Source organism: Hemitrygon akajei, chromosome 12, assembly GCF_048418815.1.
Source record: "Hemitrygon akajei chromosome 12, sHemAka1.3, whole genome shotgun sequence".
NCBI lineage: Eukaryota > Metazoa > Chordata > Chondrichthyes > Myliobatiformes > Dasyatidae > Hemitrygon > Hemitrygon akajei.
The window spans coordinates 75985521-77138953 of NC_133135.1; the positions used below are offsets into that span (position 1 = coordinate 75985521).

Sequence of the window (1153433 nt, forward strand, 5' to 3'; positions counted from 1 at the left end):
GGAGAGTGGTGGTAGAGGGGAATTGGTTAGGTCTGGAATCCAAAAAGAAGCGAAGAGCTTTGAGACCATCCGGGTGGGGGATGGAGGTATATAGGGACTGGATGTCCATGGTTAAAATAAGGCGATGAGGGCCAGGGAACTTAAAATCATTGAAAAAATTCAAAGCGTGAGAAGTGTCATGAACATAGGTGGGAAGAGATTGAACAAGGGGGGGATAAGACAGTGTCAAGGTATGCAGAAATGAGTTTGGTGGGGCAGGAGCAAGCTGAGACAATGGGTCTACCTGGACAGGCAGGTTTGTGGATCTTGGGTAGGAGGTAGAAACAGGAAGTGTGGGGTGTGGGAACTACGAGGTTGGTGGCAGTGGATGGGAGATCCCCAGAGTTGATAAAGTTGGTGATGGTATAGGAGACAATGGCCTGGTGCTCCTTAGTGGGGTCATGATCAAGGGGTAAATAAGAGGAGGTATCAGAGAGTTGTCGCTGTGCCTCGGCCAGGTAGAGGTCAGTACGCCAGACAACAACAGCTCCCCCTTTATCAGCAGGTTTTATAGTGAAGTTGGGATTGGTGAGGAGGGAGCGGAGAGCAGAGCGTTTGGAAGGAGTTAGGCTGGAATTGGAACAGGGTGTGGTGAAGCCGAGACGGTTGATGTCCCGTCGGCAATTAGCAATAAAGAGATCCAGAGCAGGCAGAAGAATTAGACTGGGGTGTCCATGAAGAGGAGGAGGGTTGAAGATGGGAGGAGGGGTCATCAGTGGGGGTAGGAGAGTCCTTGCCAAAGAAATAAGTTTGGAGACGGAGCCGGTCGAAGAAAAGTTCAGCATCATGGCGTACGTGGGACTCGCTGAGGTGTGGGCGAAGGGGGACAAAGCTGAAGCCCTTACTGAGGTCAGAGCGCTCTGCCTCAGAGAGCTGAAGGTTGGAGGGAATGGTAAAGACCCGGCACGGATGAGAGATGGGATCAGAGGGGGGAGGGAGGCTGGTAGTGTCGGTGGAGAGGGAAGGGTTGGGGTGAGAGGAAGATGGAGCCTCTGAGGGCCCAGGAGCTAACGATGGGATCTGAGGGAGAGGGGATGGCAGAGTGGTGTTCGGGGAAGGGGAGATGGGAGACACAATCGCAGCATGTGAAGACCCGTCCTGGAGTTCAAGGCTGGCGCAGCTGGGATAAGGTTTGTGTGGAGTGATTGGCAATGTCTTGGAGGACTGAGTGGCTTGTTCCTGCACTGTCTCTCTCTCTGCACAATTTTAATTACATAGCCACCAACCGTTGGGTAAAGAAAGCTGAGAGTGTACAGTAGGTCACAGATGAAGTAGCTCAGAGTTCTAGTTAGTTACAGCTTCAGCAACACTGTGTTTAAACGTGAAGTGCAGTGCTCCATTGGCTGTTTTAGCCTTGCCAATTTGGATAGACACTTATATACTGATTGGAAACACCACCTTCAATCTTTTCTCTATGAAGACCATTTGGCTCCTTTACTCTATGGTAGCTCACAGTTTAGTCTCAATCCCTCATTTACTTCCTGTTAACCTATTTTCACACTCACACATCAGTTCTGCTCAGCCACACACACTCTAATATTTTGCAATGACCAATCAAAATGCCTCTGGGATGTGGGAGGAAACAAGATTGGCAAGGAGGAATTAGAATCTTCACAGATAGCATAATTAACCACTGAGAACAATTATAATCTGTTTTCTGATTATTCAAGAGTCATACTGAAAATACTGCTTGACCTGACAGATTTACTGTAATTTTAACCTTTTAATGCACAATATTCTCATTGTCACTGAGTTTTATTGGCACTAGGTTACGTATTAATTCAAAGTAATTATTTTTGCACTAAACAACACGCTCAAAATTTGTTCTTATTATTAAAGCAAATACTTGGAAATAGTGGTAATTCTGGGGGTGAAAGAACCCGTGTGGTAAGAAATAAATTGAACAAAGTGGAAATGTTCAGTTCAACATGAATTGTACTGTCAGTGTATGATACTCAAACCTGGTTTAGTGTGCAGGACTGAAAACTCCAATCCCAGCATTGTTCTGCTTACCGAGTGCACCACAAATCCAAGACATTCCATAAACCTTGAATTATTCAACATCTACATAAGCTTTTTGATGTAGAATATTCGTGATGCTAGTTCAGTGCACAACAAGGTCTGATAAGAAATCAAAAAATAATTTCAGCACTACTAAATAGGTGATTAATATTGTTCAAGATATCAGGGATAACTCCTCTGTTCTTGTTATGGTACAAATCTGTAATATTCACCTACAGGGTTAGACTAAACGTAGACAGGAGTGCACTTCCACAGTACCATAGTTCTGGCCTAGATTTCACACACACGTCCACGCAGCATGACCTGAGCTCACAAGCTGCGGTTGGTGGTGGGGAAGCAAGAATGGTCTTAACGGAACCACAGTTATATTAGACACAAGGTTGGGCAACACCACTTTAGTGATCAACAGCTGAGCAACCCATTTATTGACATTATGCTCTTCCTTGCTTCTTTCTTCATAGTTAGTCACCAGTTTCTAGGCTCCTTATCCTCTCAATCACAAAAAAAAGCCCTTCCAAAACTCTGTGGCACCAACTTAAATCCCACCCACCTGGCTTTAAATTTCACTTACACACAATTGCCAATTCACTTCATATCACCATAAGAATCTGTGCATCTACTAATGAACCTGCTTGGCCATTCATCACAATCACGGCTCATCTTCCTCACCAGCACCATTTTCCTGCGCCATCGCCACTTCCCCTTGATTCATTTAGTCCTCAGGAACACATCAATCCCTTTACTGAATGAACACCTCTGGGGGTTACACAGCTATCCAGCAAAGAGAATGCCAAAGGTTCTCCAACCACTGAGAGAAGGAATTCCTCCCAGTCTTGGTCCTAAAATACCTACATCATCTGTGTGCCCTGACCATGTGCTTTTAGTATAATCAAAGCTTTGGGCCTCAACCAGCCTAGCAGGAAGTGCAGCTTGTACAACTGCATTTCTCATTTCCAGCCTGCTGGGCATCATCTGCATATCTGGCAGAATTGCTAGAAGTGGTTTTTTTTATTCCCCCCTCACCTTTTAAGCCAGTGGATTGACAATGAAATCCCCAGCACCTGTGAAACTTGGAAGCTGAAGTTTTGCCCTCTAATACCAATTCAACACATGACACATTGGAAAAGACTTGACGGGCTGAGTTATAGAGAGAGTTTGAACTGGCTAGGACTTGACTCAGTGTAGCATAAGAGGACAAGGGGTGATCTTATGGAGCTGTTTAAAATCATGAGGGGCATAGATAGTGGTGAATGTGCTCAGTTTTTCTCTCAGGTTTGGGAAATCAAGAACTAGAGGACAAGGGGGTGAAGTAGTTTGGTAGGAATGTGACTGGAAACTTATTCCACTCAAATGGTGATTAATATATGGAAGGTACTGCCAGAGGACGTGGTTGAAGTAGGTACAGTGTATATTTACCACATTTAAAAGGAAATTGGACATGTAAATGGAAAAGAAGGGTTTCATGGGATATGAACTAAAATCAGGTAAATGAGACAGGCTTAGAGGCACCTTGATCGACGGGAACCAGTTGGGCGATAGATCCTCTTACCTTGCGGCGTGACTGTAAGCTTTTAAACCATGAATTTTTGGGGCTTGAAGTCAGTTGTGTTCCCCCAGTTCCCATCCACCAGCTGTCTCATTTCTGTGCAAGTTTATGGCTCTTCAAGCTACTCTGTCCTTTATTTTCGGAGTGCCACTGTTGATGGGCAACTTCAGCAAGCTACACGATGCTAATACAAGAACAAAAGCTCCTTCTGTCACAGAACTATGAAGCATGGTAATACCACTGATGCCTTCTAGGGATTTTCCTTCACAAATCACTAATGCTTCATTTCACTGTTGGCCATTTGTACACAGTAGAACAAGACCCAGTGATCCATTCTGTTTTAAATGCTGTTGCCTTTAATCAATAGGCAGAGGCAATGAAGAGAAGGAACTGGTGAACAAAAGCCTGATTTACATTCTGCTCAAAAATTGCAGAAAATAATTGATCTTCTTGCTATAGTGTGCAGAAGCATAAATTAATAATTAAAACAGTAAATGTTTGCAATTATATCACATTATGTTATGTGCACTTGGCTCATTATTAAACACAGTAATGCTATCAACAGGATCTGGTGTGAGTAGAAGCAATTCATCTCCTAAGAGGCTCAATGTGAAAGGGAAAATGACCACTTTTGTTTGAGGAATTTAACTTGCTTCAAATTAATGACAATTTGGAAACTTCAAGATATAATTCCACAAAGCTGTGGTAGGTTGACATATTCAGACCAGAACAGAAAGGCCACTTATAAACCAGTGCCCATTTTTTCCTGTTAAGCACCTCCTGCTTCGACAATTCCATCACAATTTAGCAACTCCACACAAAGGCTCTTCTCTCTCAGTGCCAATTTCTGAATTTGATCCTTTTGTTTGTTATCTATATCAATGCTTTGTAAAGAACGTGCAGGGCATAATTAGTAAATTTACAGCTGACATAAAAATAGGTGGCATAATAGACAGTGAAGAAGGTTATCAAAAAATTCCAGGGGGTCATGATCAACTGAATGTGAGGAATGGAAAATGGAGTTTAATTCAGATAAGGGCAAGGTGCTGGATTTTGGAATGTGAAATCGAGGTAGGACTTACACAGTGAATGGTAGAGCTCTGGAGAATCTTGTAGAGCAGATGGGCCTTAGGATTCATATACCTAGTTCCATGAAATAGAAGCACAGTAGACAGAGTGGTGAAAAGGGTAGATCTTAGGATGATGGTGCCTAACGGTGACTCCTTTGCTTGCTTCTTGGGAAACAGCTCTATTTCTATCTTGAATATCTCTTTTTTCCCTTTTCAGGGTTCTTTTGAAGACCCTGACCTGGAATTACACACTGACTTCAGTTCTTTGCGGGAATGGGACCCGCTCTCAGGCCTCATGACCAGCAGTTTTTCGATATGCCAAGGCCGTGGCCTAGAAGACTAGCGTGCCTTCAGGGTGCTGGATTTTCATGGCTCTGGAGGCCGGTGGATTCAAGGTCAGTGCCACTACAGAAAACTGGTGTGTAGTGGAATATGGAAGATGGTAAGAGGCGAGCTGGCTGTTGGCTGTGTGCCCAGAGACCTGAGACCTTTGGGCACAGAGCTCGGGAAAAGCAACGCAACAGACTTTTAACACCATAAATCGGCGAGTTGTTTTGTTATAAATCCCCTCACACTGTGAAACAAGGACACCTCTTTTTCCCTTATTAGGGAGACAGAGAGAGCCTGTGGTATGTCAAACTACTGGGTGAACGAGTAGTCTTTGGGGCACTGCAAGTCTGTGTCTTTATTGAAGCTTTGCTGCACGCTTGAGTGCTCGGTGGGGGGTGCCGATGTTTACTTGCTGGTGGAGGAGGGGATGGTCGCTTTGCTGCTATTTATACATGGGAAGGGAACTGGTGGGGACTTTGGGGTTCTAACATTTAATTTTCATTCATTCTTTGGGGCACTTCTCTGTTTTTATGGATGTTTGAGAAGAAAAAGAAATTCAGGATGTATATTGTATACATTTCTCTGACATTGAATTGAGCCTATTAAAGGTGGCTTTTGACACGCTGGCCTTTATTGGCAGGGCACTGAGTGCAATAGTTGGGAGGTCTTGGTGAGATTGTACAGGACGCTGCTCAGTTTCGGTAGACCCACCATAGGAAAGATAAGCTGGAAAGCATGCAGAAAAGACTTACAAAGACTCGCCATGACTTGAGGGACTGCATTATAAGGAGAGGTTGGACAGACTAAAATTGCATTCCTTGGAGCCTAGGAGACCAAGAGGTGATCTTATAAAGATGCATAAAATCAGTAGGAGCATAATATGAATGCATTCAGTCTTTTTTAGCAGAGTTGAGAAATGAGGAATTAGAGTGTATACTGTTGGTGAGGGGAAGGGTTTAATAGGGAGATCAAGGGGTAACTTAATTTTTGCACAAAGCTGGCATGCATGTGGAATAAACTATCAGGGCAAGTGGTATAGGCAGATAGAATAACAACCTTTAAAAGAGAGTTGGACAAGTACGGATTGGAAAGGTTGAGAAGGTTATGGGCCAGAAGTTGGTACATGGGACCAGCTTGGTTGGGGGCATCTCGGTCAGCGTAGATCTATTGGACAAAAGGACCTGTTTCTGTACCGTATGACCGTATGGTGACCAAATTCACAAACATGTAATGTAATGGCACATTTTCTTATGACATAGAAGGTAGCCATTTTGTCTATTGAGCAATTCAACCAATCCCACTCCCCCTATAATTTTCCCTGTAGTATATTACCTCACATTAACAACCATATCTCTCTCTCAATTTTCTCACCAGCCAATTGCCCTTGGAATAATTTGCAGCAGCCATTTCACCTGCCAACCCATATTTTCTTCTCGGTGGGCAGCTGTCAGTGCAAGAGATGACTAGTTGGTGATGCAGCGTGAGATTTTAAAAGATGCAGCTTGGGTGCTTTTGGCTTTTTTCTCAACAGGTGGCAATCAGCATGGTGCCAATAAAAGGTAAAGTGTAGGTGGAGCAGCTATTCTTGGAATGGGCATTGTTAGAGTAGTCCAGCTTTGGCTCAACAGGCTAAGGCAAGAACAGGCTTGGCAGCAGGCACAGGAAGAGGTTCTAAGAAAGTAAGGAAGTTTCTAGTATGTTTTTTTTCTCTCTGTTAACACATAGCTAGTGCACAAAGAATGATTCCAGAGGTAGTGATATGTTCCTTGTGTGATATACGGGAAATATGGAAGATCTCCTGTCTCCCCGATAACTACTTCTGTACAAAGGGCATCAAGCTGCAGCTCCTTAGAGACCATGTTAAGGAACTGGAATGGCATTCAGCTCATAAACAAAATGAGGAGGTGATAGATAGAAGTTACAGGGAGGTAGTCACCCTAAGCTGCAAAAGGTAGGTACCTGGTTGACTGTCAAGAGAGGGAAAGGGGATAGGCAGCCTGTGTAGAGTACACTTGTGGTCATTCCCCTAAGTATATCACTTTGGATACTAGTGTAGGGGACAACCTAACAGCCACAGCAACCTAGTCTCTGGCTCTGTAGCTCAGAAGGGAAGAGGGGAGAGTAGGAGTGCAGTAGTGATAGGGGACTCCATCATTAGAGGAGCAGAAAGCAGATACTGTGGACATAAAAGAGATACCTGGATGATATTTTGCCTCCCAGGAACCATGGTCAGAAATGGCTTGGATCAGGTCCATGGCATTCTAAAGGGGAAGGGTGAACAGCAGAAGTCATGATACATATTAGGAGGTCCTTAAGAGAGAATATAGGGAGTTAGACAAAAACTGAAAATCAGGACCTCCAGGGTAGTAATCTCTGGATTGCTGCCTGTGCCATGTGCCAGTGAGGGTAAAAACAGAATGATTTGGCAGGTGAATGTGTGTCTGAAAAAAATTGGTGAAGGGGGCAGTGTTTCATATTTCTGGATTATTGGAACCTCTTCTGGAGAAGGAATGACAGGTACAAAAGGAATGGGTTACAAAGGGGACAAGTGTCCTTGCAGGAAAGAATGCTAGAGCTTTTGGGAATGGTTTAAGCTAATTCAGCAGGGAATGCAAACTGGGGTAATAGGGCCAAGGATGGGGCAGTCAGTAGACAAATAGATGCAGTGTGTAGTGTGACTGCGAGGAAAGACAGGCAGATGTTAGGGCAAAATTGTAGTCAGTGGGATGAGTTAGAGTGTAACGGGGCCAAAATCAAAAAGGGTGATGAATACAGGACTGAAGGCGTTATATTTGAATGCACACATAATACGAAATAAGGTAGATGATCTGGTAGCGCAGTTAGAGATTGGTTGGCATCATGTTGTGGGCATCTCTGACTCATCTCTGAAAGAAGATCATAGTTGGGAACTTAAGGATCTAAGGATACACATTGTATTGAAAGAACAGCAGGTAGGCAGAGGGAGTAGGATGGTTCTATTGGTAAAAAATGAAAGCCAATCCTTAGAAAGAGGATGTAAAAAATAAGATCATAAGATGTAGAATCCTTGTGGGTAGAGTTAAGAAATGGCAAGGGTAAAAAGACCCAGGTGGGAGTTATATACAAGCCTCCGAACAGTAGCCAGAATATGGGCTGCAAATTACAAATGGAGATATAAAAGGCATGTAAAAATGATAATGTTGTGATAATCATGGGGTATTTCAACACGCAGGTAGATTGGGAAAATCCAGTTGGTGCTGGTTCCTAAGACAGGGAATTTGAAGAATGCCTAAGAAATGGTTCTTTTAGAGCAGCTTGTGGTTGAGCCCCCTAGGAGAATGAGAATTCTGGATCGGTTGTTATTTAATGACCCAGATTTGATTAGGAAGCTTAAGGTAAAGAACCCTTGGGAGGTAGTGATCATGATATGATAGAGTTCACCCTAGAGTGTGAGAAGAAGCTAAAACTGGATGTATCACTATCACGGTGGAGTAAAGGGAATTACAGAGACATGAAAGAGGAGCTGGCCAAAGTTGATTGGAAGGGAACACTAGCAGGGATGATGGCAGAACGACAATGGCTGGTGTTCTTAGGGGACATTTGGAAGGCACAAGAAAGATATATGCAATAGATGAAGAAGTATCCTAGAGGGAGGATAAAGCAACCATTGCTGATAAGGGAAGTCAAAGACAGCATAAAAGCAAAATGATTAGTGGGGGCAATGGGAAGGCAGAGGATTAGGAAGTTTTTAAAAACCAACAGAAGGCAACTACAAAAGACATAAAGAGACAAGTCAAATATGACAGTAAGTTAGCCAATAATATAAAAAAGATACAATAAGTTTTTGTAAATGAGAGATGAGAGTGGATATCGGACTGCTGGAGAGGTAGTAATAGGGGACAAAGAAATGCTGGAGGAGCTTAATAAACATTTTGCATCAGTCTTCATTGAGAAAGGCATTAGCAGAATGCCAGAAATGCAAGAATGTCAGGGGGAAGAAGTGAGTGCAGTCGCTACTACTATGGAGACAGTGCTTGGGAAGCTGAAAAGTCATCTGGACCAGATGGACTACACCCCAGGGTTCTGGAAGAAGTGGCTGCAGATAGTGTAGAGGCATTAGTAATGATCTTTCAAGGATCACTAGATTCTGGAATGGTTCCTGAGGACTGGAAAATTGCAAATGTCACTCCACTCTTCAAGAAGGGAACGAGGCAGAAGAAAGGAAATTAGAGGCCAGTCTGTCTGACTTCGGTTGTTGGAAAGATGTTAGAATCTATTATTAAGGATGAGTTTTTGGCATATTTGGAGGCAAGTCAGCATGGTTTCCATGAGAGGAAAATCCTGCCTGACAAATCTGTTAGAAGTCTTTGAAGAAATAACAAGCAGGATGGACAAAGCAGAGTCAGTGGATGTTAGTTATTTGGATTTTTAGAAGGTTTTCGACAAGGTGCTGCACATGAGGCTGCTAAACAAGAGCCTATGGTATTACAGGAAAGTAACAAGCATGGATAGAGCACTGGGTGATTGGCAGGATGCAAAAATTGGGATTAAATGGAGCCTTTTCTGACTGGCTGCCGATGACTGGTGGTGTGCTGCAGGGGTAAGTGTTGGGACTGGTTCTTTTCTCATTGTATGTCAATGATGTGGATGAAGGATCATGAAGGATCATTGATGGCTTTGTGGCCAAGTTTGCGGACAACATGAAGATCAGTGGAAGGACAGGTTATGTTGAGGAAGCAGGGTGTCTGCAAAAGAATTTAGACAGATTGGGGGAATAGGCAAAGAATGCTTGAGGAAATACAATGTAGGGAAGTGTATGGTCATGCATTTTGGCAGAAGGAAAAAAGGTGTGCGCTATTTCGTAAATGGGGAGAAAATTCAAAAATCAGAGATGCAGAGGGACTTGGGGGCCCTCATGCAGGATTCCCTGAAGGTTAAATTTCAGGTTGAGTAGGTGGTGAGGAAGACAAATGCAATGTTATCATTCATTTTGAGAGGACTAGAATACAAAAGCAAGGAGTAATGCTGAGGCTTTATAAGGTATTGGTGAGGCCTCACTTGGAATACTATAAGCAGCTTTGGACCCTATACTTAAGAAAGGATGTAATGACATTGGAAAGAGTCCAGAGGAGTCCAGTGGAGATTCACGAGAATTATCCCAGGAATGAAAGGGTTAACATTTGAAAGACATTTGATGGCTCTAGACCTGTACTTGCTGCAGTTTAGAAGAATGAGGGTGGATCTCATCGAAATCTATCAGATATTCAAGGTTCTGAATAGTGTGGATGTGGCAAGGATGTTTCCTGTAGCAGAAGAGCCTGGGACCAAAGGCCACAGCCTCAGAATTACGGGATGTCCATTTAGAACAGAAATGTGGAAGCATTTCTTTAGCCAGGGGGTGGTGGATTTATGGATATATTTTGCCACAGACAGGTGTGCAGGCCAAGTCTTTGCACATACTTGATGTGGAGGTTGATAGGTTCTGGATTAACCAGGGCATCAAAGGTTACGGGGAGAAGGATAATAAATCAGCCATGATGGAATGCTGGATCAGACTCAATGGGCAGAATGGTCTAATTCTGCTCCTATGTCCTATATTCTTATGGTCTTTTTGACATACAGTATGGAACCGGGCCAGCCGGCCTAAATGACTATGTTGCCCAGTGAGCTAGTCCCATTTGCCCGCATTTGGCCCATAGACTTCTAAACGTCCCCTATCCATGTACTTATCTAGAAAGCTTTTGGACATTGCTAATGCTCCTGCTTCATTGACTATTTCTCAAAGTTCATTCCAAATACACACTGCCCTCTGCGTGAAGAATTTTTTCAGATATCCTTTTTAAATATCTCACCTCTGATCTCAAACCTACAGTATGCCTTCTTGTCTTTTGCTCCCCTCCCTGACAAGAATTCCACACAGAGGACATTGGAGGTCAAGACTGAATCCATGTCACAGGAGTTTTGTGGTATTTGAACTAGCAGAGGAAAGCCAGAGTTATGTTCTGCAACTTCAAAACATTAAACTACTTCAAAGGAAAACGTAGGATCCGAAACGCCGGACTAACATCCTGTTTACGTTAAGTGAGGTGCGCCCGTATCACAAGGTAGCGTGATGACATATGAAATTCACATGTTTATACACATAAGCTGTAATGGATTCATTAAATGAACAAGAATGTTAAATCAACCAATACATATATGCAACATTACCCAGATATTATTGAAATATTAAATACACAACATTCCTCCCTGCTTAGCCGTAAACTCCGACTCAACAGGGAGTGCGTCTCACCTAGTAGTAGTAGGCAGTCATCGATCACAGGGGGTCATGGGTTTGCACCTCTGGTGAACTGTGTCCTCTCCAGGGCGCAAGCCTGGGCGGGTGGATGTGAAGAACCGGCTGTTGCCCATGCAGCAGGTTCCCCCTCTCCATGTCACTGGTGTCGTCCAAGGAAAGGGCAAGTGCCGATACAGCTTGACACCAGTGTTGTCGCAGAGGTTGCCAGAGTGAAATTGTAAACAGCATCAAACTGCCTTAGGGACCCCGGCTCCGGATTTAGACAATAGACAATAGGTGCAGAAGTAGACCATTCGGCCCTTCGAGCCTGCACCACCGTTCTGAGATCATGGCTGATCATCTACTATCAATACCCAGTTCCTGCCTTGTCCCCATATCCCTTGATTCCCCTATCCATAAGATACCTATCTAGCTCCTTCTTGAAAGCATCCAGAGAATTGGCCTCCACTACCTTCTGAGGCAGTGCATTCCAGACCCCCACAACTCTCTGAGAGAAGAAGTTTTTCCTTAACTCTGTCCTAAATGACCTACCCCTTATTCTCAAACCATGCCCTCTGGTACTGGACTCTCCCAGCATCTGGAACATATTTCCTGCCTCTATCTTGTCCAATCCCTTAATAATCTTATATGTTTCAATCAGATCCCCTCTCAATCTCCTTAATTCCAGCGTGTACAAGCCCAGTCTCTCTAACCTCTCTGCGTAAGACAGTCCTGACATCCCAGGAATTAACCTTGTGAATCTATGCTGCACTTACTCTACAGCCAGGATGTCCTTCCTTAACCCTGGAGACCAAAACTGTACACAATGCTCCAGGTGTGGTCTCACCAGGGCCCTGTACAAATGCAAAAGAATTTCCTTGCTCTTGTACTCAATTCCCTTTGTAATAAAGGCCAACATTCCATTAGCCTTCTTCATTGCCTGCTGCACTTGTTCATTCACCTTCAGTGACTGATGAACAAGGACTCCTAGATCTCTTTGTATTTCTCCCTTACCTAATTCTACACCGTTCAGATAATAATCTGCCTTCTTGTTCTTACTCCCAAAGTGGATAACCTCACACATATTCACATTAAACGTCATCTGCCAAGTATCTGCCCACTCACTCAGCCTATCCAAGTCACCCTGAATTCTCCTAACATCCTCATCACATGTCACACTGCCACCCAGCTTAGTATCATCAGCAAACTTGCTGATGTTATTCTCAATGCCTTCATCTAAATCGTTTATGTAAATTGTAAACAGCTGTGGTCCCAATACCGAGCCCTGTGGCACCCCACTAGTCACCACCTGCCATTCCGAGAAACACCCATTTACCGTTACCCTTTGCTTTCTATCTGCCAGCCAGTTTTCTATCCATGTCAATATCTTCCCCCCAATGCCATGAGCTCTGATTTTACCCACCAATCTCCTATGTGGGACCTTATCAAATGCCTTCTGAAAATCAAGGTACACTACATCCACTGGATCTCCCTTGTCTAACTTCCTGGTTACATCCTCGAAAAACTCCAATAGATTAGTCAAGCATGATTTGCCCTTGGTAAATCCATGCTGGCTCGGCCCAATCTTATCACTGCTATCTAGTTATGCCACTATTTCATCTTTAATAATGGACTCTAGCATCTTCCCCACTAATGACGTTAGGCTGACAGGACGATAGTTCTCTGTTTTCTCCCTCCATCCTTTCGTAAAAAGTGGGATAATATTAGCCATTCTCCAATCCTCAGGAAGTGATCCTGAATCTAAGGAACATTGGAAAATGATTACCGATGCATCCGCAATTTCCAGGGCCACCTCCTTTAATACCCTAGGATACAGACCATCTGGACCTGGGGATTTGTCAGCCTTCAGTCCCATCAGTTTTCTCATCACCGTTTCCTTCCGAATGTCAATCTGTTTCATTTCCTCTGTTACTCTATGTCCTTGGCCCATCCATACATCTGGGAGATTGCTTGTGTCTTCCTTAGTGAAGACAGATTTAAAGTACTTATTAAATTCTTCTGCCATTTCTCTGTTTCCCATAACAATTTCACCCAATTCATTCTTCAAGGGCCCAACATTGTTCTTAACTATCTTCTTTCTCTTCACATACATAAAAAAGCTTTTGCTATCTTCCTTTATATTCCTGGCTGGCTTGCGTTCGTACCTCATTTTTTCTCCCCGTATTGCCTTTTTAGTTAAGTTCTGTTGTTCCTTAAAAATTTCCCAATCATCTGTCCTCCCACTCACCTTAGCTCTGTCATACTTCCTTTTTTTTAATGCTATGCAATCTCTGACTTCCTTTGTCAACCACTGTGGCCCCTTTCCCCCCTTTGAATCCTTCCTTCTCTGGGGGATGAACTGATTTTGCACCTTGTGCATTATTCCCAAGAATACCTGCCATTGCTGTTCCACCGTCTTTTCTGCTAGGCTATCCATCCAGTCAACTTTGGCCAGCTCCTCCCTCATGGCTCCATAGTTTCCCCTGTTCATCTGCAACACTGACACCTCCGAGCTGCCCTTATCCTTCTCAAATTGCAGATAAAAACATCATATTATGGTCACTACCTCCTAATGGCTCCTTTACTTCAAGATCGCTTATCAAATCCTGTTCATTACACAAGACTAAATCCAGAATAGCCTTGTCCTTGGTCAGCTCTCGTACAAGCTGTTCCAAGAATACATCCCGTAGGCACTCTACAAACTCCCTATCCTGGGGTCCAGCACCAACCTGATTCTCCCAATTCACCTGCATGTTGAAATTCCCCCATAACTACTGCGACATTACCTTTGCCACATGCCAATGTTAACTCCCTATTCAACTTGCACCCAATATCCATGGTACTGTTTGGGGGCCTGTAGACAACACCCATTAGGGTCTTTTTGCCCTTACTGTTCCTCAGTTCTATCCACACAGACTCTACTTCTCCTGATCCTATGTCCCCCCTTGCAAAGGACTGAATCTCATTCCTCACCAACAGGGCCACCCCACCCCCTCTGCCCACATTTCTGTCCCTACGATAGCACGTATACCATTGTACATTAATTTCCCAGGTCTGATCTCCCTGCAGCCATGTCTCCGTTATCCCAACAACATCATAGTTACCCATTCACACCTGAGCTTCAAGCTCATCCGCCTTATTTCTGACACTTCGTGCATTCAGATATAGAATTTTTAGCCCATTTCTCCTCTCTCTGATTTCTTCCTTGGGGTTTACTCCCGAAGCCTTTCCCATGGATGAGTATGGCCACACGGCAGCGGAGGTTTAAAATCAGAGTTTTCCTTCTCTTAGGTGACTGCCGTCCAAGCTGACGAGCCCCACCTGCCCAAAATCTATATACACAAATCTCAACTATATACTATAAAGTGCCACTGCTATATACACAGCATAGCAAATTTTAAATTGTCTCATTCGGGCCTAAGCTTTAGTCACTGTGGAGGATTTCTTACTCTTGTGGGATAATGTCTTTCCTGACAGGGGAGGTCACTCTGCTTGGTAGGCAAGATTTGTGCCTGTGAAACAATCTCAGGTTCTGCAGCCTCCTGGTGGTTGTAAGAGTTGACTCAAAGACCGCAGGAAGTGTTTCTGACAGCTCTGTAGACTTCTTTTCTCCTTCCCTTTTCTTCTTTTAGTTTGGGCATCTTGATCTTGGGAAGATACATTTAGTTCACTGGAGTTTCTCTTATTACTCCTTCTATTACTCTCTTTACGATCTGATTTCTCCTCTTGGTTTCCTCAACCTCTGTTTTTGTATCTCCATTGACTCCATTCTTTTTGGCCTGCCATTCATTCAGCCGGGCTTTGGTCTTTGCATTTGCTTTTACAAGTAGTTCATGCAGTAACCTTTAATACATGCAGAGTAGGCTCTGGTTCTTTACACTCAAAAAAGCCAAATACTTGCATCTTTCCTGAAGCTCTTTAAGCTCTCTCCCAGCTTAAAACCAGTCGCATTTCACAAGTAACTGCCTGATTAGCATATCAGAAGCTTTCTCAGATATGTTGCCACAAAAACTGTTGTAGTCAGACCGCTGCTTTCATCGCTTTCACAATTCCTCTGCGCAGCATGGTCCTTACTTCATCTAATATGCTTTTCAACCAGAAGCACAGAGGTTGGCACCAACACCTGTTTGTCCTCTGTTGGGTGAAGCTCTGCTGCCCCCGTGTCGCTGGATTTAACTTTTTAGATTATGTATTCAAAACCTGCCACAGCTATCCAGCATCCCTCAATGATTCCAGTCTAGCCCGGAATCTCCACCTCACCCGTGAGGTGGCTTTCTGGAGATCATACCTGCAACTCTTGTAGCATTCTTGATCTCCAGACTTGAATGCCTCTGATCTGGCCCTCATCAGATTCTGGATTTCATTGTTCATCCGGGTCTTCTGATTGGGGTAAACCCTAAACAATGGGGACACACTCATCTCCAGCTGTTTTAACAAGGTCTGTTACAGCCCTAGTGTAGTCATTCAGATCCTCAGAAGAGTGCTTGGCTGACTCAAGGCAATCCTGTAACCATTCTTCTGCCTCTCAGACCACCTCATAGTTTTCCTGGACACATCGTATAAATGCAATTGCAAAGCATGATAGCTCCTCTATATCGTTTGGAGTCCGCGGAGATTCAGTAAGTCATCAAAAATCTTGGCTAACTTCCATAGATGTGTAGTGGAAAGTGTATAGATAGGCTGCATTACAGCCTGGTATGGGAACACCAATATCGTTGAATGGAAAATCCTGCAGAAGTTAGTGGATTAATCGCAGTACATCATGGATAAAGTCCTCCCAACCATTGAGTACATCTACATGAAATGATAGAAAAGCAGCGTCCATCATCAAAGATCCTCACCACCCAGGCCATGCTCTTTTCTAGCTGCTGCCATCAGGTAGAAAGTACAAATGGCACTTGCATATCAGTTTAAAATCAGTTACTACCCCTCAACCATTAGGTTCTTGACAAAAGAGGATAACTCAACTCATTCTGTTTCTGGTGTTCCCACAGCCGATGCTCTCACTTTAAGGACTCTTTATCTTGTTATTTCAAGCACTTGTTATTTATTGCTATTTATCTATATTTGCATTTGTTGTTCATTGATCCTGTTCACAGTTACCATTCTCTAGATTTATTAAGTATGCCCACAGGAAAAAGAAGTTCAGAGTTGCATGTGGTGACATGTATGTACTCTTGATAATAAATCTTACTTTGAACTTGTAACTTGGAACAATTCGTGTGCTCAACATGCAGACAGTTTTGGCATCATCCAGTACCTTCCTTAATTCACTTTCAGTTGGCTTCATTGCAGGGAATGTGACGTGAAGGTGGTGGATGGATGTCTAATCAAGCTGTAGTTGGCTTGGCCACTGACGTTCTCATGATGCTGGTCTTCCTGATTTTACCACAAACAAGCTCGATGCAACTTGCTGGTTGTTGTATTTCACAGTTCCGAATGTTAATCCTACAGTAACATTTTGAGAGTATTGAGTTTGTATGTTCCTGTCAGAATAAAAGGCAGGAATGGCTGGCTTAGGAAACACTGATTTTCAAGAGATATTGAGGCCCTGGCTAAGAAAAATAAGGTGGTGCATAGCAAGTACAGGCAGAAAGAGCAAATGAAGTACTTGAGGAGTATAAGAGAAATCCGGAGGACCAAAAGAAGGCATGAGGTTGCTGCAGTAGACAAGGCGAAGGAGAATCCCAAGGACTTCTACAGACATATGAGGGGTGATTGATTGATAAGTCGTGGCCTAAGGTAGAAGGAGTCAATTCATTGTTCAGATTACCAGTGTCCACTATCAAATCAAGGAGCGCATTTCGGATTCCAATCACTCTTTGGGTTAAAAAAATCATCTCCAGTTTCCTCTCATCTTTACTCTGAACTTATTTCCTCCCATTTCTGATATTTCTGCTGTGTTGGAAGTTTCTTACTCATTTATTCCCTTCAATTTGGTATACCTCAGACAGGTTCTCCTTTGCCTTTCACCACTCTAAGGCAAAAAAACGCAGTCTCTGCTCTGAACCAAAATGCTCCATTCCAGGCAATGCCCTGGTGAATCACCTCTGCACCCTCTCCAGTTCCATCACATCATTCCTGTAATAAAGAGACCAGAACTATACATAGTACCCTAGCTGTAGCTTAGCCAATGTTTTATAAAATTGTACCATGACTTTCTTGCCCCTATATTCTATTCCCATTTGTCTTCCTAACACCACATCTACCTTCAGGGATCCTTGGGACTTATACACCAAACTCCCTCCATTCCTCAATAATCACCTTATTAGTTTTTTGACAGTGTATCATCTGACACTCATCAAGATTAAATTCCATCTGCTATTCTCTGCACATCTTATCAATTGAAAAAAAGATACTAAATTTAAGATCTCTGACATGAAACATTAACTGTGTCTTTGTCCGCAGATGCTGCCTGACCTGCTGAGTGTTTCCAGCATTTTGTTTTCATTTCCAATATCTTCTTTTACTAAGTCCCTCTTGTTGACTAATGCCATTCAATGAAAAAAATATTCCACCTTTAATCATCCTGGTTTTTATTTCAATCCAGATCCAGAACTATCAATGTCCTTGCTTGTGAGATCTTTAGCCAGACACATTGACTTTTGCTTCTTTCTCCACAGATGCTGCCCAACCTGCTGAATATTTGAAACATTTATGTTTTTTAAAACCAATGTGATTGGCTCTTAATCAGCATTGAAAATAACCCACCATGCCATTCAGTTCAAGGGGCAATGAGTGATAGTAAATAAACAACATGAACTGAATTATGTAGTACCCAACTATAGAGCAATTATTTCTCCAACATTTGCTCCCTTGTCAGTAGCCTCCTGTGACAACATCTTGCTAGCAGAGTAGCTGAGGGTTGTGGGTGAAGGACTGCATGTAAAACAACATGCTAATAACCTCTTCTACCCTGATGCAACAGACAAGATGTAAACTTTCACCCACTAGGCTCTGATCAGGATTGCCCACCTTAACACCATTGTGTATTAAGATGACTGGCTTGACTGATAAAGTGCAGCCAATTTTGCTTGGGCATCCATGACACCATTGCCCTTCTGCAAGTATTAATATATAAATAACAGGGACTGACTGAAGCTTCCAAACACTGGCAGTACAGTTTGCAAGCTTAAGTTTCAAATGCACCAGCCCTGCTAAGGAGGTACTGGCCTGCCACTATCCCTCTTGTCTGTTATTTCCACCCCAAAGACTCAATACTGGCACTCCCTCACACACCCATCTCCTCCATCGCAGTGTTTCATCACAGTTTTGCAGCAGCCAGCAATAATGAAGGATGTGCAAGAGGCTGAGATTTCCTTAAACTTAAACCTCACAAATGGAAGTGGAAAAGGAAAAGCAAGTTGTGCCTAAATTTGCCGAAAATAAGCCGCTGGAGGAACTCCGCAGGTCCGGCAGCATCTGTGGAGTAAAATGGACAGTTGATGTTGAGTTGAGAGCCCAGGTAAAGAGTTACAGTCCAAAACATCAACTGTCCATTTCTCTCCACAGATGCTACCTGACCTGTTCAGTTCCTCCAGCAATCTGAATTTTACTCCACTTACCAGCCCCTGCGGTCTCTAAATTTGTGTCTCTGACTTTGCTGACTATTTTTAAAAAGTAGTTGTCTTTTTATTGCTAAAGCAGATCAAAATCTGAATCAGATTTAATATCACTGGCATATGTCATGAAATTTGTCAGTATGTGGCAGCAGTACATTGCAATATATAACGTAATGCAAGATGAAATGCACGTTGCTAGCTATCCTGAGGGAATCATTATGTCGAATCATGTCTAAACGAAAATTGTTCAATGGTATTAACACAAAAGACAAATAAGCATAATGTTAAAAACTGGAATCAAAACTAAACATCCTGTTTGGTTCCAGTTTATCAGAATAAAGCTTTACATTTCTTGTTCTTTACAAAATCTACAGTAAGTGGAGAAGGACTAGTTTCAGTGTAACAGATCCGACAATATTCTCCGTATACAATACACAGTGCAGTCCTCCTCCTGTGTCTCATAGTTTGCAGTCAAGATCTTCCAATAGATACAGCAATATCAGAGCTTAGCACAACAAAGCAATTGCCACACTGTTAGATAACAGTAAATTGAGGACTGGTGACCATTTGAGTAGGTGGGCCCATACTTCTATACTCTGCAGAACCAGGGATAAAGCTCATAGAATATGGAACATAAGCACAGTACTGGCCCTTCAGCCCACGATGTTGTGCTGACCTTTTAACCTCCCCTAAGATCAATATAACCCTTCCCTCACCCATAGCCTCCATTTTGCTGTCTTCCATGTGCCTACCTACGAGCTACTGAGAGTTACATAAATGCCTCTAATGTATCTGCCATGCTTCAGTCAGATCTCCAGGGGTGCCAGAGTCCTCCAGGCTCCGACGATCCTCCTCCCTTGATTATTAGTTGATTATTATCGCCGGTGTTCTGTTTTAGCTATTAGTACACTTGTGCCTTGTTTTCTCTATTTAAGTTATCTCTGTTATGTTTGCCTTTGCTCAGTCTTAAGTTCACCTACCCTGTGTGTAATAATTCTCAAGTCCTAGCTTGTGTTCTCTACAAACCAATCTTCAAGTAAAGATTTTTTATCCAACTCCATCCTTATCTCTGGTCCAAGCCTCTTCTGGTAGTCCACTGGCTGAAGATACAGAACTTCATCATAACAACCCCAGATCAAACCCAGCCTGGCCAACAGCCCTATTACAGTCTCTGCCTCCACCACCATCTCTGATAGCACATTCCCCACACCTGTGTAAAAAAAATCCTACCTCTGGCATCCCCCTATACTTCCCTCTAATCAACTTAAAATTATGCTTTTGTAACTTGACAAAGCTTCCTACAACAAAAGAAACAGAAATCCCAGAGGTCTGATAGCAAGATAAGATTTTGGGTCAAAAATCCATTATCACGCTCATCATCATGATCATACTTCACTGCTTGACCTCATACTTATAATAAGCACTGTCACCTTTTCCTTTAATTACTTCCTCCAAAATCAAAAGTTATATCTGCAGAACTTGTGTAGTCTGAGCTACAATTACCTCAGTGTGGGATAGGTGCAACTGTCCTTGTTTCAGTCCTATTCAGGCCCTTCTCTCAACATTTTCTTGTGAATCAGAGACAGTGTCAGTGCTCTTGTACAGATCTTGAAAGCTTCCTCACCTTTGCTACCTATATCCACCCTACTCTCAATTCTACATGGTTAATCTCTGATTTTTCTCTTTCCTTTCTCAGCTTCCCTATATCCATTTCAGTGGATAGATTAGCAGAAATATCCATGATAATTCCACGGAATTCTGCAGCTACCGTGCCCACACTTTCTCCCACTCTGCATTCTGTTAGTCCTACATTCCCTGTTTTCATTCTCTGTCATTTCTGCACTCATCCCACCATCTTCTACAACAGTGCGGCCGAAAGGTCTTCCTTTGCACTTATCACATCTGTTCTGTTACCTGCCTCCATGGGTTAAGCACAGGAGACAAGTAGTCATAGTACTGAAAAATATGGAAAATCAGAACAAACCAGATAAGCAGGTGGAACTTCCTCTATTTAATAATCAAAGCTAAATATCTTTTTCTTTTATTTGAGTTCACGAGAATCAAGCCTTATATTGCCTATTCTTTACAAAATCTGCTGTAAATGGAGAAAGCCTCGTGTCAGTGTAACAAATCCAACAACCTGCTCTCACACTGATAAGGGATAGGGTTGTCCTTGCTCTCAACCTCCACTCCACCAGGCTTCACATTCAAACATCTCCCAGTGTGATGATGCATCACCATGCTATATACCATCTCTTCCATTTCACCAGGACCCACTGTCTTTCCTGCAGCACCTCCCCATGCAACACTCTTCCTTACGCACCGTCCTGAGACTCAAATACTTCTTCCAGGTAAAGAAGCAATAAAATTTCACCTTTAGTGTAATGCATTTGATGTGTATGATGTGGAGAAATTAAACCCAGAGTAGGTGAGTGCTTCAGTTATAAGGTTGATACCAAGCTTATTAAATCAGCTCTCCATTCCACTCAGACCTATCACTCTTTAACTTACTGCACAGTTCCAACAAAACCCAAGTTAGTTCAAGGAGATTACCTAATCTTCTGACGTGGTACATTACAGCCATCAAGTCTCAAATTTGAACTTAATTATTTCAGAAGTTCAGTAATTCCAAAATGTACATTCTACTTGCAGCAATATTTTCCTGCCCCTCATCTCTGTATCTTGGATTTCAGATATCTCTTTACCTCCTCTCAGTGGGCACTATTACCACTTCAGTCATTCAGCCCCTCCTGATCTCCAGCCAGTCACAGGCCATCCCTTTTGTTCTCTCTACAACTTAAAACTTGCTTTATTTCCAAACACTCAGCTCTGATACTGGGTCACCAACCCAAGACATCAACTCTGCTTCTGTTGCCCTCCCTCTCCACGGTACAGCTTCAACAACCCAGGTTTAATCCTGACCTGTAGGGCTATCTGTGTGGAGTTTTCACATCCTCCCTCTGGGCCTGGATGGGTTTCTACTGGCAGCTCTGATATCCATCCACGTGCCAAACTTGAGTTAATTGCCCACTGTAAATTTCTACCAGTGTGTAGGTGAGTGGTAGCTATCTGGGCAATCACAAAGGAAGCATGCCAGTAGCTCAGCTTTCTTATGAATGCAGGGAAGTTCAGTACATTACCAAATACTACAATAAACTTCTACAAATGCCCTGCTAATTGGTTGCACCATGGCCTGCCACAGCAATTCTAATGCACAGGATGCAAGAGGCTGTAGAGAGTTGTGCACTCCGCCTGAATCATCATAGGGACAGCAACCCCCACCCCAATCATTTTGAGCATCTACAGGAGGCATGGCCTCGAGAAGGTGGCATCAATAATCAAGGATACCCACCTTCCAGGACATGCCCTCTCCATTCTGCTACTGTCAGGCAGAAGTTTGAGAAGCTTGATGCCCCACACTACCAGCTTCAACAACAGCTATGTTCCTATAACCATCAGGTTCCTGAATCAATCTGCATAGCCCTAACCCAGCTTCCTCATTGGAACACCACGGACCAGCTCCTGGACTACCACAGACTTGTCTCTGACTGTGTGTTATTTCTTGCACTCAGGTCTTGTTTTGCACAATGCTTTTCTTCACAGTCTTGTACAATTTATGTATAATTATACTCTGTGCATAGTTGGAATTAATGTGCCTGCAATGCTTCTGCAAGCAATTTCTCATTGTACCCATAGCTCACTGTACTTTTCCATATGACGGTAAACTCAGCTTGACTCGAGTTGCCTCGAGTTGGGGAGAATAAAATCAGTCAGGTATGACTAGTGTAAAATAAGGGTGGTTAATGGTCCACATGAACTTGGTAGACCAAAGACCTGTTTCAACACTATATCTCTCTATGACTGACTATGACATGAATCTCCAGCTGCTGAGTATTACCTGTGTCCTCTTGTGGTTTAAGTTGACATTTCCAATGTTTGGAGGAATAGACCATAGCACAGCAGGAAACTAGTGCTGTGGATCAGCTGATTTCATTGAGTTAATTTTACAATGTTATGTAGAATCCTTGTTCGCTCATTATGTGTCATGCCGTATAATTCAGATTCAGATTCAGTTTATTGTCATTTAGAAACCTCAAATGCAATGCAGTTAAAAAATGAGACAACGTTCCTCCAGAATGATATCACAAAAGCATATGACAAAACAGACTACATCAGAAAATCCACATAACGTTTGGCAATCCCCAATCCAGAGTCCGGAGAGGCTGCTGCGTATTAATATCGCGCTACCACCTTAGCGCGTTCCCAGGAAAGGAGCTCCAAATCCACCAGACAAAACAAGACCAAAAACTAAAGCTACAAGACCTGCACAAAACCACATAGTTACAACATATAGTTACAACAGTGCAAACAATAGCATAATTGATAAAAAAAACAGACCATGGGCACAGTAAAAATAGTCCAAAGATGTTAAAAGACTATAAGTTCAAAAGAAACCACCATCTAGTTTCCACAAGTCCCCAGGGTCCCGACAGACTCGCCATCCCACGCCGGTGGCAGAAGGGAATACCCCCGCTATGGACTTCCACGGCGCTGCCCGACTCAGCCTTGCAGACACAGCACACATTGAAAGCGACCTGATCACAGCGGACTCCGAATCCATCAAACCTCCGAGTCTCCGACCATCCCCTCCGGCACAGCTTCTCCGAGCACCATCCTCTGCCGAGCGTATTAAGACGCCCCCACCAACGGCCATCGGCAACACAACCCCGAGGACTGGGGGCCTGTTCTTCCCAGCAGAGACCCGGACCTCACAGCAGCAGCAGCAGCAACAAAGAAGGTCTTCCTGGAGATTTCCAGATGTTTCTCCGTGCTCCCACGTCCGTTTTTCATCCGATTATGATTGCGCACGGCGCCCTGCTTCACAAATAATAGATAATCAGCTCCAGAGTGGTCGCTGCAAGCTGCGTCGCGCCGCCATCTTGGATATAGCTGTAGGCGATCATGGCTTTTCCATGACTGTGATTGTTCTTGGCAAATTTTTCTGCTGACGTGACTTGCCATTGTCTTCTTCTGGACAGTGTCTTTACAAGACGGGTGACCCCCATCCAGTGCCTGCCTGGTGTCAGTGGTCACATAACCAGGACTTGTGATATTCACCAGCTGCTCATCTGACCATCCACAACCTGCTTTCATGGCTTCATGTGACTCTGATCGCAGAGCTAAGCAGGTGCTACACCTTGCCAAGGGTAACCTGCAGGCTAGTGAAGGGAAAGAGCATCCTACACCTCCTTTGGTAGAGACATATTTGGCCACCCCACTGCCAAATACTAGCACATCAAATAGCAAAGGAATTGCTGTAGATTGGCTATGAATATTAAATAGGTAAAAGGTTCCAATCAGAATCAGAATATTAATTATCACTGATATATGTCATTAAATGTGTTGTTTTGCAGCAGCAGTACAGATCAAGATGTAGAAGTTACTACGGGTGATAAAATAAATAAATAGCGGGGGCACAGAAAGAATTAAATAAGCACTCTGCAGGCATGTCTCAGATCTGAGAAGCTGAAATGTGTTTCCAAATTAATTGGTTGCCTGCAAATATTGAGCTTGGCGGTGGGGCAAACTGAAATCACTGGAAAGGGAACTCCAATACTGAACATTTCCTGGAATTCTTCATTTCTGTTTACAAACAATAAAGTTTTGAAAAATATTCCCACGTTTGTCTATATAAAGAGAAAAAGTAAACCATTCATCTTCACTGTCATGTTGCATCCAGGGTCCCCATTCAATTGAACGGACCAGGCCAGACAAAACACCAGAAGATAAGCAATGTACAAAGGTGCTGGAGCAGCTCAGTGGGTCAGGCAACATCTGTGGAGGGAAATTTCCAGTCGACATTGCAGAGTGAGGTCCTTCCTGGAAAGAAAGAGGGGAGATAGCAAGTATAAAGCTAAGCACATGTGGGCCCTGTGAATCCCACTCCATTGCAATCTGTACCACCATGATTAATTGAGATTGCCTAGTCAGTACCATGTGGCTATGTGTGGCTGCTTCCCGCGTTTCTCTTGTTATGATTGTCTAATCATCTCTGCTCTATATTTCAGGTGCTCTTTCTGCCTCTGCCATCCTTGTGCCGTTGGCTTAGTCTAATCCTGAACATCTTTGGAAAATCTAAGCTTTAGTGGATGTGTTTTCTCAGTACAGAGAACAAATGCTGGGCTGAATATTTGACCAGCAGAGACTTTCAGGCACAAAGAATTGGTTTAGGTTCATATAGGCATGTTAGGTAAACAGTAACTTCTGTGTCATTGGGATGGGCAATTCTTCTCAAAGACATCGAATGACTGGATCTTTGTGGTGCAAATCCTCACCAAGAAATATTGTCTGCACCCCTGAATCCAATAATAAATCAATGCCCAGACTTATTACTGTTTAAGGTACTATTAATTTGCTTGGCCAACCACTCTTTGACTTTAATAAATATCCTTCTCTGGTTGAATCCTATCTGTTATTTCAAGGAAGTCATATTTTGGAGTTACAAAAAAAAACTTACACAAGTAGGTCAGAAAGAGAAGGACCTCAGGAAATTTTTTAAGAGTGATTTGAAGGACAAAGGAAATGATAGTATAACAGTTTGAATCTCACGTAATTCAGGTTTGGACATAAATTTTGAACTGTCGTCTCTGGTTGGTTGGTTTGGACAAAATGTCAACATTCTCTAAATTTCAAATCTCCTTCCAGCTTGCTTCCTTCTCAAGTTAAAGGCAAGAGAAAAGGTCAAGTAACCAACCCACACTCTGCAGGCAAATTGGCAATTCCACTACCATAAGACCATAAGTTATAGGAGGAGATTAGGCCATTTGGCCCATCGAGTCTTCACCAGCATTTCATTATGGCTGATCCACTTTTCCTCTTAGCCCCAGTCTCCTGTCTTCTCCCCGCATCCCTTCATGCCCTGACCAATCAAGAATCTATCAATCTCAGCCCTAAATATGCATAAAGCTTGGTCTCTACAGCTGTCTGTGACAATGAGTTCCACAGATTCACTGCTCTCTGGCTAAAGGAATTCCTCCTCATCTCCATTTTAAAAGGACACACCTCTATTCTGAGGCTGCATTCTCTGGTTTAGACTCTCCCATTATAGGAATCGTCCTGTCCATATCCACTCTATCAAGGCTTTCACCATTCAATAGATTTCAATTAGGTCAGGCCTCAGTCATCAGAATTCTAGTGAGTACAGGCCAAGAGCCATTAAATGCTCTTCATATGACAACCTTTCAATTCTGGAATCATTTTTGCAAACCTCTTTTCAAATCTCTCCAATGTTAGCACATCCTTTCTAAGATAAGGGGCTCAAGACTGCTCAGAGGCCTAAGCTAAGTGAGGCCTCACCAGTGCTCTATAAAGCCTCAACATTGCTGTTATATTGCTTTCCTCACCACAGACTCAACCTGAAAATGACCCTGCAGGGAATCCTGCACAAGGACTCCCAAGTTCCTTTGCACCACAGATTTTAGAATTTTCTCTCCATTTAGAAAATAGTCCGTTTTATTTCTTCCACCAAAATCCATGACCATATACTTCCCAATACTATATCCCATCTGCCATTTCTTTGGCCATTCCCTTAATCTATCTAAGTCCTTCTGTAGGCTCTCTACCTCCTTACTTCAGTAGACTCTCCACTACGTTAGCAATATTGGCAACCTGGGATTAAACTTTGCCAGGATGAGTTCTGTGGGATGAAGGGACACATAGACTAGTTTAGGGAGTGGGTGAGTACCTTTAGAACATAACTGTTATGTCTTGGGCCTCAAGCAAAAATGGAAACAAGGACAGGTTTAGGGTTAGGGGCTTTGGAGCTTTGCTTGTAAAAATGGTTCCATGCAATTTCACACTACTTCCACAAGAAATGGATTCCTCCATAGAAATTGTGTGGTTTCCAAGTACATAGCCTAACCAATTCAACCTCCACTGATTTTTTGTTTGGAGAACTCCAGAGAGTAAAGTTCATGTTTGTAACTCAGCTATCCGCTTCTCCTCTCCAATCCAGATCACTTAGAGTTTACTTCAGTTAAAATAATTGTTTTAATGTGCTTGCTCCATGTTTGCCTCTAATTCTGTGCTTAAAAGCAGAAATCAGAAATTCCTATAGAGGAAAATCATGAAACTGCTTGATTAAGGGCAAATGGTAATAGTATGCAGGTGGGATTAGAATATGTGACTAATGAGAGAATAAACAATTGAACACTTTGAGAGGCAAGTAACCTTCCCTGCACTGAAACATTCCATGATATCTTTGGCACATTTAGCAAATTTATCTGTGGTGGAACATTATTTAATCAAGGTTGAAATGCCACAAAAAATTTCTAATACCATATTTGGACAAAGAGCATGTGGATCTCTCTAAAAGGTCTAAACTCCCCTTTCTTAAGTTGGTTCTGTTTTCCAGTATTTGGTGACCATGTTATTGAGTTTGAACTGCTTTTGACCATAACTTGTAACCATCTTCCAAACCAAGTTTTCTTCAGCTTTGAAGATTTTATAGACCTCACGATGCAATCCCTCCATATTCAGAATCTTAGTACGCTGCGAAAGGTAAAAATCATTGCATTTCCTGTAGTTATTAATTAACATTTGATCATCTTGTTGTGGTTGAATAATTTAGTATCCAGATTAAATATTTTTGAGAGATCCTGCAGAATCAACCTATTTAAAAACAGTTATTAAGCATGAACAATTTATCTCCCATATATTCAGGACATAATTGCTCTTTCTACAGTTGTCGAGCTCTGAGCTGGAGAGTTTAATACCGATGAAGTCCATTTTCTTCCCTTTCCCATGCACTTTGTGGCAGCTATTGATGTGGGTGGAATTACTCTGCTGAACATTAACACAATTTCAAAAGTGCAAATGTAAAACTGCATACAAATACCATCTGGTATTGCCCTAAAAGTCATCAATGTAGGCCTCTGATCACAAAAATCCTTTGCTATGAACTGTTTTGGTGGACGTTTCATATAATGCCATACACACCAGGCTGCATTACAGAAAAACATCTATGGTACAGCTATCTCCACCCCACAAACTGCCAAATATTCTTGCAAAGAACAGAGCAGAGATTTTTCAGAGCCTAGACTGTGGGCTTCTATCGATACGTGCATAGCTCCTTCAGGAAGATGCCATCCACCTCTGGAGTTGATGGCGAGGTCTTCAGTTCAGTTTTCCCTAGTATCCAAGACATCTTCAAGGAGTGGTGCCTCAGAAAGGTGGTGTCCATTATTAAAAATCCCCATCACCCAGGACATACCATCTTCTCACTGCTACCATCGGGCAGGAGGTACAGAAGCCTAAAGGCACCGCTCAACGATTCAGGAACAGCTTCTTCCCCTCTGCCATCCCATTCCTAAATGGATCTTGAACCCACGAACTCCACTGCACTTTTATTATTTCTGATTTTGGACTATTTTTAATTTAGCTATTTAATATACATATACATATACTGTAATTGACTTATTTTTTTTCTATATTGTCATATATTGCATTGTACTGCTGCAGTAAGTTAACAAATTTCATGACATACGCCAGTGATATTAAGCCTGATTCTGAAAAGAAGTTTGGATAAACCCAGAGCCTAGGTAACCTTTGGAAATTATTGAGGACCTGGGGCAATACAGAGAATTTTCATATTCATAGCTCTAGGTATTGTATAAATGTAGACAGAGGACCCACTACAATTAGCACCAAAGCAGGTTTATGGCAGATGCAATCTCACTGACTCACCACTGCTTTGGAGCAGATGGTGTTGGACAGCTGCAAGATATACATCAGGTATATAAATCAGATATACATATCGATTACAGTTTGGTGTCATACACCATCCTTCCCTCAGTTCTAATAGCCAAGCTTCAAAACCTAGACATCTGTAACCTCACTTTGGAACTTGATTCTCAGCTTCTTTATTGAGAGCTCAGACTGTGTGCCTTGGTAATAACATTGACACCTCATTCACATGAACAACTCAAGGATACATGCTTAGCCCACTGCTCTACCCTCATGATCAAAAACACCATCACTGCTGGCAACACGTTTGATGGGAGAGTCTCAGGAAGTTCATAGAAGTGAGATAGACTGGCTGGTTAAGTGGTGTTACAACAACATTTCACTTGGTGTCAGCAAGATCTAGGAACTGATTGTGGACTTCAGGAAGGGGAAACCAGGAGAACACACAGCAGTCTTGTGAGAGATCAGTGGTGGAAAGGGTGAGCAGCTTCAAGTTCCTGGGCATAATAATCTCAAAGAATTTATCTCGGGCCCAGCACATTGATACAGACACGAAGTCAGCAAGCCAACAGCTCTACTTCATTTGGAAGTTGAGGACATTTGTTATACCACCAAAGACTCCTGCAGATTTCTATAGACGTACAGTGGAGAGAATTCTGACTGGTTGCATCACTGCCTGGTATGGAGCCTCCAAAACACCGAATCAGAAGAGGCTGCAGAGGTATATAGACTCAGCTTGTCTCATCATGGGTACAACCCTCACCACCATTGAGGGCATCTTCAGGACGTGGCATCTGAAGAACAGGGCATCCATCAGGAAGGACATTCACCATCTGGGATATGCCATCTTCTTGTTACTACCACCAGGGAACTGAAGAACTGAATGACTTAGGAAAGCTTCTTCCCCTCCGCCATTAGGTTTCAGATTGGTCTATTAATCCATGAACATTACCTTTTTTCTCTCACTATTTATTACTTTAGTAATTTATAGATTTTTATGTCTTTGCTGCTGCAAGACTACACATTCCTTGTCATATGATAACGTGATAATAAATCTGACTTTGCTTCAAGGGTACAGTTTGAAAATGGGGTTTGAAGTTGACCCCAGTCAAGTTTAATGACCAACCTGTTCCATTTTGTCACTGATGGCTGTGGACTGATAGATAGATAGATAGATACTTTATTCATCCCCATGGGGAAATTCAACTTTTTTTCCAATGTCCCATACACTTGTTGTAGCAAAACTAATTACATACAATACTTAACTCAGTAAAAAATATGATATGCATCTAAATCACTATCTCAAAAAGCATTAATAATAGCTTTTAAAAAGTTCTTAAGTCCTGGCGGTTGAATTGTAAAGCCTAATGGCATTGGGGAGTATTGACCTCTTCATCCTGTCTGAGGAGCATTGCATCGATAGAAACCTGTCGCTGAAACTGCTTCTCTGTCTCTGGATGGTGCTATGTAGAGGATGTTCAGAGTTTTCCATAATTGACCGTAGCCTACTCAGCGCCCTTCGCTCAGCTACCGATGTTAAACTCTCCAGTACTTTGCCCACGACAGAGCCCGCCTTCCTTACCAGCTTATTAAGACGTGAGGCGTCCCTCTCCTTAATGCTTCCTCCCCAACACGCCACCACAAAGAAGAGGGCGCTCTCCACAACTGACCTATAGAACATCTTCAGCATCTCACTACAGACATTGAATGACGCCAACCTTCTAAGGAAGTACAGTCGACTCTGTGCCTTCCTGCACAAGGCATCTGTGTTGGCAGTCCAGTCTAGCTTCTCGTCTAACTGTACTCCCAGATATTTGTAGGTCTTAACCTGCTCCACATTGCTTTGGCAATGAGCATACGACACGTTATAGTACAGGAACAAGCCCTTCAGCCTACAATGCTGTGCCAAACTAGGTCACCTCATTCTGCCTGCACATGGTCCATATGCCTCCACAGCAGGGGTTCCCAATCTTTTTTATGTCATGGACCAAAACCACTCCTCTACAGTCTTTCTATTCACTGTTACCTATTAAATATTTAGTATTGCCTCATGAAAGCCTCATTTGAGCTTGAAACACGTGCTTAGTTCAAACCTTCTGCTCCTTTGAGACCCTGCTTGGGACACATCAGGCGTATTCACTTTGAATGGCCTACTCCTATTCCCATTATGTTCCTAGTTATGTTTTCATCTCCCTGGCACCATGACAATGAGGTTTCAGTCTGACCTAATTGAGCTCCCTTCCAGTAGCTGGAATCTCCTAATTCAAGCCTTATCAGCTGATAGACATCAGCCTGGATCTCATAGGGCACCATAGTCAATTCCCCAGTGGGAGTAAGTCTGGGAGTGGACAAGAATTTGGCTGTTTAGGACTGTGGGAAAGAGGATTCCCTTTACACATACAGTTACAACTTCAGAATTCTCTTCCTTACTGGGCCATGTATGTGCCCTCATTTAGCCTCTCCACAATCCATAGATCTTTGGACCATCAGAAGAATAAGGGCCATGATTAATGTGAGCTTGGAGGTATAGTATTGACAAAGATCTTTCTGCATAGGTCAGATGGCTCATTGCTGCTTCTGCTTTTTATGTTCTTAATCAACTGGAGGGGTTGAAATGCTTACTCTTGTATCCACTACTCACTCAAAGGGTAGGCAAGGTGCAGATTTGGACCATAAGACATAGGAGCAGAATTAGCCCATCTGGCCCATCAAGTCTGCTCTGCTATTCAATCATGGCTGATCCTTTTTTTCCCCATTTCCCACCCTTCTCCTAGTAACCTTTGATGGCATGTCCAATCAAAAATCTATCAATCTCTGCCTTAAGTACACCCAATGACCTAGCCTCCACAGCTGCACGTGGCAACAAATACACCACCCTTCGGCTAAAGAAATTTCTCTGCATCTCTGTTTTGAAAGGGCACCCCTCTATCCTGAGGCTACGCCCTCTTGTCCTAGACTCTACCACCATGGGAAACATCCTTTCCACATCTACTCTGTCTAAGACTTTCAACATTCAAAAGGTTTCAATGAGATATCCCCTCAACCTTCTGAATTCCAGCGAGTACTGACCCAGAGCCATCAAACTTTTTTTGTACGATAGCCCTTTCATTCCTGGAATCATCTTTGTGAACCTCTTCTGGACTCTCTCCAATGCCAGCACATCTTTTCTAAGATGAGGGACCCAAAACTTTTCATAAACTCAAGGTGAGGCCTCACCAGCGCCTTAGAAAGCCTCAGCATCACATCCTTGCTCTTGTATTCTAGACCTCTTGAAATGAATGCTAACATGGCATTTGCCTTCCTCACCACCAACTCAACCTGCAAGTTAATCTTTAGGATGTTCTGCACAAGGGGTCCCAAGTCCCTCTGCATCTCAGATTTTTGGATTTTCTCCCCATTTAGAAAATAGTCTGCACATTTATTTCTGCTACCAAAGTGCATGACCATGCATTTTCCAACATTGTATTTCATTTGCCAACTTCTTGCCCATTCTCCTAATCTGTCTAAGTCCTTCTGCATCCTACCTGTTTCCTCAACTCCACCTGCCCCTCCGCCAATCTTTGTATCATCTGCAAACTTGGCAATAAAGCCACCTATTCCATCATCTAAGTCATTTATATACAGCATAAAAAGAAGTAGTTCCAACACTGACCCCTGTGGAATACCACTAGTCACTGGCAGCCAACCAGAAAAGGATCCTTTTATTCCCACTCACTGCCTCCTACCAATCAGCCAATGCTCTGACCATGTTAGTAACTTTCCTGTAATACCATGGGCTCTTAACTTGGTAAGCAGACTACGTGTGGCACCTTGTCAAAGGCCTTCTGAAAGTCCAAATATACAACATCCACTGCATCTCCTTTATCTATCCTACTTGTCATCTCCTCAAAGAATTCCAACAGGTTCGTCAGGCAGGATTTTTCCTGAAGGAAACCATGCTGACTTTGTACTATCTTGTCCTGTGTCACCAAGTACTCCATCTCCTTAACAATTGACTCTAACTTCTTCCCAATCACTGAGATCAGGCTAACTGGCCTATAATTTCCTTTCTGCTGCCTTCCTCCTTTCTTAAAGAGTGGAGTAACATTTGTAATTTTCCAGTTCTCTAGCACCATGCCAGAGTCCAATGATTTTTGAAAGAGCATTTCTAATGCCACCACAATTTCTAAGGCTACATCTTTCCGAACCCTAGGGTGCAGTTTATCTGATCCAAGTGACTTATGTACCTTTAGGTCTTTCAGCTTTTTGAGCACCTTCTGTCTTGTAACAATAACTGCCCCCACCTCTCTTCCCTCACACACCACAACATCAGGCATACTGTTAGTATCTTCTACAGTGAAGACTGATGCAAAATACTCTTTTAGTTCATCAGCCATATCTTTGTCCCCCGTTATTATTTCTCCTGCCTCATTTTCTTGCGGTCCTATATCCATTCTCATTTCTCTTTTATTTTTAACATACTTGAAAATTTTTTTACTATTCGCTTTGATATTATTTACTCGCTTGCTTTCATATTTCATCTTTTCCCTTCTAATGATGTTTTTAGTTGCTCTCTGCAGGTTTTCAAAAGCTTCCCAGTCCTCTATATTCCCACTAATTTTTGCTTTGTTGTATGCCCTTTCTTTTGCTTTTACAATAGCTTTGACTTCCCTTGTCAGCCACAGTTGTACTATTTTACCCTTTGAGTACTTCTTCATTTTTCTTCATTCATTCCTGCCTGTGGCCATCAAACTTTACAACTCCTCCCTTGGAGTGTCAGACACTCTGATCCAATAGGCTGGTCCTGGACTTATTTCCATTTGGCATAATTTACTTATTATCATTTAATTATTTTTGGTTTTATTTTGCTATATTTCTACTCTATTCTTGGTTGGTGCAACTGTAATGAAACCCAATTTCCCTCGGGATCAATAAAGTATGTCTGTCTGTCTATCTGTCTGTCTGTTTTGGAATACACATGTCCTGCACCTTCCTCATTTTTCCCAGAAACACATATCATTACTGTTCTGCTAACACACTATTACTGTTCTGCTAACATCCCTGTCAGTAGCTCCTTTCAATTTACATTGGCCAACTCCTCTCTCATACCACTGTAATTTCCCTTACTCCACTGAAATTCTGATACATCAAACATCACTTACTCCCTATCAAATTTCAAATTGAACATAATCATATAGTGATCACTGGTTCCTAAGGGTTCTTTTACCAAACTCCCTAATCACCTCTGGTTCATTCCATAATACCCAATGCAGTATAACTGATCCCCTAGTAGGCTCAATGACAAACTGCTCTAAAAAGCCATCTCTTAGGCATTCAGTAAACTCACTGTCCTGAGATCCATTACCAACTTGATTTTCCCAATCAACCTGTATGTTAAAATCTCCCATGACTACCATAACTTTGCCCTTTTGACTCGCCTTTTCTATTTCCTGCTGTAACCTGTGGTCCACCTCCCAGCCACTGTTGGGAGGCCTGTATATAACTGCCATCAACGTCCTTTTACCCTTGCAGTTTCTTAACTCAACCCACAAGGAATAAAACATCCTCCGAATCTATGTCACATCTTTCTACTGATCTGATGTCATTCTTTACCAGCAAAGCCACACCACACCCTCTGCCTACCTTCCTATCCCTTCAATGTAACGTGTAACCTTGGACATTCAGCTCCCAACTACAACCATCCTTCAGCCATGATTCAGAGATGGCCACAAAATCATACTTGGTAATCTGTAATATTGCAACAGGATCATCCACCTTATTTCTTATACTACGTGCTTTTAGATACGATACTTTGAGCACTGTATTTGCTATCCTTTCTGACTCTGCATCCCTAATGATTTGATACTCAGCCTGTTGTCTGCAACTAAGTCCCAAATTGCCTGCCCTTCCTGACAATCTGACTGCATGCTATCTGTACTTTTTTACCAACCATCCTGTCCTGAGTCCCTTCACTCTGGTTCCCACCCCTCTGCCAAGTTATTTTAAACCCTCCCCAACAACTCTAACAAACTTGCCTGTGAGAATATCAGCCCCCCTCGGGTTCAGGTTCAACCTGTCACTTTTGAACAGGTCATACCTCCCCCAGAAGAAATCCCAATCCCAATCCCCCTCCCTCTCCAAAATGTTGCAGACGCTATCTGAGACATCCCTGACCCTGGCACCTGGGAGACTACATACCATCCAGGTGTCCTGTTCAGGTCCACAGAATCTCCTGTCTGTTCCCCTCACTATCGAGTTGCCTATCACTTCCGCTCCCTTCTTCTCTCTCTTTCCCTTCTACACCAAGGACCCACACTCGGTGCCTATAACCCAGTCGCCATGGTATTCTCCCAGGAGATCATCCCCCACAAATTATCCAAAGTAGTATACTTATTTTTGAGGGGAATGGCCACAGCAGGCTCTGCACTCACTGCCTATTTCCATTTCTCTTGACGGTCACCCTATTACTCACCCCAAAGACAGAAGCACAGTGTGATTAAATGCTGGTTAATCTGTGAAAACCTAGAAATAAGGCTATTGCAAATTCTGTTGTAAAAATGTTCAGGGCTCGAGATTCATTGAGATACAGTGCGGAGTAGGCCCTTCTGGCTACACTGCCCAGTAACCCCAATTTAACCATAGCCTCATTACAATTGTACAATGTTATGTGTATGTTAATCAAAATGGTTTCTTTGTTCTGTTAAGAGTAGGAATGCTTCTTTGTATGATAAGTGCTTTCTCTCGCAGTTGTTTAGCTTTAGACTTGCTGATATTGGGATTGGATTCATTTGTTGACCAATGGGGAATGTTATTTTGTCTTGTGGGTCTGGGAGCTTGGGGGTTTTGGTGTTTTTTTCAGGGGAGTCGGGAAGGAGATGCCAAGGAAGGTGGACGTGCGCCGCACTGCTCGGTCGACCACCAGCGTGGTCCCAGGTGCGAGGACGTGGAGGTTGGAGGAAAGTGACGAGGGGTCGAATGGTTCGATGGTTGAGTTCCAACGATGTGCACTAAACTGACTGAACTTTGATAAGTTGGTGCCTTTTACCTTATTTTCTTTTCCTTCATATGTATTGTATTGCATAGTACTCTTTTAGTTTTAGTAAAATCTTTAAAGTGTATTCCATAACGGTATCTGGTGTGAGTTTGATATGGTGTGTGTGCGCGCGGCATAAACTTGATTCTCACAGCACCTGTGTGTACGGGAGGTGGGGTTGGTGAGTGGCTGGATCTCCTTTTCCCCTAGACATATACCAGCCTGTTGGGTAAGTGTTACACAATGATCAATTAACCTACCAACCAGTACACCTTTGAGCTGTGGAAGGAAATCAGAGCACCCAGAGGAAACCCACACAGTCACTTGGAGAACATACAAACTCCTTATATCTACGCAACAGCAAAAATCAGCAATGCACAAATTCACATTGAAAGTTCGTGCCTGACATTAATATCATATGGTCCATCTAATTTTTGTGAACCCATACAGTTCTTTTTTGCATCTGTTTTGTCCAAAGCTGATGAATATCCCTCAAAGTTTAACTTCAAGGGATCTTCAACAACCGGGCCAAATTGTTCACTGTTGAAACAGGCCAATATTACTAATGCTGGAAACTAACTGAATGGTATTTAAGCATTCAGGTGCATCTCTCAGGCAGTCATGGAGAAAGTGCTGCACAACCTTCTCATACAAACCTCAAGCAGACTGATCCAGACTAGGGTCATGGTCACCACAGCCCCAGTTGGTTTCAGCAGGCTTCTGCTCAACAGTGACAGACTAGGAAGCCCTTCCGATAAAGGAGAAATGGTTCCATGTTCATCAAATTAGAAACAAGAAAGAAAATACAGGCAAAAGACAAACAAAAGAACAAAATATGTAGGTAAAACAGTCAGCATTTCAGGCTGAGACTCAGTCCTGAAGAAGGGTCTTGGCCCGAAATGTTGATTGTTTATTCATTTCCATAGATGCTGCCTGGGAGTATTTTGTATGTGTTGCTCTGGATTTTCAGCATCTGTAAAATCTCTTGTGTTTACAGGTCATACAGGTCATTTTTGATTTGGGAAGCTGAGACTAGTGGGCAAAGCAGGATCCCAGCTGCTTACAAATTTATCAATGAGGGTACTAAGTATGATGTACATAAAGTTCCAAAGCTGGGCTGCAGGCTGGATTGTGGAGGGGCAGAGAAGCTTTAAGAAAATATAGACAGGCTAATTGAATGGATACAGAGATGGCTGATGGAATACAAGGTGAAACAAGGCAAGCTCGTCCATTTTGAAGGAAAGGGTGGTATCAGCAAATAGTGAGTGTTCACGCAAATCACTGAAATCTAACATGCAGCTTCAGTAAGTAATTAGAAATTTTGACTCGTTTCAATTCCCCATGGAACACAGGAGTGAATATCTCTGCCTGCAACTAACTAGAGCTTTGGCTGGATGATATTTGGATTATAATGTTCACAGCCTGGTCTCCCGCTGAGGGAGGATGCAATACAGACAGAGTAGTTTACAGTTGTAAGGAGATGGCAGAGTAACCAGTTCTGATGACTTCACACAAGAGGCAATCTCCCCCTGCTGAGAACCCATACCGCAGGAAAGCGTCTGCATGATTGCCTTCCGGTATGTACACAAATATCACTTTAGAAATATTTTTATTTTATCAAAAATTAAAAACTTTCCCCATGTGTCATCTGAAAGCTTTGTGATTCTACAGAGCAGCAATGATCAGCAAAGTGTTGCAGGTGGCTTACCTCAGCAGAGACATCTGCAGAGCACCGCAAACCAGAAGGGGAAACCCCCTGCATATTACTCAGTGGTAATATGCTCAGCATACGGGAGCAGGAAGAGGAAGGAAAGGAGGCAAACCGAATCGCTCCTTGTTGCCTAGGCAGTCCAAGAATTCTGCTAAGCATATTACCACTGAGTAATGCCAAATCCCCAGTCACCACAGTACTTCATATTACTTTCTCTGTCCACTTAACCACAGGAAAAGCCACCACCAATTGGTCAAAAGAGATTCATAATCAAAAATTTTAATTGTGCCCCACTGCATTCAAAATTCCTGTAACTACTCTTGCAAATTCAATATCCAAAGTCTTTCACTACCCCTGGCATCAACTGTTCTAATCCTCCTTCTCAATCCCACAATGACAAGTATGCCCTCAGACTCCTCCACTGCCAATTTGAGGCTGAACACAAATCGGAAGAGCAACACCTCATATTTCACCTGGGTAGTCTGCAACCTGTCAGCTTGAACATTGGATTCTCCAGCTTTCGGTTACTGCTCCCTTTCTGTCCCAACAACAGAAAGGGAGCTCCATTTCTGAGAAGCATTCAGTGCAGAGTTGCCCATCGCTCTCTGGAGGGTTCTCCTGTTGAACAGTGGGACGCATGTCAGCTTGGTAGTGGGTCCATTGCGGTTTAACAGCTGGGAGTATGAGCAGGGTGTGAAACGCGATCAAGTCTCGCAGCAGTGTCAAGTGTGGAATAACTGATGGATAACAGCTCAGGCTGGCGTTGACGGAGTTTGGGAAAGGGTAAATGATGTGTGTGCACTGGACTGAGCAGTGCTTGAAGGTGAATGGGTAGGTTAGTCCCTGGCCCTCACCATCTAGGACATGCCTCTTCTTGTTACTATCATTGGGGCAGAGGATCAGGAATATGAAAACACATATTCAACGATTCAGAAATGCTTTCTTCCCCTCGGCCACCAGATTTCTGAATGGTTCATGAACCATGAACAATGATCTTATATTTCCTTTTGTTTGCACTATTTATTTATTTTGTAATTTATAGCTTTTTATATATTTGCACCGTATTGCTGTCAGAAACAAAGATTCCATGTCATATCAGACAGGGATAATAAACCTGACTCTGATTATGATCACATGCACACTTTGCATCCAGCTCCATGGGGCTCAACTCTTGACACTGACTTCACGGATACTTCACCTAGAACCAATGTCTGGAGGACATCCCATACAGTAGAATTTCTCCTAAATTGCAACCTATTAGCAATCTAATGGCTTTGAGCCCATTCTTTCCCAGGATGTGTCTGTATCTCCCAGACCAGATACATTTGTGGAACATGGTGCCTGCAGCATTCAAAAGGCACCACTCCTTTAAGACGAGCAAGCTGGTTTTGGGTACTAATTTTATTGGCTAGACGCATCCTGGGAAGAGTTAATACTGACTGGATTTAGAAATCATCCAGCTGAGTCCACACCATGACGTTAATGAGCTGTCTACCCTGCAGTTACACATTTCAACCCCCACAGCAACTGCTCGAAGAAAATCCAGCCTCCACATTCTGCTAATAGTAGCAACTATGACAGAAACTGATCTCACAATCAGATATCCCCTCAAACCCAACAAGAGACTCTGCAGATTGTGCTTGCACATATGCTACACTAAAAATATAATAATTCAGGATTCAGAAGTGAACTTGACTAACCGATGGCACAATTCTACCCACTCTTCTTGATCTTTGACTACACTGCCACTTACTAATGAAAATTTATGGCACATTAATCTGATATCCACAAAGATGTTATGATAAAGATTATGGCATTTCCTGAAAATGCATTTAAAGCAGTTTTGAATGTTATTTTGTTCCTAAAAAAGGGATGCAAAAATTAATGCATACAAGTATACATTTATTCACTTCCTCTAAAAGTGATAGACGCCCAGTTCTCCAAATAAAAAGGTTTCTTCCCTCTTCTGGCCTGCAGGTGTAAGATGTAGCACCTGCTTAGCCCCCTGAACAAGGTCACATGAAGGCATGGGAGCAGGTGGTGGATGGTTGCATGAGCAGCCGGTGCATATCACTAGTCCTGGTTATGCGACCACTGACACAAGAGACAATCTCTGAAGAATATTGATAATGGCTGGGGTCACCCGTCTAGTAAAGACACTGCCCAGAAGAAGGTAATGGCAAACCACTTCTGTAGAAAAATTTGCCAAGAGCAATAATAGTCATGAGACCATAATTGCCTATGTCATATGACATGGCACATAATGATGATTTATTTTTACGGGTAGAGAGATCAAAAGGTGTTGTTCAGGGAGACCAGTTTTTATGCAGGTACTGAGTACAGTTAGTAAGACCAACAGTGCAATAGTCTTCAATGCAAGTGAGTTTGAGTACAAGAGCAGAGGGATGGCCTAATCCAATTACCTGGGCTTCCGGTTAGACAAGATTTGGAATTTTGTGTATAGGTCTGATCTCCCCACATAAAGAATGTTACATTTGAGGTAGAGGTAATGCAGCAAAGCTTCACGAGATTGGACAAATTAGGTCTGAGTCATCAGAAAAAGAAGCTGAACTCTTCGGGGCTTGGTCGAGACAGAATTAATATTTCCACTGTCTAGGCTGTCGTGAGCCAGATTCAGTCTCAAAATAAAGAGCTGGGCATTCATAAATCTCTTCACTCGGGAATTCTCCAAGGGAGCTGTGCAGCCTCCACACCGAGTCTACTTAAAAGGAGAGATCTACAGGATTGTTTTGAATATTAAGTGAATCAAGGGATATGTTTGTTTTGCAGGTAAGTGGTGGAGAGGTAAAGGACATCCATAACCATAATGAATGGTGGCTCAGACAAGATGGCCTACTGCTGTTTCTATTTCTGATGTTAGTATTGAATAATAAGTTGCATTTATACAAGCATCTTTAACGCCATGTATCCCAAGGTACTTCAGAGGAGCTTAAACAATTTTAATGATACTCCCACACAATCCGCTCATTTCCAATTTTCATAATTTTCAATTAGAAAATAATGGCCAGCAGTTGTAAACTTAGAGCCAAGGGGAATGGTTCTTTCTTGTTGACCATTCCCAAAACAGGTGCAACCCATGAAGTGCCCAAGAACCACCTGACATCCCAACTCCTGCAGCACGGGGTGCAGATGCTGTATCAGTATCATTCCTATTTCAAGCAGGTATGAATGATATCCCCATGCTGGCATACCACTGCATTATTGCATACATCACCCACAAAATCTGTAGGAAGTTGAGTGTACATCTGGCCTAATTTATATGGTGAAAGATGCTCAAAGTCAGTCAATCATAAAATTATTCCAGGAAGAATGGTGCCCATTTGGCCCATCAGGTCTCTGCTAGCTCTTTGTAGAGCAATGTCTTTCGTCTGGTTTTCTCCTGTTGATCTGAATTCTTTAAAAATCTTTGAATATATTTTATGTTTGTTTTGAAAGCCGCATTTGAATCTTCATCTAGCACACTTCAGGCAGTGCATTCTAGCCAGCCTGTTATGATGTGGGAAGAAACCACCAAGCCCTTGTGAGCTCCTGCAGAATGATTCTGGGAGTCCTATTCCCCTGCAGCACTTTCTGTCATAAGCCCATAAATCCCCCTTTAATCCTTTTGCCTCTTACCTACACTAAATGGGAGTTTTGCAGCAGCTAGTTAAGCCATGGGTAAATCTTTGGAAGGGAGAGAGAGCCAGAGCACACAGCAGAGATCGATAAGTTCACAGGGAGAAGATTGGGCAGCGGGTGGTGTAGCGGTATCCACACTGGATTTCAAGGCGAGTGGGCCCAGGATCGAATCCGTCCGGCTCCTTGCACGCTTACCATCGGTGCTGGGTTGAGCATCGAGCTAGCAACTCGGCCTGGTAAAAAACTGACATGTGCTGGAAGAAACGGCAAGGCTGCGGCCTAATGTGCCGCAAGGTGTGCAAACTCTGCACGGATAACACTGGAAGTCAGGATTGACTTCCCGTAGAGGGGCAGCGGCAGCATTCACTGCTGTGCCACTCCCTCTACTAACATTCACTTTATTCACCCAACTGACGTGCACCGGTTCTCTGCCACGATGTTTTTAGCACGGCAACCGGAATGTCAGAGAAATACACATGGCTCTTCCACTGCTTCTTAGGAAGCCTTCAGGGATAAAAGGATGGGATGCTTCCTTTCTGCTTGGAAAACACATCTCCCTTCCATGGACCCTGTCTATACTTCCCACTGCCTCAGCAAAGTAGCCAGCATAATATCCTTCTCTGGATAACCCCTCTTCTACCCCTCCTATTGGGCAGGGGATACAAAACCCTGAGGCTGAAGGACGGCTTCCAACCTGCTGTTAAAAGACTAATGAGCCGACCTGTTGTATGATTAATGTGAACTCTTGATCTTACAGCCTAACTTTCTGTATCACGGTCCTTGAAGCTTATTGCCTACCTGTACGGAACTTCCTTTGTAATTGTTGAACTACATCCCGCATTCAGTTACTGTTTTTCCCTTGTGCTACTTCAAAGAAATGGTCTGCATGGATGGCAACCAGAACCTAGCTTTTCACCATCTCAGCACATGTGACAATAATAAACAAATGCCAATACTTTGGATGCAAAGCGACAGACAAGAGCTACAGCCTCATGCACAGGTACTGGGCCAGAGACTGACAGGTAGATCGTTGGGGTGGTGCACCCCCACCACTATTTACTTGGGGTTGCATATGCATCTGGCACATGGGTTTGGCATCCTGATTGAACTGAAATCTTACATCCTTCACATACATGAGGAGTAAAAATCTTTACGCTACGCCTCCGTCTGAATACGCAACTGGAATTGTCATTGCAAATGCTCCTTCTCCTCTTTGAGTGGTCATCCAAGCTGCCATCGTGCATACATCACCCTCAAACGCTGTGGTAATGAGAGTAGGCATCTGTCCTGGCTTCCATAGTGAAAGATGCTTAAACTCATACAATCATCCATTACCAAGTCTATTGGAAGTCTATGATTGAATTCCCAAGGACAAATTTAGAACATCCATAATTTTCCCCTGCACTGCTTTTTTTAATAATCTCTTCCCATGACAGGGCTCAAAATAGAGCCTCTGCTTTTAAGAGTCCTGTATCTGTCGCATATAAAAAGCCATTCAAGTCCAGTTAAGGGCCCAGTGCTGGGATGTTGTTGTGAGAGAGGACACCAATACTTAAGAAAGAAATCAGGAGGGCTAAAAGAAAACATGTGGTTGCTTTGGCAGTCAGGGTGAAGGATAATCCTAAGAGCTTTGACAGGTATGCTAAGAGCAAAAGGATAGTATGGGATAAAATTGGTCCTCTTGAAGATCAGAGTGGTCGGCTATGTATGGAACCAAAAGAAATGGGAGAGATATTAAATGGGTTTTTTGCATCTGTATTTACTAAGGAAACTGGAATTGAGTCTATGGAAACAAGGCAAACAAGTAGGGAGGTCATGGAACTTATACAGATTAAAGAGGAGGAGGTACTTGCTGTCTTGAGGCAAATCAGAGTAGATAAATCCCCAGGACCTGACAGGGTATTCCCTCAGACCTTGAGGGAGACTAGTGTTGAAATTGCAGGGGCCCTGGCAGAAATATTTAAAATGTCGATATCCACGGAGGATTGGAGGATAGCTCATGTAGATCATATAGTTCCGTTGTTTAAAAAGGGCTCAAAAAGTAAGCCAGAAAATTATTGGGCCAGTAGGTTTGACATCGGTAGTAAGTAAATTATTGGAAGGAATACTAAGAGATAGGATCTACAAGTATTTGGATAGACAGGGACTTATTACAAACAGTCAGCATGGCTTTGTGTGTGGTAGGTCATGTTTAACCAATCTATTAGAGTTTTTCGAAGAAGTTACCAGGAAAGTGGATGAAGGGAAGGCAGTGGATGTTGTATACATGGACTTCAGTAAGGCCTTTGACAAGGTCCCGCATGGGAGGTTAGTTAGGAAGATTCAGTCACTAGGTATACATGGAGCGGTAATAAATTGGATTAGACATTGGCTCAATGGAAGAAGCCAGAGAGTGGTAGTGGAGGATTGCTACTCTGAGTGGAGGCCTGTGACTAGTGGTGTGCCACAGGGATCAGTGCTGGGTCTATTGTTATTTGTCATCTACATCAATGATCTGGATGATAATGTGGCAAATTGGATCAGCAAATTTGCTGATGATACAAAGATTGGAGGTGTAGTGGACAGTGAGGAAGGTTTTCAAAGCTTGCAGAGGGATTTGGACCAGTTGGAGGAATGGGCAGAAAAATGGCAGATGGAGATTAATGCAGACAACTGTGAGGTATTGCACTTTGGAAGGTCAAACCAAGGTAGAACATACAAGGTAAATGGTAGGACACTGAGGAGTGCAGTAGAACAGAGGGATCTGGGAATACAGATACAAAATTCCCTAAAAGTGGTGTCACAGGTAGATAGAGTAGTAAAGAGAGCTTTTGGTACATTGGCCTTTATAAATCAAAGTATTGAGTATAAGAGTTGGAATGTAATGGTGAGGTTGTATAAGACATTGGTGAGACCGAATTTGGAGTATTGTGTGCAGTTTTGGTCACCGAATTACAGGAAGGATATTAATAAGGTTGAAAGAGTGCAGAGAAGGTTTACGAGGATGTTGCCGGGACTTGAGAAACTGAGTTACAGAGAAAGGTTGAATAGATTAGGACTTTATTCCCTGGAGCGCAGGAGAATGAGGGGTGATTTGATAGAGGTATATAAAATTATGATGGGTATAGATAGAGTGAATGCAAGCAGGATTTTTCCACTGAGGCCAGGGGAGAAAAAAACCAGAGGACATGGGTTAAGGGTGAAGGGGAAAAAGTTTAAAGGGAACATTGGGGGGACTTCTTCACACAGAGAGTGGTGGGAGTGCGGGATGAGCTGCCAGATGAAGTGGTGAATGCGGGCTCACTTTTGACATTTAAGAAAAACTTGGACAGGTACATGGATGAGAGGTGTATGGAGGGATATGGTCCAGGTGCAGGTCAGTGGGACTAGGCAGAAAAATGGTTCAGCACAGCCAAGAAGGGCCAAAGGGCCTGTTTCTGCGCTGTAATGTTCTATGGTTTCAATGAGGTCTGTTTATTCTCCCAGTGAATGCGGGGGTTTGGAGATCCTCTCTCCGGAGTCTTGAGGTGCCTGCTGTAGGGTGCCCAAGCATCATGAGCATGTAAGAGGGCTGCTGAGTAGGATCTCTACAAACAGTTTCCATTTCGGCCTGAGACCCTTCATCAGACCCATAGATGCTGCTGAGTTCCTCTGGTATTTTGTATGTGTTGCTCAAAATTTCCAGCATCTGCAGAATCTCTTGTGTCGCCTAAACAGAGGCAAATTAATGGTTACATATTAACTAAAAGTACTATTTGCTGGTGGATACATTCATTAAAATGATGGTGCATGCAGCATTATTTGAGAACATAGTTTTGTGAAAATGGAAGTAATGGACAGCTGCAAATTAACATTCCTTTCCTTTCAAAGCGTGAAGTGTTTATCATTGTGTCAGGCTCTTCACAGAAAAGGCTTTAAATCAAAGAATACAGAGGATTAAGATGGGCTGCACTAAAAAACATCGAGATTCATACTATTCTGGAGTTTCTAGATTCTCCAGTCTTGGAAATTATTATCTCAACATCCACCCTATTACATGCTTTTGAATTTTACGTTTAATTAGATTCACTCCTCAAACTTCAGAGAACATCAGCCCAGTTTAGTTGCTCGCTCCTCATACAGTAAACAAGCTGATAAACCTTTTCTCCACCGTTTCCAAGGTGAGCCTAGCTGACCTTTCACCTCAGTGCCACTTCTCTGCATGATCCCTTTAAAGCCCAAAAGTTATCGATGTCTGCGCTGGGTACTGTCAGCAACTCCAGAGCCTTGAGTAGAGAATTACAAAACTTCACTACCCTCTGTGTGAATAAATTTCTTTGCACAGGTTAGAAGATCAAAACTATAAACAATATTCTAGGTGCATTCTCAGCCCAGGTTTTATCATGGCAGTAAGTCATCTTTATTGTACTGTGACCCTTTGGCAATAAAGGCTACTATTTCAGTTCGTTTCCTAAATATTTATGCCTGCATTTTAACTTTGCTCCTTATAAACACTAAAACACTCCACTTTTAACAATTACTCAGCTTCTTCAATTTTTCTTCTTAAAGTGGTGGCCTCACATACATTCTATGTGCCAAATTCTTCTCTACTTTTTCCATCTTCCTTAAAAATTGAGACTGAAGAAATAGCAGTAGGCCATTCAGCCCCTCATGCTCATTCTGCAATGCAAAAAAGTCAAGGATGATCTTTTATCTTGGTGTCACTCTCCTACTCTAGTCACCTATTCTTAATATCTAAAAGCTTATCCTACCCTGTGTTGAATATTCTCATCAACAAAACCTCCAGAGCCCTCTGGTTAGATCATTACCCTCTGGGTGAAGAAATTACTTCTCAACTCTGCCCTGAATTTTGATACTGTGACTCTTGATTCCACACCAAGTTACTAATCGAGAACCAACAAGACAAAATCTGCAGATGCTGGAAATCAAAGTAATACACACAAAATGCTGGCGGAACTCTGCAGGCCAGCATCATAGGACTTGGTACTGATCCTTTCAGAACTATCCTCTGAAAACTAATATTAAGCCTAAATTTACCAACTCATCAAGGATTGCATGTGACTTAATCTTAGGGATCACCCTGCCACAAGGAAGTGTGTCAAATGCCTTATTGAAGTCCATGTAAACAACATCTACTGCCCTACCCTCAGTCATCTTTGTCTCTTCATCAAAAACTCCACCAAATTTGTGAAATACGGCCATGCTGACTATTCCTAAAGATTAGTAAAGCCATGTTGACTATTCCTAAAATGCCAATCCTTTTCCAAATGCAAGTGGAATCATGTCCCTAAGAATGATCTTCAATTATTTCCCTTCGACTGGTACAAGGTTTGCCAAACTACATTTTTAATTTTTTTTCCCCTATTGATTTCTTAATGAAGGGAACAATATTCTCCAGTCATTGGCACCTTTCCCATGACTAAAGAGGATACAGGGTGTATGGAGAAAGGTTTACCGATTGGTGTGTCAGAAACAACCAAGTGATCACCAATACTTGGTATAAAAAACATCCACATAGATTGTATACTTGGATTAGTCCTGCAGATAGAACAAGGAATCAAATAGATTTCATTACCATCAATGAACGCTTTAGAAATAATATCACAAATTCTAAAGCCTACCCAGGAGCAGAATGTGGTTCAGCTCACCATCCAGTAATAGCTACCATTAAAACAAAATTAAAGACTCTGAAACGTGGAAAAAGGACAAAGAAGCATATGCTGGGAGAAATTAAAAATTATAGCATACTTAAGCAACAATTCAAAACAGCTGTAGAAAACTACCTCAACAAAAACAAAACAATGTCTATTTGGGACAGATTTAAATATGCTATACAGCAATCAGCAGAGGAGATAGTCCCAGTACAAGAAATCCAACACACCAACCAGGGGTGGATGACACAAGAAATTCGAGATCTGATGGAACAAAGAAGGTTAGTTTAGTGAAGAATAATGAAGTGCAATACAGAGAGCTAGACAGACAGACCAGACAATTGTGCAATATTGTAAAGGAAGAATGGCTGAATCAAAAATGCAATGAAGTAGAAGGCCACATTAACAACAGCAAAGAAATGCACAAGAAAATTAAGGGAATTACTGGAATTAGGAAAACCTCCTCTACAGGATGCATAAGATCAGCAGACGGATCCATGCTAACAGATCCAGGTAAAGTATGTGAGAGGGGGATTCAGTATATAGTGCAGCTTTTTGAAGATAATAGAGGGGAACCCTCAGATATTAAACACCCTAATTTTGGCCCATCTATTACCAAAGAAGAAATAACTAAAGCAATGAAAAACATGAAACATGGTAAAGCCACTGGAGCTGATGAAATTTCAGTGGAAATGATACAAGGCCTAGAAGATTTGGGCAAAGATATTCTTTTTGAACTGTTTAATGGCACATATGAGTCTGGTGTATTGCCCAACGAACTCTTGAAATCAGTATTCATAACTCTGCCAAATCCATTCCTGGAACTATTGACTGCAAAAGTTATAGAACAATCAGTTTTATGAGTTACATAATAAAGATTTTGTTGAGAATTGTTCTGAGTCGAATTAAAAACAAGTTAAGGCCAGAAACGTCTAAACTGCAATATCAGTTTATTGAGGATAAAGGAACTAGAAGTGCAATTTTCATACTACGAATGCTTTCAGAAAGGGCAATTGAATATCAAAATGATTTTTTTTATGTTTTATTGATTTCACTAAAGCATTCAACAAAGTGCAACATGAAAAATTATTTCTAATTCTCACTAAACATTGACAGAAGGGACCAACAACTGCTTCAAAATTTATATTGGAATCAAACGGCGTCGTTAAAAATTGATGATAATATAAGCAGTTGGACTAAAATTCAAAGAGGAGTTAGACAGGGATGCGTTGCCTCACCAGAATTATTTAATATCTATAGTGAAATGATTCTCAGAGAAATAGAAGACCTAGATGGGATAAAAATTGGAGGTGTTAACATCAACAATATAAGACATGCAGACGATACCACCCTGATAGCAAGTGCTGCAGAAGACCTACAAATCCTCCTAGACAAAGTAGTACAAACAAGTGCAGATTTTGGTATAACCATCAACTGTAAAAAAAGCAAATGTATGGTAACATCAAAACAACAGGATATTCCCAACTGCCAATTGTACATCAGTAACCAAGAGATTGAACGAAAGACCAGCTTTAATTACCTTAGTAGCTTTACATCACAAGATGCTAGAAGTAAAGTAGGAATAAAAAGAAGAATTGCCATTGCCAAAACCAACTTCCAAAAAATGAAACCCGTTTTTACCAATAGACACATTTCTATGACAACAAGGTTTAGGCTACTAAAATATTACGAGGGGTGATTGATAAGTTCATGGCCTAAGGTAGAAGGAGTCAGTTTTAGAAAACCTAGCACATTTATTTTTTAACATAGTCCTCTCCTACATGTACACACTTAGTCCAGCGGTCGTGGAGCATACGGATCCCTTCCTTGTAGAAGCGGTCCACACTAGGGGTGATTGATAAGTTCATGGCCTAAGGTAGAAAGAGATGAGTTATTAACTTCAAACCTTCTGTATTATCGCTCAAAGAGCTGATCTGCATGTGCATATGATGAGAGCATCTTTGACCTCCAGGTGGTCGACCGCAGGGGTGATTGATGTTCGTGGCCTAAGGTAGGAGATGAGTTATACAGCTCTCGTTCCATGCACCTTAGGCCACGAACTTATCAATCACCCCATGCTGTGGACCACTTCTGGAGGTCCAAGATGCGACTTCTACAAAGAAGGGATCCGTATGCTCCACGACTGCTGGACCAAGTGTGTAAATGTAGGAAAAATAAATGTGCTAGGTTTTCTAAAATTGACTCCTTCTACCTTAGGCCATGAACTTATCAATCACCCCTTGCACATCTTGTCGGTTTTGTTGTATGCTTCTGAAACATTGGCTATAACACCAGAACTCCAAAGAAACTTAAAGTAACATTATTGTGGTTTCTTAGAAGAATGCTGAAAATATCTTATAGAGATAGGGTAACTAATGAGACAGTTTCCTGGGCCATGTCATCAGAAAGGGAGAAATAGAATGTCTTACATTACAGGGCCGTATGCCTGGGAAACGTGGAAGAGGAAGGCAAAGAAGAAAATATATGGACACTGCGAAAGAACTAACAAATCTAAATGTGTGAGATATCATTGAGGCTGTGAGGGATCGTTCGATGTGGAGAGCCATGATCGCCCAAGTGTGTAACGCACAAGGCACATAAAGAAGAAGAAGAAAGAGGATACACAGTTCTCTGTTGAAATCCCAGCAATCTCTTCCTTTGATATTCTCGGTATCAGGATCTGAGGATTTACACATCTAAAGGATAATCCATACAACATATACTCCTCCATAATATCGGAATGTTTTAAAATATCACTATTCCCATCCCTAATCTCACCATCATCACATCCTCCTTGATTAATACTGATGCAAAGTACTTGTCAAGAATCTCACACACATCCTCTGGTTCTGAGCTTAAATTTCCACCTTTGTTCTGAAGTGAACCTGCCTTTTCCTTAGCTGCTGTTTTGCTCCAAATAAGATGCCTTGAGATTTTCCCAAATTCTACCTTCCAAGGATACATCATGGCTATTTTTCATTTGTTCATTATGTGCCATGTCGAATGACGTTGGCGATCATGGACTATCCATGACCATGATAGTCCTCGTCAAGTTTTTCTACAGAATTGGGTTGCCATTTCCTTCTTCTGGGCAGTGTCTTTACAAGATGGGTGACCCCAGCCATTATCAATACTCTTCAGAGATTGTCTGCCTGGTATCAGTGGTCGCATAACCAGGATCTGTGATATGCACCGACTGCTCATAGTGACTGTCCACCACCTGCTCCCATGGCTCCATGTGACTCTGATCAGGGGTCAGGGGTAAGCAGGTGCTACTCCTTGCCCAAGGGTGACCTACAGGCTAGCAGAGGGAAGGAGTGTCTTACACCTCCTTTGGTAGAGATGCTTTTCTGCCCCTCCACCACAAAGAAGGGCCCCACTTAGCCCTTATAATTCCTTTCTTTCCCTGTTTCCTTCCAGACTATAAAGATCCTCATCCTTTTCAGCTTCTTAAACTTTACATATGCCTCCTTTACTTTTTGACTATGTTTAAAATATCTCTTGTCATTCGAAGGTTCTCAACCTTTGCCATTCTCATCTTTCATTTTCTCTGATATGTGCTGATCCTGATCAACTAGCCTTACAAAAACTCCCACATGTCAGATGTGGATTTACTCTCAGATAGGCATCCCAAATCTACTTCACAAGTTTCTGCTTAATAATGTTGCAATTAATTGTCCACTAAGTTAGAATTTTCACCCAAGGCCCAAGCAATGATTGTCCCTGAATCCCACTCCCTAGTGTTAATTGGCTGTGATGTTCGCACTCTACCTTCAGCCTGTTCATCATTACATTTCCTCTGTTACAGGGATTTACTGGAATCTACTATTAAGGATGCAGCAAGAGCACTTACTGAAAACAAACATTATGATTGGGCAGAGTCAACATAAAGTTATGAAAGGGGGAATTTACCTTGATTGTAACTGCAGCCTTTTAACAGAAATGAGGTCAGACTGTAAGCATAAGGAAGTAGTGGTGGGGAAAGACCAGTGTGTCTTTGAAATAGGCAATGTAGAATATCAATAAGTATACTAATGAACAACTTTGTTCATCATGCTTTGTGATATAGGGCTCATACAGTTCTTTTTACTTATTTGATCATGGTTTGCTCTACATCTGGAAGGTTAGGATTTAAGTTTTTAATGAAGAGTGAAGCTCTGGTCAGCTGAGAAATAAAACCCATGGAGTGCTATACAATGCAGGGTATGTGTTTTAAAGTTCAAAGTAAATTTTGTTATCAAAGTACATATACCGTATGCACCATATACAACCCTGAGATTCATTTTCTTGTGGGCATACTCGACAAATCTATAGAATAGTAACTATAACAGAATCAATGAAACTAGGATGTTCAACCAGCGTACAGAAGACAACAAACTGTGCAAATGCAAATATAAATAAATAGCAATGAATATCAGGAACATAAGATGAAGAGTCCTTGAGAGTGAATCCATCGGTTGTGGGAATATTTCAGTGATCGGGGAAGTCATGTTGAGTGAAGTTATCCACTGCTGTTCAAGAGCCTAATGGCTGAGGGGTAGTAACTGTTCCTGAACCTGGTGGTGTGAGTCCTGAGGCTCTTGTACTTCCTTCCTGATGGCAGCAGCGAGAAGAGAGCATGTTCTTTTCTCACATACACAGTTAAAAAGTAACTCTATCCTTAATTCCACTCCAGGGTGAACACTAAGCTCATAAATGACACCACCCGGAGGATTAATGCATGCTTTCAATCTTTTTCTACCCCTTGGAATGCATGGATGATTGGGCAGTTTGAATTGTTTGTGCCCATTGATGTGGTAACTTTGATCTGAGCAAATAGTAAGAAAAACCCATTAATCTTTTTGTTACATTAGTAAGTAATTTGCTTAGCCATGTGCAACTCGGACATGGGCACAAACCCACCCAGTAATTTAGATAAACACCTGGACGAGAGCAAGTTCACCAAAATATTTCTGATCTAAAAGAAGTGAAGATGGAATGCAAGCAGTATCCTTGTGGGAAAAGAATAAAAGAGGGGACAGAGAAGAATTTGGATTTTCTACACATAGACTAGAGTTTCGACATTCCACTCCCCACTCGAAATCTCTGCAGCTGACCTTGCCAAATAATCGGACAAAACTCCATGATAATCTGTTGTCCGTCATTCAAGCCCAAATGTACTATTTTCCAAACGCTTGCTCCAGCTCTCAGGCTCAGAAGCATAGGAGAAATAAGGTGTGACGGATCGTCCAGCAATCAGATGCTATGCCTTGTTTGCCTCCCAATGGCAAACTGATCCAGCTACCTTTTAAATAGAGGAAGTTCGTTTTCTTAGCTTTGGCTCTCGGGCATTCTGTTCTTCCAGCTCTGGCCGCTCACTTAATTAACAGAAAAGTTTTTAACACCAGGATCAGTCAACAGGTTGACTGCTGTCCTCAATTATTATCACCTTTTTTGGCTCATTTGATCATTCCTCTGCTTGAATTCTCCACTCTAGTCCATATCTTCATTCTTTTCAGTTCCTAAGGTGAGCCATTCAGATGCATTGCTTGGGACACCTCAAACCAAATTTAGTCAAGAGTAGCCAACTCAAGTATTGGTGTGGGACTTATACAGAAGAACAGTAATGTAGATGGATGCCTGCCGATTTGATATTTTTAAAGTTATATTTCACGTAAAGTTGATAAACACTTGGTCTAGTGCACAGTTCCAGATGAAACTCAGTCTCTGAAATCATTTCTTCCAGGAATTAATTCACTTTTTGCGGTGGGTTAAGTATCACCATTTCCCACAGAGTGAGAATGTTTCACATCCTGTAGGACGTCTTTAACCTGTTGCAATGCTGTGATTCATCCCATTATGGTACAAGTCTAATGTCAGGCAAAGGCCAAGGACATTTTTGATAAGAAGGTATCTATATTGAATATTTTATTTAGAAGGGAAAAAAAATCAATTCCTGCTCTGGTACTGGTCAAACACAATGCGTTTTTTTGTGTTTGGGAAGCTATTTGACAGTTGCTAGGTAACAAGTGTCATGAAGCTAGAAACTACAAAGCAGACAATCCTCGAGAGATGTTGCTTAGGTTTTAAGGGAACATGTATTATTAAATTACACAAGGAAAGAAGCATTTAGAGTTTTTTTATTAGTTTATCAAAGCTACAAGGGACTTTTAATGCTATAATTTAGTCTTTTGTCTAATGTAAACTAAGCAGCCAAGTGGACAGTGTTAGAAATAGCATATCCTAGGCTTTATTACAGTCACCTTACCAGGAAGTTGAATGGTTAAGAGTTTGATATTTGAAACCACATCTTTCAAGCACCCCTGTTCGTTTAGACATTTTGACATTAACCAGCCGCAATCCCAAATAGGAGCAACTAAAACTGGCAGAGGTAATGCCTGCCTTTTCAACTGTTCTTAAGAACCAATTCCCTGCACCACCAGGGCACTAAATGGAATGAGTACCTACTGTACATTGTTCAGCCATGATCTGCCAGGGCTTCTTTTTCAGTATTTCACAAGCCTGTGACCTGTGCCGAACGAAAGGACAAGACCACCAGATGCGCAGGAATGCCCTCACCTTCTAGCTTCCTCCAAAGCATACATCATCCTGATCTGGGCATACAGTTATATCACAAAGCCTCCCAGCTACTAAGTTTGCAGATGGTACAAAGGCTGCTGGAGCTGTCGATAGTATAGAAGATAGTTGTAGCTTACAAAAGGGTACTGGCAAGATGCAGAGTTGGGCTGAGAAATGGTAGAAATGGAAGACATTGTTCAACCTAGAAAAGTGTGAAGTGATTCACCGTGGAAGGTCAAAATTAAAGGCAGGTTACAAGGTCAATGATAGGATTCTTAGCTGTGTGGAGGAACAGAGGGATATTAGGGAAAACTTTCATATATCCATTAAAGTTGCAATGGAAGTTGATGGGGTGGTTAAGAAAATGTACAGTGTTTTGCCCTTCATTAATTAGGAGCTTGAGTTCAAGAGCTGCAAGGTGATTTTGCAGCTTGATAAAACCCTGGTTAGACCACACTTGGAGTATTGTGTTCAGTTCTGGTCAACTCATTGTAGGAAGGATGTAGAAGCTTTAGAAAGGATGTAGAGAAGATTTACCAGGACGTCTTCTAGATTAGAGATCATGTCTTATGAGGATAGGTTGGGCAAGCTAGGGTTTTTGTCTCTGGAGCAAAGGAGGATGAGAGGTGATTTGACAGAAGTGTACAGGATGATGAGAGGCATAGAGGCATAGATACCCTGAGACTTTTTCCCAGGGCAAAAACAGCCATCACAAGGGGCATAATTTTAAGATAATTGGAGGAAAGAATAGGGGATATGTCAGAGATAAGCTGGGATTTTTTCACACAGAGAGTGGTGGGTGCATGAAGCACCCTGCCGGGGGTAGTGACAGGGACAGATACATCAGGGACATTTTAAAAACTCTTAGGTAGGCACAATGATGACAGAAAAATGGAGACCTATATAGACGGGAAGGGTTAGATTGATCTTAGAATAGGTTAAAAGATTGGCACAACATTGAAGGCCAAAGGACTTGTGCTGTGGTGTAGTGTTCAATGTTTTATTTTCTAACTCAACTTGAGCATGTGTATTAATACAAATTGTGCATGAAGGTGTATCATCAAAATCTTCTGGCCTATTGTACCCTTCTAATGGAGGAAGGTAAGTTATGGTTTACTAGCACCTTTACTTTCATAGGGGGTTAAGGAGTTTCAGTATGTCACTTAAGACTCTAAAACTAAAGAGTTGTTTGTTGATCACCAGGATCAAGAACAGTTACTTTCCTACACGCAAACAGCTCTTGAAACAACCTGCACAGCTGTAAACACTACCTCCGCATAGCAAATATGACCACTTTGCCTTAAAATAGACAGTATGTAGGTTTCAAAGGTACATTTGATGTCAGAGAAATGTATACAATATACATCTTGAAATTCTTTTTCTTCGCAACCGTCCACGAAAACAGAGGAGTGCACCAAAGGATGACAGTTAAAAGGTAGAACCCCAAAGACTTCCCCCTCGAGCTCCCCCCTCCCACACATAAACAGCAGCAAAGCAACAATCCCTCCTCCCCCACCGGCAAAAAAGCATCAGCACCCCTGGAGCACTCAAGCGTGCAGCAAAGCATCAGTAAAGGCACAGACTTGCAGTACCCCAAAGACTACTCGTTCACACGGTAATTCAACATACCACAGGCTCTCTCTCCCTAATAAGGGAAGAAGAAGTGTCCCCATTTCACAGCGAGAGGGGAGGCATAACAAACAAATTGCTGATTTATGATGTTGAAAGTCTGTTGCGTCACTTTTTCCAAGCTCCGTGCCCAAAGAACTTGGGTCTCTGGGCACACAGCCAGCAGCCGGCTCACTGCTTTCGATCTTCCGTCTCCCACGACACACCGGATCCCTGCGGAGGTACAGATCTCAGGTCCGCCTGTCCCCAGAGCCACAAGACCCCGCAACCCTGAAGGCAAGCTATTCTTCTAGGCCATGCCTTTGGTATACCAAATAGCAGACAGTTGTGAGAGTCATTTCCGCAAAGAACCAAAGTCAGCGTGTAACTCCAGGTCAGGGTTTCAAAAGAACTCTGAAAGGGGAAAAATAGAGGTATTAAAGATAGAAATAGAGCTGTTTCCGAAGATGCAAGCAAAGGAATCGAGGCTAGGTGCCATCGTCTCCTGAGCTCCACCCCCTTGTAAAATTATTGATAATTCATGTCTAGTTTATGTTTTCTTGTGAATGACACTTATCTGATGTTACATGCTTGTGATGTTGCTGTAAGTAAATTTTTATTACACCTGTGCAAACATGTATTCGTGCATATGACAATAACCTTGGCTTCAGTTTCAGAAATAGTGGTATACATGGAAAAGTTTTTTTTTAGAAACAGAGCTTAAAGATTTGAAAAAGGCATTTTAACAATTTACAAAGTTTCTTCAAACATTAGTTTCAAACTTTAAGTTCAGTTTCCCCTACTGGGTATACAGCAGTTTAATTACAATGAAGCAAGGTTTAAGACAGCACAACAAACCACCCAATGTTTTGTTTTCATTCCATCAGCTTCTTTGAACTAAAATTATATGTAGATCATCCCCCATTTTCTGGATGTTCACAGATTGGAAGTTGTACTTCAGCCTCTACTCACGTTCTTTTGTCGCATCAATGTAAGCAGATGCATCTCAAAGAACATTTATTTATTATCAAACAATATATAAATTATAAGATCATTTAAAATAATTTGTAAATAATGTTATTATTTAGTCTTTAGTGAATAAATAACATACATAAGAATATCAGAACATAAGAGATAGGAGCAGGAGTAGGCCAATCGGCCCCTCAAGCCTGCTCCGCCATTCAACAAGATCATGGCTGATCCAATCTTAACTCTAGTTTTCACCAAATCCCACAAGGCAACAGTGCCAACCAGCAGGGCACCATGCCGCCCATTTTATTTTATTATTCATCCTGCCCAAACCCATGTGATCACCTGGGGAAAAAAAACCGAGTTGCCAATTGAGGAGAAAAAATCTGGAAAATTCCTCTCCGACCCATCCAGGCTATCGAAAACTGGTCCAGGAGATCACATGGCTGATCTAAACCTAGCCTCATGTCCACTTACCTGCTCGGTCACCATATCCCCTAATGCCATTTTTATCCAGGAAAATGTCTATCTCCGTTTTGAATTTATTGAGTGTAGTAGCTTCCACAGCTCTCCAACATCTACTAATCCTAACTGCATGTCAATCAATAAAACTTGTAACATGTTATTTTAGAATTATGAGACCTCAGAAATGCAGCCCTCCAGAATGTAAGCACCGGATTGCATCATAACCATATATAGATTATCACATGGATTAATGGATTAACTGTTCGTGGATTAATGTTCAAAAGTTATCACTATTCCCTAGCAATTCAAGAAGCTCGTTTCCAAAAAACTAAGGAAAAAAGAAAATGGAATCTAAAGCTCATTCCAGTATTGAGATGAAAACAAAAAGAAAAGGGTCTGCGTCTAACTTCACTCTCATTATGAATCTGTATTTTCATCCCTGCACAGACTTAATGAATGATTCTGGAATTCTAATCATGGAATCACTCTTATTCTAATTATTAATTGAATAGCTTCCAAATTCATGAGACTTTTTGTATTTCATAACAGACCTTGTCAGATGTACCAAGTTTCAAAATCTCATACTTTTTTGACAGGAGAAATCCTTATTTTTTGAATACATAAGTGGACATGTGCCCAGTGAATGCCTATCCTGTAGTGAAGGCCTTTACAGAATGTACAGATGATGCACATGAGACGTGAGAGAATCAAAGGACGAGGTACGTACAGTTTATTCAAGGGCTCTTCACGGGCTGTGTCTGGAAGTTTTGATATATGCTGTATATTTGCAGGCTAGAGAACAACTAGTCACATAACATGACCTTAAAGTCAACAGCCTTGAAACAATAATATCATTCACAACCAACATATTTCAAATATTTAATATAAAAATTAAGTAATTAAAATTTAATTAGTAAGAATACAAACCACTTAAGAACCCTTATTGAAAATGAAATATAAAAACTAGTTTGTTAGTGTCCAGCAGCAGCATTTCATATTCTGTCTGGATAGCCTCCAATCTAATGGCATGAACATTGATTTCTCTAACTTCTGGTAATTATTCCCCCATTCTCTCTTTTTCCATTTCCCATCTGGTTACCCTCTCACTTTCTCTACTCCTCACCTGCCCATCATCTCCCTCTGATTCACTTTCTCCTACCCTTTTAGCCATGATCCACTGTCCTCTCCTATTAAATTCCTTCTTCTACAGCCCTTGACCTTTTCCCCTCATTACCTCCCAGCTTCTTACCTCATCCTTCCTCCACAACCTCCTCATTCTGGCTTCTGCAATCTTCCTTTCCAGTGATGATGAAGGAACTCAACCCAAAATGTCGACTGCTTATTCTCTTCCATAAATGCTGCCTGACTTGTTGAGTTCCTTTAGTATTTTGTCTGTATTCTTAAGATTTCCAGCATCTGCAGATTCTCCTGTGTTTGTGTCCCATTCTCTAGATTAACCATCTATGTCCCACTTTGTTACCACCCTCCTGACCTCAGCAACCCCTCTTCCTTTCCAGCCATTCCATAAAAAATATAAAATAACTTGATTTATGATACACAGTAGAAGAAAATAGGAACTATAAGTTTAAAGTAGTGACAAATAATTGCAAAAATTATTAAAATGTATTTAAAGCTGCAAATAAAATTATTTCTTTATTTAATAACAGTAAAAATTATTTTCATCAACAATTTTAGAGCATACGTTTGAGGTCCAACTATTCACTACTTCATTACTTTTTCTCCTTTCGGTGAGATGGATGGGCTTGGTGCGGTGATATCAGCTTCTCAACATCAGGCTGAATGTCACTCAGAACGAGTCTCACATCCCCACGTTCAGTAGTTTGCAACCTGTTTTGTTGCTTTGCAATAAGCTGGATGACTTCACTGAAACTGCACTCCAATAAGGCAATAAAGAACATCTTAAAATTTTTCCACAGTTCAGGATGGTGTTCAGAGATTTTTTCCTGCAACCAAATGTCTTGACATGATTTTTTGAACCTTGGCTTCAGCTCAAAGTCATTTTGTAGAAAAATCAGTTCTTCCTCCATCTTCCCTGTTAATTCCTCATGACAAGTGTTCAGGAATGGATTTATTACTCAATCTGGAATTTGGATCGAGAGAAGATCCTGAAATCTCTCTGACATGTCTTCATGCAGCTCGCCCAGTTGGCGCAGTATATGTGAAGATTATCTTCCTTTCTCTTCCAACTCAGAGAGGCTTGGAAATTGGAAAAGATTGTGACGGTCAATATTGCACTTAAACACGGTTAACTTGGACAAAAATGTGGAGATGGCTCATTTGATTCTGATAGGATTCACAACATTTCCTTGCAATTGAATACTGATTTCATCAAACTTTCCAATAATTCTGACAAATAAATGTCATGGCTAATATCATTGAGTGGATTACTGAACGAAGCATTCAAGTCTTCAAATAATTTTATCATAATTTCAAAAAGAACATAAAAGCATCTCAGGGAGTTTCCTCTTGAGAGCCATCTGACTTCTGTGTGCAACAGCAAGCGTTCAAACTGTTCACCATTCTCGATACAAAGCTCCCAAAATCGTGGAGAATTGAGAGCATGGGTTTTGATTTCATTTACTGTTATGATAACAGTACTTAATGATTTGTGCAGTCAAGCACTTGGGTTTTTTGTAACAAGCTGTTGTCCGTGAATTACCCAGTGAATAATAAATATGTTAGGCACAGCTTTATTTAACATGTAATAACCCAATGGTGGCATCCTGTCATTGATGGCATCCTATCTGTTGTACAAGCCAGAATGTTGGTGAGTGCATTGCCCTTCCCTTTGAAAAATTGCTCAACAACCCGAAAAATTGACTCCCCCTTCATATCCACTTCTTGTCCTCTTGCAAGTAACAACTCTGAAACCACGCGGTTACCTTTTATGAAGAGACCATAACCAAGAAGCAAAGATCCGTTGCCTGGGAAAGCTGGCTCATCGAACTGCAGAGCAAATTCCGATGTGCTAAGCATTTTACACAAAGTGTCTTCCACATTCTCAGACTTTTCACTTATTTGCCTTTGAACGGTGTTGTCGCTTTAATTACTTAGTCTGGTGAGTTATGCGAAACTGCACTCAGAATGTCCCTTATTGACGGCAGAGTCAGCTCTTCTCCAATTGTATTGGGCTTTCCAAGATTTAGCAACGAGCAATGAAGGGAAAAGTTATGGCCTCATAGCTCAGGCAAAATCTGACTCCCTACCTGAAGGTACATAGAGTGGGGCAGCAATATCTTGGTTGGGCCGTGGGCTAGCGAAATGCAGTCAAAAGTATTTGAAAGGGCCAATTTGGAACTTTACCCCAATGAAATCCATATGCTAATTCACAGGAATTACTTTACTGACGGATTAGAGTCTGGCATTCATACTAGCTAACACCATATTACAGTAGTGAATGGAGTAATGCCTGGAAATAGCATCATTTCTTCAGTCCATACTTTTCATGCTGTGCTGAATACCAAGTGTCACATTGCTAGAAGCACATTATGGTTGTTGAAAAGCAAAGTCTATGAGTACAATGGGTTTGCAAGAGACAAGATGATTATGCGATCAGTGGAATCAATTATGAGGCACTGAGGATCAAATGCTCATCACGTAATTCATTTCTTAAATCAAATCTATACTCCCTCAGCTGACCTCCCTCCTTGCTAGCAACACCCACCCCACAGCCTCTTATCTATATCGCCCCTTAAAAACTCCCACGGCCTGAAGAGAGTTTTTAAGAAGGGGGGAGAGTGATTCTGACCACTTTGGGAACTACTGCTCTACAATATTTTTACTACGTTGTGAACTCCATTTCAAGTCTGTCATCTGTCCTAAAGAAGCTGTCACGATAGATATCAAACCAGTGACATTACTGTTCTTTACAACACTCTAAAAGGACTGATAGTTATGGCATGGTTACCCTAGTAATTTACAATCCAACACTTGGTAATACATTTCTCAATATTATGCAATGGAGATTGTGTGGCATGTAGTAGTAACAAGCACAACTCATGGGTTTAGTATGCTGTCGGACAGATATCTTAATAAAATGGTAGCCAAAGTGTGTTCCTGCAGCTTTTCTCTGCATTCGTGAATTTCCTGCCATTGTCTAATTTAAGTCATTTAATTCCACAGCAGGAATTCTAATTAAATAATTTTCTAAAAACATGGGCAAAATGGCAAAATTACAGCACTACAAAACAAATCATTAAATTTTGCTTGTTGTTAAATTGTTGATAAGAACCCATGGAGAGTTTAAGAGCTTTTTGCAGAAAAATGCCTGCGAAATGGTTTCAGCAAAACCTCTCCACAAAAAATTAAGAACACTGATTCAGTAAGAACTGATGTCAACTGAATATTCCAATAATGATACTGTGGTGACTGTCTAAGTACAATCTTAAACAGGTCAGCACATCATTCTTCACATAATTTTGAAATGGATGATGACAATTAGAAAGTGGCTCTCTTTATTGTGACATTCACGTCCAATTCAAAATTTAAAAAACTTCGGATAGAAACTCTGCAGGACTGATTTGAAGGAGCATTGAATTATCAGAGATTTATGAAGGAGAGCTGGACAGGAAGATTCCCTTGTCCACACTGTAACTTATCAATAACGGATGTGTCCAGGCCAAGACGACATTAGCATTAGCTTTCTATCTTCAACATCTCCTGTCTAGCGGTCACTTCAAGAAATCAGACTAAATCCAATCAGTTTGTTCTCCTCCTCTTCCTGGGAGGTAACCTTCCCATAAAGCGCAGTCTCAACACTCAGATCTCTGTGGCTGAGGCTTCTACAGCATAAATCAGAATCCAGAATTTGCCTCTCTCTTGACTGAATATACTTTATCTTCACTGAATATTGTGAGGCAGTGATCACAGTTCAGAACTGAATGAATAATCAGTATAATTACACTCGCTTTGTGTGAGAGCTGGAATCTTGGGACACCCAAACCCTAATGGACATGGACTGAATTGGTGCTGAGTGGGAATTGGATATGGGATCATAGGCCTTATCATATCATATCATAGCAAGCCAATGACATGTCAAAAAGTCAGCTAACTCTTAGTTGAATGGTTTTATAAATTTTATTTCACCCCTTCATCATCCTCTCCCTCCACTCCAGCTGTATTGTTCCAGCTCCTTAGGTGGATGTATTGCTTCAATGTAGATCCATTTTCTGATAAAGCTTGATGGTTTTTTTTCTATGATAGGAATAAAACGCAACTTGTGTAATCTTGCTGCATATATTTACTTCAGGCAGATATACAGGCCTTTAACATCAGCGGGTGTGTGTGTGTGTGTGTGTGTGTGGAGAACAGCAGCCAGGAATACTGAGTGTCACGGGATCTCACAGCACGTGCCAGCAACTAGTGAGCAACTAATCACGCTAGAGAAAACTTGACTGGATAACTTCTTCAAAACATTGCTGGCAAAAGTGAAGTGAGAACACAGGTTTCATGCCAGTGCAGAGCCTCCCTCCTGTTATGTCAGCAGGTCAGGATCAGCAGCTGCTAGCAGTTCCCAGCTTCACACCCTGGCCTCTAACACTGCCTCTCCACAGCTCTGATGAATGCTGGTGAAAGTCGAGGTGTTGTGGCAGATTCAGGTTTGAATGGAGGCTAGCTGTCAATTAGTACCATGTTGTGCTGTGCAGGTGGGAAGTGGAGTCAGCATAGCCTCAATGGGCGAAGTGGCCTCCTTGTACTTTGAAAGAAAATATAGAAATACAGAGACATTTGACAGTCAAGAGTGGTACCAGTATGAAGACATTCCTGGCTGCTGTTCTAACTTCTTCCTTCCCATTAGCTGCTTTAGATGAACGACTTCCATCCCTGAATGTTCACAACCTGGCTTCCTGTCACCCACCGTCACCATTCTACCCAAAATGGGGCCTGTATGCTTCCTGCTCAAGTGATTGTGTTGCTCCCTGAAAATATTCATAGGACAGCTGTCACAATGCCTCCAATTTTCTTTTTATCAATCTTTTACACTTCTTTTCCCTTTTTGGCTCATACTGAACTGCAGTCCAGTCAGAGACGATGACTATAACCCAGCCAAAGAAGGTGAAGGTCATTAGTAGTTTCACAAGTAAAGAATTGTCCTTACTTGAATGGTTGAGAAGTTAATGTGTTCATTTTATGTAATTAGGAAAATATGCTGCAACAATTTTCTTTAACTACAGTAGTTCTCAATGCTTAAATCACATTAAAAATCAGTTAGTGGCTTAAACTAATACCTATAAATTAGTAAATTGGTTCATTATTGTAACATGTACCAAAATACAGTAAAAAACTTGTGTTGCATGCCGTCCATACAAAACACTTCATTTTAACGGTGCATTGAGTTTGTACTAGGTGAAAAATAATAACAGAATGAAGTGTTAGAGTGCTGGTGCAAGGCATGACCAGAGAGACTGTGAGGCCAATGGTGCATCCTATTGTATTTTGTTCTTAGGAACTCCTGACTGCTATCATTCCCTGAGTTTGGCTGTCCAACTTGTAAAGCATGTACTATGTACTGTACGTGAGAAGTTGTGGCCTCAGACAAGAGAACATCTGCAGATGCTGGAAACCCAAGCAAAACACACAAAATGCTGGAGAAACTCAGCAGGCCAGGCAGCATCTATGGAAAAGAGTAGACTCAATGTTTTGGAGCAAGACCCTTCTTCAGGACTGGGGAGAAAAAAAGATGAGATTCCTTGAGTCAATCCACCATTTAGTATTGGATTTGATATTGGTTTAGTGTGGTCACATGTATCAAAATACAGTGATGAGCTTGCCCTGCATACTGTTCATGCAGATCAAATAATGATTACCTAGTGCTTTGAGCGAGAATAAGTTAAAACAGTAACATTGCAGAATAAAGTGTAAAAGTGCAGTGCAGGTAAATGATAAAATGCAAAATCATAATGAAGTAGATTGTGAGGTCAAGAATCCATCTCATCATGCAGGTGGTCTGCTCAAAAGTCTGGCAACAGAATATAAATATTATATTGACTTTGTGAACAAAATTTTACTGTAGTTAAATTAATTTACTGAACTTTTTTTTCTCAGCACATAAAGGATTAGGTTGTTGGTTGCACTGATGAGAGTGCTGACTTCACAAGATAAAGCCTTTGTTCAAATCACTTAATCATTCCCAGACAGACATACTTTATTGATCCCAAGGGAAATTGGGTTTCATTACAGTTGCACCAACCAAGAATAGTGTAGAAATATAGCAATATAAACCCATAAATAATTAAATAATAATAAGTAAATAATGCCAAGTGGAAATTAGTCCAGGACCAGCCCATTGGCTCAGGGTGTCTGACACTCTGAGGGAGGAGTTGTAAAGTTTGATGGCCACAGGCAGGAATGACTTCCTATGACGCTCAGTGTTGCAACTCGGTGGAATGAGTCTCTGGCTGAATGTACTCCTGTGCCTAACCAGTACATTATGGAGTGGATGGGAGTCATTGTCCAAGATGGCATACAACTTGGACAGCATCCTCTTTTCAGACACCACTGTCAGAGAGTCCAGTTCCACCCCCACAACATCACTGGCCTTACGAATGAGTTTGTTGATTCTGTTGGTGTCTGCTACCCTCAGCCTGCTGCCCCAGCACACAACAGCAAGCATGATAGTACTGGCCACCACAGACTCATAGAACATCCTCAGCATCGTCCGGCAGATGTTAAAGGACCTCAGTCTCGTCAGGAAATAGAGACGGCTCTGACCCTTCTTGTAGACAGCCTCAGTGTTCTTTGACCAGTCCAGTTTATTGTCAATTCATATCCCCAGGTATTTGTAATCCTCCACCATGTCTACACTGACCCTTTGGATGGAAACAAAGGTCACCGATGCCTTAGCCCTCCTCAGGTCCACCACCAGCTCCTTAGTCTTTTTCACATTAAGCTGCAGATGATTCTGCTCACACCATGTGACAAAGTTTCCCACCGTGGCCCTGTACTCAGCCTCATCTCAGATGAGCACATTGTGTAGTTCTTTGCTAGGCTGCTGGACAGAATGATTCATAATTCTAGAATGCTTCATCTTAAGAGAGAGCTGTAATTCCCACTGCAACCCAGACCTGTGCAAAACTGTACAGAATTAATACTGTCCATGGGTAATTCTTATCTTCAGCTGGAGTACTAAGGAGATGAGATATGGGAGAATATAACAGGATTTGATGAGCTATTTGAAAGAGTACTTTGAATCCCTTTGCAATAGATATACCTGTTAATTTGATACTAGATCTTCTTTTTCATAATGTTGCAGCAGGCAGGCAGGAAGCGGTTTTCACATCTTGTGAGTCATTAATCCTAACTTTCATAAAGCAGTTGCTCTGTCTTTCTGGTAAGCTGGCATTCCATGTCGAGTTGTGCTGTGTAATGCGATTGTCAGAGCTGAGTACAAGCCTCCAAGATGTCCTTAAAGTCTCCATGTGGAAATCCCTGATCTACAACATCTCAGATTGGACATGCAGGATGGCACTGAGCCTTTTTGGGATGAGCGGAAGCTCAAGCAAGCACACTTTGTCACAAAACATACACTCTACCCCATCTGTGGCAGAGCCTATGGGTGCCACATTGGCATCAGCAGCCAGCTCACAAATCACAGAACCACACTACCTGTGATTCCAAGACAAGAACCTCTACTTCCACGTGAAGCCATTTATAATATATTTAATTTTGTCAGATATAGAACCTCTGCAGTGCTTCAATAAATGGGATTGGTGAATACATTATATCTTTGCAACACTGTTGTCATTGACAACCCTGACAACATCACAGAGGCTGTCCAGTTGGAGTTCCACAAACGTTGCTCTATCCATTCCTGCCTTGTCTACTGCTGAATTCCTAACAATGCTCTGCTCCCACTGGAATCCACTATTGCTAAGCACACACTCGGCCATTCTAAACTCTGTGACTTGTAGCCTCACCTGTGCCCAAACTGCACTAGCATACCTACATAGGTATCACCTCAGCTTTAAAATTCCCGTCTCTATTTCCAATCCCTTCAGTTGATCCACTTCTCCCTCTCTCTGTTATATCTTCCAAAAAAAACCCATTGTCTTCCATGATATCTGCAGTCCTCCAAATCTGGATGTCCTCAGTTCCAATTGACCCACCACTGAATGCTCTGGAATTTCTTCTTGGTCTAATTCTTTCACCCTTTCAGATACTCGATAAGCCTAGCTTTATGACCAAGTTTTGATCATCTACCTTGCAGGTGTTCCATGTCAGATCCTAGTTTCCTTGTGCTCCTGTGAGATACTTGTTACATGAAAGGAACTATATAAATATGCATGGGGTGTTCAGGGAAGGGCAGCACTTCTGGTGAATGGGTTTATCATGTCCATTCTGGGGTAGTTCACTCTCCTTTGGTCCCCACTGGACACACAGCTCTCACCCGTGGCTCCAAGTAGCTGTTTGCATGCAACAGCATCCACAGCCCCGTACACCTCTCCGACAGGCAGGCTAAACCAGGTGAGGGCAGCCAATGGCCTCATACCCCAGTGAGATAGGGATATACTTGTCCTAGCATGCAATGTCAGCTTCAGTAGATGATCTACAGTAAAATCCAAAGGCTGGGAAGGTGGTACTGTAGTGCTCCTTTGGGGGCAAAGGGCATTACAAGGCACAGAAGATGCCACTTCAACCAAGGAAGACCCCAATTTCTGACATCTGTTCGTAGCACTGAACCTGGACTTCCGCGGTCAGGACAGTGAAACTGCCTGTGCAGTGGCACTTCCACTTTAAAGACTCTCTCTCACAGGTTTCCTGTTATCAATAGATACAATGGACAACCATAAATGTGAGATATGTTTTTGGTTCATCAATAACAAACAGATTTAGGTGGAGAAGCAAAATGAATAATAATTGAAAACTGTTTCTGTAAAAGGTCAACTAAGCTGGTTACAATATCTTTGATTTTAATTTTGTTACACAAAGATACAGTTTATTTCATAAGGTGACTTAATGTCACTGTATGTACATACAATCAGTTTATATAAGCTGATCTTATGTATTTATATTTATGATGGTTTTACTGTGTTCTTGAAGTTTATTGTGTTTTTATGCTGCATCAGATCTGGAGTAACAAACATTTTGTTCTCCTTTACACTAGTATATCGACTAATGACAATAGACAATCTTGAATTATCTTCAATTTAACTGAATTTCTCTTTACTTCTCTAAAGGTCATCAGTAACTTGCTCTTCAGTAGCTGAGAAGGTGAGTGACAGACTTGCGCTCATAGTCTTCCTAATGGCATGTACGCAAAGATTCAACATTTCAGGAGCAAGACTACGGTCTTGGCTCCTTCTTGGTCCAACAAATGAAATGTCACTGTCTAGTATTCTGTTTATATTATCTTTATTCTATACCAAGTAAGGGAGCAGGTGAACTGTTCGACCATCTGGCCATTCAACCATCGAGTCTGCTCTGCCATTCCATCGTGGTTGATCTATTATCTCTGTCAACCCCATTCTCCTTCCTTCTCCTCATAGCCTTTGACACTCTTACTAATCACAAAGCTATCAACCTCCACTTTAAGTGTACTCTATGACTTAACCTCCACAGCTGTATGTGGCAATGAATTCCACAGATTCACCACCCTCTGGCTAAAGAAATTCCTCATCTCTGTTCTAAATGGGTGTCCCTCTATTCTGAGGTGGTGCCCTCTGGCCCTAGACTCCCCCACTACAAACATCCTCTACAAGTCCACACTATCTAGGCCACTCTAAGATTTTACAGCACACAATTCAAAAGATTCAAGATTTTTCCTTGAACGAGTTACTTTCATGACCCTCTGTTTCTTGAGGAAGACAAGTCTCAGGGTTGTGTACTGCATATATTCTTTGATAATAAATGTACTTTGAATCTTTAATTTTCAATAACGTGTATTTATAGGGCATCTGATCTCGCTGTGGGCTTTTGCCAGAGATATATTCTTGATTTTATATATCACTTTATTTAACAAAATATCTTCAGGATGTAAACTTCTTAAAGAGACTTATTGTATTGCAACATATTAAAGGGCAGAAGGAAGGAATAATAACATTATTTTCATATTAAAAAGTAAACTTGTACTTTGACTCTTACAATATTGTTACCTCCAATCTATCAGCTTTGATATACTGCATCGTCCTCGAAATGTAGACAGATACCACTTCAGGACAAAAACCAGTAATCATTTGTAATCCGGACCAGGTGTGATCTAATACAGTCTGAAAAATGTGAAATCCATTTAAAAGCAGCAACTTACAATATCAGGGCAATTAAGAAAAGAGGAATAATGCAAAGAAAAGAATTGGAGTGAAATAAAATAATGATGCAAAGCGGGCAGGTGAACCACACAGCAGGAAAAAGTTTGGAGTCACAAGAAAATCTTGTGCTTGAAGCTGGAGCAACAAACAATCGGCTGGAGGAACTTAGTGGGTCAAGCAGCATCTGTAGGAGTAAAGGAATTGTCGACGTTTCAGGTCAAAACCCTGTATTAGGGTAATGCTGAGAAGTGTTTATATTGTAGCAAAATAGCTAAATGCATTCCAAAGGGGTTCTGAGAGACAGCGGCAAGGGAGGTGGAAAGAAGAGGTATTATTAACAGTAAGAAAGACAGAAAAACAACTGTATGAATGAATCTGATTTGGAAAAGAGATCAGAAGTCGTTAGGATTATTTAGCCAGAAAGAAAGCTGCCTTTCAGAGGATCTGTGGATTTTAAATGCAAAAAAAAAATTAAAAACAAACTAATATTATTAACCAATAAAAACAATAAATGTTACCAAATGCCCTCAGCACTAGGAAATACATAAAATAAATTTAACCAATATAAAAACAATCTACTGTGCAATTGCCAGTCATGTTTCACTTATGACTGTTATTGTGATTGAACACTACAAGCCAAAGTAATTATATTTTAATTTTTATATGTTTAGAATATCACTATTTATATTTTTCTCAGATATAGAATTAGGTCATTGGGCCTAAGGTTACTGCCATTTCTCAAAGCAATCCCATCTGTCCTACTCCTTACTTATTTCCCTATAACTTTTACTCACTCACAAGACCATCAACTCACCTCTGGTTCTCCAGCCCACCAGTGATAATTCAAAGCAGCTAATTAGCATTCCAGCACTCCCTGGGATGCAAGAGGAAACTGGATCACCCAGAGGAAAGCTGCACAATGAAGGGGAGAATGGGCAAACATAACAGTCTGAAGTCAGAAGCCAACCTTGGTCTCTGAAAGTATCCTATACCTATAGGATCACTGTATTGCCCAAGTAAGACTGGAACCAGCAAGATTTAGATGTTTACATTAGATTGCAGTTAAATTACTGTTACCTGAATCAACAATATTTTATGCAATTTCTTAGTCACAGAGCAGAACTATTTTGCTGGGGTCTGCATTACCAGGCAGTAAGTGGTTTCGACATGATTCCAAATAGAATTTCGTGCTGGGCAGATGGTGCTCCACGTTGGCAGCAAATGACCATGCGTTTCTGCTTCCTCACAACATCGAAAAGATTGCATATAGAGGTTGTAAAACAACTAAGCAATCAATGGTATTTCTAAAACAAGCCCAAGCTGGGCATTTCCAATTAGTTGTGTAAGTACCTCTGGGCCAGGTTCTCCATGGCCTATTTACTGTTCCATGCTGGTGTACACCCACATCCCAAACACTTCTACATGCCACTACAAATGGGCAGTTTAACAGAAGCATAAACAAATTTCGGATCCTATAGAGCTTTTGCTTATGTTTATGTTATCCCATACGATCTATAGTATAATTGCGAGAAAACATGAACTGTTTCTCCTAGCCCTTCTCAGAGTTGACTAGAAGTTTAAGTATGGGAATACCGTTTTGTTTGGTTTTACATGCCAGTAAAGCTACTCACTGAAAGAAGCTTATTTCTTCCACCAGTTCTGTCCCAGGGCTCAGTTACACTCTACCTGATCTCAGGCACAGAAACCATCAGACGTTAGAACACTAGCAATACTGCTACAGCACTATCAAAGTGTGCATTGTTTGTAATTGTTCCAGATGGGCAAACTCATCCAGTTAACGCTGACATGCTCTTTGAATTGACTGTGCATGAACAGTATCAGGGCAGACAATGGACTACGTCATACTATGCATTCTACAACTGCATCTTCATCTCTCATTGTAAAATTCAGGATGATTGTTTATACCTTTAAAATTCTTCATAGCTTCTTGAAGTAGGGAAATTGCTTCATTCTCACTCCCAGCGTTTCTGGCAACTCCAAACCTGAATGCTTGAAACCGCAGTGAGCAAAACAGTTCTGAATTGTCTTACTGTTTATTTCTCACCAACTATCAGTGACAGAACTGCTTTTTGAAGACAAATACGTGCATCTGACACTATTTTAAAACTGTTCTCTCTCAGCACAGTGTAGTGTGTAATGGCCACGCAAGTGCATGTGACTGACGCTAGCTAGAAACTGTGGAACAGACCCCTGTCCTAATTAAGTGGCAAGGTGTGCCAAATAAACAAAGACAACCTGTCTATTAGCTTTCGTTCTCCCAAGTAAGCAGCTTCCCTGATTAACTAATAACCCACTTAAATGGAATTTAATGTGTGTATAATATATAAATGTACATACATGCACACGTGTCTGTATATATATTCTATATATTTAAAAATATTACATATTTCTTATTATAATGTATAATATATTTTATGTATTGCATCGCTCTGCTCTAAACAACAGATTTCACGACAGACGCCAGTGATAATAAACCTGATTCTGGTTCGGAAGTTGACATTTTTAATAAACAAAATAGTTTCCTTGAGATAGTTAATGTGAACATAATCCCATCTGTGAATGAAGAGGCCCTCACAAAAGGAGAGTCAAAGAGCTGAAAGGAGAGGATGTAGAGAGAGAGAGGAAGAGGTGGGCGAGCAGCAGGTGTGGGTGAGCATTGAGGTAGAAAAGGACAGAGGGACAAAAACAAACGGAAAAAGATTGAGAGAAGCCAGTCAGAACATAAAGCTGACAGGGTCTAAGAAAGGCACACAGGCTCAAAAAGAGCATTTCTTCAGGAGACTATTATCATTAAATGTGAGCCTGAAAAATATTGTCAATGTTACTGCAATGCCTTGAAAAATAAACAAATTGTCCCCTACTTAACTACTAAGTTATTAGTATAATATGCACATTAAATAACACTGAGGTACTCTTCCTCTGACTCAGTGTAATTAATTGTACCAAAGGTTGTTATTAAACTGTTTGATGTCGTTTTTCATCTGGCTACAGTGCAGACAATTGTCATCAGGAACACTGTGCTCTGCTGTAAATTTCTCAATTTGATGACTAAATAGATACTGTCAGATCCTATCAAACTAAATAACCTTCCTGTCATTTGTTAGCACTCAGTAATAGCAGATTTATGTAACTGAACTAAAGTATTTAGTCTTTAATAAAAATACAGAGTTGTCAAATTTTAATTTATGAAGTTGGAACAGGCACATGCAAATTTATTTGTCATTTGTAATAAATTTCAGAAATCAGGTTTATTATCACTGACATACGTTGTGGCTTTGTGCCAGTGGTATAGTGTAAGACATAAAATAATTACTATAAGTTACAAATAAATAAATAGTGCTAAAGCATAAGTGTGAGGTAGCATTCCTGGATTGATGTACCATTCAAAAATCTGAAGGTGGAGGAAAAGAAGCTGTGTTGAAAAGGTTGACTGTAGGTATTCAGGCTCCTGGCCCTCCTCCCCAATGGCAGTATTGAGAACAGGGCATTTCCTGGATGGCAAGGGTCTTAATGATAGATGCCAGCTTCTTGTGGCACTACTGTTTGAAGATGACCTTGATGGTTGTGCCCATGATGGAGGTGGTTGAGTCGACAACCCTCTGCACCATTTTGAACGCCACATATTGGAGCCTCCATTCAGTTGGTAACGCAACCAGTCAGAATGTTCTCCGTGGTATGCCTGTAGCAAGTTGCTAGAGTTTTTGGTGACATAAAAATCTCCTAAAATTCCTAATGATGCATAGCTGTTGGCATACCTTCTCAATGAGGTCTGGTGTGTGATCCCCTTACTCCCCCTTTGTAACGTCCACAATTAATTCTTTGGCCTTGCTTCAGATGAGTGTGTTTGTTGCTGTGACACCACTCAACTCTCTAATCAATCTTGCGTCTGAATGCCTCCTCATTGTGCATTCAGATTCCGCCAGCACAGAGGTATCAGCAAATTTATAGCTGGTGTTCGAGCTCTGCCTAGCCACACAGGCATCAGTGTAGAGAGAGTAGAGTACTGGGCTAGGCAGCATCCTTAAGATGCTGCTGTGTTGATCGTCGGAGAGGAGGAGATGACATTACTGATCAACACTGACTGTCACCCCGATTAGGAAGTTAAGGATCCAGTTGCAGAGGCCCAGGTTTTGTTACTTGTTGATTAGCTGGGAGATGATGTTGAATGCTGAGTTACAATCAATAAATTGATACGTTTTGTTGTTGTCCAGGTGGTCCAAAGCAGAATGAACAGCCAATGAGCTGGCATCAGCTGTAGACCTGTTATGGCAGTAGGCAAAATACAGCAGGTCCAGGTCTGTGCTCAGGCAAATCTGTACCAACCTCTCAAAGCATTCATCTCAGTAGATGAGCGAGCTACCAGATTATAGTTATTGAGGGAGATCACCCTGCTCTTCTTGATAGGACTGATGTCCTTTTGAAGCAGGTGGGAAACTCTGACTGCAAAGGTCATTGTTAAACACTCCAGCCAGTTGGTCAGCACAGATTTTTTGGTACACTGCCAAGTACAGCATCAGGGCCCAATGTCTTTTGAGCGTTCACCCTCATGAAGGACGTTCTGCCGTTGGCCTCAGAAACTGAGATCACAGGATCACCAGATGCTGTGGGGATTCACACAGATGCAGCTTTCTTCTCCCTTTCAAAGCTAACATAAAAGATGTTGAATACATCGGGGAGTGAGGCATCACTGCCATTTATAGGAAGTAAGGGCATATAAACTCTGCCACAGTTGTCATGCATCTGATTGTGTCTCTAACTATATGGAATTGCTTTTTTGCTCTTCCAATGAACTTTCATAAGTCATATCTGGACTTCTTGTTGGTTTCAGGATTGCCAGTTTCGAATGCCACAGATCCAGCCCTTAAAGACTGTGAATCTCCTGGTTCTTTCAGGGCTTCTGGTTTGGTTATGTTGGTATCTTCTTGAAGGCACAGACTACTCAAGCAAGTCTTGATGAAGTCGGTGACAACTGTGGCATATTAATTTCACTGAACATGGTCTGGCCCACCAATTCAATACAAACCTCCTCTTCCTCCCTTGATCATATCTTCACAGTCCTCACTGTTGTGGTCTTCAGTCTCTGTCTACTCTTCTTCCTTCAGTTGGTGTCCCACAGAAATTGGTTTCTAGATAGCATTCTCCAACAGCTGTTTGCCTGAATTCTGCCCTTCTTCTGGACCAAAAGGGTTCACATTAAAGGCAACTAATTGGCTTGATTTGTATCCCTGGGACAAAACATCTTAACTAGTGTCAGGCTTGTGAATTCACTGAGGCCCTCATTCAATATCAGTTGCAATTCTGTATCACCCCACCAGACAAATATTTGCAGGACAGTGGGAGAAGGGTTGATTAAAACATTGGCACACAATCACACACATTTTCTCAGTGAGGGGCAATCAATGTAAAAGATGAAGATCATAACTTCTTCCATTTCAACCTTAGCTGAAGAACCTCTTTAGTCAATGATTTGCGGTGCAAAGATTAAACAAAGTACAGGTCAGGTTCAAACCCAAGACCTTCCACAACAACACAAGGAAATAGGAGCAGGAGTAGGCCTCCAGGTCCCTCAAGCCTGTTCCACCACTCAATGTGATCCTGGACAATCTGACCTGGCCTCTACTGCTCTTCTGTGATGGTTCCCACAACACTCAATTCTTTGATCTTTCAGATATAAATCTATCTCTACCTGAAATATATCTAATGATCTGGTCTTCACCAGCCTCAAGGGAAGACAATTCCAGAGATTCACTGTACTCGCTTCTTTTGGGTTGAATTTATTTACTTAGAGGATATGAATGTTGCTGGGAAAGGCAGTAATTATTCCCCATTTTCAGTTGCCCCTGAACTGAGGAGGTGATTAAGAGCTACATGGTTAAGCAAGAATCATTTATAAACCAGATGGAACTAAAATGTCAGATTTCCTCTCCTGAAGGACATTAGTGAATCAGAGCACTTACAACAATTCAATGGTTACATGGTCAACATTACTGGCACTGGATATTTTTTTTTCAAATTCCATATTTATTTAAGTACTTATTTCTTTAGCTGCTTTTGTGGGGTTCAAATTCATATTCTGGATCAATGATTAAGACCTCTAGTTTTTAACGTAAGGAATAAGTTAACAAGGAATGACTTTATAGTGGTCTATAATTATGTAGAGCTGGACTTAATATTAAGGCATATAGCATAGAAGCAGATCCTCAAGCTTTTAACATTCAGAGATAACAGTTTTTATTTCATTTCTGCTACAAGGAGAGCCCGCTCGTCTTATCAAAGTGAAAGCAACCTAATAACCCTGACGGTAATCATTCACACTTCTGCGTAGCTCCAAGGAAACAATGCAATATGTCTTTTACCAGAAGCTGCAATACTGTTTACAGACTCATGATTTGCAAATTATGGCCCGTGACCCTGCAGAGAAAGATAAGACATGACAACCTGCAATCTGCTAATCACAGTGGAGTGTGTGGAGGTGGCAGTGATTACATTGAAATAGGTTGCAGACATTAAACGATTTAAGATGATAATAAATGTATAATCACCCAGTGTAGGCTGGAGTGCTGTCACAAAGCAGAAACGTATTTAGAAGTTGAGAGGGCTCCACAAACTGCTTAAGAAATGTAACCATTAGGTCTAAACCCCCAAAATGGTGGGGGTGGTGAGTAGCTTGAAACAAATCTGGTTGTGTGCCTTTAAATAATGTTGTGAAAAGTACTAACGCCTTTACAAAAATCAGTCAGCCAGCTCCCTGCATCCAACTTCCTCCCTTATACATCACTAACAGTGAGCAAGGTGCCACACCTACTGGCAATGCAGTCTTCACAGTCACTGACTGTTCCAGAGGTGGTGACATCTAATCACCAACATATCGAAGACCAGTGTTGCTTCCTTTACACAGTCCAGATTTTGTCAAAAGTGAATAGATTTTCTTAACAGTACAGCAGTGAAATAGGACATTCAGCCCAACTGTTCCATGTCGACATTTATGCACTATAAAGTTATCATCAAAGTACATATATGTCACCATATATAACCCTGAGAGTCGTTTTCTTCATATCTGAACTTTCTTCACTTTTTTTTCATCTTCAAACAATCAGGATCCTTGCGTATATAGATATATATGCACGAGGGGTGATTGATAAGTTTGTGGCTTAAGGTAGGAGTCAATTTTGGAAAACCAAGCACATTTATTTTTCCTACATTTACACACTTAGTCCAGCGGTCGTGGAGCATACGGATCCCTTCTTTGTAGAAGTCGGCGTCTTGGACCTCCAGAAGTGGTCCACAGCAGGGTTGATTGATAAGTTTGTGGCCTAAGGTAGAAGGAGATGAGTTATTAACTTCAAACTTTCTGCATGTCCTCTCAAAGAGTTGAACTGCACATGCATGTAACAAGAGCTGTACAACTCATCTCCTTCTAGCTTAGTGCATGAACTTATCAATCACCCCTGCTGTGGACCACCTGGAGGTCCAAGACGCTCTCATTATATACATGTGCAGTTCAACTCATTGAGTGATAATGCAGAAAGTTTGAATTTAATAACTCATCTCCTTCTACCTTAGGCCATGAACTTATCAATCACCTCGAGTGTGGTCCACTTCTACAAAAAAGGAATCCTCTGGACTAAGTGTGTAAATGTAGGAGGGGACTATGTTGAAAAATAAATTTGCTAGGTTTTCTAAAATTGACTCCTTCTACCTTAGGCCACGAACTTCTCAATCACCCCTTGTACATTTATATCTCTCATGAAATTATCACATTTCCATGTAATTGTATCTTTATTATTTGCCTTACTCACTCACTCCTTTGATAGTAATTGTTACATTCTAATCCCTCCCTGGATAAAGTTTTCCATTAGGATTTATTCTTTTGTATTAAGGCCTTTGGTTTTGTTGACCTCAGGAAGTGGAAGCGTTCAGGTGCTGGTAGTAGAACTGCTTCCTTACAGATCCAGCAACTTGGGTTCAAGTCTGACCACTAGTAAAGTGACATGGAGTTTGTACAGTCTCCCTGTGACTCCTTGCGTTTCCTTCAGGTGCCTTGGTTTCCTCCCACATCTCAGAGAGTTGGCCATGGTAAATTGTCCCTGGTGTGTAGGTAGAATCTGAAGACAGTTGATAGGATTGGGGGATTAGTAGGATTTCTGCAAATTGGTGCTTGATAGTTTATGTAGACAGTAGACTGAATGGCCTGTTTCTGTGATATATGTCTTTATGACTCTAACACTACACAATTTTAAACTACTAATAAATCATTCCTCAACATTAGCAGTTCTAGTGGGTGACAAACGTGCAATCTTTCGGGACAGTTATAGATAGATAGATACTTTATTCATCCCCATGGGGAAATTCAACTTTTTTTCCAATGTTACATCCTCTTAATCATCATTTCAGATTGTCATTTTAGTTTTTCCTTTTCCTCTATGAATTCAATTTTATCTTGAAACAAGAACAATGCACATTTCTCAGGGCATCCTAAGCGATGGCCATTTATAGTTCAAGCTAGCCTCTCTGGAAGCCTTTGTCGTTTTATTATGAGATTTTTCTCTGCCCGTAAAGTGTAATGCTGAGGTATTTACAGTTAGCAAACAGATAGCAAAAAAAAACATGCACTGGAAACCTGAACTAATATTTGAAAACACTGGAAATACTGAGCAAGTTACAGTATATTATGAGACCATGGTAACCTACTGCAAAACAATGTCACTTTATCATGATAAATGGTAGTTGATATAATGACTGATCACATTTCAGGTGAAGTATAGATCAAGTCCAACCAACAAGGACAAGTCAAATAAGTTATCCTGTCTCTCTCTCCCAAGTTCAGCAGTTATAACAGGAAAGAGATTTGACCCTAGAAATATTTATGTATTTATCTGGGTCCCATCTATTATTACAGTTATTCAAAAAATGTCACTGTTCATTATAAAATCACCACAGGAAACATTTTTAAAATCGAATGTTGAAAAAGATCAGGAAAAATATACAGCACTTCTTAAAACACAGCATAATTGAAATCAATATATTATCCCTGACAAACCCGAGACAAGATTTTTCAATCTCCAGAGAGATCATCTGTTGAGCCGGAAATTTTTTTATCCAGGTCAGATTTGTTTGATGTAGCTTGTCCTTTGGCATATTTTAAAACCTCATTTCCAGCAGAGGTAGCACCTCAGAAAGGGTCAGTAAGGTGAATGAACTTCTAATCAGGAACATACAAGTTGCTGTACAAAATGTCACTTTTCCAAAATAGCTTATAACCTTCCTTCATACTGCCACATAGAGATGAAATAGTGCTGTTCTTTCAGATCCCAATATTTCTGAACTGCTTCTGGTGGGAGATTAATCGATTTCATTACATCTCAATTATTATTCCATCACTTTTCATTAAATGGTTCTGCTTTCTGTTGCAAATAACATTTGTACTCATAAATGAAAGGTTAAAAAACTTCCTGCTCCAGTATTCATTTTCTTCTGTTAGAATAGAGATGTTTAGAACATCTTTCAGATTTAATTTTCTATACATATGAATTACAAATGATTTGATGTTTAATAGTGATAATATTATCAGTCTGGGAATTTCCACACACAGAAACGTCATCATCCAACCCTAAGCTGTTTGTAGTATAACCTTGTCAGCTTCCTGCAGCCCACTGATTGGTTAGACAACTGACTGAACTCCAACTAGTTTGTGTATGTAAGACAGCGAGTCCAGCTGGAACAGTCAGTCTGTGCATCGAAGAGTTTGAGGCCAGAAGAAAGTTTCTGAAGGAGACAGTAGCTCAAAGTAAATAAAAATGTGCCGAGGATTGTCATCACTATCAAGCTGCTGCTTAGAAAGGTATGGTACTTAATAATTTTCATTATAATGTGTATCTTTATATGAGGAAGACTGCTGTGGAAACTACGTGTTTTATCTTCAGAAAGAATATTGCATTTAGTAGCCAACTGGTGGATGAAAGTATTTCAGATTCTTATATTTTGCTACATTGCTTATTTGAGCAATACAAGGGATTTGAGCTTTTTTTCCCCACAAGCCTAAATCATAAGGTTTTGTAGTTGATCATAAAACCTATACGTTAAAACTAACTTCCACTCTGATGTCAAAATTCTGAATGAACAGTGTTTCGTGCATCATACTAATTCCAATATTAGAGCCTTGAAATTATTGAAATTTTAATTTGACTTTCATCAGTTGAATATTCAAAATCTATAAAATGTTGAAGGCTAGATCAACCAATTCTGTAGTGGGACACAAACCAATATCTGCGGTTCAGATTATATTTCCAGATTAGGATAGTTGAACCACTGAAAGAAGTCTCATCACAGAATAAACTCAACATTATCTGGGCAGGATCTTCACCTAAATTTTGCTTTACTCAGATTATCAAATGATATGTGCAAATGCTTGAAATCTGAAACAGAAAAAAATGTAAGTAGCCAAGAGATTTGTCATTGAATAAAAAGGTAGCATCAGATCCCAAAGCATCATCCTTGCTCTTATTTTAGCTATGAAGTTTTATGGCATCCGGCATCAGTTTCTAACTTGCATGTATTACCTAAATGACACAAATACCCCTATGATTTGAATTGGATTAGTTCTTCTTAAGTGCTAACAGGGCTTTTTCCATTGTAATCTGTTGCAGTTTTGTCTCAGACCTGGATTTGCTGCAGTTAATCTATAGACCAAGTCAGCTCTCAATTGTTTCGCGATATCAATGCACACAGAGCTACTGTACCTGATTAAACTCAGTTTAAATTAGTCACGATACAAAAGAAAGAAAAGCTAAAAAGACCAGCTAAAGGAGCATTAACAAATTCCAAAATAATCACTGGAAGAATTGATAACGATCAGAGTAGATCAAAAGTGGTTATTTTTCATGACTAAACTTGGTTTTTTTTTATTCCCAGGGCAAAAGGTATTAAGGCTCGGCTGGGTATCTTTTTACAGAAGTCAAAGAAACATCATGGCTCTGTGCAAGCCAGCAAGATAGAGAAAGTAAAATACAGGTACGTGTCGACCCCAGAGCAAAACAACTGACCTTCTAAAAAGCTTTTCCTCGTATTTCTTAAAATATACTAAGGAAAATTGTTGTCTTTTTCTCCTCCCCCCACAATCAGACCTTCCTCAGAGGAAGCAAAGAATTGGAGAGAATCTCTGGACAAGATGCTTTCTCATAAAAGTAAGTGGGCATCCTGCCATAATTAGAACTCAGTAATCTTGATTTTCATGAAGTCGTTGAGTTAATCAGATCCAGAAAGACTATCTGAACGGTTTATAATGGATTAATTAAGGTGTTAACTGTGATCAGAGAGGAATTCTGTAAGCTGAAATATATATGGGAATACATAACATGGTTCAGGGCAGAATGGTAGAATAGCGGTCAGCACAATGCTTTTCCACTACGACATGGGCTCAATTCCCACTGCTGCCTGTAAGGAGTTCCTATGTTCTCCTTGTGACCGCGTGGGTTTCCACTCAGCGCTCTGGTTTCCTCCCACAGTCCAAAAACATACCAGTTGGTCATAGTAAATTTTCCTGTGATCAGGCTGGGATTAAATCAGGGGAATGCTGGGCAGCGGGGCTCGAAGGGCCAAAAGGACCGATTCCACCGGGTAGCCCAATAAATAAATAAATAAAAGTCCCAGTTTTGTTCTTGCAATGATTGGCTCACTTAAAAATGATAGTTCAAACCATGGCAGATATCAGAAGCGTGTGTGTGTATATATGGTGGAGGAGGGAGGAGCTGCTAGTCGTATTCTTCCCTGAACCCAAAGGCAAGTTCCAGTGGAAGGAAATAATCACAAAATATTGTATCCAAAGCACTCGCACATACAGTACTCTAACACTCTGCCAGTGAGCCTATTCCACCCTTTGTTAGAAGCTGCTTTCATTGAATGGATTGGCATCCTGTTGCCTCCAGGAAAGGAAAAGCCTCCTGATAACTCCAAGGAGTGTGTTTTTTTTTGTCTTTCGGCCAGATGAAAATAATATGCTATAAAGATGGCTAAGAGACTGGGAAATGGTTAAGTTCAGTCAATATGAACCTAATAAATGGACTATAATGATACTATGGACAACTGCTTGCTTGGCTTTGGGCTTCCATTGATTGTGTGTCTTTGTCTTTTTTTGTAGTAAAGTCTTTTGCACAGTCCTACCCCACTGTACGATCTTATGTAAAAGTTATATTCTGTTTTTTCTCTATACGTGCCCGTGACACTGTTTTCAAGGAAGTTTTACAATATACTGTCACTCACTGCCTTGTGCACATGACAATAAACTCGACTTGACTACAGCTGTGACCAAACAGGAGCACAGGGGTTCAAATTCAGTTGGCATACCCAACCAAGGGATTATGTGAGAAGTTACCACCCAGGATCTAAGTAACTAGGAGGCAATCCTTTCCCATGTTGATCCATGGTCGAGCCAAGTCCAAAGGGAAATGCGAAGCATATGCTTCTCATTTCATGTTTCCTGGCAAATTGCCTGATGCAGTTTTGGGATCCTGAATTTCCCCAGCCAGAGAAGAACAATAAATGAAAGGGTGTATAGCAATAATAATTCACTTTTGTAAATTCTGCTGGCCATCAATCCATCCCCAGGAAGCCTTCTGCAGATCAGTATCGCACATTAAAAGATTTTTACTTATTTAAAAGAAAATCCTAATACATGATTTACCCTGAAATGTAAAAACAATTAATAAGACTGAAAATATGGAATGAATTGTTCCATCATTAAATTAAATCATTAGAGCTTTGCATCCATTGCAATTACATTTCTCCACTCTTCTTTTTGTAGATGGTTTGGCTATCTTCAGAGCTTTCCTTTGCTTAGAGTACAGTGAGGAGAACATTGAGTTCTGGCTGGCCTGCGAGGACTACAAGAAAATCAGGTCATCTGCAAAAAGGGCCTCCAGAGCAAAGAAAATTTATTTGGAATTCATAGAAACAGATGCCCCTAAAGAGGTGAGTCCTTGCATTTGCCATCACAAACAATATGTTGCGTATCATTTTAATACAGTGAGCAACCTTAAAATTAACAAAGAGCAATCATTGAACTTTTGTTTTCTTTTTCCCTACTGAACAGATTAATATTGATTATGAAACTAAAGACTTCACTAAGAATCACCTTCTGAAGCCCACTATTTCCAGCTTTGATGAGGCACAGAGTAAAATCTACAACTTGATGGAGAAGGATTCCTATCCCAGATTCCTGAGATCAGAAGTGTATTTAAACCTGATCAAACAAACTGAAAGAATGCCAAGTCATTCAGACTCCAACAAGCAGTCTGAGACATGAATCTTGAAGGAGAACCTTTTGGGGATATCTGTTGAGAGCAGCTAATGCAAGCTGAGCATACGAATGGAAAGCATAAATGGAAACATTGTTGGGAAAGGCTTATTAGTGAGCTATGAGTTTGCACGGTTTAGATAAAGAATGGGACACATATTGAAGAATGTGCTGAAGGCATTGAAGAAGTAGCATATACTGAAGTGGGACTGTTAAGACTTTTTACACAAATATTTTATTGCTATTGTATAAATTATTTATTGTATGTCTTTAAATTATTGTGTAATATTGGTTATACCACATAGGAAAAGGTTTGAGAAGTCTGCATGAGGACAAATTTAAGCTGACTTTTGTTAGGGAAGCAAGTGGTTAACTTCTACAAAAGTGTTTAAGGAGACCATCTGAGGTATTAGAGCAGTATCCTGCTGCTTTTGGGTTGTTAAATGCAATTAATCAACTACCTGTATGCCCACAAGTTTAATCTCCTTGAAAAGCTCCAAGGGAAATTAAACTTCTGCATGCATCAAATACTAAATGAACATTAAAGCTCTCACATTAAATCTTAGGCATACTAGTTGATATCCTGGGCTCGCAAAAGGATTAGCCAAATCTTCTGACGGTCTTTACGCTGTGAGAGAAGCCTTTATAGACCTATATTTAAATAATTCCTAATATTGAAACATGGTATCAGATGTTGAAAGTTTCCAGTGACACCTTGAAGCCTATTCAACGAGTTCTGTAGCAGCTCAAGTTCCACACCGAGCAGGACAAGCTACATGCATCATATTGAGCTGGAAAAGTTATCTTGCTGTCACATCATTATCTGTTGTTTTTTTTCCATTTACCTATTTATGTATGAATCTTGGATTTTCTCCAGGTGTAAATACTAAGAGAAAACAAAATAAAAAATATTATACAATAAAGCAATGTTGTATATTTTATGGTAGGCATAATGGAGGAAAGTAGTAACAGAGATGATACAAATGAAACATACACATACACAGTATTGAGTACTGGAAACAAAATGGTACTGCTTGGGGTATTTCTATCTAGTAGTCATACTCCTGTGAGGAAAAGACAGCATTCAAATTCTACTACAGGATTTTAGCCATGTAATCTGGACAGTGTTGCACTGTTAAAGATTTAATGTATATGTGTAGGTTTACCTTAAAGAAACAAGTAAACCACGTGGGATATGATGCACCAGCATTATATTAGCTGAGACTTGACAACTTATTTGAAGAGTAATGTCTAAGTGTCTTAAACCTTGCAATCTGGGCAACATCCTAGTGAACAACTTCTCCTCTCCAAAATATCTATGTTCTTCCTGTAATGCTGTCACCAGAACAAGATTTGAAATGTGGCCTAACCACAGCTTTGCACAGCATGATTTTCATACTCAATGTCTTTACTAAAACAAGTTTTCAACAAAAAACTCAAAATTAAATTTAAGATCAATTTATAACTATTGATCTACGTAGCCAAAAGTAACTACTGAAAAATTAGAAGGGGCCCTCCTGTGAAAAGACATCTTCAGTTTGGGCCTGCACAGAGCTTCAGCAACTGCCGTCTCACTCTTGTTTATTTGATCCAATCTATTTGCAAATCTGCTAGCTATGTCCTTCCTGACATCAGGCCTACTCACCCACATATATCCATTACCTGTATGCTAATTTGTATATCAATCCTGTCAATCTCATGGTGGTTCGGATGCCCAGACGATAATGAGGTAAAGTACTCCTTTCTTTCATTGCCTTCGAGTAGCATATCGGTCCCTCACTTTAGGAAAATATACTGCTTGATCCTGAATTTATATTATTGTTGGAGGTGCAGCAGTGGAAAGAAGGATAGATAGATAAGAGTAATAGCAGATTCTTGGGAAATGATTAATCATTTCCATTAGGTCTGACACGGTGGTCAGCAGCACAGGGGCACCGCAGGGAACCGTACTCTCTCCGGTCCTGTTCACCCTGTACACATCAGACTTCCAATATAACTCGGAGTCCTGCCATGTGCAGAAGTTCGCTGATGCCATAATGGGGTGTGTCAGGAATGGACAGGAGGAGGAGTATAGGAAACTGATACAGGACTTTGTGATATGGTGCAACTCAAACTACCTGCGTCTCAATATCACCAAGACCAAGGAGATGGTGGTGGACTTTAGGAGATCTAGGCCTCATATGGAGCCAGTGATCATTAATGGAGAATGTGTGGAGCAGGTTAAGACCTACAAGTATCTGGGAGTACAGTTAGACGAGAAGCTAGACTGGACTGCCAACACAGATGCCTTGTGCAGGAAGGCACAGAGTCGACTGTACTTCCTTAGAAGGTTGGCGTCATTCAATGTCTGTAGTGAGATGCTGAAGATGTTCTATAGGTCAGTTGTGGAGAGCGCCCTCTTCTTTGTGGTGGCGTGTTGGGGAGGAAGCATTAAGAAGAGGGACGCCTCACGTCTTAATAAGCTGGTAAGGAAGGCGGGCTCTGTCGTGGGCAAAGTACTGGAGAGTTTAACATCGGTAGCTGAGCGAAGGGCGCTGAGTAGGCTACGGTCAATTATGGATAACTCTGAACATCCTCTACATAGCACCATCCAGAGACAGAGAAGCAGTTTCAGCGACAGGTTACTATCGATGCAATGCTCCTCAGACAGGATGAAGAGGTCAATACTCCCCAATGCCGTTAGGCTTTACAATTCTACTGCCAGGACTTAAGAACTTTTTAAAGCTATTATTAATGCTTTTTGAGATAGTGATTTAGATGCATATCATATTTTTTACTGAGTTAAGTATTGTATGTAATTAGTTTTGCTACAACAAGTGTATGGGACATTGGAAAAAAAGTTGAATTTCCCCATGGGGATGAATAAAGTATCTATCTATCTATCTCTATCTATCTTTAAAGTCCAACCTATACAGAACAGGGTGTTTTTGTACACCCTTTCTTCCTCTCTCTGAAAAGTGCTGTTCTCTTCAATTCTTTCCCCTCCCTTAAATGAGTGGCAGACACAATGCCCCCCACCCCACGAATAACCCACTCCGACCAATAATTGGAATTTTCAACAGCTTCCCCACCTTCATACTGTACACTAGATAGTACCAGATAGCAGCAAATCTTCAGAATTCTTGAACGTTGGACAGTCACTGAGTAACCATCACAGCCAGAAACGCATCATTAGATCAGCAGAACCTACCAAATGGAAATTATTAATCAGAATCCAACATCGTCTTCTCCTGTTTTATTTCTCCCCACTTTTACATCCCAAGATTGCGAGGAGCTGTAGAGGGATACTTACTCAGCCAGTTTCATCACAGGCACAGCCCTCTTTCCACTGAGGCTGTGTTTCAGGAAGGCAACCTCTAAATACTCAGGACATGCCCCTCTTCTTGTTTCTACCATCAGGAAGGAGGAACAGGAGCCAGAAGATCCACATTCAATGATTCAGGACCAGCTCCTTAATCTCCACCATCAAGTTTATGAATGGTCTATGAACCTATGAACACTACCTCTTTATTCCCTTTGTATTGCACTGTTTATTTATTTTCTGTAATATAGTTTTACACTGCATTGCTATTGCAAAACAACAAATTTCACATCATTTAAGTCAGTGATAATAAACTTCAATGATACAACATCAGAAATTAGTGATAAATTTTGCAGCTATAAGAGCACATACCATTACCAGGCATAGCTTAGTCAAAGTTTGTGGATCTTAGCATGACTGTAGAGACCTTCACACATAATGCAGTCTGATGCTACAATTCAGTGCTGAGGAAGTGTTCCACTGTCAGAGATAAGACATAAATCTGCCCTGTTGGATGGACACAAAAGAAGTATTGACACTTCTGAGGAATAGGGGTATTCTGCCTTCTTCAGTTATTTCACTCTTAATTGACAGAACTGAAAACAGATGACTAGGCTGCATCATATGGCTGTTTGTGGGACTTGTTATACACAAATTAACTGTTACATTTCTTTCACTGGCAGCAAAGCATTTTCAGTAATTCTGTATTAAATACATGTATATTCAGCCATTGTCAAATGGTTGTTTTTGAAAAGCAGCAATCATTTTATAAATACAAATAGAAAGTTAAGTTTTGATTTTTGAGATGGCACTAACAGATGGCTCAATATTCCCTCTGAACTGTTCCAGACTGTCTGCACCCAGACCCTCTGGTGGGATAAAGCTATCAGTTCAGAGGAGAATCAAACCAAAAAACTCACAGGTTGAATAACTGTTTGAAGCTCTCAGCAGGGCACTTCAGTGCTATAGATAGCGTCTGAGAAAATAGAACACATCCATTGCTGGTTATCTACTGACCTCTGCTGGTAAGTGCATGCATAGCAGCGTGCCTCACAACAGTTTAATGCTTGGATGGAATGTGGCTCTGATGAAATAGTTTGCTGATACCCGCAGTTACAAATGATTCTACTTAGATTAAAGACAGGGGAATGGTAGGTTTTGGCAAGTTAGTGCAACTAAACTTAAATATGTGTCTCCTGAACTGGAGAGAAGTTGGGTTTACAGTAATAATCAAATTTATCTCCAGAGTTAAAAGGGAAAATTATAGAAATTACTGGATAATAAGTCCCTAAAGTACACAGGCAGAAAAATGAATGCAATAACTTCTAAGGAGAAAATGATTAACATTCCATCAATGTGGCACATACATAATCTTTGCAACAGTATTACCTGTGTAAAATAACACACCTTGTGAGAGAGTGAATTCTCTACAACCCCTGCCAAGAGAGATGGCGTGGTTACTTACAGCATTGATCCACACTTAGACCAATCATGCAGCATCACCTGAAGCAGGATGACAGGTGCAAGTACACATGTTCCAGTTAAAAGGTGTAAATTAAATCAATCCGATGTTTAAAAACCTCTTAATAGCAGTGCCTCTAAATCCTCCCAGATTGCTACACAAAGCAACTTGGTTCACCAGGCTGAAGCTCTGGCCTCATTGTAATCCCAGATGCCCAGAAATGTAACCAAAATTCTTAACTACTTGTGAAATAGCCTACACACATCAATCCGTATAAGGCTTAATTTGAAAGATGTCCACAGCCAAATGGCATATCCCAAGGTTAATTATTTAAAGATAATCATCACACTCTGCAACATGTATAATTTATCTGAACAGTAGAAAATTGTCAAGCTTACTTCACATTGTCACCTACTCATTAAGGTGGACAAGGGCAACGATGTTATCACCTTCAAGTTCCCAGCCATCCAAATTACACATCATTCTAACTTCATAATTTGCTTTCTTTCATCACTGCACGTCAAAATTCTGTAATATCGCCCCCCCCCCCCCAACACAGCTGCAAGAGTATTGTCAACACAACAAACAATGATTCATTCATGGCCAAACCCATCATCACCCTTCAGGGTAGTTGGCCATAGACAACAAATGCTTCCTTGCTAGTATCTTTACATCAGAGTAACAAACACTAAAACCCTAAACTAACTCTGGTGCCTTCTATATAGATTCTTGGCTTTTTTGTTTCAACTGTACCCATCACCCAGTCACATAAAGCATTGCATTTGATTGGTACAGCAGGCTTTTGGGGCTAAATGGCTCACTTTCCCTTATATTTCTCATTTTCTGATTTCTTAAGTGTTAATAAGATAATGAGAAGCACAGATAATGAGTGGACAACTGGTATCTTTTTCCAGTGGTCGAAGTGTCCATTACTAGAGGGCATGGATTAAGGCCATGTCCACATGCCAAAGCAACCTGTGTTGTTCGTCCAGTCTCCTCAAAACAGAAAATTAAACACAAAAAATTTGTGCCAAGGAATTGGATTTTATCTTTATTTGATAGAACAAAGTGCAGACCCACCCCCTCTAAGGTCCAATTGAAGCCCTTGCAAACAATTGTGAAATTGGGAAATCCACCTCTTATAAATCATCAGGGTAATTTGTACCCTGACTGCTGCAGTACAATGTGAGCATTGTTCCCTACCACAACAGCCTATAGAGGTTGCAACTAGTAACCTGATTATCTGGGCAAGTAGATCAAAAGCTTACGGTACTCTCTCAATGGATCTCTTGAAGGAAAGAGATGTTTAAATACACTCAATTGGCCATGATGGGCAGGCCACATGACTCTTGTGCCATACTGGTCACGTTCCTACAACAGGCTCTCCAGTTTGAGCTCCCTCAAGGTAAAAGCGGTTGGGGAGGCTGCATTTGGAATATTATGTTCAGTTTCGATCACCTTGCTATAGGCAAGAAGCCACTAAGCTGTAAAGAGTCCAACAGAGATTTACAAGGATGTTAATGAGACTCGAACGACTGAGTAATGGAGAGAGACTGAGCGGGTTAGGACTATTTTCATTTCATCATAGGAGAGTGAGTGGTGATCTTATAGAGGAGATGAAGATTTCAAGGGGCATAGACAGGGTGAATGCACACAGTAACATCTTAACGTTAGGGAATCCAGAACTAGAGTACATAGGTTTCAGGTGAGTGGGAAGAGATCTAATAGGAACCTAAGGGGCAACTTTTACACCCAGAGGGAGGTCAATGTATGGAATGAGTTGCCACAAGAAGAGGTTGAGGCAGATAGATTAACAGCATTTAAAAGCTGTTTGGACAGGCACATGAATAAGAAAGGTTTAAAGTGGGAGTTCTCAACCTTTTTTTTTACACCCATGAATCCCTACCATTAATCAAGGGGTCTGTGGATACCAGGTTGGGAACCCCTGTTTTAGAGGAAATGAGCCAAATGTGGGCAATTGGAATAGCTTAAATGGGAATCCTGGTTGGCATAGACCATTGGGCTGAAAGACCTGTTTCAGTGCTCTGTGTCTAAGAAATTAGCAGGGGAATTGCCAAAATGATTCAAAGACGTTCTCAAATCCTACTTGAAAACATATCACAACCTCACTGACTCTTGGAATGCCTAGTCCATCACTGGAGTAGTATTCAAAGTAGCACTGAGAACACCATAAAAAGCAGAAAGAGTAGTCTATCTCCTAATTATACTCTTAAACCATAAGACATAGGAGCAGAATCAGTCCATTCAGCCCATTGAATCTACCCCAGCCTTTCAGCATTACAAATTGATAACTTATTCAAATAACTTTAAATATATCCAATGGTCATTCCACAGATCTATCACGCTCTGGCTAAAGAAATTTTTGCTCATCTCTGTTCTAAAGGGCCATCCATATATTGAGGCTCTGCCTTCCAGTCCTGGACTCCCCCACTATAGGAAACATCCTCTCCATGTCCACTCTGTCTCGACCATTCAATATTCCACAAAGGCCAAGGAGGTGCCAGACATGTTTTCTTATAAATCAAGCTCTTCCTGTCCCACTTGAGACAGTGCTTGAGGATTACATATTGGCCTCATCATAAATCTCAGCCTTTGTGGATGCCTTCAATTCTGTGGCACCTCCTAGCGACAGTAACAAAAATGCACAGCATTCACTGCTCAGACAGGCAGGTTATAGATAGCAATATCTCAATGGAGCCTGCTAATTGACCAATATGCTGCTGAGTCCTGCCAATATGGAGGAATTTAAGGTGGAGGGTTATATGGGAAGCAGTGTTTAAGGGTCGGCGCAGTATTGTGGGCCGAAGGGCCTGTACTGTGTTGTATTGTTCTATGAGTCCTGCCACCTGCTTTACTGGGAGGTAAAGATGAAGTCTCCGCATTACATGTTACCAGCCCGCTTTCTCTGAGTGAGGCAAAGGGAATTGTCAGGCACGTGCTCACGTCGTGTACAAGACTCACCTGGTCCCTCAACACCAGCTCCATTGCAAAGAAAGCCCAGCAGTGTCTCTACTTTTTGCGAAGGCTGAGGAAAGTCCATCTCCCAACCCCCATCCTCATCACATTCTACAGGGGTTGTATTGAGAGCGTCCTGAGCAACTGCATCACTGCCTGGTTTGGAAATTGTACCATCTTGGATCGCAGGACCCTGCAGCGGATAGTGAAGTCAGCTGAGAAGATCATCAGGGTCTCTTTTCCCGCCATCACGGACATTTACACTACACGCTGCATCCGCAAAGGAAACAGCATTATGAAGGACCCCATGCACCCTTCATACAATCTCTTCTCCCTCCTGCTGTCTGGGAAAAGGCTCCGAAGCATTCGGGCTCTTACGACCAGACTATATAACAGTTTCTTCCCCCAAGCTATCAGACTCCTCAATACCCGAAGCATGGACTGACACCTTGCCCTACTGTCCTGTTTATTATTTATTATAATGCCGGTACTGCTTTTGTGCACTTTATGCAGTCCAGTGTAGGTCTGTAGTCTAGTATAGTTTTCTCTGTTTTTTTTTATTATGTAGTTCAGTCTAGTTTTTGTACTATGTCATGGTCCTGAAAAACGTTGTCTCATTTTTACTATGCACTGTACCAGCAGTTATGGTCGAAATGACAATAAAGGTTGACTTGACTTGAAGAATGACGCTGGAAAAGTTGTCATCTGTATCCAACTGAGTTACAATCAGAAGCACATGGTCCAATTCCCAAGGGGCTGCAATCCAATCCAAACCAGACTCCCTGTATTAAGGCTTACATACAATAGATTTTATGCATGCAGTAGTTCAATCCTAATAAATGAGGACAACAAACTCTACCTTCTAGACTAAATTTTCTTTGAGTATTTTTGGAGAGATAATGAAAAATAGACATTATTAAAACAGATGGAGATTACTTCTAAACAAAAAAAATAAACATCACTGTTACCCTATTGAGCTCACTATAGGAATATATTGCATAAAAACTGGAGCAGCACCTCTACTTCCATAGAAGTTTGTGAAGATTTGGCATGACATCTAAAATCCTGACAAGCTGGCTGCACCACAGCCTGGTATGCCCTTGAATGGAAAGTCCTACAAAAAGTAGTGGATACAGCCCTCCCCACCATCGAGCACCTCCGCACGAATCATCACAGGCTTGTAGGAACATTTCAATGATGGGGTAAGTGAAGTTATCCCCTTTGGTTCATGAGCCTGATGGCTGAGGAGTGACGACTGTTCCTGAAACTGGTGGTGTGAGTCCTGAGGCTCCTGTCTCTTCTTCCTGATGGCAGTAGTGAGAAGAGAGCACATTGTGGGTGGTGGGGATCCCTCGTGACAGATGCTGCTTTCATAGAAACATAGAAATCTACAGCACATTACAGGCCCTTCAGCCCACAATGTTGTGCCGACCACACAACCTACTGGAGAAACTGCTTAGAATTTCCCTACCTCACAGCTCTCTATATTTCTAAGCTCCATGTACTTATTGTATCTGCCTCTACCACCTTTGCCAGCAGTGCATTCCAAACGCCCACATTCTCTGTGAGAAAAACATACTTCAGACATCCCCCTTGTACCTTCTTCCAAGCACCTTAAAACTGTGCCCCCTCGTGTTAGCCATTTCAGCACTGGGAAAAAGCCTCTGGCTACCCACACGATCAATGCCTCTCATAATCTTATACACCTCTATTAAATCACCTCTCATCCTCTGTCACTCCAAGGAGAAAGACCAAGTTCATTCAACCTACCTTCAGACCTTTCAGTTTTCCAAGCACTTTCTCCCTAGTATTGATAGCTTCACTCACTTCTGCCCCAACACACTTTCACGGTGAAGACTGATGGAAAATACTTATTCTGTATATAATTCACAGTCTTTTTTACACTTGTAGTTCCTTAGTTCTACAAATGATTCTATACCTTCTGATCCTATGTCACCTCTTTCACTTTTTTTTTACCAACGGTGCCAGCCCATCCCCTCTATGCACTTGTCCTTTTGATATAATGTGTATCCTTGGATGTTAAGCTCCCAGCTATAATCTTTTAGGCATGATTCAGTGATGCCCAGAAAATTATACATACCAATCTGTAACTGTACTACAAGTTCATCTTATTCCGTGTACTGGATGCATTCAAATATAACACCTTCAGTCCTTTATTCATCACTCTTTTTGATTCTGTCCCTCAGAATTTCATGATTCTTGAAAGATCATTACTAATGTCTCCACAATCTCTTCAGCCACCTCTTTCTGAACCCCAAGATGTACACCATCTGGTCCAGGTGACTTATCTATCTTCAGACCTTTCAGTTTCCCCAAGAGCTTTCTCTCTAGTTATGGTAACTTCTCATACTTGATGACCCCTGACATAGGAACTTCCACTATACTGCTAGTGCCTTCAACAGTGAAGAGTGATGCAAAAAACTTAATTCAGCTCATCTGCCATTTCCTCGTCCTCCATTACCACTGCTCCAGTCTCATTTTCCAGTGGTCTAATATCTATTTTCACCTCTTTTACACTTTATGTATCTGAAGAAACTTTTTGTATTCTCTTTAATATTATTGGCTAGCTTACCTTCATATTCCATCTTTTCCTTCTTTTTGAGTTGCCTTCTGTTGGTTTTTAAAAGCTTCCCAGTCCTCTAACTTCCCACTAATTTTTGTTCTATTATATGGCCTCTCTTTGGCTTTCATGCTGAATTTGACTTCTCTTGGCAGCTGTGGTTGTGTCATCCTGCCTTTTGAATGCTGCTTCTTCCTTGCGATGCATCTATCCCATGCCTTCTGAATTGCTCTTGGAAACTCCAGCCATTGCTGCTCTGCAATCATTCTTGCTAGTGTTACCTTCCAATCAATTTTGGTCAGTTTCTCTCTCATGCCTGTGTAATTCCTTTTATTCCACTGTAATAGTGATAGATCTGACTTCAGATTGTCCTTCTTAATTTTCAGAGTGAATTCTATCATATGTTCACTGAACCCACAGGCTTCTGTTACCCAAGTTCTCTAACTAATTCCAGTTCATTGCACAACACCCAGTCCAGAATAGCTAATCTTCTTGTTGGCTCTACTATGAGCTGCTCTAGAAAGCCATCTCACAGGCACTCTACAAATTCCCCCTCTTGGGATCCAGCACCAACTTGATTTTCCCAATCTATCTGTATATTGAAATCCCGTGACTATCATGATTTGGCCCCTTTGACATGCATTTTCTATCACCCATTGTAATTTGTAGACCATATTATTGCTACTGTTCAGAGGTCTACATATAACTCACATCAGGGTCTTTTTACCCTTTCAGTTTCTTAGCTCTTTGCACAATTATATATCTTCTGATCCCATGTCACCTCTTTCTAATATGATTTCACTTTTTACCAGCAGTGCCACCCCAGCCTTGTCTGTCCTTTCGATACAATGTGTATCCTTGGATGTTAAGCTCCCAGCTATAATCTTTTAGCCACAGTTCAGTGATGCCCACATTATGCATGCCAATCTGTAACTATGCTACAACTATCAACTATCTTATTCCATATACTGTGTGCATTCAAATTTAACACCTTCAGTCTTGTATTCACACTTTTTGATTTTGTCCCCCTTTTACATTGCAGTTATCCCTTTGACTGCAATTATGACCTATCACCATCTTCTTCTTGCTAGCAGACTCACTACACAGTTTCTGTTTGTAAACCAACCACCCCATCCTTAGCACTATCACTCCACTTCTCACCCACCTGCCAAATTAGTTAAACCCCTCCCGCAAAGCTCTAACAAACCTGCCTGCAAGGATATTACAAGAAGCTAAAAAGGTTTAAAGTTACCTTTGCTACAATAAAAACTGGGATAGCAAAATGCAAAGCTAGCTGAAGATTTCTACTTTTGAACTTGTACAGATGTCTAAAATTCAGCTGTTTATGCCATGGGAAACATTGTCTGCAAAATCAAGGGAACTCCCAAAATGAATTTTGGTTCAGCTGATCTTGAGCCATTTTCTAGGAAGACTGTCTGGACTGATCACTGTTGTTAGGGCTAAACCAATGCCATTGCAGTTGACCAGTTTTCTACTAGAAGCAGGAAAGAAACAATAGGAGTGGCAGTGGGGATGAAATTATGGTGCGTTTTTACCATTATCTGGTAAGTTATTATGGAAGCACTTGTGCATAGGAATGGATCTAATGAACTAGAGTCAGGCTCAGTTAACATAGAAGAGCACAGTACAGGAAAAGGCCCTTTGGCCCATAATGTAGTGCCAAAATAATTAAATTAGTAATTAAATGCCTACTAAACTTGTCCCTTTTGCCTCTATTCTCTACACATTCACCTCTGCAACATCTCCACATTTTTGCCTCTACCACCAACCCTGGCAATGCTTTCCAGGCATCCACCACCCTGCAAGAAGCTTGTACCACACATCTCCTTTGAGTATTAGACATTTCAAACACTGAGAAAAATATATTGGTCACCCACTCTGTCTATGCCCCTCAATCTCAAACTACTATCAATTCTCCCCTTACCCTCTGCAACACCAAAGAAAACTATCCAAGTTTGTCTATCCAGACAGCACCCTCTAATGCTCCTATGATTGAGCAAAAATAATAATAATTAGAACATAGAACATTACAGCACAGTACAGGCTCTTTGGCCCATGATGTTGTGCCAAACTTTTAAATCAAGATCAATCTTCTTCATTAAGTTTCGAATTGATAAAAAAAACAATGATAATGATACAAAGAGATCAGGATTACATTAATAACGGTTAACATATACAGACACAAACTCCGAGTAACATATGTAATCTAAGCCTCCCAATCTCTTAATAACTGAACATGAAAATGATTCAAAAAAAATTTATACAGAAAAAAAGTCCCCCTAAACCAAAATAAAACAAAACAAAAGCTGGGCTGCCATGTTTCATCAGTTAAAATCATTATTTGTTATTAACTCTGCTCCTTTATACACAAACAAAAAGTTATTGAGAAGGATTCAGAAAAGGTCAGCTTACATCATATGAAAATGTTGAATAAATGGCCTCTGAGTTTCTTCAAATTTAACCAAAGGGTTGATAGTGCAACTCCTAATTTTTTCAAAGTTTAAACATGTCATAGTCTGGAAAAACCATTGAAGTGTAGTAGGGGGATTAGAATCTTTCCATTTAAATAAAATGCATCTTCTGGCTATTAATGTAAAAAATGCAATCAAACAGCAAGCTGAAGAGGATAAATGACTAGAGTCCATCACTGGTAATCCAAAAATTGCAGTAATAGGATGAGATTGTAAATCAATATGCAAAACTACTGAAATAATATCAAAAATGTCTTTCCAATATTTTTCCAAAAAGAGGGCAAGACCAGAAGATATGTGTCAAGGAAGCTATCTCAGAATTACATCTGTCACAGACAGGATTTATATGGCAATAAAAATGAGCTAACTTATCCTTAGACACATGGGCCCTATGAACCACCTTAAATTGTATCAAAGCGCGTCTAGCACAAATTGAAGAAGTGTTAACTAGATGGAGAATTTTCTCCCATTTCTCTATAGGTAAAGATGCCTGAAGTTCTCTTTCCCATTCATTCTTAATTTTATCAGATGTTCCTAGACGTACTTTCATAATCAGATCATAAATAATTGCTATTAAACTCTTCTGATGGGGTTTAAACCTAATTTTTTTTTCCTGTAATTTCAGTCTGATATGGTATCGGAAAAGTAGGTAAAATAACATTCAAAAAGTTTCTCATCTGTAAGTATCTGAAAAAATGTGAAGTAGGCAAATTATATTTTAAAGACAACTGTTCAAAAGACATGAGACAGTTATCCATGAATAAATCACGAAAACATGTTATTCCCTTCGTTTTCCATAAAAGAAAAGCTTGATCAGTTCCAGATGGTTGGAAGAAAAAAATAGATATAATAGGACTTGATAGGATAAATTTATTCAATCCAAAAAATTTACAAAATTGAAACCATATTCATATTGTATATTTAGTTATTGGATTAGTCATTTGTTTATTCAGTTTCATAAGTGCAAAAGGAAGAAAGGTCCCTAAAATAGAAGCCAATAAGAACCCCTGTACAGACTTGCACTCGAGGTTCACACATCGTGGACATTGAATTTCATCCAGACCTTTGTGCCCAGAACATTAAATATTGAATATTATTTGCCCAATATCATAATCTTAAGTTCAGCATTGCCAAACCACCATCCTTTTTTGATTTTGGTAAATATTTCTTACTAAACCTAGGATTTTTATTCTGCCATATATATGAAGTAATTTTTATAATCAATATCATCAAAAAAGGATTTAGAAATGAAGATTAGTACAGAAATTTAGGTAAAATAATCATCTTAATAGCATTAATTCTACCAATCAATGATAAGGACAATGGGGACCATTTAGTAAGCAGATGTTTAATATGATCAATTAAGGGTAAAAAGTTAACTTTAAATAGATCAGTATGCTTCTTAGTAATTTTAACACCTAAATAAGTAATCAGTAACCAGTCTAAATGGTGATTGCCTATAGATTGGAACTTGCATATTTAATGGCAAAGCTCACTGTTAAGATTCAATTTATAACCAGACAAATTACTAAACTGAGCAAGCAGTGATATTACTGCAGGGGTGGATTTCTCTGGGTTAGAGATATATAGTAACAGGTCATCTGCATATAGTGTTACCTTATGTGTCCCATTCCCACGAATAATACCAAATATATTGGGTGAATCATGAAGAGCGTTTGCCAAGGGCTCCAAGGCAATATCAAATGGTAATGGACTTAAAAGGACAGTCCTGTCTAGTACCTCGAAAAAGCCTGAAAAAGGGGGATCTCTGATTATTAGCAAGTATATAAGCCAAAGGTGTATGATATATCAATTTAATCCAAGATATGAATTTTGGGCTAAAATTAAATTTCTCAAGCATGTTAAATAAATATTCCCATTCAACTCTATCAAACGCCTTCTCAGCATCAAGTGAAGTAACACATTTTGAAGTTTTAGATTATATACAGTATTTATTAACCTCCTAACATTAAAATACGAATAACAATTTTTAATAAATCCTGTCTGGTCATCAGAGACAACTTGTGGCAATACATTTTCCAATCTAATTGCCAATATTTTGGAAAAGATTTTGGAGTCCACATTCAACAAGGATATAGGTCTATATGATGTACATTCAGTGGAGCCTTTATCTTTTTTTTAGGAATTAGAGAAATAGATGCTTCATAAAAGGATTGTGGTAACTTGCCTACAAATAAGGCATCCTTAAAGATCCTACATAACCAAGGAGAAAGTAGATTTGAAAAATATTTTTAAAATTCTTATGTATACCCATCCAAACCAGGTGCTTTACCAAATTAATCGAAGAAATTGCTTTCTTTATTTCTTCTTCCGTGATGGGTGCATCTAATGCTAAATGTTCATTAGGTGGTAATTTCAGAATATTCAATTTTCTTAAAAATTCATTCATTATGGTAGAATCGTCAGGAAATTCTGATTATACTGGTATAAAGAGGTATGGAATTCTTGAAAAGACTAATTTCATCATGGTCAACCTTCAAAATACCATCCCATTCAGGAACTTTAATAATCTAACATTTAGCCGAAGCAACTTTCAATTGGTTGGCCAGTAATTTACCGGATTTATCACTAATATATATAAAATTGACTCTTAGTTTTAAGTAATTGATTGTCAATCGGGGATGTTAATAACAAACTGTGTTGCATCTGAAGTTCAACTCTGTTTTTATAAAGCTTCAGATTAGGAGCAGCAGAATATTTTTTATCAATTTCTTTAATCTTATCAACCAATGTATTTCATTATTAATTTTTTTCAATCCAGCAGAATATGAAATAATTTGCCTACAGATATATACTTTAAAAGTATCCCATAATATCCCACTGGAAATTTCTTCCATAAAGTTAGTTGAAAAGAAAAAGGCAATCTGTTCTTTAATAAAGTTAAAGTTTAAGTCCCGAAGTAGAGTAGAATTGAACCACCATTGTCTGGCGCTAAAAGTTACATCAGTTAATTTGATTGATAGTTTCAAGGGTGCATGATCAGAAACAGCAATTGCATCGTACTCACAGGCAGTAACAGATGGAACTAATTGAGAACCGATAAAAAAGTAATCAATTCTAGAGTAATTATGATATACATGAGAAAAGAATGAGAACTCTTTATCAATAGGATGTAAAAATCTCCAAACCTATAAAATTCTGGAGTCAACTAAAAAGGAATTAATAAAAATACCGGATTTGTTTGGAGATACCTGATTGGACGCAGACCTGTCCATCGAGGGATTCAGGAAACAGTTAAAATCTCTGCCCATTATCAACGTATATTCATTTAAATTAGGAAAAGATGCACATAGATGTTTAAAGAATTCAGGATAGTCGGCATTTGGTGCATAGATATTAACCATAACAACATTTTGGTTATAAAGCAAACCAGTAATTAATAGAAATCTACCATTCGGGTCTGAGATTGTTTCATGGTGAACAAATGAAATCAAGGAGTCTATAAAAAATAGAGACTCCTTTCACCTTAGCCTGTGAGTTGGAGTGAAATTGTTAAAAAAAAATGCTGATTATCCTCGTTCCTCACATAAGTTTCCTGGGCAAAGATAATCTGAGCATTCAATCTATGAAAAACTTTAAAAATCTACTTCCATTTAATCAGATGATTCAAACCATTCGTATTCCATGAGACAAAGTTAATAATATTATCCATTTTATTTGAATAAACCATATGGTATGCAAAAGGGTTAACCTTACTGCATAGGAAACTCATGAATCAGGAAGAGGGAAAAAGGTTTAAAGGGGAACCCGAAGTTACAACAATTCAGACCTATCTGTAGTTTCAGATCTGCCCAGATGAAAAAAACTAAACTAAAAAGAGCCCCACCCCCCCCCCCACCCACTAAAGCCCAAAAACTGGCCAACAGACAGTTAGAAAGTGAACTAGAAATTCCCCTATCCCCACTCTCTTGAAGGCAAATCTCCAAAATTGAAAAGAATGCAAAATACCACCCATCGTCAAAACATTGAAAAAAGAATGCCATAAAAAACACCAAACAAATGTTTAAAAAAGTCAGCCATTTGCAAAACATTTTGAAAGGCGAGATCTTGAAAAGTGAAACAGAATACAATCTTATTAATATTTCAGGGGAAAAAACAATCACCAAATCAAATTCTTAATTATTTTCAAAAACAAACAATTGAAAATAATAAAATACTAAAGAAAAAAGTAACTTTAACATAGAAGCATGAGAAACATCCATACTCCAAAACAAAGTACGAGTGTTATCAAACCAAGGGCAAAAATCTTCAAACTTCAAAAGTCCAAATCTTGAACTGGTTATTAACTTATAAACCAAATTAATATAGACACGAAGAAACAGTAAATTTATTAGACAGCTGAGATCAAATGTTGATCCTCAAGGAATTGATGAGCTTCTTCCACAGATTTCAGATTCAGATTATTGTCATTTAGAAACCACAAATGCAATGCAGTTAAAAAAATGAGACAACGTTCCTCCAGAATGATATCACAAAAGCACATGACAAAACAGACTACACCAGAAAATCCACATAATGTTTCTCAATCCTCAAATCCAGAGTCCGGAGAGGCTGCTGCGTATTAATATCGCGCTACCATCTTAGCGTGTCCCCTGGAAAGGAGATCCAAAATCCACCAGACAAAACAAGAGCAATATCTAAAGCTACAAGACCTGCACAAAACCACATAGTTACAACAGTGCAAACAATAGCATAATTGATTTAAAAAAACAGACCATGGGCACAGTAAAAATAGTCCAAAGATGTTAAAGGACTATAAGTTCAAAAGAAATCACCACACAGTTTCCACAAGTCCCCAGGGTCCTGACAGACTCGCCATCCCACGCCTGTGGCAGAAGGGAATACTCCTGCTATGGACTTCCACTGTGCAGACTATGGACTCAGCCCCGCAGACGCAGCACACAATGAAAGCTCTGTCAAATCCAGCCTTGCAGACACAGCACACAGTGAAAGTGCCCTGACCACAGCAGACTCCGAGTCCATCGAACCTCCGAGCCTCCGACCATCCCCTCCGGCACAGCTTCTCCGAGCACCATCCTCTGCCGAGCGTATTAAGACACCTTTGCCACCGGCAACACAACACCGAGGACTGGGGGCCTGTTCTTCCCAGCAGAGACCTGGACCTCACAGCAGCAGCAGCAACAAAGAGGGCCTTCCTGGAGATTTCCAGATATTCCTCCATGCTCTCACATCTGTTTTTCATCAGAATAGGATTGCGCATGGCACCCCACTTAACAAATAACATATCAGCTCCGGAGTGGCCGCTGCAAGCTGCGTCTCGCTACCATCTTTATTTGTGATCTTTGATCATTTACATGATTTACCAGGCAGAACCCTTAAACAAACTAGAAATAGCAGAGCTGGTTGAAATTTTCTTTGATAAAGCTCGGACATCACTGGTTTAAAATGCAATCTTTCCTGCATTACCTCCAGACAGTAGTCTTCAACCAGACAAAACTTGAGGTCTCCATGTTCAAAAACCCCTTTCTGATGGGCAATTCGAATTAAATGCTCCTTGGTATGCACATAGTGGAATCAGAGAATAACAGGTCGAGGCTTCAACTCTTTAGGAGGCTTTGCTCTTAAAGCATGGTGGACACAATCAAGTATAGGGAGAGTAGAGCTTCAGAGCTAAACACATCCATTAAAAATTGAGAAAAGAATTTAGCAAGGTCACCACTCTCAACGTCTTCACAGAGTCCTATTATTCGCAGGTTCTGCCTACAATTGCGACTTTCCAGGTCAATAATCTTGAACTTATACTGTTCCAGTGTTTGAGTGGTCGAAGTTAATTTCTTTTCCAACTCATCCAATCTACGATCTCTCTGTCTTCCGGCTTCATTAAGTTCAGAAATTTGCTGCTGTTGTTTTTCACTCTCCCACTTAAGTGCTTCCAGTCTACTTTTGATCTCCTGAAACAATACTTCCAAAGAAGAATTTTTTTTTTTAAAATCTAATTTATCATCCAGGAGCTTCGACATAGACTAGTGAGTGGATACTGTTTAGAATCACCTTCTCTCCTTCCACTTCCATTACTGGCTTCCTTGCCTTCGGCTGCTGCCTTTTGCCCTCTGGTATTCATTTCCAGTGATTAAAAATCAAAGTTCAGGCATATAAAAGTGTTATAAACACTTTAATATAGATAGCGAAAGGGTGGTAAGAAAAATTGAAAAATGAACGGAGCAAAACCAAAATGCAACTTACTCCATCTAGTGCCCCAAGAGAATCCTCAAGATCAATCTAACCCTTGCCTCCCATGTAGCCCTCCATATTGCCTATTTAAAAGTTTCTTAAATGCCCTTAATTTATCTGTCCTCCAATTGTCTTAAAGGTATTCCCCTTTGTATTAGCCATTTCCACCCTAGAAAAAGTTTCTGGCTAGATACTTGATCTATGCCTCTTATCTTGCATACCTCTATCAAGTCATTACTAATCTTCTTCACTCCAGAAAGAAAACCCTAGCTTGCTCAACCTATTCACATGACATGGTCCCTGATTAGCTCAACAAATTGCATAGACTCTGGACATTCAGTCCTGACCTCCAGTGCATATTCTCCTTGTGATCACTTGGACTCCCTTTAGGCTCTCTCATTTTCTTCTATGACTCTTTGTACTGTTGATAGGTTAATTGGCCACTGTAAAATGGCCCTAGTGGGTAGAGAGTACATTGGCATGTTGAGATGGGGGTGAATTGTTGGCAATACAAGGAGAATAAAGAGTTGAGGTAGAATTAGTGTAAAAATGTATGCCTGCTGGCTAGCACAGACTTGGTCATAGAGAAATACAGCACAGAAACAGCCACATCCTTCCCACTATTTCTTCCACCACTTGCATGCAATGCTGGAGGGTGCCTGCAATCATGGTAAAAAATAGTTACACTGCATTAATCACTGTTTCTCATGATGTTATGAAAGAACATCTTTTGATGATACACCTTATCATAATTATCAACTACCTTCTCATTTCATTTGAGTAATATTCACCCAGAAGAATTCACCAAGTATTACGCAGCACAAGAAACTACAGGAATAAGTCATATCTATGGTCTGAAAAACTGTGCACTGATCTGTATTATTACCAAGAAAGTATTTTTTGACCTGGACCTTTAAATGGACAAGGAAGAATGGTAACCTGATACAGGTAGTCCCCGAGTTACGAACAACTCGTACTTACGAACCAAGGAAGGAGAACGCTGTCTGCCATTTTAAGTCGGATCACGATGCCGTCTGCCATTTTAAGTCATTGCCGTTGACACTGTGTTGAATGTTGAACTTTGTATTTGGCTTAAATTTTTCTTAGTAAGATTCACCCCGACCCCGCCCCCCCCCCCCCCGGTTCTGGTCGGCTGGTGGCGCAGTGAGATCAGCACCAGGCTGGAGAATGGAGGTTCCTGAGTTCGATCCAGTGATAGACCGTTCCCGTGCCGGGTTGATGTCGATCTAGTGACTCCATACCATCTGTGCTGGGTTGATGTCGAGCTTGCAACTCGACCTTGTTTAAAAAAACCACTGCCACGTCATTTAAATTCCCACGCAGAATATTGTGGATGATCAAATACCCAAACCCAGCACAGCCCCCACTTGTCCCATTTAGCCTGTCTCAATGTGGTGGTTCTTAGGACCCAGCGGACCTCGAGAGCCACCACCGGCAGTGTTTCTGTTCCATTGACGGGAAGCGATCGCGATTGAAAATAAAGTGGAAATAATTAAAGCGTTTGGAAAGAGGTGAAACACCATCGGTCATTGGAAAAGCGTTAGGCTACAGTCGGTCAATGATCAGAACAATTTTAAAGTATAACAGATAAAGTGAGAATAATGGAGCATGTGTAAGGCCCTGCCCTGATGAAAGCTACAATTATTACTAAGCAACGCAGTGGTTTAATTATTGGAATACATATGCCTCTTAAGTGTTTTATATGCATAGAAAGGTAAAATATATACTATATACTAAGACAAACGTTTGTCTAACTGACACTAAATAATACCAGATGTACATGTTCCAACTTCCGTACAAATCCGACTTAAAGATGGACTCAGGAACGGAACTCGTACGTAACCCGGGGACTGCCTGTATAACTAAATGCATCATTGCTGCCATCTTGCCCAGGATTTAAAAAGAACAAACGTTATCAGTCTTGGCTTTCAAATATGGTTCATGCAATGCAGTTTGAAGGAATTTCAAGGTTTCTAAAAAAATGAAAGAAAGCAGCTATTAAAATTAATAGCTTTAATTAATGCTGACCTATATTTTTGACATTCAAAACATTGCTCCATAGAACCAATTCCTAATAAAAATCTGGATCCAAAAATTCGGACTTAAAATGTAGGTTTTAATAAAATATACAGAAAGGGTAGAAAGGTCAGAAAGAATTCTGAACAAAAAGCTGAGTGATCAAACTTGGATGGCTTTAAAAAAAAAAGAAATAGAGATACTGCAGAGAACTGTAGGCCTGAACAAGATTACAGAGAGGGACAGGTGAGGACATGTCTCTAATAAATGTTAGATATGGTCTAAAAATATCATCCCACTTCCAAACTGATAATTGGAATAAAGTTAAACCTTCTCAATAGAAATCAGGTTGCCAGCAACCATCACTGGACAGTTCAAATTTTGGTTTCCTTTCTTACCCATCAGACTTCTGTCCCCACAGGGAATAATTAATTCAGTATTTTCCTCAGTGTATCACTGAAGTGTATACTGAAATGTATACAGTGTACACATTTTCAATACTCAGTTAAACTTCTAATCACATGTTAACAATTGCGCTTAAGTCAGCTAATTTGTAGATTAATCCCTGAATGTTTAAAAAATCTAAATGGAGCACCAGCATGTTAAAAGGGCAAATGATAAAACTGCCAAAATAACTGTACAGCAAGTCAACAATTTCCACAAAGGACAAGACCAGCATTAACTCATGGCTCTAGCTTTCAGATGGCTGTCAAAGGTCCCATGGAGCTATTTTAAGTAGCAAGAGATTTCCCCAGTGGTTTGGCAAGTAATTATCCTTCAATAATCATTGCTAAAACAGCATTGTCATTATTTCACTGTCTTTGAGAAGATGATTGCCCCATTCTCACATGACAAGAAATCCCTTCCTTGCCTCTTTGCTGGCCTCTAAGCTACAACCTCATTAAGTCCCTGTACTTGAATTCTGTTTAATACTGTGCTCCTGATTTTTAGGGCTCTACCATTACCAACTGCTATATTTTTGGAATTTTCAAAATATTTCAGCTGTAACCTACTCCAAGACTCTTCCAAAATAAAAGGTTTCACTAAACTTTCGGTCACCAGCAATTTTACATTAAAAGGCACATTATGCTTGTTGCAGCTCAACTATAGTCAGAAGGTCACTCAGAACAGACTATTCTGGATATCTACATGGCAACATAGAGGGACAAAGAACATTTTGGGAAGCTAAGCAAGAAATTTACTAGGGACTTGGCAAAGACATTTGCATCATATTTAGCCCCAGGTGAGGTACCAAAAGACTGGAAGGTGGCTATTATTCTGGATGTAAATGGCTTGGAGGGATATGGGCCAAATGCAGGCAAATGGTACTAGCTCAGACAGACATCTTGGTTGGCAAAGACAAGCTGGGCCAAAGAGCCTGTTATGTGCTATATGATTATGTATCTAAAGAGCAAAGAAGATATGTATAATCAGAACTGAGGGACTGTGAAGAGATCGATATGCAATTAACAAAAGAGGCATGAAAATCAGAGAGCAATAATAAAAAGAATTTTAGAGAATGTGCAACTCAGTACCACAAAGGATGATTGAAATGGCACACCTGATACACTCACAAAGAAGAAAGGATTAGAGGGACAATTATAGTGGGAGAAATTACACATCACTGGTGACTTGAGTTGAGTTGATGTGTGATAAAGGTAGCTTAAAGGCTCCACTTAGAGATTACATCAATGTGACACCACACCTCCCATTTTCCTGCAAATATTGTAATCTGTCATTGAACCAATTAAACCTGAAGTCAAAGTGCAACCTTCCCACCATTCAGCATTACTGTGGGAGTCTGAAAAGACCTCTGGCGGTTTAGGCAACAGGCAATCTCCCTCGACAATCCTTTAGCATTATTTCAATCGCAGTTAAACTATGAAACACATTCACATTTTACTTGTGTATTAACTGTAGCAATTCTCATTAATCTGCAGTTTATTTTTATATTTATTTCAAAACACATACCATAATATGTATAGACATTATACTGGCAGAGGCTCTCATTTATGATCATGTTATATACAAATTATGTCAAGCAGTGACAAATGTGCTAGCTTTGAAACATCTGATCAAGAATAATTTGTTGCTTGTTAAGAATAAGCAGTAGAGACAGATTTTTTTAAAAAAAAGTTAATAAAATATGTTGTACACAATTTTGAAGTGACTGTAAAAAGGATTTTAAATTCGTTCATTTATGGCCCTCTTCAGTTCTGTCATTTGCTCACGCCTCTCGTGTGTAGCCTTCTCTGTCACTGTGGCCAGATGTTCATGATATTGTTCCATATGAGTCAGCAATTTGGAAAGGAGATTCTGTTGATAGATAAATAACAGGACGGATCTCAGAACTTCAATCCAAAAATAGTGCATTATGTCCAACATTTCAAAAACAAATTCAGGGCATATCTCTCAAGTTATCGGTGCCACCAATTTCTTCTGGTTGGTGGGCCAGGGTAGTCAGTCTGCTGAAGCAATAATCTGCAATAATTGCACTCCCCTCTCTACATGAATAAGATGAAAATGGAGCCTCAAATGTAGAGATTTGTTTCCAAAATAAAATATTTTGCATCTTATCACCAATGTAGCGTTCAGTAGATTTGTAATTGGAAGCGTTTGCTAGAGATTAATTTAGCGTGTTGCTCTGAAACTCCCTAATCTAGGTCATGGTACGAGTAACAAGGATAGTAACTCAAATTAAATTATTTCTACATACCTTTGACAGCTTATCAAATACAAAACCTCCTAAAACTGCAGATAGTGATATAGTTAAAATAATGCTTCACTCCTGTTTACTATGACCAAATACAGTTTTAAGGTAGTTTAAACTGTTCAAATTCCTGTTGACGTTCACACAACTATACACACACACACACACAAAATAATACAAATCCAAAAGCACAATCTTATTAATATTAAAAACTATATTATAGAAAGGACTTTTCTTCAAATTGTTATTACATACCTTGTATTCAGACACCTCTTTCTCACAGTTCTCTTGCAGCAACTGAATTTTTGCCAAAATATGTTGACGCTCACTGTTTATTTGAGCAATCTGCTCAGATATTTCCTGGTTTCGAACCTTAAATTGATCACACTCACTTTTTTCGAGGAAGGAAAAAAAAGAAAAAGTTGTGATGCATTTTAAAATGAAAATATTGTTTTGCCTGGGTTATACCTCAATACGCCGGAGCTTAATTTGTAATAAAATGAGCAAACAGAAGTCAAGAACACATTTCTCCTCCATATTTAAATAAAATTCTAGACCATATATCACAATGCTTTAATATGCCAGATTATACTATCATACAGAAATAGGAGAATGACTATGGCAATCATTCTCTTATTCCCACTAGTTCCCTTTTATCTGCCTGGCAGTGCTTGATGAGGACTATGTATTGTTTACATTTCCATCCAACATTCCCAGAGCAGGTTTTACACTGGTTACTGAATAAAGTCTCTTCTGTGCTTTCCTTTCAAACATCATGTGAACAGGTACATCATGAATTTAATTTTATGTAAGACAGAGACAAGAGATATTAAGCAGGTCCTGAAATCTTGAGCAACATGCACAAAATGTTGGGCGAGGTCAGGTAGCATCTATGGAGGAATATGAACATTGACATTTTGGGCCAATAACCTTCATATGGACTGGAAAGGAAGAGGGCAGAAGTCAAAATAAATGTGAGGGGGGAGAGGCACAAGCTAGTGGATAGTAGGCAAGTCCAGTTGTGGGGGGGCAGAGGATGGTAGGTAAGTGGTGAAAGGGGGATGTGAGATGATAATGGGTAGAAGAGGCAAAGGGATGATAGAAGATAGTAGACTATTTAATGAAGGAAAGGACACAAGGAATGAAAGAGAAATGATGGACAGACCATGAGAGTAGGTGTGGGGGTCAAATGGAAGGGGTTGGGGGGGGGCTACAGGAAAGGGGAAATGAAAAAGGGAATGGTTAGCCTCTACATTGTCCCATCAAATCTGCCAAGCCAAGAACAGAGTTTCACAGTTAATTTGTTGGAATGAATTGTTTTTCCTCTCCCTCTGCTGAAATATGTTCAAGAGCAGACATTGAGCAATACATATCAAATGGCACTTTTATAAGTTGTTCCTGAACAGAAAGTGCAACTAAGTCACAATGCATCTCTTCACCACCATAGTGATTCTCCGTGAGACAGTCAAAAATATCAGGAAAGTTAGGGTGCCTTAAATTTCTCAGGAACAAACTAAACATTTGATGAGGTGGTAGGGAAGGTTGACAGAATGCTGTCACGTTGTCTATATAGGTTCTTAAGAAAGCATTTAATAAGCTACACAAAAAACTTGTTAGCAAAGTTGAGATCCCTGGAACTAGAGTCATTAGCAGTTCAGATAGTATACTGTGTGAAGTAAAGTAATAAACAGTGCAATATTTTCTTTTCTCTTGGCTGGAGGAAGCCACAAGTGTTCCCATTTGTAAGTACTGATTTTTTTTTTTAAATGGACATTGACGAGTTGTGGATAGAGTTTTTGAAATTTGCCACTGAGAAGAAGTTGGAAGTATGATAGATAGTAAGGAAGGTTGGAATAGGCTCCAAGGAAAGAAAGGGTGGTTGAATGGGTAGAAAAGTACCTGTCCTTATGGCTTATAATGAAAGGTAGCACCTGGCATTTCACCATTCTTTCTATTACTTTTCATCCTCTGCCCATCCGCACTATCAGGGCCTTTCACCATTCGATAGGTTTCACTGACATCACCCTTCATTATTATGAATTCTAGTGAATACAGGCCCAGAGCCATCACATGTGACAAGCCATTCAATCCTGGAATCAATTCGGTGAATCTCTGAACCCTCTCCAGTTTCAGCATATCCTTTCTAAGATAAGGGGCCCAAACTTGCTCACAATTCTCCATATGATGCCTCACCAGTGCTTTACAAGTGCTAGAATCTTTTCTGTAATACCATGGCTCATAGCTTGTTAAGCAGCCTCATGTGTGGCACCTTGTCAAATGCTTTCTGAAAATACACAACATTAAGCAATACTCCTTTGTCTATCCTGCTTGTTATTTCTTCAAAGAATTCCAACAGATTTGTCAGGCAATTAGATCTATTAATAATACATCACCCTAAACCATAGAGTACAAACCACAGCACAAGTAACTTTTATAGATACTAAAAAGCAGTTGACCAAAAAGAACTAATAGTCACAGGATCTAAAATAGGAATCAGTCATTTGAAACACAAGTGAAAAGAAGTTTCTACACTTGGCAAATGATAACTGTCAAGGAATATTAAAAACCAATTGAGTTTTTGAATGTGAAAGCATTTCAATGCACATGAAGATAAATGAGGGTGTTACAAAGTGCTGCTATGAATTTATGAATAGTAAAGCCAGCTTCAGGGACAGTATAACCAATATGCTTGTATTAAAAATACACCTATATCTGGAACCAATTACTTGTATGCCATACCTACAATAGAACATTATGCCCTGGTCAGAACAGACGGGGTTAAACCCAGCATACACTTATGGTTGCTGCCATTGCTAACCCGTTAACAAGCACAAATATGAATAAACTTTTATAACCATGTGGCTCCAAATGCAATGGCAGCTCTACCACCACATTCCTTTCACAAGGCACACCAAGGTACAGGCAGCAAGAATTACCATATGGATCACTCATGGCCTTCAGACTACAGTGCTTATAAAAAGTATTCATCCCCCTTGGAAGTTTTCATGTTTTACAACAATGAATCACAGTGGATTTAATTTGGCATTTTTTTTGACACTGATCAACACATAAAGACTCTTTCATGTCAAAGTGAAAACAGATCTCTACAAAGTGATCTGAATCAATTACAAATATAAAAACACAAAATTATTGATTGCACAAGTATTTACCTCCTTTAATATGACACCAAATAATCACTTGTGCAGCCAATTGGTTTCATAATTAGTTAAATGGAGATCTGTTTTTGGAGACCAGCACACGGTCAAGGTGTTTCAATTGATTGTAGTAAAAAAAAATACACCTGTATCTGGAAGGCCTAACTGCTGGTGAGTCAGTATCTGGCAAAAACTACACCATGAAGACAAAAGAATACTCCAAGCAACTCCACGAAAAGCATACTAAAAAGCACAAGTTAGACAAGTGCTAGAATCAACATGCTAACGTGAAGCATGTTGGTGGCTGCATCACTGTAGCAGGCCCTGGAAGGCTTGTGAAAGTAGAGGGTATAACGAATGTAGCAAAATACAGGGAAATCCTGGAGGAAAAACTGATACAGTCTGCAAGAGAACTGCAACTTGGAAGAAGATTTGTATTCCAGCAAGACAATGACCCCAAGCATAAAGACAAAGCTACACCAGAATGGCTAAGAAACAAAGGTAATGTCCTGGAGTGGCCAAGTCAGAGGCCAAACCTCAATCCAATTGAGAATTTGTGGCTGTACTTAAAAAGGGCTGTTCACTCACGATTCCCATGCAATATGCCAGAGCTTGAGCAGTTTTGTAAAGAAGAATGGGGAAAAATTGCAATGTCCAGGTGTACAAAGTTTATAGAGACCCATCCACACAGACTCAAGGCTATAACTGCTGCCAAAGGTGCATCTACTAAATACTGACTTGAAGGGAGTGAACACTTGTGCAACTATTTTGTATTTAATAATTGTAAAGAATTTAGACCAATTTGTAGAAATTTGTTGTCACTTTGACATTAAAGTCTTTTCTGTTGATCAGTGTCATAAAAGCCAAAATAACTCCACTGTGATTCAATGTCGTAAAACAATAAAACCTGAAAACTTCCAAGGGGATGAATACTTTTTAAATAGGCATACAGCTTGCTTTTATTATGTAGAAACATAGAAAATAGGTGCAGGAGTAGGCCATTCGGCCCTTCGAGCCTGCACCGCCATTCAGTATGATCATGGCTGATCATCCAACTCAGAACCATTTACCTGCTTTCTCTCCATACCCCCTGATCCCTTTAGCCACAAGGGCCATATCTAACTTCCTCTTAAATATAGCCAATGAACCGGCCTCAGCTGTTTCCTGCGGCAGAGAATTCCACAGATTCACCTCATCTCACTGAGTTTTTCCTCATCTCGGTCCTAAAAGGCTTCCCCTTTATCCTTAAACTGTGACCCCTTGTCCTGGATTTCCCCAACATCGGAAACAATCTTCCTGCATCTACCCTGTCCAATCCCTTTAGAATTTTATACGTTTCAATAAGATCCCCCCTCAATCTTCTAAATTCCAGTGAGTATAAGCCTAGTCGATCCAGTCTTTCTTCATATGAAAGTCCTGCCATCCCAGGAATCAATCTGGTGAACCTTCTTTGTACTCCCTTTGTGGAATTAAACTCCACTTCTTTGTGGAATTAAAAAGTTTAAAAACTGAGAAGTTGATTTAAACACGGTTGTAAATCAAAAATATAATTATTACTTTGAAATTAAAATAAATGAGAAATCATTTGGCTCTTGACACTGATCAACAGGAAAGACTTGTGTGTCAAAGTGGCAACAAATTTCTACAAACTAGTCTAAATTTATTACAATTATTAAATACAAAATGCATATCATTTAAATTAAAAGGTGATGAGTCTGAGAGAAATGTAACTGTTTTCTTTGTTCAGCAACTTACAAAATGCCCCTGGACTCAAATGGCAAGTCCAGAGGCAGAGCCTGAAGTCAGATGTACCAAGAAAATGCTCTCATTTATATTGTCACTCGTCAGCAATTTCCTGCAGATCATCTAAGAGTTTTATTCAGAAGATGTTCTTTGGTTAACGGTATGAATGCATACAGCCAACTCTTTTCTCCATATTAAGAAATAATTCAAAATAAATTGCTTTTGAAAAGCTAACAGTTTTATATTTCAGTCATCATAACTGCTGAAATTGAAGTAGTTTTAACACTGTTGCTTTATCTTCCAATATAACATGAATTCAGCAGCACACCAAGTTCCATATATTGAAAAAGCTCTAAATTTCATATCATCCGCACACCCAGGCCCAATAATTATTTCAATTTTATGCTGAATTATAAAATTATGCAGAATATTTGTATGAAATAGACAGGAGTGACATTTTTGATTAAAACTGATAGATTAAACCAAAAGCCTATAGCTATTCTCAGTTATGTACACTACTGTACAGATGAGCATGGTTATAAATTTGACTATTCTGCTCAAGCTTATTATACTAACCAATTATAAATGCTAAAGATTCAGCACAGTGCAGCAATTCAAAGAAAATACAAAAACAAGAGTTAAGTTTACATACATGGCTACTGAATCAAGATCATGATCCTTAGCTTCCTGTTTCTTAAGCATCTGCATCTTTAGCTTGTCTTGCTTTTCCAATTTTGAACAGAGAAGCCTTTTCAGTGGAGTCTCTTCTGTTTGCATGCTTTCAAGTTCCATCTTTTTTCTGTCAAGCTCATTTCCTTCATTCCAAATCTATGGAAGTCAAGAAAACAATATATTCTTGAATGTTTCAGAGAGTATAGCTTTTGACACATGAAATCTAACAGTTATTTGATTAAAAAGGGCAAGATAGTTCAAAAGTATGTTTTTAAAAAATCACATGCTTTCTATATGACTCAAGATCATGAATTAATCTTTCTTTTTAGTGGCAGGGAAATAAATAACAGGATGGCTCTGAAACTGTACATATGAATGCATTTTTCCTGCAAATTACAAGAGTGCCCTCACAAGGGTAGCTCCAGTTCAACTCAGCATTAATTTTATTTGCACAGTTTGCCTTCTTTTGCGCATTGGTTGTTTGTCAGTCTCTGTCTATGTATATTTTTAAAATAAAATTCCATTATGCTTCTTTTTTTTTTCTGTGGGCACCTGCAAAAAAAAAAACGGATCTCAAGGTAGAATATATTAACATGTTCTCCAATCTGGACAACACACCCATCAACCACCTGAGCTACACATCTTCCGAGTTATAATAACGTGTACCTACTTTGATAATAATTAGCTTTAACTTCGGGCAGAGGTTGTTGGAAAAGTTTGTGATAGTGCAGCAGGAATTGGCCTCTTACATTATATTGGATAAATATACAAAGAAAGCATTTCATGGAACAAAGATTTTACTATATCCTTTCGATGAAGAGTCAGTTGTTAGGTCCTTGCACATTAAAGTAGGGCTCAGAGAGCGGAAATCTGCTTGCAAAACAAAAAAAATAATAAACACTGAGTGGCCACTTTATTAGTTATCTCCTGTACCTAATAAAGTGGCCACAAAGTGTACATTCACAGTCTTCTACTGCTATAGCCCATCCACTTCAAGGTTCAATGTGTTCCGAGTTCAGAGATGCACTTCTGCACACCACTGTTGTAACGTGAGGTTATTTGAGTCACTGTCAACCTCTTGTCAATTTGAACCAGTCAGACCGTTCTCCGATCTCTCTCATTAACAAGGCATATTCACCTACAGAACTGCTGCTCACAGGATGAGTCCCCCCCCACTCCCTCGGACCATTCCCTGTAAACTTCAGACTTTTGTGCAATGAAAATCCCAGACTTAGTAAGTTTGCTGATGACACAAAGGTTGTAGGTGTTGTGGATAGTGTGGAGGGCTGTCAGAGATTACAGCAGGATAGTGATAGGATGCAAAATTGGGCTGAGAAGTGGCAGATGGAGCTCAAGCCCAGATAAGTGTGAAGTGGTTCATTTTGGTAGGTCAAGTATGATGGCAGAATATAGTATTAATGCTAAGACTCTTGGCAGTGTGGAGGATCAGAGGGATCTTGGGGTCAGAGTCCATAGGACATTCAAAGCTGCTATGCAGGTTGACCGTGGTTAAGAAAGCATACGGTGCATTGGCCTTCAATTCTGGGATTAAGTTTAAGATCCGAGCGGTAAGTTTGCAGCTATATAGGACCCTGGTCAGACCCCACTTGGAGTACTGTGCTCAGTTCAGGTCACCTCACTACAGGAAGGACATGGAAACCATTGAAAGGGTGCAGAGGAGACTTACAAGGATGTTGCCTGGATTGGGAAGCATGCCTTATGAGAATAGGTTGAGTGAACTCGGCCTTTTCTCCTTGGAGCGACGGAGAATGAGAGGTGACCTGATTGTGTATAAGATGAGAGGCATTGATTGTGTGGATAGTCAGAGGCTTTTTCCCCAGGGCTGAAATGATTGCCACAAGAGGACACAGGTTTAAGGTGCTGGGGAGTAGGCACAGAAGAGATGTCAGGGGTAAGTTTTTTTTTACTCAGGGAGTGATGAGTGTGTGGAATGAGCTGCCGGCAACAGTGGTGGAGGTGGATACAATAGGATCTTTTAAGAGACTTTTGGATAGGTACATGGAACTTAGAAAAATAGAGGGCTATAGGTAAGCCTAGTAATTTCTAAGGTAGGGACATGTTCAGCACAACTATGTGGGCCAAAGGGCCTGTATTGTGCTGTAGGTTTTCTATGTTTCTATCAGCAGCTTGAGGTACTCAAATCACCCCTCCTGGCACCAACAATCATTCCACAGCCAAAATCACTTAGGAGATTTCCTAGTGGTGGCTGATGGAGTAGCAGCAATCTCCCATTGCTCCAAATCTAATTATCTTTCTATTGCCAACCTGTCTTGAAACTTCCTTTTTAAATGTGGTATTTTTTCCATTATGGCTACATCAAGGGGTGGCAGAGGTACTAAAAAGGATGATCCCCCTGCCTCTTTGGATTCTATTACAGATTTGATGCAAAGTCATACACGAGAAGACTCTGAGAAGTTTCAAAATTCAGCTCTGAATTTAAACAAATAGATAGTAAATTGGATTCTATTCAGCAAACTCTTAATGAACACGATAAACAAAAAAAAACAATGAAGCAATGTTGTCGTCTCTGGAAACAGAAGTTGATGAACTGCAAAAGCTTTGCGAAAAGCGATCAAAGTTCATCTAAAAGTTAAGACAGAAGATTATCAACATAGAAAATAGAACTAGAAGGAACAACCTATGGGTTCTGAGTCTCGAAGAATTAATCAAAGGTAGTCATCCTATGGAATTCTTTACAAACTTTCTGCAAGAATCATTTCCAGAATTTTTGGCGTCTTTGCCTATGATTGATCGAGTTCACAGGTCCCTCGTGTTTAGACCTAACAGAGATAGACCAAGGTCGGTAATAATTTGTTTTCAAGGATTTAAAACAAAAGAATTGTTAATACGCGAATCTCGTCGAAGAGGCATGATTGATTATCGTGGTGGCAAGATTAGAATTGTTGAAGATTACTTGCCTGAGGTTATGCAGGAACGTGCTAAATTCAAAGAAGTCTGAGTTTTTTTAAACAAGGGTTTTAAACCCTCCCTTCGCTATCCAACTCGTCTCAGAATCACACTTAAAAATGGCTCTTTCAAATGGTTTCGTTCGACTGCTGAAGCACAAGGGTTTTTAAAATCCGAAGGCTAGCTGTTTAGATTGTCCTTACATGAAGACACAAGATTAAATGAGACACCTTTAATTTGCAAATCCCATTGAAGGGGCACGATTTTTTATATTAGATTCTCGAAGACTATTCGCTTGAGGTTATGCGGGAATGTGCTAAGTTTAAACAAGCTTTGTTGGAATTTTTTTAACAAGGGTTTTAACCCATCCCTTGGCTACCTAGGTTGACTGAGAATCTCATTAATGATGGACCTTTCGAATGGTTTCGTTTGAATGCTAAAGCATAAAGATTTTTTTAAATTTAAAAGCTAACTGCTTAGCCTGTTTTTTCATGAAGATATGATTAAATGTTTAATGTCTTTCTATACGAATAATGGTATCTTTTACCTTTGGTAAACCTTTGTAACTAATTTCCTTTTGTATTTTTTTTAAAATACTATATTTTTGATATACGAGAATTGAATTTCTTGTTTGGATATTGTTTAGTCTAGGTTGGAAGATGAACAACCTTGAAACTAATTGGAGTGATCACCAGGTTTTTTGGGGAGTTGTCTGTAGTTGTAGATGCCGGCTTTCTATTGGTCAGTTTTCCTTCTTTGGGAGGTGGGAGGTCAGAAGCTGTTTTCAAATTTTTTTTTAGCCAACGTGTTGCTAGGTTACCATTTCTCAAGATTTATGGATTGGTTTTAAATTACATTTTAACCCTTTCTTTAAATACTAAAAATGGACCAAACTATTAATTTACTCAGTTTTAATGTGAAAGGGTTAAATCACCCTGTCAAACGTAATAAGCTTTTTGCTTATATTAGGAAATTTAAGGTCCCTATTTTTTTTTTTTTTAAACAAGAAACTCACATATGCAAATGTGATAATCTATGTTTTTTAAGCCGTTGGAACGGACTTTGTTTTCATTCCTCTTTTCAGGCCAAATCTAGAGGAGTTTCAATTCTCATAGATAATACACTTTCCTTTGTCCAACATAAAGTAGTGTCTGATACTAATGGATGTTCTGTTATAGCTTCAAGAAAACTAGATAATAAATGAATGGTATTTGCCAATGTGTATGCCCGAAATGTAGATGATCCAGGACTCTGAGTGTTTCTTTTTTCGTTTTTACCAGATCTGAGTCTTTATTCTTTGGTAATGGGAGGAGATTTTAACTGCTGGCTAGACCCAATTTTAGACCAATCATCTTCTAAGCCCAATGTCTCTTAATAAATCGGCTTTGTTTATTCAATCTTTTTTATTGAAATGTGGTATTGTTGATATTTGGCGTTTCTTACATCCTTTAGATAGGGGGTACTTGTTTTTTATCCTCCATGTTCATCATACATATTCCAGGATTGATTATTTTTTTTATTGATAGTCAAATCATTTCATCAGTTTGTTCCTGTGAATATAAAGAGATTGCTGTTTCAGATCATGCTCCTGTATTTCTATCTTTAAATCGCCCTGATCTTCCTCAAAGAGAATTTGGCATTTTAATACAACTTTGTTGTCTGATAAGGAATTTGTAAAATTTCTAGACAGGTATATTATTTTGTTTTTGTAAAGAGAATAAAAAGGAAGAGACTTCTAATCTTATTGTATGGGATATTTTCAAGGCCTATATACGAGGACAAATTATTTCTTATACTGCGAGTATTAACAATAAAGCTAATAAAGAGAATTGAATTAGCCAATCAATTGAAACAATTAGATCAAAAATATGCTATAGGTCCAGATCCTGTTTTATATAAAAGACGTGTTGAAATTAAAACTAAATATGATCTTCTATTAACATATCCAATTGAAACTCAACTTCTTAAAGATAAAACTCTATTTTACATTCACGGAGATAAATTAGGCAAAGTATTGGCCAACCAATTAAAAACTTCTATAGTTAAACGACAAATTAAAGAAATTTGCAAAACTAATGGTGATAGGACAACTGATCACTCTGAAATAAATTATACCTTTTAGAATAGAATTCTCTAACTTTATAGTTCTGATTCTCCTAAAGATAATACTATAATGAATAATTTTCTAGATCAATTAACTATCCCTGCACTTTCTGCAGATAATTGTAAACAGATGAATCAACCCATTTCTTATGAGGAAATTGCCGAGGCTACACATTCATTACACTCGGGGAAGGCTCCGGGTCCAGATGGAATTTCTGGAGAATTTTATAAGGCTTTTTCTTCATTAATTATACCGCAGTTAAACTTAGTCTTTTTGGATTCTTTCAAATTGGGTAGCTTGCCTCAATCGTTCTATGAAGCCTCTATTTTGCTTATCCTAAAGAAGAACAAGGACCCAACTGAATGCTCCTCATACAGGCCAATTTCATTACTCAATGTTGATACTAAACCCATTCTAAAGGTCTGGCTTGCACGATTGAAAATATTCTACCTATTATTTCTGATGATCAGACTGGATTTATTAAAAACCGACATTCTTATTTTAATATGTGCCATGTATTAAATGTTATTTACTCTCCCTCCCAGGAGATATCTGAATGTGTGATATCCTTAGATGCTGAGAAGGTCTTTGATCGAGTTGAATGGAATTATTTATTTAAAACCTTAGAAAAAAATTAATTTTGGACCAGATTTTATTCAAGGGATTAAATTACTTTATCTATCTCCTTCTGCTCAGGTTGTTACTAATTTTCAAAATTCCAAACCATTTAAACTTCATTGTGGAACTAGACAAGGCTGTCCGTTGAGCCCTTAGCTCTTTGATCTGGCTTTAGAACCTCTTGCCATTGCTTTTCAAGAATCTAATGATATCTGTGGTATTTTAAGGAGAGGTATTACTCACAAAATTTCGCTTTACACTGATGATCTATTGCTGTTTATCTCTAATATTGAGACATTATCTTGTGTACTTTCTTTACTCTACCGTTTTAGCCAATTTTCAGGATATAAATTGAACCTTCGTAACAGTGAATTATTTCCTTTAAATAATTTGGTATCAATTAATACTAATCTCCCTTTTAAAGTTGTAAGGAATCAATTTATTTATTTGGGTGTAACAGTCACTAAGAATTACAAACACCTGTTTAAAGAAAACCTTCTTACTTTATTGAATCATGTAAAAAGGATATCATTAAATAAGTCACCTCTTTCAATATCGTTGATTGGACAAATCAATTCTATTAAAATGAATATTCTACCTTTATTTCTGTATCTTTTTCAGGCTTTACCTGTTTTTATTCCTAAATCCTATTTTGACTCTCTTGATTCTATTTGATCCTCTTATATATGGAAAAATAAACATATTTGTTTAAATAAAGTTCATCTTCAAAAATCTAAAGTCTGGAGGTTTAGCCTTACCTAATTTTAGGGTTTATTACTGTACAGTTAATATATGATATCTTACATTTTGGGTATATTATATTCTAACTCTGTCAATAAATTTTCTATTATTTCTCTTCTTGGATCCTCACTTCCTTTATCTGTAAGTAAACTAACTGATAATTTAATAGTTAAACATACTCTGAGGATCTAGATACAATTTAGAAAACACTTTGGTTTACTGAGATTTTCCCTTTCAAGTCCCATTTATTCTAATTTTTTTTAAAACCTTCCATGACTGATAGAGATTTTAAAGAATGGGACAGGTTGGGTATTAAATGTAGACATACAAACAAGCTGGATGAACTCAGCAGGTCAGGCAGCATCCATTGAAAGGCGCAGTCAACGTTTCGGGCCAAGACCCTTAAATGTTTTTGGGATCTGTTTGTTGGTGGAAACCTTTTTTCATTTGAGCAATTGTCAGCTAAATATAGCTTACCCAAAACTCTCTATTTTTTTTTTTATAAAAGATATTTACAAATCAGAGACTTAAGATCTCAATTATGCTCATTTCCTATAAGCTTAGGTAAGACTTACTAGATGTAATTTTTAGTTTGACACCCTTTCATAATGGTTCAATATCTAATATTTAAGATATATTACCAGAGACGAGGAATGTTCCTTTATACAAAATTAAGAATCTCTGGGAACAAGATTTACAACATCAATATCTGAAGAAACTTGTAATGAAAACTGGTTAATACTATGTACTCATCATTCCCTCATACAATTTAAGGTGGTACATAGAGCTCATATGACTAAAGATAAGCTATCTCATTTTTATTCGGATATATCTCCCTACTGTGACAGATGTAATAATAGAGAAGCTTCATTAATTCATATGTTTTGGACTTGTCGAAATCTTGAAAAATATTGGAAGGAAGTTTTTCAAACTTTTTCCTTACTTTTTAAAGTCAATTTTAAGCCTAACCCTCTGACGGCCCTATTCGGTATTGTTGTAGGACAAGATATTAAGCTGAAGACATCTGATTTATATATTTTGGCCTTTAGCTCTCTTACAGCTAGGAAGATGCTTGTGTTTAAATGGAAAAATGTTTTTTCTCCTACTCATGCTCAATGGTTATGTGACATTATGTCATATTTAGATTTAGAGAAGATACATTGTTCAATTTCTGAATCTTGTCAAGACTTTGAAACATTGTGGGGACCTTTTCTGAATTATTTTCAAAACATTCAATTTGTTGTTTAAACTCAGATGTTGGCTATTATTAATTTTTATTATATGAGAAGGTATTTTACCTTGTTTTCTCCTCAATGAACAGCTTCGGTCTTTGTAGGGATTAGATTCTGTTTCTTGTAATAAATTAGTATAGTTCAATATAACTATTAATTAACTTATATGAATACAGGGTAATGAGATTGTTATTATGAACAGATATAACGTAATTGGTAGTTTTTAAAAAAATCTTTTTTGACCTTTTATATACACTCTCTTGTACTCTGTATGCTTCTATGTAGAAACTAATAAAAATAATGGGAAAGAAAATCACTTAGATCACTTTTTTTCCCCATTCTGTTGTTTGGTCAAAACAACTAAACCTCTTGATCAAGTTTGTATGCTTTTATGTATTGAGTTGCAGTCACGATTAGCCGATTAGATATTTGCAGTAATAAATTGTACAGATGTACCTAATCAAGCGCTCACTGAGTGTATGTGAGCTTTGAAGGACTGTGACCTATCAAAATCTCAGTAAATATTTTAGCTATTTAAATCTTCTGAATTAATAATGGAAATCAGGAAGATATCAAGTGAATTAAGTGGGAAATTTGCATAATTCTCCATTACAGAGGATGCAAGTAACCAGGCTCTTGGAAAGAAAAGCAGGATTCAAGAAATTTATGATCACAAAGACAGTTGTACTTCGCAAGCTGTTGGAGCTATGGGCTGGCAATTCTCTGACCCCACAGATTTCATCTGAGGGTCTTGTTTTAAGTGGGTCATGAGAGAGTTGATAGTAATTTTCCAAAATTCCCTGCATTCAGGAAAGGTTCCTTTGGAATGGAAAACAGCAAATACCACCTCTTTTTTTCCCTGAAAGGGTGGCAGAAAGACAGGAAACTAATGACCAGTTAGAAACAATTGACCTAGAAAAATACAAACGTGTACTTGATGCAGTTATTTATAGCAGAGTGCTTTGAAAAGAAAAAAACATGATAATCAGGCCAAATTAATATGCTTTATGAAAAGGAATCATGTTTGACCATTTCAATCAGGGTTCTGTATGGGTAAGGTAGAAAGGAGTGTTATAAATGGATTTCCAGAAGATATCGGAGGCGAGGGGGTATGGACGGATATGATCCAGGTTGTGTTGATGGGATTAAGCAGTATAACAGTTTGGCGTGGAGTAGATGGGCTGAAGGACCTGATTCTGTACTGTAGTGCAGTACTCTATGATTTCAAAAGAATATGATTTACATCTCAGAAACTGTGGCCAAGATTGGGCTCATTGGGTAGGAGGAATCCTGAAGCTTCTGGGTGAATACAACAGAGGATTTACTTGAACCTCATTTGGCATTAGAAATCACAGATACAAAAGCAGACTTTTAAAACACAAGACATTTCCTTTAGAACAGTACAGATTATTATAGAATATAATAGTTACAGAACTAATTAAAATTTAACAAAGGATAGGGCAGGAAAGATTAAAAGGTATCGTTTCCAGTGGTGGATGACTTAAGAAGAAATTGCCATCAATGGAAGAATAAATAAAACAACTTTGAGAGATGTAAAATTCATTGCCAGAACAAAGGCAGAGAAATTCATCATTTGGTTTAGGCTGAAGATAAAAGGACTGATGAGTACAGGGTAGGTAAATATGATCAGAACTATTTGCTCAAGTGGAGAGTGAACAGAAAAATAGACCTATTGTGTGAAAAGACAATTTCCAAATCACCACTTCTAATCATTTCTATGCAATTAGAAAGGAAGTATTATATTTAAAGCACCCTGTAAAGGAGATGAACACCAACTAAGTTTACCTTAACACTAAGAACAGAATAATGAGGGCGCAGTACATTCTCTTTAAGGGGGAAGATATATCAAACAATTAATCTGATTTCCAAGCAAAGCATAAAGAATGTCAGCCTGCAATTACTGGGATAATATGTTTTTTAAATGTTACTGAAAAATTCTTATGTATAAACACATATGCTAAAGTAACAAAAATTAAATCTTTTTCTAATTAGCGCATTTTTCTATCAGATTCACCACGCTGGATTTGGTCAAATATCCTAAGGGTAGATAAAAGCAGCATTATACATTTCAATCAGTGGATGGGCTCCAAATCTACACTTCAGGCATGAGAACAATATTTTGAAATCTACCACATTATATACAAAAAATTAAATTTATAATGCTATGCAGTTATGTCACATTTATTTTGCAAACTATCCTTGACTATCAAGTAAATCAAGGTGCTCCATCTACTTTACCAAGAAAGAGAACACTGACTTAAAGGCTTATTGGCACTTCTCTAACACACACAGTAATGAAAACAATAATTTGGAAGCATTTTAAAAGGATTTGGCAACAGCTTAGCAAAAAGTAATACAGTCCATATACAAACGTAGTTTGTGAAATACAAGAATTTGCGTACCTCAGTGTTCTTACTGCTTAGTTGGTTACAACAAGTCTGGTTTTGTGCCAAGATACCCAAGTAAGATTCCAGTTCTTTCTTTTGGAAGTTGGTAAAATTTGCCGACTTGTCCTGAAGTTCTAATATCCGCTCATTTTTCTTTTGCTGTTAAATATACACAAAACTGAATTATTATGGAAATAACCTGTCAGCTACTTTTTTTTTTTGTTAAGCGCCAAGTTGGTACATTTACTGCACCAACTGGCACTGTCACAGCCTTAGATTAGCAGTCGTCAGCTCTGTTTAAGACCAAGGTCTGATGAGGCTAATCCAAACTACACTTTGCACATTAACAATCCAACCAGGATTTTAGGAAAAGGCAGGCAAAATTCAGAGCAGGGTCTACTCTATTTCAGTTTAGTAACACGGAATACGCTTTAATTGCAGATGCACCCAGGATATTGACAAGTCGAGCACCGTTCTGATCAAAATAAATGGTCGATGCAATACTGTTATAGTCTGGTGTCTCAGATTTCCTTTAAGTGGATGATCAAAAAAAATCTGGAAATTAAGAACAGTGACCATCTCAATTAGCTTAAATCAGCAGACAACCTATAGAGCAAGTAAACAACTTTTAATCCTGGAGGAACAAACAGGCAGCAATAGAGCAGATCTTACAAATTTTAAAGATATTGGTCATTGATAAAATATGGAATTGTTCAGTTGCACGATCACATTTCAATCATATCTTATGTAACCCAAATCTAATGTTCTCTTGCACATCCATGGAAAAAAGGCACGAGTTAAGATCAGAAAGCTAAAAATTGTCAGATGTCCTTAGAATCTGAAATAAGAAATAGAAAAGACAGGAAAATCTCATTCAAAAGGACAGGAAAAAAAAGAGTAGTTTTGTTTATGGATCTTGGAAAGAATGTAGAAATATGCTGTGCAGGGTTGGCGGTGATCTTGAAAAGGAGGTATTGATGGCTTAGAACAGTAGCTTAGTGCTTGATTGTCAGGTTGCAACACAGAAAAGTTATACTGTATTGTTTAGGAGCGATAACTTTCAAGTTTTGTCAAGTGATTTTCCTCAAACAGCACAAAATTGACAGCAAGAATAAAAAATCTATTGAGAATGGATCCTACAGCAGATTTAGAATGATCATAAGATGTTCAGAAATTTAGGCGATTGATAGCATGGGAGAAAAAGGGACCGGGATAGAAGAAACCCAATCAGAATAAAAATTCCAAAGCTGGTAGGAAAAGTCCATTAAGGTATGTTGTTTGGAGAATTCTTCTAACCAAAGATGTGGACGCAGAGTCAAAAAGCAATTCACAAAATGTTTAGACTAAAACAATGATAGTTTATGACTATTGCACAAAAGCTATTTGCATTTTAATACCTTTTTCCACTTAAAAATAAGAACAGGGAAAACACTGACAGTATCATGCAACACACAAAATGCTGGAAGAGCTCAGTAGATCAGGTGGCATTTTGTAGAAGAATAAGCAGTCAACGTTTTGGGCTGAGAAGTCAACTGTTCAATCTTTTCCATAGATGCTGCCTGACCTGCTGTGTTCCTCCAGCATTTTGAATGTGTTGTTTGGATTTCCAGGATCTGCAGATTTTCTCTGGTTTGAACAGTATCGTATGATCTGAAAAACAAGTGGAACCTTAAACAAATTAGCAAACAGCTGCCAGCAAAAGATGGCAGCGTATGATCTAAAGTTTTACAGGGACGTTCATACCAAGGCATCCTTTTTCTTCTCTACTGCCTCATTCATTGCTTGTATTTCACTCTTTTGTTGTTCTGGACATTCCACAATCATGGGTTTGAGCTTTGCTTGCATCTCCTTTTCATTAACCAAGTCCACTTTCAGCTGGCTCTACCAATAAAAAGACAACTTTATTATGGGAAAAAATCAGATTAATATTTTTAATTTTTCAGTCAACTGCTGTGATACAGTAGTAAAATGGTTATTTTACCATATTAAAGGCAGGATCACTAGCTGTGAAATGAAAATTCAAAACCTACAGGAGATTTTAATTCAGTTAACGAATTAAACCAGAAATAAAAATCTAATTTGATAACAGTAACCATGAAAACAATGGATGATAAAATGCACCACAGTTAACCATACAGTGCAGACATGACTACATACAACTATACCTTTAAATGATATAGCAATCCACAAAGTTGTATCAAACTGCCGCATGAAACTTAGAAAAACAGACGGTTTGTAACACCTGTGTAGCGCTTATCTTGTCTCCTGTCACCACACTCTTTATGAGAAAAGTTAAATGACATAGTACTACACTAGGTGCTAGAAGGCCATCAGAAGCTCTAGGTATTGGGAGACTTTATATCTCTATATAAAAAGGTATATAAAATATTTACATGAACAATTAAAATTCCAACATTCTGTTGAGGTTTCAAATCTCATATCAACAAAAACCAAATTTCTATTTAGTTAGAATCAGTGACATTCATTAGAATGTTTTGTTAATCTAATTGGTAAGAGAAATTGGAGTTAGTGTTATTCCCTGTTTAAAGGTTTACAAACTAACCTAGTTAGAAAACTAATTGAATTCCTATTCTTAAGGACTATATTATGGTGAACTTCAGGTTTCAGTTCAAGTCAGTATATCTACAAATTGAAATTGAAAATTTAGTTATCTATACAGCTCAACTCCTTTCACAATAATTCTCCAACATCACAACTTTTAAGCAAAGTAAATCTCGTGCAGTAACTTAAAGTCTTTGCAAAAATAATCAGTTATTGCAGAAAATCTAATTCAGATTCTTTGAATGAAAATAAACTTGTACATCCAATCGTATTAAATCCTCAATGTCATGAAACAATTCGTTCCTGCACTGGTTCTTCATCTTGGGTGGCTCACCATCTTGTTTCTTGTTTGGTTGGATGAAATAGTTGATCATCCATGGAAAATCGATTCCCAAACTTATACAAAAGAAACCTGACCAAATCCCTTGGTGTCATTTAACAGAACCAATTCCCAGTTACACGGTAGAGATCCTGTACTCTCATCTCTGCCAATGTTGTCTCATTTTAGGGCTGCTGCTCGTTATAGCTATAGTTTCAGTAGATATTTTATTGCTATCGTCTCTCCTGCAGGGGTTTCAAATAAGTAGGGTAGAGATACTCACTACTAATTAGACTTCAAACAGTTTATATCTTTAGTTTCTAATAGTTTGCTGCGTTTCTCTCGCTTTCCTGCACTGAGTCAGCCAAGCCTCGTTCTTCCATTCAAGTCTACTCAATAATACCTACTTTAAGGAACAAATTTAAAAAGAAATTAGTCTTTACTTAGAATTCAATGATAATGAAGAGGTTTCACCTCCCATTCTATGGGATACTGTGAAGGCTGTTTAAAGAGGGAAAATTATAGCAGTATCTTCATATAAGAAAAAAAAAGGAATAAAACATTAGAGGAATTACAAAATAAGCTGAAGGAACTAGAAAAAAACAATTTGAATTTGGCACAGGATACATTGCAGGAAATTTTAAAAATTAGGAATGAAATTAATAGTTTGGCTATGCAAGAAATCATGAAAAATTTAATGTTTCTGTGACAGAGACATTATCAAAGCGGATCTAAGTCTATGAAAATACTGGCTTGGAAACTGAAAAAAAATAGCAGAAAATACAATTAATAGAATTAGGGATCCAAGAACAAAAATGATAAAGAAAATAATCTAAGTGAAATTCAAGAAGCTTTTGAAGTGTTTTACAAAACTATATTCCAAAGTTCCAGGGGGAAGCATAACCCAAACTGACACCTTCCTGAATTCTCTAGAGTTACCCACTTTAAGCGAAGAACAAAATAGAACGATGACTGCTGACATAACTGAAGTTGAACCAAAAGCTGCAATTAGTAGGCTTAAATTAAGCAAGTCACCAGGCTCAGATGGGTATACCGCAGAGTGGTACAAAGAATTTAAAAATGAGTTAATTCCTGTCTTACTCCCCACACTGAACTGGGCTCTAAATAAAAGGGCACAAATGCCACCCAGCTGGAAGGAAGCAATAATCTTAGCTATACCGAAAGAAGGCAAGGATAAAATGGAATGTGGGTCATTTAGACCAATATCCGTTCTTAATGTAGATTATAGATTTATCTCCTCCATCATGGCCAAACGATTAAAAAGAGTTTCTACCCATACTGATACATAACGACCAGATAGGTTTTATACAACAACGCCAAACACAAGACAATATATGAAGGACACTTCACATTATGGATCATCTACAAAAAAATAAAATCCTCAAGTTCTTTTTTAAATTCTGTAAACCTCATTTTCATCCCTCCACAGGTGGAGCTTTCTAACATTACAGCATTGAGTTTAATTAATCTGGGTTACAGGCTCATTCAGCATCAATCTGGGCACAAAACACACATAAAAGGTATGCCCACAAACACCCTTCACTAAAATCTGGGAAATATCAAAGTTCAAATATTTAATTGGCATCTGTTAAAGCTGGAGCAAACTAGCTGGATAAACATTCTCTAGATCTCTTTATTATTCAGGAAACTTGAATACTTTGGCTTCAACACCCAAAGGATGACATTATCCAAACCTTAATATCAAATAATGTTTCAGCAAATATTCCTAATTCTTTCACCACCTTCAACAGGGTCTCAGAAGGTGACGTGATATGACGTAACGTGATGAATTTTAAAGTACAAGGTCAAACCGGAGTAAAGAAAGCTCCTGCAGATTACCACTCAGCGCTGATGCATCAGAAATCCATTACATAGAAGTGTTAAGATTTAAAGAGTACAAAGATGCACTCTGGGTGAATGTACCATTAATGATGTAGTGAAGAAATGCGAAACTGCACTTGGAGCTTGAAGTAGGCATTTTAACTGATGATGACAGTGTACGCCTGTGCTCTACATTGGGTAAAACCAGATAAAATTCACATTTGATAAGTGAAAAGTAACACTATGCCACAGAATGACCATCTGGACTTTTGACATCCAGCAAATTTCCCAGCCCCATCAACATCCTGGACAGAGAAGCCCCAACTGTATATTAGATGATGTTCTATGTTGAGATGGCACTCAGTACAAAAAAGCTACCAGCCTTAGTATTGGAAACAGATGCTGGGAACAAAGTTCTTTAGCTATTGTCTTTACGTACCTTTTGCCTGCTCCACACAGGGAACTACTTTGCTGTTGACGACATGTCATCTGCCAATTTGATCTACCTATGAGCCCGAGTAGATAATCAGCTTTAAGTCATCATGCAATAGTTATCCTTCAGACTTGCAATTTCTTGGCTGAACTATAGAGAATGCCTTGTTTTGAGGCATGGGGACAGCTTGCACATTAACAATCCAAACAGGACATTAGGGATAGGGAGGAAAAATTCAGAGCAGGTGTCTGTCTCTTGTACTTTATTTCAGTTTAGTAACATGGAATATGCTTTAATTCCAGATATTGGGGACAGAAATGTTCGAGACTTGACATACATTTAATTTGCATCTGTTAAAGCTGGAGCAAACTAACCAGATAAACATTCTCTAGATCTTATTATTTAGGGATCTTATTAACTTCAGCTTCAACACCCAAAAGAATGACATTATCCAAAATGATGCTGTTTACTCAATACTACAACACCATTCATCTATACTGTATACCCATTCCATTCACTGTGCACCTTGCTGCAAAGTGACACATCTAATACTGCCCTAAAAGAAACTTGCCATGGCTTTGTCAACAGCAGCTCCCAAATCTGGTCAGGCAGCATCTTTGGAAAGAAGTAAACAGTCAACATTTTGGGCCGAGACCCTTCACCAGGTGTTCCTTTGATGTTGCCTGACCTGCTGAGCTCCTTCAGCATTTTGTTTGCGTTGCTTGGACTTCCAACGTTTGCATTTTTTTTTGTGTTTAATCTCCCAAATCAGAATCAGGTTTATTATCACTGGCATGTGTCATGAAATTTGAAGGTTGTTGCTGCGACACCACTCCACTAGTTGGCATATCTCGCTCCTGTACACCCTCTCATCTCCATCTGAGATTCTACCAACAGTAGTTGTACCATCAGCAATTTACAGATTGTATTTGAGCTATGCGTAGCCACACAGTCATGGGTGTAGAGAGAGTAGAGCAGTGGGCTAAGCACACCACACCTGAGGTGCACCCGTGTTGATCATCAGCGAGGAGGATATGTTATCACCAATCCGCACAGACTGTGGTCTTCTGGTTAGGAAGTCGAGGATCCAATTGCAGAGGGAGGTACAGAGGTCCAGGTTCTGTAAATTTCTCAATCAGGATTGTGGGAATGATGGTATTAAATGCTGAGCTATAGTTGATGAACAGCATCCTGACATAGGTATTTGTATTGATAGGTGGTCTGAGGCCATGTGAAGAGCAATTGAGATTGCATCTATCATTGACATATTGTGTCAATAGGCAAACTGCAATGGGTCCAGATCCTTGCTGAGGCAGGAGTTCTGTCTAGTCAAGATTCAAATGTGCAATTTAATGTCAGAGAAATGTATACAATATACATCCTGAAATGCTTTTTCTTCACAACCATCCATTAAAACAGAGAAGTATGCCAAAGAATGAATGACAGTTAAATGTTAGAACCCCAAAGATCCCCCCCGTTCCCCCCTCCCACACATAAGCGGCAGTGAGCAACAAACCCTCCTCCCCCCACTGACAAAAAAAAGCATCGGTGCCACCACCAACCACTCAAGCGTGAGCAAAGCAACAGCAAAGAGACAGACTTGCAGTTACCCCAAAGACTTCACATTTCACCTGGTATTCAACATACCGCAGGTTCTCTCTCACTAATAAGCGAGAAAGAGGAGTCTCCATTTTCCCAGTGAGCAGGGAGACATAACAAATAACTCGCTGGTTTATGATGTTAAAAGTCCGTTACGTCGCTTTTTTCGAGCTCTGTGCCTGGAGATCGCAAAGATCCCAGGTCTCCAGGCATACAGCAGATATCCCAGCTCCCATGATGGCACACAGATCTCGTCATGACACCAACCCTGAATCCGCTCGTCTCCAGAGCCCTGAGATCCTAGGCTTCTGAATTTGAGCTGGACTCTTAGGCCAAGCCTTTGGCGTGCACAACGGCCAGCTATGGAACCCCAAGAGCAGGTCCCATTCCTGCAAAGAACCAACCACTCAAAGCATTTCAACACTGTAGATGTGAGTGCTACTGGGGGATAGTCATTAAGGCAGCTCACATTATTCTTCTTAGGCACTGGTATAATTGTTGTCTTTTTGAAGCAAGTGGGAACTTCCATCCATAGCAGTGAAATGTTGAAAAAGTGACTGAATACTCCCGCCAGTTGGTTGGCGCAGGCTTTCAGAGCCTTACCAGGTACTCCATCGGGCACTTCCGCCTTGCGAGGGTTCACCCTCTTTAAAGACAGCCAAACATCAGCCTCTGAGACAGAGATGACAGGGTCATCAGGTGCAGCAGGGAACTTCACAGATGTAGTAATATTCTCCCTTTCAAAGCAGGCATAGAAGGAGTTGGATCCATCTGGTAGTGAGGCTTTGCTGTCATTCATGCCATTGGGTTTTACTCTGTAGGAAGTAATGTCTTGCAAATTGGAGGTGGAGGATAAATGCGCGGCTGAGGGATTGGAGCAGAGGACAGGGATTCAGATTACTGGATCGTTGGGACCTCTTCTGGGACAGGTCTTACCTACACAAAAAGGACAGGTTGCACTTGAATCCAAGAAGGACCAATATCCTGGCGGGAAGGTTTGCCAAGGTTATTGGGGAGAGTTTAAACTAGAATTGCTGGGGAGTGGGAACCAAACTGAAGTGACAGAGGAAAGGGATGTTGGCTCACAAATAGAGAAAGTTTGGAGACAGTGCGATAGGGAGGATAGGCATGTGATAGGGAAGAGTATCATGAATAAAGCAGATGAGCTTAGAGCGTGGATCAGCACTTGGAGCTATGATGTTGTGGCCATTACAGAGACTTCGATGGTGCAGGGGCAGGAATGGTTACTTAGAGTGCCAGGCTTCAGATGTTTCAGAAAGGATAGGGAGGGAAGCAAAAGAGGTGGGGCATGGCACTGTTGATCAGAGATAGTGTCACGGCTGCAGAAAAGGAGGCATGGAGGGATTGTCTACAGAGTCTCTGTGGGTGGAAGTTAGGAATAGGAAGGGGTCAATAACTCTACTGGGTGTTTTTTTCAAATATATAGACCACCCAATAGTAACAGGGACATCGAGGAGCAGATAGGGAGACAGATTCTGGAAAGGAGTAATAATAACAGGGTTGTTATGGTGGGAGATTTTAATTTCTCAAATATTGATTGGCATTTCCCTAGAGTGAGGGGTTTAGATGGGGTGAACTTTGTTAGGTGCGTTCAGGAAGGTTTCTTAACACAATATATAGATAAGCCTACAAGAGGAGAGGCTGTACTTGATCTGGTATTGGGAAATTAACCTAGTCAGGTGTCAGGTCTCTCAGTAGGAGAGCATTTTGGAGATAGAGATCACCTTTACCATGGAGTAAGGAGAACTATGAGGCCATCAGGCAGGAACTTGGAAGCATGATTTGGAAACGTTCTCAGGGAAATGTATGGAAGAAATGTGACAAATGTTCAGGGGATACTTGCATGGGGTTCTGAGTAGGTACGTTCTAATGAGACATGGAAAGGATGGTAGGGTACAAGATCCATGGTGCACAAAGGCTGTTGTAAATCTAGTCAAGAAGAGCTTACGAAAGGTTCAGAAAACAAGGTAATGATATCAATCTAGAAGATTATACTGTAAGGCTAGCAGGAAGGAGCTTAAGAATGAAATTAGGAGAGCCAGAAGGGGCCAGGAGAAGGCTTTGGCGAACAGGATTAAGGAAAACCCCAAGGCATTCTACAAGTATGTGAAGAGCACGAGGATAAGACGTGAGAGAATAGGACCAATCAAGTGTGACAGCGGAAAAGTGTGTATGGAACCAGAGGAAATAGCGGAGGTACTTAATGAATACTTTGCTTCAGTATTCACAATGGAAAAGGATCTTGGCAATTGTAGGGATGACTTGCAGAGGACTGAAAAGCTTGAGAATGTAGATATTAAGAAAAAGGATGTACTGGAGCTTTTGCAAAGCATCAAGTTGGATAAGTCACGGGGACCGGACTCGGGCTGCTGTGGGAAGCGAGGGAGGAGATTGCTGAGCCTCTGACAATGATCTTTGCATCATCAATGAGGAGAGGTTCCAAAGGACTGGAGGGTTGCGGCTGTTGGTCCCTTATTCAAGGAGAGTAGGGATAGCCCAGGAAATAATAGGCTAGTGAGTCTTACTTCCGTGGTTGGTAAGTTGCTGGAGAAGATACTGAGAGGCATAATTTATGAACATTTGGAGAGGCATGATATGATTAGGAATAGTCAGCATGGCTTTGTCAAAGGCAGGTCGTGCCTTATGAGCCTGATTGGATTATTTGAGGATGTGACTAAGCACGTTGATGGATTTTAGCAAGGCATTTGATAAGGTACCACATGCAAGGCTTATTGAGAAAGTAGGAGGCATGGGATTCAAGGGAACATTGCTTTGTGGATCTAGAACTGGCTTGCCCACAGAAGGCAAAGTGTGGTTGTAGACGGGTCATATTCTGCATGGAGGCTGTTGACCCAATGGTGTGCCTCAGGGATCTGTTCTGGGACCACTACTCTTTGTGATGTTTATAAATGACCTGGATGAGGAAGTGGAGTGATGGGTTAGTAAATTTGCTGATGACACAAAGGTTGGAGGTGTTGTGGATAGTGTGAAGGGCTGTCAGAGGTTACAACAGGACATTGATAGGATGCAAAACTGGGCTGAGAAGTGGCAGATGGAGTTCAACCCAGATAAGTGTGAGGTGATTCATTTTGGTAGGTCAAGTATGATGGCAGAATATAGCATTAATGCTAAGACTCTTGGCAGTGTGGAGGATCAGAGGGATCTTGGAGTCAGAGTCCATAGCACATTCAAAGCTGCTATGCAGGTTGACCATGGTTAAGAAAGCATACGGTGCATTGCCTTCAATTCTGGGATTAAGTTTAAGATCCGAGCGGTAAGTTTGCAGACCCTGGTCTGACCCCACTTGGAGTACTGAGCTTAGTTCTGGTCACCTCAATACAGGAAGGACATGGAAACCATTGAAAGGGTGCAGAGGAGATCTACAAGCATGTTGCCTGGACTGGGGAGTGTGTCTTATGAGAATAGGTTAGTGAACTTGGCCTTTTCTCCTTGGAGTGACAGAGGATGAGAGGTGACTTGATAGAGGTGTACAAGATCATGAGAGGCATTGATCGTGTGGAGAGACAGAGGCTTTTCTCCAGGACTGAAATGGCTACACAAGGAGGCATAGTTTTAAGGTGCTTGGAAGCAGGTACAGAGAAGAAGTCAGGGCTAAGTTTTTTTTTAATATAAACGCAGAGAATGGTGAGTGCATGGAAAGGGCTACCGGCAGTGGTGGTAGAGGCAGAACCAATAGGGTCTTTTAAGAGACTCCTGGATGGCTACATGGAGCTTAGAAAAATAGAGGGCTATGGGTAACGCCGAGGTAGTTCTAAGGTAGGGACAAGTTTGGCACAGCTTTGTGGGCCGAAGGGCCTGTATTGTGCTGAATGTTTTCTATGTTTCTAAACTCTTCCAGAGTTGTCGTACATCCAATGTCACCTCCAACCTCATTTGAAATTGGCTCTTTGCTCTTGAAATAGCCCTCACAGCCTGATGGTCTCAGCCCAAAACATTGACTCTTTATTCCCGCCCATATACTGCCTGACCTGCTGAGCTCCTCCAGCACATTGTGTGTATTGCTCTAAATTTCCAGCATCTGCAGTACTCTTGTGTCTATGATTTATTGGTCCACTGCAAAGTTTCTTCAAGGTATGCATACACCTGAAGTTTAAATACTCTTCGAAAAGAATTCAGTGAGAGTCTCTCATTGCTCTAATTCTTCCACCATGTGCTCACCCAGACTTGCTATCACAGCCATGTATCCTTCCTGGGAACTTGTCTCCGCCACCACCTTGTACCACATATCTTCCAGCTCCATTTCCAGACCTCCCAGCTTGGATCCAGCAAGCGTTAAATTGACTTTCTCCCGCCACTGCTCCCTCTGATTTCTACGTGCCACTCTCACCGCTCCAAAAATCCACAGCTCCAACCAACAATTCTTCTCCTTCCTCACATCCACTAAGAATTGCAAGATCGAGCATCTCAAGATGCGGCAGCCTACAGTCCCTCCAACTCTGAACTCTGCCTCCTGCCACCTCTAGTTCAGGCTCAAACCTTGGGATCATCCACCTCCAAAACGCAGACACCACCGCCAACTCCAGTTCTGAACTTACCACTTCAAAACCACAGACCTTGCTGCCACCAGCTCTCTTGTCAACCTCTATGCCAGCTGATTTCAAACCACGGATCCTGCACTCTCCAGCTCAAACTTCAGCTGCCTACTCCCCCAGGCCAAGACCTTTCTTACTGCCGCTGGGTTCAGTGGTTCTTCTTTCCACCACTATTACTCCACACCAATCCCGGATCTCCTTAGCTCCTCTCCACCCCCTCCCCTGCAATCCTCTGAGCCTCCCTCTTCCTCCCACCCTATGTTCCCAGAACACCCCCACACCATCCACTCCTCTGACCTCTCCAATTCTCTTCCCACCCCTTATCCTAGCTCTAAATCCTGCCATGTTTTCACCATATTCTCCAATCTTCCCGTATCTGAGGTAGAATGTTCTGCTCTCAGTAAGGGTCTCACCTTTATCCCCCTGTGCCCGCACCTTAGTGAGCTCCCCACCCACCATGACACTGAGCTCTTCTTCCATTGCCTTTGTCTCCATGCCTACTTCTTTGGCAAGGATTCTCCGGCTTGCACTGATGACCTCTTTTTTCGTCTTCAACCCTCCTCCTCTTCTTGGATGTACCGCTCTGGTGTTCTGCCTGCTCTGGATCTTTTTAACTAACTGCCAATGAGACATCAACCGTTTCAACTTTAACACTCCTCCTTCCAATTCAAATCTTACTCCCTTTGAACGCACTGCTCACTACTCTCTCCACACTAATCTAGTCCTAATTAAGGGTTTCAGCCCAAAACGTCGACTGTTTATTCCCATTCATGGATACTGCCTGACCTGCTGAACTCCAGTATATTATGTATACTGCTCTAAATTTCCAGCATCTGCAGTACCTCTGGTGTCAAAGATTACTCCTTTATTTTGCTGTTGGAAGCATAATGGGAGAATGTTTTTGTTAATCTATTTATAAAACATAAATGTTGCTATGAAAGGTCAGACTTACTGCCAATTCTTAGAAACACTTGAGAAGGCATTGGCAAGCATCTTCTCAAACCTCAGCAATCTGTGTTATGATGGAATTATCACAATTCTGTAGGAAAATAGTGCCTTTTTTAAAAAAAAACAATAAAGAAGCAATGGTACAGTCAAATATATTATACACAAGTGCTTGAAATTCCCCTTGCATATAAAAAGCATCAGCTCAGCTCCATTGAATATTGCACTTCCACATGTCAAGATAAACTGACATATGACATGGGTGGTGATTGAGGCAGATACAGTAGAGAGATTTAAGGCACTCTTGGGCTCATGAATGACAGAAAGAGGGAGAGTTATATGAAAGGGACGGGTTAGATTGATTTTGCAGTACATTGTGTGCTATACTGTTCTATAATTCTGTGTTCTATTGTGATGCTCTTACCGAGATGGATGCTTGAGCTTTGTTTTGATATTCAAAGAAAAACTATTTTTCTTGAAAAACAAGCACACCACTACTTGGATCAGAAATTGAAAGGCAGAATGAATTTGCATGTGCAAAATCTTAACACAAATTTACATTTCAAAAAGTCAACTAAAAATATTGGTGTTCACCAAATCACTAAAATCTTCAAGTTTTTATTGTCCAAGCCCAAAGCTTGTTTGTCTTGCAGCACATGTTGACTTACAAAAGATCCTAACATATGTTAGGATATGTTTTTATCCTAACATATAAAACCTTAATCAAAATTAAAACTTGAAATATATCTACCAGCACTTTGTTTCTTTCAGCAATTTTTGCCTTCAGTTGTGTAGTTACATCTTGAACGGAACTCTGAAAAAATAAAATAAAATAAATCAGCACATTACAATGTCATCAACATAACATGAAGGAGGGCATTTCAAGATATTGCCTCTAGATTTACTGCCCACTGATGTAGCCAGATGTCTATGAAATTAGCAGCTTTTGAATTGACAGATCTTTTACAAGATTTCATAGGGCAGGTGGAAACAAGTTCCAAGAAATGGCCAGGAAAAAATTGGAGATTTTGTATTACCATCAGCCCTCCTTATCCACGGGTTCCGCATGCGCGGATTCAACCAACCGCGGAACGGGAAAACCCGGAAGTTCTCTCTTCAGCACTCGTTGTTTGAGCATGTACAGACTTTTTTTTCTTGTTATTATTCCCTAAACAATACAGTATAACAACTATTTACATAGCATTTACATTGTATAGGTACTATAAGTAATCTAGAGATAACTTAAAGTACAGGCAGTCTTTAAGTCGGATTTGTACATAAGTCAGAACAGGGTACATCCAGTATTTAGTGTCAGTCAAACATCTGTCTTAGTATATAGTATATATTTTACCTTTCTATGCATATAAAACACTTAAGAAACGTATGTATTTCAATAATTAAACTACGTTGCTGAGTAATAATTGTAGCTTTCATCGGGGCAGGGCCTTCCACATGCTCCATTATTCTCACTTTATCCTTTAAAATTGTTCCGATCATTGACCGACTGTAGCCTAACGTTTTTCCAATTACTGATGGCATTTCACCTCTTTCCGATCGCTTTATTATTTCCACTTTATTTTCCAATCGCGATTGTTTTCCGTCAACGGAACAGAAACACTGCGGATTTAGCAGTAGTCATGGGCAGCGGGTCTGAGCTCCCCTGGGTCCTAAAGTCCACCCACACTGAGACAGGTTAAATAAGGGACTTGACCATCCGTGTATTTTGGTATCCGCTGGGAGTTCCGGAACCAATCCCCTGCGGATAAGGAGGGCCGACTGTATTTTTCATTACTGAAGGTGAGGACAAATTATTAACTATGTCAAGTCCAAATGATCCTAACATGGTGACCTTGGCAATTAATTTCAAAGCGGCTGTTGATAAAGAGAAAATAAACCTTGCGGCCCAAGTTAATCAGCTTTCAAAGACAAACACCACAGAATACCAAACAAATGAGCAATATATGTTTTCATATTCTCCATTTTTCATCCAAAGACCACACAAAAAATAGTCACGTTAAAATTTTAAAACAGAACTAGATTAGATTTGGGCATATCCCTCATAGCCTTAAAATAGGAGACATTATCCAGTGATCTACTGTACTAACCCAACTCACAACCTGAAGATTCACAAATGCAGAATTTGGGCTTCCTCAGCCTGTAGCAGATCACACACTGACTGTGCTTCTCCATCTAACAGTAATTATATGCATAGATAAATGTAATGGTAAAGAACTTTGTAATATTCTGCTACATTAATTGAAGTTGCTAACAGAATGAAGAGAGCAGATGTAGAAAACATTTGCTGCCCAATTAATTTTTTTAAAAGAATGGACCATCAGGCATAGGTACAGAGTCAGGATATTTGATCCATCCAGTTTGCTCTATCATGGCTGATTTATTTATTTTCCCCTCTCAACCCCATTCTCCTGCTTTCTTCTTTGATCTACCTTTGATAGATACTTAAGTTAGTAAGGACATCAATCTCTGCTTTAAATACACCCAGTGACCTAGCCTCTACAGCTGACTGTGACAATGAATTAAACAAATTCAGCACCTCCTAGCTAAAGAAATTCCTCATAATCTCAGTTCTAAAGGGATCTATTTCGAGTCTGTGCCCTCAAGTCCTAAACACTTACACTCCTATGATTTGAAACATTCTCTGCATGTCCACTTTATCTAGGCCTTTCAATAATCAACAGGTTTTAATAAGATCTTTTTTTATTCTAAATTCTGGCAAGTACAGGCACAAAGCCATTAAACTCTCCTCGTATATTAACTCTTTCATACCATGTCCATTCTCCTAAACCTCCTCTGGACCTTTCCAATGCCAACACATGCTTTCTTAGATATGGGACACAAGAAGGTGGTAGGGAAGATCCTTAATGAATATTTTGCTTCAGTATTCACTAGTGACAGGTATGTTGACATTTGTGAGGGCAATTTAAAAAAGGCTAATATGCTATAACATGTTGCAGTTACAAAAGATGTGCTAGAATTTCTGAAATTTTTTTAGGATAGACAAGTTCCTGGGGCCGGATGAGATATACCCCAAAATACTATAGGAAAGAAGAGAAGAGAATGCTGCACCTTTGGCGATAATCTTTGTATCCTCACTAGTCAAAGGAGTAGTACCAGATGTTAAGGAAGGTGGCAAATATTATTCCTTTATTCAAGAAAGGGAGTAGGGATAACCCTAAGGATTGTAGATCAGCGAGTCTTACTTCAGTGATGAGCAAATGATTGAAGATTCTTAGATACAGGATTTACAAGCATTTGGAGAAATAGTCAATGAGTAGGGATAGTCAGTATGGCTTTGAGGGGCAGGTTATGCCTCACCATAAGAAATAGGATCAAAATAAGGCTATTTGGTCCATCAAGTCTGCTGCACCATTTCATCATGGCTGATCCAATTTTCCCCTTGGCCCCAAACTCCTACCTTCTCCCCATATCCCTTCACATCCTGACTAATCAAGAATCTATGAACCTTTGTCTTAAATATATGTAATGATTTGGCGCCCCCCCCCCCCCAGTTTCCTGTGGCAAAGAATTCCACAGATTCACCACTCACGAACCTGATTGAATTATTGGAGGATGTTACAAAGCACATTGATTGTGATGTATATTGATTTTGATAAGTTTCCCATGGTAAGGTGGTTCAGAATGTCAGTAAGCATGGGATCCAGGGAACCTTGCTGCGTGGATAAAAAACTGGTTTACCTTGCCCATAGAAGATAGAAAGTGGTTGTAGATGGAGCACATTCTGCCTGGAATTTGATGAACAATGGCATTCCACATGAACGTTCTAGGACCTCTGCTTTATTGTGAACTTTATAAATGATTTGGATGATGAAACGGAAAGGTTGGTTAGTAAGTTTGCAGCTGACACGAAGGTTGGTGGAGTTGTGAATATTAATTAAGATTGCTGCACATTGTGACAGTACATTGACAGGATGCAAAGATGGGCTAAAAAGTGTCAGATGGAGTTCAACCCAGAAAAATTTAAAAGGTTAAATTTGAAGGCAGTATACAGGGTTAATGTGTTGGCGCGTGGCCTAGTGGCCAAGGCATCAGACTAGTAATCTGAAGGTCACTGGTTCGAGCCTCAGCTGAGGCAGCGTGTTTGTGTCCTTGAGCAAGGCACTTAACAACACATTGCTCTGCGACGACACCGGTGCCAAGCTGCATGGGTCCTAGTGCCCTTCCCTTGGACAACATCGGTGGCGTGGAGAGGGGAAGGCCTGCAGCTTGGGCAACTGCCGGTCTCCCATACAATCCTGCCCAGGCCTGCGCCCTGGAAAAACCTTCCAAGGCGCAAATCCATGGTCTCATGAGACTGACGGATGCCTATAAATACAGGGTTAGCAGCAGGATCTTAACAGTGTGAAGGAACAGAGGGATCTTGGGGTTCACATCCTAAACATCTCAAAGTTGCAACACAGGTTGATAGGGTTAAGAAGGTGTCTGGTGTGTTGGCCTTCATTAGTCATGGGATTCAGTTCAAGAGGAAATGTTGCAGCTCTGTAAACCCTATTTAGACCACACTTGGAAAACTGTAGAGAGCTCTGGTGGGTGCATTATAGGGAGGATGTGCAAACTGTAGAGAGGGTGCAGAGGAGATTTACGAGGATTCTGCCTTGACTAAAGACCATGCCTTAAGAAGATACGTTGAGCAAGCTAGCGATTTTCTCTTTAGAGGGAAAACATAGATCAAGTGGATAGTCAGAGACTTTTTCCCAGGGTATAAATGGCTAATACTAGAGGACATAATTTTAAAGATGACTGGTGGAAAGTAAAGCAGGGGAATGTCAGAGGTAAGTTTTTCTTTATACAAAGACAGATGTCCAGCGGTAGTGGTAGATGCAGATACGTTAGGGGCAGTTAAGAAACTCTAGGATAGGAAAATGGATGATAGAAATTGGAGAGCTATGTAGGAGGGAAGGCTAGATTGATCATAGTGCATGATGTGCCAAACTTTTAACCTACTGTAAGGGCCTGTACTGAGCTGTAATGTTCTACATTCCACACATGTTCTAATCTGCTCGCAGTATTCCAAATGTGGTCTGATCAATACCTTTTAAAGCTTCAGCAATACATCCCTGCTTTTATGCGTTAGTCCTCTTGAAATGAATGTATGATAGGAATGCATTTGCCTTCCTTACTACTGACTCAACCTCCAAGTTGGCCTTAAGGGATTCCTGCATAAGGGCTCCCAACTCCCTTTGCACTTCTAATTTCTGAATTTTCTCCCCAATTAGAAAATACTCTATGACTTTATTTCTTCTACCAAAAGCGTGTGAGCATACACTTCCCTAGTGTATTCCATTTGCCACTTCTTTGCCCATTCTCAAAATCTGTTCAAGTCCTGCTACAAACTCCCCGTTTCCTTATTACCTGCCCCTCTGCATCTTTATATCATCCACAAACATCGAGACAAAGCCATCAGTTCATCATCCAGATCATTAACATATAATGCAAAAAGTAGCCAACTCAAAAGCAACCCCTGCAGAACACTACTAGTCACTGACAGCCAACCAGAAAAGGCCCTCCTTTATTCCCATTCTACGCCTTCTGCCAGAAACAACACAGTACGCTTACCTGTTTGTGACGATATTCCCCGTTTATCACTTGGTGTAATTCTGTAATGTCAGCTGAAAGTACGTCAATTTTTGCCTTTTGCTCAGGTGGTATTGTGCTGGTAAAAGAAATGTTTTCCAATTATATTGCTTTATATTACTTCATCCAACTTGCACATCTTTAAAATGTCATTGAAATCAGTCTCATAGAAATACATTTGAGCAGTACAATAGGATTCAATTAATTCACTTTCAGTTTGTGGTACCAGATGACTGAACTGGCATCTCTTCACCCTTCAACTGAGAACTTGTGTTAAAAGTGCATAGGGTTATATAAAAGTATTCCATTACAACTGTAATATCACAAAAAAAAACTAATCTGCGTTTTTGAAGAACTAATGATTAATGAAGCCATTATCCTGTGCAAATGATTATAGAATAGCATCGATGGTTTATTACAGAGCCACTAAATTTGCAAAATTATAATATTCACCCAAAAGAAAACTTAATTTTATCAAAATGGTACAGAATGTCTAACAATGGAGATTGAAGGAGAGTAATATATTTCAGGCTTCATTAACAATTACCTCCTATACCTAATAAAGTGGACATTCATGGTCTTCTGCTGCTGTTGTCCATCCACTTCAAGGTTGTGTGTTTTGCATTCAGAGATGCTTTTATGCATACCACCATTGAAACACATGGTCATTTGAGTTATTGTCACCTTCATGTCAACTTGAAGCCATCTGGCCATTCTCCTCTAACGTCTCTCATTAACAAAGCACTTCTGCCCACAGAACTGCAGTTCACACTATTCTCTATAAAAGTCTAGGGATTATTGTGCTTGAAAATCCCAGGAGATCAGTAGTTTGTGAGATACTCAAACCACCCATCTGGCACCATTTCAATCATTCCACAGTCAAAGTTATTGAGATCAAATTTCTTTCCCATGGTGATGTTTCATCTGAACAACTGAACCTCTTGATCATATCTGCATGCTTTTATGCACTGAGTTGCAGCCACATGATTGGCCAATTAGATATTTGCATTAATGAGCAAGTATACAGATGCACCTAATAAAGTGGCCACCAAGTGTACTACTGCATTTGAATTTTGTTCAAAATCTAGCATTTCTTTTCCAAATAGATATTTCGGAAACAACCATATTTCTTTCTACAACTGCATTCACTACATTTGTACTATTTGCAATTGCTTTGCTTACGTTACCCTAGTCTAAAAATCTTCCATCATTTTGATTTTTCGTACAGCTTTGTAGTGCACATAATGCAGGTCAACTCCCACTGGAGGTTAATAAAATAAGTACAGCAAATCTCATATTTTCTGTACATGAGGGATCTGTGATCTCGCAATATACCTAGCAAGTGATTAAACTTGATTATACTGGTATAATTGAAAAATAACTATTCCTTCATTAGGTTAAGCTGCATGAAGATCAACCTACTTTAAGCTTTGAATTTTGTACTTCATTTCTTCATTTGAAGAAAACATCTGCTGCATCATCTCCAAATTCATTTTCTGTGGGGAATAATTGAACGTGACACATTTTTGACAAACATTATACTTTCACAATGAAGAATACTTTGCCTAAAATACATTTTTCACTGTTTTATTGTCAGAGTAGTCATGTCTATAATATAACCAGATCAGCAGAGTCCATTTGCTTGCATTCAGATATATGTCAAAATGTATTTAAAATCAAATCAACAAACCCCTTTACTAAAGGAAGCTAGTCAGTGAATAGATCTTCATGACTTAAAAATGTAAATTGGTTAAATTTTCAGATAATACAAAACAGGGAAAGACAGAAATGCATACACCAAATAAGCAACTGCAATCATTTTGCAAAATAAATTCAGTGCTGTTCTGATAATGGCAATATACCACACATGGTGAAAATGCTGTAAGTATACAGATAGGTGATCAGAAATAACAAACATTGCAATCTCTTGCACTTTCAATATCTAAGCAATGGAGTAACACAATGAGAAACAATAGCAGAATCAAAGTATTTATAGCTAAAGAACTACCAATTTTTGATCTGATCATATGTGCATTGTGTTCAATTCTGGAATATCTTAGATAAAGATTGTTTTATTATTTCTGATGCATATACAATGCTGACAACTCTCCAGATTCACAAATAGATTTATGAAAGACTTACAACTTTAGAGTCCCAGAACACTACAGCACAGAATCAGATCTTTTAGCCCAGCTGGAGCATAACAAACAATTAATCTGGCTAGTGTTACGAATGTGCCACAACTCTGAGGGGCCGAAGGGTACAAAGTAGCTCCCTCCTTTGTGAGAATCGCAAGATCGCTATTAATTCGGGTCTGGGACCCAGGAAATGAGAGAGAGACGTCCAGAATACACAGGTTTGGAATGTGTCCTGGCCTCCGAAAGGCAGAACCATTGATAATGGCTATTGTCTCTTGGAGACGGAATTGTGTATTGAGTACTGTACTACTCATTGAAGCCCTCAGGGAATGACCAGAGTGGGCTGGTTGAGGGATTGCATTAACCCAACCTGATTGACATCTGAGACCCCGTGAGTAAGGATAAAAGAGGGTCTGGGGAACAAACCCTTCAGATGCACCAGGAGAAACGCTAGAAATCCTGTGACAGCGTTTAATAGCGACAGCCGGTGGGGGGCTCGCATGCGTCCTTTTCCTAGGAATTGGCGGGCTTACCACGGAAGAACGGCTTAGCTAAAGGACCGGCTACATCAATGGAACTCTCAAAGGATCGACATCATAAAAAGGAAAAGCTGGCAAGTTTCTAAAATCTCTCTCTCTCTCTCTCCAACAATTGAAAACCCAGCGTTCCCCAAAGGCTGAAGCCTGTATGAACTGAGTGACTTTTATATTTCCATCGGACAATACATTATCCCCTAGACAACGATAGAGCTTATTTCTTATTGATTATTATTATACCCGCACTTTTAGAGTTAGTATTGACAACGTATATTATCTGTATGTTTGCATTGATATTATTTTTGTGTATTTTTACCAATAAATACTGTTAAAAATAGTACCATCAGACTTCAACGGACCTCTCTATCTTTACTGGTAAGTGACCCAGTTACAGGGTTCGTAACACTAGTCCCATCAACTTGCAACTGAATCATAGCCCTCCATATCCCTCCCATCCATGTACCTATCCGAATTTCTCTTAAATGCTGAAATCGAATCAGCATCTACCACTTGCACTGGCAGCTCGTTCCACACTCTCACCACCCTGAGTGAAGTAGTTTGTCCTCACATTCCCCTTAAACATTTCACCTTTCATCCTTAAACCATGACTCCTAGTTGTCATCTCACCCAACTTGCTTGCATTTACTCTATCTATACCCCTCAATTTTGTATCCCTCTTCAAACTTCCTCTCAATCTTCTACGTTCTAGGGAATAAAGTCCTAACCTATTCAACCATTCCCTACAACTCAGGTCCTGAAGTTCCAGCAACATCTTTGTAAATTTTCTCTGCACTTTCAATCTTATTTACATCTTTCCTATAGGTAGGTGACCAAAATTGCTTACCATACTCTACATTAGGCCTCACCAATGTCTTGTACAATTTCATCATAATATCCCAACTCCTGTACTCATCGATTTATGAAGGCCAAAGTGCCAAAAGCTTTTTAAGATTGTGTAGAGTATTGTACTTTATCTTTTGACTTCATCTGTGATGCCACTTACAAAGAATTATAGACCTGCATCCCCACTTCCCTCTGATCTACCCACTCCTCAGTGTCCTAACACTCACTGTGTAAAACCTATCCAAGCTGGTCCTTCCAAAGTGCAACACCTCAGACTTGTCTGCATTAAATTCCATCTGCCATTTCTCAGCCCATTTTTTTCAGCTGGTCCAGATCTCGCTGCAAGCATCAATAGTCTTCCTCATTGTCAATTACATCCCCAATCTCTGCATCATGCACAAATTTGCTGATCCAGTTTACCATGTTATCATCCAGATTGCTGATATAGATGACAAACAATGGACCCAGCACCAATCCTTGCAGCACATCATTAGTCAGGGGCAACCATCTACTACAACTCACTGGCTTCTCCCTCAAAGCCAAAGTCAAATCCAATTTACTACCTCATTGTGAAAGCCAAACAACTGAGCCTTCTTGACCAACCTCCGAAAGGCCTTGCTGATGTCTATGTAGACAACGTCCACTGCCTCGCTTTCATCAACTTTCCTGGTGGACGATGACAACAACAACACAAGATTAGTTAGAGACAATCTACCATGCACAAAACCGTGTTGACTTTCCCTAATCAGTCAATATACAAATACTTGCATATCCGGTCCCTTAGAATACCTTCTAGTAACTTCCCACCACTGATGTCAGGCTCATTCCTGGTTTATGCTTAGAGCCTTTTTTAAATAAAAACATTAGCTATCCTCCAGCACCTCACTGGTGACTAAGGATGTTTTAAGTATCTCTGCTATTTCTGCACCAGCCTCCCACAGGGTCCAAGGGAACACCTTGTCAAGCCCTCAAGACAGCAAACACCTCCTCCTCCTTTGTAATATGTATGCAGTACATGACCCCACTTCTACAGAGTGTGTTTGTCTCCTGAGTAAATACAGATGCAAAAAAAAAAATAAATTTAAGATCTCCCCCATCTCTTTCAGCTCCACACACAGATTACCATTCTGATATTTCAGAGAACCAATTTTGTCCCTTGCTATCCTTTTGCTCTTAATGCAGTAATTTATAAAAAGCCCTTAGGATTTTCCTTCACCTTATCTGTTAACCTCACATCTTCTTTTAGCCCTCCTGACTTCTATCTTTAAATGTTCTCTTGCATTTCTTATACTCAAGTACTTCATTTGCTCCCATTTGCCATGCATTTCCTTCTGTCTTAACCAGGGCCTCAATATCTGTCGAAAACTAAGGTTCCCTAAACATGTTATCCTTGTCTTTTATTCTGACAGGAACATACAAACTCCGTACTCTCAAAATTTCATTTTCGAAGGCTTCTCACTTACCCAGTATACCTTTGCCAGAAAACAACTGGTCCCAAACCACACTTGTCAGATCCTTTCTGATAACATCATATTTGGCCATTATCCAATTTAGAAACTCAACCAGAGGACCAGACCTATCCTTTTCCATAATTACCTTTAACCTAACTCCCTGAACTCACTTTGCAGGACCTTGTCACCCATTCTACCCATGTCATTGGTACTGATGTAGACCACAATCTCTGGCTGCTCACCCTTCAACTTAATGCTGCAGACTCAGAGATGTTCCTAATCCTTGCACCCGGGAGGCAACATTCCATCCAGGAATCTCATTCTTGTATGGGTGGCCCTCGTTTTTCGAACGTTCGCTTTATGACAGCTTGCTGTTATGAAAGACCTACATTAGTACCTGTTTTCGCTAACCAGAGGATTTTCGCTTTTACGAAAAAAAAGATGCCCACTTTATATGTGTGTTTACCCCGAGAAAGACTACCATGATCGTGAAGCCTTGTGTGGGCAGTTGTGTGCGCATGCGTGTACGTGCCGATTTTTTTCCCTCCAAATCGATTTTAGCTCACTGTCTTCCCAATTTTGAAGAGTGAAACTACACCATACATGCAATATTTCTACTTTATATAGACTGTATATTTATCACATCATTCCTACTTTTACTGTATGTTAGTGTTTTTAAAGGTTTTCCGTGTTATTTGGTATGATTCGGTAGGTTTTTTTTTGGTTCTGGGAACGCTCAAAAATTTTCCAAATAAATTAATGGTAATTCCTTCTTCGCTTTACGACATTTTGGCTTACAGAATCTACTTTCTGTTCCCCTAACCAAAGTTTTATGCACATTCTCCCATAGGAAAAACAGTGCAAAGTTACTACTATGATAGAGAAATTTCATTAAAAATAATTCCATATCAACCCAGTTCCTTCCTATGACGATACAGCTGTGAACATTTTAATTGTTACAGGGATATTGGTATATATTCTTTGCTGGAACATATTATCCTATAATTTAAAAAAAAAATTAATACTTACAAAACTTTTTTGTTGGTTCAGATAGGTCTCCAGGGCACTCCTCCTTAATTGAAGGAAACTAATGATTCCACTCAGGATCATAATGGTACGCTTTTTTTCTTTGATATTGAAAATAGTGTAAACGATGAGCAATTAAGAAGCAGAAAGAAAATAAATGGTTATAACTTCGCACATTCCAAAATACCTTCAATATTATTCTTAAGTTTGATTATTAAAATTAAGTAATTCGGTCAAATATGTTGGACTATAATAGTAAAATCTATTCAACACTAGTGCTTCTGAAAAAAAATCTACAAACTTGTAATTTTCCTTACCATTTTTCCAAAGTGTAATGTACAATAATCTGGTTTCAGTTACACAATTGTAAAACCATTTTGTTTAATTCAAGTCAATTGTAATTATCAATAGGTTAATACCCCAAGATGTATAACAAAACTATGTTAAACTGGATGATTCTACTTTTCCTACATCGACGTACTGCATATGCAATAAAAAGTTTATAGATCAAAAGGAATCTACTAGCTTTCTGCTAGATGCAGTCCAAAATTTATTTTTATAGATAATTTAAAAATGTACTGGAACTATGCGAATAGATTGGAAAAAGTTTGCCCTAGTTCAGTTTTTTGTTTGCCTTCCATTATCCATCAGATCTGATTACCAAGGCAGTCCTATAGCACAAAATCTATAATTTGTAGGGCATGAAAAGATGTTTGAGTGAAACTGGTGTTCAGAGATAACTTATGTGAACATTAAAGTGTTCTCTTCACTTTACATGACCTATTACAAAAGAAAAGAAAATATACATAGATGAATTACAAGTGCTAAAAAAAATACACATGGAATATTCAAACCATACTGTAAATTCAGTTTGTTCTGTTGCCCAACTGCTGAATAGAATTTGATTTCCTAGAATACCTAAAAACATTACAGCAAACTGTAAGCCAGCTTTATGTATGGGGTGGAGAGAATGGGTAATATGTTAACATGGACTGAAAACTAGGCCCATGGATCTGTTGTTGACCCTCACTTATTTGCTAGTTATGTTAACGACTTAGAGGAGGAAGAGTGCAAGGCATTCAAGTTTACTGATGGCAATGGGAAAAATCATACTGCGATCCTCATTACAATCATTAGGGAGGAGGTACAGGAGACTGAAGACCCACACTCAATTTATGAACAACTTATTCTCCTCTGCCATCAGATTTCGGAACGATCTATAAACCAAAGAACAGTACCTTGTTATTCCTTTTTTGCCCTATCTATTGTAATTTTGTATGGCTTTTCAACATATTGCTGCTACAAAACAGATTTCCCATCATAAGTTAGTGATACTATTTGATTCTGTTGTCAAATTCTGGAGATAAAACTGGCTGCACGGATGGATAAATATTTGGCAAATGGAACTTGATATATGAAAATACAAGTCATGTGCTTTGACTAGTGGAATCAAAAGGCAGTCCATTATCTTAATGGAGAGAGATTGCAAATTAGTGGAATACAGAGGAATGTTAATATCCCAGCAAAAGTAAAGGATGTAGTGAATACAAGCAATTTAAAAGATAAGTGGCATATTGCTCAGGCTTTAAAAAAAATAGCGAAGCATTGTCAAAATTATACAGCATGTTATTGGAGCTGGAGCATTCAGTGTAACTTGGATTCCTTATTTAAGGATATACAAGCTTTAAAAGCTGCCCAGAAGGGATTCACTAAACTAATCCCTGGGATAAGTAGGCTACCCCATAGCAAACAGCTAATAAAGTTAAAATTGATTATTTGGAGTTTAAAAGAATAAAAGGATGATAGCAGAAGTAGTGAGACTGTGTACAGGTGTCCCCCATTTTTCAAACTTTTGCTTTACGACAACTCGCTGTTTTGCTAACCAAAGAGGATTTTCGCTTTTACAAAAAAAAAAAAGAAGCCCACTTTATACGTGTGCTTACCCCCAGAAAGACTATCATGATCGTGAAGCCTTGTGTGGGCAGTTGTATGCGCATGCGTGTACGTGCGTATGCATGTACATGCCAATTTTTTTCTCCAAATCGATTTTGGCTTGCTGTCTTCCTGATTTTGATAAGTGAAACTACACCGTACATACAATATTTCTATTTTATATAGGCTGTATATTCATCATATCATTCCTGCTTTTATTATATGTTAGTGTTATTTTAGGTTTTGTGTGTTATTTGGTTTGATTTGGTAGGTTATTTTTTTGGGTCTGGGAATGCTCAAAAATTTTTCCCATATAAATTAATGGTAATTACTTCTTCACTTTACGACATTTTTGTTTACAAACGGTTTCATAAGAACGCTCTACCTTCGGACAGTGGGGAAAACCTGTAATTCTCTATCCTAGAGGGTCGTAGAACCCAGATTATTGTAGTCTTTTTTTAAAAAAAAACCAACTAGATAAATTTTTGAAACGTCAGTTTTGAAACGGCAGCTTTGCTGAAATGGTACAGAAGAGTTGAGGCCTGGGGCATATCAGCCATGATCCAAATGAATGGCGGAGCAGTTTAAAAGGACTATATGACTTACTCCCAATCATATTTTCTCGCATTTCTGCACGGATGCCACAGCACCCTTTGGCTAGGAAAAATGCTCTGCTCCATGTAGCTTGTTGTTCAGTCAGGAACAGATTCCTCACGAGTCAAGATCACCAAAAATTTTAAGTGGTTAATAATATTGTTAAGGGCTGGTGCATTTTTGGTGATGCTTCTATAGGCTACAGTTAACAATTATTCAATGAGACCACCAGGAATGTGTATGAGATATCATAGTACTCTAGGGAATGCTGAAAATAAGTTATGAAGCAAAGGAACATCTTTATACCGTACACTTCTATGACAGGTTTAGCAAACACATTGAGTGTCAATCTTTCACACTGGGAAGGAAGGCCTGGGAGAATATAATGGGTAAATAAGTATAATCATTTCTTCTGGATAGAGGAATAAATATTTTGTTGCAATTTTAATTGCTTTTCTAAGGCAACACGAGTGAATCTGCAGATGCTGGAAATAAATAAAAACACAAAATGCTGGCAGAACTCAGCAAGCCAGACAGCATCTATGGGAGGAGATAGTGACGACGTTTCGGGCCAAAACCCTTCATCAGGAGTGAATGAAGGGGGGATAAGAAGTGGGGGGAGGGATAAAGTAGAGCTAGGAAGTGATAGGCTGGAGGGAAATGGGCTAGAGGGAAGGTGGAGAATTATGGGAAATAAAAGAGAAAGAAAGGTAGGGCTGGGGGGGGGGGGGGGTGGGGAGATTATAGTGGGGGGGGGGAGAGAAAGAGAACCAGACTAAAATAATAGATAGGGATGGGGGTAAGGGGGGGCAGGGGTATCAACGGAGGTCTATGAGTTGGATGTTCATGCCAGCAGGTAGGAGGCTACCTAGGCGGGAGATAAGGTATTGCTCCATCGACCTGCGTGTGGCCTCATCTTGACGGTAGAGGCAGCCATGGACAGACATGTCGGAGTGGGAGTGGTCTGTGGAATTGAAGTGTGTGGCCACAGGGAGATCCCGCCACTGCTGGAGAACTGAGCGCTGGTGTTCAGCGAAACGGTCTCCTAGTCTGCGGCGGGTCTCCCCAATGTATAAATGGCCACATCGGGAGCACCGGATACAGTATATCACCCCATTTGACTCGCAGGTGAAGTGGTGCCTCACCTGAAAGGACTGTCTGGGGCCTGGGATGGTGGTGAGGGAAGAAGTGTTGGGGCAGGTGTAGCACTTCTTCCGTTTGCAGGAATGAGTGCCCGGAGGGAGGTTGGTGGGGAGGGGTGGGGGGGATGAATGGACAAGGGAGTCGCGTAGGGAGCGATCCCTGCGGAAAGCCGAGAATGGGGGGGGGTGAAGGGAAGATGTGGCTGGTGGTGGGATCACGTAGGAGGTGGCGGAAGTTACGGAGGATTATATGTTGGATCTGTAGGCTGGTAGGGTGATAGGTGAGGACCAGGGGGACTCTATCTCTGGTGGGCTGGCAGGGGGATGGGGTGAGGGCAGAGGTGCGTGAAATACGGGAGACGCGATGGAGGGCAGAGTTGATAGTGGATGAAGGGAAGCCCCTTTCTTTTAAAAAAAAAGGAAGACATCTCCTTTGTCCTAGAATGAAAGGCCTCATCCTTTTTTTTTAAACTTTTTTTTTTATTGTTTTCAAATAGTTACAGAATAAATGTGTATGAGAAAAAAAAAGTGTCACCCAGCCCCCCTCCCCTTAACCCCTCCCCCCTAACATCCCTATTAGAAAGGCCTCATCCTGAGAGCAGATGCGGCGGAGGCAGAGGAATTGAGAGAAAGGATAGCATTTTTGCAGGAGACAGGGTGGGAGGAGGAATAGTCTAGGTAGCTGTGGGAGTTAGTAGGTTTGCAGTAGACGTCGGTGGATAGGCTGTCTCCGGAGATAGAAACAGAAAGATCTAGAAAGGGGAGGGAGGTGTCGGAAATAGACCAGGTGAATTTGAGGGCGGGGTGAAAGTTGGAGACGAAGTTAACGAAGTCAACGAGCTCAGCATGTGTGCAGGAAGCAGCGCCGATGCAGTCATCAATATAACGCTGGAAAAGAGGACGACAGATACCGGTGTAGGCTTGGAACATAGATTGCTCCACATGGCCGACAAAAAAGTAGGCATAGCTAGGACCCATGCGGGTGCCCATGGCTACACCCTTAGTTTGGAGGAAGTGGGAGGAGCCAAAGGAGAAATTGTTAAGGGTAAGGATTAATTTCGTGAGGCGGAGAAGAGTGGTGATAGAAGGTGACTGGCTGGGTCCGGAATCCAGGAAGAAACGGAGAGCTTGGAGACCTTCCTGGTGGGGGATAGAGGTATATAGGGACTGGACGTCCATGGTGAAAATGAGGCGGTGGGAGCCAGGGAACTTGAAATCTTTGAAGAGATGCAAAGCATGGGAAGTATCACGGACATAGGTGGGAAGGTATTGACCAAGGGGAGATAAAACAGAGTCGAGATAGCAGAAATGAGTTCAGTGGGGCAGGAGCAAGCAGAGACAATGGGTCTGCCTGGACAGGCAGGTTTCTGAATCTTAGGTAGAAGGTAGAAACCGGAAGTGCGGGGTGTGGGAACTATAAGTTTGGTGGCCGTGGATGGGAGATCTCCCGAGCTTCAATCTATGTTCCAAGCCTACACCGGTATCTGTCCTCCTCTTTTTAGTTATTATCATTATTATTATTTCTTATTATTTTAGTCTGGTTCTCTTTCTCTCTCTTTCCCCCCCCCCCCCACTATAATCTCCCCCCAGCCCTACCTTTCTTTCTCTTTTATTTCCCATAATTCTCCACCTTCCCCCAGCCCATTTCCCTCCCGCCTATCACTTCCTAGCTCTCTACTTTACCCCTCCCCCCACTTCTTATCCCCCCTTGACCATCCCATGTTACTTCACTCCTGATGAAGGGTTTCGGCCCGAAACGTCGTCACTACCTCCTCCCATAGATGCTGTCTGGCCTGCTGAGTTCTGCCAGCATTCTGTGTTTTTATTCATTGCTTTTCTCTTTGGTTAATTGTGGTTTACCACGTCAAATACTTAATTGAAATCTATGCACTATAGTCATGTTGTGGCGATTCATACTATCACATGGAAAAGAATCTGGATTTTATTGTATCAAATTTCAGTTGGCTCAGCAAATTATTGCCTCCAAAAATTTAAACAGCACCAGATATCAAAACATAACAAATTTCAAGAAAAATATAATTCAATTGAGTTTTTTTGCTAAACAGAAAAAAGTCCTTTGCAAAAGAAACAAATTTCATACATCTGGCTATTCACTTACAGTGGTAAGTCACAGTCAAATTAACTCCCTTGTTTTACTATTCGCTACACTACACACAAGAGGTTTGAAACTGAAAAAAAAACTCGTGGATGCAAAACAGTTTAGACCCAAGTACTGAGTACAGGAGTTGGGGATGTTGTGTTGAAGTCGTACAAGATGCTGCTGAGGCTTAATTTGTGTTTAGTTTTTGTCAGCTACCTGCAGGAAAAAAGTAAATAATATTTAAAGAATACACAGAAAACGTACAAGGATATTGCTAGGATAGGAGAACCTGCATTAAGGAAAGATCGAATAGAACTTTATTCTCCCGAAAATATAAGATTGAGGGGAGACTTTATAGAGATATTCAAAATTATGAGGGGTATAGATGTGTAAATTTAATAAGGCGTTTTCCACTGAGGTTGGATGAGACTACAACTAGAGGTCATGGGTTAAGTGTGAAAAGATGAAAATATTTAAGGGGAACACGAGGAGAAATTTCTTCACTCAAGAGCGGCGAGCTGCCAGCGCTAGTGATGGATGCAATTCAAATTTCAACATTTGAGAAAATTGGACAGGTACATGGAAGGGAGGGGCAAGGACGGCTGTGGTCCGTGTGGCAGATAAATAGGACTAGGCAGTTTAAATGGTTTGGCACTGACTAGATGGGCTAAAGGGTTTGTTTCTGTGCTGTAGTTTTCTATGACTCTTTACAAGTCTATAAATTACTACTTTGGGAAATTCCTTCATGCTTTTGAGTCTGTTGTAATTTCATTCCATTTAGTAAACTGAATAATATGATTTAAAACAGACTTTCAATCTAGATAATACCCTTAATTTTAAACACAAGTAGTGTGAATTTGAGTCATAAAACTATGAAATTAGCAAATTATAATTGGTTATAATCCTGAGCTGTATTATGAGAGATGAAATTGTCTAATCCCCGACTTACTTTTCCAACCACTGAAACTAAGCATACTTCAATATGGAATCTGTATTAATTTGGAAACTTACTCGGATTCCAGAAGTCATTCATCGTAAAATTTGGTATTGCGCATAGTGATATTAAGCTATGCCTGGAAGAGATATTAAAAACAAAGAGTATTATGGCTTCTTTTAAACAATACAGCAAACAAAAAAAATATCCTTTTTGTGTCAAATTCCATGTAAATACATAGCTCTAAAGTAATGTTAAATCCTGATATAGAACAGTACCGCAGAGGGGTCTTGTGCTGAACCAAAAAAAAAGCTCATGATAACTAAATGCTTCTGCCTCAAATACCTCTATCTTATATGCCTCCACCACACCTAACAGCACATTTCCAGGCACCTATGCTCAGAGAAAAAAACAACTTGCCCCACACACCTCCTTTGAACTTTACTGTCTCTATGCCAATGCCCTGAAGTATTAGACATTTTGATCATGGGACAAGATATAGTGGCTGTCTATATCTATGGTTCTCATTATTTTTATAAATTTCCATTAGGTCTCCCCTCTGCCACTCCACAGAAAACAACGATATTTTGTTCAATTTCATTTAATACAATGTCTTCCAATCCACAGCAACACAGAAAATGCTGCAGGAACTCAGCAGGACAGGCAGCAGCTATGGAGGGGAATAAACAGTTGATGCTTAGGGGCAAGACTGGAAAAAATGGTGAGGGGGAAGGAGTACAAACTGGCAGGTGAAGTCAGGGGAGGGGGAAGGTGGACGGATGGGGGAGATGGTGTGTAGTGAAAAAGCAGGGAGTTAATAGGTGAAAGAACTGAATGAAAAAATCTAACAGGAGAGGAGAGGGGAATGTGAAAGGAAAGAAGGGGCACCCAGAGAGGGGTGATGGCAGATGAGAAGGGGAATGGGAAAAGAGAAGGGGAAGGCAGAGAAATTACCAGACGTTAGAGAAATCGATGGTCGTGCCGTCAGACTGAAGGCTACCCAGATGGAATACGAGGTGTACCAGTCAACATCCTGGTAAACTTCTGAATCCTCTCAAAAGCTGCCATATACTTCTTATAACAGGGCAACTAGAAGTACATACAATGCTCCAGGTGCAGCCTAAACAGAATTTCCCAACTCTTGAAATCAATGCTAATAAAGGCAAACATACATATTCCTTTTTTTTAAAAAAAGGCTACCTTAACAACCGGTGTCAAAATGGTTGCTGTGACGTGTTTAGTGTGGTAGTGTAGTGGGTGGTACTCGTTAGTCACTTTCAGTTTCCAACGCTGGCTAGCAGTCTTGCGAAAAGGAGAGCTGAATATGCAAGTCTCTCCCTGCCAGTACATAGCCTCTCCAACAGCAAGTCTCATGTAGTGCCTCCTCGCTGGCAGCACAAGGAAACTGAACTCCTTTTGGACTCAGGCTGAACTATACAGGACAGGGAGGAGGTCTGGCCCCTGCACACATAGCACGCAGTCCCACCAGTGTTGGGTATGCTCGGTGCTCGTGAACCAGCTATGGTTCACGATAGCCCCAGCTATGGTTAAATAGCCCCACTGCCTTGTGGGCAGCCTCGGGAGAAGTGAAGGCTTCGGGAGTATGCCCAGACAGCAAATCCAGAGTGGAGCCCCTAAGGAGGTTGTACTTCATTGAACATTCTTCCGGCAGCTCCAGCATCCAAGCTGGTATCAAAAGTATTGCTTCATAAGCTTTCCTTTGGACTACACTGGCGATGCTGGTGGGGGGGGGGGGGGGGGGGGGGGATCTTGACGACTGGGTATCTCAGGATCTCTATACCTTCTGCCCAGACTTGCGACGATGATCATTATCACCTATTGTCCTTTGAAACAGGTGGATGCAAAACCATCAACTTGTGTGGCCATCTGCAGAGAAGGATCTACTGACGGGCCACAAGGTATCTATATATATATATATCAATACTGTTAAGAGTTCTGCCATTAACTGTGTACTTTCCCTTTACTCTCCTAAAGTGCAACATCTCCCACCTCCCCATATTAAACTTCATTTTCCATTTCTCTGTCTGTAAATACAACCAATTTGTATTGCACAGTATCTTTTGGCAACCTTCTACAATATACACAACATCACCATCCTTTGTGTAATCTGCAAACTTACTAAACTAATCATATGTTTCCACCCAAGTCATTACAAATACAGTGGATTCAGGTTAATTATGCCAATCAGTTAATTGGGACAGCTGCTTATTTGGAACAACTCAAAGAACAAAAACTAATCGAGAAAATAGCCATGATTCTCGATTTGGGACACTATGCAGTTTAATTGTGCCAGGAGACTGTTGTTGAACTGTTTCTATCTAGCATTAGACACTTGCACTTGTGTACTTTTTAGATACTGAAGCATGCTTAGAGCAAACAGTTTTTTTAAAAATAGCATTAGTTGCGTGCACTGGTGTTCAAAAAATCAATGATTTTTGTCATTGATAGTTGGTGAGAAAAAAGCAGCAAGACAATTCAGAACTGTTTTGAACTATGAAGGATTAAGGTGTTGACAATCACCTTGAATGTTACAATGAAAATGAAGACTCGGAGAATGCAATTATTGACAGCATACTATAAAGGCAGTCCATTATATGCACTAGATGTCTGTGCTGAATTTTTTCATTTACAATCAAAAGAACGTGGCATCTTCCGTCAATAACTGTTAAGAACTAATAGTTTTATAGCACTGTAATAGGATTGATAGTGTTTTGCATTTCCCGATATGTCCCTAATAACCAGAAACCATTGTATCACAAACATCATAGATCTCAGTACAGATTCCTGTTAAACACCACTAGTCATGGACTTCCAGCTAGAACAAGTCCTATCAACCACCATCCTGTCTTTTGTGGACAAGCAAATTCTGAATCCAAAGGGCCAAGTCACTGGGGATCCAATACATCGTAATCTTCTGAATGACCTTGTCATGACGGTCCTTGTCAAATGCCCTACTAAAATCCATCAACAGCCCTACCTTCATCAATCACATTTGGGCATCACAAAATGCCCAAGAATATAATCATGTTACACACTGATCTCACTGTCCACCATGTCCTTCAATCAAGTGGGTACAGTACTCATTTTGGACCTTGCCCACATTCTCTGCCTTCAAGCACATGAACACTCCTTTATTTTCGAGTGCTCCAACCCTCTCCTTAGGTATCCAACCTGATGTACATTTAGAATGCCTTGGGATTCTCTTTAATCCTACTTGCCAAGAACTTTGTAAGGATCCCAATTTCTTTCCCGAGTACTTTTCTGGATTCTTTATATTCTTCAAATTTGGCCTTTTAAAATGCAATTAGTTCAAGCTTACCAACAAATCATTGGATACACTAATTTTAAAAGGTAACTAGTTTTCAGAATAGATTGGTAGCATGGATTTGTGTGAATGTACTGTAGTAAGAAACTTTTTTATTCTGATGAACTACTGTTAGGATCCAAGAAATGAGAATTAAGACTAGTATGAAGTTAAAACTGAGCAAAGGTGTTATACACAATTTGATAATCAACAACTGTATGTGCCAGTTATTACTACAAAATAAGTTGATCAAAGAAAATTTTAATAGACACGTGCACTTGTGTACCTGTTAGATACTGAAGCAAGCTTAGAGCGAACAGTTCTAGAAAGTGATTCATGTTGTGATTTTGCATAACATAAAACTACATCTTCTACGCACGTGTCAAGAAGCGCAAGTTGAAAGAGAACGATAAACTTTTCTGTTTATTCATTTTACATTTTTCCACATGAATAAAATTCGGTCTCGCAGAATTTATACATCAAAGTTGTGGGCAGTGATTTGTGAATTTTGTAAGAGCAAATTTCTGTACCAAATGGCCGCAATGCAGTAACTATGCCTGTAACTTAAAGTATGCAATTTTAAAAGCATTTAGCACAAAACATTAAATAGTATAAAACTAAAGCCGATTAAAGAGAGATGATCAGAACACAAAAACAAACTGATAACAGTAAGTTTTAAATATATCAGAGGTCAGCACAAAAACAGTCCCTTCAGCTCAGCACAGGCATGCTGACCTTTCTTTCTCCCCATCTACACTAATCCATTGCCATACATTAGACCATATTCTTCTTTGAACTGTCTAAGTATTTGTCTAAATGCTTCTCAGATGTAGTAATTGTATTTGATTCCACCACCTACAGTACTTTAGTAGCAAGTCAGAGATATCAAACTTTGTCTGTGGGGGAAAAAAAAAGTTACGTCTCAGAAACTCTACAAAGCTCTTTCCTCTTACTTTAAACATTTGCCCTCTTGTTTTTGATACTCCAGACATGGGAAAGATATTTTACAATTTTTTTTTCCCCAATGAAATGTTAAAATAAAGTCCCATCTACTTTTTCAGGTAAATGTGAAGCAGAACTAATTCAAAGAAGAGCTGAGAAGTTACTGGGGGTCATAAGCAAGCTGTTTATTAAAGGCAGTAATTTGCGATCTGGGTTCACTGTAAAAGGTGGTCCAATTGAATTTATCAGCAACCCACAAAGGAAATGGATTCTTTCTTGAACAGACAAAATCAGTCTGGGTGAGGTGGACATGAGTTGGAGCTCTCCGTGAGCTGATGCTGGCTTTAGTTTGCCAAATGGATCCGCCTCTGTTCTCTGAACAAGGCTTAATAAAAAAAAAACTGTAAACTTAAAAATCAATCACAAAATTAGTTTGTCTTTGCTACAAGAGTGATTGTATCCAGCTTCAAAGAGCAGTTTGGCCCATGTCTCCTTGTACCAGTGAGATTTGTACTGAAAAGGTTATATGAAATGCTACTTGGCAAGATCCTTACATCACATGGAACTGAAACTCTTGCAGCATCCAATTAATTCGGTTCAAGTTGATCACTGTATCCCTCCGGTAATTCGCTTATTTAAATATTTTGCTGTGCAAGTTCCCTCACTATACGAGTGGAAATTCATTGTAAAATTCATTCCATTACACGAGATCTCAATGGAAGGATGGAAAATATTTCCATTAAATAAAAGAAAAACTGTCACTTCAGTTGGCTCCATTTTTTAAAGATCTGCAATTGCCAGGCATTGCCACCTAAAAGAACGGTTCTCAAAGTTAGCCTGAGAAGGGGCCTTGTTGGAGTAACTTCCCTCCATACACCTAGAAGGCCCTTGGGCCCACAAAGTTGTGCCGACCATGTAACCTATTCTAGGGACTGCCTAGAACTACCTTACTGCATAGCCCTCTATATTTCTAGGCTCCGTGTACCTATCCACGAGTCTCTTAAAAGACCCTATTGTATCTGCCTCCACCACTGTCACCAGCAGTGCATTCCAAGCACCCTCCACTCTTGTGAAAAACTTACCCCTGACATCCCCTCTGTACTACGTCCAAACACCTTAAAACTATGTCCCCTCATGATAGCCATTTCAGCCCCAGGAAACAGCCTCTGGCTATTCACACGATCAATGCCCCTCATCATCTTATACACCTCTACCAGGTTACCTCTCATCCTCCATCACTCCAAGGAGAAAAGGCCAAGTTCACTCAAACTATTCTCATAAGGCACACTCTCCAATCCAGGCAACATCCCTGTAAATCTGCTCTACACTCTTTCTATAGTATCCATAGCCTTCCTGAGGTGAGATGAACTCAGTACCCCAAGTGCGGTCTGACCAAGGTCTTGTATAGCTGTAACATTACCCCACAACTCTTGAACTCGATCCCACAGTTGATCAGTGCCAACACACCATATGCCTTCTTAACACTGTCAATCTGCACAGCAGCTTTGAGTGTACCATGGACACAGACCGCAAGACCTCTCAGATCCTCCACACTGCCAAGAGTCTTACCATTAATATTATATTCTGTCTTCAAATTTTACCTACCAAAATGAACCATTTCTTACTTATCTGGGTTGAAGTCCATCTGCCACTTCTCAGCCTAGTTCTGCATCCTATCAATATCCCACTGTAACCTCTGACAACCCTCCAGACTATCCACAACACCCCCAACCTTTGTGTCGTCAACAAAATTACAACCCACCCTTCTACTTCCTCATCCAGGTCATTTATAAAAATCACAAAGGTGGGGTCCCAGGACAGATCCCTGAGAAACATCACTAGTCACCAACCACCATGCAGAATACAAACCATCTATAATACCCTTTGCCGTCTGTGGGCAAGCCAATTCTGGATCTACAAAGCAAGGTCTCCTTGGCTCCCATGCCTCTTTACTTTCTGAAGGCGCCTTGCATGGGGAGCTTTATCAAGTGCCTTACTGAAATCCATATACAGTACATCCACTGCTCTACCCTCAATGTGTTTTGTTACAACCTCAAAGAAGTCAATGAGGCTCATAAGGCATGACCTCCACTTGACAAAGCCATGCTGACTATCCCTAATCAGATTATGTCTCTCCAACTGCTCATAAATCCTGCCTCTCAGAATCTTCTCCAACAACTTGCCCACTACTGAAGCAAGATTCACTGGTCTATAATTTCCTGGGTTATCTCCACTCCCTTTCTTGAACAAGGGAACAATATTTACAATCTTCCAGTCTTCCAGTATTTCTCCCATCCCTATTGATGAAGCAAAAATCATCGCCAGAGGCTCAGCAATCTCCTCCCTCGCTTCCCACAGTAGCCTGAGGTCTATCTTGTCCAGTCCCAGTGACTTAACTAACTTAATGCTTTTCAAAACCTCCTGCATATCCCTCTTTCTTAATGTCTATATGCTCAAACCTTTCACTCCACTCTAAGCCATCCCCACAATTGCCAAGGTCCTTTTCCCTGGTGAATTCAGAAGCAATTAGTATTAGGTTAGGATTAATCACCAGAGTTATAGAGCTATAGTCTAAAGGAATGGAATAAAATATTTCCCACTGAGTAAGGAATATTTTATTTAAGCATCTTATAAAAATTGGACACTAGCCTTAGTGGGGCAGGGCATGTCTTGATTGAGTTTTTTGTTTGAGGAGGTAACGAAAGTGGTTGAAGATAGAGCAGAGGACATTTAGAAGAACTTCAATATATGATTGCAACAAGCTGCTAATCAACATATTAGAGGCAAAAATATTATAGTGTGGCGACCCACTTCCCAGAACACTCGAACCGACTCACAAAGTGGCGCGTGCCGGCATTGAGGGCAGTCCCAAAAAGGGCGCCAGGCTTTCTTCACCAGCAAGGGGAAAAGCCCACGCGTGGGACGGGACTGTGAATATGTGCCCCCTACAGCATTCCCGCCCGGGGAGGGCGGGATCAGGAAGGCTTTAAAGCGAGGCCGCGAAGTTTGAATAAATCTCTTTTTTGCAACTGCAAACTTACCCAACTGCGTGTCATTGTTTCAGCGATGTGTGTAGCACACCGCTACAACTGGTGACCCTGACGGCCCAAACGATATTTGGACCGGAGATGAACGATGCCACATCTGTTCATGCAGTTTCATTAAAACTGCTAAGCTTCTGGACACTGCAACCTCAGCTATGGTTCCAGCAAGCAGAAGCTCAATTCCACATTCGGCAGATAACCTCGGGTGCCACATGTTACTACTACGTGGTGAGCACCCTCGACCAGGAGACAGCCGCCCAGGTTGAGGAGTACATACAGTTGCCCTCGGAGGACAGCAAATACACAGAATTCAAAGCCTTGCTCATACGGACTCTCACGGCACGAGCGAGCTGCCTGCTTACTGCACCTGGATGGTTTGGAAGACAGGCCGCCATCAGCGTTGATGAACGAGATGCTGGCCCTGGCTATCGGACACAAACCCTGCCTCATGTTTGAGCAGGCGTTCCTGGAGCAGCTGCCCGAGAACATACGCCTGCTGCTGTCCGACACGGATTTCAGCGACCCCCAGAAGGTGGCAACCCGGGCAGACGTGCTGTGGAAAGCCAGAAGGAGAGTGGGGCGTCCATCGCACAGATCACCAAGCCACGCTCCCAGCAGCAGACCAGACCAGGCCCAGCAGCAGAGCCCACTAACCCCAGAGGGAGGGGTGAGGAGACCAACGAACAATGGTGCTTCTACCACCAGCGGTGGGGCACAGAAGCCCGCCCTGCAAGTTCCCGGGAAACACCAGGGCCAGCCGCCGCTGATGGCTACGGCGGCTGGCCATCCGGATAGCCTCCTGTACGTCTGGGACAAGCAGTCAGGACGCTGCTTTTTGGTCGACACAGGAGCTGAGATCAGGGTCTTACCTCCGACAAGTATCGACACCCACAACAGAGCACCGGGTCCCACCCTGAGGGCCGCGAACGGCAGCACAGTAAGGACCTACAGCACTCGTACGGTGTGGCTACAGTTCGGCTCCAGTCGGTTCACATGGGACTTCACACTGGCCGCCGTAGCCCAACCGCTCCTGGGAGCGGATTTTTTGCGAGCTCACAGCCTACTGGTCAACCTGAAAGGGAGGAGACTGGTCCACGCCGAGACCTTTCAAACATTCTCCCTGGGTGAAGCCCAGTTGCCGGCCCCACACCTAGACTCCATCACGCTGTCCGACAATGACTACACCAGAGTCCTGGCGGATTTCCCATCGGTTCTGGCACCGCAGTTCACGGCAGCCATGCCCAGACACGGAGTACAGCACCACATCCCAACCCAGGGACATCCCCTCCGCGCCCGTGCTCGAAGGCTTCCCCCGGACAAGCTCCGACTGGCGAAGGAGGAGTTCAAGAGGATGGAGGAATTGGGGATCATACGCGGTCCGACAGCCCATGGGCCTCCCCCCTGCACATGGTACCCAAAGCAACAGGGGGCTGGAGACCATGCGGTGACTACCGCAGGCTGAATGAGGCTACAACACCGGACGGCTACCCTGTGCTGCACATTCAGGACTTTGCAGCAAACTTGCACGGCGCACGGATCTTCTCCAAGGCAGACCTCGTCCGGGGGATACCATTAAATCCGATGCATCTGGACGACGTCCCCAAAACTGCACTCATCACCCCGTTTGGCCTTTTCGAGTTCCTCCGCATACCGTTCGGCCTGAAGAATGCCGCACAGACGTTCCAGCGGTTAATGGACGCAGTGGGACGCGACCTGGACTTCACTTTCATCTATTTGGACGACATCCTTATAGCCAGCAGTAGTCGTCAGGAGCAACATTCCCACCTCCGTCAACTCTACACCCGACTGAGTGAATACGGCCCGACAATCAACCCGGACAAATGCCAGTTCGGGCTCGACACCATCTACTTCCTGGGCCACAGGATTACTAAAGACAGGGCAACCCCTCTGCCCGCCAAGGTAGACGCGGTCTGCCACTTCCCCCGACCCAACACAATCAAAGGCCTGCAGGAATTCATGGGTATGGTGAATTTCTACCACCGCTTTCTCCCCTCAGCAGCCCGAATCATGCGCCCCCTGTTCGCCCTGATGTCGGGTACGGGCAAGGACATTACCTGGGATGAGGAGTCCGCCGCCGCTTTCGTTTAAAACCAAAGAAGCCTTGGCAAACGCCACGATGTTAGTGCACCCCAGAACGGACGTCCCTACCGCCCTCACAGTGGATGCATCCAACACGGCAGTCGGTGGAGTGCTGGAACAGCTCATCGAGGGTCATTGCAACCCCTGGCGTTTTTCAGCAAACACCTATGACCACCCGACCTCAAATACAGCGCTTTCAACCGGGAACTGTTGGCGCTATACCTGGCAATCCGGCATTTTGGGTACTTCTTAGAAGGTAGGACCTTCACCGCGTTCACGGACCACAAACCGCTTACCTTTGCATTCACGAAAGCGTCTGACCCCTGGTCGTCCCACCAGCAGCGACATCTGTCCTACATCTCCGAATACACAACAGATGTCCGGCATGTCTCAGGAAAGGACGATGTTGTGGCGGACGCCCTCTCCCGCCCTAACATCCTAGACCTGTCCCAAGGGGTAGACTATGAAGCGCTGGTGGAGGTGCAGCAGGCAGACGAGGAGATCCCTAGTTACAGAACTGCAGTCTCTGGTTTGCAGCTCCAGGACCTCCCCGCAGGCCCAGGTGAGAGGACCCTACTCTGTGACGTAACCACTGGCCAACCCCGCCCCATTGTCCCAGCAGCACGTTTTCAACTCTATTCACAACTTAGCGCACCCCTCCATCAGGTCAACCGTCCGGATGGTAGCCAACAGGTTCGTTTGGCACGGACTCTGCAAGCAGGTTAGTGAATGGGCCAAAACGTGCATGCACTGCCAAACAGCCAAGGTGCAGCAGCACACCAAAGCCCTATCGCAGCTGTTCCACCCCACCCGCTGGTGTTTCAACCACATTCATGTGGATATCGTGGGCCCCCTGCCAGTGTCACGCGGCACCTCCTGACTATCGTAGACCGGTTCACAAGATGGCCAGAGGCAGTCCCGCTCACTGACACCACCTCCGAATCCTGCGCCCGAGCACTGATTGCAACCTGGGTATCTCGTTTTGGTGTACCGGCCCACATTACCTCCGACAGAGGCGCCCAGTTCACCTCCAACCTGTGGTCAGCTATGGTCAGCCTTTTGGGGACACAGCTGCACCACACAACTGCCTACCACCCACAGTCGAATGGACTAGTGGAGCATTTCCACCGTCACCTGAAGTCAGCTCTCATGGCCCGCCTCAAAGGGCCTAACTGGGTGGACAAGCTTCCCTGGGTCCTGCTCGGATCCGCACAGCGCCCAAAGAGGATCTGCACACCTCGTCGGCCAAGTTGGTGTACGGCACACCCCTGGTCGTCCAGGAGAGTTCATACCAGCCCCAAGGGGGCAAGAGGAAGAACCCGCAGCAGTCCTGGACAGACTATGTGAGAGGCTCGGTAACCTGGCCCCCATACCCACTTCACAGCATGGGCAGAACCCGACCTGCGTACCCAAGTTTGTTTTTGTATGACAGGGCGGACACCGCTACAATGGCCCTATGAGGGGCCGTTTAAGGTGATCAGAAACAACAGGTCCACATTCGTGCTGGACATTGGGGGAAAGAGGAGGCTTTCACAGTGGACCGACTCAAACCGGCCCACGTGGACTTGGCGCAGCCGGTCGAGATTCAGGCACCGCGGTGCAGAGGCTGACCTCCCAAACAGAGACCGACCCAGACTGAGGACATTGGGGGGGGGGGGGGGGGTTATGTGGCGACCCAATTCCCAGCACACTCGAACCAGCTCACAAAGTGGCTCGTGCCGGCATTGAGGGCAGTCCCAAAAAGGGCGCCAGGCTTTCTTCACCAGCAAGGGGAAAAGCCCACGCGTGGGACGAGACTGTGAATATGTGCCCCCTACAGCATTCCCGCCCGGGGAGGGCGGGAACAGGAAGGCTTTAAAGCGAGGCCGCGAAGTTTGAATAAATCTCTTTTTTGCAACTGCAACTCACTGACTGCGTGTCGTTATTTCAGCGCTGTGTGTAGCACACCGCTACAATAGGCTATTAAATCCACTAAATGTCCAAGAACAGAGATGGAATATCATGGAGCACAAATCATGGCATCTTAGCGGTTAACACACCACTATTACAGCTCAGGGTGTTTCAGAGTTCAAAGTTCAATACCAGTGCCATTCTGTAAGGAGTCTCTGTACGTTCTCCTCGTGAAATGCATGGATTTTAACCAGCTGCTTCAGTTTCCTCCCACAGTCCAAAGATGTACTAGGTAAGTTAATTGTCATCGTAAATTGTCCCATGATTAGGTTGGGGTTAATCAGGCATGGGGGAGGTTGCTGGAGTGGTGTAGCTTGAAGGGCCTACTCTACACTTCAATGGGCTAAATAAGTGTTTAAAATTCTGACATGATCATTGTTCTCATTGGAATGTTCTGATAAGATTTCCAGAATTAGACTATTAAAATAGGATCTAAAAAGTGACTTTGTGAAGTTAAAAGTCAGGGTTTAATTAAATATTGCATGTTCATTGTGCTTCTCAGATCACAGAGTCTCAAACCCAAGATCAGAAAGAAAACATGTTGCCAAACCAAAGATTTAAAAGAGACAATCTCAACAACTTAGATTCTCACACACCCAAGATATTTTATTCCGCTAGACCACTTTGATACTTACATGCAAATATACAGATTCAATATTGGGACACAATTTTCAAGAAGTTGGGGATACGGTATGTTTTCATCACAGTCATCTTGAGAAAAAAGCAAAATGATCAATTTACATTTCTTATATCCCATTTGAATAATACACTTGAGACGTTAGCTGGGAGAAGATTACATAGAACTAAAGTAGTTCAAATATTATAGTCAAAAAACACATTGTCCATTATCAAGAATTCACAAAATATCATACAGCAAAATAATATTTCTTAAAACTGTCTACATCACTCCACAAGACTCATTGTTACCTCTAAAATTTAAAATAGTCATGCTGCTGGAATAATAACAGAAGTTAACAGATGCAAGAAATTGGGAAAAATAATTTTCTGAATTAATATATTAGTCCATTAAATCCAATATAAAAATCAAGAGAATTAATAATACCAAACTATCTTTGGATAAAGAAATATAAATGTACATTTAAGTGGGAATTATATTTAATACATTGATTATAATATTTTTAATAATTGTATTGACATTCTAAACATGGGCCTATTTTTGTAGTTACCCCAAGACAAAGCAAGCCACCATAAATGGCCAATATATAGATAGGGTAAAGAATATAAAAAACACACTACATTCATTATTCTTTTCAAATTTTACTAACCATGCAGAAGCAGTCTGGTCTTGCATCAAAGATATACTGCAAGTTTCTCACATACAAGCGCTGCACAACTTCTGGCTATTGAAACATAAGAAAATGAAAGACCCATTCAAATTACATTGCATCCAAGTTTGAATATTGACAACTTCAAATAAGAATATTATTAGCTGACTCCCCTCCCCCCAAGTTTTGTAAATAAATACTCGAGACATATGTAAATGTAAATTATTAATCAATCTATGAAAGGTGGTTTTGCAGAATGCAGTCGAACTTTCAATTCCAAAATCTTAGTTCAATTAATACACCCAATTCATTTTTCGCAACCAAGGAACTCCCTTTGAAACAGCTAGATATCTAGCTTACTGAAAATAATAAATAAAACATTACAAGTATTATAAGGATGCACTTATGCCTTAAGAAACAAAGTACTTTCAAAAACAGACATTTATTCACAACCGTCAATGGTATAATATACTAAAAGTGACACAGAAAAGAATTAGTGTAGGCTTTGATTTTATGGACACGTACATTTACCTGGAAAGGATTAACTTAATTAAAACAACATACACACACATTCATTACATTGTTAATACTCTTATATATCCATGCATTCTTAGCTTTTGCAGACTTGAATGGTTTACAAAAATTGTCAACTGCTTACCTTTGTTATGTCAGCTTTTGTAAAGTTGTTAGCTTCTGATCCATTTAAAATTTGCTTGCGACAATAACTCACAATAAAATCCAATTTGTAAATAGGAAAAGGAACTCTGCTTTCCCCTTCCATTTGAGCTATGAAGGAAACAACTACATGTTAGAATTCAGGTTAACATTGTTTAATATTTCACCACTGGTAATGGCATTAGAAGAGGTCACCATTATTCATGGCAATAGTTGTCAATGTTTAAGACATACATTTAATATTGCATTTTTGTTTTTAAAAAGACATACAAATAAATTCAGAGACAAATTCATGAAACACTAAACACCGTTATCTTAGAGCAGAACATGAAGGGGGCTTACAAATTATATATTGCCTATTTGATAGAAACGTATGGGGCTTTTCATCATAAAATTTATAAAAGGTTCAAACATTTCAGAGGAGATGAAACCTTGTATACTGAGGATATATAGTGGATTTCAAATAATTAGGCATATGTTTATTTGGGACAACTCTTAAAAAAAATCAGTCAGGTTTATTATCACCGGCATGTGCCGTGAAATTTATTAACTTAGCAGCAGCAGTTCAGTGCAATACATAATCTAGCAGAGAAAAAATAATAAATAAAACATAATAAACAAGTAAATTACGTATATCGAATAGAATTTTTTTTTAAATGTGCAAAAACAGAAATACTGTATATTAAAAAAGTGAAGTCGTGTCCAAAGCTTCAAAGTCCATTTAGGAATTGGATGGCAGAGGGAAAGAACAAGAACACATTGAGACAATAGCCAGGATTCCCTTTATTTGGGACACTATGCCACTTAATTGGGACAGCAGACTGTGGCCAAACAGTTTCTAATCAGCATCAGTTGCATGCATGTCATGTGGCTGTTGGACAATACACCATGCTTAGTGTGAAGTTTTTAAAATAGCGTCACATCCGTGTGTTTGTGTTTAAAAAAAATAAGCAAGTGATTTTTGTCACTGATAGTTGGTGAGAAATAAGCAGCAAGACAATTCAGAACTGTTTTGCTCACTGCAGTTTCAAACATTCAGGCTTGGAGATGCCAGAATCAGCCAGGAGTGAAAATGAAACAATTTCACTATTTCAAAGAAACTATGAAAAATGTAAAAACATCAACAATCATCTTGAATGTTACAATGAAAATGAAGATTTGAAGGCAGTCCATTGTCTGCACCGGGTATCTGCAATGATTTTATTCATTTACAATCAAAAGAACATAACAGTGTAAATTGGATTAATTCCTCTATCAGGAACCCTGCAGTTTTATAGTGCTGTAGTAGTTTTGCTGGTGTCCTAATTTGTTCTGTATTTCACTTAAATACATAATTTGTTACTCAGTTAAACAATAGCTTGTCTTATTATACCTTTTTAACCATTTCCATGAAACTTTGCTAATGGGGCAGCCGCTTAATTGGGCCAAAATGTACTGAAACCGATGTGTAATTAGCCAGAATCCACTGTACTAATTTTTTTTCTTAAAAAGCAGCAAAATTGAGTGCTGATACCTGAGATATACAAAACATAAAGCAAACCCATAGTGAAAGCTAATTTATTTTGTTTATCCAATCATCATAGATTACAATCTTCTTTCTTTGTTCTTCTACCCTAATGGCACATTGGATCAAACAGTGCATTTCCTTCTGCACATCTTCTACAAGTGGGGTTCACTTTACAGGACTTGGGACTTAGAACGAGAGAAAAGGCGAGTCTCATGATTTGAGTTTCAATTCACATGTCACTAAGCTAATTGCAAGTTAATAAGTGATCTGATAATTAGCCACAGCCAATAAAGAGGTTGAAAGAAGTGGAATGACCACTGTGACAATGAGCTGAGTGGAGGTTCTTTGGTATGAGGAAATTGAGTAAGTGGGTCAAGTGCTGTAAGTCGGAGCTGGAACTTTAAAAGGGCAGAACTCATTGACTGGTGGGCCCTTTAACAAATAGAAGGCAAGGTTAAATGGAGTGGCCTTGTGGAGCAGAAATTATGAGATTGGGAGTTGAAGCCTTAGTGAAGGGGCACAATTAAGAATGAGTAAGGTTTTTATCTTTGCTGTTCATCCTTAGTATTTCATTCAATGTAGGCATCATCATCATCATGTGCCATGCTCTGCCAGAGCCTCGGTGACCAATTTCTTCCACTGCAATCTGTCAGCAGTCAAACTTCTTGCATCTCTGGTGGTGAAGCTGGTCCACTTCTTGATGTTGTCGATCCAGGTTGTCCTCTGTCTGCCTCGGGAATGGCTTCATTCTACTCTGCCTTCAAGCACAGTGTGTTCCAGTGTGTCATCAGTTCCTGAGATGTGTCCAAAATGGTGAAGTTTCCTTTGGATAATGGTTTCCAGAAGTATTGGTTTCATGCCAATCTTTCCTAGGATGAAATTGTTGGATCTCCTTTCAATGTCTGATACCCTGAGGATCCCTCTGTATGTCCACATCTCAAATGCTGTCAACTTCTTTTCATCAGCTGCTTTTGGGGCCACGTTTCATAGCCATATAGGGCTACTGGCCAGACGAGACTCCTGTAGGCAGGAAGGCAATTAAGATAGTGGAATGTTCCTCTTGCAAGATGATGAAAGTCAGGGAGCATCATTGTGTCCCGGATACTACAATTGTGGGAAGTGTACCAACTGCAACTCTGGACAGGCTGAGTCAAGGAACTGCAACTGGATTTGGATGTACTCAGGACCATCTTGGGAGAATATCATAGACAAGACTTTTACTGAGGTGTTCAGTCACACCCAATATTCAGACTTCAAATTGTGGCAAAAAGCAAGGGGAGTAGATAAGTGCACAGCCTTCTGACATCCATGGTACTGTTATAGGTTTACTATTGTCACATGTACTGAAATACATGCTTTCCAGACATCATTTAACAAAGCCCTAGATACCACTTTTTTTTTAACATCCCACCAAGTCTTTTTTGTTTTAAAAACTTGCAAAGCATCGATGCAGGTCTGAGATAACCCACTCCTCAGAAGAATAAATAGAGTAGCAGGAGTTAGAGGCAATAGTGGAGGGAAGGGCAGAGCAAGAAAGGTCACAGAAGGAACCAAGGAGATACTGATGAGATGGGAAAGTGAAAAAACTGAAGATTTACACATTGTATCATTATGCTGCATAGTCCATAGCATCAACTCAGAAAGGCACAATGAAAGATCAAAATGTTATCTTAGGACATTTGACTTTGGCAATTGGGAGAGTACTAGCAGGCAAAGGGAATCAAGTATGTGCTTCAGCCAAAGTGCTTACCTCGACAAGGCTAATGTAATTGCATTTGGAAATGATAAGTATGCTGTTGTAGCTACCTGATGTAATGTTGAGATGACAAGGACCATGGAGGAATCCATCTGCAGTCTCCTACAGCAGTTTGGCTGGAGCCAAGGTGCCATGAGCTACACTCTGGTGGCCATAAGGACAGCTTCGCATGGGCTTAGTATCAACACCTCACAACACTTATTGATGCAGGCATCAGTTGAGGTGGGAGCACAGACAGAAGCTACACAAAGTTCAAATTGATCTAGGCTTTTACATCCTGATATCTGCTAAATGAGTACAGCCTTGTGCTTTTAACATGCAGCCTAATAGCCCTGCACAGGAAGATGCAGATGGCACAATTTTCTGCTTTCAAGATGTAAAGATGCTATCCCGAAGCAGTTCATCTTCTAAGGACAGGGGGATGCTGCATGTGAGCAGCTTGTATGTTCTACGTGAATATAGAGGCAGCATGTCATCAGATTGTCACCTACACAAACAAAAAAAAAACCTTGTGTTAACTTCTCCTGACATCACTTGATGTCCTTTGGTGTGTGGGGTAGTCATATGACTAACCACCACCAGTTGCAATATATTACTTGCTTCCTTTCCACAGGCAATTCATAAGTGGCTCTGTTGCTGCTCTGACAGTAGTAAACAACAACTTTGGAGCTGTAGCAAAAGCTGCAGTGGCTACTTAGAATGATCCTGTGTCAAGGAAGTTAACAGTCAAAACAGCAGTCCTGGGCATGACAGAGTGGCACAATGACCTCATCATGATAACAGGCTCAGAATGTCAACGGTTAAAGACATTCAGAGTTCTGGATTGAAAACTGTTTCTGAACTTGCTAGGAACACTATCTTTGATTGATATATGCCCAATTCAAAGGTCAAGGCTACTAACCCAGTCCATATGGCCAATCACCACAATCACAATTATTCTGGTAACAGGTAACACCCATTAGTGCTACTATTGATGTCCCCAGTATGAGAATTTTAAGTATTAAATGCAATAAAATTCACAATTTGTCAATCAATGGGCTTTGGACAGTGCCTCAGGAGCCTAACCTGATTTGTGATGATAATTTATCATTCAAATATCTCATGAGTGAGACCCTCTTGGTCCTCGAGTTGGGGGACTCTGAGAAGCAATGCGGCAGATTGTAACAGCGAGATGCTGGTGTCCCACTCACATTGTCGGAGTGATCTCTCTCTCTCTCTAGTGAGAGCCTTTCTGAGATACTGATGGGTTAAGTACAGTAGTTTTGGATTTACTCTCAATTTGGTCTCTACGGGGGGGGGGGGCAGAGAGAGGCTTTGCTACTGCTTTCATGGTGGGGGAAGTTGGTCAACACTTTTGCTGGAGCAAGTGGGGGGGATGGTTGATGCTTTTCATGCTGCTTTGAGGTTCTGATATTTCTGTCATTCACTCTGGGATTTTTTTTTTTAAAAGAGTTAGCGTGAGAATTTCACAGGTTGCATGCTGTATACATTCTCTGATATTAAATTGAACTATTGAACCACAAACATTCAGGGTTGAAGTACAAATGAATTTTGAATGTAATAAGTTTTACCAAGACAGTGGAGTTTATAAAAATAGATCAGGAAAAGTGTTGTTATATTGTGGTCACAATTCTACCAAAAGGTTCTTTACTACTTGATTGACCTTTATCAATTACATAGGCCATTAGGTTACTGTCTGTTACGTTATTTGCATTCAAAGCATCAGTGAAGATCCTCCATCTCTGACTGTACAGAAGGATTCTTCATTGCTAGTTCTGTAACAAAATTTTGAGCAGTCAGGGTTGTTAGCCCCAAGATGAACTCCCAAACTTGGAGGTCCAGTGGACCACTTAGTCTGACCTCTACCCTTTGACCTGTTTGGCATGGATGACCCTACCAACAGCCAAGGCACAAGGCCCTGACTCCAGCCAACATAGATCTCCAGGTCACTGAGACCAGCAAGCCTCCAAAACCTATAACAAGTTTGTGGTATTCTTGGAAGGATCAATTACATAGTAAAATCATTCATCTGTTTCCTAGTTGGTTTCATAACAAGTTCTCCTGGGAATATAGCCTAAATGCACTCAGAATTAATCTGAACTAATCTTGTTAATCGATGTCCCCAGTGTACAAGATTAAAGTTATTTTGATTTTTGTGTTACCCTTCACACAATCCCTTACGTTTTCATTGAAGTTATTTTCAAACAATGTATGTGACCATAAGCTACATCACCGAAGCTTTTTGTCCTTTAGTGTTGTAAATGACAATGATTTATTTTCTATTTTATACTATTTTCCAAGCACCCTTAAGTAAATACAGTGGATTCTGATTAATTGAGACCCACTGGGACCTGTACATTTTGGCCCAATTAAGCAGCTCCCCCAATCAGCCAGTTTCATGGAAATAATAAGGTATAAAAAGACAAATACCATTTAACTGAGTAACAAACTATGCATTTAAATGAAATACAGAACAAGTTAGAATACTACTAATACAACTGGTGGTTGTCCTCAATATCTGATGATGACAAGAAATCTATAGGGAAAAGTTTTTAGAAGTGCAAAAGCCATTGCACTGGGGTATTTCTACTCTCTACTTCTGACATCCAGGTCTAGTGGGACAAGTAAAGGTCAAAACTTTGGTCTTTGCTGGTTGCAATGGATGACTATGACTGCTCTGTGCCTCATCATACGAGTTACTCTCCACACAGCATTCCTGGCCATTGGATCTCTCCTGTCCAGTTTGCCAAAGGCTAACTTTGCTTGCTAGGACAGACACGTCCCCATCTCACTGTGGTACGAGACCTGCCAGCTCCCCTTATATGGTTTAGCCCACCTGTCGAAGTGGTGTATCAAGGTGCTGCTGCTGTTGCAAGCAAACAGCTACTTGGAGCCGCAGATGAGAGCCAAGTGTCCAGTAGGGACCAAAAGTAACATGCAAGATTATGTTCAATGCCTTCAAATTCTATGTAGTTCAAGGACAAAGCCAGCAACACCACCCAGGCCATATGCTTTCTGTGGATTCACTCTCCAGATTGATCAGAAGGTGGTGGCTGTGTGCTTAAGTGCATGGAGACTGGCAGGGCAGCTGGGGAAAACGTGCACAGAAAGCATTAAGTTCATCTGGATGGAATACGCTATTGTTGTCTGCAATGCTCCCTGACCTCATATTGTAGACCTTTATAGCACATAAGCACCACTAGAGCTGATGGCTGGTCTGGGACTTGATTTCAGACATCTCTTGGCATTCCTAATGGCTTTACAGAGGTCATATTTTGATTCCTTCTAAAGATCTAAGTCACTTAATTAGAATGCTGCAGCTCTGAACTTCAGTAGGGAGGGAATCTCCTCATTCATCCATGATTTCTGGTTTGGGAACATCCGGGTTGCCCTCTTTGGTACACAGCCCTCAACACAATTTTGATAAAGTCTATGATGATGGTGACATACTTATCCAGGCTGACTGTTGAGTCTTTGATCATGGGCCAGTCTACAGACTCAAAGGAGTCACAAAGCTTACTTGTTTCCTCAGACCAGACTTGAAAACTTTCTGTACTGGATCCTCATGTTTCAGCTTCCGTCTTTATGCAGGACATAATAACAGGCATGGCCTTGTGGTATGCTTTGATAAAGTTCCAGTGATAGGCTGCTTTGAATGGTTAGAAGACATGGAATCCAAGGAGAGTTAACTAATTGGATACACAATTTGCTTAACAGCAGATAGTAGAAGGTGACAGTGAAAATTTGTTTCTCGGTCTGAAGGCCATTGATTCATGGTACATTTCAGGAGACACTGCTAGGACCATTGTTTGTCATGCATTTCAATGGTTTGAATAACAACGTGCAAGGCTTAGTTAGTAGGTTTGCAGAAGACAATAAAATGGGTAATATAGTGAACAATGAAGTAAGTTATCAATATTTCCAAGATGGTGGCACGACGCAGCTTGCAGCGGCCACTCCGGAGCTGATTATCTGTTATTTGTGAAGTGGGGTGCCGTGTGCAATCATAATCGATTGAAAACGGACGTGGGAGCACGGAGGAACATCTCCAGGAAGACCTTCTTCCTTGCTGCTGCTGCTGTGAGGTCCGGGACTCTGCTGGGAAGAACAGGCCCCCAGTCCTCGAGGTCGCGTTGCCGATGGCCGTTGGCGGGGCCATCTTAATACGCTCGGCAGAGGATGGTGCTTGGAGAAGCTGTGCCGGAGGGGATGGTCGTCGGCTCGGAGGTTCAATGGACTCGGAGTCCGCTGCGGTCAGGTGGCTTTCGGTGTGTGCTGCGTCTGCGAGGCTGAGTCGGGCGGCACCGTTGAAGTCCATAGCAGAGGTATTCCCTTCTGCCGCCGGCGTGGGATGGTGAGTCTGTCGAGACCCTGGGAACTTGTGGAAACTATGGTGATTTCTTTTGACTTATAGTCCTTTAACATCTTTGGACTATTTTTACTGTGCCCATGGTCTGTTTTTTTTTATCAATTATGCTATTGTTTGCACTGTTGTAACTATGTGGTTTTGTGCAGGTCTTGTAGCTTTAGTTCTTGGTGTTGTTTGTCTAGTGGATTTGGAGCTCCTTTCCGGGAAACGCGCTAAGACAGTAGCACGATATTAATACGCAGCAGCCTCTCCGGACTCTGGATTGGGGATTGCCAAACGTTATGTGGATTTTCTGGTGTAGTCTGTTTTGTCATATGCTTTTGTGATATCATCCTGGAGGAATGTTGTCTTTTCTTTTAAACTGCATTGCATTTGTGGTTTCTGAATGACAATAAACTGAATCTGAATATTTACAGAAACCTTACTCAACTGAGTATATGGACTGAGGGATAGAAAAAAAAGAGTTTACTTCAAAGTCCATAAAACAGAGGAGCAGGATTAGGCTATTCAGCCCATTGAGTCTGTTCCATCATTGCTGTGTTATTATCCCTCTCAATTCCATTCTGTCTTCTCCCTGTAACCTTTGATGCCCTGACTAATCAAGAACTCATCACCTCTGCTTTAAACATACCCAATGACTTGGTCTCTGCAACTGTCTGTGGCAAAGAATTCCATAGATTCATTTCTGGCTAAAGAAATTCCTCCTCATCTCTAAATGGATGTCACTCTATTCTGAGGCTATGCCCTCAGGTGCTACACTGTCACATAGGATATATCTTCTGCATGACAACTCTATCTAGACCTTTCAACGTTCAATAGATAAAGAAATTCCCCTCATTCTTCTGGACTCCAGTGAGTACAGGCCCAGAGCCATTAAATGCTCCTACATACATTAACCCTTTCATTTCCAAAAACATTTTCATGAACTTCCTCTGGACTCTCTCCAATGCCAGCACACCTTTTCTTGGATAAGGGGCCCAAAATAGCTCACAATACTCCAAATGCAATTCAACCAATGCTTTATAAAGCCTCACCATTACATCGTATTCTAGTCCTCTCAAAATGAATGGTAACATTGCACGTCTTCTTTACCATCAACTCAACCTACAAGTTAAGCAGTGGGGAATCCTGCATGAGGACTTCCAAAATCGCTTTGCATCTCTGAATTTTGAATTTCTCTCCTGTTTCAAAAACAATCTACACCTTTATTCCATTTATCACTTCTTTTCCCATTCTCTCAATCTGTCCAAGTCCTTCTGTAGACTACCTGCCCTTCCACCTATTTTGTATATCATCTGCAAACTTGTCCAAAAATCCATCAATTCTGTCATCCAAATCATCGACAAACATCATGAAAAGAAGTGGTCCCATCATCTACCCCTGTGGAATACTACTAGTCTCTGGCAGCCAACCAGAAAAGGCCCCCTCTTTGCCTCATGCCAGATAGCCAATCTTCAATGCTAGTATCTTTCATGTAATACCATGGGCTCTTCTCTTTTTAAGCAGCCTCATGTGTGGTATTTTGTCAAAAACCTTCTAAAAATCCAAGTTTACCACATCCACAAACTTTTCTTTGTCTACCCTGCTTGTTAGGATAGACTCAACTGCTTGTTCTTTGGGCTATGGGCAACCCTAGGTAATTTCTAAAGTAAGTACATGTTCGGCACAGTATTGTAGGCCAAAGGGTCTGTATTGTGCTGTAATTTTCTATGTTTCTATGTTATTTCCTCAAATAATTCCAACAATTTTGTTAGGCATCATTCGCCCTTAAGGGAACCATGCTGATTTCTGCATATTTTATCATGTGCATCCAAGTACCCTGAAACTTCATTCTTAATAATGGACTCCAAAATCTTCCCAACCACTAAAGTCAGGTTAACTGGTCTATAATTTCCTTCTTCTGCTTTCTTCCCTTCCTAAGGTAGAATTACATTTGCAGTTTTCCAGTCCTCCATAACCATTCCAAAATCCAGTGATTCTTGAAAGGTCTTGTGGCTATTACTGGCATCTTCCACAGTGAATACTGATGGAAAATGCTTAACATTCATCCACCAATTCTACCCCCCCCCCCCCCCCCCCCGTTACGTCTCCAGCATCATTTTCCAATGATCCGATGTCACTCTCACCTCACTTTTACTCTTTATACATTTGGAAAAAAAAACTTGGCATCCTGATTTATATTATTGGATAGCTTACGTTCACATTTTATCTTTTCTCTCCGATGGCTTTATTAGTTGCCTTCTGTTGATTTTAAAAGCTTCCCAATCCTTTAACTTCCCTATATTATATGCCCCACTCTTTTGAGTTTATGCTGTCTTTGACTTCCCTCATCAGCCACAGTTGTGTCATTCTCCCACTGAACCGTGCAATCTGCTCACAATGTTGTGCTGAACCAGCTAATAAGCAAATCAAAAACACCCAAACATTAATCTCTCCTACCTACACCAAGTCCATATCCCTCCATCACCTTTACATCAATGTACCTATGAAAACATCTTATAAAAGCCTCTACCACCATACCAGGCAGCACATTCCTGGCATCCACAAAAAAGTAAAAATCTTACCCCTCACATCCCTCTTCAACCTACTACCTCTCACCTTCAATGCATGCCCTCTGGTATTAGACATTTCAACCCTGGGGAACCAGATACTCTGTCCACTCTCTATGCTTCTCAATCTTGTAAACCTCTATCAGATCTCCCCTCAGCCTCTAGCGCTCCAGTGAAAACAACCAAATTATCCAGTCTTTCAACACAGCACGTCCTCTAAACCAGGCAGCATCCTGGTAAACTTCTCCTGCACCCTCTCCAAAGCCTCAACATCCTTCCTATAGCAGGGCAACCAAATATGTACACAATACTCCAGATGTGGCTTAACCAAAGATTTATAAGGTTTCAACATAACCTCCTGACTTTTGAAATCAACACCTTGACTAATAAAAGCAAGCATTCCATAAACCTTCTTGACCACTTTATCAACCCATGTAGCCACTTTTAAGGAGCTATGAATTTGGATCCCAAGATCTCTCTGCTTAGCAATAGTTAAGGACCTTGCCCTTAACAGTGTAATGTCTCCTTGCAGTTGACCTACTGAGGTGCAACACCTCATCTATCTGGATTAAACTCCATCTGGTATTTCTCTGCCCATGTCTGCAACTGATCTATATGGTGCTGTATTCTTTGCCAGTCTTCTACATTATCCACAACTTCATCAATCTTGGTATCATCTGCAAATTTAATAACCCACCCATTTACATTTTCACCCAGGTCATTTATATACATCACAAACAGCAGAGATCCCAGCACAGATCCCTGCAGACCGCCACTAATTGCAGACCTCTGGATTGAATAAGTCCCTGGAACCACTACTCTCTGTTTTCTATGCACAATCATGTTCTGAATCCAAATAGCCAATTCGCTGCAGACCCCATACATCTTAATCTTCTGGATTGGCCTCCTATGAGGGACTTTGTCAAACGCCTTACCAAAATCCATGTAAACAACATCCCTGCCCTATCCCCATCAATCTCTTTTGTCACCTTGTCAAAAAGAAAACTTAAATCAAGTTGGTAAGGCATAGCCTGCCATGCACAAAGTCATGCTGGCTCTCCATATGTTTCCAAATGTTCATATCCTGTCTCCAAGAATTTTATCCAGCAATTTCCCTACAACTGATGAGACTCACTCATCTGTAGTTCCCAGGATTTTCCCCTGTTCCCTTCTTAAATAGAGGTACAATATTAGTCACTCACCAGTCTTCCAGGATCTCAGCTGTAGCTAGAGAGGACAAGATATGGTCAAGGGCCCAGCAATCTCATCTTGCCTCCTTCAATAACCTGGGGTAAATCCCATCAGGTCCTGGGTACTTATCCACCTTAGTACTCATTAGGGAGCTGCAACACTTCCTCCTCTTTGAACTCTAAACACCCCAACATATTTATACACTTAGCACTTATCTCTTGGTCCTCCATATCCTTTTAAATGCTGAAAAGTATCTTTTTAAGTACTGAAGCCAAGTACTCATTAAGTACTTTACTCACATTCTCTGCATCCAATCTAATGATTCACCCCCCCTTCCTCGAGTTGTCCTACTCCTCTTTTACTCTCAATGTATGTACAGAATACCTGGGACTCACCTTAATCCTACTTGCCAAGAACTTTTCATGGCCTCTCCTGGCCCTCCCAATTCCTTATTTAAGTCTTTTCTATCTTTCTTATACTCATGTGTAACGTTTGATCCTAACTTCTGAAGCCTTTTCTTCTTGACCTCTCTCGACATCCTTTCCATATCCAGCCTTCCTTATAACAGGAACATATTTTTCCTGTATTTAGTGCTTGATCTTAAAACAACATCCATATATCTGATGTGGACTTTCCAGAGAGAAAATGATCCCAATTAATGCTTCTTTGTTCCTGCGTTATGCCCTTGTAATTTTCCCTACTCCAATTTAAAACTCTTCCATGAGAACCATACCTATCCTCATCTATAGATACCCTGAAAGTTAAGGAGTTGTGGTCACCATTCCCCAGCTTTTCATCCACTGGAAGGTCAGTCACCTGGCCAAATCCATTATCCAACATCAAGTCCAATACAGCCCCTGCTCTTGTTGCGCTGTGTACATATTGATTTAAGAAACCTTTCTGGATACACTTAAACTTTGCCCATCTAAACCCTTACACAAAAGTCCCAGTTTATATCAGGGGAAGATGAAATTCCTCATGACAACAGCCCTATTTAAAAAAAAAAGTTCCTTAATTGAATTACATATCTATCCCTTAATGTCCTGGAAGCTATAAGTGGGTCTGTAGTACAATTCCATCAGTGTGATTGCACCCTTGCTAATCCTGAGTTCCACCTAAATGAACTCGGTGTCTGACCCCTCCCAAGAGTAGCTGTGATATTGTCCCCAATTAGTAGTACAACTCTTCCCCTCCCCAGCCTCCTTCTCTCTTTTGTAAAACTTCGAAAACATGGCACATTAATCACAAATTTCTGCCTCTCTCTCAACCAAGTTTCAGTAATGGCTACAACATCATAGTTCCGTGTAATGATCTATGTGCCAAGTTCATTACCCTTACTTCTAATACTCATAGCATTAAAGTATATACTTCAAACTATCCAACCCATCATACCACTTCTGCCCTTCAGTACTTCCCCTGACAGCTACCTTTGGTCTAGTCCTTCCGTTACTGACCTGGGGCTTTGGTGCCTAGCCCCCTGCAAAACTAGCTTAACCTCTAATGGGTAGTATCAGCAAACTTTCCAGCCAGGAAATTAGTTCCCTTCCAATTCAGGTACAACCCACCCCTCTTATACTGGTCACCCCTTCCCTAGAAAAGGTTTCCCTTTAGAGTACTTCATCTTTAAGATGCATTTATCTTATGTCTTCCAAATTGCTCCCAGAAACTCCAGCCACTGCTGTTCTGCCACATCCCTGCTCATGTCTTCCTTCAATCAACTTTCAACTGTCATTGTGGTAATTTCTATTTTACAAAAAGACCACTTGACAACTTGATGGCCAAAAGAGCATCTTTATCTGGGACGGCAAATGATATTTACAATACAGAGGCTTCCAGGTACCTCGTGCGGCATGGGTGGTGGAAATATATGCAATGCATACTGGGAGTAAAAAGAGAGGAAGTAAAGACCCCGCCAACCCCGGATCCCGCCTCTTGCTACCAACAGCTCCCCGATTAGTATTAACTTACTTTTAATAATATTCATATTACAACAGTCATATTGATACATCTGACTTTAGCTTCACCTTCTCAAACTGCAGGGTGGACTCTTATCATATTATGGTCACAGTCTCCAAAGGGTCCCTAATCAAATATGGTTAATTACACAACTCTCAATCTAGAATTGCCTTTCCCCTAGTGGTTCCCACACAATGCTAAAAAAAAAAGTCATCTCATATGCATCCTTTGAATTCCCTGTCTTGGGATCCAGAACCAATCTGATTTCCCTAATTTGTCTACATATTTGAATTCCCCATGACCATCATAACATTGCTTTTTCTTTCAGCCTTCTTAATTTCTACCCCACATTCTGGTTCCTGTTCAGAGGCCTGTGTACAACTCCCATATCGGTCTTTTTACCCTTGCAGTTTCTTAACTTTACCCACAAGGATTCTATATCTTCCAATGGTAGATCACCTCTTTCTAGGAATTTGATTTCATTTTTCCCCTAACAGGGTCACCCCACCCCTCTGCCTACCCAGCTGTCCTTTCCATACAGTGTGTATCCTTGGATGTTGAGCTCCCAACTAGGATCTTCTTTCAGCCACGATTCAGTAATGCCCACAACATCATACCTGCCAATCTAACTCTGGTATAAAATTATCTACTAAATCATTAGAAAGAGGTGACTTAGAATCAGAAGATTTAGAATTGCTTCTGGATAGAGCTAAGGACCTGCAGGGGTGAAAAAAAAGGGATCCTGATGAGAATTATATCAGACCCCTAAACAGTAGTGAAGATGGGGTCTACATATTACAACAGGAGATAGAAAATGCATATCAAAAGAGCAATGTTATGATAGTCATGAGGGATTTCAATATGCTGGTTGGTTGGGAAGATCAGGTCGGTACAAGATCCCAATAGGGGAAATTTCTAGAATGCATCTGAGATAGCTTTTTAAGAGCAGCTCGTGGCTGAAGCCACTAGGGAAATCAGCTATTCTGATTGAATGCTGTACAATGAACCAGAATTGACTAGAGCTCAAGGTAAAGGAACACTTAGGGAACAAGTGAAGAGATCATAATATGATCAAATTCATCCTGCAATTTGAGAAGGGGAAGCTGAAGTCAGATGTGTCAGCATCACTGGAATAAAGGGAATTACAGAGGCACGAAAGAGGAGCTGGCCAAAATTAATTGGAAAGGAAGATAACATTTGGAAGGCCCAAGATATATACATCCCAAAGAAGCATTCTAAATGCAGGATGACATAACCATGGCTGACAAAGGAAGTCACAACCAACATTAAAGCCAAAGAGGGGGCTTATAACAGAACATATTGGTGGAAAGTTAGGGTTTGGGAAGCTTTTAAAAACCAACAGAAGGCAATTTAAAAAAGTCATAAGGAGGAAAAAGTAGAATACAAATGCAAGCTAGCCAATATTAAAGAGGATACCAAAAATTTCTTCAGATTCATAATGTGTAAAACAGAAGGAAAAATATCAGATCACTGTAAAATGATGCTGTTGAGGTAGTAATGGGGGTCAAAGAAACAAAAGATGAACTGAATCAGAATTTTGCATCAGTCTTCACTGTGGAAAACACTGGGAGTATGCCGGAAGTTCGAAAGTGTTAGGAGGTAGAAGTGTGTTAAGTTGCCATTACTAGGGAGAAGATATTGGGAATCTAAAACTACCATTGTTCCATTACTTTGGTCTTTTTAGGTAACATGTCTGAATGACTGGCATCCTGTCGCACTCACCTCAACAGTAAGCAAATGCTTTGAGAGGCTGGTCAAGGACTACATCTGCAGCTTGCTACCACCTACACCGGATCCCCGACAGTTTGCCTACTGACAACCAATCGACAGATGACACAATAGCCACTGCTCTACACACCGTCCTTACATATCTGGAGAGGAAGGATGCTTATGTGAGAATACTGTTCTTAGACTACAGTTCAGCATTCAACACCATAATTCCCTCCAGGCTCAACAAGAAGCTCAAACACCTCGGTCTTCACCCTGCCTTGTGTAGCTGGATCCTGAACTTCCTGTCTGACCGCTGGCAGGTGGTAAGAGTGGGCCCCCTCATCTCTGCCCCTCAGGGCGGTGTCCTATGCCCACTCCTCTACTCTCTGTATACTCATTTCTGTGTCACCACCCACAGCTCCAATCTGCTAATTAAATTTGCTGACAACACTACACTGATTGGCCTAATCTCAAATAATAATGAGGCAGCCTACAGAGAAGTCATCACCTTGACACAGTGGTGTCAAGAAAACAACCTCTCTCCCAATGTTGCAAAAACAAAGGAGCTGATTGTGGACTACAAGAGGAATGGAGACAGGCTAGCCCCTATTACCATCAATGGATCTGGGGCTGAGAGGGTGAATAGCGTTGAGTTCCTCAGCATAAACATCACCGAGAATCTCACATGATCTGTGCATACCAGCTGTGTGCTGAAAAAGGCACAACGGTTGAAGAAGTTTGGTGTGAGTCCCCAAATCCTAAGAACATTCTTTTGGGGCATAATTGAGAACATCCTGACTGGCTGCATCACTGCCTGGTAATGGAACTGTACCTCCCTCAATCACAGGACTCTGCAGAGAGTGGCACGGACAGCCCAGTGCATCAGTAGATGAGAACTTCCCACTATTCAGGATATTTACAAAGGCAGGTGTGTAAAAAGAGCCCAAAGGATTATTGGGGATCCGAGTCACCCCAACCACAAACTGTTCCAACTGCTACCATCTGGGAAAGAGTATCGCAGCATAAAAGCCAGGACCCACAGGCTCCGGGACAGCTTCTTCCACCAAGCCATCAGACTGCTTAACTCACACTGACACAACTGTATTTCTATGTTATACTGACTATCCTGCAAATTACTATAAATTGCACATTGCGCATTTAGACGTAATGCAAAGATTTTAACTCCTCATGTATACGAAGGATGCAAAGTAATAAAGTCAATTCAATTCAAAAGGTCTGAAAGTAGGTAGGTCACCTGGACCAGATGGCATAGATGCCAGGGTTCTGAAAGAGGTGGCTGAAGAAATTGCGGAGACATTAGTAATGATCTTCCAAGAATCAATTGATTGTAGCATGGTTCCGGAGGACTGGAAAATTGCAAATGTCACTCCACTCTTCAAGAAGGGAGAGAGGTAGAAGAAGACCAGTTCGTCTGATCTCAGTGGATGGGAAGAAATTGGAGTCTATTACAGATGTAGTTTCGAGGTACTTGAAGGCACTTGATAAAATAGGCTATAGTCAACATGGTTTCCTCAAGGGAATTCTTTGAAGAAATAACAAACAGGATGGACAAAGGAGAATCAGTGGATGTTGTGTTCTTGGATTTTCAGAAGGCCTTTGGACAAGGTGCCACAGGAGGCTGCCATGGTACGACAGGAAAGATAATAGCATTGTGAGATATTTGGCTGATTGGCAGCAGGCAGAGCGGAAATGAACTGAGCCTTTTCTGGTTGGCTGCCGGTTTCAAGTGGCATTCCACAGAGGCTGGAGTTGGGACTACTTGTTTTTGTTATTTGTCAATGATTTGGATGAAAGAGTTGGTGGCTTTGTGGCCAAGTTTGCAGACAGTATGAAGATAGGTGGTGGGGCAGATAGTTTTGAGGAAGCAGAGGCCACAGAGGACTTAGATTAGGAGAATGGACAATGAAGTGGCAGATAGAATAGTGTCGGAAAGTACGGTCATGCACTTTGGTAGAAGAAATAAAAGCATAGACTATTTTCTAAATGGTGAGAAAATTCAAAAATCTGAGTTGCAAAGGGACTTGGGAGTCCTTGTGCAGGATTCCCTAAAGGTTAATTTGCAGATCAAGTCAATGGTGAGGATCGCATTTCGAGAGTACTAAAATATAAAGGATGTAATGTTCAGACTTTATAAAGCTCTGGGGCCTCATTTCAAAAGGTTCAAATTTTCATTTATTATCAAAGCTTGTATCCATATAAAACTTAATGAAATCTGTATTTCTCCTGATAGCCACAAAACAAAGAAACAACATGAAGGGCATTCAGAGAGAAACATCAAATCCAACACCCCCTCACGACCCATTCAATAAAGAGCAGCATCCCCAATAATTGACCCACCCTCCCACCTAAACAGAACAGGAACATTGACCACCAAAAAACAACACCTCCACCACACAAAAACCTACTAGAATATCAAACCCCAAAGACCCCCCCCACAACAAAACAGAAAAGGAACAGGTGATGAAAAAAATAAAAACCATGTCTGAAAAATTCCACTGTCCATAAATGCAATAGTCTATTCCATTAGCACAGAATCATGATACCATCATATGATATCACCAAGATCCATGGAAAGAGAAGAACACCACACAAAGCAAAACGGCCTACTGGCTGCCACAGCAAGCCACACATCAATAGATCACTCAAACTCCTTCTCCAGCAGCGATCAAAGGCAGGCAGTTGACACTGAAACTTCTGCATTCGTCTCCATGTCTCAGTCTTCCTCGACACTTTAAACAGTGAAATTGAGTCAAACATCCACTCACACCCCATAAAGTTTCTTCATGTCAAGTACAGTATTATGAGCAGTTTTGGGCCAAGAAAGGATATGCTGCCATTGGAGAGGCTTCAAAGGAGGTTTACAAAAATGATTCTGGGATTGAAAGGCTTGTCACATAAGGAGCGTTTGATGGCTCTGGGTCTCTACTCACTGGAATTCAGAAGAATGAGGGGTGACCTAATTGAAACCAATCGAATGTTGAAAGGCCTTGATGTGGATCAAGGAATGTTCCACAGTGGATGTGGAAAGGATGTTTCCTTTGCTGGGAGAGTCCAAGACCAGAGGGTGCAACCTCAGAATACAGGGAGGAATTTTGAACAGAGATGAGGAGGAATTTATTTAGCCAGAAAATGGTGAATCTGTTGCCAGCCAGCTGTGGAGGCCAAGTCAGTGAGTAAGCCAAGTCAGCGGCTGATAAATTCTTGTATAGTCAGGACATAAGGGATATGGGGAGAAGACAGAAGTTTGGGGGGGGGGAAGCGATTAGCGATGATGAAATGGTGGAGTAGACTCAATGGGCCAAATGGCCTAATTCTGCTCCTAAATCTTATGGTCTTGACTATATATTGAGTGCATTCAAATATAACACCATTCAGATTAATGCCAGGTGAATAGTAGGACCCTGGGAAGTGTAAAGCTTGAGCTCAAATACATGATACCCTGAAATGAACCACAGGTAGAGAGAATAGTGAAGATTCTTTTGGCACACTGATCTTCATTGGTCAGGGCATTAAATATAAAAGTGGGAGGTCATGGTGCAGTTGTACAAGACACTAGCGCAGGCGCACATGGAATACTGAGTTCAGTTTTCCCCACTATAGGAAAGGGATTATTAAAATGGAAAGAGGACAGAACAGATTGGTAAGTATGTTGCAGGACTTGAGGGATCCAATTATAGGAGTTTGAAGAGGCTAGGATTTTATTGCTTGGATTTTAGTGCTTAAAGGTGATCTTGTAGAAGAGTATAAAACCATGAGCTGTACAGATATGGTGAAAGCACTCAGTCTTTTCCCTAGGGTTGGGGAAATCAAGCAGAATGCATTGGTTTAAGAAGAGAGGGAAATATTTACAAGGAACTTGAAGGACCAGATTTATATATATGTGGAATCTGCTGCCAGAGCGTTGAAAAATTACAACTAAAGAATAAATTTTCAGAACATTCATATGCATATTTAGGAGCCTCGGAAACGCCTCTATCGTATTCAGTTATGCACTTCGGGAAATTATTTTAGATATTAAATATATCGTTGCTTTCTTTATACATTGAACGTACATAATCAAATCTCAGCATCTTAGGAATCCATTGAAAATGTATACTCCAATAAAGCAGCTGAATTTCTCGCCAATCCTATTTAGAAAGGACCGAAGTTACGAAGCCGGCTCCTGACTAATTGAGCAAGCGCCAAACGGAAGCCGGCTCTACAAGCCGCATCACTCCGGCCGAGCATGCGCAAACATACCGGCGATGTCCTTCGGGCCGGTCGCTCGGCCAATAGAGCATGCGCGGACGGAAAACTGGTTGCCGACAACTTTCAGAAGTGCCGCCGAGTTCGACCGCTTTTCAGTTTATGTGTACAGAGCAATTTCTAACAAGCCGATTGAGGCGCAATTTTGACACCTCACTGTAATGTAGCGTTAAAAAATAATAAAACACCAGAGGAGAGAAACTATAACCAGCACGGCCCGAGCTGTCACATTCAATTGTCTGCACATTCCCTTAGACCAGAATAAAAGACGGTTAAAATGTTTCTGTGGAGGTAGGACAAAGACACCGACAGAAAAGAAAACACAAAGAAACAGTCCTACTCCAAACACAGCGACTGGCGCCGTACTCTTGACAACGACCATCGCAAACCTCCCGAACACAAGTTCCCGCTTACCTACTCTAACCGCCACGGCGTCTTCGAACATTGAAAGTTCGCGCGTTCGACGTCAACGGCCCAACGCGTGACCTCATCAGGCTCGTCACTCCCTACTGGGCTCAACACAACGGGTTAAATACCAATTGTCCGATCAAATACAGTAACGCAAGCTGGCAATAAGTTTTAATCGACGGAAATCTGAAATAATGCAACATGCCGGAAACATCCAGTTGCTGCACAATCCAAATTCTGAACGATACAGAAAGGACATCATATATTCCTACTCCGGAGGGACTGTGCAATGTTCTCTGTAAATATTTATTCATCTAACATTTTTTTAAAACGTATCAGTTTGTTCTTAATTTCATAATTGGTTAGAAAGTGTAGAAAGGTAGAGCCCTAAATGTCTAAAGGGTGTCTTTAGAGTTGGCAGCCTTACAAGATTGTTCCGGATTTGGAGAATAATCTGCTGAAGAACTGCTTTGAACAAGTTCGATAAAACTCTAAAGGGATCATTTTCAAATCTAATTTTCACTGAACTCTTACTGTTAACTGGTTCAAAGAGAATGGAAAAGAAGAGGAAAATACTGCAGTCATATCTGTCAATGTGATGCAATACAATTCAACTGTGCCTGTTAAATTTAAGACCATTTTATCAGATTTTGGCTCCACTACAAAATTATACTACACGGTACATAATGATGGTGATCGGAAGATGGCACTCAGATATAGAAGGATGCTTCATTGCTATTTCTGTAACAATTTTGTTTTACCAGTCAGGGTTGTTAGTTCTGAGCTGAACCCCCGAACCTGGTGGACCGGTGGGTCACTGTTCGCCTGGCTCTAACCTTTGACCTGTTTAGTATTGGTGACCCTACCAAGAGCCAAAACATAAAGCCCTGTCTCCAGTCAATATAGGTCTCCGGATCATTAAGGCACGCAATCTTCCAAACCACGACAGGCTTCTGGTGCTCTTGGAGGGCGGTTGGTATTATAATTGGGGGAAAAAGCAAAAGAAGATCGTTAATTGATGAGATCGTTGCAGAATGGCAGAAGAATGTTTTCGCCAAAAGTATGATGTTCATGTTTAATCCATATTTGAGAGTATGTCAAATTGAAATTAAATAATTTGAAAATTAATAATGAAAATCATTGGGCTGATGTCCTTATTAAAATAACATAAAGAGGAATATCAAAGTACTCGTGATTTATAGTCTATTTTGATCTTAGAAACTTAAAGAAAATATGGAAATAAAAACCCTAAGATATTAAAAACATTGAAATATCACAAAAATATATAGAAATGAATGCACACAACTATCATTGAGGATTATGGGCCCATTGTTCTTAAGTGTACACAACTCTTGGCTTCCTTTTGTAAGCATACAACTACCCGGTTATGGTTATAAATTATCTTTACTGTTGGAAGAAAGAGAAAAGGATGAGTAAGGTTGGTGATCTGACTTTAAACTAGATAGAGGAGAGTCAGGGGAGTAGCGAAATTAGCACCAAAATTGTCAGGCATGATTAAAAAGCATATCAAGTTAAGGTATAATGGTTATAAATACTCAATGAATAGAGATAATTAGTAAAAATAAAAGGTAAATTTAAAAGACTGTAATAAATTTACAGCGTGCAAACTAAAACCTGAAAAATATATTGGGAGATATATAGAGATAATTACTTAAGTTTCACAAGAAGATTAAGGGCATAATAAATGAAATTACCAAAATAATTTGAATATCAAAGTTAATTTTAAGGGAATAAAAATGGAACACCATCAAATAAATGGAAAACTTTACTGACAGATGTATATACCTGGTGGAAAATGTTAACCGTGCGGACCTGCTTCAAGGCAGAGTGACTTGGCTTAAGCAATTCCAGTAAAGTTATTGTTTTGTTTTGTGTGTGAGAGGTGCTACTGGCCACTGCGAAGTAACTTTCAGATGTTTTCTTCCACGGAGAATAAAAGTGCCGTGTGAAACATGAAAAAATAAACCTATTCATGAAAAAACGTGTGAAACATGAAAAAATAAACCTATTCATTGAGCGCGCGCGCACACACACGTATATGGGTGTTAAAACTCCCACTCATATGACCGCCTGGGACGAGACGCCCTTGCATTATTTGATCAGCTTTCATTTTCGTACATATAGGACCCTCCAGTGAACCTCACAACCTCAACACTCGCTCCGGCCAGTCTACATGAGACTTGGTTTTCCGGGCCTTGAATTAGCCAATCAGAGACCTGGGGCTAATTACGTCATGCGTTTGTTGGCGAGGCGCTGAGAAGGGGGCGTGGCGATGACGTGAGGCCGTGCAGGCCCGATCGATCGGACGGGTGGCGGTGGAGTCGGCCCGGGACTCACGGCCTTGTTTACAGTCAGGCTGTCGCACCGAGGCCGATCGCGAGTTCGTCCGAGCCGCCGCCACGTCATGGCGATGTATGGCGGGTCGAGGCCGAGACCCAGATACCGTGGTGGTTGTGGCGGTGGCGGAGCGGCGCGCGGTTGGTACTCCGAGCCAGAGCGGGGCTGCAATGTTCTGCCGCCATCGGGAGTCTTCCAGGCCAATGGGCGCCTGTGGCGGGCGCAGCGATGCCTCGGCAAAGGCTCCTCGGCTGCTGTCTATGGTGTGACGTCGGGGACGGCGCGGGCCGCCGTTAAACAATTCGTTCATGACACCAAGTCAGACTACGGCTTCCTGACGGAGAGCGGGGTCCTGGAGGACTTGCAGGGCCACAGGAACATCGGTAAATACCCGAGGGACTGGTGGGAGCGGAGCCCGGGCACCTGTGGGCAAGAACGTTCCCCGGTACACGCCGCCCTGTCCCTGCCACATTGGGGACACTCCCTCTCACACTCACACACACAGAGTATGTATTGCTCTCCCCACAACCCTGGGTACACGCTACCCCACCCGCGTTCACCCTTTTATACATTGCCCCCTGCCTATGCGTATTACCCCTAACCACTGATGCTCCATCCTCTGCATCCCCAGTTCCGCTCGCATTTCCCCGCCACTTGTCCCTGCAGCTTGCTTTGCTCCACGTACATTCTCAGCGACTGCATTTTGACACCAGCAAGTGTGGAATAATGCCCATCTTTTTGCGTGAACTTGATAGCAACCCACACACTACGTGCGAAAAGCCTACAGTGGATTGCTACCAAATTCACCACCCACCCTGCCAATCAGAACTAAAGTGTAGGTGTGAAGGACCTAATTCCCAAATCACTGTCCCGCATTGTTAATGTGTGTTTCTTTACAGATGCTGATTTGGTTCATTTCTGTCATTTCCCATTTACCATTGACACTTAGTAATGGATGATGGACCATTACATACCTTCGCCTCATATTTTATGATTAGATGTTTCTGTTTGGATCTATTTGCAGAATTGATAGAAAAAGGCATAAATGGAAAGAAATGATACTGCAACAATTCGATCAATGAATTTATGTAACACAATTAGCAAGTTTCAGCCTATCACAGATGCTGCTATACAAATAAATTTTATATCAGACCCCATCTGCTCCATTGGGTTAATACAAAATATGTTGTGGCACAATTTCAGGGAAATACTTCAGTATTTATGCCCAGTCAGTATCCAAAATAAGTTAATAATTGCCTGTTGTTTGCATATTCTTTTGCTATGTTGAAACATAGCTCCACTTTAGAAGTGCTTCAGTGGCTACCAAGTGTTTTACAATGATCTGAGTCTATACAAGAGACTGTAAGCATAATCTTGATGCACTGCATTATGCAATGCTACTAAAACTAAATGAGGTGGTAAATTAGAATTTGCATATCATGTGGACTGTAATCTAATTGCTCCTTGACTTTTTTTTTCAATCAGTGTCCATTTGAAGAAGGCAACTGTCCAGCTATTAGTATTACAGGTATTCAAATAGCTCAATGAGTACTATACATAAATTAACACTGTCAAGATATATTGTAGTTAACATTGAGCATATTCCGAACAGACATTAATAGATAAAACACATGTTCCTTGTTGTTTGGAATCATGAAAATGGAAGTGATGAGAAACTTTCTAGGATGAATTTACACCAGGAACCCAGTGCACATGTGAATATCCCTGGGGGAAGGCATACTTATTCAAAAAAAAATCTAAGTTTGTTGCCCTACCTTTTTGAAAGGCCTGTAGCCAATTTATTTTGAATGGGAAAAAATACTCAATTTCTTTTGCACCTTTACAGCTAACAATATCTCAAGTATAGGAACTATTGTAATGTAGAAAACTAGGAACCAGCTTAAATACAGAATATCAAAAGTAAAAGTTGAGTTCATAGTCATTTGCACAAGTACATGTATGCACAGGAGCAATGAAAAAATGTTACTTGCAGCAGCATCTTAGGCATATAGCATCAAAGACAGAAGGTTCGCAAGAAGAACTTAAACAAGTTTTACGAGAAAGAAAACGATTAGAATAAAAATAAGTCCATGTAATGCAAAATGATTGGAGTGCTGTACTGTTACTAAACTAGCCATTAGTTGTGCCTAATAATAATGCATTTTTAGACAGTTCAACAGAGTGAATTGCATTTCTGTTTGAATATTAAAATATCTTTTATATCAACCTGAAAACAAGTTCTTGTGAAAAAAGTTTTAATTTTCCAATCATTTGTGTTTCAGTGTATATAATTTCAATTAAAAATACATTGTGATCACTGCAGGTGTTGCAGGCTGCAGAGGATTGTATGAAAATAAATTGATTAACAAACAAATTGTGTGCTGATTAACACGCATCCCAGTCCATCACATCAAATATTTTGCACAATCACTATACTGGTTTCTCGTTTCTATTTCTATGCAATGAGTATTTTTTAGTACGCAATTTTTTTTCTTGGCCCTTGTTATCAATGCACTTGGAAGAATGCATGGAGGAGGGTAACATGTATTTACAATTGTATCAGATCTTTCACATAGCTTGTGACATTGCAGTGATATTATAATTAGAAGGTCAGATCAGGGAACACGCTGTCTTCTTGGTAAATATGAAAACAGCTAGAACAACATTTGAAGATTTTGTATCATACCCACACTTCTGATCAAAATGCTCCATCCAAAAGACCTGCTTCAGAGGAACTTATGATAGGGACTGAAGTAATGCAACTATTATTTTGATGTTTAGTTTTAAAAACTATGCTTCTGTAAGAACATTTTTCTCCATTGTTAATTTCCACATTGTTTACTCTCTTCTCCATTTTGGATTCTTTCTTTGTTGCTCACTATATTCATAAAATAAGTTTTTATTCAGCACATTTTCTCTCCTGTCCTCTTCAAATGTTTGAACTTAATTTGACTTTACCATTGTCACAGCTGACTTGAAAAGAGGTCCTTTCCCTCTATGGTTGAATCAAATGTCTCTGCCATTTGAACCATAGTAAGTGCAATCACAATTAGGAAGTAATTATTTTACAGTGACGTGATTGGGTAAACTGTATCTTTGACAATGACTAATTTAATGCTGTAGAAAAGGTACTTCATTATGTTTCCATGTGCCATTTCTCTTCCATTATAAAAATATTTGTCGCACAGATGGCAATATTTGTCCCACGCATAACTAGATAGAGCCTGAGAAGCTGTGCCATGCAGATTCAATAAACTGGTGGTAATGATTATGGTGCAGTAGCTCTTGCAATATCATAGTAAGCAGGCCGTACATAAACCACACAGTATAATGTGTTTATTGAGCTGAGTAATATTAAAGAAGATTATGCGAAAGTAATTTTGAAAGTATAAGTGGCTGCTTTTAAAATTAAAGGTTAAATATCCTGGGAAAGCAAAGGATCAAATGTAATAAGCACAAATTGGATCAATGAAAGTGAAATCAAAGAAAAGCAACTGTATTGAAACAAATGTAAAATTACAAAATAAAGTACAACAGAATACGAGAACAAGGACCAGAAATTCATTAAGTACAATATTTTTATTTTGCACTGTAAACTCATTTTGTCATTTATGCTCTCTTGTCTCATACCCTTGTACAGACATCCCCTTTTGTTTTTTCTTCCTGCATTTTAATGTATATTTCTCCTCAACTTTCACCAGTTCAGATATAAAAAATAATTGATCTGAAACATTAACTGCGTTGTTTCCTGACCTGCTGAATATTTCTAGCTTTGGGTTTTATTTATGATTTTTATTTTACTCTTGTGTTATACCAATTTGTTTCCTTAGTATTACTGTCATAGCATTGAGGAAGCTCAAAAGAGAATGATAGAAGATAAATGTATACAGCTATAATTTTTATTTCAGCAGGTGCATATGAAGCATATGATTTGTAACTTTTGGTGGTGTAGCAAAGGTTCCAGGAAATTTAACAACAGATAAGAGCAGAACATTCTAATGTCTTTTCAGATCAAGTTACCCAGACAATACATCACTGACTGGCAAGCCTTTTCCATTTGAAAAGGATGGATCAATTTATACCTGCAGCCTCACAGCTCTCAGATATCCAGAACTTTAAAATAAGTGCAAATGATCAAAAATGTAGACCCTCAGTATTGTATAAAATAAGCCCCAGTGAAATGCTTTAAAAGTAGAATTAAGAGTGAATTTGTTGTTGAAATGCAATGTTAAAATTAACTAGGTTTCCAAAAGTCCTTTAGTTGTTTAAACATAGAAACATAACTCATAATTAAACTCTGCATTTCTGAACAGGACAGTGAAGGTAGTGAATTTCATCACTAAATAATTTCATCAAATCAGTTATACTCAAATATTACAGAATTTACCACCAACATTTGAAATGCACTGGATCAGGATGATTCATAGAGCGTAGATCTAATACTGTGACTATGGCAGCTTTCTGCCACTTTTGGTGAAGGTGTGGCCTCTGTCAGTCATGGTCGACCATGGGTACTGCGCCTCTGTTAGTCACTGAGAGTGGTTTGTCCAGGGCAGAGTTGATATGGAGATCCGTCTGTTGCCCATGCAGTGGGACCCCCCTCTCCATGCTGATGACAGGTCTAAAGGAACGATGTAAGTCAATACAGTTTGGTGCCAGCAGCAACGCAGGAGTTGCTGTGCCAGTGCTGGGTACAGTCAGTCAGCTGCCTTCGGGACTCCGACTCCGGATTTTTCCTCAGGGTTTACTCCTAAAGCCTTTCCCGTAAGCAAGTATAGCCGCAAGGCAGCAGAGGTTTGAAATTGGAGTTTTCCCTCTCCTAGATGAGCTACCATCCATGGTTAACAAGCCCCATCTGCCCGGAGCCACTGATTTTAAGGCACCTTTGCCTCAATTCTTTTGATGAAGAATTGTGGAAGTATAGATTGTCAAAATACTGTTTAGTGTAGTGTAAAATGTTTATCTAGTTGCGCTTGCTATTAGTCCCATTAGCACTGATTATTTTATCTGAAAGGACATTTCTTTCTTAGAAATCTAAATCATTTGATTTATAGAGCATAGTTTGTTTGTTAAAATTAAAATAGGAAATAATTTAATAGGTCTTTATATATTGGATCTAATTTGGGGACAAGGTTAGGTTCCAGTAAAACAAAACAACATTTAAAGAACTTCATTTCAAGCAGAATGCCCCCAAAAGCTTTCATATCTAATATGGCTGGCAGTTTTCTTTTGCAGCTATATTCTATAAACAGCAAGAGAGACAAGTGACTGGTTAATAGAGTAATGAAGAAAGCTCACCAAATCTGTGCTGACCAGCAAGCACTAATTTTTTACACCAATTATATCCTAGCCTATTTTCCACATTCCTCTTTCTCTCCCCTCTGCCCATTATTCTACACTCATCTACACAATGGAGACAATTAACCCAGCAAACCATGGATTTTTTTTTTGAGGAAATTGGAGCATCACAGAGAGTGTGGAAACTCCACACATACAGCACTAGGGACCAGGATTGAACTCTTCATTGGAGCTGGGAAGCAGCATGTCTACAGCTGCACAAGTGTGTTGTCCCATTACAACTTAATGTGTTGGAAGGATGACTACAGATACAAGGAAGACAACAAACCTCTTGCTTGCCTTCAGATAATGTCTTAACATCTCTTATATCCATGTGACTAGGCTTCAGTTTAACATCATGGCCAGTGATACAATATTTTTTAGGTATTACAGAAACAAAAGATGCTTGATGCATGAATTAGTCAAAAATTTAAAATAGGTTTAAAAACGGGTAGACCCAGTAAATGGAGCTATCTCTGTTGATAAATAGCTCCTTAAACTTTAGTAATGACATTTAAACTTTTTATGGTATACATAAACTTTCCAAAAATAATTGAATTATAGCAAGGACATCTTGATTTACCAGCTCTTGAGCACAGCTTAGTACAAAGGCATACAAATGTTACTGTGTCATTTAGTACAATTGACCTGCACAATGTTTCCTTTCATTTCCCATGTGAGCTTCCACTCTAGTACATGCAGCCGTTTTCTCCCTGAAGCCAAGCTCTCTGGATAGAGGTTTATCCTGCAGTAAGTGATGGGCTTTACGTCCAGCAATGCTATGACAGTTATTTAAGCTAGCAAATCACTGAATACATGTATGAGCATAGATTTGTATAACACATCAACACTTTGGTCCACCACATCAATGCAAACTGTTTTGCTCATCTATGCTAATTTCCTTTCCCTGCAGGACTATATCCTCCTCTGCCTTGCCTATTTACATGTCTGTCTAAGTGCCTCATAAATGTTGCAAGTATGTCTGATTCCCTTGGTAAAAGCAGACCCCTTTAAAATTTCTGTCTCTTACTTCAGCTCTATGCCCTCTTGGTTTTAGTACCTCTAAATGAGAAAAATATTTTGATTATACCATCTCTGCCTCCCATATTCTTGCATACTTGCATCAAGTTGAAAATATTTGGGAATTTGTAGGAATGAATAATGATCAGAAAAAATCTTAAAGAATCATGCATGGTATTTCTAAAAGTTTTAAATATTTGAAAAAAAAGTATCTAAATTAGCTGAAACTGGATGTAAAACAAGTTCTGATAAAGGGTGTCAACTCAAAGCATTGGTTAGCCTTGTCTCCATCGGTGCAGTCTGACCTTCTGAGTTCCTCCAGCATTTTGTGTGTTTTCCTGAAACTTGCCTGCCTTGTCAAAACCATTTTCTCTCCATTGGAGTTAATGGTGTTGCAGTGGTCAAATATTTTTGTCAGATTGGACTGTAAATTTATGCACCACTGACTTAAAATACCAACAAGTTCCTATTTGTAAAAGAGGGGACTTCCTGTCCATTAACATTTTGAACTCTTAACATCTTGAACATTTTAACATTTTGAACTCTTGAACAGCTTTTGGAAACAGTTGTTTATTCATTTCATTCTGTGATGCAAAATGCTTGTAACATTTGATAACAAAGCTGTGAAGTGATTTTGGGCGCGTGAAAACTCATCAGATGGAAAAGAAGCTTCCTAATCCCCCTGAAGTAGAAAAGTGGTTTTGCAAATAAATTTAAAAAGAAACTGGAGTTAAAAAATAATCTATGTGTTTAAAGTAGTGGTTTGGCTATTCGCTGGTGGTGTATTGACTTTTTCAAAGGAGGTTGTTTATGCAGCCTTGGTAATGAGAACACAAAACAAGCTGACTTTCTCCATTGTTTGAATCACTTCAAGTGAGGTCAAAACTTTTGAGTGCAAATTTCAATAACTAAGATCAAGGTTTTGCAATTAATTTACCACCTATGCACAATGGTTTTCCTATATTTTCTCAGTCTGAGATCCATTGTAAATTTTCAAAATCTGGTACTTAGAACAGCAGTGCAAGGCAGAGAGAAATGCCAATTTTCATATCCATTTCTAAAAGTCCCAATACTGTATTTTGGAAGTTAACTCATAATGTAGACAACATCTGCCAGTCTGCACATAATGAGTGCCGACAATCAGCAGTATTATATTTTGATGATATTAAGAGCACTAAGGATATTGTTCCTGCTCTTCAAAATTGTGCCACAGGGTCTTTTAGGTTAATGCAGATGGTAGGTAATACTCTTTTTCATCAATAGCACTTGTTAAAACATTTGTATCATACATCTAATTATGTATTTTTAAACTGTGAGAACAGTGTGTGTTATTTGTACTTTGATATTGACCAAGATTCCAAAAAACACATTCATTAAAATGTTATTTCATGTGATAGTAAAACGAGCATTTGCAACTCAGAATTGGAAGCTTGGAACAAAGATAATGCAATAACAGAAAAAGCATATTCTATCATTTCATGTGGATTAATTCCATAATTTCTTCTTTATATTCCAGTAACTCTATATGGGAGATTTTCTAACTTATCCTACACAAACCAACGTTGCAACTGCATTTTGCTTGAACTGTTGGATGTCAGTGTCTCTGAGTTGCTGCTACACTCCATTAATCGAGGGCATTCAATGTGGATGATCCAGCATTGTGCACGGGATGTTCTGAATGCACTGGCTTTTATTCACCATGAGGGTTATGTGCATGCAGACCTCAAACCTTGTAACATCCTCTGGAGCGCAGAGGATGAATGTTTTAAACTCATAGACTTTGGGCTTAGTTTCCAGGAGGGAAATCAGGTAAATTAGATAGTTCATTAATGTAAAAGTATAGCAATAAATGTTCAAATATTTTTAAAAGCATGGTTTGTCAAACATTTGTGCACTGCTTAACAGCAAAAACTTGCAATGATATTAATACTTTAAAAGAATATTTTTGAAATAAATGCAATACTGCTCATTTCCATCTGGACCTTATTTGAAAGGGTTATCTGATCTGACATTTTGAAAGTAAGGGAGATGTGTCAACATTGAGAAAGACACGTCAAGTGTCTAGTTTGAAAGTGGTGGTGCCAGAATTGCGCTTAATATACAGCTTAAATTTTGAAGGATTCAACAATCACATTACAGTTTCAGTAAGTGGAAAACTATTACTCTGGCAGTTTTTGGTGAGGTAAATGACAAGTTAGAAAACTTGTTTAATCAGGAGGAGCGGGCATAAAATTTTGAAAAACTGGCTATTTTTATGGGAAGATTACTTATGTTAAATAAATTATGTCAATAAAATTCAAGATTCATTATATTTTTGCTGTATACTACGGTCATTACTTTCACAGAAGTCTGAATTTTAAACATAATCATTGGAAGTTGCCATAGATGAAATAATAAGTCTACTTGAGCTTATGTTAGCCAAATGTCTTAAGTAGTTACAAATGAACAATTGAGCAAAATAAGTTGAATTAATTTTTAAAATGTAGCCTTCTATCTTTAACTTTTATAGTTAATTTTGTCAAGAAGTTAGAAGTTGGACATTCATTGTGTAAGCAGTTTCTTTGGCATATGACAGTTGATTTCTTAAAGTAAATTAATCAATAAAACCTTCCAATAGCAAAATGCATTTTATTATCATACAATGTTCCTGAGGGCTTTACAGGACCTAAATTAAATACTGTAACTTGCTTGAAAGGATCTGGAAATCGCTTATTTGACCTACTTTAGGATATGGTAATCAAAGATTCAATCATAATATGTCTTTGTTTGCATATTCCATGCAGGATGTAAAATACATACAAACTGATGGTTACAGAGCTCCTGAAGCAGAGTTGCATAATATTCTGGCACAGATGGGATTGGAAAGTAATACAGAATGCACAACAGCAGTTGACATTTGGAGTCTGGGAGTAATTTTGCTGGAAATGTTCTCAGGAATTAAACTGAAAGAGACAATCAAATCTCTGCAATGGAAGGTAAGAACTGATATTTACTAGACCAAGGTATTTAAAATATATGTTGTAACTTTGATTTACAGGTCAACATCAACTGAAAATGGACATGTTTAACAGATATGAAGAGAGATTGCAGCTAGTTATAAGCATAATGGATAGGGAGATAAGGGTGACGATAGCATAGTGATTGGCACAGTTCTTTACAGCACCAGCAATCACTGATCAGAGTTTAATACCCACCACTGTCTGTGAGGAGTTTGTATGTTCTCCCTGTGATCGCATTGGTTTTCTCTAGGTGCTCTAGTTTCCTTCCACATTCCACATATGACAGATAAAGCTTATCTTTAAAATATTTCACCCTCACTGTTGTTGGCAGTATAAATAGTTTGGACAGAGTGGATTTTGTGAAATATGCCCAAGAAAGCTTTTTTATTGATATATTGATGGAACTACTAGGGTGGGTTTCAACACTAGGCCACCTCTTGGGAAGTTAGTTTAGTCGAGTTTATTGGGATGTGCAGAAGTAAAGTATGCACAAGAAAAGCAAGCAGTATTCACAATAAAAACAAATTAAATATAATTTAAGCAAAGTTTTTCCAAGAAAGAACACAACTAGAATGAAAAAAGCACAAAATCCATTTTAGTGTAGTGATCAAAGTTGTCCTAGTGTTATTAAACTGTAGTGATTAGAACCAAATGGTTGAAAGGAAATAGCTATTCTTGAAACTGGTGGTGTAAACTTCAAGCTTCTGTACCTCCTGCCCAGTGGTAGTTGCAAGATTGTATGGCCCGGATAGTATGGATCGTTGACAATAAATGTTGCCTTCTCCTTGTAGATAGTAATAAGGTAAGGCAAGTGTAGGAATTGTCTGTCAGCGAACATTTTAGATACAGTGACCGTAATTCTCTTAGATTTAAAATAGTTGTGGAGAAGGATACCGTGGTTTCCATTGCTGGGGATCCAGTAACTGGAGCTGAGCAAATTTTGGAGCCATTAGACAGGATCTTGCAGGGGTTGATTGGGTGAAATTGTTTGAAGTAAATTTATTACCAAAGTACATGTATATCACCATGAGAATATACATGTATATCACCATGTATATCACCATGAGAAGAATCTAGCAGATAAGGTGTGACCTAATCCAAAGAGATTCAGAAGGTATATCAGAAGGATAACCCGGGAGAAAGTAGATCCCTTTAACGGTCAGCAGCCCCTTTGTGGGACTAAAGGAAATGGGTGAGATTTTTAATGAATATTTATTTCTCCAGTTTTACAAGGAGCTAAACCAGTGGAAATGTCAGAAATGAGGAAAATAAGTGATGTTGTTTTAAACCTCATATGAATGAACAGGGTGGAACATTGGAGGCCTGAAGTGCATTCCTCTTCTCCTCCCCCTCCTTCCTCCTCTCTTTTCTTCTTTTTCTGCTTATTCTTCCCATCACTCTTACCAGGCATAGGCCAGTGACAGTAGCTTGCCCGAGTACTCTGTCCTTGGCCACTATCAAGTTGTCTCCAGGTGTAGCACAGCTTTAGAATTCTTCCTCTCCCAGGGACAAGGTTTTTGGAGCTTCTGTTGGCGTTTCTGTAGTTCTGGATTGTTACAGGATGGAGTTGCTAGCCCCATGATCAATCCTCCTCCTTTTGCAGCCTGGTTTGGGACCATCCATGGCAGAGTTTTGAAGTGCAATGAGGTGGATAAATCTCCAGTACCTGACCTGGTGCATTCTCGGACCTTGTAGGAATCTAGAGAAGAAATTGTGGAGGCCCTTATGGAGATTTCTTGCTCCATCTTTGGCCACAGCTGAAATTGCAATGGCTTGGAATGTTTTAAAAGGGTAGCAAAAACAAGACAGGAATCTATGGGCCAGTAAATCTGACATTAGTGGTGAGTAAATTGCTGGAGGAGATTCTGAAGGACAGGATCTGATTTGAGACAGTCAGCATGGCTTTGTGCATGGGAAATCATGCCTGACAAATCTCTTGGATTTTTTTGAGGAGATATCTTGAGGATAAACAAGAGTCGGTAGTAGATTTTGTCTGTATTAACTTTAACAAGGCCTTTGACAAGGTCCCACTTGGTGAGCTGATATAGCAGATGAGCTTGCATGGGGTTCAGGGGAGCTTGCAAGGAGTTGGCTCAATGATAGGGAGCTGAGAGTGATGCTTGAGGATTGTTTCTCAGACTGGAAGCTTGTGTCTAGGGGTGTGCCACAGAGGTCGATGCAGGGACCTTTGTTTGTAATTTATATAATTCCAAATGTGAATGCACAAAGCATGCTTAGAAAGTTTGCTGATGATACTGAAATAGGTTGTGTTGTAGATAATGTAGATGGTTATGAAAAAACACGGGGATTGATATTTTATATTGTAAATATAAATGCATTAATATACAATACACCCTAACTTCATTATATGCGGGGGTAAGTTCCTCACAGTCGATGCATAATGTGAATAATTATTTAAATGGAGAAAATAGGGATGCATTCTGGAGGGCTTCCTAAATATGTTTTATCTGTAATTTATTCACATTTTCATACCAATGCGACACAAAAGCAGTACCGCAAGGCAACATTCGTATTACATTTCATCAATTTAAGGTAATATTCAACATAATAAATCATAGAAAGTTAACATACTAGGGTGTACAGTGCTCACCAACAGTGGCAAGTGTGTAGGCTTCGGGAGATGAGTGGTTGTTGTGGTGTCGGGCAGCTTTACATGGATGAGGTGGATAGTTGTGGGTTGTCAGGATCATCAAGGACGGCAAAGGGTCAAGGAAGACTCACAGAACTCTCAGAACTGGCGGCAGCTGGAGATGACACCGGTTTGAAGGAAGTGGTGAGGGTTGTTTGCTTGGCAGCATTTTGTTTTTCAGCATAAATTTGCTTGTAGGGAAGAAGGCTTGACTGCAGGGAACGACTGAAATGCTGACTCCGTTCTAAATTTGGGTCCATATCCATTGCCATTTGTGCCAAGTGTTCCGCAGCCTTAAAAATTTCTGCCAGTTGCTTCTCAGCATTTTTCTTTATGTTTCTGATCATGGACTCACCCAGGACGAAGTAGCATCCCAGAGCTGTGTTACCTTCATCTGACGCCACCCTGTTTATAATTTCCAACTTTTTTCAAGTATTAAAGCAGTTCTCTGCCATTGGCTTTTGGCCCAGGACTTGACATCGGATGCTTAGGAGGCATAGTTAAATACTTCAAGCACAAAAATCACTGCACCGTAGGTAAAAACAACAAAAGTTTAAGAGTGCAAGATCACACATCCACACGTTGCCAAAACCAATGTGAGACTGGCGGGAGTGAGACTGCGAGGTGTGCGCACGTGACTTGTATTGGTGGGAAAGCAGTGCTCCTCACATAACTATGAGTTTTAGTCGCATATAAGGAGAAGTTGGTAAATATAGGTTCCTCACATAACTGAATCCATGTTGTCTGAAGACGCATATAACGAGGATAGGGTGTATAATTATATTGTAGATTGTAAATAATTTCCCCTATTTAGCATCTGCCAAAGTGTTTTTCATTTTCCCACAAACACATCTAATTTATAATTTTTATTTGGAAATAAACATGAGAGAGGCTCGCTCGTAAGTGGAATTGTGCACTCAAAATATGGGAAATAATAACATAGTAATTGTTCTGCAGTTTTTAAAAAAGATTGACTTATTTTTTATGATCACACTCAAAACTTCTGTTTTCTGATCTAATTATTTTTGTTTTGTTCTATCTAGGCCAACAGTTCTGCTATCATAGATTCCATTTTTGCAAGTAAAGATATGGTATATTCAGCTATCCCAGTTTATCACCTCAGAGATGTTATTAAAAGGTAAATTATCAACCTCTAATATTTACTAACTAAGATCTTTTTATTTAAATGGATGTTGCTATTCACTTAAATAAAATGTAAGTTAAACATGTGTATGCGCTAGTTAGGACAGGAAAAATATCTGTGCTATATCAAACTATGGAAACGTAATGAATAAGAGTGTTTTAAAGACAATGTTATAGCTAGTGGTGTTAATTCAGCCAATCTTAATGTTTATGTCGTCGCACGTGATGAAGACCATGGAGCGGCTGATAATACAGAATCTGAGGCCACAAACCAGGCACGCCCAGGATCCTCTTCAGTTTGCGTATAAGAAGAAGGTGGGAGTGGAGGATGCTATCACGTATTTGCTGCACAAATCACTCTCTCACCTAGATGGGGTCAGTTGTGCTGTGAGGATTACATTCCTTGACTTCTCTAGTGCCTTTAACACCATCCAGCCCAAGATCTTAAGGCACAAACTAACGGAGATGGGAGTAGACTCTCACATGGTGGATTGGATAGTGGACTACTTGACAGATAGACCTCAGTATGTGCGGTTGGGAGACTGTAGGTCTGACACGGTGGTCAGCAGCACAGGAGCGCCACAGGGAACCGTACTCTCTCCGGTCCTGTTCACCCTGTACACATCAGACTTCCAATATAACTCGGAGTCCTGCCATGTGCAGAAGTTCGCTGATGACACGGCCATAGTGGGGTGTGTCAGGAATGGACAGGAGGAGGAGTATAGGAAACTGATACAGGACTTTGTGATATGGTGCAACTCAAACTACCTGCGTCTCAATATCACCAAGACCAAGGAGATGGTGGTGGACTTTAGGAGATCTAGGCCTCATATGGAGCCAGTGATCATTAATGGAGAATGTGTGGAGCAGGTTAAGACCTACAAGTATCTGGGAGTACAGTTAGACGAGAAGCTAGACTGGACTGCCAACACAGATGCCTTGTGCAGGAAGGCACAGAGTCGACTGTACTTCCTTAGAAGGTTGGCGTCATTCAATGTCTGTAGTGAGATGCTGAAGATGTTCTATAGGTCAGTTGTGGAGAGCGCCCTCTTCTTTGTGGTGGCGTGTTGGGGAGGAAGCATTAAGAAGAGGGACGCCTCACGTCTTAATAAGCTGGTAAGGAAGGCGGGCTCTGTCGTGGGCAAAGGACTGGAGAGTTTAACATAGGTAGCTGAGCGAAGGGCGCTGAGTAGGCTACGGTCAATTATGGATAACTCTGAACATCCTCTACATAGCACCATCCAGAGACAGAGAAGCAGTTTCAGCGACAGGTTACTATCGATGCAATGCTCCTCAGACAGGATGAAGAGGTCAATACTCCCCAATGCCTTTAGGCTTTACAATTCTACCGCCAGGACTTAAGAACTTTTTAAAAGCTATTATTAATGCTTTTTGAGATAGTGATTTAGATGCATATCTTATTTTTTACTGAGTTAAGTATTGTATGTAATTAGTTTTGCTACAACAAGTGTATGGGACATTGGAAAAAAGTTGAATTTCCCCATGGGGATGAATAAAGTATCTATCTATCTATCTATCTGTCATGAGCATTTGCTGCAAGGGATAACAAGAACATAATATATAAAGGTTACTCTTTATTAAATATGTTAAACCAGATTATTTAAGTTACTGGAGTGGTTTAATTCTCAATCACTAACTCAGAGGTTAGTCTGCTGCCACTGATCCAAAACAAACAATTTTCTCTACTTTTTAAGTTATTTCAGTACAATGCAGATAACTTAATGTGAATTTTATTCTTTTTAAGTAGCTCCTCAGTCAAAAAATCACCAAAAACAAGGATATTTAGAAGTAATGCAAAGATTGTCTTTATTATGTAATATATTATTAAAAACTAAACTTGAATTCTTGTTAAGTAATACAGTAGACATTTTGTATATACTTACAGAAGATCATGAGTTCATCTAAGCCTACAATAAACTTTAAGTGTACTTTATAAATTTAGAGGCCTGATTCTAGCTTTCCTTTTCCAAGACTACTAGTCACTTCTGTAAGGGATGCAATTTATAATACACATTATCTGCAAAAGCCTTAGGCACCCTAGCTATATATATATGTGCCTAAGATTTTTGTACAGTACTGCAGATAGTGCAGTTGCATACCACTGGAGAACAAAAAAACGTTGTTGTTATCTGCTTTGGATATTTGTGATTCTCACATCACTTCTTCTGAAGCCCATTTGGGTTAGGTAGCAGAAGGAAAATATATGTGCTCAGCCAAGTCAAGTCCAATTAATCTCATTTATCTCAGTTAAAAAGTGGATACTGATGACCTCATCTATCTGGTCTTTTCTGTGAGGAGACTTTTCTTTCTAGACTATTAATTATAAAATGAGCACAAATTTCTATCTTCAGGCTTCTAGCATATAATTCACTGATTGGATTAGCAGGTAAATGTTACTTGTTAAATGTAAACTTGGGAATTAGAGAAGTGTCCTATAAAGAGATTGGTAAAGAATTTTAACTTGAAGCAAAGAAATTATCAAAAGTCCCCTTGTCATATAATATCTTTCTGATCATAAGCAACTGTTAGCTTCTTTAGATATTTGCATAGATATGGCAGAATTCACAAATCACTATCCAAAATTTTATTTAAAAATTTGCTATTGCAAGATTTATACGGAAAAAGTAAATAAATTCAATTTTCTAGATGCAAGCATGTGATATTTCATGTTACAGAAAATCATGATGTAAACCATTTTGTAGAACACAATCCCTTCCTCCCTGTAGCACAGAAGTCACCTGTAGTAGATTTCCAAACGTAACTGAGTGGCAAGTCTTTGCTAAGTGGATGGATATTCATACTATTAAAGCAGAAGTTTTGTAACATGACAGCATCCCTATATAATAATCATGCTTTATCATAGAAAGTAACTTAAATTTTTTTTTTAAATCAGTTCTGATATTGATTCAGAAAGCTCCCACAGCAGGATACTTGTTTATAAAAAAAAACATTTTTCGCCTTCTCTTATTTAAATTACAGTATGCTTCATGATGACCCAGCACAAAGAATAACAGCAGAAAGTGCTCTCTACAACCCATTCTTCAGTATTCCCTTTGGTAAGTTCAGTGTCCTTCATGAATTGTGTATTGGTAAGAATTCATAACCAATGCTATATACTTACATAAAACTATTGAATTTACATTTTAATACAACTGTATTATGAATTAGATTGCAACTGAAACTTTGATTTGAAAATCTTAAATTTTTGCGTTCCTTTCATTTGTACAGCTTAGCCTTCCATTCTTATTCTGATAAGAAAAATAAATGAAAGTCATAATTGAAATTACCATCAATTAAGAAGCAATTGAAAATGTGTCTCATGTTTGATCAGCACTGTTGTGTGCAAGTCCACATTAGCTTGCACTGCAAGGTTCAGTCATATTTCTGGGATAGATAGACATTTACTTCCATCCCTTTTTTGTGAAGAACCCTTGGAATGAGTTTAACAAAGCATCTTAGTCTTTCACTCCATTGCAATTCCTATATGTATCAGAAAAATGTAGCTGCTTACCCTAAACTGTGATAATATCTACAGTCAACATCTTTGTCATATTAATTTTCATTACTAGCCCCCCATATCGAAGATTTGGTTATGCTTCCAACCCCAGTGTTGAGACTGCTAAATGTTATTGATGACAACCACCTTCAAAGTGAAGAAGAATATGAAGGTTAGTTGGTGTTTTCTTTTTGATTTGTGGAAGTAGTTTCTAAATAATTCAATATTATTAGGAAGAAATGAAGGTTGAGTTGATAGGTTAAATATAGTATGATACACTCAGTAGGCACTTTTATTAGGTACCCCCTGTAACTAATAAAGTGCCTACTGAGTATGTGTTTGTTTGTCTTCTGCTGCTATAGCCATTCACTTCAAGGTTCAACATGTTGAATGTTCAGAGATGTTCTTCTATTCTCCACTGTTGTAGTGCATGGTTATTTGAGTTACGGTCACATTCCTGTCAGCTTGAACCAGTCTCTAAACTCTGGGGATTGTTGTGTGTGAAAATCCCAGGAGATCAGCAGTTTCTGAGACACTCAAACCATCCCATCTGGCGCTAACAATCATTGCACAGTCAAAGTCACTTAGATCACTTTTCTTCCCAATTCTGATACTTGGTCTGAACAATAACTGAACCTCTACACCTTGTCTGCATGCTTTGATGCAGTGAGTTGCACTACATGGTTGGCTGATTAGGTATTTACTTTAACAAGCAGAGGTACAAGTGTACCTAATAAAGTGGCCACTGAGTGTATTACTGCATTTGAATTCTGTTTAAAATCTGGTACTTCTTTTCCAAACAGATGTCGTAGAAGATGTGAGGGAAGAATGTCAGAAGTTTGGACCAGTTATGAGTCTGCTTGTCCCAAAAGAGAACCCTGGTAAAGGCCAGGTAAATAAACATTTACCTTAAAATGTTGCATATTTCTTCCATTTTTATAATAACAAATATAATATATTTCTGGGAGTAAAGGTGATCCCTTGAGTAAGGCAGCAGGGCAATTCAGAATATAAACTTAAATGAGCAATGTTATTTAGGCAATTTATTTGTAAAACCCCAAAAGGAACTTGCAATAATAGCCTTTGGGCTCCTATTTTTATTTGAAAATATACTTTATTTATAAAAAATAACAAAGATATTAATTGTAGAACATTTAAATCATGATATCATAGTAAATTACATTATTTCTATTAACAAACTTCTGAATTTCATTGGTTGTTTTTCACTCACTACCATAAGGCAAGTTGGTTGTGAGCTAATACAGATTTCAACTGTATCCAAAGGCATTGCAGTCCTGAATTTCTCCAAAGAACCATTTTGGTGTCTGGACCCAGTTTTAGCACATCTAACTTGTTAGAAATAAAGGAAGCAATGTGGAGCAGAGATGGAGGAGCCAACTCTTTCACCTGTGATTTAAGATTTCTATCTATTAAGTTTAAAAGTCCTTCACCTTTCATTCAGGTAGTTTATTAGAGGTCAATCCCACATGCACTAGAAAAATTATTTAAAGCAGTCAATTGTTTAAAATCTGTCCTTGGGTCACCCACCCTTTGGTCACTGGAAACATTTTCCTTTTCCTCAATCACAAAAATATTCTTGTAATTTTGAACATATCTAGCCTCCTTATCTCCAGGCAGAGAACAATTCTGCCTTTCTGTAAAACTGTTAACACTCCAATGATTTAAGTCCTATTCAGCACAAAGCAAAGGGGGTTGTAGTTGCTGGATGCCAGTCATTCAGTCTTGTACATGAGAACCCTTGGAGCAGTATACTAGGCAAAATCTTCAGCTGTTTCATTATCGCCATCCATTGTAAGGTCATCTGCAGTCTCTTGTGTCATAAGACTTGAGTGAATTCTTAGCAGGTGGAACTTTCTTCCAATTCTAGAATAAAGATCCAAACACACTTTGCATTCATCCCCACATTAAACATTTCCACTTGTAACTCTTATGGAAATGGAGCAGTTTATGAGTCTTGGCAGTAAAGACCATAGACACTGGGGCAGAATTAGGCTATTTGGTTTTCCGAGCCTGCTCTGCCATTCAATCGTGGCTCATCCTACCTCTGAGAATATTGGTTCCCCTTGGGTTCAGATGTAAACTGTCACTTTTGAATGGGCCATTCCTCCCCCAGAAGAGATCCCTATGATCCAAGAACCTGAAGCCCTGCCCCCTGCACCAGCTTCTTGGTTATGCATTAATTTAGCAAATTATCATGTTTCTACCCTCACTGGCACGTGACACAGGCAGAAATCCAGAAACTACCCAGCAGGTCCTTCTCCTCAGCTTTCCACCTAGCTCTCTCAATTCTCTTTTCAGGATCTCTTTGCTTTTTGTTCCTATGTCATCGGTACCAATTTGTGCCAAGACATCTGGTTGCTCTCTCTCCCTCTCTAAAAGGTTGTGCATGCAATCCTATAGCCTGTATAATATTCAGTGATGAGCTGAAAATTGGCAGATAACATTTGAGCGACCAGTAACTATCTCTAGTAAAAAAGATCAAACTACTTGGGATTGATATTCCATTGAATTGCCATCCCGGGTCATTACTAACACAATGTTAAAATTCAAATGAATCAGCCACATAAATACTACGATTACATGAGCAGGTCAAAAATACCCTAAACGTTCATTCCCTCTATGACCATTACACCAGGATTCTGGTATATGTCATCTTCAAAATCCATTGCTATTACTACCCCAAGTTACTCCAACAGCAATAATCAAACCCTATACCTCTTACTATCTAAGATAAGAATTGCAGGTGTTTGGGAACACTGCTTCCTACATGTTGTCCTACAAGTCCCACAGCAGTCTGATTTGGAACTAAATCTGCTTTCTTTCATTGGCTCTGATCTCCAGGTCTAATTTACTAATGTTTTCTCTAATATGCATCTATTAATTGGAGTAAGAGGAAATATGAGGCTATCAGGCAGGAACTTGGAAGCATAAATTGGGAACAGATGTTCTCAGGGAAATGTACGGAAGAAATGTGGCAAATGTTCAGGGGATATTTGCGTGGAGTCCTGCATAGGTATGTTCAAATGAGACATGGAAAGGATGGTAGGGTACAGGAACCCATGGTGTAAAGTACTGTCCACTGTAGCGAAAGTCTTACGCAAGTGATCTCTGCGGAAGCATTCGGCACAAGTGCACTCTGCAGCACTCTTAACAGAAGCACTCTACAGTAAACTTTAATCTATGAAGCTGCCAAATGAAACCAAATAAGAAATCATACCAAATAACACATAAAAATACAAAGTAGTAATAAGTGTAAATAAGTAGAAATAAGTGTAGTTTCACTTACTGGAATCGGGAAGACAGCGAGCACACTGATGGTGGTGCGTTAGGCTGAGTTGGCAGAGGTTGGGGTGGTGGGAGACTGGGGTGTCATCTCATCGTCGTCTGTTTCCATCAGGGCAGGCAGCTCACTTTCTTCTATGTCTGCCTGCCTCGATGTCGAAGGTCGAGTTTCGGCATCTGCTGTGGCTGATGTGGAAGGCTTGAAAAACGACAGTATGTTTGACTGCTTAGCCTCGCGCATTTTTCTATAATACAGTTCTTTGTAAGCACTCAAAACATCCTGCAAACTTGCCCTAAACCTACATACCCTTTCAAAATTAAAGTCATACTTTTCTGCAGTCATTGCGGCATTGTCAATCGCAGTGAAAATCTCACGCAGTTGCTTCACATTCAGTTCCTGGACGACTTCACTTCTGTGCTGTTCGCTACTGCGTTTGGTTTCGATTGTTATCTTTTCCTCTTCAATTGCATCAGCTCTTCATTTGTCAGTTCTTGGTCATGGGATGCCAAAACCTCTTTAACATCATCTTCGTCAACTTCCACAAACCCAGCCTCCTTAGCCAAACTCACTATTGCTGTATTTATTGTTGATGGTTTGAAGCCTTTAAAATCGTTCACTGCTTCAGGACATAGTTTCCTCCAAATGCCATTTCTCATCGAGACTGTTAGCCTTAACGAGAGCATCTCCAATGTTGGTGATTGCCAGTTTTATATTGTACTTTTTCCAGATCTCTCACAAAGCTGCTTCAGAGTTGCCCTCTCTGTCAATGGCACTTACTATAGAACGCATCACATTTTGCGTATAGAAAGCCTTAGTTGTGGCTATTAGGCCTTGGTCACACGGCTGCAGCAACGATGTTGTATTCGGTGGTAAGAATGCAACACGAATGTTACTGCCATACTCGGTAATGCCAGGTGGATGAGCAGCACAATTATCGACAATCACAAGACACGTATTATTGAGGTTATTTTCTCTACAGTATTTTTCAACGAAGGGACTAACGTATCCACTCATGTACTCAGAAAAAAGCACTTGGTTATTCCAACCACTTGGATGTGAACGGAACACAACAGGAAGTGTTTTCTTATTAACGCCTTTAAGTGCCCTTGGATTTTCTGAATGGTACACTAGTAGAGGCTTAAAGGACAGCATCACCAGTGGTGTTAATAATAGGCATTAGAGTAAACCTGTCCTTTGATGCCTTGTGTCCCTTAGCCTGCTTTTCTTCTACCGAAATAAATGTCTTGCTCGGCAATTTTTTCCAATAAATTGCAGTTTTGTCACAGTTAAACACTTGTTTATATGAATAACAACCTTCTGTAATTATTTCCTTCAGTTCTGCTGGGAACTTTTCGGCAGCTCCAGTATCAGCCAAAGCACACTCTCCAGTAAACTTTAAGCTATGAAGCTGCCCTCACCTCAGAAACCGATCAAACCATCCATGACTGCCTTTAAAGTCCACTTTCGCAACACTTTGATCACCATCGTCCGGTGCTTTCTGTTTCAGCTTATTAAAAAGACTGACTGATTTCTCCTTAAGATAACTTAACGGAACACCACACTTTGTACACCCATCATCAAGTAATAGACTTTCCATTTTATCTATTATTGGATGCCGACTAAGAGAGACCACTTTGCTACGAGCAGAACCAACAGTAACATCGGCAGCTTTCAAAATTCTTTCTCTCTGCGTATAAATAGAGCGAATGGTGGATGCAGGCAAATTCAACACGTGGACAATGTCCTTACTTCGTTCACCACGATCGAAACGCTTATTATGTCTAGTTTTACGTTAAGTGTAACACCCTTACAACAAGCTCTTTTAGGCTTTTCCAATACAGGTACCTTAGAACTCGTCTTGCTAAAGGATGCAAAATAAATCGACATACAGTAAAGCAGATGCTCACAGGCATGTGTTTAAGCAATGGCGGCTAAATGCGGTTCTGGGGGAGGAGCTTGGCTGCTTTTTTCTTGCACTGCCTTTCTTCGTAACAGTGAAAACACCTTCTGTTAGCAAAAACAGGTAACTAATGTAGGTCTTCCGTAACAGCGAGGTGTCGTTAAGCGAACGTTCGAAAAATGGGGGACACCTGTAATGATAGAGATCTAGAAAATTATAAGGCTAGCAGGAAGGAGTTTAAGAAAGAAATTAGGAGAGCCAGAAGGGGCCATGAGAAGGCCTTGGCAAACAGGATTAAGGAAAATCCCAAGGCATTCTACAAGCATGTGAAGAGCAAGAGGATAAGACGTGAGAGAATAGGACCAATTAAGTGTGACAGTGTTAAAGTGTGTATGGAACCGGAGGAGATAGCAGAGGTACTTAATGAGTACTTTGCTTCAGTATTCACTACAGAAAAGGACCTTGGCGATTGTAGGGATGACTTACAGCAGACTGAAAAGCTTGAGCATGTAGATATTAAGAAAGAGGATGTGCTGGAGCTTTTGGAAAGCATCAAATTGGATAAGTCACCGGAACTGGACGAAATATACCCCAGGCTACTGAGGGAGGAGATTGCTGAGCCTCTGGCGCTGATCTTTGCATCATCAATGGGGACGGGAGAGGTTCTGGAGGATTGGAGAGTCGCGGATGTTGTTCCATTATTCAAGAAAGGGAGTAGAGATAGCCCAGGAAATTATAGACCAGTGAGCCGTACTTCAGTGGTTGGGAAGTTGATGGAGATGATTCTGAGAGACAGGATTTATGAACATTTGGAGAGACATAATATGATTAGGAATAGTCAGCATGGCTTTGTGAAAGGCAGGTTGTGCCTTACGAGCCTGATTGAAATTTTTGAGGATTTGAGTAAACACATTGATGAAAGTAAGCAGTAGATGTAGTGTATATGGATTTCAGTAGGGCATTTGACAAGGTACCCCAGGCAAGTCTTATTGAGAACGTAAGGAGGCATGGGATCAAAGGAAACATTGCTTTGTGGATCCGGAACTGGCTTGCCCACAGAAGGCAAAGAGTGGTTGTAGACAGGTCATATTCTGCATGGAGGTTGGTCACCAGTGGAGAGCCTCAGAGATCTGTTCTGGGACCCCTACTCTTCGTGATTTTTATAAATGTTCTGGATGAGGAAGTGGAGGGATGGGTTAGTAAATTTTCTGATGCACAAAAGTTGGGTGTGTTGTGGATATTGTGGAGGGCTGTCAGAGGTTACAGCGGGACATTGATAGGATGCAAAACTGGGCTGAGAAGTGGTAGATGGAATTCAACCCAAGTAAGTGTGAGGTGGTTCATTTTGGTAGGTGAAATATGATGGCAGAATATAGTATTAATCGTAAGACTCTTGGCAGTGTGGAGGATCAGAGGGATCTTGGGGTCCGAGTCCATAGGACACTCAAAGCTGCTGCGCAGTTTGACTCTGGTTAAGAAAGTATACGATGCTTTGGCCTTCATCCAGTTTAGGAGCCGAGAGGTAATGTTGCAATTATATAGGACCCTGGTCAGGCCCCACTTGGAGTACTATACTCAGTTTTGGTCGCCTCACTACAGGAAGGATGTGGAAACCATAGAAAGGGTACAGAGGAAATTTACAAGGATGTTGCCTGGATTGGGGAGCATGCCTTATGAGAATAGGTTGAGTGAACTCGACTTTTTTTTCCTTGGAGCAACGGAGGATGAGCGGTGACCTGATAGAGGTGTATAGGATGATGAGAGGCATTGAACGTGTGGATAGTTAGAAGCTTTTTCCCAGGGCTGAAATGGCTAGCATGAGAGGGCACAGTTTAAGGTGCTTAGAAGTAGGTATAGAGGAGACGTCAGGGATAAGGTTTTTACTCAGAGTGGTGAGTGTATGGAATGGGTTGCTGGCGACGGTGGTAGAGGCGGATACGTTAGGGTCTTTGAAGAGCCTCCTGGACAGGTACATGGAGCTGAGAAAAATAGAGGGTAACCCTAGGTAATTTCCAAGGTAAGGACATGTTCAGCACAGCTTTGTGGGCCAAAGGGCCTGTATTGTGCTGTAGGTTTTCTATGTTTCTATTAATAAACTTTCGTGCTTCCTCAACAACCTTCCCAACTTGTTCTGCCACATTCAAATATCTATAATCCCATGTTTCACTTCCTGTATTTAGCTCTTTTTGAAAAAGCTGGTCACTAAATTTGTTTAGCTCCATTCTTGATGCAAGAAATTAAAGTAAAAAGCCAAAAGACTAAATCTTATGTACAGTTGCAAGAAAAAGTTTGTGAATCCTTTGCAACTACCTGGTTTTCTGGATTAATTAGTCATGAAATGTGGTCTGATCATCATTTAGGTCACCATATAGACAAACACAATCTGCCTAAACTATTAACACACAAACAGTTGTACTTTTCATGTCTGTATTGAACACATTTTTTAATCATTCACAGTCCAGGCTGGAATAAGTATGTGAACCCTTGTATTTAAAAACTGGTAGAACCTGCTCTAGCACTATTCCTCCATACAGAACTGTTTCAGTTCATCAATATTTCTGCGATACCTTGCATAAACAGCCCATTTCAGGTCATCAACAGCATCTCAATTGGGTTAAGGTCTGGACTCTGACTTGGCCATTCCATAACAGAAATTTTCTTTTTAAACCATTCAGTTGTCGACTTACTCTTGTGTTTCAGATCATTGTCTTGTTGTGTCATCCAAATTCTATTCTCAGGTGACGGACCGCTATCCTGACATTCTCCTGAATTCATTGTTCCCTTAACAATTGCAAGATGTCCAGGCCCTGAGCCAGCAAAGCAATCCCAAACCATGATACTCCTTCCACCATGCTTCACAGTTCTGTCAAGGTTTTATTGTTGGTGTGCAGTGCCTTATTTCCTCCAAACATAGCAGTGTGCAATTCTGCCACAAAGTTCAATTTTTGTTTCATCTGTCCATAGAACATTGTCCCATAAACTTTGTGGAACATCCAGTGATCTTTTGCTAACTTGAAGCGTGCAGCAATGTTTTTTTTGGAGAGCAGTGATTTTCTATGTGGCGTCTTTCCATGAACACTATTCTTGTTCAGTGTGTTTCTTACAGTGGACACATGAACAGGGACTTCAGCAAGTTCTAGAGATTTCTGCGGATCTTTTGCTGTTACCCTTGGTTTCTTTTTCACTTCCTTCAGCATTGTACGTTCTGCTCTTGGTGTGATCTTTGCAGGACACCCAATCTTAGGGACAGTAGCAACAGTACTAAATTTCCTCCATTTGTAGACAGTTTCTCTTATTGTGGACTGATAAGTACTTGGGTCTTTAGAGATGCTTTTGTACCCTTTTCCTGATTCATGCATCTCTACAATTCTCCTAAGGTCCTCTGGAAGCTGTTTTGATGAAGGCAGATTGCACATAAACAGATCTTTCTTGAGAAGAGGGGGCTTTGTGTGTCTTTTTTTATAGGGCTAGGCACCTCAACAAATCACACCTTCAATGTCGTCCAATGATTGGAACACCTGACTCCAACTAGCTTTTGTAGAAGGCATTACCCCAGAGATTCATATACTTCTTGGAACCTAGACTGTGATTGATTAATGATGTATTCAGTATTGATGAGAAGAAGTACAATTGTCCATGTGTTATTAGTTTAGGCAGATTGTACTTGTCATTTGTCGTGACTTGGATGAAGATCAGACCACATTTTATGAGTAGTGCAGAAAACCTGGTAATTGTAAAGAGTTCACAGACTTTTTCTTGCAACTGTATTTATAATGTAAGTGTCAATTATTTTGAGGACTTTGAAAGATAGAAAACTGTTCTTGTACTTTAGAGATTTATTAATGAGGTACTCCTGAAGGTCAGGTGTCAGCACATCTGAGTTCCCAGTGAGTGCAGCTCCAATGTCCTGTGTTGAGTGCCTGCATTGACAGAGTGTGCAATTGCTCAGCATTATTTCAACTGAATTTACGTACTGTATGTGACTCAGCTCCACTCAATGGCTCTCTAATCTCAGTGTGATAGCTTTTTTTATTTTGCATCATGTTTTATATTAATTATATCACTCAAATGTGTTTTGGACAGTTTTATTATTTAATAAATTTTACTTTAATTATTTTTGTCACTAGTTGTTTTTAAATACCTCAGCCATCTGACAAAAGGTCATCTGGGTGGTCTAGCTCCTTGAAGCTTAGACACTGCTTCATTACAGGGCAAATCCATGACAGTGAGACCTGGAGCTTGATATGACCCATGTAGCTATAAAAGATTATTGTATGGATGAATGCAAAGAGTGTTTGGACCTTTCCTCGGGAAATGGAAGAAATATCCACTTGCTGTGAACTTATCCAAGTCTAGCAGACTTAGAGGCACATGAGACTGCAGAATCTGGGACTTGGAGTGAAAAGCAAGCTGCTGGTCAGGCAGCATTTGTGGAGGCAAAGGGATAGTTGATGTTTTGGATCAAAACCATGCATCAGAACTGAGATTGTAAAGGGATATAGCCAGAAAGAAAGAGGTGAGGAGGAGAGTTGAGACAAGATGCCTTCACCTCTTTATGCTAGTTGTCTGTGCCAGCAGCTTGTAGTTCACTCTTGCAGCCTTATTTTGTCTTCCTGGTAATCAGAGGATAGAACATAAAGAACAATACAGCTCTGGAACTGGCCCCACCCACATCTAGTAATGTACCAAACTAAAATATAATCAAATGCCCAACTAAACTAATTCTTTCTGCCTACGCAGTAGCATACCCTTCCATTTTGTGCACATTCATGTACCTATCTAAGCGATTCTCGAACACCTTGATTGTTTTTGCCTCCACCACCGCTCCATGTAATGCATTCCAGACATCCATCACTCCCTAAAAACGGAGTCCTTCTCACCTTAAGTGCATGGATTTGATATAACTTCGGAATGAGGAAAAATCTTAGGACTTATTTCTTTTGCTGCCTCCGCTATCTAGCTATTTTGAGAAGTTTTGATTTGTTAGGTGTTTTGTCCAGTCTGCACCAAGTGGAGACAATTCATTCAACAGGAGGATATTCAGACTTCCACATCACTGGTCTGGATTGGACTCAGCCCAGAAAAGTACCACGTTTTATGATAGTTAAGGTATACTTTGGCTATCAACTCTGGCTAAATTGGAATGAGCTCACAAGACTCTGATTCAGAAAAGTGTCAAGCCCCTCTCGGGAGAATAGAGCCCAAGATTAAACCTCCGTGCAGAACAGAGTACAAGACTGCCCTTTTGATGAGGGTCCAATTCCGATGTAATTTCCTCAGCAACAATTGACAATGTAGCTGTTGCAAGATGACTAAATAGTTTACAGAAACAAAAGCTGTGAACACTAATTCTTCCTTTTTAAAACTAGGTTTTTGTTGAATTCAGAAGCGCTGGTGATTGCAAAGTGGCTCAACAGATGCTGACTGGAAGGATGTTCGATGGCAAGTTTGTTGTGGCTACGTTCTACCCTCTGTGTGCCTATAAGAGGGGATATCTGTATCATACAGTAGTTACTGATACCTAACTTTCAACTGGGCTTGCAACCTTTTATAATCACCCAGGTCCCTTTTGAAAAATTCCTCAGTACAACAGTATAAAGGTTAAATGTTTTGCTCTGATTCCTTTTGTGTGTAAGATAGCATTGATTTAAGCAGCTGGTTTAGAAAAACGTTTACAAACTTAGGTATTAATGCACTTAAAACTGCCAGCAAGTTATTAACAAAATCTATTTTATTACTAGAAATTATAGCCACTACATTTGGTTTATAAAATGCTAATTTAACAGTTTTGCTGGCAGAGGTAACGAATGCATTTGATAACGGGGAGCATGCTGATGAAGCCTATTATAGATTACTTTATCTTAATCTAAATAAATCAAAGAACAGTTTTTTGTAAATGCTGGAATAAAAAGTAAAATAGATTGAATCTATGTTAGTGATGTCATAAGGATCCTGTTGCAAGCATTTAACTATAGCTACTATGGGTACATCAGACAGAGAATATTTGTGATACCTTGAAGGATTTTAGTGAGTGCATTTACATAAATGCACATACATTGAACAATGGATTTTTATTGTGGGGCAAGTGGTACACATATTTGAGCACAACTCCTAGAATTCCTTAATAGTGCTTTTTTTGCCTTAGTATACAGCTGCTTGAATGGTGTGTATACATATGTGGTGTGTTGCAGATTTATTTATATTAGGGGAGAAACACAAGAACGCTCCATGTATCCTTTATCAGCTTTAGAGATTGCATTAAGGTTTTTTTAATATTATTTTCCTTGCATGGGGGTGGCTTGGCTATTGTGTAGCCTGGATTTGAACTTTTTGACCAGTGGCACACAAAGACATAATGAATGACAAGTGTTCTAATACGTGAGCAAATCTGATCAGAAATAATAAGCATGCAGATAATTAATTCCACATAATTTGGTATAAAGGCTGAGGAAAATATCAGACTGCTGGCTACACTTAGCTTTTCAGCAAATTGACAACCCACACAACAAAATAGTAATTCTAAAATAGTGAAACTGTGCAATCATTGTTAGACTAAATGACAAAATAGACTGGCAGTAATTGTTCAAATCACTTGGGGAGTCTAAACATTTAAAAAAGGTACTGCTAAAATTAATTGATTTTAATAAGTACTTTTAGATAAGTTTCGTAGCAGTGGTTCAAGTGAGTTTGCACATATGTTATAATCTGGTGAGTGCAATTTATATGTTGACTTTCCAGTAAAATTTAATATATACTCCAAACAAAAACCAAAAGTAATCATACCCTAACCAAAAGATTCAATTAATCTGGATTGCATCACTGTTGCCTAGTTTTCCGTGTATCTAGCATTTTACTGTGGCAATATTAAAAATACATATTTTAGGAAAAATATTCCCATGTAGTCTTTTACAGGGACTCCCATCTGTTGATTTGGAAAACAGCTCACCTAAATATAGATTACATTTGGAAATGACAGTATTCACAGCGCTAGTAGTATAAGGTCCTTAGCAGTTAAAATATTATTGTGGTTATGTGTTCTAGTTCATTGCACTTATTCCTACAATATTAGAATTACAAAGGTGCAGGATATTTCATAAAGTTGACAAATTCTAGCTAATAACCAAAGACAGCTTGCTGAAATGGAGAAAGTGCAGAACAAGAATATTGAACCAGTTTATGAAGACACATGAACTATTCAGTCTCAAAAAGAATTCTGTTGGATTGTTGCAGTATGGTTATGCACTGTTGAGATTGTTTCTTTCAGGCATTTGCTCAGGTGCATTTAAGGCTGAGGTTCCCAACCGTTTTTATGCCATGGATCAATCCATGGACCATGGATTGGGCACCAAGCAAGGGCTCCGTGGACCTCAGGTTGGGAACCCCTAATATAAGGCAATTATAAAAGTGTTTTAAAGATTGATATGTCTTTCTGTCACTTAGCTGTACTCTACAATCTTAAGCCATGAAACAAATGAACTCTAGTGATTTTTCTGTGGACTTAAACTCAAGAAATTTAGAAACAAAACAGTGAACTTAAATTTAGCAATTTGTGAAAAGGTATTTCTAACATTTAGTTCAGATGTTTTATAGCAAAGTAAACCATTTAAAAATGTTTACTTATCAAATCATACCAAAGTAAAAAAGACAACGCAAATACTCCCAACAATTAGGAATGCCTCATAATTGCATCCATCCGCTATCAGATTCACATGGGGCTGAAAATTCTGTTCCTTATCTATCACACTTACCCATAATTTTCTATATACACCAATACTCTAACCATTACTCAGCTCTTGTGTTTATTAACAAAAGTGAGCTTGTCTTCCAACTCATTTTAATTAAATAATGCACTTCAAGACTATTTCTTGCTTTACTGTTATTGATATTTATTTAAAACATTTATTACCTACTCAGAAACCAGCCATTGTTATATACAAAATGCATATCTCCTAAGATAGTGTTTTATTTGATTAGTATTAATAGATTTCTGATTTAAATATTCTATGATTATCAAAGTATTAAAATATTTGTAGGGAAATGAGAATTTATCTAGGGATATTTGTATCCTCATGGATTGCGTTATACAGTACATTTTGATCTTGTCATTTGCTTATGTTAATATTATATTACCAGTGGCTGTGACAGTTCCAATTTAAAACAAGTGAATCTGAATAATTCTATTGAACTAGAAATTAACATTCCAATTCAATTACGATGCAGTGCTGGTTCTTGGATTACATTTTTCTTAAGGTGGTTTCTTAAATTTTGGATGTATATTTTGCAGATTTGGTCAAGTAAATGCATAGGTGCTTGAAATCGGTTCCAAAACACAGATGGAGTAAAACAATTCGGCAGTTGAATATGAAATGTGCTTACCAGGTGCACACTTAAGTTGCCAGGGTATTGTTTTCAATGTACCTGGACTTTCCCTGGCTTATGACATTAGTTCATATACTCTGATTTGGTCATTTGTGCTAGTTCAAATCTTTATATGATTTCTGCCATAAGATTTTTTGAAGCCATTAAATCTAGCTACACATTGCCAAAAAAGAACAGATTTTCACTATGTTTGGAAACAATCAAATTAGTAAGTACTAATATTTAAACATGTAATTCTACAGTTCTCATTAGCACAGTGCTGAAGTTAGAAACAATGAAACTGCAATGGCATATTTCAATGTGCTCCAATCTATTCCAAACAATTGTAGAAAAAAAAAGTTTTAGACTATACATAGAAGATTTTTTCATGGAAAATCCAAGGGGTTATGAGATTTGAAAAACATACATCTTTGCAATGTGAAAAACTTGCTTTGAAATTTGGGGAAAAAAATCACAACTCCTTTTGAAGGGCCTTTCTTGTAATACCTGGAGTAACTTCTTCAGGACACAACCAAAAACAAGAACTTTAACAGAGTAGGTTTAATTTGTTGTTGAATAGGACTGAAAGAGCTGCAGTAGATATAATTAACTGGATTTAGCATTGCTCATTTTGGAGCTCTGGCTATATTGATTTGTCTTATAAATTTCTGTTCAGATGGAGCAAAATAATACATATTTTTAAATGACCATATATATTTTTTCAGTGTGTTTATGTAAACCTATGATGTTGATTCATGGGATTTAAATGATAACACAACAAACCTGCTGTTTTTTTTTCCACTACTGGATGCTTTAAGAGTTCAGTTAATTCAGGTTACATTCTTGGATCAGTCTTGAGTCATGTTTGCAAATTAAAAACCATACGTAATCATAGGCTTGAATGCAATGTGACTTACCATTTACTGAATTGTGAGTCAGGGTTCTTTATCTGGCAACTCACCCACAAGACAGTAAAATATTCCATTTAAGTATGCAACAATCCCAGTTACTTTTGCACCAAAACCTTAGGAGGTAAACATGGTGTACTCTGGATTCTGTTTTTAGGAACTGCAGCATCTAAGTGAGATTAAACGAGAGATAGAAAGGCAAAATCTTCTCATTATCGGCATACTAATGTTACATCACAATGTGTCTCACAAAAAAACCCAGCCAGATTTGTATAAGAAATTCTCATGTAAGGTAACTTGTTGAAAGTTAACATTGTTTGGATTAATTTTTAAGAATGCATGTCTTAGACCTGTATGATTTGTCTAGCAGCCAGTTTGTTTATTTACTGAAAGTAGTGAATAATCTGACACTGCACAGACCATACACACTTTTCCCATGATCTCTATATCTCCCATGCTAAAGATTAGAATCAAAAGAAATAAACATGCCACCTTATAGCAGTTGTTTGGGGTGGGTCGAATATTTGTGTTTCCCAGATGCCTTGTAGTAATGTATCCAGTTTTTTTTAACTGAAATACAAGAGAAAATGGGAAGGGAAGAGATGAAATTTTCCACTTTTGAACAGTGTGCATAGGGCCACTTCAAAAAGCATAAAACCTTTTTTTAAAGTTTTATATCCTTTTTACATACCTGAAGACTGATGTGATTCCCAGAACATTGTGCAGTTGATTTTGGATATGTTTTATCTCTTCTGAGTTTGTTGCCATCTTCAATAAATTTTGTGGTTTTGAGGATTAAACGTAGCCATGCATTGAGATTCTATAGTTGATAATTGCTCAACTGGAATGATTCCAGTAGTTATTTTTAAAATATATTACAGAATCATCCCCAAAGCATTTCTCAGGGTCAGTCATCTGCAACATATCCACTCCTAAGGAGTACAATCATGGACAAAAATCTTGTGATTAAATAAAGACTATTCCAAAAGAGTGCTTCAGATCATTCACCTCAATCTGACATGCTGTTCCTCCAGTTATAGATAACATTTTAATTTAGATTTTTAACAAAACTTATGAAGATACAATAGGTTTACAGTTTACATTTCAGATCACGATATTCAGAATGCAGTCTGAATGGCTTATGCAAGTTGTAACCTCTTGCATTTTTATTGCATTTTTTTGTGTGCCACTTCTAATTTTCCATGGGTTCTCCTTTGCATTTGTTTGATTCTTGCCATGACAAGGGTGATATAACAGTTTCATTTGTAAAACAGGAAAATTTGGATTTTTGCAAGGAATTATTCTATTACAATATTATAAAGTTTTATATACCGGTAAATGTTAATTCTGCGTGTAGCTACTTTTAACTGAGATTGTTTAGCATTTGAAATTTATTTCTGTAAAATTAATGTCCTGCCACAAAGAAATATAATATACAATGTTGTTATATTTCTGAATTATTGTTATCCTCTAAACCCCTAAAGATGTTAGTGAAAATTAACTGTCCTTAAAAGTTGTACAATCAATCTTAATTCCTTGGCAGTTTCTGTAGAAGCCACAACATTATATGAAGGCTGATTGCATCTCAGATTCCAGACAGTTTGTTGTTTGGATAACTCATTAGTCTTCAAAAACATAACACCCCAGGCAGTTTTAAGACATAATGTACCAGCCATAATGTGGCCCTGTGCTTTGGCATTTGGATGTCTTTCAATGCACTTCTGATTTGAGATCACTCCATCACCCATTATTTCTCTGCTGCTGTGCTAGGTTTTTAAAGATGAACAAAATTCTTAACTCATAGATAAGCCAGTTTTTTTCGGAAAACTTTTAAGGAGCAAATACTATAATTTTCCCTAATCCAGGTTGCTATATTGGATGTCTAATGTTAAACACTGAAACTTTATAAACACAAATGATTGAATACAGTGCTTTTAAAAAATGAGTCAGGTATCTATATTGCCTGTTTGTTTCTGTTGTGAAAAACACTGAAGCACTGTGTGTTCAACTGTAATTGAAAATCCCTTCATTACTGCTTAGATGTTCTAATATATCTTGGCTATGTAATATTACAAGAATTGTATGTGCTTTGTTTTTTTTAAAAAAGTGGGCCTATAAATGTAATTATGCACTGAAGCATCATCTGACTGAATTAATGTAAGTGGAGGTGCATTAGTTTGTTTTCATTATAAAATACTGCTGTTCGTGATACTTCTTTTGCTAATATATTGATATGCTACTGTGAACATGCATAAAATGCATAAATCAACTGTGTATGATAATATTGTGATTGAGCTACAGTTTGTATACATTAATTGCTGCAACATTGAAATGTATTTTTCAGCATTCATTTTATGCATTTCATAATGATTGATAATTAAAAATGTCTGCACTAAAATGCTAAGTACCATGTAGATGCCTATTTCTAACACTTGTGCCAAGCAATGAAACTGAAACCTGTTGCAGTTATTTCTTTGGAGAGAGAGAGAGGGGGGATTAAAGCCAACAGAGAGCAGAAAAACAAACTAGTAAATGAAGGAGTAATGTACAGGAATTGCAAATCAAAACAATTGGGAAGTTCAATTCCCCATACAGTTTGAATGAATGTTCATTGGGTGTGCTGGTTGTGCATGTTTATTCTGCAGATAATTGTCTTTCATGGACAACAGTTTTTAAAAGAAAATGTCAACTCTGTTTTAAGCTCATTTCTGCCTTAGCAAAAAGGCCAATGTTTGAGTTAATTCTGTGTTTCCAGGACTGAAGTCATTTGACACAAGTGGATCAGTGTTGATTTATCATTTTTCACATTTGGAGACAGTTTTTTATATACAGTATATTGCAATATTGGGATTGTTCTTCCACTTGCAAATTTTTGGCTTGTGTTGTATTTATGATTATACTTCAAATGTTATTCCACTTAATATTTTAAAACACTGAAACTGCACTTAATAGTACAAGAACTCTTTTGGAGCAGGCTAATAATCTGCGTGCAACTCCAATTTAGTATCAACTGAAGTTCATTAAGCAAAGGAGAATTCAGGCCATCCTGATAGATTAAGAGCTGTTGTATACTTACGTATATTTGCAGAGTACTGTTGGTCATGGGAAATATGAAATAATTGTTGATATTGTAGCTACAAAATTTTAGAAGATGGAAAAAATGTTATGAGTGATTATAATTCTGATTTATCTTCAGACCATTAATTCTAAACAATGGGTTGTTTCATGTCTGCATTACTTTAACAACGATTAATGTGAAATTACCGTATTGCAGAAAAAGAGGAAACAAAATTTATCACTGTATTTTCAGTACAGCTTTTATTGTATGATAAAAATGTTGAATTTTCCACCAAACATGTAGCATTACTAGATGGTTCCTGCATCCAAATATGCAATTAGTATATCAATTCCTATCCTCTTCCAGAAAAGCAGTTTTACAGTGCTGCATCCACGTACCTTATGCAAGGGTTTGGTTATGTACACTGTTGTTGTTACATTGATTATTCTGCTGCTTTGTGTACTTAACTATCTTAAAAGACATGCTACTATGTCTTGTAACATATATCTTTTGTTGGTGAAATAATGCCTTATGCTTTAGTCACAATAAAGAGCTACCTAAACAAAACTTTTCAGTCTTGTTATGGAAGTGAATTTACCATTGAAACATAATATGCTGAAACATTAGCCATGTTACATTGATGATTGGTATAACTTCTTGTCCTTAATCCCTCCACCTAAGTGCACAGCCTGACACTATCTTTTCTGTCCAGATCTTTTTTATCATTTTATATGCTCTTATAAAATCTATTAGTTTCTGCTTATTCTTGCACTATCTTCCCAAGCACCATTCTGGTAAAACTTTTCTGCACCATCTTTATAGCCTTCACATCCTTACAATAATATATTAAAAAGAACTGAATATTATACACCTTTCCTGAGGACAGGCAATTGTTTGAAAAGGAGAAACGTAATTGTCCTTTTTATAAAGTTTGATGAAGTTCAGAATTCTGCATCCTTTATTAGTGATTTGTGTACATACTGTCAGGTCCTGCCTTTTATGTTGCAACTCATTCTTCCAATTAAAATACATTGGTTCATTTCTGTGCATTAAACTTCATCTGCCATGCAACTGAAAATTCAACCAGAGTATTTCTATCCTACAGCATTCTATAACCTCTTTGCAGCTGGTAAACCAAATTATGGCTTGCACTTGATTAATATGTCAAGACAACAATGTCCCAAGTCCAACCCCTTAAGGAATATAACTGTTTACTTGCCTCCAGTTTGAAAAACAATCATTCACCATGCCCTACTGTTTCTGTTTCTTATCCAACTTTATTTTGAAGTTATTGATGTCTCTTTTACTAGTAGGCCTGTTTTGTGAAACTCTTATGAAAGGTTTTCTGGAAGACTATGCACACCACAAGGATTGCACTACCTCTGACAGCTTCCATCTGTTACCTCAACTGGGCAAAAAACTATCAAGTTTGTTAGGTTTAATTTTGCAATTGGCATTGGTTTATTATTGTCACATGCACCTAGATAGATTGAAAAGCTTGTCTTGCACACTTGATCAAATCATTACATAGTGCGTTGAGCTAGAATAAGGTAAAACAATAACAATGCAGAACATAGTGTAAAAAGTACCAAAAATGCAAGATTATAACAAGGTAAACTTGTGAGGCCAAGGGTCCATCTTAACATTCAAGTGGTCTATTCAGGAGTCTGATAACAGTGGGATAGAAGTTGTCCTTGAGCCTTGTGATACGTGCTTTGAGGCTTTTGTATCTTCTTCCCAATGTAAGAGTGATGAATAGAGAATATCTGGGGTGAGTAGGTAGGGTCTTTGATTACGCTGGCTGCTTCACTGAGGTAGCAAGAAGCATAGACGGAGTCCATTGAGGGGAAACTGGATCATGTGATGCGCTGAGTTGTGTCCACAGCTCTGCAGTTTCTTGTGGTCAAAGGCAGAGCAATTGCCATGCCAAGCTGATACTGATATGCATGCAGACAGAAATCTTACTATAATGCATCTAAAACGTTGATAAGAGTGGATGGGGATATGGCAGATTTTTTTAGTCTGCTGAGGAAGTAGACACGTTGGTGAGCTTTCTTGGCTGTGTCATCAATATGTTTGGACCAGGACAGACTATTGGTAATGTTCAGACCAAGGAGCTTGAAGCCCCCAACCTCAACACCATTACTGACGAACAACAGCAGCATATGCACCCCACACACACACACGCTTCATTGACCAATTCTTCTGTTGACATTGAGGGAAAGGTTGTTGTCATAACCCCCTGTCATTAAACACTCTATGTCCTTCCTGTACTTATATTCATTGACTGTTATTTGAGATGCAGCTTACTACAGAATTTATCCTCAAGCTGGAGTTAGAGCAGAATCTGGCCATGCAGTTTGAGTGTACAGGGAGTAGAGTAGGTGACAGAATGCAATTTTGTGAAGCACCAGGGTTTAGAATAATTATGGCCAAGTTTGTCCTTTAAGCCATGCTGCCTTAATCTGTCCTTCCCCTTATGATTATTGCTCTTGTACCAAATAAATATTTCAAAATGCTTTCACACCACCAAGGATAAAACTGACCTGTAGTTGTTGGGATTACCTTTATTCTCATTTTTGAACAAAGGAGTAACATATGTTGCTTTCCAATCCTAGAGCTCTGAACAATTATGATTGGTGACCTCATGATTTCCTCCAGTACTTTTCTCAATATCTCAAGCCAACATAACTTCTTTATTTACGTACACACAAAATTCTGCATTTTATGACACTCCTGCCAGTTTCAATGATGTGTGTACACATACTGCCAAATGGAGTAGCATGCGTCAAGGAAGGATTCCAGACACAGTATGTAGGCAGACATCCTATTATTAAGGATGACATTTTGGTGTACTTGGAGGCATTTGACAAAACAGGCCAAAATCAGCATGGTTTTCTTAAGGGGAAATCTTGCCTGACGAATCTGTTGGAATTCTTTGAGGAAATAATAGGTAGAATAGATAAAAAGGAGAGTTGGTGGATGCTGTTATCTGGATGTTAAGGCCTTTGACAAGGTGCCACCAATAAGACTGCTTAACAAGATGAGCTCATGGTATTGCAGGAAAGATACAAGCAGGGATAGAAGATTGGCTAGCTGGCAGGAGGCAAAGAGTTGGAATAAAGGGCACCTTTGCTGGTTGGCTGCCAGTGAGTCGTGGTGTGTTGCAGGTGTCAATGTTTTGACCGCTTCATTTCACATATGTCAATGATATGGATGAAGAAATTGATGGCTATGTGGCCAAGTTTGTGGATGATATGAAGGTAGGTGGAGGGGCAGGTAGTGTTAAGGAAGCAGGGTGTCTGCAGAAGGACTCAGACTCAGACTGGGTAAAGAAGTGGCAGATGAAATATCGTGTAGAGAAGTGCATGGTCATTGTACTGCCCTTGTTGAGGTGTTGTAATGTCAACTAGACAGCCAAACTTAATTCAAAAATGATGTAAGAGTCAGGATGTTGTATCCTTGCTCCTTGGGTTTATTACAGACTCAATATCATGCCAATAGGAAGGAAACTGAAAAATACCAAAATAGAGTACAATTACCACGTAGTCTATTTACATAAGTAAATATACAAAGGTAAGTGTCCTGCAGGTGAATATTTTAAGATTCCAAGAAGTAAATGCTACAAGTAAATAAGTGTAAAACGTTAGTGTCTAATAAACTCAATTATAACATTCTACTTTAGCAAAATCTTACTGATACCTTTAGATTAACTTCTAAGCAATGTAACATCAACTTACATGTAATACTTCTGCTGGGAAAACAACAGGATGGCTTTAGATAGAAATTTATTTTGCTTCTGACATAAGCCTCTGGGCTTCTGCTAGCCAATGTACTTTCTTACTATTTCCTGACTGCACAGGAAGTGACCTGATCTGAAACTGCGCATTTTAACATAAAAGCATAAGTCAATTGCCGAAAGGGCAGAACAGTCATGCACTTAGATAGAAGGAATAAAGGCCTGGACTCTTTTGTAATTGGGGGAAAAATTCAAAAATCAGAGACACAAAGGCAAATGCAATGTTAGCATTCATTTCAAGTGGACTGGAGGATGTAATGCTGCAGCTTTATAAGGTATTGGTCAGACTACATGTAGTACTGTGAGTAGCTCTGAGGCATTTATCTAAGGATAATGCCTTGGTTAAGATTTCTACTGCTATGCCATGGTGTGTTTCATTTAGTAACTTTCTGTGGAACTAGTGCTGGTGGAATGTTTTGGTTTCAGCTAAAGAGAATGGGTTATGATGTTCAACTTAGGAATTTTATGTCAGCCAATCAGATTGAAGGACTTGGGACAAGTTTTCTAGAGAGAGCTGGGCAGTCACTGGAGGAACTTGTGGTCTTTTGGTGGGAGATGCAGAGAAGAGAAGATCGGCAGAGATGGCAGGAAGATGCGACTACAAGGAATGCTTCGTGAAACGAAGATGAGAAGTTCTACTAGTGATTGTTGAATTCAGCACCGTGAGTAATGGTTATACCCAGCTTTTAGAAGATATGAGCTCCAATGGTCGTGTGCACATTTAGACTGGTCTAACTAATGGGCCCTTTAATTTTTTCCTTTCTCTTAATAACTGTTTGATAAAGCTGAAATTAGCAAATATACATTATAATTTTATGTGATGTATGATCTGTTACTTCTTGCTGACCAACAATTGTGTATGGGCATTATTTATATGGCATTCACTGAAATCAAGGTTCCTGTAATTGGAACATCATGACGTTCCTGTTTGATTGAATCCCAAGTCATACCTACCCTAGACATATTGTTTGTGAAAAGTGGTGTTCTCACCACTGATCATGCGGCTGTTAGCATAGCTGGCTAATGAGTCCAGTGTACATACAAGCCCGGTGAGGGATACACAAGAAAAGATGTGCGGACATTGGAGAGGGTCTAGAGGACGTTCATGAGAATGATTCTGGGAATGGGTTAACATATGAGGACTGTTGAAGGTTCTGGGCCTGTACTTCCTGGGTTTAGAAGAATGAAGGGGATTCTTTTTGAAACCTATTGGATATTGAAAGGCCTAGATAGACTGGATGTGGAGAGGCTGTTTCCTATAGTGGGGGAGTCCAGGACAGAGGACACAGTCTCAAAATAGAGAGACCTTCATTTGAACAGAGATGAGGAAAAATTGCTGTAGCCAGAGGGTGAAGAATCTGGAATTCATTGCCACAGACAGCTGTACAGGCCAAGTCATTGGGTATATTTAAGGTGGAGGATGATACATTCTTGATTAATGAGGGCATCAAAAATTACAGGGAGCAGACAGGAGAATGAGGCTGAGAGGGATAATAAATCAGCCATGATAGAATGGCAGAGCAAACTCAATGAGCCAAACGGCCTAAGTCTGCTCCTATGTCTTATGGATAATGAACCTGGTCAGCTGACAGACCTCTCAGTGGGTGAACATTTCAGAGACAGTGACTACATCACCCTAGCCTTTACCATAGCTTTGTACAGAGATAGGAGAAAACAGTACTCAACTGGAGGAGGGTGAATTATGATGCTATTTGGCAAGCAATAGAGAGTGTAAATTGGGAACGGATGTGCCCAAGAAAATGGAAATGTGGAAGTTGTTTTTTTGAGCCTGATGGTTGTAGAGTAATAACTGTTCCTGAATCTGGTGGTTTGTGATCTAACGCTCCTGATGGTAGAAGTGAGAAGAGACCATGGGCTGGAAGATGGGAGTCCTTGATGGGAGCTGCTTTCTTGTGGCAGGGCTCATTGTAGATACGCTCACTAATGGGGACAGTTGTACCTGTGATGGACTGGGCTCTGTCTACCACTTTCTGCAGACTTTTCCAATCCCAGGCATTGTTTGGAATGTATGAAAACACAATTTGCATATCTGGCCACATCACTTCAGGATGTATATATAAGTTCATAAAAAATCAAAGCAGGAGTGGCCTAACACGTTCTGCCTGCTCTGCCATTTAGTAAGGTTGTGCCTGACCATTCTAACACTAACTATATATCCCCTAACTCGCTCAGTTTTTAAAAAAAATCTCTCAATTTGAATATGCCCAATTGTTGATTCTCCACAGTCCTCGTGGGTAAAAAAATTATAAGTTTTCCATCGAGTTGTGACTGCAACTCCTGGTTCTAGAGACAGCTAAGAAAAACATCCTGTAATTCCTGTATTACACTGTCACGCCTCACCAGAATATTGTACACCTTACTGGGGTCACTTCTCATTCTTCTGGATGAGAGTCTACTCCCAGTCTGTTTGATCTGTCCTCATATGACAAAGCCACCAACCATGGAATCAATTTGGCTAATCATTGTACTATTCCCTCTATTGCAAGTTTATCTTTCCTTCATTTGGGAGAACAGATCTAAGCACAATATTCCAGATGTAGTCTTGTCAGGACCCTATGGAATTGGAATAGAAACATAGAAAACCTACAGCACAATACAGGCCCTTCGGCCCACAAAGTTGTGCCGAACACGTCCCTACCTTAGAAATTACTAGGCTTACCTATAGCTCTCTATTTTACTAAGCTCCATGTACCTATCTAACAGCCTCTAAGACCCTATCATATCCACCTCCACCACCGTTGCCAGCAGCCCATTCCACGCACTCACCACTCTGAGTAAAAAACTTACCCTGACATCTCCTCTATACCTACTCCCCAGCATCTTAAACCTGTGTCCTCTTGTGGCAACCATTTCAGCCCTGCGAAAAAGCCTCTAACTATCCACACGATCAATGCCTCTCATCATCTTGTACACCTCTATCGGGTCACCTCTCATCCTTCTTTGCTCCAAGGAGAAAAGGTCGAGTTCACTAAACCTATTCTCATAAGGCATGCTCCCCAATCCAGGCAACATCCTTGTAAATCTCCTCTGCACTTTTTCTATGGCTTCCACATCCTTCCTGTAGTGAGGCGACCACACCTGAGCACAGTACTCCAAGTGGGGTCTGACCAGGGTCCTATATAGCTGCAACATTACCTCTCGGCTCCTAAATTGAATTCCATGATTGATGTAGGCCAATACACCGTATGCCTTCTTAACCACAGAGTCAAGCTGCGCTGCTGCTTTAAGTGTCCTATGGACTCGGACCCCAAGATCCCTCTGATCCTCCACACTGCCAAGAGTCTTACCATTAATACTGTATGGTAATCTCTACTCTTGTACTCAAATTCTCTTGCAATAAAGGCCAGTGCATGAGTTGCTTTCCTAATTATTGGTTGTACCTGCATATTAACTTTGGGGATTCAAGTACAAGTACAACTGCATCCAGATTCCTCCTAGACATTAATGACTTTGATCTCTCAACATTTAAAAATTATTCTATTTTTCTATCGAAATGGACGATCTTTCATTTTCCACATTATATTCCATCCATCGTGTCCTTGCCTATTCTCTTATACTGTCTACTTTCTCAGATGACTTTCGGCACTTTCTTTACAGCTCTGACCCAGTCTCATATAAGGAGCCACCTCAGATATCATCCAGATTATTGACTGTGAGTAGCTGGACACCCGTCACCCTTGCAGTGGCCTACTGGTCATAGCCTCCCAACTATTCCCTTGTACTCTAACGTTTATGTAGAACAGCACAGTGCTGGAGCAGGCTCTTCGGCCTACAATGTCTGTGCCAGACATGATGCCAAATTAAAGAAAGTCTCTTTCCTCTATGCAATCCAAACCCCTCATTTCCCTGCTACATGTGGCCCTCTAACAACCAGATACTATTGTATCTGCTTCCACTGTTCCTGATGGTCCATTCCAGGCACCCACTATTCTCTGTGTGAAAGCATTCCATCTAGTATATGATATTTCTACAATGGGTAAGGTTTCTGACAATCTATTCTATGCCTTTTATAATGTTATAAACTTATATCAGGTATCCCCTCAGACTCCTATACTCCGGAGTAGGTAATACAAGTTTGTTTAGCCTCTCCTTGTAGCCCATACTCTCCAATCCTGGCAGCATCCTCTTCTGTACCCTTGCGAAGGCCTCCATATCTTTCCTGTAATGGTATGACTAGGACTGCACACAGTATTCTAAGTGCAACCTAACCAAAGTTGTATATAATTATATATAATTTTGTTTATTAATTACTTGCACGGCCCCCCCTCCAGATGACTTGCAGAAAATCAAAACCTCCTACCTCTATTCTGCCAATTACAAAGAAAATATTACCAAATCCGTCAAAAGTAATTTCCCCTTCTTTTATTTATTTAGCTGTGTAGGGCTTCCAGCCCTTCAAGTTATGCTGCCTCAGCAAGCCCCGACAAACCTGATTAACCCTTAACCTAGTCACGGGACAATTTACGATGACCAATTAACCAACCTGGTATGCATTTGGATTGTGGGAGGAAACTGGAACACCTGGAGAAACGCCACGCATTCCATGGCGAGGACGTACAGAGACTCCTTCCAGGACGGCACCAGAACTGAACTCCAGACTCCAGAATACCCCAATTTGTAATGGCATCACGCTGAATCCTTTTACTATTTTCCAAGCACCCTGCTTAATAACCAGATTCCAACAATTCCCCTACAATATGTGTCAGGTTAACAAATGCCTGTCTTAGATTTCCCTCCTTCCCAAAGCAAAGTTTTACCACTGTCCTTCATCAGCATTGGAAAGGAAGGGGAAAGAAGCCAGAATAAGAAGGTGGTAGGAGGGGAAGGGGTACAAGCTGGCAGGTGATAGGTGAGTGGGTAGGTGGGTGGGTGGCTGAGGGAGGGGGGATGAAATAAGAAGCTGAGAGATGATAGGTGGAAGAAGTAAAGTGCTGAAGAAATAGGAATCTACTAGGAGATGACAGTAGACTATAGAAGCTATGGAACGAGAGGGAGGTGATGGGCAGGTGAGGAGGAGACGGGGTGAGAGAGTAACCAGAATGGGGAATGGAAAAAGAAAGAAGCAGGGACTGGGGAATATTTACCAGAAGTTATTGATATCAGTATTTATGGTGTCGTGTTGGAGGCTGCCCAGGTGGCATAAGAGCGGCTGCTCCTCCAGCCCGAGTATGTCCTCTTCGTGGCAGTAGAGCAGGCTGTGGACAGGCATGTCAGAATGAGAATGGCAATATCAGCTCCATAGATACTCGCAGAATTGCTGAGCTTCTCCAGCATTTTGTGCATGTAGCTCAAGATTTCCAGCATCTGCAGAATCTTGTGTTTACGTTTTACCATTGCTATTTATTTTGATCTCTAAATCCATTCTAGCCATGCAGTTTCCTATGTTTCCAGATTTTCAGTGACTTCTTCTGTGAAAAAGATACAAAACATCTGTTTAATTTTAGCTGCTGTTCCCTTATATGGGATTTGCCAGATTGGAGTTTTAGTTTATTTTCAAAGGTTATAATCTAACTCAAGAGATTTGTTCTTGACCACAACTACCCGCTATTGGTACGGGTATACTTATTAAATTGAGTCAATGGGGAGAAGCAATACTTAACAATAATCATAGTCATAATCTGTTCCTTGAAACGGCCGAGGTTTGACCTCTGAGTGTCTCTTTTACTACAGCCTTGTCTTCTCTCTGACATCAATATTTTATCTGAATTTTCCCTTTGATTTTACATGATAACAAAGCAGCTTCTTTCTCAGCATTTCAACAATATTTTATGTCTCATTATCTTCTTTTACAGAGTTATTCAGCACAGACACAGGCCCTTCAGCCCATCGAGACTGCACTGACAAATAATTTACACTGCTTTCATTCTCCCCACACATACCCATCCCCTACCCCCCCCCCCCCCATGACTTAACTACATACTTGGGACAACTTGTTGTGACCAATACACCAACCCACATGTCCCTGGCATGCAGTAGGAAGTTACAGCTTCTAGAAAAATAAACTTCATGTCAAAAGGAGAACATGCAAACTTCACAGACAGCATGGAAGACTGATGCTGAAGCCTGGAGACTGAAGGCCCAGAGGCCAGTCCTGTTCTGGGGTTGGGGGGCTGTCCGTATGTGTAGGTGGGAGGGAGTGAGGTAAGGGGCTTGTTTAGCTGTTGTTGTTTTGTTGTGCTGAGTGTTGTTACTGAGCACTGTGGGCATGCTATGTTGGTGCTGGAATGCATGGTGACACTTTGGGCTGTCCAAAGCACATCGTTAGGTGGTTTGGTTGTTAATGCAAATACCACATTTCAATGTACGTTTCAATATACATGTGACAAATAAATGAATCTCAAAGGTCTGGAATGAATGAACCTGTGTCTCTGGAGCTGAGAAGGAGCAGCTCTAGCTGCTTCGCTGTGTCACCCCTATCACCCTTGTTTCTCTCTTATTATCACATTAATTACCTCACATTCTGTTACAGGTACAGTCCCCTTGCTCAGTGAAACACTCCTCTCGATATTACAACTCCTCCCTTTGCTGCTGAGGGCAGGCTACCAGGATGGCGAAGCACAATAACACTTAGCAGGGAGGTTCTACTGCAGTTGTACAAGGCCTTGGTGAGACCGCACCTAGAATATTGTGTGCAGTTTTGGTCCCCTAATCTGAGGAAAGACATTCTTGCCATAGAGGGAGTACAGAGAAGGTTCACCAGATTGGTTCCTGGGATGGCAGGACTTTCATATGAAGAAAGACTGGATCGACTAGGCTTATACTCACTGGAATTTAGAAGATTGAGGGGGGATCTTATTGAAACTTATAAAATTCTAAAGGGATTGGACAGGCTAGATGCAGGAAGATTGTTTCCGATGTTGGGGAAGTCCAGAACGAGGGGTCACAGTTTAAGGATAAAGGGGAAGCCTTTTAGGACCGAGATGAGGAAAAACTTCTTCACAGAGAGCGGTGAATCTGTGGAGTTCTCTGCCACAGGAAACAGTTGAGGCCGGTTCATTGGCTATATTTAAGAGGAAATTAGATATTGCCCTTGTGGCTAAAGGGATCAGGGGGTATGGAGAGAAAGCAGGTACAAGGTTCTGAGTTGGATGATCAGCCATGATCATACTGAATGGTGGTGCAGGCTCGAAGGGCCGAATGGCCTACTCCTGCACCTATTTTCTATGTTTCTATGTTTACAGGCTGGCCCAGCACGTCCTCATTCTGTGCTGGTCATTGACACAAATGATGCATTTCACTCTATGCTTTAATGTACGTATGACAAATACATCTTTTATCTTCTCTTTTAATCAATGCTCTTTGCCCTTAGTTTAATTGCTTGAAGTACCATTAGCACGTTATGACATATTCTCAATAGACTTTATTTGACTTATTTCATGGTCTTTCTGCTTCATTTTTTTTTCTATTATTATGTATTGCATTCTACTGCTGCCGCAAAGACAACACATTTCATGTCATGTGCCAGTGATATTAAACCTGCTTCTGATTCTGATCCGTGACACCACAGTCTAAGATATTGCTTTGACCTTCACAGTACACAAGACTCAAATACACTCAGACACCACTTCATTAGATACCTCCTGTTCCTATAAAGTGGCCTCTGGGAGTATGTTTTGTGGTCTTCCACTGAAGCCCATCCACTTCAAGTATTGATGTGTTGTGAGTTCCGAGTTGCCCTTCTGCACACCACTGTTGTAACGCATGATTACTTTAGTTACTATCGCTTTCCCATCAGTCTGAACCAGTCTGTCCTTTCTCCTCTGAGCTGTCTCATTAACAAGGTGTTTTCGCCCTCAGAATTGGATTTTTTATTCTATTTTTGCACTATTCTCTGTAAGTTATAGAGACTGTTGTGTATGAAAATCCCAGGAAATCACCAGTTTCTGAGATACTCAAACCACTCTGCCTGGCATCAACAATCAAAGTCACTTAGATTACTTTTCTTCCGCATTCTGATGTTTGACCTGAACAGCTAGTGAACCTCTTCACCATGTCTATGTGCTTACTACCACATGGCTGATTGGCTGATTAGATATTTGCATTAATGAGCAGGTGTACCGGTGTATCTAATAAAGTGGCCACTGAGTGTATAATCGGCCCATTTACACTGTTTGCATTTAGGGCCATTTTTGACAACTGACCAGAGTAGTGTGTTTCTCAACCTTACACCATAATAGTAGGTGGTGCATTTGCTTTCACAATTTTTGCACTGTTCCATTCCAGCCACAATACTAAAACAGTAGGACACATCACAAACATTTTTAAATACATTTATACAGTTCAAACTTTTTATAAATCGATTGAGCTTTCTCTTATGCACATTCCCATGCAGTTTCTTCTGTGTGTTTATAAGGCACTCCAGTTATCTTATCTACCTTTCTATATATTTATAGACACTTTTAAAGTTCTATGTTTCTAGCATAACCACTCTTGCAATTCACTTACTTTTTCCTTACCAATGCCTAGGACATCCTTTACTGCATTCTGTAAGGTTCCCAACTCTCAGACTTAATGTTTTGGCAACAAAATGTGGATCTAATACAATCTTTAACTTCTCTTGGTTGCCACAGATGAACTTTTAATCTTTGCACAATAGGGACATACAGTGTAGTATTTGTAAACTATGTATTCATTCCTTTAACAATTGCTTTTTTTATGTGATTTCTCAACTTATCAGAACCATCTCATACCTTATATCTTTGTAGTTAGCTTTGTTTAGGATTCTAAGCCCCAGTTGCAGACTATCTTCAATGTCCAAACTATCTTCAATCCTGATACAAAACTCTATCATATTATGTTCACCATTTCCTAGAATTCGCTTTTCCACGAAATCAACAATTAACCATTTTTAAATGTACAGTACTGGATATAGGATGGCACGTTCCTTAATATATTGATTTGGAAAAGACTCTCTTATACATTCCAGGAATTTTTCCTCCCCACTTTTATAGCTAAATTGCCTAGTCAATTTATAGATTAAAGCTGCATTGATTTATTTATTAGTCTTGTTACATGATTCTCTGATTTCCTGATTTGTACTTTGCCCTGCTTTAACACTGCCCTTTGGAGCCCTATGTACAACTCATACTGATGACCTCTACCCAATGTTGCTACCTTGGCTCTAGCCAAACTGTTTCAGCTTCTTAATTTTCTGAGCTTCTCTGCTGCCTTTATCTGATTCTTTAAATTCATACTTACCCCAACTCCTTTCCATTTGGCCTAGCACTTCAAAGATTTAAGCACAAAAGTTCAAGCTCCAAACTTTGTGTCCTGGAATATTTAATTTCCAACCATGTCACTGTCACAGTATAGGTTGAGTACCCCTTATCTGAAATGCTTAAGGGCCCGAAGTGTTTCTGATTTTGGAATAATAATGAGGTAGCTTGAGATTGTTGTCATTTCTGACTCTCAATTTGTGTGCTGCTGGTAAACAGTCTTTGTCTTACACATACGCAGTCTTTGTTCATCACACATATATGTACTGATGCAGCTGTTCAGCATGTTAGGTTTTCATCAGTGACTTTCTTGGCATACTCATCAATGAATGTTTCTGCTCCTTTGTGACCAGAAGACATTAACATCACACATCTTTAAAGATTTAATGCCATGACTTTTCTTAAATTTCTGTAACCAGCCTGCTGAATACTCTAACTACCTTCAATTTTCAATTTGTCGTGATGGATCTTTGTTTCACGATCAGCATACCGTTAAGCGATACATGTTCACTCAGACACTGATGAATCCACTCCTTCAATACATGACTGAGGTCTCAATTTTTCACTTTAGCCATTTTTTAAAATATTTGCATTAATTTCTTTTCATTCCATACAGTGTGTGGGGTCACTTCCCAAAACTGTCTGGTATGCAGAGACCTCAACATTTCCCGGGAACCTTCCCAGCAACTTGTGGAATTTTCCATTTATGATGTGAATAAAGGTATATGGAAACCATATAGCTGGGGTACAAGAGACAGCATTGTGTTGGACAACTCCATGACTATTTGTACCATTGGCTCACTGCCCTAAAACAACAGTTCGAGAGCCTTCTGTTTTGCTGTTTCTTCATATTTCCCTACTCTATTGATCGGAGGTATATGTTGCACATTCCTGCCAAACTGCATCATCTCCCATTTTGTAACACCGCACTTATCCTCCCATATTTCCTCACCAGAGCCAACTCAAACCCCCGCCCCCCATCAACTACTTAATTTGACGCTACAGTGATGTAGATTCATCCCTTGACTGAGTAAAGGGAAGCCTATGCCTATGGAACAATTCTATCCTTTCTCAGTATAGGTGCTAGAGCCCTGTAAACTTAAATCCATTTCTCCCCACACCATGGGGAAATCCTTTTCTGCATGGCAGATGGTGACCAGTGGTGTTCCGCAGGGATCTGTTCTGCGACCCCCTCCTCTTTGTGATTTTTTATAAACGACCTGGATGAAGAAGTAGAAGGGTGGGTTAGTAAGTATGCTGATGACACAAAGGTTGGGGGTGTTGTGGATAGTCCGGAGGGTTGTCAGAGATTACAGCAGGACATCGATAGGATGCAGAACTGGACTGAGAAGTGGCAGATGGACTTCAACCCAGGCAAGTGTGAAATGATTCATTTTGGCAGGATATTTGGTAGTGTGGAAGATCTGAGAGAACTTGGGGCCCATGTCCATAGGACACTCAAAGCTGCCGTGCAGGATGACAGTGTTGCTAAGAATACGTGTATGGTGTGTTGGCATTCAACAACCATGGGATGGAATTCAAGAGCCTTGAGGTAATGTTACAGCTGTATAAGACCTTGGTCAGATCCCACTTGCAGTACTGTGTTCAGTTCTGCTCACCTCACAATAGGAAGGATGTGGATACTATAGAGCTAGTGCAGAGAAGATTTACAAGGTTGTTGTGTAGATTGGAGGACCTTAAGAGAATACATTGAGTGATCTGGGCCTTTTCTCCTTGGAGTGGCACAGGATAAGAGGTGACCAGATGGAGGTGTGTAAGATGATGAGGGGCATTGATCATGTGGATAGCCAGAGACTTTTTCCCAAGGGAATGTCAGTGGTAAGATTTTTACAGAGAGTGGTGGGTGTGTGGAATGGGCTGCCAGTGGCAGTGGTGGAGGCGGATACGATAGGGTCTTTTAAGAGACTCCGGGATAGGTACATGGAGCTTAGAAAAATAGAGGGCTATGTGCTAGGGAAATTCTGGGCAGTTTCTTGAGTAGGATACATGGTCAGCACAACATTGTGGGACTAACGGCCTGTAACTACTGTAGATTTCTATGTTCAATCTTTTCACTAGGAGATGTCATTTACCTCAAAGCAACTTGAACATGACTCAGATAGTACTCAAGAACCTTTGTCATATCCACAGTGGTGCTACAAAGTTTGTGAACCCTGTAGAATTTTCTCTTTCTGCGTAAGTATGATCTAAAATGTGATCAGATCTTCACGTGAGTCCTAAAACTGGATAAAAAGATGCCAATAACACAAAAAGCATTATACTTTTTAGGGAAGAATGGACATGACACTGAGCTCCACAATGAGAGCAATCCCAGTGATAAGGATTCTCAGTCAGAATGTCAATTACCTCAGTGATGATGGCCTTGGAAAAGCTGAATCCAGGCATACGGATACTGTTCATGCGAGGGTTTGGTAGAATGTGGGAGCTTCAAAGATGCTGTGGGAATGGGTGCTTCTTTAGTGGGCATTTCATTGTCTCTTGCAGGACCCAACCTCTCCAAGAGCAGACTGTGCCAGTGCTGAGTTCATATCTCAGCTGGAGAAAACATAGGGTTACTTTTATTATACACTATGAACTTTGGTAAGTGTCTGACCAGCTTGCTGAGTGGGTCCAATGAGGTCTCCTGATGTCAGTAGAGTGTCTAATTAACAATAAAGACTAAAGGAGCAACAACAAGAGTGTGGCATGCTTGTATCTCTTTGTGATCACAATGTGGAGTGGTAAAATCCATTTAATAATAAGTATTATGTAAACAATGACATAATTTAGTGTATATTTGACACTGGAGAAAAGTCAGGTGTGTGGTTGGTACTATAAATTGTTTTCTGTTGAAAGAATTGAATAAATAAGTCAATTACTGACAATAAACTGACAGCTGCTTCACATTTCCACAGTAATCCTTCCCCTGTTCATTGCTCCAGGGTCCAATTTTGCCCCTGGCAAGTCTTCCCCCAAAAGTATGCTCCAGCATGATCTACACTAGTCAAAACGGACATGGGACGAGTACCAGGTGAAAAGGTGGGCCCTATCTATCCAACTAATCTAGGCCAAGCTATTTTGTTTCCTCCAGAGGAATCTAAGAATATGCAGCACAGTCTAAAAAACATTTGAAGCAACTTTCCACAGACAACAACTAGTGCTTGGATCAACACTGTTTTAAGTGTAAGTGTGATGGTCAAACATGTCAAGGAATGTGAGGAATTAGGCACAGTCAGTTTATCTATTACTAATGATCCCACTGAACAGGAACAAGGAGCTAAATGATCTCATTTTACAAAGCCCCAGAACCAACGGATTTTTAAGGTTTTCATGATATAAAGTACGAAAAGGGATATAGGACATGCATCTGTCTTTGCAAGGAACGTAGCGAGACGCATTGCAGTTTTATTAAATTTAAGAAAATGGATCAGAAAGGATACCTTAAAAATATATACTTGTGATCTGAACCTCTATCCAGTTATTTTCAGGTTCTATTGCCAACAGCACTTCTAATAAGTGTGCCTGAAAGTCCAAAAACTGGAGGCAATTTCTTAACAAAAAAAGAGGTTATGTTAAATTGTATTGGCAATAGATTTAATACATCAATCACAGGTTCAGAAATATCTTAGTGGAGAAGGAACATGAACATTAAAGATTAAACCTACCAGCCTTGGGTATATTAACATTTCTAAATCCCAGGGCATGAATGTTAATAATCTACTTCTTATTTTATGTGCAACAATTTATTTAATTTGAAATTGTAATATGGCATTTTCTATGTATTGTAAATCAATTAAAACTGACTTCAAGAAGAAGAAAATATCAGTCAGATTGGCAGTACATTTGAATGCAAGACATGTTTTACGTTTCCGACGCAGGAGATGGAGACGGTTTATACAAAATTTAGGTCTCATTTGCAATGTCTCAAGGTGATATTCAGAAACATTCACTATTAGATTGATGTAGAGTTGGTATCACACTGTTTTCTATTGAAGGATCGGAATAAATAAATCCATTAAGTGTACATCAATTATTATTTGTACAGCTATCATTATTTATTAATCCTGGTCTATTTGATGCAAAGGGAATAAAAATACAAATTAGAAGCAGCAATCTGTCAAGCCTGTCCTTTAATAAAATCATGTCTAACAGATGGTAATCCCAGTTCTGCATTACTGGACTAATTTTATGGCCTTTCACTCCCTTTCTTGTCAAGGACCTATCTACTTTTTCCTTAACATTATTAAAACTTTCTGTGACCACCAGCCTTTGAGGAAGAGCATTCCAAAGACACAATCCTCTGAGTGAAAGAATTTTGCCTCACCCCTTTCTTAAAGTACCCCCAACTCTAGCTTGTTCCACAAGATGCAAGCAGGGAAAATGTCATGTCTTAGAAATGTAGGAGAATAAAAGACAGAAGCTCAGTGAGCCAGAGAGCCAGGAACATGAGCAAAGATGTATTTTATTCACATAAGTCAATACACTTTCATCATGCACTTTTTTTGCTGATACTTTTGTTATCTGTAATGTAGTACTGTAGGATAAAGTCGATAAGAACCAAACAGATAAAACTCTCTGAACAGCAAATGCTGCGGAAATGAAATCTTCTGATCGTGTAATCAGTTTGGGCATGGCCCAGAAACAACATGGTTCTTTGAATGGAACACACCAATGCAACTGAGGTTCAGCAGCTGTAGAATAAATGTATTTTTAATCTTCAGGTTCTTATTTCATGCACTAATGGTTACTCAAGTATAGAGAGAGAATAAATACAATGAAAAGGATTGTGAACTGTGATTGTGAATTGTAGATAATAAAAAAGGATTTGCAATAACAGAAGGTACAAATAATATAGCTGTTTATTAACATTAGATGTTCACATTCCAAGCACCAGTACATCTATTCTACAGTGGTCAGTGATAAGACTAGGTGTGATGGATTCAGTGATCCCTGTCTGAGGTGCCACACTCTATTTATCCCAGGAAAACAATTCTTCTGGTCCACTTCGACCAAAGGAGTACAACACAGAAATAAGCCACTGAACCCCCGATGTCATTCCTTTATTCAAGGCTGAATGTTACTTTGGCACTTTTCCCTTTAATTCCCTTACTCACAATTTTTATTCAGCATGGTTTTGCAAATTTCAAGTGACCCTGCCTTTTGAGCAGGAAGTTTCACTTCTAGGAGCCCTGCATCTCATTTTAACCTCATAATCTTTTGCTCCAGTTCCCCCAGCAGATAAAATCGTTTCCTTCTGTCTTCTTTGTTGTATTCTTTATCATTAAAAAAAAAGCTTTAAATTACAATTGAACTGACAAAACTCAAAACATTACAGCCCAACTTTTTCAGTGTCTCATGATGTTACCTTTACCCTTTATATCATATAGAACATTCCCCAGTAAAATGGACAGGGGTTGCAATAGGTATCTCATTTCTTGACCAGACTGAAGGTGAGAGGTCGAGACCTTAAACATGGTAGATTCATCATTTTTGGCTAATTTTGGTTCCATTGCAATACTTGTATTTTGCCCATTCCCACCCCCTCTATTAGGCAGTTTCTGCCTCTAAAAGGCCACACTCCCTTCCATGACCATCAATTCCAATACAGTCTTGTTAGCTTTCCTACTTGATCGCAGGTTTCTGGCGCCTTTTCGGATTATTGGTTAACTCCTTCACACCCTTTTGCAGCTATCCCAACCTACTGGATTTTCACATGCATTTTTATTGGCATAAACCCAGATTTAAGCACAAGATATGTCATCCCTCTTATTGATCATGGAGACTACCAAAATGGCACTAATCAGCAAATGCAACACAGAATGAACATAAGGCAGAGTTCAGCGGTGTCTTATCGTGTGTTTTCTCTTTTCCACAGCCCTCCACCTGAAATATCAGTGCAGTTTCTCTCTGGAAAGTGAAGCTAAAAAGCTAGTAATGGGGGAACCTAGCAAGTATATTGTCTATATAAAAAAAGAGGAACTAAGTAAGTATATTGTGTCAGTCTTCACTGAGGAAGACACCAGCAGAATGTCAGAAATTACAGAGTGTCAGGGGGCAGAAGTGAGTGTCGTTGATTTTACTAAAGAGAAGGTGGTTGGGAACCTGAGAAGTCTGCAGCGGGTAAGCCACCTGGACCAGATGGATTACACCCCAGTGTTCTGAAAGAGGTCGCTGAAGCGATTGTGGAGGCATTCATCATGATCTTTCAAGAATCACTAGATTCTGGAATGGTTCCTGAAAACCGGAAAATTGCAAATGTCAGTCCACTCTTGAAGAAGGGAGGGAGGCAGAAGAAAGGAAATTATAGGCAAGTTAGCCTGACTTCAGTGATGGGAAAGATGTGGTTTTGGGGTATTTGGGGGCACATGATAGAATAGGCCCAAGTCAGCCTCAAGGGGAAATCTTGCCTGACAAGTCTGTTGGAACAAACACGAGGAAATCTGCAGATGCTGGAAATTCAAACAACAACACACACAAAATGCTGGTGGAACACAGCAGGCCAGGCAGCATCTATAAGGAGAAGCACTGTCGACGTTTCGGGCCGAGACCCTTCGTCAGGAGTCTGTTGGAATTCTTTTTGGAAGTACCAGGCAGGATAGACAAAGGAAAGTCAATGGATGTTGTTTATCTGGATTTTCAGGAGGCTTTTGTCAAGGTGCTGCGCATGAGGCTGCTTCATAACAGACTATGGTGTTACGGGAAAGTACTAGAATGGATAAGAGATTGGCTGACCAGCAGGAGGCAAAGAGTGGGAAAAAGGGGGCCTTTTCTGATTGGCTGCTGATTACTAATAATGTTCTGCAGGAGTTGGTGCTGGGACTGCTTCTTTTCATGTTGTACGCCAGTGATTTGGAGGAAGGAATTAATTACTTTGAGGTCAAGTTTGTGGACGATATGAAGATAGGTGGAATGGCAGGTAGTGTTGAGGAAGCAGGGTACCTACAGAAGGACTTAGACAGATTGGGGGAATGGGCAAAGAAGTGGCAGATGGAATATAATGTAGTGAAGTGCAATGTAATGCACATTGGCAGAAAGAATGAAGGCATGGAACATTTTGTAAATGGGGGAAAAAATTCAAAAAGCAGAGGTGCATAGGGACTTGTGAGTCCTCATGCAGGATTCTCTAAGAGTTAACTTGCAGATTGAATCGGTGGTGAGGAAGGCAAATGCAATGTTTGCATTCCTTTCGAGAGCACTAGAATACAAAAGCAAGGATGTAATGCTGAGGCCTTATAAGGCGTTGGTCAGAGTTGCACTTGGAGTATTGTGAACAGCTCTGGGCCTCTTATTTAAGAAAAGATGTGCTGTTGGAGAGTGCCCAGAGGAGATTCACAGGAATGATCCCAGGAATGAAAGGCTTCCCATATGAGGAGCATTTGATGGCTCTGGGTCTGTATTTGCAGCAGTTTAGATGAATGGGGGATCTCATTGAAACCTATCGAATATTGAAAGGTCTAGAGAGAGTGGAGTGGATGTTTCTTGCAGTGGAAAAGTCTCGGACCAGAGGACAGAGACTCAGAAATGAGGGAAATCCATTTTGAACAAAAATAAGGAAAAATTTCTTTAGCCAGAGGGTGGTGAATTTGTAGAATTCTTTGTCCCAGACAGCTGTGCGGGCCAAGTCAATGGGTATATTTAAAGCAGAAGTTCATAGGTCTTGATTAATCAGGGTATAAAAGGTTACAGGGAGAAGGCAAGAGAATAGGGTTGAGAGGGATAATAAATCAGCCAAGATGGAATGGTGGAGCAGACTTGATGGTGTGAATGACCTACTTCTATTCCTTAGTCCTATGGTTTGAATGCACACTGCCTGACCTCTTGAGTACCCCCATTATTTACCCTTTTTAAACTTCAATTAGGTTAACTGGGAAAACATGTTCCAATGAAGATGTATGGCAAAGATATGGTTCAGAATGCCAAGAATCACAGGTTATCACTCTCACATGTTTGGCTCTGTTTGTGCTTCCATTCAACAACAGAATTATTATGAGAAAATAAATCAAACAGTAATAGATTTGAGCCTCTCACTTTAGAGGAGTGAACTGTGAATGTGACAGCTCACAACATGTATGTAATAGGGTTGATGCAAAATAGTGATGAATACGCAGCAGGTTAGGCAGCGTCAATGCAGAGAGAAGCAACATTTATCAGTAGGATCTTTCTGGATTTCCAGGCTTATTACCTATCCACTTACTTGATCTGGATGCAGATGGCCAAACACACCCAAAAGGTGGACAGTGTGTTCTATGAATCACCAGGTCTGGAGCAGTGTAATCCAGACTTTCCCCTCAGATACCCTTGTCAGGCTTTGTCACAAGCCAAAGTTGCCTTCTGTCACCACTGTGAATCTTAGAGTACTATTCAGAAAATATTTTAAAAAGCATTAAAAATTCAAAAACTACTAAAACTGATGCTGATGATAAAATATTAACATATTCACAAATTTCATTAAAAGATAAATTAAAACCATGAAAGTAAACCATTTTTAAAAAAATCTTACCTTACTCATACCACAAGCCTCCTTCAAAAGAAAGGGAGAGGTAGAGGGAGAGTGAAGAAGGCTAATAGAATGTTGGCCTTTATTACAAAGGGAATTGAGTACAAGAGCAAGGAAATCCTCTTGCATTTGTACAGAGCCCTGGTGAGACCACACCTGGAGTATTGTGTACAGTTTTGGTCTCCAGGGTTAAGGAAGGACATCCTGGCTGTAGAGGAAGTGCAGCGTAGATTCACGAGGTTAATTCCTGGGATGTCTGGACTGTCTTACGCAGAGAGGTTAGAGAGACTGGGCTTGTACACGCTGGAATTAAGGAGATTGAGAGGGGATCTGATTGAAACATATAAGATTATTAAGGGATTGGACAAGATAGAGGCAGGAAATATGTTCCAGATGCTGGGAGAGTCCAGTACCAGAGGACATGGTTTGAGAATAAGGGGTAGGTCATTTAGGACAGAGTTAAGGAAAAACTTCTTCTCCCAGAGAGTTGTGGGGGTCTGGAATGCACTGCCTCGGAAGGTAGTGGAGGCCAATTCTCTGGATGCTTTCAAGAAGGAGCTAGATAGGTATCTTATGGATAGGGGAATCAAGGGATATGGGGACAAGGCAGGAATCGGGTATTGATAGTAATTGATCAGCCATGATCTCAAAATGGCGGTGCAGGCTCGAAGGGCCGAATGGTCTACTTCTGCACCTATTGTCTATTGAGAGGGAGAGGGGGAGGGAGAGGGAGAGAGAGAGGGGAGAGGGGGGAGAGAGAGGGGAGGGGGAGAGGGGGAGGGGGAGAGAGGGGGGAGAGAGAGGGGAGGGGGGAGAGAGAGAGGGGGAGAGAGAGAGGGGGAGAGAGAGAGGGTGAGAGAGGGAGGGAGGGAGGGAGAGAGAGAGAGAGAGAAAATAAGAGAGAGTGAGAGAAAATAAGAGAGAGTGAGAAACAGAGAGGGGCTATGGGGGGGGGAGCAACAGGGATAGGGGAGAGAGAAAGAAAGTCATTAGGAAGGAACAGGAGTAGCATCTGAGGTGTAGGTAAGGGGATTTTTGGAAAGGACCAGCAAACACTCGGGACCAGATACTTCAGCAGGCCAGAGACCAGTGGAGTGGAAAGGTAACGAGATACCTGCGAAACACGAGAAGTTCTGAAGGTCAGGGGTGAAACGGGACAGGAGAGACTGGGTGAAGTAAAGACCGTCAACTACTTGGAGGATTTGCCTTACTGGATTTAATGCTTTGGGCTTCTGCACTGTAGATCCCAGGCAAGCCTGGTTCCCTGACAGGGCAGCACATTCAGCTGTCCAGTTCAGGCCTGTTTTACTGTGAGCGGTCTGTGTCAGACAGCCTTGAACGTGTATAAGATTTTTGCACTAGTCAAGAGGAGTTTGAAGCTTATCCTTATAACCTGGCATTAATAGATATTTATCCTACTTTTTGTACATTGTTTGAACTGAAACCTGATATCATAATGACCTTCTGTGCCTTATATTAATGCCATTCAAGGTGAGAATATCCCTGCTTGCTGCGAAACTCACAACAATGTATCCCTCTAAGATACTTCATGTTAAATAAATCAAGCACATATATTTCCAGAGCAAGTATTGTCTACTCTACAGCACAAAGAATTAAGATCTCTGTGTATTTTCTGAGCAAGGAATTATAACTGAAGATATTCTTGCATTTAGATACTGAAATGTGTATCAGTGCCAAGGTGAGAAAGTGTTTCTTTTTCCGGCAGACTGCATCGATTTAGAACATCCACAAGGAGACAGAAGATTCACAATCCAGTATTTTGTGGGCAAAAAGGATTTGTTATCTGCAGAGAAATTAGATTTCTGGAAAGCTTCTACAACTAAAGCAGGAGTGACAAATCATTCAAAACAAGTCACAGGGTGATACAGCACAGAAATAGGCCCTTTGTCTCACCTGATCTATCTACCATTCATCTACGCTTATCTCCATCTTGTTACTAAATCCACTTGACTGACTCTCTCAAGACCACCTCAGAACTTATGGTGATCCTCTGCTTAGATTTAATGATGTCACAGTCCCACTGTACAAGTTGACATCTCTTCTTCTAGATGTGCAAAACACTCGAGGCAACTAACACTGGTAAGATTCCTTCAGCGTGCAAAGTTAGGGGTTAAATCCACTCAAAACTTAATTCTGATGTGACGCGCTTTTTCATAAACACAATAGACTGAACAGGCAGGCAAATGATTTTAAATCTTGAACTTATCGACCTTCGTATTATACCTTATATAAAATTCTCTTTGTGGAAAGGCACTGCACTGATGAGAAAGGCAGAGATGTACAGTTAAGCATCGGTCTCATTAAACTCATGCAATGGGAGAAGAATGAAGCTTGCAATAAATTTAACACAGATTAGCGTTTAGAGGGGATGACAAGATTGCACAGCTCTCAACATTGCTGAAGCAGATGAAGTTAGAAAGGTATCAGAATGAGGCTTATTATCACTGTCTTATTTGATGCAAAATGGGTTGTTCTGTGGCAGCTGTACAGTGCAAGTATATAAAATTACCATAAATTGCAAAGTAAGTAGAGTAAGGAAAAAGGAATAATGTAGTAGTGTTCATGAATTTGTGGAGAATTAGATAATGGAGGGGAAGAAGTTGTTCCTGAATCACTAAGTGTGGGACTTCAGATTCTTGCATTTTCTCCCTGACGACAGTGGTGAGAAGTCCTTAATGATGGAAGCTGCCTTCCTGAAGATACTCTCAGTGGTGAAGATGGTTGTGCCCAAGGTGGCGCTGGCTGAAACTACAATCCTTTGCAGCCTCGTGTAATTCTATGCATTGGAAGCTCCATACCAGTCAGATTGCTTTCCACTAAGAAATTGCACAAATTTTGTCATTTTGATCTGTGAAGTGTGAAGATATCCACATTGGAAGGTTGAATTTGAAGGCAGAATACAGGGTTAATGGCAGGATTCTAGACAGGGTAGAGGAACAGAGGGATCTTGCAGTTCACATCTATTACTGATTCCAGTAAGACCTGTGCGGTTGGGTGTGCGCCTTCAAAAACATACTGAATTTCCTGAATCGGAAGACCTAGGTGAACCAAGGGGTTCGCAGTCTGCTGAGGGCTAGATCTGTGCTGTTCAAGACTAGTTATTCAGAATCCGACAAGAAGTCCAGATGCAACCTATGGAAGGCTATTGTGAGAGCAAAAGGGCAATCCCGTGCAAAGTTATAGACGCAATTGGATCTCGACAGCTGCAGCAGTATTCACGCGCCATTACTTATTAATCAGAATCAGGTTTATTATCACCGGCATGTGACGAAACCTAACAGCGTAACTGCTAGGTGATGCCTCACTCCCTGATGAACTCAAAGCCTTTTATGCACACTTTGGTAGAGAATAACATGACACCTATGCAATTCTTCACAGCATCCGGCAACTTGTGATCTCTGTCTCAGGAGCCAATGTCAGAACATTCCTCGAGAGGGTGAAACCTTCAACAAGGCGCAGGCCCTTACAACGTACCTGTCCATTAAATAATTTCTGAATGGTGACCGCAGCCCTAGTGTAGGCCTGACAAGTATTTTATCATCTGTTTTTTCCCATAAAGAATAAGGTAGTTCCGTGAGAACCTTCCCATATCCCTACTATTCCTGCTTCTATCTTTACCAGTACTAATAGGAGATTATTGGTCACATTATACAGTCGGCCCTCCTTATCCACGGGTTCCACTTGTGCAGATTCAACCAACCGTGGATCGGGAAAGCCCAGAATTTCTCACTCCTGCACTTGTTGTTCGAGCATGTACAGACTTTTTTTTTCTTGTCATTATTCCCTAAACAATGCAGTATGACAACTATTTACATAGCATTTACATTGTATTAGGTATTATAAGTAATCTAGAGATGATTTAAAGTATACGGGAGGATGTGCGTGGGTTATTGTAGATCGGGATCGAAAAAAATCCGTAAGTTCTCTTACTAAGTAAGTCAGAACAGGTACATCCGGGATTATTTAGCATCAGTTAGTCAAATGTTTGTCTTAGTATATAGTATATATTTTACCTTTCTATGCATATAAAACACTTAAGAAACATACATATTTCAATAATTTAACCACTGCGTTACTGAGTGATAATTGTAGCTTTCATCTGGGCAGGGCCTTTCTCACTCTATCCTTTAAAATTGTTCCAATCGTTGACCGACTGTAGCCTAATGCTTTTCCAATGACCAATGGCATTTCACCTCTTTCCAATCGCTTTATCATTTCCACTTTATTTTCAATCGTGATCGTGATTATTTTCGTGAACAGAAACACTGCGGATTCAGAGCTCCGACGGTCCTAAAGTCCACTGCACTGAGACAGGTTAAATAAGGTCTGGGATTCCGCGGGGTCCTAATGCCCACTGTACTGAGAAGGGACTTGAGCATCCACGTTTTTTGGTATCTGCAGGGGAGGTGGGTGTCCTGGAACCAATCCCTCACGGATAAGAAGGGCCGACTGTAATGTACTGCAATAGTTAGTCTTTGCTTTAAGTCATGGATGAGAAACCAGGGAACAGGGATTGAGTGGCCAAATAAATTCTGTGAAATTTCTCCTTCCCACTAAATCTGCACCAATGTAACTTAGACTTGGTTCTCAACAATTCAATGGCCAAAATTGTGAAAAGAAACAGATGCATTTCAAAATTTTCATTTAACAAAACATCTGATGGGGGAAAAATCAACTTATTTTCCTTTGGTTAACTCAATTGGAAAGTCAGTTTGAACAAAATATAAAATTTTTAATGAACTTAAATTTTGTATTAAAAGATATGAAGTGGGATATCAATATAATGGACTCTCACAGCACAAATTGAGGCCACTTTTTTTTTGAAAGGCCTTAACTAATAGCTCTACACTTTTAGAGAAGCTTTGCAAACTTTACTTTTTCAAGTGTTAATCAAATTTCATTTTGTAATGGGCCAGTAACAATTCTGACATTTAAAGTCATCTTAAAATTGATGGCGACTCTCACTCCAGAACTAAAAACATGATGGACAAAAGGTTTAATGTTGTCTCTTCTGAACTCGTCAAAAATATGAGATAAATTGAACTGTTAATGTAATGTGCCTCATTACAACAACACATTTACTACGAAATTAAACAAAATTGCAGATGATTAATTTTCTAGTTCCCTCTTCCTCAGCTGTAGATTGCCTAATTATACAATATTACCACACGTGTGAGTGAATTATAAAGTAAGGGTGATACCTGAAACATTACAAATTACAATGGCAATCTAATTAAGCCTAGTACTAGTAAATCATTGAAAGCGATTCAGAGAGAGCGACTATGCCCACCACAATTAAAATCTCAAAGAAAACCGCAATTTTTTAAAAAGATTTCAATTTATAAAATAAAGCAAATAAACACTACAGGTTTTAAGTGTTAACATTTGTGTTTGAATGAAACCACTAAATTTGAAACACCAGTCATATTTTCAGATCCATTCTACAGAAATCAGTAGGTCACAGGTTTCCATAAGATTGACACTGATTGGGAAAACTTCCTCCCTAAGGCAATTCCCGACCCTCGCACCACCACTTTAATGAATGTAACTCACATTAAAACAAGACTGCCAGTGCAATACACCACACACTGTGTGTCTTAAGTTGAGAGTTTGGGCAGTGATATGCTGAAACCCATATTGAATACACACTTCCCTCTTCCAGATTTCCCAAAGCAAAAACTGTGAAGAGGGCCATGAGGTAGATGTGAGGATTGGGGTGAATGAGAGGATTTATTGTACTTTCACAAAACTAATCGAAATAATTAAAATTAGTAAACTAGTAAGTAAAAACAAAATTAAATAAAACTATTCACCAATATACCTTTGGAAATAGCTTCTGTCTAGACTGGAATTTTGGAGAGCAGCACAACATGAGTTAGTCTGAATGTGTGGATTCCATTAATACAGGAAGCAGCTAATTAATAGATGCTTAACTGGCATGTTAGCAAATTACGGCGCACTTAAATGATCCAGTTTTTGAAAGAGAGTAAAAGCTTTTTGAAATACATATGACTTCTGGACTTTTTTTTAATGATATGCTTTATAAAGTTTTGATTTCATAATCAATGTAATAATATTAACCTAAAATAAATTCTTATTTCCTAAAACAACAACTACGTTAAGTTTCGTTCACTTGCAGAGAGCTTCCCTTGTACTGTTCTTTTTAAGGTTTCAACTTTCTTTTCAAACACTCTGCCACATGTCCCATATTTCCTTCCCTTTTCTGAAGGCTTGCAGGAAGTAAATTGTAAGGAAAAATATTTAGTGAGGAGCTCACCGAGCCAAATTTACTGCGGCAAGGTTTCTGCACACAAGGCATAATTCAGGCACTTAGTGTTAGATTATTGCTTACAGGCTTTGCAAGTGGATAAAGGTTAATTAGTAACTTTGGTGAACAGTTGGAAGAGAGGCCAGATTTGTTGACTTTTCTAGCTTTACCTTTAGAATCGAGCCCACAATCTAACATTGCAGACTGGAAAGTCTGACAGATGGTGTGCTGATCTGAAATGAGAATCTCTGCCGCTTTACCAGAGGTGCTCTGTTGTTTAAAATAAATAGGCTAACTGTATTGTTAAAAAATAGGAGAGAGTTAGATCAATTGCCCAAGCAACTTGACCTCCAGTGTAATTTCAATGCCTCAATTCAAAAAAAAACATTGCATTCTCCATTAGTTTTCTATCATCTTCCAGGTGACCAGTGGGAAGGTGAATCCTTTTAGAGCAGCACCAGCGATTGTGATCTTTCAAATGGTGATACAACATCAAATCCCCACTGGGCTTAAAGGTCAGCTCGGAGCCAAACTACTGTCCTCAAAAAGAGGGCGGCACAGAATATTGTGCAACTAACCCTGTGTTTAAACCTTGACATGAATCTCCCCTGGATCTAAAATGTAACGGTTAGAATAATGGTCATGAAGTTTGGTGTGAAACTTTGCAAAGGATTAAAGCACATTGCAGAGAATTTGATATCATCCAACAAAAGTAAGATTTGACAGTCCCAGTGTTAACAAGTGAAAGTTCCCCACAAGAGCCTAGTCGAATGACAGCAAGTCTGGGTGGTGTTCCTCATTTTCAACACTTGAACATCTTTGTCTCAGCACTCCAGAGCTTTCACAGTCCTCCCCTAAAAGATCATCCTCACTAATGCTGATCCGCAAGCAAGCCTTATCGGGGCATGGGGAGGAGGCCATCCTTTTCTCTGGGCCAGATGGCTTGAGCTTGACATCTACAGGCTCTTTATTCAACAGATCAGGCACGGAAAGGGCAGCCTTGGCAAGGTCCTCGACACCCTCTGGCATGCCGCAGTGTTTGTTTTCTGATTTGGCTTCAGCGATGAGGTTAGGAGTCAGGTTCTCCGCAGTGCTGACGAGGGAGGAATCCCCATTGCCGGCCTTACTTTCCAGTGCTTGATTATTTTGCTGTGCCGCTACATCGGAGATGGAGTTGATGGATACGTCAGAGATGTCTCCACAATGAACCACTGGCACTGATGATATCATCATGTCCTGAGTGGTCTTCAGGGCCCTGGGAGTCCTCTTTTTGGCTGTCGGTGGAGGTGGCTCCAGCCGAGGGAATGACTCTGAGAGGCTCTGACTAGAAGTAAAGGAGGTACAGGTTAGCAAGGTTGGCAACTTTAATGTGAGTCAAAAGAAAACAAGATACATGGTAGCTGGAATACATCTCTCTCCATCCTATTTGTGTCTGATTTAAGAAACTTGACGCAATTTACAAGCAACAAGTTTCAGTTTTGGCTTTGATCCAGACATTGGGATTGACTCAGATTCATAAACGATCCTGACCACCTGCAGCTCCAGTGATGTTTCTTTACCACAGTTTGGGAGTCAATAGGCTGAAACCTTCCGCTGGAAGCAGGCTGCCCATTCACACTGTTACCTTCTGCAGATCTCCCGGTGAGAATATGCCAATGGACAATGCAATGGCAAAGAAAAGCCATGACACAGAACACCAGAAGAAAGATCTTTGATGACTGGCTAAGCTGCAGGTGAATCATAGATTTCAAATGTACTTTTAGTCATTTATTGTGAAACAATGTGGAATAGGCCCTTCTGGCTCTTTGAGCCATGTTGCTTAGCAACCTCTTGATTTAATCATAACCTGATCATGGGACAACTTACAATGTCCAATTAACCTTCCCACCAGTACATCGCGAACCGTGGGTGGAGACAGGAGCACCTAGAGGAAACCCACACAGTTACAGGGAGGATGTACAAATTCCTTACAGGCAGTGGTGGGAATTGAACCTGGGTCGCTGGTACTGTAAAGCGCCGTGCTAACCACTGTGCTACCATGCCACCCCATTTTGTTTCTCAACAGTCCTTCAGAAGTGCGAAAAAAAATTAACAATCAGTGATTCAAATACAGATTACAACTAAAAATATTGATAATAAAAATGCTTAGCACACTTAAAGACAATGAACTCAATTCAAAGTGTAAAATAAGATTAACTATCATTTCTTGATAGCAGGAGTTCCTCTCAACTGAGTCATAGAGTCATACAGTGACACAGCACAGAAGCAGGGCTTCTGGCCAATCACAGCCATGCTGACCCATCTACTTTAATCCCATTTACCAGCACCTGGCTTGCAGCCCTCCATCTTTCGGCAATTTAAGTGCTAGTTACGACACTTCTTAAATGCTGTCAGCAGCCCCTCTTTCAGGTAATACATCCAAGATCTTTACCACTCTCTGGGTGAAACAGGTCCCCTAAAAATCTCTTACCCTCTTCCCCTTTCCTTCAGCAGCAAGAAAAATCTGTTGCAGATTTATTTGGAGGGCAGATTTCCCAATGTACATCCTAAGAAGCTCACATTTGACACTAGATTTCTTGAGAGTGTTATCTTCAAGTGCAGATAGAAAAATAGTCAGTGAGTTGGGAGCCTCCAGAATTGCCCACCATATCCAGCCCATCTGAGATAAGACTAAGAATGGTTTTCTACTGAGGCGGCACAAAATGCTTTATTAACCAATGGTGCTCAGGTTGGCAGTGAATATTCAGTTCCATTTAAATTCCGTCAACATGAAAACCAATTGAAAAGATTGGACCACATAATGAATTCACAGGATACCCAGCACAAAAATTCATACTTCAGTATTGTTATAGCTAAAGCCAAATATTATGAGAAGCATCCCATGCAATCAGTGCTGTTAATCACGGAGAGATGAGGCAGAATATTTTCCAATAAAAGTGTTGTCATTTCCTGGGGTGTCTTTTGGATATATTTCATTACTTTTGAAGCAGTATCACTGTTATCCGGGCAAATATGCCAGTCAATGCAATATTAATAATCTTCACTTCTAATGAAATGTCCAGTGCTAAGAGGATGTTGCTGTTCATCTGTCACACTGTGACACTGGGCTATATGCTCAAAACACTGGTTGCTCTCTTGACTTCAGTTCGAAGATTTTAGGTTCAGGTGTCACTCAAGCACAAAATCTATACGGGACAGTAGGTGTGCTGTCTGTGTACTCCACCTTCCTTTTGTAGTTGATGTAAAAGATCCCAAGGCATTATTCTGAAATATACTGTTAGAATTCTTCCTAATGTTCTGGTCGATATTTATCACTCAACCAATGTCAACTAGAATGTCTGATCATTGCTTCATTCCATTATTATGCTGCTGACTAAAATTCAGAAGACTTAATTGCCTGTAAGGAATTTTGGACTGTCCTCAGGTGAACTTAATGGTTGACGTCTTCTTGTGCTTCCATGCTCCAACCACTGGGTGACACTGCTGAGCATTAGCCGCGCAGACTGAAGCTGAGTAATTAGACCCATCTTGTACACATTTTAAAATGGGTAAATAAATATATTTGCACATGTTTTAATGCCATTTCCTGTTCCCAGGACACGTGTGTAGAATACTTTTCCTTGTGATCACTTAGGACTCAGAAGGTCTTTTCTCTCTTACAGATGCTTTGTAATCTATAGAGCTCCATGCATACAGTCTCTCGGAACAGTTGCATCTTTAGGGGATTTCAAATATATTCCAATTTCAACCTGGCTGCTTAATATAGGATTATTTACAGCCAGGTTATAGTTGCAATACTTATCAAAGACAGTCTGTAAGTATGTTTAAGGGGAAGTTGCATAATTACATGCGGAAGAAAGGAAGAAAGGCTACTGATCAAGGGCTGGTAAATGGGATTAGTATTGATGGGTATTCATAGAAAAGGCTAGGATGAACTGTACAGTCTGTTTCTCAAGTATTTTACATTAATATGTCTGGGTGAAGCATAAACATTGTGATAAACCAGTTGGGTTAAATGACCTAATTCTGTACTATAAATTCTATGTAATTTACATGAGCAAGTATTTGCAAAAGCCAGCATATTCTATGAACACCCAGAACATCTGCCAAATGTCAGTTGCTAAAACAGATATTTTGCTCACATGGTTGGCTACTCACATCCCACTGTTGGCCACTGGCCCGTTCTCATCCTTTCCGGCCATTGAAAGGGCCCCCTCTGCATTCTTGTTGACCTCAGTCACACCGACATCTGTCACCGCGTTCTGCTCTTTTCTCCGAAGCAAGTCATTGACCTTTGCCCCCATGGCCTTCCCCAGGTTGATCGCACTCTTAAGGGGCTGGTGGTTGTTGCTGCTACTAGCCAATCTCCCTGTCGAATCAGCAGCGATGGCCATCGAGGACCCGGCCAGGGCACTTCTTGTGGAGGTGGAGATTTTCCCGTGGTGAAATTTTGGCATCGGTGTAGTATTGGAGTTCTCAAACATGCTTTGGTCAACTACCAAGGAAAAACAGATGGAAAGAATCCTAATTAGCTGGGATCTAAAAACCAGTTACATGACATAGATCATTACAACGAACAACAATGCAGTTATTACTTTATTGATGAAAACCAATTAAATTACATTGGCCTACAGCTTCCTCATTAGGCATGATCAGAGGTCACGAGGAAATTCACTCCAAAATCTCTCATAATCTCAGTTCAGAAAGTTTTTTTTTGTCCCGGATTCAAACCAAGCATTTTGTAAAAAAGATTTCCTCATGTCACTCTTAATTCTCTTCCCATTGTTTTATACTTGTGACCCCTGGCCCTCAATCACTCCACAAAAGGGTACATTATCTTAAGGTCCGTGATGTCCAAAGCCTTCATTATTTGATATACTGTACTTCTATCAAATCTTCACTCAGACTCTTCTCTGAAGAACGTAGTTTCATTTTCTCTGCTCCATTCTTGTACCTGTAGTCCCTCGTTCCTTAAGTCCTTCTGGCAAATCTCTAATGCCTTCAAATCCTTCCTATGATGTGGTGATCAATGAATATCATACTCCATTCAAGGATGGACTTAATTTACAGTTTACCATAACTTCCCTGGATTTAAACTACGTAGATCCATCTATAAAGCCCTGAATTATTTACGAATGCATTACCTTTCTCAACCTGTGCTGTCACTTTCAATAATCACATACCTCCATTCACTCTCCTCTGCACCTCTTTTAGAATAGTATACTTTATTCTACACAGCCTCTCTTCATTTTTCCTGCCAGAATGTTTCACCTCACATTTCTCCAAAATGAATTAATTCAACAGGGATCTGATCAAATTTGAGAGTTAGGCTGGTATCTGCAAAAATAATGCGGCAACTTTATTTTGACCCAAGCTTTTTGTATTGGTTTGGTCAGCTTGTGGTTATGAGCTAAAAGCAATGCAACCCAGCATTAGTTGTGAGCTAATATTTGGGAAGAGGGAAGTGGAAGGAACAAAAAGACTTTCTCCAACAATTTACTAGATATGATTATACAGCTGAAGGATCTTACCTTATGAAATAAGAGCTCAGACAGCATTAAAACAACAGGGAAAGTACAGTAAAATAAGATGTAGCAAGGAACAAGTGATTAATCAACAATCATCGATTCATACACACTCAGTAATAACAGTGGCTAAGATTACACAGATCCTATTCACTGACATCTCATTCAGCAGACTATGAAGAAAAGGACTGACATTTTAATCAAAAATGCCTATACTTAATCTGTTCATCAGCATCAAGAGATATTTTAATATTCACATTTTCAAGATATATCACCACATTCAAAATTTGCAAAAATATATGTATCAGAAATGGGATCAGAGTTACAAAATCAAAAATTTGTGCGGGCATGTTAAAAGAATGAAGTAAAAACAATTTGGAGAACTCTATCGTTAACAAGTAACTACCCCATTCTTTAAGTGTAAATTCAGAACTAGTTTAGTTATTTCTATTCCCCTTGTTACTCATCTTTAAAAAGCCTTCAGCCAGATCAAGTGTGCTGTAATCAGTTTAGAAGAAAAACGCTTTCGCTTAACTGCATTATATCTTCCAATAGTATAGAAAGGAGTCCGATGTGAGTCTATGCTGGGTAATATTACTCTCCCACCAACATCTTTGTAACCTATCCCTCCCAAATGCCCACCAATACAACCTTGATTCTCTTACCACTCAGATATAATGGGACTAATTTACAGTGGCTACATAACGAGCAATCAGCAAATCTTTGGGATGTGGAAGGAAATCAGAGCACCGTGAGTAAGCCCACATGGTCACACAGACAAGTTTCAAAGTCTACATAGTGAGCACTGGAGATCAGGGTTCAACCTGGGTCACCAGAATAACATGGCTTGCTATGCCATTTATTTAACAATATAACCAGACCATTGTTCTATTCCCTCTTGAGGTCGCAAGTCAGGTCAATGACTTTTCTGATATGAAACACCAACTTTGTTTCTCTCTCCGCAGATGCTGCCTGACCTGCTGAGTGTTTTTCTTTAACCCTCCATCCCCTCTGGAATGAGAGTGCCATGCTGAGGGCAGGCAACGATGATACTGAAGTCATTCAACCTGACACTGATGCAAAGCATTTCTGCTCCCAGAAACAATGGTGAGAAACCAATAAGGGTTTGCCCAACATTTTCAATTCTTTTGTGGGGAAATAATAAAATACTTCTCGAGGGGTGAGAGAGCTTCGTGACACAATGGATCATATCAAAATGCATCCAATATTCTCGGAACAACCATTCTTTATTTACAGCAACGATACTCTGAAGAATGAAATCACTTGTAATGTAGCTTTACATGAGTAAACCAGTTTATTTTCTTGGGAAGAGACTGGAATTCTATTGTTCAACTTTGTCTTTCAGTCCACACTGTTGTAGCCAGTTGTTTAAACCAATGGTAGGCATTTCACATCCAAATCCAATAAACACTGGCTGGAATACTAAAAATGACAATTTAATTAAACGGATCTGAGTTTGGAAATTGCTCTGGGATTATGGCTGCTTGGTCAAATTGAAATCAATATTGCCTCATATCATTTCCAGTATCACAGTCCCTGCAGGGGAAAATCCCAGCCTGCTCGTCTACAGAAGTATATTCTGCTTTCAAATAAGGAACATAATTCCTTCCTTTCCAGTGCTGAAGAAGAGTCTCGGCCTGAAACATCAACTGTTTAGATGCTGCCTGACCTGCTGAGTTCCTCCAGCACTTTGTATATGTCGCTTTGGACTTCCAGCATCTGCAGAATTTCTCATATTTAAATTACAGAGGCTTGCTTAAGCCTTTTCTTTGATTACCCTTTGTCAGCAGTTTGCAGATTCCTACTGCTGCTCTGTAATCTCAGTAAACTGCTTTCAGAAATAACCCCATTCATAAATAAGCCAGTTTAGCTTTGTTACGGGGGCTGCCTGGTTCACTGATAACATCTATCTGTTGGAATGGCTGGAGTGCTTCATTCTCTAGTAGCAAGCTTACAATAGTAGTAAGGGAAAGATCTGAGTGAGGAACTTGTTCCCCAGTTGCTACAAAACAGACAAGATTACATTTCAGATTTGTGAAGAGTGTATTCACGCATTAACAAATCATGGCCATCAATAGAAACCAGTCAACTTTCAAGCAAGTTTAATAAATTTCTCTGTCCATCTACGCTGGTGAATCCATCACTATCTCGATAACTAACTACAATTTGTAATATCATATTTACTGGTTTGTTACATTAAAGAAATGTTGCTGTCGACATTAATAGTCCAATCTTTCTTAAAATCAAAAACAGGAAACAGAAATGCTGGAAGAACTCAGCCAGTCATTGGCATCTATCCACAGATGTCAACCTTAGGGAACCTCACCATCTAGACATGCCTTCTTTTCATTACTACTTTCATAAGGAGATACAGGAGCCTAAAGACGCATACTCATCATTTTAGGAACATCGTCTTCCCTCCATCATCTGAACAGTCCAAGAATCTACAAGACGTACAAACAAGCTGGATGAACTCAGCAGGTTGGGCAGCATCCGTTGAAATGAGCAGTCAACGTTTTGGGCCGAGACCCTTCGTCAGGACTGAAGAAGGAGGGGGCAGGGGCCCTATAAGAAGGTGGGGGGAGGGTGGAAGGTGCCAGGTGAAAAACCAATCAGAGGAAAGATCAAGCGGTGGGGGATAGGCCAGAGAGGTGAAGAAGGAATGTAAGGGGAAAACACTGTGTAGTAGAAGAAGGCAGAATCATGAAAGAGGTGATAGGCAGCTAGAAGAGGAGGCAGAGTGAAAGTGGGATGGTGGAGGGGAGAGGGAGGGAATTACCAGAACGTTGACTGCTCATTTCAACGGATGCTGCCCGACCTGCTGAGTTCATCCAGCTTGTTTGTATGTCTTGATTTGACCACAGCATCTGCAGTGTACTTTGTGTTTGCAAGAATCTACAACACTCTTCCTTTTTTGTACTATTTACTTATTTTCTTTTAACTTATATTATTTTTTATGTATTGCATTGTTTTGTGGCAGCAAAACAACACATTTCGTGACATATACCACTGCTAATAATCCTGAGTCTAATTCTGGATTTACCTGTGAATATCTTATATTTGTGACTTACTGGCTTTGGACCCTTGTAGATTTCTTGGGGACTATCCTGTTCCTTTTACTTCTCCTAAGGTAGTGTAGGTACTACTACATCCTGTCTCTTTCCCACTCCTAATTTTTGGTGATTCATGACGCTAAGGTGACTTGTTGGGACACTCTGCTTCTCACGCTGGAGTGATGAGATTCCTCAATAGCATTAATCCCACCCATTCCCTATTCCTTCCACGATTCTGGTATCTTATTCCTGTAGAGTTCACCAATCAAAATCCTGGATAAAGAAGTATCTGTAATGATGCAAGTCTGGGAGAGCTGTCTGGGATTCCTACTGCTTGTGTTCTGGGATATTAAATGCCACTCTCCGTGGGGTTTTCTGCTGAGGAATAGGAATCACAGCCACGACATAGTCCTTGGGATGGGCTTCGGCTGCCAGTTATTTTGAATTCTCCAAGCAGTGACTGTGACTGACAAAAAAAGCTTGTTCAGGTATCTTCCATCCATTAGCCACCTACCCCGTATTATTTTGGCCACGTTGCTGAACATCTGCAAACATGCCCAGCTACGTTGCCTCAGTGTTATCTCCCCTATGCATTTAATGTTATCTCTTACCTGACTAACCTCCCTCGACCCTCCACTCCATGAGGATACCACTTTGTTCACAAATTCTCCATTCTGTAATTCCAGGCAGGAAGAAGACTATGCATGCCTTAAGCTGAATTCAAGCATGAAAACCGGCCCTTCATCCCAAGTGGTTCATTCCAATTAGGATGCCCCATCCAAGCTGCTCCCATTTGCCAGTGTGGTGTTTATAACCTGTGAAACATTTCCGGTAAATGTATCTGTCTAAAAACTTCTAAAACTTGTTAATGAAACTGCCTCAACTACCTTCTCTGGCAGCTCATTCTAACATACACACCACACTTTGTTAAAAGCCGCCTCTCAAGTTCGCACTTCATCTTTCCCCTCTCACCGTAAACCTATACCCTCTAGTTCTCAAGTCCCCGAACTCTGGGAACAAGACTGACCATGCCCCTCATGACCTTGGACACATCTAATAAAATCATCTCTCAGTCTCTTACATTCCAAGAAATAAAGTCCTACCCGATCTAACCTCTAACTATAACTTGAGTAGTTGTGTGCATACAGAGATTCTAAATGTTTCTGATTTTCTAAATTTATCATTCCAAAGCCTCTCTCACCAAATCCACCCGATAACAAGGGTCATCTCTGGAACTTTAAAAACAATACCAGTTAATTAATCTAACAAAACATTGCTCTCCTATCATTGGATAGGATGCAGCAACATACGAGACTCCTATCCTGTGTACGGCATTTCAGATCTTCCTATTTGCAGAGGCTTTCGAGAACAATTGCTCTCACACAGTCTCCCAACACCGCTAGTGACACAAACCCAGCACTTCCACTTCCGCAAAGCCAAAGGAGTCTGGCGAAAAGTTTGGGCAGATATTCTATGAATGTGGTTACAATGGAGACGATACATGGGAGATTTACCAGGGTGTTATGTAGGATGGAATGTTTTGCTTAAAAGAGGTTGGACAGACTGTGGGGTAGATGAGAGTGAGGGGCAATGTGATAGGGTAGATCATAGGATATCTTTTCGCAAAGCTGGGATATACATTTGGGGCAAAAGATAAAAATGTTAAGGGTAAGGTGTCGGAGGATTAGAAGAGATTGAAGAAGGAATGATTTTCACCCAGATGCTGAATGGAATCTGCAAGAGAACGCCTGACAGGTCGACAGAGGCAGAGACTCTCGCAATCTTTAAGAAATATCTCGATAAGGACTTCAATTGCCAAACGGCTCTGGAGTAGTTGTGACAAGTGGGATGAGTGTAGATGGCTTGGACATAGAACATGGAAATCTACAGCACACTACAGGCCCTTTGGCCCAGAATGTTGTACAGACCATGTAACCTACTCCAGAAACTGCCTAGAATTACCCCATTGCATAGCCCTCTATTTTTCTAAGCTCCATGTACTTGTCTAAGAGTCTCTCTAAATATCCTATTATATCTGCCTCCACCACCGTTGCCAGCAGTGCATTCTACCACTCTGTGTGGGAAAAACTTACCCCTGATATCGCCTCTGTACTTACTTCCAAGCACCTTAAAATTATGCCCCCTCAGACATAGTGGGCTTTAGTGTTTATTTCTGTGCTGTAAGATCCTGTCTCTCTGTAACCTTGACTAACATCTTGTAGTCAACCAAGCTACTTAGGTTTAAGCTGCCATGACAAACCCAGACTGGGTCAGGACTGTTCATGACTAAAATGGTCAAAGAGCTCTTTAAAACTTGCCAGACTGCCATCGTGCAAATCCTAAACAAGCGCATTATAACATCCAACCCTGATTCAAGTTTCAGAACAATATATAGGAATTATATTCACTTGGGGGTGGTGGGGGTGTTGGGTCTGATCGGGACTGGATTATGGGACTTGAAATTAAAATTGTACGGCAGGTTCTGCACTTTAGATTTATACAAAGCCAGACTGTCTCTCTCACTGAGCATTCACAACTGACAAAAACCTCCCTCATTCACCAGCTTCCTGGTTCACCCTTTCAAATCTCTCCTCGTTCCATTATCTGCATTATGAATGTGGCCATTCTTTGCACGTTGTCACTCTCCTTTGCACGTTGCACCACCACAATCCTGACGGAGTACTTCATCATGAAGTAAACATGATATTCTACAGTATGTCTAGAGGGAAGATTTTGATTGATAGTTCTGTTGTTAGCAAGCCATGAGGTTCTCTGTAGCTGCTGGAAAATTCCAGGTCAGCCATGATCTCAACCTGAATGAAGCACAGGTTCAATGGATTCGAAATGTTTGTCACTTCCTACATCTATACCTCCAAGGGCAGTTTGGTGCTGGGACTGAACGAGCAGATTGCTCTTTTGATGCCGTTCAATTCCACAGCAGTCAGCGCTGCACATTTTGACCCTTTTCTTTAAGTGTGGATTTAGCTACTATGTCGAGTACCGGTAGTCATGAATCTCCAGCTCCTGTAATTTTGACGTGGTTTTGAACTGAGGTTATTGCTTAATGCCTTTTCAACGAATGTGTTTCCAGGACATAAATGTTGCGCTTCTCATTTCATTCACATAAATTGAAGGTACTTTTATATTCAGTGATATTAGAATGGTAATGGTTGACTTGAATGCTTAAGAAAAACAGGAAAACAGTCTGTATAACAACTTAGAAATTCAATTGCACAGTTGTTTATTACAGCACTTTATGGTTGAAAAAATCTACAATGGGTAAACCTGTTCGGATGGTTTCACATATTTCTGGAAACTTAACAGCCACTTTCAACTTGAATTGTATTTGCATATCTGGTGTGATTACTGTGACAGGTGTGCATCAGCCTCCATTCTCAGACTCTCCTGAAACACCAGACAGCAAACCTCTGTGCTGAGGCCCCAGTGATTCCCACACTTATAATTCTCCTTCATCATGAACGATACTACACCTCAGCACCCCACCCCCACAGACACACACATACACACAAAGGAGCCACACTACATTCCCCCATACCTGTCCGGAATACTGTTCAAGACTTGAACCTGCAACATCATGACATACTACTGTGCTTTTTAATTTGAAGCTTGACATAGGCCACCGCTTTTTTTTCATTTAAAGAAAGAGTCAAGAATACAGAAAGAACTCTGATTACAAAAGGAGATTTATTAAGCAAAAAGCAGATTGGAGACAACAACAGAGTAAGTGCACTTACAAATACCAAGAGGACATTGTCAGAGGGAGCTGTGTGTACAGAGTCAGGGCTAGAGGACACCAATGTGGTTCTTACTGGGTTAGTAAGAAAGAGCCTAAAGCATGTATCACAGCGATAATTAGTGAAGGGCTTGATGTCACTCAATTCAGTGGAACCAGGCTTTCGCTCACCATAGATTTGCACCGATAGAGCACGCTCTCAATCCAAGGAACATAATCATCAGCATTCACAGGCACTTTCAGAAACAAAGGGACAGTACCAACTCAATGGGATTAACAGAATTGAAAGACAAAGGCTGGTGGGGTGACCGTGGTTTAGGATTTGAAGGTAGAAGATTGATTGTCATACAATGAACTCAACTTTACTGGAATATGATTCTCCGAATAAACAATTTTTTTTAAGTGGTGGAGTACTAATCATTGTCAACTTATAACTAACCTATTTGGGAGCCAAATAAGAAAACCCACAAAGAGGTGTTAGTTTAGAAACTGTTCTGTAAATTGTAGATGCAAAGTGAATTGACATTTTCAAGGGACAGGGTACTGTGCAAAAGTCTTAGGCACATATATATAGCTAGGCTGCCTAAGACTTTTGCACAGTACTGTATTTGTCAACATGGAGCAGAGAGTGAGTTTGTAAGTCTGGCGGGAGCAAAGGATATTGGGAATGGTGAGAGGGTGGAGTGCTACAGCAGGGGTGTGGGACAGGTGGCAGAGAAGGAGTGCTGGGGCAGAGGTTTGTGCAGGTACAGACACACCCAGCCCTGAGTCACCAGGCAAGGTCAATAGATTCCAAACAATTGGTTTATTGATCATTACAGAATATCTCTCTGGTGCTTCCCACTCTCTCCCCTCTCCCTTCCCCTTTTCCTTACCATGATTCCCCTCTCCCTGCCCCCTTCCCACTCTCAGTCCACAATAGAGACCCATATCATAATCCGGTTTATCGTCACTCACATATGTCATGAATTTTGGGGGTTTTTTGTGGCAGCAATACAATGCAATACATAAAATTACTGCAGTACTGTGCAAAAATCTTAGGCACCCTAACTATATATCTATGTGTTTAAGACTTTTGCACAGTGCTGTATGTTTTTGTTAGGTGGGAATACTAAGGGTAGTGGATCGCAGATTGAAGTCACAGTTCAACACGTTGACAGAGAACCTTGAGACATCATCATCAGGAAGCAAAGATGAGCAGGTGAGATCACCTTCAGAAACTGGGTTACATGCAGATCGTTGGGGGAGTTAAATGGTGAATAGACTGGGACAGCCTGAATCTAGCTCTCAACTCACTGATAGGCGAAAAGTTTGAAAGATAAAAATGATAATCAAGGGGTGGGATATTGCGTGCAGATTCAACTATGGCAGTAGGTTCAAGTGGCAGTGCTTAAACATGACAATATTGAGGAATAATTTTAGTTTAATAATTGAGTTAATACTTTGCAGAATTTTAATAATCACTATCGGAATATAATAACACAATGCTTTGTCTGGTTTGTCACATATTCATTGAACAAAATACAGTACTGTGCAGAAGTCTTAGACATGCTAGTTTTTTTTATATATGATTTCAGATGTCATGGCCTCTACAGAGCTCTGATTTCAAGATCACTGAGGCTGTCTGGGATGATCTGGACAGGCAAGCGAGACAGCCAAAGTCAGAAGAAGATCTGTGGCAAGTTCTCCAAGATGCTTAGAACAACCTACCAGCCGATCTTCTTAGAAAACTGCACAATAGTGTACCCAAGAGAACTGATGCAGTTTAAAAAGCAAAGGGTGGTCACACCAAATATTTATTTGATTTAGTTTATTACGGTTTACTGCTCTTTATAGTATTTTTTGATAATTAGAAACTTTTCATTTCATTATTTTTGAAAGCATCGCTTTACAGAACACGAGAAAATCTGCAGATGCTGGAAATATAAGCAACACACACAAAATGCTGGTGGGACACAGCAGGCCAGGCAGCATCTATAGGGAGAAGCACTGTCGACGTTTTGGGCCGAGACCCTTCGTCAGGACTAACTGCTTTTCACTTTACAGAACCTTTTTTTACATGTGCCTAAGACTTCTGCCTAGTGCTGTACACTTCTTCAAAAATCACTAAATTTATTTAATACAAAATAATATTCTTGTTCAAACACTTCCAGAACTTACTGTTACTCAGTCACTCACTCCCATTTCGAAGTTGTTTAAGTTTTCCCATCAGTAAGTTGGAACTTGAGACCCATAACGTAGAAGGCTGCATCACGTAACTGTTTGGAGTGGACATTTGGCAAAGAGAGTATTGTGGTTGCCTGGAAACTCAGGTCTGAATAATTTGCTAATACGCTGTACCTAGACTCCTACTGCGGGGCTATAACAACAAAAAATTAATTAAATGCAATTATGCATTGGAACTGTAACTAAGCTTCAGATACAGCCCAGGCTTTGATGATGAAGAGAATCCATATATTTCTTTCTGCTTCCTGGGCCACAGAATAGCCAACAGGCACAGCCTCATGGGATTCAGCAGGCCAAAAAAGGAAGGATTGTCACCCCTTGGCCCAGGATATATTCACATGACTGGGGATGTCTCTGGTGCTTTGTGACAGGTTTTGAAAAGACAGTAAAATAAAGGAATGATATCTGCCGTTGTAGACTTGGCAATAGGTATTGATGCTTTGTGGTAGCAGAAGGGCAGACTTCATGAAAACTTATAGCAGAGGGGGTGCCATTTGGTCACTCAGCCTTCACTGTCTCCAAGTTTCCAATTTACAATTTCTTCATTCAGATTGTACTGTGCTTTGAATCGAGTTCTTTCTTGTTGTTAAAATACATTTTGTCCCATGACCCCAATTTGTCTCCTTCTCCTACCCAATGACTAATTCCTTCCTTGTCTTCAATCTGTACCCCTCAGGCAACAGCAAGATATTGTTTCCAAAGTTTAAATGCAAAATGCCAAAACAATAGCCAACCACTGATGATTGAATTCCTTCTCTTGAGCACAAAGATCGGAAAAATCAGTTTAGGTCACACCATGTCAGATCTCTTTATGTCAAACCAAAATATTTTCTGCTTTCCCTGGGCTGTGTCACTGAATCTCCCTGCCACTCTACTGCATTGTCCCCTGCTACAGATCTGATTCGTAAACAAGGCAATTTTCACAAAAGCTTAAGTATGCTGGTGTAATCAAAACTTGGGCTCACGTAGCAACGCTGCGCTTAAAAAGGGAGAGCCATGGGGGGAAAAAGAATCATCGGGTAGCTTCTATTCAATCTGCAACGATTTTAAGACAAAGCCACAGAACAGAATACAGTATTGAGTCTACACTTCCCTTAGTCATTGACAGTGGCTTCTTCATTACCACTCCAGCCAGAGTCCGTTAAAGAACTGCAACTAAATTATCTTCATTGGTTTTATCAGGTACTTCATTTTATAACCAGTGCGCCTGGTTGTACCTTACTTACAAATAATCGACTGAAATATTTCAGAGCTATTTGATATTACGCAGGTTCAAGGGATTGCAGCAGGGACATACAACAGGAAGTAGAGAAGGTGTCCTGCTGTGGGTCCGCCTTCAGCAACAGGCTGGAAAGCAGAAGATAACTTGGAGAACTACACTTAAATTTCGATTCACTGCCAGTACAAAAAATACAACTTCTTTTCATCACAAAATACTTTCTTATTTATATGTACGAAACAGAGCTTGGTGCAGACATGCAAAGCCCCTAGATATCTCTACAGCTTCTGCAAAGAATGAGTGGGTAATATTAAATATACTCTCCACACTACACAGTTTCATTTATAGAATAAACACGTATTACTATGAAACAGAGCTTGCTTGTATGTACAGAACAGGGAGCAGAATACAGTCTTTTGTGGTCAGTGTTACATTGCCTCCCAATAACAATGCTGCTCAGTGCTTTCGAAGTCATGTTACACAAGAACATCTGCAGCAATATTTTTTTATTTAATAAACATAATAGTTCACAGACTCCACCTCACTTTCTCAGAGGCCACTTGAGAAACTTCATGTTGATTTGTTGTCTCTTATTATTCGAAGTGCTTCTCTACAATGTCACTTCTGTGAGCCAAAGCATTACCTTTCACAAACAACACTCAACCCCCTCAGACTCAACGTGGGTGACTGGGATAAAAACAAACACCCAAGCAAAACACCGCTCTAAATTTGTCAGAAACTGCAGATAACTGGCAGCCTTGAAAGAAACTGATCTGAAACTCTCTTTGTGCAAGATACATTGCTAGCACCAGATCAAATGAATGATTCTGATGTTACACAGCCAACCCTCGTTTAATGTCCTTTTCGGCACGAGGCCCAGTGAGGGTGATAAACCTCTCCTTGTACTCAGTGTTTGTTTGTGACGCTTTACCAAACCTGCGCAGATATGGCTGTATTAAAGTGCTGTGTTTGCATTGGGAAACACAATTTTTAAAAAAAAGCACAGCGCATGTTTATACAGTTAATCTTTTTTTTAGAAAATCATTACTGTGAATGTAAAATAACAATAGATTAAGCATGGGTTCAGATAAGACATCAGCTTTATGTAAAATATCAATCAACTTAAACTATTAATCATTTTATTAAAGGAATTGTCCCCAGTCACATGATGCTCATAATATGAAGGAAATGACCGCACTTTAATTACTGAAACATCAGGCGCACTGATTTGTAGATTCTCAAATTGCCACCATTAATTGTAGGAATGAACCAAACTGAAAGAGGTGAATAATAAAGGGATGAACTGGATGAGCAAGAACTGAGCCACAGTAGTGAGGTCAGATTTGAAAGGTTGGTGTACACCACGAACTGCAATCAATCAACTCATTAACACGCTAACGTGCACCATGACAGCAAACTGCATTTGTAGTATTGCTCTAGCAACATTCAGTTGCATAACACTTTTTGTTTGGTGTTATGCAACTGACAATCAATTGTCCTGCCAGTGACTGCAGTAATAATTGCTTCTGGTTCGTTTTGCATCTGGGCTCATGGGGTATTATCTTTCCCCCGAAACATCGTAGGGGAGCACAGAGCATTGTGAGGGAGGACACAAGGGACTGTGGACCATGAATGCCAAACTTTGGGCACTCCTGGGAGAATCTGGTCCTCCTGGAATGGAGTTGAAGCCCTAGCAAGGAGTGTAAATGGTGGATTTTTCCAGTTTTGGAGTCAATTCAAGCAGCCCCCTCACCTACTGGGTCACTCATACTCCTGGCTCTGCAACTAACCGATTTCTGCTCCTGATCTTCCACCAACCAATCCACTGAGCCCTTTGCAGTTGCCCCACAATCCTCTGATCTACATCCGAACACCCCAACCCCAATCCCCACCATACCCCTTCACCCACCTCAGTCTATTCCACTTCCCGAACATCAGCTCTGCTGATCCCAAACCTCCCAACTCCCAAACTGCAGGAGCCTGAATGTGGGAGCAGCAAACATTCCAGTTCCACAGAGTGGCACGTCTAAAGACTACGGATCTGGGGAATGCAGCGATAACCAAATGCTGACACCAGTCACAGAGTCCAGGTGGTCTGTGGTGTGACCCAATGCTTCCCCACTTTGAGTTCCAAATTCTATCTGCTCATTCATGAAAAAAAATTCTCTCTCATGTTGTCCCTGCTTTTTTTTTTGCAAGTTACCTTAAATTTATGCTCTGGCTCCACTAGAAATAATTTGTCTTTATTTACCCATAGGATTACATAACAGAAAGCAGCATAGAATTAGGCTAGTTGGCTCTTTGTAAACATGCCAATTTTATGAAAGTGCAAAAGCAATGCAGCCTATCCCACAACTTTCTTTCAGCTTTTGATCCAACTCTTTTTAAAACCCCCAATTAAATCTACCTCCATTGTCTCACGGTCTTGCTGATTAAGTAAAGCCCGTGTTCATTTTACTTTTAAAGATCTCCACAGACCCATGCAATAGTTGTCACATTCCGTTCTCTTCTTCCTGAGTTCATGGAGAACATCTCCAAATTCACCAGTTCATTCCCACAGTTCTGATCCCTGCACCATTGTAGCTTCTTCACCCTTCTAGATCCATTCTCAGCTGTACTGTCCAGAATCTAACACAACATTCAAGCTGACAAGAACTGATGGCTTGTATAGGTTTTCCCTAAATTCTCACTTCTGCATTCTGTGTTGCTGTTCGTAAGCTCATGGAACCTGTATGTTTTATTAACTGCTTTGTAAATCTATTCTGTCACCTTCAAAGATTTAAAGGGAAGCATGTTCACTTTTCCAGCACACTCTTTAAAATTATACCACTTAACACTTGTTGCCTTTCCCTGTTCTTATTTTTAAATATATATTATTTACCGCCTGAAATTACATTCCCACATGCCTGCCTATTCCACCACACATCCTTTTAAACTTTTCCCACTTCCAAGTGGAATCAGAAGATCTTAAGATTGCATCCAGTTTATTCATGTGCATCAGATTAGCGTTTTTTTTCCCAGTACCACATCTCTGAAAAATAGCCTTACAACCGAACTCTGTTGTCTGTCTTGTGGTGTTATCTTTCCCCTTGAGCAGTCTCAAGGGACCACCTCTCCAAATTTGCCTCTCAATCTATGTTGCGTCTATTGTGAGCCAAATGACCTTATTCTATGAAAACACGAGGAAATCTGCAGATGCTGGAAATTCAAGCAACACACACAAAATGCTGGTGGGACGCAGCAGGTCAGGCAGCATCTATAGGGAGAAGCACTGTCGACGTTTTGGGCCGAGACCCTTCGTCAGGACTAGCTGAAAGGAAAGTTAGTCCTGACGAAGGGTCTCGGCCCGAAATGTCGACAGCACTTCTCCCTATAGATGCTGCTTGGCCTGCTGCGTTCCGCCAGCATTTTGTGTGTGTTGTTTGACCTTATTCTATGCCATTTTTTGCTCAATGATTATTTGCTGTAATTAATGGGGCCCATATTCCTTACTGACTCTCCTAACATCTCCTGTGTTTATCTCTAGTATCTCAAGTCCTTTGGTCCTCCTTCACAACCGTCACACCTTACAGCATTCTCCTTTCAGGAACTTTACTCTCATAAAACTGCAGTTCTTACCCACCCATCGCCATTCTTCAAACCTTACCCTCTGCTTTAATTTGGAACTCGAATCACCCCTCTATTCTCCACTCAGGATTACTTCAGGGAATCCCACTGACCTCACTGGACCCTCTTGAGTGACTCTTCTATTCAATTCTAGGGGAAGCCTCACCTCCGACCATTGATTTCAAATTCAGCCTTTTGATTCTCACTCCAAAGTTAACCATATACACTCTGTGTACCACCAAAACTGGGCTTGATCTAAGACTCAAGTGGTCAGGAGTGATATTCTTCATGGACAGGAAATGACCTTAAATGGGATGCCCTGACATGCAGTGTACTGCCAAGAAACCACAGCAGACTGTAAATAGTGGGCTTGTGTTTTCCTTCCTCGTAAAAGTCTGCAGGGATCATGTCTCCAAATCTGCTTCTCATTTTGTTTTTGAAATATGTTATCACACTAGACTATGAGCTCAGACTGCAAATTACAAAAAAAAGCAATGAAGTAGAATGCAATAGATGAAGTGATTATGAATCAGATAATAGTGGAAACCATAAAGATAGAGTTAAACCATGGGCTCCCAACCATTTTTATGCCATGGACCAACACCACTAAGCAAAGGGATCCATGGACACCAGGTTGGGAACCCCTGAGTTAAACTAATAACTATAACCAAAAACACACACACACACAATGCTGAAGGAACTCAGCAGGCCAGGCAGCATCTACAGAAAACAGTACAGTTGACATTTCAGGCTAAAAACCCTTTGGCAGGACTGGAAAAAAGAGATGACAAATAGATCTAAAAGAGGGGAGGGGAGAGAGAAACACAAGGTGATAGATGAATCCTGAAGGGGGAGGGATGAAGTAAAGAACTAGGAAATTGATTGGTGAAAGAGACAGAAAGCCATGGAAGAAAGGGGGGAGGAGCCCAAGAGGGAGGCGATGGGTGGGCAAGAAGATAAGGTTAGAGAGGGAATTAAAATTAAAACCAAAAACTAGTTCTTGGAATTAAAGTTAGGATCTGAAGACTGTTCTCACAGAATATGTGCATTTTCACTTTGAGAGGAAGTTTATTTCTGTTGTTTCATGATGCTGTTCATTGATTTAATCCATATCATACCTTATGCTTGAAATTAAAAACAATATGGTGGCAGAAATGCTTGAACTCACGAGTCAACTCTGCAGTAGCAATACATCCAAGGAATTCTGAACACTTTATGCCAACCTTTAACAAGAAGCATTTTGGTTTACATAGACTATTTACGAAAATCCCCAATATTCTGCTTGTAGAGGTTTTACAGTATTAAAATAGTCAATTGCTGCCATAAAATATTCTGTTATATAAAATTCTATCTTTTCTCTCCCTCCTATAATAATCTTTTATAATCTATATATTGAACTATTTTCTATTTCACTGTCTTTTAGCTGCTTTGTTTTATCTGTCTAAAATAATTTCATGATTCAAACTTGCATGCAACCAACTTGTTTTATTTACCCAGACGGTTGCAGAAAGATTAATGAAGGCCAACACAATTGCGTCAGCTGAATGACAAGTCAAAATCCACATCTATTTTGAGCTGACTCCAAACACGTGTGAAGCACCCAGAGAGGTAACCTGCCACTACCTGCCAGAGAGATTGCAGCATGATCCATTCGGGGTCACTAGTTCAACTGACCGCATCTGATGATAACAAAATTTTTAACTGTCTGTTATGAAGCCACAGTTGACACAGATTCAGCACAATTTTTCAATGTGCAACACAGTAGTGATCTTGTATCAGAGGACATTCGTTGCAGTTGCTACGCGTGATGTCAGCACAACAGAAAGGGTATTCTGTTCCTCTGGGCCTTTACCTGTCAAGAAGCTGTGAATCCTAACCAACAGGCAAAGAGCAGAGCTCTCTAGAAAGCACTGTCCATCATTAGGGCAAATGACAAGGGTTTAAGTGATGGTCATGGCAAATCCATTTGTTACACATCCTTCCCCCCCAAAGGCATAGCCCTAATGTAATAATTAATCTGCATCGATCGAGAAAGGATCCTGCCTGAGACTATGAAGTATGCAAGACCTTCCTTTGCTGCACAATGCTTTGAAAACTTTCCTTTTATTTCTTGCAAGTACTTTATAGATATAAACTCTCTGTGAATTGTAAATTGTTTCTTGCATTATTATGAGCTCAAGCTTTGTGGTAATTTGCTCTCACAGACATCTTCAATCCGGGACTAAAGCTTTTTTTCAAATGTCTGCTTTTGCTGAACCAACAACTCCTGAGGTTACTCTGAAGGTGACGACAACAACTGAATACTCTTACAGACTCTGTCTCTGTCTGTTGCTAACTAGTAAGATATAACATCAACAAGTAATGGTGTGGCAGCCGATGTATGGGATGACTTTCCTTCAGCTCTTTCAGTGATTGTGGCTTCAATGCACAACTGACCTCTTTAGTATCCATTTAAAGGTTTCAGTGTGAAGAGACCATACTGCTTATAATCAAATTCATGGAGTACCCTGCCTCATGTATTGCTAAGCTTCTACCATTTCTCAAAGTTTAAACCATGTGCTGAAGCCTCACTTATATTTTTTAAACTTGGGAAACTTGATATTTAAAGAAGCAAAGTACACATTGATTTTAAACGGATTGCACAGTGAGTCATGTCAAATGATTACTGTCACTTAATCAACAGGATAATGTCAGGAATGAACATTTTTAGCCATTATTTACATGAGACAGCCCAGCTAACTGACCATAAGGATGGGTCAGTCTGTCACATTTAAAATTCTTTCCTAAGTATTCACAAACTTTCACACTGCAATTTCATCATCAAGACAATCTCCCAAATCCTGCCTTTTCATCACATTCATTATCCGAACTGACTCTTCATTTACCCAACAGTCCCTCTCCTCACTCTCATCTGTGTTAGACTCATACTCAGACACTATTCCTGACTCTCGGAATTTGATCAGCTCCAGGCTTCCCAGGAATTCATCATGGGAATTCTTTTCATTGCGCAGAAAGTGGAAGCACTCCAGTTTTACCAGGCAGTCGTCCATACCTAATGGGCTTCCCAGAGGAAGCAGGAGATCTGATCCATCGCACAGCTGGGGCACACAAACATCTTCTGGCTTGGGAGTGGTTGGGTCACAGAGCACTGGAGGCACAGTTGATCGATAAGTGATCTCCAACAAGCTGTCTTGTGAACCCACTAGGAGAGAGAAAAGAACAGACCTTGTCACTATGGCTAGATAACAGGATTCTTTGCGACCATTCCCTGCCCTGGCTTGGAGAAGGTGTGGGAGACAATGGATAAGGGAACAATTCAAGAAACTACAGAAAATGAGAGCTTTGAGTTGAAACTAGAAAGCTCCTTCTCTTCACAGCCAAGGTATTTTAAAAATTGGGTGGAATGTTTTGCTTCTAATAATGAGCTTGTGACAAAAGATGAAAATACACAAATGTGAAGCAATACTTAAGTAAGTGTCTGAAAGAAGCGTCTCACTATCAGCACATCACTAAATCAGTTATACCTAGTGATTGCAATGGGAGGCCTTAAACCCGAAAGGTAACTCCACTTGTCTTCTCATATTTGCCCAACTTGTTAAGGTATTCTAATAAACTTTGCTGTTGTTGTACAGAATTATAGATTCATTTAAACAACTGTGCTGATAACAATAGACAGTAGGTGCAGGAGTAGACCATTTGGCCCTTCTAGCCAGCACCGCCATTCACTGTGATCATGGCTGATCATACACAATCAGTAGCCTGTTCCCGCCCTCTCCCTATATCCCTTGACCCCGCTATCTATAAGAGCTCTATCTAACTCTCTCTTGAATGCATCCAGAGACTTGGCCTCCACTGCCTTCTGGGGCAGAGCATTCTACATATCCACCACTCTCTGGGTGAAAAAGGTTTTCTGCATCTCTGTTCTAAATGGCCTACCCCTTATTCTTAAACTGTGGCCTCTAGTTCTGGACTCACCCATCAGTGGGAACATGCTTCCTGCCTCCAGCGTGTCCAATCCCTTAATAATCTTATACGTTTCAATCAGATCCCCTCTCATCCTTCTAAATTCCAGTGTATACAAGCCCAGTCGCTCCAATCTTTCAACATATGACAGTCCTGCCATTCCAGGAATTAACCTTGTGAACCTACACTGCACTCCCTCAATAGCAATAATGTCCTTCCTCAAATTTGGAGACCAAAACTGCACACAATACTCCAGGTGGGGTCTCACCAGGGCCCTGTACAGCTGCAGAAGGACCTCTTTACTCCTATACTTAATTCCTCTTGTTATAAAGGCCAGCATGCCATTAGCTTTCTTCACTGCCTGCTGTACCTGCATGCTTGCTTTCATTGACTGATGTACAAGAACACCTAGATCTCGTTGTACTTCCCCTTTTCCTAACTTGACTCCATTTAGATAGTAATCTGCCTTCCTGTTCTTGCCACCAAAGTGCAAAACTTCACATTTATCCACATTAAACTGCATCTGCCATACATTTTCCCACTCACCCAACCTGTCCAAGTCACCCTGCATTCTCATAACATCCTCCTGACATTTCACACTGCCACCCAGCTTTGTGTCATCAGCAAATTTGCTAATGTTACTTTTAATCCCTTCATCTAAATCATTGTAATCTAAATTGTAAACAGCTGCGGTCCCAACACCGAACCTTGCGGTACCCCACTGGTCACAGCCTGCCATTCCAAAATGGACCCGTTAATCGCTACTCTTTGTTTCCTGTCAGCCAGCCAATTTTCAATCCATGTCAGTACTCTGCCCCCAATACCATGTGCCCTAATTTTGCCCACTAATCTCCTATGTGGGACTTCATCAAAAGCTTTCTGGAAGTCCAGGTACACTACATCCACTGGCTCTCCCTTGTCCATTTTCATAGTTACGTCCTCAAAAAACTCCAGAAGATTAGTCAAGCATGATTTTCCCTTCATAAATCCATGCTGACTCGGACTGATCCTCCTACTGCTATCCAAATCTGTCGTTATTTCCTCTTTTATAATTGACTCCAGCATCTTTCCCACCACTGACGTCAGGCTAACCGGTCTATAATTCCCTGTTTTCTCTCTCCCTCCTTTCTTGAAAAGTGGGACAACATTAGCCACCCTCTAATCAGCAGGAACTGTTCCTGAATCTATAGAACATTGGAAAATGATTACCAATGCGTCCACAATTTCTAGAGCCACCTCTTTAAGTACCCTGGGATGCAGACCATCAGGTCCCAGGGACTTATCAGCCTTCAGACTCAACAGTCTATCCAACACCATTTCTTGCCTAATATAAATTTCCTTCAGTTCATCCTTTACCCTAGTTCCTTTGGCCACTATTACATCTGGGAGATTGTTTGTGTCTTCCCTAGTGAAGACAGATCCAAAGTACCTGTTCAACTCATCTGCTATTTCCTTGTTCCCCATAATAAATTCACCCATTTCTGTCTTCAATGGCCCAATTTTGGTCTGAACTACTTTTTTGCTATTCACATACCTAAAGAAGCTTTTACTATCCTCCTTTATATTCTTGGCCAGTTTACCTTCGTACCTCATTTTTTCTTGGCGTATTGTCTTTTTTGTTATCTTCTGTTGTTCTTTAAAAGCTTCCCAGTCCTCCGGTTTCCCGCTCATCTTTGCTATGTTATACTTCTCTTTTATTTTTATACTGCCCTTTACTTCCCTCGTCAGCCACGGCTGCCCGTTACACCCCTTAGGATCTTTCTTCCTCTTTGGAATGAACCAATCCTGCACCTTCTGCATTATTCCTAGAAATACCTGCCATTGTTGTTCCACTGCCTTCCCTGCTAGGGTATTGTTCCATTGAACTTTGGCCAGCTCCTCCCTCATAGCTCCATAGTTCCCTTTGTTCAACTATAATACTGACACACCCGATTTTCCCTTCTCCTTCTCAAATTGTAGGTTAAAACATATCATATTATGGTCACTACCTCCTAATGGTTCCTTTACCTCGAGGTCCCTGATCAAATCTGGTTCATTGCACAACACTAAATCTAGAATTGCCTTCTCCCTGGTAGGCTCCAGAACAAGCTGTTCTAAGAATCCATCTCGGAGGCACTCCACAAACTCCCTTTCTTGGGGTCCAGTACCATTCTGATTCTTCCAGTCTACCTGCATGTTGAAATCCCCCATGACAACTGTATCATTACCTTTGCAACATGCCAATTTTAACTCTTCATTCAACTTACACCCTACATTCAGACTGCTGTTTGGGGGCCTGTAGATAACTCCCATTAGGGTCTTTCTACCCTTAGAATTTCTCAGTTCTATCCATACTGACTCTACATCCCCAGATTCTATGTCCCCCCTCGCAAGGGACTGAATATCATTCCTCATCAACAGAGCCACCCCACCCCCTCTGCCAGTCAGTCTGTCCTTTCGATAAGATGTATATCCTTGAATATTCATTTCCCAGGCCCTGTCCGCTTGAAGCCATGTCTCTGTTATTCCCACAACATCGTACTTGCCAATTTCCAACTGAGCCTCAAGCTCATCTACTTGGTGAATTCATATATAATACTTTTAATTCGTTACTCCCCTCTCCTTTCATATCAATTCCTATTTCACTTGTCCATACTGTATAATCTCTTCTTGAGCTTTCTACTCCATTGATCCTGTTGTCCTTTTTAACTTTTCTTATTTTCACTTTCCCTTTAACTCCATCCTTATATTTCCAGTTCATCCCCTCTCCCCCACTACTTAGTTTAAACACATCCGTGTTGCAGTGGCAAACCTGTCTGCCAGAATGCTGGTCCCCCACTTATTAAGGTGCAACCCGTCCCTTTTGTACAATTCATCCCTACCCCAAAACAGATCCCAGTGGTCCAAGAATGTAAATCCTTGCTTCCTGCACCAGTTCCTCAGCCACACATTCAGATCCATTATCTCCCTGTTCCTGCCCTCTCCAGCATGAGGAACTGGAAGCAAACCAGAGATAACCACCCTGGAAGTCCTGCTTTTCAGCCTTCTTCTGAGTTCTCTGAAGTCCTGCTGCAGAATGTCCTTCCTCTTCTTCCCAATGTCATTTGTGCCGACATGCACTACCACTTCCGGCTGTTCACCTTCACCCTTGAGGATTCCCTGCAATTGGTCCGTGATGTCCTGGATCCTAGCACCAGGGAGGCAACACACCATCCTTAAATCTCGCCTGTTGCCGCAGAAACCCCTTTCCGTACCTCTTACTATGGAGTCCCCTACTACCACGGCTCTTCCTGATGTTTGACTCCTCGGCTCTGCCTCTGCACCAATTTTCGGCTCGCAGACCTGTCCGCCTCCTCAGACTGGCAGTATCTTCTGTCCTGACAGCTTCCAAGAGGGTGAACCTGTTTACGAGAGGTACATCCCCTGGGGTCTCCTGTACTTCAAGCATCCTTTCCTTCCTCATCGTCACCCCCTTTCTCTCTTCCGGTATCCTCGGTGTAACGACCTCACTGTAGCTCCTGTCCAGAAAACTCTCGTTTTTGCAGATAAACCTGAGGTAATCCAGTTCTTTCTTCAGTGCTGCAACATGCTCCTTCAGAAGCTGAATCTGGACATACTTTCCACAGCTGTAGCAGCCGGGGGCACCATCAGTGTCCCTGACCTCCCACATCATGCACGTAGCACATTGAATCAGCTTAGCGGTCATGTTTTCACCCTCTCCAATTGTGCCTGGCGTAGTCTCCTCCCTCAGCCTCCTCACCGAAGACTCTCGAGCCAAAGACTAGTACTTATCACACCAGGAACTTCCCTCGACCAGGCCGCTTCCCAAGTGAGAAGTGGTTGTGTTGAGGCACTGGTACACAGTGGAGCACTAAAGAAACAGAATCAGATGAGGCCATTTGGCCCATCTGTATACTCCTTCATTCAGTGAAATTACCTCAGTGCAACTTTCCTACATCAGTCTCTCATCTTTTGATTCCTTAAACATCTAACAAAAAAATCTATTAATCTAAATCTTACAAATATTCAGGGTCTGAGCTGCCACTGCAGAGAATTTCAGTGATTCACAGACTCTCTTTCAAGGACTCCACAACTCAGTTTCTCAGTGTTATTGATTTTTTTCATTTGCACAAGTTGTCTTCTTTTGCACATCGGCCTTTACTTGTGTGGCATTTTTCATAAATTCTATTATTTAACTTTATGTCCTATAAATGACTGCAAGTAGGTGAATTTCGAGGTGGTATATAGTGACATTTACATACTTTGAAAATAAATGATAATGAACTAAGTTTGATTTTGACGTTGTTGTCTGGATGAAGGGATTTCTTTTTACCTCTGTCCTTAATGCCCAAGCACTTATTTTGAGGCGGTGAGAACGGACTCTAAACACCCCAACCCAAGGGAAACACTAATTCTATAGAGGAACAGGACAACATTTTGTACAATGTAAAGTGCCTATTTGATAACTGAGACACTTGGTAATTGAAAACTTCAGGCACTTCTATCATAATAATTGTATTCCTCTGCAAAACAAAAAAAGATGCCCCAGTGCACATGAATAATAAATCTCAACATAGTCACAGCCTTACTTAAAAAGAAAACTTTTTTCCAAGTTCCAAGATGTTCATGTCCCCACAGATTTTCATTGTATTATAAATATATAAAACATTGCATGTGCATGGCTGGAGATATTAGACATCTGCAGAGGACCTCAGGACCAATTATATGCTCATCCTCCACTAAATAAGCAAGCATATAGAAATTACAAGCACAGCCAGCACTGTAAGATCTGATAAAATTCATGATAAGTTAAGAAATGCACCACAAGGCCTCAACATCATGATTATGATGCTTATCTATATTTAAATGATGAAAGGACTCAGCCTTGACAATGTACGAGTATAACTATCAGAGTACTCAATGTATCAATGCAAGGATCATGGCAGGAAGAGTTTTTCTTCCTTCTACTGTTTGTGTGAGATGATGGGCTGTCGGGATTTTGAGACTTTTTATCCTGCCATGGTCTGCTCTTTATCAGATTACGGTATTGCTTTGCACTGTTGTAACTAAATGTTATAATTATGTGATATTTGTCAGACTTTTATCAATTATGATATTGTCTGCACTGTTGCAACTAAACGTTAACTATAACTATGTGGTTCTGTGTAGGTTTTTGATTTGTTGGGTGGTAGTGCTGGTCTCTTGACTTGGTGTGTCTGGGTAGTCTTGTTTTGTCTGGTGGGTTTGGAGCTCCTTTCCGGGGAACGCTCTAAGACAGTAGCACGATATCGATACGCAGCAGCCTCTCCGGACTCTGGAATGGGGATTACCAAACATTATGTGGTTTTTCTTGTGTGGTCTGTTTTGTCGTGTGTTTTTTTGTGATATCATTCCGGAGAACGTTGTCTCATTTTTTAACTGCATTGCATTTGTGGTTTATAAATGACAATAAACTGAATCTGAATCTGAATCTGAGAAACTTCCAAGATTTCACAACCATGAAACCTTTCATTTATATTCACAGATTTAAACATCTTCACCAGAGGCATTCTGAAAAATAAACAGGGGTGTTCCACTGGCTGTTCACAACACCCTAGCAGCTGCCAGTTTGTTAAAGGGTGGGTAAATAGTGACTGGTCTTTGCTTACTTGAACCATGGCCAGACAGCCTGAGCTCCAGTTCCTGCACTTGCTTCACGAGCAGTGAGATGTGTTTGAGCAGATCCTTGTTCTGCAGCAGCAGCTGATGCACCCGAGCCTGCGCCTCGATTCGAGCCGCTGCTTCTGCTGCCAACTGGTCCTTCAGTAGGTGGACCTGGCCCAACGGAGAAAGATAAGAATTAGATCACACGTACATCTGTCACATCACCGGGAATTTGCTCATAGTCATAGCGGCTGTGAAGCTTGCGTCTACAGTGGTGGAGAACTGAAATAAAAGCAGAGAGCCCGGGAAGGACTCAGCAGGTCGTGCAACACCGCTCGGGAATGTGTCAATCCGTCTACAAAGAGAGAAACAGAGTTAACGTATCTAATTGATGACCCTTAACCAGAATAGGAAAGGTGAGAAAATGAGTGCGCTTTAAACTTGAGTGGTGATGGGAGGAGAGAACAGAGGGAATGCCCAAGGTTGGCTCACAGCTCTCCAGATGACACATTGCTTTCATAGCTGTTAAAAGTTGAATGAAGCCAGCTGGAGAAAGGAAAGATAATCAGAAGATGTGTTACATATTGGGTGCAGGAAAGCTGAAACAAAATGATCAATGATTGTTTCACAACCAGTGACCTGGGTTCAGACCTGACCCCCACAGCTCTCTGTGCTAGTGTTGAACCTTCTCACTGTGACTGCATGTGCCTCCCCCACGTGCTCGGTTTCCACCCATATTCCAAGCATTTGCGGGTTATTAGGTTGATTGGCCTCCGTAAATTGCCCCGGTGTTCAGGCGGGTAGTAGAATCAAGTCGGGGAGGTGTGGCTGTGGGAGTAATTTAAATAAATAGATTAATGTAGAATTAGTATAATTAGGTGGTTGATTATCCAGCATGGACTCAATAGTGGGTTTCCTTGCTGCATGCATATTCAACACCAAATGATGACTTTCGTTGTAACCTGGAATTTGCTTTCTTTTCACTTACGCTAAACTAACTAATCCTGGAAATTTTAAAACTGTGGAATGATGTGATATTTAGAAGGGGTAGCTTTTTACTTGGCATTGACAGCTGTATTGGTGTGACAATCTAATATTCCATATATTATCTATAAATCTCATTTCACATTGATTTTGATGCTCCACATTAACTTTGGTAGTCACAATTGGAATGTGGGATCTTTTTGACTAAGCAATCACTCAAATACCTATTGTGTTCAGTGAGTTAATAAGATCACACAAAATCTAGTCCTCAGCCCACAAATGCCCCTGCAGATACATTTACCTGCTGGATTGTGATGGATTAACTTGTAATTCTGGATTCCATGGGCATCTTGTGAGCTGAGACTCACCATGGGAACCCTCCTGGGCTTTTTGACAGGAGGGGGTGATGGGTTATACATCACAGTAATCAATTTGGTGAATTTCATGATCCTCTCTCCACTGCAATCATATCTATATGAGACCAAACCTTAGTAAACCAGAAGGGCACATCCCATTGATTTCATGTTGGCAGTTGGGGAGCAACCACAATAAATCCAACTTCACACACATCCACATCCTCCTGACCCTGTACCAGAGTCATTTGCAGCAGCCACGTAACCTATCAGCAAGTGCTTGGGATGTGGGAAGAAACCCATAATGTGACAAAGTGAATGTGCAAACACAGCACAGACAGCAGTGGGCCGGGACTGAACTGGGTCCCTGGAGTTGTTGAGCAGCAGCACCCTGTTGTGTTTTGTAACTTCAAACCATTAAGCTAATTGGAGTCGAGAGATGCATCTTTTTACTTTAAGTGAGGCGCGCACATATCATGTGGTAGCATCATGATGCACACAATTTACCATCATAAAAAAACAACAAAATGCTGGCAGAACTCAGCAGGCCAGACAGCATCTACGGGAGGAGGTAGTGACGACGTTTTGGGCTGAAACGTCATCGCTACCTCCTCCCATAGATGCTGTCTGGCCTGCTGAGTTCTGCCAGCATTTTGTTTTTATTTATTTCCAGCATCTGCAGATTCACTCATGTTGCCTTTCAATTTACCATCATGATGGTTTGTACAAATAACCATCATGATATAAATAACAAAATGCTTAATCAAACAATTTACTTACAATATTACCCAAATTTTACTGAAATAATAAATACACTCTCTGCTTAGCTATAAATCCAACTCATAGAATGCATCTCAACTATATACATAATATACTATATGATACAACTACTATACAGACACCCACAGCACAGTCAATTTTAATTTGAGCCATTCAGGCATAAAGAATTAATCACTGTGGAGGACTTGTTGCTCTTGTGGAATACGTCTTTCCTGACAATGGAGGCTGTTCTGCTTGGCAGGTGAGACTTGTGACTGTGAAAACAATCTCAGGGTCTGGGGCTTCCTCCATGTATGAGTTGACTCTGATACTGCAGGAAGTAGTTCAGACAGCTCTGGACATCCTCTTTCTCCTTCCTTTGTCTTCTAGTTCGTGCTTCTTGAATTTGGGAAAGTCCATTTAGTTTACTGGAGTATTATTAATCCTTCTATTGCTCCCTTTACAATCTGAGTTCTCCTCTTTGCTTCCTCATCTACAACATCATCTGATGTTTTCATATCTCCAATGACTCCTTTCTTTTTGACCTTCAATTCATCCAGCTGGCTTTGGTCTTTCTATCTACTTTTATAAGCAGTTCTGTGTCTCCCTTTGAAGTTCATGCAATAACCTTAAAGCACGCAAAGCTGTTCTCATTCTTTATATTCACAAAAGCCAAATGCTTGCAACTTTCCTGAAGCTCTTTAAATCTCTTCCAGCTTAAAACCAAACCACATTTTGCAATTAATTGCCCGATTAACATATCAGAAGCTTTTTCAGATATGTTGTTTACAAAAACTATTGTAGTTGAACTGCTGCTTTCATCAGTTTCATGCTTTCTCTGAGCAGCATGGTCCTTCCTTGGCCAATATGCTTTCCAAATAGAGGCAACACTTGTTTGTCCTCTGTTGGGCAATGGTTCAAGGTGTACAACATGGAAACAGTTGTGCCATCATCCAGTACTTCTCTTAATTCACTTGCAGTTGGCTCTGTTGCAGAGGATGTGGCATGAAAATGGAGGATGGGTCTCTGCTCAAGTTGTAGTTGTCTCAGCCAATCACACCCCTATAATGTTGGCCCTCCTGTTTTTACCACATGCAAGCCCAATGTACCATGTTAGTTGCTGTATTTCACTATACAAACGTCATTCCCACAGGAGTTACGTTTGTCCAGCGTAAATTCTAAGCTGGGTATCTGCAGACTTCAGTTCAGTATCCTTGAAATGCCATTGAAACTCATTTCCTAGAATGACTGAGACAGCTTAGCCAGTGTCCAAATTTATTTATTTAATTTGCCATTCACTTCTGGCATAAGCTATATTGCTTGTCTCTCGTTATTTCTCACATCATAAATCACAAGGCTACGCAGTCCTGTGTCGCCCTCATCATTATCAGAGTTTTCATCACCAGTATGCAGAATAAAGCTCTTTTTGAAACTGCAAGTTGACTTTTTGTCTTTTCCTCTTCCCTGTGCTGTCCATTTGTTTTTATCTGTCTGACACGTTCTCTGGATCTGTCCTACTTTGTTGTATTTTCTGTGAGCTTCATCTTTAAATCTGCATTGATTTGGTGTGTGTGTGAGGTGCCTCCACAACAGTAACACAATTTGTTAGGCCAGGCCAGCTTCTGTTTAGATATTGCAATGTTGTTCACACTCAATTTCATTCTTGTCTGCAACTCAGTTGCATTTTAGTCTGTTGTTTCCATTGATACAGCTGTTTCAACTGCTCTTTTAAATGCAAGTTGTGCTTCAGTTAGGAGCCATTTTTGAATGGATTCTGGTAAGATTCCACACACTAAATATACCCCTTAGTGTATCATGAAGCCCATTACTGAACTGACGATGCTCAGACGATCTCTTCAGTTCAGCCACGTGTGCAGAAATGGACTCCACTTATGAAATCTAAAGTGTTCTGCAAGTAAATATGGTTTTGGTCTAAATGTTCCTGCATTACTTTTAAGAAACCAGCAAAGCTCACTTCTGCTGGTTTGGTTGGAGCAGTCAAATTTGAAGCGAACTGTATGCCGTTAACACAACGCACTCAGCAAAGTCAGTACTAATTTCTCATTGTCTATTTCACTTGCTTCAAAGTACTGTTCAATCACACGATTCAGTTAGCTGTTGAGCAATTGAACACATCATTCTCTTCGATGTAGCCAGCTATTTCTGCTCTTCTTTTAAAAGGATTATTATCACCCGATACTCACAGTTTATGAACCAGTGAATTCTGTTTTTTATTTAACTCAATCGTGCCTTCCCTTCTGAAAAACATGTGCTATGCTACTTTTCTTAAAACTCAAATGTCTCGCTGTGCTTCAATGGGTAGGTAGTTGTCTTGGGTTCATTTTAAAAATAACTCGTTAGCAATGGTATGTTTTGTAACTTCAAAACATTAAACCTAATGGAAAGCAAAATGAGAGTAGGGAGATAAGTCATGTACTTCGTTTTTTACTTTAAGCGAGGCCCACACATATCGCGTGGTAGCATCATGATGTATGCAATTCACATATTTCATATAGATAACCATAGAAACATAGAAAATAGGTGCAGGAGTAGGCCATTCGGCCCTTTGAGCCTGCACCACCATTCAGTATGATCATGGCTGATCATCCAACTCAAAACCCTGTACCTACTTTCTCTCCATACCCCCCGATCCCTTTAGCCACAAGGGCCATATCTAACTTCCTCTTAAATATAGCCAATGAACTGGCCTCAACTGTTTCCTGTGGCAGAGAATTCCACAGATTCACCACTCTTTGTGTGAAGAAGTTTTTCCTCATCTAGGTCCTAAAAGGCTTAATGAACAAAGAATGCTTAATCTAACAGTAACACCATGGAAAGTGTTCAAGGCTGTTCTTTTTATTTCTTCCATGTATAAGTTGGCTACAATTGGAGACACTGGTGAATCCATGGCACAACCATGTAGAAGATATCTTTGTATTTGAAAGGAGGGTTAAAGAAGTCAGCTTCATCACTCTGAAAAACCCATCCCTGAACAGAGGGGGTGGGGTACGACACCACCTATCAGCTACTTACAATGTAGTCCTAACATCTTTACCCGGCACCTGCACAACAGTTCTCACCTTCGTTCATGCAAAGAGAAGACTAATGACTCATTACCTCTACAACTCTTAACAACCCTCATGTGCCTGCTATACCTTTAAACAACTCACAGAGTTTATAAGCCGGAAAACTACGCAACATGGTTTAGAACTGAAGAAGCCTCTTAGATGTGTGGTGAAATGTCTTCGAGACAACACAGCAACTCCAGTTGCCTTGATTTACTACTGCTTGATATACAATGATCTAGATGACTGAGAACCTTCACAGACTTAATCTGTCAATATTACAACAAAAAGTTTGTTTTTGCTGCTGGACAGAAAACTAATCAAATATACTAGATTAACCTACTAATTGCTTGCTCAGTCAATTATAACTAATTAGTTAATACATCAATGCATCATTGAACTAATGCTACAAATTTTGCTGCTTAATGAGTCGTACTTCAGTTAGCAAGGGACTGTAGATGGAAATAATTATGCACTGACTGCACAATTTTGGCCTTCTGGTAGAAGGAAGGTCATTGATGAGGTAACTGAAGATGGCTGAGGCTAAACACTATCCTAAGGAACTTCTGCAGTGATATCTTGCTGCTGGGATGATTGACCTCCAACAACCATAACCATCATCCTTCGTGGTACAACTGCAATCACTGGAGTATTTTTCCCGTGACGCCCATTGGCTTCAGTCTTATCAGCACTCCTTGTTTCTACGTTCAGTTGAATGCTGTATGGTTGCTGGTAGCTTAAATCATGCTAACTTAAAAACAGTCATGGTTAAATTCTATCAGCATGCTGACCTTACCACCAGAGGTGGTTTATGCCGAAATCTCTGCTGCTTACAAAATTGCTCCCAGCCCCACCATGGGTACTCTGTCCACCTACCTGTTATGCTAATTCCAGCACACAGACCACTGATTAAACAAGTGAAACCTGTTCAAAGGGATTTAAAGACCTGACCAGGAGCAACCTCAGCAGTGCAGGACTGATTTGAAAGCACGGACTGGAATACGTTCAGGGAGGCTGCTACCTACATCCAACACATTAACTTTGATGACTGGCTATATAGAGAAGTGCATTGAGGACATTAGAAACATAGAAAACCTACAGCACTATACAGGCCCTTCGACCCACAAATTTGTGCTGAACACGTCCCTACCTTAGAAATTACTAGGCTTACCAATAGCCCTCTATTCTTCTAAGCTCCATGGACCTATCCAAAAGTCTCTTAAAAGATCCTATTGTATCCACCTCCACCACCATTGCCAGCAGCCTATTCCACACACTCACCACTCTCTGAGTAAAAAACTTACCCCTGACATCTCCTCTGTACCTACTCCCCAGCACCTTAAACCTGTGTCCTCTTGTGGCAATCATTTCAGTCCTGCAAAAAAGCTTCTGACTATCCACATGATCAATGCCTCTCATCATCTTATACACCTCTATCAGGTCACCACTCATCCTCCGTCGCTTCAAAGAGAAAAGGTCGAGGTCACTCCAAGGAGAAAAGGTTGATTTCACTCAATCTATTCTCATAAGGCATGCTCCCCAATCCAGGCAACATCCTTGTAAATCTCCTCTGCACCCTTTCCATGGCTTCCATATCCTTCCTTTAGTGAGGCGACCAGAACTGAGCACAGTACTCCAAGAGGGGTCTGACCAGGGTCCTATATAGCTGCAACATTACCCCTCGGCTCCTAAATTCAATTCCACGATTGATGAGGCCAATACACCGTACGCCTTCTTAACCACAGAGTCAACCTGCACAGCTGCTTTGAGCGTCCTATGGACTTGGACCCCCAAGTTCCCTCTGATCCTCCACACTGTCAAGAGTCTTACTATTATTAAATACAGTAGGTGAGGGCAGATCAGAAGACATGGCTGACAACAGGACTATTCACAGAGAATATGCAGTCATATCTCTGACACCAGAGCCAAGAGGCACATGTGGCAAGGCATTCAGACCATAAGGGAATACATGCCCACCTGAGCATTAACAACATTGACACCTTTCTTGTTGATAGGCTGAATACCTTCAACACACAATTTGATGTAAAGAACAAGGTGCCAGTGAGGAAGGCCTCTCCTAAACTGCCCCACCCCCAAAAGCAGCAGGCACTCTCTCTGGCTGCAGCTATTGTGAGGAAGATTCTAACTGGGGTCAACCCATGTAAAGGTGCAGGGCTTGATAACATACCTGGTCAGGTGCTCACGGACAGTTCACTGAAGTTCTAACAGTCAACTTCACCACCAGTCTGGAACAGTGCACTGTCCCCGCAGGCTTCAAGGCCACCACTATCACCCCAGTGTCTAAGAGGGTGACAGTAACCTGTCTTAACGACTACCGACCAGTGGCTCCCACTTCAACCTCAATAATGAAGGGCTTTGAGTGACTGGTTATGGATCGCATCTTCCTGCTCCATTGGATCCTTTCCAATTCCCTTATCACTCAAATCATTTCAGTGATGATGCCACAGCATCTTCACTCCACTCTGTCCTGTCCCACCTGAAAAAAGGTGCCCCATACACCAGGATGCTGTTTATCGACTTCAGCGTGGCACTTAGCATGATCATCCCTCAGAGGCAGATGGGTAAAGTGCCCTCGTTGGGTCTCAACACCTCTCTCTGCAACAGGATCTTGGACTTTGTGACAGAAAGGCCACACCGGTCTGTTTTGGCAGCAACATCTCTAGCTCATCACACTGAGCACCAGGACTGCGTGCTGAACCCGCAGCCATTCACGATGCTGATGCGTGACTGTGCTGCTGGAGCTGGTTCAAGCCAAATCATCTCATTCGCTAATGTCACAACAGTGGTCGGCCTCATCAACAACGATGATGAGACGGAGCACAGAGGAGGTAGAACTCTTGGTAGAATAGTGTGAGCGCAACAACTTGCGACTTAATGTACATAAGACTAGAGAGGTGATTGTGGACTTTAGGAAGGTGCAACTGACCAATCCTCAATGCACAAAAATGGCTCCTTCATGGAGAGAGTTAGGAGCACCAAGTTTCTGGAAGTGCACATAATGGATGATCTCACCTGATCCCTCATCGGCACCACTTTAGTCAAGAAAGCAGCGTCCCAATTCCTGAGGAGATTGAGGTGGGAGGGACTCCGCCCACCCCCTCCACCACTCTAACCGAGTTTTACAGCAGCACTGTTGAGAGTGTCCTGATCAGCTGCATCTCTGTCTGGTATGGAAATTGCAAGGCATGCAAAGGATTGCATGGACTGCTGAGAGCATCACTGGAGTCTCTCTTTCACCCATCAGAATTATTTATCAGGAGCGCTGCGTAGGCAATGATCTCTCCGATCCGGCTCCTAGCATCAGGCAGGAGGTACCGTAGCATTTGGTCAAGGACTGTGAGGATGGGAAACAGCTTCTTCCCCCAGGCTGTGAGACCACTGAACTCCCTGCCACCTCCCAGTTCTCACCAGTTATGAAGTGCCAGTAGCGTTATTCTGTTTACTGGAGATTGAGAGCCTGGATGGACAGACTTCAGAACAGCTTCTTCCCCACTGCTATCTGACTTCTGAACCAACCACCTCCGAATGAAGAACTGCAACAAAAACAGTGACCATCGACTTTCCCCCGTAGATGATGTCTGACCCACTGAGTTCCTCCAGCACCTTTGCAGGTTGGTTCAGATTTTCACATCTGCAGCTTCTTGTGTCAAATTCTCTGCCCAGTGGTGCTGCACAGTCTCAAACTCTTCCTTCAGCTTCCTCCATTCTGTCACTTCTGCATTTCTTTTTGCACTTCTCTACTGTGCACTCTGCATTCTGTTTTGTGCTTATCGCTGTGTTTATTGTTATATTTGTATTATCATATACATTCTGTACTCCCTGAGTTACAAGAGATCAACAAATGTTGTTGCCCCCTGGAGTATGTGACAAAACAAACCAACTCAGTGCCTAGTTAAATGTCGCTGAAACATGGCAATTGTATCTGATTTCACCAGCGCCTCTGGCAGCATGTTCTATCAGTCATTTCTGACCCACAGAGCTGAAATGGGAAAAGGTTATCCCTGACGTAGAAGATAAGTTATAACACCAGTTCAAGTACGACCTAACATACAATCAGAATTTCATACACGACATAAAAGTGTCTTGGCAATTGAATTAAAATATCATTGACAGGAGCACTGCAGACATGCGGAGTGTGAGCACAAGACATAGGCACAGCAGTGGCACATTTGGACCATGAAGTTGTGCTGTCTTTTTAACCTACTATAAAATCAACCTAACCCTATCCTCCCTCATAGCCCACAGCTTTCCCTTTTTCTTCCATCCATGTGCCTATCTAAGAGACCCCTAAATATCCCAAATGTATCAAACTCTACCACCACCCCTGGCAATTTATTCAGGGCATTAGCACTTTCTGTATAAAACCCTACCTCTGCAATCACCTCTAAACTTTCTTCCACTCATCTAAGAGAGATATCCTCTGGTATTAGCAATTGTTGTCCTGGGAAAAAAGTGCTGGCTGCCCACTCTATAAATGCCTCTGATAATTGTTTACACCCTATGAAGCTGCTTTTCTTCCTCCTTTACTCCAAGGAGCCTTAGTTTGCTCAATCTTTCCTCATAAAACATGTTCTCTAATCTAGGCAGCATTCTGGTAAACCTCCCCTGCACCCTCTCTAAAATTTCTACACTCAAGTCCATGGGTTTATTCAAAGTTGATTGGTCGGAGCGTCATGGGATATGGTGAAAGCGTAGGTGTATGGGGTTGAATGGGATCTGTGATCAGCCATGATGAAATGGCAGAGCAGACTCGAAGGGCTGAATGGCCTAACTCTGCTCCTATGTCTCATCCTTCCTACAACGAGGCAACTAAAAATTACCGCAATACTCCAAGTGTGCTTGAAGCAGAGTTTTATAGAGCTCTAACTCATGGGACAAAGTGAAAAGGGGAATGAGTAACGATATTTTCTCCTATATTGGCTGGCATGTTCCACTTGGGTTTATTGAGGTGAGAGACTGGAGGGCTGCCAATGCAGCGGAGGGTACCAGTGCCCAAGTGATCAGAATGTCCTTGGGAAGAAGAAATGCTCTAAGTAGCAGTGAGAAAATGAGAGCAGCCATGAATAAAAGGTCAGTCACACAAAATATTCAAATGCAAATACAATGTTTGATGTGCTTTTCCATGGTAACAGTCACTTATTTCCTTCGCTTTAAATTTAAGCATCAATTAGATCAAAACCCCAAGACCCAACTGCATGCAATAATACCATAGACAGAATAGATCACTGCTAGACTATTTGGATAAATAGCAGCAGGGAGTTACTGCAGATATTTTAGCCACACTGTAGCTATTTTGGCAGAACTCCTAACACTGTGGTGAGCCAAGTCAATTTTTAAACAAATAGAAAAATCATTAATCCTTCAGAATTGAACACAATCAATCTAAATAGAAATTTGAGCTAATTCTTTGCTTATTACTTTGTTCCAAGTTGAGTGTGTCCCAGAAGTCAGATGAAGTTTGCCTGAGTCAGACAGAGCTGCACAGCCAAGTTTTCATGTTGAAACTGCAACCTAATTCACATTTAATTCTACAGCAGAGATTTCAATCTAGAATTTTAAGATGATTAAATAGAATCGGTTTTCCTGTACACTTCACTGTCGTTCAACAGATGCACCCGGTGCGCAAAAGATGATGGTGAGAAGTTGTGTAACGTCACCAGTGATCATCACAACAGGGACCAGCTCCAACACAGTTATACAGGAGCCACCCTGACTGAGTCCAATCATAGACGTAGGGATTACAAGGGTTGCAGATATTAACTAACTCTGAATGTTGAATTTTACATATTTACATCTCACAACTGTGCCCAATGACTATGATCCAGCATGAGCTTCCCTTGTACACTCAGTCCAGACTTCACCCTATTCTTTCTCAGGAACTGAAGTTCATCAGTCCTTATGCAACCCTACCAATGTATCAATCTTGGTTAGTCTGTGGCTCACTTATCTAGTCAAAGGCTAACAATGGCCACCTTGAAAGTTCTAACATAGCCACCATTCAGCTTTTGCTTGGGGAAGTAAATTCCAGATTTCTATTACATCTCTACCTCTTTTCTAATCAGCCTAGCTCTAATCTTCAGATGCTGTTCCTCATGGGAATAGCCTCTCTGTATAGATTCGATTTGAGTGTCTGTGGGATACTTTTGTGCCCTTGCCAGCACTGGTAATCAGAGAGTGAAACTACCAGCAAAACATCCTTTATTTAAGGCAGTAGCACTGCTAGACTGTCGAATCTGGTTAAAGCAATGTACCAAGAATCAGAGAATGATTAAAAACCGCTTCACAATGTTGTTCTGTGCCCATACACCAGACAAGGATATTACTGAGCCCTTTCAAAGTTTTAAATAATTCAGTCAGATTTTCTCACTTCATTTCTAGTACTGCAAAGACTGATTAGAGTTTTCTTGGCGCCTCTGTCAGTAAAGTAGCTTGTGGTATGAACATGTCAATCCTTCTCAGAGTGCACTAATAATGATTGAGGAGTTGTCAGTGATATTATGTTTTGTATTCCTGAAGAATAGAAGTATTTTCAGACAGAAGCTGGAAGATCAGAAAACAGAATACTTCATATAGAGGATTAAATATAAAGCACAGTTTTCCAATAATGAACATATAACTAAGACAGAAAGCATACTTATTAAAAATTTGTTAAAACCGCTGAGAGATGTTTTATAAAATTAAAGCCTCAATGTAAATGAAAGCTGATGTTACTAATGGCTATTGTTGTGTATTCTATAATCCTGGCTTCAGTACAATTAGACCTCTCAAAAGGTACAGTGCATTGGAATATTGATCCAATCACCAGCAGCAGATTAACGTTAATGCCAAAAAACAATAAATTCGCTACTTGATCTGCAAAAAAATACTTTTTAAATTTATCAATGCTGACTGCCATTTCATTAACCTCTGGATGCTCACTTCTCACACTGCGGAGGATTTTGGCTAGCTGGGTCAGATAAATGCCTTTGTGAGACTATAGAATCATGTGTCCGTATTGTTTAATGCCTGGATCTGCAGAAAATCCACGTGTAGACATAAGACTAAATGGTGTTGCCCTCTAGCCTACAGTTGTACACCACGAGGCAATGTGATTTAGCTGTTTTCCCCTCTAGCTTGCTCAGATCAATACCAAATATGGAAATTTTGAACAAACCATTCCTGTTAGAATTACCCATAAGGGGAGTGCGTGTGCTGACTTTAAGCAGAGACATTTCTCTCTGGAGGGATGGCTCCCTGTGTCACATAAATAAAGAGTCTCCTAATAAATACCTGAGTCTGAGTGGAAAAGGAAATTCCCTCACACAGTGCCCTTAAATTTACTACCATTTATTGAGGTCACAACAGGTTCAGGGGTAAAATTCCAACAATGCACACACAATCCACAACCTTTTTCTTCATTTATAATGTTTTTGGAATATGGCCATCACAGGCAAGGATAGTATTTATTCCCTTTGTTAATGGCCCTAGAAATTGGTGGTGAGACCCTTTTTGAACCACTGCTGTATCGTTGGTGAAGGCACTCCATTGGTCCTGTTGGGTAAATCATTCCAGGACTTGGACTCACTGAGGATGAAGGAAAAGGTGATCCTCTTCCAGGTCAGGATTAGACGGTGACCTGCAGGTCCTGGAGTCCTTTCACCTGCTGCCCATGTATTTCTTGAAGGCAGATGTCGTGCGTTTGGATAGTTTAATGGAGAAACTGTGCTGGGTTTTGTGGACAGTACATCTTGCAGCCACAGTGTGCTGTGGGTGGGGGGAATGCCTGCGTAGGCTGGTGCAACATGTAGGATCATTTGTATTTGATGCTTCATGAATGTTGGAGCTGTGCTCATCTGCAGATGTGGAGGGCATTGCTTCTGACTAATGTCCTGGGGATGGTGGAAATGCTGTGGGACGTCGCCCTTTCTATATGAAATTTCGGCCTCTGACCTTCTCTTGGTTCCACAGAGGAGACCATTCCACCTGCATATTCCCTACAATTTCTCTGTATGGGCAATGCAGCGATTTCCACTCATTCACTCTCTCTTCCTTGCTCTGCAATTTCTTTCCTTTCAGATATTCATTGGCTTTCCTTGTTAATTTCTCAATTAAATTTGCCTCTGATACTGTCTATACCAGTGTATTCCAGCCCTAAACTCCCCACCCCACTGAGTGAAAATATGTTGTCAGGTCATTTTTTTAACCTCTTGCGAATCACCTTCATTCTAAACCCCCTCAATCTCAGCCTTTTCAACAGAACCATAAAACAGGGAAACAGGCCATTCAGCCCAACTGATCCATGCTGACAAAGATGCCCATCTAGGCTCGTCCCATTTGACAGCATTTGGTGTGACCCATAACTTTCAAACCTTTTCCATTCCATGTACCTGTCCAACTGTGTACTAGAAATTGTTATTTTAAACCTCACTTTAAACCTATGCCCTCTTGTTCTGATTCCCTAACCAGAGGAAAAGGTCTGACTGCATTCATGCTATCTAAACCCCACATGACTTTATAAACCTCTACAAGTTCACCTCTCAGAGCCTTAAAGTCCAAGGAACAATATCCTTGCCTGTCCAAGCTCTCTCTATAACTCAGACCCTCAAGTCCTGGAAGCATCTTTGTAAATTTCTTCTGCACTTTTTCCAGTTTAATAACATCTTTCCTATAGTAGAGCAACCAAAGTTGAAGACAATACTTCAAGTGCGCCTCACCAGCGTCCTGTTAACCACACTATGAAATCCTAACTTCTATAATGGGAATAGGTTCTCTTTATCCACCACCATGATTTTAAACAGATTTTTACAAGCTCAGGCCTCTGTATACTTTTAAATCATTTTTCAACTTGTCCTGCTGCTTTACATATCCTATGCACATTAACCCCCAGATTTTTCTTGTATCTTTTTTGAATTATACCCCCGGTTTATATTGCATCTTCTCATTTTTCTTTTGAGAAGTAAACAGTCCTGGAGGAGTTCAGTGATGGAAAAAAATGAACTAAATATAAGTAGGAATAGGCCATAGTCCCCTGAATCTGCTTTGACATTCAGTAATTTAGAGCTGATTTGATGCCTGGACTCCCATTTTCTGACCATTGACACCATAATTGATTTCCCTGCAGTCCAAAACTCTGTCCATCTCAGGCGTTAATAAGTTCTGTGACTTTGTATCCTCAGCTCAGGAGTACAGAATTCCAATGGTACATGGCCCTCTGAAATAATGTTTTTGTCATCTTAAGTGATTGATCCCTGATCCTGGATCATGGCCCATTGTTTAGACTCTTCTATCAACAGAAACTCCTTCTATTATCTAGCTTGTGAAACTGCTCAAATCCTTAAAAGTTTCAATCAGATCTCTTTGTCCTCTTTTGAACTCCAGACATTATGGGCTTGATCTGCTTAATACCTGTTCATAAAACACCCCCTCTACTCTCATGACCAATGGAATATACCTTCACTGCATGGCATCCACAGCAAGAATTCCGTTCCTACAATAAGGAGACTAAAACCGCATGTGATACTCCAGATGTGGTCCCAGCAAAGTATTCTCCAACGTTTGTACTTCTTGCCCTTTGAAGTTTTGTTTTGCCCCTTTACTGTACCTACATGTAAAATATCTGTGTTAAACATGGCACTCTGATCTTTCAGCTGTACAATGTGCTGTGTACGTTAATCAAAATGGCTTCTTTGGTTTGCTAGAGTAGGAATGCCTTTATGTTTGATAAGTGTTTTCTCTCGCAGTTGTTTAGCTTTGGACTTGCTGATATGGGGATTGTATTCATTTGTTAACCAATGGGGAATGTTATTTTGTCTTGTGAGGCTGGGAGCTTGGGGGTTTCGCGGTCTTTTCAGGGGAGGCGGGAAGGAGACGCCGAGGAAGGTGGACATGCGCTGCACTGCTCGGTCGACCACCGGGGGTGGTCCCAGGTGCGAGGACGTGGAGGGCGGAGGAAAGTGACGAGGAGTCGAATGGTTCGATGGTTGAGCTCCAACGATGTGCACTAAACTGACTGAACTTTGCTAAGTTGGTGCCTTTTACTTTATTTTCTTTTCCTTCATATATACTGTATTGCATAGTACTCTTTTAGTTTTAGTAAAATCTTTAAAGTGTATTCCATAATGGTATTTGGTGTGAGTTTGACATTGTGTGTGCGCGCAGCATAAACTTGATTCTCACAGCACCTGCACGTACGGGAGGTGGGGTTGGTGAGTGGCTGGATCTCCTTTTCCCCTAGACATATACCAGCCTTTTGGGTAAGTGTTACACAGCCATCCAGTGATAATCAGTCTCACTTCATTTAAGTAACAGCCTTTTACACCCACTCTTCTTGCCAAAGTAGACAGCCTCACACTTAACCTCTATCTACCATAATTTTGCCCACTCTCTTAACTTGTTTAATTCCCTTTGCAAACTTTTTATGTCTAGTTTACAACTTATTACCATCTGTCTAGGTATCGGCAGCAAATTTGTATGCAATGTCACTATTGCAATGTACTGCTGCCGCGAAACAACTAATTTCACAATGTACAGCGAGTCAGTGATATTAAACCCAATTCTGATTGTCTTCCCAACGTTTCTCCATTTCTCTTGGAATGCATGCAATGTTGGAGTGGGGTGCTACACTCTCAGGTTATACAGACAATGGAAGTGTGCAAAAGGTCCTTTGCACATAATTAATAAAGTTGATTGTGAAGGCAAAGGAGCAAAAGTGAAATCAATCAAAATTAACCAAGATCCATTGGGACTATTTGCAATGCTGTTCCATGGATCTCTGCAAAGTAAGAATCTATCTACTTGAATCATAGCAAAGGTAAAGTCAGCAGTATTGCAGGGCTATATCGCTATAGGAATTAGAAATCTCACCAATGTGTACTGCATGATTTATGTCAGATCATCAGCATGCTGAAGACTGCAAAAATGAGCGGTTTTTAATTCACTTTGAGATTGCTCATAAGGCCAGCATCTATTGCTCATCCCTAACTGCTCTTGAGAAGGTGAGCCCTGTTCTTGAAATGTAGCAGTCCTTCTGGTAAAATAACTCTTATAGAACTGTTGGATTTCTAGTTTATGGATTTTGATGCAATGACATTGCAGGACTAGAACATGTGTTTAAGTTGAGTTGGTGTACATCTTGGAAGGGAATCTGCAGGAGGTGGTATCCTAGTTGTTCATTTTGATGATAGAAGTCACGGATTTGTAAGGTGCTGGCTAGCACCCTGGGGGATAAACCACAATGCATTTGGCATTGCATTGAGAAACTATAATAGTTCAACTGGAAACCGGTAATGTTTGTAAGTATTCAGTTCATTACTGCGTGGAAAAAGGAAAAATCTACACTTTTATTCCTCAGGTGGTGATGGACACTATGTGATCGGGAAACTATCAAACTCCTGTCCATGGAAACATCTAGGGACGTCCAGCTGCCTATCACCCTTTCTCTCTGAGTTCCCCCCTTCACTTGCCACTATGTGAACTCTCATCTCACTCACCACCTCTTGTTCAGTTAGCTTCTCATTTTCTAACCCTCTCCTTGGTCACCTGCCCCTCTCAGCTCCCTGCTCTCCGTTTCCCTCAGTCTGCACCCTTCAGTCTACCAGAATTTCTTGCATCCTTCTTTGCTTCAGAGAGAGCAACACAAGCTCTGCAGGCTACCGTACATGAACTTTTCCATCCCCAGAACCATTTTAGAAAATCCCTGCTATATTTCTTCTAAATGAAACATTTAAAAGAGTGATGAGATAATGAAGGTGGTGGTGTAAATATATGTGTATGTATACATATATGGATGTGAATGCACGTGTAAATATATGTGTGTGCTTAAAAATGCACATTGGTGCATATATATTTATATGTATGTGTCATGTGTGTACATAGAGCACATGTGCTTGTGTACATGTGCACAGATGTGCTGTCTCTAAGAGAGACTAAACGCAAGTCATACAAGTTTGTGCAGAGCCGAGTTTTCAGTCATCTTGGGTCACTGGACTGAGTGCTCAATATGTCAAGCATGCTGGTTTGCAACAGTCACCCTACATTAACAGAAATCATACCCAAGTAACACCCACTACTCTGAACCAAGCGACTGCCTGAGAAGAAGAGTACAGAGCTCCTAAGTGTGATTGATGCCCTTGGTGACACTAGTAGGGCATATTCTGGATACAGAAAATTTTAATTTCACCAGCAACCAATCTTCAGACCTGAACGTGGATTGTAGATTGAATTTAAAATGCAGCCCTGAACAATAGTATCCCTGGAGCTGATTTCAAAGCAGACAATTCCGATTATCATTCATTGTGGGTGTCTGGTGTGTGTGTGAAGAAGGAGGTGTATGAAAACTATATATAATTCAAAGGAAGCACTGAAGATATATTGGAACTATAGAATTGTCCTACTACACGCACAACACGCTGGACAAACTCAGCAGGCCGGGCAGCATCCATGGAAACGAGCAGTCAACGTTTCAGGCCGAGACCCTTTGTCAGGACTGGAGAGAGAGGGGGCAGGGGCCCCATAAAGAAGGTGGAGGAGGGTGGGAAGGAGAAGGCTGGTAGGTGCCAGGTGAAAAACCAGTAAGGGAAAGATCAAGGGGTGCGGAGGGGAAGCAGGGAGGGGATAGAAAGGAAAGGTAAAGAAGGAATGTAAGGAGAAAGCGCTATGGGTAGTAGAAGGAGGCAAAACCATGAGGGAGGTGATAGGCAGCTGGAGGAGGAGGCAGAGTGGAACTGGGACGGGGAAGGGAGGGGGAGGGAATTAGCAGAAGTTAGAGAATTCAGTGTTCATGCCAAGGGGCTGGAGACTACCCAGACGGTATATGAGGTGTTGCTCCTCCAACCTGAGTTTGGCCTCATCATGGCAGTAGAGGAGGCCATGTATGGACATATCCAAATGGGAATGTGAAGTAGAGTTGAAGTGGGTGGCAACCGGGAGATCCTGTCTGTTGTGGTGGACGAAGCGGAGGTGCTCGACAAAGCAGTCCCCCAATCTGCGTCGGGTCTCGCCGATGTAGAGGAGGCTGCACCGGGAGCACCGGATGCAATAGATTATCCCAACAGACTCACAAGTGAAGTGTTGCCTCACCTGGAAGGACTGTTTAGGGCCCTGAATGGTGGTAAGAGAGGAGGTGTAGGGACAGGTGTAGCACCTACGCTTGCAGGGATAAGTGCCAGGTGGGAGATCTGTGGGGAGCGACGTGTGGACCAGGGAGTCGCAGAGGGAACGATCCCTGCTGAAAGCGGAGAGGGGTAGAGAGGGAAAGATGTGCTTAGTGGTGGGGTCCTGTTGAAGGTGGCGGAAGTTGCGGAGGATAACGTGCTGGATCCGGAGGCTGGTGTGGTGGTAGGTGAGGACAAGGGGGACACAGTCCCTGTTGTGGTGACAGGAGGATGGGGTGAGGGCCGAAGTGCGGGAAATGGAGGAGGTGCGGGTGAGGGCATCATTGATGACAGCAGAAGGGAAACCACGAACCTTAAAGAAAGAGGACATTTGAGAAGTCAAGGAACAGAAAGCCTCATCCTGGGAGCAGATGCACTGGAGATGGAGGAACTGGGAATAGGGAATAGCATTTTTGCATTTGGCAGGATGGGAAGAGGTATAAACAAGGTAGTTATGAGAGTCAGTGGGTTTAAAGAAGATGGACAGTCTGTCTCCAGAGATGGAGACCAAGAGATCAAGAAAGGGGAGAGAACTGTCCGAAATGGACCAAGTGAATTTGAGGGCTGGGTGGAAGTTAGAGGCAAAGTTGATTAAATTGATGAGCTCAGCATGGGTGCAGGAAGCAGCACCAATGTAGTTGTCAATGTAGCGAAGGAAAAGTTGGGGAGCAGTACCAGTATAGGAGCATAGACTGTTCCACATAACCAATGAAGAGACAGGCATAGCTGGGGTCCATGTGAGTGCCCATAGCTACACTTTCTGAAGAAAGTGGGAAGAGCCAAAAGAGAAGTTATTAAGTATGAGTACCAGTTCTGCCAACTGGAGGAGTGTGGTGGTGGTGGGGAACAGGTGAGGTCTGTTGTCCAGAAATTAGCAGAGGGCTTTGAGGCCTTCTTGATGGGGAATGGAAATGTATAAGGATTGGACATTCATAGTGAAAATGAAGCGGTTAGGACTGGGGAACTGGAAGTTATTGAAGAGGTGGAGGGCATGGGATGCATACCGGATGTAGGTGGGGAGGGACTGAACTATGGGTGACAAAATGGCGTCCAGGTAGGCAGACACAAGTTCAGTGGGGCAGCAGCAGGCCGAAACTACAGGTCTACCGGGACAGTCAGGCTTATGGATCTTGGGGAGGAGTTAAAACCGAGCAGTGCGGGGTGTGGGAATTATGAGTTTTTTGGCTGAGGATGGAAGGTCTCCGGAGTTGATAAGGGTGGTGATGGTACGGGAGACAATGGTTTGATGTTTTTTGGTGGGGTCCTGTTCCCGGGTAAGTATGAGGAGGTGTCAGAAAGCTGCCGTTTGGCCTCAGTGAGGTAGAGGTCCTCACTGTTACCTTTGATCTTTAGCATATAAAATGTCATGTAATATTGGGTTGGGAGACCTTTCTCCAAGAGTGTCTCAAGATGACGCCTGATGGTGGATTTTGTTGAATAAAACACTTCTATACTCACTAGCTTCAATGTCTCTCTGGTGACTTCGTTCACGTCACAACAGACACCATCACTGGATGGAGTGCTTCCAGCCGTTGATTGGTGGACATCACGGCAGATGCGTGGTCTGGACTCACACCAGCTGCCCATTGAGATAATGCCCAGACCTCAAGGTAAAAAGGCCAGTTTTACTGGCGAATATAAACTGAGCTGGCCTAAAGTTCTAGAAGTACCACAGCAGCAAGCTGAACATAAAGAATGCCCAAAAGCTCAATTGTGCTTCAAAAAACAGATACAATGTCAGTATTTACAACTCCTGTGCCACACAAGCATATATTTCACAGAATAAATAGTAAAAGATTGGCAATACATTTTAAAAGCAATCCAATTTACAGGTTTCAACAAAAGCAGAGTATACATTAAAATATTTTATAGCCCGAGGAACTCCCCAGAGTGTTTCTCAGTGAAGCGTTGATGTATAATGACTGCCGCGATATAAGAAACACAGCTACCATTTGCACGCAGAGAGATCCCAAACATGCACTGAGTTAGTTTTGACAATCAGTTTTTATCAGGCCCTATTTGCACATATAAAAGAGCCCAACAATCTGCTTTTAACGGTGTTAGTTAGGGATAAGTATGTTGTGGCAAGGTCATGGGATAGAATTCAACCGTCCTCCTTGAAAACAGTGCCACGGGTGCTTTATAAGTACCTGGGATGGGAGACAGAGTTAACAGCTAATCTGAAAGACAACATCCCTGACAGAGCTGCATTCCCACAGCACTGGATCCAAATGCCATCCGTCGGAACGGAAAAAAATAAATCTGACAACTTGCATCCAATTCCAGTCACGTTATTGTAGACATGCAGATATCACATTAAATCATATTTTAAATGATATAAGGAAAAATCATTGTGTCAAAATGTATTGAAAGATATAAATTAATGAATATTCAGTGTGTTTTCCAGGTTTTTACAGTTGAACACCTGGTGGAGGGTAAAAATATTGAGGCAAAAGAAGGAACGTCAAGACAGTAGAGATGTCATGAGAAGTGAGAGAATCAGCTCAAAGTACCGAAAAGAAAAATTCAGGAATCTCCAAAAGCCTAGCTCAATCAAGTACTATGGACATTAATGTCTGTAGCACATCTAGGAGGTGCCAGGACTAAAAGGTCACAGGGGTGACATTTTTCCAACTAAAAGAGAAGCACCTCTTTCCTTGCATAGTTCCAGGTCGGGGTTAAATTAGCATTTCTGCCTCGTTTACAATGGAATAAATTTATTATCATTCAACCATGTATATGTATACCACCAAAGGAAACAGCGTTCCTCCAGGCCAGTGTGCACAACACGGTACACATAACTCACGAACAACATGTAAGGTTATACTACCACAACTAACTTAACAAATAATAAGGAGCATTTATGACACAAGTTAAACAATGAACAGTGATCAGTGCTGGCACTTCATATGTGATGAGACCTGGGAGGTGGCAGGGAGTTCAGTAACCTCACAGCCTGGGGGAAGAAGCTGTTTCCCATCCTAACAGTTCTTGTGCTAATGCTACAGTACCTCCTGCCTGATGGTAGGGGGTCAAAGAGATTATTGGATGGATGTGAGGAATTGTTGACAATGCTAAAGGCCCTGCATACGCAGTGATCCTGATAAATATTTATTTATTGAGATACAGCGCGGAATTTACCCTTCTGGCCCTTTGAGCTGCGCTGCCCAGCAATCCCCCAATTTAATCCTCGCCTAAATCACAACCCTTTGTAAGGACATGAGGTCAGCTGCTTTATAATTCCTGTACAAGATGGTGATGCAGCTGGTCAGGACACTTTCAATAATGCTCTTGTAAAAATTGGTTAAAATTGTGGGGTTGGGGCTCTTGGCTCCATTGCCTCAGGAGATGGAAACACTGCTTTGCTTTCTGAACCAAAGAGGTGGTGTTGAGGGACCAGGTCGATTGCCCATTATGTGCCCTCACCCCAGGAATTTGATGCTCTTAACTCTCTCCATGGATAAGGTGTTTTTGTGCAGCGAGGAGTGGTCCTCAAACATCTCCTTGGTCTTGTCCATGCTGAGACACAAGTTGTTGCGCCCGCAGCATTCTACCAGTTGCTTCACCTCCTCTCTTGACGTCATTGGTGATGAGGCCAACCACTGTTGTGACATCATCAAACTTGAAGATTCGGTTTGAACTGGCTCTAGTACTGCAGTCATGCATCAGCAGTGTGAACAGCTGTGGGCTGAGCACAGAGCCCTGGGAAGTGCTGGTGCTTGGCATAATAGAGCTGGAGATGTTGCTATCAACATTGACTGTTTGTGGTCTTTCTGTTAAGATGTCCAAGAGCCTGCTGTAGGGAAGCATTGAGATCCAATGAGGGCAGTTTACCCACCAGCTTCTAAGGGATGATCATATTAAACACTGAGCTGAAGTCAATAAAAGGCATCCTGCCACATGAGGCACCATTTTACAGGTGAGACACGATGCAGTGGAGTGCAGAGGCTGTGGCATCATTAATGAACCGTTTTGAGTGATAAGTTAACTGCAACAGATCCAGTTTAGCAGGAAAATGGCGTTTATTGCAATCCATAACCAGTTTCTCAAAGCACTTCATTATTGTTGACCTCAGTGCCACTGGACAGTAGTTGAGGCAGGTTACTGCCACCCTCTTGGGCACCAGGATGATGGTGGCTGCCATGAAGCCTATGGGGACAGTGGACTGTTCCAGAGAGATGGTGAAGATGTCTGTTAAAACCTCAGTTAACTGGGCTGCACAGTCTCCCAGGCGCTGCAGCTTGCCGTGGTTGACTTTGGCTAGGGTCTTCCTTATATCTGCTGCCGCCGGACAGAGTGCCTGCTCCTCGTGGGGGTGGGGGGGCTGACCTTTCTCGCAGGTGTATCGTTCCGTGCATCAAATTGTGCATGAAAGACATTCAGCCCAGGAAGGAAGGAGGCATCACTGTCATTGACACACAGACTGGACTTGTAGTCTGTTACAGTCTGAAGGCCCTGTCGAATGTGCCTTGTGTTTGTAGTGCCACAGAAATGGCTGTATATTCTATATGAATAATTTCATTTTGCCTCCCTGATGGCAGTATCCCAATCTCTCAGCTGTGCCCGGACCTTTGCTGTCAGCCATAGCTTCTGATTTGTCCTCAATGCAATTCTCTATGTGGCCAGTCACAGATTGAGATTAATGTGATAGTTACAGGTAGCTACCTCCCTGAACACATTCCAGTTTATGTTTTCAAAACAGTACAGCATTGCTGAGATTGCCCTATCTGGCCAAGTCTTTATCCCCCTTTGAACTGGTTTGACTCATTTAATCGGTGGTCAGTATGCTGGAATTAGCATAACGGATAAGTGGTCAGAATATCCAAGGTAGAGGAAGGAGCAGCTTTGTATACACCATGGATATTGGTATAAGCCAGGTCTAATGTCTTCTCACCTCTGGTACCAAAGTCAATATGCTGATGGAATTTAGGCAGGACTGTTTTTAAGTTAGCACGGATGAAGTTGTCACCCGTCGTGGTGTGTGGTTCAGAGGTCACCGGAGGCACTGTAGAGCTTCGAGCATTGCTTCCCCAACATTAGATTAGCACGGGGGGAGGGGGTCACAGGGAATGTACACAGCAACAATCACAATGGCCGTGAACCCTCTCGGTAAATAGAAAGGCCTATATTTCACTGTTAAAAACTCACCCAGAGCCAACGGTAGGTCATCATGACTGAAGCGTTCACACACCAGTTCTTATTAACATAGATGCACAAACATCCTCCGTGTATCTTTCCAGAGGTTGCAGGGTTGAGATCAGGGGTTCCTGTGGACCAATACCACTAAACAAAGAGTCCACGGACCCGGGCTCCAGCTGAATGGCCGCTTCGGGGATGGTATCCTGGAGCTGCGTTTCCGTCATATAACACGGTTTCATTTAGTAAATAAGGGTGTACTATGCACAAGCATGATCTATTGGCACTGAGCAAAATTAACTCTTCTGAGTCACAATGTACAAAAGGAAGTTAAGAATACTTTATGAGTCTGGAGTAAGCATTTAATGATCGTTTCCCAAGGGTCACTTCCAGGGCTTTGGTGTTTAATGATAATTAGATTGGTGGAATAGGTGAAGTTTACTGCAGGTGCAAAGTATTTCCGGAGGAAGACTGGGAAAACTCTATATTATGAAAGGCAATATCATACAAATGGGTGCAGGAACAGAGAGAATTGGGTTAATTAATCTTTGAAGATGGCACGATAGGCTAAAAAAAGTTATTAAAAAATGCTTCCTGGCCTTTAAAATGGATACCCAGAAGGGGGGGGGGGGGGAAAGCATAGTGTCATACAGCACGGAAATAGGCCCTTCACTCACCAAGTCCATACCGACATTAAGCACCCATTTAACCCGCACTAATTTCCCATTATTCTCTCTCTCTTCTCAGCAACTCCCCCGGGATTCCACGACTACGCACATGCACACACACAATTACAGTGGCTAATTGACCTACCAAGCCACATGTGGCTGGGAAAACAGGAACACTTGAAGGAAGCACGGTCACAGGGAGAAGGTGCAGACTTCACCCAGCCAGCACCAGAGGTCACGGTTGAAACTGGGAAGCAGCAGCCCTACCAGCTGTGCCAGTCTGCCGCCTGACTATTTGACACTTAATTTTGTCACGTCGCCACAGGAAGAATGTGATGATGAAGACAGGGTGGAGGAAGAGTTTAATAGAACAGATCTGGTAAGGAGACTTCAATTGCGTGGATTGGCAGCAAGAGCTGAAATTGCTCTTAAAGCTGAGAAGGTTTTAAACCACCAAATGCTGAGAGCCAACGAATAAAGAGAAACAACTTCTATTAGGGGAAGTGTCAAGAACTGCAGATTTAAAATGATTGGTTAAGAAACCAGGCGTGACACAAGGAAAGCCTCTCTCACCACGCGTACAGGCACTATCCGGGTTTCACTGCTTGGAAGATTCAATTGCCACATCCGAAAAGGAACTGTATGTAATTATGTCCAAGTGAATGGGGCCCACCAATTGCCATCACCATGCTTGTCCAAGGATAGGATTTATATAAGTACATGTCTGGCATGCTGGGTTTTTCATTTAAAATCTAACGTGGAGCACATTATTTTTGAACAGTAGGGGATTAAACATCTTGGCTGATGGATGCCTGCACAAGTGAAAGTAGGATTATTAATTAACAGCCTTCTCAGGGATGGCTTACATCCCTATCTTTCACATTACACTCTGGTAACAATGTAAGAAGAAAGCATTGTGAGAATTTGCGGCTTACTGCTGTTTGGCCCCCCGTACTTCTCTCAGCAGAAACTTTACATTTCCAGTCCTAGCATACAGAATTGCAGTCATCTGATCTGAGGTGCTATCAAGCCATGCAGTAGTTCCCTGCAACGCTGCAAAGTGACAATGGAAATTCAGTCTCTAATATCCATCCCCCTTTCTAATCAAAGCACGCAGATCACAGCACAGAAAGGGGCCTTTACACCCTTCAAACCAATGCCACTATTTCCCCTCTTTGAGCAAGTGAGCCTCAGTGTCATCTAGCGCTCGCATATTCCCTCCCCTTCAAATGACCATCAAGTTACTGCAGTAGATGGATCGATCTGGCAGCTCCTTGTGTGCAGCCACAGAACTCTCCTGCTTACCTGGGCCACGGCGACCTGGGTCTGCTGCTGCTGCTGTTGTAATTGCTGCTGGAGAAGCTGGATCTGGTGGTGAACCGAGAGCGGGGCGCCTGAGGGCAGCTGGCCAGCTGAAGGCAGCAGCATCTTTGGGGAGGCGGTCAGGATGCTTGGGCTGTCATCTCGGAGCTGCAAGAGAGGGGGAGATGGGTGAAGATCATTACTAAAGCAGGGAGAAGGATCTGTTCCTTTCCCTCATACATTTCCCAAATTAGAGAACCTTAACTCAGTTGAGCCACAAACCATATGATGGAAGAACTCAATGGGTCTAGCAGTAGATGCTATCTCATTGGCCCTTCATTCAACCCTGGAACATCTGGACAGCAAAGGTGCATACATCACGATGCTCTTTATTGAGTACAGTTCAGCATTTAATACCATTATCCACTCAAAACTAATCAGTAAGCTCCAAGACCTGGGCCTCAATACCTCCTTGTGGAACCAGATCCTCGATTTCTTCTTTAGTGGACCTCAGTCAGTTTGGATTGGCAAACACATCTCCTCCATGATCTCCATCAGCACAGGTGCACCACAGGAATGTGTGCTTAGCCCCCTGCTCAACTCACTTGACATCTATGACTGTGTGGCTAAACACAGCTCCAATACCATATTCAAGTTTGCTGATGTTGTGGACCATATCAGAGGTGTTGCCAAATCAGCATACAGCCTCTCACTCAATGTCTGCAAAAACAAGGAACTGATTATAGACTTCAGGAAAGGGAAACCAGAGGTCCATGAGCCACTCTTCATTGGAGGAGCAGAAGTAGAGAGGGTTAGCAACTTTAAATTCCTGGGTGTTACTACTTCAGAGGCCTGTCCTGGACCCTGCATGTGAATATAATTGGAAAGAAAGCCTGGCAGCGCCTTTACTTCCTTAGGAGTCTGCAGAGATTTGGCATGACATCAAAAACTTTGACAAACCTCGATAGATGTGCATTAGAGAGTGTATTGACTGGCTGCATCCATCATGGCCTGGTATGGAAACACCAATGCCTTTGAATGGAAAATCCTACAAAAGGTAGTGGATTCTGCCCAGATCACAGGTAAAAGGACCTCCCAATCATTGAACAAGTCCACATGAAACGCTGTCACAGGAAAGCAGCATCCATCATCAGAGATCCTCACCACCCGGGCCATGCTCTTTTCTCGCTGCTTCCATCAGGTAGAAGGTACAAGAGCCTCAGGACTTGCACCACCAGGTTCAGGAACAGTTACTACCCCTCAACCATCAGGGTCTCAAACCAAAGAAGATAACTACACTGAACTGCCCATTCATTGAGATCTTCCCACAACCACTTTAAGGACTTTTTATCTTATTTCATGTTCTTGTTATTTATTACTATTTATTTATATTTACATTTTCAGTTTGTTGTTGTCTGGTTAATCTTTCATTTCTCCTGTTACAGTTACTATTCCATAGATTTGCCGAGTATGCCCAAAGAAAAATGAATCTCAGGATTGTATGTGGTGACATATATGTATTCTGATAATTAAAGTTACTTTGAACCGTTGGGGGAAAGGGAAGAGTTCAAGATCAAGTTTTATTCTCATTATACAGTAAATAAACAAAACAGCATTGTTCCGGGGCCAAGATGCAAAACACATTACCAACAGCACATAGCACTCTGCATATATGGTTACGATTTCAGAAAAACATATTGTCACAAAGAAAAAATATTCTTCTTCTTCTAAATCTTTTTATTAATTTTCAAATACATAGGCATAGTAACAATAGTAATACAGAGAGATTGGGAATACAGAGTTGGTAAACAGTATATACGAGTATAAGCTATAGATAACACAGAAAAAAATTTAGTCCTAGTCTCTGAGTGGCATGATTGTAGAATTGATGATAAGTTGTCCTTGTCCAGCTTGTTCTTCCACTGAGCGAACACTGGAGGCAAGCACTGATGGGACAGGCTAGCCCCAACTCAAATACGGATTCCAGCACGTCCTGCAGGGGTACTTCACACAACTTTGGCTTCTCCTCTCCCCGTCAGCTGCAACAGGCGACTCCATGGCCTCGGCCTAGTCCTCGCCAAAACCGTGAGGCAAGGCAGCTCCCCCGCTGTTGATATTGACAATGAAACAGTGAACCAGACTTGCCGAATTCCACGTGACCAATGTCCAACAGGGCCTTGCAATCACAATAAAAATGTCCAAGATAATCTCTCACACTGCACACTGTTCCACAGTACACGATAAGTCCAGGTGAATACACAACAAAGATTGGCAATGAGTCCAGCTTCATCACTATCAAGCAATTCACTGATGGTATAGTCCTGCAGTGGTCGATGTTCTTAACATTAAGCAGACTTGCAACCATACAAGATGAATGAAACCACCTTTATCTGACCCGGATGCCAGCACGCCACCATTTTATCAGGAGGAATTGCTGATGTTTCAGGTCAAAACACTGCAATAGTCTTGACAGGGATAGAATAATGGAAGAGTTCCGTCTGTATCCCTGCCTAGAGAATAGACACTACCATAAAGAAAACCTTCACTTGATCGCAGATCACAAAGCAATGTTGTTAATTAGGTTAACGAGTTAAACCAAAAGCCTAATTGTCCTGTGCATCCCCCACAAATAATTGCCACATATGTTTGTAATCCAAAATCAAACAAAACACTCAGTAGGTTGGGCAGCATCTGTGGAGAAAGAAACAATGAGAGTTTATGTTTTAAGTTGAACACCCTTCATCAGAACTAAGGAATGTGTGTTTCTCCCAAAATATTCCTCATCTGTAGTTTTTATTTCTCTCTCTCTCCCTCTCTCGTTCTGTACCTCCCTAAATGTCCCCATTGACTACAGGACCTTCGAAACTTATTCCCATCTCAATCCTGCCCTCGCCTGTCACCCATCCATTTCTCACATTCACTGCAACTTAAAACTGACTCATTTCTCAAATCTAATGAAAGGCCTTCATTATCTCTCTTTAAATAGATGCTTCCTTAATTGCTGAGGGCTTCCAATGCTTTCAGTTGTGTCCCTTGAAATCTTGTCCTTGGATCACAGGATTGCCCAACACAGAAACTAGCTTCTCGGCCTACCATGTTTATGCTAGCCATCTAATACCTATCTACATTATTCTCGTTTTCTTGAATTTGGCCCATAGTCTTCCACGTTTTAATTTCAACTGCAAGTACAGTTATTATCAAAGAATGTAGAAATTATACAACCTTGAGATTTGCTTGCTCACAAGTAGCCAGAAAGCAAGAGATCTGAAATAACCCATTTTAAAGGGAAAAAAGAATACAAGTAAAAATAAAACACCAACACTCGATGGGCAAGAGAAAGAAAGCAAAACAAAAAAATACAAGTCACGCAAGAAATTTAAGTGAACAACAACATTCTCGACCAAAAATGAATCCTCAGATCCGAACCCCGGGGCAGCCCAGAGTAGGCCCAAAGCCTCTCTTATCAGTTTATCATATTAGCGGGCATGGAGCACAGCAGCCGGGACAGTCTTCACAGCCTCAGCGCCATGGAGATAACCATCGCAGACAGCGAGCAAAATCAGCTCTGTCTTTTCAGTCTATTTGGGCTGGCATTTAAATTGACCCAATAACGGAACAATAAGCGGCCCCACGCCCAGGAGAGAGGAGTGAAGATCGTGCAGAGTGAGTGAAATCGGCTCTTGCCTCTGATCTGGGCTGGCGTTTAAATTGAATAAACAATGTATTGTGCCTTGCTCTAGGACCTATCCACCACTGGTTAAAGTGTTAAGTGTTATTACAGAAGGTTTCTTTACATTCCACTCTTCCATACATTTTATGGTGTTCTTCCAAGGTATCACAAACACGAAGACACAGTTTTAAGGTATGGTGCAGGAAGTATAAAGGAGATCTGAAGGATAGGTTTGCTTACGCTGAGAATTGCTGATATCTGGAATAGGCTGCCAGAGGATCTGATGGAGTCAGACACAATTAATACCTGTGAGCTGCAAACAAGCCGACAGTAAAACCTGGGACTTAGTGCAGGGTTTCAACCCAAAAATCATCGACAATTCCTTTCCGCTCACAGATGCTGCTTTGACCCGCTGAGTTCTTCCAGATTTCAGCACCTCAGTCTCCTGTGTCTCCACTGCACTACTGCATTTCAAAATCATTTACAAACAGTCAGTAGTCGAGGCACCGAAGAATGCAGGCCTGACATATGGGATTCCTATAGGTGGATATGGATCCGGTGCCACAACTCTACGAACATGTTCCTTTTTCCGTCTGTCTTGCTTCAAAGCAGTAAAGGTGGGGAAAGCATCTCAGTGGCATCACAATATAGAGATCATCACCATGGCCTTGGTTCCCCTCAGCACCTACAGAAACAGCTTAATCCACCCTGGCTGCTGGTTACTGTATTGACTTCTTCCGGCCTACGTGGGGAGTCAGAGAGCATTGGGCTCCAAGGTTATTTGAACACCAGAATTAATTAATTGTTGTTTAATGAGAATCGTTTATCATTTAGAGTTCCTTGTGTTTTTCTTGAGCGATTTGCTCTTTGTAGAGTGGTCTCCTGGTGCTTTCTGTGTAAACTTGTTAAGTTTATTTTGAATGCTTGGGGATTACTTGGATTATTTAAGTGGGTGCCTGATTAGCACTAATTGTGGGGTCCTAGTTTTGAGAATGTTATGTCTTGGGGTGTCGCTTGGCCGAGCCACCTTTCTGCTGTTGGGATTCTTATGAATAAACATTGGTCACTGTCTCTATATTGGAGCCTGTTTTTCCTCTGCACATGGTTTCCAACATTGCCAGCGCACATCGTGACAAGTTACGAATCAAGTTGTGTCTGAGGCTCCAGGTACTACACCCTATGGTGTGGGATTTATACACGTTCCTTTGCCTGCTATACAAATGCAGATACGTGGGGAAGAGTGGGCAGTGTGCAGGTCACAGTGCAGTAAGGGCCAGTGATCTACTCATCGAGTTCAGGACTCGTGGGTGTAGCTCTAAAGGACTTCGGCTTAAGGTTAGAGAGCAGGGGCTGGCGGGGAGGACTTACTGAGTGGTTTCTATGAAACTTCGAGAATCAGGACAAACAGAATCATGAGTTGGCAGTCTTTGTGGGTTACTGCAGAAGGTGGAAGAGTTTACTGAAGAGAACAGGTAAGACGCAAAGAGCTCAGACCCAGTCAGGGAGCCCCCGCATTAATTCTTAAGTCTGCAGAGCCTTGAAACCCCAGGTGTTCACCCATATGACAGTCAACCTTGGAGTAATATGGGTTCATTTCCACGACCTTTTCTTGAAGGAGTACTGCAGAGGGAGCACTGTCGGCAGATTTGTCTGATCCTGGCCATCAACATCTCAGAGGATCTATCCAGAACCCAACACATTGATACAATCATGGCATAGGCACACCAGCAGCTATTCTTCATGAGGATTTTGAGGAGATTTGGTATGTCACCTAAAACTCTATCAAATCTCTACAGATGTACGATGGAAAGCACTCTGACTAGTTGTATCACTATCTGGTATGGCGGCTCCAATGCGCAGGGTTGAGAGGTTTCAGAGATTTATAGACTCAGCCTCCAGCATGGACACAATCCTCCCTACCAGGGAAGAAGGCAGCATCCATCATTAAAGACTCTCACCATCCAGGACATGCACTCCTTTCATTACTACCACCAGGGAGCCTGAAGACCCATATTTAATGTTCTAGGAACAGCATCTTCCCTTCTAAAATTAAATTTCTGAATGGTCAACAAACCCATGAACATTACCTCACTCTTTCTCTTTCATGCAATTTATTTATTGTAACCTATAGTAATATTTTATGTCTTCCACTGTACTGCTGCCACAAGATAACAAATTACATGGCATAAACCTTATTCTGATTCTGACCCAGAAACGTTGCCCTTAGCAAAGTGTGAATCATGAAAAGGACTACCTTGGTAAAATTTGAAATGGAAACTATTATAATCCACTCCAGGAATGAGAGCACAAAACTGAAATAAAAGAGGTAAGCAACTGAATTTCTCTACCAATGTCTTTCACATTTACTATTCACCATCCAGTCTGTTGGACAGCTGGGATTCATTGTAAAATCAGAACACAGAGCTACTCTAAAGATGCAAGTTGCTTAGTATAACGAAAAACACACTTAGTGTCATTTTATGATCAGTAACAAACAATGTATGGTTTCCTCCACAGATATTTGAACATCTGAATTCATTCTTCCATTGGTACAATTAAAAAAAGAGCAGATAGCTTTGCATCAAAATTTGCAAATATTACACAAAACTAGTCCAGTATTCAATGAGATGCCATTTCTAATATTTGATTCACTGAACATCAACTGTCAATTTAAGTCCAAAGAGGCCTAATTTCACTGTTAACCTGAAGAGTCGCAGGGAGTTTATCTCCAATAAAATCAGGTAAAACACCTATTACTTGGATGAATTGACTTTGTGCTTCTGATTTATGTCTGGGTACAGCTAATGACAATTCCAATGGGTGATTATTTAATGAGCTTGCACTGCGTGCTGCTGTTTTCCCATTTAAGTTCAGAACACAGCCAAGGAATATTATTCCAAACGTATAGAGTACTGATTCTCTATTATACTGCAAAATGAAATTTTCAGACTTCAACATATTGTTTTCCTACATTGTTTTTACATTGTGTCTTGCTTGTAAACTCAGACAGAATATCAAATAAATTTTGGATTGACTTTGTATTTAAATGGTCTTCTCAAAGTCCGATAGAAACCATTTTATCTAAGGAAAAGAACATAGGTTTAGCCCAAGACCAGAACTAACCAGGTTTCATTTTTGTCCTTTAATAGTTTGGAGCTGCGCTTTCTGTTTCCCAGGTTTAAATTCCTGCTTTCCATTGTTTAGGCCAAACTGTACATTTTATGTACTAACTGCAATCTCCCTTTCCAGCTCTACAGATGTTCCATTTACACATCCCATGGATTCAACTAATTACTTTGTTGCAGGAATTAACTTTCCATCAATCTATAATCCTTTCCAGAAACACCAATTCATCTTTGTGAGTTCATATCACCCAATTAGAAAGCATTAAAAACTTTCAGAAGTACAGGATTGTGCTATTAGCTTAATAATCAATGCTCCACCAACAAGTACACAGTACTGCATAAAATAAAAATTACTACATTAGATAAATACCATCATTTCAAGGCTTAATTTTTATATAATGACATCATGTGCTTTTCTGTCAAGTATACAGCCTTTTAATGGAATTGTTCTATTCTTCATATCAAAGAAGTCAGTGATTGCTTTGCACACTCGAACAAACGGGGTGAAGAAAAATCTCTCCGTGGTACAGTGCGTACCTAATTCCACAACCTAAGATTCTCCCATGAATTCCGAGCAAGCCATTCTGATTCACAACCCGGTTAAGTGCTCAGAACGTGTGAAAGTACAACACAATATGGGATAAACCCCCAGACACAATTAACAATGAGCAAAATGACTTCTGAATATGAAAGCTGGATAAACACAGCCCCATGATGGTAGGGTATTAACCACAGATTCAATTCGCTAATCGACCACAGTACGCAAGGTCTAAACAAATCATGTTCAGAATATCTTAAACAAAATAGCACTAGAAGTAAACAATTATTGCAATATGCAGACAACCTTTATTCCAAATTTGCTGAATTAATTAATTTGCTCAGCAGCAGTGGTGGGATTTGATCCTGACTTTATGGGTCACTCATCTAGTTCTACAGATTATTGGACCTGTAATGTATACCAGCCTCCTGATTTAGAAGCTGGCAAACACAAGCTGCGGGCTCTCTGCATCAGAGCAAAGGGATCAACAAACTGAGCGACTGAGTACCTTGAATATACTAAATCACAGAAACAGATTATTGGGCACATATAGGGAAAAATTTTAGGATCTGCTCAATGTCTGCTTGAAGAATTGCAACACTTCCCTGACTTTTAGGATTCTTTCTGGCCCAAGCATACTTCAAAATGGGAGAAGGAGCATTTAGGTATCAAAGAGCTTGTCCATTCATTGTGAGCATCCATAAGCAGCAGAAATGTGTACCTCCTCACAAACTACTCACCCATCCCCCCCCCCCCCCCAAGAGCCACCATCCGTGGAAGAATCTATACTTCCAACATTGGTTTTGGCAGCCACCTCAGAACCTGCAAACCCATATTGCAAAGAACCAAGTGATTTGCCTAGGAAGAAGATTTAGGAATAAGATAAGACCTCTTATCAAACTGAGTACTATAATGTGGTGCATCACTGGGATCATCAACTAGACTCCAGCACATTGGCTGCCTGTGCTGGGATCCACTGCAATAACGACTGAACATCTCCCTCTTTCTACAAAACTTCACCATTTCTTGAAATTATACAAAACTTTCTGAATCAGATTATCTAAATCTCCTGCACGACAATTCCAAATCCAGTGAAACTTGGAGAACTGTAGCGAAACTATTAAGATGTCACAAGCAAGTACCCGGTGACCAAAAAGCCACAGAAGCTTCCTGGTTTTGATCTTCCATGTAGGCCAATGGCATCTCTATACCGTCTCTGCAAAACGTGTAGTAGATAGATTTATAAAAAGGGAAGTTAAGTTTGATGTACAAGTTGAGATGAAAGTCGTATTCAGTGTGAGTTTGTCATCAGGAACAGATAACTAAACACATAATGAATGATTCACTGCCCGATGCACAAATCTAATGGAAGCTTGCAGCAATGCAACCTGCCAATCAGCCATTCAAATAAATGCAACAGGAAGCCCTTCCTTTACATTTCCTCTTCCTCCAAGTCCACAAAACAGGTTCAAAATTCAAACCATACCACTGCTCTGCTTTGAACGAGGGGAACAATTGTAACATACTGAAGTTGGCTGATATTGCAATGCAAGGTCGGAGTGTGAATTGTGAGGAGAATGCACAGAAGAGGCTTCAAGGGGATATGAACAGCGTAAGTGAATGAGCAAGGATTTGACAGGTGGAATAGAATGTGGCATAATGTATAGTTATCACTTTGAAGGGAAAACAAGACATTGCTTTTAATAATGAGCATTTGAAAGATGTTCAAAGGGGCCTGGGTGCCCTTATGCAAAAATCACTGTAGGTTCAGTAAATAATTTGGGCAGCCAATGGTATGTTAACCTATACTGCCAGAGGATTTCAGTACAAGATTAGCGATATGCTACTGAAATTATAAAAAGCCCCGGTGAGACTTCACCTGGAATATTGTATACAGGTCTGATTTCTGTACTTAAGAAAGGATGTTGGTGCCAAGAAAGCACCAACACCACTTCTTGATTTCCTCAGAAAGTATAGAAACCGAGCAGATGTCTGATAACTCTTACCAATTTTTACAGATGGACCATAGAAAATATCCTGCTTGGATGTGAATGCTCTGCCCATGACCACAAGCAATTACGGAGAGTGATGCACACAGCCCAGTTCATCACACAAATCAGTCTCCCCTTCATCAGCTCCATCTACACTTCCCTGCTGCCTTGGAAAAACAGTTAACATAATTAAGACTTCTACTCCCAAGGTCATTATCTCTTCTCCCATCTCCTGTCAGACAGCAGATAAAAACAAACTTGGAAGTATGTACCACCAGACTGAAAGATAGCTTCTACCTGTACCTGTTATAGCTTCTTCACTGTTATCAGTCTAGAACTCTCTCTCTCTCTACTGCCCATTTGATGCGGCAGTAAATACAGGTCCCTCCATCTCTGTTGGTATTCAGGGCTTCCTCCACCATGTCAGTAGCTCAGTTTTCATTACTGTCAGTCACGCAAGTTCCAGGTGGAGACGAAGGAATACCGTTGAACTCAGATATAGGATTCTTCATTGCTGTTTCCATACAATCTTGTTTTATCAGTCAGGGTTGTTAGCCCTGAGCTGAACCCTTGAACCTGGAGCACCAAAGGACCACTCTCAGTCTGGCCTCTATCGTTTGACCTGCTTGACATGGGTGACCCTACCAAGAGCTAAACCTTCAAGCTCTGACTCCAGTCCAGATAGCTCCCTGGATCATTGAGGCACAAAGTTGTGGTCCTCTTGGAGAATTACTCTTGAACGGACCTCTTATATTCTAAGAATAATCTCTTGATCTCCCAATCTACCTTGTTGTGGCTCGTGTACGTTATTTGTTTACCGGCGCAATGTATGGGATTTTCCATTTTGACAGAGATGACACAAGATAAGATATAAACGTACTTCCTAATGTTAAAAGGATCAAGGATATTGTAGAGAGTAAAGAAACGGGCTCTGAAGCACAGGATCAGCCTTGAGCATGGGCTGTTAAATGGCAGAACAGGCTTGGAAAGGCTGAATGGCCACCTCTGCTCCTTTTACCCATGATTCTCGGTCTCTGAGCACAGAGATATTTCTTACATCTGGTCAGATTTGAGTGTGAGTGAAAATGTTAGAGAGTGAGGGACGTGCCTAAGTCCCTGCCCACCATCAAGCACAAATTTACAAAAAGGAAAGAGAAACAGACAAAATCAGAGGGGGATTTCAAGAACGTGGGCACTGTTGCATGGCAAAACCGGAAAAGGAGGAAGAATATGGGAAAATGCAGAAACAGGCAGCAAATCTATCCAGCTGCAAAAGCCATGAGTGAGAAAAAAAACAAGGTTCATTGTTCTTGCGGGGCAGACGTTCCCGAGCAAAATGAGAGAATTTACAGGAGAATGCACACACAGCGAAAGTAGTGAGAAACAATAAGCATGACAGGGCCCAATGACTGAGGTATAAATCACACAGCCATATTGTTCTGATTAAATTCCACAGCTGAGCACAGTGGCCAGTGAATTGAGACTCTATAAATATCATTCCCAGCTGCAGCTTAATTAACTGATAGGTGTTATATTACAGGACAGTCTCCAGTCACTAAAACCACAGCAGCCTTCTTAAAGCAAAGCCCTTTCTTTATAACCCATGAGTAGGTTGAGTACAAGCCGAAAATGGGGTAGTCGGCAGTGTGAGGGCGCGAGAAGGGTGTTCATTCAGTCAAGGCAAGGACAGTAAAACTTACAATCAAAATGGCGCCTACGTACAATGCTCCCACAGTCGACATTTTCTGGATACAGCATAAATCATATATTTCACTTTCATGCCCTTTACGTTTGTGTTTCATCTTGAATGTGATTCTGGAACCATTGGCGCCTGTGATTTGTAATTTGGATATCATTTGGATGCTTGAGCAACTCTGCAGTAATTGAGAGGATTCTGGGAGACAGAGGCAGTGAGCAAACCTTGGGACAAAAAGACTGTGGGATGGGACATGTCAATTGTGCCAATTAAAGCATCCATTCTTCAACGATTAAAGGATGAGGAAGATTGAAATATTGAGGCAAAAACGGGAGGTGAGCACCAGCTGCCTGCCTTTTGATCACTGGTGGGATCGCTCTGCTATGGATAGGAGAGACTGCCTTTTGATCACTGGTGGGATCACTCTGCTATGGAGAGGGGAGACTGCCTTTTGATCACTGGTGGGATCTCTCTGCTATGGAGAGGGGGGACTGCCTTTTGATCACTGGTGGGATCGCTCTGCTATGGAGAGGGGAGACTGCCTTTTGATCGCTGGTGGGATCGCTCTGCTATGGAGAGGGGAGACTTCCTTTTGATCACTGGTGGGATCGCTCTGCTATGGAGAGGGGAGACTGCCTTTTGATCGCTGGTGGGATCGCTCTGCTATGGAGAGGGGAGACTGCCTTTTGATCGCTGGTGGGATCGCTCTGCTATGGAGAGGGGAGACTTCCTTTTGATCACTGGTGGGATCGCTCTGCTATGGAGAGGGGAGACTGCCTTTTGATCGCTGGTGGGATCGCTCTGCTATGGAGAGGGGAGACTTCCTTTTGATCACTGGTGGGATCGCTCTGCTATGGAGAGGGGAGACTGCCTTTTGATCACTGGTGGGATCGCTCTGCTATGGAGAGGGGAGACTGCCTTTTGATCGCTGGTGGGATCACTCTGCTATGGAGAGGGGAGACTGCCTTTTGATCGCTGGTGGGATCGCTCTGCTACTGCAGAGGGGAGATCCTGCCGCTGCAGCAAAGAGAATGTTACCCAGGTTTTCTGCGTTTTGGATATGGACTTGGATTATGGACTCTTTTTAGTCTTATAGATTTTTATTTCTGTGTTTTTTGCCTGAACTTTCTCATTTCTTTTTGTGTGCAGGGAGGGGAGATTTGCTGCAATTCTTTTCTTTCTTGGTGTTGTGGCAATCTGGAGGAGAAGAATTTCAGTATTGTATACCTTGATAATAAATGAAGCTTTGAATCTTTGTGCTCAGTCAGTCAGCAGGGTGGAACACTGCATCAGCCTCAGCTCTTCCAACAGTAATGCTACCATCACACCGTCATTACAAATACTCAGCAGGGCTGAGGGCCAGAGGATTTACCCCAACAGTATTGATGCTGGGACACTGATCACAGAACCACGGGGAACGCTGCTAACTAAAAGGCATCTCACTTTATTGAATAATTGAGACAGCCACAGCACAGTACATTACATGTCTTCCACCTTCTGTTCGGACAGCCATCTTTTCTAACAGCTCAAACTAACAATGTGTGATAAGGCTCCTGCTACGATGCTGTGCGGATTCAGGTGGAGATTGTTCTCAAGTTCACATCTATGAACTGTATCTACAGACTAGAAATTCAATTGCATAAAACTGCAACTGAAAATTGATTTTTTCCAAGTCTGAATCAGAGGAACTACTATATCTAGGTCAGTCAGCTTCACTCCATGACTTTAGTGGGTATTTCAGTTCGGAACTCACTGTGCCAAGCATTGGGCATCGTACTCCAAACTAGCCTGCTTTTGTGATGAATCCATTCATGTCAACATGACCAACCACTACAGCTTGTGACTGGTTAAAACTAGTTTTCCAAACCCTTCAGCTAGTGATTACATTTCAAGACATCAGATAAGCTGATCATTAACACGATAATTTTGACATCAGGATTTAATTGAGAGCTTCTCAGTTGAAGCTCCATCACCTGGGTTAGGGTTCAGCCCCTGAATTTTTTCCTAGTATAAATGATTGGTTGTGAGACACAATTCGTTTGATCCAATACTGCATGAAGATCTCTCAGATCTTCTCAGCTGGCAGAGTTTGAGCTGTGTAGTTGTACCTGGGAAGTATAACTTAAGTTGGGGGAATGAAGCAGGAGTTTATCCTCCATTGACTATTCCTGCTCATTCTATACTATTGTAGAAAATATTGAAACCATTCCTGTGCCAGAGTATGTTCCCACGGGAACCAACGAGCTTCCTTCCACAAAGTCTACTTGTATTTATAGTGAAGGTGCAGGAAAATCCTTTGCAGTTACTGCAACAATAAAGTAGGTTATCCAAAACGTCTCTATATAATTCTGTTCTGATGGCTTTACATGGGGTCTTACAGGGCTTTTCCCTTAACAGAACTAACAGTGGGAAATATTTCCTGCCAAAGCTGGCCTGTGTAAAATAACTGCATATTAATAAATCAGTTCTGTGCTGTTTAAAACTGAGATTTTGTTCTTTGAACCCAGCCAGAAAGAGACTACTTCTTATGTGCTGCTTTTTATTTCTCCTATTGTTCATTCCTATCCAGGGTCCATCTGAATTTATTCATTGCGAAGTGAAAATTACTTGGAATGCCCAAGTACTGCTATTCACACTTTTAATTAGCTCAGAGCTACCCAGATGTATGTTCAAGCATCTAAAACATTATTGCAGGGAAAAGGAGGCTTGGATGGGAGCCACACATTAAACAACCAACTTTGAAAGCTGATTCTATGTGTGAGGCTGTGTGATGAAAAACCTGGTAACTGGGGTTTCAGTAGCTGTTCAACTTCCCTTGTGCACTTCAAGCAAATCTTCTTCCCCCCCCCCCCCCACCCCCTGACTTTCAGATCAAATAAAACTTATCAGATCCATTCACTTGATTTATGGCATCGAGCTCTCTGTAGTTTAGTGCTAACAAAGGAACTAAAAGTCAGATGTATGAAGGATTGGCTTAGTATCTTTTAGAGTGTGAGCAGAATAATAGAAATGGCCATGAACTTCTGTACTGCCATAGTGACTGTAAAAGACTTCCCCTACATCTTTGTAATAAATTGGGACACAAGTGCTTGGAACTTCAAAGTTCAAAGCAAGTGAAAAGAGAGAAAATAGTATTTTCCCTTGTGAAGTGGAATGACGGAGTCACTTCTTCCAACAGGCCAGAGCTGAGAAACACTTGATCATCTCATTCCATAAATTACGATCCCTAAATTGACCCTACTTTTCCTCAAATGGAGTGAGTTCACACCAATTAAAATCCATTTAGCTACTGGGAGCTAGAGGTCAAGCCAGAGGTAAAAAAATAACCTGCTCTCCTAAGAGCAAGTTCGAAGTACATTTATTATCAAGTATATTGTACAACCTTGCGATTCAATTCCTAACAGGCAGCCATGAAGCAAAGAAACCCCAAAACAAGCCCCATCTACGTATATAAAAAAAGAATACTAACACCCAATATGTGCAGAGAATAAAAAGCACATCAAGCCCATAAAAAATAAAATAACCCATCAAAAAGACCATCGAGCACCCAGTGTGCAACGAGAAGAATACATCAAGCAAACAGTGTTTCTGGACTGAAGTCCGTAAAGAGAGTTCCGTAGTTCAGCGCAGAGCTGAATAAACATCTTGGAGCAGCAATCTGAACGGGACTGTACCTCACCTCAGGCCCCAACACCCTGAACTTTTCAATCTGGCATGAGAAAACATTGATTTATTGGGTGACTAACGAGAGAGTGACACAATTAAAAATACTGGAGATACTCAGCAGGTCAGGCAGCATCTTCGGCGAGAATTACTGAATGTGATATGTTGATGCTGCTTCCCTCTTCAGAGCTTGTCTGATCCACTGAGCCTCTACATTGTTTTTTTTTAAATTTTAGATTTCTAGCATTTTCTGTTTTTGCCTTACTAATTTTTAAAATATCAGTATGAATGCACTGGGCAGAAGGGCCTGTTTCTGTGCATTATGACTCTGTATCTAAAAAGAGCAAGCGTTTATATTGGCTGAGTCTGTCCACATAGCACCACCAGCCATCTTGTACAAAATCATTCAACCCTCAACCCTTTCACCTGGAGCTGTACTACTGTAGCAGTTAGCACAATGCTATTACAGCTTGGGGTGTCGGAGTTTGGAGCTCAGCCCCGGCCTGCTCCGTGAGGAGTCTGTCCGTCCTCTTTGTGGAACGCGTGGCTTTCCCCCGCATGCTCTGGTTTCCTCCCACAGTTCAAAGGTGTATCAGGCAGGCAAACAGATCATTGCAAACCATCCCGTGATCAGGTTGGAGGTAAATTGGGGTTGTGAGGTGCTGCTTCTTGAAGGGCCGGAAGGGCCTACTCTGCTGTACCTCTAAACAAAATAAAATAAATACAAATATTGGTGAAATCTCATCCACAAGCCTTTCACATTAATTACCACAGGCTAATATCCCATCACCCAGTAAAGCAGATTGAAGTATCTCTCCATTCAGTTTGTCATTATACATTTTACTTCTGTTATAGAAGAGCCGACTCTTCTGCTCATCACTAACCGTTAGCTGCTGAACCTATGGTCACTAAAGGTACCGACTTACACAAGGGAACCATGCCTAGCCAGACTGCCTCACTGAGAACGATTTCTGCTGCCGCTAATCAAGTGGCTTGTTTAATTTCACGCCACAGTATACCTGTACCTATTCTTTCTAAGCTCACTAAGCAGAGCTGATCAGGCTGGAGTCTGTGTCAAGCTCATTTCAGAGTGAGCCAGAGGAGGTACCCCCCTCAGCATGGGTACAACCTGCTGACTAGCAACCAGCTTATACCACAAGCTAGCACTATCTACCTTTCCGTGGTTTTTGGAATCTGCAAGTTAGGTTGGCTGTGGATGGCTCCTGTCTCGATTATCGACAACACAGATCAATTTGTCCACTGAAATATTGTGGCCCATGAATGCATCTGAGCTCTTCTCCCACTGCATCTCTTTGTTTTGTGAAAAACTCCTTTTTTTGTATCTCTAGCATGGAAACAGTCCCTAAGCCCAGCAAGCCAGTTCCAGCCATCAGTCACTCCACCTTTATGCTAATGCAATATTAACCCAATTTATTCCTCCTTCCCACATTCCCATCAAATCTTTCCCCAAAAGAAAAAACACACCAGGATCAATTTAAAGTAGCCCAACCACTCCACTTATCCACACAATGTTAGGATGTGGGGAAAAAACAGAGTACCTAGAGAGAACCAAAATGGTCACAGGGTGAATGTACGCCCTGAGTTGCAATAGCATTTTGCTAACTGCAGTTTCAAGTAAAAGGGAAGAATTTTGTACAAGGTGGGCAGACTGCACTGATGGTCAGGGCTGAATCAGGGTCTCTGGGGCTGTGACTCTGCTGGGGACTCAACTTCTACTGCCCTCTTATAAACTGAGCCATTTCCACTATTTACCCTCGTAAATAATAGTTCACACTATTTGGCTCTTGTTGCTATTACATTGAAATACTGAGATGCTGGACTCTAGCGGCAAGAAAATATCACCAGTCTAACACTAGATTTGTCACTCCACTTTATAATGAAATATGTAACCAAAATTGCATCGAGCTAGTATTCTGGGACTTGTATCTATTTTTAAAAAATTACACTTTAACTGAGCCAAATCAAAATACCCTGAGGTAATCTTTGGATAATTTGCATTTGCTGAGCTTAATTTCCAAGAAAGCTCCCTTAGGAATTTTCTGATCATTATTTAGAAAGAAAATGTTGGCAATTTGTTCCACGTGTTCTATGAATCCACAAATATGTGAACAGCCCAGCTAGATTGCTCATTCTGTCTTGATGGTAAAACATTTTGGATGAGTTTGAATAAGAAATGAGTATTATAATGACAGTTACGGATGTTAATTAGGCATGTTTAAGGATGCAAAACACATTTAGACTAAACAAAGAGTATGCTGAGAAGGCAAGCACATACTGAATAGCAATAATAAAGAGACAGGTTAAGCTTGTAAACAACAAGACTGGTATCCAAACAGTTCCTCAAAGTTAAGAATCAGTAGGGAAGCAGCACCAGGACTTTTACTGCCTCATGTAGACTAAGCTCGGGCTTCTTCCACATTCAAAAATGCATGGATGAATGATTTCAGCCCAAAGCATTAATTGTTCATTCTCCTCCATAGATGCTGCTAAGACCATAAAACATTGGAGCAGAATTAGGCCAGTCAGCCACCAGAATAAGATTCAAGATTCAAAAACTTTATTGTCATTCTAACCGTACATCAGCTCTGCAGGGCAGAATGAGACAGCGTTTCCCAGGGGCAGTACAATCATAACATAACAAACGCTGCCTGACTTAGGCCAGTCAGCCACCAGAATAAGAACCAGAACACCTTTCCAGCTCTTAGCTTCATCCCACCCCCTCCGGTCTACTCCTATCATTTCGCATTTCCCCCTCCCCCTCTACTTTCAAATCTCTATCTTTCCTTTCGGTTAGTCCTGACGAAGGGTCTCGGCCCGAAACATCGACATCGCTTCTCCCTATAGATGCTGCCTAGCCTGCTGTGTTCTACCAGCATTTCGTGTGTGGTGTTGTTTGAATTTCCAGCATCTGCAGATTTCCTCGTGTTTACTCCAGAATAAGTGACTGTTTGCGGCCTGACTTAAGACATAGCAGCAGAATTAGGCCACTTGGCCCATCAAGTCTGCTCTGCCGTTTGAAACCTAACATCATAAATGGCTGTGATGCTTCATTCCCCATGGAGCTGACCACTTTGAAAACTATAATTTTGCAAAGCCCCACAGCATCTGGCGACCCTGTGATATCTGTCTCAGGGGCTGATGTCAGAACGAGGTGAAACCCTTGTAAGGTGCTGGGCCTGGTGATGCACCAGGCCGTGTATTGAAAACTTGTGCCAACCAGCTGGCTGAGTGTTCAAGGACATCTTCAATCTCTCACTGCTGGAGTCAGAGTTCCCACCTGCTTCAAAAGGGCACAATCATACCAGTGCCCAAGAAGGGTGGACTGAGCTGCCACACATCTACTTTGATGCAGTGCTTTGAGATGCTGGTCATGGCTAGAATTAACTCCTTGCTAAGCAAAGACCTGGACCCGTTGCAATTTGCCCTGCACTACAATAGGTCTACAGCAGATGCAATCTATCCGGTGCTCCATTTGGTCTTGGACCACCCGAACAACAGCAATATCTACCTTAGGCAGCTGTTCATTGATTACAATTCAGCATTCAACATGATCCTCCCCTCAGTTTTAATCAACAAGCTTCAAAACCTGGGCCTCAGCACCCCCCTCTGCAACTGGATCCTTGACTTCCTCGTTGGGAGATGAGAGTCAGTCGATATCTGAAATAATATCTCCCCGTCACTGACGATCAACACAGGCGTAGCTCAAGAATGCATGCTGAACCCACTGCTCCACCCTGTTTGCCCCCACAACTGTATGGATGCGTATAGCTCAAATGGTATGCCCAAATTCACCAAAGGCACCACTGTTGTTTGGCTGATGGTGAGCAGGAGGTGTACAGGAGTGAGTTAGATCAGCTGGTTGAGTGGTGTCGCAACAACATCCTTGTCAGTAAGGACAAAGAACTGATCGTGGACTTCAGGAAAGGGAAGTCGAGGAACACACACCAAACCTCATTGAGGGGACAGCAGGGTAAATGATGAGCAGTTTCAGGTTCCTGGGTGTCAATATCTTTGAAGTTCTATCCTGAAGCCACCATATTGTGTAATTACACAGAAGGCATGCCAGTGGCTATATCTCATTAGGAGATTGTGGAGATTTGTTACTTCACCAAAGACTCCAGCAAGTTCTGATCGCCTGGTATGGAAGCTCCAACGTGCAGGATTGGCAAAAGCTGTAAATTCAGCCAGCTCCATCACAGCCACTAGCCTCCCCACCATCAAGAACATCTTTAACAGGCGGCATCCATCGTTAAGTACCTTCACTATGCAGGACATGCCCCCTTCACATTGCTACCATCAGGGAGGAGGTAGAACAGCCTGAAGATACACACTGCCATCAGATTTCAGAACAGCATTTTGCTCTCTTTTCACACTATTTTAAAATGTATTTTTATATTTTTTTTCAATGTTTTATGTATTTTTACATTTTTTTAATGTATTGCACAGTAGTAGGCCTCTGTTAGTCTTGATAGACCATGGATTTGCACCTTGGAAAGTTCCCAAGCCTGGGCAAGGTTTTCTTTTTAATGGAAGACCAGCATTTGCCCAAGCTGCAAGTCTCCCCTCTCCACGCCACCGATGTTGTCCAAGGGAAGGGCAATAGGATCCATACAGCTTGGCACCTGTGTTGTCGCAGAGCAATGTGTGGTTAAGTGCCTTGCTGAAGGACACACACGCAAGCCTCAGCCAAGGCTCGAACTAGCGACTTTCAGATAACAAGAATGCCTTAACCACTTGGCCGCGCGCCAACACAATATTGATATTGCAAAACAACAATTTTCAGGACATACATCAGTGAAAATAAACTTGATTCTGATTCAATTGATCTTTCAGGTCAAGACCCTTCATTTTGACTGTGTTTTTTGCTCGAGCCACGCCCCTCCCATTAAACCCAGAATTGATATTTGGAACCAAGTACTGTTATCTGCACAATGAGAACTTGCAGTATAATCTGATCCTTCAGAAAATGTTATCCCATCCTCCCTCCAGGCTTCAGGAAAGTTCCTCTCTAATCTTGCCTTGAGGCAGAATGTTATTGAGTTCAAATCCCACTTGAAACTCTTGAGAGCTAAATCGAAGCTGACACTCCACTGCAAAGCTGAAGGAGTGATGCACTTTGTTTTGATGAGTTAAAAAAAAAACAAGACTCTTAAATTCTCAGGCGGGCCCCAATGATTCTCGGCCACAACTTGACATCAAAATGGAGGAAATACTTTGGATGTCCCACCAAATCTCCCGAGGAAATCTGATCATGACCACACTGCTGCCCGAAGGGGCTTCTTACTTTATGACCGCGCCCATACTTCAAATGATACATGTATGGTAGGATGCATCTAATACACGTTGGATGCTCTGAGATTGTAAAGGTGTTCTCTAAATGAAAATAAGAGTTATTGCTGACTTTCACTTATAACTGCAGCAGGCAGCTTTGGCCCTGGTTACCTAAGGGTTCTGTTGCTAAACGTCCATATGTCAGAGACATTTATTTCTTAAAATAACCCATTCAGTGCCTATAAAAAGTATTCACCCCCCTTGGAATTTTTCATGTTTTATTGTTTCACAACATTGAATCACAGTGGATTTAGTTTAGCTTTATTGATACTGATCAGCAGAAAAAGGCTCTTTCATGTCAAAGTGAAAACAGATCAAAGTGATCTAAATTACTTACAAATATAAAACACGAATAATTGATTGCATAAGTAATCACCTCCCTTTAATACAGCACACCAAATCATCACTGGTGTAGCCAGTTGGTTTTAAAAGTCACATAATTAGTTAAATGGAGATCTGGTTTTGGAGACCTGTGTGCAGTCAAGTGTTTCAATTGATTGTAGTAAAAATACACTTGTATCTGGAAAGTCAGTATCCAGGTGAGTCAGTATCCTGGCAAAAACTACACCATGAAGACAAAAGAACGCTCCAAACATTGAGAGTAATTTTCTTGCGAGTGTTTACAAGAAATTATAAACCTAAAAGAATTTTACAAACTATACATAAGCAATGGCTAACAATCAATCAACATGCAAAAGAAGACAGACGGTGCAAGTGGATGAATAATATTGAGAATGTGAGTTGTAAGGAGTCCTTGGACTTGAGTCTGTAGGTTGTAAAATCAGTTTATAGAGGTGACCGAAGTTATCTGTGGTGGTTGAGAAACCGATGGTCTTGGGTAATAACTGTTCCTGAATCTGGTGGTGTGTTGTTGAATATACTGAATATATATTTTGGACACAATGTGAATCAAAGGATGTGGGGATCAGCAGAGAATTTAAATTAAACTGTACCCCTTGTTGACATGTTATTTACCTTTATGTTGGGATTATTGTAACCTACAACTAATTAGAGAGTGATGATAGCTTTGATTAAATCCAAGTGCTGTACTGAAATTTCCTTTCCAGATTATAAATTGAAGATTGGAAACCATTTCAAACACAGATGTTGAGGATAGGATTTTTGTTTGAACTAAAGGTATAAGACAACAATACTTTCAGTAAAATAACAAACACAGTTTTGGACACTTTCTCTTGAAGGAGGCACACAACTGAATCTAAGTGTACTTAGGTATTAGAAAGGCACCAACTATTAATAAACCCTAGGAATTAAATATGCAGCTATCATAGGCTGAATTAATAGATGCAAAGGTGTGACAAGAAATGAGCACATCAAAAAAATTGCAAGTGCTGGAATTCAGAGATAAAACAGAAAATGCTGTGAACACTCGCCAGGTTAGGCAGCCTCTGTGGAAAAAGAAACAGTTAACATTTCAGGTGGAAGACTCTTTCATCTAGAACATAGAACATAGAGATCTACAGCACATTACAGGCCCTTTGGCTCACAATGTTGTGCCAGCCATGTAACCTTGCTGACCTATAGCATCTTCTGCTTTTATAACTAGGAAATGACTAGCACTCTCAATCCCAGTCACATTACCATAGGCACATTCTGATTTCATCTTAATGGAGTCGCCCTATAGTAGCTATAAATTCAGTAGGATGAAAGTGTCTATCATATCTCGTCATCTACCAAATGAAACAGTAAGCAAAACAAAAAGAGACAACACAAAATTCTTTGTAACAATTCTCCTTTTCAAAAGAAGTCTTGTCAAAGTGACTCCCTTTTAAACCAAAATCTAAAAAAAACACTGCTTTAACGAGAAGCTGTCATTTCTCTCTGAACCCTCGTCCTCAACAACTCCCCAGGCATTGGTTAGTGCACATTCCAGTCATTCTTCAGTGCCCCTGTGAACCACTCTGGGCTGCTCCAGAGTGACAGTGATTTATGAACAGCTACAATAGACTGATGGGATAATAAACCTGCACAGTAAGTACAAGTAAATATTCTTCCAGAGCCAATTTTCTCTCTGGTCAGAATACTATAGTTTCTCACTGTTGCTGGCTGTTTCAAAACAGATGGAGAGAGATGGAAGATGTTAGGCAAGAGCAGTCATCTTTTAGCAGATTTGTAGGCAGATGCTTAAATTGGGGTCAAGATTGATATCAAAAGACTGGATGCTACAGCATTTCCACTTTTAACACCTAGCGAGCACAGCCCAAGAACCCATAAGATGACGGGACCAAGAGAAGGCCATCTGGCTCTTCGAACCTGCCCCTTGATTCAATATGGTCATGGCTGATTTGTCCCAGGCCTCAGCTCATCTTCCATGCCAGTTCCCTATAGCCTTGTACAGTAAACATCATTTCACCTGCCCTTACCACCCTCAATCTTATGAAGCAGCTAAAAGACAGAACAGGGCTCTGAAATGCAGGTTAGTTAAACTGTTTGAATTGGTTAGGACTGTATTCCCTGAAGTGTGAGAGAATGAGGAAAGATTTGATAAAGGTATACAAAATTATGAAGAGTATAGATAGGTATGTATCAGCAGGATTTTTCCACTGATTTGGATGAGTCTAGAATTAGAGGTCAGAGAGTCATAGAACAGTACGGCACCGAAACTGGCCCTTTGTCCCATCTCGTTTATGCCAAAGCATTAATCTACCTAATTCCATCGACCAGCTCCAAGACCATGATCGCATACCCCTCCCATTCATGTACCTGTCCAAATTGCTCTTAAATGTTGAAATCAAACCCACAGCCACCACTTGTGCTGGCAGCTCGTTCCACACTCTGAGTGAAGAAGTTCCCCCTCATGCTCCCCTTAAAACATTTCACCTTTCACCCTAACCCATGACCGCTGGTTGTAGTCCTGCCCAATCTCAGTGGAAAAAGCCTGCTTGCATTTACCTTATCTACACCTCTCATAATTTTGCATACCTCTATCAAATCTCCTCTCAATCTTCTGCGCTCGAGGGACTAAAGCCCTAACCTATTCAACCTTTCCGTATAACTCAGGTCCTCAAGTCCTGGCAAATTTCTTGTAAATTTTCTCTATGCTCTTTCAATCTTCTTTACATCTTTCCTGTAGGTAAGTAACTAATACTGCACACAGTAATCCAAATTTGGCCTCACCAATGTCTTAGGCAGTTTCAACATAATATCCCAACATTAGCTATCCTCCAAACCTCCGGCACCTCAGCCGTGGCTAAGGATGTTTTAAATATCTCTATAGGTCAGTTGTGGAGAGCGCCCTCTTCTTTGTGGTGGCGTGTTGGGGAGGCAGCATTAAGAAGAGGGACGCCTCACGTCTTAATAAGCTGGTAAGGAAGGCGGGCTCTGTTGTGGGCAAAGTACTGGAGAGTATAACATCGGTAGCAGAGCGAAGGGCGCTGAGTAGGCTACGGTTAATTATGGAAAACCCTGAACATCCTCTACATAGCACCATCCAGAGACAGAGAAGCAGTTTCAGCGACAGGTTGCTATCGATGCAATGCTCCTCAGACAGGATGAAGAGATCAATACTCCCCAATGCCATTCGGCTTTACAATTCAACCGCCAGGAGTAAGATATGTTAAAGTGCCGGGGTTAGGACTCAATGTATTTAAGTAAACTACTTAAGAACTTTTTAAAAGCTATTATTAATGCTTTTTGAGAGAGTGATTTTAGATGCATATCATATTTTTACTGAGTTAAGTATTGTATGTAATTAGTTTTGCTACAACAAGTGTATGGGACATTGGAAAAAATGTTGTATTTCCCCATGGGGATGAATAAAGTATCTATCTATCTCTATACTAGCTTCCCACAGGGAACACATGGTCAGGTCCTGTGGATCTATCCACCCTAATTTACCTCAAAAAAGCAAACACCTCTTCCTCTGTAATCTGTATGGGGTCCATGACCTCAGTGCTGCTTTGCCTCACCTCTATAGACTCTGCGTCCATACCCCCAGTAAATACAGATGCAAAAGATATCCATTTAAGATCTCCCCCTTCTCTTTCAACTGCACACATATTATCCCTCTGACCTTCCTATGGGCCAGTTTTGTCCTTTGCTATCCTTTTGCTCTTAATATAACTGTAGAAGCCTTTAGGATTCTCCTGCATCTTGTCTGATTTTGCAAGCTCATGCCTTCTGTTGGCCCACTTGATTTCCTTCTTCAGTGCCCCCTTGCATTCCTTATACTCCTCAAGTATCTCAACTTAGCTTAGTCATAAGGGTGAAAGGGAAAATGAGGGGAACCAGCTTCACTCAGAGCGTGGTGTGAGGGTGGGAAGAGCTATCAGTAGAGGTGGCGGATTCAAATGCAACATTTAAGATAAGTTTGGATATTCACATGGATGAAAGGGGAATTGACAGCTATGACCTGGATGCGGGTAGATGGGTCTAGCAAAAAAACAGGTTGGTACAGAGTAGATGGGCTGAAGGGCCTGCTTTTGTACTATATAGAAACATAGAAAACCTACAGCACAATACAGGCCCTTCGGCCCACAAAGCTGTGCCGAACATGTCCCTACCTAGGCTTTACCTATAGCCCTCTATTATTTGAAGCTCCACGCAGCCATCCAGGAGTCTCTTAAAAGACCCTATCATTTCCGCCTGCACCACCGCCATAGGCAGTCTATTCCGTATATGCTTTATGATGCTGTAATAGTTCTTTTAAGAGGGCTGTCGACAGATATTTTAAAAATCATTTGAAAGAGGTGCCTCCAGGAAATCAGCAGCTGTCTGATACACCAAATGGCCTCCTTCTCTGCTGCAAATATTCCAGTTTACTTCTACTTTTCGAGCCCCAGCTGGTAATAATACAGGGCAAAAACAATCTTGAATTCCTGTGGCTTCTTAATATTGAAAGGTGCCAGGAATATTTAACGGAGTGTTGAGAACTGACGTTCATTGACAGTGGCACTCGGTGTCTTCTTGTTGTACAGCACGATTTAATGTTTCAAAGATGGGGCAAACACAGGACTAGTGGTAGAGTCCGCAGCCCGGTGTTTGGGGGCCATTGAATTAAAACACTGCATAACCTGGACTTACAAGCAAGGCTTCAATATCATTTTGGTTTTTGGTTTAATCTGTAGTTTTATTGTTATTATCACTGCTTGGCAAAATCAAAACAAAATGCCCATGCAAATTCAATTTTCCGATTCCAAGATAAATTGTAACTAAATTGGTAACACAGTAAACAGTATCCACACATTCAAAGCCATCCATCATCATACCCTGTGTTTTTGCTAATTTGTTTCCTCTTCCTTATCGCAAGTTACCCACGCACGAACTTATTCTGTTCCACGTTCTCTAACAAGTACCATCTCTCTGAGGTCCAAGCACAAAATGTGCATTTTAACAGTTGTAATCTTAAATTAAACATACAATGTTGGCATAGTAAAATACACTTGGTTGCCAAGTTGCCAATTGACTTTGATCAACACAAATGTCTTTAATGATGTCTTTCGGGGAGCTTTTCTTTGGATAAAATCAGTAAAAGCCAAAGTGTCCCAAGAGTTCAATATTCCAGGGAAAATGAATTGTGGCTCCCTGGTACTTGATGATTCCAAGATCTCATTTTCAAGCCATTTGCTGTTTCCACAAGGAATCTGTGGACTGTGTTGAAATGTTATCAGCTGTTCATTTTATGCTTATTTGTTTCACGGTATGTATTTTAATTTTCACAAGGTATTAGAAAAAAGCACTGACTTCTAACTTGGCAAAGTATAGACCCTAGCACTTAAAGACAATGCTGAATCCAACAGATAAACACCCGTTATGATTTGTCAGAACTATCCAGTTCTGATGAAGGGCTATCAACTGAAACATTAACTCTGTTTTTCCCTCTTAGCATTTGCTGCCTGATTTGCTGAGAGTCCCCAGAACTCTTTGTTCTTTTTCCAGGTTTCCAGTAAATACTGCATTATATCTCATTTTGTTTTCTCTTTACTCATCTACTTGGTGGGGCAGTAGGATAGAGATACATCTCTATCAAAGGAGGTGTAAGGTGCTCCTTCCCTCCGCTAGTCTGCAGGTCACCCTTGGGCAAGGTGTAGCACCTGCTTAGCTCCCTGATCAGGGTCATGTGAAGCCATGGGATCAGATGGTGAATGAGCAGCCAGTGCATATCACAAGCCCTGCTTATGTGACCATTGACTCCAGGCAGAAAATCCCTAAAGAGTATTGATAATGGCTCTGGTCACCAGTCCTGTAAAGACACTGCCCAGAAGAAGGCAATGGCAAACCCCTTCTGTAGAAAAATTTGCCCAGTTCAATCGTGGTCATGAGACCATGATTGTCCACGTCAAATGACACAACACATAATGATAACGACGACTCTATTTGCATTCAGCTTCTTTTATTTACATTCCTTCAGATAAAACCATTTGAAACGAAGACAGTTTCGTCTCCCTCTTTCTGCTTTCTCCACCACCAAGGAAGTCATTCAATCTGAATTGATCTCATAATGCCTTCTCTTCATTCCTTCCATCTTGCCCCTTCTCTGCAACTTAGACCATGTTCGACTTTTGAATTGCTCCCAGTCTGAGCAAAGACGACGAGCCTGCAATATCAGCTCTGTTTCTCACACTAACAGATGTTCCGTAGCCTGGAGAGTATTCCTAGCACTCTCTTATTTGTTTTTATTTCAAACATGCGCTCAGGGATCAGCAGTGACAAAGATAAAGCTCTCAAAGGAGGAGCTCAACAGGTCAGGGAGTATTTGTGAAAGGAAATATCCAGTCAAAACCTTTCATCTGGACTGAAAGATAAGAGTACAGGTGGCCCACATAAAGGGATAGGGGGGAAAGGGGGTGTAACAACAGCTGGCAGGTGCTAAGGATGATGGGTAGATGGAGGAGGGTGGGACAGGTGCTAAGGATGATGGGTAGATGCAGGAGGGGGTCAGGCAGGTGCTAAGGATGATGGGTAGATGGAGGGGATCAGGCAGGTGCTAAGGATGATGGGTAGATGGAGGAGGGTTGGACGTGCTAAGGATGATGGGTAGATGGAGGAGGGTTGGACAGGTGCTAAGGATGACGGGTAGATGGAGGAGGGTTGGACAGGTGCTAAGGATGATGGGTAGATGGAGGAGGGTTTGACAAGTGCTAAGGATGATGGGTAGATGGAGGAGGGTTGGTCACTTTCTAAGGATGATGGGTAGATGGAGAAGGGTTGGGCAGGTGCTAAGGATGATGGGTAGATGGAAGGGGGTCAGGCAGGTGCTAAGGATGATGGGTAGATGGAGGAGGGTTGGACAGGTGCTAAGGATGATGGGTAGATGGAAGAGGGTTGGTCACTTTCTAAGGATGATAGGTAGATGGTTGGACAGGTGCTAAGGATGGAGGAGGCGGAAGATAATGGAAATTGTAAATCCTGATATTTTCTATTCTGCTTTATATCTTTAGAATCTGGCTTTTTTCCTAATGAAGCTGTCCTTGTCAATTTGCAACTAGCATTAATACCTGCTGTCTTCAAGTGTATACATATCGCTAGGACTGACCACCAACTGTCCACTACACCCTGCGGACAGCACTGAACATTTTCAATGAAAACTGGAGAGGGTCTGCAAGCCAAGAGCTCGAGGGTGTGGGGAGGTGGATTCTGGCTGTAGGTTTGACAGGGGAGGGCGGGACAAATATTGACTAGCAGGTAAAAGAGGTGGCAATCGGATGCAGAGCTTCCAGTGCAGGCTTGGGATGGGGAGCAAGGATGCAAGGAATTACTGAGCTGGGCTGGTTTGGCAGTATTAAAAGAAGACCATATCATACCCAGTGGCAGGCTTTCCCTGGCAATTCCATTCAATTTTCACTGCAACTTTCCAAAAGGAGTGATACATGGGAATGATTTTACCAGACATGCCAAGGCACGGAACCTGCATCAGAGTCCAGAGGATGCCCGGTGTTGGGAAGTATCCAATTTCCAAATGACACAAAACTACCTTACAACAGTTGTTATTATCTGTCACTCAAGATAAATCACAATTTAGAATTGTATAACATTAAGTAGAATACTGAATCACACAATCAAATTTTCAGCCAATAGTCTTCGTCTTATCCTTCTACAGCATCAGCAAAGTGCATCATTGCAAATGATTGCACAGTTGAATGTGTATTGAAATTACACCACAAAACCATGTGTTAATCACTAGACCAACATGCTGAGCAGCTACAAAAAAAAGCTAATGGCAGAATTCATGCCAACTCCCAAAATTTAAGACAAGTAATAGTAACAAAGAGAAATGGAATGGTGAAGTAAAGTAGAAGCATGACAATAAGTCTATCAAACCTTTCAATGGTTCGAGCTCAAGGGAAATCCTTGGTGCTGTAGGAAATGTAAGTCAGGACAATCCCATGTTCCATTTGGACCTTTACGCAGCCATTACTTGCCAGAATGTGTGGGGCTCAGTGGCTTTGAGAAACACAACCCCTGAACTTCTGGCCTTCCTTCACTGTTCTATGCTCTCTCCCTCCTTTCCGTACTCTTAACAGAACATACAATAGCGACCAAAGACCATAGAAATACACACCAGGGAACCAGCTAAAGAAAGGTCTCAAAAGGGCCAATTGCTTTATCTAGGTTTATGAGTTGTGGCAATTGTTACAGCCCAGGCAGTGCATGTTTGCAATTTTAGTCACTGAAAATACTTTCACTGGAGTGAGGGAAATAGATGACTGCGGGAAACTGTCAACAATTGCAATGAAAAGAAGACACAGTCTGAATAAAGTCAGCTTTAATTTCTTGAAAGATTGCAGTATTCAAGGTAATTCAAAAATGCCTCTAGTCACTGTGGATTTTTGATGCTGAGAACAACCTATTGAAAAAGCAAGGCTTTCTCTGAGAAGCATTTGACATAAAAAACACTAAATGAATTCCATAACGAGTTAGATAAGGCATAACTAAGAGGCAGAAGATTATTTGCTTCAAAACCTGGGTGGGTCAATGTATTACACAAACCTTCAGTCATAACTACTAACATCCCTCAACCATTCTTGCCCTCTTTATTTGACACGGAGTTCTATGAAATATCAGATTAAATTTTTGGAGAATGATTGAAGATCTTTGTGGTTGCTTAGCTGTAGGTTATACTGCCTCAGGGCAACCCCACAGAGTAACTGCTCTTTCTACTTTGCAACTTGCTGGGAGCAGTATGTTGTGAAACTACAAATTTCACTTGCTACTTTCCAAACACAGACAGATTTTCAATCCTGCTCAGCCATTTAATGTTTCCACAACCTCTGCGCAAAATGCCAACATCAATCAAAATCTTCCTTCCAAACCACTAAGCGAATCCCAATACCTCTAACTAACTGTAGAGTATGAAGACAATGTTCCAATCACATACTGTACTCATCATACAACATTCATCTTACTTAATTAAACTGCTGATTTTTTTTCAGAGCTCCGTATGACTGGCTGCATCACAGCCTGGTATGGAAACACCAATGCCTTTGAACAGAAAATCCCACACAAAGCAGTGAATTCAGCCCAGTACATCATGGCTAAAGCACTCCTAAGCATTGAACACATCCATATGAAACACTGTTGTAGGAAAGCAGCATCCATGCTCTCTTTTCGCCATTGCCATCAGCCTAGACAGTACAAGAGCCTCAGAACTTGCACCACTAGGTTCAAGAACAGTTAAGTAAGTCACTTTTTATTGTTATTTTGACCATAACTGCTGGCACAGTACACAGTAAATACAAGACATTTTTCAGGACCATGGTGCTACATGAAACAGTAGAAAAACTACACTGAACTACGTAAAAACAACACAGAAAATAAAACTACACTAGACTACAGACCTACCAAGACTGCATAAAGTGCACAAAATAGTGCAGGCATTACAATAAATAATAAACAAGACAATAGGCACAGTAGAGGGCAGTAAGTTGGTGTCGGTCCAGACTCTGGGTATTGAGGAGTCTGATAGCTTGGGGGAAGAAACTGTTACATAGTCTGGTCGTGAGAGCTCAAATACTTCGGTGCCATTTACCAGACGGCAGGAGGGAGAAGAGTTTGTATGAGGGGTGCGTGGGGTCCTTCATAATGCTGTTTGCTTTGTGGATGCAGCGTGTAGTGTAAATGTCTGTAATGGCGGGAAGAGAGACCCCGATAATCTTCTCAGCTGACCTCACTATCCGCTGCAGGGTCTTGCGATCCGAGATGGTGCAATTTCCAAACCAGGCAGTGATGCAGCTGCTCAGGATGCTCTCAATACAACCCCTGTAGAATGTGATGAGGATGGGGGGTGGGAGATGGACTTTCCTCAGCCTTCACAGGAAGTAGAGACGATGCTGGGCTTTCTTTGCTATGGAGCTGGTGTTGAGGGACCAGGTGAGATTTTCCGCCAGGTGAACCCTAAGAAATTTGGTGCTCTTAACGATCTGTACCGAGGAGCCGTCGATGTTCAGCGGAGAGTGGTTGCTCCGCGTCCTCCTGAAGTCAACAACCATCTCTTTTGTTTTGTTCACATTCAGAGACATGTTGTTGGTTCTGCACCAGTCCATTAGCCACTGCACCTCCTCTCTGTATGCTGACTCGTCGTTCTTACTACCCCTCAACCATCAGGCTCTTGAACAAAAGGGGATTACAGATAATCCCCGAGTTATGAATGTCCGACTTATGAACAACTCGTACTTACAAACCGAGGAAGGAGAATGCCATCCGCCATTTTAAGTCAGATCGCGACGCCCTCCGCCATTTTAAGTCATTGCTGTTGACACTGTGTTGTGTGTGTAACTTTGTATTTGGCTTAAAATTTTCCTAGCAAGATTCACCCTGACCCCACCCCCCCACAACTTTTCTGGTCGGCTTGTGGCGCAGCGAGATCAGCGCTGGGCTCGAGAACGGAGGTTCCCGAGTTCGATCCAGTAACAGATCGCTCCCGTGCTGGGTTGATGTCGAGCTCGCAACGCAACCTAGTAAAAAAAAAACTACCACCTCCAGTATAAAGTCCCACATGATATATTGTGGAGGATCAAATATCCAAACCCAACACAGCCCCCACTTGTCCCATTCAACCTGTCTCAGTGCGGTGGTCATTAGGACCCAGCAGAGCTTGGGAGCCGGCGGGGGTTGGGGCCCGCCACCCGCAGTGTTTCTGTTCCATTGATGGGAAGCGATCACAATTGAAAATAAAGTGGAAATAATAAAGCGTTTGGAAAGAGGTGAACCGTCATCGGTCATTGGAAAAGCCTTAGGCTACAGTCGGTCAACGATCAGAACAATTTTAAAGGTTAAGGGATAAAGTGAGAATACTGGGGCATGTGAAAGGCCCTGCCCCGATGAAAGCTACAATTATTACTAAGCAATGCAGTGGTTTAATTATGGGAATACATATGTTTCTTAAGTGTATTATATGCAAAATATATACTATATACTAAGACAAACGTTTGACTAACTGACGCTAAATAATACCGGATGTACTAGTTCCGACTTACGTACAAATCCGACTTAAAGACGGACTCAGGAATGGAACGTATTCCTAACCCGGGGACTGCCTGTACTACACTTGACTTCACTTGCTCCATCACTGAAAAATTCCCACAACCAATGAACTCACCTTCAAGGCCTCTTCATCTCATGTTATCATTATTTATTGCTTTTTATTTAATTTGCATGTGCTGTACACTCTGGCTGATCTTTCACTGATCCTATTATAGTTTGCTGAGTATGCCCACAAAAAATTAATCTCAGTATTGTATATGGTGACTTATGTATATATCAATATCGAAGTATATGTACTTTGACAATATAATTTACTTTGAACTTTGAAAGTAAGGAACTGAACGTGAGGCTTCAGTCACCTTTGATATCACTCCTGTTGAAAGTGACAACATGACTGAAGGCTCTAATAAGGTAGCATTTCTGATCTGGAGACACACTTTGATGTATCAGGAGCTGCTAAAAAATGTAAGACCTACAGAACAAGCCAAGCATTGTCCAGCAGCGACTTGATGTTCTGGGTGCCACCACCCCCCACCCCTGAATCAACCTTGACTGAAGACAGGAGGAAATTGAAAAGAGTGTGAAAGCTGTGATGTGACTCTCATATGTACAGACACCCACACCCTCACCACCCCACGTCCAAGCATGTGCATGAACACACACACACACACTCACACTCCCAAATGCACAAAAATGAAGCATGCAAGCTTATGTACGCTCGCACACACTTGAAGAAATCCTGCAGGAAATCAACACTATTCAATGAGATGCTGATGCATATAACTTAAATTGTTAATTCGTGAATAACAGACAGTCCTATGTGATGGCAACTGACTAAAGGAAAAAAAAATCACAAGAACTTTAACCTAAATGGGTTAAGCATTTTGTTATTTAAGTTTCCTCTCTCAGTAGCAGCTGTGCAAATTCAGAGGGTTAGCATTCAGTTAGGCATTCTCTCTTAGCTCTTTAATAAAATACTTAGCTGGGGCTCCCACAGTGGCTTTTAGAGTTTATTGAGTGGCTGAGTGATCATAAGAAACAGGTAATTAGTTTATTTTAGCCTGTACAGTAATAAAGGCCATCATCACACGGTTCATGCCAATACCAGTGATCCTCTCGGCGGGTTTCACTATAGTGTATTCCAGTCCGATGCCTTGCAGTTTCTGTCCCACACACTGATGCAGCCAGACAAGACATTCTTGATGGCGCTCCTGTAGGATGCCGTCAGAATGGAGGCAGGGAGCCTTGCACACTTCAATCTCATCAGAAACTGTAGATGCTGCTGTGCCTTCTTGACTAATGAGGAGGTGTTGTAGGTCCAGGTTAGATTGTCCAATATGTGCACACCGAGGAACGCAGTGCTCTTCACTCTCTCCACGGCAGGGCCATTGATGTGAAATGGAGAGTGGCCATCCTGTGCCTTCCTGAAGTCCATAATACTCTATTTTGACTTGTCCATGTTGAGAGTCAGGTTAATGTTCTCAGACCATTTGACAAACCTCCCTGCCTCCTCTCTGTATGCCAGCTCATCATTGTTGCTGATGAGGCCAACCATTGCAGTATCGTCAAGATGATGCGGTTTGAGCTGGATCTGGCAGTGCAGTTGTGTGCCAGCAGTGTGAACAGACACAAGTATCCTTGTTTTCTTGGTGTTGAGGGCCAGGTGCATGACAGACGCTATGGCATCTGTCATAGAGCAGTTCTGTCAGTAAGCATATCAGTGAGTGTCCTGTGTGCAGGAATGGAGTTGCTCAAATGGGCCATTACCTGTGCTCAAAGTATTTCATGATTATTGGCATCAGTTATTTAGTCCTGAAGCTGGAGACTTCTTTGTTACAGGGATAATGGTAGCTGATTTGGGTACAGCATCTTCGCTAAGTGAAGTGTGAAGATGTCAGTGAGCTGATGTGCATGCTCCTGGAGTACTCAGCCTGGGATGTTACCTGGGCCGGCAACCTTATGGGGCTTGACTCTCCGCAGAATCCTTTTCACATTAACTGCTATCACAGATCAAGGATCAGTGTTTTTTTGTAACATTAATGATTCGAATGAAAATGTAAGTGGTCTGATTGGTAAGTTTGCAGAAAACAAAAACATTGATGGAATTATGGACAGTGAGGAAGGTTGTCAAAAGATACAGCGGGATACACAGGTAGATTAGTTTTAAATATGGACATGGCATTCGTGGCAAACAGAGTTTAATCAGTTTTATATTACAAAAGTATTCTGTAAATAGCTGGACCCAGATAGGTATTGATACATAGAGGGACCTTGGGGTGCACATACATAGCACCCTAGAAATAGCAGAATAACAGAAGAGAATAGGGAAATAAAGAAGGTGAACTGCACACTTGCCCCCATCATCCAGGGCACTGAGTATAAAAGTTGGGAATCCATGTGGCAGCATTATAAATTTTGGTTTGGCCACGTGTGGAGTTCTGGTCATTGCACTATAGGAAGGATGTGGGGCTTTGCAGAGAATGAAGAAGGGGTTTACCAGCATGTTGTCTGGATTAGAGAGTATTAGCTATATTGAGAGGTTGAATAAATTTGGATTGCTTTCTCTAGGACGTCAGAGGTTGTGCTATGACCTAATTTAAGCATATAACATTACGAATGGCAGAGAAAGGACAGATATTCAGGACCTTTTTCCCCCTAGGGTGTAAATGTCAAGGTTTAATGTGAGAGGAAGAAAGTTCAAAGAAGTGTGTGAGGCAACTTTTTCATACGCGGAGAATGATGTGATAGCAATGCTTAAGATGCATTTACACAGGTGCATATAAAAGAACGGGGTAGAAAGATGTGGTCCGTGTGCATGCAGATAAGGTAGTTTAATTTGGCATCATGGTCAGCACAGACATGCTGGGCTGAATAGCCTGTCCTGTGCTGTATCATACATGTTATACAGATGACATCCCTGCAGCACAACTGTGGAGAATATGGGAGGAAAATTTATGATCACATTCCGAGGGTCTTTGAAGACATGAGCCATCCCAAATTGCAGCAAGCGAAAACAGAAAATGCTGGAAAAGTCAGCAGGTTAAGTCAGGCAGCAACTGTGGAAATGGTTTGTGTCTGCAGCCTTTCGCCCGAGACTTGCTGTCCATCTGGAACTTGATCCAGATTTTTTGCTTTTTTTTCAGATTTCCAGCATCTGCAGTCTTTGTGATTTGCAAACTAGCACCTGACTGCATATTTGGCTTTGTGACAAGTGGTAACTGATCCATGGTAAATCAAACTAATGATCCTTCTTAAACCAAAGAGTACAATTTCAGTCAGACGATCAGGCTCAGTGCTTGCATTAATACAGCATGTAAAACATTGATCCATTGTTTGCAAAGGTGTAAACTATCACAGATGAGGCAACAGGTTTACATTATCAGTGTACCTATTGGAGTAATCTCTTTCCCAGGCCAAATATACCACATGTCTATATGCGCCTGTGAGTTTGGCAATTCAGAGACTGTGAAAATGCAGTAGCAGATTTCTTACTTCAGTAAGTTAGCAGATTTTTCAGCATACAGATTCAAAGCTTGTACTGAGCAATAATGTCTGTGATCCATTCTCATTCCTAGACCACTGTCCCACTTTCTCAACCCAGAGGTACCTGGGTGACTGTCAGGAGAGGGAAGGGGAAAAAGCAGCGAGTGCAGAGTATCCCTGTGCCATTCCACCTCAATAAGTATGCCACTTTGGATACCGTTGGGTGACAACCTACCAGGGAGAAACCACAGTGAGAAGGACTCTGGCACTGCGGCTGGCTCTGTGGCTCAGAAGAAAGGGAGGCACAAGAGGAGTAAGGTACTGATAGGGGATTCCATAGTTAGGGGAATAGACAGGAGATTCTGTGAATGTGATAAAACCATCCAGATGGTATTTTGCCTCTGAGGTGCCAGGGTCAGAGATGTCTCAAATCAAGTCCACAGCATTTTAAAGGGCTAGGGTTAGCCAGAAGTTGAACATCCATAAGTCGTGATGTAATGACATATGTAGAAATGGTCCTGAATAAAGAACATAGGGTGCTAGGTAGGAAGCTGAAAAACAGGAACACCAGGTCAGTAATTCTGGATTGTTGCCTGTACCATGCACCGTGAAGGTAAGAATGGGATGGATGACCTGGCAGATGAATGTGTGGCTGAGGAATTGATGTAGGGTGTATGGCTTCTTTTAAATCATTGATATTTCTTCTGGGAAAGGAGTGACCTGTACAAATAGAATGGGTTATATCTGAACCAAGGGGGCTCTAATATCCTTGTGGGCAGATTTGCTAGAGCTGTTGGGGAGGCTTTAAACTAACTTGGCAGGGGAATGGGAACTGGAATGATAGGGCTGAGAATGGGGCAGTGGTATATACGTAGATACAGTGTGCAGTGACACTATGAGGAAAGACTGGCAGATGATAGGTCAAAATTGTAGTCAGTGGGATAAGTTGAAGTGTAACACGAGGGCAAAATTGAAAAGAGTGTTGAATACAGGACTGAAGGTGTTATATTTGAATGCATGCAGTATAAGGAAGAAGGTAGATGATCTTGCAGTGCAATTACAGATAGGCAAGTATGACATTGTGGGCATCACTGAGTCATGGCTGAAAGAAGATCATAGTTGAGAGCTTAACATCCAAGGATACACATTGTATCAAAAGGACAGGCGGGTAAGCAAAAGGTGAGGGGTGGCTCTGCTGGTAAAAAATGAAATCAAATCATTTGAAAGAGGTAAAATAGGATCAGAAGATGTACAATCCTTGTGGGTAGAGTTAAGAAATGGCCAGGGTAAAAGAACCTCGATGGGAATTGTTGTATATAGGCTTCCAAATAGTACCCAGGATGTGGGATACAAATTACAATGGGTGAAAGAAAAGTCATGACAAAAGGGAAATGTTACGATAGTCAGGGGGTATTTCAATATGCAGGTAGATTGGGAAAATTGGGCTGGTGCAGGATTCCAAGGGAAGGAATTTGTAGAATGTCTATAAGATGGCTTTTTAGAGCAGCTTCTGCTTGAGCCCACAAGGGAATAGCAATTCTGGATTGAGTGTTGTGTAATGAACCAAACTTGATTAGGGAGCTTAAGGTAAAGGAACCCTTAGGAAGCTGTGATTATAATGTGATAGAATTCACCCTGCAGTTTGAAGGGGAGAAGATAAAGTCAGATGTCCCAATATTATAGTGGAGTAAAGTGAATAACAGGAGCTGGCCAAAATTGACTGTAAGGGGACACTAGCAGGGATGACAGCACAACAACAGTGGGTGGTGTTTCTGGAGACAACTCAGAAGGTGCAGGATACATATATCCCAGAGATGAAGAAGTATTCTAAAAGGACAATGTGGGCATCATGGCTGACAAGGGAAGTCAAAGGCAACATAAAAGCACAGGACAGGGAATATAATACAGCAATCATTTGTGGAAAGTTAGAGGATTGGAAAGATTTAAAAACCACGTTTTTCCAATATATGAAGAGTAAAGGAGAGCTGAGAGAGGTTAGCAGACCACTGGAAATTGATGCTGGAGAGGTAGTAATGGTGGCAAAGAAATGGTGGAGGAACATAGTAATTATTTTGCATCAGTCTCTCTGAGAAAGACACTGGCAGTATCAGAGAAATTCTTAAGCACCAGAGGGCAGAAGTGAGTGTAGTTTCTATTACTAAGGAGAAGATGCTTGGGAAGATGAAAGGTCTGAAAGTAGGTAAATCACCCGGACCAGATGGACTACATTCTGGGGTTCTAAAAGAACTAGCTGAAAATATTATGGAGGCATTGGTAATGATCTTTTAAGAATCATTAGATTCTGGAATGGTTCTGGAGGACTGGAAAATTGCAAATGTCACTCCACACTTCAAGAAAGGAGAGAGGCAGAAGAAAGGAAATTATAGCCCAGTTAGCCTGACTTCAGTGGTTGGGAATATCTTGGAGTCCATTATTAAGGATGAGGTTTCAGGGTACTTGAAGGAACATGAAAAATACCAGGATTTCTTTAAGGGGAAATCTTACCTGACAATTCTGTTGAAATTCTTTGAGGAAATAACAGGCAGGATAGACAAACAACAGTCAATGGATGTTGTTTATCTGGATTTTCAGGAGGCCTTTGTCAAGGTGCCTCATATGAGGTTTCATAAGAGACTATGGTATTACGGGAAAGGTACTACAATGGATAGAAGATTGGCTGACTAGCTGTAGGCAAAGAGTGGGAAGACAGGACACCTTTTCTGATTGGCTTGCCGTGACTAGTGGTGTTCCACAGGGAACGGTGTCAGAACTGCTTCTTTTCACATTATGTGTAAATGGTTTGGATGACAGAATTGAAGGCTTTACGGCCAAGTTTGTGGATGATATGAAGATAGGGGGAGGGGCAAGTAGAGTTGAGGAAGCAGGGTGTCTGCAGAAGGACTTAGATTGGGAGAATAGGCAAAGAAGTAGCAGATGGAATATAATGGTCATGGTCTTTGAGAGAAAGAATAAAGGAGTACACAATTTTATAAACAGGGAGCAAATTCAAAAATCAGAGGTGCAAAGGGACTTGGGAGTCCATGTGCAGGATTACCTCAATGTTAACTTGCAGGTTGGGTCAGTGATAAGAAAGGCAAATGTAGCGTTAACTCTGTTTTGAGACACTAGAATATAAGAGCAAGGATGTAATGCTGAGACCTTACAAGGCATTGATCAGACCGCACTTGAGGTATTGTGAGCCTTTTATTTGAGAAAAAATGTGCTGTAATTGAAGAGGGTCCAGACGAGGCTCACGCTAATGATTCCAGGAATGAAAGTGTTGACACGTGAGGAGTGTTTGATAGATCTGGACCTATTCTCACTGAAACTGAGGAAAATGAGGGTGGGGGGGAGGGTTGCAGATCTCATTGAAACGTTTCAAATATTGAAAGGTCTGGATAGAGTAGATGTAGGGAGTATCTTTCCTATAGTCGGTGAGTCCAGGACCAGAGGGCACAGCCTTGGACTAAAGGATCATTCTTAAAACAGAAATTTGGAGAAATTTCTTGAGCCAGAGGGTAGTGAATCTGTGAAATTCTTTGCCACAGAAGGCTGTGGGGACCAGGTAATTGAGTATATTTAATGCGGATGTTAATAGGTCTTCAATAGTGAGGGTATCAAAGGTTATGGGGAGAAGGCAGGAGAATGGGATTGAGAGGGATAATAATAATAATTCAGGCATGATGAAGAAGACTTGATGGGCCAAATGGCCTAATCCTGCTCTTACGTCTTTTGGTTTTATGAACAATCTGAGGCATCGACTTGTACTTTCTGAATCGAAAAGCGAATGTTAAAAGTTTGGAATTTGGAAGGAAGTAGTTCTGTTACGAGATGCTCTGTTACAAGGTTACTGCTTTTACTCTAGGGTACAGGTCACCAGCAGGTCAAATGTCCGAAGCTACAGTCACCTGGGGAAATGCGAAGACCGCCCATTGTCAGGAGGACTGTGATTAACCCCAATCCCATGGATTCTAGTTTGATGCTGAAGGTGGAGTTCACCTGGGGTGAGAACTTGAGGCAGGTGAAGGCTTTTGTGGAGTTGGGGGCAGTGGGTAAGTTTCCGGATTTAGAAACTGTCTGTCAGTTTGACATGCCACTGTGAGAGTTGAGCCAGTCCTTGCTCACAACTGCTTTGGCCAGCTGACCACTAGGTTCCAGACAGATCCAGGAAAAAATTGTGGTTTTGCAGATGAGCATAGGGGATCATGTGGAAGACATTAATTCTACATCATTGACTCTCCACTCATACCCCTGATCCTTGAGTACCCTCGACTGTCCCGGCATAACCCATCCAGGGACTGGAGAGAGAGCCACTGCTTGGTCCAGTCATTGTAGGAGGCTTCGTTTACGGCGTGGTGTTCCAACACCCAGACTCTCTAGTGACCAATGACCTAAAAGGGAGCAGGATTCAGTAGGGAACCTGAGACCTAGTCCGGTCCTCAAGAGCAAACAAGCTGGTTCTGGTCAAGGGGACAGCACGAGTCTCGAAACAGTCTAGTCAGAATCACACAGGAACTAGAGAGAGGGTATTTCTAGGTCAGGAGATGACCAAAGAGATGCCTGAGCAGTCTGGGAGACGTGCCACTAAGCTGAAGGGAACCAGCTGCCAGGTCTCAAGGAAGGGAAAGACTCCTTTATGCTGATCCTTGAAGCCTATTCCCAGGGATGCAAGAACCCTCTGGAATACCTCACTGCCATTGCCTGTGGATACAGACGGGGAGTTGGACTCTGATTAGGCCATTGTTTCCACAGATGAACTTTGAGAGTTCAGAGAGAGGACTCTGAAGCCCGTCGAATCATCCCTGTCACCAAAGAAGTCTTCGGAGTTGTCCTCAAAAGAAGGTCCGGAGGAGATAGCACCACCCAAACTGGTCAAAATCCCCTCTGTTTACAAGGGCTTAGAAGAGGTCTTTAGCAAGAGAAAGGCCTCAGCTCTTCCACTGCACTGACCATACAGCTGTGCCATAAACCTGCTGCCCGGTACCTGTCCTCCACGGGGAACGTGCTCTGAGGCCCGGAGTGAAGCGCCATGGAGGAGGATATAAAAGAAGCTCTTGCCGCAGACTTCATTTGGCCCTCCACCTCACCTGCAGTTTTCTTCTTTGTACAAAAGAAAGATGGGAGCCTGTGGCCATGCATTGATTACAGGGCATTAAACTGCATAACAACCAAGAATCACTAGCTCCTTCCTCTTGTCAGTACGACTTTCAAGATGCTCCAGCGGGGCAAGGGTATTCACAAAATTAGACCTCTGTTGTGCCTACAATCTGTCTGTATCAGGGAGGGCAATGAGTGGAAGACAGCATTCAATACACCGACAGGCCACTTGCGAATGCCCCAGCCATTTTCCAAGTCCTTATAAATGACATGCTCCAAGATACTCTCCATAGGTATGCCTTTGTCTACGATGATATCCTATTCCTCTCATGGAGGAGCATGTTACTCACATCAGGGGCATTTTAAAGAGGCTAATAGACCATGGGCTTTATGTCAAGTTGGAGAAGTCTGAGTTCATGTAACGACTATTTTATTTGTGGGTTCATCATCTCTAATGGTAATCTTGAGATGAACTCTAACAAGACCCAGGCAGTCAGAGACTGGCCACCATCAAACAGGCCCAGCGATTCCTGGGGTTTGCTAAGTTCACCAGGAACTTCAGCTTGGTGCAAGCTCTGCTGACGGCCCTAACTCAGAAATCCACAGGCCCTTTTGTCTGGACTACTGAAGCAGACGCTGCTTTTGCAGAGCTGAAAGAGAGGTTTACTACACCTCCCACCTTCCTTTCTCCTAACTCTGACCTTCCCTTCATTGTGGAGGTGGACACCTCAGACATTCAAGTAGGTGCTGCCTTGTCTCAGTGACCATCTTCAGAAAATAAATTACACCCGGGAGCATTCTTCTCCAGGCGGCTCTCCCTGGCAGAGAGGGACTATGACATCAGGAATCCGGAGCTTCTTGTGGTTAAGTTAGCTTTGAAGGAATGGCATCATTGGCTGGAGGGGGCCAAGAACCCTTTTATCGCTTGGACTGACTGTAAGGGTCTGGCCTACATTCAGGAAGCCAAGAGGCTGAATTCCAGGCAGGCCAGGTGGTCTTTGTTTTTTGACCAGTTTAATTTCATCCTGACCTATGAACTGGGATCTAGGTTTGACAAACCGGAATGAGAGGAGCAGCCTACCATTATTTTGCCCCAAGCCAGGGTGGTAGCACAAATTCATTGGGGAATCGCTGCTCTTGTTCACAAGGCCCAAGCGCAAGGGGAGATTCCTGAGAATGGTCCCCCGGGTCGGCTGTTAGTCCCAAGTTCCATCCAGTTCTCGGTCCTGCAATGGGGACATTCATCAAGAATGACCACACACCCTGGGATTGTCAGGACCCTCAAGTTTATCAAGAGGAGGTATTGGTGGCCCAGGAGAATGAGGTAAGTTCAGCAGTACATGCAGGCATACCAGTCTACGAGTGCCCTGAACAAGAAACCACAGAGCCAACCTCAAGGGCTTCTCCACCCCCCCTACCCATTCTGAAAAAACACAGCTCCTTGTACTTTGTCTCGGGACTCCCACCATCCAAGGGGAAGTTGGTGGTCATGGTGGTCGTCAATTGGTTTTTGAAAGTCTGCAAGTTCATTGCCTTGGAGAAGCTACCTTCCATGGTGGAAACAGCTGAGATTGGCCCGGACCAGGTCTTCAGGGTCCACGGATTCCTAGTGGACATGGTCTCGCATCAAGGTTCACACTCTCGTCACATTTCTGGAAGGCTTTCTGTAAACTGATAGGGGAAACAGCAAGCCTATCTTCTGGGTTTCACCCGCAATCCAATGGCCAGATGGAGACCTACCAAGACTAGACGTACCCTGAGATGCCTGACCTCAAAATGACCTAATGAGTGGTGCGACCATTTGATGTGGGCAGGGTTCGCTCACAACACCTTACAGCAGTCAGCACATGGGACGTAACCATTCGAGTGCCAGTTTGGTTACCCTCCACCTCTCTTTCCGGAACAGGAAGCCAATGTTGAGGTCCCTGTGGCCGAAGAGCTCATCCAACGCTGCAAGGAGAAATAGATGAGGGCAAGAGAGATTTTGCTGGCTTCTACCCAGAGAGCGGAGACCAGGGCAAACTGAAGAAGTCTGGGACCTGTGTTACAGCCTGGGCATCACGTCTGGCTGGCCACTCACGATTTGCCTCTCTGAGTGGAATCTTGAAGGTTGGCGCCCAAGTTCATTGGTTCCTTTAAGATCCTGAAGAAGGTAAGCCTGATGGCTTACAACTTGCAGCTCCCCAAGACCCTAAAGACCAACAACATCTTCCACATCTCTAAATTAAAACTTGTTTGCACCAGCCCCAATGCCTCACCACAAATGGCCCAGTTGCCACCTAGGTTTATCAATAAAAACAGGTCTTCATGATGAAAAGTCTTTTGGGCTCAAGCACTGTTCGAGATTTTCGGCAATTCCTCGTGGACCGGGAAGGATTTGAACTGGAGGAAAAGTGCTGGGTGCCAGAAAAAGATATTCTGGACCTGACTCACATCCACGATTACCATCACCACCTCTTTGAGTAATCAGGGGCATCAGGAGTCAGATGTAGGGAGGGGGTCCTGTTATGAGACACTCTCAACTTCCGAGACTTAAACGCTCTAACTGCCTGAGGTACGGATACCTGACACGGCCTCGTTAAGGGTTTAGGACATTCCTGCTAATTGATAATCATGTTTTGGGTGCCAAGGATTGAGTACTTAAAGAACACATGGACATAGGTTCAGTGCTCAATTGTAAGCCCACCAGGGATTTCGTCCAACATTGGTTTTGTGCTCAGTTTCTCGATCCTGTTTGAGAGCGTGTCATGATCCCAGCCTTGAATACTCCAGCATTTGGGTCTATGTCATCCTTGTCGAGGATTCATCCCAAGTTTCCCCAAAGGGGGTCAATGACTTGGGAGTATCATTTAAAAAAATGGTATTATGATTAGAAATGTTTGATATCTCTGGAGAGGGGTACATGGCATCTGACAAAGCTGAGGTGCTTTAATTATGAAAAGAGACCAGCTGAAATGGAGTTGTTTCCTTTTGGACTGATAATACTGACAGAAGATTTAATTGTGGTGTTTAAGATTAGAAACCAAGATAAAATAGATGTAGGAAGGAAACATTGCCCATCGCTAAGAGGACAGGAGCCTTGGGACTTACACCACCATGCTCAGGGACAGTTATTACCCCTCAGTCATCAGGCTCTTGAAACAAAGGTGATAACTGCACTCCACCTAACTTCACTTGCCCCATCATTGAAATGCTCCCTCAACCTATGGACTCACTTTCAAGGACTCTTCATCTCATGTTCTTGATATTTATTGCTTATTTATTTGTTATTATTCTATTCAGGATTTATTGAGTATGCCTGCAAGAAAACGAGTCTCAGTGTGGTATATGGTGACATATATGTACAGCGATAATAAATTAACTTTGAAATTTGAACAATTATCTGACAGCATAATTTGAAGAAAATGGCAGCATGGTTCAAGGGGCCTTGAAGGAGAAACGTTCTTCAATGCATATGAAGTTTCTGAAGCTTCTTGCCTGAGTGGCGGTAGGTACCTACCATCAGAACATTTAAAATGTACTTGGATTTGCTGTAAACCATAAGGCTAGAGACAGAAGGCTGGTGACATTGGATCAAACTTCACCGTCCCCCCAACCTTTTCGATGCCATAGACACTCAAGGCCAACAACCTTCTCCCTGCACTGTAGATCTCAGTGATTCCATGAAGCCAAAGAGCAGGGAAACGGGGTCAACTTCTAATGGGCATGAGGACTGAATGGCATCTTCCATAATAAATGAAAATCAGACAAAGTAGAACTGAAAATGGGAAAATAATTTCAAACTCTTCAGGAAGTGAGAGTTAACCTCAGTCAGAATTCTGATGATGCATTTGAATCTCCTTCAGCCATAAAGTGAATTGCAACTCTAGCACAGGACCACTCAATAACATTGTTCTTCTGATATGGAGATTCAGCTGTGCACTGCCATTTACATCAATATCAATTACTCTTTTCTTCCCCCAGGACAGTTAGTTAAATACAATTAAAATGTGCCCTCAAAATTGAGAGCTGCACTGTCTGGGATACGGAACATGGACAGCACTTTTCCCCTAACATTCTCTCTCTGCCGTGGTGTGGTGATAGATACCTACGTGCTGGATTTGTTGAAGCTGGCAGCCTTCTCTGCCCCACCAGAGTCATTGATTCTCCAGTATTAGCCATGGGAGTCCAGATTTTCCAATTAGCGTTAATGTATAGCTAATTAGAAATTCAAGGTTAAGTACAGTTTGACCTCATCAGTACAGCAAAGTCTTGATCCACTATCGTACATATGTGTACACACACACACACACACACACACACACACACACACACACACACACACACACACACACACACACACACACACACACACACACACACACACACACACACACACACACACACACACACACAAGATTGGATCCTTGGTGATGACCTTTGTCCTAATCAGACAGTTGTGGCAGATGACAGCACCTCCCATGCAGCCTTTGCAAAGGTACAGGGAAACTCATTTGCCTCTGAAGTTGTGGTAAGCAACTCCTTTGCCCTGACTCTTAGGAGTTTTAAGTTGTTTTGCAATCTAGCAAACAAATATTGACCATGTGGAAGGTGAGCTCAGGCTCCTTCGATAAATACAAGAGTAGCTGTCAAGAGATCTACATTATAACTAAGCATCAGCAGCTCTCAAGATATTGCAAATTAACTTCATTAGATACGCTTGTCATCTTGTCTATGAGAAGAAGAAAACAGACCCCTAGGAAACGGCAGCAAAAGCATTTAAAAAGGGATTATCACCAGGACTGCTCTCCCAAGGGTAATGCGGTTTCTATGGATCCGGGCATCAACACAGCCAGTTCCTGCATGGGAAGTGCTGAGTGTCTGAGAAAGTGTTTTTAAGGTTACCTTTTTGAGCTTATGAAGATCTGGTTCATTTCGTACTGCATCCAAGTCAGTCACGCCTCGGCTGAAGTGAGCCTCTGTACCATCATGTAGAGGGTGATCGACAGCGTCTATATCAGTCTCTTCTGAATCCTCCTTCTCTATGCCAGTCTGATGCAGAGCTGGTGCAGACAGAAGGACAATGTAAAGGATTCATCACTGTTAGATATAGTGGCATTCAGAACAACGGTAGAATTATGTTTGGTGGCAGATGACTATCCAACATGTAGAAATTAAGGAGATCTACCTTTCCCAACCTAGAAAATGTCTCACTTGGCAGACTTGGTAATTATTTCAGGTGTCACTATTGGACAGCTAGAAAGGACCCTGGTATTTGCAAATGAAGGACGTGTATCCGGTTGAAGGATTATCACCAATCTTTGATATGGCTATGGAATGTAGGAAATTAAAATTTTGCTACTGTGAATTCCAAATGGACTTGATGTTCTTTCTCAACCTGGAACAAAAATCAAAGGCAAATCTCTGGATTGCTTTGATTTCCTATAGTGAACAAGACAACCACATCTAAAGGGGAAATTGGCTGCCTTGCTTGATAATAGCATGGAGAACTCTCGACCTATGAACTCCTGGGGGAGTCCTGAGCTGAATGGCTCTCTGGTGATGTCTGTCCCAGATTTTCCCAATATTCTCCAGAGCTCAGATCAACAGAAGGCATCAAGAGCTTTCTACATACTTTTACAAGAATCCTAAACCTTCCTTGCAGCAATGCTTTTGATGGGGACTTCTGTGAACAAACAAGCTGCCCATAATGCCCTTTGGAGCTAGCTGAAGCCCCCAAGCATGCTGTCAAATACAAGAAGTTAAAAATACCATGCCTTACTTTTGAAGCACATGCACAGACCTTGCATCAATCCCTGATACTTTTTGCTACCTACAGTATATTTTCTTGCAACACAGAAGGAAGCCATTTGGCTCACTGAATCAATGTCAGCTCTCAAAACAAGCCAATTAACTTTATCTCCCTCTTGTCCTTGTAACCAATTCCTCCCCCCCCCCCCAGATTCTACTGCCGACATATAGTTGTGGCAAGTTACAGAAGAGAATTAATTTACTGACCAGCTCATTGTAGGGATATGGGAGAAAACCAGAACACCTGTAGGAAGCCTATGCTTTTTAATGTTGTCCATTACTCTGGACATTGTAGAACCCATGGCCTCCATTTCCAAGCAATTTAAAAGCATCAGTACTTTGGGAAATTGAAGCTAGAATCACGCCTGGCTCTATCCCGCTGATTTGCTAAAGGGTTTTGAGGGCCATTAACTACAGCTACTCGCCTGTGGGTCTGTTTTTCAAACTTCCCAATTGATGAAGCAACTTGATCTCTGCTACTCCACCACTCTGTTCTTCTAATGAGCAGAGCAACCCTATCAGATCTCCTACCCCAACCAATAGAATGAATGGCCCTCCTCTACATTAATAGCAGCCAACCCTACAAATCAATGGTGCCTCCTTCTTTCCATGTAGTATGACAATGGTCTGTGTGAACAGAGGAACTGCATCACTATAATACTATTCAGATGTTTGGTATTAATAGTAATGGTTCAGTGTTCAGCATAGCAAATCAAATAGGATATTTACACTGGCTGGCACCCAACACTCAGTAGAGGACAGGTATTTGTTCAAATGAAGAGACAGATAAGCATCTGAAAAGGTAAGAAATGGAGCATTAATTGCCTGCTCAGGTGTGCAGTCTGTACACAGCCATTTAACATTCTGCCCTTGCTGCAGAAATAACTTCTGTGCTCACAATCTCTTTTGATTCCAGCTGGGTGAACTGTTGCATTAAATAGAATCTTGTAAGATATAAAGCTTAATACCCTTCACAAACATGTTTTTCTACTTGTGGGTGAGTCCAACGGTATGTCACATGACTAACTTCCAAGAGCATAGCTGGATGGCTTTCCTCGAACCCTGCTCCACGTGAAGCAGTGCCAGGCCATGGCAAGAAGCCACTGGTGTACAGTCGTGCTCAAAAATGTTCAGGACCTTTGTTGTGTCTTCAGAGTTACCAGAGTAAAATAGCCCTGAAACAGGCCCTTTGACCCACCTTGTCCATGCCAACCAAATTGTCCGCTTGAGCTAGTCTCATTTCTATAAAACCCATATTGCTCTAAACCTTTCCTATCCATGTACCTGCCCTACCACTTCCTCTGCCAGTTCATTCCATATACACACCAATCTCTATGTGAAGAAGCAACTGTTCCCTTTTAATAATTTCCCTTCTCACCTTAAACCTCTAATTTTAGACTTCCCTTGGATTGAGGTTGTTTTGTATGAAGTCTTTCAAGTGTGGCAGCCCTGCTTAATCACATCTACAGAAAGTGGGGAAATCGCAGTAAAATAACCAGAAACGAGCAGCTCCCATAGTCTGCTCCTGACACTTGTCCCTGTAAGGTGGCAATGAAGTGGCTCCTGTTCCACAGACCTATTTGAATCTGCATTTGTGATAAAATTACATCACGGAAACCGGCCTCCAATCCATGAACTCAGTCTACACTTCTCACTGCTTCACTAAAGCAGCCAGCATCAACAAAGACCTCACCCAACTTGGCGATTCTCTCTTCTCTCCTCTCCAGTCAGGTCAAAGATATAAAAGTCTGAAAGCGCGTAATTTAGTAAAGAATAATTAAAAGTCCTAGATGGGATCTATATGAAACTGAATGCCACAAATTTTAACAAATTATATGACCCAATAATAATCCAATCTCAGTTAGAAATTAAGCATTCACCCAAAGTGAGCAAAACTTTGCACCAAAGATTCAGCAAATGCCAGATGTATGCATTAGTGATATAATTAGCAAACTTCAAAGAGCACCAATAAACAATAATATTTTGCTCCAGTGGATCTCTGCAAGAACTAATGAGGTAAATGGACAGCCACAATATGGAGTGACAGCTTTCCCTTGGCACTGACTGCTGCCAATATGCATTCAGCAATGCCAAGCTGGGTATGACTGGAATTCTGAAACTTGGCAGCATAACCAATGATATAGGAAGCTAATTTCTTACGGGTGCAATTGGTGAATCAGTAAGTTGTGCTACTGAGGTTTTGTCCATCAATCAAAGCAGCAGTATTAGTTAAAACCGCTCAGTAAACATTGGTTTAGACATTTGTCTATTCTCTCCTAACCTTTTTTTAGTCTGCTTCATCTGGCATCTTTATGGTCAACTGTACTTCCAGGTATGATTGAACGACCACTGACTGTAAGATGGTTTATGAGCATAGCCAAATGAGAAGGCAGAAGGGAAATAATATGGCTGAGAATCTTGTCATTAAACATGAGCTCAATTAAATTGAAATGTTTGTGTAGTTCTTAAGCTTAATTATTACATCAAACTGAGACACTTCATTCATTGAAAGTAGCGCCACATATAGATAGGGTTGTAAAGTAAGCTTTTGGCACATTGGCCTTCATAAATCAAAGTACTGAATATAAAAGATGGGATGTACGTTAAAGCTTATATGACAATGGTGAGGCCTGATTTGGAGTATTGAGTGCAGTTTTGATCACCTATCTACAGGAAAGATGTAAATAAGGTTGAAAGAGTACAGCAAAAATTTACAGTGATGTTGCTGGGACTGGAGGACATGGGCAATAAGGAAAGATTTATTAGGTTAGGACTTTATTCCTTGAAACATAGAAGATTGAGGGGAGATTTGATAGAAGTAAACAAAATTATGAGAGGTATAGATAGGGTAAATGCAAGCTTTTTCCATTGAGGTTGGGTGGGATTACAACTAGAGGTCATGGGTTAAGGATGAAAGGTGAAAAGTTTAAGGGGAACATGAGGAGAAACTTCTTCACTTATAGGGTCTCGAGAAAGTGGAATGAGCTGCCAGCACAAATGGTGTATTGCAAGCTCGATTTCAATGTTTAAGAGAAGTCTGGTCAGGTACATGGATGGTAGGGGTATGGAGGGCTATAGTCCCAGTGCGGGTCGATGGAAGTAGATAGTTTAAATGGTTTGGCATGGAGTAGAAGGACCGAAGGGCCTGTGTCTGTGCTGTACTTTTCAATAACTCAGTGACTTAATTACAAAACTAGAACCCGTGCATTTACACAGCACTTTTAACACAGAAAATTCCACAAAATGGTTAGGATGTAGCCACTAATTTTGTCAGAAGAAACAATACTTAATGGAAACTCCTGGAGGGGTAAGCAGCAACGGACTTGACTGCTGATGGTAGGGACAGAAAGGGGAGTCTATCACTAGGATGTTCCCTGGCATAGGGGGTTGTAGTAACAAGGAAAGGCTTATGGAGTCTAGGAGGCTGTAGGGTGACTTACAGAGGTGCTGATGACTATGAAGCGTACAGACAGAATAGTGAGTCTTTTTCTCAGGGTAGGGGAACTGAAGGTCATAGACTCAAGGTGAGAGGGAGAAATTTAAACAAGAACGGGGGCAAGATTTTCATACAAAGGGTGATTGCTATATGGAACAAGCTGCAGGGAGGTGATTGGAGCAGATACAATTTCAATGTTTTAAAACATATTTAAACAGGTACTCAGTTAATAAAGATGTAGACGGTTAGAACACAGAGTGGTATAGCACAGGAACAAGCTCTTCAGTCCACAATGTTGTGCTGAACTAACTAAATCAGTAATCAAAAGCCCAAATAAACTAATCTCTTTTACCTAGATGCCTCCATTTCCTATGCATTCACATGTCTCTCTAAAAGTCTCTTGAACACCTCCTTTGTATTTGCCTTCACCACCACCCCAAGCACTGCCACCCTCCGTGTAAAGTACTTGCTCCACACATCTCCTTTAATCTACCCCGCTCACTTTAAATGCACGCCCTCTGGTATCAGACATTACAACCCAGGGAAAAATACACTGCCAGTTGAAGGTATCTATGCTTCTCATAATCTTATAAATCTCTGTCAAATCTCTCCTCAGCCACTGCTGGTCCAAGGAAAATGACCCGTTTTTTCCCAAATTCTTCCTGTTCATGCCCTCTAATGCAGGCAGCATCCTGTTAAGCCTCTCCTGCACCCTCTCCAAAACATCAGCATCCTTCTGATATTGGGCAACTAGCACTGAATGCAGTCTTCCAGATGTGGCCAAACCAGAGTTTTTTAATGCTGCGACATAACTTCCTGACTCTGAACTCAATTGGTTGACTAATAATACAGATTTGTTGAATGCCTTTTTTACTTTCCTAACAACCTGTGTAGCGTTTTTCAGTGAATTATGAACCTGGACCTTAAGATCTCCCTGTTTATCAACACAGTTAAGGGTCTTACCATTAACAGTTTACTGTCTCTTTACTTCTCTGTATTTTTGATCTCCCATGGTGCAACACTTCACATTTAGCCAGGTGAAACTCCATCTGCCATTTCTCTGCCCATATCTGCAATTGATCTACATTTCAAATGAACCCACTGCAGGTGTATGGTATTAGTGTGTATAGGCAGCACATTCAGCATGGACGAGTGGGCTGAAAGAGCTTCTTTTCGTGCTGTATGACCGTAAGACTCTGCTTTTGCGGAGATAAGATTCAACTCAGAGTCTGTGAAACACAAAGGCAAGATCAAGAGTTTCAGCAATGTGGGTGTGAAGTTGCAGTCTGGTGTCATCAGGTCAATCACAGGCAGCATTTTGCAAGGACCTCGGGTGAGGATGGAAGCTGTTCAAGGTTATAATGGTTGCAGACAGCCTAAAACAATGGTCAAGGGGAGCACAGATTCACTGGTGACTCAGGCAGAAGATTTCAGCTCTCCTCCTCTCCGTGGCATTTATAAATTCAGGGAAGTTCAAAACAGTTTAGGGATTAAAATTTAAAAAGAATCACGATCAGCTCAGTAAGTTTCAGACCTTAGGTACATTTTAAAAACCACTGGGTTTTATGTGTTTATAATATATCACACTTGCTAAATCTTTCCTTGCTGTGTAGGGAGACAGACTGCTAACCTTGCCCACACTGGACAGATACCACAGAACGTTACCCCGTGGATGGAGCATACAGTAAATAAGGCATACCTGAAACACTGGTGGATTCAGCACTCTCTTCACTTTCTTGGTCTTCCTCGCGGCGTACATTCTGCTCGGTGTGCAGGAGACTCAGCTTGTGGCACACTTCAAAAGCCTGTCCTATAGTCCGCACAATCCTCATTGCTTGACTCTGGCGCAGGGAGTGGGGAAAAGAAAGACTGTGAATAGATGAATTTCAATAGCGCACTGTAACCGACCCCAATGACAGCTCATCCCCTCCCTGTCCTTAACAAGGTTGCACCACTTTACACAGCTACACGAGCAAGGAGTGTGCAGTACTGAAACAGGCTATTCAGCCCAAGAAATCAACATCTGGAGCCTTCCACAGCACTCTTCATCCAACCCAGTCATAATAAGCAATCTTAGTTTGTCTCCCATTTCTTTACCTTTAAATGACCAATCGTCTTTACTTCAGTTTCTGTACAGTTCCGGGTTCTACCCATGAGGCACATGAACAGAAATAGGCCCCGTGTCCCTGCTCTACAATGCAGCTGAGCTTTCCCACACTAAATCAATGTTCAATGTTTCCCTGAAAATCTACTGCTGTCTGTCTGAGCAGAACTTCAAAGTGTCACTGCCCTCTGAATGGAGAATCTTTTTCTCCATTAGAGCAAGCCCAATGCTACTCAAACTAGTGCTGCTCTCTATAAAACTCTCCTGAGCATCTCGTTTGCACTTGCTGCAATGGGGCCTACACGGCATCAACATCAGTGGCATTTCTAAAACATCGTGTCATTAAGCAAATACACTACTTTTTAGATGTTCCTGCATTGCGATGACTTGCTTCCACTCCTTTTCTCTGGGTTCTGAAGTAGCTGATAAGACCATTAGATGTAGAAGCACAAATTAAGCCATTTGACCCATTGAATTGGCACCATCATTCAATTATGGCTGAGCTTAAAAAATAAATTCTTCTCTCTTCTCCCTGTAACTCTTAAACACTTTACTAATAAAGAATCTATCAATCTCTGTCTTAAATGCACCCAAATTCATGACTTACAAAGCCCTCTGGAAATGAATTCTACGAGTTTATCCCCCTCTGGCTGGAGAAATCTTCCCTCATCTCAGTTTTAAAGAGATGTCCACTTTATTCTGAGGTTGTGCCCTCAGATCCTGAGGCCAATGGGAAATCAGCAGACTCTGCCACAGGTAGGACAAGGAAGTATAGTGGGTGGTTTGTCTTCCCAATAACTCTGGGCTTTAATTCCCAATATCATCCTAAATGACCTTTCCCCATTCGAATGGTCATGGACCAGAGATACCCAAGGAACAGTGGGGATAGTTATACATTTTCAAGGAGGCTTTGAACATGTCCTTGAATTGGTCTTTCAGTCCACTTGGTCATTTACATGATGGAGCTCAGAAATGGAAGCCTATTTTGACACATTCTTAATGCTGTATGTATGATATAGTCCACACAACAGAACCAACAGAATATAATTAAGGCCCCAATACTGGGCACATTAGTCTGGGAGAGGACATTAATATTTTTCTGCTTATTCTGCTTATTTTTCTGCTTATTCGTCAGGACTCCTGACGAAGGGTCCTGGCCCGAAACGTCGATAGCACGTCTCCCTATAGATACTGCCTGGCCTGCTGTGTTCCACCAGCAGTTTGTGTGTGTTGTTGGTTCTAGAGGTGATAGCTTAATTCCAGCGAGAAACTTTGTAGAGGTGAAGTGCACTGGCAAGAAAGTTTGGGGAAAGCAATGGGGAAATGAATCCTTGTTGCTTAACAATGGCATACACTCCAATGGACCTATTTGTTTCTAAGGCACTGTCTGAGATGGGGTTTCACTGTAGGGTGCTTAAGATCTTCAGTATTGATTTTCTTGAGGCAGTGTTTCTGTTATCACGGTTAATCTGGAAGTAACTAAGCTGGTAGGCTTTACAGTGATAGTGCAATGGTCATTGGAACCCTAGCTGGCCGGTGGTGTAGTGGCATCCGCACCGGACCTGGAGGCGGGTGGTCCAGGGTTCAAATCTAGCTGGCTTCTTGCATGCCTTCCATCTGTGCTAGGTTGAGTGTCAAGCTAGCAAGTCGGCCTTGTAAAAGAAAGCAGACAAATGCTAAAGAAATGTCAAGGTTGCCGCCCGATGTTCTACAAGGCACAATGAGGAATAACAGTGACATTGGAACCAGTCACAGCCTGGTTGATATGGGCACGTGTCCTTGTGCTACCTTGGTTGGACAATGATATATTCTAACAGGTATCAATGCCTCAAGGAAAATGAAGTTTTTTTTTATTAATGTTACAACTGTCGATTTCTACAGAAAGACTTGCAATTCAGTTGCCAACAATAAAAGGCAAGAGTACTCGAGGATGAAATTACAAATTTCAAACTGAAAAGGGGGACACTAAACTTATACATGCATGTGAACCCAAACATGCCTGATACTAATGTACTAATGAGGTGTGGGAACATATTTCTTTATACCGCTGGATCCATTTTATAGACATCCTGGCCAAAAAAAACGGCTGCTGAATTCTTCCAGCAGATTGTTGGTTGCTCCCAGTTCCAACAGCTGCAGTCTCTTATGTCAGTAGTAAGGAAAACCAATGAAATTTTAGCAATCATGTCAAATGGACTAGAAAATAAATGCAAGGATGGAATGCTAAGCTTTAATAATAAAGGACCGGTCAGACCACACTTGGAATACTGTAAGCAGTTTGGGCCCCTTACATAAGAAAGGATGTACTGGCATTGGAGAGGGTCCAGAGGAGGTTCATGAAATGATTCCGGGAATGAAAGTGTTAACATATGAGAGGCGTTTGATAGCTCTGGGCCTGTATTCCTGTATTCGCTACTAGAGTTTAGAAGTATGGGGGGGGGGACCTTATTGAAATCTATTGAATATTGAAAGCCCTAGATACAATGGATGTGGCGATGTTGTTTCTTATAGTAGTAAAACCTAGGACTAGAGGGCAAAGCCTCAGAATATGAGGATATCCCTTTTAAACAGCAATGAGGAACATTTTCTTTAGCCAGAGAGTGATGAATCTGGAAGTCATTGTCAGAGATGGCTCTGGAGGCTGAGGTTGATAGGTTCTTGACTAGGAAGGGCATCAAAGACTTTTGGCAAGAGGCAGGAGAATGTGGTTAAAAGGATTAATGAAACAAATGGCTTTATTCTGATCCCATGTCTTATGATCTGAATGAATCTATTATTTTCAGCTGGTTTATCTTTCTCCCTACTTTTCTTCCTTATTTATAATTGCAGTCACATACCACAAAACTGAGCGAATAGTTAACTATCCAAGGTTATTTACCTCAAAGCTTCAGAAAAGGTAGTTTCTATGTTAGTAATTTAATTCAAGCTGAGATCCATATAATGCTGTACCAACACATACTTAATATAATCAAATGCATTCAAAACTCATTCTTCAGGCTTTGAAAATAGTGGGCCAAGAGTTTGCCAGCTCTTCCAGCTGCTCAGAAAATGAAAACTAATTTTATATACCATGGAAACTAAACAGTAAACTGGGACTTGATGGCTGTAGGTTGATAAATCAGTACTCGGTAATGTATTACTGACAGTTTCCTAGTTTGGATCAGAAGTAATTTACTTTGGACAGGCGTGATAAGGCACTGAATGGCAACACATATTTTTTATTATTAATGATCTCTCTTTAATTTTAGGAACTTCTTACCCAGGAAATGGAGAATAATATGTTTTTCAAACTGCACTGATGAAATGGAACTTGATACCCTTTAAGTGACCAGATGACATCATATCTGTTGCAGGTGTATTTAATATATCTATATATACAAATTACTTAATTCTAATTATACAAATACAAAAATTTCTTCTGCATAAAAACACCACATTGTGGTTCCAATTGCCTTTAATCTGCTATGAAAATACTTGAAGCTGGTACAGAGATATGAAATAAATATCGATCTTCATACACTGATATGACCAGCAAATTATTGCTCTATTATACTGTAGAGGCCAATTAATTTATTCTCTTTACACAGTGGTTGCAGAGAAATGTAACCTATCCAAATAATTTACTTTTATACGTTATAAGGACAATGAGAAGTCTTCTTTAATAAAACAAAGCTGCAAAATATTAAGAAATTCACAAATTTTTGAACTATCAATTACCTTAAACACTTGAACAACAATGATTATGAAATAAGCTGCTATTAAGCTTATCATTATCTAGCTCTGCACTGTTATGCAACAATGAAGGGAATTTTCATGTAAATCATGCACTAAGCTTCAAAAACATTCCCGAAATATTTTTACAGACAGGTAATCAGATCAAGAATGGGTGCTGACACAAAAAGAAATACATTAAGAGGCATTGGGTAAAAGCCTGGATGAAAGGCTTTTTAAAACATTTCAGTAGACTACTGGTTTAGGCAGGGAATTCTGCATTTGTGCCATTTAATTCATAGCTGAGCTCCTCAACAGGTAACAATATTATTTTTCTTCGTCCCCTCTGAAGGTTCTGACTTGTTTTCGTGCACCCTATGGATGTTGGTTTGCTGAGAGCTCTCCACATACAAATTCCTATTATCTGAGTGTAGACACCAATCGGTTTCTGAGAGATGCGACAACCAAACCCGATCATGCTCGGTCCACTTAGCACTTTCCAACAGAGGTCACTGGTTGCTGACAAGGCACACAATTAACCCCTACCACAACTGATCTTTTGCCTTCCTTGGCCCAGGAGTTACCAAGCCAGTTCCAACCCCAGCCAACTGAAGATAGACTGATTTAATGGCCAATGCTTCTACCTTTAATAGTACTGATCATCTGATGAAGGGGCTCAAAATGGAAACATTTACTTTTTTAACCACAGATGCTGCATGATTTTTTTACTTTGTGGCATTTTTCTTTTTTTTTCAAGATTTCTTGCATCTGTGTTTTCGTATTTTCCTTAGTTATTCGAGGTTCTGGCCTGGGAGTTACTCTACACTGATGGTACAAGTTGTGAGGAGGACTTTGTGATTCTGCAATGGGAAATAGATTGATTGAGGGTCTGGGCAAACACAGTTTTGCATTGGGAAGTGAAGTCATGCACTTCAGTAAGAGGAATCAAAACAGATTCTCATCAAAATGGAGAGAGACAGAAAATGAATGAAGTTCAGAGGAACTGAGGTAGTCAAGTGTTTAAATCACAAAAAGTTAGTAGGGAGGTCAAACAAGTAGATAAGGCAGCAAACAGCATTTTAGCTTTTATTACTGTCTGGTTTTGCTGCATACAATCTGGCAAATCTACAGTCATTTGTACACTGATCTGGAGGAGCCAAAGCTCTAACAAATAATGTCAAATCTGTGTCCATTTCAGAACAATGGAACTGCAGTGCAGCTAGTCATAACAGGGGCTGTGTGTCGAAGGTCAGTGTTTGTGAGCACACTATGACAAGACTAACAATAAACTGAAATTTGAGTGTGAAAGAGGTGGAGGAAATAAACAATTGGATAAATATATAAAGTTCTGCTCCAACTTCAATAGATTGCAGGCTTCAGCTGGAATTTAGATAAAAGGGTATTCTGAATGCATATGGCCATTTCTTCCTTTCGGAAGGGTATAGTTAAAACACCTTTCTGGCAAATTTAAACTATCACTGAGCAGTCTGTAAATCAGATTCTAAAATTCCCTGGATTTGGGGAACACCGCATACAACTGAATTAAGGAATTACATTTTCTATTTTCCAAATAGATATGGAAACAGAAAAATGTAGTGTAGTTGATTTGTTTTTTTTATATCTATGTGTGTGGAGGGAGGAGGGGAACTTTGGGGCTCTGACGTTTCAGTCGTTTATTCTTTGGGTTTTTTCTCTGTTTTGTGGATGTCTGCAAAGAGTAAGGATTTCAGGTTGTATACTGTATACATTCTTTGAAATTAAATTGAACCATTGAAAATCTTACAACCTTAAACACAAGAGATTCTGCAGATGCTGGCATTCCAGAGCAACATACACAAAATGTTGGAGGAGCTCAGCTGGTCAGGTAGTATCTATGGATGGAAAAAAACAGTCTATGTCTTGGGCTGAGACCCTTCATCTTAGAACCCATTATTAATTATGTTATAGTAGGACACATAGAGGTATTTAGCAAAAGTCAAATAGCTTTGTGAAAGGGAAGTCTTGTGAAAAGGGAACTGATTTGGCAGGGGGATGGGAACCGGAATGATGGAGCGGAGGAGGGGGAAAACAAAAATAAATCTAAGATATGAGCAGTAAAGATGTCAGGAAGGACAGGCAGGTGATGGGGCAAATTTGCAGCCATTGGGATGAGTTGCAGTGCAATTAAGTTACAGTGCAATCAAAGCAAAAAGTACTAAATACTGGACTTAAGGTGTTATACTTAAATGCACGCAGCTTAAGGAATAAGGTGGATGATCTTGTCGTACAGCTACAGATTGGCAGTATGATATTGTGGCCATCACTGAGACGTGGCTAAAGGATGCATGTCTCTGGGAGCTGTACGTCCAAGAATACACGGTGTATCGGAAGGATGGGCAGGTAGGCAGAGGGGGTGGCATAGCTTTATTGGTAAGAAATAATATTAAATCATTAGAAAGAGGTGACATAGGATCGGAAGGTGCAGAATCTTTATGGGTTGAGCTAAGAAATCGCAGGGTTAAAAGGACCCTGATGGCAGTTATATACAGGCCTCCTAACAACTGCAGTGATGTGGACTACAAATTACAACAGGAAATAGAAAAGATTTGCCAGAAGGGCACTGTTATGATCATTGTGGGGGATTTTAACATGCGAGTGGATTGGGAAAATCAGGTCGGCACTGAATCTCAAGAGAGAGAATTTGTAGAATGTCTACAAGATGGCTTTTTAGAACAGCTTGTTGTTGAGCCCACAAGGGGATCGGCTGTACTGGATTGGGTATTGTGTAATGAACCAGAGGTGATTAGAGAGATTGAGGTGAAGGAACCCTTAGGAGGCAGTGATTGTAACATGATTGAGTTCACTGCGAAATTTGAGAAAGAGAAGCTGAAATCCGATGTGTCGGTATTTCAGTGGAGTAAAGGAAATTACAGTGGCATGAGAGAGGAACTGGCCAAAGTTGACTGGAAAGGGACACTAGCGGGAAGAACGGCAGAGCAGCAGTGGCTGGAGTTTATGCGAGAAGTGAGGAAGGTCCAAGACAGATATATTTCAAAGAAGAAGAAATTTTCGAATGGAAAAAGGATGAAACCATGACTGACAAGAGAAGTCAAAGCCAAAGTAAAAGCAAAGCAGAGGGCATACAAGGAAGCAAAAATTAGTGAGAAGACAGAGGATTGGAAAGTTTTTCAAAGCTTACAAAAGGAAACTAAGAAGGTCATTAAGAGGGAAAAGATGAACTATGAAAGGAAGCTAGTAAATAATATCAAAAAGGATACTAAAAGCTTTTTCAAGTATATAAAGAGGAAAGACAGGTGAGAGTAGATATAGGACCGATAGAAAATGATGCTGGAGAAATTGTAATGGGAGATAAGGAGATGGCAGAGGAACTGAAGGAGTATTTTGCATCAGCCTTCACTGAGGAAGACATCAGCAGTATACCGGACACTCAAGTGTGTCAGGGAAGAGAAATGTGCGCAGTCACAATTATGACAGAGAAAGTATTCAGGAAGCTGAATAGTCTAAGGGTAGATAAATCTCCCGGACCAGATGGAATGCACCCTCGTGTTCTGAAGGAAGTAGCTGTGGAGATTGCAGAGGCATTAGCAATGATCTTTCAAAAGTCAATAGATTCTGGCATGGTTCTGGAGGACTGGAAGATTGCAAATGTCACTCCGCTATTTAAGAAGGGGGCAAGAAAGCATAAAGGAAATTATAGACCTGTTAGCTTGACATCGGTGGTTGGGAAGTTGTTGGAGTCGATTGTCAAGGATGAGGTTACGGAGTACCTGGAGGCATTATACAAGATAGGCAGAACTCAGCATGGTTTCCTTAAAGGAAAATCCTGCCTGACAAACCTAGTGCAATTTTTTGAGGAAATTACAAGTAGGCTAGACAAGGGAGATGCAGTGGATGTTGTGTATTTGGATTTTCAGAAGGCCTTTGACAAGATGCCGCACATGAGGCTGCTAAACAAGATAAGAGCCCATGGAATTACGGGAAAGCTACATACGTGGATAGAGCGTTGGCTGATTGGCAGGAAACAGAGAGTGGGAATAAAGCGTTCCCATTCTGGTTGGCTGCCGGTTACCAATGGTGTTCCACAGGGGTCCGTGTTGGGGCCGCTGCTTTTTACGTTGTATATCAACGATTTGGATTATTGAATAGATGGCTTTGTGGCTAAGTTTGCTGATGATACAAAGATAGGTGGAAGGGCCGGTAGTGCTGAGGAAACAAGAGAGTCTGCAGAGAGACTTGGATCGATTAGGAGAATGGGCAAAGAAGTGGCAAATGAAATACAATGTTGGAAAGTGTATGGTTATGCACTTTGGTAGAAGAAATAAATGGGCAGACTATTATTTAAATGGGGAGAGAATTCAAAGTTCTGAGATGCAATGGGACTTGGGAGTCCTCGTGCAGGATACTCTTAAGGTTAACCTCCAGGTTGAGTCAGTGGTGAAGAAGGCAATGTTGGCATTCATTTCTAGAGGAATAGAGTATAGGAGCAGGGATGTGATGTTGAGGCTCTATAAGGCACTGGTAAGACCTCACTTGGAGTACTGTGTGCAGGTTTGGGCTCTTTATTTAAGAGAGGATGTGCTGACATTGGAGAGGGTTCAGAGAATATTCACTAGAATGATTCCGGGAATGAGAGGGTTAACATATGAGGAATGTTTGACCACTCTTGGACTGTACTCCTTGGAGTTTAGAAGAATGAGGGGGGACCTCACAGAAACATTTTGAATGTTAAAAGGCATGGACAGAGTGGATGTGGCAAAGTTGTTTCCCATGGTGGGGGAGTCTAGTAAGAGAGGGCATGACTTAAGGATTGAAGGGTACCCATTCAGAACAGAGATGCAAAGAAACTTTTTTAGTCAGAGGGTGGTGAATCTGTGGTATTTGTTGCCACAGGCTGCAGTGGAGGTCAAGTCATTGGGTGTATTTAAGGCAGAGATAGATAGGTATCTGAGTGGCCAGGGCATCAAAGGTTATGGGGAGAAGGCGGGGGAGTGGGACTAAATGGGAGAATGGATCAGCGCATGATAAAATGGCGGAGCAGACTCGATGGGCTGAATGGCCGACTTCTGCTCCTTTGTCTTACGGTCTTAGTTAGGTTTGACCAATTTATTGGATAGCATTTCAAGAGTTTTCTGCTAGTTGTAAGATATAACTAGTGGTGTGCCTCTGGGATCGGTGACAAGCCTCAATCTTTTATGAATATCAGTAACTTGGATGAAGGCATGAAAGGTATGGTTGGTTGATAAAGTTGCTGTTGACACAATGACAGGTAGGAAGTAAGTTGTGAAGAGGACATATGAATGCAAAGTGATATATAGGGTGACTGAGTGGGCAAAGGTCTGGCAAACGGGGAGTAGTGTGAGGAAAATTGTCCATTTTGGCAGAGAAAAAACTGAACTATTCATATTGTGTAAATGGTGAGACACTGAAGAGCTATGTGATGCATGGCCACAAAAGCCCATGTACAATTAGGAAAGCAAAAAAATGGCATTGTCTATTATTATTATTATTATTAAGGGAGTGGAACATAAATGGAGAAAAGTTATTTTTCATTTGTGAAAGACACTGAGAAACTACACCTGGAGTACTGTGTACAGTAGTCTTATTTAAGTAATGATATTAATGGATTGGAAATATTTCATGGAAGGTTTACTAGACTATTGCTGGAACAGGCAGGTTGTCTTACAAAGGCAGATTGGGCAGGTTGTCTTATCAGAATCAGAATCAGAATTAGAATGAGAATCAGGTTTAATATCATAGGCAAATGTTGCGAAATTTATTGTCTTTGCAGCTGCAGTACAATGCATTACAAAATAATAGAAAAAATGCAAATTACAGTATGAATATGTATAGTATATTACATAGTTAAATGAAATAAGTAGTGAAAAACTAAGAAATAAAAAAGTAGTGAGGTAGTTAGTGTTCATGGGTTCAATGTCCATTCGGAAATTGGATGGCAGAGGGGAAGAAGCTGTTCCTGAATCGTTGAGTGTGTGCCTTTAGATTTCTGCTGCTCCTCCCTGATGGTAGCAATGAGAACCTGGTGATGGGGTCCTTATTGATGGATGCCACCTTTTTGAGGCATCACTCTTTGAAGATGTCCTGGATAATACGGAGGCCAGTGCCCACGGTGGAGCTCACTCATTTTACAACTCTCTGTGGATTGGGCAGGTTAGGCTTGTATCCAATGGCAGTTAGAATAGCGATACGGGACAATTAAAGCATGTAAGATTCTGATGAATTTTGGCAGGCTGTGGGGCAGATAGAATATTTTCTTTGGTGAAAGTATATAGAATTGGGGTCACTGTTTACAGACAAGTGGTCACCTATTTACAACTACAACAGAGATGAAGCAAAGTTTCCTCTCTCAGATTACAATGTGGATTTTAGAACTTTCCTCCACAAAGGAAGATGGAAGCCGAACCTTTGAATATTTTAAAGGTAGAGGTAAATGCCTTTCTGATCTGAGTGAGTGTACGGTTATCAGAGAGGAGATGGGAATGCAGAGTTAAGATTAAAATTAGATCAGCAAAGTGGCTTTGAGGCACTGAATGGCTCCACACTTGCTCCTGATTCATACAATTGCATGATTTGTTTACAATGCTGACAGTAGAAAAAGAATATGATGTATGTAGTGTGGAGGAGGAGAGTGAAAAATAAGGAAGTGATTTAATCATCAGACTCTTAGCTTCATATACTTCATTCCGTACAATGTAGATGAATTCTGTCATCAAGCCTTTCAATTTTTCAATTCCTTACTAATACAGATTTCCTCAGGCATGGTTCATGCTGATAGAAAAAAGGACCTTGCAGTTATAATAAGTTTCCTTTCACAAGCTCAGAATGTTCCAAAGTACTTTGTAGTCAATAACTGATGAAGGGCAATTATTGTGGTAATGGAGGGAAACACATCGTCTCAGATAATGAAACAGTCCCCGTCCAGATACAGTAACATTCAGGCATGGGCTTGTAAGCTGCTTATTATATTCCTACCAGGCATGTATCAGCATTTGCTATCTAACTTTCATTATAGTATCATCGCTGAATCACTCACCATCCCCATCTTGGGCTCACCATCGACTAGATGCTTAAATAGGCCAGTTACATCAGGTAAGAGACAGGTTCCTGGGCCGAGTGTCTCACTCCCCATCTTAGAGAGCCCTCCCACCATCTACATATGACGCATCAGGAATACAGTTCCAAGCTTGAGACCATCTCCAACAAAGCACCCCATCAGTAGCATCTACTCCCTCCATTGTTGAGGCCAAAGGTCTTGAATGCTTTGGGCTTTTATATTCTTTGAAGGTCTTCCACACCCTTGAAGATGCCTGTGTACCACTGCCAGAGCAAGGTGTCAGCAAGATTCTATCACATGCTCTATGAGCAGGATCAACTCATGAGAAGTTCTCAAGCACAATTTTCCAAGAATGATATCTTGTCTGGTGTTTCTGGAAATCATACGATGTACTTGTCTGGATCCTGACACGGTCATGTTTCAGTCTATCAGGACTAAAATCATCCATCTTGATCTTTTTCATCCCAGTCTCAATCATTTCAGAATTATATATTGTTTCATACACAGTTATGTCCTGATATCCAAACTGGATTAGCAATAGCCCTCAACATAGAAAGCAATTCTGTCTCCCGCCGGCTGGCTGATTTGACTTTGGGACCATTAAGGCCAAAGTTGATAAGTGAATTGCCTTAGCTGGCATTAATCCAGTTCTTTTTCCATGAATGCCGCAGAAACCTCTCTCTGTGATTTATTCATCTATTAAGGCAGCTGGTCACATTAATATCAGCAAGTAAACACAGTTTACTCATGTTTCAAAGAGGTTGGAAAAGATGCCATGGATAAGATGAATACATTAAAGGAAATGGCTTAAATACTAGTCTGAGTAGTAGAAGATACTAAACTTAAAAAGGGGAAAGTTTAAAAGTGATTGAAGCCTAATTGCTTAACTAGAAGTATTTTGCTCGAACAGCCATTATGCATACTTTATAGGTAAGAAAATGGCATTCTGTCGAATTTCAGCTAATTCCAAATCCTTTCCTTCTGTTATTTCCTTTTGAACTCATCAACAAGTTGATGAGTGCAGTGAGCATTTCAATTGCTCTGTGGAAAATGACTCTGCACTGTATCTGAAACTGATCGCTACAGTAGATCACATTCATGTTTGTCTTACTATAATGTACACAAGTGGATTAGACTGGAGTTCAGGCTTGAATTTATGCTGAGCTGTTGCTCAATGTTCTGTAAACTGCACCTTCAATAGGAATCTGTGTGGAAGGCTTGAGGTGCCGACCATCATACACTGAGCAATGGTCTTGCTTAGGTTTCCATAGATCATTGAAAGCAAGCATGATCAATAACCCAATTTCCCTCGGGATCAGTAAGGTATGTCTGTCTGTACTGGAGAAAATCACAGATGCACCAAAATAAAAGACTTCTCCCATTTTCTTTGAAAACTTCTGATTTCTGGGTACAAAAATCTAGGTACAAGAAACAGCTCATTCAATTCAATAATGAAGACATTTTCAGCTTTCCTAATGGCTGTGGAAGACTATGCACCGTAAGGGTTTTTGTACTATTGATTGCAGTGCATCATCGCGACACGTACCAAGACCTTTGGAACTACGTTTAACCTCTGCTGGCAATACGTAGAACAGTACAGCACAGGAACAGGCCCTTTGGATCATGATGTTGTGCCAAACTAAATAAAAAATGACACTTAATCCTTTCTGTCTGCTCATGGTCCATATCTCTCCACTCTCTACATAGCCATATGCCTATCCTAGAGCCTCTAGAATGCCTCTTCCATCACCACACCTAGCAACCCATTTGTTCCAGACACTCACCATTCTCTGTGTAAAATTATCTTCTTTGAACCTACCCCCTCCCACCTTCAATGCATGCCCTCTTGCATTGGACCTTTCAAATCTAGTAAAAAAAAGATAGCAGCTATTTCTTCTAATTGCTACCATCAGGGAAGAGGTACTCACACTTAACAATTCAGAAAGTTCCTTCTGTATGAACGTTATCTTGTTATTCCTTTAATCACAAACAAGAGAAAATCTGCAGATGTAGGACTTCAAAGCAACACACACACAATGCTGGAGGAATTCAGCAGGCCAGGCAGCATCGATGGAAAAGAGTACAGTTGGCGTTTCAGGCTGAGACCATTCAGCAGGACCTGCTCAAGGGTTTTGGCCTGAAACATTGACTATTCTTTTCCAGAAATGCTGCCTGGCCTGCTGAGTCCCTCCTGCTTTCTCTGTATGTTGCTTTTGAGTTATTTATAATTTGTAATTTATAGTAATTTTATGTCTTTGCTCTGTATTGCTGCTGTAAAACAGCAAATTTCACATCACATATATCAGTCATGATAAATGTGATTCTGAATCTGATGCACTCTATTCATGTCTTTCATTATTTTATAAACATTATAATTTTATAAACTTAGCCTTCACAATTCTACAGGGAACAAGCCTAATTTATCCAATCTCTCTTCGTAGTACATGCCCTCTAATTCATACAGAACCCTGGATACCTCTTCTGCATCCTCTCCACATCCTTCCTATACTAGGGCAAACAGAGAGAAGTTCCAAAAATTCATCTCACAGGGAAGGCAAAAGACATCCCTTCAACAGCACACACAAAATGCTGGAGCAACTCAGCAGGTCAGGCAGCATCTACGGAGGGGAATAAACAGTCGATACTTTGAGCCGAAATCCTTCACTGGCACTGGAAAGGAAGAGGGCAGAAGCCAGAATAAAAGGGTGGGGAATGGAGAAGGAGTACAAGTTGGCAGGTGATGGGTGAGACCAAGTGAGGTGGAAGATGGGTAGATGGAGGAGGGAGGATGAAGGAAAAAGCTTGGAGGAGATAGGTGGAAGAGGAAAAGGGCTGAAGAAAAAGGAAGCTAATAGGAGAGGGTAGTGGACCATGGAAGAAAGGGAGGGAGGAGATGTACTGCAGAGAGTTGATAGGCAGATGAGGAAGACAGAAGAGGTGCGAGAGTAACCAGAATGCGGAATGGAAAAGGAGAGAAGGAGGGAAGGGGGAGAAATTACCCGAAGTTTGGCAAATCAAAGTTCATGCCGTGCATTGATGGGTAACTACATGGACAGAGTATGAGGTATTGCTTCTCCAACCTCATTGTGCAGTAGAGGTGGCCGTGGACAGACAGGTCAGAATGCGAATGTGAAATCAAATTGAAATGTGTGGTCACCAGGAGATCCTGGCCTTTTGCAGCGGACAGAGCAAAGCTGTCCCCAATTCAGTATCGGCTCTCTGGCTTCTGTTCCCTACCTTTCCAGTTCTGATGATGGGTCTCAGCCCAAAACATCAACTGTTTATTTCCCTCCCTCGCTGCCTGACTTGCTGGATTTATTTTATTTTACTTATTTTTATTTGGAGATGCAGTGCAGAGCAGGCCCTTCCAGCCCAATAGGCCACACCGCCCAGCAACCAACCGATTTAACCCTAGTCTAATCACAGGACAATTAACCTACTAAGCTGCACATCTTTGGAATATAGGAAGAAATCAGAGCACCCAGAGGAAACACACACATTCACAGTGAGGACATACAAACTCTATATAAATGGCGCCATAATTGATTTCCAAACTGCAACACTGTAAGCTGTAACAGTGTCGCACTAATCTCTATGGTACTGTGGCACCCTCCTCCAGCACTGTGTGTGTGCTGCTCAAGACTTCCAGTCTGTGTTTCTGACACTCCCTTCAGAGTGTGCTACATCCTAAAGTATTTCTCTTTTTTTTTTAAAAAAGATAATTAATATCAGAATTGATTTTTTAAAAGAAAACTGAAGAATGGGGGCATGAAAGGTTGAATTTTTGCTGTTGGTCAGTGACCATAAACTGGTGTCTGCATGTGGAAATGCTTTAGAGGCTGATCTAAATTGCACTTCAAAACCTCCTTGCAATTTGCAATGCTGTTGAACTACACAGGAATATGACAGAAAATACTTCGGAATTTTTCAAAGTGGGATTAAATTTCATCCTGTGGTAACTTTACAACAGCTGCCATTTTCAGTTATTATGATCAGAACTATTCAAAAGTGTATCTATAAAATTCCCAGAAGGTGCAGCATCTGTGTAGCTTTACAAATTGCATCACCTGATAAGCAATAATGCTACTCAGCCATTACGCCTGTGTCAGTACATCTGGAGAGAATTCCAATTAGTCCCATTCCTATCTTCTTTTGCTGTATCTGAACACTGGTTGGTTTTATTATTGTCACACCCACCGAGATACCGTGAAAAGCTTGCAATCCTGTTAGATCATTCAATACACAAGTATATTGAAGTAATGCAAAAGTAAAACCAAAATCAGAATCTAGAATATAGTGTTAGATTGCAGAGAAAGTCCAGTGCGGGTAGATTAATAAAGAGCGAGGGAGATTGAGAGTTCATCTTCATCGCCTAAAAGGTCTGCTTGAGAGTTTTGTAACAGAATGGACAGATGCTGTACGTGATACTGGTGGCAGCTGCCTGATGGGAGGGGAATGAAGAGAGAATGACCAGGGTGGGAGGGGCCCTTGATTATGTTGGCCGCTTTCCCAAGGCAGCAGGAAGTGTAGTCCATGTCAACGGAGGGGAGGCTGGTTTTCATGTTGGACTTGAAAATTCACAGCCCTCTGCGGTTTTTTGGGTCTTGTGCAGAGCAGCTGCCATTCCAAGCTTTGACACATCCAGACAGGATGCTTTCTATCCAAGTCCTTTCTGAAAGAACTGTAGAATGTGCTTTTGTCATCCTCTCAGAGAGCACGGTCCACTTTGTCAGGCATTTTGTGTCAGTTAATTCATTAATTAATTTCATAACTCAAATTATACTGCACCTTGAACACTAAGGTTCCTGTAAAGCTCCTTCACATTGACACAAAACAGCTCATTTTTAGCTCAAGTGGAACAAATTATCCAGTGATCATGTAGTATGGTGCAGCAGAGGGAGCAGACAGTTTACGAGAAGAGAACAAAAAGTTTTTAAAGATCTGCGTTCTCTTTATTAGTCCTTTCACCTCAAATGTTTGAAGGCTCTTCAAAGACAGAGAGAGGTTTATTATTCTTTTTGTAGTTGTCTGACACATCTGATCAAACTGAAACTGAAGACAATCAAACTGAAACTGAAGACCTCATCAAAGCAAATCAAATCTCCTCAAAAGGAACTGTTTGTTAAAGGGCAATATATACAAGATCAGACAGCACTTCAATTGTAATTGTATTGGAAATGCAAAATGTAGTAATAGTTATCAGACTGGGAAGACCTTTTACCATACCTAATCGCAGTATTCCTTGCTATGTTACTAACAAGTCTGAATTCCATTTTTTGCCAAGATCTGTATATTATTTTAAAACTTACTGAGGTTTTGTGTTCCAGTGTTCATGCCTGGATTTTGCTTTATATAACCTAACAGGCTTTTAGTAAATGATTTTCTCGTCTTTCTGATTTTAATTTTCTTGCCTTTAATTTGCAATTTTCTTTAATGACAAAAAAAGGTAATGGATCCAATTTGTCTAAACTAGAAATGATGGTAAAGCACTGCCAATTTCCTAGTCAAATACTCCCTTCCAGATAAAAGTAATTTAGTGGTCAATTTTTCCTTACTTTATGGGATCATACTCCAAAATTTGAAAGTAATATTTCAAATAGGAATGGTTTCAATATCGCCTCCAAGACATCTGTCTTGCCTCTCTGTATGGGCTTTTTCCTTCAGCTGAGAATGTGAGGTGAAAGGTGAGCATACTGGACGGGAGAGGAGGGATGAGGTTTGTGATAAAAGCCAAGGAGGGAGGAATGAATGATGTCACCAATTTTCCATTTCTCCTGCGTGCAGCCATGATCCTTTCTTCACTGTTTTCCCCTTTTTGCCGCCCTACCACAATACTACCTACACAAGGGGAGAAGAGCAGGTCAAAGGAGATGCTCCATAACTGCAGTTTTCACAAAACACTACTAATCATGATCGTAAAGCTCAATCACAAAATACTTCTCTAAGTTGGTGAGCAACTAGAAACAAGAAAGAGACAAGGTTACACACTGATCGAGCAACAGTCAATATCAAACAAAATCTGTAGAATTATTATGTTTGATATTAAATTAATAATGATATTCAGGAACTTGTTTACCATCTTTTGTTCTCCCTTTTCCCTATGAAAAAACAAGTTGGGATTTAATTCTGCTCCTATGTATTATGTCCTTATTGGGCAGAAGGCTGGAGAATGGGGTTGAGAAGGAAATGGATCAGCCATGATCAAATGGCAGAACAGACTCAATGGGCTGAATGGCCTAATTCTACTTGTATGTTTTAAGGTCTTAAGATTTCTGATATAGTTCAGGCTCAAATCCAAATCCCTCTGGTAATCTCTATGTGACTATTCAGTCATTTTCAGAAAGTATTCTCTTCCTCTCCATTCCTTCTTGCATTTTTTTAAAAAACATCCACTTGGTGATCTAGGTTTTGCTTGGCACACTTTAGAATCATAGAATGATTACAGCAAAAGAGGACATTCAGCCCATCGTGTCCATACCTGCTCCCTACCAGAGCAACTCATTAGTTCCACATAGCAACCATTGCAAATTTCTCCCCACCACTGAGTTCCATATGGATGGCCGCCATGGAACCAGCCTTCACCACGTCTGCAGGCAAGGCAGTCCAACTTCCAACCACACACTCACTGTGTAATAAAGGATTCACACGTGTCATTCTTCACTTCCCCTACATACCCATTGATCTCTAGTCCTCGATTCCTCCACCCTGCTTAGAAATAATGCCCACCACATTAATCTCGTGCCACGTGTAAGCCTAAATAACACAGTGTCTTCTGGAAATCAGAAGTGAATACAAGAGTTGCTGGAGGTAAAGGAGATATACACCAGCTATTTGAAGACAAGGACCAGGGTTGCACTGCCAGGTCAGTGGCATTCAGCACAAACTCCACTACCTTCTTTGAGTCTTGAGGCCACTTTTGGGTATAATCTTTACACATTCAACTATCTAATCCTCTATTTTCAAATATCCCAAAACTAAGGCTGGATCGTTCCACACTCTCTTGAGTATAGAGCTAAGGGGTGTTAAAGGTGCTGATGTTACTTAGAATCCAGAAAAAGTGGATTCATCTTTAATACCATGAAGTGCTCTCTCAATGGAGAGTGACCTTGTTCGTGGCTTGAAAAATACTGTTGCCACAGCAACAGTGCCGGGACAAAGCACAGGTTATAAGTTAGGCCAAATCATGCAGTTAAATTGGATTTCCTTTAAATCACTCTAGGAATTTCATAACCACAAAAACCTTATAATTATTTTTAAAGTTGTATATTCCCAGGAAACATCCTAACTTCCCAGTGGATATTCAACACAGAGCGTTCCATTTTCCAGCAGGAAAGCCTTAGGGTAATTGCTTTGAGTTTGGCATACTCTATATTGGTACGTAGATGCTGTTGTTATGAAGCTGACATCATTTTGATGTTTGTTCATTGGAAGGTGGACCTGCACCTTTATAGAGATAGAAGAACAAAATACTGCAGACGCTGAGAATCCAAAACAAGAACGGAAAATTTCTCAGTCTTCAGCCATTTGGACACGCTCTGGATGCAACAGGGGAGTCTCAGGGTGATAAATTTTACCATGTGGCGACCCACTTCCCAGCGCACTTGAACCGGCTCACAAATCGGCGCGCACCGGCATTGAGGCCAGTCCCAAAAAGGGCGCCAAGTCTGCTTCACCAGCAAGGGGAAAAGCCCACGCGCGGGACGGGACTGTGAATACAGCATTCCCGCCCGGGGAGGGCGGAATCAGGAAGGCTTTAAAGCGAGACTGCGAAGTTTGAATAAATCTCTTTTTGCAACTGCAGCTCATCGACTCCGTGTCGTTATTTCAGCGCTACGTGTAGCACACCGCTACAATTAGTGACCCCCGACGGCCCAAACGATATTTGGGCCAAAGATGAACGACACCGCATCTGTTCATGCGGTTTCGTTAAAACTGCCAAGTTTCTGGACGCTGCGACCTCACCTATGGTTCCAGCAAGAAGAAGCCCAATTCCACATTCGGCAGATAACCTCAGAGGACACATGTTACTACTACGTGGTGAGCTCCCTCGACCAGGAGACAGTGGCCCAGGATGAGGAGTTCATACAGTCTCCCCCAGCGGACGGCAAATACACGGAATTCAAAGCCCTGCTCATAAGGACTTTCGGACTCTCACGGCGCGAGCGAGCTGCCCGCTTACTGCACCTGGATGGTTTGGGAGACAGACCGCCATCGGCTTTGATGAATGAGATGCTGTCCCTGGCCGGAGGACACACGCCCTGCCTCATGTTTGAGCAGGCATTCCTGGAGCAGCTACCCGAGGACATACGCCTGCTGCTGTCCGACGCAGATTTCAGCGACCCCTGGAAGGTGGCAGCCCGAGTGGACTTGCTGTGGAAAGCCAAGAAGGAGAGTGGGGCGTCCATCGCACAGATCACCAGGCCACGCTCCCAGCAGCAGACCAGACCAGGCCCGGCAGCAGAGCCCACTAACCCCAGAGGGAGGGGTGAGGAGCCCGACAAACAATGGTGCTTCTACCACCAGCGGTGGGGCGCAGAAGCCCAACCTGCAAGTTCCCGGGAAACGCCAGGGCCAGCTGCCACTGATGGCTATGGCGGCTGGCCATCGGGATAGCCTCCTGTATGTCTGGGACAAGCAGTCGGGACGCCGCTTTTCGGTCGACACCGGAGCTGAGATCAGCGTCTTACCTCCGACGAGTTACGACACCCACAACAGGGCACTGGGTCCCACCCTGAGGGCTGTGAACGGCAGCACAGTAAGGACCTATGGCACCCGTACGGTGCGGCTACAGTTCGGCTCCAACCAGTTCAAGTGGGACTTCACACTGGCCGCCGTAGCCCAGCCGCTCCTGGGCGCGGATTTTTTGCGGGCTCACAGCCTACTGGTCGACCTGCCCAGGAAGAGACTGGTCCACGCCGAGACCTTTCAAGCGTTCTCCCTGGGTGAAGCTCAGTTGCCAGCCCCACACCTAGACTCTGTCACCCTGTTTGACAACGATTTCACCCGAGTCCTGGCGGATTTCCCATCGGTTCTGGCACCGCAGTTCATGGCAGCCATGCCCAGTCACGGCGTACGGCACCACATCCCGACACAGGGACCACCCCTCCACGCCCGTGCTCGAAGGCTTCCCCCGGACAAGCTCCGACAGGCGAAGGAGTAGTTCAAGAGGATGGAGGAATTGGGGATCATATGGCAGTCTGACAGCCCATGGGCCTCCCCCCTGCACATGGTGCCCAAAGCATCAGGGGGCTGGAGACCATGCGGCGACTACTGCAGGCTGAACAAGGCTACAACACCGGACCGCTACCCTGTGCCGCACATACAGGATTTTGCAGCAAACCTGCACGGCACACGGATCTTCTCCAAGGTGGACCTCGTCCGAGGATACTATCAAATCCCGATGCATCCGGACGACGTCCCCAAAATGGCACTCATCACCCCTTTCGGCCTTTTCGAGTTCCTCCGCATGCTGTTCGGCCTAAAGAATGCCACACAGATGTTCCAGCGGTTAATGGACGCGGTGGGACGCGACCTGGACTTCGCTTTCATCTATTTGGATGACATCCTCATAGCCAGCAGCAGTCGTCAGGAGCATCTGTCCCACCTCTGTCAACTCTTCGCCCGACTGAGTGAATACAGCCTGACAATCAACCTGGCCAAATGCCAGTTCGGGCTCGACATCATCAACTTCCTGGGCCACAGGATCACTACAGACGGGGCAACCCCTCTGCCTGCTAAGGTAGACGCAGTCCGCCATTTCACCCGACCCAACACAATCAAAGGCCTTCAGGAATTCGTGGGTATGGTAAATTTCTACCACCGCTTCCTCCCTTCAGCTGCCCGAATCATGCGCCCGTTGTTCGCCCTGATGTCGGGTAAGGGCAAGGACATTAACTGGGACGAGGAGTCTGCCACCACTTTCATTAAAACGAAAGAAGCCTTGGCAAACGCCACGATGTTAGTGCACCCCAGAACGGACATCCCTACCGCCCTCACAGTGGATGCATCTAACACGGCAGTCGGTGGGGTGCTGGAACAACTCATCGAGGGTCGCTGGCAACCCCTGGTGTTCCTCAGCAAACATCTGCGGTCACCCGAGCTCAAATACAGTGCTTTCGACCGGGAACTGTTGGTGCTATACCTGGCAATCCGGCATTTCAGGTACTTCTTAGAAGGTAGGCCCTTCACCGTGTTCACGGACCACAAACCGCTTACCTTTGCGTTCATGAAGGTGTCCGATCCCTGGTCGTCCCGCCAGCAGCGACATCTGTCCTACATCTCTGAATACACGACGGATGTCCGGCACGTCTCGGGAAAGGACAATGTCGTGGCGGATGCTCTCTCTTGCCATACCATTCACGCCCTGTCCTGGGGGTAGACTATGCAGCATTGGCGGAGGCGCAGCAGGCAGACGAGGAGATCCCAAGTTACAGAACTGCAGTCTCCGGTTTGCAGCTCCAGGACCTCCCCGTAGGCCCAGGTGAAAGGACCCTACTCTGTGACGTCACCACAGGCCAACCACGCCCCGTCGTCCCGGCAGCCTGGCGGCGGCGCGTTTTCAACTCCATTCATAACTTAGCGCACCCCTCCATTGTCTGGATGGTCTCCAACAGGTTCGTTTGGCACGGACTCCGCAAGCAGGTCAGTGAATGGGCCAAAACGTGCATGCACTGCCAAACTGTCAAGGTGCAGCGGCACACCAAAGCTCTGCCACAGCAGTTCCACCCCACCCACCGGCGTTTCGACCACATTCATGTGGATATCGTGGGCCCCCTGCCAGTGTCGCGAGGAGCGCGGCACCTCCTGACTATCATGGACCGGTTCACAAGATGGCCGGAGGCGGTCCCACTCACCGACATCACCTCTGAATCTTGCGCTCGGGCACTGATCGCCACCTGGGTGTCCCGCTTTGGTGTACCGGCCCACATTACCTCCGACAGAGGCGCCCAGTTCACCTCCAGCCTGTGGTCAGCTATGGCCAGCCTTTTGGGGACACAGCTGCACCACACAACTGCCTACAACCCACAATCAAACGGGCTAGTGGAGCGTTTCCACTGTCACCTGAAGTCGGCTCTCATGGCCCGCCTGAGAGGACCTAACTGGGCAGATGAACTTCCCTGGGTCCTGCTCGGAATCCGCACGGCAACCAAAGAGGATCTGCACACCTCGTCGGCCGAGTTGGTGTACGGCACACCCCTGGTCGTCCCAGCAGAGTTCATACAGGCCCCAAGGGGGCAGGAGGAAGAACCCGCAGCAGTCCTGGACAGATTACGTGTGAGGCTCGGTAACCTGGCCCCCATACCCACTTCACAGCATGGGCAGAGCCCGACCTGCGTACCCAAAGGCCTGCTAAACTGTAAGTTTGTTTTTTTACGACGGGGTGGACATCGGGCACCGCTACAGTGGCCCTACGAGGGGCCGTTTAAGGTGATCAGGAACAACGGGTCTGCGTTCGTACTGGACACTGGGGGGAAAGAGGAGGTTTTCACAGTGGACCGACTCAAACCGGCCCATCTGGACTTGGCGCAGCCAGTCAGGGCTCAGGCACCGCAGAGCAGAGGCAGACCTCCCAAATAGAGTCCGGCCCAGACTGTGGACATTGGGGGGTGTATCGCCGCTTCTGGGGGGTAGGGGGGGTTATGTGGTGACCCACTTCCCAGCGCACTCGAACCGGCTCACAGATCAGCGCGCGCCGGCATAGAGGCCGGTCCCAAAAAGGGCGCCAAGTCTGCTTCACCAGCAAGGGGAAAAGCCCGCGCGCGGGACGGGACTGTGAATACGCGCCCCCTACAGCATTCCCGCCCGGGGAGGGCGGGATCAGGAAGGCTTTAAAGCGAGACCGTGAAGTTCGAATAAATCTCTTTTTGCAACTGCAGCTCTTCGACTCTGTGTTGTTATTTCAGCGCTGCGTGTAGCACACCGCTACAACCTGACTATTTCCATCATTTTCATTTACACAAACAAAATGCTGGAGGAACTCAGTAGGTCAGATAACATCTATGGAAAGGATTAAATGGTTGATGTTTCATTCTGAGACTGGAAAGGAAGGGGGAAGAAGCCAGAAAGTGAAGGTGGGGGGGGAGGGGAAGGAGCACAAGCTAGATGGTGATAGGTGAAGCCAGGTGGGTGGGGTACGGGGGAAGTGAGAAGCTGAGAGGTTGAACAGGGAAAGGGCTGAAGAAGGAATCTGATAGGAGAGAAGAGTGGATCATGGGAGAAAGGGAAGGGGGAAGGGGCACTGGGGGAGGTGAGGGCAGATGCGGTGAAGGGAAGAGGTAAGAGGAGAGCTTGAGTGGGGAATGGAAGAAGAGGGAAGGGGAAGGGGAAGGGGAAAAAATTATTTGGAGTTAGAGAAATTGATGTTCCTGTCATCATGATGCAGGCTACCTAGACAGAATATGAGGCGTTTGCCACTCCAGTCTGAGAGTGGACTCATTGTGGCAGTAGAGGAGACCAATATGTCAGAGGGGAATGCAGCTTGGAATCAAAATGGTAGGTCACTGTGAAATCCTGCTTGTTGCAGTTGGAGTGAAGGTGTTCGACAAAGCGGCCCTCCAATCTACATTGGATCTGGAATGGAGGTAAAAGGAGGAGATGAATGGGCAGGTGGAGGGATAAGTGCAAGAAAGGACAAACGGATAAGGGAATCATGGAGAGAGTAATCCCTACGGAAAGTGGAGAGTTGTGGGGGGTTGAGGCAAGAGTGTAGTTGGTGGTAGGATCCCATAGCAGATGGCGAAAGTTGTGGAGAATTATGTGCTGAATGCAGTGATAGGTGAGGTCAAGAGGAACTCTATCCCTGTTGAGGTGGCGGGAAGATGGGGTGGGGGTGGATGTCTGGGAAATGAAGGAGATGTAGGTGAGAACAGTATTAATTATGGAGGAAGGGAAATCATATTTTTTGAAGGAAGACATCTCTGATTTTCTGGAAAGGAAAACCTCATCCAGGGAACAGATATGGTGATGATGAAGCAACTATGAAAAGGGAATGCCATTCTTATAGGTGACAGGGATGTTGGCTTCATAATGGTACTCTGGGCACATTACAAACAGCAAGGAGAGTAATATTATAATGTAAGCTCCCTACTTTGTTATTAGAGAGTGCAGAGATACTGTGGTTGATTGCCCTCCCCTCTCACACCTCCGTCCATGCCCTCACAGCATACTGAAGATGGTCAAGGAGTAGAGCGAAGAAAAAGAAGAAGAATGTTCTGGAAACAGGCCTATGCAGTATCTGAAACAAATATTGACCCATGGAGCAGATCTGTGGGGTTTGGGGATGAAAATACGCTTTAAAAATGTAAAAGATTCATGGGGAGAGCACGTGGCTCTTCATACAAGAAAAAAAATGGATGGGTAACATGACAGAGCTTTTTAGGACATGAAGCATTTGATTGCTTTCATTCTTCGGCCCGGGGGAAGATCAGAAAAAGGAACACACTACCACACAAACTTACTGAGGCAAACAATGTCAATATATTGAAGAGGAAGATAGGAAGCACATAATGGAGAAAGGAAGAGAAGGTTATGTTGATATAAGATACAAGAGGGGCTTTAATGCTGCTTAAACACTACTATTAGTCAATTGAACCACATGGCCTATTTTAGTTTTGTACATAAATGAGCATCCATTGTATAAAAGTTACCTTCTTCTTAGATTTGAAGACATTGCATCTGAAAACATTGCTGGAACCATCTCTGGCAATGTAACTGAAGATCTTGAGGTCCTGGGAGTCATGTGATACGTAGAATATCCTGTAAGAAATGAGAAAAATAGAATGTGCATTAGAAGGACCACAGTCTTATGTCATGGAGTGCAATAGCCAGGGCTGACACCATCCTCAGAGGCCAACTCTTCAAATACTTAATGTCAGTGATACTAGCTAATAAAAAACTAAAGTCAATGAATGCCTTACAGCAACTTTTGCATCCATCCATTCCTATCAGAAGCATTCAGAAACATGCTGTTACTAATGCTAGAGCTCTGACTAAAGATTCATTAACCACAAATGTAGCCTGACCTGCTGCAAGGATCTATCAGTATTAACTGCAGATTTCCAGCATCTGTAGCATTTTGCTTTTCTGCCACGTTTCAGAATCAGGTTTAATATCATTGGCATATGTTGTGAAATTTGTTAACTTAGTGGCAGCATTACAACATATACATGATAATATAGAAAAGAATAAAATAAATAAGTAAATCAATTACAATAAGTGTGTGTGTATGTGTGTGTATATATGTATGTTAAATAGTTAAATTAAAAATAGTGCAAAAACAGAAATAGTAAAAGTGAGTTAGTGTTCAAGGGTTCAATGTCCATTTGGGAATTGGACGACAGAGGGGAAGAAACTTCCTGAATTGCTGAGTGTGTGCCTTCAGGCTTCTGTGCCTCCTTCCTGATGGTAACAACGAGAAGAGGGCATATCCTGGGTGGTGGGGCTCCTTAACGATGGATGCCAACTTTCTGAGACATCAGAAGATGGCTTGGAGACTATGGAGGTTAGTACCCAAAGATGGATCTGACTAATTTTACTACTTCCTGCAACTTCTTTCGGTCCTGTGCAATAGTTCTCCCCCCACCCCCACCCCAGACAGCGATACAGCCTGTCAGAATGTTTTCTACGGTACATTTGTAGAAGATTCCGAGTATCTTTGGTGACAAATCAAATCTCAATGAAATAAAGCCACTGTCTTGCCTCCTTTATTGCTGCATCGATATGTCGGGACCAGGTTAGATCCTCAGAAATCTTGACAACCAGGAATTTGATATTGCTTACTCTCTCCACTTCTGATCCCTCTATGAGGATTGGTTCATGTTGGCTCATCCTACTCTTTCTGAACACCACAATCAGCTCTTTGGTCTTGCTAACACTGACTACAAGGTCGATGTTATGGCACCACTCAACTAGCTGGTATATCTCGTTCCTGTACCTTCTCGTCTCCATCTGAGATTCTGCCTACAATGGGTGTATCATGAGCAAATTTATACGTGACATTTGACTGTGCCTAGCCACACAGCCATGGGTGTAGAAAGTGTACAGCAGTGGGCTAAGCCCACACCCCTGGGGTGCACTGCTGTTCATCGTCAGCAAGGAGGAGATATTAATGCCTATTCACGCAGATTGTGGTCTTCCAGTTTGGAAGTCGAGGATCCAAATGCAAATGGAGGTACAGCGGCCCAGGTTCAGTAGTTTATCGATTAGGACTGTAGGAATGATGATGTAAACCCTTTGCTATACAACAAACACCTGCAGTATGCCGTATCCTGACATAGGTGTCTGTATTGCCCAGGTGATGATAGGTTGTTTGAAGAGCAACTGAGATTGCATCTACTGCAGACCTACTGTGGGGATAGGCAAATTGCAGCGAGTCCAGGTCCTTGATGAGGAAGGAGTTCATTCCAGCCATGACCAACCTCTCAAAGCATTTCATCACTGTAGATGTGAGTGCTACTGGACAATAGTCATTAAGGCAGCTCACACTTCTCACTTACAGGTACAATTGCTGCGCTTTTGAAGTAGTTGGGAACTTCCGACTGTAGCAATGAGGGGTTGAAAATGTCCTTGAACACTTCCGTCAGTTTGTTGGCTGAAAGATATCCTGTCACTGGCCTTGAGACAGAGGCCACAGGGTCACCGGGTTCAGCAGGGATCTTCACGCCTGCAGTTATATTCCCCCTTTCAAAGCAGAAATAGAAGGCGTTCAGCTCATTTGGTAGTGAAACATCAGTGCCGTTCATGCTATTGGGTTTTGCTTTGTAGAAAGTAACTTACTGCAAACTCTGTCAGAGTTGACATGCATCCAGTGTCACCTCCAACCTCACTTGGAATTGTCTCTTCGCTCTTGAAATTGCCCTCCTCAAGTCATACATGGTTTTCTTGTACAGGCTTGGTTGTCAACACTTAAATGCCACAGATCTAGCCCTCAGCACATAGCGAACCTCCTGGTTCATCCAAGGCTTTTGGTTTGAGAATGTACAGCAAGGTTTTGTAGGCACACACACATTGACAGAGGTTTTAATGAAGTCGGTAGCAACTGCAGCATACGCAACCAGATTCAAAGATGAATCCCTGAATACTGTCCAGTCCACTGATTCAAAGCAGTCCTGTAGGCACTCCTGTGCTCCCCTTGTTCACACCTTCATGGTCCTCACTACTGGCGCTGCAGTCTTCAGTCTCTGCCTATACTTCAGGAGTAGAAGTATGGCCAGGTGATCTAACATTCCAAAGTGTAGGTGTGGTATAGCATGGCAAACGCTCTTGATCTTAGTGTTAAAGTGATCCAGTGTGTTGTTTCCTCTTGTACTACAAGTGATTTGTTGATGGTAATTATTTAGTGACTTTTTCATGCCGGCCTGGTTAAAATCCCCCAAAATGACGGTGAAGGCGTCAGGGTGCGCTGTTTCCTGCATGTTGATCACATTGCTAACATCATCCAGAGCCTGTTTGACATTGGCCTGAGGTGGAATTTACATTGCTACCAAAATGATCGCTACAATCTCTCATGGCAGGTAAAATGGACAGCACTTAATCAGAATCAGAATCAGACTTTAATCGCCAAGTACCTATGCACATACAAGGAATTTACTTCCGGCAGATGTTGTCTCTCTGCTCATAACAATAATAATGTTAAATATAAATGAAAATATAGATTATACATACAGGTAGTGCAATCCAAGTAATAGTTAGCCGACAGTTAACCGGCAGTTAACTGTTCAGCAAAGTGACCGCAGTAGGGAAAAAACTTCTCCAGTGCCTATTAGTCTTAGTCTGGAGGGATCTGAAGCGCCTACCAGATGGAAGCAGATCAAACAGTCCGTGCGCAGGATGGGAGGAGTCCTTTATGATGTTCCCTGCCCTCTTCTTCAACCTGGAAGAGTACAGGTCCACAACAGAGGGCAGGGAGGCTCCAATGATGCGCTCGGCAGTCCTCACTGTGTGCTGTAGTCTGGTTCTATCCTGCTTGGTGGCGGCTCCAAACCACACAATGATGGAGGTGCACAGGACAGACTCAATGACTGCAGTGTAGAACTGCAGCAGCAATTCCTGAGGCAGACCGTATTTCCTCAAGAGCTGCAGGAAATACATCCGCTGCTGGGCCTTCTTCAGGATGGAGCTGATGTTCTGCTCCCACTTCAGATCCTGAGAGATGGTGGTTCCCAGGAACCTGAAGTTCTCCACAGTGGACACAGGGCTGCTGAGGACTGTGAGGGGAGACATAGCAGGGGGATGTCTCCTGAAATCCACTATCATCTCCTTTGTCTTGAGCGTGTTCAGCTCCAGATTGTTCCGACTGCACCAGAGTGCCAGTTGGCCCACCTGCTGTCGATATGCAGACTCATCACTATTCTGAATGTGTCCGATGACGGTAGTGCCGTCTGCAAACTTCAAAAGCTTCACATAGGGGTTAGAGGAGGTGCAGTCATTGGTGTAGAGGGAGAACAGCAGTGGAGAGAGGACACACCCCTGGGGGGTGCTGGTGTTGGTGATTCGAATATCCGAGGTGACCTGTCCCATCCTTACCTGCTGACTTCTGTTGGTCAGGAAGCTGTAAATCCAATCGCAGAGGTCAGGTGGCACAGTAAGGTGAGACAATTTGGAGCAGAGGGTATGAGGGACGATGGTGTTAAACGCCGAACTGAAATCCACAAACAGCATCCGAGCATAGGTCCCAGGACGATCCAGATGTTGCAGGATATAGTGCAGTCCCAGGTTGAAAATTGCAAGCTTTTCCAAGTCTGGTGCACAGAACTGGTGAACAATCAACTTCATGAAGATTTGATTGTTCCTCCAGCCCAGCTTTTGTCTTGACACTGCAGTACCTTCATTTTTCTAATTGTGCAAAGCAAGTGGATTAAAATGAATATTTAATGGTCAGAATCCAATGAATATTAATTTAATAAGTTATGCAACTTCACATAAAGGAAATATTTTTATCTGAAAACTCAAGAAAAGCCCAGGTGTCACATACTGATAATGTTCCTCAAACTCTATTTTGAAAAGTTATTTCTTATTGCAACTCAATATTTGGTATTCCTTATAAAATATTCATATAGATCCTATTAAATGAATGTTTTTAGAGACGCCTGACACCACTTAAGCTTCTTGGACTCATCAGCAGTTACCAGGAGCTTACTCAGCAGTACTGAGGCAAAACCCTTTTGTGCTTACACAGCGACTCAGGTCTCCCATGCCATGACCTAGACTTTCTGCAGCTGCAAACTTCCAGTTGTAAGGTCCCATGTTTCCAGACAGACACTATCTCCTCTTACTTACAGTATCTTGCAGAAAACCAAAACTCCAGGTAGCAGCAATCTGACCAAATTCTCAGTGAATGCTCAACAAATTAATTCTGCCCTTTCCATTACCACCAACACTTTGGACAAACACCTCAACATAGAAACTTGGTAAAGCAATGTATTTGCATTCACTGGCAAGAATTTGGTCCTTGTTGTAAATTCTAGGGGTGCTTTTTTATGAACAAAGAACTGCTATATTTATTACTGGGTGTGAGTCACGGACTATCCTTCGTGTTATGTGAAGATGTTGCCAACTGATAACTAAATAATCCATATTCCGTTTATGTGTTACTCACACTGTAAACACAGCAGCTGAGGTTTTTTGTTAGGCTTCTGGATTTCAAGTTGCCTGTACTTCGACATCATCAATGCTCAGCAACCTGCACTCACGTAGCATCTGCTGGGCAGGTGTGAGATCAAACTGAGTGTGACGGAACAAAAGATGGAGCCACACTAGATGGCTGAAAGCTTGGGTGGTTGCAGGTTTCAGAGTTTGTCTTCAAAGAGAAGGAGTTAGAACAGCGGAGGGAATTTCAGAGGCAGCCACACTCACCAACATACGAGTCAGAAGTTTATTAGTAGGCCACTCAACAATTTTAATCTTTATTCAATCAGATCATGGCTGATCTAACTGTAGCTTCACCTTCACATTCCTACCTGCTTCTGGTCATACATACCCCCTCGTTCATGAAGAATCTATCCACCTCTGCTTTGAAAATATTCAAAGTTTCTGCTCCCTACTTCACTGAGTAAGGAAGTTCCAAGACTCATCTTCCCAGAGAAAAATGATTCTACTTTGTTGAGCACTTTTGCTCCATCCACAACAGGGAGAATTTACTGATGGTCAAACATTTAAATTCTAATCCCCATTCCCAACCCAACATGTCAGTCCATGGCCTCCTCCACTGATATGATGAGGCTACTCCTGGGTCAGAGGAGCAACACCTGATGGCAAGAACATTCATTTCTTCAAGTTCCAGTAATTCTGCACTTTCACCCTTCCCATTCCAGCTCCTCTCTTATCCCTTCTCTTCTCCTCACCTGCTTATCAACCCTCTTTAAGATGACCCACATTGCTCTCTGTCTCCATGGTCCACTCTCCTCTCCTATCAGATTCCTTCTTCCTCAGCCCTTTATTTTTTCCACCTATCAGCTCGTAGTTTCTGACATCATCCACCTACCTTGCCCATCTAGCTTATCTGGCTTTACTTATCATCTTCTAGCTTATCCTCCTTCCCCTTCCCACATCTTCTAATCTGGCTTCTTCTCCCTTCCTTCCATCTCCTGATGAAAGGTCTCGGCCTGAAACATTCAGTCTTCATTTCTCTCCAGAGATGCTGCCTGACCTGCTGAGTTTCTCCAGCATTCGTGTTTGTTATACTGGATTTCAGCATTTGTGTTTATCAACTCCATCTTATTTAAGGTGGTTGAGATCATTCAGTGGTAAATGACTGAGTGAAGTCAGTGGGGGATGTAAAAAATCCAAATGTTGATGAGCATAAGGCTTGTGAAGCACTTTGGGGCAACTAAGAGTAATAGGAAAATATATTCTAAGTTTCTAGTCAAGTTGTAAACACATTTTAATTCTAGGTTTATGTAAAACAGCAAATCTGCAGATGTGGGCACCAGAGGAGTTGATAACCTGCTTAGATATCATGTGACAGGGCACACTGATCAAAGTGGGTTTACCTCGAGACCTGCAAACATGCATGATGTTTTGTAAGATGAAACTCAAGAATTTGGTAAACAAAAATGTGATTAAAATAATAGGCAGAGGGAAATGAAGTTGATAAAAATAACTGAAGTAAACCTCTTGTTTGAAACTGACACCAAAAGACAGGTTGAGATAACTTGATGGCATAACTGCGAGATACTATTTGTGACGGACCATGAGGGACTTTAACAGAACATCTTATCCTTTAATTATCTATTGTCTTTCTCTGGTGATAAAATCGTCTACAAGCTTCCCTACGCACAAAGACAAAGCCGAGGTTTCTGTGTTTGACCCAAGGTTATTATCAAGCTTTCCTAAGGGAAGTTGCAATATTTATTAAGCTATCAAGAACACAAAGACATCAGATTAAATACATGCTCTTTCACATCAACTGTTTTAAGTGCATTATTTCTGTCGCTTTGCTATGGAATGATGGACGATGATACAAATTATACTGCCATCTCCTTTAGCAGGACCTCACTGGCCTAGTACAGGCTGGGGTTCAAAGCTGGAATCTGCGTTTATCAATAACCCATTACTAGCTCTAAGTATAATTTCAGTCATCACACTGCAATAAGAAATCACAAAGTATAAGGATAATTGTATTAATAGGTCAGTTGTCCTGAAATTGTACTAATTTTTCTGTGCTTTTTTGAGTGGGTGTTTTGAAAGAAAATTCTATTTCATGCTGGTTATATTTTGCATTTAGCAAGAATAAGAAAATTGGCCCAGGCACTCAAAGTTCTAAAGTTGAAGGTAATTTTGTTATCAGAGTACATATATGTCACCAAATAGTACTCCGAGATTCATTTTCTTGCAGGCATTCACAGTAGAACAAAGGAAAAGAATAGACTCAAAGAAACAAAGACTGATCCCAGACTCCCCTTAGCCTGACCAGCTTCTGACCACCTAATGATATTACAAAGTGGTGCAGTGCCATTCCCTCTAGCAGTGCAGAAACTGTAACTTGTAGGGGACACGCATGAACTTTGAATCAGTTCATAGGAGAGCAGGAGTACATGGCAATTCCTGTTAAAGAGGCTGCACTGACGCTCTAATGCATTACTTTTGTGTTTTGAGCCTTACTTTTCCATCCCTGGCACAATGATAGGCAATTTCCTTCACAGATTACAGCAATTTTCAAGGGTCCTGATGAAGGATCTCAGCTCGAAACGTTGACTGTTTTACTCTTTTCCACTGTTGCTGATTGGCCTGCGGAGTTCCTCCAGCACTCTGTGTGCGTTGCTTGGATTTCCAGCGCCTGCAGATTTTTGCTTGCTTGTGTCAGAAATTTTCAAGATCACGTGTGACTTATTTTCAATGATCGCTGGTCCTTCATTGGCCTGCAGCTCACAGGAGGTTGAGACAACTCTTGACCCGAGCTGATCAGGCCACTCCGTCGAGTGAGCACGAGTCACAGTGGTGCGGGGATGATTGTCCGTAAGTAGAGGGGAGCACCATGCTCTTGTTCTACCTGCATCTTCCCCCTTGCTTCATGTGACAACCCAGTCAATGTAGCACAGGCACAGCAGTGCACACACAATGCTGGAGGATCTCAGCAGGCCAGGCAGCATCCATGGAAATGAGTAAACAGTTGACATTTCAGGCCAAGATGCTTCACCAGAACTGGAGAAAAAAGATGAGAAGTCAGAGTATGAAGGTCGGGGGAGGGCATTGAGAAGTATTTAAGTGCTAGGTGATACATGAAACTGGGAGGGGGAGGGGTGAAGTAAAGAGCTGGGAAGTTGATAGGTGAAAGAGAAAAAGGGCTGGAGGAAGGGGAATCTGATAGGAGAAGGTTGAAGACCATGGAAGAAAGCGAAGAGGAGGAACACCAGAGGGAGGTGATGGGCAGGTAAGGAGATAAGGTGAGAGAGGGAAATGGGAATGGGGAATGGTGAAGGAGTGCAGTGCGGGGGAAGGGCAAATCTGGAAGTTCGAGAAACTGATGTTCATGCCATCAGGTTGGAGGTTACGCAGATGGAATATAAGGTGTTGTTCCTCCAACTTGACTGCTGCTTCATCGAACAGTAGAGGAGACCGTGGACTGACATAGGAAGTGCAATTGAAATGGGTGGCCACCAGGAAATCCCATTTTTTTCTAGTAGGCAGAGCGTAAGTGCTCAGCAAAACCCTTTCCCAATTCCAAAACAATCCATGGCCTCCTCTACTGCCATGATGAGGCCACATTCAACTTGGAGGAACAACACCTCTATTCCAGCTGTGTAGCCTCCAAGCTGATGGTTTGAACATCGATTTCTCAAACTTCCAGTAATTACCTCACCCCCCCTTACCATTCCCCCATTCCCATTTCCCTCTCTCACTTTATCTCCTCATGTGTCCATCACCTCCCTCCAACACTCTTCTCTTTTCCCTTTCTTCCACGGTCCGCTACTCTCTCCTATCAGATACCCCTTTCTCTTGGCCCGAAATGTCAACTGTACTCTTTTCCATAGATGCTGCCTGGCCTGTTGAATTCCTCCAGCATTTTGTGTGTTGCCCCCTTCTCCAGCCCTTTATCTCTTTCACCAATCAACCTCTCAGCTTTTTACTTCATCCCGACCCCCTCTCCTAGTTTCACCTATCCCCTGCCATCTTGTATTTCTTCCTCCCCTCCCCCACCTTCACACTCTGACCTCTCATTATTTTTTCCAGTCCTGATGAAGGGTCTCAGTCTGCAATATTGAGAGTTTATTCTTTTCCATAGTTGCTGCCTGACCTGCTGAGTTCCTCCAGCGTTTTGTGTGTCTTGCTTGGATCTGCAGATTTTCTCGTGCTGGCACAGCAGCGATGGATACCACGACCAGCTGCCAACAGGCATGAGCAAAGACAGGCTTTCAGGCAGCTCATCTGAAAACTACCCCAACAACTTCTTTAAAAACTCTTTCACCAGTTTGTTTTTGCTTTTTGCCTGTCACTCGATTTTTCTAAGCAATTGCTTCTGACTTCACAGATGGTGCTGCTTTTATATAAAGCTCATCTGTGCTGCAAATGGTTCCCTTCACATTTCAACACTAAACATCTCAGGAGGTGGTTTGACAAATTAACATGTAGAGTAACTCATTTCCAATAGAGAAAGTGAGAAGTGTTAAAATGACATTCCATTCCAGAGCTTAATTTTAACGTTTTTAAGGCTGAAGCCGAAAGCAGGTGTACATTCACACAAAGCTATGGTTTTGGTCATAGAGTTATATAGGCTTCTTCAGACAACCAAGTCTACACCTGGTCGGAAACAGAAGCCACTAAAGGGAGTACAAAGCATAAGATGACCGAATTCTGATGGTAGGCTCTGATTTGAAATCTTAGCTCTGACATGCTTCTCTTTCCACAGATGCTGTCTATTATGCTGAGTATTTTGGTTTTGATTTCAGGTTTCCAGAATCAGCATTTTGGTTTGCTTTTCATTTCCAAGGAAGAGACAGGGCATTATGGAACAAGTGGGGGAAAAGGTCAAAGGAATTCAAACAATGGCACTGACTAATTGGGGTCACAGGCCTCACTGTGCTCCTAAGACTATGTTAATGCTTCAGACAGTACCATCATTAACTTGCACCATGACATGTTGTACTTCATAATCTCCTTAGTTACCCTGAGGTGAAGGAAGAAGGACTGCACGAAAGTTTGGAGCACCATCACCACACAGACAGCTGCAGTTCAAGTAACCTTGCTTTCATATTCTCAAGAGCAACCAACTAAAGAGAATAAATTCTGATAATACCTTGCTAGTGATGCCCACAAAGGGAAAAAAAACTGAGACAAGCTTCTGATGATAAGACATGGATATCACTATTATCATTCAGGAGTTCCAGTGGTGGTGTGGGGGAGAGAGCGGTGGTTAGGAATACAGCAGGATACTTCAAAGCAAGGATTCCCAACCATTTTTATGCCATGGACTATTCTTAATGCCATTAAGAATAATACCATTAATACCATTCTTCCTTAATACCATTAAGGAAGGAGTGTTTTAAACTTTAATGTTTAAGGTGAAGAAGGACAAGCTATGAATATCAATAATTAAGGTTGCCTCATTAATTACACTGAAATTAAAGTAAATCATCATCAATCCTGAGGAACAGTCTAAGAAAAGAATATGCTCATAGTGCTTACTCCAAGAGCTTGTTGTGAGAATGGTCTTCTCACCTTGGGCTGAGTTTCAGGATTGAGGATGACTTGCTTCTCTAGCAGTTTTCGGGTGACTGACTCAGTCCACGTGGTATCTATAGACTCCACCACACCTGTCCAAGGTCCCCATGAGTTAATGCACCAGACGACTAGAAAGCCTAAAGCAGACTTTAGGTGAATTACACAAATCCAGCTCTTTAGGTCCCCCACTGCTTCTCAGAGCGTGGTGAATCTGGATTCCCCCACCCAGAGTAATCTGGAGAAGGATCTGAAGAGGAGGCAGATAACGATTTTGTAAGATTGGGGAATTGAGGGCTATGCAGAACTGGCACAGATGAGGAGAAAAGGCCTGGGACAGATCAGCTGTGATAATACTGATTGACAATGTAGGCCCGAGGGGTTCAGTGGCCTAATCCTGTTCTTATTTTTTTGCATTCTCTTTTTTCAGCTTTTGAGAATGGATTTTACACCAGGCAGACATATGACAATAATCCACAGTCAATGTCTGATCATTTAGAATTTGCCTGCCTCAGCTCAGTTCCTACTAAAACATGTTGAATGAAAATTAAATTGTACTTCGAGGGTGCCCACATCATTTCAAAGTGAAGCGATGACACCCTACCCACTGCTGCTCACAAATTATCCTTCAGCAGACATGACTAAAGGCACCTGTTGCAGAATAAACAGTAAGGTTAGGTGAACGACTGTCGCTTTTCCTAGCTCACTGACAACACGGAGAAGTCCTGCATTGTCTTCAAAACATTTTGCAATGTCCACTGCCACTGCTCTAACCCAAGTTTTACAAATTGGACAACGTGACAAAGCATGGGGAAAATATGACATTGTTGATGCAGGGTGTGTGATTCTGATATTGTAACGGTGCTGCTGGGACACTATATAGAGAGCTTAATGGTCCATGTAACTGTACAACATTGATCAGTGTCCAGTAGAGACCTCTTGTGTTACTGAATTGAAACCACAGTGCATTGCAGCAGAGCCACAAAGAACAGAGAGAAAGGAAATACATGCAAACATGGACAAATGCATTAGAGAGAAAGGATTAAGGTGAAATAAAATGAGAGCACAATACAGCTTGTCCATATTAATGCACATCGCACACATTTCTGGAAACCCTTTACTAAAAACAAAGAGAACTTGTACAAAAGGAAGCTTTATCAAACTGAATTCAGATTCCCTCTCCTCTCCCGGATGGATTACATTTGGGTCAAAATCCATTAATCAAAATAGCGAGGGACTGTTGTGGCATTATTCATTGAGAATTTAAGAAAAAAAAGTACTGTACCTGCGTCTTTCCTTTTCAATCAGAAGCAGTGCCATTCGTGTAATCAATCCACTACAGATACAAAAGTAGGCATAATCCTACACACTGACATCATATTTCCATAAAGGTTAGCCTTGATGTATCATAAGTTGTACCGTACTCATTGAAAATCTCATTGCCACCTGCCAGTCTGAAAGCAGAAGTTTGGGAATGTATGACTCTAATTCTTATCAAAATGGTGCAGATTTATAAGCACTAAAATTTATTGTAAATAGAAATTATTCATTTTTAATAAAAGAGGTCTCTTGGTTGCAGATGGAAGGAGTGCCATTGTTGCACATTTTTAGACTGAATTCACTTCACTGTGCAAATTAAGAATACCATAAAAAACGGTCTCACTTAATCTTCCTCAAACGTATTATCTCCCTCTATTTTTGTAAACTCGACTTCATTTTCAAATGAAGGAAGTTCTTAACAAGGTTTTAAAAACAGAACAGTTGATTTTAACCTTTTAAAGTCTGAAACACTGCAATCACGGACATTACTGTTCTGGAGAAAGCCATTCAACTACTTCCAGTTTGACCCAGGAAAGTAAAGTACAGCAAATGCTGGAAAACTGAAATAAAGACAGAAAACGTTGGAGATACCCAGCAGTTCACAAAGCATCTAGGAAGAGAGAAATATAGTTAATTGATCAAATCCTTGATCTATCATGGTCTGCCTGAACCTGTCTGAACCTAAACTCTGTTCTTGTAAAGTGCTGACTTGTGAACTGTATCTTCTGGTTCGCACTCAGATCTAGAAGTGGATCACATGATCAAAGTGAATGACTAAAGAATCATACAAAAATGGAGGGATCAGGAACTCCACTCCATCTGAACCATGTCAATACTGCTCCTATGGAATGAAATTAAACTGTTGTAAGGCTTCTCTTACAATCACTATTGATTCTTTTTCCACTTACATTCGCTCTACATTCTCTGGATCCTGTTCTGTCCAGTCCCAACATGATCTTAAATAACTCCACCAGATCTCCTCTCAACCTCCTCTGATCCAAGGAGAGCAATCCTACTTCTCTAGTGGTCTCATTTTGTCAAAGCCCCTCAAAGAGTCATAAAGTTATATAGTATGGAAGCTGGTATAACTCAACCACATCTTCCTTTGCTGAGGCTCCAGCAACACCTTCTTCCTTGGCAAAAATGATCATAAATTAATCACTTGGTATTTTGGCTCTCCACCTCCTACTTTTCGACTTGGTCTGTAATCTGCCTATCTCTTCACTTAAAATACTTTCACTGCTTAAAAAACATACAATTTGCGGTTCTCTTTTTATACTGTCTCCCAGCTTTGTTTTATACTCGTTTATTTCTTTTTCGTAATTTACACTCTAAACATTCTATAACCAGGCTGTACTGAAATTATATCCCTAACATATCTGCTTCATTTTACTCACTGTGGTTATCCATGGAGCTCCAGCATTACCTGCCCAATTTTTCTCCTTCATAGGAACGCACTCTACCTTGTCTCCACCTGAAATAATCCTTGTTTTAACGAACTCCCATTGTTGAACCACAGTTTTGTTTGCCAATCTTTGATTCCAGGTTAGCTGAACCAGATGTTTTCTCAATGTAGTAAGCTTGACCCATCTCCAATTAACTAAAGTTGCCTACACTTGCTTCCATATATTTTCTAATGCTCAAGCATTTCTATGTTGAGAACAGTTCTGGTTGGCTTTGTTCAGTACCCAGAACCAAGATAAGGGACATCATCTTCCTTGTTGGGCCAGAAACAAGAAAATTATAATCAAGAAAATTCTCCTAACAAAACTTACCCCACCCTACTTTGTTCTTTCTATTATCACTACATCAAGGCACATTTGGATAGTTAAAGCTCCTTGTTCTTCCCACTCAACGGCTTTTACACATGCTGAATTTCCTTGCAAAATGCTTCTTTATTCCCCATTCAAAGGGATGTGGAATATTTCCAGTTTTCCAGTAACATCATGGCAGCTCAAATCTTTCTTAACTATAACCTCATCTTGATCATTCCAGAACATCCCCTCTTTGCAATATACTCTTTCATCAATTTGGCCGCCTCCTCTCTGTTCTTTCTTTCATGAACACCATACATATAAGAATATCTAGAATTCACTTCTGGCTTTTCATTTAGTAGACTTCACTTTCAGTAAAACATTACGGTGTGTTCCTTTAGTTGCAAACCCTTCAAAGACTTACATCATCACATTACATCATTGTAATGGTGTTAAATCCCCAACTCAGTTAAAAATGTGAATGGTGCAGGATTGTCCCAAATCAATATATAATTGGGTGGCTACAAGCTGGAAGTTTCATCAACCTGGATGCAGAGGAAAGCAATGAACTTGTAATTGCTCTACTGAAAATAGTCAAGCTGAAAACTATTTAGGATCATCCTGGAATCAATATTCAAGTTCAAGTCTTTGACTTAGGGAATAAACTCTAATTGGTAACAGCTTTATTATTGTCACAAGTATCAAGATCTGGTGAAAAGATCTGTTTTGCATGCTATGCAGACATATCATTCCAAACACAAGTATATCAGGATAAGTATAAAAGGAGAAGCTAGAATAAAGTGTTACAACTACAGGGAAAGTGCGCTACAGGTAGACAGTAAGGTGCAAGGGCCATGGCGAGGAAGACTGTGAGATCAATAGCCCATCGCATTGTACAAGGAGTCAGTTCAAGAGGCTAATGAAATGGAAAGTGAAAGGGGGACACCTCTTTCTCCCTTATTAGGGAGAGAGAGAGAGAGAGAGAGCCTGTGGTATGTCGAATACTGGGTGAACGAGTAGTCTTTGGGTTATTATTAGTCAGTGTGTTTATTGAAGCTTTGCTGGACGTTTGAGTGCTTGTGGGGGGCGCTGATGCTTTTTTGCTAGGGAGGGGGGTTGCCACTTTGCTGCTGCTTATGTGTTGGGGGTAGCTGGGTGGCGGTTTTGGGTTCTGACATTTAACTGTCGTTCATTCTTTGGGGCACTCCTCTGTTTTCATGGATGTTTGCGAAGAAAAAGAATTTCAGGATGTATATTGTATACATTTCGCTGACATTAAATGTACCTACTGAACCTAATTACAACAGGACAGAGGCTGTCCTTCAGACTACTGAAACATCATCTCAAGCTTTTCTACCTTCTGCTCTATAGACCAGGAAAGAGGAGAGAATGATGGGGGTGGGAGGGGCCTGTGATCATGTTGACTACTCCCACAAGGCAGCGGAAAGACAGACTAAACCCGGGTCATTGGTGCTGTGAGGCAGCAACTCCGCCGGCTGTGTTGGACAGGATGACTAGAGATCGATATACAGTTGTTCAGAACTAGCAAACCAACATTAGCCCATTTGTGCTGGCCACCTGCCTTCTGATGGTTTCTCACCAGGCATCAACCATCGGAATCAGAATCAGGTTTAATATCACTGGAATATGTCATGAAATCTGTTGTTTTTGGTTAAATTAAACAAGCAGTACAAAACAAGTAGTGAGCTAGTGTTCACGGGTTCAATGTCCATTCAGAGATCTGATCGAAGAGCAGAAGAAGCTGTTCCTAAATCATTGAGTGTGTGTCTTCAGGCTCTTGTATCCCCTCCCTGATGGTAGCAATGAGAAGAGGGCATATCCTGGGTGATGGGGGTCCTTAACAATGGATGCCACTTTTTTGAGGCATTGCTCCTTGAAAATGTCCTAGATACTAGGGAGGCTAGTGCTGATGATGGAGTTGACTGAGTTCACAACTTTCTGCCATTTCTTTTGAACCTGTGCAGTAGACCCCTACCCCTTTCTCCCCATACCAGATGGGAATGCACCCAGTTAGAATGCTCTCCACGGTATATCGGTAGAAATGTCCCCTTCCTGAAATAACAGGTGATTATGGATGGAGCCAGAGGCAACTTCTGAGAATCTATGAACATGCCAGTATCATCCCTGGAGATAAAAAAAAGATTGACTGCCTTTTGCAAAGGAATTTCTACACAGAATGATTGTCCTGGTTTCAAAAGCCACAGGAAGTGAGAATACAAATATGTCTGGTCTCCTAAAGGGTTTTAAAGTATCTAATCTTTTGGTTGTAGGGGCTTACAGAATCAATTATCTACACTGGACAGAAAAAAAATACCTCCTGCAATGTAATTTGAGTGGCGGGCTTTCAATCCAGGGAGCTTCCTTTCATATTTAAATGAAGTAACAAAATATAATTAGTTTGAATGACTCTAGAGCAAAATGGAGAAGTGGAATGACCTTAAGTGCTTTGCTGGCAAGCAAACAATTTTATTAGTTCTAAAGGCAGCAGAGAATCACACCAGTCTCCACCATACTCATCAATTTCAATTCAGTTATATCAGAAAGATGGAACTAATGTGGAATTGGGGAGCTGAAAGTCAATTAACCCTCGGATGCTGGAAATCTAAAATTAAAACAGCAACCATTGAAATTCCCAAAGGATTGTCTGTGTTCTGAGATGCATCTGGCCAAGAGTCTCAAAGAAATGGCTCGTCGAAGGCAGGCACTACTAATGTAGCTGTACTGTACACCTTAGTACCGCAACGGAGCACCAGCTTGGACTTGAACCCACAACCTACCAATGCGGTGCTAACTAATGACCACAGTTGAGGCCACCTCCATCACCAATGCACAAGTATTATGTACCTTTTAGTTACATGACCAGACCAGAGGGCATGGTTTGAGAATAAGGGGTAGGTCATTTAGGACAGAGTTAAGGAAAAACTTCTTCTCCCAGAGAGTTGTGGGGGTGTGGAATGCACTGCCTCGGAAGGCAGTGGAGGCCAGTTCTCTGGATGCTTTCAAGAAGGAGCTAGATAGGTATCTTATGGATAGGGGAATCAAGGGATATGGGGACAAGGCAGGAACCGGGTATTGATAGTAGATGATCAGCCATGATCTCAAAATGGCGGTGCAGGCTCGAAGGGCTGAATGGTCTACTTCTGCACCTATTGTCTATTGTCTAAAACCTGGAGGCCTGGATAAGTATTGCAAAGAACATGAGTTGAAACCCATTTAGCATAGACATAGAAGAGTACAGCTGAGGGATAGGCCCTTTCAGACACGACGTCTGAGCCAACTGTGATGCCAATCCAAACTAATCCCAAATGCCTGCAACTAATCTGCATCCTTCATTCCCAGCCTGCGCACGTGCCTGTCTAAAAGCCTCTGGAATGTTGCTATTGTACCTGCTTCCCTCTGGAAACGTGTTTCAGGCACCCATTGCCCCCTGCCTCATACTTTGCCCCTCTTACTTTCAATCTATGCCCTCTAGTAACTGACATTCCCTGGGAACAAGACTCTGACTATCTACCCTATCTCCACTACATACTATGCAGGCTGTGCAAAAGCTTTAGGTGCATAAACAGTATACAGGTCTGGTGCCTAAGACTTTTTCCACAGTACTGCATATTGGTTAAAATAGGAAGGTGGTTGGGAACTGAGTACTATCTACAAGATGCACTGCAACAACAAACCAAAGTTCCTAAGGCAGCACCTTCCAGATCCATGACCACTACCATCTTGAACGATGAGAACAGCAGATACCTGGGAACACCACCACTTGGAAATCCCCCTCCAAGTCACTCACCATCCTAACTTGGAAACATATCGCTGTTCCTTCATTGTCACTGGGTCAAAATCATGGAATTCCCTCCCTAACAGCACTGTGGGTGTACCTACACCTCGGGGACCTCATCGGTTCAAGAAGGCAGCTCATCACCAACTTCTCAAGGGCAGCTAGGGATGGGCAGTAGATGCTGGTTTAGCTGGTGACACCCACATCGCGTAAATGAATAAATACATATAAAAAAAGAAACAGAGATAAGGGTTCTTGGCTTTGTTTTAGCTCAGGAGCATTAAATGTTATTTGGTAATGGGAAATATACAGTACTGTGCAATATTCTTAGGCACCCTAGCTACATATGTGCCTAGGACTTTTGCACCGTACTGTAAAATTTTATAATAATCTTTAACAACAACCTCTGACGCTCCAGAGGAAACAATTCAAATTTGTTCAACCCCTCCTTGTAGCTAATACTCTCTAATCCAGGCAAAATCCTGGAGATCATCTTCAGAACCCTCGCCACAGCCTCAGCATTCTTCCTGTAGTGCAGCAACCAGAATACTCCAAGTGTAGCCTAATCTTCATGCAACTGAGTTCCTTAATTTTTATACTCAACACCCCTATCTGTTTGTACTGCTATCTTCAGAGAGCCACGGACATACACCCAAAGATCCCTACATTCATGCTCCTAAGGGTGCTGGCAACTTAGAAATTTGCATTCAGCTAATAAAGTCTGAAAATAAAAAAGTTCGTTCCCATAGAAGTGACTATTAAATTGTCACACTGCCAAATAACAATACCCAGATTGGATTAACTGGTATCTGCACTCTATGAAAACTCCAGCCTCTATACAGGAATATGTTACCCCAATGCCACATTAATGTAGTCAATTTTGACATTTAAAAAAAATTGATAGGTATATGGACGGGAAAGGAATGGAGGGTTATGGGCTGAGTGCGAGTCAGTGGGACTAAGTGAGAATAAGCGTTCGGCACGGACTAGAAGGGCCGAGTTGTCCTGTTTCCGTGCTGTGATTGTTATATGGTTAATTGTCAAAAGGGGCCTGGGAAGCCATTTGGTCATACCAGACCACAAGCAAAGAGGGAAAAAAAAGACAGACCTCTTATTTAGAGTATGTTGTAAATGAAAGCATAGCTAAAGGCAAGATAGAACTGTGGACAACTTCAACAACAATTTGTGTTTATGTAGCACCATTCATACAGTAAAACATCACAGATACAACACAAGAGCTTCATCAAATTACATCTTACAGACTGGCACCAAAGGATGCCCAAGGGCAAAAAAACAAACTCTGACAAAGCGGTAGATTTTTAGGAGCATTTCACAGCAAGGGGGAAAGAGTGCACAACCTGACCACCAACCCTCCCCTGCCTGTCCAGTGCGACACCCTTGCCCCAAGCGTGCAACAGTCTCCAATTCTCACATAGGCCTCACTAAATGCCTCAGAACCCACAAAGCTGGAGTGACAGCAAGCCATCCTCCGCACTGTAAAAGATAATCTAATGGCTATAATCTCACTGTAAGTCAGTGAATGATGCAATGAAGGATCAGTCTTCAGAGTAATCCGTGAGCACACTGAGTAGCAGTCGGGGTATTATTGCACATTCAGTTTGATTGGTCTTAAAAATACTACAGCTTCTGAGCATTTAGAGCTAAAAAGTGCTATGTCTTTGGACAGTGACTGCTATTTTCAAGACGAATATAGTTAAATGAAAGAAACGGCATACATTTTGAAGCATTGCTCTAAGTGGTATGGTGGAGGCGGCATAGCAGTTAAACTAAGAAACTAAAATCCACAGGTTTAGACTAATAATCCAGTTCAAATTTCCAAGCAATAGTGGAATTTAAATTCAACTAATAACCTGGAAATTGGAAAACTAAACACTAATAATGTTGATACAAAGCTTCCAGATTGTTGTAAAGACCCAACTGGCTCATGACTGGTGTTTTGTATCCGGTTTGGCCTTTAGATGCACCCCACAAGCTTGATCCTTAAATGGCCAGACAACCTTAAGTCAGTGCTCCCCAGATTCCATCAGAACTTGGACTTTGCAACGAGAGGGGAGAACGCACTAGACCTTGTTTACACAAACATTCCAGACACGTACCAGGTGGAACCCTGCCCCCACCCACCTTGCTTACTCAGACCACATCTCTGTTATGCTAATCCCAGCATACAGACCGCTCGTCAGGCACTCCAGACCAGTTCAGAAGCAGGTGAAAACCTGGCCAACAGGAGCCATCTCTGCTCTTCAAGACTGCTTGGAAGGCTGCTGGACCAGACAATATTCCCGGCAGAGTTCTCAGAAGATGTGCAGACCAGCTAGCAGATGTTCTAACTGACATCTTCAACATCTCACTGAGCAGCACCACCGTTCCAACGTGCTTCGAGGCCACCACCATGGTCCCTGTACCGAAGAAGTCTTTAGTGTCCTGCCTCAATGACTATCGTCCTGTTAGACTCACATCCATCATCATTAAGTGTTTCGAGAGGCTCGTCATGAGGCACATCAAGACCCTGCTGCCCCCCTCACTGGACCCCCTGCAGTTTGTGTACCGTCCCAACTGCTCAACAGATGATGCCATTGCCATTATCCTCCACCTGGCCCTAACCCACCTGGACAAAAAAGACACATACGTTCGAATGCTGTTCAGACTTCAGTTCAGCATTCAACACAATCAACCGTCAGGAACTGATTGGAAAGCTGAGCCTACTGGGCCTGAACACCTCCCTCTGCAACTGGATCCTAGACTTCCTGACTGGGAGACCTCAGTCAGTCCGGATCGGGAGCAGCATCTCCAACACCATCAACACTGAGCACGGGGGCTCCCCAGGGCTGCGTGCTCAGTCCACTGCAGTTCACTCTGCTGACCCACGACTGTGCTACAACACACAGCTCGAACCATATCATCAAGTTCGCCGATGATACCACCATGGTGGGTCTCATCAGCAAGAACGACGAGTCAGCATACAGAGAGGAGATTCAGTGACTAACGGACTGGTGCAGAGCCAACAACCTGTCTCTTAATGTGAGCAAACAAAAGAGATAGTTGTTGACTTCAGGAGGGCACGGAGCGACCACTCTCCGTTGAACATTGATGGCTCCTCAGTAGAGATCGTTAAGAGCACCAAATTTCTTGGTGTTCACCTGGCGGAGATCTCATCTAGTCCCTCAATACCAGCTCCTTAGCAAAAAAAGCCCAACAGCGTCTCTACTTTCTGCGAAGGCTGAGAAAAGTCCATCTCCCACTCCTCATCCTCACCACATCCTGAGCAACTGCATCACTGCCTGGTTCGGAAATTGCACCATCTTGGATTGCAAGACCCTACAGCAGATAGTGAGGTCAGCTGAGAAGATCATTGGGGTCTCTCTTCCCACCATCAGGGACATTTACACTACATGCTGTATCCGCAAAGCAAACAGCATTACGAAAGACCCCACACACCCCTCATACAAATTCTTCTCCCTCCTGCCATCTGGGAAAAGGCACCAAAACATTTCAGCTCTCACGACCAGAGTTTGTAACAGTTTCTTCCCCCAAGCCACAAGTCTGGACTGACACCAACTTACTGCCCTCTACTGTGCCTATTGTCTTTATTGTACTGCCTGCACTGTTTTGTGCATTTTATGCAGTCCTGTGTAAGTCTGTAGCCTAATGTAGTTTTTGTGTTGTTTTACATAGTTTCAGTGTAGTTTTTGTATTGTTTCATGTAGCACCATGGTCCTGAAAAACGTTGTCTCGTTTTTACTGTGTACTGTACCAGCAATTATGGTCAAAATGACAATAAAAAAGTGACTTGACTTGGAGGTCAGCGGGAGACGCTCATAGAGTGAGTACTGTTTTAGATTCGCTCCATAACCTTTACTTTTTTTAACCTTTGATCACCCTTATTCAACTTATTTTTACCTACACCAAAAGATTCTTGCTATTTTTTTGGACTTATTGTTAAGAGTTTATTGTGAATTTTTGAAGGTATGTACTCAGAAATGGCTCTTAGATCTAAAGGACGAGAACTTGGGCGGAACCCGAATGGTAATGGAAAGAAGCAAGCTCATCTGCAACGCACTGAATTAACTTACGAATTGTTATTGGAGGTTTTGGATAAAAAATTTGATGAACAACAACAAATTTTTAAACAAGATATAAAGGCTTTTCGAGATTATATGGATAAGATGGATTCAGTAATTAACCAGCAGCAAGTTCTTATCGTATCTCTGCAAGAAGACGCTCGGAAACGAGATTTGATAATTGAAAAATTGCAACAGGACTTACTTTCGACCACTAAACTGGTGGAAACACTTAAAACCATGAGTGTCGACTTTGAGAATCGGTCCAGAAGACAGAACCTACGTATACTTGGTCTCCCAGAAGGTATCGAAAAAGAAGACCCCAGGGAGTATTTTGCTCAACTTTTAAAGGATGCGTTCCCGTCTGTTTTCCCAGACAGCCCGCCGTTACTTGATCGCACGCATAGAATTATGCGTCGATCACCGAGTGCTTCAGCTAAACCTTCGGTTGTAATTGTCTGGTTCCATTATGTACATATTAAAGAGCAACTTATTCATGTGGCTCAACGTGTAGGTATGATTAAATTTCAAGATCACAATTTCCGCTTAGTGGAAGATTTTAGTCCTGAGGTAATGAGGGCATGGCTTCTTTTTAAACCGCTGATGTCTGAATGTTATGAGAAAAATTTAAAACCAACGCTCTTATACCCTGCGAAGCTCAGAATTTCTCCACCGAACGCTCCTCGCCGGGTTTTTCTTTCTACATTTGAAGCGAGAAGTTTTCTGAATGAGAACTTCCCTACTGCTACAGGCTCTCAGGCCAAATGAATGAGTGATTTTGATCGTGTAAGATGGTTTTTGATCCTCCAAACCAGATTTGGTTTCTGGTTGTTGGTGTAGGTTTACTCTACACTTTATACTCAAGTTAAAGTGTTCTTTCGACATATTAATCGTTTTGTTTTACACACTTTAACCATTATACTGTATCGCTGACTATTTTCTGTTCCTTCGAAGGTGTATTTTTAATCCTTCGAAGGTGAATACTTTTTTACTAAGATGGTGGTTTTTTGATAAAACATTTTTGGTGTTTTTTAAGATGGCGCTTTTTTTTCTCTGGTTTTCTTCCTACAATGCATCGCTTATCACAGTTTAATTATTTTTTTTTTGGTTTGTTTGGGTTTTAACCCGATTTATAAGTTTTTAGTGATTATATTTTCTTCGTTTTTTTTCTACTACCAATTATATTAAGAAGTCTGGTTCTAGTATAGTGATTATAATTTTTAAAGTTTGGGTGGTTTTTTTTATATATATCCTTTATATATGGAGTGGTCTTCCGCTGATATGGGGGTAGGGTTAGTTTCATTTTTGCTTTTTCCCGGCCCTTTTTTGGCTCTGGTTTTTTTTCTCTTTCTTGAGTGGGAGGGGGGGTGGTCTTTTTTCTAATTCTATATTTTTTCTATCAGTTTTTTTAAGTTTTTTCATTTGGGCTGATTTTGAACTACAAATGTCTGCGATGTCGTCACTTCCGGGTTCGCTTTTTACTTTTGTTCTTCTTCCGGGGGCATGAGTTTGTAATTTGGTTAACCCTTTTTATACCAAAGGGTTGATCTTAGAACTATGGCTCAGACCATTAGTTTTGTTTCTTGGAATACTAATGGTTTAAACCATCTGATTAAACGAAAGAAGATTTTCAAAGTATTCCAAAGACTTAATGCTCATATTATTTTTGTACAAGAAACTCATGTGAGGAAGGAGGACAACTATCGCTTTTTTAGGTTTTGGCGGGGTCAACAATATCATTTGAATTCGAATGCCAAAGTAAAGGGAGTTTCAGTTTTTATTGACTCCTCTATTACATTTGTCCAACATGATATCTTTTCAGATCCGAATGGTAGATTTTTGTTAATTACGGGTTAACTTTTTAATAAAAAGGTTGCTATGGTTAATGTCTATGCTCCAAATGTGGATTGTCCTGATTTTTTTAAGTCCTTATTTACTTCTTTACCTAATCTAAATGAATATAAGTTAATAATGGGTGGTGATTTTAATTGTTGTTTAAATCCTTTGATGGACAAATCTATATCTACTCAGACTGTACCCAATAAGTCGGCCACTTGTATCAACTCTTTTTTAACTGATAATGGAATTTTTGATATTTGGAGATTTCGGCATCCTAAGGACAAAGAGTTTTCTTTTTTCTCACATGTTTATCATTCTTATTCGAGAATTGATTAGTTTTGTATTGACTCTTGTTTGATTCCTTCGGTAAATGGTTGTTATTATGATAGTATAGCTATTTCTGACCATGCTCCATTAAAACTTTCTATTAAATTTATGGACACAGTTCATAATGCTAGACAATGGCGGTTTGATTCTACCTTATTGCAAGATCCGGACTTTATTAAATTTATGAATGAACAGATCGATTTCTTCTTCTCAACCAACTCCACGGAAGATATTTCTTACGGAATACTTTGGGACACTTTTAAAGCATATATATGTGGACAGATTATTTCTTATTCTGTTGGTCTGAGAAAACGCATAAAGAAGGAAAATCTTTTATTGGTTGATAAAATTAAAGAGATTGACAAGAAATATTTGATTACTCCTAGTAAGGAGCTTTACAAACAAAGGGTTGAACTTCAAACAGAATATAGTTTATTACTTACATCTTCGATTGAAAATCAACTGATGAAGTCCAGATCTGATTTTTATATACATAGTGATAAATCGGGTAAACTATTAGCTAGTCAATTGAAGAATGCTTTGGTTAAACGTCAAATTACTAAGATCCGTCAGCAAAATGGGGATTTGACAATTAACCATGATGAGATAAATAAATCATTTCAAAATTTTTATACTTCCCTGTATCATTCTGAATTTCCTCAGGATTGCAGTGCCATGTGTGATTTTCTTGGGAAATTGAATTTCCCAAGATTATCACCAGATGATCTTTCAATATTGGAAACTCCTATGACTGATGCAGAAATCAGAGGGGTTATTTCTTCCATGAATTCAGGGAAAGCACCTGGTCCGGATGGGTATACAGCAGAATTTTTAAAATGTTTTTCCGCTACTCTCTCTCCTTGGTTATATAAGGTTTTTGAAGAAGCAATTAGATTGGGCAATTTGCCACAATCTTTTTATAGAGCTTCTATTTCTTTAATATTGAAGAAAGATAAAGACCCTACTGAGTGTGCATCCTATAGACCAATATCCTTACTGAATGTAGATTCCAAGATTTTTTCCAAGTTACTTGCATCCAGATTGGAGAAGGAATTACCCCAAATTATTTCGGAGGATCAAACCGGTTTTATTAAAAATTGTTATTCTTTTTTTAATGTTAGGAGGTTATTGAATATTGTGTATAATCCTTCACATAATATCTCAGAATGTGTTATTTCATTAGATGCGGAGAAAGCATTTGATAGAGTTGAATGGCCATACTTATTTAATGTGTTGGAGAAGTTTAATTTTAGTCCGACATTTATTTCCTGGATTAAACTGATTTATCATACCCCAGTAGCCTCGGTGTTTACTAATAATCAAAGATCTCCCTTTTTTCGTTTATTTCGGGGCACTAGACAAGGCTGTCCTCTTAGTCCACTATTATTTGATATTGCTTTAGAACCCTTGGCAATTGCTATCAGAGAATCACAGGATATTCTTGGTATTAATCGTGGGACAGATATTCATAAGTTATCTTTGTATGCAGATGATTTATTATTATTTATTTCCAATCCTGAGAAATCTATTCCTGTAGTTTTATCATTGTTGGCTCAATTTAGTGATTTTTCTGGGTATAAGTTAAATCTTAATAAGAGTGAATTGTTTCCTTTAAATAGACAGGTCCCAATTTATGGAAACTTACCTTTTAAATTAGTTAATGATTCTTTTATTTACTTAGGGATTAAAATCACAAAAAACCATAAAGACTTATTTAAGGTTAATTTTGTACTGTCATGACCTCAGCCCCCCTCCTTCAAGAGAATCGCAAGATCGCTATTAATTCGGGCCTTGGACCCAGGAAATGAGAGACAATGCCACGGAGTTGACCATTGTTCTAAGAGGCACCTGTGTGAATTGCAACTCTATAGTACGTGCCAGATATCAGGGACATGGACACCCTCGGGCAATGTGGTGTGGGGATGGCCTCACCCTACCTTGATTGACATTTACAAATCTGCCAGCCATGATAAAAAGGAGACTGCTGGAGGCGGTACTCCAGCGACGCACTAGACGGACACCATCGCTCATTCCTCTCGTAATAATGGGAAGCTGCTCGGAAGCCACGTGTGATTCGGATCCCCTAGCTAGGGAATCGAGTGGCTAATAACCCCGAAAAGGAGTTCGGACTGACAACGAGGAACTCCCGTTCTCGATCTCACGCTTTGAGTCGAGAAGGCTGGCAAGTTTATTTTCTCTCTCCAACCCGTGAACACGCAGCGGTCCCTCAAGCAGCAAAAAGCCTCCATGAACTGGCGAGACTTTTATATTTCAATTGGACAAATCGTTTAACCCCTAGACAACGATAGAGCTCATTTTTGATTGATTATTACTACACCTATGCTTTAGATTGAGTTTTGACGATGTATATGATCTGAATGTTTTGTATTAACCATACGTTTGTGCCCCTTTATAAATAAAACGTTTGAAAATAGTAGCACCAGGCTCAGCGGACCCATCTATCTTTGCTGGTCAATTACCCGGTTACTGGGGAATGTAACAGTACCCTTAATTGATCAGATTAAATGCTTGTTTACTAAGTGGTCACCATTATCTTTATCTCTGATAGGTCGAATTAACACTATTAAGATGGTTATTTTACCTAAGTTCTTATATATTTTTCAAGCGGTACCAATTTTTATTCCGAAATCTTTTTTTTACTAATGTTGATTCAAAAATTTCCTCATATATTTGGCAGAATAAAAATCCTAGGTTAGGTAAAATATACTTACAGAAGGCAAAGAAGGAAGGTGGATTAGCATTGCCTAATTTTAGATTTTATTATTGAGCAGTTAATATCAGATATTTGATATGTTGGTTGAAAGATTGGGATGGATCTTTTAGCCCTCATTGGGTGAGCCTGGAAATTAAATCGGTACCAGGTTTTGCACTGGGTTCTATTTTGGGGACTTCTCTCCCTTTTGCTCTTTCTAAATTGCCGAAACGAATTGACAACCCAATAGTTAAACATACTTTACGTATATGGTTTCAATTTCGGAAATTTTTTGGGTTGACTCAGTTTGTTTTAAATATTCCTATTGTATCCAATTGTTTTTTCCACCCTTCAATTATAGACCAAGCTTTTTTGGCTTGGAAGACTAAAGGAATACTACGATTTTCTGACTTATTTTTGGATAATTGTTTTATGTCTTTTGAGCAGTTATCTAATAAATATAATTTGCCTAGATTTCATTTTTTTAGATATTTACAGATTAGGAATTTTTTAAATACTGTACTTCCTACTTTTCCAAACTTTGTGTCTTCAGGCATTTTGGAGAATTTGTTTGAATTAAACCCCTTTCAGAAAGGGCTTATATCAAAACTTTATAATATAATTATGAAGATACGTTCAGAGCCCCTTTATAAGCCAAAAAATGATTGGGAAAGAGAGCTCAACATTATTATTCCTATTGAGAATTGGGATAAAATTCTTCAATTAGTTAATACATCATCTATATGTGCTAAACATTCATTAATACAGTTTAAGGTTGTACACAGGGCTCATATGTCCAAGGATAAATTGGCTCATTTTTATTCCTATATAAATCCTATTTGTGATAGATGTCAATCTGAAATAGCGTCTCTAACTCATATGTTCTGGTCGTGTCCGCTTTTGAAAAAATATTGGAAAGATATTTTTGATATTATCTCTGTGGTATTGAACATTGATTTACAACCCCATCCTATTACCGCAATTTTTGGTTTACCAATGATGGGCTCACTTCATTTATCTTCTTCCGCTTGTCGAATGATTGCATTTCTTACACTAATGGCTAGAAGATCTATTTTGTTGAATTGGAAGGAAATTAATCCTCCTACCGTATTTCATTGGCTTTCTCAAACTACGTTATGTTTAAATTTAGAAAAAATTAGAAGTGGTGTATTTGACACTTCTACTAAATTTGAAAAGATATGGAGACCATTTATTCAATATTTTCATATGATGTAATAGGACCCTGTTCCAGGCCTATTTGATTTTCCAGTTTTGATTGCATATATGTCAAGAGGATCGGAGTTGACGACACTGATGATTTTGTATTTTTGTGAGATATTATAAACAGCCCCTTTTTTTTTCTTTTCCTCTTTTGTTTTTTTCTCTTCTATTAGTTATTAGATTTTTAGATTAGTTTTTTGCATAATGATTTTTTTCTTTTTTTTTCTTTTTTTATTTTATATTATGATACAATATACAAATAGACAAGGCAAACCTAAGTGTATCATTTATGATGTGGGAATACTCATTTATACTGTAATCATTGCTCTTGTAATCTTTTATAGTTAGTTGAAATATATATGTGTGTAATCTCATTATCTATGTATCAATTTTATTTTGTTGTTATTAATAATGATAATAAAAAGATGGGGAAAAAAAGTGGCTTGACTTGAAGCTACTTGGTTGCATGTTACTCTCTAATATCTCCTCAAAGGCAATTAGGGATGAATTTCCAGTGACAGCCAAATCTCAAAAACATGTTAAAAAAATATGGGCAAGTTTGGCACATGAGGAGTGCCAAAAATAGCGTAGACAAAATGATCATTCAGAGATAACTTTAAAGAGAACAAGGTTTTCTTTAAAGGATGGGAATATCTTAAGACATTATTAGCGAGTATTCTAGCGTTATGTAAATATAACAGATATTAATTCAAATAAGAACCAGTCTTTGGTTCTTGAATATAAATTACAAGCAGTAGATTGAAATTAAACACACACCTTTGTTAATAAACAATATTGTGTGTGGAGCACATGTCACCCACAGACTAAGAGATAAGGTTTACAAAATGATAACCATGTGATAGTTGTAGATACATCAGTCAAATGTTAAGATAGTGGGGTTATATAATTGGGCTTGCATCAAAACAGGCAACATAGCTAAGTTACTTTGCACATTGTGAATTAAGTTAAAGAAAACTTGCAGACCAGAATGATATTAACACTGACCACATCAAATAGCTGATCTATCAATAGTTTTGTGTGTCTGGGATCCCTGACCCAGAAGCTTTTAGACTGTTTGTGTGAACTATTTTGCCCCTGAATGTTTGTACATTCAGAGATGTCTGTCATTATAGATAAGTAATTCAAAGGAAACATTGTCAACCCAAATTATTGATGCAAATGTCATTGTAACTATTGAAATTGTACTGAATCACCTATAGTTACTTTGTGAGACTCTACTGAGAGAGTCTGCAGAAGAACGTCTACTTGTAATGAATAAGGACTTCTATATCAGCAGCTTCAGTGTCTCTCTGGTGACTTTGATCACAGTCACAACAGAGATGCTGCAGAGATTTATCAGCATGTTTGCAGTGATAATGGATTTCAACGACAAGGTTTGACCAGAGAAACTGTGGCCCTCCTTCTAAGAGAGATGATAGCTGAGAAAAGATGCTTAGCAGATTACAAGTAATTGTGTTTTGGGAAAAAAGATGAAAGTTACACAATGATTGATGATTGGCAAACTAAAACACACATTTGAAGTTTAGTACAGTGGTATTATCACTGGATTAATAATTTAGATATCCAGGATAAAGCCCTGGGTAAACACAGTGGACTCCAGTTAATTAGACCCTCAGTTAATCGGGGCAGCTACTTACCTGAGACAATCTGTAAAGAACAAAAACTAATCGAGAAAATACCTAGGATTCATTTTGTTTATTTAGGACACAATGCTGCTTAATTGGGGCAGGAGACTGTTGCTGAACAGTTTCTAACTCGTGTCAGTCGCATGAACTGTGTGGCCGTTAGATACTACACAGTGCTTAGAGCGAACAGTTTTTAAATAGCGTCAGCTGCATGTGCTTGTTTTCAAAAATCAATGATTTTTGTCACTGGTGATTGGTGAGATACCAGCAGTAAGCCAATTTAGAACTGTTTAGCTCACTGCAGTTTCAAGCATTCAGGTTTGGAGATGCCAGAAACAGCTGGGAGTGAAAATGAAACAATTTCACTACTTCAGGAAGTTAGGAACTATGAATAATTTGAAGGTATCAGCAATCATCTTGAATGTTACAATGAATATAAAGATTTGGCGAATGCAATCATCGATTGCACTGTATGAAGTCAGTCCATTATCTACACTAGCTGCTGCTCAGATTTTGCTCATTTACAATCAACCAAAAAAAGAGTGTGGCAGCGCACTGATACACAGGATGAATTCCTCTGCCAATAACAATTAGGAATGAACACACAGTTTTATAGTACTGTAGTAGCATTGCTAGTGTTCTAATTTGTTCTGCATTTCAGTTAACTGCTAATTTGTTACTCTGATAACTGGCAGTTTGTCTTTTTACATCTTTTTAATTATTTCCATGAAACGTTGACTAATTGGAGCAGCTGCTTAATTGAGCCAATATGTATTGTCCTGATATGTCTGAATTAACCAAAATTCACTGTAGTCTTAAATCCCAGATATTTGATAATAAAATATCTTATTCTACTAGCTGCCTGTAGGATAATTTACATTAGTAATTCATTACACAGAAAATATAAGCCCAGAAGCTTAATTGCTGATACCTGCCCCATTAAGCCATTTCACCTCATCCTATCATAGACACTCCCTTTGTTCTATACACCTTGCTTCCCATCTTTACTCCTACTGAAAACTTATTTGGTTATTTCTTGCTCAGTTCTGATGAAGGATCACAGACCTGAAACATTCAAGTCTTTCCCTTCTCACACATACTGCCTGACCATCTGAGTTTTTCCTGCACTTTCTCTTTGTTTCAGATTTCAGGCATATAAAGTTTTTAATAAATTTTCATTTAATCTCTTACAACTTAAGATTTGCCTGTGAACTTTCTCTGAATCAGCTTTAGGTTTTGTTATACCAAGATCTGAATACATTATTTTCAGACGATACATAACTATCTGATTTGTTCATAATGGATAAAGAGGAATTTTTCTCCTGAATGACAATTGCCCAAAGGACTAATAACAATATCACATTTGGCACCTTCAGTACCAATCAATCAAGACCTCCAGAATATTGGATAAACTTGAATTACAGGGTACCCTACAGTAAAAGCAACAACCTTGTAAATTTTAACCCATATAAAAACAACACAAATACCATTAAATGCAAAGAATTAGACTGGGCTACAGAATTAAAATAAACTCTAATAATGTGGCAACCCACTTCCCAGCGCACTCGAACCGGATCACAAAGTGGCGCGCGCCAGCATTGAGGCCGGTCCCAAAGAGGGCACCAAGCCTGCTTCACCAGCAAGGGGAAAAGCCCGCGCGCGGGACGGGACTGTGAATACGCGCCCCCTACATTATTCCCGCCCGGGGAGGGCGGGAACAGGAAGGCTTTAAAGCGAGGCCGCAAAGTTTGAATAAACTTCTTTCGCAACTGCAGCTCACCGACTACGTGTCGTTATTTCAGCGCTGCATGTAGCACACCGCTACAATAAGATGAATTCAGCAAATGTCTTAATAAAATATGATTTCATTTTTCACCAATATTTATATTTTATGACTGTGAAATTAATTATAATGAATTCATTTTCTCTCTTGACGTAATTGACGCATCAGCCATTCCAGTCCTTCCATAATCCAACGGTTTTAAACATAAAGTGTTACTTAATTTATGCTTGGAAGAATTTCAGAGATTATACGCTGCCTGGACCAGGCGTATTTTTACTGATAGACATAAGTGAAGCAGCAGCAATTACTGCAGCCATGAACAGGTTCTTCTGGTTTGATGTAAATCAGTTCATTGCACGTTTTAAAATATTAATAACAATAATTATCACAGATGCAAGGACTTCCAGTTAGGATGGTAGAGTTCAATACTCAAGTGTTGACCTTGCACCAATGGTTTATAGTGATAACTCACTCACAGTTGCCATGCACATCAGATATTATGCTCTGTCAGTATTACAGATTTCTGAAAACACCCAGTACAATATTATGATACAAAACTTGGCTTCCTGTATCCTCCGTGAACCATCCCTGATTCCGCCTGGGACTCCAGAGCTCGGGAAGGGTCAGTGTAAGTGAAGCTTACCAAGGGAAAGCAATAGGAGTTGATTGACAGGAAGCCCTTGAACTTTCAAACCCTGTAGCTTGTTTTCGTGTAGAGCTGAACACGGCATCTGATTTTTATATGAATGGTGTCACCTCAAAGTCAACACAGAGAGAATGATTTTGGTATGAGAACTGTAACACTGAGAAGCCACAACTATTGCTATTAATTAGAAGGTTAGACTTTTCTGTCTAGAAGACAACAGATCTATAGACCTGAAGTCCACTGTGACTTTAGATAAAGAACAATCTTAATTTGCTGGAGGAGTTATTTCCATGGGCTCTGGAGAAATGAACGTGATATACCACGGCAACTGCCCTGGATTATCATGGAGCCTTCAGGAATTAAAAATTAATTAAAGATTGAAGCCTTTTCTTCTCCCTTGGGTGAAAGTAAACTATTCCGAGGCACAATCGTGCAGTTAGAAGGGCTGTGCCTCTCAGTTCCAGTGGCATGAGTTCAATCCTGACCTCGGGGTTCTATCTGACTTTACCTTCTTCCCGTGGCTGTGTGTGGCTTTTCCCACAGCCACTAATATGCTGATAGGTTAATTGGCCAAAATAAATTGTCCTGAGTTTGTGGCTGATTGGTAGAATCTGGAGGGAGTCAGTGGGACTGAGAGCAAAAGATAAATGGATTAGAACAGAACTTGAGTAAAAGTGCTTGAAGGAAGCATGGACTTGGTGGGGTGAATGGTCTGGTTCAGTGCTCTACGACTTCATGACCAATTCAAAGAAGCAGAGCACGAGAGTAACCTGAGAGTTGCCAATATTTATCAAAATTCTGTAAGTATTCTGATTATGTTCATGTTGTCTTTGATGGATTCTGTTGTGAGCAAACTGCAACAGGCAGCTCTGAAATATTTTATTGGTTGGAAAGTACTTTGAGCTAATCTAAAAGGGATATGAAAGACTATATATGAACGCCAACCTTTCTTCCTTTGGCCTAGGAAATCAGCAAGAAATCAGTGGGGCTTTGAAAGTTTCCTTTTTATTTAGTCTTTCAAAATTTATTAGTTAAACAATGTGGGAATGGGAACAAAGGTTACATTGAAAGTTAACAATATCGATTGCTTAATTCATGTTAAGTGTAGGCACAGAATGGGTCAGGCTGAATTGGAACACCATAAGATGGACCCTTTAGGAATACAGTCAACCTGTCACTCCAGCCACAGGAGGGATCGTTAGCAGCCTGCAAGTTAACTTCTAGTCCTTGCATTAGGGCCCCAGCAGTAGGCAAAAGGAACAGACCTAGTGAACGTAGAACAGGTAACCACCCCGTATAGTTTCCTTAACAACAAGCAAGGTAGACAAGTTTCAACATTAGGGTCCTCACTGCAGCTTTGTGGAATCAGTGATAAAATGATCAGAAGTTACAATTCATCTTAAAAGTATATCTTACATTGATCTGTAAAGGCAGTGGAGCTGCAGGATTGTTGTAATGGAGTTACGATGGAGGAGCAGAGGAGGCCATAGAGCAATACAGAGTGTTACAGGACTTTCAGCCCACACATCCACGCTAAGCATCAATACCAAACCTATATTCCCCCTATTCCTTATTTTCTCCATGTTGTCATCGAGAGTAATTAATGGAGGCCTGAAATCTACCGACCTTCATGTCAATGGAACATGTGACAAAACCAAAGCACCACGAAGAATCCCATACGGTCACAGAGAGAACGTGCAAACTCTGTGCAGTGAGCACCCGAGGTCAGAGTTGACCCCAGGTTTCCAGCCTGTAAAGCAGTGATTTCACACTCTGTAAATTACACCTGTGTAAAGTAGACTGCAAGATTACCTGTGTACTGCAAGTATAACGGGCTGATCAGGAACCAGAATGAGCCAGAAACCAACTGTACTGCACTTCAGTCCATTCCAAACTGAGACTTTAGCACAGGTTCAAGTTTTTAAAATTACACAGGTACAATTCTGGATATCTAATGACTTAGATGACCTGGAACATCCAATGATTAAGTGCTGACCATTCTAATTACTGAGCGAGTTCCCTGCCAAGATCTTGAGTACAATTTACATACTGCCAAAGGCAAATGTCAAGCTAGCACTTGATGTATTGAGTACCATGATGAACAAACAAGAGATGGCCTACTTTGATGCCTTTCACATTCTTGTCAGGGACTTTAACCTGGTTAAGCTTGACAAAATCCCTGCCCAACTACCATCAGCACATGACCTGCATCAGCAAAAGTCTTAAGATTCAAGATTCAATGACCCAACAAACTCGACCACTACTAGACTATCATCAAGGACCTGGACCACACCTTGGGAAACCTGTTCATTTCGCTGTTCTCCTTCCTCCTCCATATAGGAAGAGACTAAAGACAAAGACACCAGAGGAATGGACAACAAAGACATGGTGATGAGAGACAAACGAATGACTATCGGACTGCTTCAAGTCAATGAACTGGGCCATATTCAAGGACTCAGAGGAAGGGAACGAATACACCATGGTTGTCACGGACTTCATAAAGACACTCGCGGACAAGTGTATCCACACAAAATCATTCAGGGTCTTCCCCACACAGAAGCCCTGGATGAACCAAGAGATTTACAATCTGTTAGACCTGAGGGGTTCAGGACTGGCAATCCAAGAGGTCCAGGTATTACCTCTAAAAAGCCATCCTACATGCAAGCTGGCAGTTCTGGACTAGACCTGAATCACATAAGAATGCAGGGCTTGAACGTCGTCATATCATACAAACCAAAACCAAGGAACATAATTGACCACAAGGCTTTGCTCCCAGGTGAGCCTAATACCTTTTACGCTTGCTTTGACGGACAGAACGTGGTAGCGCCTTCACAAACCCCGACAATCCTGTGATTTCCGTCTCTGAGGCCAACGTGAGAGCATCTTTCAGGAGGCAGAACCAATGGAAAATATCTGGCCCAGACGGTGTACTTGGCTGAGTACTGTGCTAATCAACTGGGTGGAATGTTAATGGACATCCACAACCTCTTGCTTTGGCAGTCTGAGCTACCCAACTACTTCTTCAATCCATACCGGTCCTGAAAAAGAATGTGGTAATCTGCCTTAATGACTATTGTCCTGTAGCATTGACGTCCACCGTGATGAAGTCTTTTGAGAGGTTGATGATGAAGCACATTCACTTCTGCCTGAGCAGTGAACTGAATCCACCCTGATTAACCTACCGTCACAACAGGTTAACGTCAGAAGCCATTTCACTGGCCCTTCACTCAGCTCTGGAACATCTGGGGAGTGAAGGTGCATACATCAGGATGCTCTTCATTGACCACAGCTCTGCATTGAACACATTCATCCCTCGGCACTATTCAATACGCTACAAGACCGAGGCCTGGATACCTCCCTCTGCAACTGGTTTCCCAATTTTCTCACTTGCGAACCCCAGTCAGTTCGGATTGGCAACAATATCTCCTCCACAATCACCAACAGCACAGCTTCAGCACAAGGCTGTGTGCTTAGCCCCCCACCCTCCCACCGCTCTACTTTATACTTATGACTGTAAAGCTTAGTACAGTTCCAATGGCATACTTAAGTTTGCTGACGACACTAATGTTATTGGCCAAATCCAAGGTGGTGATGGATGAGCGTATAGGAGGGAGATTGAAAATTTCCTGAGTGGCGCTGGAGGAAATACTTCTCACTCAAAGTCAGCAAGACCAAGGAACTGATCACTGACTACAGGAGGAGAAAACCAGAGGTCCATGAGTCAGTCCTCATCAGGGGATCAGAGGTGTGGAATCATTAATGCCTAGGAACAGAAAAGTCTACAGAAGGTGGTAGATACAGTCCAATCCATCACAGGCAAAGCCCTCCCCACCTTTAAACCTATTTAGAAGGATCACTGCCACCAGAGAGCATCTACCAAGGACCAGCAACCATCCAGGCCATGCTCTGTTCTCACTACTACCATCAGGCAGGAGGTCCCACACTACCAAGCTCAAGAACAGTTGTTACCTCTCAACCATCAGGCTTCTGAAACAGCGTGGATAACTTCGCTCACCTCAACTCTGAACTGATTCCACAACCTACAGACTCACTTTCAAAGAGTCTGCAACTCTTGTTGTCAGCACTATCTTCTATATTTGCACAAGTTGACCGCTTTTGCGCACTGGTTGTTGGTAAATCTTTATGTACAGTTGTCCATAAATTCTATTGCAGTTCTTTATTTTTCAGTAAACACCTGCACGAAAATGAATCTCAAGGTTGTATATTGTGACATCTGTGTATTTTAATAATATATTTACTTTGACTTTGTCTTTTATTTTGGCCTGCAATGACCTGCTTAATATGCAGTTCACAATGATCACTGCACAATTCCCATTCCTCCCACTCCACAAGACATCACCGAACACTCCAATAATACCAACACAGCAAGTTAAATGCAGCAGTCAGGTATGAGTGCTCCCATGGCCTCTAACCTATCATGAAGCCTCAGGAAACCATAAAAGCATTCTGCTTCCAAAATGAATTATGGATCACACTCTTTCCCTGTGCAGCGATGTTTGTTTTAAAATTTGTTGCTCTTCATCACCAATAGATTCTTACCACATCTGAAGATACTGACTGCTCACTGGGCTATACCATAGGAATACTGCAAATGTCAAATGAAAAAAAAAACACCAGGCAGTTGACCTTTACTATGCCGAGAATCATGTGACAACAACAACCATAAAGTTTCTCTAGAGTCACAGTGATCAGTCGCCCTGAATTAATCTATGACAGACCCAAACAAGAGGCAAGGAAAAGGTCATGGTGGAAGCCGGCGGGATTTAAGGAGTTGATCATTTATTCCCCGGCCCCAGTCCCTCCTGCCTGCTGAATGTCAGACCTGAATTTAGTCACAGAATCAGACAGCACAGGTGGAACATGCTTGCCCTTGAAAGTGCTCACCAGCTGCTGTGTAGATCCCAGAGGTTCACGCATTGGTACGAGGAAATCCCTGTTATATTGTTGTCCGCAGTGCACCTGAATATATTGTCTAGCCACAGAAAAGTGCATTCAGATCACAGCAACCAGTGTAAAAAGTAATTTTCACTTGCACTTACAAGTCCGAAGTTCAAAATTAAATTATCGGAGTACATATATGTCACCACATACAACTCTGAGATTCTTTTTCCTGTGGGCATACTCAGGAAATGTATACAATAGTAACTGTAAACAGGATCAATGAAAGAACAAGAGCACAGAAGACAACAAACTGTTGAGATGCAACTTTAAATAAACAGCAATAAATAATAAGAGCATGAAATAACAAGATAAAGAGTTCTTAAAGTGAAATAATTTGTTGTGGGAACATCTCAATAGATGAGTGTAATTATCCTCTTTTGTTTAAGAGCCTGATGGTTGAGGGGTAGTAACTATTCTTGAACCTGGTGGTCCTGAGGCTCTTGTACATTCTGCTTGATGGCTGCAGTGAAAGAAGAGCACGGCCTGGGGGCTGAGGGTCTTTGATGATAGATGGCGTTTTCCTACGACAGCATTTCATGTTGATGTGCCCAATGGTTGGGAGAGCTTAACCCGTTATGTACTGGGTCAAATCCACTACCTTTTGTAGGATTTTCTGTTCAAAGGCATTGGTGTTCCCATATCAGGATGCAATGCAGCCAGTTAATACACATTCCACGACACATATGGAAGTTTGTCAAAGTTTTTGATGTCATGCTGAATCTCAGCAGCCTTCTAAAGAAATTGAGGCACTGCCATGCTTTCTTTGCAATTACACTTATAGGGTGGGTCCAGGACAGGTCATCTGAGATAGTGTCTCCCAGAAACTTAAAGTTAATGACCCTCTCCACCTCCGATGATTACTGGCTCATGATCCTCTGGTTTCCCTCTCCTGAAGTCTACAATCAGCTCCTTGGTCTTGCTGGCATTGAGTGAGAGGTTGTCATTATGACACCACTCAGCCAGATTTTCAATCTTCCTTCTGTTTGCTGATTCAATCCCACCTTTGCTTTGGCCCACAACAGTGGTGTCGTCAGCAAACTCGAATATGGCATTGGAGCTACACTTGGCCACACAGATAGAGATTGTGGAGGAGATGTGTTTGCCATTTCAAACTAACTGGGGTCTGCAAGTGAGGAATTCCAGGATCCAATTGCACAAGGGGGTACTGAGGCCCAGGTCTTGGAGTTCACTTAATTAGTTTGGAGGGGATGAAACTATTAAATGCTGAGCTGTAATCAATAAAAGCATCCTGGGTATGCATCTCTGATGTCCAGAAGTTCCACGGTTGTGTGAAGAGCCAATGAGATGGTATCTGCTGTGGACCTGTTGCTCCAGTAGTCAAATTGGAGCAGATCTGAATCACCACTCAGACCGGAGCTGATATACTTGAACACCAGACTCTCAGAACACTTCATCACCCTGGATGTAAGTGCCACCGGGCGATAGACATTGAGACAGATTACCACGCTCTTCTTGGGCACCGGTATGATTGAAGCCTGCTTGAAGCAGGTGGGTACAACACACTGCTGAAGCCAGAGATTGAAGATAGCCTTGAACACACTGGCCAGTTGGTCAGCACAGGCCTTCAGTACTCAGCCAGGTACTCCGTCCAGACCGGATGCTTTCCTTGGATTCACCCTTTCGAAGCCAGCCTGCACTTCACCTTCAGATACTGAGACCAAAGGATCATCGAGAGACATGGGGGTGCGCAATGGCTCCTCCATGTTCTGATAGTCAAAGTGAGCACAGAATGCATTAAGCTCAACTGGAAGTGAAGCTCTTCTGTTCCCCATATTGCTTGGTTTAACTTTGTAGGAGGTTATGGCATTCAAACCCTGCCACAGCTGTCGAGCATCCCTCAATGGTTCCAGTCTAGTCCAGAATCTCCACTTCGCCCATGAGGTGGCTTTCCGGAGATCATACCTGCAACTCTAGTAGCATTCTTGATCTCCAGATGTGAATGCCTCTGATCTCATCTTGCTTCTCAGCAAATTCTGCATTTCACGGTTCATCCAGGGGGTTCATTCTGACTGGGGAAGACTCTGAACAATGACCCAGATCCACAGATGACTGCTTCAACATGGCCCAATCCTGTAATCATTCCTCTGCCTGCTGTGACCACCTCTTAGTTATCTTACTCTCTACAGCCTTGCTTTTTTGGACTCTGAGCAGTGGTTTCAGGAGGCGGAGAAGCAGCTATGGGATTGCTCTGAGTCGACAGACTGGGGCATGTTCAAGGACTTAACAGAGGATCTGAATGAACACACCATAGTTGTCACAGAGTTTATTAAAACAGTTGTGAACAAGTGTGTCCCCACAAAATTATTCAGTCTTCCCCAACCAGAAGCCCTGGATGAACCATGAGATCCATAATCTGCTGAGGGCCAGATCAGTGGCATTCATGTCTGGTGACCATGGAAGATACAAATGGTCCATGTGTGATCTCCAGAAAGCTATCTCATGCGTGAAGTGGCAATTCAGACCACACTTGAGTCACTAGGTGACGGTTGACAGCTCTGGCAGGGCATCTACAGCTTGGCATTCAACCCCTCAAAACTAATCAACAAGCTTCAAAACCTTAGCCTCAATACCTCCTTGTGTAATTGGATCCTTGATTTTCTCACTTGCAGACCCCAGTCAGTTCAGATTGGCAACAACATCTTGTCCGAAATCTCCATCAGAACGGGTGCACCGCAAGACTCTGTGCTTAGGCCCCTGCTAGTAATCACTTCCGTAATAAGAATAATCAATCACTTTGTTCTTATGGCCGTAAGGCTACGCACAGTTCCGATACCATACTTAAGTTGGCTGATGACATCACAATTGTTGGTCGGATCAAAGGTGTGATTAATATTTATACTTTATTGTCACCAAACAATTGATACTAGAGCGTACAATCATCACAGTGATATTTGTTTCCGCTCTTCGCATAATCAGCATACAGGAGGGAGACTGAAAATCTCACTGAGTGGTGCCACAACCCTAACCTCTCTCTCAATGTCAGCAAGAGCAAGGAGCTAGAAATTGACTTCAGGAGCAGGAAAGCGGAGGTCCATGTGCCCGTCCTCATCAGGGGATCAGAGGTGGAGGGGGTCAGCAACCTTAAATTCCTTGATGTCATCATTTTAGAGAATCTGTCCTGGGCTCAGCATGTAAGTACAATTTTGAAGAAAGTACAGCAGTGCCAGTATTTCCTTAGAAGTTTCCAAAGATTCAGCATGACTTTTAAAACTTTCAGAAACTTCTATAGATGTGTGGTGGAGAGTTCATTGACTGGTTGCACCATGGTCTGGTATGGAAACACCAATACTCTTGAACGGAGAAACCAACAAAAAAATCATGTATACAGCCCAGTCATCACAGGCAAAGCCCTCCCCACTTACACACTGAGCACGTCTACAGGGAACGCTGTTGCAGGACAGCAGATCTATCATCAAGGACCCATGTCACCATGGTCATGCTCTCTTCTCGCTGCTGCCATCAGGAAGAAGGCTGAGGAGCCTCAAGGCTCACACTACCAGATTCAGGAACAGTTATTACCCCTCAACCTTGAATCAGAGGGGATAACTTCACTTGCCCCATCTCTGTTCTCATAACCCATGGCCTCACTTTCAAGGACTCTTAGCTGCATGTTCTCGACATTTATTGTTTATTTATTATTTCTCTTTTGCATTTGCAAAGTTTGTTGTCCTTTCCACAATGGCTGTTTGTCTATTCGATTGGCTGTGGTCGTTCATTGATTCTGTTATGCTTTTGGGATTCACTGTGTAAATCTGCAGGAAAATGAATCTAACAGTTGTATGTGGTGACATTATGTACTTTGATAATAAACTTACTTTGAACTTTGCACAAAGCAGTGATAATATTGTCTAGCCCCAGCTTTGCTGGCTAGAATTTACTCCTCCTCATTAGAAGGAAGAACTGCTTTGATAAATGTAACTACATAAGGCCATTTTCCAGAAGAAGAGAAATTGCAAAGTTCTGGCATAACAGGAAGGAAACTGGACTGTGCAAATATTTACTGTGGAATTCCCTACAGAATTTCTAAAGTTTGGAAACAACAGTAAAGACACAAACACAAGAGAACCTGCAGATTCTGGAAATCCAAAGCACCACACACCAAATGCTGGAGAAAATTATCAGACCAGGCAGCATCTATGGAAGTGAGTAAACAGTCGACGTTTCAGGCCGAGACCCTCCTTCAGGGCTGAGAGGGAAGGGGCAAGATGCCTGAGTTAGAAGGTGGAGGGGATGGGAAAGGTTCTTGCTGGGAGGTGATAGGTGAAGCACATGGATGAAGAACCAGTGGGCAGCAGAGACCACAGAGAGCGAGCAGTGAGAGAGGGTTTCACCGAACTCCTGTCGAAGGGAAGATCTGAACTTCGTCAGGGTAGGCATTCCTCAAAGAGACTTTGCAGTGGAGTTGTAGATCTCATAAACAATAAAATCTGCAGATGCTGAAAATCCAAAGCAAAGCCACACACACAAAATGCTGGATGAACTCAGCAGGTCAGGCAGCATCTGTGAAAAAGAATAAACATCTCTGCACAAGAGATTCAGCAAGAATCCATCTAAGACTCATCATCATCATCATTACCTGCCGTCTCATATGATGTGGGCATTCATGGTCTTTATGTCCATTATTGTTTTTGGCAAATCTTAATACAGAAGTGGTTTGACATTGCCTTCTTCTGGACAGTGTCTTTACAACACAGGCAACACCAGCCATTAGCAATACTCTTTTAGGGATTGTCAATGTTCACATAACCAAGACTTGTGATATAAACCAGCTGTTCGTATGACCATCCATCACCTGCTCCCATGATTTCATGTGACCTTAATCAGGAGGATAAGCACCTTGCCCAAGGGTGATCTGCAGGCTAGCGAATGGGAAGGAGTACCCTACACATCCTTTGGTAGAGACGTATCTCCACCCTTCCATCCAGCATCTAAGACTAACACAAAGAAAGCAGAGTAAAATTGTCAGTGAGAATCAAGAGAAAACTTCCCTCTGGGCTCAAGTCATGCCCAGCACGAAGGAAAGCAGGTAATGGTTATTGCAAGCCAACTGCTGTATGGTCCAGGACATTAACGTGAGTTTCTCAGGCCTCTGCACTGGCCAGTGATCTTGTGCTTCATCAGTGACCACTCTCCATCCAGGGATCAGACTAGGTGATAGTGATTGTAAATCTCTTTCAGATAAGTATATTGCACATGCTGCCAAGACTGGAAGTCATTAGATAAGTAGTTTGCACTGGTAGTCAAGGCTGGGACAATACACTGGTGACTGATAAAGCAGCAAGTTACATTCAAGTCATACAGGTTCAACACAACTGCCATCTCCAGAGAGAGTTAAGCACACAATGACTTTCAATGGCATTCCAATGCTGTGAACCCAATCATCAATGTCTTGGTCTTTATCATTTAGCAGAAGCTGCAAAGAACTGGCCAAATAAATACTGCAGCCATGAGAGCAAGTTCTAGATTGCATACTTTCCAGAATCCCCAAGGTTTCTCCCCTGTCTCACAAGCTGCAGCTCAGCCTTGTGATGGAATATTCTCCATAGGACTGGATATTTTAACTCCAACATCACTCGAGAAGCTCAAGCCTATTCAGGACAAAGCTTGAGTAGCACCCAATCCGTCACCCTACGGATTCAATGCTTCCTCGTCCAATCACACTAGCACCTGGCAAACTCACAGCCCCATCTGGATGGACAAGTGCAGCAGGCGCACAGGAACACCATCATTTCCAGGTCCTATAGAAGTCACATGCTGTTCTACAGATACTCTGCCATTGCCGGCATTAAATTCCTGGAGCTCCCGATCTAACAGCACTGCTTCTTCACCCTCTCATTGCACTGGTTCAAGCCGACAGCTACTCAACAACTTCTAAGAAATAAAATGACACCTCTTCAGTGACACCTACATCCTACTGAGAAATCCTGATCTTTGAGTACCTTTTAAGCCGGCAGCAAGGTTGCGCTGGCTTTCTGCTCTGTGTGGTATCAAACTGAAACGAGGAGAGACTCTGCCTCCAAGGCATGTCACTCTACATTGTTCAAAAACAGGCACTTAAACCAGGCAGCCTTTACTGCCGACACCACAAAGACTATTCTAAGGAAAGACACCAAGCCTGACAAAACAAGGAGAAATTAATCAAAAAATCATAAACTAAAGAAACAGACAAGCAGAAAAGCAATCATTTGATTCATCCTCTGCCCAAGAGTTAAAGAGCAAAATTATCAAGCTTGAATTTTTAGAGGTTACTGCAAATTTTTGAGGAGATTTTTCTGTGTTGTACAAGGGATTATATCGGTCACAGAACCAACATTAATGCTTAAGAGTGCATATTTGCAATGAACATTGCAGGAAATCAGACTGGTCTGCATCTCAGGCTTGCATGTAGAATAGGAAGAATTTCCTCTCCAAACACTACATCACCCATGTAAACCAAAGCCTATGCAAACACAAGAGAATAAAATCACCAGTCTTGGAGGGCGTGCAAACCTTTCCTTGTATTTTTACAATTTTTATTGAATTGCTGAAGGTAAACCCATGGCCATCAAGCAGCAAGGAGGACATATCTCAACTGGAGCAACATACACAAAAAGCTGGAGGAACTCTGCAGGTCAGGCAGCATCCATGGAACATCAGCTTGGTTCAATTGTCTCTAACCCGAAACACAGACTACTTATTCCCTTCTATAGATGCTGCCTCATCTGCTGAATTCCTCCAGCATTTCATGTGCGTTGCTCAAGATTTTCAGCATCTGCAGAATCACATGTCTCTGAAACCTCAACCGCAATATTGAATAAAATCCTCAGTCCTTTCTCAGAAAATATTTGTAAAATTATACTAAAGCAGGCTGGGATGCTTTGGTAAGTTGAGGGTTAAATTATTGTACCTCTGATTTGCAAATCACATGTAAGTGTGCGTTCCTGTTAACTCCAATAAGATCTTTGCTTTCGTAAATACCTTTGGAAGGGCTGCTAAATTAAAACAATATGCAAATGTCTTTACAGTGACCTTTGTGTACATAACCATTAAGCAAATCAGACGTCTGCTTGTTACTTAGAAAGCTAGGCCAGATGAAGCCTGTAGTAACCATCATGTTGGCAGAGACAAGTCGGCAAGTGTGACTCTTCACGAGACTGGACGTCTGCAGGATGGATGGGGCAGGACTAGGTGTGCTTGTAACAATAGGGATACAAATAATTGAATGGTGATTAGAAATTACTGAATAAAGTGAGTTATATTATAAATTCCATATATGGACAGGAGGTGCAGATTGCTAACAGAGAGGGATTTAACCCAAGTGGAAATGGGTCATCTTCAGAGAAATTTGAGAAGTCAGACTATGATCATGAGAACAGCACAAACAAATGAATGTGTTGCCCTGAAGCAGAATGTGCTGATAATCTAGTGTCACTGTTACAGTATTTTCTTTGTATAACTAAGAGGAAGTTAATAGTCAAAGTCAAGTTTATTGACATACAGTATGTTGCACAGGTAAAATGGAAAACCTACAGGCACATAGCATCATATAAGCATCATTCACAAAAACATACACAAAACAAAACAAAAAAAATTGAAGAGAGGTAATACTTTGTTGGCAGCTAACAGCAACATAATTTCATACTAGAGATTTGACCTTTAAGAAATGATAGCTGAATGCTAAATTTGAACCAGTACCTATAAGATCAAAGTCAACAAAAACCCAAGCCCTTACACAATATCTGAAAAGATTGCCCAGTGGGCAGGAAGGTTGAAAAGATCATTTTGTATTTTTGTCGGCTCTTTCTTTGGAACGGGGTGATGTACTGGGAGAAGCGAGCAGAGGCTTGGGCTTGTTACAGGAACTGGAGTGGGCAGTTAATGGACAATTGGATTTGCTTCATTTCCCCTGTGGGGTGGGCCAATCGTGACCATCTGCAGAACAAGAGGCAACTCACCCTGTGTGGAGAAGCTCCAGGTTAAGTTCATAGTCCCATTGTCAAAACCATTTACCTCAAACCAGTATATTGCACGGTTCAAAATGGCAAGTCAAATTGATCAGTTTTTTTTAAGTCTACCAATCTCAGTGAAACAAATCAAAAGCGACAAGTATTTACGCTCCATTGGGCCCAAGTTATTCATTGCAGCTAGAAGATTGCAGACGAAATCAGGCATACAATGGAGTCTTTTAGCCCATAGTTTCAGAGAAACTAGGCAATTATTTAATTCATTACACAAGTAGTTCTTAAGTTAGATTTTAGCTAACGACTTTTGTTATTTTAATAACCCATTATATAATTTGTTCTTAGTTCTTAAGGGATATTTTAGCCAACGGGCATTTTTTTCATTTAATAAGCCAATTTATAGCTACTCTTTAGCAATCAATGTTAAAAGCATAATTTATCAGTTACACATTCTCCTGAGGCTGTCCGCCCACTACCGCTTAGACCCCTACCTCTACACATGACACCACTACCCACTACCCACACTCACCACAATTCTGTTAAAGAGGGATCTTCTCTGACATGCTTTTCTGGATGTAATTTCACAGGACTCCAAAGGGAGTTTGTCTATGTTCCGATCAGCTGCCCAATGACACAGCAGTGCCGCGTGTGCGGCCCCAAGCTCGCTAGAGAACGGGCCTCAAAAGAACCTCTCAGAAGAACAGCACCGGGCTTCACTGGCTGCTAAGGACACTAATGACTGGAGGGTCGGTTATCTGGGAGTTCCCCTCCCACCAAAGATCAAATATGGGACTCTGAAGCCCAGGTGGCTTGCAAGTCATCAGAGAACCTGGCCCATCATATATGCGATGCCTTGGATAACAGAAGACACACTTGGAACTGTAAGAATATTAGAATGCAGTTTCCACTCTATCAGAGCATATATATGTGCACACAGCACAGTATCACTCTGGAAACTCCGAGCATAATTACAAAATGTAATGTCTTTATATTTGAATAACCATTAACAATGTATGAAAATTCCTTTTTCCTTGAGTAATCTATTTACCAGTAATTTGGCTTCCAGGCAATGAAAAAAATGCAAAGAAACTCTAAGTGCCTCCAATAAAGAATAGTTCCATAGGTTGTGGTAAATAATTAACACAAATCTAACTTTGCATCTTTAGTTTAACTCATTTAAAGAAAAACACATGAGTTGAATCCTTTTAAAAATTCAGAGAAAAACAGAAACTTTAATAAGGAATGTTGGGAAATGGATTATCTACAGAATGTCCCGTTTAGCTGATGTGCCATGATCAGGTACTGCCAAGAGCTTTTGTCTCTTCTTTCAGAGTCCTACCCCTTCAGATGGGTGGTGGGGTGGGGATACATCTCTACCAAAGGAGGTGTAACGTGCTGCCTCCATCTGTTAGCTTGTAGGTCACCCTTGGCCAAGGTGTAGCCCCTGCTTAGCCCTCCTGATCAGGGTCACGTGGAGCCGTGGGAGGAGGTGGTGGATGGTTGTATGAGCAGCTGGTGCATCTCACAAGTCCTGGTTATGCGACCACTGATGCCAGGCAGACATTCTCTGAAGAGTATTAATGACTGCTGGGCACACCCATCTTGTAAAGAGACTGCCCAGAAGAAGGCAATGGCAAACTACTTCTGTTGAAAAAGTTGCCCAAAATAATCATGGTCACGGAGAACATAATCGCCAAGTCATATGACACAGCAGATAGTGATGACAATGATGATGATGACCCCTTCAGAAATCCTGTTGCCAGCTTCGAGGCTCACTTCATCTAGTGTTTCCAACCTTCTTTCTCCTTCCTTCCGTCATTTTCCAAGTCCTCAATGGTGCAAGTGAGCTACCTTTCCAAGTTATGAGTCATGATCCTGACTCTCCCCACAAACCACAACAGAGTTTGTGCAGCCTGTCACAAACCCTACAGAGTGCTCCTCAAGTCTCCACAACTTAAAGGACAACCTGCTGCAAGCATTTCAAGCCAGCACACCTGTATATTTTATTTAGAGATACAGTGAGGAACAGGCCCTTCTGGCCCAACAAGCCTCACTCCCCAGCAAGCCACCTAATCACAAGATGATTTACAATGACCAATTAACCAACTATCCAGGAATGTTGGTGCCTGGAGAAAACCTACATGTAAGCGTGTACAAACTCCTTAGAGATGGTGTCACAATTGAACTCTGAAGTCCGATACACAGAGCTAACCATTAGGCATGTTTCTTTTTTGCTTGCTTTGAGCTCAATGATAAGAATAATGCAGGTGTGAAAGGAACCCCGGTAGCACGGAGTTCCGGGCACCAGGGTTCGATCCTAACTTCAGAGGGTTGCCTGGTTGGGTCTCCATGTTCTTCCTTCAAACTGCGTGGGTTTTATCCTGGTTTACTTCTGCTGCACAAAGATATGCTGATTGTTTAATTAGCGGCTATAATTTAACATTGTTGAGTTAACTGGCATAAAAGCACAAAGGGAAGTTGATAGGTATGCAAAAGAGAAAAAAAATTGTCGGAATGTCTCTGCTGAGAACCAGTAGGGCCTTGGTGGTTGAATACCCTCTCTCTGTGTTGAAATAAGAAGGGCTGTTTGACTGACCTATTTGAGACAGAATGGACTGCAAATTAATTTGCACTCTCCGACAATAATCAGTGCAATAATGTTCAAAATCATACCGGCATGGAGTGAAGCAATTTTCAGCAAACGTTGTGCCGCCTTGGCGCTGGTTAGTGACATCAACTGTTCACGGTTTTCAAGATTTTCATGTTTACAAGTGCTGTTTATCCAGCGTCAAGTGTCTGAGTAGCACAAGGCCCAGAGTTTTTCAAGCACATTCAATAAATACTGACTCTCATAACTCATGCAACACCAGTATATTCTTCAAAGGAAGCCTTGAAATAGAGGGAAAGGGTCATTCACATACAAACCACTTTTATCATCTGACTGCTGCATTCTATATATGACAGCACACTCTTGCGTGGTGGCACAGATGGCTGAGCTCCAGAGACCTGGGTTCAATCCTCACCTCTGGCGTTATCAGCATGCCCTTCATCAGGACTCAGAAGGGTCTCAACTCAAACATTGACTGTTCAGTTCCCACCATTAACACTGCCTGACCTGCTGAATTCCTCCAGCATTTTTCATGTTGCTTCAAAGAACTATACACACTGCTCACACTGAAGACTGACCCTTTCTTACATCCTCAAATACTTCTATTCTAATGTCCATCTACCTCAGCCTGATCCTCTTCTACCTGAATGATGTGGATCAGCAAAAGATGTCTCCATAGAGACAACATCACAGGATGTGTAAAAAGGGTTCAGAACACAGCACCCCATGGACCAAGGGAGACAGACTCAGAGGTGCGTTGTTTACCTGGGCTGCACGTCCATAAGGTGGCATTTACCCTTAACTGCAACCTTCATACAGACTTGCACAGATGCCTGTGTGTGTTTCACAGTCAAAATCAAAGAGGCCCTCGCTCACAGCCTCAGGCTCTGATCTATTATTCTGCCTTATTCCATTGAGCCACACCTGGACCACAGCCTTCCATATCCCTCCCATCCATGTTCTATCAAACTTCTCTTAAATGTTGCAATCAAACTGATATCCACCACCTCTGCTGGCACGTCATCCCACTTTTGTTCCACCTTCTGACTGATGATTCTCCTCCTCAGGTTCCCCTTAAACATTTCACCTTTCACCCTTAACCTATAAACTCTAGTTTTAGTCTCACCCAACTTCAGTGGAAAAAGACCTGCTTGCATTTACCCTATCTATACCCCTCATAATTTTCTACACCTCTATCAAGTCTCCCATCATTCTCCTATACTCCAGAGAATTCTCCTAACTTATTTAACCTTTCTCTATAACTCAGGTCCTCATGTCCCAGCAACATCCTTATAAATTTTCTCTGGATTCTTTCAATCATTTTGATATCTTTCCTGTTGGTACAGTAGATGACCAAAACTGCCTTCTAAATTTGACCTCACCAACATCTTATTCAACTTCATTATAACATCCCAACTCCTGTACTCAATATTTTGATTTATGAAGGCTAATGTGCCATCAGCTGTCTTAATTACCATATCTACCAGTGATGGCACTTTCAAGGAATTCCAGATCTGCATTCACAGATCCCTTTGTTCTACTGCCCTCCTCACTACTCTACTGTGCAAGTTCTACCCTGGTTTGGCTTTCCAATGCAACACCTCACACTTGTCTGTATTAAACTCATTTTGCTATTGTTTTAGTCAGTCCAGATCTCACTGTAAGCTTTGTTAGCCTTTCTTTGCTGTTTACGCCCCCAGTCTTGGATTCATCCGCTAAATGACCTCCGGCATAAGACCTCCACCATCGTGGCAGCCCAGAGGCATTTTCTACTGGAGATGTTATCACACAAAGTGCAGACACAAGTCACTGCTGATGCAGGGGGTCTACAACTAAAAGCTGCTGTGGGAACACAGCATCTATGGAGGAAAATACACTCTCGATGTTCAGGCCCCGACCCCGCATCAGGACTGATAGCATAAAGAGGTGAGGAGGAGGGGTGAGGCAGGAGCTGGCCATATGATGTGGTGGGGGGGGGGGGGAGCAGAGGTAGTTACAGCGGTGGAGGGGAGGTGATTGGTGGAGACAACAAAGAGATGCAGATTATGTAACCTGGTAAGGCAGGAAGGTGGTGACTGGACCATGTCAGGGAGGGGTGATGCGCAGACGGAAACAATGGGAAGAGGGAAGTGATAGGAGGTCTATCTCCCTAAGGTGCAGCTCCCCAGCAACTACACAAGGCCAATTTTAACTCCCATGGTGATGCACAAACATTAATTACAGGATAATCGATTTTCCACCCTTTAATTGGACAGCAGATGACTGTTCCGATGATTCATTTCCACTACACTGGCTACTTTCACAGCTCCTTCATTTTGAAGCCAGAACACAGCTTACCACTCATCATTCTGGAGAAGAACAGGGCAAGAAGGGCCATCGCTTGCTCAGGTGGTTGATCACTGCCTGCACCAGTGGTGGCAAAGCAGCCCAGCTAAAAGTGGCTGCCCCACAGCTTCAATGAGCCAGGTTCAATCCTGACCTCGGGTAGAGTCACCCTCTCCCTGTGACCACGCGAACATCATCTGGGTACCTTAGTTTCAACCCAAATCCCGAAGGCGCGCGCATTAGTAGGTTAATCGGCCATTATAATCTCTCCCTGATGTTGGCAGACATGAATGGAAGTGAGGGTAAGGACGGAGTTATAGAACAAAATAATTTGGGAAGGACCCACCTTGAATGATCTAGCAAGTTCATTACATATTCTGCCACTGGCCACTGGCTTGAGCTAATGTTCTCCTGAAAATCACCAGTTAGTGCTGTCTATGAGAGCTCAAGCATCACCGTGGCCCGTTTGGACATCCGTCTTGCAAAGTGATGTGGTCGGCTGGCCAACCTCTCCAGACCCCTCTCAGTAAACCCCCTTATCCTTAGGAATCACAAACCATGGCCACCTATACGAAAGCAGCACTCCTCAACAGCTACAAAACGTAGTGGTGGTGAGGTGTGAGTGTGCCTTTAATGACTGGCAGACAACTGTTGCACAGTTAACTCAGGACAGCTGTGAGAAGTTCACCGAGAGGCTTTCACTGCTCTGAAACACTGTGGTATATGATAGACACCAACAAGGCAGATTTTAATTGATGTCAATTAATACTGCCATCCTTGTAGGATCATCATCATCCTTATGAGCCGTGTCGTATGACGTGGGTGATCATAGTCTGTGACCATGATTGTTCTTGGCAAACTTTTCTACATTAGTCATCTTCCATTGCCTTCTTCCAGGCAGTGTCTTAACGAGACGGGTGACCCCAGCCATCATCAATACCCTTCAGAGATTGTCTGCCTGGTGTTATTGGTCGCATAACCAGCACTTGTGAAGTGCACCGGCTGCTCGTACGACCAGCCACCACCTGCTCCCCTGGCTTCACGTGATTCTGACTGGCAAAGGGGGGAGTGAGAACACCCTTGCCCAAGGGTGACCTGCAGGCTAGCTGAGGGACAGAGCGCCTTACACCTCCTTCAATACAGACATGTCACCACCCTGCCACCCCAGGATATTTTGTCTTAAATCAACATCAATGTCATACTCCCAGCTTTGCTGATGAAGAAGCTGGCAGAATTGTGAACAGTGAAGAGGCTTCAGTAAGATAGATATTAAAGATTAAAAGAGCTTTATTCGCCACATGTACATCAGAATATACATAGAAACACAAAATGCTGGAGGAAGTCAGCAGGGTGACAGCATCTATGGCAACCAGCTCTTCCTGCATTGTGTGTGTTGCTTTGGACTTTCCTGCATTGTGTGTGTTGCTTTGGACTTTCCTGCATTGTGTGTGTGTTGCTTTGGACTTTCCTGCATTGTGTGTGTGTTGCTTTGGACTTTCCTGCATTGTGTGTGTGTTGCTTTGGACTTTCCTGCATTATGTGTGTGCTGCTTTGGAATTCCTGCATCTGTAGGCTTTCTCGTGTTTGTAAAACGTGCAGTGAAATGCATCGTTTGTGTCAAGTCAATTCAGTGAGGATTGTACTCGGGGCAGCCTCCAAATGTTGCCACGCATCTTGCGCCAGTACAGCATGTCTGCAACTCGCTAACCCAAATCCATACGCCTTTGGAGTGTGGGAGGAAGCCCATGTGGTGACCGGGAGAACACATACACTGTCTACAGACAGTGGCAGACATCAAACCCTCACTGGCACTGTAAAGTGATTGCACTAACCGCAAACTACTGCGCTGCCCACCAAAATAGATAAACTTAGAGAAACAAATGCTGAGTACCTTTTTAAAAATTATGATAGATAAGATAATGCTGATATACAAAGGAATCTCAGAGAATGTACACAAGGCGATAATGGAACACACACAGACTGAGGCTCAAAAGTGAACAGGCCTCCATGAGAACAATTGGCCTGCAAGCATTCTGTGGACTCCGGGATGAGTTTAAAGTTTAAAGTGCATTTATTATCAAAGTATGTTTGGAGTATACAACCCTAAGATTCATCTTTCCACAGACAGCCGTGAAATAAAGAAAATCATCAACCCCTCTCAACGTGCAGAACAGAATTAAATCATGCAAACAGCAAAAACACAAGCAAAAAACACAAGAATATAAAACACAAAAAAGAGTCCAGGCATATTCAATTCAGCCCAACCTAGCACTGTATCGCTCACCATCTGCAGGTTGCTCCGATCAAACTTGCCCCAAATAGCAACTAAAAAAGGACTGACCAGCAGCCAGAAACACACCTCAACATGAACTACAGAATGCAATCCACAAACCTCGTCGATTAAACCTTGCCTAAGATCCAGGACTCCAGCACAATCCTCCGGCAGAGACTTTTTGAATGCAGGGGCTATCCACTGGAGGCGGCAAGCAAGAGGTGAGTGAGACTGTCACACGCAGACACCTTCCTCTGGCAGCAGCGAGTGAGAGGTAGGTAGACAGCGCTGAACATCTGCTTGCCTTCTGCTCACTCCTTGATGATTTCAATCTTCCTCGATGCTTGGTGAGATTGGCAAAAAATGGAGTCAATTATGGACTTGCGCCTGATCTCCAGTTTTCTTGTCCTCGAGGCTGTATCCTTCACCCAAAAGCTCATGAAACCCTCTTGGAGACAACAAAGTGCCAGATCGTTCAACTAGCCCGAAAACACAGCACCAAGATGTAGATTATAGGCCCCAGTAGTAGCGGAAGTTCAGAGGTTCTCCCTCAAAGTGTTGTGTTTTGTGAAAGGGAGTCAACAGAGCCCATGGTTTATTTCCACACTGGAAACAAACATTCATTCAAAAGCTATTATTTTCATACCAACAGTCTGCAGAAAGCTTCTGATCGCTTGTAAACATAGTTGATGCAAAAAGATTTCCTTTGTTGGTGATGTGCCAATAAACATCTCAAAGACACTTCCTTAAAAGTATGAGTGTCATCACCTAAGAGGCTTCTCCAGAGAAAAATCTCAGAGATAAATCTATGCATATAACAAACCAGCTATCAACATTCAACAAAATAGTTTGACACAAGAAAACCTCAATCAAAAAGCAAAAAGATGGCATAGTTTGGAAATTTGCAATAGAAACTATAAAAGATGCTAGAAATATTCAGAAACTTAGGCAGCATCTGTGCAGAGAGAACTTAGAAATTAGCAGCATTAGGCTACTTGGTCCCTCCAGCCAGATCTTCATTTAAACAGGATCATTTGCTGATCAAATTCAACATTATTTTCTACCCTACTCCGAGATTCTCACCCCCAGTAATCTATTAAAGCAGTCAGTGACTGAGACACCTCAGAGGTAATAATGCTGTGGTGTCTCAGTCATCCAAACACTTCTTATTTCAGTCCTAAATGGCTCCTAGACTACAGGAAGCACCTTTTCCACATCCAATAAAGCCCTCTTAGAAGATTTTTTGAGATACAACACAGTAACAGGCCTTTCCGGCCTAATGAGCCTGCACTGTCCAATTACACCCATGTGACTAATTAACTTATTTACACACACACACCTTGGGAATGTGGGAGGAAATTGAAGCACCAGGAGGGAAGCCAGGTGATCAGACAAACTCTTGACAGACGGTGGGTGAATTGAATCCGGGTTGCTCGCACTGAAATAGTCTAACGCTAACTACTCTTTCCGCACTGTCTCCACTCCACCCTGCCAACCTGGTTTTGGATGCTTCAATAAGGTCATCACTCTGTTTTCTGGAGTATCACGGTCCAACCTTCCCAACTGAGTTATATTCAGCCTGGTGCACTCACCCTACCGTAAGTATATCCTCTTCTTTTAGGTAAGGAGTCTAAGAATATACAATACTGGAGGTGTGATCTCACCAAGGCCCTATGTAAGGGTCCTGATGAAAGCACCCTGACTAATAACATTGTGGTCTGGAACAGCAATATGGATGCCCAGGAATGGAAGAAGCCGCAGAGAGTGGTAGACTAACCCAGTGCCTCAGCTGCACATCCCTCTCCAACAACGGTAGCATCTACATCCCTCAAGATGACAACATCCTTCAATGATTCCCATCATCTTGGCCACACCATCTTTTCACAGCTATCATTGGGCAGGAAGTACAGAGGCCAGAAGTCCCACACAGCCAGGTTCAAGAACAACAATTTATCTTCAGCCATTCGATTCTTCAACCAACCTGCACAATCCTAATCATTACTTCAGTATAGCAATACTACAACCACTTTGCACTAAAATGTTTTTTTTTGTTCTATTTGTATCAGGGACTCTCCATTGGGGTGAAATACAAATCAAGGCCTTATGTGTCCCTTAAGGATGATGTGAGAAAAACCCTCTCCACAGATGCTACCTGATCTGCTGAGCCCCTCCAGCATTTTGAGTGTATCTGCAGAATGTCTAATGCGAAAAATCTCATAGCTCTTGTTCCAAGAAGAGCAGGTATATTCTCCCTACTGACCTGGCCACTGGTCACCCTACAACTAACAGTAATGAAACCCCATTATACCAGCGTCTCTAGAAACACTGCTGGTTAGTCCCTCGCTAACAAGCCAACGGACTCAGCGGTAGAAAAAGCACCTTTCTCAAACTCCGTACATTTAGGGTTGATATGAGACTTGGGAGAGCCGGGATGTTTCAACCGCCCGCACTCCCAGCCTGAGTGAACACTGTGTAAGTGCTGCCCACTTGCAATTACCTGTCGGCAAGAGGTAACAGATCGTACACTGCATACAATTATCAGAAGGGTGTATTTATGAATGTCACTTAATCAAACAGTTATTAAAGAAGAAAGGAAAAAAGGGGTTAAAAATAAAAGGGCTTATTATAATTAAATAATTATTTAATTATCATTATAATTAAAACAGTCAAATGTGCACAAAGTTGGAGCTCAGATCTTCCTAAAGCTGGAGATGTCCATGTACTCACAGCACCAACTCCTATTCACCGATCGCTGATAGAATGTCCCATCTTGGACTCCACTGAGTCATGCATTCTGGTTGAACTGAATTGTACTGCTGGCTCTCTCTTTTCTTTTTACTATTATAAATTTTTTTAATTGAATTTTCAACTAGGTTACAGAAAGAAAAAAAAATTATCAACCCTTCCCCCCTCCCCCCAACATATCCCTGTAGGAAGAGGAAAAAAAGAGAAAAGAAAGAAAGAAAGAATGCCTGGATATCAGAAGATCCCCACATGCTCCATGGAGTTCATAATAGCTTTAATATGTATATTTATTTCTTTCCCCAGATAACCAATAATTTTATCTTCGGAGCACCTATATATTTAATCCTATCTTTTGTGAATAAGGGCGCCAAATTTTCAGAAATATTTCATATTTATCTCTTAAATTATAAGTAATTTTTTCAGGTGAAATGCAGCTAAAAATTTCATTCTTCCAACGATCTATACTTAAGTATGAATCCGATTTCCAAGTAACTGCAATAGCCTTTTTGGCTACTGCCAATGCAATTTTTATGAATTCTTTCTGATATTTATTCAATTTGGATTTGGATTTTATCCCTTCATTATCGCCTAGTAAAAATAATGTTGGATTATGTGGAAGTTGTATTCCAATAATTTGTTCCAGTAAAACTCTTAAATTTGTCCAAAAAGGTTGAATTTTAAAACAAGACCAAGTAGAGTGTATAAAAGTACCAATTTCTTGATTACATCGGAAGCATTGATCAGATAAATTTGGGTTTAATTTATTTATTTTTTGTGGTATAATATATAATTGATGTAAAAAATTATATTGCACTAGTCTTAGCCGGACATTTGTGTTGTATTTATCATACTGTCAAGACATAGTCTTGACCAATTTGTTTCTTCAATTTTAATATTCAAATCAGTTTCCCATTTTTGTCTTGACTTATGAATTCCTTGTTTAATTGCCTGCTTTTGAATCAAACTATACATACAAGAAATAATTTTTTTAATTTTTCCTATTTGAATTAAAATTTCTATTTCATTAGGTTTCGGCAACAACATTGTTTGACCCAATTTATCTCTTAAATAAGCCCTTAATTGGAAATAACAAAAAAGTGTTGTTTGATATTTTATATTTATTCTTTAATTGATCAAATTACATAAATATACCTCCTTCAAAACAATCTCGTATATATCTAATCCCTTTTTGAAACCAGTTGTATAAAAGTTGGTTATCCATTGTAAAAAGACTAAGTTTATTTTGAATTAAAGGTCTCTTTGCTAATAAAGATTTCTTTATCTCATCATCAACATTTAGCTTATCCCATAAATCAATCCAATGTTTTAATATATTTCTTTTCCCATATCCATTTAGATTCCCACTTATATATAAAATCTTCTGGTATATTTTCTCCTATTTTATCTAGTTCTATTCTAATCCATGCCAGCTTATCTTCATCAAAAAAAGATGCAATAAATCTAAGTTGATTTGCTTTATAATAATTTTTAAAGTTTGGAAGTTGTAACCCTCCTAGGTCAAATTTCCATGTCAATTTTTTCAACGATATTCTTGACATCTTACCTTTCCAAAGGAACTTCCTCACACATTTATTTAACTCCTGAAAAAACTTCTGCGGTAATTGTATTGGTAGTGTTTGGAATAAATATTGTAATCTAGGGAATACATTCATTTTTACAGCATTTACTCTGCCTACTAATGTTATTGGTAACATCATCCATTTATCAAGATCTTCTTGAATTTTTTTCAATAATGGTAAATAATTTAATTTATATAAATTCTTTATATCATCAACTCTTATACCTAAATATACCATTTATCTGCCATCTAAATTGAGTTATTAATTGACATTGACTATAATCTCCTTTAGTAAGGGGTAGAATTTCACTTTTATCCCAATTTATTTTGTAGCCTGATATTTCCCCATATTCTTCCAATCTAGAAGATAATTTACGCAGCGAATACAATGGGTTTGTTAAATAAAGCAAAACATCGTCAGCAAATAAATTAATCTTATATTCCTCCTGGTTAACTCTGAAACCCATAATATCTGGGTCTGTTCTAATTAATTCAGCTAATGGTTCTATCGCCAACACAAATAAAGCAGGTGATAATGGACAACCTTGTCTAGTTGACCTTGCTAACTGAAATGATGTTGAAATTTGACCATTTGTCATTACTTTAGCTTTGGGATTCGTATTTAAGGTTTTAATCCATTTTATAAAAGATTTTCCTAACCCATACTTTTCTAATACCTTAAATAAAAAAAATCCCATTCCAATCTATCAAATGTTTTTTCTGCATCTAAAGCAACTGCCACACTCATTTCCTCCCTCTTTTGTGCCAGATGAATTATACTAAGTAACCGAGTTACATTATCTGCCGATTGTCTATTTTTGATAAATCCTGTTGGATCCATATGTATTAATTTTGGTAAGTATTTAGATAATCTATTAGATAAAATTTTTGCTATTATTTTATAGTCGGTGTTCAACAAAGAAATAGGTCTATATGATGTTGGCTTTAAAAGATCTCTATCTTTTTTTGGCAATACTATTAAAATAGCTGTCGAAAAAGATTCTGGAAGTTTATGCGTTCTTTCCGCTTGGTGTATTAACTCCATAAAAGCAGGAATTAGTAAATCTTTAAACTTTTTGTAAAATTTAGGTGGAAAACCATCTTCTCCTGGAGATTTATTACTCTAAAGTGATCCTAGAGCTTCTTCGACCTCTTTTAATGTAAAAGGCATATCTAATCCCTTCTGTTCTTCCGAATTCAATTTTGGGAGAGTTATTTGTGATAAAAACCTTTCTATCTCAACAATATCATTTTGTGATTCTGATTGATACAGTTCAGAATAAAAATTCTTTAAAATTTCATTAATTTCTAAAGGTTTATAAGTAATTTTATTTACACTTGTTCTAATTGCATTTATTGTTTTGGAAGTCTGGTCTGTTTTTAACTGCCAATCAAGAATCTTGTGTGATCTTTCACCTAGTTCGTAATATCTCTGTTTAGTTCTCATAATTGCTTTTTCTGTTCGGTATGTCTTAAGTGTATTATAATGTAACTTCTTGTTAACAAGTTGTCTTCTTTTTTCTTCTGTCATATATCTCTGAGATTCTTTTTCTAATTTTGTAATCTCTTTCTCCAATTGATCTGTTTCTACCATTTATTCCTTAATTTTAGAAGTATAACTTATTATCTGACCTCTCAAATATGCCTTCATTGCTTCCCATACTATAAATTTATCATCAACTGAATGTAAATTTGTATCTAAAAAAAACTGAATCTGCTTTTTCATGAAATCACAAAAATCTTGATGTTTTAGTAATATTGAATTAAATCTCCATCTGTAAATCGATTCCTCTTTATCTATCATTATCATTGTCATTATCAAGGGGGAATGATCTGACAATATTCTTGCTTTATATTCCATATTTTTCACTCTGTCTTGAATATTCATTGATAATAGAAAAAATCTATCCTTGAATAAGTTTTATGTCTATTTGAATAAAATGAATAATCTCTTTCTTCTGGATTAATTCTTCCCCATATATCAATCAAATTCAAATCTTTCATCAATGATAAAGTTAATTTTGCTACTTTTGATTTTGTAACAACCTTTGTTGATCTATCTAAAACTGGGTCTAAACAAAAATTAAAATCTCCACCTATTAATATTTTGTCATATGCGTCAGCCAAATTCAAAAAGGCCTCGTATAAATTTTACATCATTTTCATTTGGTGCATAAATATTCATAAGAGTCCATAGTTCTGAAAAAATGTGACAATGTATAATTACATATCTCCCCACAGAATCAATTAATACATTTTGTATTTTAATTGGTAAAGTTTTATTAACCAAAATTGCAACTCCCCCTGCCTTTGAGTTAAATGAAGATGCGATAACATTTCCGACCCAATCTCTCTTTAACTTCTGATGTTCTATCTCTGTTAAGTGTGTTTCTTGTAAAAAAGCAATATCTATTTTCATTTTCTTAACATATGTTAAAATTCTTTTTCTTTTCACCGGTCCATTAAGCCCATTAACATTAAAACTTTAAAAATTCAGTAAATTAGTCATTATTTTTAACAGGGTTACTCCAATCTATAATAATACCCAATCTTTCAACTTTCGTAGTACCTTGGGGAATCTTTTTAAAATTCTTCATGTTGCTATGTGTCTCCCCACTCCCCCGATTGTCCAGGCAAAGAAAGAATGATAAAAGAAAAATAGATTATGAAGAAAGAAATAACAAAATACCCCCCTACTAATGTTGTGAATGAAAAAAAACACATTACCCTCCTCCGTTGTACGGGTCATGGCAATCACCATGATTACACACGTGAATCCCGTAGCAATCGATCCAAAGTTCCCCCAGCTCCCCCGTAACATAAAAAAGTATACATAAGAGAAGGAAAAAAATAATATCACTACTCTTGATTAAAATTTGAGAAATATTAACCTTTCTCCCCCTGTATCATATAATTAAGAATATATTTAAATATTCTTCTGTCCTTAAACATCCATCAGTTCCATTCACTGTCCCTATCTTCATCTTTAATCCGTTTCACTTTTAAATCTTTGACTGTAATTAGCGAATATTTGGGAGTTCTTGTGCAAATTCTTCTGCATCCTGATAATCGGTAAAAAATCTTCTTTTTCCGTCATCCAAAAAAATTATCAGGGTTGCCGGGTGGCGCAATTTAAATTTATAGCCTTTTTCCCATACAACTTTTTTTGCTGGGTTAAATTCCTTCTTTCTCTTCAAAAGGTCATAACTTATATCAGGGTAGAAAAGAACTGTTTTCCCTTCTATCATCAATGGCCCGTTTCTCTTTCTGGCACGTTGGGCAGCCGCCTTCAGGATCTTTTCTTTATCTGATATCTTAAGCATTTTATCAAGATTGATCGTGGATTTTGATCAACGTGAGGTCTTTGTCCTAAGGCTCTGTGAGCCCTTTCAATTTCAATTAACTGGGTTCCTTCTTCCATTTCCAAAATTTTCAGGATCCATTTTTGAAAAAAAATTATTGGATCCTCTCCCTGTATACCTTCTTTAAGTCCAACAATCTTAATATTGTTTCGTCTGCTAAAATTTTCAAGCACATCCACTTTTTCCAACAACTGTTCTCTTTCTGATGTCCAGACAGAAATATTATCTTCCATTTTATTCACTCTATCAATGGTGTCTCCCATTGTTTCTTCCAAGTTTTTAATTTTCTTGTCCATTTTGTCCTGTCTTTTCACCATTTTATCAAACAATCTTCATATTTTAATATCTTTTTTATTACTTTTAATGCTTTTAATTCATGCATTATTTGCACCAAAGTTTTTCTTATTTCTCCATCACCTCCAACCTCTTCCTGTTGCGCTTCTTTGTTTGTCTCTTCATCTTCGTCTGATTTATCCAGAGAATCTGATTCCACCTCATATTCACTTTCACTTTCAGTTCCGATCATAGCTGGGATTTGTAGTTTGGGTTGCTCGTGTTTGCGCATGCCCCTTCCTTCACGCATGCGCAATTCCTGTTGCTCTTTTTTTTGGAAACAGTTGATGTTGCCACAGTTTCATGTTCTGTATCGCCAGAGGTAAAATGCGTTGAGCCCGAGGCTCTTTCATAGCGACCGACCGACCTTGATTCTTTTCCAACTTGTGTTGTCTTCAAAGTAGTAGTTTTCTTCTGCTTCGGTTTAGGGGGCATATCTTAAGACAATCTTGAATAGTTTATACGTAGTTTTTAAAAAGTATTAACTAACTTTTCTTCACTTAAACGTTATTTTACTGTTCTTTCTTATGGGAGAGCTGGACTTCCACGTCTCAATCCTACGTCATCACGTGACGTCCCCCACTGCTGGCTCTCTTGATCTTCTTCTCTCTCCATCTTCTGCCAAGAAAAGACCTCGATCCCTTTTGTGTTGGTCACAAAACCTCTCCGCCCAGCTTTTTCTGGAAACTTCTCTCAATTCCACCATTGTGATTGGCTGACCCGACATTCTTACGCTGATCATCACAAACCCTCATCTTTAACGGTAACCCAAACACTACCAGCAAGAACCCACTGCTTCTGCAGAAAACTATTAAATGAAATACCCTACAGCATTAGCAGTAAAAGCTTAACCAGGTCGTCACATTGTCAAATCAGAAGATTTGGTTATAATCACACTGCTCTTTAAAGGATCTTGCCATACATTCATTTGCTGCCATGTTCCCCCTTTACAACAACACCTTGACTGGCCTGCAAGAAGTTCTGCGATATTTTGATGGGCAAGATATAAATTTAAACTTCTCTTTCATCTGCATGCCCAAATCTTTTTATACACACTTTGAAAGGGAGAATAGAATTACAGCTACGAGGATCCCAGTGACCCTGTGATCTCTGTCTCAGAGGCCAAGTTCAGATTGTCTATCAAGAGGGTGAACCCTCACAAGGTGACAGGTTCCGATGGAGTACCTGGCAGGGCCCTGAAATCCTGTGCCAACCAATTGGCGTGTGTGTTCAAAGACATCTTCAATCTCTCACTGCTAAAGTCATAAGTTCCTACCCACTTCAAGAGGGCACCAATCATACCAGTGCCCAATATGAGCAGGGTGAGCTCCTTTAACCATTATCATCCAGTACTACTCACATCTACAATGATGAAGAGCTTTAAGACGTTGGTTATGGCCAGAACGAACTCTTTCCTTTAAAAGGACCTGGACCCACTACAATTTGCTTATCATCACAATAGTTCTACAGTAGATGTGATCTCATTGACTCTTCATGTGGCCTTGCATCACTTGGAAAATATTAATACTTTTGTTGTTGTTTATCAACCAAAGCTCAGGAGTTAATATAGTCATTTCTATAAGTCTGATCAAAAAGCTTCAAACCCTAGGCCCCTGTACCTCCCTCTGCAACTGGATCCTCAACTTCCTCACCGGAACACCACAGTCTGCGCGAATCAGTAATAACATCTCCACCTCATTGACAATCAACACTGGCACAGCTCCAGGATGTGTGCTTAGCCCACTACTCTACTCTCTCTACACCCATGACTGTGTGGCTAGGAACAGCTCAAATGGCATCTATAAACTTGCTGATGACACAGGTATTGTTGGAGGAATTTCAGGTGGTAATGAGAAGACATATAGAAACAAGATAGATCAGCTGGTTGAGCGGTGTCACAGCAACAATCTTGCACTCAACGTCAGTAAGACCAAAGAACTGATAGTGATCTTCAGAAAGGGTAAGATGAGGGACACACACAAGTCCTCATCAAGGGATCAGAAGTGGAAAGAGTGAGTAATTTCAAGTTACTGGGTGTCAACATCTCTGAGGACTTATCCCGGGTCCAACTTATCAATGCAGTTATAAATAAAGCACAACAACAGCTATGTTTCATTTGCAGTTTAAGGAGATTTGGTATGTCACTGAAGACACGCAGATCTCTGCAGGTGGACTATGAACAGCACTCTAACAGTCTCCTCACAGTCTGTATCGCCTCTCGTACGGAAGGTGGGGGGCATTGAAAAGGGCCAAAATAGGCTGTAGGGAGTTAACTCAGTCAGCTCCATCATCCTGCCCAGGCTCCCCAGCACCCTGGACATCTTCAGGGAGCGGTGCCTCAAAAAGGCAGCATTAAGGACCTCTATTACCAAGGACATGCCTTTTTCTCATTTTTACCATCAAAGAGGAGGTACAGGAGCCCAAAGGGCTCAATGATTCAGTAACAGCTTCTTCCCTCTGCCAGCAGATTTCTGAATAGACTTTCAACCCATGAACACTACCTCTCTACTTTTTTTTGCACTGGAACTCAGCAGGCCAGACAGCATCCATGGAAAAGAGTACAGTCATTTGGGGCCAAAACCCTTCTAACTCTGACCCCTCATCTTCCTTTCTCCAGTCCTGATGAAGGCCTCAGCCTGAAGCTTCGACTGTACTCTTTTCCATTGATGCTGCCTGGCCTGCTGAGTTCCTCCAGCACTTTGTGTGTGTTGCTTGGATTTTCAACATCTGCAGATTTTCTCTTTTTCTGCACTATTTATTTAATTTAACATATATATACACACACACATACACACACACTTACTGTAATTCAGTTCTTAATATTATGTATTGCTACGTACTGCCACCGCATTAACAAGAAATTTAACCAAATTAAACCTCATTCTGATTTTGGACCACACCTGTAAATAAGACCCCATGTGCCGCCAAGCCAAACCATCAGGGATAGAACAAGGCCAAGTATTTCAGAGAGACTCTTCCATCGCAGGTGGAACTTTCCAATGCCAACTGACTTCTGGTTCCTCCTGAGCCCTGTTAAATTCAACTGAACATTTTGAAACCTTTAAGTCCCCTGTATAGAGATTCAGACTCTGAACATTGCTTCTCATCGTGCCAGAGAGACATCCCAATGCTCAGGAGCACAGAATCATCCTGCTGGCAAAATGATCGTGATCATCAATTATTCCCTCTCATCCTGAAAGTTGAAAGCCCTGCACTGAATCCCAGCACCCTTCCAAAGAATGCTGAGCCTCACTATCCACAGGAGCCGCATTTTAACCCTTAGATGACCATTCGGCAACTGATATCCACAGGAACACATGGTAAATTTCTCCATCTATTACAGTGAATGCAGCTTCAGAAATCTGAACTGTTACTTCCCATCTGCATTTTAATTTTAAAATATGTTCACTGAAGGCTTTCAAATGATTTCTCATCACACTTGCAGACATTAACTGCCACAATGGATGCATGTTACTATAGGATTACTGTTCTTGTGAAATGCAAATCAGAATCATACACTTATAAGCTGGTCTTCTGCTGAAAAAGAGAATACTTAGATTCCTCTTCCTACTCACTTAATTTAACATATTCGCCTTTTCAATTTTAAGCCGGTATTACACTGAGAGAATGCCTGTGTCTACCCACAGTGGTACTCTGAGATTTCTGCACTTGTGATGCAATGTTCAGAAGGGGATTCCATGTGGTTATTGCACTCTACAATTCCTTCTTTCTGTAGTACACATGGTTGCCTCATAAATCAGGTTATAATGATGAATCCCCAAATCTTCAGCCACGTCAGGTTGGAGTCAAAAAATTGCTCTGAGCCCAAGAATGGAAAATCGCCGGCAGCATTCCTCCCCGTTTTTGAAAATGTCCTGTAGTGGCACACCTCTAAAGGTCTGCTCTGAGTCACGTGGTCCTGTGATAATCCTCTTTAACCAGAGTTAATAATTCCCCAGTTCAATTTGGTCCGTTTATATCAAGATCTTGAGAGACCCATAACGAAACTCTAACCTCCAACGATAGTAACAGCCTGCCCTAATGCTCTAATATCCTGTCAACGCCTCCACCATTAGTGGCCATTCACCACCGACTAGAAGCTTTACTGAACCAGCCAAATAAATGCTGTGCTTACAAGAGCAGCTCAGAAGCACGATGTGCTGAAGTGAATGACTCCTTTTCTGGCATTTCAAAGCCTTCCCATTATCTGCAATGTATGGGTCAGAACTTGATAGAACACAACCCCACCCCATTTGCCTGGATGAATATAGCTCCACCAGTGTTAAAGAAACATGACTTCAGGAGACAAAGCATCCTACTTGACCTGCAGCACATAAACCACACCAACAATTTCTGAAAGAACCATGAACACTACCTCGCCATTTTCCTCTTTTTTTTGTACTGCTTATTTAATTTTTAAAATATATTTTGTATTGTAATTTATACTGTACTGCTTCCACAAAACAACAAATTTCATGACACAAGTCAGTGGTCATAAACATGATTCTGATTTCCTCCACCACTACCCCTCAGTGGCTGCAGAGTGTGGCATCATTCCAGCCGTTGCCCAGGCCACTGTGAGAGCCCGAACCCTGTGACATCTACCACAAAGAAAGACAAGGACATGGGGCACCTCCAACTCATGCACCAACCTGTCCTTTCTGAAGTGTTCCCACAAATGTCCAGAGCAGATGTTGCAAAAGCAGCCATTTCCAGCAGAAGTGTTTGATCAGACAGTGGCTTAGACACATCAGAAGTGTTTCTGCGCTGGTCCGGAGTGGAGCTTGAATAACCCAGTCTCCCTAAAAGAGAGGTACCATCTAGCAGAGCAGTCATCATCAGAGTGGTCTGAGTCAGAGTGATAAAGCCTTGGCTCAGCAGGCTTCAGTGAGAACTGGCTGAGGTGAGGTAAGTAGTTAAGTTTGTTTCTTATTTCTTTTTCTTATTAAATTCTTGGAAGAATAGGGGGTGTGTCTGCAGGGCCAGTGTTCTGTTCTGGGTGTCAGATGTGGGATTTCGAGGAGACTACCGGCCTCCCTGATGACCACATCTGCACCAGGAGTATCGAGATGCAGCTCCTTAAAGACCGTGTTAGGGAACTGCAGCCGCAGCTCGACGACCTTCGGCTTGTTAGGGTAAGTGAGGTGGTGATAGACAGGAGCTACAGGGAGGTAGTCACCCCAAGGCTACAGGAGACAGATAAATGGGTGACTGTCAAGAGAGGGAAAGGAAAACAACAAATAGTGGAGAGGAGCCCTGTGGCTGCCCCCCCCCCCCAACAGTAAGCACCCCATCTGATGTACTGTTGGGGAGGGCGGCCTACCGGATGGGAAGCACCAGTGGCCGTGCCTCTGGCACTGAGTCTCACCCTGTGGCTCAGAAGGATAGGGAACTAAAGAGGATGGCAGCAGTAACAGGGAACGCTATTGTTAGGGGGACAGATAGGCATTCCGTGGATGTGAAAAAGAAACACGGATGTTACTTTGCCTCACAGATGCCAGGGTCCACAATGTTTCTGAATGCGTCCACAATATGCTGAAAAGGGAGGGTGAGCAGCCAAAAGTCATGGTACATATTGGTACCAATGGCATAGGTAGGAAAAGGGAGGAGGTCCTGAAAACAGAATACAGGGAGTTAGGAAGGAACTTGAGAAGCAGGACCTCAAGGGTAGTAATCTCAAGATTGCTGCCTGTGCCCCATGACAGTGAGGCTAGGAATAGAGACATAGAAACTTAGAAAATCTACAACACAATACAGGCCCTTTGACCCACAATGCTGTGTCGAGGATGTGCTTACTTTAGAAATTAAGCTACCCGTAGCCCTCTATTTTTCTATGCTCCATGTACCTATCCAGGAGTCTCTTAAAAGAACCTGTCGTATCCATCTCCACTACCGTGGCTGGCAGCTCATTCCACGCACTCAACACTCTCTGAGTAAAAAACTTATCTCTGGTGTCTCCTCTGTACCTGCTTCCAAGTACCTTAAAACTGTACCCTCTTGTGTTAGCCATTTCAGTCCTGGGAAAAAGCCTCTGACTATCCACATGATCAATGCCTCTCATCATCTTATACACATCCATCAGGTCACCTCTCATCCTCCGTCGCTCCAAGGAGAAAAGGCCGAGTTCACTCAATCTATTCTCATAAGGCATGCTCCCCAATCCAGGCAACATCCTTGTAAATCTCCTCTGCACCCTTTCTATGGTTTCCACATCCTTCCTGTAGTGAGGCCACCAGAACTGAGCACAGTACTCTAAGATCCTAGGGTCTGACTAGGGTCCTATATAGCTACAACATTACCTCTTGGCTCCAAAACTCAGAAACATGATTGATGAAGGCCAATGCACCATATGCTTTCTTAACCACAGAGTCAACCTGCACAGCAGCTTTGAGTGTCCTATGGACTCTGACCCCAAGATCCCTCTCATCCTCCACACTGCCAAGAGTCTTACCATTAATACTATTTCTGCCACCATATTTGACGTACCAAAATGAACCACCTCACACTTATCTGGGTTCAACTCCATCTGCCATTTCTCAGCCTAGTTTTGCATCCTTTGATGTTCTGCTGTAACCTCTGACAACCCTCCACACTATCCACAACACCCCCTACCTTTGTATCATCAGCAAATTTACTAACCCATCCCTCCATTTCCTCATCCAGGTCATTTATAAAAATCACAAAGAGAAATGGTCTCAAAACAGATCTCTGAGATACACCACTGGTCACCGACCTCCATGCAGAATATGACCCATCTAAAACCACTCTTTCCCTTCTGTGGGCAAGCCAATTCTGGATCCACAAAGCAATGTCTCCTTGGATCCCATGCCTTCTTACTTCCTCAGTAACCCTTGCATGAGGTACCTTATCAAATGCCTTGCTGAAATCCAGATATACAACATTTACTGCTCTACCTTCATCAATGTCTTTAGTCACATCCTCAAAAAATTCAATCAGGCTCATAAGGCACGATCTGCCTTTGACAAAGCTATGCTGAATATTCCTAATCATATTATGCTTCTCCAAATGTTCACAAATCCTGCCTCTCAGGATCTTCCCAACCACTGAAGTAAGACTCACTGGTTTATAATTTCCTGGGCTATCTCTACTTCCTTTCTTGATTAAGGGAACAACATTTGCAACTCTCCAATCCTCTGGAACCTCTCCCATCCTCATTGATGATGCAAAAATCATTGCCAGAGGCTCAGTAATCTCCTCCCTCGCCTCCCACGGTAGTCTGAGGTACATCTCATACGGCCCTGGCGACTTATCCAACTTGATCCTTTCCAAAAGCTCCAGCACATCCTCTTTCTTAATATCTATATGCTCAAACTTTTCAATCCACTGTAAACCATTCCCACAATTACCAAGATCCTTTTCCATAGTGAATACTGAAGCAAAGTATTCATTAAGTACCTTTTGGTCCTATTCTCTCACATCTTATCCTCTTGCTCTTCACATACTTATAAAATGCCTTAGGGTTTTCCTTAATCCTGCCCGCCAAGACCTTCTCATGGCCGCTTCTAGCTAGCTCTCCTAATTTTATTTTTAAGCTCCTTCCTGCTAGTCTTATAATCTTCTAGATCTTTATCATTACCTAGTATTTTGAACCTTTTGTAAGCTTTTCTTTTCTTTTTGTCTAGATTTACAATGGTCTTTATAGAGTATGGATCCTGTACCCTACCATCCTTTCCCTGTCTCACTGGAACGTATCTATGCAGAATGCCACACAAGTATCTCCTGAACATTTGCCACACTTCTGCTGTACATTTCCCTGAAAACATCTGTTCCTAATTTGTGCTTCCAAGTTCCTGCCTGATAGCCTCATATTTCCCCTTACTCCAGTTAAACACTTTCCTAACTCGTCTATCCCTATCCCTTTCTAATGCTATGTTAAAGGAGATATAATTGTGATCACTATCTCCAAAATGCTTTCCCACTGAGAGATCTGACACCTGACCAGGTTCATTTCCCAATACCAGATCAAGTACAGTCTCTCCTCTTGTAGGCTTATCTACATATTATGTCAACAAACCTTCCTGAACACGCCTAACAAACTCCACCCCATCTAAGTCCCTTGCTCTAGGGAGATGCCAATCAATATTTGGGAAATTAAAATCTCCGACCACGACAACCACGTTATTACTACACCTTTCCAGGATCTGTCTCCCTATCTACTCCTCGTGGTCTATAAAAAACATACAGTAGAGATTTTGACCCCTTCCCATTCCTAATTTCCACCCACAGAGACTCAGTAGACAATCCCTCCATGACTTCCTCCTTTTCTGCAGCTGTGACACTATCTCTGATCAGCAGTGCCATGCCCCCACCTCTTTTGCCTCCCTCCCTGTCCTTTCTGTAACATCTATAACCTGGTACTCTTAAGTAGTCATTCCTGCCCCTGAACCATCCAAGTCTCTGTAATGGTCACAATATCATAGCTCCAAGTACTGATCCACGTTCTAAGCTCATCCACTTTATTGATGATACCCCTTGCATTAAAATTGACACATCTCAAACCATCAGTCTGAGTGTATCCTTCTCTATCACCTGCCTATCCTTCCTCTTGCGCTGTCTACAGTTTTCTCAATTTGTGAGCAAACCGCCCCTTCCTCTGTCTCTTCAGTTCGGTTCCCACCCCTCAGCAATTCTAGTTTAAACTCTCCTGATTAGCCTTAGCAAACCTTCCTGTTAAGGGGGACAGCCCTGGGGTACTCTCTAGTATCTGACTCTTGCCCTTCCCTCTCCTGTTACCCACTAATCCATCTCCTGAGGCCCCAGTGTGACTACTTACCTATAACTCCTCTCTGTCACCTCCTCACTCTCCCTGACCAAACGAAGGTCATCGAGCTGCATCTCCAGTTCCCTAACCTGGTCCCTAAGGAGCTGCAGTTCAATGCACCTGGCGCAGTTGTGGCCATCTGGGAGGCTGAGAATCTCCCGGACTTCCCACATCTGACACCCAATACAGAACACCGGCCCCACAGACATACTTCCTGTTTCTATTCTTCACAAATAATTGACCTTGCCTCGGCCTGTTATCGCCGAAGCCCGTTGAGCCAAAGCCCTCCTACTCTGTCTCCCTCTACTCCGTCACCCACTCCTCTGACCCCTGCATCCATAATGCTAAGTCCTTTTAAACCCTTCTCGCTGTTCTACCTCGCTGACGTCCACGCACTTGAGGTGGCAAATAAATGCATGGCTGAAGAATTGGAGTACGGGGCAGGGCTTCAGATTTCTGGATCATTGGGACCTCTTCTGGGGCAGGTGTGACCAGTACAGAAGGGATGGGTTGCACTTGAATCTGAGGGGGACCAATATCTTAGCGGACAGGTTTACTAGAGATGTTGGGAGTGGTTTAAAATAATATGGCAGGAGGATGGGAACAAGTATGACAGAGCTGAGAATGTACCAGTAGCTTTACAAGTAGATGATGGGTGTAACATGAATGTAAGGAAGGACAAGCCAATGATTGGGTACAAATGCAGACAGTGCCAAGAGTTAAATTGTACCACAGAGGCAAAATTCAAAAGGAGAAAGAATGCAGGACTGAAGGTGCTGTATTTAAACGCATGTAGTACTTGGAATAAGATGGATGAACTTGTGGTGCAGTTTAAGATTGGTTGAAATGATGTTGTGGGCATCACTCTGTTATGGCTGAAAGAAGATCATAGTTGGGAGCTTAATATCAAAGGATATACATTGTATCAAAAGGACAGGTCTGAAGGGATAGGTAGTAGTGTGGCTCTATGGTTAAGAGATGAAATTATATCTTTAGAAAGAGGTGACATAGGGTCAGAGAATGTTGAACCTTGGTGGGTGGAGTTAAAAAAATGCAAGGGTGAAAAAACATTATGGGAATCATACATAGGCCTCCAAGTTGTAGCCAAGATGTGGGGTTGAGATTGCAAAGGGAGCTGGAAAGGGCATGTAATAAGGGTAACGTCACAATTGTAATGGGGGACTTCAATATACAAGAGGATTGGGAAAATCAGGTTGCTGTTGAATCACAAGAGAGGGAATTCGTTGAATGCCCACAAGATGGCTTTTTAGAGCAGCTTGTGCTTGAGCCTACTCGGGGAAAGGTTATCTTAGATTGGCTGTTGTGTAATAACCCAAATTTTATTAAGGAGCTTAACGTAAAGGAACCCTTAGGAGGCAGTGATCAAAATATGATTGAATTCATACTGCAATTTGAGAGGGAGATGCATAAGTCAGATGTAACAGTAATCACAATGGAATAAAGTGAATTACAGGGGCATGAGAGAGGAGCTTGCCCAGGTGGATGGAAGGGGGATACTGGTGGGGATGACAGCAGAGCAGAGGTGGCTGAAGTTTCTAGGAATAGTTCGTAAAACACAGGATAGATATGTCTTACAGAAGAAGTTGTTCTCAAATGGCAGGGGTAGACAACTGTGGCTGACAAGGGAAGTTAAGGACTGTAGAAAAGTCAAGGAAAAGGCATTTAATGTTGCAAAAGTGAGTGGGAAGTTGGATAATTGGGAAGTTTTTAAAATCCAACAAAAGGCAACTAAAAAGCCATAAGAAGGGAAAAGAAGAAATATGAGGGGAGAGTGGCTAATAATATAAAGCAAAATACTAAAAGTTTTTTCAGTTATATAAAGATTAAAAGGGAGGTGAGAGTTGCTATTGGACCACTGGAATATGATGCTGGTGAGGTAGTAATGGGGGACAATGAAATGGTGGATGAACTGTATAAGTGCTTTGCTTCACTTCACTCTTCACGCAGTGTGCCAGAGGTCTGTGAGTGTCAGGGAGCAGGAGTGAGTGCCATTGCTATTACAAAGGAAGAAGTCCCAGGCAAACTGAAAGGTCTTAAGGTAGATAAGTCACCTGGGCCAGATGGATTACATGCCAGAGTTCTGAAAGAGGTTGCTGAAGAGATGGGAGATGCATTGGTTATGATCTTTCAAGAATCACTTGATTTTGGCATGGTTCCAGAGGACTAGAAAATAGCAAATGTCATTCGACTCTTTAAGAAGGGAGGAAGTCAAAAGAAATGAAATTACAGGCCAGTTTGCCTAACCTCAGTGGTTGGGAAAGTGTTGGAGTCCATTATTAAAAATGAGGTTTCAAGGTAATTGGAGACTAATGATAAAATAAGTCAAAGTCAGCATGGTTTCTGGAAAGGGGACTTTTGCCTGACAAAACTGTGCTTCGAGGAAGTAAAAAACAGGGTGGACAAAGGAGGAACAGTGGATGTCATTTCCTCGGATTTTCAGAAGGCATTTGATATGGTGCTTAGCAAGATAAAAACCAATGGCATTACAGGAAAGATACTGGCGTGGACAGTGGAATTGTTGACAGGCAGGAGGCAGTGAATGGGAATAAAAGGGTTGTTTTCTCGTTGGCTGCCTGTGACTAGTGGTGTTCCTCAGGGGTCAGTATTAGGACCGCTACTTTTCATATTGTTTGTCAATGATTTGGAGAATGGAATTGATGGCTTTGTAGCAAAGTTTGCGGATGATGCGAAGATTGGTGGAGGAGTTGGTAGTGCTTAGGAAGCAATGCGATTGCAGAAGGACTTAGACAAATTGGAAGAATAGGCAAAAGAGTGGCAGAAGTGTTGGAAAATGTAGGATAATGTATATTGGTAAAAGGAACAAAAGTGCAGTATTATCTAAATGGGGAGAAAATTCGAACATCAGATATGCAAAGGGACTTACGAGTACTTATGCAAGACTCCCAGAAGGTTAATTTACAGGTTGAATCTGTGGTAAAGAAGTCAAATGCAATGTTGGCATTCATTTCAAGGGGAAAAGAATATAAAAACAAGGAGATAATGCTGAGGCTTTCTAAAACACTGGTCAGGCTGCAATTTGAGTATTGTCAACTGTTTTAGGCCCCATATCTCAGAAAGCATGTGTTGGTATTGGAAACTGTCCACAGGAGGTTCACGAGGATGATTCTGAGAATGAAGGGGTTAACATACGAGGAGTACTTGGCAACTTTGTACTCTTACTCACTAGAATTTAGAAGAATACAGGGGGAATCTCATTGAAACCTACCGAATGTTAAAAGAACTAGATAAGGTAGATGTGGAGAGGATGTTTCCTGAGGTGGGGGTGTCCAGAACTGAGGGCACAGCCTCAAAATTGAGGGGTGACTCTTTAGAAGAGAGATAAGGAGGAATTTTTTTTAACTAGAGATTAGTGAATCTCTGGAATGCTTTGCCACAGACAGTTGTGGAAGCCAAGACTTTGGGTATATTTAAAGCGAAAATTGATAGTCTCCTGATTGGTTAGGCCACCATAGGTTATGACGAGAAGTCAAGTGTATGGGCTTGAAAGGATCCGGGATCAGCCATAATGGAATGGCACAGCAGACTCAATGGGCTGAATGGCCGAATTCTGATCCCATGTCTTATGGTCTAACAATCATTGGGCCTCAGTAACATTTTATGAATGACCCATTCCATGGAAGGATGGTTCAACAAAGGTAGGTAATGTTATTCTTGTATAATTAAGTATCACACAGATTGGGTCTGGGAGCAGGTCATTCTCCAGTTCCTATGGCCAATGGGAGGTGACAATATCTCCAATGAGGAACAATATTGGAAAAGACAAGCTACAGAGTACAGTGAACCCCCATCATTTCAATAAATAATAAAAGAAATACCTATCGCTAGGAATTTGGACATTACTGGCAAAATGTTTACGGGGGGTTTCAGCATTCAGAAACAGAGATGATGAAGGAAAGGCTCAGGATAGGCATACAAACCACCAAGCAACAAACTACTGGCCAAGAATGCATCAGTTTTCTTACCCGAGGCCTTGGGCTCCAGCTTCAATTGGCACACAGTGAGAATGAGAGAGATTTCAGGGAGCTAAAAGTAAAATCTCTCTATAACTGGAAGACAGGCTAGTTGGCGTACCAAAGGAATGAAGTAAGAAGCTTGGAGAAATGAAGGAAGCAGGCAGGAAATGAGATCATGTGGACAACTTTAAGGGATCTAACAGAAGTGACTCATCTACTGTCCTAGCACTGAACTTAGTTCCCTTTCCACTGGAAAGAGGGTTGATCAAGACAGAAGGTTAAAGTAATGATAACAAGATCAGAATCAAAGCGATGCAACTGGTTGCTTTGACCTAAAGCACATCACCTGATAAGATAGTGGACACAGATTCAGCTGTAACTTTCACAGGAGAATTGGATACATACAAAACAGAAGAAATTGACAAGAAACAGGGAAAGAGCAGGCAGTGAGTCTCACTGAAATGTCTTTCAAAGGGCCAGCTTAGAAATGATGGTCCAAATGGCATTCCTTACACCGTATGTCACTAAAAGTAATGAGCAGCCTAGGACTTAGTGGCGTGTTGGGGAGGAAGCATTAAGAAGAGGGACGCCTCACGTCTTAATAAGCTGGTAAGGAAGGCGGGCTCTGTCGTGGGCAAAGGAATGGAGAGTTTAACATCGGTAGCTGAGCGAAGGGCGCTGAGTAGGCTACGGTCAATTATGGAAAACCCTGAACATCCTCTACATAGCACCATCCAGAGACAGAGAAGCAGTTTCAGCGACAGGTTACTATCGATGCAATGCTCCTCAGACAGGATGAAGAGGTCAATACTCCCCAATGCCATTAGGCTTTACAATTCAACCGCCAGGACCTAAGAACTTTTTTTAAAGCTATTATTAATGCTTTTTGAGAAAGTGATTTAGATGCATATCATATTTTTTACTGAGTTAAGTATTGTATGTAATTAGTTTTGCTACTACAAGTGTATGGGACATTGGAAAAAAGGTTGAATTTCCCCATGGGGATGAATAAAGTATCTATCTATCTATCTTTAGTTATCACCGCCTTAAACAAGTTACTGTCATAGTACTTACACCTTCTGAAGTTAACATGGTTGTATACACACAACCAGACTGTCACTGTATAGTCAAGAAACATGTAGAAATTACCAAATAAACCTTACCATAAAAATATTCAACATAATTTGAATTCATTCATATACAAAGCAGTCAAAGTGGATATTAATGTGTAAATTAATTATCTGCTGTCTACTGCTATTCTTAAACAAATTGGCCATTACTGCATACACACTCCACTGAAGTGTGAACTAAAACAGCTAGAGAGCACGGTCAGCGGTCACATCCTTGGAAACCACGATCAACAATCATATCCTTGGAAACCAGAGCAGAATTCTGAAAGAATGTCACCTCTGAAACAGAGGGTAAGAGGGAGGGCAATGGAAAGGGCTATAAAGAAGAAAAACAAGTAAAGCGGATGAGGGTAGCAGACACCAACAGAATCAACAAACTCATTCATAAGGCCAGTGATGTTGTGGGGGTGTAACTGGACTCTCTGACTGTGGTGTCTGAAAAGAGGATGCTGTCCAAGTTGCATGCCATCTTGGACAATGTCTCCCATCCATTCCATAATGTACTGGTTAGGCACAGGAGTACGTTCAGCCAGAGACTCATTCCACCGAGATGCAACACTGAGCGTCATAGGAAGTCATTCCTGCCTGTGGCCATTAAACTCCTCCCTCGGAGTGTCAGACACCCTGAGCCAATAGGCTTATTTCCACTTGGCATAATTTACTTATTATTATTTAATTATTTATGGTTTTATATTATTTATATTATGGTTTTATGGTTATAGGTTTTTATATGGTTTTATATTGCTATATTTCTACACTATTCTTGGTTGGTGCAACTGTAACAAAACCCAATTTCCCTCGGGATCAATATAGTATGTCAGTCAGTCTGTCTGTCTGAATGGTGGTGAGTAGTAGGGAAAACAGGAAAATGAAGGAGAGGGTGAAGGAATAGTGGTCACAAGTGTAGCTTAGAATTACAGAGATTTTACCCTTCACTAGAATCCACGAAAGGAGTTTTGGCAAAGAATAGTTAAGCCAACTAATAGACAATGCTACTAGGTTCAAATGATAGCTATGCACCATGTTGTACACTTGAACCTACTGCGAAGTTCAGACAATTTAAACACCGGCCTGGATAGTCTGGCGGCTTCTCTCTCCATGATGCTAAGGCTGTAAGATTGCCCCCGGCTTCTGTGCTTCATGTCTGCGAACTTTGCCCCTCTAATATGATGAACTGAATACTGAGGCTTTCGGCCTACTCCAGGCTGCTCCAGGGATTTGGATCTAAGGACTCAGTTTAGATTAGGATGCCGTTGTTGTTGCTTGCTTCTTTTGTTTATATGATTTAATTTGTGTTTTTTTTTCCCTCTTTCTCTGTGGGCACTGTGGGATTGGTCTTATTTTAAAAAAAATTAAGATCTCTTGGGTTCCTTGCTTTGCGACCGCCCATAAGCAAATGAATCTCAAGGTTGTATAATTTATACACTCTTAGATAATAAATGCACTTTGAAACACTGTGTTTTGTTTCACCTTGAACATATAAATCAAATATGCATGTATAAACAGTAACTAGTACTCTACCAACTAAAGAAACATTCTTGACAACAAATTCGTTAATGGAAAATAAATAACATAGCATATATATTTTTTAACATTACTTTCCCTTTCAGCCCAAGTTTACAGAAAACCTCTTGCAAACAAGGTGAACTATCGCCCAAGTAAAGCCTTAGACCACACCTCTCTATCTTCTCAAGACTGCGGACTGAGAGAGAGAACTGTAGCAAAAACAAAAGCAAGACTTTGCAGCTCTGTGAAGCATCATAGAAAGTCCTTGGGAGAGGCAACTTTAGAAAACCATCTAGTTACCTATTAGAACCTTAAGTAATTCCAATAACAGTCCAGGAGGGCAGTGTTTTGAGAAGGCAAATTTGATCTAATGTAAATAATTGCTTGCTACTGGGCTTCATTAGGGAGATGAACACTTGTAAGGACAGTATCATCACTCAACAGCAATAATAGCATGATTAATACCTAGGTATAAACACTTATTATTATATAATGAAGTAAATACTAAACAAATAATCATATGCATAATTTATGACCAGAACATGAATCACACCTGTATAAATCAAATGGTCTGTAATGCAATGGCTAAAATAACAGTGATGTCATTAATAAATTCCAGTATTGAATTTGAGAGTTTATGATTATAGCTTTGAAATGTACTTCAACATATCACATTTTGCAATACTACAACTGCAGGCAGATACCTAACATGGTAGGTAAACCCAGAATTATTTTAGGTTGGTGATGTTCAAAAGGTCAGACCTCTAAGTATTTCCAGCATTTATTGGAGGGCCTTCAACCCAAAATATTACTCTCCTTCTCTTTCCACAGAGATCACCTGATCTAATGAGTGCTTCTGGCAGTTTCTGCTATTATGCACTAAATGTTGGAGGAAAGCAGGGTCCTGGTCCAAAACATCAACTATTTATTCATTTCAATAGATGCTGCCTGGCCTGCTAAGTTCCTGAAGCACTTTGTGTGTGTTGCTTTGGATTTCCAGCATCTGTAGACTTCCTCGTGTTTATATTTTCTGCTATTATTTTAGGTTTTCTGCGCAATGCATTCAGCCAACAAGATGGCCAACACAGAGAAATCGCTCCGTATTAGTCATACATTGAGCCAACTAAAACAATTTTGATCAGCCCTGGTAATTGAGGTCATCAAAGGGTTCTGTATAGCAGAAAATCAGTTTTTCCTTATGTGACTGCCACTTAGCTTATGTGACTGGAATGCTAGTGTTGCTAGGAACTGCAATGATTAATTCCCCTATCCAGTGAGCAGATTTATTCAAAAGGAGACTAATCAGAGAACTGGTCATGAAAAACCTCGCACAGGTTGGGCACCCCTTATCAGAAAGTGATTTGGATTTTGGATTTTTTCTGATTTTTGAATATATGAGATAGCTTGATATCACTATGATTTCAGACTCTGAATTTATGTGCTATGGTAAGCAGTCTTTGGCTGACACTTGTTCATCACACATGTTCACTTGACAGTAAAAATTATTCACACCATTAATATAATGAAAATATAAGGTGTGCAGGGTAACGATAGCATCATCGGGAGAATACATGAATCAGCTGTTGAACAGCAACAAACAACAGCAGGCGCTCCGTCTCCACCTACAATGGATGTTTTGATTAAGAGGTTACAGTGCGCAGTATCTATATTTTACTTTTTTTAGGTTTTATGTAAGGTATAAAAACAATCAGCTTTGTAGACTTGATGTAGTGTTAGATTTTCATCAGCAATGCTTCAGAAATTTAATGTCGTTATGTAAGGTATAAAAAACAATCAGCACCATCGACTTGTTCATGACATTCAGTATGTGAGGTCACTTCTCAGAACTGTCCATGATGCACAGAGACCTGTGCATTGGCTGGGAACCTTCCCAGTATCTTGTGGAATTTTCCATTTATGACATCATGTCAATGCTAAAAAAAATTTGGATTTTGAGATTTTCAGCTTTGGAATTTTGGATAAGGGGTACTCAGCCTGTACTTTCATAGTATTAACTGAACACATGAGAGTTAACATAATGTAGCAATAATGCTGCAAGGCCCCTCTTTCCTGACCTTCTGCTACCTGATGGGAAATACCTTGGCAGCTGGAGTTAAAAGCAGTCACACTGTAGGTAGTCAAAGTGTCAGTCAACAGTGTAGGATAGAAACAGGTCCTTTGGCCCAACTAGTCCATGTCAACCACACCATCTTCCCTGCTAGTCTCAGTTGTCCATCTTCAACTTATAACTCTCCAAACACCTTTTCTCCATATAGCTGTACCAATGCCTCTTAAATCTTGAAATTGTCCCTGCGTCAACCACTTTGTCTGCAGCCCATTAGCCTCTGTGTAAAGAAGTTACGGCTCAGGTCTCTTTTAAATCTCTCCCCTATTGTACCTCTGTCCTCTTGTTTTGGACGCCCCAATCCTGGGAAAAAGGCAACAACTGTCCACCATATCCATACCCCTCATGAATTTTATAACTTTTGATGAGGTCACCCTCATTCTCCTGAATTCTAAGGAATAAAGGTCCAGAGTGGTCAACCTCTCCCTATAATTTAAGCCCTCTAATCCAGGCAGTATCGTTGTCAACATCATGTACATCCAGCCCAGCTTTCCTAACAAAAGGATGACCAAAACTGTACACAATGTCCTGTAACTGGTGGTATGCCACAGGAAATGGTGCCGAGTATGCTGTTATTATGCATCTATATCAACGATCTGAATGATAACTGGACCAACAAATTTCCGGATGACCAAGACTGGATATCTAATGGATAGTGAGGAAGAGTATCAAAGCTTGTAGCAGGATCTGGGCCAGTTGGAAAGGTGGGCTGAAAAATGACAGATGGAATTTAATTCAGACAAGTCTGAGGTGTTTCACTTTTGGAAGGACCAACCAAGGTAGGTCTTATATAGTGCGTGTTTGGACATTGAGGTGTAAAGTAGAACAGAGGGATCTGGGAATATAGATCAGTAATTCCTTGAAAGTGGTGTAGATAGACAGACTTGTAAAGAAAGCTTTTGGCATATTGGCCTTCGTAAATACAATGCATTGAGTACAGAAGTTGGAATGTCACATTGAAGTTGTATAAGACATTGGTGAGGCCTAATTTGGAATATCGTGAGCGGTTTTGGTCACCTTCCTACAGTAAAGATATAAGTAAGACTGATCGAGAACAGAGACTTCAGGACCTCAGTTATAGAGAAAGGTTGAATAGGTTAGGACTTCACTCCCAGTAGAAGACTGAGGTAAGACTTGAGAGGGGTATACAAAATTATGAGGGTATAGATAAGGTAAATGCAAACAAGCTTCTTCCACTGAGCAACAAACACAAAATGCTGGAGCAACTTAGCAGGTCAGGCAGTGTCTATGGAAAAGAGTAAACAGTCAATGTTTCAGGCTGAGACCCTTCATCAGTTTACTCTTTTCCATAGATGCTGCCTGACCTGCTGAGTTCCTCCGGCATTTTGTGTGTGTGGCTTGGATTTGCAACATCTGCAGATTTTCTTGTCTTTTTCCACTGAGGTTTGGTGAAGCTACAACTAAAAGTCAAGGGTTAAGGGTGAAAAGTGAAATATTTAACAGAAACACGAGTCAGAACATCTTCACTCAGAGAGTGCTGAGTGTGTGGAATGAGCTGCCAGTGCAAGTGGTGGATACAGGGTCAATTTCAACATTTAAGAGAAATTTGTATAGGTTCATGGATGGGAGGGGTATGCAAGGCTATGGTCTGGGTGGAGATCGATGGGACTAGGCAGATTAATGGCTTGGCATGCACTAGATTGCCTGAAATTTCTGTGCTGTAGTGTTCTACTCTATCATTAAAAAAAAATAGACTATTACCATCAGCAAACTTACAAATCATGTCATGTATATTCAAATCTAAATCACTTACATACATAATGAATAACAGAAATCCCAGCACTGGCCCCTTGAGAGAATCGACATTCAACCGCCACATATTGCTTCCTGTCATTGAACCAATTCTGAATTAACCTTGTTAGCCCCCTGGGTACCACGCAACTTAACCTTCCACTTCAACCTGTCATGCGTGACCTTGTCAATATAAACAACATCAGCTGCCCTGCCTTCATCTATCCCAGAATTATCTCTTGGCAGAACTACAGAAAGCTCATCAGACATGACCTGATCAGACCATGGATATCCAAACTGATGGTAGACCTTGACCCTGCAATTCCATATAGTAACTTCCCCTACAACGGGAAGTCAGGCTGACCAGCCTGTAGTTTCCTAGCTTGTCCTTTCTACCCTTCTTGAACAATGGAATAACTCCTGTCATCCTCCAGTCTTCTGGAACTTTGCCAATGGGTAATGATGAAAAGAATATCACTATGAGGGTCTCAGTAATTTCTTCCCTGGCCTTCCATAAGGTCTGGTGGTGCATTTGATTAGCTACCAAGTCATTGGGTACATTTCACGTGGAGGCTGCTAGGTTGATTAGTCAGGGCATCAAAGTCAGAAGAATGGGGTTGAGAGGGATAATAAATCAGGCATGATGAAATGGTGCAACACACTCAAAAGGCAGACTGGCCTAATACTGCTCTTATATCTTACAGTATTATAGTACCGAGGATTCGTCCACCTTAATGTGCTTCAAGGCTGCAAATACCCCCTTCCTTGTAACATGCCTATAGTCCAAGACCTCATTTCTTATTACCCTCATTTCTTTGGAATCCACGATATTCACTTCAATAAGTGGCTCCACACACAGGCGGCCCAAATTGTCTTTCAGAGGACTTCGTCTCTCACTAGCCTTTCATTGTTACTATTACCTGTGGATGCCCTATGAGCCAGCTTTGTAGTGCATGTAATATAGATCTATAATAACTTCTGGGAGGGACACCAAGAGACTTGGAACAAGAACTGACACTTTACTGCAAACTGACAACTTAATGTACGTGTCTGTGTAGTGAATACAAACTTGCTTCGCACACATGACATTTTCACTGCATTACAAAATTGCATAACTTACATACAATCTGTCAGGTGTACAGTGCAGAGCATTCAGAATGATGGCATCACTGCTGGTATTAAGGCTTCTGAGCTTCATCGCAGGCCAAGCCTCTCCACCACTGAGGGCATCTTCAAAAGGCAGCACCTCAGAAAGGCACCAGCCATCATTAAGGACCCTCATCACTTGGAAGCTGCCTTCTTCTCATTACCACCATCAGCCATCAGGGAGAAGGTACAGGAGCCTCAAGACCCACACACAACTTTTTAGGAACAGCTTCTTCCCCTCTGCCATCAGATTGCTAATCAGTCCATGAACACCAACTCACAATTTTCACTTTTGTGCTATTTATTTATTGTAACTTATAATAAATTTTTTCCTGTCTCGTACAGTACGGCTGATACAAAACAAATTTCATGCTGTATGTCAGTGATAATAAATCTGATTCTGACTCAGAGGTATATCACAACAGTTGGTTCTTAGTACACCAAAGTATTTAATTCAAACATAGCTGCTGTTAGGATGTTGAACTCCAATCTCAGGCCAATGTTCTCATCCATGTAGTCTTTGACCTGGAGCACAGGATCTGTGTGATCATTCTTCCATTACTTACAGTTGCACTAAGTGCATGGCATTGAAACTGTGCGGTATCCAGTCGAAGCTATTTCCACATTTAAAAGGGATCATTCTCTTGGCATTTAAAAAGAAATAATTAATTCTTACCAACAATAAAAAAGCCTAATAATTTCAGTCCTCATAACTAGCTGTAAATGAAATTAATCATGAAATGTAATCACCAGGGATGCTCTTCAGAAACACTCACTAACCAAAGGCAACCCCAGAGTATACATTTTCTTAATTTTGTAACTCGAAGAAAAGGCCCAATCAAAACTTGATTGCAAAAGACTTTCTGCTTATCCAATTGTCATCTTTGGAATTATAAAAGGATTCTGTCTGCAGTTTCCTTTCTAAGTCACACTGCATCCTGATGGAACTATCTCAATAATTTCCTCATCCTTTCTGGGTCTAAATGCTAGAATTCCCATAGGACCACCTTCATGAAAGGGACTGCAGTGGTTCAAGATGAGAACTCCCCATCTTCTCAAGGGCTATTAGGGATGGGAGATAAACACTGCCTTTGTCAGTGTGCCCAGAACTGAATGGGGAAATGGACTGTATCTTCATTTGCGTGGCAAGTCAAGACCAAGTGCAGAGAAAATCATTAGGAATTTAGAGCAAACTTGTTTACTAAGAGAGTGGATTGAATGTGAAACTTAGCATTGTGCCTAGTTGAGAAAACACCAGATTAGAAAAAGTGAGAGGAAAATATGATGAAGGAACAACAGGTTATGTGGATAAGGTAAGACAAGTTGAAGAGTCGTGTGTGGAGTATGAACATTGGAATGGAACTTCTAGCTGAATGTTCTCTACATTTGCTGTACCACTTATGCAACCATGTCTTCTCCAATCACCCATCGCCAACACAAAATAGGGCTGTATGGAATATCTGACCACTTTGGTGCAGAACATTCACTACATCCAAGCAACTACCACAATCACCTTGAAATGAAGAGAGATATGCAATGAAGGATTTGTTTGGAATTGGACTGACACTGTTAATGATGGTAATAGCTTGGTGCTCTTGACTGATTAATCAGTACCATAGCAAAAGCACTCAGCTAGAAAGTCTCTGGGCCTACTAGACACCAATTAAGCCCACGCACACAATGCTGAGGTTAACATCATTGTCCACAAGAAAGGTCACTTCACTTGGCTCAGTTCCCTATAGGTACTGCCAGTGTGATATATTCATAGAATCAATCAACCGTGGCTTAAAAACAGCCAGCTTTATCTATGGTTAAGGAAAATAAAATCATGAAACATTCCTTGAACAATTTAGCAATGTACTTTTGCTTCCTTTCAGTTAGATCATTTCCCCAACTAAATTTTTTTTGCATCTCAAACCTCATACTTTTGTGTGTTTCTGTTATGTCGGCCCGCGCTCCCAATGTGTTCTGTGACTTAAGAGAGTTTATGAGAAGCTGTTGAGTGCTGGCCAGCAATGTTCTTTGATCTTACTAGACCGTGCATTGATCTGGTGATAATGGCCATTCCAATGTGTTTTATTTTAACAGAGTGCAGATTAATAAGTGGTGCACAGCTCAGTGTTTCAATCAACCAGAGATCCGCAACTCAACCACAAATCTCAGTGAAATGTGTTGTACCATTTATGCATAATCCAGGTTTCAGAAATCCAAATAGCTTGCATTAACTCTTGCCCTCCCAGCCTAATACAAGGCCACTTTAAGCAACCTACACATTAATGTTCAAAGAATAAACACAGGAGATTCTGCAGATGTTGAAAATTGTGAACAACACACACAAAATACTGGAGGAACTCAGCAGGTCAGGTAGCATCTATGGCAGAGAATAAACAGTTGATGTTTCAGATTGAGATCCATCATGGAGTCTAGAAAACGGAGCAGAAGCCAGAATAAGGAAGTGAAGGAAGGGGAAGGAGTACAAACTAGCAGGTGATAGATCAGACTAAGTGAAGGGTAAGGTAGGTGGGAGGAGGGTGGGGGAATGGGAATGAAATAAGAAACTGGGAGAGGATAGGTGAAAGAGATAAAGGGCTGGAGAAGAAAGAATCTGGTAGGAGAGGACATTGGACCATGGAAGGAAGGGAATGAAGAGGGAAACCAGAAAGAGGTATCGGGCAGGTAAGAAGGGGTAAGAGGGTAAGCAGAATAGGGAATGGACAAAGAGAAAAAGTGGGAGGGAGGAAAAATTACCGTGTTGGAAAAAAACCCAATGTTTATGCCATCAGGTTGGAGGCTACCCTGACAGAATATAAGGTGTTGCTCCTCCAATCTCAGTTTGGCCTCATCATGGCAGTTGAGGTAGCCATAGACACGTCAGAATGGGAATGTGAAGTCAAACTGAAATGGGTAGCTACTGAAAGAACCTGCCTTTTGTGGCAGACAAAGCAAAGGTGCTCAATAAAGCAATCCCCCAATCTGCGTTGGATCTCACAGTCACAGAGGAGGCCGCACTACAAGTACGAGATACAATAGATGACTCGACAGACTCACATGGTGAAATGTTGGCTCAGGTGGAAGGACTGTTTAGGGCCCTAAATGGTGGTAAGTGAGGAGGGTTAGGGGCAGGCACAGCGAACCCAGCAAAACAAGATTTAGAGCATTTTTGAACAAGTAGAATATTATGCTCTAACCTTAAAGTGTTAATTTCCAGAATGATTCATGTGTGTCATACATCATTTGAAAAACTGTGCCGAAATGGTTTCCGAGTTGCACATATATCAACAAAGATGCAGATAAGGTGCCTAAGTTTGAAATATATCCCCTGCTCTGCTTCTTCACTTCATCAGGAAACAGGTTGGTCTTGGTCTGCAATAATATATCGTCCATACCGCCATACTTCAGTGCAGCAAACATTGCAATGGAAAGTCTGAACAACAGTAAAGGGGATATGGATGAAAAAGTAACACAGAAGGATTCTTTATATATAAATATACAAACCCCACAAGTGTTGTACATCCAGGCAGAATTGGACATTTCCAGTTTGGACCTTAAGACTATAACATAGTACTACACTATCAGTTGAAAGCGATACCCCCCGTATCATGATGTATTCATGTGATGTTGACTAGGAAGGACAAAACACTGCCACCTCTCACCCAACTTTGCTGACACAACCAATGAAAAATAGCACTTGGTTATTATAAAGTCATCCTCATGTAATCAAACACCAGTAAGTACAGCTTTCAGCAGATGACCTCTTCCCATTCTGTCCTGGAAGCTGCATTGTAAATCAGACATATAAATTAACAGCAATCACGTTAAACAATGTTACAGGATGAGTTAACAGTCTATTCACAATGGAACTGATATTTCCTCAGATTGAACAGTTGGAATAGAAATGAACCAACTTTCTCAGTCACACACCTGTCAGCAAAGCAACAGATAAGTCTGGAAATAACCAGAATTCTGCTATTCTGTTCTCAGCTTCACCATAAAGCAGGCTGGCCTTGGTCTGCAATAATATAACATCCTCGCTTCAGTACAACACTCTCGCAACGATATTGCAATGGAAAGGGAGCAGCAATGGGAAATGATTAATGACAGAGGATGGACACACACACACATTCACACTCACTCACTCCCCCCAGCAAGGGAAAATAGTTGGGTACTCTGTTGCCCCAAACCAGTGCACCTTCCTAGCTATTAGCAGGCCAACTAGCTTGTGGAGTGATAAAGACCAGCTGGAAAGAGGCCCTTTGTACCACCAGGTCCACACTGACCGTTACCCAATAATCCTACAATGATTCCATTTTCACCTGCCCACATTACCACCAACACACCCCCTCCCCAGCCCTGATTCAAAGCACTGTGGGCAATTTACAGATATCATCTAACTAGCAACCTGCACTTCTTCAGGACATGGGATGAAGTCAAACGGCCTCCGGACAAGACCACATCAGAGGTCAGGTTTGAACCCAGCGGTGTTGGAGCCGTGTGCCAAGCAGCAACTCGATCGGTCATGCCACTCTGCCACCCAGAAGCTTAGGCTTCATAGTTTTCCAGGCCTCTGTGGATATTTCACTCGTACAGCTGCAAGTTGTGGCATGGATCCATTTTATGCAGGACAGCTGGCAGGGTACTGAGCATGTTAGTGAGATTCCGCATTATCTTAAAATCAGGAGCAACATGGATGCTGCACGTTCTGCCGGGAGCTGATTTTACATCGGGAATGGCACCATCAGTATATGAATGGCCTGGTCTGATTCACAGCGTACATTCACTTCGTAGAGAATGGTATTGGCCTGAGAGCAACACGGCACCGAAACCAAAATCTGCTGGTGCAAACTTTATCACATGAACGTTGTGTATTATCCAGTCATTCATTCTGATGGCTGTACATCAGCCTCTTCTTTGAGGTCAGAGATTGCACCTTGACCTGACGGGTAAGACTATGCGCTATTGGCCAGTGACCTATGCTGGTTCCAAAACAGCACTGATCTGTAGCCTCCATCAAACTGCAGCTCAGCTTCAGCTTCACTTTTAGTTGTTTTATTTTTAATTGTTTAATTTTAGCTTTGTCAGGATAGTTTAGGGGATTAAGAAGGGTGTGGGGGGGATTAGGGGACAGACTGGAATCTAAGTCTCCACATTTGAAGAATAGTGATGTGAGTGTCAGACATCCGTGATCAGATGTTGAATGGGCAGAGTGGCCGAGGGCTCCCAAGGTCAGTGAATTGTTGGTGGGTTCCCAAGTTGGAGTTCTGTGTGGGCAGTGGGAATGGGTTCTAATGACCCCTTGGTTCCTGAATCAGTGAGAACAGGTTTCAAGGTCTAATATTCACCATTCCCTCATTGGCGATTCTAAAGTCTGAGGACTAGTATTCGGTGATTGGAGTGTCCTGGGATTGATACCAAGCATCGAGGCTCAGGGGTCAAATCGGAAGTCTGAAAGTTGAGGCCTGTTCGCCAGGGCTAAGACTGTGAATCTGTGTGAGTCCACTGGGGAGGTTAAAGCCCGAGTCTGTGTCCACTGAAGACTGGAGGCCTTTCCAGGGCTACAGGTGTGTACGCGTGTGGGTGAGATAGGGGACACAAGACCTGTTCTTGCTGTTGTTGTTTGTTGCTTCTTATTTTTTCTGTATCGTTCTGCCAAGCATTGAGGCCATGCTATATTGGCACCAGAATGTTTGGCAACGCATGCGGGCTGCCCGTCAGCACACCCTCAGGTGTGATGCTTGTTGACATAAACAAAACATATCACTTTATGTTGTGACAAGACAAATTAATCTGCATTTTGAATCTTGGTGGGAGTGAACCTTGCCCAAGTCCATGAGACTGAAAGGCAACAGGACAGTTCCCTCCACTGAACTGGGAATGTGATTCAGAGTGTCAGTCTGACTACAGAACTGCTGCGTGGATATATTTTCTTCACAATTACCCCGAGTACTTACTGCACCATGCAAAAGTCTTAGGCACATATACAGTATGTAGCTAGGTGCCTATGAATTTGCACAGTACAGTAGAAACTTTATGGATTACACTGTATTGCTGTGGCAAAAGAAAAACAAATTTCACAGCATAGCTGAGTGATGATGAACCTGACTCTGAAATAGGTCTCCATTGTGGACTGAGAGTGGGAAGGGGGCAGGGAGAGGGGAATCGAGGTTGGGAAAAGGGGAAAGGAGTGAGAAGCATCAGAGAGGCATTCTGTAATGAACAATAAACCAATTGTTGGAATCAAATAACCTTGCCTGGAGTGTCTGCACCTGTGCCAACCCCACCCCTGGCACTCCAACTCTGCCACCTGTCCCACACCCCTCCCATGGTGCTCCACACAACATGCTTTGCTTCTACAAACATGCTCTTCACTCCACATTGACAGATACAGGGCCGTGCAAAGGTCTCAGGCTCTCTAGCTATGTACATGTGCCTAAGACTTTTGCATAGTACTGTATGTTTTGAAATAATCAGTACGAACGGCTTGCAAATTTCTCTGCTCTTAGTACACTTGACAACAGTAAAACCTAACCAATACAAGGAGAGAATCTGAATACAAAGAGAATGCTGTAATGAGATTTATCTTGCTGTAGTCAGACAGAAATGAAAGAAATGATTTGCCCAAGTAACAGTAGGTACAGGGTAATGTGCCAACTACTACATCATGCGAACCTGCAGTGTTCTCTAGAGAATAAAGCAGTTAATTTTGACATAATAAATGGTGTGAGGCTGTGAGGAAGGTTTGCTCTCTCTCAAGTCAAAGTAATGCAGCTGATATAGCAATCTCCTGTTGCATTTTTATAAACCAAGTATCCGATTTGTCTGATATGATTCATCACTGGGACCAATGATAAACCATCTTTAGTGCTTTATTAGAAAAATGTACAGTAAAGTTTTCAAATTAAAATACCAATTAATTTCTACTCATTAACTGTGATCACTATAAATGTCATAAACCAGATTTGCAGTGCCACCCCCTTGGCCATATATCTAGTGGTGATGAAGCAGCCTATAGAGAAGAGGTTGACACCCTGACACATTGGGCCAAGATAACAATCTCTCCCTCCATGTCCAAAAAAACAAAAGAGCTAATTGTGGATCACAGGAGTAACAAAGACAGGCTTGCCCCCGATCAACATCAATGGGTCTGCAGTTGAGAGGGTAACTAGTTTTAAGTTTCTCAGTATACACATCACCAACAATTTCACCTGGTCTGTTCACACTGGCTTAGTGGCAAAAAAAAAGCACAACAGCGTCTCTTCCACCTCAGGCGACTGATAAAGTTTGGCACAGGCCCCCAAATCCTCAAGACCTTCTACAGGGGCTCCATTGAGAGCATCCTGACTGGCTGTATCACTGCCTGGCATGGGAACTGCACCAACTTTAATCGCTGGGCATGGCAGAAAGTGGTACGGAGAGCCCAGCACATCTGTGGACATGAACTTCTCTCCATTGAGGACGTTTACAGCAGCAGGTGCAGAAAGAAGGTCTGGAAAACCATTGGGGACACCAGTCACCCCAACCATAAACTGTTCCAGCTGCTTCCATTTGGAAAACAGACCCACAGCTTTAAAGCCAGGACCAACAGGCTATGGGACAGCTTCTTTCTACAAGCTATTATACTTTTAAATTCACATGTCTGTGCATTGCAATAGAGTCAAAACGTAAAGATTTTCACTCCCTCATGTTGTGGGATGGATGTAAGATTTAAATAAATTTAATTCAATTCAATACCTTTCAACTGTCATTATCTTCCATTGTAAATAAGCATATAGTATATAAAACCAACGGGGTTAAAATATCCAGTCCATACTGGCATATTCAGATCCAGCAACAGCAGCTTCCATTCACAGAATGCATTTAGCACAGTAACAGCCAAAGATGCTTCACTATACATTACTACACAACATACCAGACATACCCAAAACAAAAAGGTGTAGATGAACCAGGAGATTTGTAGTCTGCTGATTACTAGATCTGTGGCATTCAAGACCAGCAATCCAGAATGATACAAGAATTCAAGTACGACCTATGAAAGGCTATTTTAAAAGCAAAAAAAGCAACTGTGATTGAGGTTAGAGACAGGATTAAATGCATGTCAACGCTGGCAGGCTTTGCAGGCCTTTCCTTCCTCCGAAGGGAAACCTAACTTCATGAATCGTTTTGACACTCCACTGCCAGATGAGCTCAACACCTTTTATGCCTGCTTTGAAAGGGAAAATAAAACTACGCCTGTGCAAATGCCTGCAGCATCCGGTGACACCGTGATCTCTGTCTCGGAAGATGACGTCAGGATATCTTTCAGGAGGGTGAACCTTCACAAGGCGTCAGGGAGTGTTCAAGCACATCTTCGTTCACTCACTACTCCATTTGGAGGTTTCCACCTGCTTCAAAAGGGCAACACTCATGCCAGTGCCCAAGAACAGCAGGGTGAGCTTACTCAATTACTTTTTGCAGTGGCACTCACATCTACTATGATGAAGTGCTTTGAGAGGTTGATCATCATTAATATATACTTCTTGTCATTTATAGTTTATTATTATTGCTTTGCAATGTACTACTGCTGCATAACAACAAATTTCGTGACATGTGCCTGTGATATTAAACTGTCTGTAATTCTGATGTGACATAAGGAGATTGTAGGTTAGCTAGCCAAAAGAATTAGATTTTAAAGAGTATCTTTCAGAGGCACAGTGGGTTAAGACTGGCAGAGGTGCAGGTATGCAATTATTGAGTCCGAGCCCAGACTGTTGAAAGCATACCCAAATCTGGTGGAGCAAAGAAAACTGGTATGTCCATGAGGGTAAAAATCTTGTTGGGCTAATGGAGAAGATTACAGAGACAGAGATGGGTGTAAGTACGCACAGATTTGAAACAAGCTAAGGGTTTAAAATTCAAAAAACAGCTAGATCAGTTTTGTGGCAGGTTACTGAAGATCAAACAGACTTGTGACGTAACAAGCAAATTGGTTTTAGTTTGGAAATGTTCCTCTCTCCTCTCAGAGAAACATCCAAGTTTCCTCTTGAAAGCAAGGTCATGATATTTTAAGATACAAACAGAGAATTCTAGAAACAGTGGGAAATATACTCAGATGCCCTCATTAATGACAACACCATAAAATTCAATATTTAATTGAAAGATTAAGGTGAAGCAGTCCCAGGTTAGCAGATTATAATATATTTCATCCATGCTTGGTTCAGCTCATGGCTTTGCAAATAAACCAAATAAGGATTTTGCCTTTAAACCTGCATGGCTAATGGAAAAATAGCTCATTGAATTTGAATGTTAAACTTAAGAGTGAGCTTAAGAGTTCCTTGTTTATACAAGCATGCACATTAACTCTAAAATCCATTTAGAAACTTCACTGGGGCAAAGATTCCACATCTAAGCATCAAAACACTTCAGCTATGTTACAACTTGTTTAAATAATGCATTGCATTTTAAGCTTTTTGGGACTCTTGCTGGAAGTGATAAGCTGATAAGGTATTACTATTTGGAGTTTTTCCACATATAGTTTAGCTTCTACCTAATAAGAACTAAGTTACCACACATAATAGCAGTTATAGATCCAAGATGGCGGCACGACGCAGCTTGCAGCGGCCACTCCGGAGCTGATAATCTGTTATTTGTGAAGCGGGGTGCCGTGCGCAATCATAATCGGTTGAAAACGGACGTGGGAGCATGGAGGAACATCTGGAAATCTCCTGGAAGGCCTTCTTCGTTGCTGCTGCTGTGAGGTCCGGGTCTCTGCTGGGAAGAACAGGCCCCCAGTCCTCAGGGTTGCGCTGCTGATGGCCGCTGGCGGGGGCGTCTTAATACGCTCGACAGAGGATGGTGCTCGGAGTAGCTGTGCCGGAGGGGATGGTCATCGGCTTGGAGGTTCGACGGACTCGGAATCCGCTGCGGTCAGGTTGCTTTCAGTGTGTGCTGTGTCTGTGAGGCTGAGTCGGGCGGCGCCATGGAAGTCCATAGCGGGGGTATTCCCTTCTGCCGCCGGTGTGGGATGGCGAGTCTGTCGGGACCCTGAGGACTTGTGGAAACTAGGTGGTGGTTTCTTTTGAACTTATAGTCTTTTAACATCTTTGGACTATTTTTACTGTGCCCATGGTCTGTTTTTTTTTTAATCAATTATGCTATTGTTTGCACTGTTGTAACTATGTGGTTTTGTGCAGGTCTTGTAGCTTTAGTTTTTGGTGTTGTTTGTCTAGTGGATTTGGAGCTCCTTTCTGGGGAACACGCTAAGATGGTAGCGCGATATTAATACGCAGCAGCTTCTCCGGACTCTGGATTGGGGATTGCCAAACGTTATGTGGATTTTCTGGTGTAGTCTGTTTTGTCATATGCTTTTGTGATATCATTCTGGAGGAACGTTGTCTCATTTTTTAACTGCATTGCATTTGTGGTTTCTAAATGACAATGAATCTGAATCTGAATCTGATAAACTGGGGAGAGGACAGGGGCTAAACAATATAATCTCCAGGAATGGTACGGATGACGTAGTGTGTAACTACCCTACACCAATTCACAACAATGCAAGCAGATACCTTCCCTGTACTGCCTTCTTACTTCCATGAGTTTCTTTTCCGTTGTGTTCAGCACTGCATTGATCCATAATCTGATCGCAGCTGAAGAAAACCTGATTTCATGGGAGACCAGTGCCACCTGAAGTGGGCCTGCACCTAACAAACTAGAGTTGCATTGGAGCATGGAAGCTGGAGTAGGTACACACGCCTAATCTGATCTCCAGCCTCTCACAAAGTCATGCTTCTGCTCACTAACTAGCCAAATATCAGATAATTAAGCACACCTACACTCCGTGCTAGTTTCCTGTGCTCCAATTCTCCCTTCGCCACCAGTAAAACTCTGGGCCCCACGGCCTGCTGATAAATTAGTAACACATTGTTTCAAAAAAAAAGATTCAGAAGACTTGATGGTGGAGTTGTGGAACGGAAGAGTTGTGGTGAAATTTCAAAACCAAGCGGGAACTTAGGTGACAAAAGGCTTCTTATTTGATATGTTTAACTACCTCACACCAACATACATAAACTTTACAGTCCATGCTTTCAGGACTTTGAAGGATTTTTTTTCTGAAGATGTTAATATCATCAGAAAAGTCAAGTTCTGATACACAATAACATTTTTCTTTAAATGGTACTCCTCTCAACATCCAACTGCTGAGGAATATTTCTCATTTTTACGTGCCCCACCAAAACATTTTGTGCATTTCCATGGCAACCATAACACATTAAAGGGAACTAACCTGAGAAGCCTAAACCCATTGAGCTGCACAGTCACTGAACAGACAATCCTATCAGTGTGCTCTTCAGATATTTGCTTGCATGTGCTTACTGCTTGACAGAGGTGTGGTGACATGCCAGCCATTGTCTGATCACACAACAGTGTACTGCCTTCGATATGAGTTCTTGCTTTGCCACTCATGAACTTTGACCTCTCCAGGAAAAGGTGGAGTCACCATGACTTCTTTAGCCTGACATTCATTCTCATAACACCTCTGCCCACTGTGACCTTCCACTCACCTGTAGATAGGATCCTGCATTATCAGCATCTTGCTCTCATCCCACGTCCACTCCTTTTTCTGAAGGGAAAAGGAAAACAAAAGTTAAAATTTGATTTAAAAAAAAGATAAAAACATTAGAAATAAAATTTTTAACTGATCTCTGGGGAATAGAGTGAATTGTATCAAGTAACCTCAGCAATGTCTGTGCTAAGTCCTGAATTTTTATTTAATCTTGCTCCTATAACAGTGAAAAATGAGACCATTCAGCCCATTAGTTCTATGCCAGCCCCCAAGGAGCAAACACATTAGGGCCCATTCTCCCTCTCCTTATTTCCCCTGCACCCCTACAACTCATTCTCCCTTACAAATGCCCATCAACTTCTCTCTTGTTTCTTACCTACACCAGCAGATTAGAGGAACCAGTCAAATAACCAGCATGGTTTGGTATGTGAGAGGAAACCAGTGCACACCCAAGGGATACATACACAGATTAGGTTGGATTGGAATTATTAGTCACATGTGAAATCAGCTCAATCTGAGGACGTGCCGGGGGCAGCCCACAAGTGTCACCATACCTCTGGCACCAACACAGCCAGCCCACAATCTTCAGCAAAACAGACTGAACTCGGGTCTTTGGAGCTGCCCTGCACAGACCTCTGAACCTGGGACTCACCGACCCTCATCCTTGGGGCCCGTCGACTTTGGTCCCTGACCATGAAGATCGCTGATCTTCGTCCTCTGCACCTACTGAGCCGACCACACGGTGACGGGGGAAAATGCAAATTCAACACAACTCATCAGATCAGGACGGAACATGAGATGTCTGAGCTGTGGAGCAGCAATGGCAACTGCTGGCCTTGGCTCAAGGTGGGTCAAGTTCTTGCACCAGAGTTACTGAATTTAAAAATATGGCCATCACTAAAGAAAAGTAAATGAACACTAAAGTGTCCAACAGCAGCCACAAGATCAAGATGGGTCATATTAACCCAGTTTGCATTCTGTCAGGTATTGGAGACAGGAGACAGATTGGACTGAGATATTTAAATATCAAACCAACATGGTGGGATAGAAGAGGAGATAAAAGAGTTGGTAGCCAAGGGACTTACATTGCAGTGGCTGTTCATGAACGATTGAATATGCTGACAGAACTTGCCATCAAATAGAGGTGAACGAATATCGCAAGTCATAACTGAAGCCTGTTCATCTTACTCACAGCCATTTAAATGCACTAAGCAACTTGTTATTTCCGTACTTGGAAAGTAAATTATCTAAAGAAAGTTAAATCAAGTCACCTCAAGTGCCTTTTTAATTATGTGATGTGTTAATTATTGCTATTCAGCCGAGCTGCTACTGAAATTAACTGTCTCAAGGATAAGATCTCATTTCTTCAGGTTTTAATTGCTGATTAGAATCTTCTTGAGTTTTTTCCCTTGCCTCTTTTTCTGTTTATCTTAATCTAATTTATGGTCCCTTTTTTATCCTGTACTTGATGTGACCGTGGACTCGCCACACTTCCTTGACCTTTTCTAGCACAACTCTCCACTCTAGTTAGAGAGGTGCACAGTTGCTCTGCAACAGATTGGCACTAGTGAGTGAACAATAACAAGCTCAGGTCTAACGGAGGGTGCCTCAGAACTTTGAGAAAAACGCAGATTATAGTAAAACTTTAGATACAACACTCAGTCATGTCATCTACAGAAATTCTCAGAGGACAGCGACAGTTGGGTGTATAAAGGGAGGATGGAAGGAGGAATACAGGGCCCTGGTGGAGGACTTTGTCAAATGGTGCGAGCTGAATCATCTGCAGCTCAACATCAGTAAGTCAAAGGAGATGGTGATGGACTTTAGGAAGACTAAGCCTGCACAGTTCCCAGTTACTATTGATGGTGAGGATGTGGGTGTGTTGAGGACCTACAAGCACTTGGGGGTGCACTTGGATGACAGATTTGAGTGGAGCACCAATGCAGAGGCTGTGTACAAGAAGGGCCAGAGTTGCCTCTACTTTCTGAGGAGTTTGAGGTCCTTTGGAGTGTGCAGGCCTCTCCTTCACATGTTCTACCGTCTGTTGTCACCAGTACAATCTTCTATGCAGTGTGTGCTGGGGCAATGGCATCAACACAACTGATACCAACAGGCTCAATAAACTGATTAGAAAGGCTGGCTCTGCTACAGGAGTTAAACTGAACACACAGGAGGCTGTGGTAGAACAAAGGACCCTACGGAAATCCTGGCAATTCCAGACGATGTTTCTCATCCTCTGCATGCCACCTTGGCTGAACAGTGTAGTACTTTTATTAACAGACTAAGACAACACTGCTGCTCCAAAGAGCACTATACGAAGTCATTCTTACCACTGACCATTAGGCTCTATAATGTCAACCTACAGCCGGGGAAGTGATAGCCCCCTCCTGTCAGATTGTTTGAGATAATTTATTTTTTATTCTTTCTTATTTCTCTTCTAATATTTGTATACTTGTAATGCTACAGTGATACTGTAATTTCCTTTGGGATCAATAAAGTATCTATCTACTTATCTAAATCAAGAAACTTTTCTGCCACAAAAAAAGATGACAGATCTGTAAAACGCTTCCTAAAAAAGTGGGGTGTAGGGAGCTTAGAGGTTCGAGAATTTGGTGAGGCACTAAGCTACAGACAAGATAGCAAGCCACATCATATTGGAGTTGTCAATGGAATTAACCTGGGGTCAAGAGAACCTCTTGCTTAATGGTACTGATTTATGGCATAAAAAAGCTTGGGAACCCCCTAGTCTACACCATCTCCTAAAGTGCTTGTGTTAGTATGCCAGCTTTCCATTCAGGTGAGCGTAAGCATATAAAGTTGCCAGACTTGGGGTGGACAGATGTGAAGGGAGTCAAAACAAATGAGACTGATGGAGGAACAGCAGATCACGGAACAATCTCGTCTCTTCACAGAAATCAGGACCTCAAATTCCCTTTGCATCACATCACCATCTTCTCGGACTCCCACTGGCTTCCAGTCTAGCACAGCGACGCAGGTAGTAGCATTGCTGCCTGATAGCTACAGTGACCCAGGTTCAATCCCGACGTTGAGACCCGTGTGGGGACTGCACATTCTCTCTGTGATGGTCTGGAATTTCTCCAACACCCCCAAGACATGTAGGTTGGTAGGTTAAGCATCCACTGTAAATTGCCCCTAGTGTATTGGTGGGTAGCAGAATCTGGATGGCAGTCAATGGAAAAGTGAGCATATTCCTTCTACCTTAATCTGCTGTTCATCAGTTACAGTATCAAGCTTTGAAAGGACTAGAATATATATATTAAAAAATGTATTGTTGAGACTTTATAAAGGCCTCACTTGGACTATTCTGAGCAGTTTTGGGCCTGTTATCTAAGCAGGGATGTGCTGACACTGGAGAAGCTTCAAATGAGGTTCACAAAAATGATTTTGGGATTGAAAGGCTTGTCGTATGAGGTGTGTTTGATAGCTCTGGGTCTCTACTTAGTGGAGTTCAGAAGAATGAGAGGGTAACCTTATCGAAACCTATCAAATGTTAGAAAAGCCACGATAGAGTGGATATGGAGAGTCTGTTTCCTATGCTGGGAGACCTTAGGATGCAGTCTCAGAATAGAGGGGTGTCCTTTTAGAATGGAGATGAGGAGGAATGAGTGGTGCATCTGTGGAATTCGTTGCCACAGGCAACTGTGGAGGCCAAGTCATTGGGTATATTTAAGCAACGCACACAAAATGCTGGTGGAACACAGCAGGCCAGGCAGCATCTACAGGGAGAAGCACTGTCGACGTTTCGGGCCGAGACCCTTTGTCAGGACTAACTGAAAGGAAAGATAGCAAGAAAGGAAAGTGCTATCTTTCCTTTCAGTTAGTCCTGACGAAGGGTCTCCGCCTGAAACATCGACAATGCTTCTCCTTATAGATGCTGCCTGGCCTGCTGTGTTCCACCAGCACTTTCTGTGTGTTGCTTGAATTTCCAGCATCTGCAGATATCCTCAGGTATATTTAAGGCAGAGTTTGATGGATTCTTGATTGGTCAGGGCATGAAGCAATATGGGGAGAAGGCTGGAGATTGGGGCTGAAATTGGATCAGCCATGATGAAATGGCGGAGCAGACTCGACGGGCCAAATGGCCTAATTCGGCTCCTATATCTTATGGTCTTATTTTTACTCTCCTTAATACTATACAACATAAAGTGAACAGTAAATGAAAACACAATGAGAGAAACATTTCAGCTATTTAATATCCTCACTTTTCCCTGACGATTTTATGACCTTGCCGCACTCAATTATTTCCACCTCAGTGTACATGAGCAACAAGTCTCACGCTTCAATAGCCACTGCTTTGAATGCCATCAAGTTCTTAATATACGAGACCTTACCCTGACTCTGATCTGCTTGTTTTCCAATCAGTCTCACAAGATATTGATACAGATATGAGAGATGATTTCTGCTGTAAGTTCAGTCTAGGCTTCTTTCCAACAGATCTCCTGTTCCAAATACTTTGCAGCAAAATTCTACCTTTATCCTACTGTTTTGTTTAGCACCAATATCATGAAACAGAAAGGTGTCTCAGGGAGCCCCAGGAAAGAAAATCAACTACCTAAACACACTTCAGTATCAGTCATGTGTAAATCGTCAACAGTCCTTGGGATTGTGACACCGGAATTTCAAGAGCTTGCTGCCCCGAAGGCTCTGTAATTCAAAGTTGTTTAGTGGTCTGTTGTGCTCCGTTTTAGACTACTCTACTCCGCATTAAAATCGGAGCTACAATAATAAGCTCCACACTTCCAGTGCTACACTACACGATATCTCTCCTGTCAGACCAGAACCATCACAGAGGTCAGGCTCTGCCTTAAGTTTTTAGTCACAATGCCTGAAGCCACTGACAAAGATAAAAGCTGAGTGATTCTTAAGCTGAGAATGTCTATTCTTTCCTATAACCATGTCATTAAAAAAAAGTACGAAGTATTCTGCTTTAGAAAACTGGGTCATGCTTATCCGTAAAGCAATACGCTCGAATTAGAAAGGCCTCTAAAGATCAACTCACAAGAAAGTAAAGAGGTATTGCCCTGTTGCAAAACAACTTAATATGGAGTGAGGTAAAAGATTCAACTATTTCTGTCTCTGTCTCTATCAAGAATGTGAACTCCCAGCTTTCCAACAGGATTTTCCTGTGTGCTTGCACCTTTGTTCTGATGTCTAGTCCCATCCCATCACACTCAATCCAAATGCAGATCCAGCTTGCCCTCCCACCTCACTGGTCTGAAACAAAACTATTACTAGTTGCTCACTGAACAAGATTTATGAACCACATTTATCCTGAAATGGTGCTATTTAAACGGCCAACACTCAAATGGGATGATTTATTATCACCTCACACAGAAACCTAGACTACTTTGTTTGCAAAGGTCAAGATCACAGGGACTTTTGGCCCTCAAGTTTCAAAATCATTACGGTCTGTTGCAGCTGATGACCTCACCGTTCGCTGCTCATTCCTGCGTTCGAGAGGTCACCCAAACTCCACACTCAAGGAGAAGGACTTCATCTGTATTTCTTTCAGCCAATGGAAGCAGGCAGAGTGACTGCAGAGAAGGCTAAAACACAAGTGCAGGAATTCACAGACTGCACTCAAGCCAGTCTGTGGTACAGCTGATTCAGCTGCTGGGCCACAGCTCTGGTAGTCTGTGTGGAGTTCTCCCTGTGATCATATTGGTTTCTTCCCAATCCTCCCATTGTATCCCCAAATTCCAAAGACCTGGTAGATTAATTGGCCACTGTGACCTACCTCTGGTGCAGGTGTGTGATAAGATCTGGATACAGTTGATGGAAATGTGGGAAGAAAAGTTTACAGGGAAATAAATAGGAAAATGGGATAATACTGTGAGCTGGCATAGGCTTGATGGATTGAATGGTCTCAATCAACACCATAATAAAATGTGGAAATATTATTAGCTCTGAAGGGTCTTCGTAGCTAATCTTGCAAAAGGAGTATGCCTTCAGTGGGCACTGTCCTGCACCAGCCTATCCAGGTCTCACAGACCTCCTGCGAGCATTCTCTCCCACACCCATCATCAATGCAGCATTCAACCATAAGTAGCAGCACTTTCCTGTAGCTGAAGGAGTGCTGACTGCTTTGTGATATATTCTTCAAGAAGCCTACAGCTGAGATCTGAGTCTGTAAGCTAAGAAATGATTGATTTAAGTCTATCATTTTGGAACTGAAACCCATGACTTTACATAAATGTCTATAAACATCACAAATACGCATTATGATTTCAATAGGACATCTATAAAAATCCATTAAATAGACCAACAATTTTGTTTTAATAATATTGAACAGTCAGAAAGTGACGTCTCAAGCCATTTGTCATTATTAGGTCACTGTTGTGTTTAGCTTCTTTTGGAAAAGTTGCAACTTAGAACATGCATAACTTAAAATAAATATATTTGCAAGTAATGGAATGACACAGAGATTTAATATTCCAAAAGAACTTACAAGGAGAGTCATCCAGAACGAAGTCGGGGTCACTCTCCTGTCCTCGTCTTTTGCTTCTAGACTCTTGATCATCTAAAGTATGTAACAACACAATTAATAATCCAAAATAGCAAAACACCAACAAATCACCACAACAAAAAATTGTCCTTCCTCTTGCAACCTGCTAATATACTACAGGAAAGGAGTGCAAAAAGTGCTTGCAATAAAATACGCCAGTACTGCCACAAATTACCAGCCACAATACTCCCACATAATGAAATCAATTTGTTAAAAATGACTAAATAAATTCCCTTCATGTGGTGAAGAGAATGATGATTTTCAACTTACTTTTCTTTGCCAGTTAAGAAATCAATCATCTGCGCTCCAAATCGTTGTCATTATTAAAACAACAGGATCCAAAATCCTCCAAAAAAAAAATCACTCAAAAGAATTTGATCAGGAAATGCTAAAATAGAAATCAAGCCTTGGTTTAACTTGTTATCTGCTAAACCAATAAATAGCACCTGTCCTATGCTGCCAAAGCTGTTTTGCAATTGGGTGACTGTAATGTGTCCCCCAGTGACTTTTACTTAGCCGCTCATTGTAATTCTAATATCATGTTAAATCAGAACTAATAATACTCTCCAGGAATTACTTATTCCTGTTTATGCCAGTGTTGTTAATTCTGTGGTATGCCAGATCAGCAATCCTACTCCACAGTCTTAATTTTTCATAAGTTTGAGAAGTAAACATGGTTACTGAAATTTAATGAAGAGCACAAACCCTTTAAAGAGGCACTACAGAGTGAATGAGGGAACTGTGAAATAAATGTTTGCTCCAAAACTGTTTTAAAATGGCCCTCAAGGTTGGAAGCATTTTTGATTTACTAATGGACAAGGTGCGAATGTAGAATGGAAAATTCCACCTGCATTCAGTTCGGAGTCCTCGAGCAATGTGCTGTCAGTAATTAAAAAGAAAAGAAAGTACAGATGTCGGAAAAGCTGCAATGAAACCAAGGAAAGATACCTGGAGGCCATCAGAGACTAATGCTTCAGGTCAATGACCATCGATGTGAACTGGAGAAGTGAAAAAACTTCAGTGCCAGGGAAGGGTTAAAGTACAGAAACTTAAAGAATTGGCTGTGATACAGAGAGTGATTCACAAGAGTGACCCTGAACTTCCTACTTTCTGGTACTTTAATTTTCCCCTTTATCTTTCCGTCTGGATGAAGGTTCTCTAACAAAAACATCCACAGATGCCACATAACCTGGTGAATTACACTGGCAGTTTGGTTTTTGCTCCAGCATCTAGCAGCTGTAGACTCTTATAACTCTATTTATCCAACTTTATTTCATAAGACACCACTCATTTCAAGGACTAGTCTTACAGATCATGTGCAAATTGCTTCCAACACATTCGCAGATAGTTTTAAATAAGGAGACCAGAACTGTACACAAAAGAGCTTAAGACATAGAAGCAGAATTAGGCCATTCAGCCCATCAAGTCTGCTTTGCCATTTGATCATGGCTGATTTATTTTTCCTCACACCGCATTCTCCTGATTTCTCCCATAACCACTAATATCCTTACTTATCAAAACCCTATCAACACCCCCTCCACTTCAAATATGGCCAAAGTCTTGGCTTCCACAGCCAAGTGTAGCATGAATTCTACAGATTCCACAGATTCACCTTGCTCTGGCTAAAGAAATTCCTCCGCATCTCTGTTCTAAAGAGCCTACTTCTAGTCTGATGCTGTGCACTCTGGTCGAAGACTATCCCGCTATTGGAAACATCCTCTCCATGTCCGCTCTATCTAGGCCTTTCAGTATTAGGTAGGTGTCACTAAAATCCCCCTTCATTCTTCTGAAAACAAGTGAGTACTGGGCCAGAGCCATCAAACATTAACCCTTTCATTTACATGGTAATATTTGGTAAGTTTCATTACTGGGATAATTTTCATTTATACTTCCATTCCTGCAATCGTTTTTGAAAACTGCCTGTGGACTCTCTCCAAAGCCAGCACATGACACAGAACAAGACACCTGTGGATGAGTGTGTCCTCATAAAATCATTCAAGGTATTCCCAACCAGAAGCCCTGGATGAACCTAGAGATCCACAATCTGCTGAGGGCTACATCAGTGGCATTCTCATGTGGTGACTAGGGAAAGTACAAGAGGTCCAAATACGACCTCCAGAAATCCGTCTCACTTTCAAAGTGCCAATTCTGGACGAAATCTTGAATCAGAGAAGGATGCTCGACTGCTGTGGCAGGGCTTGAAAGCTATCACCTCCTACAAAGTAAAACAAAGCAACATATGTGACAATAAGGTTTTGCTCCCAGATGAGCTGAAAGCCTTTTATGCTCGCTTTGACAGACAGAACGTGGAGGCAACTTCACGAACTCCCACAGGCACCCACAACACTGATTTCAAGTTTCTGAGGCTAACCTGAGAGCATCCTTCAGGAAGTGAACCCACAGAAATCATCTGGCCCTGACGGAGCACCTGGCCAAGTACTAAGGACCTGTGCTAATTAACTGGCTAATTTACTGATATCTTTAACCTCTCACTTCAGCAGTCTGAGGTACCCACCTGCTTCATCCAAGCTTCAATCATAATGGTGCCCAAGAAGAACGTGGTGATCTGCCTCAGTGACTATCATCTGGTATCACTTACATCCACTATGAAGTGCTTTGAGAGGTTACTGATGAAACATATCAACTCCTACCTGTGGAGGGCCTTGGATCTACTCCAATCACATCAAGTCAACAGCAGATGCCATTTCATTGGCTCTTCATTCAACCCCAGAACACACGGAGAGTGAAGATGTATATATCAGGATGTTTTTATTTAACCACAGCTCTGCATCGGTGCTATAATCCCTTCAAAACTAATCAATATGATCCAAGATCCTGGCTTCAATAACTCCTTGTGCAACCGGATCCTTGATTTCTTCACTTGCAGATTATCATCAGTTCGGATTGGCAACATCTCAACAATCTCCACCAGCACAGTTACACCACTAGGCTGTGGACTAAGCCCTCTGCTCTACTCACCTTATAATTATGATTGTGAGGGTAATTATGGCTCCAATGCCATATTTAACTTCATTGTTGGCTGAACAAAAGGTGGTGACAAATCAGCACATAGGAGGGAGATTGAAAATCTGGCTGGGTGGTGCCACAACAACAACAACCTCTCACTCAGTATCAGCTGAACCAAAGAGCTGATTATCGACTTCAGGAGGAGGAGACTGGGGATCCAGGAGCCAAGTCCTCAAATGAGGATCAGTGGCTGACAGGGTCAGCGTTTCAGAGGATCTGTCCTGGTCCAGCACGTAAGTGCCATTAAGAAGAAGGAACAGCAGCACCTCTACTTTCTTAAATGTTTGAGAAGATTCCGCATGTCATCTAAAACTCTGACAAACTTCTATAGATTTACAATGGAGAGTATCCTGACTAATAGCATCACAGCCTGATGAAAACAAAAATGCTCTTGAATAAAATAGCCTACAAAATGTGATGGGCACAGCCCAGTCCATCATAGAGAAAGCCCTCGCCACCACTGAGCACATCTATGAAGAGCGCTACCTCAGGAAAGCAGCATCCAGACTATGCTCTCTTCGCACTGCTGTCATCAGGAAGTTCAGCAACAGTTATCACTCCTCAACCATCAGGCTCCTAAACCAGAGGGCTTAGTTTCACTCACCCCAATACTGCGATAATTCCACAACCTATGGACTCACTTTCAAGGATTCAACAACTTGTTTTTGCAATATTTATTACTTATTTATGTACTTACTATTTTGGTTTTTTCTTTTTGTACTGACACAATTTGCCATCTTTTGTACATTGGTTACTTTTCCATCTTTGTGAGTACTTTTTCATTTATTCTATTTTCTCTTTGTATTTACAGTGAACGCACTCAAGAAAATTAACCTCAGGGTAATAAATGGTGACATATATGTCCTTTGATGATAAATTTACCTTGTACTTTGTATTTGCTACCTTAGATTTGGAGCCCAAACTGCTCACAATACTCCAAGTGTGGTCTGACCAATGCATTACAAAGCCTCAGCATTACATCCTTGCTCTTATATTCTAGTCCTCTCAAAATGAATGCTAACATTGCATTAGTCTTCCTAACCACCAACTCGTCCTTCAAGTTAACCATTAGGGAATCCTGCAGTAGGGATCTTAAGTTGCATTGCACATCTGACTTCTGAATTCTCTCCCCATTCAGAAAAAAGTTTGTTACTCCCTGTTATGTCACTAGCATTTAGGGCAGCAATGAAGGTTCTCCATCTCCGTCTGTCCTTGGCAAAGACTCAGGGATACCAGTCAAGGTTGTTAGCCCTGAACTGAACCCCTGAACCTGGTGGACTACTCTTAGTCTGACATCTACCCTTTGACCTCTTTGGCAAAAGTGATCCTACCAAGTCAAAGCACAAGGCCCTGATTCCAGCCAAGATAGCTCTCTGAGTCATTGAGGCATGCAAGCCTCCAAACCCCTTCGATAGAGTTGTGGTCCTCTTGGAGGTCTAGAAAACAGTCTCTGCCTTTATTCCTTCTATCAAAGTGCATGACCATACACTTACTTACATTGTATTCTATCCACCACTATTTTTTGCCCATTCTCCTAATGCCCAAGTCCTCTGAAGACACTACCTGCCCCTCCACCTATCTTTGTACCATTGACCACAAAGCCAAAAATTCTGTCAACAAGATCATTAACGTTCAACATGAAAAACAGTGGACTTAACAGCAGCCCCCGCAAAACAGCTCTGGTCACCAGTGGCCAACTGGAAAAGGCTCCCTTTATTCCCACTCTTTGCCTGCTGTCAGAATGCCAATCTTCTGCCTATGCTAGTACCTCTCCTGTTTCTATCTTGTTTAGCAGCACCTTGTCAAAAGCCTTCTGAAAATCCAATTAAACACTCGCCGATAATCTCACTAACGTAGCTGAAGTATCACCTCTCTACCTTTGCATTCAGTTAGCCCAGTAATAAACTGTTATATTCTGTCAGCTTTTCAACTGCTTGTAGTACCTGCTGCTACTCTTCCATGACTTGTGCACTGAGATACCCAGATCCCTCTCTGTATCTTGGAGTACAGTGGTTGCAGTTCCTCAATGAGTCTCCAAAAACCTGCTCTTTTCATTTTAAAGCAGGCACAGTACAGGAGGTCATTCAGCTACTGCAGCAATTTACTGGCTCAACTCTCGGACCCTTCTCTGTGTTTATCCACAGATCACCATATATTTATCCATTTGCTTCTTAAAAGACTCAAAGAAACCTGTAAGCAATGAATGTATTCCAGATTCCAAGCACACATAATGTTTTTCCTCATATCACTTGTACTTCTCTTCCCTTTTATTTCACATCTAGTTCTTAGCCTCCTCTCACAATCTGAACAGCCTCCCACCATCCACTCTGTCCAGCCCTCCATCACTGATAAACTCCCAATAGATCTTCCCTCAGCTTTCCCTGAGGAAATCCATTCCAGCATGTGTAACCTACCTCAGTCACTGCAGCCCCTCATCCCAGGAATCACTCTGGTGAATTGCCTCTGGGCCCTCTCCAGTGCCTCCACAACCCTTCTATTTGTGATGACCAGACATGCTACAGCAGAAGTTGGACCACGGCTTTATAAAAGTTCAATATGACTTTCTTGCTTTATATATTGTATACGTCAGCCAATAAAATATAATTAACCATTTTCTCAAACTGACCTGAACTTCCAACAATTTGTGCACCCATCCTCCTGGCTCCTTCCATTCCAGCACCCTTTTAGAACTGTACCCTTTGTTCAATATTGCTTCTGTTTATTCTTCCTATCTAAAGGCATCACCTCACATTTCTCTGGATTAATCCTCATCTGCCACTCACCTCCCTATTGCATCAGCCTGTTTATCCCCTGCTGCAATTTATCATCAGCATCACAGTTCAAAACACAGCCAAATTTTGCTTCACCCAGTTGTGGCTTGCACCCCAAATGCAGGTCATTAGTACAGACAGAGAAAAATGGTCCAAACACCACCCCCAGGGGATCGCCACCATTCACCTTCCTCTGGTCTGAAAAACAACCATTCGTCAGAGTCCTCTGCTGCCTGCTGATGAGCATCTTGCATTCCTAATTACCTGCAAAATCTGCATACCACTCTGCATTTGAAACCATGTCATAACAGCTGTGGATTTAAACTCGAGCGAAAAGCTACGTATGGAATGAATAGGTACACCCACAAAACTGCTATATTGCCATAAAATCCTGCCTAGTTCACTAATTCATCTTCAAGAAAGAGAATTTACCACTTTAACATGGCCTGGCTCTGCTTCACCCTCCAATTTCATGACTGCTGCATTCAATTCTCCCAGCAATAAATAATAGTTTTTCTTAAGTTTCTCTAATTATTTAACATAGAACAGTAGAGAACAAGGACCAGGACTTCTGGCTCACGATGTTGTGCCAAACTAATTAAACTAATGACACTTAATAAATCGAATCCCTCCTGCCTGCACAAGGCAAGACCCCTCCTCCTCTGCGTATTCATATGCTTAACAGCTTCTTAAATGCCTCCGTTGTATCTGCCTCTACCTGGCAACTCATTTCAGTCACCCACCCTCTCTGTGTAAAATAAAAACTTGCCCTGCACACCTTTAAACTTTTGAGCAACACACACAAGATGCTGGAGAAACTCAACAAGTCAGGCAACATCTATGGAGGGGAGTTTAGTCGACACATTCATCAGGACTGCTCCAGAGAAAACCTCCTAATTATTTGCTATCCCTACATACCAAGCGTTTGCAAATTGTGCATGGTGGCCCAGATCCCTCTGCAGATCAAAGCTCTCGCATTTCAATATAATAAGCTTCTTTATTGTTCATCATTATTAAAGTGGACAATTTCATACTTTCCGCGTGACAATCTCTTTGTCTGAATCATTGCCTGCTCACTTAACGGATCACCAGCTCATCTCACCTTCTACAGGTCTCCTCACAAATCACGTTACCATCTTTCTTTGTGTCATCAGCAAGATTTAAGCAACCACACCACTGGCGCCATTATCTAAGTTATTCATACAAATTAGAAAAAGTTGAGGCCCAGCACCAGTTCCTGAAGATCAGTACTTGTTAGTGATTGCTAACCAGAAAATATTAATTTATGCCAAACTTCTATCCACACCAATGTATTATACAGAAACATAGAAATCTACGGCACATTACAGGCCCTTCGGCCCAAAATGTTGTGCTGACCACATAACCTACTCTAGAAACTGCCTAGAATTTCCCTACTGCATAGCCCTCTATTTTACTAAGCCCCATGTATCTAACTAAGAGTTGCTTAAACGACCCGATTGTATTCGTCTCTACCATTGTTGCTGGTAGTGCATGTCATGCACCCACCACTGTGTGTGAAAAACTTACCTCTGACATCTCCCTTGTACCTTTTCCAAGTGCTTTAAAACTATGCCCCATTGTATTAGCCATTTCAGCCCTGGGAAAAAGCCTCTGACTATCCACACGATCAATGCCTCTCATCATCTTATACACCACTATCAGGTCACCTCTCATCCTCCGTTGCTCCAAGGAGAAAAAGCCGAGTTCACTCAACCTATTCTCATAAGGCATGCCCCCCAATCCAGGCAACATCCAGACAATTACCTTCATTATTCTCTGCAGCAGTCTTTGAAACAGCACTTTATTAAATGTCTTCTGAAAATATACATATATACATCAACTGGTTAAGTTTTTGTCCACAGCGAACATTAATTCTTTAAAGAACAATCGCAGATGACATCCTTCTGCCTTTATTAGTCAAAGTATCACGTTCCAGAATCAGGAAGTTGCTGTATGTTGCAGCTTTATGACACTCTGGTAAGGCAGTTTCTGGAATATTGCATTCATTTCTGCTCACCCCATTTGTAGGAAGAGTGAGGAGGCTTTGGAGGGGATTCAAAGGAGGCTTACCAGAGTGATAAAAGGCCGTGCGCTCTAAGGAGAAGTTGGAGAAAATTGGGTTGTTTTCTCTGGAGTGGGGGAGGCTGAAGGAAGTTTCTAAGATTGTGAGAGGCACTGATGGAGTAGACAGTCAGTATCTTGTTCCTAGTATCAGAATGCCTAAAACTAGAGGGCATGCATTTATGGTGAGAGGGCTCAGTTTGAAAGAGATGAATGGATATGTTTTTTAAAATCACACAGAGAGGTGGGCGCCTACCCCAGTTCTGCTGGGGTGATAGTGCAGGCAGATATGACCAAGGCATTGAAAAAGCTCGCAGATAAGCACATGAATGTGCAGAGAATGGACGGCTACGGACATTGTACAGGCAGAAGAGACTAGTTCAGTTAGGTATTAAATTACTAGCTAATTATTTTGGCACAGCGTGGTGGACCGAAGGGCCTTTTCCTATGCTGTACTGTACTATGCTCTAACAATAAACCACTCAATCCAGTTCAGTGGCTCTAGAGTGTGGAACAGCATCACATACTGAGACAGTGCTGACAGATTAATCTCCACATCAGCTCCACTTGTCAGGATCTGTGGGAACCGTACACCTCTCTGCTGGGAAAAGGGTTAAAAAAAAACCTAAATGATGGATATGTCAGCAAGTCCACCAGCAACCAACTCTCTGCACCTGACTGTGAGAATCTTATCCTCTGGGAGCCCCAGGTAAACCTATATGTGTAAACACATCACACACACACACACGCACACTCGCGCACACACACACACACACACACGCACACACGCACACACGCACACACGCACACACGCACACACGCACACTTCATTTACAAGGAACATGGCTTCACCTCATTATAAATTATAAATCATAACATATAACTGGATATTGCTTCAGTCAGGCATTGTTAATGGAATCATAAGAGGTACGTACCATGGACACAGGCTCTTTGACCCACTGAGTCTGTGAGGATGATCAAACACACACTTACCTTCATCACATTTGATTCTCTGAACATTGCTGCTAACCCTCCCCAGATTCTACCATTCCAGCGGCCAATTAATGTACCAACTGACAAGTCTTTGAGATGTGGAAGGAAGCCAGAGTACTCGGAGGAAGCCCACAAGGCCGCAGGGAGAACATTCAGATCACACTCTACCTACATCAGGAATGAGACTGGTTTGCTGGAACAAGCTGCTCCACTGTGCAAGAGTTATTGCTGCAAGCGATAGCAATTATTCACATCCACAGAAATAAACTGATCTGAAAACACCTGTTGAAAGTGAGACTTCTTTAAAAATACACCAACTGCACAAGGAACTGTGCATGTTTTACAGTTTTTTGTATTCCTTATTTTTCATATAGCATGCTGCATTTAGATATTAGTAGGCGAGGGGGAAGTGTGAATCAGAGTAAATTGAGTTATTACCTCAATGAAGGTAAGTGAGCATTCGGAGGTGATTAAAACACTTTCTGCAAGGAGGTAATGGCTGTGCTGGGTGGCATTAGAGTGAAACATCAGAATTTGCAGAACAGAGTTCAAAAGCTGGGGCTTTCTCTTTCAGCAGGGTTTCACAATTTGGGGCCCACAGACACCTCAGTTAATGGTAAGGGTGCACGGCATAAAAAAGGTTGCGAACCCCGCTTTAGAATGAAGGAGGATGAGAGAACGTTTCAATTCAATTCACGTTTAATTGTCATTTAACCATACATGACTACAGCCAAACAAGACAGCGTTACTACAGTGTGAAGGTGCAAAGATGCAAGCAAGCCAACAAACCAGTATAGAGTGGCAGCATAAAATATGACACACGATGGCTCGGCCGCCTCTCCTCCAGTAGCTGAAAAGCCAGCGACCCCACAGCTTGAGGCCTGAGTCCATTGAGTGCTGTTAAAACCTGCAGTCTGCTACAACAGAGCTTGTCTTCTGCCGAGCGAAACTCTGGGGGGGGGGGGGGGGCGGGGGCATCTCCAACTCCGTTCTGGACATTGAGCCACACCAGACCCGGTGAAGTGCAACGGCTTCGTCCCCTCACTTCAGGCAGCTGCAAACAGGTGGCACTGTGGCTTCAGGCCTAGTTCTTGCTACAACCTGGAACTAGGCCCCCTCCATCCGCCCCTGCTTGCATCCAATGATTTAGCAAATCCAACTTTGGCATACCAGATTAGCAATGTCCAAAGGGGTCTTGCGATCACAAGAAAAGCAGCCATGACGGACTCTTGCTATCTGACTGCAAGTCTCCATCGACTCAGGCAGCAGCACGTTGCACAGCTCCTTCATTATCCCCGCCAGCGAGCAACACGTTGACGGCGTAAGCCTGCAGTCCTTTGAGTTCTTGCAATCATTACATACACGTTTAAATATAATGGTAGCACCTTTTGCTGACCCCGTAGAAGCCAATGCAACCAGTCGTGCCACCATCTTGCCAGAGCGATTTGACAGAGATGTAGGAGATTATACAGGACACAGATAGAGTGGACAGCCAGCATCTTTTTCCCCAGGGTGGCAATGTCTAATACTAGAGTATATTATTTTTAATGAGTGGAGAAAAGCTTAAGGAAAATGTCAGAGGTAGTATGTGTTTTCTTACACAGAGGTAAGTGGCTGCCATGTTGCCATACACACTGCCAGGTTTGGTAGTGCCAATACATTAGGGACATTTAACAGACCACTAGATAGGCACAATGAAAGAAAAATGGAGGGTTATGGGCTATGTAGAGGGAAGGGGTAGATAGATAATGGAGTATGTTAAAAGGTCGGAACAACATTGCGGGCTGACGGGCTCCTACTGTTCTATATACAAAATTTGAAGTTGACCATTTGTTCCAACAAGGAAAGGTGAATACTAAGGACATTAATGTCCTGCTTCTGCATACTGTAAATTCATACAGATGAGGTGAGAATGAGAGCAGAGATATGATTAGCCAAGAAACTGGATCTAATTAGTACTGCCATTGTACTCCCTGTAGTAGCTCCTGGCTGTTGTGCCCGTGGCTGCTCGTGTAATGAGTAATTTTGAAAGGCACCAGGACGACAAACAATTACCGTGCGCCCATCACTGCTCCTCACGCAGAAAGCAACAGGCCTGCAGCCCTTATGCAGAAACTAATACACTACCACAGCTTTGCAAGTCTAAAATAAATCAGCGCCCATTCACTTCAAAACAATTGGAGCCCCACTGCTCATAACGAGTAAGCAAAATCAGCAATGTGCCCACCAGTCACAAAGCGTCACTCCTGTGAAGGAGGACGATAATATAGACTAGCCACATATAGATGCTGGAATCTCATTCCATGGCCCCTGTTGTGTGGATTTCCAATTACACTGACAGTGTGCCTTTTGAAATCTAAATTCTCATAGCACAATCATTAAAAGGTCTAAGTGTCAGTGATAAACAAACAGGGTGAATTTCCAAACCCTTACCTTCAGTAGCTTATTCAGATAAACGTGGACCAGACATGCTTAACACTGCCCCATGAAACCCATGTCCTCTCTCGTGGGCACATGGCAGGTTTGGACTGCAGCCATAAAAGAGCAGCACTCTCTTCGGCAGTGGGGAAGGGACGTGCTTGGGTTTTCTCGGATTATTGTAAAGAGAATCATTAGGTATTAGGAAGGTCACCTCAAGAAGATGTTGAAGAGTTTGCACTGAATCCTTTCTTCGATCAGAAGGTCCCCAGGCATCTGGCAATAAACACATCCTTGTGCTCCTATCCCCATCCTTTACCCAGAAAGATCATTCTGCACAATAATTAGTAGACTGCACATTTGTGCACTGTTGTTTATGAGAATTAAATTGAGTGAATTCAGCAAAGGTTAATTTGTCTAGAATGCCACTCGTGTATAATCTAATTCCAAAGCAGGGAATCTGCAACTGTTCTTAATGCCCATTCACTCAGTATGTTGTTTACCTTGTTGCACCAATGTAGAAGAATATCGTATGGAGATTTTTTTTTAAATCAGCCTTGTTTCAGATAGCCTGAAGCCTCCTGTTTCTGAGCACCTCCTGTAAATGTTAATAGCTGTACCTGACCATCAGTAATAATCTCACCATCTCACACAGTGCGGCATTCAGCATGAGTCACATTCAATTACTACCGTGGCCCAGGGCACAGACCTTTACATGCTCCATCAGTGACCAAATCAGAGGTTTATAAAAGCACTGGGCTCAAAGTCCTACAGTAATCTACACCAGTTGTAAATGAATACATTCCACACAAATTGCTTCTGGTTGCCAACAATGAATCAAGGGAATTGTAAATCGTCGACCTTCATTAGTGGATGACGATTGAATGGTCATCGAGAAGGCCTGTGGGCTTTGTGGTTAATCACAATTTCAAATGCTGGCCAAGATCAACTCACCTTCTTCTTCTTCCTGAGGAGAACTTTGACCCCATCCACTGACACCATTATATTCACCTTCTTCTTCTTAATGTTCTTGGCCTTGAATTCATACTGAAATAAAAGAGAGGGAAGAGTTCTGTTATATATTTGCAATCTGATGCTATTCTTAGACAAAAGGAAAGTAAAAGGTTAGAACAAAGTTATCATCTTTTCCTTTGGTTTGAAGAAACCTGGGAAGTTTATCCTCCACCCCATCACACCTCCTTCTCTTTGCAAAGGATAAAAAGCAGATTAATTTGTAACAAATCATGTGCAAGTTTGGCAGGTCACTACTGACTCCTCTGGGGACATTGGGTGAAGACATCCGTCCCACTGATAGACTGAGAAAGGTTGTGGAGAGTAGCAGACACAGCCTGGTCCATCATGAACAGAGTCCTCCTTACCACTAAAAGCATCTACATGAGGCAGAGCCACAAGAAGCCAGCATCAATCATTAAGCACTCAGGTCATGTCCTCTTTCACTGCTACCATCAGACAGGAGGTCCTGTATCAGCAAGTTCAGGAACAGCCACATTCTTATAACTATCAGGATCAAGAACCTACCTGCACAATTCTAATCCCCCTCAGCAATGGAACACTACAGACCACCTTGTGCACCGCCATGGACTTGTTCTTAATGATGTTTTTGCACCAGTGTCTTGTTTTGCATGGTCTTTTCCATCAATGTCTGGTAAAATTTATGTACACGAATGTCCTTTATGTGTTTTAATGTGACTGCAAGAAAGTTGAACTTGAATAAGCTTGACTTGAACCAAGCACATTCTAGGAGGCCATTCAAATCTGACAACATAATAATGGCCTGTCCAGTGCTGTACTATTCGTTGTTCTGAATCTGAAACTTGTTGCTAGCAGTGGCGTTGGAGTCAGATACATCTAAGAAGCATTTAGACAGACACAAATGCAAAACTCTGCAAAAGCCTTAGGCACAGTACTTTATATAGGTTAAAATAGGAAGCTGGTTGGGAAAAGGAAATAAGAGTACTTAAAATCCACAAACAAGAGAAAATCTGCAGATGCTGGAAATTCAAGCAACACACACAAAATGCTGGAGGAAATTAGCAGGCCAGCCAGCATCTATGGAAAAGAGTTCAGTTGATGTTTTGGGTCAAGACCCTTCCTAATGAAAGTTTTTGGCCCGAAACATCAACTGTACTCTTTACCATAGAAGCTGCCTGGCCTGCTGAGTTCTTCCAGCATTTTGTGTGTGTTGATATGAGTACTTAGCTTTGTATCAGCTCAGTAGTATTCCAGTAACTGTGAAGACATAACATACAATACTGAGCAAAAGTCGTAGGCACTCTATGAGTGACGGAGTTAACCAGCAAATTGCTGATTGATCCAGATTAGAAACTTTCCTAGTTCTACCATGATTTTCATAGCAGTAGTATAGTACAGTATATAGTATAGAATAGTATAGCAACTGCAGTTGTTCATTCGTTCTGTATAGGCCATGTCTACGATGTGGGCGATCATGGTCATTCTATGACCATGATTGTTCTTGGCAAATTTTTCTACAGAAGAGGTTTGTCATTGCCTTCTTCTGGGCAGTGTCTTTACTAGATGGGTAACCCCAGCCATCGTCAATACTCTTCAGAGATTGTCTGCCTGGCGTCAGTGGTCGCATAACCAGGACTTGTGATATGCTCCAGCTACTCATATGACCATCCATCATCTGCTCCCATGGCTTCACATGACCCTGATCTGGGGGTGGGCTAAGCAGGTAATACATCTTGCCCAAGGGTGTCCTGCAGGCTAGCAGAGAGAAGGAGTGCCTTACACCTCCTTTGGTAGAGACATATTTTCACCCTACCACCGTGGAAGTTGTACTGACTGAATTCGTAAAGGAAAGACTGATCACCTTTTGTATTTCTATCCAGTAGACCCTGTTGGAAATACCAATAGGAGAATACAAAGTCGGTAGTAATAAAATGTGAAAAGTGCTGCAGAGACCATGAGTTCAGTTACTCAAACATAGAACGACTAATGGAGACACAGTCATTCAATGATTGAGTAGCAGAACCATAGTTAAAATGGCAGAGGTAACTTTCATTGCCTATAATTTCTTGAGTTTATAAGAAAAGAGGCGATCTCACTGAAATACTTAAATTGTCATTTGACTTGACAGCGCATGCAGAGAGCTGATGCTTCCCTTGATGTTTACAACCAGGCATCACCAACTCAAAGTAATAAGTTACCATCATGGAGTAAGATAAGAAGATTTAATTTTCTTTAGTAAATCAATTGGAAACTTCCACCCACCCGAGTATATTCAAGGCAGATTGATATATTTTTAAGTATTAGGGGAATAAAGAGGTAGTACAGGAAAGTGCCTTGCAATAAAAGTTCAGCCAGGAACATAGCGAGTAGCAGAGGGGTGGGATGGCCAACTGGAGATCACAGGTCCGAGCTTCCACATCCTTCCTGCCATGTGTGAAGCAGAACGCATACAATACTCCCGATGCAGCCTGACCAAGGTTTTATACAGCTGCCACGTGACTTACTAGTTTTTATACTCGAATCCCTGGCCAGTGAAGACAAGAATGCAAAATGCCTTCTTTAACCCCTTACCAAGAGCACCTCAACATCTTTTTGTACTTCTGTGCACTTAAGGATCAGACAATTTACTGTATTCTCTCCCCTTTCCTTTGTGCAACTTGTCCAGATTGAACTTCAGTTTTGTTTATTCACCTGCATTTCCAACCTGTCTTTGATAACCAGCATCCTTTGATAACCTTCCTCACTGCACACAGCTCTGCCAATTTTTGTGTTGTCTGCAAATTTACTTATCAGCAAATTTACTTATCAGCCTACCACACTTTTGTCCAAATCATTAACACACATCACAAACAAGTCCCAACACACAACCCAGTGAACCGTCACTGGTCACAGACCTCCAGTCAGAGTAACAGCCCTCCACCAGGGTTCTCTGCCTTCGATTGCCTCGATAATTTTGAACCCAATCTACCAAATCTCCTTGGATCAATGTACTTTAATATTCCAGATCTGCCCACCATGAGAGAGCTTGCTAAATGCTTTACTAAAGTTCACGTATTCAGCGTCCACTGCCCTGCCCTTAGTTCAGCTTCAAGTTTATTGCTATGCAACCATACTCATATATACCACCAAGCACTCCTCCAAAAGTACACAACACAGTACACATAACTCATACACATAATACATAAAATGATATTACCACTAGTAAATTGACAAATAATAAGGTGCATTTGCAACACAAGATAAAAAGTACAACAGTATAACACTACTGGCGTTCCATGGGTGATGAGACCTGGGTGGTGACAAGGAGTTCAGTAGTGTTATGGCCTGGGGGAAGAAACTGTTTCCCATCCTAACAGTTCCTGAGCTAATGCTGCAGTTCCTCCTGCCTGATGTTAGGGGCCATATAGATTGTTGGATGAATGAGAGGAATCATTGACAATGCCAATGGGCCTGCATACGCTGCACTCCTGACATCTTTGATAGGTGCTAGAGACACTCTGATGACCATCTCACCAGTCCCCGTAATTGTTTGTAGGGACTTGCGGTCAGATGTCTTACAATTCCCGTGCTAGGCGGTGACAAGGCTAGTCAGGACGCTCTCAATGGTGCTCCTGTAAAAGTTGGTTAGAATGTGGGTAGGGGGAGAGCCTCACTCGCCTCAGTCTCCTCAGGAAGTGGAGACGCTGCTGTGTCTTCTTGGCCAAAGTGGTTATGTTGAGGGAGCAGATAAGATCATTTGCTATGTCAACTCCCAGTAACTTGGTATTTCTGATTCTCTCCACGGATGAGCTTAGTGTACGTGCAGTGAGGAGCAGTCAGCCTGCACCTTCCTAAAGTCCACACTCATTTCTTGGTCTTCAGCAATAAACTTTGCTTCCTCTTCAAAAACACAGACAAGACCTTCCCCACACAACCAGGTCTTGTATATAGAATGTGCTAACACGATAAATGTACAGACACAATAATACAAAGAATGTATACACTGGACAACATTATGAATGTAAAGAAAGCTACATACTGTTTTTGTAGACACTCAGAGGTCACTTTATTACCTCCTGTACCTAATAAAGTAGCCAGTGTATCTACATACTGTACATGGTCTTCTGCCGCTGTAGCCCATCCGGTTAGAGGTTAAACATGTCGTGCATTCAGAGATGCTCTGTAATGCAGAGTTATTTGGCTTCTGTCAGCTTAAACCAGTGTGGCCATTCTCTTCTGACCTCTCTCATTAACAAGGCATTTTCACCCAGAGAACTGCCACTCACTGAAAGTTATTTTTTTGTTTTTCACACCATTCCCTGTAAACTCTAGAGACTGTTATGTGTGAAAATCCCAGGAGATCAGCAGTTTCTGAGATACTCAAACCACCCCATCAGGCACCAACAATTATTCCACAGTCAAAGTTACTCAGATAACGTTTCTTTCCATTCTGATACTTGGTCTAAACAGCAACTAAACCTTTTGACCTTTTTGGCATGCCTTGATTGCTGCCACATGATTGGCTGATTAGATATTTGCATTAAAGAGGTGTATAGGTGTACCTAATAAAGTGGGCAATAAAGTGATTAAAGTTTATTTTTGAAATTAAAAAGAAAGCCCCTGCATAGGTCAGTGTTCGTCCATCAGACCCTAAAACTAATTCTTTGAGGTAACCAACCCAGCTAAGTTTTCTCCTTTTGAATTCTTTTCCTACCACTTGCAGTGCCCAAGTTCTCTCCACCAATGAGTGTTGTAGCACTTTTAAGCAAGTCCTTTTAATCAGTTCGAAATGCCTGCACGGAGAGGACCCTACAACCATCATTAGCAATGAATTGGGAAAGTCTGGCTCATGCAGCTGAAGTGTAACCTTTAAATGAAAGTCAATTTACGTCCTTCATTGCTACGGATCAATGCACAGACATTTGGGAAATCTCAACTTCTCAGCACATTTTTGCCCTTTAAGCCTGTTCTGTTTATGGTGTGGATGTTTCTAGGAGGCACTTGAAAGAGTTTGGTTTAAATAAAAACTTTTACATGGACAAGTCACACTGATTATTTACTCCAAAGATTTAGAACTCCTTCATTATTATTATTGACGGTTTTTCAATTCTGCACAAATTACCCATAACCTTATAGTGAGACATCTGTTATACTGTGATTTACTAGTTAATTGTTAATATGTCCTCAACTGGCCTCAAACTTTGGCTCATCATGCACTTCAGCAAATGAGCTGTAAAGGACAATAAGCTGCTCCTTCCACTGGTGCAGTCATTAACTCAAAAGCAAATATCTTTGCTTGACACCAAGTAATTGGCAAAATTCAACAGCTATATGCACAATTCAGACAATATTCATTTCAATGCAGTTGCTTTCAAATCAAAACTATTTTGGGAAAGTTATGAACTTGGATTCACAAGCATTTAGTTCTTCAAAGAGGCATTTTTCAAATGAGACTAAACTGAAGCTTTGTCTGCCTTCTCAAGAGGTTGCTAAACATCCTTTCTTCAAGACACAGCAAGTGGTATCTTGGCCAGTATTTACTCCTCAGGCAATATCAAAGAAACAGACCATAAGACCATGAGATAGAAGAACAGAACTCGGCCACTTGGCCCATTGAGTCTGCTCCGCCATTTCATCATGGATGATCCATTTCCCTCTCAGTCCCAGCCTCCTGCCTTCTTCCCCGTATCCCTGCATGCCCTGTCTAATCACAATTCTATCAACCTCTGCTTTAAAAATATGCAATCATTTGCCCTTCACAGCCACCTGGCAACAAATTCCAGATGCACCACTCCCTGGCAAAACAAATTCCTTCTCATCTCCATTCTAAATGAGCGTCCCTCTTTTCTGAGGCTGTGTCCTCCAATTCTAAACTCTTCCCCCAGAAGAAACACCCTCTCTACGTCTACACTTTTGAAGTCTTTCAACATTTAATAAGCTTCAATGAGATCCCCATGCAGCCCCCCCCAATCATTCTTCTAAATTCCAGTGAGTAGAGGCCCAGAGTAATCAAACACTCCTTATTCGATGACCTTTTCAATCCTGGAATCATTTTCGTGAACCTCCTTTGAACTCTCTCCACTGTGAGCACATGCTTTCTTAGATAAGGGGCCCAAAACTCCTCACAATACTCCAAGTGAGGCCTCACCCGTGCTTTATAAAGTAGGGGTCACCAATCTTATTTGCACTGCGGACCGGTTTAATAATGACAATATTCTTGCTGACCGGCTGACCGGGGGTGGGGGTGTTAATCACGACCAGAATATGGGTGATAAGTCAACTATAAGTCACTTATAAGTGGCTAATACACTCAATTTCATTTCTAAAGGGTTTATCTAACGAATTTAATATTAAAAACACAGCGCATATATTCCTCGCATGAGTATAGTGATAAGTCAATAAGAAGTCACTTATAAGTCAATAACATCATAACATTTTAAGTAACGTTTGGATATTAAACACAACGGATTTGTCTTTAAGTGCAGGGTGCTTGGACTCAAGGTGCCGAAGCAGTTTTGAGGGCTTCATTGCCTCATTAGACAGTTTGTCTCCACATAACACACACAGGGGGCTTGGAGCGTGTGAGTCACCGGTCGCATTAAAACCATAATTTATGTACGACTCGTCGTATTTTCTGTTGAAGAAAGCTTTCTTTTTTTTGCAGTCTCGGCCTCAGCTGTCTCTGCGTTATCATCATCGTTAGGCCTTTTATGTCCCCTACCACCTCTTCTAAAGAAACTCTCAACGGCGTTTGTTTTTTACTCATCGAGTAGTTGTAGGTTAATGACCGACTGGTGACCTTGTGTGCGTTCAAGTTCAACAGTGGGCGTGACAGGGAATGACGAAAGGTGCAGCCGACTCATATCATATCATATCGCCAAATCATATCATTTCCTCGCGGCCCAGTACCAGTCCGCAGCCCGGTGGTCAGGGACCACTGGTATAAACATCAGTATTATCCTTATCCTTGCTTTTGTATTCTAGTCCTCTCAAAATGAATACTATGATCACATTTGCCATCCGCACCACTGACTCAACTTGCAGATCTAGTCATTATTACCCTATTCATTCTGTGAGCTCACAGACTACAGCTGTCATTACAACAGCAACCTCTCTCTGCCGTGAAGTACATTGATCAGCTTTATTTGTCATACATACACTGAAATATTGAAACATACGGTGAAATGCCTTGTCGGCATCGATGACCAGCACAGTTGGGAGGAGGTGCCGGGGGCAGCCCGCAAGCGTTGCCATGCTTCTGGTGCCAACCTAGCATGCCCGTGATTTACTAACCCTACCCTTACCCCATATGTCTCTGGAATGTGGAAGGAAACTCACAAAGTGACGGGGAGAACGTGCTAACTCCTTGCAGAGAGCAGCACCTCGGTCACTGCCTCTGCAAAGCCTTGTTACCGTGTTGTCCCAGATCATTTGAAATGATACAACACTGTTAACAGCACAATAAAAAATATAAATCTTTTTCAACTGAGGCAGAGACTTGCAGGCTCATAGCGCCCGGTCTGGAGTGAAACAAGAAGCACTTGCTGGGAAGACTAAACAAGATGCCACAATTCTAAAAAGGACACAGGTAGAAAGAAATCTTGTGAGAAGAGTTTTCGAAAAGTTGCAGGGCATGTTGACAGTTTGAAGAATCATGCATAATCCAACATAAATAGAAGCAGAGAAATCTTCTCACAAGATTTCTTTCTACTTATACCCCTTTTAAAATTATGACATCCTGTTTATTCTCCCAGCAAATGCTACTTGTTTCAGTCCATATTGAGTGCTGTGAGCCTGTAAGTCACTGCCTCAGTTGAAGAGTAGGAGGAGCTTAAGACAGTGCCAGAAGTTTTTGCAAACCTGGGCAACTTCTTCTAGTTCATCCACTAAACAGTTTATATCTCCTTTTCTTATGTAGTTTTTTTTTCCTTTTCAAGATGGCTGGGTTCCTCTCAGAGTCCATGATCTACAGATGCACTCAAACGATATTCTTCATGGGCAGTGGGTTCTCACTCTCAGAAGTCGCTGAGCAGCCTGGCGTTCTGAGATCTTCAGGCGTGGCCCGGACGACGTGCGCCTTTGGGGTGCGGCCCTGTAGATGACCCAATTCCTCGCCGATTACATCGACTGAAGCGCCGCGAGAGATTGAAACATCGAGACAGCAGGCGGAGTGGGCAGCTGTCGGAGGCCCCTGCACTCCAGCGATCTTTCTCTCCCTCTCTCTCTCTCGATGGCAGTTGGTCTTAGAGTTGGGGGGCTCGGATAAGCAACATGGCAGATTGGAACATCGGAACAGCGACCTGTTGGTCTCCCCTTTTGCTGAAGCAGGAATGATGTCTCTCTCTCTCTCTCTCCCTCACTAGTGAAAGGGATGTGTCTGAGATGTTGAAGTGTTGGGATGGACAGTATTTTTTGATGGACTCTATCATTTGAAGGTCTAGATGAAGGTCTCTGGGGTGCTTTGCTATTGTTCGCCTGGTGGGTGGTGGGGGCTGATACTTCTGCTGGATCAAGTGGGGAGAGGGTTGACACTTTTGCTCTTTTGCTGTTGCTTGTGCATGGGGAGGGGAATGGGGGGGGGGCTTTGAGTTTCCAGTGTTATCTGTCAATTATTCTTTGGAGGGTTTTTCTCTGTTTTGTGGATGTCTGCAAAGAGTAAGGATTTCAGGTTGGTTACTGTATACATTCCTTGATATTAAATTGAGCCAGAAAGGCATGGTAAATCCTCTATAAAACACTGATTGGGGTGCCGTACAGTTCTGGGCACAATATTTCAGGAAGGATGTCAAGGCTTTAAGGAAAGAGGGCAGAAGAGAATTACCAAAATAATTCCAGAGATGAAAGACCTTCATTACTCGAACAAGAGGCATGTTGAAAACCAAAAGAAATCTAGCCTACAGTGAAGACTTTGACCCAATTAGTAACAAATGCACTTGGACATGTAATGTAATCTTGGCAGACAACTAGATATTTGCATTCCCAGAACCACTTGCCTTTCGAGAAAATTGAAGGAGGCAGCACATGATTTTACTCGACCGGGGAAGGGAAATGTAAAGCCTGAACAAACATGTTGTTTAGATGTCTTTTGAATTAACAGCAGGACTTTTGAAAGAACAAAGGAAACCATGTTGAACATTGCTGCACTGAGCAGATTAATCAAGCATGATGTATTGGAAATGAATGATATTGAGAACTTTGTTCATTAATTAACAGAGGCAGTTAAATTAAGCTGCAAGTCATAATTACTTCAGGCAAATAATATCACAAGAAATAGGCCTATTTTGTTTAAATTAGTGTTGACCTTTATAAAGGTTCAAATTATTCACTGTGGATAAAATTATGACAGTTATAGCCTATAAAGCTGTTTGGTAATATCAACCATATTAAAGACAACACATTAAGACATTAAAAGACCATAAATCTTGAATGTTGTGGAGCTTCTCAGGTTAGACATCATGTAGAGAGAGAAAAACAAACTGGTGAGCCTTCACCAACTCTGGAATCGGGGAAAACACGTTCATAAATTTGCGGTCAATTTTTTTTTCATTCCTCCAATGCAAAATTTCACTTCTTGAGTGTTATGATCCTGCTTTCTTTAATCAAGTAGATGTAGAAAATAGAGAGAATGGTGGAATGTAATCCTCAAAGCAATGTTCATCACTTGGAATTCCATGCCATTAATAACAGATTATAAAGCGACTGGAACCAGATTCCATCCACTTTAAGCTTTATTTTACCTTCCCTCAAATCTTCTCGTTTTATGTTTTATCATTCAAGGAACAGATAACCAACATACTCAAAAACTAAAGCAAGTCTGTGATTATGACAGTGTGGCTGTCGAAGAGGCCTCAAGGTTTAATTAACACTAACTAAGCATTAATATTTCATGTTTAAGAAATGTAACTGTGCTGGTGATCTTCATACTCATTCACAGCCACTGTTACCTTGACAGTGGAACCTGTATTCTGTTAGATTAGCAGGGTTTAACTCTGACAGTAGGGTTCAACTGCAGCAAAATCGTGAAATCTCCTACTCCCATGCCAAGACTACGCTAAGGGAACTAATAGAGAATCCACTGCACTCCCCCACCCAGCAGTGTACTCAGTGAACTACCACTGAAACCACCCCACATCGCTCCTTGATACCCGGAGCATACATAATGTATTAGCACCCCCCATGACGGGGCATGTCACAAGCCAAGTGGAATCAAGTGGGGCTTAAAAAAAAGGGGAAAGAAAGTGCAGAATAAATCAGAAAGCAGAATCACAGAATCTTAACCGCAGCCCTGCCCAAGAACAGACAACTCACAACAAATCAACAACCCTGGAACCTCTGGGCCAGAACATTATTAAGATGTCACACGAAGATCGGAATCGGTGGGAAGAAAAGAATCAATCTCCATCAGAGTCTTAGAGCATCCCGGGCATTTATAACATAATAATGGATTTGATGGAGTTCCTGTGGGAAACGACACGTGATGATTCAAATGCAATGGGCCAAGGCAAAACAAGTGGAGGCTCCAATCCTCTACTACGGGCTGGTTTCCTCCTTTGAAGTCTGAGACTGTGAATGATCTGGTTTAGAATTCACATGCCTTTTGATTTCAGTGTAGGAACGCTACCAACATTTTTACTAACATATTATCAACATTTCAGCTATTTTTCTTACATTAACTTTTAAAAACTAATTTAATACACCTGATCCTATTTTATATGTCTCTCGTTCAGTGACATTTAAGAATTCTTCAAGCCCTGACAGCTGACAAGGGCCAAAAATAGTTTGTGCCAGGCATTAAACTCACCGAGAGCAATTTTGGGAGCGGTGCTTCCCCAGCGCACAGCTGCCACTTCAGAGTCCTGGGTGCTTTGGTTCGGGTGAATACATATTCAGGGCAACCACAGCTGGCAATTGTAGACAGTAGGCCTGTGGTGTAAGACCTGGCCCATTTCAGTAAGACCTGGACATTCTCCAACATAATCTGATTAGTGTGCAATTCAGTCCCAAGTACTTCCTGTTTGCAAACATGTGGTTTTCACTTAAATGCTCCTGTTTAAATGTCAACATCCATTTCTGGATTCCTCTGCTGGGTCACTATGCAAACGATGACTAAAATGTCATGGTTCTGTTCGGAACTTTGCACACTGATCGTTTTTACTGCAGTCAATATTGTTCAATCTTCCATCAATCACGAAAGAGATCTCGGTGACATGAATGTGATGTTGTACTGTTGTTGGCAATAACACAACGTCAACTAGTGTTGGTAGAATTTCAAATGGTGATGAGAAAGATAGAGGAGTGAGTTAGATCAGCTGGTTAAGTGATGTCGCAACAGCAACTCTGCACTCAACTTCAGTAAGGCCAATGAACTGATTGTGGACTTCAGAAAAGGTAAGCTGAGGGAGTTCTCATTCAGAGACCAGAAGTGGGAAGGGTGAGCAATTTCAAGTTCCTGGTTGTCAACATCCCGGGCCGAACATGTTGATGATACATTTTCAAAGAAGGCATATTTCATTAGAAGTTTGGTATGGCACCAAAGACACTCACAAATTATTTACAAATGCACAGTGGAGAGCATTCTAACTGCCTGCATCACTGTCTGGTATAGGGTGGGCATGGCACAGGATCAAAATAAGCTGGAAAAAAGGGAAAAAGTAAATTCAGTCAGCTCCATCATGGGCACTAGCCTGCCCAGCATCCAGGCCGTTTTCAAGGAGCAATGCCTCAAAAAGGTGGCATCCCATCACCCAGGACATGCCCTCTTCTCAGAGAGGAGGCACAGGAGCCTGAAGGGACACACTCAATGACTGAGCTTCTTCCCCTCTGCCATCCCGTTTCTGAATGGACACTGAATCCGGGAACACTACCTCACTACTTCTCTTTTTGCACTACTTATTTAACTTTATATATTTATATGCTTCTTCCTGTAATTTACAGTATTATTATGTATTGCAATGTACTGCTGCTGCACAATATCAAATTCCACAACATATGTGATGCACCATCAATAACTCACACTGAGACTTAGGAAGTGAGATATCGGCTCCGTAGGCCGCTGTTTTCGTGTTGCCAAGCGGTGCCGGGCATAAACAGCGTTTACCGGCCGCAGGTACTGTCTTTTGAGGGCGGCAAGCGCCCCCTCGTAGGTGGAGAGGTCCCTGCAGTCAGCAGGGTCTGTGGGAGGAGCCACAGGAGCAGTCAGACAGGTATATCTAGTTCACCACAATATGCCAGTGAAATTAAACCTGATTCTGATAAATGTTTGAATGATACTCCCTACTGAAACCAGTGACAACTTCCACTCCATCGTCTGCTAAATAGCTTCACTGCATCTGCTTTTTCCAGTAACATCATGAGAAGATGGTGACATTTCAGACAGTTTGTTGCTTTTTGGGCACATAGGGAAGGCCCAAGCAACATGAACAAAAGAGGACAAATATCAGGGGCAGAATGAGTCACTAAAGCCACTCTTATCCATCTTCATTTCTCATTATCCCTTTGCTAGCTGACCTACAGTGGACTCCAATTAGGTAATGCCCTTAAAATAGGACTTTCACCCTGGTTTTCAAACCTCTTCATGGGGTTCTTCCTTCATACCTGCATTATCTCCAATCCCAGTATCAGAGCTGTCTGCCTCTCTCCAGCTCCAGCCCCAAGCGCTCTCAGATGTATCAATCCGCTCTCAGATGTATCAATCCGCTCTCAGATGTATCAATCTGCTCTCAGATCAGTGCTGCATTCAAAAATGTCCTAGGCTGCGGAATTCCTGACTGATGATCGAGAGACGTGAGTTTAAGTCCCAGCAAGACAGTTCAGAATTAAAATCCATGTAAATTCAATCTGGTATTTTAAAAAGTTAACCTCAATGTAACTGTTAACCTACTGAACTGCCATGATCAATATTGTTAAGGAAGGGATATCTGCCTTCCTTACTCAAGATTGTTATGAGTGATGAACAGACCTGATGGTCAATGGGGTGCAGAGTTAACCATTCCCAACCCCCCTCCTGAGAACTACAAACTATTGCTGTTGTTATGCTACTATTGAGAGAGAGAGAGATAAAGCCCAGGCAAGAACATTTGCTACAGATAAGAGGGGGAGAGAGACTGTTGATTTACTGTATTATGACTCTTCCTGAATTATTTACCTTCTACTACAAGGACTGTACTTTGCTCGTTAACATTCCTCAGAAGATAGCAGGAATGGCCTGATTTGATGGACACAGTCATTCAGAGTTGATGGATAGCTGAGACCCCGTGAGTGGGGATAAAAGACAGGTCTGGAGAGACACCCTTCAGACACACCAGTGGACACTGACTGAGTGTTGGGAACCCACAGAAAGGTGGGGGCTTCGGAGACCGAACCAGGAGATCAGTCAGTAAAGCTCACAGTGTTACAGCAGGGCCAGTGGGGACTTGTGTGTGTGTCCACGTGCCAGAGTGACAAGTCCACCACAGAAGAACGGTCTAGCTGAAGACCAGAGGGGTCATAACTGAATGACCACAACGATACGACGGATTAAGAAAACCACAAAAAGGTTTGCCTGCTGCAACTGTTGCTGTTGCATCTTGCTCGCTCTCTCTCTCTCCAATGATTTCAATACAACAACCATAACTACTTCAGCATTTATGAACTGAACTCTATACTTTCCTATGACAATTCATTTACCCCTAGACATCAATAGAGCTTGTTTATTATTGCTTAGTATTATTCCTACATTTTTAGGTTTATTACTGCTAACTTGTTTTATATGTATATTTGCATTTTTGATATTGTATTGTGTAGTTTACTAATAAACACCTTTAGTTTGGTACCACCCGACTCCAATGGATTCTTCTTTCTCTGCTGGTCAGACACTCAGTTACGGGGTACATAACAAGACCTACCAATACAGTTAACTTTTAGTTGCTGCCTCAGATCAGGAGTGATTAGGGATAAAGAATGGTTGCAGGTTTTGGCAAGAATATTTACATTCCATGAACAAATAAAACAAAAATTGGAAGTAATAGAGGAGTTGGCAGTTCTATTTGTGCGGTGGGGCCAGTAGAGAGTATATAGACTGGCTGCATCACAGTCTGTTGTGGAAACACCAATGCCCTTGAAAGAAAATCTGACAAAAGTAGTGGATAAAGCCCAGTCCATCACGGGTAAAGCCCTCCCCACCACTGAGCAATCTACTTAAGATACTGTCACAGGAAAGCAGCATTTATCATCAGACTCCCACCATCCAGGACGTGCTGCCATCAGGCAGAAGGTTCAGGAGCCTCAGGACTCAGGCCATCAGGGTCAGGGATAGTTATTGTCCCTCAACCATCAAGCTCTTGAACCAAAGGGGATAACTTCACTCACTCCACATTGCAATGTTCCCACAATCTTTGGACTCACTTTCAATGACTCTTCTTCTCGATATTTATTGTTTATTTATTTATTTTAACTAAATAATTTATTGTCTTTTGCACACTGGTGAATAGCCAAGTTGTCTTTCATTGATTCTGTTATGGAGTTATTGAGTATGTCCACAAGAAAATAAATCTCAGGGTTGTATATGGTGACATATACGTGCTTAGATAATAAATTTACTTTGAACTATAGCTATAAAGTCTATTTAAACTAACCCCACATGAAATGTATTTATTTATCCCTCCCATGTTCTCAACAACCTCCCCTGACCAAGGCTCTCCCACTGACCTACAAGTTATGGGTAGTTTACAGCGGTCAATTAAACTACGTCTTTGGGATGTTTGTGTGGCAGGGTGGAGATACTATACGTCTCTACTAGAAGAAGTGTAAAGTGCTCCTTCCCTCCACTAGCCTGCAGGTCACTCTTGGGCAAGGTGTAGTGCCTGCTTAGCCCCTGATCAGGGTCATATGAAGTCATGGGAGCAGGTGGTGGATGGTTGTATGAGCAGCTGGTGCATATCACAAGTCCTGGTCATGCAACCTCTGATGCCAGGCAGACAAGCTCTATAGAGTATTGATAACGGCTGGAGTCATCTGTCTTGTAAAGACACTGCCCAGAAGAAGACAATGGCCATCTACTTTTGTAGAAAAATTTGCCAAGAATAAGCATTGTCATGAAAAGACCATGATCAGCCACGTTATATGACACACACATAACAAACGAATTTTGGGATGTGGGAGAACACAGGAGTACCCAGAGGAAATCCACCCAGTCACAGGGTGAACTTGCAAACACCATACAGATGGCACCTGAGATTAGGACCGAACTTCGGTCTCAGGCACTTTGTGGCAGCAGCTCATATTGGAGATGGCCTTTGCCTGGCAATGCTGTGGCATGAAAATCACTTTCCAATTATCAATCCGTGCCTACAAGGTGTTGCTGCATATGGAGTTGGAGACTTCATTTGCTAAGTAGTCACTGTGCAATTATTAGTGGACATCACCACTTATAACATTATGATCGAAGAAAGGTCAATGATGAAGTTGAAAATAGTTGGACAAAGAAGAATACCCAGAAACTCCTGCAGTATTACCCTGACCTTTGACAACTACAACCATTGACCTTAATGTGCAGTAAGACTCCAGCCATTGGAACATTGTCCACTTGCTGATGATAATGCTCAGTTTTACCAACGACCCTTGACGCTACACTCAGTGAGAACTGCCTTGATGTCGAGAACAATCACTCCTATCTTAACTCGAGAATTCAGCTCTTTGTTCCATGTCTGGACCAAGCCTGTACTGAGGTCATGTGGAATGGCCCTTAGCAAGATCCAAACTTAGCATTTGTGGTTAGGTTATTGGTGTCTAAGTGCCATTTAATAATCCAGTTGCCAACAATTCTCATTATTTTGCTTATGATTCAGAGCAGTTACTAATTAGCAGGAATGGAAATGTCGTACCTGCATATATTTTCACATTGTTACGGAAATGCCAGGGTTCATGCTGTATTTTACCATTTTATCTGTGGACATGTGCCTAAGGATCTCTCCTTTACATTCCTCAATATCCTTCTATTTATTGTACGTTCCCTTCTTTCCCTGCTGCATCTTCCATAATACATCACTTCATCATTAACGCAACAGATTCTGTGGAAGCTGAAAATCCAGAGTATTACATGCAAAATGCTGGAGGAACTCAGTACCTATGTCAGGCAGCACCTACAGAAAGGATTAAAGAGTTGACGTTTCAGGCCACGACCCCTCATCAGGATTTGTATTCAATTTAGGGTTTAATCTTTTTTCAGGAGGAAGAAACCAGAGGCGTATAAGCCATTCTTCATTAGGGGATCAGCAGTGCAGAGGGTCAGTAACTTAAAATTCCTTGGCATTTTCTTTTCAGTGTCATTATATAGAAGGCACCTCTTCTATCTTAGAAGTTTGTACCGATTCAACATATCACCTAACATCCTGACAAACTTCTACAGATGCATAGTAGAGAGTATCCTGATGGGTTGCATCACGGACTGTTACGAATGTCCAGTGTCCAAAACCCAAGAACAGAAAAGCCTGTATTCAGTAGTGGATACAGCCCGGTTCATCCCAGGAAAAGCCTTCCCCACCGCTGAGCAAATAAAGAGTGTTATCACAAGAAAGCAGCATTCATTATCAAGAACCACACCATAATGCTCTCTTCTTGCTACTGCCATCGGGGAAGAGGTAAAGGAGGCTTAGGTCCCACGCTGCTAGGTAGAAGAAGAATTATTACCCTTCAATCATCAAGTTCCTTAACCAGCAGAGATAACATCTCTCACCCCAACACTGAACAGATTCCACAACCTATGGACTCACTTTCAAGGACTCAACAACATGTTCTCATTATTTATTTACTAATTTTTTTTTGTATTTGTCATTTTCTTTTGCACAATGATTGTTTACCAATCTTTGTGTATAGTTTTCTCCACTGATTCTGTTGCATTTCTCTGTTATACTGTGAATGCCCACAAGAAAATGAATCTCACGGTGGTATAGATGTACTCTCTGATAATAATTTACTTTGAACTTTTTTTTTAGATTAAATTTAATTTGTCACTTTTCTGTGCCCAAATAACCAATCAAAAGGATTCCTCCTTCCCGTCAGCTATGCATCCAATCTTGTTTTAAGTTTTGCAAACTTCTTCATCATGCCCCCTACATTAGACTTTGCCTCATCAATATAAACTGCAGAGATCAAGAGTCTGAGTTCCGATCCTTGCAGAGCCTTGTACTGCTGTCATACGAATACCTGTCAGTCTCTGCTTCCTCCTGCTGAGCTCATTTTGGATCCAAATTCTCTCAGATCCCATGCACCTTTACGTGTCTGACCTGTTTGTTGTGCAGGAGCGCAGGACCTTGTCAGCTCCATTCTCTGATTGATGGCACAGCGAAGAACTACAAACAACATCAAATGTAAGTTCTCCTGTTAGTAAGCTAAAGACTCGATTTTCATTCAGTAAATCTGTGCAGCAAACTGTTTCCCCTACATCTAAAGGACTGGAAGACAAATGTTAGGAAACAACTTTTTTTGTGGTTTTAAATCATTATGAAAGACCATCTGTATAGTGCTCTGCCTCCATTTAGTCTCAGATCTCAAGTGCAACTTGAATTTGTGCTCAAAGCTGCTTTGGAAATATTTTTAGAAAGCACTTGTGGAAATTTTTCCAAGACCATTCGTGTAAGCCAGGCAAAGTTAAACTTCAGACTTTCTCCCCCAGAACACACTGCTATCCTGAGAAGAGTTCAGATCAGATTTTATTTGCTAAATTGTTCAGGAGACAAGTTCACACCGACAGAAACAGCTAAGGGCAAGCTTCAGCCTGGGTGCTGGTCCCATTAGATCTGTGTTGATTAACATCACTGGGCTTTCAGCTGACAACAGTGGGCAACGACAGAGGTAGAAATCACACTCAGATGTTATTTTGGTCTAATAATGTAGATATTATTTTGCAAGAATGGATGCCGAACTAGAGATGGAATATGTAACCTCAAACATTCTCCACAGACCCAAGTCCTCTTCTATTTTTTGACAAGAATGTAAATTGTTTTGTGCAGCAGTCTATGGAGAAACTCAGTTGGATGTACTTCTCAACCCACTGTGATGCTACCCAACCCGCAGAGGTCCACCAGTAAAATGCTGCTTATTCCAGATTCCAGCATCTGCATTCTTTTAAATGTGTTTCTCGTTTAGATGATATATATTTCAAATGCTTCCCACAGAGACGACTTGCAGGTCAGACAGATAGATAAACATTGCTTTTATCATGCCAAAGTACTCTCATCAAGAGGGAGAGGATCCTGAGACATATTCCAAAGATGCAGTCTTCTATAGATGCACAGTGGTGAGTGTACTACCTGGCAATGTTCAAGAGCATAAAGGGCTTCAGAAAGGGGGTGGGTACAGTCCATCCCATCACAGGTGAAGCCCACCCCACCAGGAGTACATTTACGTAGAGCACTGTCACAAGAAAGCAGCATCCATCATCAAATGCCAAAGTGCAGGCCACGCTCTCCTCTTGCTTCTACCATTGGGCAGGAGGTACAGGAGTCTAAGGTGCCAGCCACCAGGTTCAGGAACAGTTCTACAACCACCCAGTTTTTGAACTGGCACGGTTAACTTCTTTCACTGCTACTCTGAACTGATGCTACAATCTACAGACCCAAAGACTCTTTACAATGCATGTTCTCAGTATCTTCTCCGCACAGCTTGTCTTCCATTGCATATTGGTGTTTGTCAGTCTTTGTTTTTTTTTCATAAAATTCTATTACATTTCTTTTTTCCCTTGTAGATCCCTGCCAGAAAATGAATCTCTAGTTAGTATATGGTGACATATTCACACTTTGATAATAAATTTACTTTGAACTTTGAGACAAGTTTAAGAAATGGTCCCAATATTCTAGTCAAGATGTATCCCTCAATTAACACCACCAGCACTGAATATTGCATGAAAATAAGCAAAAACTGTAGATAATGGAGATCTGAAACAAAAACACCAAATGCAAGATGTACTTAGAAAATCCTGGGTGGCGGTGTGGAGGTACGTCTCTACCAAAGGAGGTATAAGGTGCTCTTTCCCTCCACTAGCCTGTAGGTCACTCTTAGGCAAGGTGTAGCACCTGCTTAGCCCCTCATCAGGATCATGTAAAGCCATGGACGTAGGTGGTGGATGGTCATATGAGCAGCTGGTACATATCACAAGTCCTGGTTATGCTGCCAATAACACTAGGCAATCTCTGAAGTGTTGATATTGGCTGGGGTCACCTGCCTTGTAAAGACACTGCCCAGAAGAAGGCAATGGCAAAACACATCTGTGGAAAAATTGCCAAGAACAATCATGATCATGGAAAGACCATGGTCGCCCATGCCATAAGACACAACACATAACAAACGAACTGAGACATCAGGCAACATCTGCATAGAGCGAAGCTCAAGGACTCTTTGTCAAAACTGGGACAAAGAATGAAAATGTTGGTTTCAAGCTGGATGGAAGGCGGGGAGGAATGGATAGAACAAAGGGTGTATCTGTTGTAGATTTTGGCCAAAGTGCCAATGGAGATGAATTATTAATGGCACAGAGAGAGAGTGACAAAGAAGCAGGTTGGGTTATACTAAGGAGAATAAAAGTACTGAGTCAGTAACCCAGACTACTGGTCAGTTCAGATAAAGGCAGAGAAAGTAAGTTATCAGAAATTGAAGGACCATGTCAGTTTGTGATGGTGGGTTATTCCAACATTGCTGTTTGCAACTTGGCCACTGCTTTGCAGGTCTATTTGCAAAGTTACAGTTCAAGGTCTAAGGGACAAAATTTTCCAGTTAGCTTAAAGATGCAGCTCCTTTTAACAGACCATGCACAATCTGCTTACTTATGGACATTCTCAATGTTAATTTCCTCTCCTGGGATGTCTACACAACCAGAAAAGCAACACTGACAAAGATGAAGCTCTATGAAATTGCTCTGTGACCCTGAAGATAATTGAGCAAGAAATCAACATCAGTCATATGAAGCAATCTACATTATTCAGTCCTAACTGGATATGCTAATAGTTGATATTTCCATGAATCACAATTTTCTGTGGAGTAATTTATCTCTGGTGCATACACTTTTCTTCATAGCTTGCCAACCAATACTTAACCAACTCCTTCAATTGGCTGCTTCCTTGACGGTGTATATTCTGATACCACGGGGACAGGGGGAAGAAATTCTTTTCAATCTCTGAACCCTCTACAAGCTGATTAATTTGTTTGAAAGTCAAAGCTGCAGATGCTGGAAACCTGAAATAAAAACAGGTAATGCTGGGGTACTCAAAAGATCAGATTCCTTTTGTAGAGAGAAACAAAAGAGTTAACTTCTCAGGTCAATGACGCAAGTCATTGGTTTAGATGTAAGCTCTTTGACCTGACACTTCCAATCCATTTCTCCTTCCACAGATCCTACCTGACCTAAGTGCTTCCACCATTTTATGGCTTACTTTATGCTTATTTCCTATACTCTGCTGAAAGCAGTCAAATCACAAGCTCCGATTTCATAGACATATCTACGAGGGGTGATTGATAAGCTCGTGGCCTAAGGTAGAAGGAGTCAATTTTAGAAAACCTAGCACATTTATTTTTCAACATAGTCCCCTCCTACATTTACATACTTAGTCCAGCGGTCGTGGAGCATACGGATCTTGGACCTCCAGGAAGTGTCCACAGCAGGAGTGATTGATAAGTTATACAGCTCTCGTTACATGCACATGCAGGTCAACTCTTCGAGGGAAAATGCAGAAAGTTTGAAGTTAATAACTTATCTCCTTCTACCGTAGGCCACAAACTTATCAATCACCTATCTGTGGACACTTTCTGGAGGTCCAGGATCTGTATGCTTTGTGACCGCTGAACTGGGCATGTAAATGTAGGACGGGACTATGTTGAAAAATAAATGTGCTAGGTTTTCTAAAATTGACTCCTTCTACCTTAGGCCACGAGCTTATCAATCAACCCTGGTATATCTTCCAGTGTCTTCACATCCTAGAACATATCCCTTCTCTCAATCCTCTCAAATGAAAATTGGTTGCATTTTAATTCTCCAAAGCTCTTTGCTCCACACAACCACCACCACACAAAACTCAAAACATGAATCTTTCTTTCACCACAGGATTAAAGGCTCGGAATGCATTCCTAACCATGCCCCAAATATGGGATGAGGACTAGTAATGTCCAACATGAGAAAGCCAAGAAAATAGAAAAATAGACCACAGAATCTCTCAATGCATAAGCAAATACAGATGCTGGAATCCGGTGAAGCCAAGAAGATGCAGGAGGAACTCAGTAGGTCAGGCAGCATTTCTGGAAGGAAATGGACAGTTGATGTCTCTGGGTCTTCATCTCAAGCTTGCCCTATTATTCAAATGATCTTAACTGATCTACCCCACTCTTAACTCGTTCTTTGTACCAGATCCCCAAAGCCCCCCGATCCTTTAAAAATATATCTACCACCACTTTAAATACTTCTAACGAGCTGGTCTCCAGAATTCTCAGGGGCAGAAAATTTAAGAGATTTACCACCCTCTGTGGGAAGAATTTTCTACATATTTTGATTTTAAGTGACTGGCCTCTTGCCTTATCCTCTCATTCAAAACTCTTCCACTTCTGAAAACATCCCAACATCTACATTGCCATGCCCCCTTTACAAAGGATGTGGTTATTCTTCATTCTTCCAAGTAGCACAGATCCAACCAGTTCACCTCTCATTTCTGATTGTCCATGCATAAAACTCATAAGGCATCACACAGGATATGTCCCCAAGAATTGAGTGCAAAGGAGGTCTTGTGAAAACTCATGGTAGGATTCTAGTACAGAAGGAGGCCATTTAGTCGATCACGTTCACACCAATTCACTATTAGAGCAAATTTCTGTGCCTTGATATTGATTTATTTGGGGCATTACATTGTAACTTTCCCCCATTGGTCCTTTACATGGACTACACCTCCCGTGAGTTTGTTTTGTATTAGTGTGTTAATCAGGAATTGTTTTCTTGACCTATTTATCACCTCTATCTGGATCCCCTCCTCCCCTTTCTCACATGGTCCACTCTCCTTTCCTACCTCTTTCTTCAGCCTTTCACCTTTTCCACCCATCACATCTTGGTCTTTCACTTCAGCCCCTCCCCTATTCATCTGTCTTCCCCCTCACCTGGCTTCACCTATCACCTTCTAGTTTATGCTCCTAACCCCTCTCCCCCCCCCCACGCCCATCCCCCCACCTTCCTATTATGGCTTCTTTCCCATTCCTTTCCAGTCCTGATTAATTGTCTTGGTTTGAAACATCGACTGTTTATTCATTTCCAAAAATGATGCATGACCTGCTGAGTTCCTCCAGCACTTTGTGTGTGTTACTCATTTGCCTCACACACCGGGGTGCTCTCTTTCGTTACCTGATGAAGTAACCGTAGTCTTTAGACAGGAACAGATGTCGTTTGGTGGTGCCCAACCTTCACAGAGTGTTTCTACCCTTAACCACTGCGCTCTCCAGTTGGCGGGTCAGCACTGGTGGCCAAGTCACTGCCCATCTGCTCCTGACTTCCAGCTCAACTCCTCTCACCTGCTCTATTTCCAGCAAGAGGCTCTTTCTGCTTCCTCCCCCATCCTGAGGGCTGGTTGGTTTTTGCTTTTTTCAAGGCCCAGCGCAGACAGCAACCTCCATGTTGGCCTTGCGGTAACCCTCTGGAGCCAATCTCCATGGGGAATAGTCATGTCTGCCATCTTTTGTCCCTGCATTCCTGGACTAAAGTCTGGTACTTCAGGGCTTTCCTCCTGTGGGACCCCTCACATCCTTCCTCCCGTGGCACTGTGGGCTTCACCAGGATGGTTTTCTTGTATTCACTGGACCACAGTAAAATGTCTGGACAAAGTGTGGCTTGCACCATCTCCGGGAACTGCATCTTCCTCCCCACATTGACCCAAATCTCCCAGCAATTGGCAGTTTGCAGCAGATTGAATTTAGGCTTTGACATGACTGGCATGGCCCTCTCCTTGATGAAAATAACTGCCCTGTTTGCCCCTCTGCCAGCCAGTCTCCTTTTACACCTCTCCCATTCCAGTGTATCAACCAGGGACAGCAGGACCTTGTTGTGGCGCCACCTACATCGTCCCTGTGTTAAAGCTGTTTTGCATCCTGACAGTATGTGTGCCAGTGAACCCTGCTGACCACAAAGCTTGCAGTTAGGGTCCTCTCTCAGCCCCCTTGTGTGCAGATGTGATAAGAGTAGGGAGAGAGTCATACAAGGGTCGCAGGAGGAACGAAATGTGGAAGGGCTCCCATCTCCAAAGCTCTGCCCAATTGATCCTGCACTTGGGAAGATCCCATTTTGTCTAGGTACCCTGTGACCCCAATCCACTGCCTTCGATAACTGCCTTTTGTCCTCACGATTCCGTACCTCTGCCTGGAGCATGTCATCCGTAACCCTTGCACTTGCACTCCCCAGTTGTTGGAAGTGTGCAGAGACGAGGCCTTGCCATCCCAGGCTGGCTTGCCAATGATATCTCTCAATCTCCTCCTCCCTGGAATTGGCCTGGTGAACCTCCTGATCACATGACTCAGATTTCTTGTATCTAGTTATTCCACATAGAATGCCAAGGGTCATATTAATCTTCCTAATTCCTGTAAGTTTCTTTTCCCCAATGAGCTGAAAAATTAAGGTTTGTTCATGCAATTTTTGCAATTTTTCTTGTATTAATTTTAAAATATAAAGAATCAACATGAGCTGCTATAAAGTCAATGCCCAAAGACTCCTGGATAAAGAAAATCTCTGAATAATACGGATTCTGTGTCCAAAGTAGACAGACAAAGGGATAAAATGACAAATAGTTTTAGCAAACAATAAATGGGTGTGTAATGTGATGGAGTGGAGGCAGGAAACATTAAAGCAGGAAACAGTAGATAAATAGTACCTTAACAAACACATTCTGCATATTTCACCTATCCACAATCAAATCGAATTGCAGATATCTCACAGCTGCCAGGACTTGGCAGATTAATGAGCAATAACCTACTAATCCTTCAATCTGCATTGATTATAATACCCAGCAGTTTCTGCCCATCGGACAGATCAGGCAGTGTTGTAGGAAATGCGGGGAGCCAGATATAGCTGTGGACACGCAGTCCACATCCACTGGTGCAATGAAGCCAGCTGCTTAGCGCAGAAGAGGACAGCAAAATGGAGGCAGGCAAAGAGAGAGGAAAAAAAGGTGAAAAAAAAACAATAGATGGAGCGACACCAACACGAGAAAACCTGCAGATGAAAAGACAAAGCAACGCACACAAAATGCTGGAGGAGTTCAGCAGGGCAGGCAGCATCCATGGAATAGAGCCAACAGTTGATGTTTTGGGCCATGACCCTTCATAGGGGCGAGAAAGGCAGAGGAGAGATCAGAGTAAGAAGGGGGGGTTGGGGAGGGAGAACTACAAGGTGGTAGGTGATATGTGAAACTGGGAGAGGGGGAGGGGTGAAGTAAAGAGCTGGGAAGTTGATTGGTGAAAGAGATAAAGAGCTGGAGAAGGATGAATCTGATAGGAGAGGGTAAAATACCATGGATAAAAGGGGGAGGAGCACTAGAAGGAGGTGATGGGACAGGTGAGAAAGGGAAGCAGGAATGGGGAATGGTAAAGGAGAGGGAGGGGCAATTACCAGGAGTCAGAGAAATAGATGTTCATGCCATCAGATTGGAGGTTACCCAGATGGAATATAAAGCCTTGCTCCTCCAACCTGAGTGGTCTCATCATGGCAGTAGAGGAGGCCATGGACTGACATGTCGGAGTGGGAATGAAAAGTAGAATTGAAATGGGTGGGCACCGGGTGGAAGTCCTGCTTTTTGTGGTGATTGGAGTGAAGGTGCCTGTTGAAGCAGTCTCCCAATCTATGTCACGACTCACTGATATACAGCAGGTCATGGATACAGCAGATGACCCCAACAGACTCACAGGTGATGTTTCACCTCAGCTGCAAGGACTGGTTGGGAGCCTGGATGATAGTGAGGGAGGAGGTGTAGGGGTAGGTGTGGGCAGATTAAGCAGTGTTGTAGCAAATGCAGGAAGCCAGCTACTCAGTGCCGAAGAGGACAGCATAAAAATCGTTCAGGCTCACATTGGAAGTGCTAACACACAATCTGTTAAAAGAATGGATCAGTGGGTCAGGCTGCATCAGCATGTAGAAAGAAATCATCGACATTTCTGGCATATATTTCTGTACGGAAAACACGGAAAACCCTGTAACAGGACAGAGTGGAGAGGCTGGGCAGCCAACACGGGGGGGGGGGGGGGGGGGGAGCAAGAAAGGACTCTAGGGCTATTGGTGGAATGAAGAGGGGTGTAAGATGACAGATAGGTGGTTCCAGAGGAGGTGAGTGGAGCTGAAGTGGAAAAACTGTGGCAGGTGTATCATAGATGGAGGTAGGCAAAGAGAGAGGGGAAAAGGTAAAAGAAAACAACAGATGGAGCAGAGTGAAGGATGGGAGTTTGAAAGTGGGGGACGGCAGCTGGAAACCCAAATATGCAGCTTGGGTGGTTGATGTTTGGGTTGAGCTGTTCTCCGATCCTGGCAATCCATTTGCAAATGTTTCATGACCCTATGAGGAGACATCACCATCTGTGTGCTCTTCACTTGTGGTGTGTCCGCTGAATGCTTGGCCTTTTATATACTTAGCAATCATCATTACATAAACTTAGATGTGATGTGGGCAGGGGTTCTCAATGCTGATTGGTTGTTTGGCAAACTCTATGCACCAATAAGCAGCAACACCAGTGCTACATAGTGATAAGTAAAGGAGGTGAGAATGAGAACCATTAGTGGAGATGAAGGACAAGATGGGAGGCGGGGAGGATATGCCAACTTGGGTACTTTAGACAAATGAAAATAACAGAAACCTCAATCTTTCACTTCACAAGCTGTTTCAGATACTCTTGACGAGTCAATAACTATAATTTTGCCTGAGAGTAACTTGGTAGCTGCTCCAGGGCCAGTAAGAACATCTCAACTGGAATCTATTTCTACTTTCCCTCATCTACCTTCTATCCTCCTCTACAGTCTACCCTCCAATGCACACCTATTAAAGCTTGCAATCCACCGGAGTTGGTCTCAAATCAAAGCATACATTAACTCTTAATCCCATTCCCATTCTGATCTGTCTACTTGTGGCTTCCTTCACTGTCCAACATAAACTATAAGAACACCATCTTCTCTTCCATTGGGATACTTTGCCACCTTCTGGAATAAATATTGAATTTCCCAGCTTTGGGTAAACTGCTCTCTCATCATTTACCATCATGATACTTTATGCTCCTATCTCACCCCCCCCCCTTTAAAGTACCTCTATCAAAGGCACTAGTCATGCTCTTTATGGTCTTAACCTCCATATAGTTCTGAAAATTGTAAGCCCTCTACTCTTTCCCTTGGGTTTGAGGAAGAGTCACTGACCTTTAACAATGATTTACTTCTCTTTCCTCAAGTGCTGTTTGGCTGGCTGAGATCTGGGTTTTCAAAACTGTAAATAATGGAAATACTCAAAAGGTCTGGAGGGAGAATTAATGTTTCAAACTGATGGGCTTTCATCAGAATTTGACAGGAAACCCAGGAAAGTTTCCCCACATTTTTTTTTGTAGTTGATTCCTGCAACTTCTTCCAGGCTACCGCTGAGAATGGTTTGCAATGACAGAACAAAGCAGCCACTCCCTTTGTAAAAAGGGTTCTCTCCATCTTACTGATTCAGTAGAGACAGGATGACTATTTGAAAGAGCTATGTGCTGTGGTCCACGCACAGCCGGCACACAAACACAACTGTACCAATGCGTAGTGCCAAGCACGTTTCAGAAACGCAGTGTCAATACAAAGGGGTCAGAGTGTCCCTCCGCTCAAACACGTGCGCTTGTGTCAGTGGCTAGGACTGGCTCCATCTCACGTTATCACAACTCTTACCAGTAGACAGTTAAAACATCACAGAACATTGACGTGACACATCAAAGTATGAAAAGATGGTGATGAGAACTCCAGCAGATCATATTGAGCTGTGAGTCACAGTCAATATGTAAATAAACGATTCACATGGCAACAATTATACCCAGGATTTCAAACGTTTCTCAAGGAAGAACAATGATTAATTTCAGGAACAAAAAGACATATCAGTCATTAAGAAAAAAAACCTTTCTACTGTAGCTGCAAAGGCAATAGAGAAATCCGAACGTCAATTCTTGACTGTATAGCAAGTGGAAGAGTTATTAGAATGAAATGACTGTTCACTTGTGAAATTCAGAGAGCTGCCAGCAAGAAGTAACAACGTGGAAAAGAGCCAAAGCTTCAACCTTGGCCTTTGAACTGAACTGAATCTTTTTGATTACACTGAAAAAGCGTTTGTTCCAGCAGCGTTCCAGGAATTTGTCTCAGGATTGTTCTCAGCATGCCGCTTATCTATATGGTTTGATATAAACAGCCTGTACTGGTCTTTCTCCAGTACTGGCCTCTGTCAGTCAGTGGCAATGCAGCCAAGCACATCTTGGTTTTGTAACTTTATCAGACCAAACCAGAATTAATTCATAAATGTGTATTACCATATCATAAATTGCATAGTTAAATTCAAAAGCACAAGGCCTTTGAAGCAGTTTTGACATTCCTTGGCTGCTTCTGAAAAGCAGTGCTGATCACTCAGTCATAGCATAAAGCTGTTGAGTCTATGAAGCAGAGAAGACTTCGCAGTTAATAGATCTTGCGCAATATTCATCAGAGATTGTAATTACTATGGATGTATTTGGGTCGTGTAATTACTTCAGCCCAGGAAACAGTGGAGAAGTAAAAACATTAAAGATTCAATTAGCAATACAAATGCACAATACTAACTGCTTATCTGTCGTAGCTGACAACGATTCTCTCTGGCACTCTAAACAGGGCAGCCAAATACTGCGCTGTTATACCATATCGAACCACTAGTCGCACAGCCGTGATAAACCTCACAAGTCTGGCTGTGTTTTAACTTTCATTATATCCAAAGGTATGCCATGCCCAGAAAATGTAACTGATGCAAACATTTATCATTTGGTTTAAGACAGCTTCAACCCAAGCAAGTGGGAAAATTATTTCTACCATTCATTTGTACCACATCCAGCTCATTACGAGTTATACCCACTTGTAGGTAAATTCCATTAATTGAATGAAAAATATATAAATTGTGTTGGTTTGACTTAATAAACAGCTATTTTCCATAAGCTTATACTTGCCTTTTCTGGGGAGGAAGGGATCATGTTCATATGGGCAATCTACCCTCAGTCTCCCCATTAGGGATGTGACCCTCTGATCGTAATCTGTGCAGTGCCAAGGATTAGGTGGAAGAAAGTGGGGACAGTGGTGAACCAGGGTATGGTGGTGAACTGGCATCATGATGAATTCGTTCAGGACACGTCTTCCACATGACTGTCCCAATCACTGTCCCACGGCCTCTGCACGCACCACTACGAAGTCAGCAAGGAAGATAGTTAACTGTTGAACACCTACAGTTCCAGTGAGTTGGGATCAATTCCCACCGCTGTCAGTGAGGATTTTGTACGTCCTGCCCGTGACTGCGTGGGTTTACTCCGGGTGCTCTGGTCTCCTCCCACAGTCCAAAGACATTTGGTTAATAGGTTCATTGTGAATCGACCCATAATATGGCAGCAAGTCAAAACGAAACCAAAATGTTGATCTTGTTGTGCCTTCTTCCAGAAATTAAACCAAACCACTAAACAGTCTACAACTTGAAATGTTAACTTTTTTTCCCTCAATCTACAAGTGCTACCTGATTTGTTTATAATATATATTTACTGTAATTTATTCTTCAATCAGAAAATATAAACAAAAAAATTAGCTGCAATAATAATTAAAATTAGCATTTGGGTTTGATTGAAGTAGTGACTAAGATATTAAGGTGTTGGTACAATATATTAGTTTGTAAGGTAGTAAATAATGGACAACATCTACCAAGTGACAGACTCAGAATTAGATTTAACATGCAATAAATTATTCTAAATTCACCATGGATGGTCCCAAACCCGGCTGTGAAAGGATGAGGATTGCATGGAGCTGGGAACCCCAACCTGTAAAAACCCAGAGCTACAGTAACACCAATAAAAGCTCCAAAGACTTCACCACTGGGAGAGGAAGGATACCAAGAAGATGGGCTACACCTGGGGACAACTTGAAGGCTGGCCCATGACAAGGACTCTAACTAGCGGCTATCAATGGCCTATACTTCAAAAAGGGTGATGGTCTTAACACAACAAATTCCTCTGGGGAGCGCAATCAGACTCTGGCACTTCCAGAAAGACTCATCATGCTAACTCTGTGTTGGATCAGAAACCCAACATGAGCTTGCTCACACACCAGCACTCCACTCCATACTCTGAGCCCAGATTTCTTCTCTCATTCTATTTATTTACTTGTTCGTTTATTTATTGGGATATAGCGTGGACTAGCCCTTCCAGCCCTTTGAGCTGTGCCACCCAGCAAACCCCCGATTCAATCCTAGCCTAATCAACGATTCATTTGTTATCAAAGCGTAGAACTCTGAAATTCTTCTTCTCCAGATAGCCACGAAACCAAGAAAAAGAATAGCAGCACCATCATCAACTCCCAAATCCCTCCTACTTGCACAAAAAATGAACAAAAATGAAACAGGCACATTGACCCCCAAATCCCCCACCGCTGCATACAAACAAAAACACAAAAGATCGGGCGAAAAACACGGAATATAAAAAATTGTAAGACTGAAAAAAGTCTATAGCCCAAGTCCATATCCAAAATGCAGAAAAACTGGGTGAAATTCTCCGGGCCCAGCAGCAGGCCTATTCCTATCCGTAGCAGAGCAATCCCACGTGATCAGAAGGCAGTCTCCCCTCTCCATAGCAGAGCGATCCCACCAGTGATCAAAAGGCAGTCTCCCCTATCCGTAGCAGAGCAATCCCATCAGTGATCAAAAGGCAGTCTCCCTCTCCATAGCAGAGCGATCCCACCAATGATCAAAAGGCAGTCTCCCCTCTCCATAGCAGAGCGATCCCACCAGTGATCAAAAGACAGTCTCCCCTCTCCATAGCAGAGCGATCCCACCAGTGATCAAAAGGCAGTCTCCCCTCTCCGTAGCAGAGTGATCCCACCAGTGATCAAAAGGAAGTCTCCCCTCTCCATAGCAGAGCGATCCCACCAGTGATCAAAAGGAAGTCTCCCCTCTCCATAGCAGAGCGATCCCACCAGTGATCAAAAGGCAGTCTCCCCTCTCCATAGCAGAGCGATCCCACCAGTGATCAAAAGGCAGTCTCCCCTCTCCGTAGCAGAACAATCATCTTCCGCATTTGCCTCGATGCTTCAATCTCCCTTGTCACTTTAAATGGCCAACATTGGAAGCTTTCACTGGCGAAATGGAGTCAAGCATTGGCTCACACCCCTTCCCACAGTATTCTTGCCACAAGGATCATGTATGCTGCCTCTGCCTCCCAGAATCCTCTTGGAGACTGCAGAGCGGTGAAACAGCCAATCTCCAAACTGCAAATCACAGCTTCAACATTTCCAGAATCACATTCAAGATGAAAAGCAAATTTTAAAGACATAAAAAAAGTGAAATATATGGTTTCATGATCTATCCAGAAGATGTTGACTGAAGGAGCATTGTACACAAGTGCCAAAGAAGCTTAGCAAGCCTCAGGCATCATTGGAAGTGCAGCCCCAGTGGAGAATGTAGTATTTACCAATGAACCAACGACACCAGAAAAATAAATTAAGCCTGCTTCCTCTACATTTGAAAACTTTAATCACAACTTGTACAGCAATATACTGTAAATTCATTACATTTTGTGGGACCTTGCTATGTACAATTTGCCTGGAGAATTCATTAATTAATGTGATTTCTTGAATCAACTGGCAAAAGATCACCAGAGTTTAGCAAAACTATGATCACGTTGATCAGTTCACACTAAAATGAACTTTCAGCAGGTCAGGCAGCATCAATGTAGAGGAATAAACAGTCTATGTTTCAGAATCAGGAATTGACTCAAAACATTAACTGCTTATTCCTCTCCATAGATGCCTTTTGACCTAACGAGTTCCTCCAGCATTTAAGATTTCCAGAATCTGCAGGATTTCTTGTGTTTATAAAATGCACTTTGTTTTTTTTATTGTAATTGTGTCCTTCCTTGCAAAAACTGTGTTCATATTTTTCTTAGGAATGTTGCTTATATGATGCTGCTACCAGTAAGTGTTTCATTTCACCTGTGTATACATGCTTGTGCATACAATAATAAACTCAACTTTGACTTTTTTCCTTTCTGCAGCGTCCTTTAGCTGGCAGGCTCTGAATGACAAAATTGTGCTCCATTATTCACGCTCTCTTTTACAACAAAACCACCATTACAACAGTCAACTTTTGAAGACGTCAGTCCATGCTTCTTTGTATCAAGCACTTGTTTGCCCCAATTCTTTGGTGCTTGCCACAGAAAATGCCTTAATGTCTTTATACTCCCCCACACTGACTTATTTACCTCCTCTCTAGAATATTAGTGGTCAATAGCTGAAGAATAGGTTGAAGAACTAGAAATCATTTTAAATTGTTCAAATTAGTAAACCAGATAATGTTTTGTTTTTTTCTAAAGAAGTGATTTAAATCCTTTCTCGGTCACTCAATTCATAACTGAGGCCCACAAAATACTATGCAATTAAATTCAATTTCTTGCCAGCTTGGAATACGGACTTACTTGCAGGTTCCATTTGAACACCCTGAACAGATAATATTCACTGCAGTGTCACTCAATCATTTGTCTTACAAATGAAACAAGGCTTACTCTTCAATCAGCATTTTTGCCATTGGTTACATGTCACTAATTATGTAAATAGGGAGTGAACAATAATTTAACAATCCCTGGGTACAGAATTTGCATGGGAAGATTTGAGATTATGAATTCCATCTGTAAATTTGCATCTTAGGGTGTTGCAATGAAAATTAATCATCTGGGTGAGATTTGCAAATGTCATAATAATTCCACTGCCCCACTGATAAAAAGGAAAACCATTCTGTCTGTGTGTTCGTGTGAGAGATCCTCCTTTGAGGGGAACATGAATCAGATCTGGTTTAGCCTCAGCTAATCTTCAGACACCAAGATGATAGAATATTGCTTAAAATAATTAAATATGATTTTACTTTGACTTTGTAATATAAACCCATCAGATAAAACAATTTTTTTTCTGCAGAACACAGGATAAGCAACTGATTTTGTCACTGAATATATTTTCTCCAGTTAAACTTGCCTGATTGATCATTCATAGCTGTGTTTTAGATTTCAAAGTTCAAAGCAAATTTATTATCAACGTACATATATGTCAACATATACAACCTGAGATTCATTTTCTTGCAGGTATACTCAATAAATCCATGGTAGAATAATAATCATAATATAGTCAATAAAAGACCACCCCAACTTAGGCATTCAATCGTTATGAGACAAACAGACTGTGTAAATACAGAAAGAAAGACATAATAATAATAATAATAATAATGAATATTTAGGCAATAAATACCAAGAACATGAGATGAAGAATCCTTGAAGGTGAGTCCATAGGTTGTGAGAGCTTTTCGATGATGGGGCAAGTGAAGTTGAGTGCTGATAGTTGAGGGGTAATAACTGTTCCTGATCCTCTATGAGTCCAGAGGCTCCTGTTCCTTCTTCCTGATGGCAGCAGTGAGAAGAGAGGATGGTGGTGGGGTGGGGGGGGGGGGGGGTGGTCCCTGAGGATAGACGATGCTCTCCTCACGCTTCATGTAAACGTAATCAATAGTTGGGAGGGCTGTACCTGTGATTGACTGGGCCATATCCACTGCTTTTTGTAGGATTTTCCATTCAAGGGCATTGGTGTTTCCGTGCCAGGATGTGATGCAGCCAGTCAATATACTCTCCACCACACATCTATAGAAGTTTGTCGAAGTCTTAGATGTCATGCAGAACCATTGTAAACACTTAAGGAAATAGAGGTGCTGTCACGCTTTTTTCGTAATTATACTGATGTGCCAGACCCAGGACAAGTCCTCCAAATAATAACGGCCAGTTATTATGATTTTTTATTTAAGTTTGAGGGATATGGCGTTGCAAGCACGCTGGCATTTAATTGAGTTCTAGGAGTTACAAGCCCTTCAGTACAGTGACCATCAAGAATCCCTTCTTCAATTCTACACTAATCATATCGTATACTCCCAGTAACTCTCCTCAGATCCTACCACTTACCTGCACACGAGGGACAATTTACAATGGCCAATTAAGCTACTGGCATACGTGCATTTGGAAAGTGAAAGGATATCAGTGGAGAAGGAGGAATCATGTGGTCACAGTGACTCCACACAGATAGCAACGGAGATCAGGACTGACTCCAGGTTGCCGTAAGTATAAGGTAACAGCTCTTCCCGATTTCCCTCGGGATCAATAAAGTATGTCCGTCTGTCTGTCTGTCTATCCACTGCTATGCCACTCATCTTCTGGTGATGGCACGCTGTGCAGCTGGATACAAAGTACTGGGATTTAGACCCAGCAACAATGAAGGAACAGCGATACATCTCCAAGTCAGAGCAACGCCATGCCTTAAGTGCCTGTTCTTTTTGGTGGTAATTTGCGAAGATTTGAGTGGTGTTCTTGCAGTAGATTAGGCCAGTGGTTTTCAACATGGGCCATGTGGCTCCCCAGGCGTCCATGTCAGATGTCGTAGGGGAAACAAGCAAAAAACAAGAAACTGGGGGCTACATGAGTTTCTGAATGGGCCATGGTAAATTTACTGTTCTAATGAAATATTACTAAAATATATAAATCAAAAATGAATATATCAAAGTTAATTGGAACACAATGAAATGAATAGGAAAATATGCCAGATGATTCAAATGAGGCAGCAAAATAAATTTGTGTGTGTGTGGGGGGGGGGGGGGGGAGAATGATGCTTATTATAATTCTTTGACATTTACAACTTTCTATAGAACCTACAATTGCATTGTTGTTACTCTTCATATACATACACACACACACACACACACACAACACACACACACACACACACACAACACACACACACACACACACACACACATATACACATAGTATATATCAAGGCATACTCACATGTAGACAGTATATAATAGTCACACAATTATATTTATTTTAAATTTTTTCCTTTTTATATATTAGATCACCTGTGACAATATTCCAAGACAGACAAAAGTTTACTTGTATCCTATGAGATTTCAAACTTAATTGCAAAGCTGGCAAGCCACATAATACAGGTGAGTCATTGATTCTGCCTGCAGTTCTTTTATTTCTACTGTAATGAATCAGAACTAATATGAACCTATTCAAGCCATCCCCGAGCAACTCATCAGTATCAAGCTGTATTGATGAAATGTCCGATGATGTGGAAGAACAACTAGTTTTGCACAACTGCAAGTTAAGAAGTTTGCTCTGCAAATCAATGAAGGCATATTATGTGACAATGTAGCCCTGCTGATGACATACGAATGATGCTCAGGCCAGCGAAGAAAGCTTACATATCAAAGGTGAAACTATTTTTGAAGAAGTCAAGAGCTATTTCTTAGAAAATAATATTCTGCTGGAAAATACATTGGCTTGTGCAACCGATGGTGCCGCTTTCATGGTAGGAAAATACAGAGGATTCATTGCTCACCTGGGAAGTGCTGTGCCTGACATTTTTTGCATACACTGTGTCATCCATCATCAGCACTTGGTTATAAAAAAAAATTGGGAGGACGTTTGCACAGCACCCTTGCTGCTGTAATAATAGCTGTCAACTTCAAGTCTAATGCACTTCAAAATCATCTTTTCCAACAACTTTGTGAGGAAAGCGGCTACTAATGCAGACAGAGTTCCGATGGTTATCAGAAGGTAATCGTCACTTGGTTGCACTTTGGGATAGTATTGTAGCCATTCTAAGTGATAAGCAATTTCGAGAACAAATCGTCACTGCTCAGTCTGACATCTTTTACCTGTCAGATATTTTAAAAACAGAATTTATTAAACACAGTTACAAGGGGAAAACTGAAATCACTTAACATGCAAAGAGCCACTTTGCTTGGAAAACTCAAACATTTCAGCAGCATATTGGATGCTGTGAGTTTATTGCAATTTGCTTCACTGGCCACTCTTAAACTAAAACTGCAAGGTGATGATCTGATTGTTTGTCTTGATCATTGGAAACGATTGCACACTGATGTGGAACTGACCTGCTGGAGATGCATCTTCCATTTGGGGTGAATGTGAATGATGTTGACATCACATTGCAAGATTGTCTAATTGAGTTGCAGAGTGATGTAGCAGAACAAGCAAAATTCAAAAACAGCAAGCAAAATTTCTGGATAATTAGTGAAATTCAAAATAAGCTTCCACCCCTCTGGGACAAAGCAAAGCTGTTTTTAATTGGATTTCCCACTCCTTAACTCATTGAGCGTCGTTTTCGGTCAAGCTCTTCGCCTGCTATCAAAACCCTGTAACTGGCTCGATGTTGTGAAAAAGGGTGATCTTCGATTATCTTTAAACAAGTTGCAATCAGATATTCAAAAATTCGTTAGCTTGCACCAGTCACAAGGATCTCACGAAAAACCCAAAGTAACAATATTAAGTGCTTTTTCATTGTTAGTTGAAAGAATATTTTATATATTATAAAGAAAGTATCCTATTCAGAGCTTTGAAATAGTTTTATTTTGCACATACATCTGTAACACTACAGTCAACATAAAAAAGTGCCTTTGCCCTGTGAAAACATAAAATTAACCATATATAGAATAATTGGTACTGTTGACCAAAAAAAACTTCAGCAACTAATGGGGACTATGGTGGGTGGGTCCATGAAAGTCACAAGTGGGTCGCAGCAGAAAAAAGTTGAGATCCACTGGATTAGGCGAATTAATAGCAGCACATTTTGTACTTAGGCACATTGCAGCACGAAGTACCAATAAGCATACTGAATATGGAGCCAATTAAGTTAAGTTGCTTTGGCACAGATAGCGCTGAATGTGATTGGAGCCACACTCATTCAGGTTTGCAAGGAATATTCATTCCACTGTCCTCTCCTTGGGCGTAGTAGTTGGTAGAAATTGACTGGGATGTCACGAAATAAATCTTGCACCACTTGACACTGGGACTTACACCTGTTCTTGTGGCAAGAATATTTACAGTATCTGCCTTGCTCAATAGGCTAAATAGAAAAGTATTCACTTCTCTCAAGATACTAATCTGATTTCAATTTGCTCTAAATCTAACATTATTTATTTCCTTAACAATCAGAGCTACATGACCAACAGAGCACGATAGTACAGCTAGAAGAGTGCTGCCTCACAGATCCAGAGACCATCATTCATCTTCCAGGACTTCCACCATTCAAGCCATGGTCTCTTCAGGAGCCCTAGGTTCGGGAATAGTTACTACCCTTCAACCATCAGGCTCCTGAACCAGAGTGGACAACTTCACTCAGCTCAACATCGAACTGATCACTGAACACAATGCACTCTTTCAAGGAATCTGCAACTCGTTCTCAGCAACACGCACAAAATGCTGGAGGAACTCAGCAGGCCAGGCAGCATCTATGGAAAAAAGTACAGTCGATGTTTTGGGCCGAAACCCTTTCAAGCATTTTGTGAATGTAGCTTGGGTTTCCCGCATTTGCAGGTTTTCTCTTGTTTGGGGACTCATGTTCTCATATTAGTTTTTAAAATTTATTATTATTATTTGTGTATTTGCATAGTTTGTCGTACAGGTTGAGTAATACTTAGTCAAAAATGCTTGTGGCTGGAAATGCTTCAGGTTTCAGATTTCTTCAGATTTTGGAACATATGATGAGACAGCTTGGGATCGCCAACATTTCTGACTCTGAATTTATTTGTTACTGGTAAGCAGTCCTTATCTTTACACTTGTTCATCACACATATGTACTTAACAGTAAAGATTATTAAGTATTTCAATGTCCTGCTGCCGCATTTGCCAGTGATATTAAATCTGATTCTGATTCAAGTCACCTCTTATCCTCCTTCACTCCAAAGACAAAAGCTGTAGCTTGCTCTATCTTTCCTTGCAAGGCATGCTTTCTAATCCACACTGCATCCTGGTAAACCTCCTCTGCACTCTCTCTAAAGCATCCACGTCCTTCCTAGTGAGGTGACCATAACTGAACTCAATAGTCTAAGTGTGCTCTAACCGATGTTTTATATAGCTATAGCATTACTTCATGGCTCTTGAACTTAATCCACTGACTAATGAAGGGCAACACACCACACAACTTCTTGATCATCCTATCAATATGTGTGGCAGCTTTGAGGTATTAATGGACATGGATCACACCACACTGCTAAGAATCTTGCCATTAACCTTAGCCTCTGCCTTCAAGTTCAACTTTGCACCGTGTATCACTTCACACTTTTCTGGGTTGAACTTCATCTGCCACTTCTCAGCCCAGCTCTGCATCCTATTGCTGTCCCATTGTAATCTACGACAACTTCTACACTACCATCAATATCTTCATGTCATCTTCAAACTTACTAACCCACCTTTCTACTTCCTCATCCAAGTCACATATAAAAATCAATACAATAGTCCCAGAAAAGATACCCGCAGAATCCCTCTGGTTTTGGACCTCTAGCCAGAATATGCTCCATCCACTACCGACCCCTGCCTACTTTGTGCAAGTCAATTTTGAATCCAGGCCGTCAGGTTTCCCTGGATTCATGCCCCACATCTGTTTGGATGAGCCTACCACGGGGAAACTTGTCAAATGCCTTACTAAAATCCATATACATTACATCCACTGCTCTACCCTCAACCATTTGGTTTCTCAGTTTCTCAAAGTATACAATCAGGCTTGTGAGGCACAATCTGCCCCTCACGAAGCCATGCTAAAGGTTTCTAATCAAACTATGCTTCTGCAAATTCTTTTCAGTCCCGCCTCTAAGAATCATCTCCAATAGCTTGCCCACCACTGATGCAAGGGTCACTGGTCTACACTTCCCATGATTATCCTTATTATCTTTCTTGAACGAAGAAATAACATTTACCAACCTCCAATCTTTTGGTACTACTTGTGTGGCCAGGAAGAGCACAAAGATAACTGCCAAAGATGCTACAATCTCTTCCCTCACTTCCCGTAGTAACCAGGGGTATATCCTGTTTGACCACAGGATCCTAATGTTAGCTACCCTAATGTTTTTCAAAAGTTCCAGCACATCCACTTTCTTAACAATGGCATGCTCTAGCATAATCACTCACATTTGTCAAGGGCCCTCTCACTGGTAATTTCTGAAGGAACATATTCATTAAGGAACTCCCCCATCTCCTCTGACTCAGGCACATTTCTTCTCTTTTATTCTTGATTGGTCTTAACCGCACTCTAGTCATCCTCCTCTTCTTCATGTACGTGCAGAATGCCTTTTATTTAGAATACAGTGAGGAGGAGGCTCTTCCATTCCCATTCTTAAGCTCTTTCCCGGCTACCTTGAGTGAACCTTGCTTCCTAAATCTTCAGTAAGCTTCCTTCTTGCTCTTGACTATTGTCAACCATGGTTCCTTCATCCTAAAGGTCAGCATATTGAGTATTTTTTTGCTATTTTCTGACTTAAGGACAAAATGATCTTATGGATACCTATAAAAATGGAATCGGTCCATTACGTGGAAATGGCCTGCAGAGTTATCAGCTAGCTCCTACATATTAACTGAACATGATAAAATTGGTGATGCTGGATTATATGACTCAATGTATAGTGGGCTTAAGGGACAAACAATTCTAGTGTCCTTCCACATTAATAGGCTCCTGTGTCCTGCTCCTAGCTCTGTAGTCAATCGTAAGGTGAATCCAACACACATTCTCTCAGGCTCTTCTGACACAAGGCAAACCCCTTGGTTGCTATGTGATGCAGTTAGAATTTAATTTACTTCATTGGAAGAAAATAAAAATCCTGGACTACTTACTGGCAAAAGTTAGTGGGACCATTACTTGCATCGTTTCTATGGGAATAATCTCGAAGTAATTGGCGCACACATCACCTCTAATCAGTCAAGAGTTAGAAGCTGTGGAGTGGGAATTATAGCTTGCAGTAATTGACAGTCAAAGAACACAGAACAGTACAGCACAATTCTCATCACCACTAGATTCATCTTTTGCACAATTATTACTTACTGATGTGACTTTGTCAATTTCTCTGCCCACACTTCCATTTTCCTTCTCCATGAACTTGACAACATCCAAAATGGCCCATACAGACTTGCTCCAAGCCTGTTTGCTCATTACACAGGCACGTTGATCCAAATTGCTTTCCAGGTCACTGCAGCCTTGATTTTTATATCCTCGACTTCATTTTTAAACCTCTCCACTAATTTGCCTACCCCACCATCTGCTTCTACAATCTTCAAGATATTTAAAGCCTGTCATTTTGTTTCTATATTTGACTTGTGTCAGCTTTTGCTAAGATACCTCTCTTTAAACCATTTTTCCATTGTAAGTGTTATATAAATGCAAGATCTTGCTTTTACTATGTTTTAACAATACATCCATTGGGTTAAATGAGAATCTTCCCAGTTTCAATTAAAGCAGCATGTTGAATTATTTGCTTCTCGGGTGTAAACTGAGATCCAGCAAAATTTCCATTTCTAGCCGTGCCACGGCACAGGGTTGACAGGACCCTGCAGTGGTCAGAGAGCTGACAGGACCATGCTGTGGTCACAGAGCTGACAGGTCCATGCTGTGGTCAGAGAGCTGACAGGACCGTGCTGTGGTCAGAGAGCTGACAGGACCATGCAGTGGTCAGAGAGCTGACAGGACCGTGCTGTGGTCAGAGAGCTGACAGGACCATGCTGTGGTCAGAGAGCTGACAGGACCATGCTGTGGTCAGAGAGCTGACAGGACCGTGCTGTGGTCAGAGAGCTGACAGGACCATGCAGTGGTCAGAGAGCTGACAGGACCGTGCTGTGGTCAGAGAGCTGACAGGACCGTGCTGTGGTCAGAGAGCTGACAGGACCATGCTGTGGTCAGAGAGCTGACAGGACCGTGCTGTGGTCAGAGAGCTGACAGGACCATGCTGTGGTCAGAGAGCTGACAGGACCATGCTGTGGTCAGAGAGCTGACAGGACCGTGCTGTGGTCAGAGAGCTGACAGGACCGTGCAGTGGTCAGAGAGCTGACAGGACCATGCAGTGGTCAGAGAGCTGACAGGACCGTGCTGTGGTCAGAGAGCTGACAGGACCGTGCTGTGGTCAGAGAGCTGACAGGACCATGCAGTGGTCAGAGCGCTGCACAAGGACTGCCTTTAAGAATGACCAGATGGTTTTATTTTGCTTGTAAGAAACTGAAATATTGCGAGTAATTCAAAGAAACAATTGCCCTGCTGTTCTCAATAAAGCAACTGAACAGTGCACCTTGAGTGAAATTGAAGTGAAGGTGCTCAGCCTGTCATGATACATCATCCAATCCCGGTGGGTTATTGAACTGTATCTTACGGTGTGTGTGTGCTATATTTGTCACCCTTACAACAATGACCACTCAATTTGAGGCAGTGTGAAGGCACATACCTCAATAAACTATATTGTGTTCAAAAAGGGGAAAAAAGTGAAAAATTAAGAACAAAGAATGGTGAAGATGTTTAGCACTGAAGACATTGTTGAGAGAGAGAGACAGAGAAAGAGAGAGAGAGGGGACTGTTTCATGCTGATAATCTTCCATCAGTTTTCATCGGAATTTTTTTTTCAACAAAAAAGCAACAATTCTGGTAAAAACTTACTTAGGTGTTTCCAGCATTTAGTTTTAATTTTGATCATCTCTTTCCTTTGCCTTTTTGGGTGACACAGTGTAGTTCCAGCAATTCCAGATTCAGTCCTCACCTCAGGTGCTGTCTGTGTAGAATTTGAATTTTGTTCCTGTGACTGCATCGGTTTTCTTCAGCTGCTCTGCTTTGTTGCCACATTCCTAAGACACGTTAATCACCCCTTGTTGTGTAGGTGAGTACAGTCGGACCTCCTTATCCGCGAGTTCCGCATTCGCGAATTCAACCAACCGCGAGTTGAGAAAACCCGGAAGTGCTCTTACAGCACTTGTTGTTCGAGCATGTACAGACTTTTTTTCTTGTCATTATTCCCTAAACAATACAGTATAACAACTATTTTACATAGCATTTACATTGTATTAGGTATTATAGGTAATCTAGAGATGATTTAAAGTAGTGGTCACCAACCTTTTTAAGCCCAAGATCCCCTACCTCGGCCTTAGTAAAAGGCAAGATCAACCCCAGATCGATTAGTTACACGCATGCACACCAGGGCAGAAAAGACTGGAAGTAAAATCCCACAACCCGGAAGTAGAAATAATATATAAACACCGGTGGTACCCAACCTTTTTTTTGCATGGCGGACCGGTTTAATATTGATAATATTTTTGCTGACCGGCCGACGGGGGTGGGGGGGGGTGTTAAACATGACTGGAATACAACGATACTCGAAGCAGGTTCCTTATGTCCAGTCTATTCTAGTTTTTGCAGCTCTCGGCTTCTGTCCCGCTTGCTCATGTTTTTTCCGCTGAGAAAACTCGGCGGGTTCGTCTTTAAGTGCTGGGTGCTTGGACTCAGGGTACTGAAGCAGTTTTGAGACATTGCCTCATTAGACAGCCTCCGGGCCCGAACTCAGCCTCCCGCCCGCCCGCCGCCAGACGCCTTGGCCAAGTGCGGTTGGTCGTGGGTGGGGTGAGAGGACAAGGTCAGGGCCAGAGGTCCCCGTACCGGGGCCGCGGCGGTCACAGTCTGGAGAGCGCGGCCGACTGAATGGGGAGTGCGACAGAGCGCCCGCCCGCCCCCCTTGTAGGATCTATCGGCCGACAAATGTTTGTTTCAGTAGATCGCAGCGCAGAAGCTGCTCTGAAACTTACGAAACGCTGAGTCCGAATTAGGTCGTCTGCGAATATATTAGCACCGGGTTCCTCACGAACATTCGGTGTGCTACTCAGGTTCAGAGGCAGCGCGCCAGGCCAGTAGCAACGGCACTTCCCGCTGGCTGCCCGAGGCCAACCGGTGTTCCCTGGCGCAACAGCGTCACTGCGTTTAGTCGCCTGATGACTTCCCGTGAGTTCAAGTTCAACAGTGAGCGTGACAGGGAATGAGGAAAAGTGCAGCTGACTCATATCGTTTCCTCACGGCCCGGTGGTTGGGGACGACTGAATTACACTGTGTAGTGCGGGGGAACCACACGCATGTGCACTGGGCAGAAAGAACGGAACTAAAACCCCGCAACCCGGAAATAATCTCTCAACAGTAATTGAGTATTTACTTTTTCTTTTTTTTTCGGGATCAACTGGAAAAGTCTCAAAGATCGACTAGTCGATCGCGATTGACAGGTTGGTGACCACTAATTTAAAGTATACGGGAGGATGTGCGTAGGTTATCGTGGATCGGGATCGGAAAAAAATCAGAAGTTCTCTTACTAAGTAAGTCAGAACAGGTACATCCGGTATTATTTAGCGTCAGTTAGTCAAACGTTTGTCTTAGTATATAGTATATATTTTACCTTTCTGTGCATATAAAACACTTAAGAACGTATGTTTCAGCGCCGGGCGATCCAGTGACAGATCGCTCCCACGCACTCTCCATCTGTGCCGGGTTGATGTGGAGGATCAAAAACCCAAAACCACAAAACCCAATAATTAAACCACTGTGTTGCTTAGAAATAATTGTAGCTTTCATCGGGGCAGGGCCTTTCTCACTTTATCCTTTAAAATTGTTCCGATCGTTGACCAACTGTAGCCTAATGCTTTTCCAATGACCAATGGCATTTCACCTCTTTCCGATCGCTTTATTATTTCCACTTTATTTTCAATCGTGATAGTGATTATTTTCGTGAACAGAAACACTGCAGATGCAGAGCTCCACTGGGTCCTAAGGTCCACCGCATTGAGACAGGTCAAATAAAGTCCGGGGGTCCGCTGGGTCCTAAGGTCCACCGCATTGAGACAGGTCAAATAAAGTCCGGGGGTCCGCTGGGTCCTAAGGTCCACCGCATTGAGACAGGTTAAATAAAGTCCGGGGATCCGCTGGGTCCTAAGGTCCACCGCATTGAGACAGGTTAAATAAAGTCCGGGGGTCCGCTGGGTCCTAAGGTCCACCGCATTGAGACAGGTCAAATAAAGTCCGGGGATCCGCTGGGTCCTAAGGTCCACCGCATTGAGACAGGTCAAATAAAGTCCGGGGGTCCGCTGGGTCCTAAGGTCCACCGCATTGAGACAGGTCAAATAAAGTCCGGGGGTCCGCTGGGTCCTAAGGTCCACCGCATTGAGACAGGTTGAATAAGGGACTTGAGCATCCGCGTTTTTTGGTATCCGCGAGGGGTCCCGGAACCAATTCCTCAAGGATAAGGAGGGCTGACTGTACTAGAATCTGAGAGGAGCCGATGGGAATGGAGGGAGGGGGAAGCAGAGTGGAATTGAGATTGAATTAGTGCCATGTGTAAATGAGTGGTTGATAGATCAGACATGGTAGGCAGAAGGGCTTAGTTCTGTGGCGTATGACTCCTGGACTCAAATAACTTCGGTATTTTCACGTGCTAGGTTTCCTGTACTAGTGTTTCTATCCAGGTGCACAACTACAGACAATGCAGAGAACTAACCTAAAGAGGAAGATTGCATAAAAGAAAATTATTTTCTGGCAGATTAACCTGTTTTACTAGCCATGACGCCACTAAACTACACAAAATACATTTGACATCAACTGTAACAGGTAACAGAGCAAATGGTGTCCCTTTTCCCATTTGTCACATCCCACAATGTCGGCAAAACCTTTGACACTGAAAGATTGTGGGAAAATAATGACACCACTGTATGTGAAAGAGCTTGATAACAAAATGTTTCTCTCTGGACAGGAGTACATGTTATGGATAAAGCGATGAAGGACAATGGGCATTGAGCCATTGTTGAAGATTGCTTGTGTGCAAACAAAAAAGGTAACGTTCACCACACTCACAAATGACCCCAGGTTTAGTTTCTACTTTAGTGATTTGCCTCTTGTTCAGAGTTTGTGGGTCTTTGGTCATTTACAAGACTGGAACATGTCAAACAGGCAAACATTCCAGAGCACTATTGAGTCCAGAGCTGCCTTCTGGAGATGCCATTTTTGACTGAATACTGTTATGCCTGCAGCCCCCTCCTTTGTGAGAATCACAAGATCACTATTGGGTTAGGTCAGGGGACCCAGGAAATGAGAGAGAGACGTGCAGAATGCCTCGTTCCCCGGCAATGTAAAGCTACGGGGCATGGCCATTGTCTCTTGGAGACACATTTGTGGATTGAAATACTATACTACGTGGACGCCCTCAGGCAAAGTGGGCTGGGTGAGAAAGAGATTGCATCACCCCAACCTGATTGACATCTTCGACCCTGTGAGTCAGGATAAAAGAGGGTCTGTAGGTACAGCCCTTTCAGACGCACCAGAAGAAACGCTAGCGATCCCGTAATAGCGGGAAGCCATTTGAAGGAGGCCACATGCGTTCAGTCCCGTTGCCTGGGATTAGTGGCTGGTACCACGGAAAACGGCTTTTAACTAACAACGGGGAAATCAACTCCCCCGACTCAACGGATTGGCATCATAAAAGACCTGGGCAAGTTTAAACCGTCTCTCTTAAACCCAAAACGCTGCAGCTTGAACGAACTAACAGTGACTGTTATATTTCCATCGGACAATACATTTTCCCCTAGACAATGATAGAGCTATTTCTTATTGATTATTATTATACCCGTGCTTTTAGAGTTAGTATTGACGAAGTATATTATCTGTATGTTTGCATTGATATTATTTTGTGTCTTTTTATCAATAAATACTGTTAAAAATAGTACCATCAGACTTCAACGGACCTCTCTATCCTTGCTGGTAAGTGACCCAGTTACAGGGTACCTAACAATACTAATCCTCTCTTTTTACTAAAACATTAAAGCTCTCCTGATATTTTGATCTCATTGACATTTGAGATGAGATTTGCTGATCACCTGACTCTAAAGATAATTCCTATCACACACCTAGCTTTGGAACCATGCCACATGCAAACAAGCTGCTGTTTGCAACTGTGACAAAACTTCAGAACAAGCTGATTAGTTGAAAAGCATACAGGAACAAGGCAAGGTCAAGAAATGTAGCATTTGATTGCATGCATCACTACCTCCACTGTGGGGTTCTTTGGGATCCTCGCCCCTGCAACTACATCCAGAACCAAGAGGTACAAAGGTATAAAACTTGGTTAGGTCGCACCTGGTCCTGGTTCTGCTCCTGCCATTACAGGAAGGACGCTGAAGCTTTGGTGAGGGTTTGGAAGCGAGGGTTAGAGGATATCAGCCATAACAAGGCATTGGATAAACTTGAGTTGTTTTCTCTGGAGCTCTGGAGACTGAAGGGAGATGGAATTTTATAAAATTTGTGAGGTGCAGATAGGGGAGACAGACAGAAGCTTTATCCCAGGGTAGATAATGCTAGAGGGCAGGGAAATTGAGAGGAGACACGTTTAAGGAAGATGTGTGGTGCAAGATTTTTTCTGTTGTACACAGGAAGTAGAGGTGCCAGGGGCGTTGGTGGGAACAGGTGTAACAGTGGTGTTTAAGAGATTTTAGACTAGCACATGAATTCTCAGGGAATGATGTAATATTCAGACATATGGGATTAGTTTAATTTGGCATCACGCACAGTACAAACAGCATGGACCAAAACTCTTGCACTCAATGTTCGATTTCTATATGGGCGTGGTACTATATAGATGTGGAAGTGGTTCTTGCTTTAGGAAACAGCATTAAATCTGCTCACCTTAGATTAGATTAGATTCAACTTTATTGTCATTGTGCCGAGTACAGATACAAAGACAATGAAATGCAGTTAGCATCTAACCAGAAATGCAAAGAATAGTGTTATTTACAAAACAACTGCGAATAAAAAGTGCTACAGCACACAAATATAAAAGTATGATATGGGTGCAATACTGCTTAGCGCTGTGATGTTGTTAACCTGCTCAGTTGAGGAAAGACCACAAGAGACACGAATTAACCGCTGAATTCAGTTTTATTCAGTGGAGAGTTTGCAGCCACGCGCACTCCAGGTGTACGGTAGCCAACTCCAAAGTTTGGCAGTTTACAGAGGTCATATTTATACTCAAAAGCGGTGCTCCACATTCGCAAATATGGTTACTGATTCAAATTCATTGTTTGAATGGCTATTGCATTGTTGCTAAGCGCGCAAAATACTCGGAATAGGTATAGACACAAGAATCTCAGAATAGACACATAGCTCAGAGAATCTGTCGGACACTTTGTCTAGCAAGCAAGGGGTTCCTCTTCTTTGTGGTTGCCACATCCAACTACACTCTAACTTAGTTACCTGTTCCCTGTCCCCTTCTACTTCCCTAATCACCCCTCATCACATACACATATTAACTTGCTCACTTGACTACCCTTACCCCTTACGCACTACACTTACCACTTACCCACTCCACATTCTCAATGTGAGGTTCAGCAGGGTCACAGCCTCAGGGAAGAAGCTCTTCCCAAGCCTGCTGGTGAGGGAGCAGAGGCTCCTGTAGTGCCTACTGGATGAAAGGAAAGTAAAAAATCCATGGTTAGGGTGAGATGCATCCTTGATAATGCTTTTCACCCTGCCCAGGCAGCGTTTATGTTAGATGTTCTTAATGGTGGGCAATTGGGTGCTGATGATCCGCTGGGCAGTTCTCAGCACCCACTGGAGGGCTTTGCGGTCCGATACGGGACAATTGCCATACCACACTGAGATGCAGTGGGTGAGTATGCTCTCAGTGGTACAGTGGTAAAAGTCCGTCAGTATCCTGGGACAGAGGGGAGCTTTCCTGATGCTCCACATCTTTTTGCACCTTTTTGATCAGGATGGAGGAGTTCAGGGACCAGGTGAGATCCTCGGAAATGGGGACACCAAGGAATTTGAAGCTTGATACACGCTCCACTCCAGCTCTATTGATGTCGATGGGGACGTGAGTGTGGCTCCTAGCATGCTTGAAGTCCACAATGATCTCCTTGGTCTTCTGGGTGTTAAGGGCCAGGCTGTTGTTGGCATACCACGTGGCCAGGTGCTGAACCTCATCCCTGTAGGCTGTCTCATCATCCCCTCTGATCAGGCCAACCACCCTGGTGTCGTCTGCCAACTTGATTATGGAGTTCGAACCGGGTACAGGAACGCAGTCATAGGTGGAAATGGAGTACAGAAGAGGGCTCAGCACACAGCTTTGGGGCATGCCGGTGTTCAGGGTGAGAATGGAGGAGGAGAGGTTGTCTAATTTAACAGATTGGGGTCTGTTAGTCAGGAAGTCCAAGGTCTAATTGCAGAGGGATGAGCTGATACCAAGCTGGCGAAGTTTGGCGATCAACTTGGAGGGGATCACAGTATTGAATGCCGAACTAAAGTCAATGAACAGCATTCTGATGTAAGAGTTGGGGCTGTCCAGGTGGGTCAGGGCAGAGTGAAGTGCCGTGGAGATGGCATCCTCTGTTGAGTTATTGATGCGATAGGCAAATTGATGGGGGTGCAGGGTAGTGGGCAGACAGGATTTCAGATGTGATAGAACCAGTCTCTCAAAGCACTTTGCAATGATGGGGGTGAGTGCGGAAGTCATTCAGGCCCGTGGCAGTGGAATGCTTCAGATCTGGCACGATGGTGGCGATCTCAAAGCTTGTGGGGACAACTGCCTGGGACAGGGAGAAATTGAAAATGTCCGTGAAGACCATGGGGAAACAACAAGAAAGGGGATAAAATTGGTAGTTTAGAAAAAACTGACTGTAACTATCTTCCTTCTACCCAGGTTATCTGCAATTTATCATTGATTTGATTATCCCCGCACTCCTCCACAGTAGACTTTATAATTATTATTATTATCAATGTTAACAATAAAAGAAATAGGACTGCACAAACAGGATATGGTTCTAAATGGACAAGAGGTAATGATTTGGATGCCCAAGATTGCTGGCAGAATCTTTAAACTTCAGATAAAATAAAATGTATAGTACAAAAATTTAAGCCACAGGAATAGAGATACCATTACTGAGGCTCTGAACCTGAAAGGTTTTATGATTAGCCTTTGTACAAAGTTAGATAAAATGTGAGGACACAGAATATTAAATTGGTAAGAAAATTACTTTGCTAAATTTTAAGGTTTCCATTTACCTAAATCAGAAGCACAACGGAAATGCTCTCATTTATTTCAGTATTCGTCATCTCATTTAAATCCAAAGCACTGAGCCCAGCATTGTATCTGTACAAGCAAATAATCAGGGCATGTCTTCATCAAGACTTTGTCCAGATGGCTGTGATTTATATTGCAATTAGTTAATGACAGCTCATTTCTACACCTCTTACCAGTTGTCAGCTCAGAATCTTTATATCTGCAGGTAGAGTGGGCCTTTGGCACAGAGCAAACAAGGCCTTCCATTTTCTGATTACATCAGTTCATTTTAATCTCATAAGACAGCATCACCTTTAGCAGTTCAAGCTTCAGGAGAGCTTTGCATCACTGTCATCAGATGACAGAGAAGAATGTTGAAGGTTACATTCATTTCACAGGCATTTTAATGTGGCACAACAAAACACAAAGAAGGAACAAGTCGTCGGTAGCATCTGTGATCAGCCAAGGACATTCCAGAGCATTGCACAACTAATTTTCTGAATTAATGCAGTATAGGCAATGCATTTGCCATTTGCCCACACCAAATCCTCACAAACAGCACTGTGGTAACAAGATAATGTGGTTTAGTGATGATGAAAGGATAAAAGATTGGGTCTGAGAGCTCACTGAAACTACTGTATGAAAAAGATTGTGGTACCTGGCAGCTGCAGTCTCACTTACACACACACACACACACACACACACACACACACACACACACACACACACACACACACACACACACACACACTCACTCACTCACTCACTCACTCACTCACTCACTCACTCACTCACTCACTCACTCACTCACTCACTCACTCACTCACTCACTCACTTCTGGTTACAATGCACCAAACAGATTAGGTTTTGATTACCTGAACAAAGAAAGCCATTGATCAATTCTTTGAATGGATGCTCATGTGGTAAGTCGTCAGAGTCATAGAGTCATACATCACGGAAACGTGTCCTTCAGCCCATCACCTACTCTGACCCCCAACTACCCATCTGCACTAATACCATTCAATTCTCCCCAGACTCCCATCAGTTCTCCTCAGATCTTACCACTCACCAGCAATTTAGGGCAATTAGCTGAGGCACCACACTAACCAGCATGTCTTTGGGATACAGCGGAAAATGTGCCCACTCCACACATACAGCACTGGCCGTCAGCATTGAATTTGAGTCTCTGGAGCTATGGGCCAGTGCTTCACTAGATACATCACTGTGTTGCTCAACTTTAACATTCTGAATAGTGTTTATCTTTTACACCGATGCTGCCAAGCATTGCTGTATGCATCCAGAACACTTGACAGCAAAGCAGATGCCAATGAACAACATCCTCTAGGTAGAGCCACTGCAAAACTCTTGCACTGTAAACACGGAAGAGCTTGGTGACGTGATCAGTGATCAAGATGGAAGGATGGATTACAAAGTAAATCTATCTATTCATTCACATACACATGCAAATGTACACCAGTTATCCTTGCCCTCCAACCCACAACAAATTGCCACAGTGTTTTGACAGATTGATATGTTGGAAATGCTGTGGAGGAGATTCGAGTTTGTGAATCTACGTCAGTGAATAACTTGAGAAAGAGTAGTTTAGTTTGAACGACAACACAGATTTAAACAACAAAGTTTGGGATCAAAACTTACCTCCCGTCAAAGGACAAAGCTACCTGGTTTTTAACCGATCACCTCTTCTACTGACCCACTCATCTGGCCAGCTTATTGGTGGTTAATCACCTTTCCTACTTTGGAATAAATTCAGTGAATTGACAGTGACTTCATTTGTTCACTGGCATCTACTGAGTAATGTGTAAAATTGCCCGAGTGCCTCTCATTCACAAAGGGCAAGCAAATCAATCGAGCTACTGTCCAATCGGTTTACGCTCAGTTATCAATAGTGATACTGAGCAACACTTACTCATGATGAATCTGTCACTAATATACCTGTTTTCCAATTCAGCCAGGACTACCTGGCTCCAGACCTCATCAAGGAAAGATAAGAGAACCTTGGATGTCCAGAGAGGTGATGAATTCAGTCAAGAAGAAAAATGAAAAGTATGTAAAGCTTTGGAAGTCAGGATCAAACAAAGCACATGAGGAGTAAAAAGAAGCCAGTGAAAGAACTAAAGAAGGGAATTAGGAAAGCCCTTCCGGAGGGGCCGTGAAAAGTCCAAATAGGATCGGGGTGAATCCCAAAGCATTTTATACATACATAAGGAGGAAGAGGATAACTAGGGAGAAGATGAGACCACTCAACGACAAAGGGGGGAACATTTGCTTGGATGCAGATAATGTGAGTGAGGTACTTAATGAGTAGTTTGCTTCAGTATTTAGCAAGGAAAACAATATGGAGGACCAAGGGATCAGTGTTGAGAATTTACATATGTTAGGGCATTTAGAGGTCAAGGAGAAGCAAGTATTGGGCCTGATGGGATTTACCCCAGGTCACTGAAGAAGGCAAGAGGTGAAATTGCTGGGCTGTTAACCAGTATCTTCATGCCCTCCCTGACCACAGGCGAGGTCCCAGAGGACTATGAGTGACTAATGTACCTCTGTTGAAGAAGGAAACAAGGGTCCTGGGAACCATAGACAGGTGAGTATCATGTCAGTTGTAGGGAAATCGCTGGAGAAAATTTATAGGGATAGAATATATCAGCATTTGGAAACCCATGGCCTAATTAGGGAGAGCCAGCATGATTTTGTGCGTGGCAGGTCATGCTTTACCTATTTGATAGGGCTTTTTGACAAGTTGACAAGTGAGATTGATGAGGGTAGGGCAGTGGATGTTGTCCACATGGATTTTAGTAAGGCATCTGACAAAGTCCCTCATGCAAGGCTAATCCAGATAATTAAGATGTATGGGGTCCACAATTAATTGGTTGTTCGGATTCCGAACTGGTTTGTGCATCGAAGATAGAGGGTAGTGGTTGAAGGGACTTATTTAAGCTGGAGGGCTTTAATTAGTGGAATTCTGCAGGGATCTGTGCTGGGATCTCTGCTGACTGTGGTGTATATAAATGACCTGGATGAAAATGTAGATGGGTGGTTTAGTGAGTTTGCAGACAATAACAAAATTGGTGGAATTGTGGATAGCACAGAAGACTGGCAAGGAATATGGCACAATAAAGATCAGTTGCAGATCTGGGTAGAGAAATGGCAGATGGAATTTAACCCAGAGAAATGTGACGTGTTGCACCTAGGTACAACAAATGCAAGAAGCCAGGACACTGTTAAGGTCAAGGTACTTAACAGTGTTGCTGAGCAGTGAGACCTTGGGATCCAAGTTCATAGCTCCTTGGAAGTGGCTACACAGGTCAATAAGGTGGTGAAGAAGGCTTGTGGAATGCTGCTTTAATTAGTTCAGGCATTGACTTCAAAAGTCACGAGGTTATGTTGTAGCTTTATAAAACTCTGTTTAGGCCACATCTGGAGTATTGAGTAGAGTTCTGGTTGCCCCACTAGAGGAAGGATGTTGAGATGTTGGAGAAGGTGCAAAAGAGGTTTACCAGGATGCTGTCTGGTCTAGAGACCATGTGCTATCACGAGGGGTTGGATAAACTTGGATTGTTTTCTCTGGAGTGCCGGAGACTGAGGAGAAATCTGGTAGAGGTTTATAAGATTATGGGAGGCATAGGTAGAGTGGACAGAGAGTATATGTTTCCCAGAGTTGAAATGTCTAATACCAGAGGGCATACACCAAAAGTGATAGGGGGTAGGTTCAAGGGGGATGTGAGGGGTAAGTTTTTTACTCAGCGTGGTGGATGCCTGTAATGGGCTGCCTGCTATGGTGGTAGAGGCAAATAAGTTAGAGGCTTTTAAAGACTTTTGGATAGGCACATGGATATAAGGAAGATGGAGGGATATGGACATGGAGGTGATTAGTATTTGGGTGTTTATGATTTGCCTTTTAACTGGCTTGACACAACTCTGAGGGCTGAATGGCCTGTTCCTGTGCTGCACTATCCGATGTACTGTGTTCTGTGCAAAGCCTTGGTCTATGCACATGGTGAGAAGCGAGACTGCATTTCAGACCAATGCAGCATTTGACAAGAGTGTGACACCAAAACCTCCTTGGTGAACTGAAGAGATTGGTCATCAAAGTGTCCCAGTGGCCGGAGTCAAACCTCACATAAAGCAACATAAACTGTGAGGTCAATCAACCATCCCAGGGCTTCTTTGCAGGAGATTTTCAGGCTGGTGTCCAAGACCCAACCATCTTCAGTGCTTCATTAAACACCAGTTTCCCACTGTAAAGGCAGCAGCAGTGATTGTTGGCTTCTCATGGCACAATGTTCAACTGCATTTGCAACTCAGTGGCAAATAAATCAACCAGTCTATATTACTGGTGGGCAATATGGCAGTGCCATCGTGAAAGTCAAAGGCAGACGGTTAAACTCTCTCTTGTTGGAGATGGCATTTTCACTTTTGTGGAGTTATCATAACTTGATATTAGTGTACACCTCGCCACATACAGACGATATTAGACCAGAAACTCAATGGATCAGCTACATAAATACGATGGCTACACACAAAAAAAGATCAAGATGTTGAGTATCACGTGGCAAATGACTCACATCCTGACAACCACAGCCCATTCTACTAAGAGACAAGTTAGGGTCAAGGATTGAAACCTATCCAGCACCCTAATCATACACTCCACTCACCTCTGGCAGACCATGACTGTCCCGGGTTCCATGCATAAAATATAGTAAAGTCACTCATCCAGCATACTGCGATAGCACCTCCCAAACTTCATGACCTTACCCACCAGGAGGACCAAGGCAGCAGGTCCAGTATCTGCAGGTTACCCTCCACGGCAGACAACATTTTGATTTGTAAATATATCACCATTCCTTCATTGGGTCTGGGCCTAGGAACTGACCCAATGGCACTGACTGTGGGAGTAACTTCACCAGAAAGCGTGTTGGTAAGTGGCAGAACCTGGGAGATGTTGATAAGAATGTGGGGTGAAATTTTTTTAAAATGGGATTAACCACAGTGGTTCAAAGCAACAACTCACCATCACCTTCTCAGGCTTTCTCGTGCTGACTTTGTTGGTAATACACAAATCCCAGATAATAAATAAATAAATAAAATGTCAGATCTAGTGGGTTGGAGAACAGCACAGAAACAGGCCCTTCAGCCCACTATGTTGTGCTGAATTAATTATGCTAATGACACCTAATCCCTTCAGCCCGCCCTTGGTTCATATCACTCCAGTTGCATCTTACTCACAAGCCTAAGTGCCTCGTAAATGCCTCTATTGCATTTACCTCCACCACCATTCCCATCAGTGCATTCCAGGCACCCACCACTATGTCAGCCTCCGACGCTCCAGCAACAATGACCCTAATAATTACTCTAAAGCTTACCGGTAAATACGACAAGCAGAGGAAATTCTCAGGCTAATTAGCATTGCAACAGTTGTGAATAAATGCTAACAAGTTCTTTCATGATATCCGTCAGCAATTAAGACTGTGGAAAAGAAAGCATTTTCTTGTTTATTTGTTCCTTTCAACATTTTTTTGAATGACTCTCACTCACTCCTTGAAATACGAGTGAGTAATTAGTTGGGAGACTGGAGACAATGCAGCAAGGGGGTATACCCACGCGGTACAGCTCCAGTGACCTGGGGTCAAATCCCACCTCCGCTGTTACGTGGCATTTGCACACTCGCTTCAATAACAGCGAGGGTTTCCTCGGGGTGCTGTGGTTTCTGCCCATATCCCCAGGAAGTGCTGGCTGGCAGGTCACTAAGCTGCTATAAATTACCCCCACATGTGAATAAGTGCAGGAGAAGCTGGGAGAGTTGTTGGGCATGGGAGGGAGAACAGGTGATTGGGAAGTAAGTGGGGAGTACGGCACTGCTCTGAGAACAGAGATTGACTCATTCAGCTGAATGGATCCCTTCCATGTTATAGGCAAAATGCAACAATGACAACTCACCAGGGGATTTGTAATAGAAATCTACAGCACGTTACAGGCCCTTCAGCCCACAATGTTGTGCCGACTGTGTAACCTACTGTAGAAACTGCCTACCGCGTAGCCCTCTGTTTTACTAAGCTCCATGTACCTATCAAAGATCCTCATAAAAGACCAATTAACCTACCAACTGGTAAGTCTTTGAACTGTGGGAGGAAACCAGAGCATCCGGTGGAAAGACACACAGTCACAGGGAAAATGCACAAATTCCTTACACTTTTGGACCCTATTCCCAAGGAATGATGTGCTGGTACAGAAGAGGTTTGCAAGAACAATCCAAAGAATAAAAGATAATGCACGAGAATCGTTTGATGGCTCTGGGATTATACTTGATAGGATTGAGAAGGATGAGAGGGAAGTGAGGCAGAGGTAAATCTCATTGAATCTACCGGATATTTCAAGGCCTGGAGAGAATGAACTTGGAGTGGTGTTACCTATAGTGGGAGAGTTTAGGACCAGTGGCAAGAACCATAGAATGGAAAGACATCCCTTTAGAACAGAGGTGAAGAGGAATTTCTTCATCTCAAATTTAAGAAACTGTTAACACAAATCATTTAACACACACAAAATGCTGGTGGAACACAGCAGGCCGGGCAGCATCTATAGGGAGAAGCGCTGTCGACGTTTCGGGCCGAGATGTTTCCAGCATCTGCAGATTTCCTTGTGTTCCCTATAGATGCTGCCTGGCCTGCTGCGTTCCACCAGCATTTTGTGTGTGTTAAATGATTTGTGTTAACAGTTTCTTAAATTTGAGATGAAGAAATTCCTCTTCACCTCTGTTCTAAAGGGATGTCTTCCAGCATCTGCAGATTTCCTCGTGTTTGCCAACACAAATCATTTGCCTTTTTGGGAAGGGATTTATTGGGACAGCGCCAAGGTTGGGGAAACTTAGCTGAGAAAAGACATTGGCTAGGTTGGGCTCGTTTTTAAAAGAAAGTAAGCTGAGGGGAGATTGTGCTAATCTCTATTAGAGAATAAGCTAAATATTGCCAGTTATCTTGGCAGAGAGATGATAACAGGGGGATATAGATTTAATAAATAGAAAGATTAGAAACTCGAAGAGGAGTTCTTTGAATACTTAGAGTAATGGCCTGGTATTCTCTGCTCATAACTGTAGGGGAGGCAGCAACTCTCATATTTCAAAAGTAATTTATCACCCAACATGTTGTACCATCAATGTTTAATGATCTGATGCCTAGAACTGCTCAAAGAGCTGTGAATGTGATCCAATTAGAGCTTTGATTTTCTGTTATGCAACTATTCCAAAACTCCAGTGGTTGGGCATCTGGCACACCAAGTGATGTCTGTCACCCTCACTTTCTACTCATTAGGGACCTGGTTCTAGTGTTTACTTCCAGCTTCATACACTCCTTAAACTTAGATAGAAAATTTGTTATAATATTGTGTAACATATTTTAAAAAGTGAATTATGTTGGAGAACTGATAGAAATAGCATTCAATAGTTTTTAAAATCTTCTATCCTGTCACACTGTAATCCCAAGCCTGCCAGAGATTTACCAGACTTTTGTCTTGTGCACACTGGTAAATTGCATTGATTAAAGCAGCACACACGCAAAATGCTGGAGGACCTCAGAAGTCAGACAGCATCGATGGAAATGAATGTACAGTTGACCTTTTGGGCCGAGACCTTTCTTGAGGACTGAGAAGGAAGGGGCAAGACTTCAGAATAAAAAGGTGTGGGGAGGGGAAAGAGGCTAGCTGGATGGTGATTGGTGAAAGCTGGTGAGTGGGAGGTTCCACTTTTGGCGGATGGAGCAGAAGTGCTTGGCGAAGCGGCCCCCCAATTTACGGCGGGTCTCACCAGTGTAGAGGAGGTCGCATAGGGAGCACCAGGCACAATGGACAACCTAAGCAGATTCATATGTGAAGTGTTGCCTCACCTGGAAGGACTATTTGGGGCACTGAATGGAGGTGAGGAAGGAAGTGAATGGGCAGGCGTAGCACTTAGGGCACTTGCAAGGATAAGTGCCGGGAGGGAGATTAGTGGAGGAGGGACAAGTGGACAAGGAAATCATGGAGGGAGCATAAATTGAGGTACCACTTCACCGAGCACCTCCACACCATCCACCAAAAGTGAACTTCCTGGTGGCCAAATATATTAATTCCAATTCCCATTCCCATTCTGACATGTCAGTCCACGGCCTCCACTTGTACCGACATGAAGCCACCCTTATTTTCCATCTGGGTACCTGCAACCTGAAGGCATGAATATTGATTTCTCCTTCCAGTCAAAAAAAATTCCCTCCCTTTTTTCTTTTCCTGTATTCCCCTCTCTGGCTTTTTACCTCTTCTTGATCTAATTTCTCATCTTTTGTTCCAGTCCTGATGAAGGGTCTTGGCCCAAAACATTGACTGTTTTCTCTTTTCCTAGATGCTGCCTGGCCTGCTGAGTTCCTCCGGCATTTTGTGTGTGTTGTTTTGGATTTCCAGCATCAGCAGACTTTCTCATTATGAAGGGAAATGGATTGCAGACAACCATACAGCAGACGGATATAAAAGTGGTAATGGATAGGAAACCAAAGTTTGGATACATGACAGGAAAATAACAATCACAAACAAGAGAAAATCTGCAGATGCTGGAAATCCAAGCATCACACACAAAATGGAGGCCAGGTAGCATCTATGGAAAAAAGTACAATTGTCTTTTCGGGCAGAGATCCTTCAGCAGAAAAATAACAATGTTTCCCCAACAGCGACTATCAGCAATAGATGAACTAGTAAATAGTAAAGAGGCTTTGATATTCTTGTTAAAGTAACATGCAGAAGGGATCAGCCAATGGAACCGTGGAGAAAAAAAGAAAAAAGTCTGTTCATAAGTTATGAAATAAAAACAGAAAATGCTGAAAACACTGAAGTTAGCACCAGTGGATAAAGAAACAACTGGTGCTAAACGAGGGATGGCAATGATGTTCCGTTAACTGCAGTGGATCTGGTGGAAGGGGATGGAGGTAGAAGAAGATGAAGGAGAGCACATGACAAAATAAAAACAGTATGATGATGGAGCTGCGAGGTTTAGAACCGCAGTGGAACACAAAAAGAAACTGGGAATGCTGGTCTTGAGAAACTGTTGAATTCAATGTTGAATCCCAAGGCAGTAAGGTGGAATATGGAATATAAAGAGTAATTCCTTGAATTTATTGCCAGCTTGTTGGAAGAATGCAAGAGCAGATAGACGTCAGTCTGAAAAGGAGTGGAAAATTAATGTGGCGCTGAGGGTCATCCTCACAGACACAGCAGCAGTGTTCTGTCAAACAGACATGCAACTTGCACTGAGTGACTGCTTTACAAACACCATCCCATGGATAAGAAACCACACGAACACTGAGTACAAGATTCTAAGCTGCAAGTGAGTTAGCGCTTCAACTGAAGAGGACAGTTTGGATTCCTGGATGGTAGGAAGATGTTGCATAGGTGCAATGGAAAGGTGTTCCCAAACATTTCCCTCTTTTTACACTTCCTTCAGACTGATCAATTGCAATTAATAATCCGTTGCTATCTGCTCTTTCCCTCATTTTCTTTCAGTCTCTACCCTAATCTGGTGAATAGTTCCAGCACTTTTTATTTTGATTAAAGAAACCTTTGCTCCTTTTAAGAAGCTTTAACATAATGGGGAAACTGGTCATGTTTCCATCGTCGACAACTTTGGCCAGAGCTCCTCTGGATACAACTGCTGCTTTTCAGCACTGGGCTCCAGGAAAAATGTGAAGAGGTTATCAAAAATTAAAAGGGTATCTTGACTAGCAGGGTAACTATGCTCAGGAATGGCAAATAGTGTTCAAAACAGTTAAGTGTGAGGTATTATATTTTGGGATGTTGAATCAGAGTAGGGCTTTTACAGTGAATTTTTTTGGTCCTGGGGAGTGTTGCAGAACAGTGGTACTGAGGAGTGGAAGTACATAGGTTCCTGAAAGCTGATGGTGAAGAAGGCATTTGGCATGCTAGCCTGCAGTCAGGGCATTGACTAGAGAGGCTTGGATGCTATTCTACAAAATATTAGTGAGGCTGCTCCTGCAATATTGCATACAGCTCTGGTTACCCTGGTGTAGGAAAGATTTCATTAGGCTGGAAAGATGCCAAGATGATTGATAAGGATGTTTTCAGGACTTGAGGGCCTGACTTATAGGGAGAGGTTGACCAGGCTAGGATGCTTTCCTTGGGAGTATAGGAGACTGATGGGTATTCTTAGTGCTGTATAAAACCATAAGGAGCATAGATAGGGGGAATGCACACTGTCTTTTTCTCGGGGAAAGGGAATCTAAAATGAGAGGGCATTGTTTTAAGTTGAGAGAGGAAAGATTTACAACAGACCCGAGGGGCAGCTTCTTAATGCAGAAGGAAGTGCATATATGGAATGAGCTTCCAGAGGAAGTGGTTGAGGCATGTACAATAACAATATTTAAAATACACTTGGATAGGTACGTGGAGAGGAAGGAGGATTGGAGAGAAATGGTCCAAACATAAGCAAATGGGATGAGTTCATTTTGGTTTCTTGGATAGCATGGGCCAAAGGATCTGTGCCCAGGTTGTATTATTCTATAATTCCAAAACGTAATCAAAGTTCAAAGTAAATTTACTATCAGAGTACATATATGTTACCATATACATCTCTGAGATTAATTTTTTTGTGAGCATACTCAATAAATCTTTAGAATAATAACCATAACAGACTCAGTGAAAGACCACGCCTTTGGCATTCAACCAGTGCGCAAAAGACAACAAACTGTACAAATACAACAAAAGACACAATAATAATAAATAAATAAGCAATACATATTGAGAACATGAGATGAAGACTCCTTGAAAGTGAATCCACTGTTTGTGGGAACATTTCAATGATGAGGCAGGTGAAGTTGGGTGAAGTTATTCCCATTGGTTCAAGAACTTGATGGTTGAGGGGTAATAACTGTTCCTGAACCTGGTGGTGTGAGGCCTGAGGCTCCTGTATCTTCTTAATGATGGCAGGAGTGAGAAAAGAGCATGTCCTGGGTGGTGAGGGTCCTCGATGACAGATGTTACTTTCCTGTGACAGCGTTTCTTGTAGATGTGCTCAATGGTGGGAAGGCTTTACCCATAATTGACTGGGCTGTATCCACCACTTTTATAGGATTATCAGTTCAAGGGTATTGGTGTTTCTATACCAGGCTGTGATGCAGCCAGTCAATATACTCTCCACTACACATCTGTTGAAGTTTGTCAAAGTTTTACTTCTCATACCAAATCTTTGCAAACTCCTAAGGAAGCCGAGGCATTGCTGTGCTTTCTTTGTAATTGCACTTAAGTGCTGGGCCCAGGACAGGTTGTCTCAAAATAATAAACCAAGGAATTTAAAGTTGCTGACCCTCTCCACCTCTGAACCTCCAATGAGGACTGGCTTATAGACCTCCGGTTTCCTTCTCCTGATGTCAATAATCAGCTCCTTGGTCTTGCTGACATTGAGTGTTTGTTGGCATGGCACTGCTCAGCTAGACTAGCCTGAGCTTTAGAGTTGTAGAGCAGAACAGAGACAAACAGATTCAACATAATGAAAAATGAAAAAACATGGATGATGGAAATCTGAAACAAAAAGAGAAAATCTGCAAACAGTCAGCAGGCCCAGCAGCATATGTAAAGAGGGAAACAGTCAACATGTCAAGTCAACGAGCCTTTGTCTGAACTAGCTACCTTAAGGCCTAGTATGGAAACTTCAATCAATAGGAATGGAAGAGACCACAGAGAATGGTGGACTCAAGCCCAGATCCTTAATGGACACAGGTTATCTCATCATCAAGGAGATCTACAAGAATGCATATCTCAGGAAGGTAACATCCATCATTAAGGACCCCCCCACCAGCAGTCCATGCCCCCTTCTCGATGCTACCATCAGACATGAGGTAAAGGTGCCTGAAGACCACACTTCAAGGTTCAATAACCACTTCCTTCCCATTGCAGTTAGTTTATCGAATTGGGATTTTTAAAAAACTAACACCAGCTCAGACTATACGTATTTCCCTCAATTTGCACTAACACCATCATGTTTATTTTGTCATGTGAGTTGAGTATAATTTATATTGATTTAAGCTCTTGTAAATTATATTTGTTATGTTTGCAGTGGCTTTGCTGCTGCTGCTGCAGTAAACTAATGTTTGTGGCATTTATACCAGGTGTGTGTGACCATGACAATAAAGTGGCAGTTTTCAGCTGCAGGGGAGGAGGTAGGAGGGGGTTGCAGGGGAATAACTGTGAAAGGTGGAGGCAGGGATTGCTAGGGGGGTGGGTTGAGTTGTTGAGGGGAGGAGATAGCAGATGACAAAAAAGAGAGATGCACTCTAAATAGCTGGTCAGGGTGTGCTGATGGTGTGGGGGGGGAGTGTGAGTTGGTGATCTACAACTGCCATAACAGAGGGATTTCTCATTGCAGAAATGGCCAGTTCTGATATCCACAGATAAAGCAAGTTACAGGGAGTTGGAACGATATTGTGGCTTAAAAAATTAAATTGTTCCAGGGCACATTGCATAAACTTAGTTTTCTGTCCCCTTGGATTGTGCACGTTATCAGGTTATCAAGTCTTCAAGGTGTTTGAAACTATGAAGGGATTTAATACGATTGGTCAATAACAATCTGTTGTGCTCTTGGAGAGTGGGGTTTAGAGGTGAAGAAAATCACATTGAAAACATCAAAGCTTAGCCATTCTGGAGCATTTTTCACAAAAATGGAATCTCCTTGCCCACACTCTCTTGATATCAGCTTCATCAAAGTTTGTGAGGCTAATCAATTTATCACAAGGCATCAAGAGGTAAGAAGGAATTATGACTGATCAATGGTCAATTGGCTGAACTGGCTCAATTGTCTGTCCTTCCCTTTACCTGAAATCCCTCCACTGTTCAAAGCACTGTACCTCAATAAAACACAGCAACAAAACTTCATGCTGGACCACATACTGAGAGCTAACCGCTATATCCCAGGTTCAGATAAAAAGCTGGAAGGATAAGTTGCTTCTGTTTGACTTCACTTTGCACGTTTTTCGCTAAGTAATGAAACCTGGATCGACGTAAGACAGCCTTAATTACTAAACTTATAGCCACAAAGCACAGCTGAGCAGCAAAATATCACAGTGTGCAATATGACACAGCTTCATGCTCTTACAAAAACAAGGCACCTATTGTCAGAGTGAACACTGATATAGCTAGGCAGACTAACAGACGCTTATTCGCCCATGCAAAGAAAAGGTTCATATAATCTCCTCAAGGGGGAAATGAAAACCTGCTGCCCCTTCCCAGCCCGGTTTGTACATTAACTCCGATGCCAACTACATATAATGTCCTCAGGATAAATAATGAAGGGAAGTAAGCGCTACTTTGTGATTGTCATCTTAATTCCATTTAAAATACGCACATTATGCACACACACACACATTCACTGTATAAAGCATCCAGCAGAACTGGCCATTTCCAGTTTGGACCTTAAAATTATAACATAGTACTGCACCATCAGTTGAAAGCAATAACCCCCCCCCCCCCCACCCCCATACCACAATGCATTCATGTGATGCTGACTAGGAAGGACAAAGCACTGCCACCTCTCACCCAACTTTACCGATACAACCAATGACAAATGGAGCTTGGCTAACTAATGTAATCAAGCACCAGTAAGTACAGCTTTCAGCCGATGACCTCTTCCCATTCTGTCCTGGAAGCTGCATTGTAAATCAGATATATAAATTACAGCAATCACGTTAAACAATGTTACAGGAGGAGTTAACAGTCTATTCACAATGGAACTGATATTTCCCCAGATTGAATAGCTGGAATAGTAATGAACCAACTTTCTCAGTCACACACCTGTCAGCAAAGCAACAGATAAGTCTAAAAAGTCCCTGACCTTTAGCATTATCATGGAAAAGGATAGAATCAGAAAGGATAGGAAAATTTTTAATAGGGGAAGGGCAAATTATGAGGCTATAAGGCTAGAACTTGCAGGTGTGAATTGAGATGATGTTTTTGCAGGGAAATGTACTATGGACATGTGCTCGATGTTTAAGGATCTCTTGCAGGATGTTAGGGATAAATTTGTCCCAGTGAGGAAGATAAAGAATGGTAGGGTGAAGGAACCATGGGTGACAAGTGAAGAGGAAAATCTAGTCAGGTAGAAGAAGACAGCATACATGAGGTTTAGGAAGCAAGGATCAGATGGGTCTATTGAGGAATATAGGGTAGCAAGAAAGGAGCTTAAGAAGGGGCTGAGAAGAGCAAGAAGGGGGCATGAGAAGGCCTTGGCGAGTAGGGTAAAGGAAACCCCCAAGGCATTCTTCAATTATGTGAAGAACAAAAGGTTGACAGGAGTGAAGGTAGGACCGATTAGAGATAAAAGCGGGAAGATGGGCATGAGAAGGCCTTGGCGAGTAGGGTAAAGGAAAACCCCAAGGCATTCTTCAATTATGTGAAGAACAAAAGGTTGACAGGAGTGAAGGTAGGACCGATTAGAGATAAAAGCGGGAAGATGTTCCTGGAGGCTGTGGAAGTCAGCGAGGTCCTTAATGAATACTTCTCTTCAGTATTCACCACTGATAGGGAACTTGATGACGGTGAGGACAATATGAGTGAGTTTGATGTTCTGGAGCATGTTGATATTAAGGGAGAGGAGGTGTTTGGAGTTGTTTGTCGGAAGGACTTTCATCCCTTGAGTCTAGCGCCTTAGACCACTCGGCCATCCTGACAACTGGAGTTGTTAAAATACATTAGGATGGATAAGTCTCCGGGGCCTGATGGAATATTCCCCGGGCTGCTCCATGAGGCAAGAGAAGAGATTGCTGGACCTCTGGCTAGGATCTTTATGTCCTCATTGTCCACGGGAATGGTACTGGAGGATTGGAGGGAGGCAAATGTTGTCTCCTTGTTCAAAAAAGGTAGTAGGGATAGTCCAGGTAATTATAGACCAGTGAGCCTTACGTCTGTGGTGGGAAAACTGTTGGAAAAGATTCTTAGAGATAGGATCTATGGGCATTTAGAGAATCATGGTCTGATCACAGACAGTCTGATCAGAGAATCAGAAGGGTACAGAGAATCATGGTCTGATCAGGGCTTTGTGAAGGGCAGATCGTGCCTAACAAGCCTGATAGAGTTCTTTGAGGAGGTGACTAGGCATATAGATGAGGGTAGTGCAGTGGATGTGATCTACATGGATTTTAGTAAGGCATTTGACAAGGTTCCACACGGTAGGCTTATTCAGAAAGTCAGAAGGCATGGGATCCAGGGAAGTTTGGCCAGGTGGATTCAGAATTGGCTTGCCTGCAGAAGGCAGACGGTCGTGGTGGAGGGAGTACATTCAGATTGGAGGGTTGTGACTAGTAGTTTCCCACGATCTGTCTGGGACCTCTACTTTTTGTGATTTTTATTAACAACCTGGATGTGGGGGGTAGAAGGGTGGGTTGGCAGGTTTGCAGACGATGCAAAGGTTGGTGGTGTTGTAGATAGTGTAGAGGATTGTCGAAGATTGCAGAGAGACATTGATAGGATGCAGAAGTGGGCTGAGAAGTGGCAGATGGAGTTCAACCCAGAGAAGTGTGAGGTGGTACACTTTGGAAGGACAAACTCCAAGGCAGAGTATAAAGTAAATGGCAGGATACTTGGTAGTGTGGAGGAGCAGAGGGATCTGGGGGTACATGTCCACAGATCCCTGAAAGTTGCCTCACAGGTAGATAGGGTATTTAAGAAAGCTTATGGGGTGTTAGCTTTCATAAGTCGAGGGATAGAGTTTAAGAGACGCGATGTAATGATGCAGCTCTATAAAACTCTAGTTAGACCACACTTGGAGTACTGTGTCCAGTTCTGGTCGCCTCAGTATAGGAAGGATGTGGAAGCATTGGAAAGGGTACAGAGGAGATTTACCAGGATGCTGCCTGGTTTAGAGAGTATGGATTATGGTCAGAGATTAAGGGAGCTAGGGCTTTACTCTTTGGAGAGAAGGAGGATGAGAGGAGACATGATAGAGGTATACAAGATATTAAGAGGAATAGACAGAGTGGACAGCCAGCGCCTCTTCCCCAGGGCACCACTGCTCAGTACAAGAGGACATGGCTTTAAGGTAAGGGGAGGGAAGTTCAAGGGGGATATTAAAGAAAGGTTTTTCACTCAGAGAGTGGTTGGTGCGTGGAGTGCACTGCCTGAGTCAGTGGTGGAGGCAGATACACTAGTGAATTTTAAGAGACTCTTGACAGGTATATGGAGGAATTTAAGGTAGGGGGTTATATGGGAGGCAGGGTTTGACAGTCGGTACAACATTGTGGACCAAAGGGCCTGTAATGTGCTGTACTGTTCTATGAAATAACCAGAATTCTGCTATTCTGTTCTCAGCTTCACTATATAACATCAGTACAACACTCTCCCAACGATATTGCAATGGGAAATGATTAGTGACGGAGGATGGGTTCACACACACACACACACACACACACACACACACACACACACACACACACACACACACACACACACACACACACACACACACACACACACACACACACACACACACACACACAAATGTATCTACATGAAGTGCTGCCTAAAGAAAGGTACATCTATCATCAAAAATGCACAAGGTCCTGCAGATGCTGGAAACGCAGAACTTCCACACATAAAATACTGGAGGAGCCCAACAGGTCAGGCAGCATCTATAAACAGTCAACGTTTTGGGCCGAGACCTCCCTTGAGGGCCGGAAAAGGGATAAAGCCAGAATAAGGTGGGGGAGGGGAAGGAGGACAAACCAGAAGGAGATAGGTGAAGCCAGGTGGGTGGGGGGGATGAAGTAAGAAGCTAAGAGGTGATAGGTGAAAAAGGCAAAGAGCTGGAGAAGAGGGAACCTGATAGGAAAGGAAAGTGGATTATTGGAGAAAGGGAGGAAGGAGGGACACCAGCGAGAGGTGATAGGCAGGTGAGGAGAAGAGGTAAGAGGCCAAAGTGGGGAAATGAAGAAAAGGGAAGGGAAAGGGGAGAAAAGTTGCCGGAAGTTGGAGGAATCGATGTTCATGCCGTGAGTTTGGAAGCCACCTTGACGGAGTAAGAGGTGTTGCTCCCCCATGGCCTCATCATGGTAGAAAAGGAAGCCATGGACTGACATGTTGAAACAGGAATGGGGATAGAAATTGAAGTGGTTGGACACCAGCAAATTCCGCTTTTTGCATATAGAGTTGAGGTGCTCTACAAAGTGGTCCCCAATCTACACTGGATCTCACCAATGTACAGGAGGCCACCTCTGCAGCACAAAAGTTCCCCACCATCTGGTCTATACGATCTTCTCAGAGCTACCATCAAATAGGGAGTATAGAAGCCTGAAAACTCACACTACCAGTTTCAAGAACAGCTACTTTCCTTTAACACTTAGTTTTTAAAACAACTTAATCACTACCTCAGTGAAACAGCAATATAACGACTTTACACTATAAACAACTTCAGATTTTCTTGTCCTATTTTTTTTAAAATTCTGCATAATTTATGTTTCTCTTGTAAATGTTGTGTCTCTAAAGATATGTGCCTGTGATGTCGCTATAAGTAATTTTTTTGTTGCACTGTGTCTAACACAATAAACTTGACTTTGACACTGACACAAACATGCACATGCACAAATATCATTCCTCTCCCTTACTCTTTTGCCTTGAAGGTAGTTATTTTGAGATACAGTGACACCAACCAAGAAATATGTGAGGCCACTTATAGAAATGTCAAGATGCTTCCTTTCTTACACAACCAAGATATATGCTCCGGAGCAGGTTATTCCTACTGAGGTGACAGTGGCCAATAATACATCATCACCTTGTTATTCACACTTCACATCCTCACTGGAGACCCATCGGATGGAGGATTAACAAGAGAATAGAGTTCATTAAGGACAGAATTGCAATCATGGCCATCAAGGACCCTACCCCATCTCATGCTCTAGTTCAACGCTACCCTAACAAACACGAAATAGGTTGGCGTGTTACGACAAGGCCTTGGAACAGATAGGCCTTGCTTCCTTTATTGAATTGGCGTAAACTCCCTTTGCTGACCAATAACAGAGCAGACCAATAACTTGAGCACTCTCAAGTTCTAACACCTGGCTGAGAATTCAAGCCTCATCTCCACTGTGATGGGAAATGAGTCGCTCTGCAATTGATCCTTTTTTCATGTCATGTAACTTCTGATAGAAGGAATCTACAGTGTGACTTTGGAAACAATTTGCCAAGAAAGACAAAGCTGATTGTGGTCATTGCAGAGGGGCCTCTCTTCAGTCTAACACAGAAGATGTCATTCTGCTCCTTCTCCTCAACCAGCTCCTCCTGGTGGTTGGAGAATTGTTTCCAAAGACACAATGTGGATTCCTTCCATCAGAAGGTATGCAACATGATCTCCCTCGGCTGACCACTTTAAAAGAATCGCTGGAAACACAGATCATTATATACGGCTCTTCCAGCTTTACACAAAGACAAATATTGTCATCTGAATTAGACTGAAATAAATGTTGCCGCTGCTCCATAATCAGTCAGTGCAAATCAACAGACACAAGATGCTGGAGGGACCCAGCTGGTCAGACAACAAACAAACAATCAACATCTCAGGCTGAGACCCTTCATAAGGATCAATGCAAATTGAAACTTGGATGAGATGTAGGGAGTTGCTTGTCTAGACTGAAGGTAATGTTGATCATGACTTTGAAGAGGGTGGTGTGAGAGACAAAGAAAAAATGTATCTCTTCGATGTATTTGGACGTAAACTATAGATGACTTGTACTTTTCAGAAAACCTGATCTTTCAGTAATAAAGTAAAACAGTTGTCAAAAAAGCTAATGCTGGCCACTTCTCCATTTAGACAAGTTTTTGTTTCAGTCATGTGACCTCAACATGGCCCGAATGATTATGATACTGGGAGCACATCAGCCCTCTGTTATTGGTCAGCAATGGGAGTTTACGCCAATTCAATAAAGGAAGCAAACACCGTCTTACACTTTACCAGTTTCACTGAGCATATGGTGTTCCCTTTATATCCTCCCACCTCAACAGAGCATGTGAAGAAGCAGTTAATCTAGGTAGCTGAAGGTATGCATCTTTAAAGGAAAATTAACTCTAGGGATGAATGTTCTACAGATTCAATTTTATTTTGAAAGCATTCTACCAATTCAAATTAATTTCTTTCCAGTGGGTACATTAAAAAGGCAAGTATACACATTTCTGTAATGTTATAAATTTGGCGAGCAAACCTACCTGGAAGGATACTGGTCCTCCTCAGGTTCAGATGTGACCTGTCCTTTTTGCACAGGTCATATCTGCCCCAGAGGAGATCCTAATGATCCAAAAATATGAAACTCTGCCCCTGCACCATTTTCTTAGCAACTCCTTCATCTGTACTATCATCCTATTCCGGCCTTGACTAGCATGAGACACTGGGAGTCATCTAGATTACTACCTTGGAGTTCCTGCTCTTCAGCTTCCCTAACTCCCTATACTCACTGTATAGGTCTTCTTCTCCCTTTCTACCTATGTCACTGGTGCCAATGTGCACCAAGACCTCTACCTGCTCACCCTCCCTCTTCAGAATATTCTGTAACTGTTCTGAGGCATCCTTGACTCTAGCAACATATCATCCCTGTAACACACCATCCTGGCGTCTCTTTCATGAATATTGTACTGCCGTTATGCCACTGGTGTTTTGGACAGCAATGAAGTTCCTCCATCTTTGGTGCCATTCATGGCTTCCTTCATTATGTCAGTAGCTTCCTCTTTTTGCTAATCTCAGTCATGCAAGTCCCAGGTGGAGACTCAGGAATAGTGTTGCACTCAGATATAGCAGGCATCTTCATTGCTCTTTCCATTACAATTTGTTTTGCCAGTCAGGGTTGTTAGCCCTGAGCTGAACCCCTGAACCCGGAGGACTGGTGGACCACTCTTAGTCTGGCCTTTACCCTTTGACCTGTTTGGCATGGGTGACCCTACCAAGAGCCAAAGCATAAAGCCCTGACTCCTGCCAACGTAGCTCTCCAGGTCATTGAGGCACACAAACCTCCAAACCCCATGACCAGGATGTGGTCCTCTTGGTGGTCTTTAATAAATGTTACCTTGTTTTCATCTTTTTCACTATTTATTTTGTGACTTACAGTGCTTTTTTTAATCTTGCACAGAACAACAAATTTCACGACATATGTCAGTGATAATAAACCTGATTCGGATGGCCGCAGGAAAGTAACTGTTCCTGAACCTGGTCGTGCAGAAAGTATTTTTTAAAAAACACACCACCTTCTACCAGCTTGGACAGACCAAATGCTTCAGAGTGTGTTACATTCAAATAAAATATTCTCTCAGTGCTTGGGACACTCATGGTGGCAGCTGTACAAGTATTCCAAGTATTTGTCAGCTTCCCACAGTGTGTTTATACTTAGCAACAGTAGCCTGAAGAGTCACTGATGAGACCTGCTATGCTGGAACTTTTATTGCAGTGTAAACACTGTGTAGGCACCTGGCTAAGGGAAGATCACCGGGTCAGACCCGGGAAAGGTCTAATTTACTCTATTGCACTTGAAAACGTTCTCCAACCCTGGTCATCTACAAACACCATGGCAACAAACACTGGACAAGACCCTACTCTAATCAATAAACAGCAGTCCTGCTATAAAGATCCCTAGCCTTCAGTTCATTCTTAGGAATGTAGTCCCATGCTGCAATCTACAGTTGCTCTAAGCACAAATATGAAATGCTGCATGACTAATAACACCTTTACACTTTTTACAGCCCTAAACCCTCCAGACTGTCTAACCAAACACTGTTGTAGCCCTTCGCCGAGGTGCCTAGAGGGGCTTTAGGAGCTACGAGGGGTGATCGATAAGTTCATGGCCTAAGGTAAACTGAGTCAATTTTAGAAAATCTAGCACATTTATTTTTCAACATTGTCCCCTCCTACACTTACATACTTAGTCCAGTGGTTGTGGAGCATACGAATCTTGGACCTACAGAAAGTGTCCACAGCATGGGTGATTGATAATTTCTTGGCCTAAGGTAGAAGGCGATGAGTTATACAGCTCTCACTTCATGCACGTGCAAGTCGACTCTTTGAGTGATTATGCAGAACGTTTGAAGTTAATAACTCATCTCCTTCTATCTTAGGTCACAAACTTATCAATCACCCCTGATGAGTTATTAACTTCAAACTTTCTGCATAATCACTCGAAGAGTTGACCTGCATGTAACGAGAGCTGTATAACTCATCTCCTTCTACCTCAGGCCATAAAACTTATCAATCAATCATGCTGTGGACACTTCCTGGAGGTCCAAGATCCGTATGCTCCACAACCGCTGGACTAAGTGTGTAAATGTAGGAGGAGACTATGTTGAAAAATAAATGTGCTAAGTTTTCTAAAATTGACTCCTTCTACCTTAGGCCACGAACTTATCAATCACCCCTTGTAAATTCTGTAAATGGGTTATTGTCGAATTGAATAGCTTTTAACAATCCAGTGAGTATTTATGCAAGATGTTTTCTCCGCTAAAATTCCCTGGTGCAGTTATAACTTGCCCATAATCAAAAGTAATTTCCGAAGCACCATTCCCTCTGGATTGGATTTTAAAAAGTGCAAACAGCTAGGAATTCTATTACTTGCTACCATGGGTATTTTTCTGCCTAAATTAGCTACCAAAGTATGGGAGAATAAAGGTCTCTTAATATTTTGGGATTCTGCAAATGGTTGTTACATTGCTTGGGGAGGATTCAATTAGATCAGAGCTGATCTGTGCCATTCACCAGCTTTTCCGCTCATTTGATACACACAAATAATAACCTGACACCTTAAAGTGATGACAATTGCAACTTACTCAAGATTCAGTTTCCTGTGAAGAGAGCTACACGTCCCTCACCCTTTGACTGAAAATGCATTTCCGCAGTTCAGTTCCAAATGGCAAAAGCCTCCCTTTACGGTCACTCAGTTTGTTCTAAGTTCCACCTCCAAGGAATCTCAACTATATCTGCCAACCTTGTTTCTAAACCCCTTGTCGAACAAGAGAACACACTGAGTATGTTCCAGGTTTCCACTTCTGTTTCTGCTAAGGAATGTTTCTTAATAGCTGAACTGCCCAGTTTTCATTCCAAGGTTCTTCTCCCTGGTTTCAGAATCATTCCCCACCCTTGCAGAAGATATAGTTTCTCTCTACTGCCTTCACAATTCCTTTGATCATCTGAAGCAATCCGATTGTTCTGTTAATCAAGGAAGTTAGACAAGTCTGTGTAACCACCCTTGTAATTTAACTCCTTTAGACCCATAGAAGGAAGAGTACTGTAGCTATTCATCCCTCTACTGGAACAAGATGAAAGGTGGCAAACTGTGAGGGACAATACAGTGTAACAGGATATCAAACAAATATAACTGCAGCAAAACAGTATTTCAGCAAAATGTGTCTGACATCTCAAAATCAGTAGCACTAATAATACTGCTTGGAAATTTCAGTGCTTTGCACTCTATTTTAGAACTTTAACGACTTCAGTCAAACCAAGTTTCAGAGAGAAGTACACAATACAGTGGCCTCAAGTTAAAGTCTTTGATCATGGCTAATCTGAGCTGAATTTCCAAACTGGTACCTGCAGTGGTGTGACAAAGGATGAGCAAATCACTGTTTCTAAAATGGCGCTGCAACAGGACTTCTACTTGGGCATGCCATCTGGACCACAGCCTCCCCCCATGTTCAGCGACACACATAATGGCTTTCCCTGTAACCTACTCCCGTGGGCATACCAAAACACTTCAAAACTTTTATCAGGTAGCAGTAATAAGGTGCCTTTAACAAAGTAACGAGGCTCAAGGCACCTCCTGAAACCTATCTCCTCTTAAGCAAACTTTGACTGGGCCATGTGTGGAGATATTAGGACGTGTGACTAATAGCTAGACCAAATAAATAGATTTTGTGAAGGACTTAAATGGAAAATATGAGGTATTTAGGTTGAGCCACAATGCCCCAGCTCCCTGACAAAACCAATTTACCCTAATCTAATCAGGGGACAATTTACAATACCCAATTATGTCCTTGGACTGGAGGAGGAAACCAGAGGACCCAGAGAGAAATCCACGTACAGAGACTCCTTACAGAATGGCTCTACAACTGAACTCTGAACTCCAAAGTACCTTGAGCTGTAACAGTGTCTCGCTAACTGCTATACTGAGAGGGATTTCCAAAGCCAGCAGGTCTTTGATAGGATTAAAGGTTTTTAATATCAAGATATCTAAATGTTCCAGTAATACAAGAATTAATTTCAAATATTATAATTAAATATTAAATACTGTATCTCCGCTTTTGCAGGTCCTTATATTAACAGTGCAGAGACTTTAATTTCATTCAAAAACATTTCCTTGAGGTTCATCTCCAGGATTAAAGGGCTTGGAGAAAGCGGACAAGCAGGTCAGGGTCTCTAAACCCGAACATCAAGAGGAACTCACACTGAGAACCGTGGCAGCAAGAAACCTCACCCGCTCACTAAGTAATCTGCCACCATCGTGCTCCCTCTCCGAGTTCTTTTGGCTTCTGTCTCGACCACAAGCAACAACTTGAAGCCAGAATCTTCCTTGACACAGATAAGAGGATAAATCAGTCTTGCACACCCACTCCCCTCCCAGGTCACACCAACACAATCTCTTCATCACAACACTGCCCAAGCACATTAAGCAATGTGGACTGCTGCACATCCCACTTTTGATGCAGGTAACCAAGCGGTCTCCAGCTGGCATGGAGACACTAACAAGTGTTACGCCCATGGCCCCCTCCTTTTTGAGAATCGCAAGATCACTGTTAAGTCAGGTCAGGAGACCCAGGAAGTGAGAGAAAGACATGCAGAATCCACAAAAGGGTTGGACTGTGTCCTGGCCTCCGAAAGGCGTTACCATTGATAACGGCTATTGTCTCTTGGAGACGGAATTGTGTATTGAATACTGTATGATGCATCGAAGCCCCCAGGCAATGAACCGGGGGGGGGGGGGGGGGGGGGTTGGTGGAGGGATTGCATCATCCCAACCTGATTGACATCTGAGACCCTGTGAGTCAGGATAAAAGAGGGACTGGGGAACAGCCCCTTCAGACGCACCAGAAGAAATGCTAGAACTCCCGTGACAGCATAACAGCGAAAGCCGGTGGAAAAGCCTACGTGCGTCCTTTTCCATTTGCCTCGGAATTGGTGGGCCTTTACCACGGAAGCACGGCTTTAGCTAACCACAAAGGGGAAATCAGCCCCCAACGACTCTCGAAGGATTGACATCATAAAAGGAATGGGCAAGTTAAACCTCCGTCTTTCTCTCCAACCAAAAACCCTGCAGCCTACAGCTTGACTGAACTAAAGTGACTTTTATATTTCCATCGGACAATACATTATCTCCTAGACAATGATAGAGCTATTTCTTATTGATTATTATTATACCCGCACTTTTAGATTTAGTATTGATGACGTATATTATCTGTATGTTTGCATTGATATTATTTTTGTGTATTTTTATCAATAAATACTGTTAAAAATAGTACCATCAGACTTCAACGGACCTCTCTATCTTTGCTGGTAAGTGACCCAGTTACGGGGTACGTAACACAAGTCCTGATCCCAAACAGCTTCTCAGAGTCCTGATCAGACACTGTGACAAACTGAGATTTTTGCTTTACCAGTCTGAGGATGAGCAAGGACTACGCTTCGAAGAATCTCGCAGAACACCACTAATTTTCCCTTCAACCCCCCCCCCCCCATATTAATGTTAGCCGAAGAAAAGGACCTGACAAACAGGAACTAGACACTCCTGTCTGTCATACCAGCCTTGTAAACCTTTTGCTAGAAAGAACATCCTACACCATCTTACAAAGTCAATCCCAACTTGTTACTTGCAAGTCACGCAGCGCAGGCACAAACCCTTTGGCCCGCAATCAAGCAGAATATCAAGTACCCTTCCATGCTTTGGTAATTCAAGTGCTTGTCTAGATTAATTTAAAACATTGTGTGAGTACCCAGCCTCCACCACCCACTCAGACTGTGCATTCTGTAGATTGTTAAAACTCAGTGTGGTTAATCGCTCAGCAAGTATAACTTTGATGAAAAGATGTCACTTCTAATTTAAAAAGTGATGTTGAGGGAAGTGGGGAAATCAGTACAGTGGAGCCATTGTTAAATACCTGCCTAGTTATTGTTAGTCTCTATGCTCTGGATCAGATTACTTCCAGTAAGAAGGCAGTGCATTCAATCACAGCAGCACCTACGGGGCCAACCAAACTTGTTACTGTGTTTCTTAAACATATTTGTTACGACCCTTCTGGGCATTAACAACTTAAGGTAGTGCAGGTCTATCTCATCAGCAAGTTCCCCATTGGCGGAGAAACTGAAGGAGCTGGATCTGGTTCGGATCATGCTGCGGCCTGTGCAATACAGGCATCAGAGGGAGTTGGTGTGCAGGCTAACTGTGAGTGATCATCTTAGTCACTTTTTTTTTGTATTGCAGGGCCCTGTTGAACATTGTGGAATCCTGCAAGTCCCATTCACTGATTTGTTGGCGGACGGTGAGGGAGCTACATGGCCTCGGACTAGGCCTCAAGCCAGGGTGTCGCCTGTGTACAGCTGCCCAGGAGAGAGATGTCAGAGTCATGGAGCCCACTGAAGGCAGTGTGGCGTGGCGTCCAAGGTGCAGTTAGTGCTGCCCCCAGAGTTTGCTCAGCAGAAGACAAGATATATTACAGGTAGTCCCTGAGTTACGAACATCCGACTTACGGACAACTCGTACTTACAAATCAAGGAAGGAGAATGCCGTCCACCATTTTAAGTCAGAATGCGATGCCGTCCACCATTTTAAGTCAGATCGCGACGCCGTCTGCCATTTTAAGTCGTTGCCGTTGACACTGTGTTGAGTGTTTAACTTTGTATTTGGCTTAAATTTTTCTTAGTAAGGTTCACCCTGACCCCGCCCCCCCCCCCCCCACCCCCCCCGTTCCGGTTGGCTGGTGGCGCAGTGAGATCAGCGCCGGGCTGGAGAATGGAGGTTTCCGAGTTTCATCCAGTGACTCCTGTACCATCCGTGCCGGGTGGATGTCGAGCTCGAAACTCGACCTCATAAAAAAAACACTGCCAACTCCAGATTAAATTCCCACGAGGAATATTGTGGAGGATCAAATACCCAAACCCAGCACAGCCCCCACTTGTCCCATTCAGCCTGCCTCAGTGCAGTGGTCCTTAGGACCCAGCGGACCTTGGGAGCTGGCGCAGCTCGGGACCTGCCGCCCGCAGTGTTTCTGTTCCATTGACGGGAAGCGATCGTGGTTGAAAATAAAGCGGAAATAATAAAGCGTTTGGAAAGAGGTGAAACACCAGAGTCGTCATCAATCGGAACAATTGTAAAGAATAACGGATAAAAGGAGAATAATGGAGCACATGAAAGGCCCTGCCCCAATGAAAGCTACAATTATTATTAAGCAACACAGAGGTTTAATTATTGGAATACATACATTTCTTAAGTGTTCTACATGCATAGAAAGGTAAAATATATACTATACTAAGACAAATGTTTGACTAACTGACGCTAAATAATACCGGATGTACTTGTTCCGACTTACGTACAAATCCGACTTAAAGACTGTGGCAACTTCTACTTTACAAAAAGACCACTCGACAACTTGATGGCCAAAAGAGCATCTTTATCTGGGTCGGCAAATCATTAGCAACAGGTTACCAATACAAAAACACCTAAAAAAAAATCATGGCAAATTCAACATTCAATCTAACAACAAAAGAAACTATCCAATCAAAGATTCAGTCTGTCAGGAGGTTTGCAAGGGCGCTGCGATCTACGCACTACCCCCGGTGACCCAGCAGGCACTGCTGGTGAGGATGTTTTGGGTGGATCTAGTGTTGGGGACACAAGAGGGGTCTGTGTATCTGCGTGAGATTGTCCATCTTCTTCAGGGGACTCTGCCCCCTCTGCCAGTGTCTCTCCCTCTAGCAAAGTCACTGGTGGACATGCTTTCCTGGTATGCATTAAGTGGTCATTGCTCCTTAACTGTTTTGGACTACTGAGCTTCTTTGAAATCGGTGGCAAGCTATTCTCAGCATTATTGGGATAAACGGCATCTGCAGGTTTGCCGCTTGGCTTGGAACGCGCTGAAGAAGGAACTTTGGTTTTTGAACCATGGTCACGACCGTGGCTCAGACTAAACCCAATTGCAAATTTTTCATAGAGTTCCTTGTTATAACTTGGAACTATCTGGAGTTCAACAGCAGGAAATCGTAACATGTTTCGGAAAACCTCTTGTGCTTGAACAAAAGTCTTGTCTGTTAAATCACAGTCACTGCTTTTGATGATACATTCATTCTCCTGGAGCAGGTTCTCTTTTCTTGAACGGCTGTTCTCTTCAATAACACGAATACTCAGGCCAAGGAATCTTCCACTCAGCGTAGAATTAAAGGGCACCACATGGATTCCCAGGGGGCCATCGCCTCCAGAAAATTCTACTTTCTTTGTCAAATCACTTAGAGTGCTTTCTGAATGCTTGTCTGGTGGTCCTGGAGGCTCTGTTCTTACATCGTCTGCGGGTGCCCCGTTTGCTACTGTTACGATTGGCTTCACATGCAGGTTCCTGTTAGCGGGATCATCAGGCTGAGATGCACCTTGCTGTAACTGGGCAGGTGGTACAAGAGCTGGGTCACTGCTTCACCGTACTAGAAGTGGGGTGCTGGCTTTCAGTGCTGAGGGGGTAACTTTAATTGCTCCTGTAATAGGCTGAAGAGCCACAAGCTGCGCTGTGAGCTCACTCACAAATGTGTCCGGACTATGTCGGTCACTCACGTTGCACCTCATGCTCTTCCATCACGTGTGCATATTTGAATTCATGCCAGTTGAGCCGGATTTTGTGAAGCCAATCGCGGCCCAGAAGACTGGGCCCACTGCCCTTAGCTTTCACCAGCCTGGCTTCAGCCTTCTGGCCCCCCGCCGAAATACCCACATATAACACCCCTAAATGAGGTATGGGCTGCCCCGTATAGGTCCTGAGTTGGAGCTTAGATGGTCTGATGGGAGGCAGGTTGGATCCCCATGTCCTCCTGTAGGTCTCTTCACTAATGACCGATGCAGTAGCCCCTGAATCAATCTCAAACTTAATGTCCTTTCCCCTGACAGTGACTGTGGCATAATATGGTTCAGGTGGTCCCTCATCCGTTTCCACCCCAAACATGTTGTAGGCACACGCTGCCTCTCCGTCTGCTTCTGCTAGGTGGTGTGTGGCTGCCTGAGTCTGTTGAGCTTTCCCCTGCCCAGGCTTAACCTTACCATTTATGCTCCTGCACTTTTTAACGAAATGTCCCTTCTTGCTACAAGCATGGCAGACAGTAGCTTTGAATTTGCAAACATTTGCATAGCGTGTCCCTCCACACCGAAAACATTCCACACGCTTTGCCTGTTTACCAGTCTCCCTCCTGACTCGGAGCACTGCCGTCGACTGCGACCCCCCATATCCTTTCTGTATATCCTTGGCATTATTATCAGCAGCCAACTCCATGCCTTGAGCAATCTCTAGGGCTGTCTTGAAAGTCAACGGTGGGGTTTCCCCCAACAAGCGGCATTGTACGGCGGCATTATTAATGCCGCATACTAATCTATCATGGAGCATGTCATCCAACACGGCTCTGAAATCGCAATGCTCCTATAGCTGCTGAAGCTCGGTCACGAAATCAGCCACAGACTGACCTGGCTTCCGGACATGGCTATGAAACTTGAACCGTTGGACTATCACCGAAGGCTTCAGATTGTGATGGTTCCCCACGAGCTTGACCAATTCATCATATGGAATTTCTCCCGGTTTCCGCGGTGTAGCTAAGTTCCGTATCGGCTTGTATGCCTTTGCCCCGCCACACTCAGGAGAATAGAGTGCTCCTTAGCCTCCTCAGTAATTCCATTAGCACAGAAAAAGTGGCCCAACCTTTCCTCATACTCCAGCCACTCCTCGATTCGCTCGTCGAACACACCGACCGTTCCGAACGTAGCCATCCGAAAACGAGGCTCCTCGCCCGCTCACAGCTCCTGATCGAAAACAGGGCTGACCCATCCACAAAACCAGTTTACCTCGTCGCCAAAAATATGTGGTAACTTCTACTTTACAAAAAGACCACTCGACAACTTGATGGCCAAAAGAGCATCTTTATCTGGGACGGCAAATGATATTTACAATACAGAGCCTTCCAGGTACCTCGTGCGGCCTGGGTGGAGGAACTATATACAATGCATACTGGGAGTAAAAAGAGCGGAAGTAAAGACCCCGCCAACCCCGGATCCCGCCTCTTGCTACCAAGAGCTCCCTGATTAGTATTAACTTACTTTTAATAATACTTACATTACAACAAAGACAGACTCAGGAACGGAACTCGTACGTAACCCGGGGACTGCCTGTATATTCAATTGCAGATCGCTGCAACATTCATGGACTCAGGATCTTGGACTATATGTTCTGTGTGACTGCATTTTACTAATATTTTATACGTACTTGCTGTCTTATATGCGCTATATGTCCCTTGTGCTGTGTGCGACTCTTGGCCCCATGTATTCATGGATATTCATGTATGGTTGAATGGCAATTAAACTTGAACTTAGAACTAATCACAGCCCTTGTTTCAAGTATATTAGAAAGACAGAATAAGTGCAGATCTAAATGATTTAGGACAGGAATAGAGATCACAGTAGCAAGAGAAGGCGGCGGCTAATTGAGACACGATGTCTTGCGGTGTCTCTGACACCCCAGCACTTTGGGCTTCTCCTTCTTGGGATCATGTGCAGAAGTTTCCTTTCAGTTTGCACCATGTGAGGCTCATTGATTGGGGGCCTCAGTTCCTGAACAGGTTGAGGACTGTGCGCATGCATGAGAAGGCAGGATCACGGAGCAGAATTAAGTGCTTCAGACATGGAAACTCCTGGCAACCAGAACAATGTCTTCTAATGAAGTATTGAGAGTGAGTGCTTGTTCTCTTGATGGGGGAATTCCTCAGTTAGACGCCTCCTCTTGCTGTTAATGACCCACTTCGATCCCCTCAAATGCCAGCACTCAATAACCTCGCAACCGGTAAAATGGACCAATGGGAAAAAGAGAAAAAGAAAGGTAGTAAAGGAAGTGAAATGTGCAAGATTCATCCAATGACAACACAGTCTCAGAAGGTAGCTAAATGTCCGGTAAGTACAGCCTACACAAAGAACAATGGAAGGAACAGGGACACACTGGGCAACGATTCAGATCTTGCAAGGCAGGTCACACAACTTAATCATACACAATGTCATTAATGTCTAAATCAACAAACAAATTCAGGAGATTAAAAGATATACTTTGCAGTTTGTCAATCGAGAAAGTTGTGGGTCAAAGAGAAGTCTTATGCACAAGTACACATATACACAGGGGGATTAGAAAACTTACTTCCAGCAACATTACAAGTATCACATAAGCAGCAGTCGCAAGAAAAACAAATTAAACATAAATCAAACACAGTTCATTTAAAACAAATAGAATTTTTAAAAAAGTCCATTTTAGTGCAAAATGGTCACAGTGTTGCTACAACATAGTCATGAGGGTTGTGCTGGTTGCTTCAAGAACTTCATGGCTGAAGGGAAGTAGCTCAAAGGTTCATTTGATTGTCAAAGTCTGGGCATACAGTACAACTCTGATACTTGTCTTCTCCAGATAGCCGTGAAATACAGGAAAACCATGAGAGTTAATGAAAGAAAGGACATCCATTCCCATGAAAAGGAAAAGAAACAAAACTCGCAGACCCCAAAATCCCTTATCCCCTCCCCTACAGAACAAAAAACTGTGGCAATAGCATCAAATCACCCACCCCTCCCCAGGAGAAAAAAACAGAAACAATAACAATTCCCGACCCGTTCACTTGCAGAAAAATAAACAGTGACAATAACTATTCCCAATCCCCTCAACTGCAGAAAAAAATAACAATCTCCGACCCCCTCAACTGTAGAAAAAGGCGGCAGTAACAATCTCCAACCCCCCTCACTCACAGAAAAAACAGCAACAATAACCATCTCCGACCCCCTCCACAGTAAAAAAACAGCAACAGTAACAATTTCCGACCCCCTCACTCACAGAAGAAAAAACAGCGACAATAACCATATCCGACTCCTCAATCGCAGAAGAAAAAACAGGGACAATAACGATCTCCGAACCCCTCCACTATAAAAAAAGTGACAGTAACAACCTCCGACCCCCTCACTTGCAGAAGAAATTACAACGACAATAACAAACCCTGACCCCCTCACTCGCAGGAAAGAACAGCAACAGTAGTATCAAAAACCCCCCAACCCCACTTCTTACGCATAAAAAATTAACTGATCACCATCCCCCCCCCCCCCCCAACAGGTAATCGGCTACAAGAAAGAAAACACCAAAAAAAGATACAGTCCAATAATCACATTGAGATCTTGGCAAGATTTCAGAGCACAGCTACTGAGACCAAGATCTTAGTACCACCGGTAATATGGCAAACCAATGCTCATCCCACCCATGGTGGAATTCTGAAGAGCAGGGGAGGGAAGCAGGTGAGTCCTCGAGACTCCTGCCCAATATTTGCCCCTCAACTACGGTTACAGGGAAAAGCATCATTATGTGGTTGTAGATGTGAACAAATTCATTTCTCAATTCCCAAGGTTAAACGAGTGACCCCTGTTCAAATTATTGGCTCAACCCAGAGCAAAGCAATGCACGTTAGCTTTTAAAACAGCAGAGTGTAAATCCCCTGAACCTCTTCCTCTGCTGCTTACTTGACATGGCATTGTGTCCTACCCCCTCCTCATCAGGTTTTTGAACTTTTCGGATGACTTGTCCATTTAAATCATTGCAAAATGTGAGGTCTCAAGCTTGACAGCATGCTTACTTTTCTAATAGAAACGATGATGTTAATATTTTGCCAAATACCCTTCTCCGTCAGGGACAAAAGCCATAAAAATCATTCAGCCTTATTCAGCATGTAATAAAATGCTCTTTTAATATTTATCTTATTTACTTCCCTCTCAACCCCATTCTCCTGCTTTTTTCCATCACCTTTCACACCCTGACTAATCAAGAACTTCTCCCTTAAGTACACCCAATGGCATGGCCTCCACAGCTCCTTGTAGCAAAACTCCACAGATTCACCACCCCCCGGCTTAAGAAATTCCTCCAATGATGCCAAATTACGAGGGATAATTGGTAAGTTTGTAGCCTAAGGTAGAAGGAGCTGAGTTATAGAGCTTTCGTTACATGCACATGCAGTTCAACTCAATGCAGAAAGTTTGAAGTTACTAACACATCTCCTTCTACCTTAGGCCACAAACTTATCAATCACCCCTGCTGTGGACCACTTCTGGAGGTCCAAGATGCCGACTTCTACAAAGAAGGGATCCGTACGCTCCACGACCGCTGGACTAAGTGTGTAAATGCAGGAAAAATAAATGTGTTAGGTTTTCTAAAATTGACTCCTTTTACCTTAGGCCATGAACTTATCAATCACCCCTCGTAAATTAACCCCATCTACTCTAGGTGATCTATAACCTTCCATATTCTATGCTTATCTAAAAACTTTGTAAAGGCCTTTATAGTATCTGCTTCCACCCCCACACCTTTCCAAGTATCCACCATACATTATGTAGAAAAACCTATCCTACACAGCTCGTCAAAGCTTTCCCCCTCTCACCTTAAAGTTATGCCTTCTAGTATTGAACATTTCTATCCTGGGCAAAAAAAAAAACCCGATTCTGACTGCTTACACTATCTATGTCTCTCATAATTTTTGAAATTTTTATCAGATCTCCTCTCAGCCTCCAGCACCCCAGATAAATCAATGCAAGTCTCTCCAGCCTCTCCTTTCACCTCCAGACCTCTAATCCAAAGAGCATCCTGGAAGGCCACTCTGCACCCCTCCAGTGCCTCCATATCCTTCCCCTACCCTTACCCATCGTTATGGCCTGCTGAGTTTCCCCATCAATATATTATCCCTGGCTCCTTCAATGCACTTTTCAGCACGTACCTCCACCAAGTTCTGGCCAGGAAGGCTTTGTTGTGGGATTGGAATGTCCCCTTAGTCATGCGCTCCCTGCAGCTCAGTAACATGGAGAGCAAATGGAACAATAACTCTTTGCAAGCATTTAAACTGCTCCATAGTTACTCACTCAGAGTATTCAAGTACCACTGTCCAAACTTGTGATCTCCAGTGACATGGTGGACAAGGGCAGCAGGAGCACAAGAACTCCACCTCCTACACGTTTCTCTGCAAGCCATGCGCCAGCTTCACTGGTAATACATCACTGGTCCGTCCTCGTCACTGGGTCTAAATGCTGGAATTCCCCTTCCAGCATTATGGTCTACCTTCACCAGAAAGAGCACTGCAGCTCACCATCACCTTTCCAATAGATGGCTACAAATGCTGACCACAATGGGTGGCGGAGTGGAGCTATGTCTCTATCAAAGGAGGTGTAAGATGCTCCTTCTATGCACTAGCCTGCAGTCACCACTTGGGCAAGGTGTAGCACCCGCTTAGCCCCAAACACCCCCCCACAAATCAGCGTCACGTGAAGCCATGGGAGCAGGCAGTGGGTGGTCGTATGAGCAGCTGATGCATATCACAAGTCCTGGTTCTGTGACCACTGACACCAAGCAGACAATCTCTGAAGAGTATTTATAATGGGCGGGGTCACCCATCTTGTAAAGACACCACTCAGAAGAAGGCAACGCCAAACCACTACAGAAAAATTGCTAAGAACAAATCATGGTCAAGACTATGATCTCCCACACCATACGACATGGCACATAGTGATGACGATAAAAGAATACATGCACATCACTCTTTTGGAACCATCTAAAATTGGACATCGGCAAATGATTTCAAAACCCTTTCACCTTGTTGTGTACATCACCTAGTTAACTCGATCATATCTCGATACTTAGCAAATGATCCCAGTGCTAGGATGGCTGTTGTTTGTGATATATAGTGGACGTGGATCAAACTGTATGTCTAATTAGTAATTTTGCAGATGACTGGAAAATAAGTGCAGTTGTGATAGTGAGTAACGTTGCCAAAAGATTCAGCAGGATATACTGTCCATCAGTTGGATTTTAATCCTGACAAGTGTGAAGTATTGAACTTTGGGAGATAAGACTAAAGAGGAATGGCTACAGTGCATGGCAGGACCTTTAGAAGAATTGATGCATGCAGGGATCATGTCCGTAGCTCCCTGCAAGTAGCAATACGAGTAGAAACGGTAGTAAGGAATACATATGGCATGCTCACCTTCAATGGTCTGGGCATTGAGTATGAAAGTCATTGAATCACGCTGCAGCTATATAAAATGTTGTTTGGGCAACATTCAGAAAATGGTGTGCTGTTCTAGTCACCGCTCTTTTGAATGGATGTGCAGAAGGTGCTGAAGTTCACCAGGATGTTGCCTGGATAAGAGATTATTGGACAAGCCCATATCATTTTCCCTGAGTTTGAAGTGTGACCTGATAGAAGTCTATACACTAATGAGAGGCATGGTTTAGTAGATAGTCAGTTCTTTATCACAGGCTACAAATATCAGATGGAAAGGGACAAACATTTAAGGTGAGAGGAGGAAGTCAAAAAGAGATTCATGGGGCAAGTTGCTTCCCTTGTATGCGGAGGTAGGCACCTGGAACGTGCTACCAAGCACTTACAAGCAGATGAACAGGCAGGAACATGTGCCAGCAGATGGGGTTAATTGGATTCCGGGTCAGTGCAGATAAGGTGGGTTGAAAGGCCTGTTCCTTTGTTGTACTGTTCTATCATTCAGTGGCATTAGGAGACTATTGAAAAAGAAAACATCCTGTTTTATCTCTAAGTCAGCACTCTTTGGAAATTTTCAAAGTGCAGTTACAAAGCACAAGCTGCACAAAACCATACCATTCTTGACACAAAATGCACCACCTCCAGGAACAGTAATGACCTTGTCAATGGCTGAACGACTCCAGGTCGCTGTGTTAAACTTGTTTAGGGCACTTGGCACAGAACTAGCTTATGAGTAAGCTATTCCTTTATCACACACTGCAAGATTTAAAAGGGGCTCTTCACATTTTGGACCACAGTGACCCAATCTGCTGTGCACACTGCTAGATTAAAGAGCACAGCACAGATGAGTACTGGGAAACAAAAGGCACTTCCAATCTGGTGAAGCAATCACTGTCCAATATGTTTGGATGATTACCGCGATAGGCACTGTAAATAACCGAATTTTCCTCTCGACCTGGGTTAAAACAGCAATGCATTGAAGGACAAGATCAAAACTGAAATGAGAAACTGCAATAACGAGCATTATTCTGAATGCAACGGTATTTTATGGGCTTGTTCGACTTCCAGTATTTTTGTTATGTTTTGTAACTTCAAAACATTAAATTAATTCGAAGGAAGACAAGGGAGTTCTGGAATGTTGATCTGACATCAAGGTTACTTTAAGCAAGGCGTACACATATCACATGATAACGTGATGACATATGCAATTAGCATATTTTACATATAACCCATTAGCAATTACTTAAATGAACAAGAATTCTTAATCAAACAATACATATACAAAATTACTCAAATATTATTGAAATATTAAATACACAACAATTTTGGTTATGGAATTACTTTCAGCATTCAGTTTTAATAAAATAGCCACACCAACCGCAGGTAATATCATGAATGACTTACAACAGTGGTCCCCAACCACCAGGCTGCGGACTGGTACCGGGCCGCAAAGCATGTGCTACCGGGCCGCGAGGAAACGATATGATTTGGCGATAAGAAACAATTATGAGTCAGCTGCACCTTTCCTCATTCCCTGTCACGCCCACTGTTGAACTTGAACGCACACAAGGTCATTACCCACGCGAGGTCATCAGTCGCCTAAACGCAGTGACACCCTCGCGCCAGGGATCACTGGTTGGCCTCGGGTAATCGGCCAGCGAGAAGTGCCGTTGCTATTGGTCTGGAGCGCAGACGGATGGGTGCCGCCTCTAAACCTGTTTACCACACCAAATGTTCGTGGGGGACCCAGTGCTAAAATATTCGCAGACGACCTAATTCAGGCTCAGGGTTTCATAAGTAGCAGAGCAGCTACCTCGCTGCGATCTACTGAAAGTCATCCCTCGAGCCAAACTTTTGTCGGCCGATAGATCCTACCTACCTACAAGGGCACCCTGTTGCACTCCTCCTTGCTCTCCGGACTGCGACCGCCGCGGTCCCGGCCCGTACCTTGAGGAAAATATGTGCTGTGTGTTTAATATTAAATTCGTTAGATAAACCCTTTTAGAAATGAAATTGAGTGTATTAGCCCCTTATAAGGAACTTATAGTTGACCTATCACCTATATTTTGGTCGTGATCAACACCCCACACCCTCCGACCCTGTCAGCCGGTCAGCAAGAATATTGTCAATATTAAACTGGTCCACGGTGCAAAAAAGGTTGGTGACCCCTGACTTACAATATGGGGACTTACAAGTAAGAATAAATTCCTGGGGTGATTGTCAGAGACAGAATTACCTCTCCTCCTCACCTGCATCCAACTATCACTTGCTAGTTCTTGCCCTACCCCTCTCCCCCACCTCCCTACTGGCTATCTCCACCCTGTTCTTTTCAGACCAGATGAAGGGTCTCAAGCCAAAATGTTGCCTGCCCACTTCCCATCCCAGACACTGCCTGATCCACGGGGCTCCATCAGCGCCTCGCTTTCTCCTTGCTACAGGATCAACAGCTGCCTGTGGGGAACAAGGTACATTTGTGCCCAGGTTATTCTTTAGCACTTAGTGCATAGACTGGGTCTTTACATTCTCATAAGCCAAATCAACTGAAGATCCAATCCATATTGGAGAGGATTCAATGAGCTTATCCCATTCACTGTCAATACTACCCGATTCACGTGCACTGTTTGTGCTATTAATGGTAAAATAAAAGCCAGCAACACACTACACAGCAGCTAGAACTGTCAATAACAGGCCTCAGGGCAGGATCAGAGTGCTGCCAACAATTTGGCTTAAGTACACATCAGACAATAAAAAACCCAGGCTTGAATTTTTGCCTGAAACAACTATATTTAAAGGATGTCTTAAAAATAAACACTGAACATCTGTTTTCACTATTCTTAATTATACATGGAAGCATGTTTGCCTCTTTACTTTGGGTGCAATACTTTGGCTCGCTACTGATCCTAAAGTCAACAGATGAGCTTCAGAATTGTGAGCTGGATCCAAAGTTAGGCTGACAATTGGAAACAGAGGGTGTTTTGGAGATTGGATAGTGGTGTTCCATAAGGATCAGTGTTGGAATCCTTGCTCTTAGCATGTGAATGATTGGGATGTGGATATAGGAAGCTCACAGTAAGTTTCCAGAGACTGGTGAAGGTTAGTCAGGGTGATATTGCTGGGTTGGTGAAATGAGCAGAGAAATGGCAGATGGAATTCAAACCGATGTGAGGTGATTCATTTTTGAAGTACTACTAAGACTAGGACAGACACCAATGAACAGATGGGTTACCCCTAGTCACTATGGATGTTTTGGTCCAAATTAGTTTTTTCGTGCCGTAAGGTAGCGTCCATTCTTAATTACAACCTCAATATAGTAACACTGTAGCCATTAAACTTTTCTTATACTAATTGTGTTCTTTCTTGTATAATTTATGTTCATGTTTTTCTTGCAAATGAATCTCTAATGCTATGCATCTGTGCTGCTGATGCATGCAAGTTTTTTTAAATTGCACCTCTACCTACATGTAATTCTGCATATAATGATAAACTCTACTTTGAGATTGAATTTGAGTCCTTGGGAATATTAATAGCAACCCGGGTGTATGTCCTTGAAGGTGGCAATGCAGGAAGATCACACAGTTAGTATGGCGCGTGGGATATTTGTCATCAATCACGGCAGAGTATACAAGGGGAGGAAGGTTAAGCTCCAACTTTATACAACATTGGTCGGACCTCAACTGACGCACTGAGTATATTTACGGTTACCACACAACAGGGAAGATGTGATAGTGCTGGAGAGAGTACAGAGAAGATTCAAGAGGATGTTGCCTGGAATGGAAGGCTTTAGTTAGGAGGCAAGACTGACAGGCTAAATCTTTTATTCCCCTGAAGTAGAGGAAGTTAACAGGGGACAAGATTGAAGTATATAAAATGATGCAGGGTTAAATAGGGTAGACTGCAGGAATCATATCCACGTATCAGGGAGTGATACAACCAGAGAACATCGGACTAGAGTAAGGAACGAGGATTCAAAAGGACCTGAGTACCTGGAATACATCGCCCAAGAAATCAGTGGAAGCCAATTCTCTGAAAGCTTCAAGGAGAACCTAAACAAGTACTTGAATTGCCTTGACATTGAAGGCATTGGGCCAAGTACTGTAAGGCAGAATTATTACATATGGGTTACCCCATTCAGCATGGATGTTTTGGGCCAAATGGGCTTTTTTTTGTGCTGTATGATTATGACAGAGGAGAGAGGGACAGAAAGCAAAGAAGCACCCATTCCCTCTATAGATACAGTGGATTGGGGCCTTTAATGCTGGCCCTGCACCTCTCCCTCAGTCCCGAAACTCCTGGACAGATCATGCCAAGTCATTTACTTAACTATTAGACCTACAGGTTTTACCAGGCACAGAAGAGGCTGTTTTGCCCTCTCTCCTGCAACAAACTGCACTCATCCGAGATTTACCCCCAGTCACACTCCTTGCTGACTTGGATATACGGCAACATTTTTCAATCGCTGCTGCCACAAGTTCCTGAAAGCGCAAGGGCAACGGCGAGAAAGTCAGCTCAATACCCCATTCTCAAGGGAAAATGGGAGTGGGCGATAAATTTTAGGGTTGTTGGCAATATGCCCAATCTCAGAAATTGCATAAAGCAATTGTTTTTGAACTGTGAAGTATTTCAATAAATTGATTGGTTTATTTCATCCAAAGGAATCTCCTAAGGGGAGTTTCCATCATTTTAAAATGGGGCATTATTTCTTTTTGTGAAGTCTAGAATAATTTGCATTTTTAAAACAGTGTGATTTGCAGTGTAGTAGTACATTTATTTACTGCATATATTTGTGATGTGACTGCTTAGTCTCAACATGTGTAAAGAGCCTAATTTAAATCAATGCCATTCATTTATGCAGATATATTAACAGAGAAATGGATCAAAGAGCTTAGCTGATGCCATTTATTCAGTATAATTGCACTAGCTCCTTCAGTGAGACATCAGACTCGGAGTCATATCATTATACTAACATCAAGAATTGGCTGCAGCAGACATCGGAGTCGGGGTTATTATCAATGGCAAGTGTCGTGAAATTTGTTAACAAAATGGAAAAGAAATTGGGAATGTGAGATCTCTCTCTCGGTAACAGGCAGGAATCTGGTCTTTAGGTACACGGCACCTCCAGCATCACCATATGGGGTACAGGGGTAGCCCAGTTTCTGCTCCTGCACCCAGGCTCTCTTCTGTTTCTGCTGGAGGCTCAGAATGCATCACGTTCTGTGGCAGTGCAAAGGATGAGACTGGCCACTGTGTAGTGCGATGTTGTAATCAGTCGCACCTTGCTGCACCACCTGTCCTTCATCGACACCTTCGACCATAAGTCCATCAGGCAGAATTCATTGCAGATCATCCTGCAGGACCCGCGTGAGAAGCCACCGTCGGAGCTCGAGCAGACTATCAAAGTCATTTAGCATGACATCTCATCACCGGAGCACACAAACAAGTAGCAAAAGCTTGATTGGCTGGCAGCGAAAAGGGACCTTCCTTCCTGGTCAGAGTCGCACTTCAACGCACACTGCCCTGATCTTGACATGGCTATGGTGCAGATGCGGGCAACCATCTGCCTCGTCACAACTTTGAGTTTGCAAAGGGACACTGTAGACTTTGTTGGGGTTTGCCCTGGGCAACTGCTTAACAAAGAACTCCATGATCTATGGGCTGTCCCAGGGCACATACTGAGACAAACATCAACTGGTGCTCCAAGATCATTAACTGGCTGAAATACGCACTTTAGTCTGCCTGGAATTTGTTGCAAGTGGACTGGCATATTCCAAGGTTCAGGAGTACAAGCTGAGGGGAACAATGAAACTCATGCCTCCACCGCAGAGGCTCTTTTGGGAAAGGTCATGACCTAAGATCCTGCCACCACTGCACACAAAGTTCAAAGGTCCATGCCCTGTGCAGAAATCTCTCAAACACTTCACTTCACTCGTGCTGTTCACGAGTGGCTTTTGTGCATTTAAGGAACTGCATGGAGTTGACGGTACAGTGGTTAGAGATGTAGAGGTAGATGTGTGCTTCTGGTATGTACTGTATGTGAAAACCCCCGGTTTCCTTGGCTGCGCAAGTCTCGAGAAAACCACCACCGGCCTCGCCAAAGAAACGAGATTGAGACGCACTGGATCCCACCTCAAACCTCGGTTTGTGTGGAGGCTGTGTCATTTGCTACCCTGCTGCAAATTAATGCCACGAAATAACAGACAGTGCACCGCATATGATTAAAGGAGTTATATTTATGAATCTTAACTGAAGGTGTGGTAACTTCTACTTTACAAAAAGACCACTCGACAACTTGATGGCCAAAAGAGCATTTTTATCTGGGACGGCAAATGATATTTACAATGCATACCGTGAGTAAAAAGAGTGGAAATAAAAGACCCCATCAACCCCGGATCCCGCCTCTTGCTACCAACAGCTTCCCGAATAGTATTAACTTACTTTTAATAATACTCACATTACAACAGAAGGGTTAGTAAAGAATAACAAAAAGAAAAGGGCCCATTCTAATTAAACAGTCCAATGTGCACAAGCTGGAGCTCATCTTGAGCTTCTCTGTCACTCATGCGCTGGGTCCTTGGTCTGCGTGAAAGCCCACCCCACCTTCCAAACATTGCTCCAAATCTAACTCCAACAAACCGGATCGTACGCCACGACTGGTTCTCTCCAGCATCTTCTCTCTTCATCTCCTCTCGAACAAAAGCCCAAGACCAACCTTATTGTCCCTCACTGAGAAAAACCTCCCGCTAATTGCATGGCACACATTCCACATCAGCCCTTCTCTTCCACAATAACCCAAACAGGCTGGAAGCAGAACAGCTCTTACAGAGTGGCACAAATTGAAATACACACAGCGTGACAGTAAAAAGAAATGAACAAGGGCATTACACATGTACTATGAATAGCGTACATTATTGAAATAAAATTATTCTTCTGTCAGAATGAATTTTGGATGGGATTGAGGCTGACTTCATACATTGGCGTTGCTAACTGAAAAACAAGAATATAACATGAAGCAACACATCTTCGCTCCTATAAAGATGATCAACATCAGCAACAAATTAATGTCGTTGGGAACTTGCTCAGGAAGCTACATTTTGAGCGCTGTCAGACTGGATGGCTCTATCTACAAGACTGACTCTTTTCCTCTGCAGGCCTGCACAGCTTTCCCTGCACACGTGAGAAAGCTTGGTCACCACTATGCGGCTTTGCCCAATGCAAGCACAACATAGATCAGAATCAAAGTTACCAACTGGAAGAATGCTCAAGGGATACAAACAGATTCAAAACAAAATTATTTCCTGTCTCTAGGTGACCAATTGTGGGCAGCAGATTGGCATCTGACAGAATTCCACTCAAAGATAAAGGGATGTATAAATTCAGGTTTAAAACACTCCCCTAGGTATTGCTGCCTACAAATTCCATTGCATAATGCAGTATTTTTCCAGAGTTCTGCAATTAAAAATTGATTGTTTCCCCAGAGTGAAACACATAAGAGACTTCTTTTGGCTTGTTTTATATCATTTCCGAAAGTCAGCCTGTCATATCCATTCAATCATGCTGGAGGTCTCCAAACAAACACTGTGCACCACACCCGTTGCATTGGAACTTCTAAATACACAATTCAATCCTTTGTAAAGGCACAGGCAGATACCCTCAAAATTTCTTTGATTCCATTTTCTTTTCAACCCATGACTGATATGAGGCAAATCTCTCCCTGTGGATACAGCTTAAGTTATTTCCTTGAGTCTGTAAATCATAAAAGAACAAACATTGGTTTTCCAGAGGGTATAGACAGGCTCAACAAAAGCAGATCTCTGCAGCCCAACCATTGAGCTTTTTTTAATGTTTCTGTGGATACAAGAGCCACTCAGCACCCAGATAAAACAGGAATAGGTACAACAGCATTACACAGAGTACAAAAGGCTGGCACTGAAGTGGGTAGTTTTGAATCTCCGCACATTTTGCATACGACACGGACAATGTCGAGGAGCTTAAAGAGGCATCACGGACATCCTCATTTCCTCCTATTTTAAGTAATGGTGCCAAGGTGGAACAAATTACTTCCTTTATTATCCTTAGCTAACTGCCACTGGACAGGATTTGCTATCTTTCTGATATTTTCTCACTATCTCTTGGGTGGGTGAACTTCTCCTCTCCATTCTGTTCTGATGAGTATTTAATATTTCAATAATACTTGAACAATCTCGTATGTATATATTGTTTGATTAAGCACTCTTGTTCAATTAAATAATTCATTATGGGTCATATATATATATATATATATATATATATATATAGACACATGCACATACACACACGTGAATTGCATATGCCATCATCCGATACGTGCATGGCTCACTTAAATTAAAGATGAAGCCAGATCTGCATTCCCGGACTCCTGTTGTCCTTCTCGGATTAATTTAATGTTTTGAAGTTACAAAGCGTAACACTGGTGACATGGTGTTTTCAAAATTAATCTGAGACGCCTACTTACCTGTTATAGTGCAGTGAGACATTGGAAATAAAATAAAACACAGCAAGCAATGATTAAATTACAAAAAGCACGTGTTCTTCGGAAAGGAAGACACGATCGAGTTTTTTTTTAAAGTAAGCAAATGGAATAATTCACAGGTTCGTAAACAATGAATACCAGGTGATAATAATCATTTAAAAAAATGCAGAAATGGCTGGCTACATTGGAAAACTGGCTAGCTATGTTGCAGACACACCCAGGCATGAGACACCAGGGAAGGTCATTTGATTCCAAACAATTTGTTTGTTGATCATTATAGAATTTCTCTCTGGTGCTTCCCACTCCCTTACCTCTCCCCTCCCATTTTCCTAACCATGATTCACCTCTCCCTGCCCCCTTCCTACTCTCAGTTCATAACACAGACCTATATCCGAACCAGATTTATCATCACTCACTTATGTCATGAAATTTGCTGTTTTTTTGTGGCAGCAGAACAGTACAAAATATAACCTTACTACAGTACTTGGCAAATGTCTTGGGCACCCTAGCTATACGTATGTGTGTAAGAATTCTGCATTGTACTGCAGTGTATGGTTTTGTTATAGAAATGAAAGTAATCTCTTTTACTTGTGTTTGAAGACCAAAATGGCATCTTTCAAATAAAATGCATGGAAATACTCTGCAAAATATACTCAACATTTTTTTCATTAAAAGTTTATGTCTGCATTTTCTGCTTCCTTTTGTTGTCCTTAACTTGGAAACACTTCTTTAAATGCTGTACACAGCATTGGTTTCCATGTTGTCTAAACTTTTCATTATTTTAAAAACTATTTTCACCCTTTCTGTGTTCAAGTGGAATCCAGTAATCAAATATTTAATCCAGCACTCTGTGTTTGGGGATCATCTTTGTCACCAGGGCATCAGCAAAATACAAGTCAGGTCAAGTCAACTTTTATTGTCATTTCAACCATAACTGCTGGTACAGTGCACAGTAAAAATGAGACAGCATTTTTCAGGACCAGGACATGACACAGTACAAAAACTAGACTGAACTACATAATAAAAAAAAACACAGAGAAAGCTGTACTAGACTACAGACCTACACTAGACTGCATAAAGTGCACAAAAACAGTACCGGCATTACAATAAATAATAAATAGGACAGTAGGGCAAGGTGTCAGTCCAGGCTTCGGGTATTGAGGAGTCTGATAGCTTGGGGGAAGAAACTGTTACATAGTCTGGTCGTAAGAGCCCGAATGCTTCGGAGCCTTTTCCCAGACGGCAGGAGGGAGAAGAGATTGTATGAGGGGTGCATGGGGTCCTTCATAATGCTGTTTCCTTTGCGGATGAAGCGTGTAGTGTAAATGTCCGTGATGGCGGGAAGAGAGACCCCGATGATATTCTCAGCTGACTTCACTATCTGCTGCAGGGTCTTGCGATCCGAGGTGGTACAATTTCCGAACCAGGCAGTGATGCAGTTGCTCAGGATGCTCTCAATACAACCCCTGTAGAATGTGATGAGGATGGGGGGTGGGAGATGGACTTTCCTCAGCCTTCGCAAAATGTAGAGACGCTGCTGGGCTTTCTTTGCTATGGAGCTGGTGTTGAGGGACCAGGTGAGATTCTCCGTCAGGTGAACACCAAGAAATTTGGTGCTTTCCGATCTCTTCCGAGGAGCCTTCGATGTTCAACAGGGAATGGTCACTCCGTGCCCTCCTGAAGTCAACAACCATCTCTTTTGTTTTGTTCACAGTAAGAGACAGGTTGTTGGCTCTGCACCAGTCCGTTAGCCACTGCACCTCCTCTCTGTATGCTGACTCATCGTTCTTGCTGATGAGACCCACCGTGGTCGTGTCATCGGCGAACTTGGTGATATGGTTCGAGCTGTGTGTTGTAGCACAGTCGTGGGTCAGCAGAGTGAACAGCAGTGGACTGAGCACGCAACCCTGGGGAGCCCTCGTGCACAGTGTGATGGTGTTGGAGATGCTGTTCCCGATCCGGACTGACTGAGATCTCCCAGTCAGGAAGTCTAGGATCCAGTTGCAGAGGGAGGCAAACAATGGGCTCAGCTTTCTAATCAGTTTCTGAGGGATGATTGTATTGAATGCTGAACTAAAGTCTCTGAACAGCATCCGAACGTATGTGTCTTTTTTGTCCAGGTGGGTTAGGGCCAGGTGGAGGGTGGTGGCAATGACGTCATCTGTTGAGGGGTTGGGACGGTACACAAACTGCAGGGGGTCCAGTGAGGGGGGCAGCAGGGTCTTGATATGCCTCATGACGAGCCTCTCGAAACACTTCATGATGATGGATGTAAGGGCAACGGGACAGTAGTCATTTAGGCAGGACACTGAAGACTTCTTCTGCACGGGGACAATGGTGGCGGCCTTGAAGCACGTTGGAATGGTGGCGCTGCTCAGGGAGATGTTGAAGATATCAGTGAGAACATCCGCTAGCTGGTCTGCACATCCTCTAAGCACTCTACCAGGGATGTTGTCTGGTCCAACAGCCTTCCGTGGTTGACCCTGCACAGGGTTCTTCTCACGTCGGCCACGGAGAGATACAGCACCTGGTCAGTCGCAGTAGGGGTGGACTTCCTCGCCGCCATGTCATTGTCCACCTCAAACCGGGCGTAGAAGTTATTCAGCGCATTTGGGAGGGAGGCGTCACCTGCACAGTCAGGTGATGTCCTGTAATTGGTGATGTCCTGGATGCCCTTCCACATGCGCCGTGTGTCGCCGCTGTCCTGGAAGTGACTGTGGATTCGCTGGGCGTGTGCACGCTTTGCCCCTCTGATGGCCCGGGACAGTTTGGCCCTTGCTGTTGTTAGGGCTGCCTTGTCGCCTGCTCTGAAGGCGGAGTCGCGGGACCTCAGCAGCGCACGCACCTCTGCGGTCATCCATGGCTTCTGGTTAGCGCGTATAGTGATGGCCTTGGACAGAGTAACATCATCCACGCACTTGCTGATGTAGCTGGTCACTGATGCTCCTCTAAGTTGGTAGAGTCGCCATCGGTTGCAGCCTCCCTGAACATGTGCCAGTCAGTGTGCTCAAAGCAGTCTTGAAGAGCAGAGATGGCTCCTGCTGGCCAGGTTTTCACCTGCTTCTGAACTGGTCTGGAGAGCCTGACGAGCGGTCTGTATGCTGGGATTATCATAACAGAGATATGGTCTGAGTATCCGAGGTGGGGTGGGACTCTGCCCGGTACGCGTCGGGGATGTTTGTGTAAACCAGGTTCAATGCGTTCTTCCCCCTCGTTGCAAAGTCCACATACTGATGGAATTTGGGGAGCACTGACTTAAAGTTTGCGTGGTTAAAATCACTGGCAACAATAAACAGACCATCAGGGTGTGCGTTCTGTAGTTCACTAATAGCCCTGTACAGTTCACAGATCACCTCCTTAGCATTAGCGCTGGGGGGAATGTAGACACCGAATATAAGGACAGAGGTGAATTCCCGTGGCAAATAAAATGGTCTGCATCGAACTGCCACAAACTCCACTAAAAACGAGCAGTGTCTGGAAACCAGCACAGAGTTCTTACACCATTCCGTGTCGATATAAACACAGACACCACCACCACGAGTCTTACCGGAGACAGCTACATCTCTGTCCGAACGAAACAAAACTAGCCCGTCTAGCTGGATGGCAGCATCTGAAATCCCATCAGTGAGCCATGTATCTGTGAAGACAAACGCGGAGCAAACTCTGTACTCCCGCCGAGTATTACGTTGGAGTTGGATGTAGTCCATTTTATTGTCCAGGGAGCAGACATTGGAGAGCAGAATGGATGGGACAGCCGGCCGGCTAGGGTTTGCTTTTAGCCTGGCACGGACCCCTGCCCGTTTGCCTCGCTTCTGCTTCCTCGCACATCGCTTTCAACGTCTCCATCTCTGGCTACCAGCATCAGGCAAGTCCGAGGATCGTAGGCCCGTTCCCCTCAGCAAACCGACGTCGCGTAATTCAGCCAGCAGATCTTTGTGGAGGTTTGTTTTTGAGCGATCTCTGTATTGTTGTAGTATCTGGCGATGGTAGATAGTCGCTCTGTTATCCGTGTGCCCTAATCGAAAATTGTGTATCAAACTTAAAATAGAAAATTAAATTAAAGTAACACCAGGTCTGAAAGGCTGCTGCTGCCGTGCCGCGCCGCCTCATAACACACAGAAACTTAAGGCAGTTTTACCCCATCAGAGGGCAATGCTCAATCTAAGAAGTTACTGACAAAGCTGAGAGATGACTGAAAATGAGACGAGACACCAAGGGAAAGTGGATCAACTTGGTCCCATAACTTAGCATCACTGAAACAACGTACAATTTATTCCAATGAATACATGATGAAAACCATGAAACACACAAAGTGTGCTTTAAATCATGGAGATTGCTTTGGAGAATGAGTGAAATGCCTTACTGGTTTTGACATCCAAGGACATTGAGTCATTAATACCCAAGCCTGGTTTATACAAGCAGTTTGAAGTCAGCAGCCAAAAATCAAACTGGCTTGTAGCTATCAAGTTGCAAAAAAAAGGGCCTGGGGAAAATGAGCACGATCTGCACTAAACGAATTTTACAGCTTTTCAACATTTTCATATGAGCTAAACTGACTTTTCCTAAACCTTACTTTTATTATCCTTAATTATTTGGATGGAGGTGCAGAGTTATTGACGCTACTGTGTATATTTGACATAATGCAATGGCCCATGTTGGTTAGGTTTTTTTTCTTTTTGGGGGTTTTTCTTTCTTATTTACTCCATTTTTCGTAATTACTATGAGTTTGAGAGGTTATTATATATGAATTATCATCTATTTGTATTTATACTTTAACCTATTAATCATGTATTCTCAAACTCTCTGTATTCATGTTTCATTTATGTTTAAAATTAATAAAAAGATTTAAAAAGAAAGAATTTTACAGCTTTGAGTTTGATTTTGTTATAAAATAACAAGGGAATTTTACGTTTTTGAGTTTTTAAAGCCTTTGCTTTACAAAACTAGATCCCAAAATTCAATCCTGATCTCTAGCGTTGTCTATGTAGGATTTGCATGTTCCTCCTGTGATTGCGTAGTTTTACCCAGAGTGCACTGCTTTCTTCACACATTCTAAAGATGTGAGAGTTGATAAAGTAAAAGATCACTGTAAATTCCCCTGTTGTATTGGTGAGCAGTAGCATCGGGTGGGGGGGGGGGAGTGGGGGGTGGAATTGATGGGGGTATGGAGAGAATAAAATGGAAAGGGTGTAGGGTTAGTATAAATAGGACGCTGATGGTTAGCTTGGGCGTGGTGTGTTGAAGGGCCTGACTAGAGGTTATATGGACTAACTTCTCTGACTCACTTATCAGCATTTCTACTGGACCTCCAAATTAAACAAAGGAAAGCCAAACTTTGATGTTTTAGCAAACAAGCTGGACAAACTCTTTCGACTCCAATCTTCAAACATCTAATAAAAACAAAGTCATCAGCCAGCACCGGTAGCAATCTGCAGCTCAACTGCACTCTACCTTTTCACCTGAATTCAATCAAGTTTCCAGCTCAACCAGATCAAAAAACAACCCCAACCCATGCAAACAATCTGCTAGCTTGATTTATTGCCAAGCTGGACACACTGAAAACAATTAATTATCATCACTCTGTATTTCATTCACATTTAACAATAAACAGTAATCACACTGTTTGGCAGATCAGGAAAAGAATCAATATAGGTGTTCAAAGATGCTGGTCAAATTGAATCACTTGAGAGGAAGAAGGTAAAGACAAGAGTTTGTCCCATGGAAATCAAGCTCAACATCCTCAAAACTAGCTACCACAACCATGGCGTTCCTGATTCTGAGTTACAATGACTAACACAGATACTCAAAACCAAATGATACCCCATACCTATAATCTTGGGTCTTTGGTGGAGCTAGACTGGCGGATTGATTGAGGCTTCACAGGTAAATAGGGTCATACAGAAAGCTTTTGGCAAATTAGCCTTTATAAAGGGCAGGAGATGGGATGCTATGTTAGAAGTTGTACAAGACGTTGGTGAGGCCTGATTTGGAGTATTGTGTGTAGTCTTGGTCACCTACCTACAGGAAAGATCTCAGTAAGATTAAGAGAGTTCAGAGAAAATTTACATGGATACTGTTGGGACTTGAGGATCTAAGTTACAGGGAATGGTTGAATACATCAGGACTTTAGTCCCTAGAACGTAGAAGACTGAGGGGAAATTTGATAGAGGTAAACAAAATTATGAGTGGTGTAGATAGGGTAAATCCAAGCAGGCTTTTCCACTAAGATTGGGTTGGATTAGAACTAGAGGTTATAGGTTAAGGGTGAAAAGTGAAATGCTTAAGGGGAACATGAGGGGGAATTTCTTCACTCAGAGGGTGGCGAGAGTGTGGAATGAGTTTCTGGTGTAAATGGTGGACGCAGGTTTGGTTTCAACATTTAAGAGCAGTTGAGATTGGTACATGGATGGGAGGTGTATGGAGGGCTATGGTCCAGGTGCAGATTAATGAGACTAGACAGATTGATAGATCAACATGGACTAGATGGGACAAAGGGCTTGTTTCTGTGCTGTGGTGTTCCATAACTCCAAATGCTGGACCACTCTGATGCTGGATTATTGCCGTTTTCTGGGCAGTCCTCACTGATTGTCCATGTTCTGGATTTTATTAATTACGAGGCTTACCCATACTGCCAGGATTTAGATATTGTTATTTTTTTCTCCCAAGACTTGCACTGAATTCTCAAATATTCACATTAGTAGACCTGGGATGGAATAGCATGATTTCATTTGACAGAGCAGAAAGTGTTGGCAGGGCTCTGGTCAGGAGGTGTGAATGTGTAAGTTCGACCACTTCTCATCTGAACAGACAATTGGGTATCAACCCGAAACATTTAACTCTGTTTCACTCTCCACACGTGCTCCTCAACCCATCAAATAATTCTAACTATTTCAAAAACCTTTTAAGTCAAGTTGCCACTTTTCTTTTGTTAATTACCATCCAACTCCATATCCAAATCAACAATACCCTCACACAGGGCTCACTGCTGGCTGTAGACTATGTATTTGACTGTAATGATGATGCTCGATGAGCTGAGACCCAAAGACTCTTCAGTAAGATGCACAAGTACACTTTAAGCAAACATATAACAAAACCAAGACATCTCTTGCCTGATTCAGTCTAGATTGAGATGCCATAGAACAGTGAAACAGGCCTTTCAGCCCGACTCATCCGTCAACCAAGTTACTTACCCAAATCAGTCCCACTTTCCCATCTTTGGCCCACACCCCTCTGAATCTGCACCTGTACCTGCCCAGATGTTATAATGGTACCCATCTCTACCAACTGCTCTTCAAAGGTTCAGTGGTTCATTTATTATCAAATCATGCATCCATATAAACTCTGAAATTTGTATTTCTCCAGACAGCCAGGAAACAAAGAATGTGAAAATCATTCAGAGAGAAACACCAAACCCAGCCCCCTGTACAAAAAAGAACAGCACCCCGATTATCAACCCCCCAAAAACCCCTCCCCCTGCACAAGATGGAACAGGAACTTTGACCGCAAAAAACAACCCCTCCCCTGCACAAAAACTAACAGAACATCAACCCCCAAATACTCTCCCCTCGCACAACAAAATGGAAATGGAACGGGCAATAAAAAAAAACCAAATCTAAAATTCACGTCTGAAAAAGTTCACAGTCCATAAACACAATAGACCAATCAAGAGAGGCTTAAACAGGCTCTTCAGAATGAAGAAGATCAGTAAGTGACCTTATTTAACCTCACAGGATCCCAAAGGAGCATGGCAGGGCAGATGTCAAGATGTTCTTTCTGTAGGAGAGTCTCAAGCAAGGGTGTATGGTTTCAAGTTAAGTGATCATTCAAACCAGAGGTACATTGAAATTTCTTCTTGCAGACACCGATGAATTTCTGGTGCCCCAGAAGTTGTGGAGGTTAACTCAGTAGAAGTAATTAAAGTGGAGTTAGGTAAATTTTGAAAGCTAAAGGGAAGAATTGAGGTCTATGGGATCTGACAGAGAGTAGGACTTGAGGCCTGGAGTTGATAAGCCATGACCACATTGAATGGCAGGACAGGCCAGGGAAGTTGGCTGGTCTATTCCTTCTACTTCTTCAGGTTACTTTGTGGACTCTAGCATGACATTTATCTCTAATCTCTCCTCTAACTTACTTTCTTTCAGGATTTCCCACAGCCATAATTAAAAAGGGACCAAGGTTTAATAACAAAGATGTAATAGTTGTTAATATAAGGGAAATAAAACAACCGTCATAATGTCCTTTACAGTGGCTAATTCAGATTACGTATTCACAACTGCTACATTCAAAAAAATTATGCAAGGTTGTTGGATTACATTACTGCCAGCAGAGTGAAAAGTTAATCAAATTATTCGATTATTTAATGAATGCACGAAGTAGATTCAAGCATGAAATTTATGGGAAGCTTGTAGATCTAGGTATTGTATGCAGGCATCATTGATATTAAGATTTTAAAGATACAAATCACTGTGAACACAGGTCTAGATGGACAAAGCCGGCAAGCATCAGATGTGCCAGAGTAGAGGAACAAAGCAGAACCCAACCTCATCCTTTGCTGCCCTTTCTACTGTCAGGCTTCAGCTGTTCTGCTCTTGGTCACATTAACACAGTGTAGCAAAAGCGGCTAACGCAAGGAGAATGGCATTAAGTACAGGTTAATGGATGGGCAGGATGTGGGCAATTGGGACTAGATTAGATGGGAGAGATCAGCTTCATCTGTCACATACGCGAACAGTAAAATGTATTGCTTTGCATCAAATCAAGTCATCGAGGATTGTGCTGGGCAGCCCGCAGTGTCACCACACTTCCAGCGCCAACATAACTTGCCCACTACTCAACCAACCCTAACTGTACGTCTCCGGAACATGGGGGGGAAACCCACATGGTCATGGTGATAATCCCCTTACAGACAACGGCGAGCATCAAGCCTGCTGCAGGAACCATTACACCACCTTGCTGTGCATCTAGTCCGAATGGACCAGTTGGCCATAGGGCCCGTTTCCATGCTGTACAACTAACTCCAAAGCAGGGGCTCCCAACCAGTGGTCCACAGACCCCTCGGTTAATGGTTGGGAGCTCCTGCTCTGGAAGTACAAAGCATCAAGTAAAATATTACAAGAGACTGGTGTTATGGTTAATTCAATAGGAGTAACATGGTGCAAGTAAAATTGCTATTATAAGCACACACACACCAACAGCACAGCATTCCTGATATTCATGACCATCTCTGGCAAAGCAAGAAATATTATTTGTATTCTCACCATTAAAATTAGTTTCCTGGCCCTGTTGATCTATCAGCTCAAAATGACATAACATTATTTATTTATTTAGAGAGGTTCTTCTGGCCTTTTGAGCCACACTGGCTAGCAACCCCCAATTTAATCATAGCCTAATGGCGGGCCAATTTATAATGACCAGATAACCTACCAAATGGTACATCTTTGGACTGGGGAGGAAACTGGGAGGATGTACAGATTCCTCACAGATGACATCAATTGAACTCCGAACTCCAGTGCCCCAAGCTGTAAAAGCATCACGTTAACTGCTACGGTGGCATGGAAATTAGAAATGCAATTGAGAGGTTCATTATTTTATGGACTACTTTCAACCTCCTATCAAGTTTCAGCTGCAGTAATGTAAACAGGCACAACTCTGAGTCCAGCTGAGTAACCGAGAGGCTCCCTGGAGCTCACTCCAAGCCTATCTACAAGGGGATCGAAACAAAATGAAATACTATGTATGTAGCGAGACATCAGAATAAAATATCTTGCACATTGAAACATAACAGAAAGCAGAAGTAGGCCATTCAGCCCCTCATATTCCCTTCCCCCACCACTGAATAAACCAAGGCTTTCACAACTGCAGGCTGCTCAAAACACCTCATGGCACTTAGTCCACAAGACATAGGAGCAGAATTAGACCATTCAGCCCATTGAGCCTACTCTGCCGTTCCATCATGGCTGATTTGTTATTCCTCTCAATCCCACTCTCCTGTCTTTTCCCTGTAATCATTGTCACCTTTACTAATCAAGCGCCTATCAACCTCCACTTCAATTATACCCAATGACTTGGCCTCCACAGCCATCTATGGCAATGCACTCCACAGACACACCACCTTCTGGCTAAAGAAATTCTTCCTCATCTCTGTTCTAAATGGACATCCCTTTATTCTGAGGCTGTGCCCTCTGCTCCTAGACTCCCCCACGTCCCCTCCACATCCAATCTGTCTAGGCCTTTCAATATTCAATAGATTTTAATGAGATTCCCCCCGCCCCCCAAATTCTTCTAAACTCCAGAGACTGCAGGCTCAGAGCCATCAAATACTCGGTATACATTATTAACCCTTTCATTCTGGAATCATTCTCATGAACCTCCTCTTGACCCTCTCCAATGCCAGTGCATCTTTTCTTAGATAACTGACCCAAAACTGTTCACGATACTCCAACAGCAGTCTGACCAGTGCCTTCTAAAGTCTCAGTATTACATCCTTGCTTCTACATTCTAGTCCTCTCAAATTGAATGCTAACATTGCATTTGCCTTGCTTCCCACTGACTCAACCTGCATCTTCAGGGAACCCTGCACAAGGACTCCCCAGACCCTCTGCACTTTACAGTACTTGTTAGTACTGACAATCTCTTTATAATACATCATAGTGCTGTTGCAACTCAGGAAGCCAATTTGATCACCATCTCATATATAGCAATGCGAGAAATAACAAACTAATTATACTTTTACCTTTTCCCCCCAAAATAGCAGTGATTAAATAACATTGCAGGTACGGCAGCATCTTTCTAGCTCTTTAGATTTACTTTAGACTGATACTCAATTATGATTTTCAATCATTTATTGGTTTCAGCAAATGGATGTGACCTTCAATACAGCAAAAAATTCTCAGTGTTGCCCTAGTTATTAGCCTGGATGTTTGCAATCAAGCCTCTGCACTCAGACTTGAGTCCACACCCAGAGGCAACAGAGCTACCAGTTAACAACAGCAGGCACCAGTTATATTCTGCCTTATCAGTCCTGATGCTGGGTCTAGGCCTGAAACATCAGCTGTTTATTCTCCTGCACAGATGCTGTCTGAACTGAGTTCCTCCAGCATTTTGTGTGCGCCACTCAAGATTTCCCACATCTGTAAGATCTTGTGTTTAACATTAACACGTTACTTATTCACCAATTCACCCACTGCAGTCAAAAAGACATTAATGGTCACAGCTAATTATTGTGTTGTAACCCATTATCTACATTATATCGATCAACAAGAAAAGGCTGCAATTAATTAATACATATGTATTATCCTTAAAAAGACAACTGCAATAGGTCCCTGAATGCATGATTTTTTAAAACTGCAGATGCTGAAAATCCTGGGGATAAAAAACAGAAAATGCTGGAACATTCCACAGGTCAGGCAGCATCTGTGGGAAGGGAAACAGAACTAATGTTTCATTCCCCTGAGGACCCTCCTTTCCTCTGGAGGGGATTCGACCTACAACATTACACATGTCCTGATGTGTTGAGATTCCAGTATATTTTGCTTTTATTCCTGAATGAAGGAAGCTAACAGTAACATCTACCTGTTTTTCTGGCCCTCGTACAAATTATTAATCAGTGGGTAAACCAAAAATGCAAGGGCTGAAAGAGATTTCTTAATACTCACTCACAGAAATTATTTCAGTATCACTTTATCAATATCATTCCCACTTCAGAATATATACTACGTTTTGTTCTCACATTGATGCAATTTACAAAAATACTTATTTCATTTCTCAGTCACGTTTGACCAAACAAAGAGACTAGAGATCTAAAGGTACCAGTCTTACAACACACACAAAATGCTGGTGGAACACAGCAGGCCAGGCAGCATCTATAGGGAGAAGCACTGTCGACGTTTCGGGCTGAGACCCTTCGTCAACCTTACTAACTTTGTTTCACCACCTCTCTCCCTTCCTTTCCCAAATCCCTTTGGTCTCTTTATCTTGCTATAATACTTGCATAATTATCACTGAAACCATGAGGCTGTATTTCCATAGGATTTGCCACAGTCAACATTACAAGAATATGTTGCTCGACGTTGATCTCTGTTTAATAATGAAATCCAACTGCAGAGAGTGCAAGTGCAAGTGTTTGAGTGCAATTGTCAGACTTTAGAATAAAGTTTTAGAATAATCACTCTACACATTTGCAGTAGAAAGTACTTTAACAAGCTGCATCACTGCTTGGTATGGAAACTGCACTGCAATGGACAGGAAAACTAGCCAAAATGGCCCAACACATCGCCAGCACCAGCCTACCCGCCATCAAGGACATATAGTGTATACAGAAAAGGGCCATTAACATCCTGAAGGATCCCACCCATCTTGCTCATGGACTGTTTGTCCCTTGCCTGTCAGAAAGGAGGCTACTTAACATCCACGCCAAGACCACCAGACTCAAGAATAATTCCTTTCCCCAACAGAAAGGCTGATCAACACCTCCACCCACTAACTACCACTACTTTATTATTTCCTGTCAGTCGCTTTATGTACAGCCTAGTGTCACTCTATGAACATAAGATCAATCTATGTTATGTTATGTTATGTATATTATGTATGCTATGTAAACTATCTTATGTACATATTTATATTTATTGGGTTTTTTAAATTATCGTATTCTTTATCTTTTGCTGCATCAGATACAGAATAACAATTATTTCATTCTCATTACACTTGTGCACAAGAAATGACATTAAAGGGCTTCCCTGATTTATGAGCTGAAAGGCACTGTTATCTGATAGATGCAAGTCCTTTATGTCGGTTTCAAATTAAATCCACAGAAGATTCATATTAGAAATTTATATTTTAGTGATAAAGGTCTCCAGCTTAACCTCACAAGCCTCAGGCAAAAGAAAAGTGGTGCAATAAAGGGAAATAGTGCCAAAATCAAATCAGGAAATGGACCACAATGAATAATAGCAAACTGCTCAACTGGGACCATGTTGTTAATTCTCAGCAGATATGAATCCACAACAGAATATAAGGACGTCCCTTCATAACAGAGGTGAGGAGGAATTTCTTTAGCCAGAGGGTTGTGAATCTGCAGAATTCACTGTTACATTCAGCTGTGGAGGCCAAGTCATCGCGTATGTCTAGGCTGGTGGTTAACAGATTCTTGATGGGTAAAGGCATCAGAGGTTCTGGGGAGAGGCAGGAGAACAGGGTTGAGAGGAAAACGAAACCAGGCATGATCAAACGCTGGAGCAGACTCGATGGCCAAAATAGCCTAATTCTGCTCCTATGTCTAATGGTCAGTTACAGGGAGTACAAGTGTTCAGAGCATGAATGGGAAAGATTTCTCCGAGCTACTGGCACGTGCTACCACATTACTTAGCACTCAGTGCACAGGAACAGTCCAATCAGCCCTCCAGCACAATATAGCCTCCTGTCAACCTCATTTATTTAACCCCATAAACATAACCCTCTTCCTTAAATAAAGCTGGGAAATCTCCCTCACAAGTTCATTCTGACAGCAAGTGCCTCATACTAACCATCCTGGAGAAAGGAGCCTCGGATTGACCAAGTACTAGAACTTATTTGAGGCCATCTCACATTATTGCCTCCAGACCCAGACCCAGACCCTCACACGAAGGGCTAGTTCTTGTGCTGTACCAAACAATGACAGGAAATCCAGGCAGTGGCATCCTTCTCCAGCTCCGTGTTGTAGAAAGCAGCAAAACACGGTTAGTTTAGAATGTGCTGCAGCGTGGAGCAGAGTTTGACTCAGGGGATCTGGGTTCAACCCTGCCCTCAGGGGCTGCTTGTAGGCAGCTTGCACATTCTCCTCATGAGCACTTGGGCTTCCCACTGAGTGCTCCAGTTTCTCTCCACAGCGCCAGGGAACCTGCTGGTTGGTTAATTGGTAAACTAGCCCTTGGTGTAGGTAAATGGGAAATGAATAAACGTGGAGTTGATGGGCAACTGGAAGGAAGAATCCATTATAGCAATGCAGGAAAATAATGAGAGTGGGAATGGAATTGGTGAGATTGCTCCGACGCTGGTTTGGACTCAGCGGGCCGAATGGTCTACTGTGCCATAATAAGAACCAGCACTGGGAGGAAAGATTAAAGAAATGCACTTATTTCAATATTAAAGTGTTTGAAGACCCTGTTGAAGCAGCCAACACTTGTCACTAACCAACTAAAGCAACAAGGGCTGAATCAACAATCCCGGCAGCCATGACCGCTCAACTGCAATACTCTGACTTCTTCTGTAAATGCAAAGGCAATTCTTGTAACAACAGCCACTCTCTGGAATGCTGAGGTATCAGTGGTAAGCAAGAAGGGTTCATGAGGTAATCACCGTCTAACTCCAGAATCGCCAGCAAGATAACCAGAAAGGATTCGGTGAAGACCGTGGGATCAAGCTCGCAATCTGTAAAGTGTTGTACTGGCTCCACCACACAAGGTGTAGTTCAGCCTTCAGCAACACCCTTTCTTTTAATTCAGGAGTTCCCAACCTGGGGTCCATGGACTGCTTCCTTAATGGTATTGGTCCATGTCATAAAAAAGGTTGGGATCCTGTGTTTTAATTAGAATATAAACTTATACTGGTTCGCTGCAATACATTAATCCTTTTAAAACTCAGCATGTTCACCTTAAACTCAGCTTGGATCTTCTGCATTCTCCATCGTTCTTTAACAGTAACTACCCCAGTCCAACAGTATCACATACCTTACAGTCTGACACCTGCAGACCTCTTCTCCCTGTCCTACAGGGTTTGTATACCTGACGGGAGCAAAGAATGGTGAGAATGATGGAACGCCGCAGGGTGGGGGGGGGGTTGGTGTAGGGCAGGTGACAGAGAAGGAGTGCCTGGGGTGGGTGGGGTTGGCGTGTGTGCAGACACCCAGCCCTGAGATACCAGGCAAAGTCATTTGATTCCAAACAATTGGTTTATCGATCATTATAGAATGTCCCTCCAGTGTCTCCTGCCCCCTCGCCTCTCCCTTCCCCTTTTCCAAACCATGATACCCCTCTCCGTGCACACTCAGTCCACAACAGAGAATGAGCTTTACCATCAGTCACACGTCATGAAATTTGTTTTTATTTGTGGCAGCAGTACAGTGCAATACATAAAATTATTACACAAGTCTTAGGCAACCTAACTATATGTATGTGCCTAAGAATTTTGCACTGTGCTGTAAGTAGTCATGTCAATTCCTACATTGCTCTCCACAAACACTGCAGCCTTTTGAGTACTTTTTAAGGGAGAGGTCAATACATATGCAATAAGTATGAATGGGCAAGAATGCAAATATGAAGGGGCAGTCAGAATAGCCAAGATTCTATTCAACGACAGCAAACCTGAGGGTCTATTGATCATTTGGACATTCATATATTCTTAAAAACTGACCTCTCTGCAGCTTCTTAATTCTTGATCAGCTGTAAACATTCCCCTCCCCCCACTTTATGAATCACCCTGGGGCAATTAATTTCACTAATAAAGCACAAATGGAGAAAATTTTTCATCTGTGACATGTGATGTGCCTACACTGTAATCAAAAGAAATATTGCAGCTTTGCATTGACCAAGGTAGAAACAAAGGCCCCAGGATGACTGCCAAAAGCAGAGATTTAATCATATGTGATGCTATTTGTAGAGATGAACGAACAGCAAACTGACAGCAGAATGGAAATCTCAAGACATGAAGACTTAGATTTGTGGAGCCAGGAAATTCAAGGTGATTTACCCTAATAAACAAAGAAATTCCCACAAGGGTCTGGAAAGATTTATTGGGTATGCAACATTAGGAAATCCCTGTAAAAGGTTGCAAATTGTCAAATATAAACCTGCTGTTCCTCTAAACAATCTTTCCGAGTGAGCCTCCAACAGTAATAAAGAAGAACATATTCTATTCCATTATAAGCAGAATTGCAGCCTTGAAAAATCCCCAAGGTCCAAACAATCAATCTTCAAAAGGACCTGCCAATGATAATAAAGAGAACAGATGAATTGGGTTATGGTTGAAATCTATTAATAAATGATTAAGGATATCAAGGCAGCCAGTGGTTGACTAATAAAGCCATACCAAATCCTTCCTGCCCCACTATGCAGCATGCAAGGCTGTTCAACTAGAAACCACCACAACTATATTAGTTTAATTATAAATGGATGATTCCCAATGAAGCCTTTTGCAGAGCTGGTCAAAGAGGCAAATTTTGGTCAGCAGCCTAACAGCCTGTAACAGGCATAACTAACAATTCCAGGCGGACAATATAATGTCCTAAAAATGCAAAAAAAAAAGAGGAAAAGATGGAGGAAGGGAATTCCAACATCAAAATTTATTTTCTCTCCCTTTTTCACTGAAATATTCAATACAAACGAATTTAAATCAAATGATTTGACAGGTGAAAGTAATCATCTATAAAGGCAGAGTGCATCTGTGTACTCCTGATGCATGGGTGATGTTCTGAGTAACCTTCTGAATGCTGCTTTTATAGTTCAAAAATTTCTTGGAGGTTATTCATATCTAGATTTGAACTAAAGTCAAATTTGAACTAAAGTTACGGGGCTTCAGCAATACTCTTTCTTGCAGTCAATAGAACTCTATATAACTTTATAACTAAATTGTCTATAACTGTGTAACTCTAATTAACTATGCGTCTACATAACTTTGTCCATTCATTCCTTGCCATATTGCTTGGTAGCACCCATATTTGGCAAACAGTATGTTACAAGATTGAACACATCAGACTGTTATCACACATGACTGTGGTAAAAATTGACCTGCTGTGGCTGGTTAAATTTCTGCATGAAACTAATGAACAAGGATATCCCATGCCATTAGCTGACTGTTCAAATACTATTTCACTTCTTTCTCAAATACAGTGAGGAACAAAGTGGGAAATATCCCAGTTTACGATGAATGTTCAGAGGATTATAGTTAGTTATCAAAATTACAGTTTCTTAACTTACATGCATCATTGCTAAATCTAATTGCTATTTACTAAACTTTAATCTGCATTGAAAGTAAATAAAACAGAAACATCCCGGCACGTTCTCTCTGACTAAAGTATGTACTCATAAGATTATCTGGTTGCAGCAACAGGACAGCCAGGCTGTGTCACAGATGGACACGACCCCAGTGGTCACCTTCATGTGATGACCTTGCCTGGTTAAGGTTTTTGCCACTCTTCTGTCTTTGACCTGAGTGAAACTGGGAATCTGCCTGTTCCTGGGATGAACTTCATCAGCCTTGCCACCCAAAGGTTAGTCTTTCTTCTGATCATTTAACTTTCAGGGACCATCCAAGTATCTCTCCAATAGAAATAAGCAAACTGGAAGGTTCGAACATGCACAAGGGCAAGAAAATTGTTGCAACTAGAATTTCAAAGTTGAAGATGAACAAGGCTAATTAAGCTAATGCTCAGGACATGTTTATAATAAAAACAAAGCAAATATCATTTTAGGTTTAACAATAAAAGTTAATAAACAAAGAAAAGTCTATTGAGAGATCTAACTTCTTGCCTACTTCTAGTTCTTACCATGGAGGCCCGTTACTTTCCAAGGGGACTCCAAGCCACTGGACTAACCGTAATTTATCACAAGTTTGTAACAGGCAGCTTAACAGCTATAATATCTCACTGACATGAAAGAAATTAGTTCACATTGGCACTTCATAAAATTTCACCTGGTGCCGAGGCCGTAATGGCTGTCAAAGGAGAAAGAGCAAGTAAAGAGTCCCCAATGCCAGGTGATATTAATAGGGAGCAGAGCCTGACACCTTCCCAGGAGTCCAGCCACTGGATTCTTCGTTTAGAAAATTCGGCCAAAAACTCCAAAATTGCTCTGAGAAAGAATTAGTTGCAGGTGGGAAAGCTTACATGGATCGTCTTGGAATGGCCCACAATTCCCCTTCACTTTCTGGGTAGTCTCGGATCATTTAATCTAACAAGAATTTCAGCAGGTAAGCACTACACTCCCAGATGTACTGCAAACGGCCAAGAATGTACCGGATTATTAAACTTCTCTCTCCCTACAAGGGAGAGTTGCACACTCCTCTACGTCTGGCAATATTCCAACATTGGGAGCCTGAGCAAACAGATGAATGGAAATGCCACCGACTGTGCACAGGTAACAGTATGCAGAATCACTGTTAAACGAGCCCAATGAAGCTTCCTGGGGAACTGGTAAAGGTAGAAATCCCATCCTGCTCTAGTACCATTTCACTGAGCAATTCGGCGAGACAATTCTGCCATTAATTTTCTCCACTGGCTGGCAGACCATCAGACACTTAAAGATCTTCATGGAAGGGAAGAGGTACCATGGAATTCAAATAATAAACATGAGAAAATCTGCAGATGCTGGAAGTCCAAGCAACACACACAAAATGCATGAGGAACTCAGCAGGCCAGGCAGCATCTATAGATAGAAAAAGGTGCAGATGACATTTCAAGCCAAGGCCCTTCAGCAGGTCTGGAGAAAAAAAAAGATGAGGAGTAGATTTAAAAGGTGGAGGAGGGGAGGGAGAAAAACAAGGTAATAGGTGAAACCAGGAGGGGGAGGGATGAATTAAAAAGCTGGGAAGTTGATTGGTGAGAGGTACAAGATTGGAGAAGGGGGAATCTGACAGGAGAGAACAGGTGGCCATGGAAGAAAGAAAAGGGGGGAGGAGCACCAGGAGGAGGCGATGGGTGGGCAAAGAGATAAGGTGAGAGGGAAAAGGGGACGGAGAATGGTGAAGGAGAGGGAGTGTGGGCCATTACCAGAAGCTTGAGAAATCGATGTTCATGCCATCAGGTTGGAAGCTAGATGGAATAGATGGTGTTGTTCCTCCAACCTGAGTGTGGTCTCATCACAACAGTAGAAGAGGCCATGGATTTACATATCGGAATATGAATGCGAAGCGGTATTAAAAATGAGTGGCCACTGGGAGATCCCACTTCTTCTAGCGGATGGAGCATAGGTGCTTGGTGAAACAGTCTCCCAATCTACATCAGGTCTCACCGATATACAGGAGGCCACACCAGGAACACTGAGCATAGTATATGACCCCAACAGACTCACAGATGAAGTGTAGCAAGGGAGAAGGTGAAGGGCAGGTGTAGCACTTACTCTGCTTGCAAGGATAAGTACCAGGAGGGAGATCAGCGAGGAGGGACAAATGAACAAGGAAGTCGCGTAGGGAGCAATCCCTGCGGAAAGCAGAAAATAGGGGGCGAGGGAAAGATGTGCCTGGTGGTGGGATCCCGTTATGGATGACGGACATTCCGGAGAAACATGCGCTGGATGCGTAGGCTGGTGGGGTGGTAGGTGAGGACAAGAGGAACTCAAACCTGGTAGGGTGGCAGGAGGATTTTGTGAGGTACCGTGGCATGGAATCCTCACCTCTCCTCATCGTAAAGCATATTCAAGCTAAATGCCTATGGGTCAGTAGCCAGCTGCTCAAAGCCAAGACAGCTTCACTGCCTCTACATGCACCCCAGTGCACTGGCACAATTTCCAACACTTTGCTCTTGGTCTGGCGAAACTTCTGTCATAAAGCTTGCATCACGTGTCCAAGTTCCACTGTCTCTCCATAACAAAGTCAACTGCCCCTTCTGAAACCTGCAACTGCATCTTACAACTTTTCTTAACTCCTTTAATTTCAGCTATTTTGTGTACCATTGATTTCCATTCCTTCATCACTGAAGTCCATTTTATTAGTTGTTTAAGTACTAAACTCTGCAATAGCATCCCTAAACCTTTCATCCAGTCCCTGTCCAGATGTCATTGCTCAGACCAAGTTTTCTTCGTATCTCCTTATTGCTTCAGTTAACTTCTGTTTAAAACAATGTTGTGAAGCACCTTGCAGCACTTAATTTCACTCATGAGGGCAGTGACACTGCACTGTCGTGATTAATCTCGACATTTATTGAACACACAAACTCTTCTCCCTCCTGCCATCTGGCAAAAGGTACCGACCGAAGCATTCAGGCTCTCACGACCAGACTGTGCAACAGTTTCTTCCCCCAAGCCATCAGACTCCTCAATATGCAGAGTCAAGACTGACATCTACATCATTTATTATTATATTGTAATTTGTCTTCTACTGTGCCTGTTGTCTTGTTTATATAATTTTTGTACTGCCCTGCACTGTTTTGTGTACTTTATGTAGTCCTGTGCAGGTCTGTAGTCTAGTGCAGTTTTTTATGTTGTTTTATGTAATCTAGAGCAGCCTTGTGCAGTCTCGTGTAGTTTTGTGTTTCATGTTGCACCAGGAATGTCGTTTCATTTTTACTGGGTACTGTACCAGCCGTTTATGGTTGAAATGACAATAAACTTGACTTGACTTGAAACCATTGCCGGAGAGTCATCAGTAAAGTGGGAGGACTGCATTTTGCTGTAGGGCAAGATGTGCCATTACTGGCAGAAAAATGCAGTCACATTCCACATCAGCAGCACAAGGGCCGATGATACACTTCAGACATTGAATAATAAAATCCCGCAGATAATGGGAATCTGAAATAAAGAAAGAAAATGCAAGGAATGCACAGCAGGTGAAGTAGCATCTGAGGAGAGAGAAGCAGTTCCAATGAAGGGTCACTGATGTGCAACTCTTGTCTACCGTCTAACTTGCTATGCATTTTCTCTTTTTATTGCTCATCCCTAGAAGTCGACTCTTAAGGACCTCTTGCACGTTGGAGATGAATTCTTGACCTTGCAATCTTCTTCATCATGGCACCTTATTGTCCACCTACACTTCATGTTTTAACAATCATGCTGTATCTTGCATTATGGTATTGCTTTTCCCTTGTACTATCTCAATGTACTTATGATTTGAATTGATGTTTTATCTATTTTTATTTAGAAATACCTGGAACACCCTGAGAAAGCCTACATGGTCATGGGGAGAATGTACAAACCCCTTACAGACAGTAGTGAAATCTAACCTGGATCACTAGAGCTGTAATTGTGTTACGCTAGCCGCTAAGCTACCACATATCAATGGCTTACAAAACTTTCTCCTCTGTATCTTGGCAATAATAAACCAATACAGATATCTTGGCTGATACCCCAGATCAATATTGAGAGAGCACCGCACCGACAGAGGCACTGTCCTTCATGAGCAGAAACCCAGGCTGCTGCTTTTCACACAACAGAACATGCCTGCACTTCACAAGTAGCTGTTTGACACTGAAGCACTTTGGGAAATATAAAAGCAAGCTGTTAAGGTTCATCTTCAATATTTCTGTTTTACGGTACTTTTTCCCATGGTGAAAGAGTTGAAAGCGCTTTACAATAATTGATACATGGAGTGGGATATTTCTGTGAGTGTGATGAACTTCATCACCTCAGAGTAATACCAGAACCTGGAATACACTGCCTGAGAGAATAGTGGAAGCAGAATGAATGTCTAGCCAGTGGTTCCCAAACTTTTCTGGGTAACCGGACCACATCCCCCCTTCCTTTCTGGCCATTACATAAAAATTATAAAGAATTTCGATTCATAATGCACATTAAAAGAAAATAGAAACTGCAAATTCAAAGCAGTGACAAATAATTGCGAAAATTATTCAAATCTATTTAAAGCTACAAACAAAATCATTTCTTTTTTTAATTACAGTAAAAACAATTTTCAGCTGCTGAAGATCAGGCTGAACGCTACTCAGGAGGAGTCTCAGAGCTCCACATTCAGTAAGTTGCAATGTGTTTCATTGCTTTGAAAGAAGTTGAGCGAAGGCAATAAAGAACATCTTGACATTTTTCCACAGTGCAGGATAGTATTTGGAGATTTCCTTCCACAACCAAAAGTCTCCATATAATTTTTTGAAGCTTGGCTTTAGCTTCTCCATCCTTCCTGTTAGTTCCTCGTTCCAAGTGTTCAGCTCTGTGAGATTTACTACCCCATCTGCAATTTGGATCAAAAGAAGATCCTGAAATCTGACATGTCTTTATGCAACTCAATCAGGTGGGTGGGCACTTAAAGATCATCATCTGGTATTCCTTCTTTTCCTTCCAGCTCAGAGGCTAAGAAATTGGAACAGGTTGCAGCAGCCAATGTTGCACTTAAAAAGGTTAAAATGGCCAATTGGAGACAATTGGTGTTTTTGATAAGATTCATGTTACTTCCTTGTAATTGAAGACTTATTTCATTAAACTTTGTGAAAAATTCTGACAGATAAGCAATGTCATGCCTTATACTCTTGAGTTGATTACTGACTGAAACTTACAAGCTTTCAAAGCATTTTATCTCAATTTTACAATGCACATAAAGATACTCAGGTAGTTTCCTTTTGAGAACCATCTCACTTCTGTGTGCCACAGCAAGCATTCAAACTGTTCATTATTCTCAATACAAAGCTTTCAAAATCATTGAGAATTGAAAGCACGAAACTTGATTTTATTTACTGCTGTGACAACAGTATTTAATTATTTGTGCTACTGATCTCTTAGGTTTCTTGTGACAAAATTTCATCTGTGAATTACACAGTGAATACAGGTTTCCCCCCGCTATCAGAAGGTAGAGCGTTCCTATGAAACCGTTTGTAAGCCGAAATGTCATAAAGTGAAGAAGCAATTACCATTAATTTATATGGGAAAAATTTTTGAGCGTTCCCAGGCCCAAAAAATAACCTACCAAATAACATATAAAACCTAAAATAACACTAACATATAGTAAAAGCAGGAATGATATGATAAATATATAAAATAGAAATATTGTACGTACGGTGTAGTTTCACTTATCAAAATCGGGAAGACAGCGAGCCAAAATCGATGTGGAGGTAAAAAAATTGGCACGTACACACATGCGCACACAACTGCCCGCACACGGCTTCACGGTCATGGTAGACTTTCTCAGGGTAACACACATATAAAGCAGGCAACTTTTTTTCCGTAAAAGCCAAAATCCTCTTTGGTTAGCGAAAACAGCTAATAATGTAGGTCTTTCGAGACAGTGAACTGTGGTAAAGTGAACGTTCAAAAAGCGGGGGCCACCTGTTCTAAGTATGTTAGGCACAGCTTTCTTCAAGAAACTAATAACCCCACAGTGGAGTCCTGTCATTCATAGCGCCCCATCTGTTGCACAAGCTAGAAGGTTAGTGAGCAAAATGTCCTTCTCTTTGAAAAGTTGCTCAACAACCCAAAATATTGACTCCCCTTCATATCTGTTTCTAGTCCACTTACAAATAACAACTCTTGAACCATGTTTTTTTCTTTTATGAAGGAGCCATAATCAAGAAGCAAAGATTTGTTGCCCGGCAAAGCTGGCTCACCCAACTGCAGAGCAAATTCTGTTGTCCTAAGTACGTTGCACAATGAGTCTTCCACATTCTCAGACATTTCATCGGTTTGTCTTTGAAAAGAGTTGTCTGAGTGAAATCAATCTAATTATTTGGTCTGGTGACTTATGCAAAACCATACTCAAATATCATTTGGTCTGCTTCTGCTATCTTCATTATGGATTAATAATCACAGTTAATCGCCTGTCCAATAAAGGGGAAAGACATGCTGTCATCACAGCTCAGGCAAAACCTGACCCTCTGCCTGAAGGGACATAAAGTGGGACAGCAAAATCTCAGTTGGGCCTTGGACTGGAAAAATGCAGTCAAGACTAGTTGAGAAAGCAGATTCTGAACTTTACCCCGTGGAACAGCATACCCTAATTCACAGTGATTAGAGTTTGGGAATCGTACCAGCTAACATTGTACTAAAGTAACGAACAGTATTAATGTGTGGGCTGGGCCCAGAAATAACAGAATTTCTTCAGTCCAGATTTCTCATGATGTGACAAACACAGAAGTATCACATTGCTTTTCAACAACTATAACACGCTCCAAGCCAAGTCTAAGAGAACAGAGGGTTAGCAAGAGATGAGGTGATTACGTTATCATTGTAATCAATTATGAGGCACTGAGGATCAAATGCTTATAAGTAATTAATATCTTAAATTAAGCCTGTAATCCCTCAGCTGCCTCCTTGCTACCCAGTACCTACCCACCACCCACTTAGAATCTCCCACTGCACCTGGGGGGAGGGGGCACAATATCACCCACTTTCAGACCCACACTAGACAAACAGCTAAGTTTTCCAGACACAGAAGTGCTGAAGGTAGGATTAATACAGCGCAGTGTGGAGACGGTGGGTCGAATTACCTGTTTCTATGCTGTACAACTCAGTGGCTATGACAGCAAAGAAATAGGCACCTCAGCCCATCATGTCCAATCTGATCTACAAGAACCTATCTACACTAAACCTGTCCACCAGCACCTGAATCCCCAAAGCATCAAGCCTTTATCCAGCTCATGGTTTCCCAACCTGGGATCCATTGACCCCCTCAGTTAATGGTTGGGAACCCCTGATCGAGCTATTTCTTAAATGCTGTGAGAGTCTCCCAGGCAGTACATCCCAATATCCAATCATGTCCTGGATGAATAGGTTCTTCCCCAGATCTCCCCTCAACATTTTATCCCTTCCCCTATGTCCTCATGTTTTGGACACCTCTACTCTGGGGAAACGTTTCTCATTATCAACCCTATCTACAACCCTCCATCAGACCCCAGCCTACACCCCGAGCAGCTTCTGCTCCAATGGCAACAATCCCCAGTCCCTCTTCACAACTGAACTGTTCCATCCCAGACAACATACTGGTGAATCTCCTCCCCACTTCCACCACAAACTATGTTCAACAGATTGCAGCTTTCAATAATTACTTATAACAATCATGTGAAGGATCCCAATCCTCCTGCCCTCCTCGGAGTCTGTCTGCCATGTCTGCTCTTGAAGCTCCAAGAATTTTTGGCACTACAAAAAATCCTAATTACACCGTGGCTTGAATTAACAATGTGAATGCTGTAAATTGAGAATCTAATGCTGAAATAATTCAAATTATTCGATTCTGTAATTGACTGCAAATTGAGAAGTTGTAAATGGAGGTTTGTGCCAAATGGACTGCACACTGACTTGCTAGTGGGAAGAACTGTCCTCCGTTAAACTAAGCATTGTTGTAGTTTGCTGTACAGATAATTTTCCGGCATGGCCATGTTTGAGTCTAATATCGCAAATCCCCAGCTAGCAATTGCTGTCTGAGTTGTCAGCTAATAGATTCTTGGGACAACAAGAACCGTACTTGCAAAATAATTTACAGACACAAATGCGGCAGGGGGGGTTGAAATCTCAGGAACTGCACTCAAACTCAGTTTTATTCTATCGGCTGCCCTTGAAATATATTTAATTTAGTTTCTATCACTTTGGGGCTCCCTGGGGGTCCTGACAATCAGCTCACTGCCTTTGAAAATGAAAAAGTAAAATTGAAGATGTAGGAAATAAGAATATACTTAGGAAAATAGTAGCAGGATTAGGCCCACTGGTCCCTCAAGCCTACCCTACCACTCAGTAAGATCATGGCTGATCTGCCCCACTCCTTGTCTGTTCTTCTATGCCAGTTCCCATGGCCATCAATCCCTTAACCTTTCAAAGACTTGATTACATCATCATTAAATGCCCTCAGTTCTCTGGGGCAGAACATTCTGGAGATTCAGCATTTTCCACAATAAATTGTTGTCACGTACCTCAGCTTTAATTGACCACCCCTAATCTTGTATCACGTAACCTCATTCAATATTCTCTCACTGGTGGAAACACCCCAACACATTCTCTCAGGACATTGTGTGATTTAATTAGATCACTCCTGACCCTGTAAAACTCCAATGAATATAATTTTATTGGCCATGTCTGATAAACTAAAAATTGATCTGTTCCTTTTACCCCATTGAAATAAAAGCAGAAAGTATTGGAAATACTCAGCAGATGGTGCAGCATCTATTGAAAGAGAAAGTAAAAATGTCTTAGGTCAACGATCCATGAAATCTGAAAAGTGAGAAAACAATTAAGTTTTAGGTCACAGAGAGGGGAAGGGAAAGATAGAGAACAAAGAAATTGTTTTGTTGGGTGGAGATCATGGTTGTCCACCTGACATAATGCTTTAGGAGCTATCTCATTAAAAAATGAATGCAGATGGCTAGAGAAATACCGAGCAAAAGAAAATACAGGAATTCTGAGATGCTTTGAAAATCGGTAAAGGAAATGCAGATGCTAGAGTTCTGAAACAATGCTGGAAATACTCAGCATTCAAAGCTCCAGGCTTCTACAGAATTGGGTAGAATCTGTTCCGTCCCGAAGCTTTAAACTGCTTCTCTTCAGATACGTTTCCTGAGCTGCTAAGTATTATCAACTTTTTCTGTTTTTACTCTTTAAAATCCTTTGCTTTCTTTGCTTTTCATTCACAACAGACAAGGAGAAAGCTTCAGAGTCAATAAAGCACAGCTGACCTTTGTAAATGACCTAGGGGAACACAATATGAATAAAAGGCTATTTGGAGCACTTTCGCAGCTTAATATCTTGCAAGTCTTTGAAGACTATTTTGAATTGATTGTCTATTGGCAGAGGTCACGAGAGAAGTTTGTAATTATAGAATGCTAAACTCAGCCTTCAACCTATTATTAAATGGGCAAAAGTTAGTCAATGGGTTCAAGGAGTTCAACCTCCACCACATTCTTCACTTGTATCCCATGTGTTATGTTTCATTACGATTACTTCATCAAGCTACAACTTCCACTGCATAGAGTGACAACATACATTGTAATGAAAAAGATTCCAGGTTTAAAGGCAACATTATAAACTAACTAATCCACTTTGTTCCAGGTTTACATCTTAATACTTTTAAATCCTAGGTTTTTTTTAGCTAAAGATAAACATGAGAGAATCTGCAGATTCCGGAAATCCAGAGCAAAGCACACAAAATGCTGGAGGAACTCAGCAGCATCAGTGGAAATGAATATGGAAATGAGTTGATGTTTCGGGATGAGACCCCTCTTCGGGACTGACTAAGCTAAAATATGCCTTATTCAATAAGATACAGATTAGTCATTTGTACAGAGCAAGATCCCAATAGTGGGAAGAGAAAAAAATGTTTCATTTTGAATACTGCCATTACTGGCAGATTAAGTTTGCTCATTCACCTATTGGGGGCACTGTCTCTGAGAGGATAAAAGCAGGGGGATAATGGGGCTAAGCTGGCAACATGATTATCTTGTGAATATTGTGGAAATAGCTTGTAAAAGAGTTTCTCAAATACCAGCTCTTTATTCTCTCCATAGATGCTACCTGCCCTGCTGAGTTCCACTATGTGTGTGCTATAAAAGAGAAAAACTGTTTTGGTGTCAGCAACTGTAGTCACTGGTACATGTAATGAATATTCTAAACTGCAGATGCTGAAAATCTGAAATAAACATGGGGAGAGAAAATAAGTTGATTTAAGATCCAGAGAGGGCGGAGGAAGGGTGAAAGAGAATACAGCTGAAAGTATGAAGACTTGGTTTGAGTGGAGAAAAGCTCACGGTGATGCTATATCACAGACACAAGAGATTCTGCAGATGCTGTTTGTTTGAGGGGCCAGTGTAAGGGGGTGGGAGGGAGAATGGCAGGGAAGGTTGGTGAGAAATAGGTGTGTTCGTGGACCTACAGCTGGTTCTGATACAAACCTTTTCAAATTTAGAGATACATGTGCCGATGGGAATCATGGACCAGTTGGGCCGAAGGGGACTGTTTCCATGTTGTATGACTATACAGAGAAAGCAAGTTACACAAGATTGATGAATTTGACATTGAGTTTTGAATGCTGCAATGGACGCAGCCAAAAGGTGACATGCAGTTCCTTGAGCTGACATTGGGCCTCATTACAAGACTGCCAGTGGCAACAAGTAGAAAGTAGGAGTAGGATGGAAAATTAAAGACAGAGGTAACAAGCAACTCACCATCACCCTGCATTCTGAATGAAGATACTCCACCTAATCTGCATCTGGTTTCTCCATTGTCTTGGAGACTACATTGTGAACAGCAGATACAGTACTTTAGACTGGTAGAAGGGCAAGAGAATCATTGTTTCACCTGCAAAGACTGTTTAGATCACAAGATGGGAGTGAAAGGAAAAGGTAAAAGGTCAGATGTTAAGAGAAGGGGGCTGGTTGGTGGAAATGGAACTGTGGATCAGGGTCGTGAAGGGAACCATTCTTTCTGACTTTGGAGAGGGGGAGGGGGGGAGATGCGTCTGGTGATGGAATCTCATTGAAGCTGGTGGAAATTATAAAGTGTGATCAACTGAATGCAGAAGATGATGGGATCCAAGAAACTTTGTCCTTGCTCTGTGCATGGAGAGAGAGGATGAGAGCAGGTACTCCCTGCCCTGCCACGTTCCCAGCATTCGCTGTTTTCACTGTCATCAGTACATTCCACGAATAGACGTAAAGGCCAACTAATAACAGGCTCCCTTACACTAATGCATTTATCAAAAGCTCATTCTGTCTACACAGTGTTTATAACCTAATTATATAATCCAAACAGTTTCACATATCTCAGACTCTATGACTCAATGTCAGTTTACTATGGGGCATCAAAGCAAGCTTGAACCACATCTCACTGGATATTAATGTAGGGAGAATTGACTGTTTACAGTAAAGAGTGAGATTCCTTTCAAAATTGGACGTATTTATGTCTGACTTTACAAATGATCAATATTAGGGTTATAGAAGCACTAAGAAACCCCAAATTAGAAGTTAATTGCATCACCATTACAGCTAACATTCATTAGATCACAAAAACAAAATCAGCTTTAGGTCTCTCGAACTTTCACTCACACTCATGTAAAACACCACAGTGTAACACTATCAGTTTCACTAGGCATCACCTTCCTTTTCATAAATAAAATGCCAAAGACCCAGGAAGGCCACTTTGAAGTACAACAAGGAAATCACCCCAAATATCCAGGCTGAAATTTGTTCAAACAATGCCACTAAATATATTGGTTCAATACCACCATGCAGTGCTCTCTTCTCACTGCTCCTTCGGGAAGGAGGTACAGGAGCCTTAGGTCCCACAATGTCAAGTTCAGAAACAGCAATTACCCTTCCAACATCAGGCTCCTGAACCAGCATGGATAACTTCACTCACCTCAACTCTGAACTGATCCCACACTTTTTTTTGATATATACTCATTTTCAAGGACTCAGCCACTCACGTTCTCTGTATTATTCATCAATTAATTTATATATTTGTTATTTTTTTGTATTTATACAGCTTGTCTTCTTTTGCACATTGTCAGTCTGTGTGTACTTTATCACTGATTCTATTTTATTTCTTGATTCTACTGTGAATATTTGCAAAAAATTCTTAAGGTAGTATCTGGTGATATATACATTCTTTGATACGAAACTTATTTTGAACTTTGAACCCAGCCAGCTGTGGAACTTTGCTAGACATAAACAGCCAGCCACATTTCCTACACTGCAACATTGAAAAAAAGCAAATAATCAATTTTCTTTTACAATTAAGTACCTGGACACAATGTGTGTAAAATTGGCCTATTTCAGTCATGAACAAATTAAACAGCTTAAAACCAGAAATGTGGCTGTAGCTTCTGAACATTTTGGGTTGAAGTCTTGCTTTCCTTTGCATCAAAATGATCTGTAATACAGGGATTCTGTAATATGGTAATAATCAATGTTTTAAAACCCAATTAATATAATTTGGGCCTGGGTCATAACACCGCTGTGCTTTAATTCTCTCTGCTATTTGGAGTGAGGCTAGGTCAGGACAGACACAAAATGATTGCAGTAGGTTTGTACTGGGAGGTCCACTCGTGAAGGACAAAAATACAACGAAACAAAATGCTGATTGGAATAAACAGAGCAGAGGGACATCAGGAACTATTGTGTACACTGCTTCACGAAGACATGGTTCACCCCCATTATTCCAGAACACAGCATTCCAGCCGGAGGGCTCCACACACAATCCCACGGACCGGACAGTGGCACAATTAAGGCAAAGTCGGTTTTCTCTGCTTCATGATTAACTCATCAAGGTGCACATACTTATCAGTTCCCTGTTGAGCTCCCCTGATCTGGAATATCTGATTCTTAATTCAATTCAAAGAACATTTATTATCAAAGAATATAGAAATAATACCCCTTGAAATTTGTCTGCTTATCGGCTGCCACAAAGCAAGAGACTTGAATTTTAAAAAGACCAAAAACCCACTGCGTACAGGAAGAGAGAGAATAGAAAACCACATCATGCGAACAATAAAAGCAAGCCAACAGCATTCTGAACCGGACCGAGTTGCAGATCTACTCCTGGAGCAGTCAGAGTAGGCCCAAACCAAGTCCCAGCCTCAGTTTCACACCAACGGGGCAGGAACGCACAGCAGCCAGTTCACAGGAGAGTGAGTGAGATCAGCCCAACCCCCACTTTCATACCCGACACTCAGGCTTCCAGTCGATCAGTGCCGGTGCTTAAATTGTCCAAGCACCAAGTAGTGCCATGTACTAGGAGCTGGGTCCAGGCACCCCAATATGCCTGACGCCCTGCTTGAAGCCATAAGACCATAAAGGGGCAGAATTAGGCGATTTAGCCCATTGAGTTTGTTCCTCCATTTCATCATGGCTGATCCAATTTCCTTCTCAGACCCAATCTCCTGCCTTCTCCCCATATCCCTTCATGCCCTGATGAAACAAGAATCTATTAATCTCTTCCTTAAATATACATATACACATGGCCTCCACAGCTGCCTGTGACAAAGAATTGCACAGATTTACCACTTTGACTAAAGAAATTCCTCTTCACCTCCATTCTAAAAGGACGTCCCTCTATTCTGAGACTCTGTCCTCTGGTCTTAGATTCTCCCACCATAGGAAATATCCTTTCCACATACACTCTATCAAGGTCTTTCATCATTCAATAGGTTTCAATGAGGTCACCCCTCATTCTTCTGAATTCTAGTGAATACAGAACCAGAGTCATCAAACGCTCTTCATTTTCATGAACCTCCACTGAACCCTCTTCATTTTCAGCACATCCTTTCTAAGAGGCCGAAACCTGCTCACAATACTCCAAGCGAGGCCTCACCAGTGCTTTATAAAGTTTCAACATTACATCCTTGCTTTATATTCTAGTTTTCTTGAAATGAATACTAACATTGCATTTGCCTTCCTAACCACAGACTCAACCTGCAAATTAACCTTCGGGGAATCCTGCACAACGACCCCCAGGTCCCTTTGTTCCCCAGTTGTTTGTATTTTCTCTCCAATTAGAATATAGTCAACCTTTTCATTTCTTTTACCAAAGTGCAAAACCATGAATTATCTGATACTATATTCGATTTGCCATTTCTTTGACCATTCTCCTAACCTGTCTAAGTCCTTCTGTAGCATCTGCACTTTCTCAAAACTACCTGCCCCTCCACCTATATTCATATCGTCTGCAAACTTTGCAGCAAAGCCATCAATTCCATTATCTAAATCATTGACATATAATGTAAAAATAATTGGTCCCAACCCCTCTGGAACACCACTAGTCACTGGCAGACAGCCAGAAAAGGCTCCTTTTATTCCCACTCTTTGCCTCCTTCCAAACAGCCATTGCTTTATCCATGCTAGAATTTTCCCTGTAATACAATGGGCTTGTAGTTTGTTAAGCAGCCTCATGTGTGGCACTTTGTCAAAAGCCTTTTGAAAATCCAAATACCCAACATCAACCAATTCTCCTTTGTCTACCCTACTTGCTACTTCTTCAAATAATTCCAATAGATTTGTCAGGCAAGATTTTCCCTTGAGAAAACCATGCAGACTACAGCTTATTTTATCATGTGGCTCCAAGTACCCTGAAACCTCATCAGTAATAATCAATTCCAACATCTTCCCAACCACTGAGGCCAGACTAACTGGCCTATAGTTTCCTTTCTTCTGCCTCTCTCCCTTCTTGAAGAGTGGAGTGACACTTGCAGCCCTCCAGTCCTCCAGAATCCAGCAACTCTTGAAAGACCATTACTAATGCCGCCACTAATTATGAATCTCACCAAATCGGCTCAGCGCTTGGAAGGATCCAAACTCACACCCGAGCTAGGTGGCTGGGCATCGAAACCCTTCCGCATTGACTCCTCTCCAATTCACTCACTCCATCAGCGATATGAACTCCGACTGCTTCCCTGGCAGCTCAAATGCGTTGTTTCTCACAATTTCCCAACACAACTCATCCACCAACCCCCCCCAACCAGCCTCTCCCTGCCACCTGCCTCTTCGTTGACTGCAGTGATAGTTCACCACAATTTGCTTTATGGAAGATGCTATAAGTAATGTTTTTAGTCAATTCTCTTGCCTTATGATTTACCAGTAAGCTGTTGTACATCTTCAGTAGCAGCATCTTAAACTTAACTCAAATTCTATCTACCAAGGGAGTTCCCGGCCATCATCCTGTTTGCAGTGTAGATTCCACCTCTGGCAAACATCAGATTGGAACTGGAGGAGCTGAGCAACATGATCAGCAATCACAAGATAGTACACCCTGATCCTTCCTGATCATTGGGGAAAGGGTCTTCTTCTAGGCCAGCTTGAAGAAGCCTCTGACTAACTACCACCAACATGTCACCTGCAGAACCAGAGGAGCCAACACACTCAATCACTGTTACACCACCATCAACAGAGCTTCCCAAACCCGCACTTTGGCAAGTTGAATCAGCAGATTGTCCTCAATCCCTGGCACATCAGCAGAGACTGAGGACTGCAGTACCAGTGGTGAAGAAGGTGCTGGTCTGGTCAAGCAAGGCAGAGGAGAGTTTACAGAACTGCTTTAAATCTGAGAACTGGACCATATTCAGGAATTCACACTTGGGTCTGAATAAATACGCCACAGCCGTCACTGACTTCACCAAAACCTGTGTGGATGAATGTGTGCCTTTGAGAATATACAGAATTGGCCCAAACCAGAAGCTGTGGATGAACCAGGAGATTCACAGTCTGCTAAAGGCTGGATCTGTGATGTACAAGACCAGCAACCCAAAATCCTACAAGAAGTCCAGCTATGACCTACAAAAGGTCATCATGAGAGAGAAAAGGAAATCCTACGTGAAGTTAGAGACACAACTGGATGCACAATATGTGTGACAGGGTCTGCTAGCCATTGCTTCCTTAAGGCAAAGCCTGACAGCGTAACTGGCTGTGATGTTTCACTCCTGGATGAGCTTAATGCCTTATATACATACTTTGAAAGGGTAAATAAGACTACACGTGTGAATTCCCACAGCATCTGGTGACGTGTGATCTCCGTCTTGGACGGCAATGTCAGAAAATCCCTCAAGAGGGTGAACCCTCGCATGGTAGGGCACTGAAAAGCTGTGCCAGCCATCTGGCTGGAGTGCTGAAGGAGTTTTTCAACATCTCACTGCTGCAAAAGGGCAACGACCATAGCAGTGCCCAAGAAGAGCAGGGCGAACTGCCTCAAAGACTACCACCCAGTAGCAATCACAGTTACTGTGATGAAGTCTGACCTGCTGAGTTTTCCTCCAGCATTTTGTGTGGGTTACTGCGATGAAGTGCTTTGAGAGATTGATCACGGCTGGGACTAATTCCTACCTCAGCAAGGAACCTGGACTCATTTTGTCTATCACTGCAACAGGACTACACTGGATGCAATCTCACCGGCTCTCCGCTCTGCTATGGAGCACCCAGGCAATAGCAAAACCTACTTCAGTCTGTTGTTGATCAATTACAGATCAGGGTTTATCACCATCACCCCCTCACTACTAATCAACAAGCTTCAAAACCTCCCACTGCAAATAGGTTCTCGACTTCCTCACCAGAAGACCAGTCAGTGCAGATTGGTGATAACACCTCCTCCTCAACTACATGAGAAAGATGTATTAATAAAGGGGCAATGACCCAAAAGAACAGATACTAGGACAACAGACATGATACTTCTCCACAGCATTTCTACAGCTTCCGTTACTCTGAGTCATCTTCCATTGTGCAGCACTTTGCAAGCAATAATTACTTGTAGTTCATTTACCTGAGTCAAGTCTATTCACATTTGGCAGATGTCATCATGTAGTTGCGAAGAAATGAATGTGGGTTAGTCATACCGTAATATTTAAAAAAACACAAGTTGCCACGTTTGTTCTGGCACTGTTCCTCTACATTTTCATTTACTGCCAGTGATTGCCCGGTTTTGACAATTATCAAATAAAAACGAACATAACAGTTTCTAAAATAATCCCACTTTGTTTGAAATGGCGATAAGCAATGCAAGACGTGTCATCAACCTCTTTGAATGCCTCAGGCGTATCGTACCTGTATTAACAGTGGCCATTAAAGATATTTGAAGTCTTCAAATTAAATCTCAAGGCTAATCAGTCACATCCACATCTGCCTCATCTTTTTTCTACCTTATTTGACCAACAGGAACTTTTGAACTTTTAATGGCACAATAATGAGCATTGCTAATGGATTTGAGCAGCATGGGGTCAGAGTGGGACGATTGTGATCTCAAAAACACTATGAAGTATTTTCATATTTGCACGGATCAGACATTAGACACAACTGCACCCTTCAGAATTTAAATATCAACCTTGTAAGGTTTGATCACTTGGGTTGCATGTTAAGGATGCACTTCCCAGTGTCGCTGAAGCTGGGGAGGGTAGGATGGATCAGTCATCTGGAACAAGCTTGACGATTGTAGTTTTGAGGCACTCTCCATTTCTCAAATTATACTTTGGCCAATAACAATTAAAAGAGTGCCCGCTGTCAAGGAAAGGGCATCTTCACTCGGAAAAAGTAACTCCAGATGTTAACACAAAAATTTAAAAAAGCGAATCAGAATGCAAAGTCACCATTTCCCAATCTTCCCTCAGGACAATAAGTGAAATGATATTCGTATCCATAGTGTTCCTCAGGCAACAGCGTACTTTTGATCACTGTGGACAAATACCTGCCATTCCAACGAGCAGCAAAACGACATTAAGCTAAATAACCTACTGGTTGACCCGCAATGTGGGATGAATAGTGACTAAAGTAAGCAAAATATCCTGTCCTTAAATAAAATAAAAACAGAAAGACCTGGAAACACTAAGCTGGCCAGATAGCATCTTTGGAAAGACAAACAGTTAATGCTACACCTCTTAAAAACTTTTCCAGAACTGATTTCCTTGGGTGAGCAGCTAAGACTACCTCCAAAATAGCATGCCCGGGGTAGTGAATTTAACTGTAGTTATGCATTGAAGTATCAGCCTGGAATGTGACCAGGTTTTAGAGTGGAACTTAGAAGCCTCCCCCTTCTACTCATAACAAAAGGTTACCTAGTCTGACACTCCATTAGAAACCCTGCGTTAACATTTTTAAAGTTATTTTAACTGTTGTTACATGCTGGGAATGGAAGAAAACACCTATTTTTCAGAATGAACAACCAGGTTTGAACTTCAGAATTCAAGTGCAGCAATTTAAGGAATGCCGAAGTTCAGCTCCTCTAATCCACCACACATTCAGTTCAGTTCAAAGCCAGATTGACATCCCCTGCCCACTTTGTTAACTTTGATCAGAAGAAAAAATATCCCTAGTGGAAGTCATTAAACAATTAACAGAAGTAGATTATGAATAATTCTCATAGTCTGTTCATTTATATATTTATCAAGCACCTAAATGGATATGAATAGTGAAAATGTTTTCCTATCACAATAAGGTAAACATAAAGTATTAGGAAATCCACCATAACAGAGCAGAATAACACCTCAGTTTACTCACTACACTCCAGCAAGATCACATAATGGTCACAGCAATGGAAGGCTGAGTCTGCAGTGATTTGACATTGTGCTAATCCCAGGTTAGACCTCACTGTGCACAGAACTGGTTGCTGCACTATATGAAGAATGTGATTAAGCTGGAGAGGAGGCAGATAGGAAAATAATCACAGGAATGTTGAGCGACACGCACAAAATGCTGGAGGATCTCATCGGGTCATGTAGCATCTATGAAGGAAAATATAAGTCAAAAGGCTGACACCCTTCATCAGATCTGAAAAGGAAAGAAGCAGAAATTGGAATAATGAGTTATAGAGAGGGAGTGAAGGAGGGTGAAGGGTGACTATCGAGGTTTATAAAGTTATGAAGGTCATAGATAAGTTAGATAGTCATGTTTTTTTCTACAGGGTAAGGGAATTTAAAACTACCATCCCTTCAAGACTAATCAATAAGCTCCAAGACCTATGGCTCCTTGTGTAATTGGATCCTTGATTTTCTCACTTGCAGACCCCAGTCACTATTCCTCCACAATCTCCACAGATACACCACAAGGCCGTGTGCTTAATCCACTGGTCTACTCGCTTTATACTTATGACTGTGAGGCTAAATGCAGCTCCAATACAATATTTAAGTTTGCCGACACCACTGTAGCTGTCCAAAACAAAGGTGGTGACGAATCAGCATATAGGAAGGATATTAAAAACCTGGCTGAACAGTTCCACCATCACAACATCTCACTCAGTGTCCGCGAAAGTAAAGTGCTGATTGTTGACTACAGGAGGAGGAAACCAGGGTCCATCAGCCAGTAATCATCAAGGAATCAGAGGTGGAGAGGGTCAGCAACTTTAAATTCCTCAGTGTTATTATTTCAGAGGATCTGTCCTGGGTCCAGGACGTAACTCCCAGTACAACGAAGGCATGACAGTGCCTCTATTTTCTTGGAGTTTGCAAATATTCAGAATGCCATCTAGACTTTTGACAAACTTCTAGAGATGCACAGTGGGAATAATTCCTTCCCCTTAACCATCGGGCTCTTGAACCAGAGGGGTAACTTCACTCTTCACTTACCCCAACTAATTCCACAAACTGTGGACTCATCTTTGAGGAATCTACAGTTCATGTTCTCGATACGTATTGCTTATATATTTATTTTTATTATTTTGATTTTTTTCCCCCACTCTTTTTGTATTTGAATAGTTTGATACACATTGGTTGTTCATCTTTGTTGTGGGTGTTTTTTCATTGATTCTATTGTTTCTTTTATCTACTGTGAATGCCTGCAAGAAATGAAACTCTGGGTAGTATATGGTGACATACATGTACTTAGATAATAACTTTACTTTGAACTAGAGACTAGAGGGCATAGTTTTAAGGTGAGTGAGGAAAGATTTAACAAGGTCCTGACGGGCAAATTTTTCACACAGAGTTTGATGTGTATATGGAATAAGCTGCATATAGAGGTGGCAAAGATGGGTACAATGCCAACATCTAAAAGACACTTGGACAGATTCAGGAATAGGAAAGGTCCAGAGGTATGTGACCCAAACACAGGCAAACCGGATTAGCATAGATCGGCATCTTGACCAGCTTGAGTAAATTGGGCCAAAGGGTCCATTTCTGTGCTGTGTAATTTATGAATCTGACAATCATCCCCTACCCTCTTCCCCACAGTCCTTTATATTCTTCACCTTCAGACAGTTTGTTCAGAGCCAGTTGCCTTCTGAAGTCAACAATTGAATCTGGCTCCATCTGCATTCCACACCCTCACCACTTGCTGCCACTTTCTCTTTATCCACCTTTCATGAACTGAAGTATCTATTAGATTCCTTTGCAGCCTCTCAAGTCTATGGAGGGTACCACAGGTTTTGATGGTCCTACCACATGAATGAAGTCCCCTCACCCTGGAATCATTTTGGCAAACTTTTTGCATCTTCTTTTAATTGGTTACCTCTTTCCTTAAGTTAAGGTTAAACCAACAAGATACCTTCAAGGGAGTGTATATCCTAGGCCTGGCAAAATTGACTGCATGCTGAACTGGTCACTGCACAAATCACAATTTCAGCTTGCAAAATTAACAAGGAATAGCAGATAAAAGCATGCAATATGAGGTAAGAACACAAAGCATCCTATCAAGGATATAAACATGGAGGGAAAAGCTCAAAGGAAAACATTTAGATAGTATGTAATCAGCTCCTGTACTAATCTCCATTTTCTAGTCTACCTGCTGATAGAAATTTTGGAAAGGTATTCTGTTTAAAAGTTAATATAAAATTTCAAAGTTTTGCTGAAAGGACGTTTTGAATCATGAAGTACTTGGCCAAGAATTATTTTAGTTACTAGGGAAATTATCTTCTGTGACAAACCACAAAAAAAAATCCCACTTTGTTTCTTTTTACCCATTGGAATGTGTGCAATAAATAATTCAATCTTATTAAATCCCCCAGTGAAGAGGCCATGATTTACTATGGAATGTTTTCCTGTGATCTGGAATTTTAATAAAAAGGGTCAGCTGCCCTTTAATGCCCTATTGCAATGAACCTCCCACAAAGTTTCTGCAGGAGTTTCCTGTAACTCAGCCAAGCTTAGTTATGAAAGCATGCTAGCTGCCAACCACAATCTCCACTAGTTCCATTTCCACTGGTTCCTATAGCTCACACTGTCCAAACAAACTATGACATTTGATGGATAAAATTAATTTTGGTCTCCATTATATCCCATGTTTCCATTTGACTCACAAACCTGAAAAAGCTTCAAACAGACAGAGCTCCAACCAAATGGTAAAATAATTCTGGTTAAGTATCTGCTGACTAAATAGCTTTATAATTCACTGTAAAGTTACAGAAGTGACAGGGTAGATCTTTCACTAATCATTATTCTCATCAATTACAGAGCTGCTCTAAGAATTTATTGAAGGTTGAGGTTTGGCATGTCACCAAACACTCTAGCAAACTTCTACAGATGTACTGATGCATGACGAATCTACAGATGGATGAAACTTGTGACCCACAATCTGTTGAGGGCCAGATCAAGTCTGCACCAAGTAAAATATACAAGAGGTCTAGGTACGATCTCCAGAAAGCTATCTCGCATGCAAAATAGCAATTCCAGACCAATCCTGAATCACTGAATGATGCTCAACAGCTGCAGTTGGGCTTGAATGCTATCAACCTCCTACACAGTGATACAAAGCGACACAGGTGATAACAAGGCCTCTCTCTCAGATGAGCTCAATGCCTTTTATGCTTGCTTTGATCATCAAAACATGGAGGCTCCTTCAAGAACTCCCAATGATCCTGTGATTTCAGTCTCAGAGGCCAACGTGAGAGCATCCTTCATGAGGGTGAACCCACGAAACAGATCAAACCCAGACGGATATCTGGCCAAGTACTCAAGACCTGTGCTGACCAATTGGCTGGTATGTTTACAGATAGTTTTAACCTCTTGCTTCAGCAGCCTGATGTGCCACCTGCTTTAAGGAAGGTTCAATTATACCAGTGACTAAGAAGAATGTGGTAACCTGCCTCAATGACTATCATCTACAGAGACAAAGCGTGCCGAGAGGTTGTTGACAAAGCATATCAACTCCTGCCTGATCAGATCCAATTTGCCTACTGGAGCAACAGGTCAACAGCAGATGGCATTTCTTTAGCTCTCCACTCAATCCTGCAACAGCAAAGATGCATACATCATGATACTCTTTATCCACTACAGCTTGGCGTTCAACACCATCATCCCCTCAAAACTAATCAATGAGCTCCAAGGTCTTGGCCTCAAAACCAAACGAATGCTCAAGTTCCTCACTTTTGATTGGCAACAGCATCTCCTCCACAATCTCCGTCAGCACAGGTGAACCACAAGGCTGTGTGCTTAGCCCCCCGCTCAATTTGCTTTATACTTATGACTGTGAGGCTAAGCACAGCCCCAATGCCACATTTAAATTTGCTGAAACTTCCTGACTGGTTGCATTGCGGTCTGGTATGAGTTTGAATGTGCAGAAACACAAGACACTGCAGAGAGCAATGGACTTTGCCCAATAGATCATACGCACATCTCTCTCCCCGCCATCAAAGGTATCAATGAGGCAGTGCCTCAAGAAGGCAATGTCTATCAAAGATTCCCACCATTTTCTCGCAGCGACCATTCGGAGATGGGTACAGAAACCGGAAGTCCCACGCTACCAGAATCAAGAACAGCTATTTCCTTTCAATCTTTCGGTTCTTAACACTACCTACATAACACTGATCAGTCCCTCAGTACAGCAACACTTTGCACTACAAATAATTAGCTTATTGACATTTCATTAAAATATTTATATAAAAAAATCCTTCCCGCTAATTACTTGAATCATAAAGTTCATCATCTATCCAGGTATTTGCCTGTTACTCACCTTTTGCACAATTAGTCATGAGCAAGATTTATTAAATAGCATTCCCAATATTGAGTATTTTATTTCTGACATTTAAGATAAACTTCAATCTGCTTTAAAAATCCTCGTTACACTGTCAGCCAAGCACCACTATCATTCGTTCGTCATGAGATTGCAGGTTTCAGTCTCACTTTAATCAGGCTTTGTACAAATATACTTATCAAAAACTGGTGAAGGCCACTCGGCCCCTCAATCCTGCACTCCCATTCGATGAGGCCATAGCTGACCTAACTGTAATCTCAATTCTGAAATCCCACCTATTGCCACTGACCTTATACCTCCTTAAGCATCAAAAATCAATCTACCTCCACCTTATTCAAAGATTGCTTCAAATTGATGATAGTTAAACCAGAAACATTAACTCTGCTTCGACCGCTGCCAATGCTGCATGATCGATGAGTGCTTCTGGCTTTTTCCTGTTTTTCAGGAAGTGCTCATCAATCCTATGACATAATTGTTATGCTTTTTAACTTCAAAACTTTAAACTAATTCAAAGGAAGACACGGGAGTCTGAAATGAGAGTCTAACTTCATGTTTACTTCAAGTGAGGCAAGCACGTATCTCGCAGTCGGCTGATGACATATGTAATTCACGTATTTGTACATATAATCCATAATGAATAATTTAAATGAACAAGAGTGCTTAATCAACCAACATATATACAATATTACTCAAATATTATTGGAATATTAAATGCACAACAATAAAGTCAGCCATTTAATTCACTGAGTCTATCCCAATGATCAGAGCAATGCCACCCACCACCCTATTTATCTCCTTATGTGACCCTTTCTCTCACTTGTATTTATTAACGCTCCACTGACGATCCCATCAAAGGCAATTTACACCAGCTAATTAATCAAACAACTAGCACGTGGAAGGAAACGGTGAGCTCACATGAGACACAGAAGACTGAGGACGCTGGAATCCTCAGCAACAAAAATCTGTTGGAGGAACTCAGCAGGTCAAGCATCATTTGCCAGAGCCATGAAACGATTGAAGTTTTGGGTCAAAACCCTGCAAATTCCACACAAAGAGTTACTGAGGTCAGGGTTGACCTTGGAGCTGAACCTGGAGCTGCACCACCTACAGTGTCTCTGCTACCCCTAAGCTGCACTGTGGAGGAGGCCACGTTTCAAATCAGACTCTCTTTGTCCTCTCAAATCAGTTGAAAAAACCTTATGGCTTGAAGAGAGAAATGCCGGACAGCTACTGAGAAAGATGCTGCACCCATTGCCTCAGTGGGTGGCGCATCTGGGGGAGATGCTGGCTCATGGCTCCAGTGACCTAGTGTTACCTGCGTGTTCTTCTTGTGCCTGTGGGGGTTTCCTCTGGTTGCTCCGATTCATTCCCACTTGCCAAAAAAAGTGTGCAATTTGGTAGGTTAAATGGCCGCTGGAAATTGCCCCCATTGTTTAGATGAGGTGTAAATTCTGATGGGAATGTGGGGGAAGAAAATGGATTTAGTGTAAAAATGAGCGCTGGATAGTCAGCACTGATTTTATGGGCCAAATGGCCTATTCTGTGCAGTATCTTTCTATGATATTTACAGAAGATAGCTCTACAAATTGACAATTGAATGCTCTACATTACAAGAATAAATTCATTTTGAAACTACTTTGTCAGTTGGCAAAGTGCTTCAGGGACATCAAGGTCATGAAAAGCATTATATAAATCCAGGTGGTTTATAGTCCACAGAAGACAAATATTTTGTGCTGTTGTGTTATTCAATGTCCTGAAATATATATTTCTTACAATGCAACAAACCTCACTTAGCCTAATGTGATGAACACAGGGATCAGAAAGGAGTAAACAAGGCTGCTACTCTGGCATTATGTAGAGGCCCAGGAAAACGAGAAGCTCCTATAGTGCTAACTGCACGTTCCCAGCCCTTAGTAACCCGCATTCTTGCTGGGTTAGTGGACACACAGGACATCAGGCTGCTAGTTGTGATGTGTGATTTGACATTGCACTGAAACCTGCCCATCGCAATCAATTTCTAACTCCTCGTCAACCTCACTCAATGGAAAACTGCTACATCCCACAGCTGGTTGCCACAAAACTTCGAGTGGTCCAAATTGACAGACTCTCAGGAATGAAAGAAAGCAAATTTTGTACTGGGGTGGTTGGGGAGGGAGAGGCAGTGTTGGTATGGTACAGCAAACATAGCACCTTGGTGTTATGATCAACCTGGGCTTAATGCTCAACGCAACATTTCAAACCTTGACTACTGGAATCATTTGATCACAGCACCAATAACCAGAAGTAGAAGTTTATAGATTAGGAACCTGAGTAGACCACTTGGCCCCTCGTACCTATCCCAACATTCAATAAGATCAACGAAGACCTGTTTGCAGCTGCAACTCCATATTCCCACCCATCCCTGGTAACCTTTTGTACCCTTGCTCGTCAAAAACCTATCCACCACAACCTTCAAAACCGGGCTCTCTCAGGAAAAGAGTTTCAAAGTTCAGGACTCCAAGAAAGCAAATACAGTCTTATCATCTCAGTGTTAACTGAGCAACCCTTCAATGGAGGAAAAATAGGAAAATTATTGAAGCAGGATCCAATGTTACTTCAATAAAATTTAATTCTCACCTTTTTAGAGAATCTTATAAACAATTAAACGATAGATCCAAGGGTACAATATGAACATATTTTGTTGGCTTCATCAACAGGCAAAGTCTGCTCAGCATAGCGCAGCAGGATGCAAAACTCACCTGAAAGCTATGGGACAAAACAGACTTGAATTCCTTAATGGTTAATAAGGTTATGCGGTTGATGCACCATCAATAACTCACTCTGAGATGTAAAGGCGAGGTATCGGCTTTTATTGACTGGAAGAAGGAACAAGCAGTGAGTGACCACCATACTACATCCTGGAGACAGAGAGGCCGGGCTCAGACCTCCATCACCTTTATACAGTGGTCTGTGGGAGGAGCCACAGGAGCAGTCATCAGGGGGCGTGTCCAGACAGGTATATGTAGTTCACCACAGTGGTATACATATCTACTGCAGCACAGCAAAGCACAGTTCCTGAATTTACATTTGACAAGGTCCTTGCAGAGCAACTACCTTCAGGCATTTACTCTGTAAGGACCAGTTGGAATGTAGGCCCACTGTGAGGAGTCTCTCTGGAAGTATGGGAAAATCACCTCAACTTGTCACAACTGGGAGGCAATTCCAAGACTTACATTCAGTTTACAGTTTAAACAGCAAACATTATCAAACAACCATATGTCACACCATTCTCTCAAAGTTGGAATGAACACTGAACCTAAACTACCAACTTTGTGATACAAAATTTTATATTACCCACTAAAGTTACTCAGTACATGGAACCAACTTATAATCACTGGGCCCAGTGAATTAGTTCAGGACAGTTTAAAATGTGCTGTACACCATCTCTTTTGAATTAAACAGGCTGACGACAGCAATGACAGATTTTATGGCAGTCATTTGTTTTGCTATTGCTGCTTGCTCATTCATGATATAATGGTCGTAACTTGCACATAATCAATCCAACAGAGACCCATCACGTAATCATTACCAAGTCTTTATTCATGCAACCGGTCAACCTGACAGCGAGCAGCAAATTTGAAGCTTGCTATTCAATAGTTAACTCTTGCTTTTTCTCCCTCAGTGCCTTGACCTTGGAAAAGAAAAAAGTATGAAAAATAAACAAATATTGGAAAGGAAAATGTGCCACGGATAAAAGAGAACCAGTTGGGGAGTTCTCAGACCCAGCCATTTGGAAAGGAAAGCTGTCAGTTTGCAGTTAATAAAAGTGATTAAACCCATTCCTATCCTCCCACTTCCTCTTCTGTCTTCTTGCTTCATCTTACAAGCAACGTGCTGATTCATGTCGTAGTCCCAGCACAAACAATATATTTTATTCCTTTTCCTCTTGATTTAAATAACTTCCAATTTTGATCCTTTACTTTTGGAGAATGCAACATTGACAGCAAAGCGCCCAACAAATAACGACACGAGAAAAAGACAAATTAGTTGAATAATTCTTTAAAAATTACTAAAGAATTATGAAATACAAAGTACATTTATTATCAAAGTATGTTTACTATATACAACCTTGAGATTCATCTCCTTACAGGCAGCCACAAAATGAAGAAACCCTGTAGAAACCATTGTAAAAAAGACTGAAAATAAACACCCAGTGAATAGGGGGAGAAAAACGAATCATGCAAACAATAAAAGAAGGTAACTCATATTCAGAACTGAAGTTCTCAAAAATTGAAGTTCAATCAAAACAACCTTGCAGTCAACGTCAGTAAAACCAAAGAGTTGATTGTGGACTTCAGGAAGGGGAAGATGAGGGAACACATACCAATCCTCAGAGAGAGATCAGAAATGCAAGCAATTTTAAGTTCGTGGGTGTCAAGATCTCTGAGGATCTAATCTGGTCCCACATACCAAAGCAGCTATAAAGAAAGCAAGACAGCAGCAGCTATAGTTCATTAGGGGTTTGAAGAGCTTTGGTTTGTCACCTAAAACACTCAAAAACTTCTATAGATGTACCGTGGAGAGCATTCTGACAGGCTGCATCACTGTCTGGTATGGAGGGGCTACTGCACAGGACCGAAAGAAGCTGCAGAAAGTTGTAAAATTAGCCAGCTCTATCATGGGTACTAGCCTCCATAGTACCCACAACATCTTCAAGGAGCAGTGCCTCACAAAGGCGGCGTCCATTATTAACAACCCCCATAACCTAGAACATGCCCTCTTCTCATTGTTACCATCAGGTCGGAATACAGAAGCCTGAAGGCACACACTCAGTGATTCAGGAACAGCTTCTCCCCCTCTGCCATCTGATTCATAAATGGACATTGAACCCTTGAACACTACCTCACTTTTATTATTTCTGTTTTTACAGTATTTTAACTATTTAATATACGTACTGTATATGTACTGACTGTAATTGATTTATACTTATTTTTTTTACTTTCTGTATTGTCATGTATTGCAGCTGCTAAGTTAACATATTTCGCCACACATGCCAGTGATAATAAACCTGATTCGGATAGCTGCAGCCAGTTGCAGGGCACAGTCTTAGTTCAGCACAGAGGTGAGTAATCATGGTGGAGCAGCGAGCTGAACTGGCCCGTCCCTCACTTCCGACCCCGACACCCTGACCTTTTCAGTCTGGCCCAGGAGCACAAGAGATTATTTCCTGAGCAATCATCAAACTGCTGGGGGAACTCAGCAGGTCAGATAGCTTCTGGGGAGGGAAATGGGTAGGCAATTTTGCAGATCAAAAGTCTTCTGAACTTGTGACGGCAACTGTCTATTTCCCTTACCGGGTTCTGCCCGGCCCAAACAGTTCCTCCAGCATCTTGTTTGTTGTGCCAGTTTTTTGTGCCTCCTTTCCATTTACGCTTCTGAGACCACTGATGACCTTTAACCGCTTCCAGCTTCTGGCTCAACTTCACCACTGACATCCACTCCTTCAATCTCACATCAGACCAAATCAGAGCACTTTGCTTCCTCCTTGAACAGAGATGCAACAGGGCCCCCTCAACAAGTACTCACTCACCTGGCTTCTCGTGTTGAACAACAACAACTTCAACTCTGCCCACTTTCCCTGAATCAAAAGTGCGTTTACGGAAATCACAGCTTTGTCTTTTTCTTATGGGATACACACAGCAGTCCTTGGTTCAGCCCATTTCAGAGCCATCTCAACCCTTTCTCTATTAGATTGATGCATCAAAGAACACAGAACAGTACAGCACAGAAACAGGCCATTCGCCCGAAATTCAGTGCTGAAACAGCTAAAAAATAAATCAAAAACTCTCAAAACACTAATCCCTCCTACCAACTCAATGTCCATATCCCTCCATCTTCCTCACATTCATGTGCCTGTCTAAACGTTTCTTTAAAGACTCTCATGTGTTTACCTCTACAACCATAATCAGGCAGCGCATTCCAGGCATCCACGACTCTGAGCAAAAAACTTACCCCTCTCATCCTCACTCCTGCCTACATTTATACATAAGTCAAAAATAGCACAACCTTTGTTGCCAACATCCACCTTGCTCTCACTTGCATGTTATCCATATCTGACTGTTGCTATTTCTTTATTTCTACGCTGCCCTAAAGTGGGTGACTATTTCCATGATAAACCCCCAAAGCTATTTCAACTACACTTCCTCCCGCCATGCTGCCTGTGAGTACTTCACCTCAATCCCTCCATTTGGCTGTATCTGCCCTGATGACACTTTAGAAACCAGTGCTTTTTCTTCCTTTTTCCGTAACCTTTACCACAGCTGATGGGATTCCCTCCATTTCTTGCATCTGACCCTTTCTCCTTCCAGTGTGAGGGAGGATGTGGGAAGAGGGTATCGCTTTATGTTCCACCCCACCAGCTTTCACATTCAGATCATCCTCTCTCATTCCTGCCACTTTCAATCAGATTCCAACTTCAGATCTTCTCCTGCCTTCCTCTCCCTGCATTCCCAAGCAACGCTTCCCTCTGTGACCCCTGACTGATATCTCCACCAGACAACTCTCTTTCATATGAGACTCTCCCTTGCCACCATAGGTGCAGTGACTCTTAGTGCCTATCCGGAGCAATGATTCGCTTGTCCTTCCAGTTCTGTGTATTGCGCTCGGTGCTCACATCGTGTTCCCGCCTCCATCAGAGAAATCGGATGCGGATTGAGTGACTGCTTTGCAGAACACCTCAATTCACTCTGAAAGTAAACCCTGCACACACAAAAACTGAGCTGACCAGTGGCCTGTCACTTTAATTCTCTATCCTAGTCCCATTCTGCAGCCTCCCATACCAAGCCCTGGAGCACATGCTCCAGAGTAGCACCTCATCTTATGCCTAGTTACACTGTAACTATTAAGATCATTGTCGAAATCAACAATATCAAATATCCAGGCTTGTCTGATTGTGCCGGAGTTCGTCACGAGTCACTGGTGTGAGTAAGTGGCAAAAAACTCTACTATAATAAATCAGAAGGTCAGTTTGTAGAGCCAGCTTTTCAAGTTTTATGGCCCTGTCCTTTTCTCATTGATCTGAGAATTTTGCTGCATATGTACATATCCAAACTTCTTTGGGATCTTATGACTGAAACTGTTTTGCTTGGTTTTTGCGTGCATACTTTGGATTGCAGCAGCTCATTCCACATGAAACCCGAGTGTTCTCAACTCACTCCGGCGTTCTCGTTGTCAATTGTCCGAATGTGTGCCCCCTGGTCTTTGACCCTTCTGCCACCAAATGCTACCTCTCCTTACTTACTCAATCAGCAGGTCTGTCCAATCTCCTTTTATTTCTGCTCTATGAGAACAGCTGGAGACTCTCCAATGTGAAATTGCTCATCTGATACCATCCCAATGAGTCCCTTTTCCCAAAGCTTTGACATCCTCCCCAAATAAATGAACATAATACTTTCACTGAAATTGAACCAGCATTTTATAAAGGTGAGGCACAACCTGCTTGCTTTTGTACTTCATGGTCCCATTGATAAAGGACTTAATACCCTTCTTGTTTGTAAGAACAAAGGAAACACTGTCTATCAATGATCTACAGGATCAGGCCTCTCTTAACCTGTCCCCCATTAAATCTGTTCTTTGGGCACAGGCCATACCAGAAATCTGCTCACTTTTCGAGAACCTCACCTCTGCCACCACCCACACGCACTCATGGACTGAACGTGTGCAGATCCATTAATTCACATCCTGGGTGACTCGGGCTCTCCCCACCTTGCAGGGATCCTTTATTTCTACCCATTATTGACCTAAACTAAATGCTGCTCTAAAGCAACCAGCACATCAATCCGGAAGAACTAACCGTTCAGATTTTTGTACAAAAGCACTAGGCTTCCAAATATCTCCTCCTACGTGTTGCAACCACTCTTACAGAGCACCTGTGACACCGCCCATCGTAGAACTGCTCACCTGCTCATAAAACCAGCCGATTATTGCCCCAGTGTTATCATCAAGTACAGGAGTACAAGCGCTCACCGCAAAGATTATTTAGAGTTTAAAGCTCTCAATGCACGTGCTGAGCTGTTCACCGTGATCAAACCATCTCCAAGCTCCGCAAAACTTTGCAACAAACACAATCCTTGACCTTCCCTGCCTCGTCCTTCAAACAACCAAATCCAGCAAATTACCCGCGATCAAGTGGATAACTTTGCCTCACCTTCCCCAAAGCAATCATGTGCAAAGTTGTAATATTTTGTAATTGTTCTGCAACCTATGTGCATTTCCTCTCAGGGTAACGTGCAGAGTTTTGAGCATGCCTAATAGAGCTTGGAAACATTTAAAAAATACAGCAATTATTCACATGGTGCTCAGCGCTGAGACTGAATAATTAATCACAGATGCAAGAACTAAAATAGTCAATGTTTACAATGGGGATGAGCATTTACTGCTGGCCTCGTCCACATTCCGTGTACGTGTAATGAGCCCACAGTTTCTGGGCTACCGATAACTGTGTATGGGCAGTATTTACACAGCACTCGCTCAAATCGAGGTTCCTTTCATCGGAACATCACAACTCTCCTGCTTGGTTGAACCCCAAATCATGCCAACCCTAGTCGTATATCGTTTATGAAAGACCTCTGAGTCACGTGACTGTTAGCAGAGTTCACTAACGAGCCAAGTCTCTATATGAGCCCAGTGAGAGGGTTGCATTCTGAAACCAAAATGTTTGCTGTAAATTAAAATGAAAACTAGAATCACCGGGAATGTTCAGCAAGTCAGGCGGTACCTTCAGAGAGAGAAACAGACAAAAAGAAATAATATTTTCAACTCATTGGCTGGCGCTGTCAGATTGTTAGTAACAGAGACAAGGAAATTCAAAAAGCGAGAGACATATCAGGGACATTTCATGGCTCTGGACTTACACTCGCTGGAGTTTAGGTAAATGGGGGGGGGAAGATTTGCATTGAAACCAAATGAATATTCAAAGTTAGATAGAGTGGGTGTGGAGAGGATGTTTCCTAGAGTGTGTGAATCTAGAACCAGAGGGAATAGCCTCAGAATAGATGGACATCCTCTTAGAACGAGATGAGGAGGAATCTCTTTTGCCAGAGGGTGGTGAACTTTAGGAATTCATTGCCACAGATGGCTGTGGGGACCAAGTCATTGGGTACATTTAGAGTGGAGATTGATAGGTTCTTGGTTAGTGAGGGTATCAAAGGTTATGGGAAGAAGAACGGGGTTGAGAGGTAAAATAAATCAGCCATGACTGAATGGTGGAGCAGACACAAAGAGCCAAATGACCTGTTTCTGTTCCTTTGTCTGAGAGTCTTATGGAAATGGCAATATGGGTAGGACTACGAAGGACAGGTATGCAAATTAGATGGTATAGTATAAAATAACAGCTGGTGACAGAAGTAGTAACAAAAGATGGGTAAAATGATAATAAGCATGCCATTTCGCACACATCTGCCTTCACTGCATCCTCCCGCCACCACATCAGGAATAGGGTTCCTCTTGTCCTCACCTACCACTCCACAAGCTTCCACCTCCAGCACATAATTCTCCATGACTTCCGCCATTTCCAACAGGATCCCACCACCAAGCATATCTTTCCCACCCCTCCACTTTATGCAGGGATCTCTTCCTACGTGACTCCCTTGTCCATTCGTCCCTCCCCACTGATCTCTTTCCTGGCACTTACCCTTGTAAGTGGAACAAGTACCACACCTGCCCCTACACCTTCTCCCTCACTGCCATTCAGGGCCCCAAACAGTCCTTCCAGGTGAGGTGACATTTCACCTGCGAGTCTGTTGGTGTCACCTATTGTATCCAGTGCTCCTGGTGTGGCCTGCTCTATATCGGTGAGCCCCAACATAGATCGGGATACTGCTTCATCCACCACAAAAAGCGTGATTTCCCACTGGCCACACATTCCCACTCTGACATGTCAGTTCATGGCCTCCTCTACTGCCACAATGAGACCACAGTCACGTTGGAGGCATCTGGGTAGCCTCCAACCCGATGGCATGAACATCGATTTCTCTAGCTTCCGATAATTCCCCCCTCCACCTCTCCTTCACCATTCCTCATTCTTGTTTCCCTCTCTCCCTCATCACCTTACCTGCCCATCACCTCCGTCTGGTGTTCCTCCTCCTTCCCTATCTTCCGTCATCTCCTATCAGACTCCCCCTTCTCCAGCCCTTTATCTCTTGTGCCAATCAACTTTCCACCTCTTTACTTCAGCCCCACTCCCCCTCCCCTGGTTTCACCTATCACCTGCCTTCTTGAATTCCCCCCCCCCCCACACCTTATTTTGACTCTTCCCCCTTCTTTTCCAGTCCGATGAAGGATCTCGGCCTGAAACGTCGACCGTTTACAGTCAGCCCTCTGTATCCGCTGATGCAACCAACCGCGTATCGAAAATATTCGAAAAAAATTCCAGAAAGTTCCAAAAAGCAAAACTTGAATTTGCCACACGCCAAATCCAGGCAAATGAAGTGATGTGTAAGCATACCCTGCTGTAGCTTCCCGCCATTTCACAGATTCTCAGTCTCTCTCCAGCACTCGGCGTTTGAGCATTTTGAGCACTGTTCATCTCGCGTCTCGTTCGTTCACTACTTGTGTTGTGATTGAGAGGAAGTAGTTTAACGCTAGTAAGGGATGGCTGGCTAGCTATGTAAAGCGCTACAGCCTCAAGAACTTAAAGATCACGGGAGAATTGGCATCAGCTGATGCTGAAGCAGCAGCAGTGTTCCCAGAAGAGCTATGATGGTTGTGTCTGTACTGAACATGTACAGATTTTTTTCTTGTCATTATTCCCTAAACAATACAGTGTAACAACTATTTACATAGCATTCGCATTGTATTGGGTATTATAAGTAATCTAGAGATGATTTAAAGTATACAGGAGGATGTGCGTAGGTTATATGCAAATACTACGCCATTCTATATAAGGGATTTGAGCATCTGCGGAATTTGGTATCAGCGGTTGGGGAGCGGGGTTCCTGGAACCAATCCCCCACATATACCGAGGACTGACTGTACTTCCTTTCAAGCATGTAGTGTGTATTGCTCATAACAAAGGTGACAATTGTTTCAGCAAAATGGTGTTTTGTTTCAAAGCAGGTGTCAATCTTTGAAAATATAGCAGAGGTGACTTTCCTGGCTCCGATGCACTGGGTGATTGATTTGGGTGATAAAAGAATGGGTAAAGGTGCAAGTCTTACTTCAGAAACAAGAATATTTTTAAATAATTGAGAGATTAAACACCCATTGAAGGAAGACCACGATGAGGAATCCTGGAGCCAACTAGAAGGAACTAGCAATGAAGTGGCTGGGTGTGAGGACTGGAAGAAACAAAACTGGGTTTAGCAATTGTACAAAGGGTAATCTGTCTGTCCTTTCCTCTGTCAGGATGCCTCACCTGATGCTGAAGCAACAGCACCACAGTTTCATGCTTCATATCTGCTTGAACTCGATAACCTATCTGAAATCCAATGAAGTGTTAACCACCCGATCACTCAGTCAGTTACTTTTTTCTGAATTTGTGCTGGAAAAAGTCTCATCAAATTTTACCTTCATTTCTGAAGGTTTGGCTTGATGTACGGTCCATGCTGCAATTAAAAGATCATAACCAATGGAGATCTTAAGATGGTTTTGTGTTCTTGTTCAACAGCAGTCCCACACTTGGACCAAACACGACACTACATTAACTTTCTAACTCCTCATCTTTTCTTCCAGTCCTGATGAAGGGTCTCGGCCCAAAACGTCGACTGTACTCTTTTCCATTGATGCTGCCTGACCTATTGAGCTCTGCCAGCATTTTGCGTGAGTTGCTTGGAGTTCCAGCATCTGCAGATTTTCTCTTGTTTGTGACTGGGCTCCATTAACTCGATTTTCATCTTGTTTTAGATATAGCAGCAAAAACAGCAACAAGTGGGATTAAGGTCATATTTTATAAAGGCACTCTGCAGCTCATTTCCCTTTTCCCACCACCTCCCCAGCATCACTTATTTTTCCTGTACATTGCTGCAAAGTGCAAACGTCTCCAACTTGTCATCTCCATTCTCGTGCCTGCCTCCAAACCCAGAGGGACCACAGCTCCATTCCACACATTGAGGCTACATCCACACTACACCAGATAAATCCATAACCAAAGTTTTTTCTCTTCGTTTTTACCCTCCGTCCACACTAAAACAGTGTTTTCGTTCCCCGAAACCGGAGATTTTCAGAAACGCTCTCCAAAGTGTGTAATTTTGAAAACGCCACTTGGGCAGATCAGTGTGGACGGGGTAACTGGAGAAATCTGAAAATGCTGTCATGACAGATGGTGACGGCAGTGCGCCATTTCGTTGTTTTCTTGAATGCAACCTAACAATTTCAGAACAGACGGCAACAAGACTGAAGCCAGAAGAGTTAGAAATGTACTCATCAAATACTTTGACCCATAACTTACTGAATAAGTAAGTATACTGTACTCACTTTGCCCTGTTTTTTGTCCTTGCTCGTATGAAAGTACTTCTATGACAATAGATGTGTGACAGCCTAATGTAACATTGTATGGAAATACAAGATAATACTGATGCAGACATGTTTTATACATTTAACAAGGGACTTTATTAATGCAACAGAGTTCGTCGTCAGCTGGATCATACTGTCCATGAATTCCCTGTCGGTTGCCTCCATACGCTCCAGTATTTGTTTTTTTCAGTTTTAAGTCCTCCTGCGTGAGAGCCAACAGCTGTCCATCGTTTAAGTTTTTCTAGTCTGTAACTGAAAAGCACACACCGTCTTTCACAGCGAGATTTGACACCAAACATGTTGCTTGTTTTCGGTAGATGTGTCCTGCACATGCACAGTAGGAGATTCGCCGAAATCTCCGTTTCAATGTGGACAGAGATATTTTTTTAAACGCTTAGTTTGGACGCCTATCGTTTTTACACGAAACTGGTGTTTTCAAAATTATCCGTTCTAGTGGGGATGTAGCCTAAGTCAAGAGGAAAGGGGAGTGAATGCTGACACTGCATAAAGCTGCATAGAAGAATAAAAGGCTGTTTACATTTGCTAACGACATTTCTGCAAGACAGATCTGTTTTAATCCATTACAAATTCAGAGAATCCCATGGCCTCTTGAACAATGGATGCTGATTTAGTGAGGCTATATAATGTTTCCAGAACATGGGCAGAACCACATTTAATACAGAAAATTCCATTTGATTGACAGTACCCTGAGGGGCACTATACGTCAAATGGAATCTTATGTATTCCAACCAGGCTAAGATGGAGGAATGAAGTGGTTGCACCCTTGTCTGGATCTGACAAGCCAGCTCGCAAATCACAGGGTTTTAATTAATTTCAAACTTTCCAATGTGGGATTTGAACTCTTAATCCTTAGTTCACAAGTCCATTATTAGCACTAAAAGGCTTCTGTGCCAAGACATCCTGGATCCTATGAAATTTGCACGATTTAGATTGTTTGAGAGCCCAGTAAAGAATGGAAAAAGGCCTATCTTCATTCAAAAGATTAACAGTTTAGCTCGCAGAGCAGATTTGAATGGAATAGTGTCGGAAACACTGGACTTCATTCTGCTGGGATAACAGAGGCGAAAGTTATAAGACAAATCTATATACATTAAAAACCATGCAGTGTTTTGATAAAGAAGGAGGGAGCTATTATTTTCACTAGAGAGGAAGGCATAGATAACATATAATTGCAACAATCAAGAGAAGGAATAAATGTAAAGCTCTTTTTGTTTGATGTTAATTGGGAACACATTCCAAGAGGGTAACAGGAGCAGGTGAGAAAAGGGAAGCTAACAATTATTCACAGTTTTGTGCAGCTGACACGATAAAGTAGTAAGCTATCCAGCAGAGTTCCTGGTTAATGCTAACCCTGGAGTATTTAAAATAAGCAATTTAGTAATCGCAATGGCATTGAATGGGGAAAGAGCAGGTAGTTAATCTCTCTTTTATTGGTGATAGTTATTCATGGCACTTTTATGGCACAGATGTTACTTTCTGCTCATCAGTCCTTGCTAGAACTTTGCATAAATCTTGCTGCATTATAAACTTTTACATTTGCTTAATCATTCCCCAAAATCACCATTTCTGAACTTCCGACAGAAGGTCATTAATGAAGCTGCTGAAGATGACTGGGCCTCGGACACTGCTCTGAGAAAACCCTGCAGTGACATTCTGACGGCGGGATGATTGGCTTTCAATAACTATAAACAACTTCCTTGTGCAAGGTACTTCTCCAGCCTCTGGAGCTTTCCAGCTTTGGGTTCAGTTTTAAGGGTTTTTTATGTCACATTCGGTCAAAGCCGTCTCAATGTCAAAGGCAGCCACTCTCCACTGGATAACTGAATGAAGACACTAGTATGCAGGAAATATGCAGGTGTCAAGGGGCAGACATGAGTGTAGTAGTGGTTACAAAGGATAAAGTGCTTGGGAAACTGACAGGTCTGAAGACAGATAGATCACCTGGACCAGATGGACAGGGAAACAGGTAACTGAAGAGATTGTGAAGGCATTAGTAACGGTCTTTCAAGAATAACTAGATTCTGGAAGGGTTCTGGAGGACTGGAAAATCACAAATGTTACGCCATTCTTTAAAAGGAAAGAAAAAAACAAGAAAGTATAGGCTGGTTAGCCTGACTTCAGTGATTGGGAAGATGTTGGAGTACATCACTGAGGATCGTTGCGGACCCGAGTCACCCCAACAACAAACTGTTCCAGCTGCTCCCATCCAGGAAATAGTACCACAGCATAAAAGCCAGGCCCAACAGGCTCCGGGACAGCTTCTTCCACCAGGCCGTCAGACTGATTAACTCCTGCTGACACAACTGTATTTCTATGTTATACATATTTATTATAAATTACTATATTTGCACATTGCAGATTTAGACAGAGACGTAACATAAAGATTTTTACTCATGTATATGAAAGATGTAATTAATAAAGTCAATTCAATTCAATTAAACAAGAGCCCAACGTATTACATGAAAAATACCAACATGGATAGAAGAGTAGCTGACTGGAAGAAGATAAAGAGTGAGAATAAAGGGGGCCTTTTCTGGTTGGCTGCTGGTGACTAGTGGTCAGTCAGTGCTGAGACCACTTCTTTTCACGTTATATGCCAATGATCTAAATGATGGAATTGATGGCTTTATGGTCAAGTTTATGGATTATGAAAAGATAGGTGGAGGGACAGGTAGTGTCGAGAAAGCAGGTAGTCTGCAGAAGGATTTGGCGAGATTAGGAGATTGGGCAAAAGTGGCAGATGGAATACAGCGCAGGCAAGTATATGGTCATCCACTTTGTAGAAGGGAAAAAAAATCTACATTATTTTCTAAATTGGGAGCAAGTTCAGGAGTGCAGGATTCTCTAAAGGTTAGTTGAGTCAATAGTAGTGAAGTCAAATACAGGTGGCCCCCGTTTTTCGAACGTTCGCTTTACGACAGCTCGCTGTTTCGAAAGACCTACATTAGTACCTGTTTTTGCTAACCAAAGAGGATTTTCGCTTTTTCAAAAAAAAGACGCCCGCTTTATATGTGTGTTTACCCCGAGAAAGACTACCATGACCATGAAGCCTTGTGTGAGCAGTTGTGTGCGTAGGTGTGTACATGCCGATTTTTTTTCTCCAAATCAATTTTGGCTCACTGTCTTCCCAATTTTGATATGTGAAACTACACCATACATACAATATTTCTATTGTACTTTATATAGGCTGTATATTTATCATATCATTCCTGCTTTTACCATATGTTAGTGTTATTTGCTTTGATTTGGTAGGTTATATTTTGTTTCTGGGAACGCTCAAAAATTTTTCCCATATAAATTAATGGTAATTGCTTCTTCGCTTTACGACATTTTGGCTTACAAATGGTTTCACAGGAACGCTCTACCTTCGGACAGTGGGGGAAACCTGTACAATGTTAGCATTCATTTTGAGAGGACTAGAATATAAAAGCTAGGATGTAACGCTGAGAAGTTATAAGGCATTGGTCAGGTCACATTTGCCGCACAGTGAGCTGTTTTGGGCCCCATATCTAAGGAAGGAAGTGCTGGCATTGAAGAGGGTCTTGTAAAAGGTTTACAAGATGCTCCCAGGAGTGAAAGAGTTAAAGTACGAGGAGTGTAGAAGTGTTTAATGGCCCTGGGCTTGCACTTGCTGGAGTTTAGAAAAGTGTGTGTTTGGGGGGTGGGGGGGGGGGGGGGGGGAAATCTCATTGAAACCTACCAAATATTGAAAGGCCTAGCTACAGTGGATGTGGTGAGGATGTTTCAAATAAGAGGACAGTCTAGGACAAGACGGCACAGGCTCAGAATACAAAGACATCCCCTTTTAACAGAAATAAAGAGGAATTTCTTTAGCCAAAATATGGAGAATCTGTGGAATTCATTGCCACAGATGGCTGTAGAGGCCAAGTCATTGGGTGTATTTATAGTGGAGGTGGATAGGTTCTGAATTAATAAGGCTTCAATAGTTACTATGAGAAGGGAGAATGGAGTTTGAGAGGGAAAATGAATCAGCAATGATCAAATGGCACAGCAGACTCGATGGGCTGAATGGTCTAATTCTGCTCCCATGCCTTATGGTCTTAATCTACCTGCAGAATTCAGCTGTTTGATCCATCTTTGGACAAGGCTTTTATGAACTCCAGAAGCAAGTGGCATTGCTGAGCCAGTTATATTGATGATTAATACAACTTGGTAGCACTGTTGGTGACAGCTGCTATCCTGATATCTGGATTGGATCCCTGTGCATTCGTGGACAAGTTTTCATTATGTCAGGTAGACGTTAGTTTTGTAACTGTATTGGAAAATTTGGCAGGGGACACCATTAGCTGTTGAGCACAGGTCTTTAATATTACAGCTGGGATATTGTCTGGCCACGTGGCCTTTGCTGTATTCCGTGCTCTCAGGCAATTTTTTATCATGACAAGCAGTTAATCATAATCCACACAGCATATCTGACCAGACATGATGTAAATGCCTCAATCTTTAACACTGATACACTGGGCCTTGGATGCGCAGAACCTGGGAGTCTCCTCCTCATCACATGTTCAATTGTCGACTGACAATTAGCTATAGCAAGACTGCAGAGCTTTAATCTGATACATTGACAAATTAGGTAACTGCTTCAAACATGTAGACTGACCAAATGGCCTCCCTCTGTGCTGTGTTTGTTTTTAATGTTAATTAGTAAGAATTAGAACTTCAAACTTTTATTAAGTTCCTCCCTGCACCTCTCTTTGGAGCATTGGGCAATAACCTTACTGTTTCTCGAGCATTTATCTTCTTACGAGGCCAAGTTGCTAGCTGAATGCTCGAGCTGGCACAGGTGGACTTATGCAAGAAGCCAGCTGGATTCAATCCTGAGACCACTTTTGATTAAAGATTCCAGGCAAATTTTATACCTTGATTACCTAATTTAAAGCAGTCTGTTCAGCTTGCAGATTGTGTGTTATTGCCTTTGATTAATAGTATTTTCAAATTGCGGAATGTTACTGGGGCAAATTTGTAAAATTATATTCCTCGTAAAAGACTTTTTAGGCTCAACCTAACTTGATTGTATTCTCCCTGAAGCCCATAAGATACAGGAACAGAACTAGGCCATTTGGTCCCTTGAGAGACTACATCATGGCTGATCCATTTCCCCTTTTAGCCCTAACTTCCTGCCTTCTCCCCGTATCCCTTCATGCCCTGACTAATCAAGAGTCCATCACAACCTCTGCCATAACTATATCTAATGACTTGGTCTCCACAGCTGCCTGTGGCGATGAATTCCACAGATTCACCACTCTCTGGCTAAAGAAATTCCTCCTCATCTCTGTTCTAAAAGGTAAGCTCCCCTATTCTGAGGATGTGGCCCCTGGGCCCAGACCCTCTCATCAGAGGAAATATCCTCTCCAAATCCACTCTATTGAAGCCTTTCAACGTTCTATAGGTTTCAATTAGGTCACCCCTCATTCTTCTGAATTCTAGTGAATACAGGCCCAGAGCCAAACGTTCTTCATATGACAAGCCATTTTATCCTGGAATCATTTTCGTGAATCTCCTTTGAACCCTCTCCACTGTCAGCACATTCTTTCTAAGATAAAGGGCCCAAAATACTCCAAGTGAGGCTTCACCAGTGCTTTATAAAGCCTCAATATTACATCCTTGTTTTATATTCTAGTTCTCTTGAAATAAATGCATACATCACATTTGCCTTCCTCACCAGTAACTCATCCTTTAGGGAATCCTGCAAAAGGACTCCCAAATCCCTTTGGACTTCAGATTTTTGAATTTTCTCTCCATTTAGAAAATAGTCTACTCTTTTATTTCTTCTAAGTGCATGACCATACACTTCCCAACATTGTATTCCATCTGCCACGTCTTTGCCCATTCTCCTAATATGTTTAAGGCCTTCTGCAACCTCTTCACTTCCTCAAAACTACCTTCCCCTCCACCTATCTTCATATTGTCTACAAACTTTTCAACAAAGCCATCAATAGCATCATCCAAATCATTGACATGTAACATAAAAAGAAGCAGTCCCAACACAAACCCCTGCCAACAGGCAGCCAACCAGAAAAGGCTCCCTTTATTCCCACTCTTTGCCTCCTGCCAATCAGCCAAATCTCTATCTATGCTAGTATCTTTCCTGTCATACCATGGCCTCTTCACCTGTTAAGCAGCCTCATGTGTGGCTCTTTGTCAAAAGCATTCTGAAAATCCAAGTACACAACATCCAACTTTTTTTTTTGTCTCACCTGCTTGTAATTTCTTCAAAGAATCCCAACAGATTTGTCAGGCAAGATTTTCCCTTGAGGAAACCATGCTGGCTATGGCCTATTTTATCATATGCCTCCAAGTACCCCAAAACCACATCCTTAACAATCAACTCCAACATCTTCCCAATTATCTGGCCTATAAATTCCTTTCTTCTGCCTCTCTCCCTTCTTGAAGAGTGAAGTGACATTTGCAATTTTCCAGTCTTCAAAAACCATTCCAGAATCTAGTGATTCTTGAAAGATCATTACTAATGCCTCCACAACCTCTTCAGCCACCTCATTCAGAAACTTGGGGTGTACACCATCTGGTTCAGGAGTCTTATCCACCTTCCAACCTTTCAGTTTCCCTAGAACCTTCTCCCTCATAAAGGAAGCCTCACACACTTTTGATCCCTGACACTCTGGAACTTCCACCATACTGCTAGTGTCTTCCACAGTGAAGTCTGGTGTAAAATACTTATTCAGTCCTTCTGCCATTTCCTTGTCTCTCATTACTACCTCTCCAGCATCGTTTTCCAGCAATCCAATATACACTCTTCCCTCTCTTTTACACTTTATGTATCTGAAGAATTTTTGTGGTATCCTCTTTCATATTATTGGCTAGCTTACTTCTGTATTCCATCTTTTCCTTCTTAATAACTTTTTAGTTGCCTTCTGTTGGTTTTTAAAAGCTTTCCAATCCTCTAACTTCCCACTAGTTTTTGTTCTGTTATATGCTCTCTGGCTTTTATGTTGGCTTTGAATTCTCTTATTAGCCACAGTTGTGACACCTTTCCTTTAGAATACTTCTTCCTTTTTGGGATGTATATACCCTGTGCCTTCCAAATTGCTTCCAGAAATTCCAGCTATTGCTGTTCTGTTGTCATCCCTGCCAGTGTCCTTTCCAATCAGATTCCAACTCCTCTCTCAGGCTTCTGTAATTCCTTTTACTCCACCATAGTACTGATATACTTATCAGGCTTTAGCCTCTCCATCTCAGATTTCAGGGTGAATTCTATCATATTATGATCAATTACCCTAAGTGTTCTTTTACCTTAAGCTCTCTAATCAATTCTGGTTCATTGCACAGCACCCACCCAGAATAGCTGGACCCCTAGTTGGCTTAACCATGAGCTGCTCTAAAAAGCCATCTTGTAGGCATTCTAGAAATATCCCCTCTTAGGATCCAGCACCAACCTGATTTTCCCAATCTACCTGCATATTGAAATCCCCCATGACTATTGTAACGTTGCCCTATCTCCTGTTGTAACTAGCAAGTCTTTAAATAGTAGCCATGTGATCATCTCAACTCCACTGAGTGTGAAAGGATCTTGTCCAGTCCCCAAAGCTAGCTAATGGATAACAACAAATAAATAATCAAACCAATTGAACTACCTTACCACAAATCCTTCCAGTGCCAAGGTCAGGACTGGACACAGCAAGAGATATACCAGAAATTGATTCAGATTGATTCTTAGTGTTTATGGTCTGAGGTACAAAGAAACTTTAATCAAAAATCCTGAGATCCAAATGAGACTGCAGCTGACAAATTTTATGGGTGGGTGAATGAAGATGGGTGAACAGCTAAAGAAGGGGTTCAGGAGACTGTCAAATCATGGAGATTGTCACTAAAATGCAATATTTTTTCCAAATGTGAGCTTTAACCTTGATCAAGACAGCACATATAGCAATTGTGTCCTCTGTCTCGCCATGAGATGACAAAGTCAGATTCAAATGCGTTTTTCTTCCTGCAGAAATAGCATGTTATTACCCATTCTGGAAAACTGCTAATTATATCAATATTTGGGAAGGGGTTTAATTCCTACACTTCACAAAGGTCAACCTTGATACATTTGATCAAGAGATTGATTATATTTTTACTACACTTTTTACCTTTTATTGACAAGACCTATTGTTTTGGACATTTAAGCTTTCTACGTACAAGCTCAGCATAGCTAGATGTAAAGGTTTCAGGAATTACAATTTTTGGGGGATAATTGGTAAGTTGATCCATTATTGTCATGGGTATAGTGGAATCCTGTTTTTCATGTTGTCCATACAGATGATTTCATCACATTAGTACACACAGTCAGTGCGAGGGGAAAGCAGTGACAGAATGAAAAATACAGTGTTACCGAGAAAGTGCTATGCGGGCAGTAATGTGTAAGGCCATAATAAGGTAGAGTGTGGTGTCATGAGTCCATTTTATTGTATAAGAAATCCATTCTGAGGTATTTATAGAAGCAACCAATTTTATTTCTCTGCCGGTCTATTACATGCATTCTGTCTCTGACAGAGGTCAGTGAGAGAGAGAAAAAGGAAAAAAATGTTCTAGCAATTTGCATTGTATCTAGAACCAACAATAAGGAGCTATTTACTTTGAACTTCAGTATTTAAAATTGGTAAGAGTTGTCACAAGCATACACACCATACTTTGTTTTGAATGTTCCATGAAGTCTGGATTAATCATGACCTGAGAGAACTATAGAGGCTGAGTCATTGGAATATGTTGAAGGCAGATACAATCAAATTAATGAAAAACAGGAAATCATGAATTAAGGGGAGGAGTCAGGCAGGAAGATGGAGATGAGCCACACCTTCACCTAGTGCTTAAATTCTTAGTTTAAGAGTATTGAATAACAAGTCAAGCAAAACCAGTTTTGTAGTGGAACTTAATCTTTCTAATGGTTTGCTTTAGCTTTGATCAAGGTAACACATACAGCAAAATCTCTCTTCCTGGGCATGAGTTAACAAAGTGAAGTCCATCTGGGGCTTTACTAAAGAAATTACGTGAATTAGCCATTCAGCAAAATAAGCTATTATATTGATATCTGGAAGAGATTTTAATTCCTACACATCACCCTGAAATAACACAGCTTTGCTTAGGCACCTCACAAACCTAAGCCTTCAAACTTTTACAAAGACAGTGATTATGATTTTTACTACACATTTTGCTCTCTCATGACAAAATCTATTGCACATCCACAGACCATGAAGCGTTTTCATGAAAGTTGTTTCCCCACAACCTTTGGCCGCAGTGCACAAACAGTATACAACTTCTATTTAAAGTAGCTAGGTAGCAGAACCTGAGGCTCAAACTCAAGTTTATCCCACAGGGAAGAGTCGACTGTTACAAACAAATCAGAATCAGAATCAGGTTTATTATCACCGGCATGTGACGTGAAATTTGTTAACTTAGCAGCAGCAGTTCCATGCAATACATAATCTAGAAGAAAAAGAAAAATTAAATAATAATAATAAATAAGTAAATCAATTACAGTATACATATACTGAATAGATTAAAATCATGCAAAAAATAAAAATAATTGTATATTAAAAAAGTGAGGTAGCATCCAAAGCTTCAATGTCCATTTAGGAATCGGATGGCAGAAGGGAAGAAGCTGTTCCTGAATCGCTGAGTGTGTGTCTTCAGGCTTCTGTACCTCCTTCCTAATGGTAACAGTGAGAAAAGGGCATGCCCTGGGTTATGGAGGTCCTTAATAATGGATGCTGCTTTTCTGAGGCACTGCTCCTTGAAGATGTCCTGGGTACTTTATAAGCTAGTACCCAAGATAAAGCCGACTAAATTTACGACCCTCTGCAGCTTCTTTCGGTCCTGTGCAGTAGCCCCCCCAGCCCCCCCGCCCCATACCAGACAGTGATGCAGCCTGTCAGAATGCTCTCCATGGTACATCTATAGAAGCTTTAGAGTTTTTGAGTGTATTTGTAAATATACCAAATCTCTTCAAATTCTCAGCCACATCGTGTAATGGAGTGGCTTGTCAAAAACAAAATACATGGCTGTTAACCACCTTGACTGCCCTGAGAGCAACCTCCAAAGCAATAATAACTCCTATCAGAAAGGACCGGGGAAACAGATGCACGGAGACACCACCACCTGCAGGTTCCCCTCTAAGTCACAAGTGATCTTGCTTTTTCCCTTATTGTGTCTAAATCATGGAATCATTAATAGCAACACACCTTCAGTAGCAGGACAGCTGCAGTTCAAGATGGGCGAGCCCTGCATTTATTGACCATTTGCTTAAGGGAATTAGAAGAGCAGGCCTTCTCAACGCACAGATCCCATAAATGAAATAAAATCCAGAACCAGTGCGTTGTCATCTTGGGTCATACACATCCCAACTTGCCAAGCCAAACCTTAACAAGTATCAGTGATGGGTCAGTCGGTATCAGTTTTGACTCTAAGTGAGAAGGTCCTGCCTCAAGTCCCACTCCAAAATTTCGAAGACTCCTACCTGGGTCATATACAGTTAACAGGACTTCATTTATGTCTCAAATCAACATTTCTAAACCAATGGCATAGTTAGATCGGTTTTGGGAATTGAATTGCACAAATTGATTACTGTGTTCCTGCATTACAACCATGGGCACACTTCAAACTTTGTACATCAAAATGAAGGATCCCCAAAGGGATTTGATAGGCATAATATAAATGCACGTCTTTCTAATTGTTAATTACCCACAAACCATATAACAATGCTGCATGTCTCCTGCCCAAATGCATTCAAATTGGAATAGCTTTCAGAGTCAATACAAATAAATAGGAAGCATAATTTTAAAAATAGATCTAAGTTGTTTCACTTACTGCAAACTTTTCATTATGCAACTGATTACACTGTCGAGTTTTCATGGTGTACAAAGGCAGGAAGAGAGCTTGTTAATCTACAAAACAAAATCTACTTCCTCCATTTTACAGTCACGCCAAATAACTGTTTATTCTAATCATTAAGTGCCGGTAAATGGTGTTAATGTAGACTTGATGGACAGGGTGGGCAAGAGGCTTTATTACTAAAATAATGAAAGTACACAGCCTTAAAGGTACCAGTCTAAAATAAAATCTTAATTCTTTCTAAAATCTGTCTCTTCTGGAGCCCACTTCTGAAGTATAATCAATGTTGTAAAATGAACTCTGGGTGGCAGGGGGGAGATACGTCTCTACCAAAGGAGGTGTAATGGGCTCATTCCCTCGGCTAACTTGCAGGCCGCCCTTGGAGAAGGTGTAGCACCTGCTTAGCCCACTCCCCACCACCAATCAGGGTCAAGTGAAGCCATGGGAGCAGGTAGTGGATGGTCATATGAGCAACTGATGCATATCACATCCTGGTTATACAGTCACTGATGACAGGCAGACAATCTCTGAAGAGTATTAATAATGGCTGGGGTCACCCATCTTGTAAAAACACGGCCTAGAAAAAGGCAATGGCAAACCACTTCTGCAGAAAAACTTGCCAAGAACAATCATGGTCACGATCGCCCATGTCATACAACACAACACATAACAAATATAAACGCAAGAATTGTACTTAGAAATCAAAATATTGGCTGAACATGCCTAAAAATAAAAACAGGGTGTTTTTATTGCCAAGAAAGGTAGAGTTTGTTGCTTCGACAAGGAAATTCCACAATGTTGCATCTTACTTACTAAAGATTCTCCCTTACCATAGGGCGAGTGTGAACAGCCCATGCTGAATAGCTTTGTGATTCTCTGATCTTCAGAAGTCTTCAATCCTGACATTGGAACATTTCAATGGTGTGCTTGGAAACATGCTTCTCATTGGGGATTGCAACAGCAGCAAAGGATATTGGGAAAATTGCTCTCAGAAGGCAGCATTCGCAGGCGAGGTGGAGCTACGATGGCTCTCAATGGTGGCTCTTTCAAGTTCATCTATGAAAACAACTTAATTTCTACCTCTGATGTCTCTCTTTTTCCCTTTCCGGGTGGATGGGATTCTGTTGAACACCCTGATCTGGAGTTACACTCAGCCTTCAGTTCTTTGCGCTGGTGGGACCCGCTCCCAGGAGCTCACGACTGGCCACTTTTTGAAATCCCGAGGACGTGGCCCAAAGGACCTGCAGGCCTTCGGGGTTCTGAGGTTGTTTCCTGGCCCTGTAAGTCGGGCTGATTCTAAGCTGGTCACGCCGACTGAAGCATCGGGGGACAAAACGGATCAGCTGTCGGGGGCCCTGTACTTGGTGAATTGCGCTCTCTCTCTCTCTCTCTCTCTCTCTCTCTCTCTCCCTCCCCTCCCCTCCCCTCCTCTCTCTCTCGGTGGTGGTGAAGAGTTTGTTGTTGATTCTCTGGTTGGAGAACTCTGGGGGGGAGAAAGTGGCAAGACAGACTTTTAACACTGTAAATCAATGAGTTGTTTTGGTATGTCTCCCCTCTAACTGTGGAAGGGGAGAACTCTTTTTCCCTTTATTAGGGACAGTGAGAGCCTGTTGGGTGAACGATTACCTTCTGTTGTACTGCAGATCGTGGTCTTTATTGGAAGCCTTGCTATTGATTGCTTGATGGTGCTAAAGTGTTTTGTGGAAGTAGGTCAGGTGGTTGCTTAGCTGCTGCTTGTGCATGGGGGGGCTTTGTGGTGCTAATGTTTTACCTGTCACTCATCCTTTGGGGCTCTCTTCTGCTTTTGTGGATGTCTTCAAGGAACAAGAATTTCAGTATGTATACTGCATACATTTCTCTGATATTAAATGGAACTATTGAAGTCAATACTACAATGTGAGTAGGTTAATTAATCGGGAAGTAATAGAGCACCGGGAATGTAGAATGGGAAAATGCGTTTCTCGTTCCAGTTTACCCTCTTCCTCCTGAAGACTAAGTCCTTAATCTTGACTTTCCCCACCTCGGCCTTTCTTTTTCCTTCTCAGCTGAGGGGAGAGAAGGGCAGTTAAATTGCCTTCAGCATCGATGTAGCGTGGAGGATCACTGGTTACTAGTGTAAACTATTTACCAACCTGAAGTCCAGAGATAAAGGAAAACTTGCGTCACAAAAGCTCCATATTGGTGCAAAAATCTGCTTTGGGAAATGGTATGACATGGCCGTCCAATATTCAGCCAAATGACCATGAATTCCACAGAATATAGAGGATGGACGATCAACCTGGGGTTCACCAACCCTTCGGTTAACGGTAAGGGTCCATGGCATAAAAAAGTTTGGGAACCCCTGCCCAGGACACAATTCCATGCTACCTATTTACTTTGGTTGCAAGCATATTGAAAGTAGCAAGGTAAATAAAAGAATGAACAAAACAAGAATGATCAAACACACTCTTGTGATTGACAATAGTTCCGACTTTAAATGGTTAGAATAAACTGACTGACTACGACTGTACAGAAGGAGGGGTCACCTTGCCCAACAAGTCTGCACTGTTAACTCTCACAGCATCATCTGCTGGGCTTTATCTGCTTAGCCAACCCAGATAAGTACCAAACCATCCAGCTGGGAGCAAATTAATTCATCAGACTCTTTCCTAAAGATCAGAGAAGTACTTCCCCAATTACCAGCAAAAGGACAATAACCTGGCCATGAGGTGGATTTACTGTGTATCTAATATTAATCCAAGTGCAATCAGAAAATATAAAATCCAATCAAGCTGCATCATTCTGTTTTTCTTCGTGGCTAATGGAAGACAGTGCACATGAAATTACAGGCACTAGGTAAATATGTAGACTTCTACAACTGTACTTTTAAAATATATTCTGTCATACTGGAATGCAAATATGCCACTAAGTCAACCAATACTAAAAACAGTATGCAGCACACATAGTCAGCTCCTGAGCTGGAAGTGCAACATATCCACACATAGAATTATGATTGCACTGATTCACTGGTGTCCCAAAGTGAATGGGGAGCGACTATCCAACTGAACGATCTGAACTGAAATCCTGCAATCCCAAGAAAGAACCTACCACTTTCAATACCATGTTCCAATTCAAGTATGCAGAACACTTTGCCTTGCCAACAACTGCTCTGGACTCCCATTAATGTGAGACAGATTCTTCAATAAAAGGTAGGCCGCAAAACTGGAGTTTAAAGAAAGGCTGCCAAAGTGATCCCTTGCTGTGATAGGGTGAGTATGTGCAAACATGAGGCAAAACCAAGGCCCAGCCACCTCCTCAGGTAACTGCACAGCCCACTTTCAAAGCAGTTTAGGGTCCTCTCTCTGGAGCCAATATTTATCTTTCAAACTAAACGGATTATTTGGTCACTCACTGCCTTAATTATTTTTTGTGGGATCCCTTGGTATGAAAAATTGACTGGAACATTCCTCTTTACAAAAGTGGCCACAGTCAGCAAGGGTCTCTTATTCACAACTCTCCATCTACTGGGAGAGACAATGTTTCTGATTCTGAACTGTTTTGACATTAAGTAAATTCCAAATCTGTGTCAGTGTTTCAGCACTGACACACAAATAGCGGATGAATAGTTTTGCATAATATTACACCAGCTGCATACACAAGTTGCAGAGGAAGCAACACTCAATCACTGAGCTGAAATATTACCAACAAGAATGGTATTTGTGCTCTTTTTCAAGATGACAAATGCAAGCCAGAACAGAGATTAAATCAAATGAACAAGTACAAGAACAAGAGATGAAGTAACAGGTATTAAAAAAATCAACCCTCACTACATTTCTGAGGTCGGAATTGACAGACGTAATATTTCATTTTCCATCAAAATAATTAGCCATTTCCTGGAGGATATAATTACCAGATGGTCATCACTCTACAAAAACATGGGCTGATGAGGTGTCCACATTGTGATAAAGTGAAGCTTTTTGCTACCCTTGAGTAAGAAGGCGGTGTGGTTAGCACAATGCTTTACAGTACCAGCAACTCAGGTTCAATTCCCGCCACTGACTGCAAGGAATTACGTTCTCCCCATGACCACGTGGGTTTCCTCCCAGTGCTCCTGTTTCCTCCCACAGTCTGCAGTTGTTAGTTCAATTGGTCATTGTAATTTGTCCCATGATTAAATGGGGATTTCTGGGTGGCCTTGGTCAAAGGGCTCGAAGGGCCTATTCCACACTGTATATCAATAAAAATCAAAACAAATCCAAAGGAAGCTATGCATATTTTATGTCATAAAGTAGACTGTCTGTAGCAATGACTTGCTCTAGTTGTCTGTCAACTATTAGCCCCTGTTGCTTCACAGTGACATTAAAAAGATCTCTCTCACTGAGATGTTATTCCAAAGGGGCTAGGATTTCCATTTCTCGTACTGTAGTTTTTAGGGAATAGGCTACTTATTAGCACCTTCTCAATGCAAGCCTGTAACTTTCTCCTATCAGCATTTATGCAGGCGTGTTCAGTGTAGACAACATCAGGTGTAGCCTTTGGGCAAACTATTACAACGGACAAGAAATCATATGTTCCTTATGAACCTAACAAATATGATTAACAGTTGGTCCCCAGGTCAATTCCCCACAGGAAGAAGCCACCACTGATTCACAGAAAGGAATCAAAGGCAAGGCAGAATTATGACAAGACCAAATATAGTGTCTATTGTCCTCATCTTGCTAATTGTCCTGGGATCAGAATAGACAATAAACATCATCCATACCAATCCTATTCTCTTGTGAGCAAGGAAGGAGGAGGACAGAGGTTTGGAAAGTCAAAATCAGGAGTGTTGTCTTCAAGGGGAAAGAATATCAACCGTAACAAGGAACACGGTTTCTCATTCCCCATTCCTTACGTCCTGTCCCTTCAAATTAAATAACCTGCTCACACTGCACATGCAGTTTGACAGCATCATTTCTAATAGCTTTCGCTATAGTTACAAGACCCAATAACAAACAGGTGACCAAATTCACTATTAGATTGTTTAAACATCAGAATTCAAGCTTTCTTGAAGGTCAGAGAATCACAAAGCAATAAAGAACAAAAACTAGGCCTCTAAGCCCACACTGATTTCTACAGATGTACGACAGAGGGCACTGAGGCTGGTTGCATCACTGCCTGGTACGGAGGCTCCATTCACAGGATCGAAAGACGCTGCAGAAGGTTGTAGACTCAGACAGCTCCAGCATGGGCAGAACAGCAAAGACATCTTCAAAAGATAGTGCTTCTAGAAGGAAGCATCCATCACTAAGGAACGTCACCATCCAGGACATGCTCTCTTCTCAGTAGTGCCATTAGGGAAGGGGTACAGAAGCTTGAAGACCCACACTCAACATTTTAAGAGCAGCTTCCCCTCAGCCATCAGATTTCTGAACAGTCAATACATACTATCTCATTATTCTTCCTTTGCTCTGTTTACTTATTTTTGTAACTAATAGAAATTATTTTGTTTTGCACTTCCCAGATGCTACTAAACTACAGATTTCATGATTATCAAATATCGCTGTGACGATTGTACGCTCTAGTATTAATTGTTTGGCAACAATAAAGTAATAAACCTGACTCTGATTACGACCATAAATCGCTGCACACTTGTCTTATATTAATCCCTTTTTTAAAAAAAATTCTCTTCCCATACTCATCAAGTACCCCAAATCTTACGAAGTTATCTAAAAATTTGACTCCAAGACCATACTCATAGGAGCAGAATTAGACATTCGGCCCATTGAGTCAGCTCTGGCATTCAATCATGGCTGATTATTTTCCGTCCCATTATTTTCTGTCTCAACCCGTTCTCCTGCCTTATTTCCTTAACCCTTTGACACTCTTACTAATCAAGACTCTATGAACTTCAGCTTTAAATATACCCAGTGACTTAGCCTCTACAGCCATCTGTGGCAATAAATTGCACATATCCTCCACCCTTTGGCTAAAGAAATTCCTCCTTACCTCTGATCTTAAGGGGTGTCCTTCTACTTTCTCCACATCCAATCTAGACCTTTCAATAATGTTCCCCCCCCCCCCCCCCACTAAACTCCAGGAGTACAGGGCTAGAACCAACAAACACTGCTCATATGTTAATCCTTTCATTGCCAGGATCATTTGTGTATACCTCCACTGAACACTCTGCAATGCAAGCATTTTCTTTCTAAGGGGCACATGACTGTCCACAATATTCCAAATGTAGTTGAGCAAATTGTGGTGAACTACATATACCTGTCTGGGCAGAAGTGCAAAAGGAATTTGGTGCAGGATTGCCCCCCTGCTGACTGCTCCTGTGGCTCCTCCCACAGACCCCGGTATAAAGGCGATTGAGGTCTGAGCCCTGCCTCACAGTCTCCAGGATGTAGCATGCTGGTCAATTGCTGCTTGTTCTTTCTTCCAGTCAATAAAAGCCGATATCTCGCCTCACGTCTCGGAGAGTTATTGATGGTGCATCACAAATACCTTTAAAGTCTCAGCTTTAGATCTTTGCTTTTATATTCTAGTCCTCTTGAAATTAATGCTAACATTGCATTGGCCTTCCTCACCACAGACTCAACCTGCAAGCTAACATTTAGGGAATCCTGCACCAAATTCCTTTTGCACTTCTGTTTTCTGAATTCACTCCCCATTTAGAAAATAGTGTATGCTTTTATTCCTTCTACTAAAGTGCATGACCACGCATTACACAGTGGTCAATTACTTACCTCATCAAACGACATGGTCTTGGGATGTGAAGGGACAGCAGGCATCCAGGGGAAATTCCACTCCAGCAAGAACACACACATTCCTCACAGCCTGCACTCGAGCTCAGAATCAAACCCAATCTACGGAACTGCAAAGCAGCAGTCCTAGCGGGTGACTGTCCAGCAACATTTCCTTTGCTTGATACATCATTTGCCTGGTAGCCCATAAGTTCATGTGTTTGTCCTTCATTACTCTTCATTCAAAGTTCTAAGTAAATTTATTATCGAAGTATATATACTGTACATCACCATATACAACACAGATCCATTTTCTTCTGAGCACAGGGCAGACAACCAGTGTGCCAAGACAACAAACTGTGCAAATACTATAAAATACTCTCCAGCCCTTTACCTTTCTTACACTCCTATCATCTGGTTCCCCTCCTTCCTCTTCCCCCACTTTTTATTCTGGTGTCTTCCTCCTTCCTTTTGAGTTCTGAAAAAGGGTCGCGTGTTTATAACAAGATTCCTGGGAGTGACACTTCTGGTTTTCCAGCCTGTTTGAAGCTGGAAACTATGCGAAAGCAAATTGCAAATATAATACAAGAGATTCTGCAGGTGCTCAAACCCAGAGCAACATACTCAAAACTCCAGAGGAACTCAGCAGGTTGGAGAGCATCTACAGAAATTAATAAACAATTAACTTTTCATGCCAGACCTTTCCTCAGGACTGGAAATGAAGGGGGGAAGACACCAGAATAAAAAGATGGCAGGGAGGGGGATTCCATTGCAAATTAATTAACATTTTAAAAAAATAATTTCAATCTGGATTGTTATATATCTTGGAACATTTAAAATGGGCTCTTCAAGTGTGCACTTGAACATCAAAGAGAACCCACAGAGAACAGAAACAGGATCAGCTCCAAAGCCCCGAGCAGCTTTAACCAATCACAATAGTTTGGGTGTTGCTGCTTTAAATCAAATGAGACATGTTTACATAGTGCAGTTTAATTTAATTTTGCTTTAAATCTGGATCCAGATTCGGTGGCATTATTTATACAGGGATCCAAATGCAGCTGAATACCACAGCAGATCGCTGGATACTGTGAATGGCTGGCACGGCTTTGTTTGTAATAACCTTTCAGCCTAAGAGGGTCAAAAGAAAATTCCATAGGCTTGATGCCCCTTTATTGCCCATGAGAGCACAAGGAAGAACTTGTAGCTGTGGCCAATGAGTCACCCTGTTGAAATTATATTGGCATCAATTTGAGATGTGTGGGTGCCCTGTTAAACGGAGCAGGTCATTGTCTAGACCATGAAAATACTTGAATTATTTAATAAGATATCTGCGGGCTTATTCAGCATCATTATCTGAACATTAAGGAGTGTTTCAATCTATTTAAAAACAAATCTTGCTCTGTAATCTATCATTTGTGATACAAAACCGACATTATTTACAACCCTTGTAATCAGCTGTGTATTGGTAAACGGCAATCCACAACTGTATGAACCTCAAGATAGGGAATCTCAGGAAGTTGCCAAGATAGCCCTTGCACAACGGAGGGTAGAGTGGCAGAGAGAATTGTTTGAACCTCACTGTAACAGCTAGGAAATATCAAAGTAATACACTGATTCTAACCCCCTCACAAATACCCTAGCAAGCCACTCCATTGGGTCAAAATCATGCTTGTATGTGGTGAATAACCTTACTAGATGTACTGCACTGGCATCTACTCAAGAGCAATTCAGGACGACGAGGGTGTTGAGGCTGGAGTTATGGTATATCACAAATATTAATTTCAACAGCATCCAGTCTTCAGACCTGAATGTGGATTGTAAAATGAGCGTAAATGCAGCCCAAAATAATAGTCTTGCTGGAGCTGCAGACTGGCATTGATTGCAAACCAGGAAATGTCCACTCACCTGCTGGGTGTCTGCATGTGCTCATGAACGCAGCTGCCCAGTCAGCATGGATTCACATTCATTTTGGCTGTCCGAGTGTTGTTGTGAAGATGGAGGTGTTTGAAAATTGCAAGCAATTCAAAGGAAGCATTGTAGATAAATTGTAACTATAGAATTGTCCTGCTGTTACATATAAGAATGTCATGTAATATCACGTAAGGCGGTCCTCTTCTTCCAAGATCTTCTCCGGTATGATGCCTGCTTGTTTGGCACAACGCTTTACTGTACGAGTGACCCGAGTTCATTTCCCAATGCTGCTATAAGGAGTTTGTACATTCTCCCAGTCACTGTGTGTGTTTCCTCCGGGTGCTCCGGTTTCCTCCCACAGTCCAAAGACATATTGATTGGTAGGCTAATTGGTCATTGTAAATTGTCCTGTGATTAGGCTAATGTTAAAGGCTAAGATCTGGCTCGATGTGTTTATGAATAAATAAATAAAGACATCTACATCCACTAGCTTCAGTGTCTCTCTGGTGACTTCATTCAGTCACAACAATGGTGAGTAACTTTACTAGATGTGTCGCACTGGCATCTTCCCAAGGACAATGAGGGTTATTAGACATCAATCACATTGCTGTAGGTCTGGAGTTAAATACAAACCAGAATGGGTGAGGATGGCTGGTGTCCTTCCATAGAAGACGTGCTTGACCAGATGGGTTTTTCAACAAAATGTTGATTTTTATTCACAATGACTGATTTTAGCTTCCTCATTCCAGATTTCCCTAGTTAACTCAATATCTCAGCTGTAAGATAAGATTGTCTCCTGCTCACTGGCCCAAGGGCATCAGTCCACAATATTACCATAGCTTCCCATGAGCTTTCAATGACAGCTTTTGAATACAAATGCATTTATTTGAATGGTAGTCACAAAAAACTTGATGGAAAAGATACAATAGGCTGAATGGGCTCACACTCTGTCTTAAAATTATTTGTAACAGTTTAGATATCAAGCTCCATGTTTCCTGCAAGCTTGCTTGTAATTATAGGGAGTCTCCCTTCACAAATCACCCATCAACCTCAAACATACTTCCACCCCACCCACACATACAAACGATTTATGACCTACATCTTACAGACTGGCACAGGTCCTCAACCAATTTACAGACCGGAGACTGGATGTGACCCCACCCTTCTCACAGTCGTTTCCAATGATGGAAATTTAAATGCCTGTTAAATCTCATTCCTGGGTCAGACAACTACCCTGAATTTAGCCAACAATATAAAATAGCACTAAATGCACCATCAAAAGAGCTTCATATTTAACCCATCTCCATTAACGCATCTTTTAAATAAAAGAAAGCTGCCACTTTCTAGATTCTGGGTGATGCTGAATCCTTTTGGTCAATCAGCAGAGTCATTCCCTTGGCAAACATCCCAGAGCCTTGAAATAAACCTTTAAGAATGCGTAGCATTCAATGCACAACTCCTACTGAATTGTCTGTCGTCACCAGGTGTTCCTTCAGCAAGCAGGATAGCTTTGCTTGGGTGCCTGCTGCCAAGTGCTGTCTTCAACATGCAGTTTTTGACAAGGAGCAAGAGCTTGTCCATTAGCACCTCACTATTGTGAAGCTGAGATTTAAACCCCATCCCCATTAAGAAGCACACCACTGCATGAAACTTCATTATTCCATTTCTTTTGAAGCAGTGAGGTAAAACTAAAAGAAGTATTTTGTATTGGCACAGTAAACAAAGGTTGGTTCTGAAACCTTGGGAAACAATGGCACCTTTGCATGTCACAGCTCCGTGTCTCTGCAAATATTCCCACACCATTTTCACACATGAATCACAACCAGAAATTTGTATTTGTCATATCTGCAAACAGTAACATATTTGCATACTGGGGACTTTAGCTTTCAGAATCATAGAGTCAAAGGACTCAGAAGGATTTCCTTCTGCTCAGAGTCTGCAGCAACAATCCAGGTATCATTTACACTATTTAAACTATCAATTTCTGTCAACACACACAAAATGCTGGTTGAACACAGCAGGCCAGGCAGCATCTATAGGGAGAAGCGCTGTCAACGTTTCGGGCCGGTTTGAAGTTGTTTGAATTTCCAGCATCTGCAGATTTCCTCGTGTTTGCTCAATTTCTGTCATTCCTTTGGGTTCTTCAGATGTGTGTAGATGGAGAGCTTGCTACACGGGAAACTGTTCTCCACATTTGTTGACTATTTAATATTTCAATAATATTTAGTAAATATATATATAGTTTGATTAAACATTCTTGATTGTTTAAATAGTTAATTACAGGTTTATATAAAAATAGGTTAATTGCCTACGTCACCACGCTATCACATGATACATGCATGATTTGCTTAAAGTAAAGAAGTTACACCCACATTTCCAGACTCCCGTGTCTTACTTTGAATTAGTTTAATGTTTTGAAGTTACAAAACTTTATTATACTTCCCTGGCTTGCAAATCTAGACAGCTAGGATGCAATATCCATGGTCGACCCTGAACGTCTTTACTTTAAGCAAATCACGCACGTATCACATGGAGGCCTCAGATTTACATCAATGCTAAACTTCTGTGATCTGTTTCGCTTTTCCTACATTCCCCATCAGATTGTACTCTTCACCAACACACTACATACTTTGTACAGACGAAGGGTCTCGGCCCGAAACATCGACAGTGCTTCTCCTTATAGATGCTGCCTGGCCTGCTGCGTTCCACCAGCATTTTGTGTGTGTGTTTGACTTCGTACAGAGGCCAGGTAAGCACGCCTTTAAGATGTGGAAGGAAACTGCAGCACCTGGACTCACAGGAAGAACATGCAAACTCCACGTAAAGAGCATCAGTGACAAAGGTGGACTATGTTGCTGTATACAATTTCCCCCTGCCAGCCTCCATAATCTTCCATGGTCAGTTAGGGTATCACAGAATCACCAGGCCAACCCAGTTTCAATAATATCTCAACACATTCTACCTGGTACAACAGCAAGGGCCAAGATTAAAAACAAAGTTCCCTTTTCTCATTGACTCTGGACCACAGGGTCCCAGCAAGTTTTCTAAACTTCCATAGACTCAAGAACATGTCACAAGACTTCCCAGGTAATGTATCCCACTAAATGGCATCCCTTCACTGGCATCCAGTATATGCTCAGCATCGCTGGTCTATCATTTTGCTCTTACTGAAGTACAGCATCACTATTTTATGTTTACAAATGACGTTACACCAAAGTCCTCATGAAATAATGAGATTTATTCCTAAAGTTGTGAAAGTCCTCACAATCCTTACTTCCATACATCACAAATTGAATGCTTTCTAGTTTGCTTTTGATGTTCTTAGAGTTGGTAAGATATCAAGACTTAATAGCAAGTGTAACATCAGAAGGAAACTAAAAAGCATGCAATTTGTGATGTATGGAAGTAAGGATTGTGAGTTCTTTCACAACCTTAGGGATAAATCTCATTACTTCATGGCCAATTTGAAATGTAGTCACTTTTGAGATGTACACTGCTACAATGCAGGGAGGTAGGGAATAAACTGGTTGTCATTGAATTCCCTGTCTTATCTCCTATTTGACTATATCCGATGAAGTCCTACACACCGGGTAGTAGCTTTTTAAGGAGTCCCACATCCTAAAGCCGCAGCAATAGAAGAAGATGGAGCAGCAGCCTCGTACCCACTGATAGACTATTTGGCTCAGAGAAGGCGCTTGCCCTCTTGTACTGGCTATAATGCTAACCAGAACAAGACCGAGTTTTTTTCCAAGGTTCATCACTTCCATTCATGACTCAAGCCACCGCATGGAAAGAACTGCTGGTGGCTTTTGTAAAAGGAAAACTGAACTTAGCAATCTGTATTTTCTTTTTGTGGGCTTGCTTGTTTTCAGATACAAAATCTGTAGATAAAATTCCTAACAGCTGACAAGTCGATTGTCCTCTATTATTATTTAGAGAATACCTTTAAATTATTAGCACTGCTTATACTTGAGCACAATATTTATTTACAGTTAGGTGGTAAGTGTGGTTTCGCATGTGCGGGCCTCTCATTCTGATGATTGATAGCTGGTTTAAGGTTAACGATAAATCAAAGAATGCATACAGCATGCAGCATGGCAACAGCTGAGCTGCAGAAATATTTGCAGATGAGATTCCACATGCCAGTGCTCAGTTTTCTTTTATTAAACAAAATATACTTTATTCAAAAATAAAATTATATACAATAACTATTCAAAGACTTACAATTCTTTACAGTTGGTACCATTACTGTCTACATTTTCAAAGTTCTAATGTTTTGCCACCCACGTGGCACTTTGTTCTTTCATATTTACATTCAGGGGGTATACCCCCAACCCCCCTACCCCTCAACTCCCACGGGAGAAGAACCCTAGACTGTGGTCCTTCCCCACTGGGCCCTTGCGGTGGCTGCACCGAGTTTGAATGCGTCCCTCAACACGTACTCCTGAAGCCGAGAATGTGCCAGTCGGCAGCATTGCCCCCACGGACATCTCCGTGTGTTGGAAGACCATCAAGTTTCCGGCCGACCAAAGAGCGTCTTTCACCGAGTTGATGATCTGCCAGCAGCACCGGATGTTGGTGCTCAGTTGGAGGGCACAAGAGCTGCCCTAGGCAGGCAGCTGAAGGTGCAAGCTTCCTGCTCTACAATGGGGGCAAGGTGGCAAGGCCTCTGCCCACTTACGGTAGTTACTGAACCAAAAACTGAGACGTGTCTTCTCAGACAGTCCAAACAATTCCTTCTCAAGTAAGCACAGCAGGACAGGGGCATGGATCATCTCAGGGCAAGATCCCATCCAAAGGCATCTGTTGAGATCCTGTGCAGTACAGAATTTGAATATTACTGTGGCTCCCAATTAAATTTAAACAGGCGATTAGCAACACCAGATCAGCAGGTAAAATTCCAGCTTGGAAAAGAAGTGCTCTGTAGATAAAGTAACCAAGAGAACAACACAACCTCTATTAGGGAGAATGTTTAGAATTTCTTGGGGAATACTGTTAGACTTCCCACAATATAAGAGTGAATGAATTTTAAAAATAATGTGCTGGCAGGAAGGCACGCTGGCAGGGCCAGAGGCTGTGAAAACAGCTATGGAGAATCAAAATTTTCAATGTATATCACACAGCATATTCCATGTACTCGCACAACATGAAGACAACTCACATGTGCCACAGGTTTTCAACCTCTTCCAAATGACTTAAATCTCAACGATAAACGCTTATTTATCTGAAGCATTTACTAACTGCATCGGGACAATTTTAAATAAACAAAGTTACATATTTCATGGAAAATTATATATAGATTAAAAAAAACTCTGGAGCATCCAATTAACTAGAGGAAAATAACGTCTTATTTGGTGGTTTGCCATAAAGCCCTATGTATGGGATGCACCTCAACAGAGGATGTCCTGCAACATATACTCCTGGATATCAGTGTTTGTTGGCAATCATAAACATTCTGCAGATGCTGGAAATCCAGAGCAACACACACAAACTGTTGGAGGAACTCTGCAGGTCAGGGGGAGTAAATGGAAATGAATTTGCTAGCAATACTCAGACAGCACCTTCAGCTGAACAACATTTAGGCAACAGGTAAAGCACAATGGCCCTTATCCTTCCCCCATTTACTCTTCTCCCTCACAGAAACTTTACCGGCTTCTCCTTATATATCCAATCACCCCTTCACGGAAAGTCATAAAGGCATGGAAACAGATTCTTCAATCCACCACTTCTACACCAGCCATCAATCACCTATAGGTTTTCACAAATAAAACCACGAGGCATTTTATGTTTAAGGAAAAACTGCAACAACTCATTTATTGTGCTCCAGCAAACTGAACACGAAAGTGCAGTAACAGAACTTCATGTATGTCATCTCGCCAGACCAGCTTCTTAAAGTGAGCCCCAATTCAATGTCCGTGGTTGTGAATTATGTACATTCCCACCAATGACATCACCCAATGATCAACTCCCCTGATTGATTATATCCCTGCCTACACACCAGGGGCAACTTACACTGGCCTCTTAACCTAGTAAGCAGCACGCCGTTGTGATGTAGGATGAAACCAGAGCACCCTGAGAAGAGTGAAGGAGGTGAGAGGAAGATTGCACAAACCCCACAGTAGAGGTTAGGATTGAACCCAGGTCACTGGAACTGTGAAGCCTATCATCTAAAGGCCACACACTGAGAAACACCAGAAATTCTTCAGATGCTGGAAATCCAACGTACCATACACCACGTGCAGTAAGTGTCCCTCAGGGCAGCACACACAAAACCCGGCTGGAACTCAGCAGAGCTAACCTGCGGAGCTCCTCCAGCATTTTACCGCTGTTACCCTGAGGGACACTGTGTGCTGCACGATTTTTGCTCAGACCTTGCGGAAACATGCAATTCTAAGCAGGGAGAGTTCTTCCAAAATTGTAAATGCAAATTACAGCCTGTTTCACTCACAATCTCTAAGTTTTCTCCAGAGCTCACTGTAAACAGATAATCTCCAAACAACTGAACAGGAATCATACACATTGGCCTCAGCATTAGCCCCCCCACCCCCCCCATCCCCCAAGGCAAAGGCAAAAAGGTCTGTCTTTCCAGAGGTGATTTGAATCCCAATTCAAGCTGCCCATTTTGTTACAATCACAGGTGCAGAGCAAGAATGTTAATTAAAATATTTAAATCAGGCCCATAGGAAGTTCACATTTCATGTTGTAGCACTGGTTTCCCAGGGACTGAGAAATCTGTCAGTCAAAGGAAAGTTGCTGGCTCCACAAGGTAAACTCCATATGCATTGCTCAGCAACTCTGTGCACAGCAACAATACACAACTCGGCATCTATAGAGAGAAATGGAGAGCTGATGTTTTGGGTTGAGATCCTTCACCTGGGCTGGATAAGTCCTGGATCTCAGGAGTCCCAAGTTCTGAAACTGATTGCAGGACCCACAGAATTCCTTCATTTTGTGTATTGCTCCAGATTCCAGCATCTGCAGTCTCTTGTGTCTCTGTTATGCACAGGAGTTGTGTTCCCATCTTTCAGTCTTCCTTTCTCTCTATCCCCGGTCATATTCGAAATTTCACAGAACATAGAACAAAGTAGCACACTACAGACCCTTCAACCATGATGTTTTGCCGATCTACATAGACTTACTCTACGATCAGTCTAACTCTTCCCTCCTACACAGCCCATTTCCTTATAGAACTGTGCACAATTCCATCCAGAAAACTTGGTGATTATTCAGAGATGAGCTAAACTGATTGCATTTTGGACTGCAAACTGTTCTGGAGGTAACCAACCATAGAAATGTATATTTTGCACAAGGTGATGAATCTCTGGTATTTTCTGTGTAGATTGAATTATAGGAGGTATTGGAGGTGGAGGTTATGGAAATTAATGTCTAGGATCATCTGACATATAAAAGGAGTTTAGGCCTGCATTGATCAGGCCATATTTAATGGCTGGTGGGGGTCAACCTGAGGGACTGGGATGCCTACTCCAGTTGCTATTTTCTTGTATTGTCCTATTCAAAATAAGGCCATTATACCATAAGATATAGGAGCAGAATTAGGCCATTTGACCCATTGAGTCTGCTCTGCCATTTCATCATGGCTGATCCAATTTTCCTCCCAGCCCCAGTCTCCTGCCTTCTCCCCACATCCCTTCATGCCCTGACCAATCAAGAATCTATCGACCTTTTCCTTAAATGTGTGTGTGTGTGTGTGTGTGTGTGTGTGTATATATAAATAAAAGATTTGGCCCCCCATAGCTGCCTGTAGCAAAGAATTCCACAGATTCAACACCCTGACTAAAAAAATTCCTTCTCCTCTTTGCCCTAAAAGGAAGGCCTTCTATTCTGAATCCATGTCCTTGGTCTGAGACTCTCCCACCATAGGAAATATCCTCTCCACATCCATTTCTAACAAGGCCTTTCACCATTCAATAGGTTTCAATGAGGTCACCCCTCATTTTTCAGAATTCTAGTGAATACAAGCCCAGATTTTAATGACAAGTCATCCAATCCTAGAATCATTCTCGCGAACCTCCTTTGAACCCTCTCCAGTTTCAGCACATCATCTCGAAGATAAGGGGCCCAAACCTGTTCACAGTACACAGTACACAGTTCACAGTGAGGCCCCATCAGTGCTTTTTAAGTATCAACATTATATCCTTGCTTTTAGACCTTAAAATGTAGAAGAATTAGGCCATTTGATCATGGCTAATCCCTTTTTCCCCCTCCTCAGGCCCACTCCGTGGCCTTTTCCCTGTAACCTTCTTTCCCTGTAAATACATCCAATGACCTGTCCTACACAACTGTATGTGGTAACAAATTCCACAAATTCACCACCCTCTGGCTAAAGAAATTTCTCTGCATCTCTGTTTTGCAAGGACGCCCTTCTACCCTGAGGCTTTGCCCTCTTGTCCTAGACCCCCCCCCCCCCACCACCACCATGGGAAACATCCTTTCTACATCTACTGTGTCTAGGCCTTTCAACATTCAAAAGGTTTCAATGAGATCCCCCTCATATTTCTAAATTCCAGCGAGTACAGGCCCAGAGCCATTAAACGTTCCTCGTATGATAACCCTTTCACTCTAGGAATCATCCTTGTGAACCTCCTCCGAACCCTCTCCAATACCAGCACATCTTCTCTTACATGAGGAGACCAAAACTGTTCACAATACTGAAGGTGATGCCTCACCAATGCCTTATAAAGCCTCACCTTTCATATTTGATCTTCACATTCTTAATGACGTTTCAGTTGCCTCCAGCTGGTTTTTAAAAGCTTCCCAATCCTCTAACTTCCCACTAATTTTTGCTCTATTATATGCCCTCTCTTTGGCTTTTATGGTAGCTTTGATTTTTCTTGTTAGCTATGGTTGTGTCATCTTTCCTTTAGAATATTTCTTCCTCTTTGGGATGTATATATCCTGCACCTTCCAAATTGCTTCCAGAAATTCCAGCCATTGCTGTTCTGTTGTCATCCCTGCCAGAAATCTTTTCCAATCAATTCTGGACAACTCCTCTCTCATGCCTCCACTATAATACTGATTTATCTATCTATTTATTTAATTATTATGATACGGAGCAGAGTAGGCTCTTCCAGCCCTTTGAGCCATGCCACCCAGCAATCCCCCGATTTCATCCTAGCTTAATCATCGGCAGTTTACAATGACCAATTAACCTATCAATTGGTACATCTTTGGACTGTGGGAGGGAACCAGGGCGCTCATATGAAACCCACACAGTCATGGGGAAAACATGAAAACTCCTTACGGACAATGGCAGGAACTTGCTTAATCCATTACAAGGCCTATAAAAAGTATTCACACACTCCCCATCGAAAGTTTTCATGTTTAATTGTTTTACAACATCACAGTGGATTTAATTTGGCTTTTTTTGACACTGATCAACAGAAAAAGACTCTTTTGTGTCAAAGTGAAAGCAGATCTCTGCAAAGTGATCCAAATTAATTACAAGTATAAAACACAAAATAATTGATTGCATAAATATTCACCCCCTTTAATATGACATGCCAAATCATCACTGGGGCAGCCAATTGGTTTTAGAAGTCACATAATTAGTTAAATGGAGATCTGTTTTTGGAGACCTGTGTGCAGTCAATTTATTTCAATTGATTGTAGTAAAAATACACCTGTATCTGGAAGGTCCAACTGCTCGTGAGTCAGTATCCTGGCAAAAACTACACCATGAAGACAAAAGAACACTCCAAGCAACTTCACAAAAAGGTTATTAGAAAACACCAGTCAGGAGATGGATACAAAACAATATCCAAGTCACTGAATATCCCTTGGAGAACTGATAAAACTGTCATCAAGAAATGGAAAGGATATGGCACAGCTGTAAATATGTGTACAGCAGGCCGTTCTCAAAACCTGAGTGACCGTGCAAGAAAGGGACTAGTGAGGGAGGCTACCAAGAGACCTATGACAACTCTGGAGGAGTTACAAGCTTCAGTGGCTGAGATGGGAGAGACTGCCCATACAATAACTGTTGCCCGGGTGCTTCACCAGTCAGCTTTCTGGGAGAGTGGCAAAGAGAAAGCCAGTATTGAACAACATGAAATCTCAGCTAGAATTTTCCAGAAGACATGAGACTCTGAAGTCAGTTGGAAGAAGGCTCTGTGGTCTGATCAAATCAAAATAAATGCTATGTTTGCCGTAAGCCAAACACCGCACATCATCAAAAACACATTATCCCCTACCGTGAAGCATGGTGGTGGCTGCATCATGCTATGGGGATGCTTCACTGCAGCAGACCCTGGAAGGCTTGTGAAGGTAGAGGGTAAAATGAATGCAGCAAAATACAGGGAAATCCTGGAGGAAAACCTGATTCAGTTTGCAAGAGAACTGTCACTTGGGAGAAGATTTGTTTTCCAGGTAGACAATGACTCCAAGCACAAAGCCAAAGCTACACAGGAATGACTTACAAACAACAAAGTTAATGTCCTGGAGTGGCCAAGTCAGAGCCCAGATTTCGATTCAATTGAGAATTTGTGGCTTGACTTGAAAAGAGCTGTTCACTCATGATCCCAATGAAAACTGACAGAGCTTAATCCGTTTTGTAAAGAAGAGTGGGGAAAAATTGTAATGTTCAGATGTGCAAAGCAGATAGAGTCCTATCCACACAGACTCAAGGTTGTAATTGCTGCCAAAGGTGCATCTACTAAATACTGACTTGAAGGGAGTGAGTAATTATGCAATCAATTGTTTTGTGTTTAATAATTGTAATAAATTTAGACCAATTTGTAGAAATTTGTTTTCACTTTGACACGAAAGAATCTCTTCCATTGATCAACGTCAAAAGAACCAAATTAAATCCACTGTGATTCAATGTTGTAAAACAATAAAACATGAAAACTTCTGGGGGGGGCAGTGAATACTTTTTATAGGCACTGTATATTCCTCATCTTTTTCCTTATGGCACATCAGTCCAAAATGCTTGGAAGGAATACTATGGGGCACTCTAAAACAGTGGATTTAGAGTGAGCCAAAGCATTCAACTCGACAAAAGGATGTAGAAGCTACGTCCGGGTAAGATTTATAAATCAAAAGCATGCTAGAGTAAGATTCACAAGATTCACTTACCACAAAGGCAGAGGCTAAGTCACTTCAAGAGATGACAAGAGAAAGAAACCAAACAAGATTCAGGCAGTGCTGCAATAGGTAGCTTGCCTAGCAGGTTTTGAACATGCTATTACTGATCATGAAACATTAAGGAATGAAGCATAGATTTCCGGAGATACAAGTCGACAAATCCTTTAAATGGTATTATGGTTAGGAAGGTATATGGGATACTGCCTTTATTGGATGCTGAGGTAAGAAGATGATAATTAAACTTCGGTTAGAGCTCAGCTGGAGAACTGCACGCAGTTCTGGTCACCAATGTAAAGGAAGGATGTGACAACACAGAGGAGATTCACAAGGATATTGCCTAGGATGGGACAGGTCAGCTATGTGGACAGAATGGTAAGGTTGGTCTTTTTCCCTGGAGCAGAGGAGGTTCAGAAGGAAAATGATTTGAGGTATATAAATTATGAGGATATTAATCGGGGGGACAGCAGAAACTATTTCCCCATATCAAAGGTAAATAAAATTAGAGGACATACTGTAGGTTTAAGGTAAGGGAGAAGAGATCCAGATGAGATACTAAGGGGAACTTCTTCACTCAGAGACTGGCAAGTACCTGGAATTCACTGAATGAGATTGTGGTTGAAGCGGGGTCACTGACACCATACGATAAGTAACTAGATGTAAAAACCGAACATGCCTATTGCAGAGAGGGCAATGGGGCAAGTGCTTGGCAAAGGGGTATTTCAGAAGGATCCTTACTGTCAGCATGGACAAATAGGGACAAAAGTAGAATTGGAAAATGAATGGTAATGACTGGACTTCAAAGTTACTGATTCTTTCCCTTAAATTAAATACATCTCATCAAAGGCCATAACAGTTTCTCAGGCTTGAAAAATGGCTTTTGTTCATGGATTTGTCTGTCGGTATATTAACATAATGTTTACTGAGCACATAGCACATTTCAGAAAATAGCTTAAATGATAAGCATTTCTGCATGAGAACAAAAAAAATCACAATTTTAGAAATAAAAAGAAAATACAATTTGCATAATGGTTTAACTTAAGTTTCCACACAACTGAAAGAGAACAGATCTTTTTCATGGAGTAAAGTAAGATAATCATTTCATTTTGGAGCATTTTAGGGGAATTTGAGTCATGTTATACTCGGAGTGTACTGCATTAAGTATGCCCAAAACTATATTGCCTCTTTACTGCAGAGCGGGCTAAATGGGCTGCAGGTAAACCAAAAACTCTTATTCATTTTTGGGCTACATCTACTCCCTTAAATGTGGTACAGATCTTGCCATCACCCTCCAAATTCAAATCCAATCCTCAAGGTCACCAGCCTTATCTCTAGTATTAGAAATGCATGCTTTCGAATTCAATATCCAATTGCTGGTGTCCCAAATTCCCCTTCCCCACCCATCCAACTGGAAGTTTCCCAACCCCTGCCTCCTCACCTCAAACTACCCATCTGATACATCCCAGCCTCAACCCAGATCCCTATTCTATAAGACCTCTAGAAATACGAACAGAATTAAGTCATTCAGCCCGTCAAGTCTGATCCACCATTCAAACATGGCCGATTAATTTTTTTCATGCCTTCCCCCTGTAACCCTTCACCCCCTTACTGATCAAGAGTGTGTCAATCTCTGCACCCAATGACTTAACCTCTACCACCCTTTGTGGCAACAAATTCCACAGATTCACTCATTTCTAGAATCATTCTTGTGAACCTCCTCTGGACCTTCTCCAGGACCAACACATCCTTCCTCAGATACAGGGCCCAAAACTACTCACAATATTGCTTTGCTAAAATTCAGTGTGTCATTCTCATCTTGCCTGTGCACACAAAACCCTCCTTACCTAGGCCTCCTAAAGGAGCATGGAGCATTTCTGCCAAATACATGCATTGCTCATGGATTCACACCACTGGCCTGGGTATGTGAAGTTTTCAGTGATGGACCAGTCACCAAAATAGTTGTTATCACTATCCATGTTCCATCCATCTGATATAATGTATCCCCAAATTACTCATCCACTGAACACCAGCAACACAGAGCAGATAAACCAGTACCCACAAAATGAAAGTCAGAACAACGCCGTACGGTGGTTCTTTGTCAGAAGGTGCCTGGATGCTCAATAATCTGGTTATATTCAACAACAAAACATTAGAAATTTCCATGCATGTCATCAGAGTCATACATGGAAACGGGCCAGTCAACCCAATAGGTCCACATGGATCATCAAATTCCGATTTACATTAACCGCTTCCATCAACTTCCCCCAGATTCAGCCACTTGCCCTCACATCAGTTGTCAATTAACCTACAACTCTGCACATCTTATATACAATTTCTTATCCAATACGGTGTTTTTCAGCAGAGGTCAAAACACAGGAGAAGCCATTTTACTTCTAATCTGTAGATTAGTCTAGTCTTGTACAAGATACAAAGCATAACCATTTTAAATGATACTGGAGTTGGTAGCTGATAAGAACACATTAAGATTAATTCAAAAGATATAACTTTGCTCTAGGATTGAGGGCAGAATAGAATATTGTGTATCCCCTAAATTCTTTACCTTTAAATCCCAAAAATAGCAATTGCAAAGGGGCATTATAGCTATTATAAATGTTGGTGGATTATACATCAGTGGAATGGTGATTCAGCTCAACTTCAGGCCAAATTTAAATGATCAGTGGGTGGTTTATTCAGAATCAGCACAGAGATTCTCCTGTGTGGGGCCACTTCAACTTTGACTCAAATGGACAGACATAGAGAAGGGAAAATATTCAGGAGGTCACAAGGCCATACAGGCCAGAGTAGAGAAAACAAATCTTCACTGTGTTCAAATTTTGGAAACTTTTAATTAAATCAGCAGCCAGAAGGAGACCGCAGTGGTGATCCTGTTGGCCTTCAGCCATCTAAACCAAATCAATGAAGAGCCCTCAATATCAAACGTTAACTCAGTTTTTCTCTTCAGAGGATTTCCTGCTGATTTACTCTTTCCAGCAGTTTTTCTTTGTTTCAGATTTCCAGTATCTGCAGTTCGTTTTGATTTTCAGCCTCTCTGTGGAGAAATACTCAGTGTAGTTCTGCCCCTCTCAGGAGCTCAACACCAAAGAGGTGGGTATATTGCTTTGGGTGCATGATAAAGAAGTTCAGTTTCCCAGTAGGCGATGCGAAGGGTACACCTAGAACCAGAAGCTACAATGACTGTGGTTGCATGCGCACAGAAATTAAGCAGTTCAGTACTAACATGTTCTAATGTAAACCCACGCCAAGTTTATTAAGAACAAGCATAACATGGTATCGGAAGACAGCATGAGGCCTAAACACACTGAACACTCTGCGTGACTAAGAAAGAGACTGTGTGAGTATGAAAGGCCTGTAAGGTGAGAGAGCATGTTGATCACAAAGTTCAGTAGTTACCAGGTTCACCAAGAGGCTGAGAGCTCCTGTCATGAATAAGCTACGTCCTCCCACATCTACGAGTTTACTGGCAATCCAACTGATAACTGGAAACGATTCAAACAGCAATATGATATATACTTAGTGGCTAGCTGAGTGGAAGGGGCTGATGAAAAGTTGAAAACGTCTATTTTTCTGCATGTAATTGGCAAAGATGCTTTGGACACCTATAACAGCTTTCAAATGAATGAGACAGCTTTTACATTGGACACTCTTGAGGTCTATTTTTGTCCAAGTAAAAACATCAAGTCTGAGAGATAATTTTTTCCCCCTGTGACCAGTAACAAGGTGTTAGCTTCTATCAATACTTAGCTGAGCTTCACACAATGAATAAGACCTGTGAATTTGCAAATTTGAGAAACTCACTAACTAGTTAGAGACAGAATGGTTTGCAGAATTCCAGATAATGCACTCAGAGAAAGATTACTACATGAAAAAGCTTTGACTCCGGAAAGGCTGTGAATATGTGTAGGGCAGCAGAGATCACATGAGCACAAGCTGAGGAGCTGCACAGAGCAGAATCAACAGTGCATGCCGTGAAAACAGGGGGACAGCACACAAGGTGTCTCCCAAGGCAACAGCAAAGCAAAGAGGAAAGCTCACACAACAAATGCAGCAAATATGGAGGTAGGCACATTCCAAAGATGGGTCCTGCTTATGGAAAGAGCTGCAATAATTGTGGGAAGAACAATCATTTTGCAAAGTACTGCAGAGTTGGAGCTACCATGAGAAAAGTACACACAGTTGATGAGGAAATAGAGGAAGTCTTTGTAGGTTCTCTGCATACTGCTGGTACTAGTGAAACAGAATGGACTGTTCCAGTGACTGTGAATGAGGCAGTAATTCCATTCAAGCCTGACACCAGATCCCAGGTGAATCTGTTATCCAGGGATACTTACAAGACTCTCAAAGTGAAGAGCAAGATTTACTCAGTGAAGTTAAAAGTGACAGACTACACAGGAGAGAATGTTCCAGTTAAAGGGGGCTGTACAGTGACCTTCAAGCACAAGGGGTAGCACTTAAAGTCACAGCGACTGATTGTAGAAAAGAGAGAACAGCCAATATTAGGACTGTGAGGGTGTGAAAAGCTCATCCTGGTGAAAAGTTTTCATAGTGGCTTCACAGACCAAAGATGACCACACAACACTCATGGAAGAGCATCCAGATGTCTTTGAGGGGCTATGATGCTTACCTGTGTACGCAAAATTCATATAATGAGACAGTGGCTCCTGTTGTCCGTGCATGCAGGAAAGTTCCGTTTCCACTTAAGAGACAAGCTTAACCAAGAACTAGCACACGTAGAATGGATAAACGTCATACAGAAAATTGAAGAACCAACAGATTGGGTGAGCTCATTGGTCATTGTGCAAAAGAAAAATGGAGCATTACGGATGTCCAAACCAAAGAGATTTCAATAAAGCCATCAAGAGAGGGCATCTTAAATCGCCAACACGGGAGGAGATCGTGTCCTGGTTTGCAGGTGCCAAGTAGCTTAGCAAGCTCAACGCATCACCTGGGTTTTGGCAGATGAATCTTGATGAGGCAAGTTCAAGACTGTGTACTTTTAACACACCTCAGGGAAGATAATAGTTCTCCTTGGCTATGGTATGGGATCCTGTCCCTACCAAAAGTCTGCCATAAAACCATCCACACTATCTTTGAGGGCATACCTGGTGTCAAGACCATGATGGATGACACCTTCATCTGGGGAAACGCCAAGGATGAACATGACTGAGACAAGTGCTTGACGGGACACGGAATGTTAATTTGAAATTAAATATAGAGAAATGTGAGTCTGGTGTTAAGACACTGATCTTCATAGATGTCATATCTGAAAAGTGTCATGAGCCCTGTGGCCTGCCAGAGAATGTTGAGCTTCTGCGGTTTTTCTCAGCACCTGTATTTACTAATCAATATCTTAACCGGAGTTGTTAATCCCTTGTGATTTTGGTTCAACTTTAAGTTAATTGTGGCTGGCACATGTTTCCCATATTCCATGATTATATCGGGAACTCCCATTCAGTGCTGTAGTTGGGGTCATTGTGTTGGAGGGAATGAACTGTCTTGCGGTTTGACTCTGTCACTCCTCTGAAGCTTTGCTGGTATTCTGATGTCTAACCTTTTGTTTCCATCCCTTCCTGGGGATCCTGCTGTTCCTCTGCTCCTGGTTTGAGTCGTGAGCTTGCCATTGCAGCTCTTGGAATAAGTAGGTTGTGTCGGAGAGGATGAATTACTTCGTGGTGTCACTCAGTCGCTCTTCCGAGGTTCTGATTCCGATGTCTATCCTCTATCCATTTTTACCTGGGAATTCCGCCACTCCTCCACACCTGGGTCTAGTCCTTCAAGAGCAAACCTTGACAGAATGACCCCACTAATATGGACCCAGCAGAGGATCTGAGCTTCTCCAGTCTATATTCAAGATTTTTTCCGAAGTTCTCTGGGTCAGAAAGGTCCATAAGGTCTCCCATGTTATGCTCCCCCCCCCCCCCCCCCAAAGTTCTATGCAATGTTTCCCCTTTTTTGTTTTGTGCTGTGGTTCCAAGTTACATCACTTGTTTCCAAGTTATATATCATGCCTTGAGCTCCAGGTCTGCCTCGTGTTTTTTCAGACCTGTTCTGGATTTTCCAGCCCTGCCCCAAGCGATCTGCCTCGTAGTTTATCAGACCTGCCTCAGGAGCATCTGAACGCTGTCTTGAGCTCCAGGTCTGCCTTGTGCTTTTCAGACCTGCCTCGAGAGCTCTAGGTCCATATTAGTCCATTTAATATACTAATATGGACCCATTGCCTGGTAAAGGATGCCATTGAAGTAAAACTAGAGGAATTTTAACAAAAACTAAGGTCTCACTCCAAGTAAGAATTGGAATTCAATTGTAAACAAGGTGGGAGAGCAGAAACCTGATTGGATGAGGATTAACCAATCAGGAGGGACAGATTTCGGGGGTATAAGTACCACAGGACTAGACATACCTAGGCATCATCCCTGAAGAAGATGGCAGAGTTTGTCATCGAAAAGTCAGTTATAATTAATAACTGTAGTTGGCTGGAATCCTGAGAAGCATTTATTTATGCAATAAAACTCTTAAAGACCAGGAAACCCTGCTTATTCCCCTTGTCGTTTCTGCACACCTTCACCTTCTTCCATCCAATTTGGTGCCAGTATGGAAACAAGTCTGAAGGTGGATTTTGCTCAAGTGTGAACGTGCATGCTTCTCCAGGGACTCCCAAATTGAAACCAGTTTTAAAATGAATTAACCTCTAGTGCAGAGCTTGACCAGGGTTCATTATCAACCCAAGATAAAAGTTCAAACAAACTTTGTGCAGTTAAGATATGTAACTCACTATATGTGAGATGAAAATAACCATTAATAGGCCAATGCACAAAGAATAAATGCAAGCTCAATTGGGCAGAGGGGCAGTGAAGTTAGGTAGAATTTATATGAGGGGAATAAGCAAGGTTCCTGGAATGCAAATATTTTTGTTGCTCATTTCAAGACCTTTGCAAAAGGGACAGGATACTCAGTTCAAGCTGATGTATCACAGTTCTTTTTATAGGGCCTTGAACTAACTCGGTGACACGTACATTTGTAGGGTAAATTAATCACACTAAAAGGATCAATGGTGGCAAAGCAACAGCAGTCGTAAGTCTTAGGATTTATTGACACAAGTTAAAAGATGCAGCACTCATCGAGTAAACAATTTAACTTGAATCAAGCATTGCGGTCAATGGCAATCTAGATTTTTTTTATCCTCAAAAAGATGTAGGTACATTTTCACCCATAAAAATTTAGGGCACAAACCTGGCAGCTGGCGAATCCCCCATGCAAGTGCACTAAGGCTTGTATTTTCAGACTTTTGCATACTGACCAAAAAAAAAACAGAAGAAAAATCTCAAAATAGATGCTCCCACTAAAACATTAGAATTTCAAAACATTACTGGGAGCAGAGGAACAACCTCCCAAACATGGGCCAGCAAGAAAAAAGGATCAGGTTCATCAATATGAATTGCACCTCATGTCAGGACACATCAGAATAAACTCAAATATATAAGACTGTAAGAATGGGGGAAAAAAAGGACCTGCATGTAGGAATAAGTCAACATTAAAGGAAGATATTTCACATTAATATATTTACAACAATAAACCGTGCAAGGCCTTATATTTGTGGTCAATGCATTAAGTAGTGTTCTATTGTTCATTGTTCAGAGTGGAGTCGATAGGGTTTTCATAGCAAGATAAGATCACCAGACCTTTCTTCCACACAGAAGCTGCTGCTGCCCTGGTTGGGACCCAGCCGGATTTGAACTCCGGACCATCTGTCTCAGAGTCCAGTGCTGATGCCACTACACCACCAGCCAGCCCATGTTATAGTGTCCTATTACATTCCTTGAAACCAACAGGAACTGTTGCCACTCATGAAGTGCCTTGCAGTGGTACATTACTGAGGGGCTAACAATATTGTAGCGGGCAACATTGGGGTAATAACAAAATTCCCCCACTGTCCCCTGGCCTTAGCACTAAGCCATGCTGCACTCTCATAAGAACCTCAGCTAGTGATTTCAACTTAATTAATGTCTAGTATTGTTGTGCTGAATTTCAAATGTCTCAGACAAAGACAGATTGGTACTGAGGAAATGACAGCATCTTAACTGACTTCTTAAAAAACTGTTTCCATCAGACAGCTTTTTCACAATGTGCTGACTATAACTGAGAAGATATAACTGATAACTGGTTACTGACAAGCTAAGCGCAGCTACATGCGGCATTAGTTGCCGGCAGAATTAACTGGTTTCTGAAGGGATGCAGGCAGTCAAGCCTTCAAGGCAAACCACAAGTATGTGGTTGCAAAGACAGAGACTGTTTACGAAAGGTTTGTAATTATTGAATAAGTTTAAAGCCATATGTGTACTTATTGCCTTGAACAAATGCTGCAGAGAAAACATTCACCTTCAGTGAAATATTGTGACACACTAGGATATTATATCAAACATTCATCACACAGGTAAACTGCAGATCAGCCTGACCTACTGTATCAAAGCTTTTCCCTCAGTCTTAACGTGGCTTCTCGGTTCAAGACCAGCTTCTTTAAGCGAAAAGAGATTAAAAACCTGACAGTCTGCCAGTACCTAGTTTAACATACTGACATTCATCTCTTTAAAAGCCTTTGTAAGAAATGTATGTTGCATTAGCTGTTTCACATAATGTCATTTCAAATACAATTCTCAGCCATAACATACTCAAATCAATGTATTTACATTGTCTTTAAAATGTTGTTAATGTGCAAAGCAATCTCTTATCTGAACAACAGATATTACTATTTTGGACATGTGGTCATGAAGAAGACGACTGCTTAAATTGCAAGGTCAGACCAATATCTAATCATTTGTCATCAATGTCTCTACTACAGGAATATAAACATTTGATGAAGCGTACCTGTATCACACTTTCTGAAATGCTGAAAGAAAATTATACTGCCTTATTATTCTGAAAATCCACTTGGCTCTTCCCAGCAGTCTATTTTCCATTTCTCTTCCTGGGTGTTACAAGTCTACGCTGTTTTACAAAGAATGCAGGCTCACCGCATTGGACACGTTATGCAAACTGTTTTGGATAGCCAATGGATTTCACTCTCAATTTTCCACAATTTATTCCTCCTCCTCACTAGCTCTTTCTGAGGTAAGACCCACACGTGCCATAGATCGTCATCTCACTCAAGTAACTATTCTCAATGTGAAAGCCTAAACCGGTGATACCGGCAGATTAGGTTGCTCTACAGAGACCAGAGGTAATCCTGGTCCTCTCCTAGCCCAAGTATTCCATAACAAACATGCTGGCTGACTTCCCTCCCACTGGAGTTGAAAGGGTGACAGTCATTGGACCTCAAAGTACCAGTGAATGAACGATGGACTCCCTGTTGCAGGTGGCTCATAACTATGCTGGCAATTGGGACTTTGCAACAGAAATATTGAAACTCAGAGCTTAGTACAAGGGGGAAATGAAGTCTCCTTTAAGATTGAGTTTGCTTAGAGAAATACTAGAAAGAGAGTAATCATTACCAATGGTGCAGAGCAACATTTCAACTTGATTTTCTACTTACTCCACAATGGAGGAAATTAACCTTCAGCAGCGTAACTGCATTTGGATTGCAATGAATGATTCCAAACTGTGATTGAGAAGCTTATAAGTTAAAAAAATTAACTGGCATTTCAAAAAGATTATTTAACGTGATACGGATTTTCTCTGAGGCAATAATACGCTTTGATATACAGAGCATGGACTCTCCTGAGAATCAGAATTGTTACAGGATATTTCTTATAGATGCAACTTGTTTCAAAATAAAAGTAGTACAAATCCGTAATTTGCGAGTACAGTAAAGAGACCTGCGCTTTACTAATAAAAATTAGCATTAAAATATGATCTTTCATGTCTTTGAGATATCTGTAAGCCAAAATTATTTCAAAATTCGTCATGTGTTCTTTCTTGGTTCACCTCAGGGTATTCATATTTGCGTTCACAAACAAAAGGAGACAACACACGTGTTCAAAGCCACAAGAAAACATTTTTATTAGAAATAGCACAAATGCAATACAAAAGTACAAAGAAACCTCTAAGAAGTGGTAGTACAGAAATCAAAATAGTACTCATCATCCTCTAAATGAGCTGATCTGTGGAATGCCAGCAGACAGTCTCTCTCTCTCTCCCCCCCCCCCCCCCCCTCCCTCTCTCTCTCATTCGACATTATCTGAAACTCTTCGATGCACTGTTCCCTATCCTGGCACTGTTTCCCAGCGATGACCTAGCCTAGGACAACACTCATCCTTGCACCAAGGTGCCTCTTTTATACCCTTCAAAATCCCTTACTCTGGTACTTTTCCATGCAATTGGTAGCTGCACCTGCACCTGGCACCATGACCTCACCTTCCCATGAAAATACATGCTTTTCACCATTTCCCACTATTATGGATATCACTCCTTTAACTTTCTAAAAACAACACTTGTACTTTCTCAAAACAATCCCACCCCAAGCTAACACTGCTTTGTCTTACAGATTTCCATTTTATTTTAGCATATACCAAGGAGGAATGACATTTAACTTCTTCCTTACACTATCTCATGTTCTTATCTATCTTTTGTTGTAATATTTCAATTTACACTTACTTACATGGTTCCAAAAGCAACAAAATATTCAAAATCTTGGATATGGAATCAATTTATTGCAGAATCCAAATACAGTGGATTATAGTTTATTGGCCCATCAGTTGTTGGAGCAGCCACTTACTTGGGACAACTTTTAAATAACAAAAACGATTTGAGAATATAGCTGGGATTCCCTTCGTTTATTTGGGACACTACACCACTTAGTTGGGACTGTTGCCAAACCGTTTCTAACTAGCATCAGTCACGTGAACTTGTGTGGTCATTAGACACTGCACCATGCTTAGAGTGAACAGTTTTTAAATGCTGCCAGTTGCGTAGGTTTCTGTTCAAACAGCAGTGATTTTGTCACTGGTAGTTGCTGAGATGCAAGCAGAAAGCCAATTCAGAACTGCTTAGCTCACTTTTAGGAACTATGAATAATTTGAAGGTATTGACAATTATCTTGAATGTTACAATGGAAAGGAAGATTTGGAGGACGCAATAGTCAGAAGCATTGTATGAAATCCATTATCTCCATTATGCGTCTGCGCTGATTTTGTTAATTTACAATCAATCTAAAAAGCATGGCAGTGTGGTTGCCCCTCGTATATGAGGCTTTCTCATCAGCACACCTAGCAATCTCCCTTGCTCTCTCATTGGCTGCAATTATTTTACCCCAAATATGCCCTTGAGTCAACCACAGAAGAAACAGAGCATTTGGAAAAGCAAGTAATCAGAGAAATTAATGTGTACTCTATACTGGGTAGCCCAAATAATACTTGGCTGGAGACACTGTGAAATATCTTTATTCTTCTGTCAGATAGAATCATGAAATCCTAAATGTTTATTTGGATAGATGAATGAAGCCATGGTTCAACATCTCATCTCAAAACTATTCATCCTATTCTGCAGCCACACTTCAATCCGGCACTTAAAATATCACATTGGGCTATGTGCTGAATCCTAGAATGATGTTTTAATCTCTCACATAGCACAAAGCATAATTTGGAAGATAATACAAACATCCTATAACTGAGATATTTAAAGTTCAAGACTTTTAATAGCTCATTGGAATTTTCTCTGGAAACACAGCTGCTTATCAAGCTTCCCACTAGTTAGAGACACAAATGGAATTTCCCTTGATATCAACCCTTACCACAATCATTAGGGTATTGGAAAGTCCAAATGAAAGACCTTTCTAGGATTTACTTACCATAATCCTACAAACAATAGATTAAATTGCTGACCTGCAAACCAGTTTTTGGTTGTAGCATTTGAGGAAGGAGAAAAAGATGAACGTTGTTTCTCTAGCATCAACAGCTTTAGTTCTTTTGCTTTGCTATGAAATATGAAGATTGGTTTGTTCCATGGTGCAGCATTCTCTCAAGTAGCGTCTTGTAGTCAGATTATACACATTAATGCAGAACTGCTAAGTTTTCTACCAAATGAGATGTTACATATCCCTCCCCAACAAAATAATCTAAACATTTTCACTGTATATAATAAAAATATCATTCACTCTGTAGCAAACTGTGGAGGGTATCAAGCATTAAATATATTAATTTTAATTAGAATACTTCTGAAGTAATTCATAAAATAAAATTTTAAAGCAATTCTATTACAATTAACTTTACAGGGAGAAGCCAAATAAATAGATATGAAATGTTTCAATTCACTGTTCAATATCCTCCTTAGGCTAAGTTGGAAGGTCCCTTAGTCATTCTGGCCAATAGCAAAACATTTGAAAGTAAACAAAAAAAAAATCTCATTTTACAATCACTCTTGTTTTTGGCAATATTATTCTGTGATATTGGCAATTCATGATACAGTATTGCTTCGCTAAGTAGATGGACCATACTGTAATTAGTTCACTTTATAGCACAACTGTAAGAATAGCATGGAATTGTACTAATGTCAAATTAATTCTGTTCTACAACGGTCTGTAGCAAAAGTGGGCAAACCTACAGATGTGTCATGATTTATGTGAATGGCAGAAGAGGCTCAAGGGATTTAAGCAGCTCACACTTAATCTTGCATGCTACAAAACAAGGCACGTGACAGAGTTTTCAACTTGAAAAGCGATCACTTTCACACACGAGCCCTTCAAATATCCAGTTAAGTAAAGAAAGGAGAGCAGTTCTGGAAAAGCTCAAAAAGTGACAATATTCCAAATTCTGCATTTCAGATTCTACAGTAAAGACAATGAACATAAAATTATAAATTATTGTATTCTAAAACCAAAAGTGCTTCAATTACAAGGCTTATTTTGGAACCTGATAAATTTTATCAACGGTTAAAGCACTTAAAGTTCTAAATCTAGTTTCCAAAATGTACTTGTACTAAACAGTTGGAAATAAACTGTGCAAGCACCAGTAAAATCTTCTCTTCTTTACTGATAGAAGTGCTGGTAACTAAATTTAGACCTCATAAACAAATAACTCTCTATCAGCACTCTCCTTTGGAATCCCAGTGCATTTCCAACAGGTCAGCATTGTGATAATGCTTACAGATCATTCCAGTGGCAGTCAAGTACCCCCACACCACACCCCCCCCTCAGATTTGACACACAAACTGCTGATCAGGCTCTCAATCTGGAGCTTCAGCAGCTCACTGAAGGCCTGATCTTGGGGTCAGCAAAGTTGAGAGCTCTCAAGCTCACATCCTTCCTGTATATATATCAAAAAACACAGAGCCCCCACTTCACTCGACTCCTCGAGTCATAACACGAGGTGCAAGATGGTGACCACAGCTAACTCAGACTGACCTTCCACCGATTAAAGCACGGCCTGCAATGATCATTAAATCAGAAGGCACAGAAACAGGCTCTTTTAATCTATCTCATCCATGCTGACAGTGATACCCATCCCCTTCTTATTTTCCTCTCTTCAGCTATAGCCCTGCACTCCAATTCCTGTCCATATGCCTTCAGTTTTATCTGCCTCTGGCAGCTCAATCCACATAACCCTCAGATCTCCTTTAAAGCTCTCCCCTCTAGTTCCCCTGCCCAAGGAAAAAGACTGTCCTTTCTCTATTAAGGTCATCCATCCCCCAGTCTCCAACCTAATATTCCCAGCCCACCTAATCTCTTCTCATAACTCCAGCCTTCCATTCCGGTCACATTCAGCTGCATCACTGCCTGGTTCGGAAATTGCACCATCTCGGATCGCGAGACCCTGCAGCAGATAGTGAGGTCAGCTGAGAAGATCATCGAGGTCTCTCTTCCCGCCATTACTGACATTTACACTACATGCTGCATCTGTAAAGCAAACAGCATTATGAAGGACCCCATGCACCCCTCATACAAACTCTTCTCCCTCCTGCCGTCTAGGAAAAGGCACCGAAGCATTCGGGCTCTCACGACCAGAGTAAGTAACAGTTTCTTCCCCCAAGCTATCAGACTCCTCAATACCCAGAGCCTGGACTGACACCTTACTGCCCTATTGTCCTGTTTATTATTTATTGTAATGCCTGCACTGTTTTGTGCACTTTATCCAGTCCTGGGTAAGTCTGTAGTCTAGTGTAGTTTTTTTTCTGTGCTGTTTTTTAACGTAGTTCAGTCTAGTTTCTGTACTGTGTCATGTAACACCATGGTCCTGAAAAAACATCTGATTTTTACTATGTACTGTACCTGCAGTTGCGGTTGAAATGACAATAAAAGTGACTTGACTTGATGCCTTTTGCACTCTCTCTACCACCATCACATCCTTCTGGCAGTGCAGTGTTGTGACTAGAACTGTAGGCAATACTCCATATGTGGTCTAACCAGTGTTTTTGACAGTTGTAACATGAAATCCTAACTCTTTTACACAATGAAAGCAAGACTGCCAAATGCCTTTTAATGCACTTGCATCGCTCCTTTTAGCAAGCTATGGATTCATAGTTGTCTGACTTACTTACAAGGGTTGATGTAATTGTAAACTTTATGCTGATGAAAGGACTTGTTAGGGGATGAAGAAATGAGAATCTTCCCTTTGGAAGAGAAATGCAGTTGAGACAAAGCAGACCATTCAGTGAGAATGTGAGGCCTTTTTCCCCTCCCATGCAAAGAGCAACACAAGTTGGAAACTCTCTCTCAAAAATACACTGAGGAAAAGTCAGTTAAAAGGCTGTAAGTTTAGATTGATCAGAATCCTGTCCAGAAGGGGTGTTCAGGGATATTCAGTCACGGAGGGCAGGCTTACAAAGTGTGACTCCAGAGACTACAGATGCTGGAATTTGGAGCAAGAATCAAATTGCTGGAGGAAGTGGAAATCACAGCCATGAAAGAAGGTCTTGCAGAACTCCCATCAAAAGAGAGGAAGAAAGCTTCCTTATGCTTTCAAGAGATTCTTACGGCGGGTGCAGTAAAGTGGAGGCACAAGAGACTGCAGAAAGTAGAACCTGGTGCTAAAAAATCAAATTGCTCAGTTAGAGAGATGTAGCCATAATCTGACTGGATAACAGAAAAAAATCGAGGTAATTATCCATTTCTTATTTATGTGTCACATGCAAATGCAATATTGTGGAATTACTTTTTATGATGTGAACAAGACTGCCTGTTTGGTAAATGGCTTCTGTAGAGAGTCTCAGATTGTGTTTCTAACTGCACATTCAAAGTAAATGGAAAACAGTCCTGCTCCAAAGTCCCAGGACTTTATTGCAACATTTTCAATTGTGGCAGCAACTTTCCTACAGCCAGCATGACACTATTACAATAGCAACAAACACAAAATTAGCGCTGGATTAGCCTATGCAGGTAAAAAAAATATAAAGCAGATGCGATACAGCTAGGGAATCCCAATGTGAATTAGAGCAGCCCCTGATTGAACTAGACATTTTAAACCTCGAATAGGAATGTATTTGGCACACAACACACAAGCATAAGCCCAAACTTAGTGCCATTTTTAAGTTCTGACAGTGGCATCAAAGGCTCCAACTTGAATGCTAGTTTAACAATTGGGAGAGGCCAGAACAACAGTAGGTGCCGCAGATTTAAGGAGATCTGGGTGATTTTAAGAGCCTCTGAGTTTAGGAGGGCCCCAAAGCAGAAAGGAACCACTTTTCCTTTTAGAGATACAGCACAGCAACAGGTCCTTCTGGCCCAACAAGTCCACGCCACCCAGTTACACCCACATGACCAACCAACGCTCCAACCCGTACGCCTTCGGAACGTGGGAGGAAACTGGAGCACGTGAAGGAAGCCCACGCTTTCTTGGGGAGAACACACCAACTGCTTACAGATGGCAGCAAAATTGAACCTGGGTCATTGTAATACTGTTACACTAACCGCCACACTATTGTGTCGACCATTAAGCAGTGTTGTTATTTGGTAACATCAAGACTAGACCTATACAGACGGCTGCTATGTTACCCTGCCAATCTCAGCCCTGTGACCCTGGACTTCAGAGAACAGCCACTATTACTAAGGATTGGAAAGGTCTAAATTCTAAGTGCCTTGACTATGCAAGAGGGATGAATGCTCAAGCAAGGGAAGCAGAGACCTGTCACTGTCGATGAGCTATTTCCAAGCAGGAATCAACGCACTCAGGGAAGAAAGTGTGGCAGCAGAAAAACCAAGTATAGGCAGAGGGGAATCAGTACTGAGGCCATCTAACTTCCCATGTTTCAGCCTGAGGAAATAAAACTATTGTACTATATCTCTGGAGATTACTTGTTAACATTACATGCAAAATGCTGGAGGTACTCAGCAGTTCAGGCACCATCTCTGGAAATGAATGAACAGTCGATGTTTTGGGCCGAGACCCTTCCTCGGGACTTAAAAGGAAGGGGGGAGGCACCAGCATAAAAAGGTGGGGGGAGGGGAAGAAGGACAGCTAGAAGGTGATAGGTCAAGCCAGGCGGGTTGGAAGGGTAAAGGGCTGGAGAGGAAGAGATCTGATAGGAAAGGAGAGTGGACCAAGGGAGAAAGGGAAGGAAGAGAGGACACAGGGTGGTGATAGGCAGGTGAGAAGAGGTAAGGGGCCAGAGTGGAGAATAGAAGAAGAGGGGGAAGGGGAGGGAATTTTTTTTTACTGGAAGAAGAAAATCAATATTAATGCCATCAGTTTGGAGGCTACCCAGAAGGAATATAAGGTGTTGCTCCTCCTCCAAGAATTGCCTCTCACATTTTAATTACAGTTCCCATTTCCATTCCAAAATACTGGTCCATGGCCACCAGCTTCTTCCTTCATCCCTCCCCAGCCCCCCACCCCAGCTGGCTTCACCTATCAATTTCTAACTTGTACTTCCCCTCTCCCCCATCTTCTTATTCTGGCATCCTCCCCCTCCCTTTCCAGTCCTGAAGAAGGGTCTCAGCCCGAAATGTTGACTATTTATGCATTTCCACAGATACTGCCTGACCTGCTAATTTCCTCCAGTATTATGTGTGTGTGTGTGTTGCTCTGGATTTCCAGCATCTGCAGTATCTCTTGTGTTGAGAAAGCCGTGTGTGCTGATAGAGCAGAATTAACTGTGATGGGTTAATAAGGAATAAGTGGGATCAGGGAGCGAAAGAGCACAGCATATGGAATCGGGGACAAGGCACCATCATGGTGATGGGGCTGGGCTGCTGGAAGACTGACATGGTAGAGTGGAAGCAGTTGCACACGGCAATGCCTCCAGCAGCGAAATAGAATTGACCACTGCTACTCCCGTGCACTTCCACCAGCCAATACAGTAATAAGTCATGTATTTATTGAGTTACAGCACACAATAGGCCCTTTTGGCCCTTCAAGAGTGCTGCCCAACAATCTCCCGATTTAATCCTAGCCTAATCACAGGACAATTTACAATGACCAATTAACCTCACCACCGGTAGGATTGTGGGAGGAAACCCACACATGGGGAGAAACTCATTACGGACAGTGGTGTGAAGTGAAGCCAGGATCGCCTGTACTGTAAAGTGTCGTGCTGACCACTATGCTACCGTGCCAACCTATCTGGTATTTATCTGGAAATCCGAATGGCTCAGCAGCCGACCCAAGGGATGTTTCACGCACACTGCTGTAACTCACCCGGGCCCTGGTTCTCTTCAAGCTTAGGGCTCACTGGAATTTTTTATTGGAATACCATGTTACAATTTAAAATAAGTGAAACAAAAACTTGTTGGAAAAGAACAGGAATAACATCCAACAGAAAATCTGCCAGTATCAAAGCCCCAAGTTTGCTGGATTATTAGATTTGTATTAGTTATATAAAAAGTGATTGCCATTATTTCTGCAAACAAGAACTTAGTATTTTACTGCAAATAGCGAAGAGTGAAAATCACTCCTCTAGTAACTGCACACAGTTAGAAAGGATATTTGATTTTTACAATCCTCTTTACAGCTTCACTGAGCCAATTCCTTCTCTTGTTCCTACTCTTACCCACTGCGCTGCCACAGACAACTCAGATGGTTGCCTAATTGAAAGCAGTAGCCATGGGAGATGGGATGAATGCAGTCCAGGAAGATTGTAGTTAAGAGTTCATCCGGTTGTGCTAAATGTGACACAGTCGGCCCTGGAAAGCACTTAAGACACAAAAAAAGCTGTAGCACAAACAACATCATCTGTGGCTGATACTGTTGGTTAGTCCTGTCAGTGCAAAGAATTTGAAAGCAGCACACTTGAAAAAACAAAGACACTACTGTGCAAGCAAAATTAATAAAATTCCACACAATTGCAAACATCACGGCAGTCTGAACCTTTTGGCAGCTGGGGGGATAATGTTAACACAGTAAACTTGGTCGGGAGTCTCCACAAACACTTCGATAACAGTCATTAGACAGAAACACGGTGATTTGCCATGGTTACCTGCAGACAGTGCCACAATGAGTCCAACCAATTGGACTGGTCAAGCAAATAATGAACCACTGCCAACCGAACCATAATTACCCTTCACATGCCGTTTCATTCCCAAACAGCAGGAGAGATATTTGTCGATCCTGGCTACCTTCTGTAAGAAGGTGGTGAGAGGAAATTCAAGTAAAGTGCATAAATATAACCAAATAACAATTACAGCACGGAAAGAGGCCATCTCGGCCCTTGTAATGGCAGAACCACTCTGTGTTATACATTCAGCAAAATCTTCTGAAGTTTGGACATTCCATGAACAGTCCCACAAAATATTTTTGCAAGGAAGCAGATAAGTGAATGAAAATGTCAGAATATTCAGCCTACTTACACCCACACAGAGGAAATGGGAGAATATCACTTAGTACGTCTCACAACGTGTATGTACATATTACCTCTGTTCTCTCCTACTACAGAGACACCCTTACTTAAGGGTATATTAGTACTGCTAGACAAGGCTTGTTCCATAATTTACTCAGTTCTGAGTTAGAGGTCATTAGAAGTTTCACTCAAAAATTAGAATGCTGCAGGCTAGCTAGGTTTGGGCTGCAGGTGTACGTACTCTCAGTTCAGCCAATACAAAGGCTCTATATGCTCCTTCCATTACCGGTAACAACAAGGCAGTATTTGGGTAGGGAAGCATCTCGAACTAAGAAAGGGGTATCGCACCACGCTGCCATATGACTGCAATAACTCTACGCTTAATTGTGTTTTATTTTTCCCTCTTCAAAGTTTAGCAGATTTTTTTTATCCTGAGGTAAGGCAATTCTTTTTGGAAAATATTAGGTTGATACTCCAGTTCAGCTCTGGGGGAGTGCTGCACTGTCAAAGGTCATCCATTTTAAATCAGGAACTTGCCCAACCCATTACAGGCACATTAAAGCTGCCACGTCTCTATTCCTAAGAGAAGCAGGGAACTATTCCCTTGTGTCCTCACCACTGTTTGTCGTTCCAGCATCACTCAAGCTGATCACTAGTCCATTACCATTCTGCAAGTTACGGTGTGTGCTTTGGCTGCCCTGTTTCTAGTGAATACTCTTCCAGGCCATAAAATGCTTTGGAATATGAAAGTCGAGGAAGGCATTATATAAATGCAAGTCTTTTTTAATTGCAATCTGCCTCTCCACTGGTAAATACCACAAATGGATAATTGTGTCAAGTAAAGCTAAAAACGATTTCAAAAAAAAAATCGCTGAGTTATTAATCATTAAATTATATACTGGTTTCCTATTTGGATTTGTAATGATTAGCTGCCTGATAATTAAAGCTATGGATGTTTAATTTTTTTCTAATGATAATGTCAATCAGATTTAACCACTCACTCTCTCAATTTCCAGCTTGTCCATGGAGCCAGAATTGTATTTGATGTAAATCTATATTGCTAGTATAGGCAGTCCCCGGGTTACGTACGAGTTTGGTTCATGAGTCCGTCTTTAAGTCGGATTTGTAAGTAAGTCAGAACGAGTGCATCCGGTATTATTTAACATCAGTTAGTCAAATGTTTGTCTTAGTATATATTTTACCTTTCTATGCATATAAAACACTTACAAAATGTATGTATTCTAATAATTAAACCACTGCGTTGCTTAGTAATAATTGTAGCTTTCATCGGGGCAGGACCTTTCATGTGCTCTATTATTCTCACTTTATCCGTTGTCCTTTAAAATTGTTCTGATCGTTGACTATAGCCTAACGCTTTTCCAATGGCCGATGGCGTTTCACCTCTTTCCAAACGCTTTATTATTTCCACTTTATTTTCAATCGCAATCACTTCCCATCAACGGAACAGAAACACTGCGGGCGACGGGTCCCGACCTGCGCCGGCTCCCGAGGTCCACTGGGTCCTAAGGACCACTGCACTGAATTCCCTGGGTTCGAAAATCCACCACACTGAGACAGGTTAAATGGGACAACTGGGGTCTGTGCTGGGTTTGGGCATTTGATCCTCCACAATATTCCACGTGTGAATTTAAACTGGAGGTGGCAGTGTTTTTTTACGAGGTCAAGTTGCAAGCTCGACATCAACCTGGCACGGACAGTACAGGAGTCACTGGATCGACATCAACCGGGCACGGGAGCGGTCTGTCACTGGATCAAACTCAGGAACCTCCATTCTCCAGCCTGGCGCTGATCTCACTGCGCCACCAGCCGACCAGAATGGGGGGGGGGGGGCAGGGTCAGGGTGAATCCTGCTAAGAAAAATTTAAGCCAAATACAAAATTGCACACTCAACACAGTGTCAACGGCAACAACTCAAAATGGCGGACAGCATCACAATCCGACTTAAAATGGCGGACGGCGTTCTCCTTCCTCGGTTCATAAGTACGAGTTGTCCGTAAGTCGGACGTTCATAACTCGGGGACTACCTGTAATGTGCTCCTTAAACACCACCAATGGTGCCACATCTTTCCTCTTAACCAGCTCAGGATGAGAGTGTTTCATAAAAACGTTTGGCCAAAAGGAACTGTACAAGCATACATGGGAAGAAACAAATTGGATGGAGAAGTAGAACCCCCTTGAGCCCAAGCTCAGCCATTGAATAAAGTCACTGCTAATCTGATAATAACCTCAACTCTGCATTCCTGCCTCCCTCTGCTAACCCTTCACTCACCTTCTAATCAAAAATTCACTTATTTTTGCATGAGAAAGATCTAAAGGCTCTTCCTCCAATGCCCTTTGAGTCAAAGCATTCATGACTCCCTGAGAGAAGGAAAGGTGCTTCATCCACTTCTCAACTGAGTGACCTTTTACTCTTAAACCGGTTCTAGGTTCACGCACATCCACCCCACTGAAAACAAACAATGCAACTCAGATGGTGTAATCACAGTGCACCATCACCAGGGTAGCTCAACGGTTCATTCACCATGCCCCAGATTTTGGGCCTGACCTCTCCAATGGAATCAGGAACTTAGCTCTTTCAAATCTGGTCCTCTGTATCCAAGGGTCTTTGTTTCGTGCTTTCCTGAGAGAAGAGCACCTCCAGCTGATTGGATTTCCTGAAGCAAACCAGGGCTTACCAAGAGGACCAAAACCAACAACCAATTTCCAAATGCCACACTGGAGATGTCAGTTAGGAGTGTGGCAAGGGGGAATTCAGAGTCATTTCTGAGAAATGCTCAGCATTAAGAGAAGGATGAATTCTGTTTTGGCAGAACTGATTCAAGGAACATTTACTTCATCTGACAGCATGATGGAAAAGTTTAATAACTGCCTCAGAAGCACTACTTCAGGGTATTCTCTCACCCAGCCCTCAACTAAGGTTCATGCCACATTCTCAGTGAGCACTGCCTTCATGCAGACAGGTTTTGCTACAGCAAGATTAGTAATGAGATCAGAAGTTGGCAGTTAAGTTGTGAATCGCAAAGAGAAGCACCCATGCCTTCAGCCAGGACACCATGGCGCAGATCTTACTGGATTTGCTTGAAGAGCGACTGAAAGAAAAGGATGACATCTTGTCCCTCACAGTTATAGTGTAATGAAGTTTTAGATAAGACTACCAGCCATGCAAGGACAGAATGTCAGCAACGCCCCACTAAATCCAGATTAGGAACAGCATCTATTTCTGTTCCTCACATGGAATAACAGAAAAGATACACTGCAAAGCTGGTTATTTGACCTAATTGATCTACGCCGACAAATATGTTCCCTGCAAATAAATGCAGGGACGGAGGGGTATGGAAGCTATGGTCCAGGTGCAGGTCAACAGACTAGGGAGAATAATAGTTCAGAACAGACTAGATGGGCAGAAGTACCTGCTTCATTACTGTTGCTCTCTGTGACTCTGGCTGACTAATCCCAGCTCACCAGCCACTTTTTTCCCCCATTCTATTCACATCCAAAAGACTCATTCTCCCCGCCACCCATGCAGTAGTGGTGTCATTGTCTGCCAGCTACAAAATATACTGTAGTTACGCACTCTGTCCACTCAAGGAATTAGTTCACACATCGAAGAGGAGAATGGAATGAGAGCACCACCATCTTCATGTTCCTCTCCACGTTGCATATCATGCTGTCTTGTCTTTTGAAGATCAAGGACCAACTTTATTTGCCATTTACATGTATTAGGAATTAGATAGTCAAGGAATCACGAAAAATCATGTAAACTATGTATTATTACATTTACGTGTATTAGATTATCACAGGATCTAAATTGTGGAATTTCCTACCCAAGAGCATCCAGGGAATATCTTCATCAGCTCAGTAACACCTTTCCTAGGGATGGGTCTGGCCAGTAACACTCAAATCCCGAAAACTTACTTTTAAAATATTGAATGGATTAAAAGTAGGCCTAAACGGAGATTAGAGGAACAACTTTGGCAATTATCTGACGGCACTGGTGATGGTAACATAGAACAGGGTAAAGACAGCTGCCTTCTGAACTGTGTCTGGAAAAGGAAATTGTAAGGTTGACAAGTCAGACCAGAGAAATCTGGAAGCAACTAAAGCAAAGTCAAGGGTTCCAGAAGCAGGGAGAAGGGCAAAGGCTCTTCATGTTGGCGGAAGCAAGTACTCCTGGTTGTGAACAGGATAGAAAGTCAAAACTGATAGCGTGGATCAGTACATGATGGTCGGTAATAGACATGGTGGACGGGGGAGTGGGGGGAGGGGGTGCTATTTCTAAGTTGTATAACTCTTCAATTCTTTAATAATTTTTCAGACAAGCAATCAGGTTTTTTTTCAGCTTTATTCACCAAAAGTGAGTGGCCAAAGGTTGACTGGAGAAAGGAGTTCAAACAATACTTTGGCCGCCTATGAATAATCAGAGGAATACTTAACACATCTGATGCCAGTCGGGTAGCATGCAGGAGCAATCAAAACATAACCTGTTACTAAGAGGAAAGACATGTACAAACAAGCTATCCATCAGTAATTTTTTTAATTAAATTTCACCCAATTTTAACTCTACTAGAGACTGAGTTTTTAAAACTAAAATTAAGATAGTTGATTTGGTAGCAAAGGGCATTGTGTGAATGATACACTGGGTCACAGCACTGTAGATGTAGAGGTGTACTGAACACATTTCTAACACAGACAGGACTACAGCTCTTGCCGCCTGCAGTGATGTTTCATCAGGATATATTCCAGTTCTGTGCAACTGCAGTTCAGCATGGGCCGGAGTACGGGAGCACACCCAAAAACAGTTCCAAGTTGGTGACCCTGTGCCTGCAGCCAAAGTGTCCAATAAACACTTGTGCAGAATTAGACACAGAAGGCGCGTGCATACACAAATTGTAGTCCGCAGCCTGACCTTGGACGTGGACAGACTCGGGTGAGCCAGCACTCCTAGCAGGTGTGTCTCCCCCTCTTTCATCTCCTTCAATTAATAAACATCTTTGGATGATACGGCTGGGCAGGGTTCACCGACTGCATTGTAAAACGTTCTTGGAACTGCTCAGTGGAGTCACTGAAAAGCCAGCATTCTGCTGCACACAGAGGATCACCTCAAACTAATGCACAATTAACATGCTGCAAGAGGCTGTTGACCTTGTGACTCTGTTTCCACAGACAACGGGTTGAGTAGGCAAGTCACAGAAATGTGCACAGGACTAAGAGTGTTAGATGAGGGCTATTGATAACGTCTAGAACTCCAGAGGAATTCGACCATGCATGCAAAGAAAACCAAAATGGGCAGATAAAAAAATGAAATTGAAGCTTTAAATCCAGCTGTTGTGTTTAGGTGTAATAATTATTAGTATGATGAAGGGATGAAAATATAGAATGCACGTCCAAATGAAGACAGAGCAGTCAATCGCCATGAACGAGATGGGATCATCTGCTGAAAGACCTCTTATTATTGGTGTGACTTTGCCATGCACAAATTAGCTACTGTTTTCCTGCAGAACAACAAAATATTTCTAAAGAGCTCCACTAGCCGTGAAATATTTCAGAACTTTACACGGAGATAAGAGGCAACATATAAATGCAAATTCTTTCTCGTGCCAATGACATCCATCGTGTATGGAACAATATTTTGGTTGATCATCACTGCAGAAGAAACGCAAGCAAAAAACTGACCTCCATCATGTGCCAAGTTTTCACAGAAGCCTGATTAAGAGAGGCATTTCTTACAGTAACAAATGTGGTGCCAAAATCCTTGGCTCTTATGCAACAGTACAGCACAGGAAATAACATTCCATCTCTACAGTTAATCGGAGATGAATACAAAACCTGAAATTCTTGATGGACAACTTAACATTCAGGCTGATCACTTATTTTCTTGTGCGAAGAAGATCCCCTTTGAGGATAATATTAAAGAAAGAGAAAGGAGCTTTGTTTTTATAGAAAACTTTGAATGCAGTCATTTGCCCTTAGGAGTGTTATCACACAAAGCTTGGCACTGAGCGACATCATGGGAACATCAGGTCTAGTGGCCAAAAGTTTGACCCAGGATGGTGCTGAGTTACAACTTCCGTCGGTGCGGCTGATTCGGTTGTTTTTTAATTTTTTTAAGGATGGTTTTGGGGATAGAGAGTTATGTTAGCAGTCATGTTAGGGTTTAAGAACATGAATGTGGGAGAGTTAGAAGTCAGGCAAGGACTTCAGTCTCTGCTCTGCTTCTGAAGGCCAGTGAGGTGGATGTGGGACATCTGTAGTTGGATGTCAGATGTCGGCCAGCAGAAGGTGGACAAGGGACTGCCCAAGTTAGTGGGTTGTCACCGTGAACCACAGTGTTGTGCAGGCAGGAGGAACGAACTCTGATGATCTCCCGGCTCACGAATCAATGAATCTGGACTTGGAGGCCTGGTGTTTAGCGACTGGCATGTCCTGGAGTGGATCACTGAGGATCGAGTCCCACTTGTCAAAGTGGAAGTCCAGAAGTTGAGGCCTGTCGGCTAGATCCATCCACAAGTCTCTGTGAATCCACTGGAGAGGTCGAAGCCCAATATCTCCAAGGTGAAGTCCAACTCCACTGGAGGCTTGAGGCCTGCCCTAGGGTTAAAGGACTGTGTATATCCATGGGTGGGAGGGAGGAAGGGGGCTTTTGTTTTTGCTGTTGTTGTTTCATTGCTTGTTGTGTGCTCTGCTGTACTGGCAAGCTTTGTGGGATGCTATATTGGCGTTGGTACTGTATGTGTGGTGACACTTGTGAGCTGTCCCCAGTGATTCTGGTTGTTAACATGAATGTCACATTTCACTGTATGTTTCAATGCACATGTGATACATAAACTTGAGTCTTAAATCAGTGAAGTAGGTTTGAGAACTGACAACAGGGGAAGGCAAGAAAGGAAAGGGAGACCTTTGGGGAGAGAATTCCCCAAAGAGGATCGATAGTCAATGGCATTGTCATCAATGACAGAAGGATTTAAGGACAAATATCAGGCATCTTCAGGCAGTCAAAATTAGAAGAATGCAGGCACTGTGGAATGTTCACAGGACTGGAGAGGGTTACCCAGAAAGTGGGGGGCAAGCAAAAACATCCCGAGGTGTGGAAGCAGGGCAAAAAACTTGAAACACAAGAGATTCTGCAGATGCTGGAAATCCTGAATGCTGGAGAAACTCAGCAGGGAAAGGAAATACATCATGGATCTAAATACATCGTAGTCAAGGTTTCGTGCTGAGACCCTCATCAGCAACCAGTTAAGGAGAAGTCGATTTAGATTGGCGAGCAGCAGTGCACAGATAAATTCAAAAGATGAACTCAAGGTATCGAACAGTAATGCATCACCCCACTGAATCTCGGGAATTCCTGGTCATGACCATCCAAGGTGGAGCAGAAGCATCTGACTGGCCCCAAGAACATCAAACCCTGTTGCTTAGGGAACACAGGAGGCCCTGCATAAATGGCAGAAGAAGCGCACCAGCCAACGTGCCTCCTGACACACGCCATCCACCAAATCATGGGAATACTCTTTGGTTCTCATGTTGGATTTGTTCACAGAACCAACAAAACCGGAGTGGAAGCTCATCAGCTTGGTCCCGACACACTGCTCAAAACGAAGAACACACGAGTGGGGCTTGCTGCAACCAGGCAGGGTTATGGATGGCCTCCAGTTGTTGGAGTTCCAGTGACACTGGGACAGGAAGAACAGAATGGTGAAGTCAGCCAAGGGAGGAATGGATGCACATTTCAGCAGGTGAGACATGACAGGGCAGAATGGAGGCAGTATCACAGGAGGGGAAATAAGATGGTCTCAGTGATATCGGGTTCAAATCTATACATCGGAACATGAAGTGAAATGTATCCTTTGCATTAATAACCAACAGCACCAAGGATGTGCTGGTGGAAGCCTGCAAACATCACCACGCATCCTGGCGCCAACACAGCATGGCCACAATGTTCAGCAGAACAACAACAAAGAAAAGCAAAAACACCAAAACAAGATAACAAAAGCAAAAACAACAAAACAAAACAAGGTAACAACAAACAAAGCCCAACACACACACACACACACACACCCCCCCCAAACTCCAACCTCCAACCCCAGAGCAGGCCGCCTCTGGCCTCCAGTCCCTGGCCAGGACTCACAGAAACCAGATCTCTGATCTCCAGACAAGCCGACCCATAGGCTTCCACTGTCAGGCTTCCACCTACAGACTCTCTGAGCTCTGGACTTTGATCCTCAGCTTTGCCCTCCAAGCTGCCAAGCTCTGGGTATTGCCCCCGGGAAACGCCGATCATGGGCGTGACCTTCGAGCCTTATCCTCAAGACTTGCCTTCAGGCCTCGGCTTCGAGACCCGCACAGATCTCCAGGCATTCAGGCCTGAAGAAGTGGGTGGGGAGGCCCATGTGACTCCCATACATATGGACCTCTGACCCTGGGCTCAACGGCCTGTTGAGGTCACTTCAGCACCTGCCCACCCTGCCTCTGGGATCCCTGACCTTTGACCAGAGTGCTCCAACATGGTCTCTGAACACCAGCTCCTGTCGTTGACCTCTAAATCCCCCACATCTCTGTCCCTACAGCCTAACAGGACTCCTAAATCCCCCTTTTGCCCCTAAAATCATCGTTACAAATCTAAAGAACAACAATGTCTGAGGCACGACATCACAGGCATTGGAGCTCGCACCATTTTGACCCGAACATCTAGGGGGTCAGTAGATGTCCAGTTAACAGGATAGAATAAGCGGCATCCTGTGTACAGTTCTGATTTCCTTATTTAAAGAAGGATGTAAACTTGCACTAAAGGCTCTTCAGAGAAGGTGTATTGGGTTAATTCCTGTAACAAAGGGATTGTCTTTTGAAGAATATTTGAGAAGGAATGTTTGTGGTACAGACCTAATGTGTGTTTATATGTATAATGTGTGGCATGGAGCCAATGGGCTGAAGACTCTGTTGCTATGCTATGTAATTCTATGACTCGTAGGAGTCTATATTCAATGAAGTTCAGTAAAATGACAGCCAATCTTATTGGAAAGTACAAGCCAATGTGCTCCAGTGGGGGTGGTGTGACCCCCATGTTTGCTCAGCAGAAGATAAGCTGTATTGTGGTCAGCTGCAGGTTTCTGCGGCATTTCTGGACTGTTTATTGCATGGTTATAGCTTACTGATATCTTACGTGCACTTGCTATCTTGTACATGCCACATGTGAGTGTTGATACTGTGTTTTGCACCTTGACCCCAGAGTAACTCTATCTCGTTTGGCTGTATTCATTGATATTCATGTATGGTTGAATAACAATTAAAATTGAATTGAACTGAAGACTTTGAGGAGTTTGGTAAGGAGAAAAGGTAAGGAGTTTGAGAAAATTATTTCCCCTGTGGGAATCTTGAACTAGATTCAGAATGGGGGGGGGGGGGGGGTGAGAGGCTCAAACTTTTACGACAGAGGAGGAGGAGGAGGAATTTCATCTGTCAGAAGTCGGGAATCTGTGGAATTCTCCCAGAAAGCTGGGTCATTGAGTGGTAGAGATGCTGAAGATAAGGAATCCATAATGGAGTCAAGGGTTCTGGGGCCCAGGAAACAAAAATACTGAGTTTGATGGTGTAATGTACAGTGATCGAGCTGGAAAGACCCAATGGTTACGCTTTCTCCTACAACATATACTGCAATGTCTACTGAAAAATTCAGTGTCATAAAGGATAGGGATGGCATTTACATGTAATGAAGGATTCTAACAAGGCAAGTCAGCATATGAAGGAATAAAGGATATAGCATTGGATCCTTTTGTTAACAATGTCATAAATGCAAAGAATGAACTGAAAATATGGATCCTCTGTGAAAGGCATAGGTAAACAAGGCAATTAACATTCAATCCACTCACAAGCTAATGTTCCTTACAATGCTTTCCTGAAAAACAAAAACAGTTGAAAAGTTAAAACATAATACATTAATAGATTTATATTGGTCTGCCTGAAGATACCCATTCTATAAAAGTTCTGATTCAATTTGATTCCACAACACCTGCAACTTTGAGCTGCATTAGGTTGAAGTCTAAGAGACTGGCATTAGTCAATTGATTCCAGTTTTTATATAAAACATAAGCCACATGTAAATCGATTATTTTGAATGTATTTCAGTGGCTGTAATAAGATCCCTCAAGCAACACATTAATTCATATTGTAACAGTTATAGAATGCTAGCGTATTCTGGGAATGTGAGCTGATTATCTTGCTTTGCACAATTCATAGTCATTGAAATTACACTTTTTGAATATTAGCATATGAATAATTCATCAATTCAAATGAAATCTGCCATCAACTAACTTTAGTGGAAATACAATGTTAAGTATGTTAATTTCTGTTAGAATACCAATCATGAGTATAACCTCATCCCAAAGTGTTATACTTTCTGTGCCAAAGCACACAAACCAAACTAGACTGTGTTATTGTGCTCTAAGTTACAACTATGTAATAATTTATTATAATATGTAGTTAAAAATCAAATAAAGGTTGAGAGAGATAAATAGATTAATGTCCCAAAGCGCTCTACAGCCTGTGAGATACTCTGAAAATAATCCTGGCTGTAATCTACAAGAGTTTATGAAAAGTTTATCTGTACAAAACAAGAGAAAAGAGAGAGGGAGCAAGGGAGTCAATACATCCATAAAACAGCATGCCATGCTAAATAATGTGCAGAGGGTAGACTTAACTGTGGTAACTATCAACCTGTTCTCCATTAGAACAAGTACCAAATTGTGAGAACCACTCTTGATAAAAGAAATACTTTGAAGAATATCACAGCACTGTTTTAAGATTCTTTTAAACTATTCTATTTTTCTTTATTCTTTAACAGGTCAGATAACAATATTGTACAAAATTAAATTATAACCACAATAGGAAGCAATCAAGAAATTAAAAGGATTTAACAGCTTTGTCAACATTTCTGCGTTGAAACTAAACAATGCTTTCCACTTGGACCTTACCATCAGTAATTACAATTGATTTATTATGGTGACAAATGGTAAAGTTCCACCAGATAATGCTGAAGTCACAGATATGCCTGCTCATGTTTCAAGATATACTGCCTCCCACTATCCATTTGTAATACAAGTTGCAAAACACTGGAGAAAGAATTTCATGAACACTTACATTCCTGGTGGATCAGTCAACATGGGTATTAGGTACAAGGGAATGAACAACTTAATGAAAATTCCTAAGAGGTTCAAAAGGTACCCTGTAAATAGTAAAACATGGCAAGCAAATATTTATTAGATCTCAATGATCGAGTGCGTGACCCAGCAAAAGTTACAAATTTGTATAGCGGGCATTTCAGACTTTTTGAGATTCAAGGATACACCTTCACACAGACGTAAAACATAATGATGCATCATTTATAAAGTTTTTTTTTTAAACTTTTTTTATTGTTTTCAAATAGTTACAGAATAAAAGTGTATGAGAAAAAAAATGTTACCCAGCCCCCCTCCCCTTAACCCCTCCCCCCTAACATCCCTAAAAAAAAGAAAGAGAAAAAAAAAGGAATGCCTGGATATTGGAAGATCCCCACACGCTCCACGGAGTTCGTAATAACTTTAGTGTATGCATTTATTTCTTTCCCCAAGTAACCAATTATTTCATCTTCGGAGCACCTATATATTTAATCCTGTCTTTTGTAAATAAGGGCGCCAAATTTTCAAAAATGTTTCATATTTATCTCTTAAATTGTAAGTGATTTTTTCAAGTGGAATACAGCCATAAATTTCGTTCTTCCAACGATCTATACTTAGATATGTATCCGATTTCCAAGTCACTACAATAGCTTTTTTGGCTACTGCCAATGCAATTTTTATAAATTCTTTCTGATATTTATTCAATCTGGATATCGGTTTTATCCCTTCAATATTACCTAGTAAAAGTAATGTTGGATTGTGTGGAAGTTGTATTCCAATGATTTGTTCCAGTAGAACTCTTAAATTTGTCCAGAAAGGTTGAATTTTAGAGCAAGACCAAGTAGAATGTAAAAAAGTACCAATTTCTTGGTTACATCGAAAACACTGATCAGATAGATTTGGGTTTAATTTGTTTATTTTTTGTGGTGTAATATATAGTTGATGTAAAAAATTGTATTGCACTAATCTTAATCGAACGTTTATTGTATTTGTCATACTCTCAAGACATAGTCTTGACCAGTTTTTTTCTTCAATTTTGATATTCAAATCACTTTCCCATTTTTGTCTTGACTTATGGACTCCTTGTTTAATTGCCTGTTTTTGAATCAAATTATACATACAAGAGATAAATTTTTTAATCTTTCCTTTTTGAATTAAAGTTTCTATTTCATTGGGTTTCGGTAGTAACATTGTTTGACCTAGCTTTTCTCTTAAATAAGCCCTTAGTTGAAAGTAACAAAAAAGAGTGTTGTTTGATACTTTATATTTATTCTTTAATTGATCAAATGACATTAATATACCTCCTTCAAAACAATCTCCTATATATCTAATCCCTTTTTGAAACCAATTATATAAAAGTTGATTATCCATTGTAAAAGGATTTATAAAGTTTAAAGCTGATAATCATACTCATTGTAAACCTTCCCTATTAAACAAAACACAAACATTGCACTCAAAACAAGCATGTATTTAACAATAAAGCTTGGGAGCTCAAAGTCTAATTTGGTCAATGCCCTCTTTCCCTGCCGTCAATTTTATACCAAACTTTTTAACTTTTGGTATAAGAAAGGATAATTCTCTTGAATTGTGATTAAATCACAATGTTTTAAATTTATGAAGCGAAAACTCTTGACATAAGGTAGATACGGCATTTTTCCCCAAGACTTTTAATTGGAACATTTATAACCACAGCGTTAATCAAATTTAACACCTGATTCAGATTAAACTTCAAATCGTAATGTGCAAGTATCAGTTTTTTTTTAAGGTTTGAATTTTATCCAACTTCACCTTGCTCCTTGGGGGGGGAAAAAAACTAAACTGCAGATGCTGGAATGCGAAGCAAGAACATCAATATCAAGCAGGATCTGTAGATAGCGTACCATTGACGAGGTTATTTCATTGACCTGGAACCCTGAATGGATTCTCTTTCCCTAAATGCTGTCTGAGTGGCTGACTTCTTATAGCATTTCCATTTTGGTTTCAAACACCTTTTGCAAACTGAATCACAATAATCTTGTCAGCCACTGTGACATGACTAGAAATTTATATATTTAAAATTGGATGCATTGAATCAGAGTGATGGATCCCAGTTTCTTTTATGGTTGGTGGATCCTTGCATTTTATCATAGTTTTGTAAGTTACAGACCTTGAAGTCCTTAACATGATAAAGAGACACAATATTTTCATTGTGCACTAAATGCCTTTTCATTGCTTTTCCATATTAAAATCCAAGTTTAACACTGCAGAAAATCTAAAATTAAAAAGGCATAGTCACGTCACCTAAGCATATAAGAATTTCCTTTCAATAAAAATATACTTTCAATGGGATTATTTTACAAAACTAATCAAAACCAGTCTTTTTCTCTCTTAAATCCTGATCACCCTTAAGCAACAGTATCTCTGCCTTAGCTAGGTCACAAGACCCAACAATTTGTCACTAGAACAAGTCTAAACAATCTGCAAAGCAATCACAACCAAATACTTTTGAGAACTCATTTTATGGATTTTCCAAATGAATCAAGAAAAATCAGAGTATAGCACTTCAAAATATTCCAAATGTGAAAACAAGGGACTGATACATTTGGTGGACTTAATGAAATAGAAATCTCAATGATGTGTGTACAAGTGAGCACAGCTGTTTCTGCTGGTAGATAAATGAAGCAATTGAGACATTAAAATAAGCAGTTTTACACTGAACACAACGGAACTGTTAATGGAAAAGGATAATGGTTATCACTTTTAGAACAGCATAAGTGACGTCCTATTTTAAATCCACATGCTTTTCAGTACTGGGACTGTAATAAAGGAGAAATGCTATTGCAAATCACTATGAATCAGAGTGATTGAGGAAATAATTTAACTTAATACAATATGGTACTGCATCACCACACCTTCATAAAAATACAAACTTCTTGTTGCAGCTTGTATGATATTCATCTCTTTATAAAGAACAGCTGCAGCAACATTGAACATGCACTGATTCAAGGCTCTTTCAAGCAAGTCCACCAACAGAAAATCTTTTACTTACACTTGGGTATTCTGCTTTGCAGCCTAGAGTGATAGTGTTTTACTTAGATTTAGAAGAAAATGCTTCACTGGTTATGTTTGAAGTTTATTAGCTCTTAACTTTAAGCTATTGGGAAAAACATGAATAAGCCTGCAGGAATCCAAACCCTGCTTTCCGTATCCGAGCTAACTCTATCACCCAGGCTTGCTGACTTAGACCGGTTTCAAGTTCACAAATGACTGAATTTTAAGCTTTCCCTCCACTTCCTTTAAAGATCCTCCACAAATTCTCTTCTTCCTTTCTAGCCAACACAAGCCAACTGAGTAACCTATAGTAATTGTCCTGCCTCTACTTACACTCAGGAATTCCCTTCATAAAGCCCTCTCTCTCCTTTTGTAAGAACATAGCTCTGTGACCAAGATTCAGTTCTAATAAATCAGGGACAATGTGCCCAAAAGATACTTGATAATATGTTTGAGAACTACCTCCGAATATTTCACCACCTGGCAGGTTGGCATAAATTTAAGGCGTCATGTTATGAAGTTCAGTCTCTAATATGGTGGTTTTCAAAATTATGATGCAACCAAGACATATATTACCCAAAATTCCTTCAGTTCAGGTTCTACCATCAATTAGCTTAAAGTCAACTTATCTTCTAGGAACTTGCAAAGAACATTGGAAAGGACAGGAACATTGACGCATGGACATTGCAATCATAAAGACATCACAGCAGAGGCTCTTCTTCGTCATGAGTTTGAGGAGATTTGGTATGTCATCAAAGACTCTTGCAGATTCCTATAGATGCATAGTGGAGAACATTCTGACAGATTGCATCCAGCTGATACAGAAACACCAAAGTACAAGATCACAACAGGCTGCAAAGGGTTACAGACCCAGCCAGCTCCATCATGGGGTGAGAGGCTTCCCACCATCAAGAACATCTTCCAGAAGGTGGCATCCATCTTTTGAGGATCCGCGCCATCCCTGACATGCCCTCTTCTCATTAGTACCATCAGGAAAGAAGCTAGTGTGAAGACTCACACTCGAAGATTTAGAAGCAGCCTCTTTCTCTCCATCATCAGATTTATGAACAGTCCATATATCCACTAACACTACCTAACTGCTTTTTTTTTTGCACTACTTATTCTGAAATTTATAGCAATTTTGTGTTTGCCATAAAACAACAAATTTCACATCATATTAAGATAGTGATAATAAACCTGATTCTGATTCTAAAAATAGGCAATTCATTGTATCATCAAAAATAAACAAAAAAACCATATGACTTATTTAATGTACCTAATGTTTCTTATTCAGCAAGTTTTTTTAAATGCAGAGGAGACCTCTGAACACATTGCAGAATACTTTGCTAGCTTCAGGCATTACCACTTAATGAAACCTTTGCTGTAATGCAAGTTAACCTTTTTTTTCTTCACCAGTATTTTGGGACTTGTTTCCTCTGTGGATCAGTTTGGCACTGGGTATATAAAATAGCCTGCTTTACTTTATATTTATACTGACTCTATGTACTAACATTAGCAAATTAAAGGGTATATCTGAAGCATTTCCTTCTTCCCTAGTGCCTTGTTTGCTCCAGTATTCAACCGCAATATATCACTGCTTTAGTACCCTGTTGCCAATAACTATCTTATTATTGCTGTGTCTGGTGTTTCCTTACAATCGAGGTTTAAAACTTCTAAAGGACCTGTGGTTTGATCAGGTGGGTGGCCTGGACCATTAAGGATTTGAATAATTTACCCAAGTTCATTATGGACATTGGGAAATGAGAAGGGGAAGGTTGGTTTTACAGCAGAAGCAGTTGGAAAAAAGGCAAGGATGATTTTGCAAGGAAGAGAATGCAAGAGTCCTCATACATCAGTGCTGTGAAAATACCCAAGATGATAGCAGAGATAGAAACAGATGTTAAAGGTAAACATTCAGGTCCTTACACGAGTTAATAACTGTTCCAAGATCCTACCTACAGCTGGGAAAGTCAAATGAACAGTCATCTCATATACTCTGTGCCAGTTATAACCCGGCACTGTTAAATAGAAGGTCACGGGGTGGGAGAGATGTATGTGATGAGGAATTATTTATCAAAGAAGCTTGTAAATCATTCCAAAAATCCCCAGATGTGCAGCTGTGTATGTTAACAGTCTATTTCAATTGATGTTAAAAAAGCAGAAAGCCCATGCATAGAAATAAATAAACTGAGTGTCAGTTACAGGCCACAATGAACAAAGACAGGCAACAGCACCTCTACCTTAATTATTCTAAACACGGGTGCCCCACAAGGCTGTGGCCTCAACCACTTACTCTACCGCCTGTACTCTCACAACTGTGTGTTTATACTCTACTCTAACTCCATCTACAAGTCTGCAGAAGATACCATGATATTGAGCTGGCTCTCAATTAACAGTAAGACAGCGTACAGGAGGGTGATAGAGAGTCCAGTGACATGCTATCATAGAAACCTTTCCTCCAATTTCAGCAAAACAAAAGAGCTGGCCATTGACTTCAGGAAGGGGAGCAGTGCACATGCTCCTGTTTATTATAACAACAAGGGGGTTCAGAGCTTCCAGTTCCTGGGAGTGAGCATCAACAATAACCTGTCTTTGTCATATTACATGAATGTCAAGGCCAAGAACGCTTATCAATGTCTCTAACTTCTTATGAGATTGAAGAAATCTTGTATGTACCCTTTGACCTTCACAAACTTTTATCAATGCACCATAGAGAGCATCCTGTCCGGAATAATCACCGCTTGGCATGGCAACTGCTCTGTACGGGATCAACAGAAATTGCAGAAGGCTGTGGACAACCAGCCTCCCCTCCATGGCCTCTGGCTGCCTCCGTAAAGCATCCAACGTAATCAAAGACCCCACACATCCCAGACATTCACTCCATTCTGGCAGAAGATACAAAAGCCTTGAAGTGCATACCACCAGGCTCAAGGACAGCTATCCCGCTATTACAAGATTATTGAATGGTCTCTTAATGTGATAAAATGGATCTTAACCTCACAATCTACCTTGTTATAAACTTACACCTTACTGACAACCTGCACTGTGCTTCTTCTGGAACTAACACTTTATTGCTATTGACTTTATCTTGAACTACCTCAAACCACTGTTGTAATAATCTTATCTCTATGGATATTACACAAGACAAGATTATTTAAAACTGTACCTTGGTACATGTGACAATAATAAACCATTTACCACTCCCACTTCCTTCTCCAAGCCTAAGCTCACCTCTGCAACAGGAAGCAGTACTGATGGGAATTAATGGAAAGCTAATCTTTCCAGCACCAGCACAGCATCGCCATAGCTATCAGATTTGTTCCATTCCATTCCGCTCTGGCCATCACGGCCTACTGAGTGACAGATTTCTTCACCAACAACACTTTACAGGATTTTGAAATTTCTAAAGGCAAGAAATTGATGGAGGAGTCCCATTTCATTAATGCAGAACACGGTCTTGCTTTTTACACTGTACTCCCTCCTCCTTCTCAAAATGTTGCAATCGGTAAACAAACAAGAGAGAAACCAGAAAAATAATTTTAAAAATACTACTGAGCTTCAGATGTGAGGCAATGAGCTGGATGAGTTAGATCAGACATCCATTACCACAGATAAATCAGACAAGACCAGACAAAGAAAATGTGGCCATTATCCTTTCTAAATATTTCTGCATTAAGGTGATCCAGGCACTTTAGGTCCCAGTGGAATTGTACGATCATGGAGATGAAATATTACTTTTGTTACTCTCTCCATTGGCCTGGTTAGGCATTTGTCTGGTTTAATCAAACCAACTGTGGAATGGTTGAAGATCAGACGAGGTGGTCCCTATCCAATGATCTGTAGGTGGTGATCTACTGGCACGTTTCAAGGAGTAGCAAGCTCTTGCCGGAAAGGGACTTTAAAGGCTTTAAATGAAGCACACTAAACAGGAATCTGATCCGCCATTCACCAAAAGCTAATGCAATTTGATTCATCCAAGGCAAGCAAAGACTTTTGTCCTCCTCAGACAACTTATTAACAGGCACACAATTTGTAAACCCTTGCAGCCATAAAGGACAGTGCATGCAATCTGCACTTTACCCAAAAACAATATAATTCATACAATCAGTCAAGACAACTTAACTGATTTTCCAAAATCTCACTATGATCACTTGAATTTTGCATGAGCATTAAATAGGAAGCATTAATTTAAAATTGCCATTCATTAACTTCAATTGTAATATATATCAGTAGGGTTCCTACACTCATTGTTTACAAAGTAGTTTTGAAAATGTGCATACAAGCATAGATCCACCTTTGCTCAAAAGAATTAGAATTAGAATTTATTTTATTTCTTACATCCATTTCACAACATGAGGGAGTAAAAATCTTTATGCTGTGGCTCCATCACAATGCACAAGCAGTAAGGAAGGGAAACGTGGGAGGGTTAGGGTTAGGGTTGGAAAGCTCAAAAGGGGGAAAGAGGCATTTAATTACTAGAAGAAATCTGAATGAATAAACACTACATTTGAGATTTATGGGAGCTAAGTTCTGGGCTAGAAGAGATGGCAGAAAGTAAAATATGATCAGTTGTCACAAGGATATGGTCCACGGAGTACGACGAGATGGTGTAACTAAGAACAGCTGTTATATAACAGCATAAAGATGACAATCTGGTTTCAGCCAACCACTGAAGATTTTATCCACTGTTTCTGCAGATGTGGACACATACGATTTGAGACATTTCGGAACAGAATAAGAAAGATTTTAAACATCACTTGAACCCACTTTATTTAGTTCCACTTGAAGTTCTAAGTCTACCACATTTGTATTACAGACGAGGCTTTTCTTAAAATGTAAAATCCATTGGTTAGAGATCTGGGCAATGCCAGCATTCATCACCTATCCTTGACTGCCCTCGAGGTGGGGATTGGGAATGATAACCTTGAATCACTGCTGTCCTTATGACACAGATACTCCCACAACTTTGTTGGGGAATGTATTCCAGGACTTGGACACAGTGACACTGCAATGGCAATATACTTCCAAGTCAGGGCATGGTGTGAGATTTGGCAGGGAACTTGTAGTTGGTGGTTTCAAACCCTCATCTTTCTTGGTGGTAGAAGTGATGGGTTTGGTAGGTGCTATGGGCTTGGCTTCGGTGAATGATTGCAGTGATTTTTGTAAATGTTACAACTGCAACCTGTGGCAAACGGAGCATTTAGGGTGGTGGAGGAGATTTCTGAACATCGTAACTTTGTGCAGTTCAAGTCACGTTTTCCAAATAAGCGTGGCTTTAAGCTTAGGCTAAGCTAGTGGTTTCAAAATTTAAACCTTTGGCTGGATTAGTAATTCTCAATACCCTTTTAAAATCTAGAATTCATTTATTTCAAACCTGATGAAGCCAGAATGAGATTCATGACACAATACTTGCTTTCATCAAGGGGTAATATGGAGATATATTCACACCAACAGCATTGCTTATGTCGTGACTAGACATACACTAGCCATCCTAGATTTCTACACTCGAGCCCTTGCATCCTGCCCATATTCACTGATGGGCAGGATATGAGGGCTTGAGTGCAGAAGTCCAGAGTGACAAGCCACTGTAGCACTGAGCGAGCATGAGTCTATTGGTCACTTCTAATTTGAAACATTTAAATCGAAGTCCCTTCGAGCCTCTTACATGGATGTATATTTCAATAAGCTATTCTGAAAAGACTCTGAAGGTGACCTTTCACATCAAAGTTCCCAAAACAACATTTTAAAAAAACAATTATTGAGTTTATTTTATTGTAGTACTACTTGTGTGCTAATTGCTTGCCTCGATGTCTGTGTTACTATAGCAATTACATTTTATAAGTACTTTGAGACAACAAAAGGTCATGGAACATGTAATACAAAATATGGCACTTTTTTTCTTTGGGTAAACAGCATATTTGTGAAAAAGCACATAGACTAAATTCCCAATCAGTCAGGATGACAAAGGCTGAGAGGAGAGATGAAACACTATAGCTGATAAACTGGTGTTAATACCAACCTAGGCTCTACACCTATAGACTGACAACCAACGTGATCCCAGAAGCAGTGAAGAGAAAAAGGACAGCCTTGGGAGAAAAATTTACATAGAGATGAAAGGCCTTCCTCGCCATTGTATCTAATGAGGAAAATCTCAGTATGAACAAGCCTCAAAATTTAAAAAAAAATCTGAGAGTGATTGGCGTGGGATAGGAGAAAAGAGGCTGGATGGTATAAGGAACCAGCTGAGAGTCCACAGCAACGAATGGAACTGCTGTCATTTCTCAAAGGAAGAGCATTTCCAGGTACACAAGGGTCCAACACAGTAGGGGTACTTCACTGGTAGTTTATGGGCTTTCCTCTTCTTGCTGGAATGCCCCAGCATAAATGGTGTGCAATTTGCTAAGAGGTCCTGTTCCCAGCTAGAGCTTACTTGCTTGTATTGAAGGTGTTGAAATGCCTCCTGTTTGCAGTTTCAAAAACAAGTGGTCTTACTTTTAATATTTTTCAAGACATCAAGCTGTTACTTAATGTTGATTTTTTAAAAACTTTTTGCTACTCATAGAGGAAGTTTGAAATTGTAAATCAGCATCTTTTTCTTTTGTCTTGTTAGTCCCGCCCACCCCCCCCCCCTTGCTCTGAGACACCTCTCTGTCCCTTTATCAGGGAGACAGAGAGCCTGTGATATGTCGAAGTGTTAGATGAATGATTAGTTGTTGTTGTACTGCAGATCATGGTCCTTATTGGTGGCTTTGCTTTTGCTTGTTTGGTGGGTGGAGGGTGCTGATGCATTTTTTGCTTAAGTGGGGGAGGGCGAAGGTCGATACTTTGCTGCTGCTTGTGCATGGGGGGGTGAGTGGGGGCTTTGGGTTCTAATATTTTTTTACTGTCACTCATTCTTGGAGTACTCTTCCATTTTCGTGGATGTCTGTGAAGGACAAGAATTTCAGGTTGTATATTGTATACATTCTCTGATATTAAAATGGAATTATTGAACTACTGTAATCAGAAATAAAAACACTCAGTAGGTCACATGAATTCTGTGTTCTAACAGCTCTCATCTCATAGGTTTCATTAATTTTCTCACTTAACCTCTATGATTTAGCCCCGCCTTACCTTACCTTAGCTGAGATATTTCTTTCTCCCTATCCATCCTTACCCCATCTTTTCAGCAATGTTAAAACTAACTTGCTCACTCCTCCCCGCACCCCACCTGCAAGGAGTCTGTATTTAAGTTTGATTTCTCTCTCTACAGATGCTGCCTGACCTGCTAAGTGTTTCCAATATCTTTTGCTTTCACCTAGAAAAGGAAGTAACAGCTTTAGCACACAACAGAAGTAAGGATGTAGCTTCACCATCTGCCAAAGATTTTCACAGTCATTTCATAGGCATTGCTTGTTCTGTCTCACTTACCACTCAAAAGAAACACTAGCTTAAGATTAGGAGACCGACAGCAGATAAGGTGGGGTGATCTAATGTAGGATTTCAAAGCACTAATTAATGATCTCAATTGGAACTAAAATCTGTATCAGTTTCATTAGGAATACACATGGGCCAGAAAACAGCTAACTTTTTTTTTGGATACTTTGAGTTCCTGAACATGAGTAACTTCATCGACAGTATACAGCAGTAGAGGTGATGTGACTGCTTGCTATCAAAGGAGCCTGCAGTGAGACCAATGGATACAAAGGTACGTTAAGCGTAACATTTCCAAATGTCTTAGCATAACTGTCGCAATCAATATGTTATAGTATTCACCAATTCTAGCTGTGCTCCTAAAATATACTGAGTCAAGTTACCAGGAAAGTTGATGAAGGCAATGCAGTAGATGTTGTCTGCATGGACTTTAGTAAGGCATTTGACAAGGTCCCACATGGGAGGTTGGTCAAGAAGTTCAATCATTTGGCATTCAAGATGAGGTAGTAAATTGGATTAGTCATTGGCTTTGTATGAGAAGCCAGAACATGGTTGTAGATGGCTGCCTCTCTGACTGCAGGTCTGTGACTAGTGGAGTGCCGCAGGGATCGGTGCTGGGTCCATTGTTGTTATATGCATCAATGATCTGGATGATAATGTGGTTAACTGAGTCAGCAAATTTGAGGATGACACCAAGATTGGGGGTTTAGTGGGTAGTGAGGAAGGCTATCATGGCTTGCAGAGGGATCTAGACCAGCTGAAAAAATGGGCTGAAGAGTGGCAGGTGAAATTTAATGTGGCCTAGTGTGGGGTGTAGCCCTTTGGTAGGACCTACCAGGGTAGGTCTTACACAGTGAATGGCAGGGCACTGAGGAGCATGGTAGAAAAATGGAACCTGGAATACAGGTCCGCAATTCGTTGAAAGTAGTGTCACATGTAGATAGGGGCGTAAAGAAAGTTTTCGGCCCATTGACCCTCATAAATCAAAATATTGAGTACAGGAGATGAGATGTTATGTTGAAGTTCTATAAGACATCAGTGAGGCCTAATTTGGAGTACTATGTGCAGCTTTGGTCACCTACCTACGGGAATGACGTAAATAAGGTTAAAGAGTACAGAAAGTATTTACAAGGAGTTGCTCGGTCTGGATGACCTGAGTTGTAAGGAAAGATTGAATAGGTTAGGGCATTATTACTTAGAATGTAGAAGGTTGAGAGGATATTTGATAGATGTAAACTGAATTTTGAGTGGTATACTGTAGATAGGGTAAATGCAGCAAGCTTTTCCCACTGAGGTTGGGTAGTATTACAATCAGAGCTCATGAGTTAAGGGTGAAAGGCGAAAACTTTAAGGGGAATATCAGGGGAAGATTCTTCACTCAGAGGGTTGTGAGAGTGTGGAACAAGCTGTCAGCACAAGTGGAGCATGTGAGCTCCATTTTAACATTTAAGAGAAGTTTGGATAGGTACATGGATGGAGGACTATTGTGGTCCCGGTACAGGTCGATGCGAGTAGGCAGTTTAAATGTTTCAGCACAGTATAGATGGACTGAAGGGCCTGTTTCTATGATACAAGTCACTGCGACATAATCATCATCTAACACTACAAGTACCAAGAACAACAGCATTAAAAGAACAGCTTTAGTGACAGGGACCTGGAGCACAAAACAGCATAATTCAATCGTTCAGTAGAATGTTAACATGAATTGTTGAGTGCCTTATATTCTTATGAACAACTGACTTGTGTCATTTCAGAGGCTGAAAGATTCAAACATGGATTGAATTCAACAGTTAGAAATTATAAATTAATTCTTGTCCAAAAACATGATATTAACCTAATAAAGTGAATCAAATGCTTAATTTGTTGCATTTCACTGTCTAGATATAACTGGGGAAAAGGGAGTGTGAACGTTCAGTGTTTTCTGTTGTAATATCACTATTTTATCCATTGTTACTCCTGTTCCTACCCTACGCTAACCTCACTTTTAAAGTAATCTCATTATTTTATTTGGAACCTCTGGGTATCCAAGCCATTGGCAACACTGCAAAAGCAAGAGATTAGCCCTGGTGCAGTGCTAGCACTCTTAACCAGCGTGCCAAAAAGGTTGCAGATCCAAGCCAAACGTACATCAGTGATATTAAACCTGATTCTGACATAACACAGGCTCACACTTCGATGCCGTGCTGAGCAAAGGCTATGCTTTTCAGAAAGAAAAAACATTCAATTTCTTTCAGAGTCTTATGAACTCCCCAAACACTTTGCAGTCAAGAAGGGCTTTTGAAGGAGAGTCACTGTTGAAACTTGGGAAATTCAGAAAACAAATGTTTACATGAAGGACCTTCTAACAGCAATGAATGTTAGCCAGAATATTCCCTTTATAAGGGATAAATATTGAATAGGTCATTGATGATATCAGATTATCAGACCTTTTGCATCAACCCAAGAGGGCAGGCAGAACCTAATGTAACCACACTCTGAAGGATAAGTCTCCTTCAATACTGCACTGGAGTGTCAACCTGGATTATTTTCTCTGAACTCTGCAGTGGGATAATCATCCAACTCCAGGATGGGAGTGCTACTAACCTCATCAAAGGCTATGCATTTAGGTGTTGTGTACTGTTGTTCATATGAGACAGTAACCGTTTCAGCCTCCTCATATTGATTACAAGATGACAAAGACAAGAATTTTGCCAATATGCTGACCAAACCCAATTTCTTAACCAATAAGCCCACAAACGATTACTGGCTATTTATTGCTTTGCTGCTGTTTCCACTTGCAGTGCACAAACAGAATACTGCATTTTTCCACAAAATACAATGCTGGCTCCGTGGCGATCTTTCCAAAGTACTTTCACGGGTTACAAAGAGGTTTGGACAGTGCCAAGGATAAAGAAAGACACTTTGCAAATGAGTCTCTCTTTTTTTCTTTGATTTAAAGTTTACAGTTCACTTAATCAAAAAAGAAAAAGCCAGTCCTGACTAAGAGCAAGAGTAACGTCCACCCAGAAAATCCAATCAGTAAGAACCAAATAGTCATTTGCAGAGCCTAAATGTTGAATGGACAATAACAGACAGTATATAATTTAACCTGTGCTGAAAATCATTTTGTTCAAACAATATTATTATTAGAGTAAAGTGCTACATAAATGCAAGTTGTTGCCTAGTGATGATGGACTTGCGGACTGTAGTTGACATACAATGCAGGTCAAATGAAATAATACGGAGCAAATCCATTCAGTTGCTCCACTCCTGCTGCCTACTGTAGACTTTTAAAACAACTGTCCCTACAAGAGGGAACACAATGACGTTTGGAGTCTGAAACCACATTCAACAAAAAGGAAGAAATAATCTCCTATAGACAGACGTGCAGCGCAGGAGATAACTACCCCTGATATCAATGCGGTTTCCCCTGAATGCACACGCGGTGAAGTAAGGTATAAACTATCACTTAAATGTAGTCGTTCCGTTCTCGGAGCGTTTCTCAGAAACTCTTCACCTTCATTTCTCCAAGTGCGTGATTCATAACTTAAGCGTTTAGTCGCAGTTATTAACGCCTAACCATTAATCCATTTGCTTCCAATCAGAAGTCCACTTCTTTCTGATATATCAACACAGTTCAAAAGTCCACCTGCTTAACACTCAGCTCTGCTTCTGCTCCTAGTATACAGCAACCAGAAACTGAGCCACTTCGGATCTCATCGAGCGTCCACTGTATGTTATCCATGGGAAGGTCACACGCAGTGCACGGGCAATGAATCCTGATTGAAGATAATCAGGTGTCGTCCACCAAAACAATAATAACTCTCAGTCACTCACCCTAATCCTTCGCATTGCAGCCACGATCTCCACCCTGCTGTTTGGTCTGGGTACGTCCAGTGTGCCGATGTACTGTGAAAGAAATAAATCAATGTAAAGTGGGATGTACTTTAGAAAGAAGGGGCTCGCGTTCCAATCAAAGTCTCATGCGCCCGCGTTGGGTGAAGTGATGAAAAGTTACAAACCTTCGCCTCAAAACTGATTCCATGCCGGAAAGCCTCTTCGTTATGCAGAGGAATCCGCAAATCGTGCCCGTCATCCACTAAGTTGTATTTGGTCTTGCTTGGCATGTTGGCGAGCGAAAGAAAAAAAAAACACACACAAAAAAACAGGGCAGAATCAGGGGTGGTGGGGAGAAGCAAATGATCCTAGGCTGGACGAATTAAAAAATACAACAGTGGCAGAACCATACAGACAATATATTTTGTATCTAAACTAAGGAGGGAACTTCAGCGATTTAGGGGTGGGTTGCAAACAGCCCAGCGTCCACCATACATCCAGAGGAGTTGCCGTATCGGTATTGAGGATTCCTGGAAGCGGTGCTCCAGCCCGGCGAGCGAGTGCCCGCACTGTCGTCGGCCGGCTCCGAGCGCTCGGCTGCCGGCTCACTCCTGCCCTTCGCTCTCACGGCAGCGCCACACTTCCCAATCAAAAGCACGACAGCCCAGCCTCCCTCCCCATTGGACGACGGCCGGGAATTCCCACCCGATTGGCGTAAAGTTACATCACTTGCGTTCCGTGTGGCTGGAGAGCTCGGGGGCAGCTTCCTGGATTCGCCCGGGGCGGGTGGCCGGTTGGAGGGGGAAGAGGCCGGCGCCGCGATCCCCGAAGAGGGCTGGCTCGCACAGCGAGTGTCAGCGCTTTGCAACGGATGCACGCTCGCCCCTGTGTGCAGTCACATCCCACCGACGCCTGCTCCTGAGGGTGCGGTGTGTAGAAATGATGGCTGTCCTTTGCAACGAGATCACTGTGCATCGAACTTAAGTATTGAAAGGCAATGGCAACCCCGGTTAAATATCTGCTTCCCACTCTGTATTAATACATGGCATAATATTTCAAATCTATATACACATGCATGCGATTACCACATATGAGCCAACGGCTGTTAAGCACCGTCAGCTTCAAAATAATTCTGTGTTTACCGACAAGGGGAATGATCGCGGATTGGAATATCGTTGATGTTACTGAAAGTTGTGCTAATTGAAACACGTCCAAATGGGGTCCGCTGACTAAGGTGGCGCCGCTTACAGAGGGACTTTCCCGTATATATTATGGAAACGTGCTAGAAGACCGAAGCGAGCTTTCTTCCAATATTGCCCCCGCTGAAGGAGAGAATGTTCGCTGGGGGGGGGGGGGGGCTAGTAAAGGTGAACCACATAATCAGAGGGCACGGTGGCCAGAATACTGTACTCCGTTTGCTTGGTTGTCAGGGAAACGTCTTTTTCCAGGAAATACTTCATGCATAGCGCGTATGAGTAGATTTTTTTTTAAAAATCCGTTTGCTATAGGGTAGATGAAACATTTCGTGAGAGTCAGTCAGTCCAGAGAAGATCCCAAAGCTGAGTCAAGCAACATTGATGTACCTAGTTAAGGAACACCCCAGGTCAAAAGAGAAACCGAGTTGACAACATTCATTGCCCCTTTAAAGAAAACACGGCCATTTATGTTGTTGGGGGACATTATTGTGAAAAAAAGTGATTGCTGTGTTTCCTCGCACATATGTGAGAATGTACCACATATCGAGTTTTCCCAAATTGTATGAACCAGGAGTTTCGTAATCTGCTGAGGTCTAGATGTGCCGTGTCCAAGAGTGACGATACAGAACCCGACAAGAAATCCAGGTACGACCTACGGAAGGCCATCGTGAGAGCGAAAAAAGCCATTCCTGTTACATCTTACTAGACACACAATCAGATCCACCGTAGCCATTACTTCCTGGAAAGCGAAACACAACGACATGAATAGCAGTGATGGCTAACTCTCCGATGAGCTCAAAGCTTTTGAAAGGGAGAATAACAGTACATCTGTGCGAACCCCACAGACCCGGCAACTTTGTGATGTCTGTCTCGGAGGCCGATGTCACAACCCCCTTCAATACTGTGAACCCCCATCACACTCCGGCGGTGCACCTGGTTGGATACTGAAAAACTTTGCCGACCACCCGGATGGAATGCTCAAAGACATCTTGAGTGTCTCACTGCTGCGGAATCGGTTCCCAACCGCTTTAAGAGGGCAACGATCATACTGGTGCCCATGAAGAGCAGGATGACTTGCCTCAACGATCGGCATCAATCACATCTACCGTAACGAAGCGCTTTTGAAAGGTTAGTAATGGCCAGGATTAACTCCTGTTTGAGCAAGGATCTGGATCGACTGCAGTTCGCTTGACGCCGAAACAGATCTACAGCAGACGCCATCTCTCTGGCTCCAATCTGTTTTGGAGCACCTAGACAACAGCAAAACATACGGCAAGCTGCTGTTGATCAATTATAGCTTGGCGTTCAATACCGTCATCCCCTCAACATTACTCATCAGGTTTCTAAACTTGGGCCTCTGCACCTCCATCTTCAACTGGATTCTTCACTTCCTCATAGTGAAAACGCAACCAGTGGGGTCGATGCTGACACTGGCCCTCCTCAAGGATGTGTGCTTAGCTCACTGCCCCATTCTTGAGTGACTCTGTGAATAAGCACAGCTTAAGCCCATTCATAAATCTGCAGACAACACCAATGTTGATGGTAAGATCTCCAGTGGTGGCTAGGAGGCGCACTGGAGTGAAATTTCCATGGATGTATGGTGGAGAGCATTCTGACTCAGCCAGTTCCTCCACATCAAACGCGCCCCATCAACAATGATGTCTTCAAAAGGTGGTCCTCAGGAAGGCACCATACATCGTTAAGGACTCTCACCATCCGGGACATGCCCTTCTCTCCTAACTACCACCAGGGAGGAGGTACAGAAGCCAGAGGACCCACACTCAACATTTCAGGAACAGCTTCTTCCTCTGTCATCAGATTTCTGAACAGTACATGAACCCATGAAACCTATCTTATAATTTCTTTAGTGTTGCACTATTTATTTAATTTCTAATTTATAGTAATTTTATTTTGTTGTAGTGCTGATGCAAAACAACTAATTTCATATAAGTCAGTGATAATAAACATAATTCTGAATTTGATCATTTGAGATCTAAGGTTATAAACCATGCTATCCAAATGCATATCTGTCTTCCTTTAATTCATTGATAGATCATCCATCTTAGGTGCTCCACCTGTGGCATAGCTGGCCTCATTAGCCACCTCAGAACTGCAAAGTCATCCTTGATCTTGCCAGGCAGGTTTCTGTGCTTCCTGAAATTTGGAAATTTTAGCCACTTCCTTGAGACCATTTCAAAACTACATATGTTTTTTTGGTAGAGCATTTTTGGATGTCCCAATGTTGCGTATCGATATGTTCATCTTCAATAATGAAGATATTCTTCTCAAGGATTTATATCCATAAATGAAGCGTGTTTCTTTTGCAGAAAATTTCATTGCACAATTGCTTGGAAAAAATTGGATCCTTACTTTTTAATCAAGTGATTAGCTTGGCTTAGGCAACTCTTTCCCCAGCTCCCACATTGGCTGAGTTGTCCATTGGCATTCTACACAGGGAAATCGTATGAGTTAACAAGGTGGTGTTGTGCATGTAAAGTAGAGGCAGAATGAAAATCCCTGCCTAAGAAACAGAAGGAACCTTAAGTTTATAAAAAGGATCCTAGATCTTGATAATTAATCACTGGGTGGAGAGCAGCACTAATTTATCCTGTCATGTCACTCTGAAATTAATCTGAACATTGTGGACATATTCTTTTGAAATGAATCCAAAATGCCTGCTTAATAAAAGTTATTCATAAATTGCATAAATACATTAACACAGAAAGGAAGAACGTCATATGCAACCCTTAATGCTGTTGGAATCCTTAACTTTGAGTGCAGAACATCCTCATCTCCCTTAGTACCTCTCAACAAGCTTCAAAACCAGGGCCCCTGTATCTCCCTCTGCAAATTGATCCTTGACTTCCTCATTGGGAGACCACAGTCAATGCAGATCAATAATAGCATCTCCTCCTCACTGGCAATCAATGCAGGCACACCTCAAGGATGTGTGCTTAGCTCACTACTGTACTCTTTCTATACTCAATATTGTGGCTAACCACGGCCATGCACCATCTAAAAATTCACCGGTGACACCACTGTTGTTGGCGGAATCTCAGATGATGATGAGGAGCAAGATAAATCTGGTTTTGCAACAACAACAACAACAACCTTGCACTCAATGTTAACAAGGCCAAAGAATTGGTTGTGGACCTCAGGAAGGGGAAGTGAGAGGACACGCATCAGTCCATATTGAGGGGACAACAGTGGAAAAAGCAGCTTCAAATTCCTGGGCATCGATGTCTCAGAGGATCTAACATGGCCACAACACATTGATGAAATTATAATAAAGGTACACCAGTGGCTATACTTCATTAAGAAATCGAGATTTTTTATGTCACTGAAGATTCCAGCAAATTTCTTCAGATGTACTATGGAGAGCATTTTTACTTGTTGCACCACAACCAGATATGGAGCCTGAAAGGCACAAGATTGCAAGAGGCTGCAGAGAGTTGTGGACTTAGCCAGGTCCTTCACGGTCACAACGCTCCCCACCATTGAGGACATTTTCAAAAATTGTGTAAAGAAGGTGACATCCATCATTAAGGACCTTCAACATTTAGGACATGCCCTCTTCTCATTACTATCCCCTAGGTTACACATTATATCGGAGGGATAGGAAGGTAGGCAGAGAGGGTGCTATGGCACTACTGGTAAAGAAAGGCAACAAATCAGTAAAAAGATGTTACATAAGATCAGAAGATGTTGAATCCTTGTGGGTTGAATTAAGAAACTGCAAGACTAAAAGGCAGTTATATACAAGCCTCCCAACAGTGGCTGGGAGGTGGACCACAGGTTACAGCAGTTTATAGGAAAGGCGAGTCAAAAGGGCAATGTTATGATAGTCATGGGAGATTTTAACATGCAGGTCAATTGGGAAAATCAGGCTGGTAATGGATCTCAAGATAGTGAGTTTGTTTAATGCCTAAAAGAGAGCTTTTTAGATCGGTTTGTATTTGAGCCTACTAGGGGATCAGCTATACTGGATTGGGTGTTAAATAATTAACTGGAGGCAATTAGGGAGCTTAAGGTAAAAGAAGCCTGAGGAACCAGAGATCACATTATGATTGAGTTCAACTTGAAATTTGATAGGGAGAAAGTAAAGTCTGATGTAGCATATTTCAGTGGAGTAAAGGAAATTATAGTAATATGAGAGAGGAGTTGGCCAAAGTAAATTGGAAGGAACTGCTGGCAGGGATGACAGCAGAGCAGCAACGGTGTGAGTTTCTGGGAAAAATGTGGAAGGTGCAGGACATGAGTATTCCAAAAGTGAAGAAATACTCAAATGGTAAAATAGTACAACTGTGGCTGACAAGGGAAGTCAAAGCTATTGTGAAAGCCAAAGAGAGGGCATATAACAAAGCAAAAATTAGTGAGAAAGTAGAGGATTTGAAAGTTTTTAAAAACTTACAGAGAGCAACTTAAAAAATCATTAGAAGGGAAAAGATGAAATATGAAAGCAAGCTAGCAAATAATATTAAAATGGATAAAAGTTTTTTCAAGTATATTAAAAATAAAAGAGAAATGAGAGTGGATATAGAACCACAAGAAAATGAGGCAGGAGAAATATTAATGGGGGGACAAGGAGATGGCTGCTGAATTAAATGAGTATTTTACATCAGTCTTCACTGTGGAAGACACGAGCAGTATACCCGATGATGTAGTATGTGAAGGAAGAGAAGTGGGTGCAGTTACTGTTACAAGAGAGAAGGTGCTCAAAAAGTTGAAAGACCTAAAGGTACATAAGTCACCCGGACCAGATGAACTGCACCCTAGGGTTCTGAAAGAGGTAGTGTTAGAGATTGGGGTGGCATTAGAAAACATTGGACTCTGACATGGTGCCAGAGGTCTTGAAAATTGCAAATGTCACTCCACTCTTTAAGAAAGGAGGAAGGCAGCAGAAAGGAAATTATAGACCAATTAGCCTGACCTAAGTGGTTTGGAAGATGTTGGAGTCAGTTGTTAAGGATGAGATGATGGAGTACTTGGTGACACAGGACAATATAATAGGAAGTCAGCATGGTTTCCTTCAGGGAATATCCTGCCTGATGAACCTGTTGGAATTCTTTGAGGAGATTGCAAGTAGGATAGATAAAGGGGATGCAGTGGATGTTGTATATTTGGACTTTCAGAAGGCTTTGACAAGGTGCCACACGTGAGTCTGCTTACCAAGTTAAGAGCCCATGGTATTACAGGATGGTTAGAGCATTGGCTGATTGATAGGAAGCAGTGAGTAGGAATAAAAGGATCCTTTTCTGGTTGGCTGCCAGTGACTAGTGGTTTTCCACAGGGGTCAGTGTTGGGATCCCTTCTTTTTATGCTGTATATCAATGATTTAGATGATGGAATAGATGCCTTTGTTGCCAAGTTTGCAGATGATACGAAGATTGGTGGAGGGACAGGTGGTGTTGAGGAGACAGGTAGGATATAGAAGGACTTAGACAGATTAGGAGAATGGGCATGAAAGTGGCAAATGAAATACAATGTTGGAAAATGCAGGTCATGTACTTTGGTAGTAGAAATAAATGTGTGGATTATTTTCTAAACGGGGAGAACATCCAGGAATCTGAGATGCAGAGGGACTTGGGAGTCCTTGTGCAGAACACCCTGAAGGTTAATTTGCAGGTTGAATTGGTGGTGAGGAAGGCAAATGCCATGTTAGCATTCATTACAAGAGGTCTAGAATACAAGAGCAAGGATGTGATGCTGAGGCTTTATAAGGCACTGGTGAGGCCTCACCTTGAGTATTGTGAACAGTTTTGGGCCCCTCATTTTAGAGAATATGTGATGGCATTGGAGAGGGTCCAGAGGAGGTTCACAAGGATGATTCCAGGAATGAAAGGGTTCTCATATGAGGAACGTTTGATGGCTCTGGGTCTGTACTCACTGGAATTCAGAGGGATGGGGGAAGGTGGGATCTCACTGAAACCTTTCGAATATTGAAAGGCCTTGGCAGAGTAGATGTGGAAAGGATGTTTCCCATGGTGGGAGAGTCTAGGACAAGAGGGCACAGCCTCAGGACAGAGGGCACCCTTTCAAAACAGAGATGCGGAGAAATTTCTTTAGCCAAAGGGTGGTGAATTTATGAAATTTGTTGCCACATGTAGCTGTGGAGGCCAGGTTGTTGGGTGTATTTAAGGCAGAGATTGATAGATGCTTGACTGGACATGGCATCAAAGGAGAAGCCCGGGAATTGGGGTTGAGGAGGAGACATAAAAAAAGGATAAGCCATGATTGAATGGCGGAGTAGACTGGATGGGCCAGGTGGCCTAATTCTGCTCCTCTGTCTTATGGTCTTATGGTATAGGAGCTTGAGACCCACAGAATATTTTAGGAACAGCTTCTTCCTCTCTGCCATCAGATTTTTGAATGGTCCTTGAACACTACCTTGCTATTCCTCTTTTGCACAAATTGTTTATTTTTTATTATTATAACTTTTAGTCATTTTTAATGCCTTGCACTGTACTGCTGCCACATAGTAACTGATTTCATGATATCTGATAATAAACTTGATTGTATAGATTCAACTCTCCAAAAAAGCAGCACTAAGTAGATTAACTACCTCTATGTACAAATATAATTGCATTTATATAGGGATAGGATAAAAAAGGTAGGCTGATAATTCTCATCCCCAGTAAAGAGAGGACCACACCCTGAAATGCATGCTTACTGTTGTTCCTAGGGTATGATAAATTAAAGCCAACACTGGATTCTTGTTTGAAGCAGTAAACTGTAAGCAAAGAGGCTTATTTTCAAAGACTTCCATCCAGCTGTCTTGATTATAAACCAAATTAAATGTTTCTGATGAAATACAATTACAATCAGCACTAAACTTAAAATTTGCTTGAAAATAATTGCTGGAAATTTCAAGGATAAAGCATCTAATGAAAGATATTTTCATGTTTTAATTTTAAATTTAATCACCATTAAAAGGAATTGCATTTGGTTTTTCTGCATTGATAACAGCAATTCAGATTTTCAAGCTTTCTTAACTTTCATTCCTCATTCAGTAATTACACCCCAGACTTTGCCTGCTTTGGATGACTATGCATGCCATCTTTAACCGTTGGTTACTGACTCCATATGCAGAAATACTAGTAATACACAACATAAGCTGCACTGGGCAATAGTCATAAGAATTGATAATTGAATTAGAAATTCTGGATAGTCATGTCATGAAGACTGATTTGAGAACAAAGGGTTTGTTTGAGGATGACAAAGACAGGAACTTCTGTCTGAAGAAGTCCATAAGCATTGGGTTGTTTCTGAAGTGAATTGACCATTATTATTGTTACGTTCCCCAGTAACCGGGTAATTTTCCAGCAAAGATAGATGGATCCACCGAAGCCTGATGCTACTATTTTCAAACGTTTTTATTTATAAAGGGGCACAAACGTATGGTTAATACAAAACATTCAGATCATATACGTCATCACAACTCAATCTAAAGTACAGGTATAGTAATAATCAATCAGAAATAAGCTCTATCGTTGTCTAGGGGTAATGTAGATATATTTTGTGTACTGGATATTTAAAAGTCTTTTTGCGGTCACTGCAGTTCTACCCGCTTCCGTCGTTGTGGTGTTGCGTTGGTGCACTTTTGTTAGACAGATAGAGAGAGGGGGGATGAAAGAGTTACCCGACAGGTTTTCCAACCTGGAAGAGTTCGGTTTGTCGGAGCCTCGTTGGGGGAATGAACGCTCCTCTGTGGCCTCCCCTGTAGCTAAGCCGTTCTTCCGTTGTGGGGGTCACCAATCCCAGGCAAGAAAAAGACGCACACGAACCCCACCACCGGCTGTCGCTCTCAAAACGCTGTCGCAGGATTTCTAGAGTGTCTTCTGGTGCGTCTGAAGGGGTCCTCCCCCCCAGACCCTCCTTTATACTTCCTCACGGGACTGCCGGTGTCAATCTCTCTCAACCAGCCCACTTTGCCCGAGGGCTTTACACGTGGTCTTCATGAGACAATAGTCAAAGAGTCGCTTTATTCTGCTTCCCGGGGGAACATGGTCCTCAGCACGTCTCCCTCTCTCTCTTGGGTCATTTGACCCCCCCCCCTTGACTAGGGCTCTTGCGATTCTCACAAAGGAGGGGGCTGGGGTCATGACATTATGTAGACAGACTTCCTACGGCACTAGCCATAGTAATTTGTTTCTCTATTTTTAGAGGTGTTTGCTTGAGCATAAAAGTTTAGCAAGAACAGTTGAAGAGCTGTCCGTCTTTCTTCAAGTGGAGTCAGAGCATCTTGGAGGTATCAATCAAACACCTCATTTGAAAATGTGCACCTTGCACATTGCCACAATGTATTAACACAATAATGGGCTGGAGAGCACTGTTTTAACTAAATGTTGACTGACTCACATTTAAAAGTGCTACATCAGTAGATAATAATGGGAGTAGGGCACTTTTCAGCTCAAACTAGTTGCTATTAAATGACATCAAGGTTGGTCTATGATTTCTCTATATATCAGTCTTTGCCCCATTTTTTTTCAACATTCTTGATTAACAAACTTGGGCATAAAATTAAAAAAGTCTTACCATAAATTTCCATTTATGGAAGGAAGTTCCAACCTCTGCTATTCTCTGCTAGCTCCACTTATATTGTATAATGATTGTTGAACATTACATGGAACTCTCAAGATGAATAATCAACAATTTCAAATCAGTCATTTTACCCAGCTAGATTATTATAGTTAAACAGGCTTCCTCCCTCCCCATTTCCGCAACATTCTTGATTAACAAACTTAAGCTTAAAATTAAAGGATTTCTAACAATAGATTTCCATTTATGGAAACAAGTTCCCACTTCTGCCATCCCTAATGTGCTTCCTAAGTTTACTTACGTTGTATAATGATTGCTAAACATTACATGGAATGCCCAAGTTAAATACCCAACAGTTTATTTAAAAACCATATAAAGTTACAGAGCTGAACTCAGAAATGATTACAAACATGAGCAAGTTGATTATAGTTATCGGGGATTTTCTTGTAAACTTATATTTGGATTGGCCCATCAGAACCTAGCTCATTCCTGATAGTGAACATCCTTCTAATGATCTATTATATTGGGCACTTTTCCAGATGCAGGCAAAATTTGCCATCCTCTTTGTCTTAGCACTTCTTACATTTCTAGTTTAGTTGATAAAACAGTTCAAGTGAACAAGAGTAAAGGAATACACTTTTTGGACAACCTTTGGGATTTGAAGGGTTTCTTGAGTTCTTTGAATTTGAAGTGCATGCTACTATTTAAATACTACATATCACAGACCCTGAAGGCTGAATGATCACACTGGTGGAATGGCATACATTTATTCTTAAGGTCACTACTGATGTAAATAATAATTATAGTATAATAATACAGAAAAAACAAGCAAGAACAACTTACTTATGTGTGTTAATTCCAAACACACATAACTTACAGAAATCAATAAGTGAAAAACACAGAAAAATGCTGAATTAAAAGAGGAAATTGAAAGATTTTGGAACATGAACAAGGTGGACATTGCCTCAAAAGTAATTTCTACAACTGGTGGCATTTCAGAGGCACTACACAATAGCATTAAACAATTAGGGCCACACAGTAATATCTATGTAAATCTTCAGAAAGCCACAATACTAAACACCACTAGAATGGTCCGAAAGTTCCTAGCAATTGACAAATGAGTGTGCTTGGCTGTGCCTGTAGCTCAGATTTTACCAGCTTGAGCTGAGGAAAAACAAATAAAACTGATGATGATCATAATAATAATAACAATGAGAGTGCTACGGTGCTCTCATTATCTCAATGATATAATGAGGGAGCTAACATTGTGCAATGTAAAAGATGCCAGGGATGGAAAGCTATTGCAGCTTCAAAAATATAAAACATTGCAAACAACAAATACAGACATCAAAGATAATGGCTTGGATTTTGTGCTTGTGGCGATGGCAACATTATTAGTATTGTATTTTCTACTGTTGCTCTATGATACTCTGAGCAATTCTGAGGTTTTTATGCATTCATAGATTAACATGGATATCCCAAAACCACTGGAGTGATTCAGTACTTCTCTGTAAGTGACACTATCTGAAAACTCCTCGACTGCAATCAAGAGAAATTATTGAACCAATGAACTTGTCTTGCTTAGAAATACAGCAGTAATCTTACATTTTGATACCAGTTTTATTAAGCCATTATTTTTGCCCAGCAAACTACTTAGCACTAATAATCTTGAAATTAATTTTATGCACTGTAATTCTCTCAAGATTGTTCCAAGTTGCAAAGGATATTAACATTTAAAAACTTATTTCAGTTCTACATTATCCATATATGTATGTTCCATTCTGCAAATGTTAAAATAATATCTAAACACTGTACTTATTTGTTTAATATGAAAATTCAATAATTTGAAATTCATACAGTTTAATGATATCAGGAATCCTGGAGGCCAGAAATTCCAGTGATTTAATTTCTTCAGAGATGGAAAAGATCTTGACGGGGGCTCTTTTTTTAAGGTTATTAGCAAGTAGTGATTCTTGACCATTGGCTTCAAATTCAGAGTTTTTAGAATAACAATTGGCTCTTGACAGGTTTAAAAAAAGTAGAGGTTTGTGAAATTTTGTTAACGAAAGTAGTGGCTTCATGTATTAATGCTGAGGGGAAAGAAGTCAGAATAATGAGCTGGTGCAATATTACTGAATGCATTACATAATAACTGACAATACATTTCTACTTCAATATTGATGCACGGTTTCCATCTACTTCAATATTCACAGGGGTTCCTTTCTCTTTTCCTTCATTTCTTATGATGCTTACAGTACTTCACCAACTTCAATGGTGTTCACAGAAACACAGCAAACTGCTGATTTTTATGAGGCTTCTATGTTAATGATGTATTTTGTCATTCCAATATATAGGTTCAAACCAAAATCCCAATTTTCATGATCCTCCCTTACTAAAGTTGGTACATTTACATAACATTGTCAGAGATTTTCTGGAATAATTGCTTTTGAATCAGAGTATTGTTTCATATAAGCTACAGCTAGTGATAACTTATCTGATGGCAAAGATTTTGGATTCAGATCCTATTCCAGAGAAGTGTGTAGAGACTTCAGTAAATATGAATTCATTGTTACACATGCCATCTGAGGTAGAGTCATGGAGTACCACAGCACAGAAATAGGCTCTTCGCCAATATTGGCAGTGCCAGCCTGGTTTTCTGCCAAGTTCCATCAGTACACACCTGGGCCATAGCCCTCTGTCCCCCTCACGTCCATGAACTTATCCAAATTTCTGTTAAGTGTAACAGTCGACACATATCTACCACTACACTGGCAGCTCATTCCACACCTGCATCACACTATGAGTGAAGTAGTGCCCCCATTAGATATTTCACCTTTCACCCTAAACCTATGACCCCTAGTTGGCACCTTACCCAACCTGAAGAGGAAAAAGTTTTCATGCATTCACCATAACTATACCCTCATAACTTTGTCTGTCTCTATAAAATCTCCCCTCATTCTCCTGTACTCCAGGGAATAAAGTCCTAACTATTCAACCTATCCCTGTAACTCAAGTCCTCATGTACTAGCAACATGTGTGTAAATTTTCTCTGCACTCTTTCAAGCTATTTGATATCTCTCCTGTAGGCAGCTGACCAGAACTGGGCACAATACTCCAAACTTGTTCTCACCATTGTCTTAGTAGAACTTCAACATGAGATCCCAACTGCTGTATTCATTGCCTTGATCTATGAAGGCCATTGTGCTAAAAGCTCTCCTTACAAACCCTAGCTACCCGTGACCCAACTTTCAAGGAATTATGGATTTGTATTCAGAAGTCTCTTTGTTCTACCAAACACCTCAGTGCCCTACCATGTGAGTGAGTGGTAGATGACCACACCCCATTTCAAAGCCCAGTGTTCTTTTCAATATCTTCACCTATACTTATCCCTCAGTCACCTTTGTTCTTTATGGGATCTTCATACTGAACTTGGTTGGGGCATTTTCCAATTTTGCAGAGTGACAACACTTCGAAAATGTCTATGGTTGACTGTAAATTACCTTAGACTGTTCTAAGGTTGTGATGGAACTAATATCAGTGCAAGTCCTTTCTTGCTTATGAAGGCAACTGTAATGTGCATCAGCAGCATTATGAATAGGATTAACCTATTGATCAAACCCTCTGGGTGAGGTGAGTTGAGGAGGGAAATTTGACGATAAACATGGAAAGAGGAGAAGCTCCTTTCTCTTTGAATTGTGTAAAAGTTTCAATAATGTTCATCTGTAATATTACCCAGGGCAGCAGCTTAGCATCGTATTATAAAGGATTTGATCTTTGAAAAGGCATCGACTTTTAAATCAAGTATGAGGTCTCAACACGGATAATGGACTGAAGTTTTATTGTTCTGGTCAAAGCCACAGTAAGAACCATAATAAGTGTACTGTACAAAAAGTTTGGGCACCCCAAGAGACTTGAGCTCTCAGATAACTTTTACCAAGGTCTCAGATCATAATTAGCTTGTTAGGGCTATGGCTTGTTCACAGTCATCATTAGGAAAGGCCAGATGATGCAAATTTCAAAGCTTTATAAATATCTTGACTCCTCAAACCTTGTCCCAACAATCAGCAGCCACGGGCTCCTCTAAGCAGTTGCCTAGCACTCTGAAAATTAAGATAAATGATGCCCACAAAGCAGGAGAAGGCTATAAGAAGGTAGCCGTTTCCTCAGCTTGTAATGTAATTAAGAAATGGCAGTTAACAGGAACGGTGGAGGTTATGTTTAGGACTGGAAGACCAAGGAAACTTTCCGAGAGAACAGCTCATAGGATTGCTAGAAAGGTAAATCAAAATCCCCTTTTGACTGCAAAAGATCTTCAGGAAGATTTAGCAGACTCTGGAGTGGTGGTGCACTGTTCTACTGTGCAGTGACACCTGCACAAATATGACCTTCATGGAAGAGTCATCAGAAGAAAACCTTTCCTGTGACCTCACCACAAAATTCAGCGTCAGAAGTTTGCAAAGGAACATCTAAATAAGCCTGATGCATTTTGGAAACAAGTCCTATGGACAGATGAAGTTAAAATAGAACTTTTTGGCCACAATGAGCAAAGGTATGTTTGGAAGAAAAAGGGTGCAGAACTTCATGAAAACAACACCTCTCCAGCTGTTAAGCACGGGGGTGGATTGATCATGCTTTGGACTTGTGTTGCAGCCAGTGGCACAGGGAACATTTCACTGGTAGAGGGAAGAATGAATTCAATTAAATACCAACAAATTCTGGAAGCAAACATCACACCATCTGTAAAAAAGCTGAAGATGAAAAGAGGATAGCTTCTACAACAGGATAATGACCCTAAACACACCTCAAAATCCACAATGGACTACCTCAAGAGGCGCAAGCTGAAGGGTTTGTCATGGCCCTCACAGTCCCCCAACCTAAACATCATCGAAAATCTGTGGATAGCAGTGCATGCAAGACGGCCCAAGAATCTCACAGAACTTGAAGCCTTTTGCAAGGAAGAATGGGTGAAAATCCCCCAAACAAGAATTGAAAGACTCTTAGCTGGCTACAGAAAAGCGTTTACAAGCTGTGATACTTGCCAAAGGGGGTGTTACTAAGTACTGACCATGCAGGGTGCCTAAACTTTTGCTTCGGGCCCTTTTCCTTTTTTGTTATTTTGAAACCCTATAAGATGGAAATAAAAAGTAATCTTGCTTAAAATATTAAAGAAATTTGTCATCTTTAACTTTATGCCTTTTGGAGATCAGGTCATCTTTTACTCGCTTAGCTATTCACAGTAACAGGGGTGCCCGAACTTTTGCATGCCACTATATATACAGTATATATATATTTAGAGAGGGAGAGAGGGAGAGAGAGAGGGAGAGAGAGAGAGAGAGTATATATATGTACACACATACACACACATATATAATAGCTAGTCTAACTGAGACTTTTGCAGAATACTGTATCTGTCAACATGAATCAGAGAGTGACTTTGTAAATCTGGCAAGAGCAAAATACGTTGAGAATGGTGAGGATGGAGCGCTGCAGGAGGGGTGTGGGACAGGTAGTCGAGAAGGACTGCCAGGGGTAGGGTTCGGCATGGGCGCAGGCACACCCACCCCTGAGACACCAGGTAAGGTCATTTGATTCCAAACAATTGGTTTATTGATCATTACAGAATGTCTCTCTGGTGCTTCCCACTTCCTCCCTTCCCCCTTCCCTTTTTCCTCTCCCTGCCCCCTTCCCACTCTCAGTCCACAATGGAGACCCATTTCAGAATCAGGTTTATCATCACTCAGAGGTGTCGTAAATTAGTCTTTTGCAGCAGCAGCAGTAGTGCAATACATAAAATTAATACAGTACTGTGTGAAAGTCTTAGGCACCCTGGCTATATAAATGTGTCAAAAATTTTGCACAAAATGTATAAAATGGCAAAACACCAGATTATCATCGACTGCCGCTTTCTCTTGATAGATGAACCTATCTTTAGGAACAATAGTTCCATTAGACTTATGCTCACACAGTTAGAAATTAACAAGGATCATTTATATCATGCTGTCAACATTTTGAAACATGGCCACTGATACTTGGATTATTCCATGCTGTATCTCTAAATAAAAATAAAATCTATAAAATATCATCATCTATGGCTATTCAAAGAAGTCTAAAGTTAAAGGAATGACCTTTGCCCAAATGAACTCACATCTGTAAGTGCAGAGTACATTAGTCATTTCAAATATCTATGCTAACATTCATTATTCTCTCTTAAATTATGTTCTTGGACATCGTTTTGCTATTGCATCATAAAACACTGTACATTTGAAATGTGCCACTCTTTCGATCCAATTGTGTGGTATCAATATAGATAATGGACTAAATCCCAAGCAAGTTATCATCTGCTGTATGATGTAAAATTAGCTCTGTGGTTAATAGATCATATTTTAACATGTGCAGCCATTTAAAGTAATTAATATTTGAATTAAATTTTCTCCAGAACTAGTTTTTAGCACGGGCAGGGATTGTCAAGAACAGTGCACATTATTTATGATTAAAACATTGATTGTAGAAGTTTAATGGTTGTAACGGTTTTGAAAAAATGTTTTTAAGGAATTATATTAATTCTCCCAAATTGAGTCACAACCTTGTTAAACATTCTTTCTTCTCCTCAGGTACTGCTTATTCTTTAATAGGAAGTTTCAGATATGCAAGCTTTATTTGACTCTTACCATCTGCACCTTGGTTTAACATTGTTGGACTTACAAAATATCCTTCTGTGAGTGTCATGATTAAAACTCTTAGTGAATGACTGTCAGAAAAATCCAACCAAAGCACAATCAGTTTTGAATAAAAATCACACGAGACATTACAGAGAGGCCCATCTGCTCTCTCAGTTGGGCAGTAAAGATGCAAAGATACCAAAATTGAGACAACACAGACCTGCCCAATTCCTAAACCAGACAGTCCAGTTATTTTCATTGCTTTTTGTTGGAACCCTGCTCTGCATAATTTGGCTACTGCATTCCACACATTGTAACACTAACTACATTTCAAGACAAAAAATAGGTTGTTTGCTGTAAAATGCAAAGTTCTTCCTTTCTGTAATAGTGGAGGACTAGATTCTCTTTGATGTGGTTTCTGAGTTCAAATATAGCAGCAGACATCTCCAACAAAGAGCCTTTTTGAAGTTAGGTGCTACTTATCATATGTTTTAAGCTTTACATTAGAGGGAAGAGCAAGCCATTTATAAATCACAGCCGAAATTAGCATTTAACCAACTGTCATTACGGAGAGAAATGCAGCCTCTGGAAACATTACAATGAATTACTGAAAAGAAATATGCATAAATTATCAGTGTCTAACATCAACATCAAAACTTCCAAGATACTCATTCGAGCAACTTTGTGACATCCAGTGCTGGCTGGTAGGTTTTCTCCGGCGGTTGTAGATGGTCATTTCTCCGACACTCCCTCTGGGACATCAGGTTAAACCTAGCTACTTCAGAATCTCAAGATCAATCAAAGACAAAATTTTGTTTTTTTTTAAACTCAGAAGCCCTGATTCAAAAGCATTTACTTTAAATACCCTTTTAAAAAAGTAATGAGCAATATATCTTGATGAAACAAAACCGACAATTCTGATATCTGGAGATTGGAACTGGGCGTATACCCAGCAGATTCCTCATGACGTTATCACTACGCTAACTTGTTTCCTATTTTATAGGGATGGGTGAGTTAAACTGAATTGTTCTGCATGTTTTGACTATCCCCTTATGGAAACAATGCTTAATTTATTGGTGGAATTAATAGTCCACTTTCTCCTTTAATTAACCTTGTCCTATACTCTGCCTTCCATCACATTTAAAGGTTCCTTTGAAGCAGAGGATGTTTTAAACCACACAACTAATATTTCTTCTGTATAATTTTTTCTTTTAAGTACAGTACTTTTGAAAAGTTTTAGGCACATATGTATAGCTAGAATGCCTAAGGATTTTGCATAGCACCGTAGTAATTGTATATATTGCGCTGTACTGTTGCCGCAAAAACAAGATGTCATGACATACAGAATGTGATAAGCCTGTTTCTGGTATGGGTCTCAATGGTGCATTGAGAGTGGGATAGGGCAGGGGGAGGAGAATCATGGTTGGGAAAAGGGGAAGGGCGCAGGAAGCACCAGATGAGCAATGAATCGATTGTTTGGAATCAAATAACCTTGCCTGGTGTCTCAGATCAGGGCGTATCTACACACATGCACCCCACCCCCTCACTGCCACCCCTGGCACTCCTTCTCTGCCATCCGTTTCACACCCCTCCCTCACCAATCCCAACATCCTTTGCTCTTACCAGATTTACAACCTTGTTCTCCATGTTGACAAATACAGTACTGTACTTAAAATCTTAGGCACCCTAGCTATAAATATGTGTTTAAGACCTTTGCACAGTACTGTATTACATTGGAATTTGTACATGTGCAACTGTTAATATATCATAATCTTCTGTAATTTACCAATGGGATTCAGTGTAGTCATCACTTGATATAGGGTTGAAGAATTGTATATCAATGGGACCAATTCACTGTTCGTTTTGCAATTATACAATATGTTCATATATCGATTCCTATTATAAATACCAATGCTCAAATTTATGATGAAGACTGTCTAAGTAAACTTATGGGATTGTAAAATTGGTTCAGAGTTAAAGTTTCAAAAAAGAGAAATACTAATCATAAAAAATACATTCAACCAAATCAGACTAGAGAATTTGCCTAAGATTGTACTAATTGCTAAGCTTAGCAGTATGAAACAAGGAATCTGTATTGTAGTAATTAATAGATATACTGGTTCCATCAAGTTAATTTAGTTAAATATTAACATATTCTGTTACTCCTTAACGTCAGGCTAGTCAGCAGCAACCCTGAAGAAAGCACCTATTCTGAACAGATTTCATTTTGGCTTACACTATCTCTCCACCCTCCCAGAGTGAGGATAGAGATAGCCACTGTTGTGCATTTAATTTCAATAATACCTGAGTTATCTTGTGTATCGTTTGATTAGGCATTCTTGTTTGTTTAAATAATTAATTATGGGTTATATGTAAAAATACGTAAATTGCATAAGTCATCACGTTACCACCTGATATGAGCGAGCCTTGTTTAAAGTAAACTCCAACTAGACCCATATCCCCGGACTCTCATGTCTGCAGTTTACTGGTTTGAAGTTACAAACCCATACAGCCACGTCCTTACCCATCACAATCAATGCTTCATAATTTCCAGCACCTTCAAAAGGATTCTTCCACAAGGCACAACCTCTCCACTTTCAGCATTCCAAAGGGATCATTGGCACTCTGACTCCTGGTGCACTCCTCCATCTCCACCGGCACCCACTCACCATCTTGTGGACTTTTTCCTTGCAACCATAGCAGATACAGCACCTCTTCTCTTTCTGCCATTCATGGAGCCAAACAGCCCTTCCAGGTGAAACAATGATTCACAAGTAATGCTCACAAACTTGTGGACTGCATCCAGCGTTTACAATGTGGTCTCCTCTACACCGGACAAACCAAATGCAGAGGAAGCGACTACTTTGCATAACACTTACATTCTATCAGCGCCTAGTTTAATTTAATTCACCATTCCAATCCCTCTCTGCCCTTTTGGGGTTTTTATGCCATTCCAGTGAGTTCCTGTATAATCTTGAGGAACGGTATCTCATTCTTCGCAGATTACAGTCCTCAAGACTGTAATGAATTCCACAATTACTCAGCAGTTAGGCAGTGTGAGTGAAGAGGGGAAATGCTATGACATTATAGACTGCTGGCCTGATCTGAACAGATCTGGTTCCAGTCTGTAATTTCCCCCCTCCACTCGCTAATGACTAATTCCAGCATTCTCATTCATTTCAGGCTTCCAGCAACTGCTGCATTGTACATTCCAACCTCTCCTCTGGACCCATTTACCTCCCTGTATCTACAGCAGACACGCCTTCACCACCCTCTCCCAGTTGCCCCACCACCACTTCTGTCATTCATCCTGTGTGGATCACATCCCTTCTTCTCTCCACCACAGCTCTGCATCTGAAAACATACGGTGCGGCCCAGATGTTTCACATGGTTTCCGATGGTATGGCCTCCACAGAGCACTGATCTCAACATCAGTGAGGCTGTCTGGGGTTACCCGGAGAGACAGAAGCCAGTGAGACAGCCAGAGCCTGCAGAGGAACTGTGGCAAGTTCTCCCAGATGCTTGGAACAACCTACCGGCCGATCTTCCTATAGAACTACACGGCCGTGTACCTAAGAGAATTGATGCAATTTTAATGGCAAAGGGTGATCACACCAGATACTGATTTGATTTAGTTTTTTTTTAAAGAACTGTTTACTGCTCTTCATAGTAATTTTTTTTTAATATTCAGAAACTTTTCATTTCATTATTTTTGAAAGCAGCTTCTCTCTACGGAATATTTTAGGTGCCTAATACTTTTTGCACAGTACTGCAACGTTTTCCTCGATCTGGTGAAACAACACCATCTGCAGTGCTAATGCATTTATTTCTCTCACTACAGATGCATGTCCTGTTCCTATTTGAGTCAGTTGGTAAAGTGCTGCTACAGTACACTTGTGAGATTTACAAAGGAGCACAACTTAGTCCGGTAGCTTAACGTGCTGCAGAGTCCGGTATTCATGTGAGGGATAAGTTTGGGAGAATCCAATCAAAACGGATCCTGCCTGAAGTTGACATCTGTTCATGGGCGATGAGAATCGTTGATTAACAGTGACGAATTCCAGATTTGTCGGTCTTTATCTACATATAGTTCTTCATAAATTCTATGTATTATTTTATTTTCCTGTAAATGCCTGCAAGGTGACATACAAGCATTTTGATGATAAATTTATTTTGACTTTCCTCGCACCTCCTCTTGCCCTAATGTTTATAACTTACAGTAATTTTTATATGTTGCAATGTACTGCTGCTGTAAAAAACAAATTCACGACATATGACAGTGATAAAAAATTCTAATTCTACCTATCTTGGAACACCAATCTTGCTATTATTCTTTTCAAAAGGTAAAAATCGAGGAACAGGCTTCTCGTTTGGCATTGTCTGTTTTCTTTAACTGTAGCGCCCTCTAGTGCCGGTTTGTCTAATTACAGATTGTAGCACAATTTGGAACAGAGATGAATCTTAACGCAATTCAGCCTCCCGTGTTTCCAAATGCATGTATTCACTGTTAAAGCTACAATTGTTTTCAACGGAGTTACAGAATACAGAAATAAAATCAAAACACATCTTATGGCAAGCTGCTTCTTCGTCTTGTAAAGTTGGGACAATTTTTCTGTGATATTTTAAGTATTTATGGTAATTTTTGTGCTGAATTTCAAAGCAATTTTGATATCATTCTGCATTAGCAGTGTTGAACAGGTATGGAATGTCATTTGTAATATTAAAGCTTAGCAAAATTGTTTGTCAGGTGACATTAGAAGAGTCCCCATGACAGAGGTATCTAAGAGTAGAGGGCATAGATTTAGGCTAAGAGATAAAAGATTTAGAGGTGACCAAAGAGGAAATATTTCACCCAATATATGGTTGTAATGTGAAACATATTGTCTGAGAGAGTTCTGGAGGCAGGTACTTCCACAATATTTAAGGGTCTACATCAGGGGTTTCCAACCTAGCTTCCACAGACCCCTTGGTTAATGGTAGGGGTCCATGGCATAAAAAAGGTTGGGAACCCCTGGCCTACATGTACACTAAAAACCAAGATATACAAGGCCTTAGAACAAGAACTGGTAATTAGTACAGCTGAGTATTTGCTAGTCAGCATGGACATATTGAGCTTGTTTCTGTGCTGAATGAGTCTGTAACTATGATTATAATACCCATTCAAAATAGCATTTCCTTAACCTGATATCCTCTTGACACCACCTTCATTCCAGCGTCCTTTTGCATGCTCGTCCATAACAGTATTGCTTCAGGAGGAGGAAAACTTGGGGCCCCATAAGTAGGCTGTTTCAGAGTAAAGTACAAAATAAAGTAAATTTATTTATTACCAAACTACATATGCCACCATATACTACCCTGAGATTCATTTTCCTGCAGGCATCCACAGTAGAACAAAGAAACACAATTTATCAATGGAAAACCACACACACACACAAAGACTGATGAATAACTAACGTGCGAAAGACAAACTGTGAAAATACAAATAAATATAATAAATAAATAATATTGAGAATTGTAGAGTCATTGAGAATGAGCGTCCATAGTCTGTCAGTTCAGTTCAGTTCAGTGTTGAGGGGAGTGAAGTTGTCCACTCTGGTTCAGGAGCCTGATGGTTGAAGGGTAATAACTGCTCCTGAACCTGCTGTTCAAATTCAAGTCTATTATCGTTCAACCATAAACCTGCATACTGCCAAATGGAGCAATGTTCCTCTGGAGCAAGCTGCACACACGGTACATGTAAGTAACTCACACACACAGCGACTATGTTGTGTGCAGAGGACCGAAGCTCTGGTACCTCCTTCCAGCAAACAAACCAATATAAAACAATGTAATTCCTGATATATAGCACGGATTGCATTTCAAAGGCTGACTCTTTAAATTGATCAACCTGTATCAGCACCACCCACACTCTCACAACAAACATTTCACAATCTACGAAGCATGCAGAGGTGCCCCCCGCCACACAACACACAGCAGCTGCTGATGGCTCCTCACCACATTTATTGAGCACCGGGCCCACAAGGGAATAAAAAGATGTGTTTTTATTTCCCATCAGGTTAACGGCTCCTGCACGGGCGTGTTTGTAAAATAAAACAAATAAGTGCATCCTCGAACATACTCCTGCACTGGTTAAACTGAACAGCTCTACTGTCATTTCTATGTGGTAACAAGACTCCGTTGGCTGTTTTATTGCCCTGCAAACCTTTTGCTTTGATTAAATTGCAGCTTCATGCAAGTTAGTCGTCATTACATGTTACAAAGAAGAGAAACATTGGTTCAGCAACTCTGCCAGAGATATTCACCTCGAAGTATTTGATGAACACCTGAATTTATATTGGTGCATCAGAGAGGGATGATTTGTCAGGTGAATTGAGAAGCAGAAAACACACTTTGTATTGAGCCATTGAATGTGAAATAAAATCTCTGAGTTATTTCCTAATTTTGAGAGCAAAGCTGGTTGTTAGGGAAAGAAATCTGCATGGCCTCAGGGTGCCTTAAAGCACATAATAGTGGTGAAGGATTCTGGAGGTAAGGTTGTTTCTGCAATGATGGAAATGTAGCCACCGGTTTGCACCCATGGACTGTCTCAATGCCATCACCTCAGCCAGTGATCCCAGCACCTCAAACACCACATTTCATGGGACAGACATTGAGAAGATTTAATTCAGAAGAGCTACCAAAGTTAGTGGTGGCCACAGCATGTCCCCACATGGGGAAACCTAACGCGCTGGCCAGTATGGACAAAGCCACAGGAGCATCCGGAGGTCACAGCTTAAACAATCACAGGACTTGACACAGCACTTGGTTTCAGAATGGGAACAATCCACAGAAGGTGGGGTTAGGTTAGTTTTTTTTTGTTTTGTTTTGTTTTTTTTTCTAGGTTTTTTTCATTTTTTGTAACATACTATGAGTTTGGGAGGCAATTATATATGGATTATTAACTGTTCGTATTTGTATTCTAGCCTATCAATTATGTACTCTCAAGCTCTCTGCACTCAATGTTTTTCTTCTCATGCTTGTTTGAAAACTAATAAAAAGACTTAAAAAGAAAAAGAAGGTGGGGCTGAAGTTGCAAGACCTGGGGGGCAGTGATATCCATCCGTATCTGAAGAATCAATGTGCACACGGCCGCTGGGAATGAGCAGGAGTGATTGGGGTGCTTATCACTACAGTGTCCTTTGCTGTTAGGACGACTAGAAGTAGTGGCGATCAATGGGAGGTGTGCATAGTGGCTATAAAAGAGGTCCACAATAAAGTGCCAGTGTGGTCTGAGTGCATTTGCCCTACTCTTGGCACCAGATGAGGCTGCTATCTAGAAGGGCCTGATGTTTGGGAGGCAGACTGCAGATTCTCTTAAGCATCGTTTGAGTTTTCTGTGTGGAGTTTGCACGTTCTCCCTGTGACCATATGGGTTTTCCCCCAGTTACTCCAGGAGGTGAAAGGTGGAGTCTGAAGATGAGATGATGAGAACGAGTGGAGTTTAAAATGGGATCGGTGTGAATGAGGTTTGATTGATGTGGACTCAATCAGACAAGCAGGTCACTTCTGTGCACTGTGATTCTATGACTCTGCCAGATTACTCAGTTACCAATTCAGTAGGTACAATGCCAAGAAGCAGTCATTGATACTTGCTGTTGACATGGCTGCCTCACAAGACTGTGAAGTCTGTGAATTATTTCATGATGCCGTCGAGATTTCATGAAGAGAACAAGAAATAGAAACATCTTAATTGTCCTTCAAAGACCTTGTTGAAAAAGAGGAGCCATCTGGTTCTCTTACTGGTAGAAATAAGGACTACCAAGGAAATAAACACAGTGGTTGGTGTTAACAGTAGAGCTACCAGCAAATCTTACACCACAGAAGGAGGACATTTGATGCATTGAGTCATAAAAAATATTCCCAGTCCCGTTCTTTATTCAAAGTTCTGCAAAGATTTCCTCATCAAATGCATGTCCAATTCCAATAATCAAAGTTATTACTATATTACTTTTGGCTTAATATGTACCAAGATACAATGGAAAGCTTGAATGCATACTGTTCGTGCAAATCAAATCATTATGGTGTGCATTGATGTAGAACAAAGTGAACAATAACATGCTAAATAAGGTATAACAGCTACAAAGGAAGTGTAGAGCAGGTAAGCAATAAAGCACAGGATCACACAGGTAGATTGTGAGGCCAAGGATCCATCTTATCATACTAGGAAACTATTTAATAGTCTTATATCAATGGGGTCAAAGCTGTTCTTGAGCCTGGTGCTATGTGCCTTCAGACTTTTGTATCTTCTGCCTGACGCAAGAGTGGAGCAAAGAGAATGTTTAGGGTCTGTGTGCCTTACTGAGGCAGAGTGCACAAAATGGAAGCTGGCTTGAGTTAGCTAGTACCATGAATACAAACTAACAGTAACGTAACACTTCAATGCACAGGGAATAACAATGAAAAGGCCATTTCCAATACATAAACACGTCTAGGGTATATATGATTCAGCTAAGCACAAAGCATAAAAGCTTGAATGTTCCTTTAAGGGAAAGTAGGATGGTTACTTGTGTGAATACTGACCACCCATATACATTTACTGTTCACCAGGAATTTATCTCACGCTAGTATAAGCTTAGATTATAGTTCTACTGTCAAAATATTTTAAACTACTGCATAACAAGCACAATTAAAAAAGGGCCCAGTGCACATATATTAATTAGCCTGTAGTATGCACATAATTGTTGGAGCACATTGCTGCGTAATCAATCCGGTTTGCTTCACTTCATTTACTCACAGAACCGAACAATTCTGCCTGAAAACACAGTCCAAGAAAAACATAATAAATATCCGAGGAATGTCCGAGGACAAAGCATCAAACTGTCTCCAGTGTCCTGTGATAACTAGCTAACTTACTAAGTTATCTGCTCATCCTGTATGAGGCCATTGTCTGCATGAGGACAGATAACAGCATTATCTGTCCTTGCAAACGAGATCACGTTCTTCTGCTATGTTTGTTGTCTGTTTCCCATTCTCCTTCTTCCTCCAGAACTCCTGGTCTCTCTTTGGAAAATGGCTAGCCCCCAAATCCCTCTAAAATATTCTAGGGCATCTTATTGGACAAAATGTTAACAAGCCAAATTCCTATTGGCTATTGCAACAAGCCTAACTTAATCAACTAAACTATTATTTTAAACAGTAAAAAAATAGAAATACTTGATTGTACAATGTAGTTAAAGAAATACATTGCATTTTGAGAGGAACTGCAGAAAATAAACTACCCAATAGCATAACTGCATTATCATTAATCAAATTACACTTTGATTCGTGAATAAAGCAAAGTTTTTGGATACAAAATATATAGCGTGTGAAGTTAACGAATCCCTTTCCCTGGAAGTGGGTGTTCATCAGGCCAGCAATATCTAAAAGATACCTCTTTGAATTATTATTGCTGTAGCCACTCCTGGGCCTCTGCAAATCCTTCACCTCTTATCAGAAACAATTTTGTGGATGACAACACAAGCCTTCGCTATTAATCTGTAGACTCAGGAAGAAGATTTCTGCAAATTTTCCTCCTCTCAGGCATGGCTTCTCATACCTATTTTCAGAAGTAATGAGGCCCTGCTCAGTTCAGAAACTGGTAAATCTATGACATGCATTACAAACCAAAAACTGCAGATGCCGGAAGTCTAAAATAAAAATGAAAAACACTGGAGACGCGCAGCATCTGTGGTAAGGGAAATAATCAGTGTTTAAGGTCAAAGACCTTTCATTAGAAATAGGGAAAAATACAAGTTAGTTTTTGGTAGCAGGTGAAGGTAGGGATGGACCTTTGATTGGATGAGTCTGGGCAACTGAAGCGGCACTTAAGGAATCAGAATCAGGTTTAATATCACTAGCATATGTTGTGAAATTTGTTATTTTGTGGCTTCTGTGCCTCCTCCTTGATGAATAAGAAGGCATATCTTCGGGTGGTGGGGGTCCTTAATGATGGATGTCATCTTTTTGAGACATTGCTTTTTGAAGGAGTCCTGGATGCTGGGGAGGCTAATGTCCATGATGGAGCTGACAGATTTTACAACCTATACCAGACCATGAAGCAACCAGTTAGGATGCTGTAGAGATTTGCAAGTGTCTTTGGTGAATTCTCCTAATGAAATATATCCTCTGTCATGCTCTCTTTGTAATTGCATCAATATGTTGGGCCCAGGATAGATCTTCAGAAGAGTTAGCATCCAGGAAACTGAAACTGCCCACCCTTTCACTGATGAGGATTGGTGTGTGTTCGCTCGACTTTCCCTTCCTGAAGTTCACAATCAATTCCTTGGTCTCACTGACATTGAGTGCAAGGTTATTGCTGCAACACCACTCAACCAGCTGGTCTCTCTCACTCCTGTATGCCTTCTCTTCACCAGCTGAAATTCTGCCAACAATAGTTCTGTCATCGACAAATTTATAGATGGCGTTTGAGCTGTGTCCAGTCACGCAGTCATGGGTGTAAGCCACACAGTGGGTGTAGAAAGAGTAGAGCAGTGGGCTAAGCATGCATCTTTGGGGTACGCCAGCATTTATTGCTAGTAGGGAGGAGATGTCATTTCCAATCCATGCAGATTGTTGTCTCCTGAAGAAGTCAAGGGTCAGTTGCAGAGGAAGGTCCAGAGGCCCAGGTTTTGGAGCTTATTGATTAGAACTGAGGGTGTAATTGTGCTGAACATTGAGCTGTAGTCAATAAACAGCAGCCTGATGTAGCTATAGCTATTGTTCAGGTGATCCAAAGCTGAGTGCAGAGCCAATGAAATTGCATCTGCTGAAGACCTATTGTGGTGGTAGGGAAATTGCAGTGGGTTCAGGCCCTTGCTTAGGCAGGAGTTGATTCCAGACACGACCCACCTCTCAATGCACCTCATTACAGTGGATGTGAGTGCAGCAGGCCAATAGGCATTGAGGCAGCTCACCCTGCTCTTCTTAGACACGTACGATGGTCACCCTTTTCAGCAGGTGGGACTCTCTGACTGCTGCATTGAGAGATTGAACACTCCTGCCAGTTGGTTGGCACGGGTTTTCAGAGCCTTACCAGGTACACCATCAGGACCTGAAGCCTTGCTAGGGGTTCACTCACTTGAAAGATATTCTGATGTCTGCCTCTGAGGCGGAGGTCACAGGGTCACCAGATGCTGCAGAGATTCATCCAGGTGTAGTTTTATTCTCCCCTTCAAAGCATACATAAAAGCATGCTTCACCTGGGAGTGAAGCATCACAGCCATTCATGATATCAGGATTTGCTTTGTAGGAAGCAATGGCCTGCAAACCTTGACAGAGATAATATGCATCTATTTCCATCTCTAACCTCAAACGTAATTGTTTTCCCACCTTTAAGATAGCCTTCCGTAGATTGTAACTGGATTACTTATATAGTTTTAGATCACCAGCCTTGAATGCCACAGATCCAGCCCTCAGCTTCTGGTTCATCCACAGCTTTTGGTTTGGGTATGTCCAGTATGTTCTCAAAGGCACACACCCATCCATTCAGGTCTCGATGAAGTTGGTGACAACTGTGGCATATTCATTCAGACTCCAAGATGAATCCTTGAATATTTTCCATTCCACTGACTCAAAGCAGTCCCGTAAGTACTTCTCCACCTCCCTCTACCATATCTTCTTGGTCCTTACCACTGGTACTGCAGCCTTTAGTCTCTGCCTACAGGGTGGGAGTAGACGTACAGCCATGTGATCAGACTTTTCGAAGTTCAGGTGTGGGATGGTGTGGTAAGTATTCTTGTTGGTGGTATCACTGTGGTCAAGTATTTTGGCTCTTCTGGTTCTACAGGTTATATGTGGTTGTTTAGAGACTTCTTCAAGATGACCTGGTTGAAATCTCCCACAACGATAGGGAAGACATCGGGGTGTGCTGTTTCGTGATAGCTGATTACGGTGCTCAGCTCCTCCGGTATCTTCCTGACATTGTCCTGAAGTGAAATGTACATCACTACCAGAATGATGTCAGAAAACTCCCTCAGCAGATAAAATAGACAACGTTTGACTGCTAGATGTTTCCGGTTGGGTGAGCAGGACTGAGACAGAACCGTTGCATTATGAGTTGCAACGGAGCTGCACTCATTTAAGAGTCACCCCTTAACGGTGCCATCTTACTGGAAGGGACAGTGAAGATCAAATTAAATTCCTTGTGGCTTATTTATTTACATATTTAATTATGTACAGATAAATGTTAGTAATATTTAATGTTGCAGCCTGAAGGAATACAAATACATGTCGCTGTTGCATTCTGGGATACTTGCTTGTCTTCCCATTCAACCCAGCAGTCATGAACAAGACCTGAAGGAAGTCAGAATTTAGTTAGTTGGCTAAAACCCTCCCAACCATTGAGTACATCTACATGAAACGCTGTCGTAGGAAAGCAGCGTCCACCATCAGAGATCCCCACCACCCAGGTCATGCTCTCTTCTTGCTGCTGCCTTCAGGTAGAAGGTACAGGAGCCTCAGGACTTTCATCACCAAGTTCAAGAACAGTTAATACCCCTCAGCCATCAGGCTCTTGAATAAAAGGGGATAACTGCACTCAACTTCACTTACCTCATCATTGCGATGTTCCCACAACCAATGATCTCACTTTCAGGACTCTTTATCTCATGTTCTCATTACTTATTGCTAATTATTTAGATTTGTTTTCTTCTGGACTCTGGCTGATCTTTCATTGACCCTGTTGTAGCTACTATTCTATAGATTTGATGAATATGTCCGCAAGAAAGTAAATCTCAACATTGTATGTGGTGATATATGTGTACTGTGAACTTTGAAATGGGCTTTAGATCAAAGGTCTCAACATGGCAGCGCGACGCAACTTGCAGCGGCCACTCCAGAGCTGATAAGTTATTTGTTAAGCGGGGGTGCCGTGCGCAATCCTAATCTGATGAAAAACGGATGTGGGAGCACGGAGGAACATCTGGAAATCTCCAGGAAGGCCCTCTTTGTTGCTGCTGCTGCTGTGAGGTCCGAGTCTCTGCTGGGAAACAGATCCCCAGTCCTCGGGGTCGCATTGCCGGTGGCCGTTGGTGGGGCCGTCTTAATACGCTCGGCAGAGGATGGTGCTCGGAGAAGCTGTGCCGGAGGGGATGGTCGTCGGCTCGGAGGTTCGACGGACTCGGAGTCCGCTGCGGTCAGGTCGCTTTCGGTGTGTGCTGCGTCTGAGAGGCTGAGTCGGGCGGCGCCATGGAAGTCCATAGCGGGGGTATTCCCTTCTGCCGCCGGTGTGGGATGACGAGTCTATTGGGACCCTGAGGACTTGTGGAATCTGTGTGGTGGTTTCTTTCAAACTTATAGTCTTTTAACATCTTTGGACTATTTTTACTGTGCCCATGGTCTATTTTTTAAAATCAAATTATGGTATTGTTTGCACTGTTGTAACTATATGTTGTAATTATGTAGTTTTGTGCAGGTCTTGTAGCTTTAGTTTTTGGTCTTGTTTTGTCTGGTGGATTTGGAGCTCCTTTCTGGGAAACGCGCTAAAATGGTAGCGCGATATTAATACGCAGCAGCCTCTCCGGACTCTGGATTGGGGATTGCCAAACGTTATGTGGATTTTCTAGTGTAGTCTATTTTGTCATGTGCTTTGTTGATATCATTCTGGAGGAACGTTGTCTCATTTTTTAACTGCATTGCCTTTGTGGTTTCTAAATGACAATAAACTGAATCTGAATCTGAAAAAGAAAATAAATCTCAAGGTTGTATGTGGTGATATATGTATACTTTGAACTTTGAAATGGGCTTAGATAACGGGGAAGTCAGATGAAGAGGTTAGCAGGATAATAAGGAGAGACCTATATGAAGGACATAAAAAAGGAGGAGGGGGCAAGAGTAGGCGACATGACTCCTCGAGCCTGTTCCATCATTCAGTATGATCGTGGTTGATATCTGGCCTCAACTCTGCATTTCCGCCTGATTCCAGAGAACTTTGGTTTCTCTGTATAATAAAATGCTTATGATCCATCAACAACTATTCCAAAATCCCAATGGCTTGCATCTGCCTAATCAAGTGATGCTTGCCACACTGTCGTCCTACTCACTAGGGCGCCGGTCCCCGCACTCCCTTCCCCAACACTGGGGCCTTTGTTCCCACATTCCCTACGTACCAGGGCCTCAGACTCAATACATTCAGCATTCTGCTCAAAAAGTGAATTAAAATTCACTGGAGTGTAAGTAAAATAACATCTAATAGTCAAGAAGATGTACTTACCATGCACCACTGAAGTCCCGAGTTTGCCAGATACTGTAATCCAAAAATTCTGTCTGCCTCAGCCATGAATCTACTTATTGATTCAGCAACCCACAGAAACGTGTCTCTGAGAGAACAAATCACCTCACTCTGTAATGTATAACACTTTGCCCTGATATACTGCTGAGTTCCTCCAGTAGCTTGTTTTTTTTTTATCAAGAATGTCTTTCACTGGAACTTCCTCTTTCCCTGATTGATGGAACGGTTCTGTCGATATTTGCTGCTTTATGCCACCTTAACCCTGATTCTTTTGCTTGTTACCTTGCTGAATCTACACGTTTTAGAGCTGCAGTTTAAAGCCATAAATCATTGCCAATGTGTTCCCAACTCGAAAACTCATCTGCAAAACCGAGCAATCTCAGTCATTTGTGATTTTTTAAATGGCAACACTTTCAACTTTAAATGGTAAATACACATAGCAGAGCATGCAGTCTTTTCCTCGGGTAGAATTGAGTACCCAGTTAGTTTTACCTTTTTCAGAATGTAGGCAACTTTGGAGAAAGCAGTGATTTTGCATTAAAAGTTGATCATTTAAATCCAGTAGAATTTATGGCCATTATTTCGGACTTTGCCATCTAGAGCACATTGCATTTAGTTTTAATTACCTTGGGAGTGGTGGCATTATAATGCTGATGAAGAGGTGAGTTAGGCCAGAACTTTTGAAGACCAAAACCATTTCCTTGCATTTCCCACCTCCCTCACTCACTCAGTTTATGCCCAAATATCTCAAATGTAGGAAAGCAAGGTAAAAAGAAAACTATTTGCATTTTATCCTGTTTGACTATTGGCAAGCTGCACAATAGGAACAACAGTTCAAGTCCTGGAGGACCGCTTATGGTTAGGCTTCATCCGTGAAGTCCATTTCCTCCAGAATGTTGTCTGTTGCTCCAGATTCCAGCATCTGCAGTCTCTCGTGTCTCTAAGCTGCTGAACAGGTTGGTTGGACACTCAGAAATATCTTTGGTGATTTGGTAATGAGCCAGTTTCCAAATGATTTGGATTTGCAATCTGAAAATGTGAAATAAATCTTTATGGCTTCAGATTATAAATTACCGTGTATGTGATAGCTATGAAAGAGAAAGTAGTTTAGAAGTTAGGCTATCAGAAAGAGAAAAACAAATATTAAGAGAGCTTTCTATTTGTGTAATTGGTTGTTTAATGAGTTAGAAGCATTCACCATTTTGTAAGCTGAAATTATATAAAACACAAACCAATAAATGCAGGTTCTTCTACAACGAATGGGATCATTTTTACAATAGGATTTGTACACATAGACTAAGTGAGGGAAAAATGATGCTTAATCATCTCTTTTATTTAATGGGGATTAAATCGATGTACAGAATCTGTAGCAGCAGAAATAAACCATGTATATAAATAAAATTGTTTAAATTTTTGAACAGCTACAGCATGCAGTTTCTGTACTTCAGTTAACTTTATGGAAAAAGATCAGCAATAAGTCCAATGCAAACATTGTGTCGTTTGTTTGAAGCCATGTGATAACTATTTGTCTCTGTGCTTTATAACCACCCTTTTTGTTACTCCAGACAACTGCACTTCCTGTATTTTATGGATATTGAATATTCCAGTTAGATAATGGACTTTTGAAAACAAAATGAGTTGAGTTTTTGGAGAGAAACTCAGTATAGATTATTATTGTTCACCATTTTAATCTTGATAGAAATAGTTTATTGGCCCACTATGCACAGTCTGAGATAGATTCTTAGCTCAACACTGCAGGTTAGGGTGACCATTGATGACAGAGTTTTGTCTCCTGTTGCATTCCATGAAGAATATCATATACATTACAACTCAGTACAGGCCATTCTGCCAAAAAATTTGGGGCCAAACTTTTAACCTATTCTAAGATCAATGTAACCCTTTCCTCCTACATAACCCTCTATTTTTCTGTTATCCATGTGCCCATCTAAGAGTTTCTTAAATGATAAAGACAACAAAGTCTGCAGATGCTGGAAATCCAAATCAACACACACAAAATGCTGGAGGAGCTTAGTAGGTCAGGTAACATCTGTGGAAGAGAATAAACAGTCAATGTTTTGGGCTGAGACCTTTCTTCAGGATTGAAAACGAAGGGTGGAGATGCCAGAATAAAGAGATAGGGGGAGAAGGAAGGAGGATATCTAGAAGGTGATAGGTGAAGTCAAATGGGTTGAAAAGTGAAAGGGCTGGAGAAGAAGGATTCTGATAGGAGAGGAAAATGAACCATAGGAGAAAGGAAAGGAGGACGGGCCTCAGGGGTGGTGATAGGAAGAGGTAAGAGGCCAGAGTGGGCAATAAAGGAAGAGGGGAATTAAAAAAGAGATTTCCTAAATCAGCCAATGCATCTCCCTCTGCCATCCATGCATCCACCAATCTCTCTGCAAATAAAAAAAACTCACCTCTGAATTACTCTCTATACTTTCTTCCAATCACTTTAAGATTATGCCCCCTTAGATTATCCATTTCCCCCAGGGAAAAAAATCTTCGACTAGCCATTCAATCAGTCTATGCCTCTTATCATCTTGTTTATCTCTATCAATTTACCTCTCATTTTCCTTTGCTCCAAAGAGAAAAACTCTGGCTCACCCAATCTATCCTCGTAAGACATGCTCGCTAGTCCAGGCAGCATCCTGGTAAATCTCTTCTAGAGCTTTCACATTCTATAATGAGTTGACCAGAACTGAATGTGATTGCTGTTCAGTTAACTCTCAGACTGAGGCACTCCTGAAAGGTGTAAGTCCAAACTGACAGCAGAATTTTAGGTTTGAGGAATTGAGTTGAGGATCAGGAGGCCAATCTCCTGAAGGGGAACAAGCTGGAGGGCATCACAGCTGAGAAGGAATAGCAATGGATTTGAGTAGCCATTGATAAAGGTAGAAACACCAAGGTCAGGATGTCAATGGTTAAGTATACATGTGGATGGCTGCAAAGTAAGTTGAGGATATTTTGACTTGACAAGTGCGTTTTGGTCATCAGCCTTGAAATGGTTAACACTGTTGGAAGTATCTGCATGAAACACTGCCTCAAGAAAATTATCAACGATCCCCACCATGTGGCTATGTCATATCCTTGCACCTAAAATTGGGCAAAAGATACAGAAGCCTGATGTCCCATAATATCTGGTTGAAGAACAACTATTTCTCTGCAGCTATTAGGACCTTATACCAACTGACATAACTCTAATCTCTATCTCCATATAGCCACACTCTAATCTGTATCTCCATATAGTCACACTCTAATCACTATCTCCATATAGTCACACTCTAATCACTATCTCCATATAGTCACACTCTAATCTGTATCTCCATATAGTCACACTCTAATCTGTATCTCCATATAGTCACACTCTAATCACTATCTCCATATAGTCACACTCTAATTACTATCTCCATATAGTCACACTCTAATCACTATCTCCATATAGTCACACTCTAATCACTATCTCCATATAGTCACACTCTAATCTGTATCTCCATATAGTCACACTCTAATCTGTATCTCCATATAGTCACACTCTAATCACTATCTCCATATAGTCACACTCTAATCTGTATCTCCATATAGTCACACTCTAATCACTATCTCCATATAGTCACACTCTAATCTCTATCTCCATATAGTCACACTCTAATCTCTATCTCCATATAGTCACACTCTAATCACTATCTCCATATAGTCACACTCTAATCTCTATCTCCATATAGTCACACTCTAATCTCTATCTCCATATAGTCACACTCTAATCACTATCTCCATATAGCCACACTCTAATCTCTATCTCCATATAGTCACACTCTAATCTGTATCTCCATATAGTTACACTCTAATCACTATCTCCATATAGTCACACTCTAATCACTATCTCCATATAGTCACACTCTAATCTGTATCTCCATATAGTCACACTCTAATCTCTATCTCCATATAGTCACACTCTAATCACTATCTCCATATAGCCACACTCTAATCACTATCTCCATATAGTCACACTCTAATCATTATCTCCATATAGTCACACTCTAATCTCTATCTCCATATAGTCACACTCTAATCACCATCTCCATATAGTCACACTCTAATCTCTATCTCCATATAGTCACACTCTAATCTCTATCTCCATATAGTCACACTCTAATCACTATCTCCATATAGCCACACTCTAATCTCTATCTCCATATAGTCACACTCTAATCTGTATCTCCATATAGTTACACTCTAATCACTATCTCCATATAGTCACACTCTAATCACTATCTCCATATAGTCACACTCTAATCTGTATCTCCATATAGTCACACTCTAATCTCTATCTCCATATAGTCACACTCTAATCACTATCTCCATATAGCCACACTCTAATCTGTATCTCCATATAGTCACACTCTAATCACTATCTCCATATAGTCACACTCTAATCTCTATCTCCATATAGTCACACTCTAATCACTATCTCCATATAGTCACACTCTAATCTCTATCTCCATATAGTCACACTCTAATCTCTATCTCCATATAGTCACACTCTAATCACTATCTCCATATAGCCACACTCTAATCTCTATCTCCATATAGTCACACTCTAATCTGTATCTCCATATAGTTACACTCTAATCACTATCTCCATATAGTCACACTCTAATCACTATCTCCATATAGTCACACTCTAATCTGTATCTCCATATAGTCACACTCTAATCTCTATCTCCATATAGTCACACTCTAATCACTATCTCCATATAGCCACACTCTAATCTGTATCTCCATATAGTCACACTCTAATCACTATCTCCATATAGTCACACTCTAATCTCTATCTCCATATAGTCACACTCTAATCACTATCTCCATATAGTCACACTCTAATCTCTATCTCCATATAGTCACACTCTAATCATTATCTCCATATAGTCACACTCTAATCACTATCTCCATATAGCCACACTCTAATCTCTATCTCCATATAGTCACACTCTAATCTCTATCTCCATATAGCCACAATCTAATCTCTATCTCCATATAGTCACACTCTAATCTCTATCTCCATATAGTCACACTCTAATCACTATCTCCATATAGTCACACTCTAATCTCTATCTCCATATAGTCACACTCTAATCACTATCTCCATATAGTCACACTCTAATCTCTATCTCCATAGAGTCACACTCTAATCTCTATCTCCATATAGTCACACTCTAATCTGTATCTCCATATAGTCACACTCTAATCACTATCTCCATATAGTCACACTCTAATCTGTATCTCCATAGAGTCACACTCTAATCTCTATCTCCATATAGTCACACTCTAATCACTATCTCCATATAGTCACACTCTAATCTCTATCTCCATATAGTCACACTCTAATCTCTATCTCCATAGAGTCACACTCTAATCTCTATCTCCATATAGCCACACTCTAATCTCTATCTCCATATAGTCACACTCTAATCACTATCTCCATATAGTCACACTCTAATCACCATCTCCATATAGTCACACTCTAATCTCTATCTCCATATAGTCACACTCTAATCTCTATCTCCATATAGTCACACTCTAATCTCTATCTCCATAGAGTCACACTCTAATCTCTATCTCCATATAGCCACACTCTAATCTCTATCTCCATATAGTCACACTCTAATCACTATCTCCATATAGTCACACTCTAATCACTATCTCCATATAGCCACACTCTAATCACTATCTCCATATAGTCACACTCTAATCATTATCTCCATATAGTCACACTCTAATCTCTATCTCCATATAGTCACACTCTAAATCACTATCTCCATATAGTCACACTCTAATCATTATCTCCATATAGTCACACTCTAATCTGTATCTCCATATAGCCACACTCTAATCACTATCTCCATATAGTCACATTCTAATCACTATCTACATATAGTCACACTCTAATCTCTATCTCCATATAGTCACACTCTAATCACTATCTCCATATAGTCACACTCTAATCTGTATCTCCATATAGTCACACTCTAATCACTATCTCCATATAGTCACACTCTATTCTCTATCTCCATATAGTCACACTCTAATCATTATCTCCATATAGTCACACTCTAATTACTATCTCCATATAGCCACACTCTAATCTCTATCTCCATATAGTCACACTCTAATCTCTATCTCCATATAGCCACAATCTAATCTCTATCTCCATAGAGTCACACTCTAATCTTTATCTCCATATTGCCACACTCTAATCTCTATCTCCATAGAGTCACACTCTAATCACTATCTCCATATAGTCACACTCTAATCACTATCTCCATATAGTCACACTCTAATCTCTATCTCCATATAGTCACACTCTAATCACTATCTCCATATAGTCACACTCTAATCTCTATCTCCATATAGTCACACTCTAATCACCATCTCCATATAGTCACACTCTAATCTCTATCTCCATATAGTCACACTCTAATCTCTATCTCCATATAGTCACACTCTAATCACTATCTCCATATAGCCACACTCTAATCACTATCTCCATATAGTCACACTCTAAATCACTATCTTCATATAGTCACACTCTAATCATTATCTCCATATAGTCACACTCTAATCTCTATCTCCATATAGTCACACTCTAAATCACTATCTCCATATAGTCACACTCTAATCATTATCTCCATATAGTCACACTCTAATCTGTATCTCCATATAGTCCCACTCTAATCTGTATCTCCATATAGTCACACTCTAATCATTATCTCCATATAGTCACACTCTAATCTGTATCTCCATATAGTCACACTCTAATCTGTATCTCCGTATAGCCGCACTCTAATCACTATCTCCATATAGTCACACTCTAATCACTATCTCCATATAGTCACACTCTAATCATTATCTCCATATAGTCACACTCTAATCTGTATCTCCATATAGTCACACTCTAATCTGTATCTCCATATAGTCACACTCTAATCATTATCTCCATATAGTCACACTCTAATCTGTATCTCCATATAGTCACACTCTAATCTGTATCTCCGTATAGCCGCACTCTAATCACTATCTCCATATAGTCACACTCTAATCACTATCTCCATATAGTCACACTCTAATCTGTATCTCCATATAGTCACACTCTAATCATTATCTCCATATAGTCACTCTCTAATCACTATCTCCATATAGTCACACTCTAATCTCTATCTCCATATAGTCACACTCTAATCTCTATCTCCATATAGTCACACTCTAATCTGTATCTCCATATAGTCACACTCTAATCTGTATCTCCATATAGTCACACTCTAATCACTATCTCCATATAGTCACACTCTAATCACTATCTCCATATAGTCACACTCTAATCTGTATCTCCATATAGTCACACTCTAATCATTATCTCCATATAGTCACTCTCTAATCACTATCTCCATATAGTCACACTCTAATCTCTATCTCCATACAGTCACACTCTGACCACTTCTGTCATTAAATATTACGAAGGATTTTTTTTGTTAAATTGTGCCATTTCTTGTTTAGAAAGTGTATATTTTGTTTAATTTATGTTTTTTTGTGAATGCTACTTATCTGATTTTATTTGCCTGCTTGCAGTTGCAAGTGTGTTTTATATTGCAACTGTACATATCTGTACTTGAGCATATGACACTAAACTCAGTTTTGACTTGATCGCCATATATCTCTGCACACCTAATCATCCTCGGATCTTGACTGGCACCAGTCTCCACGGATAATAACCAGAGTGATTGATTCTTGCATACAATCATCAATAAAACCTTTTCCCAGTCCATTTGGCATTAGTCAGAGGTTTGCCTGTTCTGTAGAGTTTTCCACATCATATCAGTTACTGTACATTAAAATCTAATTTGCTGACTATTAAGCATTGCAAGAGTTTGGTTTTGTATTATCCTTCATACCTGTGGTATAAAGGCAGGGCTTCAAGGGTTCTGGATTTCTCTGACTGTACAAATTAAAGATGAATTTAGTATGGACTGCTGAATTTCTTTACTCTCATCTTCAACGTTTTTTAACAAAATGAACATTTATCCTTTCCGACATCCTGCACCAGCGTTGCTTTTATCATACGGCTAATTGAAGGTGCTTAATACTCTGTATCCTCTGTAGATTTTATCATTAAGAACCTGACATTGTCCCTCATAGAGTTTCATCTGATGCGGTGTAGGGAGAATGTATTGGACCAAATCTGAGAAATCCTGTAGAGGAAAGGTGACATGGATATGGAATGCTTTGACCAAGTTGGATTCGGAATTGTCTACAAGGTTGGTGAAATTATGAGTTGAAAATTCATCTTTGTGATTATTATCATTTCCGCTGCCAGTCTTTTCAGCAACAGGTGTGTTTATTAGATAGATAGATACTTCATTGATCCTGAAGGAAATTACAGTGTCACAGCAGCATTACAAATGCACAGATATAAATATTAGAAGAGAAATAGAAAGAATAAAAAATAAGTTGCCTCAAACAGTCTAACAGGACGGGGCATTACTTCCCTGGTGTAGGTTGACTCATTATAGACCCTGATGGCCGAGGGGAGGAATGACCTCGTAAAGCGCTCTTTGGAGCAGCACAGATGTCTTAGTCTATTACTAAAAGTGCTCTTCCGTTCAGTCAAATTGGCGTGCAGAGGGTGGCAAGCGTTGTCCAGAATTGCCAAAATAGGGTCCTTTGTTCTACCACAGCCTCTAGTGTGTCCAGTTTGACTCCGATAATAGAGCCAAGTTTTCTAATCAGTTTATTGAGCCTGTTGGCATCACCCGTGTTGATGCCATTGCCCCAGCACACCAGCAGGTACTGGCAACAACAGACTGGTAGAACTGGTATTAAGTGGAGGACATAAGTTTTTTGTTGTTTGGTTGTCTTATTATTACTGTCGCCTGCCGATGGATAGTGTAAAGCTTGTCTTGAATGGAGATCAATTCATTACACAGAGCGTTGAGATAGAACAAGATATAACAATAACAGGTGCTGAATAAAGTATAGCAGCTTCAGAGAAAATATATTGTTGATGATCTTTGCGGTGTTGCAGGTAAATAATAAGGTGCAAGATCATAATGAGGTAGATTTTGAGGTCAAGAGTCCATCTTATTCTCGAAAACAATTCAATTGTCTCAGAGAACTGGGGTAGAAGCTGTCTATCAGCCTCATGATGCGTGCTTTCAGGCCTTCGTATCTTCTACACAATGGAAGAGAGGAGAAGGGAGAATATATGAAGTAGGTCAAAGTACAAAGCAAATTTATTATCAAAGTCCATATACTATGTACTACATATACCATATACATATACATCACCATATACTACCTTGAGATTAATTTTTTGAAGGCATTCACAGCAGAACAGAAATACAACAGAATCAGTGAAAAACTACATACAAAGACTGACAATCAATGTGCAAAAAACCCAGCAGTGCAAAAGTAAATTATAGATATAATAGTAAATAAATAAGTGAATAAATAATACTGAGAACATGAGTTAGAGTCCCTGAGAGTGAATTTATAGGTTGTGAAATCTGCTGAGTGAAGTTATCTGTGCTGGTTCAGGAACTTGAAGGGTGATAACTGTTCCTGAACCTGGCGGTGTGGGACCTAAGGCTCCTGTACCTCCTTCCTGATTGCAGCAGCAAGAAGAGAGTATGACCTGGATAGTGAGGGTTGTTGATGATGGATGCTGCTTCTTGTGGCCGTGCTCGATGGTGGGGAGGGCTTTTCCTGTGATGCACTGGGCCCCCTTTGTAGACGTTTCCATTCCTGGGCATTGGTGTTTCCGTACCAGGTCATGATAGAAACATAGAAACATCCAGTCCACCACGCATCAATAGAAGTTTGTCTGGGTTTTCGATGACAGGCTGAATCTGTGCAAACTTCTAAGAAAGCAGGGTTGCTGCCATGCCTTCTTGGTGTGTCACTTACATGCTAGTCCCAACATGCAGACCGTCTGAAATGACAACACCAAGGAATTTAAAGTTACCGACCTTCTCCAACTCTTATACCTTAAGGAGGCTTGGCTCATGGACCTCCTGTTTCCTTCTCCTCTCATCAATAATCAGCTCTTCAGTTTGCTGACGTTGAATGAGAGGTAGTCCTTGTGGCACCTATCAACCAGATTTTCAATCTCCTTCCTACATAATTATGTTGTCGTTGATTATGTTAGCTACCTTATGGAGGCAGCAAGAAGTATAGACAACGTCCATAGAGGGAAGGGTGGTTTCTGTAATGTTCTGAGCAGTGTCCACAACACTTTGCAGTTTCTTGCAGTCACAGGCAGAGCAGTTGCCATATCAAGCCATGATGTGTCTGGATTGAATGCTTTCTATAATGCATCAATAAGAAATCGGTGAGGGTCATAGGGGGCATATCAACTTTCTTTAATCTAGTTGGCAGGAGGGAAGAGGCCTTGCTTCTTCACATTCACATTGCTGTGTGGTCCAGTTTGGGAAATTTCTTTGTACAATTTGGTGGCTTGCAGTAGATCATTGCTTTCAAACTGCCTCTTCCCATTAGTCATTCTGTACAATGGCTCATGTAGTTTCTCTTTAGGCCTATGTGTGAGCTGGAAGTTCATTTCTGACTGAGGTGAAGGTTCCTTTGAAGCTAAGCCACAGGAGTGATGAGCACTGTCATGATGCTTGGATTGAGGAACTGGATTGCACGGTAATGGCTGAGTAGAGTGAACACTCCGAGTCCGATCCTTGTGAGGCATCCGTGCAACGGACTGGCAGCAGTTCAGATGGGTGCCAGGATCTGTGTACTCTGAGTAATTGCACTTATTACCACATTGTCATTCTTGGAATCACAAGAGATGGCAGGAGCTGGAATCTGGAGCAACAAGTGCTCTCCTGGATGAACTCAGCAGGTCGAGCAGCATCTGTGGGGGAAAGAAATTGCTGACATTTCCAGTGCCTCAGGTCCCCGAGTTGAAACGCCAGCAATTGCATTCCCCTCTACAAAAGCTGCTCAGCCTGCTGGATTACTCCAACAGAGTGTTCATCGTTCTTGGAATGTTTGTTTTAATGTTTGGATGAGACCATCATCTAAGAACCCCTCAACCCTCTCAGCTAGGATTAAGAGCTCCCATACCCCGGTGAGGAACATAGAACAATACAGCACAGTACAGGCCATTCAGCCCACAATGTTGTGCCGACCCTCAAACCCTGCCTCCCATATAACCCCCTACCTTAAATTCCTCCATATACTTGTCTAGCAGTCTCTTAAACTTCACTAGTGTATCTGCCTCCACCACTGACTCAGGCAGTGCATACCACGCACCGACCTCTCTCTGAGTAAAAAACCTTCCTCTAATATCCCCCTTGAACTTCCCTCCCCTTACCTTAAAGCCATGACCTCTTGTATTGAGCAGCGGTGCCCTGAGGAAGAGGTGCTGGCTATCCACTCTATCTATTCCTCTTAATATCTTGTATACCTCTATCATGTGTCCTCTCATTCTCCTTCTCTCCAGAGAGTAAAGCCCTAGCTCCCTTAATCTCTGATCATAATGCATACTCTCTAAACCAGGCAGCATCCTGGTAAATCTCCTCTGTACCCTTTCCAATGCTTCCACATCCTTCCTATAGTGAGGCGACCAGAACTGGACACAGTACTCCAAGTGTGGCCTAACTAGAGTTTTATAGAGCTGCATCATTACCCTGCAACTCTTAAACTCTATCCCTCGACTTATGAAAGCTAACACCCCATAAGCTTTCTTAACTACCCTATCTACCTGTGAGGCAACTTTCAGGGATCTGTGGACATGCACCCCCAGATCCCTGAAAGTTTGAAGGAGTTCACACTGATTTCTTAGGAAAAAGAATTAAGAGTTAAACATGAGAGTATAACAAGGAAGTCCTGCTTTAATGGCGAGGCAAACATAACAAACTGAGGAAGTTTTTCACATTTTACATAATCAGCACAGGTAATGGAGTTCTGGCAAGGGAAGAGGGTACATTTCTAAACTCATTCACAAAATCATTATGGGTGGCAGAATGGGGGTGAACCTTGTCCTTCCTAATCTGGTTCCGGGCCATTTTGAGCTATATGACTCATTTTTCACACAGTGCAACGATTTGCTTTGTCCTTCTGCACTGCAGCAGCCAGTCTGAGTGCCTGTCTTCACTGTCACCCCGGAGACCAGAGGCCGTGGATTAGAGTTTCAGAGCGTCTAAAATGTATGGACACTCCAGTACAGTACAGAGGAGCTCAGCACTGTTGGAGATGCTGAATTTTGCACAAGGCTTTGAACAAAGGCCTCATCAAGCCTCTGACAGACACGTGTGCAAAGTGGTGCCGCATTTGTCAGCAAAGTAAAAACCAGTGACAGCATTCTGAAGTTTTTAAGTCCCTGCAGCCCTCAGAGTCGCCGATGTACACCAGCGCTATTTTTGATGTAGCTTTTTTAGCCCCCTGCTCTACTCGCTTTACTCCTGTGACTGTGTGGCTCCAACACTATACACGTTTGCTGATGACATCACTGCTCTGGGCTGTATCAAAGATGGTGATGAATCAGCATACAGGAGGGACATTGAAAACTTGGCTGAGTGGTGTAATGACAACCTCTCACTCAATGTCAATAAAACTCAGGAAAGGGAAACCAGAGGTCCAAGAGCCAGTAATCATGAAAGGATCAGAGGTGGAAGGATCAGTAACTTTAAATTCCTTTCACTTTAGATCCTCTCACTATCTCAGAGGACATTTCCTGGGCTTATCATATAAATATTATTGTGAAGAAAGCACAACAGTGCCTCTACATCCTCAGGAGTCTGTGGAAGTTTGGCAGGTCATTGAAAACCTTGGCAAACCTCGATAGATGTGTGGTGGAAAGTGTGCGGACTGGCTGCACTACAGCCTGGTATGCGAACGCTAACACCTTTGACCGGAAAATCCCACAAAAGGTAGTGGATTTGGCCCAGTACATCATGGATAAGATCCTCCCAACCTTTGAGCACATCTGCATGAAACGTTGCCATAGAAAAGCAGCATCGATCATCAAAGATCCTCACCACCCAGGCTGTGCTCTTTTCTTGCTGCTGCCATCAGTTAGAAGGTACTAGTGTATCAGGACTCGCACCACCAAGTTCAGGAACAGTTTCCCCTCAACCATCAGGCTCTTGAACAAAAGGGGATAGCTACACACATTTAAGGTCTCTGTTATATCGTTACTTCATGCTCGTTCTTGATTGCTATTTATTTATGTTTGCATTGGCACAGTTTGTTCACAGTGAACAGTTCCTGATGTTCACAGTTTACAGTTGCTGCTCTATAGATTTGCTAAGTATGCCCGCAGAAAAAGAATCTCAGGGTTGTATGTGGTGACATGTATATACTCTAATAATAAAGTTTACTTTGAACTTTGAACTTTGAAGTATTCCATCGGCAGTGAAATATTTCAGGACATTTTGAGCCTGTGAAAGGTGCTTTATAAATGCATGTCCTTACATTCCCAATGCATAGGCCGATCCTGGGTTATTAATGCCTGACTTGCAGGAATGTCCGGCAGCTTTTGGGCTGTATTCCCTGGAGTTCAGGAGAATGAGGGGGGAATCTCATAGAAACATTCTGAATGTTAAAAGGCCTGAACAGATTAGATATGGTGAAGGTATTTCCCACGGTAGGGGGTTCTAGGACAAGAGGACATGGCTTCAGGATTGAAGGACGTCCATTTAGAAATGAGATGCATAGAAATTACTTTATTCAGAGGGTGGTAAATCTGTGGAATTTGTTGCCACGAGTGGCTGTGGAGGCCAAGTCAATGGGTGTATTTAAGGCAGAGATAGATAGGTGCTTGATTAGCCAGGGCATCAAAGGGTATGGGGTGAAGGCAGAGGAGTGGGGATGACTGGAAGAATTGGATCAGCCCATGATTGAATGGCGGAGCAGACTCAATGGGCCGAATGGCCAACTTCTGCTCCTATATCTTATGGTCTTATGGGGAATATGACCCTGCTCCTATAAAATTATCAACTGTCTGATATACGTGCATACATGCTGTACATTCCTTTGAATGGCAGAACTAGTTTCCTCTAGTCAGGACATTTACAGCAGCTGGTGCATAAAAAGGAGGATCATCAGGGACTCCAGCTACCCCAACCACAAACTATTCCAGCTGTTACCATCTGTCAAACGGCACTGCAGCATAAGGACAGGACCAACAGGCTCTGGGACAGCTTCTTTCACCAGGCCATCAGATTGATGAATGCACACTGATCAGATTGCACATACACGTATACCAAACAATTACATATACAACTTAGCGCCTGGGCAATATCCTCCCACATTTCCCTCTCTATTGCTCGTACATTGCGATGGAGATGCAACATAAAGATTTTTACTCACTTGGGTGTAAGAAATAAAATAAATAATAATAATTTAATAATAATAATATCAACATATAGAAGCCAATTGAACTGCAGCAATATTTTCCTGTTTTTACAGGGCATCATACATCGAGACCTGAAGCCTAGGGATAGATTTAATGACCAAGATGAAAATGTAAAAATTGAAGATTTTGCCATGAAGATTCAGTTGTCCAGAATTTCTCTATCACAGGTAGTGTGCTTTTGGGGTATTAGTGAATTTGTATGTTTTCCATTCATTTCTCACGTGACAAAACTTCTCTGTAAATTTTTAGAAACTGTGGAACCCTAAGACTATAACTTATGGTTAAAATTGAGTACAGTTCTGGGACAATGAACTGTTGTTCACTTATCCCCCATTTTATAATGCATGGCAATACACTGATCTAATGCAGGATAAGTGCCTAGAATTTGGATCGATTAGTGCCCTTGTTATGCATAAATTGCCCCATCTCACCCAAAAGAGACGGTGCTGGTGATCATTTCTTGGTAAAATCATGTTCATCTCAAAAATGGTGTGAGCGCTGCTCTGTGTTATTTAAATTTCAAAGTTCAAAGTAGGTTTATTACATAAGTGTGCATACGAGATACAGCCTTGAGATTTGTCTCCTCACAGGCAGCCTCAGAACAAAGAAACCCAAAAGAACTCATTAAAAAACACGGTCAAACATGCAATGTACAAAAAAAGAACAAATCATGCAAACAATAATAAGGTTGAGAACTAAAGTTCACATTTGTGAGTTTGCAACCACAAAGCCAGTCTCAGCTGATCCAGGAGCCCATTAGTTGCAGGCCATAGCCTCAGTTAAGTGCAGAGATGAGTAAACCTCAGTGATCGGTGAGCTGAACACTGGCCCTCTGGTACCTATGCCTTGGCCTTTTCGATCTGGCCTGGCACTTAAATCAGCCAAACCTCAGTTCATTCCTCGTTCTCGGACCCAGACCCTGCTGCTCCTATATGCTCTTGGGCCTGGGCCACACCACCTCAGTTTGGCCCTTACACATCATGCTACAGGATGTCACGAACTGCACCTGCAACACTTCAGCTTGCACTGCACAACTATCAACTTGTGCAGGCATCTCAAAAGCTCAGTTCCAAAATGAAAGTTGCAGGCTATTGATTGCCGTGATCAATGAAGTAGTTAGCAGATTTGTTTGCTGCCAGTAAGTCGTCGCTGTGTTTCAGCAGCGCCATTTTAAACCGGAAATTCAGGAATTTAACAAGCTCAACTTTTCTCTGGCACCACACATTGATGGCAGGATTTGCTCAATGCCTTGCCAAGCTAAACTGAGTTTCAAAGATGCAATTTTTGACCATGATCTTGAATGCAGAGAAGATGTTTCCTCTTGAACTAGGGGTGTCAACTTAAAAACAAGTAATCACCATTTTCGGCAGAAGAGGCAACATTTTTGCTCTGCTAAGATTCCTTTTCTGAAAGAGCAATGCAGGCAGAGTGAATGTTTTTAGGGCAGAGGTAGATGGATACTGATTAAGCAGGAGGTGGAGGAAGGTGGAAATGTATTGTTACAATCAGATCAGCCACAATCTTATTGAATGATGGAGCCAGGTAATCCACTCCTGTTCATATTTTGTATGTACATAGTCTAGCCCCAGTATAATGAAGTGAATATTGCACCACTTGGTTTTAACACCTTTTAAAGAAACACTCTACGGCTCCTTAAGTTGCTATAACCATGGGTGGTAATGGGGACAAGCACCCACTACCTAATAAATGCTCCCAATAGCGTGCACCTCAGATAGCTTCTGGCAACCAAGTCCAGCTCCTGGCTTAGCTATTAAACCTGGCGGAACTGGTGAAGAGGCAAAGCTGAGTTACTGGTGCCTTAAAACCAATAGCTTCGGGCAGATGGGGGGGGGGGGGGGTTCATCATCTGTGGTTGGCAGCTCAACTAGCAGAAGACAAACTCTAATCTGTTCTGCTGCCTTGCAGCTACAAGCACTCACGGGGAAGGCTTTGAGAGTAAACCCTGAGGGACTACCTAAAGTGGTCCTATATTGAGTTCAAGGCTAACTGGCAAGTCCCGTGATGCTGTTGGTGCCAGACATATTGGTCTCTGCTATTCCTTTGGGTTCATCAGATGAATGGAGAAGGGGAGCTGGCTACATGGGCAACAACTTGCCCTCCATTTTGTACTGCCCAGGCTTTCATATCTAGACAGCTAGGATGCAGCGTCCATGGTCGACCCTGACTGATGGAGGCCTTAACTCTACTAACATCAGAAGAACTGACTGGATAATTGCAAAACTCTATGGTCTACAGTGTGTTAAAACTAATGGAATTCTTTCTCCAGCAGTTAGCTGCAGACATAGTAATTCAACAATATCACAGATAGGCTACATGGTCTGCTCTGTAGCCATTGCATTCCAATGTGACCTAACTCTGCTCAATGAAGATTATTCACTCAAAATAGGGAAACATTTGAACAGTGCTGGTCTGTTCAGAATTGCCCGTAACAACCAACAAATGGTAGCATTGTGGTTACCAAAATGCATTACAGTACAGGTGCTGCCTGTGAGGAGTTTGTACGTTCTCCCTGTGACTACATGGGTTTCCTCCCACAGTCCAAAGACGTACCAGTTGGTAGGTTAATTGGTCATTGTACATCGTCCTGTGATTAGGTGAGGATTAAATCGGGGGATTGCTGGGCTGTGTGTCTCGAAGGTCCAGAAGGGCCTGTCCCATGTTGTATCAAAATACATTAAAAAAGATCCAAACTCACTGCATATTGGTTTATACTTGAACAATCTTGTGCCTTTTCTTTATAAGAACATGAGCAGGAGTAGGGCACTGGCCTTTTCAACTTGCTTTGCCATCCAAAATGGCTCTGAGGTGATTTTCTACCTCAGGCCATGTCCTTGCATGATCCAAAAGCCTATTGACCCCTTTGGTGACTGAACTCAGACCGGCCCTTCACAACCCTCCAGGATAGAGAATTCCAAACATTCACCCAAGTTTCTCTTGTTCATAACCCCTCCCTCATTCTGAGACAGAAACTCTTTACAGCAGACTTCTTGGCAAGCGGAAATATTTTCCCTGCATTTACCCTGCCAAGGCCTGAGGAGTTTTGGACTTTTCAACGTGATCACCTCTTCATAGAGGAGATAGGAGTTCTCAGTACAATCTCTCCTCATGTGGCAAATTGACCATCCCTGGAACTAGTCCAATACATCTTCGTTGCACTTCCTCTCTGTATTTAGGGAACAAGAACAAAACTGTATATAACACACTCCAGGCGTGGTCTTGCCAGGGTCTCATATAATTACAGTAAGGTATCTTTAATCCTGTACTCAAATTCTCTTGCAATAAAATTTAGCATACATCTGTCCTGCTGATTGCCTGCTAACCATGAATATTAGCTTTCAGTGACTTGTGCACAAAGAAATTGGGGTCCTCTTAAAAATCACAATGTTAAAAGTGCACTGTTTGGTACACTAAGTTATTTGTCCTCATATTTATCACCATGTTCTCATCCAATCACTAAACCCCATTGATCAATTATGTGAATAAAGCTTCCTAATCATGATCTCCATCTGGGTCCTTTGCAGCCGTAAAGAACATCTAGCAAGCTTTTGATTTCCTACAAAAATACAGCCCACAAATGCCTGTTGTGTGTACACACTGAGATCTCTCTGTTGTGTGTCTCTTTAATTTATCTTCACACTGCCGCTACCACCTTGACCTCCTGCACTCTTACAATGAGTCTCACCATCAGCCTGAGAAATACACCTCATCTTCTATCTGAGCATTTTATAGCTTCCCAAACACAGTATAAAATCATATAACCTCAAGCAATTCAATTTCACTCTATCTACTGGAACCAGCCATTCCTGGTGAAAGTCATCTGTCTATTAAATGTACTCTTTTTCTCTCAACATGAGCACATCTGGCAGGTCCAATAGCTCTGTGTTTTGCAACTTTTTGTTTGTTTGTGTTTTCCTTCTCTGGTGAACCTCATTTGATAGCTATTGTTGATTTTCCGAGTCTCTATCTGCTCCCATTAATTCATCAATTGGATGATCTCTAAGAATTATCCCTGGGACAACCCTGACTTCACCCTGTTAATAATATTCCCGTTGCTCCGCTCATCCCTCCATCACTCTATGCAATTTCAGACTAAGCTGTTTTCTTTCTTTTCCTGCTCTAATGCAGAATCTTCAACCTGAAATGCTAATTGTATTCCTTTCCACAGATGTAGCTGGATCTGCTGGGTGTTTCCCACATATATGATTTATTTAAAATTTTCCATGACCTGTTTTCTTCTTTTATGTGACAGGTGTTCCTTTAATCCAGTTTGTTCATGCCTCACAAAGCCTCTGAGGTGGTGCCACCTAGCAACAGGTACTTTGCTGAGTCAAAGCACCGTGCTTTTCATCTCCATAATTATTCCCCCCCCTTCCTCTTCTTCCTCCAGTGTCCTCTTATGTTCCTCCCACTTCTCTATGTCCTCTTCTCCTCTAACTTTTCCTGTCATGCTGTACGAGCAAAATGGGGTATTGATGCAAGCTAAAACCACAATGCCTTCATGGGATGCAATAGCATGGATGTTAATGAAGATCTTCACTGCTGATCATCTCAGCAACGATTTAGTGAGCACAACAAGGGAATGCAGATTGCCCTGGTCTTTGGTTATTTTCAGCTTGGTCCTCCTCTGTGCACAAGTGCATGATGGTCTCCTCTATTAGAGAGTGGCATCAAGGCACCATACATGCAATGGCTCTCCTTTCTATTCCTCACTCTCTCCACCCAAATGCAGGTGGTGGAGGACTTTTAGAAACCATCTTGTTATCCAATCTCTGGAATTTTTTGAGAGATGGAGGGGGTTATCATTTTGTGTGTAGTAATGTCATGACATTTTACCCCAGATTTCTCTACAACTTGGAGGATTGTTAATTCCTGATATTTGCTATCTTGGACATTTTCCATGCTCTTTTATTAAGGACAGAATAGCTTTCCTGTCAGTCATCTTCCAGGCTTCGATTTCCAATTGCATTGTAAAACTGTGAAGCTCTGATCATCTTCCCTTTGACCTCTCTCTCCCACGAAAGCCTGTGCAGCGTCCGGCTGCCACGGGAGTGTCTCTTTAGGGGCTGACTTGCACTAAATGTAGCCAGTTGTTCTACTTGAGCATGGTCCATCAAGAAGCACACTGGTCCCATTATAGCACATCTTTCTTGATCTAATTCACCCAATACTGATTCAAAATTTCATTTTGGTCAATTTCATGATTTGTTTACAGATGCATGCCCCAGAAAAATTGTGAAAAGCCATTTTCAAGACTACAATGTATAAAAAAACTTAGTTTTTGACCCATCATTCATCTCCTGCTTGTCTAGCCTTCAACCATTTTTTTGGAAAAGTGTATGGGAATTTCAAGAGCATTTGGAACCCAGTAATCAAAAAAGTACTGCACTTTTTCATGAGAACAATGTTACGATTGAGCAATGTAACTGAGGCTACATCCACACTAGACTGGATAATTTTGAAAACGCCGGTTTCGCGTAAAAACGATAGGTGTCCACACTACGCGTTTTTGAAAATATCTCTATCCACACTGAAACTGAGATTTCAGTGAATCTCCTCCTCCTGCGCATGTGCAGGACACATCTACCGAAAACAAGCAACATGTTTGGTGTCGAATCTCGCCGTAAAAGTGCGCGTTTGTGTAGTTACAGACTAGAAAAACTTAAAATGACAGATGGTCGTTGGCTCTCATGCAGGAGAACTTAAAACTAAAAAAAACAAATACTGGAGCATACGGCGGTAACCGACAGGGAATTCACAGACAGATTGACCCGGCTGACGACGAACATTGAAAAACTGACTAACTCTGTTGCATTAATAAAGCACCTTGTTAAATGTGTAAAACATGTCTGCATCAGTGTTATCTTGTATTTCCATACAATGTTACATTAGGCTGTTACACATCTATTGTTAGAGAGTACTTGCATAAATAGGTAAACCACTTTCATACGAGCAAGGACAGAAAACAGGGCAAAGTGAGTACAGTATACTTATTTATTCAGTAAGTTATGGGTCAAAGTATTTGGTGAGTACATTTCTAACTCTTCTGGCTTCAGTCTTGTTGCCGTCTGTTCTGAAATTGTTAGGTTGCGTTCAAGAAAGCAATGAAATAGTGCGCTGCTGTCTGACAGCGTTTTCAGAGGTCTCCGGTTACCCCGTCCACACTGATTTGCCCGAGCAGCATTTTCAAAAATACCCACCCTGGAAAGCGTTTCTGAAAAGCTCCGGTTTCGGGGGACGAAAATGCCATTTTAGTGTGGACGGAGGGTAAAAATGAAGAGAAAAAGCTTCAGTTACGGATTTATCCGGCGTAGGGCAGATGTAGCCTGAGACTGCCAGTTTATATCACTGATAAGAATAGGGCCAATCAATATTGCATCTGGGCTGTTCTGTTACTGAGGTATCACGTATCTACTCTCCACACTATTAAATCAGAGTCTATCCACATCTGTCCATAAAGCAGCTTATATGATCTGCAGTGTAATCAAGAAACTCATTACCATTGCATTGTTCAATCTATGATTAAGCAACAGTTAGAGGATCACTGGCATAGCTGAATGAATGAATAAGTTCAGTGCACACGGGAAAGAAAAGTTAATTATCATACACAGTGCTTCATATTTAAGGGATGCACAGAAACACAGGAATAAAATGGATGCACGAATTGAGCTGGACCCAGGTGAAGTGTAAAATTAGCTGTTGTTCATTTCATTACAATTTTAACCCCTCAAGTGCCTGCAAGGAGTTTGCACGTTCTCCTGGTGACCGTGCGGGTTTCCGCTGAGTACTCCAGTTAATTGGACATTGTAAATTGCCCAGTGCTTAGGCTAGGGTTAAATCGGGGGATTGCTGTGTGGTGTGATTCAAATGGTCAGAAGAGCATATTCTGTGCTCTATCTCAATAAATAAATAAAAAGATTGAAAACTGCATCCACAAAAAGAAAGCCTTGGCAAGGTATTGACATTAATTCCAGAAGCTTAGTTTCAATGCCATTCTTAGAGGTGAAAATCATCTGTAATAGGCAATCTATTCTTAGAATTTCAGTAATTCAATTACCATATTTTATTTTGTCATATTTTTGCACCAGTACAGTAGAGAAAATGATTAAATAAGATATGGTTTTCATATCCAATTTAAAGGTTGAAATGTTCATTTCATTTAAACAATCATACTAAATGTATTTATACTTAAGATACTTTTCAGAACACACATAAAACAAATTCACTTTTTCTTTTTAAAAAATTTTTTTTGTTAGTTTTTCAAAACATTTTACAAATTAAAAACCCCAAATCCCAATGAGGAGCATTAATACAGTGCAAAATTAAGCATACAATAACAATATGCTACAAAGGAAGAGAATTTAACAAAAAAGCACCTAAATTAAAGACAAGTGAGCTTAGTGTCCTCCCCAAGCCCCACAACACAAGAAAAAAAACAACTCCAGACCGACCACAACACAATATAAAGAGTATAGGTCAGGACAGTCAAACTCCCAGACTGTGAATACACTCAGCAACAGAGGATAATAATGCCTACTACCAGAAAAAAAAGGGAGTTGAAAGCAAGGGACCGAAAAGAAAAAAAAACCCTAGTCAAGAGGAAGGTTATGAAAGTACTCGATAAAAGGTCCCCAGACCTTATGGAACTTTAGATCCGAATTAAGAACTGAATAATGAATTTTTTTGAGGTCCAAGCAGGCCATAATGTCGTTAAGCCATTGCGCATGAGTGGGCGGGGCAACATCTCTCCATCTAAGGAGGATCAAGCGTCTCGCCAGGAGAGAGGCAAAGGATAGTATTCGGCATTTGGTCGGAACCAGACATAAATCTGTCTCGCCCCAAAAACCGAACAGAGCAATTAAGGGGTTAGGTTCTAGGTGCTGATTCAGAATACCCGATAATGTAGTGAAGACATCTTTCCAGAATTTCTCCAAGCTAGGACAGAGCCAGTACATATGGATGAGAGAGGCTACGCCCCTCTTGCATTTATCACAGAGCGGACTAATGCCAGGGTAGAATCAAGATAGTTTAGATTTAGACATATGGGCTCTATGAACAATCTTAAACTGTAAAAGGCAATGGCGAGCACAAAGAGAGGTTGAGTTAACCGATTTGAGAACTGAGTCCCAGCTCTCCTCAGATAAGGAGATATTTAAATCCTGCTCCCAGGCCATTTTAATTTTATCCACAGGGGCCCGTCGTAAGGCTGCTAGTTTATCTCGGATAATTGATATTAAACCTTTACCTAGTGGATTAATGGAAAGAAATATGTCCATAGCATTTTTTGTAGGCATTTCAGGAAAGTTAGGAACTAAAGGAGCAATAAAGTGTCGGATTTGGAGATATCTGAAAAAGTGAGCGTTAGGCAGGTTGAACTTAACAGAGAGCTGCTGAAAAGAAGCGAAGCGATTATCAATGAAGAGATCTTCAAAATGTCTAATGCCCTTCCTATACCAAACATGGAATGCTGAATCGTATGTAGTAGGTAAAAAAAGGTGATTATGTGCGACAGGGCTAGAAACGGAAAACCCCTGGAAACCATAGCATTTCCTGAACTGAGCCCATATACACAAAGTGTGTCTAACAAGAGGATTAGCTATTGATCTGGGCAGACTGCTAGGGAGTGCAGAGCCAAGAAGTGCAGATATAGATAATTCTTTAGTGGAGCTCAACTCCATTGCCACCCAGTTAGCAAATTCACTTTTTCAGTGTCTTTTAGCCAGACCATTCCTATCTAGTTGCAGTCCTCAATCAGGACACTTTCTTTGAGACTCTGAGTAGATTACTGCGAATATGGGAACACATGGTTACCTGGCTCCAGAAGTTTGAGCAAGGCAGCACAAGACAATGTACAACTGGGTATGTACTTTCCACCTCATTGTTTCAATGGCCATTCGTTTGTAAGTGCCTCAGAGGGAGTTTCATTTATAATCAAGTTTACTTCATCACTTTCATCCCCTTTGTGACCTCTGTAATGTTTGATTGAGTAATGATAACCTACTTCACTCAGCAGAGAACAAATGTGGTCAGATTTGAGGTGTACTTGCTTCACCAGATTACACACCATCAACCTCTCTGTTAAATATTTTCAGATGGACTAATCTGATCAGATACGCGTTCTTGTTTAAAATAGCCCATGGAGTTTCTAAAGTTGAAAATTGTTGATGTCACAAACCCAATATCTATATTCCAATTGTCAATATTTCCTATTATCTACCAGAGTAGAAATAATGATAAACAGCATCCCATCGCACTCCTCCAACAGGTACTGACTGCCACAACCACCGCGACTACATCTCTTCCTGCCATGTCTCCTGGAAGAACATCATCCTTTTCACGCAGTATCTTTGTTTCTGCTGCATTTGTTCTCAGGACGAGGCTTTGTGTTGCGGGATTTTGGAGATATCCTCCTTGGGGACAGATACATAGAACAGAGAACTGTGCAGCACAGCGAGGCCCTTCGGCCCACCATGTTGTGCCGACCCTTTAATCTACTCTAAAATCAATCTAATCCTCCCACATAACCCTCCATTTTTCTTTGTTCCATTCATCCAACTAAGAATCTCTTAAATGTTGCTGTTGTATCTGTTTTTACCATCACCCATGGCAACACGTTCCATGCACCCTATACTTTCCTCCAAATGCCGTAAAGTTATGCCCCCTCAGATTAGCAATTTCCTTTTGGGAAAATGTCTCAGGTTCTCCACCCTCCTGTGCTTGATGGAGCCCACACTCCAATTTCTTCCACCTCCCAGGCCTCTGCTCCCACACCTTTCCCCGATACGGAACAGAAATGGTTCTCTTGGCCCTTGCCTTTCTCTGTCATAGCTACTGGGAGCTAGCACATCATTCTTCATTATTTCCACCAGCTCCAATGCCATCCCAGCACCAGTCACACCTTTGACACGAGATTCTGCAGACACTGGAGTGAAACACAAAATGCTGGAGAAACTAACAGTTCAGGCAGCGTTTATGGAGGGAAATACACACTCAATGTTTCAGGTCGACAGGACTGGAAAGGAAGTGGGTATAAGCGGGTATAAGCCAGAATAAGAAGGCTGGGTGGAGGGTGGTTTACAAGCTCCACATGATAGATGAGACCAGGCCAGGGGAAAGGTGTGTGATGTACGAAGCTGGGAGGGGATACGTGGAAGAGATAAAGGGCCAATGAAGAAGGTATTTAATAGGAGAGGACAGTGGTCCAAGGAATAAAGGTGAAGAGGGGAGAAACCAGAAGGAGGTGATGGGTGGGTCAGGAGGGTGGGAGAGAAGAAGAGAAGAGGTGAGAGAGTAACCAGAATGGGGAATTGCATAAGAGAGAAAGGGGAAGGGGGAAGAAAGGTGATGGGGGGAGAAATTACTGGAAGTTAGAATAGTCAATGTTCATGCCACCCACCTCCTCTGATCTGGCCTTTACAGTGGTATTCTCAATGTGATCTTCTTCTAGATTAGCAAAGTCAAGCATGGACTAGGTGACCTTTTTTCAAACCATCTACACTCCATCTTGAGTTACAGTGGCATGGAATTTCAACTCCCCTTCAGATTCCCATGCTGACCTCACCATCTTTAGACTTCTCCACTAATTTAGTGAGGCCATACTGAAAGCCCAAAGAATAACACCTCAGATTCAAGCTGGATAATTATAGACCAATGGAATGAATATTGAATTTTCCAGTTTTAGGTAACCCACACCCCAGTCCTTCTCTTTTCATTCCAAACTCTCCCCACCATTACCAGGATCTGTTACCCTTCCCACATTGTTCATTCTGCCTATTTCCCACGCACCTGTCCACCTGCGTTTTTTCTTACTTCGATTCCAAAAGATTTGTTAGGCAAAATCTCCCCTTAACGAAAACATGCTGACTTCAGCCTAGTTTATAGTGTGCCTCCAAGTACCGCGAAACTTCACCCTGACTAATGGACTCCAACATCTTCCCAACTACTGAAGTCAGGCTAACTTTCCTTTCTTCCTCCTCCCTCCATTCTGCAAGAGTGGAGTGGCATTTGCAATTTTCCAGTCCTCCAGAACCATTACGGAATCTAATTATTCTTGAAAGATGATTACTGCCTTCACAATCTCTTCAGCCACCTCTTTACAAACCTGCAGTGTAGTCCAGCTGGTTCTGGTGGTTTACATACCTTCATACTTTTCAGCTTCCCAAGCACCTTCTCCTTGGTGTTGACTTACAAAGTCCTCCATAGTGCTATGCATAATTTCCCCACATTAATGCGATATGCTAGCCTTACCTGATACTATAACTCTGGCTGTTGGGGTATGGCATCAAATCAAGCCATCGTTTAAAATCAGGGAGCTGATTGGAGCTTCTATATGCAGGGTGTCTTGGTCCCAACAAAAAGAAACCCTTCCTTTCCTCAAAACATCTGCAAATCATCTTTACAAAAAACACTCCCTCTTTTTTTACCTGATCGTGGTGTGTTAACCAGAAAAAATACTGAACACTTTTCAATATTCAAAGTTCACAGAAATGTATTTATTATCAAAGTACATATATGTCATCATGTATGAAAATGACATACGTTTTCCTGTGAGCACACTACAATGACTATCGATGAAAGACCACACCAGCAGGAGGACAACTAATGTGCAGAAGACAACTAATTTGCAAATACAAAACAGAAGAAAGAAAGGAAATAATAATGATAATAATAATAATAATAATAATAATAATAATAATAAGTCAGAGATAAATATTGAGAACATGAGATGAAGATACATGAAAGTGAGTCCATAGGTTGTGGGGACTGTTCAGTGAAGCTACCCCCTCTGGTTCAACAGCCTGATAGTTGAGGGGTAATAACTGTTCCTGAACCTGGTGGTGTGAGTCCTGAGGCTCCTGTACCTTCTTCCCAATGGCAGCAATGAGAAGAATGTATGACCTGGGTAGCTTGGGTTTCTGATGATGGATTCTGCTTTCCTGTGACAACACTCCATGTAGATCTGCTCAATGGTTGGCAGTGCTTTACCCATGATTGACTTGGCCTTATCCACTATCTTTTGTAAAATTTTCTGTTCAAGGTCTTTGGTGTTTCCATGCCAGGCTGTGATGCAGTCAGTCAATATACTCTCTACCACACATCTATAGAAGTTTATCAAAGTTTTAGATGTCATGCCAAATCTTCACAAGCTTCTAAGGAAGTAGAGGTGCTGCTGTGCTTTCTTCATAATTGTACTTACATGCTGGGTTATAACTTAAATTATGAATTTAAATTGCAAATATCCCCATCCCAGATCCATAACGTGCTGTGTTTAATTAACTGGACTACCCTCACCAAAAAAAGCAGTGTTTGAACAATATGGTGAGCACATTGCCTACTGGACCCAATCCAGTGGCCCACTGCCAGGACCAAGTAATTTAACCAGTGGTGTGATTTTCTGACATATTATTCTTGGTAGGAACATGCAACTTATTGTGTGGTGCACTGTAATTTATATCAATTTAAAAAGTTGTCATTTGAAGCGAACTAACGAGATTACTTTATTTCAATCTAGAACACATTGTTTCTGGAGTTGGATACAGAAGAAGTACTGTGAAATTAGTACTTGCAGATGGCCAATTATGTACAACTGTGGGATGGCAATCCTGGATATGCCCTTTCAAGAAAGCCGGAAGTTGAGGGATAGGTCTCGGAAATGTGTAAGAATTTTTCTTCACCCTACACAGCGATAAAAGTTGTCTTGTACCCAAACAAGAACTGGTTTGATTTCTCCATTCCCTTGACAGAACTTCTTTTGTTACTAATGTATGAAAACGTACATTTTTAAAGGTGGAGCAACAGGAACAAATGTGAACTGAATTGCTATTAATACAAATTCCTGATTCAGTGTAAACTACAAATAAATGTAAAATCTGCTTTTGACATCTCCACGGTGCTACATACACAAGCTTTTGGCTGACAAAACAAAGGATTTCTTATTGCGGCCAGAATTCCTGAGCTTGTGCTTGATGAGTGACTGAAGATGCTAAAAAATTTGGCACGAGCAGCAGGTTCATTTTAATGTATTTGTCCATGCAACTCGAACATTGCTGATATTTATTGTTCCTTCATGTCTGCCTCACCTGAATAGGGAGTTAGGAATCAACTGGAGTCACAGGTAGGTCGGACTGGATAAAGATGGCAAATGCCTTTTACAGAAGAACAGTGATTTGTTTGTTTTTGTAATATCTAATACTTTCATGGTTGCCTTAATTATACCAGCTGTTTAATTCTTAAAATTAATTTTTCAATTGGTTCTCTATCTGAATCAATCCATCAAGCCTGACAATACATTAAAATTGCTTGGAACTGTTTCTGATCATAGTCAGTATAATGATGTGTACTCGCCTTGAAGTGGAGCAATGAGGTAGTTCTATTTCAGCCTAGAATACATAGTTAAGAGAGAAACTTGCATTTATGTGGAGGCTTGGATGCCTCATGGGAGGCATGGAAAGAATGCACACACACAATCTTTTTCTCAGATTTGGGGAATTAAAATCTAGAGGGTTTCAGGTGTCGGGGAAAGATTTAGAAGGAAGCTGAGGGGCAATGTTTTCATATAGAGTGGTAAATATGTGGAATGAACTGCAAGAGGAAATGGTTGAGGCAAGTGCATTAATAGCATTCAGAAAGAACTTGGACAAGCACATGGATATGAAAGGTTTAGGGTGACATGGTTCAAACGCAGACAGATGGTACTGGCTTGGGTGGGAATCCTGGTCGGCATGGAGGATGTGGGCTGAATGCCCTGTTTTCACGCTACGTGGCTTTATCCCAATCTAGTGCTGCAATTTTGAAATGTTATGAGGGGAATGGAGCAGCCAATTTACCTCCAGAAAACTTTTACAGACAACACTGGGATAGTGACCAGATAGCCTCATTTCTAACTGGTCTTAGTTAAGGGAACGATATTGACTAGGTAACTGGAACAGGTCTTATCCCAAAGCAAAGGAGACAGGAGCATGTGTAGGCCATTCATATGTCAAGCATGCTGTGCCATGTAATGAGATCATGGCTGATCTAATCTTGGTCTCAGTTCCATTTTCCTGCATATTTTCCCAGATTCCTCGATTTCAGTCCAAAAAGCTGCTCTCCTCGACCTTGGTTCAACCTCCATAGTTCTCTGGTCTAGAGATCTCCAAAGATTCGTGACTCTTTAGAAGATAGAACAGTAAGATGCAGGACTGGCCCTTCAACCCATGATATTGTGCTAAATTAATTCAGCTAATGACACCTAATCCCTTCTGCCTGCATGTGGTCCATATTCCTCCACTCTCTGCATATTCATGTGCCAGTCTAAGGTCCTCTTAAATGCCTACATCATAGCTGCCCCAGGCAGCAAGTCTCAAACACAAATGACTCTCCGTAAATAAACCTCCTCTGCACATCTCCTTTGAACTTAGCCTTCTCACCTTAAATGTATGCCCTCCACTATTAAGCATTTTGACTCGGGGGTGGGGGAGGCGAAGATATTGGCAATCTAGTGTATCTATTCCTCTCACAATTCTAAAAGCTTCTGTCAGGTCTTCGCCCTGCTTCCACTGCTCCAGAAAAAGCAACACAATTTAGTCGAGCCTCTCCTCTAACGGAAATGCCGACTAATCCAGGCATCATCCTGGTAAACCTCTTCTGCACCCTCTCCATTGCTCCACACCCTTCCAATAATGGGGCAGGCAGAACCAATTGCAATTTTTCACAGAAGAATCTCATCTCTGTCTTAAATGGGTGGCTCTTTCCCATGTTATTTAGTTGTAGATAGAGGAAACATTTGTTCTTCTAGCATTGCAGTAAAGCTGAATAAGAGATAAACACCAGATTGCTTGATTTTGGATTGCAATGCAGTTTATAGCACTAGTTAATCATTAATGATAAATGTTTTTTCCCCCTGTCAGCTGTAGCTGCTGAGAACCCTCTGAAGCAGCCCTGTGCTGAAGAGGTCCTTCACAGTAAGGAAATTGGACTACTGCCCAAGGGAAGAAACAGACTGGAAGAGATACTGAATCCAACTCTTTCATCCTCAGATAAAGACACATACACAGAAACCTTCGGGTTGATCTTTGTGTGGCTTGTTGGGTAAGGCTCTGAGGGTTAACAGTTTGCGCTCTATTGTGCATTCAGTGAGGTATTCTGCTTTACATTATCGTATAATTGGAGATTTTCATGTACAGCCATTCCTCCAGAGACAACACAGATCTATTCCTATTATAGCACCATCAAAAATGCTTACCATCCCACGCCCACACTTTGGAAAGTTTGATCAACAGGCTGAACTTTTACTCCCAGCGTAAAGGCAGAGACTAAAAACTGCAGCACCAATGGTGAGGACCAAGAAGGTATGCTCAAGGGAGCTGAAGGAGCACTGACAGGATTTATTTGATTCAGTGGACTGGACAATATTCAGGGATTCAACTTTGCATCTAAATGAATAGGTCACAATTGCCACCAACTTTATTAAAACCCATGTGGATAAGTGTGTGCCTTCGAGGACATACTGGATATACCCAAACAAAAACCATGAATGAAACAGGAGATTCATAGCCTATAGAGGGCTAGATCTGTGACACTCAAGACCGACAATCCAGAACTATACACAAAGTCCCGGTGTGACCTACAAAAGGCTATTTTAAGGGCAAAAAAAAATCCAATTGAGGTTAGAGATGGAATCAGATGCACGTCAGTTCTGGCAGGGTTTGCAGGCCATTACTTCCTTCAAAGTGAAACCTAACATCATGAATGGCTGTGATGCTTCACTCCCAGATGAGCTCAAAGACTCTCCACTTGGCCTTGGATCACCTGGACAATAGTAATACCTATGTCAGGCTGCTGTTTATTGATTACAGCTCAGTGTTCAATGCCATCATACTCTCACTTCTGATCAACAAACTCCAAAATCTGGGCTTCTGTGCCTTCTTCTGCAACTGGATCCTTGGCTTCCTCACCGGGAGATGACAGCCAATGCAGTTTGGACGTAACATCTTCTCCTCGCATTTAATCAACACCAATGCACCTCAAGGATGCAAGCTTAACCCACTGCTTTGCTCTTTCTCCTCCTACAACTGTGTGACTAAGCACAGCTCAAATTGCATCTATAAATTTGCTGACGACATAACTACTGTTGACAGAATTTCAGGTGGTGACGAGGAGGCGTACAGGAACGAGATAGGTCAGCTGGTTGAGTTCCGATGCAGCAACAACCTTGCCAGTAAGTCTAAGAAATTGATTGCGGACTTCGGGAAGGGAAGCCGAGGGAGCACAGACCGGTCCTCATCAAGATATCAGAAGTGGAAAAGGTGAGCAATTTCTATCTTTGGGTGTCAACATCTCTGAAGATCTATCCTGGGTCCAATATATTGATGCAATTACAAAGAAGGCATGACAGCAGCTATATTTCATTATGAGTTTGAGGATATCTGGTATGTCACTAAAGACTCCTGCAAATTTCTACAGTTGTACGGTGGAGAGCATTCTAATTGGCTGTATCACCGTCTGGTATGGTGGGGGGTGGGTGCAATGTACAGGGTCAGAAAAAGCTGTGGAAAGTTGTAAACTCAGCTCCACCCTGTGATGCACCATCAATAACTCTCGGAGACGTGAGTTGAGTTAAGGTAGGCTTTTATTGACTGGAAGAAAGAACAAGCAGCAATTGACCACCATGCTACATCCTGGAGACTGAGGGCAGGGCTCAGGCCTCAATCGCCTTTATACCGGGGTCTGTGGGAGGAGCCACAGTCAGTGGGAGGAGCCACAGGAGCAGTCAGCGGGGGGGCGTGTCCAGACAGGTATATGTAGTTCACCACATTCACCCCCCCTTTGTTTTAAAAGAGAGTCCCCATGGGGCAAAGTTTCTGACAAGTATATTTACAGCTTAAGTCTATCAGGTGGTCGAATCTGTTGCTGCGATCTACGTAGCACCGGCTGTGATTGCACAGGTGCCGGTGGTGGTGATTGCACCAGAGACGGTGGTGATTGCACAGGTGCCGGTGGTGGTGATTGCACCAGAGACGGTGGTGATTGCACCGGAGACGGTGGTTGTGCTGGTTCCGGCCTAACTGGAGGTGTCAGCCCACTAGGCGTCAGTGATTCCTCATGCGTGTGCGAGGTGCCTTGTATATGCACGTGCAAGACGCCCGGTATAGGAGTGTCGTGAGGAGTCTGTGTAGGGCTTGGTGTGCGCGGTGTCACCTCGGGTACAGGGTTCATAGTTACCGTGGAGTGTTCAGGGTAGTGGTCTGCTGCTCATCAGGTAAGACCACGTAGGCATACTGGGGGTTCGCATGTAGAAGGTGAACCCTCTCGACCAGCGGGGAGTATTTATTGCTCCTCACGTTTCCGGAGCAGCACTGGCCCTGGGGACGTCAGCCAAGCTGGTAGGGTGGTCCCAGTGGCAGACTTCCTAGGAAAAGAGAATAGGCGCTCATGAGGGGTGGCATTGGTGGACGTACATAACAGGGAGCAGATAGAGTGGAGTGCCTCTGGGAGGACTTCCTGCCATCGAGAGACCGGCAACCCTTTCGACTTAAGGGCTAAGAGTGTGGCCTTCCACACTGTGGCATTCTCCCTCTCCACCTGTCCATTTCCCCGGGGATTATAACTCGTGGTCCTACTAGTAGCAATGCCCCTAGCCAGCAGGTTCTGGCGCAGCTCGTCACTCATAAACGAGGACCCTCTATCACTGTGGATATAGCAGGGATATCCGAACAGAGTGAAGAGCTGGTGCAGGGCTTTTATGACAGACGTGGCAGTGGTGTCGGGGCAGGGGATGGCAAAGGGGAACCGCGAGTACTCGTCAATGACGTTGAGAAAGTACACATTGCGGTCGGTGGAGGGAAGGGGGCCCTTAAAGTCAACACTCAGTCGCTCAAAGGGGCGGGTGGCCTTGATAAGTTGCGCCTTTTCAGGACGGTAGAAGTGTGGTTTGCACTCAGCGCAGACTTGGCAGTCCCTGGTCATCGTCCTGATGTCCTCAAGGGAGTATGGCAGGTTCCGGGCTTTCACGAAATGGTAATATCGAGTGACCCCCGGGTGGCAAAGATGTGCATGGAGGGCGTATAGCTGGTCGAGCTGTGCGCTGGCATACGCTCCCCGGGATAGGGCATCAGGGGGCTCATTGAGCCTTCCAGGCCGGTACAGGATGTCATAGTTGTAGGTGGAGAGTTCTATTCTCCACCGCAAAATTTTATCATTTTTGATTTTGCCCTGCTGTTGGTTGCTGAACATGAACGCAACTGAGCGCTGGTCAGTCAGCAAGGTGAACCTTTTGCCGGCGAGATAGTGCCTCCAGTGCCTAATAGCTTCCACTATGGCCTGGGCTTCTTTCTCCACTGCGGAGTGCCGAATTTCAGGGCTTTGAAGGGTACGAGAAAAGAATGCTACTGGTCTGCCTGCCTGATTGAGGGTAGCAGCAAGCACGAAATCGGAGGCATCACTCTCTACTTGGAAGGAAATGGTTTCATCCACCGCATGCATCGTTGCTTTGGCAATGTCCCTTTAATGCGGCTGAAGGCCGCGCGGGCCTCGGCTGAGAGTGGAAATGCGGTGAACTTGACCGGGGGGCGGGCCTTGTCTGCGTAATGGGGGACCCATTGGGCTTAATAGGAAAAGAAGCCCAGGCACCTTCTGAGGGCTTTGAGGGTGGTGGGAAGAGGGAGTTCTAACAGGGGGCGCATACAGTTGGGATCAGGGCCAATGACCCCGTTTTCCACGACATACCCAAGGATAGCGAGTCGGGTGGTTCCGAACACACACTTGTCCCTGTTATAAGTAAGGTTCAGGGCTTTGGCCACTTGGAAAAATCGTTGGAGGTTGGCGTTGTGATCCGACCAGTCATGACCACAGATGGTGGTATTATCCAGATAGGGAAATGTGGCCTTCAGTTGGCACTGGTCCACCATCCGGTCCATTTCCCTCTGGAAGACCGAGACTCCATTTGTGACACCGAAGGGGACACGCAGGAAGTGATAGAGCCTGCCGCCCGCCTCGAAGGCGGTGTAGGGGCGGTCCTCCGGGCGGATGGGGAGCTGATGGTAAGCGGATTTCAGGTCTATGGTCGAGTACACCTTGTACTGAGCTATCTGGTTGACCATATCTGCGATGCAGGGTAGGGGTACGCGTCAAGCTGCGTGAACCTATTGATGGTCTGGCTATAGTCCACAACCATCCTATTTTTCTGCCCGGTCCGAACAACAACCACCTGGGCCCTCCAAGGACTTGTGCTTGGCTCAATGATCCCCTCCCTGAGCAGCCGCTGCACCTCCGACTGAATGAAGGCCCTGTCCCCCGCGCTGTACCTCCTGCTTTTAGTTGCCACCGGTTTACAGTCGGGGGTCAGGTTGGTGAACAGCGGTGGGGGAGGGATCTTGAGGGTGGAGAGGCTGCAAGTGGTGTCAGTAGCGCAGCTGTCGGCATGGTGCTGGGTGGGATGTATGGGTCGGTGTGTGTGTGTGGTCAGTAGCGGGGTATGTGACGAAGTCCCACCAAACTGAGGATTCCTGACAGTGAGTGGTGGGAGGGGCCCATCATATGCCATAGTCACACTTTCGAGGTGGCTCTGGAAGTCCAGCCCCAATAGCACAGGCGCGCACAGTTGAGGCATGACCAGTAGCGCAAAGTCCCGATGTTCTGTGCCCTGCACCACCAATGTCGCTACACAACCCCCCCGGATGTCTGTGGAATACAACCCAGAAGCCAAGGTGACCCTCTGGCTTACCGGCCGTGTCACGAGTCCACAGCGTTGCACCGTGTCCCGGTGAATAAAACTCTCAGTGCTGCCCGTGTCAAACAGGCAGCTAGTCCTGTGCCCCTCCACCAGGACACCCCTCCACAAGGTCCATCATTGACCTTGCAAGCTGGTGTGGGACGCTTTGGTCGAGGATTACGGAGGCCAGAGTTGAACTGCCGTCTTGGTGCCCGGTAAGCACCGGTGGGTAGGGGGCGGGGCATGTTGGCGCCGACAAAGATGGCCGCCCCCATCTGGGCATGCAAGATGGCGGCCCCCATGCCTCGCACGAGGCGGGCAGGCAAGATGGCGGCGACCAAGATGGCGGCCCCCATGCCTCACACGCAGCACTGCCCGACCCCGATCGTGGTTCAGACTTACAGACTTTGGCGAAATGGCCCTTCTTCCCGCAGCTGGAGCAGGTCGCTTCTCGGGCCGGGCAGCATTTTCGGGGGTGCTTTTTGAGTCCACAGAAGTAACACTGCGCGGACTTGCGACTGGCAGCAGCTGTGGTCGGTTTCGGGGAGTTCGTGGACTCGCGACTGGCAGCGGCGGCGGTGAATTCGCTCGTGGGTGGCGGGGTCTGACATGTCCACGGGACCGGTGGGGGATCGCACGGCTGGACAGCGTCAGCATTGTGCAGAGCAGCCTCCAGCGTGTCGGCTGTCTCGATCGCCGAGCGTAAGGTAAGATCGGCATTTTCCAGCAGCCACTGGCGCACGTACACTGACCTGATCCCCGTAACGAAGGCATCTCGTACTAGCAGCTCTGCATGTTGTTCCGCCGTCAGACCTTTGCAGTCGCAAGTTCGCACGAGTGTCTGTACGGCTCGGAGAAACTCCCCGCTCGACTCGTCGGGTCGCTGTCGCCGCGTCGCTAAGCAATGTCTTGCATAGACGGTGTTCACCGGCCGCAGGTACTGTCTTTTGAGGGCGTCCAGTGCCCCTTCGTAGGTTGGCAGGTCCCTGATAAGTGAGTAAACTTTCGGGTTGACCCTCGAAAGGAGAATTCTGTGCATAACAGCGGGCTCAGTCACACGAACCTCCTCCAAGTATGATTGGAAGCATGCAAGCCAGAGTTCAAAGGCAAGAGCTGCTTCTGAGTTTTGAGGGTCCAAGTCTAATTTTTCCAGACGTAAGATACTTTCCATGTTTTAAAACTTCCAGTCAATAAAATTGATGCACCATCAATAACTCTCTGAGACGTGAGGCGAGATATAGGCTTTTATTGACTGGAAGAAAGAACAAGCAGCAATTGACCACCATGCTACATCCTGGAGACTGAGGGCAGGGCTCAGGCCCCAATCGCCTTTATACAGGGGTCAGTGGGAGGAGCCACAGGAGCAGTCAGTGGGGGGGCGTGTCCAGACAGGTATATGTAGTTCACCACACAAACTGTTTCAAATCAAAAAGAATGGGTGAGAAGTATCATGTGCATTTGGTACACTATTTTCTGAAGTGCTAAATGCAGTACAAATTTATCAGACAAAACTATTTTTGTGAACTGAAGACAAGTACCTTGAAGTGTCAATAGCATCATCACAAAAATCCATAAAGCAGATGCTTGAAAATCAAGAAATTACTGTATTCTTGAACTGTACAAATTATAGCAATGGAGAAACAAATCTGGACTGGTTTTAATACATTCAACTTGACCTGTACAATTCCACTTGCCCATCCCTTTCTGCTGACATGCTTTTATTAGCCTATTTTTAAACAATCAAACTTGAGCAAGATTTAGAGAATATTTTACTCTCCATGACCTCAAGGGCGATGGCTTTCAATTTAGGCAAAGTGCACACTGCTTCTGCATCACATTGCTGCTTTTCTCTTTCTTTGCTTCAGGTTATGGATCTGGTCCTCACCGTCTCATCGTCCAGGCTTTGGCAATCTATTGAAAGAGAGCTGAAACAAAGATTTTAGAGTAATGGTAGATATTTGAAAGGGGCAATGTTTGGCAGACTCTTTGGGGCACTGGGGGAGGGGAGCAGTATATGCATTTTGTTGGAGTGATCTTCTACGAAACTGAGAGGATAATGTTCTTTGACTGATTTATGTTCACATAATGGAAATTCCTTTTACATTAAGGCACTGCACTAGTTTTGAGTTTTCACTTTCATGTCTTCAGGACCAATGGTGAGCAAATGTAATCTTCAGTCAACTGAAAATTAAGTCAATCAATCCTTGTGGTGAGTATTAGCTTGTTATGCTGTGTATAATTTATATTATTACTTCAGGATACTTACACAATTGGACAAAAGGTTTGTCTTGGGCTTTCATTTCCACTTCAATATTTTTCCAGAAGTTGTACCTAAGTAATAAAAAAAACTATTTTATAATCATCCCTCCTGAGTGTGATTGATTTTAGATCATCTGGCCTTGAGAGAATGGTCATCTAAGAACAAATGGCTGCCGGACACCTGAAATATTAATAAAAATGTGGATAGGGTGGTGAAGAAAGCTTATGGTATGCTGGCCTTTATAAATCAGAGCATTGAGTATACGAGTTGGGATGTAATGTTAAAATTGTACAAGGCATTGATGAGGCGAAATTTGGAGTATTGTGTACAGTTCTGGTCACCGAATTATAGGAAAGATGTCAACAAAATAGAGAGAGTACAGAGAATATTTACTAGAATGTTACCTGGGCTTCAGCACCTCAGTTACAGGGAAAGGTTGAACAAGTTAGGTCTTTATTCTTTGGAGCGTAGAAGGTTGAGGGGGGACTTGATAGAGGTATTTAAAATAATGAGGGGGATAGATTGAGTTGACGTGGATAGGCTTTTTCCATTGAGAGTAGGGGAGATTCAAACAAGAGGACATGATTTGAGAGTTAGGGGGCAAAAGTTTAAGGGTAACACAAAGGGGAATTTCTTTAATCAGAGAGTGGTAGCTGTGTGGAATGAGCTTCCAGTGGAACTGGTAGAGGCAGGTTCGGTATTGTCATTTAAAATAAAATTGGATAGGTATATGGACAGGAAAGGAATGGAGGGCAATGGGCTGAGTGCGGGCCAGTGGGACTAGGTGAGTGTAAGTCTCGGCACGGACTAGAAGGGCCGAGATGGCCTGTTGCCGTGCTGTAATTGTTATATGTTTATATGTTATATGGTTAAAAATTCTGGGCTACTCAGTAGGTCAGGCAGCATCTGAGAGTAAGGTTAATGTGAAATTAAGTTAAACGGAGCAGACAGACTGTATCTCTTTTTTTTCCCAGGGTAGAAATGTCTAACACCACAGGACATGCATTTAAGTTGAGAACAGAGAAGTTTAAAGGAGACATGCAGGGCAAACGTTGGTTAACATAAGGGTGATGAGTGCTTGGGATGCGCTACCTTGGGTGGCCATCCTGATGATGGCACCAGTGAACAATGTGACCTAAGGCGACGTCCTTCAGACAGTTCACAAAACTACCTACCTTACTTCTTTTTCTTTCAAATATGATTCTTCTCCTAAGCTTTTATGTCTGATTGGAACATGTGATTTAATTTTGATGATGTGTCTTCAGGTCGATTGAGCAATATGGCGCTTTGCTGTCTCCAAGGGAGTTTGGTAAGGTTTTGAGCGGAGTGCACGGCCTGGAGGCCAAGAGAGTGATAGACTCCATTTCCCGCAGATCCTGCCGATCAAAGCACCGAGCAAGATTGAAGTCAATGAGGATGAGAGCGGAAGGCAAGCGGGTGTTCAGCACTGCCTGCCTGTGCTTGACTGGTCTCTCTCGCTCCCTCTCATTTGATGCTGCTGGAGGATGACCAAGGTTTAATCAGCTCGGTCTGTGGATTGGACTCTGCAGTTCATACTATGCGTGCTGTTGGTTTCTGATTACTCCTCTTTCATTGCTATTTTGTGTAATGTTGATGGGGGCGGACTGGCTCTGCGACCTGCAGTGAACAAGTGACACAGTGCTAAATTGAACCGAACTGAACTAAACATCCCCAGACCGTTTCAATGACTCTGTGGTTCGATGTTTTATATTCTGTGTTCTTCATCCATTTTTTGCTGTTTGCCCGATTTGTTCTTTTTTTCTGTGCTGGGTGTTTGATGGTTCCATGGTTTTCTCTGTTTCATGGGTGTCTGTGGGAAGACAAACATCGGGGCTGTATACTGCATGCATACTTTGATAATAAATGTACTTTGAATCTTTTGAAGCTCAATAGAGAGAAATACAACAGAGACATTTAAGAGGGTTATAGATAGGCTCTTGCATGCATAGGGAATGGTGGGATATGAACAGAGGAGATTTGTTCAGCTGGGCAATTAATTATTGGTTGAATTACTTTAGCACAATGATGTGGGCTAAAGGACTTTTTCCTGTACTGTACTGTTCTGTGTTCTATGTTTCAGTCCAATAACCTCTTGTTAGATGCATTCTAATGAAAGGCTATTGATCTGCAAGGCTCACCCTGTTTCCTTGTATGGAGGTGGCCTGTCCTGAATATTTCCAATGTTTTCTTTTGGGGTTGGCGTAACTTCCCCCTGTAGGAAAGCAGGGGGAGATCATTTAATTGGATCTGCTGGTCCCTACAGTGACTTTGTACTCACTATGATGTGATTGTTGGGAAGGGTTGTGGGATCCTGGGCAGTGAAATCCAACAATACTCAGTGTTATATCTTTCCTGTTGTATTTCCAATTACTAGATCTTACTTGTGGGTTCAAAGCTGTTGTTGATTGCTCATTATTGCATTGTTAGGCAATTTGCTTTCAATATCAGGTCAGCCATTTTATATTCCTTGTGCATTTCAGCCATTTTGTTGAAAGTCGAGGGAGTTTTGATCAGTGCTTGAGAGTGCGAGAAGTACTGAATTTTCATACCGGCTCCTTGCATACTGTAATATATTGGTGAATAATAAAACTGCCTTCAACCACAGCTACACCGGGACTGGAGTTATCTATCTGTTTAGCTTAAGAAAATGAGGAGATCTCCTGAGTGAGAGCAGAATACTCAGCATAGTGATGCACCATCAATAACTCACGCCGAGACTTAGGAAGTGAGATATCGGCTTTTATTGACTGAAGAACACTACATCCTGGGGAAATGAGGGAGAGCAGCAGGCCACAGTCGCCTTTATACAGGGGTCTGTGGGAGGAGCCACAGGGGTAGTCAGCAGGGTCTTGGGAGGAGCCACAGGAGCAGTCAGACAGGTATATCTAGTTCACCACACATAGGAACCGAGAGAAGCAAATTCCTGGTCAGTGAGAGCATCTGATATAGATGAGCTTGGAGCAGATCTCGAATTTCCCACTGCCTGCCCTTCTTTGGGAAAGCCCTCAATACTTGTGCCGAAGCCAAGAACTAATCTGCAATAAACTGGATCCCACCGTCAATCAAGCTCTTGCCTGCTAGTCCTGTCACGACTCTGCCAGCCATGTTAATTATCCAGCTGTGGTCATTGAGTTAAAACTAGCTTGGACCGCTCTCCCGTTACGGTGGCTGGGTACCGCCACCTGGTTTTGGTGATCCACCCACTCGTCACACCCCACACAGCCAGGCTGTAAATGATGAAAACTGATGGATTGCAGGTGATGATCTCTGAGTGAACGTAACTTGTATGCTTCAGTGGGGTTGGCAACCACAGATCTATATACTGAAATCGCAGTGGTGGGTCACGTTTGTGGATCTGATTGGGTTTTAAGTGTAAGGGTAGGCACTACTGGACTCCTGGATCCTTAAAATCCAACAACACTGCTATTCTTTGTAAAGGTGCTAGTTTGAAAAAATGCTTTACGTAGATTAACAGTACTGAGTTAGGCAAGAGGCAGAGGGATGTAAGGATGTGGCCCAACATCCTTATAACAATCCAAAACAATCATATAGCACACATTCACTGACATGTGCACCCCTGCACATGGCTCCTAATATTAAGGATGCTAATAAAGCTCCTTCAAAAGCTAAGAACTTTAGATCCCTGGTATGGGAAAGGGATGGGTGTGATGTTGAATCTTGCAGGAACTGGGAATGCATGTCCTCATAGCTAAGGAAGCAATCCGTGGTACTCCCAGAGCAATGGCATTCCCTTCAAGCATCTGCAGGTGTCTGCGTAAAAATGGTCGCCGAGTGACTGCATGGCATTGTTCTTGCATGCTAACTGTGCCAGATACTTATTTAAGATCTATTGATATCTTCTACTATGAAGCTATAAGCCGTGTTATTACTTTGTCTGTTTTTTTTCACGGGTGTTTGCAGTTCAGATTGAATTTGAGGAGAAGCAGCAGCCAAGTGAAAACATTGTGAAATTCATTTATTCATAGTAACAGCTTGGGATTAATCCTGCAGACATCTTCTAATGAGCAAATGTAATTGATGGGCAGGACAAGACCAGCCAATTCTTCAATCCTGCCTCGTACTTCAGCACATAAGGACAAAAGGGAATGAAAACTAATTAATTCAATTTAGCTACATGCTTTTCTTTTATAAATCTTTTTTCTTCCAGATAGTCATCAAGCTCCCCCTTTGCACACCACACAGAAATGTCTTTTGGAATTTCTGCTTATTTGTTACAGATCTCAAGCTGTCTTCTTGCTCTTTCACGTGGGGATTGTGTTTCTTGGATCAATTGTCACGGATTCTTAGGCTTCAGTTCCACAACAAGAAGATGTTGAAGCCACAAATTCCCTTTCTCAACTGTGTGTTGAGCAGAGATACTTATAAAGTCAGACAGCACAAAAACAAGCTCTTCAGAACGCATGTTCAATCCAACCATCTACTCTAATCCCATTACCAGCACTTGGAATATAGACTTCTGTGCCTTGTTGAGTCAAATAATCTGAATACGTCTTTAATGTTCTGAATGTGTCAGCCTTCACCACCCAATTAGCAGTGTGTGTTCCAGATTCTAACCATACTCTGGGTTGAAAAAAAATTTGCACTTGACTTGTCTAAATCGCTTACAACCTCCCCTCAATGAATCCCCTCTAGTTTTAGACACCTCTGCTGTAGGGGAAACTTTTTGGATTGTCCACCCTGCCAATACCCCTCATGGTTTGGCATAACTTTGTTAGTGAAGTTTGTCAGAAAGAGTTGTATTTCCATCTTCTGTTCATGTGGATATTCTGGAGATTATTCTATTCAATGCCGGGATGACCCGTCATTGTGACGTCACAACAATGCGTAGTAGTTATGAAATTTATGAATCATTTATGAAATGACTCCTGATCACAAGGTACATTTGCATACAACACCCTTCCAGTTATATACAGTATCATAATTCGTTAGATTGAAAAATTAACACATCAAAAGTATCTCTCAGGTCCTCAAAAGGCCATACACTACACACAATGAAGTACTTCAAAGTGTACTATTGTTGGAAAATAGAAAATCTGCGCTTAGCAAGCTGCCACTTGTAATTTGATAACAGGAGGATCAGAAGTTCGAGTTTATTATCATAAGCATACATATCCGGGGTATAATGACCATGAAGGTGATCTTCATGCAGCAGCAGTACAGTACATTGCTAACATGATAAACACAATTAGCATAAATTATACATAATTCACACAACATATTAAACAGAAATAACATAATGATATTAGTGCAGGTTAAATTAGGGTCTTTCAAGTTAGTTCAAGAAACTGATTGATAGTATGGAAGGTGGGAAGAACTTGGTGCTCAAATTCTCGGAGTGGAACTTTCCTTCTTTGTTTCCCTCTTTGTCCCCCGATATTGTGGGTGGACAAATGAACTGCTACTAAGTCTTACCCCCCTGAGCTTGGACATTTAGTACGATCTCCCCTATGAGCAATTAGAAGGGAAGAAACTGTAGGGTGTCTTTGAGGAGTGAGTCTTTAGGCTTGTGTGCACTACCTCCTGCTGAGGCAGCAATGAGAAGAGGCCATGGCCCAGCCGGTAGGGCTCCATACTGATGGGTGACTGCTGATGACGAGATGTAAGAATTGTGGTCATTATACTTGGGCATCTCGCCATCACTGCTTATTCAAAACTCTGCTCTGAGATTTTTTTTTTAGAAGGAAAACCTTTGGGGTTCTGATGTTTCTGTCATTCATTCTTTGGGTGGTTTTCCTGTTTTGTGGATGTCTGCGAAGAGTAAGAATTTCAGGTTGGATACTGTATATATTATTAAACTGAACCATTGAGCCATTAATTTGAACAGTTGAGTCTTTTGTTTATTGTTTTATTTACTCTCAAACACAGTGCTTCTGTCACTGTGTTACTTCCACACTACAGCACTGATATGTCAGCCTGAACTTGGTGCTAGAATTCCTGGAGTGGGACATTTCTTCACATTTCCTTTCCGTCTTTGGTTCCTGCTTTGTCCCATCAATGTGGGGGGCAAATGGGCTGCTCCCAAGTCATGCACCCGATTTCCTCGCAAGTCTTTCATTTGTCTTTCAAATATTGTGTCCGTTCCTTTCCTTTATTGAGACAATAATTACTGGCAGAGTAGTATTCTGGAGGATGGAATTGTCTTTTGCATTAGAATGTTTATTTGAAGTCGCTGGTCTGTAGATTTCTTAGTCCATGCTTTAAAAAGCAGTAGAATCATTATGAAGATCTGTGAGTCCTTCGGAAAATTGTTCCCAACATATCCTGACCACTCGATCTAAGATGAATGTTGAGTGACAGAAGAAAGAATGAGCAAACTGGTGTAATTTAATGTTAGGATAAAAGAAAAGTATTTGAAAATCTCCATGGTTCACTCCCTAACAGCAACTTTTTTTTTCAAATTACAGAGAGTTTGTAGCAGTTGTTATTACAGACCGTGGACCATTGATCTGGAATTGGAATTTCACTGTAAATTACCCTAATTTGCATTAATTAATGCAAATTAGGGTAATTAATCTATTCCCAATGATATCTAGGTCTTTGAAATGGCTGACTATTGAGTTAGGTCAGACTTTAAAGAGGAACCATAAACTAAACTGAAGCTCCTAAAGTGCAGAAGTATGAACAGCACAGTAATAACAGTGTGAAAAATCCGTCAACTGTTACCTGCACTACAAATCAATTGAATTTTCCAGGAAAAGACACAGGGTCTTGATGAATTGAGCATGAATTGGGTAGGTGAGTTCAAATGGGTAACCCCAGAGGTCCAGGTTTCTCACAGGCTGTGGAATTTTAGATTCTCTACATCTCTTTTTGAACAGGATTCCTGTCAGGAAGATGGAAGGAGGTTCTCGTTCAGCAAGCAGCACTCTGGAACAAGCAGATGTCTTGGTAAGAGCATGAATTTATGGAGAAGGGAGATGGGGAGTTTGGTCTTCTGGTTTTCATAATGATAGAAAGAACGGAGAGACACCCAGGAGGACAAGGAAGAGATTACAAAATTCTGTTAAAGTGTGAGCTTTGGAAGGGATAAACATTCTCATGATTAGGAATGACCAAGGAGAGACCAAACAGAGATTTTTTTTTACATTAGGAAAGGTTTCAATAGTTTAATAACAGAGGGACTCTTTGTCTTGGTGGGGGTAAGTAGAGGTACTGCTTCCAGAAAGGTAGTGGTGTGCTCGGACAGAGCCGTCACTCCGGGTCCAATCAAAAGTGTACTTGTTTGTCCTGTATGTCTCTTTTATGATCATAAGTCACCTCTGGATACATCAGGTACTGCAGGACTATCCCATCAGTGAGTAGCTCGATAGCAATGGAGCTGGACTTATTGCATACCATTGTTGCGTTGTCATCGGGACTTGTCGTGTACCATTGTGCTGATTTGGAGCACGGCCCCCAAAAAAAGCTGCAAGTGATTGTTTGGACATTTTGATTGTGTTTGCAAGATCCTGTTGGACATATGTAACATAGAATACTGCACATCCAGTTCACTGGTTCATTGGTGAGACTGGCGGCAGGGAAGCTGCATTGCCTTGGTCATTGTGCTGTAAAGGTCCTCATGCCTTGGAGATGTCTGTTGTGGTTGCTGGCAAAGGTGATGCTGGAGCTAGCTGTGTGCCACTGGATTTAGTACTGTGTTGCAGTGCTGCCCTCTGGTATTCACTCAGTGGAAGAACAAGCTAGACCAGGACAATTAGGTGGCTTGGGCTCTACTATTATTTTTCTCTTTGTGACTGCATTTTCTTCTGAAATCATAACCACGTGTGCCATTTGTGCTATGTGCAGCATGCTGTGGGGGATGAGTTTTGTACCTTGGCCCTGGAGGAACATTGTTTCATTTGGCTATGACCATGTATGGTTTAATGATACTTGAACTTGAACTTGAAGTAACTATCAGAACAAAACCAGCAGAAAGCCCAAATGGAGGTGAAAGGAAAGTTCTTTAAAACCACAGAGATGAGGCCATAGAACTGGCTATTGAAAGAAAATCGTGCATTTAAAAGTTGTAGCAACATATGAGGAGCAGTGTATTCTGGTAGAATTAGAGGACTGATATGAAAAAAGAGGGATCCTAAGGGCTGGCATGAATTACATAGGCAAAATGATTTGTTCCAGTGCTGCATTTCCTGGAGAACCTGATATGAAATAATGAACTTCCAAATTCCTGTCCACTTATTCTGCTCTCTCACTGCTTCTGCCTCCCTGTCCAAGTTGCATGCCATCTTGGACAATGTCTCCCATCCACTCCATAATGTACTGGTTAGTCACAGGAGTACGTTCAGCCAGAGACTCATTCCACTGAGATGCAACACTAAGCATCATAGGAAGTCATTCCTGCCTGTGGCCATCAAACTTTACAACTCTTCCCTCGGAGTGTCAGACACCCTGAGCCAATAGGCTGGTCCTGGACTTATTTCCACTTGGAATAATTTACTTATTATTATTTATGGTTTTATATTACTATATTTCTACACTATTCTTGGTTGGTGTGACTAACGAAACCCAATTTCCCTCGGGATCAATAAAGTATGTCTGCCTGTCTGTCTCCGTACCAAGGGCCCGTGATATGTCTTGTTCATTAAAAAGAACACATTAGTGAAACGAAAAGTTTAGTCAAGTCTGTGCATTAATATTTTTCACAGAAGTTCAGAGGAGGTGAACATCTGTGTGAAGTTATTGCTTCTTAGCAAAGTGACAACCGGGAAAGAATTGTTCTATTGCAAATTGCTTCTGTGTTAGGTAATTGGTTACTGGGATTCTGAAAGCCTTCAGAAGCAGTTTTTGATTTTATTTCTAAATACTGTCTAAATCAGGGGTTTGGGGCCCTTGCTTCATGGTATTAGCCCATGGCATAAAAAAGGTTGGGTATTCCTGATCTATGGCAAACAAATCATGAGAGTGTTGTCTTCAGTGAGCTGGACATCAGTTTGAGTCAATACAAAGTACCAGCTAATTGCTTTGAGGAATCCCTACATTCCTTGCTTGCACCTGCTCAAGTAAGCATCCTCAGCAATAATTTGCTTTAATGACATAGTCATCATTTTTAAGAAGGCGATGGTGAAACAGCTGAGAGCCCTAGAAAGCAAAGGCAGGGGTTACCTAAACGGCAGGGCCTCACGATCTTCAAGCTACCCAGAATCCCACTGTACGATAGCTGGGCAGCAGATATGATCATGAGATTGACTACATTCCTGGCAATTGGTGAGATGGAGACAAGATGGGAAAAGGCTTCCATGGAATTTCCAGGTCCATTGGAGATCAAGGACAATCCTTGACTAGTGAGAAAATGTTTTCCAGCAAAGCTTTCTTGCACTTTCTGGCATGAGAGTGGTTCTCACAGGCCTATTTTTTTAAAGCAAAGACAATGGCCATTTCTGAGCAGCCAATCACTCATACCAAGTCTTGCTGCTTGGCCAAATGGGAAAGGAGGACCTTTCCTGCCTTTAATGGAATCTTCATTAATGACCCTCCTTTGTATCATAAAAACCTGGCAAGTAAGTCTATCAGTTTAAAGTCCCTCTCATGCACTGTTCTTGCTGTTGAAAGAGTCTAAAAATCTCTGCTATAATTATTTGATTATTCAGCAGACAGATATCATGCTGTTATTTTAAGGCTAAGGGTGTAGCTTGGATAGCAACATTAATTAGAATTGTGAAGAATTGCACTATTAATTGTTGGATTGGAACTTGTTGAAAAAGAAACAATCAGTTGTGCATTGAACTGCTGGTGTCACAGGTGACTAGGTAACTTCTTCAGTTTTAATTTACCTCACACTGAAGAGTGTAGAGAAAAGTCACACAAAATTAGACAAAAAAAAATCCAGCTTGGCTTTACTAGATTCCTTAGCAGGCAAGGTACAGGCAGAAGATCCAAAAAATTCCCAGACAAGGTCAAAAATCCACAAAGACGTAACTAGAGTTTTCAGAACCTAGACATTCCTGCAAAGAAAGGCAAAGCTTCATTCACAAAAGATAATTCCCAAATGAGCAAAGAAACAACAGACTTATATGGGGCTACAAACAAGTGCAGGTGAACAGGAAGGGTTTGGCCTTGTCATCTCTGCCTCCCTCTGGTGGCCAGTTGGAGGTGTGACAGCTGGTACTTTGCATGATTTTTCACTTTGTTGATTACCTGCGTTGCATTTTCCCTGTAGTTTTTATACTGCATTCTGTATTGTTAATATTTCACATCTTTCTATCTCAATACACTGTGTAATGATTTGATCTGTATGAACAATACGCATGACAAGCTTTCATTGTGCCTTGGTACATGTGGCAAATATATATGTTAACACCAATGTTTCTGTGGGAATGCCATATTCTGGCTGAGGCCTGCTAATAATGTCCAGTCTTGCGTTCTAATACTGGACTCATGGCCAGAGACCAGAACGGAGCACATATTGCTGCAACTCCCTGGCAGTTACACAGGGGAATCTGCCTGCTTCACCTGTAGAGGAAGAGTCAAGAGCAAGTGAGAGGAGGGCTGAGAGAAAGGAGGATAAATGTAAGGTGACTTACAGTTTTTGATTGCGGGGTGTGGGGGAAGGAACTTGCTAAGAAATTGACATCTGTTGATCTTGAATGTCAATGCTTGTGGTAGGTAGTTACAGCAGAGAGGAACAAGGTCAGTTAACCACTGTCAGCAGGATCTAGCTCGTTATTTCACTGTAAATACCCTCCATCATTCTCCATCACCGTCCATCATGGGTAAATCCTCCCCACCATTGAGGATGTCTACATGAAGCGTTGTCACGGGAAAGCATCATCCGTCATCAGGGACCCCCATTACCCAGGTCACGCTCTCTTCTTACCGCTGTCATCAGGGACCCCCATTACCCAGGTCACGCTCTCTTCTTACCGCTGCCATCAGGGACCCCCATTACCCAGGTCACGCTCTCTTCTTACCGCTGTCATCAGGGACCCCCATTACCCAGGTCACGCTCTCTTCTTACCGCTGTCATCAGAGACCCCCATTACCCAGGTCACGCTCTCTTCTTACCGCTGTCATCAGGGACCCCCATTACCCAGGTCACGCTCTCTTCTTACCGCTGTCATCAGGAAGAAGGCATAGGAGTCTTAGGACTCACACCACCAGGTTCAGGAACAGTTGTTCTCCTTCAACCATCAGGTTCTTGAACCAAAGGGGATAAAATCTCTCAACTTCACTTACCGCATGATTGAAATGTTCCCACAACCTATGGCCTCAATTTCCAGGACTCCCCATCTCATGTTCTTGATATTTACTGCTTGTCCGTCTGTTTATCTATCTATCTATCTATCTATCTATCTATCTATCTATCTATCTATCTATCTATCTATCTATCTATCTATCTATCTATCTATCTATCTGTCTATCTATCTATTTATTTATTAATTATTTCTTTCTTTTTAGTATTTGCATGGTTTGTTGTCTTTTGCTCATTGTTTCTATTATGATTATAATTCTATTATGGATTTATAGAGTATGCTCGCAAGAAAATGAATCTCAGGGTTGTATATGGTGACATATATGTACTTTGATAATAAACTTATATTGAACTTTGATTAACAATGTTCCCATCCTGCTTTCCCTCTACTCTCCTTTCATCCCCTTTACACCTTGCTGTTTCAGATGTCATTGAAGGAAATGTCTTGATATAAATGCACTGAGTGCCATCAACAAAAATACTCATTCTGCACCATTATACATGTCTTTATATAACGAGTAGCCGAACAGGGTTACCATCCCATGTCAGGTCATACTTAAGACAAGATAGTTGGTGCTGGCATGAGGCCTAGTCTAAATGGTGAAGTTTTGCCTCTGTGAAAGCAATAAAAAAGTTGTTCAGAATCTTAGTTCTAATGTTACTGTCCTCAGCTGCTATTGCAAGTTTGAAACTGTTAGGAGGAATTTATTAGCTTGGTAACATTGAGAAATCAGGTTTTGCATCAAAGCAGCATAGGAAATATGAGAACACAGGAGAGGTGATGAAATAGAACAGGAGTGGGGCTAAATGCACCTGGTGACTTGAAGCACATTAGCAGTGAGAGGATTGTCAGATGAAGCTCTGATGATGGAGGTAAAGTGTACGGCAGAAGTAGAAGATGAGTACTTATAGTGGCGCAAAAGAGCCAAGGAAGAGAGATTTTCCAAAGCCATAGAAGATGGAAAGATTGTCACAATTCTGTATGAGTAAACATAAATATTATTTATATATATACATACACACACGGATATAAAGTTAGGTGGCAGGATGGAGAGACGTCTCTTCCAAAGGAGGTGTAAGGCGCTCCTTCCTTCTGCTGGCCTGTAGGTTGCCCTTGGGCAAGGTGTATTACCTGCTTAGTCCCCTACCCCCCCCCCCCACCCCGATCGAGGTCACACAAACCCATGGGGTGGTGGATGGTCATATGAGCAGCTGGTGAATTTCACAGGTCCTGATTCTGCGACCACTGACTCCAGGCAGACAATCTCTGCAGAGTATTGATAATGGCTGGTGTCACCCATCTTGTAAAGACACTGCCCAGGAGAGGATAATGACAAACCTCTTCTATAGAACGATCATGATCATGCATAGACCACGATCACCCACGTCATACGACACGGCCCAAAATGATGACGATGATGATAAATGAAGTTACTGGCTTAAAGCAAAGCACCACAGAATAGTTGAGACGAAACTGAGAGCCTGCAGTTGATAATTTTCACTTGTTCTTGGGCAGAGAGCTAATGCTGAGGTTGAAAAGAGATTGAAAACTGAGATTGAAAAAGGGATTAAAGGACCGGTGTGTTTGTACATGAAGCTCTAGAGGTTAACACTCGGGCCAGCCTAGTACCTAGGATGATGAATGACATTTGGCCCTTAATGGACGAGGATCTGAATGCCTTGTTCAAATAGAAGATGGTGGAGGCAGGTACTCTTACACCATTGAAGAAATATCTGACATGCACGTGAATTATCGAGGTACAATAGACTACAGACAGTGCTGACAGGTGGGATTGTTAGGGATAAATTGGTGTAGATATGATGGGCTGAGTCACTGTTTCTGTGCTCTATGACTCTGATCCTTGAGGGGGGCAGGTAGTTAGCAACCAGTCAGGTTAGCAATGGTGCCATGGATAACAATAAACCACAAGATACAAATAACCAAAAACCACTAAAATCTATAATAAGTGGAAGCAGCTTAGATTTAAGGACAGATTAAGTTTTAACTTTATTGAATTGTTAAGCCCAAGAGTAAGTGAGCAAGGGCAGCAGCATTGAAGTAGATACAAAAAGCTTTCGATAAAGTATTGCGTGCAGTTGTGCCAAGATAAAGCAACAGAAGAAAGTATGCTACGGGCAATGGCAAGCCACGAATTTTGCAGATTGCATAAAACTTGGAAACATAGTGAAGAGTGGAGAAGTAAATATGCAACTAAGAGGATACTGACAACTCGATAGAATGGCTGGTGACATTCAGCATGAAAGTGGATGAACTGATACATCTTGGCAGGAAGAATGAAGATAAACCATTAATTTTACAGGTGCTTCAAGACCAATCATTCTTGTAATGGACATTGAAATTTTGCCCAATCAGTTAAAAGCTTACTTACACTCAAAAGATCTCATACAAATATGCGGGCTACAAATATTACATGGGACGACTTCACTGTTTTAAGGTGGAAAAGTACTTCCATATAGAACATGGGAAATATTTACTTTGGCTTTGAAGAAGTCCAGGGATGTGCAGTTGGTCCGCCCACACATTTGGTGTCTACTTACAGCTTCAGGAATGTGTTTGAGTCACCGATTCCGAGTATTTCTCCAGGGTCTAATAACAGACGTTACTGATTGCCAAGAAGCAGAGGTTCTTTCTGGCCAGAACTGCTCTTTGATGCTGAAAGACAAAAATTAAGCTCATAAAATAAACAATACAAGGCTAAGTTATTAAATTTTCCACTGACAGGAGGAAATTTGCTTCTCATCCCCTGGGCTGTGTTTTAAAATCTCCCTATCTCCATAGATGGAATTACACAGCATGGGTTTTCAACCCATAATACCCTTACTGACTCTCTGACAGAACTGCCCAACTTATTAGATGTTTTGATTATTCTTCAGGTTAACTAGGGCGGACAAATTAGCATTTGACTTCATACACTGATTCAATTCATTGTTGTAAGAGAATGAAATAACAAAAGTAACTTAGTTGCCTTTTAACAATTTATTGAAACATAAACTTTAAGAATTTTCATAATGGGCTATGATTTTTTTTTAATAGAAATAGTAATGGCATCTAATATTAGTCATGCACTTTCTGAAGAAACTGTCTTCAACAATCAAGCTCCAGGATGGTTCACAAGAGAACTGTTGAAAGGTAATTAAAAAAATAAGCGTAGTTGGAATAAGTCATTCTGAAATAAGAATAAATCAATTCTTGTTTGGTTAGGTTTTTGAAAAATCAGTTCCTCATCCCGATTAACTGCCAATGCTTTAGTTATTCACATAATGTGGATGTCAGTCGCAAGGTTAGCGTTCATTATTAATTTCAGAACTGAGGTAACAGGGTGAATTTTTGTGGTAATCCAGCAAGTTTCATGGTTATCATTGCTAAACATCAGCATTTGAATTCCAGTGTATCTAATTATTCAAAATTAAGCCCCCCTGTGGCAGGGACTTGTAATCAAATACCTGCATCTTGATCTGGAAATCAGGCAGATGGTGAGACCAACAATGCCCTTGCTGGTGAGTTCTGGTCTGTGGTGCAAATGGGTGGGAGACATGAGGGCTGGGGAGCCCCAGGCACTGGGGTTGGAGGTCCAAATGAATAAGGAAGTCAAGGCCCAAAGGTCAAACCCATGATCAGCAAGTCATGCAGCCGATACCCAGAGGTCAACAAATCCCGGAGGGAAAAGATGAAGGTCGAATTCCAGAGCTTGGCAAGGCTGGAGGTAGAAGACTGAAATCAGCGAGTCTAGAGGCAGAGTTGCTATGGTTGAAGCCCCTGGGTTTGTCAGAGGACCAAAGTTAGTAAGTATGGGTTAGGGACTGGAGACCGGAGGCACAGTGTCTGCAAGTCTGAGAGTGCAAGACAAGGACTGGATGCTTGGGGGCAGTTAGTGGGTGGGTGGGTGGGAGAGGACCTTTTACTGTGGTTTTATTTTGTTGTAATTGTTGTTGCTGCTTGTGTTGTTCTGCTGAGCCCTGTGGGTATGCTGTATTGGCACACAATATATGACGGCATTTGCAGGCTGCCACCAGCACACCCTTGGTTGCTAATGCAAATTGTGGATTTCACTGTACAAATGATAAATGAATCTGAATCTCCATGTTACTCTATCCCTTCCTGGAATTATCTGATAAAAATCATCTACCCTTGTCTTGAAAATATCAAGCAACAAGGTAGCCATTGTCTTTTGGGGATCAGTTCCAAGTTCCCATTATCCTTTGGCACCAGATATGTTCTCTTGAATTCCATCCATTGTTCGTGAGGCTAACTACGCTGCACAGTTCAAGTCAAGCCATGTATTCTACTGTTACATGACTTATCCCCTAGTAATAATGACCAGTTAGGCACAGAGAGGATCTGTATTTACTGCAAGTACCTTTATTTGCTCAGTTCACAAGCACGTGAATTTACTCAACAGAGTACCTGTGTACACGTCTATGAGGTTTCCCTGACCTTCCATGAACAGTCAAAGAAGAGAAAGAGTAATATCCAGGAAACAGATTTTACACTGGCCAGGTGTTTGTCATGGTCCCGATGTGATCTCCTCATGTCTGACGTGGAAACCTCCTCATTCATGATGGTTGCCCTCCAGAAAGTTATCGTTATCTTTTATTCTATGATGTTTCATTTTCCTTGTCTCGAGGTCATCTGATTGTTAGTGTCAGCTTCTGATTGGATGTGACCCAAGGCTACAAGCTGTATCGTTTTATGGCTTTCCCTTCAGCTTTGTGCCTTAGGTAATGTTATTAGTTATGTCCAGTTCAGACTGGTTCAAATTAGTCTAACCGGGTTACCAAACACTGGGCCCAGCCGACCAGTTCCCCGGCTGTTCCTTCTGCAAACCTGCCATTTTACATAATAAACAGTTTTTTTAAAATCTGAGAATGGTCTCAGGTTTAGTAGATCATTCACAGAAACTCCTTGAGTCCACGTTCAACTGCTCTGATTAAGTTATTCTGGAGCAAGAATCAATTCACCAGTTAACAAACTGGTGGCTACAGGAACAGTCTCACAAAATGGCCACCTCCGTTCCTCTTATTACATGGCAAGAACAAAGACTTTTGGTTCTGTCTGTTTCCGCCACCCTTGCCTCATTCCAGTTCATTATTTGGAGATTGCAGTTTTTCAGACCAACACTACTTCCCATAGTTCAGATCCAAGGTGATCAACCTATGGATATTGTAGCTGCTGCCATGTAGCACATTTAGACCTACCAATTACTGTACAGACAAAAGGGTGGATAGCAAAAAAAGAACTATTCCCTGTGTAGCGGTGTTAACACTAGAGGGCTTAAGCTTAAAGTTCAGAAGGCAACTGAAGGAGATTTTCTTCACCCATCACGTTTGGAATGTTGAGTGGTTGGTGGAAGAGACCTTTAAGAAGAAGATAGACAAGTACTTGAATCGTGGCCTAAGGTGGAAGGAGATGAGTTATACAGCTCTCGTTACATGCATGTGCAGTTCAACTCTTTGAGTGATTATGCAGAAAGTTTGAAGTTAATAACTGAGGGGAATTGAGGGAAATGGGCAAAGAAGTGACAAATTAAATACAATGTTGGAAAGTGTATGGTCATGCACTTTAGTGGAAGAAATAAATGGACAGACTATTGTTTAGATGGCAGGAGAATTCAAAATGTAGAGATGCAAAGCGGCTTGGGAGTCCTTGTGCAGGATACCCTAAAGCAGGGATGGCCAACCTATGGTGCATGCATCAAATGTGGCGCATTGCACCCCAGTGATAATAATAAAAAAGTAAGCCTACTCATGCAAAAAGTATTAACCAAAAACCGATATGTAGAAAAAAAATCTATAACAGGAATTCAATTAGTTTAGAGCTAGAAATGGGTTTTACTGAGAATAAATCTAAAACTTAGCAATTATCTTTAGCTATTTTATTATTTCGTGCACATCTTTTGGTGAATGTTATCTTCTTTCACATTAATCTGTTTTCAATTTTAAAGAAATGTTCAATGAGTCAAACTCGGAAGGAAGGACTTTTGTTCTGCTGTCGTTCCATAACTGTTCAATACACGTTTGATACTCGTTTGATCCTGAGGCGCCAGGCATCTACACCAGCGGTGGTCGTGGGTTTTTGCCAGTCAGTTTACAATTGACACTCGTGTGCTACGGAGTTGTGCTTTGTTCATCCTTTGTGAACATTTGCAGTTTTGTACTTTTTCCAAAAATTAAGCCTTGTTTTTACATTCAGTTACCCATCACAGTGCAAAAGAAAATCAGAAAGTGATAGTAAGCATGAATTCAGTGAACAGTGGGAAAATGAGTTCTTATTTATAGCAGGTCCGTCAGGAAAACCATTGTGCGTTGTTTGTGAAAACACTTTCTCACATAATAGAAGACATGATCTTAATAGACACTATAAAACACAACATCAGACCGAAATAGAAGGAACACTGAAGCTAGTGCTTGGGTCTGAGATACGGAAAGAATATGTGATTAAGAAAAAGGAAGAAATCAAAAGAAGACAAAATATGTTTGTTAAAAGTAAGTAATGTTTATCTTGTTTTTATATTAAGTCAATATATCATGTAAAAATGCTAAATATGTCGATATTAACTTATTTTTACAAGAATTGAATGGGGGTACAAGAGTTGTATAGTGCATCTGAACTCAAGCGTGAAAAAATTGACACATGGAATGTAGAAGGTTGGCCACCCCTGCCCTAAAGGTTAACCTCAAGGATGAGTTGGTGAAGAAGGTAAATGCAATATTGGCATTCATTTCTAGAGGTATAGAATATAAGAGCAGGGATGTGATGTTGAGGCTCCATAAGGCACTCGTGAGACCACACTTGGAGTATTGTGTGCAGTTCTATGTCCCTTATTTTAGAGAGGATATACTGACATGGGAGAGGGTTCAGAGAAGATTCATGAGAATGAGTCCAGAAATGAGAGGGTTACCATATGAGGAACATCTGGCAGCTCTTGGGCTGTATTTCCTGGAGTTCAGAGAATGAAGCGCGATCTCATAGAAACATTCTGAATGTTAAAAGGCCTGAACAGATTAGATATGGCAAAGTTATTTCCCATGGTAGGGGAGTCTAGGGCAAGAGGGCACGACTTCAGGATTGATGAGCGTCCATTTAGCACAGAGGTGCGGAGAAATTACTTTAGTCAGAGGGTGGTAAATCTGTGGAATTTGTTGCCATGCGTGGCTGTGGAGGCCAAGTCATGGGGCGCATTTAAGGCAGAGATAGATAGGTTCTTGATTAGCCAGGGCATCAAAGGGTATGGATGAAGACAGGGGAGTGGGGATGACTGGAAGAATTAGATCAGCCCACAATTGAATGGTGGAGCAGAGTCGATGGGCCGAATGGACTACTTCTGCTCTTACATCTTACGGTCTTGAACTCAGTCCCCTGATTAATGAAGACCAACACACCATACACCTTCATAACGACCTTATCAACTTGTGTGGAACTTTAAGAAATTCTATGTAGTATTTGCAGAGTTTTCTTTAGGCACTATTGACATCTAAATGGTAATGGATGCCATTAAAAGTTAGGTATTGATCTGGTAGTATTGTCAAAATGTATGGAGAAAGATGACTCTTGAATGTGCTAACATTACTGCATTTCTTCAGGCTTTGTATTGGGATGCCATTCGATGCAGCCAGGCAACAACTGGAAAACTTCTTGCAGCTCCATCCTCACCTTGGTGTTGAGAATTGCTGACAATTCCACAGGAGCTATTTGTTGATTCTGCTTTCATTGTAAAGGCATAAAAACAGAAAATTGAAATATGTAGATAAAGATGATTAATTTTGACCAGCGCGGCTAATTCTTTATAACCGGCTCATTGATGAGAAAGGAGTGCAAGGTGATTGGTGGGCTGAGAAGGAGAACAGGTTGACAATCAGGTTGTGCCAGGAAGGGGGGAGAAACAGGGGTAGAGTTGAGGGACAGTGGTCAGCAGCAGCTGAATGATAGATGAACAGTGAAAGAGAGAGAGGGAGTAAAGGAAGAAATTCTTTCCCTCAGCACAACTTTCTGCCCGTAAACAAAGATTGGGTAGGGGTTGGAAAGTCCCAGCTATTTTGAAGAACCATGAGTTAGTTCGCCTGCTGAATTCTTGTCTATCAGGTTGTCAGTGACAGCACATGGTAATGCTTCCACACTCTGGATGATAGATGAATATTGTTGTAGCTCATTCAGACACCATTCTTTCCCACCTTGCCAAAAAGAAGCAAGTGTCCATCCACTGTTTGGCTTCTGGCCCGTTATCTGCCAGTCACCCTTGTTTATTTCTGCTTTATCAGAGAGGGGAAATGGGCAAATCAAGGAATCCACAGATTTGAGCAGAATACTCTTGCTTATTTTCCAGTCCATCTGTGCTACAATCCCATGGAGACATCCCTGCAGTAGAGGTCCGGCAAATTTTAATCCGAAAAGAGACACAGCTGGGACCACAGATGACAAAGAAGTGGTTTCTGGATCCTGGGAACTGTAGCTCCACCACAGTAGGACAGCAACAACAGCAAAATCCCAGCTCTCACATTAATGAATGTTTCTCCAGTGCAAGGTGCAGTTAGCCCAGACGGTATCAAATCTGCTTAGTAAACCTGGCACTGAATTGAGAGCCAAATACTGAGTAATTTACACAACAAAATGTGTAAAATTAGGTGACAGATGGAGAAAGGGAAGTGAGAGATGGATGTTGAATCGGACAATTATCCCTTGAAACACACAGATTTACTTAGGTTCCACAACATATTATTAAGTACTCTGCTCAAATCTGTACATTTAAAAGGAATTATTCCTTTATTAGCCCACTTTCACCAAAGCAACAGAAGGTGAGAAAGTGGGCTGCAGGTGATGAGTGGGAATGGAATGCCCAGTGACTCCTGTTGGTAGGGTGGAGACTGGGCGGTGACTGGGACACCAGCTGCTTCCGAGATTAATTTAGGTCAGGTCACTTGTCTGAGTGTCTGGTACCACATAACCCAGTACTGTACTACCTGTAGCATGGTCAGGTGGTTGGCAACGAAACCAGCTCCCCCACCAGCCTTGCCTGGTGAGGAGAGAGGCTAGACACCCTGCAGGACGAGAAACAAAACCTGTCAAAGGGCGGATGGACACTCTCTTAGGGTTAACGGCCATCTTGCAAACACGTGCCGTGAAGCGCGGGAAGGGCATCCCTTGCGGCAAAGCTTGGTCTGGCTATTCACTGCAACAGAACTTCCCCCAGCCATCTTGGACCCCAGCACGCCACTGGATCAGGGAGGGGATGTCGAGAGGGTGGGTCTGGACCTGTGCAAACCCCTACTCACCTAAAATCCATTCACACATACACTGTTCCTTTCTGAGGAGTGGGGTACCCTCAACACACCCCAGTCCTGTAGCGACGGACAAGTGGCGAAGCGGTAGGCTTGACCAGCTGGAACCGTCACCAGTCTGCACGCAGATGGCAGGGGGAGAGTGGTCGACGTGGATTACAGAGCGGAGATTCGGTGAGGCAGCACCCTCTGCGCCTGAGCAGCCCTGTTAGGGAGGCACTGCTCACCCTACAATTAGGGACGGGCCTAGAAAAAGTGGCTCAAACAAAGCCCACTCACACCAACCAGGTCAGTCTGCCGCCGCTGGCAGGTCATCCAACTCTGGCGGTAAGAATCTGATCGTCACCTCATGGAACAGACGAACTCTGTTGGACAATGCTAACTCTGATCGCCCAGAGAGACACACTGCTCTTGTTGCTTGTGTGCTCAAGGACTACAACGTGGACATTGCGGATCTCCAGGAGTCCCGACTCGCTGGAGAGGGCGCGCTTTGTGAAGAGAAAGGAGGGTACACATTCTTCTGGTCTGGCAGGCCCGAAGAAGAACGAAGAGAATCTGGTGTGTGCTTGGCTATCAAGAACTGCCTTGCAGCAAAGCTACCAACCCTGCCTGTTGCTGTAAATGACCGAATCCAGACCTTGCGTACACCTCTGCAAGGAAAGCACCACCTCACCATAGTCGACGTTTACGCCCCAACTCTGACTAATCCCAGCGAAGTCCAGGAGGCATTCTACAGTGAGTGAAAACCACCATCAGTAGCATGGCAACTTCTGATAAGCTGCTGTTGCTGGTAGACTTTCATGCTCGGGTTGACGCGGAGTCCACTGTGTGGCCTGGTGTGATTGGACGCTAAGGGGTTGGCAACAGGAACGGTAACAGTCTGTGCTCCTCTCGATGTGCACAGAATTGAAACTGTGCATCACTAACACACTGTTCAGGTTGCCAGACAAGCTCAAATGCACATGGATGCATCCACGATCTAAAAGCTGGCATCTCATTGACTGTGTCATCACCCGACAACGAGACGTCTCTGACGTTCGGATCTCCAGTGTTAAGAGTGGAGCCGAGGTCAAATGGTGTGGTCCGATCTATGTCTATCGATCAAACCCCCACGCAGACTGAATGCTGCCAAACCACCCAAGAAGCTGAACACCACCAAACTGAAACACCGTGAGTGTGCTGACACCCTGAAATCCTCTGTGGAAACTGCTGGTTGAGAATCCACCAGACGATATTACTGAGCACTGGAATGCCTTCAAAGAAACGGTCTACAGCGCTGCCCTGGACACCTTGGGGAAAGTCAAGTGCAAGCATCAGGACTGGTTTGATGAGTCTGTGCAAGACCTTCTAAGAGCTAAGGCAGCTACACACCAGGCTCTTCTTCCACACCCAAACTCAAGTTCCAATAAACGTGCCTTTTTGAATGCAAAATCAACTTTGCAGGGGCAGCTCAGAGCTATGAAAGACCAGTGATGGACGAACAGGGCCAAGGAGTTACAAGCCTTCGCTGACTGTAATCACTCAAGAAGCTTCTATGAAGCAATCAAGGTTGTGTATGGTCCATCAAAACAAGGCACCTCACAGCTCCTGAGCATGGACAGTACATCCATCTTCACTGAGCAACACCTACACCTCACACCTCCTCACACCTGACAACTCCTGAGCATGGACAGTATATCCATCTTCACATCCATCAGAGCACATGAAAGGATGGCAAGAACACTTCCACGGGCTGCTGAACAGACCAGGAACCATCACCGAAGAAGCACTGGGCAGAGTACACCCTCGACCCATACTGTTCGAGCTAGATGCTCCCCCTACTCTTCACGAGGTCATCAAAGCTATCAAACAGCTAAAACCCAACAAAGCACCAGGGTCTGACAGTATCGCAGCCGAGATCTACCAGTACGGTGGTAACACGCTGACATCATGCCTGCACCAGCTGTTCACAAAGTTGTGGGGAGCTGCAGAACTACCACAAGACTTCAAAGACGCATCAATCATGACCATCTACAAGAACAAGGGAGACAAGAGAGACGGCAACAATTACCATGGCATCTCTCTTCTGTCAGTTGCAGGAAAATGCCTCGTGAAGGTCATCCTTAGACGCTTGGTGTCCAACATCAGTGACAACATCCTTCCAAAAGCCATTGTGGTTTTCAAACAGGCTGTAGTACAGTGGACATGATCTTCTCACTGAGGCAGCTCCAAGAGAAATATGCTGAGCAGCAGAGAAGTCTCTATGTCACATTTGTTGATCTAACCAAAGTGTTTGACGCTGTTGGCAGAGATAGCCTGTGGAAGCTGCTACCAAAATTCGGTTGCCCCCCCCCCATGCCTAACCGACATCATTCGTCAGTTCCATGAAGGCATGGAAGGTTGCATCAACATGTGTGGTGAGTTGTCAGACCCATTTCCCATCAGCAACGGCGTAAAACAGGGTTGTGTTTTGGCTCCTACTCTGTTTGCACTGTTCTTTACTGCTGTTCTTCAGGATGCCACATCAGACCTGAAATCAGGGGTCTTCCTACAAACGAGGGTTGATGGCGCTCCTCAACCTCGCAAGGCTGAGAGCAAAAACAAAAGTCAGGGACATTGTGGCGCATGAGCTACAGTTTGCTGATGACTGTGCACTGGTTGCCCACTCTCTCGAAGACTTACAGGAGATCGCCAGTGCAGCCAAAAGCCTCAGACTGACAATCAGCCTGAAAAAGACGGAAGTTTTGTACCAACCGGCTCCTGGCTTAACTAGCATTGACACTTGTCTCAGTGCTAGTTTCTACCTGGGCAGCATAATAACACCCTTGGCTTCTCTGGATGGAGAGATTGAGTCAAGAACCAGAAAAGCCTGCTTTGCCTTTGGTCAGCTGAAAGATTGAGTTTGGTCACAGAACATCAGGTTGGTCACCAAGAGCAAGGTATACAGGACCGTTGTCATATCAGCCTTGCTATACGGATGTGAGACGTGGTGCCCATATCAGAATCACTTACGCCAGCTTGACCAACTGCAGCAGTGTCACCTACGACCTCTGATGAAGATCACCTGGTGAGACAAGGTCTCTCGAGCCAGAATGCCAGCAGTTTCAACCTTGGTGATGTCAGCCCAACTGCGCTGGGCAGGACATGTTGTCAGAATGCCTGATGGAAGACTGCCTGTCAGGGATCGGCCTGTACACTCCAGGATGCACATATCAAACCCCACTGACTGACTGAAAGGAACCATCATCATCCTATGGGATGGATGGGGGGGGGGGGAATATATATACATAAAAGGAGGTACCCATCCTGGGGTCCATGGACCCCTTGGTTAGTGGTAGGGGTCCACGGCATAAAAAGGATTTGGAACTCCTGAACCTAAAAGGTTCCCAATGCACTATCTGAGGGAATGCTGGGGAGAATACAGACTGGAAGCTTACGTGCCGCAAATATATTAAACCTGAAGCATTATGCAGGTATGCTGTTTGTCTTGTGCAATGCATCTTGATCAGACTTCCTTGTGTTCGGAGGCCAATATATAAAACTTGAAAGATATTTAAGAACTGGTTCTGAAGCACTTTGCCACCTTGCTTTCATTTTGTGTTCCTGTTGCTAAAATTAACAGCTAGCTAATTGCATTTTGGAAACGCCACCACACATTCCTGCCATCCTTTTTAGTCTAGACACGTAATCCAGTGGCTCTCTTCCATATTCGGGGCCTGATTATCATGTACTCTGCAAACGTAGCCAGAGTGTAGACACAAACCTTTGGCTGAAGATGACAATGAATAATACATTCATAGGTAAATCTGCTTTAACTGTTTCTTTCACCAGTGTGACAGTGAAGAGTTTGGAGTGAATATGAGGATTTAGAGTGTTAAATTGTGAATTAGCCTTATTGTTCTCTTATCCAGAGCAGATATGTGAACATTGTTCAGCAGGGAATAAAAATCATTCAACTTGACCATATTTTTAGAGCCAGCCCCACTTAGGAGGTAACTAGATTCATTCCTGACCTCCAGTGCTAACTGTGAAGAGATTATATGCTCTCCCTGTGATTGTGTGGCATTCCATTTTGCCCCTGCATACAAAAGGTATACCACTGGTTAGATTACCCCTTTAGTGGTGGGATCAGGGACTTCAGTGGGAGAATGAAATAGATGGGTTGTGCTTACAGCCAGCATAGACTCGATGGCTCAAATGGTCTCCCACTATGCAATATGAAATACGAATTATGAAGTTGAAATACTGTTAAAGCAAGAGAGAGGTGATTAGTATTCATGTCATTGTCTGGTCCAAGCAGTAACAAAGCTGCAACAAATCGCAGATATACTGTACCCTGGAGAACAGCATTCCAAATAATACTCATTATTTTTTGTGTTTTTCACAATAGGCCTCTTCAAGAATGATTAATACAAATTTTCTAGAGTTTATTTTGGGGATCAGAGGTTTGAGATAAAAGGAGAAATGCCCAAGTTCTTTAGGTTAAATATCACGAATGTTGTAAATCTGAATACAAACAGGACATTCTGGGGATACTCAACTGTCAGGCGCCTTCTGTGCAGAGAGAAAGAATTAGTGTTTCAGACTGAAGGACTTCCATTAAAGTTCAGTGATGAACTTTCTGATCAATCTGAAACACCATTTCAATTTTTCTCTCCACAGCGGCTGTCTGAACTTCAAAATTTAAGAGTCGGCCTGAAATGTTTATATTTACAAAAAATCAGTATCTTAGGAGTACAATTCAAGATAACAGTAGTAGAGCAAAGGACGTACTAAGATAATTTATTCTATTCACGTGACAGTGAGAATAGGAATAGAATGAAGTGGAGGATAAATGCGTGGCTGAGGGAATGGAGCAGGGGGCAGGGATTCAGATTTCTGGATTATTGGGACCTCTTTTGGGGCTGGTGTAACATGTACAAAAAGGATAGGTTGCACTTGAATCTCCGGGGACCAATATTTTGGCAGGCAGGTTTGATAGAGCTTTTGGGGAGGGTTTAAACTAGTTTGCAGGGTTTAAACTAGTTTGGCAGGGGGGTGGGAATCAGAATGTGAGTGCAAGGATTAAAGCAGAAGGACAAGGGCATGATGCTAAGAGTTCTGAGTTGATGAGGAAGGACAGGCAGGGGACAGAACATAATTGTAGCCAGTTAAAGGGGTTGAAATGTGTCTATTTCAATGCTAGGAGTATTAGGAACAAGGAGGATGAACTTAGAGCATGGATTATTACGTGGAACTACGATGTTGTGGCCGTTACTGAAACTTGGTTGGAGGAAGGGCAGGATTGGATGATGCAGGTCCTGGGGTTCAGGTGTTTTAAAAGGAATAGGATGGGACTCAGAAAAGGGGGGCGGAGTGGCATTGCTGGTCAGGGATAGTATCACGGCTATAGAAAGGGAGGACGCTGCAGAAGGAGTGTCCACGGAGTCAGTCTGGGTGGAATTCAGAAATAACCGTATAACAATTACAGCACGGAAACAGGCCATCTCGGCCCTTCTAGTCCGTGCCGAACGCTTACTCTCACCTAGTCCCACTGGCCCGCACTCAGCCCATTACCCTCCATTCCTTTCCTGTCCATATACCTATCCAATTTTACTTTAAATGACAATACCAAACCTGCCTCTACCACTTCTACTGGAAGCTCATTCCACACAGCTACCATTCTCTGAGTAAAGAAATTCACCCTTGTGTTACCCTTAAATTGTTGCCCCCTAACTCTCAACTCATGTCCTCTTATTTGAATAGGAAGGGATCAATCACTGTGCTGGGAGTAGTCTAATGGCCCCCAAATAGCCTCGGGACACTGAGGAGCAGATAAGCAGGCAGATTTTAGAATGGAGCAGGAAATCCAGGGTAGTAGTTATGGGTGATTTCAACTTCCCTCATATTGACTGGCACCTCCTGAGTGCAAGGGGGATAGATGGGGCTGAATTTGTCAGGTGTGTTCAAGAAGGATTCCTGACACATTATGTGGACCGGCTGATGAGAGGAGAGGCTATACTGGATCTAGTTCTGGGTAATGAACTATCAGGTGACAGACCTCTTGGTGGGGGAGCATTTTGGTGAGAGTGACCATAACTCCCTTAGCTTCAGCATAGCTATGGAAAGGGATAAAATCAGACAAAATGGTAAAGTGCTTAACTGGGGAAGGGCTAACTTTGAAGGGATGAGGCAGGATCTAGCGAGAGTAAATTGGAAACAGATGTTCAAAGGGGAAAGCACAGAAGTAATGTGGGAGAAGTTTAGGGACCACTTGAGCTGGGTTCAGGATAGGTTTGTCCTACTGAGGCAAGGAAAAAATGGTAGGAAAAGGGAACTGTGGCTGACGAAACATGTGAGGCAACTCGTCAAGAGGAAAAAGGAAGCATGTGTTAGATATAAGAAGCAGGAAGTAGGAGGGGCTCATGAGAAATATAGGGTAGCCAGGAAGGAGCTAAAGAAAGGACTTAGGAGAGCTCAAAGGGGACATGAGAAGGCCTTAGCATATAGGATTAAGGAGAACCCCAAGGCGTTCTATGCGTATGTGAAGAATAGGAGGATGACGAGAACGAAGGTGGAACCGCTAAAGGATAAAGAGGGCAACATGTGCCTGGAGGCGGAGGAGGTTGGGAAGGTCCTAAATGAATACTTTGCTTCAGTATTCACAAGTGAAAAGGATCTTGATCAGAATAAGGTCGAAGTAGAGCGGGCCTGTGTGCTGGACAACGTGGAGATTAAGGAAGAAGAAGTGCTGGATCTTCTTAAAAATATTAAGATTGATAAATCCCCAGGGCCAGATATGATACACCCCAGGTTGTTGTGGGAATTGAGAGAAGAAATTGCAGGGGCATTAGCCATCATCTTTGAATCCTCTTTGGCTACAGGGGAAGTGCCGGAGGACTGGAGAATGGCAAATGTAGTTCCCTTGTTTAAAAAAGGTAATAGGGAGAAACCTGGGAACTATAGACTGGTGAATCTTACGTCAGTGGTATGCAAACTACTGGAAAGGATTCTTAAGGATAGGATCTACGAGCATTTGGAGAAGTACAGTCTACTTGGCTTTGTGAAGGGAAGATCGTGCCTCACGAGCCTGATTGAGTTTTTTGAAGAGGTAACAAAAGAAATTGATGAGGGTAGGGCAGTGGATGTGGTCTACATGGACTTTAGCAAAGCATTTGACAAGGTCCCTCATGAGAGACTCATCCAGAAAGTCATGAGGCATGGGATAAGTGGAACCTTGGCTGTTTGGATAAAAAATTGGCTTGAAGGAAGAAAGCAGAGGGTAATTGTGGAAGGAAAGTATTCTGCCTGGAGGTCAGTGACTAGTGGAGTGTCACAGGGATCTGTCCTGGGACCCCTGCTATTTGTGATTTTTATAAATGACCTGGATATAGAGGCGGAAGGATGGGTGAGTAAGTTTGTGGATGACATGAAGATTGGAGGAGTTGTGGATTGAGCTGTAGGTGGTCGAAGGTTACAAGAGGATATAGACAGGCTGCAGAGTTGGGCAGAACAATGGCAGATGGAGTTCAATCTGGACAAGTGTGAGGTGATGCATTTTGGAAGGACAAACCAGAAGACTGAGTACAGGATTAATGGTCTATTACTTAAGCGTGTGGATGAACAAAGGGACCTTGGGGTTCAAATCCATACATCCCTCAAGGTCGCTGCGCATGTTGATAGGGTAGTTAAGAAGGCCTATGGAATGCTAGGCTTCATTAACAGGGGGATTGAGTTCAAGAGTAGAGAGGTCATGTTGCAACTCTACAAATCTCTGGTGAGATCACACTTAGAGTATTGTGTTCAATTCTGGTCACCTCATTATAGGAAGGATGTGGAAGCTACGGAGAGGGTGCAGAGGAGATATACCAGGATGTTGCCTGGATTGGAGAACAAGTCATATGAAGCAAGGTTGGCAGAGCTGGGACTTTTCTCTTTGGAGCGTAGAAGAATGAGACGGGACTTGATAGAGGTCTACAAGATTATGAGAGGCATATATAGGGTGGTTAGACAGTACCTGTTTCCCAGGGCACCAATAGCAAACACCAGAGGGCATATGTACAAAATTAAGGGAGGGAAGTTTAGGGGAGACATCAGGGGTAAGTTTTTTACACAGAGGGTTGTGAGTGCCTGGAATGACTTGCCAGGGATGGTGGAGGAGGCTAAAACATTAGGGGTATTTAAGAGCCTCCTGGACAGGCACACGGATGAAAGAAAAATGGAGGGTTATGGGGTAGTGTGGGTTTAGTACTTTTTTTTAAAGGATTATATGGGTCAGCACAACATGGAGGGCTGAAGGGCCTGTACTGTGCTGGAGTGTTCTATGGTTCTATTCAAGCCAAGTTTATTGTCATTTAATTATATACATGTGTGTAATGTATATAACCATATAATGTATGTAGAAATGAGACAATGTGTCTCCAAACGTGGGTGTAAAGCACAGTAGTGCACCTAGCACACAATAACTTATGAAGGTAAGGATAAAATCCACAGATGAATCACACATGAATAACTAACTAAAGTGCACTAATATTAAACATTATGAGGTATGGAGCAGATTAACCAGTGACACTTTGAAAACGATGCGGCAGAAGCCTAACGGACTGGGGGATGAAATTGTCTCTCATCTTGGCCATCCTTGATTTTATGCATCCCAGTCTCCTGTCTGATGGTAGAAAGTTAAAGAGGGTGCTGGATGGATGGGTGGGGTCTTTAGTAATACTAAGGGTACAGCATACGCAACGCTCCTGTTAAATGTCCCCGATGGATCGTAGGGAGACCACCATGATCTTCTCAGCTGTTCTCACAGTCCTTTGTAGGGACTTCTGGTCCGAGGCTCGACTGCTCCCATACCAGATGGAGGTGCAACTTGTCAGGGTGCTCTTAATGGTGCTCCTGTGAAATGCAGTTAAGATGGGAGGGGGCAGCCTTGCTTGCCTCCATCTTCTGAGGAAGTGGTGCACTGCTGTGCCTTCTTGTTCAGGGAGGTGATATTAAGGGACCAGGTGAGGTCACCTGTGATGTGAACTCCCAGGAACATGGTGCACTTAACTCTCTCTACAGAGAAGCTAAGCCCTCAGAATACTGAAAATCCTTCAAGGAGAAAAGGTAGATCAGAACAAGCAAAACGTGAATGGAAATGAAAGCGACAGTTGGAAAAAAGATGGCTGGTATTGAGAAATCCATGCTTCCCTGCCCTAGGTAAGTAACTCATGGAGGGTCAACTTAGTTAACAAAAGGACTTCAGTGCAGTATGATTATACAGTCATGTAAAGGCAGTGTGATCTATGCTTTTCAAGATAAGTGCAATCCCAGCAGCAGCTTTGAGGTTGAAACATGTGTCTGCAGTCCTGTCACGAGCAAATTCGTAGCCCCTTGATTTGCCTCCAACACTGCCATCATTCCCACGTTCCCTGCACTGCGGTTGTTCCTGCTTTGGTCAGTTCCCAGCACTGCATGACTTCTGTATGAAGCATTTATTTTTCCCTTTGGGCTTGAGCATTTCCCAGCTCCAATACAATTTTAGTTTGGTGAACTTTTTGACATTATCATTTGGTTAACTTTCCCTGGCTGCTTGGGAAACTGTTTAGGGAGATAACAGGGCTGTTATTACAAGTCGGCAGTCATCAGCTGCCACTGAGGATGTCCCTCTCCATCAAGACATGCTCTGGTGGTTTAGTGCCAAGTCCATGATTTTTCTAAAGAACATGAATCTATGGTTAACAATAGAGAATGTAAAGCTGATTACTGAAGTTAATCTGTAAGAACAAAACTGAGTGGTTTAGAAAGCTTACTACAGAGACAGGCCCTCAAGCCTGCTCAGCTATTCAGCTGAATCTCAGCATAAGTATAATCTGTCTCCAACCTATCCTTGGTTTTATGTCAGTTAATACCTTTAGTAACAAAAACTCTTATTAACCTCAATTTGAAATGGTCATTTGACAGCTCCCTCCTCTCTCCTGACAGCTTTTGCATGGGTAAAGTTCCAGATTTCATTTTGGTTCCATGTGAGGATATGCTTTCTGACATTCACTCCTGTGGCATGTCTAATTTTAAGAATATGCCATTGCCTTTTGCATTGCAGTGCCAAGGGAAGTGGTTTCTCTGAAGCTACCGATCTGCTCTACCTCAGAGATGTTAGGGGAGCGTTAAAAGACTTATAACAGAGTTATAAATAAAAATGAATAGGTGAGCCTGTGGAAAAGAGTTATATAATTTATTCTTTTGAATAAAAGTGGTGCAGTCTGATTTACTTGTTTGCCGCACTGCTACAGCTCTGAAGTTTCGATACCTTGTGGGGCGTTGCCTGCGTTGTCTGCTGCCGCTGGCCTGAATATCAATCTCCAGAAACTCTCGGGAACAGCAGCTAAAGAAAAGGTCGATGACAAACTAGAGACACAGATCAGAGGAAATGCGAAGTGGAGGTGTTATCTGGGGAATGAGGAATAAGTTTGTCCATGAAGAATCAGTCCCAAAATTTCATTCAACATCAGCCTCTCTTTTCCTTTGGGGATCTCTAGCATTAATTCTGCTCTGCCTTTGTATCCGATGATTCAGCCTTGGTGCAATTATTACCAGACAGAGGCCATATTTTTATGATTTACTAATTATTAATTAAGGAAGAATATATTTGAGTTTTGAGTGCAATCTTTGTGTTGCTGATCTTTGCTATGTTAACACCATGGTATAGACAGTTGACTAAGTGCATTAACTTATCCCTGAGTATGTTATGTTATGAAAGACCAATAGGAATTGTGCAATTTTATTACGGAGATACTAATGAGTTTTTATCATATTATACCCAGAGGATGGACAAAATCTGTTTCCATTGCACTCCTGACACAAGCCCAGAAATCTGTTTTAAGTTGGCAAGGAAATATTGGGAAGTAGGCATCTGCGACCAGATTGGCGCCCAGCTTAATGAGGTAGACCGACCAATGTCCTAAAAACAAAAAATGAACCATGACAGATGAGTTCAAAGTTCAAATATTATCAAAGTATGTATGCAGAACATAACTCTGAGATTCATCCTCCCACAGGCAGCCATGAAACAGAGAAATACCATGGAACATCAAACACCCAACGCACTTATGAAGAACAAATTGTGTATCAGACAAAAAGCAAATGAACAATGCATAGAACATCAAACCAGGAGTCCAGGAATACTCAGTTTAGTTCAGTTTAGCACTGTGCTGCTAGCTAACTGTAGGCCACTGAGCCAGTTTTTCCCTAAAGCACCCCAGTTCGCACCAAAGTGCCCTGATCAAACGGCTCAAAATCAGCAAAAATGAGTGACCAGAATCCAGAATCACGTGCAACATGAGCCTCAAAGTCTCCGGCCATAAACCTTGCCAATCAATGCTTGCAAAGTGGAACTCAAGATTCCCGCACTTTCCTCTGACAATAGCTAGCATGAGGGAGAGGAAAACTGGTCAAATGCAGGCAGATCTGCCTACACTCTGCTGTCATCTTTGTCAACTTCAACCTTGCCTGATGCCTCAATCGGTGAGAAACAATGTGCTCGCACCCCATCTCCGGGCTGCACGCTCTGCCCCCATCTCCGGGCTGCACGCTCTGCACCCCATCTCCGGGCTGCAAGCACTGCCCCCATCTCCGGGCTGCTGTACACTCTGCTCCCATCTCCGGGCTGCACTCTCTGCCCCAATCTCCGGGCTGCACGCTCTGCTCCCATCTCCGGGCTGCACGCTCTGCTCCCATCTCCGGGCTGCACGCTCTGCCCCCATCTCTGGGCTGCACGCTCTGCCCCCATCTCCGGGCTGCACGCTCTGCTCCCATCTCCGGGCTGCACGCTCTGCTCCCATCTCCGGGCTGCACGCTCTGCCCCCATCTCCGGGCTGCACGCTCTGCCCCCATCTCCGGGCTGCACGCTCTGCTCCCATCTCCGGGCTGCACGCTCTGCTCCCCATCTCCGGGCTGCACGCTCTGCTCCCATCTCCGGGCTGCATGCTCTGCACCCCATCTCCGGGCTCTGCTCCCATCTCCAGGCTGCACGCTCTGCATCCCATCTCCGGGCTCTGCTCCCATCTCCGGGCTGCATGCTCTGCACCCCATCTCCGGGCTCTGCTCCCAACTCCAGGCTGCTGCACACTCTGCTCCCATCTCCGGGCTGCACGCTCTGCCCCCATCTCCGGTCTGCACGCTCTGCTCCCATCTCTGGGCTGCACGCTCTGCCCCCCATCTCCGGGCTCTGCACCCCATCTCCGGGCTGCACACTCTGCACCCCATCTCCGGGCTCTGTTCCCATCTCCGGGCTGCACGCTCTGCTCCCATCTCCGGGCTCTGCACCCCATCTCCGGGCTGCACGCTCTGCACCCCATCTCCGGGCTCTGCTCCCATCTCCGGGCTGCACGCTCTGCTCCCATCTCCGGGCTGCACGCTCTGCACCCCATCTCCGGGCTGCACGCTCTGCACCCCATCTCCGGGCTGCACGCTCTGCTCCCATCTCCGGGCTGCACGCTCTGCTCCCATCTCCGGGCTCTGCACCCCATCTCCGGGCTCTACTCCCATCTCCGGGCTGCACGCTCTGCACCCATCTCCGGGCTGCACACTCTGCTCCCATCTCCGGGCTGCACGCTCTGCTCCCATCTCCGGGCTGCACGCTCTGCCCCCACCTCCGGGCTGCACGCTCTGCTCCCATCTCCGGGCTGCACGCTCTGCTCCCATCTCCGGGCTGCACGCTCTGCTCCCATCTCCGGGCTGCACGCTCTGCTCCCATCTCCGGGCTGCACGCTCTGCTCCCATCTCCGGGCTGCACGCTCTGCTCCCATCTCCGGGCTACAGGCTCTGCTCCCATCTCCGGGCTCTGCCCCCATCTCCGGGCTCTGCTCCCATCTCCGATCTGCACGCTCTGCACCCCATCTCCGGGCTGCACGCACTGCTCCCATCTCCGGGCTGCTGTACACTCTGCTCCCATCTCCGGGCTGCACGCTCTACTCCCATCTCCGGGCTGCACGCTCTGCACCCATCTCCGGGCTGCACGCTCTGCTCCCATCTCCGGGCTGCACGCTCTGTCCCACCTCCGGGCTGCACGCTCTGCTCCCATCTCCGGGCTGCACGCTCTGCTCCCATCTCCGGGCTGCACGCTCTGCTCCCATCTCCGGGCTGCACGCTCTGCTCCCATCTCCGGGCTGCACACTCTGCTCCCATCTCCGGGCTCTGCTCCCATCTCCGGGCTGCACACTCTGCTCCCATCTCCGGGCTGCACGCTCTGCTCCCATCTCCGGGCTGCACGCTCTGCTCCCATCTCCGGGCTGCACGCTCTGCACCCCATCTCCGGGCTGCACGCTCTGCTCCCATCTCCGGGCTGCACGCTCTGCTCCCATCTCCGGGCTGCACGCTCTGCTCCCATCTCCGGGCTCTGCCCCCATCTCCGATCTGCACGCTCTGCACCCCATCTCCGGGCTGCACGCTCTGCTCCCATCTCCGGGCTGCTGTACACTCTGCTCCCATCTCCAGGCTGCACGCTCTGCTCCCATCTCCGGGCTGCACGCTCTGCACCCATCTCCGGGCTGCACGCTCTGCTCCCATCTCCGGGCTGCACGCTCTGCTCCCAACTCCGGGCTGCACACTCTGCTCCCATCTCCGGGCTCTGCCCCCATCTCCGGGCTGCACGCTCTGTTCCCATCTCCGGGCTCTGCTCCCATCTCCAGGCTGCACGCTCTAGACCCATCTCCGGGCTGCACACTCTGCTCCCATCTCCGGGCTGCACGCTCTGCTCCCATCTCCGGGCTGCACGCTCTGCTCCCATCTCCGGGCTGCACGCTCTGCTCCCATCTCCGGGCTGCTGTACACTCTGCTCCCATCTCCAGGCTGCACGCTCTGCTCCCATCTCCGGGCTGCATGCTCTGCTCCCATCTCCGGGCTGCACGCTCTGCTCCCATTACCGGGCTGCACGCTCTGCCCCCATCTCCGGTCTGCACGCTCTGCTCCCATCTCTGGGCTGCACGCTCTGCCCCCCATCTCCGGGCTCTGCACCCCATCTCCGGGCTGCACGCTCTGCACCCCATCTCCGGGCTGCACACTCTGCACCCCATCTCCGGGCTCTGCTCCCATCTCCGGGCTGCACGCTCTGCTCCCATCTCCGGGCTCTGCACCCCATCTCCGGGCTGCACGCTCTGCACCCCATCTCCGGGCTCTGCTCTCATCTCCGGGCTGCACGCTCTGCACCCCATCTCCGGGCTGCACGCTCTGCACCCCATCTCCGGGCTGCACGCTCTGCTCCCATCTCCGGGCTGCACGCTCTGCTCCCATCTCCGGGCTCTGCACCCCATCTCCGGGCTCTACTCTCATCTCCGGGCTGCACGCTCTGCACCCATCTCCGGGCTGCACACTCTGCACCCCATCTCCGGGCTGCACGCTCTGCTCCCATCTCCGGGCTGCACGCTCTGCTCCCATCTCCGGGCTGCACGCTCTGCTCCCATCTCCGGGCTCTGCACCCCATCTCCGGGCTCTACTCCCATCTCCGGGCTGCACGCTCTGCTCCCATCTCCGGGCTCTGCACCCCATCTCCGGGCTCTACTCCCATCTCCGGGCTGCATGCTCTGCTCCCATCTCCGGGCTGCACGCTCTGCTCCCATCTCCGGGCTGCACGCTCTGCTCCCATCTCCGGGCTGCTGTACACTCTGCTCCCATCTCCAGGCTGCACGCTCTGCTCCCATCTCCGGGCTGCACGCTCTGCACCCATCTCCGGGCTGCACGCTCTGCTCCCATCTCCGGGCTGCACGCTCTGCTCCCATCTCCGGGCTGCACACTCTGCTCCCATCTCCGGGCTCTGCTCCCATCTCCGGGCTGCACACTCTGCTCCCATCTCCGGGCTCTGCCCCCATCTCCGGGCTGCACGCTCTGCACCCCATCTCCGGGCTGCACGCTCTGCTCCCATCTCCGGGCTGCACGCTCTGCTCCCATCTCCGGGCTCTGCACCCATCTCCGGGCTGCACACACTGCACCCATCTCCGGGCTGCACACTCTGCTCCCATCTCCGGGCTGCACGCTCTGCTCCCATCTCCGGGCTGCTGTACACTCTGCTCCCATCTCTGGGCTGCACGCTCTGCTCCCATCTCCGGGCTGCACGCTCTGCCCCCATCTCCGGGCTGCACGCTCTGCTCCCATCTCCGGGCTGCACGCTCTGCTCCCATCTCCGGGCTGCACGCTCTGCTCCCATCTCCGGGCTCTGCACCCCATCTCCGGGCTCTACTCCCATCTCCGGGCTGCACGCTCTGCTCCCATCTCCGGGCTGCACGCTCTGCTCCCATCTCCGGGCTGCACGCTCTGCTCCCATCTCCGGGCTGCACGCTCTGCACCCCATCTCCGGGCTGCACGCTCTGCGCCCATCTCCGGGCTGCAAGCACTGCCCCCATCTCCGGGCTCTGCTCCCATCTCCGGGCTGCACGCACTGCTTCCATCTCCGGTCTGCACGCTCTGCCCCCATCTCCGGGCTGCACGCCCTGCCCCCATCTCCGGGCTGCACATTCTGCTCCCATCTCCGGGCTGCACGCTCTGCTCCCATCTCCGGGCTCTGCCCCCATCTCCGGGCTGCACGCTCTGCCCCCATCTCCGGGCTGCACACTCTGCTCCCATCTCCGGGCTGCATGCTCTGCTCCCATCTCCGGGCTGCACACTCTGCTCCCACCTCCGGGCTGCACGCTCTGCTCCCATCTCCGGGCTGCTGTACACTCTGCTCCCATCTCCAGGCTGCACGCTCTGCTCCCATCTCCGGGCTGCACGCTCTGCTCCCATCCCCGGGCTGCACGCTCTGCTCCCATATCCGGGCTGCACGCTCTGCTCCCATCTCCGGGCTCTGCTCCCATCTCCGGGTTGCACGCTCTGCCCCCATCTCCGGGCTCTGCTCCCATCTCCGGGCTGCACGCTCTGCACCCCACCTCCGGGCTGCATGCTCTGCACCCCATCTCCGGGCTCTGCTCCCATCTCCGGGCTGCATGCTCTGCACCCCATCTCCGGGCTGCACGCTCTGCCCCCCATCTCCGGGCTGCACGCTCTGCACCCATCTCCGGGCTGCACGCTCTGCACCCATCTCCGGGCTGCACGCTCTGCTCCCATCTCCGGGCTCTGCTCCAATCTCCGGGCTGCACGCTCTGCACCCCATCTCCGGGCTCTGCTCCCATCTCCGGGCTGCACGCTCTGCCCCCATCTCCGGGCTGCACGCTCTGCTCGCATCTCCGGGCTGCACGCTCTGCTCCCATCTCCGGGCTCTGCTCCCATCTCCGGGCTGCACGCTCTGCACCCCATCTCCGGGCTCTGCCCCCATCTCCGGGCTGCACGCTCTGCTCCCATCTCCGGGCTGCACGCTCTGCTCCAATCTCCGGGCTCCGCTCCCATCTCTGGGCTGCACGCTCTGCTCCCATCTCCGGGCTGCACACTCCGCTCCCATCTCCGGGCTCTGCTCCCATCTCCGGTCTGCACGCTCTGCACCCCATCTCCGGGCTCTGCTCCCATCTCCGGGCTGCACGCTCTGCTCCCATCTCCGGGCTGCACGCTCTGCCCCCACCTCCGGGCTGCACGCTCTGCTCCCATCTCCGGGCTCTGCTCCCATCTCCGGGCTGCACGCTCTGCTCCCATCTCCGGGCTGCACGCTCTGCTCCCATCTCTGGGCTGCACGCTCTGCTCCCATCTCCGGGCTGCACACTCTGCTCCCATCTCCGGTCTGCACGCTCTGCTCCCATCTCCGGGCTGCACGCTCTGCTCCCATCTCCGGGTTCTGCTCCCATCTCCGGGCCGCACACTCTGCTCCCATCTCCGGGCTGCACGCTCTGCACCCCATCTCCGGGCTCTGCTCCCATCTCCGGGCTGCACGCTCTGCTCCCATCTCCGGGCTGCACACTCTGCTCCCATCTCCGGGCTCTGCTCCCATCTCCGGGCTCTGCTCCCATCTCCGGGCTGCACGCTCTGCCCCCATCTCCGGGCTCTGCCCCCATCTCCGGTCTGCACGCTCTGCACCCCATCTCCGAGCTGCACGCTCTGCCCCCATCTCCGGGCTCTGCTCCCATCTCCGATCTGCACGCTCTGCACCCCATCTCCGGGCTGCACGCTCTGCACCCCATCTCCGGGCTCTGCTCCCATCTCCGGGCTGCACACTCTGCTCCCATCTCCGGGCTCTGCCCCCATCTCCGGGCTGCACGCTCTGTTCCCATCTCCGGGCTCTGCTCCCATCTCCAGGCTGCACGCTCTAGACCCATCTCCGGGCTGCACACTCTGCTCCCATCTCCGGGCTGCACGCTCTGCTCCCATCTCCGGGCTGCACGCTCTGCTCCCATCTCCGGGCTGCTGTACACTCTGCTCCCATCTCCAGGCTGCACGCTCTGCTCCCATCTCCGGGCTGCATGCTCTGCTCCCATCTCCGGGCTGCACGCTCTGCTCCCATCTCCGGGCTGCACGCTCTGCCCCCATCTCCGGTCTGCACGCTCTGCTCCCATCTCTGGGCTGCACGCTCTGCCCCCCATCTCCGGGCTCTGCACCCCATCTCCGGGCTGCACGCTCTGCACCCCATCTCCGGGCTGCACACTCTGCACCCCATCTCCGGGCTCTGCTCCCATCTCCGGGCTGCACGCTCTGCTCCCATCTCCGGGCTCTGCACCCCATCTCCGGGCTGCACGCTCTGCACCCCATCTCCGGGCTCTGCTCCCATCTCCGGGCTGCACGCTCTGCTCTCATCTCCGGGCTGCACGCTCTGCACCCCATCTCCGGGCTGCACGCTCTGCTCCCATCTCCGGGCTGCACGCTCTGCTCCCATCTCCGGGCTCTACTCCCATCTCCGGGCTGCACGCTCTGCACCCATCTCCGGGCTGCACACTCTGCTCCCATCTCCGGGCTGCACGCTCTGCTCCCATCTCCGGGCTGCACGCTCTGCTCCCATCTCCGGGCTGCTGTACACTCTGCTCCCATCTCCGGGCTGCACGCTCTGCTCCCATCTCCGGGCTGCACGCTCTGCTCCCATCTCCGGGCTGCACGCTCTGCACCCATCTCCGGGCTGCACGCTCTGCTCCCATCTCCGGGCTGCACACTCTGCTCCCATCTCCGGGCTCTGCTCCCATCTCCGGGCTGCACACTCTGCTCCCATCTCCGGGCTCTGCCCCCATCTCCGGGCTGCACGCTCTGCACCCCATCTCCGGGCTGCACGCTCTGCTCCCATCTCCGGGCTGCACGCTCTGCTCCCATCTCCGGGCTCTGCACCCCATCTCCGGGCTCTACTCCCATCTCCGGGCTGCACGCTCTGCACCCATCTCCGGGCTGCACACTCTGCTCCCATCTCCGGGCTGCACGCTCTGCTCCCATCTCCGGGCTGCTGTACACTCTGCTCCCATCTCCGGGCTGCACGCTCTGCTCCCATCTCCGGGCTGCACGCTCTGCACCCATCTCCGGGCTGCACGCTCTGCTCCCATCTCCGGGCTGCACGCTCTGCTCCCATCTCCGGGCTGCACGCTCTGCTCCCATCTCCGGGCTGCACGCTCTGCACCCCATCTCCGGGCTGCACGCTCTGCACCCCATCTCCAGGCTCTGCTCCCATCTCCGGGCTGCACGCTCTGCTCCCATCTCCGGTCTGCACGCTCTGCTCCCATCTCCGGGCTGCACGCTCTGCCCCCATCTCCGGGCTGCACGCTCTGCCCCCATCTCCGGTCTGCACGCTCTGCTCCCATCTCCGGGCTGCACGTTCTGCTCCCATCTCCGGGCTGCACGCTCTGCTCTCATCTCCGGGCTCTGCCCCCATCTCCGGGCTGCACGCTCTGCCCCCATCTCCGGGCTGCACACTCTGCTCCCATCTCCGGGCTGCATGCTCTGCTCCCATCTCCGGGCTGCACGCTCTGCTCCCAGCTCCGGGCTGCACGCTCTGCCCCCATCTCCGGGCTGCACGCTCTGCTCCCACCTCTGGGCTGCACGCTCTGCTCCCATCTCCGGGCTGCTGTACACTCTGCTCCCATCTCCGGGCTGCACGCTCTGCTCCCATCTCCGGGCTGCACGCTCTGCTCCCATCTCCGGGCTGCACGCTCTGCTCCCACCTCTGGGCTGCACGCTCTGCTCCCACCTCTGGGCTGCACGCTCTGCTCCCATCTCCAGGCTGCACGCTCTGCTCCCATCTCCGGGCTGCACGCTCTGCACCCATCTCCGGGCTGCACGCTCTGCTCCCATCTCCGGGCTGCACGCTCTGCTCCCATCCCCGGGCTGCACGCTCTGCTCCCATCTCCGGGCTGCACGCTCTGCTCCCATATCCGGGCTGCACGCTCTGCTCCCATCTCCGGGCTCTGCTCCCATCTCCGGGTTGCACGCTCTGCCCCCATCTCCGGGCTCTGCTCCCATCTCCGGTCTGCACGCTCTGCACCCCATCTCCAGGCTGCACGCTCTGCACCCCATCTCCGGGCTCTGCTCCCATCTCCGGGCTGCACGCTCTGCTCCCATCTCCGGGCTGCACGCTCTGCCCCCATCTCCGGGCTGCACGCTCTGCACCCATCTCCGGGTTGCTGCACGCTCTGCTCCCATCTCCGGGCTGCACGCTCTGCACCCCACCTCCGGGCTGCATGCTCTGCACCCCATCTCCGGGCTCTGCACCCCATCTCCGGGCTGCACGCTCTGCACCCATCTCCGGGCTGCACGCTCTGCTCACATCTCCGGGCTCTGCTCCAATCTCCGGGCTGCACGCTCTGCACCCCATCTCCGGGCTCTGCTCCCATCTCCGGGCTGCACGCTCTGCCCCCATCTCCGGGCTGCACGCTCTGCTCCCATCTCCGGGCTGCACGCTCTGCTCCCATCTCCGGGCTCTGCTCCCATCTCCGGGCTGCACACTCCGCTCCCATCTCCGGGCTGCACACTCTGCTCCCATCTCTGGGCTGCACTCTCTGCTCCCATCTCCGGTCTGCACGCTCTGCTCCCATCTCCGGGCTGCACGCTCTGCTCCCATCTCCGGGCTGCACACTCTGCTCCCATCTCCGGGCTCTGCTCCCATCTCCGGGCTCTGCTCCCATCTCCGGGCTGCACGCTCTGCCCCCATCTCCGGGCTCTGCCCCCATCTCCGGTCTGCACGCTCTGCACCCCATCTCCGAGCTGCACGCTCTGCCCCCATCTCCGGGCTCTGCTCCCATCTCCGATCTGCACGCTCTGCACCCCATCTCCGGGCTGCACGCTCTGCACCCCATCTCCGGGCTCTGCTCCCCATCTCCGGGCTCTGCTCCCCATCTCCGGGCTCTGCTCCCCATCTCCGGGCTGCACGCTCTGCTCCCATCTCCGGGCTGCACGCTCTGGTCCCATCTCCGGGCTGCACGCTCTGCCCCCATCTCCGGGCTGCACGCTCTGCCCCCATCTCCGGGCTGCACGCTCTGCACCCCATCTCCGGGCTGCACGCTCTGCACCCCATCTCCGGGCTGCACGCTCTGGTCCCATCTCCGGGCTGCACGCTCTGCCCCCATCTCCGGGCTGCACGCTCTGCACCCCATCTCCGGGCTGCACGCTCTGCCCCCATCTCCGGGCTGCACGCTCTGCACCCCATCTCCGGGCTGCACGCTCTGCCCCCATCTCCGGGCTGCACGCACTGCTCCCATCTCCGGGCTGCACGCTCTGCTCCCATCTCCGGGCTGCACGCTCTGCACCCCATCTCCAGGCTCTGCTCCCATCTCCGGGCTGCACGCTCTGCTCCCATCTCCGGGCTGCACGCTCTGCTCCCATCTCCGGGCTGCTGTACACTCTGCTTCCATCTCCAGGCTGCACGCTCTGCTCCCATCTCCAGGCTGCACGCTCTGCACCCATCTCCGGGCTGCACGCTCTGCTCCCATCTCCGGGCTGCACGCTCTTCTCCCATCTCCGGGCTGCACACTCTGCTCCCATCTCCGGGCTGCACGCTCTGCTCCCATCTCCGGGCTGCACGCTCTGCCCCCCATCTCCGGGCTCTGCACCCCATCTCCGGGCTGCACGCTCTGCACCCCATCTCCGGGCTGCACACTCTGCACCCCATCTCCGGGCTCTGCTCCCATCTCCGGGCTGCACGCTCTGCTCCCATCTCCGGGCTCTGCACCCCATCTCCGGGCTGCACGCTCTGCACCCCATCTCCGGGCTCTGCTCCCATCTCCAGGCTGCACGCTCTAGACCCATCTCCGGGCTGCACGCTCTGCTCCCATCACCGGGCTGCACGCTCTGCTCCCATCTCCGGGCTGCATGCTCTGCTCCCATCTCCGGGCTGCACGCTCTGCTCCCATCTCCGGGCTGCACACTCTGCTCCCATCTCCAGGCTGCACACTCTGCTCCCATCTCCAGGCTGCTGTACACTCTGCTCCCATCTCCGGGCTCTGCCCCCATCTCCGGGCTGCACGCTCTGCTCCCATCTCCAGGCTGCACGCTCTGCCCCCATCTCCGGGCTCTGCTCCCATCTCCGGGCTGCACGCTCTGCACCCCATCTCCAGGCTGCACGCTCTGCACCCCATCTCCGGGCTCTGCTCCCATCTCCGGGCTGCACGCTCTGCTCCCATCTCCGGGCTGCACGCTCTGCCCCCATCTCCGGGCTGCACGCTCTGCACCCATCTCCGGGTTGCTGCACGCTCTGCTCCCATCTCCGGGCTGCACGCTCTGCACCCCACCTCCGGGCTGCATGCTCTGCACCCCATCTCCGGGCTCTGCACCCCATCTCCGGGCTGCACGCTCTGCACCCATCTCCGGGCTGCACGCTCTGCTCACATCTCCGGGCTCTGCTCCAATCTCCGGGCTGCACGCTCTGCACCCCATCTCCGGGCTCTGCTCCCATCTCCGGGCTGCACGCTCTGCCCCCATCTCCGGGCTGCACGCTCTGCTCCCATCTCCGGGCTGCACGCTCTGCTCCCATCTCCGGGCTCTGCTCCCATCTCCGGGCTGCACACTCCGCTCCCATCTCCGGGCTGCACACTCTGATCCCATCTCTGGGCTGCACTCTCTGCTCCCATCTCCGGTCTGCACGCTCTGCTCCCATCTCCGGGCTGCACGCTCTGCTCCCATCTCCGGGTTCTGCTCCCATCTCCGGGCTGCACGCTCTGCTCCCATCTCCGGGCTGCACACTCTGCTCCCATCTCCGGGCTCTGCTCCCATCTCCGGGCTCTGCTCCCATCTCCGGGCTGCACGCTCTGCCCCCATCTCCGGGCTCTGCCCCCATCTCCGGTCTGCACGCTCTGCACCCCATCTCCGAGCTGCACGCTCTGCCCCCATCTCCGGGCTCTGCTCCCATCTCCGATCTGCACGCTCTGCACCCCATCTCCGGGCTGCACGCTCTGCACCCCATCTCCGGGCTCTGCTCCCCATCTCCGGGCTCTGCTCCCCATCTCCGGGCTCTGCTCCCCATCTCCGGGCTGCACGCTCTGCTCCCATCTCCGGGCTGCACGCTCTGGTCCCATCTCCGGGCTGCACGCTCTGCCCCCATCTCCGGGCTGCACGCTCTGCCCCCATCTCCGGGCTGCACGCTCTGCACCCCATCTCCGGGCTGCACGCTCTGCCCCCATCTCCGGGCTGCACGCTCTGCACCCCATCTCCGGGCTGCACGCTCTGGTCCCATCTCCGGGCTGCACGCTCTGCCCCCATCTCCGGGCTGCACGCTCTGCCCCCATCTCCGGGCTGCACGCTCTGCACCCCATCTCCGGGCTGCACGCTCTGCCCCCATCTCCGGGCTGCACGCTCTGCACCCCATCTCCGGGCTGCACGCTCTGCCCCCATCTCCGGGCTGCACGCTCTGCCCCCATCTCCGGGCTGCACGCACTGCTCCCATCTCCGGGCTGCACGCTCTGCTCCCATCTCCGGGCTGCACGCTCTGCTCCCATCTCCGGGCTGCTGTACACTCTGCTTCCATCTCCAGGCTGCACGCTCTGCTCCCATCTCCAGGCTGCACGCTCTGCACCCATCTCCGGGCTGCACGCTCTGCTCCCATCTCCGGGCTGCACGCTCTTCTCCCATCTCCGGGCTGCACACTCTGCTCCCATCTCCGGGCTGCACGCTCTGCTCCCATCTCCGGGCTGCACGCTCTGCCCCCCATCTCCGGGCTCTGCACCCCATCTCCGGGCTGCACGCTCTGCACCCCATCTCCGGGCTGCACACTCTGCACCCCATCTCCGGGCTCTGCTCCCATCTCCGGGCTGCACGCTCTGCTCCCATCTCCGGGCTCTGCACCCCATCTCCGGGCTGCACGCTCTGCACCCCATCTCCGGGCTCTGCTCCCATCTCCAGGCTGCACGCTCTAGACCCATCTCCGGGCTGCACGCTCTGCTCCCATCACCGGGCTGCACGCTCTGCTCCCATCTCCGGGCTGCATGCTCTGCTCCCATCTCCGGGCTGCACGCTCTGCTCCCATCTCCGGGCTGCACACTCTGCTCCCATCTCCAGGCTGCACACTCTGCTCCCATCTCCAGGCTGCTGTACACTCTGCTCCCATCTCCGGGCTCTGCCCCCATCTCCGGGCTGCACGCTCTGCTCCCATCTCCAGGCTGCACGCTCTGCCCCCATCTCCGGGCTGCACGCTCTGCTCCCATCTCCGGGCTGCACACTCTGCTCCCATCTCCAGGCTGCACACTCTGCTCCCATCTCCAGGCTGCTGTACACTCTGCTCCCATCTCCGGGCTCTGCCCCCATCTCCGGGCTGCACGCTCTGCTCCCATCTCCAGGCTGCACGCTCTGCCCCCATCTCCGGGCTCTGCTCCCATCTCCGGGCTGCACGCTCTGCACCCCATCTCCGGGCCGCTTGCTCTGCCCCCATCTCCGGGCTGCACACTCTGCACCCCATCTCCGGGCTGCACGCTCTGCTCCCATCTCCTCAGAAACAGCAAAGTGCCAGATCACTCAATCAATCCAAAAACACAATATCAAAATGTAAATCACAAGTTGCAATTGCACACAGCTTGGTAGAAGAATCATATTTGAAAGAAAAAGAAGAAATAAAAGAAGTAAAAAAATGTAGTTGTGTGAGCTGTCTGCAGGATGTCGCTGTTGGCCGCATTGTTCACTGGCACCATTTTGTCACCTAAAAGTCAGGAAAGAAGATGAAAAGATGCATTGAATTTTAAGACATAGAAGTTTCCTATTCTGAGTGTCTGTTACTGAGGAAAGGTTGCACTCTCTAGATTCAGATAACAGCAGTAGGTTGTTGGGACAACCATGTGGCTTTAACCACAGTCTCCCATACATGAAGAACAGAAAATACACATTGATTATAAATGCAAATAGGAATGTCCAGTGGCTCCGGAACCTTTGAATGTTGTAGGAGACTATTTTATTTTTGTTATGATTCTGCCCCTTTCCAAATGCGATCAAGGATTGACAGGAAAATGTAAATACTGTGTGACAGGTTTGCATGAGCCTTCTCTGTTCTGAATATTGGGACACGAATGCAATGCACAATAGGAAGAATTGAGACAACAGTGTCACAATCCAGATTTTATTTTTGCAGATGTGCTACTGGTTGGTGGCTCTAAAGGCCCTTAAGTGCAGTATTCTAAAGTTCAGTGTTACACAGTGCAGTACTCTGCAGTTCAGTGTTACACAGTACAGTACTCCGCATTTAAGTGTTAGACAGTACAGTACTCTGCATTTCAGTGTTAGACAGTACAGTACTCTGCAGTTCAGTGTTACACAGTGCAGTACTCTGCATTTCAGTGTTACACAGTGCAGTACTCTGCAGTTCAGTGTTACACAGTGCAGTCCTCTGCAGTTCAGTGTTACACAGTACAGTACTCTGCAGTTCAGTGTTACACAGTGCAGTCCTCTGCAGTTCAGTGTTACACAGTGCAGTCCTCTGCAGTTCAGTGTTACACAGTACAGTACTCTGCAGTTCAGTGTTACACAGTGCAGTCCTCTGCAGTTCAGTGTTACACAGTACAGTACTCTGCAGTTCAGTGTTACACAGTGCAGTACTCCGCATTTCAGTGTTAGACAGTACAGTCCTCTGCAGTTCAGTGTTACACAGTGCAGTCCTCTGCAGTTCAGTGTTACACAGTGCAGTACTCCGCATTTCAGTGTTACACAGTACAGTACTCTGCAGTTCAGTGTTACACAGTGCAGTACTCTGCAGTTCAGTTTTACACAGTGCAGTACTCTGCAGTTCATTGTTACACAGTGCAGTACTCCGCATTTCAGTTTTACACAGTACAGTACTCTGCAGTTCATTGTTACACACTGCAGTACTCCGCATTTCAGTGTTAGACAGTGCAGTACTCTGCAGTTCAGTGTTACACAGTGCAGTACTCTGCATTTCAGTGTTACACACTGCAGTACTCCGCATTTCAGTGTTACACAGTGCAGTACTCTGCAGTTCAGTGTTACACAGTGCAGTACTCCGCATTTCAGTGTTAGACAGTGCAGTACTCTGCATTTCAGTGTTACACAGTGCAGTACTCTGCATTTCAGTGTTAGACAGTGCAGTACTCTGCAGTTCAGTGTTACACAGTACAGTACTCTGCAGTTCAGTGTTAGACAGTGCAGTACTCCGCATTTCAGTGTTACACAGTACAGTACTCCGCATTTCAGTGTTAGACAGTGCAGTCCTCTGCAGTTCAGTGTTACACAGTACAGTACTCTGCAGTTCAGTGTTAGACAGTGCAGTCCTCTGCAGTTCAGTGTTACACAGTGCAGTACTCCGCATTTCAGTGTTACACAGTACAGTACTCTGCAGTTCAGTGTTAGACAGTGCAGTACTCTGCAGTTCAGTGTTACACAGTGCAGTACTCTGCAGTTCAGTGTTAGACAGTGCAGTACTCTGCAGTTCAGTGTTAGACAGTACAGTACTCTGCAGTTCAGTGTTAGACAGTGCAGTACTCCGCATTTCAGTGTTAGACAGTACAGTACTCTGCATTTCAGTGTTAGACAGTACAGTACTCTGCATTTCAGTGTTAGACAGTACAGTACTCCGCAGTTCATTGTTACACAGTGCAGTACTCCGCATTTCAGTGTTAGACAGTACAGTACTCTGCAGTTCATTGTTACACACTGCAGTACTCCGCATTTCAGTGTTACACAGTGCAGTACTCCGCAGTTCAGTGTTAGACAGTACAGTACTCTGCAGTTCAGTGTTACACACTGCAGTACTCTGCAGTTCAGTGTTACACACTGCAGTACTCCGCATTTCAGTGTTACACAGTGCAGTACTCCGCATTTCAGTGTTAGACAGTACAGTACTCTGCAGTTCATTGTTACACACTGCAGTACTCCGCATTTCAGTGTTACACAGTGCAGTACTCCGCAGTTCAGTGTTAGACAGTACAGTACTCTGCAGTTCAGTGTTACACACTGCAGTACTCTGCAGTTCATTGTTACACAGTGCAGTACTCCGCATTTCAGTGTTAGACAGTACAGTACTCTGCAGTTCATTGTTACACACTGCAGTACTCCGCATTTCAGTGTTACACAGTGCAGTACTCCGCATTTCAGTGTTAGACAGTACAGTACTCCGCATTTCAGTGTTACACACTGCAGTACTCTGCAGTTCATTGTTACACAGTGCAGTACTCCGCATTTCAGTGTTAGACAGTACAGTACTCCGCATTTCAGTGTTACACACTGCAGTACTCCGCATTTCAGTGTTAGACAGTGCAGTACTCTGCAGTTCAGTGTTACACAGTACAGTACTCTGCATTTCAGTGTTACACAGTGCAGTACTCCGCATTTAAGTGTTACACAGTGCAGTACTCTGCATTTCAGTGTTACACAGTACAGTACTCCGCATTTAAGTGTTACACAGTACAGTACTCTGCAGTTCAGTGTTACACAGTGCAGTACTCTGCATTTCAGTGTTACACAGTGCAGTACTCCGCATTTAAGTGTTAGACAGTACAGTACTCTGCAGTTCAGTGTTACACAGTGCAGTACTCTGCAGTTCAGTGTTACACAGTACAGTACTCCGCATTTCAGTGTTAGACAGTGCAGTACTCTGCAGTTCAGTGTTACACAGTGCAGTACTCCGCATTTCAGTGTTACACAGTGCAGTACTCTGCAGTTCAGTGTTACACAGTGCAGTACTCTGCAGTTCAGTGTTAGACAGTGCAGTACTCCGCAGTTCAGTGTTACACAGTGCAGTACTCCGCATTTCAGTGTTAGACAGTACAGTACTCTGCATTTCAGTGTTAGACAGTGCAGTACTCTGCAGTTCAGTGTTAGACAGTGCAGTACTCCGCATTTCAGTGTTACACAGTGCAGTACTCTGCATTTCAGTGTTACACAGTGCAGTACTCTGCAGTTCAGTGTTACACAGTGCAGTACTCCGCATTTCAGTGTTACACAGTGCAGTACTCTGCATTTCAGTGTTACACAGTGCAGTACTCCGCATTTCAGTGTTAGACAGTGCAATACTCTGCATTTCAGTGTTACACAGTGCAGTACTCTGCATTTCAGTGTTACACAGTGCAGTACTCTGCATTTCAGTGTTACACAGTGCAGTACTCTGCATTTCAGTGTTACACAGTGCAGTACTCTGCATTTCAGTGTTACACAGTGCAGTACTCTGCAGTTCAGTGTTACACAGTGCAGTACTCCGCATTTCAGTGTTACACAGTGCAGTACTCCGCATTTCAGTGTTAGACAGTACAGTACTCTGCATTTCAGTGTTAGACAGTACAGTCCTCTGCATTTCAGTGTTACACAGTGCAGTACTCTGCATTTCAGTGTTACACAGTGCAGTACTCTGCATTTCAGTGTTACACAGTGCAGTACTCTGCATTTCAGTGTTACACAGTGCAGTACTCTGCATTTCAGTGTTACACAGTGCAGTACTCTGCATTTCAGTGTTAGACAGTGCAGTACTCTGCATTTCAGTGTTACACAGTGCAGTACTCTGCATTTCAGTGTTACACAGTGCAGTACTCTGCATTTCAGTGTTACACAGTGCAGTACTCTGCATTTCAGTGTTACACAGTGCAGTACTCTGCATTTCAGTGTTACACAGTGCAGTACTCTGCATTTCAGTGTTAGACAGTGCAGTACTCTGCATTTCAGTGTTACACAGTGCAGTACTCTGCATTTCAGTGTTAGACAGTGCAGTACTCTGCATTTCAGTGTTACACAGTGCAGTACTCTGCATTTCAGTGTTACACAGTGCAGTACTCTGCATTTCAGTGTTACACAGTGCAGTACTCTGCATTTCAGTGTTACACAGTGCAGTACTCCGCATTTCAGTGTTAGACAGTGCAGTACTCTGCAGTTCAGTGTTAGACAGTACAGTACTCTGCATTTCAGTGTTACACAGTGCAGTACTCCGCAGTTCAGTGTTAGACAGTGCAGTACTCTGCAGTTCAGTGTTAGACAGTACAGTCCTCTGCATTTCAGTGTTACACAGTGCAGTACTCCGCATTTCATTGTTACACAGTGCAGTACTCCGCATTTCATTGTTACACAGTGCAGTACTCCGCATTTCAGTGTTACACAGTGCAGTACTCTGCAGTTCAGTGTTACACAGTACAGTACTCCGCATTTCAGTGTTAGACAGTACAGTACTCTGCAGTTCAGTGTTAGACAGTGCAGTACTCTGCAGTTCAGTGTTACACAGTACAGTACTCCGCATTTCAGTGTTAGACAGTACAGTACTCCGCATTTCAGTGTTAGACAGTGCAGTACTCCGCATTTCAGTGTTAGACAGTGCAGTACTCTGCAGTTCAGTGTTACACAGTACAGTACTCCGCAGTTCAGTGTTACACAGTACAGTACTCTGCAGTTCAGTGTTAGACAGTGCAGTACTCCGCATTTCAGTGTTACACAGTGCAGTACTCTGCAGTTCAGTGTTACACAGTGCAGTACTCCGCATTTCAGTGTTACACAGTGCAGTAATCTGCATTTCAGTGTTACACAGTGCAGTACTCTGCAGTTCATTGTTACACAGTACAGTACTCTGCAGTTCAGTGTTACACAGTGCAGTACTCTGCATTTCAGTGTTACACAGTGCAGTACTCTGCAGTTCATTGTTACACAGTACAGTACTCTGCAGTTCAGTGTTACACAGTGCAGTACTCTGCATTTCAGTGTTACACAGTGCAGTACTCTGCATTTCAGTGTTACACAGTGCAGTACTCCGCAGTTCAGTGTTACACAGTACAGTCCTCTGCATTTCAGTGTTACACAGTGCAGTACTCTGCATTTCAGTGTTAGACAGTGCAGTACTCCGCATTTCATTGTTACACAGTGCAGTACTCTGCAGTTCAGTGTTACACAGTACAGTCCTCTGCATTTCAGTGTTAGACAGTACAGTACTCTGCATTTCAGTGTTACACAGTGCAGTACTCCGCATTTCATTGTTACACAGTGCAGTACTCCGCATTTCAGTGTTACACAGTGCAGTACTCCGCATTTCAGTGTTAGACAGTACAGTCCTCTGCATTTCAGTGTTACACAGTGCAGTACTCTGCAGTTCAGTGTTACACAGTACAGTACTCTGCAGTTCAGTGTTAGACAGTACAGTACTCTGCAGTTCAGTGTTAGACAGTGCAGTACTCTGCAGTTCAGTGTTAGACAGTACAGTACTTTGCAGTTCATTGTTACACAGTGCAGGACTCTGCAGTTCAGTGTTACACAGTGCAGTACTCTGCAGTTCAGTGTTACACAGTACAGTACTCCGCATTTCAGTGTTAGACAGTGCAGTACTCCGCATTTCAGTGTTAGACAGTGCAGTACTCTGCATTTCAGTGTTAGACAGTACAGTACTCCGCATTTCAGTGTTAGACAGTGCAGTACTCCGCATTTCAGTGTTAGACAGTGCAGTACTCTGCATTTCAGTGTTAGACAGTACAGTACTCTGCATTTCAGTGTTACACAGTGCAGTACTCCGCATTTCAGTGTTACACAGTACAGTACTCTGCAGTTCAGTGTTAGACAGTACAGTACTCTGCAGTTCAGTGTTAGACAGTACAGTACTCTGCAGTTCAGTGTTAGACAGTACAGTACTCCGCAGTTCAGTGTTACACAGTGCAGTACTCTGCAGTTCATTGTTACACAGTGCAGTACTCCGCATTTCAGTGTTAGACAGTGCAGTACTCTGCAGTTCAGTGTTAGACAGTACAGTACTCTGCAGTTCAGTGTTACACACTGCAGTACTCCGCAGTTCAGTGTTAGACAGTGCAGTACTCTGCAGTTCAGTGTTACACAGTGCAGTACTCTGCAGTTCAGTGTTACACAGTGCAGTACTCCGCATTTCAGTGTTAGACAGTACAGTACTCTGCAGTTCAGTGTTAGACAGTACAGTACTCCGCATTTCAGTGTTACACAGTGCAGTACTCTGCATTTCAGTGTTAGACAGTACAGTACTCCGCATTTCAGTGTTACACAGTGCAGTACTCCGCATTTCAGTGTTAGACAGTACAGTACTCTGCAGTTCAGTGTTACACACTGCAGTACTCTGCATTTCAGTGTTAGACAGTACAGTACTCTGCATTTCAGTGTTAGACAGTACAGTACTCTGCATTTCAGTGTTACACAGTGCAGTACTCTGCATTTCAGTGTTACACAGTGCAGTACTCTGCATTTCAGTGTTACACAGTGCAGTACTCCGCATTTCAGTGTTACACAGTGCAGTACTCTGCATTTCAGTGTTAGACAGTACAGTACTCTGCATTTCAGTGTTAGACAGTACAGTACTCTGCAGTTCAGTGTTACACAGTGCAGTACTCCGCATTTCAGTGTTACACACTGCAGTACTCCGCATTTCAGTGTTACACAGTGCAGTACTCTGCATTTAAGTGTTACACAGTACAGTACTCCGCATTTCAGTGTTACACAGTGCAGTACTCCGCATTTCAGTTTTACACAGTGCAATACTCTGCAGTTCAGTGTTACACAGTGCAGTACTCCGCATTTCAGTGTTACACAGTACAGTACTCTGCAGTTCAGTGTTACACAGTGCAGTACTCCGCATTTCAGTGTTACACAGTACAGTACTCTGCAGTTCAGTGTTACACAGTGCAGTACTCCGCATTTCAGTGTTACACAGTGCAGTACTCTGCATTTAAGTGTTACACAGTACAGTACTCCGCATTTCAGTGTTAGACAGTGCAGTACTCCGCATTTCAGTGTTACACAGTGCAGTACTCCGCATTTCAGTTTTACACAGTGCAATACTCTGCAGTTCAGTGTTACACAGTGCAGTACTCCGCATTTCAGTGTTACACAGTACAGTACTCTGCAGTTCAGTGTTACACAGTGCAGTACTCCGCATTTCAGTGTTACACAGTACAGTACTCTGCAGTTCAGTGTTACACAGTGCAGTACTCCGCATTTCAGTGTTACACACTGCAGTTCAGTGTTATACACTGCAGTACTCCGCATTTCAGTGTTAGACAGTGCAGTACTCCGCATTTCAGTGTTACACAGTGCAGTACTCCGCATTTCAGTGTTACACAGTACAGTACTCTGCAGTTCAGTGTTACACAGTGCAGTACTCTGCAGTTCAGTGTTACACAGTGCAGTACTCTGCATTTCAGTGTTACACACCGCAGTTCAGTGTTATACACTGCAGTACTCTGCAGTTCAGATCTCTACAGTGCAGTGTTTTCTGCCACTAGTATTCATTCTCGTGATAACAATATGTTGAAGAGAGAATACAACATCATGTCATTACAATATCAAGCATATTACAATGCTGACTCTAACCAGTGAATTTTGACATAGATCTTCGTCACAACAAAGGGAAATCTGGGTTCATTTTCTTCCCATCTGATAGAAATGCTTATTTTTTGCACCAATCAACCTTAGTAGCAGCAGCTTTCCTCCTTCAATCATTTTGCAAGAAGACTTCACAGGACACTTTATCCATCAAGCATAGATGCAAGATTGGCATATTCCCAGAAAAAGGAAAATTATGTAAAGCATTTTATTGTATTAAAAGAGGAAGCAAGCTTTCAGTCCCGTGTGTGCCACTAGGTGACAGTGTTTAGACAAAAAAAAACAACTCAACTACTACTAGAATACAAGAATGTTTAGTAATAAACCTTCCCTGTCTACTGGGGTTACTGACGGTACCATAATCTGTGGAAATATTTTGATTTCAACTTTGACTAACCCTCAGTGGACACTTTTCTTCTGTCTCCAAAATCTGTGGGATGAGAATTTTCTGCTGTAACATTACCATATCATCAATGTGGAATTAAAGGAGTATTTCATTCCCAGCCTTTCTGTAACAGAAAATACCACACACTTCAATTAGCCCAGCAAATTAATCCTCCTGAATCGTCTTTGCAATTTATTTTTGAAAGCCCTAATTGTCTCAGGCAGGCTTTATAAGCATACAGCTTTATATCATAACCCAGCTTCTGCATAAAGTAGTCATACAGTACAGAATCAGGCCATTTGGCCCACACTCTCCATGCAGACTATTAAATACCCACCCTTACCAATTCCATTTCTCAGCACTTGATCCACAAATTTCTTACACCCACTACATAACAATGTCTCAGATAATACTTTGGGCATTTTTTTTTTGTGTAGTAATTGTAATGATGTAGACTAAAGGGTGTGGGTCATTCATCTTTTGCCCGGTTCTTTGGGTCACATAAATGATCAATGATCTGCTGGTTACATAATCCGCCATTTTTGTCTTCACTGCATGTCATGTTAAAAATCTTAGCAATGGACCATTGTTATTGCAAGAATGCGAGGCCAAGAAATACATTCAACAGGAAAATTGCAGCAGTGGTGATGATGTGGGAGCACTTCTGATCCAGGTGAAACCATTCTGTGACTCATAGTATTTCATTTCGGAGTTTAGAAAAATAGAGGGCTATAGGTAACCATAGGTAATTTCTAAAGTAAGTACATGGTTGGCACAACATTATGGGCGAAAGGCGTGCATTGTGCTGTAGGTCTTCTATGTTCTTCTATGTTCTATTCAGTGTTCAGTGTCATAATGGAAAACAAAATATTGTTTACCTTTTTGTATACTTTAATTAATTTATTTATTTATTTAAGTACAGCACGGAATAGGTTCTTCCAGCAATCCCCTGATTTAATCCTAGCCTAATCAAGGGACAATTTACAGTGGCCAATTAATCTACCATCTGGTACATCTATGGACCATGAGAGGAAACCAGAGCCCCCAGAGGAAAGCCATGCAGTCATGGGGAGAACGTAGAAAATCCTTGCATGCAGCAGCAGGAATTGAACCCGGTGTTGTGCTAGCCACCCCATGCAAATTTACATGCAAAGGATCATTTAGTCTGGAACTTTGGATTCCCAATATTGTGATTTCCTCTCCAGTTGTTAACACAGTCAGCTTCAACATTCACATCTTCTACTTTGTGCTTTTTATTACAACTGCAATCCTTCAACATATTCCACCAAGTCTTTACTTTGTCACCAGTTTTAGGGAATACTGCAACTTTGCTATCTTCCCCTTGCATCTTATTGTAACAGAAAGATGGTGCGTGGGTTCCAAATGGAGAGTTGTAATTGTGACAGGGATCTATTGTACCGGAAGGTTCTACAACAATCGACATCAATTCATTGCACTTCTCTTTATATACAGGCATTTTTGCTGCAACCAGCCTTCATGGTTCTAAGCTGACCCAATAACCTTGACCATTGTCTAAAAACATCACAAAGCCTGAGTCCAAATTGAACTTACAAATTTTAGAATGGGGGAAACAAGTGAGATTGTTTGGGTCAGGGCCAGCCATTTGTGTGTGCTATTTCTCTCCTCCTTTTTATTCTCAGCACACTGAGCAGGCCAGACTATACAGCACCATTACATTAGCTAAGTATTACACATGCAACAAGCTCTACTGTCCATTCAATGACTATCCTTTAGCTTCAAGTTCAAGCTTATTGTTATAGGTATGTACGTAGGGTATATGTCAAAACATTTGGAGAGAGAGATCACCCATTTTGTCTCTCCCTCTCTGCAAGAGTGGGTCTTCCCATTTGTCCTAGCTGAGAGAGGAAGGCCCTGATACCCACATCAGATGCTTCCACCTCTACCACAAATGGTCGGAGGCATTCAGATGGAGGAAAATGAAAGCAGCGGTGAAGCATCTTGAGCTCCTTGAAAGTGTGGCTTGTGGCAGTAGACGTGGTTATCCGTGGCGTAGGTGATTTGGTGAGGGAGGTGAGAAGAGTGGTAATTTAGCTATAGTTCCTGGTGAAACAGCAGTAAAGTTGGAGAAGATCGGTAAGTCCTGTAGCTGTTTGAAGGAACATGGTAAGGGCCATTTAACGATGGCATGCTCTTTCTCTGGGTACATGGTTATGCCTTGTGATGAAAGGACGTATCCAGGAAGGAAACGACTGAGGTGTGGAAATGTCATTTTTTTCTAAATTGCAGTACAGTTGGCTTTTGAGGAGATGCTGAAGGATGAGACAGATGTGGTCTTGGGGGTGCTTGGAGAACTTAAGGGCCCCATTCTCCAGGGATAATGTGGGCTGCCTTAATGAATATCACCTGGTAGCACTCACATCGACAGTGATGAAATGCTTTGAGAGCTTAGTAATGAGTAGACTGAACTCCTGCCTCAACAAGGACCTGGACCCATTGCAATTTGCCTATCGCCACAATGGGTCAATGGCAGACACAATCTCAATGGCTCTCCACATGGCTTTAGACCACCTGGACAACACAAACACCTACGTCAGGATGCTGTTCATCGACTATAGCTCAGCATTTAATACCATCCTTCCCACAATCCTGATTGTGAATTTGCAGAACCTGGGCCTCTGTACCTCCTTCTGCAATTGGATCCTCAACTTCCTAACTGGAAGACCACAGTCTATGCGGATTGGTGATAACATCTCCTCCTTGCTGGCAATCAACAGTGGCGTACCTCAGGGGTGTGTGCTTAGCCCACTGCTCTACTCTCCATATACACATGACTGTGTGGCTAGGCATAGCTCAAATACCATCTATAAATTTGCTGATGATACAGCCATTGTTGGTAGAATCACAGGTGGTGATGAAAAGGCGTACAAAAGTGAGATATGCCAACTAGTAGAATGGTGCCACAGCAACAACCCGATACTCAACATCAGTAAGACAAAAGAGCTGATTGTGGACTTCAGGAAGGGTAAGATGAAGGAACACATACCAATCCTCATAGAGGGATCAGAAGTGGAGAGAGTGAGCAGCTTCAAGTTCCTGGGTGTCAAGATCTCTGAGGATCTAACCTGGTCCCAACATATCGATGTAGTTATAAAGAAGGCAAGACAGCAGCTATACTTCATTAGGAGTTTGAAGAGATTTGGTATGTCAACAAATACTCTCAAAAACTTCTATAGTTGTACTGTGGAGAGCATTCTGACAGGCTGCATCACTGTCCGGTATGGAGGGACTACTGCACAGGACTGCAGAAGGTTGTAAATCTATTCAGCTCCATCTTGGGCACTAGCCTACAAAGTACTCAGGCCATCTTTACGGAGCGGTGTCTGAGAAAGGCAGCGTCCATTATTAAGGACCTCCAGCACCCAGGTCATGCCCTTTTTTCACTGTTACCATCAGGTAGGAGATACAGAAGCCTGAAGGCACACACTCAGCAATTCAGGAACAGCTTCTTCCCCTCTGCCATCCGATTCCTAAATGGACATTGAAGTTTTGGATACTACCTCACTTTTTTAATATACACAGTCTTTCTGTTTTTGCACATTTAAAAACATCTATTCTATATACATGATTGATTTACTTGTTTATTTATTATGTTTTATTTTATTTATTATTATTATTATTATTTTCTCCCTCTGCTAAATTATGTATTACATTGAACTGTTGCTGCTAAATTAACGAATTTCACGTCACATGCTGGTGATAATAAACTGATTCTGATTGTCAAGGTAGACAAACACATGCCTGTGTAGCATGTCTCAGAGCATCTCATTGATAAAGGGTTGGAAAATCATCACCAAGTGTTCATAATGTCCAGTGGGTGTCATGTACGTCATCCTCCTCTGACCTCCCTGGCTGATGCAGATCAGGTTGTACGCACTCCATAGATCCAGTCCGGTGAAGACCTGGACCTTTTGGAGTGTTTGAGTGCGGTATCCATCAAGGGGAAAGGGTGGTGGCTCTTAGTGGTGATTGAGTCCACAGTAGTCAAAACAGGATGATGACCTCCCCCCCCACCCCCAACCTTCTTCTTAGCAAAGAAGAGTCCTGCACCAGCTGAGGACATGAATGGTTGAATGAAGCTGTGCTGTAGCACTTTGGCAATGTAGTCTCATTCATGGCTTGGGACTCTGGATGGGAGAAGGCAGAACAGACGGAGAGGGTTGGTGTCCAGGGGGAGGTTGACTGTGCAGTCATGTTGTCTGAGGCAGTAGTGTATTGGCTCCCTTCCACCGAAGGCAGTGGCAAATTCGTGGTATTCCTGTAGCAGTTTGGTGAGGTTGAGAGTTTCCTCCGTCTCCACGGGATGAAGTCAACTGAGGTTGCAGGTAGGTGATGCAGCGGCTGGGTCCCCAACTCAGAGTGAAGCAGACGACCAGGCGAAGTGAGGGTTGTGAGTGGAGAGCCAGGGTAATCCAAGATGAGGGAATAGGTGGATGAGTTGAGAAGAATGGCCACATGTGCGCTCTGACCATCCCAGACCACAAGGGACACCATCAAAGGCCATAATGAGAGATAGGCTCCGTAGGCAGTCTAGGCTGAACACATAGTTCAGTCCAGAAGGTTGTCTGCAGCACTGGAATCCATCAGATACTCCTGTGCGTATAGAACCATAAGAATGTAGAGGAGGACAGAGAGAGTGAGTGGAGCTGTGGTGCTGGAATGAAATGTCAGCTTAACAAATAGAAGGCCCCTCATCTCTACCTGGTGTGCTGAATTCCCAGACTCAGTGGGCCCTTGATGCACGGTGATTGGTGGCTCCACAGTAAGCACATATGTTGTCTCTCTTTCGACGGGGTGGGGACGGCTAAATCCATGGGTTCTGGAGGCGTTGACGATGATGGTCCTGCAGCCCGAAATGGTTCTAGGAATGGAACTGGAGGTCTAGCTGATGAATTGGAGAATTGTTCCATAAATCATTTCTGAATTCAGAGGGCCAGTGTGATGAGGCTTTCGTGGTTAGTCCCACAGTTCATCTTTCAAGTACTGTGAGGGGTCCATGATAGTAATGCACCAACAGCACTTCCACATTCCAGCCACAGTCCACCGTGAGGGCCCTGAACTCCCAGTGTTATCCAGCACCAAGTGTGAGCCTTGACACAGGTGAAGTATCCGATCTGCTGCCTCCATTCTATTTCCCAGATGATCGAAAACCCAGCACATTTCAGTGTAAATATAAGTTTTATTGTCCCAGTTAATGGCTGACCAGGTCAGAGCTCAACCAGTCTGGAGAGAGATGACAAAGTCAATTTTGGCTAGGTCCATAGAGATAGCCTGAGCTCGAATTGTAAGACACACTGGGACAGGATTTGTTTGGGGATCCTATTTGGGTGCTGGCATCCAGGGCTCCAAGGGAAGAGGCTGACTGGTGCAAGGTTGCTGTACTGAGACGGAGAGTTGGCTGAGAGCAGTTAGCTGGTTGGTTGAGGGTCAATGGTTTTCCGCTGCTTTGGGACCATGTACTCTTGTCGACAGATGACTCCCTTTAGGTGAGTGTACTCCGCTGGGTCAATCGTAGTTTCCCTCTTCATGAAGGGAAGTGTAGAGTTGCAGAGATGATTTAGCAGTAAGTGATATTTACTAATAAACTGCAAAACAGCAAACCATAAGGGACCACAAAACAAGAGAGAACGGGTACAGTACTTAACACAACATGATAACTGAAGGCTGGGATCAACTGGTTGAGGCTGGCTGGTCTGACGAGTAAACAAGAGCTGTGGGTGAGAGCTGGGTTTAAACAGGCTGCATGTGACAAGATGAAAATAACTGGCAGGTGATTCCTGTTATCCAGGTGGAGAGTGCTTGTGGAGCCTTGACAGCTTTTGTATTTTCAGAATGTCCATTAAAATAGAGATAAAATCTGTTCATGAACTAATTAGTTTGATGAGCTTCAATCACCACCACATTCCTCGAAAGCTGTGTACAACAAGCCAGGTTTCAAAATGTATTCTGACATTTTTTCTGCATCTTTTAGAAAAATATTACAGTTGGAAGTCTCAAATGGGGCAAGATAATTGTCCTTCAACCTCAGGGCAAAATAAACTTAAAGGTAAGAACAAGATCATTTGCCAGAGGATTTGAATGATTGTATGAAAAACTAATGCAAAAGTAGTTTGTGGTTTCTGTAAGTTATACTAAGTCTCAATAACCCCACAGTATAATTTGTTCATGTAGATTTGTGATCCATAAGTGTATATTTTTAACTCTTGGCATCTGACAATTGGAGCAAGCTGATTGTTTTCCAACGCAGTGTCAGTGTAAACCCTCTTACTGCATCGTTTTGAGGTTCCTGTCTTCCTTAAATTCAGCAGACAAGCTGCAGTGAACAAATTGGCAAGCAAGAATTTTGAAATCAATGAGAAAAAGTTAACAGTTTCTGGCATTTATACAGTATAGCATATTTGAGGTGATAAAGCATCAGCGGCTATGACAGATAGTGGTGCTACCTCACACTCCAGCAGCCTGGGTTTGATCCTCCCCTAAGGTGATGTCCTTGCGGAGTTTGTCTACTTCTTTTGTGACTGTATTCTTTTCTCTGAGGTGCTTTACTTTCCTCCTACATCCAGAAACATGCAGTGGGGAGGGATGTTAATTGACAATTAAATATGAAGCCTTTTGTGCAGGTAAGTGGTAAAAAAGGAATCAAAGAAGAATGGGCAGGCATTGTGAGAGGGAATAAGTTGCAGCAAAGTAAAAAGAGAGGATGAGACAGATAGGATTGCTCTCTGAGAACTAGCATTGGGCTGAATGGACTCATTTCAGAATAAGGGGGAATAAAGCGCAGCAAAGTGATTAAAACACACTAAGTTTGAAGTCAGGGAAGATAAATATATCAGCTTTGGTGACCTATTTCATACCTGTAGTCTCTAGAGGTGTAGGTGTGCTATTTCCAACACCAGACAGGTTCTCATCAAATCCACCCAGCCATCAGATAACGTGGCAGTCAGGTCTTCTTTCCATCACAGGGCACCCACCACAGTGAAATGATACAGATCAGTGGGTCTCTCAGTTCCAACAACGCGGGTTCAATCCTGACCTCTGGTCCTGTGTATGTGGAGTTTGCGTATTGTCTCTGTGACTTAATGGGTTTCCCCTGAGATCTGTTATTTCCGTCCACACCCTAAAGGTGTGTGGGTTGGAAAGTTCATTGGCTACTGAAAATTGTCCCCATTGTGCTGCAGGTGGTAGAATCTGGGGGAGTTGTTGGGAATATGTGGAGAATAAAATACCATTAGTGTGGAATGAGTGTAAATGGGTACTTGATGATCAGCACAGACTCTGTGAGCTGAGGGGTCAGCTTGCGTAGTGTACGGCTCAGTACACTTTGACAGGATTGTGAAACACATTTTCTTGGTATCAGAGTCGGTATGGCCGAACAGACTAAATTCCCGGAGGTCTGAGTGAAGAGGAATTAGGACGAAGGTATTCTCCACATTCCGATGTACTCAGATTTCTTGGATTTGACTTGTTATGTCTTTAGGAATTTGTGTCAGTTTCACAAGATATTCATGAATAACTTTGATTAGAGAAACAGAAGGACATATACAATAAATTCTGGTTAATTGGGACACATTGGGACCAATACATTTTGGCCCAATTAGGTGGCTGCCCCAATTAGCCAAGGTTTCATGGAGGTAGTTAAAAGGTATAAAAAATCCTATCATTAACTGTAAAAAATTATGCATTTTGATAAAATACAGAACACATTAGAACACTATCAATACTGTTACAATACTATAAAACTGTATATTAGTTCCTAATAGTTATTGATGGAAGTGTACCTGTCCTTTTGGTTGATTGTAGATGAACACTATTAGCACAGACGTAGAGTGTAGATAATTGACTGCCTTCATACAGGGCTACCAATGACTATATTCCCCAAATCCTCATTTTCATTGTAATATTTAAGATGATTGTTGATACCTTCAAATTCTTTGTAGTTCCTATGTTGTTGAAATAGTGAAATTGTTTCATTTTCACTCCTGGCTATTTATGGCATTTCCAAGCCTGAAAGCTTGAAACCGCAGTGAGGAAAACACTTTTGAATAGTCATATTGCTTATTTCTCACCAACTATCTGTGCCAAAAATCACTGCTGTTTGAACACAAGCACATGCAAGTGATATTTAAAAGCTGTTCCCTGTAAGCACATTTAGTGTCTAATGACCACACAACTGCACGCTTCTGATGTTAGTTAGAAACTGTTCGGCAACAGCCTCCTACCTCAGTTAAGCAGCACAGTGTCCCAAATCAGTGAAGGGAATCCCAGCTATCTTCTTGATTTGTATTTGTTCTTTAAGGGTTGTCCCAAATGACTGGCTGCTCCAATTAACTAATGGCCCGATTAACCAGAATCCTCTAAATTAATATTTTCCAGTGACTCTTAAATTTGGTGATACTGTGTAGTAAATACTGTAGATAGGAGAAAAGAATTCCCAAGGGATATTAATAAAAGCTTTAGAGAGAAAGTCATCTGATTTGTACCTCATAAAATGAATTTTTTAAAAAGCTATTGAGATACAGTTCAGAATTGGCCCATTCAACACTTCAAGCTGTGCTGCCCAGCAAGCCCCAATTTAACCCCAGCCTAATCATAGGGCAATTAAGAATGATCAATTAACCTACCAACTGGTATGTCTTTGGACTGTGGGAGGAAACCCACACAGTCACCGGGTGAGTGTACAAACTCCTTATAGACAGCGACGAGAAATGAACCCGGGTCGCTGGTACTATAAAGCGTTGTGCCACCCATTACACTTCCGTGCGGTCTGTATTTGCATTTATGTTAGAGTATTATATACTGCAGTGGGATGAGTTCTTCACTTGTAGTGACTTGGTACCTTCAACATGATATTCTTCTCACTAAATATCAACACGCAATTAGAATGCATTTTCCATATTTGATCTCACAACGTTTATTGTGCAATAATTTGGTTTGCAGGATAGGCTTTCAGAACACTTGCATACTAAAGGCAGGCTGTAGCGATGTACTACATACAGAGCTAGAGACGACACGCAGTCGGTAAGTCTTTTCGAGACTAGTTTATTCAAACTTCGCGGCGCTGGCATTTAATCCCTAGCGCTCGCCCTCTCCGGGCGGAAATGACATCAGAGGTGCATTACCAAAGTCTCTCCCCGCGCGCTGGCTATTTGTGAGCCGGTTCGCCTGCGCAGAGAGTGGGTTGCCACATAACCCCCCCCAGAACCGGCGACACCCCCCCCCCCAATGTCCACAGTCTGGATCAGCCTCTGTTTGGGAGGTCTGCCTCTGCGCCGCGGTGCCTGAACCTCGACCGGCTGCGCCAAGTCCACATAGGCTGGTTTGAGTCGGTCCACCGTGAAAACCTCTTTTCTCCCCCCAATGTCCAGAACATATGTGGACCCGTTGTTGTTGATCACCTTGAACGGCCCCTCGTACGGCCGCTGTAGTGGTGTCAGGTATTTGCCCCTTCGTACAAACACAAACTTACAGTTCTGCAGGTCTTTGGGTACGCAGGTCGGGTTCTGCCCATGCTGTGAAGTCAGCACGGGGGCCAGGTTGCCGAGCCTTTCGCGTAGTCTGTCCGGGACTGCTGCGGGTTCTTCCTCTTGCCCCCTTGGGGCTGGTATGAACTCTCCTGGGACGACCAGGGGTGTGCCGTACACCAACTCGGCCGACGAGGCATGCAGATCCACTTTGGGCACCGTGCGGATTCCGAGCAGGACCCAAGGAAGCTCGTCCACCCAGTTAGGTCCTCTCAGGCGGGCCATGAGAGCCGATTTCAAGTGACGGTGGAAACGCTCCACTAGTCCGTTCGACTGTGGGTGGTAGGCAGTGGTGTGGTGTAGCTGCGTTCCGAACAGGCTGGCCACAGCCGACCACAGGCTGGAGGTGAACTGGGTGCCTCTGTTGGAGGTAATGTGGGCCAGTACCCCGAAACGTGCTACCCAGGTTGCGATCAGTGCTCGGGTGCAGGAATTGGCAGATGTGTCGGTGAGCGGGACCGCCTCTGGCCACCTCGTGAACCGGTCTACCATAGTTAGGAGGTACCACGCTCCTCGGGATACTGGTAGGGGGCCCACGATATCCACATGAATGTGGTCGAACCTCCGGTGGGTGGGTTCGAACTGCTGCGGCGGGACTTTAGTGTGCCGCTGCACCTTGGCTGTTTGGCACTGTGCGCACGTTCTGGCCCATTCACTGACCTGCTTGCGAAGTCCGTGCCACACGAACTTGCTGGAGACCAGCCGGACGGTTGTCCTGATAGATGGGTGCGCCAAACCGTGTATGGCAGGGGTGTCAAACTCATTTTAGGTCACAGGCCGGATTGAGCAAAATGCAGCTTCATGTGGGCCGGATCAGTCGGACGCGTGCGAATGCAGCTTTCGTTGCCTCCGTTTTTTCAGCCTGCTCTCATGTGTCTCAGTCTCTGCTATAACTACAAAGTGTTTCACTTTACAAATTCCGTTTCTTATGAAGAAGACTGCCGAATAAACACTAAAAACCATGAAAACCTGGTACCTGAATAAACTCAGCATTAGCCATATCATACGCCATAGGCGCTTCGATAACTGGGGCCAGCTTTAATAGTAATTAGATATTATCTCGTGGGCCAAAGATAATTCCACCGCAGGCCGGATTTGGCCCGCAGGCCTTGAGTTTGACATATATGGTGTATGGAGTCGAAAACTTGCCGCCTCCAGATGGGGCAAGGTTGGCCGATAGCCATGTCGCACAGGAGGGTCCTCTCACCTGGGCCTACGAGAAAGTCCTGCAGCTGCAAACCCGATACTGCGGTCCTGTAGCTGGGCATCTCGTCGTCTGCCTGCTGCACCTCTGCGGGTGCTGCATAGTCCACCCCCAGGGACAGGGCCTGGACAGCTGGTCTGGAGAGTGCATCTGCCACGACGTTGTCCTTTCCCGAGACATGCTGGATGTCTGTCGTGTACTCGGAGATGTAGGACAGATGTCGCTGCTGGCAAGCCGACCAGGGATCGGACCCCTCCGTGAACGTGAAGGTCAACGGTTTGTGGTCCGTGAACGCGGTAAACGGCCTGCCTTCTAAGAAGTACCTGAAATGCTGGATTGCCAGATACAGTGCCAACAGCTCCCGGTCGAAAGCACTGTACTTGAGTTCGGGTGGTCGTAGGTGCTTGCTGAAGAACGCCAGAGGTTGCCAGCACCCCTCGATGAGCTGCTCCAGCACCCCACCAACTGCTGTGTCGGATGTGTCCACCGTGAGGGTGGTCGGAACGTCTGTTCTGGGGTGCACCAGCATCGCGGCATCTGCCAAGGCTTCCTTGGCTTTAACGAAAGCGGCCGCGGCCTCCTCGTCCCAAGTAATGTCCTTGCCTTTACCCGACATCGGGGTGTACAAAGGGCGCATGATACGGGCTGCTGAGGGGAGGAAACGGTGGTAGAAGTTCACCATACCAACAAACTCCTGCAGGCCTTTGACCGTGTTGGGCCGGGCAAAGTAGTGGATCATGTCTACCTTGGCGGGCAGAGGTGTTGCCCCGTCTTTGGTAATCCTGTGGCCCAGGAAGTCGATGGTATCGAGACCGAACTGGCATTTGGCCGGGTTGATCGTGAGGCCCAAATCACTCAGGTGGGAGTAGAGCTGGTGGAAGTGGGACAGATGCTCCTGATGACTACTGCTGGCTATGAGGATGTCGTCCAAATAGATGAACACAAAGTCCAGGACGTGTCCCACCGCGTCCATTAGCCGCTGGAATGTCTGTGCGGCATTCTTCAGGCCGAATGGCATTCGGAGGAACTCGAACAGACTGAACGGGGTGATGAGTGCTGTTTTGGGGATGTCTTCAGGGTGCACCGGGATTTGATGGTATCCCCGGACGAGGTCTACTTTGGAAAATATTCTTGCCCCATGCAGGTTTGCTGCAAAGTTCTGTATGTGCGGCATGGGGTAGTGGTCTGGAGTTGTAGCCTCGTTCAGTCTGTGGTAGTCGCAGCATGGTCTCCAACCCCCGGCTGCTTTGGGCACCATGTGCAGGGGGGAGGCCCATGGGCTGTCGGACCTCCGTACGATCCCCAATTCCTCCATCCTCTTGAACTCCTCCTTCACCAGGCGGAGCTTTTCCGGGGGGAGCCTTGGTGCGCTGGCGTGGAGGGGTGGTCCCTGGGTCGGAATGTGGTGCTGTACCCCGTGTCTGGCCATGGCTGCCGTGAACTGCGGTGCCAGAATCAATGGAAAGTCCGCCAGGATTCTGGTGAATTCGTTGTCCGACAGCATGATGGATTCCAGGTGTGGGGCCAGCAACTTGGCTTCACCCAGGGAGAACGTCTGGAAAGTCTCGGCATGTACCAGTCTGTTCCCTTGCAAGTCAACCAGCAGGCTGTGAGCTCACAAGAAGTCTGCCCCCAGGAGTGGTTGGGCCACGGCGGCCAGTGTGAAGTCCCACGTGAACTGGCTGGTGCCGAACTGCAGCAGCACTGTGCGGGTGCCGTAGGTCTGTATCGTGCTACCGTTTGCGGCCCTCAGGGTGGGTTCTGGCTTCCTGTTGCGGGTGTCGTACCCCATCGGGGGCAAGATGCTGATTTCCGCTCCAGTTCGACCAAGAAGCAATGTCCCGACTGTTTGTCCCAGATGTACAAGAGGCTGTCCTGGTGGCCAGCCGCCATAGTCATTAGTGGCTGCTGGCCCTGGCCCTTGCAGGGCAGGCGACAATGGCGGGCTTCTGTGCCCCACCGCTGGTGGTAGAAACACCACTGTTCACTGGCCTCCTCACTCCTGCCTCTGTGTCGTGTGCGCCCCCCTACCGGGCCTGGTTTGGTCTGCTGTTGGGCGCGTGGCCTGGTAATCTGACTGACGGACGCCACGCTCTCCCTCTTGGCTTTCCACAGCACGTCTGCCCAGGCCGCCACCTTCCGGGGGTCGCTGAAATCTGCATCGGCCAGCAGCAGATGTATGTCCTCGGGCAGCAGCTCTAGGAACGCTTGCTCGAACATGAGGCAGGGCTTGTGTCCATCAGCGAGGGCCAGCATCTCGTTCATCAATGCTGACAGCAGTCTGCCTCCCAAACTGTCCAGGTGAAGCAGGCGGGCACGCCGCTCACACTGTGAGAGGCCAAAGGTCCCAGTGAGCAGCGCTTTGAATGCTTCATATTTGCCTTCTTCCAGGGGAGACTGTATAAAATCCGCAACCTGGGCAGCCGTCTCCTGGTCAAGGGCACTCACCACGTGGTAGTAACGCGTGGAATCAGAGGATATCTGCCGAATCTGGAACTGGGCTTCTGCTTGACTAAACCACACGCGTGGTCGCAGCGTCCAGAAAGTCGGCAGTTTTAGCGAAACTGCACGAACAGATGAAGAGTCGGTCATCTTTGGTCCAAATCCCGTTTGGACTGTCAGGGTCACCAATATAGCGATGTACTACATACAGAGCTAGAGACGACACGCAGTCGGTAAGTTGTTTCGAGACTAGTTTATTCAAACTTCGTGGCGCTGGCGTTTAATCTCTAGCATCCGCCCTCTCCAGGCGGAAATGACATCAGAGGTGCATTACCAAAGTCTCTCCTCGCGCGCTGGCTATTTGTGAGCTGGTTCGCCTGCGCAGAAAGTGGGTCGCCACAAGGCAATATTTTTCACTGTATTTGATAATGTTGTATAATCTAGTAAGTTATATAATCAGACGTAGAAATGCAAGTAATGGGGAAAAGCAAAGAATTACAGATGAATAATCCTGTCTGGGAATCCAAGTAAACAAATCTTTACCAAAAAGGGAACTGCGAGAAAAGGTTGATGTTACTCTCTACAGAACACCAACTACAGCAAAATTCAATCGGTCACTATTGAGTTCAATGGAAATACCAATGGATATCTGTATTCCCTTTCCAGCCACCAGGGCCCTGGCTCTTGGGCTCCTTCTAGTATGCCTAAGTCCTGGTTCCTACACTCACTAGGATCCCAGTTCCTGCTCTTCCTTTTCACCCTGAGTTTCCGCTCTTCCTTCCCGCCCTGCTAGGCCCTGATCCCCTTGCTTGCTTTCTAGTCACTGCATTCCAGCACTTATTTGGTTCACATGAAAATTTATGTAGCATCTACTTAAATAAAAGTGAATTAAAAGTGTGTAATAGGTATCTATTAATGAGGGCATCCAGTAGTCTGGAAAATCTACCAGTCTAGCGTCAGCAAAGTCCCAGGGGAACCAAAGATTTACTGTAGTAAGTACAAGTACTTCGGATTAACATACTGGTTTTTTTGACAGAGGCCAGGGACAATTCAGTGGGCAGCACATATGAATTCTGGGTAAAACTTGTTTCTACTGAATAGTGAGGGAAGTTTAAAGGTAGTTATGCTGAAGTATGTAAGAAATTACAAGATGACTAAGTTTCTTACATGGTACTTATTCGTTTCTGCATAAAACATGGAAAATAATTCCAGTTGAACATTGCACATTGCACAATACGTTAGAATTTCACAAGTGGAGTTTAGCATGTACAGCTGAGAACAAACTTTTAAATCATCACCTTAAAATATAGGCAAAACAAACCTAGAATCTTCTCATAAGGAATTATGAAAGTTTGGATTGAGCCAAACCAAAGACATATTTATAAGTACTTGGTGATTAACCGTTGGCAGAATTTTGTTGCTGTGAACTGTTTGTAACCCAAACTACTTGAGATGTGGCCACAAGTTGAGTTCAGTGATGGTAGAAGACACCTGCAGTTCAACCAGCAGCCAACAAATCCATCTCACTGATTTCTCAAATGCCTGTTCATATGTATGGGCTACAGATAAGTTAGGTGTTCATAAGCTGGGAAGGACCTCTGGTATATGGAGACAGGGTTAGAATGACACGTTAAAGGAATTGAACTGTATTGACTAACAAAACAGATGCACCAAATGATATCTATGTGCTTCTGTGTTCTTATTGATCATAATGGGCTCCAAGGGTTTTTATCTTGTACCTAACAAGTATATACCAACTTTATTTTGACCTTAGCTGAAATAGATGCTCTATATTAAATTGAACAAAGTGGTTGGCATTAATAAGGTTATCAGAAATATTAAGCTTTTTAAAATGGGCCTAAATTCAAAGATGGCTGCAGGAGGATGAACATCAAATCGGTAAATGACCTTTTGGCTTTAAAAAAAATCTTGTCCTTAATGTTATTTATGGTATTTAATGCCATTATGCAGAATTGTATTTGCATCATGCTTCCAACTTTTCAAATAATTGTTAGATTTCTTTCTTATGTGAGGTAAATGTAAATTGTCAATTAGAATTTACAACATATTTGTGGTATAACCACCTTGATATGTAATAGCATTAACAATACTGTGCCCATGGTCTGTTTTTTTTAATCAATTATGCTATTGTTTGCACTGTTGTAACTGTATGTTGTAACTATGTGGTTTTGTGCAGGCCTTGTAGCTTTAGTTTTTGGTCTTGTTTTGTCTGGTGGATTTGGAGCTCTGTGCTTTTGTCATCTTATTCTGGAGGAACGTTGTCTCATTTTTTAACTGCATTGCATTTGTGGTTTCTAAATGACAATAAACTGAATCTGAATCTGAATCTGAATATTTTATGAAAACTAGTACATTTTGTATGATATCTTCTGGTTTTTTGCTTGCCCCTGTAAACCATATAATTAAAAGCTGTTTTGCAGTAAGATGTTCGAAACAGTACATGAATATATTTGAAGAAAAATTCTGCTAGAAAAGGCAATGTTACGCTTGGTTGGAGAAGCACAAGTGAATTTTGGAAAAGACATATCATTAGATTTAAAATACAGAGTAAAATTCCAGTGATTAGGTGAAAAAAATACAAATATTAGTGATATGAATGTGAAAGCTAAACCCTTTACATACATGCAGTCAAACATATTTGTGCACTTTGCTTTTCTTCGTATTATAATGGCAATAAAATGATTAAAACATGCATGATTAAATGTGTGGATGATGATTAAACTCACAAGTCCCTTGAATTTGAATAGTTTACTAATTGTAAAAGCCGTTTCGGTGTCTGGGTCAATAGTGCACATGTTGGCGGGGTGAAAGGTAAAGACCGAAGGAACAACAGCAGAAATGCAGATAGCTGTACTTGGATTCCAGTTACTGATAGCTGATACATTGGGCAGTGCTGGTCTGCAAGAGACTGGGACTGAAGCAAATGACCATGTTATTCATATAAACTGGAACTCCAGCATTCATCAGAATTAGTGATTAAATGGATGACTTGATAGGTGATTGACCAGCACCTACTCCTTGACCCTCACTGTGCATTGAGGTTTTATTATATAATGTCCTTGCAGTGACCCATAATATGTTTCATTACAGTTACAGCAACTTACAATATCCACATTATATAAATCAATTAATTCCTGGGAACAGATGTCTGAGGTTGATCGCTACATGCTTTGCGGCACGTCTTCCATTCTGGCAGAAACCCATTTAATTTTGCTTAAAGCAGAGCTCTGCTGGATGAGATCAAACAGCTGTGCAGTAGTCTACTTTTAACATGACCTTCCTGGTTACTGATGCCTTTTCTGTCACCACATTTCATTTGTATACTTTAAACAAACTATTAACTTGCTTCTTAAAAGGACAAGCACAGCAAAACAAAGAGAGAAACAGGAAAATGGAGTTAATTCTCTGAAACAGTGTCATAGAAGTCTGTAAGTGCACAGTAAGCTCATAGGCACTTGAAAGCGAGAAGTTAATGGACTGTGTTTTACAGAAGTGTGCCATCAAATTCAATTTGCCTTGCAAAAGCAGAAGTCCCAGACTTGCTGGGGCTGCTCTTCCTCAGTGATTTGCAGTCTGTGTTCCCACATTGGATTCCTCAGAGAGTCCACTGACAGAAGATGAACTCAACTTTGGGGTGTTTGCCCACTGAACAATCCCAGATTAGTCCTGGCACAAGAAAAAAAACACCAATTATTTGATTGGAGATGATCAGCTGTGCAAGAGTAACATACTATGCTATTCTTTTTAAAAAGTAATTGTGTTTGGTTAAATATAAATATATCTTAATTCTTTTTTAATAATTTAGAAATACTTTGTTAGTTTTCTGCAGTTTTGGGATACTTTTGAACATCCTGAATATTAGACATTCAGAAACATTCATGGTTGCCGATGGGTTTGACAGCCGGCTAAGCCTGTAAATCTTAAGTTTCTCGTTGGTCAATGACAAGTGAAGGCTGTACTTCCTGGCAACCCATTTTTCAGCTGGAGCCCTGGTATCAGATCTTTTGTTCTTATTCAGTCTTTCCCTTGTTTACTGGTAAGAATTATGATAATCACATGAGATCCTTTGAAAGGAACTTTGAAATACTGAATTATTTTGACAGATGGATATTCTGTGGATACTTTCCTTTTGTGGGAGAATGTAGACCAGAGGTCACTATTTAAAAATAGGAGGTCACTCATTTAAGACAGAGAGAACCTGAAATATTTCCTGAAGGTTGTGAGTCTTTGGAGAAAAAGAGAATATTTTAATATTTTTAAGGTAGAGTGAAGTACTTGATAATCAAGAGGGTTAAAATGATACCATGGGTGGAAGGGAATGCAGAGTTGAGACTATGGCATTGCTCCCTTTAGGCTGTGCCGATGCTTGGCACACAACACCCAAAGTGCTCCTGCACACATGGGCTTTGTTACTGTAAAGCTCAAAGAGGGAATGTTGGACGACAGTCAGATCAGCTGTAATGGAGGTACTGAGTTGAGGGACTGAATGACATACTCCCACTGCTAATCTGTATGTACACATTTAAAAGTTTAGCAAGATCCTTGGAATCCACTAGATTCTGTCCCAAGATGTCTTCCATTTGCCCAGCACATCCTTCAATAATTATCTTTTTTTTTGTTCTGGGCTATCATTTTAGTTTGTGTTAGCTTATTTGTGGTCTTTTTAAAAAAAAAATTATTTACATAGAATAATATCTACCCTCCCCCCATAACATACCCTTACCTAAAAAAAAAGAAAGAAAGAAAGAAAGAAAGAAAGAAAGAAAGAAAGAAAGACTGCCTGGATATTGGAAGGTCTCCACTTGCTCCATGGGATTAAAAATAAATTTAATATATGTATTTGTTTCTTTCCCCAGAGGAACAACATCTTTATCATTGGAGCACCTATATATACAATCCTATCTTTTGTAAATAAGGGCACCAAATACTCAAAAATGTATCATATTTAAATTATAAGTAATTTTTTTCAAGTGGAATACAGATAAATATTTCATTATTCCAATGATCCATACTTAAATACGAATCTGATTTCCAAGTAACTGCAATAGCCTTTTCAGCTACTGCCAATGCAATTTTTATAAATTCTTTCTGATATTTATTCAATTTAAGTTTCGGTTTTATCCCTTCAATGTCACCTAATAAAAATAATATTGGGTTATGTGGAAGTTGTGTTCCAATAAAACTCTTAAATTTATCCAAAAAGGTTGAATTTTGAAACAAGACCAAGTAGAATGTAAGAAAGTACCAATTTCTTGATTACATTGAAAACATTGATCAGATAAGTTTGGGTTTAATTTATTTATTTTTTGCGGTGTAATATATAATTGATGTAAAATTATATTATACTAATCTGATTCAAAAACAGACACTTAAACAAGGAATCTATAAGTCAAGACAAAAATGGGAAACGGATTTCAATATTAATGTTGATGAAACAAGTTGGTCAAGACTATGTCTTGACAGTATGACAAATACAATAAATGTTCGACTCAGATTAGTACAATATAATTCTTTAATACTTATCTGATCATATGTACAGCTGTAAGAGCTCATGCTATTGTCATCCCAGTTTGACAAAAAACTGCTTTCAGGGGAAAGCTTTTGCTCTGTCTTTCGGTTTCAGCTATGTTCTAATGAATGAAAAGAGAAGAATGAATCCCAGTCTCTGCATCCACTTTATGAAACAATTACGTATCAGTGACAAGTTTCGTCTTTACCTCCAGGTGTTGCCGTATGACAGAGGGAACGTTTCAGCCCTAAGCGGCATCGAAAAGATTCTGTAACATGTCGGAGAATATTGGTAGCATGGGCTCAGGTGGTGTCCACCAGGCTAGACAAGCTACCGTGCAGATGTTTCATCACCACTCGAGGTGACATCTTCATGTTCCTTTGTTGATGTCTCTCACTGCGAGTGCTCACATTTATATAGGCCCCAGTTCGTTTGCCTCTGTCCTGATTGGCTGCCCCTTCAGTTGCCCTTTGAATTCATTGGCCCACATTTCTTTGGTTCTTAAGGGTTTGTAGATGGCGTCTATTGCAATATATTTGTTATCAGATGAGAACCATGCTTCTAAAACAGAAACTGACATTACCAAAGTAGGGCTCTGAGAGGACAGATCATTTTCATATAAACCTCTTCAGGTATGAGTTTTGACTTTTTCCATTCATGGCATGAAAGGCAGTTCTCTCAAAGTGAGTTGAAGGTACAGGTGAGTGACCTGTTGGTGAAGTACACTGATGATTACACAACTAAGGATTGACAACTAAGTTTCTTCCATCAAGTTGTCCTGGGCATTCAAAGGAGTGTTGATGGCTAGTTATATCCTAGTGCATGCATTACTCTTAGTGTAGGCTATTTTCAGGTATTGACATTTATAATGAGACTCTCCTACAGAGCTATTTTTGTTCTAAGAAGTGATGCTGTAATCCTGTAGCAAAGCAAATGCTAGTGGTGGAGAAGAGGGGAGCCAGTCCCTGCTTTTCCTTGCTGGGAGATCGTGCACTCAGTGTAGCTTAGTGATTTAAAGAGGGGAAAAGGTACTTAATGGCATACTGAATCTTGAGGTGACAGGACATCACCACCAGTACACGTTCACCAATCCACACACTCTGTATGTTGGTAAGAGTACCCTCTAGGGTGGTGGCATCATGGCGAAGCACCTATTGTTACTAAGCCGCTCTGCAGCCGGATTATGTTTTGGTTGATAAAGCTTTTCCCATAGAAGTGATAAGGTGTCCAAATCTTGTCTGAAGTGCTGCCCAGAGGCTTGCAGACAAATTTCCCTTCATCACCACACTGGCACAGGGGAGGTTTCAGCTGCAACAAACACAGCCCTTAACAACCAACAGGACTTCAGTGATCTGTTGGGGAGCACAGATTAAGTGACTCACAGGTTCAGGAGGTTACAGCCTGTGGAGTATTTTTGAGATCCAGCAATGAAACAGGATCTTTGGTCCACCAGGCTCTGCCAACCATTAACTGTCCATTTGCACTAATCCTATCTTCTTTACTCTCTACACATCTGAATGTGTTGCAGCCCATCATTTCACAGCATCTTTCCATCATCAGCATCAAGTGCATGAGCAGATAATTCTTTTTATTGAAAAAGACATTTTCACCAGGATACCAGAGAAAAGTTGTTTTCTACCATTGGAGAGAACATACAAACCTCTGGTTTATTGGTGCCTCCAACAGTGTGTCTTGAATTATCAGCCTGCTTTAGATGCATAAATCCCAGGGAGTAGTGGGGGGGGGGGGGGGGGCAGGGAGAGTCAACATCCCGGATCCTACAACTCAACAGGTAAACTGTGCTTCAAATAATAATTTTTCAATTAAGTAATTTTCTCTACGTAGTTTTGCAAAATTATCTTGCTTATTGTGGGAAATAAGATTTCAACACTCTGATTTTCCACCAGACAGGTGCTCAGCAAAGAAACACCTTTATTTCAAGAAGCAATCAAGAAGGTTAAGGACACATTATGCTGTGGATACAGGAAGCATATCATCAAACCACTGACTACCATGGAATTCTAAAAGTTATAAGAATATGTCAGTTGTTAATATATCCAACTTTTAATGATAACTTGGAATCTTATTTTCTTTGGAACAATGAATTATGTATACACTGGACAAATTAAAATTACAACAAAATCTTTAGGCATGGTTTCCTGCCAGTTTCTCTCTAGTAATGTCCAGAGTATTACTAGAACTCGAGTATGTTGTTATATGCACTAGGGCAACGAGGTATAGTTATAATGAAAAACCTGCTTGCAGCGGCATCAGACACATAGAATCAATCAATACACAGGACATACAGTAAATTACACATAAATTATGCATAACACTGAAGAAAAAACTGTTCCAAACAAGATCTTAGTGCAAAAAACCAATCAGAACTTACTTTAGCAGTTTCCATGGTAATACAGGTCATCACTATACTTCAAGGGCATGTGAATTTTAGTTGCTTTCATTACTATTTTGTGATATTGTATATCGAATACAATGTGATGTGAGATTTTTAGAGTATTGTTTTACAGTGTCAGCATTTTATATATTTCTTTGGGCTACAATGGTTCTTGAAAAAATTAAAATGAACTTAATGCTTCCAATCATTTAAAACTTACTTACCCAGTAGATTTCCTATTTTTCTTGTCACTTTTCTCTTCACCATTGTCCTCTGTCCAAGCGTATGGTTTTACTGGCAAAGCTAGTCTTTGATATCTTGCAATCTTTGGATTAAAGGTCCAAGTAGGGAACATCAATGATGTCCTACTCTTTCCATCAACATCTGTTAGTACATTGGACAGAAAGTAGAAATGGCATGTGAGAAACTCCAAAAAACTGTCTGCCTTATACATGAAATGGGATTTATAGTTCAGGGTTTAAATATACTGCACATCTTGGTGATGCTGCAAAAATAGAAGCAAATTCTTCCATCTCTTCCCACACATAGGGAAACCATTCATCTTTCATTGTCTCCTCTCTCCCTCCCTTATTCAATACCCTTTCTGCCATTCACAAGTAGAAATCATGTTCACAACCAAAGCTGGTGAGTGGTGGCTGAGTGTTTGCTGATCCACTTATCATTAGTTGCACAGCTGGCATGAGGAAAATGGTAGACGTGGTCAGTGAATTGGCAGAAAATGTCTAGACAGTTTTCCCAAAGGACTTCATTTCACACAGAGATGAGTGCTGGTCTGATCTAACTCAGGTCAAAATGGATGAGCAGTAGGTATTTCTGAATCCAGTTGCTAGTCTTTCACTCATTACCTATATCCCCAGCATGTCACTGGCCTCTGATGGAGGTTATGAAACCACAATGATCAGATTTGAGAATTTGCACGGTAGCAATTACTTTGATGAAGACGTTCGTGTTATTCTCAACCATTCATGATTTAATTTTCTCCGACAAAATATACAAATGAGTAACAAAAATCAATTTTCATAATCAGGTTTATTGTCACTGACATTTGTGAAATTTGTCATTTTGGGGCCGCAGTGTAGTGCAATACATAAAAAAGCTCCGTTACAATACAAAGTGCAAAGATAAATAAACAGGCATACAAGTTCTTACCTTGAATAGATATTGAAATCACATGTCATTAACATGAGACACTCACTGTCCCCAAGTTATAAGAAAATTTTTGATGATTATATTACGTGTGTGCTTGGATGCATTAGCAGCACACATGTAGCTCTGAGCATCTGCTCCCTGCTGATGGATAAAATGACAGATTGCTCCTGACATTTCTGCAGATGTTATCCATGGCGCAGTGCAGTCTTACACGTAATGAATTTAATCTGTTAAAGTTTTATTCCTCTGCCTTTATTCAATTTCTCCTTTCAGTTTTTAGATCATGTATCTTTCTGGTTCTAACCCAGGCACATAAGTTTAATCAATTTTTTTTTTCAGTGCTCTGTCCTAAATTACTTTCAAGCACATCCAATCATTAGATTTTAATAAGAACTTTAAAAAATAGGAGCAGGAGTAGTCTATGTGATTTCTTGAATCTGCACAGCCATTCAATTAAATGGGGCTGATGCAGTCTTGATTATCCAGCCAGGCTCCAATTTTCTGTCTGATCCTATTATTCCTGACCCTCCCGTGGACCAAATTTCTGTCTGTCTTAATTTTGTGTACATTCCATGACTCTGCCTTCACAGCTTTCTTGGACAGAGAATTCCAAAGATTCCGACCCCCTACAAAAATAATTCCTCATTTCCACCTTGCATGTACAACTTATTATTCTAAACCATTCCCCACATTCTACATTTCCTCACACGGAGAAATTCTCCCTCAGCATTCTTCTTGTCAACCCCACTCAGAATCTATTCTATTATAATAAGAAATGTATTTTATTTCATGCCAGAAGACGGCATTTTTCCATTTATTGTGTTGATTTGCTTGAATTACCCTAGAGGAAACTGATATTGTGTTTCTACCATTAAAAATTTGTAATACATTATTTACATAAGCTTAAATTGCAAAAAATATAGTATGTAAGAAAGTGTGCTGTAATTTTTTTGCCCTCCCCCTCCCCTCTTTTCTAATCTGCACACTGGGCTCTTACCTTTTCTCACCTGCTCATCATGTCCCTCCTCCTAAACTTTCTCCCATGGTCCACTCTTCTCCTATCAGATTCCTTCTTCTTCAGCCTTTTACATTACATTTCTTACCCACCTGGCTTCATCTATCACCTTCCAGCTATCCTCCTTTCCATCCACAAGCACCACCCCCCCCCAAACCCTGACCTTTTTATTCTGGCATCTTCCCACTTCCTTCCCAGTCCTGAAGAAGGGTCTTGGCCTGAAACATCGACTGTGTGTTCATTTCCATAGATGCTACCTGACCTGCTGAGTTCCTGCTGTGTTTTGTGTGTTTTGCCTTGGATTTCCAGCATCTGTAGAATCTCTTGTGTTTAAAGTACGTGTGATGGCTTTTAACGCAAAATACTGCAGCTGGCAGAAGTGTGTGTTAGAAACTAAAAATGTCCAACCGATAAGGCAGCATCTATGAAGTGGGTGAGACTAGATGAGTGACATTTCCAGTTTGTGAAAGAGACATTTTGAAGTGTAAATAACAGTACAGCTAATGGAAAAAGTTTATCTAAAATACATCTAAATGATATTTAATTGTTTAAAATAGAAATCTCTTGTGGAAGGCTATGAACCAAGTGCTGGTAAATAGGATCAGTATAGATGGATACTGGGAGGCAGGGTGGAGAAACTTGCCTCAATAACTTCCTCTGGCAGCTCATTCAATATACTACTCCCCCTTTGCATGAAAACGTTGCCCCTCGGGTTTCTTTTAAATCTTTCCCCTCTCACCCCAAACCTATGGCCCCTAGTTATGGTCTCCTTATCCTAAGTGGCAGGATGGAGATACGTCTCTGTCAAAGGAAGTGTAAGGTGCTCCTTTCTTCCGCTAGCCAGCAGGTCACCCTTGGCCAAGCTGTAGCCCCTGCTTAGCCCCCTGATCAGGGTCACCTGAAGCCATGGGAGCAGGTAATGGACAGTCATTATGAGCAGTTGGGGCATATCTCAAGTCCTGGTTATGTGACCACTGATGCCAGGCAGGCATTCTCTGAAGAGTATTGATAATGCTGGCATTTCCTGTCTTGTATAGACACTGTCAGGAAGAAGGCAATGGCAAACGACTTCTGTAGAAAAAAATTGACAAGAACAATCATAGACATGAGCCCATGATTACCCATGACGTACAACACCACATACAGTGAAGATAGTGATTATAGACGAATACTTGATGGTTGTCATGGACATAATGAGCTGAAGAGACTGCATTGGTGCAGTATGATCCAGGGCACACAACTACCAGACGTTCAGGGCAAGAATGGTTGATTAATTGGCTGGGTGGGTGGTTAAGGGATTGTGGCCTTGAGCCAGGTTATTGGTGATTCAGGTTTCAGGATCACTGAGACTCAGCGAATAGAAGTCAAGGTTGGGCTCTGGGAGAAGTGAGGACAGGAGGAAACGAGATGAGGAGGGGATGATGATGCTGACCATGTGTCGGAGCAAGTCGATGGTGAGGCCGCACTTGGAGTACTGTGTACAGTTTTTATCACCCTGTTGTAGAAAAGGCATGGTTAAACTGGAAAGAATAGAGAAAAGATTTGCAAGAATGTTGCCAGTTCTAGAGGGCCCAAGTTATAGGGAGAAGTTGCCAGACTAAGTCTTTATTCCTTGGAATGTAGGAGAACGAAGTATAAAAAAAACCTGTTTAAAATTATGAGAGGCAACGATAATATTTTTCCTTCAGGATATTTTGTGCTTTGTTGTATGATGTGGGCAGTCATGGTCTAACCATGACCATGATTGTTCTTGGCAAAGTTTTCTACAGAAGTGGGTTGCCATTTCCTTCTTCTGGGCAGTGTCTTTACAAGGCAGGTGACACCAGCCATTATCAATGCTCTTTTGAAATTGTCTGCCTGGTATCAGTGGTCACAGAACCAGGACTTGTGATATGCACCGACTGCTCATAATGGCCGTCCACCACCTGCTCCCATGACTTCACGTGACTCTGATCGGGGGGCTAAGCAGGGGCTACACCGTGACCAAGGGTGACCTGCTGGCTAGCAGAGGGAAGGAGCACCTTTCACCTCCTTTGATAGAGACACATCTCTTCCCTGCCACCTGGGATAGGAAGTCCATAACTAGGGGGCATAGGTCTAGGGTGAGAGGGGAAAGATTTAAAAGGAAACTGAGGGACAATGTTTTCATGCAAGGGGTGAGTAGTATATTGAATGTGCTGCCAGAGGAAGCCATTGAGGCAGGTTCAGTAGTATCCTTTAAGAACCATTTGGATAGGTAAATAGAGGGTAAGGCTTAGAGAGATATGAGCAGCATTCAGGAAATTAGGACTTGTTGGGTGCCCACTATGGTCATCATGGACTGGTTGGGCTGATGGCCCTTTATCTGTGCTGTATTGCTCTGTGATTCTGATAGGCAGTGACACCTCCTGAAAAAGGATACCCCATAAGGCAGCATCTTCAGCCTCCTGAATTGCTCCCTAAACACTTAGGGCTGGGTGACCAGATTCTGCTCTAGCACAATACGTAGACTTGTAGATGACAACACCAGAGTGTGCCGTATCTTAAATAACCAAGAGTCAGGGTACAAGAAGGAGATAGACTTGTGGTGTTCAAGGTACAAAATTTAAGATTGTTTAGTGTCAGTTCCAGTACACAAGTGTAAAGGAGAACAAAATAATTGTTACTCTGGCTCAATGCAACCCAATCATGATAAGCTAAAGAATACAATAGTAAAAAACAAAATAAATATAAATACATAAGATAGCTTATATACATAAATTTATTGTATGCCCATAAAGTGATATCAGGCACAGAAGTGTCCAGGTGATTGACAGGAAATTATAAAATAGTGGTGGTTGGGGGTATGGAGGGGTGAGATGGCAGGTGGAGGTGTTGATCAGTCTTGCTGCTTGGGGAAAGTAACTGTTTTTGAGTCTTGTGCTCCGGGCTTGGATGCTGCATAGCCTTCTCCCCGATACAATTGGACAAACAGTCCAAGAACAGGGTGGGTGTGATCCTTCATGATGTTACTGGCCCTTTTCCAGCTCCTTTTTGTACATGCGTATGTGTGTTTCTGTATATATTGCCTGTGCATATGTACAGTATGTTGTCCTGACAATGCCTTTCCTTCAATGTCAGCAAAGCAAAAGAGCCATTTATTGACCTCAGGAAATGGGGCAGTGTGCAAGCTCCTGTTTACACCAATGGTGCCAAAATTGAAAGCAGCAAGTTCCTAGGAGTGATCATCACCGACAACCTGTCCTAATCTAGCCACATGCATGACACAGCCAACAAAGTGCAGCAGAGCTTCTACTTCCTCAGGAAGCTAAAGAGATTTGTCCTGTTCCATTTGTCACTCACCAATTGTTATTATTGCACCATAGAAAACACACTATCTGGATACATCACGGCTTGGTACAGCAACCACTCCGTCCATGAGCGCAAGAAACGGCAGAGAGATGTGGATCCAGCTTAGCACATCACGGACACCGGCCTCCTCTCCACAGACTCAGTCTACACTTCTCACTGCTCACTTCTCAAAGCAGACATTATCAAAAACCCTGTCCAATCCAGACATTCACTCTTCTCACTCCTTCAGCAGAAGATACATATGCCTGAAATTAGGTAACAGCAGTTTCAAGGACAATTTCTATCCCACTGTTATAAGACCATTGCATCGACCACTTGTGTGATGAGATGGACACTTGACCTCACGATGTACCTCATCGTCTACCTCTATAGCACTTTCCCTGCAAATGTAGCAATATATTCTGCTCTCATGATGGCCTCCACTAACTTGAAACAACAAAGGAGGCAGAGGTACAGATGCAGGATCGATGGACTGAGCCATATTCAGGGACTCATCAGAGGACCTGGATGAATATGTCACAGTGGTCACAGACTTTATAAAGACACCCATGGACAGGTGCGTCCACACAAAATCATTCAGAGTCTTCCTCAAGCAGAAGCCTGGATGAACCAAGAAGTCTGTAATCTTCTGAGGGCCAGATCAATGGTGTTCAGGGCTGGAAAACAAGGAAAATACAAGAAGTCCAGTAATAACCTCCAGAAAGCCATCTCACATGCAAAGTGGCAATTCCAGGCCAAACTTGAATCACAGAATGATTTCCAGAGCCTTGCACTTAAGCCTCTGTCTGTATTCATGTAGAAGGTCAGCTAAGTGATCAGATTTCCTGAAATGTGGTCTAGGCATGGGAAGGCAGGCATTCCTAATCGCAGTGTAACAGTGGTCGAGTGTGTTGGGACCCCCAGTGATATGTTGATTGTAATTGGCAATTGGGTTTTTGGTAACTGTACTACCAGAATGCGGCATCTTCAACACAACAACAAAGGGGCATACAAAATGCAATCTAACAAAAATGTGACTGCATAAGCTTCCCAATTACAAAGTCTATTTACAAAAGAAGCAATGTTCACATTGTTTCCTTGTGACCACCGTTGCTTTCATGAGTGTGTCTTTTATTTGTTTTTATTTTGCAGAAGTAGTGACTTCAAGTGCATTCTTCTTCCTAAAGAGTAATTAAGCTTGACTGGTTTGCATTCAAAGCTTTGCACTGAAGGATTGTTAAAAAATGTTTCCAGATAGATTAAATTGTGCTTGGAAGGGGCGAGTGAAGTGATAATACCGCTAAACAGCAACTCCTTTGCTTGCATCTTCAGAAACAGCTTTATTTTCATCTTTAATATCTTTATTTTTCCCTTTCAGGGTTTCTTTGAAGACCCTGACCTGGAGTTATACACTGACTACGGTTCTTTGCGGGAATGGGACCCGCTCTTGTTGTTTCATAAGTAGCCATTGTTCAGCACGCCTAGGGCTCGGCCTAAGAGTTCGGCTCACCTTTGGAGGCCTAGGATCTTGGGACTCTGGAGATGGGTGGATCAAAGTTAGGTGTCCCGGAACAGTGTGTTTTGGGAGCTGGAAGATCTTTGGCTGTGTGCCCAGAGACCTGAGATCTTTGAGCACAGAGCTCGAGAAAAGCAACACAATGGACTTTTAACATCGTAAAGCAGTGAATTGTTTATGTCTCCCCTCTCACTGTGAAATGGAGACATCTCTTCTTTCTCCCTTTTTAGGAGAGACAGAGCCTGTGGTAAGTCGAATGCCGGGTGAACAAATGTAGTCTTTGGGGTAACTGTAAGTCTGTGTCTTTACCGCTGCTTTGCTCACGCTTGAGTGCTCGGTGGTGGTGCTGATGCTTTGTTTTTGTTGGTGGGGAGAGGGAGGATCATTGCTTGCTGCCGCTTATGCGTGGGATGGGGGAGCTGGGGGTGGGCTTTTGGGTTCTAACATTTAACTGTCGTTCATTCTTTGGGGCACCCCTCTGTTTTTGTGGATGGTCGTGAAGAAAAAGCGTTTCAGGATGTATGTTGTATACATTTCTCTGACATTAAATTGTACCTTTGAATTACTTCTTGGGCATGAGCTGTCCACTTACAGAAGCCTTCTCTGTAGCTGCAGATCAGAGCTCAAAAAATCACTCCATTTGTTTCACTCTTGGCTGAGCTTCTGCTTATGTAACATTGCAAAGTTCAAAGTCAATTTATTATCAAAGTACATAGGTCACCGTATGCATCCTTGGGATTCATTTTCTTGCAGGCATTCACAGTTAGCACAAAGAAGTACAACAGAATCGATGAAAGATTTACCCAACAAGATGGACAAACACCAATGTGTAAAAGAATTGCAAATCCAAGAAGAGAAGAATAATAATAAATCAATGAACAATAAATAGTGAAAACATGAGATGAAAAGTTCTTAAAATTGAGTCCATAGGTTGTGTGAATAGTTCTGTGATGGAGTGAGTGAAATTATCCCCCCCTGGTTCAAGAGCCTGATGCTTGAGGAGTAATAACTGCTCCTGAACCTGGTGAGGCTCCTGTACCTCTTTCCTGATGGTAGCAGTGAGAAGAGAGCGTGGCCTGAATGGTGGGGCTTGTTGATGATGGAGGCAGATTAATCATCAGCTTTAGGACTGGCATCGGCACATTACTACATACAAGTGATCAGAGATTTTTGTGTGGAGGGAGAAACAGCATCTAACTGGATAGCACACATAGGTTCAGAATCAGGTGTATTATCACTGTCTTAAAATGATGCGGAATTTGTTGTAATACATAAAATTACTATCAATTACAAAATAATTAAAAAGCGGAAAAAGAATAACGACTTTGCATTCATGGGCTCATGGACTGTTCAGAAATCTGTTGGCAGAGGAGAAGAACCTATTTCTGAATCATGGGATGTGAGTCTTCGGACTTCATTATCTCCACCCCAATGGTAGTAATGGGTTTTGAAGGTCCTTAATGATGGTGTCTATTTGAAAGTGCACTTGCAGTGTAAGGTTTTGCACCAACTTTAGTACCCATAAGCACAAAAATTAGCAGAAATCCATCTGTAATATCAATCAATCTCTCTCTCTATCTCTATCTCGCTCTCTCTCTTTCTCCATGGAGCCTGCTTGATCTGCTGGGCATTCCCAGCATTATTTTTCTGGCTTTAGTTTTGAGCCCCAGCTCTTGCATTTCACTGCTCTGGAACGTATTCTCATTGACTCTCTCTCTAACTGCCCTCATTAATTTTTTAACCAAACAGCTCTGCAAAAAAAAATCACTTCACCCTATTGCCAATATTCTCTTTGTCTTAACTATCCAGCTATCACTCTCCCTGCAACTTACCGTAAATTGTTTTGTCATTTTCCTAATTCCAAAAAATGATTTTCAGCGATAGGCATTAACTTTGCTTTTCTTTCTACAGAATGTGCCCTACCTGCCAAAAATTCCCAACATTTTCTGCTTTCAAGGTGTAGCTTTCAAATGACGGGCAGCCTCCTCACACCCACTTCTGATGAAAATGGGCTGAGTGTTTGGAGACACACTGCTGCACCAGGGAGGATAGAGCTAGGATTCCCATGCCTTCAGGTCCAGAGGATAAAGAATGATTTCTTTTCCTGGAGTTTGGAGGAGCTCATTTTGCATTCTTGTCATTCTTTCCCCTTTTTCCTGAGATATTGACTGTTTACTCACCCTCATGTGTACTCACTCTCATGTTCTTCCCTCATCCTTTTTGTGGATGAAGGGCAACTCCCACTGCAAGGATTCCATTGCCGCTGGGTTGGATATCTCCAGAGCCCAAGAGGCTTATTGCAAAATTCAGCTTTCTAGTACAGCAGCATTAAATTTACAATAATCAGAGTTGTTTGTAACAAAGTTAAACTTCTCACCAGTATTCCTTGCTTGTTGTAAGCAAGTAAGCAATGACCTATAATAGGCCTATGTTTAATCAATGTAAGACAATGGGGTCAACACGTACAAACAAGCTGGAGGAACTCAGCAGGTCGGGCAGCATCTGTTGAAATGATCAGTCAACGTTTCGGGCTGAGACCCTTCGTCAGGACTGAAAAAGGAGGGGGCAGGGGCCCTATAAAGAAGGTGAGGGGAAGGGGGAAGGTGCCAGGTGAAAAACCAATCAGACAAAAGATCAAGGGGTGGGGGAGGGGAAGCAGGGGGGGGATAGGCTGGAGAGGTAAAGAAGGAATGTAAGGGGAAAGAACTATGTGTAGTAGAAGAAGGCAGAATCATGAGAGAGGTGATAGGCAGCTGGAGGAGGAGGCAGAGTGAAAGTGGGATGGGGGAAGGGAGGGGGAGGGAATTACCTGAAGTTGGAGAATTCGATGTTCATACCAAGGGGCTGGAGACTACCCAGATGGTATATGAGATGTTGCTCCTCCAACCTGAGTTTGGCCTCATCATGGCAGTAGAGGAGGCCATGTATGGACCTATCCGAATGGGAATGTGAAGTAGAGTTGAAGTGGATGGCAACGGGGAGATCCTGTCTGTTGTGGTGGACGGAGCAGAGGTGCTTGACGAAGCAGTCCCCCAATCTGCGTCGGGTCTCGCTGATGTAGAGGAGGCCGCACCGGGAGAACCGGATGCAATAGATTATCCCAACAGACTCACAAGTGAAGTGTTGCCTCACCTGGAAGGACTGTTTGGGGCCCTGAATGGTGGTAAGAGAGGAGGTGTAGGGACAGGTGTAGCACTTACGCTTGCAGGGATAAGTACCAGGTGGGAGATCTGTGGGGAGGGATGTTTGAACCAGACAGTCACGGAGGGAACGATCCCTGCAGAAAGCGGAGAGGGGTAGAGAGGGAAAGATGTGCTTAGTGGGGGGGTCCTGTTGAAGGTGGCGGAAGTTGCGGAGGATAATGTGCTGGATCTAGACGCTGGTGGGGTGGTAGGTGAGAACAAGGGGAACACGGTCCCTGTTGTGGTGATGGGAGGATGGGGTGAGGGACAATGGGGTAATGTTAATTGGCCAGCATCTAACCAGAAAATGCTGGCTAAGTTATTTAATTCAAGGATGCTTGCAGACTAGACTGATGTTGTCACTTTGTATATCAATCATGGTCTCTGGTATGATCAACCAATAGTTGGGATATTTGTGTATTCAGAGAGTAAGCCCTCACAGCATTAATTTATTTTGTGTGTTTGGGATCTCTATCCGCAGAAGCTTTTTAGACCATCTGCGTAAATTACTTTGTCCCAGCAAAGGTACCTGAAAAACATCACATGCAAATAATATCAACCTATAGAAAAACAGTATGAATATTAGTGAGGATTGGGGATTGTTAGGAATGACAAAGAAAATGACGGAAAGAACTAGAATGCAATTCTCAACCTTTCGTTTCTGGGACGGATGACTTGTTTGGCTAAGAATTGTACCTGTGTTTAGAAATCCTTTATAGTTTATAAATCTTATGTAATTCAGAAATACTTTATCAATCAGAAACACTGTGAGTTTTAAATGTATGTTAAGAACTATTTGTCGAAATTAAAACATGTATAATTAAAAATAAACGAATCAACATTTAAACTGCTTCATTAACTGGAAATATTTCCTTATACTGCCAAGCAGTGGGTATTGGCAGCTAAAAACTAGACAGGGAAGTAAGCTAGTCTTTGAAGACTAGGTGGATACAGTGTAAACTCACTATAGTGAGGGTACCCATAGATGACTATACAGTATTGGATAGGGCTTGCAAACTCCTTTTTAGTTTAGGGCTTTGTGGATAGTGATCCCAATATCATCGCATTGTAGGAGACCCCTTTATTATAATGTAGCATAGCTTCCTCCCTGACTGACATCTTTTTGGAATTTCCAATACAATTATTACTAAAGTTTTGGGGATGTTATGTTCTGAGGGTTCGCTGAAGGTTTTCAAAAGCCATAGTACATCTCCAGCAGTAAGTGAACATGGAAAATAACTGTATTTGAAACATTTTTAAGCAGCTTATAAATACCACAGCACAATTGGCTTACACTTCATTACCCAGTTACTTCAAAGAGAAGTCGTTAATTAGAATGCTGTCCAGCAAAATGGCCTGCAGCCTTCAGATTCACTTGAGCTAGTAACATAATTGTCAACCAGACCCACAGGGAGTCAATACTAGTGTGAGCTTCAACTCCTTTGCTGCAATGGTACCCTTCAGTGAAGAAGCCTAAAGTTCAAAGTAAGTTTATTGTCAAAGAACATTTATGTCACCATATACTGTACAACCCTGAGATTCATTGTCTTGTTGGAATACTCAATAAATCCATAATAGAATAATATCCAATATCAATGTAAGACTACACCAACTTGGACATTCAACCATTGAGCAAAAGACAACAAAACACGCAAATACAAAAGAAGCCTATAATAAATAAATAAGCAATAAATATCGAGAACATGAGATGAAGATACTTGAAAGTGAATCCATAGGTTGTGGGAACATTTCAAAGATGGGGCAAGTGAAGTTATGCCCTTTCGTTCAAGAGTCTGATGGGTAAGATGTAATAACTGTTCCTGCATCTGGTGGTGTGAGTCCTGAGGCTCCTGTAACCTTCTTCCTGATGACAACAGCGAGAAGAAAGCATGACTTGTGTGGTGAGGTCCCTGATGATAGATGCTGCTTTCCTGCAACAGCGTTTTATGTAGATGTACTGAATGCTGGGGAGTGCTTTACCTGTGAAGTATTGGGCTGTATCCACTACTTTTTGTAGGATTTTCCATTCAAGAGCATTGGTGTTTCTATACCAGGCTGTGATGCAGTCAGTCAATATACTCTCCACTACACATCTAGAGGTTTGTCAAAATTTTAGATGTCATGCCGAATCTCCACAGACTCCTAAGGAAGTGAAGGCACTGCTGTGCTTTCTTCTTAATTGCACTTCAATGCTGGGCCCAGGGCAGGTCCTCCGAAATAATAATATTGAGGAATTTAAATCTGCTGTCCCTCTGCTGCTCTGATCCTCTGATGAGGAATGGCTCATGGACCTCTGGTTTCCTTCTTCTGAATCCAATAATCAGCTTCATTGCCTCTTGGTGCAGTAATTAATACATAAATCCAGCAAGTTTTACAAAGACAAAGATATAGTTTTGGATAAGAGTGCTCATTGCAAAATAAATGGTACTGCTGTGAACCATCAAGCATAAACTTGCATCGCTATAAGAAGCAAGACAATGCTCAATAAAAAATAAGATGCTTGAAGAGCTCATTGTGTGGAGCAGCATTTGTGAACTTAACAGTTATATGTCAAAGTTTTTGGCTGAGAACCTACAATAGGACTTCCACAGTTGACATGCCATGAACAATTTCCACATTGCTCTGCAGCTTGTATACACTGCATTGGATTTAACTGCAAAATGTAGACAATTAACATACAGCTGTTGAAAATATTACCACAAATTCTATTTGCCTTTGTTAGATTTGTGGTTGAAAACTTGAATAGAATCAAAGGATAGAAAAACTATTAGAAACTCAGCTCTAAAAATGATAGCCAATTGATGGCAAAACACTGCAGATGCTGGAAACCTGAGACAAAAACAAGGCAGCACATCAGGCAGCGCTTGTAGAGAAAGAAACCAATTTAATAAGTCAGATCAAAAAGTGTTCATCTTCAACATGAAACGTTAACCCAGTATCTCCTTTTAGGGATGCTATCTGACCTGCTCAGTATTTCCAACCACTCTATGTTTCCATGTTAAAGACAAGTTGTTAAAGTTACTAGCTCACATGAATTTTTTTCTCGCATGTGGCTGAGGAGTCATAGAATCATTGAACTGTACAGCACAGAAACAGGCCCTTTGACCCAATGCATCTGCACAGACTACCAAATCCTCACCCATTATCCATGCTCTACGTAAATACACAGGACACCAACATCAAACCCAGTGCTACACTGCAGAGTCCTTTGCAGGTAGAGTGGTGAGGAAGTCAAATGCAATGTTAGCATTCATTTCAAGAGGTCTAGAATATAAGAGCAGGGGGTGCAGTGCTGAGGCTTTATAAGGCTCTGGTGAGGCCTCAGCTTGAGTATTGTGAACAGTTTTGGGCTCCTCATCTAAGAAAAGATGTGCTGGCATTGGAGAGGGTCCAGAGGAGGTTCAAAAGGATAATTCCAGGAATGAAAGGGTTATCATATGAGGAACATTTGATAGGTCTGGATCTGTACTTGCTGGAATTCAGAAGGATGAGGGGGGAATCTCATTAAAACCTTTTCAATGTTGAAAGGACTAGACAGAGTAGATGTGGGAAGGATGTTTCCCTTGGTGGAGGAGTCCAAGACAAGAAGGCACTGCCTTTGAATAAAGGTGTTTTCCACTTAAAACAGAGATGCAAAAAAATTTCTTTAGCCAGAGGGTGGTGAATTAGTGGAATTTATTACCACAGGCGGCTGTGGAGGCCAGGTCATTGGGTGTATTTAAGGCAGAGATTGATAGGTTCTTGATTGGATATGGCCTCAGAAGTTACGGGAAGAAGGCCGGGGAGTAGGGCTGAGGAGGGGAGAAAAGGATTGGCCATGATTTCATGGTGAAGCAGACTCGATGGGCCAAATCACCCAATTCTGCTCCTATGTCTTATGGTCTTATGTATGTATCTCACTGCACTTTAAAAATGACATCAGCTTATGCTTTGTGCAGGGAGCTTGATTTGAACCCTGTGGCTGCACTCTTCTATGGACGGAGCTTGGGTGCTGGGAACCAGCTGCAAACCCCTGTGCTCTTAGTTCAGTTGAATGGGCTTGACCCGGAACAGCAATGGTCCGTTTCCCTCCATGGATGCTACCTGACCGACTGTGTTTCTCCAGCAGCTTGTGTGTTGCTCGAGAGTGCAATGTTTCTTGCACTCTGCTGGTGCTCTCCCAGCAATGAATCACCCCCCCCCCCCCCCCCACCACCCTCCACGGCGATTAATTTTTGGGTAGATCAGCGCAGCCAGTCAGCTCTGCGATCTGGGGTTTAGGGCTGCATCTAGCTGCCAGGTGAGTGTAGGCCTTTACTCAGGATTGGTAGCATCTCCTCTGTTTGACCTAACAGTCTCCCTCACCACCTTTTGTTGGATATGATGAATGTGGTGATCCATTGCTATTGAGTTCATTACCATAGAGAAGTCCCTGGCTGGGGAGAGCTATGCAACAAAAGAGAGAGGGACACAGTATCACATTCAGTGAGTTGCCTCCATTTTTCCATCAGTTCCTCTCAGATACTACCACTCACCTTCACACCTGGGACAATTTAAACAACCTACCCACGCTTCTTTGGGATATGGGAAGAAACTCACATAAACAAGACTGAAGTGTTTTGTTTAGACTGAGGTCTTAGATTCAAAGATTCAAAGTACATTTATTAACAAAGTATGTATGCAGAATACAACCCTGAAATTCAACTTCTCCAGAGACAGCAATAAAACGCCATGGAACCCATTCAAAGAAACTGTCAAACACCCAACTAACAAAATAATAACAAACCGTGCAAACTGCAAAAAATGAGTGAGAAATGCAGAATATAAAACCTCAAACCACAGAGTCATTGAAACAGACTGGGAATGTTTAGCTTAGTTCAGTTCAGTTAAGTGCTATGTCGTTTATTGACTGCAGTCTGCAGAGCCAGTCCACCCCCATCAAAATCATACACAAAAAGAAGTAATCAGAAACCAGAAGCACATAGGACATGAACTGCAGAGTCCAATCCACAAACCGCATTGATTAAACCTTCTCCAAAACCCAGAACTACAATAGTATCAAGTGAAAGGGGGACAGAGACCGGTCAAATGCAGGCTCCTTCTCTGGGAGCAGTGAGCGAGAGACAGGCTGCTCACATGCAGGCTCCTTCCTCCAGCGGTAGCAACGCGAGGGAGTGAGAGATCGGTCAAAACGCAGGCAGAACACCTACTTGGCATCCACACTTGTCCCCGTTGATTTTGATCTTGCTCGATGCTTTAATCGGCCAGATCAGCAGGAAATTGGGTCTTACCTATTATTTTAAATGAGTATTCCATGCTGAAAATTGCAAAAGCCCTAGTTAATTTTCAGTCACGTTTTATTGATCAGTTTTGCCAAATGGCGTAAGAGGAGCTTAATTAAAGCATGTCTGCATTTTTCTTATTATATCAATGTTTATAAACAAAAGGAAGAGTGACTCATTAGATACCACAAGATAATTATCCTGAAGTGGTTTTCCAATGGGAAGAAAGAAGAAAGCATTTCACATAATCGTGATCTCATTTTGTTTACATCTTGTGGTTTCTACCTCATTATGGTGAAAGAAACAAAGGATAAAAGAAAAGCATAATATATCTGGAAGATATCTGAAGTCAACCAAAGGCATTTAGCCTGTCAAATTAGTACGAAGACAGTTAAAATCTGAAACAGTTCTGCTGTTTAGGTGTGGGAAATTAGACTTTGGAAGTGTCAGTGATAAATTATGAACACAACTCTAATAGTCTCAAATGGTATTGATCCTGACCTCAGCACTATGACCTCCAGGCTGAGACATTCCTCCCTCTTGCTGGGTCTCTGGGCCCACCTTTCCCCACTGTCACTCTTCAACCCCAGGTCTCTCAGGCTCCCCCGTCATCTCTTGGGTCCTCAGAGCCTTTAGTTTCCTTCCCCCACCATTCCCTTCTCCTCTGATGCCACCAACTCTCCTCCCACTCTGATCCCAGTTCTAATCCCTGCCACGTCTTCACCATTCGGCGGGAAGGGCGGGTTCTCCTCTCTGAGGCAGAATGGCCTGTGTCAGCAAGGGCTTTATCTTTGTCCCCTTTTTCCCCACACCTCAGTGAGTTTTGCACCTGCCACGGCGCCAGTCTCTGATTCTGTCACCTCCGTCTCTGAGCCCACTTCTTCGGCAAGAGTTCCCCACCCAGCTCCAATGGCCACTTCTCCCACCACCAACCCTCCTATTCTTCTTAGATAACCCGATCTGTTCCTCTGCCTGCTCTGTACATTTTCATCTTCAATTTCTGATGAGACATCAGCCGACTCGTCTTCAGCACTCCTCTCTCCTTCTTGAACCTCACCCCCTTTGAACACACTGCCCTCCATTCCCTCTGCACCGATCCCAACTTTACCATCAAACCCAGAGACAAAAGGGGGTGCTGTTGTAGTGTAACAGACTGACCTCTACATTGCAGAGGCCAGGCAGTAACTCACAGGCACTTCCTCTTACTCACCGCTTGAAAAGGACCCCACTATGGGCCATCAGACCACTGTCTCCCGCACCTCATAAAATTTGGGGATCTCCCACCCACTGCCACCAAGCTCATAGTTCTCTTACCCCACACTGCTCATTTCTACCTCCTGTCCAAGGTCCACAAACCTGACTGTCCAGGTAGGCCAATTGCCTCTTCCTCCTCCTGCCCCACTAAACTCATGTCTGTTTATCTCGGTTCCAATCTATCCTCCTCGGTTCAGTCCCTTCCCACCTGCATCTACAACACTTCACATGCTCTCGATCTCCTCAGCGACTTTCAATTCTCTGGCCTTGATCATCTCAATTTTCATCATGGATGTCCAGTCCCTGTACACTTCAATCCCCATCAAGAAGGCTTTAAAGCTCTGCATCTCAACAAAAGATTCACGCAGTTCCCCTCCGCCACCACTCTCCTCCATCTGGCAGAACTGGTCCTCACTCTCAACAATTTCTCCTTTAGCTACTCCCACTTTCTCCAAACTCAAGGGGTAGCCACAGGCACTGCACAGGCCCCAGCCAGGCCTCCCTTCTCATTGGTAACTTAGAACAGTCCGTGTTCCAAGCTTTCCTCGGTAATGCTTCCCAATTCTTCTGCTACGTTGACGCCTGTATTGGTGCTGTTTCATGCATCCTTTCTGAGCTTGTCAATTTCATCAACTTTTTCTCCAACTTCCACCTTGCCCATACATTCATTTGGTCCATTTTTGACACCTCTCTCCCCTTTCTCAATCTCTCTGTCTCCATCTCTAAAGACAAGCTGTCTATTGACATCTTTTTATAAACTTACCAATTCCTACGGCTCACAAACAAGAGAAAATCTGCAGATGCTGGAAATCCAAGCAACACACACAAAATGCTGGAGGAACTGTGCAGGCGAGGCAGCATCTATGGAAAAGAGTACAGTCGACGTTTCAGGCTGAGACCTTTCAGCAAGACCTGCTCGGCTTGTTGAATTCCTCCAGCATTTTGTGTGGATTCTAAAACTGTCTTGACTATACCTTTTCCCACCCTGTCTCTTGTAAAATTGCTGTCTCCTTTTCCCACATCCTTTGTCATCTGCCACATGGTTCCCAGGATGAAGCTATCCATTCCAGGACATGGAGGTGTCCTCCTTCTCCTTCCTCCACCATTGATGCTGCCCGCACTAGCACCTCCTCCATTTCTCATACATTCATGCTCACCCCGTCTTCCCACCTCCTTAACAAGTTCCTCTTGTCCTCACCTACCATCCTATGAGTTTCTGCATCCAACACATCATTTCCCACGATTTTTGCCATCTTCAGTGGGATCCTACCACTGAACACATCATTACCCCCCCCCCCCCCAACTCACTGCTTTACACAGGGATTACATCATCTGTGATTTCCTTGTCCATTCGTCCCTCCCCACTTATTTCTGTTGTGGCACATATCCCTGCAAGCAAAAAAATTGTCACACCTGCCTATTCATCTCCTCCTTCAACTCCATTCAGGGCCCCAAACAGTCCTTCCAGGTGAGACAACATTTCACCTGCGAATCTGTTGAGGTCGTCTATTGTATCCAGTGCTCCCAATTTGGTCTCCTCCAGACTGAGACCCCTGACGTAGACTGGGGGGCCACTTTGTTGAGCACCTCTACTCCAACCACAAAAAAGTGGAAATTCCTGGTGGAAATCCCCATTCCTGTTCCAACATGTTGGTCCATGGTCTCCTCTCCTGTGCCAAGATGAGGCCACTCCCAGGGTGGACGGACAGCACTTCATATTCCACCTGGATAGCCTCCATCGATTTCTCCTTCCAGTAACTTTTTCCCTCCTTTTTTTTCTTTTCCCCCCTCCCTCTTCCCTCTTCTTTCATTCCACACTATGGCCTTTTACCTCTTTTCCTCACTTGCCTATCACCTCCTCCTGATGCCCCTTCTTCTTCCCATTTCCCCATGGTCTACTCTCCTCTCCTATCAGATTCCTTCTTTTCCAACCTTTTACCTCTCCCATCTGGCTTCACCTATAACCTTCTAGCTAGCTTCCTACCCCCTTCCATATTTTATTCTGGCCTCTCCCCCCTTCCTTTCCAGTTCCGATGAAGGGTTTCAACCCAAAACATCAACAGTTTATTAATTTGGATAGATGCTGAGTTCTTCCAGTATTTTGTGTGTGTTGCTACGGATCACATTCTGCCTTAAGGCTATGTAAGTTTTAATTATTTGGAGCATCCTTTTGAAATGCCAGCAGAGACAGGCTTAAGCGGCAGAGACAATTAATATACAGGCTGCCCCACAGCCACAAATGCCCAATTTATAGACACAAATACGCACGGATGAACTCCCATTAGTATTAAATTCTGAAGTCCAATGAACATATATAGGTATCTGTGAATGGCAGAACTAGTTTCCTCTCTCTATCCCCTGCAGAAACTGTTCTTTCTTATCAGTCTTGCATACCTTTGAAACCATTTATTATAATATATGGAGGTACCATATTGCGACTTTTGTATATCCTCCCCCTTACAGACAAAATCGTTCTATGGCCATCAAAAAGAATGTGACTCGTCTGTTATTCGGCGATGGCATGTGTAAAGACACACTGAGGGCTTGGCTGGGACAGAGATCTCAAAAACCATTGGCTCAGATAATTTATCAGTGGGCATCACAAGGAACTCTCACAAAATGGTGAACAGCTGTCTCTAAGAAAAGCAATGTGTGAATTAATTTATCCAGACAAACCAGCTGAACTGCACTCTTTGCCAAATGTCAGTTTCCCTTAGTGCACAGGATAAATAGAACCCCTCGCCCGCAAAGCCAAGGGAAGGTTAAACCTATGACCAGCAGAGGGCAATATACCCTGCCCAGACCCAGAGAAAACCTTCAGATCCTGACTATGGTTTGGTAGCCCCAGAGGCACAGAATTAAATTAGCACGTTGGGTTTGAAGTTTATTCACCTGGCTTCAAAAATAGAACAACCTTCATGCGGAAAGTCAAGTTAACATAGAGTGCAACATTTTCAGGTGCTGCAGTGCCAGGAGGGAAATTAATTTTGTATTTCTTCTCCTGAGCACTTGATTGTACTTTAGGTCTTAAACTCTCCTCAGCCCCAAGTGACATCAACAACAGTGCAACAAACAAAATACATTTGCAGTGAGATTTTCAACCTCACTTGTCTAAAAAAAACAATGGAATAGTCAGGTTTGCTAATACTTTTTTCCCTAAAGCTGTGGTATTTAAAAGGCAACACCCAAACAGCATTTATGGCCCTCTCTGAGATCTGTGACATTAAATGCAACATTGCCTGCATGTCTCCATCTCAGGCCCATGGTCATCCACTGCTCCCTAGCATCAGATCTTTGCTCTGTCCCACAGTTTGCTGCTCGCTGTCACCTTAGGGTGGCCACTCCAAACTCCAAGGAGAGGGCACCACCCACTTTTCTTTCACTCACAGAACAGGCAGAGTGAGCAAAGGGATTTGTCTGCCTTGCAAGTTTTCCTGAAAGTGGTGTCATTTACAGAATTTGCTCATGTTCTTAAGGAAATGCCTGGGCAACTGGGCATTGGCCTGCTGGTACCGTTCCTCACCAACCTGTTGAGGTCAATGACGTACAAGGAGCTCTCTCTCACGCACCCCTCGTCCTTGGAGCATTCGCAGTTTTCTTCTATGTTATCATGCATTGCATTGTAGTACTGCCATAAAGTTAAACAAATTTCACGACATATGCCGGTGATATTAATCCTAATTCTGATGCTGATGACATTGGGCTGAGGCACAAGGGATTCATATATTTTAGACCATAAGTCCATAAGACATAGGAGCAGAATTAGGCCATCTGGCCCATCTAGTCTGCTTCGCCATTCAATCATGGTTGATCCTTTTTTTCTCCTTCTCAACACCAGTTCCCGGCCTTCTCCCTGTAACCTTTGATGCCACATCCAAACAAGAACCTATCAGTCTCTGCCTTAGAACACCCAACGACCTGGCCTCCACAGTTGCATGTGGCAACAAATTCCACAAATTCAGCACCCTTTGGCTAAAGAAATTTCTCCACATCTCTGTTTTGAAAGGATGCCCCTCTATCCTGAGGCTGTGCCCTCTTGTCCTAGACTCCCTCACCATGGGAAACATCCTTTCCACATCTACTCTGTCTAGGCCTTTCAACATTTGAAAGGTTTCAATGAGATCCCCCCTCATCCTTCTGAATTTCAGCAAGTACAGACTCAGAACCATCAAATGTTCCTCATATGATAACCATTTCATTCCTGGAATCATCCTTGTGAACCTCCTTTGGACCCTCTCCAATGCCATCACATATTCTCTAAAATGAGGGGCCCAAAACTGTTCACAATACTCAAGGTGAGGCCTCACCAGTGCCAGCATCACATCCTTGCTCTTGTATTCTAGACCTCTTGAAATGAATGCTAACATGGCATTTGCCTTCCTCATCACTGAATTTACCTGCAAGTTAACCTTTAGGTGTTCTGCACAAGGACTCCCAAGTCTCTTTGCTTCTCAGATTTTTGGATTTTCCCCCCATTTAGAAAATAGTCCTCACATTCATTTCTTTTACCAAAGTGCATGATCACACATTTTCCAGCATTGTATTTCATTTGCCACTTTCTTACCCATTCTCCTAATCTGTCTAAGTCCTTCTGCATCCTACCTGATTCCTCAACACTATCTGCTCCTCCACCAATCTTCCTATCATCTGCAAACTTGGCAATGAGGCCATCTATTCCATCATCTAAATCATTGATATACAGCATAAAAAGAAATGGTCCCAACACTGACCTCTGCGGATCACCACTAGTCATTGGCAGCCAAGCAGTAAAGGATCCTTTTATTCCCACTCGCTGTCTCCTACCAATCAGTCAGTGCTCTAACCATGTTAGTAATTTTCCTGTAATACCATGGGCTCTTAACTTGGTAAGCAGCCTCATGTGTGGCACCTTGATAAAGGCCTTCTGTAAGTCCAAATATACAACATCCAGGGCATCCCCTTTATCTATCCTACTTGAAATCTCCTCAAAGAATTCCAACAGGTTCGTCAGGCAGGATTTTCCCTGAAGGAAACCATGCTGACTTTCTACTATCTTGTCCTGTGTCACCAAGAACTCCATTACCACATCTTTAACAATTGACTCTAGCATCTTTCCAACCACTGAGGTCAGGCTAACTGGTCTATAATTTCCTTTCTGCTGCCTTCCTCCTTTCTTAAAGAGTAAAATGACATTTGCAATTTTCCAGTCCTCTGGCATCATGCCAGAGTCCAATGATATTTGAAAGATCATTTCTAATGCCACCACAATCTCTAATGCTACCTCTTTCAGAACACTAGGGTGCAGTTCATCTGGTCCGGGTGAGTTACACACTTTTAGGACTTTCAGCTTTTTGAGCACTTTGTTTCTTGTAGCAGTAACTGCATCCACCTCTCTTTGTTCACATACTATAACATCAGGCATTCTACTAGTGTCTTCCACAGTGAAGACTGATGCAAAATACTCATTTAGTTCATCAGCCATCTCCTTGTCCCTCATTATTATTTCTCCTGCCTCATTTTCTGTCGGTACTATATCCACTCTCATCCCTCTTTTATTTTTAACATGTTTGAAAAAACTTTTACTATACACTTTGATTATTATTTACTAGCTTGCTTTCCTATTTCATCTTTTCTCTTCAAAATTATTTTTTTTTAGTTGCTCTCTGTAGGTTTTTAAAAACTTCCCAATCCTCTATCTTCTCACTAATTTTTGTTTTGTTGTATGCCCTTTCTTTTGCTTTTACATTAGCTTTGACTTCCCTTGTCAGCCATGATTGTACTATTTCACTATTTTGAGTATTTCTTCATTTTTGGAATACTTATGTCCTGCATCTTCCTCATTTTTCCCAGAAATGCATGCCATTGCTGCTTTGCTGACATCACTGTCAGTAGCTCCTTCCAATTTCCTTTGGCCAACTCCTCTCTCATACCACTGTAATTTCCCTTAATCGACTGAAATACTGTTACATCAGACTTTACTGTCTCTGTAACAAATTTCAAATTGAACAGAATCATATAGTGATCTCTGGTTCCTAAGGGTTCTTTAACTTAAGCTCCCTAATCACCTCTGGTTCATTACATAACACCCAGTCCAATATAGCTGATCCCCTAGTAGGTTCAACAACAAACTGCTCTAAAAATCTATTTCTTAGGCATTCAGCAAACTCACTCTCTTGAGATCCATTACCAACCTGATTTTCCCAATCGACCTGCATGTTAAAATCTCCCATGACTTCCATAACATTGGCCTTATGACTCGCCTTTTCTATTTCTTGTTGTAATCTGTGGTCCACCTCCCAGTCACTATTGGGAGGCCTGTATATAACTGCCATCAACGTCCTTTTACCCTTGCAGTTTCTTAACTCAACCCACAAGGATTCAACATCTACTGATCTTATGTCACATCTTTCTACTGATTTGATGCCATTCTTTACCAGTAGAGCCACACCACCCCCTCTGTCTACCTTCCTATCCCTCTGATATAACGTGTAACCTTGGACATTCAGCTCCCAACATCAACCATCCTTCAGCCACAATTCAGTGATGGCACAACATCATACCTGGCTATCTGTAATAGCGCAACAAGATCATCCACCTTATTTCTTATGCTACATGCATTTAGATACTACACCTTCAGTACCGTATTAGTTATACTTTCTGATTCTGCATCCCTAATGATTTGATACTCAGCCTGTTGTCTGCAACCACAAATTTGTAAGTCCTATCACTTGTCTGCCCTTCCTGACAGTCCGACTGCACGCTATCTTTACTTTTTTACCATCTGTCCTATCCTGAATCCCTTCACTCCACTTCCCACCTTCCTGCCAAATTAGTTTAAACCCTCCCCAACAGCTCTAACAAACCTACTCGTGAGAATATTGGTCCCCCTCGGGTTCAGGTGCAACCCATCACTTTTGAACAGGTCATTCCTTTCCCAGAAGAAATCCCAATGATCCAAGAACCTGAAACACTGCCCCCTGCACCAGCTTCTCAACCACACATTTATCTGCCAAATCATCCTGTTTCTACCCTCAATGGTGCATGGCAAAGGCAGCAATCCAAAAATTATGACCCGGGAGGTCAAGTTTCTCAGCTTTCTACCTAGCTTTCTAAATTCTCTTTTCAGGACCTGTTTGCTTCTCCTTCCTATGTCATTGGTACCAATATGTACCAAGACATCTGGCTGCTCCCCCTCCCTCTCCAAAATGCTGTGGACATCCCTGACCCTGACACGTGATAGGCAACATACCATCGTGGTGTCCTGTTTCTCTGGCAATGTCTCAGGATCTAGGACAGGGGTTCCAACCTTTTATCATGACATGGACCCCTACCATTAACTGGTGGGTCCATGGACCTCAGGTGGGAACTCCTGGTCTAGGATGACTTTGAGATGACAGAGAGGGTATGAGGTACTAGAAATGAATACAAGCAAGGAGCCGTGGTGACAATGGGAGGATAAAATATTGTGGAAGATGCATGGGATGGATTGGATGAAAGTGAACATAGAACATAGAATAGTACAGCACATTACAGGCCCTTCGGCCCACAATGTTGTGCCAACCCTCAAACCCTGCCTCCCATATAACCTCCCACCTTAAATTCCTCCATATACCTGTCTAGTAGTCTCTTAACCTTCACTAGTGCATCTGCCTCCACCACTGACTCAGGCAGTGCATTCCACACACCAACCACTCTCTGAGTGAAAAACCTTCCTCTAATATCCCCCTTGAACTTCCCTCCCCTTACCTTAAAGCCATGTCCTCTTGTACTGAGCAGTGGTGCCCTGGGGAAGAGGTGCTGGCTATCCACTCTGTCTATTCCTCTTAATATCTTGTACACCTCTATCATGTCTCCTCCCATCCTCCTTCTCTCCAAAGAGTAAAGCCCTAGCTCCCTTAATCTCTGATCATAATCCATACTCTCTAAACCAGGTAACATCCTGGTAAATCTCCTCTGTGCCCTTTCCAATGCTTCCACATCCTTCCTATAGTGAGGTGACCAGAACTGGACACAGTACTCCAAGTGTGGCCTAGCCAGAGTTTTATAGAGCTGCATCGTTACATCGCAACGCTTAAACTCTATCCCTCGACTTATGAAAGCTAACACCCCATAAGCTTTCTTAACTACCCTATCTACATATGAGGCAACTTTCAGGGATCTGTGGACATGTACCCCAAGATCCCTCTGCTCCTCCACACTGCCAGGTATCCTGCCATTTACTTTGTACTCTGCCTTGGAGTTTGTCCTTCCAAAGTGTACCACCTCACAGTTCTCTGGGTTGAATTCCATCTACCACTTCTCAGCCCACTTCTGAATCCTATCAACGTCTCTCTGCAATCTTCGACACTATCTACTACACTACCAACCTTTGTGTCATCTGCAAACTTGCCAACTCACCCTTCTACCCCCACATCCAGGTCGTTAATAAAAATCACGAAAAGTAGAGGTCCCAGAACAGATCTTTGTGGGACACCACTAGTCACAACCCTCCAATCTGAATGTACTCCCTCCACCACAACCCTCTGCCTTCTGCAGGCAAGCCAATTCTGAATCCACCTGGCCAAACTTCCCTGGATCCCATGACTTCTGACTTTCTGAATAAGCCTACCATGTGGAACCTTGTCAAATGCCTTACTAAAATCCATGTAGATCACATCCACTGCACTATCCTCATCTAGATGCCTGGTCACCTCCTCAAAGAACTCTATCAGGCTTGTTAGACACGATTTGCTCTTCACAAGCCATGCTGACTGTCCCTGATCAGACCAAGATTCTCTAAATGCCCATAGATCCTATCTCTAAGAATCTTTTCCAAAAGCTTTCACACCACAGATGTAAGGCTCACTGGTCTATAATTATCTGGATTATCCTTACTACCTTTTTTGAACAAGGGGACAACATTCGCCTCCTTCCAATCCTCCAGTACCATTCCCGTGGACAAAGAGGACATAAAGATCCTAGCCAGAGGCTCAGCAATCTCTTCCCTCGTCTCATGGAGCAGCCGGGGGAATATTCCGTCAGGCCCTGAAGACTTATCCGTCCTAACGTATTTTAATAACTCCAACACCTCTTCTCCCTTAATATCAACATGCTCCAGAACATCAACCTCACTCATATTGTCCTCACCATCATCAAGTTCCCTCTCATTGGTGAATACCAAACAGAAGTAATCATTGAGGACCTCACTCACTTCCAGAGCCTCCAGGCATATCTTCCCATCTTTATCTCTAATTGGTCCTACCTTCACTCCTGTCATCCTTTTGTTCTTCACATAATTGAAGAATGCCTTGGGGTTTTCCTTTACCCTACTTGCCAAGGCCTTCTCATGCCCCTTTCTTGCTCGTCTCAGCCCCTTCTTAAGCTCCTTTCTTGCTGCCCTATATTCCTCAATAGACCCATCTGATCCTTGCTTCCTAAACCTCATGCATGCTGCCTTCTTCCACCTGAATAGATTTTCTACCTCACTTGTCATCATGGTTCCTTCACCCTACCATTCTTTATCTTCCTCACTGGGACAAATTTATCCCTAACATCCTGCAAGAGATCCTTAAACATCGACCGCATGTCCATAGTACATTTCCCTGCAAAAACATCATCCCAGTTCACACCCGCAAGTTCTAGCCTCATAGCCTCATAATTTGCCCTTCCATAATTAAAAATTTTCCTGTCCTCTCTGATTCTATCCTTTTCCATGATAATGCTAAAGGCCAGAGAGTGGTGGTCACTGTCCCCCAGATGCTCACCCACTGAGAGATCTGTGACCTGACCCGGTTTGTTACTTAATACTAGATCTAGTATGGCATTCCCCCAGTCAGCCTGTCAACATACTGTGACAAGAGTCCATTCTGGACACACTTAACAAACTCTGCCCTGTCCAAAACCTTGGAACTAATCAGGTGCCAATCAATATTAGGGAAGTCAAAGTCACCCATGATAACAACCCTGTTATTTTTGCACCTTTCCAGAATCTGCCTCCCAATCTGCTCTTCGGTATCTCTGCTGCTACTGGGGGTCTATAGAATACCCCCAGTAGAGTAACTGCTCCCTTCTTGTTCCTGACTTCCACCGATACTGACTCAAAAGAGGATCCTGCTACATTAACCACCCTTTCTGTAGCTGTAATAGTATCCCTAACCAGGAATGCCACCCCTCCTCCCCTTTTCCCCCCTCTCTATCCCTTTTAAAGTACTGAAATCCAGGAATATTGAGAATCCATTCCTGCCCTGGTGCCAGCCAAGTCTCTGTAATGGCTACTACATCATAATTCCATGTATGTATCCAAGCTCTCAGTTCATCACCTTTGTTCCTAATGCTTCTTTCATTGAAGTACACACACTTGAGCCCTTCTACCTTATTACCTTTACACCCTTTATTCTGCTTCTCTTTCCTCAAAGCCTCTCTATATGTTAAATCTGGCTTTACTCTATGCACTTCTTTCACTGCTCTATCGCTCTGGGTACCATCCCCCTTGCAAATTAGTTTAAACCCTCCCGAACCATGCTAGCAAACCTACCTGCAAGGATATTGCTCCCCCTCGAGTTCAGGTCGAGTTCAAGTGAATGAAGACAATGCAATTGGAATGGAACACCAAGAACAAGGCTCTGGAGAAGGCTGATCAGTTGTTACAAAATGACAAGGAGACCTTTAATGCACCTCAGTCACAAGGGATTTTAATTGCAACATTTAGCAGAGCAGTTCCATGCAATGACCATGAGTGTTAACTAGAAAAAAGATGAAGAAAGTTATAGAATAGTTGGTGTCAGCAGCTATTGAGTGGACGTTAGAGAAGTCAGAGAACTTAGAAGTTGAAATCAATCAGAAAGGACAAAGAAAGGATTGACAAAGAGACAAGGTTTAAAGAAGTTTTTGGAGTACATTGCAATTTTCATTATTATCACAGTTACATCTGAATTATGGATCTATTATCTGTTCCTTAAACTGGCTTCAAAACATACTTGGATTTGTCTTGAGCTATCACTTATATTCTGTCCAGAGTGAAGGATTGATGGAGATTTCCTTTGTGTGGTAAGCTAACTTACTGTCAATGCCAACTACAAATTAAATGCTATGAGTGACTGTTCCCAGTGGAAAAGACAAACTGACAACAAAAAGCTTTGACAACTTTCTGAAGTGGTAATAAAGTAGATAATAGCTGCTGACAGTGATATTACCAATAGGGCTATTTTTGATTTTGCAGCTTTTAAGATTCAGTATTTATATTGTGCTCTGTAACAGTTCCTTTAAAAAGTGGTATCATTTTTGATAATGGTAGAAGAATAATTATAAGCTATAGGAGCAGAACAAGACATGAGGACTGTGACTCATCTGAACAAATCTCCTCATCAATCTGTGATTGATTTCCCTGGTTTCTATTCTGTAATCATGGTGCATTCAAACAGAATATTTACAAGGAACCCTGCTGATGCTCTGTCATTCCCAGCTTTGCTGTCTTAAGGCAAATCTTTGCTTTATAGTTGAAACAAATCACCTGTGCACCCACTCCTTCACTATGATTTCTGCAGCTGATTGTAATGGAGAGAATGTCCTACGTTTATAGCATACTGTTGATACCTTCAGCTGTGGCAGACTGGTTCAAAATCATTTCATTGCTTTTGAGCTTCAGGCAGTTTGAATCATCAAACACTCATGTGCTAGCATGAACTGATTGGGCTGAAGGGTCTGTATCTATACCGTATTGCTTTATGACACCATTAATATGTGCGTTGCAAAACCAAAGATTTCGAAAGCCATACTACCCATTTTAGGGATGTTGTTGAATCAAAACTCACTGAATTTCCAATAATCATTGCACAGATTTGTTAGTATTCATGGCTGAGTGTGGATTAACACAAAGTTTGGGAGACTGTAGGGGTATTAAAGCAGTGGAAAAAGTTTACATGTTAGGAAATGCACACAATTCTTCTCTCCATACAGCATAACAGCCTGCATTGTTGAATCACTCTGCTGCTTTCTCGTCTCTGCTTCTCTCTTTTATTTACCGTTGTTCCTTCCACCCCCTCCAAAGCCTGCTTTGCAATCTTCCCCTTTATCCTCTGTGGCAAGTCATTGACCACCTAGCTGTCACGTTGCTGGTAACGATGGCATTCATATAACACAGTCGAAGCTTAATATGACCTGTTGCGAGAGACCTAACCTCGGAAGTGTGGAACATAACCTCTCACCAGGGGCTCTTGCAACAAGCAGGCGTACAGCTGCGAGGACTCATTCATAATTACAAGATTCCCAACTTTCTCAATAGTTCCTCTTGTCAGATCTTACTTGCGCTGTGGAGAAAAAAGAGAAACTTTTTATCAAGACTATTTCAAAATGTCTCCGATTGCATTACAGTCAATTAAATGCCTCCAAAGTGTAATTACAATTGTAACATCCTCACATGGGCAGTCAACATATACCCACTTCCTTTTATCCTGATTCTGATAAACATCATGACTTTAGAGGATGCGTTAGAATTTCTCCGTGCCGCAAGATTCTTGGGTGGGAGGTACAAAGCTGCCAATGTTAATGAGAGGTTATATTTATAGTGTTCACATTGCTAGTAAGTGAGAACAAATTGATTTGTACAGCAAACCTTTGTCAGTTATGTAAGGATATTGATTTTTTTTCCTTAATGCACATGGTTCTTGTTGCATATTTAACATTTTGTTTGTATTTGAGTAATCTTGTACATACATCAGTTAATCAAGCATTCTTGTTTGTTTCAATAATTCATTACAGGTTATATGTATAAATATGTTAACTGCATACGTCATCATGCTAACACATGATATGTGTGCGCCTCGCTTCAAGTAAAAATGAAGTTACACCCTTAGTTTGGACTCGTACTTCCTTTGAATTATGTAATGTTTTGAAGTTACAGAACATTCCAGTTTTGAAACCCTTTGATTGGCCAACAGGTTGGTAGCTGTTCATGTGCTGATTATCTTTTGATGGGTCCGAGGTTCAGTTACTGCCAAAAATCAAGCGTGATGAACCTGCTTGAGATACTACCAAAGGCAGATTGATATGGGAAGGAGTAGCCATCATTTATTTTTATTTAATGCCATCGACTAAACTGTTGGTGGACAAACAGCAGCTTAATAAATCGCTTCACAAAATGCAGAAGCTGTTGCAGCCCAATACTGTTGTGTCAGCTCCTGGCTCCCGATGCTCTCCTCCTCCAAACTGGGCTGCACTAATGTGAGGTGTGCTCAAAGTCGGAAAGACATCAGGCACAAATCCTGCAGTGGATTATGACACTGTACAATATGTGAAATGGAAATTAGCTATAGATAGGAGCGTAGAACAGTATAACGCAGAAACAGGCCCCATGGCCCAACTTGTCCATGCTAAGCAAAATATTCATCTGAGTTAGATCCAAGCTGCCTGCACCACATTGTCAGAGCTGGATGATGTGGGAAGGTGAACGTATCCACATTTGGATACTTTCTTGGTCAGTCTTTCGGAGGGCCTTTTTGAGGTTCATTTTGGGTCTCAGCAGCCATGGCTGGAAAATCTTGACTGACTTGTTGTTGAGTAAAGATGGTGTTCCTGCCACCCAATCTTTCTTCGGAAGACCAGGACACCTATATAAACAGTGAACAGATCAGCCCAATTAATAGCTAACTGTTTTAAGCCAACACTTGCCTATAAACATTGTTTGCTCTACAATTAGTTAGGATTAACAGTAATTCTAATTGTTGCCCCAAATAGTACATGATGGTTTTTATTTAACCTAGTGTGGTGAACTACATATACCTGTCTGGACACGCCCCCCCCACCCCCCTGACTGCTCCTGTGGCTCCTCCCACTGACCCCGGTATAAAGGCGATTGGAGCCGGAGCCCTGCCCTCAGTCTCCAGGATGTAGTGTGGTGGTCAATTGCTGCTTGTTCTTTCTTCCAGCCAATAAAAGCCTATATCTTGCCTCATGTCTCAGAGAGTTATCGATGGTGCATCACCTAGTACCTTCAGTACTTCACCAACAAGTACTCCGAGACTGGCTATACTCACTGTCAAAGGTAGATGGCTGAACTTCCACTTGTAGTTGCTTCTACCCACTACAGAACAAATCTACTGCTCTATCTATACTGGTTGGATCTTAAACTAGTCTCATATCATCATACATCTTCTTATGATGCAGGAGGAAACTAGAGCACCTGACAGAAACTGAGGCAGTCAAGGGGAGAATATGGAAACTCCTCACAGGCATTGCCGGAGATTGGGATCAATCCTAGGTTGCAGGAATTTATGTCATCCGGACGTATAATCTATTGCAGGTCCCGTAATCCCTACACAACAGTACTGTAGAAGTACGTCCACAAGACTCACCATTGAGCACATCTACAAAGAGCACTGCGGCCTCCGTCACCAAGGACCCCACTATCCGAGCCACAAACTCTTCTTGCTGCTGCCTTTGGAAAGGAGGTACGGGAGCCTTAGGTCCCACAGCACCTGGTTCAGGAAACACTTATTATCCTTCAACAATCAGGCTTCTGAAACTGTGTGGACAACTTGACTCCACAGCCTGTGGACTCACTTTCAAGGAGACTACAACTCATGTTCTCGGTTATTTATTTGTGTACGTAATTGTTTATTTGCACAGGTTGTCTTCTATTGCACTTTGGTTGTTTGTCAGTCTTTTTGTGCGGTTTTCCAATGATTCTATTGTACTTCTTAGTTCTACTGTGATTGCTTGCAATAAAATGTATCTCGGGGTAGTACATGGAGACATTTATGTATGTACTTTGATAATGAATTTACCTTGAACTTTGACCAAGAACTGTAGCAGGAATCATTAGGGGTAGAACACAATTGCTAGCCTTGTTGGCAATTTGCATATCCTGTAAGTGAACCAAATTAAAAAGGACAACACACACAAAATGCTGGTGTAACACAGCAGGCCAGGTAGCATCTATAGGGAGAAGCGCTGTTGACGTTTCGGGCCGAGACCCTTCGTCAGGACTATTAAAAAGAGTTACTTTAGTTTTATTTAACTTTCTTAAACTGCCCTACCGCTCTAAATAATTTGTGTATATATACTTCCAAGTCCCTCTGCTCATGTACCCTCTTTAGAACTGTATCCTTTATTCTATACTGCCTTTATTCCTCATACCAACATGCACCATTTCACATTTCTACACAATAAGGTCTATCTGCCATGCATTCACTATGCTACAAGCATGTTTAGACCAAGGAGATGGTGGTGGACTTTAGGAGATCTAGGCCTCATATGGAGCCAGTGATCATTAATGGAGAATGTGTGGAGCAGGTTAAGACCTACAAGTATCTGGGAGTACAGTTAGACGAGAAGCTAGACTGGACTGCCAACACAGATGCCTTGTGCAGGAAGGCACAGAGTCGACTGTACTTCCTTAGAAGGTTGGCGTCATTCAATGTCTGTAGTGAGATGCTGAAGATGTTCTATAGGTCAGTTGTGGAGAGCGCCCTCTTCTTTGTAGTGGCGTGTTGGGGAGGAAGCATTAAGAAGAGGGACGCCTCACGTCTTAATAAGCTGGTAAGGAAGGCGGGCTCTGTCGTGGGCAAAGTACTGGAAAGTTTAACATCGGTAGCTGAGCGAAGGGCGCTGAGTAGGCTACGGTCAATTATGGAAAACTCTGAACATCCTCTACATAGCACCATCCAGAGACAGAGAAGCAGTTTCAGCGACAGGTTACTATCGATGCAATGCTCCTCAGACAGGATGAAGAGGTCAATACTCCCCAATGCCATTAGGCTTTACAATTCAACCACCAGGACTTAAGAACTTTTTAAAAGCTATTATTAATGCTTTTTGAGATAGTGATTTAGATGCATATCATATTTTTTACTGAGTTAAGTATTGTATGTAATTAGTTTTGCTACAACAAGTGTATGGGACATTGGAAAAAAGTTGAATTTCCCCATGGGGATGAATAAAGTATCTATCTATCTATCTATCTATATCCAGATGCAACTTATAATTGTCCTTTTCTCAGTTCACAATACTGCCAAACTTTTCGATATCTGCAAATTCAGAGATGATGGCTTGCAGTCACAAGTCTAGTTCATTAATATAGATTAGAAAACCCACAGACATCACTACCACTGGGGAATACTGCTCTTTATCTTTCTCCAGTCTGAATAACAACTGTATTCACAATCCTCCATTGGTTGCTATTTAGCAAGCTTCCCATCTGTGTGATCAATATTCCCTACTTACCATTGCTTCAACTTTTCTGATAAACCTGCAGCATTCTTTCAAAAGCAGTTTGAAATTCTTGTACATTACGTTAAAGGAGTAATCAACCCACTCCAGGATCTCATCAATAAGTTCTATAAAACTACTCACATGCAATTTAAATCCATGGTGGGTTTCCTTAATTCATCCATTATCTGCCAGGTGACTATTAATCCTGTCCCAGATCAATGTTTCTAAAAGCTTTCCCATCACTTGAGTTAAGCTGACTGAGTCACAGATGTAAGGCCTATCCTTGCTTCCAACATTTGCCACTTCCTAGACACCTGGCATCACTTCCTCCCCATCACCTTCAGCACACCTCTTTTTCAGGGAGATCTGGACAATTACGGGTCAAATTCTCTGTGTTTTTCTCCCACACTTCTCTCAAAATCCTGAATGCATCCTGGTATCTTACCTAATTTAAGTTCAGCCAACTTTCAAAATACCTCCTCATTGTCAGCTTACATACTGTCAAATACTTCTGAACCTGTTGCATTGGTGTGATATATAAAACTCAACAGCTGAACTATGCACAATATGCTCCCACGAGCAGTAATAGCAGCTATTTTTAGACCCTGTTTAACTTAGCAGCTCAAACAATTCCTGCTTTTGCATCTCCACTGTTGTACATATTCCTGGAGAAAAACAGATGAAAAATACAGCTTGTTCATTCAATTACCTATCAATAGCAATTCATTGTATTTCAAGTACATCCAATAATCTTTTATTTATGCTAATACTCCATTGGCTATTTAGAGACACAGAGTCATAGAGAAGTATAGTGCAGAAACAGGCCCCTCGGCCCATCTAGTCCATGCTGAACCATTTAAACTGCCTACTCCCATTGAGCTGTGCTGGGACCAGTCCTCTATACCCCTGCCAGCCATGTACCTATCCAAACTTCTCTTCATTGAAAGCAAGCTCGCATGCTCCACTTGGAGCTGGCAGCTGATTCCACACTCTCACCATCCTCTGAGTGAAGAAGTTGCCCCTCGTGTTCCCCTTAAATATTACACCCTTAACCCATGACCTCTTCAGTGGTGTAGTCCCACCCAACCTCAGTGGAAAAAAGTCTGCTTGCATTTACCCTCTCTATACCCCTCATAATTTTTTTTATACTTCTATCAAATTTCTCTCAATCTAGTACGTTCCAAGGAATAAACTTCAAACTTATTCAATCGTTTCTGATAACTCAGGACTTCCAGTCCCAGCAACATCCTTGTAAATTTCTCTGTACTCTCTCAATCTCATTGAAACCTTTCCTGCAGACAGGTGACCAAAATTGCACACAATGCTCTGGAGTAGGCCTCACCAACGTCATATACAATTTCAACAAAACATCCCATCTCCTGTACTCAGTACTTAGATTTATGAAAGCAATGGGCCAAAAACTTTCTTTACAACCCTATCTACCTGTGATGCAACTTTCAATCAAGGACCTGTATTCCCAGATGCCTTTGTTTTACCATGCTCTTCAGTGCCCTACCGTTCAGTGTGTAAGTCCTACTGAAGTTCAATATCTCACACTTGTCTGCATTAAGTTCCATCATTTTTCGGCCCATTTATCCGGTTGGTTCAGATTCCGCCACAAGCTCTGATAGCCTTCCTCTCTGTTTCCTACACAACCAGTCATGGTGTCATCCTCAAACTTGACCCAGTTAACGACATTATCACCCAGATCGTTGATAGGACAAACAACAAGGGACTCAGCACTGATCCTTATGGGACTCCACTGCTCACCAGCCTCCAATCGGAGAGGCAACCGTCTACTACCGGTCTGGTTTCCATCACAAAGCTAATGTCTAATCCAAGTTACACCTTCATCTTTAATGACAGGGACTGAACCTTCTTGACCTACCTCCCATGCAGGACCTTGTCAAATGCCTTACTAAAGACAATATCCACTGCTTTACCTTCATCGACTTTCCTGTTAACTTCCATGAAAAACGCCATAAGATTTGTTAGACAAGAGCTACCACACACGAAGCCATATTGACTATCCCTAATCAGTCCAGGTCTATCCAAATACTCACAAGTCTGGTCCCCTAGAATACCTTCCAATAATTTCCCCACTGCTGACGTCAGGCTCACTGGCCGATAATTTCCCGGTTTATTTTTTGAGCCTTTTATACGCAGAAACAACTTTGGCCATCCTTCCTCTGATGGCTAAGGATGATTTAAATATCTCTGCTAGGGCCCCTGCCATTTCTGCTCTAGCCTCCCACAGGGTCAGAGGGAACACCTTGTCAGGCCCTGGGGATTTATCCACCCTGATTTGCCTCAAGACAGCAAACACCTCTTCCTCTGTAATCTGTATAAATTCCATGATCTGACTGCTTCTATAGACTCTGTTTCCATCTCCTGAGTAAATAAAAATGCAAAAGCTCCATTTAAGAACGCCACCATTTCTTTTGGTTCTACACATAGACTATGTTTCTGATTTTTCAGAGGACCAGCTTTGTCCCTTACATTTAATGGTTCAAAGGTTCAATTTAATGTCAGAGAATGTATACAGTATACAACCTGAAATCCTTACTCTTCACAGACATCCAAGAAACAGAGAGAAAAAACCTCAAAGAATGAATGGCAGAAAAGCATTAGAACCCCAAAGTTCCCCTCCCCTCTCCCATGCAAAGCATCAACCCTCCCTCCTCCCCTCCCCCACTTGTTCCGGCAAAAAGCACCCCCCCCCCCCCCACTATCACCCACAAAGCAATAGCAAGCCCCCAGCTACCATGATCTATAGCCCATCAAAAACTACTGTCCATCCAACACTTTGAAATCTCAACAGGCCCTCTCTTTAACGAGGGAGAGAACGGTATCACTCCCACCACAGTGAGAGGGGAAGCCAACAGCTCACTATTTCAATGTTACAGTCTACAGTGCCGTTCATTTCAAGCTCCCACGCCTTGAGATTCTTTTTGCTTATAACATATTTGTAGAATTCTTCAGGATTTTCCTTCTCCTTGTCTGCTAGGGCAACCTCATATCTTCTTTTAGCCCTCCTGATTTCTTTCTTAAGTGTTCTCTTACATTTCTTATTCCTTAGTTTAACCATAAAGCATCACTAGATGAGCTCTCCAGTCTGTCCTGACTGAGCACTGCCGTGACATTTCCCTGACTAGTAATGCCAATCCTTCCCCTTTAATCCCTCCCACTCTATCACATCTAGAACAACAGAGCTGCCAGTCCTGACCCTCCTGCAACCAAGTCTCACTCATGGCTACAATATCATAATTCCACGTGCTGATCCACGTCCTAAATCATCTGCCTTTCCTAATACTCCTAGCTTTGAAATATTTGTAGCTCAGAACATTAATCTCATCATACTCAAACTTCTGATTCCTGACCTTCTATATCGGCTTAACATCTCCACAATCACTCCACTATCTGTTCTGGTACTCTGGTTCCCATTCCCTTTTAACTCTTGTTTAAACCCCACCCTTTGCATATCTTCCCGCTCAGATATCAGTCCACTTCAGGTGCAAACCGTCCCTTCTGTACAGGTCCCACCTTCCCTGGAAGAGAGCCCAATGATCCGAAGTTCTAAAGCCCTCCCTCCCGCACCAGTTCCTTAGCCATGTGTTAAACTGTATGCTTTTCCCATTTCTGACCTCACTGGCATGTGGCATGCTCAGCAATCTTGTGATCACAGCTCTGGAGGCCCAGTCCTTTAACTTAGCAACAGTTAGAGAATAGAGCGTTCAACTCTTGTTTAGGCTAGAAAAGGTGGAGTACACCTAAAGACTTCATCAGCAGTCTCCATATTGCTGAAGAATGGTCAGGCCTTCAGCTGAAACAAAACCATTACTTCCTATAAGGTGAAACCTAACAGCATAAATGGCAGTGATGCGTTACTCCCTGATGGGATGCATGCTTCAAAAGGGAGAAAAGCACTGTACCTGTATGAATCCCCTTAGCATCATGTGACCCTGTGACCTCTGTCTCAGAGGCCAATGTCAGAACATTCCTCAAGAGGGTGAACTCTCACAAGGCATCAGTGGTGTACCAGGCTGGCTTCTGAAAATCTGTGCCGACCTACTGACGGGAGTGTTCTAAGACCTGTTCAACTATTGCAGTCGGAAGTTCCCATCTACTTCAAAGGGGCAGCAATCATACCTGTTCCCAAGAAGAGCAGGGTGAGCTACCTCACAACCATCACCTTATAGTCCTCATATCTGCTGTGATGAAGTAAGTTGAGAGGTTGGTCACGGCTAAAATTAACTCCTGCCTAAGCAAGGATCTGGACTTGCTACAATTTCAAGATGGCGGCACGACACAGCTTGCAGCAGCCACTCTGGAGCTGATTATCTGTTATTTGTGAAGCAGGGTGCCATGTGCAATCATAATCGGATGAAAAATGGACGTGGGACATGGAAGAACATCTGGAAATCTCCAGGAAGACCTTCTTCATTGCTGCTGCTACTGCTGTGAGGTCCGGGTCTCTGCTGGGAAGAACAGGCCGCCAGTCCTCGGGGTCGTGTTGCTGATGGCCGTTGGCGGGGCCGTCTTAATGCGCTCGGCAGAGGATGGTGCTCGGAGAAGCTGTGCCGGAGGGGATGGTCGGAGGCTCAGAGGTTTGAAGGACTCGGAGTCCGCTGCGGTCAGGTCACTTTTATTGTGTGCTGTGTCTGTGAGGCTGAGTCGGGCGGCGCCGTGGAAGTCCATAGCGGGGTATTCCCTTCTGCCGCCGGCATGGGATGACGAGTCTATCGGGACCCTGGGGACTTGTGGAAACTGTGTGGTGGTTTCTTTTGAACTTATAGTCTTTTAACATCTCTGGACTGTTTTTACTGTGCCCATGGTCTTTTTTTTAATCAATTATGCTATTGTTTGCACTGTTGTAACTATATGTTGTAACTATGTGGTTTTGTGCAGGTCTTGTAGCTTTAGTTTTTGGTCTTGTTTTGTCTGGTGGATTTGGAGCTCCTTTCCTGGGAACGCGCTAAGATGGTAGCGCGATATTAATACGCAGCAGCCTCTCCGGACTTCGGAATGGGGATTGCCAAACGTTATGTGGATTTTCTGGTGTAGTCTGTTTTGTCATATGCTTTTGTGATATCATTCTGGAGGAAGGATGTCTCATTTTTTAACTGCATTGCATTTGTGGTTTCTAAATGACAATAAACTGAATCTGAATCTGAATTTGCCTATCACCACAATAAGTCTACAGGGGCTACAATCTCACTTGCACTCTACTCAGCTTCAAAGCATCCAGACAATAGCAAAATATACGTCCGGCTGCTGTTTATTAATTACAGCTCAGTGTTCTACACACTCATCTCCGCACTACTGAAGAGAAGGCTTCATGACGTGGGCTTCTGTACCTCCATCTGTAACCATATCCTCGATTTCCTTACTGGGTGACCACAGTCAGTGAAGATTAGTAATAATGTCTCCTCTTTGCTGGCAATCAGCACAGGCACACCCCAGGGATGTGTGCGTACTCCCTGCTCTACTCTCTCTACACTCATGAGTGTACAGCTAGGCACTGCTCAATTCACTGATGACACCACTATTGTTGGTGGATTCTCAGACCGGGAGACGTAGAGGAATGAGATGGATCAGCTGGCGTCGCAACAATAACCTTGTGTTCAACATCATCAAGGAATTGATGGCGGACTTCAGGAAGCACACAGGAATGTGCATTCACATTTTATGGTTGCTATGATTTCATTGAAAACGTTTACAAGCAAGGTCTGCTCTGTGCAAGTACTCACTTATTTACTGCCTGTTAAGCTGCTGGCAGTTAGGAAAGCAATGGAAGTCCTCCATATCGGTCTGTCCTTGGCCACCTTCTCTACTGTGCCCCAGGTGTGGTTCAGGGTCCTCATTTCTGCCTCTACCGTACAATGCCAAGTTGTCTTTGGCCTCCTGTGGGTGCAGAGCATTCTATTTGCTAGGCATGTATTCCATACTTGCTTTAACAATGTACAACAATATTTACCGCAAACATCCTTAAGTGGAACAAGTAAGTGTAATATATTTTCAAGTGGGAAAATGACTCAAAGGTTGGGTGCTACATCTGGTTTGCCAACGTTGTGTATCACATGATCTCCTTTGAGCCACAGCCCTGCCTCACAGTCATGTCTTTAGACAGCGGGGGGTGGGGGTGCAGGTATTTTCTGCCAGGTGGGAACGGGCCTTCCATCTGAGCCACAGAAGTCAGAGGGCCAAGCAGCGCAGGGGGCACAGAGCAGATGCACACATTCACTGAATCAGTGAAGCCACCTGGCGGCCTTGCATCCCATGCTTGCACACTCCTCTGTCACTGCTGTTTCTGTGGTCCTCTCCCGCGTACGGTTGTTCATTTCCAATCTATGAACAGATCAGGTTACAAGCAGTTCTCTGTCATAACCTTGGCAGTGCCTGTGGCAAATGGGATCCGTGTAGATTTATGAAAAAGGATGGCATAGGTGCGGTGGGGTTAAGGGCCTATTTCTGTGCTCTGCCACTCAATAAGTTAAAACAAGAACCTGCTTTATGAAACCAAGGAGCACACACAGTGAAGGGGGGAGGGGTGGATGATGAGAAAGAAAGAGAGAGAGTGAGAGAAAGACAGAGAGAGAGAAAGGGAGGGTATGGGGGGAGATACAGAGAAAGAAGAGACAGCCATACAGTCACAGAGACAGAGAAAGGGGGGGTATGCAGAAGGGGAGAGAGAGAATTTCTTTACTGCTTGCCTATTCCCAGAGAGCCGAGCTTGTCCTATCCCACTCCACACTAACAAAAGACACAGAGAGCAGTTGGTGCATGACACATTATAGAAGGGGATACTGTCTAAACCATGGTGTGCAAGGGCTTTATTTTTCAAACTCTCATTTTCAAACGCCAGGTGTTATTTCTCCTGGTTGCTCATAACAGTGTCTAGGGAGATTACTCAGGTGTAATCTAAACTAACGCTTAGTTTAGATTATGTGAAACACTGAAGGATATTGTTTGGAGGTGCCAACATTTACAGAAGATGGCAAAGAAAAGAGCATAACACATAAGAAATAGAAGGAAAAAGCCATGCAGTCTCTTGTGTCCGCTCCATCATTCAAAACAATCAAAGCTAATCATTTACCTCAGGACCACCTTCCTCTATTAATCTCCTATTCCTCTCTTTAAGGGAATATACTCAGTGAGGGAGACTCCACTGCCCCTTGATAAGAATAAAGCTCGATCCTTAATCGTGTGATGTACAGGTAGTTCTACTATAAAATGATAATTATGATCCTAACATAGGAAGATATGTTATAGCAGAAGAGGCTTTCAAAGCACAGATTTAAACAGATTATCTCAATCATGATTGTGCTATAATGATACAGCCCACCTAATGCAAGGAGTATTCACTAATTCATCAACTGCATTATGTCCAACACATGGTATGGAAACCCGAGTTATAAAAGATTTACCTGTATTCAACTGTCTCTAAAGCTATGCATATCGATTAATCTCTTTATCTGCCTATCACCTTCCCCAGTGCCCTTTCTCCTATGGTCAACTCTCCTCTCCAATCAGATGCTTTTTCCTTCAGCCCTTTACTTATACCATCTATCATCTCCCAGCTTTTCACTTCACCCCCACCCCACCCCTCTCCCTTCCCTCTCACATGGTTTCACCCGTCACCTGACGACATACTCCTACCCCTCCCTCCACCTTCTTATTCTAGCTTCTTCCCCCTTCTTTTGCAGTCGTGAGGAAGGGTCTTGGCCCAAAACGTTGACTGTTTATGCATTTCCACAGATGCTGCCTGAGTTCCTCCAGCAATTTATGTGTGTCGCTTTGGATTTCCAGCATCTGTAGGATTTCTCGTGTTCAATCAATTAAAGATTCTCTCACTGGCAAGATAGTAGGGCAACTACCTGTTACATTTTGAGAGACACAGTTTTTTATCTTTATCTTGCTGAGGGTCACCAGTTGAACTGACAGATCAGCGATGAAATGGTGCCTATGTAAGGGTGAATCATGCAGGAAGTAATTGATACCACCTCCATCCCCCTCCATCACTTTTTTGGAAGTAAGTCTTGATCGAGCTCATCATTTCTGAGCTTCCAGAGGTGAAGACAATCCTTTGGGCTGCAAAGTGGTATAGCTAGGAGAGCTGGGGCTTCACAGCTCCAGTATCCCAGGTGCAAACCTGACCTTAGGAGCTGCCTGCATGGATATTCTTCCTGTGCTTTGATCTAAGTGCTCTGGATGTATTCTAAAGTTATTTGGGTTAGTGGATTCATTGACCATTTAAGTAGTCCCTATTGTGTAGGTGAAGAGTTGAATCTGGGATGCCAATGACCCTCTCCAACTCTGTTCCCTTGATGAAGGCTGGCTCATGGACCTCCAGCTTCTTCTTTCTGTAGTTGATAATCATCTCTTTGGTTTTGCTGATGTCACCACCTTTGATCTGGCCAACAACAGTGGTGTCATCAGCAAAGCTAAATATTGCATTGGAGCTGTACCAAGAATACCACTAGAACAGAATAAAACCCATTATAGAGCAAGGTGGTCGTAGTCTTGCTATACTGAGGTGTTGAAGAGGGTTGTGCAAGTTGGTTCAAAAGCAGAACGGTTGAAGGGAAGTAGATGGTTTTGAACCTGGTGGTGAGGGACTTCAGACCTTTATACCTTCTGCCCAAGAGTAGATGTAAGGCGATCACATGGTCCTTCTTGAGGAAGGACCTCACGTAGATACTTTTGATGCTGGGAGGGATAAGCCTGTGATTTATTGAGCTGACCCACCACTCTCTTCAGCTTCTTCTGTTACTGTGCATTTGCTGTAGCAGAGCATGATGCGACCAATCAGGATGTTTTCAACCGCTCACCTGTAGAAGTTTGTTAGAGTGTTTGGTAGCATGCTGAAAGTTAAGATGCTGGTGCGCTTTGCTTGTTATTATTTCCATGCGCTGGCCCAGGACAGGTCATCCGGTATGTTAACACCCAGGAATTTAAAGCTGCTTACCCTTCACTGCCGATTCATCAATGTAGACTGACACATATTTCCCCTTCTACCCCCTTCCTGAAGTATCCTTTATACAAAATGCTTGGGACTGGAAGTGTTTTGGATTTCTTGGGATTTTGGAATATATAATGAGATAGCTTGAGATTGCCATCATTCCTGACTCTAAATTTATGTGCTAACAGTAAGCAGTCTTTGTCTTACACTTGCACATCACACATATCTACTGATGCAGTTGTTCAGTGTGTTAGATTTTCAACATATTTCTCTGCTCTTTAATGATCAGCAGACACATTAGCATCACAAATCGTTAAAAATTTAATGTCATGACTTTTCTTAATTTCCTGCAACTATTCTGCTGAATATTCACAATTACCTTCAACTTTCAGTTTGTTGTAATTGATCTTTGCTCTGTATCCTATCAATGTCCCCTATGACAACCTTGTACTCTACCCACAAATCTACCAAGCTTCGAGTCATCTGTAAACTTACTAACCCACCCTTCCATTTTCTTAACAAAGTCATTTATAAAAATCACGAAGAGAAGAGGTCTCTGTACAGATCTCTGCAGAACACTGCTGGTCACCAGCCTCCAGGCAGAATACACTCTATCTACAACTACACTCTGCCTTCTATGGGCAAGCCAATTCTGAATCCACACAGCCAGGTTTCCCTGGATCCCATGCCTCCTGACTTTTTAAATGAGCCTATCATGGGGCACCTTATCAAACACCAAATCCATACACAACACATCCACTGCTATATCTTACATCAATGTGTTAGTCACATTCTCAAAAAATTCATTCAGGCTTGTGAGGCACGACATGCCCCTCACAAAGCCATGCTGACTATCCCTAATTAGACTACGCTTCTCTAAATGGTTGCAACTCCTATACAAAGAATGTTCTCCATTAAGTTTCCCATCACTGAAAGAGGACTCTATAATTCTCTACTTCCTTTCTTGAACAAAAGAATAACATCTGCCACATTCCAATTTATGCCAAAGGTGCAATAACCTCTTCCCTCGCTTCCCATAGTAATCTGGAATATATCCCATCTGGCCCAGGGACTTACCCATCCTAATGTTTTTTGAATGTTTTAGCACATCCTGTTTCTTAACATTGACATGTTCTAGCATATCAGCCTGTTTAAATCTGTCCTCACAAACATCAATGTTCCTCTCACTGGTGAATACTAAAACAAAGTATTCATTAAGGACCTTCACTACCTCCTCTGACTACATGCACATATTTCCCCTTTTTTCCTGATTGGACCTGCCCTCACTCTATTTTTCATTTTTAGAATCTTTTTATTGGTACGTAATCTTCTACAGCTGTAAAATGATACAAAACTTCAATCCTCACTCTAGTCATCCTCCTATTCGTCATATACTTGTAGAATGCCTTGGGGTTTTCCTTAATCCTACTTACTGAGGCCTCCTCATGTCCCCTTTTCACTCTCCTAAGACCCTCTAGGCTCCTTCTGGCTAGCTTAAGACTTTCAAGAGCCCTGACTGATTTTTGCTTCCTAAACCTTAAGTGTGCTTCTTCCTTCCTCTTGACAAGATGTTCTGTATCTCTTGTCAATCATTGTTCCTTCACCTTACCATCCTTTCCCTGCCTCAATGGGACAAACCTATCCAGAACTCCATAATATCCCTAATCAGACTACGTTTCTCTAAACAACCTCCACTTCTCTGCTGTGCATTTTCCTCAGAAGATCTGTTCCCAATTTATGCTCCTGAATTCTTGCCTAATACCATTGTAACTCATCCTTCCTCAATTAAATACTTCCACTTGTCATTTGTTCCTATCCTTGTTTGTTGCTATGGTAAAGATCAGGCCATTGTGGTCACTGTCTCTGAATTGCACTCAGTGAGAGGTCTGTCGTTTGACCAGATCCATTGCCTAGCACCAGCTCCAGTATGGCTTCTCCTCTAGTCCTTCCTGGACTCAGCTAACAAACTCTGCCCCATCTAAACCTTTTACATTAAGGCAGTGCCAATCAAAATGAGGAAAACTACATTAATGTTGTTTGATTAAACAACATTTGATTAAGCTTGACAGCTTAAGGCAGAAGGTAAAGTATGCAAAAAGGTTTAATGTCAAGTGAAGAAAAATATTAGTGATTCCTTAAAATGAGCAGAGGACTGTGAGAATTCGCAGCTATAATTCTTAACTTGTTTTAATAAAGGTTTGACTGAGCTTCCACTGTATGCAATCATATTAAGGTTGATCATTGGACCCACAGTGCAGTGACCTGTTACAGATATGGTGGGATTCTGAAATGGAATCCAAAATCAAAGATGTGATTCACCTACAGGAAGGATTTTACAGTGTGCAGGCTTCAGGCAACAGTAACCATAGCAGAGCTTCACTAGGTTAGTTCAGTTAAACAAATCACATTTTAAACAATGATGCTGTATCCGCATTGGTAGATTGTTACAAAAATAACATTTTAATCTGGATTAACACAAACGATTTGAACCTTCTTCAGCAGAAGGTGTAAAATGTTTACATTCTGATATGGAAATTATTTTCCATATTTACATTAGGATTTAGATTTACAGTTGAACAGTGAGCTAAAGGGATTAAGTGTATGATGAAAACTGGGGGCAGTGACACAATTCCAGAACATTCCAGGGCAACTTCCCTTCTGCATCACTGGCCAGAGGAAAGATGAGGTCAGAGAATCAGCATAAGTTCATGGAATTTTTTTTCTGGGGACGGAAAGGAAATGCCATCAGACAGAACAAAGGTAGATGGAGGGACAGGTAGTGTTGAAAAGGCAGACACAGAAGGACTTGGACAGGTTAGGAGAGGTAACAAAGAAGTGGCAGATGTGAGGAAGTGTGGGGGTTATGTACTTCAGTAGGAAGAACAAATGTGTACACTATGTTTTAATTGGTTAAGACATTCAGAAACTGGAGGTGCAAAGGTCTTAGAAGTACAGTTTCAGAATTCATTTAGCATTCATTTTGAGTGGATTAGAATATAAAAGCAAGGATTGTTTGATGCCCTCCATCCTCTCCTTCACCCCTCTCCTCTCCCTCCCTCTCCCTTCTCCTTCCCCATCCTCCTCCCCTACCCACCACCCCATCCTCCTCTCCAACCTCTTCTCCATCTTCCTTCTCTCTCCCCCCTCCCTCTCCCCACCCCCATCCCCACTCTCTCCCTTCCCCTTCACCAAATCTCCTCACTACCCCCTCTCGCCTTCCCCCACCCTTTTCCCCTCTCTTCGCTCCACTCCTCCTCTCTCTCCATTCATCCTCACTCTCTCCTCAATTCATCCTCCCTCTTGCTCACTCCACCCATCCTACCCCTCATACTCACCCTCCCAGTGGGTGGTTCTTTAAATAGCATTAAATGGAATAAATTTAGAAGATAGGCAACTGTTCAAATCTGGACAATGCACTGCGGACTGTCGGCAGCTGCAGGAATGTAGACTACTGTACCACGAACTGTAAACACCTACACTGGTGTTTCTCACATGCCGCTACTGCTGAGTTGGGAAATCACTCCTCTTTCAGTGAAGATTGTGGAAGGGAGGTGGTGTGCACTACCAAACACACTTAAAAAATAACTGGTTACCAGTCTAAGTAGTTGTCAGAACTGTGCTTAGCAGCAATGGACAGGGCTAAGTGATGTCACATCCAAAGAGTCAGAACACTGCTCCCGAGTTCCTACCACTCACCTGCACCATAGGGGCAATTTACAGAGGCTAGTTCACCTGGGTAATTGTATACCTTTGGCCTGTGGGGGGAAACCAAAGCATCTGGCTGGAGGGTTAGAGGGTGAGAGAGCACAGAGAGCACTGGAGATCTGTATTGGGCTAATGATTCTGGGGCTGTGAGTCAGTGGCTGTACAAGATACTTATGGGACTATGACATTAGTAAGACTTAGTGGCATGAGGGTCAAGAGTATCATCTTGATGTTCCGGGGTTCCGTTGTTTTAGATGTGATAGAGCGTGACAGATTAAAGGGAGAGAGATGGTATTACTAGTCAGGTAAAATGACTGAGGCTATATAGGCGGAATTGAGGAATAAGAAAGGTATTACCACATTAATGGGATTATATTATAGACCACCCACTAGTCAGTGGGATTTACAGGAGCATATTTGTAGAGAGATTGCAGGCAGTTGCAAGAAACACAAGGTTGTGAAAGTGATTATTAACTTTCCACATTTTAACTGGAACTTCGGTATTGTAAAAGAACTGAATGGAATAGAGTTTATCAAATGTGTTCAGGAAAGTTTCATTAATCAATATTTAAATATCCCAACTAGAGAGAATACAATACTGGATCTCCTATTAGGAAAAGAGAGGGCAATTGAAAGAAGTTTATGTAGGGAAACAGTTTGGATCCAGTGATCATAATTCTACTAGTTTCAAGATAATTATGGAGAAGGGTAGGCTGAGTCCTCAACATGACATTCTAGGTTGGACAAAGGCCAGATTTGACGGCATCAGAAAGGATCTGGCAAGTGTGTATTGGGTTAGGTTGCTTTCTGGCAAAGGTGTACTTGGTAATCGGGAAGCCTTCAAAAGTGAAATTTTGAGAGTACAGTGTTTGTATGTTCCTATGCAGGGCTTACAGGTTTAGGAAACCTTGGTTTTCGAGTGATATTGAAGCCCTGATTAAGAAGAAGGAGGTACATAGCAGGTATAGGCAGCAGAAAACAACTGCATAAGAAATGCACGAGAACACTTAGTAAGGAAATCTGGAGAGCTTAAAGAAGGCATGAGATCGCTCTAGTAGACCAGGTGAAGGAGAATCTTGATGGTTTCTACAGATATACTAAGAACAAACGATGGCAAGGGATAAAATTGGTTCTTTTGAAGATCAGCTTGGTCATCCATGAATTGAGCTGAAGGAGATGGGGTAGATCTTAAATGGATTTTTTGCATCCGTATTTATTTAGGAAATGGACCCAGAGTCTATAGAACTGAGGCAAAATAGCAGTGAGGTCATAGACTATAAATAGATTAGAGAGGACTTGAGGCCTGATGAGATGTTCCCTTGGACCCTGCGGGAGGCTAGTACAGAAATTGCAAGTACCATAGCAGGGATACTTAAAACGTCCTTGGCCCCGGGTATGGTGCCAGAGGATCGGAGGAGGGTTAATGTTGTTTTGTTGTTTATGAAAAGCTTCAATAATGAACTGGGAGCTTGTTGTTAATAGTGGCTAAGTTGTTAAGCTATAGGAAGGTACTCTAAGACACCAGATATATACAGTAACTACTTGCATAGACAGGAACTGATTAGCCAGTTTAAGGTGGTGCTGGTGAAGCCCAGCGACTCCATACTGGCTGCAAACAAAACAAAGAATACAATGAAATACTTCATTAATAACACTTTTTCTTGTAAAAGTAATGGGAACTGATCACCACAATCAATGGAAAGGTGAACAAAGGTGAAGCTGGGTCAACAGTTGAAGGGGGAGAGGCAAAGTTGAGTAAAGTTGGAGCAAGCAGAGCAGAGCAGAGGCAGATTCGAGGCCCTCCCGCCTAAACCGAGAGCAAGGTTTGGTTGATCAAGCACCAGGCCGATTTGGGAAAGTTGGGTACAGGCCAGGGTTCTGAAAGAGATTCTGAAGAGATTGTGGAAGCATTGGTATTGATCTTTCAAGAATAACTAGATTCCGGAATAGTTCCGGTAGACTGGAAAATTGTGTAAGTCACTCTACTTTTAAGAAGGGAGGGAGGCAGAAGAAAGGAAACTATAGGCCAGTTAGCCAGACTTTAACATTTGGGAAGATGTTGAGTCCATTATTTAGGACAAGTTTTCGGGTTACTTAGAGATATTTGATAAAGTAGCCAAAGTCAGCATGATTTACTTAAGGGGAAATCTTGCCTGAAAAATCTGTTGGAATTCCTTGAGGAAATAACAGACAAGATAGACAAAACTGAGTCATTGGATGCCATTAACTTGGATTTTCAACAGGCTTTTGACAAGGTACTTAACAAGATAAGAGCTCATGGTATTACAGGAGATGTACAAGATTGGCTGACTGGCAAGAGGCAAAGAGTGAGAATAAAGGGGGCCTCTTCTGTTTGGCTAAAGGTTAACATGCATGTTGAGACAGTGGTAAGGAAGGCAAGTGCAATGTTATTATTTATTTTGTGAGGACTAGAATAGCAAGTAGGTATTGTTGAGGCTTTATAAGGCATTGGTTGGACCACACAGAATATTGTGAACATTTTTGGGTCCCTTATCTAAGAAAAGATGTACTAGTATTCGTTAGGGTCCAGAGGAGTTTTACAAGCATGATACAGGGTATCAAAGAGTTAATGTATGAGGAGCATTTGGTAGCTCTGGGCCTGTACTCATTGTAGTTTAGTAGAATGAGAGGTATGTCATTTAAACCTATTGAAGACTGAAAGGTCTGGATAGAAACATAGAAACATAGAAAACCTACAGCACAATACAGGCCCCTCGTCCTACAATGCTGTGCCGAACATGTACTTACTTTAGGAATTACCTAGGGTTACTCATAGCCCTCTATTTTACTAAGGTACATGTACCTATCCAGGTGTCTCTTAAATGACCCTATTGTATCTGCCTCCACCACCATTGCCGGCAGCCCATTCCACACACTCACCACTCTCTGCGTAAAAAACTTACCCCTGATATCTCCTCTGTACCTACTTCCAAGCACCTTAAAACTCTGCCCTTTTGTGATAGCCATTTCAGACCTGAGAAAAAGCCCCTGGCTATCCACACGATCAATGCCTCAAATTCCCTAGAGTGGATGTAGAGAGGATGATTCATAAAGTGGGGAGTCTTGGACCAGAGGCCACAGCCTTAGAACAGAGGGACATCCATTTAGAAAAGAGACGAGGAGAAATTACTTAATCTAGAGGATGGTGAATCTGTGGAATTTGTTATCTCAGATGACTGTAGAGGCCGAGTCATTTGGAATTTAAAGCAGAAGTTGATAAATTCTTGATTAGTCAGGGCATCAAAGGTTATGGGGAAAAAGCAGGAGAATGGGGCAAATCAGCCATGATGGAATGCTGGAGCAGACTCGATAGGCCAAATTCCTTTGTTTAAAATGTATTAGGGATAATCTGGGAAATTATAAGCCTGCGAGCTTTACATCAGTGGTAGGGCAAATTCTTAGGTACAGATTTACTCAAATTTGGAAAAGCACGGACATAGGGATGGTCAGCATGGCTTTATTTATTTATTTTATTCAGAGGAACAGTGTGGAACAAGCTCTTTCAGCCCAATGAGCTGTGTCATCCAGTAACCCATTTATTTAAAAACTGGCCTAATCACAGGACAAGTTACAATGGCTAGTTAACTTATTAATTGTTACATCTTTGACTTTGTATAGGAGAAGCTGTAACTCATAAATTTGATAGAATTTATCAAGAAAGTGATGAAAATTATTGGCGAGGACAGAAATTGGATTCACAATGAAAAGATACAGTAAATTGGATCCAAAATTGGCTTGGTCATAGAAGACAAAGTGACAGAAGGATGCTTTTGTGACTAGAGGTCGGTGACAAGTGGTGTTCCACAGTACTCAGTGCTGGCACCTCTGTTGTTTGTAACATATATAAATAATTTTGACAAAAATGTAGGTGGACTGATTAGTAAGTTTGCTGGAAATCTTTGAAGAAATAACAAGCAGGATGGCCAAAAGAGAATTGGTTGTTGTTTACTTGTATTTTCAGAAGACCTTTGACAAGGTACCACACATGAGGCTGCTTAACAAGTTTTTACCCCATGGTATTATGGGAAAGATGCTAGCATGGATAAAGCAATGGATGATAAACAGGAGGCAGAGTGGGAGTAAAGGGAACCTTTTCTGGTTGGCTGCTGGTGACGACTGGGTCGGTGTTGGGACCACTTCTTTTTCTGTTATATGTTAATGCCTTGCATGACGGAATTGATGGCTTTGTTGCAATTTTCAGATGATATGAAGATAGGTGGAGGGGCAGGTAGTTTTGAGAAAGCAGAGAGGCTGCAGAAGGACTTAAACTGAATAGAAGAATAGACAAAGAATTGGCAGATGGAATACAGTGTCAGGAAGTGTATGGTCATGCACTTTGGTAGAAGAAATGAAAGGGTAGACTATTTTCTAAATGGAGAGAAAATTCAAAAAACTGAGGCACAAAGGAACTTGGGAGTCCTTGTGCAGAATTCCCTAAAGGTTAATTTGCAGGTTGAGCCAGTGGTCAGGAAGGCAAATGTGATGTTGGTGTTTATTTCAAGAGGACTAGAATGTTGATGCACCATCAATAACTCTCGGAGATGTGAGGTAAGATATAGGCTTTTATTGGCTGGAAGAAAGAACAAGCAGCAAGTGACCACCACACTACATCCTGGAGACTGAGGTCGGGGCTGTGTCTCCAATCACCTTTATACCGGGGTCAGTGGGAGGAGCCACAGGAGCAGTCAGCGGGGGGGGGGGGGGGGGGGGGAGCGTATCCAGACAGGTATACGTAGTTCACCACAAATGTAAAAGCAAGAATGTAATGTTGAGGCTTTATAAAGCACTGGTGAGGCCTCACTTGGAGTATTATGAGCAGTTTTCAGTACCTTTATCGTAAAAAGGAGGTGCTGACACTGGAGAGGGTCAAAGGAGCTTCACAAACATGATTCCAGAATTGAATGGCTTGTCTTATGAAGAATGTTTGATGGTTCTGGGCCTGTATTCATTGGACTTCAGAAAAATGAGGGTGATCTAAATGAAACCTATTGAATGGTGAATAGCCTCAATAGAGTGGCTGTGGAGAGGATGCTTCATATGGTGGGAGAATCTGACACCAGGGGATACAGCCTCAGAATAGAAAGGCGTCCTTTTACAATAGAGATGGGGAGGAATTTCTTTAGGCAGACTGGTGAATCTGTGGAATTCTTTGCCACAGGTGGCTGTGGAGGCCAAGTCTTTACGTATACTTAAGGCAGAGGTTGATAGATTCTTGACTGGTCAGGGCATGAAGAGATACAGAGGTAAGGTAGGAAGAATGGGTCAGCCAGGAGGAAATGGCAGAGTAGACTCAATGGGCCAGATGGGCAAATTCTGCTCCTATATCTATGGTCTTATGATCTTAGCATGAGAATTGGTGGAATTGTGGAAGTCGAGGATGGTTGTCAAATGATTCAGCAAGAAACAGTTTGAAATGGCAGATGGAACAATCTGAACAAATGTGAGATGTTGCATTTTAGGAAGTGAAATGCATGAGGAAAATATGGTAAATAGCAAATTCCTTAGAATCATTGATGTATAAAGGGATTATGGGATGCAAGTCCATAGCTCCTTGAATGTGGTAACACAAGTGGATACTGTGGTGAAGGAAGTGTACACACGGTTGCTTTTATTATTTGGGACAGTCTGTACATAAGCTAAGAAATCATGTTTCTATGGTACAAAACATTGGCCTGGTCACATTTGGAGTATCCACACTTTAAGAAGGATGTGGAGACTTTGAAAAGGGTACATAAGAATCTCATCATTGCCTGAATTAGAGGGTTTAAGTGTAAGTAGATATTGGACAAACTTGGATTGTTTTCTCTGGAGCGTCAGAGGCTGAGGGTCAATTTGATAGTAGTTTATAAAATTATGAGAGATATAGATAGTCAAAGTCTTTTTCCGAGAATAGAAATGTCTAATACTAGAAGGCATAAGTTTAAGGTTTAAGATGTAAAGTTTAAAGAAGATGTGGAGGCAAATTGTTTTGCACAGTGAATGGTAGGTGCCTGGACTATGCTGACAGGTGAGGTGGTAGCAACAGGTACATTAACAACAGGTAAGAGGCAATGGCAAAGGCAGGGACTAAAGAGATGCAGACCATGTGCAGGAAGATGGGATTAACATCATGTGTAGCACAAATACGTTGTGCTGAAGGGCCTGTTCCTGTGCTGTATTGTTCCATGTTATGTGCTTGATCAAATAAATCTAAATTTACTTGGAGAACACTTCAATGCATGAGCTTGTGGGGGGGAATAGTCCAAGTGCTTGAACTGAAACTTTGAGAGCTGAATAAAAAGGGAATTTTAATTTAATTCAAAGCTTAATTGAAAATGAAACCTAATAAAAATAACCATTGGCGGTATATTCAGGAGTGGACGGTTTTGCTTTTGTGACATCTATGAGTAAGACAGAAGTGGTGAATAGACATGTTGCAATATCCAATTATCCTCCATTCAAATAATAATGAGTTTCAACTTGAAATTTTAATGGCTGGGAACAAATTGTTCTGAACATTTGGCAATCAGCAGTGTGTGTCACCTTCAACCACTTTAAGCTGCATTTGTCGGAAATCTGTTTTTCTTCTTCCTGCCTCAACAAATTAAAGACTGGAAGGTCTCTTCAATTAATTAGACATGTTAACAAACAAAATTTAATTATAAAAGCCTCAGATGAAAACAATATATTTGTTGAGGCTTATATTTATGCCAGCTAAGAACAAGCTGTTCTTGTGATTCGCTGTCAGCTTGACTAGAAGTTGATGAAAGAATAAATATATGAGAGGAAGGGATGGCTGTAGTGGCAGTAGGGAAGGATAAGGGAGTCAGGGTATTGGCCTTCATTCATGGGAAGTTGTTCTATGCCTGTAAGACAGTGCAGGATAGATAGAGTTCCTCTTGTCCTTACCTACCACCCCGTCATCCTCTCCATCCAGCACATCATCCCCTCCCCCCACAAATTTTGCCGTCTGCTAAAGGATCCCACTACTAAACATATCTTTACTTCACCCCCCCCCCCATCTCTGCTTTCCATGGGGATCGCTTCCTCACCACTAACCTCCCTCCCAGCACTTATCCCTGCAAGTGGCCCAAGTGCTACGCCTGCCCAGTCACCACCTCCCTCGGTGCCCCAAACAGTCCCTCCAGGTGAAGCAGCACATCACCTGTGAATCTGTTGGGGTCATCTATTGTGTCCAATGCTCCCGATGTGGCCTCTACTACACTAGTGAGATCTGTTGCAAATTGGGTGACTGCTTCACCGAGCACCTCCACTCCATCCACCTGTGAACGAGGTCACTGGAGGGACACTGAAGCTGGTGGTTATAGATGTCTTTATTCAGCAAAAGCAGGTATCAAACTGGAGAAATTCTTGGAGGAAGAGGCTCCCTGATCCAATATTACATGACATTTTTATATACTCAAGGTCAAGGGTAACAGTAGGACAATTCCATAGTTACGATGTATCCACATATCTTCCTTAGAATTACATTAATTTTCAAACACCTAGATCTTCACACCAGCACTCCAGATGCTCAAAATGAACACTAATCTCCATTGTCTCTGAGCTGCATTCACACAGACATCTCATGTGAATGAGTGTTGGTTTGAAACCGACCTCCGTCCACAGCTCCAAGAACACCATTGTTCTGAGCTGTATTCTAAATCCACTCAGAGCTGAACACTAATTGCAGTTGGAATGAATGTTTTCCTTCATTCCATAACTCCAGATTACACCCTAACACGCAAACTTCCCGGTGGCCAAGCATTTTAATTCCAATTCCTATTCTCATCCCGAAGTGTCCTCAGGGTGGAGGACACCTTATATTCTTTCTGGGTAGCTTGCAACCTGATGGGATGAATATTGATTTCTCCTGGTAAAAAATTAATTCCTTTCCTCTCCCCTCTTCCTCTGTTCCCCACTCTGACCTTTAACCTCTTCTCACCTGCCTATCACTTCAACCTGGGTCCCCTCCTCCTTCCCTTTTCTCCTATGGTCAACTCTCCTCTCCTATCACGTTCCTTCTTCTCCAGCCCTTTACCTTTCCTACCCACATGGCTTTACCTATCACTTTCCAGCTAGCCTTCTTCCCCTCCTCCCTCCCCCCTTTTCATTATAGCATCTTCCCCCTTCCTCTTCAGTCCTGAAGATGAGTCTTAGTCTAAAATGTCGACTGTTAATTTACTTTTATAGATGCTGCCTGACCTGCTAAGTTCCTCCAACATTTTGCGTGTGTTGTACAGGAACATGCTGGTCTGTATTCATTGGTTGTAAACTTGACTCTAAGATATTGACTGTATCAGTAGTATGTGCCAGAGTAAATTTCAGCAAAGGAATTACAAAGCAGCAAAATGATTAAAATTGCTTGAATGAGTACAATTCTGGAGAAGGGTTATTTTATTGTTTGGTTTTTAGCTGTGATTAGTTCTAGGAACAAGAATTCAGCAAGGTGTTACTGAGCTGGAGATGACAGAACAAGTTTCCTGGAATATTTCAAGAGGTAAGAGTTATTGTGAAAATTACATCAATTCACGCTGTTCTTCCAGGGTAATAATGATTAAGTGGAGACTAATTGATGTGTTTTAAATGTTGATGGAAACTAGTTGAAATATGTTGCTTTGGAGGGCCAGCAATCAAAGGACACATTTTCAAATCTTGGTGGATGTTGCTTATGATTCTGAAGGAAATGCCAGCACTCAGCATTCTGAATTGAAATAGGTCCTGACCATATGTGTGTAGGGATGACTGTTTCAAGGGATTGCATCTCTCACTACATGCACTATAGTCTTTCCAGAGAATCCCATCTTGCTGGGATTCCTCAAGACTGCAATGGGGAAATCATCTCTGGGATCTGCTGCCAGATTAGACTGCCAGATAACCCAATGGTTTCAAAGCCATTTCTTTGCTGGCTGACTTGGAAGTAAAGGGGGAACCTATTCTAATCCTCTTTATAACTGAAAGGGCCAAAACTGCCCGAGTGGTCTAATTGGTTTAAAGAGTTTAACGTGCCATTTCTGCAGGAATAATCCTTAATGTTGTTTTTTGGGTAGTTTGATAATGATAATACTTTATGTTTCTGCACTTTGAACATAGAGATCAGAAATGTACGCAGAACAACAAAGCAGAACTTCGCAGAAAACTAGAAAAATTAGAATAAACATCAGCAAATCTGCAGATGATAGAAATCCGAGCAACACACACAAAATGCTGGGGGATCTCAGCAGGTCAGGCAGTAATTATGGAAAAGAGTAAACAGTCAACATTTCAGGCCAAGACCCTTCATCAGGACCGGGGAAAAAAATGAGAAGTCGAAGCAAGAAGGCAGGGGGAGGGAGGAAGAGGTACAAGGTGCTTCTAGAATAAAAGTGGTTCTGGATTCATCTATATAATTATCTACTTAATATCTACTTTTTAAAATACTTTTACATTTAAAATATTGTTACGTAGCAAGAAAATAACATACATAAATACATAACATAAAACAAAAAAATAAATTAACAGTCAGAAAAAAAAAGCTATCAGAATGATCTGAGAATAAGTGCTTTGGCTTGCTGAGGTTTACCTTAGCATGATTTCAATAGAACTTGACTTATTTTCATTTTTTAAATTATGGTCTGAGTCTGGTCCTTGTTTCCCCACTTTGGAGACACAATTATGCAGTTGACTGTTGCCCGTGCATAGAGAGCTGTGAGTATATCTCTGATCCACTTGTCCATGTTTTCTGCTTCAGTTAAGCAGCAGCATTCGAATCTCTGTCAGCTTCAGCTTCATTCTTCTGCCTTTTATGGAAATTACTGTCTCTTACAAAAGGTTGCAAAAGGTCATGCCAAATGGAATTCAGTATCTTCATCTTCACTCATCACAATTTGCTACAGGGTATCGTTGATCACTGCCCCTATAACTAGGAGTCAGGATTGAAGTCCTCTGCAGTCCTAAAAGATGTGTGGCAGTAGAATTAATCTGCAATGAATTGATCTTGTTCATTGAATTCCAGAAGATGTTATGTTAGGAGAGGGAAGACCGAGTTATGGGTAGGAAGCACTAAGATGACAGTAGCTGGATACTTCTTTGAAGCCATTTGTGTAGATAAATAGAAATAATTTTCATGTGTGAGGAGTCAGATCATGGAATAATCACTATTAAGTCAAGTGTGGATTCAGGAGATATATCCTACCCATCTTCTCCAGCTCTCTACCTTTCCAACCCACCTGGCTTCACCTATCATCTTCCAGCTATCCTCCTTCCCCTCCCCCACTGCTTTATTCTGACATCTTCCCCCTTCCTTGTCAGTCCTGAAGAAGTGTCTTGGTTTGAAATGCCAACTGTTTATTCATCTCTTGGGATGCTGCCTGACCTGCTGAGTTCCTCCAGCAGTTTGTGTGCGTTGCTTTGGATTTCCAGCATCTGCAGACTTTCTTGTGTTTACCTTTACCCAGAATATGGCTTTCCACCACAAGAGGCAAGTAGTATCAATGATTTCAATGGCAAATAAAGAGAGCACTAAAAAATATAAGTACCTACTCATGAGACAGGAGAAAGCATATGGAGCTAAGCACCAACACAAACTAGCAGATGCAGAATGAGGGGATCAGCTTTGTATCTGGCAGTTCCTGAAGCAGGCACAAGGAGCAAAATGTGCAGTTTACACGTGCCCATTGATTGCAATGCCTGCTTTGTTCTGCCTGCTCATTAACTCGTGGATAATATTGATGCCACTGTTCCCTGGCCCCAATGTTCAGCCAATAAACATGCCAACATCAATTATGAGCTAGTTGTACTGCTAAAAAATTAGCCAATATCTCTTAAAGAGGAAGTGTGTTGCTGCTGAGGCAGGTGCTGGTAATCATTCTATATGTGAATCTGGTCAGACCCACAATGAAGAATGGAAAGAATACTTCTATTTATTTATTGAGATACAGCACAGATTAGACCCTTCCAGCCCTTCGAGCTGTGTCACACAGCAGCCCCTGATTTAACTCTTAGCCACCCAGACGAAACTCACATGGTCATGGGGAGAACGCACAAACTCCTTACAGGCAGAGGTGGGAATTGAACCTGGGTTCCCGGTACTGTAAGGTGCTGTGCTAACTACAACACTACCGAGATGTACAAACAAGCTGGATGAACTCAGCAGGTCGGGCAGCATCCGTTGAAAGGAGCAGTCAACGTTTCGGGCCGAGACCCTTCATCAGGAAGTTTATTTATTGGTCTGAGGGGTATTAATATCACTGGTATTTCTGACTGATCTTTAAGTACTGAACACAGGAGACAGCTAAGTATTAAGCACTTGTATGAGCACGGAGTTATACATAGACTGGATAAGGCGGAAGATTTCTTTACCTGAGCCAGGTGTTTCTCTATAAGCCAGAATTTTTTTGGTTAGTGTTACTGAGACTTGTCATACAACTGGAGATTCAGAGTTACTATTGAACCAACACTTCACCACACTAAACACTGAGGCAGATCAGACCTGTGGCATGTGGCTCACTTCCTGACTTCCAATGTAGCAAGTCGAGAGGGTGATGAAAGATTTGTTGACTTAGTTGATGAGGGCAGCCCTAATAGCGAAAGCTTTTAATGTAAAGGGCATATCTAATCCTTTCTGTTCTTCCAAATTTAATTTTGGAAGAGTTATTTGTGATAAAAATTTATCTATCTCAGCAATCTTATTTTGTGATTCTGATTGATATAATTCAGTATAAATTTTTTTTAAAGTTTCATTAATTTCTAAAGGTTTATAAGTAATCTTACTTGCACTCGTTCTAATTGCATTTAGTGTTTTAGAAGCCTGTTCTGTTTTCAACTGCCAAGCAAGAATTCTGTGTGATCTTTCACCTATAATAGCGAAAGCTGAACAACATTCAGTGGAGAACATCATGCATATTTTTGTATTTGGACTGTTTTTCTTCCTTTACACATTGGTTGTTTGTCAGTCTTTGTTGGTGTGTAGCTTTTCATTGATTCTATTGTATTTTTTTGTTCTACTGTGAATGCCTGCAAGAAAATCTCAAGGTTGTATACGGTGACATTTGTATTATAAAGAATATTTCCAACAATCTTTCTCTACAATGAATGCCTTTCACTACCGCTGAACACAAATTGAATGATATTTTGAAATTAAAAATATATTGAGTATTGTACTAATATTTGTAATAGGAGCGATACCACCTTCCATTCTTTCACTGCTCCACATCTGACAGCCTCACTGAGAAAGTCAGTATTGGAGATGAAGGATTGAGTCTAGGAGACTATTTTGGTCAGAATAATTCACATGTTACATACCGTTTCCCAGAGTATGAGGGCTCTTTTTATGTATGGTGTGGGAATTTGTGCGAAAAGGTAGGTACGGGCCCTGAATGAAGGAGATGTCAGCAGTGTGCTACGTAGAGTAATGTCTGATGCTGGAGTTGGGAGTGGGTGTGTTACTGCATTTGAACACTGGGATAATGTCATTGAACCTCTCGTGGTGCGGTTGGTCTCAGTAACATTAACTAGGAAAACACCAGATTGTTGTAAAAATCCATCGAGTTCAATTATCATTTCCAACCACACACAGCGACAGCACACACTCCTTATTCATCACTTATTCTTGCAATTTTTCCATTTCAAATATACAAGAAATGCAAACTGCCAGGTCAATGGAGGTGCAGCAATAATAGGTGGGATCAGCCAAATATAAATGTTATTATAATATTCAATAGGTTTTTATTTATAATACCTTTTAACCAGCATTAAAAAGTACTGAAACGCATGCATTACATTGAAAAAAAATCTAGAAATATTCAGTAAGTCACACAGCATCTGTGGAAAGAGAGTCAGAGTTAAGGTTCCCTGGCAGTAACCTTCCACTTGTTGAACACAAACTCTTCATGAATCAAGCAATGAAGAAGAATCATGAAGGTGTTTATGCTTCAATTTTTTCAAGGCAATGAAGAAGCAGTGAGAATACAGTACTGAGCAAAAGTCTTTGGTGTATATATATAATAACTCGGGTGCCTAAGTCTTTCTGCACAGTACTGTATTTGTCAACGGGGAACGGAGAGTGAGTTTGTAAATCTGGCGGGAGCAAAGGACATAGGGAATAGTGAAGGTGGAGCAGGTGTGGGACAGGTGGCAGAGAAGGAGTGCCAGAGTGGGATTTGCACCAGTAAAAAAACACCCAGCCCTGAGATGCCAGGAAAGGTCATTTGCTGAAAATTGGTTTATTGATGCCCTTTTGGTGCTTCCCACTCCCTCTGTTTTCCTTTTTCCTTTTCCCAACCATGATTTCCCTCTTCCTGCCACTTTCCCACTCTCAGTCCCAGTACAGACTCATCAGAATCAGGTTTGTCATGATTTTTTTTTTTGCAGCAGCAGCAGTCCTACAGTATTGTGCAAAAGTCTTAGGCACCTTAATCATATATATGCACCAACGACTTTTGCACAGGACTTTACACGTGCCTAAGACTTTTGCACAGTATTGTACTTACACACATAAAATTTTTAAAGCATAAAGCAAAGGCAGTAAGCTTACTGAGTCCATGGTGGCTTCCAGCAGACCAACGAATCAGTCCCAATTTCCCTGTAGTTGATCAGCCTATTCGCCCTCACATACCCATACCTGGCAATTCTTTTCTCATTTGACTGCACTTGGGGTAATATACAGTTCTCAATCAGCCTACCAGTGTGTGTGGGATGTGGGGATGAAAATGATGACAGTGAGGATCAAGACTATTTTTTTGGATTTGCTCTGAAGCTCACAGTGCCCCAACATGATGCATGGTATAAAGGGGGGATTGAACATGATGACACACCATATCTAGTAAGGACCCCCAGATCAATGTAAGGAGAAATCATATGCAACTTTGTTTACTGTTTGTTTATTTACTTAGAGATACAATGCAAAACAGACCCCTTTGACCCAATGAGCCATGCACCCAGCAACCCATCGAAGTAACACTAGCCAAATCACAGGTCAATAAACAATGATCAATCAACCCACCAACCAGTACGCCTTTGGACTGTGGGAGGAAATCGGAGCTCTACACGGTCATGGGGAGAATGTACAAACTCCTCACAGGTGGCGCCGGAATTGAACGCTGAACTCCAACGTCCCGAGCTGTAATAGCTTTGTGATGACTGCCACATTACCATGGTGCTCTCCTGTTGCAGGAGAGTCACATGGAGCGTCGATGGGATGAGCTACAGGAAAAGGTCAATTACTCCACGGGCCCTACACTTCTGAGGAGGATCATCCTTGGTGTGAACAAAGATTGCAAAAGCAGTGCTGCCTGCTTCATTAATCCACGTGGTTTTTGTGTATGCCTTAGAACACAGAACAGAAACAGGCCTTTTGGGCCTCCATGCCACAATGCCCGTTTCAGAATTCCATGACTCCTCCAATGGAGTTATGGAGCTAACCTTATACTAAACCATTTTAGAGTTGATCAGCTCTGATGTCTGTAAAGATGAAGGAGCAGTTCAATGGCAGAGGGAGGGAAGTTGAAGCGGGCGGTGGGAGTATTCCCTATGAACAGCAGCATGGGACTGGAGGACAGGGCACACCTCATGAAGCTGAGTAAAGCAGCTTCCCGAGCAGTGCTGAAAGGATTTTGTACACGCAGATGCCTGGAGTGGTTGTTGTACAAGAAGCACGAGGGCTGCCTCCTCAGCCATGACTGAAATCAGACATAAATGGCTCAGTGATTTCCTTTATTTCAAAGACGTGAAGGGATGGCATATTCTGGCAATTGATGCCGCGTGTGCTCACTAATAGGTCCTGAAATAGCTGTCATTTGTTGAATTTTCCCACATTTATCTGTGCATCCACTTCTTCACTCATTCTCCATTAGAATCTTAATCACATCTCTCACTGCAGCTACCTTAAGTGCTTATCTGTTCATTGTGCTTGCTTCCATTATGGTTGTCATGGTGATGAGGCAATTAAAAATAGCAGCTCACATACTACAGGTGATTATATGGAATTCACCTTTGTTTTATGTACTTGTAACAGGCTCCTACAACCTTCACTTCTGTATGCATGACGGCAACAACTGCGAGAGGTCAGTCCACATCAAGTGCTGTGTGATTTTAACAAGAATATACACTCAGAGGCCACTTTATTAGTTATCAACTGTACTTAATAAGGTGAGTGTATGTTCATGATCTTCTGCTGCTGTAGCCCATCCACTTCAAGATTCGACGTGTTACGAGTCTAGAGATGCCCTCGTGCACCACTGTTGTAATGCGCGATTTATTTACAGTCGCCTTCCTGACAGCTTGCTCCAGTCTGGCCAAACTTCTCTGACCTCTCTCATTAACAAGATATTTTCACCCACATCTGCTCACTGGATGAGTTTTTGTTTTTCACACCATTCTCCGTAAACGCTAGAGATCGTTGTGTGTGAAAATCCAGGAGTTCAGCAGATTCTGAGATACTCAAACCACCCCATCTGGCACCAACAACATTCCACAGTCAAAGTCACTTAGATCACATTTCTTCCCCACTCTGATGTTTGGCCTGAACAACAACTGAACTTATTGACCACGTCTGCATACTTTTATGCATTGAGTTTCAGCCACATGATTGGCTGATTAGATATTGCATCGACAAATGGGTATCCAGATGTACCTAAAACAGTGGCCACTGAGTGTATATTTTTTAATTAGCTCTGCATCAAATGATTCCAAAATGAATGCTTCTTAATTTCACACAAGAAACTTCTGATGCGTTTTCTAAAATCCCACTTTGAGTTGGGATTTTGTCTCCAACCTATGTCACAGAACACAGGACAGAAGCAGGCCCTTTGGTCCCCAATCTCTGTGCCAAAAACAACGCTAAGTCTCTGATTATCTTGTGTCTGGACATGATCCATATCCCTGTGTATTCATGAGTCTCTCTGACAGACTTTCAAACACCAGTACTGGATCTGTTTCCACTGTTCACCCCACAGCCAGAGGAACCTACTGCACTCTGTGTAAAAAAAAAACTTGCCGCACACATACCTTTGACTTCTCCTATTCAACCTTAAATCCATGTGCTCCAGTATTTGACAATTCCTGCCCGGGACAGAGATTCCAACAGTCTACCCTATCTATGCCTCTCATAATTGTATAGAGACCCATATCCAAACTTTTTAAAATCATTACTCACATATGTCATGCAATTTGTTTTTTTGCAACAGCGGCAGTACAGTGTAATAAATAAAATTAGTACAATACTGTCCAAAATTCTTCTACAAAAAAAGTACACATTCTATTGCACTGCAAAGTGGTCGAAATAGATATAGTATTGTTATACTGTGGCAGTGAGCAGATTTGGTTTGTTCAAGAACTGAATGATTGAAGATGTGTGCTGGCAATATCGGAACCCGAGTGTGAAGGAAAGACAGACAGATACAGAGATGATGACAAGAGTTTATTCATAATAATTACAAAAGAACATTAATGGCTTGGCAGAGTGGCACCATGAGAAGTAACCCCCTCAAAACTAGGACCCCATGATCAGAGCAAATCAGTCGTCAATTTAAATAATAGAAGTGACATGGAATCCCTGAGCCTATCAAAATAAAGCTTAAACAGAAAGCACCAGAAGACCACATTAGAAAGAGTGAATTGCTGGCAAAAACACAAGGAACTCTAAATGCTAAACAACAATTAATCAATTCTGGCATTCTATAAACCTCGGAGCCCAATGCCTCCAGCACCATGCACAAGCCTGAAGAACTCATTACAGAAGGGATGTAGCTGCTCTTGAACCCGCTGGCATGGGAGTTCAGGCTTCTGTACCTCCTGCCAAATGATGGCTGAAAAAAGAGAGCATGGCTCAAATTGTGGGAATCTTGTGATGAGAGATGTTGCCTTCCTGAGGTAGCACCTCGGGTAAGTATTACTGATGGTCTAGTGTAATGTGCCAGAGATGTATTGAACTTAGACTACAACTGCATGCAGCTTCTTATGTTGCTGTACTAGGCTGGGATGCAACCATTTGGGAGAGTTTCAACATCTGTAGATGTTTATTATTGTGTTCAGTGACGTGCTAGACCTCCTTAACTTTCTAAAAAAGAAAAGACCCTGGCACACCTTGGTTGTGACTTCATCCACGTGTTGGGAGCAGGACGGATCATCTGATATGTTAACAGCTAGGAATTAAAAGATGCTGACCTTCAACAGAAGTTGTCAAATGTGAAAAAACATCTGCACCTATCAATATACTCCATCATGGACCTGTCGGGAGTCCAACATCGGAATTCCATTTTGCAGTTTCCTCTTGTAGCCTGATGCAGATTCCAATGTCTACTGATTTCAAAGGAGAATGGTAGGAAAAGATAATTTCTTTTTCCTTTAAATCATTTTTATTCAGATTAATGTATTATTTATCAGTAAGTTAATTATTTTAGGTAATTTACCTTAAAAATATTTATATAACATTAAGTGTTATTTAGATCTTTCCTAATTTTTTAAAAATCCATAATGCTTTAATGGTTAACAAAGTTGGAAAAACTGGCATTTTTGACTGTTAAAAGCTTTCAAGCATTTCATGACAGGATTTTTCTGATTGAATCATTGGAGACTTTGCAGCCAGTCCCTCGCTATGGGAGTCTGGGTCACTTTGGGCCAATGAAATATGTTCTTTACAGTTAACTGGCTAAATACAGGAGTAGGGAGATGAAGGGCAGGGATAGACAACAGGGATGGATCAAGATATTTGCCTGCAGACATGCCTGTGATATCCTTAATAATACAGGGCAAATAAACACAAAGTGCTTGATGGAGCCTATCCTTTAGGCTTTACTCAGTATTTATCAGCGGTTAGGTTATCTAGGTTCTAACATCTTCAGTTTCTATGCTTTTTTACTAAAGTTATGCTAAACACTTGCTCTTTTTGCCTGCACCAAAACTGCAACCTAAAGTTAAGAATGTATAATGTACAAATCCTTGATTCTTTGAAGACAGTCCATTCAAGTAAACAGATGTAATTGTTTACTCCAAAAGCATTTCCCTATAATACACTTCAGACATAACTATTCCTAATCCCTTTGAAGAATAAGATTCACTAATTGCTATCTTTCCTTCCCTTGTTAATGCAATCTTCTCTTTATGTTTATTATTCCAACATTACTGTACTATTTAATTACCCATGGTAGATGTCCTTTATTTCCTTGTACAAAGATAATCTTGGGTATAACATACAAACACTGAAAGCAGAAGACATACTGAGCATTCCACTCTCAATGCTTCAAAGCCATCTTATTTATCTAGGAAAAACAGCTTGTCAATGCTAATAGCTAGTTTGATCTTTTTTGTTTCATTTCAAGATGCTCAATGTGTGACTGATAGGTCCAGCGAGATATTGAGCAGTTTTGGAGAGTGAAGAGGTCAGTGAGAAGTAATTAATGGAAATATTCCTGCATTGTATCTTGTCACTAACAAAACCCTGCACAGAGCAATGTCGGGCTTAGAGTTGTGTATCATGGTAGTCACAAATCATGTTTCATATAGAAGACTTGGATCCACGCTGTGAAGTGAACAGTTTTTGAATTTGTATGGGTGTGATGTTGTATGCTGAAATCAGGAATGCGGCAGGTTATAGATTGCTGTGGAAAAACGAGAGGGATTACTGCAAATGTGGTTTATGTACTTCAATGTGAATCAATGAAGTTGGTGGAAATAATTTTAGATATGTGTTCAATGCACAGGTTTATCAAATTAAAATTTCAGATTAGGATGGAACCACACTTGGAGGACTGCCAAATATTTGTAAGCAGAGTTTTCAGGAGATGGATAAAGAACAAACCAATAGGCCCTGGAAAAAGCAAGGATCACAATATTTGTAAACCCATGGCTGTTGAGGTCACTGCTTCTGACAGCCTGTTCTTTTGAGTAACTTTTATGTCTGATAATTCCTGATGATGGAACTCATTGGGTGGTTTTCTTAGTGGGATCTAGGAGAGGGAAAGGTTAGTCCCAGGTTCCACAATGGAAGAGAATCTGAGCACAATTTGCTGTATTGGTTAACAGGACATTTGGTGCAACAGAACAGATTTGAATTTCTTGTCAAGGTAATAGCAAGTTTCTGTAGCAAGTCTGGAAAATATACATCAAAATGTATGTTTTCTCCCATACCACCTCTGGTGCCTCCTCTCCTGGCTGGTTAATAGACTGCAAAAATAATAAGCCACAAAGCAAGACAGACCAGATACTAAACACCACAGACAACAAGGTAACTGAAGTCTCGGAGCAACTGGCTGGTTTGTATGAGTGAGCAAGGACTGTTCTTCTTCCTTGAGGTTTTACGGCAGTTGGCATCCACACTGTTGCATTACTGCCATCTTCAGGATTTACTGTCCGTCATTGTCCATTCACTTGACTGCCTAAAGTCGTCTTTCCAGTCCTGTCACCCTTAAAAAACTAAACAACCATTTCTTCCCCGATCACTCTCCCCACATTCCAATAAACCTTTTCAACTGTTCTCTACCGGTCCTATTTTGCGTAATTGTTGGAGCATTTGTTGTCTTTCTTGTGCAAATTTCCTGCATGAAATAAGTATATGCTCTACTGTTTCAGTCTCCTGACATAGATCGCAAAAACCTGTCGGATGTTTATTTATGATGGCCAGAGTACCATTAAGGTTGCTGTGCCCAATTCTCAGTCTACTTATATTTACTTGCTCCTTCTGCTTTACCCCCCATACTCCTTCCCATATCTACTCTGTTCTGAATTGAATGTAAATGTTTTCCTTTTATTGCTCTATCCCAATGCTGCTGCCACTGTTGATTTATCCTTCTCCACACTATGCTCTTCCCTTCTGATTTTGATAGTTTAATATTGACCTCTACAGATCCTTTTTTGACTGCTGCTTTTGCCAGCTTATCTGCTGTCTCATTTCCCATAATACCCGAATGTGCTGGAACCCACATGAATGTGATATTTTTGCCTTGTCTAGGCAGTCTTGAATTTGCAAACAGGATTTCATAAAGCAGATCCTCTAGCTGTACCCGCCTCAATGCTTGCAAGGGCCGATACAGAATCGCTACATATCACAAAATTACTACAGTCAACCTGCTCACTCCATTCTAGTGCTAACAATATGGCAAACATTCCAACTGCATAAACACCAAGCAATCCGGTGTTCTTGCTAATCTTGCAATCTTGCTAATTTCCACTTGATAACTTGGCACAACAATTGCAGACCCTGTTGCACCCGTTTCTGGATCCTTTGATCCATTTGTAAAAATCTGTATGTCTTTATATTTACATTCCCTGTACCTATAATATTCAGTGAGTATATCAGCCATTTTTTTACTGCATTTAATCTTAAGCAATTCCAAATCTACAGAGGGATTTTCTAATACCCAGAAAGGTCTGACAGGCCACACCACACTTGGACAAAACTCTTTATTATATACACCCATATCTTTTGCTCTTTGCTCTTCTGTCCAGCCAAAACTTTCTTTTTGTGTCCTTTCCTTCTCCCAGCATGTCTTCAACACCCTTTTTGTAGGATGGCTATCACCATGCCCCCTTAAATTAATCTAGTAATTGGCCTCCAGTTGTTTACGTCGCAGCCCCAATGGCATTTCATTTGCTTCAACTTGGAGTGCGCACACTGGGGAAGTCCTAACCGCTCCCAAGCACACCCTTAGAGCCCGAGCTTGCACGATATCCAGTTCTGCTAACACAGATTTTGCTGCTGACCCGTATACAATACTTCCATAGTCTAAACTTGATCTTATTAATGCTACATAAATATACTTCAGTGATGCAAAATCAGCACCCCATTCCAAACCAGAAAGACACCTCATGACATTTATCACATTTTTACATTTAGCAACTACATATCTAACATGTTCTCTCCATGTTAATCTCAAGTCAAAGTGCACTCCCAAAAATGGAAAACTTTCAACTCTCTCCAGGTTACTTCCATACAGAGTCAGATTAAGTCCCCCAAGTTTTTTCCTTGTGAAGAATATGGTTTTTGTCTTCTCTACTGAAAATGTAACACCCCACTTAGTTCCCCACTCTTCAACTTGATTAATTCCATCTTGCATTTTCATAACTATATGTTCAATATGTCTCCCTCTTTTCCACAAAGCTCCATCATCTGCAAACAATGACCTCCCTACATCCATTGGTATATTTACAAATATATCATTTATCAAAATGGAGAATAAAGTTGGACTCACCACACTCCCCTGAGTATGTTGTTTTCTACAACAGACTGGCTTGATAGCTCTGATCCTATCTTCACCTGAATAGTTCTCCCATTTAAAAAGTCATTAACCCAATTGAACATTCCCCCCCCCCGATTCCCATTAAATGCAGCTTGATTAAGAGCCCCTCCTTCCATAACATATCATAAGCTTTCTCAACATGAAAAAAAACTGCAACCACTGTCTCTTTATTTGCTTGTGTTTTTCTTACTTTGTATTTCGTCCTCTAGACATAACACTGGATCCATAGTATTCCTTCCTTTCCCGAACCGGCTTTGATACATAGCCACCATACCTCTACTCTCCAGAAAGTACACTAACCTCTCATTTATCATACGTTCCATAAGTTTACATATATGAGACGTCAAGGCAATTGGCCTGTAATTTCCTGGCCTGCTGTCATCTTTTCCAGGTTTCCTTACTGGAATAATTATTGCCTCTTTCCAGCTCCCTGGTATTCTCCCTTCATCCCAGACTTTGTTATACAGAAGCAGTAATTTCTCCAGACTTCCTTCACTCAGGTGTTTTATCATACTATAGCATATTTCATCTTTACCTGGTGCAGTCTTTCCTGTTCTATCTAGCGCCTTTCTTAATTCTCCCATGCTGAAAGGGACATCTTGCACACTGTCAAGGTTAGTTTTTCTACATAAAGCCTCCGTATTTTCAGCTTTTGTTCTCTCTCTACTTCTTCTTCCCTTCTCAGACAAATTATCAGAACTATGTACCATAACAAAAGTACTTGCCAACAACTCTGCCTTTTCCTTATTTGTTACTGCAGTCACATTTCCATCCACCAGAACTGGGTACCTCCACTCTCTCCTGTCCCCTCCCATCCTTTTTATCATTCTGCACACTTCTACTTGGGTTGTGTTTCCGACTGAATCACAATACTTTTTCCAGTGCGACCTTTTAGCATGTCTTATTGTCCTCCTTACTACTGCCTGAGCTTGTTTGTACTGAATCATATGTTGGAAGTTATGCGTTCTTTTAACCAATTTAAAAGCCTTATTTCTATTTCTCACTGCTTCCTTACAATTATCATCCCACCATGGCATTACTCTCTTCTTTGTTCCTCCTTTACTTTTAGGAATGGATTCTAATGCAGCTGATGTTATACCTTGTTTTAATATGCTGTCAAGTGTTTCTATGTCCATCTCATCACTGACCCGACTTAGATATCTATTACTTTTTTTCCAGAAACTTCTCCCAATTGGCTTTCTCAAGGATCCATTTCCCACCTATATTCTCTGTGACCCATGAGGCAAAAATATTTATCTTGCACCAGATTGGGTAATGATCACTCCCTACAGTTCCTTCTTGGTACACAAACCACTCACATACTGATGCAATAGAGTTTGATACTAATGTAAGATCAAGCACAAATTCTTTAGCTGTATTAACATCAATTCGAGTACTACTGCCATCATTTAGGCACATTAAATACTGCTCATCTAGCAACTCCTCTATTACTTGACCATTGATGTCTGTTCTGTTGCTCCCCCATAATACATTATGTCCATTAAAATCACCACACCAAACAACGTTACTACTATTCTGCCCTTCTATCTCCTCAAGCTTGTTTAACTCTAGCCTTTTGCATGGATTATAATAATTCACAATCACCAACTCTTTCCTTTCAGCACATACTTTTACTACCACATACTCTTGTTCACTTCCAATACCTAGTATTCTATAAGGAATACCTTGCTTTACATAAATTGCACATCCTCCTCCTCCCCCCCCCCCTTTCTCCTGTCTCGCCTTACTGCCTCATAACCATATAAAGCAAAATCTAAATTAGGTTTTAACCAGGTCTCCTGGATACACACAACATCTGGCTTTTCTCTCCTACTAGCTATAAACTGCTTGAAATCTTGTCCGTTACTAATCAGGCTTCTTGCATTCCATTGAAGGATTTGCATTATTAGTAATATCAACCCACACATCCAGTCTCTTGACTTGACAGTACCCTGAGTTCATCATTTACCTCTTCTCATTTTAATCCTATCATACCCAAATGGTGCTCTGCAGCTTTCACAATAATCTGAATCCTTTCAGTTTTAGATTTGATCTCACAAGTTGCATTTACCACTCCTGCTATAAAGGTCACCAATTTCTTCTTCTCTATCCATTCATTCTTCTTATCTTGCCTTTCTTTAGCTGCCACTTGCTCTTTGCTACATCCTCCCTTATTCATTTTCTTCTGTCTTGCCAACTTGACTGCCTCAGCATATGAGACTTTTTCCTTCACCCTTATCTTCTGCACCTCCACCTTTTTTTCACCACTTCACATCCCCAGTATGCTACACTATGCTTACCTCCACAATTACAGCACTTTGATCCCACTCCCTCTCCATATTTTCCGTATTCATGTTCCCCACCACACCTTGCACATCTTCTCTTTCCTTTGCACACCTTGGCCACATGCCCAAACTCCTGGCAATTGAAACACCTCATAGGTTTTGGTATATATTCTCTTACATTGTATCTCAGAAATCCAAAATATAACTCCTTTGGAGGCACCTTATCCTCAAATTCTACCAGAACAGTTTCAGTCTCCCTTTTCTCTGCTCCCCTTGTCATTCTTTTCACACTCTTCACTGAACTATTCCTCACCCTTAAGTTCTCCACTAGCTCCTTCATATTAACACTGGGGGGAACCCCAGAGATTACCCCCTTGCAACCATTGACCCTTTGTGCTCCAACTCTTACAACCCTGGACACTTTGACTTTCCCAACATTAGTCACCTTCATTGCCTTCTCCATCTGCTCTTTAGTTTTACATCCTATCAGCAGGTTTCTATCTCCTAAAATTCTCACATGGCTCACTTCCCCCCACTTGCCCTCGGATGATTTTTGTTAGATTAAGCAGATTGATTTTCTTTACTCCCCCTTCCCCCTCAAATCGTACCACTACATTTAGCAATTTTGCCCTTGGGCCCTTCTCCTCAACTTCTCTTCCCTCATTTTCCAATCCACCTACACTAGACCCACCTCCTTTCTTTCTCTTCCGACCCATGACCTTCCTATTCTTAGTCCCTCTCCCCACCTTTTCCCACTCAAACTCCGTGTTGCTGCTGCTGTCACCATCAGTCTCCCTCTCTGCCATCCTATCAGAGTTTGCAAGGGACCATGTACAAATATCGTTCCGGACCTATACATGCCATCAGTCAATATTTCCACGGAATGTCCCCCACAACACCACAGCAGTTCCTCAGCCCCAAGTCCAGCCCAGAGAACAAACTTCAAAACATGGCAGCAAGCTCCAACCCAGCACCGCCCCAACCGTCAAACCCAGCCAAGCAAGAATTGTGGAAGAGGGTTGGGTTTAAATGGGCGGGTGATGAGTTGGAAATGAGCAGCAGGTGACTCCTGTTAGCTGGGTTGAGATTGGGAAGTACCTGCCTGTGCAGGCCTGAAAAATCCCCCTCATATCTCCTCCAAATCTCTTGCCTCTTATTTTATTCTTATTCCACCTTGTCATAGCACCATATACCATGGGAGAAAAATTTATTATCTGTTTTATCTATCCCTCTAATCATTTGGTATATCTTCATCAGGTCCCAACTCAGCCTTGTTAGCTCTTATCTGGTCACTGCTTATGATGAAATGCAATATTCTGTGAACCTCCTCTGTGCCCTCTTCAACTTGCTATGCTCCCACTGTCTGTAAGTTTCATAAATGCCTCAGAGCGCACAATTTAACTGCCTCACACCTGGTTCTGACCTCCTCCATCATTGCATATAGAGAGGAAATTTTGATGGCTCTGGAAGATCTGCTCCTTATATAACCTATAATCTTTGGCAGGTCTTGTTCCCCCTTTCCTACATGAAGCTCCACCCACTCATGAAAACAAACCACCTCCTTTCACCAAGTTTCAGGCTCCTCTACAGGAATCCAACTCGATTGAACAGCAGTTTTTTTCCAGGTTGATAACAGCTGATTGATACTTGCTATCAGACATGGCATTTCTATAACTTAAGTTAATTTGTATTCATTGTCAACTGTCCTAGCAGATTGTGAGAAACCCTATAGTCTGCTGAAGTTCTAGTAATGTTGAGCATAAAGCCACCTTGCTAAATATAATTTTTAGCCTTCCACTGCAAATTGTAGCCATGCCAGTCACAATTAAGGCATTTATTTACCAAACGTCTGCACTGAAAATGAAACATGTTAACAATGATATATTTTGCACAACAGAAGTTGAAATCTAATTATTTTATGCAATCATCTATGCTTAATTAAAAGCATACTGCTTAAATTTGAACTGCGGGTACTGAACCTCACTGAATCATTGCAGTGATCATAGAATTGCAGTACTCGTGGCAAATCTGTGTAGGCAAGTGTCTTCTACTTTGTCCTATGAGCTCTCATGTTTTCTCCTACCACCTTTTGAAATCTCAAGATTCTCTGCTTGAAGCAGATTGGTGCTTGCCTTCTCAAAACCTTTGCATGACCTCAGAATGTTAACGATTTCCAGGAAACGTCAAGGGCATTCACACCATTAAGTCTGTGCATTTTCTTTGCCAGAACAATCCAAATATAATGTCGTTGCTCCACTATTTTTCTCAAAGCTGTGTCATTTCTCTGCTTAATGTGAGATTCTGGGATTTGTCAGCTGACGGGGGGGGGGGGTGGGGGGAATGATTTGGTTTTTGGTAACAGTGACGTGTCTATCAGTGTTTTCTCTTTATGAGTAGGAGTTCCAGCTGTTTCTTCACTTTTTTTCGGTAATATTATAAAAGATGGCATTGATGCCCAAGAGATGACTCACATCTCGGTTATTTCCTGTAAAGTGAAAGGACACAACTCTATGTGTTTGAGAGCTTTCTTTGATTTCCCCTTTGTTAGATTTAATTCATTGCAGTTTCGCCCACCTTGTATAATCGCATTGAATAGATTTACTTTCTAACCAAAAGGGTAAAACAAAATCTGATTTTAATTGGCTTATTTAGTTCAGCAATTTATTGTATGATATGTTTTTTTAAACTAGAACACGTTGCCTCAGAGCACCACACAAAGGAGCTGGCAGAACTCAGTGGAATGGATAGCATAAGGGAAATGGACAATGGATGTTTTGGGTTGAGACCCTTCATCGGGACTTGATTTCTCGCATCTGCAGTGTCCTGCATTTCCACATTGCTTCAGGGTTCTTGTGAGAGCCACACCAAGTGTACAGATCTAAAACAGGCATTAAGAATGAGGAAGATGGTGCCAGTGAACAGCGCCACCAAAAGCAACATCCTCAAAACGGTTCACAAAGCAACTCCTTTCACTTTTTCACTTCTTTTACATCTTTTTATTTCAGATATGGTCTGTTAGAGCCTGTTACCTACATTCTGGCAATGTGATTTCGGGCCGATCGGGCGATCTGGTGCTTTGCTGCCCACACAAGTGTTCCAGGAGGTTGCGGCCAAATCAAGTGGCACGGAGGCCTGGAAGCCAGAGGGTGGGGGTGCAAGTCATGATCGACTCCGCCTCTCGCTGATCTCGCAGATTAACGCACCGAGGAAGATTGAAATGATTGAGGTGGGTGCAGAGGGCGAGCGAGTGTTCAGCGCCGTCTACCAGCCTCTCGCTCACTGCCGCTGCAGAAGGAGTCTGTGTGTGGCAGTCTCTCACTCGCAGCCCCCGAGGGAAGGTCCTTGTATTCAAGCGAATCTCTTGATGTTGTCGACAGATGGTGCTGGAGCAAGGTTTAATCAACGTGGATTGTAGATTTGGACTCTAATTCAGAGTTCTAATTGTGTTCTATTTCTATTTCTATCGCTGTTTATTGGTACTACGTTTAGCAATTTTTGAACCGGGGTGGCCTGCAGCTAACAGAACACTGAACTGAGCTGTACTGAAATATGCCTTTTGAAGAAGAAGAAAGCCCTTAACTCCGAGTGGAGTCATCGGGACGCCATCGTGACGGCGCTTTTTTAGCAGGCTTTCTTGTTTTTACGAGGCCAAGTTGCTAGCTCGACGCTCAACCCAGCTCGGATGGAAAGCGTGCCCGGGGAGCCGGCTGGATTTGAACTCAGGAGCCTTCACTCCGAAGTCCGGTGCTGATGCCACTTCGCCACCGGCTGGCAGATACCTTTTGGTTTTGTGTTTTATATTCTGTACTTTCGATTTTTCTTTTGGTTGGCATTTGCGTGATTTTTTTTTGCACATGGGAAGGAAGGGGTTTGGTGTTTGATGTTTTTCTTTGAACGGGTTGGTTGCATAGTTCTTCTTGTTTCGTGATTGTCTGCGGGCAAGACAAATTTCATGGTTGTACATAGTTTGATAATAAATGTATTTCGAATCTTTGAAGCATTCAGCAAAGTAGGGACTTTGTGCAAGCAAGCCATATTGGTAAGAGCCTTCAATCTAGGAATCAGGGCCTCCACCTAGAGCAGTTTAGCATTTATTATGAGGGAACCTTCCTGAAAATAAATTGCATGAAAAAGAGCCCGTATTAGGCTTACTGCCTGTGGGAGATGTGAGTTTACATGAGGCCCAGTCAAAATGCGTACTAATTTGAACATGGACCCTCCTACTTCTCCAGGTTCCATGGCATTCGCAGTCTTTCGCAGCCCCCATTTGATCATCCTTTCCTTCAAAGATCCATGGGCCAACGATAGAGACAGCTAATCCAGCTTCCTTCTCATTGGATCAAAAGCTACCTCTGGATGTCCATTTGGCATCTGTAGCTTATCAACAATAAGCTAATGAGGATCCAGGGACCAATTTCTGTCTTTCAAGCTTTGATAATGAGCCAAATGGATAATACCCATTCTTTAGCCACACTTTAATCAGAATTTATTATGTGACCGGGAGCTGGATAGTGAAATTAATGAGTACCACTAAATGTCATCATTGATTCTGTTTTGTGATCAGCCTTAAAGTATAGCAATTATGTGGTAATTTCCACATTCCTTAAAAAACACCCTAAATTACTTTGTAGTCAGTTATTTACACAGAATGTTTTCACTGCAGGACCATGGTATGTTATGTTCCAACAAAAACCAACTGGAGGAACTCAATGGGTCAAGAAGTATGTGTAGGGCGAAGGAACTGTTGAAGTCTCAGGTCAAGTCCGTGTATCAGGACTGAATGTGGAGAAGGAAGGAGCCAGCATAACATGGTGGCAGGGGGTCAGCAGGTGGTTGGAGGACCAAGAAGGAGTGAAAGATGATGGGCAGGTAGGGGAAGTAGAGGGGTGGAGTTGGGAGGCAGAGGCAGGATGATCGATGATCTGCTTACAGGAGGTTGAGCCAGAACCTACTGCTGATAATGACCTGCTGCTGCCATATGAAAGTTTTCTTATTCTTCAGTGTCTCCCACTGTTGAGTTGCTTCTAAGTAAGGCCCAGAACTAAGAAGGTGAGACACAATGTAGCAGGAGGACCTTATATAACCTAATAACATCGCTTGAGCAGGCTGTGCTCTCATTCAGATTGAGAAATATCTTTGAGAGCTGGCAAAACCATACTCCTTGTCTTTGGCTACTAGCAAAGCTGAAGAGGACTTTGAAAGCTTCTATATATCCCTGATCAATGAAACAATTAAATAGAGATTGGTATGTGACCTTCATAAGTCAGTGCATTGATGATAAAACTTGGGAGGATATGGTGCAATTGCACGGGATTCTGGCCACACTTGGAGTATTGTATTCAGTTTTGGTTTCTCTGCTAGGAAAGATATTATTAACCTAGAAATAATGCAAAAAAAAAAAACAAGGATGTTGCTAGAATTTGAAGGACTGATTTTTTTGAGGAAGTTTGGTCAGGCTAGGATTTTATCCCTTAGAGTCTAGAAGACTTGAGAGGTGACCTTATAGAGGTGTATAAAATCATGAGAGATTTTATTCACATAGACAGAGTGAAATCAGGGGGGAAGGATTTAAATGGAGTTTGCAGGGCAACTTTTTATCTGAAGAATGAAATCAGCTGTCAATGAAAGTGGTTGTGGCAGGTACAATAGCAAATTTTAAAAGACAATTGGATAGGTAGTAGGGTTTAAAAGAGAAGATTATAGGCAAAATGTGGCAAATGGGACTAGCTTGGATGGGGCATTATGGTAGGTATGGTCCATTTGGGATGAAGGCCTGTTCCCATGCTGCACAACTCTATAACTTTAAAATTAAATAATTTAAGCACTTAAATAAAGAGAAACAGTAAAACAATTCATTAAGATATTAAGTATCTTACATTTCCTCTCTTCCTTCCATCCAAATACTCTGTTTTATTTAAGTGAAGAATTTTGCTCCTCCTGTCCCAATTCTAATCTTCAGTGGACTGCTATGCGATTGCAGGGGAGATTCCTCATGTTAGTGGAACTTGAAAATGGACACACCTGAGCAATGTCATGTGATTGTGGAGATCCATGGTAAATGCTGACAATAATGGATGGAATTGATGGCATGTCCCTGCAGTTTTCAGCTCAATGTAAAATGGAAGTGAATGGGCATTTCAATATCAAAGCATGAATGACAGTGAGATACCCTTCCATACTCAGTGCAATTTCCTGCTCAATAATTGTTGGTAAATAGACACAGAATACAAGAATTGGTATAATAAATGGATTTGCAGCAGCTATACAGTTCTATTTACTTATGGAATGTCACCCTTAATACATGATCTGTAGAACAAAACCGTGCCATTTCAAGAGTGGCAAAAGCACAATTATTTTTCTGATAATTTATCTAATGAATTTATCAATATTCTAAACTTACACCAAAATAACTTCTCAGAGTACTGGCTATGTACTAACAGAAAAACAACTTACTAGAAACCTGCTTGCTTACTTGTACTTGTTCACGTTTGTTCTCACCTAGGTCTATTGAGCCAAAGCCTAACCAATCAGACAATGGACTCAGAGAGCAAACACGAGGAAATCTGCAGATGCTGGAAATTCAAGCAACACACACAAAATGCTGGTGGAACACAGCAGGCCAGGCAGCTTCTATAGGAAGAAACACTGTGGACATTTCGGGCCGAGACCCTTCGTCAGGACTTTGCAATGGACTCAGAGAAGTTATTTTGATGTAGGATTAGAATATTGATAAATTCATTAGATAAATTATCAGAAGAATAATTATGCTTTTGCCACTCTTGAAATGGCACAGTTTTGCTGTACAGATCATATATTAAGAGTGACATTGTATAAGTAAATAGAAATGTATAACCGCTGCAAAATAATAAGAATATTTATCCTTCTTCTCAATTGAACAAGATTTATTTCCAGCATCTTTGTAGTGTATCTGTGCAGCATATGTAAAAAAAGCTTAGAACATAATCATACCATTATAACATTATTACCATTTGTTCTTCCCTCGTAAGTGTGAATCAGAATAATATGCTTACCTTTCCTTTTAAAGTCCTAATTGTCTAGAATTATTCAGAGGTTAAAGCTTACAAGCACTTTTAGTGTGATTCGAAATGCCAACTCAGATACGTGGCAATGTCTCTGTGAGATTGCAGGTGCCTGACAAAATTTCAATGGGACTCTTTTCACTCATTAAGAAAGAAATTTGATTGAAAATTTCAAGTTCCTTTCATATGGAACACCATATGGCAAAAGCCAGGGAAAAAACACGTAACAAGACATAAGGAAGGAAAGATCGCCCAAAAACAAACCTTCACAAAGATCTGCTGGTTGAATTACACGACCTCGGCTTGCTGAGGGGAACGGGCCTACAATCCTTGGACTCGCCTGATGCTGGTAGCCGGCGATGGAGATGTCAAAAGCGATGTGCGAGGAAGCAGAAGCGAGGCAAACGAGCAGGGGTCCGTGCCAGGCTAAAAGCAAACCCTAGCCGGCCGGCTCTCCCGTCCACTCCGCTCTCCAATGTCTGCTCCCTGGACAATAAAATGGACTACATCCAACTCCAACGTAATACTTGGCGGGAGTACAGAGTTTGCTCCGCGTTTGTCTTCACAGAGACATGGCTCACTGATGGGATTTTGGACGCTGCCATTCGGCTAGACGGGCTAGTTTTGTTTCGTTCGGACAGAGATGCAGCTGTCTCCGGTAACACTCGTGGTGGTGGTGTCTGTGTTTATATCGACACGGAATGGTGTAAGAACTCTGTGCTGGTTTCCAGACACTGCTCATCATTAGTGGAGTTTGTGGCAGTTCGATGCAGACCATTTTATTTGCCACGGGAATTCACCTCTGTCCTTATATTCGGTGTTTACATTCCCCCCAGTGCTAATGCTAAGGAGGTGGTCTGTGAACTGTACAGGACTATTAGCGAACTGCAGAACGCACACCCTGATGGTCTGTTTATTGTCGCCGGTGATTTTAACCATGCCAACCTTAAGTCAGTGCTCCCCAAATTCCATCAGTATGTGGACTTTGCAACGAGGGGGGAGAACGCGTTGGACCTGGTTTACACAAACATCCCCGACGCGTACCAGGCAGAGCCCCGCCCCCACCTCGGATACTCAGACCACATCTCTGTTATGATAATCCCAGCATACAGACCGCTCGTCAGGCGCTCCAGACCAGTTCAGAAGCAGGTGAAAACCTGGCCAGCAGGAGCCATCTCTGCTCTTCAAGGCTGCTTTGAGCACACTGACTGGCACATGTTCAGGGAGGCTGCAACCGATGGCAACTCTACCAACTTAGAGGAGTACACGGCATCAGTGACCAGCTACATCAGCAAGTGCATTGATGATGTTACTCTGTCCAAGACCATCACTATACGTGCCAACCAGAAGCCATGGATGACCGCAGAGGTGCGTGCGCTGCTGAGATCCCGTGACTCCACCTTCAGATCAGGCGACAAGGCAGCTCTAACAACAGCAAGGGCCAAACCGTCCCGAGCCATCAGAGGGGCAAAGCGTGCACACGCCCAGCTAATCCACAGTTACTTCCAGGACAGCGGTGACACGCGGCGCATGTGGAAGGGCATCCAGGACATCACCAATTACAGGACAACATCACCTGACTGTGCAGGTGACGCCTCCCTCCCAAATGCGCTGAATAACTTCTACGCCCGGTTTGAGGCGGAAAATGATATGGCAGTGAGGAAGTCCACCCTTCCTACAAATGACCAGGTGCTGTGTCTTTCCGTGGCCAACATGAGAAGAACCCTGTGCAGGGTCAACCCATGGAAGGCTGCTGGACCAGACAACATTCCTGGTAGAGTGCTCGGAGGATGTGCAGACCAGCTAGTAGATGTTCTCACTGACATCTTCAACATCTCCCTGAGCAGCGCCACCATTCCAACGTGCTTCAAGGCCGCCACCATCATCCCCGTGCCAAAGAAATCTTCAGTGTCCTGCCTAAATGACTACTGTCCCATTGCACTTACATCCATTATCATGAAGTGTTTCGAGAGGCTCATCATGAGGCATATCAAGACCCTGCTGCCCCCCTCACTGGACCCCCTGCAGTTTGTGTACCGTCCCAACCGCTCAACAGATGACGCCATTGCCACCACCCTCCACCTGGCCCTAACCCACCTGGACAAAAAAGACACATACGTTCGGATGCTGTTCATAGACTTCAGTCCAGCATTCAACACAATCATCCCTCAGAAACTGATTGGAAAGCTGAGCCTACTGGGCCTGAACTCCTCCCTCTGCAACTGGATCCTAGACTTCCTGACTGGGAGACCTCAGTCAGTCCGGATCGGGAGCAGCATCTCTAACACCATCACACTGAACACGGGGGCTCCCCAGGGCTGCGTGCTCAGTCCACTGCTGTTCACTCTGCTGACCCACAACTGTGCTGCAACACACAACTCGAACCACATCATCAAGTTCACCGATGACACGACCGTGGTGGGTCTCATCAGCAAGAACGACGAGTCAGCTTACAGAGAGGAGGTGCAGCGGCTAATGGACTGGTGCAGAGCCAACAACCTGTCTCTTAATGTGAACAAAACAAAAGAGATGGTTGTTGACTTCAGAAGGGCACGGAGCGACCACTCCCTGCTGAACATCGACAGCTCCTCGGTAGAGATCGTAAAGAGCACCAAGTTTCTTGGTGTTCACCTGATGGAGAATCTCACCTGGTCCCTCAACACCAGCTCCATAGCAAAGAAAGCCCATCAGCATCTCTACTTTCTGCGAAGGTTGAGGAAAGTCCATCTACCACCCCCCATCCTCATCACATTCTACAGGGGTTGTATTGAGAGCATCCTGAGCAGCTGCATCATTGCCTGGTTCGGAAATTGCACCATCTCAGATCGCAAGATCCTGCAGCGGATAGTGAGGTCAGCTGAGAAGATCATCGGGGTCTCTCTTCCCGCCATCAGGGACATTTACACTACATGCTGCATCTGCAAAGGAAACAGCATTATGAAGGACCCCACGCACCCCTCATACAATCTCTTCTCCCTCCTGCTGTCTGGGAAAAGGCTCCGAAGCATTCGGGCTCTCACGACCAGACTACGTAACAGTTTCTTCCCCCAAGCCATCAGACTCCTCAACACCCGAAGCCTGGACTGACACCTTGCCCTATTGTCTTGTTTATTATTTATTGTAATGCCTGCACTGTTTTTGTGCACTTTATGCAGTCCTGTGTAGGTCTGTAGTCTAGTGTAGCTTTCTCTGTGTTGTTTTTTTTACGTAGTTCAGTCTAGTTTTTGTACTGTGTCATGTAACACCATGGTCCTGAAAAACGTCTCAGTTTTACTATGTACTGTACCAGTAGTTATGGTCAAAATGACAATAAAAGTGACTTGACTTGACTTGGTGTCACAAAGAAAAGGATAAAGCCACAAGTTAGAACATCAGTTTGGAGAAAGGTGCATGTTGTCCTGACCAGAAGTTGCTGGTCTACCATGAGTCATTTACATTGACATGGAGATTTCTCTAACCTTAGGCTGAGTCATTTCCAGGGAACATAATAACCCTGAGGATTAGAGCAGAATTTGCTGGTAAAATCCATCTAAGAAATTGAGATGGAATATTAAAAATAGACTGAAAATGACTTTTGAAATAGGGAGCTATTATAAAAATGTTATTGTCGAACATACCTTATAATGCACAGGAAACTGAAATATAATCACTGACCAGCCAATATCTTGCACACACATTTTCCTGAAGGTTATCACAAGATAATCACATGTAGATCGCATTTTTTGTTTTATTGCACCTTCAGGAAGTATATGTTCTTGTCTGTAGGTCAAGGGAAGTTAGAACTGAGCACTTGCTGTCTTCTTGCTGGGCTTTGTTGGCAAAAACTCTGATAACACTTGGAAAGAAACAGGGAGGAGAGTGTGCACGCGTATACACACACACACACACACACACACACACACACACACACACACACACACACACACACACACACACACACACACACACACACACACACACACACACACACACACACACACACACACACACACACACACACACACACCAGTTTCCTGTGAGAAATAAATTACATAAATTGTAGCTTTTAGTTTTCAGGGAATCAGTCCTTCCACCTCCGATATTTTCCATTATGCCTTGTGCAATAAAATATGGAAATTACTTGAATTATTTATTGAATATGGTAATGTTAAATCATACTTAATGGCAGTTTGTGATGCATTCAGATGTTTATCAAAGAACAGAAATATCTAAAAATACTCAGCAGTTCAGACTGCATTTGTATGGAGTGCTAATGTTTTAGGGAGATCACCTTTCATCTGCTGAGTGATTATTCTGTTTATATTTCAAACTTCCAGTATCTGCAATATTTTCTTCTTGGAAGTCTCTGCTGCCTTGGAACTGTCACAAATACTGAGCAACAACTGAGCAGCTCTCCGGTGCTTATAGCTCTTTTTGGCGGGCTGAAATCAACCTGAGAGATCATTCGTTGGTGATGCAGTGTGAGGTTTAAGGAGATCTCCGGTGCTTTTCGGTTCTTTTTGCCAGGCTGAAATCAGGGTGGGCCGATAAGAAGAAGGGGAGTGAAAGCAGAGTGGCCATTGTGTGAGTGGGCCAGTGTTAGAGTGGTTAGGCTTTGGTTCAATAGATTTAGGTGAGAACAAACTTGAACAAGTACAGGCAGAAATTCTAAATAAGTAAGCAGTAAGGTTTCTAGTAAGTTGTTTTTCTGTGCTCTGAGAAGTAGCGGTATGTTCTTTGTGTGAAATATGGGAACTCTGGGTGACCTCACTGAGTCTCTCTGATAACTACATCTGCATGAATTGCATCAAGCTGCAGCTCTTTAGAGACTGTGATAAGGAGCCAGAGCTGAGCTCCAGCTGTTTGACCTTCAGCTTGTAGGGGAAAATGAGGAGATGATAGATAGGAGCTACAGGGAGGTAGTCACCTCTAAACTGCAGGAGGGAGATACCTGGGTGACTGTCAGGAGAGGGAAAGTGAATAGGTAGGCAGTGTAGAATAACCCTGTGGCTGTTCTCCTCAATAATGAATATACTGGTTTGGATATTGCTGTTGGGGATGACCTACCAGAGGGATGCTGTGGCAACCAGGTCTCTGGTACTGTCTGGTTCTGTGACTCAGAAGGGAAGGGGAGAAAAGAGTGCAGTAGTGTTAGAGAATGCTATAATTTGAGGAGCAGCAAGCAGATTCTGTGGATGTGAATGGGACACCCGGATGGTATGTTCCCTTCCAGGTGCCAGGGTCATGAATGTCTGGGATTGGGTCCACGGCATCCTAAAAAGGAGGGTGAAGATTTGGAAGCTGCTTTACATATTGGTACCAACAACGTAGATAGGAGAAGGGAGGAGGTCCTGAAGAGCGAATAAAGGCAGGGGGGTGAAAAGAAGGACCTCAAGGTTAGTGATCTCTGGATTACTACCTGTGCCACATGAGAGTGAAGGTAAGAATAAAAAGATCTAGCATGGCTGAAGAATTGTTATGGGGAGAAGGCATGAGAGTGGGGATGAGAGGGATAATAAATCAGCCATGATGGAATGGCAGAGCAGACTCGATGGGCTGAATAATCTATTTCTGCTTTTCTGTCTTATGGTCTTACGCTTAAACACTTTGGGATGACTTTCCAGCTTTGTGCCTGATTTTAATGCTTTGGATACTCTAGATAATGGCAGTTATCAAAATACAATGTTCATTTCAACTTCCCACTCAAATTCCTTATTGCGTACACATCCATAAAATCTTCCAAGTAACAACACAGCTGGGGCACATTTTTTTAGATTAATTTTTTTATACCTTTCTACAATGCAACAGCAAAATAAACAGTAAAAAATGAGGTTTATACAGTGCAAAACAAACATATCAAATGTACAGTTCATAACAGTTAAAGAAAAGCACCCATAGTAGAATCGTATAAAGTTAGTTACCACCCCACCCTCCCACTACCCAACTCCAAGCCAACCTTATGATATATAGAAAAGTTAATCAGAACATTTATCACCACAGAGCTGTATTTATAAAAAGAAGGTATATTGCCTACTACCTGAGCTATAATATGTTTACACGTAAAAAAAAAACCGTAAATCTTAACCAAAAGAAGCTGGAAGTAAGGGATTTAAATGCCAAAGAAAAAAGGAGGGATGAACCCTTAATCTAAATCGGAATTATGAAAATATTCAAGAAAAGGTCCCCAAAAAATTAGAACTGCCTGGGAGCATGATTTAAATTTTCCTCTGTCTGATGAAGTTTGGGATTCAATTCTCAAGTCAGTTAATTCAACTTCTTTACATATGCTTCCCTTATACATATGTACTGGGCTTGTCCTAGCTTGGAGAAATTCTGGAGAGATGTCTTTTTAACTTTATCCCATATACTTAATTGCTATTTGGAACCTAACCCTCTGATTGCTCTTTTCGGCACCTCCGGAGAAGTTGACATGCATCTGAGTCCGACTAAACGTCGTACATTGTCTTTTGCCTCTCTTTTGTCTAGACGTACAGTCCTTCTTAAGTGGAGAGATGTTGCCCCACCCACTCATGCTCAACGGCTCAGAGACGTTATGTCCTGCTTAGAACTTGGAAAGATTCATTATTCACTTCTTAATTCGGACATAAAGTTCCAAACGGGGCACATTTTTAAATATGATTGTTTTTGTTTTTTTCTTATATTAAGACATATCCATTTTATACCATATATCTAAAAGTGGCAACTTGATACAATTTTGTGAACAGGGCTGAAAGACGTTTATTACAAACAGTCATCTTTTACAGTCGCTGTGAATAAGCTTATATTAAAAAGCTGATTGTAATATGTCTTTCATAATCTCCCAAAGAGGCTTTTTAAACTGTTGTAATGCAGAAAAGGTGGCAACCATCTTGAACCAATGGTATGAAAAATCACTTCTCATTCTTCTGCAGGTCAAATTGTTCAACCGTGCCTTATTAAACAAATTTTGGGATCCTACCTGAATGATTGGATATTTTTTTCTTAAATAAAGGAACCCTGACGTATTTCTATCATTTGGGCATCCATTTAAAAAACATTCTCTCATCTATCTAACCAGTTGTAAAATGGTTAAAAAGTTAATTTTAAAAATATGTTCTTTAATTCCAGGCTTTCTGTCTGTGAGAATCCTTTAATATGACTGGCTGCTCACTGACCTTGATATCACAATCCCAGTGTCTAGGACTCCTGTTGGAGTGACACTCATTTACATCAGGGATCATGAAAGGGGCAGTTCACCTGGTTTTTATGAATCTATTCAAATATTTGTTCACCCCAAGAGAAAAGGAGTGAGATCATGGTTAATTAGAAGTTCACAATTTTGGCCACAAATGTCAGCAAAGTTCAAGGACCCTACACCTGTCACAAGTCTACACCAGGGATTTCCAACATTTTTTATGCTGTGGCCCAGTACCATTAAAGAAGGGGTGTGTAGACTCCTGGTCTAGACCATGTGCTTTATAACAAACTGATGAAAAAACACAACATGTCATGCAGCATCTGTGAAGGTCGGTGAAGTTTTGGGTTGAGACCTTCCATCGGGACTGAAAGTTTTGAGGGAAGCCAGCCAGTACAACGTGGTGAGAGGGAGGGGTGAGGTAGGGACTGATGGGCAATGCAGAATGTTGTGAGGGGGGAAATGATACGCATATGGAGGAAAGGGATGGTGAAGATGGGAGACTGTGGTTGGAGAGTGAATAAAAGCCCTTATTCACATCTCTTCCATCTCTGTCTTCTGCTCTCACTTTCTTCCACCTAGACAGTAGAGTTCTCTTGGTCCTCACCTTTCACCCTACCAGACTCTGCACTGAGCACACCATCCTTCATCATTCCCACCAGCTGCAACCAGATCCACTACCAGTCCCATCTTCCCCTCTCCATCACTTCCTGCATTCCACAGTGACCACTCTCTCTGTCATACCCTGATTCACTCAACTCAACTCGCACTGTTCCTCATTCCTAGCCCTTTCCCCTAGGAGGAGCAACACCTCTCCCTACATCTCCTCTCTCAGCCATCTAGGCACTTCCAAGTCAGGCAAAGATCCACAAAAAAACCCTCCTCTAACCTGGTCTACTGCATTTGAAGCTCCCCATGTGGCGCCCCCCCCCCCTACATTGGTGGAACAAAATATAGTCTAGTCAATGATTTTGTGGAACACTTATTCTGTGTGCAGTGGCTGTCTGACCTCCCAGTTGCATGCCATTTCAACTCCGCTCCCTGTTCCCACATCAACCTGTCTGTCCTCCTCCTCCAGGAAGAGGTCAAGCACTAACTAGAAGAGCAGCACCTCATATCCCTTCTGAATAGTCTTGCAATCCTATAGGATGAGTATTGAATTCTCCATTTTCAGGTAACCTGCACTCCCCATACTCCTTTCTCTCCACTTCTGGTTTCCTAAACCTCCCCACCCCACTGAATTCCTTCACTCCTATCCCCTCATTACCTAGTTTCATCCTCTTCCTCCACTTGGTTCTACCTACCCATCAACCCTCCTTAGTCTGGTTCAATTTATCACCTCACTACCTCATCTCCTCATACTCTCGTTCCTGATTCAGTATATCAACCCAAGATGTCGACCATCCTAGATGGTCCTAGATTCTTGACTTGTCTTCATTCTTGTCCTAGATGCCCCCTACCATGGGAAACATCCTTTCCACATCTACTCTGTCTAGACCTTTCAATATTTGAAAGGTTTCAATGAGATCCCCCCTTATCCTTCTAAATTCCAGCGAGTACACACCCAGAGCCATCAAACATTCCTCGTGTGATAACACTTTCATTCCCAGAATTATCCTCTGCAATTCCAGCACATCTTTTCTTAGACAAAATTTTCCCAAAAGTGTTCCCAATACTCAAGGTGAGGCCTCACCATAAAGCCTCAGCATCACATCCTCTGAAGATGGCCTCTTTTCGAAAAGTAGGAAGAAACTTAACTCCAAAATATCTTGAAGTCAGGAAGTGGGAAATAAATCTCGTGGGGACTGGAATATTACACTCGTGATCTGTTGGCTCCCTCCCCAGCAATGTGCGTCAAAGTGCGCTGTTCGTCAAAACTCCATTGACCCTACTGATCTACACACTGAGATAACACCCCTTCTCCTGATGAATACTCGGCTGTGCAGGCAGTGTGCCAGGAGATCACGTATTTAGTTGTAATATGTGCTGACGATGTGAACATTAAAGTCACAGCCCTCCAACATTTATTTTTGAACTTATTTGGCAATGTTACTAATTTTCCTCAGTGTGGATTCCACTATTGCACAGTCCATTAACGAAGCAAAATGTTTTATGACCTACGTTATGAATCATAAAGTATATCTAGCTCTTCCGCAGATCCAAACACAATTACTTATTTGGATCATTTTCTGATTCCCGCAAAGGTAATTGGATCTTTTTTAATGAGACTCAATTACATATTTTGGTTTGGCAAAGTCCTCAGTAGCAGTTGCTGTTTTATTGATAATGCCAATTTTGTTCAATCTTTCATCTGGGAAAATGCTCCTATTGTTGCTTAGAATATACTTATTTTTATAGAGTGTTATTAGATCTGCAGGTTTATAATCCATGAAGGATTTTAGTTGTACAAACTAAAACAAAACCATTTTCAGTGGTAATGCTAGGCAGTAAGCAAATACATTCTTTCAGCAAGTAAAGCCATTTCAGAGTAAAACTTTCCCTCTAGTAATTTGAAGGAGCTAAATCCCTCTGATAGGACATCAGTGATGTCCTCCTTCCTTAAAGAATGGGGTTCCTTCTCTCTTCTATTGATGCTGCTCTCTCCTCTATTTCCCACACATCTGCGATCACCCATCTTCCGCTCTTTGCCTTGGAACATTTGTTTGTTTTGTTTCCTATGGTACTAGGCTTTGAAGTTTACCCCAAATATCATTGTGCATCCTGCACTCCCTACCCCACCACTCATCCCACCAACCACTCATTCCACTGACTACAGAATATCAGTATAAAGTGGATGGAGTTGTCAGTGGTCTTAAGATGAGGAATAAGCTATGTGTTGTGTTATGAATAGGGATGTCTTTGGGTTGGATGGACTCTGAGTGGCAAAAGGAGGTCTGATTTTTCTTCATCTCCCCCCCCCCCCCATTGAGACAATCTCCATTCCACAGGGTTTGTGGGGCACTCAGAGGAGGGAAGAGGAGCAAAGGGCAAAACATATGTTACCTACTGCTCCTTCTAGACTCTCATTCACTCTGGGGAATAGGTGTTGGGCTTTGCTGGAGATACAAACATCAGGATAAATGAATGCATCTTAAATGCATTCCTCTAACCACCATCCCCAACACTTGGTACCCACACTGCAGGCACCCTCATCTCTACACTCTTCCCATCCATTCACTCAGCTCTTCACCTCCACACGTTCACCCTCAATCACTGCCACCACCATCTACCTAACACTTCACACCCTCACCCGCCAAACAACCTTCCTTGACCACCAACATCCTCCAAAGCTCCATCAACACACCCACTCACTCTCACACCTACTTTGAAACCTATCCCCCAGTACTCCGCACCCACACTCCCACTTTCCAGTCAGTATCCCCCTGACACTCAATGTTCCATGTGTGTCAGGATTCCAGTTACTGGAGGCTCTTGCTCCAACCAGCAAGCCCCAGGACCAGTGAGGGGTGGACACAAGGTTGCTCATTCAGAGAGTTGTAATCGACTCCAATAATCTCAACACATCTCAAAGTAAAAGTAAAAAATTTACAGTTGTAACTTATTGAAGGCAAGTTGAACAATCTTGACCATAAAACTTCTCATCTAGCCCAAATTGGTCTTTCCTGGAGACAAATTTTCACATGTCTTATACTCCATTACTCTGCAGTTCTCTGCATTACAATGACTATGGTTTCAATTACAGTGAAGGATTTGGGACATACAGTACATTGCATGTTGCTGAGGCACAGGACCTATTGTGAAGAGACGGGATCACAATGGAAAGAAAACTTAGGGGAGTGGTTGTGAGGAAGATCAGTTGAGGGCATCAAGGCCTTGAGGTGTTGCAGCTGGTTTCTGGGATGTGTTCAGGGGTTGTAACCAGGTGGATTTACTCTCTAAGCAAATGCAAAAATGATTACCAGGGATTGTGGAAGGATGAACAGTTCAGTTCCAGTCAGATAGGTGAAGCAAGCTTGATGGGCTGAGTGAATCACTCTTGTTTCTACTTCTGAAGTTTGTAGGCGGATGGGAGCAGGAGTTGGTTGTTTACAAAATGGAGAAGATAACAGCATCTGTTAATCATAAGCTGGAACAATTTGATTCATACTGGCAAAAATGGTTTAACTACATAATGCCTCATAGGCCTGATTTTATTCTCACAAATCAATGAATCTGTTGTAAAAAAAAAATCATTCCCTATTTGTACATAGTTCTTTCCTTTTGCTTGTTTTTTCTTTCCACTCTTTTCTATAAGTGTATATCCCAGATAAATACTTTGTGGAGATTTTGTGATATATATGATTATATGATATGTATGTACAATGTCTGAAATACATCTTATGGAAATGTTTGTTTGATGAACTTCAATAAAAAAATAAATTACAAAAAAGAAATCTGGGCATATATTGAGAAGGCATACTTTGGGGTCTGTTCAGGTTAGGGTGCAGTAAATGGTAGATCCAAACATATCCCACATTCTGGGGTAAGGACACAGTTAAAGCACCCACAACATTGATTGACTCAAGAGCCATATTGTAGGGCTTTAGGACCTGTTCATGCAAGCCTGTCTGGAGTAACGAGGCCATGGATGAATGTAAAAGCTTAGTTCTATATACGTGTTTCCACATCCTGCATGGCATGGTCTTGGGGTGGGGGATCTACAGAATGTGCAGAGGAAATGGGGTGCATACAAGCATAAATGAAGAAAAGCTGACAGCAGCTTGATATCCCCAGTCAATGTTGTGACGCTAGGGAAGTTTCTAGTTCAAATCCTTTCCTATCTTTCTGTTTTAAAGTGAGTACAGATGTTTGTGATCTTTAGAGATGGGGATTATTGCTTGCTCAGATTCACTGAATATTAAACTTGTGCTTCCCCAGGAAGCAAAACATACTGTTGAGTTAACTCTGCCTGACATGAAACAGGAATCAGATGCCAATGATCATCTCCTTTCCACGGTACGACATGGGAGGCACAGCTATGTCAGCAATCTCCAGTTCCCACTGGTGTCCGTAAGGAGCTTGTATGTTCTCCCTGTGATTATATGGGTTTGCGCCAGGTTCTCTGGTCTGCCCCCTCATTCCAAAGGCATACAGCTAGGGCGAGTAAGTTGTGGGTATGCTGTGCCACTGCCAGAAGCGTGGCAACACTGGAGGTCTGCCCACCACAAGCCTCGCTGACTTGATTTGGCGCAAACAATGCTTTTCACTGCATGTTTTGATGTACAGGTGACAAATAAAGTTAATCTTTAAAAGGCTTCAGATTGCTATCCATAGTGCAGCTGCATTCGCCTTGTGTAGGCATATTGTTTGCTTTAAGAAAACATTCATCGAGTAATCATTCCTTTCTGAAGGAGAAAGAGTGATGTATTACCACTGTTACAATACAAATGCCTTTCAACATAATGTGGGGAATCATGTCTTTCTTCACAGTACTGGAGGCCACTGATTCTTACCATCTGGGCTGGGATCTTTCAGAGTAGGAACAAATTAACTGCTCTTTTCAAGTCAAACCAGATTAAACCCTGGTTTGTATCAAGTGGTTAGATTGTGACAGTTGACTTTGCTTCAAAACATGCTTCCGTGATAGTCCAAGTACATAAGTCAATGTAATCTATTCTGTCTGGCATAAGGGAAGTCTTTCTTAACAAAAAAGAAAACATTTTGTGAGTCCAGATGAAGGGTCTCAACCCAAGACATCGGCTGTCGCTTTCCCTCCACAATTGTTACCTGACCTGCTGAGTCCCTTCAGCAGATTGTCTTATTTTGCTCCAGACTGTAGGATCTGCAGCCTCTTGTGTTTTCAATAAAATAATATATCTGTTGCCTTGAGTAAGCACAAAAATGTTTCTTCCTCTTCGTGTGTTTGGAAGTTTTTGTGAGAAATCATTAGATTTTGGAAAAGTGAATTGGACTGCTTTTGGCAGGATGTAAATGCAATGTCGGTTTGTTTCCTCCGGGTCATGAACCATGTCAGAATAGGATTCTTCCTTGGACTCGTCTGTAGCAGAGTTTGCAGCTCGCGCATTAGCTTTAGCCACCTCAGAACCAACAAGCCATTCTCAATCCTGAGGGACCACTTAAGAAGGAGAAAAATATGCCAAAATAACTATTTTTGGTTGATTTTTATTTGTATCAGAGAAAGGGACAATCTAGCACACTGTATCTGTAAAAGCACTTGCCTAGAATTTGGGTTTCCCCGCTTTTTGGTGCTCTGAAAATGAACCACCGGTAGCGCTAAATTGGAAGTCGCCAAAAAGCCTTGAATTTGTCACACCCTTGTTTTAAGAAGTTATTTTCAGGCTGTGCTGCTTTTAAGAAGCAGAAAACCTTTGAGGGAGTGGGTCAGTAGCATTAAAGGTGGGGTGAACGATAAAAGTGCACTGGTTGCTTTGAGTATGGAGCAGGCCTTAATGCTCCCAGACACCTGCAGCCAGCTGTAGCATTGAGTTATTGGTGATAGGATCTGTGAGATGCTTCTCTGTAATCTGTGCCAAGGACAGCCAGCAATGATATCCATAAAGTAAAAATCTCAAGGTTAATATCAATATGGAGAATTCTTTGCAGTATGGAAGAACAGAGGAAACTTGGTGTCCAAGTCCATAGATTCCTCAAAGCTGCCATTCATGTTGAGAGGGTGGTTTAGAAGGCATCTGGAGTGCTGGCCTTCATTGGTTGAGGGAATGTGTTCAAGGGCCACAAGGTAATTTTGCGTCTCAATGAAACTGGTTAGACCACACCTGGAGTATGGTGTTCAGTTCTGGTTGCCTCATTATAGAAAGGACATGGAAGTTTTAGAGCAGGTGCAGAGGAGATTTGCTAGGATGCTGCCTGGATTAAAAAAGATGGCTAATGTGAAAATGTTGAGTGAGCTAGGACAATTTTCTTTTGAGCAAACGATGTGGTGCACAGTTGTGACGGTTCTGCCTCAGTCTTGCTCACCCGAGCTGGAAAACTTAGCGGTCAAATGACATCCATTTTATCTGTCGAGGGAGATTTCTGCCATCACCCTGGTAGTGGTGTACATTCCCCCCCTGGCCAACATTAGGCAAGCATGGAGAAACTGAGCACCATGATCAGCAGTACCAGGTCTTTTCACTATCATTGCAGGGGATTTCAACCAGGCCAGCTTGAAGAAGTCTCCGAACAACTTCCAGCAACATATCACCTGCAAAAGCTGCAGGATGTTTTAAGCTCAGCCAGCTCCATCATGGGCCCCAGCCTCCCCGGCATCAAGGACACTGTCAAAAGGCAAAGCGTCAAAAAAGTGGTATCCATCATTAAGGACCCCCTTCACCCAGGACATGCCCTCTTCTCATTGTTACCATCAAGGAGGAGACACACACTCAACTTTTCAGGAACAGCTTCTCACCCTCTGCCATCAGATTTATGGGTGGGCAATGAACCCATGAACAGTACCTCACCTTTTTTTCATTTTTATTCTCTTTATTTGCTTACTTAATTGATTTATTTTAATATATGCTTTACATATTGTAATTTATAGTTATTATTTTTATTATTATGTATTGCAATGTGCAACTGCTGCAAAACAACAAATTTTGCACTTTGTACCAGGGATATTCAAACTGATTTGGAGTGAGAGAGGCAACTTTATAGAGGTGTATAAGATTATAAGAGGCATAGGCAGGGTGGACATCCGGTGTCTTTTTCCTGGGTCAACATTGACTAATACCAGAGGACATCCTTTTAAGTTGATTGGACGAAAGTTTAGGGAGATGTCAGAAGTTTATTTTTAAATACAGAGAATGCTATGTGCCTGGACTGCATCACGGGGGTGTTGGCAGAGGCTGATACAAGAGGGACGATCAAGAAACTCTCAGATTGGAACATGCTTGTAAGAAAATTGGAGGGTTGTGAGCTGTACAGGAGGGAGGGGTTAAATTAACCATGGAACAGGCTAAAAGGTTGGCAAAACCTCATGGTTGGAAAGTCCTGTACTGTGCTGTGATCTAATATATCAGGGCAAGTCAAATAGTTCTGATAAGGGGCTAAAGATCCTTCATTACAGCCACATTTAAACTCCGATAAGGCAGCATCTAATTGTACAGAAATCCTGACAGTCCAGCATCTGTCTTGCAGATGTGGGCCAGGGATTCAAAATTGAAGTAAGTTGTGTAGCTAGAAATGAGGGTGGGGCCAGAGGGTGTCTGTGGTTATTACCCAGGCTCTGGGTCAAATGTGCTCCTGGAGTTGGGGGCTGGGTGCAGAACATCAGGGTTCAGTAAGTGGACTGATTTGTGAACAGAAATAGGCCCTGGAGTCATGCATATTTCTGACTCCCTTTAAAGTCATTGTGCTCTGGAAAATTTATTATATCATTGTATAATGAGTAAAACTAGAAATATGTTTGGGAGTAACTTTCAATAGTTTTGAAAGTGGGCTGTCTGGCATTACCAATGTCTAATGTGGTCAGGTTATTGGAAGTTTATCGTTAGCAGGACGTCAGTTCAGACAAAAATCTTCAAGTCATACAGTCATAGAGCACTACAGCACAAAAACAGGGGTTTTTTTTAGCACATTTCCTCCCTGCTGAACTGTTACTCTGCCTAGTCCGGCTACCTGGACCTGGATCATATTCCTCCATACCCCTCCCATCCAAACTTCTCTTAAATGTTGCAATTGAACCCGTGTCTACCACTTGCACTGGCAGCTCGTTCCACACTTACACCACCCTCTGAGTGGTTTCCCTTCATGTTCCCATTAAATATTTAATCTTTCACCCTGAATGTATTACCTCTAATTCTAATCTCACCCAACCTCAGGGAAAAAAAAACTTGTGTCCATTTGTTCTATCTATACCCCTCATAATTTTGCATACTCCTGTAAGATCTCCCTTCATTCTCCAATGCTTCAGGGAATCAAGTCCTAACTTATTCAACCTTTCTATATAACTGGGGTCCTCAAGTTCCAGCAAAATTCTTGTAAATCTTCTCTGCACTCTTTTAAGCTCCTATTAATAATTTGCCTGTATGTAGGTGACCAGAAATGGGTATAATGCACCAAATTTGGCCTCACTGATGTCTTGTACAGCTTCTACATGGCATCCCAACTCCAGAACTGAGCGTACTGATTTTGAAGGCCAATGTGTCAAAAGCTCTCTTGACACTTTATCTACCTATGATGCCACTTTAAAGGAATTATGGATCTCTATTCCCAGATCCCTACTTATAGGGAACAGTTAATATTTCTACTTGAAACCTTTACTATGTCTCCTTCCACATCCTGCTCAGTGTTTCCACAATTTTCTGTTTTTAATATCTAATTCATTGGCCTAACACATTCTAAATCAATGGCATCTGAATTCTGATCCTTCTACTAAAATTTAACGGGAATGAATTTTTTTTTGAATAATAAAGACTGGTCATTCCTTTTGTAAAATAGAAAACAGGAGTTCTCATTGTTTCAAAGGTTATGAGTTAAAACTGCCAGACTGTGGACTACTTAGGATTTCTAATCATGAAAACAAACAAATCAACTCAAAAACAGCCCCTTACAATTAAGTTTTGTGAAAGTTAATCATGCCATTGAAAAATAAGTCATAATTCTGTACTTGAATTTATCAACCTCTATTTAGAGAAAGCCCTTAACACATTCTCCTGAACTTCATTGACACAATGGCTTATTTCAATGTGCATAAAAATGTAAACATCAGTATCTCCTGGGAAATCTACATTCTACAGTAGCTCAACTGTTTATTACCTGCCTGGATGAAATCGTAATATATTTTTGAGACTGTCATTCAGTGTAATCATTGACTATAGCTTTAGTGCAGCAACAGAATTTACAATGGCAAGTAGGGATTAATATAGCGTGGAAACAGGCCCTTCATGTGATTGAGCCTATGCCAAACATCTGCTTTGATCCAACTCTGATCCCATATTATTCTCCTCTCATTTCCATCAAGTTTCTGCAGAACCTATGCACTGAGTACATTTACATTCCTTTAGGATATGGGCAGAAGCCAGAACGTCCAAAGACAGCCGCATGCTTGTCAGGTGACCCTGCGTAGGTAAGTCTGAATTGAATCTGGGTTGCTGCAGTCATGAATTAGGAGCCTCGCCAGCTGTGCCACTGCAGCAAGAAGAAAAATCCATGGCCAGATACCTTTATTTAGCCATACAGTGCAGAGTAAGCCCTCCTGGTCCTTTGAGCCATGCTGCTCCATCAACCCCACAACCATGATTAAATCTAACCTAATCACAGGACAACTTACAATGACCAGTTTACGTACCCGGTATGTCTTCGGACTGTGGGAGGAAACTGGAACACCCAGGGAAACCCCATGCATTCTATGGGGGTGACATGCAAAGAATCCTTACTGAACTCTGGAATGCCCCAATCTGTAACAGTGTCACGCTAACTGCTACACTACAGTGCCACCCATTTACTTGTTACTTATTCGTGATAACTCTTGGTTCTTCTTTTGTGAAAGATCTTTATGATAATCACATCTGAGCAATAAGGCTGGTCACCAGGTTTCATACCTTTCAGTCTTTACAATGGTACTCCCACAGAAAGTTGTTCAGAAGATAAATGGTTGATGGGTTACATTTTTATTTTCATATCAAAATAAATTCTATTTATAATAAAAAATTGTTTACGAGAATAAACCACACAGTGCCTTTTCATTCTTCCATTCATAGTCAATGCTTTCAGTCCTGTTCTGTTACATTCCTACACACCAACAGCAATGCTGCCACTCAAGTTTGAAACACAAGATTCACAGGAAGATGACAGGGCAAATGTTGGGAAGCTGATTCCCCTCGGACTCAGGGGGATAGCCTCACTGTAAGGGGCTGTCCTTTTAAGGCTGGGATGAGAAAGAATTTCCTGTCCCAAAGGTTTAATGTATTTGGAATTTCTTGTTGTGGAGTTACAAAGCAATGAATTGAATAGGTGGCCACATCCATAGTAGGCAAGATAGGTTATTCTTGATCTAGAATCGAAGGGTTGAATTGCCTCACCTCATCCATGTGTTCTTATCACTGATTGGTTCTGCCAGATTATAGCCTGATTTTTAATGTGTTAATGTTTGTATATCCTATGTTATTTTCCTTACAGTATTAGAAACTCAGACTTTCTCTAAGTTGAAATCTCTAGCGTTTACTGGGAAAGTAGCAATGGCTTTAACTAGCTTGCCTTTATTAATAAGTATTAAACCCTTCAGTAACTAATGACAAAGGAGGGACACAATCTGAGGTATGAATAACCTCAAACCGTTGGAAGTTTACACAGAAAGTTTACACAGAAAGTTAACAATAGAAGGATACTTTTAATAGCAGTCCTGATGAGGGGTCTTGGCCTGAAACATCGACATTTTCATTTTCGTAGATGCTGCCTGACTTGCTGAGTTACTTCGGCATTTTGTATGTGTCACTCTGGATTTCCAGCATCTGCAGCACCTCTTGTGCTAATAAAAGGTCTTTTTTAGTTCTAATATTTTCATTGTGTCTCTGTGATCTTGAAAATGAATTGAGGAATCTCACTTCTGGAAGCAATAAATTGCTGTGCATTTCTTTCCATCTTCTTTCTGTACGACATTTGTAGTTTAACCCCTCGACTCCTCTTGATTCGTAAATCTGATTGGTTGAAGAAGACATTCCTGGTTTCATAGTTCACCAAAATCTCAGGTATCCTCTTAGTGACCAGAATTTTCGACAACATCTGATGGAAATAATTTGCAGTCTACTGATTATTAAAGTATCTGAAAGTCATTTTTAAAGTTCTGAAAAGCCTAGATAGGGTAGAGAGTCAGAGTCTTTATCTTCAATGAGGAACTATCACAGACAAGAGGGCATAACCACATAAAGAGAGGGGGAAGGTGTAAAGGAGATAATGAGGCAAGTTTTTACACAAAGAATGGTAGGGTACCTGAAATAATTTTTAGGGTGTGTGGGAGGAGGTGGTGGAAGCAGATAGAATAACAACACTTACGAGGCTTCAGACGGGAATGTGAACAGGCAGTGAATGGAATAACATCGACCATGTACAAGCAGAAGGCACTGATTTGGATTGGCACAGATCTTGTAGGCTGAAGGCCTTTTCCTGTGCAGTTATTCTCTATGTTCTATGTTCGAACTACAAAAGGCCAGATCATTTGGTGCAATGCTCCAGCAATATTTGCCCATACTTCATTGTAAGCTTTCTTTCACATTTAAAATAGAATAACTCCTTTATCATATTAAATAACATTTTAGTTTGCTTGATCACATCTCGGATTAACTTCAGTCCATTAATTATCACTTCTGCTTAGTACCTGAAACATGACTGAACATAATCCAGTCATAACATACAACAACTGAACATGCAATAGGCATATCATGATCTATTTTACAAGAATCCTATCAGGAGAATGTGATGCACTTCAGTTCTCAAACCTTGCTTTCACCTTACCTGACATTGTGCTTACATTAATTTTGAAACATTAATGAGTTTTGCAGAGCAAAGTAAATCTAGACCGGAGATTAGAATTTAACCAAGAAAACACCAGGATTTCCCAATAGAGCCAATATGTTTACTAGAGCTCCTGAACCATCAATAAGTATCTCAACAATGCCTGCAATGGGCAAAAATTTGACAATATTCAAGGATGGGCAGATGGGCAAGTCCTAATTTTGAACTTTTCCAAAAAGAGAGAGTCTAAATCAGTTATTTGTGGCATTCAGTGGTAGTGTTGACAACGTTGGGTTTACCACACACTAGAAATTCAAGTGGACCGGCCACACGAGCACAATAGCTACAAGAACAGGTCAGAGAATGGGTATTCTGCTGCACACTCTCTGCATCCTGACATATCAAAAACTTTTTACCATGTCCGACAGTACTCGAGTACCTTAAGACTATCTAGGAAAGAAACCGTGTGGTTGATTCACCTCTCATCAACTATCTGAAATGTTTAGCCTCTAGAAACGGTGTACAACTGTTGCAACATGTACCGATGTGCAAAAATGGATTGCCTTTGCAATGCCTTGGACAACCCTGACAACACCCCCAATCGGTTGTTGTTTTTCACCAGTTAGGTCAAGTGGAGTGGGTGCATGTTTTAAACAGAAGTCTCTGGTGCTGCAAGGTAGCAATCCACCTCGTAGCACCAATGCGCTGCCAGTAACCCTGACCTTGAGTGCTCTCTGTGTGGAGATTGAATGGCCTCCTGTGACATCTGGAGTTCCTCCAGTACTCTGTATCCTCTCACATGAACGGTAAGTAGTCCTCTGTAAATTGTCCCCAGTATAAGAGTTATAGAATTAGGGAGGCTGCAATAAGGATATGGAAAGAATAAAAAGAAGGAACTAGAACCCAGATATGATTGGCCGTGTCCTGGTTGATGAAACTTCCCACTTTGTTTTTTGGATGGAGAAGTGCGGCCATCAAAGTGTTGGTGAGGCCACATCTGGAATATTGTGTTCAATTTTGGTAACATTGCTATAGGAAAGATGCAATTAAGATGGGAAGAGTGCAGTAAAGATTTACAAGGATGTTGTCAGGGCTCAAGGTATTGATCAATAGAGGGAGGTTGACTAGGCTGGGACTTTATTTATGAGAGCACAAGTGGATGAGAGATGATCTTACAGAGGTGTACAATATAATGAAGAGCCTAGAAAAGATGAATGAACACTGTGTTCTTCCCAGAGTTGAGGAATCAAAAACTATAGTTTTATAAGAACCTGAGGGGGAACTTTTTCACCCATATTTGGAATGAGCTGCCAGAGGAAGTGCTTGAGGCAGTTAAATTAACAATGTTTAAAAGGTACTTGGATAGGAACAGCTTAGAGTGATTTGGACAAAATGCAGGCAAGTGGGACCATCTTAGATGGGAATCATGGACCGAAGGACCTGATTCTATGTGATAGATTCTGTGACTCCATAACTCTATAAGATGGTGACCATAGGCAGAGAACGTGAGGCTTGCTGGATGATCTGTGCCAGCCAGTATCACTAGTCTGGTTATGGCTGCAGTGATTCAATTTGTAGTAAGCTTGTCAAGCTGAGACAGACTAGTGTTGACCACAAGCGGGCTCAGGGAATTAAGCTCAGCGATGCCTGAGTTTGCTTGCTTGCTCTGAACCAGCCATACCAGTGTAATCCTCATCAGACACGGCCATCAATCACACTGAAGCAGAACAGACCGTAGCCAAATGACTAGAGGGATGGTGAGATTAGGAGGATGTGTTGTGCTTCTCTCCTCTATCTTTAGCCATTTAAAGAAATGCTTTATAACATTGTCTATGAAGATCCGTACGGTCAAGTCTATGGTATTTCCAGTTGTGACGTATGGCTCTGAGAGCTGGACTATTGATAAGGCTGAATATGAAAGAATCAATGCCTTTGAACTTGGATGCTGGAGAAAAATGTTAAGAGTTTGTTGGACAGCAAGAAGATCCAACAAGTCAATACCTGAAGAAATACAGCCAGACTGCACACTAGGAGGCTTGATTATGAGACAAAAACTCAAATATTTTGGCCACATCATGAGAAGGCAGGATTCCTTGGAGAAGACTCTCATGTTAGGTTAAACAGAAGGTAAAAGAAAGAGAGGACAGCAGAGGCTACAATGGATAGTTAATATTACTTAGACAATGCACATTACCTTGGGGGATCTTAGAGAGGGAGTTTCCAAAAAGAAGGCTTTGTGTGCAGGGGTCTATGAGGTCACAAAGAGTCAGACTTGACTTAGCGACTCAACAAATCAAAAAAAAGTATTAAGTATTTGGCATTCATTAATGGTCGTTATTGTTTGTTTGCCTTTGTAGTAAAGACAAGAATTGCTTTATGAATTGCTTAATTTTTCAATGAAACATTTCATATACGTTCAAGATTTGTTTAGGATACAACTCAATAATTTAGAAGCATGTGCAATTTCTTTAAGAATGTTCAGGTCTTAGCTGTGAAACAAGTGCCTTTGTCTCTTGCTCTAGGCTGAATATTACCTTATTATTTGGCTGTTGGAGATTCTGACTGCACTCTGTGCAACCTATCCCCTGACCGAAAAGAGCTTGAAGCAATGAAATTTAGTGATATGGACATCTTCATGGTCTTCCTCAACACAACCTATGCTATTCAGCATTGCTGCAGTCATCCTTGATTACTTCAAGTATTTGTCCAATTGCGTCCTTTGTAAACTGTGGCCTTCTCACTCCATCTTCCATGGGCATCATTGCATGGCAATGCAAACCCTCGGGTTGATATGTCATCCTCTGCCTGAACCTCTGAAGGTGATAGTGTGCCGTCTAGCCTTTGTCACTGTAAGAACCTTCCTAAACATCAAACATCTCCTGAAAAGCAGTTTTCCTAGTAAAGGTAGCTGCAGGAAGAATCAGAGGACGTAGATTCATTTACTAATAATTCTCCTGCAGGTTGATAACTTCATTGGATTTTACCTGCTTCTGCTGAGCCTGAGAGTAAGGTTCAGGCTTACTGGCTCTAACAAAAGAGGCAAAGAAAAGAAACAATTGTTCACTACAGCAGGGGTGTCAAGCTCATTTTAGGTCACGGGCCGGATTGAGCAAAATGCAGCTTCATGCGGGCCGGATCAGTCGGACACGTGCGAACGCAGCTTTCGTTGCCTCCGTTTTTTCAGCCTGCTCTCATGTGTCTCAGTCTCTGCTATAACTACAAAGTGTTTCACTTTACAAATTCCATTTCTTATGAAGAAGACTGCCGAGCAAGACTGCCGAATAAACACTAAAAACCCTGAAAACCTGGTACCTGAATAAACTCAGCATTAGCCATATCATACGCCATAGGCGCTGCGATTACTGGGGCCAGCTTTAATAGTAATTAGATATTATCTCGCGGGCCAAAGATAATTCCACCGCGGGCCGGATTTGGCCCGCAGGCCTTGAGTTTGACATATACTACAGTATGGATGTACATTAGAGACTGTGGGTGTTTTACACAACTTTGACTGAAATACAAAGGCAATCATGATTCTCCAGTTTATTTTCCCTCACAGTATGGTACCACCCCCATGTCTCGCACGAGGCGGGCAGGCAAGATGGTGGCGACCAAGATGGCGGCCCCCATGCCTCATATGCAGCGCTGTCTGACCCTGATCGTGGTTCAGACTTACAGACCTTGGTGAAATGGCCCTTCTTCCCGCAGCAGGAGCAGGTCACTTCTCGGGCCGGGCAGCGTTTTAGGGGGTGCTTTTCGAGTCCGCAGAAGTAACACTGCGCGGACTTGCGACTGGCAGCAGCTGTGGTCGGTTTCGGGGAGTTCGTGGACTCGCGACTGGCAGCAGCGGTGGTGGATCCGGGTGGCAGGGTCTGCAGCAACCACGGAACCGGCGGGGGATCGCGCGGCTGGACAGCGTCAGTGTTGTGCAGAGCAGCCTCCAGCGTGTCGGCCATCTCGATCACCGAGCGTAAGGTAAGATCGGCATTTTCCAGCAGCCGCTGGCGCATGTACATTGACCTGATCCCCGTATCGAAGGCGTTTCGTACCAGCAGCTCCGCATGTTGTTCTGTCGTCAGACCTTTGCAGTTGCAAGTTCGCACGAGTGTCTGTAGGGGTCGGAGAAACTCCCCGCTCGACTCGTCGGGTCGCTGTCGCCGTGTCGCTAAGCAATGTCTTGCATAGACAGTGTTCACCGGCCACAGGTACTGTCTTTTGAGGGCGTCCAGTGCCCCTTGGTAGGTCAGTAGGTCCCTGATAAGCGAGAACACTTTTGGACTTACTCTAGATAATAGTATTTTGTACTTCGTGGCAGGCTCAGTCACTGGAATCTGTTCCAAGTATGATTGGAAGCATGCAAGCCAGAGTTCAAAGGCAAGAGCTGCTTCGGAGTCTTGAGGATCAAGGTCTAATTTTTCCGGACGTAAAATGCTGTCCATGTTTTAAACTTCCAGCCTATAAAATTGATGCACCATCAATAACTCTCCGAGACGTGAGGTGAGATATCGGCTTTTATTGACTGGAAGAAAGAACAAGCAGCAATTGACCACCATGCTACATCCTGGAGACTGAGGGCAGGGCTCAGGCGCCGATCGCCTTTATACCGGGGTCTGTGGGAGGAGCCACAGGAGCAGTCAGCGGGGGGGGGGGGGGGCGTGTCCAGACAGGTATATGTAGTTCACCACAGTGCCCTACAGAGCATTCTTGGAAAACAGCATCAATGTGCATTTCCCTTTATTTAAAGTTTGTGTAATCACAATTCTTAACCACAACAAGAGCTCTGTCATCAGAAACAAGGGAAGTGTATTATAATGTTTTAAATTTTTGGCCTTCTTCGATTCACAGATTACAAATGGATGGCTATTTTACCTACCATAGATCATTCACAGCACTGAAGGATTTGTATGCTGCTTAACTGAGATACTTAGTTTTCAAAACTAATGAGAGCCCTGTGGCATTTTGTTATGTCATGCTAAAACAAAAGGCCAAAGTAGCATCAAATACTGCACCTTTAGCATCCGGGAATGGTTTTCTAGAGCCAAACAGACAAGTCATTTAGCCTTGCAAACTAACAGTCTCATTTCTTTCCAATTAGAGTCATCAATGTCATGGCAAATGACCAACTGACCAACTGGCCTCATTTTGCCATGTACGAATCAACAGTGATCGACTGTTCCAGTGCATGGAAGAGTACATTATTCTATTTGTGAGTGGAAGATCAAATCACTTGCCTACATCGCCAACTGTGTTATTAATGTTAGGTTCCATCACACAGAACAATAACTTTATCACCAGATTGGGAGCAGAAGGATCATCCCATTTTTACCTTGCATTGAGCAATCGGTTGGAGAGATTCCCATGCACAACCGAAACCACTAAACTCTGAGCAGATACAAATAGCTCCTTCTCTGGGAAGGAGTCACAAGAATAATTGTTCAGCACCACAGTGGGAAACACCATTTCATTCCTGTCCCTGCTCAGGCATTCCAACCATAGGTATGATTTGAGTGAAGATGTTGGAGCATCATCTCATTAACCATTCATCCCTGTTATCATCATTTAACTGAATCCATTGAGCAGATATGGTCTCCTGCTGAGGACATTTCTGCCCTTCCTTTTCTGAATAGCACTTCCTGCTCTACCCTGCTGTATTCTGAGAGAAAACCCGGGCAGGGTGCCTTTGTCCGGAGAAAATGTAAATTGGTGCAGAATGCAGAGCTGAGGCAAAGATATCTGACCACCTGCCACATAACCTCCTATGGATTTAAGCAACTTAAACACCTACAAAAAATAGGAAATACTTGTACAATCTCAATGACAGCTGTAAAAAAAAACAATGATGAATCTGTAAATGGTCAATGGTCTCTTTAAATTAGCACAATTGAAGGGGGTTTTTCCATAGCCATTGCTGAGTTCAGCATAGTGAGGTCACCAAGACACTGTTAACTGGAACGTTGAACTCCGAAAGAAGTGTTTAGCAATATCTGCCTTGCACATTTATCGATGTCATGATAAAAGAACAGAAGGCCAAGAGATGTAAGATCAGAATTAGGCCAATTGGCCCATCGAGTCTGCTCTGCCATTCCATCAAGTTATCCCATCTCAACGCCATTCTCTTATCTTCTCCCATAACCTTTCACATTCTACTAGTTGTTCAGGCTTTTATTTTGAAATATAGCGCTGCCGACCTTCACTCTGATGGTGCTGCTGCCTTAAAATTTGAAATTCAGTTGGATCACACGAGAGCAGCCATTTTGTTTTGGTGAGGTTTTCAGTCAGACTAAAGCACATTTATACAACCCTATGTCATCTTTCCCTTGTTTGCACCATCAGAACCATTGCCTGTTGGTTTTAGGTTTGTTCATAAAAGACAACACTATCTGAGCAATATTTTGTGTTAATATTATGTAAAAGTTTATTCCCAATTATTAGTATAGTGTTTGACCAGCCTTGGTAATTTAATAAATGCTTACATGGTATTAATCTTCTCACATACTTTAAAACTTTGCTTACTCATGCTTCGTATAATTTTTGGATATTTTACATCTAAGTCTAGCTTCATATATTGCTAATTTCTTATGAATGTGTGGCTTAATCATCATGTTTGCTGCATTAAGTACTTAGAGTATCTTTCTGTTTTGTCCTCAGTTTTGCTCTTACTCAATTGCATGTGTATGTGCTGCCCAAATAAAGCACCTGCCCCTTGGACACCATATCCTGACTCCTGTGTTCAGCTGAGTGCAGTCTGGCTTACTGCTGAATTGTGTACTTCCTCCTTCACACACAAGGAGAACAGTCAATGACATGGCCACAATAGTCATCTGTGGCAATGAATTCTACAGATTCACCACCCTCTGGCTGAAGAAATTCTCTGTTCTAAATGGATGTCCCTCTATTCTGAGCCTGTGCCCTCCAGTCCTAGACTCACCCACTATAGGAAACATCCTCTCCACATTCATTCTCTCTAGGCCTTTCAATATTCGACAGGTTTCAATGAGATCCCCCTTAATTCTTCTAAACTCCAGCAAGAACAGGCCCAGAGCCAAGAAACACGACTAATACTTTAACCCTTTAATTCCCAGAAGCATTCTTGTGAGCCTCCTCTGGACTGTCACCAATGCCAGCATATCTTCTTAAAGGGCCTGAAACTGCTCACAATACTCCAGGTGTGGTCTGACCATTGGTTTACAAAGCCTCAGCATTGCATCCTTGCTCTTATATTCTAGTCCTTTTGCAATAAGTGCTAACATTGTACTTGTCTTCCTCAACACCTATTCAACCTGCAAGTTAGCCTTTAGGGAATCCTGCATGTGTTGCCATCATTCCTGATAGTGCCCCTTCCAATCCACTTTGGCTAGCTCTTCTCTCATGCCCTGTAAATCCTTTTTCTCTACTGTAATACAGATACATTTGATTTTTTTCTTCTCCTCAAACTGCAGGGTAAATTCTATCAATGATTACTGTCTCTTATGGATTCCTTTACCTTAAGCTCCCTGGTTCAACACCCAATCCAGATATGCCTTTCCTGCTAGTTGGCTCAACCACATGCTGCTCTAAAAAGCCATCTTGTAGGCATTCTACAAATTCCTGCTCGGGATACATCACCAACCGAATTTTCCCAATCTATCTGAATATTGAAATCCCCCATAATTATCATCATATTGTCCTTTTCCCATTGTAATTTATACCGCTTATCCTGGATACTGTTCGGAATCCTGAATATAACTCCCAACAGAGTCTTTATACTGTTGAGTGTCTCAACTCTGCCCAGAAGGATTCTACACCTTTTGATCCTATGTCACTTCTTTCTAAAGGTTTGATTTCATTTTTTACCAACAGAGCCACCCCACCCCCTGCCTCTTCCTTCCTGCCTCATTGATACAATGAGTATCCTTGGTGTTAAACTCCCAACTTCTTTTAGCCACAACTCTGTGATACCCACAACATCATACCTGTCAATCTCTACTGTGCTACAAGATCATCTACCTTATTCCATATGCTGCATGTATTGAAATATAACACCTTCAGTCCTGTATTCATTACTCTTTTCAATTTTGCCATCTTATACTTCATGTCATCTCAGACCGCAGTACTGCCTAAACATCTGCCTGTCCTTCTTTACAGTCTCACTACACAGTACATTGACTGTTTACCAATTGTCCCATCCTTAGCCACATCACTGTAGTTCCCCTCCCCCACCAAATTAATTTAAACTCACCCCAGCGGCTGTAACAAACCTATCCACAAGGGTATTTGTCCTGCTCAGGTTTAGCTATAACCCTTCCTTCTTTGTACAGGTCATGTCTTCCCCAGAAGAGATCCCAATGGTCCAGAAATCTGAGACCCTGCCCCCTGCACCAGTAGGTCAGCCACTCACTCATTTGTACTATCATCCTGTTCTTGCCCTGACTTGTGCATGCTACTGGGAGTAATCCAGAGAATACCACCTTGGAGATGCAGCTCTTCAGGCTCTTCTCTTACTGCCTATACTCACTGCGCGTGACCTTCTCCCCTTTCTATCTATGTCGATGGTGCCAATGTGCATCATGAACTCTAGCTGCTAACCTTCCCTCTTGAGAACCTTCAGCCGTTACTCTGAGACATCCTGGACCCTTGTCAGTCTGAATCTGAACTTCGGTGCACCTCCCGCAGATGTAGACATCAGGGAGATTGTTAGGTAAACGACATTGCTGCATCTTCCAGGAGCAGCATTCCACTGCCTTAACTACCATCCTTCCTATACTTCTTATACCTCTAGATTCTCATGCTTAACTTCTAGCCTGTGCCTGTTCTAGCTACGGCTGTTGAGTCAAAGCCTGACCACTCTGACACCGGCCTACTCAGACAATGGCCGCTCCACTTACACCTCACTTCTTTTTATTGGCCCCTGCCAAGTGCCTAAGAGATCGCTATGATTGTAGCTCACTGAGAAGTTCCAAAAGGACCCAAGCTCTTTTTAAACCTTGTGCTATCTCACCTGCATGTGACTGCTCACGATGATTGAAGCTCGTCAGAAAGCATGATCAGCATGTACTGTACACCTGTGGAATTTGGTGACTGCTCTTGTGCTAATGCCCTCTCCAATATGTTTTCCCATGTAATTTGCCCCACATTGTCTGCATGCAATTCTGACTTCTCTTTCAGGCCCACTTTGTACATGTTCCTCTATTTGCATAGTGGACAAGAGCAGCAGAATTGAAGATCTGCCGGACACTGTGCTGATACAAACCTTAATACATATTCAGTATCATCTTGTTGTCTCACCCCTTATATTGACAGTGTACTAGAAGAGTTTACATATGAATATTTTTTTCCTCCAGTCTCAGTGAATGTACCTACATTGTGGTCGGTATATTGATACAAGTTGTTTAGCTCCCTTAGAGTAAAATCATACTAATTTTCCTGAATGGAGGGCATTCCTGAATGGTCCAAAGGGTGATCCTATTTTCCCCAATTATCTAGCGGTCAAATTGCAAGGCCCTGAGGGTAACAGGGTTGGGCGTTACAGAGTTGCCTGCATGGTCCAGAACAAGCTCAATCTGTGAAACCCTCTGAGGCCTGTTAACAGCTTGCAAAGCTGTCCTCAACATTATCAAATGTTAAAACTTTCAAAGGCTCTAGATATTTATAAAAGCCTCTGACACCTGGAAACATTACAAGAACTAGAAGACAAATTGAAATAGCTCACAAATAAAAGAGAACTTAAAGTGTAATTAATTACAAAATTGCAACTCACTTTATGCAGCCCTATATTCCTGATTAAAACGAATGGGCTCAGGGATTGTGTCTGATGTCTAACTTGTACAGGAGCCAAGAGCAGATCCTCTGGCAGAAGGGCTGGGCAATTTCGACAAGCTGTTGCTGCCTTGGAACATGGATGTGGGAGTTGAGGACGGGGCCTGTGGTGCTGTGCCAGTAAATTCAGGTCTTCCCTATACACAGAAGAATCCTAAAGCTTTTCAGCACCACTGCTGAGAAATGTAACAATTTCAATGGGAACTGCTGGCTTCACCAACTGAAATCCAGACCAGCTTAGTGGTAACAATTTCCAAATATGGTTACTCTCATCTTTAGGACGTTTCCTTAGGCACGTCTCATCCAGACATCATTCCCAATCCAATTAATGTGTTGTCTTTTAGAGACATTGAGGAAGAATAGGAACCAAGAAAGAAAAGGATAGCTGGATTTTGCTTTTACTTCTGTGGTTACTGCTGGGAATCACCTTCCTCTCTATCTGATGGAGAGAGTGAACCACAAGAACCAGCCTATCTTTGAATAAATGTAGACACAACAGTGTGTGTAATGTGTTGTAAGTGGTTACTGAGTAACTCCTGTTGTACTGCCACATAGTAATCCAGGTTTCCCAATGCGGGTAGTGCTTGATGAATATAAATGGCTGGGATATGGTGGTAAATAGGTCTTAATAACACAATGAGAGTTGGCTGACGTGTGCTTTTTAAAACGGAAAAAACTCTGTTTAAAATCAGAATAAAATACAAATGATGGAAAATCAAAACAGAAAATGCTGAAATCTTTGGGAAGAGTAAAAGAGTTAACATTTCGGATCGAAGTCCCTTCATCAGAAATTCTTCCCCCTACCTTTCTTCAGAATACCACACAGGAAGTCAGAGTTAAATGGCCAGTTTGATTTGCTATAAATTGCAGCAACCATCAGTTATTTTTTTCTATGAATAATGCACTAATTATTCTGTGGACCATTGGCTGTTGACAGGAAATGCGATTATCTCCACGGTTGTAAATGAGGCAAGGCACGCATCTCATCTGGACCATGAAACTGATGCATTGGGAGAGCTGAGATGCTTCACTAGCCAGGCATGAGAAAACCTGGCAGAAAATGTCCCGCTTGTTGTTTTTCTCAAGCTGTTTTCTGAGTTGTCTTTCAGGCTACGCGTGCATCTACCTGGAATCCTTGTCTTTTCACTGGAGATGGACACCAATGCCTCAGAGGAAGACTAGATGTGGCAGAGAATTGAGGGGTGGGTGACATAGTTTTGCATAATAATGAGAAGTCTTGATAGATATTGGGAAACACTGTTTCTTCTGGCAAACTAGTCAATAACCAAATTATTTAAAATATAGACCCAATGAGTCAAAGGGGCGATGAGGAGAGATATTTTCATATGGTCAGGAGCATATGTCTCGAGAGGGCAGAGGAACATTTTGCACTGCACTGTGTGGGACAGGAAGGGTTACAATGGCTACAATGGATCTGTGGAACTCATGATTTCATAGTGTTTCAACTCCCAGCTCATTCCTCCTTTGACCCGTTTGCCCTCGGCCTCCTCCACTGCCAGGGTGAGGCAAAACTCAAACTAGAGCAATAGCATCTCATGTTCCACGTGGGTAGTCTATGACTCAATGCCATGAACACAGTTTCAGGTAACCTGCACAACCTCTGTTCTTCTCTCCATCTGATCCACCCAGGTTCTCTTGTGAAAGTCCTTCTTTCCAAACACTTACTATCCCACCAGCTCTTGGTTTCTTAGTTACCTCTCCTCACCTGATTCAAACACACACACACACACACACACACACACACACACACACACACACACACACACACACACACACACACACACATACACACACACACACACACACACACACACACACACTCCACTTGAACACCATCCTGTGTCCTCTCCCTTTTGCCCACCACCATCCCTCCTGATCTCATTCAACTCAAATCAGATACGGTAATCTGCAACCCTTTGTCCTCTCTACTGATCACTTCCCAGCCTCTAACTCCATTTCTCCCTTCACCACCTGGATGCATCTGCCCATGAGCACATCTTCACATGGATCAGCTCTAATCACTAATCCCAGCCATGTGGAGCCTTGCATGCTTCAAGGACTCCATCAGCGAAGCCAACTCAGTCCCACCCATGTTGGAATGGCCCTGCATGAGATGTCAGACGATGAGTGATCCAACCCCAGCTCTCGAATGGACTGACATGCAACTGGGCCACACTTCATCATGGATCAAGCCAACTTTTCAAGCATGCCTTCTCACCAAGATCTGAAACAGCTTTGCTGCGGTCCATTAATGCAGCCACGAGCTCGAGGAGCAGCTTAACAAAAAACAGTTAGAAGTGTGAAGAGAAAAACACCTGCCATATGAAATAACAAAACAATCTCACCACTTCCTCTCACTGGATCCACCTATCACTCGCCAGCTCTGTCCCAGCACTTCCTCTCACTGGATCCACCTATCACTCGCCAGCTCTGTCCCAGCACTTCCTCTCACTGGATCCACCTATCACTCGCCAGCTCTGTCCCAGCACTTCCTCTCACTGGATCCACCTATCACTCGCCAGCTCTGTCCCAGCACTTCCTCTCACTGGATCCACCTATCACTCGCCAGCTCTGTCCCAACACTTCCTCTCACTGGATCCACCTATCACTCGCCAGCTCTGTCCCAGCACTTCCTCTCACTGGATCCACCTATCACTCGCCAGCTCTGTCCCAACACTTCCTCTCACTGGATCCACCTATCACTCGCCAGCTCTGTCCCAGCACTTCCTCTCACTGGATCCACCTATCACTCGCCAGCTCTTGCCCCAGCATTCACTCTCATTTCTTTACCATCTTGTAGAAAGGTCTCAACCCGAAACATCAACTCTACCTTTACCCCCAGATGCTGCTTGACTGAGTGAGTTCCTCTTTACTCTTCCCAAGTGTAGCAAGTCTATATGGCCCACTTCAATGCAGCAACACTGAAAATGTTAATTGTAAATAACTGTGAGCTGAAGTAGGAATATTATATGAAATTCTAGTTGGTGAAATATGGCCAAACCCCCAACACAATGTTTCAGATAATAGGATGAATAACAGGAATCACAACCCTGGTCCCACAGTCGCTGTCTGTTTTCTAGGAATTGATCTCTCAGTAGTTCAAGTACATCTCCAGTTCTACAGTTACCCATTTCTAGGTATCTCTAATGTCTTCTAACATAATGCCTGCAGCAAAGACACTCTTGGAAATAGAAATTGTACAATCTAGTTATGCTCAGTTGATCTTTTTAAATTATCCTTACTGCTTTCTCAACACGCCACCTGTTACACATGCCTGATTACATACGGACCTGGTTAGCTGCTCTAATTTTTTATTATTTTTGCTGATTTAACTTGGTCTCGATTCATCGGGTTTACATTCTTCAATATTTCAACTCTCTTCCTTTGTACATAGTTAATCTTTAAAAAATGAGGTGTCGTTGATCTAAATTTCTCATTTACTGGGTTTAACATCATTTTTGTTTCCTCAGTGACCTTTTCACATCCCAGCTATACTTTCAGAAGTTCCTTATTTTATTTGATTTTTTTTTCTGTTTCTATTTGATTTTCCAGATTGCAATCGTTTGTTTTTATTTGCTACATAACTACCCACTGTGCCAACATTGCTTGAAGCTCTCTGGCAGATTTTTACCTATTACATTCTCAACCCAAGGTTTATGAGAGTTGACTGTGATCACTCTTCTAGATCTACTTCTGATCCTCCATACTCCTGGATATATATAGTTGACCATGCGATCCTTCTCCAAAATCTCTGCACTAAATTGAAGAAAACATTGTAGAATGATGCAGAGAATCTTGGTTCAGTCTGCAAAGGAGATCCTGAGCTTCCATTTGCCTGCCACTTTAATTGTCAATTCTAAATCCCTTTCTGACCTCACTATCTTTGGCCTCTTGCACAGTTCCAATGTAGTCCAATGAACAATTTCAGATAACCAGCTCTTCCAGTTCACGCAGAGCAGGGAATTCTGGGAATGCTCAGCAGATCTGGTGGCATATGTGAGCTGGAGGTGGGGGGGGGGGGGGATGGTGCATTTGGTGTTTTAGATCGATGAACTTCCCTAGTGAGATATCTTCCTCCATGGATGCTGCCTGACCCACTGAGTGTTCCCGCTTTTCTTTTTTTCATTTTGGATTTCCGGCATCGGAAGTGTTTTCAAATCTTGGTCAGTTCTGATCTAACACAGTTGTTCTCTCTCTGTGGTTTCCGCCTGAACTATTGGATTTTTCCAGTAATCTCTGCAATTTCAGATTTACATGTGTTGCTGTGCTTTTCTTCTCACAGTTCCAGCATATTATAAGACCATGAGATATAGGAGTAGAATTAGGCCATTTGGCCCATCAAGTCTGTTCCACCATTTCATCATGGATGATCCATTTTCCCTCTCAGCCCCAGTCTTCTGCCTTCTCCCTGTAGGCCCTGACCAATCAAGAATCTATTAACCTCTGGCTTAAATAAACCCAATGATTGTCTCCACAGTGACCTGTGGCAACAAATGCCCAAGTAATAGTTATTGACCACTCAGAACTTTTTCTATCTATATGTTCTCCATACTTGTTAGATGTAATTAACAAGCCTTCTTCACTTGCTTCAGGTCAACACCAATCTGTCATTCACTTTCTCTTATTCTCCTCTTGTTATGTGCATTTCCTCATTGTCCACATTTAAAAGGCTGCTGTTTTGTGAATATTCTCAATTCTGGTGAAGAGTCAGCAGCCTGGAATGTTATCTCTATTTCTCTCTACAGATGCTGCCCGACACGAAGAGTATTTTCTGTTGTAAGTATCAGATTTATAGCATCTCTTGTATTTTAAAAATCAAAAGGATGAACCGCAAATCCTTGTGTAATGCCCTGGTCATAGTTTTTTTACTGTTATGCTGTTCTGTATTTCACTTGGTGCTGTTCTGTGCAAGCTGCTTGTTTGGGTTACTGTTGAAGATAAGAGTTAGGAGAATTGTGTGCTATCCAATTAGGATGGCCAGATTAAGGGGAGATTTCTCTGGTGAGGGACACTAAGGTTGGGCTTGGGCTTTTGTTAGAGAGAGATGAAGAGAGAAGAAGCTGTAGGATTCGACCCGGAGCGGGACTGTGATTCAACGAGCCCAGGATGATTGATGTAGGATTGGTGACGAGGAAGCTGTGACCTTCAACTTGTGCACATTAGACTTTCATTAAAACAGGCCTTTTTTCTTTTTTTTTGTTCTTTCTTTACCAACCCTTCAGTCAAATTAGGAATTATAAAGCTAAATCTTTTAATTGTTTGTGGTGTACTGTCTGTTGTTTCATGGCATTCATTTGTAACAGGGTAACGAATCATGCAGCATCCACGGGAACAGGGCTTGTGCCTCAATGTCACATGTTTGGTGGGGCTGGAGATTGTCTTCCCTGGACTTACGCAGCCGAGGAAACCACAGTGTTTCACTTGAAATCTGAAATAAAAATGGAAACTGCTTGAAAAATGCAGCAAATTCCGATTGAGGATCCCAGAATTGAAAAATTAAGCTTTCCTTCATTGTACAACTCTGAATATTGTTTTGATTGCTTTTATTCTAATCAGTGTATTAGAATAAAAGCAAGCAAGAATGACCCATTTTGTCATTCCTTTGCAATAATCTCCAAGGTCCTCTAATTCTCCAGCTAAAGCCCAGGCTGTCTGAAGATTCTTGAGACTTAACAAGTAATTAAGATAGTTGGGGCACGTGGCTGGCCAGTAGATGTCCAGTCCATTGACCATGGACAGATAGAGGAGTCTCATCTCCCCAGATATGAAGTCAGTCGACATGCAGAAAAACGCTAAATTTTAAAGATGCAATAAACAATTAAATAAGTATGTTTGCACTTTTTTCTTGCCTCATTAATTCTTGTTTCCGTACAATGATCATCCAGATGAATGGACTTGTGCTTCCTGAGCCAAATCTATTCTGGCACAGAATCTGAGAGCAGATTTCCCAGTGTGGATACAATTCATTGAGTGACACAGCACAGAAACAAGCCCTTCGGCCCATAATGCCCATGCTGACCACCAAGTACCAACCTATATTTATCTCATTTACTTGTTCCACTGTCTTCAAAGCCTTAATGGTTCAAATACTGGTCATCTGGATACATATTAAATGTTGTGAGATTCTCTGTCTCCAACACTCACTTAGCACTCAGTCCCATGGCGGTTTGTAATTTGGGACTGAATGGTGGTAATATGGGACTCATAGGCTTGCCATAAACCTATACCCACTAGCTACAGGGAAAAGATTACCACTGTCTATCTATTCTCCTCATAATTATGTACTTCTCTCAGGTCCCCACTTCTCTCTGAGATTGCTCCATCCCAGAGAAAACAAACTCAAACTATTCAGTCATTCCTCATAACCACAACACTCCATCCCAGATCCTGATGAATCTTCTCTTCATTACCTCCAGAGCAATAATGCCCTTTCTACAATGCAGTGACCAAACCGTCACATATTATTCTAATCACAGACAAGAGAAAATCTGCTGATGCTGGAAATCCAATCAACACACACAAAATGCTGGAGGAGCTCAGCAGGCCAGGATCTTGGCCCAAATCATCGACTGCACTCTTGTACTCTTTTCCATAGATGCTGCCTGCCTGCTGAGTTCCCCCAGTGTTTTGTGTGTGTTGGTTCTCGGCCCAAAACATCGACTGTACTCTTTTCATAGATGCTGCCTGGAGTGCTGAGTTTGTTCAGCATTCTGTGATTTTGTGTGTGTGTTGCACATAATATTCCAGATGCTTTGTACAGTTGTCCCATATCCTTAGAATCTATGTACTGGTGAATGAAGGCTACTATCTTGCATGTTTTCTTTATTATCCAATCTACCAGTGCAGCCACCCTCACTTTTGACATTTTTATTAATGCTTCCCATGGCGTAACCTTTATTTGATCTCCCAAAATGCATCACTTCAGACTTGGGATTATATTCCACTTGACATTTCTCTGGCCAGTTTATCAGCTGATCAACATTATGCTGTAGCCTGAGATTATTCTCCTCACTATCCACATCATTAATATTTACATCAGCTGAACCTTACTAATCACATCTCCTATTTTAATGACAAAATCATACCAACCAAACAATAAAAGTCCTAGTATTGATTGCTGTAGTACACCATTGGCCAACGGTTTCCATTCATAAAACAATTACTTGATAAATGAAATAAAAAATTAAAATGTTGAAATGCTCATAAACCTTATTTTTGGCTCACATTGTATTGCTAAGTGTTGGCAAAACACCAGGAAAATCCAGATAATTCTTCAGACTGTTAAGCAGTGGGCTTCCTGTATATATTAAACCATTTCCAATTTCCAATACTTGCAGTGCTCTTTTTGTCAAGTATTAATGAAGATTTACCTTGTGATTTCATAAAATCTCAGCTCTTCATTACTTCACTTACTTTGAATCTTTTCTTATCATCAGTTTATTTCCTTTATGATTCAGTCTATTTCTGGCTACAATACATCTCACTTCCCAGAAATAGACCTGGCTCATTTTTTTAGCGCTTCCCTTAAAAAAAAAATCCACAGCTTTTTAGGCTTAAATGTAGCACAGAAAATAATGTAATTATTTTAGCTGATGCAGTTGCAGTTTTTAACTTCATAATCGGGTCCTACTGATTATTCATACTTAGCAATATCTTGCTTTTTATCCTAATTTTGCACTCAACAAGTTGTTTCTGTTTCATTAATGAACTAGTAAACGGAGTGCACAGGATTAACCTGACCCTCAGTAAATGTCCCTGTCTTGCAAAGTGACTGGTTTCCCTTAATTTACTTATACTCACAGCTTTACAGTCCAGTTCTGACCGGTTACTTGCATCTTACTTACCCTGAGTATCTACCATTGATGTCCTTGAATGATTCACTTGCCCAAGTAAGGGAGATTTTTTTTGCTTCATCTGATTGATTCTCAATGTCCCTGACTAAAAGAATCATCAGAGTACTAAGTTCAAAAGACCATTAAACATTTATTTACACTAGTCCTTACTCATCCTTTTCTGTTTTCCTCATACTCTCTTTACCTCATGCATTCTACTTTGTATATTCAGAGTAAGTAACTCACAGGGGATGATTAACCTATCAACCCACATATTTTTAGCACTGGAACTCTCAAAGGAAATCCATGCAGTCACAGGAAAAACTTACAAATTCCACCCAGACAGCACTGGGGCTCAGGACTAAACCCAAGTCTCTGGAAATTGTGAGGCACCAGCACTATTAATTGGCATCACTATGCTGTCCCTTAAAATAGTCAACACATCTCAGGCACCAACTACTTTTGATTGCACAACATAGTCAGTGCTCCCTGGTTAACATGAAGCTTCTCTGCATTTTAATCCAACTCCACAAAGTCATTCGATTTAATCTTAAATGCAAGTACAGGCACCAAATCAGAATATTCAAATTTGCCCTGAAGTTATCTAACTTATAGTCACTGAGTCAAAGTCATAGAGTCATACAACATGGCCCTTCAGTCCAACTTATCCATGCAAACCCCTGCTACTCCCAGATGGCTGCATTTACCCCAAAATCCATAGATAACCATATAACAATTACAGCACGGAAACAGGCCATCTCGGCCCTTCTAGTCCTTGCCGAATGCTTACTCTCACCTAGTCCCACTGGGCCACACTCAGCCCATTACCCTCTATTCCTTTCCTGCCCATATACCTATCCAATTTTACTTTAAATGACAATACCGAACCTGCCTCTACCACTTCTACTGGAAGCTCATTCCAAACTGCTACCACTCTCTGAGTAAAGAAATTCCCCCTCATGTTACCCTAAAACTGTTTCCCCCTAACTCTCAACTCATGTCCTCTTGTTTGAATCTCCCCTACTCTCAATGTAAAAAGCCTATCCACGTCAACTAGATCTCATTATTTTAAATACCTCTATCGTCCCCCCTCAACCTTCTACACTCCAAAGAATAAAGACCTAACTTGTTCAACCTTTCCCTGTAACTTAGGTGCTGAAACCCAGGTAACATTCTAGTAAATCTTCTCTATACTCTCTCTATTTTGTTGACATCTTTCCTATAATTTGGTGACCAGAACTGTACACAATACTCCAAATTCGGCCTTACAAATGCCTTGTACAATTTTAACATTACATCCCAACTCCTATACTCAATGCTCTGATTTATAAAGGCCAGCATACCAAAAGCTTTCTTCACCACCCGATCCACATGAGATTCCACCTTCAGGGAACTATGCACCATTATTCCTAGATCACTCCGTTTTACTGCATTCTTCAATGCCCTACCATTTACCATGTATGTCCTATTTGGATTATTCCTACCAAAATGTAGCACCTCACACTTATCAGCATTAAACTCCATCTGCCATCGTTCAGCCCACTCTTCTTACTGTCCTAAATCTCTCTGCAAGCTTTGAAAACCTACTTCATTATCCACAATGCCACCTACCTTAGTATCATCTGCATGCTTACTAATCCAATTTACCACCCCATCATCCAGATCATTAATGTATATGACAAACAACATTGGACCCAGTACAGATCCCTGAGGCACACCACTAGTCACCGGCCTCCAACCTGACAAACAGTTATCCACCACTACTCTCTGGTATCTCCCATCCAACCACTGTTGAATCCATTTTACTACTTCAATATTAATACCTAACGATTGAACCTTCCTAACTAACCTTCTGTGCGGAACCTTGTCAATGTCCAAGGGTGCACAGGCAGACAGAGGGGGTGGTATAGATCTGTTGGTAAAAAATGAAATCAAATTTCATTACCTTCATTTCCTCCTCCTCCTCCTCCTCCTCCTCATCTACCTATACAAATGCCACTTAAATGCTGCAATCATACCTGCCTCATCCCCTTCCTCTGGCAGTCGATTCCAGGTACTCCCTACTCTGTGTAAAGAAGTTACCTTTCAGGTTTCTTACAATATTCTCCACTCTTATCATGTGTCTGTCCCTCTAGTTTTGGACCTCTTAAACCAGAAGAAAAGACTACGACTGCCCACTTTAACCAGTCCCCTCATGATTTTATGAACTTCTGTGAGGTTGACCCTTGTTCTCCTGCAGTCCGGTGAATAATGATCCAACATGGCTAACCTCTCCCTACAACTCAGACCCTCTCGTCTAGTCTGCCTGCTCATAAATCCCTCCTGCATGCTCTCCAGCTTGATAATGTCTTTCCTATAACAGAGTGAACAAAACTGTACACAATACTCAATTCTGATTCTGATTCTGAAGTGCTGCCTCTCCAGTGACTTACGTAACTGCAACATGGTGCTCCTACCCTAATGCCCTGACTGATGAAGGCCAGCACGATAAATGCCTTCTTCAGCTCCCTGTCTACTTGTGTGACAATGTTCAGCAAACTGGGCTTTTGTACTCCCAAGTGCCTCTGTTCCACAATACTCATCAATGCCCTGGATAAGTTCTACCCTCATATGGCAGTCAATCCTAGCTACCTTGTGGTAGCAATAATTCCTTGAGTGCTCTGCTGTTAATATACAGATAATGGAGTATATGATATTGAAGATAGGAAAGCATATTCCCTTGCCACTCTCTGGTAGAATAATGAAATTGAACCTGCCTTTCTTCTGCTCTTTCTCCTTATTCTTTGTGAATACATACTGATCATCTGCCAGTGGTACCTCTGCTCCGACAAACATAGGGGCAGGTGGAGGTCACTCTTCCCTCGAGCCTGCCTCATTCACCATCTAATGAAATCATAAAATTCAATTGCAACCTCGGCTTCATCTTCTTGTCTACTTGCAATAATCCCTTCATCCCATGCTTAAAAAGAATATACCCATATCAGATTTTTTAAAAGATTGAACCATTATCCTTCCACCACTCATTGAGAAAGGCTTAAAACCCTAATAAAGTCGCTTTGCCTCTGGCTTATGTGGGAACCTCTTATTTTGAAACAATGATTCCCGGATCTAGATTCTTCCACAAGTTGAAGCATCATCTCCACATTTGCCCTGTTCAGCAGTTTTTTAAAATCAGGTTCCATCTCACTTTTCAAAGCTTGAAGATAGCCTGCCCCTTCCAGGTATTGGTCTAGTAAACCTTTTCCGAGCTTGAGGTACCTGTCATCATCACCATTGCTGGCTTCTGTAAACTTCACTAAGTTGAGCGGCTTCCTCCCTGGAATGATGCATCTTGCATATGAAGCCATTTACTTCGGCAAAGGTAAAGTAGATATTTGACTGGTGGATTTGGAATTGAAATTGTTTATTATTGTTACATGTACTGATATGGTGCAATAAACTTTGTTTTGCATGCCATCCATACAGATCATTTCACATTTGAGGTAATATAAAAGAAAACCAATAACTGCATGCAGAATATAGTTGCCGAGGAAGTGCAGGGCAGCTGAACAATCAGGCACAAGGCCACATTGAGGTGGGTTGTGAGGTAAGAGTTCATCATTAACATACAAGAAGTCCATTCAATAATCTAATGTCAGCAGGATAAAAGATGTCCTTGAGCCCAATGTGGCTTTTTTTCTCAATTTTTCCCTCTTCTGCCCTATAGAAGTGGGGAGAAGAGAGAATGGCCAGTGTGGGAGTGATCATTGATTATGTTGGTTGCTTTTCCATGGTGTTTAAGAAGGGTAGATGGAATCCATGGTAGGGAGGCTGGTTTTTGTGATAGAACGAAGAGATTAGAGATACTTTTTGTAATGGATGAAGGGTCAATAAGACTGGGATACAGAGTTAGGGCACTAAGTAAAAGAACCTGAGTGATTCAAGGACAAATGTTTTAGGCAGCATTGGCTTTGGATACAGATGGAAATTGCTTATATATTTAGAGAGGAAATTTCAGGTTAGGTGGGGAGATGGGGATACAGAGCAAACTGGATTGAGAGCAGAAATATAAAACAATTGAATTTACATTCAGCCCTTCAAGGTTATGCCTTTCCATTAAGAGTCATGGCTTCTATCCTTTGTCCCTGTAGCCCCACTGCAAAGAGAACAATGTCAGCCACTTTAGTCTAATTTTATACCTGAAATCCCTCACCTCTGGAACCACTTGAGTAAACCTTCTCTGAGTCCTCTCTGGGTCTTTCAACCGCTTTTGAAATCATAGCACCAGAACTGAAGGCAATACTGGATCTGTTGCCCAGTTAGTCCTTTGTAAAGGTTTTGCATATCTTGATGACCCAAAGTCATCTGCACTGCATTTTCCCATGATTATATGATAATTACTGACCATCTCTGATGATTCTTTATCAACACCTCCAAATGAAGATAATGGATGAAAAGGAAACAGAATTTGAAAACGTACAGCAGTGTTTGAAAGACAAGTGAAGATGAATATAGTTAGCAAGATCAACCTGTCATATTCTTTTAGATTGTGGATAATCTGCAATGCATTTCTAATATTTTATTTTCTAACTAACTTTGATCTTGCTGTTATTTCATAATATAGTAGTGAAATTCTCCAAAACAGGGACATTTTGAATAGTTTTTAATTCTTAAATGTTTTAATTTGGATGATTTTTATAAGTTATATAAACACGTAACTTAAATTGGAATACTCCCTCTCAAAAATGTATAATTTCAAACTGATGGGTTAATTTTCCATTGCTATCCTTTGTTTGACGTTCATACCCATTGCGCTGATTAGTTTTTGAAATCCTTTGCATTTAATGTGATTCCCAATCTTTTTTAGCAACACACACAAAGTGCTGGAGGAAATTAGAAGGTCAGGCAGTTCCATGGATAGGAATAAACAGTTAATATTTCAGGCCAAGACCCGTTCTCAGGACTGGAAAGGAAAGGGGCAGAAGCCAGAATAAGAAGGAGAGGGAGACAATGGAAGTTGTTTACTTCAATTTTCACAAGGTGCCACACACGAGGCAGCTAAACAAGATGAGAGCCCATGGTATTACAAGAAAGATACCATCGTGGATAGAAGATTGGCTGACTGGCAGGAGGCAAAGAGGTGGAATAAAGGGGAATAAAATCTGCTGCTGACTAATGATGGTCTGCAGGGTTGGAATTTGACCTGCTTTTTTCACATTATATGTCAATGATTTGGATGACAGAACTGATTATTTGTGGTCAAGTTTGCAGATAGTACGAGGATAGGTAGAGAGGCAGGTAGCGTTGAGAAGGTAGGCAGTCTGCCGAAGGACTGAGACATGCTGGGAAAATAGGCAAAGAAATGGCAGATGGAAAATAGATAGATAGATAGATAGATACTTTATTCATCCCCATGGGGAAATTCAACATTTTTTCCAATGTCCCATACACTTATTGTAACAAAACTAATTACATACAATACTTAACTCAGTATAATAGTTATGTATATGTATGTAATGTATGTATATGTATATGTAATAGTGTATGTTCATGCATTTTGGCAGGAAGAATAAAGGCATAGATTATTTTCTGAACAAGGAGAAAAATCAGAAATCAGAAGTGTAAAGAATCTTAGGAGACATCACGCATGAGTACCTGAAGGTTAACTTGCAGGAAGAGTCGGTGGTAAGGAAGGCAAATGCAATGTTAGCATTTCTTTTGAGAACACTTGAATATAAAAGCAAGGAAGTACTGCTGAGGCTTGATAAGGCACTGGTCCGATCACACTCTGAGTACTGTGAGCAGCTGTGGGACTCTTGTCTAAGAAACATGTACTGGGATTGGAGAGGATTCAGAGGAGGTTCACAAGAATGATTCTGGGAATGAAAGGGTTAAAGTATGAGGAGCATTTGATGGATCTGGGCTTGTACTGGCTAGAAATTAGAAGAGTGAGATGGGATCTTATTGAACTCTATCAAATATTGAAAGGCAGCGATAGAATGATGGGGAGAGGATGTTTCCAATAGTGGGGAGTCCAGGACTAAAAGAATTAAGGGATGTCCCTTTAGAATAGAGATTGTGAGGAATGTCTTGAGGAAGAGGGTGGTGAATCTGTGGCATTCGTTGCCACAGATGGCAGTGGAGGCCAAGTCATTGGGTATATTTAAAGTGGAAGTTGATAGGTTCTTGAAGGGTGTCAAATGTTATAGGGAGAAAGCAGAAAATGGAGTTGAGACAGATAATAAATTGGCCATAAGGGAATGGTGGAAGATACAATGGGCCGAGTGGCCCAACTCTAATCCTACTGCATGTTGTATGGTCTTATATTCATGGCGTGACTATGTTCTATTATTTGTGTAATAAGTTTACTTGATTTCATTGAAAGACGTCAAATGACTTACAACATTTCAAGGCTTATGTGATTCCACTTTGATAACTTGTGATGAAGATCAACCATTTTGAAGGTTTAAGCTTGCTATTATTCAGCATGTACTAAGCATTTTTGTAGGTGCCTCCCTTGGCTAAATGGAAATCTCTGAGTCAGTAGACATATGAGACTTTCATTGTAAAGGCTGACAAACCAGAGTTTAAATGCCAGCATTGACACACCTTTGATTACATCCTTTTAGATGGACTAAAAGAGCACTTGTACCCATTCTTAAGAGTCAGTAGGTATATTTAAGTCTAAGATAGATAGATTTTTGGTTTATGAGTTATGGAGTTTGGGTAGGAAAGTGAGCTTCGGGCCAAATATTTGATTTACTATGGTTTTATAGGATGCTGGAGCAGGTTCAAGAGGTTGTATGTCCCCTACTTGTCTTGTTTTTAAATTCTTGTGAAAAGCAGTGGTATCCTGCCCAAAGTTTAAATGCAATCTATAATCACTAAAAGACTTCCTGATTCCTAGCACTTCACTGTTTGTGCACAAAACTCCATTATCACAAACCAATATCACAGTAGTATTTCCTCATTATAAACTGTTCTGAATGTCATATTAAGAAATGTATTGGATGAGTTCAAAGTCTTTATTCTTTTTTGCTGATACACTTCCGCAAACAGTGCCTTGTATTTAGGTCTTTTTTAACGTGAGACTAGTTATGTTTAGCTTTTAGGCATATTGCTACGCATTCATTCCTGGGTTCCCATCTGCAGACTGTAACCAGTCAAATGAAATATGGCAACAATAACACATGCCTGACTATGTGGCTTGCAAAGTGAATGAACTATTTTGATTCTCATACACTGTGTATTTAGTTGAACATTGCAAACATGATCCAAATCTCTTCTGGCATTAGGTTAGACGGTAACTGACCTATGACATAGCTCCAGTAGCCTCCAAATTTATAAGAGTTAGTGAATAAGTAAAGCTTTTAAAGAGATAAATACAATATAATGAGCAATTTAATATATAGTGGATTCCAGTTAATTGGGACAACATGGTTTGGCCCAATTAAGCAGCTGCCACAATTAGTTGGAGTTTCACGGAAATAGTTAAAAAGGTATAAAACAAGACAAACTACTGTTTAACTGAGTAACAAATTATGTATTTAAATAAAATACAGAACAAATTAGAACATTACCATAATACTATAAAACTGGGTATTGGTTCCTAATAGTTATCAACTGAGGAATTCATCTGTTGTGTTCTTTCAATTGACTGTAAATGAATACAATCAGCACAGACACTTACTGCAGATAATGAACTGCCTTCATACAATGTTTTCAGTGATTGCATCTTCCAAATCTTATCTTGTAACATTCAAGATAATTGTTGATACTTTCAAATTTTTCATAGTTTCTAACTTGTTGAAGTAGTGAAATCATTTCAATTTCACTCACGGCCAATTCTGACACCCCAAGCCTGAATGCTTGAAACCGCAGTGAGCAAAAGAATTCCGAATTGTCTTACTGCTTACTTCTTGCCAGCTATCAGTGACAAAAATCACTGCTGTCTGAACACAAATACACGCAACTGATGCTATTTAAAAACTGTTCACTCTAAGCACAGTGTAGTGTCTAACAGCCACTCAAATGCACGCAACTGATGCTAGTTTGAAATTGTTCGGCAACAGCTTCCTGTCCCAATTAAGAGGCAAAGTGTCCCAAATAAACAAAGGGAATCCCAGCTATTTTCTTGATTAGTTTTTGCTCTTTAAGAGTTGTCCAAAATAAGTGGCTGTCCTAATTGACCGATGGTTGAGAGAAATGTGAATTGGCTTTAGCTCATTCAAACACATCGTCTGCCAAAAGGACTTGCCTTAGGCTGCAAAAGATCTGTTCACACCACATTGACTGTCAAGGAGTTAAAAAATAACTCCTACAAAAGTCTTTGCTCCTGGGTGGTATTGGAAAGCTCGATACATAGAAAATAGGTTAACAGAGATGACATTAAGTAATGTTTTAGCTACAGAATCAGATCCTTGAAAGGAATTACTTGGTGTGATAAATAAGGGAAAGACATTGCCAATAGTAATTTACTTTTTATTTCCATGTTGTTTGAACTTCAGAGCCTGGAAATATGCAAATCAATGCAGGGGAATACCCAGAAATTAACACATGGGTTTGATTCACAATGTAGGTCTATAATTTCTGGTAAGGAAAAAACAAATTATGGCTACTTGAGACATTGTGTGGGTCTGACTGTGGATTTTGGCAGTTGATCGTCATCACTACCGGTTTACTGCAGGAACTGCCATTGGCCAGTTCTTGGCCCGTGTATATCAAACACAGCATATAAAAGGCTCGTCACTGCAGAGAGCCGATCAGAACCTCAGTGTTACTAAGTCAAAGTGAACTGATTCTAGTCAACAGAGACTGATTGCTAGCAACATGTGTAAAGGTCTAGCCGCTCTGCCTGCCACTTGTCTCAAAAGGTAGGTTTTTAAATATATGGGGTTCTAATTTATTTTTGTGTGTATCTCTGGAAATGTTCACTATACGTTTTGTTTAACGCAATGCAGTTTGCAGGAATAAAATGTTCGTGTATTTTGTAGAGTAGACAATCAGGTGATCAGGTCTTTATGAAAAGGAATGGAAGTCTTTGTGGTATATAAATGTGAATTATTGGATGGTGTGCTGATTTTTTGTTGTGTGAGTCAAACACAAAAGCTGAATGGCTTTGAACAACACTGAGATGTAGTCGGTTCTCGGCTTCCTTCAGTTCTCTGTAAAAATTTGAATTCAGAAAGAGAATTCAAAGTGAAAAAGCCTTTCTCCCTTTCATAATGACATATGCTGTTGCTGTATTTCTTCAGTGTATGTTAAATAGCAGTGATCTACACACATTGATCCTTCCCCACAGTGACAGGCTTGATTTCTTAAATGAATGCTCTTCAGAAAGATTGAAATAACTGAATAAATTCAGTGATATAAAAGCGATGATTAGCACCAAATTGTTTGCTGTTCTCGTGTCTTAGTCCTGACTTGTCAATAGCAGCAAATCCAGCTCCTGGCTGTGGCAAATCTGTCTCTCCCTTGATCATTTATTTTTGTCCAGTACTGGGAGCAATTTCCACCTGATACAGGAATGCCACTGTCCAAAGAGAAGCTGCAAACTATATACAATATTTATCTCATAGCGGACCATTTTGCTAAAGAGCTACTGTTTAAATAAAATGGTATTTATTCTATTTGTTATTGTCAGAATTTGCACCTATGCAAGGCGTAAACAATCAGTCGATACAGTTTTGTCACAACCTTGGGTAATATTTCACTGTAGTAAGGTTTTTGAGCTGTAGCTATTGCTTTGAAACTAGCATTTGTTCCTTTCCTTAATAACATCCATGTTGTTTCCTCATAGTGCAAAGGATATGAAACATCGCCTTGGCTTCCTGTTGTCAAAGCCAGATGCATCGACAGATCATGGCTCAGTGCTGATCAAGAAGGAGAAGGCAGGTGTAGCTCACAGGTAATATCCCCCTTGAAACTCTTTTGGACAATCTGCAATGCTCTGCTTTGCATTGTTCCTTGTCAGGAGGTACATACTGTAGCTGTAGTGAGAGTGAAGTTAGCCCATGTGTACGCGTTTGCTAATGTCTCATTTCCAGTTTACTAAGTATGCATTGCAAGTTCCCATTGGTTTTCAGGTGTGTGAAGATAAGCAAAGCAACTGGACTCACTAATGCTTCCATCTTGATGCCATTCTCTGATATCCTTTAACCAACTCTCAAGTTCAGCTGCATCTCACCTCAGTTAGAAACCCTTGTAATTCACAAATCAATGCAGGCAGGAAAGGTTTACATTCGAAGACTGAACAGATTTAGTTTACTTATGTAGAGCAAAAGTAAATAGGGAAGAAAAGGAAGATGAGTGATCTGAGAGTGAATTTTGTGGGAGGGTGTGCAGATTTTAACTCTGTTCCACTCCTCTCATCTAAGAAGATGCCAGAGGTTTCTGAGCTCACTGGAACACAAAATCATTGTGTTGGGCCTGAAGTTAAGTTGCTTGCTGTTCTTTTAACCAAATGAAAGAAAAGTTTGTCTTGGACAACTCTATTCAGAAGCAGAATCAGGTTTAATATCATTGGCAAATATTGTGAAATTTGTTAACTTTACGACAGCAGTACAATGAAATACGTGGTAAATAAATATAGGGAAAACTGAATTATGGTAACTATATATATCTCTGTTAAATAGTTAAGTTAAAATAAGTAATGCAAAAAAAATGCAGGTTTCAGGAGAATGAATGGCTGGCATTTTTATGGCACATTTCAAAGCCATAAAATATCTTGAAGCAGTAATGACTAATTGAAACAACAACAGATACACACAGCAGATCAAGCAGCTTTTATGGAAAAAAAACAAAATTTATGGTTTGGGTCAAAGACTTGTTTTTCTTTCTGCAAATGGTGCCTGATTTCCTGAGTACTTCTAGTATTTTCTGTGAATACAAGAATTTCTCCCAACTTAATGCTTTGCCAATTCCTTTGACAACAGAACAGCATTTGGATGGACAGGGCATGAAATTTAAACAGTGGGCAGAAACCTGAATGCCTTCCACCATTACTTTTAAATTGATCTTTCTTATTGTCACTCTATTCTCCACAATTCTCATCCAGGCACAATCGGTCAATAATAAAACACTGGGGCAAAATCTGGCCTCAGCCTGAGCACCTGTCACTTTCTAACAACATGGACCTATCTGGTATTTAATCACAAGCTTTCCTGACCATTGATTTGTGCACTAACTCGCATTGCATGTCTGGGGTACTTGACAGAATATCACATGAAAGCTAGATGTCATTGCCAATGTCTACATGGCAAAAGTATTTCCAGTTCTGTGTTTCTGAATCCCACTGATTATTTGGTAATATAACACTGGGATAGGGATCTACTGTATATGAAATGGCATTCACTCTGACACTGGTCTGAGCAATAAGTAAGTGTTAATTCGCACAGAACCCTGTTAATGAAGTGTTTTAATATGTTATATTGATGCAGGATTTACATTTTGTTTACAGTACCTTATCACCTGCAATAATTCATTGTACATAATCCTTTGTGTATTTCCAAGGTGTGAAAGGATTTTGTCTCTAATTGTCTATTTCTGTGTTTTTGCATAGACTCAGTTGGGATGAGGTCAAAGAATGGAGTGAATCTTTGCAAAGACTGATAACTCACAAATGTAAGTGGTAACTTTAAAAATATATCACCCTGTAACATGTACTTTATATTATCTGAGTGTATAATCTAGTGATACATTCTGTATTGTGTTACAAATGGGAGTTACTACAACAAGGACCTTGAATGTACAGATATCTAAAACATTCATATAGTTCTGAATGACAGCTGGTACATTTTAAGATGACTTGGACACAAAAAGATGTATACAACATGGGGATGCTGCCCGAATCCACAATCCAGCATAACTGTTCAACATGATTGTGCCTCTCTGCCCCAAATCTTATATCCTCTTTAGTGTCAGTTCCCCATTGCCCGCAATGCCCCATTCTTTCTAAATTTATATACCTTCTCTTCATATACCTGCTGTAACCAGGCCTCCACAGACTAAAGAGCAGAGAATTTCAGAAATGTGGAAAGATCTTGACATTTCTACTACCAGGCACCCTTAAAGGATAAGACATTATAATAAGGTCACCTCTCATTTCTCGAAGCTCCACAGCACCAGGTGTTATACCCTTTCATAACGGGACAGCCCTCACATTCAAGGAAATAGCCCAGTGAATCTTTTCTGGACTCCCCACAATGCTAGTATGTTCTTTCTTAAATAATTGAACTAAAACTGTATACAATTCTCCAGAGACAGCCTTAACAATACCCTGTACATTTGTAACAATACTTTTTTCTATCTTTGATCTCCAGATCCCCACCAATAAAGTCTAATATGCTATTTGACTAACTAATCGGTACACCCACCTGCTAACCTTCTGTGATATGTTGACAAGAGTACCTAAAGCCCTCTGGACTTCTGACTTTTGGAATCTTGTTCCATTTAGATAATAGTGTGTCTTTCGATTTCTCCTGCCAATGATAAGACCTTATATTTTCCTGCATTAAACTCCATTTAGCAAGTTTTTGCTCCCCTCACTCAATCAATAGCCAAATATATTCTCCAACCTATTTTTCTGTCATCAGCAAACTTGGTAGTTTACACTTTGTCCCTTCCTTTGTTATTAATAGAGATAGTTAATAATTGAGGACAAAGCTTTGAACCTACTAATTATGGCTTCCGGTCTGAAAAAGGCCAACTTATCCCCACTCATTCGCTTCACTGTGATAGCAAGTGCTCAATCACGATAACACTTTTTCCCAATATTTTTCATAAAATTATATTGATTGGTTTAAATGATTAGCTCTTTTGTCCTTGAATATAGACTTCAGCATCTTTACAATAACAGATGTTATGCTAAGTGGCCTATAGTTTTCTGCTTTTTATCTCACTCCTTTCTGAAGTAAGGGATCACTTCCATAATTTTCCAAACTACAGACAACTTTCTGAAACCCAATGATTTATAAAAATCTTCAACCAATAACTTTGCTACCTCTGCAGCTACTTGGTTGCAGAACCTAAAGTGCTGACAACTTGTCGAATTTTAGTGCCATTAGTTTTCCAGTACTTTGTCACTTGTGATAGGGATTGTTATAAGTTATTGCTTCCTCTTTCTTAGAGATATGGCATGGTAACAGGCCTTCCAGCTCTACAAGCCCATGCCACCCCATTACTCTTAGGTGTCCAATTAACCTACTAAGCTGTACATCTTTTGAATGTGGGAGGAAATCCACACAGTCATGGGAAGAATGTACAAATTCCATATAGAGTGTGGTGGCATTGAACCTGGGTCACTGGCACTGTAACTGCATTATGCCAACACCTGTGCTGCCTCATATTAAAAACTCATCCATCTGTTACCCAGAAAATGCTGAAAACCTTCTGCAGCTCAGGCAGCATCCGCAGCAAGAGAAACAGAGTTGAAGTTTCAGATGGGAAATCTCCTTCTTCAGAGTGGCTGAAAAGCCTCTGATAATGGCCTGCACTGTTAATACTGTTTCGCTTTCCATAGATGCTGCCTGACCCACTGCATGTTTCCATCAATTTCTGTTTTTATTTCAGAGATTTATCAAGTGCAGCTTTGGTTTAATTTTTGACTTTCACTGCTATCTCTGAGGTGTTAGTGGCTTTCTCTTTCATGAGGGATATCTATGCAAAGTATTGGAATATTGGTTGCTATTTCCTTACTTCCATTTTTAAATTCACCACACTCAGCTGCTAAGGGTTCTGCATGTACCTTGGTTACACCCTTTCTTTTTATATCTACCTGCATGTTTTGATATAACTTGCACATTTACTTCCCCGATCATTTTCTCCCCCATACATTAGCTGCTGGTTCCTGAAAAATTCTTAGCCTTCTGATCTACCACTAGTCTTTAACATCTTGTATGCTTCAGCTTGTGATTGAATGTTTTCCTTGATCTTCTTTGTTGAACATAGTTCATAGTTCTCATGGTTCCATTTTCTGATGGGGGTATAAATTCGGGTAGCCGCTTTATTAAACACCCCTGTACCTAATAAAGTGGCCACTGAGTGTATATTCACGGTCTTCTGCTGCTTCAAGGTTCAATGTGTTGGGTGTTCAGGGATCCTCTTTTTCACACCACTGTTGTATCACGTGGTTGCTTGAGTTACTGTTGTCTTCTTGTCCGCTTGAACCAGTATGGCCATTCTCCTCTGACCTCTCTCATTAACAAGACATTTTCACCCACAGAACTGCTGGTCATTGGATGTTTCTTTTTGTATTTCACACCATTTCTCTGTCAACTCCAGAGACAGTTGAGTATGAAAATCCCAGGAGACTGGCATTTTCTGAGATTGTCGAGCCACCCTGTATGGCACTAACAATCATTCCACAGTCAAACTCACTTAGATCACATTTGTTCCCCATTCTGATGTTTGGTCTGAACAACAGAACCTCTTGATAATGTCTGCATGCTTTTATGTCCTGCCACAAAATCCTTATTGGACAGATTTGAAGGGCACTGTGATCTGGCAACAATAAGGCATTGAGGCACCTACTGGCTTAATCGAGTAATGTTCCGAGGCTTGCTGAGTATTATTTGAGTATCAAGATAATTACAGGGGTTATGGACGCAAGTCACTGGATTCATGAGATATGTATGAAGGTAGTCATAGGTTCATACAGAATGGGAACAGGCCCAAATAGTGGGTGCTCATCCATGTTAATACCATTTTCATAGACTTGGTTTGTAGCCTTCAAGGCATTGACAATTCAATCTTCCTCTAGACTCTTCTTAAGTGCTGCCAGCAACTTTGCTTCCACCACTCTCTCAGGTAGGCCATAAGACATAGGAACAGAAATAGACCATTGAGCCCATTGAGTCTGGCCTCTGCTGCTGTCTGTGGCAATGAAATCCACAGGTTCTCCAACCTCTAGCTAAAGAAATTACTTCTCATTTCTGTTCTAAAGGAACATCCTTCTATTGTGAGGCTGTGCCCTTTGGTCCTAGATGCTTCCTCTACAGAATACATCCTCTCCATGTCCATATCCATGCTACCTAGGCCTTTCAATATTCTGTTGGTTTCAATTGTATCAACACCTCCCCCCCCCCCCCCCCCCCACCGTTCTTCTAAACTGTGAGTACAGGGCCAGAGTTCCTCATACATCATCCCTTTCATTTCAGAGTCAATCTTGTAAACCTCCTCTGGACACTCTCCAATGCCAGAACATCCTTCCTTAGATATAGGTCCCAAACTGTTCTCAATATCAACACCTTACAGAACTTCAGTATTACACCCTTGTGCTTATATTCTAATCCTCTTGACATGAGTGGCAGCATCGCATTCCTTGCTACCATCTTAACTTGCAAGCTGACATTTGGAAACTATGCCCTAGGTTCTCCCAAGTCCCTTTGCACCTCTGAATTGTGTATTGTATTCCATTACTCAGTGTATTCCACGTAGTCGCTGCTCTCTGAGTGAGAAAGGCCCTCTTCAGATCCCCTAAATATCTTCCCCCTTAATTAAACCTCTTCCCTCCAGTTTTATCTCTGTACATCTGACATGGGGAATAGCTTTCTGCAGTCTTCCCTACCTTCCTCTTATTTGTTTACATGCTTCCATTTTCCCCTCTTAACCTACTTCACTCCAGGGTAAATGGACCGAGCCTCGTTAGTGACCCAGTTAGTGAGGGACATGAATACATATTTTACAAGAGTTATGGAAAATGAATCAAAATGACTTTTTGAAAAAACTGATGTGCATCGAAGTTCATGACAAAGACCATGAGACACATCTGCATTTTCCATCAGATTACTGCCGTTTCGTTGAGAAACATTTTAAATCTTACAAAATAGGCAGTTGATAAATGAGGTCATTTTTTATAGCTCATGAAGATGAGCAACAAAGTCTGCCTCAAGCCAATGAAACTCAATATGGAGAACCCTGTTGTTCATTTATCATTGTACAAATACGTTTACTTCTATTATTACTGCATTTGGCAGTGTCCCTATCTACATGATAACAATTAATCTCCAGAACGAATGATTCTCTCTGTGTTCTTCATAAACTGAAGGCAATGAATATAAATAAAGGCATTTGTTTCCAAGGACACGTACTGTACATTCTCAGGTGACATTTGTTGCCTGAAAGCAGGTTTATTTTATAGGTTCTCATCAATCCCTAGATAGTGATTCCAAACACAACTATTTTGTGAGTGGTCGTGAATAACATTTGATGAGCCAAGATTTGATGACAGCCCTGAGCCATCTTGGACTGTCCTTGTTGTGAGCCTCTGGCAGAACTCAAAAGATCACTACATTCCAAAAAAAACCATTTAAAACTTTAAAAATTTGTTAGGAAAGGGTGAAAATTACATTGTGCCACCGTAAACACATGATATCAACAGTGCTGTGTTTCTCTTCACCAATCAAAAAAAAAGATTTGTTAAACAAATCTCATGAAAGTCCTTTAAATTCCTTGATGTTCCATGCTGTAATGATGATAAATTGCAGCTGTTGTTTCAAGTGAGGTAATGGCAGTGGCTCCCTTCCCTTAGGGATTGCAGGAGATGGGACACAGTGCTTAATCTGGCTTGCTGCAAAACTCAGTCACCATGGAGCCCCAGTGTCACTGGGAGACCTTCCCATGCTCCGGGCTGGAAGTACGTGTAGGCAGTCAGCTCAGCCGTCCTGGAAGCAGGATGCATATTTGTGTTGTCAGCTGTCTCAGTCATCTAGGGCCAGATGGTGGATGTTACTTTGCACCCAGATTTACGACCTTCTGGGATGTCTCTGTCAGTCACAGTTGGCATGCTTTGATTCCCGATGATTTATCCAGAAGTACGGTCATTGCCAGGGACACCTACTAGTGATTTTGTGTCAACAGATGTTTTACTCACGTTTGGACGATTTTTCAGGGAGCTTGCTGGAGTAGAAATGAGGATCAGAGTTTGGTGCACTTTCCCACTAATTCCCCGTCATTCAACTCAAGAGCGTGCTCATTCATTCAAAACATATGAGTTTGAAGAGCATGTGAATAAAAGATCACATTGCAGTAGCTTTGCGCTTTAGGGAACCGGGCCAACATTCAGCATTGCTTTATTTCGTTCCCACTGCTCTTCCAAACCTCGAGGTGATTACATTGTTGAGCCTGGCAGTAAGTAGGGTGCACATGATAATTTGTGATGCGAAAACGTACCTTTTTCCTACGGTCACAGACTCCGGAATTATTTATCACATGTACATCGGAGCATACAGTGAAATTTGTCATTGGCAAGAGACAATGTGGTAAAGCAGCTGCTGCCCCACAATGCCAGCGATTTCGGTTCAGTATTGTCCCCGCCCCATTTGTACCTTCTCCCTCCAACTTCCCTACGGATGTTTCAGTTTCCTCACGCATCCCAAAGCTGGCTTATCGGAATTTGTCTATTGCAGATTGTCCCTAAGTAACTATTGGAATCTGGGGGCAGTTAATAAGGTAGAATCATAGAGTACTACAGCACAGAAACAGGACCTTCAACCCATCTAGTCTGTGCTGAGCTATTATCCTGGCTAGTTCCATCGACCCTCACCTAGGCTATAACGCTCCATACCCTTTCCATCCATGTATTGGGTGCACGGAGAATAAAACGAGATTAGTGATGGACTGATGTAAAAAGTGACTTGAGGTTGGCGTAGACTCAAAGAGCCGAAGGACTTATTTCTCTGACCTTTGACCGTATGGCTCTTTAACTCTTACTGGTTTTAGTGGTTGGTCTGGAATCCTTTGATCACTAATGTGTGGTAGTGATTGATGTGCACAAAAAAACTAAGGAGTTAATCCTTCTAAAATGACTCCACAGAAAATAAAGGAAGTAAGAATTTGAGGCAAAACAGGAAGCTTTGGTCTGATTATATCCTTGTTAGTAATTTCTGTTCTCTAATTGCATGTTAGCTGCTGGTGTGATGCTTGTTAGTTTCTGTTGAAACATAAGTCATGCCATTTTCTTTGCCCACAGGTGGCCTGGTCATATTTTCTGAATTTCTGCAATCCGAATTCAGCGAGGAGAATATCAAGTTCTGGTTGGAGTGCGAGGCATACCGAAGAATCAAGTCAGCTACAAAACTGGCCTTAAAGGCAAAGGAGATTTTTGATGAATACATTGCAGTTGATGCTCCCAGAGAAGTAAGTATGCAAACAAAGCAAAAAGTAATTCCGCGGTGGAGAAATTTTAATTTCAGTGGTGAGGGGCTTTTAAATCAACGGAAACACAGGGGTAGATGGTGAATGGACTGGCATAAACGATAGAGTGAATATCCTTCTATGCTTAAGGGATGTTACAACACAGAAGAGGCCATTTGGTCCTTTGAATCATATTGACTCTAGGGGAGGCATCCCATTGGTCCTATTTCCCCCTTTAATATCTGCTATACTCCCGCAACATATTCTCCCTCACAGTCTCATCAAAATTCCTTTTTTCCTTAAATTCTTTTTTAACTTACCCACACTAAAGGGTAATTTATATTAGGTCTCCCCTCAGTTTAACATTTCATTGAAAAAACATTATTCTAACACTAGCACTATCAGGGAAGCTTGGGTGTACTAGCTCTGTTATAAATTGTGAACATTTGAATGCAAGGGGAAAAAATGTATTCCTTTTCCCTTTACCTTTGTTGTTAAGGAATGTTAACAGTGTAAATTCCAAGTGGATGGGAAATATTCTTTCTTCTAATTATGCATCTCATGTAGCTTGAATCTGTTTCAAATATCCGGACAATATTCAGATTCAATTCAGTTTTCTCATTTCCATTGTTCTCACGTTCCATTTCAAATATCCAAGCATTTTTATGTGTTTTTTTATGGAAGATGCCACTTTAGTGTAAATTGGTGCACACTTTTATGCTTGGAGGCAACTGGGTTGGAGTGAAACAAATCAATTACATACAGGATTACAGTTGAACACAATAGATATAGACATTAAGGTGTCTTTGATCCTAAATCCAGGTGCTGGAGGTGGTACAATGCCACATGTATCACACAGGCACCTATTAATTCCCTAGAATGTTAACCCTTCAATTATAATTAAAATCATTCTTATTAAATTATAATTAAAGATGAATAATGAGCTATATTTAACATATAATGTTCTTTTAATTCTTCACTATCTTTTTAAAAATACACCAGTGAAATTATTCTTATAATGCTCAAATATTTTTTTGAATTATAATATCAGAATATTCCACTGAAAATATTTTCTCACTCCATATAACATGGTAGAGCACATATTTTTGCATCAACTAAATCTTTCTCCTTGAACTCCTAGGTGAATTTGGAATCTGTGATCAGAGAAAAGACAAAGAAAAATATTCTGGAGCCAACATCCTCTTGTTTTGATGAAGCGCAAAGCAAGATCTATACCTTAATGGCGAAAGACTCTTATCCCAGATTTCTTAAGTCAAAGATCTACTTGGATTTACTGAGCCAAGCTCAGGCCAGAAACCAACCCAAGTACAAAGAACAAACCCCCCGCTCCTCCGACCCCCAGCGCTTACGTGCTTAGTGTGCCTGGAAATACCAGAGTTGCTCTTTATGTGATGATGGTGTTGAAATATTCCTTAGATAACTTAATATAAAGCCTACAAAGTTATTGTTGTTGGTGAAAGTTATCATAATTAAATTTGATCAAAAGCTGCACTTTAACCCCTCAGAATGAAGGTAACTTTTTTTGTACAATTCTAGCAAAATTTCATTTTTCTAATGTAGTTGTATTATACCTGTGTTGAAAAGCTGTGCTGTGCCTTTCATTGTTACTTGGACTGAAATTAGTCAAAGACTGTTCTCATTCACGTTGGTATTCCTCGTCTTTCTCGTATCTTGTATTTCCTTATTACATCTGAGGTCATTCAGCTCATCTAATTTCAGAGCATCCCTGTGTCCCATTCATCCATTCATTCCCTGTTAGCTATTCTTCCTCAATTCTCTCCTTGATTGTCCAGCTATTCACCAAAACTCTCAGCAAAATTTACAGTGACCAATTAACCTACCAATCTGCACGTCTTTTGGTTGTAAGATGAAAGCAGAGCATCCAAGAGAGACCCAATTGGTCACAAGGAGAATATGCAAACTCCGTGCAGATAGTGCCAGAGTTCAAGATGGACCCCAGATTACCGGAGCTGTGAAAAGCCTACTAGGCAAATCAGTATTCATTCACATTTGCCGATTGGAATCTATGGAGCTTTCTATCTTGTCAATTTTTGTGGGTGGGCTCAGCAGATGGTCTGTAGTTTTTCATGAAATAAGTTCAAGAATACCTTCAAGTGAATGATTGAAGTACTGTAAAATGCCTTTGGCTCCAAGATATATTCAATATTAAAATAAATGAATTGCATGCCTTACATTTTGACAACATATGGCTGATACTTTCTGACTGCTACAAAGTTTGAAAAGAATAAATGACATGATGTGACTTGTACAGAAGTCACACTTGTGCTAGTTTGAAAGCAACCAAGTGACGACAGTATTCATTGTTTTCCAATATACATTTGTACCATGTGTCAAATCCCTGACCTTTCTGCATCACGCTCTATTAAACAAGGTAGAATCCCTGATGGAAATGAAAACCTTAATTGTTTTGTACAACTGTGAAGAATATACCTGTGTCTATAGAAGTCAATTATTCAATTTGATGGTATCAGAGAATAATTTATTGTACACCAAAAATAACAAGAAAGTTTAATTATTTTTATATCCATTACATTCAGTATTGCTGTATTCTGTACTTGGGTTACTCTGGCAGGCTGTATTGGGGTGAATATCTGGTAACCAACAGAACAGTGAAACAGAAAGTTCACCCATAGTCAAAAGAATATTTATTCTATTATTATTGATTAATTTATGATGTGTGTGGAATTTTCTTTTATTATGAATATTTAAATAAATTATGTTTCATATTAAATTACAACTTGAAATGGTTATTATTTTAACTAACATGTCAGTTAAAAAAACATTCATTTATGGAGGTGAATTTTAATTGTGTTCATACAATCTCTCCTCCTTTCCTGAAAGTGCTAACATTTTTTGGGGGGTAAGATTGCCCTGCCTTGTAAAGGGGGCTTTGAAATCCAAATCTTATTCAAATCTGGGGGCGGGCAGATGTGATTTTTCTGCAAATTCCTTGCAACTTCCAGGCAAGCTACGTACCCAGATAGGGCTGTGCACCAGAGGTGGTGTTACAGTAGTCTGTGAGCAAAAACACGCAGCCAAGGGAATTCTGAACATTGACTTCACACCTCATGAAGTTTCATCAGGTCAGAAACTATCCTTCTGATTATTACCATTGCCCTCCTCCTGTGGTGTCAGACCTTGCAGGAGACAGAGCTCCATTAACTCAAAGTGAATGGAAAAGTGCAAAACTGCAATTCTGCCACAGCTGGTTGTGAACAATTACACAGTGACGAGTAGGAGCAAGAAGAATCTAGTGCTTTCCTGGCAGACACGATGAATACATTCTTCTCAGGCTTCCAGGCAGGTACAGGTATCGATTATAACCTGAATATAACTGGAGGAGGAAGCTTCATGAAATTCTCATTCTCACTGCTATATGGAGCAGGGACTCCGGGCTGAAGCATCGGCAACCATATTTGGGCTAGCAGCTGTAAATTTTGCTGCGATTCACAAATGTTCACGTAACACTCAGTTTATGCTAGCAAACAGAATCATAGTGAGGAAAAAAATGTTGTTTAACATTTAAAAGCCTAGAAGGTGTATCTATACATGAAAAACAAAATTACATTACTAAAAATAGCTTTAACCATTCGGTTCTTCAACCAACCTGCACCATCCTAAACATGACCACTTTAACCACCTTGTACTATAATAAACTTTGTTTATTTTCTTTGTTTTTGTTCTAATATTGTCCTTTATTGTACAATATGTGAATAAGTCATGTGTAATTTATATTATTTATATAATTTATCTTTCTTGTATTTTTATAAGTTGTATATAATTTTTTTTGTTGTGCCTCTATTGCTATGTGTCTCCAATGCTACTGCAAGTAATTTTTCAGTGCACTTGTGCATATGACAATGATATTTATTTGAAGTAAATAATTTTTTAAAACAGCTTTTCCTTCTCCCTGGAACAAATGATTTCAATTTATTTGTGCAGTATTTGAGCTGGGTATAATGCAGGTAGGCTTAGGCCATTATTACCATCGTGAGAAGTGGAAGGCTTGAGCAAGATAGTGCTGCCCCATTGGACTCAAAGAGAAGTCAGTAGAGCAGTGGAGAGGAAGCAGCAACTGGCATGGGTGGAGGCCATGGCAGGAGCCTTCAAGAAATCTATTTTGTCACAAATAAAGACAAGTGTGTTCATCTGTACCTGGTACTGCAGTTGTCCAGACCTCAGAATGGGATAACCCTTTCTGATCTCTAACAGGCTGGGGTTTCCATATAGAGCTGTGAATGTAATTTAATGTGCTTCATCATTCTCTGAGTCATCGACAATCTCCCAGTGTGCACATATCCATAAGCCCAGATGGCCAGCTGCCACTTTCCTGAGGAGAATTCCCATCTCCTTGAGGATCCAACCCATGGCAAGCTGTATGAGGCATTTTTCTCCTATTGTACTTTCAGTGGCTAATCAACATGGCACCCACACATCATGGGCATGTGGGAGAAAATGGGAGCACATCGAAGAAACACACACATTCACAGGCAAACTCCATACAGCACTGAGGTCAGAATTCAACTTGGGTCATTGGAGCTGTGAGACCATTAAGCCACCATTTTGCTCCTAGAAAGATCTTGGAGGAAAGGCTCCCTGACCTTTCATCTTCCTCATCTTCATCTGGGAAGGAAGCTTTGCCTTCTCTTTCTATGCCCTGATATTCTGGATGCCCATTAAAACAACTTCCATTTTTCCAAAATATTAGGCAATTTGCAGAGTAGTTTCTCAGACCTGTGAGTACAATGGTTTGATCTCCCATTCTTTTCTTAATAACTTTGAATATACTTGTGGATTCTTTTAAATGGTGCAAACAGAAAAGACTGTGTGCTGCTCTTTCAACTTATTCTCCTGTTGGCATAGACATGCCTATTTTCTAATTTGGTAATGCTGGTATTAAATCCTAAATTGTGCAATCAGTGTTATAATAACTTACAAGAAACTGTAGAGATCAGGATTGAGAGGGACAAATAAGGGGCAAAGTGCCTGCCCTTTTGGGAAAATGAGAAACTTCAGTTCTGATCTTAATGTTTCTGCAGTATGCCTGGGAAAAGGAACAGAGAGTCTAAAGGCTCAGCAAATGTGTTGCGCAGTTCAATTTTGAGACCAATGTGTCTATTGCTCAGAACTGATGAAGAAAGTCGTATTCTTTCAGGCATCCTTGATATTCAATAATGTAAACTAGGCAGCAAATCCTTGTTTAAAATTGTAAAGGGCTCTTGACATTAATTTATAAGTTATTTTGCTAACCAGTGATGACTAATTCACAAGCACATTACGTTGGAAGTCTGCACATTATTGGACTTAACTATTTTATAAAGTTAAGTCACAGTAGAAAATTTAGAATTTCAACAAAACCCTCACTTTTATATAATGAGTAGATTTGAAAACTAAACAGGGAGAACTTCATCATAGTCTCCAGTTTTTTTTATTTCTGAAGTGGTCTTTGCTCTAATGTCCTGTTTAGACTAACTGGAGAAAAATTGTGAGATTATCTAGCTGCGTGAGTTCTCACTGATCTGTAATCCACAGGGGTTTGAGGAGTTCTCATCAATCTGTAATCCCAGCGTGGTTATCCAGGGTTCATCCGGTTAAGGACAGGACATAAGAATGAACAAATGATTTAGAGCATATCTGAAGGATCTTACCATGATAAAATTTGTCTATTGGCATAAATAAACTACTGATTGCACAATCTAATCTGTTTTCAGGAACCTTGTATCCCAGGTATTTTCAGTTCTTATAGATTATTGCATTACCTCAGTGATGCTATTGTGTATCCTCAAAAGCAGAATTTTACCCGATCACATTATCAGTTTGTAAACTAGATTTAGTTTTAAAACATTCACTACTCCATACTGTATCCTGATGAAAAATTAAAATAACATCTGACGTTGAGACTTCAGCAATGAGAGACCAACAATTTCTTTGCATTACTTGGCACACATCCTCCATTCTCTGTTTTTACAGATCAACAAATGAGTTTGGTTCTCTTGGAAACAGGCAGTGACATTTCACTGTGACTAAATATATTTATTTTATTCCTCAATAAATAGTATAAATGTCAAGCCTACTTAAGCCTACAGGCTCACAGATCAAATAATTGCCTTATGTTCACTATGTGAAGAGCCACTGAATTTCAGAAATATAATTAATCAAAGCTTTTGCCATTCAATCTGTTTGCTTTATTCAGAACTGTTAGAGCTGATTTTTGATTGATCAGATAAACGTACATTTGTAGTTCTCCAATGATTCTCACATGCAGTGTTTCAGCTATTTCAGTCAAAAATAGAAAATGTACAAAATTCCTAAAGGAGTCAACAGAATGGATGTGAGGAAGATTTTTTTTCTCCTAGCCTTTGAAAAGGTGCCGGATACCTCTTTTCCCCTTATTAGGGAGAGAGAGAACCTGTGGTATGTCGAATTACTGGGTGAATGAGTAGTCTTTGGGGTGCTGCAAGTCTGTTGCTTTTGCTGCACGCATGAGTGCTCAGTGGAGGGTGCTGATGCTTTCTTGCTGGTGGGGGGGGGTTGTTGCTTTGCTGCTGCTTGTGCATGGGAGGGGGGAGCTGGGGGAAAGCTTTGTTCTAACATTTAACTGTCAATTATTCTTTGGGGCACTCCTCTGTTTTTTATGGATGTTTGCGAAGATAAAGAATTTCAGGATGTATATTGTATACATTTCTCTGACATTAAATGTACCTATTGAACCTATTGGATAAAAAACTTCTCTGTAAAATCCACTCTCACAGTACTGAGGGAGGTGTGTTAGCATTAACTGAAGATCGCTAACAAATGGGAATATTTCAAGCTGGAAGCATGCATCGAGTGGAGTGCAACATGGATTATTTCTTAGTCCTCAGTCATTTATTTATATTGCTAACAAATTAGAGACAGCAGAATGTAAGGTATCTAAGTTTGCTGATGACACAAAAATCAGTGGAAAGGCAAATTGTGATGAGAATATTCTACTCTGCAAAATAAAATAGGTAGTGGATGATAGGGCAAAAACCTGGATAATGGAACGATGTGCGAGTGTGTGAAGTCATGCACTTTGGTAGGAGGAATTAAGATATTATCTTTGTAATAAATGGATCTATTTCTTTTAGAACAATGTCTCCCCTTAGCACTGATTATGGACTGATAATTATGCATGTGCATTGTTCTGTTGTCCACACATTCACACTGCTCTCTCTCTCTCACTGCAATGTGAACACACCAGTTAAAGCCATTCCCCGAGCGTGCTTTTATTTAAATTGAGACGCAGTTGTACAGATACAACAAATTGGCGATAAGTACAAACCTGAATGTTAGCGAATATCGCCAACGGCACCGACAGTTACGGGATGACAGACAGGAGAGAGACAGCAAGAGGAAAGAGTTGAACAGTACGGACTTGGCATGGATGCTTGCAAAGAGACGCATGAGTAACTGCATAGTGACGTACAACTAGCAAAGTTAAAATAAAAGTAAAGTGATGATGGCCTTAGTCGGGGAAGTTGATGATTTTGATAGTGCTAATGAAGACTGGGAGTCGTATATTGAGAGGTTTGAACTGTATTGTAACATGAACAATGTGAATGAGGAAAGGAAGGCCTCCACACTTCTTAGCTTAATGGATGCTAAAACGTACAAGCTTTCACTCAACTTCCTGAAAAGCTAGGAAGCAAGGCATTTGCAAAATTGTTACAGATTTACAAAATCACTTGAGCCTGAAACCGCTGGTAATAGCTAAAAGGTTTAGATTTTACAAAAGGAACCAGTCAAAGGATGAAAGTATTTCTGAATACATTGCAGAACTGCACAAACTTTCCCAGTACTGTGATTTTAGAGATGGACTTTCTGATGCATTAAGGGACAAGTTTATATGTGGCATGCATAGTCAAAACACTCAAAAGAGGCTACTGTCAGAAAGAGAATTAACCTCAGAACAGGCATTTACCATTACAATATCATTAGAGACAGCAGCAAAGGATGCAGCAGAGCTACAAGAAAGGAATTTAGAATATGAACTGCACAAAATTCCTGAATAGTCCAAAGAACCAAAAATGTTATCGATATGGCAAATCCTCCCATGATGTAGATGACTGCTGGTTGAAAGAAAAAGTTTGCAGAATGTGTCACAGACAAGGTCACATGGAGAGAATGTGCAAGTCAGACTATAAACACATGCAAAAAGAATAACCACACAGAGTGAAGTTTCAAACACAGAAATGAACAAATGCATAAAATGACTAAACGTGAAACAGAATCGGACAACACAGTCTGACAAAGTTGACCTGTCAAACCTCGAACTGCATAGCATTACTGAAGCAGATCACAAAATCATAAGGATCCCATTAGATGTGCCTGCTGTAAAACTGAAAATGGAGCAGCAGTCAGGGTCAGCTTCAGAGGCTGACTCCAACAGACTGTTTTCAACGCAACCATAAGACAAGACCTCAGTGATGCTAAAGACCTACACAGGTGGAAAAAGTGTCTCCCAAAGACAAACTGAAAGTAAATGTGATGTATGGAGGCAAAACACAGCAGTTAAGCTTTAGGCATTGAAAAGTGTAGGGCCAGCACATTTTGGACATGAATGGTTGAGAAAAATCCATCTAGACTGGCACAGAATCAATGCACTCAATATATCATCAACAGACAGCTGTAGCACTAACCAGAGTCTGTCACAGCTGCTAAATGCTAATGAGAAGGTGTTTGAGAAGGGTATGGTAAACTCAAAGGCATGAAAGCCAGAATAGAACAAGATGAAGAAGTAACACGACGGCTGCAGAAAAGGTGGACATCATAGAGGGATTGTCTACGGAGTTTCTGTGAGTGGAGGTTAGGAACAGGAAAAGGTCAATACTGGGTGTTTTTCATAGGCCGCCCAATAGTAACAGGGATATCGAGGAGCAGATAGGGGAACAGATCCTGGAAAGGTGTAATAATAACAGAGTTGTCGTGACGGAAGATTTTAATTTCCCAAAAATCAATTGGCATCTCCCTAGAGCAAGGGGTTTAGATGGGGTGGAGTTTGTTAGGTGTGTTCAGGAAGGATTCTTGACACAGTATGTAGATAAGCCTACAAGAGGAGAGGCTGTACTTGACTTGATATTAGGAAATGAACCTGGTCAAGTGTCAGATCTCTCAGTGGAAGAGCATTTTGGAGATAGTGATCATAATTCTGTCTCCTTTACCATAGCATTGGAGAGAGATGGGAAAAGGCAAGTTAGAAAAGCGGTTAATTGGAGTAAGGGGAATTATGAGGCTATCAGGCAGGAAATTGGAGGCTTAAATTGGAAACAGTTGTTCTCAGGGAAAAGTACAGAAGAAATGTGGCAAATATTCAGGGGATATTTGTGTAGAGTTCTGTATAGGTACATTCCAATGAGACAGGGAAGTTCTGGTAGGGTACAGGAACCGTGGTGTACAAAGGTTGTAATAAATCTAGTCAAGAAGAAAAGAAAAGCTTACAAAAGGTTCAGAGAGCTAGGTAATGTTAGAGATCTAGAAGATTATAAGGCTACTAGGAAGGAGCTTAAGAATGAAATTAGGAGAGCCAGAAGGGGCCATGAGAAGGCCTTGGCAGGCAGAATTAAGGAAAACCCCAAGGTATTCTACAAGTATGTGAAGAGCAAGAGGATAAGACATGAAAGAATAGGACCTATCAAGTGTGACAGTAGGAAAGTGTGTATGGAACCAGAGGAAATAGCAGAGGTACTTAATGAATACTTTACTTCAGTATTCACTATGGAAAAGGATCTTAGTGATTGTAGTGATGACTTGCAGCAGACTGAAAAGCTTTGAGCACGTATATTTTAAGAAAGAGGATGTTCTGGAGCTTTTGGAAAGCATCAAGTTGGATTCATCGCTAGGACCGGAAGGAATGTACCACAGGCTACTGTGGGAGGTGAGGGAGGAGATTGCTGAGCCTCTGGCGATGATCTTTGCATCATCAATGGGCACAGGAGATGTTCCAGAGGATTGGAGGGTTGCAGATGTTGTTCCTTTATTCAAGAAAGGGAGTAGAGATAGCCCAGGAAATTATAGACCAGTGAGTCTTACCTCAGTGGTTGGTAAGTTGATGGAGAAGATCCTGACAGACAGGATTTATGAACATTTGGAGAGGTATAATATGATTAGGAATAGTCAGCATGGCTTTGTCAAGGGCAGGTCATGCCTTATGAGCCTGAATGAATTTTTTGAGGATGTGACTAAACACATTGATGAAGGGAGAGCAGTAGATGTAGTGTATATGTATTTCAGCAAGGCATTTGACAAGGTACCCCATGCAAGGCTTATTGAGAAAGTAAGGAGGCATGGGATGCAAGGGAACATTGCTTTGTGGATCCAGAACTAGCTTGCTCACTGAAGACAAAGAGTGGTTGTAGACTGGTCATATTCTTCATGGAGATCGGTGACCAGTGGGGTGCCTCAGGGATGTGTTCTGGGACTCCTACTCTTCGTGATTTTTATAAATGACCTGGATGAGGAAGTGGAGGGATGGGTTAGTAAGTTTGCTGATGACACAAAGGTTTGGAGGTGTTGTGGATAGTGTGGAGGTCTGTCAGAGATTACAGTAGAACATCGATAGGATTCAAAACTGGGCTGAGAAGTGTCAGATGGAGTTCAACCCAGTGGCAGAGTGGTTCATTTTGGTAGGTCAAATATGATGGCAGAATATAGTATTAATGGTAAGACTCTTGGCAGTGCGAAGGATCAGAGGGATCATGGGGTCTCTTTCCATTGGACACTCAAAGCAGCTACACAGGTTGACTCTGTGGTTAAGAAGGCATATGGTGTATTGGCCTTCATCAATCGTGGAATTGAATTTAGGAGCCGAGAGGTAATGTTGCAGCTATATAGGACCCTGGTCAGACCCCAATTGGAATACTGTGCTCAGTTCTGGTTGACTTACTACAGGAAGGATGTGGAAGCCATAGAAAGGGTGCAGAGGAGATTTACAAGGATGTTGCCTGGATTGGGGAGCATGCCTTATGAGAGTAGGTTGAGTGAACTCGGCCTTTTCTCCTTGGAGCGACGGAGAATGAGAGGTGACCTGATAGAGGTGTATAAGATGATGAGAGGCATTGATCGCGTGGATAGTCAGAGGCTGTTTCCCAGGGCTGAAATGGTTGCCACAAGAGGACACAGGTTTAAGGTGCTTGGAAGTAGGTACAGAGGAGATGTCAGGGGTAAGTTTTTTACTCAGAGAGTGGTGAGTGCTTGGAATGGGCTGCCGGCAACGGTGGTGGAGGCGGATACGATAGGGTCTTTTGAGAGACTTTTAGATAGGTACGTGGAGCTTAGTAAAATAGAGGGCTATGGGTAAGCCTAATAATTTCTAAGGTAGGGACATGTTCGGCACAACTTTGTGGGCTGAAGGGCCTGTATTGTGCTGTAGGTTTTCTATATTTCTGAGCATTTTCAATATATTTCTATATTGCATAAAGTGCGTCCAGTGTCTTACACTTCATGTCATAAAGTGCATGCTGAACTTCAGAGCCTGGAGGTTTCTGGCATTCTCTCCTGGTGAATAAAGAGGGGAAGGGCAAAGCTGTTTGCATATAGGGGACTTCAAAGTGAGCATAAACTCTGTGCTGTGTACTGTGCTTTATCCCCTGCCATGAATAGAAGACATTTTTTGCATCTTTGGCAGGTGGGGAGAGGTTTTCAAAGATTGACTTGTCACAAGCCTATCTGCAAATGGAGACTGAGGAGTCAAGCAGGAAGTTCCTCACAAGGGACTGTTCCAGTATAATCATCTCGTCTTTGATGTCGAATCAACTCCAGCAATTTGGCAAAGAGCAATGGGCCAAATGTTCGAAGATATCCCAGGAACACAATGCTACCTTGACTGGCAAGAATGATGAAGAGCACCTCCAGACCCGTGGTAAAATGCTTACCAGGTTGCGTGAGTATGGTCTGCGTGCAAAGAGAGACAAATGTGAATTTTTCAAGAATGAGATCTCCTGTTGTGGACATGTCATTGACAAGCATGGCCTACATATGTCACAAGAGAAGATTGAAGCAGTACTGCAGGCACCCAAACTGGAAAATGTGCCACAACTCAGGTCATACTTTGGCCTTGTAAACTGCTACCACCGGTTTCTCCCAAAAATCAGAATCAGGTTTATTTTCACCAGCATGTGTCGTGAAATTTGTTAACTTAGCAGCAGCAGTTCAATGCAATACATAGTATAGAAGAAAAATAAATAATAAGTAATAAATAAATAACAGTATATGTATATTGAAATTATGCAAAAACAGAAATAATATGTATTAAGAAAGTGAGATAGTGTCCAAAACTTCAATGTCCATTTAAGAATTGGATGGCAGAGGGGAAGAAGCTGTTCCTGAATCACTGAGTGTGTGCCTTCAGGCTTCTGTATTCTGATCTGATGGTAACAACGAGAAAAGAGCATGCCCTGGGTGCTAAGTGTTCTTAATAATGGACGCTACCTTTCTGAGACACCTTTCCTTGAAGATGTCCTTAGTGCTTTGTAGGCTAGTACCCAAGATGGAGCCAACTAAATTTACAACCCTCTGCAGCGTCCTTTGGTCCTGTGCAATAGCACCCCCGCCCCCCGCATACCAGACAGTGATACAGACTGTCAGAATGCTCTCTACAGTAAAACTTCTCTATAGAGTTTTTTGAGTGTATTTGTTGACATACCAAATCTCTTCAAACTCCTAATGAAGTATAATCACTGTCTTGCCATTATAGCTGCATCAATATGTTGGGACCAGGTTAGATCCTCAGAGATCTTGACACCCAGGAACTTGAAACTGCTCACTCTCTCCACTTTAGATCCCTCTATGAGGATTGATATGACTTTCTTTGTATTATCCTTCCTGAAGTCCACAATCAGCTCTTTCTGCATTGCTACAGTTCTGCACCCATTGAACACACTGTTAAAGACAGGAGCAAAGTGGGAATGGTCAGAAAGATGTGAAAGAGCATTCAAGGAAATAAAGAAACTAATAACATCAGACGAACAGCTCACCCATTATGTCCCATCTCTGCCCATCAGACTGGTGTGCAGTGCATCCCCTTATGGAATTGGAGTTGTTTTGTCACACACTATGAAAGATGGATCTGAATGCCCGATTGCACTTGCTTCAAGATCACTGACAAGCACAGAACATAAATATGCACATATTGATGGAGAGGCCCTTAATCTAGTATGGGGAATAAAGAAGTTTCACCACTACCTCTATGGATAAAAGTTTACTCTAGTGACAGACCACCAGCCCCTTGCGTCCATTTTCAATCCCAGGATGACTGGTACCCAGTTATAACATTGGGCACTGTTTCTAGCAGCCCACTCTTACGACATAGAGTTGAAGGGTTCCAACAACACAGTCGGCTTGTCACTTCTTCCAATGTTGGCAACTGAAGAAGAAAAGTCTTCATACTGTGACCCAGCAGAAATGTTCCACACAGCATTGGTGGACCAGTTGGTGGTAACAAACTCTGAAAGACAAAGAGAAACAAGGACTATCTTCATCAGAAGTAGCTTACCTGAACAAATTATGAGTGACAATGGACCACAATACATGTCAGAAAAGTTCAGACTATTCATGAAGAAAAACGGCATCAAACATTTGAAGTCAGTTCCTCACCACCCAGCGATGAATGGGTTAGCTGAGAGATTTATCCAAATCTTCAAGAAGTCCAATAAAGCGATGGACAAGGAGGACATTTCTCAACAGCACAAGGTGGACAACTTCCTTTTTGTGTATCGGAACTCTGCTCATGTAACTACAAACCAAACACCTGCAATGCTGTTTATGAGCAGGAATTTGAGATCTTGCATAGACCTCCTGAAACCAAATCTATGGAAGGAAGTGCAGAATAAATAGTTCAGCCAGTTGCCAAGTGAATCAGCAAGTTTGAGGTTGGACAGGAAGTCCTGACGTGTGATAACTGAAAAGACAAATGGACACCCAGTAGGATAGCAACATGAACTGATGTACACAGTGGATGTTGGAAATCAGACATGGAGAAGTCATGTAGACTAGATACTGGATGCTCAGTTGAAGAACACACCTGAGTCGACTGCATCAAACAAAATGGTCACATTACAGCCCCTGGAATTACCTCTCATGTCACCAATAAGAACATAAGAACATAAGAAGTAGGAGCAGGAGTAGACCATCTCTGCCATTCAATAAGATCATGGTTGATCTGGCCCTGGACTCAACTCCACCTACCTGCCTTTTCCCCATAACCTTTAATTCCCTTCTATACAAAAAATTATCCAATCTTGTCTTAAATATATTTACCAAGGTAGCCTCCACTGCTTCATTGGGTAGAGACTTCCACAGATTCACCAAACTCTGGGAAAAGCAGTTCCTCTTCATCTCTGTCCTAAATCTACTCCCCTAAATCTTAAGGCTGTGTTTCCTAGTTCTAGTCTCACCTACCAGTGGAAACAACTTTCCTGTCTCTATCTTATCTATCCCTTTCATGATTTTATATGTTTCTGTAAGATCTCCTCTCATTCTTCTGAACTCCCGTGAGTACAGTCACAGGCAAGTCAATCTCTCCTTATATTCTAACCCCCTCATCTCTGGAATCAACCTGGTGAACCTCCTCTGCACTGCCTCCAAAGTCAGTATATCCTTCCTCAGGTCAGGAGATCAGTACTGCACGCAGTACTCCAGGTGCGGCCTCACCAGTACCTTGTACAGTTGCAGCATAACCTCCCTGCTTTTAAATTCAATTCCTCTAGCAACAAAGACCAACATTCCATTTGCCTTCTTGATAGCTTGCTGCACCAGCAAACCAACCTTTTGTGATTCATGCACAAGCACTCCCAAGTCCCTCTGCGCAACAGCATACTTCAATCTTTCACCACTTAAATAATGATCTGCTCTTTCATTTTTTCTTCCAAAGTGGATAACCTCGCATTTACCAACGTGACACCTGTGACAGAGTAAGTTGTCATTGACATATCACCTGCCAAACCTGATGCCATCCACAAGTCCAAAGGTGCTATCCTGAAAGAAACAGGATGCCACCCAAAAGACTGACTCTTTAGTGTAGTGAAGCTGGGTATCTACTGTTATTGTGAAAGCATGTTTACTAGAATATTGTTTGTTGAAGTAAAATTGGATGTTTTGTTACACATAAAATTTTATGTTACATTAATCTAAAGGGCAAAGAAGTACAATGTATGGATCTATCTCTTTTAGAGCAATGAGTTCCTTTAGCACTGATTATGGACTGATAACTATCTATGCATCTCTCTCTCTCTCTCACTTTCCTGCTGCAATGTGAATGCAGCAGTTAAAGCCATATTGCATTCATGCTTTTATTTTAATTGATATGTAGTTGTACAGATACAACAGTTGTAATGTTAAAATTGTACAAGGCATTGGTAAGGCCGAATTTGGAGTATTGTGTACAGTTCTGGTCACCGAATTATAGGAAAGATATCAACAAAATAGAGAGAGTATAGAGAAGATTTACTAGAATGTTACCTGGGTTTCAGCACCTAAGTTACAGGGAAAGGTTGAACAAGTTAGGTCTTTATTCTTTGGAGCATAGAAGGTTGAGGGGGGACTTGATAGAGGTATTTAAAATTATGAGGGGGATAGATAGAGTTGTCGTGGATAGGCTTTTTCCACTGAGAGTAGGGGAGATTCAAACAAGAGGACATGAGTTGAGAGTTAAGAGGCAAAAGTTTAGGGGTAACACGAGGGGGAACTTCTTTACTCTGAGAGTGGTAGCTGTGTGGAACGAGCTTCCAGTAGAAGTTGTAGAGGCAGGCTCGATTTTGTCATTTAAAAAAAATTGGATAGGTATATGGAAAGGAAAGGAATGGAGGGTTATGAGCTGAGTGTAGGTAGGTGGGACTAGGTGAGAGTAAATGTTTGGCACGGACTAGAAGGGCCAAGATGGCCTGTTTCTGTGCTGTAATTGTTATATTGTTATATACAACAATCCCAGTGGTGTTGTATTGTAAATGAGTGAAGTACAATGCAGTCTAGGTGTATTTGTGCAAGAAGGCAAACTACATGTTGTCATTTATTGGAAAGAGTTTGAAATTTGGAAATAGAAAAGGATTGCACAGAATATTAATGCGGGTACACCTAACTAACCATGCACAGTTCTGTTCAATTACTTATGAATAAATAGAATAGCATCAGTAGCAATCACTATGAGGTTCACCATGTTAATTTCTATTATAAGTGGAATGTCTTATCGCATAAGGTTCAGTAAGTTTGGTCTGTAGTTATGGAGTTTCGAAGAATTGGGGAGGATCTTTTGACACCTTAAAGATCCATATGAGGCATGAAAAGGTAGATATTGAGATTTTTCCACCAATAGCAGTCCTCAAAGGCACATTGTTACAAGATTAGAGGTGAATTACTTAAAACTGAAGTGCATGGGAACTTCTTTGTGCGAAGGGTGGCGAATCTTTGGAAATTGCAACCCTACATGGTTTTGGAGGCTGGACCATTTGAGGTACTTGATGTCAGAATAGATACATTTTTGAAAGATTGAGTAATTCAGGATTATTGGGAATCTGACACAGAAAAGGAATTCCAGGTCAAGGATACATCAGTCATGATCATATTGAATGACGGGGCAGACTTGAAGGGCCATGTGGTAAACTTTGACTATTTGCTTGTGTATGGGGTTTTGTTTGCTGATGTCAGAAGCAGTGCAGAAAAGGTTCACTGGACTGATTCCCATCTTAAATTGGTTGGTACTTGAGAAAATCCAAGTTAGCTGGATTCACAAAGGAGAATGGAAAATGAGAGGTGGTTTTACTGAAACATGTAACTTGCTAAGCTAGAGTGACGTGAAGTTGAGAGGATGTGGCTTCCAGTGAGGGTAACTAAGACCAGGTATATGGTTTCAGAACAAGAAGTCACCAAGAGGTGAAACTTTTCTCCAATGTCATGACTGTAGAATCTGCTACCATTGAGGGACATGGGGGCACAGTCAAAAATTATATTTGAGGCAGCAATTGACAAAGATTTGAACTCAAAGGAGTCAATGTCTTTGGGGAGAGAATGCGTTGAGGCCAAGATTGGATAACTCATTGAATGTCAGTGCAAGCCCAATGGACCTTTTGATATATTCCTGCTTCTGTTTCTGACCTTCTATTCAGCTAGACCAAAATATATTTTTAAAAATTTCATATCTACATTGATAAATAAAAATTTTCTTCACCCAAAAATGACAGGGTTGGCAGTTTTACCTTTCAGTTTCTGGGAGCACTACATCATTGTCTTTTCAAGCTGTGCCACTAGGTTCAAGGCCATCTTCTATCCTGCTTTTTCCAAATTCCTGAATGACCATAAGATCATAAAGCTATTGAGCAGACTTAATCCATTCAGCTCATCGAGTGTGTTCCACCATTCCATCATGGTTGATTTATTATCCCTTACAACCCCAACCTTCTGCCTTCTCTACATAACCTTTGATGCCCTGACTGATCAAGAACCTCGATAGCCATCCGTGACAATGAATTTCACAGATTCTTCACCCTCTGGCTAATGAAATTCATCTTCATTTCTTACTTTGGATGACTCTCTATTCTGAGGCTGTGGCCTCTAGTCTTAGACTCTCCCACTGTAAGAAACGTCCTCTCCACATCGACCCTATCTAGGCTTTTCAATATTCGATAGGTTTCAGTGAGATCTGCCTTCATTATTCTAAACTCCTGTGAGTACAGTCCCAGATCCATCAAAATCCTCATGTACAAATCCTTTCACTCCCTGAATCATTCTTGTGAACCTCCTCTGGGACCTCTCTAATGTCACCATATCCTTTCTAAGATAAGAGTCCCAAAACTGATCACAATACTCCAAGTGCAATCTGACAAATGGCTTATAAAGCCTCTGCATTACATGCTTGCTCTTATATTCTTGTCCTTTCGAAATGTATGCTGATATTGCATCTGCCTTCCTTATCACTAACTCAACCTGCGAGTTAACCTTTAGGGAATCCTGCATGAGGACTCCCAACTTCCTTTGCATGTCTGGTTTTTGAATGTTCTCCCCATTTAGAAAATAGTCTACATCTTTATTCCTTTGACCAAAGTACATGACCATACACTTCCCTGCCACTTCTTTGCCCATTTTCCCAATCTGTCTAAGTCCTTCTGCAGACTCCCTTCGTCAACAACACCACTATCCCACACCTAACTTTGTATTGTCCGCAAGCTTGGCCGCAAGTCCGTCAATTCAATCATCCAAATTATTGATGTATTGCATGAAAAGCAACAGTCCCAGTACTGACTCCTACTGAATACTACTAATAGCCAGCAGCCAGCCAGAATAGGCTCCTTTTATTCCCATTCTTTACCTCCTGCTAGTCAGTCAATCTTCTATTCATGTTAGTATCTTTCCTGGAATATCAAAGGCTCTTATCTTGTTAAGCAACGTCATGTGCGGCACCTTGTCAAAGGCCTTCTGAAAACTCAAGCTCTCCTTCGTCTATCCTGCCTGTCATTTCCTCAAAGAAATCCAATAGATTTGTCCAGCAAGATTTCTCCTGAAGGAAACCATCCAGACTTTGGCATACTTTATCACGTGCCTCCAAGTACCTTTGAACTTCATCCTTCATAGTGGACTCCAATGCTGAGATCAGGCTAATTGGACTATAATTTATTTTATTCTGCCTCCCTCCATTCTTAAAGAGTGGAATGACATTTGCAATAATCAAGTCCTCTGGAACCATTTCAGAATCTATTAATTCTTGAAAGATCATTACTAATGCCTCCATAATCTCTCATACACCTTGCATGATCAAAGGGACACTTGACTGCACAATCTACGTTATTATGATCTTGCACTTTAATGTTTATCATTTTTACTGTAGCTGTTATGCGTTATTCTACATTGTTCTATCCCAATGTACTGGGATCTACCTGATGAGTATGAAAGGCAAGCTTTTCCCTCTGTCTTGGTGCATGTGACAATAATAAACTAATTCCCATTCTAATTCAAATCAACTATACTGAGTCAACACTGAGTTATTACTTGAGCAATACAGGAAACAAAAACAGATAATTTTGAAAATAGTTTCCATTACTAAAATTGTTCATGCCTTTAGTTCTTTAATTCATTCTCATATTGTATTACTGTACTTTTCCCATGACGGAAGAGGTAAAAGCGCCTGTTGGGCATTGATAGTGAGCTTGAGTCAAGCCTTGAAACAAATCCTGTAACTGTTTATCTCCTGCTTTAGATTTAACACAGAGCTCTTTCTGTTCACTCATAGGAATTCTTCATTATCTCACTCAGCTGACTTGAGTATAAATGACAAGTAAAATTACTCTTGTTCTCAAGAAATCGTCCATACACTTATCTTGCCTTCTGACAACAGCAGCCTTTCATTTGATTTAACTCTAATTTAAGACCATAAGTTATAAGAGTAGCATTTGGCAATTTGGCCCATCGAGTCTGCTCCACTATTTCATGGTGACAGATCCATTTTCCCTCTCAGCCCCAATCTCCTGCCTTCTCCTCATAACCCTTCATTCCCCGACTAATCAAGAATCTATCACCCTCTCCCTTAAAAATACCCAATAACCTGCCTCTACAGTCTGTGGCAACAAATTCCACAGATTTACTACTCTCTAGAAAAGGTAATTCCCCCAGATCTTTGTTCTAAATGGACGTCCTCTGATCTTCAACTTCCCCACCACAGGAAACATCCTCTCCATATCCACTCTATTGAGTCCTTTCAATATTTGACAGATTTCAATGAAATCCCACCCCCTCCCCATTATTCTGATTTCAGCTCTAATCGTGCAAGTACCTTTCCTGTAATACAGCAGGCTCTTAACTTGTTAAGCAGCCTCATGTGTGGCACCTTGTCAAAAGTATCTGAAACAACATCGACCATTCTCCTTTGTCTATTCTGCTTGTTATTTCTTCAAAGAATTCCAACAGATTTGGAAGGCAAGATTTTTGCTTAAGGAAGCCCTCTCTCCCCTCTGGAAGAGTGGTGTGACAATTGTAATTTTCCAGTCTTCCAGAACCATGCCAGAATCAAATGATTCTTGAAAGATCATAAAAATGCCTCCACAATCTCTTCCGCCACTTCTTTCAGAACCCCGGGGCATAGACCATCGCATGATTTGGTGATAATCCAGGTGATTTACCTACCTTCAGATTTTTGTGTTTCCCAACACCTTCTCCCTAGTAATGGCAACCTCTCTCACTTCTGCCCCTTGACAGTCTCCAACTTCCGGCATACTGCTAGCATCTTCCATAATGAAGACTATTGCAAAATACTTATTCAGTTGTTCTGTCTTTTTCACATCCCCCATTACTACCACTGAAGCATCATTTTCCAGTGCTCTGATAGCTACCCTCATCTCTGCTTTATATATCTGAAGAAACTTTTGATGGTCTCTTTAATATTATTGGCTGATTTAACTTCATATTCTATATTTTCCTTCTTTATAACTTTTTTAGTTGCCTTCTATGGGATTTTAAAAGCTACCCAATTCTCTAACTTCCCAGTAATTTTTGGTCTATAATATGCCCTCTTTTTGGCTTTTATGTTGGCTTTGACTTCTCTTGTCAGCCATAGTTGTGTCATCTAAGTTTAGAATGATTCTTCTTTTTTGGGATGGATCTATCCTGCACCTTCCAAATTGCTCCCAGAAACTCCAGCCATTGCTGCTCTGCCATCATCTCTGCTAGTGTTCCCTTGCAATCAATTTTGGCCAGCTCCTTACTCATGTCTCTATAATTCCCTTTACTCCACTGTAATACTGATACATCTGAGTTTAGTTTCTCCTTCTCAAACTGCAGGGTGAATTTGATCATATTATGATCACTTTCTCCCAAAGGTCCCTACATCTTAAACTCTCTAATCAATTTCAGTTCATTGCACAACATCCAAACCTGCATAGGTGATCCCTTAGTGGGCTCAACCAAGAGCTGCTCTAAAAAGCCATCTCATAGGTATTCTAGAAAATCCTCCTCTTGGGATCTGATTTTTCCAATCTACTTGTGTATTGAAATCCCCCATGACTATTGCAATTTGCCCTTTTGACATGCAATTGAAGGTATTCTAGATGCCATGGGCCTCAATTTCCCTTCAATTACAGTCTGTCACCTGGGAATGGTGTGCTTGCTATAATATGTTAAAGGTACTGATGATATGTAATCCCTAATAGATATTTTTGGATTTTGTTGGGAGAACACACACGGCTCCTCACTGAGGGGTCAGTGGTAGAACGGATGAGCAGCTTCAGGTTCCTAGGTGTCAACATCTCAGAGGATCTATCATGCAGCCCAACACATTGACACAGACACAAAGATGGCACATTAGCTCTTGTTAGGAGCTTGAGGAGTTTTGATATGTCAAGATGGTGGCATCAATCACTAAAGACCTTCACCAGCTGGTGCTACCATCATGGAGGAGACACAAAAGCCTGAAGACCTACACTCAGTGATTGAAGAATAGTTTCTTCCCCTCCTCCACCAGATTTCTGAACAATCCATGAACTAATGAAGACTACCTCGTTATTCCTTTGTTTATACACTAATTATTTATTTTTGTAATTAATACTTTTTCATGCTTTTGCAACTACTGCTGCCAGAAAACAATAAATTTCACATCATACGTCAGTGGTAATAAATATAATTCTGATTCTGAAATGTTTTCAGTTTTACGTAGACCCAGTAGTCTTTTCCTTTCTACTTTCCAGCAAATTCAACATTCCCATAGGTGCACCAGAGGTGGCCCAAACTTTCTGGTAACTCTTCACCAGTGATTGTTCAATCATGAGATGCTGCTGGGCAGCACCAGCATAAACATGTCAAACTGTCTTAGTTCACCCTTCAAATACCAAAGCAGAGAATGGGTAAACCATGCCTGCTTAACTAACACGTCTGCTCTCGAGGTCTTAAGTGTTGATGGTTGCTGATTTCAGTCTGTTGCTCTGAACAGGTATCATGATTGCAGAATTGAGTGGATGCTTTCTGAAGCAACCGCTGGGATTTTTAACTCTTTTTGGGAAGCCAATAAATTTCAACTTACCTTTCAATGCTCCTTCCTCCTCCTCAGTGCACACCTTAAGGTGCTCATCATTAACAATTGTTAATTGGCTCCAGAAAATCTGTATGATATCCTTTTGCCTTTTGCTCAAAGAACAGACTGGAAACAGTCAGGTCTACACGAGGACCTTGTATTAGGATACACTCCTGTAGGTCTAATTTCCAACTCATATCTTTGCCTTCTGTTGAAAGCAGACCATTACAGTTGGACCTTAATGCTTTCCCTGCATGCCTGAGAGCAAATTATGACCTTTCCAGATTCCCCACAGCATCTGTTTTGAGGTTTGGCAGCCTTCATCTCTCTTTAATCATGTAGCTACAGTACTTAATGCATGAACTTCAACTTGAATATGAGAGAACTGTATCTTTTCAGCATAAAACAATTACAACATTGGGAATCATGTATGAATTATCTTCCCCTGTAAACTTAATACACCACTTTTGAGCCTAATTGCAACTTCTACACCAGCCCCATGTAGGGTGACCTAACTCAGAACAGACCAAGAATTGACTGGGTGCTTGACTTCAATAAATAACCTGAAAAATCAATTGAAGGAGTCATTTCTAGATACGGTAAGGGGTGGTTGGTGCCTAGTAGGTTTTTATTTGTCTGTGAATACCATTTAATTGCTGTGAATAATACAGAACATTGCAATCAGCAGTGAACATACACTGCAGATCACTCATCCATTCATTCTAATGCTCGGAGATCACCAGGAGATTTTTATAAGAAAATCTGTTAAATTATATAGAATAAAATAGGCATGTGTTGGTGTAGAAATACATTTACTTCATAAGGCTTTGAACTCTTCCAAGATAAGACAGAATGCTGGAAAAGGCCTCTGCAGTCAGTAATAACAGTACAGTATAGTACAAATAACAATAAGTGGTACATGATTACACCCATTTGTTTCAACTATGTCAGATAAAGAGCTGAATACTCCATAAAGTTAACGTGAAAGTATTGGAATCCGGTGGTTAAATGCCAATTTCTGAGTTTGAATGAGTCCAAAATAAAGTATTGTTTTTAATGCTGCTCATGGGTCTATAATTATTCCTACATGAGGCTTATTAAATTGACTCCTATGCTGATATAATGCCTTGAATATTGTGCTTGAGATGGGAAGCTTCATTTTCTGACTAATGCGCTCATTATCTCTGAGCAACATGAATGATTCTCTTGCCCAGATTAAAAAAAAGAGATCCTCAACTTTGCCGAAGGAAGTCTTTATCAGTGTGTGAAGTAGCAAGGATAACAGTAAATTGGATTTGCACTAGTCATGTCTGTATAACATAGAAATCTGTCTCTTTTTGCAAACGATTCATGTAATTTTACGACCCATGTATGCTGTCAGATCATGAGGAGTTCAAACCATTGGAGCAGATACATATTGCACACAAAGCAGAATAATCACAAGAAGATTTAACTTTTTAATAATGAATAATGCTTTAGATTTTAATATTAGCTTCATTATGGTAGCCCGCACTTACATTCCAGAACCATTTTCACTAGATATGAGTGCTTTATGATTTTAACTTTACAGACTTCCATTAATTAAAATGTAATGTACTCATTTTGGATGATGATTGTAGAGATAATTGTGCCAACTTGACAAATTTTCAGGCTTTAAGGTGGTGTGTTTCAACTCCATCTAGTGCTGCCCAACACAAGTGGATTGGCACCACCCAGCATTAAGCCTACAGCCAGAAAATGCTCAACTTCCACAATTATCAGTCAAACCAACTCTCACTAGGGTACAATCTTACTGAGTCAGCTGGAAAATTGTAACTTAAAATGGCCATACAAAATGGAAGGACAAAAAAACTTGTTAATACTACTATGCTAAGTGAAATAGGACATAACGCTCAGCTTCTGTTTCCTTAAACAAAAGTATTCCGATTTTGTATAGAAATGGATATCTGTTTTAAAGCAGAAATGGCAAAATAATATCCTAATACTGCACCTTTGGCTTGGCATTACTGGATCACTGCTTGCTTACTGACCCTCCTCTCCTTAGCCTTGGCTGTGTCCTGCACTTATGGGCTTTAACCCTTCACCAAGGTTTCTCACTAGCCTTCCACCAAAATAAAATGAAGCATTTACAGAGACTCTTTAATGAGATTATTCTTCATTGAAGAGTGTGGGTGCTGTAATAATACTAACACATGCAATAAATGGAGTATTTTTTAATGAGGAGCATGCACTGGCTACACAATTTACAGTACAGATCAATTCTTAAGCACTCTCTAAATAGTTTGGCTAGCATTCTAGATATGCTTTACCTTTAGGGCAAGGAATACAATACAGACAAGTTATTCCATTCTTTGTTTGAGTATATATAAGTACTGATTCAGGGAGGAAATATTTTATTATTGTGCATTAATGTATTATTTTAATGTCCACAACACGTTGTTCTCTCTTTGTAAGGATTTCATGGAAACAGTATGGAACCGATAATTATGTGTGTCAACCATCTTTATTTGTAGGAAAGAAAGGCTAAGTCACACAAGAAATTACAGAACCCTGCATTAAGATTAATTTGCACCTTTCTACCTTCATATAAAATACGGGGGCCTCCTTTTAAAATTTAAATGTCTATTTAAATGACTTGATTTTCATTTGGGTATTTGCTTATTATAAAGTTGAATACATGCTTTAAGGTTCCTTTAGTGATTTTCATTATCTGATTAATCTTGGACAATCTGGATTCCATCAGGCATTTTTTTTCTTAAATTGCTTTACTGATTTGGGGCACAATGCAGTTCACGTGAAGTTAACAAGTGTTATTTTCTACTTCCATCCTTCTGTTTTCCTTCAGGTTAACCAATGCACTCCGGCTGTCTGTGACAGAGTTGGTTCTATCTTAGTTAACCCAACTTAAACAGAAATTCTCCCAGGTACACACACATGTAAAGGAAAATAATTGCAAATTTAATCTTTTCAGTGGTAGTATTATATGTCAATGTTTGTTGATGTTCATAAATGATAAAAATAATTTTCATGTTAGGAAGTAAATTATATTTTGGAGCCAAAGAAAATTAAAATTAATTTACAAGTTCTTGAAGATTTAATATGTTCATGTGTATTTTATGTGTAGATTGAATGCGTCAATTATACGTTGAGGCCATGATTTGAAGACAGACATACAAGATAGTTTGTGTTTGGATCACTTGTTGCATTGTGTTGTACGTGATATCTACTGCCGGGTACTAATCGTACACTTAGGCACTTTAATTTGTTTATTTTGTTCCTTTTTCAGTGTAAAGCATTTATTGGAGCCTTGTGATCAATTGAATTAATTGGTTGAAATAATCAGTAGTGAAGTGTGTGTTCTTTTACCATTGCTTTTCCTTCAAAAAATATCTAACACAAACCCCCCTAAGTAATCAAAGCCTTTTCATCACTTCCTCACGCCAGTGAAACACAACTCTGTCGCCTCTGAAGTACAGTACATCATTGTGGAACTTTAGAAATATACCTCACAGCTTATGGGGTTTACTTCTCAGGTAAATTGGGAGATGAAGTTAATCATGTAAGTAGCAGTAAGATAGTATGGTGAGACTGAACGTGTGATTGTCTGAACTTGTGGACATGCTGTCTCACTTTATGATGTGGCATACAGTTTAGATAGAGTATCCACACCTATGGCCCTCAATACATTACTAATGAGATGGTTAGGGACAACTGGAGTCCAGGTAAGCACAAATCTGTCATCTGTTTACACAGAATGCCCACTACATAATTGCTTATTACAAGCCATCAGCATCCTTGTTGCATTTTTAAATATCATATGTTTGAGGAATTCATATAATTTTTCTAGCATGCTTCATCAGTAAATGTAGAATTGTTTGGTGATTTGGATGGCTCCAATGAATGATGCTCTGCAACTGTGAAAGTAGGGTTACACTTTTCTGATATAGAAAGGATAAGAGGTTGCTTAATCTGTAGGTCTCAGATGCCTGTAATCTCATTTTCAAAGCATTTTGCTGGATCCTTGAAAAGATTGTGATAAGAATCCTAAAGGAATGATTTGATTTGCTCAAGAATTCGTTTGAAGCCACATGATTATTTATCACTTGGTATAATCAAATAGCAGAAATAAGGAAGGACGGAAAAAAAACACACGCACACACGAAAGACGAGTGCAGCATTGAAGGTACAAACACTTGGCCATATTTGGTGTGTGTTTATTTTGGGGCTACGCAAAGACAGGTGCAAGATATACGTGATGTCATTTTAGTGCCCAGAGTTTTGAGGAAAAATAATGCCGGGAATGATAGTTCCATTTAGCTACCAGCGGTGAGGGCTTATTCCTTTACTGGGTGGGTTTGCAGGGACCTCGAAAGTCCCTCTCCACCCACGCTTTGCACAGCCCAGGTGCACAGCTACTTTATCAGCTCCAGATAAACTTCAGATTTCAGGAATCTGCTGAATGAATCCTTCTCCATCAAAGACAGAACTCTCTTCTGTGCCAGCTCAAAGGTTGATGTGGTAGGTTCGGCTAGGTTCTTCATGGTGACTTCTTTAGTGTAGTGGTCAACATTGATCTGTAGAAGAGAGGACAAAATCTCAAGATCATCTCCAATTGCATTGCAAAGCCTCATTTTAACAGCACCTTAATGGCCACTTAGATTTCTTTGAGCTGGAAATTGTTTGCAAAATCAATAGTAAATTAAATGTTAAAAATGAATGTTCTCCACAAGCCTGTGTTCAGAACATTTTTTGAAAAGCCTTTATTCTCTCAAAGAATAGTTAAATAGAGAACATTGTGCAATCCATGCACAATTTTCAAGATAGATGCTTGTTATGAAATGAGGTCAATGTTTTGAAGTGTCTTTTCCACAAATAACACAAATATTCTGTCTGTTCTCTGAAACATTAATTAATCTTGCTTACAAAAGTTTTTTTTTTGTTTGAAAATGAATAATATATGTTTGTTGAGAAACTTGCAGTGGTTGCACTCAGCCCTTTACCATGTAAGGGTATAGCTTTCAACAAACATTCTGTACGACATATTTTAAAATAAAATGTTTGCTCTTGCAATCATTGCCAAACCTCTTGAGGAGCTTCCTTCTCGATGAAGTCTTCAAAGATCTTCTTTGCCTTAGAGGCCAGCTTGTTAGGTGACTTGGTTGCCTTGTAGTCTTCACAGGCCATCCAGAACTCAATGTTCTCCTCACTGTGCTCTGATTGGAGGAAGGCTTTGAAGGCAGCCAGACCATCTGGAAGCAAACATATGGAAAATTTCTTTCTAAACTTATCATGTTTCACCACTGCCATCATCTGGGATAAATTAATCAAACATTTTTCAAGATTTAATCACAACCATTTTCATAGTGGTGTAATACAGATCTGGCTACAGGTCTTGACATTCTTGGCTACATGCATTTGTTTTCAATATGTGAGAATGTTTGATAACTGCTTAGATGAAGGTTATGAAGGTTTAACTGTTCAGGTGTTAGCAAATGATAAACAACCCAAGAGACCACCAGTCTAATGTTTCTGCAGGCATTCAACCTTTGTCAATTAAGTACATTCCAAAGATTAGGCCAGGTCAATCTCAGAGAGTGCCATTTTCAGTCTCAAAGCAGCACTAGCAAAAGTTTGCCCATCTTTTATGACATCCTAAGATAAGAGGGCATCATAAGATACCTGCAAAAAGACCTGGCATCAAATGCCAATGATTGAACTTGCCTTCTTTCACTGATCAAGTCTTAAGAGTTTCATTCTATAGATGATCATTTACAGAAAGGTCATGGATAGCTACGGCAGACATAGAATTGTTTTCTCAACAACAATAGAGGTTTTGTAAACACAAAATACTCTGCAGATGCTGGGGTCAAAGCAACACGAACAACAAGCTGGAGGAACTCAGCAGGTCAGGCAGCATCTGTGGAAATGAGCAGTCAACGTTTCGGGGCGAGACCCTTCGTCAGGACTGAAGAGGGAGGGGGCAGGGGCCCTATAAAGAAGGTGGGGGGAGGGTGGGAAGGAGAAGGCTGGTAGTTGCCAGGTGAAAAACCAATAAGAGGAAAGATCAAGGGGTGGGGGAAGGGGAAACAGTCCTTCCAGGTGAGGCAACCGTTCACTTGTGACTCTGTTGGGGTCATCTATTGCATCCAGTGCTTCGGGTGTGGCCTCCTCTACATCGGCAAGACCCGATGCAGAATGGGGGACCGCTTCGTCGAGCACCTCCGCTCCGTCTGCCACAACAGACAGGATCCTCCGGTTGCCACCCACTACAACTCTGCTTCACATTCCCATTTGGATATGTCCATACATGGCCTCCTCTACTGCCATGATGAGGCCAAACTCAGGTTTGAGGAGCAACACCTCATATACTGTCTGGGTAGTCTCCAGCCCCTTGGTATGAACATCGAATTCTCCAACTTCTGGTAATTCCCTCCCCCTCCCTTCCCCCATCCCAGTTTCGCTGTGACTCCTCTCCAACTGCCTATCACCTCCCTCATGGTTCTGCCTCCTTCTACTACACTTAGTGCTTTCCCCTTACATTCTTTCTTCAGCTTTCCTGCCTATCCCCTCCATGCTTCCCCTCCCCCACCCTTTGATCTTTCCTCTTACTGGTTTTTCAATAGAGATTTTGTAGTTTATATGGATCGTGAATTCCTATTACATTAACATCGCTGGATTAGCAAAAGTATACTGAATGAACAATATCCAGACGTTATAACTACGATCATTTATGTGGTGTAATCCTCTTTAGCAGTTTACAGTTCCCTGTGATTCATCTTTGCTCTGTCTTCAGTAGGCTGTGAAAATTGTACAAATGTCTGCAATCATGCAAATCTCTTCTATGATTATCTTCACTTCTGCACAAGGCTGCATCCTCAGCCCCTCAGTATCCTTTCCATACACTCATGACTGAGTGACCGATTTGGGCTCCGACTCTATTTATAAGTTTGCAGGTGACACCATTGTAGTGGGTCAACATTGTCATGATCCCCATAAATTGGTTCGTTCTTAATGTTAGTGACTTAGGACACAAGGATGTTGTGAAGTCATTACAGGCATGGATATATCAATACATTTTAGAAACATACGAACTTGAATGATCCTTTTTTTTATAGTAACAATCAATCTGCTGGATAAACTCAATGGGTTATATAGCATGTGTGGGAGGAAAGGAATTGTTGATATTTTGTGTCAAAATCCTGGTCCAGAGTGCTGAGTTCCTCTAGCATTTTGTTCCTTGCTTCAGATTCCAGGTTCTACAGTCTCTTGTGTTTTCTATAGATTTACTTTACCACTTGTATTTAATGTAAACAGGGAAGGAATCATGTAAAGAGCAATGTTTTCTGAGGTGTAATCATATTTTCATCCTGCAAGTATTCTTCCTGCAGTGGACTGCTCTGAAAGTGTTGGCAAAGAAATAAATTAGAAGTTGATACTTTTTTTTAGCTTGTCAGATTAAAAATATACAAAGGCTGTCTCTTAGAGACAAAAAGAGCTTAAGAGTTGATTCTTCGCACATGCCCCTCTGAGATGCAGGGTCACTCACAATCTATTTCAAGACTGTTATTTTTATTCTGAAGAGTAAAAGAAGTTTGAGGTTTAAAATATAACTGCCAGTGTCGGATCAGCGGAGGAGGAAAAACATTAGAAGAGTAGCAGCTGGCCAACACTTCAACTAAAGTCAGCATCAGCCAGGTGACATGACTATCTACAAACTGGACAGTGCTGCTTCTCTTGCAAATGGACATTTAATGTACAAGAAATTCTTAATGCAACTTGTAGTGGGTGAACTACATATACCTGTCTGGACATGCCCCCCCTGCTGACTGCTCCTGTGGCTCCTCCCACGGACCATGGCTCCTCCCACGGACCCCGGTATAAAGGCGATTGGAGACACAGCCCCGGTCTCAGTCTCCAGGATGTAGTGTGGTGGTCAATTGCTGCTTGTTCTTTCTTCCAGCCAATAAAAGCCTATATCTCGCCTCACGTCTCCGAGAGTTATTGATGGTGCATCACAAGTAAACTTGTGAGGCATCCATTTTATATTAAAAGATGACAGCAAGAGTGCTGTTTAAATGGTAAAGTGCTGAACATAGAGGGTCAAATTAAATTTTGAGGATTCGTGTACACTGATCCTCGCGCTGGGGATGTACGGCGTTGAGGCGCGTCCCCTGGGTGGTGGATGGGGGATCCCTCGTGTGAGGGGTGCACCGGATAATATGGAAGAAGGTGCCGCGAATCAACATAGCCTAGGAGAAGGAACTCCGATTCCAAACCCGGGTAGATAGGACTCGTTAGCCTTGGATGGCAGCCTATCTAGGAGAGGGTAAACTCTGATTTCAAACCCGGGCAGGTGGAGCTTGTTAGCATGGAAATGCCATCGCCTAGGGAAAGGTGACCCCGACAGAAAACCCCTGGTCCTCCAGGTTGGGGGTTGTGAAATGGGCTAACAACCCGTTCACGTAAAACAAGCAATTGTTACAGAAACCGTCAGCAGATTGTCAACCACTAACCCAGATCTCGGGAAAAGCAGGGCCCCATTCAGGAGGCTGATGACGCGCTGCAACCAAACCCGTCAGGAAGCTGCAGGGCTGACAACCCTCCTTCACCCGAGGAAAACCATAATGGAGGCTCCAAAGCTGCTCTCACAGAAGAAATCTATCCTAATCGGAACATGGAATGTGAGATCGCTTTGGGAGACAGGTAGGTGTGCACAGGCAGTGAAGGAAATGAACCGATACCACCTCACACTCCTGGGCATGTGTGAAGCAAGGTGGAATACTTTTGGTGAGACCAAACTGCAGACAGGAGAAACTCTGCTCTATTCCGGCAAAGAAAAAGAGGAAGACCCGCATGAGGCTGGTGTGGCTCTGATGTTGTCCAAAGAAGCAGCCAGAAGTTTGATAGAATGGGAACCAGTGTCTGACCGTATCATCACAGCCAGGTTCGAGTCCAGATTCCAGAAGGTATCCATTATCCTGTGCTACGCCCCAACTAACAACACAGAGGAAGAAGAAAAAGATCTCTTCTACACCCAGCTTCAAGCAGTAGTTGGAAAGGTACCTAAGCAAGATATGTTGATGGTCATGGGAGATCTGAATGCCAAAGTAGGCAGCGATAACACTGGTAGGGAGAGAGAGATGGGCCAGAATGGTTTGGGAAATATGAATGAAAATGGAGAACTCCTTACCGACTTCTGTGCCTTCAACGAACTGACCATTGGAGGTACCCTCTTTCCCCACCGATGCTGCCACAGGATAACCTGGGTCTCGCCTGACCATCAAACAGAGAACCAGATTGATCACGTCATAGTCTGCCAGCGCTGGAGAAGTTCATTGCAAGACGTGAGAGCCAAAAGAGGAGCAGGTATTGGATCTGACCACCATTTGGTTGTTGCAAAGCTGAAGATGAAGCTGTAGCCAAGAAGAAGCAACAGAACACGCGAATAAAGTTTGATGTTAGAAAACTACAGATGGAAGAGAACAAGAAAGATTTCCATATCGCCTTGCAAGACCACTTTGGGGCTCTTCAAATAGAGGAACAAGATGAGAGAACAGCGGAACATGCCTGGATTACCTTCAAGCAGGCCACTGTAGGAGCCTGCGAAGAAGTACTGGGAAGACCACCAGTCAGCAGTAAACCTTGGATCAGGGACGAGACATGGCAGAAGGTGGAGGAGAGGAAAAAGCTCAAACAGGAGTTGAATCGGGCCAGAACCCGGCAACAGAAACAAATCGCCGCCAACAGGTACAGCGTGATGGCCAAGGAGGTGAAGAAACAGCTCAGAAAGGACAAGAGGTCATACTTCAATGAAATAGCACAGCAAGCAGAAACAGCGGCCAGTAAAGGGGACCTCAAGGCACTCTACACGACAACTAAAGTTTTGAGAGGGAAGAAAAGCAATTTCAACAGACCTGTTAGAGACAAAACAGGCCATCTGCTCACTTCGGTTGAAGATCAGCTGGCGAGATGGAAGGAACACTTCCAGGAAGTATTGAATAGACCACCACCACAGAACCCACCTGACCTGGAGCCTGGAGACCCACTCAACATCAATATAGGTGAAATCACCAAGTAAGAAATTCGAAAAGCCCTGAAAAGCCTGAAGAACGGCAAGGCTGCTGGAGAAGACATCATTCCTGCAGAAGCATTGAAAGAGGGTGGAGAGGGTATGGTGGACCATTTGCATATACTGCTGAATTTGATATGGAGAACAGGAGAGATTCCATCAGATTGGAAGAAGGGCCTCCTTGTGAAGCTGCCAAAATCTGGAGATCTTTCACTGTGTGGCAAGTGGAGGGGGATCACCTTGTTGTCCATTCCTAGCAAAGTTCTCACCAGTGTCATCTTGGAGCGGATGAAAGACGCCATCGACCAGAGACTTAGAGTTGAGCAGGCAGGGTTCAGGAAAGAGAGATCATGCATTGTCCAGATAGCTACACTTAGAGTCATTGTGGACCAGGCTCCACAATGGCAAACTCCACTATATGTGTGTTTTATTGATTTTGAGAAGGCATTTGACAGCCTGGACAGAAAGTCAATGTGGAGCATCTTACGACACTATGGTGTACCAGAAGAGATGGTGAATATCATCAAGCAGCTTTATGATGGCTTCTCATGCAGGGTCATCCATGATGGGAGACTGTCTGAAGAGTTTCTGGTCACTACTGGAGTCAGACAGAGATGCCTGCTGTCGTCTCTACTTTGTCTTGTGGTACTTGACTGGGCTACAAGAACAGCCTATGCTGGCTCAGAGAGAGGCATCCAGTGAACGTTAACAGGGAAATTGGAAGACCTGGCATTTGCAGATGATCTCGCTCTTCTCTCACACCGGCTTCAAGATATGCAGAAGAAAGTAGATTCCTTGGGAGAGACCTCACAGCGAGTAGGCCTTAAGATCAGTCAGGAGAAGACCAAAGTTCTACGCATTAATAACAAATAAGAGGAGCCATTACGGATTGAAGGACAAATAGTTGAAGATGTAGACAAATTCACCTACCTCGGAAGCAAAATCAGTAAATCAGGAGGTACAGATGAGGACATCAGAGCAAGGATCGGAAAAGCCCAACATGCCTTCACAACCCTGCAACCTGTTTGGAAATCTACGGCCATCTCTGTCAAAACTAAGCTCCGTATGTTCAGCTCCAATGTGAAAGCCATCCTGCTATATGGATCCGAAACATGGAGAATCACTAACACCAGTTGCACCAAGATCCAGACCTTTCTCAACAAATGCCTCCGGCAGATCCTCCACCTCAAGTGGTACGACAGAGTGACAAATCTAGACCTATGGAAGAGAGCAAACCAAGAGCCCATTGTATTCCAGATAAGGAGGGGGAAGTGGAGATGGGTCGGCCACACCTTGAGGAAGAGCCAGTTGAATGTCACTCGACAATCACTCGAATGGAATCCACAAGGGAAGAGGAGGTCGCCCAAAGCTAACCTGGAGGCATAGGCTTTTAGATGAACTGAAAGCCGCCGGCCAAACTTGGGAGACTGAAAAACATCTGCTAGAGATCGCAGGAAGTGGAGGACTTTTGTTGAGGCCCTATGCTCCATAAGGAGCGAAAAGGGTTAAAGAATGTACACTGATCAATAAAATTTGAGAGTTGAAGGCAAAATACATGAATCAACAAATGGCTACCTTTGTATGCGGAGGCCCAGAGAATAGAGGGAAAGAGGTATTTCTCGGTTGGTTGCTCGTCCTTACCCAACAGAAAACCACCGCAAAGCAGCAGAGTGCTGGAAGAACTCAGCAGGCCAAACAGCAGAGGGAACTAACAGTTGATGTTTTGGGGTCAAGACCCTTCATCTGGATTGAAAGAATGGAGGGGAAATGACCTGTACAAAAGGTTGGGGGAGAGGTAGGGTATGATCCAGCACACAATAAGTGGACCTAGGTGAGCAGGAGGTGTGAAAAATGGATGCTAATAGGCAGAGAGGACTAGAACGTAGAGGTACTCTGTTGGAGAGAACACAACAGTCGGTCTCTGGCACTCAAGTACATAATGGGAGATGTTTTAGGCTAATCTTAAAATGAGCTGCTCATTCTCATTTTCCCGGGACTCTTCAGGCCCTGGTGTCTACAATAAAGTTCTTTGCTCCTCAGTTCTAATACTCTATAAAAGATTAATATGTTTGTGATTTTATTCCCTTTGATCTTTTTTCTTAAAAAATGGCTTTGAACTGTTGAATTGTGAAAAGAGATATCGAAGCACCATATAAAGGCATGTTTTACTTGGAACAGTACAGCACAAGAACGCATCCTTCAATCCATTGTGAGTGCCAGCTCAACTCATCTGACTGCACATGGTGTGTATGCTTCTGTTTCCTGCCTATTCACTAATTAGTGGTTATATAACTCAATTGTACTATCTCCTTTATGTCCAGAAGGACCATTATATTGAAATTCTGAATCATTTGAAGACCATGAAACTCACAGCTGTTCATCAGAAGCTTCTCCAGAGATTCACGCCACTGCAGCACTTCAATTTGGGATGGTCTGCAATAGAAACAACATATTTTATTTAGAAAAACACTAGATCTCAACAAAGCTGGCACCATATCACACTGTCTCTGAATAGTGTGACTGCACTTCACCAATGATCAGCCACGCAACATTGGATGTTGAATTTTGTCATATCACATATTTAAGAATTCTGATAGAAGACTTCTTGCAGAACAGCTTCTTTGAGCCTTCATTGTAGGAAAAAGAAAGTTCTAAGGTGCTTGACAAAGGCACAATGTTGAAATGGGCAAATTGCCAAAGTAATACCGAAGGGAAATACTTGGAGAGCACTTTTCATTGGCTTGCCTTGATTTTGCACATTACAGCAGATGTACTGTACCTGAAGTTGCTTTGTTTGCCCTCTCAAAGTCACATGATGCTTTCTGTGCAGTAGTTCAGTTTAATTGGCACTTCATGCTTATAAAGTAATTTATTTTTTACAGAAGTGTTCGAGAAGTACAGTACTATACAAACGTCATATGCACATATACACAACTTATCTCATGCCCCATGCTGCACAGAACATCGCATATCATTTGTGAAAGAAGGCTCCAAGTCAAGGGTGTACAGCGCAGGCCCACGATCAAGCATACTTTCTTCAGCCAATGATTGGTGTGTCAAGGCCGACCTGGATGGGAAAGGCGGTTTCCCGGAGCAAATAGCTTTCACCACATTGTGTCCAGATATAATCGTATGGTCTGACACCAGTAGAGAAGTGGTTATTGGTGAACTCACAATCCCCTGAGAAGACAACATTGATGAAGCCCATGAGCGCAAGTTAATCAAGTACGCAGGATTAAGATCAGAGTGCAGACACAGAGGGTGGAAGGTCTCATGTTATCCATTCGAAGCAGGGAGGCTTGGCTTTATTACATTCACTTTCCAGAACTGGCTGCATGAACTTGACTCCTCTAGAAGAGAGATCAAATCAACCAGCAGGGCTGTAGCTGGGGCAACAGAGGCAGGATCATCTTAGGTGTGGACCAAGTACGTCCAGAGGGGCAGATAGTCGGAAAGTGTATCCATCTTTTGTAAACTCTTCAGTAGCTGCGTAGACACCTGAAGAGTAGACTATCTGTTGGATGGAAGCGACCAACTCTGATGGAGGCCGATGCCAAGTTTTTAAGCTCACCAGTGGGAGGTGGTGCTGGCCACTATCTCGAGGGAGTCTTGATCATAAGCGGGCCGAAACTCCTGAAGACAGGTGGCAGATCAACTGATGATCCCATTGATGATAGCACAGGACAGTTAACATCTTAGTCCACGTGTATTTTCAATACTAGCTAGGGTGCCTAAGACTTCTACACAGTACTGTAGCAATTTTATGCATTGTACTGCTGCTACAAAAAAGAACAAATTTCATGACATCTGTGAGTGATAATTTCCCAGTTTATGACTCCTACAACTTGTGTTTCTCCTGTTTCACTTTGCCTCTCATTCCCTATTCGTCAGCTTCCACGTCTGCTTACAGCACTTCTCTAATTCCTTCATTCCCCAAGTGTGTTCCCCAGTCTGCATGACCAGGAAAGTAATGCAAAACACATGGAATTCTAAGGGTTGTTTCACATTTAGATTCAGCCTATCGTTAACACAGGTTCTCCGAGTATTCTCATTCCTCCTTTTATTTTCACTGCGACCTCTTCTGTCTCATGTCAATCACTTACACCACCAGCAAATGATTGTAACTATTTATTCTATTAATCAGTATATCTTTGCAATGTGGGAGAATTCAGCTAAAAGCATCACAATCACAGGGATAATGTGCAAATTCCACACAGAATCATCTTTGAATCGCTGGAGTTGTGTGGTAGGAGAGCCAATTGCTATGCCACTATACCAGACAATTACTGAAATGCTTTGAGTCTTGTTCAGTATCAAACATACCCTTCCTGCTGCTGTCTTTAAGGAGTTACTGCATGGGTTTCCTCTGGGCGCTTCTGTTTCTCCCCACAGTCCAAAGTAGTACCAGTATAGGTTAATTGCTCATTGTAAGTTATCCCATGATTAGGCTAGTGTTAAGTCAGGGATTACTAGGTGGTATGGCTTGAAAGGCCAAGAGGTTGCTATTCTGTGCTGTATCTCAATAAATAAAAAAAAATTATAAATTGGAAGCCAATAATGTACAGGTATGAATTTCTGTGGGAAATCCAAATAATCTAATTTTTTTTTCTTTTGCTCAGGGTTCTATGGGAGACGGGAATAAGAACTGACACTATACAAATAATGCCTTATATATGACTATATATGTCTAGTATTTCTAAAGGAAGGACTGCACCAATACCATTTTGGATTTAAATTGAGTGAATTATGGGGTCAATTTAAATTTCTAAAAAGCTCCAAATATTTTACGATCAAATCAATCTGCCTTGGGATTGTACAAAATCTGGAAATGAGTGAAGCAAACCATATTAGTGAAGTGTCTGTAATCAAAAACAAAGATCAATGCTTCTGCTTTCTATTTCCTTTAAAATGTTAACAGCTATTGCCAGCTACCAACACCAAGCTTAACATTTGCCCTGTGGTAGAGGGAGAAAGAAGAGGACAGATATAAAGAACAGCACAGCATTAATGGACTAGAACCAATTACACTATGTAACTCAAAGTCTAGTAACGTAAGCAAACCATGCAACATCACGCAAGAGTGATTGCATGATATTTTTCCTTCGGGGCGTTATTACATTTTAAAAATATGAACTTTCTCAAGAAAGGGTTAAAATAACTTGGATTTTCTGAACCACTGCAAACAAATGCTGGCCTCCAAAAAAAACCTACTTACAGGGCATTACAGAATTTCATTTTCCCCAGTGTTCTGCAGGAAAATCATGGCAAACATTCTTCCACAGTGTTCTTATTCAGTTCATCTGCCATTTCTTTGTTCTCCGTTACTACCTCTCCAACATCATTTTCCAACAGCCTGATATTCATTCTCGACTCTCTTTTAAACTTTATATGCCTGAAAATACCTTTGGTATCCTCTTTTATATTATTGGCCAACTTACTTTCCTATTTCATCTTTTGTCTCTTTATTTCTTTTTTAATTGACTTGTGTTGGTTTTTAAAAGCTTCCCAATCCTCTAGCTTTCCATTAATGTTTACTACGTTGTATGCTTTGTGTTTTGATTTTACACTGTCTCTGACTTCCCTCATCAGCTATAGTTGCCTTATCCTCCCTTCAAAATGCTTTTTTCTTTTTTTTGGGATGAACTGATCCTGTATCATCCAAATTACTTTCAAAAACTCCAACTATCACTGTTCTTCCATCATCCCTGCTAGTGTCTCATTCAAATCAACTTTGGCCAGCTCCTCTCTCTTGCCTCTGTAGTTACCTTTACTCAATTGTGATACCAATTTGATTTTAGCTTTTCCATCTCAAGCTAAAGGGTGAATTCTATCCTATTATGATCACTTTCTCCTAAGAGTTCCTTTACCTTAAGTTCCCCAACATCACAACACCTAATCAAGAAATGACTTTTCTCCAGTGATACTAACAATGTCATACATGTTAATTTCTAGCATTACAATAAGCTTATCTACCTTACTTCACATATTGCATGCATTCAAATATAATACCTTCAGTCCTCGATTCACTACTGTTCTCCATGTCACCTAAAATTATATTCTTATCATATTCTTTATTCTGGAGACATTTTGTGGTGAACTAGATATACCTGTCTGACTGCTCCTGTGGCTCCTTCCACAGACCCTGCTGACTGCTCCTGTGGCTCCTCCCACAGACCCCTGTATAAAGGCGACTGTGGGCTGCTGCTCTCCCTCATTTTCCCCAGGATGTAGTGCTGTTTATTCTTCCAGTCAATAAAAGTCGATATCTCGCTTCCTAAGTCTCAGCGTGAGTTATTGATGGTGCATCAATTTTATTGACTGGAAGTTAAAACATGGAAACCGTTTTATGCCCAGAATGCTTAGATTTGGACCCCCAAGACCCTGAAGCAGCTCTTGCCTTTGAACACTGGCTTGTATGCTTCCAATCATACTTGGAGGAGGTTCGTGCCACCGACTCAGCTGTTAGGCTCAGACTTCTCCTCTCGAGGGTCGCCCCAAAAGTTTATTCATTCATCAGGGACCTCTCGACCTACGAGGGGGCGCTTGACGCCCTCAAAAGACAGCACCTGCGGCCGGTGAATGCAGTTTATGCCCGGCATCGCTTGGCAACATGAAAACAGTGGCCTACGGAGTCGACTGCTGAATTTCTCCGAGCTCTACAGGCACTTGTGCGGACTTGTGACTGCCAAACGCTCACAGCGGAACAGCATACGGAACTCTTGGTCCGAGACGCTTTTGTGACTGGAGTCAGGTCAGTGTATTTGCGCCAGTGGCTGCTGGAAAAAGCTGATCTTACCTTACGCTCAGCGATAGAGACGGCCGATACGTTGGAGGCTGCGCAGCTGTACGCCGAGGCGGTCCAGCCGCGCGATTCCCCGGTTCCGAGCGAATTCGCCAACGCCGCTGCCAGTCGCGGTATCACGAACTCCTCGAATTCGCCGGACATAAAACTCTGTTACTTTTGTGGGCTTCAGAAACATTCCAGAAACAGCTGCCCGGCTCGCGAAGCGACTTGTTCCAGCTGCGGGAAGAAGGGCCATTTTGCCAAGGTCTGTAAATCTAAACCACGCCCGGGGTCGAGCAGCGCTGCATCTGAGACCTGGGGGCTGCCATTTTGCATGCCCGGATGTGGACAACCATCTTTGCCGGCGTCACCAGGCCCCGCCCCCGACTCGCCATCTCGCATGCCCGGATGTGGACAACCATCTTTGCCGGCGTCACCAGGCCCCGCCCCCAACTCGCCCCGTTCAACGCTGGCTACCGTGACCCTCGATCAAAGCGCTCCGCACCAGCTCGCAAGGTCGATGATGGACATCCTGGTGGAGGGGCACAGGACTAGCTGCCTGTTTGACACGGGAAGCACTGAGAGTTTTATTGACCCGGCCACAGTGAAACGCTGTGGACTCGTGACACGGCCGGCACGTCAGAAGATCACCTTGGCTTCTGGGTCGCACTCCACAGACATCCGGGTGGGTTGTGTAGCGACATTGGTGGTGCAGGGCACAGAATATCGGAACTTTGCGTTACTGGTCATGCCTCGACTGTGTGCACCTGTGCTGTTGGGGCTCGACTTCCAGAGCCATCTCAAAAGTGTGACTATGGCATATGACGGGCCCCTCCCACCACTCACTGTCAGGAATCCTCAGTTTGGTGGGACTTCGCCATATACTCCGTTACCACACGCACATACACACCGAACCACACATCCCGCCCAGCACCATGCCGATAGCTGTGCTACTGACACTACTTGCAGCCTCTCCACCCTCAAGATCCCTCCCCCATCGCCGTTCACCAACCTGACCCCCGACTGTAAACCGGTGGCGACTAAAAGCAGGAGGTACAGCGCAGGGGACAGGGCCTTTATTCATTCAGAGGTGCAGCGGCTGCTCGGGGAGGGGATCATTGAGCCGAGCACAAGCCCATGGCGGTCCCAGGTGGTTGTTGTTCGGACTGGGCAGAAAAATAGGATGGTTGTGGACTATAGCCAGACCATCAATAGATTCACGCAGCTTGACGCGTACCCCCTACCCCGCATCGCGGATATGGTCAACCAGATAGCTCAGTACAAGGTGTACTCGACAATAGATCTGAAATCCGCTTATCACCAGCTCCCCATCCGCCCAGAGGACCGCCCCTACAACGCTTTCGAGGCGGGTGGCAGGCTCTATCACTTCCTGCGCGTCCCATTTGGTGTCACAAATGGGGTCTCAGTCTTCCAGAGGGAGATGGACCAGATGGTGGACCAGTACGAACTGAAGGCCACATTTCCCTATCTAGATAACATCACCATCTGTGGTCGCGACTGGTCGGATCACGATGCCAACCTCCAACGATTTTTCCAAGTGGCCGAAGCTTTGAACCTCACTTATAACAAGGACAAGTGTGTGGTCAGAACCACACGACTCGCTATCCTTGGGTATGTCGTGGAGAACGGGGTCATTGGCCCTGACCCCGACCGTATGCGCCCCCTGTTAGAACTCCCTCTTCCCACCACTCTCAAGGCCCTCCGGCGGTGCCTGGGTTTTTTTTCCTATTACGCCCAATGGGTCCCCCATTACGCAGACAAGGCCCGCCCCCTGGTCAGGTCTACCACTTTTCCCCTCTCTGCCGAGGCCCGCGCGGCCTTCAGCTGCATTAAAGGGGACATTGCCAAAGCAACGATGCATGCGGTGGACGAGACCATTCCCTTCCAAGTAGAGAGTGACGCCTCTGACGTCGCGCTGGCTGCTACCCTCAATCAGGAAGGCAGACCAGTGGTGTTTTTTTCTCGTACCCTTCAAGGCTCTGAACTTCGGCACTCCGTGGTGGAGAAAGAAGCCCAGGCCATAGTGGAAGCTATTAGGCACTGGAGGCACTATCTCGCCGGCAAAAGGTTCACCTTGCTGACCGACCAGCGCTCGGTTGCTTTCATGTTCAGCAACCAACAGCGGGGCAAAATCAAAAATGATAAAATTTTGCGATGGAGAATAGAACTCTCCACCTACAATTATGATATCCTGTACCGGCCTGGCAGGCTCAATGAACCCTCTGATGCCCTATCCCGGGGAACGTGTGCTAGTGCACAGCTCGACCAGCTGTATGCCCTTCATGCCCATCTTTGCCATCCGGGGGTCACCCGATTTTACCATTTCATTAAAGCCCGGAACCTGCCGTACTCCCTGGAGGACATCAGGACGATGACCAGGGACTGCCAGATCTGCGCTGAGTGCAAACCGCACTTCTACCGTCCTGACACTGCGCAGCTTGTCAAGGCCACCCGCCCTTTTGAGCGACTGAGTGTTGACTTTAAGGGCCCCCTTCCCTCCACCGACCGCAATGTCTATTTTCTCAGTATTATTGACGAGTACTCGCGATTCCCTGCCCCGATACCACTACCACGTCGGTCATAAAAGCCCTGCGCCAGCTCTTCACTCTGTTCGGATATCCCTGCTATGTCCACAGTGACAGAGGGTCCTCCTTTATGAGTGACGAGTTGTGCCGGTTCCTGCTAGCTAGGGGCATTGCTACTAGTTGAACCACGAGTTATAATCCCCGGGGGAATGGCCAGGTGGAGAGGGAGAATGCCACAGTGTGGAAGGCCACACTTTTAGCCCTTAAGTCAAAAGGGTTGCCGGTCTCCCGATGGCAGGAGGTCCTCCCTGAGGCACTCCACTCTATCCGCTCCCTGTTGTGTACGTCCATTAATGCCACCCCTCACGAACGCCTATTCTCTTTTCCCAGGAAGTCTGTCACTGGGACCACCCTACCAGTTTGGCTGATGTCCCTGGGGCCAGTGCTGCTACGTAAACATGCGAGGAGTAATAAGTACTCCCCACTGGTCGAGAGGGTTCACTTCCTGCATGCTAATCCCCAGTATGCCTACGTGGTCTTACCTGATGGGCGGGAGGACACGGTCCCCGTCCGCGACCTGGCGCCCGCAGGAGCAGCAGACCACTACCCTGAACACTCCACGGTAACTATGAACCCTGTACCCGAGGTGACACCGCACACACCGTGCCACACCCAGACTCCTCACGACGCTCATGTACCGGGCATCTCGTACGCGTCTATTCCGGGGACCTCGCACACACGCGAGGGATCCCTGACACCTCCAGTTGGGACAGAACCAACCCACTCTCCGCCTCCGGTGCAAACACCACCTCCGGCACCTGTGCAATTGCAGCCGGAGCTACGTAGATCGCAGCGAACGATTCAACCACCTGATAGACTTAACCTGTAAATATACTTGGGGACTTTTTTTTAAAACAAAGGGGCACCATCAATAACTCACGCTGAGACTTAGGAAATGAGATATCGGCTTTTATTGACTGGAAGAATAAACAGCACTACATCCTGAGGAAAATGAGGGAGAGCAGCAGCCCACAGTCGCCTTTATACAGGGGTGTGTGGGAGGAGCCACAGGAGCAGTCAGCAGGGGTCTGTGGGAGGAGCCACAGGAGCAGTCAGCGGGGGGTCTGTGGGAGGAGCCACAGGAGCTGTCAGCAGGGTCTGTGGGAGGAGCCACAGGAGCAGTCAGCGGGGGGGAGGAGCCACAGGAGCAGTCAGCAGGGGGTCTGTGGGAGGAGTCACAGGAGCAGTCAGCAGGGGTCTGTGGGAGGAGTCACAGGAGCAGTCAGCAGGGGTCTGTGGGAGGGGCCACAGGAGCAGTCAGCAGGGGTCTGTGGGAGGAGCCACAGGAGCAGTCAGCGGGGGGTCTGTGGGAGGAGCCACAGGAGCTGTCAGCAGGGTCTGTGGGAGGAGCCACAGGAGCAGTCAGCGGGGGTCTGTGGGAGGAGCCACAGGAGCTGTCAGCAGGGTCTGTGGGAGGAGCCACAGGAGCAGTCAGCGGGGGTCTGTGGGAGGAGCCACAGGAGCAGTCAGCAGGGGTCAGTGGGAGGAGCCACAGGAGCAGTCAGCGGGGGTCTGTGGGAGGAGCCACAGGAGCTGTCAGCAGGGTCTGTGGGAGGAGCCACAGGAGCAGTCAGCGGGGGTCTGTGGGAGGAGCCACAGGAGCAGTCAGCGGGGGTCTGTGGGAGGGGCCACAGTCGCCTTTATACAGGGGTCTGTGGGAGGAGCCACAGGAGCAGTCAGCAGGGGTCTGTGGGAGGAGCCACAGGAGCAGTCAGCAGGGGTCTGTGGGAGGAGTCACAGGAGCAGTCAGCGGGGGTCTGTGGGAGGAGCCACAGGAGCAGTCAGCGGGGGTCTGTGGGAGGAGCCACAGGAGCAGTCAGCGGGGGTCTGTGGGAGGAGCCACAGGAGCAGTCAGCGGGGGTCTGTGGGAGGAGCCACAGGAGCAGTCAGCAGGGGTCTGTGGGAGGAGCCACAGGAGCAGTCAGCAGGGGGTCAGTGGGAGGAGCCACAGGAGCAGTCAGCAGGGGTCTGTGGGAGGAGTCACAGGAGCAGTCAGCAGGGGTCTGTGGGAGGAGTCACAGGAGCAGTCAGCAGGGGTCTGTGGGAGGAGCCACAGGAGCAGTCAGCGGGGGTCTGTGGGAGGAGCCACAGGAGCAGTCAGCAGGGGGTCTGTGGGAGGGGTCACAGGAGCAGTCAGCGGGGGGGGGGTCTGTGGGAGGAGCCACAGGAGCAGTCAGCAGGGGTCGGAGGAGTCACAGGAGCAGTTAGCAGGGGTCTGTGGGAGGAGTCACAGGAGCAGTCAGCGGGGGTCTGTGGGAGGAGCCACAGGAGCAGTCAGCAGGGGTCTGTGGGAGGAGCCACAGGAGCAGTCAGCGGGGGGGGGTCTGTGGGAGGAGCCACAGGAGCAGTCAGCAGGGGTCTGTGGGAGGGGCCACAGGAGCAGTCAGCAGGGGGTCTGTGGGAGGAGCCATAGGAGCAGTCAGCAGGGGTCTGTGGGAGGAGCCACAGGAGCAGTCAGCAGGGGTCTGTGGGAGGAGCCACAGGAGCAGTCAGTGAGGGTCTGTGGGAGGAGCCACAGGAGCAGTCAGCGGGGGTCTGTGGGAGGAGCCACAGGAGCAGTCAGCGGGGGTCTGTGGGAGGAGCCACAGGAGCAGTCAGCAGGGGTCTGTGGGAGGGGCCACAGGAGCAGTCAGCAGGGGTCTGTGGGAGGAGCCACAGGAGCAGTCAGCAGGGGTCTGTGGGAGGGGCCACAGGAGCAGTCAGCAGGGGTCTGTGGGAGGAGCCACAGGAGCAGTCAGCGGGGGTCTGTGGGAGGAGCCACAGGAGCAGTCAGCGGGGGTCTGTGGGAGGAGCCACAGGAGCAGTCAGCGGGGGTCTGTGGGAGGAGCCACAGGAGCAGTCAGCGGGGGTCTGTGGGAGGAGCCACAGGAGCAGTCAGCGGGGGTCTGTGGGAGGAGCCACAGGAGCAGTCAGCGGGGGTCTGTGGGAGGAGCCACAGGAGCAGTCAGCAGGGGTCTGTGGGCGGAGCCACAGGAGCAGTCAGCAGGGGTCTGTGGGAGGAGCCACAGGAGCAGTCAGCAGGGGTCTGTGGGAGGAGCCACAGGAGCAGTCAGCAGGGGTCTGTGGGAGGAGTCAGCAGGGGTCTGTGGGAGGAGCCACAGGAGCAGTCAGCGGGGGTCTGTGGGAGGAGTCAGCAGGGGTCTGTGGGAGGAGCCACAGGAGCAGTCAGCAGGGGTCTGTGGGAGGAGTCAGCAGGGGTCTGTGGGAGGAGCCACAGGAGCAGTCAGCGGGGGTCTGTGGGAGGAGCCACAGGAGCAGTCAGCGGGGGTCTGTGGGAGGAGCCACAGGAGCAGTCAGCGGGGGTCTGTGGGAGGAGCCACAGGAGCAGTCAGCGGGGGTCTGTGGGAGGAGCCACAGGAGCAGTCAGCGGGGGTCTGTGGGAGGAGCCACAGGAGCAGTCAGCGGGGGTCTGTGGGAGGAGCCACAGGAGCAGTCAGCAGGGGGTCAGTGGGAGGAGCCACAGGAGCAGTCAGCAGGGGTCTGTGGGAGGAGTCACAGGAGCAGTCAGCAGGGGGTCTGTGGGAGGAGCCACAGGAGCAGTCAGCGGGGGTCTGTGGGAGGAGCCACAGGAGCAGTCAGCGGGGGTCTGTGGGAGGAGCCACAGGAGCAGTCAGCGGGGGTCTGTGGGAGGAGCCACAGGAGCAGTCAGCGGGGGTCTGTGGGAGGAGCCACAGGAGCAGTCAGCAGGGGTCTGTGGGCGGAGCCACAGGAGCAGTCAGCAGGGGTCTGTGGGAGGAGCCACAGGAGCAGTCAGCAGGGGTCTGTGGGAGGAGCCACAGGAGCAGTCAGCAGGGGTCTGTGGGAGGAGTCAGCAGGGGTCTGTGGGAGGAGCCACAGGAGCAGTCAGCGGGGGTCTGTGGGAGGAGTCAGCAGGGGTCTGTGGGAGGAGCCACAGGAGCAGTCAGCAGGGGTCTGTGGGAGGAGTCAGCAGGGGTCTGTGGGAGGAGCCACAGGAGCAGTCAGCGGGGGTCTGTGGGAGGAGCCACAGGAGCAGTCAGCGGGGGTCTGTGGGAGGAGCCACAGGAGCAGTCAGCGGGGGTCTGTGGGAGGAGCCACAGGAGCAGTCAGCAGGGGTCTGTGGGAGGAGTCAGCAGGGGTCTGTGGGAGGAGCCACAGGAGCAGTCAGCGGGGGTCTGTGGGAGGAGTCAGCAGGGGTCTGTGGGAGGAGCCACAGGAGCAGTCAGCAGGGGTCTGTGGGAGGAGTCAGCAGGGGTCTGTGGGAGGAGCCACAGGAGCAGTCAGCGGGGGTCTGTGGGAGGAGCCACAGGAGCAGTCAGCGGGGGTCTGTGGGAGGAGCCACAGGAGCAGTCAGCGGGGGTCTGTGGGAGGAGCCACAGGAGCAGTCAGCGGGGGTCTGTGGGAGGAGCCACAGGAGCAGTCAGCGGGGGTCTGTGGGAGGAGCCACAGGAGCAGTCAGCGGGGGTCTGTGGGAGGAGCCACAGGAGCAGTCAGCAGGGGGTCAGTGGGAGGAGCCACAGGAGCAGTCAGCAGGGGTCTGTGGGAGGAGTCACAGGAGCAGTCAGCAGGGGGTCTGTGGGAGGAGCCACAGGAGCAGTCAGCAGGGGTCTGTGGGAGGAGCCACAGGAGCAGTCAGCAGGGGTCTGTGGGAGGAGCCACAGGAGCAGTCAGTGAGGGTCTGTGGAAGGAGCCACAGGAGCAGTCAGCAGGGGTCTGTGGGAGGAGCCACAGGAGCAGTCAGCGGGGGGGGGTCTGTGGGAGGAGTCACAGGAGCAGTCAGCAGGGGTCTGTGGGAGGGGCCACAGGAGCAGTCAGCAGGGGGTCTGTGGGAGGAGCCATAGGAGCAGTCAGCAGGGGTCTGTGGGAGGAGCCACAGGAGCAGTCAGCAGGGGTCTGTGGGAGGAGCCACAGGAGCAGTCAGTGAGGGTCTGTGGGAGGAGCCACAGGAGCAGTCAGCGGGGGTCAGTGGGAGGAGCCACAGGAGCAGTCAGCAGGGGTCTGTGGGAGGAGCCACAGGAGCAGTCAGCGGGGGTCTGTGGGAGGAGCCACAGGAGCAGTCAGCAGGGGTCTGTGGGAGGGGCCACAGGAGCAGTCAGCAGGGGTCTGTGGGAGGAGCCACAGGAGCAGTCAGCAGGGGTCTGTGGGAGGAGCCACAGGAGCAGTCAGCAGGGGTCTGTGGGAGGGGCCACAGGAGCAGTCAGCAGGGGTCTGTGGGAGGAGCCACAGGAGCAGTCAGCGGGGGTCTGTGGGAGGAGCCACAGGAGCAGTCAGCGGGGGTCTGTGGGAGGAGCCACAGGAGCAGTCAGCGGGGGTCTGTGGGAGGAGTCACAGGAGCAGTCAGCGGGGGTCTGTGGGAGGAGCCACAGGAGCAGTCAGCGGGGGTCTGTGGGAGGAGCCACAGGAGCAGTCAGCGGGGGTCTGTGGGAGGAGCCACAGGAGCAGTCAGCGGGGGTCTGTGGGAGGAGCCACAGGAGCAGTCAGCAGGGGTCTGTGGGCGGAGCCACAGGAGCAGTCAGCAGGGGTCTGTGGGAGGAGCCACAGGAGCAGTCAGCAGGGGTCTGTGGGAGGAGCCACAGGAGCAGTCAGCAGGGGGTCTGTGGGAGGAGTCAGCAGGGGTCTGTGGGAGGAGCCACAGGAGCAGTCAGCGGGGGTCTGTGGGAGGAGCCACAGGAGCAGTCAGCGGGGGTCTGTGGGAGGAGCCACAGGAGCAGTCAGCGGGGGTCTGTGGGAGGAGCCACAGGAGCAGTCAGCGGGGGTCTGTGGGAGGAGCCACAGGAGCAGTCAGCGGGGGTCTGTGGGAGGAGCCACAGGAGCAGTCAGCGGGGGTCTGTGGGAGGAGCCACAGGAGCAGTCAGCGGGGGTCTGTGGGAGGAGCCACAGGAGCAGTCAGCGGGGGTCTGTGGGAGGAGCCACAGGAGCAGTCAGCAGGGGTCTGTGGGAGGGGCCACAGGAGCAGTCAGCAGGGGTCTGTGGGAGGAGCCACAGGAGCAGTCAGCGGGGGTCTGTGGGAGGAGCCACAGGAGCAGTCAGCGGGGGTCTGTGGGAGGAGCCACAGGAGCAGTCAGCGGGGGTCTGTGGGAGGAGCCACAGGAGCAGTCAGCGGGGGTCTGTGGGAGGAGCCACAGGAGCAGTCAGCGGGGGTCTGTGGGAGGAGCCACAGGAGCAGTCAGCGGGGGTCTGTGGGCGGAGCCACAGGAGCAGTCAGCAGGGGTCTGTGGGAGGAGCCACAGGAGCAGTCAGCAGGGGTCTGTGGGAGGAGCCACAGGAGCAGTCAGCAGGGGGTCTGTGGGAGGAGTCAGCAGGGGTCTGTGGGAGGAGCCACAGGAGCAGTCAGACAGGTATATCTAGTTCACCACACATTACGAATTATATTGCACTCGCTTTCCTTTTTACTTTATCCATACTTTTCCAAGCTGTTGAATGCACCCCCTACTATTTGGCTTAAAGACCTATCTACAGCCCTTAGTTCCTGTATGTGATTTGTCATGTTTGGAACACTTGTCCTGAAAGAGAAATGATGGAAACAGTCTTTGAATACTTATAAAGGACAGAAAATAGATAATTGTTAACCAGGAAAGAAGATTTGCTATGGGTAGACAAAAGTTCAGAATTGATTTTGCAGTCAGATCAGCAATGATCTTATTAAAAGATTTAAGGGGCCAAATGGTCTACTCCTATTGCTAACTAATGTGTTTCTCTGTTCATACCCAAGTTAGAAGTGCACTTGTGATGAGGCTCTGCCTTTGAAACGTGACAATTCCAAATATTAGCTAGATGGTTGTCCCCGATTATCTTTGCTAATATATCCATTATTATTTTTCTACATGTCACTGTTAGAGGAAAGGAAATAGTTTATTGAGAAATTGTAATGTTGCTAAGTGGTACAAGGATGGTCTCTGTAAACCAGAAAACATTGGTTTAGATATAAGAAACAGGAGGCAAATGCAGTGGTTAAATCCGCCATATTCTTATTATTGTGCTGTAGGAACTCTGTTTTGATTGAACTTCCAATGAATGTCTATTCACTGTTTCCTAGAAGGCACATAAGCTCCACATGATGCCTAAGAAGGTACATTTGTAATTTGCAGCATTATATCAGCATGACCTCCAGCTATTGACAATGACTAACAGATCATTTTTAATCATTACAATTTGTTTTCTTCTGTGATTTTATGTACAGAATAGTCCTTAACAATGATGCATAACCACTTAGGAAACCAAGAGAGGCAGTTTCGCAGTAATTCACTTATGCAAGTCCCTTTAGGCGATTGTTGTAAAATGATTTGGGTTTTATTTGCTTGTCTTTAAAAACACAATGATTTTCCTTCAGGCAACAAGCATTAGCTGTAAGTAACAGAAATTATTAACTAAATCTGTTCCATTGCATTTCAATCCATGTATTTTTGATGTTTACTTTGTTCCATGATAGCACTCTCAGTTCCAAATTAAAGATCCAAGTTCTACTCCAAAATCTAAGCATTTTATTTAGGCTAGTGATTCAGTGTAATACACAGGAATGCAGAAGAAGATGACTTAAATCAAGCTTGATGCACCATCAATAACTCTCGGAGACGGGAGGCAAATGATAGGCTTTTATTTGCTGCAAGAGACCACGATTAGCAGCAAGAGACCACCACACAACATCCTGGAGACTGAGGGAGGAGCAGTGCCTCCAACCACCTTTATACAGGGGTCTGTGGGAGGAGCCACAGGAGCAGTCAGCAGAGGGGCGTGTCCAGACAGGCATATGGAGTTCACCACAAAGCTGTTGTTCAAGAAATTTCATGGGAGAATTCTCCAAATTCAGAATCAACACTGAGTTCAATGGTTGGAGATTCCATTCCACCCGTTCTTTTGGACACCAAATGTGGGAAATTGTCCCATTATTTATAACTCTGGACACACTGTTAACATTTTCTCACCATGTTAACATTTGCACTGTCCTTTGACTTCCCATTCAAGTCTGCCTAGTTTCAAACCCATCACAGGGCTTCCCCGACTTTTATTTCTTTGCGTTTCTCTCTTCTCATCATTCCTTGGCCCCGTACTCGAAATTGCAGCAGTTTTCACTTCTGACGAAGATTGCCGACCTGCAAAGTCAGTCCTATCTCACGCCCTACAGATATTGCCTGCCTTGTTGAATATTCTTACCAGTTCGTTGTACACATTAGTTTGTCTTTTGCAATGAGAACGATCTTGGAGGCTGTGATGCTGATCAGGTTCTGGATTCTGGGGCTTGATGATGCTCTAAGCAGCACTACATATGAATCCTGTGCCCGTCAGACCCAGCAGGACTGGAAGCCCCATGAATTTCAATGGGGATTCTACTTCTGCTGCTTAGCACTCTGTATTTTTTTAAACATGTTATATTATTAAAAAAAATTTCAAAGTGTGCATTTTTTCTGATATCTTTATTATTTTAAAATGTCTTATATGGAAGAGCATTTATGCCAAGTTGCTTTCTTATATTTTATGTATTGAATAAATATTAATAATGATGCCTGACCACTGGAAGAAAACAGGAGTGGCAGTTTTGTAGTAATTCACATATATAAGTCACTCTGAACGTTAATTTTTGTTTCATTCTTTGAGAAAATGTTCCAAATGCATTTTAAAATAAGAAGACCTAATTATTACCATTCCAGTCCGTCTATTTTCTTTATGTGCAGTGCTTTTCACTGTTCAAACCACCCATGGTGAGTACATTTGGCACTTAAGCATTAATCACAATAAGGCCAACAATTGTTTTTGTAATATTCTGGTCTACGCTTTCCCATTTATGATTTTGTTTCCCATCATTCACAGAATTCTTCTGTTCTGTGGGTTATGCAACAGGAAACTGAAGTCTGACCTTACTAAGTCATAAATGTAGCCTTACTGTAAATATGAATAATCCAATGTTACTGATCTTGAGATCTTAATTTTCCAAATTGAAAAGGTTAGTTTAAGGTTAATTCCATGATGAATTTGAATAAATTGAGCAATTTTGCTGAAATAATGGCAGAGAAAAAATTTCATAATGCATCCAGAGGTGCGCAGGCCAATCTTTCCAATTTATGGAAATTTTCAGCATAGTTCATCTGTGATGAAAAGGTAAAGGGACAATTGATCACTTCCTGTCTGTAACCAGATTCCAATCTAATCATCCAAATGAACCCATCCTTTCAAATATGAAATTCATCCTCCTCCCTATGAACAATTCCTTGTACTGTAACATTTATCAGCTATTTGAATTGTTTATGTTAAATCCCAAGGGTGACATGGAGCTTGAACACCTATGGCAGTTTGTGAGTTTGGATCAATCATTTCCACGTGGCACATTTTTATTTCATGCCATTGTGAAAGGGCCAGTGCGTAGAAGACAGTGAGGGAGAAACATGGCTGACTCAAATTGAATTAAGAAACCTTCTTTTTCAATGTTTATAACATGAAATCTACTGTCACCCTCAGGAGGGAATTGGGTAACTATTTAGTGAGGGGAAACTCGTATGGCAACAGAAAAGGGGCCCAAACATGGAAATGCTCAGAGCTGCTCTGGTAAAGAACCAGCAAGGACCCAATGGATTGAATTGCCACCTTGTCTGCTGTAACCATTCCATGATATTTTGCCTGAACTACAGAAGGGATCACTTCTGCCATAATACTGCCCTGTTTGCACTCAAAATTCAGATTTAATTGCGAGACCAAAAATGATGAAATGAGAAGCCCTTTCCACTTACCCTCAAAGGTGCATTCCTTTCAATTTACTAACTCCACCAGAAGTAAACAGTAATATTTTTGATGAATTCCATTAAAATGTTAAAAAAAACCTAGGATGACCAAAACTATTTTTACTTCATATATGTTACATATGGCGGATGTTGGTGCTGAGGTTAGGAGATGGTGAGTATTTGGGAGGAATTCTAGAAGAAGGAAAGGCCCTAACATACTATATCTTCATGCTGTCTTGGTCAATATGTGCCTCGTTGCTTTACTTCTCTACTTCTAACAACTGAACTCCATCCCACTCCCTTTCTTTACTGTCCAGTTCCTTCACTCAAATGGAACAAATATTCATTACCTTAGAGGCTTAGCTGGCTTGTCCACTTTATCAGAATATGGGATGATGTAGTCAGTGATGATTTCCGGCTTCTGCAGCAGGATTCCTAACTTTGTTTTTATTCCTTTGGCCCTAGGAAGATAATACAGAAAAGTTATCATTGCTGCAGTTCATTCGATACAGTTTATGCACATGCAGTACTATTCCCAGCCATTGTGCAGACAAATGGGTAATTCTCCTGGCAATCAAACAGAGGCAAACAACGTATATTTTGTGTGTGATTTCCAGGGAACTATCCTCAACTCAGTAAAATTTTCCGGAGAAATTACTTTTCATTGAGACAAGTTGATATGGCTTCTGGTACATGTTTTGCTTCTAAGATATTTTAAATATATTGGTCTCTGAGTGGACATTTATTTAGTAAAATGTTGTTCACAAAAAAAGGGGGACTGAAGGAGCAAAATGTGATGGATTACATGTATCTAGCGTGTAATCCATCACACTTCATGCTTCCTAATGCATATCATACCTTCTGTTCATTGAGTGAATATTCCACAAGAGTTGCATCACAAAGGACCTGTCCCTTCAGCCTAACATGTCCAAAATCTTCAGAGTTTCTCATATCCATACTAACCTTTGTGCCCATCCCAAGATATTACCTTACTTCTCAAGAGCAAATGAAGTTAGTAAGTGCTGCTACGATGCCATGACCTTCCAGTCAATTTATACTCTGAGGCAGAAAGTTGCTCAAAGTACCACATTACATCACATCTCTCATTCATTATAAGTGCAGCACATGTGGAGAGGGAGAGAGGAATGCAGTCAATCCTTCACGTCTATGATCTTTCAACAGAACTGGAAAATTAAGCTTATTTCAAGTTGTGGCATTGAGTTGCACAGAAAACAAAGGAAACGTCTGTGACGTGATTGAATTTGGATATCATTAAGATACTTTGCATTAACCCATTTGCTCTTTCCAACTACACACTGGCTGTACATTGGGAGAAATGAAACCTTTCTACCTCCACTTGTGGCCAGAGCTGATGCATCATGCCCATTATACAATGTGCACACTAGACACATAAGAAAAGATGCAATCCAAACAAAATACTCTTTTCCTTCTCTAAAAAGAAAGCTCTCTTTAAACAGAGACTCAGTGACTGCTATGATGTACCAATGGACAGTAAATTGTCAGGTGTTAGAACATGCAAATGTTTAACTGATGCTAATTGACACCGCAAGGTCTTGAGTCAATGTTGAAGAGTCCCAAAGCTAGTTCATCCCACCTGTGGTTGGACTAGTTGAGAATTTCATGGAAGAGACACATTGTCGATGGGCACAGCAAGGCAGACAGATCTGTGTAACATTCTGCCAATATAGAGAGTCGTCCAAAAATGGTTGTGTAGAGGGCCATGCAAACCATGCTGGGAGCTTTGATATGGTGCCCAGGACATATTAGGAGATTTACCCAATTTCAGCTGAATTCCTTGCTGGGTTGTGTCACAGTCAACCAAACCAGTGCCCTGGATTCTAGTCAAGAGTTCCTTCTCTGAAGGGCTTTAGTAAACTTAGTAGATTTTTTAAATGAATACTTGTGGCTTTGCATTTGTTATTACTTATAAAAGGTCATTTTAAAACTAGACTATTAATTTAATTCAAATTCCAAGCTGCCATGGAAACTTAGGCTGTGGATCTTTAGTGATGTTCTGAGTGCACCATAGGCATCGAGAGTTGTAGGTTGTCTCCAGGTCCAGTAGTTGAGTCCCCGTGATGTGCTGAACTGTCTGAATCACCTGTTTGAGTGCTTTGTAATCTGTCTTGCTTCAGCTGGAGTAACACATCGCCATTCCATAAATTGGTATGCTATCTCTTGCACCTTGATAGAAGTTGGTCAGCAATTTTGGACCACCCTGATGATCTTCCCACTCACATGCTTCCAGCAGGTGCTTAGTCTTCAGTTGCTATTACCCTCACCACTGTAACATCAAGCATGTGCTACATGGCGCACATGAGGCACTATTATGGACTTCTACATCTTCAAAATAGAGACTGATGAGTCTAATTCACTTTCAAGATTTGCATGTTTAACAATCATGTAGTTTATAAACAAAACTTTGAACAGCTGCCTCCTCACAAGCTGAAGTTTCAACTATTTTAATGTTTATCTCAGATTTATGATTCCTTAAAAATAGTTTTTTGCATAATAAACACAGTAACATTAGTGGTTTAAGAACTATTTGAACAACTACTTTTGTTTGCTAATAAGCACTGTTTACAAATGTACATACTTAAAATGTAGCAACAGATATATATATAAAACAATTATAGGTTTAAGCATTATTGCTCAAACAAAGCTGGAAGACCAACTTCAAAATGTGGCTGACCTTATATACTATTGCTGAGATATTTTGCTACAAAATACAGAAGTTATATCATTACAGTTGATGAGGCTATCCTTGGTTAACTGTACAGTTTTGGCCCCCTTATTGAGAAAGGATATACTAGTTTAGGACACAGTCCAGATGAAATCCTTAGGATAATTCTTGGGATGAGAAGGTAATCCTGTCATGAGTCACTGAGGAAGTAGGATCTGTGTGCTTTAGTGTTTTGAAAAATAAGGCATAATCATTTTGAAACCTTAAGATACTTTCATGTGTAGGAGAGTCTCAAGCAAGGGAACACAGAGATAAGTATGAAAATAGAATTCAGAAGGATGATGTAGGATCTCATTGAAAACTACTGAATACTGAAAACCTTGGAGAGAATGGATATGGAGAGTATGCTATCTAAGGGTACAGCCTCAGAATAAAAGGAATATCCTTTTAAAATCGAGATGAGGAAGGATTTCTTCAGCTAGTGGATGGTGAATCTGAAATTCCTTACCAGCAAGGCAGAGATTGATGAGTTCTTAAGTCATAAAGTGGTTAAGAGTTATAAGGAGAAGGCAAGAGAATGGAGTTGAAAAAACAATTAGCCATGATTGAATGGCAAAGCAGACTCAATGGGCCAAATGGCCCAATTCTGTTCCTGTACCTTATAGTCCTTTGGTCTTCTAAAGGTAAAGAAAAACTGGTGTGTGAAGGTAATTCATCTTGCTGCGAAGCTGTGGAATTCTCTATCCCATTTGGTTGAAGAATCTAGATCACTGTAGATATTTAAATGGGAGCTAGAGATGTAATTGACATCAATAGAGAACTCTTGCCAAAAGAGAATAGAGGCCTGGGCAAATCAGCCACCACTTCTTTGAATTGCCAGGCAAGTTTGATAGACCAGGTGGCCTACTCTTGTTCCTATATTTCTATGATATTGTGCATCAAGTACATGAGGACTCCAATAAACTTGTCAACTATATATAGAAATGGCAAATGAATGTCATCAAACTAAGAACGTGGAGGTGCAATTTGTTTGGAGAAAAAGCAGGTCATCTATTGCAAAGTAGAACAGCAGTAGGCAATGGCACATAAACAAAAATACAAAATTGTTGGCCAAAGAACTTGTTTCTGAGATCTTCGTTCCAGGTCCTATCAAGGAAATCAGCATGGTGTAAATCAAAGGTTGGAACTCAGAGTATAACCATGAAATCAGAGGATGCTGCCAAAATACCAAAATCACATTTTTCCCTTGAAAACAATATATGAATCTGGATATAAAATGGGATAATGGAACATCAGCTAATCAGATGAAGCCGACCAGCATCTCCCATGTTAGGAAATCTGTAACTGATAAAGAATGTGGACACTGTGATAGAAGGCGAGGTGCCAAAATAACATGCAATGAATACTTTTACAGAAGAAGGGGATTCTGGCTTCTTTTGTAAAATTGAAGTGTTTCAAGATGCTAATTTTAACCCATTTAATGCTACAAGTTGGAAGGAATTTAAGGGCAGATAATTTGTTCATCTACTAAGATACAAACCCATGGTTTCAGCCAAGGAATCATCCATATGATACCCACAATGTCAAACTCTCAAATAAATTTAAGTTTCAAAATATTAAGTGAGGAAAGAAACAGGGTAAACATCTCAGATCAATTATCTTTGATCTGAATGGTCATCTATACGTGGCACTAACCTAGTTCCTATCCCCATAATAGTCACTGTTTAAGACACATTTGGACAGGTACATGGATAGAAAAGGTCTAGAGCAGGGGTTCTGAACCTTTTTTATGCCATGTACCAATGCCATTAAGCAAGGGGTCCATGAACCCCAGGTTGGAAACTCCTGGTTTAGAGGGATATGGGCTAAGCTCAGAGAAATGGATTGGCTCAAATTCACAAGGATCAGCTTTATTCATCACATACATTTACATGTATTAGGAATTTGCTGTGCTGTGTTGGAAATGACATGAACCAAAAATAACAATAACAACATTCTACAATTGAAAAGAATACAGAATTATATAAAATAAAGTTAGAATTATGAATATGGAATAAAATGCACACACAATGTAAACAGAATTATAAAAAGTGGTTGTAAGTGTTTACAGGCAGTGCAGTGACTGAGTTAATAGATAGAGGGGGTTGGCTAACTAGAATGGTTGACTTGGGCTAAGATGGTCACCATGGACGAGTTGGACTGAAGGGCCTGTGTTTGTGCCATATAGATCTGTGATTAATAACCAACAAGCTTATTGGATGTTTTTCTGCATTCCCGGTCATTACTTCACTCTCTAATATCTGTCCACTTTTGGTGACTCGAAGAAAAACATACCTAGTTTGAGGCAGTGAATGGAAATTTCCGGCTTTGCTTTGCTTTGCAAAGTCAGGTGACAGGAAAAAGCATAAGGGCCAGAAGCAAACAGCTGCAATTCAGCCTCTCACACCTGCTCCCACCATGGCTGATCTTTTACCCAAGCATCACTCTTCTGCATCAATCCAATATCACTGCATTCCCCTTAATAGGTTTAATATTGGTGCATGCCCTAATCTCTTAGTACTGACAGACACAGATGGGACCAAGCATAACCTGTGCACATATTAACCAAATGCAGAGGCTATCTTATTCTGCAGAGTTTTTATATGTTTAGTAAAAGGCTTAAAAGCTCTGATGTTTGCTTATTCACATTTTATAAAGGAACAGATTGAAATGTGACCATTCATTTAATCTCTATTAAATCTCTGATTTACAATTATCATGTTTACAATGCTCTTTTCTCAGAGGGTTAAGTGAAGAATAGCCAAGATATGCTTCCTTCTTTTACATATGAAATAAAAATCATTGAACTCCAAATGGATAGTGTCACAACAAAAGATAATTTATCTCATTACATTAGTCACACAGTTGTAAAGCTTAGAAACAAGAACTTCAGTGTATTGTGTTTTGGATCACCATCATGCCTATTGGTACTAGCACACTTGGCTGTGTTAATTCCATATCTATCTATGGTTTGTTTATTCAAATACCTCTCAAGATGTCTGTCAAATGGTGTTACTCTTCCTGCCTCCACTCTCTCCACTTGATTCAACTACCAGTAACACTTTGTGAAACATTAACCCCTCAGATCCCTTTTAAGCCTCCTCACTTGTATCATAAAGTTGATCCCCCCAGCATTATTTGCCACCACCATGGTTATCTGCCCCACCCCTGACTCAATTTTATATACGTATATTATGTCACATCTCTAGGGAAAAAGGACTTAGCCTATCCATTTTCTCCTTGCAACACACGTGCTTTGATTCAAGGAACGTCCTCATGAGTCTTTTCTGCACCGTCACTAGCTTAATCACACCTTTCCTATTGTGTGGTGTCCAGAACTTCACCCAACATTCCAAGCGTGGCCTAACCAACATTTTGTATGGATGTAACAAGACAGTCCAACTCTTCTTCGCCAAGAAGGCAAGCATGGCATATACTGTATCTTATCAATCCATGCTCCAGCTCACCAGCCTGATGTCTCTGACTTATCCCTGCTACCCTTCTTAAATAAAGGCACGGCATTATTGGTCCTCCAGTCTTCCAGTAGCTCACCTGAGGCTAACGAAGATATAAAAATCTCGGTGAAAACTCTAGCAATCTCCTCTTATCTCTCATAACTTCATTGGATAGACCTTGTCAGACCCTGGGGATTTATCCACTTCGATACATTTCAAGAACACCAACACTTTCTCCTTTGTATTACATGTATTGATATATACACTGAGATATCATTGTTCTGTCTCCTGAACACAATGAACACACTGTCATTCTACAGCAGTAAATGCAGACAAGTGTTCTTCATGATATATAATATTAATCAACAATAATTCTGCTTGTATGTATGCCAAAAATAAGCAATTGTTTCCACAACACATCAGTTTGACTATTCGAGGAATGTGACAATTCTCCTTCAATGATTAGATATCAATATCTAGCCAATAACTTTATGTGAAGTGAGGATAATATTTCAAAGTAGAAAAGGGAAAATATGTTGTACCAGAGTTCCAACAATTTATTCTTAACCATATCCTGAATTTCTACTGTACACTAATTCTGCAAGATTTATATATTAAATGTACTTTTCTCCCCCAATGCCTCTCTTTATTAAAATAAAGTTCCTTGTTCCTTTTTGGTAGTCTGTGTTTCATTTTGATCTGATATTAAAAAAGCTTTAGATCAGATATTTGTATAAATTGCAATATTTGCAAGAAATATTTATGCTTAAACGTTTCATAGTTTGACCATCTCTAAATTATTTCCCATCATATGGGGCAATTTCTAGTGACAGATGTATATTGAATGTTATAATTCCCCATGAAAGTTTCCGTAATACGTTGTTGAACCTCCTCCCATCTGGACGTAAAATGGATAGCCCCATAGCTTCAGGACCACTGTGACCAGAAGCTGTACTTCATGTTAAGTAGTGTCAGGGGACTCTTGATAGCAGAACAGAGGCATTGCCCCCAGGAATACTGGAAAGAATAAACTCACTTGAAACACACGCATGTAAAAGAAACTCATCAAATCTTTTTAAGTCATAGAATTTCAGACTCCAGTATGGCAGACTGATATTTCACAGCAACAAACAAGAAAAGAGGATGACAGACAGGCAGAGTCAGGTAGAGGAGGTGAGCGGAGGTAGAGTTGGAAGACTGTGGCAGGTGAATGATAGATGGAGGCACTACCTGCCCATCATCTTACATCCTTTCTCATTCCAACATTCACCTTGGAATTCCTTTTTGGCACACTCTTGCTCTCTATGGTGACTACCTTGCCTCTTCACTTTCAGTCCTACGCAGGGCTTTGACCTGAAACACTGATAAGTTCTTTCCTCCCACAGATATAACCCAATCTGCTGAGTTCCTCTAACAGATTGTCTGTTGCTCCAAATTTCAGCATCTGCAGTTTCTTATGTCCCTATTGATGTTTCACAAGCTTCTTCGACATGGGGTTAGTTGTGGCAACTTGTAATTTTCTGGCACCATCTAAGTTAATAGCAGCATCATAGACGAGGCTCAGTTAGCAGCTCATTGCCCAGGAGTTATAGGGTTTTGGATTCAAGTCTGCCAGCTGATACAAACTCTTGACTGGAATTGAAGGATAATGGTACAGGGTTTCTGCATTACCAGAAACACCTACTGCGGCTGAGATGTTAAAAATAGGTCTGGAGTAGTTGTTGGCTCAACTTGAGAGGTATTAAGGAGTTAGCAGCAACAATCTCAAAGTCCATTTATTGATCATTTTGTGAAATCGCATGGGACAACAAAATTGTCTGTTCTACTGAAAAGTTGTTGATATGGTTTTCTGCAAAAGTCTTAGGCATTAATAGGGAGAGAGAGGGGGGAAGAGGGAGAGAGAGAGAGAGATTGCTGAAGACCTTTGCACAGTACTGTAGGAATTTTACGTATTGCACTGTACTGCTGCCACGAAAGAAAAGAAAACAAATTTCATGACATATGTGTGTGATGATAAGCCTGATTCTCTATTGTGGATTGAGAGAGGGAAGGTGGCAGAGAGAGGGGAATCCTGGTTGGAAAAAGGGGAAGGGGGAGGGGAGGGAGTGGGAAGCACCAGAGAGACAATAAACCAATAGTTTGTAATCAAATTACCATGCCTTGTGACACAAGGCTGGGTGTCTCTGAACCTGTGCCATCCCCCGCCCTTGGCACACCTTCTCTGCCACGTGTCCCACACCCCTCCCACAGTGCTCCCCCCCCCCCCAACTCACACCATTCCCAAAATCTTTTGCTCCGTCCAGATTTACAAACTCGGTCTCCGCTCCACATTGATAATTACAGTACAGTGCAAAAGTCTTAGGCACCCTAACTCTCTCTCTCTCTCTCTCTCTCTCTCTCTACATATATATATATATATCAATAAAGACTTTTGAACAGTACTGTAGATCTTATTTGCATGTTACCAGCTTTGGTGAGAAAACACAGATTATGGCTCACAATTACAAATTACCCTGCTGAAAGTAGCAAAGGAGTATCCTGAGCAGAATGGAACATGATAAATGCACTGGGAAGGCAACAACATTTGTATGTAACTAAATCTCAATAAGTACAGAGCAAGCTTGCCAAAATTTAAGTACACATTTTCCCTGATGATTCTGTTGACTGCTTATAATAAACTATCATCTCAAAATATCTTTGTTTGGCTCAGCCTGTCTCCAACACTGTCTGTGTTACAGACAAGCAGTTGTTCCATTTTCACAAATATGCCATTTTGCCATATCCTCTTAATCTTGTTTCTTACAGCCAACTTAATCTGTCTTTAAATATTGACACAACTTCTGGTTTAATCACTAACTTCATGCATAAACAATTCACCTGTTCTCTACCCTGACTCTCCAGCATTTTAATCTTCATTCTGGGTTAAACTCCCTTCACCGAGAAATGCCTTTGTTGAGCTCAAATGTTTTTGCAGTTCATACAAATGCCAAATTGGATGCTCCTCCAAGAGTTCACAAGACTAGCTGCAAGCAAGTGGGCAGCAGAGTTAGAACGGTCTTTGACCTGCAATGTGAACTCTGTTTCTCTCCCCATGTATGCCGTCTGATCTCCTGACTATCTTCAGCATTTTATCGTTTCATTGTGACCGTGTTAGCAATGATTCCACAGTGTAATTTGAGTAGGAATACTCTCAATTTATCACTGCTACCAACACATAACAGCAATTAGAGGAAGCTAATAGGCCCTTAAAGGCATACTCCCCATGGCAACCAGCTAGAAGCAGCAGGCGTCTGTTGTACCTAGCTAGAGGAGCTGGAGCAAGTATTGGGCAGGACCAAGATTCTCTGAAAAAGGCACTGAAGTGTAGATGAATAAAGTACAACACAAGCAATGGAAAAACATCCAAAAAAAATCACATCTTTTTGGCAGCATCTCTTTTATACACATGCACATTCCTTGCCTCTCATAACGACTCATACAAAGCTGTCCTCACGAAATCTCCAATCCCCTGTATATAAGTTGAACCAGTGCATTTCTCTAAAACAAAACGGCATTTGCTTCATTTTCTCTACTGAGGTAGAAACTGGCTAGCTTGTGAAGAAAGCCATCCAGCCTGTAGGCATATAGGGTGTGTGTGTGTGTGCGTGTGTGTGCGCGTGTGTGTGTGCGTGTGTGTGTGTGTGTTTGAATCAGGTGAGGAGAGGTAACTAAGAAACCAAGAGCTGGTGGGATAGTAAGTGTTTGGAAAGAAGGACTTTCACATGAGAACCTGGGTGGATCAGATGGAGAGAAGATAAGAACAGAGGTTGTGCAGGTTACCTGAAACTGTGTTCATGGCATTGAGTCATAGACTACCCACGTGGAACATGAAATGCTATTGCTCTAGTTTGAGTTTTGCCTCACCCTGGCAGTGGAGGAGGCCGAGGGCAAACGGGTCAAAGGGGGAATGAGCTGGGAGTTGAAACACTACGAAATCATGAGTTCCACAGATCCATTGTAGCCATTGCGTATTTAATCCCTTACTCCAGCTTTCTCCTTGTCAGCTTGCAAATGGATTTGCAATTGCCTTTTAAAAGTTCCTATGAAACCTAATTAACATTTAAGGTTGCCTAATATTATTTCCTGTACACAAGTGTCAAGGAGAATGAAATAATTGTTACTCTGGATCTAATGCAGCACAAAAAGAAACACAATAAGATAAAGAACATGATAATAAAAAAGCAATAAATATAAATACATAAGAAACCTTGTATACATAGATTGATTGCGTATCCATAAGGTGACACTAGGCACAGGAGTACCTGTACAGAAGGTGACTCAGACAGGAAATGATAAAGTAGTGGTTGTGAGAAATCTGTTGGGGTAGATTTGTGGTTGGAAATGTTGATCAGCCTTACTACTGGGGAAAAGTAACTGTTTCTGAGTCTAGTGGTCCTAGCATGGATGTTACGTAGCCTCCTTCCTGATGAGAGTAGGACAAACAGTCCATGAGCAGAGTGGGTGGGATCATTCATGATGCTACGGGCTTTTCTCCAGCACCTTACTGTATGTATGTCCCCGATATGTCCTTGTGTAAAGGGTGGTTAGGGTACTTAAAAACAGTCTCATCACAGTGGAGGAGAGGGCCTGCTCCTTGATGAGCAGAGTGACCCCAGAGGCTCCTGCTAAATAAGTTCCTCAGTAATTAAATCTTAACTTGTTAAATGTGAATTTGAGCAGTCCCAGTGCTTTGTAAGGTATGTGACCAGTCTCCAGGTTTGGATTGCCTTTGCTCAAAGGCCTTTGAAATCGTATCAAAGTCTAGAACTCATTTGGCTTTGTAAATTTTTTTTTGTGTTCACCACATAGCGGTTGTTTTCTCGACCCAGGAGATCAAATTTATATCAGATACCCTTAAACCTGACATGTGGGAAAACTGATGCCTCTGGGTGCATATGCCTGATTTCAGATATGTCGGCAGAATTCCAAGAGGGAGTATCTGTTTCAATTGTACTGTACAACAGATAGATTTTCACCAAAGTGATTGGTACAGTAAATTCTTCTGAATAACTCAAAATTTTAATTGCAAAGTTTTGTTATAATTAACACAACATTACCTAATTTCTATGCATATAAATGGACAGAAAATCAAATTAACACCCTATTTGACATCTTGCCTAATTATCCTTTTCGTTGATAACCTGACCTCCATTTCAACTAAAGTTTTGTGGAAGAAACTGCATTCCAGATCGAAATGGGTCAAGAATTAGGAAACCACAGTTACAGCACCAAGGGAAGTGGGAAATGTTTTGTTTAGGACATGGGTGGGAGATGGGAAAGCAAAACTAATGAATATGTTTTATTGTTATTCCAATAAGACCCAAATCTCATCACTAATCTCCTAATAGAGAATGAAAATAAACTGTCTGAACTTCAAAGGAAGTGCATTTCACTGAACTTAACTTCCTCAGTAAAATATAATATCAGTTTTAAGGATTTTAGATTACCAACAGTAATGGGATTTAACAAAAAGGATCTGTACATTGTACTAGTTGCAAACAATTTTATAATAATGCAGTAACTCTTAAAGAATTAAAGAATTTCAGCTATTTAAGCATTTACATAAGTAAAGTTTCAAAGACAGACACACACTGAAAATTCATTAGTGTCCTCTAGACCTAAATCTACAAGAGAAGAACATTTCTTCCCTTGAGATTTCTTTTATGAGAATTTTTCTAACAAACTAGACACATGGGACACTGTGCAAACATGAAATTATAGTTCTTTAAAGTTGGCCTCACCAACAACTTGAGATATTTTTACATCCAGAACAGTAACTCAAGCCCTAGACAAAGCTATAACATAATCTACTAAAATTTATTTTCCTCTAATCCATGGCAACATGAAGCATGGGTTTAATTAATCATTTCTGATTTCCTCCCTCCCCCAAAAAAACGACTTCTCTGTTCTGTTAAAGACAAATACATCTGAACTACAGTGATAGCATTACAAAATGAGAAAGCTTCCGTTCCGGCCAATTCAAAAAACTGTGATTTATTTTGGCAGTATACCATTATGATCCTGTCCCTAAAGTAACTCTCCTCAATGTTGTGAAAGGATAACTACGATATTTATCTATCAGATTTATTTTATAGCGTGCCAACATGAAGTATGGCTTTAATTTAGTCTCTTTCTAGATAGTTATGGTCATCAAAATGCCTGTAAAACTGCAGTTATCAGTTTAACAGAAGTTTGTTTTGAATGTTACAGATTAAAGCTCGTAGATGGAAGTGTGGTACAATTCAGGAATAATCTAACTATGGGGAAATAGGCTTGAGGAGATAAATGGTTTCCTCCTATTCTCTTATATCTTATAATCCCTTCCCTCTTCCACACAATGCTTGCCTTTGTGGCAATTTACTTCTTGAAGGCTCCTTTCAACATATTGTAGGTGATCTTGAAAGTCAGAGCTGCCTATGGTTTTGTACATTACCTGCACACTTTACAAAGTGATCAGAGGTATTATGATACTTGTAATATAGAAAGAATTTTTAAGTAGAAAATTCACATCCAGTCATGAGCAACAGATCTAAGGGATGAGATCCACTACATCACAATTCCCTTGTCCATTGCAGATCTATAGTAACAAATGCAGCGAAGTTTATGGCAAATTTGCAGCTTCAGAATTTATTCAGCAGTACAGTGCGGAGTAGATCATTCCAGCACATCAAGCAACGCCAGCCTAATAACCTCCAACAAACCCGATTAACGCTAACCCAATCATGGGGCAACTTACAATAACCTATTAACCTACCCAGTATGTCTTTGGCTGTAGGAGGAAGCTGGAGAACCCAGAGTAACCCAGGAATTCCATGGAGAGGATGTATAGAATGGCTCCAGAAATGAGCCCCGAATTCTGGAATGCCCTGAGCTATTATAGTATCGCCCCAACTGCTACAGTACCGTGGTGCCTTTTTAATATGGGAACCATTCAGAACTTGGGCACAAAGTGACCCCCAGTACATTCACAAACAAGAGAAAATCTGCAGATGCTGGAAATCTGAGCAACACACACAAAACACTGGAGGAGCTCAGCAGGTCAGGCAGCATCTACGGTAAAGAGTACAGTCGACGTCTCGGGCCGAAACCCTTCAACAGCACAGTCAGCCATGTCTGCACAGCAATTCCTATTGTCTTCATTGTAGCTGAGAGAGGCTATAAATTTCAGAATTCTTTCGTGGCTTAAAAAGGCATTAAGTATGAAGGCGAACTCGGCAAGGTGGCAATTCGGAGATTTTTATTCTCTTGTTAAGAACACATAGATATAAGTACAATCATAATGTACAAGTCAAACTGCAGTTACTTTGTAACTGAGTATTTGAACTTATTTTCCAGAGCAATTCAAGGGGTGAAATAATGGTGCTGGAGGTAGAACCATAGTCTTGATTCTGATCTTGGATGCCATCAGTGTGGACTCCACTCAATCCCCTGTGAATGCACAGACTTCCCTTAGGTGCTCCAGTTTCTCTTCACATACCAAAAACACACACGGGTTGTCAGATTAATCGGCTCCTGTGTATTATCCCTTCTGATAAGGAAGGAGGAAGGAGAATCCAAGAGATGGTGTTATGTATGCGTGAGAGATTGGGCCATGAGGAAATAGTTCAGGGAATAGAATGAATGGAATATTCAGAGAATTGACATAATGGGCTTCCTTCTACAGGGCGTGCAAAAATTTTAGGCACTTATTTATAGATAGGAGGTCTAAGACTTTTGCACAGCATTCTATTTGCCGAAGTGGGGCGGAGAACGAGTTTGTAAATCTGGCAGGAGCAAAGGAAGTTTGGGAATGGGGTGCATGGAGTGCCACAGGAGGGGTGTGAGACAGGTAGCAGAGAAGAAGTGCCGGGCAGGGGGTGGCATGGGTACAGGCACGCCCAGCCCTGAAACACTAGGCAAGGTCATTTAATCCCACACAATTAGATTATTCAGCATTACCTCTGCTGCCTCCCGCTCACCCCTTCCTTCCCTTCCCCTTTTCCCAACTATGATTCCCCTCACGCTGTCCCCTTCCCATTCTCAGTCCACAATGGAGACCCATGTCGAAATCAGCTTTACCCTCACTCACATATATCATGGGTTTTTTGGTGGCAGCAGTACAGTACAATACATAAAATCATTACAGTACTGTACAGGTCGTAGGCGCCCTAGCTATATGTATGTGCCTGAGACTTCTGCGCAGTACTGTATGTTATAAAGAAAAATAATACACGATGTTTGCTGTGCAGCTTAAATCTCTGACTTGTGGTGTTCAATAACTTGTCAAGCAATTGTTGATATATTAAGGCTACTCTCCACCCACGATAGATGGAGTGGACAGACGTTTGATTAATTCCTACCACATCCTCATCTCCCATCCTTTTTTTAAAAACCGGGAGCATTTTGCTGGGTAGTCTTGGTGGTCAGATTGAACCCGCCTGATATTTTCATCAAAGCCGATGGGAGTCATTGGCTGGGTAAAAAAAGCCCTATTAATTCATAGCCAGGCTGGGGCAAATAAGTTTGTCTTAGTTTTTTGTGAGTATTCATGGTGGGAGTCATTAAGTACAACTATTTCCTCAGATTTCATTAAGAACTCTTTGAGTCACATAGGAATAAATGCCTCTGAAGAGACACGTACCAATTTCAACATGATAGTTGTATAATTACAATGATATCATCATGACTCTTGCAATTTACCTGTAGTCTAAACATTTTTCAGACTTCTCATGGAAGTCAGGAAATTATGTAACAGTGATTGGAGGGGACTGAAGACAGATCACAGAAATATACAAGAGAGAGCGAAATGGCCCAGCTGTTTCCTTGCCTGTTTGTGAGAAAGAGTTTGTTCACAGAGGCTCCGTTGGGAACAAGCCCAAAGTATCACTCTGTGTAATGGTCACTCCACATGAAAAAAATGTCACAAACACAATTTTCACTTCCCAGCATCGGCAGATCTCCTTGACTCTATCATGGAACTGTCATGCTACTAGCACGCACGTCTTACCCCAGAAAGCTATAGATCCCACCAAGGAGACCTTTTAATGCAACCTGGAGAAAAAGTCGGGATTTTCCCATTCTCTGCTAAATGGTTCTCCTCATCCACCTCCTCCTACAGTGAATAATCTTCACTGCGCAACACCAGATAGCACTCTAGTGAATATTGCAAGCACGGTTTGACTCACGGAAGGTATAAGGCACTGGGTACAGAGCTTGATGTAATTCATAATCAGAATTTTCAGCAGGCTGAGATCAGAGCAAGAGGGCATTGGTTAGTGACACAGCGTGAAGTTTCAAAAGAGCTTTAGAACTTTCAGCTTTCTTTCAACGAGGGACCAATAAAAGGAAAGAAGATGTAAGCAGAGCAGCCATTGTTGGAGCAGGCCGGTGTTTGAGTGTCTGGTGTTGGCTCATCAGGCTTGGGCAAGCACAGGCAGAGTTTCTAAGTAAGTAAGAAAGTTTCTAGTAAGTTTTTTTTCTCAGTTAGTACATAGTCAGTGCACTGAGAATGGATCTGGAGGTGATGGTATTTTCTTTGTGTGAGATGTGGGAAATCTGGGAGATCTGAAGACTCCCTGATAACTACATCTGCATGAAATGCATCAAGCTGCAGCTCCTTAGAGACAATGTTAAGGAACTGGGGCTGCAGTTCGATGACCTTTGGTTCCTATAAGGTGATAGATAGAAGCTACAGAGAGGCAGCCGCTGCTAAATTCCAGGGTACAAGTAGTTGGGTGACTGTCAGGAGAGGGAAAGGGAATAAGCAGCCGGTGCAGAGTAGACCTGTGGTCATTCCGTTCAATAAAAGGATTGAGCTTTGAATATCGTTGTGCGAGGTGACCTACTGGGGAAGCAGCAGTGACCAGGTCTCTAGAACTGAATCTGACTCTGCGGCTCAGAAGAGAAGTGGGGAGAAGAGAAGTGCTGTAGTGACAGGGATTTCCATAACTAGAGGAGCAGAAAGCTGATTCCATGGATATGAAAGAGACACCCGGATGGTACGTTGCCTCCTAATGCCAGGGTCAGGGATGTCTCGGATTGGGTCCACAGCATTCTAAAGGAGGAAGGTTTAGCAGCTGAAAGTCATGGTACATTTTGGTCAAAAGACATAGATAGGACGAGGGAGAGGTCCTGAAGAGAGAATATAGGGAGATAGGTAGAAAACTACTAAACAGGACCTTCATGGTAGTAATCTCTGGATTGCTGCCTATGCCACTTGCCAGTGAAGGCAAGAACAGGATGAGTTGGCAAATAAATATTTGGCTGAGGGATTAGTGCTGGGGACTGGTTTCAGAATTTTGGATTATTGGGATCTCTTCTGGGGAAGATATGACCTGTATAAAAGGACAGGTTACACCTGAACCCGAGTGGGACCAATGTTCTTGCAGGCTGGATTGGGGTGGGTTTAAACTAATTTGGCAGAGGGATAGGAATTGGAGTGATAAGGCCAAGGATGGGGCAGTTGGTGTACAACTAGATGCAGTGTGCAGTGAGGGTGTGAGGAAGGACAGGCAGATGATAGGGCAGAATTGCAGCTGAAGGAATGAGTTAAAGAGTAACGTGGAGGCAAAATCAAAAAATGGTGCTGAATACAAGACAGAAGGTGCTGTTTTTGAATGCACACGGTATACAGAGTAAGATAGACGATCGTGTGGCACAGTTAGAGATTGACAAGTATGATATTGTGGGCATTTGAACCATGGCTGAAAGAAGATCATAGTTGGGAACTTAACATCTAAGGATACGCATTATATCGAAAGGACAGGCAAAGAGGGTGGAGAGGCTTTGTTGGTAAAAAATGAAATCAAATCCTTGGAAATTGGTGAGCTAGGATGGAAGAACTAGAATCATTGTGGGTAGAGTTAAGAAATGGCGGGGTAAAAAAGACCCTGATGCGAATCATATACTGGCCTTTGAACAGTAGCAAGGATGTGGGTTATAAATTACAATGAGAGTTAGAAAAGCCATGTAAAAAAGGACAATGTTGTGATGATTATTGGAGATTTCAATACATAAGTAGATTAGGAAAACTAGATTGGTGCTGGATTCCAAGAGGGAGAATTTGTAGAATGCCTACAAGATGGCTTTTTAGAGAAGATTGTGTTTGAGCCCACAGTGAAGATACAAAAAAAATTTTCAGATACATAAAGAGTGAAAGAGAGATGAAAGTGAAGATCGGAAGCTGGAAAATGATACTGGAGAGGTATTGTTGGGGGACAAAGAAATGGCAGTAGGAATTATTAAGTCTTTTTGTGTCAATCTTTACTGTGGAATATACTAGCAGTATAGAAGTGAGTGTCATTGCTATTACCAAGGAGAAAGTGCACGGAAGCTGAAAAGCCTAAAGGTAGATAAGTCACCTGAACCAGATGGACTACACCACAGAGTTCTGAAAGAGGTAACTATAGACATTGTGGAGGCATTAGTAGTAGACAATAGACAATAGACAGTAGGTGCAGGAGTAGGCCATTCAGCCCTTCTAGCCAGCACCGCCATTCACTGTGATCATGGCTGATCATACGTAATCAGTACCCCGTTCCTGCCCTCTCCCCATATCCCTTGACCCCGCTATCTATAAGAGCTCTATCTCACTCTCTCTTGAATGCATCCAGAGACTTGGCCTCCACTGCCTTCTGGGGCAGAGCATTCCACATATCCACCACTCTCTGGGTGAAAAAGTTTTTCCGCATCTCTGTTCGAAATGGCCTACCCCTTATTCTTAAACTGTGGCCTCTAGTTCTGGACTCACCCATCAGCAGGAACATGCTTCTTGCCTCCAGCGTGTCCAATCCCTTAATAATCTTATATGTTTCAATCAGATCCCCTCTCATCCTTCTAAATTCCAGTGTATACAAGCCCAGTCGCTCCAATCTTTCAACATATGACAGTCCCGCCATTCCGGGAATTAACCTTGTGAATCTATGCTGCACTCCCTCAATAGCAAGAATGTCCTTCCTCAAATTTGGAGACCAAAACTGCACACAATACTCCAGGTGTGGTCTCACCAGGGCCCTGTACAGCTGCAGAAGGACCTCTTTACTCCTATACTCAATTCCTCTTGTTATAAAAGCCAGCATGCAATTAGCTTTCTTCACTGCCTGCTGTACCTGCATGCTTGCTTTCATTGACTGATGTACAAGAAAACCTAGATCTCATTGTACTTCCCCTTTTCCTAACTTGACTCCATTTAGATAGTAATCTGCCTTCCTGTTCTTGCCACCAAAGTGGATAACCTCACATTTATCCACATTAAACTGCATCTGCCATACATTTGCCCACTCACCCAACCTGTCCAAGTCACCCTGCATTCTCATAACATCCTCCTGACATTTCACACTGCCACCCAGCTTTGTGTCATCAGCAAATTTGCTAATGTTACTTTTAATCCCTTCATCTAAATCTTTAATGTATATTGTAAACAGCTGCGGTCCCAGCACCAAACCTTGCGGTACCCCACTGGTCACAGCCTGCCATTCCGAAAGGGACCCGTTAATCACTACTCTTTGTTTCCTGTCAGCCAGCCAATTTTCAATCCATGTCAGTACTCTGCCCACAATACCATGTGCTCTAATTTTGCCCACTAATCTTCTATGTGGGATTTTATCAAAAGCTTTCTGGAAGTCCAGGTACTGGCCATCCACTGGCTCTCCCTTGTCCATTTTCATAGTTACATCCTCAAAAAACTCCAGAAGATTAGTCAAGCATGATTTTCCCTTCATAAATCCATGCTGACTCGGACTGATCCTTCTACTGCTATCCAAATGTGTTGTAATTTCCTCTTTTATAATTGACTCCAGCATCTTTCCCACCACTGACGTCAGGCTAACCAGTCTATAATTCCCTGTTTTCTCTCTCCCTCCTTTCTTGAAAAATGGGACAACATTAGCCACCCTCCAATCAGCAGGAACTGTTCCTGAATCTATAGAACATTGGAAAATGATTACCAATGCATCCACGATTTCTAGAGCCACCTCTTTAAGTACCCTGGGATGCAGACCATCAGGTCCCGGGGACTTATCAGCCTTCAGACTCAACAGTCTACCCAACACCGTTTCTTGCCTAATATATATTTCCTTCAGTTCATCCTTTACCCTAGTTTCTTTGGCCACTATTACATATGGGAGATTGTTTGTGTCTTCCCTAGTGAAGACAGATCCAAAGTACCTGTTCAACTTGTCTGCCATTTCCTTGTTCCCCATAATAAATTCACCCGTTTCTGTCTTCAATGGCCCAATTTTGGTCTTAACTATTTTTTTGCTATTCACATACCTAAAGAAGCTTTTACTATCCTCCTTTATATTCTTGGCTAGTTACCTTCATACCTCATTTTTTCTTGGCGTATTGCCTTTTTTGTTATCTTCTGTTGCTCTTTAAAAGCTTCCCAGTCCTCCGGTTTCCCGCTCATCTTTGCTATGTTATACTTCTTCTCTTTTATTTTTATACTGCCCTTTACTTCCCTCATCAGCCACGGCCGCCCCTTACTCCCCTTAGGATCTTTCTTCCTCTTTGGAATGAACCGATCCTGCACCTTCTGCATTATTCCCAGAAATACCTGCCATTTTTGTTCCACTGTCTTCCCTGCTAAGGTATTGCTCCATTGAACTTTGGCCAGCTCCTCCCTCATAACTCCATAGTTCCCTTTGTTCAACTGTAATACTGACTCATCTGATTTTCCCTTCTCCTTCTCAAATTGTAGGCTAAAACATATCATATTATGGTCACTACCTCCTAATGGTCCCTTTACCTCGAGGTCCCTGATCAAATCTGGTCCATTGCACAACACTAAATCTAGAATTGCCTTCTCCCTGGTAGGCTCCAGTACAAGCTGTTCTAAGAATCCATCTCGGAGGCACTCCACAAACTCCCTTTCTTGGGGTCCAGTACCATTCTGATTCTCCCAGTCTACCTGCATGTTGAAATCCCCCATGACAACTGTATCATTACCTTTGCGACATGCCAATTTTAACTCTTCATTCAACTTACACCCTACATCCAGACTGCTGTTTGGGGGCCTGTAGATAACTCCCAGTAGGGTCTTTCTACCCTTAGAATTTCTCAGTTCTATCCATACTGACTCTACATCCCCAGATTCTATGTCCCCCCTCGTAAGGGACTGAATATCATTCCTCACCAACAGAGCCACCCCACCCCCTCTGCCAGTCAGTCTGTCCTTTCAATAAGATGGATATCCTTGAATATTCATTTCCCAGGCCCTGTCCGCTTGAAGTCATGTCTCAGTTATTCCCACAACATCGTACTTGCCAATTTCCAACTGAGCCTCAAGCTCATCTACTTTATTCCTTATACTTCGTGCATTCATATACAATACTTTTAATTCGGTACTCCCCTCTCCTTTCATATCAATTCCTATTTCACTTGGCCATACTGTATGATCTCTTCTTGAGCTTTCTACTCCATTGATTCTGTTGTCCTTTTTAACTTATCTTATTTTCACTTTCCCTTTAACTCCATCTTTATATTTCCAGTTCATCCCCTCCCCCCCACTACTTAGTTTAAACACATCCGTGTTGCAGTGGCAAACCTGCCTACCAGAATGCTGGTCCCCCGCCTATCAAGGTGCAACCCATCCCTTTTGTACAATTCATCCCTACCCCAAAACAGATCCCAGTGGTCCAAGAATGTAAATCCTTGCTTCCTGCACCAGTTCCTCAACCACACATTCAGATCCATTAGCTCCCTGTTCCTGCCCTCTCCAGCACGAGGAACTGGAAGCAAACCAGAGATAACCACCCTGGAAGTCCTGCTTTTCAGCCTTCTTCTGAGTTCTCTGAAGTCCCGCTGCAGAATGTCCTTCCTCTTCTTCCCGATGTCATTTGTGCTGACATGCACTACCACTTCCGGCTGTTCACCTTCACCCTTGAGGATTCCCTGCAATCGGTCCATGATGTCCTGGATCCTAGCACTAGGGAGACAACACACCATCCTTAAATCTCGCCTGTTGCCGCAGAAACCCCTTTCCATACCTCTTACTATGGAGTTCCCTACTACCACGGCTCTTCCTGATGTTTGACTCCTTGGCTCTGCTTCTGCACCAATTTTCGGCTCGCAGACCTGTCCTCCTCTCTGGAGGCCAGGACTGGCAGTATCTTCTGTCCTGACAGCTTCCAAGAAGGTGAACCTGTTTATGAGAGGTACATCCCCTGGGGTCTCATGTACTTCAAGCATCCTTTCCTTCCTCATCATCGCCCCCTTTCTCTCTTCACCTGTATCCTCGGTGTAACGACCTCACTGTAGGTCCTGTCCAGAAAACCCTCGTTTTCGCAGATAAACCGGAGGTCATCCAGTTCTTTCTTCAGTGCTGCAACATGCTCCTTCAGAAGCTGAATCTGGACACACTTTCCACAGCTGTAGCAGCCGGGGGCACCACCAGTGTCCCTGACCTCCCACATCATGCACGTAGCACACTGAATCAGCTTAGCGGTCATGTCTTCACCCTCTGCAATTGTGCCTGGCGTAGTCTCCTCGCCGAAGACTCTCGAGCCAAAGACTAGCACTTTTCACACCAGGAACTTCCCTCAACCAGGCCGCTTCCTGACAGGTTCAGGAATGATCTTTCAAGAAACACTAGGTTCAGGAATGGTTCAGGAGGTCTGTAAAATTGCAAATTTCACTCCACTCTAAAAAGGACAAAGGCAAAAGAAAGGAAACTATAGGCCAGTTTGCCTGACTTCATTGGTTGGAAAGATGTTGGAGTCTATTATTGGGGATAAGGTTTTGGGGTACTTGGAGGCCAAAGTCAACATGGTTTCTAAAAGGAAATTCTTCCCTGAAGAACCTGTTGGAGTTCTTCGAGGAAACAATCAGCAGGCTAGACAAAGGACAGTTAGTAGATGCTGTTGAATTGGATTTTCAGAAATCCTTTGACAAGGGGCCACACATAAAGCTGCTTAACGAGGAAAATGCCCATGGTACTACAGGAAAGGTATTAGCATGGATAGAAGATTGACTGACTGGCAGGAGGCAAACAATGGGGAAAAATAAGTGCCTTTTCTGGTTGACTGTCGGTGACAAGTGATGTACTGCAGGGGTTGGTGTTGGGATTGTTTTGTTTCACACCGTATGTCAGTGATTTGGATGAAGGAATTGATAGCGTTGTGGCCAAGTTTGCAGTTAATACGAAGATAGGGGGAGGGGCAGGTAGTGTTGAGGAAGCAGGGTGTCTGTAGAAGGACTTAGACAGATTGGGGAAATGGGCAAAGAAGTGGCAGATGGAATATAGAGTACGGAAACGCATGGTCATGCACTTTGACAGAAGGAATAAAGGTGTGGAATGTTTTCTAAATGGAGAGAAAATTCATAAATCAGAGGTGCAGAGGGACTTGGGAGCCCTGTGCAGGATTCCCTAAATGTTAACTTGCAGGTTGAGTCGGTGGTAAGGAAGGCAAATGCAATGTTAGCATTCATTTTGATAGGACTGGAATACAAAAGCAAGGATATAATGCTGAGTCTTCATAGGGCTCTAATTAGACTGCACTTGGGGTATTGTGAGCAGTTTTGGGTCCCTCATCTAAGAAAAGATGTGCTGGCATTGGAAAGGTTCCAGAGGAGGTTCACAAGAATGATGTCAGGAATTAAAGGTTTAACAAGTGAGGAGCATTTGAGGCTCTAGGCTTGTACTCGCTGGAGTTTAGAAGAATGAGGGGGGATCTCATTGCAACCTATTGAATATTGAAAGGTGTGGATGAAATGGATGTGGAAGGGATGTCTCCTATAGTGGGGGAGTCTAGGACCAGAGCGCATAGTGTCAGAATTGAGGACGTTCATTTACAACAGATTTGAGGAGGAATTACTTTAGCCAGGGGCTAGCGAATCTGTGGAATTCTTTGCCATAGATGGCTGTATAGGCCTAAACATTGGGAATATTTAAGGCGAAGGTTCACATGTTCTTGATTAATCAGGGTGTCAAAGGTTACAAGGAGAAGGCAGGAGAATAACACTGAGAGGGATAATAAATCAGCTATGATGGATTGCAGAGCAAACTCAGTAGGTCAAATGGCCTAATACTGCTCCTATGGCCTTATAGAGTCAAAAGCAGGTTTAACATCACGGGCATACAGTATATTGTGAAACCTTTTTGTTTTGCAGCAGCAGTTTGCTGTAATTCATTATAATAAAGTCTACACACTACAAGAAGTGTTTATAAAACATAAATTAATTAAGTAGTGCAAAACAAAAGGAGAAAAAAATCTGAGGAATTGCTCATAGGCTCAACGTCTATTCAGAAATCTGATGGCGGAGGGGAAGAAGCTGTTCCTGAAATGTTGAGTGTGTGTCTTCAGGTTCCTGTACCTCCTGCTTGATGGTAGCAATGAGAAGAGGGCATTTCCTGGATGATGGGGGTTCTTAATAATGGATGCTGCCTTTTTGAGGCATTGCCTTTTGAAGGTTTCCTGGATGCCGGGAGACTAGTGCCCATGATGGAGCTGGCTGAGTTTATAACTGTCTGCAGTTTTTCTCCGAACCGGTGCAGTGGCCTCTCCATACCAGACCATGATGCAGCCAATTAGAAAGCTCTCCAAGGTGCATCTGTAAAAATTGGCAAGCGCCTTTTCTCCTCAAATTCCTAATGAAATACTGCTGCTGTTATGCCTTTTTTGTATTTGCATCAGTATTTTCGGCCCAAGGTAGATCCTCAGAGATACTGACACACAGGAACTTGAAACTGCTCACCAGTTCCACATCTAATCCTTCGATGAAGACTGGTGGGCATTCCCTCGACTTACCCTTTCTGAAGTCCTTAATCAACTCCTTGGTCTTATTGATGTTGAGCACAAGGTTATTGCTGCGACCCAACTCAACCAGCTGATCTGTCTTATTCCTGTAAGTCTCCTCACCACTATCTGAAATTCTGCCAACAATAGTCATGTTATCAGCAAGTTTGTAGCCACACGGTCATGGGTGTAGAGAGAGTAGAGCAGTGGGCTACAAACGCATCCTTGGGTTGACTATCACTAAGGAGGAGATATCATTTCCAATCCACATAGACTGTGGTCTCAGAAGATCAGTATCAGGAAGTTAATTCTAAGAATGAGGGGAGAATACAATGAGGCTAACACAGCAGTAGAAATCTTTGAGATGCACTTTTTATTGCTTGGTTCTCCTTGGCATCAGCAGTTCATCCATCTGACATAGATGTGCAAAAGTGACTCCTCCCCTTGTGTCCTCATTTTCTCCCACACAAAGCAAATCTGATCGCAGATCTTTTCCAGTCTCTTTATTGTCCATGACCAATTCATGTCTTTCCATTCAGCAGAAGAGGCAAGATATGTAAAAAAATCCTTTCACATGGGATAATTGTCAACCAGTCATATCAATAAAACAGTATCTAACTCAGCAGATACAAACTCTTCCTCTCCTACAGAGTTATGTGTGATGTATTGCCTGTGCTTTCAAAAGAACTGTTAGAGGTGTGCAATATTATGTAGGGGCAGGAGAGAGAATTTGTCCCCATTGCTGTATTTTCATATATCTGAGGGTATATAATTTAAAGTGATAGTTAATAACAAAGGGTAGGCACGAGGAGAAACAGATTTATGTAATGAGTGGACTTCACTATCTGTAAGGGTGATGAAACAGAATTACACAATGGATAGGTGGCTTGGTAACGTAGTGGATAGCACAAACCTTTACAGTACAAGCAAGCTAGGTTCAATTCCCGCCACTGTTTGTAAGGAGTTTGTACGTTCTCCCCACGACAGCCTGGGTTTCCTCTGGGTGCTCTGGTTTCCTCCAAGAGTCCAAAGATTCGTGGAGGAAGGGTAATTGGTAATTGAATTGAATTGACTTTATTTCTTACATCCTTCACATATATGAGGAGTAAAAATCTTTACGTTATGTCTCCTTCTAAATGTGCAATCATAGTAATTTATAATAAATAGAACAGTCAATATAACATAAGATACACTCAAATCAGCGTGAGTTCATCAGTCTGACGGCCTGGTGGAAGAAGCTGTCCTGGAGCCTATTGGTCCTGGCTTTTATGCTGCGGTACCGTTTCCTGGATGGTAGCAGCTGGAATAGATTGTGGTTAGGGTGACTCAGGTCCCCAGTGATCCTACAGGCCCTTTCTACACACCTGTCTCTGTAAATGTCTTGAATCATGAGAAGGTCACAATTACAGATGTGCTGGGCTGTCCGCACCACTCTCTGCAGAATCCTGCGATTAAGGGAGGTACAGTTCCTATACCAGGCTGTGATGCAGCCAGTCAGGATGCTCTCAATTGTGCCCCTGTAGAAAGGTTTTAGGATTTGGGGGTCCATACCAAACTTCCTCAACCATCTGAGGTGAAAGAGGCACTGTTGTGCCTTTTTCACCACACAGCTGTTGTGTGCAGACCACGTGAGGTCCTCGGTGATGTGAATAGGGGTTAGCCCGTCTCCATTCCTCCCGTAATCCACAACCAACTCCTTTGTTTTTGCAACATTGAGTGAGAGGTTGTTTTCTCGACACCACTGTGACTTCTGACTTCTTCCCTATAGACCACACCTCATTATTGTACAAAGTAAATTGTTGTAATTGGCCTAGTGTTAGATCAGCGGTTGCTGGGCAGCATGGCCCAAATGGTTGGAAGGGCCTTTTCTGTACATTACCTGAATTAATAAAATAACAAAATAGTATACTCCTATGCCATGTAATTGATTATACTAGCTAGACACTACCTCTTCAGATCCATGCTGGGACCCCTGTTGTGTGGCACCCTTACCATAGCAAATGGAAGAGACAGACAATCTCTTCTTCCCGTTAGTGTGTTTATTGCAGAAATGGTTTGCATTCTGTACTGCCTTATAACTACTTAGTACATCAACAGATCCTCAAGTGCAGCATCTGGATCCAGCTGAGCTTAAACAATCTTCTTGTCTCTGACCTGAACTTTTCAAGACTGTTCCCTGCATTGACTATCTGATCTTACACCTCAGAGATCTGTGAGTTGTCAGGTGGACCCCAATCTCTGCTTTATTAGCCTCACTAGAGACAGAGGGTCCAAGGTTCTGATCTGATGGAATGCCCTCACAGAGAATGACTTCTCTGGAGGGGATATTAACTGTCCTTTGCTACGACTTCAGAAGATTGCTTGGATATCCCTAGTGAGATTAATGCTCTACAATAGAACTTTCAAGTTTGCAAAATGGATTTTGCACATGATCATAGCTCACTTATTGTAGACATCAAAGCCAAAGTAAACAAGTTTATAATTCCATCACCATGAGACTCCCATACTCTTGCCTTTTAATGTCAAGCACTGGGATCCAACCCGCCCCATGCAGTTGAGAGTTAACCAAAGGGCCACTTTCGGAACTCTGCCTTCTTGTCATGCTCTGTGCTACCTTTACCTGAGAGGAGGGAAGCAAGAGATCTGAGTAAGAGTAGCAGAATACGTAGACTGGATGAATGGTTGTTGGGGGTAAGTATAAAGGAAATGCACACTGCTGCAAAAATCTGAAGGGAGGCATGTGTGAAGAAATGCACATATTATAGAAAAGTGCGCACAGAAATGTTTGGGAGCAGGTTGGAGAGTTCAGGGTGAGCAGATTAGAATGCACACATCAGGGTGGAAGTGAATATACACTCAGTGGCCACTTTATTAGGTACACCTGCTCTTTAATGCAAGTATCTAATCAGCCAATCACATGGCAGCAACTAACTCAATGCATAAAAGCAGAAGTGATCAAGAGCTTCAGTTGTTGCTCAGACCAAACAGCAGAATGGGGAATAAATGTGATACAAGTGACTTTGACCCTGGAATGATTGTTTGTGTCAGACGGGGTTGTTTGAGTATCTCAGAATCTGATCTGGGATTTTCTCGTACAACAGCCTCTAGCCTTTACAGAGGATGGTTCCGAAATCATAAAATCCATTGAGCGGCTGTACTGAGAGCAAAAATGCTTTGTTATTGAGAGAAGACGGAGGGGGTGGGGGGGGGGGGGGGTTGGCCAGACTGGTTGAAGCTGGCAGGGAAGTGACAGTAATAACCACACATTACAACGGTGGTGTATAGAAGATCGTCCCTGAGCGTACAACATGTCAAACGCTGAAGTGGGTGGGCTACAGCAGCAGAAGACCACGGACATAAACTCAATGGCCACTTTATTGAGGTACCTAATAAAGTGCCCATTGAGTGTATCTGATTACAATTACCTGGATCAGTCATTAAAGTGGTTTACCTATTAGATCCAGAATGGCGACAGTCAGCTCTTGGGCAACCTGTGCCCATAGACTTGTTACACTAGCAAGCTCCTTCCTCTATTATTGGGCAAGAGTTTTACCCTTGAAGCTCATAACAATCAGTAGTTGTATCCAGGGAAGGTTCAGCAAACTGAGCCAAGGGCTTCGAACATGCAGGCGCCTTTTATTCTCATCTTCAGGATCCATCAAATTTCAGATTTGAAGGACAGTCATTGTACAGATTGGCTTACCTGTGTCATCAATTGCATATGCCCATGAAGTGCTTGCAAAACTCAAACAGTATATAATATTACAAGGGGTTAAAGTCAGTGACAGATATTGCTGATCTGTGGACTTTTCCTGCTTTGTCAGACCCCTACCTCAGCTGCCAGTGTACTGGAAATTTGCAAAGCAGTCCATTTGTTAGCAATCCGTAACTTTAATGATAACATTTTCTCTTGCACATCAAATGAAATGGCAAGCAAAGTATTGTTACTATCTCAGGAGCCAAATTGTGACTATGAGACTTGCTAGTTGCATTAGTACGAGAAAAGGAAAATAAAAATGTATTTTATATTATAATAACTATTTTGGATTAGGGAAATGGAATTGACAAAAATTATCATTTTTATTCATATTTTTATATCTAAGCTCATTACCTGAGATTATGCCTATCTATCTTGTATTGCTCCAGTCTATAGACTTATTTTTTGCATTTTTAATGAAAGACAACTTCAACTCTGTTACATCTGAAGCACAACTTGTATTGGATTCTAGAGAAACATGATTAAATTTATAATTGTGTGCTGAATTTGTGCTCATTTGAACAGATCATGCTGTAACAAACATCATTTATATCATAGCATAATGGGAATGGAAAATAATTTCAAAGTCATATCTGGCCAATATGATAGAAAGAATTGAATTGTCTGAAGTGCTTAAATAATACACTAGCTGAATCTTACAGTCGCTCTTGCGTAAATCATACATTTACAGATCACGCCAGTATTTTACTTTAAAGGTCAATTAGATCACTCCATTTAAGTCAACTTACAGCACACTATTAATGTGCATTTATTGCTGTCCAATAGAGGAAAAGCAGGACATTATACACGTGAAAGATTGTGTTAGATTAGGTAACATTAACTTTGAGTATATGTAAAATAGGCAATATCAGATTATACACCTTTACACTAAAAATATCTCCTGATTTCCATTGCTTCATTTACATTAATATCCAGTGTTAAAATAACCCCTGTATTGTCTGAATAGTTGTGCTGCTTGATTGGCTAAATTGCTAAATTATAATTCAGTGATAAACTATGATTACAGATTCTGCTGAAATGAGATTAAACACATTACAAAGACAAAGAAGTCTAATGTGCATATTACCATCCATGTTAACTCATATAGACTCACTGTCTTAGAGATTTTCCCTTTATTTTAACCATCCGTTCCCCTCCTTCTCTCTGACTGAACTCTAACTTGTTTCTCTACCTTTACCAGTTCTGATGAAGGGTCACAGACCTATACTGTTAACTTCAACTCTATCCACAGATGCTACCCGACGGGCTGAGTGTTTCCAGCACTTTGTTTTTTTTTTTATTTATTGAGATACAGCACAGAATTGGCCCTTTTGGCCCTTTGGGCCATTCCACCCAGCAACCCCAGCCTAACCACAGGACAACTTACAACGACCAATTAACCTAATGTTTGGAAACCTGAGGACCCGGAGGAAACCCACATGGTGACGGGAAAAACTCACAAATTCCTTACAGGCAGCAGAGGGAATTGTACCTGGGTCATTGGGATTGTAAAGTGTTGCACTAACCGCTACGCAATACCCCCAAATCATTTAATCTTATAATCTTCCCTAAATAATTTTCTGTGGTTTCAGCTTGTGCATTCAATCATAAAGCTGCATTCTTTCTTGTGGAAAACACGAAGTTAGTAATAGTATATATTTTTTAAAATCACGGTATGTATCAACATAATGACACGAAACATTACTCGTACATTAATTGCAGTTACAATACAGTTTGAGGCCAAGTAACTAAAACAAAAAGGGCTGTATTCTTAACGAAAACATCGGCTTTGCAACTGTTCTGATAAAAATGTAATTGATTTTCTTTCACTCAATAAACAGTTTGAGGTCCAGCAAATTGAAGATGACTCCAACAATCTAAATATTTAATTCACCACATTTATTTACTTGCTTCTGGAGTGTAAAGTACAAGACTCCTCTCAGATCTATCTCTGTTGAACTGAAGTTGCCTTATTGTCAACAGACCTTTCATGTAACACTAAAATAAACTTTCTCTGTTCCATCGATTCATTAGTGCTGTGAAGTATTCTAACAGAGGGTGAAAGTTTATAATATAGCTCTTAAAATGTTTACAGTTAACTATGAATTCTGAGTTCTGGAGTTTTCCATTAAATATCCTGAAGCAGTGAAAGTCCCAAGACCTGAGAGATAACAAGACAATTGTTAAATGTAATTATTTGTCCCAGTTACTGGTACCTAAATCCAGGGCGATATTCTTACAATTAAAATTAGCTCTGGATGCTGCTCTGTGCAACAAGTCTACAGTTTAAGCGATAGGAGCCCATATTAATTACTACTAGAAAAAGTGAGTCTCTCACAATAACACCAGCTCATTCACGTTGATTAAAAATCATGAAGCATTCGAACAAGGACTATTTAATAGCTGTACATATGCTTAAATCAGAGCAGAAATACACTTTCTCACCTTTCGAGGCATGTTGCCGGTAATGCAGCCAACCCTTTGCACATTTTGCTGGCTCGGTCTTGCTGTTACTCGCCAAACTGATGTATGCCTAAACTTGAGCTCCTTCTAGAGTGCACTGCTGAGCTTTGCAGATTATATACAGGCACTCTCCTCTTGAGTGACGCTGGCCGGTCAGCCAATTAAATCTTTCAGAAGTGATTATAGTCCAGGGAGTACGTGAAAGTTGCTCTGCTAAGAGGGGTCTGTCGACTATAGCCTCCAGCAGTAGAAATGGAAAGGTCAATTACAGAGGCAAGAAAATAATTTTTTTAAAAAACAAGTTCCACAGATGGTTAAAGGATTAAATCTGGTTATAGTTTTCTAAAAAACACATTTTCCTTGATCCAAAATGATCTTCAGGAGGAATTCATTGTATTTAGCGATCTACATGCCGCGCATGTCCTTAGAATGTTTGAAAAGTCAAGACTTCTTACGCGTTAGTGAAAGAAAACAGGTGAAAGAATTTCCAAGTGCACAGAAGGCATGCTAAAAACAGACAACCTGTGAGCTGTAGACAAAACTTGCTAATGATGAAGGAGATTGTAACTTGAAAAGCATTTGTGAGTTTTCCCAGAGCAGGAGGCTGATCATGAGTAGATAAGTAACATGATAAAATGCAGAATGGAAACAGAAATAATTCAGATACAAATGGTAACAGGCTATTGAAGATTTAGGGTAGAAGTCAGTATTAAATGCAGCTTTCATAAGAACTATACGACATCTGGAGTTTTATATATCAAATTACAAAGGAAAGTTATTTTTATTTCAGTATTTCTGTGGTTGAGTGTCCTGTGTGAATGAATAATTGTTGTTCTTGTTATTATTTTTGCAGACAAAGTGGAATTAGACCTGTGAACAAATATTCTGGTACCTTAAACCCTTAACTTCATTATTTCCCTAAGAATCTGGTGTGTTCCTTCACTTTGGTTTGTGAATACACTCTAATATCACTTACTGCAACTTTGCTGGATTAAATAATTTTTAAGTATCAGAGTGATACATCAGTCAAACATGCCAATGAACAGATTCCTTTGGTAAAAAACCACGAGCATGGTTTTGCTGAAATATGCAATAATCATTTTCCCTGGTTGACTGCAATTGTAATAGCTTGTTGCTATCTATTAATCTCTAAATCATGAAAATCTGGAATGACTATCGAATTACTCTTGTTTAAATTCCACTGAGGTACCATTGTGTGTAATTTTTTGCTTAAGAAAAATGATACATTGGAGAAATATTCCCATTTGCGTTGATCCCTCATTCTGGCTTTTGTTGCCTCAAGACTTAACTGTTCCATAATACTTGCAGCCAGCTTCCCGAATTCTACTATTAAAAATATAATCCAAAACTGTACTATGTCATAACCCATAATAAATCTTGTTCACCAGTTACTCTTGTACATGCAGGCCTGAAGTGGTTTCGCATTAAGCACAGTGTCAGTTGTAAAACTCTGGTCCTTATTTTTCATTTTCTCCACTGAGTTATTTGTATGTAGACTCATATACATTAAAGATATAAGTGCAATTCAACATGGAAAACCTACAGACATCTACAGGCCCTTTGGCCCACGAAGTAGTGCCGAATATGTCCCTACTGTAGAAATTACTAGGCTTACCCATAGCCCTCTATTTTTCTAAGCTCCATGAACCTATCCAAAAGACTCTTAAAAGACCCTTTCGTATCCACCTCCACCACCGTTGCCAGCAGCTCATTTCATGCACTCACCACTCTGAGTAAAAAACTTACCCCTGACATTGCCTCTGTACCTACTCCCCAGCACCTTAAACCTGTGTCCTCCTGTGGCAACCAGTTCAGCCCTGGGAAAAAAGCCTCTGACTACCAGCACAATCAATGCTTCTCATCATCTTGTACACCTCTATCAGGTCACCTCTCATCCTCCTTCGCTCCAAGGAGAAAACGCCGAGTTCACTCAACCTGTTTTCATAAGGCATGCTCCCCAATCCAGGCAACATCCTTGTAAATCTCCTCTGCACCCTTTCTATAGCTTCCACATCCTTCCTGTAGTGAGTCAACCAGAACTGAGCACAGTACTCCAAGTGGGGTCTGACCAGCGTTCTGTACAGCTGCAACATTACCTTCCAGCTCCTAAATTCAATTGCACGATTAATGAAGGCCAATACACCGTATGCTTCTTAACCACAACGTCAACCTGCGCAGCTGTTTTGAGTGTCTTATGGACTTGGATCCCAAGATCCCTCTGATCCTCCACACTGTCAAGAGTCTAACCATTAATACTATATTCTGCCATCATATTTGACCTACCAAAATGAACCACCTCACACTTTTCTGGGTTGAACTCCATCTGTCACTTCTCAACCCAGTTTTGCATCCTATCGATGTCCTGCTGTAACCTCTGACAGCCCTCCCCACCATCCACAACACCTCCAACCTTTGTGTCATCAGTAAACTTACTAACCCATCCCTCCACTTCCTCATCCAGGTCATTTATAAAAATCACAAAGAGTAAGGGTCTCAGAACACATCCCTGAAGCACACCACTGGTGACTGACCTCCATGCAGAATATGACCCGTCTACAACTACTCTTTGCCTTCTGTGGACAAGCCAGTTCTGCATCCACAAAGCAATGTCTCCTTGGATCCCATGCCTCCTTACTTTCTCAATAAGCCTTGCATGGGGTACCTTATCAAATGCCTTGCTGAAATACATACACACTACATCCACTGCTCTTCTTTCATCAATGTGTTTAGTCACATCCTCAAAAAATTCAATCAGTCTCATAAGGCACAACCTGCCCTTGACAAAGCTATGCTGACTATTCCTAATCATATTACACCTCTCCAAATGTTCATAAATCCTGCCTCTCAGGATCTTCCCCATCAACTTACCAACTACTGAAGTAAGACTCTCTGGTCTATAATTTCCTGGGCTATCTACTCCCTTTCTTGAATAGAGGAACAACATCTGCAACCCTCTAATCTGCTGGAACCTGTCCTGTTCCCATTGATGATGCAAAGATCATTGCCAGAGGCTCAGCAATCTCCTCCCTCACCTCCCACAGTAGCCTGGGGTACATCTCAACCGGTCCCGTCGACATATCCAACTTGATGCTTTCCAAAAGCTCCAGCACATCTTTCTTAATACCTACAGGCTCAAGTTTTTCAGTCTGCTGCAAGTCTGCACTACAATCACCAAGATCCTTTTCCATAGTGAATTCTGAAGTAAAATATTCATTTAGTACCTCTGCTATTTCCTCTGGTTCCATACACACTTTCCCACTGTCACACTTGATAGGTCTTATTCTTTCACGGCTTATCCTCTTGCTCTTCACATATTTGTAGAATGCCTTGGGGTTTTCCTTAATCCTGCCCACCAAGGACTTCTCATGGCCCCTTCTGGCTCTCCTAATTTCCTTTTTAAGCTCCTTCTTGTAGCCTTATAATCAACTAGATCCCTAACATTACCCAACTCTCTGAAGCTTTTGTAAGCTTGTCCTTTCTTCTTGACTATTTTTATTACAGACTTTGTACACCATGGTTCCTGTACCCTACCATAACTTCCTTCTCATTGGAACGTATCTATACAGAACTCCACACAAATATCCCCAGAACATTTGCCACATTTCTTCCGTACTTTTCTCTGAGAACATTTGTTCCCAATTTAAGCTTCCAGTTCCCTGCCTGATAGCCTCATAATTCCCCTTACTCCAATTAAACACTTTTCTAACCTGTCTGCTCCTATCTCTTTCCAGTGGTATTGTAAAGGAGATAGGATTATGATCATTATCTCCAAAATGCTCTCCCACTGAGAGATCTGACACCTGACCAGGTTCATTTCCCAATACCAAATCAAGTACAGACTCTGCTCTTGTAGGCTTATCTACATATTGTATCAAAAAACCTTCCTGAACACACCTAACAAACACCACCCCATCTAAACCCCTTGCTCTAGGGCAGGGGTGTCAAACTCATTTTAGGTCACAGGCCGGATTGAGCAAAATGCAGCTTCATGCGGGCTGGATCAGTCGGACGCGTGCAAACGCAGCTTTCGTTGCCTCCGTTTTTTCAGCCTGCTCTCATGTGTCTCAGTCTCTGCTATAACTACAAAGTGTTTCACTTTACAAATTCTGTTTCTTATGAAGAAGACTGCCGAGCAAGACTGCCGAATAAACACTAAAAACCCTGAAAACCTGGTACCTGAATAAACTCAGCATTAGCCATATCATACGCCATAGGCGCTTCGATTACTGGGGCCAGCTTTAATAGTAATTAGATATTATCTTGCGGGCCTTGAGTTTGACATATATGCTCTAGGGAGATGCCAATCGATATTTGGGAAATTAAAATCTCCCATGAGGACAACTCTGTTATTATTACTCCTTCCAGGATCTGTTTCCGTATCTGTTCCTTGATATCCTTCTTACTATTGGGCGGCTTATAAAAAACACCCAGTAAAGTTATCAACCCCTTTCTGTTCCTAACCTCCACCCACAGAGACTCAGTAGACAATCCCTCTATGATGTCCACCTTTTCTGTAGCTGCGACATTATCTCTGATCAACAGTGCCATGCCCGCACCTATTTTGCTTCCTTCCCAGTCCTTTCTGAAACATCTAAAACCCAGCACTTGAAGTAACCATTCCTGTCCCTGAGCCATCCAAGTCTATGTAATGGGCACCACATCATATCTCCAAGTACTGATCCACGCTCTAAGCTCATCTGCTTTGTTCACAATACTCATTGCGTTAAAATAGACACATCTCAAACTGTCCATATGAGCTTGTCCCTTCTCTATCACCCGCCTATCCTTCCTCACACACCGTCTCCAAATTTTCTCTATTTGTGAGTCAACTGCCTCTTCCCCAGTCTCTTCAGTTCAGTTCCCACCCCCCAACTATTCTAGATTGAACTCTCCCTAGTAGCCTTAGCGAACTTCTCCGCCAGGATATTGGTCCCCCTGGGATTCAAGTGCAACCGTCCTTTTTGTACAGGTCACGCCTGCCCCAAAAGAAGTCCCAATGATCCAGAAATCTGAATCCCTGCCCCCTGCTCCAATCCCTCAGCCATGCACTTATCCTCCACCTTATTCTATTCCTATACTCACTGTCGCACCACGCGCCACAAAGGTAGTAATCCCGAGGTTACTACCTTTGTGGTGCTGCTTCTCTACTTCCTTCCTAACTCCCTGTGGTCTTTTTTCAGGACCTCCTCCCTTTTCCTACCTATGTCATTGGTACCAATATGTACCACGACCTCTGGCTGTTCTCCCTCCCACTGCAGGATATCTTGGACACGATCTGAAACATCCCGGACCCTGGCACCTGGGAGGCAAACTACCATCTGAGTTTCTTTCCTGCGTCCACAGAATCGCCTATCTGACTCCCTAACTATAGAGTCCCCTATCACTACTGCCTTCCTCTTCGTTTCCCTACACTTCTGAGCCACAGGGCCGGACTCCGTGCCAGAGCCACAGCCACTGTTGCTTCCCCCAGGTAGGCTGTTCCCCCCCCCCCCAACAGTACTCAAACAGGAGTACTTATTGTCAAGGGGTACAGCCACAGGAGTACTCTCTAGTACCTGACTCTTCCCTTTCCCTCTCCTGACTATTACCTGCTTGTCTGTCTCCCATGGCCCCGGTGTGACCACCTGCCTACAACTCCTTTCTATCACCTCCTTGCTGTCCCTGACAAGACGAAGGTCATCAATCTGCATCTCCAGTTCCCTAAGGCAGTCCCTTAAGAGCTGCAGCTTGACACACCGGGTGCAGATATGGCCGTCTGGGAGGCTGAGAGACTCCAGGACCTCCCATATCTGATACAGAGCACAGAAACCAAGCCTCACACACATACTACTTCCTTTCCGCAATTAACGCAGGTAGACCTACCTCACCTGGTTACCGCCTAAGCCCATTGATCCAAAGCTCTAGCACTTTGCTACCTGTCACTCTGATGCCCGCTCCGAATGCTGCCCACTGGATGTGGCGATTGTTACATTAAAATGGGACGAGCTGGTATTTTCTTCCTGTGATATAGTATAGCAACAATGTATGTGTCATACTTCAATTGAAAGCTAGTTGCCGTAACAATAAATCACACTCCCTTGATGCTAATATATATAAGCGAAACATTTATTTTCGGAGGCATTGGGTGAGCAGTGATCTTGCAACGTATGAAAGATGGGACTGTTTCTTTGAATCTTTCTAGGTTGGAGAGATAGGAATGGGATGGATTTTCTGGGACTTCTGTCAGACTGAAGGAATGCAAAGGAGGTACAGAAGATCATGGGCAAGGGTGTTCACAGAAGAATTAGCTGTGGGCATGAAACAAGTGTAAAATAAGGTCCCACCTAACATCAGAGTTAAAATTAAATCCAACTCAAACATGCTGGTCAGATATGTGTCTTCTTTCTGTTTATTGATGTTCACAGAATTCCTGAATTATGAATGGAATTGGGCAAAGAGAATCTTCTGCACAGCAGCTGCAGGATCAATATCTCACATGCAACACTAGACCAGTTCAAAGAGACAGGGAATGGAAAATTATTGGTGGAGTTTGCTCAGCATGGAGTCGCTTAAGTAAGTACGGATAGTCTTAGAAGTGGCCCTATGAAGACAGAGGTCATGAGAAAAGCTGCCGAGGGACAGACAGTCAAAGGACAAGTCTTCTAATGGAAAGTAGTGAAGAGGAATAGTCTAGGAAACAAGAAATTCTGAACTCCAAAACCCAGAAGGGTGCAAAAAATGCATAATGTGCAGGTTTATCCAGCATGTCCAGTGAATAAACCTATCTGCCAGCAATGTGGATATGATAATGAGATGTAAGGCACATGACTATTCTAAGGCAGTGGTCCCTATGCAACAGGAGTCACACCAGAGAGAATGCTAACTAAGGTCAGTTTGGAAATTACAAGAAAAGGTTAGGCAGCACAAAAAGCAATGTCTATATTTTAAAGGATCTACCACACAGTTTGCAACTACTATGTATCCTTTAAAGCAGAACAACAGTGGCAGAAAAGGTGATACAGTTGTGGCTATCATAAGAGAATTGAAGACTGTGTTAAATCAAAAGGCCAAGGCTCACAACATTTGCCAAAGAAAGCAGCAAGTCAGAGAAATGAGGGAAAAAACAACATAATTCAACAAACAACAAACCAGGGAGATGGGAAGGAGAATACAAGAGCAGGCTCCTTAGAAAATGAAAACAACTTATAGGACCTGCTATAGACCAGCAAAAAAGTCAAACGTGCTAAAATGAATGCTGATCACCAGCAGACTAAGAAAGGAAAAATTATATTGGAGAATAAGGAGATTGAAACAAATATTTCATGTACGTCTTCATGGAAGAAGACAAAGGAAACTGCCTTAAATAGCAGAGGGCTAGTGATCTAGAATAATTAAGGGGCTCAAATAAATTAACATTGGTACAGCAATAGTATTGATAAAAACACACATTGTGACTGAAAGATGATGAACTCTCAGGACCAGATGATATACACCCTAGGATTTTGAAAAGGAGATTGTTTGGTAGTCATCTTCTAAAACAATTGCCACAGGTTTGGAGCTAGCAACTGTAGTCCCACTATTTAATAAAGGAGGGAGAAGTTAAACAAGGATATATTATCTGGTTGTGTTGAGATTAAGCAGTGAGATAATGCTGGATACTGGGATGAAAAATGTAGCAATAAAGTATTTGGAAAATAGTAATAGATCTGGTCAGTATCAACAAAGACTTATTAAAAAGAAGTCAAGTTTGACAAATCTATTGGAATTTTTGAGCTTATCATTTTCAGACTGAATAAAAGGAAACCAGCTGATCTGGAGCATTCAGATTTTCAGAAATCTTTCAATAAAGTGCTAAACAATAGTTCAACAGTTCCATCCAATATCAGAGAAATGTATACCATTTACAGCCCGAAATTCCTTTTCTTCACATTCATCCACAAAAACAGAAGAGTGCCCCACAGAATGAACGACAGTTAAAACATTAGAACCCCAAAGCCCCCCCCCCACTCCTCCCTGCCACACACAAGCAGCAGGAAAGCAACGACTTCCTCCCACCCCACAAAAAGGAATCAGCACCCTCCGCCCACCAAACATGCAAGAGTAAGGCCCCCAAGAATGACCATGGTCTGCAGAGCAATAAAAACTAATCGGGCACCTGACAATTCAACATGCCACAGGATCTCTCTGTCCTTAATAGAGAGAAAAAGAGGTGTCCCCCTTTCACAGTGAGAGGGTTGATATAACAAAACAGCTCACCAAGTATAGAACCTCCGACAGCTGATCCGCTATTCCCCATGTTTGAATCAGCTTAGAATCAGCCCATCCACAGGGCTGCCAAAGCTCGGAACCCTGAAGGGGCGCTAGTCTTCTAGGCCACATCCTTGGGATAGCGAAAAGCAGCCTGCCGTGAGCCCCACAAAGACCTTAGGCCTAAGTGTAACTCCAGGTAAGCATCTTCAGCAGAACCCCTTCCACCTGGAAAAGGGAAAGGAGAGTCATCAAAGGTAGAAAAATAAAGACAAAGGTAGCACACACAGCATTGAGTTATCGTATTGAAAAGAATTGAATAGTCATTGCTGAATAGACAATAAACAAAGTGTAAGGGTGAATTGTGGTCTGAGAGGTTATGCCTATTTTGGTGCAATTGGTAACACAGCTGGAGCCCCAGCTGCAAAGAGTTACTTGGATTAGAGGGTCATTTTTACTATGCCCAAGGCTGCAGATAATAGATGGCAGTGTAGACCATGAGAGGGATGTAGAAAGACATTAAAAGGATCATGGAGGCTCTGTGCTGAGACAGAGCAATGGATGGAATATAATGTGGAAAAATATGAGGACGTCCACTTGGACAGAAAAAGAATCCATCAAGTGTCCTCTCAACTTTCTTTAGCAGATAAAGAGGCACTAGGTTATGTTGTTTGGGGACTTCAAGAAGGTACTCAATAAGATTCAAAGTCCGTTTATTATCAAAGTTTATATGTTTATAATCTTGAGATTCTTCTTCCCCACAGCCAACCACAAAATAAAGAAAACCAACAAAAAACATGGAACTTGCTCAAAGAAAAACATCACCACTCCCCCCACCCCAAAGCGCAAAAAAAAATCACGCAAACAGCAACAACAAAAAATGAAAAACACAGAATATAAAACATAAAATTGAAATAGTCCAGGTATGTTCAGTTCAACTCAGTTTGTTATCTGCCAGCTGCCCTGATCAAAATCACCCAGAACAGCAACAAAAGAAGGAGCAACCAGGAAGGAGAAACACATCGTGACATGAACCATGGAATCCAATCCACAAACCACGCCAACTAAAGCTTGCCCAAGACCCAGAGATGGAGAGCTATCTTCGGACAGCACCGAGGGACAGAGACCTTTGCGAGCAGCAGAGGGAGCGAGGCCATCGCACGCAGCCACCAACGTCCGGCAGCAGTGAGCAAGAGACTGGCTGATGGCGCCGAAGACACCCCCCCCTTGCCTCGATGATTTCAATCTTCCTCGGTGCTTTAATCAGCAAAATCAGAGAAGAAGTGAAGTCGGTCATGGGCTCATTATAAGACTAGCAATCAGTAACCAGAGCAGTCCTGCATGATTTCTTTCTTATTCAGTGATGAGAGACTGAATTGTGTTGGTGATAAGAGGAATCTGGAGTCCTTGTGCATAAATTACTGAGAGTAAATGTGCAATTATGGAAGGCAAATGGTATGTAACAGAAAGGAATGAAGTACAAGGACAGGGAAATAATTCTCTAGTTATATAGGGCCCTGGTGAGAGCGCATCAGGGTTGCTGTGAACAGGTCTAGTCTCCCTTCCTAAGGTAAAATATAAGTATTCTAGGATGCAGCAAAGATTTACTAGACTGAGGATAGCAGGTTTATTGAATGAGGAGAGATTAAATAGACTGAGAATTTATTCTCTAGACTTTAGAAGACTGAAGTTAATTTCACTACAATGGTTAAAGTTCTTAAGGGATTTGACAGGATAGATACAAAGCTCATCTTTCCCCTGGCAGAGGTGTCTGAGGTCAGGACATCAGCGAATTCAAACCGTATGTGGCTCACATTGAGAGTTGGACATTTTGGATATGCAAGAGAGTGAAGTGTTTTGAGATGCTACAAGTTCTACATAAATTGTTGTTGCTCCTGTTACAGCTGTCCGGTGGTACCAGAATGAAGAAATATGAGTAGAGAGGTAGTCATAACATTGTTTCAATACGTCAATTAAACTTCTTCTCTGTAATTCTCCTGAATAACCCAGAGGTCCACAAGACTGAATAAAGCCTAAACCTTCAAGTGATTGAGAGCAGGACACGTGAGCCAAGTCTGGTTTAAACTCCTGACCTCCTGGTTGGGCGTCCATCTGTCTGCCAACGGACCCAACAGTTTGAATCCGTACTGAAAAAATGTAATTGAACTGGGGATGGGATTCTGAGTTTTTAAATACAGCAACGCCCTGGTTCAGGAACATCCTGTTATTTCAAGAAGAAATTGGTCCTAGAAACAGGAAGCTCTCCTAAAAGGACTTTGCTGTTGTACTGAGTTTTAACAAGCAAATTGTAAATATTTTAAAAGCAATGTGATGTTTGCCATTTCAGTTTAATTGCATTCTGAGGCCCTCCTCTCTCTTGAGCTTCAGGCTAATATTCTCTTTTTGGGGATTGTTCTCCCTATTTGGCACCAGGAGTAGGCATAGTGTGAATTTTTCCCCCAAATGTAATACGTAATTAGCATTAAAGTACTGTTTGTAACTACCATGCTATTGACACAGTTGGATTAAACTGTGAACACAACAAATTTCACAACATACGTCAATGATAATAAACATAATTTTGATTCTGATTGTAACTCTGGGATTAATTTTGTTGGATGAAGCGTGTAAAAAACACAGCCAGAACCTTTTCTCAAAATAAAGGAAAGTGTATGTACTCAGAAAATAACTGTTCCTTTCATAACAAGGGCAGTTATGTGCAACTTTTTTTCCACAAAGCAATGCATTTTGATGTCTAGTTTCTCTATCTTTTGCAGGGTTGTCCGTCTATTTTTTGTTGTGGGCTACATTGCTGTTTGCTATGGAAACCCAGAGAACGTGTCTTAACTTTAAATCCACTTATTCATGTTGAAGCATCTCAAGTGATGAAAGCCAGCAGAACATTGTGTTAATCCCCAGGAATTTTCCATTAGCAGCATCATGAAGAGCAATTGAATGGGGAATCTTTAAAGAACTCTGACCTCCAGTCTGAAGAACTGATTTATGCTTTTGTACAAAGTTAAGCCTCAAGTCACAATGTGTCCGGCTAGGGTTATGCTTCAACTCCTTCACATTGATGAGTGGATTGGGGCAGGCTTTAGAAAGTCAAACCCATTTGAAGGTGAACTAGTAACTGCCTGTGGACCAATGAGTCTATGATTATTTCTAGTATCAAGAAGAAGGAAGCTAATCAGTTATTAAATTTAGAGCAAAGCAATTGAGCCTTATGGCTCAGATTTTAGCAACTGAATAGTGTGCCAGCTGCTGAAGAAAGGCAAGCAAAGCTGGATATAGACAGTACTCGTAAGGGGGTTTGCTACCACACCATCACCTCAATCATATAGTTCAAGTTATATGTTTCTTCAACTATACACATGTATACTGCCAAATGAGACAATGTTCCTTCAGACCAAGGTGCACAACACAATTTGTATCTCACACACATAACACAAAGTGATATCAACACAAATAAACTAACAAGTAATGTTGCATATACAATACAAGTTAAAAAGTAAATGGTATAACTCTACTGGTGCTTCATATATGAGAGGTGGCAGAGAGTTCAGTAGCTTTACTACCTGAAGGAAGAAGCTGTTTCCCATCCTAACCGTCCTTGTCCAAATGTTATGTTACCTCCTGCCTGATGGTAGGGGGTCTAAGAGGTTGTTAAACGGATGGGAAGGACCACTGACAATGTTAAGTGCCCTGTATATGCAGTGCTCCTGATAACTATCACTGATGGGTGGAAGAGAGACCCAGTGATCCTCTCAGCAGTCCTTGCAATCTTTTATAGTGATTTGCGGTCAGATGCCTTTCAATTCCTGTAACAGATGGTGATGCAAGACACTCTTGATGGTAAAGGAGGGAGAGCTCTGCAGGAAGTGAAGATACTACTGTGCTTTTTGACCAAAGAGGTGGTTTTGAGGGAACAGGTGAGATTGTCCATTACGTGCACTCCCAGAAACTTGGTGCTCCTAACTCTCTGCACAAAGGAACCAATTATGTGCAGAGAGGAACCTTGCACCTTCCTAAAGTTCATAGTCACCTCTTCGGTCTTGTCCACGATCAGACTCAAGTTGTTGTGCTTGCACCATTTTACCAACTGCTCTGCCTCCTCTCTGTCTCTGGTGTTGATGAGATGCCCCACTATTGCGTGATCAGCATTACATCCCTGTTTTTGTATTCAAGTCCATTGAAATGAATGCTAACATTGCACTTGCCTTCTTTACCACTGACTCAACCAGCACGTTAACCTTCAGGGAATCCTATGCTTAAGATGACGAACTTGCAACCATCACAGTATTGCTAATACAATGTTACTACACTGCTGGTTCAAATTACATGGCTCAGTGTTGGTTTCCATGGCTTTTGATTCAAACTATGAGCATCAGCCTGCCTTCTATAGATTGCACTTACCTTGACTCATGCTTTGATCAGTCTAAAGCCCACCTGAATTACTTGTCAATTTTTAGTAAGAGCACAGAAATCGCTCAGATGCCTTTGCAAAATATATGCATAATCTGCAATACCAAGATAAGGAGAAATTCCATGGAGATAATTAGATCGTGAATTATTCAGGAACAGGAACTATCAAAGAATTATAGAGTACATTAAACAGATCTTACTTGTTTTGATGGCACTAAAAGATCATTTTCATTTGAAAGTGTTCATTTTGATTTTTTAAAAATTAGTTTCTCCGCTGGGTTTTATTTTGCACAATTAGCCTGAATCTCCACATTAAGATAAGTGTGACCATGAAAGTCAAAAGGAAAAATTGTTAATGAGAACAGTGTGGCAAAACTTTTGGCCCACGTTTGCAATCAATGTGTGAGTTACTGCCTGATTTTATCAGACACATGGCTGCTTTCAAAATTTGTATCAATGAACCAGCTTAAAAAAAAAGGCAGACATGGGTCAGAAAGAACTGGCTGATCAAAACAACTCCATGTACGTAAACAGAGAAGTACCAGAGCAAGTGTACCTAAAACTGAGGGATACGCTATGCAGAAAACAAATAAAGAGTAAATGGATGCTTCGGATGCAGGAAAGCAGAACAAGCCCTGATCATGCAAATTTGAATGGATTTCTCAGTACAAATGTAGACCAGTCCTATAATTACTATAGGCGTCTTACTGGAATATCTGGGCTCTATTATATTGTAGTCAGATAGGAATTGTTCTCATGATCCATTAGTCACATAAACTAAAGACAAATAGGTATACGAGTATGTCATTTATAATTCTGTTGCCCTAGAGAATGGTATATGTTCTATTAAACAAATATGTAGGCATTAATGCTTGTTCATAGCTTAAAATATAACAAAGTCTGTGGCTACTTTATCTTTGGGGAGCAAAGATTAAAACGTAGTGATGCCAGCTTGCTAATACTCTGAAGTATATAGAAATAAAGACCATATGTGAATTGGAAACAGGTTCAATTTGATTCGTTGGAGAACTTATTAAGTAGTTAGTCAAGTTGATTGATTGGCTGGTCTGATGGCTTTGTTTTGGATTACATACTGCAGACTTTCTTTATAATCTGTTGTTTAATTTATATAGAATTTTCATGTGTTGTTCTGTGAAAATTCATGATGGGAGAGCATTGCATTACACTTCGGGTATCGCTCAGAACTCTTACTTCATTCTGTAAAAATGAGAAAAAAATCACTTTTTGTAATTTAACCAAACCCATGTCCAAAACTTATTCAAGCAATCCCAAGATTGAGAAAATCCCATTTGTAGAATGCCAATGAATTTAGAGCAGCTTATGATCAAGCCCGCTAGGGGCATGGTAAATCTGGATTGGGAGTTATGTAAGGACCCACATTTGATTAGGAAGTTTATGATAAAGGAACCCTTAGGAGTTGGTGATCATAATATGATAGAATTCACCCTGCAGCTTGAGAAGAAGATAAAATTGAACATATCAATATTACAATAGGGCAAAGAGAGAGGAGCTGGCTAAAGTTGATTGGAAGGAGACATTAGTAGATGGAAGAACAGTAATGGCTGGTATTTATAGGGGAAATTCAGAAGATGCAGGAAAGATACATCCCAAAGATGAAGAATTATTCTAGAGGGAGGGGGAGGCAAACATGGCTGACAAGGGAAATCAAAGACAGCATAAAAGCTCAAGAGGGTGCATGTATTAAAACAAAAATTAGTGAGAAGTTAGAGGATTGGAAAGCTTTTAAAAACCCACAAAAGACAACTAAGAACACCATAAGGAGAGAAAAGATGAAATATGAAGGTAAACTAGCCAATAAAATAAAGAAAGATACAAAATGTAAAAGAGAGACAACAGTGGATATTGGACAACTGGAAAATGAATGGTGGAGGAACTTAATAAGTATTTAGCATCAATTTTCACTGTGGAGGACGTTAGCAGAGTGCTAGAAATGCAAAAGTATCAGTGGAGGAAGTGAGTAATATTGCCATTACTAAGGAGAAGGTGCTTGGGAAGCTGAAAATCCTCAAAGTAGAAAAGTCGCTTGGATCAGATAGACTACACCCCAGGGTTCTGAAACAGGGAACTGAAGAGATTGTGAAGGCATTCATAATGATCTTTCAAGAATCACTAAATTCTGGAATGGTTCTGGAGGACTGGAAAATTGCAAATGTCACTCCACTCTTTAAGAAGGGATGGGGGCAGAAGAAATAAAATTACAGTTAGCCTGGCTTCAGTGGTTGAAAGACTGTTGGAGCCTATTATTAAGGATTAGGTTTCAGGGTGCTTGAAGGCACATGATAATATAGGCCAAATTCAGCATGGTTTTCTGAACCAGATATCTGTCTGACAAATCTGTTGAAATTCTTTGAGGAAATAGCTAGCATGATAGACAAAGGAGAGTCAGTAGATGTTGTTTATTTGGATCTTAAGACGGCCTTTGACAAGGTGTTGCGCATGAGGCTGCTTAACAAGATAAGAGCCCATGGCAATACAGTAAAAGGTACTAGCATGGATAGAAGACTGGCTGACTGGCAGGAGACAAAGAGTAGGAAGAAAGGGGGCCTTTTCTGCCTGGCTGCCAGTGACTGGTGGTGTGCCGGAGGAATAAGTGTTGGGACTGCTTTTTTTCAGATTGTACGTCAATGATTCGGATGCAGAAATTGATGGCTTTGAGGCTAAGTTTGCGGACAATATGAAAATCGGTGGAAGGGCAGATGGCGTTGCGGAAGGAGAGTGTCTGCAGAAGGACTTCAGATTGGGGGAATAGGCAAGTGGCATACAAAGTATACTATAGGGAAGTGTCTGGTCATGCATTTTGGCAGGAGGAATAAAGGTATGGACTATTTCATAAATGGGGAGAAAATTCAAAAATCAGAGGAGCAGGTAGACGCAGTGCAGGATTCCCTGAAAGTTAACTTATAGGTTGAGTCAGTCATAAGGAAGGCAAATGTAATGTTTGCATTCATTTTGAGGGAACTTGAATACAAAAACAAGGATATAATTCTGAGAATTTGTAAGGCATCGGTCAGACCAGACTTGGAGTATTGTAAGCAATTTTGGGCCCCTTATCTAAGAAATGATGTGCTGACTTTGGACAGGGTCCAGAGAAGGTTCAGCACAATGATCCCAGGAATGAAAGGGTTAACATATGAGGACCATTTAATGGCTCTGGGCCTGTACTCACTAGTGTTTAGAGCATTGGTTTCCAACCTTTTTTTGGCCATGCCCCACCTAATCACCTCTAAAATCCTGATGCCCCCTGTGGTGTTATATAATTCTTATTATTCAAAAAGTGAACTCCTATTCACCTGGAGGAAGCCTAAAAGACCATTAACTTGGTTTAAACAAGCTTCCAAAGAACATGGCATTCATGAAAGAGAAAAATAAAAGAACCAAAGGACTGTTAAAGTTCTGAGGAAGAAATTACTAAGAAATTGTAAAAAAAAAGAACATTAAGTGATATTAAAATAATAATAATAATAAATAAATAAAACAATGCCGATTCATTTCTACAGCATACAAAGACAGATACACCGTTTAAAAGAGATGACGCAATGTACACACCTTCACACCACCAAGAACCGAAAGCTACTGCAAAAAGCAGCATTGGCGCGACCTCGTACGAGTTTCTTACGCGTTTGGACTTGTTCATTCGTTCCTTCCTACATCAGTCAATTCATTAATTTAATTATGAAAGCCATTTGATGGTTGTAATGATGGTGATACACTATATATACAGTACATACGCAATTACACATGTACATACACAAAAGTATTTTTATGTATGCATACTGTATATACACACATGTATTAACTCGCACACACACTCATACTCACACAGACTTACTAGAAAAAATTCACTGTTAATAACTCATTCTCGAATTGCCCCACTTAAAAATCAAATTACTCCCCTGTGGGGCGTACGCCCCATGTTGGGAACCACTGGTTTAGAGGAAAGAGGAGGGCGATCTCATTGCAACCTATCGACTTTTGAAAGGTCTGGATAACGTGGATGTAGAGAGGTTGTTTCTTATAGTGGGGGGCAGTCTAGAACCAGAGGGCGTAGCTTCAGAATTGAGGGACATCCTTCAGAGAAGAAATGAAGAAAGTTTCTTTAGCCAGAGGGTGGTGAATCTGTGGAATTCATTGCCAGAAACAGCAATGCAGTCCAAGTCACTGGGTACATAAAAGGTGGAGTTTGATAGGGTCTTGATAAATCAGGTTACGGGAAAAAGGCAGGAGAATGAGCTTGAGAGGGATAATAAAATAGCCAGAATGAAATGGCAGATTTTCTCAAGTAGGCTGAATGGCCTAATTCTGCTCCCACGTCTTATGATTTTATGGTCTTATTAGCTGGACCAGCAGGAAGGCACTTTTCTGCTGGAGGTAGCAGCCTTCATCACTTATGTCAGAGAATCTCTACTGTATAGTCTTGGTGGGTGTTAGTTTGGTCAGAGTAAATGATAGATTTGTGAGAGATAAGTTAGGAGTCACATGGATTACGTCCACTAGCTTGTGAGATGCAATCTCTTGTTGGAAGCAAGGTGAACCGAGGTGAAAAAGAACGGGGTGTGGGGCACAGTAGAGAATTCTACCATCGGTGTCAGAGGTAAAGTTCTTCATTGAATGTAGATTTTTTTACCTAAAAATGGTGATAAATCAGTTGTAATTTTACGGTTTCAGCAATATCAAAGATGATGTTACTGTTAACATGACCATTATATGGATGACAAATAAGAACATCAAATTTTAAAGAGTTACTTTCCTCGTGTAGGAATTTCAGGGGAAATATGATAATTCAAATGTGAAGAGAAATCCTACCAGCAGCATTTATGGTTTTGCAGAAATGGCTCATTAATTATAACAAAGAGAGTTTACTATAAACTCAGTGACATTTGCAACTCAATTACCCAATATATCTGCCACAGGAAGTTACATTTAGAAATTAATTGTGTATTTTTTTTTAACAATTTCTAATCACAGATTGGGTTATTAGCAAAAGGGTTTCTCATTTCTGTAACATGTATCTTGACATTGAATGGACCTCTTCTACTTCAGATTGCCTCTGTCCTTCCTTCTATCTTCTCAAGTCTTTATTTCCATTGGTTAAGAGAATGCCTTGCATGTCCCATGATGCATCAAAGTCACAGATTCTGTGTTATCCTAGTGATTATCTTATCAGAACTTTCTTAATTTTCCTAACTTTCAAAGGAGAAAGTTTCAAAAGTTGAGGCAAGTATTGGGTAGGTCATGACAGCTGAGATTGGCCCCGTGGTTTGTTCATCCTGCAGCATGTGGGAAATCAGGGATACTTCCAGTGTCCCTGACGACTATGGGTGCAGGAAGTGTGTCCAACTGCAGCTTCTGGCAGACTGCATTGAGCGTCTGGAGCTGCGATTGGATTCATACTGGAGCATCCGTGATGCTGAGAAAGTCGTGAATAGCACGTTCAGTGAGTTGGCCACACTGTAGGTAAAGGCTACACAGGCAGAGAGGGAAGGGGTGGCCACTAGACAGCGTGGCAGTAGCCAGGTAGGGCAAGAGTCCCCTGAGGTCATCTCCCTCCTAAACAGATATACTGTTTTGGATACTGTTGGGGGAGATGTCTCATCAGGGGAAGGCAGCAGCAGCCAAGTTCATTGCACCATTGGTGGCTCTGTGGCACAGGAGGGAAGGAAAAGGAGTGGAAGAGCTATAGTGATAGGGTATTCGATTATAAGGGGAATAGATAGGTGTTCCTGCGGCCGCAAACGAGACTCCAGGATGGTATGTTGCCTCCCTGGTGCAAGGGTCAAGGATGTCTCTGAGTGGCTGCAGGACATTCTGGAATGGGAGGATGAACAGCCAGTGGTCGTGGTGCACATAGGTACCCACAATATAGGTAAAAAACAGGATGAGGTCCTACAAGGTGAATTTAGGGAGTTAGGAGACAAACTAAAAAGTAGGACCACAAAGGTAATAATCTCTGGATTACTACCAGTGCCACGTGCTAGTCAGAATAGAAATAGGAGGATATTTCAGTTGAATACGTGGCTTGAAAAATGATGCAAGGGGGAGGGATTCAAATTTCTGGGGCATTGGAACCAGTTCTGGGGGAGGTGGGACCGGTATAAACAGGACGGTCTGCACCTGGGCTGGACTGGAACCAATGTCCTGGGGGAGCGTTTGCTACTGCTGTTCAGGAGGCCTTAAACTAAGGTGGCGGGGGATGGGAACAAGTGCAGAGAGACAGAGGGGTGGAAAATGAGGGTAGAAACAAAAAAGTAAGGTGAAAAGTAAAAGTGGCAGGCAGGCAAATCCAGGGCAAAAAGCAAAAAGAGCCACTTTTCAACATAATTGTATAAGGGCTAAGAGTGTTGTAAAAACAAGCCTGAAGGTTTTATGTGTCAATGCGAGGAGCATTTGTAACAAGCTAGATGAATTGAACGTACAGATAGTTATTAATGAATATGATATACTTGGGATCACAGAGACATGGTTCCAGGGTGACCAAGGATGGGAGCTCAACATCCAGGGATATTCAATATTCAGGAGGGATAGACAGGAAAGAAAAGGAGGTGGGGTAGCATTGCTGGTTAGAGAGGAGATTAACGCAATACAAAGGAAGGACATTAGCCTGGAGGATGTGGAATCAATATGGGTAGAGTTGCATAACATTAAGGGGCAGAAAAGGCTGGTGGGAGTTGTGTACAGGCCACCTAACAATAGTAGTGAGGTTGGGGATGGCATTAAACAAGAAATTAGAAATGCATGAAATAAAGGAACAGTAGTTATAATGGGTGACTTCAATCTACATATAGATTGGGTGAACCAAATTGGTAAGGGTGCTGAGGAAGAGGATTTCTTGGAATGTATGCAGGATGGTTTTCTGAACAAACATGTCGAGGGACCAACTAGAGAGCAGGCCATTCTAGATTGGGTATTGAGCAATGAGGAAGGGTGAGTTAGCAATCTTGTCATGCGAGGCCCCTTGGGTAAGAGTGACCATAATATGGTGGAATTCTTCATTAAGATGGAGAGTGACATATTTAATTCAGAAACAAAGGTTCTGAACTTAAAGAAGGGTAACTTTGAAGGTATGAGACGTGAATTAGCTAAGATAGACTGGCAAATGATACTTAAAGGGTTGACGGTGGATATGCAATGGCAAGCATTTAAAGATCGCATGGATGAACTACAACAATTGTTCATCCCAGTTTGGCAAAAGAATAAACCAGGGAAGGTAGTGCACCCATGGCTGTCAAGGGAAATTAGGGATAGTATCAAGTCCAAAGAAGAAACATATAAATTAGCAAAAAAAAGCAGCACACCTGAAGACTGGGAGAAGTTCAGAGACCAGCAGAGGAGGACAAAGGGCTTAATTAGGAAAGGGAAAAAAGATTATGAGAGAAAGCTGGCAGGGAACATAAAAACTGACTGTAAAAGCTTTTATAGATACATGAAAAGAAAAAGATTGGTCAAGACAAATGTAAGTCCTTTACAGTCAGAAACAGGTGAATTGATCATAGGGAACAAAGACATGGCAGACCAATTGAATAACTACTTTGGTCCTGTCTTCACTAAGGAGGACATAAATAATCTTCCAGAAATAGTAAGGGACCGAGGGTCTAGTGAGATGGAGGAACTGAGGGAAATACATGTTAGTAGGGAAATGGTGTTAGGTAAATTGAAGGGATTAAAGGCAGATAAATCCCCAGGGCCAGATGGTCTGCATCCAGAGTGCTTAAGGAAGTAGCCCAAGAAATAGTGGATGCATTAGTGATAATTTTTCAAAACTCCTTAGATTCTGGATTAGTTCCTGAGGATTGGAGGGTGGCTAATGTAACCCCACTTTTTAAAAAAGGAGGGAGAGAGAAACCGGGGAATTATAGACCGGTTAGTCTGACATCGGTGGTGGGGAAAATGCTAGAGTCGGTTATCAAAGATGAGATAACAGCACATTTGGAAAGAGGTGAAATCATCGGACAAAGTCAGCATGGCTTTGTGAAAGGAAAATCATGTCTGACGAATCTTATAGAACTTTTTGAAGATGTAACTAGTAGAGTGGATAGGGGAGAGCCAGTGGATGTGGTATATTTAGATTTTCAAAAGGCTTTTGACAAGGTCCCACACAGGAGATTAGTGTGCAAACTTAAAGCACATGGTATTGGGGGATTGGTATTGATGTGGATAGAGAATTGGTTGGCAGACAGGAAGCAAAGAGTGGGAGTAAACGGGGCCTTTTCAAAATGGCAGGCAGTGACTAGTGGGGTACCGCAAGGCTCAGTGCTGGGACCCCAGTTGTTTACAATATATATTAATGATTTAGACGAGGGAATTAAATGCAGCATCTCCAAGTTTGCGGATGACACAAAGCTGGGTGGCGGTGTTAGCTGTGAGGAGGATGCTAAGACGATGCAGGGTGACTTGGATACGTTAGATGAGTGGGCAAATTCATGGCAGATGCAATTTAATGTGGATAAATGTGAGGTTATCCACTTTGGTTGCAAGAACAGGAAAACAGATTATTATCTGAACGGTGGCTGATTAGGAAAAGGGGAGATGCAACGAGACCTGGGTGTCATTGTACACCAATCATTGAAGGTGGACATGCAGGTACAGCAGGCGTTGAAAAAGGCAAATGGTATGTTGGCATTCATAGCAAAAGGATTTGAGTACAGGAGCAGGGAGGTTCTACTGCAGTTGTACAAGGCCTTGGTGAGACTGCACCTAGAATATTGTGTGCAGTTTTGGTCCCCTAATCTGAGTAAAGACATTCTTGCCATAGAGGGAGTACAAAGAAGGTTCACCAGATTGATTCCTGGGATGGCAGGACTTTCATATGAAGAAAGACTGGATCGACTAGGCTTATACTCACTGGAATTTAGAAGATTGAGGGGGGATCTTATTGAAACGTATAAAATTCTAAAGGGATTGGACAGGCTAGATGCAGGAAGATTGTTTCCGATGTTGGGGAAGTCCAGAACGAGGGGTCACAGTTTAAAGATAAAGGGGAAGCCTTTTAGGACCGAAATGAGGAAAAACTTCTTCACACAGAGAGTGGTGAATCTGTGGAATTCTCTGCCACAGGAAACAGTTGAGGCCAGTTCATTGGCTATATTTAAGAGGAAGTTAGATATGGCCCTTGTGGCTAAAGGGATCAGGGGGTATGGAGAGAAAGCAGGTACAGGGTTCTGAGTTGGATGATCAGCCATGATCATACTGAATGGCAGTGCAGGCTCAAAGGGCCGAATGGCCTACTCCTGTACCTATTTTCTATGTTTCTATCAGCTTGTACAGTGCAAGTCTCTGGAGAAATAAACTTTTAAAACCTGAGCATACATCCTCTAATTCAACAAATGAGACTCATACTCCATTCTTACAAAACAAATCTTATACAAAGGCTTGAACCCAAAGTGGTATAGAACATAGAACATAGAATAGTACAGCACATTACAGGCCCTTCGGCCCACAATGTTGTGCCAACCCTCAAACCCTGCCTCCCATATAACCCCGCACCTTAAATTCCTCCATATACCTGTCTAGTAGTCTCTTAAACTTCACTAGTGTATCTGCCTCCACCACTGACTCAGGCAGTGCATTCCACGCACCAACCACTCTCTGAGTGAAAAACCTTCCTCTAACATCCCCCTTGAACTTCCCTCCCCTTACCTTAAAGCCATGTCCTCTTGTACTGAGCAGTGGTGCCCTGGGGAAGAGGTGCTGGCTGTCCACTCTATCTATTCCTCTTAATATGAATCGATTTTTACGCAGTGCAGCTACCACTCAGATTTCATGGTGAAGTACAAAGCAATGGCATTAGTTGATGACCTGAAAAAAAATTGCCCAGAATGATTCAGGCCATGCCATTGATTTCCTTTCTTCTGGGAACACCCATCAGTCCTCATCGAGGGATCAGCAGTGGAAAGGATGAATAGTTTCAAATTCACGGGTGTCAATATCTCTGAAGATCTACCCTGGGCCCAACATATCGATGCAGTTACAAAGATGGCATGACAGCAGCTATATTTCATTAACAGTTTGAGGAAACTGGATATGCCACCAAATATTCTCGGAAATATTTACAGATGTACTGCGGAGAGCATTCTAACTGGTCACAACACCATCTGGTATGGAGGGCCTACTAAACAAGATCAGAAAAAGCTCCAGAAAGTTGCAAACATGACCAGCTCTGTTGTGTCTCTGCAACTACATAGCAATTCAATAAAGGCATGCATGCAGGAGATGGCTTTAACTGGGGCGAGAGGGAGCAATGTGCATGCAAAGACAACAGATCAATACACTTGCATAGACAACAGTCGATATGTAGTGCTAAGGGGAGTCGTTGCTCTAAAAGGAGTTACCCTTCCTCCCCCTTTAAATTCAGAATCAGGTTTATTATCACCGGCGTGTGTCATGGAATTTGTTAACTTAGCAGCAGCAGTTCAATGTAATTAAAAGAACACAAAACTGTATATGTATAAAACATTCAATTTCCCTTTTTCAAACCATATTCCAAATAAGCATGCTTTCACAATAACAGTCCATAACTAACATCACTACACTAAAGATTTTTTTTTGGTGCTGTTTCTTTCAGATAGCGCCCCTGGACTTGTGGAGTAGCATCAGGTTTGGAAGGTCTCTTGACTAAGACCATGTTCTCATAGCACCTCTGGACCTCTATTGTATGGTACTCATGAACATAAGAGTGGACTCCTAGGAACAGTGCCCAACTTTGTAACTGGGTCACAGGTATCACTGGAATTCCCTTCCTGGGATTGAAAATGGACACAAGAGGCTGGTGGTCTGTCACTAGAGTAAACTTTTGACCGTAGAGGTAGTGGTGAAACTTCTTTATTCCCTATACAAGGTCGATACCTGTGTAGTTTGCCTTCTGCGCTCGTCAGTGATCTTGCAGCAAACACAATTGGATGTTCAGACCCATCTTTCATAGTGCGTGACAAACAGCCCCAATGCCATAAGGCAAATCTCCACACACCAGTCTGATGGGCAGGGATGGGTCATATTGACTGAGCGGTTCAACGGACGTTATTAGTCTCTGTTTCCTTGAATGCTCTTTCACATCTTTCTGACCATTCCCACTTTGCTCTTGTCTGCAACAGTTCATTCAATGGGTGCAGCACTGGAGCAGTGTTTGGGAGAAAGTGGTGGTAGTAGGGGGGATCTGATAGAAACATACAAAATTTTGAAAGGGGTAGATAAGACAGAAGTAGGAAAGTTGTTTCCATTGATAGGTGAGACTAAACTATGGGACATTGCCTCAAGATTCAGGGGAGAAGATTTAGGACAGAGATGAGGAGAAACTGTTTTTCCCAGAGAGTGGTGAATCTGTGGAATTCTCTGCCCAGGGAAGCAGTTGAGGCTTCTTCACTAAATATATTTAAGATACAGTTAGATAGATTTTTACATAGTAGGAGAATTAAGGATTATGGGGAAAAGGCAGATAGATGGAGCTGAGTTTACAGACAGATCAACCATGATCTTATTGAATGGTGAGGCAGGCTCGATGGACTGGATGGCCTACTCCTGTTCTTATGTAGTAGTAGTTTACAAGGCTGAAGTATGACCTAAGTTGTGACTCATTTTCCGATTCAATCTTCTTTTGTGATTTATACAAGTCATGCTTGTCACTGACATGTTCACAATATGAGATTTCATTCCTGAAAAACTCACATTTCTCTCTTTGCATGCAGCCCAGACTCTCTCAGCCTGGTAAGCTCCTCCAAGGTTCCGAAAGTGCTCTTCATCATTCTTGCCAGTCAGGATGATGTCATCAAGGTCGCATTGTGTTCTGGGATATATCGAGCACTTGGTTCATTGCTTTTTGCCAAATTGCTGGAGTCAAGCGATGCCAAAAACGAGATGATTATACTGGAACAGTTCCTTGTGAGTGTTGATTGAAAGGAACTTTCTGTTTTGACTCCTCAATCTCCATTTGCAGATAGGTTTGCACAAGTCAATCTTTGAAAACCTTTCCCCACCTGCCAAAGATGCAAAAATGTCTTTTAGTTGTGGCAGGGGATACTGTACAGTGTGCAGCACCGGGTTGATGCTCACCTTGAAACCTCCATATATGTGAACGGCTCCGGCCTTCCCTTTCTTAATCCCTGAGACAACGGGCATAGCCAATCAGCCCACTCAATCTTGGAGAGAATTCCAGGCACCTCCAAGCTCTGCAACTCAGCAACCCACTTTAGAACAGTGCACAAGTCACCGGGTGCAACTGGTGTTGCTGCTTCATCCGGTTCAATTCTGGCATTCGTGGCTCTGAGTTTACCAATCCCCTTTTCAAACCGCTTATTCACATGAAGCGGCTGTGCCAGACTCTAGTTAGTGCTACCATTTGGGCTGCAGTTACCTGTTGATAACACATTGAGAGTTTTGATAGGGTGCCAGTCCAGTTGGATTTTTCTCAATTATTCATGTCCAAAAAGGGCTGGCCCTCCACTTTTCAATATATGACGCTTTAACTATTGTTTTTGGCATCTGTACATCACATTCATTTTCAGTTTGCGTTAGGGAAACAATTACTCACTTGTGTAGTTGGTTAGTATCACTGAGGTCTTCTGTAATGGTAGTTTAGAAAATAGTCTGTTGTAGTCAGCCTCTGACATTATAGTCATAACTGACCCTGTATCCAGTTCCATTTTCATTTTTACACCAGATACATCTATTGTGATCCATATGATTTTGTGATCTGTTTCAGTAATTCTATGTAGTTCTGGACATGACAGCTCACCTTTGTCAGACTCTGTTGTCTGATTCTGTTTTACATTTGGTCACTTTATGCATTTGCTTGTTTTTGTGTTTGAAATGTTTCACTTGGTTGTGCTTTTTGTCTGACTTGCACACTCTCTATATGTGACCTCGTCTGTGAGATTTTCTTCAAACTTTTTCTTTGAACCAAAAGTTATTTGCATCATGGGAGAATTTGCCACATCGATAACATTTCTGGCTTTTTGCACCATTCAGGGACATTCTGTATATTTCATATTCTTAACCCTTTTTCATTAGTTCTGCTGCATCCTTTCCTGCAGTCTCTAATGATATTGCAATCGTCAATGCTGTTCTAAGGTTAGGTCACTTTCTGACATTAGCCTTTTCTGAGTGCTTTGACAATGCATGCCACATACAAGCCTGTCATCAGAAAATCCATCTCTAAAGTCACAGAACTGAGAAAGTTTGTGCAGATCTGCCAAGTATTCAGAAATGCTTTCATACTTTGACTGGTTCCTTTTGTAAGATCTAAATCTCTCAGCTACTACCAGCAGTTTAGGGTTCAAGTGATTTTGAAAACTAATAATTTTGTCGGATGTCTTGCTTGCTGGCTTTTCAGAGGTTGTGAAGTTGCGCAAGAGACTATATGTTCTATCTCCCATTAAGCCAAGAAATGAGGAGGCTTTCTCTTCCTCATTTACGTTGCTCACATTACAATACATTTCAACCCTCTTGATATACAAACCCCAGCCTTCGTTAGCAGTATTGAATTTGTCAACTTCTCCGACTAAAGCCATTTTCACATTGGAGTGTGCAGTGTACTATGCAGTTACTCACACATCTCTTTAGTAGCTTCTGTGACAGCTTTCTCTGTATTGTTTAACTCTTTCCTGTCACTGTTTCATCCTGTAATCGTCCCATAACTGTTGGCGCAGTTAGTGATACAGATGTCCCCCGCTTTACGAATGTTCCCTTTACGCCAGTTCACTTTTACAAAAGACCTACATTAGTAACCTGATTTTGCATTATGAAGAGGATATTCGCTTTTACGAAAATTTTACCCATAAAAATTAATGTTTCTTCACTTTACGCCATTTCAGCTTAAGAAAGGCTTCATAGGAACATTCTACCTTTGTAAAGGGTGGTGGGGGGGAAACACCTGTATTCTCTGACATACTCATTCCCACTTTGTGTCTTTATTCAATTAAATAAAGGCAGACACGTAGGAGATGGCTTTAAATGGTGTGTTCACATTGCAATAAGTGAGAGAAAGAACAATGCCCATGCACAGACAACAGATCAATAAGCATGCGTAGACAACAGCCTATACATAGAGTTGTGGGTGGGGGGGGGGGGGGTCATCATTCTAAAAGAAATAGATCTAAACATTACAAGCTCTGTCCCAGACACTAGCCTCCCCAGCATCAAAGAAATCATCAAAAGGAGATAACTCAAAAAGGTGGCATACATCATTAAGACCCCCATCACCCAGGACATGCCCTCTTCTCACTGCTACCATCAAGGATGAAGTACAGGAGCCTGAAGACACACTCTCAGCATTTTAGCAACAGTTTCTTCCCCATCGCCATGAGATTTTGGAATGGACAATAAACTCATATACACTACCTCACTGTTTTTTTTCTTTTTTGTTGTTCTCTTTTTGCACTACCTATTTAATTTAAAATTTTTATATATTTCTTTTTCAATTCAATTCAAGACAGCAAAAATCAGCATGCTCCCAAACAGTCCATCACCTTTATTAGAGTAGGGGAGAAGGCTCAACGTCGGCCTAGCTCCTCGGGAGGGCTTCCTGCCTCTGCACAAGACTGGCAGCTCCAAGTCGACCTAGGGAGGCAGCTCAAGTTCCCAGAGATCATACTACGCTCCGCCCGGACACGGTGTTAATATCGGAGTCTACAAAGCAAGTGGTCCTGCTGGAATCTACTGTCCCCTGGGGAGAGCGGATTGAAGAGGCCAACGGGCTAAATACACAGATCTTGTTGCAGAATGCTGGAGCAATGGCTGGAGAGCTCACTGTGAGCCAGTCGAAGTTGGGTGCTGGGGCTTTGCTGGCCACTCATTATAGCGAACTCTTAAACTCCTTGGAGTGAAAGGACTGCAGTGCAGAAGAGCCACCGAGAACATTCTGGAGGCTGCTGAAAAGGCCTCGCGGTGCCTGTGGATCCGGAGGGGGGATCCGTGGATTAGTGAGCCACTTGGACACAAATCAGGGGCTGATCACCCCCGGCTGGGTTGCCCAGGTGAGGGTGTCTGATGATTAAAGACCCGAAACATCTTACAACCCCGGGGTGGGGTGGGGGGGGGGGGGTTGTCACTGAAGACGTGTCCAAGTAACACCAGAAGGTGTATTCTACAACTACTTCATGTAATTTATAATTTTTTATAATATATTGCAATGTAATCCTGTTGTAAAACAGCATAGTTCACAACATATGCCAGCGATATTAAACCTGACCCTGACTGTGACTCATCTCTTAAAAACAGCACAAAACAGGAAAGGGAGCAAGTTAAGAAAAGAAGAAATGAAAATAAATCAAGATAAGACAGCACTTGAGCAGAAATAAACTGGCGATTTTTATGAATTTAGTTTAGGCTTTACAGGCTGGAATTTTCAATTACAATGAGGTTATTCCTACTTGGGACAATTTGAGTGAATTGTACCATAACTATTGTTTCAAAACCCAGACTAGAGAAAATGTGCAAATGCTGGAAATTGACTCCATACACACAAACTGCTCGAGGAATTCAACAGGCCAAGCAGCATCTATTGAAAAGAGTAAACATTCGACATTTCAGGCCAGGATTTTGGTGAAGGGTCCTGAGGAAGGGTCTCAGCCCAAAACTTCGAATGTTTACTCTTTTCCATAGCTTCAACCCAGAACCTGATAACTTGGTGCAAACAATTACTGCCTACTTTTGTCATTTTTCCCCCCTAGAATTGATCAGTGGTTTTTTGGGAAGTTGTTGAGATATGATACTGTCTTTTTTCAATTTATGTAAGAAAAATGCAATAACCTAAACCAAAAATAGGAACAGCTGTTTCATTTTAAAGCAAATGATTTAGTCTGGTAAAAAGGAAATGCCTTTACAATGTTTTAAGTTAAAAAAAAATGACCTTGCCCTAGTTTAGTATGGAAATAAAACAAGGATATATTGAGTAATCTATGTAAAAGCTAAATATGTTTCTGTTTTTGAATGAATTATTCTTTACAGTGTTGTGCTAAAGTCTTAGGCACCCTATATGGTTTCTGATGGTATGGCCTCCACAGAGCACTGATCTCGACATCAGTGAGGCTGTCTGGGGTTACCCTGAGAGACAGAAGCCAGTGAGACAGCCATAGTCTGCAGAAGAACTGTGGCAAGTTCTCCAAGATGCTTGGAACAACCTACCAGCCATTTTTTTAATAAAACTGCTTGACAGCGTACCTAAGAGACTTGATGCTGTTTTAAAGTGTGGTTTCACCAAATATTGATTAGATTTAGTTTTTTTTTAAACTGTTCACAGCTCTTTATAGTAATTGTTTTGATATTTAGATAATTTAATTTCATTATTTTTAAAACGCATCTTTGCCTTGCAGAATTTTTTTTAAACATGTGCACAAGACTTTTGTACAGTACTGTATAAAGGGAATATTTCTAACAATACTACGTGCTGATGGTAACCAAATTCTTGAGGTATAAATTAGCTATAAAGTAAGAAATGCTTGAGAAAATTCAGAGCGAGAGGCACCACTTGTCAAGATTACTCCCACAACACAGATGGTCACTCTCACCCACGCTCACAGGGAATGTGATAAGCAGTACTTATCTAACCTGATCAAGACATAATGCAAACATTAGTAAAGGAAATAAATAAGCTCATGGAGGCTGAGGAAAATTATGAAGGGTTATGGGAATTGATAACCACGCAGATTAATATCAAGGTTCAAACTCCGAGGATCTAAATGCCGAGCCGATAAGGTTCAATTACTTAGCACGCTGAGATGTCACAGTCTGAAGCTTGACCTGGTCTTCAAGATCATGCACCAAGTCGATCAGTCCTGAAGAAGGGTCATGGCTTGAAACGTTGACTGTTTATTCACTTCCACAGATGCTGCCTGACCTCCTGAGTTCCTGCAGCATATTGTGTGTGTTGCTTTGTATTTCCAGCATCTGCAGAACCTCTTGTGTTGATGAACTGCAGTCTTTTCTGCTTGCAGGCAACAGGAACTTTGATGCAAGACTGTACGGGTCAAAGGAAGACACAAATGAAGGGGTTATACAAATGCGATCAGTTAGGTTTTGTAGGTAATATGGCATTATCACATTTGTAAATTTGATTTGGATGCTGTACTGGTTTTTTGCATTGTAGTCAGGAGGATTTAAGAATGGTCAGCAACAGCAGGAGGAGAGTTCCAATTGAGTTTAATATGGCAGGGGCCCAGCTTGTCTCCTCCCCTCCTTCCGATTTCTTGTCCATCTTCTCAGATAATTGCTACAGAGCTGATGGCAGACGCTTGCTTTTATGGGGACAGAGTATGCAGCAGTCCACCACAAATTTTGACATTCGCTCTCTATATACTGCAGGGTCCCTCTGGAGCAGTGTGGACAATCAGAATGTTAATATTTCTGGTTTGCTGATTCGTGTTTCATATGGCAGCACAATTTTCACCAGCGTGCCTACACACCAAAGTCATTAGCCAGGTTGTCAGCAAGCAGTCCCTCGTGTCCCATGGCTAACCAATTAGTTTGCCACGATGGCTTAAATACAGTTGGCAAAGTGGACTGCTGTAGAATGAATATCTGAAGAGACCAACTATTGAACTGCAAAATTTGCTGCACTTGATCTCGCACTGGCTGGAGGCTGAGGTAGTAGAATGCCATTTTCTGGAATTACAGGTCCTCCCCACGTTTCGAATTCCTGTACGTCCCATCAAGTGATCGGGAGAATGGCAGGATGGACGGGGATGGGTTGCCCGATACTGCAAGAATGCAAGTGGTCTTTTTCAGAATGGATAGTGTGTCATTTCTTCAGACATTTGGGAGATGGGCAGGATGAATTTGCCAGAAACTACAGATCTGCAGGCATCTTCATCCGGGTGGAAACAGGGCATTTTTTATGTGCCCTCTCTCCTCAACTTTCCCCCTCGAGCTGCAACAATTCGGAATTGGGAGCTGAGAACGGCTAAGCAGACTCATTCACTCACTGTCAGCCACTCTTGCTGTTCCCGCTCACTCTCCGGCCTCTGCTGTTTCTGTCATCCTTTCCCAAGCACTGTTTTCATTCATTACTGAATTAGGAACAGGTCTCAGGAATAGAACCTAGGGACTACCTAGATACACAAGGTCAACTCAATATGCAGTGACCTCTGTGCAAAATGGCACCCTGCATCATTGGGGAACTACAATTCTCTTTGAACGTTTTCAGCTGAGTTGTAATTCTCTAGTAAAAGGGAATGAAGCTGTCAGGCCATTTGGAACAGAGTGTAACATTGGTTTCATGCAACTAAGATAACAAACTCTGATGTGGTGCATAATTTCCAAACATCCATGAACATCAACATCCTAGAAGTCATGGATATGCTGACTGATATGGAAGAACCTGCCGAAGCAGGGAGCAAACTTCAGTGAAGGTGGCCTCATCGATGCACACACCTCATTCACTGCTTTGCACTGAAGTTCAGGCAGGAGAAAGAGTGGGTATGGCTTTTTACTGTGAGCCCTCCTTCCCCATTTCCTCTAACAACCAATCAGGCTTTACATATCCTCTCACAAACAGGAGATGCTGGAAAATCTGCCTGGCCTGCTGAGTTCTTCCAGCATTTTGTGTGTGTTGTTTACATATCCTCTGCTCGTTCCCCAAGTGATGATGTTCTCCAAATGGAATAACACTTGACAGATTCTTTCTTCTCCAGCTCCTGTCCTTTCCCACCCACCTGACTTCACCTATCACCTTCCAGCTAGCCTCTTTCCCCCTGCCCCCACCTTTTAATTCAGGCTCTCCCCACTTCCGTCTCAGTACTGAAGAAGGCCTCGGCCCACAATATCGACTGTTTACTCTTTTCCATAGATGCTGCCTGGCCTGCGGAGTTCCTCCTGCATTTTGTGTGTGCAGCTTTGGATTTCCAGTATCTGCAGATTTTCTTGGGTTTGTGACACAACCGAGTCTTGAAGTGGAAAAAAAGACCATTGAGCTCCATCACTTCTGTAATCCTTAACACAGCTGGAAAGTCCCAGGCAATGAAGAAATTATGTCACTGACCAACAAAAATCAATTGGCAATGAACCTACAATGTTTGGATAATCCTTTTAAATAGCTTTTTGAGTGTTTATTTTTTTCTTAATCCTGGACATGCTTAGCAAACAAGAGATGCTGGCGAGGAATGAGAGCAATGGTGGGAATGGAAGAGCAAAGAGTCTGTACAGGCCTCTGAAGAACACCATTTGCAGGAATCAGCTCTGCTTTCCATGTATACTTGGATACAGTGAAAAGCTTTTGTCTGCGTGCACTCCAGACAGATCTTTCTATACACAAGTATATCAAGGTTTTAAAAAAAAGAAAACAGAATGCAGAATATAGTATTACAGATACAGGGAAGGAAAACAAAATGCAGAATATATAACTGCAGATACAGAAAGAGTGCGGTGCAGGCATACAAATACACTGTAAGTGCCGCTACAAAGTAAGTTGGGAGATTCATCTTTTAGCATACGAGGGATTCAAGAGTCAGATAACAGCAGGATAAGAGCTGTCCTTGAATCTGATGGTGCAGCCTCCTTGAGCATTAGTGAGATATGAATACTCCCCTCTCTCCATTTTATGGATCGTTGTGGGTGCTGGTATTTGTTTGCTGCTCAATGTTTGACTAGTTAACAAGCACAAATGCCTGCATTCTCTTCGTCAAAGTCAGTGTAACTCTCCTGCTAAGGAACCTCGCCTGAGGACCCTCCCAGAGCTCTGCCTGAGTGTGATACGTTGCTGCTCATAGTTGTACTACAGAAGTCAGAAATAAGTGGAAGATCTTCCATTTTCAGTCATTGTGACTTTTGCACTCACAAGGGGTATTTGGTTGAAGCGCAGAGTTCCCAAAAGTGCCGGCTTTTATGGAGGCATGTATTCTGTATGTTCATCTTCCTGCCAGTAAAAGACAACTCCTTTGTCAGATGTTTCTCTACAGTTGTTTAAGGGTTTCTTCGGCCATTTAATTTTGAGTGGGGGCCTGCCGATAATACCTGGAGCAGGTGGTGACTAGGACCCCAAATTGGATTGGTCTTTCTGGGGTTTGTCAGTGAATAATGCAGCATTCTACCCATGTCTGCTGATCAGGTGAGCCCTAAATCTGCGCATATCACTCAAAATAAAGCTCCAATGTTAATAAAAGCAGCTTTTCCTGAGAAAGAACAGAACCAGTTGTGATTCAGACCAATGCAATCAACAAACTCATGAGAAGTAAATTTTGGATGTTACACAAAATTTAAAAAAAAACAGATGCTGGAAAGCTCAATTAAAATTTAAAAATGCTGTAAAGGAAACATTCAACAAACCAGGCAGCATCTGTGAGATTACTTCTTTGTCCATAGATGTTTCCTGAACTGCCTTCAACTTTTTGTCCTCAACTTTGCCTTTTTCCATTCTGGGCTTAACGCTAGTATTGGCATCATTTAGGTGAGCTGTTTGGAAAATGATGATGAATACGCTAAAAATCCACCTTCGCTAACAATTGGTGCCAACTCAATTAGAAACATTCACAAAATCTCTTAACTGTGCATTATCACTATTTCTGTCTGTTATAGGGGCATTTTGCAAAGAATTAACAGAACAAATTGAAATGCAGAACTGAATGTTTAAAAAGTTTAAGCATGAAGGTTCCATGAAAGCACAAAACGGGGTATAGCGCCAAATAAGTCAAACACTGATTCAGTTCACAAGATACATAAACAGAAAGGCCTCACAACAAGACAAATCTAGACTTTCCACGTTACCTTGGACTAAACAATAACAAAGTAGATCAACAATGGTGCAAAACATAGGCTTGGGAAAATCTAATATACTGTTAAACAAAAACACAAAACACACAAATAATGGAAGATCTTTCACATCCATAAAGGAGGAAAATATACTTTGCCATTTCTTAGAATAGAGACTAACACATTATGGCATTAATGGGATCCGGTGATATTTTTAAAAGCTTCTGTAATTTATTATAAGAAAATAAGAAATAGGGGCAGCTGTAGGCCATCTGGCCCATCAATTCTGCTCCACCATTCAATAACATCATGGATGAGCTGACCGTGGACCTACCTCCTTGTTCTCCATAACCCTTAATTACCCTGCTATGCAGAACTCGATCTAACCGTGTGTTAAATATATTTCATGAAAAAGCATCTACAGCTTCCCTGAGCAGAGAACTCCCCCAGATCTTGAGGCTACGTCCCCTAGTTCTGGTCTCACTTACCAGTGGAAAGAACTTTCCTTTTTCTATCTTGTCTATCCTTTTCAAAGTTTTACATGTTTCGATAAGATTCATTCAGATTTTTCTGAGTTCCAGTGAGTATAGTCTCAGGAGACTCAATCTTTCCTCACAGGTGAAACCCCTCGTCTTCAGAATCAACCCAATGACCATTTTCTGCACTGACCCTAAAGACAGTATATCATTCCTCAAGTAAGACCAGAACTACATGCAATACTCCAGGTGTGGTCTCACTGGTACCCTGTACAGTTGGAGCACAACCCTCCTGCTCTTAAATTCCACATTACTCAGTATTAATTTTCCTCCTCATCTTCAAGGGGCGTATGTTCACTTTAGCCACAATTTTCCATTCTATTTAATTATAAAAAATCTTCTACTATTTGCTTTTATATCTCAGGATAGTTTCTGCTCTAATCTATCTTCCCATTTCCTTATTTTTTGTTGAGTGGATTTTTGTTGATTTTAAAGTTTTCCCAATCTTCCAGTTTCTCGCTGCTCTTGGTAACATTGTACGCATGATCTTTTAGTTTGATGCCAACTTTTATTTCCTTAGTTATCCAAGGCTGGCTCTCCCTACCTTACTGCCCTTGCTTTTAACTGGAATATAGTTCTGTTGAGCACCATGAAAAAATGTTATTTGAAAATCTTCCACTGTTCTCAACTGTCCCACCATGCAGCCTGTGTTCCCAGTCTAGACTAGTCATCTCTAGCAGTCTCCCTTGTTTCACATAGAACCATTGAATTATTTTAAATATTTGTCTTTTCCGTTATCTAAGTTCATCAATATTTACAATATCCTTTTCGGGCAGTCCCTTGTGATGAAAGATGACTTCCACTCCAGTTTTGAGGTTTCTGAGGTCACTGATGAAGCCAAAGTAGGAACTACAGTCTCATGATGTGTGCTGGCAAAGTCCGAACCCGTGCAGAGGAAAGGCAGACTCCAATGTAGAGATGGCAGCCAGAACTTATTCATAAGAACTCCAACAGAACATCGGTGACTTGGCCAAGTGACTCCGTGAGATGTTACATTCTCAAAACTAGGACCCCGCGATTAGTACTAATTAGGCATCCGCCTAAGTACTACAAGTAACACTAAGTCTCAGAATCTATCAAAGTAAACATAACAAGTTTAAACAGAAAGCACCAGGACACTGCATTATAAAGAGCAAGTCACTCAAGAAAAAAATACAAGGAACTCTCAACAATTAAATACTTTGGTTAAACTCCAATTAGCTAGTTCAGGTGCTCTAAAAACCTAAGCGTTCAATGCTCTCTGGCTCCCCACACAAGCCTGAAGAGCAAACTCTTCCACACAGAAGGAAGGAGGTGGTTGACAGGGTGAGTGGGTTCAAAGGTTGTGAAGTGGTTTCCCCTTTCTGCCTCATATTTGTGGCTTTGCTGTGCATTCAATGCATGGCCTTGAGGTTCTCAATACCATCTCGTATTTTTCCTCCATTTGAGTGGTGATGACTCATAGGCTTCCAAGAATTAAGGGTGGTGGGAGGTTGGAAATATTTTAGTTCTTCAAGGAAGTTTTATGCACAATTCACTATACTAAAGTACAAATCTCATACAATCTTCCGTTGTCTTCTTACAATTGTTTTCATGAGTTTTAAGATGAGTAATTGTGATTCGGCAGAAGATGGTGTAGTTGGTAATGTTTGTTTCACGATAGTAAACTAAGTGTTCAGATATTCACGTGGAGATATTTGAAAAGCCAGCTGTTGGCTAATATGCATGGTGTGAAACCTTTGCATTGTACCTTACAATTGAAGCCTTGGAACTTAAACTATTGAAACAACTACATCAGTGATACCCTTTGAGTAACTATTTCCAGCTGCGGTGGGAGAACTTTTCTCACATGGGCAGCAAGGCTTCAAGCAGAAACAGTCGTACATGGGGATCAGAAATAGATTCTACTCTTGCTGTTATTGCCTCATGGCCATGTTCTGCTCTACTTTCAATGTTTGATTGGCTTGTTCCCATTTCCTTGGCAACCAAATCAACCAAAGGTCTTGGATATGATCTGATGACAGCATAATGTAACGAATGTGGTGTTGATTTCTTCAGACCTACACAACTGAAAAAGCAATGTACATTCCCACATTCTCTTTCCATTGCTGCATTATGCATGAATTCCATGATTATCCCAAAATATATTTTAGCCATTTTCTTTTAGCTCTATCAACCTCATAACCATTAATTTTCCTCCCATAGGTAAACTTTACATTTATAACATTGCATTTTCTGCAGTTTCTACTCTTCCTGCAGGCATGTTGTGGCACCACTGATTCCACTGTTAAAGCTCCAATGTCATGAAACTCGAGCTGACTTTGATTCCGGATGTCAGATGTGGATGGTCGTTACAATTGGGTGCTGAGGGTCCATGTGTGTGGCATAACATCATCTTTCAAAGACTTTCACCAATACCTGCAGGTTCCCGTCCAAGTCAACCACTAATGTCCCTTAGAAAATAGATTGTTCTTCCTTTCTTGTCACTAGGACTAAACCCTACAACTACCTACCTAACAACAGTGCATCTGCAAGTTCTGAGTTGCCTCAAAACATCAGAAGGTTGATCATAGACTTTTCTACAGAAAGGGCAGATTCAGCTGATGGGGTGGGTAGGTGACCACCTTATGAGGTGACATGCATTTTCTGCCAAGTGTTCCCAAAGCATGAACTCATGGTTCTCAATATTATCTTGAATGCTCCTCTTCCTCTGTTGTGACTATAGGTCTGAGATTCATGGGAGTCTAATTGGAGTTTAATTCAGATAACTGTGATGTGTTGCAGTTTAGTAAGGCAAGCAAAAGCAGAACCAACACAGAAAATCCCCATGTTTTCCAGAGAATCACCATAAACCTTTATTGTTGGAGGACTCTGTGGTCCACCTTCTGTCATATGGAGGGGCGTTCGGAGCAGACCCAAAAGCAAGACACAGACACTGAACCACCAGGAACAGGACTAGGCATGAGAAGGAAGCAAGGAAAGTGGGGAAGAAAGGACACTGGACATGCCCTGGATGAGACAAGGATTCTGGGCCTGGTCTAGGACTTCATTAGGATAGCAGAACCAGGACATGGAACTGGGAACTAGGAGCCTGGGCTTGGACTCTGAGCCAGAGACTGGACAAGGACCCAGAACCTGGGTCTTGACTCGGGCTCAGACTCCAGAATTAGGTGAGGATAAGATATGCCTACAGGACGAGGAGAGGCAACAGGACTGGGCGTGAGACTCCTGGACAGGACAAGAGAACCCCAGTACAGTATGAGGGAACCCCAGCACCAGGCTGGGCAAGGTACTCCTGGGCTGGGCGAGGCACATGGACAAGACGAGAACCCAAAGCCATAGCTTGGACAGGACAAGGTTCTTGGATGTGGCTAGGACGTGGATGAGACCCCAAAGTCTTGAGCTGGTCAAAGGAGAGACAGGAACATGGAACACAGAGCCAGGACCCCTCCTTGAGTACAGGAAGCAGGGCCAGGAATCATTACACAGAATGCAGAATACGACGAGATGGTTCCCAACACTAGGTAGTGGCAGACAGTCAGACCTACCCAGCAAAGGGAGGGACACAGAGACAGTTCAAAACAATGAAAGACAGTTCCTTATCTTGCTCCGGTGGTTGAACTTGACAACAGGGAAAGCAAGGCTCCAGGCAAGGCAATGCTCGAGGCCAGGCGAGGCTCCAGGAGGAAGGTGAAGGGAAGGGATACAGACAGGAACAATCCAGCAGCCAGAGGCTGAATCCTGAAGCTATTTATGAAGCCAGCCCAAAAGAGAATCAGCTGCCTCAACAGAAACTGGAGAAAACTGGAAAACCTGGAATAAAGAGCATGGACCAGACCATGAACCGGAATGCAGATTTCATGGACTGGACCATGACAGCTTCATGCTACTCTGACCAACAAAATGTCAAAAGGCATATCATAACAAAAAGGAACAAGGCCTTGTCAGCAGATAATTTTCCCTGCAAAGTTATAAAACTTGGCAGCAAAGAGCTTCAAGTACATATTTCCATTGTCCATACCTCTGAAGAGCAGGATATATCAGGAGACTCCAGAGGTGCATGACTCCATGCTCTAAGTATTACCCATAATACTCTTAGTATTAAGTTACACACAGGAAACTATCCATCCCATCATATCTATTACTTTGCTCCTGCCTGTCTTCACTGGCTCTACCTTCCTCTCCATCACTTCACTTTCTGACCTGGTGCTTTGGCTCCCATCCCCCTGCCAAACAAGTTTAAACTCTCCAAAGTAGTAGCACTACTGAACCACCTGGCTAGGATATTGGTTCCCCTCCTTTTTAGGTGTAATCTGTCCCTCATTCAGGTCACCATTGTCCCAGAAAAGTTTCTAATTATTGGCATGCAATACTATCTGATGCACCATCAATAACTCTTGGAGATGTGAGGCGAGATATAGGCTTTTATTGGCTGGAAGAAAGAACAAGCAGCAATTGACCACCACACTGCATCCTGGAGACTGAGGCCGGGGCAGTGTCTCCAATCGCCTTTATACCGGGGTCCGTGGGAGGAGCCACAGGAACAATCAGCGGTGGGGGGGGGGGGGGGGCGTGTCCTGACAGGTATATGTAGTTCACCACACTCTCATACCCTCAAAAATAACTGGTAAGCTTCAAGACCTTGACCTCGATATCTCCTTGTGCAATTGGATTCTTGATTTCTCTGCTTGCAGACGCCAGTCAGTTCAGATTGGCAGCAACATCTCCTCCACAATCTCCGTCAGCGCAGGTGCAGCACAAGGCTGTGTGCTTAGCCCCCTGCTCTACTCACTTTACACTGTGTGGCTAGACATAGCGTCAATGCCATATTCAAGTTTGCTGACATAGGCCGAATCAAAGTTGGTGATGTATCAGCATATAGGAGGTAGATTCAAAATCCAGCTGAGTGGTGCCATAACAACTGCTTACTTAATGTCAGCAAAACCAAGGAGCTGATTATTGACGCCAGGAGAAGAAAACCAGAGTCCTACGCGGCTGTCCTCATCAGGGTTCAGAGACGGAGAGGGTCGGCAACTTTAAATCCCTCATTTCAGAGTTGTAACACTGAGCGTCATAGGAAGTCATTCCTGCCTGTGGCCATCAAAATTTACAACTCCTCCCTTGGAGTGTCAGACACCATGAGCCAATAACCTGGTCCTGGACTTATTTCCACTTGGTATGATTAACTTATTTTTATTTAATTATTTATGGTTTTATATTGCTATATTTCTACACTATTCTTGGTTGGCGCGGCTGTAACAAAACCCAATTTCCCTCGGGATCAATAAAGGATATCTGTCTGTCTGTCCGTCAGAGGAACTATCCTGGGCCCAGCAGGTAAGGGCAATTTCAAAGAAAGCATGGCAGTGTCTCTGTAGTTTATTACAAATGAAATAGTGGAGGTGTTTTATGTCTCAGAAAAGCAGTAGCAACTCATTAATTGAACACCATAAACTCAAAGTGTACTAAAAACCCTTTACGTAAGTACGTTGTTATGTCAGATCAGCCTCTTAAAGCTGCATCTATCATCAGGGACCCTTACCAACCAGGCCATGACATTTTCTTGCTGCTGTCATCAAGAAGAAGGTACAGGAGTCTCAGGACTCACACCACCAGGTTCAGAAACAGTTATTACCTCTCAATCATCAGTGTCTTAAAACAAAGGGGATAACTTTACTCAACTTTACTTGCCCCATCACTGAACTGTTCCCATAACGTAGGGACTCACTTTCAAGGATTCTTCATCTCATGTTCTCGATATTTGTTGCATTTTTTTTTATTAGCACATAATTTTTTTATCTTTTGCACACTGCTCTTCCATCCTGATGGTGCAGTCTTTCATAGATTCTATTATGGTTACTGGATTTATTGAGTATGTCTGCAGTAAAATGTATCTTCCTTACCATTGACATGAGACTTGCTGGTCTATAGTTTCCAGGATTATCCCTTGTTTCCCTCCTGAATAGTGGAACAGCATTAGCTACTCACCAGTTCTCTAGGAACTTGTCTGTGGCTAGGGAGAACACAAAGATATTGGTCAATCTCCTCTCTTTCCTCTTTCAATAATTTAGACAATAGACAATAGACAATAGGTGCATAAGTAGACCATTCGGCCCTTCGAGCCTGCACCGCCATTCTGAGATCATGGCTGATCATCTACTATCAATACCCGGTTCCTGCCTTGTCCCCATATTCCTTGATTCCCCTATCCATAAGATACCTATCTAGCTCCTTCTTGAAAGCATCCAGAGAATTGGCCTCCACTGCCTTCCGAGGCAGTGCATTCCAGACCCCCACAACTCTCTGGGAGAAGAAGTTTTTCCTTAACTCTGTCCTAAATGACCTACCCCTTATTCTCAAACCATGCCCTCTGGTACTGGACTCTCCCAGCATCTGGAACATATTTCCTGCCTCTATCTTGTCCAATCCCTTAATAATCTTATATGTTGCAATCAGATCCCCTCTCAATCTCCTTAATTCCAGCATGTACAAGCCCAGTCTCTCTAACCTCTCTGCGTAAGACAGTCCGGACATACCAGGAATTAACCTTGTGAATCTACGCTGCACTTCCTCTATAGCCAGGATGTCCTTCCTTAACCCTGGAGACCAAAACTGTACACAATACTCCAGATGTGATCTCACCAGGGCCCTGTACAAATGCAAAAGAATTTCCTTGCTCTTGTACTCAATTCCCTTTGTAATAAAGGCCAACATTCCATTAGCCTTCTTCACTGCCTGCTGCACTTGCTCATTCACCTTCAGTGACTGATGAACAAGTACTCCTAGATCTCTTTGTATTTCTCCCTTACCTAACTCTACACCGTTCAGATAATAATCTGCCTTCCTGTTCTTACTCCCAAAGTGGATAATCTCACACTTATTCACATTAAACGTCATCTGCCAAGTATCTGCCCACTCACCTAGCCTATGCAAGTCACCCTGAATTCTCCTAACATCCTCATCACATGTCACACTGCCACCCAGCTTAGTATCATCAGCAAACTTGCTGATGTTATTCTCAATGCCTTCATCTAAATCGTTTATGTAAATGGTAAACAGCTGTTCTCCCAATACCTAGCCCCGTGGCACCCCACTAGTCACCACCTGCCATTCCGAGAAACACCCATTCACTATTACCTTTTGCTTTCTATCTGCCAACCAGTTTTCTATCCATGTCATTATCTTCCCCCCAATGCCATGAGCTCTGATTTTACCCACCAATCTCCTATGTGGGACCTTATCAAATGCCTTCTGAAAATCGAGGTATACTACATCCACTGGATCTCCCTTGTCTAACTTCCTGGTTACATCCTCGAAAAACTCCAATAGATTAGTCAAGCGTGATTTGCCCTTGGTAAATCCATGCTGGCTCGGCCCAATCCTATCACTGCTATCTAGATATGCCACTATTTCATCTTTAATAATGGACTCCAGCATCTTCCCCACTACTGATGTTAGGCTGACAGGACGATAGTTCTCTGTTTTCTCCCTCCCTCCTTTCATAAAAAGTGGGATAACATTAGCCATTTTCCAATCCTCAGGAACTGATCCTGAATCTAAGGAACATTGGAAAATGATTACCAATGCATCCACAATTTCCAGAGCCACCTCCTTTAGCACCCTAGGATGCAGACCATCTGGACCTGGGGATTTGTCAGCCTTCAGTCCCATCAGTCTACTCATCACCGTTTCCTTCTGAATGTCAATCTGTTTCATTTCCTCTGTTACCCTATGTCCTTGGCCCATCCATACATCTGGGAGATTGCTTGTGTCTTCCCTAGTGAAGACAGATCTAAAGTACTCATTAAATTCTTCTGCCATTTCTGTTTCCCATAACAATTTCACCCAATTCATTCTTCAAGGGCCCAACATTGTTCTTAACTATCTTCCTTCTCTTCACATACCTAAACAAGCTTTTGCTATCCTCCTTTATATTCCTGGCTAGCTTGCGTTCGTACCTCATTTTTTCTCCCCGTATTGCCTTTTTAGTTAAGTTCTGTTGTTCCTTAAAAATTTCCCAATCATCTGTCCTCCCACTCACCTTAGCTCTGTCATACTTCCTTTTTTTTAATGCTATGCAATCTCTGACTTCCTTTGTCAACCACTGTGGCCCCTTTCCCCCTTTGAATCCTTCCTTCTCCGGGGGATGAACTGATTTTGCACCTTGTGCATTATTCCCAAGAATACCTGCCATTGCTGTTCCACTGTCTTTTCTGCTAGGATATCCGTCCAGTTAACTTTGGCCAGCTCCTCCCTCATGGCTCCATAGTCTCCCCTGTTCTACTGCAACACTGACACCTCCGATCTGCCCTTATCCTTCTCAAATTGCAGATAAAAACTTATCATATTATGGTCACTACCTCCTAATGGCTCCTTTACTTCAAGATCGCTTATCAAATCCTGTTCATTACACAACACTAAATCCAGAATAGCCTTGTCCCTGGTTGGCTCTCGTACAAGCTGTTCCAAGAATGCATCCCGTAGGCACTCTACAAACTCCCTATCCTGGGGTCCAGCACCAACCTGATTCTCCCAATTCACCTGCATGTTGAAATCCCCCATAACTACTGCAACATTACCTTTGCCACATGCCAATGTTAACTCCCTATTCAATTTGCACCCAATATCCATGCTACTGTTTGGTGGCCTGTAGACAACACCCATTAGGGTCTTTTTGCCTTTACTGTTCCTCAGTTCTATCCACACAGACTCTACTTCTCCTGATCCTATGTCCCCCCTTGCAAAGGACTGAATCTCATTCCTCCCCAATAGGGCTACCCCACCCCTTCTGCCCACATTTCTGTCCCTATGATAGCACATATACCCTTGTACATTCATTTCCCAAGTCTGATCTCCCTGCAGCCATGTCTCCGTTATCCCAACAACATCATAGTTACCCATTCGCACCTGAGCTTCAAGCTCATCTGCCTTATTTCTGACACTTCGTGCATTCAAATATAGAATTTTTAGCCCATTTCTCCTCTCTCTGTTTGAATCGCTGCCTATTGTGCTTAACCCAGCTCCCCGAACTCCCATCGGGCTGTACGCCCCTTGAATTTTGTTGTCCATCCTAAATTTTCTTATTCTTTCTGCACATTTAACACCATGTTCCGTCAGACCATCCCTCTGTACATGTGTCCTCCTTATCACTTGTTCCGCCTCACCTTTCTCTACTACACACTTAATATTCCAGAACTGTATAGTCCCCACCTGTCCTTTATTCTTCCTCTCACTATCCTCTCTCACATTCTGGATCCCTGCCCCCTGCAAATTTAGTTTAAACCCCTCCCCAAGAAGCACTAGCAAACTTCCCTGCAAGAATGTTAGTACCGCTCCAGTTCAGGTGTAAACTGTCCTGTCGGAACAGATCCTACCTTCCCTGGAACAAGGCCCAATTATCCACAAACCTGAAGCCCTGCCTCCTGCACCATCCTCTCAGCCACGTATTAATCTGTATAATCCTTCTGTTCCTTGCCTCACTCGCATGTGGCACAGGTAGCAATCCTGAGTGTTACCCTGGAGGTCCTGCTCTTCAGCTTCACACCTAACTCCCTGAACTCCCTACGCAGGACCCCCTCACTCATCCTACCCACAACATCTGGGTTCTTGCCCTCCCTCTCGAGAATAACCTGCACCCGATCTGAGATGTCCCGTCAGTTTATTTGGGATATATCCCATCAGTTTTTGCTTGGGTTGCTTGGTATGTTTGTGTTGCTGTGTTCCGTGCTGTTCTGACAAGCATTGTGGGCATGCTGTGTTGTAGTTGGAATGTGTAGTGAAATTTGCAGGCTGCCCGAACACGTCCTTACTATTTCAGTATAACATTTGAGTGATATTGTAAATATATTTTTTGATTAAGCATTCTTTGTTGTTTACATGATGCATTGTGGGTTACATGTAAATGTATGTATGCCACCACGTGTACCTCGCTTAAAGTAAAAACAAAATTTGGACCATCCTCTTGGGCTCCTGTCTTTCTCTTGCAATCAGTTTAATGTTTTGATGTACAAAAGTTAAATAAATCTGAATCTGAGATGCCATTAATACGCCAGTTGGTATTTATAACATATTATTTAGAGATACAGCTTCGAATAAGCCCTTCCACTTCAACAAGCCACGTTACCCAGCAACCCATCTATTTAACAATAACCCAATCACAGAACAATTTACAATGACCAATTAACCTACTAACTATGTCTTTAGATCCACGTGGCTGAGGGGAGAATGTACAAACTCCTTACCGACAGCGCTGGAATTGAACTCCAGACTCCAGAACACCTCAAGCTGTAATAGCTTTGTGCTAAACACTATGCAAGGGTGGCACCCTGATCTTCAATGAATACTTCAAAACCAGATCATCTGGTTAAATTTGTATTGCTGTTTTGAGGGATTTTGCTGTGCACCATAGCTTGTAGCAGTGATTGTATTACCAAGTAATACCAAGTATCACCAATGGCTCCACTCGGGGCATTCAGCCAGTCATCAAAGTGTTAGCCCAGCTTACAGGCTGGGACTGACTGAATTCTACAGGGAAATGATTTCTTGGAATATCTGGCTTTGCCAAGAAAATGGAACTCACTTGCCTATGTTTCACGATTTCCAAGAATAGTTATCTTTGCAAGAAAGGCCTGACTGTGGCATACCAGTTATCACTGCTGCTTCATAGCTCCAACCTTCCAGGTACAATTCTGATCTCTGGTGCTGTCTATGTGGAGTTTTCACATTTGCCTGTGACTGGGAAGGTTTGCTCGAGATCATCAGCTTTCTTCCCACCTTGCAAGGAAGTGCAGGAAGATTAATTGACCACTGCGGACTGTCTCTTGGTGGAGATAGGTTGTAAGAAATAGAATAGGTTGCAGAGCTACATGGATCAAGGAAAATAGAACTGGGCTAGTGGCATTGATCTGTTGGGAGTTGACATTGACCCAATTTGCTGAGTGGCCTCATTCTGAGTTGAATATATAGGAGTTAGAGTTGAAGGTCTTTTCCAGTTGAAGAATGATATCTAATCATGGTCAAGTTGAGCATTCAAGTCTTGATCATCCCAAGACCCTGATCTATACATTCTGTTTTTCAAATTTTATTGGAAAAATCCCATAAATAATTCTTTTCCAAAAATTATTATCTATTTCAACCAGGAAATTGGACTACTTTATCTTGCTTGATCAGAAATTGAGAATTACTGCTAGATTAGTAATTGATGCATTACAGTGCTACTAGATATGCTCTTAAGTAAACATACCAAAAATTTTAGTCTTGACTTGTCAATTCCATAGAAATTCTGAATTGTTTTGCAAATTGGATGGTTATTTTCTGCAAATTTTATCTTTTTTCTTTTTCAATATTTTTATTAATTTTCACTTAGAAGAATACAGAGTACATGAGGATATATATTATGAATCAAGAAAAAGATAGAATAGTACCGAATACATTATATTTAAATCATACTTGCAATCACAGTACCCTATATTCATAATCAAACATGTACATTAATTAAATTATAATTTGAATTGTAATAATTTTATTATAAAAACAAGAATCTAAACCCACTACCAAAGTCAAAGCTGTTTGGTAAAGAAAGAAAGAAAGATGGAAAAGTATCCTTATCACATAGTGATTTATATTATTAGCCAACATCTGTACTTTAACACAATACCAAAGGTTTTGAAAGTAGTTCAAGAATGGTCCCCACAATAATTGAAAGTCTTGGTTAGAATCAGAAATTGAACAATGGATCTTCTCTAAATTTAAGCATGACATAACATCATGTAACCATTGAGCGTGAGTAGGCAGAGCAACATCCTTCTATTTAAGCAACACCGCCCACCTAGCTATTAGAGAAATAAAAGCCAATATATGCAAATCAGTTGTCTCCAAAGTTATGCCTTTTTCTCCAACAATACCAAACAAGGCAGTCAAAGGGTTAGGCTTAAAATTTACTTTAAAAAGTACAGAAGCAAGTTTTATCAAAATAGTGGCATTTTCTTTTATTGATAATTTACAAGTGTAGTCACATAGTTTTGTCTCAAGGTCCCTTTGACCTGCTTTCACTCTGAATCTCTGACATCACTGAATTATTTATCATTTCCTGCCAGTCACTTTACATACAGACACTCTTGTACCTAGGATCACTTTATGGACATACAATCAATCTATGTATATAAGCTCTCTTATGTGTTTATACAGTATGTATTATTATTTTGTTCTTTATCTTGTGTGTTTTTTTTGCTCTGCATCAGATCCGGAGTAACAACTATTTTGACTCCTTTATATCTGTGTACTAGAGATAACATTGTACAATCTTGAATCTTGAAAACTAGCTTCATTCTGAGAAACCAGTTTTTACGGGTTTTCTGTGGTGGAACAGGGAGTAAACCTGAGGCTAGTTTAAGGAAAACTATGGGAAGTTCTTTCCTGATGACTAAATTAACAACTTCAGGCTTTATTCTATCTGAACCGTGGGTCTCAAAGGAGAAAGAACTGATAAGCTGGCTTCTTGATCAGTTATTTTTTTGTGACTGAAGTTGTATACTTCAACAACTTAAACAACTTCATGTTCAGCAACTTGAACAACTTGACGATAACTTTTGGTCATCACTAATTGCAGCTTTTGCTCAAGGTTAACAAGCATAGAAATGTTCTCATCATTCTGAAGCACATATAGATCTTGTTTGAGGAAGATGATGTTTAACATATGCCTTGATTTGTTAATCTTTTCCAGGAAATGGGAAACTGTAAAGTAAGTGATGAATCTATGACGATCATGAGGCACTGCTGGGAGCAATTAGCTTATTGAAAACTGATGCTTTGCTCTTTACACACTATTCTCAAACACAATGAACCTAGACCGGGGGTTCCCAACCTGGAGTCCAAGGACCCCTCAGTTAATGGTGGGGATCCATGCTATAAAAAGGATTGCAAACCTCAGATCTTGACAGACTCTCACACATTGATGCCCTGACGAGAGCACTTATTGTTGGAAATTATATCCGAACTTAGGACTTCATTCAAGAAGATCACAACTATGAGGTCCTTGAAGACTTCTAACCCAGTGGATCTTCAGAATGGTCTATAAAACCATAAGACAATAAGACACAGGAGCAGAATTAGGCTATTCAGCCCATCAAATCTGCTCCATTATTTGATCACGGCCAATTTATCATCACTATCAAACCCATTCTCTTGCCTTCTCCCCATATAGATCGAGGCCCTTACTAATCAAGAACCTATCAACCTCTGTTTTAAATATACTCAATGACTTGGCCTCCTCAGCCATTTGTGGCAATGAATTCCACAGATTCACCACCCTCAGGCTAAAGAAATTCCTCCTAATCTCCATTCCAAAGGGACATTCTTGTATTCTGAGAATATTCTTGTACTCTTGTCGAAGGCTGACCCATTATTGGGAATTTCCTCTCCTCATCCACTCCATCTAAGCATCTCAGTGTTCAGTAGATTTCAATGAGATACACCCTTTTTCTTCTAAACTCCAGCAAGTACAGGCGAAGAGCCATCAAATGCTCCTCATTCATTCATTAACCCTTTCATTCCTGGGATAATTCTCATAAATGTACTCTAGACCCTGAGGTAGAAGTAGTTTGGCAATTACACTAAAAATGTTTAATGCAATCAGAAATTATTGCACAGAGTGCTGGAAGTGAGCTACCAAACCACATTCATGAGAGACTTTATTCTATCTGAATCATGGATCTCAGTGAGAGAAAAGCAATTAGCTGGCTTCTTGATCAGCTATTTTTTTGCGACCGAGGTATTATATAAGCTCTCCTATCTTTTATCATCTGACTTTTGTCAAAGAGTTGGTAGTACCAACCTCACCTTTGGTGTGGCATTCTGAATCTGAAGGTTGTAGCCCCAGACTCCAGTTTCTACATGAAAGTGTCACATCTGGGAGTGCAGTTCTATGTTACGTTGAGGCGTGCTGTACTGTGAAGGCGCTGCCTCTTAGATGAGCTGTTCAATTGTGTTTCATCTACCCTCACACAATACTCCTGCAGAAAAGCACATGAATTCCCTTCCCCCACCCCCGGAAGCTCTGACCATTATTAACTGCTCAGTCGGCAAGCTGTGGATCTGTGTGAACCTCTGAAAACTGACATCGTCCAACAACGCCACAAAGTGGCCCTTGGCTTCAGAAGGTCTACTTTAGGCAATCTGCTCAAGTGCAACTCCTCTCTCCGGCCTTTGTGGGCTGTTTACTGATGGGACCAGCTTTAGGTAACCAAGTCCTGTCAGCAATGCCTGTTACGTTGACCTACATCCTGGGCAATTCTCTAAAATAAGTTAATCATCTGAGCTTATACTATGGTATAAATTCAGGTTGGAAAATGCATATTTATGTATTTCCTGCATGTACCCTAACTGTGGCCAGCTCTTATTCATGACTAGCTCCATTGACCCTGTAAATGAAAGTCACAGATGTAACACGACTTTATTTGGTCCTGTCCTGCAGTAGACTCTTGCCTAAAACATTGACTATTCCTTTGCCTCCACAGTTGCTGCTCAACCCACTGAGTTCCTCTAGCAGTTTGCTTTTTGGCTCCTGACTTCCAGGGTCTGCAGTCTCTTGTGTCTTCAAACTTTTATTTGGTCCCTATATAAATTTGCAAGAGAATACAGACAAAAATCACACAGAAAATCAAAATATAGGGTACTTTATACAGCTTTAGTACAATAGAAATGGTTGACTGCTGATTGATAGTCCATTTATTGACACCAGTACCATTTTGGTGAAGCTGGATAAGTATATCTTTGAGACAAAGAATCTCTAGTAATATATATCTGAAATGAAGAGGAATTTCTTTCGCCAGATGGTGGTGAATCTGTAGAATACATAAACACAACGAAGTCTGCTGATGCTGGAAATCCAGAGTGACACACACAAAATTCTGGAAGAACTCAGCAGGTCAGGCAGCATTTATGGAAATGAATAGGTGTTTCGGGCCGAGACCCTTCTTCAGGACTGAGAAGGTGGAGGGAAAATACCAGAACAAAAAGGTGGGGAATGGTGAAGCCAGGTGGGTGCGAAGGTAAAGGGCTGGAGAAGAAGAAATCTAATAGGTGTGGACCATATGGAAATCAGCATTATAGATGACTTAATCATCATCCAAACTTGATCCGTCCACACCTGTTTAATTCCTCTAGGTGGCTGTTTTTTTACATCTGATCATTGGATTTATTCAAACCATAACTATCCATTGTTTTCACATTAATGTTCCTGGCTCAGAGTTTGATGTATCTTTTAAGTTATTAATGTGTACCAAAATTCATAATTTGTCATCAGATTGTCAAGCTGATGAAGACCATTGTCAAACAAGGCTGCCTGATGAAGGGTTTTGGCCCAAAAGGTCATCTGTTTGTTCCCTCCATAGATGCTGCCTGGTTTGCTGAGTTCCTCCAGCATTTTGTATGTATTGATCATTGTCCCAACACTTACCTTAATTTCTCTCACCACAGTGTTTCTATGGTGACTATTTTCCAGAACCATGGTCAACCTACCTCCCATGTACAAACTTCTTATATACTTCTTCACCGGTAATATTTGTTGAAGGCACCTCAAGACACTGTGAACTTATAATCAATGTGGCTTCTGCAAAGCCTTCCAAACCAATGTCAGTGATCTCTCCCAGGTAAATACTCCCAGTAGTGAAAACTAATTACACTCAGGTGGCCTTGTTGCTAGTTTCCTCAACACCAGACTATCAAAACTGTTCCATTATTTGTGGTGGAAGAGGTTACCAGGCAGGCAAAGGGAAAAGTTCAGAAAAAATACTCCAAGCCTCCTTGAAGAAATGCACACACCACCAGACTCTTGGGAGTTCCTGGTCCATCTCCACTAATGAGCATTGGGGATGGTATTTTACTTCCCACCAATAGCCAAAGCTCCAGTTCAGTGTCAGTCAACCAGGCATCTAACCCTCCTCTAGGCTCTGTCACTTTTATAGTCCTCCAAGCTAGGATGAGTTCCAATTAGAATCGCAATGTATTTCCAGCAGTAGGCTGGCTTTAGGCAGCAGGTCAATTTAAGAATTTAGGCCCCTCCAGCTGAAGTGATTATCAATGAGTGGCTTAAACTTGGATATTGAAATAGCTTTATATGAGTAATTAGGATGCTGAAGAGAAAGAGTAAAAGTAGTGGGAGACGGACATATAACTGGCTAGTTTAACCACCTTTCTGTGGCTTGATGAGTTTTGACACTCTATTGAGCTATAATATTCAGGACCCTGAGTTCTGCACAAATGCAAATAAACTAAAATTTCCAAATCTATTAAAAACACTTAGATAATTAAATGACTTCTCTGTATACATATGGCAGTAATTTGAACAGGAATGACGCTAGGAGATTTTTGAAGTGTTTGCTCTTTTCAGCTGAAATTTTATAGAAATGATATGTAACTCATTGTAATAAATGCATGTTCCTTTTGAGCAACTGGAATATAATTGAGTAATCATGACTTCATAACATTAATTCTTGAGTCTAGCTGCAGGCACAGATACTAGACAGGGCAGGAGCAAAGAGAAGAGCTGAAGATTGTTGCTCAGGCCATTTGGGGAAGGGCAATATGATTTTTTTTTCTTAGTTCAAAGGAGAATCTGCAGCATTCATAGTTGCTTTATTTTGCTGTAACTGTCAACTTATTAGGAATCTATTGTGCAACTGTCAGGGGTTACCTGAGCCTAGAGGGTAGCCACATCTTATAAAATCAGTTGTGTTTAAATTATCCTTATCTTCTCCTTCTAATGATGCAGAAGAAGGTCATTTGGCCCAAAAGGTCCATGCAATGTCTTGATTCCACCCGCCACCCCCTCACCACCGCTCTCGTATTTTTCTACATCCTTGCAACTTTGTAAATGGAAGACTCAGTATTGAAAATTAATCAGACCTTCCATGTCATGGCTTATGGTAGAGTTCTTGCTTCTAACTCAGAGGTTTGTAAATGCCACTTCCATGACAAAGTCTAAACCACCACCCCAGCACATTACTGTCAGAGGTGATGAAGTGCAGAAGTATTGATTAGCTATTGAGCTGAGTTTCCTCCCGCCTAGACAATAAGATCCCGTGACACTGTGCTTGAGCAAAGCTGAAGAGTCTCTGCCTCGGTAGCCCTCAGCCTACGGTAGATCACTAAAACAATTTATATAGCCACTCTTTCATTTGGGAGCTCGCTGCATACAAAGTGGTTGCTTCCCTTCTTGTTCAGAACAGTGACTAGGTACTGTAAAGAAGGACTTCTTTATTTTTAATACATCCTGGGGCAATGACAGGACTATTAAAAAAATCAGGTCTTTCTTTAGTAATGGGTGGATAAAACATTGATGCTAAATATTTGTTTGTAAGGATTTGTTTTCATTTCATCGCACTGTAAACAACATTAGGTATCCTAACCACTGTTATGTGAATTTCCTTAGACATTTGGTCAGACAACAGGAGATAAGTTCTGTGTTTTTCTCACAGAGATAAATCCACGCTTGAGTACGTTGGTTTGGATTCAAAATTTAATTTTAAATCTCAGAGGATTTAACTGATAGGATTTCATTTAGTTGTCAAGAACTTTAATTGCCAAATATAGTCATGAAAGTAATTTTCTTAGATTTAGGACTAAACGGAGCATAGATGAATACGTGCAGATGTGCAGACTTTATTTCCAAACTTTTAAATTAATCCATTAAAATATGTTTAAGTGTGTTGTGATTTGATTTTGGTGATAGCAAAGAATCTCCAATCAGCCACCCAGTGTGTCTGACCAAATAGGCACCAGTTTAGAAGCTGGTGTGACCTTAGAGAAATAACTTTTCTGTTCAGAATACTGTACAAAGTGGATCTGTTTCCCTTTTCTTGCATTTCAACCAGTTCAGTATGTGGAGAAAAGGCTGCTAAATTGTTCCAAAACCAAACCCTTCCAAACTTGATGACTTTTACTTAACTTTAACTTTTTTTAAACTCTTTGTACTTACCATCCTCCAAGATTTTGTCTCAGTTCCATATGATATAGAGTCATACAGTCATATATCCACCTACAGCCTATTGGGACTGAGCTCCCAGTTCAAGAAGTTTCACTAAGGTTAAACTTCCTGCCTCTCCTTCAAGCCTTATCCGCCCACTCTAGCTACCCTGACCTGACCCGCTGATCACCTGAAAACTGACACTCACTGACCCGCACCCCCCCTACCTTCCTCATGTCTCAGTGATGATTGGAGCTTGCTGACCCGAACCTCTGATTCCACAACCAGCCAATAACAGCCAACCTCTCAGTCTGGTTCACCTTCCAACCCATGACCCAATTTAGATACAGAACATTTCTGCCCTCGCAAAGGCACATCCCTAGACTTAACTGATTTCATTCATACTCTTCTGCAGTGGAGTTCACAATTATATAAATGGTATGAAACTGGGAGTAAATGCACTTGTTTATTGACAGAGCCAGGGCAGCTCGAAAAAGCAATTCACAAAACATATGGGATCCTAGGTTTCATAAATAGAGGCATAACATATACAAGCAATTAAGTAATAATGAATGTTTATTAAATTGTGGTTTGGACACAGCTGAAGAGCTGGAAGTCATATTTCAGGAAAAAATGTGAGTGCTTTGTACAGTAGGTGATGCAGAACAGATCAAAATGATCCCAGGGATGAAGAACTTCAATTAGTTTTGCTAGACGGGAGAAGATGAGGTTGTTCCCATGGAACAAAGGAGACTGTGAGAAAAATTGAACAAGGTATTAAAATCATTGGAGTATAGGCCAATAAACAGAAGTAGTTGTCATTATAGAAGGGTCAGGAACTAAGGGTAATAGATTGAAAGAGATTGTCAAGTAACTTGAGAAAACATTTTGTTTTTCAAAGCAAGGAATGTACTGCCAGACAGCTCATTCAATTGTAGCACCCCAAAGAGAGCTGATAAATATCTGAATGGAAGGAATTGCCAGGGGTGTAGATTGCACATTGTGTGACCTGCTGGGCTGCTTGTACATGGAGATATCTGAACTCAAAGGACTGCACAGTTTCCTTCCAGGGGATCAGAGGTGGAGAAGATCAGCAACTTTAAATTCCTCAGTGTTATCATTCCAGAGGACCTGTCCTGAACCCAGCATGTAACTGCAATTATGAGGAAAGGATGACAGATCCTCTCCTTCCTTAGAAGTTTGTGAATATTCGGCACAACATCTAAAACTTCTATAGATTTGTGATGGTGAGTATACTGACTGGTTACGTAACAGCCTAGTATGGAAAAAGCAATGCCCTTGAATGGAAAATCCTACAGAAGGTACTGGATGTGGCCTAGTCCATCACAGATAAAGCCCTCCCCACCACTGAGCACATTTTGGTTTAACTGTGCATGTCTGCAAGAAGAAGAATCTCAGGATTGTATGTACTTTAATAATACATTTACTTCGAATATTGAACTAAAGGATCTTGGGAGTCCTTGTGCAGGATTCTCTAAAGCTTAACTTGCAGGTTGAGTTGGTGAGGAAGGCAAGTGCAAGGTCTGCATTAATTTCAAGAGGACTAGAATATAAAAACAAAAAGGTAATGCTGAGAGTTTGTAAGATATTGGTCAGACTGCACAGTATATTGTGAGTGGTTTTGGGACCTTTATCTAAGACAGCATGTACTAGCCTTGGAGAGTAACCAGAGGAGTTCATGAGAACGATTCCAGGGCTGAAAAGATTAATGTATGAGAAGCATTTGATGGATCTGGACCTGTATTCACTGGAGTTTAGAAAAATGAGGAATGGGGGGGCAGCTCTCATTAAAACCTACTGAATATTGAACAGCCTAGACAGATGGAGCGGATGTTTCCTGTAATAGGGGTGTCCAGGACCAGACGGCCCAGTCCTAGAACACATGAACATCCCTTCAGAACAGAGGTGAGGAGGAATTCCTTTAGTCTGATGGTGGTGAATCTATGCAATTCATTACCACAAACGGCTGTGGAGGTCAAGTCATTAAGTATACCTGAAGGAGAGGTTGATAGGTTCTTGATTAGTAAGTGCCTTAATGGATACACAGAGAAGGCAGGAGAGTGGGGTTGATGATATTGCGCAGCAGGCGTAATGGGCCGAATGGTTTAATTCTGTTCTTATATATTATGGTCTTACTGACTTACGGTCAATTATATTGGACACAAATTTCTAAATCTCAATTTTCGGGTCACTCAGTTATTAGAAAGCTATTTCATAAAGGTTACTATCAATTCAATACTTTGTAAATAATTCAATACTATCACCCCCTCAAAACTAATCAATATGCTTCAAGACCTTGGCCTCGATACCTCCTTGAGCAATTGGTTCCTTAATTTCCTCATTTGCAGACCCCAGTCAGTTCAGATTGGCATCAACATCTCCACAATCTCCATAGGTGCACCAAAAGGCTGTGGGCCTAGCACCCTGCTCTCTTCTCTTTATACTTATGACTAGGAGGCTTAGCACAGCTTCAATGCCTTATTTAAGTTTTCTGGTGACACTGCTGTCGTTGGTTAGATCAGAGGTGTTGATGCATCAGCATACAGTCTAGGAGGGAGACTGAAAATCTGGATGAGTGGCACCGCAACAACAACCTCTTACTCAAATTCAACAAGTCCAAGGAGGATTAAAGACTTCAGGAGGAGGTCCATGAGCCAGTCCTCATTGGAAGATTAGAGGTGGAGCAGGTCAGCAATTTAAAATTATTCGATGTTATCATTTCAGAGGATCTCTTCTGGATCCAGCATGTAAGTGCCATTATGAAGAAAGCCCAGCAATGCCATGGCATTTGGCATGACATCTAAAACTTTGACAAACTTCTATAGATGTGTGGTGGAGAGTATATTGACTGGCTGCATTATGGCCTCGTATGGAAACACCAATGCTCTTAAATGGAAAATCCTACAAAAAGTAATGGATACAGCTCAGTCCATCATGGGTAAAGTCCTCCCTACATTGAGCACACCTGCATGGAGTGTTGTCACAGGAAATCAGCACCCATCATCAAGGACCTCCCACCATTCAGGCCACTCTCTTCTGACTGCTGCCATCAGGAAAACGGCACAGGAGTCAGGGACCCTCACCACCAGGTTCAGAAACAATGATTACCCCTCAACCCTCAGGCTCCTGAACCAGAGGGGATGATTTCACTCAACCTCACTCACCCCTTAACTGAACTGTTCCCACAACCTATGGTCTCACTTCCAAGGGCTCTTCCTCAATAATATTGCTTATTTATTTATTATAATTTTGTTTTTGTTTTTTTTTGTGTTTGCACAGTATGTTGTCTTTTGCACATTGGTTGTTTGCCCATTCTGTTGGGTCCTGTCTTTCATGAACTTTGAACTTCAAATTTTGAGTAAATTTTTAGTGTCAGAAATTGAAAATCAGACAGAAGCATATCAGGTAAGTAAAACTTGCCAGCCTCTTACTCACTTACACTTATTCTCCACCCTGATGGACTCTTCAGACACAGTTGTTTTTTGGCTCTTCCTACAGCTATTGAAATCTATTGAATGGTGGTCAACGCGCTCTGAACTCTGATCTCCCAAAGACATCTCAGTAGTGGAGATAAGGGCAGAATTTAAAGACCATAAGACAGATTGTAGGAGCTGGAGTTGAGCCATTTGTCACATCGAGTCTGGTCCACCATTCGATCATGACTGATTTATTATCCCTCTCAACCCCATTCTGCTGCTTTCTCCCCATAACCTTTAACGGCCTTACTAATCAAGAACCTAACAACCTCCACTTTAAATATACCAAATGACTTGACCTCTATAGTCATATGTACTGAATTCCACAAAATTGTCTACCCTCAAGCTAAAGAGATGTCCTTGTATTTTGAGGCTGTGCCGTCTTGTCCTATACTCATCCATTACTGGAAACATCCTCCCTATGTCCTCTCTATCCAAGACTTTCAATATTTGATAGACTCTAAATGCTGGCTCCTTTGGTTGTAAGCTTAGCTCCTGCATCATTTTAATGACTTGCTTCAGTAACAGGACTACTGACTTGAAATCTTTGATTAAGACCTTAAGATATAGGAGCAGAATTAGGCCAATCTGATCCATAGAGTCTGCTCTGCCATTTCATCATAGCTGATCCGTTTTCCCTCTAAGCCCCAAGATCCTGATTACTCCCTGGATCTCTTCATGCTCTGAATAATCAAGAACTTTTAAACCTCTGCCTTAAATATACCCAATGACTTGGCCTCCACAACCATCTGTAGCAATGAATTCCACTGATTCAGCACTCTTTTCAATTAATAAGATTAGTAAGAACTGAATGATGTAAATTGGGATAAGGTTTGACTACTGCACAAAATTCACTTACAATACAATGGGCATGTAAGTAACACATTGGGTTTCAGGTAGGTTACGAATATAGACAAAAAGTGCCATTAGAAGGGTTTTGTTTTCAGTAATGGAGTGAAAGCATTCATTGTCCATTTCTAATCGCTCTTGAGAAGGTGCAGTGAGTCATCTCAAACCATTGCATTCCTTTGGGTGAAGCTTGTCCCAAACTGCAGATGGATTGGGAATTCCAGGAATGAGAGCTTGCAAGTATGATGGAAAGGTGAAGTATTTCCACGTCAAGAATGTGTGACTTTCAAGGGAACCTACAACTGGAGGTGCTTCTGTTTTCCTTCAGTCCTTGTCCTTTGAGGTGGCAGTAGTCATGGGCTTGGGAGCAGTCTTGGCTTTTAGCCATATAGGGCTAATCATAAAGGAAGTGAACATTCAGGATGGTGGACTGGGTGCCAGTCCGGTTCTCTTTTCCCTGTAGGGTTTTGAGGTAGATAAGACATTACTTTAATTTACTTTTTAAAAAGAGCAGAGAAATAAACCTCATTTGAGCTCAGATTTGGATTGCACGTCTTACTTGATAAATTTCATTTATTGTTCTATTAAGGACATTTTCAATGGCCATCTGGTAGGATATCAAAGTTCACTTAATAGGAAATTATGGGCTTGATTTGTAATATCTCTACTGAAGTCAGAACATAAGGTTGTCAATTTGTTGGTGTTAAGATAATGTATCATTATCTCACAATCGCTGCTGGGAATTGACATTGTCAAAATAATGCAGCATGACATAGCGTCTTTGTAAATATGGCTTTGATGATTGTGATCAAGCAGAGGCCATTAGAAAGTGAGTCCAGTCTCTGGAATATGTATAACCTTTGATCCATTTCTCACTGCTTGCAGTTTTCAGATCAATTATTTCTTGCTTCAATTGACCCAGATGTGTTTTTTTACATGTAAAGTTAAACCTTTCTAGGCATCCATTAATTTCCCCACCCAGACCGAGATTTTGTTTTAGTTTGCATGAAAGGGGAAGGAAACTAATCCTTTTCAGATGGTGCAGGCACTGGAAAATCACAGTGCATGAGGCTATATTTCCAGATAATATCTAAATTTGTTTTCTGCTGCTCTTTTCATTTAAAAAAGACAGCACCCAGGAAAACTTGAAGAGAATGCAGAATAAATATTCTATTACAAAATGTTTCATGATTTTCACCTCAATTACAATATCTGTTTCTAGCAGAGAAATTGTAGTTGCAGTGAAAGTCATAAAACGTTTTGAAAGATCCACTCAAAAGAAATCGAATTAGCCGTGGCTCTGTGAAGCATTGGCAACATTTCCCTTGCATTAGCCAGTTAATGTTGAGAATTGTCTCTGACCCAATCACTTTTTCTTTGTTCCAACTCGCTAGGCAATGTGCATCTTAAAGCAAAATGTCAAACCATAGCTAGTTCCAGATGTTGGTAATGAGATGCAACCTTTGACAAATCTGAAGGCACTTCCCAAAGTCAGCAAGTTCACATGGCACTCTGACAAATAACGATGGATAAAAAAACTGGTAACAGTAGCTCAGCTCATTGTTTGGACACACACAAAGTGCTGGAGGAACTCAGCAGGCCAGGCAGCATCTATCAACGTTTCGGGCCAAGACCCTTTGGCAGGTCCCTTCGACTGCACTCTTTTCCATAGATGCTGCCTGGCCTGCTGAGTTGCTCCAGCAGTTTGTGTGTGTTGTTGGGATTTCCAGCATCTGCAGATTTTCTCTTGTTTGTCATTGTTTAGACGTCTCCTTTAAGAGATAAAGGATAGCATCAAGAAGTGGAGAACTCACTTTGTGGACCACATGAAGCAAGCATCCAGGTTAGTGTTTGCTGCATGTAGGTACAGTATGTGCTTGCAGCACAGGGTTTCTTTGCTTCTAGCCTTGCCTGTGTATTATTTGGCCATTACAATCCATTTTCAGGGACTATCGAATTAAGCCCTGCAAGCTCTTTGTTTTTTGTACTGTTTAGCTGTGTACTAAATAAGATAAAATATTGCTACCTATCATTATTTTTTACTCTCCCAGGATAGACTATTGAATTCATAATCATATTTTGTGACCTCTGTTCCACGATAAGAAAGAACCATTTATTGCAGGGATTAGAAAGCAAGTGGGTAGTTTAACTCATCTGTGACAATTGCTGAGTCGATAGTTCTTTCCATGTGATGGAAAATAATTGCCTAATATTAAGGTACTGAGGTATTGAGATTGATCACATTAATACCTGTTATTTCTTTATGTGGTTGCCAACTCAGATGGAACTTTATGTGCAATGTGCACACGTATATTTGTATTGCGTCTGGAGCCATCTGCTATAGAGAGAAAAGAAAAAGTGAATCTAGCTGCATGCAAGGAAGACATATCTTGTTAAGTATCCTTGGTGTAGTCACCAATTAGTGCTTTTTAGATTTGTGAACAGTGGTAATTTATTGGGTAAGAAAGTTGTTGGAGTTTAATGTTTGCAGAACTGCAGTGCCTGGGAATTCTTGAAGGAGTGCTGCAGTTTTATCTATATACTATAGATTTTAGCCCAATGCTGCAATTGCGGCACATAAGGGCTTTCCTGGTCTTTCTCTACAATATCAACAAGAAAATGAGAATAAGAAAAGGGTACAAAGAGCAAGGCTGGCCTTTGGGGAGATAGGAGTGGCATAAAGGGAAAGACATTTCTGAGCTGGAGGCTTATTCACCTTGCTAGACCATATTTGAAAGCAAAGGTTATTTTTTGAATGACAAATTGGAGTTTTCTAAAACTTTCTAAATCTCTTTGAGGACCAGTATGTAGAGCTACAGCAGCTGGCAATTGCATGACAGCGATCTGAACTTGCACTGGAAGGAAATGAAGTCTGAGGGAGATCAGATATGAGCTGAAGACAAATTTTGTACTGGCTACTGCAGCAATGGACAGCACTCTGCCTTCCAGCAAGGTTAGGTCACTAAGCAGCCTGCCGACTGGAAGCATGATTATTATCAGCCTAAGACAGGGAAATGGATTTATGCTGGCAGAGGCACTGGCAATCCAAAAAGCACCTCCATAGTTGTTCGGATGAAAGACAGATCTTTGGAGTTCTCTCACATCTTTCAGAGGCACTGAGGGCTGGAATGCAGAGCCACAGTGGCAGTTTGGTTCACCAGCTGGCTGCATTCCTTGGCACGAGGTATGGCAAAATTGGGCCCTGTGATTGCACTATTATGACTTACACTGCTGAAATTACATTGATGAGGTCACCGTGCAAATTTTCTCTGCTTCCTCTATGAGATCACAGGTCCAAGGGTTAATTACCAATTCCCAGCTCAGCACCCTTTTTCCATTATTACCTTCATTAGGCTCCTAGATTACATTTTCAGAAATACCTAGATTAATAGGTATTAATTTGCTTAATTGCTTTGACTGACTCCAACTTAGGTACTTGGTATGCACAATTGAAAAGGAGACAAAGGCAGATTTCAGACTTTAAAGCTTATTTATCTTCCTATGCATCATTGCCTTCTCAATCTTGGGCATAAAACTCATTATAGTGATGCTGTGCGGAGGAGTGCAATGCAGGCAGATTCAGTCGAGCTGTTTGAAAGGGAAGTTGATGAGCATTTTAAGGAAACAAATAGCAGGACTTTGGATAAAAAGGTAGAGTAGTGGAACTAACTGAACGATCAGGATGAACGTGATGAGTCAGATGGACTCCCTCCTTGCTCACTGTTTTCTATGTTCCTGTCATTATGACTCATCCAAAATACTATTGTAAAAAAGCTGGAATGTCCCAGTCAAAATGACATCAGTCCTTAGCAATTCTGAATTGACCATATAGTTTAAGGGCATGTGAATTGCATCATGCAGAGGGCAAAGCATACAGGACAGACAAGAGTGGGTAAACTGAAGCACAAAGTCTTAGATTCCCTAGCTATATATATGTGCCTAAGACTTTTGCACAGTACTGTAGGTGGGAAGGGACTGAAACAAGGAGGATAAAATGGAGATGTGTTTACAGATACAAGTTCAGTGGGCAGGAGCAGGCAAAAACAATGGCTATACACAGATAGTCAAGTTTGTGGATCTTTGGTAGGAGGTAGAAATGAGCAATGGGAGTAAGGTGACTATGAGGTTGATGGAAGTGAATGGGAGATCTCTAGAGTTGATGAAGATGATGATGGTGTCTGAGACCAGGTCCTAATGGTTCTGAGTGAAGTCCTCTTCAAGGGGTAAGAGGAGCTGTCTGAGAATTGTTGCCTGCCCTCACCAAGGTAGAGGCTATTCCACCAAACTACAACACTCACCCTTTATCTGCATGTTGATGGTGAGATTGGGATTGGTGTGGAGGGAGTGGAAAGGAGTGCATTCAGAGAGGGTAAGTTTTGAAGAGGAGAGAGGAGTGCTGAAGTTGAGATGGTTGATGTCTCATTGGTGGTTAGAGATGAAGAGATCCAGAGCAGGCAGAAAACCAGAGCAAAGTGTCCATGAAGAGGAGGAGGGTTGGAGATGGGAGAAGGGATCATCACTGCCCAAGAAGTGGGCTCGGAGATGGAGGTGACTGATGGAAAGCTCGGCGTCATTGCGGGTGTGGAAGTCACTGAGGTGTAGGTGAAGGGGGACAAAGATACAGTCCTTTGGGTAAGAAATTTTTGACTCAGAGAGGGAAAATAAGAAGGTTTTCCCTCAGAGAGTGGAAGGTAATGGTGAAGTCATGGCAGGAATAGAGCTTGGATCAGAGTGGAGGTGGGGGGAAAGAAGAGAGTCGGTAGCTTCAGAAGAGAGGGTAGGGTTGCAGATTTCAGAGAAAGTAAGGTGGAAGGAAGATGGAGGCTCTGAGCACAGAAGAGGTGACAGGAAAACCCAGGGTTGGGGAGTAGTGGTGGGGGAAGGAGAGCCCAGGGGCCTGCAGCAATGAGAAAGTCTTGGCCTGGAGACAGAGGTGGCCAAGTTTAGGGCGGGAGCCAAATCTGGATGCCACATAATTCGCAGTCTGAGGCATTGGGGGTCATTGGAGCCAGAGTTCAAGATGGCGGGATCTGCAGTTTAGAGTCATGTGATTGAGTCAAAGTCCAAGCAGGAGGCAGCAGAGGCCATGGTCAGGAGATGGACAATCTTCTGATCCTTTCTAAACATGAAGAAGGAAAAGAGCCTGCAGATGAAGGTGTGGGTTTGGTGGGGGATGAAATGTCAGAGAGGTTCATGGCAGACAGTGGAGAGTGCAGCCAGAGCTGTGTCGGAGACTGAGACAGATCCTGCAAGTATCTCTACATGGCTGAGAGGATGGCACATAGAATTCAAAGGGAGAAGTGGCAGAAGAAGCAGTCAATTGAACATAGGTACCTGGGGTCATCAGTGGGTTCAAACTGGGAGGTTTAAAAACAGAGCTGGAGGCTCTGTGAAACAAGATAGTGGTGAAGGCAAATTCCCAGGACAGATACATGGCTGTAGTAGCATGTGTGGACGAGCACACAGAGGAAGAGTCGTAAAGCAGCAAAAATCACAGAAGGGAAGCTGTGAAGGAGGTGCTCACTGATCTCTCATCAAGGAGATGGATTTCCCAGTGGCCAACCTTTTTAATTCCAATCCCCATTCCCTTTCTGATATGTTGGTCATGGTCTCCTCTACCACCACAATGAGGCCACTGTCAGGTTGGAAAAGCAACATTTCATATTCCATCTGATTAGCCTCCAACCTGATGGCATAAACAATCAGTTTCTGCAACATCCTGTAATTTTTTCCCATGCCCTCATCTTCAATTTTCCACTCTGGCCCCTCTTACTTCTTCCATTCTCCTCAGCTGCCTATCACCTCCCCTAGTGCTCATCCACCTTCCCTTTCTCCCATGGTCCACTCTCTTCTACTATCAGATTCCTTCTTCTTCAGCCCTTTTCCTTTTCCACCTATCACCTCCCAGCTTCTTGCTTCAACTCCCTCCCTCGCCCACCTGGCTTCACCTATCACCTACCAGCTTGTACTCCTACCTATTCTGTCTTTTTCACCCATCCTTTCCAGTCCTGATAAAGGGTCTCGGCCCAAAATGTCAACTATTTATACATTTGCATAGATGCTGCCTAACCTGCTGACTTCCTCCAGCATTTTGTGTATGTGTGTTGCTCTGGATTTCCAGTGTCTCCAGAATCACTTGTGTTTTAAGTCACATGTACAGTATTGTGCAACAGTCTTAGGTGCCCTAGCTATATGTATGTGCCTAAGACTTTTGCACTGTACTATACACCCCTGACATTTCACACACTCTCAATCTCCTCAACAACTTTCAATTAAATGGCCCTGATCACCTCATTTTCACCATGGATGTCCAGTCCCTATACACTTCTATCCCCTATCAAAACCTTAAAGCTTCCCACTTCTTTCTCGACAATAAACCCAACCAATTCCCCACCATGACCACCCTCCTCCATCTGGCAGAACTGGTACTCACACTAAACAATTTCTCTTTTGGCTCCTCCACTCTCTCCAAACTCAAGATAAGCAAAGCCTGTGTTTCATTGGCTACATGGAATAGTCCATGTTCCAAGCTTTCCTGGTAATGCTCCCCAACTCTTTCTGCGCTACATTGACAACACAGACAAAACATCAGTTTCATCAACTTTGCCTCTAGCTTTCAGCCTGTTGTTAAATTCACTTGGTCTATTTCTGAAACCTCTGTTCCCTTTCTCAATCTCTCTGTCTCCATCTCTGGAGACAAATGTCTACCAATATCTTTTAATAAACCTCTCGTCTCCCATGGCTATCATGACTATACTCCACCCTGTCTCCTGTAAAAATGTCTCAGTTCCTTCATTTCCACTGCATCTGTTCCCAGGTTGTGGCTTTCCTTTCCAGGACATCAGAGAAGTCCTCCTTCTTCAAAGAATGGGGCTTCCCTTTCTCCACCATTGAAGCAACTCTCACCTGCATCTCTTCCATTTCCCAAACATCTGGCCTCACCCCATCTTCCCATCACCTTTACTAGGATAGAATTCCTCTTGTTCTCGTGAGCCTCTGCATCCAGCACATCATTCTCCACAACTTCCACCATATTCAACAGGCTCATACCACCAAATACATCTTTACCTCCCTCCCACCACTCTCTGCTTTCGGCATGGATCACTCTGTCTATGATTCCCTCGTCCATTCATCCCTCCCCATTAATTTCCCTCCTGGCACTCATTATTGTGAGTGGAAGAAGTGCTACACCTGCCCATTCACCTCCTACCTCACCTCTATTCAGGGTCTCAAACAGTTCTTTCAGGTGAGGCAATACCTGTTGGGGCCATCTACTGTACCTGGTGCTCCCAATGAGATCCAATGTAGATTGGGAAACTGGTTTGTCAAGCATTTTTGTTCCATCCACAATAAGCAGGATTTCCAGGTGCCCAACCATTTTAATTCCAATCCCCAATCCCATTCCAACATGTTGGTCCATGGCCTCCTCTTCTGCCATAATGAGGTCACTCACAGGTTGGAGGAGCAACACCTCATATTCCGTCTGGGTAGACTCCAACCTGATGGTACGTACATCAATTTCTGCAACTTCTGTTAATTTTCCCCCTCCTCCTTCCCTCTTCTTCAATTCCTCATTCTGGACTCCTTCTTACCTCTTCTCTTCTCCTCACCTGCCTGTCACCTCCCCTTACAGCCCCTCCTCCTTCCCTTTCTCTTATGGTCCAATCTTCTCTCCTATCAGATTCATTCTTCTCCAATTCAGTCAAACCAAATTGGTTAGTAACAACACACAAACACTGGAGGAATCAACAAGTCAGGCAAAATCAAAGGAGGGAAACGGACATTCGAAATTTTGGGTTATGGCCCTTGAGTGGCTGTGGAGTCCAAGTCGCTGGGTAGATTTAAAGTGGAGATTGATAGGTTCTTGATTAGTGAGGTCATCAACGGTTGTGGGGAAAAGGCAGGCAAATGCGGATGAGAGGGAAAATAAATCAGCCATGATATAAATGGCAAAGCAGAGTCAATGGGCCGAATGGCATCATGTTGCTCCTATGTTTTATGGTCTTATCACCTTATCTGGACTGGTTAACAGGGTCAGTTCTAACAAGGGGTCTTTGAGCTAAAACATTAACTGTGTTTCAACTCCCAGAGATGCTGCTCGACCTGCTAAGAGATTCATCAACATCTGTACGGTTTTGATTTTCATTACTTAACAGGACTACAAGATAGCAAAAGTAAGCTACTGAAATATTGCCTGTGGTACATAGTATCTCGGCTCTGTGCGGTTAAGATTGACATCAGGAGTCTCGGTGGAGTGTGGTAATGCTGTGTTGTGTTGGCACTAGCAGTGGAAGCACTTTGATACACAAGAATTTTGTTGTTTATATAAACAGATGGCGTGTGATTAGAAAATTCTCAGAGGACATTCCTGCCTTCCCAAGGCTTCAAAATACATTATTTATATAATTCCATCCAATTATTTCATTGTTTACATAAACAGCATTTGGAAGAATATTTAACCATCAAACTGCAGCGGTAAAAGCAATGTAACTGCTTTTCATGAAATATTCATACTACAATGCTAATCACCTATGAGTTTTAAATTAGTAATGAATTGTTGACATAATATTAGACTCAATTAACTCTGTTTATTTGTTTAATATGTTTTCCTTTGCATTGTAGGATTAATTGTTAGCTTGACTTCCTGTCATTTTAAAGGAGTTTATAAAAGAAATAAACTGCACAGAATGAAGTGATACCACTAATATTTGAATATTGCAACAGGATTACTGGAAATACATGACACACATAAAACAGTAACCTTCCCTGAAAACACTGTAAAATTCTGAGACCTTTTGAAATCAATAAGGAAACCCCAGCAAAGAATTATTGTTCCCTACTGTTTCCCAGCAGAATTTCTGTCAGGAGGTACAATAGTCTCACAATTAATATTTACAAATCATTGTAACATAGAAGAAATAACAGATAGAGAAATCATACCTTACATAAGTCAAACTGAAAATACCAGATGGTGGTACAACAGGTAGCTCTTCTGTGTTATTCTTGATTCCAAGCTCAGGAGCTCTCTGCATATAGTTTGTACACTCTTCCCTTGGCTGTGTAGGTTTTCCCTGGTGTTCTAAATTCTTGCCATGTTCTAAAGGTATGTTCATTGTTTCAGTTCAATTTACGTTTGTAAATTGCACATGGTATAGATGAGCAATAGGAAAATATAGATGGAATCAATAGGCATTTGAGAGAGACAGGATGCGGGGAAACAAGTGAGGGAATGTGACTACTGGGATAGCTCTGATAATTAACATAAGCTAGATGATCAAAATGGTCCTCTTCCATGTTGGGAGAAATATGACATAATGGAATATCTTTCTTTTCCTGGTTTCTAACTCAGAAAGGTCGGCTTTGCATTGGCTTTGGCTTCTCATAATGGATTACCTTCCACTGGCTCCATAATCAGAAGCCTTTTTTCTCTGGATATGTTACCTTGGTCCGATTCTCTGACCAACTTGTTACTTTGCTTTGCAGATCTGTTTCTCAATCTTTTAGGTCCTGTGCAGACACATCTGAAAACGAAACATTCTATCCTGGGACTTTTTTTCATTTATAACATCAGCTCTGGCTTCACTTGATGACTTTCAGTGAAATTAACATACTTCCAGTTTTCCTGGTCAAACAGACTTCACTGTAAATCCAAGATTCCCACAGCATGCCCTTAGCATGCTCTTTATGCTCCTTCTATTTACATATTCTATAATAGGAGTTCCCAACCTTATTCTATTGTCCCATACCATTAACCAGGGGTTCCATGGACCCCAGGTTGAGAACGCTTGTTCTAGAGATATTAAACTCACATTCATAGCTACCTTCCTATCTTCCTTTGTTTCTTACTTACATGCTCATAGGATGTGGAGATTTATTGTCCATTCCTGACTGCCCTCAGGCTGAGAAGAAAGGCTAGAGTCGATCACATTAGTGAGCCCAGAGTCACATTTGCAGATACCGGATTTAGTGAAGTAGATGGGATTTTGCAACATGATCTTTGTTGCTGATACATGCTTTAATTGCAGATTCATTTATTACCTGATTATCTTGGCTTACTCTTCAGCCCAGGCTTCCAATTCCCAGTTGTATGGAGTGCTGTCAAATTCCTTTTGTTCTTGTATCAGTGCATCGCTATCTGCATCTTGGTCACAATAGCCACCCTCATGGAGAAAGCTGCTAGAATTTGTTGCACTCTTATGCCAGGTTGTATCTACTCTGTCTACTCCAGGTCATTGTACTACAGCAGCCATTAAATTACATTTCCTATAGCTGCTGCATCTGTGGCTTATAATCCTGGACTATAAGGGTCCACTGGCCAGACAATGCTGACCAGCCCCCAGCACCCACCTTGTCAATGTTCTGCTCAGGGACTACGTTTTTTCATAGCATAGATTCTGTGTATTGTTGGTGAGGTCAGCATTTATTGCTCACCCCTAATTGCCCCCAAGAAAATGGTAATTAACTGCTTTCTTGAACTTCTGCGATCCTTCAGATGAAGGTAAGTCCACATAGCTGCCGGACAATGAGTTCCAGGATTTAAAACCAACTTCATTAAGAACTGGTGATATACTTCTAAGTAGGAAGGTGGACTATTTGGTTGACAATCTGCCTATGGTGGTGCTCCCATGCACTACCACCCCTGAATTGACTATTGTAGGGACCATAGGTTTGGGAGTGCTTAGGAATTGGAGTTGAAATGAATTTCATCCTTTCCTTACACTTAATTGATTTTTCTTTCCAGAGCTAGCTAAATTTAGCCTTATCCCACTGCAGCAGGCTTTGTGTCTAATATCATGAGGGGTACAGGTAGGACAACTGCACATGGTCTTTTTCCCAGGAAGGGGAACTAAAACTCAGAGGGCATGGGTTTAAGGTGAGAGGTGAAAGATTTCAAAGGGACCTGAGGAGAAACTATTTCATACACAGGAAGGTGTGTTTAAAGAATGAGCTTCCAGAGAAAAGGTTGAGACAAGTACATTAACTGATTCAAACGACATTTGAATAACTGCATAAATAGGGAGGGTTTGTCAGGGGTTCCTAACCTGTGGTCCACAGACTCCGCAGTTGATGGTATGGGTCCATGACATGAACAAGTCACGAGAGAGACACTGAAGCCAGTGGACAGAGAAGTGTTTTATTCAACAGAAATGAGCAACAGGCACCATACTGAGATACTCTTGGAAACAGAGGCCTGCTCGACCCAATATTACAGGACATTTTACATGCTAAGGATCAAAGGGAACAGCAGGACAATTCTTAGTTACAATGTATCCTCAATGTCTTCTTCAAATTACATATAGTTTTCAAACACCTTCAACTTCACATCAACATGCCAGGACCCAAAATGAATGTTAATCAGCATTGTCTGGTTTGCAATCAACTCCAGTTTTCAGCTCTAGGAAAACCATTGTTCAGGACTGCATTTTAAATTCAATCTACAATCCACATTTGGTCTGAAAATTGGTCGCTGGTGAATTTAATATTTGCTATATACCCTAACTCCAGAATAAACTCTAACAGGGACTCCTGGTTTAGAGGGATCTGGGTCAAACACGGACAAATGGGACTAGCTTCATATCACTGTATCACGGGTGAGTTGAGCCAAAGGGCGTGCTTCCATGTTTTATTAGGATTTCAGGTCAAGCCCACCAGATAAAATATGTATCAATGCTCTAGAAACTATCCTAAACAATCTACCTCAGTTCCTCCCACCTTACTCCATCAAGTTCATAGATTGAGTACAAATATTCATAAAAACTAATAGCTCCCAACATCTTTGAAAGAAGATCAGCTAAAAATTTTAATAAGCTTTGAAGGGCTGGTGGAAGTAACTAAGCGGACAATATCTTAAAGAAAGGAGAAGCAATGTTTTTGAAAAAATAAGTGGTTGCTGGAGTAGAAACTGATTAATAAAATGAGAGAAAATGTAATCTGTGCAAGAGGGGTGGAAGGAAAGGGTGACAATGAGTATTTGTGTCACAGCACTATAGATGTCTGTTCCTGCAGATTCATAATATTTAATGTCTTTTGCAGCTTTCATGTCTTCCCTGGAGACGCTATGCTAAAGCATAGGTTAATTTACTGAACTAGCTGCCAACGTTCTGGACCATTGAAACAGGGACATGAAATTGAATCCCACGGAGGTAGCTAGGGATTTTAAATTTGAATAATTAAATAAATTTGGAATTAAAATAATATAGTAACCAAAACTGTGAAACCACTGAATTGTCATGAAAACCCATCTGATTCACTACAGCTCTTCAGGGAAGGCATTCTACCATCCTTTCTGCAGATATTATATCAGTTCCCACAGACTGGATGTCAGCAAATATAACTCCACTTTTAAGAGAGGACACAGAAACTGGGTAATTAGTTAGTCTGGTATTAGAAATAGGAAATGAGATAAAATCATTTATAAAGACTTGATAGCAGGGGTCTTTGAAAGAAGTAATAGGATTAGGTAGAGTCAACATGGATTTATGAAAGGAAAACAATGTTTTATGAAATTTTTATCCTGAGATTGCAGTAGAACAGTTTAAGTGCATGTGATATATTTAGACTTCCCGAAAGGCTTTGATATACACCTCACAAGAAAGTATTGAACAGGAGGGTCTCTCATGTACAGTACTTGAGGGTTCATTATTTGCATGGATTGAGGATAGGTAAATAGACAAACAAAAGTAGGAATAATCAAGCTAATTTCAAGTTGGGAGGCCAAGACTAGGAAGATACCACAGGGTTTGGTTCTGGTGTTTTATGTTCATGATCATTTACATGAGGAAATGATGTAATATATTCTGCCTTATACTGGCCAAACCTGACACATCTAACATAGCTCCATTCATCTGAATGGGGTTACAAAACTTGATTAAAAAGTTGTCTTCAACTTGTTTACTTGTGGTTTAATTATGTATCAATTGTACAATGTGTAAATTGGTAAGCTAGTTTATTATTGATGTACAACCAAAAATCTGTTTTACTTGCCGTCTATACAGATCATTTCATCACATCAGTTTATTGAGGTAGTAAAAGGGAAGATAAATAGAATTCGTGGGCACCTAGTTCCATTAAGAATATTTTTAATTGAATCTGTATCACATAGTTTAGATAAACATTGTGATTTTTATGGAAATTTTAGATAATTATATTTTCTGGCAATTCAACATCTTTAAGGCTATAATTACTGAATTTTATTCAATATCTATTTCATTAGTTAAATTAAAATTCATAAACCCTTGCTGTGAATTAAGCTCTATATTAATCTAGCCTTGGGGATTAATAGTACACTCTTCTGCCATATTTGCATAACGATCCCGTAAGATGTGATGTAGAATCACTATAATTTAAAAATTGGCCTGAATGCTTTACCAAGTGTTTGTCAAAAGGTAGACAAATTAAACAAATAATCATTATTGCAGATTTAATTCAATTTTAATGGGACAAGTATGTTGTTAGCTAATAGGAGTACAAGAACAGATTTTTAATTAGATTTGTTTTTGAAGCTCTTGATATTGATGTTGCAATCTGAATTAATAGTTATTTCAATCTAAAATTTCAATTGATAAATCAATGAACTGCAAATATACTGATAAGTTAGAATTAGATTTATTGTATATTGTCTTTACCATAATAATCTTTGTTTTACAAAATTCGTGTTTGGTTGGAACAAGCTGTGGGTCTATAATTACCCACCAAGGCTGGAATGCAGAGTTTTTACAATGTGCCTTATTTATACTTAAGGAGGGAATGATCACTAACCATTTCTGCTGTTAGCATTGAAGGCAAAAGTATAGTTGTACAGTTATCAAAATAGGAATAAACTGCTTCAGTAATTCATTATTTTAAATAATAAAGTCCATAAATTTGTCTCTGCCAGTTGTGAGGATCAAGCCATGATCTTGACCACCAATTCCATAACAGACTCAGTCCCCATGCATTCTGAAGTTGAATTGTTGAGCCAATACTTCTCTCAGTCTTTCTTGCCATAGTGCTAGATCTTATCTCCAACCATCTTCCTGCTGGAGAGTAGAGCTAATCTACAGAACAAGCTTAAAACTGTTCCATATACTTTGCCTCCATTCACAAATCAAGGTAATTTCTACTTGAGCTACTGAACTACAGCATGCTCACATTAAGAGGACGAGTTCCATGTTCCATGTCATTGCCAACTCATCCACTAAAGCATGGAGAGCACAGGTCTTACACTTAACATTCCTAAGCAAAGGTTCCTCACCACCCTGTCACCACTGCACATCAGTAGCCCCTGACTAACTATTATGATCCCTGACATGATGCTGGGACACTGGAGATGTGGATTGCTTCCTACAGAAGCCACCTCTTAATGAAGGAATACAATAATGATGAAATATACTATTACCTCCATTCTACCAACATACTTCTTGGTTTATCTGAGAAAAGTATTTGAAGATCAAGACCTCAAACCTTGCACAAAGCTCATGTCCTCTCTAGTGTACCTGTAAGACATGGACACTCCACAACAAATACTTAACAATCTGCACAAAATGCTCCAAATCAATTTGTAGGAAGGTGGAATCATCATTAGTGTCCTCTCCCTGATCAACATTACCAACATGAAAGCTCTAATTATATTAGGTTCTTTCTGATAGGCAGAGCGCCTTATTGACATGCCCAACACCAGGCTCCCAAAACAGTCAGACTAATCCAATCTTTGTCACTGTGACAGGTTACCAGTGGATAGAGGAAAAGGTTCAAGGGAGCACTCAGGACCTCCTAGAGAAAGTGTAAGAAACCTGTGGACTTATGGGAATCTTGACCCATAGCCACTCAAAGCAGAGAAGCAGCTTTTGGGATAACAGCAAGAATGCAGTGACTCTTGTCAGAATAGAAGTCCAGTATATGCAGCCTTACAAACTACCTGCTCAAGCATCTTCTGCCGCACTTTCAGCAGAGGCTGCAGATCCCATATTGACCTCACCTCAGATTCAACAGAATAGGAGCAGGGGCAACTCAGCCATGACCCCAAAGCACAAACAGAGCAGAACTACATTTTCACTCTAATGATGCCAAATGTTTAACAAAACTGTGAAACTATACTGTGTTTACCTGAATATTCAGTACTGATTCAGATTTTTTAAATATTAAATGAGCTAAAAGGCAAAATCTTGCAGCAGTTGAAGTGTTGTCCTAGGAGGGGTAACGGTAGAAGGATGTTCATCGAGTTGGAAGTCTGTAACTAATGGTGTACAACAGGATTGCTGCTGTGACCCTTACCTTCTTGAACTATATCAATGACCTAGATGTGAATGGAAGAAGGCTGATAAATTTGTGGATAACACACAAATTGGCGGTGCTATGGAGAACAATAAAAGGTGTCTAAGGCTACAGCAGATCAGGAGGAACAGGAGCAGGAGTGATTCAACCAAATTAGATGGAGGATTGACAGAAGGAATTTATTCTTCTTAAGTGTGAGGTAGTATATCTTGGGAGGTCATATTGGGTTAAGGCAGTGATTTACAGTTGGGCGGTTATGTGTCCTAAGGGGCCATTAGGGAAAATAAAAGTCGTTTGGGGGGGGGCATTCAAGATTCTGGGGGAGGGGGTGCGGTAAGTGGTGCACCAACTGGAGGCATGAGACTTGACCGACTGTGTCCACTCACTCCATCATCAGCATCCAATTGGCATTCCCAGTCTGAGTTAAAGTTATTTTAATTTAGCCCCATTAATGATTGATAAATATGTACAGTGCAATCTCTAAGAGTCTCGAGGCAGTGAAGCCCTGAATTCTTAGCCCTGCTAAGAAACAGAAACTACAGAAAGTGCGTCAATACAATGTTACATACCTGTGTATGGTTTTATTCCAGCTCCCACCAGATCAACGATGCCCCATGTATCTTATTTGTAATACCGTACTGTCTAATGAAGCCATGAACCCATCAAGATTGCAGGAACACCTGTAAAAGACTCCCTGGAAAGGCTACTTATGGTATTACTCAGTTCCAGAAGATGACAGAAGCATTTGAAAAGCATTGCACACTCGAGTAATTTGCCAAGAAAGCTAAAAATGAGCTTGTTAGTGATCTCATACCAAAATAATAGTGTAACATGCTGTGAGGTTTCACTGCTAATGTAATGGTTTCTCTGTAGCAACAATGTTTAGGTTATGACTAGAGACAACGGGTTTTAGAATGCTGGGGCTATCCAATGAGAGAAATGTAGTTCTTTCTTGTGAGTCTGGAAGAGAGATTTTCATGTTTTTTGTGCCGGGGAGAGACGAGGAGAGAAAATACAAGTGGAGCGAGTTCGTTGACCACTGCACGAAGTGGACTTGGAGCAAAGGTCTAAAGGTCATTGGCTATCAGAGGAGGTCAATGGTGGACAACCTGCTTATCAGTGAGCTCCCACAATGTGCAATAGACTGTTTCATGAGAATGGGCCCTTTCTCTTTTTTTTTGTTTTCTTTACTAACCATATAGTCAAAGTAAGAATTATAAAGCTCAATTGTTTAATCACATATTGTGTACTGTTTGTTATTTCAGGGTACTGATTTGTAACAGGAGACACATCGCGCAACATCCACTCAAACAAGATTTCTTAAGTTTGGCCAGGCCGGGGGCTATCACCCCCTATATTAAGCCACTAGCTGAAGCGAGAGTTACAATAGCAAAGTGTGGAAAATTCATACAATTGGTGAAAGATTAGTAACGCCAGCCTTATCAAAAGTGCTCACCGCTATTGTCAAAATGGATGCCAGTATTTTAAAATCAATTCCCCTGAGTGATAACTCTGTAGCTCGGCATGTTGACGAAATGAATGAAGACATTGAGTATCATCTACACACAAAGCTACAAAAAACAGAATTTGGGATACAACTGAATGAGTTAACAGTGCGAGACAACAAGGCATTGCTGATGGCATATGTACTGTTTATCAAAAATGGAAAAGTTTATGAACAGATTCTCTTTTGTAAAAAGTTAAGAACAAATATCAACAGAAAATCAATCTATGACCAGCTCAAACGTATATTGAGGATAAAAGTATTTTGGTTAGGAACATGATTTCTTGTCCAATAGGTGGAGCACCATATATAACAGGTCACCATACTGGTTTAGTGGCATTTATGAAAAAATAAATTCCAAGTCTGTTTGCAATCCATTGTGTAATTCATCATCAACATCTCACAGTCAATAACCTCACCCAATAACTTTTTTGAAGCATGACTCTTGTAATATCTGCTATCAACAAAATTAAAGCTCATTCATTAAATTACTGAATACTTTGGCATTTATGCCAAGATAACAATAAAGATTTTGAACGCTTGCTTCTTCACTCTGAAGAACACACTATCAAAAGGCAGTGTTGACTGGGAACGCCAAAAGGCTGCTGCTTAAAATGTTTCTTTGATCTTTTGGCACTGTCAACAAGAGCTTGCGAAACAAGATTGAACTTCTACGTGGAGATATGGCATACCTAACCAAATGTATGACAAAATAAACATCCTAAATATGAAACTGCAGGGTGAGAATTTCAATTTAATTCATGCAATAAGTGCAGAGTCCACTTTTATCAGAAAATTGGGAATATATAAGCAAAATATTGAGAGAAGAATGTTCTCACAGTTTCCCTGCATGGAAGGTATGGAACTCCCTTTCACAGACAGTGATTGGCAAGAGTACTGCTTACACCTTCAGTCACTGAAGAAGGATTTTCAGAATTGATTCAAGAATTTGAACAATCTGGAAATCCCAGACTGGGTAATTAACCTATTTCTTTAAAAGGTAGAAGAACAGGAAGAGAGCTTGCCATAAGAAATGATCAAAATTCAGAATGATGAAGAAGCAAAAAAGCTTCTCAAAAATGTTTGCTTTTGTGGTATGTAGCTACATTGTCATATGAAGAATCCTGGTCTTTGGAGAAGAGCATTTCCATCCTGCTACCTTGTGAAAGAGGCTTCAGTGCAGTGAACCACATACCCACAAAAAACAGAAATCACTTGGACATTGTTACGCCTGGGGACTTCATACTTTAGCTGTTACAACTTGAACCAGATATTTCAACTCTTGCTAAAAACCATCAAGCTCAAGGATCACATTGGTATCAAAGCTGCTGTACAGTGCACAGGTACTGTGTAAGTTAGGCTTAAAGACAAATAAAAATTTAAAACAAAATCATTTTTCTCATGTTAGCATGCTTTTACACTATGGGGGTGTGGGAAAGTATATTATGCCTGAGAGGGGTGTTGGCAAGTATGAAGGTGCTTTAGGGGGTGCTTGAGGGGGGCTTCAGCAAGTATTAAGGTGCTTTAGGGGCATGCTGGCAAGTATGAAGGTGTTTTAGGTGGGGTGTTGGCAAGTATGAAAGTGCTTTAGGTGAGCATTGGGCTAAAGAAGGTTGCGAAACATTGGGTTAAGGTATATCCAGTAAATGGTAGGTTTTAGAGAATGCTGATGAACTGAGAAACATAGGGGAACTATCTCCACAGATCCCTATAATTAACAACAAAGAGCAATGGGGGTTAAAAATGCATGCAGCATGCTTGCCTTGAGCAGTCAGGGCATAAAACACAAAGGTTAGATGCTAAATTACTAAACACTGGATAGGCTGCCCTTGTATTATGTGTGTAGTGCATTTAATATTTCAGTAATATTTGGATAATTTTGTAAATATATTGATTGATTAAGTGTTCTTCATTTACATAATTCATTATGGGTTGTAAATACGAAGTACAGAGCATGAATGGCATATGTCATTACACCAACACGTCACACCTGAGCACCTCACTAGAAGAAAAAGTAAGTACACAAGTTATCCTGAGCTCCTGTGATTTTTCTTGGATTAATTCTTGGAGTTACGAAACATAACGGTGGAAACAAGGTAGTTTTAAAATGAACCCGAGATGACTAACTACCTTTTTGAGCACAGCATGTTTTTTCTTCAGAAAGCGAGAGAGATGGTTGAGTAAAAAAAAGACAGAAAACGGACAGAATTCATGGGTTCATAAACAGCATGTAGCTGATTATAATAATAATAAATTAAATAAAGCAGAATTGGCTGTCTGCATTGGTAAAATAGATGCATTCAATTCCACAATAGATAACTGGATGATGTATGTTGAAGTAATTGAGCTGTATTTTGAAACATGAAATAGCCAACAAAAAATGGGTGACAGTGTTGCTGGGTGCAATTGATGGAAAAGAATACAGTTTACTTCAAAGTTTAACTGCTCCAACCAAACCAGCCAAAATGAGCTTTGCTGATATCAAGAACATAATGTAGGAACATTAGAACCAAAACCATTGTTGATTGTAGAACGCTTTAGGTTTTGTAAGAGGAATCAAAAGGAAGAGGAGTCCATTATGCGGCTGATTTGAAGAAATTGTCTGAGTGTTGTCAGTTCAGTGATGGACATTATGATGCACTGAGGGATTGTTTATTTTGTGGAATCTTACAAGAAAACATTCAATAATGGCTCCGAACTGAAGCACTACTCACATTTAAAAGAGCAGTGGAAATTGCTGTATCAATGGAAACAGCAGACAGAGATGCAAATGAGTTGCAGTGAGGAATGAAAATGACCATGAACAAAATTGCAATGTCTAAACAGAAACCTGCCTGGCCAAACAAATTCTGTTACCCTGGTGGCAGATGCTTACATACATGAGTTCAATGCAGGTTTAAAAGTGAAACTTGCAGAAAGTACAACAAAGTAGAACACATACAAAGAGCATTTCAGACAGACAAAAATAAATAGGCTGCACAGGGAAGAGAAAAAGGTAAAGTCAAGTTGCATTTTCAAAAAGAGCACTAATCTGCATGCTGTTAATGAAAAATCTGATAAATGATGGGAATGAAACAGGACTGGTGTTCCAGAACACTTAATCAGTGACGATGGACTACAGTATTTGGTGGAATAGTTTCAGTCATTCCTGAAAATGAGTGGAATAAGACGTATTGCATCTGCACTGTACCACCCAGCTATGAATGGCTTGGCATAAAGGTTTGACTAGAGTCTAAAGAATGCACTGCAAGCAGTGTCATCAGAACACATGACACTAACTCTGAATCAAAAGCTCATCAATGTCCTCTTTGCATATTGTAATGCAACACACCCCACAACCAACAACTCACCAGCTAAACAGTTCTTGGATTGCCCCTTTCACTCATGCTTGGGTGTTCACAAACCCAATCTCAGAAGGGGTATGCAGGACAAGCAGTTAAACAGCTGAGACAAAATGAGAGCTCCTCAGACATGAAGGTTTGATGTTTCACTCCAAGGCAAGGGACTACAGAGATGATCAAAAGTAGGTACTGGGAAAGATTAAAGGCAGAACCGGACCACTCTCTAACAGTGGAGGTTGTATCTGACGTCATCTGGAGATGAGACATTGATCAGTTGAAGAGAGCAGTCAATTGTCAGAGAAGAATTGTGCCCAGGCCTGTCAAAATCACTTTCTGTAGTCCCAAAGTCAATTCATACAACCACCACAGAGGAGACCCCGGAGCTGAGATTGTTTCAGAACTTAAAGTTTCACTTGCTAAGCAGAGTGCCTCTCCTTGTCAAGAAAGACATTAACCCACATAAGGAAGAAATTCTCCACAGCAATTAAACCTTTAGGCCTGAATGGGACAATTTAAAATAGATTATATTAAAACTAAAATGGATATATATAACTAGAGAACTATATATTACATATTTGAGTTGATATATATTCTATATTGAGTTGGAGTTTATAGTTAAACAGGGAAGAATGTAGTGTATTTAATATTTCAGTAATATTTGAGTAATATTGTAAATATATTGGTTGATTAAGCATTCTGTTTACATAATTCATTATAGTTTATATGTAAGAAGTTTGTGAATGGCAATACTGTGTTACACCACCACATCATACCTGAGTACCCCACTGAAAGAAAAGACTAAGCATACAAGTTATCCAGGGCTCCTGTGTTTTTCTTTTCATTAACTTCTTGAGTTACAAAACATAACAGCATGCTTTTCTGACTCCTGCGCTATAGGAATGGTCTGACTGCACTGGAAAGAGTGCAGAGGAGATTAACCAATGAGGCCTGGACTGACGGAACAGTAGAGTAGTAGTTAGCACAATGCTTTATAGTACCAGTGACCTGCCACTGCCTGTAAAGAGTTTGTATGTTCTCCCCATGACCACATGCTCCAGTTTCCTCCCATAGTCCAAAGACATATCAGTTGGTAGGTTATTTGGTCATTGTAAATGGTCCTGTGGTTAGGCTAGGGTTAAATCAGGGGTTGCAGGGCAGTGTGACTCAAAGGGCCAGAAGGGCCTATTCCACATTGTATCTCAATGAATAAATAAAATTTGATGCAGCAAAAAGAGAAATATGTATCAGAACTTACACAATGTAAAGGATCAAGCAACAGGAAAATCAAATCTTATTTCTCTGCCAATCTTCCCTTCAAGTGAGCCAGTGTTAATAACTACTTCTATTGCTTAGTGGTCTGTTTGATAGGACATAATGAACAATAATTAATTATAGAGTAACAAAATCCTTTCTAATATCAGCACTAATTGGATTTTTAAATTTGATATCGCATATCACATATGTATCTCCGATTTGGAGTATTGTGAAGCCTAACCTGAAGTGTTGTGTGCAGTTCTGGTCACCAACCTACAGGCAAAATACCCGTAAGATTGAAAGAGTATGTAGACAGAGAATTTACAAGGACTTTGCCAGGAATTGAGAACATGAGTAATAGGGAACATAGAACATAGAACAATACAGCACAGTACAAGCCATTTGGCCCACAATGTTGTGCCGACCCTTAAACCCTGCCTCCCATATAATGCTCCACCTTAAATTCCTCCATATACCTGTCTAGTAGTCTCTTAAATTTCACTAGTGTATCTGCCTCCACGACTGACTCAGGCAGTGCATTCCACGCACCAACCACTCTCTGAGTAAAAAACCTTCCTCTAATAGCCCCCTTGAACTTTCCTCCCCTTACCTTAAAGCCATGTCCTCTTGTATTGAGCAGTAGTGCCCTGGGGAAGAGGCGCTGGCTGTCCACTCTATCTATTCCTCTTAATATCTCTTATACCTCTATCATGTGTCCTCTTATCCTCCTTCTCTCCAGAGAGTAAAGCCCTAGCTCCCTTAATCTCTGATCATAATGCATACTCTCTAAACCAGGCAGCATCCTGGTAAATCTCTTCTGTACCCTTTGTAATGCTTCCACATCCTTCTTATAGTGAGGCGACCAGAACTGGACACAGTATTCCAAATGTGGCCTAACCAGAGTTTTATAGAGCTGCATCATTACCTTGCGACTCTTAAACTCTATCCCTTGACTTATGAAAGCTAACACCCCATAAGCTTTCTTAACTACCCTATCTACATGTGATGTAACTTTCAGGGATCTGTGGACGTGTACCCCAAGATCCCTCTGCTCCTCCACACTCCCAAGTATCCTGCCATTTACTTTGTACTCTGCCTTGGAGTTTGTCCTTCCAAAGTGTACCAGCTCACACTTCTCCAGGTTGAACTCCATCTGCCACTTCTCAGCCCACTTCTGCATCCTATCAATGTCTCTCTGCAATCTTTGACAATCCTCAACACTATCCACAACACCACCAACCTTTGTGTCGTCTGCAAACTTGCCAACTCACCCTTCTACCCCCACATCCAGGTCATTAATAAAAATCACGAAAAGTAGAGGTCCCAGAACAGATCCTTGTGGGACACCACTAGTCACAACCCTCCAATCTGAATGTACTCCCTCCACCATGACCCTCTGCTTTCTGCAGGCAAGCCAATTCTGAATCAAACTTCCCTGGATCCCATGCCTTCTGACTTTCTGAATAAGCCTACCATGTGGCACCTTGTCAAATGCCTTACTAAAATCCATGTAGATCACATCCACTGCACTACCCTCATCTATACGCCTGGTGACCTCCCAAAGAACTCTATCAGGCTTGTTAGACATGATCTGCCCTTCACAAAGCCATGCTGACTGTCCCTGATCAGACCATGATTCTCTAAATGCCCATATATTCTATCTCTAATCTTTTCCAACAGCTTTCCCACCACAGACATAAGGCTCACCGGTCTATAATTACCCAGACTATCCCTACTACCTTTTTTGAACAAGGGGACAACATTCGCCTCCCTCCAATCTTCCGGTACCATTCCCGTGGACAAAGAGGACATAAAGATCCTAGCCAGAGGCTCAGCAATCTCCCTTAATATCAATATGCTCCAGAACTTCAACCTCACTCATATTGTCCTCACTGTCATCAGGTTCACTCTCATTGGTGAATACCGAAGAGAAATATTCATTGAGGACCTCGCTCACTTCCACAGCCTCCAGGCACATTTATCTCTAATTGGTCCTACCTTCACTCCTATCAACCTTTTGTTCTTCACATAATTGAAGAATGCCTTAGGGTTTTCCTTTACCCTACTCACCAAGGCCTTCTCATGCCCCCTTCTTGCTCTCCTCAGCCCCTTCTTAAGCTCCTTTCTTGCTACCCTATATTCCTCAATAGACCCATCTGATCCTTGCTTCCTAAACCTCACGTATGCTGCCTTCTTCCACCTGACTATATTCTCCACCTCACTTGTCACCCATGGTTCCTTCACCCTACCATTCTTTATCTTCCTCACTGGGACAAATTTATCCCTAACATCCTGCAAGAGATCCCTAAACTTCGACCACATGTCCATAGTACATTTCCCTGCAAAAACATCATCCCAATTCACACCCGCAAGTTCTAGCCTTATAGCCTCATAATTTGCCCTTCCCCAATTAAAAATTTTCCTGTCCTCTCTGATTCTGTTCTTTTCCATGATAATGTTAAAGGTCAGGGAGCGGTGATCACTGTCCCCAGATGCTCACCCACTGACATATCTGTGACCTGACCCGGAAAGACTGAATAGGTTAGAACTTAAATCCCTAGAGTGTAGGGGAATGAGGGGAGATTTGATAGGTAGAGGTATACAAAATTATGAGGGGTATAGATAGACTAAATGCAAGCAGGCTTTTTTTACATTGAGGTTGGGTGAGATTAGAACTGGAGGTCGTAGATTAAGGGTTAAAGATGAAATATTTAAGGGATACATGATGGGGAACTTCTTCACTCATAGGGTGGAACAAGCTGAGGCAGAATTGGTAGAAGCTGGTTTGATTTGAACTTTTAAGAAAAATTTGGATAGGTACATGGGGTGGTAGAGGGGTGGGGTACGGAGGTTGTGGTCCAGGAGTAGGTCAATAAGACCAGGCAGAATAATAGTTTGGTACGGACTGGATGAGCCAAAGTGCCTGTTTCTGTGTTGTAGTGTTCTATGACTATGGTGCAAAGGTTACTTGCATATACTCTTTATTGTATTTGAAACAATCATATCAGATTTACTAACTTTTTGTATCAAGTTCCCAAGCTGAATGTCCTTTTGTCAAATTTCTACAGTATTTACCTCAAAAAGAACAACTATAAGTAAAGGGACATTAGAATGTATCAGAACTTTTCAAGTAGGCAATTGCCAAGATAAAACATATAAAGTACTTGCAGGCCATATGTTTCAGATAAGCTATACGTTAATAATCGGCCACTCATGGAGCTATTGTTAAAATGTGATAAAGATTGGTATTTTGGGAAATTAGAAAATCAGAAATGTTATTTTTTGTTATTCAAATCCTGCAAAAATTAATGTTGATAACATCATGGTATAGTATTGACTACTAACCACATTCATTAAATTTTTCTTCCATATTATACTTATTAATATTGGCTGATGTTGGCAATGGTATTCTTTAGATCTAACAATGAAAACAGGCCAATTATGCTAGTAATTTTGTTATCAAAGGAACACACACAAAATGCTGGAGGAACTCAGCAGGCCAGGCAACGTTTATGGGAAAGGGTAAACAGTTGACGTTTTGGTCCAAAACATTGTCTGTTTACTCTTTCTATAGATGCTGCCTGGCATGCTGAGTTCCTCCAGCATTTTGCGTGTGTTGTTTTGATTTCCAGCATTTGCAGATTTCCTTTTGTTTCCGTTATCAAAGCTACTTTATCATTAGTATTTACATTCATGCCCAAGTATGTAATCACTATAATTACAAGCAGTTACATCATTTTGCTCTGAATATAAATTTAAATTAGGGTATATAATAGGAACAAGTATTTATATAATGAACAGATATTTGCAGGAGATTCTGAAGCAAACTTTCACACTGATCCAGAGAAGAAGGTGTTAGAAAACACAGTGAAAGATTGTAAGTTTCGAAGAATATCCTTAAGAGAGGAAAATAATAGGGACTTGACTGGTAGAGGAATGAGTTTCCAGATATTAGGACCTTGATACCCCCATCACCCAGGACATACCCGCTTCTCATTGATACTATCAGGGAGGAGGTTCAGCAGCCTGAAGGCACATGCTCGAGGAATCAGGAACAGCTTCATCCTCTCTGCCATCAGATTTCTGAACAGACATTGAATCAATGAACACTACCTCAGTATTTTTTTTCTCTTTTTGCTCTACGTATTTAATTTAACTTTGGAAATATATTTATTTAGTTTACCATAATTTACAATGTTGTATTATTATGTGTTGCAATATACTGCTGCTGCAGTACAAAAAAATTCACAACATATGCCAGTGATATTAAATCTGATTCTCATTCTGAAGAGTAAAGTAATTGCATTTAAGATTGATCATGAGACAAAAATTTGGAAGTGTGCAGCTATCTCAGAAGGTTGCATGTTTAGAGGAAATTATAGGTGGTGGGAATAGGGGAATTTGATAACAAGGATAATGAAGTTTACTGATGTTCCAGCACAAAGTGTTAGCACTAAGCACCATAATCTTTCTGGTGACGGTACTCCGGAAGTACTTTTTTACCATTTGAAGATGATGACAATAAAACTCAAAATCAGAACCAGGTTAATTATCACTGTCTTGTACAACGTGAAATTTATTGTTTTGTGGCAGCTCTACAGTACACAGACATAAAATTACAATAAATTACAAAATAAAGAAATAGCACAAAAAACAAAAAATGAACTAGTGTTCAAAGGTTCATGGACCCATCAGAAATCTGATGACAGTGAGGTAGAAGCTGTTTCTGATTCATAGAGTGAGGGTCTTTAGGCTCCTGTACATCCTGCTTGACAGTAGTCATAGGAAAGAGGCGTGTCCTGGATGTTCACGATGTGTAGTAATGGATGCCAGCTTCTTGGGCGCCTTCTCTTGAAGATGTCCTTGATGGTAGAAGGGCTCTGCTCTTGATGGAGCTGGCTGAGTCTAAAATCTTGCACATGGAGCCTCCATACTAAGCTATGATGCAACCAGTCGGAGTGTTTCCGATCGTACATCTATAGGAATTTTGCAAGAATCTTTGGTGACATACCAAATTTCCTTAAACAGCTAATAAAGTAGAGACACAGGCATGCCTTCTTCATGATTACATCAATGTGTTGGGCCCAGGACAGATCCAATGAGAACTTAATGCTGCCCGCTGTTATACAACTGACCCCTCAATGAGGTCTAAGTGTGCTCTCCAGACTTCCCTTCGTGAAGTTCATAATCAATTCCTTGGTCTTACTGTTGTTGCAATCCCACTCACCAGCCGATCTATCTCACTCTTATCTGCTTCCTCATTGTCATCTGAGCTGATACCAGCAATGGTGGTATTCTCAGCAAATTTATAAATTGCATTTGAACTGTGCTTAGCCACACAGTGGTTGGTTAAGGTTGTTGTAGCTGGAGGTGGTAGTGGGGATAAGCTCCAACTACCTATTGAATGCTCCCAGTGGTGTGCGTCTCAAATAGCCTTGGACAACCAAGTTTAGCTCTTGCCCTTCACGTGTGGTTTAGTTACTAAGCTTGGTGGAACTGTTTCTACTGATAGGAGAAGGGGCAGAGGTGAGTTACTGGTACCTTAAAACGAGTTGCTTTGGGTAGATGGGGCTCATCAGCCGTGGTTGGCATATCATCTAAGAGAAGGAAGTCTCCAATCTCAAACCTCATTTGCCTTGCGGCTACATCCACTCTTGAGGACGGCTTTGGGAGTAAACCCCGAGAAAACATCAGGAGCTGAAGTCTTTAAGGTAATCCTACATTGATTTCAATGCTGACTGGCAATTCCTGTGATGCGGCTTTTTTAATTGGAGGGGAACTTGTGGGTTTCAATAACTTTTCCCTTATTATTATGCATGAGTTGGACTTGGCCGCCCACCACCTACTAACCTCCCAACCATTCACCCAACTTCCCAGACATCCTCTATTTATTTAACTGAAATGTTAATTTTCTCATTGAACATCCAAGACATGATTTTCTTGAGCACCGAGTGGTCAAGGTTGGGCTCTGAGTGGTCTGTCACCACAAGCCTGATTATTGGAAGGGAGGACCCAAAGGATGAAGAGAAGTGATTGATTCTGATTCTGTGTTAGAAAGACAACGTTGTTCTGGAAGCACCCCAATTAGACAATAGACAATAGACAATAGGTGCAGAAGTAGACCATTCGGCCCTTCGACCCTTTTGAGATCATGGCTGATCAATTCCTATCAATACCCGGTTCCTGCCTTGTCCCCATATCCCTTGATTCCCCTATCCATAAGATACCTATCTAGCTCCTTCTTGAAAGCATCCAGAGAATTGGCCTCCACTACCTTCCGAGGCAGTGCATTCCAGACCCCCACAACTCTCTGGGAGAAGAAGTTTTTCCTTAACTCTGTCCTAAATGACCTACCCCTTATTCTCAAACCGTGCCCTCTGGTACTGGACTCTCCCAGCATCTGGAACATATTTCCTGCCTCTATCTTGTCCAATCCCTTAATAATCTTATATGTTGCAATCAGATCCCCTCTCAATCTCCTTAATTCCAGCGTGTACAAACCCAGTCTCTCTAACCTCTCTGCGTAAGACAGTCCGGACATCCCAGGAATTAACCTTGTGAATCTATGCTGCACTTCCTCTACAGCCAGGATGTCCTTCCTTAACCCTGGAGACCAAAACTGTACACAATACTCCAGGTGTGGTCTCACCAGGGCTCTGTACAAATGCAAGAGGATTTCCTTGCTCTTGTACTCAATTCCCTTTGTAATAAAGGCCAACATTCCATTAGCCTTCTTCATTGCCTGCTGCACTTGCTCATTCACCTTCAGTGACTGATGAACAAGGACTCCGAGATCTCTTTGTATTACTCCCTTACCCAACTCTACACCATTCAGATAATAATCTGCCTTCCTGTTCTTACTCCCAAAGTGGATAACCTCACACTTATTCACATTAAACGCCATCTGCCAAGTATCTACCCACTCACCCAGCCTATCCAAGTCACCCTGAATTCTCCTAACATCCTCATCACATGTCACACTGCCACCCAGCTTAGTAACATCAGCAAATTTGCTGATGTTATTTTCTATGCCTTCATCCAAATCGTTAACGTAAATGGTAAACAGCTGTGGTCCCAATACCGAGCCCTGTGGCACCCCACTAGTCACCACCTGCCATTCCGAGAAACACCCATTCACCGCTACCCTTTGCTTTCTATCTGCCAACCAGTTTTCTATCCATGTCAATGCCTTCCCCCCGATGCCCTGAGCTTTGATTTTAACCACTAATCTTCTATGTGGGACCTTATCAAATGCCTTCTGAAAATCGAGGTACACTACATCCACTGGATCTCTCCCGTCTAACTTCCTGGTTACATCCTCGAAAAACTCCAACAGATTAGTCAAGCATGAGTTACCCTTGGTAAATCCATGCTGGCTCGGCCCAATCCTATCACTGCTATCTAGATATGCCACTATTTCATCCTTAATAATGGACTCTAGCATCTTTCCCACCACCAATGTCAGGCTGACAGGTCGATAGTTCTCTGTTTTCTCCCTCCCTCCTTTCTTAAAAAGTGGAATAACATTAGCCATTCTCCAATCCTCAGGAACTGATCCTGAATCTAAGGAACATTGGAAAATGATTACCAATGCATCCGCAATTTCCAGGGCCACCTCCTTTAGTACCCCAGGGTGCAGACCATCTGGACCTGGGGATTTGTCAGCCTTCAGTCCCATCAGTCTTCTCATCACCGTTTCCTTCCGAATGTCAATCTGTTTCATTTCCTCTGTTACCCTATGTCCTTGGCCCATCCATACATCTGGGAGATTGCTTGTGTCTTCCCTAGTGAAAACAGATCTAAAGTACTCATTAAATTCTTCTGCCATTTCTCTGTATCCCATAACAATTTCACCCAATTCATTCTTCAAGGGCCCAACATTGTTCTTAACTATCTTCTTTCTCTTCACATACCTAAAAAAGCTTTTGCTATCTTCCTTTATATTCCTGGCTAGCTTGCGTTCGTACCTCATTTTTTCTCCCCGTTATTATCTTTTTAGTTAAGTTCTGCTGTTCCTTAAAAACTTCCCAATCATCTGTCCTCCCACTCACCTTAGCTCTGTCATATTTCCTTTTTTTTAATGCTATGCAGTCTCTGACTTCCTTTGTCAACCTCTGTGGCCCCTTTCCCCCCTTTGAATCCTTCCTTCTCCGGGGGATGAACTGATTTTGCACCTTGTGCATTATTCCCAAGAATACCTGCCATTGCTGTTCCACTGTCTTTTCTGCTAGGCTATCCGTCCAGTCAACTTTGGCCAGCTCCTCCCTCATGGCTCCATAGTTTTCCCTGTTCATCTGCAACACTGACACCTCCGAGCTGCCCTTATCCTTCTCAAATTGCAGATAAAAGCTTATCATAGTGTGATCACTACCTCCTAATAGCTCCTTTACGGCGAGATCGCTTATCAAATCCTGTTCATTACATAACACTAAATCCAGAATAGTCTTGTCCCTGGTCGTCTCTCGTACAAGTTGTTCCAAGAATGCATCCCGTAGGCACTCTACAAACTCCCTATCCTGTGGTCCAGCACCGACCTGATTCTCCCAGTTCACCTACATGTTGAAATCCCCCATAACTACTGCAACATTACCTTTGCCACATGCCAATATTAACTCCCTGTTCAACTTGCACCCAATATCCATGCTACTGTTTGGTGGCCTGTAGACAACACCCATTTGGGTCCTTTTGCCCTTACTGTTCCTCAGTTCTATCCAATTGTTATCTTGCAGAGGACAAAGTGGCCCAAGCTCCCCCTGCATTGTTCAATACAAAGTCTTGTACAGGGAATAACATGATGCAACAACATCAACACAGAAATTACATCAGGGGCTTAAGAGTTACTCAGGACCTAGGGGTTTCCAAAGAAGAGCATGAGGAAATGACGATAACTGTGTTAAGCTATTCAAAGTAAAAGTCAGAGTAAATTTATTATCAAAGTATGAACAGCATATGTCATCATATATAACCCTGACATTCATTTTCCTGTGGGCACACTCAATAAATCCATAATAGAATAATAACCATAATAGAAAATGAAAGATCACACCAACCTGGGTGTTCAAATATTGCGCAAAGGACACAAATTGCGCAATACAAAAAGAAAGAAATAATAATATAAATAAATATGCAATAAATATCAAGAACATGAGATGAAGACTCCTTGAAATTGAGTCCTTTTATGCTGATGATCTCTTAGTTTATATTTTGAATCCTGAAGAATCCATTCCTAGTTTATTGAAACTATTAAACAATTTTGGAAAGTTTTCGGGATATAAACTAAACCTTCATAAAAGTGAATTAGTTCCCTAAATGTTTCTGCTTCGATATATGATGACATTCCTTTTAGAATTACGGACTCATTTAAATATTGAGGTATTATTAAAACTAAAAATCATAAAAACCTTTATAAATCTAATTTGGTTCCTTTAATGGATTTTATGAAGCAATTATTTTGTAGATGGAATCCACTTATACTTTTGTTAGCCGGCTGAATTCATGCAGTTAAAATGATGATTTTACCAAAATTTTTATATGTATTTCAAAATATCCCTTTTTTTAACTAAGAAGTTTTTTGATCAGATTGACTCTATTATTTCATCTTTTGTTTGGAATAATAAAAGACCAAGAATTGGTAAATATCATTTACAAAAATTAGAAAAAGATGGAGGTCTTGCTCTGCCTAATTTAAGCATGTATTATTGGGCTGTTAATATACATTATATGTGTTTTTGGTTATATTGGGCTGATAAAAATGAACGACCACCTTGGGCTGATTTGGAATTGAATCAACTGGCCAAAATTACTAATTTAAATTTATATCCTGTGATCAAGCAGTCATTACAAATTTGGTTCCAGTTTCATAATTTTTTAATCTCAAAAAATTTAAACTTTTTAGTTTAATTTATTAAAATTATTTATTTAAACCTTCATTAAGTGATCCTACCTTTCTTCTTTGGAGGAATAAAGGAAGAAAGATGAAGGAGTTTATTCCTTCACGGATCTGTTCCAAGATGACCGATGGATGTCTTTTGAGAAATTAGTAACTAAATACTCTCTCTCGTATTCACATTTCCTGCAATATCTTCAGGTCAGACACTTCTTACAAGAATATTTAGTAATTTTCCATATATACAGGATTTTGACTTGTTAAATATTATTTTAAAAATTAATCCTTTAGTGAAGGGTTTTATTGGGAAAATTTATAATTTATTGTTACAACAGCACAATTACCCTTCACTTAAGATTAAGCAAGATTGGGAGAGAGAGCTTAACATGACCTTGATAACAGAAGATTGGTTGCGGATTTTGAAGTTGGTTAACTCTTCTTTCATCTGTGCCAATCACTCTCTAATTCAATTTAAAATTGTACATCATTACTATTTGACAAAGGAAAGACTGTCTAAAATGTTTCCTAATGTTGATAGTCAGTGTGACAGATGTAAAACCGAGACAGCCACATTGACACATATGTTTTGGTCATGTTCTGTACTGAAACATTTTTGGAAGTCTATTTTCGCTACAATTTCTAAAGTCTTAAAAATTAATTTACAACCTAATAAATTGACAGTTTTATTTGGTATAATCCCTCAATATATTCATGGTATTTCGCCATCAGACCAACATGTAATTGCATTCATTACATTATTGGCCAGAAGTGCTATTTTGTTGAAATGGAAAAATGCTCCTGCTCCTACTTTGATACAATGGTTTTCTCAGGTGATGCTATGTCTTAGTTTGGAGAAAATCAGAAGTCGAACTTTTGATCCTCGATTTGATTTTCAGAAAAGGTGGGGTTCATTCACCCGCTATTATCATCCGGTTTGAGTTAATTAATATGGTTTCCTTCCGATTTTTTCTTTAAGTGGATTTGAGTTGGCGGATTGATGTTTTCTTTTATGGAAGCTTGTATAATGTATAGCTCTGGGGTTGTGCTCCCAATGGGTTTTTTTCCCTTTTTTTTCCAGTTAGTAGGGATTTTTTTCCTTAGTTAGTAGAGGTTCTTTTTTCTCTTTCTTTTTTCTTTCAAAAAAAATATTCTTAACACTTTATTTTTTCTTCTTATTATTGATATATTGCTTAGCTTTGTTAATCAGTTATTTGCCAATTTAATTCTTCATTGTACATAAAGACATATTGTTGATCTTCAGTAATAATTAATAAGAAAGATTTTAAAATGAAATGAAATGAAAAAAGTTTGAACTTGAATTTATATTGTAACATGCTAACGGTTGATGGTTGACACAGACTCAGTAGGTCAAAAGGCCTGTCTCTGTACTGCATCTGTTTATGATTTGTAAATCCTACATAGAAAATGAAGTCAGGTTAACCATGTTAGCAAACATTTTTAAAATATACTGCACAATGATGCCCTCTATATCTTATATCTTAATTCAAGATGAGAAAGTGTTGTTTCCTGTACCCATATTATCAAGAGTCGTTTATTGTCTTCATTACTTCAACATGGCCATGCATCAATCACTTTGCTCCATCTGAGTAATTGGCTTGGGTCCAGTCTTGTTAGGTTACACCAATGTTAATGCAAGGGAATGGCTTCTGTGATCCTACACTGGGCTTGAACTTGGCTTATGAACAGAAACCCCATTAATTTCGAATATGATTCTCAGTTGACTCATGAGGAAGCAATAAGAAACTTTTAAAATTGTTTTACTCTACTGCCATTTTGAAATGTGTTAATGTATTTTATTTTTAGTTAAATGCTTGAACGATTATTGGTCCACTACATTTTGCCCAAGTGAGTGTGGGTAAGTGGGTGGGAGACAACACAAGGAAACTTGAGGTATCGGGCACTTAAAGGAAGATCCAGACCATTTGCAAGACTCATAGCCAATTCACAATTCCTTTCCTTTATCGATAACCTGGTGATATTTGTTCTACCACTCTGAGAACCTTGGGAGCATTGTTACACATGACCTTGGTAATCTGTAGCAGATGTAGCAGACAGACCAGAAGGATTTGCAGTTTACAGAATGAACCAAACTGCGGACTCACGTATGGCAGAGGGAGGAGGCGTGTGACATCCCACTGGTGCTCCAACCTGATGGCTCTGTCGAACACAATGTCCTTCAACATGGAACACGTAACCGTCAAATACAGACTATTCTATTTACCTGGGAAGTCTGCACCCGTGATCCTGATGGAAGCTTATATCCAAACAGCGGCCGACTATAAGCAAACACTCATGATGCTGCATGATGCCATCACTGTGGTGAACTACATATACCTGTCTGGACACGCCCCCTGCTGACTGCTCCTGTGGCTCCTCCCACAGACCCCTGTATAAAGGCGATTGAGTTCTGAGCCCGGCCTCTCTGTCTCCAGGATGTAGTATGGTGGTCAACCACTGCTTGTTCCTTCTTCCAGTCAATAAAAGCCGATATCTCGCCTTTACGTCTCAGAGAGAGTTATTGATGGTGCATCAATCACCAAACAAGAAAGCACCCATCCTAACACATTTCAAATTATATTTGGAGACTTCATCCAGGCCTGTTTGAAGAAAACCTGCTTAATTATCACCAGAACCTGTAGACGTGTAGCATCAAAAGGCCCAACTCACTGGACCACTGCTGCACTAAGATAAGGAATGCCTACCATTCTTTGCCCAGATCACTTTTTGGTAAATCAGATCACCTGGTTGTCCTCCTCCTACATGCATACAAGCAGAGCCATAAAAGCAAGACTCCAGAGATCAGGACAACTAAGCGGTGGTTGCAGGAGGCAGAGGAACGATTACAGGATTGCTTTGAGTCAGTGGACTGGGTCGTGTTCAAGCACTCACCTAGAAATCTGAATGAATACACCATGGTTGTAATGGATTTTATTAAAACAGCTGTAGATGAGTTTGCCCCCTCTAAATCATTCAGAATCTTCTCCAATCAGAAGCCTCAGATAAACCATGGGATCTGAAATCTGCTGAGGGATGGATTAAAGGCATTCAAGTCTGGAGACAAAGAAAGCTACAAGGGGTGCGGGTATGATCTCCGGAAAACCATTTCATGGGTGGAGTGGAGATTCTGGACCAAACTCAAGTCAACAAGGGATGCTTGGCAGCTGTGGTAGGGCTTGAATGCTAACCCTCCTACAAAGGTAAATCAAGCACCATGAGAGACAACAGGGCTTCACCTCCAGATAAGCTCAATTCCTCCTACCTTCACTTTGACCATCGGAACATGGAGGAACCATTGCAAACCCCCATACCTCCCAATGATCTCAGTATCTGAAGCTGACATGCGGGCTTTCTTCAGAAGAGTAAATCCAAGGAGAGCATCCAGACTGGATAGGGTACCGGGCCATGTACTAAAGACCTATGCTGACCAACAGGGCCGTGTGTTCACAGAGATTTTTAACCTCTGACTTTGGCAGTGTATGGTACCCACTGGTTTCAATCAGGCTTCAACCATACCGGTGCCCAGGAAGAGCACGGTAACCTGCCTCAATGACTATCGCTTAGTTGCAGTTACATCCACAGTGCTGAAGCGTTTTAAGAGGCTGGTGTTGAAACATATCAGCCCAGCCTGAGGGGCAACTTGAATCCGTTCCAATTTGCCTACCGGGGCAACAGGTCCACAGCAGATGCCATCTCATTGCCTCCTCACTAAATCTTGGAACATCTGGATAGGAAAGATGCAAACATCGGATACTCTTTATCGACTACAGCTCAGCATTTAATATCATCATCCCCTTGTAACCTTCTCACTGAGACTGCATACAGACTTGGCTCGTTTGCTAGCTCTGTTAACAGCCACATCAGAAGGCTACCTTTCATAAACAATATACATGTAGGGTCTGTACGATCTGGGGTTCAACCAAACAGGAACCTCGATTTGAGCGAATTGGATCAGATTGGTTCCGATTGCAACAACATCTCCTCCACGATCTCCAGCAGCACATGTACACCACAGGATTGCGTGCTTAGCCCCTGCTCTACTCAAGTTACACCTCTGATTACGTGGCTAAGCACAGCTCTAATACCATATTCAAATTTGCTGATGACACCACTGTTGTGGGCCGAATCAAAGGTGGTGATGAATCAGCATATAGGAGGGAGATTGAAAATTTGGCTGAATGGTGCCACAACAACAACCTCTTACTCAGTGTCAGCAAGACCAAGGACTGGCTGTAGACTTTATGAGAGGGAAACCAGAGGCCCATCAGCCAGTCTTCATTGGAGAATCAGAGATAGAGAGGGTTAGCAGCTTCAAATGTCTGTATGTTACTATTTCAGAGGACCTGTCCTGGGCCCAGCACCTAAGTGCAACTGTGAAGAAAGTGTGGCAGCACTTCTAATTCCTTAGGAGTCTGCAGAGATTCGGCATGAGAACTAAAACTTTGGCAAACTTCTATAGATGTGTGGCGGAGAGTGTATTTTCTGGCTGTATCACGGCCTAATGTGGAAACACCAATCTCTTTCAATGGACACTCCTACAAAAGTTAATGGGACTCGCTCCAGTACAAAATGGATAAAGCCCTTCCAACCAATGAGCGCGTCTGCATGAAAGGTTATCACAGGAAAGCAGCATTCATCATCAGAGATCCCCACCACCCAGGCCATGCTCTTTTCTCACTGCTGCCATCAGGTAGAAGGTACAAGAATCTTGGGACTCAGACTACCAGCTTCAAGAACAATTACTACCCCTCAACAATCAGATTCTTGAACAAAGGGGATAACTTGCCCATTCATTGAGATGTTCCCACAACCAATTTTCTCACCTTAAGGACTCTTTATCTTGTTATCTCATATCCTCATTATTTAGCACTATTTATTTTTATTTGCATTTGCAGTTTGCTGTTTTCTGCACTCTAGTTGATCTTTCATTGATCCTGTTATAGTTACTATTCTATAGATTTGCTGAGTATGCCCATGGGAAAATGAATCTCAGGGTTGGATATGGTGACATATATGTATTTTGATAATAAAATTAAACATTGAACTTTGAAATTCTCTGTTTCCCATTTGAATAGCATTGAATAAAGCCACAAATGGCATTTTACTCCCTATAGTCCAGTGACCCTTAATAAATACACGCTATACAGTTATCCTGTAAACATTATTCCAAGAACAAGTTAGCTTTAATATGTCCTGATAGGGGTCTGAGTCCCACAATCTCTAACAACAAACTAATATACTGCATCTGGGGATCCAAAATTTCTGCAACTCAATTAAACCAAGCCATAACTACATACTGTATTAGAAACTCTATCCATTAATCTTACTGCCATTCCACTTCAATTGAACTGGGCTGTGCATACCTTCATTATTCTCCTGTGTGCAGTAGAAGTTCATCCATTCAAAAAGCTTGACTATGATCTATTATTCCTTATTTCTGCTGAATGTTAATCTTCACTTATAATGGTCCTGCAAATGCTTTCCAGCATCACTTCAAATTTTCACAAGATATAAATAATTTCACAACTACACCATAAAAATATTACGTTCCTCAATATCTGCAAATTTGTAATGTCTGCCTAGCCCATCTTCTGCTCCCTTTTTGTATCTGATCAAAG

General features: G+C 42.1%; 6 protein-coding genes across 13 annotated transcripts; 3 read left to right on the forward strand and 3 right to left on the reverse strand.

Annotated features, from left to right (window-relative positions):
• Positions 1-77149: 77149 nt before the first annotated feature.
• Positions 77150-81660, forward strand: LOC140737224 (regulator of G-protein signaling 5-like). Its single transcript, XM_073063526.1, has 5 exons — positions 77150-77287; positions 78358-78456; positions 78568-78629; positions 80246-80412; positions 80534-81660. Exons 1-5 carry the CDS (start codon positions 77244-77246, stop codon positions 80744-80746), a joined length of 585 nt encoding a protein of 194 aa, XP_072919627.1. The 5' UTR covers positions 77150-77243; the 3' UTR covers positions 80747-81660.
• A 22062-nt stretch (positions 81661-103722) lies between these two features.
• Positions 103723-183830, reverse strand: nuf2 (UF2 component of NDC80 kinetochore complex). Its single transcript, XM_073063527.1, has 14 exons — positions 183756-183830; positions 164000-164127; positions 163338-163416; positions 162691-162766; positions 150772-150833; positions 143995-144092; positions 139420-139493; positions 137980-138076; positions 133136-133198; positions 121854-121991; positions 120126-120269; positions 110060-110235; positions 104765-104900; positions 103723-104115 (listed from the first exon to the last, which is right to left on the reverse strand). Exons 1-14 carry the CDS (start codon positions 183784-183786, stop codon positions 103984-103986), a joined length of 1434 nt encoding a protein of 477 aa, XP_072919628.1. The 5' UTR covers positions 183787-183830; the 3' UTR covers positions 103723-103983.
• Positions 183831-186043: 2213 nt separating this feature from the next.
• uhmk1 (U2AF homology motif (UHM) kinase 1) lies at positions 186044-220868 on the forward strand. Its single transcript, XM_073063528.1, has 8 exons — positions 186044-186490; positions 193981-194273; positions 195248-195439; positions 199157-199251; positions 202257-202333; positions 202847-202945; positions 203577-203665; positions 213347-220868. The coding sequence occupies exons 1-8, from the start codon at positions 186175-186177 to the stop codon at positions 213500-213502; spliced, it is 1317 nt and encodes a 438-aa protein (XP_072919629.1). The 5' UTR covers positions 186044-186174; the 3' UTR covers positions 213503-220868.
• Positions 220869-245854: 24986 nt separating this feature from the next.
• nos1apa (nitric oxide synthase 1 (neuronal) adaptor protein a) lies at positions 245855-707620 on the reverse strand. Of its 8 annotated transcripts, XM_073063529.1 has the most exons (13): positions 707185-707620; positions 707000-707071; positions 488861-488953; positions 476559-476630; positions 470088-470146; positions 378343-378451; positions 353509-353650; positions 347468-347625; positions 302533-302697; positions 277117-277282; positions 270579-270728; positions 252281-252617; positions 245856-249446 (listed from the first exon to the last, which is right to left on the reverse strand). In XM_073063529.1, exons 1-13 carry the CDS (start codon positions 707287-707289, stop codon positions 248885-248887), a joined length of 2190 nt encoding a protein of 729 aa, XP_072919630.1. In that variant the 5' UTR covers positions 707290-707620; the 3' UTR covers positions 245856-248884. The 8 variants fall into 8 exon arrangements, with proteins under 8 accessions (XP_072919632.1, XP_072919630.1, XP_072919631.1 ...); XM_073063531.1 differs by lacking the exon at positions 270579-270728 and having other exon boundaries at positions 245855-249446; XM_073063530.1 differs by lacking the exon at positions 476559-476630.
• A 262026-nt stretch (positions 707621-969646) lies between these two features.
• On the forward strand, positions 969647-981798 carry rgs4 (regulator of G protein signaling 4). Its single transcript, XM_073063537.1, has 5 exons — positions 969647-969760; positions 970687-970794; positions 972448-972509; positions 978856-979022; positions 980161-981798. The coding sequence occupies exons 1-5, from the start codon at positions 969717-969719 to the stop codon at positions 980395-980397; spliced, it is 618 nt and encodes a 205-aa protein (XP_072919638.1). The 5' UTR covers positions 969647-969716; the 3' UTR covers positions 980398-981798.
• Positions 981799-1002498: 20700 nt separating this feature from the next.
• LOC140737230 (regulator of G-protein signaling 5-like) lies at positions 1002499-1060487 on the reverse strand. The gene is made up of 5 exons (XM_073063538.1): positions 1060339-1060487; positions 1030539-1030649; positions 1013502-1013563; positions 1006144-1006310; positions 1002499-1005635 (listed from the first exon to the last, which is right to left on the reverse strand). Exons 1-5 carry the CDS (start codon positions 1060380-1060382, stop codon positions 1005474-1005476), a joined length of 546 nt encoding a protein of 181 aa, XP_072919639.1. The 5' UTR covers positions 1060383-1060487; the 3' UTR covers positions 1002499-1005473.
• Positions 1060488-1153433: the final 92946 nt, after the last annotated feature.

What these genes read in the sequence shown, in the direction of transcription:
- uhmk1 (XM_073063528.1), top strand. Translation starts at nt 186,175, where the DNA reads ATGGCGATGTATGGCGGGTCGAGGCCGAGACCCAGATACCGTGGTGGT. An exon ending in TCAAATCTCTGCAATGGAAG is followed by an intron (nt 195,440 to 199,156) that starts GTAAGAACTGAT and finishes TGTTCTATCTAG; the next exon opens with GCCAACAGTTCTGCTATCAT. An exon ending in ATTCTTCAGTATTCCCTTTG is followed by an intron (nt 202,334 to 202,846) that starts GTAAGTTCAGTG and finishes TTTCATTACTAG; the next exon opens with CCCCCCATATCGAAGATTTG.
- nos1apa (XM_073063529.1), bottom strand. Translation starts at nt 707,289, where the DNA reads ATGCCAAGCAAGACCAAATACAACTTAGTGGATGACGGGCACGATTTG. An exon ending in GAATCAGTTTTGAGGCGAAG is followed by an intron (nt 707,072 to 707,184) that starts GTTTGTAACTTT and finishes TTTCTTTCACAG; the next exon opens with TACATCGGCACACTGGACGT. An exon ending in CTGCAATGCGAAGGATTAGG is followed by an intron (nt 488,954 to 706,999) that starts GTGAGTGACTGA and finishes CTTTTATTTCAG; the next exon opens with TATGAATTCAAGGCCAAGAA.
- nuf2 (XM_073063527.1), bottom strand. Translation starts at nt 183,786, where the DNA reads ATGTTCGAAGACGCCGTGGCGGTTAGAGTAG. An exon ending in AGACTGCTTCTGCATGGTTA is followed by an intron (nt 162,767 to 163,337) that starts GTAAAATTTGAA and finishes TTTTTTCTCAAG; the next exon opens with ATGACTGTGATGAAAACATA. An exon ending in TAAGCAGTAAGAACACTGAG is followed by an intron (nt 110,236 to 120,125) that starts GTACGCAAATTC and finishes TGACTTCCATAG; the next exon opens with ATTTGGAATGAAGGAAATGA.
- rgs4 (XM_073063537.1), top strand. Translation starts at nt 969,717, where the DNA reads ATGTGTAAAGGTCTAGCCGCTCTGCCTGCCACTTGTCTCAAAAG. An exon ending in AAGGCAGGTGTAGCTCACAG is followed by an intron (nt 970,795 to 972,447) that starts GTAATATCCCCC and finishes GTTTTTGCATAG; the next exon opens with ACTCAGTTGGGATGAGGTCA. An exon ending in AAGACTGATAACTCACAAAT is followed by an intron (nt 972,510 to 978,855) that starts GTAAGTGGTAAC and finishes CTTTGCCCACAG; the next exon opens with GTGGCCTGGTCATATTTTCT.
- LOC140737224 (XM_073063526.1), top strand. Translation starts at nt 77,244, where the DNA reads ATGTGCCGAGGATTGTCATCACTATCAAGCTGCTGCTTAGAAAG. An exon ending in ATAGAGAAAGTAAAATACAG is followed by an intron (nt 78,457 to 78,567) that starts GTACGTGTCGAC and finishes CCCCACAATCAG; the next exon opens with ACCTTCCTCAGAGGAAGCAA. An exon ending in CAAGATGCTTTCTCATAAAA is followed by an intron (nt 78,630 to 80,245) that starts GTAAGTGGGCAT and finishes TTCTTTTTGTAG; the next exon opens with ATGGTTTGGCTATCTTCAGA.
- LOC140737230 (XM_073063538.1), bottom strand. Translation starts at nt 1,060,382, where the DNA reads ATGTGCAAAGGGTTGGCTGCATTACCGGCAACATGCCTCGAAAG. An exon ending in CCGGCAACATGCCTCGAAAG is followed by an intron (nt 1,030,650 to 1,060,338) that starts GTGAGAAAGTGT and finishes TTATCTTCCTAG; the next exon opens with GGCCAAAGGAATAAAAACAA. An exon ending in AAGCCAGCTAAGCCTCTAAG is followed by an intron (nt 1,013,564 to 1,030,538) that starts GTAATGAATATT and finishes TTTCTATTGCAG; the next exon opens with ACCATCCCAAATTGAAGTGC.